The 1,153,433-nt window shown below is 41.7% G+C and overlaps 3 protein-coding genes across 12 annotated transcripts; 2 read left to right on the top strand and 1 right to left on the bottom strand.

The window, feature by feature from the left end:
• The first annotated feature begins 194,106 nt into the window (after nt 1–194,106).
• PPFIA2 (PTPRF interacting protein alpha 2) lies at nt 194,107–837,065 on the top strand. 8 transcript variants are annotated; one of them, XM_054027417.1, is made up of 33 exons: nt 194,107–194,404; nt 203,365–203,615; nt 481,702–481,764; nt 551,469–551,570; nt 580,907–581,071; nt 601,025–601,099; nt 665,447–665,563; nt 701,061–701,282; nt 710,069–710,215; nt 717,411–717,545; nt 725,370–725,456; nt 725,876–725,959; nt 726,357–726,488; nt 728,003–728,065; nt 730,994–731,085; nt 739,084–739,219; nt 739,586–739,806; nt 752,102–752,339; nt 756,152–756,181; nt 757,530–757,660; nt 760,839–760,993; nt 768,978–769,071; nt 797,957–798,038; nt 802,318–802,518; nt 805,962–806,024; nt 807,675–807,704; nt 817,539–817,714; nt 818,483–818,580; nt 823,127–823,302; nt 823,385–823,453; nt 829,346–829,505; nt 830,808–830,899; nt 835,678–837,065. In XM_054027417.1, exons 2-32 carry the CDS (start codon nt 203,367–203,369, stop codon nt 830,864–830,866), a joined length of 3,852 nt encoding a protein of 1,283 aa, XP_053883392.1. In that variant the 5' UTR covers nt 194,107–194,404; nt 203,365–203,366; the 3' UTR covers nt 830,867–830,899; nt 835,678–837,065. The 8 variants fall into 8 exon arrangements, with proteins under 8 accessions (XP_053883392.1, XP_053883338.1, XP_053883347.1 ...); XM_054027363.1 differs by lacking the exon at nt 725,370–725,456; XM_054027372.1 differs by lacking the exons at nt 481,702–481,764; nt 725,370–725,456.
• A 2,444-nt stretch (nt 837,066–839,509) lies between these two features.
• On the bottom strand, nt 839,510–961,627 carry ACSS3 (acyl-CoA synthetase short chain family member 3). Of its 2 annotated transcripts, XM_054027343.1 has the most exons (16): nt 961,278–961,627; nt 947,658–947,802; nt 935,682–935,870; nt 929,061–929,195; nt 928,626–928,766; nt 925,444–925,524; nt 925,253–925,348; nt 912,389–912,540; nt 899,805–899,908; nt 873,279–873,374; nt 867,139–867,202; nt 853,869–853,950; nt 852,707–852,829; nt 845,294–845,393; nt 845,023–845,198; nt 839,510–844,735 (listed from the first exon to the last, which is right to left on the bottom strand). In XM_054027343.1, the coding sequence occupies exons 1-16, from the start codon at nt 961,553–961,555 to the stop codon at nt 844,667–844,669; spliced, it is 2,031 nt and encodes a 676-aa protein (XP_053883318.1). In that variant the 5' UTR covers nt 961,556–961,627; the 3' UTR covers nt 839,510–844,666. The 2 variants fall into 2 exon arrangements, with proteins under 2 accessions (XP_053883318.1, XP_053883327.1); XM_054027352.1 differs by lacking the exons at nt 935,682–935,870; nt 947,658–947,802; nt 961,278–961,627 and having other exon boundaries at nt 925,444–925,513; nt 929,061–929,150.
• Nucleotides 961,628–1,071,089: 109,462 nt separating this feature from the next.
• On the top strand, nt 1,071,090–1,151,656 carry LIN7A (lin-7 homolog A, crumbs cell polarity complex component). 2 transcript variants are annotated; one of them, XM_054027321.1, is made up of 6 exons: nt 1,071,090–1,071,317; nt 1,102,060–1,102,178; nt 1,128,353–1,128,424; nt 1,130,710–1,130,919; nt 1,148,029–1,148,241; nt 1,149,413–1,151,656. In XM_054027321.1, the coding sequence occupies exons 1-5, from the start codon at nt 1,071,275–1,071,277 to the stop codon at nt 1,148,239–1,148,241; spliced, it is 657 nt and encodes a 218-aa protein (XP_053883296.1). In that variant the 5' UTR covers nt 1,071,090–1,071,274; the 3' UTR covers nt 1,149,413–1,151,656. The 2 variants fall into 2 exon arrangements, with proteins under 2 accessions (XP_053883296.1, XP_053883304.1); XM_054027329.1 differs by lacking the exon at nt 1,071,090–1,071,317 and adding an exon at nt 1,100,648–1,100,736.
• The last annotated feature ends 1,777 nt before the right edge of the window (nt 1,151,657–1,153,433 follow it).

Raw genomic sequence — 1,153,433 nt, 5'->3', positions numbered from 1 at the left:
ACTTTGCCCTGTGTCAAAACTTATGTCCATGTGGTGGCATGGGCAGTGGGGCCCTCAGCCATAACAGAGGCCTCCCTGGTGTGCGGGAAGGCTGTCTTCTACCTGGCATTGGAAGCTGCCACCCAGGAGGTGGTGGAGAAAGGCTTGTTGGTGGGGGGCCTCTTTGTCCCCCTCAAGCTCCTGAACGAACTGGGTGTATAGGTGGTTCTTACCTCCATTCTGCCCTTCCTCCCCAGTGCTGCTCATCTCCTTTCCCTTTCCACCTTGGGGAAGCTGGTCTTTGCCCACACTTCATCACATCCTCATTCTGCTGGCAAATCACCATTCAGCTGCTGGTGGTGGTAATTAATGGGGAGGGAATTTGGAGGGATCCTTTCTGGTGCCATACCAGGGTGTCCTGTACTGTGTCCATTAGTTGTTGGAGGAGGCTTGGTGCTTCCTCTGTTGGGCTTTGGAGCATGTGTGGAGAGACTGTTCCGTGGTACCCCAGAGATCTGGGAGAGTGCTGGCCCTGCCACCACCGGTGACCCTACCCACACACTTCCCACCCCACTCTCTTCCTACACTAGCCACCAATCCTCCTTAGGCTTGGGGGTGGGGGTGGGGGCAGGATCACATCTAGTTGAACGGATGGACCCCACTGCTGCTAGCCCATTGGACAGGGTACATGGAGGCAGGAGTTGCCATTACATCTGGGAACCTGAGTTCAACTCAGGGGAAGACAACTGCACCCATTCCTGATCCTCCACTCCCTGGTCCCATTGTCCTTGCTCCATGGACTGACCCCCCTGGCCAGCCCTCCAACAGCACCACCACTGAGAGCTAGGCACTAATAGTGGGGGAGGGGGTCAGAGTGGCAAGCATAAGTCACGGGCCCAGCACCTCCCTCTTGCTATAAGGCATGTAGAAGGGCCACCTCTGGGCTTTCCTCCATGCCCCATGAAAACGTCAAGCAGGTGGAGCTGGCTGAGGAGTCTCTGGCAGAGGAGGCGGGGTGCAACACCTCTCCCCTCATGGAGGAGGCCTTGCAGGGAGCCCTCCCACCTTCCTGTTACCTGTCCCTCCTGTTGGCACCTAGGTGGAACTTGCCTCAGTCACCAATGGGGAGGACCCTTTTTTGAGGGGGTGGGGACCTCCAAGCAATCTTCCAGGAGAGTGAGGCTCTGGGTCTTACCCATGTAGCCCAGGGGGGAGGATGACCCTTTGCCAGTGGGCTTTGGTCTGGGCACCACGTTCATGATGGCGCACTCTCCTCTTCTTCCACTTCCCCAGTCCACTGCCTTGGACAAGATAGTGAGCAGGGTGCTGGAGGAGGAGCGGGGTGCTCCTCCTGTTATGCAGGCAGGCCATGCTTTCCCTGATGCCTAAAAAGGGAGAATCTCTGTGTCCTAAAGAATTGGCACCCACTTTCACTCTTCAGTACAGACTACAAAGTTATAGCAAAAGCCATCATGCTGCAGCTGAAGTAATTGCTTGCGGACATGATCCATCCTGACCAGAGCTATACCATCCTGGGCCTGACCATCTTTGATAACCTCTATCTAGTCCAAGATCTACTCCATCTAGTGTGTAGGAATGCTCTTTCACTCATCCTTCTGTCCCTGGACCAGAAAAAGGCATTTTACAGAATGGATCACGGGTCTCTCATGGGCACTCTGTGGGCGTTTGACTTCAGGCCCTGCTTCATGGGGTTTCTGCAGGTGCTGTATGCTCAACTGGGCCTTGACTGACCCTGTCATCTTTGGTTGAGGGGAACATCAAGGTTGCCTGCTGTCCAGCCTGTTCTATACCATCTCTATCAAGCCCTTTGTCCATCTTCTTGGCAAGAGGATGGCGGGGTTGTTGCTTTGGGAGCTGGTCTTGAGGGTAGTCCTGTTGGCATATGCCAATGACATGCTTCTCGTGGACCAGATCCTGGGAGACCTGGCCTGGGTGGAGTTTTGCCAAGCCATCTATTTGGCAACCTCCTCTATCCAACCAGTAGGGCACAGATTCACTGCTCTATCTGGGTGGGTACCTATCTGCCAGTGATCCCTCCCACTGCAGAATTCGATTTATGTAGAGGCCAGGGTGTCTGACTGGCTGCAGTGGTGGATGGGGCGACTCCGGTGCCTTTTCCCTCAGGATAGGGGGCTGGTTTTCAACCAGCTGCTCCTGTTTTGTGGTCTATCACTGGTTCAACACCCAGAGCCCACCCCTGAGTTTTTCCGGCCAGGACTGCAGTGGGTCTCTATGGGTGTCCTGAGCCTCCCCTGCAGGTTGGATAGGGTCTGGCTTCTATCTACAGTCAGGTCCATGCCTTCTGTCTTCAGACCCTGCATAGACTCTTTTACAGTGGAATATGCTGGGGCATACCTTCCTCTGCTACCTCTGCGGGCTCCAATATGACTGGCAGCTCTTTTATCTCCACCTGAGAGGCCTCCCCAGAGCAGTCTCTGAGTTGCTGGTCTTTTACCAGGGCCTCCTCAGTACCCTGGAAGCTAGTTTCAGTGACCAGGTCCTTAGCGGCCGCCGAGGGGAGAACCTCCTTACAAAACCCCTGCTACACAATGCACACTTTAGTGTGCAGGTGGTGTACTCTGCTTGATGATCCAGAGGATGGTTCTTTCTGGTGCCACCAGAATCGGAGACCTTCTGGACTATGATCAGAGGGACTGAGTGAAGCCTGCGGTACTCCTGTGTGTCCCCTGTTGTGTGCTCCAGGAAGTGAGGGCAACTTTGCCTCCTGTTTCTCTCACTTTTTTCGAGTGGGTCCTGCAGAAGGTGCTCCCTACCCACCCCTCACTCCAGCCCTCCAGAACTTGTCACTGGGCTTCTGTACTGGGAGCCTCCATCTCCGAATGGCACCCAGAGAACATCTGTACATGCTCATGCTTCATACCAAGCTCTTCCTCCCCCTTCATGTCTCATACCTACATCAAGTAGCAGGACCTGTTGCCATCTAAGGAGAGTGAGAAACCCCAGTGGGCCAATCTGTATTCTACTCTGTTTACACAGCCTGCCAGGGATATTAGTTGGTGGCTCCTCAATAGAGCCATAAATACAGGCACGCGCTTGGCACAGTTCATTAAATCCCCTGACACCTGTTCCTTTTGTGACAAGAGGGCGACTCTGTGCATGTCTATGTGGGGTGTGTCAGGTTGCAGCCCCTCTGCCGGCTCCTCCAGAACTTGTTACTGAGGTTCTGGCTGTACTTCTCCCCACACATCTTCATTTTTGCAACCCCAACCAGGGCTTCACAAAGACCTCCTCATCAACCTCCTCCTGGCACTGGCCAAGATGGCCATCCATCATACCAGGAGGAGGATGCTGGAAGGTGGAGGGGGTGCTCTGCGACCATGGATCCTATTTCCAGTCCTTCTTCACACCTCAGGACAGAGTTCCACTAGGTAGCAGCCACTGACTCCGTAGATGAGCAGTGGTAACTGTCGGGGGTTCTCTGCTCAGTGTCCCCTTCTGGATTCCTGGATTAACTTTCACTCCTGTCTGTTTTTCATTTGTTGTCCCAAGTATTTACTTGTGGCCTGGGTCCAATGGCTCCTCCCCCTCGGTGGAGGGAGATGGGCCTCTAGCATTGGGTAGGCCTCACTGCCCCGTCTCAATACCCAGAAAGAATACACACCTTCCAGCTTCTGCAACAAATGAGGCAGGGAGCCTCTAGACAAGAGCTTCCTGCACTACACAACTGATTCATCCCCAGAGCAGGTTCATTCTGTGCACTGAATAAGACAGGATTCCTGTAGAAAAATGAGTTTGTGGTCATGTAATTAAGGATTGTATCATAATGCATAAACACAAGGAAACTGAATTAAAGTTGAAATGGCAACCATTTGAGTGCTCATCTTTGCTATCTTAACATTCTTTTAAGGTATTTTTAAATGTAATCTCCTATGTTTTTTTTAAAAAACTTTAAAACTGAAAAAATAGAAAGTCCATTACGTGGAACCATATTGACCTCTGATAAATGAGCCAGCTGCAGGTTTGGAACATTTAGAACCCCAGTATAGTCTTCTACCACTTGAACTAATGAAGCAACTGGTAGCAATAGAAGGCTGTTATCTTTTTTGTGGCCCTGTTGCTAGAAGCATTTGCCAGTGGGTTTCACATCTACTTGTTAGACAGGTCAGGAATGTTGAGAATCAGGAATTATGGGTTCAATTCCAGGTTCTGTAGTGAGTACTTACAGATTTGCTCTAGTACTTATAGATTTTCTGCCTCAGTTTCTCCTCTTATCCTTCAGCTCCTGCCCCTTTCGTCTACCTGAACCTGCCCATACCCCTAGCCTTAATCCTACCCCAACTCTTATCCTGTTCCCTCCATCCCCCTTCCCCTGCCTATGTTTTGCCACCATTCTTTGGCTCCTGTCCTCCCCCGTCCCTAGCCCTTGCCCCTCTCCCCTACCTAGTTCCTATCTCCCACATCTTTTGTCCCAGTGCTCTGGTTATGTAAGAACATAAAGGTGGCCATACTGGGTCAGACCAATGGTCTACCTAATCCGGTATCCTGTTTTCTGACAGTGGCCAATGCCAGATGCTTCAAATGGATTGAACAGAACAGGGGAATCATCAAATGATCCAGTCCCAGCATTTGGTAGTCATAGGGACACCCAAAGCATGGGATTGCATCCCTGATCTTGTTAGATGACAGCCATTGATGGACCTATCCTCTAGGAATTTATCTAATTTTTTTTTAATCCAGTTATAGTTTCGGCCTTCACAACATCCCCTGGCAATGAGTTTCACAGGTTGACTGGGCATTGTGTGAAGAAGTACTTCTTTTTGTTTGTTTTAATCCTGCTGCCTATTAATTTCACTGGGTGACCCCAGGTTCTTGTGTTATATGAAGAAATAAATATTACTTCCTTATTCACTTTCTCCACACCATTCATGATTGAGGGGTGGAAGAAATTCAGCTGGCCCATTTTTCATCTCCTGTTGGTTTAAATAAGAGAGACAAGAGGTCAATGTCTCTGAGAATGAGGCCCCATATGTATAACAACCTGATGAGTTGTCATTGCATTAGCACAACCTTACACAGCACTGGCATTAGCATCAACTTCCTAGAAGACAGTTCTTTTGCCGATCCTGCTAGCAAGAGTATTTACAACATAAGCAGCCTTCAAGAACAAAAGATTCAGCTGCAAAAGTGGAAAAAATGAGGACAGCATAAAACAAAGGGAGTTAGTTTCTTGACTCTCTCTACACCGAGTTAGAGATCAAGATCCTCAATACAGAAACCAGGCAAAACAAAGGTCATTATTTGAGAGTTCAAGGGTCACACACCATCTGCAGTGATGGCAGATGCTGTAATGCTAACCCACTTTCCCTGAACAGAACATCTGTAATAGGGACTGTCCTCTGTTGGATTAATTTAGATGGAATAAATGGGCCAAAGGTGACTACATTCTAGTCACTCCCCAACATTAAACAGTGTTAAACAACACTGTTGGGGGGAAGGGATAGCTCAGTGGTTTGTGCATTGGCCTCCTAAACCCAGGGTTGTGAGGTCAATCCTTGAGAGGGCCACTTAGGGATCTAGGGCAAAATCAGTACTTGGTCCTGCTAGAGAAGGCAGGGGGCTGGACTTGATGACCTTTCAAGGTCCCTTCCAGTTCTAGGAGATAGGATATCTCCATTAATTTAATTTAATATTTGGGGTTTGATATAAAGAGACCTCAGCCTACTTAGTACCATGGCAAACACATAAACATCTTTTTTAACCTTTTATTAAAAATACAGACAAGAAGGGAAAACAATTAGAGCATTTGAAATGTAAGGTATTAAATAAAACTTTCATTTTAAAAACATCCCTTGTTCCCTTTCACTGGAGAGTTTTTAGAAGGAAAAAAACCCTTGTTCGACAGTCTTTTAGATGGTATCAAAGTTGGTAATAACCATCCTTTTTGGGGCACAGAGAGATAACTGAGATGGGCTAGAGCTGTCATTGTTGCTGTTGTTATTAAAGTCCGATCTCGTTTCCTAGAAGATACCACAAGACAAACACACAAAAGGGAAAAGAAAAGAACAGCAAAGATAGAAAATGCAGTTTCTGTCTCTCTTGTTGATTTTTACTTGCAACGTCACTGCTGGAGAAACAAGTACAGCACACGGTTTTATCAGCCACTCTGAGGCCTGGCAATCTTGTACCTGCATCTACTGTTTAGGGCATTGCTTTGAGCTGCCTCTTTCTAGTCACAGGCTTATAACAGAATTGTAAAATATACAGTTTTGGCCAGCTAAGCCAGACTCTTATTAGACAAAAGGAAAAAAGAGAGAGTGCGGAAAAAAGAAATAAGGCAGGGAAGAAAAAGTACACACTTTGGGGAGAACAGAAGCGGGGGGAAGGAGAAAGAGAGAAAAAGTTTTGCATCCCTGATGGTATATGGGATTAAGCTGAAGCTGGCAATATCATCAGTGACCAATCTCTCTAGCCAGGCTCAACAGGACATTTTTCAGGATTAGGATGAAGAAGATCTGGGGTCCAAGGAGACAGTGAGTGTGGTAGCCATTATGTGAAGCTCACTCCAGTAGCCATTCCCCCTCCCCCCCCCCCCCAAAAAAAATCTTTTTCTTTAAATACCCCAAAAGGGAATGATAGGCAGAATAGCCCATCCCCTCATTATTTTGTTTACCAAGCATGATCTTAACACAGTCCTTGAATTATATCAGAAGGCCTTTTTGTTTGGACTAATTCAGTGTTTGTCTTCCTTTCCTAACTTTTCCATCATCATTTGTTATTATAGGTTATTGTGACATCTCATGACCTGTCATGTACTGGAGCTCACAATTAGGGGAAATTTGTAGGACCAGTTGTCACACCTCCCTGCCAAGCAGCCCAGTCATGGTGTATGAGAGAGGGTGGTAAGAGCAGAAACATGATGAGGCTCAGCTGCGGCTCATTACTGCATTAGGTGGTTGTAGTATGATGAGTGGGAACTGGAGAAAGAGGGTCAGGTGGCAGGAGGGACCTAGTTTGATGTGACATCAGGGTACTAAGGTGTGCAACCTGCAGCATATTTCTGCACAGACCTCCCAGCAGGTAATACTGGCCTCTATGAATGCTTAATAAAGGTATTTTTCCTGAAATGCTGCCTGCTTGTTGCACTGCCTGTTGCTGATGAAACCGCAGGGTCTACTGAGCCTGCTGAAATCAAGCACAAGAGAAGATGGAATATTTGAATTGTCCTAGTGTTGTCGGCACATATAATTTTATAGTTAGCCTTGCAATATTGGGTGTTTTTCTTTGAGCTTTAGACACCCCCCCCCCGCAGCATCATGTGACTGCAACAAAATCTCAGCTTTGATTAAAAAAAAAATAGTTTTAGCCCTCGTAGCTGTAGAGAAAAGCTTTAAAATGTGAGCCCTGAATGTTTAAATTCTAGCAGGCAAATAAAAAGAACGGTGTAAAATCTCATGATTTTTGAGTGTTCAAGGTTGCTATTGTTCTTTGAGTTTCGAGAGATGATATGACTAGGACTGCCCTGGAACAAGGGCACAAAGAGGCTTTGAGTACCCCTTTTATCTAGCTTTATTGTACTCCAATGACAAGACCCCTGCCCTTTTTTCCCTTTCTTAATTCACCTGTAAAAAAGCAGTGTTTTGGAGTTCTAGCTAGAAAAACCCGGTTTGGATTTGCCCTTTGGACCAGCCACACAAATTTCCAGTTTGAGGGTGTTTCTCCAGCAATCAGCCCAAACTCTCCTACCTTGTTGGAGGGAGGGAGTAAACCATCACACAAAGCGTATACGAGTGAATTGACAAGTGGCTTCCACTATCCTCATTATTCTGAGCAGCAGAAAGTATAGCCATGTGCAAAATGTACATAAATTGTTAGGGTGTAAGCTAAAATGGCCCTGGGCAGCCTTTTTTATTTTCCTTGTTTGCTGATTTATCATACTTGGCAAAAAATGTATGTGTTTCAAAGAGCAACTCAGAACACAAGAGCTAATTGTTTCCACTATTTCCTTGATCTAGTTTGCACCCTCTCCACTCCTTAGCCCTACCATTTGGTGTGTAATGTGGAGGTAGACATTAATTTCTAAGAGAAAAAAAAGTTAGTTAATTGCAAAGACACATAGTCTAGATGGACATGTTAAATTCCACGTTGTTACACAGATGCAAAAAAAATCACGCACGGAAAGAGCATACAGTTTTCAAAGGGTTGGTCCATTGCTGTTGAAACCTTAAACTGTCCTTTTTTGTTCTCTTTTGGAATAAGCTTTTTTCCACTGTTCACCAATTGCCATTATATCACCATACAAAATGATAGGTGATGAGCTTAACATGCAATTAACAACATCCCTTGTATTGGTAAACCAAAGCTTTGCAGCCTTTTAGTGAACTTTGATGAGATGGACTTCCCCTGGTGCAGTAAAGCATCTAACACTGAACTGTGGGGTTAATACGCACTCCACTAGAACAAGCTTTTGTCCCCTCGGCTTCCAATCTGCTGTGCATTTCCGTCTATCCACTCACTCAAATTTGCTGTTCTTATTGGAAGTTGTCATTTATTTTATCAAAATACGGCTTTGAATGTAGCTTTTCATCTCAATGAAAATAATTTCTGGAAGAATGAGCAGGATAAATGAAGAGAAATTCAATTACTCATTCGCAAGCCCATTTAGATTCTGCTTTTGTTTCTCACAAAAAGAAAAGAAAATTGACATCAAGGGAAAGGAGCACGCTGCTGTGATAGTAGCATTGCCTCATCTAGTTGCCAGAGCTACACATTTCCTAAACATTACTTTACACAGACAATTTTTTTGAGGGGGGGGGGGGGAGAGAAATGAAATAATTATGAGATTTTACTATGAAAACATCCTAAATAATGTGTCCTCCTGAGTGTTCCAAACATATTATTTTTCAGTTTGTTCATGGCACAAAGATGAAGGGCCAATGAAACTAAGCCAATTTACACATGCTGGGGATCTGGCCCTGGATTAATAGATTAAAAACATTGTAGCAACGCCCACCAGTTTGTACTGTTTCTTAGAACATTTTACAGGCGTAGAATTCTTCAAAGCCTGATGTGCTATTTATTATTTATGCTCTATTCTACTCCTGAGTTTAATAAGATGGTTTAAAAAAATACAAAGAAAAACTGACAGTATGTGTCTTGAGAAAATACTAATAATTTTAGGGTTCTAAAATATTCTATTTCCCAGATTCCATGTTGATTCTTCTTTTGGGTGTGGCGTGCCAATCCCCCACTAACCTTGTATTTTTATTTTTCTAGGTAGGTGTATTAATGGAAGCAATTTGTTACACGCTGATGTGTATTTTGGAGTAAGAGATATTATTAAAGTAAGTTATCACTTGTTAAACAGCTGCTTATTTTGGAGCAAGCAGGATTATTAAAGTCATTTATCATGAGCTGAACTGCTTATTTTGAAGCAAGAGACATTAAAGTTGGTTTTCATTGTTCAATCTCTGTATGGGCCACAGAACCCATTGGATAATTTCAAGGACGTGCTGAAGTAGTGTTAACTGGTTGTTTGGTGTCTTGGTCTTTACATTTTCTTCCCCACCATTCAAAAGTCAGTCAATAGGCTAATGAACCTGGGTTGCTTTTCATATTTATCATCATTCTAAGCTACAGCTTTCCTCTTTTTGCTATCTATTTGTACATTGTCCAAGTAAACACACTACATTCCACCCCAAGGAAAAATGAGCTTTTCTGTCAAAAGCTTAAGCCAGTGCTACATCTGGAATGGTTGATGGGTTGGGCTGAAAAGGAGTGAGAAAGTACTGTAAGTGCATCCTGTATCAGTAGCATTTCATCTCCTTAATTGTCTGAAAAACAAAATGACCCGTTCCTCCAGCCAGGATATTCTGCATGGCAGCTGATTAGTATCTACTTCCTTAAAATGTTTTATAATGAACCTTTACCTACATTTAAACAACATAAGAAAAAGAAAGTACTGTGGACTTGCAGTTCTTTGTCATTATTTTGCACACTGAATTATATCTTGGTGTCCAGCAAGTTGCAGCCTTTAGATCTTATATATAGAAAACTGCAGCCCATAAGCATAGAAAAGTTAGAAAGTTTATGTAACTGTCACATGGTCAGACACAGGAGGTAAGCAGTGTAAAGAAAAAAGTAGCAGGATCTCTGTTTTTTAAAATATTGAAAAAAATATTAAAACTTCATCTCCTTTTCATCTTGATGCAAATAGATACAACAAGACAAATGTGTGAAAAGGATTTTATTTCTCTTATGACAAATCATAGAATATCAGGGTTGGAAGGGACCTCAGGAGGTCATCTAGTCCAACCCTCTGCTCAAAGCAGGACCAATTCCCAACTAAACCATCCCAGCCAGGGCTTTGTCAAGCCTGGCCTTAAAAACCTCAAAGGAAGGAGATTCCACCACCTCCCTAGGTAACGCATTCCAGTGCTTCACCACCCTCCTAGTGAAATAGTGTTTCCTAATATCCAACCTAGACCTCCCCCAGTGCAACTTGAGGCCATTGCTCCTTGTTCTGTCATCTGCCACCACTAAGAACAGCCTAGCTCCATCCTCTTTGGCACGCCCCTTCAGGTAGTTGAAAGCAGCTATCAAATCCCCCCTCATTCTTCTCTTCTGGAGACTAAACAATCCCAGTTCCCTCAGCCTCTCCTCATAAGTCATGTGCTCCAGACCCTAATCATTTTTGTTGCCCTCCGCTGGACTCTTTCCAATATTTCCACATCCTTCTTGTAGTGTGGGACCCAGAACTGGACACGGTACTCCAGATGAAGCCTCACCAATATCGAATAAAGGAGAATGATCACGTTCCTCTATCTGCTGGCAATGCTCCTACTTATACAGCCCAAAATGCCGTTAGCCTTCGTGGCAACAAGAGCACACTGTTGACTCATATCCAGCTTCTTGTCCACTGGGACCCCAGGTCCTTTTCTGCAGAACTGCTACCTAGCCATTCGGTCCCTAGTCTGTAGCAGTGCATAGGATTCTTCCATCCTAAGTGCAGGACTCTGCACTTGTCCTTGTTGAACCTCAACAGTTTTTTTTTTGGCCCAATCCTCTAATTTGTCTAGGTCGCTCTGTATCTGATCCCTACCCTCCAGCATATCTACCATGCCTCCCAGTTTAGGGAGATACCTCTTCCCATCTGGCTCTTGCCTCTTCCCTCTGAACTATCACATAGACATGTCCAAAATTTTCAAATATATAGCCCTGAATTAGGGATCTAAATCCTTATTTAGGCACCTAAATAAGTGGTCTGAATGTAAGACATGCTGATCATTCATATCTTCCACTGGTACTGTGCATGCTCAGCACTTTTGAAAATTTTGACCTATGTGCTAGTATCAAGCAATTTCATAGATCTATTAGATTTAAAGGCCAGAAGGAACAATTATGGTAATCTGACTTGATGAACAACACAGAATTTCACCCAGCAATCGCTAATACTAGACTGTTTTGGTCCACTAAAGATGCCATACTGCAGTCAATGATACTGGGTAGTTGTGAAAATGGGAATGGCTCTGCCGAGTATGGTTACAACCACTTAACTCTTCTGTCTGGTTCCCATTGTCCATTTATCCTAAACGAAGTAAATGTACCACAATGTTCACAAAGTCTCTAATGCCGACAGCTGGCGGCTTTATGTTCAGGCTACTTGATAGCATTCCTATCACTTCCACTTCCTACACCAGATCCTGGTATGGTAGCTCTGATTCTCCTCTTTCACCAGTTTCATAGCAGTTTGCTTCCGTTGATTTCAGTGCAGTTATTCTTGACTTATGCCAACATAAGGGAGGGGAGAATCAAGAGCAGTAGTTCATTTAACACCTAATAATGTTGACTGAAAAAACAAACTTGAACATATTACAGAGAATGGGAACATCACATCTGAAACACCTTGAACTTTACATCTGAGCTTTCCCAAACTTTGTGGTTTGGGCCCTGTCTGATGAATTAACTTCTTCAACCTAGTTGTATCATTCAGCAAGTTTTTAGGCCTGGTTTGAGCCCTGAGACCTAAACTAAAGTAGTGGTCAAGCTTTGCTGCTGTAAAGCAAAGTTAAGTTGTGAGCAAAAGGCAGGGCCTACTCAGAGAATCTGGCAAGAACAGGGCTGATATTGCAGAAACACATATTCCTAAGCATTGATAGGCACAAGAACACACACGTGAACACATTCTAGAAGGATGGTACCAGAACACCCTGATACCAGCACATTCCCGAAAGATAACGGGAACACACTGACCCATCTTAAAGATAAGATCAGAATGACAGCATAATGGATAGAGATGTTTTGATCGAACCAACATGTACAAGGTAATGGGCGGCCCCTGGCTACATCAGATGGTGGCACATGACCATCTCAGAGGGACAGTATATAACTTGTTTGTATCAGTGTATAAAGAGGTATCTCAGAGGGAGTGTCTTTGGCCAGCTTAGTGGGGAATGGAAAGTCCCGCAATTCACTGAGCTGTGTCCATTGTCACGAGCATACATGTCTTAGCATCCTCGTAGCGTCTGCCAAGTGCTATTACCATGCTTCGCTGACAATAAATGTGGCTGGGCACTGTTGTACCTTAAAGGATCTTGTGGTCCTTGGGCAGTTCACTCAAGGTCTGCTGTGGCAGCTGTCTGCGCAGAGCTGGGACAGCACATAGAGGGAACACACACATGCAGCCAAACATCTAACGACAGCACTATAGGGTCATTTTGTAGCATCTGGCAGCACTACTGCCTTTAAGGATCTGTGAGCACTTTCTTTTAAATTCTCCTTCTGGTTCATAATTTACTTGTATTAATTTGTTTCATGATGGTTCTTGGCATATACATTCTTGCCTTAGATACAGATTTTGGTCAAAATCTGCTGTAAACCAATCTAGTAACTTTGTGCTAATCAGAGACTCACTATTTTAGAAGTTTTAGCACCGAACAATCATAGAATCATAGAATATCAGGGTTGGAAGGGACCTCAGGAGGTCATCTAGTCCAACCCCCTGCTCAAAGCAGGACCTAATCCCAACTAAATCATCCCAGACAGGGCTTTGTCAAGCCTGACCTTAAAAACCTCTAAGGAAGGAGATTCCACCACCTCCCTAGATAACCCATTCCAGTGCTTCACCACCCTCCTAGTGAAAAAGTTTGGGTTGTCACCTGCCTGCCCTAGGTACATTGTGTTCAGTGCTTAATTAACCATTAATGCAATTGTGAGAGATAGCTGCTACTTTTAAACAGCTTGCCTTAAGAGTGATGTAACTATCTGCTAAATTGTATTTCCCCTTTCCTTCACTAATATTCTTACATTCACTTAAAAAACCCCAAACCATACAGCACTTATATTCAGCCTTTGAGGTACAATGTGCACAGGCAGAAGCAGAGACAGAGGTCATGGGTAGGATTAAACTAAGATTGGAAAAGGTGACATATTCCAACTTCCGTACAGTCCTGAGTTTTGCAAGACTCTCCCATTTTGCCCCCACATCCTCTTATCCTGAATGAAGTGAACATTTCCTGCATACAGGGCTGGGAGGAGAAGGGGCAGTTTGCCCCACCCCACGCCCTTCGTTTGAAAGGATTCCCAAAGTGAGTAGTATTGCAACCTGGCACATAGGGATGCCGTGCTACTCAGGTTTGGAGTGTCTGCCACTTTGTCTCCATCTATGGAGGGGCGTATGGGCCAAAGCTTAGTGACACTTCATTCCGCATTAGCCACTTGAAAACTCAGGAGGTATGCTCATTGTCTTCAGGGGCTGCTCACATTGTGCTACTTATTTAAAGCTAGATTGGAAGGTCATTGCAGAGGGCCTTGCAATGGCTCATTTGAGCAACTGCACTTTGGGGGGCACAGGTTCCATTTACTCCTGCTTCTGCTGGGGGGAAACAGGAGGCCAAACAGGGGGTAAGGAGTGTAGTGGTTGAGGAGAATCCATTCCTTTATCTTTTAGATGGTCTTTTAGAGTATCAAGTATATGAGCCCGGTAACTAAATCCATTCCAGGTTTTGGTTTTGACTAGAGAGTGCAGTTAGCTACAAACAGAGAAGCTGCCTGCTGTGCAGGATGAAACAGGACGCTGTGGAATTTTGTTTTAAAACTATATACCGTGTCTGTGTGATTCATTCCAGAAGCGCCTAATCAGTTAGGGCACAACAAGGAGGAGCCTGGGTTTGTGGGGGAGCCCTCTGAACTGACTTGTGGAGCAGAGGGTGGTACACTCCATGAGGAATCTCCTGTAACCCTAACAGAGAGAGTAGATTGCACACACTCTCCTCCACACAGATCAGCCAAAGCGAGAAGGAGTTTTCCTGAGGTACAATCTATCTGAGGCTTCTCTTGGGGGGGAGCAAGTCTGCACCACCTCTCCTTGGAGCAATGCATAAATGTCACAATCTAGCTCCTATTGTAAATCTCACCCTTGGTCGCAGATGACTGGAAATGATGTACAACTTCCCTTCAAAGATAACTTGTCGTTTTTATACCTGGTGCAGTACATGGCCATCAGAAAGTATGGGAAGGAAGTAAAAGATTTATGATAATAACTTGGGCAGGAACCCACGTACAGTGTAGGTCAAATTTGTGGTGAGGAGCATTTGGGAACTGTGCAGTCTGCTTGGAGTATGGTGTTGCCTGGTGCCCCACCCTCTACCACAAAGGCAGAATCTGAGAGTCCATTCCACTTCCCTCCACTACTATCATATGCAGCAGATGGGGCACTAGCGAGTATTGTTTGGAGACATTTGTTCTCCAGTATCCTGGCAGTGTGGATGGGGTTGGATCCCCTCTGTCTGAATGACAGCTAGGGCCTGGGACCCAAAACTCTGAAACATCTGTCACCTGGGAAGGACCAGCTGTCTTGATAAATTGTCATAAAATCCTGTGATATGGGTAGGCTATGTTGTCAATTTCTGATTTATTGGCTTTTTACTTTCTAAAAAGAAAGTGTGATATGCTATATCCTTATCCAATGAAGAAACACTTGTGGACTTGGAACTTTGTGTACATATGACAAAGTTGTTTGAAAACACTTTGAATATCCATCAAAATGACTTTGAAGACTTAATTGTTTCATGACTTTAGACAATTTTTAAAGTGGCTTCAAGATTTGTTAAGAAACTCCTATCCAATTCCATTGTAGGGTGATTATAAACCAAACTGAACTTTTTCCATCATGAAAGGGTTAAAGCTAGTCTCCTATTTTGTAAGCAAAAATGATTTTATTTTCAGAAGAACTGAGTATCCCCAAATCCCAGTGAACTCAATTGGATCCACAGAGGCACAACACCTTTGAAAAACCAGGTCAAAACCATCGTAACATTCTCCAGTTTAGATTTTGTAGCTGATTTTTAAATTCCAGCAATAAACAACAAAAGTGCAAAGTACTTTCAGCTGTCACATATTACTGGGTTTATAAAACCCACTTCATATGTTTCTAATAATTGCTTCAGGCTTTTGCAAATTTCAAGTTTTCTACAGCATGGTCATTCTTTCTTATATGACCTCAGTCACAGAACTCTGTAGCAAACTAATTAGAATTATCATCTAATTATACAGAGATAGCAGTCACTGTATGTTAAAGTGGGCTTGTCCTTCCAGTGGAAAATCTGATCTAAATGTCTGATTATATTTCCAAAATGAGCTACATGTCCCTGTTAATAATAATAATACCAATTTGCAGGGGTGGATTCTAGGAGTTCATCTTGAGGATAAGGAAGGGGGTGGCAGAGGAAAGGGAATAAAAAAATTTCTAGGAGGTGCTAACAAAATGTCCATAGAAAGCAGAAATGTTTATATATATAAACTATATACATAATAATTTGTCCTTATTCTTTTCAAGCACTATACTAACATTGATGGCTGATCCTTATAATGCTCCTTTGAAGTGTAAGAATAGAATCATGTAACTAGTCTGGTTAACAATACTAATTCTTTCAGGAAGGAACAGCTGTCTGTCACAACGTTGTGGTTGACAATACCAAACCTACAGACAGATCTAACGGCATGAGGAGGGATGTTTGCCTTTTGTCTATGGGCAAAATATTTCCTCCACAGAATCAGTAAAAACCTTAGCCTGGATTTGTGTCCTGAAAATAAGGGGTTGAATCTGTTTCCATACTCCTAGTGTTTTATAACGTAGATATCAAGAGGTAAAGCAATTTTAATAATCTAGGTCTGGCTATAACTTTAACACCCACTAGAAGATCATGTGCACTCTTTGGAAACTTAGTGCTGACCAGGAGTCCATAATTTGAAGAATAAACTATTCAGAACACCCTTTTATAATGTGGAACAAAAGGATGAAAGACTGTATTGGGCTGTGACTTCTTGTTGATAGGGTGTTAGTTCCTAAGATTTCAGATTCATTGTTGAGGATTGATAGTTTTGACAGCTGGAACAGAAAATATTTGCACCTATTTCTTGAGTAGTTTGTCAGTGGATTGGATTATATTTGAATAGATCTTAGACCAGCGATACCCACCTTATGGGTATCTATTCTCTTAATGGACTGAATGCCACCTCATCCAAAACTAACCAAACACCCTTTCTGCTGGGGAAGCAGCAGCTCTTTTAGGAGATAAGCTATAGGGAAGTTTTCAAATGTCAGAGGAGTTTGAAGTGGCTCTTTTATGTCACAAGATTGTTGGTATAGAATAAATATAAGTATTTGTTGATTGTGCAAAGTAATGTGAGAGACTAACTCATTAGCATGTCTTATTCTTCCTGTGCAGACTGTTGTAGCCCAGAGACATAAAGAAGCAAATCGTAGGATATTGGGGAAGGATTATAGAAATATTTTGTGCTAGCACTGTGTGATATTCTGTGTCCTGCTCTTGATTAAATAAATTCATTATCCAGGATGTTGCAAAAATGACCATTTATTGACAGAAAACAAACATGAATATTCTAATGAACAAATAATCTACAGTTAACCTTCAAGAACCACAGAGTTTCACAAACCTACTGTGCTATTCAGAAGAGGTAAAGAGCAGTTCATTACCCTGTTAACTATGGTTCCTCAAGATGATTGCCTGCATGAATCCATGGAGTAGGCAATGGGCTTGCCACAGGCAAGTATGGCCAGAAAGTTCTAACCTGTTCCTGGCTGCTCCCTACAGATTTAAAGAAATAGTGCATCTATCATCTTTTTCCTCCCTTCCATTGTCTACTAACATCACTCCCCAGTTCTGGCTCACTTAGATTCTAAGTTCTTCTGGACACAGACCACATCTTCACTTATTAATGACCACATGCCCATTGATAGTGATTGTAACGGCATTAGCACCCATCTCTCACAGGCACCCCCTTTCTGGTTGGGTGTGAACCTGCTTTTCTTTTTGTTCTTACAATGGGGTGGCACCCACCTCTTGCAAGTGCTCCCCCAGCTGATGGTTCTTTTGGTGACTCAGCCCTCTGGCCAAGTCTCTAGTTCCCCTTCCGGGTTGTACAGTTTCTAATTCCTTCTCACAGATCTGGTATGCTGCCATAGCACCAAGGCTTCCCCCCAGAGGCACTGCCTTCTTTAACAGCCCAACAGGGGTCCATCTCAATACCCTCAGTTGGTGTCCTTTTGGCAGCCCTCCCTGGGCTCAGTCTTTAACCAGACAACCAGGGCCCATCACAGTGCCCACACCCCATCTGCCTAGGTTCTGGGCTCAGTCCTCTGGGCTCAACCTACCCACAATGACCTGTCTATGATCCTGCTACTCTTCCAACCAGCCAAGCACCTAGTACTTCTTCTTCAAGTTCCAGGCAGCAACTAACTGCTCTGCTGCTTCCTTTTATATGGCCTTTCTGGCCCCTGATTGGCTGCTGCTGCAGCCCCTCTAATTGGTTGTTCTTCTGCAGTCACTCTAGGCTGCCTGAAGGACTTCTCCTCTGCTCTTTTCTGGGGGAGGGTGAAGCAGGGCCACCAGGCCTCCAGCAGTGGGCCTCTGGACCTAGTCCACACCGTCACAGTGATATAAAAATAATATGATGGGAAAAAACTGCACAGGAGCTACAATGAATAGATATGAAATTATTAAGTTTGGTTTGGTTTTCTAAAGCAAAACTGATATATAGAGAAACAAGAATTAATTATTTTGCTATAGCACTTTCATACTATAGAATCTTCAAAATATGAGTAAAGTACATAAAGATAGTAAGCCCTGCTCCCAAAGGCTTACAATCTATATAAAATATTTAGATATAATCTATATATCTATGTGCATACAGCATCTAGCATAAAGGGTCTCTGCCCCAATCAGGCCACCAGGCACATTAATAAGTATTACAAGACAATCTTCTGAGGTTTACAACACCAAGAGGGTAACACCAACAACTGGTGTTCTCAGTTGCTTGTAACGTGTGGTGTTTAGATGCTGCTTGTATTATTAGAATTGGGAGCACTGGCTGTTGGGAGTCTGAAAGGACAAGAAACAGGAAGGAGGGGGGAGGAGTTGAGGAGGCTGGGAGAGTTACAGAGTGTGTAGCTACAGCTTGGTAAAGAGATTTCCACTGTAAATAAAGTTCTATTAAATAGGATTACCATATTTCAACAATCAAAAAAGAGGACGGGGGAGCCCCGCCCCTGTCCTAGCCCCGCCCCTGTCCTGTCCTAGCCCCGCCCCTGCCCCTTCCACTCCCTCCCACTTCCTGCCCCCTCAGAACCCCCAACCCTCCCCCCCACTCCTTGTCCCCTGACTGCCCCCCAGGACTCCATCCCCTCCCTAAGCCTCCCTGCCTCTTGTCCCCTGACTGCCTCCTCCTGAGACCTTCCCCACATCCTAACTGGCCCCCTAGTACCCTACCCCCCTACCTGTCCCCTGACTGCCCCAACCCTTATCCACACCCCCACCCCCTGACAGCCCCCCCCAGAACTCCTGACCCATCTAAACCCCTCTGCTCCCTGTCCCCTGACTGCCCCCTCCTGGGACCCCTGCTCCTAACTGCCCTCCAGAACCCCACCCCCTACCTAAGCCTCCCTGTTCCTTATCCCCTAACTGCCCCCCAGGACCCTACCCCCTACCTGTACCCTGACTGCCCAAAACCTTATCCACCCCGCCCCCAGAAAGCCCCCCCCGAACTCCCAACCCTCCCCCGCTCCCTGTCCCCTGACTGCCCCCTCCTGGGACCCCTGCTCCTAACTGCCCTCCAGAACCCCACCCCCTACCTAAGCCTCCCTGTTCCTTGTCCCCTAACTGCCCCTTCCTAAGACCCCCCCCCAACTGCCCCCCAGGACTCTACCCCCTACCTGTACCCTGACTGCCCAAAACCTTACACCCCCAACCCCCAGACAGCCCCCCCCGAACTCCCTGACCCATTCAACCCTCCCCCCTGCTCCCTGTCTCTTGACTACCCCCCCCCCCCAAACCTCCCTGCCGCTTCTCTGGCCCCCGGCCCCCTTACTGTGCTGCAGAGCAGCGCGCTCGGCAGCGGGGGAGGGGAGCAGGGTCGGAGCCAGCGATCTGTGAGTGGAGGGAGGGAGAGGAGGGGGGGTGTCAAGTTTCAGGAGGGAGGAGGGGGAAGTGCAAGCAGGGCTCTGGCTCTGGCTGTCCGAGCTCTGGCTCTGGCTGTTGGAGCACCGGCTGCTTTGTAAGCGCGCGCACGCTCTGCATGGGAGGGGGGAGGAGGGGAAGTCCGGACATTGACAAATTCCCCCCAGACGCTATTTTTAACCCGAAAAAGCCAGACATGTCCGGGGGAATCCGGACGAATGGTAACCCTATATTAAAGTTTGTTAATACCTTGCCTGGTGGATACAACACTTTGGCGATGAGGGTGGGATCTTCTGCCTCTGAACCCACCTGCAAAGCCCAGGTGAGCCTCCAATTGCTTTTACTGTCTGGATCCATATGTTTGAGACTTATCTGCTTGCAATCAGTGCTACAGAGATTTCTGAAGTAAAAAAGCATGCTCTGCTAATCCACTGCCTTGGAGCAGAAGGACAGCGTATATTTTACACTTTTCCCCTTGCAGATGATAAATATGAGACTGCACTCACTGCATTAAAGAACTTTTTTGTGCCAAAAGTGAATGTAGTAGCTAATCGCTACAGATTTCGCCAGCGTGAGCAGAAACCAGGGGAGACTATAATGCAGTATATTGCCTCCCTGAGGAGTCTGATTGAAACTTGTGACTTTGGGAATATGGCAGATGAGATGATTAGAGACCAGCTCATTGAGAAAACAACCATGCTTCGTGTAAGAGAACGCTTACTTCTAGAACCACAACTTACACTAGAAAAAGCAATAACCATTGCTACTCAGATTGAGTCAGCTACAGCTGAAGCCAAAATAATGAGCCAGGGTACAGGAGGCCCAGTCCAGGCTGTGACTCCTTTGCAGAAAAGTTCACTATCACTGCAGACAAACAATTGCAAAAGGAAAACTAATGTAAAGCCACTGAATCAGCAAATGCAAAATACAGTAAAAGCATGCTTTCGCTTGGATCCCCACAACATCTTGCAAGCTACACAGGATGTCCAGCAAAAGTAGCTCAGTGCAATCATTGCAAAAAGATTGGGCATTTTGCTAAAGTATGTCGCAGTAGCCAGTTCAATCAACAGGTGCATGCAGTTACAATACCAGATGTTACTGTGCTGAGTGTAGACAAAATCACTACTGAACATATTCCAGAACAGATAAAGTGCACTGTAAATGTTTCTGCCATACCCTCAGGCAAATCACACTCTATTCAGCTAATGTTGGACACTGGCTCAGCAGTATCTATACTACCTGATTCCATCTATTTGCATTACTTTAAAGATGTGCCTCTTACTGAACCCAAACTTCACTTGGTATGCTATTTCAAAAACCATATTCCAGTACAGGGCTGCTTGCCAGCAATAGTTACTTTTGGTGATCGCTGTGTAACTGCGGAATTCTACATTGTTCACAAAGGCACTCCTATCCTTGGCAGAGATTGATTAGCTGCTTTAAATCTCAGGGTAGTTAATGGACGAATTGATCTTCCTCAGCAAAGCACTCTTGCGGTACACACACCAGTTTCAGCTGGGACCCAACTCCAGGTTGAGGAGAAACTCGGCTGTGCTTATGGGTTTCTGCATAAAGTTAAAATGCGGAATAATGTGTTGCCTGTACGACAGAAATTACGGTGCTTACCATTTTCAGTCAGGGAAGCTGTTTCAAAAGAACTTAGAAAACTTGTTCAAAAGGACATTATTGAAGAGATTAACTCCTCGGAATGGGTTTCACCTATAGTAGTGATGCAGAAGAAGGGTGGAGACATTCGCTTTTGTGTTGACTTAAGGGAGCCAAATAAAGCTATTGTGATTGACAGCCATCCTCTTCCTCACATAGAGGAAGTATTTGCAGAACTCCGTGGAGCAAAGATGTTTTCTACTCTTGATTTGCAGAGCGCATACCACCAGGTTATGTTGCATGAAGATAGCAGAGACCTCACAGCATTTATTACACATGAGGGACTATTTCATTTTAAACGTGTTCCATACGGTCTCGCATCAGCCCCAAGTGCCTTTCAAAAAATGATGTAATTGATTCTGAAGAATCAACATGGAGTTCAGAGTTATTTGGATGATATTATTGTGTTTGGAAATACTACTGAGGAGCATGACAATAACCTGCAGTCTGTACTAAACTGCATCAGCAAAGCAGGCCTCAAGCTCAATAGGTCCAAATGCAAATTTAGACAAACTGAACTCTCCTTTCTGGGGCATACAATTTCACAGGCTGGACTAAAACCTGATCCAGATCATATCCTGGCAATTTCAAATGCTCCTCCTCCAACAGATTTGCAAACCTTAGGTTCCTTCTTGGGTCTTACCTCCTGGTATGCAAAATTCATTCCCAACTATGCTTCTGTCATTGAACTGTTACGAGAATTACTACGGAGAAGTTCAACCTAAGTGTGGACAACAGATGCACAAGTTAGTTTCGAAAGGGTGAAAGACTTGATTGTACATAGTCCAGTACTTGCATTATTCAGTCCCGCATTGCCCACAATTGTAACTACTGATACTTCTGATTATGGACTTGGGGCTCTCCTCACACAACTTCATGAGGACAACACAGAGAGGACTGTTGCATTTGCTTCAAGGACACTAAGTAATGCTGAGAGAAAATATTCTACAGTTGAAAAAGAAGCACTTGCTTGTGTCTGGGCTACTGAAAAATGGAGAACTTACCTGTGGGGCCACACGTTCAAGTTGCACACAGACCACAGCCCTTTGACAACATTGCTCACCACGAAAGGACTGGGAAGAGCAGGATATCGTATTGCTAGATGGTCTGCAAGACTACTTTCTTTCAATTATGAACTGGAATATAAGCCTGGAAACAAAAATGTGGTAGCTAATTGCCTTTCTTGCCTGCCTTTGCCTTCACCAGATGGTCCACCGGAGGATGAGGATGTAGTAGTTGCGCTTATTACAAGCACTCTTACTGCAGTTACAAGAGAACAATTTCAAGCTGCTTGTTCAGCGTGTCCAATTCAACAAAAATTACGGGAATTTCTGACAAAGAGATGGCCCAGTAACCCTAAAAACTTTGACCCAGTTTTGCTGCCTTATTTTAGAGTTTGGGATGAACTGTCTTTGCTCGATGGCTGTGTGCTACGAGGTACACACCAGCTACAACCAGAAGAATTACAGTCAAAACTCATACACCTGGCACATGAGACTCATCAAGGAATTGTCAGAACCAAACAATGACTATGGGATCTGTATTGGTGGCCAGGGATGGACTCTCAAACTGAAGCATTCATAAAATCCTGTGTCACTTGCCAAATGCATGATAAGACAGCAGTGACATGTACCCCTCCATTACAGCCTGTTCCTCTTCCTGAATCTGCATGGGAAAAAGTGGCGATTGACATTGTAGAACCCTTTGATACTGCTCCAACTGACTGTCGTTATGCCATCACTTTAATAGACTGTTTCAGCAAATGGCCTGAGGTAGCATTTACATCGCAAATTTCTTCTGCTACAGTAATTAAGTTCCTCTCTTCAGTTTTTAGCCGGGAAGGTAACCCCAAAGAACTGGTTTCAGATAATGGTAGTCAATTTACTTCCCTGGAGTTTGAAACTTTTCTAGCAGAGAGGAACATTTTACACAGGAGGTCATCCCTATATTAGCCTCAAGCCAATGGGGAAATCGAACGGGTTAACAGAAGTTTGAAAGAGAGTTTGCAAACAGCTAAACTGGAAGGGCGATTGTGGATACCCTTCACTACTGATTTCTTGCAAGCATATCGCGCTACACGACATGCCACAACGCAAAGATCACCCACAGAGTTACTTTATGGGAAACAGATGACTACTAAACTGAACATTGCTGGATTGTTAAAGGCACGACCTGATGCCCCAAACAAGGATGACATGAGAAAGACAGTTGAACAGAACCAAGCAAAGTCTAAGGCTTTCACAAACAAACGGCGGGGTGCTAAGGAACCAAAGTTTGAGTGTGGTTCCTTTGTTAGAATACGAAAACCTGGAATCTTATGCAAAGGGGACCATAAATTCACAGCTCCTCTTAAAATCATAGAGAAGAAGGGACCTTACACCTATCGACTTTCTGATGGGCGGGTATGGAATGCTTCTTATCTTGCACCTGCCTATGCACCAAGAGGAGATTATGCCAACACCCAGTCTGCATTGGATGACTTCACTGTAGAACCAACACAACAAGACATTGCACTGGAACCGGGGCTTGAGAGGTGGCCTGTCAGACTCAGACGACCACCTGCCTGGACTAAAGACTATGTTATGTAGTATCTACAATGTTTTCAGTGTAATATTCCTGCCAACAGTATAGTATCGTGTTTCATATTTGTTCCTGGGGTTAGAACAACAATGTTTATTTTAATTTGGAAAGTTTCTTAAGAGAGGAGGGAATGTGGTGTTTAGATGCTGCTTGTATTATTAGAATTGGGAGCACTGGCTGTTGGGAGTCTGAAAGGACAGGAAACAGGAAGGAGTGGGGAGGAGTTGAGGAGGCTGGGAGAATTACAGAGTGTGCAGCTACAGCCTGGTAAAGAGATTTCCACTGTAAATAAAGTTCTGTTAAAGTTTGTTAATACCTTGCCTGGTGGATACAACATAACTACCCAGGTCACCTTCTGTAGGAATGTAGTGGGATCAAGAGAGGTCTCAGTTCAGAGCCTCCTGCTACAATCTCCTTCCAACTTGTCTTTCTGGTACGTGTTTGTGCAGCACCTAGCACAGTGGAGCTCTGATCCAGGACTGCGCATCAGGCACTAGTATAATGCAAATAATAACTTCAGTGCCCTTTAGCAGCTATTAGTAAGTAACTGTGTTGATATAGGCAAACATAGTAGCCATGACAGACTTAGCAACACTTTATGCACACAGCCTTGGGCACTACTGAGAGAGGTAATTCTACACCTTGTAGCATCCAGGAAACCCAGTCAAAGATCAGGGGTCCATTGTAGTAAGTACTGTACAAAAGAAAGTAACAAAAAAGCCAGTTCCTGCCCAAGAAAGCTTACACTCTCCCTGTCAAACAGGATACAACTGGCTGATGAAACAGACAAACAGCATAAGGGTGAGTGGGAGGATGAAGTAACAGTAACATAGAATTCTCATATTTCCTTTTGAAGAATTATTATCGCTATATATTATAAAGTAGTTTTGACATATGTACAAACTGATAATAGTAGATAGATTCAGTGTATTATGTGTGAGTTGGGGAGATTACATTGCTATGGCTAAAGTCATGTGCTACTGTTTAAACTCATCAAACCATGCATCTAGAAGAAAACTAAATTGCTTGCTCAAATGAATCATATAAAATAATGGAGTAGAAGGAATTCTGTTGGATTGAGGAAGCTTATCAGGCATTATGCAGCCTTGCTTGTTTCTACAACATTAGGGTTACCATTCATCCGGATTTACCCGGACATGTCCTCCTTTTCGTGCTAAAAATAGCGTCCGGGGGGAATTTGTAAAACACTCAAAATGTCCGGGATTTCCCCCCTCCCCCAGCAGAGCAGAGCGAGCGGCTGGGAGGGCTGCAGAAAAGTCCTGGGCTGGACTCAGGAGCAGCTGTAGAGGAGCCGGATCCGCCCTGCATTCTGAGCCAGCAGCTCTCCCCTGCAACCTGGTCCGGCAGCACTGTGCAGGGCCAGGGACCGGGTTTTGTTGTGCTGGGGAGCGCAGCCACGTGTCCGGCTCGGCTCGGGGCTCACACAGAGCCCAACACCCTGTTCTGAGCAGCAGGGTAAGGGGGGGCAGGAGAAGGGACAGGGAGGTTCTGGAGGGGGCAGTCAAGAAACGGGGGGGGGCTTTTTGGGGGGAATGGAGAAAGTTTTGGGCAGTCAGGATACAGTCCTGGGGGGCAGTTGGGGGGGGTCTTAGGAGGGGGCAGTTAGGGGACAAGGAACAGGGAGTCTTAGGTAGGGGGTGGGGTTCTGGAGGGCAGTTAGGAGCAGGGGTCCCAGGAGGGGGCAGTCAGGGGACAAGGAGCGGGGGGGTGGGGGGCTGGGAGTTCTGGGGGGGAGCTGTCAGGGGGCAGGAGTGGGGAGAGGGATCGGAGCAGTCAGGGGACAGGGAGCAGAGGGGTTTAGATGGGTTGGGAGTTCTGGGGTGGAGCTGTCAGGGGGCAGGAGTGGGGAGAGGGATCGGAGCAGTCAGGGGACAGGGAGCAGAGGGGTTTAGATGGGTTGGGAGTTCTGGGGGGGCTGTCAGGGGGTGGGGAGTGGTTGGATGGGGCGTGGGAGTCCCAGGGGTCTGTCTGGGGGTGGGGGTGTGGATAAGGGTTGGGGCAGTCAGGGGACAAGAGGCAGGGAGGCTTAGATAGGGAGTGGAGTCCTGGGGGGCAGTTAGGGGCAGGGGTCCCAGGAGGGGGCAGTCAGGGGACAAGGAACGGGGGGAGGGTTGGGGGTTCTGAGGGGGTGGGAAGTGGGAGGGGCGGGGCTAGGGCGGGGCTCCTCCCGTCCTCTTTTTTGCTTGCTGAAATATGGTAACCCTATACAACATGGCTCCAGTCTCATTCAAAGGGTTGGATTTCATTTTTTCCTGTTGCACTGTACTTTAAAGGGATACTATCAAGGTTTACAGGTCCAAAATGTGCTCCCATCCTGAAAAAAGAAATCTGCTTTTAAAATATCCTCCCGATAGGTTTTTACTACTAATATTGAAATAGTTATAAAATGCCAATGTAGTGAGAGAGGAGGGTAGGGGGATGATGATGAAAGATTCTATATAATATTCTCTCTGTGGTTCTTTCACTCCGCTTACCTCCATTTTCATAGATCAGTGCTATTATTGCTTTCCCCCATTCATTGTGAACTTCTTCTTGTTTGTAAATCTCATTGAATAGCTTGGGCATCACCTGCTTGCAGCAGTTCTGTGGTTATGTTGTCACTTCACTTTTCTTTTTCAAGCGTTCTCTCAAGATCTTTGCTACTTCTTCTAAGAATCCTGACCTCTGCTATCCCTCATTTGTACTGGGAAGTTTCTCCAGGACTGTTTCATTTACTGTGTGCTGTACATTGTACAGCTCTTCAAAATATTTTTTCCATTGCTTATTCTTCTTTGTTCATCTTCAGTTATTTGCCTGCACTTGTCTTTCACTGCTGACATCTTCAACAACCCCCGAGTCACATTTCTGTTAACATGTTCTTCTGCTTCTTTACATTATTTGCCTATTTAGTTGTTTCTATCTCTCTTTGTTTTCTCTTTTCTCTCTCTGGTCAACCTATTGTACTCTGCTCTTAAGACTTCATTTTATTCTCCGTCATCTTCCTACGCTTGTCACTCAACTGCAGCACTTCATACATTTTCCATCTTGTTTTCTTCATTTTGGCCTTGTAGCCCACTTGTGCAGCCACTCTTGTAATCCCATTTTTTATACTTCAACGTTAATTTCTTCTTTCACCAGAGACATGATGTTTTCCCACACAGCTTCTCTGTATTCTTTCTCATGTCTGCCTCTTTCTATTTTTCCATGTCCTAGATCTTAGTTCTTGGCATTCTTTCAGTTGCTCTCAGCCTCAACCTCTTTGACGCTAGTATTAACTTATTCAATTCAATATTGGCCTCAAATGATCTGCACAACAACACACTTGATTTCCATATGCGATTCACAAGTATGTACTCTATCATGTTCTTCATCTGCCATCAGGCGATATGCAAGAACTACAGAGGAATCAGCTTCTTGGGTGTGCCAGAAAAAGCATTCATCAAGATGTTGCAGAGAAGACTAAAGAGATACATGGAAGTGGGGCTTACAGGGGAAAGGCCAGATTTCAACCAGGATGAAGTGCAATAGATCAGCTATTAGTGATAAAATAGCTATCGGAAAAGTACATAGAACCCAAATGAACCCACTACAACAGCTTTAGAGACTTCAAAAGGCTTTTGGTAGCATTTGGCAGAAAGGGCTATAGAAAGTTTTGAGAATGTATGGGACCCCTGAGAAATTGATCAAGCTGATTGAGAAGATCTACAGCAAGTCAGTGAGTATGGTCAGAGTAGACAAGAAGCTGACAGCATAGTGAAAGTAAGAAAAGGATGCATGCTAACACCAGATTCGTTCAAATGGGTACCGGCAGAAGTAATTGCTGTAGCACTGAGAGATGAAATGGGAGGAGTTATATTATGTGGCTGGAGAGCGGGTAATCTTAGATTTGTTCAAGACAGAAAGTGGTGAAAAGGCTTCATTCAGCTTCAGCATTACTGTTGAGCTGAGGTACAGAAATTGAAAAATAAGATGAATTACACCTCCCTTCTTCCTGCAGCTCAGCGTAAGTTTTTGCTGAGGCATAGACCAAAGTTCTGTCTTTCCCAGACTCTTCAGAAATCATTATTCAGAGTTAAGCCTCAGAGCTATTGTATGTAAAAGCCTGAGAAATAGATGTTTATAGTTCCCAGTGAGTTTCAAAGGGAGAATATCATGTGATTTCTTAGTAAAAGAAATATTTAATTCACAAGAAAACTTTGAAAATAGTCTAAAACCAGGGTTCCCAAACTTTTATACTGAGGCTCCCTTACAGATATTTTAAAACTTTGTGGCTCCTCGCAACCAAATACTGTTTTTTATTTGTTTGTTTTTGCTGACTCAGCACATTAGCTTCAAGAGGGACACCAGAGTTTGGTTTGGTTTGTAAATTTATTCAACTGTTTACAGTTTGTTTAATTATACAATCCGATTAACTCATGTCTTTCAAACTGTAATTTGAAAATACAGGTTTTTTGACATGGTGAGACAAAGCCTAAGCTTTTAGTAAGAAGAGGGGCCTGTATTGAACTGCATAGTTGTACAATGTTTGTTTGAATCTATACTGCCAGATGTAAGTTATTTTTCAAGTTTAAATGATTTCTATGTTCAGCTTTCACAGAAATCATTGCTAAAAACTCACCATCACAGAGGTAATGAAGTGAATGGAAGCTGCATTTTCATAGGTTCATCACTGAGTTCTTCATACTTTCCTTTAACTGAAATCCAGAATTCATGGTTTGTTCAATTTGAAAACGTGGTCTTCAGCGTGTTGTCACTTGACAAGTCAAGACATTTTCTTGAACCAAAATACTTAAAAATGGAAAAGAGTCAACTGTTACTGAGAACAGGTTTTGAATCCAGTGAGTATCTGGAGATTCATCTTCAATTCCTGGAAAATATTCTTTAAAATAGGAACACAGTCCGGACAAATTAGTTAATGTTTGGTCTTTAATAGCATTTAGATCATTTTCAATCTCTTCTTTTAACAAATTTGACAACACTGGAAACATCTCAGTAACGCCCTTTTCAAAGTGGTGTCTCCAAAGACAAAACTTCTTCATTAATTCCCAGCTTTTCTCTTTCATGTCTAGTATAATGTGTGTTCCTACCTTGAAGTATTAGGTTCAGTGCATTCAGTTTTCCAGATATGCCTACCAGGTAAATTAACATCATCAAGCAGTAAGTCCACATTACTCATGTAATCTGCAAGGGTTGGGTCACAGAGACTGCCACCTGATGTGCTGAGACTACCTCTAAGCCCTTTTCCCCTGGCAACTTGGGACTTCAGGACCCTGTCTGATTGTGCCAGACACACTAGCCTGCTACAAACACAGACCCAGGTCTGAACCACGTCCCCCAAAAGCTGCAGGCTTAACTGAAAACAGCATAAGAAGTGCTCCTGTCTCCAACACCCAACACCCAAATACCCAATTCCCAATGGGATCCAAACCCCAAATAAATCCATTTTACTCTGTATAAAGCTTATACAGGGTAAACTCATAAATTGTTCGCCCTCTATAACACTGATAGAGAGATATGCACAGCTGTTTGCTCCCCCAGATATTAATACTTGCTCTGTGTTAATTAATAAGTAAAAACTTATGTTATTAAATATAAAGAGTAGGATTTAAGTGGTTCCAAGTAATAACAGACAGAACAAAGTAAGTTACCAAGCAAAATAAAATAAAAACACGCAAGTCTAAGTCTAATACAGTAGGAAACTAAATGCAGGTAAATCTCACCCTCAGAGATGTTCCAATAAGCTTCTTTGACAGACTAGACTCCTTCCTAGTCTGGGTCCAGCAATCACTCACACCCCTGTAGTTACTGTCCTTTGTTCCAGTTTCTTTCAGGCATCTCTTTGGGGTGGGAGGCTATGTCTTGAGCCAGCTGAAGACAAAGTGGAGAGGTTTACAGGGGCTTATAAGAGAAAAGATGGAGTTTTGCAGTCACCTGGGCAAGTCACATGCCTCTGAATGATTCAGCTTTTCGCAGGCTGACGCCATTGTTTACATGTTAGTTTGAATGTTCCCCAGGAAAGCTTAGAAGGTCCATTGTTAGATAAGTACTCCCAATTACTTGAATAACCCCTTCACACTATGTTGACCAAATCTGTCTTATGTGCTTTCTACAGCAAACACTTTAAATACAAGCATAGAGCCAATGCTCATAACTTCAGATATAAAAATGATACATGCATACAAATAGGATGAATATATTCAGTAGGTCATAACCTTTGCAAAGACATGTTACATGGCATATCTAGCATAAAACATATTCCAGTTATGTCATATTTACACTCATAAGCATATTTCTATAAAGCATTATGGGATGCAACGTCACAGTCTGTTTTCCCAAGGGAGAAAATTCTGATTTCACCATGCAATTCAAAGATGTGCTGTAACACTTTCCCCCATTACAATCCCTTGACTTCACTGTGAAACAGCAGCTGAGTGTAGCCAAAGTTCATTCCTTCGCACAGCATACTTAAACAATGTGTTTGCTGCATGGGATTTTATAAAATTAACAATTTTAATAACAGTGTTGAGGGCCTCATGTACTTCAGGTTGCAACTCCTTCGATACCAAAGCTTGGCGATGAATCATGCATAGGGTTGCCAATTTTGGTTGGACATATTCCTGGAGGTTTCATCACATGACATAATCTTTAATTAAAGATTAATCTTTAAATCCTGGAGACTCCAGGACAAGCCTGGAGGGTTGGCAATCTTAATCTTACAGTGGGTCCAAATTGATGCTGGTGCCACTTTCTTTACTTGTGCTGCATCCCCATTGATCTCACCAGTTATGGCTGCTGCCCCATCAGTGCACAGCTCCCCTCCTCCCCACATAGTCCAATTAAGATCTCTACAAATACAAATTTATGAAGGATCTTGCATATTTCCCAACTAGTGGTTTGGGTTGGGATTTCTTTGCAAAATAAAAGTTCTTCAACTGTTGTACCTGCATTGACAAATCTCACAGAATGCAGAAGCTGAGCCATGTTGGCTATGTCTGTGGATTTATCAAGCTGCAGTGCAAAATGTATCACCTGCTCTAGGACATTTTCTGCAAGGTCATCAGTGTATCAACATATGGTACTACTTGATATAAAAATGGTTTTCAGTGCTATGGCTGCTTGTTCACCAATCATAATTCTACACATTTCTACTTCCCACAGCAATAGACAGATCTCACCAATGTGTGTACTTGCTTGCATTTTGCAATTTGCATGGCCACAACATAAAATCCTCCTCAGGCTTTTTGAGGAACAGTTGCGTCTTTAGACATGACCTTTTTTTGCTGCTTTAGTTCTTGTTTCCAAAGGAAATAGTGTGGCACAGATTCCAGGTGTGAGGTTTCTAAACCTCACTGTAGTTTCCCTGGCCTCAGACCTTTATTTACTGACACTTGAAAACAAATGGCATATTGTGACATTTTCACAGTAATACTGAGACATGAAAATCCAAACATAATGTAACTACCATCCTATTGTCTCATTTGCTTCTTTTCCTCTTTACCTGTATTAAAATCATCATCCTCTATCTGCTAATCTGGTGCTGCCAGCCCCAGGAGCCTCTCTGTGCTCTCTGTTCCAGCAGGGACTTTCACCAGAGAAATTTTCTGCTGAATGTTTTCCCCTGCAGGGAGCCTGTCTGCTGAAGGCCCCCTGCAGGAGCAGAGGGCACAGAGTAGCAGAAGCATCAGACACAGACCCATAGGTAAGACACAGGTGATTTTTAAGTCCAGTTTAATAGTTTCTTAATTTGAAAATAACAATTTTCCCCTAATGCTTGTGGCTCCTCCATGAACACTTTATGGGTCCCCAAGGGAGCCATGGTTTGGGACTATTCTAAAACATTGTAAATAGTATTTAGAATATTTTGAGCAACTGTTACATAAAAGCTATTAGACAGTAAATCTACTAGGTGATCCTTATACAGACTTCCCCACTTTATTTCCGTTAAGTGCATTCAAATATAAAGTTTCAATTTTCTATACTTTAGCACAGATATCAAAACACATTCCCCTCTGACCTTCTTTCAGAGATGGCTTTTCAGTCTGTAGTGTGTGTCACCTAGACCCTTCAGAGCTTGAGGAGAATGGCAGCCTCTCAATCCTTTCAAACACTTCATAGTACCCTGTCAGCAAACAAACAATGTGGGAATTGCCACAGCTATCGACATTCCAGTCCTTGGGTTAATATATCTGAATGGTCTTCTCGGTTGCTGGTGAAACAGAAGTCTCTAGCCTGTATCCAAAGTGATACAGATATTGGGATCATCATACAAAATATCCATTCCCTGGATCTCTATGGCTCTCACTTTACAGGGAACTATATTATCCCCCTAAGCTCAGTTGAGGGTATATCTATATTATAGACATACCCTATATGTCTGTATCGGTACAGCTGCGCTGCTGCAGCACATCTGGGGAAGGCGCTCTATGAGAACGGGAGAATGCTCTTCCAGCAGGATAAAAACCCCACCTCTGCTAGCGACAGAAGCTATGTTGATGGGAGAAGCTGTCCTGCCAACACTACACAGTACAAACAAGTGCTTATGTTGCTCTGTGTGGGAGTGTTGGAATATTCACACCCCTGAGTGACATAAGTTTTACTGACATAGGTTGTAGTGTAGACGTAGCCTAAGTCAAGAGAGAATGTACAAACTCTCACCTCACTCGTGCTGCCCCATTATCTCTCTTTAACTGAGGGCAAGTCTACACTACTGCTTAAGTCGATCTAACTTATGTTGCTCAGGCATGTGAAAAAGCCCCCCTCCTGAGCGACGCAAGTTACAGTGATCTAAGCGCTGTCCACACCGACGTAGCTTCCTACTCTCATGGAGGTAGAGTAATTATGCCGACGGGAGCAGGCTCTTCACCAGATGCTGTGCAGGTGCGCCACAGTAGCACTTCTAGTGTAGACCTGCCCTGAGACATAATCCCAGTTTAAAGCAGTTAGCTTATAGTTAAATATAAATTCCACAGGCTCTGTGGACTCTAGGGGGGTAACAAAATGCTCTAGGAATTATTTTGGAGATGTTCTATGGCCTGTGTTATATAGGAGGTCAGACTAGATGATCACAATGGTCCCTTCTGGCCTTGGAATTTATGAATCTATGAAAATATGTTCTTCCCCCTCCCAGCTTTCTCTCTAGTTCCATAAAATGCACCATGATGGACCAAATATTATCTGAATGGAGGGGCTTCCCTAGTAAATAAAGCTGGAATAACACTCACCTGTTTCCCAAGTGTTACAGGTGTTGGGACCCAGCCCTCACAGCAAACCCATCTTTTGGTCCTGCATGGATCACCTGCTGAGTCCACAGACCAGAGGTGTATTTAGTTTCTGTATTTTTAACTCTAACTACATTTAATTCTTACCCAGTTGCACTCTGATTGGCTCAGCTATCACAAGGTGATTAGGGTTCTGACCTGCCCAGTAGAGTGCCCATAATGAAAACTTCCTGTAGAGCTTCAGAAGAGCTAATGAGCCTGTCTAGTAACTGCCACACCCTATTTCTAGATGTTTCTTGGCCCTTCTAGCCGAGTTGCTCTGGTCAGCACTCTGCACACGTGCAGAGACAGAGTATTCCAGCTCAAATTCACATCTCCTTCCCACAGTTTATTTCCCTTCTTGGGGCAAAAAAAGGTCAAATACTGCAGTGGGTTACACCAGCGTCTAAGTTGGGCAACCATTCAACCAATTCAGGGAACTGGCTTCATTGCAAGCAACCACATTATGTTGTCTGTCTCATTCTTCCTGTTTTTGAACGGGTGGCAGTGGCTTTATACTTATGAAATTCATGCCCTCTTTGGACTTCAGAGATCAGGAACCTCACCCGTTACATTCATTGTTGGTTCACTAGACGACAGCAAGAAGGAAGAGTACAGGGAATGCATAATCTGAGCATTCACTATCCTGAAACCACACATCCTATACTGCCTTCTAGCCTAGGTGGCAGTCCAGGATGTGTGAAGTTTAAGACTGTCATGTGCCTCTTTTTTGAAGGACTGATAGTGAAAAACTTGTTAGGGCTTTAAAAATCTTTTGGAGATGGATTGTGACCCTGCCCATGCGAATTGGAAAGGGGAAGTAAGGCATTCCGTACATCCCTGTGCACACGGCTGGGACCTAGGGTCTGGTTGTGCAGGAGTAAGTGCATTCTGCATGCCCACTTGTTCCCAAGCATAATGTGTGGTCAGAGAGTGTGCCAGGAAAGGTGGGGAGTGGATGGAGCCAAGGTTCCACCTCCCTAATGCACTGTACTGCACAGATGAGCTAGTGCAGGGTGTTTTCTAAGTCTAATAGTACAGGCCAATAGCAAATGACTGCCCCTCCAGTCTGGAGTAATAAGGAATCAGAGTGGAATTGTGCTTCAGAGGACAATACCTCCCAGGACTACTCTTCAGGTGATGCTGCTTACACATTGCCCTTTGTTCAGGACTGCCCAAAGATAAAATTTAGCCCTTTAAGGATATCATAGCAATTGTTCCAGAAGTAATTACAGCTCAAACTACAGTTTCATGTAGAATGCTTAATAGAAGGAATTTGTTAATTTAGTATGTTACAGATGGAAAACGAATCCTAATCACGTTTAACTTGCACGTTAATAATGGCATCTCACACTAATTCTCATTTCTTTTGTTTCAGTGTGTAGCGGGACTGTTTCCCCCCACTACCTTGTATCATTCTGAGTTGGAAGCAGAGGTGTAAATAACTAAACAATGTGAAAGACCATGAGAATCAAGTCTAAAATGATCCTAACTGTGGAAACTTAAAAAATAGAACTGGTTGGGAATTTTCCATTGAAACATTATTTGAACAGAAAATACTGTTTCTGCAGGAAAAAAATTAATTTTGATTTAAAAAAAAATCATTTCAGGTCAGTTCTTCCTGAATTGAAATACTTAATTTTTTTGAAACCACTATCAGGTCAGTTTGATATCTGGCTGTGCTGCTGTGTTGCCTCATGAGAGTTGTAGTGCAGGGGCCTAATTGTATGCCCTTATTCTCCTATATAGGCTGGTTCCCTACCTGGCTGGACTACATTTCCCATGATACATCCCTTTGGTTGAACTGCTGTGATGTATCATGAGAGTCCCAACCAATAAAGGTACCCGAAGTGTGACTCAGATGATACTCCATGGCAGTTTAGGTAGACACAATTTAACATCAAAACTGAAACTAATTTCAATTTGGTTCAAAAACCAAAACAAAATGTTTCAACCCAGTAATATTGGAACATTTTCATTTTGATTGAAAATGTGAAAACAAAACATTTTGACATATCTGAATTGAAATCTTTTTACATACGAGTTTTTATACCAAGAAACCAACCAAAAAAAAAAAAAAAAAAAAAATTAAGGATAGAAAAGGAGCCTTGAGTTTGAATTTTTTTTGCTTTGAATAACTTCCGTCTGGTGAGGACCTGCATGTTATTTTGTGTTTAATAGGCATTTTTTTCTGTTGTAATTTTTAGCACTGGGGGCAACAGAATGGAACCACAGTACTATCATTTACATGTCACTGTGAAATGGAATTGGCTGTAGTATAGTCAGGATAAAATTGATAGTAATTAGAATTCAGTATTTGCATACTCTTACCTGTACATTTTACCAATAACTTTTAGAGACAGAAGACAATCAACATTTTAATTTGTTTTATTAAAAACCTGTCCTGTTTTTTTTCTTCTTAATGTCATGACAGAGTTTAATGAGAATTGTTACGGTTTGCAAGTGTCTGCTTCCCAAAGCGTATTTTAAATTGGATGCATTAAGAATGTATTTGCTGCTCTAATGGCAAGTCAGTGCGGTTTTTGAACCTTCCTTTTTCTAGTAGTTTCATATTTTTTCTCTGCACATTCTAATCCAATTTCTAATTACCACTTAGAGTTACAGTATTACTTCCTTGACTTTTGAAAACACAACTTTCTAGAAAGAAACAGTGGGGGTGAAATCCTGGCCCCATTGAAGTAAATGGAATTTTTGCCTTTGACTTCAATGAAGTTAGGATTTCACCCAGCGAATCTTATATCTGCGTATCATTATTGCTGGGGGGTAGTGTGGGGGGCATGGGGGTGAAGGGGAAGGGGGGAAGACAGATGTTTCTGAGGTATGTTAGAAAGAATGTTTGCATAACAGCTGCCAATCTAGTACTGTGTGCTATGCTCATAGGCACCAACTCTGGCTGGAGCACCCACAGAAAAAAAATAGTGGGTGCTCAGCATCCACCGGCAGTCCCGCAGATCAGATCTTCCCCCTCCCCACCCCAGGGGCCCCTGACCACTGGTGGGCCCAGTGATTAGCTCCTCCCCCTCCCTCCCAGCGCCTCCTGCCTGCCACAATCAGCTGTTCAGCGGCATTCAGGAGGCTCCGCAGTGGGAGGAGTGGGGTCAGGAAGAGGCAGTGGAGGGGGCGGAATGGGATGTGGGCAGGGTGGGAAGAGGCAGGGCGGGGGCAGGAAGAGGTGGAGAAGAGGTGGAGTGGGAGCAGGGCCTGGGGCAGAGCTGGGATCGAGCATCCCTCGGGAATTGGGGAAGTTGGCACCTCTGGCTACACGGTCTATTCTTATGATAGGCCTCAAAGGAAGTAGCTCTTGAGAATCAAAGAGTAAAATGCTAGCTCCACTGAAATCAGTGCAAAACTCCAATTAACTTTACTGGGACCAGGATTTCACATATAGAGAGCTGTGCTTGGAGCTAAATATCTAATTTGATAGTAAGAAAATAGGTTTGGAAACATGCCTTACTTTGAGAAAGGTAAGAATTTCTTATTCTGATGAAGGAAAGGCCTTATAAAGCCTAAACAGTATGTTTAGGTGTGTATACTCATATGCAATAAATACATCTGTTCCTAAACAATTTAAGACTATAAATCTATATATTTGAATTAGTCAATATTTGAGCCAGATTGATGGTGCAGATTCATTGACTGTTTGCATGGAATTTACAATGCATACAAAGATGAATCATTTAAAGGTCCTCCTTGTTTTGAAACATTTCCAAGATGATTGTAGAATATTTTTGAAATGTGCATAAATGTGCAAATGTGTGTTTTCGAGGGGACATTAGTAAGTTTTATTTGTTTCTATTGTTTTATCTGACAAGCGTGTTCTATTTTTCATGATTTTATCTCCTCTTGATAAAATGACAGTTTTGAAACTGATTGTTTTCTTTGCAAAAGATGTGGCAGATAAATTATTAGTGAATTTGCACTCTCCGCAGCCAGAGAGATGATTGTATTAAAATGGAAACAACTAGGTCCCTGTCCATAACATTTTAAATGCATTTCTTAAACAGAGCAACTGTCTAACTTTCTGCAACAATCAATCTAAAATAAGACAACTTTCTGAATATTATTATGCTCAGTCAGTTAGATTATAGGAAGAGAATTAGCCTCAAGATAATCCTTATAATTCAAATAAAATTATCTGAAAGGTGAATTTGGTAACTACAGTGTGACAGGGTGTACCAGGCCCTTTGAGGCCCCCTGCTTGTGGCTCCACATCCTGGCTCCAAGAAAGAAGCAGCTAAACTGGGTCCTCCAAGCCTGCCTAGAGAGACTGCATAGAAGCAACCAATCAGAGCCCAGAAGACTCAGATAAAAGGAGTTGCAGGACCTGAGCATGTCAGCTCTTGGCTGGGCCTAGAGAAGCAAGGAAGCGTGCTTTTTGATGAAGCTGAGTTGTGGTGGTACTTGCATTCAGCGAGGAGGAAGAGAATCTGAAATTTTCAGCATGATGTAAGGGTGAAGAGAAAGGGGCTATATGGGAAGAGAGCTAGGGACTATCAAGAGAAACAGTTTCTGCTGTGTGTAGGATCCATGGACTGGGACCTGGGACCTGGTGTGGTGGGCAGGCCCAGGTCTCCCCACTGGTCTACTAGTGAAGTGGTCAAAGAAAGGGAAAAGGCTCTGTTGGGAAGGCCAAGTGAAAGGAAGGATTTCAAGGGGCCAAGAGATGGAGCTGAAGACACTGCTGAGGGTAGACAGCATGTCAGGCTAGGTCTACACTTGGGGGGGGGTCGATTTAAGATACGCAAATTCAGCTACGCGAATAGCGTAGCTGAATTCGGCGTATCCTAGTCGACTTACCCCGCTGTGAGGACGGCGGCAAATCGACCGCCGCAGCTTCCCCGTCAACGGTGCTTACTCCTCCTTATGAGGTGGGAGTTAGTGTGTCAATTCGGGGATCAATTTATCCGTCTAGATGAGATGTGATAAATCAATCCCCGAGAGATCGATTTCTACCCGCCAATCCGGACGGGTAGTGTAGACTAGCCCTCAAACTATTTGCTACTCTGGAAGGGGTTCATCTGTTTTAGATTGTGTGACTTGGCTGGAATTCTAAGCCAGTGGTTTTCAAACTAGGGCCGCCGCTTGTTCAGGGAAAGCCCCTGGCAGTCCGGGCCGATTTGTTTATCTGCCGCGTCCACAGGTTCGGCCGATCACGGCTCCCACTGGCCATGGTTCACCACTCCAGGTCAGTGGGGGCTGCAGGAAGGGCAGCCAGCACGTCCCTCGGCATGTGCTGCTTCCTGCAGCCCCATTGGCCTGAAGCGGCGAACCACAGCCAGTGGGAGCCGCGATCGGCCGAACCTGTGGACGTGGCAGGTAAACAACTGGTCTGGCCTGCCAGGGGCTTTCCCTGAACAAGCAGTGGCCCTAGTTTGAGAACCACTGGGCTAAGCCACTGAAGACCTATTGAGTGAGGTCAAGAACTTACAGGGGATGCCAAGAGCAGGAAAGATGACAGTATCACACCCAGCTGACAGGAGGCACTCATGAGAGGTGAGTGTCCCCCATTATGTACTGAAGCAAAATCAAGCCAATTTAAATAATCTGGCAAGAAATTGAAATTAGTGATAATTACTGAAGCTACGTTAATACATGAACACTGCTGTTCAGAACATATTTTGGCTCTTTATATGGCTAACCCTTTAAGCATGGATATTTTTATATATAGCATAACTTTATAGACCTGAGCTTTTCTTTTCATGTTGTTATGTATATGAAAATCAGGGTAAAACCTAAATGGAGTTTGAGTTTAGAGTCTCGTTTTGTGAAAAATATATGGAAAGAATCTCTATACAAAGTCTATTTAACATTCATTAATGTAATTAGTAATACATAAAAACATTAGTAACAGTGATCACTTTGAGGTGCTGTAATTACTATAATTATTAACTTGCTCAAGGTCTTGCTATTTATTTTCATTTTGATTTGTTGTGTTTGCTCCTCCTTACTCCCCTATGGTTCAAGTGGGCTACTTAGCAGTGAGTATGCTAAAATCTTAATTAAAAATGGCATTTACAATGGAGGCCATTGTATTATTTTGTTATGTTGATTATTCCTTCCTTCACCAAACTCAAAAGAATTCCAGAGTGGCTGTCATATTGAACTATTGTTTTGGATATGTCTGGTATCTCATTAGTGGTCACTTTTTCAGGTACTGCTCAGGTATGGTGCTGTTACAAACTTGACCAATGGGAAAGGCCATGTTGCCATTTACATAGTTTGCTGTGGTGAGCCAAAAAAGGCAGCTTTAAACTCTCCACTTTTGGTTAGGAGGATTCTATATTGTACTAACCCTATCAATCACAACTTTTCTAATGGATTTTATTGCAAATATACCGTACCATTTACTAATAAGATTAAATTATAATCCTGTCTTCCATAACTAGAGATGAATCCCATATTAAAAAACTGGATCCACACACCCTGGAACTTTGAGAAAAGTTTAAATTTAAATCAGATGTTCTGTATAGGTGTCAACTCCAGTAATCACTTTAGAAGTCTTAGTTCTTTTGCACAGAAACACTGGTAGCACATTAGCTCAGCTCACAGAAATGAGCAAGTGAGTTTAGAAAACCACCCAAATTCTTCTTAATGCCAATTTTCTTTCTAGTATCCTAGAGAGATAGGTAAAATGGCAGTGTGCAGTGTAAATATTTTCAATAGTTTTATATCTGTTTTGCTTTTAAAATAGCATCCCACTCTTCTATCAGTCCTCCTGTTGCACTAAAATACAATGGTGGGTCAACTCATGTATTAAGTGTAGAAAATAGAGACCCTGGAAGTGTATACAAATTCCTTTACATCTTTTGGAGTAGAATTCCTAAAAGGAATATTGAAATCATAAGCTCATTTAGTGACTCACATAATAATGTGTATGGATGTTCAATGTCATTATCTGTTCATATGTCTGAAAAATCTAGTATTCGCTACAAGAAAAAGGACTACTATCTCTTTAAAAGTGGATTTATGTTTGCCTTAGTGAGTAATAAAACTATAATTTATTCTTAGTAACAAAGAATACACATTTAATTACTTATAATCGTAGTGGACATACATAATAATCAGCAAATGGCCCCTAAATTGTTATGCAAAGATTTTATAAAAAAAATTATCAGTGCTTTTTCAGAAAAGATCATCTACAGAAGACCACTTAGATGGGCAGATTGGAAATAGATATCTTAAACCATTTGTCTAGCTGGGACAGTGACAATTGTTTACTGCATACTTTGTCTCCAACAATGTGGGAAACTTATCCTCACTGCTCAGCTCATTGGTTAAATTCAAACCATGCAGTAAAAATGCTCACCTCTTTGGAGAGTCAATGTACAAACCACTGAACTGAAAGAAAAGCTGAGTGGGTGATGAAGGGAGGATGGAATCTTTCTTGACGATGAAGGCACAGCTCAGTGATTAAAGTCAAGGCACACACAATGCAATTCAGGAGGTATATATGGAAAAGTCACTTTAGGTCACCTGTGTGATCTCCCAGGCCAGGACCAGCTATGCACCAGATCATTCCTCCAACAGAACTTAGAGTACCTGAGGACGGTTGTAACTTGTATAAGTTGCCTCAAGGGGACAATAGGGTAGCAGGTGATCAGCAGGATAGAAGTACCTGGATCACTATGGCTGCAGGGAGAAGGTGGCCTTGGAGGTATCATGTCAGCTCTATACCTTCTATTAGGGTGATCTGCTGGCTCTATGGGCAGTTTGTGCCTGTGGGGCAGCACAGAGTGGCCAACATAACATTCAAAATCTGAGCCAAGAAGTGTTTCTTTTGCAAAGCTCATGTCTGTCTGCAATTGTGGAATGACTGCTCCTTACCTGGGATCTCTCAGGCAGGCAGTGTAGATCATGTTATGATCTGTGCATCCAGTGTTGGCTCACTGGAAGGCATTCAGGCTTGCACTATGGGAACATGGCATTGGCCCTGTGCAGAAATCCTCTGTAGAAGCTGCAAAAACAGCTATGCTGGCTCTATGCTCTACCTCCTACAGCAGGTCTCAGCTAATGGGTATGTTGGCTGGGGACAGAAGTGCCTGGGTGTGAAGGTGATTCTGTGCCACTGCAGTGCTTTCATGGCCAGCTTTAAAATCAGATATGTGCAGCGTGATTTGATATTTTCTCTTCACAGGAATAAGTTACAGTGTTGCTCGAAAGGCTGCTCCTCTAAGGTTTGTGTGTGTGATGTCAATAGATCATGCATCCCTTTGGGTATGCTTTCTTTTAAAATTATCTACAAAAGATAAACTTTGTGTCTTTTCAGAAGAGGACATACACAGCCTCACACAGGTGAGAGAACTTGTTCACCTTAGCCTCTAAGGATAGAACCAGAAACAATGGGTTTAAACTGCAGCAAGGGAGGTCTAGATTGGACATTAGGAAAAAGTTCCTAACTGTCAGGGTGGTTAAACACTGGAACAAATTGCCTAGGGAGGTTGTGGAATCTCCGTCTCTGGAGATATTTAAGAGTAGGTTAGATAAATGTCTATTAGGGATGGTCTAGGCAGTATTTGGTCCTGCCATGCGGGCAGGGGACTGGACTCGATGACCTCTCGAGGTCCCTTCCAGTCCTAGAATCTATGAATCTATGAATCTATGAATCTTTCTTTCTAATTTCAGCCTTCCCCCCCTTAAAGATTGATTAACAAAACAACCTAAATAAATAACTCACTGATACGGTTCCAATATTACTGGAATCTCTGAAAAATGATAGATGGGGTAAAATTGAGGATTCAGTAACTTGAAGGCATTTTGCCCATTAATCATTTTTATTCTCATTACTACTTTGAAAGGACAGTGCAAATAAATTCTTAGGAAGTACAAACCTGCACCTAGCACCCGACTTGCAGATTGATGGCTTCACCTGTTCAGTAGGTACTACTGAGGCATATTAAAACACATACTCTGGACTTCACCCCTGTGCAGTGATCCTGTTAAGAGCCTGTGCACCATTTCAGTCCCACCTCATGTTATCTTTCGAACCTCAGAATAGCTAAGTCAAAATTTCAAGCACCAGTAAATTATGAAGCCATACCATGTATACTTTTACAAAGACATAATTTTAACAATCTCTTTAAAATTATGCAACCACAAATTAATCATTAAGGGACAGTCGTGCTGTCCTCACATTTTAACTTCAGAAGGTCTAAGACATGACTACAGGCTGCCGTATCGCTTTAGAATAGCAAATGTCATTTGTCTGAAAATGTTAATTAAAAAAAGAATAATTCCTAGGTTGAGAGGGAGGGAGGGATTCCTGGAGGGATTTTTCCCCCTCATTAAATAATTATAACAGTGCAAGTGTGCCATTATAATATTTTCAAATAATACATATCAATTTTATATTCAGGATTACTTCAAAAACAATCACACATACGAAATGCCAAGTTTGAGGAAAAAACCCAAACAGTACATCCATATAAAGATGAGACCATGCCTATAAAAAGAGCCAAAACAAAGAACAGTTGTCCATTGAAATGGACAGTTTAAACAAGAGAAAGTTAATGCTAAATTTGGATTTCCTACTAATGTTTATGAAACCACACAAGGGAACTGTGAACTAGGGATTGGACCAAATTAATCCTAATGGAGTTTTGTTGTCATTCGACCATTTAAATGGCTAATCCTCCTGTAGCAAGGCTGGGATTTTTAGATAATTTATATAGCTCAACCATTCTTTTTCTAACTACTAGAATGTTCTGTATGTTTTGGATTGGTTAACATTTTGTTGGCTTTAGAAAATATTAAGTTACAGTATTAAACTGCAATCACATTAATGGGCTAGACTTATTAGAAATGTTAATCAAAACACAACACCCATCTTGTTTCTTTGTAAATATAATACCAATACTTTGGGCCAAGTGTTTTAAAAGGATAGGCCAAAATCCACAAATCACCTCCGTTTGTCTGTGCAGATTATTTAAATTCACATGCAAATAGATATTTTTCAACACGTATCCAAATGTGGATGCACAGAGATCTGGGCCTCTATATTTCAAAACATTGGCCTTTTGTCTGTTTGCTTATTATATTGGTCCTGGAGGGCTTCCATGTTGTTCCATGGATGAACAAAAATTTAATTTAGATATCCCTAATAAAAAAACCCAAATTCAAATAAAATTAATTCATTACTTCATACTAGCTTGTGCCATCACTGAAAATGCCACAAACATTGTATTTAAGTATCAGAGGGGTAGCCGTGTTAGTCTGGATCTGTAAAAAGCAACAGAGAGTCCTATGGCACCTTTAAGACTAACAGATGTATTGGAGCATAAGCTTTCGTGGGTGAATGCCCACTTCGTCGGATGCATGTCCGATGCATTGTATTTAAATTATTCAGTTTTGCTTTAACATACAAATAAAACTTTTCCTAGTTTTTCAATATGAATTTCTCTATAAATAGGACTACAAAATGGGATTTATATGCAGGTCAATACCATAAAACAAACTGTCTCAAGTTACAGTGATTCGTATTTCCAGGGGAATATGTAAATTTCCCATCAAGTATGGACCAGAGTAGACAGTCCCTGACAGTATTATTTTCTAACCTTCTGAATTGGTATGGTGACTCGGCTGCACGTGTAGCAAATGTTACCAACACAGGGTAAAAGTTTCTAAAGTTCTTAAGTAGCCTAGGAGTCCAAGTCTCATTGACTTTCAAGATGCCTTTTAGGTGCATCATTTTCCAAACATTTCTTTAGTCAGTTCTACACCTCTTGAGATGGAGAAGGAGCTACCTTCTTCCATTATTTGCTCCAGGTGGAAGTGAGCTGTGGCTGAAAAGCAACAGCTTTTCTACATACTCACCTGCTGACACAGGCCTCACTTCTTCAATGCTGTGCAGTAAAGGGCTAAAAATCTATGGGAGTGGAGTGTGGTGATATGAGGTTGAGCTGAGGAGCAGCTGGAGACCATAGTGATATGCAAAGAGTTAATTTGATGGAATACTCTACTACCTAACCCATGGCTTTCAGAGTGGAAATATACTTGATAGTTACTGTAGCTTAGAGCAGCGGTAACTCACTCCCCTTCATCCCTTTTAATTCACTTTGGAGTTGGGAGAGACACACCCCAGGACAGGAGTACATGTTAGCCAATGGCAGCTGAGTTGGTAAAGAAGCCAGAAAAGCTGGCAGAGGTCCATGTCCTACCTACATGGGGGTAGCCTGGGATCTAAGGATTTCTTTCCTGCATTCACCATGGTCAAGGATCCACGAGATTTGCAAGCCACTCCTATAGCCATCATCAGCCCCCAACCCTTCCTCTCCGAGGGGAGAATTCAGATGGAAGTGCAAGTTCAAACATACAGATATTTTGCTGTTCTACACTCCTGAAGGTTTTTCCACAAGATGGTAACATGTTGTCCATAGTTCTCTGAATGGCGGTAGCTTGGTATCTCAGCTTCCACCTGTATCCTTTTTAGCTCAGGAAGGGGAGGTGGACATCTTCCATTAGTGTCCAAACTAGAAATCTTTTCTCCTCATATTTCTGCCACTGTGGCCGCTCTAAACCTTTTTGGCAAATATTTGCAGTGAGGGTAAAAAAAACCCCATTTGCGTTAAAGGAAAGCTCTAGCACTGCCACTGATTGTTCCTTTGAAATGTGGCATTGAATAATGTATGTCCTTCTGTCCCCCTTAATTTATTTGGGTGTTTTCATTCTTTAAATTTATTATTAATATTGTGCAGGGTATTTTAGGTGCCAGTGTTGATCAGTGCAATTCCTGGAGGGATGTACATTTGAACTGGCAAAGAAGGAATGACTGGCATCCAGTTTAAATATTTATTGTCAAGGTTGTTGTTTTTTTTTGTCATGTCATTCACTGTGAAACTAATTCTAAAAATGCCATGTAAGACCTTCAAGGTCTGAAAGGTTCGTGACAACATATTTCAAATGCAGATTATCAATAGCCACTAAAAACTTAACATTTTTGCTTTTGATCTCTACAGCTTCAACATAGGGAATAAAACAGTAATTTTTGTGATGGGGTCAAATCATGCAGTCTCATCCCAGATAAAACTCTCAATGACGTCTGATGGGAGTTTTGCTCAAAAAATCTTCAGAATTTGGCCCATAGTCTAAGCAACTAGGCTTTGCACTGGTTAGTTCTGTAGGGGCTGAAGGAAGTATTTCTTCCATAGCTGCAAAGCACCACCCCTCAAAGTGTGATTCTGATAGTCAGAAATCCATCAGCCCTGCCTCTTTGCATCACCTACCTTTTTTTTCCCCCCTGGAATTGGTCACAGCATGCAGTATAGCATTTTGCCTACCCTCAGCCCCTATGGTAGAGGGACATCAATGATATAAGGTTCCTCCAAGGCCATAGAGGACAGGACAGAATTTTGGTAAGATCAGAGAGCTGATAGGTAAGGTCCCATGGGGATCAAAACTGAGGGGAAAAACAACTGAGGAGAGTTGGCAGTTTTTCAAAAGGACACTATTAAGGGTCCAAAAGCAAGCTATTCCGCTGAGTAGGAAAGATAGGAAATGTGGCAAAAGGCCTCCTTGGCTTAACCATGAGATTTTGCATGATCTAAAAAATAAAAAGGTGTCATATAAAAAATGGAAACTAGGACAGATTACAAAGGATGAATATAGGCAAACAACACAGGAATGCAGGGGCAAGATTAGAAAAGCAAAGGCACAAAATGAGCTCAAACTGGCTATGGGAATAAAGGAAAACAAGAAGACTTTTTATCAATACATTAGAAGCAAGAGGAAGACCAAGGACAGGGTAGGCCCACTGCTCAGTTAGGAGGGAGATACAGTAACAGGAAACTTGGAAATGGCAGAGATGCTTAATGACTTCTTTGTTTCGGTCTTCACCGAGAAGTCTGAAGGAATGACTAACTTAGTGAATGCTAATGGGAAGGGGGTAGGTTTAGAAGATAAAATAAAAAAAGAACAAGTTAAAAATCACTTAGAAAAGTTAGATGCCTGCAAGTCACCAGGGCCTGATGAAATGCATCCTAGAATACTCAAGGAGCTAATAGAGGAGGTATCTGAGCCTCTAGCTATTATCTTTGGAAAATCATGGGAGACAGGAGAGATTCCAGAAGACTGGAAAAGGGCAAATATAGTGCCCATCTGTAAAAAGGGAAATCAAAACAACCCAGGAAACTACAGACCAGTTAGTTTAACTTCTGTGCCAGGGAAGATAATGGAGCAAGTAATTAAGGAAATCATCTGCAAACACTTGGAAGGTGGTAAGGTGATAGGGAACAGCCAGCATGGATTTGTGAAGAACAAATCATGTCAAACCAATCTGATAGCTTTCTTTGATAGGATAACGAGCCTTGTGGATAAGGGTGAAGCGGTGGATGTGGTATACCTAGACTTTAGTAAGGCATTTGATACAGTCTTGCATGATATTCTTATCGATAAACTAGGCAAATACAATTTAGATGGGGCTACTATAAGGTGGGTGCATAACTGGCTGGATAACCGTACTCAGAGAGTTGTTATTAATGGTTCCCAGTCCAGCTGGAAAGGCATAACGAGTGCGGTACCGCAGGGGTCTGTTTTGGGACCGGCTCTGTTCAATATCTTCATCAACGACTTAGATATTGGCATAGAAAGTACGCTTATTAAGTTTGCGGATGATACCAAACTGGGAGGGATTGCAACTGCTTTGGAGGATAGAGTCATAATTCAAAATGATCTGGACAAATTGGAGAAATGATCTGAGGTAAACAGGATGAAGTTTAACAAAGACAAATGCAAAGTGCTCCACTTAGGAAGAAAAAATCAGTTTCACACATACAGAATGGGAAGAGACTGTCTAGGAAGGAGTACGGCAGAAAGGGATCTAGGGGTTATAGTGGACCACAAGCTAAATATGAGTCAATAGTGTGATGCTGTTGCAAAAAAAGCAAACATGATTCTGGGATGTATTAACAGGTGTGTTGTGAGCAAGACACGAGAAGTCATTCTTCTGCTCTACTCTGCGCTGGTTAGGCCTCAACTGGAGTATTGTGTCCTGTTCTAGGCACCACATTATTTCAAGAAAGATGTGGAGAAATTGGAGAGGGTCCAGAGAAGAGCAACAAGAATGATTAAAGGTCTTGAGAACATGACCTATGAAGGAAGGCTGAAAGGATTGGGTTTGTTTAGTTTGGAAAAGGGAAGACTGAGAGGGGACATGATAGCAGTTTTCAGGTATCTAAAAGGGTGTCATAAGGAGGAGGGAGAAAACTTGTTCACCTTAGCCTCTAAGGATAGAACAAGAAGTAATGGGCTTAAACTGCAGCAAGGGAGGTTTAGGTTGGACATTAGAAAAAAGTTCCTAACTGTCAGGGTTGTTAAACACTGGAATAAACTGCCTAGGGAGGTTGTAGAATCTCCATCTCTGGAGATATTTAAGCGTAGGTTAGATAAATGTCTATCCAGGATGGTCTAGACAGTATTTGGTCCTGCCATGAGGGCAGTGGACTGGACTCGATGACCTCTTGAAGTCCCTTCCAGTCCCAGAATCTATGAATCTATGAATTTGCATGACAACTGATAAGGTAATGCATGCTATCCCCGTGAAATGTCCTTGAGCACCAAATACGTACAATATTTCCTTACGCATTTATAGATTTTTCCACAAAAATATTTGCCTACCACCTGCTCTCAAGTACATATGGTCAGTTCTCTTTAAAATCACACGTGGCTTGTAAAAAATAAAATAAAAAATAACACTTTGCTTGATTGACCCTAAATAATCCTCCTGCCATTACTGATGTCTTAATTTTGTATATGCTACCCTGTTTCCCCGAAAATAAGACATCCTCCGAAAATAAGGCCTACTTACAGTTTTGCCTCTCGTTGTAATATAAGGCATCCCCCCGATAATAAGACCTCCCCGATAATAAGGCATCCACCGATAATAAGGCATTTTTCATTTCTGAAAAATAAGACATCCCCTGAAAATAAGACCTAGCGCATCTTTGGGAGCAAAAATTAATATAAGACACTGTCTTATTTTCGGGGAAACAGGGTAGTAAGTGAGATACTAAAGTGCATTGTCTCTGATTTTAGCAAAGTATTGTCAGTTTGACACTTTATTCACCCAAGCCATTTTAAATAAATCATTATCTGAATGTTTACACACTTATCCATGAGAAGTTATAAAAAGGATATTTACATTTTTTTTGCCTAATAATACCTGTTGCTCCTTTATTTTAAGAATTACTTTGTTCTGTTTCACTGTGCTCTCATTCAAGTTAAGCTACATGCAGTCCTGTCTTATCTGTATTTAATACGTTGTGAGGGTATAAAGAATTAGGCAGTGACCCTTAACAGAGAGATGGAGAATAAATTAATGAATGCCTCAGTCTCTGCAGTAGATTCATTCTTTGGTACCCACTGTCTCCTTGATAAGAGAGACAATTTGAAAGGGAGGATTTTTGAATGACCTTGTGCTTTTGTTCTGGCACACAAGTTATTGGCTGAGTTCCACTATAAAGAAACAGGTTGTGGTATTACTACTACCTGACTCCATTAAGTGCTCACTGCAGTTTGGTATAATGGCTTTTATGGGGAAGGGGGAGCGAGAACACTTGAACAAAATTCAGCATTTACTCATGTAGTCAGGGTTGAATTGGTTTAAAATAAAGTAGTTGAGTAGAGTGTGGTGCTGCTGAAGAGGGCTGACTTGTCTCTTTTAAGTACCCTCTTTGAAATCAAAGCAAATTTATTGTGTTTCAGAAATGTACATGTGAGGAGGTTTCCTGTACAAATAGAGTGAGGCAATGGAAGTTGCCTTTCCTAGTAAAAATGATTGGCATAAACAAATTGTTATTGTAAAGAATCCTGGGGAAGTCAGTGGGTTCTATTTTCCTTTCATTGCCTTAGTACTAACTCCTATTAGTACTAATGAATTATCCATTCTAGCGCCTTGCTTCAAATGGCTAATACTTCAGGTGAATGGAAGTTATATGCATAAATCTTTTGTGCACCGAAATAATAGATTGTAAGATCTTTGGGGCAGGAACTGTTTCTTACAGCCCCTAGCAAAACAGGACTCCAGTCCTGATTGGTGCCTCTGAATGCTACTGTAATATAAATAATAAGGGCCAGATTCCAACACCTTTGCTTTCATGTTGAGTAGTATTTTACTCCACAAGTAATCCTATTGGGTCAGATAGTGCTCCGCCTATGCTGCCATGCAGTAAGACATACTCCCTTGGGACAGACTTGGGATTGGGGCAAGGGAGAAAGCAGATTCTCTGTGCCCACTACTCCCCTCCCTAGCAAATGAGTGGGAATGGGTGGAGTTTGGGCCCTGTCCCACCAATCTACTGTTCAACATAGGTGAGCTAGTGCAAAGGGGACTAACAAAGTCCTGATCTGGGCCACTAGCAGATTAACCCCCCTGGAGCAAGCTGGGTGTAGAGACACAATTCTTTCCCTTTTCTGCTCCTGGAATTTATAGAAGACAGACTTCATAGCAAAAGCAATCTCCTGGTTTACAATGAGATTTATTGAACAGTACCTGACTCTGTAAAGTGTTGTAATTTGACCCTGTATAATTAATAATAATAATTAATGTACCTTACTGTTGTGAACCTTTACAACATGGTTGGCTGCAAACTTGGACAAAGGCATTATATTACATTTGTCATTTTAGATAATAGCAATTTTAAATTTTACATAAGGATAATTCATGTAATATGCCTGCCATAACTTTAAGTCCATATTATAAGGCAGTACTCAACTCTCTCAACAATTACAATAGAAATAAATACATTTAAAATAGCTAAGGTCTTACATTTTATATTTAGTACAGGAACAAAGTAATCAATTCAAAACCAACAACTCCTAGAACTCCTGTCATAAAAACAGATTCTCCAGAAAAAATATACTGGTTTTAATTACATTTTTATGGATATTTATTGTTAAATTCTTAACAGTAACCATCAATATTAATAATTTCTAAGGAAGTATGATAATAAACATGGTTGGAGGAATATCATATCATAGCTTTTGTGTTATTCCCAGTTCAAGAAAAAACCTTAAATCAACTGATCTTTATAATAGTTATGGGCATAGTAGTCACAGCTCTCCTATTATTAAATCTCCAGCCACTTCACATTAAGCATGTTTTAAAAAATTTAAATACAGTCAGCATCCTTCTGTCAGCAAGTGCTGCCCTTGAGAGGAAAAACTTCAATAATTGTCTCTGCTAGTAAGTGCCAAGTCAAACAGGAAAATGTTAGAGGGGAGAGTAATAAGGAGTGAGGAGGTAAAGTATAACCTGGAGTCCTCTCCAAACCTATGGAATAGACTTGGGATTATACAGTAACACATACCTTTGCAGTCTTCTGTGCCTGGTAAGTAACAGAAGGTGATGTCAAGTAAGAGAGTTCACAACACAAGAGGACTATTAGCAACAAGAAGGTCAGGGAAAGTGTGGGACCCTTACTGAATTGGGGAGGCAACCTAGGGCCAGATGATGTGGAAAAAGCTGAAGTACTCAATGCTTTTTTTGCCTTGGGAGAGGAAGATACACTGGAGGGTAGGGATAGGGTCCAGAGTGACCTAGACAAGTTGGAGGATTGCTCCAAAAGAAATCTGATGAGGTTCAACAATGACAAGTGCAGAGTCCTGCACTTAGGACGGAAGAATCCTATGCACTGCTACAGGCTGGGGACCAACTGGCTAAGCGGCAGTTCTGCAGAAAAGGACCCAAGGATTACAGGGACAAGAAGCTGGATATGAAACAAGAGTGTGTCCTTGTTGCCAAGAACACTAACAGCATATTGGGCTGCATTTGTAGGAGGATTTCCAGCAGATCGAGGGAAGTGATTATTCCCCTCTATTTGGCACTAGTGAGGCCACATCTGTAGTATTTTGTCCAGATTTGTCTCCTGTCCCTGCGACCCACGCTGCTTCCCACAGCTCCCATTGGCTGGGAACAGTGAACTGTGGCCACTGGGAGCTGCGGGCGCCCATGCCTGCAGACGGTCAATGTAAATAAACTGTCTTGTGGCCTGCCAGTGAATTACCATGATGGGCTGCGTGTGGCCCGCAGGTCACAAGTTGCCCACCACTGAGCTAGGCTGTTCTCAGTGGTGGCAGATGACAGAACAAGGAGCAATGGTCTCAAGTTGCAGTCGGGGAGGTCTAGGCTGGATAATAGGAAAAACTATTTCACTAGGAGGGTGGTGAAGCCCTGGAATGGTTTACCTAGGGAAGTGGTGGAATCTCCATCCTTTGAGGTTTTTAAGCCCAACTTGACGAAGCCCTGGCTGGAATGATTTAGTTGGTGTTGGTCCTGCTTTGAGCAGGGGGTTGGACTAGATGACCTCTTCAGGTCTCTTCCTACTCTAATCTTCTATGATTCTATCGTAATTATGATTTAATGTAGGTGATTAGCCTAATGCATTTAAATTACCATTGAAGTTGCTACTGTGTAAGTAATGCTAAACATTGCAGTGCTCCTAGCAGTCGTCATGTGATGTCTGACCATTCTAGCAAGCTGATGAGTTTGTGCCCTTCAAAAACAGAGACTGGTTGCTAATGTGCTGACAGAAAGATACTCGGTTTAATACTGAAATAATGTATATGTGCCTAAGGACACCTTCTTTTTTTGTTTCATAGAGTATCTTATAAGCATAACGGGCAATAGGGTTATGATTCAAGAATAAACTGTTTTCCCATATACCAACTATAATAATGCTGGACAAGAGAGAGACCCTTAAGAGAGAGTAAACCTGTATTTTTAATTTTTTTCAAATCTATCTGTTGCATAAAAAACAAAATCCCTATGTTAAAAGATTTTAAGGTGGCAGAACCAACTACATAGATGTTAGAAAATGCCAGAAATAAGGTTGCCTTAATTGCATGGTAAACTTCAATTCTGGCATTTCCTAACTTTGAGTGCTTAACTTTGCAACCTTAACATTCTTTTTAAAAAGTGTAATTTCCTATTTAAAAAAAACAACTCCACCCCCCTCCGAAATTCCCACCCACCTCCTGGCTCCTCAACCCTTTCTCCCCCTCTTCTATTCTCCTCCATCTGTCTGCCTTCCTCCTCTTCATCCTTGCTGTCTGGATACCAGCAGGGGATGCATTGAGAATACAGGAGAAACAGTATCCTTACTCTCTGTTCCTATACCCGGCACCAAAGAGGGCCCTGGTAGCAGGGATGAGCAATTGCATAGAAAGTCCTTCTAAGCCCTGCAGCTCTGGGTTGGAACATTCTCAATACAGAAGGAATCTTTGGAGAATTTAGCTGCCAAACTAAAGGATGGTAAAAAGGCACGTTCCTGACTCTAGGAAATTGTCCTGCCAAATTTCAAGTCCCCAAAGTATGGGGTCACTAGAACTACTCAATGGAATGGTTGTAAGACATTTTTGAACATAGACAAAACAATCTCATTCCCAGAAACGGCTGAATCATTTTCAGTGAGACTTTCCCCAAACTTTCAGCCTGAGGCAGACATCTAGCATGAAAAATTTTCATCCTGAACTGCTAAAGTTTGGCAAATTTATAAGTGACTGAACAAAAGTGCTTTAATGGAAAGTGTCAGTGTGACCCTGGGAGTCCCTCAGTGCCAACTGGAAGAGGGTGCTCTATACCATGACCCACATCAGGCCTGACCCTCTCATTGCCCCAACATACTCTTGTCATAATCTGTATCTAGAAGGTGTCATGTAAAGTATCATATGCAAACTGACAACATGCTGGTCCTGAATATTATGGTGATGTATGTATGGGATGTGTACAAAGAGTGATAAATGTATGCTGGAAAGATCTTAAAATGTATTTGGCAGGCAGTGCATAAAGCCCAGCCTGCCCTAGACAAAGTAATGTGTATTTACTTGGTTGCAGAGAACAGTGAAAAGTACATTTACATATAAGGTAAATACAAACATCAAGCTAGCAAGTCGGGGAGACAACCACTTAATGATCATGATGGGGAATGGAGTATGACTCTTGAAACAAAGCTAATGAACCTTCTCTCAATAAATAGAGGCTATGAACTTTGGGGTTATATAAGGGGAGCAAAGAGCCATTCAAGTCATCCATCAGCTGAGAGATCAAAGAAGCCAGCACTTTGTATCTGTGAAAGATTGGTCCTCCTGCTAAAACAGAATGGAGAATGCTGCCAATTTGATGTAAGAAAATATGTTAGGCAAAGATATATCTTGCAAAAATTAAGTTTTTGACACTAGAAAGTATGTTTTTTTGTTTTGTTTGTAATCCTTTCTTCTCTCTTTCACTCTTACTTGAAATCATGTAAAGCTGTTCTTTGTTAATCAATGTATTCTTAGCTTTAATACAAACCACCTCAGTGCTGTGTATTAAGGTGGCGTTTATAACCCTAGCTGGGCTAACAAGCTGTTCCATGTGCAGGCTCTTTGGAAGCAGTGAACTTGGTGTACTGGACACTGGAGGGGAGATGGTTTTGGGGACACTTGAGATTGGAAGGGTTGCTGGGGGTCATCTGGCAAAGAGTAACTAGGCTTGTGGAAGCCAGGGGGCTGTGGGGATGCTGCTGGTGTCAAGACTCTGAACCAAAGCTGCACAGCATAGAGGGATACAAGTCAGGCAGCGATAGAACCCCTCACTGGTCTGGGTGAACCCCCAAATAGACAGCCTTAACTTTAGGCAGCACTACTACCTCTATCTATAGTACATCTAGCAGATCTCTTTGTGCACACCACTAAAAATGTGAAGACTTACCTTTTTTAAATCTAAAAAGAAATATTAACAATTCTAAAACCATTCTCCATCTATCCTCCAAAAACAAACAAACACAGCTTTTTACCTGCCCCTCTCCCTCCCTGTAGGGGGAGATTTTGGCAAACCAGTAAAGTGCCTGAAACCATTATGGCTTATTGCTAAAAGCAGCCAAGTCAGCAGGCCATAAAGTGGCCATGTAGTAAACTCAGCTTGACCAAGGCAGGAGGGGAGGGAGTTTTGGGTGCCACAAAAAGGACAGCTTGACCCCATGTCCTTCCTGATAAGATAAAAATTGTGTTAAAGTTGCTGATACATGCATTTTAAAAGACCAGGAATGTCTATTGGGGCCTCAAGGCTGCAAACTCTGGAAAAACCCCACACCTGGTTAATCAATAAGGAAGCCTCTTGCTTGATCATTGAAACTACTTGCTTAACAAGTTTTCTTTAAGGGACATGGCATTCTATTACTAATTTATAAATAAGGGCGGAAAGTTTGAGGTAGTGGGACTCATCAGGACTGGACTATCCCTATGGATACATCTTGTGTTCCCCACCAGCACACGGGTTACCGCTGTGCCACTCAAAAGCCACACTCAGCTTCAGTAATTATCAAGGGTTGGGGGTGTTTTACTAACTTCTTGCGGACATGTGTAAGTGCTTAAGACTAAGTAAAGGTTAGCTTTAAGTAAAAGCCACTCTCTTGTTGTTCTGTTTGTGCCAGCCATCTATTTGTTGGGCGGCCGTGTCTCCCCTGATTTATTTCCTGACACCACCTCTCATAGAGTAAAAGTTACCAAGAGCTTTGGGTTAAAAGAACTCCGGGTAACATCCCCACTTAAGCTAGTCCTTCACAAAAACATATATATGGCTGAACTGCTCTTCCTAATCAGTTTTATTGGTATATTTTAAAATATATACTATACATATATCAATATATTAGTTTTCTAAGGATTAATCTGTAATCATGTAATCACATTAATGGAGTAATGATGCTCAGAATTTTTTGAATGGTGATTGCTTCCTTGTTTGAACTGTTGGCCCCTTAAAAAAATGAAAAGATATGAGGTCAGCCTATTTGCTTCCCAAAAGTGTACCTCCCACAAATTATAATCCATCTCATGCCACTTTCCTGGAGGCTGATATGTTTCTATTGTATCTTGGGACAACTTAGTTCTAGAACACACAAGAAGAGAGGCTATTCTTGACTATATCACGAAGGCATAGGCTCAAGAAATAACTACAGGTGAGCCACAGGGTAAGAATGAGCACAATATAAATACGTTCAACATTCTCTAGGGATTGTACCAAAAACCAATCATCGTGATACCAAACTTTTACAAAATGGGACTTTTTAAAAACTGAATCAAGAATGGGGTGCCACTAAGTCTCCAGTATGAAACTGAGAAGCTCTGGGGCACTGATTAGAGAGTTCCTGATCAAATTTCTAATTGAATTTTAGAGCACCTAAAATTCCCATCTTAGGGAGTATGAAAGTTTTCTTTCAAAGTCCAAGCTTCCCAAATACAGATGAGCTACCCTTATATTCAAATACAGGTATTTCCCAGGTGTCATATTATAATCGCAGCATAATGCAAAATAGGTTAATTTAGCCGGCTAGTTTACTTAATGGTAATCCATTATTCCTGTGGCTAATTCAACTTCAGTTTGGAATAGTCACATTGTTACAGTGTTTGGCATCTTGCAAATGTTTTGCCTATTGAGCTCTTTGCCTGCCTGGTTTCCCTACCATTAATTTACAGTTATAGAGTAGAAACTCACTAAACAGCATTTTGCTGAACCCGTAAATTGCACAAACACAACAAAAAATGATCTCTCCATACTTTTCATCAAAGATTTAATAGCTGAGTGCTGTAGTGAGATTTCAAGTAACTAAGAAGTCATGCAGAACATTTCCTAATCTATGATGCAATATTATTAGAACTAATTTAACTTACACCTCTCAATTAAATGTACAAAATATTTTGTGCTACATTACTCCTGCTTTATGTTTGTGTACTTGATAATTTATAAAATTCAGTTATTTAAAATAAGTCTTCCAGTCTTTAATGCAAAATAATGAAATTCTACTGCTTTATAAAACACTTTGGGATAATTTACACTCCTGTTTTTCAAAAATCCTAAATTTCAGAATCAAAACAACTTCCTTTCTTCAGTACCCTGTACACATAGCATTAAGGGAAGTCCATTAATATAGAAACTATTTGCTAACATGAAATGAGATCTCTTCTTTGGAAAAAACAGTCTTGAAATGCTCTAATAGTTTAATTGACTGAAGATCTATTACAAAATGTCAGCAACATGGTATATTCAAAGTACAACTTCCTGGGTGCCAAGAGAATGTCTCTAGTTGTTTAAAATCAAGACAGTGTCATTATGTCTTGCTATAAACTGAGAATCTAGATAATTTCTCAAAGGCGGCCAAATTCACCAAAGATCCCATTATATGTAGCGCTTCTGGCCTATTCTACGTTTTGTAGAAATCCTATTGAATGCAAGGGACCTGATTCTCATTTATATTAAAGGTACTCTGGCAATGTGAAGAGGCTGTAAAATGAATGTAAATGTAATTTGTTTAAAGTTTAAAGCCCATTTAGGCTGCCAGAGTTGTGTAAAGCTCCTTTAATGTAAATGAGAATCAGGCTCAAGATCACCAAACTATTTAACTTCCTTTGAATAGTTACTGCACTCCATCTATACCAATTGAATTTCAGCTAATGTTCCATAGCAGAAGAGTTCCAGTCTTTTCCTGTGCATTAACTGATAACCTATTTAAATCATAATTTTTCCAACATGTATCATACTATGTGGACATTTCATCAGCTAAGGTATATCACATGCATGAAGTTAAATGTGATAAAATCCTTTAACACAACATTCCTTACTAATTAAATGTCTCTCTTTTATAGGTATTTTAGAGAGCTTATATACTAAGTCTGTCTGTATGTTTCTAGAGAGACACAAGGTAGGTGAGGTAATATCTTTTATTTGACCAACTTCTGCTGACTGACCCAACTTGTGTGGAGATGGGGAATGGCCACTGTGAAAACTATCTGACAGGGAGGATATGCGATTGGAACTTCACAAGTAAGAGAGAACTTTGCAATATTTTTTGAGAGATAGGGAAAGTAGGGAAATGTGAATGTCATGGTATTGGGGTATCAACTTTTGTGGGTCTGAATGTTGACTAGAGTTGATGGGGAAAAAATATCCAGCAAGTATCAGAGCAAATTTTAAAAATGAATTGGCTTCTCATGTCTCTTTTATATTCACTATCCACACACGTTCAAGTTAACACATCATTCTCACTAATGCTCATGGACAGTGAAGTTTTAGTTTGCACACTACGGTATTCTAACTGGAAAAGGTACATTTATATGGGATAGAATGCTGCTTGACACAGCAGATAACACTTCTCAAAAACCCTTACCAGAGACCTGGAACAGAAGCAATTTAACAAGCCAGAAAAGGAGTTTGGTCAATATTCATTACAAAATTCAGGTTAGAAAACAAAGCCCTTTTGAATTCTGCCAGCACCTAAACTCTATTTTGTTTTCACTCCTGTAACTTAACATGTTTTAAAAATAAATTTAAAACTCCTCCCCAGGTATGCGTTTGTAAGCCCAGTGTAGTTTTACAGCTGAGCTCTAAGCCCATAAAATAGGGGTTTAAATGCTAACATAGCCTTATTCAAGGGCACACAGTGTAACTACAATACTTCACTTAGTAAATGTTGAGTCTACTTATGTTTTCAGAATAATGTGCACTAATGAAACTGGCTCCTAATGTTTTCTTAAAACAAGGAGAACATTAGTGTGATAAGATCTTCTATTAAAGATGCTTCTAAATGTGCCAGTTAATGTTAAAAGTAAACAGTGGGGCAGTAGCTACAGAATTCTTTGGAATATCTAGAACTGTAGCAGGACCAGAAGTAAACTAATAATGGCTAAGATGAGTTTTGGTGTCAGCTGAAGATGGAATAAGGATTTCAATTTCAGTTAGGTTCCCAGCTTCTCAGGGAACCTAATCTAAGTTTAGCATTAATAAAAGTATCAAAAATGGATCCCTAGTTTAAATTCTCATATAGGGCAATGCTGTATGGGCCTTGTCAAGTGCCTAACTGACTGCTTCTTGGAGCAGTTAGTCCTGGAATCTACAAGGGGGGAGGCAATTCTTTATTCAATCCTAAGTGGAGCACAGGATCTGGTCCAAGAAGTGAATATAGCTGAACCGCTCAGTAATAGCTACCATAATGTAATTAAATGTCACATTTTTGTAGGGGGTGGATGACAGGGCTTGCATGCCCCACACTGGGACTGCAGGGGATTAATTCCTCTCTTTGGGCAGAGGAGTCCACACCCCCTTGACTCTGCTGTACTTGCTCTGGCTGGAGGCCAGGTATAAAAGGGAGCAGCCCAGTTCATTTGTGCCTGACTGCTGGAGAGGAAGGAGGTGTGTTGTAGGTTCCTGCTGAAGGAATGCCAGCACTTCAGTATGTGGAAGCCAGCCAGACAGCAGCAACCCCTGGCCCCCAGGCTCTGGATGCCAAAGAGGGAGGAGAAACCAGGGGAACCACAAGACCACAAGCTGTGGAGAAACTGATGGAAGTAACCCAAGGAATCTTTGCGGGGAGGTGGTTGGAGAACTGGAGACTTAGCCTGGTGTGTTTTGGCTGGATCCCTGCAGAGCTGGGTGCAGGCAACCCTCCCATTGACAGAGCCCTGGATTGGGACCTGGTGGAAAGGGAGGGCCTGAGTCCCCCTATCCTGGCTGCCACCCACCCGGTGGTGGTGGCCTGCCTCACCAGCTTTATTGACTGGCAGCTAGGCTGCACTGCCCCAATCATGAGGGCAGCTCTGACTCTGTCTGCTAGGCCACACAGCCCTGATCGTGCAGCTCTACTGACTGGCCACTAGGCTGCACGGCCCTCTCTATTGACTCTGGTTGCTAGGCTGCACAGCCCTGACAGAGAGGGTGGTGATAGGGAGTCTGACTGCAAGACCACCCTTCCCAGATAGAGAGGGTGAGTAGATTGACTTTGGCTGTTAGGCCATGTTACTCCGAGACCCGGAGGGGTCGTACAGACTTGGCCGTGGGCCTATGATGACCCGTGCCCTACCCCAAAAGGGAATGAGGTGTGCATGATCTGTGACAAGAGAGAAATACCAAAGAAGTCCACCACAATAGCATTTAACTTCAAAAGGGGGAGCTACACAAAAAGGTATAAGCTAGTTCAATGGAATGCCTGCACACTGCAAGAAAACTTTTAAAACACACCATAATTAGGGCTCTACCAAATTCACGGCAATGAAAAACGCATCACAGACCTTGAAATCGGCCCCTCCACCTGCTTCCAGCCACGGGGGTAGGGGTCACTATACGGGGAGCAGCCAAAGAGCTTCTTGCAGCTGGGGGAGGTTCATGGAGGTGGGTCTGACCTGGCCCTGGGAGCAGAAGAGGAAGTTCCATCTCTCCCTAGCCCAGCTGGGAGTAGCAGCTGGAGGCCAGCACATCGTAGGAGGTCCCGGCAGGGTGCCCCAGCCAATGGCACAGGAACTGGGGAGGCCAGGGGGCCATGCCTGCCCACTTTTTAACATGGGAGTAGTTTGGGAGAGTAGGGGGTGGCGTGCAGTGGTGCTGGCAGAGGCTGTGCTTTGCCCCTGCCACGAAGTGTAGCCCCGGCCAGCGTCACTGTGTGCTTGCCTGAGACTTGCAGTTTGGGGGGCAACACTCCTCCTGCTCCCCACACTATGCCCATGCTAAAAAGTGGGGGGACATGGCCCCTGGCTCCCAGTTCCATTGGTGGTGGCCCCCCACTTCTACAAAGGTTCTGGTGCCCATGGCCCCAGGCCTGCCTCTCCCCAGCTCCAGGCCCAGTGCTCAGGGATTAAAGGGGCCTTGGGCTGTCTGTGTATGGGGAGGGGACTACAGTACCCCCCTGACCACAGGGCCCTGGGTGGCTGCCCACCTGTAAGGCTGGCCCTTCTCTACCGAATGATGACCTTCCCCCATTCCATGTGACCCTCACGTCTGTGCTGCTCACTGCTCTCCAGCTGCCCAGCTCTGAAGGCAGCACCTCTGTCAGCAGCAGCAGAGAAGTAAGGGTGGCAATAACACGACCTCCCCCATCCTCCAGCCCTCTTTTGGGTCAGGACCCCCATGGTTATAACACTGTGAAATTTCAGATGTAAATGTCTGAAACCGTGAAATTGAAAATTTAAAAAATTTTATGACTATGCAGTTGATCAAAATGGACCTTGAATTTGGTAGGGCCCTAGTCTTTGGTGACTGATTCAACTGAGTTTTCACCCTATCAGCAAATTGCTTAAAATTAGATTTGGTTTTCCTATACCCAATGAATCTAATGATCACCTGCTAAAGTTGCAGATCCAACCCCATTCTTTGGAAAAAATCCAGGCTTTCATCTTTTAAAAAACAAAACAAAACAAAACAAAAAACCTGAAAGTCTAAGATGCAGACCTAGGGTCATTATCTCACACTTTCTCAATCCATTCATCAATTTCCACAAGTATTGACACTGTGTTTCCATCTTTATAAAGGAGTTATGCTGTTAAAGAGGTAGGATTTGAGATTGCTCTATAGAGGCCTCTAAGAATCAGTGTTCATAGAGCAAGTGCCCTCATTAAATTGTATCACTTGCACAAACCTTTATAGATGAGGTTAAAAATTAATTATACTAAATGAAATGTTTCCCACATCTTCCATGAGCCAAAAATTCTTTTTCCTAGACCACTTTTTTCTTGTTAACCATCCTTTTGAGGATTACCAATTTTTCCACTCAAAAGCCTCAGTTTTTGTAGGTAACAACACAATATGGGGCAGGTATGAAAGCAAAACCAGTTGCCAGTTTGCATTATTGCAGAATCTTGCAACCTCTATAGGAACTAGACTCTCTAAAGGGCAGAGTGGTGACTATCCTGTCATAAACATGAAAGCAGAATTGCTTTTATGCTTGGGAAATTTAGCTTCACCACTCTGTTTTGATGAAATGAAGAGGCAGACAGTAATGGCACTTAGATTCCACAGTGACAGATGTCACCATGTAAGTGCTTAAAATATCAATCCTTAGCTGAACCATAGCTCCTTTGCACCCTGATCTACTAAAGTATTTATGTGGGAATCCACACAGTTCTTTGTTGATGTTGCACCCTCTTTTGAAACCAGAATTACATTAACGTTGGTGCTTTTGGTTTTAAGATGTTTTTTTAAATTAAATACTTCAAGTCACATCCTCAGTTGATATAAATGCACATAACTCCATCATGGAGCAATGCCAATTTACACTGAGGATCAGGTCTTTTTATTTTTATTAACTGAGGCTCTCTCTGTTCATAGTACAGCACCTACAAATGCAAGAGAAAATATAGTCAAAGCCTGAACAAAGTAAAAACTTTTGCAGGTATATATTAATAAAATTTATTGGTAGGAGCCCTGTTGTCAATAAACACTGATTTATATTGAACCCTTAAATCTCATTAAATAATTGTCTGCATAAAACATAATCACAGTTACAAATGTGTTTGCCAATTGCTATGACAGCCCACGTTATCTGGAGAAGTCTGAATCCCTCTTTCATTAAGAACATTTGCAATATATCTCCCTCTCCACACACACATACCCCTCCAGCTCCCCCAAAATCTTTGAGGCGTGGGTTGGGAGAAACCCATAAAAGAACCAAACCAAGGGAACATTTTAAATGTAGGCACTGAGACTTGAGAAATTTCCTCCCTGGGACATTGTGCCTCTCTGAAGTGAATTGTAAATGGGCAGACAGCATATATTTCCTGTTTGCTCTTTTTGTTCCTCTAACCTCACAGAATTCACTGTAATGGCTTCATCATCCAATCTAAAAGCACAAGTTTTGTAGCTTTGAACAGAGGATAAGATGACAATGCAGGTGACAGTCTGAGTGTGGAGAGAGAGAGAGAGCTTTAACATGCGTGGTAGAGAAATACCATCTCTATACTTGTAGGGAATGCAAGATGGTGTGGTTTAGATTAGGGGTTCTCAAACGTCATTGCACTGCGACCCCCTTCTGACAACAAAAAATACTACACAACCACAGGAGGGGGGACCAAAACCTGGGGGCCTGTAATCTGAGCCCTGCAACTCAGGGCTGAAACTGAAGCATGAGCCCTACCACCCAAGGAGCATAGTTGCCAACTTTCACTTGGTAAATAAGCACCCCAACTTTCACAATAAGCCAAAAATCAAAAATCCCATGCATCCGACGAAGTGGGCATTCAGCCACGAAAGCTTATGCTCCAATACATCTGTTAGTCTTAAAGGTGCCACACGACTCTCTGTTCCTTTTCCAAAAATCAAGCTAATCCCATTTCAAAACAAGGCAATCCCTAACAACCCCAACACTCTCTGTCAGGGGTCTCAAACTTAGTTTACCTTAGGGCCAGTGCCAGTCCTCAAATCCTCCCAGCGGGCCAATAATGTCACTCATGCTGCCCAGAACCTGTTTGGGTGCAGAAAGGGTGAGAGGTTGGGCTCTGTAAGGGAGTTTGGGTGGGGGAGGAGGTCTGGGGTGCAGGCTCTGGGATGGAGTTTGGGTGCTGCCTGCAGGCTCTGGGCAGGGGGTGGAGGTGCAGGCTCTGTGAGGGAGTTTGGGGTAGGAGGGAGTGTGTGGGAAGATGGAGGTTGCAGGTTCCGTGAGGGAGTTGGGGGGCTGAGGCGTGTGTGGGGAGGGGGTGTAGGCTCTGGGAGGAAGTTTGGAGGTGGAAGGGGGTGTGTGGGAAGGGGGAGGGGGGTGTAGGCTCTGGGACGGAGTCTGGGGGCTGGAGGCGGTATATGGGGAGGGGGTGGGAGTGCGGGGCCTGGAGGGGGTATATGGGTAGGGGTGGGGGCTCAGGCTCTGGGAGGGGGTCAGGGGTGCAGCGCTTACCTGGGGCTCCAAGGCAGGGCGGTCCGGAGGGCCTCCGTGTGCTGCTGCCCCCAGGCACCACCCCGCAGCTTCCCATTGGCTGCAGGGGCGCTCGGGGCGGGGGCAGCACGGAGGCACGGCCCCACCCTGCCCTGGGGCCGCAAGGAGGGGCCGGCAGCCACTGGAGCAAGCAGGCAGATGCCGCTCAGCTCTGCTGCGCTGCCAGGGCCCCGGGGTGGGGGGTAGTGGAGAGCGCCTGGGGGGTGGCAGGTGGGGCCAAGTGACCCGGCCCCAAAATTGCTGGAGCCCCGCAGGCCACATTGGGGAGGTTCGTTGGCCACAGATGGCTTGCGGGCCGCGAGTTTGAGACCCCTGCTCTATGTAACTAGATCCCCCCAGTGTGCAGTCTGGGACTGTGGTGGGCCCACTGTGCACCCCTGATTCTCTCCCCCACTTGCCCCTGCTTGCCCTTCCTTGCCCCTGCTTGCTGGGAGCCAATCAAAAAAGAAGCAACAAGCTACAAGCCAAACAAGCTAAAAACTAACCAACAAGCAACTCACAAGCCAATTAAGCCAAAAACAAGCCCAATTTCTGCGGGGTTTTTTGTGGGTTTGGCATGTCTGCCAAAGAGGTGGGGCTTGGGCTTTGCCCTGAGGCCCCAACAAGTCTAACACCAGCCCTGGCGACCCCATTAAAATGGTCCCGACCACAGTATGGGAACCGCTGGTATAGAGGGTTTATGGGCATGAGTTTTTGTTGTTCAAGTGCATTGCTCACAAGTGGTGAAGCTCTTTTTCTAGTTCTGCAAAATCATGAAATAATGAAAAATTCCATGCTATTTACCCTTTTGAATTTTGGTCATTTTAAAGGGGATTTTACATTTTTCTGATATTGGATTTGTGAAATATAGGGAAACCCCGCTATAACACGCCCCGCGATAACGCGAATTTGGATATAACGTGATCATAAGGTGGCTCCCACCGCCCCAAGCAGAAAAAAAAAAGTGGCTGGAGCGCCGCGGAAGCGCAAAAAAGAAAAAAATAAAAGAAAAAAGAAAAAAAAGAGGCTGGAGTGCCGCCAAAGGAAAAAAAAATGGAATGTGCCTTCCCCACTGCCTCTTCCCCCCTACCCCCGCTTCTCCTTTTGGCGAGAAGAGCCATTCTCCTCCCCAGCTGTTCCTCGCTCTTCCTCTGCCCCTTGCACGTCTCCCCTGTTCTCCCCAAGTGTTTCCCTCTCTCGCTGCATGGCTGAGAGCCCCCGCTGCTGGAGCTGCACCCTTTCAGTTACTGTTATGGGCAGTTCACAAACGCAAGTCATTTTCTGCCCAAGAGAAACTGACCAGCTTGAAACTGACCGGCTTGAAATGGTAAACCTCGCTATACCGCGACCCGGGGTCGCCGACCCCTCATTTATCGCGATTGAATTTTTTGGACCCCAATCATCGCGTTATAGCAGGGTTTCACTGTATATTATTAAGCTATTAGTACGGAGTGTTCCATTGGTGCTATGTGGTGTATAGAGCAGTGGTTCTCAACCTATTTACCATTGTCGGCCGCATCCAATACTACATGTATGGCCCTGAGGATGTCACACGGGCCGCAGCTCTGTGCTGATTGGGCCACAAGCAGCCCGCGGACCACAGGTTGAGAACCACGGGTAGAGAGTAATTGCTATTGGTTGTTATGCAATGCGAGGAAAAATGACTCTGCATTCCATTTCCATTGCTTATCATGGCCGCAGGAGTATTTTTCAAAGAATTCCAGAAAGTTAGCTAAACAAAATTACTTCTTCATGGAACTAAATTGATTCTGATCATATTAGGTTTTTCAGTGTGTCCTCATTTCCTCAACCCAATATTATTTCTACATTTTCCTTCAATGACTGATGTTAATCTAACCCAACTATAACTCATTGTGAGCCATTTTTCCTCAATCTGCCCTATCTGTTAATTACAAATATTAAGAATTATTGAAGTTCTGTACTTTTATTCTTTGAAACTGATAGATGGATGTTCTATAGACCAAGTAGGTGCTATAGCTGCCTGAAAAGAGACTATTAGTCCATTCACTTAGCAACTGCAAAATTACTCATTTCTGCACACTAACTCCTTTCTCATTTTAATAGGAAACATGACCCCCAAAGACAGAAGAAAAGTAGTTTTGTTTAACAAATCTATCATTTTCTGATCTGCTGTCTCCAATTTCCTTTTACTTATTATTTTAATAGAATTTTTTGTCCTTTTACTTCTGTATTCTGAGTATAACTGAAAAAAATTCTATATCGTTGGACAATGTTAGATATCATTCATCATTTCTCTTTGCTTTGTTAGTGATTCTTTGATTTACATTTCCTTATTTTTATAGAGAAATAATAAAAAAAAGCACCCTTCTACTCAATGTTTTCAGGACTCTAATCAAAAGTTTTCAAAAAATGGCTGCTGAAAGTTAGGCTTCTAAATCTATATTTAAGCAAATAAATGACTTGATTTTCTAATATACTCAGCACCTGGTGGCTCCCATAGAGATTAATGTCAACTACCAAGTGCTCAGCATTTTTGAAAATCAAGACAGAGTTAGGTGCCTAAGTGTAGATTTAGGGCCTAATATTAGGGAGCCATTTTTTTTTTTTTTTTTAATTTTGGCCTTTATATCCACTGTTGTTGCTTTTGTCTCTGTTCATATTTACCTCAGATGACTTTCGATTTTACAACTGGTTTTGGTCCATTTTGTATTAATTTATCTCTTATGATAGTAAGTGAATTTGTATGAACCAAGCACCAAGGGCGGTCAGACTTTTTGCTAGCTTTATCCACAGTCTGTCACTCAAACTCAGTCCTAGACTTCCCTGGTACCAAGACACTCAATCATGTCCAGTTAGTGTGGTGATTGGATGAGGACATTAGCCCTATCTCCAGCTATTTCTTAAATATATGTTCATTTAATATATTTAAATACATCTTAATATGTTTAAATATCTTTAATACCTAATAAAATTGTGGTCTTTAAGGGTGCAATCCACAAAGTTACTTAGTCACCTAAACCCAGATTTAGGTGCCTAAATCCAATTTTTAGGTGCCTACATCCCCATTGAGATCCACAAAACTCTCATTGAACCTTGTAGGGCTAAACTCACTCAAAGTAAAAATTCCGTAGGGATCTTGCTTATTGGCTGTGGGCATGAGCATTTCTGCCTCACTCTACGTGTCCAGACATCTATTTACCATAGAGCAGGAGCCTACTGTATTGGTCCTCATTAATCCAGGAGGAGGAGGTGGTGGTGTGCTAACCTCTGAGCTATGAGATATTCTGATATGGGGCTTTGCATTTCAATGCCTAAATCCTTTCATGGATTATACTCTAGGACCCCAATCCTGCAATGAGATCCACATGGAAAGACCCCCTTTAATTTGATTTAATTTAATCTATCCCTCTGTTAAACTATGAAGAATGGTCTATTCAGTCTAAATCCAGTCTAATTTTAAATATTCCAAGTGATATATGCTGCCTAGATTTAACCTTACCAATTTATCATTCTCCATTCTTAGGAGTGGATTCATGAATAGCCCAATATGCAGGCTGTTTAACAATATGTGTAAATATAAAATCCTGAGCTAGTTCTGGAAACATGCAGTGTTGCTGCTCTCCGAAATTTTTGCGGTGCAACTATTTCAGTCTACGGCAGAGTAATTATAAATCTGGTGTGTTATTCTTACACACTTTGTGATGCTGTGTATAAGAAAGGTGACCATTTATATCACCGTTGTTACAAGATTACCATAAATCTTGTACAAAGTATGACATTTAAGGTATTAATAGAAAAGTTAAGAATGCTAAGTATGATTATCTCATTTATATGTATGTATCATCTTTGTATCTACAGTTATGAATATTGACTATGTACTTGAATCTTAAACATGTGTTGTATTCCTGGGTAACACCTCCCTCCCCCAGATAGATTTATATTAGGGCTAAACAGTTATATGCTGGTAGACCATTAAGGACACTCTACTCTCGCAATAGGCCATTGAAGAATCTCATCTCACCCAGTAGGCCTTTCCTGTGGATGCCTCAGACAGCGCGGAGCCAATAGCCACCCACTATGAGTCAGCAAAACATGTAGGGGTGTATGATATGCTCATGTGACCCTGGACTCCATCTTGGGCCACTAACTTTCCATACACAGGGGCTGTGGGCTTTGTTTGGGGGCAGTAAATTTCCATGCACATGGTGAAGGATATAAAGGACACCAGTGACATCTCCATTTTGCCTCTTTCTTGCTCTAATTCTCTGGACTGTTGATTTACAACTAAAAGGAGTATCTTGCATTATGTACTGAGAACCTGCCAATCTTTTGGAAGTTACCAGAGAGACTTTTGCAAGCCAGCAGTCTATTCCATCACTACTACAAACTTGAGACAAACAGTCTTTAGTTTACTAAGGATTGGCTGACATGGTGTATTTGGGTAAGATTTCAGATTGACCTGGGGATAAGTGAACCATGTGAAGTGTGTAATTCAGGTTACCTATAAATATTTATTAGCCATACATCTAGCCGATACGTTCTCTCTCTTCTTTCAAAATCTAGCATATATCTTAGATATCGTTTAGCACGCAGTCTTTATTCAGATCCTTCTGAGAACATTTTGAAGTTTTCTGCTTGGAATGGTGAAAGTGATACATTTATTTTGGAAATCTCTTATCTGGCACAGGGCATGGTTATTGGATCTGGGTCTGGAAATTAATAATTTTTGGATTTGCTCAGATCTAAACTATAGCTATGATCTTGGAAGGGTTTTTAAAGCACAGTGGTATGAAGACTCCTCTGATAATGGTCCTGCTAACGAAAATCAGAGTTAGACCGGGGAATCTACTGTTTAATAAATGACATACTTGGGATCAGACTACCGGTAGCTAAATTCATTAAGAAGTGAGGGGGAAATTAACCATCTAATAGTAATACCTAGTTTTTAATGAAGGTTTATATATTTAGATCATCTGGCTTTGAAAATTGTTTCACACCCATAATTATTTTTAGGACAAGAAGGGAATATCCTGAAAATCACAAGTATACTAAAATTGATGGTTAGTCTAATTTCTCTGAAAGAGAATATATCTTTTTTGAAAACCTCATCTACCTTGCTTACAGTGCTAAGCTCAGACAAGTAATAAAAATAACCTCCATTGATTCAACACCTTTTATCTTAAAGAATCCTAGACTTTTGATAGACTGCTTATGTAGGGCCAGATTCTAATATGCTTACTGGTCTTGAACAGTACCTTTGAAGCCCATTTATGGAGTACGGTGCTCCTCTGCATGAGTAAGTGTCTCTGGATCGGGGCCATGTTGATCATTCCTGTCCCTAAAAGGCAATCCTTTTGGGATGGAACATGGCAATCATTTTGTGCCAATCTCATGGCACAAGAGAGGACCTGAAGAGAAACATCTACATAGTGCTTTCGAGGATAGGATTAAAATTCAAAATGATCTGGACAAACTGGAGAAATGGTCTGAAGTAAATAGGATGAAATTCAATAAGGACAAATGCAAAGTACTCCACTTAGGAAGGAACAATCAGCTGCACACATACAAAATGGGAAATGACTGCCTAGGAAGGAGTACTGCGGAAAGGGATCTGGGGGTCATAGTGGATCACAAGCTAAATATGAGTCAACAGTGTAATGCTATTGCAAAAAAAGCAAACATCATTCTGGGATGTATTAGCAGGAGTGTTGTAAGCAAGACACGAGAAGTAATTTTTCTGCTCTATTCTGCATTGATAAGGCCTCAGCTGGAGTATCATGCTCAGTTCTGGGCGCAACATTTTGGGAAGAATGTGGACAAATTAGAAAGGGTTCAGAGCAGGGCAACAAAATTATTAGAGGTCTAGAAAATATGACTTAGGAAGAAATATTGAAAAAACTGGGTTTGTGTAGTCTGGGGAAGAAAAGAATGAAATGGGACATAACAGTTTTCAAGTACATAAAAAGGTTGTTAGAAGGAGGAGGGTGAAAAATTGTTCTCATTAACCTCTACAGATAGGACAAGAAGCAATGGGCTTAAATTTCAGCAAGGGAGGCTCAGCTTGGACATTAGGAAAAACTTCCTAACTGTCAGGGTAGTTAAGCACTGGAACAAATTGCCTAGGGAGGTTGTAGAATCTCTGACAGGTTTCAGAGTAACAGCCGTGTTAGTCTGTATCCGCAAAAAGAAGAACAAGAGTACTTGTGGCACCTTAGAGACTAACAAATTTATTAGAGCATAAGCTTTCGTGGACTACCGAAGAAGTGGGCTGTAGTCCACGAAAGCTTATGCTCTAATAAATTTGTTAGTCTCTAAGGTGCCACAAGTACTCCTGTTCTTCTTTTTGTAGAATCTCTGTCACTGGAGATTTTTAAGAACATTCTATTTTATCATCAGCTCATTTTAAATACCCCCTCGGTGCTCCCTGGTGTGACTGCACTTTTGCAGTTGTCTGTATGGAACATCTTGTAGGATGGGGGCCTAATACATGAAATGAAAAAGAATCTCATATCCAGTTGAAACTAGAGGCAATCTAGGAATGCTGAATAATACTGAAACTTTTCATACTTCAGTATAAGTGGTCAGAACCTGGATTTTACATCTCATCCAAAAGAATCTAAAATATAGTCAGACTTCTGTAGAATTCCATTGTAGATATTAGATTGTTCTAACATTACTTCTCAATACTACAAATAAGAGTACTATTAAATGAATGCAAATGTTCTGTTTTCAGAGGCAGTGGCAATGATTTACTGCTCTTTGTATAATTCCCCTCTTCTTGGCTCCATACCGAGGTTCTCTGCACTAAAGAGGCTCTTGACAGCTAGTGGAATACCACAAGCCCCTTACAGCTGTGGTGGTTGCTGATCATTGTATTTACATATCAAACAGCCCACATATGGAGGTGACCAGCAGAGAAAAAACATTTTATATATCATTTTCTGGTCCTGTCAGAACAACAACAAATCTGAAAATTCTAGGCAGGATATAAGGCTCAGGGTAAGGCTGAATGTGAAAGGGGAACAGTTTCAGAGTTGGTTAAGAACCAGCAAGGTTTGCATTGGCTATTTTCCTCTCAAGATTTATTTATAATTGATTTTGTTTTGTTCAGAGTTGCATGTTCTTTAAACAATTCAATTGCTTGTGTCAATTTTATTGTTTAGGCTACAGATGTTTCGTTCAGTGTGCAATCGTGGCCAATAAAGCCAAATAATTCAGAATAATTGGTCATGCTATAATTAGATTTGATTGTATGTTCTTGTGTTTAATAAAATGTTCCAGATACACATTAAGTTTATTTGCTTGATACAAGTAATTGGGATGGGACTGCAGGTGCTTGGGTAAAAGGAAAGAAAGGTTTGTTTGTTTTTATTGCAGATGCTGTGGTTTGGTGGTGAGGTCACCCACCTGGGGGGCGGGGGACTTAAGGTACGTCTACACAGCAAGTGGCAGAGTCTCAGAGCCCCAGTCGACAGACTTGGACTCAGGGGGCTCACACTACAGAACTAAAAATAGCGCTGTAGCTGTTACAGCTTGGGCTCTGAAGCCTAGGGAGGGAGCTGGGCATCACAGCCTGAGCAGCAACTTCTACACAGCTGTTTTTAGCACCGTGGCATGAGCCCAAATCTATTGACCTGGGCTCCGAGACTTGCTGCTGCAGGCTGTTTAGATGTACCTCTAGCATCCAGTCTCCCTGGTCCAAAGTTTCCCTAATAATTTGTACACAGTGGAACAGCTTAAACAGGAGAGATTGAGGGGAACCTTACATCAGAATATCCCATAGCTCAGTGGTTAGAGTACTCTCCTGAGAGATGATAAACCCCTTGTGATGGGGTATACCAGACCCTTTGAGGCCCCCTTCTGTAGGCCTCATGGCCCTGCCACACCCCATCGCAAGGGCACTATCACTTCTCATGAGAGTACTCTAACTACTGACCTATGGGATATTCTGATGTAAGGTTCTCAAGAAAAGGGCAGTGGAGAGGGTCCTCCAAGCTGCCTAGAGTGGCTGTGAGGGACACAGCCAATCAGGGCCCAGCAGCTTAGTATAAGAAGAGCTGCAGGACCCAAGCCAGTTCAGTTCCTTGCTAGAGTTGGAGGAGTGTGGCTTGTTGATGCTGCAGAGCCTCAGACAGGGCAGCACTGCCAGAATCTGGGAAGATCAAGAAGTAGGCCTGAGGTGGTTGCTGGGACTCCATTAGGACAAGGTCCTGAGGTTAGGGTGATGACAATGAAGGGCCAGGGTGAAGTAGCCCAAGGAATTAGAGCAGCAGTGTGACATAGATAAAGGGATACAGTGGATGGCTGCTATCTATGGGGTCCCTGGGTTGGGACCTGGATTAGTAGGCAGGCCTGGGTCCCCTCCACCCCATCATTAGTCACTGGGGGGAAGTGGCCTGAATGTTGAGGCACCCCAGAGGAGAAACTGAAGTGTGGTGGCCCAACTGGAGGGCTGTGACCAGAAAGGATATGACAGGCTGAAGATGTTGTCTCCAGGGAGGGAGCCCTGGGCCACTGCTCTATCCTGGAGCAAGGACAAACAGAGAGAGAGAGTGCAGGCACATTTACTTAGCCAATGGGGTGCTTGTGAGAGGTGTGTGCCCTGTTACACCCCTGTTCTAATCCTTTCTCCAGGCAGCAAGGAGAATTGAACCTGGGTCTCCCTGCATCCCGTCTGAGTACTCTAACCACTGGGCTTAAAGGGATGTCACCAGCTCTTGCTGGGTTTTTTTGTGGTGTTAGGCCGGTGCCTAACTCATTCCTGAAGAAACAGATTAGACAACTAAGCAGCCTGACTCCAGGAGAGGGTTTCCATTTGTTGGTCACTAGCAGAGCGAGGTGCCTCCCTGCAGCTGTAGCTTAGGCACCTATCTCTGTGACAATGGAAGGGCTGAGGACATGCCCCCTGTCATTGGCAGCTCCCACGAGCTAGCTTAGGTGGCTCCCTGCCTACTGTGCTGGCTTTTGTGGATCACAGTCTAAGGCACCTTCTTTCCCCATTCATTTTACAGGGATCCTAGGCATCTAGCTCAGGCCTTGTGGATCTCAGTGTTAGGCACTCTCACTAGGTGCCTATCTGCCTCTTTAGGTGCCTAATTACCTTTGAAAGTCTGGCCTAGAGTCCCAGTCTTGCAAAGACTGAAATGTGTGCTTAACTTTATTCGTGAGTGACCCCTTTTAAACCAATAGGACTACTCAAATACATTATGCTAAGCATGTGTATAAATCTTAGCACCATTGTAGCTGAGAGAATCATTGGAAGCATAAATGTTGCTCTCAGTTTAATATATTCCCTAATTTTAAAACAATATACCTGAGTAAGTGAGCATTCCTACCAAAAATAAAATACTACTGCCCACCCCCATCTCGTCCCACAATTTCTCAAGCAGAGATCAGTGGAGATATTGAATGTATGTGCGCACACACATACTATTTCACTGGTCAGACGTATGTATTTTCACCAATACATTATATGAAAGTCATTTTCTTGTATTGTTCTTCAACTAGAAGCTGTTGAGACTTGTAGCCCTAGTTTCTGCCAGTTAACTTAGAACCCTGCAATGTGTATAGGTAGTACAAATTATTTCTTATTATTACCTTGGTCTTGTCTACACTGTATTTGAAGTTCCATCATTCTACTCATTTGATTAGCTTTGCTAGGTCTCTCTGGAATTCCTCGGGGTCTTCTCCAGTCTTATCATTTTTGTGAAGCACGGCTGTGGGAGGAATATTCTTTCAGTCTGAGAGGTACAGAAGACTGAATGCTGTGGAGACCTCGAATATACGCAAAGACTGATTTTTGGCATGGAGGTAGAAACATTGTGAAAGTGTCCTGCTGAAAAATGCCTACCTTTCTACTGCTAGCAAAACCCATCATAGTAATTTGGGAAGGACACTTGCTAAACAACTGGGATTGCATGGAACATCTGTGATCACTGATTGCCCCTGGGTCCTGGCACTTATTGTGACTCTACTGTCAGCCAGGGGAGAAGAAATGCACCGCTTTACAAAGTGACTCCGATCTATCAGGGTAGCCCCATTATTTTCAAACTATGCCTTCAGTGACGGCTGTTGTAATAGGTTGGCTTGGGGCTCCAAAAGGTACTTTATGGTCTGATAAACCTTAGCCCCAGAATAAAATGAAGTGGTTAAGCCTAAATGGGATGGGATTCAGGGGGAAAGAGGGCCTGGGAGGATTCCTTGCATAGCTCAGGAAACTTAGTCTAGACCTGAATCTCTTTAGGAGTCTGACTCACTACAACAAAGGCAGCTGTGCTACGTTGCCAGTAGAGAGGTTTATAACTAAAAAAGCAGTCTGTCTCCATTTCTCTAGGAGGCTTAGGGGAATATGCTTGGCATAGTTAGAATTAAATCCCTTTATTGCAAGTTTTTTTTATTTACATTTGGGATTGTTTGTGCAGACAGGAAGGTCTTTGGGGTAATGACTGCCTTTTTGTTCTGTGTTTATACAGCACCTAGCACAATGAGGTGCAGGCCCATCCCTGGGGCTCGTGGGCACTACCACAAATAATAATGATTGTAAGTTCGGAGGCACTGAACAGAGAATTTGTGTCTGACTGCTTTGAGATTATCCGAGCCTAATAAATGGGGCCTCTCAGAAGAAGCTTCGACTTTGCTTTCAGCAGAATTGCCTCTGGTTGTTCTTGTTGGACAACTGAAATTGGGGCAAGGCCATACCTATGCAAACTTGCTTTCAGCTAATAGGGTCTCCCAAGTGTAACTGAGGGCATCATATAAAGACAAGGGAGTTGTTTCTTTCTGCCAGAGCTTGTACTCTTTCTACAGTTGGAGTGTCCTTGAGCAAAGGCCAGTCTGTCTTTTATCTTTCTAGGTTAGGACAACTGGATTTGCCCATAGCCTCCAACTGAAAACAGATTTCTAGCCCCATCATAGGTCAGAATCCAAGCTCAGAGACGTTCCAGTCCAGCATCTGTTATGATGATGCTATGGGGAGATGATCAGTTGACCCCTGTAGAACTCTTTCCTTCCTTTTCCTGTCTTTGACCCATTCCCTTTGCCCTGGAGGTTGGCGGAACAAGGTGGGATCGAATGGGGTTTTTCTTCTCCAAAACACTACTTTTCTTTAGTACACTGTAGCAAAGGACCGTATGCCAGGGTATTTTGTGTAACTTGTAATGAATATTACAAAGCTAACAATTTTGTGAAGTGGGCATGGTTTTTTCCTAGTTGGAAACTCTATTTGAAAATAGACTTACTTTTCCTTGGAAGGACCAATAACCAGGGTAACTACAGAATTTACAAGGTTTTATCTCATAATTAGGTGCAGGAAGGAAAGGAGTGGTACTTAACAAGGATGGTTCTGATCTATATATTTGGTTAATATTGATGATTTAGTGATGGTGGAAGGTGACATATTGACAGCTCTTGAAGACTTGAATCCTACTTATCCTCAGAGTAAGTGCCACTCCCTGTGCTGTAGAACAAACTTCCTGCAAATACATTGCTCCACCAATGTGCCTAAATCCTGTGCTGCAAAGACTTCCACTAAAGATGAGAGGTCAAATCAATCCTTTTCTCTCTGCTGAAGTTGCAAACAAGAGATGATAATTAGGACCAACTCGAGCTGGTAGGAAAAAAGTTACTTAAAAAAACCCCATAGGAATAGTTCTATATGTATTTACTAGGGTTGTTTTTTTCCCCAAAATTAAAAGTCAAATTGAATTTATCAGAAATTTTAAGTTATCCAAAAACTTTGGCTCACTGCAGAGCTGGCTGAAAACCCCCAAAATATTTGACAAGTTTTTGTTGGAAATTTTTTTAATTCAACTTTGTGGGTTTTTTGGTTTCAATTAAAATTTTTGTTGAAACATGTTGCTGCAAAGCTGCAGAAAAGCATATACTCTCTCACCTCTGACATTTTTCTAGATAAGCTATTAAGAGTTGTTGCATCTTTGAGGCTGTGAGTAGAAAAATTATGTGCACTATAGTCACTGATAGCACATCTTTACATGTCATCTATTGTATGTTTTATCACATCAGTTATACCTGTCTTGTGAAATGGCTAACTTTGCAAGATTATTGCAAATGGCATGTGAACAGTTTGATACCTAATCAATGTGGAGAGGTGGTGTGCCCTACTAGACAGAGCATTGGACTAGGATCCAGGACACCTGGGTACTATTCCCAGTTCTGCCACTCACCTGCTGGATGACCTGTGGCAAGTCACTTCACCTCTTTGTGCCACAGTTTCCCCATCTGTAAAATGGGGTCAATGATACTGACCCCTTTTTTAAATGCGTTGACATCTACTAATCCAAAGTGCAATATAAGAGGTAGGTGTTACCTATTAATCTGCACATTGATGTATTCTCTATTTGTCAAAGTGGGTAGTTCCAAAGAGACTGTCAGCTGCTGTGTAACTACTTTTAAAGTGGATGTTTTGCTCTTTAGGCACTACTTGCTTTCTGTACATTGACATGTCTCTGGTTTTGCCCATATAAGAATGTCAGGATATAGTTGTGCTAATTTTTTCTTCCTGTCCATGTAGCTAGTAAACTTGAGAGCCTGTAATACTTTAAGACTTTCCCCCCCCGCCCCCCAACTGGCAAGAAGTGGTTGGTCCTATTCTGGCCTCCAGAAATCAAAAGTAAGAATACTCCATTTACTCCCACATTCCTTCCACTACATGCCCACTTACAGGAAGTCAGTGCTACTGTTAACAGCATTCCAAGATGTTGGTGCACCCAAGATTTAAATAGTTATGCTTGAAGTGCTATTTCTACAAAGAGAAAATAATAAAGTATGTGAGAGTGCCATAAAATGAAGTACTCTCATGTTAAAAATCTACTTTAGGCTATAATTAACAAGACATGTTTCTGTAAGATTGACCATCTCTTTTCCCTATGATGCTAGTGATTGTTAGGAGGATTTTATTATTCTAAATAAAATGGAAATTTTGAAACCACTATCATTTTTTTCCTTTTGATCAAGACTATTTTGATTGTTGTAACACTAAAAGTGAAGTCCTGTCTCCACCTCCCCACACTAAAACCACTTCACTAATGGTATAATTCTGCTTATATAAAATGAATTTGCATATTAGGATCTTAAATAATAAATTCTACCTCAGTGCATATGGAGTCCTTACTATTTGAGTTCATTAAAATCCGGTTCTTCTGTATTTACCTTTGAAAGGTGTATGTGGGTTTTTGTGTGTGTGCAGTTGTCTCAAGGTTTCAAGAGAAAAGTGGAATACAATGGGAGTGCTCCCTTTTCATTGTGCTGCAATGTTGGGCTTGGTGAATGTTATTCAGATGTTACTGGAGTCTAAGCAACTGAGAACAAAAATAAAGGAAAGCACAGAAGGCTACACAAAGCTACTTCTGTGTTGCAGTTGCAAATGGCCACGCTACATCTACACTACCCGCCTGAATCGGCTGTTGGGGATCGATTTAGATCCCCGAATCGATGCTCTTACTCCACCAGCGGAGGTGGGAGTAAGTGCCGTCGACGGGAAGCCGCAGGAGGTCGATTTTGCCGCCGTCCCTACAGTGGGGTAAGTCGGCTGCGATACGTCAAATTCAGCTATGCTATTTGCGTAGCTGAATTTGCGTATCTTAAATCGACCCCCCCCCCCCGTAGTGAAGACCTGCCCTTAGAATGTTCCAAATAAATGACATGCCTATTTTTTTTTTGTGCATGGTAAACTTCCTTCCCTGGGGACTTCTCTTTGATGAGATGGGAAGGCTTGTATGTTCTATAATGCTGGGGTGAATTTTAACTCCTGGTTGGAACACCCAAGCTGGACAGATCAAAGGGTAGGGACAAGATGAGAAGCAGCCCACTGGTGCTTTAAGTAGGGGGTTAAGCAAAAGGTCAACAAGCTTATCTTTAGCTCATTATCAGATGCAGCATACTTCTCTGCCCCATCACTTGCAGTCAGCTTCTTTTGTGGTGGGGAGTTGAAGTGATGGAGATTGGCAGGGAGTAAATGGAACCATCTCCACTCTGGCCCCACTCTGCCCACTTGCTCAAAAGAGGCAAGGTGTATTGGGTGTGCCGCCCCACTGTTCTCCCTGTATTTGTACTCCAAATCTGGTAAATCCTATGTGACCTTATGCCCCCTTCCTCCCTTGTGCAGCTGTGTAAAGTCACAATCCAGCTATTAATTAATACATTATAAATCCAGTCCAAACTATGCAATGATACAGGAAATGAGAAATACTTAGATACAACTTTTGGCACCCTCTATATTCTGAGCCATGATTTCATTTTGAGAGAGAAATGCTTTAAATATGTTTAGCATCTCAAAATAGTACAGATTTTGATAGCCATTGCTTCTAAATAGGTCTATTATGACCTATGGTCACAGAAATATTTTTCCTGTGCTTTCCTTTACATTTCTACCACAATACTAGGTTTTCCAAAGTTCCCATTTCTCTGGTTAAGGTAACATCTATTAAGTCCAGAGGTTAGTGCACCTTGGAAATCTGTATGAGTAGTTTCTTTTGATCATTTCAATTAGGAGAACTGTCAAAATACTGCATTTTAACATCATGGAATTTACAACTATTGTACTTGGGTGCAAAGAGCTTACTTCATTAAAACTCCAGAAAGCAACTGAGGTTTACATTAAGTGTTTGACCAGAATATGTAACAACAATGTTTGGGCAAATATTCATTCCTAATTTTTATTTGCTGTTTCCTTAACTTTGAATTTTCTTGTCAACTTGCTATGACCTTGTATAAGGGTGTATTTATTTGTATATTAAAGTGATGATAAATAATGATACTCTTCTGTTAGCTTCACTTTCAGGAGAAGGGGCAAGACAGATACAAAAAAATCTTATGTTTATATAATGTTTTCATCCCAATGGATTCTGACGTGCTTTATAATCACAGGCTTCATTTAACCAACAATGAAATGGAATTACATTCAGAGTGGAGGACAACAATCAGGGATAATACTACATAACAGAGTGACAGGAGATCTTATTTACAAGATACAGTTTGCTTTTTAATGTTCATGTAAAGCAAACAAGAATTATTTTTAATAGGCGAGAGCCTCACTTTGTGTAAATCAGTGCTTCTGATTTAAGAAGCTGGCCTCCTTTTGCCTTGAAACTCTTCCACAGAGTACTTTATCTATACGTTGTGGAAACATAAAACACTGATTTGACCATGCCTGAATCTGATTTGAATCTGTGGAAGTAGGGAGTCTAGGTTTCAAGTCTGAAGTTTATTATAGCTGGAGTAGGTAGCGATGCCTATTGTTAAGGTAGTCCAACACTTTTCATAATTACCAGTTTTCATTTGCTTAGAACTCTGCCAAATTTTAAGTTTGCAATACATTTTCCATGTCAGGTGTCTGTTCTGGGCTGAATCTTTTGGAAACTTTCACAAAAATGGGTCAGCCATTTCCAAGAATGGGCAATAGATTTTGCTCAAGTTTAAAAATTCTTACAACCATTTGCTTGAGAAAATTCCAGCATCACCATGCTTTGGAACAGGGACTTGAAATTTGGCCGGGGGTTGCTGCTGCTGTGAAATTCAGTAAACCTCAAGGCCTCTGACCTTCCAGGGGTGCAAAATTAACTAGCAGACTGCCTCAGCAGGTCATTTATAAGTCCCCACTAGTGGTCTCTGTAGGCTGCGCTCACAGTGTAGGCCAATACAGAGAATGCTGCCTAGGGGCTGTCAATCAGTGTCTGCTGTGTGACCTTTGTGGAGAGGGACTCCTGGCCCAAGAAACTTGGGTCTCAAAGTCTTGTTATGATTCATGTGAAGAGTATTAACTGTAGTCTGCCCAGCAACAGTTACTGGTTTGCCCAGTAACCGTTCCTGATTTGTTAATCTGTTTACAGAGTGGGAGAAGTTATTGATGGTGTGTGTGTGATGTCTTAGCGTATGATACTCTCTTGGTGGTTTTAATCATTTCCGAACACAATCGGTTAAGATCAGAACAGATTTTGGTGGAAAACAGTGTGTGTTCTTTTATATATACACCCACTGTTTCCAAATCTTTGGTGTTATCTGGCAAGGAGTTATCTGCTAGCTAGGTTGCCCCACTATGATTGTGCCTGACCAACAGAGCTTCAGTGTTTGATTTCATTTCCAAAATAAATATTGTTTAAATACTTACCAAAGACTCCAGAGCTGGCTACCTGTCAAAATGGATATCTCGAACCAGGCAGGTAGTTGTAGGAACCTCTGCAAAGGAGCACTATTGCCCGGGAAAGGAAAGGCCAAGTAGTGCCCAGCAGTGTCTCTGCCCAGATGTAGCAAGATACATTTTCCAAAAGCAGGGGACTCATCTGACCTATCTGCAAACAAGGCCAATATGAAAAATCCTGAGTTTTGCTCCCTGCAAGGCCACCATCCCAGCTCAATCATGGATGATTTCCTGCTACCCTGGTCAAGCATGTTTTACTACTTTCTCCCGAGTCCCATTCCTGCACTGAGTGCTGCTAAGATCAAGCAGGACCAAGGCTGAGTTATATCAATAGTCCCAGAATGACCTTGTCAATATTGGTTCTCCACTCTTCTGAAGCTGGTGGTGGCAACTCCAGTTTCACTCTTACACCTGGATTTGATCTCCCAAGATCATGGTCAGCTGCTCCACCCTGTGAGCCCTTCACTTAACAGCCTGGAAGTTCCATGGCTAAATCCCAGGCAGGAGTCTTGCTCAGAGCAAGTTCACCATTGCTGACTAGTATAAAGCTTTTCACCAGAGCTGGCTACCTGTCAAAATGGAGATGTTTCTCTATCTTGGTTCTTCAAACCAGAGTCTCACCAATCCAGTCCTCTATGCACCATAGTCTAGTATATTTATTGCACCTAAAACAGCATGGGTTAGCGATTCTTCTATCACAGTCCACCTGGCAGCAATATCCGCTTTCCATCTTCATGTGGATAGCAGTCTGTAGTCTCGAATGACATGACAATCCAGTTTATGAAGGGCCTGGAAAGGTTATACCCTTAATTAGAGAACCTATTCCTCTTTGGGACTTGCGCCTACTTTTGTCGAAGCTTATGGGACCCTCATTTGAGCCTCTAGCAATGTACTCCTTACTACCCCTTTCTCTGAAAGTGTCTTTCCTGGTAGCTATCACTTCTGCCAGGAGGGTGGCTGACTTGCATACTCTGACATCCAAACCACCTTATGTAGGTTTTTTTATGCCCTCATCCAAGATTTCTCTCAAGTGGTATCAAATTTCTTATTAACTGGTCAATTTACTTATCTGCATTTTGCCCAAACCCACACACCAATAGAGAAGAGCAACAGCTTGACATGTTAGCAAGGCATTGGCTTGCTACACAGATGGGAGTAATTTTTTTTTTTTGTCAATTCAACTGTTCATGGGTATGGCAAACAGAATAGGTCTCCCAGTTTCTTCACAAATAATTTTATCTTGGATGCCTGACAGATCATAAACATGAATACAGGGAGTTATTTCCCTGCCAGGCAAACTGACGGCACATTCCACAAGATCACAAGCAGCCTCAGCGGCATTCCTTGCATGAGTCCCTATCCAAGACATATGCAGAGCAGCAACCTGGTCTTCAGTTCACACCTTCCTATCTCATTATGCCATCATTCAATACTCTAAAAATATTCTAAATTTGGCTGAGTTGTACTCTAATCTCTGTGTGTGTATATGAACTCTGATTCCTCCGCCTACATTTACCTCATGTGAGGCACCATGAGTGGACTGGGGTTACTAACCTTTTGTAACTATTCTTTGAAATGTTTTGCCCATTTCCATTCCGTGCCCTTACTTCCTCCTCCCCCCTGCAATTCCTCTGCATCAGTCATCTGGCAAGAAGGAACTGAGGAGGCCAGGGTCAGCTGGACCCTTTATACTGGTGCACAATGGTGTGAGGCAGTACAGTGGGCACTCAAACCACCCTGATGGTTATCACTGAAGCAAAAATTTCCAACAACTGTGCACAGGGTATGTGCACACCAAGAGTGGATGGACATGTGCAACACATCTTGAACAGTTAAAGTTAGTAACCTTTTTTTATATGGCCACACTTTTTCTGCAGGACCCCTGCCTTATTTTTTTCTTCACTCCCCCTGTTCTTGTTGTCTTCAGGACCCTTGCCTCATTTGCTGCATAAAATTGAAAGGGGGTGCTGAATAAGGCAAGGGTTAGAGTAGGTTTTTGGGGGGATGTAACATTTATATAGTTTTGAAACCAGTTAGTCTGTCTTCTGCTGACCAGGACAATGCTGGTCACCTGCAAATGAGGCTGTTGCACAATTAATATGACAAACCACCTTATACTTTCAACTGGGTGTTTGCAAAGCTGGGAATACAGAAAACAGATTTTTTTTTCTGTGTATAAGGGCAAGTGACCTACCAATCATTGAGACGATCAATGTCTGACACAATGACCAAAATTCAGACAGTCAAATTAGGGTCCCTGGAATAAGATAAATGCCATCAGAACTTGAGCAATGTGTGACAGATTGTCAGTGATTTATTAATTATCTGTTAGACTGAAAACTTTCATGTAGGATTGTCTCCACACATGTCCTTCAGAAATTATTTTTTTGCAGTTGCTTATTTGTCTTTGTTTATAGGCTGGCTTCAAAAGCATTTATCTTTAAACCTGGGGGGAAAAGGATGAATTCATGTTTGACTTTCTCTTGAATAAGATCAAAGCCTATGTACCTTTTTAAAATTTCTCTGGTCTATTTCTCAGCATTTTGTGCATTAGCCCTTTAGAGGTGAGATCACCTCATGTACAGGAAGAGCCAATTCAAACATACATTTCACATGTTAATGGGAGTTACTTTCATAAATTTCCAGTGTGCTGATGAGAGATGAAACCTGTCTATTGCACATCCTGTACAAAGCATTATTCGAAACATTCACTCAATTCCTTAGGTAATTGCTTCCATTTGTTACCAGCCATCTGCATGTACCAATATTTATCCCATAGGAATTCTAACTTCCTGGCACAATGATGAAAGTTAATTTAGTCAATGAACATAATGGATGTGCCCTATTAATATATTGCATCATAGATTCCACACTACTGGAAAGTCTATGCATACAGTAGTTGTCAAACAAAACATTAGTCATAGGAAGAATATTTTCTAGTGCAGAGGTTCCCATGCTGTGGTCCATGGACCACGGGTGGTCTACCAAACACTTGCTGGTGATCCTTGGCAAGCTGGCTGAGAACATGGCTCTCGCTCCTTGACCACATTTTCATTGATGACATTTCATTAAAAGACAGATCAAATATATTAAATACATGGCTAATATTCCTGTTCCAGGTAAGAAACTGCTGTGGCTGGATTATTTGGCCAGTGCAGGAGTAGGAAGTAGGGCAGGGGCGAAAAGTGGCTTCATGCTCTCATTACGGTCTCCTGGGAATTCTGTGAGGGACTGGGCAGTGGCACTAAATGCCCAACTTCCCATGGCCCTTGGTGCTGTTCTGGCAGCCAGAGATCTGGCAGAGATAGACTCAACACTCACTGATCTGGGTGCTGTGAGGAGAACATGGCACATGAGCAACTATGTCAGACCTATGGCACTTAGAAATTCTAATCTACAAGGGGAATCCTTGGATAGCTGATTAGGCTATCTTACCGGCTGTGTTGCATTGGTGGAGCAGCTGCTGGAATGGGTCCCAGGATAAGGCCCATGCTATTTACATTAAAGTGTTAGGAAATATTTCACACATCTAAGTGCAGTAAAGCTCTCAGGAGAGGTAATCTTCTGAATCTGACTTTGTCAGGAATAGTTATTTGGAACGAACAGAATGAATACATTATAAGAGGTCTGTGTGAACTGCCTCCAAGCCTTAGCATACGTACAGCCTGATTTCCCCCCCACACTCATTTACACTGGTTTTACTCCAGTGTGTAACTCCATAAAGTTTCTCTTGATTTGCATCAGTAGAAGTGAAAGGAGAATTTTAAAAGTGCACCCACATTGGCTTATACATTTTGTGCCTTGCCTTTCTGTTGAAAATGAAGTCCCATCTTTAAAAGACATATGACATGTACATTTTTGTACTGGTAATTTATTTGGTCAGAATTCTCTGTCACACCTGGCTCAGGCAATTGAACAGAGCACTTAAGGCCAACTGAATCCTGATAGCTGCTAGACATCAGTAAATAACAGAGGCCAGAAGTTTAGGGTGAGTTACTGTAAGTGATATATTTATTTACAGTGCTCACTGTAAGGTGAAATGTACATAATTCAGTAAGACTTGGGAAGTGCTGTAGACTGCAGAAAGGCAGTTACTGCTGAAGTAACATGAGCTATATGGCTGGAGTCTGGATGGAGTCTCACATCAGTGTCAATGTACAAGGATTCAGTGAACACTATAAATGAACACGTATATGGCTGATCAGACCAATGCATAAACCACAAAGATGATGGCATGGGGGACAGACACAATTGTCCATGACTATTTCAGGCTGTTATATCCTTGCTTTGCGCTGTTCATATTTTTCAGGTAAGGAACTGATGCACCTTGCTTCAAAGCAGTTAATGGATATGTGACAAATCTGCTGCCACCTTGCTCTGTAGTGGACTGCTGCTTCCCAGTTACCTGGGATTGATCTGATATGCTTTGAAGTTTGACTTCAGTGTATCTTTATTCTGTTGGTATTGACCATCTGAGAGTGGGTGTCTTCCTTTAAGTAATCATAAAATACGGCCTGGGGTATTCTCAAGTTAGCTATATGAACAAAGTGTCCAGACCAATGCAGCTGACCTGTATGAGAATGCTCTGAATGCTGGACATCCAACAATGATTAGGGATTTTGGTATTAGGAATCTGGTCCCACCATTTGACCCTTCAAAGAGACCAAAGACTGAGCATATGGAACTGATCAAGTTCCCTGTGGTGGCAGCAATATGTTGTTTATGCCTCACAACCATATAGAGGTGTAGTTAGCACAACTGCCTGATAGATCTTAGCGTAGTGCTTATCTTTCCATAGGTAGTGTGGCAACATTCCAAATGCAGACCTGGCCTTGGCTATGAGATGGTTAATTTCATGGTCAGTTTCTGCATTCTGCAAAAGCATGCTTCCTTGGTAACAAAACTTCTCCATGGGCTTGAGAGGAACACTGTCGATCTTAATAGTTGGGTGGACATGCGCATACCCCAGCACAACATGGTACAATATTAGTTTTCTTTAAGCTAATTGTGAAACCAAAATAATTGCACAAGAGAAGTGATCAGTTATTTGATCAATGACATTCAATTTATGAGCAACTAGTGCACAGCCATCTTCAAATAAAAGCTCCTTAATAAGTAAATCTCCCACTTTTGTGTGATCACAGAAGCATTTCAGATTAAGCAACTTCCCATTGGTGCAAGACTGAATAAATGCTCCTCAGTCAGTGTTATGAAATGCATCCATAAGCAGAGACGAAAAAGAATGTGGGAGCCAGCACACAGCCCTATTTGGTGCCATTAGTGACTGGAAAGGGGTCCAATATCTTGCAATTTCCCACCACTCTGGCCATCCTACCATTGTGGAAGGACTGAATGACAGAAATGTAATAAGAAAAGCCAAAAAAGAGTTTGAAGAACAGCTAGCCAAAAACTCAAAAGGTAATAACAAATGTTTTTTAAGTACATCAGAAGCAGGAAACCTGCGAAACAACCAGTGGGGCCCCTGGACAATCGAGATACAAAAGGAGCACTTAAAGACAATAGTCATTGCAGAGAAACTAAATGAATTTTTTGCTTCAGTCTTCACAGCTGAGGATGTTAAGGAGATTCCCAAACCTGAGCCATCCTTTGTAGGTGACAAATCTGAGGAATTGTCACAGATTGAAGTATCACTAGAGGGGGTTTTGGAATTAATTGATAAACTTAACAGTAACAAGTCACCAGGACCAGATGGCATTCACCAAAGAGTTCTGAAAGAACTCAAATGTGAAATTGCAGAACTATTAACTATGGTTTGTAACCTGTCCTTTAAATCAGCTTCTGTACCCAGTGACTGGAAGATAGCTAATGTAATGTCAATATTTAAAAAGGGCTCTAGAGGTGATCCCTGCAATTACAGACCTGCAAGTCTAGCGTCCGTACCGGGCAAATTAGTTGAAACAATAGTAAAGAATAAAATTGTCAGACACACAGAAGAACATAAATTGTTGGGCAAAAGTCAACATGGTTTCTGTAAAGGGAAATCATTTCTTACTAATCTATTAGAGTTCTTTGAAGGGGTCAACAAACATGTGGACAAGGGGGATCCAGTGGACATAGTGTACTTAGATTTCCAGAAAGCCTTTGACAAAGTCCCTCACCAAAGGCTCTTACATAAATTAAGCTGTCATGGGATAAGAGGGAAGATCCTTTCTTGGATTGAGAACTGGTTAAAAGACAGGGAACAAAGGGTAGGAATAAATGGTAAATTTTCAGACCGGAGAAGGGTAACTACTGGTGTTCCCCAAGGGTCAGTCCTAGGACCAATCCTATTCAACTTATTTATAAATGATCTGGAGAAAGGGGTAAAAAGTGAGGTGGCAAAGTTTGCTGATGATACTAAACTACTCAAGATAAGACCAAAGCAGACGACTGAAGAATTTCAGAAAGATCTCACAAAACTAAGTGGGCAACAAAACAGCAAATGAAATTTCATGTGGATAAATGTAAAGGAATGCACATTTGGAAAAAATAACCCTAAATCCGGAAAGATCTTGGCATCATCATGGATAGTTCTCTGAAGACGTCCACGCAATGTGCAGTGGCAGTCAAAAGAGCAAACAGGATGTTCAGAATCCCTAAAAAAGGGATAGAGAATAAGATGGAGAATATCTTATTGCTGTTATATAAATCCATGGTATGCCCACATCTTGAATACTGCGTATAGATGTGGTCTCCTCATCTCAAAAAAAGATACTGGCATTAGAAAGGTTCAAAGAAGGGCAACTAAAATGATTAGGGGGTTGGAACGGGTCCCATATAAGGAGAGATTAAAGAGGCTAGGACTTTTCAGCTTGGAAAAGAGTAGACTAAGGGGGGGATATGATAGAGGTATATACAATCATGAGTGGTGTGGAGAAAGTGAATAAGAAAGTTATTTACTTGTTCCCATAATATAAGAACTAGGGGCCACCAAATGAAATTAATGGGCAGCAGGTTTAAAACAAATAAAAGGAAGTTCTTCTTCACACAGCGCACAGTCAACCTGTGGAACTCCTTGCCTGAGGAGGTTGTGAAGGCTAGGACTATAACTGGGTTTAAAAGAGAACCTCCATGAATTTATCTAGTTAAGTCCATTTATGGCTATTAGCCAGGATGGGTAAGGAATGGTGTCCCTAGCCTCTGTTTGTCAGAGGGTGGAGATGGATGGCAGGAGAGAGATCACTTGATCATTGCCTGTTAAGTTCACTCCCTCTGGGACACCTGGCATTGGTCACTGTCGGTAGACCGGATACTGGGCTGGATGGACCTTTGGTCAGACCCAACATGGCCATTCTTAAATAAATTTTTGCAGGGCATCCAAAGATCAACGTAAGTTTAGAGTCCCTGATGCTTTAAAGACTGAAAAACCTTGGTTAAATCAACAAAACATATAAAGGCTGTGATTTTGCTCTCAGTATTTTCTCTGAAGCTGATGGGCTGTGAAGACCAGGTCTATAGTGCCTCATCCAGACCAAAATCTACCTTGAGACTTAGGGAAGATTGTTTCCACAAAATAGATATTAAGTCCATTCAATATAACCCATGCAAGGATTTGTCCAGGAACAGAGAGTAGGGACATAGTACAGTGATTATCACAGTTTGCCCTAATACCCTTACATTTATAAAGTGAACAATGCTGATATCCTTGAAATCCTGTGGCACCCCAACTCCTGCTCCTAGATAATGCAGAAGAGCCTTGTAAGATGCCTTGCAATATGGTGGACACCCTGCTTGTAAATCTCTGCTGGAATGCTATCCAGTCCAGGTGCCTTCCCTTGTGACATCTGCTTGACTGCTGTTGTGGTCTTGTATAAGGAAGGGGCTAATGCAAGCTCTTTTAGTGGGTGTTGGGGGAACAGCATCGATTGCTTCCTCGGAGATATTCGAAGGGTGGTTGAGAAGCAAACTGAAATATTCCATCCATCAAGCAAGTATTTCTTTTTTTGTCAGTTAAGAGTTGATTGCCATCCCGCATGAATAGAGGGATTATCCTGTTGCACCTGGGGCCATACACAGCACAGAAATCGGCAAAAAAGCTTTTAAGGTCTTTGTGGTCTGCTGCCAGTTGTAACTCCACCGCTTTCTTTTCCCACCACTGGTTTTTCATTTGCCGAAGTCCGGTCTGAACCATCTGTTTTGCTAGATGATATGCAGCCCTCCTAGCTGCCAAATCCTTATCCTCTAAGTAGACTTGATGGATAGCATGTGGTGAGTTCAAGAGCTGATATCAGCTTTTTTTCCTCCACTGTGTTATCTATGTTTAGAGTGGGTGTTTAGGGAGAGAAGGTTTTTCTTGAGGAAATAACAGCACACTGATGGTGGGCACAGTATGGTCCCTCCCTGCCCTGTGCTTAGTCCAACAGGTGTTCTAGTGTGATGTGTTCTAAACTTCACTCACTTTTATTTGTATTTGAAATATTGGTTAACTTTTTTTTTCCCCAAATGGCTTTGTGTTCCTAGCATTGGGCTGTCAGTGAAATACTAACACCTGTGCTACCTCAGGCTTAGCCCCTCTGCCCTTTACATGCAGTATATTGAATTTCCACAAATTGCAGGGTTCCGCTATTTTTTGCCTCTTGAAAAATAAGAGATCTTTGTCACTGTACTTCTGTGCCATTATTTGACATTCAAGTGAAGCTTAATAAAACAGACTGCAAAGTAACGTTTACATTCCGTGAATCTGAGTTCCCCTTTGCATTTTGGGTGGCTCTGTGTTATCCTGAATTTTTATGCTTTCTGTATGAACCACTTTATAGTAAAGGGAATAGGAAAAAATCATAAATTTCAATGAGAATAGCAAAGAATACAGGCAGTGCCACTCTATAGGTCCCAGTTTAGCCTTCTTCATGCTGTTTACATTGATACCATACCAATGTTTGTGGCTGAATTTTAGCATTTTTTATCCATTACCACATTCTTTCATTTCTTCAAGACCAATTTCATTTAGGCCCCAATCCAAATGTTTAACTGAATTGCCGGATTGGAGCCAGAGTATTCAGCTGTTTGCAGGATCAATCCCCAAGATGTCTCCACTGTAACCAAATTAGGGTTGTATTTATCATATTGAAGTATTTGTTATTATTTAATGAAGAGAATTGCTCTTAGAGAACTATTGTTTTAGGTTCAAGTTTCTACAAGGCAGCACCTCTGGCCTTTGGTTTTCCTGCTCCTATCCCCTCTGGCCTTGTGGCTGTCACACCCTTGAGTCCAATATGCAGCTTCCCATCATTTAAATATAAAGTAAAATGGGGCAATGTATTAAAAGCTGTAATCTCATTAATAGAGCATTTGTGTGTTGATGCCATGCCGTTTATATATAGAAATGAAACGGCATCTTCCTCATTATCCTCCTTCTCTCATTTATTTTAAACTTGTTAATATTCATTTTTATTCCAAAAAATAAATAGCAGAAAAGGTGGAAAATTGCTCAGTATTGTGAATGATTCATACAATCTATTTATAATAGGCAACATTATTTCTTTCTCCCTCTCTAAAGATTCATAACCCTCTCTTCCTATTCTGGCCCCTCTCAATCTCTGAGCTATAATCAGTAATTCACCAACAGCTGTGCTGTCTTTCAACTTTCACTTTTTATTTAAAACCTTGGCTGAAGAAAAAAAAATTATCTTAACTTATGCTGGCACTTTCTCAGTAAAAGTTAATATCTAGAACAACCATAGTGAAGCATTATTGAAAACCACAGACCCACTAATATCATGACAGGAAAAAAAAATGGGTTGTGAAACATGTGTTTGAGAGACATACAACCTACAGGCTTTAGCGTACAACATGAACCTATATCCATATTCTCGAATATCCTAGTGAACTCGTATATCATGCTTTCTCCCTTGGAATGATGTTTTAAATACCAAGCAGATTTAAAGAACTTTACTGGGAAATCTGTATCCAGAGGCTTAGAGCAAGGAGGCAGTCTGTGTAAACAAGAAAGGCAGTCTTGCTTCCCCTCTCCTCCTCCGTTCACTGTGTGCTGGGTTTCTGTAATCTACAGGGAGGGCAGCAATGTTTCCCTCCTCCCCACAACTTTGAGACTATGGCTAAGGGGAGGGGAGGAAGGCCATGAGAGATCAGCCCCATAACTATGTGGGAGCTGCCTAATAGCTTATGAGCTAATGTGTGGAGACTCAGACAGTTGAGAGAATTGGATGAAAGAGCCCAGCTCTGCTCCTCTCACAGGAAGGGGAAGGAAAAATGTGTCCCTTCCCTGGCCCCACATCGTCCCCAAGGCCTAGAGTACATGGGAGGAGGCAGAGGAGACCTCTGGAAGTAGGAAGGTACTGATGAGAGGACCCCTGTTTTGGAGAATGCCCCCCAAAAGGACAGGGACACAGATGGGACGACAGAGCACTGAGGGCCACAGAGATGCAGAACAGGCGGGAAGTAGGACATTGCGTTGGGGGAGTGCCACAGAGGGCCCAGAATGTGCTGGGTGGACATGGAGCCCTGAAAAAGAGAGCCCTATTCAAACACATGCATGCATGCAGTCATGCATCCACATACACACACACACACACATACACACACTCACTTGTCTGGCATAAATGTAGACCATGCTGCTACTAAGGAGCTTTGGGAAGGGGAACTCAGTCCAGTGTGCAGCCAGTTCTTCATCCCTTGCCATGTTTAGGGCAAAATATGAGTCCACTGCCCCCAACACTTTTCTGCGGTTGCCTCTATGGGCCCATAGTCTTTTCCCCTCAGCTCCTTATACAGATGCTTGAACCATGTAATATTTTGTCTGAAGAGAACTCGCAGTGAATCACACAATTATAATGGACTATAGTATTTTCCAAAGTATTAACCAATATAGACAATTTTCCAAAATATGGTTCCCCTGAATTATATGCTAAACCTTTGAAGAAATATTGTTTTTAATAGTATTAGTTGGTAGTAAGTTAAGGCTTATAAATAAAATTGACATATGAATTGCTGATTGCAGTACTGGAAGATTAGAAGCTGTGGGTTATCATTTGATTGACTGCTATAAGTAGTAGCCATGAGCCTGTCAAAACACATAGCTTAGATTCTTACTTAATTCAATAACTCTAAGGCAGGGTTCCAGAGAAATAATACGGGTTATGCAATTAAAGACTATTCTAATGCCCTGCCACAAGGGACAGTGTTAAGGCTACAGAAATAAACTTACCTTGATCATTTCCTAACTCTTGAATGCAATCTTAAAAGTGGTATTAAAATGTTAAAATGGAATTTCCTAAGGGTCTTTCAAGCTGCCATTCTGGATGAGACCAGTGGTCCATCTAATCGAGCATGCTGTCTCCAACAACCAGTTGCTGCAGCAGAAGGTGCAAGAAGCCCCACAAAAGGCAGTTATGGGATAACATGTCCCCAGGGAAAAATCAGACCCCTTCCAAAATTCAATCTTTCAATAGTTTTACCTACCTTGATTAGTCTGCTGAAAATCTAGATCTAATGAAAATGCTGGAGTTATGGAAGTATGATGAAATTATGCAATATTTGGAACAATAAATAAATATACTGTTACATCTCTTTACTAATAGTGCTTTGCATCTTGTGGCATTCCAACCAGATCTACGTGACTTTCTGGCAGAACTGATGGAGAACTGTAGTACTGAGATGGATATAGTGAATGCTGAAGATGGACTATATTCCGGGCTGGTTATGAATTGCATCTTCATGGCTCAAGCCTTCTAACTGAGGAATTTGTCAATATCATCTTCTTAAAGGGAAAGACACAGTTTTTTTCCCTTAGTGAGGGTTTCTTCTCTTGGCTGCTATGTGCCAATTTGCCTAACCAGATTATACACTTCCAGTTTATTTTGACCAAAGGAAATCTCAAAATAGATCTGTAATAAAAGAGCAGCAACTTAATATTCACTTTTACACAGGGAAACTTCTTTAATCTTAAATTGTTTTTTATTACTTATTAATAGGCATGGTGTTGAAATTAGACTTTTTATGTATGGGGAGGAAGTATATTGCTTACATTTTCTATTTCACTTAATGAGTCATTACTTTCATTCCTGAACATATACTGTAGATTTTTAATTTGTAGCCTATATTTTACATTCGATTGGAGATAGATAAGGGTATTGTGGAAAAATAATGTGATCATGTAATTAATGATGGCATCTTAATGCATACACCCAAGAAGGCAGAGTTGTGTTGCACAGGGAACCTTAATTCGGGCATTTCCTAACTTTTTGAGTGTTTGCAACCTTAATCTTCTAATAGTGTGTGTGTGTGTGTGTGTGATTTCCTAGACTTTTAAAAAAGCAAACAAATAACAGATATTCCATCATGTGGTATCATATTGATGCATACATGATTCATCAGAAGGATTGGAACTTTTAGATCCAATGCACAGAGCTCTGACACTTGAACTAACAAATGGTAGTGATAGCAGTAGTAGGTTATTATCCTTTGTATGGACCAGCACTAAAAGGGGTGAGACATTGTGTCAGTGGGTTTCACAGATACTTGTTAGCTGCAGAGGAATGGTGAGACTAAAATCTTTGGTTACGTTCCAGGTTCTGGCATGGGAGGAGCAGTATTCTCTAATGAACACAGACTCTTCTGCCTATTACCCCTTTTGGTCCTTTCCCTGCAACCCATCCTTGCCCTAGTCCTGCCTCTTTTCCACCCCGGCTCTGGTCCTAGTGCCATTCTCCTTGACCATCCAGTCCTAGTCTCACCCCTCCAAACTCCTCATCCCAGTGTCCCCACCTCTGTTCCCTTACTCAGCCATTTCAAGTTCACCCCATCCCCCAGTTCCTTGTCCCCAGTCTCCTTACCCAGACAGCCCCAGTTCCCCCTCCTAATTCCTCATCCATTCTCTCTGCCCACCCCGTTGGCCTCCATTTTCCCTCCCCTTCACCCACGTTTCCCAAACCCACTCGCACACAGTTCCAGTCTCCCACCCTGGGCTCTCTTCCTTGTCCCTCCTCAGACTCACTCCCTCGTTCAGTCTCTGTCCCCCTCCACCAATTGTCCTATTCTCCTTATCTCACTAGTCCCAGTGTCCTCTTACTCCTACTACTAGTCCAAGTCTCCTCCTCCCCTGGTTCCTTGTCCCAATCTATTCCCCCACCCTTCACAGGTCTGGCTCTTGCATTCAAATGAGACAAATTCCTCCTTACTGCCTGGGCATCAGAAGGCTGGTCACTGAGAGCAAAAGAAACATTCTCCATGCTCAGTTCTGGTGCCCCACTTTGGCCCATTCTACAGCAGCCCAGAGCTCAGTTGCAGAGAAAGTCTTGGTCAACTGCAGGCTGGATCATGCCTATTGTAGATGGACTCCTCAAGGAATTGAGCTGCAAAGCTGTGGCAATCCTCTAGTGAGCATGTACAATCTGTGATTTTTTTCAAAGGCTTATAACATGACCAAATTTAGGCAGATTTTCACAGGTAGACAAAAGGTACATCCCTGGAAAAGGGGCCATATTTCAAGCCCAAAGGCCAAATTTCAAGTTTCTGCTCCAAGTCATGGGGATGCTAGAGCTTCTCAAAGAAAAGGTCGTGAGAATTTTGTAAGATGGGCAAAACAATATATTTTTCTCTACCTTCAATCTTGGAAATAGCTGAATGGTTTTGGTTGAAATTTTCCAGAAACTTTGGCAGACACTCAGCATGGAAAATTTCAACCCCAGTGGTTCAAGTTTGGCAAAGTTATAAGCAACTAAAACAGGATCTGATAATGGGAAGTACAGGGCAACCTTAATCAGAGGTTAATCTTAATCTTCTAAAGAGTTGTGGTAAAGTTACAGACACAAAGACATGGGGATTCTCTGCTGGCATAACCCTGTTAGACTTCAGCAGGGTTACACCTGTAAAGAATTTAGCCTATGGTCTCTGGCTCAAATGGCTTACAATCTTAGGGTCTGAAACAGTAAGCACTTGTTACTGGACATAGTGCTTACTGTGATAGCCCCACTGATTTGAACAAGACTTCTCTTTGTAGCAAGTACTATACTGCACTGTTTGTTTGCAGGATCAGGTCCTAAATAATCAGGGCTGGCTCCAGCATTTTTGCCGCCCCAAGCGTCGAAAAAAACCCCAAAACCTGCAATCGGCAGCACTTCGGTGGGAGCTCTGCCACCGCCGCTTCGTCTTTTGGCGGCAATTTGGCGGCAGGTCCTTCCCTTAGAAGGACTGAGGGACCTGATGCCAAATTGCTGCCGAAGACCCGGACATGCCGCCCCTTTCCATTGGCCACCCCAAGCAGCTGCTTGCTGCGCTGATGCCTGCAGCCAGCCCTGTAAATAATACCACTTGGGAGTGTTTCAGCATCAGTGTAGTAACTGGTTGCCACTTTCTGCCATTTCACTAATGAGAAATCTTGCCATTAGTTTTCTTATCAAGAATACCATTCAATAAGAAGTCTATTGCTCCTGGCACTCCTTAAGACATTATAATTCTTAGTCCCAAGTGGGGCAGAGGTAAATCAAACTGTATGAAATCTAAATGATCTGAGCGCAGCTTACATTTGCCTTCTGTTAAGCAACACTGAGCAAATTTAATGTATGTTCACTGCCAGCTAACTGTTCCTTTTTTTCCCCCTCCCAACATGTCTATTATGCCTATTTGGTGTGTGTACAATATTTACACTGATAGCTTGCATGGATGTGACTATGGAGGATTGCTCCTGCAAAATAAACAAGGCAAAAATATTACAGTATTGCCTGTCAGTTATTTGGCCTATGCTTTATTATAATTGGATGCTTACAAGATGCTGCCAGTAGTGAACCAAATTTGTTGTAAAAATTAACTTTCATAAGAATATCTGAAATTAACTCCAAGCCATTAACTCAGAGCCATTTATTCAACTTGTCCAACACCTTTTTTTTCTCCTGCAAGTGTGACAAAGGTTTGCAAAGGGAAATATGCTTTTATTTTTTGAGAATTTTTTGCTTTTTTCATGGCAAAATGAATTTTTTTCATCTATCTGAACTGCCTTTGATTCACAAAGATCAATGGAGAAATTAGAGGCAAAATAAAGCATTTGCCAAGGGTGAAAATCTCTTCAATCAACCTTTATTGGCTGCCTATTGTGCATCAGCTAATTATAACTGAAACCCAGACTTAGAAGTGACCCTACCAATCTGTTCCTTTCCTATCAACTCCTGAGTTGGCTGAGTCCAAATGGATTGGATTTGGGGCACTGGTACTTGCAAGTGCCATAGCTTGTCTGTCCATTGGATGTATTCTCCATTTGGAATCATGAATGATGGCCAGAAAGGAAGCATTGGTAGCATAATAATAATAATAATTAATCATTTATGTGTTTCACCGTTTCTTGAGTCTTCTATTAAAATAGATAAGATCTTCAGGGCAGGGACTGTTTCTTACTTCGTAGTTCTGCAGTGCCTAACACAACAGGCCTCAATCCTGATCTGGGCACTTTTGTAATACAATTACACATGGATAAAACCGATGTTAAAAACGTTCTTTAGAATGCGAAGTTAAGCACTCAAAAGTTAGGAAAAGCTAAATTAACAGTTGAACGTGCAACCTTAATTCTGTCCCCTTATGCATCTTTTTCCCCACCAACCCTGATACTGTTGCTCCAGCAGCTCCCTGGTATTCCCAGTACAGTTTGTGGTGGTGGTGGTACTGCTGCTGCTTCTGACTCATAGACTTTAAGATCAGAAGGGACCATTATGATCATCTAGTCTGACCTCCACAATCTCACCAACCCACTCCTGTTACAAACCCCTAACCTATGCCTGAGTTATTTAAACCACGATTTGAGGACTTCAAGATCTCAAGGTGCAGAGAATCCTCCAGCAAGTGACCCATGCCCCACGCTGCAGAGGAAGGCGAAAAACCTCCAGGGCCTCTGCCAATCTGCCCTGGAGGAAAATTCCTTCCCGACCCCAAATATGGTGATCAGTTAAACCCTGAGCATGTGGGCAAGACTCACCAGCCAGCATCCAGGAAAGAATTCTTTGTAGTAACTCAGATCCCACCCCATCTAACATCCCATCACAGACAATTGGGCATATTTACCTGCTAATAATCAAAGATCAATTAATTGCCAAAATTAGGCTATCCCATCATACCATCTCCTCCATAAACTTATCAAGCTTAGTCTTGAAGCCAGATATGTCTTTTGCCCCCATTACTCCCCTTGGAAGGCTGTTCCAGAACTTCACTTCTCTAATGGTTAGAAACCTTCATCTAATTTCAAGTCTAAACTTCCGGATGGCCAGTTTATATCCATTTGTTCTTGTGTCCACATTGGTACTAAGCTTAAATAATTCCTCTCCCTCCCTGATATTTATTCCTCTGATATATTTATAAAGAGCAATCCTATCTCCCCTTAGCCTTCTTTTGGTTAGACTAAACAAGCCTAGCTCTTTGGGTCTCCTTTCATAAGACAGGTTTTCCATTCCTCAGGTCATCCTAGTAGCCCTTCTGTGTACCTGTTCCAGTTTGAATTCATCCTTCTTAAATATGGGAGACCAGAACTGCACACAATATTCCAGATGAGGTCTCACCAGTGCCTTGTATAACCAGGGCCGGCACTTCCACTAGGCGGTCGCCTAGGGCGGCAGGATTTGGGGGGCGGCATTTTGCCATCCCCGGCAACAATTCGGCGGCAGGGGTCCTTCTGCTCCGCATCTTCGGGGCGCTTTGGCGGCGGGTCCTTCATTTGCTCTGGGACCTGCCGCCGAAGCGCCCCGAAGACGCGGAGCGAAGGACCCCCGCTGCTGAATACTCTGAGGAGGAGTGCTGCTGCCTAGAGTGGCAAAAACCCTGGAACCACTCCTGTGTATAACAGTGCTAACACCTCCTTATCTTTACTGGAACTACCTCGCCTGATGCATCCCAATACCGCATTAGCTTTTTTAACGGCCATATCACATTGGTGGCTCATAGTCATCCTGTGATCAACCAATACTCCAAGGTCCTTCTCCTCCTCTGTTACTTCCAACTGATGTGTCCCCAATTTATAACCAAAATTCTTGTTATTAATCCCTAAATACATGACCTTGCACTTTTCACTATTAAATTTCATCCTATTACTATTACTCCAGTTTACAAGGTCATCCAGATCTTCCTGTATGATATCCCAGTCCTTCTCTGTATTAGCAATACTTCCCAGCTTTGTGTCATCCGCAAACTTTATTAGCACATTCCCACTTTTTGTGCCAAGGTCAGTAATAAAAAGATTAAATAAGACTGGTCCCAAAACCGATCCCTGAGGAACTCCACTAGTAACCTCCTTCCAGCCTGACAGTTCACCTTTCAGTATGACCCGTTGTAGTCTCCCCTTTAACCAGTTCCTTATCCACCTTTCAATTTTCATATTGATCTCCATCTTTTCCAATTTAGCTAATAATTCCCCATGTGGAACCATATCAAATGCCTTAGTGAAATCGAGGTAATTTAGAGCCACTGTGTTTCCTTTGTCTAAAAAAATCTGTTACCTTCTCACTCAAAGGAGATAAGGTTGGTTTGGCACAATCTACCTTTTGTAAAACCATCTTGTATTTTGTCCCAATTACCATTGACCTCCATGTCCTTAACTACTTTCTCCTTCAAATTTTTTTCCAAGACCTTGCATACTGCAGATGTCAAACTAACAGGCCTATAGTTACTCGGATCACTTTTTTTTTTTTCCTTTCTTAAAAATAGGAACTATGTTAGCAATTCTCCAGTTGTACGGTACAACCCCCGAGTTTACTGTTTCATTAAAAATTCTTGCTAATGGGCTTGCAATTTCATTTACCAGTTCCTTTAATATTCTTGGATGAAGATTATCTGGGCCCCCTGATTTAGTCCCATTAAGCTGTTCGAGTTTGGCTTCTACCTCGGATGCGGTAATATCTACCTCCATATCCTCATTCCCATTTGTCATCCTACTATTATCCCCAAGTTCCTCATTAAAGGCTGAGGCAAAGTATTTGTTTAGATATTGGGCCATGCCTAATTTATCCTTAACCTCCACTCCATCCTCAGTGTTTAGCGGTCCCACTTCTTCTTTCTTTGTTTTCTTCTTATTTATATGGCTATAGAACTTTTTACTATTGGTTTTCATTCCCTTTGCAAGGTCCAACTCTACATGGCTTTTGGCCTTTCTCTCTTTATCCCTACATGTTCTGACCTCAATAAGGTAGCTTTCCTTGCTAATCCCTCCCATCTTCCACTCCTTGTAGGCTTTCTGCTTTTTCTTAATCACCTCTCTGAGATGCTTGCTCATCCAGCTTGGTCTGCAACTCCTGCCTATGAATTTTTTCCCCTTTCTTGGGATGCAGGCTTCTGATAGTTTCTGCAACTTTGACTTGAAGTAATTCCAGGTCTCCTCTGCCTTTAGATCCACAAGTTCTTCAGTCCAATCCACTTCCCTAACTAATTTCCTTAATTCTTTAAAGTTAGCCCTTTTAAAATAAAGGTTAAATAGTTCCAGATCTATTTTTGTTCATCCTTGCATCTAGTTTGAACTGAATTAGCTCATGATCACTCAAACCAAGGTTGTCCCCTACAACCATTTCTCCTATGAGGTCCTCACTACTCACCAAAACCAAATCTAAAATGGTATCCCCTCTTGTTGGTTCTTCAACTACTTGGTGAAAGAATCCATCAGCTATTGCATCCAGGAAAATCTGAGCCCTATTATTACTAGCACTTGTCCTTCGGGCTATATCTGGGAAGTTAGTCTCCCATGATCACACAATTCCCATTAGTGTTTACTTCATTAAAAAGATTAAAGAGGTCTCCATCCATATCCAAATCAGATCCCGGCGGTCTGTAGCACAGCCCAAGCACTATCTCAGGGGAGGCTCTAGTAGCTTTCTTTCCCAATGTGATTTTTGCCCAGACAGACTCTGTCTTATCCATTGCATCACTTCTTATTTCTTTACAGTCTACCTCATCATTGATATACAATGCTACTCCACCACCTTTGCCTTTATTTCTGTCTTTCCTAAACAGCACATAGCCTTCAATACCTGTACTCCAGTCATGACTACTATTCCACTGTGTTTCTGTTATCCCTATAATATCTGGTTTCACATTCTGCACCAGTAGCTCTAGTTCCTCAATTTTGTTACCTAGGCTCCTCACATAGTGTACAAATATCTTAATTTTTTGCTGTTTGGCTTCACTGACATTCTTTACCCGATTAGGCACAGACATTCTACCACCAGTATTGCCTATTAGACTGGTATCTACACAACCCTTCCTCCTTATGTCCATTCTCATACCCATGGCTGTATCCTTTCTTACTTTGTTTTCTTCCTTCTCCATGTTAAATTCTGGCGTGGAGATTACCTGGACATCTCCCAACCATCTTCCCTAAATTCCTAGTTTAAAACTCTCTTAATCAGTTGTGCCAGCCTCCATCCTAGAAGTCTATTTACCTCCTTACTCAGGTGAAGTCCATCCTGAGAGAACAGTCCTCTGTCCATGAATGCTTCCCAGTGGCCATACATCCCAAAGCCCTCCTTATAGCACCACTGCCTGAGCCATCTGTTGATCACCATAATCTTGTCACACCTTTGTTGCCCTTCTCTAGGAACAGGCAGAATCCCACTGAAGATCACCTGAGCCTCGATTTCCTTAAGCATCTTCCCCAGCCTGGCATACTCTCCCTTGATATGTTCCAGCGAGAATCTAGCTGTATCATTGTCCTTCATGTGGGAACAAATCAGCGGATTCTTTCCTGCTCCCGTTAGGCTCCTTTTCAGCCTCAGGTCCACATCCCGTATCTTAGCACCCGGCAGACAGCACACCCTTCTATTCTCCAGATCCACTCTAGTTACAGGCCTGTCTATTCTTCTTAGTAAGGAGTCCCCAATCACATAGACCTGCCTTTTCCTGGTAACAGTGCGATTCTCCAGTCTATCCCCTGCTCCCTCTGGCTGCAAGTCCTCTCAATTTCTATTGTCCCTTGCAATCCTCCGCAACCCATCCCGTATCCTCCTGGGGCTCATATTTGGTGGTGTTATCTCCAGTGATTCTTCCCCTATTCCTATAGGACTACTTGCTCTTCTCTTCTTCCTTGCCCGCTCACCTTCAGCGACCACCTGCTGTGCTCCTTCTTCATTTTCCAACTCTGCAAACCTGTTCCTGATCTCTTTAATAGAATCATAGAATATCAGGGTTGGAAGGGACCTCAGGAGATCATCTAGTCCAACCCCCTACTCAAAGAAGGACCAATCCCCAACTAAATCATCCCAGCCAGGGCTTTGTCAAGCCTGACCTTAAAAACCTCTAAGGAAGGAGATTACACCACCTTCCTAGGTAACCCATTCCAGTGCTTCACCACCCTCCTAGTGAAAAAAGTTTTTCTTAATATCCAACCTAAACCTCCCCAACTGCAACTTGAGACCATTACTCCTTGTTCTGTCATCAGGTACCACTGAGAACAGACTAGATCCATTCTCTTTGGAACCCCCTTTCAGGTAGTTGAAAGCAACTATCAAATCCGCCCCCTCATTCTTCTCTTCTGCAGACTAAACAATCCTAGTTCCCTCAGCCTGTTCTCATAAGTCATGTGCTCCAGACCCCTAATCATTTTTGTTGCCCTCTGCTGGATTCTTTCCAATTTTTCCATATCCTCCTTGTGGTGTGGGGCCCAAAACTGGACACAGTACTCCAGATGAGGCCTCACCAATGTCGAATAGAGGGGAACGATCACGTCCCTCGATCTGCTGGCAATGCCCCTACTTATACAGCCCAAAATGCTGTTAGCCTTCTTGGCAACAAGGGCACACTGTTGACTCATATCCAGGTTCTTGTCCACTGTAACCCCTAAGTCCTTTTCTGTAGAACTGCTTCCTAGCCATTCTGTCCCTAATCTGTGACAGTGCATGTGATTCTTCTGTCCTAAGTGCAGAGTCCTGCACTTGTCCTTGTTGAACCTCATCAGGTTTCTTTTGGCCCAATCCTCTAATTTGTCCAAGTCCCTCTGTATCCTATCCCTACTCTCCAGCATATCTACCACTCCTCCCAGTTTAGTGTCATCTGCAAACTTGCTGAGAGTGCAGTCCACGCCATTCTCCAGATCATTAATGAAGATATTGAACAAAACCGGCCCCAGGACCGACCCTTGGGGCACTCCACTTGAAACCGGCTGCCAACTTGACATGGAGCCGTTGATCACTACCCGTTGAGCCCGACGATCTAGCTAGCTTTCTATCCACCTTATAGTCCATTCATCCAGCCAATACTTCTTTAACTTGCTGGCAAAAATAGTGTGGGAGACTGTATCAAAAGCTTTGCTAAAGTCAAGGAATAACACATCCACTGCTTTCCCCTCATCCACAGAGTCAGTTATCTCCTCATAGAAGGCAATTAGGTTAGTCAGGCATGACTTGCCCTTGGTGAATCCATGCTTACTGTTCCTGATCACTTTCCTCTTCTCTAAGTGCTTCAGAATTGATTCCTTGAGGACCTGCTCCATGATTTTTCCAGGGACTGAGGTGAGGCTGACTGGCCTGTAGTTCCCCGGATCCTCCTTCTTCCCTTTCTCCTTCACTAGTCTGTCTTTTCCTCTGCCTGGTTCGCTTAGTCACATGCTTCCACTGTCCACTTTCCTCACCCAGCAGTCTCCCCTCAGAATTATTTGGTCCTGCTTCCATCTGCAAGTCTGCGCTTTTTCCTTCAGCCTCCTCATGTCTTTACAACATCATCTGCTCGAACACCCTTCTAAACTCAACCAAAGTTTCCACCTGCATCTCCAATCCTCAGATCTTTTCTTCCATCAGCTCTATCAGCCCCTCCAGGATCATGTACATGCCACAGCTTCCACATCCAGTCATCCTAATTTTCTTCCACTGCTGCATCTGTATCGGTCATAGCCTTCCCACCTAAAACCTGTTAGTCCGGGAAACACAAACCAAACCACCACCACCCACAGCAAAACAAACTCCCAATGGGCACCAAAACACTGGCAAACACCACCCACTCCCTTCACTAGCCTGTCTATTCCTCTGCCTAGCTCTCTTAGTCTCCCCCGCAAATTCCCCTTGCAAACTCCCACTGAAACTCCCCTGTTTACAGCTGTTTGCTGGCTCTTGTGCTGCTGCACCTGTCTATGCCGCTGCCTGACTGGCTGGCTACCTTTATAGGACCCCTAGGCAGAGAAGCCCTGCTCCCTTATCAGGGCTCAGCTTCTCTCCCAGCACACTGACCCTACCAGCCTCCACACATATAAAAAAGAGAAGGGAAATGGCTGTTTTGACTAGTTCATATCTCAGCTGAATCTAAATGAAATTTCAGTAGAAAAAGAAAAGTTGTTGTAGTCCGAATGTATTCCTCCTGCTGAATACCAGACTTGTTGCAAACACTGGAAGTGTGGGAATTGCTCAAAGAAAAGGTCACAAGAATCCTTTTATAGTGGAAAGTGCTGGCAATCTAAATATAGGGGTCACTAATATTTAATCAGTCCAACTTCCCTTTTTATAAAATCTGAGAGCTGGAGAGAGAGAGTGGTGCCTGGTCTACACAGAAAAGTTTTATTGGCATAGGTACATCAGTCAGAATGTGCAAAAATGTCTCTGACTGATGTAGTTATGTCAGTATAACCCCCATAGTAGACACAGCTTTGTCGACAGCAGGACTTTTGTCAACAGCTAACTTTATATGGGGAGGTGGTGTTTCTACACTGATGGAAATACCTCTTCTGTTGTATGCTGTCTACTCTACAAGGCTATGCCGACATAGTTATGCCTGTGTAGTCTCTATAGTATAGATCAGGGGTCGGCAACCTTTCAGAAGTGATGTGCCAAGTCTTCATTTATTCACTCTAATTTAAAGTTTTGCATGCCAGTAATACATTTTAAAGTTTTTCGAAGGTCTCTTTCTACAAGTCTATAATGTATAACTAAACTATTGTATGTAAGGTAAATAAGGTTTTTAAAATGTTTAAGAAGCTTCATTTAAAACTAAATTAAAATGCAGAGCCCCCTGGACCGGTGGCCAGGACCCGGCCAGTGTGAGTGCCACTGAAAATCAGCTCGCGTGCAGCCTTCGGCACACGTACCATAGGTTGCCTACCCCTGGTATAGATATATCCATATATAGATATCATAACATATTGAACCAGAAAAGCCTGATGTGGGTTGGGGAAAGATCTAAATGGATTTGGGGTAGTAAAAACTGGAATCGTGGAATAAAACACCCGCCCCATAAATAAACAAACAAGAGCACATAAATAAAACACTGATCCACAAAACAATACTGATGGTTTTAGCCTTTAAGAGTACTATGTCTGACTGTGCAACTGTGCTGACTGATTTGTTCTCTATAAGGTCAGCTGAAGATACAGTATGTAGACCTTTGTCAAGATGATGCCTTGTGAGGGCACTGAAATATTTAAGAGTTCACATTTGTTTCAGATAGAAGGAAGCAATCTGACAATGTTTTAGGTAACCTCAAATAACTTGAGGAAGACATTAAGAATAAATTTCCAACTAATGAAAAAACAGGCATCTGATGCATTCATATTTATTTTTGTAATATTAATGGTCAAGATTTTTATAAATGACTAGTGATTTTTTTCAGGAACTGCTGAGCACCCACCTCCAGAAAATCAGGCACCTTTAAGGAGTCTCAACTTGGGCACCTAAAATCACTAGTCATATATATATGTATATATATATATAATTTTAAAAACCTTGATCCATAACTACATTTTTTTTCTCCAGGGTTTTCAGAGATTTGGAGACCCTAAAGAGGCTCCCAATTTAGCCTGTTATTTAAACCAGTGGTTTTCGGACTGTGGGTCGTGACCCAGCACTGGGTCGCAGAATGTAAGGCACTGCATCATGGTGGCTCTGGTCAGCACTGCCAACCGGGCCATTAGAAGTCCCATCGGCGGTGCTGCCTGGCTAAGGCAGGCTAGTCCCTACCTGTTCCGACACCATGCTGCGCCCTGGAAGCAGCCAGCAGTAGGTCTGGTGCTTAGGCGGGGGGCTCCTGGGCTCCATGCACTGCCCCCACCCCAAGCACCAGCTCCGCACTCCCGTTGGCTGGGAGCTGGGGGTAAGGGGGCGGTGACTGCGGGCAAGAGCCGTGTGGAACCGCTTGCACACCTCCGTCTAGGAGACAGACCTGCTGCTGGCCACTTCTGGGACACATTGCGGTCCGTCTTGCCAGGACAGGTGGGAAGCCTGCCTCTGCACCCCGGCTGCACTGTTGACTGGGAGCTGCCAGAGGTAAGCCCACGCCCTAATCCCCTGCCCCAGCCCTGAGTCCCCCCAAACCTGGAGTCCCCTCCTGCACTCCAAACCCCTTACCCACGGCCCCAGCCCAGAGCCTGCACCTCCAGTCCAGAGCCCTGCCCCGCTCCTGCCCCCCAACACCCTGTCCCAGCCCAGAGCCCCCTCTCACACCCAGAACCCATTCCTTGCCCCACCCTGAAGCCCTCACCCCCGCACACCAACCCTCTGCCCCAGCTCTGAGCCCCTCCCACACCCCAAGCCACTCGTCCCCAGCTCCTTGGGGCCTCAGGCATCAACAATTTTCTTCACCTGGGTTGCCAGAAAAAAAGTTTGAAAACCACTGCTTTAAACCTTCAATACTGAATATCCCATATAATGACCACCATCTTATTGGCCATGGCTGACTGGACAGAACTTCATTGTTTTTGTTGTATTATTTGTAATATCCAGACCTCAACAGAATAGAATTGATTTTAGAACCAAGTAGCTTACCTCATTATTCAGCCAGAATATTGAATGTATTATTGCCGTCTCCCCTCTTAGTTGCTTAATACTCTGCCTTTGAGCACTCCCATCCCAGTTTTGCAGCCTGATCTTCAACTGGTGTATATCCACATAGCTCCACCTGGTCTCTTCATTCCAACATTTTAAACTCAAAGTGTATGGATAAGTAGCCCAGACCAAATTATTGAATTTGAACTTCAAAATTCATAAGAGTTAACCAATCACTACTAAGATATATTTCTGTTTCAAACCTGCAAGGAATTATTATGAAAAGGGAGTCCAAAAATCACAAATTGTTAGCAAATACCTTGACCGTTTCCTTCCATGAATGTGTGTTTACCAAAACACACTTTTTATAGTTTCATTTTGGTACCCCATATTTTCACTTTCATGTGAACCTTGGCAGAGTAATGATGATGTCATCTATATGTCAATGCCTTTGTAGAGTTATACTGTTGCTGTGGTGATGGTTGTTAGAAGCGAACTAGCAGAGGGTGAATGATCATTATCGGTAGAAGTGCTTTTCGTGTCCTCTAGCATGTCTCTGGTGGTTAATCTCTACAGCTTGCCAGAATAAAACCGGATACCTGTTGTCTGTGTCTTGTGGTTGTTCTTGAATAATGTAGTGGATATTGTATAAATGAAGAGGTGAGAAAGAAAAATGTTGGGCTTGATTCTGATCTCACCCTGGTTTTATGCCAGTGTAACTCCATTAAGGGAGGTTGCTTTTGTGGTTGATACAAATAGATAATAAACAACAATAATAAACTAAGCATCGGGTTGGAACTCAGATGATCTGGGTTAAATTCCCAGCATTGTCATGGACTTCCCATGTAACCTTGGGCAAGTCATTTAATTCTCCTGTGCCTCAGTTCCTCATCTATAAAAACAGGAATAATATCTGAAGATAAATTCATTAGTTTGTGAAATGCCTAGATACTACAGCAGAGTAGGTAGATGAGTATGTAGATGGATATACATTCTGTGAGATCAGAATCAGGACTTTTGTGGGATCTCTCAGATGAAACAAGTTAAATGATGAACATTAACATGAGCTTATATAAATTGATACCTGCCAAAGATCTAATAGGTAAAATGGAAATAATCTGGGATGTGATGGAGTTGGGAAGGGTGGAATTATACCATCATTCCAATATATTTGTAATGGGTGGCCTCAAACATTAAAATGGAGATTAGACATACTGTAGACACTGATCACTGGTGGAAGAAAAGGGAGAGGTAAATGCTGTAATTTTGAACCCCCTTTTATCAACTGCTGGGTTGGTGGCTTGCTTATAGGTGGTAGAGAGGATGAGGGAAGAAACCTAGAAGCCACAGAAAGAAGTTGTCTGTCTTGGCTACACAAGGTCCGCACAGCTGTGTACATAGACGACATGTTCTGCTATCACACATGCTGAATGTTGTAACTGAAAGCTTTACTGGATCTTATATACATATTGAACTAGATTGTGGCTTAAAAGCCACAGCCCTATGTAGGGCCACACTGCTCCAGGAGGAGCACAGAAGGGCTTAGATAAACACAATCTCTCTGGGGCTGCTCTTGGGCTTGGAGGATGACAAATCTGCTCTATTCATTAAGATTGAGCAGATTGCTTCCCCTTGGTGCACTAGCCTCACTTTGTGGGAGAATGCAAAGAAGAGAGAAATAGGGGATGGTAGGAAATTTGGGCCCTGACCCTCTCTCCCTCTTCCAAATTCTCCTCTTCCTTTTGAGCCCTGTGGAGCGGAGTAGGACACTGCATTCCCCAGAGTATAAGGCTGGCTACTGTGACCTGCACAGCTGACAAGGAGAAAAGGTAGATGACTTCTTGCTAATCCAGGGGTTGCTCACAATCTAGGCTGTAACGAAGGCAAGTGTAACTCAGAAATCAGGAAGTTTTATTGTCTGTCTTGTGCTGAACAGCAATAGCTGCTTGGTGGCAGGGGACATGGTAGGATCCAATCAACTTTTCTGCTACTGTCAAGAGACCCTGATTAATGACTTTGTTTATTTTCTACAGCTTCCAGGATTTTTTTTTCTTCTGTTGACATTCTATCTCATAGCAAACCTTGATTTTTATCAGATATTTCATTGTGTGAAAAAGGGAGGGCATGTTTCACATTTTCTCAGATTCACTTCAGTGAAGAATGTAATTGTGTGATCTTTGTATCAAGGGAACATTTAAAATAACTTTAACTGAATGAAATTATTTAGCAAAGCACTTTTTGCAAAGCAACAAACTGCTATACTGAAGCATAATAAAACATTACATGGGTATGATCAAAATTGGTAAGCTACAAAAATGAACTGACTGAAAAGAGACTCATTTGTTTCAAGTGTCCAGAGCATTAGTTGAGTGTTTAAATAAAAGGGAGCAGTATCTGTCAAAGCCATTTGATTTGAAAAACCAGCAGTAGTGGTTGTGATGAGAGCTGAACAAGTAACCTCAACAAATATCAACAAATTCAGTCACTTTTTCTGGTTGCAGAATGGGCAATGAACAGATCAGGATTTTCTCACATTTATTTAAAATGTACTTTGTTTTGCAAGTTATTTGTAGACAAGGGCTCTGGAACAATTTGTATGGGGGGGGGACTGAGCACCATTGACCCAAACTGTAAACCCTGGATTTGATGGAAACCACTTCAAGCCAGGGGCTGCTGCTGTACCCCCAGCACCCCTAGTTCCAGCACCTATGTTTGTAGAAGGGAAGGAAGAGGGCTTACTCTCTGGATCAATTTTGATCAGTTTGCTGCAGGTATCTGATGTTCATTATTTGAAATTTGAGCTGTTCTGGTTGGTGGGGGGTGATCACGTAAGTCACATGATGTTGTTTATGTTCCCAGAATGGATAAGCATGATCCTGAAGAGCATAATCCTGCCAGATTTTCCACATGGGCAGACCCTTGCTCCAAAAAAAAGTCCTACTGAAGTCCACCTGCATGGAACAACTTTCAGGATCAGAGCCACAGTTAAGAGGCATGCTTGAGGAAGCTAAGGAAGATTTAAATATCTCAGGGAGGGGGAGCAGGCTATGGAAATGTAGTAGATAAACAGGTTTAGGAAATTAAAAAAACCCAACCAACCATTTTTCCTTGCTGGGTCACACAGCCCTTGCCTGAGCAATCTTTTCTAGAAATGGTAGGTTACTGTCAGATTCATTGGCTAGGTGCAGAGTTTTAATATATGCTTTACAAACAGGAGAAGTCCCTTTTTAACTGCACAAATTATCCATAAACCATTTAATTGTTTGAAAAATCTATTGTGGGAGTCATTCCATTGATTTCAATAGGGTTTAGCTCAAGCTTATATTGGAGAGGCTTTCCAAACTCTCTTCTACAGCTTTGCAGAATGGGGCAGAAATTCTAGTCCCAGAAACCTTGGGTCCCATTTGTACTCCCTTTGCCTTCACCATCCCCCAGCTCTCTGACAAGTCAGCTTTAGAGGAGACATGCTTCCAGGTAATTCCCAGGCAGCAGCTGCTTAGCACAGCCCGGGGCCATCTGAGGTTGCATTAATTTTTCACTGAATTTTCCAGAGGCCTTGTAATGAATGATGCACATCCCTTCCCCATCCTTGCTTGCTCCCATTCCTCTTCACAGATCCATATCCCTGTGGAGAGGACATGCCACCATCTCTGCCCTATGGCCTGGCAGGTTGCATTGAGTTTGGTTTCTTTCCCTTCACGGTAGTAGAAGTGAGAATATGGCCCTGAATATAATGAGCATTATTAAAAGCTTTTTCATGTTTTGTCTACATAAAATCTCAAGCTAATGAGAAGATTAAGGTAAAGAAATAAAACATGGTAACAAAGTAAAGAAATCTTTAAAAATATCTTTATATAAAACAATTCTGATAACTAGACTGTTAGGACAGCAAACACACCTAAAATAAAACTAACTACTTTCCCATTGATTTTTCTTTTAATGGCAAGATTCTGTTAAGTCCCAAGTTTGATTTCTGTACTTCCCAGTTTCTCTTATGGATTATTTTTGTCCATTATCACAATAGGAGGATACATCATTAAGTATAAACTTGTTTTATTTTTTCCCCCTGGATATCATTGGTAAATATTAGCTACACCCACTCAGCTGTAACTGAATTTACTGACAGTGAAATGATTCTTTTTGAAGACATGTTTGTTAGGTGACAGTTGGAGGGTTAGTAATAAATATCACTGGTTACCAAACACAGTTTATCAATTCAAACCTACCTTACATTTTAAACTGTGTTTTATTTTGTTTCCAGATGTTTTGTTTACATTGTCCTGTGTTTCAGAACTATGGTAAATGGACTTAGAGGGCTTGTTTACAGATAGCTCTGATGCTATCTGTGAACAAACAAAAGAGCAAAGTGAACATTTTCAGCATAGTGAAAATCTTTGGGGAATTGGGTGCATTGAGCTTGTTGTAAATGGAAGCTGCACACTAATGATGAGGGCCACAATTCAGCACAGCTCTTAAACCATCTGCTTAACTTTAAGCCTGTGTTTAAGGCCCATTGAAGTCAATGTATTGGTTCATAGTTCTTGCTAGTTGCACAGCATCCTCATTGCCTATAAAATCCAACCCCTTGTAGCATGGGTGGTGGAACCAGGAGAGAATGGGGTTGTAACATACCTACAAGGGAAATACTGGGGAGACTCTACCCATATGTAAACTTGCACTTGTGGTGGGTGCGGGCAGAGGTGAGAGCAAGACCCAGAGGGGCTGGAGTGGCCATGGTGGCACCCAGGATCAGATCAGTGAGCAAGTAGGAACCATTGGCACTCCCCAATCTGAAGCCAGCTCAAGTAACCTGCACCTCAAGTAGCTCCCCTCATTGCCCCTCTTATACCTCTTTCCCCACATCCCATTCACAGTGAGCTTCTGCCCCACCCCACCACCCACCTTGCAGAAGCAAATCCCTGATTTCTGAGACTAAAATGGTACTAAGCTTTCCCAGCCAAGCCCTGTCTCATGTGTTCTGAGATACATTTGCTATCTGTCCAGAAAAACAAACTCTAAGTCATTAAGTACTTTTTTTTAAATGACCAAGCCACTCAGTGGTATCTGGTGAGAGGCAGATACAACCCAAGATACCCATTCATTTTCCAAAAGAAAGGGGACAAAGAACTATGTATCCTCCATAGCTACAAGATTCAGTCTAGCATAATTTCACAACTACTTTTCAATATCTGCCAGCTGTCTAAATATACGTCCATGCAGAGGCAAGCTCAAAGAAGCAGTTATCCTCAAAGATGCACTGTAATTAAAAAAAGGGACAAAATAATTCAGTAAATAGTGGCTGTCTCTCATATTTATTCCAAAACAAAACAAAAATGACAGAAAAGCCATTTAAGGATTCAGAGTCAAAACACTGAACTGACTTGTCACATCATTAATTAAAAAAACCAGTGCTTCCATGCCAGGAAATAAATCTATTATAAAATTTACATTGTCCCATAATAAAACAATTATTCTGATAAACTGTAAATACGTTTCAATATAACCTTAACTCTGACCCAAAATGAACACCATTCTTTCACAAGCAATTTCAAAAGAGAAAGGAAACACTAAGCCTTTTTGAATATTACATGTTCAGATTAATGACACACAGAGTATGCTATTATGTCTCCTTAATTTAGAGGTATGTTGGGGGGGGGGGGGACAGGAGTAAAAGCAATTGACCTTGGAATAAATAACCAAGGGAAGTGGTCATGGCAACATCACTACCCATATTGAAGTCTATGACATTAGTGGGAATGATTTAATGAGCAGCTGTGCAAAATGTAGATCATTCTGCATGGTACAAATGATTGGATTTTTTTGACCGTAGTATCTATGAAGGTATGAAACTGAAGGCTTCAGTGTCTATGGCTGTCATTCTGTCACCTTTCACTTCCTGGAAGGACCTTTCTCTGTTGGCCATCTTCCCTGCTAAAGGTGGGTGCAGTGCTGTTGCTGCTGCTGCTGCTGCTAAAGGGAGAAGTGTGGATTTCTCCCTCCACCCTACCATGATCTGACCACCCTGTCCTGTCTCTCAATTCCCTCTGTCTGAGTCCTGTCCTTTACTTCATTTTCCCTTACCTTTTTTTATTTGATCTTTTGTTGTTGTGCTTATTTTTTGTGCTGTTTGTCCCTTCCCAGTTATGTTTTTTACTTCCTCCTTTTCCTGTCCAGACCTTATTTTGGTTCCCCTTGTCCTCCTCTCCCAGTCTCTACCTACTGTGAAGAACATGGGAGATAGCTATATTATTTTTATGAATACCATGTGCACCTCTGTTTGTTTGATAGTTGTTGTGCTGTCTGATACATGGGTTCAAAGGGTTACTCCTGTAGGATCTCACACCATGTTCACAGGAAGGCAGCCAATGACTTTAGATAACCCAGTTACTGGTACTTAATGGACAATACAGGTGTTCAATTACTTGTGTTGCCTCTGATGGAGCTAAACCTCTAGCTTCTGACAGGGAAGGGGGCCTTTAGGTGGAAAACCTGGACCAAAAACCTAAGCTCATGGGAGGCAGTGTCTGCAGGAAAGTAGACTGAATACGAGTCCCCAGAAGCAGGGGTCCCTGGATGAGTTGGGCCTGCCTACGTTTTGAGGGAAGTGCTAAGCTTTAGATAAAACAAGATGTAAATAAGCTTTTTTGTTATGTTCCTATGGATAAATAAGCAATACTTTGTCTTGAAGCTATTCTGAGTCACTGCATTAATCTACTGGTCACAGTTCCTGAAAGGAAGTCTCTTGCAGGTGCCAAACTCAGTTGGATCTGCTGAGGAAACCTAGTCAGTAATCGCAGATGCTGCATCCTGTGGTCCTGATCTGTGAGTGGGAGCATCACAGAATTCATCCTGAGAATAGAGGTGGTGTAAGGACTGTCACTTGAAAAGGTGCGCTCAGGAAAGACCAGAGATGGGTTCAGGTTCAGCTCTCTAACTGTGACATCTGCCCAGGGAGCCCTTTTAACTTTTTTAGAGGACAGGTTGCCCCAATCCTGTCTCCCCTTTTCCTTGTCACATTTGTATTTCCATTTCCTCCTCCCCACCCCAATTGCATATCCCAGAACACCTATTGTACAATCCCCATCTATGTGCACAGCTGTGGAGGTCCCCTCAGTGCACTGGAGGTTGGTTCTAGTGGGTGTCACTAGCCAGATTGCTCCTGGACTATAGCTGGCAGGGTTGGGTGGACCCCACAATGCTCACCTTGTGCATGGGGCTGCTCCCCCTCATGTTCCTTGCTGTGTGCTGGAGGAGGTGAAGACTATCCAGTTTCTTTCAGATCCTGGGAAGGGGTGCTCCCTGCCTGCCTATATAACCTGGTCCTCCAGAGCTTGACATCAGGTCCCTATCCCATGAGCTCCCCTAGTTGCTTGCAATGAATTCACATAGGCATAATGCTCTCCAGCTGCTCCACATCTGAACTGTGCCTTGGGAACTATACACACTCATGATCCATACTCTCCAGTTCCTCAATCTCATGTCCTTCCATGATACAAAATGATGGGACCTTTTTGCCACCTTTCAAGGGCAAAGATTCCCCCATAGGCCAGCTTTCATTCCATGTTGCTTACAAAGCCTGCTTGGGACATAAGTGGGTGCCACCTTCACATAGCTGTGAGGATGGGCATAGTGTTTGTATGGTTTAGTCTCCTACCACCTGCCATTTCTGCAGTGACACAGAGGAAGCCATGGAGCATGCTTCATTCCTTAAATCACACATGCAGGCAGAGTTCCTTTAGGCATTGTCCACTGACTTCCTAGAGTCTCTCCCCAAACAGTGGGCACTGTCTGCTCAATGGCCTCCTCTGGTTCCCTCATTGTAACTTTATGACCTGCACTCCTGTTCTTGCATACTTTGTCCCCCATAATTAATTGACCCTTGTTCCTTTATAGCCTGCCTCTCTCTACCTTTTGTCGAGGGGTGGTTAAATGTGTTTGTTATGGGGGGAGCCCCTTTGGCTCCATTCATCCCTGCAGGGATCAGATAGTCTGGCAACTTTCATGAGCAGTCAGTTCACATAATAATAAAAAAAGTGAAACTATTGTTACCAGAATACCAGGATTATCGAAGAGAACAAGGTGCCATACTGAAATTACAAATGGATGATTTATAGTGAACAGCCTACTTCTACAAAAGAAACCTATTACATCATATTGATTTATTTTGTTGTTCACAACCATAAGTCCAGCACTCTTGTTAGATATGTGGGGGGGGAGGGGGAAGGAGCTCAAGAAGATGGAAACGACTCTGCAGTTCACCAGCATGAAAAGCCATCTGGGTTAGTTGTCTTCCAGACTGTCTTCCTGCTGTGCTAACTCCACCCACAGATTATAACTCAATAAGGAAAATGGCAGGGCAGTGAAAGTGATTTCTTAAAAAAAAAAATAAATAAAAAAAAATAATAAAAAAAGCCCCATTAATCATAGTAGCAGCCAAGATGCATTCAATGTGAAAGTTAAGGTTTAAACCTGTAGGGTGAGATTCTGCCACCCTACTCATACTGAGTAGTCCCTTACTGCATGAGGAAAGAAATGCAACTTCTCCCAGAGGGAGGTACTACTTAACATGAATATTGGTGGCAGAATCTGGGCCATCGTCAAGTGAATTATATTTCAGTCTGCTGGATGGGTGCCTGTTGGCGTGTTTACAAATTGAAATAAACTATAGAACAATTAGTTATTAAAAGTGCAGTCAGACTTATCTGATGCCATTTACTTCCTCTCTGGCTGTACTGTGACTATTCTGAAGATCAAATAACAGATGTGAAGGAAACGTTTAGTTTTTTTGCTAGATCATTTTTCAGTAACCAAAAATTCCTTACTTTAGTGCTCATTTAATGGTCTCACATTTTCTTTTTTTGGCCGATAAAGTTAATGAATCTTATTGCTTTTCTAAATGTCCTTAGCTAAATGGTTCATTTTTCCTGTCTGTGAATACTCTTCACATCTTATAAAAACTAACAATGCTACAATATTTTGATTGCTGTGACTAAAAAGCTTTGATTTTACTAGCAATTAACTTTAACTACTTATCATTTGTTCACGCTGGTTTTGAAGGTCGGTTCAGTTTTGTGTGGCAGGAAACACTCCTCTTGAATCAACTCTACGACCACTTTACCATTTAAATGCTTGCTAATAAACATTGCCAGTTCATTTAACTTCAGATAACATTAAAATTTAACCTTTTAAAGAAATTTAATTAATCTCTTTGTGCATCTCAAATTTTTCCACTTGTTTTGGAAAACTATTGAACTGTGATCACTATTTCCCAAATCATCCTTACTAGGTGTTTCATTTAACATATCTTCATTGGCTCATATTTAGTCCAAAATGGATAGTTGACTCAAAGACATAATTAATTGTAGAGAATAGATTCTCTACAATACAACTTCTATTCTGTTCTTACTGATCTGTGATCAACTTCTGAACCCTAGCAGGCTAGGAATCGAACTATCTTTTATAAGATTTCAGAAGCTTTCTTTAGTAAAGATTTCCTATAAAAACACTTGACCTTTTGCCCCTTAATACTTCAGTCCAAACTTACTCAACAATTCCTCTTATTTAAACAAAACCCCCAAACCACCCCTATCCCTCAGCTGTAATTTATTATCACTATCAGACTGCAACCTCGCCCTCTTCCTCCCATCTATCATTAATATTTTCAAATATCTAACCCAACTTCATCACCCACCTAATTTAGTAATTCCTACAGGGTGAACTATATCGGCTCCTGCACTGGTATGCTAGTGCGGGGAAAGGGTGCAGGTATCCAGGATTCATCCTCAGGAGTGAGGTAAAAAAAGAGGTGTGCCTTCTAATGATGTTACTGGGTGACCTTAGTAGCAGTCACAGCTGTAACTGAAGCCAGAATTGAATAGCATAGCTTTTTTTTTATTCCCAATCGCATAAGGGGATGAATAGAATTAAAAAAAAAAAAAACCCTAAGAATGTTTCTTAATGTTTGGCTCCCAGAAATAATGAAAACTGCATATGGCACTTGAGAGGAAATCACTTACCACCAATTCTCTTCAAAAAGCAAGAAGTCTGCCCTCTCACATATAATTGCCAGTTAGAGAAAATAAATTGGAGTAAAGACAAAAGACTTGCTCCAATGAATTACAATAGCATTTGATAGCAGTTACAATCTTCAGATAAGTCAGGTTTGGTCAGCTAGGTCACCTACAGTATATATTTCACAGAGAAAGTCTTTTGCTGCAACTGTAAAGTCATTTAATTTATTATTGAGAGAGTTCAAATTGCTTTTTTCATCTAAACTGATATTCCCCCTGATAGGAGAAATGCGTAAGTTTATCAGTCACGTAAGGTAGCTGATGATGGGGATAGAATAAATAGGAATCACATTTACAATTTAATGTTCACCTTTGGGTGCATGTACTTTTGTTTAGTTTATTTAAGTTTTACATATCTTTCTACAGATGTTATGCAATGCAATATAATGAAGATAGAATCAAAGAGTTTCATTTCTTTTAAGGCCCCTTTAAGCTGCTAGAGAAGTGTAAATGGATATTAATGAAAATGAGAATGAGTCCCTTTATCTTAAAATTTAAAGGGTTGGGGGGGCGGGTAGGTTTCTTTAAAATTTACATTTACCTATTTCCTGCCAAAATGCTTTTTCAGCCTGTATAACACACTACCACTGAAATACATAACAGCTGGAGAGGAAAGCAGGAGACACATGGAGCATAATATAACTTCGGTGAAAGAAGAAAAAGTTTTGGGCAAGGAAATTAGGGTAAACCCTTAACCTTAGGAAAGGGCTTATGAGACCTTTGTAATTCACGTAGTAAAGACAAGACTGCATCTTTAAGGCCTCAGAAAAGACCAACATATATTAAATTGCATGCCAGTTTAGTCTGTCACCTCAGAAGGCGAAAGGGCTAAGTCAGTCCTGTCAGGATTTGAACCTATTGTTCAAGGGAGTGTGGTGATCCTTAGACTGCTGCTTTATCACTTTATATTGTGACTGGATAAATCATTTTATCAGACCAAATAAACACTGATATACTCTTGCATCTAAACTCTTAATCATAAAAAGAGAGCTTCAAGGCAGAGTTTTTGATCCTATCCTCAATCGACAGAGGAATTTTTCTTACAGTGCTGTGTATAAAAAAAATTCGTTATTTTGTAGCTTTTTTTTTTTTTGCACATCAACCTTTATGTCTATCCATCCATTCATCTGTCCAATTCAATCCAAATCCTAGTAACTGGGTCAGTTTTTTGCAGTGGTTTCTTGGTGAATTAGAAAATGAAAAAGCAACCATCCAAAAAACCAAAACCCAATCATATTTGGTTTTGGTGCATAAATATTTTACTTGGGGTGAGAGGACTGGGTTTTTCACCAGCTTTCTCAACCTAAAGCACTTTTTTAAAATCTTTCATTTTCTCCTATTCACAGGAGGGAATCAAACTAGTTAATCATAGCATTCCAGTACAAATAGAATATGAAAGCTGTCAATATTTTGAATGTATAGATGAATGTGAGCAAACACTTTATGCTCAAATGACTATAATCAAACAATTTATATTCTAATAAATATATGAGAAATGCTGGAGTCTTTCTACTCTGTACTATGCCTCAGAATGGAGAAAGTAATGTCGCACTTTTACTTAATCCACACTGGAATAGCTATATGGAAGTGACAGCCATTCTCTTTGCTTTTGCTGTTTAAGGATTTATTTAATCTATTACATTACATTAAATTCTTTGGACCAAGAAATATAGGTCCTGCTTACACAAATTGCAGGGTGATGGAGAGTCATTTACACTAAGGTGAGGTGATTGCACGGTGGATATAAAATGCTACCAAATCAGAGTGGTAGCATATAACACCCATTTTGCCCTGATGTAAATGTGAGTCAGGCCTATAGGAGGCAGAAGGTGCCTCAAAGTTCTCTTTGCAGAGTACCCGAGGAAGCATTCCTCAAGTGGGAGAAGGTTTGGGAGCCTGGAAATGTTGCAGAAAGCAAGGCCTTCCAGGCTCAAAGAGCCACAAAGTTTATGACAAAGGGACTCATCCTCAGATCTGCAAAGAGCTATCCTGTGTATACTGCTCCTCTAAGCTGGTCCCACCCCTATGGCTCCAGTTTGCACAAACATTTTGCCAAGCAATGCACAAGGTTTCCTCTGCTCTAATTGACTGCAGTGGATCTTGCAGAATTGATCAGTAACATCCACATTTCTAATTTGTTACCATTCCCCTCCCTTATGGCTCTTTCCTTTGAGAACCTAATGAAAGGAAAGCAGCAGCTAGGAGACAATTATAAGCAGCAGCACATTAGGCAAGTCTGCATATTTTTCCCCTTTGTGAATAGTATATTTTGAGTTCACAAACATTCCCCTCTGACTCCAATATATGTAAATGAGGAATATTGATGACAGTATAAACCCTTTCCAGCTGAAACTCCCTCCAGCTGAAAATATATTGATGTGATGCCAAAATTTTAACATATTACCCTTAAATTGTTTTACCTTAATCTGCTGCTGTTGTTCATCAGTTGTACTGTGATAGTGCCTAGCTGCCCCACTCACGGATCTGGAATACATACATGCATAATAGAAACATGTAACAAAGAGATCCCACCTTGAAGAGCATACAGTCAGTGACCGGCAATATATATGACATCCCCTCCATAAAATACTCTTCCCTCTGTCTGTTAAAAAAATACATACCACTGATTGGTCAGGTAGGGAGTGGGTCCCCTTTGCTTTTTGCAGGGGGCAGGTCTCCTCTGACTATAGGTGGTCTACCCTACCTGACGCAGTGTTGCTAACTCTTGAAACATATGTAATGCGATTTTGGCCCCTTGCTCAAGCCAGTCTCCAGCCATGAAACTCCCACCCTCACACAATTTCCATCCTGGCATGGGGAAAATCCCCCAAGACTGGCTACCTTCCCCACTTCTCTGCCTCCTGGGTATGACTCAGGCACAGCTCTCATTCCATATATACCCCATACCCCCAAACTCCTCTCTGCTCCTGAGGCGGTAGGTAAGGGGGGGAGAGGCCAACACCATTCTCACAAGAGGAGTGGGCGAGAAGGAAAATGTCCAGCAGTTCAGGGTGGCACTGCTCCCTCCTCCCAGCTATGAAAAATGGCTCAGGAGCAGTCCATTCTCTTCTCCTCCCCTTTCCATTCCTGCACCACAAGGCTTTGGAAAAGGAGGTGAAGAATGCAATGAAATGCACTCCCCACAGGCCTGGAAACGGGTAGAAGAGAACCTCATTGCAGCTGCTCCCTGGGCCTGGAGAGAGGGGAAACTTACCCCCAACATTCCACAAGGACCCAGGTCCTTAAAAGGACAATGGTCTGGTACATCCCTATGCTTTCCCTCTCCCAGATATTGTCTTTTCCCCAACACCATCTTTCTCTCTCTGCCAGTGACTGCTTCAGTTATTTTCTGGCTTCCTTCTACTATCCCTAGACACAGAGAATGGAGTAAATGACCACCAAAACTACCTCCTCTGGCCTTGAAGTCAGCCCTAAAATCTTCTTACATGGGAGGAACTGAGAAACATGCCTTGTTGGTCCATTCCCAGACCATTTTAAATAAGCTATCTTCCAATAATGTAATGCACTCAGAAATGGGCAGCTGGTCATTAGGGACTAATAGGGCTAAAACCCACTAATAATATCATGGTGGTGTGCGTGATGTACTACACGGTGCAGAACCGCCCATTTCCATTGGGGGACTACTGGTGCAGCTGGTGAGTCTGGGGGCCCTTACCCCCATCACTACCCACTGAATAGAAGAAACCTGCTTCTGTAGCCTATTCTCTACCTGAACCAGGAGAGAGCCTTGTCCCACCTCACCCTGTCTCTTCAGCAGTATCGCCATACCTAAAACAATGAGTTTTAAAAATAAATCTCATGATTTTGAGACCAATTTGTCATTTTTTGGGTCTGTCTTTTGATTTTTGAACTTCCTCTGCCCACTCCCAGTGTATGGAGCAGTTACAGTGGTGCCAACTCTCCCAGATGTAGTGTAAGGTGATTCTGGCCGCTGGTACAGGAGCTCTTACCATGTGCCTGATCACAAAGAGCTTCCAACCTCAAAATTCTAATAATTCTGTGCCCCTCTCAGCCCAGCAATTAATGATGCACCTTCCAACCCCCCACATCAGCTTTGCCCCCTGAAACTCCACTTCTGCTCCTCCTACAACTCCAGAGGTTCTTCACCCTCCCAGCCAACACAGACAGAGGATTGGGCTTATTAGATCCAGTTGGGGAGGATTCAGAGACCAATTAGTTGACTGGGTGGGTGACAAAAAAGAGGATCTAAGCTCAGTCAAGGGGGGAGCTGCTTTAAACTGGGGAGTATCACAAAATACATGAGGGAAATTTTAGTGCAATGTAGTAGGGTCCATATGGAGAGTTAGTGCATGTCAGGCTAATGCAAGGTAGATTTACCCCCTAGCTTGCTGCAAATTAAGTGATTGAGTAGACAAGCCGTGAGAGGAAGAGCTCAGCTAGGACATAAGCTGTAAGGAGGAGTGCTATGAAATCCTGAACCCCAGGGGACAGTCTACAGAACAGCATGGTCAGGACTAGAAACACTACCCCAGAAAGGAGTGTAAAACCCCTGAACTGGAAAGAGGATGAGTTTATAGGCTTGGGAAGTCAAAACTAAAAGCACATAGCCCCCTAAAAAGGAGGGCCATGAAGACCTTGAACTGTAGGGGAGAGTTACAAGCCAAGGAATACACAGCTTGAAGCACCCAGCCCCAGGAAAGGGGCCTGGGAAACTCTAAATCTAAAAAATGTGCCATTTATGGGCCGAGTTAGTTAATCTGATGAGATTAGCCCCAAGGAATATTAGTTTTAAAGACTCTGGGTATAAGCAGGGCTGGCTCCAGGCACTAGCTTGCCAAGCAGGTGCTTGGGGCGGCCACTCTGGAGAGAGGCGGCACGTCCAGCTATTCGGCGGCAATTCGGCGGACGGTCCCTCACTCCCTCTCGGGGTGAAGGACCTCCCGCCGAATTGCCACCGCAGATCGCAATCGCAGCTTTTTTTTGGTTTTTTTGCTCCGCTTGGGGCAGCAAAAACCCTGGAGCCGGCCCTGCGTATAAGTGGGCTATTCTCACAATGAATGAGGGAAAGTGAGGAAGGGTTCCTGCCAGGCCATCCTTTGCCATGAGAGGATATAGACAATATACTTACAATATGCTATTTAAAGATTTTATATTATAATTTATATAGGACTGTATGTGTACATAATACAATCAAAGCCAAATAAAAGCACAAACGGTTGTAATGATATAAAATCAGTTCTGAAATCTGTTTTATAATGAAACTGTGTTATAGGCAGTACAGGTAGTGATGCTTATAGTATTAGGTTGCATAACACTTTCCATTATAAGACCCTCTTTTTCAGTTGCTTATAATTTTGCCTAACTTTAGACCATTCATGCTAAAGTTTTCCAGGCTACATCTCTGCCTATGGCTGATTTTTTTTAAAGTTTCAGCTAAAAATGGATCAGCCATTTCTCAGAGATTAGGGGAAATATGGTGTTGCCCATATTAAAAAAATACTTACAACTGTTTTGTAGAGAAATTATAGTGTCTCTATGTTTTAGAGCAAGGGCTTGAAGTTTGGCTGGGGATATGCTTGCTACATCTTTGTAAAAAATTTCCAAAATTTGCCCAAGTTATAAGCCTCTGAAAAAACACAGGTTGCACATGCTCAGTAGAGATTTGTTAGTGTTTGACAGCTAAAGTTTTCATCCCCTCTTGACTACCATATGCCAATTGGACTGTGCTTATGCCATCCCTGGTGAGGAACTGAGAATGCTCCATCCCAGCACTGCAGGGTTGAGCTCCTTGGGTACTGCACACCACTGTGGCACGAGAACTGAGAACAAGGAGAGTATTCTCACATTCAGAAGAAAGATGGTTAAGCCTGACTTGAATGAAGGATAGAGAGCAAGGGGGTGGGGAGAAGAGATTCAGGGCAAGAGGACAGAGGTAGAAATTCAGGATGGAAGAGGGATAGGAGCAGGAGTTGGGATGGGGGAAAAGAAGCAGAAAGCCAGGGCAAGGAAGGGATAGTGGGAACAAGAAGGGGGCAGGCGCGGAAGTGGGAAGAGGGGCAGTGGCATGGAAGGATAGGAGCAGAGAGGGAAGGGATAGGATGGAAGAGAAGGTAAATACAGGAGCAGGAAGTGGTGAGGACAGGCTTTGGAGCAGAAGGAGAAACAGGCAGGGAATGGGAACAGGAGCAGAGGGAGGAGGGCAATGGGGGAATAACGGTGTGGGGTCAGGATCTGGGGATGGGGAGATAGAAACAGAGGGGACAGTGAGTAGAATCCTGGGATAGGATTTACAGAAGTGCTGAATAGGAGCTTTCCTTAGGCCCTTAGGATCTCAAATTGGGCTCCAAAAGTAGTAATTTGGTCATTTCTATCTTGATCTCTCTGCCTTATTTGCCATGTGAAAATGGAGGTAATATATCATTTTACCTCACACCCAGATGGTGAAGATAACTTCATTCAAGTTTTTCAAGAACTAAGTTATGATGGTGAGAACTACATAGAAAAGCCCATGAGGAAATGAATAATTCCATATGCAGCTGATTCTAGGAACAGGTGAGCAGGGTGGCCACCCTAGTTGCTAACTTCCAGGTGGCCTTGTACCACTACACTGCTTGACCTCCTCCACACACCTGCAGCAACTCACAGGAAATGGGGTGGAGAGGAGACCGCACTGAAAACATTTTCCTCATCCAGCAAATCAGCTGGGAGTGCAGGGTTTGGAAGGTGCACAGTAATTATGCATAAAACCATACTTAGAATGATGAGGATAAAAAGAAACATTGAGCTTCCCATTCAGTGCACCCGTCTTATGCACTGAATGAGGTAGGGGTCCTGTGCTAAAAATTGTATGTGATCATGATAAAGTGTGTATCATCGTGTATAATACATAATAGGTCCAATTAAGCAACTTTGGAAAGCTTGATTTTGCCATTTTAACATTTTCTTAACTCATTTTTTGGGGGGTGGAATAGGGATGTAGAATATTGTTACTAAATGCTGCAGTGTTCAAATAGCAAGTGTATTTCTAGTGAGTGTCTAGCTTATTATATTTTTTTAAATAAAACTATTTCCTTTTGGGTCTGGGTCTGTTCCCATTGCAGTCAATGGCAAAACTCCTATTGATTTCAATTAAGCTCTTTATGGGGCTCCCTAGTGCATTGTGGTTTATATGGTTATCAGGACCACCTGATTAAAAATGCAAGTTTTGAATTGTGCTGTTTTCAGTACATTATACCTTATGGGGGGGGGGTTGTTTGTTTATTTTTACTAGTTATGTCCTTTCTGAATATGTGACAGTTTTTTTCCTTTAAAAATATTGTGCTTTGTTACTTTGCACTATGATGCCTATGACATACTTTGCTGCTTCAGCCTAAGGAAGAAGAATATTAGAGAAATATTAGCTTGTTTTCTTATAATTTTTCTGAGCATATAAAGCACAAAACTAAATACAGATTTTAAACCATTTATGTTGTCAAATTCAAGTGAATTAATAAAGCTCTCAATTTTTGCTTGTCTGGCTTGTCAATATATTCATGATCCTTCATTGTAAGTATAGGTTTACACCCTGATTTTTATGCACATGACTAACTTTAAGCATACGAATAGTACAATTTACTGTACATAAAAAAGTAAAACATTCAAAGCAAAATGATGAACTAGTTAGCTGCATCATTAATACCTTTCTGGAGTTGCTTATAACTACTGACAGATATTGTTGTCTGACAAACATTAAACAGAAGAAGTGATGATTAAAACATCCATATATGTGACACCAAGTCATAATTCAAACTGTAGCACCATGTTGATGTTTTTGATGGATTGGTTAGGGGTTTTTTTTAATAAAAGGTAATTTATTATTGGTATTCCTAGGGGCAAATTTATCCTTGATGTGAGTGGATGAAACTCCACTGAAGCAAATTGACTTATGACTAATCATGTTGTCCAGTGAATAACAAAAGAAAATTTACCTATAGTTATATTCTAAAGATTAATAAGGGATTATGTATACGCAGCTGTGCAAGTGCTTACATTTAAGCATATGAGTAGTCCCATGGAAGTTACTTACAGAGAGTCAGTCAGAATTTGGCCTAAGTGTTTTCCCTTCTGTATTAAGTGTGTGTGTGTGTGTGATTTGGTTGGTAATATGTAAAAGAACAGTAATTTGAGGAGGAATGGAAGCAACCTAATATGATGGCCCTCAAAACATCCTACTATAGCAGTTCCAGAGGCTACAGGAGATGACAGTGGCAGTGATATCTCAGTTACACAATATATAACATTATGAAATGTCATAAAATGAGGCCTGATTAAAAAGGAAACTAAAGCTTTTATAGGAAGTAGAAACATTAATCAAATATGTCAAAGTAAGATGATCACAGAAGCATTAAAGGTTTAAGTGTTCAGCACTGATCTAAGCATTTCTCTGTTGTTACAGAAACAGTCATCCCTACAGCCCAAAACTCAAAGTGAGGGGGTAGAGTTGAGAGCTATCCAGACATATGAAACTGCATGAGCAACTAATACAAATTATTAAAAGGTTGACTCTTTGATATTCTGTTTTAGATTAAATTCATTAAACCAATTCAGTGAAATTCAAAATTCTGATAAATAATTTTTACATTTTCTCATTCATTGAAAACTAATGGAAAACCCCCTCATTCACCTGCTTATCTTCTATGAATTTGTCCTGTCAAGTTTTCTAGTAAAAAAAAATAAAAAATCAGATAGTCATCTCTGATGCAAACTTTGCTATAACAATCTTGCTATCAGTACAAACTATTGCTGCAGTTCTGAAAGCATGCTAGCTTTTTAGGAAGATCAACAAACCTTTCCACTTCATGCGGCTTTGATAGGGCTTCTCATCATATTCGAGATCTAGGTAAGAAGAAAAAAACAATATATGCCTAAATCTATTTTTTTTAAAGTACAGCTGCTGAGCTGGATTAATGTATTCACATAAAAAATGACTACCTCTATGGCTCTAGAGGGGAGTTTTTGATTGTGACTTCAACAAGACAGAATAATTCCTAGTGGGAGGAGAATGGAGCGGGACGATACAGGATGTATTTCAAAGCCTATTGAAATCAATGAGATCCTTTCCATTCTCTTCTTTGGCCTTTAGAGTCAGGCACATAAAGGAGTATTTAATTTCTTTCCTCTTGTTTGTCTATGCAGTATGTACCAAAAATAGTTGACATAGGCTGGCCAACTTCCCCCCATGAGCAGTCCTCTACAAATACAGTCTGGAGATCTGCCCAGAGATCTACCAGATGATATATTTTAAATTCTTAGCACTAAATGTTAAGTGTGGAAACATTTTCTCATTTTATAGTAACTGTGACAGAATACACCCCTGTGTTCATGCCCAACATACTACTGTAATAATGTTTGTACAAGGTATTGTGATACCGCTCGCTTGCCCTGAAAGAGTTAATGTAGATTGAAAAGGGGGCTGATTAACCTGAAAGGCCACAGCTGAGGGGAATCAGGTGGCTAAGTAATCCCCTGACTGAGTAAGGGAGCCCAGCTGAGGCAGAAGAGCTATGCTGGGTTTATAAAGACAGGAAAGTAGGAGCAGAAAGAGCTAGTGGGAAAAATCTATAGTCACTCTGTAGGAGAAAGGAAGAGTGTTCTAGAACTACAGAGTGAAGTTACTCCTTGGGAGGAGGGAGTTGTGAGGCTGGCAAACCCTGAGAGAAGGGAAATACCAATGGAAAGGGAGAGAGAGAGAGAGAACAGACCTTAGCTGATGACTAGGGAGTCCCTATGCTGGTAGCTGGAGTAGAGAGTTAGTCCAGGTTCCTCTGCCAGCCACTGAGGAAGTGGCACTGTAGGATAAGGAATTCGAAACTTGTCTAATACTGAGGAGGAAATCCTGTGATACCTTGGAAGGGGAAAATGTGTATAGGGACTTGGCTGGAGGGCTGAGTCATGAAGAGGCAGCAGCAACTCCTGGAGCAAGAGAGGGTCTGCAGCGGGAGAGAGAGATAGCAAGCAACTGTGGAAAAGAGTGTTGACCTCATGAAGCTAATCCATAGAATGGCCAGGCAGTGGGGCCATCTAGCAGAGTCAAGCATCAGATCACAGTTATGACTTGTGAGGTATCACTTAAACTCATAATTTGTTGATCAATATCGAGCAGAATGCACATAGCGACATTATGTTCATAAGCTTACATATAAGCTGAAATCCTGACTGAAGTATGTTTCTCAGATAATATCTGGGGAGTAACTAAACCAGTTCCTCGGAGACAAAGGGCAAGCTGATGCCTCAGCCAGGGGTCAATAAGGCTGATAGACCATAGATCGCTGCTAAATAACAATTTTTCAAACTTTTGAGCTGAGCTGCTCCCCTTTGAGTTAACATTTTTGGTTATGCCCCCTGGGGGTGGGGGGACTGGTGCCCAGGGGCTCCTGCTGTCAACCCCTTTCCTTAGCAGGGGGTGGTGGTACTGACCCAAATGTTCCTGCATACCCTGCACCCCCCGAGGGGGCGTGTCCTACAGTTTGAAAACCTCTGCTAGATGACCAAGGTTTGGCAGGAAAGGGAGCTGGAAGAAAATCTACATTTTTTGCAAAGAAATAACATAGTTTCTTTTCTTCACTAGTCTGCCTTTTGCCTTACTCCCAGCTGGAAATGCTTGAAAGTGGGAACAGGGGTATAAAAAGAAGGGGGGAGACCCCCTCCTAACACTGCATTTGCTGTACCCGGAAAGACGAAAGGCAATAGCTGTTGGACTTTGGGGGAGGGGTCTTGACCTGAAGAGTAACACCATTTCATAACTGAAGAGCAATTACTCATAAATGGGCAAAAACGGATACATCCCCTAGCCATCTACATCAGAGACCAACCTCCCCCCTTCCCCCAAAAAAGGCTGTGGCTGTACCCATTCATCTAGAAAACCCCCCAATCAAGGAAAATCCAAAGTCATGATGAAGCCTATTTAGGAAATTAAATGTAACCTTACTGGTTGCTATATATAGATTTGAGAGAGGCACAGTAGCTTAAGTTCATGATGTAACTGGGTAAACTCTCCATATGCCAAAAATGCTAAAATATTCATAGAAGATTAGTTAAACTTAATCTTCTTTGCAAAGACATGTGAACCCATAAAGCACATTGAAGATGTCATGGTTTTGAAAGACAAACACAATGAACTGACTCTTGCAGTGTTTAATATAAATCACTTTAAAATCCCCTTTAATATGAATAGTTTAAAACAGTTTTGTATTCCTGAAGGCTATTGCTGTCCTATATATTTTTAGCACTACCTATTATATCTGTAGGATCTTGTGCCTCACCTTCCATCATGGTAGCTGAGCTCTGACTTCTAATTCCTTAATGAACATATGCTTTTTATGGTTAAGCTCCTAAGGGGCAGTCCTCAGATGGTATAAATTACATAGCTTCATAGACTTGGAGGAGGATCAGAGAATCTTCCTGGTTTTCCAGTTCAAAAAATAATTCTCACTCGGAAGAAATATTCAAAAAAAGTGCCAAAGTACCACAGTGTGTGTGAGATTTCAAATGATATTGTAATACCTCTCCCTATACTAGGAGATTAAAATATTGATCCAAGCGCCACAAAACTTTTTTTTTTAAAGCACAAATAAAATGTTTTTTGTTTGTTTGTTTGTTTTTGTTTACATGATATGGGGTAGAGAAGAGAAAAACGTGTGCTGACTTATCAAGGAGCTGAACCAATTTATTTCAATTTTGCTACTTGCTGATTCTTCTACAACTTAAGGTTCTCACCTTGCAATAATCATCAAAATAGGAGGATCCCAGAGTCCTCCCTCCTATCTGTGTGTTGTCTTATAGACTCCATAAAGGTGACCTGCAAAGGTTAGAGCTAAAAATTCAAAACATCTTAAGATCTCAGAGGGGAAAAATTGAATAACACTGCATTATAACAAAATTTGAAACAATTACAATCTTAGAGCTGGGACTCAGCCAAAATCTCAGGTCCAGATACCAACCCCATAAACTCTGGAGTGCTATTATTTGCATCTGAACTTTACAACTAATGAATTACTTAATTTCCTAAGAAATTTTAGCTGCAGTTTCCCACCACCAGAGCAAGTGAGATCTCAACTACTATGATCATAGGCCTAATCCTGGAAACACCAAAGTGTGTGCAACAGTATTCACGTGGAGATTTCTGGTTAAGTCAATCTGACTAATCTCATGAATCAAGATGCCCAGTGACCATGACATAATATGCACATTTAGAGTGGTCTGCATTGGCCTAACTTTGTCTCCATCGACTTCAATGGGAGCAGTGCTATAACAATGCCGAATTTCTGAAAACCCCACTCTAGAGAGAGGCTGATGCTAAATACATTTATTTTTCACTCCATAACTTTCTCAGTCTTTTCATCTAGGGCTGAAATGTGTCAGATCCGTCTGTACGCGAAGGTGATTTTTTTCTGAAAGTTTAAACAAAATTGATTGAGCTATTTTTGAATTATGTACAGATTGGAGGTGGTGGAGAATCTCCTTAGCCTGAAAGAAGAGGTGGCTACACAATCTCAGCAAAAAACTGAGCTTCAGATATCAGCAGAATAGACATTCCAATAAATTTTACCGTTGAAAATATCAGAGGTGTGGCAAAGAATAGTGGCCCTTTTTATGGTATTTCTAATGCATCAGCCATAACATACAGTAGAGGATGCAGAAGTAGGCAAAAATGACTAGAGATGAAATTACACAATTATAATTGTTTTCAGTCAGAAGAGAGTTCTGAGTCCTCTTCAGTTTTGGCTCTGATTCATGTCTGCTCCAGTTTTACTCAAATTCTTTCACTAATTCCTGCCTCTCCAGATGCAATGGTTCGCTCTTGCAAATTGTTACAGATTTATGTGCTTTTAATGCTGCTGGCTTTCTCTGCAATTTATTGTGTGTGTGGTGAACCAGGGAAAAAGCTATATAAATATTACAATGTTTCCATCCAGATTTTTTTCTCTTGTCTGTCTTCATAGGAGGCCCTTTCTGTCTAGTGTGTCTAGATACTTATATGGGTTACTCCAGCCAAACTCTTAAGCACATTTTAACTTCAAGCATGAGTAGCCCCATTATTATAACTTCAGTGAGGCTACTTTCATGCTTAAAGATAAGCATGTGCTTAAATGGTTTTTGATCAGAACTGTAGCTCTTATCACAATAATATTGTAGTGCCTAGTCATGAGGACGGTGGATCCAGATTTTTGCCTCTTTGGGTGTGTAACAGAGCACTTACTTCTTTATCATGGAAACATGGCCACTGCCTGAGCTTCTCTCTTCCATACCTGGGTAGTTAGTTTGGCTGTCCAGCCAAGCCAAGACCATTCTGTGACTTTCCAGGCTAATAGAGCATATTTTATAATGGGACTTTAACACAAGCAGCCTTTTACCCTGTTGTTCTCCCTCTGGCCAAAGCCCTTCCTCCATAGTCTGTAATTCCTTTGGTGTGGAAGTTCCCCTTCTTAGAATATCCACAACACCTTCTAGTAGACACTCAGTCATAGTGGAACTCAGTTTCTCCATCTTCCACGAGCTACTTCTCTGGGGTCCCAGACAAATGAAGTGGCCAACTAGTCTGTCCTCTACAAAGTAGCTCAAATTATCTTTTCTCTAGAGCTACTTCCTACACTCTACCTCAAATTAGGGTACCCAAAATACCATCTGTAACCAGCCCCCAAGATTTCCCATTGAGCTCTGTACCACCTTCCACCTCAACTTCCTCTTTCCTGGGGTTCCTTTTTAGGTCTCTTCCCAGGCTCTCTGGAGCTGCTTGAAAGACCAACCCCCAAGCAGTCTCTTGCAAATTATATATGGCCACTCCCTTTTCAGTATGTTTTGCCAATCCCTAATTCCCACAATGCTTCTGGAATACAAGTCTACTATCTGTGTGTTCTGGGTGAAGTCTGGGGCAGAGAGGGATCTCAAACATATTTTAAAACATTTTTGTAAATCTAAACAAACTAACTCATCAAATAAATTGTGGCAAGATGAAATGGTTCATATTTGTAAATTAGTGTTTTAAGAGCTGCTGTTGCCTTCCTGCTTCTTTAATTTTAGTTCTTTGCTGCACAACATAGTAAATAATGCATAATTTCTAAACTCCCACAACCCTACTCCTAAACTTGAAACAAAAAGGCTTTTTATAACTAAAGGGTCTCATTCTCCTCTGACTACCATCAGTTTTACACCAGTGTAGCTCTTTTGATGTTAGTGGCATTTCTGTACACTAACTGAAAGGAGAATCAATCCCAGTGTTTACAAGTTGAAATAAACTGATGTTCCTAGGCCTATGCTACGCTCAGACTTTCACGCCTACCCTGCAAGCTGAAATTTCTGCAGAGTTCTAAACTTTATGCAAAGCTCAGCAAGCCTGAATGGAATGGTGTGAAACTCGAATAGACCGAGTTAAATTCACCATTGCTGCCGTGAGACAGTTCTATTTACATTGTAAAGAGGATGACGTAAAGACTGAAAAAAAAAAAAAAAGAGATTGCAACAGCAAGACGTTTCATTGGCCAAATGCTTAGTAACACTATAATACTCTTCTTCTCATATTTGTTACTAGCATAACTGATATCAGAGTTCAAATTCAGTTAACTGCTCGTTAGTCCAAAGAAAGAAAGACACAGGTTGTATATACCATTAGAATTCTCAGTGATTTCCCTAGATTCTAGTAAACTTTATAGAATAGGGTCATAAGTACGGGCTGATCTTTTAAACTCTCAAAACCTTGTTGATGCAAATTTTAATTGTTTTTAAAGTTTCCCAAGTAGTTTGGCAACCTTCTTACAGGGCTATTTGCTGATAACCATTCGGCTCATTGTGCAATTTTAATATTGACTGATCAGCCATTGTGCTAATGAAAGACCCTCAGTGGACCAGCATAGAAACCAAAGGAACATGCATTGTCTTGTGGTTAAGGCACTGGACTGGAAGTTGGAGGATCTAGGCTCAAGTCCTGGCTTTATCACAGACTTTTTGCGAGTCCTTGAACAAGTCAATTAACCATTCTGACTCAGTTTACCATCTGCAAAATTGGGATACTACTACTTTTTGCACAGTCTTTTAACGTCTTGTTACATTTAAGCTCTTCGGGGCAGGAGCTATCTTCACATACATTAAAATAAGATACACAAATGGCATGTAGTTGTCCATATGTCATGCAAGCAAACCAGCCATTTCACCAGTTAAAGGTTTAAAATGGATTAGTTTTATACTCCAAAGATGAGATTTGCAAGGACTTTGGATGCCTGATTTCCATTAATTTTAATAGAAACATGGGCCTAGATCCTCAAAGGTATTTAGGTGTTGCTCCATTCAGGTGGCTGCCACCCAGTGGAATCCTCATCCCCCAAACTAGGTTCCCTGGCTCTACATTCAATGGAGAGGGAAACATAGGTGCCTAAGAAAGGCGTCCTCAGAAGTCAGCCAGCTGAGTAGGAAGCTGCCTAAGCTAGCCAGAAGTGAACTATTGAGGTAAGGTGAGGGGAGAGGAAAGAGACTTAGGCACCTGACTGAGAGGCCAGCGATAGAAACCTCCCTCAACACCTTCAGCCACAAACTCTCTTCTGGAGTTGGGCACCTAAGCCAGGTCAACTGCTTAGGTTGCCCATGCCCTAGCAACCAAAACAGGCTTTTTCTCTGTCTCCTGCTCATGCTCAATTCCGTTGTCACTTACTTAACGTTGCCCTGTGTCTCTGATTGTTTTTGTGCTGCCCACATACCTACTAGTGTCTTGCATCTGGCCCTCCTGCTATAAAGTCTGACAGGTATCAGGCCTTAGGCATGCTCTGAGCATGCCTACAGGATCAGGCCTCACTGGTGAGATAGGCGGGGGAACATCTAGTTTGAGAATCCTGCTGTGGTGGTTCTGGGCCTTTGTCTTGAGTGAGGGCTCCAAGCTGGTCATCACCTGCGGTGCAGCACCAGGGCTTAGACAACTTTGCAAATGCCAGTTGGTGGAAACGTAAGCTCTTATGGGATTTCAGTACTTATGGGGTTAGGTGTGAGCTAAGTGGAAGTTTTAGAAATGTCAATGGCACTTAAATGGTGGACTACAGAGGCAGATAGATGCCTAAATACCATTGAGAGTCTGTCGGGTGTCTGAATCCCCAAGCAACCATGAAAATCTCATCCTGACCAACTTCATAGAATATCAGGGTTGGAAGGGACGTCAGGAGGTCATCTAGTCCAACCCCCTGCTCAAAGCAGGGCCAATCCCCAACTAAATTATCCGAGCCAGGGCTTTGTCAAGCCTGACCTTAAAAACCTCTAAGGAAGGAGATACCACCACCTCCCTAGGTAACCCATTCCAGTGTTTCACCATGCTCTTAGTGAAAAAGTTTTTCCTAATATCCAACCTAACCTCCCCCACTGCAATTTGAGACCATTACTCTTTGTTCTGTCATCTGCTACCACTGAGAACAGTCTAGATCCATCCTCTTTGGAACCCCCTTTCAGGTAATTGAAAGCAGCTATCAAATCCCCCCTCATTCTTCTCCTCTGCAGACTAAATAATCCCAGTTCCCTCAGCCTCTCCTCATAAGTCATGTGCTCCAGCCCCCTAATCATTTTTGTTGCTCTCCGCTGGACTCTTTCTAATTTTTCCATATCCTCCTTGTAGTGTGGGGCCCAAAACTGGACACAGTACTCCAGATGAGGCCTCATCAATGCCGAATAGAGGGGAACAATCACATCCCTCCATCTGCTGGCAATGCTCTTACTTATACAGCCCAAAATGTCATTAGCCTTCTTGGTAACAAGGGCACACTGTTGACTCATATCCAGCTTCTCGTCCACTGTAACCCCTAGGTCCTTTTCTGCAGAACTGTTGCCTAGCCACTCGGTCCCTAGTCTATAGCAGTGCATGGGATTCTTTTGTCCTAAGTGCAAGACTCTGCACTTGTCCTTGTTGAACCTCATCAGATTTCTTTTGGCCCAATCCTCTAATTTGGCTTGGTCCCTCTGTATTCTATCCCTACTCTCCAGCATATCTACCACTCCTCCCAGTTTAGTGTTATATGCAAACTTGCTGAGGGCGCAATCCACGCCATCCTTCAGATCATTAATGAAGATATTGAATAAACCCAGCCCCAGGACCAACCTTTGGAGTACTCTGCTTGATACTGGCTGCCAACTAGACATGGAGCCATTGATCACTACCTGTTGAGCCCGATGATCTAGCCAGCTTTCTATCCACCTTATAATTCATTCATCCAGCCCATACTTCTTTAACTTGCTGGCAAGAACACTGTGGAAGACTGTATCAAAAGCTTTGCTAAAGTCAAGGAATAACACGTCCACTGCTTTCCCCTCATCCATAGAGCCAGTTATGTCATCATAGAAGGCAATTAGGTTAGTCAGGCATGACTTGCCTTTGGTGAATCCATGCTGACTGTTCCTGATCACTTTCCTCTCCTCTAAGTGCTTCAGAATTGATTCCTTGAGGACCTGCTCCATGATTTTTCTAGTAGGTTAACAAGTAGGACTTCATATCCAGCAATGTGTAGATGTGAACATAAAAGCAAATATGGAACAAAGAAGGGATGCCAAATCCCTACCAAATGCTGAAGTTTCACAGCAAGGAACAAAGATCATCCTCCAGTTTGGTATAGGCAAGGGAATTACACTGGATGGAACTTTAAGGGGAGAGTGACGGATATAGAGCTGATCTGTAATAATTATTAATACTGTATGCTAACCTGGTTGCTGGAATGTGTACTGTATGACTATATCAGGTTAAATCAAAAAGGCTTTTGGGAAATGGGCCAAAAGGCAAAACAATGACTCAAGATTAACACCCACCCCTTCCCCCCCCGGGGCAAACAGTTAAGGGTTGTAACAAAACAATGGGTGAGCCATTGGCCCTGAGAAGACTAGCTTGATTTTTCTGCTGAACCCAACTGGTTTTTTACTAGCAAAGTCAAAAAAGCCACAGAACTGAAGACACAAGGAAGTTGGGTTAAATATAAAATAACTCTCTGTAGGGAGGGAAGAGGTTGTTGGGTAGTTTGTTAGACTAATACACGCACTGGCTGCAAATGTCTGAAGAAGCTAGTCCTACCTGGGTCACCATCACAGGCTCATAGGGTTTAGGTATGAGAGATACATGCAGGCTGTTTGGTACTTTAAATAATTTTCCTCTTATGTTATGTCATGCTAAGTTCCTACTGTTAAGGTTAAACAATACTTTGGTTCTAAGAAGGCTGTCTGGTCACTATATTCACTGCTGGTCACAGACTCCCAAAGGGAAGAATTGCAGGTGCCAAACCCAGGATAAATAAAGGCTCAGCAGCTCTTCAGCACACTTCCCACCCCAAGGGACACTGCAGAGCTCCATTGCATGCATGATGCCCAAGCGCTGTATATAGGAGGGGTGGCCAAACTTACTGACCCTCCAAGCCGCATATGATAATCTTCATAAGTTCAAGAGCTGGGGCACACTTGCCAGGGCTTGGGACTCCATCTCTGCGGGAGGTGCCTGATGGGGCTCGGGGCTTCAACCCCACTCCTGCTGAAGCCTCAAGCCCCAGCAGGTGTACCCCATGGTGCAGAAGCCCTCACCCCACCACCCCGCTGAAAGCAGAGGTCCCAAGCTCCCTCCCAGTCTGGTAGGTGGAGAATGGGAGGGCATGAGGGGGCTTTGCAAGCCACACTTTAATGGTAAAAGAGTTCGCAGTTTGGCTACCCCTGCTAGATAGGATGTCAAGGGCAGAAGGTGCTCTGGAATTGGGATAATTTTTGTCAACAGCAGGCTGTCTTCCTAAACTACTGGATTGCTCTGCACAGCCTTGGAAAGAGACATGTGAAGCCAATGTGAGGAAATGCTCTAGGGCACTCTGGAGAGCAGCACAAGGGAGATGGTCTAGAGTCCATGGGATTGTGCTCTGCTTTCTCTGCTGATCTTCATGATCTGTGTGGTTTTCAGGCTGCACCTCCTTTGCATTCTGCAAGGACATAAACACTTCTCCTTTTGAGCTTTGAAGGCTGAGTGTGGTTCCAGTTCTGAGGGTGCCTCTTGGGTTTTTTTTAAGTAGTTTTTCCCTCTCCAATGTTGCTTTTATCAGAAAGGAAGCATCCAGCCTATGCATGGTCTTAATACAATTCTGATTGAACTTACACTTGCTAAGGGGTATAAAGAGAGTCTAAGGGGGGTATAAAAATGTTTCCTAATTTTTTCCTGCCCTTTACTCTGTCCCAGTAGCAGCTATGGAAAAGATGACATATAGGAAGTGTATAGGGTCATGCAGCTGTACTGTTCTTGGATGGGAGTGGCATTATAGAGTCTGGTGAGGGGGAAACTATTATAAAGTTAATGCTAGCAGACATCCTCATCATTGTGAAATGTGCAAAGCTAAGCCTTACTCTTACCATCATCAGTGACCACAACTTAGACTGGGAGTCAAAGCACAGTGCAAACCAAGAGAAGAATGATCTTGGAATCAACGGGGTAGGAGGTTTAACAGACAATTTCAACTCCAGTGTCCAAAATGCAAGGCAGGAAGAGAATTTGATGAAATATCTACCAGAAATGATGAAAGGCTGAGGGGTGTGTGTGTGTGTGTGTGGGGGGGAGCTGCATAACTGTGACAGAAAGGAATGAGATGGCAGAGACACCTTACTGCTACGTGGCACATTGCCACCACCTCAGACATGGACATAGGAGATAAAACACCAAACACATGATAATTATCCTGTCCTGGACATATAATTGAGGTCTCTTTTATTACACTTCAGAAACACTTGTACAGAATAAAAAGCATTGTTGAATTACTTGCCTGATCTGTCCTGGAACAATGGCCTCTCACCACAAGGAGGCACTTACCTAACTTAGGGTATGTTTATACAACAAAATTAGGTCAATTTTATAGAAGTTGATTTTTAGAAATTGATTTTATACAGTCAATTGTGTATGTCCACACTAAGCGCATTAAGTCGGCAGAGTGCATCCTCACTACCATGGCTAGCATTGACTTACGGAGCGGTGCACTGTGGGTAGCTATCCCACAGTTCCTGCAGTCTCCGCCGCCCATTGGAATTCTGGGTTAAGCTCCTGATGCCTGATGGGGGCAGAAACATTGTCGCGGGTGGTTTTGGGTACATGTCGTCAGTCACCCCTCCCTCCGTGAAAGAAACGGCAGACAATCGTTTTGTGCCAGACACCAGGGTGATTAGAAGAGCACAGCAAGGTGCGCTGCACATCAGAGAGGCTTTGAAAACCAGTTTCATGACTGGCCAGGCTTCGGTGTGACAATTGTGTGTGTTTCTCCTTGATGCAAACCCGCCCCCTTTGTTGATTTTAATTCCCTGTAAGCCAACCACCCTCCCCCCTTCGAAATAAAGTAACTATTGTTTTGAAACCATGCATTCTTTCTTTATTAATTAAATAAAATTCAATAACAGACAAGGTAGCCCGAGTGGAGTGGAGTGGGGTGGGGGAGGAGGGAAGCACAAGGACACATTGTTTATTGTAGCCACACTAAAAATCAAACTGTTTGAATGACAGCCTTCTGTTGCTTGGGCTATCCTCTCCAGTGGAGTGGCTGGGTGCCCGGAGCCTCCCCACCCGCGTTCTTGGGCGTCTGGGTGAGGAGGTTATGGAACACGAGGAAGAGGGTAGGCAGTTATACAGTGGACACAGCAGGGGCCTGTGCTCTTGTTGGCTTTCCGGCAGCTCCAGCAGATGCTTTATCATGTCCATTTGCTCCCCCATTAGCGTCAGCATCACATCCTGCCTTCACTCTTCGTGCTCACTTAATTCTTTCCTGGTCTCTGCCACTGAATGCCTCCATGCATTAAGCTGTGCCCTATCAGTGCGGGAGGACTTCATGAGCTCAGAAAACATGTCATCGCAAGTGCATTTTTTTCGCCTTCTAATCTGCGATAACCTCAGGGACGGAGATGATAGAGGGAGCATAGAAACATTCTCCACTCTACGATTCTGGGGGGACTGCATGGTCACCTGTGCTGCTGAGTTTGCCACGCTGACAAAACAGGAAATAAAATTAAAAAGTTCCCGGGGCTCTTCCTGTGTACCTAGCTAGTGCATCAGAGTTCAAAGTGCTGTCCAGAGCACTCTGGGATAGCTCCCGGAGGCAAATACCATCGATTTGCATCTGCACTACCCCAAATCTGACCCAGCAAAGTTGATTTTAGTGCTACTCCCCTCGCCGGAGAGGAGTACAGAAGTCGATTTTAAGAGCACTTTAGGTTGACGGAACGGGATTGGTTGTGTGGACGCGGTCATTTTTAAATCGACCTAATGCGGCTAAATTCGACTTAACCCCGTAGTGTTACACTGACATAAGCACTCATGTACATGGCACTATGATGGTGGGCGAGCTTCTCCCGCTGACATAGCTTCTGCCCCTCGCGGATGTGGGTTGTTTTCATGCTGATGGGAGAGCTCTCTCCCACTGGCAATAGTGTGTCTTCACCAGACGCACTGCAGCAACACAGATGTTTTGGTACAGCTGCGCTGCTGCAGCACTATACATATAGACATAGCCTTAATTTTCCTCTGCCAGCTGGAAAGAAGCCAGTAAGAATAGCCAACTGAGAAGGAAGCAGTTTTACCCCACCATCTTTTGTCTAGTGAACATTTCCACAGGAGGAAAAGACGCAGGACTGAGGAGTCTATAGGACTAGAGAGAGATGGCTGCTGAATAGCTCTATCACTAAGGTGGGGATCTAATTACAGAGAGACAAGGTCAGAAAATGTCAGCTGAACCTGCAAGCTGGGCACAGAAAGTAGAGGGGAAAGGCATCAAGGGAAGATTCCAAACAAAGAGTTAAGTGGACAAACCAATGAAATCCAGTGGAAGTGGGGTAGCCAGCCAGGGAATGACAAAGACTAGTAAGTGCAAGTAGAAGTTTACCATGCCATGTTGTGAGAAATCAGCAGGGTGACAGCACACAGACATCATAGTTAAGCTTAGATGGGACACCTGGCTGTCAGTGAGTTTAGACCAGATCTGGTGAAAGAGAAAAAACAGACCAAACCCCACTCTTAAACAGAGTTCTCTCTCTGCTACATCCCACCCTGGCTGAATAATTATGAATTGTCTGGAAAGTGATCTGGGTAAAGCCAATCCTGACAAAACATAAGCAACACAGCTGGAGGTCAGGTGGGGGCCCCATATGTGTGAGGTAATTGCTAATGATTTTCTAGTAGACTGGTACTTTTTTCCCAATGATTGTTCAGTGAGATCTGGAAGGGATGAACCATCTATAACTTTGGGATCAGTCAGAAGATCAGTGAAGAATATTTGGTAAATATCTAGGGAGAGACTTGTCAAGTGATTTATTCTGTTTACCACAGGCTATTTTCCAAATTAAACTGTCTGCTTCAATGGAACTGTCACTGACATGTTTCTCTATATTCTTTGTTTGGCTTCAAGGTAAGAATCATTGCTATGTCTAGGGAGGGGGTGATCAGGCCGCTATTATACAATTATTTTTTTCACACATGGATAAGAAATGTGACCAGTTTACAGAGATGGTTAATCCATATTTGAAAGTCCGTTGATAATCTGGAGCAGCAGTTTAGCATAACCCACCCAGCACCAAGACATTGCCAGGTGTCAAGTGTACTGCTTAAAGAAAGCATATTTTGTTAAGAACAGAATTGAGCTTTTGAAAAATCAGGTAGTGTTGTACAATGTATAGATAATGGGATTGTCAGAGCTGACATTGGAAAGAGACATCAGGTTGCTAGATTGTATAATTTCAAAAAATAATCCATCATATACGTCTCACATAGGCCTTGATACTGCCATGGGATCCATGTCCACACAGAGTCCCATTAAAGTCAATACAGCTAAATGCTTTCACAAAGACTTGCCTTTTTCAGGCACAAGGTTCTTTCATACCCATATAAAAAATACAGTGCTTGTTCAGATCTCAGAGTTGGGAGACCAGGGGGGAAGCATAATTAAATTGAAATATATTCCACCATCTCAGCTATGAAATCTCTTTGGACCTAGGCCACACAATGAAATGAACCTTTGGGCTTTTTGTTGACAGCAGCAAAGGTTGTGTAACAAAGGGAGTGTGACACAGATGGCTTGTGGCAGCAGCAAAAAGCAAGTAAAAAAGTAAAGTTAAGAGAAGAAAACAGCAGAGATACAGAGAATCGTTAAAGAATGGAAGAACAGCAGCAAGTGAGACACAGAGGTCCTGTCTACATGAGAAACAGGGCCAGCTCCTGGGTTTTGGCCACCCCAAGCAGCCAAAAAAAAAAAAAAAAAAAAAAGCTGCGATCGCGACCTGCGGTGGCAATTTGGCAGGAGGTCCTTCGATCTGAGCGGGAGTGAGGGACCGTCTGCCGAATTGCCGCCAAATAGCTGGACGTGCCGCCCCCCTACGGAGTGGCCGCCCCAAGCACCTGCTTGCCACGCTGGTGCCTGGAGCCGGCCCTGATGAGAAAGTTGCAGCAGTATAACTTAAGGTGTAAATATAAACTGATGTATTTAAAACAGTGCAGTGTAAACATTCTTAGGTTGATTTGAGAGTAGCTTATTTTGGTTTAAATAATGTAATTAGGAACAGATTTAACTTTAGTGACATAAGCCACTCATTCTGAAATAAGAGCTATTTGCACTGGTTTAGCTATATTGGGGATAAAGCTGATGCAATTTTCTCATTTAGAGGAGTTGAGTTCAGAGATAAGAAACAAAGATAAAGCTTTGCAGGGCAAGAAAGAGTTGCTGAGTCAAGGGAGCTGACTATGTAAACAAGCAGTCTGAACAAACCAATTTTTGTAACAGCTTTTCTTAACATTAATCTATTATTGGAGTTGCTTAAAATTACTTGGTAATTAGTGATAAAATTAGCTGGTGGCTCTGTGAAGCTAATGACCAAAACAATTACTTTCAACTAGGGCTGTCAAGCAATTAAAAAAATTAATTGTGCGATTAATCGTGCTGTTAAACAGTAATAGAATACCATTTATTTAAATATTTTTGATGTTTTCTACATTTTCAAATATATTGATTTCAATTATAACAGAACGCAAAGTGTACAGTGCTCACTTTATTTTTCATTACAAATATTTGCGCTGTAAAAAACAAATAATATGTTTCAATTCACCTCTTACAAGTACTGTAATGCAATCTCTTTATTATGAATGTTAAACTTACAAATGTAGAAATATGTATAAAAAATAACTGCATTCAAAAATAAAACAATGTAAAACTTTAGAGCCTACACGCCCACTCAGCCCTACTTCTTGTTCACCCAGTCACTCAGACAAACAAGTTTGTTTATATTACTTCCCACTTCTTGTTTACAATGTCACCTGAAAGTGAGAATAGGCGTTTGCATGGCACTGTTGTAGCTGGCGTCACAAGATATTTACGTGCCAGATGCATTAAAGATTCATATGTTTCTTCATCCTTCAACCACCATTCCAGAGGACATGCGTCCATGCTGATGACGGGTTCTGCTCAATATGGTCCAAAGCAATGCGGACTGATGCATTTTCACTTTCATCATCTGAGTCAGATACCACCAGCAGAAGGTTGATTCTTTTTTGGTGGTTCAGGTTCTGTAGTTTCCACGTCAGAGTGTTGCTCTTTTAAGACTTCTGAAAGTGTGCTCCACACCTGGTCCCTCTCAGATTTTGGAAGGCACTTCAGATTCTTAAACCTTGGGTCGAGTGCTGTAGCTATCTTTAGAAATCTCATGTTGGTGCCTTCTTTGCATTTTGTCAAGTCTGCAGTGAAAGTGTTCTTAAAACAAACAACGTGCTGGGTCATCATCCAAGACTACTATAACATGAAATATATGGCAGACTGTGGGTAAAAGAGCAGGAAACCTACTATTCTCCCCCAAGAAGTTCAGCCAAAAATGTAATTAATGCATTTTTTTTAATGCGCGTCATCAACATGGAAGCATGTTCTCTGGAATGATGGCCGAAGCATGAAGAGGCATACAAATGTGTAGCATATCTGGCACATAAATACCTTGCAATACCGGCTACAAAAGTGCCATGTGAACGCTTGTTCTCACTTTCAGGTGATGTTGTAAATAAAAAGCCAGCAGCATTATCACCCATAAATGTAAACAAACTTGTTGTCTTAGTGATTGGCTGAACAAGAAGTAGGACTGAGTCGACATGTAGACTCTAAAGTTTTACATTGTTTTATTTTTGAATGCAGTTATGTAACAAAAAAATCTACATCTGCAAATTGCACTTTCACAATAGAGATAGCACTACAGTACTTGCATGAGGTGAATTGAAAAATACGATTTCTTTTATCATTTTTACAGTGCAAAGATTTGTAATAAAATAATATAAAGTGAGAACTGTACACTTTGTATTCTGGGTTGTAATAGAAATCAATATATTTGAAAATGTAGAAAAACATCCAAAAACATTTAATAAATTTCAATTGGTATTCTATTGTTTAACAGTGCGATTAAAACTGCAATTAATCATGATTTTTTTTTTTTTTTTTTTTTTTTAGTTAATCGCGTGAGTTAGCTACGATTAATCAACAGCCTTGGTGGTGTGGTACAAATCAAAGTTAGAATGACCTTTCTTGAAACATATTTATTAACACTGACCATGTTACTCATCAGCTTTTAACTCTAAAAAGGAACTTGGGTCAAGAGATCTCAACTCAAAGATGCAGTTTGTAGTTGCAGATCGTGGTTTTATAATGTCCATTTGATTGAGAGCTGATCTAGGAAAACAGGAGTGTGAGCACACTATGTTTCTTCGCTCATCTCTCCAATCAAGGAAATGGATAGCAACAACTGAAACTTGTCAGAAATGGAAAAAGGGAGCAGAAAGGTCCCATTCCTGGTCCAGGGATCCAAACCAGGGTATGCCTGTGGAGAGGGTGTAACATTCAGTAGGAGTCATGAAACTAGAGCTGGGTGACTTTTTTTTGGCCAAACATTTTTTAGACAAAAAACACAGATTCTGCTCAAACAAAAGACTTCACGTATATGTGTAAATTTCAAATTAATTTTCTTTTAAACCTGGAAAAAGAAATATTTGTTCTGGCATTTTCTAAATAAACTGTCTTGATTTTTCAATTCAAAATGACTTTGTTTGAAATGTACCTAATTTTATAAAATTAAAAGGTAAAATACATAAATTAAAAGTTTTATTTTGGATCAAAGAAAGCATTGTGTGGGACCCAAAACAAAATAACTTATCAGTTAACCCAAATTTTTTTTTTAATTGTTGACATGATTTTTTTTATACAATCAGTGAATTGAAAAGTCAATTATTGGCACAGCTGTACATGAGTCGCCAACATGAAACTGTTTGTTTAAAAGAATATTTTTGTACCATGCTGATAGAATCTGATTGCATTAAAAATTTTAGTGGACAAAGGAGAAGTTTGTATCTGATTCAAGCAAACTGATCTTCAATAGGTTTGTTCAACGTGAATTAAATAGAAATATATGGGTGCATGTGTTGGAAATAGTGATGGTTGTGTTTTTATTTTATTAGAAGCTTTTGTGAGTTGATCATGGTTGGTGACCTATTCACCAAACTATGTATATGATCATGTTACCTTTCAGAATCTCAGGCCTGGTCTATACTACAGAGTTAAGTTAACATGAGGCAGCTTACGTTACATCAGAGTCTACACCAGTGGTTCTCAAACTAGGGCCGCCGCCGCTTGTTCAGGGAAAGCCCCTGGCGGGCCGAGCTGGTTTGTTTACCTGCCGCGTCCACAGGTTCGGCCGATCGTGGCTCCCACTGGCCGCAGTTCGCTGCTCGAGGCCAATGGAGGCTGCAGGAAGTGGCGCAGGCTGAGGGACCCTTACTGAGCGGTGCACTGTGGGTAGGTATCCCACAGTTCCCGTAGTCTCTGCCGCCCATTGGGTTGAGCTCCCAATGCCTGATTGGGCACAAACATAGTCACGGGTGGTTTTGGGTACATGTCATCAGTCACCCCTCCATCAATGAAAGGAATGGCAGACAATTGTTTTGCGCCTTTTATCTGTGCAGACACCATACCATGGCAAACGTGCAGCCCGCTCAGCTCAGCTCACTGCCACCGCCACTGTGGTGTCCTGGGTGCTGTTGTGCGGTAGGACAGCTAACCGTCATCCTCCACTGCTTCTGCTGCAACTCTGCTCTCCTGGTGCCATGAATCCACCTCGCAGGTCCTCTCGTCGTTCTGTATAAATATCTACTCTCATGGCATCTGTCATCATCCACCGATTCCGCTGCAACTCTGCTTTCCTGCTCTCCTGCAGACACCATACCACAGCAAGCATGGAGCCCACTCAGCTCATCATCACCGCTGCTGTTGTGAGCATTGTAAACACCTCGCGCATTATCCTGCAGTATGTGCAAAACCTGCAAAAGCAGGTGAGGAGGCGACAACAGCGCGATCACAATAATGATGAGGACATGGACACAGATTTCTCTTAAACATGGACCTTGGTAATTTGGACATCATGCTGGTAATGGGGAAGGTTCATGCCATGGAACGCTGATTCTGGCCCCAGGAAACAAGCACAGACTGGTGGGACAGCATAGTGTTGCAGGTCTGGGATGATTCCCAGTGGCTGTGAAACTTTCGCATGCGTAAGGGCACTTTCATGGAACTTTGACTTGCTTTCTCCTGCCCTGAAGCGCAAGAATACCAAGAAGAGAGCAGCCTTCACAGTTGAGAAGCAAGTGGCGATAGCCCTGTGGAAGCTTGCAATGCCAGACAGCTTCCGGATAGTAGGGAATCAATTTGGAGTGGGTAAAACTACTGTGGGGACTGCTGTGATCCAAGTAGCCAACACAATCACTGAGCTGCTGCTATCAAGGGTAGTGACTCTGGGAAATGTGCAGGTCATAGTGGATGGCTTTGCTGCAATGGGGTTCCCTAACTGTGGTGGGGCGATAGACGGAATGCATAACCCTCTCTTGGAACCAGACCACCTTGGCAGCCAGTACATAAACCGCAAGGGGTACTTTTCAATGGTGCTGCAAGCACTGGTGGATCACAAGGGACATTTCACCGACATCAATGTGGGATGGCTGGGAAAGGTGCATGACACTCGCATCTTCAGGAACTCTGGTCTGTTTGAACAGCTGCAGGAAGGAACTTACTTCCCAGACCAGAAAATTACCGTTGGGGATGTTGAAATGCATATCGTTATCCTTGGGGACCCAGCCTATCCCTTAATGCCATGGCTCATGAAGCCATACACTGGTTCCGTGGACAGTAGTAAGGAGCAGTTCAACTATAGGCTGAGCAAGTGCAGAATGGTGGTAGAATGTGCATTTGGACGTTTAAAAGCTCACTGGCGCAGTTTACTGACTAGGTTAGACCTCAGCCAAACCAATATTCCCATTGTTATTGCTGCTTGCTGTGTGCTCCACAATATCTGAGAGAGTAAGTGAGAGACATTTACGGTGGGGTGGGAGGTTTAGGCAAATCACCTGGTGGCCGATTACGCACAGCCAGACACCAGGGTGATTAGAAGAGCACAGTTGGACACCCTTAGCATCAGAGAAGCTTTGAAAACCAGTTTCAAGACTGGCCACACTACAGTTCAAAACTTATTGAATGCCAGCCTTCTGTTGCTTGGGCAATCCTCTGGGGTGGAGTGGCTGGGTGCCCATAGCCTCCTCCCCCACGTTCTTGGGCGTCTGGGTGAGGCGGACATGGAACTTGGGGAGGAGGGCAGGCAGTTATGCAGTGGGGCGGTCTGTGCTCCTGCTACCTTTCTTGCAGCTCCACCAGACGCCTGAGCATGTCAGTTTGCTCCCCCATTAGCCTCAGCATTGCATCCTGCATCCTCTGTGTGCTCCTCCCTCCTCCCATAGCATTCATTTAACGCTTTCCTGCACTCTGCCATTGTTTGCCTCCACGCATTCTGCTGAGCTCTTTCAGTGCGGGAGGACTGCATGAGCTCGGAGAACATCTTGTTGCGAGTGCGGTTTTTCGCCTTCTAATCTGCGCTAGCCTCTGGGATGGAGATAAGGGGAGCGTAGAAACATTTGCAGCTGTGGGAGGGGAAAAAAGGGAGAGTAATATTTAAAAAGATACATTTTATAGAACAAAGGGAAGACTATTTCACACTGAATCAAGCAATTCACATTACATAGCACATGTGCTTTTGGTACAAGTTCGCATTTTGCCTCTTATAGTGAGTGCCTGCCGGTTTGGTGTGAGACATCATACACGCTCAACTGGGCAACAGAATTCGGCTTGCAGGCAGCCATGGTAAGGCAAAGGGTTTCGGCTTCTTCAACCTTCATAACATGTGGGAACGGTTTCAAACAGCAGCGCCCTTCTTTCCCATACCAAGCAAAGCCGTTGGGTTGGCCATTTAAAAGGAGGGGCTGTGGTTTTAGAGTGAATGTGCAGCACAATCCAACCCCCCCCCCCAATTCTCTGGGGATGATCGCTTCACCCCACACTCCCACCGGTGGCTAGTATCAGGGAAGATGCCTGTTAGCCAAACGTGAACAGCTCAGCATGAACAGGCCTCCCCTTACCACGTGGCTAACAGCAGGGATGATTTATTTTCAGCCAAAGGCAAACAGCCAAAGCCCAGGCCCATTCTCTGCAAGGTTTTGTTCTGCAATGATTCCAGGCTACTTGCTACTGGCTTGGCGTGGTAAATTAATCATTACACGCTTGCTTTTAAACCCTGTATTATATTTACAAAGGTACACTCACCAGAGGTGCCTTCTCCAGCTTCATGGTCCAGGAGCCCGCCTTGGGAGGGCTGGGAGGGTATTGGCTCCAGGGTGATGAACAGTTCCTGGCTGCTGGGGAGAAGGGATTCTCCGCTTGCCTGCTGTGTGCTATCCTCAACCACTTCCTCCTCTTCATCTTCCTCATCCACAAAATCCTCATCCCTTTTGCGTGAGACTCCCCTCTCCCCCACCTTGCAGGTGTCCACGGACAGTGGTGGGGTAGTGGTAGGGGCCATCCCTAGAATTGCATGCAGCTCATCATAGAAGCAGCAGATATGGGTCTCTGACCCGGAGCCACCGTTTGCATCCTTTGTTTTTTGGTAGGCTTGCATCAGTTCCTTAATTTTCATGCAGCACTGCTGTGTCCCTGTTGTAGCCTCTGTCCATTATGCCCTTGGAGAGTTGGCATTTCGTCTTTTGGAACGAGTTCTGCCTGCACGGATTCTTCTCCCCATATAGTGATCAGATCCAGTACCTCCCGTTCAGTCTATGCTGGAGCTCTTTTGCGATTCTGGGACTCCATGCTCACCTGTGCTGATGAGCTCTGCATGGTCACCTGTGCTGATCAGTTTGCCGCAGTGGCCAAACAGGAAACGAAATTCAAAAGTTCCCAGGGCTTTTCCTGTCTACCTGGACAGTGCATCTGAGTTGAGAGTGCTGTCCAGAGTGGCCACAATGGAGCACTCTGGGATAGCTCCCGGAGGCTAATACCATCGAATTGCATCCACACTATCCCAAATTCGACCCAGCAAGGTGGATTTTAGTGCTAAACCCCTCGCTGGGGAGGAGTACAGAAATCAGTTTTAATAGCCCTTTAAGTCAACAAAACAACATGTGGACGGGTACAAGGTTAAATTGACCTAACGCTGCTAAATTTGACCTAAACTGCGCTGATCAAGGGAGGAGAAACTGTGAACTCACCAGTTCATTTGCAAATTTGACACCATCAGATCAGGATTAAACAAAGACTGTGAATGGTTATCCAACTACAGAAGCAGTTTCTCCTCCCTTGGTGTTCACACCTCAACTGCTAGCAAAGCACCTCACCCTCCCTGATTGAACTAACCTCATTATCTCGATACTTGATTTATACCTGCCTCTGGAGATTTCCATTACTTGCGTCTGAAGAAGTGAGGTTCTTACTCATGGAAGCTTATGCTCCCAATACTTCTGTTAGTCTTAAAGGTGCCACAGGACCCTCTGTTGCTTTTTACAGATTCAGACCAACACGGCTACCCCTCTGACCCTTGATTCTACCGAGGGGATGAGCAGAAGGGAAAAAAGTGCCTCAGGGCTCTGAGGTGGCAGTGTAGGAGAAGGAAGACCTTGAGGCTCAAGGGAGCTGAAGAGGAAGATGCTCTTGGGCATGGGAACAGAAGTCAGGTAGGCAGAATGCAGGCATCTCACATGTTTCGTATGTGGGGGTTATTGATGGAAGGGATGTTGTGCAGATTAGCAAAATGGATTAACAAGATTCTAATTTAGTGAGAGGGAGGGGTGTTTAGAGGGTACGCTGCAGTTTCATTTCTTTCCTGCTTCCCAAACAGCAACAACAGATCAGAACGAAAACCATTCTCTCTCCCGCCCCCCCCCCCCCACCAGGAACCCAAAACTTCACCCTGGCTTTCCCTGGGCAGGACCCCTATTGTCATACTGATACATATGCTCCCCAAAGCCAGCTTCTTGATGACGGAGAAGAGGGGGGAAGAGTAATATCATTGTCATTTTTATTTGTGGGATGTGCTTAGACACTATGGTGAGTGGGGGCCATGTAAGAAACAAGATAGATGTATTTCTGCAGTGGAAAGGATGTGTTAGTACACTCAGTTCTAAACATCTGGGCAATGCCCCTTCTGATTATAAAACGATATGTAATAGCAACTACAGGTTGAGGAGAAAAATCAAAATGCACTGTACAAGATTTTGCATCAGCATTGCAATTTCTCTCGTTTTGCTTGTTTAAAAACTGTGTGTGTGTGGGGTGGTGGAGTTGCTGTTGCAACTCTTTCTCCATCTATCAGAGTAGGATGATAGTAGCATTAAAATTCCCATCCTTAACTCGTAGGCTACTCGTTTCAGACATCATTCTTTTTACCTATTCTAGCTGTTAGGCCCTCATTTTGTAAACACTTATGTATATAGTTAACTTTTACTTTACTACTCTGAGTAGTGTCTCCCCCCAAAGTCAAGCCTATGTGAAAATGTTCACAGGATCTGAGCCTTTCTGTGTGCATTTAAGACTTTCTATGGAGAGTTACATCAGAGTTTCAAAAAAGGCAGTATATTTGGTTTTTCAGAGAAGTTTCAGGTAAGCTACAAATCTTGCACAGCAGAGGTGCTACCTCAGTCTGAGATAAGCTCCTTTTATCTGCTGCACCAGTCCTCTGTGCAAAAGGGAAAACAAGGACAAAAATTAAAGTAAAAAGAGGAGGATACATAACCTAAAACACCCTCAACCGGCAACAGACCAAAATCTGTCCTCTGTTACTCACGTGCAACTTCATCTGAATCACTCTGGGAACAGTTGGAACCTTGATGTTTAAGCTTGTCACTGGGTGTAAGGTGCAGTGCCAGTGGTCAGTCATGGCTCCTTACTTTGTATATGAGAGAACTGAAAGCCACAATTAGGATAGTCATAGGTTACATACAGTACCAGGCGTTTCTATTAAAAACACACACAAGCCTCCCCTCCCCCCAAAAACCAGTCCATATATTTATTTTTAAAGCCCTTTTTAATGACTCCGCTCCTGTATTCTAGAGTCCTCCATTACTGTAGTATCTGGTAACCTCACAGTATTCCTGTGAAGTAGAGAAGTATTTTGCAGATGGGAAACTGAGACCCAAAGAGATTAAGAACTGGATCCACAAAGGTAATTAGTTTCCTACTCCCCAGATTTAGGCACTGCTACAATCCACAAAAACCTGCTCAGCTGCTGCCTAACCCTTAAACACTTAGGCACTTAAACTCACTCCAAACCTAAGTTTTCAGGGTAAAAACTCACTGGATACATACGCATGGGAACCAGGGGTATGGGGGGCGGTGCTGCAACACCCCCAGGTTTTGCGAGGGGTCACAGCACTGCCAGACCTATGCCTGGGGTCCCAACTGCAGGACCTGCATCTGTGGCTCTGCTTCCACCCCCAGCTGTGGTCTCAGCCTCAGCCCCCTTACCTCTGTCTGCATCCCCCTCCCAGTCCCAGAGCCATGGCCTGGTCCTGGCCCCAGCCCTGGGGAGAAGGGAGCACAGAGAGGGGTAAGGGGGTGAAAAGTAAAAAGTTTGGGGACCACTGGCTTTCAGCACCCCCACTGTAAAAAGTGTTCCAGCGCCACTGACTGGATACCTATGGTTCTGCCTCTGGACATGCACACACCAGTGCGCCTCTATAGGCAGCTGGATCCTTATCTCTCTCCTAAGCCCTAGAGCAATCCATGAAGTGGGGGAAGTCTGGCATTCCTCCTAACTCACATGTAGGGCCTGGTCCTATAGGTGTGCTCGGAGGCCAGTTAACTCCAGACAAAACAGCTGGGGCAGGGGAACAAGGAGACTGTCCCTTAAAACTTTTAGCTCAATAGTTAGGGTACTAAGTTAGGCTGTAGGAGAGCCCCAGATCCCCCCTCTCCCTGAGGAGGAGTTGGGATTCGAACAGTGTGCTGCTACTTCACAGGTGAGTGCCGTGAGCTGTAGGATATCCCTCAACTTCTCCTATTGAAGTATTTCCACTCTAAATAAATGAATAATTAAATATTGGAGCAGAGAAAATGTGAGAAACTCTAGCCCAACGGTTAGATCACTCACCGAAGTGGCATATCCCTCTTCAAATCCCTTTCCCTCATTTGGTAGAGGGGGGACTTGAATCAGGGGTTTCTCACATTCCAGCTCAGTACCTGAGACACCTTCTCTCAGCCATTTTGTGTGGAGTTAGGGGCAGGGTCGGCTCCAGGCACCAGCTGAGCAAGCTGGTGCTTGGGGCGGCAGATTGTTGGAGGCGGCATTCCGCCCAATCCTAGGGTGGCGCGACCGCTTTTTTTTTGTTTTTGTTTTTGTTCTTGTTCCGCTCCGGCCGTCCTGCAGGGGGTGGCGGCACGGAGAACCAGAGCGCCCTGCAGGGCAGTCCTCTTCCTTCCCTCCCCGCCAACCTGAGCGGAGCCCTCGTGGTAGGCGGCAGGAGGCGGCACAGCGGGAGGGCCCGCGTGGCAGCGCCACTGCTGTAGCCCTGGCTGCCCCCTCTCTCTCTCTCTCCCGCCCACTCCCTCCCATTCTCCCCCCCCCCCCAAGCCGGTCCCCCTGCACCTGCGCTCCGGCCGCGCCGCAGGGTGTGGTTTTTGTTGTTGTTTGTTTTGTGGGTTTTTTTTTTTTTTTCTTGGGGCGGCCAAAAAGCCAGAGCTGGCCCTGGTTAGGGGCCTCTGATTACACCCCAGATTAGGCCCTGCATGCAAGTTAAGCAGAGGAACACCTATTTCCCCCCACTTCATTGATAGCTAGCAGACACAGGATCCTAAGGAGGCACCAATCTCTGCAAGAAGGGAGGGTTTTAAGACACACTCCTCTCATCAGCATCTCCCCTCCTAGCATGCAGGGTTTTGTGGGTCACATTTTAGGATGTCTCTCCCTCTTCATTGTATAGAGGAGCTTAGGGTGGCTTATGGATCACAGTGTTGTTCCTGTGATTTTTTTCAAAGCATTGCACCACTAAGCATCACAATGCTTAAGTCTTGCTGTGGAACTGGGCCAAAGTGATTAGCCAAAGGTTGCACAAGAAGTTAGTGGTAGAGGTAAGAATTGAATCCATATCTCATTTAGTACAAGACTATCCTTCCTTCCCCTGCTTTTCCACTTCAAAAGGGACAGATTTCAATGATATAACTCAATGATTTTTAATGCCATACAATGCATATACACATTTGCCCCTATGGTTAGCTTTACAATCTCATTAATTTGTGCTGTTTTAATTATTAGCTTGTACTAATGCCCCAGTTGTTAAAAGTCCTCCTCCTGTAATTGATCGAACAGATAAAATGCACATAAAGGACCTTTAGTGGAAAAATAAACTAAAAATAGGACAAATCTGCAAAGCACTCTCACAATCACAGATCTAACTTAGTGTGATAAGCTCACATGCTTTGCACATTGTGCTATGTTTATACTATGCAATCTGTTGTGAAGTTTGTATAAAATATTTAAAATAAGTTTATGGATTAAAATTGGTATAAGGAAGCTGCTCTTTGCTAATTATTAACTAATACGTACTAAACCCAGAAAAGTAGTATTTACCAGAGTCAGGTATGCATGTGGGCCCTTTGGTTAGAATGGATTCAACTCAATTCTTTATCCACCATGGAGTGGTGGGGTGGGTCAAAGCCTGAACATATTCTCTTTGAAGTTTAGAGGACGTTAGTCTTCAGGCTTAAATTAATGAGCACTAAATTCATTCAAAAAGAAACATGATTTAATGTACAAACAGTGTAACTAGAAACAGGAAAAAGAAGCATTGAGCATCAAAATATAAAATCTAATTAAGACAAAAAATATCTGCTGAAGCCAAATACATGAGGTATTAATCAGTGAAACTCAGGCAATATCATGCCATGTTTACTACAGGCCTGATGCAACACTCTTTGAAGTTAATGGACAGATTTCTTTGACTTCAGTGGAGCTGAATGAGGCCCAAAGAGCCCTCTGGACTTCTTTCATTTCATCATGAAGCTTTTCCTAGTAGTTGCATTCACTAAAGACCCTGTTGGTGGCTGAAAAGGGGGCAAATCAGTATGTGTTAAGAAGAGGAGGCTGTGAGGCCCTATGAAATTTCACTTCTCTCCTCTCCTTCCTGAAGATTCCAGCTGGTTGTGGAAAGTCTTTGTAGTTGGTTGAACACTGTATATACACTATGAACCCCTTGTCTGGTATTTTGAAGTCAAGGAAGCTCAGGAAAGTTCAAACTGGGTCCAGACCTGCTAGGGTACCAGTAAACATGTGACAGGAGCACTAACAATATGGTTGAACAGCTATTCAGTTTGCAGGGCCACATGCAGGCTTTCCTACTGAAATATAAGTCCTGAAGTCGTTAGCAATGGCTAAGAATTAAGGAACCGATCAATGCATTGGAAAAGGGACTTGGCTCTTTCAGGAGAAAAATCAGTGTGAGCTCTTAAGAGATCAGCAGTTAAGGATGCAACTCCAGCACCTGTGTGGGCAGGTTGTGTCTACAGTGGTCCAGGTGCAGAAGGAGTTTACAGGTGAACAAAGTGGAAAATACCAGACACCCCATGACTGGGAGGAACAGGTCGTGGTATTGGCCAACACTCAAGCTCAGAGAGCCCTGGCCATAGGAGAGGAGCACTGCTCAGAGACCCAAATAGCTGAACTTGAGGAGGAGCACAGCAATAGCACAAATGGGGAACAACTGAACCACAAGAGCAAACTGGCAGGAGAGTCAAGCAAGTACAAACTTAAGGGCCAACTTGCAGGTGATGGACCTCAGCATGTTGTCTAAGTACAGAACTTCTTCTTTGGAGGTGAGAATAACACAGTTTGAATGGCAGTAGGATGTGGAGTCCAAGATGTGTCAGGCAGTCAAGGTGGAAAATAAACTAGTCCTCCTGGACAAATACCCAAGATCTGAAATGGAAAGAGTGTAAACAAGCCTTTTACTCCTGATAGAAGCTCTCTGGAAAGAGCAGCTGGACAGGATTTAAATGGCTGCCAGACATCATCAACCAGCTGAGACTGAAGGTGAAAGACACCATGGATGAACAGTGCATCTTGGAGAAGAAAGGCAGCGCTGCACTGAAGGTTTTGAAGCGGCAGCTGCACCTGGAGTGTGACTGAGCAGACAAGGTTCAGAAGGGACTGGAGGAGATCCTGAGCAACAGCAAGATCTGGACACCTATCTCTCGTAAGGCTCATAGCTGAGATCAGAAGTGGAGGTGAAATGGAAGATGGAGAAAGAGGAGAAGAGGCTGCAAAAGGAGCAACTGCAGAGTCTGGAGACAGATCTCTGCATGCTTTGCTTTCTGCTTCAGGAAGAGCAGAACAAGCTCTCCAAGAAATTGAAGCAGCAGCAAGAGAGTTGCTTGAGGCTATAAATGGAGAAGGAAACTCTTTACCAGAGCAGGACCAAAAGTGAGGAGATTAAGCAGAGGAAGGATGAGGACCTGAAATCAACAGCCACCCTCTGGAACAAGTTAAGGAATAGAAAGGATTAACAAGGGTGGTCCAGGAGAGGGTGGACAGTGGAATGGAAAACAGTCAAAATATACCAAGGTACTTGCACCCCTGTGTGGGGTAAGAGTTAAAGTATCTTGGAGAATGGTGCAAGGAGGCAGGTTCACCGCCCAGTGAAAGACTTGATGTTAACCACCCCAAATACAGATGTGATGTCCACAATCAAAGCTGCAGTAATGGTGGCAGCCTCTCCAACCTCTAATGGAAACAAGAGAGTTAGAAGACAGGGTCACATGGCTGACAGGGTCAAGGCAGAAATCATGGCACTGCTTGACACTTACTTACAGGACCAAAAAGCAGCAGCTTTGCAGGTGTGAGAGGAAATATGCTCCTCCAGGGACTGAATTTTTGCATAAGCCATAAAATGAGAGCAAGAATTAGCCCATCTGAAGATAAAAGAAGACAAGGAACATCACCTGCTGTTACAGAAAGATCTGAGGGTGCAGCAAAACCCACCACAGAAGCTGGTAGAAACTAAGGCCACTAATACAGCCTTGAGAGAAGAGGGCATGAGATCCCTGCTCTCTTTGATTGAGAAGTACCAAATGGAACTTCTGCTTGGCAAGAAGCCAAGCAGCAAGCCCTGAAAGAAAAGGAGGAATGCCTGAAAGAGAAGCCAGGGTTCTAGTCTTCAGTCCAGATTGAGCTCCTGGAGTATGAGAGATGTATTTCAAGTGCAGATCTGGGACATGCAAAAGGAGCTCCAGGAGAGATCAGTTACCCTTTGTGAAGAGCCACTGAAAGGAGAGTGAGAGCAATTGCAGAATGAAAAAACCAGACTGGTACAGGTTGGAGGAAGAAATGAGGCACCTCTCTCCAACCAAAGATTTGGAAACAGCAGCACAAGACTGTAATTAAAGGGGCATTAAAAAGAAGTCTAAACTAAAGGTAAAGATGATTCCCCTCGAGAGAAGGATAAAAATGGTTCTCCAGTGGATAACATACCACACAAAGTGCTATAGGTCAAAGAGGGTCCAAAATGGGCTCTCATAAGTTCTTTACTCAAGACTGTAGGGGAAATAAAGATGCAGTTGATAACACTGAGAAATCGTTATGGGGAATTAGGCAAGTGAAAGGATGAATATGCAAGTGTAGAAGACTGTGCCTAAAGAGACTGAGAGGCAGCCATATACAGGTTTGCCAATGGTGAGAGCGTCAATCACCTCTGATCAGGTCAGAGGACTAGACTCAGAAGGTCTGATTCCTGCAAAGAAGTGGATAGCAATGTCCCTTAAATGTGAAATGAACATCTTTCTCTTATAGTTTCTTTATTGCCTTGGTTTTCCAATCTACGGTGTTCTTCTCAACCTGCTATATTTTCTGTACTATTAATTATAAGTGTGCAACAAACAGACTAAATTGTATGTACTATAGATTGGCATCACCTCTTAGCCATGTTCCCACTTTTTAACCTCTTTAACATTTGCAGGACTCACTGTTGATGATGATTTTAGAAAAACAATTAGATCATTGATAGACACTTAAAGTTACAGGGCCATGTAGGTACAGACAATCTAGCTGTTATGCTGTATGGCCCTGTTGTAGTCCGTATGGATTCAGCTGACAATTCTGTGAAAACCTAGCAGGTTTTCCTTTCATCTGACCCAGCCTACACTGGCTTAAAATATTTTGTTTCATCTGCCATTAAAATTAATACAAATTGAGAATTATGACAAGTATAATTTTCTCAATTCCATAGGGCATATTTCCTGCTGCAAGTGGATGAAGTCAGTATATTTTACTACTTCCCCAGCAGCATTGAATTATCAATTGATATCTATAGATTCATACTTGATGTAAGGGTATCAGGCTTTCTTTTACAGACCTGCAGTGCTTCCTAAAATCATTTAAAGCTAAATCTGAGCCATTCTGTGGCATTATCTGCTTTCAAATTCCATATCCGATAACACAGACACTGTCATCATTATCTTTAGATATTGGTACGATACTATCCTACTCTTTGAAGAGTGGCTTGATCTAGGTGCAGGCAGGAAACACAGCTCCCCAGAAAGTGGTGCTGATACGGATGCCTGTAGTGGTGGAGTAGTGGTGGCTCTGGGTTTCCCTATGAATGTACCATTCCTCTGTTCGTACCCTGAAATCAACAAAATCATCCCCTAGATGAAATTGTTGTTGTTTATGAGAGAGAGATTGCAGTTAGCTGCTTACAACTTCATGTTAGCCCTGAAGATTCCTCTTTTCCATGGCCTTTCTATCCATAATATTTGTATGATCCCATCACCACAGTATGTGAGTATCTCAGTCTTCAGTATGTGTATCCTCACAACACCCCTGTAACACAGAGAAGCACGGATATCTCCATTTTACAGAGGAGGAACTGAGGCACATACAGACTAAGGCCCAGATTTTTAAGGGTATTTTGGCATTTTTCCACTCAATGTGGGAAGAAGGAAGTCTCATTTTCAAGAGTGACTTAAGCACTTGGGCCCAGATCCTCAAAAGGTATTTAGACACCAGTGATTTATGACTTGGAGCCTCAATCTCATTGAAAATAATTGGGATTTAAGGCTTGTCTACATGCAGAGCTGGCACTTGGCACAAGCAGACTAAGCAATTGCTTAAGGCCCTGAGCAGCTCAAGTGGCCCCCTATTCACTTTTTATTATAAAAACTTGACTGTTTTAGTGTTTTGTGGTGGCAGGGAGGTCCAAAAATATTCCTGCTTAGGGCTCCCAATAGGCTAGAATGGGCTCTGTCTACATGGTACATTAGTTTGCACTAGAGGGTTGTAAATTCCAGTATGCACACAAACTGGCCTGTGTGCACCCAGCTGGTGTCACACTGGGGAACTTTTAGTGATGTTCATGCAGTCCAGTTTTAATAGGCTACATTAATCCACACTAGGGAACTTTTCAGAATCCACATTGGCCAGTTAGTGTGCGTAACACACTAGTGCACACTGGAATTTCCTAAGGGCCTTTGTCACATTTGAAAATGAGACTTAGGGCTTATCTACACTGAAAACTTACATCGGCATAACTACATCTCTCAGAGGTGTGAAAAATCCACACCCTTGAGAGGCATAACTATGGGCATGGCTACACTTGCGAGTTAGAGTGTATTAAAGCAGCCCAGTGCACTCTCACGATGCGTCCACACTGGCAAGGCATGTAGAGTGTTCCGATTCCGTGGCTAGAGTGCTCCTAGTACTCCATCTCGGCGAGTGGAATAATGTTTGATGTGCCCCACTGGAGCACTGTGGTGCCAGTGTGGATGCCCTGGTCTGTTAATGTGCTCTGGCCTCCAGAAGTGTCCCACAATGCCTGTTCTAGCCACTCTGGTCATCAGTTTGAACTGATGCCCTGCCCTCAGGTGACCAATCATCAGACCCACCCTTTAAATTCTCTGGGAATTTTGAAAAACCACTTCCTGTTTGCTCAGCCAGACGTGGAGTGCTATCAGCGAATCTTTCCAGGTGACCATGCCTCCACGGGCCAGGCGATCCCCAATATGGAGCAATGGCAAGGTGATGGACCTCATCAGTGTTTCGGAGGGAGGAAGCTGTCCAGTCCCAGCTGTGCTCCAGCCGTAGGAATTACGATACCTTTGGGCAGATATCAAGGGACATGATGGAAAGGGGCCATGACCGGGACATACTGCAGTACAGGGTTAAAGTGAAAGAGTGCAGAATGCCTACCGCAAAGCCCGCGAGGCGAACCACCATTCTGGTGCTGCCCCGGTGACCTGCCATTTCTACAAAGAGCTGGACGCGATACTTGGGGGCGACCCCACCTCCAGTCCGAGTACCACCATGGACACTTCAGAGCCCAGTTCAACAAGGCAGGAGGAGGAGGCTGGAGCGTAGCTCGGGGAGGAGCAGGGGGAGCGGCCGCTCCCCCACTGACCACATTCTTCAAAAGTGGCACCTTAGGCGCTGACTCTCTGGGTGCTCCGGGGCTGGAGCACCCATGGGGAAAAATTGGTGGGTGCTGAGCACCCACCAGCAGCCCAGCTCCCCAGTCCCCACCCCCCTGCCCAGATCACCTCTGCCTCCTCCCCTGAGGGTGCCCCCACCTTCTGCTTCTCCCCCTGGCTCCCAGCTCTTGCACCGCGAAACAACTGATTCACTGCAAGCCTGGGAGGGGTGGGGGAAGGGGAACGCAGCATGCTGGGGAAGAGGCGGGGCCAGGGCAGAGATTTGGGGAGGGACGCAATAGGGGCAGGGAGGGGCAGAGTCGAGGTGGGGCCAGGTGGAAGCAAAACAGCATTCTGGTAGGAAAGAACATTGAATATTAGAAACATAAAGCCTTTTAAAAATCCATTTCACCTGTCACTATTTTTGTTTTGCTTTTTGCATTTCTCTCAATGCTGACAAGGGAAATTAAGTCAGTTCCACCTTCGTTTAGAGTCAGGTTCGCAGGGCTGTGAAGTTTGGGTTGCAAACACTGCAGGGTAACCTTTATTTGTTTGAAAACCCAAACTGTTTCAATTGGAATGCTCAGAAAAATGCATCCCAAATCTCTCTTCTGGCCTTGTTTTTACAAATCTAATCTTGGGTCAAAATTTGAGTTGTGTGGTGGATCACTGTTCTCTCCCACAAACAACCTTTGTTCTGTGTCATAGCTTTCAGAAGTTGGCATGTATTCCATAGTAATAGTCTGCTCCTGCTACCAGAGTATCTGAACCTGCAAACACTTACACACAAACTTAATTTTACACAGATGAGGAATCCTATTGAGTTCAAAGTTATGTATGTGTGTATTTGCAGAAACTGGGTCAGAGTTCCCTCTATCACAATTTAGATAACGTCAGGGCAAGCTACAAGGCAATGATTTGCTACCAATACTTCATAACAGGGGTTCCCCCAAAAATCTCCTTAGCTTGTGAAAAAACTAGGCATGTGGGTGGTTGCTGAAAGGACATTTATTTGCTTCCTTCCTTATGGAAAAGTCTCAGAATTTAATAGGGATTAAACCAAAACAGGGAAGATATTAAATAGGTTTCTATAGAAATTGCTATAAAAACGTATAGCTAAGAATAAAAAAATAGAATGTTTTTTGTAGATGGTTCAAACCATTGTAGCCCACAAAGCTAGCTTTACCATTTATTTTATTTAGCGATAATGCAAGTAACCTATAGGACTGTATCCTGTAAGACATTAGCTTAAGCAGTTAGGATGAGGCTTGAGGCCGATGAACTTTGTCCGCCACACTTAAGTTTTGGGGAACTGTGAATACAGTGTTTATGGGGGAAGTTTATATACAACACCACTAGGCAACCACAGGAATATGAACCAACACAAGCTTTTGGATATTTAAAGGTTTTTTTTTGTTTTGTTTTTGTTTTGTTTGTTTGTTTTTTTGACTAAATGGTGCACTGGGGAGAGGTGATGGATTGATGGCTCTGGTACCTAGAGGCACCTCTGTTCCTGTAGAACAGGAGAGCAGCAGGGCAAGCCAGCCAGCCCCCCCTCCCCCCATGATTTCCCAAGATAAATCTCTGATAATTTTCATATGACTTTACATTGTGCCTCTTCCTATAACCTTGTAGTGGGACTACCCACGTGTGACCTCTGTTTTCATGAAACTTTGTATCAAAGCCTCATATAGAAACCTTGTACTGATGAGCCTTGGTATATGAAAATTTTGTATCAAAGCCTCATGTAGAAACTTTGCATTGCCCTTGGTATAATGTTATAGTCCCTAAGGGTAGAATAAGATAGAAGAATAACGTCTCTTTGCTAAGAATAGACTAAGATTTCCCCCCATCCCTTAATCAGTTGCCCTGTTGAATGAATGAGGAAGGCGTGAAAGGCAAGCACCTCCAGACAGCTACAACAGTTGGAAAGGGGATGGAAGCCAGACCCAAGGACAATAAAACTTGTCAAGTGGGCTCATGTACTTGTAGAATAATATAATTCTTGTGTTTTTATTTTAAGTACAAAATAAATATGTATAATGAATTTAAAAGTATGTAATTAGTAATTTGATATGTCGGGTGGCGCCTTTTTTTAATGTGTTCGCTCCCCCTGATGTTAGAACCTGGCTACGCCACTGGGAGGAGGAGGAGCAAAGTGGGAGCGAGGGTGCTGAGGCGGAGGAAGACACCCCAGAATCCCTAGATGCATGCAGCCAGGAGCTGTTCTCAAGCCAGGAGGAAGGCAGCCAATCGCGGCAGCCGGTGCTTGGGGAAGGACAAACACCAGAGGAGGTTCCTGGTAAGCGGCTTTTATTTTGGGAACGAAATTATTCTGTTTGGGCTCTTGGGGAGAGAAGGGTTAGAGTTGCATGCATGCCTAGATGCAGAATAGGGTGTTGTGCTCTCTCGCATCGCAGTAATCGGCCTCAGTGATCTCTTCAAAGGTCTCAGCCAGAACTTGGGCAATGCGCTTCCGCAGTGACAAGAGTCACTGTGGTCCTTGTCCCAGTCAGGCTAACATGTCTGCACCACTGTGCCGTGAGGGGTAGGGGGACCATTGCTTCACACAGGCAAGCTGCATATGGGCCAGGGCAGAAGCCGCATTGTAGTAGAAGACTCTCCCTTGCTTCCCAGGTCACCCTCAGCAGCGAGATCTTCCAAGACAAACTCCTGTGGAAAATGTGGGGACAGTGTTCAGTATAGGGGCCCCCTGCAGCTGTTGGCTTTCCCCAAGGCACAGAAACCTAGAGGACAGTACATCCATGAAACAATAAGTCCCCCTTGACCCTGTGCTTACTCACCATTCTGGGGCTCCCGTGGGTTGTGTGCGCTCGCTTTGGGATGGGAAAATTATGCTATTGTGTAGACTGTGCTTGCCCTCCTTAAGTACGGGGGAATCCATTGTTCTGTCTGGCTGTTAAGTGTTGCATTTTTCCTTTACAGATACAACCTTGAGATCTCAGCTGTCCATGTTATCACCGGCTGAGAGACTGCAAAGAATCAGGAAGAGGCCACATAGAAGCAAAGAAGACATGCTGCATGACGTAGTGCAGCAGTCACTTAATGAGAATCTAAAAGCGCAGGAGTGGAGGGAGAGTGAAAGGAGGATCCGCCAGCAGAATGCGCATCGCCAGCACAAAAGCGCGGAGCTCCGGCAGCAAAGCATGGATCAGCTGATAAGCATCATGGAGCGCCAAGTGGACTCGATCCAGGTGCTCATAGCCATGCAGGCGGAGCACTACCATGCCTGACCCCCCACAGCCCTCATCCCAAAACTCTTTCCCTTGTACCCCCATGTCACCTCCAACCCACTTTCCCCAACATCCAGGTTCTTATCGCCACCAGCTGCCTCCAACACCTGTAGCTTCACCACCCAGCTCTGAAAACTATGACCCTTACCCACTGCACTCAACCCCCATCACCATGCAGTATAGGCATCCTGAAGTGCAGCACTCGTTGCACAGCACTCCAGACAGGAAGGCTGAGTATGATAACAGGGCATATGCAAATCGGTGATTATACCGTTCCCCACCCCCTTGCCCTTTGTTTCCCAAGCAGTTGTTTCTTTTCAATAAATGGATTTTTTGGCTTTGAAAACATTATTTATTATTGCATAAAGTAAAAGATACCTTAGCCCAGGAAAGCAACAGGCACTGCAAGTCAGCATAGCACAAACAGATTGCTACTAACATTGGAACCACTGCACTTCACTCCCGTGCAGAGCACCAGACATTACTGGTGGCTTTCAGCCTCAAATTGCTCCTTCAAGGCATCCCTAATCCTTGAAGCCCCGTGCTGGGTCCCTCTAATAGCCCTGCTCTCTGACTGTTCAAATTCAGCCTCCAGGTGTTGAACCTCCGAGGTCTGTGCCTGAGTGAAGCAGTCACCCTTCCCTTCACAACTGTTATGGAGGGTACAGCATGTGGATATAACCGCGGGAATGCTGTTATCGGCCAGGTCCAGCTTCCCATACAGAGAGCGCCACAGGCCCTTTAAATGGCAAAAAGCACACTCCAGTCATTCTGCACCGGCTCAGCCTGTTGTTGAACTGTTCCTTGCTGCTGTCAAGGCTCCCTGTGTAGGGTTTCATGAGCCACGGCATTAAAGGGTAAGCGGGGTCTCCAAGAATCACAATGGGCATTTCAACTTCACTTACAGTGCTCTTCTGGTCTGGGAAAAAAGTCCCAGCTTGCAGCTTCCTGAACAGGCCAGTGTTCCAAACGATGTGTGTGTCATGCACCTTTCCTGGCCAGCCTGCGTTAATGTCAATGAAATGCCCATAGTTATCCACAAGCACCTCAAGAACCATAGAGAAATACCCCTTTCGATTAATGTACTCGGGGGCTAGGTGAGCTGGTGCCAGAATTGGAATATGCGTCCCATCTATTGCCCCTTGGCAGTTAAGGAAACCCATTTGTGCAAAGCCAGCCACAATGTCATGCACGTTACCCAGAGTCACGGTTCTGCTGAGCAGGATGCAATTAATGGCCCTGCAAACTTGCATCAACATGATTCCAACAGTAGACTTTCCCACTCCAAACTGGTTAGCGACCGATCAGTAGCTGTCTGGAGTTGCCAGCTTCTAGATTGCAATAGCTACCCACTTCTCCACTGCCAGGGCAGCTCTCAATCTCGTGTCCTTGCGCCGCAGGGTTCACACAGTTCCATGAAAAAGTGGCTTTTCTCATCCAAAACTTCTGCAGCCACTGCTCATCATCCTAGACTTGCATGACGATGTGATCCCACCAGTCAGTGCTTGTTTCCTGAGCCCAAAAGCAGCGTTCCATGGTGGTGAGCATGTCCGTGAATGCCACAAGCAATCTCGTGTCATATGTATTACTTGAGTCAATAGCATTACACTGCTCGACAGCCAAAATGCTTCTGAAATAAATGTAGTCAAACTTTACTAATTCTGGGTCACTGAGAATGAAAATGATTCTTAAAATTGTTGATTGGCTCTAGTTTTCAAGATATGCTATTGGGTCAGTATATACGACCCTTGACTTGGGAATGGCGGAGGATAAGTGAGTTATAAAGGGAAGGGATCTCAATTTAAACCAGAAATGACTAAAATACATCTTTGACTGGATCTATGAATAATTCTATGACTGGGTTTGGACAGTACTTGCTTTTTAGGCAAAACAATGAATGATACAATCTGAAGCTGGTATTGCGTCATACATGATATGAATTGCATCATGTTATTCCTAGAAGTCATGGATGATGCAATCATAACGAAGCTTATATCACTCTGCTGAAAAAATTGCCCTCTATCAGCTCTAGAAATCATACAGTGTCATGCTCTCTTATTTGTCAGTGTTTGATTTTGCAAAGGGACACATTTTTGTTTAGCCAAAGTGAGCAGAGATGCCTCGTACTTGTGTGAACAGTGCAGATAACTTCTGCTATGTTTGTGGTGAAGTGACTTTTGCATCACAAAAGTGCAGTATAACCACTATGGTTAAGAAAGCCTATCACCTTTATTTTGGCTGCAAAATTGGAGATCAGGACAAGAGGTGGACCCCACACATATTCTGCAATACTTGTGCAACAGATCTTCGCCAGTGGTTGAACAGGAAAAGGAAGTGCCTATGATTTGGAGAGAGCCAACAGATCATACCAGCAATTGTTACTTCTGCATGGTGCCTCCAGTTGGGAAAGATGTGTCAAAGAAGAAAAAGTGGACTGTGCATTATCCAAACATTTCATCAACTATATGCCCAGTACCCCACAGAGAAGGACTGCCAGTTCCTGATGCACCAGAATCATTCTCACTTGAGTCAGAAGAGGAAGAGGATGAAACTTCTGGTCCTGAACCATCAATGTCACAGGACCTACATTTTCTCCCATCCTCCTCCTCTGAACCACACCTCATAACACAAGGTGAACTGAATGACCTGGTCAGGGATTTGGAACTACTCAAGAGTAAGGCAGAGCTGTTGAGCTCCAGACTACAGCAGTGGAATCTCCTGGCAGGTGATGTTAGGGTTTCCATGTTCCATGACCGTCAAAAGGATCTTGTCCCATTCTTCTTCATGGAAGGTGATCTTGTAGCCTGCAACAACATCGATGGTGTGATGGCAGCCCTCAACATCGTTCACGATCCAGATGAGTGGAGACTGTTCATTGATTCATCGAAGACGAGTCTTAAAGCTGTTTTACTGCATAATGGCAATGTTTTGCCATCAAGTCCAGTTGGTCATGCAGTCCATATGAAGGAAACCTATGACAACATGAAACAACTTTTGAGGTGCATAAACTATGACCAACATCAGTGGCAGCTTTGTGGCGATTTGAAGGTTGTTGCTCCTTTGCTTGGTCTGCAGACTGGATACACAAAGTACTGCTGTTTTCTCTGCGAATGGGATAGTCGTGCAAGAGATTCCCACTACGTCAAGAAAGATTGGCCACTCCGACAGTCATTGGAGCCTGGGAGGAAAAGTGTTCAGCATCCACCACTTGTTGAATCAAGGAAGATTTTGTTACAACCCTTACATATCAGGCTGGTCTGATGAAGAACTTTGTCAAGGCCATTGACAAAACACAAGCAGCTTTCAAGTACCTCCATGGAAAATTTCCAAGGTTAAGTGAAGCTAAGATAAAGGAAGGTGTCTTTGTTGGTCCTCAGATTCGTGAACTTCTTCGAGATGATGCATTTGACCATGCACTGCGTGGCAAGGAAAAGACGGCATGGAAAGCCTTCCAGTTAGTGGCAATAAGTTTTCTCGGAAACAACAATGCAGAGAACTACAGGTTGTTGGTGGAAAACCTCCTCAAGGCATGCAAAAGCCTTGGTTGCAACATGTCACTAAAGATACATTTTTTGCACTCTCATCTAGATTTTTTTTTCCACCGAACTGCGGAGCAGTGAGCGACGAGCATGGCGAGCGATTTCACCAGTTCATTACAACAATGGAGAAACGCTATCAGGGCAAATGGAGCCCATCAATGCTTGCAGACTATTGCTGGACAGTGACAAGAGATGCTCCATTTAACGAATACAAGAGACAAGCCAAGAAGTGCCGAGTAGACACGGAATAGGACTAAACTATGTACATAATAGTTTTTTGCCTTTTGTTTCATAATAAATTTTATTTATATAACCCTTTTGCTGATTTGTAAAGTGTTACATAAACAGGACAGGTGAAATATTATCATGTAAAGCAACCATAAACACATGAAAAGACCTAGGTTTACAGTTTATGATTAAAACTCTACTATCTAAACAATAAACATAGACATAAAATGTAAAAACTTAAATATCTTAGAAACAGTAGCCAATCAGTTGTTTTAATTGTCATATTTGAATTCAGCACATCAAAATACATAATAAATAGCACATTTTATCTCTGAAGCAGACAACTTCTCAAAAATTGTAGATCAGTGTTATTGGAGTCCTCATTGTCAGTTTGGATCTTAAGGAGTAACTCGACTGCGAAACATGATGTGCTGGCAAGACTCGTCAGCATAGTCCTCAGCAGTTTGGGCTCCATTCCCGCAGACTGAAAGGGAAAACAGAGCACGCAGCACAAAAAATGTTGAAAGATGGCACCAAATGTGGACGGAAGCAGAGGGATTGCTGGGATGCGAACCAATACATCATGGTGCCTGGGGACAGGACCCAGAATGTCCCGCACCCCCTGCACCCTTCCCACAAGCCACAGCACCAGAATGAGAAGAGGTGCTCTGTGGAATAGCTGCCCATAATGCACCGCTCCCAATGCCGCTGCAAGTGCCGCAAATGTGGCCAGTGCGCTTGCCGCTTTCAGTGTGGACAGACTGCAGCACTTTCCCTACTGCGCTCTCCGAAGGCTGGTTTAACTCAAAGCGCTCTACATCTGCAAGTGTAGCCATGCCCTATGCCTACCTCACCCCCAGTGTAGACAGTGCTAGGTTGATGGACGGATTCCTTCCCTTTGCTGTAGTGAGTGTCTACACTGAAGTCTTACGGTGGTGCAGTGCAGCTACAGCTGCAATGCTGTAAGTGTAGACATGCCTCAGGCATTGCAATCCTTAGCAGAGCAACCTCTAGCCACTGGACAATCCTTCCTCCTCTTTGTAGCTTAAAGCAACAGAGTCCTGTGGCACCTTTATGACTAACAGATGTATTCCATTACATGTGTCTGACGAAGTGGGTATTCACCCATGAAAGCTTATGCTCCAGTACATCTGTTAGTCTTAAAGGTGCCACAGGATCCTCTGTTGCTTTTTACAGATCCAGACTAAGACGGCTACCCCTCTGATACTTTGTAGCTTAAGTCCTTTTGCATGCTGTCAAGGTTCCTTCCCCACTCTGAACTCTGGGGTACAGATGTAGGGACCCGCATGAAAGACCCTGTAGGGAGCCAGGGTGGCTTCCCTCCGAACCTGAGGGTAAAGTGCCTGTCCCTCAGCCTGAGTGGGCGGGGCCAGCCCAAGCTCGCTCCACCCCCCGGAAGGGGAGGGGTGGAACAGGAAGTATAAAGGGCGGGGCCCTTAGCTCAGTTGGGGCAGCACCAGGGAGGGAGGCAGACACAGACCGTGGGCTGCTCCCGTCAGAGCCTGCTGCCACACCAGGGGAGGCCCTGGGCCAGTGGAGACCTCACCTGGAGGACGGACTGGGGCTGCCAGGACTGCCCGCTGCCGAGTACCCAGAGGAACTGGAGGAGTCGGAGGGGGAGCGGGAGCTGCCAGCAGCCGAGTACCCAGAGGAGCTGGAGGAGCCTGAGCCTGAGGGGGAGCCGGAGCTGCCAGCAGCGGACTACCCCGACGCACTCACGGGACCAGAGGGATTCGGGGAAAACTGTCGGGTAGGAAGTAGCCCAGGGACAGAGCTGCACAGTGGTGCGTCTATGTAGCGGGACGACCCCGCTGACCCAGTGGTGGGACCCTCGTTCTGCCACTGTCAGGGCCCTGGGCTGGAGCGCAGTGGTGTAGGGTGGGCCTGCGCTCCCCTACCCGGCAGAGCCACGCCGGGACCTTTGCCGGCGCTCCCCTGCCTGAGGGGCGCGCCACTGACCTTAGCCGGCGCTCCCCTGCCTGAGGGGCGCGCCACTGACCTTAGCCGGCGCTCCCCTGCCTGAGGGGCGCGCCACTGACCTTTGCCGGCGCTCCCCTGCCTGAGGGGCGCGCTACAGACTTTTGCCGGCGCTCCCCTGCCTGAGGGGCGCGCTACAGACTTTTGCCGGCGCTCCCCTGCCGGAGGGGCGCGCTACAGACTTTTGCCGGCGCTCCCCTGCCTGAGGGGCGCGCTACAGACTTTTGCCGGCGCTCCCCTGCCTGAGGGGCGCGCTACTGACTTTTGCCGGCGCTCCCCTGCCTGAGGGGCGCGCTACAGACTTTTGCCGGCGCTCCCCTGCCTGAGGGGCGCGCTACTGACCTTTGCCGGCGCTCCCCTGCCTGAGGGGCGCGCTACTGACCTTTGCCGGCGCTCCCCTGCCTGAGGGGCGCGCTACTGACCTTTGCCGGCGCTCCCCTGCCTGAGGGGCGCGCTACTGACCTTTGCCGGCGCTCCCCTGCCTGAGGGGCGCGCTACTGACCTTTGCCGGCGCTCCCCTGCCTGAGGGGCGCGCTACAGACTCTGGCTGGCGGCCGCCCCGCCGCTAATTCCCCGCTGACGGAGGCGTGACCCAGGCCGGCCAGTGACCTCATAGCTCCCCACCGCCCCCTAGCGGGTAGGTGGGCCAACGCCGATTACAAGTGGTGGAGAATGCGGGCAGCGCCCCCTATCCCTGCCGGAAGGGATTAGAGCAAGGAGGCAGCAACAGCCCCTAAACAGAAGATGGAGATGGAAAGGCTTATCAAGGTGCTGGCTGAGACTCAGCAGCAGCAGCAGCAACAACTCATACAGCAGCTGGGTACCCACCAGCAGCAGTTGCTTCAAACCTTGGGGGCCCAGCACCGCGAACAACAGACTCAATGTTTCCAGCAACTTGCCACCCTGTGGCCGAGCCCCGGTGGGGCCCAGCCGGGTGGGGTGACCACCCCCAACCCTCCTGCTCCACCAGTCCGTCTGGCCAAGATGGGGCCTGAGGATGACCCAGAGGCTTATCTGGTGACCTTCGAGCGGGTTGCTGCAGTAGCTGGTTGGGCGCCGGACCAATGGGCAACCCTGCTTGCCCCCTATCTAACGGGGCCGGCCCAGAAGGCTTACCGGGGGCTACCAGACGATGAAGCCCGTGTTTACGCCAGAGTAAAAGCGGCTATCCTGGATGCCTTCGACATCACCCCGGAGACTTTTCGGCGACGGTTTCGGGGAAAGCTGTACCCCCCGGGGGCCCGGCCCCGAGCCGTGGCACAGGAATTAAAGGATGCAGCGTGCCGATGGCTACAACCCGAGCATCGAACTGTGGCTGAGGTGACAGAACAGATCATCCTCGAACAATTCGTGCACATCCTTCCAACTCCAGGGAGGGCGTGGGTGTTGCGGCACCGACCTCAAACTCTAAGTGCAGCAGTCACACTTATGGAGAACTTTCTAGAGGCCGAGGCCCCAATAGGACCGACAGCCCGACCCCCAAGCTCTGGACCCGGCGCTCAGAAGCCGGAAAGGGGGTCCACCCCCAAAGTCAATGTGCCCGCTCGAGCCCGACGACCAAACGGCGGCGGCACTGCTTTTCCCCGACGGCCCGAGGCCCCACAACCCACACCGTCTGGACGTTTGGCCCGTCCATCGGGCCCCGGCCAACTCCGCGGCCACCCGGGTGACCCGGCATGGCCGGGGCGCACAGAGGTAGGACCTTGCTTTCGGTGTGGTGAGTACGGCCACCTGCAACGAGACTGTACGGCGATGGAATGCGATTTTGGCCAGGTGTACACCGGGGAGAGCCGGGCCCGCACACCATCCGCGGCCAAATTGACAGCCCCCATGAGCATCGCCGGGACACCTGTGGTGGGTCTAATTGATTCGGGCTGTGGGCAGACTCTTGTCCGCCAGTCCCTCCTCCCGGACACCGGGCAGATCATCGGGGAGGTACGGATACAGTGCATACATGGGGATGTGAAACCGTACCCCACCGTGCAGGTCCCTCTCACGGTAGACGGGGCGACTCAGGTAATGAATGTGGCGGTGGCCCCGTCCCTTGCCTACCCAATCATCCTGGGCCGGGACTGGCCAGAATTCGTCGAGCTGCTCCGGTCCCTATCTCCGGAAGAGGCATTCGAGGGAGCCTCCTCTGCGACGGACCCAGGCCCCAGGCGGAGCCCCGACCCCGACGGTGACCCATCCCTTTCACCCAGGCAGGACGGCCAGGAGACAGGGGGCCCCCCGGTGGACATTCAGGACTTTAGCCGAGACCAAAGGGAGGACCCTACGCTCCGGTTTGCCTATGAACAGCTGGCACGGGTAGAGGGGAAGGTCGTGGAGGCCCAGCGGGCGACCCAATGGCCTAGATTTGAACTTGATCGGGATCGTCTCTACCGCGTGGAGCGGGACCCTCAAACTCAAGAGGTCCGGACCCAACTTGTGGTTCCCCGCATTCATCGACGGGCGGTCCTAAAGCTAGCCCATGACATCCCAGCCGCAGGCCATTTAGGACCGGAGAAAACCGCAGCTAGGGTCCTGGCCAAGTTCTTCTGGCCCGGCATCCACCGCGAAGTGAAGGATTACTGTGGGTCATGCCCGGACTGCCAACGCGCCGCCCCGGCCGGGATCCGGAAGGCCCCCCTAGTTCCATTACCAACCGTGGGCGTTCCATTTGAACGAGTAGCGATGGACCTGGTTGGACCCTTCCCGAAAAGTCAGGCGGGCTACTAATACATCCTTGTCTTGATGGACTACGCCACCCGCTTCCCTGAGGCTGTCCCCTTAAGGAGTATCACTGCCCGCACTATTGCGGCAGAGCTCGTGAAGATCTTCGCCAGGGTAGGCCTCCCTCGAGAGTTACTTACTGACCAAGGGACCAACTTCACATCGAAGTTGTTCCGTCAGGTATGTGCCCTGTTGGGGATTAAGAAGCTGCAGGCCTCAGTTTACCATCCCCAGACGGATGGGTTAGTCGAACGTTTTAATCGAACCCTGAAAGGAATGTTGCGACGCTTCCCCACCCAGGACCTCCGTCAGTGGGATCAACTACTTCCCCCTTTACTACTGGCGGTTCGGGAAGTTCCACAGGCTTCCACGAAGTTCTCTCCATTTGAGCTCCTCTATGGGCGACGGCCCCGCGGAGTGATGGATCTCCTGAGAGAAACTTGGGAACATACACCATCCTCAACGCAGGGCCTTTTACAATACGTCTTGCAGCTGCAGGAACGGTTGGCCCGGGCGGGGGAACTCGCGAGGGAAAACTTAAACACGGCCCAAAGGGGCCAGGAGCAGCAATATAATCGGGGCACCCAGGTCCGATTATTTGCCCCCGGGGACCGAGTTCTCCTCCTGCTCCCCTCGGAGGAATCAAAGCTTTTTGCCCGCTGGCAGGGCCCGTATGAAGTCCTTCGCCAAGTGGGGCCTGTCAATTATGAAATCCGGCAGCCTGATCACCGGAAGGGAAAGCAGATCTATCACGTGAATCTTTTAAAACCCTGGCGGGAACGGGAAGGACTACTAATTGCCCCATACCCACCTGAACCAGACCTTGGGCCGCAACCCCCCGAAGAGTCTGATAATGGGGAACCCCAGCTAGCCGAGACGCTCACGGCTGAGCAGCGGGAACAGGCCCTCTGCCTAGTGAAGGCATTCCCCAGGACCTTCACCTCGAAGCCCGGACAGACTACGCTTGCCTACCATGCAATCCAGACCGACCCCGGGGTGGTGGTCCGAGAGACGACCCGGCCATTGCCTAGGCGAATGCGAGAGGCTGTGGAGGAGGAAGTCCAGGCCATGTTGGGATTGGGTGTTATCGAGCATTCCCAGAGCGAATGGCGGAGCCCTGTCGTCCTGGTTCCGAAGCCAGATGGGAGCCGGCGGTTTTGTATTGACTTTCGGAGAGTCAATGCCATTTCAAAGTTTGATGCGTATCCAATGCCCCGCGTTGATGAGCTCCTTGACCGGCTTGGAGAAGCCTGCTACATCACCACCTTAGATCTCACCAAGGGGTACTGGCAGATCCCCTTGGAACCCCGATCCAAGGAGAAGACTGCGTTTGCCACCCCGTCAGGCTTGTACCAGTTTACTCGGATGCCTTTCGGCCTCCATGGGGCCCCAGCGACCTTCCAGCGCTTGATGGATCGGATTTTGCAACCTCACACCAAGTACGCTGCCGCCTACCTGGATGATGTGGTCATCTATGGCAGCAACTGGGAGGCACACCTCAACCAAGTGGCGGCTGTCCTCCGGGACCTCCGCGCCGCCGGCCTCACAGCCAATCCTAAGAAATGCCGAATCGGGCGCGAGGAAACCACCTATCTGGGGTACACCCTGGGGCGGGGACAGGTACGCCCCCTCATCGGAAAGGTTCAAGCCCTCCAGGAATGTCAGGCGCCAACCACGAAGAGGCAGGTACGTCAATTCTTGGGCCTGGCCGGCTATTACCGGCGGTTCGTACCCCACTTTGCAACCATTACGGCCCCTCTAACAGAACTCCTGACCAAAGAGAGCCCCCGTAGAGTGTGCTGGTCTGACGACTGCGAGAGGGCCTTTCAAACTGTCAAAGACCGCCTGTCTAGCGAGCCCGTTCTCTTCAGCCCGGACTTCGATCGGGACTTCATTGTCCAGACCGATGCCTCCGGTGTGGGGCTTGGGGCGGTCCTTTCACAGGAGGTGGACGGGGAGGAGCATCCTATTGTTTATATCAGTCGGAAACTGTTCCCCCGGGAGCGGAACTACTCCGTCCTGGAGAAGGAGGCCCTAGCTGTTAAGTGGGCGGTTGATGCTCTCCGCTACTACCTCCTCGGGGCCCCCTTTATACTGGTTACAGATCATGCACCCCTGAAGTGGCTCAACAAGATGAAGGACGCGAATGCCCGCCTGCAGCGGTGGTATCTTACACTACAAACCTACGCCTTCACGATCCGCCATCGGGCGGGACGGGACAACGCCAACGCGGACTTTTTCTCCCGTCTGGGGGAGGCTGAGGACGCCAGCTCCGAGGTTCGGGAGCTGGATTTGAGGGGTGGGGTATGTAGGGAGCCAGGGTGGCTTCCCTCCGAACCTGAGGGTAAAGTGCCTGTCCCTCAGCCTGAGTGGGCGGGGCCAGCCCAAGCTCGCTCCACCCCCCCGGAAGGGGAGGGGTGGAACAGGAAGTATAAAGGGCGGGGCCCTTAGCTCAGTTGGGGCAGCACCAGGGAGGGAGGCAGACATAGACCGTGGGCTGCTCCCGTCAGAGCCTGCTGCCACACCAGGGGAGGCCCTGGGCCAGTGGAGACCTCACCTGGAGGACGGACTGGGGCTGCCAGGACTGCCCGCTGCCGAGTACCCAGAGGAACTGGAGGAGTCGGAGGGGGAGCGGGAGCTGCCAGCAGCCGAGTACCCAGAGGAGCTGGAGGAGCCTGAGCCTGAGGGGGAGCCGGAGCTGCCAGCAGCGGACTACCCCGACGCACTCACGGGACCAGAGGGATTCGGGGAAAACTGTCGGGTAGGAAGTAGCCCAGGGACAGAGCTGCACAGTGGTGCGTCTATGTAGCGGGACGACCCCGCTGACCCAGTGGTGGGACCCTCGTTCTGCCACTGTCAGGGCCCTGGGCTGGAGCGCAGTGGTGTAGGGTGGGCCTGCGCTCCCCTACCCGGCAGAGCCACGCCGGGACCTTTGCCGGCGCTCCCCTGCCTGAGGGGCGCGCCACTGACCTTAGCCGGCGCTCCCCTGCCTGAGGGGCGCGCCACTGACCTTAGCCGGCGCTCCCCTGCCTGAGGGGCGCGCCACTGACCTTTGCCGGCGCTCCCCTGCCTGAGGGGCGCGCTACAGACTTTTGCCGGCGCTCCCCTGCCTGAGGGGCGCGCTACAGACTTTTGCCGGCGCTCCCCTGCCGGAGGGGCGCGCTACAGACTTTTGCCGGCGCTCCCCTGCCTGAGGGGCGCGCTACAGACTTTTGCCGGCGCTCCCCTGCCTGAGGGGCGCGCTACTGACCTTTGCCGGCGCTCCCCTGCCTGAGGGGCGCGCTACTGACCTTAGCCGGCGCTCCCCTGCCTGAGGGGCGCGCTACTGACCTTTGCCGGCGCTCCCCTGCCTGAGGGGCGCGCTACTGACCTTTGCCGGCGCTCCCCTGCCTGAGGGGCGCGCTACTGACCTTTGCCGGCGCTCCCCTGCCTGAGGGGCGCGCTACTGACCTTTGCCGGCGCTCCCCTGCCTGAGGGGCGCGCTACTGACCTTTGCCGGCGCTCCCCTGCCTGAGGGGCGCGCTACTGACCTTTGCCGGCGCTCCCCTGCCTGAGGGGCGCGCTACTGACCTTTGCCGGCGCTCCCCTGCCTGAGGGGCGCGCTACTGACCTTTGCCGGCGCTCCCCTGCCTGAGGGGCGCGCTACTGACCTTTGCCGGCGCTCCCCTGCCTGAGGGGCGCGCTACTGACCTTTGCCGGCACTCCCCTGCCTGAGGGGCGCGCTACTGACCTTTGCCGGCGCTCCCCTGCCTGAGGGGCGCGCTACTGACCTTTGCCGGCGCTCCCCTGCCTGAGGGGCGCGCTACAGACTCTGGCTGGCGGCCGCCCCGCCGCTAATTCCCCGCTGACGGAGGCGTGACCCAGGCCGGCCAGTGACCTCATAGCTCCCCACCGCCCCCTAGCGGGTAGGTGGGCCAACGCCGATTACAGACCCCCTAAGCTTATTTTTACCAGCTTAGGTTAAAAACTTGCCCAAGGCACAAATTCCACCTTGCCTCAAACAGTATGCTGCCACCACCAAGTGATTTAGACAAAGAATCAGGGAAAGGACCACTTGGAGTCCTATTCCCTCAAAATATTCCCCCAAGCCCTGCACCCCCTTTCCTGGGGAAGGCTTGAGAATAATGTCCTCACCAATTGGTACAGGTGAACACAGACTCAAACCCTTGGACCTTAAGAACAATGAAAAATCAACTGGATTCTTAAAAGAAGAATTGTAATTAAAGAAAAGGTAAAAGAATCACCTCTGTAAAATCAGGATAAGTACTTTACAGAATAACAAAAGATTTAAAAACACAAAGGATTTCCCCTCTAGGCAAAACTTTAAAGTTACAAAAACAGGGATAAACCTCCCTCTTAGCACAGCGAAAATTCACAAACTAAAACAAAAGATAACCTAATGCATTTCTTTGCTATTACTTATTATTTCTGTAATATTAGATGCTTATCTTAGATATGGCTTAGGGAGATGTTTTTTCCCTGCCTTGGTTCCTTGTTGACTCCGGGAGACACAGACAAAAAACCTTCCCCCACAGATTTGAAAGTATCTTCTCCCCTTATTGGTCCTTTTGGTCAGATGCCACCCAGGTTATTTGAGCTTCTTAACCCTTTACAGGTAAAAGAAAAATTAACCTTTTACAGGGTAAAAAGGGATTTTATGCTACCCTTAGCTATATGTTTGACACATGCCATAGCTTTACTGCTGTGTCCCAGAAACTAGTCAGTCACCTCATCTTAGGTACCTTATTTTAAAAATAATGGTGTTAAGTTTTGACTTAAACTGTGACTAGATTAAAACATTAAAGCACATCGTGCCTTGCCTTTTCCTCTGCTTTCACTACCACAATACATTTAGTGATCCATGGGATTGTACTTCTTACCATTTCTCTCTTGGTTTGTCATTTAATCTTTTTTAATCATGATTCATACATTACAAGATATTAATCAATATTTATGTACCTCTTGTGTGTGTCCTTATAAGGAAAGAGAAGAATGTTGCCTGCAACAGTTCTGAATCATTCTGCAGGCAAATGATTTGTAAAATTGTCATCATTCATTTTCAGTCATTTGGAATCCTGGTACAAAGGAAATATTTGATTAATTTCATTTGATCTAGACATTCATTTCATCCACTACATACAGAATCATTTATTTTATGCTTACCAATAAGCCATAGATAATTAAAGCCAAAGTTTAGCTTTTTGCCTGAGCAACAGAAGCTTTTACATTCAGTGTCTGCCAGCTTTTCTCTTAGGATGACAATGATGTGTCACTAAAGGGGCCTATACTACAGTTTTGAGGGCTATATAGTACCTGGATAGATCTATTTTATGATATAGTCTCCAACTAAAATGTTTTCTATCTTGGATACCTAGCATTACCAGCTCAACAATATACTGAATATACTAGTCATTTTCTGGATTCAGAACAAAACTGCCAATGGGCATAATGAGCCCCTTTAACCTGTTCATCTCATATACAGCATGAACTAATTTGTGGATTTAAGTCACTCGAGCTTTTTCCACCTTTACAGCAGCTGTTAAAAATTGCATTTGTTTCAGTTCTGACACTGCAGTCACAGAGCATCTGAAGTAAGTATTAAATGCATGTAATATTCTCTTCTAGTACTGAGTCCACAAACTGCTCTGTTTTATCTTGTGACTGTCAAGAGAGAAAACATGTAAGTTGGGGTTTTGAAGCTGTGATAAGCATATTTTGGTTTTGCCCTATGTACTGGCGGTGATACACCCACACAGATTGGCTCATTACCTTACTCATGACTAATTCTTTTTTTGCAGGAAAAAAATGACACAACATAACAAATTAGTCAACTAGAGCTGTAACTGAAAGAAAGTGTAGCACATTAAAGACTTATTTTCAATGCCCAGATAAAGCTGCTTGATTCTAACTACTAACATATGACAAAGTTGGCAAATATTCTGTGGTGTCGTAGAAGCATAAAACACTCACAGGCCTTTGATGCCTTATTTGTCAGAGCAAGTTGTAAAAAAATACTGTCTGTTTCAGACAAAGTGGAACAGTGTGAAACTTGATGGGTTTGTTCATGTGGGTTTGCAACCCCAAATGTTTAGTTAGAGAATCCACAAATAGAGTAAAATGCAAGTGATACAACAATTTTGCCTGACTTCCACATAACTAATTGTGGATATGCTTTAAACTCAGGTTCACAAACATTTCAGCAAAGCTGGCCCAAGCTTCAGGTTTCATTATGAAAGTTTTGCGCAGGTCAAGTGAAAAGTGCCTTGTATCAAACAAAATTATTGAGACAAATGCCTGTTGTTCTTTCCAAAACTTAAAGCTCTTAGGGCTAAATTATAGCTGGTTCTGAATGGAGCCCTAGAGTGGAGAGTGGTTTCAGAGATCCTCTTTCCATCCTTTCCCTCTGTATACAAGGCAGTCAAATTGACTGAAGGCAATGGAGAATGGATCTGGACTGCAGCCAGCATTGCTGCCAGTATGCAGTGTCCCTAAGAAGGGGGTTTTCTTTGGAGATGGTGACCCAGATCATTACTCAGGGCAAGCTGCACCTTTTTAACAATAAACAAGGACTACCCATCACCCCAGAAGGCATTATGCCTCATGCCTCCACACTGCTTGAGCATTAGGGGTCGTGCAAATGTTCTACACTCATGGCCATGAGAATATTTATGGTACACTTTCAACATCCTAATATATATTTAGCAAAGTGAAATGTACATGCCACTTTTTTAATATGGGAAATTTGCGTAATTTGTTCAATTATTACTGAATTTTGGGGCTGTACACAACATTTGATCAGAAAACAGTGCCTAGCTTCAGTATCCTCCTTCCCCACTTCCAACACAATGAGGTAAGAATGAAAATGCTTCTACAGTGCTCTCCAAGAAACGGAGATTTAGAACCAAAGGTTTTTACAAGAACCCTCCTACACATGAAACAAAATAAAATATACAATTTGCGACAAATGCTGTAGAAATAATATAGTATTGGAATTAAATGAATCATACAGTTTGTTCATGATTTAAAACTCTAGTAAGCAATTTTGACTGATTGCCCAAATCACACCCACATACCTCCGCTGAGTTACATTTTTTGAACTAGAAAAGACTATGATTGAAAGAGCAGATTTTTTTCCAACTGCAAAAAGGTATAAAACGCGTGGGGCCAAATTCATCTCTACTGAAGTCAATGGAGTTACACCACTGATTTAAGTGGTCCTTTCTGGATCAAATTCTAAGTTATACTAATGTAAGTAAGGCCCTGTCTACACTTATGGGTAAATCGGTACTGCTGCGATCGATGTAGCGAGTGTTGAGTTAGAAGGTCTGGTGAAGGCCTGCTAAGTCAATGGCAGAGGGCTCTCCCATTGACTCCGGTACTCCAGCTCCCCAAGAAGACTAATGTAAGTCATTGGGAGATCGTCTCCTGTAGACACATTACGGTGTCGACACTACGATAAGTCAACCTAAGCTATGTTGACTTCAGTTACGTTATTCACATAATTGGAGTAGCGTAATTTAGGTTGACTTATCATGGTAGTATAAACAAGGCCTAAGAAGTGAATTTGCCCCACCATTTTCAGTAATAATACTTCCTTAAACTAAAATATTTCTGATTCATTCTCTCTCTCTCTCTCTAGATAAAAACAAACACATACTTCTCAAACTGATCTGTCTCTGCCCCATAGAGCTAAGGTCAAGAGAGATGGAAACTTATTTTCCCCCCTTCATTCTAAGTTCAGTTCAATTCTTGTGCAAGGCTGTTTCCAAAAATCCACTCTTGGATCCATATATCCACAAATGAGACAACCATACCCCCTTCTCTTCCCCCTCTCACCCCACACATTTACTTTCTCTCATTCTGTTTCTTCAGCAGTAAGTTGCATACTTTCTCCATGCAGCAGAATTGTATATAATAAAAGAATAGCTGAACTTGGAAAACGGATTTTATAAAAATGGCATCTTCCTCTCAACAGAATTTTAACTTTTGTATATTTGGAGTCTTAACCACTTACTGTGTTGACTTTTTTCTTTTTTACTTTTGTTAGTCCTGCAGAGTCAAATACAGCTAAAACTGAGCTAGCTGGCTTCTAGGCTTTGTACGTGGTCCATAGAATTATTAACTAAGGCTTTTGTTTAACTACAATTTGTTATTAAGTTAACTTAGTTAGGCCGGCGCAAACCTTTGTGTGGTCACACTTATGTAGGTTTACCACTGCCTTATATTGATTGGCTTAATTAAAAAAAAAAAAAAGTTGGTCAAACCAATGTTCCAATTACAAAATCTGGTGATGAATGTTGAATCAGGAAGAACACACTGCTTGCCTGTCAGTGCTATGGAAGAATGGGCAGCAGGGGTAGTCAGAACCACTACCTTTTTTGCTTGTGAGCAATGCTTGTTGGATATGGACATCAATGAGAGAAGATACTCATGAAATCTGTTATGCCATTTTTAAGGAGGCACTTTTGAGAGGATTGCCACTCTTCAATAGTTCATGAATCATTGATTCCATATGCACACCTAGATCAAGTCCTTGTTTGCCCACTGGAACCAGTTTACTTTTGCATTCTGGAATGTCATTTGCCTCTCCAGCAAGTAGGTACCTTGCCAGGGCAGTATTACTTTTGACTAACTGAAGTATTCATGAGAATGTCTTAGTTCTATTGTACTCTGAAATGACTACTCTATGCTTATCTTTTCAAGCTTGTAGATTCAATTTTCCCCTTGAGGGAGTTATAACCAGCAGTATTTTTGCCTTTCCAGAAACTATTTACTCATGCCACAGGTGGATTATGTTCATTTCCTGTGGATTCCCTACCACATTTTTCTCAGAGTATGAGGTCAGACATGTCTCTAGCCCACTCGGCCCAGGGAAATCTAGTAGTGTCTTAAAATCCTTCTGCACTTGATATAGCTTGTTCTATGGCACATTAGGCCTGCTTCTTCTTGCTGGAAGCTGATGTGAGGGTTAAGGTCTGCTAGGCTTGTCTCTAAGTATTTGTTTGTTTTAAAGATTAGCACCTGCATCTGACCCAACAGTTATAAAAAGAAAAAAAAATCAGTGGCCGGAAGTTGAGGCGAGACAACTTCAGACTAGAAATAAGGTGTAATTTTTTAATAGTGAAGGTAATTTCCAAGGGTTGCAGTGGATTCTCCATCACTGGTCATTTTAAAATCAAGATTGGATGTTGTTTCTGGGAAATATGTTCTAGTTTAAACAAGAATTAATTCAGGGATCTTCTTCTATAGCCTGTTATGCAGGAGTTCAGACCAGATGACCAGAGTGGTCCCCTCTGGTCACAAAATCTATGAATTTATTAAGGCAATTGAGCTATGACAATTTACCCCAGCTGAGGATTTGTGCCAACTGGCAAAATCATATGCCTGCCTCTTCAGCCACACAGGGATAGTGGCTTATTAATATTGTCAACTGATTAGAAATATGCATTTTGATATGATAGTCAATCTTACAGAACATATGAAATCTGATGTTTGTTCTATTTGACATGACAAATATAAAACGAAAACCCTTAAATATAAGCTCCTAAATTTGGATTTTTTCACTTGCTTTCTATAGGAATAGAACTAGAGATGTCCTCCACACAGAACTTTACAAAATTTGCATGTGAAGCTGAGACATCTAAGCATAAGTACTTACCACAGTAAATATCTAGCATGCTGTCCTGAAATTTAATCCTGCAACTTTTTTTAACTTAATTGGGAATATGGACCATACTGCTATAATAAGATATACTAAAATAAATATGCTCATTTGAAATAATCCATCCTGAGGGACTATTATTTAGGGGGATTGTTAAAAGGGTATAGAGCAGGAATCAGGAACTATATTAAGGAAAGGCGCCAAAGCTAATCAATTTCTATATCAAAATCAAGAAACAGATGTGCTAGTTTTCCCCAAGCATAAGAACAGCCACATCACAAGTGAGTGCAGGGGGCTGTAGGAAGCTATGGGGTTAGATGCTTTTTAGGACTAGCCTATGCAGGGGGAAGGGATAGCTCAGTGGTTTGAGCATTGGTCTGCTTAAACCCAGGGTTGTTAGCTCAAACCTTGAGGGCCCATCTAGGGCAAAAATCTGTTGGGGGATTAATCCTGCTTTGAGCAGGAGGTTGGACTAGATGACCTCCTGAAGGCCCTTCCAACCCTGATATTCTATGATTCCTTATATGCCAATATTTAGACTTGACTAGGAGGGAGAAATTATTTAATCTTACACTATTGCTTCTTGTGCTGCACTTTTTTGTGGACCAATAGGAGTTAGGTCTCTAGAATGATCAAACCAGCATATTTCACTAACAGTACATCAATAAAAAACAAACAAGGTAAGTAACAGTTCATCCTGGTATGCAATGCCTGTAGGAAAGGTATGGCAGCAACCATCCAACTAATCTGATTATACAAAAATTGTCTCATCCCTGGAAGGGTATCTGCAGGGAGCCAGGCTGCAGAGACAAAGAGATGATTTAAATGAGTCTCAGAATGACTGGTTTGTTGCCAATAATGTGTCTCTTGATTTCAGTAATTGGCCATCCTTTGCCTCATGGAGGTGATGTTTAAGAATGCATAGTTGCTTTACCTTTTGGCTGGATTAGCTGCTGCAGAATTTACTATTTGGATGGGGAAGACAGGCCAAATGTTTAACTATTTCCCATGCTATTTTTCAGTTTCTCCCAGATTCTTCTGAGTCCCCTATTGATTTATAGGAGGTTGCTGTCAATAAATCTCGATTTCGCCTCCATTCCTCCTTCAGATTTTCAGAACAAATCTTTCAGTTGGCTTTCCATCATTAATCTTATCTCTGACACTAGCTGCTCTTCTTCTCACACAAAACATTAAAAGAAGATGAAAAAACAAATGAAGTGACCTGCCTCTTGGAAAATATTCTCCCACAAGCAACGTTATTTTTCTCCTTGTTCTCTCCACCCTCCCTTTGTAGTCATCAGGGCTGGATAAAGCATAGGCATCATAAGCCCATGTTCCAGGTCCTGGAGTCTTGTTATTGCATCAAATTTGAATTTAGTTTCTTTTAAAGTGTCTATCTGTTATGGTTGCAAAGAAAAGCTTGAAAATGTGACAGTAGCCACTTAATACCTCCCAAGCACCCTCTCATGGCTTGGGTTGCCTCGCTGGCCATCCCACTGCAATTACTCCTTCATTTGGGCCCCCTTTAAGAACCGATTAAGTCTCCAGTGACCTTCTAAACTCAAACTTTATTATACTTTTTACCAGTTCTCCTCAGGCTGGCAACAGAGTCTGTCAAAAATAGAATTCAAAAGTCCAAAACAAACAACATTTTTCAGATCACCTTCCTTTCCTTAACTCCAACTCACAGGGGTTATCTGGCCGGAGCTCTGCAGGAGCCATACTTGCTCCTCCTAGCTGAGAGGGCAGGAGGGGCCCTCCTGTGTCTGAGGTTCGGGGGGTGGGAGGGGGGTGCTGCCACTTCAGGTGAGAGACATGGCCTCCGCTGTTGCCCCTGCCTCTGTGGGAGGGTTGAGGCTCCCTGCCACTGCTTATCTAAGCAAGGAGTGGGGGCACAGAGGCAGAACCATGGGGGTCCCTTGCTTTAGCATGTGTTGGACCCGGGATTCCCTTAATGCAACCTTGGTCATCCATTGTTATTAGAGGCGGCTGAAACACAGGACTTCCATTTCACAGGAAATTTCAACACTAGTAATTATTTTTCTCCTTGTTCTCTTCACCCTCCCTTTGTAGTCATCAGGGCTAACATCAGTCACCAAACCAGTTTTTTCAAAATTTTCCCATGAACCTCAAATTCCATGATATTTTTATTTTGGAAACACCAACACATGTTGATTCTAAATGAAATATATTCCCCGGGACTTCAGCAGCTGCCGACTGCCATTCGTATGGTTTCCCAGCATCCTGGAGTGCAAGCTGATCCAGGAATCTGGAAGCACTGGGGTCCCCGGCCCTGGGGCAGTTCATACTGTGGGGCTGTCTTACAGTGATAGACCTGGAAGCCCATGCTCCCTAGCAGCCTGCCAGGCAACCTGGAAGGGTTCTATTGAAACCCCTGTCTGTGATTCAACAAAAGTTTATTGAACCTAAGATGTTTCTTAAAAAACACGTAGTATTTTCTAATGAAACTGTTTTGTCAGAGAATTTGTGACCAGTTGTAGAAGTCATTTTCTTTGTTATCCATCTAGTTTTGATTGTGAGCACTTTTGGGCAAGGGACTGTATATTCCTACATGTATTTTAAGCAACTTGCACTCCTCAGATGCCATAAATAATCACGTGGCTGCAGTTTATCATATTTGTGTTGACAACTTGCAAATATATTTCTTGGCATATGACCTCTCCCCCTTTGTTCGAACTTGTGTCTCTGGCTGCCAGTCCAGCACCTATTCCTGGACTTCTTATAATGAACACCAAACTCATCTTTCTTCTTCATCTCTTTTTGCCTCCTCTTTTCATTTTGGCCATTTCACCATCCTCCCTAACATGATGTAATTGTGAGCTGCTCTCTTATATGATCTTGCCTTGCCCTGCCCTCTCCTCCTCCATGTCCCTTCTGAAATGATTTGTCTTTAGAATTTTAGAAGACAAGAATCAAGGTTACTGTGACAGAGTGCTGGGCAACAATGTGTTACTGTCCACAGTGAATCTAATAGACTTTAAGACCAGAAGGGACCATCATAATCATCTAGTGTGACCTTCTTGCACGTTACAAGTTACAGAACCTCACCCACCCACTCCAGCTGGTCAACAATGGCTGAGCCAGCACTCTGGTCACAGCAGCTCCAATTCAGGGCCACCCAGAGGGGGGAGCAAGTGGGGCAATTTGCCCCAGACCCCACAGGGGCCCCCATGAGAATATAGTATTCTATAGTATTGCAACTTTTTTTTATGGAAGGGGCCCCCAAAATTGCTTTGCCCCAGGCCCCCTGAATCCTCTGGGCAGCCCTGCTCCAATTAAACACTGCAGAACAGATCTTTTTAAGAAGAGCTGTGCCTAATGGGTGGGTGGAGGAGACCTGGAAAGCTAATTTAACCATTAGGCAGAGACTACAAAAAGGCAAAGGAAGGAAGTAAAAGTGGGGGGAAGAGATTTTGCTCTTTCCTGCTTGTCTCAGGAACTGAGGGCTCCCTCAGACTGTAGGAGTAGGGCTGTATATTGTACAAGGGTGGTAGAACCAACATTGTAAATAAACTGCACCAGGTGTTTTACCAGCATAAAGGTTTGTGGACTTGAGCAGAAGCAGGAGACAGAGAGCCCTGCCACAGTTATGTATGGTCTTTTTGGTAGAGATGGGGGAGTCCTGGTGTACTGCTGGTAAACCAGGTGCCAGCTCCTGCCAAGTCTGTAGGTGTCAGCTGAGCAGTGACAAATTCATATCTGGAAACTCAGCTCACCTTTATGTTGCTATTGTTCAGGTGTTGGACTTGTAAGGATTGTTTGGACTCTATAAAATGCTTGTAAGCTGCTGTGTGCATTAATCTTGTAATGTCTATTCCATGCTACATGGTAACATATGTTTGTTTTATAATTGTAAAAATACGTGCTCTGAACTTGTGAGCTCAGATGGGAAGAGTGGCTCCACCTGCCCAACCAGGAATATTATCAAATTTAAGTGGGCCATTGAAGGACAAAAGGTTTTTTGATTACCCCATCCATCTATGGAGAAGTGTGTGCAAGAGGTCTTATCCCCTCAATTTGAATGCTGGAAGAGGAAAATAAAAATACTTGATATGAAGATTTTTCTTCTCTTTGCTCTTATAAAGGCTGGAGCTAAGAAACAAGAAGCAGAGATCCCCTGGGTCGACCTGCGTTAAACCCTGAAAAGATAGTCAATGGTGACAAATTATTATATTGCTTTCACCTTTTGGAACCATAGACTGAACTCATTTGTGCGTACAAGTTGCCTGTAAATAACTCTCTCATTTCATTTTCCTAGTTAATGAATCCTTAATTAGCTTACTATAGGATTGGCTATAAGCATTGCCTTTGTATGAGATCTAAGGTACAAATCAATTTGTACCTAAGTGACTGGTCTCTTGGGACTGGGGCCAACCTAAATAATTAGTAATTTTTGGTGTAAGTGACCACTTATCACTAAGTCCAGCTTGCCTGGGTGGCAAGATACACTTCAGAGTCTAAGGGACTGTCTGTGACTCCATGGTAAGAGTGTTACAGTGATCCAAAGGAGTTCACATTTGTTATTGGGTTGGTGAAATCTAATTATAGAATGTACCACCAGTTTGGGGTAGCTGACATGCTCTTGGCACTCTGTCATGAAACTCCCCAGGCAGTATGACACCTAGAATTTCCACTGATGACAACTCTTGATCTGCCAGACTTTAGCAGAAGCCCTGGGATAGTGAAGATGCCTGGCCTTGCCTCATTTCTTTAGGTGTGAAGAAATATACACCCCTGCCAGGAGCGCCCTGAAATGCTGGCCCCCCACAGAAGCGATGGAAGGTCCCGCCGCTGAAATACCACTGCGGTCACCACCCCCCAAATCGCCGACCCTGACCCCTTGCAGAGGGCCCTCCTCTGAGCTATAAAAGCCGTGCAAAGAGATGGGGTCAGAGGGGAGAACATTCATGCACTTTACACTCCAACTCTAAATAGGTTTGTATAGAGGCCATCTTGGAGCCAGGCTGAGTAGGCCAGTTAGAGGGCCAGTGAAAGAAGGGTGCAGACTGGGAGGCAGGCAGTGGAGTGAGTTTCATATCTTCATATATTTCCCCAGACAAAGCTTTTACTCATAAAATTCACCTTAAATGCACCATCACTTTGAAATAACATTAATACCACATAGTCTTCAGTCTCAGTTCTTAGCTTCCTTCTCCCTTCTGTGGTTAATTATTTAAAGTATTCAGCTTTTGTGTACAGTCAGTATGATATTTATTTTTACAAATAATGTGTGTTAAATTGGCAGACAAGCGGGGTTTTAAAATATGGACCATCTGTTTAGTGTTATTTTGTTAGCTGCTATCAAATTCATTTTTCTTACATTATAATAAACCCACTTTTTATACATATCCAGTACTTCATACAAAAGTAATAAAACTAAGGAGTGAAGGATTTTATTGTGTTTTATTGAGATGGGACAGAATGATGATTAACAAATGCTAGTAACTGTAATGTCAGAGTCAAGGTATCCAGATATTGAATCTCATCCAGAAAAGGGAATGCCAAACAATTTTAATGAATGATTCCTAAGGAAGGTTAAACAGGGCAAAATATCATCCCATTGAAGTCAACAGGAGATTTGCCATTGATTTAAATGAGCCCAGGATTTCACCCCAGCTCATGCCACCTATAAATAAACTCCATATTGCTTTATATCTTTATTTAAACAGAACCGGTTCCAGTAAGCTGGAAAATGGATGTAAGCAGAGTCAGGATGAGCTCTACCCTGACATCTGGTGGTGAATTATGGTGAGTGTGGAAAAGAACTCCAGGGGCTGATCTTGTTTGCATAGGCACACCCACCCGCCTGGCATGAGACAACAACAACTGATAGTGGTTACTTTGGATGGGGTGGGATCCCCAGCTTCTCTGTTACTGGGGCAGGAGGAATAAAGTATTGTTACCCTGATTATGTGAATCAAGGACAATGAAACTGTTTTATGACAGAGGATCTCACCATCACCTAAGTAGCACTCGCTAGACAAGGGACATGGGTTCCACAACCCAGTGAATTGAGAGAGGATGGGGATAGATAGTTGTGCTTGATAGCATGGGTCCATTTTGGGGGCCTGAAACACCAATTGCACCACCTCCCCTCTCTCTACTGTTCAATGTCAGAACTAACTTTGATTCCATTAGAAGTCTAGTTACAGGCTGCTGAGCTGAATTCACTTTGGGCCAATGGTGTACCAGCACTGGGGCTCCCCTACTATGAGTTGAAATCACAAAAGAGCTGAGATCACTGAGTGCTCTGTTAACTAGTGGGGAAGCCTGAAGCTATATTGCTAAGCGGGTGGTGGAGCAGTTTGCAGAGATGGCTGGAGGAGCCGCAAGCGGCGCGGAGCCTTGGGGGGACTGTTGGAGTGGCCCAAGGAATGGCAAGCGGAGCTGTTTGCGGGGACAGCTGCAGCGGCTCACAGGTTGGTGAGCGGAGCAGCTCGTAGAGCAGAGCAGTTTGTGGGACGGCAGGAAGTGGACTGGCTCGTGGTGAAGGCTGCGGTGGAACCCCATGGAGAGACGGCCGGTCAGCCTTGGATCACGTAAGGTGCCCCTTAACACCCTGCCTGCCCCCCCCCCTTTTACTCTGGGGCTGCACTGACCAGGGACAGAGACTTTGGGGGTTGTTGGATTTTGGGGACTTTGGGTGGTTGCTGGACCAAGAGACTTTGGGGGTGTTGGACTTTGGGGACTCTGGGTGATTTTTGGGTTGTTGGATTCAAGAACCAAAGGGAAAGGACACGGCCCAATTTGCTGGGGTGGGTCTTTTGCTCATGGTTTGTGTTAGGAATCCTGTCTGTGGTGTTTTTTCCAATTTAATGCTGATGTCGTTTACCTCATGTTATTAAACATTTTCTGCTACACTCAGACTCCGTGCTTGCGAGAGGGGAAGTATTGCCTCTTAGAGGCGCTCAGCGGGTGGTATGTAATTGTCCCAGGTCACTGGGTCGGGGCTCGAGCCGGTTTTGCGTTGCGTTATTGAAACGGAACCCCTAGATACAGAACCCAGCCCTTGTTGCTACCAACTTAGATGGGCAGAAGGGTTACATGTACACGTTTTTCCTTTTTAATTTGTTATTAAGCTAAGTATCTTATAACTATTTAGATGGCAAATATTTTATTTAAAATATCTTTAAACCAGAGTGCTGGGAGGGAGAGCAAGTGGAGCACTGGGCAGGGTTGCCAGGTGTCCAGTGTCTAGTTTATGCAGCTCCCTGCCTAGCAGGCTGGCTTTTGTGGATCCAATTCTCAGATGCCTCTCTAGCTCCCCTCTCATTGTATAGGGAGGCTAAGTGCCTAACCCTGGGTTTGTGACTTCTACTGTGGGTATGTCTATACTGCAGCTGGGAGTGTGCCTCCCAGCGCGAGTAGACAGCCTTGTGCCAGCTTGGCTCGAGCTAGCTTGCTAGAAATAGTAGTGTGGGGTCCTGGCAGACACTTGAGCTAGCTACCTGAGGTCAAACCCAAGGGTCAGGTAGGCTTGAGAGCCCAAGCTGGTGCCAGAGCTACAATGTGTACACTGCTATTTGTAGCAGGCTAGCTTAAACCAAGCTAGCGCAAGTCTGTGTCCCTGGGCAGGGAGGCTTGCTCCCAGCTGCACTGTAAACATATCCTGAGTGGCTAGTCACCTAAAAGTTAAGCAGTCAATGCTTAAGTCCCTTTGTAGGTCTGAGCCCAGGTCCACCCTCTCTCCAAAAGCATTTTTTCTGCCTTGTCTAGACAAGGACAATAAGTGCTTTTGTTCAGTCAAGTCATCTTCATTTGATTAGAAAACCCACTTAACACCAATGTATCCACACACTTTAACCCCTTCAGCTCCTTTCTAACACAAAAGGGGACATCATCCTGAATTTATAGATAGGGGAAACTGAAGCACACAGAAGTTACAAGTCCATGGCATAGAACTCAGGTTTCTAGACTCCTGCTCTGGTACTGGCCTGAAGGCCATAAGGTGGCAGCACAAAAAACATTTAGCTTTGTAATTTAATATTTTTGGTTTGGGGGAACTTAGCTGGAAGCCCATCTCTTTGCTTTATTATAGTTCTAGACTATACTTTGGCCTGCTGTATTAATCACCAACTAAGAAATAACAGTTGTTTTCTTAATGAGAATGCTAGGCAGGAGCGTCTAATTGGCTAATTACATACAGCTGTTTGCTGGCTTGCACAAAGTTTGCATGTAACCCCTCTGGAGAGCTGCTTTTTCTGTAAAACTTCTGAATTTTTCCTCCCATGCTAATTTTGTGCAGTTTTTGTTTTCCATTTTAAAAAACAAAGTAACACATTCATCTGTGTGCATTACATTTGATTTGTTTTCATCTTAAGAAACGAAGGAAAAATCAGAAGAATGCCTTGAAGAAAAGAGAGATTGTTTTAGAGAAAATTGACTACCAACTTTAAATTTTGGACTATTAAGCTCAAAAATTATTCTATCCATAGGGGTGAATGGACATTGAGATGGGAAGAGCAAAAAATCCACCAAGATAACTAAGTAAAGTTGAGTGAAGGAAGAACATAGAGATGACTTAGTAAGCTCTTACTTTTGTAAAAATCTTTTTAATGGAAAATTCCATTTGCTGTATTTTACAGCAGTGTTTGCTAGTTATAAATACTATGATTAAGGTTGAAAAACTGCTTTCAGTGATTGTTCTGCCTTTTCACAAGTTTGTAGCAAGCTTGGTCTGAGTTGAAAGGTGTTCTTATGGTTTGCGCTCTCATTATTATTATTTATTTATTTATTATTAGGGAGGGGGAGTAATTCCTTTCTGCTGTTTGCAGTCTACAAAGATGGAAAGAAAATATTTTTCCTATTTAAAACAAAAACCACCCACCCAACCTTGTTCACCTATTTTTCCTGCTCTTCCCCTCCTCCCATTTTTGATAACGGATGATAGCTGAAGTTTTGATACCTGACATGTAAATAGATATCATACACATCCTTGTCGATGACTAAGTCTGGAAACAGTTTGGATAGTAATGATATAAATTGTTAATGCTACTGTACCTGCACAGCAGAAAATTTCAGTAGTTTTTAGCAGTGGCACTCGAATATATTGCAAATATATGTGTTCTCACCTTAGTATTTGCTTTCTTGTCTCCCTTATTCTTCCTTAATGTTTCTTTTTAAATGCATTTGTCTTCATTTAATTTCCTAAGTTAAAGAAATGTTAAGGTTGCACAGGCACTTAATATCACTAAATCAAAGGATAAGCAAAATATAAGGATGCAACAGACAGTAGTATGGAGTATGTTCTATGCCTGCTTATCACTGACTTGCTTAATAGATTCCTGTGTTATAAAAAATATATACCACAAAATATACAATGAGAGTAATAATACTGAGCTAACATTGTAATCTTAGTTTTTTGTATTTCTTCAGTTAGTGATACTTAGGATCTCACAATTGGATACAGATGGGTGGCCCCATGATGAAGTTAGTGGTGTTTCCCAGAACAGGACAGAAATGAGGAAGCCTGACAAGTCTGTGCTGGTGGGGAGTTTGGTGAGGGAGGTACTGAAGGCTGGCATTCCTGTAGGAAATGAATTAACACTGTGGGATACAGTGGTTGTGCTAGTTGTGAAGTCTTTCTCTCTCTATCTCTGGCTACAAGATAGTAAATGATGTGTTCCGTTAAATGGCTTAAGTTCTCAATTTCTTGCTTTTGAGGTTTTGTGCCGAGTATATATTGTGTGTAGCAGTCTTAACTACATAGTGTTTTGTGTATGAATACACATTGCCTACACTAGCTTTCAAACTAAAGGTGAATGGGTATTTCTGCTGCCCCAGTACCTGTCCAGTAGCGTGTACTGTCCCATAACATGTTCCCTTTTTGTTGATCTGCTTGTAAGTCTGATTGTGAATCCAAGCTTATACCATATAGAGGTTTATATACCAGAATTCCTGCCTCTCCCTCCCTCCCCCTGTTTTTGTTAATTTAGAACGGTCGTCTCCAAAGTGGGGTGTGCAAGAGGATCCTTGGGGGGTGTGTGGCAAGAGGAGCGGGTTTTTTTTTTTGCTTTGGCAAAAATGGTAGAGCTGACGCGGCAGGGGGTGCATGCTCAAACTTTTTTTACTGATAGGGGTGCGCGATCAAAAAAGTTTGGAGACCACTGCTTTAGAAGACAACTCTGTAGATACTGGTCACTTTGAAGAATTTTTTCCTTCCCATCCTCTTTCCACTGTTCTATGACCATCACTGAAAAGCTCTCTGGAATAAGTAGAATAACTACCCTTCTCTAAGGCTCTGATCCTGCACATCTTACTGTAGGATCAGTTTGAATGTTCATATAATTGTTTTTTCTTGTTTCAATGCTGAATTTTTCCTTTGGAAGATATTAATGCCAGAAGCCCAGCATCCATCTAACACCCCCACCTCCCAAATACAACCAGTGTGTGAGTGCAGTGAAGGGGATAAAGAAACAGATTTCAGCTTCAAGCCTCCAAGGGATTTATTGTAAAGATTAAGTGGCGGGGAGGGGGAGAAATGTTTTAAATATCATGAGACATTGATTCTTGGTAGCAATTGCTCACTTCCTCTGTTGGGAGTCTACAGAAGCTGCATTGCTTAACCTTCCAGAGAGGGAGGATATGAATGCTTTATATCCTCATGTTGCTCAGTGATGACTACTTTCAATACTCAAATATTGACCCCTCTCTCATGTGCTGGATCTGGCTAGACAATGTAGGATTTTAGGGATTTCCTCAGAACGTACAAATATGCTAGCAGGTCAGACCAAGAGTCTACCCAGCTTAGTAGCCTGTCTTGAACAAAGGCCAGTACTAGGTACTTAACAGAAAGGTGCAGAAAACATAAAATGAACAATTGTTTCATATTATAATTTTATAATTTTACAAATTATAATTTGTCCATATGAGATGGTTTCCCCTACCTTCGTGCAATTTGTTAGTTACTCTAATGACCCTGGCCCTTCATTTTTTTTGTTCCAATTGGAACAGAGTGGAATGCTGTTACTCCTGCTTTGCTGCAGTTTTTAACGGGAGCAGACTAAATCAAACTGTTTATTCACTTGTTACTCCCAGTAGTTAGAAGCAACACTAATAATATTCATTAGAGACCCTTGTGCTTACCTTCACAAATGGGAGGAGCTCCCCATTAATAGCCACAAAACCACCACATTGTCCTCCTTAAAACACTCTTCCTGTGGTGCCTACAAATAACTGTTAGCTGATGTGCTGAAAGCACTGCTTAACACGCTGACCAGTATTGTCTCAGGCTGGGTCTACACTACCCGCCTGAATCGGCGGGTAGAAATAGACCTCTCGTTGGGACGCGACAATCAATCCCCGAATCAACGCTCTTACTCCACCAGCGGAGGTGGGAGTAAGCGCCGTCGACGGGAAGCCGCAGAGGTCGATTTTGCCGCCGTCCCTACAGCGGGGTAAGTCGGCTGCGATACGTCGAATTCAGCTACGCTATTTGCGTAGCTGAATTTGTGTATATTAAATCGACCCCCCCCTCCCCCCCCCGTAGTGTAGATGTAGCCTTAGGCTATGTCTGCACTACATCATTTACAGTGGTAAAGCTGCACTGCTCTTGTGCTTCTGATGAAGACGTTTGAAGTCGATAGGAGCACTTCTCCTGTCTATACTGGTGCTTAGGTCAGTATAACTTGCATCACTCAGGGGTGTGGATTATTCACACCTTCAGTAAGTTATACCAAAGTAATTTTGTAGTGTAGACATAGCCTCTGTGTGTTCTCCCTGTCTCTCTGTATCCACTTATCTTGTACTTTTAGATTCAAACTTTGAGGAGCAGGGAGCACTTTTTGCTATGTTCTCCAAAAAAAACAACCAACCGATCCCCACAACAGTAATCCAGAGATGAGCCATATACAATAACGTAAGAACATAGAATTTATTTTTGTGGTGAGATTTTCGAGTGTTTGATCCTTTTTTTCATTGACACTTGGAATGGATTTGGTTTGCATGCTGCAAATTTACATAACCTTGCAACACAAGTGTGCATCTGAGATCTGGTCATTGTGCCTAGACTTAGAATGTGCTCCATACAGGAAAGAATGGTTCAGGGGGATTGTTAATGGGATACAGTCTTTCTTCCTTTCTGTGTTTTCAGTCAAACTTTGCCCAGGGAAAGCTTCTGTTGCATAGCTAAATGGAGTGACTCTGTCTTCAGCAACTTTTAAATAAAACCTGTTAATAGTGAAAACTCACCCTGTACAGGTGATCTTGAGTTTCTGAAGGAGATCCTGTTAGTGCAGGAAACAATCTTGTGGGATGGCCAAGCAGTACCACTGCCTGGGGAGGCTCACGTATATGAGTTCAGCTGGATTCTCCAGAGACCAACAGACAAAAAAAAAAGGACTTTTGGATAAATAGCCTGACTTCAATCTGACTCAGGCCCTTCTTTTTTTTCGGGGGGAAGCAATCCTTCTTGGGAGGGATTGGAAGGATTTGGCTTCTGAGGTCCCATAAGACTAGTAAGCTTTAAGCATGTTAATAGGAACTTGTTTTTGTTTTTTTTTTTTCTCTGTATTGTTTTCAACTTAAGAATAACTGTGCTTGCTTATAAAGAGCTATGTGATAATTCATTGTTCGTAGCCTTTGAAGAGAAAGCAAAGCGCAGCTGTTGGCCTATTTAGGAAGTCTGGCTTGCTGGCAGATCCACAGTATAAGTAGGGATCGGTGCAGCCTTGAAAAACCTTGCTGAGGGGGGAGAGAGATGTAGGTCCCTATCCAAGAGAGGTGAAGGTTGAGGAGGCTGAAGTAGGTGCCCTCATGGGACCACAGAGGAATACAGCGCAGTTCCCATGAACTGACACTAAGGAGAAACTTCTTTACTGTACAGTAACCTCAGTATCATAAATTGTTCTGAAGCCACTTACTCACTGGTGAAGTTGGCAGCAGAGAGCTGGGGCCGCAGGTCAAGTAGAGCAATAGCACAAGTAGCAATAATAGTTTCCACTTTTAAAACAGAATTTCTACTCTTTCTGTGCTGGAGGGAAGGAGGTTAACGGGGGAGAGGGGAGTAGACTTTCTGAATTCTTCCACAATATATTTATAAATCATATGAATGGGAAGGAGGCTGTGTATTGGTTAGTGCATAGGAAAGACTCTGGCAAAGAGAATGACTTGACCTATCCAAGGGCATGTGAGCCAGTGGGAAGTCAGTTTCCCCCTGTGCCTCCAGTTGCTTGCCTCACAGGAGTGTTGTAACGTTTAATTAATATTTAAGTATTGGGACCTTCACATGTAATGGTGACAGATGCAAAGGACCATTTTACACAGTGCTCATTTGCTATTAAGAATTGTAAGTCACAGAATGACTGCTCCCTGTATGGGGAAATGGGGACCCAGCCCCAACTGTGACTAATCAGCTATGTCACAACTGAGGCTAGGGGTCAGGAGGTAGCTGGAAGAGCACCTAGTTCTTATAAAGGCTGGCAAGAGCTCAGGTGAGCTGGAAAATAGTGGATGGTCTGCTGGTGGGTTGGGAACTGCAGGGAGCATAAAGTATCAAGTATCAGGATAAAAGCTCCCGTGGGAGTCCCTGGGCCAGGGCATGGACCCAGAAGGGCTGAGAGCGGTGAGGGGAAAGCCTCTGTGGATTATAGCCCATGTTGGTCAGAAGAATTATTCCATCTTGGTATTTTGCATAAGCTTTCATTTAAACCAGTGATTTATACCTCAAGGCAAATGCCTGAAACAGGCTGGTGTGGCATCAATCCTTCATGCTCACGCCCACCAGCTTACAGACTAGTACTTTGTCATTTTTTCTTTGTGCCTGTTTTTTAGAATGGTCTTGCCAGCATCTTCCTTAGCTATTCATATTTCACCATTCACTTACATATGGGTAGCAATAGAACAAGCAAATGTGGAGGCCAAAGCTTCTATTGTATCTCTGAGCACCTTTAGTACAGTTGTGAGCCTGGTATAAGAATCTGAATAGAATAGATTGCACTGGCTCGGTGGTTGTGTGTGTTTTGTTCTCCTTCTCACAAAGATGAATGACGTTTCCAGAGTATCAGAGGGGTAGCCGTGTTAGTCTGAATCTGTAAAAAGCAACAGAGGGTCCTGTGGCACCTTTAAGACTAACAGAAGTATTGGGAGCATAAACTTTCGTGGGGAAGAACCTCACTTCTTCAGATGCAAGAAGTGAGGTTCTTCCCCACAAAAGCTTATGCTCCCAATACTTCTGTTAGTCTTAAAGGTGCCACAGGACCCTCTGTTGCTTTTGATGTTTCCAGAGAAGCTTAAAAATAAAATTCACTTTCTGAAATACTTCTTGGCCCCTGGTAAAATGGAAGTTCCCTGTCGATGCCAAATGAGCAATCTAGAAATCATGGACCAAGCCTTTTCTTAACTTGATATATGAAAGTTGAGCTTTCCCCAATTTCTAGATTGCTTGGTCCCCAATTTCTAGATTGCTGGTTTGGCATCAATAGGAGGAACTTAGAAAACCATGATTATAAATCATTTTCAGTAATGTATTATCCTGCTATTTGGTGGTTCCCAACCTCTTATTGTAAGAGCTCCATACCTTCGGGATGGATTAGCACATGGGTGCCCCAAGTTTCTTTGCACCATATCATTCCAGTTTTTCTCTTATTTTCTGCTTTTTTTGTTTTGTTTTTGTTCTATTTGTGTGTCTCATTTCCCTCGCCCCTGACTTTTCTCCTTCCTGGTAGGTGTAAACCCCCACTCACCAGAAGACTCTGCTTGTATATGTCAGTGTGGGGTGAGTGGGAGGGAGAGAGCTTCTGTTGGTACTCACACCAGAGTTTTGAGACTCTGAGTGGACAATGTTCCTTTTACCTAAAGATCATTTAAAAAAAAAAAACATTTTTAGCTGTTAGTATTAAATAACCCCATAGATTGCTGTGACTGAAAGGCCCAAATCCTTGAAGGTATTTAGGTGCCTAACTCCCAGGACCAAAAAGACTAAATGGTTCCCCTTCCCCGCCCCCCATTGTTTATTTTTCACATTTGCCAGCATTTGGGGTAGTCCTGCTAGCAGGTGACCTCACACTCTTGTAATTCTGTGCAATTCTATAGTTGCCCCATGCAATGGACCTTGACAGAGCAATCAGGTGGGTGTCTCCCACTTCAGGAAGCCTGTGAAGGGAACAGAGGTGTAACCAGAAGGGTTTCTTTCCAACCCCCTGCAGCTGTGGTGAGGAGACTCCTCAAACCTCCAGAGGGAAGGGGTTGTGGGAGCTGGCTCCTACACACTGAACCTCACTGGTGTTGCGTGATAAATGAGCCCAGGGTAGTGGACTAGTCTTTGTTCTTGAGCAGGCCATATGGACTGATGTGCAGATAGAGGTAGAAGCTCCCTTGAGGTTGGGAAGTCACTGAAGGAAAGGGGGTTACCTGTTTCATAAACAGTCTTCACTCAGTTGGCAAAAAGAGCCATAAAGGAGGGTGGAAGAAGGGTATGGGAGGAAAGCAGTGGTGGGTGTGTTCCATTTCCCTCTGCAGAGTCAGAGGGCACCAGAGTCAAGGGAGGGGGCTGGTGAGGAGTGATCTCCCTTCTCCAAATCATTCTGCATGAGGGTGCAGAGAAGGTCACACTCTGGACACCTGCATAGGGCCTTGAGGTGGTGTTCAGAGCAGGAGGCATCTTCATTGCCTGGGCCTCTCAGTGTCATAGGGTTAGGAAGGATTGGGAGCTGGTGGAGGGAGGTTAAGGGAAATGGAGTTGAATGATTATTTTATTTAGTTTTATTGCTCCTGGACCCCTAGATGTTGCGGGAGTGGTGAGGGTAGGGAGTGGGGTAGATAAACAAGATTCGCTCTGCTGTGGGTGTGGGTCGGGAATGCAGGTAAGAAGGTTCTTTATTAGTGGGACCAAGGAGTAGAAGTTACAGGATGGAAGGTGACAAGCAGAGGCTCCGACTTTGAGTTCCCATGGAGTGCTTGAGCCCCACTCAACCCCTTCCCCCAAGGCCCCACCACAGCCCACCTCTTCCTGCCCCTGCTTCTTCCCCTCTCCCCCAGTGCCTCCTGCCCACTGCTGAATAGCTGATGACTGGAAAGCAGGAGGCACTGGGTAGGAGCTGATTGGGGGGGACCACCGGAGTGTGCTGAGCACCCACTATTTTTTTTTCTGTGGGTGCTCCAGCTCTGGAGTCATGTGCCTATGTTGACAAGGGACAAGAGCATCACAGCTGCTCTGGGATATGAAGCCTAGGAGATCCAGGAGAGTGGGGGATCTTCATCTTCTGGACCCAGGAGTACTAGCACAGTTGCTCAGGGCAGGGGATGAGAGCTGTGGAAAGCTTAGGTGATTGCAAGCATAAGAATGGCCATACTGGGTCAGACCAGTGGTCCATCTATCTTGATGTCCTGTCTTCCAACAGTGGCCAGTGCCAGGTGCTTCAAAGGGAATGAACAAAACAGGCAATTATCAAGTGATCCATCCCCTGTCATCCAGTCTCAGCTTCTGGCATGAGAGGCTAAGGACATCCAGAGCCTGAGGTTGCATCCCTGATGATCTTGGCTAATAGCCTTTGATGGGCCTATCTTCCATGAACATCTCTAATCCTTTTTTGAACCCAATTATAGTTTTGGCCTTCACAACACCCCCTGGCAATGAGTTTCACAGGTTGATTGTGCGTTCTGTGAAGAAATATTTCCTATTGTTTGTTGTATACCTGCTACCCATTATTTTCATTGGGTGACCCTGGTTTTTGTATTATGTGAAGGGGTAAATAACACTTCCCAATTCACTTTCCTCACTATTCATGATTTTATAGACCTCCATCATATCCCCGCAAGCTGAACAGTCAGTCTTTTTAATCTCTCCTCATATGGAAGCTGTTTCGTACCCCAGTCATTTTTGTTGCCCTTCTTTGTACTTTTTCCAATTCTAATATAACTTTTTGGAGATGGGGCCAATAGAACTGCAGGCAGTATTCAAGGTGAGGGCATGCCATGGATTTATTTAGTGACATTATATTTTCTGTCTTATCTATCCCTTTCCTGATGGTTTCTGGCATTCTGTTAGCCCTTTTGACTGTTATGCATATTAAACAGATGTTTTCAGAGAACTAGCTACAGTGACTACAAGACCTTTCTCCGGTGGTAACAGCTAATTTAGATCCCATGGTTTTATATGTATAGAAAAGGGCGGGGCAGCAAAAGGTCCCTGACGCCCCCCACACTTTGGGAGCAGAGACACCCTTAACTAGACAAATGGGGCAATTAGACTGTCCGACTGAAAGGTGTGTTACAAGATCAGGCGCGGGCATGTTTTAGAAATTCATCCCTTTTCAATAGCACAGACGGTCATGTCCCGTCAAACTCCTAAGCCCGCAGAAGAGAGCAGAGCACTGCCTTCCCGCTAGCATCTCTTCTTTTCTTGCTCGCCCCGGCGCTAGGCTGTCTCTGTGGAGGGGCGGGTGTTGGAGAAGTAACACTGCGAGCTGCGGAGCAGCTGCAGCTGGGGACCCGTGTGTGCGTGAGGCAGGGAGAGCAGACGTGATTACTTCAGAATTTATTTAAGGGCTGGTGGAAACCACTGCAGCAGCTTCCAGGGGAAGCCCCAGCTGAGGAGGAAGAGAAAACCACTCCTGCCCTCCCCAGCCAAACTCCCTCCTCCTTACCTGGCACCCTGTGTCATCAATGCAGGCGCACCCTGGGGGGCTGTGGGCAACACCCTGCTCTCCCGATTTGGGCAGAAGCGGCTTTGTTATTGGTAGTATTTCTGACCACACAATACGATTTGAATTGCATGACTGCGCTAGTCAGATCAGAGCCGGTATTGTCGCTGCTTTGTCCTGGCCGGATTATAGTAGCGGATTCATGTTATTACGCTACATATCCGATTAGAGGAGACGTAGGAGCACTGGCCTGACCTCTCCAAATTAGAGCCACTCTCAGCTCAGCGCTGTCATAGGGCTTGAAAGACGGGCGTCCCTCGAACCCGCACACCACGCGGCTTTGGGAACAACCCCGCAAGTTTCTGGAGCTACTGGAGGGAGGAGCGGTCCATCGGTTGTTCCTACACACCCAGCGCACCTGAGCGCCGAGCAGCCTTTCCCCGGGCCCTACAGATCAACATCGGCGTGCGACTCTCATGCGGATCCTGGACGCCGTCTGAAACGCCCCTTACGAATGAATTTCCTTGATTCTGCTCAACTTACACCAGGGCAGCTCCACTGAGGTATCTGCAGCAGTTACTTCTGGTTTACCCCGGAATCTGAGGGGCTGTAAGGCAGGAGTGTGCTAGGGCCAGCAAGCTTCTAATAGTGCATGTTCTTATTTCTTCTAACCCGTGTGCACTGCCTTAATTATACACTCAGGAGCTGGTTAGCTGGGGAGAGGGCAGGCTGTGAAGAAATGGGGATTGCAGACCACACTCCGTCAAGTTTTTAATAAAAAACAAAAGATAAATTCACTCCCCCACTCCCTCCCCCTAATCCCCAGTCTCCAGATGTAAAGATGATGCTGCTGCTGCTTGAAAGGGGCTGCTGGAGCTTTAAGAGCCGCCTCCCCCCTCTCTTCCTCCTAACAATGGTCTGAACCAAGCTCTGCTTCCCAAAGCAAAATTTGTAATATGCCATTTTTCCCATGGACGCTTTTCCTTTTGGCTGCTGACGAAGTGGCCGAAGAAAATGCCGAGGTGCCATGCAGATACTCCTGCCGGGAGAAGGGCGCTGGGGCTTCGGTTTTCTCTGAGCAACGCCTGTGTCATCATTGCTAGGAAGATGCTCTAGGACTGCCCAGCTGTGTGAGCCCCCATCAAAGCCGGGAGAGACTGCGGTTGTCATTGATCAACGGAATAAGCAGAAGCCGAAGTAAAAGCCACTAGGTACTGAAACCTGCATATCTAATCCCAGCCCCCTAAGGGGAGATATGATACAAATGCAAATTCTTCCTCTCTGCTGCTTGCTGTACTATGCCCTGTCTTATTTAAATGTGGCTCTGTACTGGGCTTTGGGAGATGGGGGAATTTCATTGTAAAAAAAACCCATGAAGTCAACTTCTTTTCGGATGGGGGTTGCAGGAATGATGTCATGCAGAATAGGTGATCGGAACAGGTTATATGTTAAGATACTGTGTTGATTACCCCTGTGAGTGGAAGGAGTGCAAAATGTTTCTGTTAAAAGGTGATTTCACGATTTAGGGAAGATTCTGGGTGAGAATGAGTTAACTAGGAGGAGGAATATGCATGTAATGCAACTCAGACAATGGCAAGGATTTTCCATATGGAATTACACTGTGTGGGTTAAGTGAGGTGTTGAAAGCATCTGAAAATAAATCAGTGCAGTACAGGAACTGGTTGTACCAATCACTGTATCTATTTTTTAGTTGTAAACGCAAAATGTAAAAAAAGGGTTCAATAAAAGGATGGAGTGTAGGGTGAGTCTTCAAAGCTGATGTCACTGTAGACGGATTCAGATCAGAGCGTACTGTAGTTGAATTTCTCCTTAGGGTATTGCTAAGGGGAAAAGTAACTTGAAATTGACTCCTAAACCTGGATGAAAAATTAATATCTGGGTATACCAAAATCAAGGGATTTAAGACCGAGATTAGGTACAAAGGTGATGGGATAAAATTAGAAACACTTCCTAGAAGCTGGAAGTCTTCACTGTGAACTAAATGAATGCTCCTCTAAAAAGAGCTTTTTGTCGAGCTACAGATAGATATTTCTGATTCCCACCCCCAAATTCTCCCCAAGTGAAAAGAGTAATGGTGGCAAACCAAGTCCTAGACCACATGATTTATTCCTGAAGTGGAGATTTTTATTGTGGTCACACAACTTCTTTTTATAATTGAGACACCAGAGGGACTCAAATTGGGTGGGGTCAAGTCAGAAGAAAGATGAGAACTTTTTACTCCCTTACTGCACACATCATATACCTATTTCAAATACCTTGTCTTCTGAGAATCATTTGGAATAAAGCAAATTTTAAATGTGCTCTTACAGTCCAGGTGTGAAAGTGATTATCTGCATCTGTGAGCATAAGAAATACAAAAAGGAAAAAAAAAAACAGTCATTATTTGGGTGATCTTGAAAAGGAGCTGTGTATAACTGTACCCACAGGATTGTCATGAACTATACAATTTGTTTCAATTCATGTCCAGTCACTTCATCTGTAATTATAAACTGAGGTCTGTGACCCCAAGATGAGTCAACTACATGATTGTTCTTGGTGAGGATGTGTTGCAGGTAGCTAGGTAGATAACTTGACAGATCTGTAATGCAGTGACAATGAGCTATTTTTAGGAATAGACTACTTTTGAGCAAAGTCTATTTTTAATTGTCAATTAAAATCTCTGGTGACCACAGGGGGTAATGTGCAGGATTTCACTTAATATTCCAAGCCTTGGTCAAATAATACTCACTTTGATATGGCTAATACAGGCTGACATGTCAGATACTTTTTGTTTACACATTCCTGTTTGAAGATATGATATCAGTCTGAAGCTTTGAACATGTCAGTGGTTTCTCCTGTCATCTTCATGGAGCCTGATCCAGTGACCACTGAAGTCACTGAAAATACTACCATTGACTTCAGTGGGGTTTGGATCAGGTTCTAGTCAGATGACAGGGGAAACCACTGAAATGTGCAAACCTTCAAATAGGCATCATGTTATTTCACCATACACTGTTAGAGATAGAAAACCTTGCTCTATGAAATGATAGTATGAACTTATTCTAACGATACACAAAAGTACACGAAATGTATGTATTTGCATAATGTGCATGGAATTCTCTAGTTGAGTAATTCAGTGCTATGAGTATTAGGAGTAAATACATCATTTAAAAATGAGGCTTATTTTAGTTCTTTAATATTAAATGTGAACTGCAAAGCTAAAACTGATTTACTTCCAGTAATGGGGGAGCTGAAGGCATTCAGCCCTTTGCTGTGTGCCCAAACTGAGCACATCACCTTAATGACTACCCAGGTATGGGGAACATGCATTCAGTACATAATTTTTTAACCAAAGTGCAGAGTGCTTCCCTTTCTACCCCTTTCCTTCATATGCTATTGGTGGGCTCAGTTTAGCCATGATCTTTCACACACCTTCAGCTCCCATCATAGTTATGGGAGTTGAGTGCACTCAGCACATATAAGGCCTTGGCTTTTTCTAGGGAAAGGGGTTTTAATCAGTGTCCTTGTCAGTAGCTGTTGATGAATCCAAGGAGCAGTATTTGTGTCTCTTTCCAAAGAGGCAGTGATGTATTGGGCACAATAAAGTAGTGGTGCTGCTGAAGGGGACCCATGCTGCTTTGTGGGATTATTCCTTTTTTCTTTCTTGTTCAAACAAAAGGTTTAAACATTCCAGTTCAAAACATTAAAAATAGTTCTAAAAATTATTTTCAAGCAAAAAACAGATTGAAATTGAAAACTTCTTTAAAGGAGCCTAGTAGTTTATTATTATTTATTATTTATTATTGATTTATTAATTCAGACATCTGTTCACATTATAACAGTGTCTACAGGTGATTATTTTACAGGATATGAGGGTGCCTGTCCTCCCTTTAAAAAAATAAAATCATAAAACCTGTGGTACTCTCCCCCTCTCTTTATTCTTTCCTCTATCAATTTTTAAGGTACTCATGAGGCACCTATCACCTTCATAGTTAAGCTTTTTGCTCTTGTCTATCCATGGTAAATATCCACAATATTAAATGAGCCCAGTGGAAATTAAAGGTGCACCTTAAATCCTCACATGCCAGTTGGATGCCTTACCTCAGTTGTCACACTTTGTGTGCTTCCTAGGTTCTCTTGTACCATATCCTTGTGCATCCTTCCTTTTATTCAAATAATATGTCACACTTAGATCTCTAGTCTGCCTAACTTTTTTTTCTTTCAAGAAAGTAAAAAAAGACTGTGTTTTGTCTCCATCAGACCCCAATTTTTGAGACTGTTTTATGGTGAAGGATTCAAATCACCAAATAATCCTGGTGATGATCATTCAGGATCTCAATCACTTCAGTAGGGGTTTGCCTAAGTATTGCTAGCAGAATTGAGGCCTTGCTGAGTTTCACCATCAGGAACCAACAAGGGCTGGTCCACACTAACCCCCTAGTTCGAACTAAGATATGCAACTTCAGCTATGTGAATAACGTAGAGTACGTCTATACTTACCTCCGGGTTCGGCGGTAAGCAATCGATCTTCTGGGATCGATTTATCGCGTCTTGTCTAGATACTCCTGCTCTATTAGAGGAGTACGCGGAGTCGATGGGAGAGCCTGCCTGCTGCGTGTGGACCCGCGGTAAGTACCTTGTAGTTCAAACTAAGATACTTCGACTTCAGCTACGTTATTCACGTAGCTGAAGTTGCGTATCTTAGTTCGAACGGTGAGGTTAGTGTGGACCAGCCCGTAGCTGAAGTCGAAGTATCTTAGTTCGAACTACAAGGTACTTACTGCGGGTCCACACGCGGCAGGCAGGCTCCCCCGTTGACTCTGCGTACTCCTCTCGCAGAGCAGGAGTACCGGTGTTGACAGCGAGCACTTCTGGGATCGATTTATCGCGTCTAGAAAAGACGCGATAAATTGATCCCAGAAGATCGATTGCTTACCGCCGAACCTGGAGGTAAGTATAGACGTACCCCAAGTTGCTGAGTGTTCTCCAATGGTCATCTTTTTTTTCTGGTGAGACTAGGATGAACATTAATCTTTGTTACTCATTAATAGTAAATTAGGGAATTGACAAAGCAGAAAAAACTTAGCCAGTGGTAGGTGCAGAACTATATATTGAAGGATAACTTCCCAAAAGATCTGAATCTCATAGTGCTTTGCAACATGTTTAAAATTTAATTTTAATCTAGTGTGTCTTTATCACCTATATTCTAAACAAATCAGTGACTATTGTGATTACTGAGAAAGTATTATTGTTTCTGTTTGTTTTTTCTTTTGATGATCCCTTCCACAAATCCTAGTAGAGATTGGCTTTGCTAGAAAGGCATCGCTATTCAATATGTAGCTTTTCACCTGCCTAGAGTCTAGTTTTAAATTTCTATTTTTTAACAAAAATATTTCTCTTGTTACAATTCCTTTGTGTTTGGAGGTAAAACAATTTTAAATCTTTCTTCAAATTTTTCTTTGATGTGAGATTCTTGGAATGACAAGCAAAGCAGGAAAATAACTATCAACATTATACTTTAGCTATGAAAGGCAGTTCTCAAAAATGTTAGATTTCAGATGTCCTGTGTGAGACCCCACTTTCTAGCAATCTAGTGTATAATCCTGGCTTGTTCTTCTGAGGCTCATGTTCTTAAAATGAATAACTGCCTAAATTTTCAAAAGTACCCATGTTGAAAGCCTCCATTTTTGGGTGGCCAAATTCCCACCCTAATAAGGCTGGGTTTTCAGCCAATGGCTCAGCACTTTTATGAAAATCAAGACCTTTTTGAGTTGTCTCAAATTGAGTACTCAAAAATTGAGATGCCCAAAATCACAAGTTGCTTCTGAAAATTTAGGCTACATTTTTAATAAACAGTAGTTTAAACACCAAAATGGCCTATTAAAAGAAGGTTTTCTTTAGCTTTACTAAAATGCTTCCATAGTGGTTGGTGGCCCAAATCCTTCCGCTTTACTCATGCAACTAGTCCCATGGAAGGCAAAGGGATTACTTGTGTGAGTGAAGTGAGTAGCATTTGGCTCCAAGCCTTTATTTATTTTTTTCTTTCTTTAAATTTCCTTTGACTTCTGTATCTCTAAATTTAAATTCAATTATGGAATCCTATGACCAGTGAGTAGATCCTTTGAACTTAATAGATCCTCCTTCTCTACAGGCAGTTGAAAATAATTGTTTAGCTGCAGTTGAGTCTCCTATGGAATTCTAAAGCTGATTTTGATACAGTCCAACTTCAGTAGTCTGTCTGGTGATTGGCTGGGGAGGTCTTTTGCCAAGGCAGAATTATTATGGTTTAAGGCAAATGCAGCTGGCATATTCTAAGATTACATGAATTCCAAAAACGAGGGATTTGACACTTTAAAAATGTAGTGGTTGTGTTTTTGGTTTTATATCTTTCCCCCAGCTTCTTAGACAAGTCCTTTCTAAGGTGAGTGACTGTTTGGCAGGGGTATCTATGGGTAATTATTTCATTAATAAAGGAAGCAATGCCTTAGGATACACAGATCTTAGCACTCCGCATAGCACCATGCACATATAAGCCTAGTAGAGACATGGGAATATGTGCACATAGACCATTTGTATTTTCATGTCCGCAATCCAGTGTGCACACAGATCTGTATGAGGAAATGAAGGAAGTTGGTGTAAAAACAATGGAATGGAATGGAGAATTGGGTCTGAGATCTTTATACAGATCCTTGGGTCTATGCAGACTATCACTGCACATATTTAATTCATGGGAGCTGGATCACAAATTAGTATCTGATGCTGCATGTACACTTTAAAAAGCATGTAGTCTTTGGATGTGAACTGATTGACTGCTGAAGTTCCACCAAAAGTTAGGAATTAGGAAGCCCAAACCGTACTAAGTTATACTGGAGGCATCTCCAGTCACCAGAGCAGCCCAGGATCAGGAGAGCACAAAGGTGGCTTAAAGACATCATAGGCTTTCCCTCCACCTAGGCTGAGAGATGATGCACCTCTTAGAAGTTCAGCACAAACTTCACCCTGTTTTCTCCCTCTGTCTTTGTGGCTCTTAGACTCCTGCACATTTTGTAAGCTCTGTAGGTCTTCCCTTCAGACTTTTCAATGTGATTTTGATCAGACCCAGTCAATGGGAGTCTTTCAATTGACTTCGTTGGACTTTGGATCTGGCACTTTTGTGGGGTCTGCAGGTGCTTCTTTGGCATGACACTTCATAATTCCTTATTGAACCCACAAATTGAACAATTGTTACAATTAAAAATGCATAAGGAAATAGAGGAATAAAACTGTTAAACTAGAGGTAAGGTTGTAAATAAGTTACATTCATAACAACAAGGATAATTAACCATTGGAACAACTTGTAGATGTGGTATGTTCCCTATCATTTAAGACTTTAAGTCAACACTGGATATCTTTCTGTACACGGTATACAATAGTTCAACTAGAATTTATGGTTTGTGTTAATCAGAAGGTCAGACTGGATGGTGATAATAGGCCTTAAAATCCATGAGTCTACAAAATACCTGAGTTAATTATGCGATAGAACTCTTGAGGTTCTTCAAATAACCAAAAACATGTGGTAAGCTGGAAATTAAAGGCTAAAGCTACCCATTTAATAATAATAATAAAAAAGCAAGTAACAACAAACAAAAAAAGACTGACGTAAAAATCTTAGAAATGCACTGATGGTTACTTAAATAACCTTTACTCTGCCGCTTCTCATATCCCCGCACCCTCAAAATCCAAAGAGAACCTTATGACTGAACACCAGAGACCCTCATCAAAGAAAATACTAGCCAACTTAAATGGTAGTGGTCCATAACCAATACTGAGATATTAATGTTCCCTGTTTACTCTGCTCACCACTCTACATCGGCTAAAGAAGAAACTGAAACTGAAATCTACTAGAGTCTGTGTAACTGCTTAGAATGTAGGCAAGACCAGTTCTTCCTGATAAAGCTGGATCACTGTCTCAGCAAATCCCAGGGAACAATTGGCAGCTGCATTATCATCTGTGCTTGTGACAAATGGGGAGGCAGGTTTTGTGTGTTTGCACAAATGGCTCAGCTACCTTTACTCTCCTGCTACTTGAAACAACATTGGGCTGACCTTAAGATAGATGTGGCTGGTACAGAACATTTCAGTCCCATAAATTCTATTAGGGAAAAATATACCAGATTTAAGAAGTCTTAAATCCTTACCAAAACAGAGAATATGCAGAGCTAATCAATACAGGTACTGACAGTGTGAAATGGTGAAGATTTTGTGTGTTGGAAGGTTTATAATGGAAGTGCCTGAAATTTATATATCATGTACAAGGCTTCCAGAAGCTCTAGGCTACACAAGGTCTACAGGCAAACTCCTAAACTGAAAAAAAGATTTAAACCTGCAGCTAGTGAAATTACAAACTCTGTTGGCATATTTGCTGATATGTAAGGACTACAAGATTTAAGATCCAAGACTAATCCTTAGACCCAAATCTAACTTACATCTGCTATATATAAAAGGAGTATAATTTAGTAGTGATGGAAGGGCAAAGTTAAGGTTGGTGGTGATGACCTTATCCACAGACTTCCATAGAGGTAAATGTTTATTTTAAGCATAATCCTAACTTAGATTGAATTTTCATGTTTTCTACCATATGTGGCTTTTGAGAACCTCAATGTCCTGGTTATTTTTGTGTGTGTTGTACCCAGCATCCAGTATCTTAAGGTTCCTGTTTCCACATATGTCTAAATCTAGGTTGTGAGATGGACATGAGAGGCATCTTAATGGAAATGCTGAGCCAAGTGAGACTAATTGTTTGGTGTGTTTTTTTCCTGAAGCCACTCTTTGTGTGGTGGCCTAGGTGAACAAATTGGCTTCATGCGATTGTGGTCCTGTTCCTAGTGGCTCAATTTGGACAAGGTATCACAAGGATAGCAATTAGCAGTGAGCCTCTAGTCTTTGACATCTTACTCAGAGAGATCACTTTAAAGTAATTCCCCCTGAGGGAAGGAAAAACTAGGTAGAAAGATAGATTAACCTCGCATTATTAAGGCAGCATGCTACTAGATCAGTGGTTCCCAAACTTTAACAACTGGTGAACCCCTTTCACTAAAATGTCAAGTCTCGCGAACCCCCTCCTAAAAATGAATATTTGCAGGGATTTTTTCCTTTACCTGAGTATAAATTATAAAAGCAGTGATCTTGGAAATATAAAATTTGACATGCTTATTACACACTATTTATTATTAATTATTATTTATCATTGATATTTTTATTACATTAGGAAAACGGCAACACTCTTCCAAGATCTGACTTTTGTAGCTTGTATCACTTTGAATAAGCCTGTTATAAGACAAGGCTCCTATGTTTCATCAAGGAGTATCAGATGTGAAACAGCATGAAGGTATTTAAGAAGCCAATTCAAAGAATTACTCCTACACAAGCATTCAGGTCTTGAGCAGTCCAGGCAAACAATGCATGTTACAACAAAGCTTAAACTTGTTCTTCATAATAATTTTAAAAACAATACTAGCTGCCTATTTAATTTAAAAAACAGCAAAAAATATCCACCTCCCTTTCCATTTCTTACAAGGAGTCTTGAAGTTTAAATCTCCTCAGTGTGATAGGTATGCTTGCTTTGATCTGCTTAGCTCTTGGAAGTCCAGGGGCTCCAGGCTGCTGGCCCCGTGCTGCCTGGGGACCCTAGGGACAGCTCTGTCTGCCATTAAGGAATTTTTTCCCGAGAACCCCCTGTAACATTTAGCGAACCCCCAGGGGTTCACAAACACCAGTTGGGGAACCACTGTACTAGATCAATGGTCAGTCTGGAGTCTGCCGTAGAAAAGCCTGCAGCAGGACCCAACTCTGCAATTATTGGCATCAATACAAACAAGTGGAAAATGATAGAGGACAAAGGAAAGATAAAATGAACTAAACCAAAAAGGAAATTTTTGACATGATTTTTTGTGTCAAGCCATTCATATAAATTAAATATCTCTTACCCTTATATAGGAAGTGTATTCAACATTTTTGCAATGTTGAATGATCAGTTATTTTGTCAGCCATGTGACTAGTGAAAACCTAAAGTTGAGATGTGAATCAATGCAATAATGTGCTAGCAGTTTGTGACTATATTAAATTCCTCATATAAAGTTCCCCTAAATGTTTTTCTACCTAAGATTTTTTCCTCTAACTTCTTATTTTAAAGAAATGATGTGTGAAGTGATGCCAACGATAAATGAGGACACCCCAATGAGTCAACGGGGGTCCCAGAGTAGTGGGTCGGACTCGGATTCTCACTTTGAACAACTGATGGTGAACATGCTAGATGAAAGAGATCGTCTCCTTGATACCCTTCGGGAGACTCAGGAAAGCCTGTCGCTTGCACAGCAACGCCTTCAGGATGTCATCTACGACAGAGACTCCCTCCAGCGACAGCTCAATTCAGCACTGCCACAGGTATGTCGCTTGTAAAAATCTTCCTCGTAACCTTAAACAGGAAATTGATTAAAGTGATTTGAATATTAATTGACAGCACCTATTTATTCCTTAAGGAACCAGTCCTGTTCTTATTGAGATCTATTGCAAAACTCCCATTAGATTCAATAGTTTGATATATGGTCTGGCCCTTAAGCCTTGGTATTGTCTCTAGAAGAGATTGGGGGTTTAATTACTGATCTCAAGGAGAACAGGATACAGGCCCCTAACCACTCTTTTGGCTGTTGCTCTAATGTCCCTGACAATTTAGGATTTATTGAAATTAAATCTGTGATGGTGGAAGTAGGACAAAATATAAACTGAGAGATGGTGATATCACAAGTTCACTACACTCAATTCCAGAAAGGCACACCTTGCTACAAATAGGACTTGCTTTCTAATATTACCACAAGTACAGCTACCACATTAGTTTACATATGATAAGTAAATTGCACCACACAATCTGTGATGTGATTGAAAATGGAATATAAAAAAAATAGGCATTTTACTCATTTTTTTTCCTCCTGTTTTTAAAATAAACCATCATGATTTTCTTTTTACTTTGATGTTTTCAAAAACTTAAAACATTGTTTGCTTTGGTTAAAACAAGGTAATATTTGTAATCAGTTAAAAAACAAAACAAGTAAAAAACCAAAAACAACAAAAAAACACCCACCCTGAGCCAAGATCTACAAATTACATCCTGCCCTGAGGTTTTGGAATATGACACATGGTAAAGATGGGTTTTCTTCATACTCCTCTCTGGTCTCCCAACTTTTGGTTGGCTAAAGATGTGCTTGGAACTTGAGAGTCCTGAGAGCAAAGCTCTGCCTATAATTATTGCTGGTGACTGGGAAGGACGGGTGGCAGAGAGATTTAGATGAGAGATTGGGAGAAGAAGGTGGTGTGGATGGGTTAAGGAGAAAGGTAAGGAGGGGCCAGTGTTGGCAGTTCTTGAGAATGGGGGGAGAGAGAATTCAGTTCCAAGGGTGGGTGGAGTTAATTAAGAATGTACTACTGGTGGAGGGGCTCTCAATAATGGATGATGGTGGTGAAAGGAGGACAGGGATTGTGCAAGCAGTTGAGGAGTAGAGTAGGGGGTCTCCAATGTCAGCCCTGGTTTGGGGGAATAAGAGCTTGTCATAGGCTTCACCCCCACTCTGGACTTTAGTACAGATATGGGGACCTGCATGTGAACCCCTAAGCTCAATTACCCGCTTAGATCTGGTCTTGCTGCCACCACCCAAATGATTTATGAGTTATTTGGGAAAAACTGTCTTCTCCCCCCCCCTTCCCCCCAAAACCTTTCCCTCTCTGGGTAGCCTTGAGAGACTCCTCCACCAATCCCCTGGGCAAAAACTTAGTTACACAAAAAATACCAAATTTGATTATTTCTCTAATTGCACAAGACAAGTTAGAAAAGAAAATAAACATAAACTTATTTATTCCCTTCACCTAATACTCACTACTTGATAAGAGGCTGAATTCTGGAGCTTTCCCACTCTGGTCAAAAGTGAAACTGACCCAAAGGGAACTTCCCTCCTTCCTTTTGAAACATTTTGTCCCCGCATTGGTTCCTCTGGTCATGTGTCAGCTAAGCTAGGTGAACTTCTTAACCCTTTACAGGTAAAAGAGGTATTAACCCTTAACTATCTGTTTATGACAGAGCTATTCAGAGGCTGCTGGTGGGGGTCAAACATTGGAATAGCAGCTGAGGGCAGGAACAGTAATGATAGCCACTGCTCCCATTATAGTAGAGGAAATTCTGTAGTCTAGAGGAAGTTAAACTCATCTTCCCTCTCTCAAGTTGTTCTGTCTCCTGATAGAAGGATGTGGAAGAGAGCAGATCAGGGTAAGACCTATACTAGGGCAACCCCTGCCAGGCATCTGTAGCTATGAACCTACAACAGCGCTGCAGAGCATTAGGTAAGTTATGCAGGCTAGAGGATCTGTACGCTATCATTGTATTAGGTATTGCTACATTGTAGAAGTGCTGAGAGAACGTAGTCCTAAAGATTCTGTATTCATGACTCAGCCCTTACCCTTACTGACGCCTGGAAATCTAAATTATGAGGGAAGTGAATAGGAAAGTGATATACATCCTACAGGAAACTAAAGTAATATGGCACAAACAATCTCTTATCTGATCTTGTGCGTGAAGTGATGCTAATGTCTAGTAATGCCATAATATTAAATGTCCATTTTTAATACTTTTAGATTTATACAAAACATAAAGATATAAACTGACTTGTCAGATCATTTAATCTCTTGTGTGACAATACAAATGTTGATTCCTAGCAGTGCTATATAATAATCCCCCAAAATTGCATAAGAAAGTGTACTATATAATGTATAAGGAACTTTTTGCTTACATTTTGAAAGAAGACCAGATGGTTTTTCATCAACTAGGTCACCTAGGTGTTTGTGTACATAACTAAGTAGTGTAGTGAATTATTTTTATAAATATGGAGCACCATGCTATCAGTTTCATTAAAAAGAAGAAAATCTCAAACAAAAGTATACAAAATGTATTCCATGCTTGTACTATCTAGCTCCCTTTTTTGAAGTTGAAAAATCCTGAGTTGTATGTTTCTGAAAGGTTGTTTGGAGGAATTATTTTATGAATGGCAGGCTAGTATTTTTAACTGTTTAACCTAATCTCATTGTGCATTGGGAGAATCTTGGTTCTTTAAAAGATAGAGAAGAAAATTTTTTATAATCTCCAAGATAATTAAGATTTGTATTTTGTGTGGCACTTGTGAATCTTGCAAATGTGATATTTGCATAGACCATTCAGTTTCTGAATGATTTGCAACCCATAATGTACTAACCAAATTTTATTTATAATATTTAGCATTTACATAGTGCTTTATATCTACAAAGCACTGAACAAACAGTCAGGTTGATGTAAATTTTTTTCCAGTTTACTACTTCTGGGCATAAATACATCATTGAAATGTTGTGTAAAAACAACAACCGTCCCTCCCCCCAGCACACAATTTCATCGTAAGGACAGACTAAATTTCAAAATTTGCCTAATAGGAGACAATAAATAGATTAAAGTAGATTTGAAGTTGTTCACTTTGCTTTGAAATGTTAATGATTACATTTAAGATATTGAAATACAATAGTTACAAAATGTACAAATATGAATAGGAATTACAGTACAGCTCTAAGTGAATGTAACACATTACTGAACAGAGTATTCTACCACAACCGTCTTGGTCACCTACAAAGTGTATATGCATTATAGTGATTCCACTATAAGGCTATTTCAAAATATAAGTATAAGAGATGAGATCCCAACCATGTTGAAGTCAATAGGCATTTTATCATTGACTTCAGTGGGGATAGGATATCACTCAAGATGAGAGAATTACACCTTGTTTACACTATGGGGGTAAGTCAACCTAAGTTACGCAATTCCAGCTACATGAATAACATAGCTGGAATCAACATTGCTTAGGTCGACTTACTGTGGTGTCTACACCGCGCTGCATCAATGGGAGACACTCTTCCATCGACTTCCCTTATTACCCTTGTTCCAGTGGAGTACTGGAGTCGACGGGGAGCGATCTGCGGTTGATTTGGCGGGTCTTCACTAGACCCACTAAATCAACCCCCGGTGCACCGATTGCCACAGTGTCCATCCCCCACGGTAAGTGTAGACATGCCCTCAGAGGGCTCTATTGAGAAATGGTTTCTGCAGTCTTAGTCCCTGATCTTGCAAACACTCTTCTTATTAATTATTATTAATTAAATATATTTATTATGGTAGTGTATAAGGGCCAACCAAAAATGGGAGCCCATTGTGTTAGGCACTGTGTGCAGACACACGCACACAGGTTAGTACACCAGTCGTTCTCAACCAGGGGTACATGTACCCCTGGGGGTACACTGAGGTCTTCCAGGAGGTACATCAACTCATCTAGATATTTGCCTAGTTTTACAACAGGCTACATAAAAAGCACTAACGAAGTCAGTACAAACTAAAATTTCATACAGACAATGACTTGTTTATACGGCTCTATATACTACACATTGAAATGTAAGTACAGTATTTATATTCCCATTGATTTATTTTATAATTAATGGTAGAAATGAGAAAGTGAGCAATTTTTCAATAATAGTGTGCTGTGACACTTTTGTATTTTTATGTCTGTAAGCAAGTAGTTTTTAAGTGAGGTATAACTTGTGGGTATGCAAGACAAATCCGACTCCTGAAAGGGGTACAACAGTCGGGAAAGGTTGAGAGCCACTGTAGTAGATGGTTCTTGCCCCAAAGAGTTTATCTATCTAAATAGACAAGTCCGACAGTGTGGGGGGAGGGATTGAACAAACAAGCAGATTGCACAATGTGATAGCAACAAATGGCATGCTCCACAATATTTTATTTTAATGTTGGAAGGGGAGGGAGTTAGTCAGGAGGGGATGAATTAAATGGAAATAAAAGGGATGTGCACTGGGGACAGGGCAGGAGAGAAAAGGGTAAGAGGAGCAGGTGTGGAAGTTGGAGCATGCAATTGATCAGCACAGGGCAGAGAGTTTGTTCAAAACTGTATGGAGTTCTCTTAACATCCAAAGGACCAAAAGTCCCTGCTTTGTCTATGTTTGCTTGTACTGGCTGGAGTCTCTGGCTGGCTCCTCTGCAGTTTTCTCCTCATCCTGACCCTGCAAATACTTACACACAATCTTAACTTTACTACTCTAAGTGGTCACATTAGTTTCAATGGAACTATGCATGGTAATAAGGTTGTGTACATGTATGAACACTAAAACAAACAGGATTACTTGAAGTAGTAAACTTAAGCGTGTGTATAAGTATTTGCACAATGGGACCTTAATTTGCAGCTTCCACTGGTCTTCCAATATTCAGAATCCTTCTGAGTAATGGACATGCTTGCTAGGCAAGGACTTCCAGAAGCTGCCTGGGAAGTGCTCGAACTGAACTCTGAGGGAAATGCACTTGGGTCGACACTTGGGCTGTGTGTCACTTATAGCCAGTATTCTGGGTCACAATGTGTGACCCTTTTAAGGGGAAAAAAAAAACCTTCAGATACAACGGGACTAGATCATACAAGGAGTTAAATTATTTATCTTACAATATTTAATATTTCACTTTTGCTTTGGGATGAATAAAGTTCTTTGTATATAGCTTAATCAAAAAGATCAATTATCAATTGAGTTGAGTTACAAAAGGAAAAGGTTAATAAAGAGTAAATTGCAACTTCTATTCTGAAACCTCTTTCAGTTATTACTTTCTCAAATTCCTTTTGGGACTGAAAGCTTCCATACTCTTTCTCTACCTAATGATAAGGTGTTTGGAAATTTGGCCAATATTGTTTAACCTGTGAATGTGAACATTATATACATGGATCCAATTTCAGGATTGGGATCTAAGTCTTCAACTTGATTGATGTCCATTTGATTTCCCTCTCTCCCCAATCCCCATTTTCTTTGATGCATTTTAAGGATTCCCAAGTTAAGCTTCAATCCATCATATCTGACTGACATTTACATGGCAATACATTATTAAAGTTTACACTGGAAAAATATTTTTACAATGTGTAAAATGTTTATTAGCATAGAATATTAAAACAGCCCATTATCAAAATTATCTGGGCTTCATTGCACACAAGTTATGTATTACAAAGAAGCCGATATGGTAGAGAAAATACATTATTTGACAATAGTTCAGCTTCCATCGTTATCAAGTTAAATAATAATCCTCAAGACATTTGTTATTGGAGCCAATATGATGTCTCTTTGTACTGCAATCACCAAAGTATATATTGTAGCTCCAGTAAAAAACATACATTAGGGTGCCCTTTGATTATCATATAGCTCCTTGAATGTAAATGTGTGTTTAAAAAATTAATTTTCTGTTTTTATTTAATACAATTTTCTGTTTTAATACATCTGTTTTTATTTAATACTGGTAGTTATTTAGAAAATAAACAGAGGAATTTACCCGGTAGTCTAGTGGTGCCACAGGTTACTGCCATGGCTCACACAGCCAAGTTTAAGACTGATCCCAGGCCAGCAGCAGCTGGGAATGCTATGAAAACAGTAGAGCATATCTCCCATCAGCCTGGAAAAATCCCTGTTGTTCAAAAGAGTTATTAATGGACTCCTGGGGGAGAACTTGCATCCAACTCTTCTCAATTGGAAAAAGGAACCACCCTCAAAAAAAAGTCTTCTAGTAAGTGTGAGTGTGGACTGAAAGTAAATTATGCATATTTTAGGGGGGGAATTAGGATTTTTTTTTAGTGACTACAATAGCTTTCAGAATTGCTGGGCATGTCATTGCTCTACCATGAGGCAAACCCACAACTATAATGTACTTCAACCTTAAGAACTCTAAGATGTTTTTATTTTGGGGGTGAGGACAGTGGTATGTGAGCTTGTGCAACTCAGCGTACTACAAGTGGGAGAAAATACTTGATAATGGACAGATGGGAGAGACGTGCAAAATGCTTGTCTTCTAGCATTTGTAGTCACCTATTTTAAATTTATTAAATAATTTAAATATCATTCCTTTTTAAATACTTGAATCTGGTGGCATTCCTGATTTAAACACCTCCGCCACCAATATTGTTTCACAGAACCACTTCCAAGATTAGATCACCTGATCTAGCATTTTTTCACATCAAGTTAGTTGTAACTAAACTGGGCAAGAGTGAATGCAGCAATAACCAAGTGACAAGTGGCATCCAATTAACCTTCTTAACATGTAGCCACCTTTCTGAAGATTTTAACTACCTATCTAGTGCTTTTAGCTTCCATTAAACAGCTCCAGTGTAAGTGCTTACAATGACTTCAAAGGGGTTATCCATGTCCCCAGTATTACACGTGCTTGCTTGCTTGCAGGCACTGAGACTATTCCCTGTAGCAAGCTTGGTAACAAATGTTTATATTCAGAGGAAATTACCTTTTAATAAGGGCCCAATCTCTCAGTCAAAGACTTTTTCCACACACAGTGAAAGGACATGGCCTGGGTTAACAAAGGATGTAGGAAACTATAGAACATCTTAAATCTTCAAACTGAAGACCACATATTAGTGTAGTAAATGATTATGCTGGTATTTCTATTTCACATATCTATTTGAGCTCTCCTTTTTTATTATACTGCAATGTAATATGCAAGTGACTCTGGAGTTTAAATTAGATATTGTATAAGTACAGCGGGTGTCTAAATGAAAGAAGGTATTGTGTCTACACTCCTCATTTTAAGAAGATGTCAGAGTTAATAAAAATGTCTGCCTCATGTTCTAAAAATCACCAAACCTGGGATATAGCCAATCAAAATGTGAGTGAATTCCAATGCATAATACAGAACAGCAATCCCCAACAATGGATTGGTTGGTTGTTGTGGGTTTTGTTTTTGGTTTGAAGATCCAAAATCTCATGGTGAATGTTTTCTTCCTCTCCTCTCACTCTGTGGAAAAAGGGGCTTCTGGCCTGGGTATCTCCTTATCCTCCAGCACTGTTTAAGGAGCAGCTCTTCTTGCATTTCAGGGGAAGCCCTGCAGGTCTCCCCAATTTTGCAGGTGTGCTGCTTGTCCAGGCTCAGACACCGTTGCTTATAATTCTTATAAGTCTTCAAAATGCCAACCTGAGAGATTTTACATGCCAAAAAGGCAAAACAAAAAATATACAACGGACAGATTTTTCATGGGATGGCGATGCTGAATATACTTAGAAACAGTAAATGTTAAATTGACAGTATCCCTTTAATTGAAGTGGTGTGTTCCAGAGGATAGGGCACTGACTTGGGAGTCAGGAAGCCAGGGTTAAATTCCTAGCTCTCCCACTGACCTGCTGCCTCATTCCCCTCTTCTACCTCTGTGTCTCTGTTGCTGGCCCCCTGTGGATAAATACTCAAACAGTCATTGAGAGACAGAGAGACTCTGAAGTCAAGTGGTAGGGCACCCACATGGGAGGTGGGACATCCTGGACCCAGATTCCTTTCCCCAAACACTTTTTCTTTCATTATTTATCCAACAGCTTTGACAGGAGATTGAGGGAGCCCCACATTGGGATATTGTGTAATTCAGTGGTTGCAGCACCCTCTTGAGAGGTGGGAGATTCAAGTTCTAATCCATTCTTGCCCTCTGGCAGAAAGGGACGAATTGATTATGGGATTCCATATCCCAGGCAAGTTTTCTAACCGCTGGGCTAAAAGTTATAAGGTAGGCACCATCCCTATCACCTCCTCTTCCCTCTCATTGTATAGGAAGCTTAGGCACCTAATTCAGCTTTGTGGATTACTGTATTATTCCTGTGATTTTTTTTCTAGGCACCTAAAAGTTGGGTGCTCTGATTCTCAGCATTGCAGCACTAAGTCCTTTCTCGGATTCCACCCTAGCTACCTGGGAGTTTGTAAGGAATTTCTCAAACAATGCATTGTAGGATTGCACTGTCCCTCGAAGCATTTGGTCACTAAGGGCAGTACAGACAAGATACTGGATTAGATGGACTATTGGTCTTAGCTGAATACCTGATTCCAGTATTAATAATGTTTGTAATAATCTTGGGTAAGATACTATATGGCAGATCTTATTCAGCGTCATTTTTTGCATATAGTGCGTAAATAACTGATGGATTTTTGAGACACCAGTCTTTAATGGATAGAAAAGCTGATAGCCCCTGCTCATGTAGTAAGACACTTACAGCAAACCCAATTTATTTCAAACAAGTGCATATTGTACGTGAACAATTCACTTGCTCCGTGGCTTAATTAGAAATTAATCGTGTTTTATATTGCCAGAAAAACACACAACACTGGACCAGCCTCTCAGGAATGCTGGGATGGTAAATTTGAGCAGTTTTGAGGCCAGTTTTTAATTTGTGACAGTTGCTAATGGCCCCAAGAGGCTCAAGTGGTTCCCAGGATTCTTAGGGTGCAGGTTTTCCCAACCATACTCCTACTTCTACAGCTGGAGGGAAAGTGGGTAGCATAAAACCCGCTCTGCCCGTTATCTGCTACCAGAAGATCCCCAGGGTCTGGAATGATCTTCCCATGGCTAGCTACAATAGCTTTAGTATTGTTCTGCACTAGTGGTAAGACCTTAACTAGTCATGATGTTGATGCAAATCTGGCCCTATATTCATAATTATTGTTGACTACTTAAATGTACAGGAACTTTCCATCTTTTTAAAAAAAAATCTGTTAGTTTATCTCTTTTTAAAATAGACATTAAGAAAAAGAAATCTGGCTCAATAATATACTCCCAGTAGCTTTATAGGCCTGATACCGATATCTTGGAATATAGAACAGAGTTTAAGTAAATAGCAACGTTATAGATGTAATCAATGCTTTTTTCCCTTGACGTAAAAAGACAATTCTATGTACTCCTAGAACTAAAAAAAAACAAAAGTGAAACTAATGAATTGCTTCTTTAAACCAGTTTTTATTGGCTACTAAAGTGTGTGCTCAGCATAAGGACTCTTGGACTTTTCACTGATAACAATGAGTGAGATTAGTAAAATAGAATTATTCTGTTAATTGCCTGAAATAGTCTGTTTTAGGAGACATGTACCATACACAGTAGCCTGGATCCTGTACTGCCTTGCACAAATATAGAATATTACCTAAAGTGGTTGTAAATTATTGCCACCAGGGTAAATGAGTGGAATTTTAATTTGGCAGCATTTTACGCTTGCTTTGTAGAGCTGTAAGTGATTGCCCCGTGCACAAGGTAGTAGAGAGTCTAGTCCAGTAAATGCATGTAGAACACTATCAGTATTATTTTACTAGAAGAAAGCACATTTCAAAAAATCAGACTTAAATTGGACATAGATCTTTAGAGTTGCTTATAAAAAGAGTTCTAAAGATCTGTTTCTCTGTATTATAATATTTATGACGTGGTAGAGCACAATTTGGTCTGATTATAAGATTGATGCTAGTTCTATGATCATATTTACTTGTCTAAGTAAACTTTTTTTATGAAAACAAACTTATACCTGCTATAAAAAGGAAGCGATACAATTCTGAAAAATGCTACTCTCTCATCCTGCAGATAGAACTCCATGGGTTCTCTGCAGGTGTCTATCCGCATATTGTAATTTATAGGATCCAGGATCAGGACTACAGACTGCGTTGCCAACTCATCACAATATTAAAGATCATTCCATCAAAGGAAAGTCACACACTGATTTATTTAACATTACATTTGAGTGCAAACTGTGTGTCTGATGCTGTACAAACATGAAAGAAGCAAGAGACACAGAAGTTCCAAATCCTGAAGTACTACAGACTCTTTATTTCTTAAATCAAAGTTATAAAGATTTGTGGAAGAAGTATGTGTTAAGAGTGATTGGATTAAAGAGGGGCAGAATGTTTGGTGTGAAAGGAAAGGGAGTGAGCTCCTGCCATGAATGGAGCATGGGAAAAGGACATGAAGCCTAAAGTGGTAGAAGAGAACAAAAGGAATGTTTAGTTGGGCAGCTGGAACATATTTCGTGCAAGCTACTTGCATTCTGTAGCTTGTTCTGCTATAGTTAAGGGGAATAGATAAAATATTTAAAATGTCTGAAGTGTAGTTCTGTACTTTTAATATGAGAGCAGACTCAGCGTGAGCTTGAGGCAAGGCCCAGAGAAGGAATCTTGAAAGACTTCCATTGACTATGGTGGGCTTTGTATCTAAGCCCCATCTAGAAAATTGTACAGACCAGTCTTAAACTTTGAGCAGAACTTTTAAACTGTACCTGCTGCAAGATGAAAATGTGGCCTGACATTTTATTGTAAGTTGCATATCTTTCAAGTTATGGAAAAGTGAAAAGTTTAAGTAAGTTATTAGTGACTGAAAAGATGGATTCTTAATGCATCCTGAACACTGATGGAGACTGAAATCTGACTCCAGATCCAGATGGCTGCTTAAATCTGTCTCTAGTTTATAATGGAAGTGTGTTTGTCATCTCCTTCATGTTGTATTTGTTAGTGAGTCCTGTAATATTGTCACTGTAGTGAACTGGCCTCATGCATAAAAATACCTTGCCTAAGATACAGTATTGACGAAGCTGCTCTTTTGGGATCATGAGTAAGGATGAACACAAATGGGTAAGATCTATCATTATGTTTAAATCATTTAGTTTTGAGGCAAACTGATGGCAAAGAATAGAGATGCTGACACAAGTCTTAAAAACCTACCATGACAACTTTGTTTTGATGTTGTTGTGAAATGAAATATATTACCATTTGAACATGGCAGAACACGGCCTGCACTTGTTGACTAGAATCTTACTATTTATGTTGCCCTGGTGATTTGACTATTTAAGAAATAAAGATCTATATTTATTAATATATTTTATAGATGATGGAAGTTGTCATAGCTTCATTGACTTCAATAGCGCTATAATTTGCACCAGCTGATGTCCCACTGAGCATCAGAGCATGCCCCAGAGTATAGAGAATACATGTAGTTGTTGTGTTATGCAGTTGTGCTCACAAATAGATTCATTCAAAAAGTCCATGCTCAACACTGGTTTTGATGTGCTGTAGTGTGATGTTATTTACAAAGATCTAAATTTTGATCTCAGGATTTTCCGCAGCGTAACTCCACTGTCATCAGGATTACTCTGTTTTTTCATTGGTGTAACCAAGATTAGAATCTACGCCAAAGTCTCTCTGTCTTACTGTGCACAGATTTTTAAAAGTACACTCTAAAAAATTGAACTCAGAATTGACCTCTTCATAGTGTAATGGTCAAAAATGATATATTGTAAAGACTTTTGTCTGCCTGACATCACACACCGTGTTTTTCCAGCACTGCAATATTATATAGAAGTTTATTTTAAAATGTTCATTTTTCACTTCGATACATAAGTTATTTCTAGTGTAGTGGATCATACTGTTAAAAGGATTATTAGTATATTTACTAGTGCACTTCAAACTTCAGTTGCATTAACAATTATCAGTCTATTTATTACTGAAGGGGTTTTGTTAATGTCTTATCTGCAGGGCCAGCTCCGGGGCTTTTGCCGCCGCAAGCAGCTACCCCACCCCCCCCTCACAAAACAAAAAACAAACAAACCAACAAAAAAGCCGCGATTGCGATCTGCGGCACTTCGGCAGGAGGTCCTTCACTCCGCACGGGAGTGAGGGACCCACTGCCGAATTGCTGCCGAAGAGCCGGACATGCCGCCCCTCTCTGGTGTGGCCGCCCCAAGCACCTGCTTGGTAAGCTGGTGCCTGAAGCCGGCCCTGCTTATCAGATTAAATAAATTTATTTGGAAATGTTGACATGTGTGGGGGAGAGAAGGGAAAATTCAGGAGGAAAATATAGTGACCTTGCTTTATTGAACTAGTGCATGCAGTTTGATCAATAATAAGCTTGAATAGGGTTCTGTTTAGGGAAGTTTGTTGGTAGTTTTGCAGTTTCTTCCAATACTGAGGAACAATTAACACTTGTCTGATTGGGAATAGGAGGATATAAAAAGTAAAGGAATGTTAAAGTTAATTATTACTGAGGCCATACTTTTGAGGGCCTGCCATTCTGCACACACCACCTCCTTCCTACCCAGCCTCAATTTATTGTTGCTAGTTGCAGAAATCATGCCTTAATAAAGTAAAATATCAGCTAAGAATGGAAAAAGTAAACCGAAGCTCAAAACCAGGAAAGAGATCCAGCTAGACAGCTTCATGAGGTTGAAAATCTCCATGACAGGAATTTCAGATATTATTGTTTGGATAGTAATGATGGCTAGTAGTACAGCACCAAGATCCATGCTTTGAGATCTTGTGATGAATGCAGCTTTATCTTGTATTTTATTATTTTATCTTTCACTGACTATATAGAAAGCATATCTTACTGTGCAGTTAAATAGATGACCAGAAATTTTTGAATGGTGAGTTGCCACTCTTTTCTCTTGAGAGACAAGCTGAGTGAGGTAATATCTTTTATTGGACCAACTTCTGTTGAGAGACAAGCTTTTCAGCTTACGCAGAACTCTTCTACCTCACCCACATTGTCTCTCCATGATGGGGTGGGGGTCCCCGTTCAGTGCGGGATGAGTACACCCCATCCCTCAAGTGCCCGTTTCTTCAGGGTAGGACACTCAATGGACTTACACTGATAAGATTGTCCTGCGTCACAGGGCAATAAGGTCTAATGGTCAGAATCGGTGGCAAATCTCTCCTTCGCAGGGTCAAGGCCTAGCAGCCCGAATCTGTGGGGACTCGATGCCAGGGTAGTGGGCCACCCCCTGGGGGAGGGTGGTGGCCTAGGGTAGGGGGACCCATGCCCTCCCCACTCCACCAGGTCCCAGCCTAGGGCCCTAGTAGTGGCAGAGGGCTCCACCACTGAGGTCAGCAGGGATCCAACCGCAACACACTTCCTATGTCTGGGACTATGGCTAGTCTCCTCTTCCCCCGGCTACTTCCTATCGTAGTTCTGGTGGCAGTAATTGGGGTGTCTTCAGGTTGCTCGGCTGGGGCTGTTCCTGGCGTCTCCAACCCCTCTTCGGTATCAGCAGGTGCCTGGGTGTCAGCTGGGGCTTCAGTGCTTTGGGCGTCCATGGGGTGGGTTGATAGCTGCTCCCTGGCAAAAGCCTGTATGCTACATCCTTCTTCTCCGGCGGTGAGCCCCAACTGAACTGGGTGGCCTGCCTTTATACAGTCATTGCCCAATAGGGATGTGGGGGCATGGCTTCCTCAGCCACCAAGGAAGAGTTAACCCCTTCCTGCGGGTGAGTACACCCCGTCACAGTCTCTAAAAGCCTGGGACCAACATGGCTACAACACTGCACAGAGCTCTTTTCTTTTTCTTGTAAGAAAACATCAATTTTTAGGATAATAAAATTTTCGAATATTAGTTTTCTCTTACATTGGCCATGCTGATGTGCAACAGGAGGGTTTTCGGTTTCAGTTTCGGAAGATAAAATGGATACATGTGAAATTCTACAAAGCTATTTAAAAATGAATCCTACAAGCGGCTAGGATATCATGTTCCACTTAACTAATCTAAGATTGAAGGCCAAATCTTTCAATCTTGGGTGCCTATCATTAGACACTATTTCCATATTTATTACCTAGCGCTTGCTCCAATGCCTATTGAAATCAATGGGAAGGATTCCCATGGGGTTCAACAAACATTTATTTGGGCCCCTAAATAGAAGAGCTTGGTTTTCAGATGTGCTGAGGATCTGCAGCTCCCAGTGAAATCAGTGTTTTACAATAAATAATTTCAGTTGATATTTCTCACTTGTTGTGTCTAATCTCCTCCCTCCCTCCCCCCCATGCAAGCTAATCATTGTGCAATACTAGGGGGCATGCACTGCATTTGGAGCTAAAGAACTGTATATTGCTCTTAAATGATCTTCTATTTATGTTTAATAGAGTAAAACAAAGTTAAATGCATTTTTATATAGGTGTGCAGATAGGGTTGCCAACCATACCGGATTGGCTGGAAGTCTCCTGGAATCAGAATTGATCTCCCGGTGGCTACTGAAACAAATATGGGAGATTTTAATAGGCCGCTAAAAGTTCTGTCAGTGGCGCAGCAGGGCTAAGGCTCCACCCGGCTCCCGGAAGTGACCAGCATGTCTCTCTGGCTCCTAGGTGCAGGAGTGGCCAGTGGGTCTCTGTGCACTGCCCCCGCCCTGAGTGCCGACTCTGCAGCTCTCATTGGCCGGGAACCGCGGCCAATGGGAGCTGCAGGGGCAGTGCCTGCAGGCACGGGCGGCACGCAGAACTGCTTGGCCGCCCCAAGCCTAGGAGCCGGACATGCCAGTTGCTTCCGTGAGCCGCCCAAGATAAATGCTGCCCAGCTGGAGTTCTCACCCCTCGCCCCAACCCTCTTCTCCATCCATGAGCCCCCTCTTGCACCCAAACTCCTTCCCAGAGCCTGCACCCCCTCTCGCACCCCAACCTCCTGCCCCAGCCCAGTGAAAGTGAGGGTGGGGGAGAGCGAGCGACGGAGGGAGGTGGGATGGAGTGAGTGGGGGCAGGGCCTCATAGAAGGGATGGGGTGGGGCGTGGCCTAGTTTTAGGGGCGGGGCAGGAATGGGGCAAGGGTGTTTGGGTTTGAGTGATTAGACAGTTGACAACCCTATGTGCAGACTATGGGAAAACCAGACCATATAGAAACAAAGAGGGCATGGCTTAAGCGTGGACACTAAAGTATTCTTAACATAGATTGTGAAAGTAGGAAATGATGATGAAATTTTGTTTGTGGTCATGTCCGAGGAAATAGAAGGCACAGTAACAGTCAGAAGCAGTAACCTTCTTTTTTTTTTTTTTTTTTCAGAATCATATATTCCTAGATTTCATTTGCTTTTATATGACAAAAGTTAGTTGCCCACTATTAAATATAAACTTGGTTATTGCTAATGTCTCCTGGTTAACGTTATCTATCAAAATGCAGACTGGCTGTAACATTATAATAACTAGGATAAAGCTTTATTTTGCTTTCTGTTAGTCTTACTGTCCCCTATTGAACTGTCAGCATATTCCCAATACAGAGCCATCGCATATGCAGTTGAATCCTTTTAAAGTAATATTATTCTTAAAGCACAAACCCATTGATCTTCTTTCTTCTTTATAATTTTTGCCATATTTGGTAATTATTGGAAATATTCATAGGTAAAGAAAGCTTTTCTCTTAGAGCCTGTCTCTCTTCCTAAAATATTTGATCATGTAAACAGTAAAGCAGTAGTGCTGTGTCTGTGGTATCTTAATCATTTTCACGATAAAAGACTGATGTCACAAATAGAATTATGGCTCCCTTACAGCATCTAGCAGAAGAAAATGCTGGGCTGTAAGTAAGAAAGCTTTGAAATATTAATATCTAGGGGGGGAGGATGATCATGTGGTGATTGCCTGAAACCAGCAGCAAGAATTGCATGCATCAGTCTCGCTTTCTAATTCTGCTTCACAAACATCACTATCCGTTATTTTAGCTTCAACCAGACACATCAACTGGTACATAAACTATTGATGGTTCATTATCTCAATGCTCATAAAGACACATGACTAAAAATGAGATAAAAATAAACTGGGCTAGTCAATAGAATAGAGATGGAGTCCAAATGCTTACAAAGGAGACCGTTGCCACTAAAATTTGTACTCAAAATAACTTTCATATAAGCTATAGCTGGTGGTGAGGAGTGGAAAAAATATAAGCAAGTTTAGAAGGCATAACTCTAAAATCTGATAAATTCTCTGCTTGCTTTAAAGAATCTCAGTGATATATTTCCACAATCTAAGACATCACAGGAATATGTCAAGAGAATAATGCAAGGAGATAAAAATCTAACTTATTGAATGAGGTGGTGTTGTAGCCATGTCAGTCTCGGGATATTAGAGATACAAGGCAGGTGAGGTAATATCGTTTATTGGACCAACTTCTGCTAGTGAAAGCTCATCTCTTTCATCAACAGAAGTTGGGCCAATAAAAGATATTACTTCACCCACCTTGTGTCTCTAACTTCTTGAAAACATATAAGCCCTCACTAACTAACTATGGAAAATATTTAGGGACAGCTCTTAAAGAGACCTCCATCCAGCTTCTATGTTTACACCCACAATCAATTGTTCACAAGCATAAATAATACTTAGAGCTGGGATTTTTCCAAAGCTCTCTTCTTTGGCCCAACTCTGCTCCTATTGGAGCCAGTGGTAGTTTTGCCATTCACTTTGCCTAACTCTGCTACTAATGCAGAATGGTTTGCCCCACCCTAATGCCTGCCTGCCTCATTGCACCCGTAGGCTCCCCTAGATATGGGGAATCTTCAGGTGGCCATGCAAACCAGGTGGCTTTGCACTTCCGGACTGGCACAAAACTTCTGCAGCTTAGCCAAGGATCTGTCTCAAGATTTCAAAAACAATGGGCTATAAGTTTTAATTGAATCTTTTATCTGTTTTAAACCCAGTTTTCTGTTTGCATTTCCAGGATCTTGCCAAAATCTATTAGCTATTTTTTCATTAATGATTTTTCTGAATAGTGAATATGTATAATTTATTAGGAACCTATAGTCCACTTGGCACTAAGTCGCAGAAAAAATCATAGTCCATCTCTAAGAACTTGCAGTCAAAACAGCTGGATGATTTAAAATAACCCATGAGATTAGAAGACGGTTCTGTTTTACATGTGTGACAGCATTTTTATTGATGTGGTTTAGTTTGTGGGATTCCCAGTTGAAGTGAATATTGAGGAGGGATTTGAAAGAGGATGGATATCTGGTATGCTGGGATAGGAAGGAAATTCTAGATATAGGAAGGATCAAGAGCAGTAAGAAAATGGGACAAAGCAAGAGGTGAGATGGGATTCATTGTGGGAGTGGTAGGGAAAGGGAGGAGCAGTATGAAATTACAATAGTTATGGGCTGGAGCATGTACATGCATCTTGCCCATACCTTAATACATGGAAGGCAAAAGGCAGTCCGTGTAGGGATTTAGGACCTGGTCCATTTCCCGATGAAGTCAATTGGATACTGCTGTTGTTATTAGTCATCTTTGATAATGTCCTGATGATCTGGAAGAGAATACATGCCACCATTGTTTGAATGGAAAGGTTCTTCAGTTAACATGAACTGATTTTGAAACTCTCCTACCCGCTGGTCTCCATACACACATCGCCCGGGTAGTGGACAAAGCACCTCATCCAAAGCCCACAGAAGTCAATGGGACTTGAATCAGGACTTAATTGGGGAATAGTCACTGGGCTTTGGCTCAGGCTCTAAGTGTAGTTGTTAAATATGCAAGTCTCTTAGATAAGTGGAACATTAAAAGTGAAACAGCAGAATGTTTACAGCTCTCGATTAACTGGCTGAATCACTTAACTAAACATTCCCTGCTAAACAAGGAAATGGCCATCTTTCCTTTCATGTTGTGGGCAAGCTATAAACTGGTATGTTTCACTGGTAAATTGAGCACTGGTTGGTTTTTCACTATGGGAAGTTGAGTGACATAATGCAGTTTTATGGTGGCATCTATCAGAGGGGTGTTGGGAAATGCATTCTAAAGAAGGGGGGGGATTACATTTTAAAATGCAAGAAAATATACTTAGAAAGTAGTAATCCGTAGGTTTTCATGCCAGGCTCCAGGAAGTATTTTTCCTTTCAGTGATATGAAATGCTGTTTGTGCCTGCTCTAAACCAACATAAAAACCCTGTGGCAATAAAAATATTAAAACATGCATTAAATAATATTAACACAGTATGGATGGAAAAATAAATACACCTCTACCCCAATATAATGCAACTCGATATAACACGAATTTGGATATAATGCGGTAAAGCAGCGCTCCGGTCCAGCGGGGCTGCGCACTCTGCTGGATCAAAGCAAATTCGATATAACGCGGTTTCACCTATAACGCAGTAAGATTTTTTGGCTCCCGTAGACAACGTTATATCGAGGTAGAGGTGGACTACATTTGAAGTGGTTGCACTTTTCCTTTATCTGTTACGTACTTGCCTAAATTCAGTAGATTTTTTTTTTCTCGTATTGAGTCAGAATAATAATTTCAAGTGGAACTTGAATTATTTAAACGTTTTGTACTACTACTAAAGAACTGTACAGTTAATCAATTTTATGTGATTTCATTGATACATATTTTAAAAAACACTACTGTGAATATGAATAAAGGTATGCTATCACATAATAGCATGTAGAGTCTAATCCCTCAATATATGTTTTTGACCATCTCATTTGTAAATTTACAATATTATACTTCTCAGTGAATGGAAACTTTGTCGTCGTCCTATGACTATATAGATTTTTAGAGCCAAGTATTCAACCAGCTTCCATTAATGAACGCAAAATGCTTGTAGGCAACTTGATGTACCTACACAAACTCACATTTGTGCATCCACATTGGCATTTCCATGCACAGATCAGGTAATTAGAAATGGAGTCACCTGCTTTGCATGTCCAAACATAAGTTTTATTTGCTCACAAATGGATGTCTCTACGTACTTTATAAACACCTTAATTAAGACTGTTTGTTTGAAAGTCTACACTTGAGCCCGACAGTTAATAGTCTCCTTTTGGGGAAAAAAGCTGTTTATTATATTGTATGCTGTAGGATCCCAACTAACTCTTGTAGACTTGAGAAAATGCATACTTTTGCCATCATAAATACGTGTCGATATTTCTAATTGTATTGTTATAGTGCAGTCAAAAACATAAACTCTGCAATATAATAATGTGCATCACAACCATATAATGGCAATCATTTTATGGTTATAAGTTGATTCATTGATATTTCTGCTTCTTAATGTCTCACTGGAGAGTTCTGTTTTAAAACAGTGATATTACAAGGAGAAGTGAAATATTTACATTCATTTATTCCCCAAATCAGATCCATATTAAAAAATGAATTTTTTGCTACTTGTAATGATTTCTACTTTGATTTTTGATAACTTTTGAAAGGAAAAATAAATATCACTTTCATTCTGCTTGTAAGTCTTTCAAATTGAATCCAATATTTTTATCCAAGTTTTTAACAATAAGATATAACTTGTTCCTTGTAAGCATGCTTCCTCACTTCTAGGACACCCTTCACTCCTGGATGCAGAATTGCAGGGGATTTTGCCTATTGCACCCTCTCCAAAGGGCCAGTTCTTTTGCCTACAATAGTCTTTCTCAGTCTATATCCTCTCCTGACTCCCCCTCTGGGTGTTCTGTGGCTTGGATCTCTGGTCAAGTCACATAAAAGTCTAAACTCCTTCCCAAGTAGCATGAACAAGTCCATATAAAGATTCAAACAAGTCATCAGATTAAAAGCCCTTCTGCCCCTCTCAGGCTTTACTATTGTTCCCTTATCCTGCCTGTTAAGTCCTAGTCCAAGGCTTCTCTCTGTCAGAGAGACCTGTCTCTGCAGTCTCTCCCCCTCAATTGAGCTCTCTTTATATGGCTTAGCTCTGCCTCCTCTATCCAGGAAGCAATTAGTTACTTCCCCCCAGGAGCCGAGCATGACTGAGTCCTTTCCCTTGCCTTGCAAGAGTTGGGGGTTAAGCCCCATTGGATTCTACACTGGTTTCTTTTAGCATAGTATTAGCAGAAAGGAATATTACTGAAGTACCTTAAGGAGCCAATGCCCATTGGAAATCAATGGAAGGACTCCAATTAACTCCATTGCGATTGTATTGAGGCCTATATTCCAAATCCTTGATTGAGCTCAGATAATGTCCTGATGAAATAATATAGTTATGTGTAGGTTCTCTGCTGTCACCCTTTTTTCTTACTGCATAGTTTCATTGTCTGTTTTCCAAAGTACTTCATGAATCATTATACTACTTGACTAGCTTCAGGGGAAAATAATATATTAATCACCTTTAAAGAAATTTTTTTCTCCTTTTAAAATAAGTCACCGCACAAAAAGAATTCTCTCTTCTATGTATTATCAGTTCATAGGCTAACAAATGATGATGAGCTTATACTTCTAAAGTGCTATGGGATACATTTTACCAATGCAGGTGACAAGAGAATAAACATTGTAGACCATAATTATCCATTTTTCCTAAAAACAAAACAAACAAAAACTTAAAGTAGAACTGGCATCAATGTCCGGTCTGAAGTCTCTGGATCTGTGCACAGTGAAATGATTTCACAGAAGAATGCTGAAGTTCTCTGTTTGTTTGTTTCTCTGGAAAATGGCAGACCTCCTCTGGTGCAAATCTGTTTAACTCACAGCACTGACCTAACCCAAGTTATAGAGTGTACACTCTTGCTGTTCCCAAAATAATAAAGCAGTCCTGTATCAACATTTTAACTGGAAGACAACAAATGGCTCTTTCCTTTCCTCCACTTTGAACTACAGCCTAGAGCTAAATCCCTTTGGCAAACAGCTCTACAGGAATTTAACCTCCAAATTCACTAAATTACATGGTGTAAAAATTTAAACTCATATCATTTAATTAACAGAATAAAATTCCTTAGAGTAATCTTCTCTTGAAGGGAAAATCTTTTCTGATCTCAAGGAATCCTAGTTGAAAACAGTTTTCCCTTCATAGTCTTCAAACCCAAGTTTCCCTCTTTTAGATTAAAACAGCTTTAGAGAGGAGGATTTTTAAAAATCTGTTAACTGCAAAACTCTGCCTCTTGCAGGTGAAGAAAAACACTCATGTCTGAGTACACATTTCACTTATAGAGATTGGAAACAACTCGCCCACAGTCTGGTGATTAAAGCACTTGGCTGCCACAGAGGTGTTTTTGCTATCATGATGATGTGCAGTATAAGAAACAGAATGATAGAACACTTGTTATCTCACTGGCTAAATATTTGCAATTTTTTTTTTGTTCAACATTCTGCATTTTCTTCTGTTGTCAAGTATGTGGATTGCATTCACTGTCCTTCCATTTCATACCACACTGTCATTCACCACCCATTTCTCCTTCTTATAAATCATGTGCACATGCTCACCAGAGGGTGCTCATCTGGTTGCAAGCCTGTATACCATGTATGGAGGTAGTTCATAGAGGAGTCCTCCTCGGAGATACTCATCTGCTTCATTGTCGGATGACATCTCAGACACCTTTCTCAATTTTCTGGGGCTGGAGCATGCAAACAATTTCCAATCTGTAGATTTTATCTTCTACCAGAAATTCCTGTCTTGATCTTCCTTCTCCTCACTGTTTCTCATGCTGACAGTGGCTGATCACTTGGTGTTGGTAAGGTTTTTGTAACCTGTTTTTCTTGCTCTCCTGCTTAGGCTGTGTCAAGGCTGCTTTCCCACTTTGAACTTTAGGGTACAGATGTGGGGGCCTGCATGAAAACTTCTAAGCTTAACTACCAGCTTAGATCTGGTCCGCTGCCACCACTCCCAATGTGCTAATTCCCTTCCCTGGGTAGCCTTGAGACACTCTTCACCAATTCCCTGGTGAATACAGATCCAAACCCCTTGGATCTTAAAACAAGGAGAAATTAACCATCCCCCTCCTTTCTCCCACCAACTCCTGGTGGATCAAGATCCAACCCCCTTGGATCTAAAAACAAGGGAAAATCAATCAGGTTCTTAAAAAGAAGGCTTTTAATTAAAGAAAAGGTAAAAATCATCTCTGTAAAATCAGGATGGAAAATAACTTTACAGGATAATCAAACTTAAAGAGCCCAGAGGACCCCCCTCTAGCCTTAGGTCAAACTTACAGCAAACAGAGGTAAACATCCTAGTAAAAGGTACATTTACAAGTTGAGAAAACAAAGATAAACTAACACGCCTTGCCTGGCTGTTTAATTACAAGTTTGAAATATGAGAGACTTGTTCAGAAAGATTTGGAGAACCTGGATTGATGTCTGGTCCCTCTTAGTCCCAAAAGCGAACAACTTCCCAAACAAAGAGCACAAAACAAAAGCCCTCCCCTCCCCCCCACACCCCCCCAAGATTTGAAAGTATCTTGTCCCCTTATTGGTCCTTTGGGTCAGGTGTCAGCCAGGTTACCTGAGCTTCTTAACCCTTTACAGGTAAAAGGATTTTGGAGTCTCTGGCCAGGAGGGATTTTATAGTACTGTACACAGGAGAGCTGTTACCCTTCCCTTTATAGTTATGACAGGCTGCCTCCCAACAGGTGACATCCAGGCTTCCAAAGAAACCTGTCCAATAAGCAAATGGATAGGCATACCAATATGTTTTTTACAAATGTCTGTGAACGTCTCCAAATATGCAACTTTCTACATTAATAGGTTCATTCTCAAAAAATTAAATGGGGCCTCCATAAATATCAGTGTAACTAGATGCTGGTTGTCTGAATGCTTACAGAAAACTGAATGTAACTTGGTGTACATGTTAGCAAATACTTTGAAAAGGAGAGTGGGTTACATTTATGAGGAAAGTGTGTGCAAAATAAGGTTATAACAAAAACAATTCCATTGTTCAGACTTTGAGTACAAAAACAAGCCATCCACATCACATTACATTACATAGGAGCCTTTTGCAATGTTTTTTTCTTTTTTCTCTATAAAACAAGTGTCCTTGAAGAATGGAGTAGTTTTTTTCCCCCATGAGTCAATAAATGACTCATGAATGGTCATCGTACAGCTTCCTTCAAAGGTGACGTATTTGATTTGGCATGAGTGTAGTGTTTCTATTTTTGAAGCGCTGCAAGAGAAGTCTAAGTAGGTAAGTTTGGAATACTGACATGCGAGGTCTATTTCAGTGGAATGTTAAATAGCCAGTTTGAAAGAAATTGTATCCCAAATGCCAAAGAAAGGCCACAAATATTTCTATGCAATGTGAAGGATAAATCCCTTTCTAATGGGGTTTTGTGACTGAATGCACCCCTGTATTCACAACCTACACACTATTGTACTAATCTTTATACAGAATATGCCTTTTAAGGTATCATTTGAAAACTAATAACTTGTTGGTCAATAATATCATGGTGGAATATGTATGGCAACATTCTGTGTGAAATTATAAATGGACACAAATCTGACATCAGGAATCATAACATTCAAAAGCCAGTAGGAGAACACTTCAACCTCTCTGGCCATTTAGTAATAGATTTAAAGGTGGCAATTTTTTAACAGAAAAGCTTCAGAAACAGACTCCAACGAGAAACTGCTGAACTTGAATTGATATGCAAACTAGATACAATCAACTTAGGCTTAAATAGAGACTGGGAATGGCTGAGCCATTACACACACTGAATCTATTTCCCCATGTTAAGTATCCTCACAGCTTCTTGTCAAACTATCTTAAATGGGCTATCTTGATTATCACTACAAAAGTGTTTTTTTTTCTCTTGCTGACAACAGTTCATCTTAATTAATTAGCCTCTTAGAGTTGGTTGGGCAACTCCCACCTTTTCATGTTCTCTGTATGTATATATATCTCCTCACTATATGTTCCATTCTATGTATCCGATGAAGTGGGCTGTAGCCCACGAAAGCTTATGCTCAAAGAAATTTGTTAGTCTCTAAGGTGCCACAAGTACTCCTGTTCTTTTTATAGGTTGAAGTTATGACTGAAATGTCTGGGAAGGGGCAAACCTATTCCTCAGCGACAAAGAGCAAGCTGGCGCCTCTAGCCAGGTGTCATCAAAACTGATGGGCAGTCACCTGTCAAGTGGCCATTCTTTGGCAGTGAAGGGGGGGCAGGAACAGGTCCATCTGCAAACAACAGTATGGAACCTCTTTCACCATGAGATTCCATGTCTCCATCCTCACAGTGGGAATCTAGGGGTAGCCCTCAGGAATATGTATTTCATGTATATGACTGACTATAAAAGCAAGAGGCAAAACACCCCATGATCGATTGATCTTTCTCTCCCCCCAGAAGGCAAAGGAACCAGCCTTTGGACTTTGGCAGGGGTTCTGACCTGAGAATTTGGTCAGTCATGTTGCTGGGAACATGTGATAAGGATATTTTACCTTGAACCAAGTCTAGTTTGTTAGGCCTTAGCTACTAAAAAGCATTTTTATCTTGTAAAGGTTTGACTTTAATACCTGGTACTTGTACTCAAATAAAATCTCTCATTGTAGTTAAATAAAATTATTTTATTTTTAATAAAAACTAATCCAATGTTTAAACTGAGTTGTTTGGTAACTCCCAATAAAATAGCCACTTGTTGTACATTGATCCCTTACAGGGGCAACAGACCACCAATATCTGAACTATCCAGGAGAAGGCGGGACAGTGTAGAACACATATGTTTTGGGGAAAATTTGGGACTGGAGTGTGTTGGGATCACCCTGCTGGAGCCAGGGGGTGGCTAGTGTGTTGCTGAGAGGCTGCTGGGGTCAGAGCTGCTGGACCAAGGCTCAGCTATAAACAGACCTGCATGCTGGTAGGCTGTTTGTGAGCAGCTCAGGTTGGAAGTTACAGCAACAAAGCATTGTGAGGCACCCAAGGTTGCAGGGCGGGTGGTGACACAACCCCTCACTGGTCTTGACTTCACCCTGGAATGTGACTGATTAGACTCCCATTCAGTCACATAAAATGCAGAGGTTGGTGACATGGGATCTTTGGTCCCCTGGGGCCTGATAATGCTTTCACCCATCCTGGTGTAAATCAGGATTGACACCCGTTAAAAATCTATGGAATTATATGCTGTTTAAGATGAAATAATTGAAAGGAAAATTAGGCCCTTTAGGACTGTGTCTGTCTAAACTGTTCTTTGAAGTTGCAGCTCAGGCTGATGCTTGGGCTCTGAAGCCTAGGGAGGGGGCTGGGTGTCAGACCCCTGAGCTCCAGCCCAAGCCACAACTTCAAAGTGCGGTCTGCGCAGATACTTTTAGCACAGTAGCATGAGCCCCAAGTCTGACAACGCAGGCTGGGAGGCTCATTGACATGGACAGTGTTGACATACCCGTAAGTTTTCCCATGGTCGGTGCCCAGTGCAGTTCTCCCAGTGATAGCGCCAGTGCAGACTGGCAGTAGCTATTTAACTCCTATCGTCTGGTCTGAATAACGCTGTGGTTAAAATGCCAGTGGCTGCCAGTATCCTTGCCTATGCTAATTCTCCCACCATTGCTAATACAGGTGGAGCTGTACCAGCAGTAGTAATGGTGAAGAATTTCAAGAAAAAAGGGTTAGTGCAGTTAAGGTCTGAATTACAGCAAGTCAATATTTTTCAAACTAACAATCAAATTTGCCTAAAAAAAGAATTTTTTGACAAAAATTTTCAGTTTTTCTTGAAAAATGTTTTGGTAGTTCTTATCAAAAAGGCTTTAAAAAAAAAAAAAGTGAAAACCGGGTTTTCTGTAAACAAAAAATTCTTATAGTGGTTTTCAATCTTAAAAAGAAAAAAAATCTACAGTTTGGACCTTTAGTCGTTTTGAAGCCTTTTGTTCTGAAAACAGCTTTGAAATTTTTCCAAGAAACGACCTCTTTCATTTTACAACTAGCACTAGCGTGAGTGTGGTGGGACCCTGAAGGCCTTATGCTTTGAATAGTATGAGAAATGCTATTATTGAACTGCTCTTAATGAGGTTACTTTAAAAAAATAAAAGGGGAGAGGGGTAGCATCAGGGTTTGAGTCTGTTAGGTTACATGCCAGCACCTGCTTTTTCATGCTTAAAAGTGAACCTAATGGCAGCATGCCAGCCAATGAGATTCCACCTTTAGCAATGACTTTTAGCAGGAAATGTCATGTGAGCTCTTTCTTTTATGGCATAAAATATGAATGTTCTGAATATGTAAGAATACCTGTATGCACATCTTTCTCCTACCTAAGTAAAACAATTTATAGCAATAATTTTACCTTTAACTACAAATGTCCCTTACAGATATTTCTCCCCATCCCACCTCCACCCCCAAAAGTCTACTGGCTGAAAATGTTGCAAGTTTCCTATGGTTTTGTTTTAGATATTTTTTTATAGTACCCCAAATTGATGACAATAAGGCAATATCTATTTTGATCCACTTATTTTCAGCATATCTGTAAATAGAAAAATATACAGTTTATCAGAATGGCCCCAATTCTCTAAAGCACATTAAGTTCAATTAACTTTTACATCTGAATAGGGATAGAATTGTTCACTTGCTTAAACTTAAGATTCTGATGTGTACGTATACACAGCAAACTGATGGATACTTAAATCTTGCTTTATTGAGGAACTGTTAGGGTGACCAGATAACAAGTGTGAAAAGTCGGGACCGGGGTGGTGGGTAATAGGAGCCCATATTAAAAAAAAGCCCCAAATATCAGGACTGTCCCAATAAAATTGGGACATCTGGTCACCCTAGGAACTGTATGGCTGGGAGACATGCATGTAATCCTATACTGGCAACTGTTTAAGTGCTAATGCTTTGTGCTATTAGTATTACCCATTGAAAGTGGCTGTGCTCTAACTAGCATGTTCCTTGTAAGCCTGCTGGTTTGGAAAACTGACTGGCGTTCTTTGCTGCTCTCCAAGGTCAGAGGGTCTAGACTGCAGCTACTTTGAAGCCTATTGCCTTTAGGCCTTTCTCCAGCTGTGTAAAACCTTTTTTACTATGCTTCAATGTGTAGGCCTTTCACAACTTGTTGTACACCTCTCTGCTAATGTGAAACTGACTTTACTTAAAAATAATAGTCATGAGTCTACAGTCCCTACCATCTTTTTTTTTTTGGGGGGGGGGGGGCGGGGGCAGTTTGTAATTGATACATCTGTTTTTTCTCATTTGTTAACCCTGCAGCGTGCCCAGCCCTAGTAGGAACAAAAATGCAGAGTCCCTGCCATGAAATGTTTACAATTGAAGTAAGACGGATATAGACACACTGACAATAACATATGGATTGTTCTCTGCCAAATTCCTGCCTTTGGGTAATTTTGTACATAGTTTAAATTTTAACTAATTTAGGAGAGTTCAGAGGGTCTAAAATGCAGGTTGTCATATTAAACTCAACTTCATTTTATGATTTTGGGTGTAACAACATTCAGTACTGTTGGAGCATGGAAAATTAAATGTGATACTTCCATAGGGTAACTTACTCTGATTTTTCTAAATGTTAAAATGTTTGTCATGATAAGGCATGCACATTTGAAATAACTGTATTTTTCTATTTAGTTGCTCCCAGAGGAAGATTACTTATGTTCCTCAAATTAAATAACATCACATCTTCTGAAAACCAAGGAACGAATATTTCCTGTTTTAATAAAATTATTTTAAAATGACACTGCTCATATTATTGTTAATCCTGTTTGGCTCACGTGGTGGTTGCCTGTTCTGTTCATTCCCTCTGGGGCAACTGCATTGTCCACTGTCAGAAGACAGGATACTGGGCTAGATGGACCTTTGGTCTGATCCAGTATGGCCATTCTTATGTCCTTAATTTCATTCTGCTGCTTTTTAGCAAAGTAATGAGCAGCAGCAGAGCCACTAAGCTGTCCACTTGCAGACTCAGGAATGCCACACTGCCACATTTGGAAAGTTATCTGCAACATTGAGAACTTGAAACTTAATTTTGTTTGTAAATACAAGCTTTGTTTCAGCAGATATCGATGAGGTAGGCTTTCCTATTCATCACTGGTAAACAGGCAAGAGCCATTTTCAAGTGCTGTGTTCAGTACAATTTAAAGAACTCATTCTATTGTAACCAAAAAACAATCTTTACTTATTTTTTTAAAAAGGAGTTTGATGAAGATTCCCAGCTAATCTGACTTTCAGAATGTGATCTGTATCTTTTATAGTACAGAGATTAGTGTGTAGATAAAGATATTAAAATGTACTCTTAAAATTCATCCTACAGCTGAAGGCATGTGGCATGTTTATAATTTCTTTACAGTATTTAATATTGGACAATCTGAAATTTAGCCCATTCATAAAAAAAAAAAACCCACAACCTCTTTCCTTCTCACTTTCCCCTTCTCCCATGAAACCAAAGCCACTATGTCATTTGCATAGGAAACACTACTGGTGCCACTGAAGTTACTGAAAATAGACATAAAACAGGTGTGATGGGTAACTGTTAGGTTGCAACTTTTATTTAAATATTATACTATCCATTAAACTTGAAATTATTGGGGATCCATAATACACCAAACCCTAGGATGCCAGTACTGTGCCTCATGTACTGTCGCTCAGAGGCAAGCCCTTATAGGTGCATCAGCACCTAGCCCCCATAGGAGCAGACCCTTCTAGGTCCAATAGCTGTGTGTCTGAGTGGTTAAGTTAAAGGAGGGCTGGCAGGAAAGAGCGAGGTTACAGTACCATAGGTGTAGAGGCTTCAACAGTTGTAATTCAAAGTGAGCAATAATTGTAAATGTCTGAGTCCCTGGAACAATCCAATCGAGTTTCCGAGCTCGTGCCTGGGGCACCCTCTCCAACCTAGTCTTTATCAAAGCAAATCGGTGCTTGCAGGTTTCCAGGCCAGATTCAGTTAATTTCTCTCACTGGGGCCCCTCTGCACTGGCTCCCTGCCCAGCTGCTGCTGCTTCCCCGTAAGTCCCACACCGACCTGCACCAAGCTGTAATGTCTGGTAGTCGCAGCCTGTTCCGCACATGGCTCTGCATGTGGTTCCTGCTGAGGTTTACTGCTTCCAGCTTTCCCGCAGCTCCTTGATGGCCATGCCCTCTTCCCAAACAGAGCCTGGCCACTTCCTGGTTTAGGAATTTTCGCCCTACCTGGTCAGGAGGAAGCAGATGTGCAGTGGGGAGGGGGCTGATGGGAATTGTTGTCCTCTGCTTAGCAGATCCATCACAAACTAAAACTGTTGGCCATCAATCAAGTGATCTCAAATCCTTTTTTCAAATCATGGCTTAGCTAGCACATACGAGGTACTGCCCTGTGTTGCTGCATTTGAGTTCAATCAAGAAATGTCAAAAATCACCCAACTTGCTCTTTAGAAAGTGGAATGTTTTAACTGTGTGTATGGCACTGCGCATACCTGCTTCTAGTCACTGTCTCACCCTTGGTTCTGTACTAAGTTCTGGGGTGAAATATGAAGTCCATCAATACAGCAAACTTCAGTGGACTCTGCCAAAGAACATCAGTAATTGGCTGGAAGAGTGCAAGCAAGAAAATGTATCTTTATTCAAAACTGGAAATCTGACCAGAATGTTGGACAGGTGAATCCAGCTTCATTAAACAAGCTTGAATTACTATGTGACTTCTCTTTCCTGATAACAATCCTCCACCATGCATGCCGATTAAATGCTTGACCATTTCTCCTGACTTACCCCTTTTCTGTCACAGTACATCTGACTGGGCTTCACCAGCCTCTGCCATTTTAGACTAAAACTAGATGATATCTGGAAGTAGCTAAGGAAGCTGACTATAAGGTCTATCCATGTCCATCTTACTAGTTTGTTTCTCTCATTCTAGTTCATTTCCCTCAAAGTTTCCTGGAATTTGTAGCAGATCCAGATACCACTCTATAGAATACAGGGTGAAATGCAGCTGATCCCAGAGCATTCAGCATATGCCATGTCAACAGAGATACATATTCCTGGATTGCACACCAGTCCTCCATAGCAGTCACATGCTTCTGTGGTCAGTGGATGATGCTTTTATCTCATCTCCAGCTCTCCCACCTCTCCCCTTTGGAGAACACTAATCTGTAATGAAAAGAGAATAAAATGAGGACATATGGAGAAGAAAAAAAGAAATCTGTGCTAGCCCATGACACCATCCAATCTGATTAAACCCAAGGAACCCTGATAACCATCATTAAACTGCCACCAACCAGTGGCCTGAATGTCCGAGATACCTAAACCAAGCATAGGCGCTAAGGCATTCTGTGGGATTTACAAAGAGTGTCTATCTGCATCTTGAGGTGTTTAAATACCTTTAAAAATCTGGCCCCAGTGTGAAGACCCAGCTGGAACAGCCTTCTGTGGAACCAGAGACCAGTTTACAAATATATGGACACACTCAGAGATACTACTGACAAGGCTGATCAGTAAAGCACCTATTTCGAGCTGACGTATTACAGAATATACGACAAGGGCTTGAGAGTCTGCATGAAAATGTATATAGCTTGGGCCCTCATCAACCAGTTTGTAGACTACACAATCTTTGCATTGATCTGGGAAGCCAGTATAGCACATACAGAAAGGTGTGATCCTATTATGGAAGAGGAGATCCTCTGCTGAAACATGCTAATAAAATGTAAGCATGCATTGAGGTGTTCTGGCTCCACTAGAACAGTGGCAAAACTGTTGGCTGCCTGCTGGCTTCTACTACCAAGGCTAGTAACCTGTCCTGGAAATCAGGCAAAATATAGGTAATGCTGTTGTTAATTCTGTGTATGGGATTAGCTGTACAGTAGTAGGGATGGCATATATGGAAAATGCAGCCATCCATTCCTCGAGGCATCGGTACGCTTATGTTGTTTGGCTTTAACCTAGTCCATGTCTCTCACTCTTCCACCACCTACATATGAGAAACTGCCACTCAGTGCTGTAGTACTACTTTTGTAGTATATTTTACTTTTATATTTTCTTCTTCCTGGGTTTCATTATTCATTATGAAACACCAACGATTTTCATGTACACCACAAGCAAAGGATGTTCATGGCAGGAAACCATGCACATCCACAGGCAAAACCTGAAGGAAAAATCTGGGAAGAGCCGGCAGTGCCATCAAAAACAGAGTAGGAATTTGATAGGATAGCAAGCCCTTCCTGGTGTTTGGGCTAGTAGAAGATAAAGCACACAATACAGGTGAAAGGGAGGAAGAAGACACCCATCCCCCTATGTTTTAGCATACCATACTCATATGTTAGGACACTTTTTTTAGGGAAAGGGAGGAATTCACCTGCAAACTGAATCTCCATGATGCCAAAACTCATTGAAAAATGAGGTAAATAAGGTCATCAGAGAGTCTGTTTAAATTCACAGGGTAACACCCGACCCCCCACCCCCATCCTACCAGTGAAATATATCTAAGTAGAGGTGAAAAAAGTTTTGCTGGCCTGAGAAGGAGGTGAAGATGTGCTACTTGGGGTTCCACCCTGGAGAGCAAGGAAAGCCCTGCATATTGAAGGTAAGCTCATAAAACCTCCAAAAACAGAGTGTTGTCTTCAGGTCCACTGAAGAGTCAACAGAGAGAGGGAGACTATGGTCATGCTCTATAGTTTCTTATTCAGGCCTGCCTGCTTGGGTAAGCAGGGAAAGAATGTCTCTAGATATCCCTTCTTTAGGCTCCTTGCTGAGAAGTTGCAGGTAGGCACTTGAAATATGGGTGCTGAGGGGGAGGGTCTGAGCCTCCCCCTCAGCTGGCTAAGGCACTGGCCTGGGACTCAGAAAATGTGGGTGTGACGGGTTTGGTCTGAGCCCGTTTTCCCTGTCAGCTTGGCACTTTCAGAACCCTGTCTTGTTGAGCCAGACACGCTAGCCTGCTGCAATACAGACCCAGGGTCTGGGCCACGCCCCCGAAGCTGCAGACTTTAGCCAAAACTGCTCAGCAGGTTTCCTATCTCCAGCACCCAGACACCCAGCTCCCAATGGTATCCAAACCCAAAATAATTCCGTTTTACTCTGTATAAAGTAAGTACATTCATAAATTGTCTGCCCTCTGTAACACTGATAGAGAGATATGCACAGCTGTTTGCTCTCCCAGGTATTAATCACTTACTCTGGGTTCATTAATAAACAAAAGTGATTTTATTAAGTATAAAAAAGTAGGATTTAAGTGGTTTCAAGTAATAACAGAACAAAGTAAGTCACCAAGCAGAATAAAGCAAAAACATGCAAGTCTAAGCCTAATACATTAAGAAACTGATTACAAGTAATATCTCACCCTCAGAGATGTTCCATTAAGCTTCTTTCACAGACTAGACTCCTTCCTAGTCTGGGCCTAATCCTTTCCCCTAGTACAGTCTTTGTTAGTTCCAGCAGACATCTCAGGTGGTAAGCAGGGGTTTTCTCAGGACTGGCCGCCACTTTGTCCTGCTCCATCCCCTTTTATAGCTTTGGCACAAGGTGGGAATATTTTGTCTGTGCTTGTCTCTTCTCCCCCCTCCTCCCCCCAATCAATGGAAAAGTACCAAGATTAAGATGGATTCCAGTATCATGTGACATGGTCACATGACACTAAGAGCCCTAGTCTCCATTCTTCCTGGGTTGGGCCACATGTACACAGGAAGGTTTGCCAGTAAATAAACCATTTACAACCAATTGTCCTAGTCAATGGGAACCATCAAGATTCTAAACCACCATGAATGGCCCACATTTTGCATAATTACAACAGGACCTCAGAGTTATACTTCATATTTCTAGCTTCAGATACATGAATGATACATGCATACAAATAGGACGAATATATTCAGTAGGTTATAACCTTTGTTATGATACCTTACAAGTGACCTTTTGCATAAAGCATATTCCAGTTACATATTCACACTCATAAGCATATTCCAGTTCATATTCACACTCATAAGCATATTTCCATAAAATATATAGAGTGCAACATCACAGTGGGAATGATTCTAGGGTTTGTGGCCTTGGATCAATTTTTCAGTGTTGCAGTTCTCCATCTGTAAATTATATGTTGGGGGATATTGTTTCATTGTATTTTCTTCTCACTGTCCCTTGGAGACTAAGCGTAAGTGTGGCAGATGTATAGTTACATTGCTTAATATGCTACTGGAAAGGGTTCAGATATTATGATGATGAGCGTGGTATAAGAATCTGAATAGAATAGTGGTTCCAACTATGTCAGTTTCCCCTGGAGCTCAATAAAACATATTTTCTATATGGGCAGGGGCACGTATTACAATAGGCCCCTTTCTTGTGAGATCTTAACACTGAGCTCTATTCAGCTGTGGAATAGTGTTCTAAGGCTAGTAGAAGCTCCATTCACTTGAGACATTTAAAATTAGAGTGGCCAAAGCACTAGAAAAATATACTGTAGGGAATAATTTTGCACTGGCAGTTGGAATGGACTATGTGGGTCTTCTCATCTCAAATATAAATTCTGTTCACAAGTACTAAAGTTTTATCTCGAAATAAATTATTAGAGGGGTTTTAACATTTTTACAGATAAGAGAAGAAGACTGTGAATGGCAGTCGGTGCTAACTGAAATACAAATTTATATTTAACTGAACTCTGTGCAAGACTAAAAGAATGTTCATTGTCAATCTGGGTGACACATATGAAACTTAATCTCACAATTTATGCCAGAGGCAAATGAACATTTGTAGGTTTTAGACTCTGGGTATTACTCATGAGACTGCTCACAAAGTATGATTTGTATCTCATTGCTTCTATTCCGATTCCAGCAGCTGCCTTGGTTTGTTTGTGGAAAATAGATTCCCATATAGAAATTGCAGGGCTGAATGTTTAGAAAGATGTACAATGTATTTTGGAACATTCAGTTTTGTAGTTAAGTATAAATACCTATCTTGCCCAACAGTGATAATCTTCACGCACTGGAGTTGTGATGCTTGTATTATAGATTGATGTTAAATGTTATAATTTCAGTTTATAATCTGAATCAAGTAAAAATGCATTTTAAAAATGATTCCAAGTGATGCAATTTAAAAAAAAATACATAGAAATTTTTATGCGATATAAAATTGCTATCTTACACAATATGGATTCAGTTGTGCCCAGTACTGTGCAGGTTCACATAGACATGGAGGATGGGGCATAATGAGTAGTCACATCTTTTGTACAAGGCAAAATCAGTCTTTGTAGTCTCTTTATAACCTTTGGGTTTCTCAAGCAAATTCTTCTTGTACTGAAATTTTCCATGTTTGTTTTTATTCTCGGCTAATTTTTTTTTTTTGTAAAGTTACCTGGAAGAATTTGAGCCAAGTGTGAGCTATTCATGTGTAAGCAGAGTCAGGATGAGCTCTACCCTGACATCTGGTGGTGAATTATGGCGAGTGTGGAAAAGAACTCCAGGGGCTGATCTTGTTTGCATAGGCACACCCACTCGCCTGGCATGAAACAACAGCAACTCAAAGTGGTTACTTTGGCTGGTGTGGGATCCCCAGTTTCTCTGTTATTGGGGCAGGAAGAATAAAGTTTTGTTACCCTGATTCTGTGAATCAAGGCCAGTGGAACTGTGTATGACAGAAGGACTGAGTGAGTCATTCACCATTACCTAAGTAGCATGTGCTTGTCAAGGGGCATGGGTTACAAAACCCAGTGAATTGAGAGAGGATGGGGACAGGTATTTGTACCTGATGGTATGGGCCCTCTCTGAGGGGTTGAAACACCAATTGCACTACCTCCTCTCTCCATTGTTGAATATCAGAGCTAACTTTTGATTCCATTAGAAGTCTAGTTACAGACTGCTGAACTGAATTCACTTTGGGCCAGTGGTGCACTAGCACTGGGGCTCCCCTACTATGAGCTGAAATCACAAAAGAGCTGAGATCACTGAGGCGGTGTTAACTAGTGGGGGAGCCTGAAGCTATAATGCTAAGCGGCTGGCAGAGCAGCTAGCAGAGTGGAGCCTTGTGGGACGGTTGGAGTGGCGCTGAGCGACTCACAGGTCGGTGAGTGGAGCGGCTGGAGGAGCAGCTAACAGAACAGAGCCTTGTGGGAGCGGCCCAAGGGACGGCTGGAGCGGAGCGGAGCGGAGCGGAGCGGCTCACAGGTCGGTGAGCGGAGCGGAGCGGAGCAGCGCGGTGCGGCACGGCTCACAGGTCGGTGAGCGGAGCGGAGCAGCGCGGTGCGGCACGGCTCACAGGTCGGTGAGCGGAGCGGAGCGGAGCGGCACGGCTCACAGGTTGGTGAGCGGAGCGGAGCAGCTGCCAGAGCAGTTCGTGGGACGGCAGGAGTGGGACTGCGGGTGGAGTGGAGCAGTTCGTGGTGAAGGCTGGGTGGAACCCCACGGAGAAGCAGCCGGTTGGCCTCGGATCACGTAAGGTGCCCCTTAACACCCTGCTCACACACACCCCCCCTTTTGAACTCTGGGGCTGCACTGATCAGGGACAGAGACTTTGGGGGGTTGTCGGACTTTTGGGACTTTGGTGATTCTTGGGTCGCTGGTTCCAAGAACCAACGGGAGAGGACACGGCCCAATTTGCTGGGGTGGGTCTTCGCTCATGGTTTGGTCTATGAACTCTAGTTGTGGTGTTTTTTCCAATTTAATGCTGATGTCGTTTACCTCATGTTATTAAACATTTTCTGTTACACTCAGACTCCGTGCTTGCGAGAGGGGAAGTATTGCCTCTTAGAGGCACCCAGGGGGTGGTATGTAATTGTCCCAGGTCACTGGGTGGGGGCTCGAGCCGGTTTTGCACTGTGTTATTGAAGCGGAACCCCTAGATACAGAACCCGGCCCTTGTTGCTGCCAACTTAGATGGGCAGAAGGGTTACACATGTATTGGTGGAATGACAGGGAAAAGTCTCTTTATATGTTCTCTGAAGAAAATTTGTGCTCCTACAACTCAAACAGCTGAATCTAGAAAATTCTAACCTGACTTGTTCTGTAGATCTCACTGAGAGCAGGTCTACACTAACCCCCCAATTCGAACTAAGGTACTCGTACCTTAGTTTGAACTTACCTCGGTCCAGACGCGGCAGGCAGGCTCCCCCGTCAACTTCGCGTACTCCTCTCGCCGAGCTGGAGTACCACAGTCGACGGCGAGCACTTCCGGGTTCGACTTATCTCGTCCAGACAAGACGCGATAAGTCGAACCCAGAAGTTCGATTTGCTTGCCGCCGAACTACCGGGTAAGTGTAGACCTACCCTGAGATTTAAAATAAAATTGGAACAAAACTTCAGTTTGATAGTTTTTAAATTTATAAATGTTTGAAATTGGGGCTTTCACAGGAATACAGTGGAACACATTTATTCTTCTTTTGTTGTATATTTCTTGATTACATACAAGTAAACTTAAAAATTTATCAGCCACGTTACTTCCTAATTCACCACTCATCAGTTTGGCATGGAAAACTGGGAGAGCATGCAACTCACTTAAGGCATTTTAAGGATATGCCAGTTGGGGAGACCTAACAAGTGGCAGGTTTGTCATACATTGCTGCAGAACTAGTAGAATGTCTGTCTGTGTATAAGATGGCAGGAAGAACATAGACTTTCCACTGCACAATAGCCTAGGGTATTGTGCACTGAACTACAAGCCAGGAGAACTTGAATTTCAATCCCAGTCTTCCACTGTTTCCTGTTAATCCTTGTTAACCAAAGCCTCATGCCTGTACCTTAGGGGAGGCTCCTATCTTTCATCTATGTATGGATAAGGTAACAGGAGTTTCACAAGGTCACTCAGGTGGGAATAGAATCAATGTTTCTAATGTAACATCCTCTGATCTCATCCATTTTGCCACCTTGCCTTTCAGATTTAAACTAAATTTCAATGTTTTTCACTTGTCTTTTGACACCCTCCCCGCCCCACGCCTTTGGGGAAATGTAAGATTGTCTTAGGATCTAGATAAATTCATGGAGGATAAGTCCATCAATGGCTATTAGCCAGGATGGGCAGGGATGGTGTCCCTGGTCTCTGTTTGCCAGAAGCTGGGAATGGGCAACAAGGGATGGATCACTTGATTACCTGTAGTGTTCATTCCCTCTGGGGCACCTGGCACTGGCCACTGTTGGAAGACAGGATACTGGGTTAGATGGACCTTTGGTCTGATGCAATATGGTCATTCTTATGATAAAAATTGAACCTTCCAGTTCACTCATTTCAGGGAACTCTACTTACCTTCTCCTGTCCCCTGAGGTGTGGAGCTGCATTATCTATTAACTACTTGTATACATACAGACAGAGCACTCTTTTAACAATGCTGCATACCAGCAGTAAATCCATTTTTTTAAGCTAACATTTATGGTGATGTTCAAATTATTTGCAAATATGCACATTGTCTCATACCATTTGTTCAAAATGTCATACATGGAGCCTCACCAAATTTGGCAGCTATGGTCAAGGATACATTTGTTAGCTATTTGCCAAACTTTAGAAATGTATCAGGTAATCAGATTTTAATCTCACTTGCAGTTTTAAATCTTAGAGAGATTTACAAAGCAAGAGAAGCTTGTTTCTGGCACTATTTTAGAGTGTTTAGCTATGAATGAGTTAGGTTTAGGCCAGCTATATCATAGTTATTAAGGCCAGATCCTTGTTGAGTTTGAGCCAAATTCTTCCCTAGCTTAACTCCACAGGGATGAATTAGGCCCTTCATTCCCAGAGGGGAGGGAGTTTGGGGAGCCTTTAGCATAGGCTCAGGATCAAAGAAGATACACACTTCACTAATATCTGCAAACTGATGATATTAAGATCAAGGAATTTAAAGTAAGGGTGGTATTAGATTAATGGGACCTGGATTTCAGGGTCCTCCACAAGTTTGTCTCTTCAGCATTTTTCCCTGCTCCTGATGGATTTTCCATCTCCTATTAAAAAACATTTATCCTGTATAGGGGCTAATGGTGGTCTTAGAATAGCTGTGTGTCCCTTGTGTGGTGGCATGGGCAACTGCAGACATTGCTTTCTCTTTCTGTCTTAATTCCTCAGGATTTATCTACCTGCCTATCATAACTATTGTCTGCTACATCAGCAAATAGCTTCTTGTTGGCCTCTGCAATCTGGGTTGCATAACACGCATCTTGTCAATCACTATCCCAGCCTACCCACTCACTGTGCCTGGGGTTTTCACATCTAATTTTGTGTCTTGTGCATTGCTGAATCAGATTTTGGATTCACTAACTTTCATGTGTGGGATTTATTCACAGTGCTTTTTGCGCTTTTACTGTTGAATTTATCACAACATGCACTTGTGACCACAAAGTACTGTTTTTTTAGATGGAAATTAAATGAGAGGCTCATTGTGTTAAGAATGCCTCTTCTGGAGTTCTACCAACAGAAATGCCTCAGGAATGTGTATCGGGAATTAAGCACATTCAGGAGTTTTGAAGAAGCCCAAAACGCATCAATTAAGCATTTCATCTATACTTACATCATTTTTCAGAGAATAAGTATGTGTAGATGTGACAGTTGAACTTTTCTCTTAAACCTTTTATTGATTATCAGTCAAAATCACACTCATCATGTTCCCTTTGCTCTTTCATGAGGCTGAAGTTATTGAGGAGGTAGACTTTTTTAAAAAAAAATATAGAAGGATCCACCTTTTTAAAAATTAGGTAGCAAACACACAATTTATCCACTTCATACTAAAATGTTGCATAGATATATTTCCCTTTTCTGTTTTAATTTTGTATCTGAACTAACCATTGCAAGCACTTTGCACATTGTAAATGGTACTTCCTGCTGAGGCCCAATAAAACTGAATGGAAACAGTGGGAATGAATCAGATATGTTCAAGTGGACAAGGAACTGGTTAAAGGGGAGACTACAACGCGTCATCTGAAAGATGAACTGTCAGGCTGGAGGGAGGTTACTAGTGGAGTTCTGCAGGGATCGGTTTTGGGACCAATCTTATTTAACCTTTTTATTATTGCCCTTGGCACAAAAAGTGGGAGTGCTAATAAAGTCTGCAGATGACACAAAGCTGGGAAGTATTGCCAATACAGAGAAGGACCAGGATATCATACAGGAAGATCTGGATGACCTTGTAAACTGGAGTAATAGTAATAGGATGAAATTTAATAGTGAAAAGTGCAAGGTCATGCATTTAGGGAGTAATAACAAGAATTTTTGTTATAAACTGGGGACTCATCAGCTAGAAGTAACAGAAGAGAAGGACCTTGGAGTCTTGGTTGATCACAGGATGACTATGAACCACCAATGTGATATGGCCGTGAAAAAAGCTAATGCAGTCTTGGGATGCATTAGGCAAGGTATTTCCAGTAGAGATAAGGAGGTGTTAGTACCGTTATAAAAGGCACTGGTGAGACCTCATCTGGAATACTGTGTACAGTTCTGGTCTCCCATGTTTAAGAAGGATGAATTCAAACTGGAACAGGTGAAGAGAAGGGCTACTAGGATGATCCGAGGAATGGAAAACCTGTCTTATGAAAGGAGACTCAAAGAGCTCGGCTTGTTTAGCCTAACCAAAAGAAGGCTGAAGGGAGATATGATTGCTCTCTATAAATATATCAGAGGGATAAATACCAGGGAGGGAGAAGAATTATTTAAGCTTAGTATCAATGTGGACACAAGAACAAATGGATATAAAGTGGCCATCAGGAAGTTTAGACTTGAAATTAGACGAAGGTTTCTAACCATCAGAGGAGTGAAGTTCTGGAACAGCTTTCCAAGGGGAGCAGTGGGGCAAAAGACATATCTGGCTTCAAGACTAAGCTTGATAAGTTTATGGAGGGGATGGTATGATGGGATAGCTTAATTTTGGCAATTAATTGATCTTTGATTATTAGCAGGTAAATATGCCCAATGGTCTGTGATGGGATGTTAGATGGGGTGGGATCTGAGTTACTACAGAGAATTCTTTCCTGGGTGCTGGCTGGAGAGTCTTGCCCACATGCTCAGGGTTTAGCTGATCACCATATTTGGGGTCGGGAAGGAATTTTCCTCCAGGGCAGATTGGCAGAGGCCCTGGGTTTTTTTGCATTCCTCTGCAGTGTGAGGCACGGGTCACTTGCTGGAGGATTCTCTGCACCTTGAGGTCTTTAAACCACAATTTGAGGACTTTGATAATTCAGACATAGGTTAGGGGTTTAATACAGGAATGGGTGGGTGAGAATCTGCGGCCTGTGTTGTGCAGGAGGTCAGACTAGATGATCATATTGGTCCCTTCTGACCTTAAAGTCTATGACTCTAAATAAAAAAAAGTTACTGCACAAAGGGCATGCATAGTAGACTTTCTGAAAAGCAGATCACTGTTAAGGCTGATCATGGAAAAACTGCTAATTTTTTGTCCTTGCAGATTCTAATCACAAAGCTAATTTTAACACAATTAGAAAAACAGTGGCAGGTCAGTTTCTGAACTGCAGTCATGGTCCTACTGGACTAGTGGGGTCAAGCAGCCCAGGCAAAATCTATAATATTTTTGTCTCTTTGTTTCTACATCTATAGTAGCTACTTTGCCTTTCAATTTCCACTGCTACAACTTTGCCTAAATCCCGATCATATCTCCTCAACTGCTGTAAATCCGTAACTTTGACCCTAACCATATTCAGCCTCTTTTCAGAACCCTTCCCTGGCTTCCCATCAGTGTCTGCATAAAATCTAACCTCCTCATCCTCGCTTTCTTGGTGTTCCACAACTTAACTCCCCAATCTTTCTGTTTTATCGGCATTCACTCTCCCCGCTCCCACTCCATAAACTTCAGAATTATCCACCCTCTTCATATGCTCCTCTGGAACATATTCTCTCTGTCTCTTTTCACACAGTCCACTAAATACTGAACCCTCTGCTATGCTTGGACCCTTGATTTCTTCAGGTCTCTGAATAAAACAGATTTCTTCCAAGATTTCTATAACTTCAGTTCCCCCATCCAACTCAAAGAGATGTTAGAAAAACTGATGGAAAGTAGATCCAAACAAAAACCATGGAACTAACTAGATGCATACTGAGTTTCATTATTCCATCGTTTCATTTACTGTTACATCCTGTTCCCATCCTACATCTGAACCCAATCTAGCCATATTTTTGGGACTGCTTCTCCTTACTATCTGTAAAACACTCGCAGGGGAAAAACTTGGTGCATTTTTCCACATAATTAGGTGTTGTTGGAGGGTAGGCCAGCACAATAGGTTAAAAGTAAGGGTTTGTATAACCTTTGACTGGTATTCAACAAGAACCAAGTCTAAGATTTATATTCTAAAGCTGTTCTATACAATAATTTGCTAAATATGTTTATACGGTAGCAGTAGACAGCAATGATTAATGCAACAGCTTTGGGGAGAAATTTACTACTAAAATTGTTACAAAATTATCATCACATTAATGAATTAACATCATATTAGCAAAGTGTTACATTTGCATGGTGTTTCATTTGATACTTTTTTGGAGTACAGTTCAAAACTGACACAAAGAGGGGCCCTCATAAAACAAGTTGACATGTTTTCCATTATCATGGAATTAATAGGTCTTCCTGCATTAACTGTTAGTGGCCTTCAATACTTCTTGTGTGTAAGCAAAAAAAAAAAAAAAAAAAAAATCTAACATTTGAAGCTTAACAAGAAATTCTGGTAGAATTTCACTAACTTGGTCGCTCCAAAACAATATTCCATGGTCTCTTGCATTTTGTAAACAAAGATTTAATAGCAGAGAGTTTTAGCAAGGCCCTGTAATAAGACATCGCTGCTTTTACCAAACAGGGAGCATTACCAGTGTATTATGAAACATTATCATTAATAATTAAAAGCAAGCTTCTTGAAGCAATTAACAGCTCAGATTTTGCTGTGTTTACTTTTTTCACTTAAATAAGTTTTGCAAAGTTTAGTAATTCTAAGTAACCATCCCAATAATTTGTTTAAATTGGCTGTTATATTTTATGGCTACAATCCTGCCATTGATAACATACAGGAGCAGGGGTGCCGGAACAGGGGGGCCAGAAGGCCAAGGCCCCACCACTTTTAAGGGCAAGTGACGGGGGAAAGGGGCAGAGAGGAGTGAGCTGGGGGCAGGGCCTCAGGGAGAAGGGGCAGCACAGGGATGGGGACATGGTTCAGGTGCCAGTGCCACCTCCATTTTAGAGAGCTTCCGCCACCCTTGTACAGGAGCACTGATGCTCCAAAGCAACAATATGCCTGATAGTGAGAAACTAAAGAAGCTTGATTTATTTAATCTGTCGAAGAGAAAGCTAAGAGGTGAGTCGATCACAATCTACAAACAGGGAAGAGATTTCTGATAATAGAGGGCTCTTTAAACTAGCAAAAAAAAAAGACATAAGAGTCAATGGTTAGAAACAGAAGCTAGATAAACACGGACTAAAAATAAGGTCTGAATATGAATCACTGGAACAACTTACTTAGAGGTGTAGTGGGTTCTCCATCACTTGTCTTTAACTCATGAGTGGTTATCATTCTAAAAGATAAATGATCGCTAAAATGGAAGTTATGGACTTGATGCAGAAATCATTAGCTATGGGGATGTTCTTGGCTTGTGTTATGCAGGAGGTTAGACAAAAATAATCTCAATTTTTTCTTCTGGATTTAAAAATATATGAATTCTGAGTAAAGAGATAACCTCTTAGAGTGAAAGGGTAGCTCATTCTCTATACCCATTCTGTCCATAACTTCCTTGAATAAGACTTCTTCTTAAAGGTACTAATTCTAATTCTGATTTAAAAATGAAAATTCCTATCAAATGGAATAAAGTCCACCCATTCCTTCATCTAGAAAATAGATCAGACACTGGATCATTATTGACCTTGGTTATAATGTTTGGTCACAAATGACTTTGTAGTTAATAGTCGAGTGGTGTGGCAGATCTTCTGGTGTTGTAACAAATATTCTTAAATTCGTTGCTTGATTTTAATTTAAAAAAGAATATTCTCTCCTTGCGTTTATAAACAGTGTGTGACTTTTTTATATTCCTGGATACATAATGTTTTGAGCTATTGCCCATTAAATTAACAGAAGTCCATTTTTGAAGACAAGTAGGGAGAAGTGTCTTGTGGAATAATACGTTATAAAGGACTGGAAAAATACAGTATAAAGTGTCCTTTTTACTGAAGTTTAAAGTGTATTTACAATGGTGTAAAACACAAATTAGAGTATCTCTCCTTTCTAAACATTTTAACTTGGTGCGATAGAGGTTTAAAGCGATGGTGCTAATTATAATAATGTCACATCTGAAAATTAATAAAAATTTTCATTAAGAGCTCAGTGATTTAAGTTGTTAAGGTGCAGGATGGTATTAAATGGCAACCTCATGCATTTTAATAGCTGTGTAATTCTGAATAATTTGAAGGAGAGTGTAAAACATGTTTATGATATTGTTAAAGATGCTTTTAAAACAGTAGGTACTTCATACTCAATTCATTGAGGCTACCAAATATAAATTGGAAATCAGGGTATAGGTTAAATCATTTGAGAGGCTTGGCAATTCACCTAGTTAGCAAGCTCACGAAACCATCACTTCTGCACATCAATGCAGTTAAATAAGTGTATATCTGTAGGGTAACCTCATGTCCTGGTTGGATGCTTATTCTTTTTGGGGCACTCCCCAAACCCCAGCAAATGTTATTGCTTGAAACTAGGGTTCTGACTTCAACATAGCTGGACATTATTTTACTCTTATTTTCTTCATCTTCTGTGCTCTCTACTGCCTCATGACCACCCACTAACCCGCCTTCCAGTTTCCTGTTCCCTACATCTTTTCAAGATTCTGGGACTTCTGTGCCCTAATAGGGGCCCTACTGGCTCTGTGCTTGGCCTGGTGTGTTGCCTGCTCTTCACCAACTCACAGCACCCTTCTTTGGAATGGATTTTGAAGTTTGGCCCAGAACATACTGGGGGAAGAAGGTGAGGCATTTGTTGAAGCATGGAGGAATGTAGTAGCTATGGAGGAACACTGTAATCCCCTCCTCTTACTCACCTTTGGTGATACATGTCTCCTTAGCCATACCTCTGTATTGTCTTTGCAACATACACCACAAAACATATTCCTCAGTGCTCTCCCTCCATTTTAGTAAATGCTCTCCATGTCCCAGCAGTTAGCTGAAAGTGATTTACCAGCTGCAAAATCCTCCAGAGTAACACATTCCCCATACTTACAAGCTGGTGAAAGGAGGGGCAGGTGTCCCTGATCTGATTTGAAAAATTTGGCCCTCCTGTGTACTGAGGAAGTTCAGCACATCTTGAGAAATTTTAGTTTTGTTTTAATACTTCCATACTAGGGAGTACAGTACTGGTATAAAATGTAGCTCTCTAGAGTACCATACTATATGCTATTTTAATATAGAATGGTCAACAGAATGTAATTGGCTGAGAACATGTCTATTCATTTGGCCTCTCAGGCTGCTGAAAACTTATATGCTGAACTGCATATAAAAGAGGTCAAGGAAAGACCAAAGTATGTTATGCTGGCTGTTCATCTCCTCTAGGCAGAGTTATGCAAACGCACACAACCTTGCATTCTGTTCTAAATGGAGTTATGTTAAGTAGAACGTTTGCCTTTTCTACTGTGTAATTTTGACCTAGCTGGTAGTGTAGATAACTCACTTTTGGGCTGACTGGAATAAAAAGTTAAAGATAAATCACAAGCTAAATTCTGAAGAGATTGGTCTACAATCAGTATTAGTTTTCCTGGTATTGTGGGTTTGTTGTAATCTTCTCCACAAATATGTCCGACAGTAGAGGGCTCTATAGTCTAGGCGACAAAGACACAATAAAATACAATAGCTGGAAGTTGAAGCTAGGCTAATTTGAACTGGAAATAAGATGGAGTTAATACATTTTAACAGTAATTAATCATGAGAACAACATGCAAAAGTAATTAACCATGAGAACAACTTACCAAAGGATATAGTGGATTCTTCATCACTTGATGTCAAATGATTTTTTTCTTTTTTATCCTAAAGGAGGACCTCAGCCTTTTAAGCCTTTATCAACGGGTATTTTTAGTAAAATTAGAACCTTACTGACTCAAGACATGGGAAAATAAAGAAACTCTAGAATGGGTCTAGTAAAAATGTGAAATTGTGCATCATCTACATAAATATGATCTTCAAAATAGAAGATCAGTAATAAGATGTACTAGGGGGAGAAGACAGATAGAGAAGAGGGAAAGGGATGGAGGCTTAAGGCCCTCTATAGCTGGGAGGATAAGAGAAAAGTGTAAAACCAGTGCTAAAAATGAAAACAGGAGTCTTGGAGTAGACAGACATAAGTTGGCATCTGAGGACTGCCCAAGTGAGCATTTTTTCCATTAGCTGATATTATCAGTACTTCAGAGGTGGCAAAGAGAGAGACCCAGTGGATATGTAGTGTCTGGGGGCACTAGATGGGACAAGGGACAAGGGTAGAGAGAAAATGGCTATTAATGTTAGAATTCAGTTCAGTGATTAGGTGCATTTGGCTTCTAATGAAATAGAATTATTGATGTCTTTCATGTAACTTGGAAAGGAATGGGTAGGTAGCAAGTGAGTAACAGAACTAGTTAACCAATCTTGATGTCAGTGCATACGATCTGCTGTTACATCTTAAAGAACAGTAAGAAATGTTCTCTTGAAAACAACTCCCTATAAAATAATGTAATATCAAGTAAAGGTATGCCGCTAGTATCTTAGAAACAGGATCAGTAAAACGCATGGTAGCCTTGTAAATGATTCTTTGCTTATTTATGACGCTACCCTGTGGGGCAAAAGTACATGACAAATTTCTGTAGGGTTCACAAAATATAATATAATATACATATCTACTGCTTCTTAAAATCACAAAACCTTGAACTCTTATGGGTGTTTCATGACTTTTTATGTAACTTGCTCTATAGATGGAAGATCTTTGGAAGGTATTTGTTGCAAGCAGATGTTACAATATTAAGATTAATCAGTAATATTTCTCAGCACACCGTGGAACACTAACTTGGTAGGCTGAGAGGGGGAAAGGATATGTGGAAACCACAAAGGGAAAGGATACCAAAAGGGTTGAACTACCTCTGATAAAGTCATAAGAGCACAACATGCAAAATAAAATGTGCAAAATAACTAGTTCCTTTGCAGGTTACAGTTATACATCTGATTACACAAGTTCTAACTGATCTTGCTTTGCACAACTACCTTTTTTTTTTAAAGGGTGTCTGGGAGTGTTACATATTCCAACACTGTTGAGCATGTATATTTTTTCATGTTCTGCTTCTTATGTTTCTCTTAACCGGTTATGAATCATGTACTGGGATTAATGAAGTAAAAACCCATTTGGCATTACAGCTTTAGGAACCATATGGGGAACCAAGGTAGCCCGTGATGGGTACATGCATTTGGTGGGGAGTGCTGCCTGCAGTAAATTCTGCGTGTTCAGTGAATCAACATCTACTAAATGTGGCTAGTCTCATGGGGTTGACATGAACCAAGGCAAAGCAATTGTTTTTGCAAAAACCAACAGGGAAAGACTGTAAAATTGAAGCCATTAGCAATTTTCTGGGGTACTTGAATGGTGTACAGTGAATGCAGCATATGTGATTGTCTAGCTTGTCTACAGCCACACAGCTGCATGGCTCAGTGCTTCAGAGTAGACACTATCTACGCCGACTGGCGGAGTTTTTCTATTGGCATAAGCAATCCACCTCCTGGAGAGGCAGTAGTTAGGTTGACAGAAGAATTCTTCAATCCACCTAGCACTGTCTACAATGGGGATTAGGTTGGTCTAACTATGCCACTCAAGGGTCTGGATATTTCACAGTCCCTGAGCAACATATATAAACTTCATATATAACAGTATGTATATAACACATATATATGACTTCATATATAAACTGCATGATGGGAAATATTTTGTGTATGTGTGTATCTATCTATATAAAATTCTCACAGCAGAATGACTGACCAAGTATTATTTTATCAACTACAATTGGCTAATAACATAGTAAAAGTATCATGATTGATTAATAACTTAGATTGGTTAATAATTAAACCACACAGTGTTTTAAAGAGCCGCAGGAGACACAGAACAGCCACTTGTAAAGAGCCACTTGCAGCTTGTGAGCCTCAGTCTGAGTATCACTGCAATAGAGTTTGGCCGTGTCTCTATATTATTCTGGCAGAGCTCAGAACAGGCTCATTTTAAAAACTTAAATAAATTTAGGGGCTAGATTGAGCCTTTTGTTTCAGCCCTAAATATGGAGTGAAAATCTCTGGACTGGGGGATGCTCAGTGAGTACTACTGGGGTAGAATATGCTCAGTGTTACTTCTAGGCCAGGCAGAACCTCACTCATTTTGCTTTGGCTGGGCTGACCTCATATGTCCTGTTGGCTCCCTTGTTGCATTAGTGCCTAAGAAACTCAGTGATCTCAAGATGTCTTTTTTTTTTTTTGCTTCCTTGTTCCCATGGTAGTATTTTCTTTGCTGTCCCTTGCACCACACTTCCACAGTTTTCTTATTACATGACTTGTATTTTCACTTGCTCAGATTGCCATGCCAGCTGTTCCACACATTCCAGATTTAGCTCAGATATTAACTGTAATTTTTCTAAAACTTCCTCAATGATTTTCCTTACATATACCGAAGTCACAATGCCCTCTACTTAGGGCAGCTTCCACATTTTCTCTGGGCCTCTGCACTGTAAGGTTAAAACATGCCCTGCTTGTGTATTGCAGGCCTTGTGAGAATAATATGCTTGTCAAACCTCTGAAGAACAAAATCACAGTGATTCTCATGTCCTTTCTTAGTGAAGGCAAGTCACTCATAAATAATTTCAGCCTCTGTCCTTGATGCATAAAATAATGAGCTCACCAGTACTTTGCATTCTGTATGTTAAGCTTTGTTGTGATTCAGAATATGGTGAAGCGTTCCTTCCACTGAGACCACTTGTGGGCTTATTAAACTGAATATCTTGTGCAGAGTTGAATCTGACCTATTTTCCTTCCTCTTATGTATGTTGGTTCAAAATGGGTTAACCTCCCTGACCCCATTGTCATGTGATAATGTTCAAGAATCACAGAAATAGCCACTTTCTTCTAACACTGAACAAGGAACTTTATTAGAATAACAAAAACAGTATCCAGGATAATGCTATTCTATATTTCTCTCCGCTCCACTGTAGAGCTTCTGCCTGTATAGTCTTCTTTAGCCCCTCTCCTGCCTGGTTTCTTGATACAGATTTAAAGAAACAGTATGCAAAACCTCACACTCTATTTATTTACTTTTCATAATTATGAAATCTCTTTTACCAGAAAGTCTCCTTTGCCAATGGGAATAAGCTTACTTCCCTCAAATTTAGATTAAAATGTGCCATTATCTTTGATGCTCTACACTGCATTCTTTGTAAGGTAATACTATCTATCTTGTAGCTCTGTATCTAGAACATACATGCAGTATTCCAGATGGGATCTAAAAATACTCTGTATAGTAACCATATTGCCTCTTTAATACTAATGAGAGGGGTTAAAGCTTTGCAATCAACCTGAGACTTGCGAATGGTTTGTTTATCCCTTTCCATTGGTAGCTTAAATGTTGATTTTTGTGATGCAGTATTTGAAATGCTGTTCTATAAAGGCAATCACTAAATGTTCAGAACATAGTTCATCAAAACACTTTGCAGGGAAATTTAAGGGTCCAGTAAAGTTCAAACAGATTTTGCAGCTGAATGCTGTATTCTTTTTGGTTTAATAGAAAATACATGTCATATGATAGAGGCCATAACGCTGTCTTGTATACCATAATGCTATTTTGGTACACAGCTTAACTAGCTCTGTGGAAATAATATCTCTTTATAATGTTAAACTGCTAGGGTTGATATTATAAGGAATGTACAAGGTTAATGGGGTTAAAGAAAAAGAAATCAAAGGCCTTAGACAATATGCTCAATAAACCCTTTCTTCTTTGTGTTTCAAAATTGAAGTCTTTTTGACAAAAGAATCAATAGAAAATAATATTGCATCAAGTAATGTATAAGCTGAATAATAAATGTAACACATTAGATACAATTTTAATTTGTCTAAAAGAAAATAATCCTGGAATTGTTCTTCTTTATCAGTTTAAATTTTTTTGTGTAAAATATTTTAAATCCTTGCAGCAACTGATATGCCAGTTTTTTATAATTCAGACTGTAGGTAACTATGTGTGGCTTTAAGTGTTGTAGCAAAGAAGGCAGCTCTCATATGAAAAGTAGGTCACACACAATTTCCCTCCATTTCACAATGAAAGAATTGGAAAATGCAGTTTCTGATGGTTATATTAAAGTCGCTCTGTAATTTGTGGTCTAAGAGTATTGTGCTTGACTGCAACTGAGCGTGGTAGGTTGCTGCATAGTTAATATCTGGTTGTGGAATTTGAAATTAAGATGCATGCAGGACGAAATATGCTGAAACTAAATCACAGGTTTTACAATACTGCCAGCTAATATAGAGAAATCTGGTGGAGGCGACGCTTAAGAAACCTCAACTTAATGCTTCTGAATCTTAGAATTGTGTGAGGTCTGGATGTTGATAGCATTTTCTGTATCTCCCAATCATTGTGTGCAACAGGCTACTAGATTTCACAGCTTTGCACCAAATTACAATATTTGATGAAGATTTTAACCATTTGGTACATTATGGTGGTAAAACTAGACAGACTTTTTCTCCCCCCGCCCCCACCCCGCTGAACACCTGAAGCTCTCTCTGACTTAAAGTGAAGTTGAGTTTTCAGCACCTTTGATAATCAGCCTCTTAACTCTTCACCATCCCATCAGAACATAAACATAAATAATGTACGTGTGTGTGTGTGAGAGAGAGGGCGTATAGGCCATTTAAAGTGACCTGCAAAAAATACATTTAAAAAAAAAAAGCCATGACTGTTCTTCTCTGGAGAAACTCAAGTTTTCCAGACACCATGGAGTTTTTCAGGCTAGACAAGTCCTGAATTTTAACAAAGAAGACCACTCATGTTTTTCCTTTTAGGGCATAGGACTGGAAGGGATTCCTGGGTCACAGATTCCAACTGCCTGCTATCCCAGGCAACTCCATTTTATAAACACATTCAGAAACTTTTGCAAGCCACCTTTTAATATGGGGCAGAAATCAATGGGATTAAGGTGCTTAACATGCTTAGGCACTTTTGAAAATCCAACTAGACATCTTGTCTGCATCTTTAGGCAGTGAAATAACTTTTCATAACTCTAGTCCTAAATTCATCTAAATTGAAACTTTTATGTAAGAAGGATATGCCTTAATCTTTTATGGCGAGTACTGCTTTGCAATGTTTATTTTATCTATCCACTCTGAGAAGGATAATTTGAAATAGGTAAGAATATGTTTCATTTGCATACTCTACATTTTCTGCAAATAATCAACTGAAAATGAGCTTGGATCTACAAGCAGGGGAAATGCAAGTAGCAGTAGGGAGTTTATATTACTTCTGTTTGGCATTGTGTGACTGATAATGGAATACTGTGTCCACTTCTGATGTCAAGAAGGATGTTGATAAATTGGAGAGGGTTCAAAGAAGAGCCATGAGAATGATCAAAGGATTGGAAAACATGGCTAATAGTGATAGACTCTTGAAGCTCAATCTATTTAGCTTAATAAAGAGAATGTTAAGGAGTTATTTGATCACAGTGTATATGTATCTACGTGGGGAACAACATTTTGATAACGGGCTCTTCAATCTAGCAGAAAAAGGTAGAACAAGATCTGATGGCTGGAAGCTGAAGTGTGACAAATTCAGACTGAAAATAAGACCCATGTTTTTTAACAGTGAGGGAACAATTTACCAAGGATGGTGGTGGATTCTTCATGGCCAATTTTAAAATTAAGACTGGATGTTTTTCTAAAAGACATGGTCTAGTTCAAACAGAAATTGATTCAAGGAAGTTTCTTGGCTTGTCCAATGCAGAAGGTCAGGCCAGTGTCCCTTCTGTGAAACACAACTTGATCTTATTAGTTTGTAGATCTGGTATAAGTGCATGAAGCAGGCACCATCTACATTTGCATGAAGTGGAGAATAAAAAACCCAATAAGGTTACAATTTTGTTTGTAGTAATAAACCTTTGCATGACTTTCATATTGAATCCTATTTTGTCTTTAAATAGCTGACAGTGTCATCTATAAAGAGTTCTAGTAACTGTACACCCCATACTATAAAATGAAAAGCAATGTAGATTTATTAGAACAGACAAAATTTAAGTACTTTAGACACTATATTAACCAGAAACTTTACAAAAAGTAAAAATTGAACTATTGTAAAGGAGACCATTTCCTTCCAACAGTCTTTCTCTCTGCTGCAGCTTTCGTCTCTGCTTCCTACTGGGTCATTTAGAAAAAAACTCAGATTGGGCTTGATCCTGTCAGATGCGGAGCCCATCTCCTGCGAGATACTACATGTCCTCAGCACTCTTTCATGTAAAGTGAGATGAGGGTGCACACACTCTCAAGATTAGGGCCGATCTGAAGTTTTCACTTCGTGTTTGTGTCCTCCCTTCTTCTCCTTTTTCTCCTTCGCTCCCTCCCTCTACTCCTACCCAAAGGTGGTTTGTTCAATGTTTACATCTGACTACATTTCTTTTATCCTGATTTTGGCACCAAACAAGATTGTTGTGGCTACCTCTTCTTCAGCCATGAATGTGTTTAATTACGTGTGTGTGTGTGTGTGTGTGTGTGTGTGTGTGTGTAGTTATTTTTTTTTTCTCCTAGCTTGGATCAGGAAAATGTACACTGTTCTTTTATTTAAACCAAAGTCTAGTAGTATCTGAGTTACACACTTGTTGTTCTTCCTACTATCACAAATGACTATTAAGTTCTTCCCCTACTTCTACAGTAACTTCTTTCTTGGCTGAGGAGAGGAGCAGGGTCAGCAGACTGTGTTCCTTGTTTTCCTTGTGTTATGATTCTCAGCCCTAAAACAAAAGCATATAGAAGAGAAGGAAACAGATCAAATAGGTCAATACTAATGAGACTGGGGTTTAACAGGTTTACTACCTTGTGCTCTGGCACCACAGAGATTGTAATAAGGCAGTTTAGGGATCAGAAGGGTGCCTTTTTCTCTCCCTGTGAAAATACACCCAAATTTGGCTTACTAATAAGCCTCTGAAAATCAAGTGATCGGTAGATTTATTAGAGGCTGGCGTCACAATTCTCAGAACATTCCATTTCCAACTAATATGCTTCACAACCCGCCCAGAGGTCCATGCCAGCTACACTGAGCATATTCTACCCTGGTAGTACTCACTGAGCATCCCCCCAGTCCAGAGCTTTCCTACAATTTCTCCTCTTGGCAACTGGGGACAGCTGTATCATTGGGCACCATTGACAGAGAGCAGGGATAGAGAACTCCCTCCTGTGCTCTCAATTCCTGCCCCCTGCTGGCATCCAGATAGTGTGAATGATGACAAGGAAACAGTCTAGCTTGAATGGAGAGGGGTCAGGAGCAGAAGAAGAACAGGAATAGGCTGTGGGGGATATGAGTGAGCAATCGGGAGATGGGGTTAGGTGACTGGACAGAGTGGGGCAGGCACAGAGTATGGATTGAAGGGTCTCTAACCACTAGATTCCACTCTTCAGCAGAACGTGGATTTGAACCCAGGATGAGTCACATTCTCCTGCTGTCATAAGATATATGTGAAACCTACTGAAGAAGTGAGTGTCTAACTCCCCACTAATTACTCCCCCACACAGGATAACAGCCTACTACTACTATCTGTCAGTCTATTAACTCAAGTGAGAGAAAAGCTCTGGATCTGAAAGTTCTGACCCAGCAGATGACCCGTGTTGGGGTCAGTCTGTTTTTTCATGATGGATGTTCTTCAGTTTGCTTTTTTTTTAAATATGGTATTTTGTACGTCTTTTCCTATGTTAAAAGATCATATCTGAAATAATATATGATCATGTAATTCTAATGATAATGCACATATGCTTGAGGACTGAATTAAGTTTTCACAGGCAGCCTTCATTCTGGCATTTTCATTTTTTTTTCAAGTGGTTGCCTATGCAGCCTCAGTCGTCAAATGTAGTTGGCTCTTTTATACATAATATAATATGTTCAGTGTTTATGACAACGAGACCCTGATCCTTGATTGAGTCCTAGAGGTGCTGCTGTGATCAGAGTAACAGACATTTAGCTTTGAACAATTATCCCATTTTCGATATCATGTCTCTACAGATGGGGAGGGTCATAAAGAATAGGTTATATGTTGTTCTGAATTTCTCTCCTGGGTTATTATTTGATGTAGTTGCTTGTCTCTCGCAGGAAAAAAAATCCAGCATCCTCACAATACTCAGATGACACAAATTGTAAAATCGCATATCGGCACTAGGGTTATTCTTCTGAAATTAATGCAGTGACACAATATTTGCATATGTAATAAAAAATAAATGTTAAATATTTTCGTATGGGCGCTATACTACATTGCACAGCAGAAAGTTAGGAGTTGTGAGAAAGAGAGAGAGAATGTTCTGCAGTTTTTGGACCTAATACTGCGCAATGCTCAGTGCTTTCTTATAGGGGTACCCTCAGCCTCCATTGGTCTCTTTCTCTACTCCAACCTGTCATAGGTTATCATTCATATTGTATCTCAGTTTAGCATTGCTCCCTATCCCTAACATTATAGACTGGATAAGCAATGACCTTGGAAATCTATTTTTAATGTAATAATTTTAAAACATGATGTAAATTGACATGTAGTAGGAGGGCAGATTATGATTCCCTGAGCAACAAAGGGTATCCAGAAGTATTTCTTATACAGATGCTTGAATATAAATTTAACTGCCATATTATTCTGCTATTATGGGGACTATATCTGTTGCATATGGGGTGACCTATTTTTTTTAATTAAAAGGGTCCTTTTAGTGAGTCTGGCAGACTTTTGTATAAGAATTAAGATCACAAAGAACAAATGTATGGTTAGGTTAAACTCCTAATTTATATTACGGTTTAAATGTCAATCTTGTGGCAAAACGTTATTAAATTGCTTCAAAAGATCCTGAGCAGTGTCAGAAGCATAGAGAACCCTACTAGATACGGCACTGGATTGGGACTCTGGAGGCCTGAATTCCATTCTCAACTTTTCCACTGGCCCACGGTGCGGCCTTGCTTAAGTCACTTCACTTCTCTGTGCCTCCTTCTTTCAGTATCTTTTGAGATCTACAGTTGAAAAGCTCTATTTAAGAGTCAGGTATTATTATTTGATGATCTTGCCTGTAAAGTAGATGAGTAACAAACAGTACATCTGCCAAAGTGCATGCATATATAACAGGAGTGAAAAGCAACATCTCCTTACATTTTCCCAAGCCGGTAGCTGCCCTACAATTCCTAGGGCTCTTAATCTAACACAGAAAAGCATAACAAGAACCAACAGCTGGAAATTAAAATCTGACAAATTTAAGTTAGAAATAAGGCACAGTTATTTAATCATGCAGGGAAGTGGTGGATTGTCCATTTCTTGGGATCTTCAAATAAAGACTGGAAGCATTGGGCTTAGTACAGGGATACAGGGATGAAATTCTATGATCTGTGCTATACAGGAAGTCAATGTGTCCCTTCTGGCCTTAACTCCATGATTGGCTGTCTGCAGTATCAGGAGGTGTGGCTGAGTGTGAGGATGTGGAGTAGCAAAGATAGCTCCAGTACCTTACACTACACTTGCTACAGTTTAGCTCATAATTAGGGTCCTACCAAATTCACGGCCATGAAAAATATGTCACAGACCATGAAATCTGGTCTCCCCCAGTGAAATCTCGTCTCTTGTGTGCTTTTACCCTATACTATACAGATTTCATGGGGGAGACCAGCATTTCTGAAATTGGGGGTTGTGACCCAAAAGGGAGTTGCACAGGGGGGTGTCACAAGTTTATTTTAGGGAGGTAGCAGTATTGCCACCCTTACTTCTGTGCTGCCTTCAGAGCTGAGCAGCTGGAGAACGGTGGCTGTTGGCCAGGTGCCCAGCTCTGAAGGCAGCAGGGGGGCAGAAGTAAGGGTAGCAATACCATACTATGCCATCCTTACTTCTGCGCTGCTGCTGCTGGTGGCTCCGCCTTTAGAGCTGGGCTACTGGCCAGCAGCTACCGTTCTCCAGCTGCCCAGCTCTGAAGGCAACACTGCCGCCGCTAGCAGCAGCGCAGAAGTAAAGGTAGCAGTAATGCAACCCACCCTACAATATCCTTGTGACCCTCCCCCCCAACTCCTTTTTGGTCAGGACCCTACAATTACAACACCATGAAATTTCAGATTTAAGTAGCTGAAATAATGAAATTTACAATTTTTAAAATCCTATGACAAAAAATGGAATGTGTATTTAATAGGGCCCTATTCATAAATTAAAGTTGGCTGAGTCAGTATGAACATTCAGAACTCTCTGCTCAGCATTTTTGGCTTCCTTAAATTGCTCTGACAACAACTCCAGAAACCTGTGAGATCCCAGCTGCCTATAATCCTGCTGAATCAGAGCTGGCATAGCAAACTGAACCCGTTACCTGATGTCCCACATATATGATCTGGCTCCCCTACCCCCATCTAGGAGCAATGCTGTTTGCACTGTTTTTTTGTCCCACACTAAAGCTCATGGGGATTTTTAGTCCTGGTCATTCCCCCTCTCAGGGATGGCAAATCACTTTTGTTAATGTACTCCCAATCTCAACTCAGTTCTATTAATGCAACAGGGAATTGTACTGGATTATGATATATGTATAGCAATCCCAATAACCCACAGTAACATTGGATTAATCCATAACATTACTAGATATACTGACTTTCCAGCAGAATTGTTCCATACCTCACTGTGGTCTGCTTCACCAACTATGTTTTTCATAGTAATAAATGTACCTTAGCTCTGTCTACACTAATGGCTTAGTATTTACACAATCACATCATTGCTGCCAAACAGTGACCAATGTTTGTGATTAGCCCAGCTTCCAAACCTTTCTCTTCTCCCCGCACCTCCCCACTCTTCCTGTCCTTCACTGATATACTATACAAGTCATAAAAGTCTGCCTTAGGCCATTCACATCGTACTTGGCACGGGGTCCTAACAAAACCTAGGGCAGTCCCTGTCAAATGCTATACAAAATGGAAGAATACTGCCAGATAATGTTAAGTCACTCTGTAGAGCTGTGGTCCAAGGAGTTTCTATGGAACAGTCATTGCTAATGAACTCTAGGGCATTGAAGATTTGAGTGGCTTTTTCTTCAGGCTGCAACTGACCTGGTCCATTAATATCTGTAAACCTAATTGAGCTTCTCTTTTGGAAAATACTTTATAATGTTTCATTTCTAATATGTGTATGCATGCGTTCACTGATTGTCTTATCCCAGTTCTCCTGTTTGTTCTATAATTTACTGGTATGTCAGAGCTATATGTTGTACTCTCCTCTCAGCAGTCAGAAAAAAAATGCACTGGCTGCACAATATTTATCAAAAAGTAAGAACAGGAGGATAGTAATGTCAGTTTTGCCTAGCCATAGGCTTGGACATTGACAGTCGGATGTAATTCCTGTCTTTTGATATACAAATATCAAATAAATATACAAGTCTTCATGTGGAATGGACAGTAGAATAAAGAAAAATCTTTTTGAGGGTGTTTTAAGCTGTCTTGCCTACAAAACAATTCTTGAAACCAATCATCGTCAAATTCCAGTAAGGGTCTTTGTGTTGGGAGGCAGCCGGAATAGTTACATCACATTAAGAATTTTTTTTTATATATGGAGAGGAAAGGTGCTTATCAGTGAAAAATTGTCCAGGAACAATTCAGCCTCTTAAAAATATCCCAGTGTTAGTGTCTGCTCCTTAGTCACAGCTGAAACACATTTGTGCAGCAATGCTTCCCCATACATTATCTCTTCTATGCCTGAAGCATCCTATACCTTTTTGTACATTAGTAATGTGCCTGAAAGCACACCCACAGATATCTTTACTACTTCTGCGAGAGAGATGTCCGCATTGTGGATTACTCAATTTAACGTGGGGAGAAGGGATGTTTAGGGGGAGATAGGACAACAAACCTTGACAGCTGTGGAGGTGACCATTCCTGTTGGTTCTAACCTGACTCGATGCTCACTAGTAACTGAAACTGATTGGTTGCAGTGATGTCCTCCTATTCAAGGTGGATCAAAGCAGCCTAAGGCAGATTTTTCATTTCTATATAATATCCTGCCTATACTTTTATATCTATATAAACTTTTTTAAATTTATGCCCCCTTCCTGAAAAGTCAAATGGAAAATTATAACCTCGCTAAGAATTTAATGGAGAATTATACCCTTTTTATAGAATTCTAAAGGTAGCTTCAAAAACTTTCTGATTCTATAAAATCCTATTGTTTTCATCCCCATTAATTAAATTTTATATGACATTTCCATTAGATTAAAGAAGCATACTTGAAATGAGTCAATTTATTTTTAAAGGGCTCATTTTGAACCCAGAATTTTTCCATGATATAAGCAATTAAATTGCTACAAGCTCAAATGGACACCTCTAGGTCAGGTGGAAGGATAACAACTGTGAGGGGTAAGATGATATTCCAATCCATAATGCATTTTCTTAAGGTGCAATTCTCCCCCTCCCCCATAGAAACAAACATTAAGAAAACAATAAGCAATTTATAGAATAAACTATACTTCCAAAAAACTATCTAATATCTGTTGAGTGAGCTGGATTTTACATATACTTCTATACACTCAATTATTCACAATTTAACCTTACCAAACAATTAAATCAGATGGGAAGGAAAAAAGTGGGGCTGGCAGAGAAGGAAAGGTGGAAAGGAGGGCGTATTATGGCTATATAGTCTAGAAGAGGATCACAAATATCCTGACATTCGAGGCCCCAAAGACCGGCTGTGAGGGGTCTGTGAATATGCTGTGACTTATGGGGGGAAATCACAAGTCTTCAACCCTAGTGACTAGTTTGCATCAGTTACATTTTCAAGGCTACAGTATCAGGAAAAAAAATCTACCCATTTTCCTTTTCTCCTGAAAACTCAGATTTTCCCACAACATTTCTAATTAGGGGAGGCCCATAGCTGTGAGCTTTGCAAACCCACAAAGACTAGCTCTGCCCTGGGGGCCCCACTAGTGTAAATGAGGAAGCGATGGATTAATGCTTCCTCTTCCCTCAACACCTGTCAGCAGGCTGACTGGTCACAGCCCTTATAAATCCCACAGAATTTAATAGGGATGAAACTACTATGAATGTACAGAATTTTTATCAGGTTCTATAGAAAGGACACTCACAACCTTTGGCTCAGCACAGAACTCAGAGCCCAGGAGGTACTACTTTGATGCTTCCTTTAAGATATCTTGAAGCTAGCTTTATGCTCTTGGGATACTGGGCTATTCTAGATGCTAGCAAGTATCCCAGCGTAATTTAGACAGGAACCCAGGGCCTGAAGGTTGTTGTTCACTGCAAAGTTAACTCAAGGTAAAATATGAATGTTGCCTCTAACCTGACTCCTAATCTTTCTCGCTCTCTCTCTCACACACACTCACACACACTCTCTCTCACTCACTCTAGCTCAACTTAAGTGGAGCTTTAAAATTGAACTAGCTGGCCCATCGGGGGTGTGGGTTGAAGCTCAAGCATCAGCAGTATTTAAGCTAGTAATGCTGTGGGGACTCAGCTACTTGATACCACTACTACAAACACTTTGTGATGCTAATGCAATCACTCTGTGCAGCTTGAGTGTTGTTTTGCTCTATCACTTAAGCTACAGAGACAAGGTAGGTCAGGTAATATCTTATACTGGACCAACTTCTGTTGGGGAGAGACAACAATCTAAGCCCACTAACAACCTCCTCCCTGCCCCCCAGGCTGCTTCCTCCCCACTTCCTTTCCTCCCTATGACTTGAGGGTGTTAACAGCCATTTCACCTTCAGTGATCCCTTAAAATATGTTAACTGCTTATGCTAAACAATCTATTCCACCTCGTATTTAGCTGTGACAATCTGAGTATGTTTCCCAGACCTGAAGAGGAGCTGGGTGTAGGCTCCAAAGCTTGTCTCTCATCAACAGGTAATATATTTTGTTGGACCAACTTCTAACCCACCTTGTTTCTCTAATACCCTGAGACCAACACTCATAGGTGCTGACTCCATGGGTGCTCCGGGGCTGGAGCACCCACAGAAAAAAATAGTGGGTGCTCAGTTATACTGTTGGCTTTCACAACATCCCGTGGCAACAAGCTCCACATGTTGACTCTGCATTGTGTGAAGAAGTACTTCCTTATGTTTGTTTTAAACCTGTTGCCTATTGACTTCATTGAGTGACCCTTAGTTATTGTTATTTGAAGAGGTAAATAACACTTCCCTATTCACTTTCCCCACACCATTCATGACTTTATAGACCTCTATCATATCCCCTCTTAGTCATCTCTTTGTTTAAGCTGAACAGTCCCAATCTTTTCAATCCCCCCTCATATGGAAGCTGTTCCATACCACTAATTATTTTTGTTGCCTTTCTCTGTACTTTTCCAATTCTAACATATCTTTTTGGAGATGGGGGTGACCAGAACTGCACACAGTATTCAAGTGGAATTACCCTGAATTTATATAGTGGCATTATGATATTTTTCTGTCTTCTTATTTATCCGTTTCCTAATGATTCCTAACATTGTTCGCTTTTTTGATGCTGCTGCACATTGAGTGGATGTTTTCAGAGAACTATACACAATGATGCCAAGATCTTTCTTATGCTTCCAGAAAATTTAGAACCCATCATTGTAAAAATAGAGTGTAGCCACAGCAGTACGAGTGATGGGACAAGCTAGCTGCCCTGAGTCTGTACCCATCCAAAACCCGAGATATGTCTTGGGGCAGGTGGCCCATCCCACTGTTCATGCTGCTGCAGCTATTCTTTCCTTTTAGCATGCTGGCTTGATAAGAGCTAGCCCAGGTATGTCTCCTCGAGTGGATTCACTCCTCCAGATCCAAGAGTAGACATACCCTAAAAGGTCCCAAAACCCCAGGCACAAATACTTTAACAATTATACGAAAAGATCAAACCAAGAGGTCCAAATCCAGCCCCTAGGGCAGTTCAGTACACTGTCATCCCACCTGCAGGCTTCTGCCATGTGTCCTCTTGCTGTGGCTACTGCTTACTATCTCCCAGCAGTAGGGTGCATCTCTTCCCAGCTCTCAGCCTTCCAGTCCCATTTCTTCAGATACCTGCCATTTGTCCTCCCCTCCACAGCCAGGGGTGCTGGAACACTTTTTACTGTGCGGGTGCTGAGAGTGATTGAACCAAACTGTAAACCCTGTGTACGATGGAAATCACTTCAAGCCAGAGGATGTGGCAGCCCCTCCAGCACTTATGTCCATAGTTACTTCCCAAGTGCTGCCTCCAGTTTTCTGTTCTGACCTCAGGACGTGACTTTCTTTTCTTGTAAACTGGGGATTATGAAGCCCTCTACTGGCTGGATGTTGAACTGGATAACATCATTCTCTAGGGCTAGACCCCTTCCTTAAATCTCAGTTGAGGTGAAGGAAATATACCTAGTGGTGAGCCAATTGGTTTATTACAGTACTGCTTCCAGATGTCATTCTCTGTCCATTTTATGTAGGAAGAGAGTGTTCTGTGCAACTTGAATTCACAGTCTCCTTATTGGGTGCTGTGTAAGAATCCTGACACTATAGAGAGAGAGACTGAAATGGGCCAATAGGATGACAAAGAAAACAAAATGATCAATGAACTGTGAAAATTCCATTTCTTTATGGAAAAAAAATCTTCTTGCTTTGAATTAAACAGTACATGGCTTTCTACATGACCTCTCATTATTGAAATGACTGGGTTTAATCAGACACTTCCCTCAGTTAAATGCAAGGCCCATTTGTGGAAAATCCTCTTGGGAATGGGGGTTGCAGTGGCCTGTGTAAGGAGATGATTCAGTGCATCTCTCAAGCAGACACCTATAGAGTCCTGGTTACAAGTTAAATATGTCCTTCCCTTGAGAACTTCTTGGCAAGAGCAGTAGTGATACCTCTGGAGCACAACCCTCATGTTGTTGTACAGTTGTTGCATTTTTCTGTGCCTGTGGGACTGACTCAAACCCACTTTTGTCATGTTATTATTTATATGAGTGAGATTCTCACACATGCTCCATCACTTGCAGACTGTCATGGGGCTCTAAAAGGCCCAGAGTGGGTTGGGGGGAAGAATTTCCCCTGCACAGCAACTGCGGAAGGCAGAGCGAGATGTCTTCAAAGGATTCCTTTGCAAACTCCAGTGCACGGGGCATGCCGGGGTGGGGCTAGAGGTGGGAGGGGTGAAATTGCAGTGGGAATCACTGTGGAGATTCTGGGCAGCCTGAGACAAGCTGCTGTATTTTAGTTATGCTGAAGCCATTCTGACCACTGCAGCAGCACTGTATCAGGAAGGTGCAATCATGGCTTAAAACCCTTACATTGCCCTGGGCTGTGCCTCTAGAGGCCTAGTACAGAATTACATCTTGTATTCTTTCCCTTCCACTCTTTGGTACCAATACTATCGAGGTAATCTTATGAGTTTTTGAGCATCAGCAACTCCCATTTCACAATGGCTGCACTGGCTTCTAGGGCAGTTGAAGGTGCTCAGCATTTTTTAAAATGTGGGCATTAAATGGTAGTGGCTCAAAACATGCATTCACTTTATATCTTAATGCTTTCACATCCCACAAAACTGTTTACTAGAGTGGTGTGGAGAAAGACAATTCTGTTTCACAGAGGATTTTGATATTTCAAAATTTGCTTTCATACCCACTAGGAACAAAAATGAAATTTTCAAATTTCTGGGAAAGGGAATAAAGCCCAGATTCTGAGGCAGTGAACCCTGGAAACCCGTGGGTCCCTGGCCCCAGGTTAATCACACACTGGGTTGCCCTTGACATGTAAATCTTGGAAGCCTGGGCTGTCAGTGAGGTAGGTGGGTGAGATGGCAGGAAACCAGGCATCAGGGTGCCACCATGAAATGTTTTGATTTCACCGCAATGTTTCATTAGAATTTATCCAACCAGCTCTTCTGGTTATCCATGACATACCCAAATATAATTAATATTTTTTAAAGTTTTTCCCCCCAAACAATTTGTTTTGGTAATATACCAATAAGATGAAATCATTTGATCTGTCTTCATTTCTAACATAAATGTCTTTTATAGGCCAGTTCTTGTTAATAACTTCACTTCCAGCACCTACTTGCTGAATGTCCAGACACCTCTCCTGCTGTATATGTGGGGTGGTATCTTAGAATTTGCAGTCATTGTGGGGAAATTAAGCCTTTTCTTCTGATTGATTAAAACAAAAGAAATTATCTCCAATGATCTTCCTAAATAATAGGTATCACAAATCTACATACGTCAGTGTCCAATTAGCTTTCCTTTTTTTTCTGTCTTTTGGCCTTTTCCAATTTAATAGACTCAGTAAATCACCTCCAGTTTTATTTGCCCCAAAGTGTGAATAAAAGAAAACTGAGTAGACATACATTTTTCTTTTAGTGGACTACATATTTCAGAACAGATGAAAGTACCTACTGAAAAAAATGCATTGTATTAGAAGAGCAAAAAGGAGTGGATTGTGGAACAAAACTACTTATCTGTGCTATATTTTTGAAGACTGTGAACATTGTCATCAGAAGTTACAGCTGACAGAGACCTACCTTATGTTCTCCATTTCTCTTTAATCTAGACAGCTTTTCTCTTATTGAAAATATAAATTAGTATTGTCATCTGTAGAAACAGTTTATATAGTTGACTCTGCACTGATGTGTATTCAGAAAGACCAGTCATGTTTTTTTTCACAGCAGTACAGTGAAATGTGCTATTGGAAGTTTAAAAGCCATACTTTGATGCCATAGATATATATTAGGCAAGCATCTGTGAAGTGATAACATTGTGCAGAGGAAATATTAGAACAGTGAAATAGTTGGTAGAGATGTTTGGTAATATAAGGAATTCTTAAATTTGATGGAGCGTTTTTAAACTCCTAATGACAATTATACACTTCTTAATAAATTTGTGTGTGAACTTAGTACCTCTGAAACTAAAAGACTCTCCTCGCTGCCTCAAGCAAGATATAGCATAAGAAGATGCTAATGTGAGGTTCCTTCATAGCTCTGATCATAACTGCCTATTCTATTTCAGTTTTAGCCCTTTCTTGAAATGTCTGCCAGTTGTACAAAACTGTGCAGTGTTTTTATATTTTTATGATCTGTAGACTTTCTTATTATTGCAAATGGTCGTGATACAGGGGTGTCATGTTGTGTCATGAAATGGGGATTGAAGGACGGTAAATACGAATTTTGTATGTAAAGTTTCAGTACAACATCCAGTGCTTGTGGGATTTTCCTTTTCAAAAGGTAGCTAGTACATGAAAAATATAAACATGGTGCTAAAATTAGCACATGCACCTCGCTTCTTCACCCTCACTGTCATCCCAAGAGATGGTGGGTTTAATTGTATTGTATCAAAATGTGTGTGCATATGTATATGAATATTTAATAAAGAAGGATAAAGGTGAAAAGATATTGTAACATAAACCTGACATTTATAAATAAAGGTAAATGTCTTTGACTAGTAAAGGATGGAACCTGGGTCTCTTCAGCTCTTTTTAGCGCTAAATTGGACAAACTGCTGTTGGAATACAACACCCTTCTTCAATCCACTGACAGAACACCTCTCTTGAATGGGAATAGGGTTGCCAGGCATCTGGTTTTCAAACAGAACGCCTGGTCGAAAAGGGACTCTGGCGGCTCCAGTCAGCACTGCTGACCAGGCCATTAAAAGTCTGCTTGGCTGCAGCGGGGTTGGCAGGCTCCATGCCTGGCTAGGTGTGGATCCTGGGAAGTGGCCAGCATGTTCCTCCCCCTCCTAGGCGGAGGGGCAGCCAGGGAGCTCCATGCGCTGCCCCTGCTCACAGGTGCCACCCCGAGTGCTGGATCCACAGCTCCCATAGCCGGGAACTGCAGAAGGGGCAGGGGCAGGGTGTTTGGTTTTCTGAAATTAGAAAGTTGTCAACCCCAGATGGGGAGGAGAGAGAGGTAATTTTCAAAGTGGCATGTACTCTCTTTCTTGGATTCTTTTCTCAAATAGACATAGCTCCTGGTAGGGAACAGCCAGAAGTAAGTCACTCAAACGGTGTTAAAATATTTTGCATATAATAAACTCCTTGAGGCAAAATAGCTGTCCTTTTCTGCATCTTGTACAGTGTTAAAGCTGGTGTGACTTAACTAATCAGTAATTATAAAACAAAAGGATCAGGAATCAGAATGAAAGTATAGACAGAAGGAATAGCAAAGCTGGACAGTGTGTGTACCCTGATTGTGGCCTGCCCATCCTCTAATTAGAAAGGAATAAAAGGAAAGGAAGAGAAAGAAACTAAACTTTTTATTCCTTGGAGTTCTTTAGGAGAGAGAACTTCAGGCTCTTCATTCACTATGAGAATGGCCTCAGTGGCGGTGGTAGAAATATTCTTAGATGTGGCAAAGGTTCTGAATCTGGCCTGCAAATTTAGTTTTAGGGCAACTCAATTTGCAAAAAGTAAAATACCTGTGTTGCCAGCTTGCTTTCTTTAAGTCCTATGTTTTCTTTAAGTCCTAACTAATGTAATTACCTCAAACAAACAGTTAGGGTGAACTGACAGCAAATGTGAAAAATCGGGACAGTGTGAGGGGGATAATAGGAGCCTTTGTAAGAAAAAGACCCACAAATCGGAGCTGTCCCTATAAAATCGGGACATCTGGTCACCCTACATATAGCTCATAAAGTTTAAGAGCTTGTTTTTTATGCTGGGTTGACTAACTCAGAGGTGGTATAAAACCAACACATAATAACAGTAGATATATGAGTTAGTTACTATCTGTTTATTTTTAATATTTTTGAAATCTAAAAATATAATAAACCACAGATTTTAGGACTGTAGAGGATTTTAAGCATGTTGGTCTGAATCTACTATGTCAAATTATTGCTTTAGCTCAGGGGAAATGCTGGCCTTTAATGAAAAAAAATGTCGTTAACACAATGCTGGCTTTTTAATCACTTTCATAAGCAATATAAAATCTGCCCCTGACCAGAAGAAACATTTGTCTTAAATGATGTTCTTTTAAAACAGCAAAAACATGACAAACGGCTGCTTATTGGCTTTTATTCAGAGCGCCTAATTTTCCACTCTATTGCAGCAGCTTTATGCTGTTGTAACAGTGACATTAGGCCAATGTAAAACTGATATAACAGAAGTGGAGAATCAGGCCTTGAGACTATATTGAACTTACAGGCCTTAAAATGCAACAGGAAAATGAAAGCATTGTTGAATCCAAAGAGTGTTTCACTGAAGCACTGGAATAATGGGAAGAAAAGATGTCATGTGATGCTTGCATACACTGAATTGTGTTGTGTTTGCTGAACTGGAGAGAGAACGCTATGAAATAATGCCAGGTCACTGAAGTAACCTGTCAAGCATTCTGAAAACGAAGACAATGTTTTATTAAGGTTGTCTTGTTCTAAAGATATATTTGATTTTTACTTCCTATCATATATCAGATGCCATTATCGCTTTGTGTACTCTGGTAAATCTGGTATTTTCTATGTAAAGTGAAGGTGATTACAAGAAGGATACAGTTCATAAGCAATGTGTAGGGTTTACAGAGCTTTTCTTCCTTTTCTGTGTGTGTGTGTGTGTGTGTGTGTGTGTGTGTGTGTGTGAGAGAGAGAGAGAGAGATCCAAAATACGTAAGATCTATTATCTGAAAGAAAAGATCAGCCTTCTAAAGCTGCAATCTCTATTTAAAAAAAAAAGCCAACTCAGAAAGGAGCTGGGCCATTTATATTGCCAAGTTAATTAAAACATAAATAGGATTAGCATGCCATCGTGTTTATGAAGTTTCAAGTGGAAATATACAAAGTCTCCTGCGGCATGCAAGGCCCAGAAGCTTTTGCATCCTGGCTATTTATTGGCCCAATTTATCCAATGGAACCAAAACAGCTTGCAATGAGGATTATACTTTTTTCTCGGCATGGAAAATCATGGAGCAGGTCCTCAAAGAATCCATTTTGAAGCACTTGGAGGAGAGGAAGGTGATCAGGAGCAGTCAGCATGGATTCACCAAGGGCAAGTCATGCCTGACAAACCTGATTGCCTCCTATGATGAAAACACTGGCTCTGTGGATATGGGGAAAGCGGTGGAAGTGATGTATCTTGACTTTAGCAAAGCTTTTGTTACCTGTAAAATAGGAATAATAGCACTTACTTTCCTCACAGCGTTGGTCTTCTGACAACTACATTACAGACATATAAGTAGGGCCCTACCAAATTCACTGCCGTGAAAAATGTGTCACGGACTGTGAAATCAGACTTCCCCCATGAAATCTAGCTATTGCAGGGGAGGGGCAGGGCTGGAGGTGCTCCAGCCGGGAGCTCCTTTCACGTCCCTGGCTGCTAGTCCCCTCTGGGCTGGGGAGAATGGCACTTTTTCTTTCCCTGCACAGCCGCTCTCTGGGGGGAGATCAGACCCTCCTCCGGGTACCTCCAATGCCTGCAGGAAGCTCTGGAGCTGGGCAGCAGCCACGGAGCTTCCTGCAGCTGCAGGAGGTTGCCAGAGGTGGAGGTGGGTCTGATCTCCCCCATGCTGCTAGTAGCACCTTTCAGCTGGGGGAGGTACCAGAGGTGGGTCTGATCTTCCACTGCCCCACCTCTGACAGTGGCCATGCAGAGGAAAAACAAGTCCTGTCCCTCCCCAGCCCGGCCAGGACTAGCAGTTAGGAGCCCCCGGTTGGGGCGCTCCCAGCAGCACAGGAGAGATCAGACCCACCTCCACCTCCAGCAACCCCCTGCAGCTGCAGGAAGCTCCAGGCCTTCTGCCTTCATAGCCCAGCTCTGAAGGCTGTGCAGAAGTGAGGGTGGGAATCCCATGACTCCCCTACAACAGCTTTACAACTCCCCCACAACCCCCTTTTGGGTCAGGACACTCAGGGTTACAACACTGTGAAATTTCAGATGTAAACATCTGAAAACGTGAAATTTACTAATTTTCAAATCCTATGGCCATGAAATTGACCAGAATGGACCGTGAATTTGCTAAGGCCCTACATGTAAGCACCCTAGATGGATGGTTTTGCAAGACATTGATGTTAGGGAAAGTGATGGCACTTGGCACCTAGAGGAGATGCTCAGCATCTAGCAAGATCTGGCTTTTCCTGCTCCTGGTGTTCTTTGGCTGCATATATTTTTCGACAGACTTTTCTAGCATGATGTCAGCCTATCTGTTTTCAGTGGAATACCTTTATCTTAGCAATGGGAAAGCAAGAAATACATATTGGCCTTTGCTCCCTCCTTTATCCCCTTAGGAATTCTTAATTCAAAATAACTGGAGGGACTGTGATCAAACTAAACTAAAAGCAACACACTTTGGCTGGAGAGAGCAAATGTGGAAAATTTCAATGACAAATGTATCTCCCAATATTAGGGTGTGTGACAATGTGTGGAGTTGGGAGGAAAGATGTTGTAATGCATGCTGGCTGAATACTATTTGTCAAGTACATTATTAGACAAATAGTGCTGGTACTCATTGAATACTTTCAATACCCTTTGCTGTATTTGACCATCTCTATAGCTAGTTGGATGCTATTTGTTAAATAAATTATTCAGTGAATAATGGCAATATATGTTGAATAATTTATTTGACTATATTTCCAGTATTCCAGTAGTTTTCTTATTTAAAAAACCTGTTTATTAAACACCTTAACTATAGCAGAAGCTACCAAGACCCCATTAGAATGCTTAGGATTTGTAACTCTTTGTATCTTCAAAGCACTTTAGAAGCCTAACTAATCCTCACAATCCCAAGAAGGGAAAGTTAAGTATTATCCTGATTTTACAGAAGAGGAAGTAGGGAGATTAAATGGGCTGACCAAAGCTACACAGCGAGTCATCTTAGACCCAAGGGTACCTTATACCCAGGCCCCTGCTCTAACCACTAGGATGCTGTGTCTCAATACCTCACCAAAGAGAGATTTCAGTTAATGAAAACACAGGAAGTTATTGTTCCAGGTGCAGTGTTTACTTTGAAATACCACTTGGCACTGCCATCTTCTGGCAGAGGTAAGCAACATGATAGTGCACTGAACTGATGTATGGTAGGGCATAAACAAATATTACATGGAACAGAGAAGCGAGCAATATAATCTGTGAATTAAAAATAAATAGATTTGGATGGATGGATAATTTAAAAATAACTGTTCTCCTTTAAATGAAGAGTGCGTGCCAGGTCTGACTTGCTCCAGGCTCTTCTCCCTCTGTGCTGTTGTGTGTTTGAATTTAATAATAATTTGAGATTGTCAAATAACAGGCTCAAATGAAATCATTTAATCAAAGATGATCGATCAGAGATTAGTACAGCACCAGATAGAAGTCAGACGGAATATACCCTTGGTATAATGTAAAGAGCTGGGCTTTGTGTCCCTCTCCTCTGTAACTGGGGGGATACTGGCAATTTGCACTCCCCAACACAACTTCCAAAACCTCTGCTTTTTTTTATAGGGTCTGAATCAAAGAAACCCTTTTTGGAGGGAAAAATACTTTCCCATGGTTAAACTTACTGTCTTCTGCTAATTAGTGATGGAATTTCTTTTATGGTCCTCAGTTTACCTGACTAATGAGTTAAAAGGAATCTCTAGTCCGGTCATTGTTACTAATGGCTGTGAAAACCAACAGTTATCAATTAGTTAAAAACATCTTTCAGTGGGTCATTGTTTCATTCGTTACAGAACCCATCCATAATAACAATTATTTCTTATTGATCACCCAGTCCATTACACAAAACATCTATCATTACAAGTATCCCTTATCAGTCACCCAGTTTTGTTTATAATGCTTATATGCATCTGTGGACACTTTTAATACTTTGAGGGGTTCTTTTCCCTGGACACCTGGATACTTGAAGGTGCTGAGAATAATTAGTTATAGCCCAACACTCAATCACATTAAATTCCTGAATACTGGTCACTCTCAGATTAAGAGCCAGGCATTGTGGGCCTAAGAATTCAAACATGCTGTTCACTAATAGCAAAAAGATTTTGGGAGACTAGTTAATATGTGAATGAATTTAACATATTAATAAAAGAGGACTAAAATAATTAATATTTACTAACAGGTAGTACAAGTGCCATAGGGTCTACTGGGTTGCTCTGTCATGTAGGACAGGAGATGAGTGCTTTGGCTGTTTTTGCCTCTTTCTTCCAGCTGTGCAGAGATTTTTATTTTTGCTGTACGGGATGGAGGAGATGACTTTTTCTTTGGATCAGCTGTTGTGCAATCGGCTATCCCTGGACGGAGCATCCTCCTGGTTGACTGGCAATTGATTGAATGGAAGAGGGCGACTGCCTGAATGAAAAACAGTTTATGCTCCGGAGGAAGCTGGCTTGAAGGGTTTTTAAAACCCTTTTTACCAAGATGCCTGAAAGCCCCAGGAAGAAAAGGGCCTAGAGGCCCTACTACCTGGACAGAAGGCATGGCTCTGCTCCCCCATCAAGTGGGGACATGGTCAATGGCATTTCCTCTACCCTCTCCTCAAACATGCACACACGAACACAGGCAAAGGAGGCTTTCTTTCATGTCACCTAGTTCATAGCATCTAGACTGGGCCTGTTTGGTTGCAAGGGATCGTGTGGGCTGTTATAGCTCATCTACTCATGGCTTCAGGAGGATCCCAGGGCAACTGCTTCTCTTCCTTTGCAGGCAAGTTGTGTTCACTGGTGACTCAGAAGAGGAAGAAATATGCCATTAATAGAAGATAGGAATGGTGCATCTGGGGTCCTGGGGTGAGTTGGGGGCTCTTAAAACTGGGACTGGAGAGCTTGATTTAGGTCTCAGTGGAGCACAACAGCCAGCAACCTCATGATGGTTGGTGAAATGCTGGTGGGGTTTTAGAGAAACAAGATGGGTGAGGTAATATCTTTTATTGGACCAACTTCTCGTCTTCAGCTCTGTGTAAGTTCGAAAGCTTGTCTCTCTCACCAACAGAAACTGTTTTCTTAGATATCCTGGGACCAACAGGGCTACAGCAACGCTGGGTACAATGGTGGGGTCGCCAGTATGCACAAAACATCTGGAATAGATGCTGGTGAGCATGTCATTAAACCATAGAGCAAGGGATCTGTTCAACAAGGACTACCAAAGCCCTTGATTGGCACCCCTATTTTGGGTTCAGTTGTATGTCCTGTTCTCCACCCCTAGCTTGTAGTACATGCCTCCTTGGAGTATGTGATGGATCCTTATCCTATGCCATCCCGGGCAAGGCATTCAGGGCTTCCATCACAGGTGGTCCACCTTGATTTGGAGGGGTGAGGTGAAGGTACAGGCTGTGTCTGAATTGCTGGTGGTGAGTGGGCCCTTCTTCTCATAGACACCGAGTTTCTAATCTGCCAGGGGCTGCTCCACCCAGGCCCCACCGCCACTCTACCCCTTCCCCCAATGCCCCACCCCCACATCACTTCTTCCCACGCCCACTTCGTCCCCCCTCTTCCCTGCCTCTGCCTGCCTCTTTCCCGCCCAGTTCCGCTCCCTCCCCCAAGTGCGCTGTGCCCTCGGTCCTCCTTCCTCCCCCCCCCCAGCACCTCTTGACACCGCAAAACAGCTGATCCGTGGCAGGTGATAGGCACTGGGAAGGAAGGGAAAGCGCTGATCAGTGGAGCCCTACAGTGGGCATGAGGTGCTGGGGGAAGGGAGAGGCGCTGATCGGGGGGTTGCTTAGCACCCACCATTTTTTTCCTTGGAGTCAATGCATATGTTTCTCCTTGTGGTATATGTTACACAAGGGAAGGATCATTCATAGGGGGCTGATTCCTTTCATAAGGACAGGTGAGGTAGAACTTGTGATTTGGTGAGACCACATGGCACTTTTGTTTAGGAGCATGGATGTATCAAGATCAGGGCTTGATTCCTGAGTATGTGGTTAACCTTTTGTTTTTGTTCGCATGTTGACTTATTTTTTTAAAGTAAAAGTTGTGCTGCCAGAAGCCTATATTAATATTTCATGTTTTGTTTTGGCCACTTGGTGGAAAAATAGAGACTGGCACTCACCGGGTTTAAATTCCTGTAAGTTGTTACAATTAAAATGACTAACTTATTAAAAAGCATTACTTAGATTTGCATTCACTAAATAAAAATGTATGTGGTTAGGGATTTTATAGCACTTCAGTTGTTCTACAAATGGATGTTTCACTGAATACTAGCACTACTCTAAGATGCAAATTATGGTATGTATTTATGATATTTGATTTCAGGAAAACATACCTGCAATCGTCTTTCTGAATCACTGAGAACATAACATTATGGTACCTTTTATAATAACATTATCTTCATTGTGTCTGTGTCTTCATCTTATTTCCTCTGTTTCAATTTCATTGTGATGCACTCATTGCTTGATCGTCTTCAAATGCAATTTTCAAGCCTGTCAGAAGTGCACTTGTCTTGAAAATATCATTTGATTTACATATCACTTTACTAGATTATGTTACATATGCAAGATTTAACATGCTGAAGCACTGTATTGTGTTTTACTAAACACAAGGTTGGACTGATATTGATAGCCTTGTTAAATACATTTCAACTTAAAATTAGGTAAAGTAGGAAGTAAACTAGTTGATTGAGTTAATTTTAACTTCTTAATTCCAAGAATCTGAGTCTTGAGAATAAAAATTCAAACTATAATCCAGTTTATGTGTCTTTTGTAGAGACCACATGCTTGCTTTAAGGCTGTGATTGTTTTTTCCTTTGTTTTTCTCTATTTGGTCCCATCTTTTCAGTACTAGGTTTTGTAGCATCCCCTATCTATTTCCTCCACACCTTACTCCTGAGGGAATTCTGTGCCAAAAAGTTAAAAATTATGGGCACAATATTTTAAAATTCTGCAAATTTTGTCAGTAAATAAATGTGTCTCCAGCACAGCAGTGGGGAGCACAGGACACTGACTGCATTGAGGTGAGAGATCACCCTGAAGTCCCCACCTCCCCCAGTACAGGGACTCGGCAGTGAGGCTACACCTGACTCTGACACCGTGCAAGGGCTGGGCCTGCCCCATAAACACCCTGGGGTCCTGCCCCTTTGCGCCAAGTATACTAGGTGTGGGTAGATAGGCTCAGCTCAGCCGGATCCAAGTGTGGAGGGGCTTAGTGTGCTGGGATCCAGGTGTGGGGTGAGAGGTTTCTGTGTGGGGCAAATCTGAGTGTGGGCAGCACAGTGGGATGCACAGGGACTCGTTGCGGGGTTCCGGATGCAGGGCAATTGGACTCTGCAGGGGATCCAGGTGAAGATGGTTGGGGCTCAGCAGGGGGAGACTGGGTGTGGGGAGATGGGGCTCAGCAGGGGGAGTCTGGGTGTGGGAGGCTCAGTGGAGAGGTCGGGTGCTGGGAAAGTGGGGTTTGATGGGGTGGGGGATCAGGTGCAACTGGTTGGGGATCAGTGGTGTGGGGGTCTAGGTGTGGGGGGCTTGTCAGAGGGGTCCCGGTGTAGGGGTGAGGGTTTGATGGGCCTGCTTAATGAGGGAGTCCAAGCTGTGCCGAGGGGTTGCTGCATGCTGGGGTCCCGCTTCCCCCAGTGATTCCCCTACTGCCTTTTCTTCTCCATCCCGCTCCCCTCACTCCCACATTCCCCTCCCCTGCCCTATTCCACCCCCCCTGCCCTATTCCACTCCCTTCCTTCTCCACTGCCTTCCCTCCCACCCCCTCATTCAGCCCCACTGCGGGCATTCACTGTTTCACAAACAGGAAGGCTTCCATCACACAGAAGGGAGATTGACTGGCACTAGGACCCAGGAGGCGGCATTGAGCTACAGAATCAGTGGAGCCAAGAGACAGGCTCCTTCAGCAGTGCAGCTCTGCATTTGCAGAAATGGGGGAGAGGGCAGAGGCATGTAACCCTGTGTGCTTCCCCCATGCCTCATCTCTGTTTGGAGGGGGCATTCCCCTCCCCCCAAATCTGTGCCCATGATCGTCACTGCACCCCTCCCTCCACAGCTTCCCTGCCATTTTCTGCAAGGAAGCACTGGAATTCGTGGGTGAGGGTTGAGGGGGGCATTTTCTGCTGGCATGCAGTCATGCAGAATCCCCCCAGAAGTAACACCTCTCCAGAGCAAACATATGATGTAACAGGTGGAATTGTAGTCCCCACACAGGATGGGTCTGTGTAGGATGGGGAAGATCCAGTCTGGTCATGAAATATAATATCTACCATGAACCTGTGTCCTTATGAAGACCTTCTCTATTCTTTACACATGAACTACCTCTCTCCTTAAAAAGGGCTCCTATTACCATGGCTGTTTACTTTCTGGGAAGAACAAACTAAGCATCATAGCTCTCTTAATGTTGCCTGTCCAACTAGTAGATGTTGCTGTTGAACAAATCAAGGTTTCCTCTTCCTGGTGATATGTACATAATACATCTTTGCCATACACTTCTGTCTTCCATACATTATTTCATATAAGGGGCAGAAAATTCCCTAAATCTTTTCATACTCCACCAAGCATGTACTGTAGCAGAAAATTGCACATGTCTATCTATTGAAAACTCTGATTTGCTTCTAGAATTTCTGAATGTTTGTATGCCTAAAGCAGCACGTGACACTTTTATTTATGTCCTATATATATATATATATATACACACACACCCACAACTGCGAAATATAATGTTTGGATACTTAAATTAATATTTTGTTGCCTAAAAAGTTATTTTTTAAATATAAATTGTGCCAAGATGTGTTTTGTTATTGTTTTCTCAGCTGTTCCTTGGCATAATAGTTGGGACTTCCGCTAGGGTTAGAAACCTTAAATATCTAAAATAGACTTTACTTGTCAAACATATAGTCAGACAGCTGTAGATAGTGCTGGTTTGGGATAGGCAATTTAATAACATATTTTGCTTCGTTTTTAAATTTTTTTAATAGAACACAATCTCTCTATCACCGCCAGTAAGGATTATAATAATTTGAGTGAGTAGCTTAGTTTTCTTTTCTGAATTTAATGTAAGTTTTTTATTTGCTACACTTATGTAAATGTCATTTTATCTACTCATTTCTATGATTGTCCTTTTCTCCTATGTTTGCTTAGTAACAATTCTTTTGCTGTCCTGTCATACACTTGTGTACACTTGATTGTATTAGATTCTGGTGTTTCACTGTCAGGGTAAGATTCTTTATTTTGTTCCTAAAACCTTATTTCTTCCTGAGTAATAGTTTTGGCTTCATTTTTTATTTCTGGAGTCAAATGTGTATTAATCTTTATAATGGAGTTAATTTCCAGAGTCCAGTTTTCAAATATGGGTACCTTAATAAGATTTTCAGCATCTAAATATAGGATGTAAAGTTAGGAGCATGGCCATTTAGATGCCTGATTTGTATGTATAAGGTGCCTACCCTGGAGAACTTACATCTGAAACATATTTAAGACCATTTTCCCCAAATTTCTGTTTCCATTATCAATATAGTTGCTTGCTGACCAGATAGGAAATGGTTCTTTCATAAGCAGTTACCGATGAGTAAGTATTCTTTTTCAATGTGAAATATTAATATTTTAGAAATATGTATAAATGATAATGTATTTAATATCTGAGTTGATTTTAGAGGTGCTGAGTTCCTACAGCTCCCGGGAGTTCAGGATGTTTACCCGACACACATGTTAAAAGGGATAACATGTGCCTGAGAGGCCAATTAACTTGCCTACTTGCACCTGGAGGGGTAGGCCAGGTCTAATTAGAAATAAAGCCCACCTGGGGGAGAGCAGGGCTAGTTCCCATAAAGAACTGTGTGAGCCCAGTTGGTAGGGGAGGAGATACAAGGAGAGGAGGTGTAGAGAGTTCCCTCCATCTGGGAAGCAGCCTGAAAGAAGGCTGAGAAGCAGAGCATAGAGGCTACTCCCAAGATGAGCTGAAAGCCTGTACGGTGACAGGGCCCTAAAGACCTGTAGCCTGCCTGAGCCCCTGAGTGAGGGGAGGAATGTGCTAGCCCCTGGACAGAGGGATTACTGAAAGTACAGGAGCCTGAGAAAAAGCATGGGGAAAAACTGTAGAGGATGAGGTGCGCTTGTGAGAAAGGGGCAGTCAGCTGAGCCCAGCCCGGCTGATGGTTTGGTTTTGTTTCTGTTAGACTTTGGTAAAGGACTCTATGGCTGGAGGGTCAGGACTTGCCCGTGGCCAGGGTAGACCAAAGGACAGTAGGGGGATACTGAGGCAAAAGTTGCTGCAGCCAGTCTAGAGAGGGTATGTTGAGGTGACTATTTTGCCACACTGAAAATCAATCTCAATGGTAATATTCCCATTGGTTTCAATAGTCTTTTGGATCAGTCCCCTATACTGCCAAAAGAACCAATCCTTAATATATGTATTATTCCCCTATACACATTAAAATATATCAAAGGGGGAGCCTAATGCTTGTGAACTGAGCCTCTCTGAAGTGTGAAAAATTAAGTGTATTTGCCTTTTGGTATGCAGAAGATTAGAAATGGTCTACTGTTCCATGTTAGCCAAATAGACAACAAACTAAATTTTATTTTTAAAAGATTTTAATCCCCTCTTGAATGAGGCAAAGTTGGTGACATTTTGAAGGAGAAAGATAAGTGTCAGATTCACTCTTCAGAACATGTCAAAAGGAAAAATTGGAAGTTGTTAGAATATTTGTTGGATTTGTGGATGCCCAGTATCTTTTGGTTTTCGAATATTTATGCGGCTAATGAGCTCTTGATTCAGAGGGTGCAGTATCTGGAAGGAGTTCTCTGAAAAGCAAATACTCTGTGGGGTACATAGTAAACTCTGTAGGAGATAGCAATATTTGAAAGCCATTTATATCCCAGTTCCATGAGAAAAAAAACGTTTTGTGTAGCTCATCTAGAATGCAAATGTTTAGGGACAATTAATAAAGAATATGGTAATGAATATATTTAATTGAGACAATGTAAGTGAGTTAATAACCTTGGGACAGAAGTTGGTCCAATAAAAGTTATTACCTCTCCTACCTTGTGTCTCCCATATAATATCCTTGGGTCAACACATCTATCACAACACTGCAAACAAGTCTTTGATTGAGGTATAATCACTTGGCATTTATTTGGGATAGGTCATTTTCAAAGTTCTTTCTGGGGCTCTGCTGGAACCACAAAGGCTAGAGCTGTCTGGCAATGTCACTCTGGTCACAATACCCCTGGACACTCTATCATACTCAGGGGCAGGGGACAGGGCTACTTCTAAGCCCAGGCATGACTTTTGTTGCAAAGATGAAGGCTTAATCCAACAATGACAGTCCCAGCAAATATTTATCCATGACCAAAAACAGCTCCAGGTGGTTTAATATCCTTTTCTCAGGATTTGGTTAGTCCTGCTCCCTGTAAAGCCTCTATCAATTCAACAGCCTAGTCCAATGTACAGCTTAGAATGCCTTTTATGTCTGAATGCCTGTGGCATCCTCATTGATATAAACCTGCTAAAGCTCTCTTTTCATAAACGGGAAATTGTGCAATTCCTTGTAGTAGCTGCTGCATACCCTGTAAATGCATTGAACTTTCTATCGCATTGTCTCTCTTACAAAGACCAACTTTGTATATAACATTTGATAGGCAGGGCAAGGTCTAGGTGCATTGGTGCTCTAAGGGAAAAAAGTTTTTGAGGCAGTTTGCATAGAGTATATGTCTCCTTCATCTGAACTCCAGCCCATCTCCAGCTGGGTCCCACATGGTGGAAGAGACTGTGAAAAAGCTGACAGATGCTGAAACTTTATACGCAGGAAGAATAATTTTAGAGTCACTTGTAGTTTGACACCCTAGACAGCCAGTGATCTAATTCCCCATCCCCTAAAAGCTCTGGCAGGGAATGGGCACCTACAACCAATAGCAGCACTTAAAAAAGCATTCAGTGTTTCAGTTTTGATTTATACATAAAAAATGTATAATAATAGATTATACTTAATCCTGACATGAGGGCAGGGGACTGGACTAGATGACCTCTCGAGGTCTCTTCCAGTCCTATGATTCTATTATTCTAAAGTTTATGGACTCTCTTTCTGATGCATAAAGAAAGTGTTTTTCATGGTATTTTAAAAAGAGAGAGGACCTAGAAGTGTGGAAAAGCGGGAGGGAAGAGATTAGGATATCACAGAATCTGAGAAATGTAGGGCAGGAAGGGACCTTGAGAAGTCATCAAATCCAGCCCCCAGTGCTGTGGCAGGACCAAGTAAACATAGACCAACCAACTTTTAAAAAACTTCCAGTGATGGGGATTCCACAACCTACCTTGGATGCCTATTCCAGAACGTAACTACCTTTACAGTTAGATTTTCCTAATATCTAATTTAAATATCCCTTGCTGCAGATTATTTCTTGTCCAACCTTCAGTGGACATGAGGATGATAATCAATTGTTCTCCTTTAGAACAGCTCTTAACATAATTGAGGACTGTTTTCAGGTTTCCCCTTCCCTCTGTCCTCTTTTCTCAAGACTAAACAGTTTGTTTAATTTTTCCTAAATGGTCAGGTTTTCTAAATCCTTTATCATTTTTGTTGTTTCCTCTGCACTCTCTACAGTTTGTCCACATCTTTCCTAAGGCCTCCCCCTGAGTCCTCACCAATGCAGAGTAAAGCAGGGCAATGACCTCCCATGTCTGTCATACGACACTCCTGATAATCCACCCCAGAATGATATTAGACTTTTTTGCAACTGCATCATATTGTTGACTCTCATTCAATTTGTTATGCCTTATAATCCCCAGATCCTTTTCAACAGTACCTCTGCCTAGCCAGTTATTCCCCATTTTGTAGTTGTGCAAATGATCAAAGGGAGAGGAGGAGGGAAGAGGATGCTAAGTGAGAACCCACTCATGTAAAGATAGATCATTGTTTGCCTTCACTGATACTGTAGTTAACATACTAATTAATCTGCGTTTAACAGAGTGGGTCACCAACTAAATTGATTCCTGAAACCAGAAAATTGACTCAAGCAGTGGGTTGGGAGAATTATTTGAATTAAGCTAGAAGAAAATCTATTAAAGCATTACAACAGGTATAAGTTGTTGTCATTCAAAAAATACATGGCAAAGGCAAGCTAAGTCAACATGCTTTCAATGGTAAAAGCAAGCACATTCACAAAAAATGTAATACATAAATAGCTGTCTTTGTATAACACTGTTTTGCATGAAATGACAGTTTGTAGTAACATGTCTGATGTACAAAAAAATAATCCCACTGCCAAGACTTTATTTTTAGGCTGAGACTTGACACTTAAAAGAATGGCTTTCCCCTTTAGGGTTGGTTCTTTTATTCATAGTACTATTTTCTTTTTTATGTTTCTACTTACTTTATTTTAAGAGTATTTGCATCCATCAAAGAACTAAAACCAAGTTGTATGTATTACTGAGAAGAAAAGAAGTGTTTTACCTGGGGCTTCTACAATGAGTAATTGAGACATTTGTAAAATCCAACTGGTTTCTTGGCAGCAACTCTAATGCCTGTTGTTCTCCTGGCATAAACATTTTTGGTTTGGGCATATTATAGACTGGAAAATAAAACCCAAGATTGTATAGGGTATCCATTTCAAAATATCAGCCTATCACTCCTCATGTCCAACAATCTAAAATTGTTCTTTCCTCAGCAGAAAGCAGGCAGAAAAAGCAATCTAGGGCCTGCTTCTCCTGGCCCTTACTCTCGTTTTGCACTCCAAGAGAATTATGCCTAATTTACACATGTAGCTAAGGAGAATCAGGTCACTAGAGCCATCGCTTTTGATTTTCTTTAGCTGGCATAGTTCTCCTTTTCTATTCAGATTCCCAGTCCTTGTGAAAACTCAGGCAGACACAGGACTTTTTTTTTTTACAATTAGAATGGAAAAGAAAAATGAAGGCTGTACAAAGGTTTGTATGATAGCATTCCTCCTTGCTGTCAGTAACATCTGGTTAGCCTACTTCCAATTCTGCCCTAGATGCTAGCAGGGAAACTATTCTGATCCTAAAGCTGTTGCAAAGACCATTGCAGAGGGAGGATTACCCCTTTCAGACATTAAAAAACTGAAACAGAGCACAGCTAAAAGCTGTCTTCGAACTGGCTGCCAGGAATGCCATGAGATGGACATGGACATGGACATGGACATGGAAAAGTGACTACACAAGAGTGTTAGAACTTTTGAAGCTTTGTGTGTTGATTAAAACTAACCCACACATACTTATAGCTCTCTTTCAGCAGCTACCTGGAAGAAGATAAGGACAAGATTTAAAATGCAGAATATCCAATTCCCTTTTTATGCATTTGCTACAACATGCGCCCAAGTCTTGGAGACTGGAAGCATAAGGAGCTCAGATCACTGATATTACTTCCATGTCTCTGAAGGAGAGACATTTCTGTCCCTGAATGGGGGAAGGAATAGGTGGAAACTGCCTGGTTTCCCTCCTTCCCTTATTTTCCTCTGCACATTTTCTATACAAATTTAACAATGAAAATAATTACCAGAGTTGTTGCCTTTTGAATCCATGCTGTTTACATGTGCCAAGACTCAGAGGCTCTTAGCGAGATTAAACAAGGCAATTATTTCAACATAATCTGTCATGCTAAAGTGAGAGAAACCATTAAGATTTCAACTTTAATCTCATCTGGGTTGCTACTCTATTCAGTATCACAGGGTATGGGGGAAATGCAGCGCCGGCGCTTCCACTAGGCGACCCTAGGCGGTCGCCTAGGGTGGCAGGATTTGGGGGGAGGCATTTTGCCGCCCTTGGTGGAAATTCGGCAGCGGGATGTCCTTCCGCTCCGGGTCTTTGGCGGAAATTCGGCGGCGGGTGCTTCCCTCGCTCCGGGACCCACCGCCGAAGTGCCCCGAAGACACGGAGCAGAAGTACCCCCACCGCCAAATGCTCAGAGGAGGAGCGCTGCCGCCTAGGGCGGCAAAAACCCTGGCGCCGTTCCTGGGGAAATGCAATACAAGAGCATAACATAGGAATAAAAAGGAAAAGCTGCACACCATGTAGACCATTGTTGGAGGTAATATGGTCAGAACGGCATTTTATTGCACATTTTGTAGAATTCTGAGAAATTTTACCCCCAATTGGACACGGGTGACCCATTATGTGAAAGATCACTGAATTGTTCCTCATCACTTGGTGCAAGTGAGTTGATTTGCAAAGGTATGAGATATGCCTGACCCAGTAAAATACCAGTTGAACTAACTATTGCTTTTGGCATACTGAGTAATCCTAAAGATCTGGTTGGGACAATCCAGACCTGCCTTCGCTACTGAATGGATTTGATCAGTGTGACAAATCACTGAAATGTGTCTGGACTCTGCTTACTTTTCTTGCTCTCCTCTTTTTTTTCTTACTCTTTCCTATTTTTGCCATCTGGATAAATTTCTGTCTCTTATGTGAACTATATGGTAAATACTTCAGTACTTTAAAATTGACATTAAGGACAGCATGAGTTTTGCCAGGTAGGGCCTTCAAGATCGGAGTCAGTGTTTGTGAACAAAAAATATAAAAATATAATATAAAGGAGGGAATAATATAAAGGAGGCTAGTCTTACATTAAATCAAGATTAATGTTGATTACCTCACACATTTTATAAGGCGTGGAAATCATTTATAACAAGATTAAGCTCATGGAGGGCTATTTTGTAATGTTTTTTATTGTATTATGTTTGAAAAGCAAATAGAAATAATAGAAATGTAGGACTCGAAGGGACCTCGAGACGTCAAGTCCAGCCCCCTGCATAGAGGCAGAACCAATTAAACCTAGACTATCCCTAATAGGTGTTTTCCATCATGTTTTTAAAAACCTCCAATGATGGGGGTTCCACAACTTTCCTTGGAAGCCTGTTCCAAATCTTAACTACCCTTATTGTTGGAAAGTTTTTTTTTTCTAATATCTAATCTAGATTTTGCTTGCTGCAGATTAAGCCCATTTCTTGCCCTATCTTTAGAGCACAAGAAGAATAACTGGTCACCTCCTCTTTAGAACAGCCCTTAACACATTAGAAGACTGCTGTCAAGTTCTTCCCTCAGTCTTCTTTTCTCAAGATTAAACATGCCCAGTTTTTTAACCTTTCCCTCATAGGTCAGGTTTTTCTAAACATTTTACCATTTTTGTTGCTCTCCCCTGAACTCTCTTCAATTTGTCCACATCTTTCCTAAGGATTATGAAACAGAACTGAAAAGTATGTGTAAAAATGAGATTAAATAATTGACTGTGCAATTTTAACTATCATGTGCTGTGTCTGAAATGCATTATATTTTGTGTTATTACCTTTACTTTTTCACACTATTAAGTACAGTAAGATAATTGCACTTTTTAAACCATTGGAAGCATAATAATTTGGGGTAGTTAGAAAAACAATGTTAGATTTAAAAGGAAATATTCAACAAATACAAGGAGGATGACTAATAAATAGGAAGAACTGGAAGTATTGGAACAACAAAGTAAAAGAAGCAGTGAGAGGAAATTAAACCCTAGTGAGGAAAACAGAAAGGAGCATAAATTCTGGCAAATGAGGTATAGAAATATAATTAGGAAGGCCAAAAAAGAATTTGAAGAACAGCTAGCCAAAGACTCAAAAAGTAATAGCAAAATTAAAGTACATCAGAAGCAGGAAGCCTGCTAAACAACCAGTGGGGCCACTGGACCATTGAGATTCTAAAGGAGCACGCAAGGACAATAATGCCATTGCAAAGAAACTAATTTAATTCTTTGCATCAGTCTTCACGGTTGAGGATGTGTGGAAGATTCCCAAATCTGAGCCATTCTTTTTAGGTGACAAATCTCAAGAACTGTCCCTGATTGAGTTGTCATTAGAGGAGATTTTGGAACAAACTGATAAACTAAACAATAGTAAGTCACCAGGACCAGATGCTATTCATCCAAGAGTTCTGAAGGAGCTCAAATGTGAAATAGGTTACGACTACAGATAGTAGTCCTACAATCATTTAAATCAGCTTCTGTACCAAATGACTAGAGAATAGCTAATGTGACACCAATTTTTAAAAAGGGCTCCAGAGGTGACCCTATCAATTGCAGGCTGGTAAGCATGACTTCAGTACCAGGAACGCTGGTTGAAACTATAGTAAAGAACAAAATGGACAGACACATAGATGAACATAATTTGTTGGGGAACAGTCAACATGGTTTTTGTAAAGGGAAATCATGCCTCATCAATCTACTAGAATTCTTTGAGAGGGTCAACAAGCATGTGGATGGGGGGATCCAGTGGAATAGTGTATTTAGATTTTCAGATAGCCTTTGACAAGGTCTCTCACCAAAGGCTCTTAAGCAAAGTAAGCAGTCATGGGATAAGAGGGAAAGTTCTCTCATGGATTGGTGACTTGTTAAAAGATACGAAATAAAGGATAGGAATAAATGGCCAGTTTTCAGAATGGAGAGAGGTAAATAGTGGCGTCCTGCAGGGGTCTGTGCTGGACTCAATCCTATTTAACATTCATAAATGATCTGGAAAAAGGGGTAAACAGTGGGGTGGCAAAATTTGCAGATGATACAAAACTACTCAAGATAGTTAAGTACCAGGCAAACTGCAAAGAGCTACAAAATGATCTCTCAAAACTGGGTGACTGGGCAACAAAATAGCAGATGAAATTCTGTGTTGATAAATGCAAAATAAAGCACATTTGGTAAACATAATCCCAGCTATACATATAAAACGATGGGGTCTAAATTAGCTCTTACCACTCAAGAAAGATCTTGGAGTCATTGCATAGTGACAGGTTTCAGAATGGTAGCCATGTTAGTCTGTATCAGGACTCCTCGTTGTTTTTGGAGTCATTGTGGATAGTTCTCTGAAAACGTCCACTCAATGTGTAGCAGCAATCAAAAACACGAACGGAATGTTGGGAATCATTAAGAAAGGGATAGATAATAAGAAAATATCATATTGCCTTTGTATAAATCCATGGTACGCTCACATCTTGAATACTGTGTGAAGATGTGGTCACCCCATCTCAAAAAAGATTCATTGGAATTGGTAAAGGTTCAGAAAAGGGTAACAAAAATGATTAGGGGTATGGAACGGCTGCCGTATGAGGAGAGATTATAAAACTGGGACTTTTCAGCTTGGAAAAGAGACAACTAAGTGGGGATATGATAGAGATGTGAAATTATGACTGGTGTGGAGAAATTAAATAAGGAAATGTTATTTACTCCTTCTCATAACACAAGAACTAGGGGCCACCAAATGAAATTAATAGGCAGTAGGTTTAAAACAAACCTGGTTTTATTTTTCACAGAACACACAGTCAACCCATGGAACTCCTTTCCAGAGAATGTTGTGAAGGCCAAGACTATAACAGGGTTCAAAAAAAAAAAAACTAGATAAGGTCATGGAGGATAGGTCCATCAATGGCTATTAGCCAGGATGGGCAGGGATGGTGTCCCTAGCCTCTGTTTGCCAGAAGCTGGGATTGGGCGACAGGAGATGGATCACTTGATGATTACCTGTTCGATTCATTCTCTCTGGGGCACCTGGCATCGGCCACTGTCGGAAGACAGGATGCTGGGCTAGATGGACCTTTGGTCTGACCCAGTATGGCCTTCTTATGTTCTTATAAGCTAAATTAATAATGAATTGGCATCACAGAGACTTGGTGGGATAAGTCTCATGCCTGGAATATTGGTGTATATATTCAGGTAGAACAGACAGGGTAAAAAAGGAGGAAATGTTACATTATATATTAAGAATATATACATTTGTTCTTAGGTCCAAAAGGAGTGGGAAGCAGACCTGTTGAGAGTCTACACATAAAATAAAAGGTGTAAAAAATTGGGTGACATCATAGTAGGAATCTACTATAGAACACCAAATCAGGAAGAGGAAGGGAATGAGACATCTCTAGAACAAATAACAGAAATATCCAAAATACAAGACCTGTTGGAAAAGTGATACAGCAAAACCCAACATTTCCAGTAAGTTCTTAGAATGTACTGGGGACAATTCTTTCCCCCCATCCCTCCCAGAGTGAAGGAAGTAACCAGAGAACAGACATTTCAGACTTGATTTTGACCATCAAAGAGGAATTGGTAGTGAATCTGAAGATGGAAGGCAATTTGAGTGAATGTGATAGATTTCATGATTTTAAGGAAGAGAAGTGAAAGCAGCAGAATTAGGAAAATGGACTTCAAAAAAAGCAGACTTTAAAAACTTAGAGAACTGTTAAGTAAGGTCCCATGTGAAAAAAATATAAGGGAAAAAGGAGTTCAGGCAGTTTCTCAAAGGGATAGTATTAAAGACACAATTGCAAACCATCCCAATGCAATGGAAAGATAAGAATAGTATGAGGCCAATATAGCTCCATCAGGAGCTCCCTAATGATCAAAAAAGAATCCCACAAAAAGTGGAAACGTGGACAGATTGCTAAGGAGAATTCTAAAACAATAGCACAAGCATTTAGGAACAAAATACATCATAACTAAGAGAAAGATGAAGGAAAATATAGGTCCTCTACTTAGCAGGGAAAGAGAGATAACAACTGATGACATCAGGAAAGATCAGGTATCACAAAAAGGGTTAATAGTGACCACATACTCAGCACAGGTAACATTAACGAAAAAGAGGAAGGATTGCAAAAAAGAGAGAGAACACAGATTAAAGAATATTTAGATAAATTTGATGTATTCAAGTTATCAGGCCCTGATGAAATTCATCCCAGGATACTTGAATAACTAGCTAAAGCAATCTCAGAACTGTTAACAATTATCTTTGAGAACTTCTGGAGGATGGGTGAGGTCCCAGAAGACTTGAAGGGCAAACATAATACCTATCTTTAAGAATTATAGGGAATTATAGTTCAGTCAGCCTAACTTTGGTACCTGGAAAGGTACTGGAACAAATTATTAAGCAATCAGTTGGTAAGCACCAGGAGGATAACAGAGTTATAAGCAATAGCCAGTATGGATTTACCATGATAAATCATGACATACCAACCTAATTTCCTTCTGTAGTAGGTTTACTGGCATAGTGAATAGTGGGAAGCAGTGAATGTGATGTACAGTGTCTTGATTTTAGTAAGGCTTTTGAAACACACATGACATTCTCATAGGCAATTTAGGGAAATGTAGTTAAGATGGAATTACTATAAGGTGGGTGCACAACTGGTTGAAAGAACATACTCAGAGTAGTTCTCAATAAGAAATTACTGGCTAGATGGTAGTACTGTTGAAAGGATCTGACAGTTATAGTTGATCTCAAACTGAATGAGTCAACAATGTGATGCAGCTGCAAAAATCTAATATTCTGGGTGTATTAACGGAATGTTGTATGTAAGAGGGAGGAGGTAATTCATAAATCATGAAATCATAGGATTGGAAGGGATCTTGAGAGGTCTTCTAATCCAGTCCCCTGCACTCACGGCAGGACTAAGTATTATCCAGACTATCCCTGACAGGTGTTTGTCTAACCTGCTCTTAAAAATCTTCAGTGATGGAGATTCCACAACCTCCCTTGGCAATTTATTCCCCAGTGCTTAACCGCCCTGACAGTAAAGAAGTTTTTCCTAATATTCAATCTAAACCGCCCTGGCTTCAATTTAATCCCATTGCTTCTTGTCCTATCCTTAGCGGTTAAGGAGAACAATTTTTCTTCCTTCTCCTTGTATAACAACCTGTTATCATGTCCACTCTCATTCTTCTCTTCTCCAGACTAAACAAACCCAACTTTTAAATCTTCCCTCATAGGTCATGTTTTGTAGACTTTTAATAATTTTCGTTGCTCTTTTCTGCTTTTTTCCAGTTTGTCCACATCTTTTCTGAAATGTGGCACCCAGAACTGGACACAATACTCCAGTTGAGGCCCAATCAACGTGGAGCAGAGCGAAATAATTACTTCTCATGTCTTGCTTACAATACTCCTGCTAATACTCCCAGAATGATGTTTGCTTTTTTTTGCAACAGTGTTACACTGTTGACTCATATTTAGCTTGTGACCCACTATGATACCCAGATCCCTTTCTGTTGTACTCCATCCTAAGCAGTCATTTCCCATTTTTTATGTGTGCAACTGATTGTTCCTTCCTAACTAAAGTATTTTGCATTTGTCCTTATTGAATTTCATCCTATTTTCTTGAGACCATTTCTCCAGTTTGTCCAGATCATTTTGAATTTTAATCCTATCCTCCCTCCAAAGCACTTGCAACCCCTCCCAGCTTGGTTTGTCCACAAACTTTATAAGTGTACTCTCTATGTATTATCTAAATCATTGATGAAGATGTTGAACAGAACCAGACCGAGGACCTATCCCTGTGGGACCCCACTTGCTATGTACTTCCAGCTTGATTGTGAACCACTTATAACTACTCTCTGGGAACAGTTTTCCAACTAGTTATGCACACACCTGGAGTAGCTCCATCTAGTTTGTATTTCCCTTATTGTCCCACTCAGCACTGATGAGGCTTCAACTGGAGTACTGTCCCCAACTCTGGTCACCACACTTTTAGAAAAGATGTTGATAAACTGGAGAGAATCCAGAGGAGAGCAACAATGATGATACAAGGTTTAGAAAACCTGACCTAAAAGGAAAGGTTAAACCTGGACATATTTAAACTTGAGAAAAGAAGACTGAGGGGGGACCTGATAAGTCTTCAAACATGTTAAGGGCTCTTCTAAAGAGGACTGGGTTTAATTTTTCTTCATGTCCACTGAAGAGAGGACAAGAAGAAATGGGCTTAATTTGCAGCAAGGAAGATTTAGGTTTGATATTAGGCAAAACTTTCCAACTATAAAGGTAGTTCAGCTGTGGAACAGGCATCCTAAGGAGATTGTGGAATGCCCTTTACTGGAAGTTCTTAAAAACTTGGTCCTGCTACAGTGCAGGAGGCTGGACTTGATAATTTGTTGCGGTCCCTTCCAGTCCTACATTTCTATGGTTAACTCTGTGGATGCTTCAGAGTTCCATTATTATGCTAAAAAGTAAGTAAACCTACAGAATAAGACATGCTCTACCCAGTCTTTGTACTGATTTGTTCTTAATTACCAATTTATTTCTGAACTTCCTTTTTTTTTAAATTAGGTTTTTAGATATAAAGAATTAGGGCTAGTAATCGCATTCACCCTCTTTCAAATACACACATGGATAACTGCAGGCTAGGGATTGGTATCCTGGCATATTTATCAATACACCTCTACTCCGATATAACGCTGTCCTCCAAAAAATCTTACCACCTTATAGGTGAAACCGCGTTATATCGAACTTGCTTTGATCCGCTGGAGTGCACAGTCCCGCCCCCCAGGAGCGCTGCTTTACCGAGTTATATCCGAATTAGTGTTATATTGGGGTAGAGGTGTACTAATGTTATTCTTCACCTGAGGCACTATTAGTACATTAATATTTAAGTTTTTATTTTGAACTGTTCAAGCTTTTTACTGTGATATCTGAGCAGTTAGGCTATTTACTGTTTGTAAAAGTTAATGTGTACTTATTGTTGGTTCTCAGGAATCTCTTCTGTGGTTTGCAGAAGAGTCATTTTGTCTCAAGGGTCATCGTGCTTGATTTTGTTTAACCAAATGAAAGAAACAGACTTTTATTTAATAAAAGAACATTCTCTCGTCCATATCACTTTGCATTTCCATTTGCACCTCTGTCAATCTCTGAAGTATGCTTGGATCTGAAACAATCTTTCTGAAAGTATACTGCAGACTTTACCTTATTGCAAAGGAGTCCCACTTAAATCGTTAGTTAACAATTTAAAAAGTCTATTGATTTAAAACAATGATAAATAAGAATTACATGAACTATGTACAAACAACATACACTTCATTTTTTGTAAAGGCCTGGCTTGCCACATCACTTTATCCCATCATTCATCCTTTGCAATCTCATCTACTTTTCATTTGAACACCTGTCTTTTCCTTTAGAGAAGAGTTAAATTTTTGCATATCACATGAACTTCTTCAACTTTGTCATTTAATCTTGTTTATAAGAGCACATGAGCTCTTACACATACCATTTTTTTATAAATAGGTCACAAGAGTCATTCCACTTTCTAAGGATCAATTTTTTGTATTACCCAGGATAACTGCTGACCATTTAAAAAGGACAAAAAAAAATCCTTTGTAGTTCCATGTATTGATAAAATACCATGTACCAAATCAAATTTTTACTCAGTATCTTCTGATTTCCTGTTTTTATTATAACATATATAACAATTGACCCAAAATGTCTAATTTAGTATACTGCCAAATGAGATGTGTCCAGATCAACACTTCGATTACAGCATTGCCACCACACATTACTGCATAGAAGGACACACTTGAATGTGTGTGAACAGGTCCAATAGATTTTGTATGGCTTGACATTGTTGCAGTTTCATTTTCAATTGATTAGCAGATCTTGCAGAATATACTTGACCATTGTCTGTCAAATCGTGCATTTAACCTACATTCTTATCTCTCTCTGTGCCCAGTCCAACTCCCATTGACTACTAAGCCTTTTTCAATCCATTTTCTCCAATAGCCATATCCATGCCATGCTGAGTACCTGCATTGGATATCTGTCACAGGGAGGCACCAGGAAATGCTTGGCTGCCTCCCCTCTCCATTCCCAGCAGGTTCCCTGATAGTCAGAGATTTTCCTTTTGTTTTGTTTTATTTAACTGAAGTAAAACACATTTGCATCTGGTGCCCACTCCTAGGCTGTCAAAGAGTGTATAAGGTGCCTCAACTGATTCCATAGCATGCCCTTCCTTTCATGCCAGCTCAGGATGCCTCTACCTAAGCCAAGAGATGAACTGCCCACAAATTGGAGGCTCTGCCTGTGTACCCCATAAACAATACTGTGACCTGCAGGGCCGGCTCCAGGCACCAGCCCTCCAAGCATGTGCTTGGGGCGGCACCTGGAGGGGGGCGGCTCACCCGGAGAGAGCTGGGCCCCGGCCGGGCTCTCCGCCCTCCTGCCGGCACTCCGGCTGGCTGGGGAGAGCGGGGCCATGGCCGGGCTCTCTGCCCTCCTCCCAGAGCTCCGGCCAGTCGGGGAGAGCGGGGCCACCCTCCCGCGGCGCTCTGGCCGGCCAGGGAGAGTGGGACCGCGGCCGGGCTCGCTGCCCTCCCCCGGCGCTCTGGCCGGCTGAGAAGAGCGGGGCCGCCCTCCCCCGGCACTCCGGCTGGCCGGGGAGAGCGGGGCTGCGGCCGGGTTCTCCGCCCTCCCCCCGGCGCTCCAGCCGGCTGAGAAGAGCGAGGCCGCCCTCCCCCGGCGCTCTGGCCGGCCGGGGAGAGCAGGGCCGCGGCCGGGTTCTCCGCCCTCCTCCCGGCGCTTTGGCCGCCGGGGAGAGCGGAGCCGTGGCGGGCTCGCTGCCCTCCCCTGGCGCTCCGGCCGGTTGGGGAGAGTAGGGCCCCGGCCGGACTCGCCGCCCTCCCCGCGGCGCTCCGGCTGGCCGGGTAGAGCAGGGCCGCGGCCGGGCTCGGCGCCCTCCCCTGCCGCGCTCCCCGCCGGTGGGGGGGCGGCGGGCGGCCTTTTTGCCTGGGGCAGCAAAAAAGCCAGAGCCGGCCCTTGTGACCAGAAGTCCACCCCACTGCTAACCAGGGCCGCCCAGAGGATTCAGGGGGCCTGGGGCAAAGCAATTTCAGGGACCCCTTCCATAAAAAAAAGTTGCAAAACTATAGAATACTATATTCTCAAGGGGGCCCCCACTTGCCCCCCCACCCGACCCTCCGTGCGGCCCTGCTGCTAACTTGGCTCATTTGCATGTTCCTAAAAGTGGAAATACAAGAAAATTAGCTCTGATTCTCTGGGGTTTCATGCACTTTTTGTATGTTCTTTAATACCATTGCCCAATTGCCTGAATTGCCCTGACCCGTAGCCAGGCCGCAGCCATTATCCAGAAAGATTGGGAACCAAATTCTTGTACCAGTAGCCCCAGTTTTGTAATCCCCAGTTTGAAAACCATAACAAATTGATAAGTGGCAAGAGGCTTTCCATTTCCTGTAGCATTATGGACTCGATTACTCTCCACCCCGATCATTTTTTGAGATCCTTGGGGTTAAGCTGACAGATTACTCTTTCATCGTAAATCCCTCCACTCCAAAGCCCTTCTCAAGGTATCCCTACTTCACTGATTCTAATCACTCCAAAAAGACTACCATGAATGCAGCCTTGAACAAGTCTGCCCCCTCTCTGTTTCTGCATACTTGATTGAGAATTTATGCTAAATCACTAAGTGTTTGAACAGTGATGGAAGTACATGGATCTTCTCTAGGGTGCACATCCTGAGCCCACCCCCCTAAAAATCATTCCCCATTCTCACCTACTCCAAGGGAGCCCTTAAAGGGGCAATGCCCCTTTTCTTCCAGCTAGCCTGACAAAGACCTACTCACATGAAGGTTGGAGTGGGCATGTCGCCTTCAATGTGTTGGTAGAGATGTAACTGAGTAGAATTTGAACCTTTTATAAAGCTCATTGATAATAAACACTTCTGTTGATGATGCACAAGAAGAAATATAATCCAACTGTCACACTCATTTGTGTTAGCTCTGCAGGGATAAGAGGAGTAAAAGAGGAAAACTTACTTTTTGTCAGTCAGCAGATCTGACTGAATAAACACAGAGCTGATTTGTCAAGTAAGCAGAGGCTGTTTTTACATTAGCCGCTTTTCTGAGTAGACACATAATTTAACACATGATTATTATTGTGCTAGTGCATAAAGACCTCAATCAGCTATTGGGGCCTGTGATAAATGAGGGGGGAGGGGTAGCTCCCTTCTATGGACATCCTGCGAGTCAGTAGCTATAGAATCTTCCTTAGCAGCTGTACCTTAATTGCCTTAACTGTAAAGGGTTAGGAGAAGCTTAACCTGAGTTGGCAACTGACCAGGGGAACCTTTGTACCCTTTCAAATTGGAAAAAATGCTGGGTGTGGGGGTTTTTTTTCTTTGTCTCTTGGGCTGGAGAGAGGGGAAGGCAGCAACAAGCTGTAAGCTTTAAGCCGGGTATGGGAAATCATTAGCATCATACCTAGAAACTCCTCGTTTGGGACCCCAGATATGTAAGTAACAGAGGCAGGGCTGGCGCAACCCATTAGGCGACCTAGGCAGTCGCCTAGGGCACTGCAATTTGGGGGGTGGCGACCGCAGCGGTATTTCGGCAGCGGGACCTTCTGCCACCTCTGGGGGGGGCAGCATTTCGGGGCGGGACCTTCTGCCGCCTAGGGTGGCGGAAAAGCTGGCGGCGCTCCTGAGCACAGGAAGAGTTAAGACATGTGAATAGGAACCTTTTTGGTTGTTTTGGTTTGTGGATTCCTCTGTGCCTATCCCAAGTGCTTTTGTTTTGCTTGTAACCTTTAAACTGAACCCCAATAAAGTTATTTTTGGTGTTTAATCCCTAAAGCCTGAGTTTTCAGATGTTTCTTTCTTTTTTAATAAAATTTACCTTTTATTATCTGTGTTCACATTGCTAAGGCAACTGGTTGGTATTTTATTCTCAAGCCTTCCCAGGAAAGGGGGTGAAGAGGCTTGGGGGGTATTTTGGGGGGATAGGGGTTCCAAGTGACCCTTCCCTGAATATTTGTGAAAATCACTTGGTGGTGGCAGCAATATCTGTCCAAGGCAGAAGACTGTGCCTTGGAAGAGTTTTAACCTAAGGTGGTAGAAGATAAGCTTAGGAGGTCTTTCATGAGGATCCCCCACATCTGTACCCCAGAGTTCAGATTTTGGGGGGTATACCCTGTCATGGTGGCAACTCAAGTTAAGCTTCTCTCATCCCTTTACAGTTAAGGCAATTAGGGTATAGTTGCTAAGGAGGATTCTATAGCTACTGACTGGCTCGGTGTCCATAAAAGGGAGCTATCCCCTGTCATTTATCACAGGGGCCCATTGTGCTAGGGCCCCTGCCTCAAATAGGTTGCAATCTGAGTAGATCAACATACCCAAGCAGTCCATGTCCTTTGGTATTCAGTGAAAGTTCTATTTAAACAGTTGGATTTTAAAATTTTATTGTTATAAGGGGGAGGTGATAAATTATCTGACTTTTTTTAAAAAAAATCTGTTTTAAATTAAATTAAAGTTAATTAACTTACAGTTTGTCATGGTAACTACATCCTGAATTTACAAAAGGAGAAACTGTGCATTGTTGAACATTTTGATTTTCTGAGGTGGCTATTTTCCTGTGTGAACAAAAATTTCTATAAAGCAGCACAAAAGATGAGACTGTAGATATTTACTTTACATTGAACAGTATTATACACATTGCTTAATACTTTAAAAGGCTGTGATGCATCTCTTTGGTTCTGAGGGTAGCAGAAGAGGCAAAAATTCTTGCGGGAGAACATCCATACCCATGACCTTTATTTAAATAGGATTACAATCCTAACCAAACAAATAGCTCTTATTGATGTGGATATAGGAGCAAGACAAGGAGAGATACCTGCATGGACTTAAGTGGCAGGCTGCAACTTTTATTAAACTTTGGCACAGGGAAGGGATGCTACCTGACCATCACCCCTACTCTCCTATGCCAGACATTTAATTGGTTCTAGTTTGAGGTATTTACAGGGTTTATTGCAATATAACCCATAACTCGTGGTAGGCTCTCCTCAGCCTACTCCCAGGACTCAGCTCTCTGAGTCTTAGCACCCATCCACTCCCTCATGTAAGTGGGATAGAGTGTATGGAAGGGTGGGGACCTTGGCCCACCAGGGCCACATGGTCTGACCTTGGCCCACTAGGTTTCGCACTATCCGATGAACCCAAGGCCCATCTCCAAACCCCAGGTTACCTCTGGGAACTGTTCATTTTATCCTTTTAACCATACTGGAAACTGGCAACAGGGGGTGCTACAAATAGCTTGGTCACTTCCCCTAACCACACACCTAGTGTCACATCTCCTGCTGAATCCATCCCCTTGTATTCCGTAGCCATATGTCCCTCTGACATATGTACACCATCATCTCTGAAAATTTCAGGACAATTGTAACAGAAGTCCCTGTGCTTTATCACTGAACCCCCTCTCACCAAGAACATTTTGGTGACCTTTCTGTTCACTTTTTTTCTAGCCTTGTCCATTTGAGCTGGGTCTGCGGCTCCCTACCAAACCCACCTTGCAAGCATTCCTGACTATACTAACCTCACCTCTGCCCATGATTGCTTCTGGATCCTGTCCCTTAAGTTGATTTCAGCCACTGAGATAATTCTCCCTAAGGTGAATAACCAGGATGTATGGTGGGTCCACATTGTTCAGCAGTGAGTGCAGAAGTGGCATGAGCAGAACCCATTGCATGTCTCTTCTGCTCAACCACTCAGTGCAAACAGCTTCAGCAGGGCCACCTGGGGGGGGGGCAAGTGGGGCAATTTGCCCCAGGCCCTGGGCCCCACAGGGGCCCCCACAAGAATATAGTATTCTATGGTATTGCAACTTTTTTTATGAAAGGGTCCCCCAAAATTGCTTTGCCCCAGACCCCCTGAATCCTCTGGGCGGCCCTGAGCTTCAGCCCTGAAGCCTAGCTGAGATCCACCTACCATCTTGGCTTCCCTCTTGTAGGCCCAATGCACTACAGAGTGCCCACAAATGCAAATATTGCATACATTCTGCATAGCCTCTCAAGCGCATTGGGCTAGTTACATTTTACTATTCACTGCTATCTTTTCCTTGGTGCTGATATAAGTCCTGTAACACTTTGCCTGCACCTGCTGTGGGCCAAAATGCCCCACAGCCACTGATATCGCTGCTCTGACCCTGAAGGAGTGACTTGGGAAATGCTGGCCAATGAGCACCCCTCTCCTCCAGCTGGCCAGTAGGTACCAGTGGCTCCTGGGGTAGGAGGAGGTGGAGCTACCTGGTTTCTCTCAGTTAGTATCCCCTCCCTGGCTGCTGGGACTGTCCCCCTTCACCTCTGGCCCCATCATGTTCCCCAACCCCTTAAGGTAGGTGGGTGGCATTTCTGGTATACAACATAATTTTTGTTTTACGTTGTTATATAACAAATACATTACAATAAAGGAGATGCCACAGGGCTATCACATAAGTGCTCAGATGCTTGCTGCTGCAAGATCACAGTGCTTTTGTGGTCAACAATATATACAGCTGTAACTTTGACAAAATGAGGCTTTGATGGGGAGGGAGGAAGAACAAAAAACAGGATTTCCAGGCAACACCTTTGTCACTTCAGATACAGCAGAGATGTTGAGATTAACTTTATTGAGGCAGTGGCTAGTCAAGCAAAACATTCCTTGTTTTAAGTTAGATCTCTTTAGCATACAGCTAATCTTTTCTAAAGTGGTTCTTTAATCCAAAAAACTAGTATGCTTCAATAAATTGCTTGTTTGGAACGGATGGATTACAATAGTCTTCACTTCAGCTGATGGCTAGTTCCAAGGAAGTTGTAGTAGTGGAGCAATGGAAGACTGACGTAATGTTCCAGTCCAAATTATATATATTATTTTTTTTCATCTTAAACATATCTATATTAGAAGTTAATTTCTAAATTAGTTAGTTAAGCTGATTATTTTCCTTTACAGAGAGGCAAGAGCTTGTATGGAGTTTATTGGGCGGTAGATACTATCTTCGCAGTTGGAATTTTATTATCGGCTGTATCACTCATTGAAATAAAATCAAAACATCTGCTTACTCACCTGTAGCACTAGACTTTGCATATTGAGTGTCATGATTAGAAATGTTAATTGATATTTTGGGGTTTTACAAATGACTTATTTGTTACAGATTGGAAAGTGCTGTTGAGGGAGATATCTTTTATGCGGGTAGTTAAACTTCTGGGCCTTTGCTTGAGATTCAGATAACACGAACAAGTATTGTTTAGGGCCAAATTTTAGATCCACAAAGTGGATTACAGACAGCTAAGCAGTTTTTATGAAAGCATTTGGGGGAATTCAAATGTAATTGGAGATTAATGGGATTTACACCAGTATTGCCCAGCTTTCTTTTGGAGATGACAGAATCCTGAAAGGAGTCTGGTTTGACCGAAAAAGGGGCATTTTTAGCAAAATGCACCAATAAATTGGATTCTTTCCTAACACCAGTTTAACTGAAGTCTAATTCAAGTTCAAAAGTTATTACAGCTATTAGGTGGAATAATAGATGCATAGCATTTCTTAAGATGCACAGCCAATAGCTAGATATCTGGATACTGTATTTTCTCACACATCTGATAACATAATGCAAAGACTGAAGAGCATCAGGAGACTGGGAATCATTGTAAATAACTTAGGGAGGATGCTGCAGAGTGCAACACTAGTTAAAAAGGCAAATAAGATGCAAGGTTATATAAAGATACAGATGGAAAGTAAACACACAGATTCTAGCAACATGAGACTGAACACCAATGGGGTGCCCTGATTTGAAGTATTTTGTTCATCTTTGATTGTCTTATCTTAACAAAAACACAACTGAGATTAAAAAAAAAAAAAAAAAGAGCCAAAGGTGGGGTAACAACTATGGCAACATTTTTATGTATTATGAGGAAATGTAAAAGCAAGGATCATTTAACTTTGGAAAGGAAAGAAGGGACTTAAATGAAGGGTTCAGTATTACAAAGGATGCAATAAAAGTAGATAGTTTCTTCCTTTATGTTGTCCTATAGCAAGAAGAAGAAACCACACAAAGTTAATGGCAAATGAGTTTAAGACAAATAAAAATACTTCACATAGCATATAACTTGTCTGTGGAGTTCGCCAACCCAGGAGACCAGACCATAAAATTAAACACTTTAGCCAGATTTTAAAAGGGGCTGGGTGACCAATATTAATGTGTAATTATGCATGCTAAGAATAATCAACTCCTATGCTTTGAAGCCTAAACTAATTGGCCCTGAAACTAGTTGAGTGGCTCTTTAAATAGTATAAAAGAAAAATAGTCATCGCTACAGACCGTGTGAATAGCATAAAGATAAATCAGATATTTTCCCAACATTGTTAGATATAAAAATTAAAACACATCCCTCTGCATTTTACTACTTCAAAGGCCTTTTTGATGCTTCATACTCTGATTAGTACCCCTTAATGGGAATCATGTGGCCATATTGCCACTTACAATCTCGTTGTCTCCGTCCATCACCTGAAACGCAGCCTTGCCATATACCTTAAGCAGGGCATCAAGGATTATGATGTGATAGATCCCAGGAGTAACTCCAGAATCTTCACAATCTCAGTAAGAATCTCCAAGATAACAGTGGCTAATGTGTATAAACCACCAAATATAGATTTGCTGTTTTCCCCATTACCTATCACCAATGTATATATGTTTGTGATTTCAATAGCCACCAGACAATTTGGGGCAATAAAAGTAACGATACTGTGGGTAAGACACTTGTAGAATGGTCATCCAGCGAAGATGCATACCTTTTTTTCAGTGCAAAAACAGGGAAACATTCAATTCTGCCTACTGGAACAAAGACTACAATCTGCCTCTCTGTTTCCTTACTAAAGACCATTTCAAAATCCCTTAGAACATCTCCAGAACTATTCTTGGCAACTTTCTACACAGTCAGCATGAACCAGTGATAATTCATGAACTCCCAGTACTCATGTCATCTCCCTTACCACGATGGAATTTTCTAAAGGTAAATTGGCCAAGATTCACTGTGACAACTGAGACAACCATCAACATAATTCCACCAAAGCCTGAAAATGTCAATCATTTCACCTCGCTCATCTGAATACTTGCATCTAGTGAATCTATCAAATACGGTAACATCCCTGCTGGCATCACTTGCCATCAAAGATGGTTTGAGAAGGTAGAAGCTCTGTAATTTACTCATCACAGCAGTGTAGCTTGGCTATTGTTGCATCAGCTTGGAGCTGCAAAGCGAGTGAAATATTGAAATCCTTAAGTCTCAGGTGATGTGGTTGCAAGAATGCTCCTTATACATTCAAAAGCACCGAGGACAAGTCTACTAAGCCCAAAGTGTGCAGAGAGCTCCAAGAAATAGTCAAATCGCTACCCTCCTCCCCCATTATTGCCCATCACTGTTGAGGCAGTGTAAATAAGGCCCTCACTCATGAAAACACAGAAATCTGCAGGACCTGCTGGTGTTTTACCAGAATTTCTTTAAAAGCTTGGCACCAAGGGACAGAAATGGCTGGCAGCGCTCTTCTCTAACATCCATTTATCAGGGCTCGTCCCAAGGACCTGCCAGGAAGCTATGATTATTGCCATTGCCAAACTTGAGAATCCAATCAGTAATCTGTCATTGTACCAGACCATATTACTTCATTGCATGTCATACAAGCTCATAGAGAGAATATTACTGTCAAGAATTAGGCCACTTGTTGAAGCAATGTTACTGACTGAACAAATAGGTTTTCGACCATACCACAGCTGTATCAACTAATGATTAGCCTTAACAATGTACACTGAGGTGGGATTCCAGCAAAAACTCCAGACGGGGGCAGCTTTCTTAGACTTAGCAGCTGCCTACAATACCCTATGAAGGAGTGGCTTCCTCCTGAAAGCCGGCAAAATTATCTCATGGAATAAAACAATAAAATTCCAGAAGGTCTAACCAGCCATAGGTTTTGCATTTTTCTTAGGGCTGTCAATTAATCGCAGTTAACTCACGTGATTAACTCAAAAAAATTAATCGCAGTTTTAATCGCACTGTTAAACAATAGAAGACCAATTGAAAATTATTAAATATTTTGGATGTTTTTCTACATTTTCATATATATTGTATTCTGTGTTCTAACTGAAATCAAAGCATATATTATTTTTGATTACAAATATTTGCACTGTAAAAATGATAAACAAAAGAAATAGTATTTTTCAATTCACCTCGTACAAGTACTGTAGTGCAATCTTTTTGTCGTGCAAGGGTAACTTACAAATGTAGATTTTTTTTTGTTACATAACTGCACTCAAAAACAAAACAATGTAAAACTTCAGAGCCTACAAGTCCACTCAGTCCTACTTCCTGTTCAGCCAATCACTAAGACAAATAAGTTTGTTTACATATACAGGAGGTAATGCTGCCCTCTTCTTATTTACAATGTCACAAGAAAGTTAGAACATGCATTCACATGGCACTTTTGTAGCTGGCATTGCAAGGGATTTATGTGCCAGATATGCTAAACATTTGTATACCCCTTCATGCTTTGGCCCCCATTCTAGAGGACATGCTTCCATGCTGATGACGCTCCTTAAAAAAATGCATTAATTAAATTTGTGACTGATCTCCTTGGTGGAGAATTGTATGTCCCCTGCTCTGTTTTACCCACATTCTGCCATATATTTCATGTTATAGCAGTCTCGGATGATGACCCAGCGCATAGTTCATTTTAAGAACACTTTCACTGCAGATTTCACAAAACACAAAGAAGGTAACAATGTGAGATTTCTAAAGATAGCTACAGCACTCGACCCAAGGTTTATGAATCTGATGTGCCTTCCACAATCTGAGAGGGACGAGGTGTGGCGCATGCTTTCAGAAGTCTTAAAAGAGCAACACTCTGATGCGGAAATTATGGCACCCGAACCATCAAAAGAGAAAATCAACCTTCAGCTGGTGGTATCTGATTCAGATAATGAAAATGAACATGTGTTGGTCTGCACTGCTTTGTATTGTTATCAAGCAGAATTCATGAGCAGCATGGACGCACAACCCCTGGATTGGTGGTTGAAGCATGAAGGGGCATACGAATGTTTAGCGCATCTGGCACATAAATATCTTGCGACATCGGCTACAACAGTGCCATCAGAATGCCTCTTCTCACTTTCAGGTGACATTGTAAAAAAGAAGCGGGCAGCATTATCTCCTCCAAATGTAAATAAGCTCTTCTTAGTAATTGGCTGAACATGAAGTAGGACTGAGTAGACTTGCGGGCTCTAAAATTTTACTTTGTTTTATTTTTGAATGCAACTTTTTTGTACATAATTCTACATTTGTAAGTTCAACTTTCATAATAAAGAGATTACACTACAGTACTTGTATTAGGTGAAATGAAAAATACTATTTCTTTGGGGTATTTTACAGTGCAAATACTTGTAATCAAATATAAATATAAAGTGAGCACTGTACACTTTGAATTCTGTGCAGTAATTGACATCAATATATTTGAAAATGTAGAAAACATCCAAAAATATATAAATAAATGGTATTCTATTATTATTTAATAGTGCAATTAATCACAATTAATTTTTTTAATCATTTGACAGCCCTAATTTTTATTGCTGACCAGGTCAGTGCAGTCACAATAATGGGCCACCACTGAGATCAGTACTACCACCGATCATGTTTAATAGGTACCCCAGTGACCTTCCCCAGACATTATCAGGCAAATTAGTCTATTCTGATGACATTGCTCTGACCACACAGGCACAGAATTTACCTACTGTCAAGTTTTGAGGTACAATTCAGATCAGTGAAAATACCACTTGTATTAAAACCCAAAATGCCTCTGCTACTTTTGGCTCCTTGCCTGGGACATACGCACAGCCAGCATACACTTTGTGTTCTATATGCTGTATAGCTCTGATTCAACCACTTTGAATCCAACAACCTGCCTGCAGTTATCACAGACACACTTTTTTGTCTTTACCAGACTTGGGTAATGTGAGCTGGTGACCCCAAGCACTCCCAGTCCCAAGCTTTTCCATGTGTTCTGATATGTCCAGTCACTTTGCTTTGAGTATACATGAGTCCAGTTCCAACCTCCCCAGGTAACAATTATCTCACACAGGGCCTGCTCAGATCTTCTAATAGAATCACAGAATCAGAAGATTAGGGTTGGAAGAGACCTCAGGAGGTTATCTAGTCCAATCCCCTGCTCAAAGCAGGACCAACGCCACCTAAATCATCAATCAACTAATACAAGGTATGCAATGAAGAAAGATGTGCAACTTTAAGAGGGCCTTGTAACCATTGAGGGATTTAGGAGCACTACTACTGCTAAAAATAATTACAAGCTGTTCCTCAAGGATTCCTCTTTGTTTCTTCACAGACAAGTCACTTTCCTTTCTGTTAAAAGACAAGCTCACAAGTCAGTTTTTGTAACTCCGAATTCATAATAGCCCTCTTAAATATTGGTATTTTATATTAGTGCTAGAAAAATCCATTCACCTACCTACTACGGGCAAGCTTTATCTGGCAAACTAAGGAGCCTAAGATATGATGATGAAAATTCAAAGCTTTCATTAAAATAATATTTCTAGTAAGGGTAATGTTCTAAATTGGAACTGATGCAGTGCTATCTTCCTGCGTCTTCAGAAAGGGATAGCTCCTGTATCTGTGCAGTAGCTCATAGTATCTCCAGCAGCGTCAGTGAAGCTAACAGGACTCTGGTAACTTTGCTGCTGTTGTTATTCATAAGTAAAACTAGGAAAAATATTTCAAAAGCTTTCTGCAAATGTTGATTCAAATTTGATTTCACTCTGTTTATCTCTCGTTCACTTTCAACAAACATTCTAGAAAACAAATTGCATGGCATGGATGTTGACCAAAATAATTAATTTTAGGCAAAAGTGAATTTCATATTTGTGAGAATGCATACCAAAACCCCTTTCCAAAGAGTTGCACTTATCCAGTCAGGGAACAGAAACACACTATGTAATCTGTGTCTGATCCAAACAGCATGAAAGTCAACCATTCCAAACAGCCCGCTTGTGAAGCATCTAAAGATGGAGAATTACTCTTTGAAATTATTTGGTGACTCATCATTTGAAAAAAAAGCAATCAGAAAAAAATTGTGAAATTTGACAGTTTTTTTTGTTCAAATGAATTATTCGCTTCGCTGTATTCAGAAGCCTGTGGGAAGCAGAGAAGCTGACAAGGGACATATCAATGTCGCTCTCCTTTTTGGAAAAGCTATGTACTCAACAAGAGCTGTTCATAGAGGAAGACCCAAAAAAAGGGGTGGGAGGAGTTGTAGTTTAGCGCCCTCTTAGTGCCTCTCCCCCACTCCTTCCCCACATGTAGACACAAGGAGCAGCCAAGAGATTGAGGGAAGGAGAGAGTAGCAAAGAAATTCCCGCTCCTTCCCCTCTTCCACCACCTCACAATAGCTCAAGATTATGAGGTAAAGACAGAATAACGGAGAAGACTCGCTTCCTTGTAGAGCCTTGTAGGAGAGGAGAAACACATAAAAAGGAGCATTCTTTTACCCTGACAGAAGCCACGTAGTGTAGAGGGATGGTTTCAAGTTTAACAGCTACAATAGAACCTCAGAGTTACAAACTGAACAATCAATCACACACCTCATATGGAACCGGAAGTATGCAATCAGCAGCAGCAGAGATAAAAATGTTTTTTTAAAAGACAGTACAGTACTGTGTTAAATGTAAACTACTAAAAAAGGGGGGGAAGCAGCATTTTTTTCTGCATAGTAAAGTGTCAAAGCCTTATTAAATCAATGTTCAGTTGTAAACTTTTGAATCAACAACCATAATGTTTTGTTCAGAGTTATGAACATTTCAGAGTTACGAACACCTCAGGAATGGAGGTTGTTCATAACTCTGAGGCTCTACTGTACCTACTAACCAGAACTTGGTATGAAGGATGGATCTACGCAGACACCATCGAGAGACAGTGCTCTAGTAGGAGTTCCAGCATCCACCCATCTCCTACCAGTTGGAGATAGGGGGTGGGCTTCTCAAGGCATAACCTGAACCCTTTATCTTTTGTAGCAGCTTTTCTCTATGAGGTCAAGATATCCACCTAGTCGATATCTGAAGTTTTCTCAAGCCCTGTTTGTATACTACTGATCAGCTTTTGAAAGTTCATTGTAGAAAACTCAAAAAACTAGGTTAAAGCTTTCAGCATTTTCTTTAGTGTAAAGTAAAGATTTTGGGGAAAGGCACCAATGATTGTTAAGCATTGAATGAAAGTTGAATGCCTAACTCACCTGTGAAAATTTCCTCCTTTATACTTTTACTATTAATATTACCCTGTTCTAAACTTATCTTGTAAAAGCAGTTGATTTTTATTTAAGAAGATATTTTCTGGTGGGGTTTTTTTAAATCTTCCTGGGTTGTCTCTTTAACGCTTCTAGAAGCAGAATTCCTGAAATGATTTGGTTTAAAAAAAACCCTAATTTTATTGCATCCACAGTTCAGATGTCTTTTTTTTTCCTGTCTTCAAACATGCCAATTCTGCAAATATGTAAATTCTCTATTACAAAACTTGTTTGATAATACCTTAAGGTTCCATTCCTAATCAAGGAATGCAGTTTTTAAACCATTAACATACCATAGCTTCTGGGGTGGATAAGAAGGGTCTTAGTGTTTAAAAAAAAAAAGGCAATTATAGTTTTCACTGTATGCAGTACATGGACAGAGTTTAAATGTGTGAGCAGATGTGCATGAAAATCAAGTATGCACATAAATTAATATCCATGTTTACTGACTAACACAGGAAACACTAATGGCTGTAAATCTGTAGAGGTTGGAGAAGCCCTCCTAAATTTAGAATCTTCTCTGAACATTATTTTACACATTTACTGTAATGATCCCAGGTCAGCTACATGCACAGATACATTTGTCAGCTAGACCACACACACAATGTTGGGAAAAGGCTGGGTTGATTTAAATCTAGGCGAGCTGATTAACTGGCCAGACTCTGCCCTGCACTCTGTGTCACTGCAATGGTGGGAAACGGTTCTAAAGCTGCTGTAACTGACCACTGAAAGATCACCCAGCATAAGAGGATCTTTGTGTGCCATGGCATTTATTTAATGGTTCCTATGCTTCCCTGCGGTGATCTCCAACTACTATCACCATCCTTTGGGATACTGGCAGCTGATACAAGATAGAGCAGTCTTTAGGGGAACTGGAAACCAAGCTGCCACCTTTGCAGCTTCATCCTGAGTTGTTCTGCAAGCATATAAGACCTTCATGTGCTCCTCAGCCAAAGGCAAAGATTTGGATCACAGGTTTTCATCACAGTTTTAAAATTGTTAAACTAATTAAATCTATTAATTGCATATTTTTAGGCTTTAGTTTTCCCAGGAAAGGTTCGTTCTCATAGGATGGTGATAGAGTCCAAATAATATGTTTATTAGATGTAGTAAAGCATAGGCTCCTTACCAGGCTAATAATTCTTTTTGATAATAAGTGTTTTCATTATTCAAGACAATGGCTTGACTTAAGAAATTACATTTCTTCGAAATCTTCATTTGAATGTTCATTTAGAATCATAGAATATCAGGGTTGGAAGGGACCTCAGGAGGTCATCTAGTCTAACCCCCTGCTCAAAGCAGGACCTAATCCCAACTAAATCATCCCAGCCAGGGCTTTGTCAAGCCTGACCTTAAAAACCTCTAAGGAAGGAGATTCCACCACCTCCCTAGGTAACCCATTCCAGTGCTTCACCACCCTCCTAGTGAAAAAGTTTTTCCTAATATCCAACCTAAACCTCCCCCACTGAAACTTGAGACCATTACTCCTTGTTCTGTCATCTGCTACCACTGAGAACAGTCTAGATCCATCCTCTTTGGAACCCCCTTTCAGGTAGTTGAAAGCAGCTATCAAATCCCCCCCCCCTCAGTCTTCTCTTCTGCAGACTAAACAATCCCAGTTCTCTCAGCCTCTCCTCATAGGTCATGTGCTCCAGCCCCCTAATCATTTTTGTTGCCCTCTGCTGGACTCTTTCCAATTTTTTCACATCCTTCTTGTAGTGTGGGGCCCAAAACTGGACACAGTACTCCAGATGAGGCCTCACCAATGTTGAATAGAGGGGAATGATCACGGCCCTCGATCTGCTGGCAATGCCCCTACTTATACAGCCCAAAATGCCGTTAGCTTTCTTGGCAACAAGGGCACACTGTTGACTCATATCCAGCTTCTAGTCCACTGTAACCCCTGGGTCCTTTTCTGCAGAACTGCTGCCTAGCCACTCGGACCCTAGTCTGTAACAGTGAATGGGATTCTTCCGTCCTAAGTGCAGGACTCTGCACTTGTCCTTGTTGAACCTCATCAGGTTTCTTTTGGCCCAATCCTCTAATTTGTCTAGATCCCTCTGTATCCTATCACTACCCTCCAGCGTATCTACTACTCCTCCCAGTTTACTGGTCATCTGCAAACTTGCTGAGAGTGCAGTCCATGCCATCCTCCAGATCATTAATGAAGATACTGAACAAAACCGGCCCCAGGACCGACCCTTGGGGCACTCCACTTGAAACCGGCTGCCAACTTGACATGGAGCCGTTGATCACTACCCATTTAGCCCAACAATCTAGGCAGCTTTCTATCCACCTTATAGTCCATTCATCCAGCCCATACTTCTTTAACTTGCTGGCAAGAATGCTGTGTGAGACTGTATCAAAAGTTTTGCTAAAGTCAAGGAATAACACATCCACTGCTTTCCCCTCATCCACAGACCCCGTTATCTCCTCATAGAAGGCAATTTGGTTAGTCAGGCATGACTTGCCCTTGGTGAATCCATGCTGACTGTTCCTGATCACTTTCCTCTCCTCTAAGTGCTTCAGAATTGATTCCTTGAGGACCTGCTCCATGATTTTTCCAGGGACTGAGGTGAGACTGACTCGCCTCTAGTTCCCTGGATCCTCCTCCTTCCCTTTTTTAAAGATGAGCACTACATTAGCTTTTTTTCCAGTCATCTGGGACCTCCCCCAATCGCCATGAGTTTTCAAAGATAATGGCCAATGGCTCTGCAATCACATCCGCCAACTCCTTTAGCACCCTCGGATGCAGCGCATCCGGCCCCATGGACTTGTGCTCGTCCAGTTTTTCTAAATAGTCCTGAACCACTCCTTTCTCCACAGAGGGCTGGTCACCTTCTCCCCATACTATGCTGCCCAGTGCAGCAATCTGGAAGCTGACTTTGTTCGTGAAGACAGAGGCAAAAAAATCATTGAGTACATTAGCGTTTTCCACATCTTCTGTCACTAGGTTGCCTACCTCATTCAGTAAGGGGCCCACACTTTCCTTGACTTTCTTCTTGTTGCTAACATATCTAAAGAAACCCTTCTTGTTACTCTTTACATATCTTGCTAGCTGCAACTCTAAGTTTGATTTGGCCTTCCTGATTTGAGAAACAGAATGTTTTCTAGTTCATCTGAAACATAAAAGACCTCAATAATCATTCCTTTCCCTGTCGTCCAGCTTCCCGGTGAGAATTGGATACACATTTCCCTCTGAACAGAAATGAAACTTCATTTCTACTGGCACATGACCTATTACAGCCTTATAGAATCTTGATCTATGCATAAACATATTTATATTGGCATCTCTACTGTAGTCACGGAATATATAATTTAATGTGAACAATTTGAAATGATTTGAGAAAGGTCTAACATGACCTTTTAGCAAAAACAATTATATTTCTAAATCAAAAAAAATTAAGAATGGCTTGAAGCCTGCTGATATCTGCAGTTACCAATTAAATTGGTAGGTGTAAGTCCAGAACAAGCCATGTTACTAAAAAAATCATTCACAACTATGAAATATTATAATGCTTCTCTAGAAAAAGGCCTTAGATTACTTTGTTTACTCTCTTATTTCTGTTTTTACTTGTAAAGTGTTCTGCATTATATGTTGGTTAGGCTTTCCTGCTTAAGCCAAAATACAGACTTTTAAAACTTTCTTAAAGTTATTATTATGGCTGTCAATCAATTGCAGTTAACTTATTTGATTAACTCAAAAAATTAATCACCATTAAAATAATTAATCGTAATTAATTGCAGTTTGCACTTTTAAACAACAGAATACCAGTTGAAATGTATTAAATATTTTTGGGTGGTTTTCTACATTTTCAAATATATTGATTTCAATTACAACACAGAATACAAAGTGTACAGAGCTCACTTTATATTATTATTTTTATTACATATATTTGCACTGTAAAAATGATAAACAAAAGTAATACAGAAACTCCTCGCTTAACGTTGTAGTTATGTTCCTGAAAAATGCAACTTTAAGCGAAATGATGTTAAGCGAATCCAATTTCCCCATAAGAATTAATGTAAATAGGGGGGAGTTAGGTTCCAGGTTTACCAGACCAACTATATATATATATATATATATATATATATATATGTGTGTGTGTGTGTGTATACACACACACACACACACACAGCATAAGTTTTAAACAAACAATTTAATACTGTACACAGCAATGATGACTGTGAAGCTTGTTTGCGGTGCTAAAGTTAGAGGGTGGAAGAGGGTGGGATATTTCCCAGGGAATGCCTTACTGCTAAATGATGAACTAGCATTCAGCTGAGCCCTCAAGGGTTAACATATGGTTGTTAATGTAGCCTCAAACTCTACAGGGCAGCACAAATGGAGGGAGGAGAGACAGCATGGCAGACAGAGACAGAGAGACGCACCTTGTGTGTGTGTGAGAGAGAGAGAGAGAGAGAGAGATGCGCATTGCCCCTTAGAGTGGGGTCAGCATACTTAAAGTAGATTGCCTTCAAAAAGATCAGGAAGTTGAGATAGCAACTGCGGCCAGCAAGCTCTCTCCATCCTGAGCCCTGTCATCAGGGCAGTCCTTACCCATACGCAAAGCATGCAGCTGCATAGGGCACCAGCAAATTTCCTGGTGCCCTGTGCAGCTGCGTGCTGCTCCAGTCCCTGCTCCGGCTCTTCCCCAGGGCCCCCACCCCAGTCCTGGCCCCAGCCACACCGCTGGTGAGTGCTGGGGGGTGTTTCCCCTCTGTCCCCCAAGCCAACCCCTGCGGAGGCCTGGGGCCAGCCCCCCCCCCGACTCCCCTCCGCAGAGGCCTGCCCCCCCTGCAGGGGGACTGCGTAGGGCCCCAGAATAGCTAGGGACGGCCCTGCCTGCATTGTCCCCATCCTGCTCTATATGGAGAAGAGGTAAGTGGGGGGCAGGAGCAGGGGGTAGGGGGACACCCTGACATTAGCCCTCCTCTCCCCCACCCCTGCACAGTAAGCAGGAGGCTCCCGGGAGCAGCTCCAAGGCAGTGGGCGGAGGAACAGCTGAACTGCCGGCAATTCATAGCCTGGTGGGCGGCTGTCGCACAGGTAACTTAGGGGAGCTGGGAGCTGGGAGCTGATGGGGGGCTGCCAGTTCACCCTAGTTCCAAGCCCCCACCAGCTAGCTGCAATGGACTGCTCTTCCTGCAAGCAGTGAACAAAGCAGGTGGCTGCCAAACAATATTATGAGGGAGCTTTGCACAACTTTAAATGAGCTTGTTCCCTAATTGATCAGCAACGTAACAACGAAACAACGTTAACGAGGATGATTTTAAGTGAGGAGTTACTGTAGTATTTTTCATTTCTCCTCATACAAATACTGTAGTGCAATCTCTTTATCATGAAAGAGCAACTTACAAATGTAGCTTTTTTTGTTACAAAACTGCACTCAAAAACAAAACAATGTAAAACTTTAGAGCCTACAAGTCCACTCAGTCCTACTTCTTGTTCAGACAATCACTAAGACAAACTGGTTTGTTTACATTTACGGGAGATAATGCTGCCCTCTTCTTATTTACAATGTCACCAGAAAGTGAGAACAGGCATTTGCATGACACTTTGTAGCCAGTATTGCAAGGGATTTACGTGTCAGATATGCTAAACATTCATATGCCCCTTCATGCTTCGGCCACCATTCCAGGAGACATGCTTCCCCACTGATGACACTCGTTAAAAACAATTATGCATTAATTAAATTTGACTGATCTCCTTGGGGGAGAATTGTATGTCCCCTGCTCTGTTTGACTCCCAGCCTGCCATATATTTCACGTTATAGCAGTCTCGGATGATGACCCCGCACGTTGCTCATTTTAAGAACACTTTCACTGCAGGTTTGACAAAACACAAAGAAGGTACCAATTTGAGATTTCAAAAGACAGCCAAAGCACTCGACCCAAGATTTAAGAATCTGAAGTGCCTTCCAAAATCTGAGCAGGGATGAGGTGTGGAGAATGCTTTCAGAAGTCTTAAAAGAGCAACACTCCAATGTGCAAACGACAGAACCCAAACCACCAAAAAAGAAAATCTACCTTCTGCTGGTGGCATCTAAGTCAGAAGATGAAAATGAACATGCATTGGTTTGCACTGCTTTGGATCGTTATTGAGCAGAACCCGTCATCAGCATGGACGCATGTCCTTTGTAATGGTGGTTGAAGCATGAAAGGACACATGAATATTTAGTGCATCTGACATGTAAATATCTTGCAATGCCGGCTACAACAGTGCCATGAGAATGCCTGTTCTCACTTTCAGGTGACATTGTAAACAAGAAGTGGGCAGCATTATCTCCTGGAAATGTAAACACACTTGTTTGTCTGAGTGATTGGCTGAACAAGAAGTAGGACTGAATGGACTTCTCTAAAGTTTTATTTTTGAATGCAGTTATTTTTTCTACATAATTCTGCATTTGTAAGTAATTTTCGTCATAAAGAGATTACGCTACAGTACTTGTATTAGGTGAATTGAAAAATACTATTTATTTTGCTTTTTATAGTGTAAATATTTGTATTCAAAATAAATATAAAGTGAGCACTGTACACTTTGCATTCTGTGTTGTAATTGAAATCAATATATTTGAAAATGTAAAAAATATTTAAATGCTATTCTATTATTATTTAACAGCGTGATTAATTTTTTAAATCACTTGACAGTGTAATTGTTATCCCAGGGCGATGAAGATATTACAAACAGTAAAATTCAGTAACAGTTGCATTCCTAAGGCACGATTGCACATTGCTATAAATGACTGTGTCTGTAGGTTATAGGCCCAAGTTGGGGGACTGTGCACAGCTACACTGCCGCAAGGGGAGAAGCAGGAGGTATTGTGTGTTCGGTAGGGAAAATAAGAGCTATCCACCAAGCAATGGAAATGCATATGCTGCACTGTGCCTTAATAGGAGGCCAGGATCAGTTTTGGGGGGGAGGGAGAGCAATTGTTCTGTCTTTTTACATCTATCCTCTTCAGAATGGCCAGAATGGGGTGTGCTCTAAGGGAGCAGTCATTGTCATTAGGAGAACACAGGAACTGCATTTCTGCTTCCCCTGACCTAGGATACTTTTAATGAATTCCTAAACTGTCTAGTAGTAATTATTTTTATACAGTTTTAAATTGCATAATAATGGCCACGTAGAGCCCTCTGTCTCTCCATTGTTAGTGGGGAGTTGTGCAACGGAACAGTGGCTATTAGCATCTCTGGGGAATTCTCAATATAACTGTTTAGATTTTTTTTTGACATTTTAATAATCATAAAGACTCATTGCTGCTTTGCTGCCTTATAGCTTCTGTGAATTGGATTATAAATGCATCTCATCCAGTTCACTGTTTGTGCTGGATTTTTTCCCCCTGTATCAGAGTTGTGTTCCTTTAATTGAAATGGGAACCAAGTTGCACAATGATGTAAGATATTTTTTTCTCCTCACTGCTTCTACTGTGCAATGTAGAGTGAGTGAATTAAATTAGTTAAGGTTTACTAAATGTAGAGCACATTACTGGTTAGGGCACAAGTGATTTTTTAGGACAGTTGTGTGCTTAACATGACTATAAAATAAGGGTTGTGTGCCAAAACAATATTTAACTGAAATTTAACTCTTAATGGACTTTCATATAACTGGCTATCAGAATATTTACCTAGAATGTGTATGGTTTATACCATGTCCAGAGAAAGACTGTATACCTGTTATTATCCTAATATAATTGAAAAGCTTTTAAATGTAACCTCAGCACAGACTGTAACTGATTTGGATAATATGCTTGTGTGTAAACTGTTAATTGATAAATAATTAGTTTATCAGTAGATGTGGCAATCTTTTAAGGATTAGTTCCTTATAGCTATAGTACTATGCTAAAAGAAGTATGCACCAAATTCTGATACTCTTATGGTAAACAATACCTTACTCCATGAGTAGTCCCATTCAAGTCAATGTGATTACATACAGAATAAGATGTTACTAAACTGGCAATTTACTAGTGATCTTTGGAGGCCTCAAGTTTTGAGTGCCCTAGTTGAGAAAGGGGGGTCTGATTTTCAGAAGGTGCTGGGCACCTTCCCTTAGAAAACCAGGCCATAAAAGGTTTATCAAGTGGGGCATCCAAAATCATCTGTCACTTTTGAAAATTTAGGCTTACGTCACTTGTATTTAGGTGGCTAAATCTAGACTTAGTTGCCTAACAATATGCACTCAAGTTAGAAATGTTGGCTTTAAATTCTGTGATATAAATTGTGTGCTTGTCATATAAGGAACAAAGTAGTCAAGAAATTAGAAATGTATCAACATTTGACATTAATATTAAATACCCCTAATAACTGACACATTACAGTACTTATTTAAACTTTTCCCCTATCTTAACATGTTTTTCTGGTTTGCAAAAATGTATATATGGCCTATGTCTTTTCTATTTACCTTTTTTTCTGAAACAGTTTTAGCAGAGAGTACTATATAAATAGTTACTATTATTAATCTTGGCATTATTCTGAAATCATTTGTTAAACCCACTCATCTATATTTTGCATGCTGATTATGTTGAAAGTCAATGAAGTGTACAGTATTGTAATAGATAAAGTGGAAGTTTTTGCAATTCTTTATATTTCTGCTTCCAGATTCTTTGTTTTAATCTAAACAATGCTGACATGTCCTTCATTTTTAAGCCCAAGAGTATGTCTCTCCATTCAAGTGAAATTCTTCAGGACTACAAAAGGTGTTTTTCACTTATTATACAGACTCAAGGAGATTAAAAGGTGTAGAGACTAATAATAATAAATAATATTGATCATTTAATATTCCAAATGCTTTACAAACAACCATCCAATGTGCACAATACTTCTTGGAAATAGGTAAGTAAGTACTGGCAACTATCCCCATTTTAAGATGAAGAAACCGAGAGAACAATGGTTAAGTGACTTGCCCGAGGTCACGTATGGAGTCAGTGGCAGAACCAGGATTAGAACTCAGGCATTTCTGTAATCATACAACCATGCAATGCCCTTCTGTCTCTCTCTAATTAATACTCATCTCATTCTTCTTCCAGAATTCTATGAGGTCCAACATATCCATAATCTAACCATGCACAGATATATAATGGAAGTCATTTTTAAAGATAGTAAAACTCAACACTGAATTAATGGCAGCACATTCTTTTTAATGACAGGAGCATAAGTGCCAAATAACAACTATTTCAATGTTCTCAGATGGGAATCATGCCCTCAGCACCCATGCTTGACGTACAAACATGGTCTCTTGGCTGCTTACATTTTTGCCCATCTGTTTGGGTGGCCTGCTGCCTGCTCACAAATAGGTCAGCACCTTGCCATGGGGTATGTGTGCCAGACAACAATGGGTGTAGATAAAAAGACTGTGTAACCCTAAAAGTTGCTTCTCTTCTGCAGGAAGTCCCTCCTTTAGGACTGCACTGAATCATCGGTTCCTCAAATCTGTATATACATCTTCAGATACCACAAAATCATACCTGAACAAAGGACAAAGTGGCTTAGTGTTATTGGAATGCAGGCAGGGAGGGAGAGATCTTTCATTCTTTCACTGTCTCACATGCACACTGATTGTGCAGAGTTCTTACCACTGTAAAGTGAGGAATTCCATTGAACCTATGAAGGGATGTACAAGAACTTGTTGTACCAGAGTGGAAGTGGGTAGAAAAAACAGGTTTCCAGGCCATAAGAGAAGAATACTGAGACTGGAGGGGTTAAGGAGTGGGCTATTGCAATGCTTAGCTACCAATTACCCAAGAAGACCACTCATTGCAAGTGAGTTTTTGATAAATTTTTGTAAATTCTTATTTTAACAGAATTGGTTAATCCAGCCCTGGCAGCAATCTCATTTATACTTGATGTGAAAAAGGAAGTGTGTGTGTGTGTGTGTGTGTGTGTGTGTGTGTGTGTGTGTGTGTGTGTGTGTGTGTGTGTTTATGGATCCTGATACATTTTAAATATAAGAACATAAGAAAGGACTTACCGGGTCAGACCAAAGGTCCATCTAGCCCAGTATCCTGTCTACCGACAGTGGCCACTGCCAGGTGCCCCAGATGGAGTGAAACTAACAGGCAATGATCAAATGATCTCTCTCCTGCCATCCATCTCCATCCTCTGACAGACAGAGGCTAGGGACACCATCCCTTATCCGTCCTGGCTAATAGCCATTAATGGACTTAACCACCATGAATTTATCCAGTTCTCTTTTAAACTCTGTTATAGTCCTAGCCTTCACAACCTTCTCAGGTAAGGAGTTCCACAAGTTGACTGTGCGCTGCGTGAAGAAGAACTTCCTTGTGTTTGTTTTAAATCTGCTGCCTATTAATTTCATTTGATGACCCCTAGTTCTTGTATTATGGGAATAAGTAAATAACTTTTCCTTATCCACTTTCTCCACATCACTCACGATTTTATATACCTCTATCATATCCCCCCTTAGTCTCCTCTTTTCCAAGCTGAAGAGTCCTAGCCTCTTTAATTTCTCCTCATATGGGACCCGTTCCAAACCCTTAATCATTTTAGTTGCCCTTTTCTGAACCTTTTCTAGTGCCAGTATATCTTTTTTGAGATGAGGAGACCACATCTGTATGCAGTATTCGAGATGAGGGCGTACCATCCATTTATATAAGGGCAATAATATATTCTCAGTCTTATTCTCTATCCCCTTTTTAATGATTCCTAACATCCTGTTTGCTTTTTTGACCGCCTCTGCACACTGGGTGGACATTTTCAGAGAACTATCCATGATGACTCCAAGATCTTTTTCCTGACTTGTTGTAGCTAAATTAGCCCCCATCATATTGTATGTATACTTGGGGTTATTTTTTCCAATGTGCATTACTTTACATTTATCCACATTAAATTTCATTTGCCATTTTGTTGCCCAATCACTTAGTTTTGTGAGATCTTTTTGAAGTTCTTCACAGTCTGCTTTGGTCTTAACTATCTTGAGCAGTTTAGTATCATCTGCAAACTTTGCCACCTCACTGTTTACCCCTTTCTCCAGATCATTTATGAATAAGTTGAATAGGATCGGTCCGAGGACTGACCCTTGGGGAACACCACTAGTTACCCCTCTCCATTCTGAGAATTTACCATTTATTCCTACCCTTTGTTCCCTCTCTTTTAACCAGTTCTCAATCCATGAAAGGACCTTCCCTTTTATCCCATGGCAGCTTAATTTACGTAAGAGCCTTTAGTGAGAGACCTTGTCAAAAGCTTTCTGGAAATCTAAGTATACTATGTCCACTGGATCCCCTTTGTCCACATGTTTGTTGACCCCTTCAAAGAATTCTAATAGATTAGTAAGGCACGGTTTCCCTTTACAGAAACCATGTTGACTATTGCTCAACAGTTTATGTTTTTCTATGTGTCGGACAATTTTATTCTTAACTATTGTTTCGACTAATTTGCCCAGTACAGACGTTAGACTTACCAGTCTGTAATTGCCAGGATCACCTCTAGAGCCCTTTTTAAATATTGGCGTTACATTAGCTAACTTCCAGTCATTGGGTACAGAAGCCGATTTAAAGGACAGGTTACAAACCTTAGTTAACAGTTCCGCAACTTCACATTTGAGTTCTTTCAGAACTCTTGGGTGAATGCCATCTGGTCCCAGTGACTTGTTAATGTTAAGTTTATCAATTAATTCCAAAACCTCCTCTCATGACACTTCAGTCCGTGACAGTTCCTCAGATTTGTCACCTACAAAAGCCAGCTCAGGTTTGGGAATCTCCCTAACATTCTCAGCCGTGAAGACTGAAGCAAAGAATCCATTTAGTTTCTCCGCAATGACTTTATTGTCTTTAAGCACTCCTTTTGTATCTCGATCATCAAGGGGCCCCACTGGTTGTTTAGCAGGCTTCCTGCTTCTGATGTACTTAAAAAACATAAAACTTCAAAGACCTAATGCCATGCCTGTTTGCTTATATGTCTTGCAAAGTATAAGTTTGAAATATTACATTTATATTATTTCTTAGTACAAATGTAATTATTCCTTCCCTTTATTCAACTCGAGCATTCTTTGGTTTGACTAATATTTTACTTGCTGAACTTAGTATTCTGCTTGAGTGTATTTAATTAATCAATTTAAAGATAATTGAAATGCAATCATTTTTATTGTTATTTCAGCCAGTTTAACTATCCTACCAATAATAAATACACAAATAGTGAAAACTGACTGTCAGATTCTCAGCTGATATAAATCAACATGGCTCCATTGATTCCATGCTATGTAGTTTTACATCAGCTGAGGATTTGGTCTGGAATTTTCTTTCTATAGTTAATCTATTGCAGAGGTATCTCATATAGACTAGAATCCATTATTTGAATTTGTTCATAGAGAATATCCAAATGAACTTACTCAGTTGACTGCAAGCAAACAGGAAAAGACTTATAGCTGCTAGAGTTCAGACACTGAAGAAAACTGTATGTATGTTACATGGTACTATTCCCACAAAACAAATGATAGAATAAGTGCCATCTAGTGTACAAAACCTAGGAATGCCTGTTCCTAAAAATGTATAAAATATACGAAGCACTCGGCTCCATTCTTGTTTCAGAAAGTGTATTATTAGGCAGATTTATTTTAGAGTATTGAAGGTAATTGATGTAGTGTTTATGTCAGCACAATATCATGGTTTATTATTTAATTGTAAAAACTCAGGATACTTTAATCAGTAACATTTGTAATATATTTGGTTTGTATGTTATTAAAATGACAGATAGTAATGAACTTGAAGAGAGATTTTACAGTTTGTTACAATACACATGAAGCAGAGATTGAAAATCATGGCTACCACTATACAAAGTAAAATATATATATATAGGTAGCACTATGGATTATGTGCCAATCAGTCAGTGAATTATCAGAAACAAAATGTTAATCAGCTGGCCAGTATTGCATTATATGCTAAAATGGGAAAGTGAAGAGGGTCTTGGTGATTCCTGCATTTCTCAATGGGATATGTCATTGCTGGCAATATACTGTCATTGTTTTCATTTTCATTGTGTCCATTAGTGCCCAAAATGGGCCAACTACTTTCAAACAAAAGGCATATTCTCTACGCTGAAGAGTTTGTGTTCTAGCCAACACAAAACAGAGGCAGAGGATAGAGAAAAGGAGAACGAAAGGTTCTCTGCTAGTGATTGGTCATATCCTAATTTATTGTACTTTTTAAAAAGTATATAGCTAATTCCAGATTACTCTACAGACAGATCATTATAATTACTTGTAGGTTTCAAGGTAGAGGTCCATCTTTGGGAAAAATTGAATGAAACTGAGGTGGACGAGCCTGGACAAGGCTGTTCCATGAGGATCATGTACAGTGACCGTAGGAGACCAAGAGGCAGGTTTTCAGCATGAAATATAGTTTGTTTTTGGACAAATTGTTTCAATTCTGGTTCTTCCTACCAAAGGTGAACTGTGGAAGCCTGGGCACATGCAGCAGTGCCTGAGCTGAAGTTCTCATTCAACTCAGGCACCCATTCAGAAGTCATTCAGTGTGTCCAGAGCAGATGTAGGCAGAGAAGCTCGAGAGTCCTGAAAGGAACTAACCCAGCAGCAATCCCTTCTACTACTTTTGAAATGACCAGTTTGTGCTGATTCACATGCCTCCTGCCAGACAACAGTATGCATGCCTTTGTGGGGTGGGCCACATAATCAACCCAGCCAATCACATCCCTTGGAGCAGAGTTTCACTAGCAGGCACATTTGATGGCTCCAAAGTCTAATGGTCCAGGGAGAGGTGGGTGTCAACGTAGCCTTCAAATGAGTAAAATGGCTTTGGACAAAAGAGCCTGCCAGAGGTCCTTTACTGTTAGACCTCTGCTTGAGAGTGGAGCACAAAACACCACTTAAAAAGATGGGTGTTTTAGAAGTGAAAAAGAGGTTTAGTGGACAAAAAATTCCACACCTTCTGCACACCTCTGGGACAGCTTCTACTAGTTGAAGTCTGGCACAGTTTAGCAGCCAGAATTGCCCCTCAGGGAATGAGCAGGAGAAAGTTAAGAAGGATGGAAAAAAGCCTGAAGAGGCCTTTGGGTGAGGAATGTCAGTGGTGTAGACATGCGCATGGCCCACAAAATTGTCTTATATATGGAAGGCTTTGTCATCAATGTGCTGGTTAAGTCACTATGGTAGAGTATGCAAAGGGGTATAAGTAATGTCCAAAAATGTAATAGAAAGGCAAGAAATAAACTCTTTTGTGTGAACTCCATGTGGAAGGTCTGTTCATACTGGCTGGCAAACTAATGTGTTACAATGTGTTGAGCACACCTGAGGCAATTCCAAAGAACAAGCTTCTTGCCAAGCTTGGAGTTTCACTTGTAGCATCTGAATGGTCCTAGATATACTTAAAAAGATTTGAGAGAGAGAATGCTAGAACTTTATGAAAAGTTGTTTTACCCTTCACAGAAGTGACATCCCACTTCCTAGGCAGGACAGCATATGCAGTATTGTTGCTAGTCCACAACAAAGAAACAGTAAGGGTAACAAACCTTTCATCCAAGAAGGCTTAATTGTTATATACAACAAAGCCATGGAAATCTGAGGGATAACAAGAGAGAACCCCAAATAATACCAGTTGTCCACAGGAGCCATAAAATACCTTTCATTGTGCAACACAGGATTAAGGACACCTATCTCCTATTTGAAAAGTAAGAGTTATAACCATTATTGACCAACTCACAGACTAGGTTAATAGAAAATATGATGTAATGTGTTTGCTCCACAGCAACTGAATTCAACAGTATATGGCCTGTACCACAGCATTACATGTCACAGGATGTTGTGAGATGTATAGCAAACAAGTGGCAATAGAGGTGCACCTGTTGGGGAGCTAAGGGGGCAATGATACTAACTGAGAATAACATTAATCTGGGCAGGAACAGGCAAGGCTTCTATAAAGTCTAGGAGCTGAGGATGGAGGGGGCTGCAGTGAAGTGAACCTGCAGTCACGCTCCCTGATACAAAGGGGTGAGCCTGAAAAGGGAATAAATAAAAAATAAATTAATGGAGATATCCTATCTCCTAGAACCGGAAGGGACCTTGACAGGTCATTGAGTCCAGCCCCCTGCCTTCACTAGCAGGACCAAGTATTGCTTTTGCCCCAGATCCCTAAGTGGCCCCCTCAAGGATTGAACTCACAACCTTGGGTTTAGCAGGCCAATGCTCAAACCACTGAGCAGTAAAGTCAGAGAGTATAGACCTGAGCTGCTGGTTTGAGGGTCCCTGGACTGGAACTTGGATAAAGGGCAGGCCCACATTCCACTACCAGCCACTGCAGGAGTGGTGCAGCCAGCACAGTGGATCTGGAGACTGCCTGAGACTGAGGAAGCTTGATTGGAGGTGAAGGAGAGGTGCTGCAGCTCCTGACTAGCAAGAGAGGGGCCACAGAGAGAGTGACTGAGGCACAGGCTGAGCAACTGCAAGAGGAGGTGCAGACAGTGGCAAGCTAATTACCCAGATGAGCCATGAGGAGGCACCGCAGAGCATGAGTAGCAGATCCTGTTACACCCTTTAATGGCTTTTCCATGAAAATGTCTGCACAGAGCCTATAGCCTAACTTGTGACACCTTATGCTAAATAGTATCTTCCTCCAACAGAAATACCACTGAAATCAATGCAGCTACTTGCAGAATAAGGTACTACTCAAAGGTAACAGACTGCAACTTAGATGCACAAGTCCCATTGAAAGTCTGTGGGAGCTGGGTTGTTCCTCTGGAAATCTCCCTCAAGATCAATAAGGCTGGCAAAATTTGGCCCCTTATTTTTAAAAAACACTGAACACGTTTGTGAGATTTCATCCACTGCATTCATAGTTCTGACATAGCATTGCCAAGAAAAATATTATCTCCATAACAATAATGCATTTGATTCTGTCAGGCCATAATATCCAATGAATTACAACTATATAGAAGACAATTCAGGGCCAAAAATCCCAAGTTATGTTCAGACACCAATTATAACAAGAAAAGAGTTTGGATTTTTCTATTTTTCTTTTTGTGGGAGGGATAACTATTACTGGTTTACTATTATGGCAGTATTGCATTAAATATTGAAATAAAGGTTATACTAACATAACTCAAGCCAGTGATGTGCAAAAAAGGCAAGTTTTAATTTCAATGCATTATTAAAGATAGATTTAATAAGAGTAACAGATAAAATAGCAGAATTATTTGCTCTTGAATTAAAAGTAGTTTTTGCTGGATGTTGAATTTCATAATGAAATAGTGAAATATGGATATTAGAGGAACGTGGCCCCCTTTGAGGTGAAACCACACCTCTGAAAAAACTTGAAAATATCTGCCAATGAGTCATTTATGATGATACAGGTTACTGTAGATAACTGACAAGAGGATGATTGTTCCCTTGTTGCAGAGGAAAATGATGGTCCTGTCCTGACATGTTTATCACTGTCAGGCTGAATCATCCATGGATTCATTGTATGGCTAATGATAAACCTGCTAGACTGTTACCTAATCTCATGAAACTCATGCAAGTCAGGTTATTGGAGCTGTAAATCCAAAGGACATGGCATATGGTGTCTGGTTTTCCTTGGCTAGCAGACTAAGTTCATCAGTGATGTATGTTAAAGGTCAGATGCAAGTTTGTCAGAAAATTGTTCTAAGGGGTGCAGTAACTTGCACTGTCAGTGTTCAACAGGTGTGTAATGTGAGTAACCTTCATGTTGAGGGGGCAAGAGGAATCTCCCAAAAATCAACTGAGAACAAGGTGGAAGTTAAAACATGTCCTCCTGCTTAATCTTGAATGCTGCTGTTAGCTGGCTTTCCTGGTAACCCCCCCTGGAGCTGTATATTATTTCAATTTTGCACACAAGGTGAATCCCAATTTCCCAATACACCACTTTACTATATACACCCATTTGCAAACCGGTTTACATCACTCCTCAATTTGAAACAGTGTCTGCAAATTGGTATTCTGTTCATTAATCCGTCTGCCTGAAAGGTCAAATGTGATGCAATTTTAGCTCTTGTTAAGGGCCATAAAGTAGCAGTACTAGTCAGTATCCTAATATGGATGAGTTTACATCTATCAAATCTTCTCTTCTAAACCATATTCTCTTCTAGAGTGTGTGTGTGTGTGTGTGTGTGTTTTCTGACTATCTTCCTAGAAGCATTTTAGCAGTCAAATCAAGTAATTTCAGGTGTGTTTTCTTAATTTGTAAAAAATCTAGATTCCTAGATTAAGGCCGGATGGTACTACTATGTTAGAGTCTGACCTCCTGTATAATGTAGGACATCAAATGTCACCCAGAGATTCCTGTATTTACCTTGTCATTGAGCTAGAGTTGTGGTGGGCAACCTGAGGCCCGCGGACCGCACGTGGCCCATCAGGGTAATCTGCTGACGGGCCGCCAGACAGTTTGTTTACATTCGCACAGCCGCCCGCAGCTCCCAGTTTCCACGGTTCGCCATTCCTGGCCAATGGGAGCTGCGGGAAGCTGCGGGAATCCGCCAGTGGATTTCCCTGATGAGCCGCAGGTTGCCCACCACTGAACTAGAGCCTATCCTATACAAAGACATCGAATCTTGGTTTTAAGACTTCCCATGATAGAAAATTTACTAAATGCCTGGGTAATGTATTTCAGGGATTAATTCTCATCAATGTTTAAAAATTTAAATCTTGTTCCTTGCCTCAAATGGGTTCCAGAGTTAGCCAGATGCAGGTGCAACATTTCTAATATCTAATCTGGTGCACCCAAGCCAAGGACCATATTAACAAGGTGTCTGTGTACTTCAGTTTATTTGCATGTAAATTTTACATAATTTGTACAAAAATAAATACACATGCCTATAATACTTTCTATTGTTCTTATATGTACCTTGATAGATGCACAGAAACTGGGCTGAGTTCCCTCAGTGATGTGGGGAGGAGGTGAAAATCAAGGCATTTGCAGAGCCATTAGAGAGCACAAACAGATTCAGATTTCCAGCCATTAGTCTCCATGAGTCTCACCACCATTTCTAAAATACAGGGAAACAAAGGGATTACTATTTATTTATTTGTCAGACTGAATAGCACTTAGCAAACAAATAAAATGGGAGTATTCAGTTTAAATGAATGACAACAAATGGCATTAAACAATGAGAAGGGGACTGGATACAGAAGGATAATTGCTGCAGAAGTGAAAGATACTTTTTTGCATTTTTAATCTACATTCATTAGAAGTATTATGTTTACGCTGAGGCCTGGCGGGAAGAGGTCAGCGATGGGAGAGTGACCAAAAGCAGAAAGCCTTGAAGAAGAATTTGAAGGCAGTTGCACGGTGCACAGGATCAGTGAGGATGTTCCAGGCTAGTGGATGTCATTAGAAAAGGCCCAGAGTTTCTTCTGGGGAAAGGAAACAAGGTGTACTGTGTTGGCAGACTGTAGGTCATGACTCATGAATGGTTGGAGATGACGGATAGGAGCTAATAAGCAGGGCAGAGCTATGAATCACTGAAAGTGGGGAGTCTGTGATACAGAAGGAGATCAGAGAAGGCTTTAAGAGTCTCATTGTTGAAATTCAAGAGCCACGCTTCTGAGGACTGTATTTGATTGTGGGGGATGTACTTTTTGGTATCATTTGATCTGGTACTTCAGGTTCATCCACATTTGACATTTTGTTGAATACCAACACTTTTAATCTTCCAGTTTTGAAAAACACATAAAATTCTACTTTCCAAATATCCCACTTTAAATAGGGCTGTTGATTAATCACAGTTAAATCACAAGATTAACTCAAAAAAAATAATCACAATTAAAAAAATTAATCGTGGCTAATCACAGTTTTAATCTCACTGTGTAATAATAGAATACCAATTGAAATATATTAGATATTTTTGATGTTTTTCGACATTTTTAAATACATCTCTATCCCGATATAACGTGACTCAATATAACATTAATTCAGATATAATGCGGTAAAGCAGCACTCTGGGGGGCGGGGCTGCTTTACCACGTTATATCTGGCAGCGGGGTTCAGGAGGAGATTTAAAAGGCCCGGGGCTCCCGCAATGGCCGGAGCCCGGGGCTCCCGAAATCACCACTGGAGCCCTGCCACTGCTACCCCGGGGCTCCAGCAGCAGGGCTCGGGCAGTGCTTTAAAGGGCTCAGAGCTCTGGCCACTCCGGGGAGCCCCGGGCCCTTTGAATCACCATTGGAGCCTTGCCGACGCCACCCCGATGCTATCCCGATATAATGCAGTTTCACCTATAACACCGTAAGATTTTTTAGCTCCCGAGAACCGCGTTATATCGGGGTAGAGGTATATATTGATTTCAATTGCAACACAGAATACAAAGTGTACTTTATATATACTTTTATATGCAAAGTGTTCACTTTATATTATTTTTATTACAAATATTTGCACTGTAAAAATGATAAACAAAAGAAATAGTATTTTCAATTCAACTCATACAAGTACTGTAGTGCGATCTTTTTGTCATGAAAGGGCAACTTACAAATGTAGATTTTTTTTTGTTACATAACTGCACTCAAAAATGAAATAATGTAAAACTTCAGAGCCTACAAGTCCATTCAGTCCTACTTCCTGTTCAGCCAATCGCTCAGACAAACAAGTTTGTTTACATGTCAAGAGATAATGCTCCCCACTTCTTATTTACAAAGTCACCTGAAAGTGAGAATAGGTATTCACATGACACTTTGTAACCAGCTTTGCAAGGTATTTATGTGCCAGATATGCTAAATATTCATACACCCCTTCATGCTTTGGCCACCATTCCAGAGGATACGCTTCCATGCCACAAGAATGGATGTCCAATTAGGATGTTTAAAGTCTCAAAGATCATTTCTGGTCATTTCTGTTGGAGGCTTCCTCAATGCTCTTCACAATACTATTCCATCGTTGATTATGATCATTTCAACAGGCCCTCTTAACTGCTAATTCAATACATCTTGATGATAAACTTTGCAGCTGCTTTTGACTCAATGCAGCCATCAGCACTGTGAATACTGCTATGCCAGTATGGGGTGCTTAAGGACTTAGCATGCCTAACAGAGGAATTGTACTACGGTATATTCAGATGTGTAAGGGTCAATGATTGTATTACAGCCTGGTTTTCAGTAGAATCAGGAGTACACCAGGGATATGTTCTTTCATTTACGTTATTTAATATCCTAATAAACTATCTGATTACAAAGCCAATTGAGGTCAAAGTAGGTAGTGTAACATTTACCTTTTCATCTTTAGAAGATTGAGTATGTAGATGATATTGACTTGCAGCTAATGCTGTAAGAGTGGCAAAAAACTGCAGAATCTATGGGACTTAAGATCAATGGCAATAAACCCAAAGCTATGCATGCCTCCTAGAAAATGCAAGTGAATGACCTGCCCATGCTGCATGTACATGGCAATGTCATTACATGGGTGAATAGTTTTATCTGTATGGGTATCAGTTGACTGCAGGAGGTTCTATATCCAAAGAAATCCTATCTGATTGGTCTTCCATCAAAGGCATTTCAGCTTCTGTTTGTGTGGTGGAAAGTCTGTGTGACAGCTAAGATACAGGAGTTCAACACAGTAGTGATAAGTTAAATGTAGCAAAAATATGACTGTTAAAAACAGCTGATAAGAGGAAACTAAACAGTTTTCAGTGTCAAAAGTCAGAGTCAAAAATTACTTAACATCTGTTGGTTTGATTTAGTCACAAAATGAGAAGATACTTGGATGATCCTAGCAAGTTGTAGTTTTGCATCAGTTGAAAGCAAGATGACTGCAATGGTGGGGTCATGTTCAACATGCAGAAGAAGATATAATTTTACAGTAGGTTTATAGAACTGAGGTTGATGGAAGTAGAGCATGAGGTCAACAATGAATGAGGTTGGAAGATGTAATTTTGAGGGATTTAAGAAGCTTAAATCCTCTCAGAGTGACCCTTGCTGAAGGAAAAAGACTTGAAATGGACCACTCCTGGTGGAAGTCCATTCTACACACTACCACAACTGTATCATAACCATATGAATTTGCTGCTCATTTTGTTGTTGTAGTTTGCTGTTTTTTAAAGGAAAGACTTGGAGTCTGGATGTTCTTAGCTGGGCACTTATTTTCTATTCTTTTTGCTTGCTTGCAGTTTAGTTTCTTATTTTTGTGTATTTAATTTTTTGTACAACACCTAATGCTATTAACAAAATTGAATAAAAAATGTTTAACAAGAAAAATGAAATAATACTGTCCACACAATATTAGCTATGCAAACAGCTACTTGTATTAAGAGCCAAAACATTACATACTAAATGCTATTTCTCTTTAGCATGGGTCACAGACTCTCCCAATTTTCTGCTATGAACATATTTTAGTTCAGCTTGGGAAAATCCTCTGGAACCCACTTAAGGGAGAGTCTTTGCAAATTTAAAGCAGAAATTGCTTTTACCATGCAAACAGGGAATTTGTGACAATCTTTTAAAGCAAATAATTGAAAAGCTTTTGGTAGAACTTCTGGTCTCATATTTATTTAAATTTTGTAGCTAGACCTTTACTATCCTGATTCTGTAAAGCTTGTGGCACATATTAAGTATCTACCATCATTTAAAAGTTATAAATAGGGTAGTGGTTGAAAAGGGAAAATAAGCATCAATATGGTGTATCAACTCCCAGTCTCCCCCCGCCCTACTTGCTTGCTCTTCTCCTTGTGCACCCAGCAACGGAAAAGTGGCAGAAATCACAGCTCTCTCTCTGTTCTGATATTTGTCAGTTACACTCTGCTGTTACTCACACAGGGAGCAGAGTAGCAGATTAGGTGACCACAGAGAACAAATCAGTGGTATCAAGCCACAGAGAGCAGAGCAGTAGGGGAGAACCAATCAGTAATTAATTTGGGAGGAGAGGATCTAAACATGGATCAAGAAGAGGGAATATGAAGCACAAAAATGGATAACAGAAAACAAGGAACAAAAGAGAAAAGGGAGTGAAATTACAAAAAAAAAAAAGAGAGAGAGAGAGAGAGAAAGGAAACCTTGTGATCAGAGAATGACACGAAACTAATGCCACATACACCAGGCTTTTATTATCCCAAGGATAACATGTACTATATAATATCCCATTACGCATCATAGGCCATATGTTGTAGGGAAGTCTAAAAATGAATGTAAATTTCAAAGCCATCAAATCAGCAGCACATCAGAAAGGGTATTGCCTCCCACTGCCTCTGCTGATGGAGTAGATGAGGCCCTGATTAGAGTCCTCTTTCTGACACGTGTGACTATTTAAAAGAAAATGGTGACTATGGAGGGTAGGAGTGGAACAGTTTGTGTCATGCTGTGGGTGTGGCAGAGGCAGCTATATTTTATTTTTATTTCAGATGGGCTGTATTTGTATATCATGGCATTTCAAGAGTTAGAAGTTAGTATCTGGAGGTGGGTTCTGTTGTGTGCTATATTTTTCTTTTACTCCTGCTGCACTGTCCCTTTTGTGTTGTTGGGAGTTTGATGTCGTGAGAGAAATCTTCTGTTTAAAATACAAGCTGCTTCTCAAAAAGTAAAGAACTCTGCACTGAGAGGAAAAGACCATTAGGCCATTTGTTGGGGGGAAGACCCACTCTAGGAGGGAGAGAGGATGTACCACTGCAAGTATGCAGATGATGGGTTGTGCCTTGAACTATAGCTGGACAAACTTTTTTACTCAAACTGTGTGTGTCTGTGTTTTGTTTGTTTTAGGGCAGAGGTTCTCAAACTGTGGTCCATGGACCACCAGTGGTCCACGAGCTCCATTCAGGTGGTCCGCAGATAGTTCCCTCTAAGGTACATGCCTGGGTGGCCACACACAAGAGAATGAAGGGCCACCCATGTAATTAGTCGAGCCACGCAGGTGTGGCTCCACTAATTAGGTGCCTGGACCCTGGAGAAAATGCACAGGTAAGCTGAGGTGGTGGCCTTGGGGGAGATAGGGGGTAGGTGGAAGGGGGCAGTGGGGTGAAAAGAGGGGGTGGGGGAAATTTGGGAAAAATGTGCAGGGCTGCGGTGGTCAGAGAAAGAGGCAACTTTCGCCAGCTCCAGGGCTGCGGCTTCCGGGGAGAGACCTCCCTCCTTCCCAGCCTCAGCTCAGGGGCTGTCGCAGTGGGGGTGGGGGAGGGGAGAGGGCACATCCATTGCATTAGAAAGGTAAGACTACTGATATTAAAATATGAGTTGTGTGCTTTTATTTGTATAATAAAAAATGTTTATTAAGATTTTTTTTATATAGTGCATTTATCCAAAGTGCTATACAATAGTTAGCTAATGGTACAAACACCATTTGGAAAAATCATTAAGTGGTCCACTGAGTCCCTCAGCAATTTTCAAGTGGTCCGCAAAAAGAAAAGTTTGAGAATCACTATTTTAGGGTTTGGGAGATTTTGTTTCTTTGTTTGTTGATATTTTTTTTTACAAACAGGGTTGTAGTGAAAACAAGTTTCCATGGTAAATGTCTGTTCTCAACCTTTTTGTGGGGTCCGGTCCCAACCCACAATTTGAAAACTACTGGGACTCACTGTGTTATCTTGGAAAAGTCACTTACCTTCTCTATACTTCAGTTTGCCCATATGTACAATGGCTATATCCAGATACCTTTTAAGGTATTTTGAGAGCTTCAGGTTCTACAAAAAGTGCAAATTTAACAAATCTGTTTTTTTTAATTGTACATTAAGGAAGATTTAAACAGGTACAATTTACAGAAAATAAGGTTATTAAATAATCCATAATAAGTGTTTTATCATAAAATATTGAACTGCACACACCCTAGGATTAGTAATCAAACAAAAGCATAAAGCTTCAAACAGAATTCAACTATTGGTTCACACAAACAAATACCACAGAGAGGATATCAAATGTTCAGGCAAAACATATAATAAGCTAGAAAACAGAAAGGACGTATGACACCAGTATTGTATTTGAATACACCGAGCTGGATTTTTTTCTATCAAACCTAAGTCCAAAAGTTCTACATTTTAATTATACTTTTAAAATAAGTCTTACATGCCTTATGGATTTCCTTTTGTTAAATAATCAGATAAATACTAATTAATTTATTACTGTGGCAGTAGCTAATGAAGGTACATTGTAATGTTGTTCTTTACCACTTTTATTTGTAGACCAAAAGGTCGAATTCTTTATATTTAGTCTTCAGTGAAACTACTCACATAAGTAATGTTTGATTTGAACCACTCTGCTCTTGTGTAGTGACAGGGTTGCTTGCACCTGGAGTTCAAGTAGGATTTGTAAGAAAGAGCACCACCTTGTGGCAATATAGGCTGATTGTCAAAGGTGCTGTGTGTATGCAGTAACTCTGAAAATCTGACCAGTAGTCTGTACTATTGTAGTTTTAACACTGAGTCTGTGAAATAAAATTAAAAGAGGAAGATGAGGAACATTTCTTATGTTTTATGATTAGTGCATATGGAGACCGATATTTAAATCACAACAAAAATGCAGAAAGTTCCCTGATTAGTCAAAACTGGCCTATACAATAGGGATATTTTTATACACTGCTTTCTGTGATAAAAAGAGAGGCTAGATTTGAGACTGGGCTTGCATAAATGTGGGAGAGAGACAGGGAGCAAGAAACCCCCCAACCCGCCTTTGTAGTTCTGCACAGCGAGTAGTCTGGAGAATGGGCTTTGTGCTTCCTGAAGCTAGCACCACCAAGAGAGAGGCAGTAGTCTTCCCCATAGAGGACAACTTGGGGCAAGAGCTACTGCCCTTTCTCTGCTAAACCAATGTGGCTGAGCCGAACTCATGCTACTGGCATTTCTCTGCTTAACCAATGTAGCAGAGCCAGCCTGCAAAGTCTATAATATGCTCTTTTACAGGGTATAACAGGAGGCACTCTGGTTTACAGTCCAAGAAGTACTGTAAACCATAACTGAGTTATGTTAATGGCACAGGGTCTTTGAAGATCATGACATTCGAGCAGACACCAAGCTTCTTGTTTATCAAGCTGTTATTCTCCCAACACTGTTGTATGGGTCCGAAACTTGGACAACCTATAGACACCACTTGAAAGTCCTTGAGAGGCACCATCAACGCTGCCTTTGTAAGATTCTGCAGATCAAATGGGAAGACAGGTGCAACAATATTAGTGTTCTGGAAGAGGCAAAGACCACCAGTATCGAGGCAATGATCATCCGTCAGCAATTCCGCTGGACTAGTCACATTGTCCAGATGCCAGACCATCACTTTCCAAAACAGGTCCTGTTCTCTCTGCTGAAAGAAGGGTACCGTAACGTGGGTGGACAACAGAAGCGTTATAAGGACTTGCTGAAGGACAACCTAAAAAAATGTAATATTGACATTGATACTTGGGAGACACTTGCCCGGGATCGCTTAAAATCGAGTGAAGTCCTATGTGATGGTCCCCTGCATTTGGGTCGCCAACAAGCCAAAGAGGACAAGAGGCACAGGAGGAAGGAGAGACTGGTCTCCAGTCATGGTCAACAGCCTCCTGCTGAGTCTGAAAACATCTGCCCTCATTGTAATAGAACTTGTGGTTCAAGGATTGACCTTATTAGCCACCTGAGGACCCATAACTCCCATGGAAGATGATCCTACTCGGTAATGAGTGATCGCCCCATCATGTTAACACCTTTAATCCATATATTGCATCGAAATTAATCCCACAGTACTGTGCCCTGTGTGAGGCATAATCCCTTTATAAACTCCAGCCAAGGGTGGTTTGCCTCTGCACCCATTCTTCTCAGCCACACTTTTGCCCACAATAGTCAACTTCCAGTTGATATACTCAGGTTTATCAGTGTGATTTAAAAACAAAAAGAAAAGAAAGCAACATCAAATATCAGGTATGCGACCAATTTTTGCTAGCTAATCAATTGCTGTATGCCCCTTATGAAAAATAAAATTTCCTTAAAAATTCAGCTAAACAAAAGCCAGCTTGTTTGTAAGAGCATCTGAGCCTTTTAAAGTCCTTTATTTTTATGGATAAACTGATGGAATATGCAGTAGGCCTTATTGTGGAGCTGAATAGAACAGTTATTTAAAATAGACCTTGTATTGTGTGCCTCGCTCAACAGTGAGCAATTGTCACAGTAGTGCTGCAGCATCCATCAGACAATCTCATGGCATCAACATCAGTCATTCTGGTATAATAGCAATAAAGCCATTGTCACAGGAGCAATGCTTTGAAAAAAACCTCAGATTTGTTTCTGAATTTACCTAACAGCAGGAGGCTCTGACAATGTTCTATTCCACTGACATCTGTTAATGATGCAAACCTTCTGGCAGGTGTGGTCATTCAGTTTTCTAGGGATTTCCTTAAAGACTTAACACTGGGTCAAGCCCCTACCCAGAAATCTGGGAAACTATGAATACCTCCAGGGGTGCCCAAATGAGTAAATCTTCCCCACTTGCAAGCACAGAGTCCAGGAGTTACAACAAAGAGAACTTTATTTGGTGAGTGGGGGTGGAAGACAACAGAATGAATTTGGGAAAAACAACCATTAACCAGTTCTATGAGGTTCTATGAGGTCTTCACAGGACCACCCCCAGTCCTCCTTAGGCTCTTGTAAGTGGCTGATGTGTTCTGGCCACTTTGTTCCTCCCCAGTTCCTCTCTCACAGTTTGCTCTCCCGGATTGAGGAAGTTCCACAATTCTAGCAGGCCAGTCTCCCTGGGCTGCTCTGGAGCTTCTACTACCTAACCCAGATGAAGTAATTTCAGCTTTAATTGCTGGGTACGGAGGCCTGGCCTAGAGACCCTTGGATAGGCTGCTGCTCTCTGCCATTTTAGCTGTTGCCTAGTTCTGCCGCTGCCTTCCACCGTCTGGCCCCTGGAAGGTGCTGCTGCCATTCTGTGCCATCGATTGCCTTGGCGCTGCTGCCACTGATGCTCTTTCAGTCCACCAACAACAATCCGCTGCAGCTGCCTTGGAGCTGCCAGCCATCTGCACTATCCACGTCAGTGGTCTCATCTCAGCTCTTAGGAAGGGATCAGTGCAATATAGGACCCTTGACAGCATCCTCCCCATCAGAGAGGCACTCTCAACAGACAGCAAGAGACTCCTTCCTCTCCCCAACCCCCCGGCCCCTTTCTTCCTCCCTTAGGTCTGTCGAAGACTAACTGTGCCTAAGAGCAGCCTCAGTCAGGGTGACTCCAGAACATTGACTATCTTATCCTTGTATTGCCTAACATAATCCATTGCCTTGTATCGCCCCAAAACGCAACATTTAAGTGAATTTTAATCAAAATTTCTCAAGCCATCATAAAACTGAAATGTAAATGAAGTCTTGTACATTGTCATCTCCTTTTTTTCTCCAAAAGATGTGGGCAGAGACAGGTCCCTCCCCAGTGGAGCCCTGCCCATCTTTAGTCCTTATCTGATGCTGGGCTGCTCTTCTCCCATTTCACCAATAGATGGCAGCAGTGAGATCCCTTTTCTCTAATGCTTCAGGCCATAGGGCAGAGGTCGGCAACCTTTCAGAAGTGGTGTGCTGAATCTTAATTTATTCACTCTAATTTAAGGTTTCACGTGACAAATATATTTTAACGTTTTTAGAAGGTCTCTTTCTATAAGTCTATAATATATAACTAAACTATTGTTGTATGTAAAGTAAATAAGGTTTTTAAAATGTTTAAGAAGTTTCATTTAAAATTAAATTAAAATGCAGAGCCCCCCGGACTGGTGGCCAGGACCTGGGCAGTGTGAGTGCCACTGAAAATCAGCTTGTGTGCCGCCTTTGGCATGCGTGCGATAGGTTGCCTACCCCTGCCATAGGGCTTACAATTAATGAAGAATTGTTCTCTAGGAGTTCACTTATAGGAAAATTGAACTGAGTTGGATTTCATGCTCCTAATTCTCATTTATACTAATGCTAATATGTCAGCATAAAGGAGAATTAAAGTGGGAGTACATATAACTTGCACCATTTTAAGGCTTCTTTTATACTGCCAGAGGGGCGTAGAGTGGCTTTAGCATATGTCTATACAACAAAAGCTCTGCATAGTCTAACCTACCCAGGCAAATGCTGTGCACAGGGTAGGTTACTCGAGCTAACTTCAATCCAGCTAGTATAGGAAATGTACCAGTGAAGACAGTGCAGTGTGGGCTTCAGAGCAGGTTAGCAAACTAAGTACATACCCAGGGTCTGTGCTGTGAAGCCCACACTGTACTGTCTTCATTGCTGTTACCCACACTAGCTAGATTTAAAATACCCTGGGTAGGCTAGGCTGTGCTCAGCTTTTGGTGTGTAGACATACCCTCATTGTACATGAGACTCAGGCCCTAGGTTTCCATTAAATTTGGACAGTGATTATACTCCATATCAACTGCAATTGTTTAAAATAAGACCGTAATCTGGCTCATATACATAATTAAATTATGCTAACCTTTTCACTGAAATCATCAAGAAAACTTTTGGGTTATAACGTTTATGGAGTTTTATGCAATGATATGGGTAGGCCAAAAAAATAGAGACGGTCACCTCAGTAGCAACACACAACCTCTACAGACGAAAATGTGATGCAGGTATATAGCAAATAATATCCTTCTGTCCGAGAGGTCAGTAACTAGACTGGAGACAGAATAAAAGTATCAAATAAGGACACAGAAAGAACACAGAAATTGCCATACTAGATCAGACCAGTGTCCATCTAGCCCAATACCCTGACTCTGATAGTGGTCAAGACCAGTTGCTTCAAAGGAAAGCACAAGGATAAAACTGTAGGAAAAACCTGCTCACAGTGGAAGTTGCTATTTCATTTTTACCTCCCCCCAACCCATTAGTTAGAAATTGACTTGTGTTCTGAGGCAAAACTCCTGTTTGTTTTTGAGTTTTTTAATTCTTCTAATTTTAACGCTAGATATTCTTGTTATTCATACAAATGTCCACTCCCATTTTGAAACTGATTAAACTGTTGACATCAGCAATATCTTGTGGCAATGAGTCCCATTGATTAATTTTGCATTATGTGAAAAAAATTACTTTTATGGGTTTCAAATTTTGCTACTTTAAAATTCACTTCCTGCTGCTGGCACATAACTGTGGCTCTTCAGTATCGTTTACATTCCTCGATAGTCATTTGGTGCGTACCCGGCTTGCTTTTGTCTACACATAGGAGTCAATACTAGTGCAGCTGCACCAATTACTGGCCACCAACTAATGAATTAGAGCTACTCAAAAGAACAAAGTATAAGTGTCTCTCTTTCTTCTGGGCTTTGAAAATTACTGTCTACATTCATGAAATATTAGAAATAACCGCAGAATCAGGCAGCTGAATTAAATTTGTGGCATAAATATGGAGTTTCAACTTGTTACCTAGGGGAGATAAAGGTACGGTAGATAAGTATAGTGTGCCTACAAGTGATTTAGATGCTGGAAACTTTTGTGCTAGTCATTGCTTCAGCTCACTGCTGCTCAGGACTAAGAGTTGTGAAAAGTTTCTCAGCTTTAGCAAAAGCTTTTCCTCTTTTGACTGTTTCTTCTGGAGATGAGAGTCTCTATTTTTTTTTTAAAAAAAAGCATATAAATATGCAGCTAGGAATGGAACAATTACAGTCATGTTGGGAGCGGAACAGACGGTTTAACTTTATTTTAATTTTATGTGAGTTGTTTATTATGTCTTGTTTCTGGGGTTAGAAATGACTGAAGGCAGGTTCCGTTGTGTTCTGTATTTTTCTTTTACTGATCCGGAACTTTCTTTGTGATATTGGGTTCAGTTCACAGAGCAAACTTGTTAGAACTAGAATTTAGAAAAGTACATTTTTTTTCAGTTATCCTAATATATTCCATTTTTACCCACAGTGATCCTGGTTCTGTAGGGACAATCCTACTCTTGCAAGCTGAACTTGCAGGAGAAAACAAAATGTGTACTGGTTCCAGGAACAGCTACTGAATTTCATAGTGAAGTCAATGACAAATTGACCAGGATTTCACCTCTTGCATTTAAATAAATACAGAATTATAACAACGAGCTGAGAACTTCTGTAAAGGATATTTGGTATTATCCATTGGTGTGTGTATATATATCAGTGATTTTGAATTAGCATAACCCCTTATGTTACTAATATTAACTACTCACATGACTAAAGATACTTACAGGTGTAAGTGTTTGCAGGATTAGCTGTTTAGAGCTTTTCTCCAAATCTATATTAGATTATCCAAAGCTTAACAAAAGACTAATCCAAAATGAATTCCTAAGTGCTTCCTGCGCGGAACTTGTTGGCAAAACATTTTTATGAGTGTGTTAAAGATTGTTTACACCTTTCTTTACTGCCTTTACAAAGCAATGCCTTGAACAAAACGTATAACAAATTTAGTTTTGATAACTGCTGTTTTGTTAATCTCAGACTACCACTGATTTTTACTCCCTTTCCTACTGTCTTGAATTTCTGTTAGAAATGCTTTTATTTTTAAACAACACACAACATATAAAGTTTATATTTAAGTTTAGAAAATGCTGTAAGGACCAATCCTTCAATCTTTTTGTGGGCAAACTAAATTGACTTGAAGCAGAATTTTCATCACATAGGGACCCCATAAGCATTGTAAGGCGGAATTGTAACATTAATATAGGTAGGTCTTTGAAAAGAAACTAATAAAGGGCAAATAACTCAATATTTTATTATTTTTTACAATAAAGACAAAACATTTTAACAAAGATGTCTACAGAATTAATACCAATATATTTATGTAAGAAAATTGTTAAACTGTCTAGTATGTATTTGTAAAGTATTATGCTTGCTAGAGTTACCACTATTTGACTTTTAATTAAAAAAATTCCAAAAAGAGGCCAACAGTGAGTAAATTGAGGCTTAAATATAATATGAAACTGAGCTTATTGGTGTTAAACCTTGGGCAAATTTACATATCTTTACCTTCACTTGCAATTAAGGATTGAATCCTTCTGCTAAGAGTTCTATTACAGATGCCAGTGAACTCCTGCAAAATTGTTTGATTTCTTTGCCAAGCAAGGAAATATTTACCAGGGGAATAAAAAATATATGTTGGAAGAGAAATCACATCATTATTGATACAGAAGCCCTTCTTGGTCTTCAGATGGTCTAGATAGTGCTTTCTAACAGAGATGCTCAGTTCTTACCAAAGAGTATTTCAGGGAAAACACATTCAGAGTAATTAGGGTGAAATGCAACAAATGTGTATTTGAAACAGCCCAGCATCAGCATGTTAGAATGTATTTACAGAAAAAAATAAAACAAAAAAAAGTACATTTTTTATTTTTGCTGTTCTAATTTCATATTTTTGCCACTAGATGGCAGTCATTGAAAATGATTTGCACAAAGGCATAGGACTGTTCCAATGCCGCATATTTTGTGTTCATGACAACAATATATGTATAATAAAAGGTTAACTGAGTTATGATCTCATTTTTGTTAGGGAGACCTTTGAAATGATAGGCAGGTATTCCCCAAAGAATAATGTACCAACAGGGGATATTTGTCCTTGGAAAATATACTGTTTTCATCTGTAATGATGATTTTGATCTGCATGTGGATTTCTGTGCTTAACTTCAGGAAATCGTGCTTGAAAATCTTGGCCCAAGGAACGAATTACATAAAGTGTTAATCTGGGAATCTTAATCAATGGGACTTTTCACAGGAGTGCAGTTATGCATGGGAGTCACTGCAGTATAATTACACATGAAGTTCAACTTTACATTTTCTTATATCAAGACTTTAGCATTTATGATGCACAACCTGTAAGAACAAACTCTAGACTTCTTCGTGTGTAGAACTTGTTTTCTCCTTTTGAATGGATTTCAATCATGTGTAAATTATTCACTGCAATAATCAATTAATCCACCATGAGACATTGTGACTCAAACTTACCATGAATTACACTCTGTCTCGCATCAGGATCCATAGTGTGTTACTGTGGGATCTTTTTATTTATTTATGTATTTTATTTTGGCTGGTTTTGTTGTTTAGTCAAATTCTCCTTTGACTTTAATGGATAAAAATCAGCAGTACAATATGGCTGTACTGATGATAAACTTTGCTCTATAAAAATAGATATAGATTTCTAAAAACCTGCTACAAAAACTCTAAATAACTTAAGAAAAAAATATTATATTTTACAAATGTAATATGGCAACTTTAAAGGAAAAACCATGCCTGTGTATCAGAATGAATTGGTGTCCAACTCATGTAAAAGTCCTATTTAAGTTTGCACACTTACATTTAGATATTAATAGATCAAGTTTCCTCTTGACATTTAATGCGTAACTCCCGTTAGGATTCAGAGAATTTATATATGTAAATCCTTCCTCCCCCGGGGAATTAAAAGGAGAATAGGTTTCTAGAGCATCAATCTCAATGCAGCTATTCTGACTTCTAAAGATTTAGTTCCAGATTTTAAATTTAAATCACTCAAAAAATCTGCTAATGCACGCACATTGCATTACTGTATATTTTTCGATGTATATTAGCAGTGTGCTGCATGTCTGAGTTTAGAAAGTGGGCTTTACGTTTTAAATAGGATATGGATATACTTAAAGAAAAGCCTACTTAATTGCTATGGCCACTTTCTAATCTCAGTGATATGACATGCTCTGCCTATTTACTGTATGTGGAAAAGTGTGATACTGATGAGAGAATAGTCAGCCCTTAAACCCAGCTTTCACCAGTAAATTGCTTATACAGTGATAAATATTTTAAAATCACCAGTTGAAAATTAGTGGTTTTGTTCAAGTATGCTGTTTAAAATCTTATTTTAAAACCCAATATATACACTCTTAATTGGCCTTCTGTAGGATGGTTCACAGATTATTTTTGCAAGAATTGTAGGATATCCAGAATTGCTCTCTTTGTACTTGCAATTGCAAATCCAGTGGGGGATAATTAATTTTGTTTAAGTAAGATCCATAAAGGAATGGTCAGGCTGTATCTTTGAATAATCCACATAAAGTGTATTCCTTTCAAAATTTTGCCTTTTTTCTTCAGTAGAGAGTATTTTAAAGCCTCTTTGGCACGACATTTTCATCAGCGAGAGGAGAGGTTTAAAAATGCCTGAGGTGGTGGCAACCTAAATAAAGAATATGTATCACACATAGTCATATGTAAGTAATCTTTAGATTATTTGTGACACACAATACACTATGAAATATGTGACCAGTAATACAATATAAAGATAAGCCTGACACTCTCAAGCCATGTCTACACTGCAAAATCATGTCGACATACAATTGCCACAGTTATTAAATCGTGTGTGTGTGTGTGTGTGTGTGTGTGCGCGCGCGCGCATACTTGGCTCTTTGTGTCGGTGGCACACGTGCTCACCAGGAGCGCTTGTATCAATGCAGAATGCAGTGCACCATGCTCTGTCACATCTAGTGGCACCACTTAGAGATTAATTAGTCTGCTATAGCCTTAATTAAGAGCCATGTGGCTTTTAGCTCATGCAATAGAGGCTCACACACTAAGCTTCAGAGGTCCCAGGTTCGATCCCGCCTGCCAATGATCAGGGTCTGTCGGTGTTACACTTGCAATGTCTGATGGGGCTGAAACGAGTTGTGCAGGGGCGACTGAGAGCATGGGATCAACTTCCCTTAATACATGGTACCAAGTATCAGAGGAGTAGCAGTGTTAGTCTGTATCCACAAAAACAATAAGGAGTCCGGCGGCACCTTAAAGACTAACATTTAATTGGGCATAAGCATGGAGTCATGCATCTGAAGAAGTGGGTTTTTTACCCACAAAAACTTATGCCCCAATAAATCTGTTAGTCTTTAAGGTGCCACCGGACTCTTTGTTGTTTCCCTTAATACAGTGTTCTCCATCGCATAATTTCATCTGCAGCCCATAGTATTTCATGCCTCATTGTTAAAGTCCCATAAACCCACTTGTCCCTCCTGGCTGTCCGCCATCTATGACAGAACCATGGAGCCTATGCAGCTCTGCACTATTGTCATGAGTGTTGCAAGCCCAGGAATCGGATCCTGCAGTATTTGCAGAGCCACAAGAGGAGCTACGGGGAACATAACAATTCTTTGGAGGCTACATTGCTGTAAGACATAGAAAGAAACAATTCCAGGTTGTTGGTGGTGGTTGTGGAGTAGCTGGAGATGGTGGAGCACAGGTTATGGGCTGGAGAAACAAGCATTGACTGGTGTGATCACATTGTAATGCAGGTTTGCAATGACAAGAAGTGGCTTCAGAGTTTTGGGAGGCTCAAGGCCACATTTCTGGATCTGCATGCCAACTTGCCCCTGCCCTCCAGCGCAGGGACACCAAAATGAGAGCCGCACTGACAGTTGAGAAGCGAATGGCGATTGCTCTGTGGAAACTTGCAAAGCCAGGCTGTTAGTGGGGAATCAGGAATCATTTTGGAGTCAGGAAATCCATTGCAGGGGCCATTCTCATGCAAGTGTGCAGGGCCATTAATCACCTCCTGCTGCGCAGGAATGTGACTCTGGGTAATGTGCAAGACATACTTGATGATTTTGCATCAATGGAGCTCCCAAACTGCAGTGGGGCAATAGACGGCACCACAACTCATTGGGAGTTAGAACTTTGAACACACAAAGTGCTATATAATACTACGTGTGCTGAGAAATCGGTTCTCAGCTGTCTGACCCAAAATTAGTGGATACTTTTGACCTTAGTGTATCTGTGCCTTAGGTCCCATCTGTAAAATAGAGATAGTATCCCCCCTATTTCACATGTGTTGTGAAAATAATTTCATTAATATTTACAAAGGACTAAGATATTATGTTGGTGATTTCCATAGAAAAGCCCACTGGAAATTATTCTGTCTTCAGAGTAGTGTCTGATCAGTGTGAAGTAAATGGGGCATAGGGCCACACATTGAACAATGAGGGGTAATGGGTAGTTTTTCATTTTTTTTTTAAATGCACTGAATGAGGCTGGAGTTCTGAGGACAAAATAGTATGTGGTCATGAAATTAAAGCACTATATCATAATACATTTTCCCTGCGGGCCAAATGGAGATTACACATACAACCTTAATACTTTCATTTCCTAACTTTTGAGTGCTTGACTTTGCACTTAACATTTTTAATGTAGTTATTTATATGTAATATATAAAAATATTGACAATATCTAAAAACATTTTCTAGGGACAATATTCAAGCTGGGACTCTAGGAGGAACTATGCCCCAAACACTGGAGTAGTTCACTCTGATGAATTTTAGGTAATTTAAAAAGTTTATCATCAGGGCCTCAAAACTTTTATACAGCTTACAAGATGTTCTTAAAGCCCCTACCAAGGGAGTGGCCTGATCCAAACTCCACTCAAGCCAATGGTAATCCTTCCAGAGTAGTTGGCTTGGGCCCCAAAAAGTCCATGATTTCTCCATATATTACATCCTGACATGGTTGGAATTCCCTCTGAGACCTACCTGCAGATCAGTGGTTCCCAAACTTTAACAACCTGTGAACCCCTTTCACTAAAATGTCAAGTCTCACGAGCCCCCTCCTAAAAATGAATATTTCTAGGGATTTTCTCCTTTACCTGAGTATAAATTATAAAAGCAGTGATCTTGGAAATATAAAATTTGTTTTTGACATGCTTATTACACACTATTATTATTATTTATCATTACAGTATTTTTATTACATTATGAAAACGGCAATACTCTTTCAAGATCTCACTTTGGTAGCTTGTATCACTTTGAATAAGCCTGTTAGAAGATCAGGCTCCTATGTTTCATCAAGGAGTATCAGATGTGAAACAGCAGGAAGGGATTTAAGAACTCAGAGTTCCTTGTACACAAGCATTCAGGTCTTGAGCAGCCCAGGCAAACAACACACATTACAACAAAGCTTAAACTTCTTCTTCATAATTTTAAAAACAATACTAGCTGTCTATTTCATTTTTAAAAAACAGCAAAAAATATCTACCTCCCTTTCCATTTCTTATAAGGAGTCTTGAAGTGTGATAGGGGCTCCGTGCTGCTGGCCCCGTGCTGCCCAGGGACAGCTCTGTCCGCCATTAGGGAATTTTTTCCTGAGAACCCCCTGTAACATTTCGTGAACCCCTGGGGGTTCGTGAACCCCAGTTTGGGAACCACTGCTGCAGATGATTAATCTATAAATGACTGACTTGTCACAATGATAGAATGTTTCAAAAGCGTAAGAGTATTTAAGAAACAAACAAATAAAACCATTGATAGGAGAGCCCCAAAAACTTGGATTTCAGAAAAGTATCCAGAAGTTCATATGTATATCTGAAACTATGGAAGTTCCTAAACTTTAATCATACAACCAACCCTTGTCCATCAGAAAACAATTTCACTCCTGTAGGAGAAATTCCTTCATTTAGGACATTGTGCAGAGCAATATTTCTAGTCCCAAACATATTCTGAAAAGTATCATTAAGAATCAGACTATGCCAAACAGTGATTTGAAAGTACACGTTGGAGCTTTTTGTGTCCAGGAGAATCTGCTAACACACGTAGTTCACTGTTGAATTCTCAGCAAACATTTAATTCCTTTGTGGAATTTAATTCCAAGTACAAATGTTCTTCTTCAATTTGTTGGGCTCAATATGAAATCCGAGTCTATCATCTGTCTTTCCTCTCCCCTCCCCACAATGTTTTTTGTACTCTATGAATAATACTATCCACTGTCTTGCTCTAATATCTTGTTAAGTCTTGTGGAACACTGTGGATTTTATAACAGCTATGTTGTCCGATAACTGTGTCTGTATGTCACCACAAAACAACCCTTTCATGTAAACACATCTTCATATGATGCAATTTAGTGTACTTACATCTAGTTCAGTTTTTTTATCAGAGTAATTCTTTACGGAATATACCCTTTAAACTCCCTTTTAGCTAGGCCATGCACTTCACCTGTGCATAATTCCTCAGTGAAGATTTTATTGTTTTGTCTTTGTATCTCAGTGACTATTCACGCTTTCTCAAGAGTGAAATTTGCACTCGCTGTAAGATTTCAATTTCACCTTTGAGCTTCGTATTTCCTAGGAACCAGTCTAGTTCAGTATCTATTGTTAATCCATTCACTTCTGATCCTGTCTCATGTCGGTCATTTGTGCGAATTTTTATTATCCAGGCTTTTGCACGTCTCTCTTTATGATGTTTGTGAACAGCTCTTCCCCTTCACCTGCAGAATCTCTGCATTCTATTTATATCTCATGGATTTTACTGCTTTGTCTGCACATTGTTGCAAAATAGTTGGCTTTATTGGTGTCTATATGTTTGCTTGAATGCTGGATATTTTCTGTGCTCTTGCCAGTTACTGTTGTTCTTTGTTTGTAGGATTTTTTCCTTTTACATTTTTATTTTCTGTAGTTTTTTTTCTTTACTTGAAAATACCACACAATTAGACATTACATGCTCTGTATCCAGAGGTGTGTTTGACTTACATATTTGGGGGTTGGGGAGGAGTTCCAGCCAGGCCAACGTGGCCGTGGGAGAGGGCAAATTCCATGCCTGTCTGAGGCTTGCAGTTTGGGGGGGGGTAACAACCCCCCATTCCTCCCCAAACTACACCCTATCTGTACCTTACTGGCTTGCATTGCTATTTGTTCTGTTGCATGGCATATGAACATTAATTTTCAGGTCTCAGGTCCATGTCCCTGAGTATCCATTCACATAACGTTTGCATTGCCCCAGGGAGTCTCTCTGTTGTATAATGTAGGTCTGTTAAGGCTCCTTCCCAACTCTGAACTTTAGGGTACAGATGTGGGGGCCTGCATGAAAACTTCTAAGCTTAACTACCAGCTTCGATCTGTTCTGCTGCCACAACTCCCAATGTGCTAATTCCCTTCCCTGGGTAGCCTTGGGAGACTCTTCACCAATTCCCTGGTGAATACAGATCCAAACCCCTTGGATCTAAAAACAAGGGAAAATCAATCAGGTATTAAGAAAAAGGCTTTTAATTAAATAAAAGAAAGGTAAAAGAAAACCCTCTGGGAGAGATTAGCATACCAGCTACTCTCATAGACAACAGATTCCAAACACAGAGGATGTTCCCCTGGGCAAACCCTTAGTTACACACAAAAAAATACCCAAATACCCAATTTGACTATTCCTCTAATTGCACAAGATAGGTTACAAAGAAATAAACATAAACCTATTTATTTCCTTCACTAATACTCACTACTTAATAAGAGGCTGAATTCTGGAGCTTTCCCACTCCGGTCCAAAGTGAAACTCAACAGACAAAGGGAACTTTCCTCCTTACCTTTGAACCATCTTGTCCTCCCATTGGTCAGGTGTCAGCTAGGCTAGGTGAACTTCTTAACCCTTTACAGGTAAAAGAGGTATTAACCCTTAACTATCTGTTTATGACAAGGTCCTAGGTCACTTTCCTCAAAGGTTCCTTTGAGGAACTTTCCTCAAAATAATTCCTAGAGCATATCTAATTTTAAGTCTTTGACACTTTTGTCTGTTTCACCTTCTTTCTGGATCCTTATTTGGAAAATATATTTTTCATAATTAACATTTTTTCTAGGATGCTATTCCTCAAACCTTTTAATTGCTTCCTTACTGCTTTTTTCCCCTTTCTTTCTCCTCTCCCAATGTATGGAGGACATTGTACATATCCAGTGATTCTGAGCCAGCCACCATTAAAAAGAAATTCAATTTTTGGCTCATCTTTCATTCTATTAGCCCCCATGGCTTTCATATACAGTTCAAATGGCTGTTTAAACTATTTCAAAGTATCCTCAGCATTCCCCATAATTTGTACAGCTGGTAGGGGATTTATATATTGCAGTTACACAGCCTTCACAGCAGCCATTTCCATTTTACCCTTCTCCTTGTTTTCAGCACTTTTCAACAAGCATTGCAATATTATTGTCCCTCTTCTGTTATCTCTAGAACTCTCTGCCTTCAACTCCTTGTATAATGCATTATTTTAATAGTAGCTGAAGTAGAGCTCTGTATAAGCTCAAAAGCTGGTCTCTCTCACCAAGAGAAGTTGGTCCAGTAAAAGATATTACCTCATCCAGCTTGTCTCTCTAATATCTTGGGACCAACCCAGCTACAACACCACTCCATACAATAATAGCTAAAGCAGGTTAAAGGAAAATTTACTAATTTAAAACAGCAACAATGGGGAAAAACACCATAAACAGTATTGATACTTTTCAGTCTAGCCTGATTGCATTTTCTCATTGCCTGCAACTGAGGCCTTGTTTAGACTAGGGCCTGGTCTACATTAGGGAATTAGGTTGATATAACTACATCACTGAGGGATGTGAAAAATCTTCACCCCTGAGCGATGTAGTTAAACTGACCGCTACTGCCACTCAGGGAAGTGGAGAATCTACAGGTGTGAGAACCCCTTCCAACGGCCTAGGTAGTGTCTTCACTGATGTTCTACAGGGGTGCAACTGTGCCTCTGCAATGTTTTCAGTGTAGATAAACCCTAGGAGTCAAGGTGCTTCTTGTCTATTGAATTAACTAGTATAACTTGATTGAAAACCCCACTTAACACCAATGTAAACACAGTTTAACTTTAACTCAATGAGTTTAGTATATGCAAGTACAATTGTTTTGTCTTGAACAGAGTTTTAGGAGGTGTTAATTAGATTGAGTTAGGTAACTCCTATCACACCTTTAAATCTCAAGCTAAACAATACCAAGGGTACGTCTTCACTACCCGCCGTATCGGCGGGTAGCAATCGATTTATCCGGGATCGATATATCGCATCTCGTTAAGACGCAATATATCGATCCCCGAACGCGCTCACCGTCGACTCTGGAACTCCACCAGAGCGAGCGGCAGTAGCACAGTCGACAGGGGAGCCGCAGCCATCGATCCCACCCCATGTGGACCCCAGGTAATTCGATCCAAGATACTTCAACTTCAGCTACGCTATTCGCCTAGCTGAAGTTGCGTATCTTGGATCGATCTCCCCCCCCCCCCAGTGTAGACCAGCCCCAAGTGTCACCAGAAGTATAGCACTACTTAATGTTCTGCAGCGTGTGTCATCATTTTCAATCTCCTGCTGAAGTTTAGCTCTTTTTAGCCCACCAACCTTTCGCCCCATGGTGTCTCACCTTCCACTCTAACATTGCTACTTGTGTCAGACCTTTTTTGCTCATCCTTGTCTCCTATCTCTGAGGTCCCGCCCCATGGCTTTTCTCTCTCTACTGCTGAGGTGGCAGAAGTAGCTAATACTAAGGATAGTAGTGGGACAGACTGAGGCCACTGGCAGAGGTGGTTGTCTCTGCCTATGGAAACTACCATGAGAAACGATGAAGAATATCAGCTGAGAAGGAAACCTATGATACTCTCCTCAGCATCAAAAGAAGTGTCCCAGAGTGGCAAGAGGAGAGAATTACATCCAGTTTTCTTATCATTCGAACCTATTCAGAACTCAGGGCAGAAATCCAGTGGCAAATATGATATGCTTATAAAACTGGCACAAATTCATTGATGAATAAACATTGCAAATTGGGCTGTTATTGACAGCTGTGATTCTGATCTTCACAATTGTTAAGAAGTCTACAACTATGTTTCTCAGACTTTTAATATTTTTATATCTGGAAAAGATAGATTGCTACATCTGAAATATCTCTTAGCTATTTGTGATTTTTAGGGGAATTATTAATAGCAAAAACATGAAGATTTTATAATTTCGCAGGTTTTTATAAAGCAGTGTTGCAGCTCACTAGTTAATACGTGAACACTTCAGACACTTGAGCCAATAAAATACTTTGTTTGACTCAAATAGAAACCATGTTCATCTGTTCAGATTGTATTCTAAAGTGAGTCTGTCATGAAAGATAAATCAGATATGAGTCATTGTACATTTTTATTAAAATCACAGGTTTTATTTTAAATTGCTGACTCATCTATGACTTATTCGCTTCGTATCTAGGTTTGACTATATTTTGCCCATGAATACACAATCTCTTCTTCCATCCCAATAAATTAATATTCTCTCTGACCTATCTAACCAATCTTCTCTGTTTTCTTCCTTAACCAGTGTTTACAAGATTTGAGCTATGTCTTTATTACATCTAAATTTGCATGTTACATCTGAGTACTCAGAGGTGCAGTGTAATTCCCTGTTAACAAAACCACAGAATGGTGAAGTTTTACATGCCTCTATCTACCACTCTAGGAGATTTGGGATTCTCAGTATGTGGATGAGAGGGCTACCTAGCTGGATGTGCTGAAGAAGAAACAAGCAAATTCTCTCTGTGCCACGATGAAGGGGTTTGGAGATGGGGAATGGAAATGATTTAGAGGCAAGAAGGGGGGAGCTTGAGAGGATTGAGGCGCTGTTTAATTTAGAGGAGAGAAAAATGATTATGGAAATATATATAAAATAATGAATACAGATGTTAGAGCAGGTGCTCCTATGAAATTCTCCATCCCTAACTAAGAAGGGTCATAATTGTACTTGGATTGCTATTTGCCAGTTATGCATATATCATTCCTCATTACAACTAAGAGTAATCCCATCATCTCATGATTCCAATAGCACTGAAGGCATGAATTGCCCTTCACTTATTTCAGCACTATCTATCTATGCATATAAGCCTAGCCATTAATATTGCCAGTACCTGACAGTAAGCAAAATCCCAAGCTTCTTGGTATGGTAGTTATTTGGCTAGTTAATGTATAGCATGTGTCTGTGTTTATATAGAAATAATATAGATCATGTGTGTGCGTTGTCTGCTACATGAACTGAGCACAGGACTGGGTTTTAGAATTAGAGACTTCACTGCTGTTACATGGACTTGCTCTGTGGCCTTGAAGAGGACTGTTAATTTGTTCGTGTTTCAGTGTCTGCATTTATAAAACAGATATAGTAATACCTGCTTCACAGCAATGGTGTCAGGTTATGTTAGTTTCTTATTCTCACATCCGCCTATTGCAATCTAGGATGCTAATCTTGTGAATGATTATAATAGAAGATTTAAAATGCTGAAGCAAATTTATTATTCTGGATGTGCCTTGTCGCTTCATTTGTTTTAGGCAGATGCAACATTTTGTTTAAGCCTTGCACTTCAGCTGGTTTGTTGAGGGTTTTTTTTATTTATTTTCTTTATTGAAAACTGTACTGCAACTGATTTTCTTCTTTGTTTTACAGAATCAGTGGGATGCTATTTCAATAAATACATTGTCCTGTGTGCTCAATAACATATCAGTTTCGTTTTGTCTTGGCTTATTTTTGAGAGCTTATTTCCCTGTTGTAGTTCACTCTTGGGTGCTGCTGCTAGTCCCTGTACGGATCCTTGCAATGCTTCAATTGCACAAAGAGGCTAGAAAGCTGTCCTAGGTGAGGAACTAAGTATTGCCCCAGTGTAGAGGGATCTTTGTTTGGTGTCGATCCAGATATGCTGGCGTGAGAGAGGATGTGGCTGGCATAGCTTAAAGCAGCCCTGAGGCTATTCGAAAGTACACCGAGGACAGCATTGGTGGAAAATTAGTCTCAGGGTCATCAGCCATAAATATCTCTACTACAGCTTCCCCCACCCCTAATCCTGAACCACAATCTTTATCCCTCTCATTGGCAGATGCATAGCTCATAAGTGTCTGTCAAGGCTGCTTCCCCACTTTGAACTTTAGGGTACAAATGTGGGGGCCTGCATGAAAACTTCTAAGCTTAACTACCAGCTTAGATCTGGTCCACTGCCACGACTCCCAAAATGCTAATTCTCTTCCCTGGGTAGCCTTGAGAGACTCTTCACCAATTCCCTGGTGAATACAGATCCAAACCCCTTGGATCTTAAAACAAAGAGAAATTAACCATCCCCCTCCTTTCTCCCACCAACTCCTGGTGGATCAAGATCCAACCCCCTTGGATCTTAAAAACAAAGAAAAATCAATCAGGTTCTTAAAAAGAAGGCTTCTAATTAAAGAAAAAGGTAAAAATCATCTCTGTAAAATCAGGATGGAAAATAACTTTACAGGGTAATCAAACTTAAAGAGCCCAGAGGAACCCCCTCTAGCCTTAGGTTCAAAGTTACAGCAAACAGAGATAAAAACTCTAGCAAAAGGTACATTTACAAGTTGAGAAAACAAAGATAAAAACTAACACGCCTTGCCTGGCTGTTTACTTACAAGTTTGAAATATGAGAGACTTGTTCAGAAAGATTTGGAGAGCCTGGATTGATGTCTGGTTCCTCTCAGTCCCAAGAGCGAACAACCCCCAAAACAAAGAGCATAAACAAAAGCCTCCCCCCCACCAATATTTGAAAATATCTTGTCCCCTTATTGGTCCTTTGGGTCAGATGTTAGCCAGGTTACCTGAGCTTCTTAACCCTTTACAGGTAAAAGAATTTTGGAGTCTCTGGCCAGGAGGGATTTTATAGTATTGTACACAGGAGGGCTGTTACCCTTCCCTTTATAGTTATGACAGTGTCCATAAAATATTATCCAATGCCTAGGGTCTGAATCTGTGACTACATCAATATCATGAACCTCTTCTTCCCCTTGAGTATTTTTATGGGTGTTGACTGCAGTCCTTCCACTCTTTTTTAACACTAGGGTTTGACCTAGTTATCTGGGCCAGTGCAGACCTGCATTACTTGGGCCTGAGGAGCTAATGAACACCTCATGTAAGAAAGGGCCAGGATTTGGTCCACTCTTGAGAGCAATTCCATACCAGTATCACAGTATGTAGGTTTGACTATATTTTGCCCATGAGCCATTTCAAGTGAAATTTCAAGTGCCATGACCTCCAATAAAATGTCTTTGTAGAGCAGAGTTACATTCCTTTCTTTCTACCAGGCTGTTACAATTGATATTTTAACACTTACTAGAACATGAGAAACACTTAGTAGGTATTGATCTGTGTTAGTTTCCATTCTGTATCTAGGGAATGAGATTGAACCATCTGTTTGTTCAATTGTAAGACTGTTCAAGAATGTACATCTTCCACCTTGTATATGTGAATGGCATTTTTTGTAGCAAGATGGTTAGAGGATAATGATGCTCAGCTACTCATGTTATGCATATCGAAGGGAAAATTGTCTTCCTTTTATTAATCCAGACAAAATGCTGAATGAAATGGAATGAAAATCAAAACATTTCCCTAAAATATCACATAATTAGTCCTTTTACATGGTTAAAAAATAACAAAGGCAACAATTGTGTGAACTAAGCCTTACAAAATGGACAGCAAAAATATCTTTTCTCTGTGTATATTTGCATTGTGTCACGTTTTGAAGTGATTCTATCCAATAGTTAGGAAAATTAGTGAGTTCTTCTGTTTGTTTTTGTTTTTTTGGCCCTGGCTTGCAGGTCTTCTGTCATTATTCCCTCAAAGACATTAAAAAGGATCATTGAAAATCAGCACTGTGGAAAAAAATGGCACATGTTCCATGCATGTATATGAATTACAAAGACAAATAAGGGCTTTGAATATTTAGGTTTCTTTTCAATTCCCATCTTCCAGCTCAGAAAAAAATAACTTCCTACTATACTTGTGTCATAATTTCCTCCCCAGAAAAATATAACATTTGCTGGCTCTGCTGCTTAATAGTCATACATTGGGTTGGCTAGTTCTATATTTTTATAAGCACTTGTAAGGGAAAATGAAAGTCTGCTGAGTCAAGAGCCGGAACAGCTATTTGCCCTGGGGAGAGCTTTGCCTGTACTTGTCATATAATCCCATATCTTTGTGGTGTTGGAGGAAAAATGATTTTACAAACTATTAGTACACAAACACTTTCACTGCAGTTTTGAAAGGGAAAGTGATATTGAAAGGTTAAGGACTGCCAGCGAGAAAATAGGATACTTTCTGAAGACACGGTACATCTGTTTTTCATGACTGCTAACGATTTCTTTCACATTGTGTACATTATGGAAAATGGGAGCATTTACTAGATAATATATAAATATTACTTTATACTTAAAAAAAAAAGAAATGTACATCTGGGTTGATTGCTTAGCTCAACCCTAAATATTAAAATGTAATGCAAGTTTTTGTAGATTTGCATTGTCTTTAAAAGAGTAAATATATTAAAAATGACAAGTCTGAGACTTTTCAAAACTGGTCAGTAATTATGGGTGCCTCATTTATTTTATTGTGACACCTTGAGGCCTAATTTTAAAACCACTGAGCATACAACTCCAACATAAACCAGTGGTAGGTACAGGTTCTCTGCACTTCAGAAAATTAGATGCAAACCATCTCCTGTTATACACGCAAAAAATGAAGGCATCCAAAATTAATGAGCACTTTTGAAAGGTTGGCTGTAAATATTATTTTTTTTTTTTTATCTTTTAGCTCTTTGTTTTTAACTGTCTTGTGTCAGGTTCCAATTGCTACAAAAACAATAATTATAACCAAATTCAGAATTATTGCTCTAATTATCTACTCAGCTGGTTTCATGCAGTAAAAGCTACTAGAGTAAATCTATTTTTCAGATTTTTATTAGACCATTAGTAATATTCCGCTTCTTGAGCAATGTGAAGCAGAACATAATTACCCAGTTTTACAAGTTGTTATCCTGGAAATTCATGTTTCTCCAAATTATATTCACTTCTATGTAAATATGATTACCCAGTGTACTTGTCATTATCAAAAACATTTTATAAATTCTTACTCAAGTAAGAAAACAAACAGGCCTTCTCCTTCAAAGGCTGATTCATATCTGTAGTCCTTACTCAAGTGAGTACTTCCAACTTGTCACTGGCATTACTCTCCTGAGTAAAGATTTGTGGGATTGTATCCAAAGTTGAAATGAATCAGAGGACCACAAAATGCCAGGTAGCAACCTTCACTACTCATATTTTAATAATAGCTATCTTCCAGATGGAGCTGAGAGCAAGAAGAGAAATGACTAAGGCAATTGTCCTTGCTTTCCTACCAGTTTGTACCTTAGAGGCTTACTCACGCTGAATAGTAATTTCAGCTATTCTGTAAATATTTCTACTGAAATGAGTGGAAATACTTGTGGAACAAGATATTCCTCAACATAAGAAAGGGTGGCAGAGCTATGTCCTTTTTAATACCATTATCTGGATTTCCTTCCTTTTGAATGAGAGAAACCTTTCACAGGGAACGGGTCAAAAATATTGGGGCAAATGAAAATGTTCATTTTCAAATCTATGCCCAGTTTTCCCCTTGCCTTCATCAACATTTCTGTTGCCCGTTATTCTACATACATTATTCACATTGGCAGTTCAGTGCATTGTCTTGGTGCTTCTCATGTCTCCTCCCCTAAGTGCTCCTATTCTCAGGTCATTATTCCTCGAAGATTTGCTATGATTTGGTGAGCCACGAAAATTCATTCACCTTCGGATCCCTCCTTTAACCTTACTTCTTTATGTCAACCTTCCATTGCTGGCCTCTGCCCTTGCACTTTCCCCTAACGTTATGCACAAAATACTGCAACATATTAACTTATCTTTCTTTAAATCAACTAACTAGATAGATGGGCAACAACCGTCTTCTTTCCTGGTCTTTCACTATTCCTCAGCCTTCCTCTCAGCCTTGGTTTATTGTAATCCCTTGCAGTGTTATGTGTAATTTAGATTCTAGAGTCCTTGGGCAAGGAGTTGTCATTTTGAATTTGTATATAAAGTGCCAGGCACATCAGTGCCATGGTGTATATTATAAATAATAATTATAATAGTAATTTAAAAGATGTAAATATCATGGAAAACACATCTAAGTGATACGATGCAGGGTGAGATAGCAAGCTGACTGGTTTTATTACTTTTTCGCTGCCATCTGGGATGACAGTATTTTATCTTTCTATTGGATTTGATCCATCAACAGTTAATTTAAACATGACTGTCATTTTATTATGGATAGTAGAAAGTGTATGTTTCAAAACTGTATTTAGTTTACGAATACTCAGATTTTATGTTATTTGTGCTTTTTCATCCTAGAGGATCTTAGGGTTCTTCAGAAAACATATGTCCAAGCAGCACTATGGAAATGTGATCACTTCTGCTGTCAAATGTGACAGCCAAAGGACACAAGTGGGCACTCTCAATTTGTCTATCTTATACAACCTTCATCAGCTGTAGTATGTGTGTTCTGGATAACTGAAGCCCAACGATGGGAATGAAGGAAAATTAGATATTTTTTAAAACTAGGTAAATATTAGGCTAGACTGTTGACTAGATCAGAGATACATCTCTACTCTAATTTATCACATCCCTCTCCCCTTCTATCCACTTCCTTCTTCCAGTCTCACATTCAGTCCTACTTCTTTCCTCCCCCCCATGCCCGAACTCCCCTTCCCTCCATATTCCCATCCATCCTCTTTTAATTCTCTTTAAAACGTTTAGAGAGTTAGAGGCTGTGACTGTGAATAACTGAAAGACACTAATCCTTACTCACAACTCTGCTTAAAAAATTATTTAGGATTTTTTCTGTATAGGTGTTATTTAGTGCATGAATATCAAATGGCCTTCATACTACACCTCTACCCCGATATAACGCGACCCGATATAAAACAAATTCGGATATAATGCAGTAAAGCAGCACTCCGGGGGGGCGGGGCTGCGCCCACCGGTGTATCAAAGCAAGTTTGATATAACGCGGTTTCCCGAGGACAGCGTTATATTGGGGTAGAGGTGTATTTTCATAACTACGTTGTTGTTTTTTTAACAGTCACTCATTGAGTTGACATCACCATCCCACGTCTCCAAAACATGATACAAATAGTGACACCATCTTCTCAGTCTCCTAGTGAGTGTCCAATCTTGGTTTATTTAGGGCCAAATTGTGCTTAGGAGATGGGTATCCATGTTGGAATTAGTTAGGAACTGCAATGTCCCATGGTGAGTACAGCTATTGGAATGCTTTGTATGCTCCACTCTAGGCAGCCAACTGTACTAGCTAGTGTAGAGGAGACAAAAGACATAGCCCCATCTACTTCTCAAGTCCTTACTCACAGTTCTGGGCAGGCTAGCCCCCAGAGGATCATTAGCATAGAGCTGTCCCAGTTGTGTTTGGCTGCTAGCTACACAGTGGCATGAAAGGAGAAGGTTTCTTGTGTCCATCTTCCTCTTGAGCACCTATATGAGGGCCAAACAGTGCTCTGAAGGGTAGGAATCTTGTATTCCCTTTAAACTTGTTATTGTCACATCAAACTTCAGTATGAATTTTTAAGCTCAAGTGGGTTATATGCTGGATTTATTTGCTTCCACACTGTATCTGATTCTTGTCAATTGTGGAACTATACACTAGCTAGGCTCTGCAAGTTGATAGTTAGGTCAATTCTTGCATTCATAAACTCATTCAGATATTTGAATTGATGATTTTAAGCTTGTTAATTTATGGTGGGGTTTTTGTTGTGCCATGATTCTGGTTAGTGTGAGAAAAATGAATCGTGGTCATTGCCGTCTAGAATGTGTATTAAATGGGTATCATGAAAGCTTGAATTTGATGGGCTGATGAAGGCTCTGACTGTGTGGGTATTCGGAATAACTGCAACAGTTAGTAAAATGAAGCACATGTTTCATAAAGCACTAAGAAAAAGCAATTATACTCAGTACCCTCACTTCCAAGGTGTTTGAAGGCATGGACTCGCTAGTCTATATGCATCAAAGTGCAGCTAACATACAGTATGCAAGGATCTGATATAACAGCACATTTTGTCAGCTATTCCTGCTGACATGTTGCATACAGTTTATACATTTATGGATTTATTTTTTTGTAATCCAATTATCTTCAGAGTTACACAGATACTTAGTTTCAGTGAGCTGTGAGTCGGTCAAAATAGGGTTTATAATGGAATGCTAGCTTCACGGTGTATTGTGGAGGTACTAGCACTTCCTTGTAATATAAAGAGCCATATTGTGACTACAGCAACATTTAACTACAACAGTATAAAAACATTCTAAGTGGCCTAACTGCAATAACGGAGTTTATCTAATGGAAAATATCCATGGCCATTTAGACCATGGATGCTGGCTCAATAGCAGGCTGACATATCCAGAAGACAAATTGGCCTGTTCCATAGGGTCCTTGCTTTTAAAAAAAATTCTTGCACACCTGGAAATGGCAGAGTTGCTTGGTGGAAAGGAGCAAATGACTCCCCTAGACTGAATCTAATTTTTCTAGATCTCTTCTTGTCCCTTCACCTTGTTGGGGTTTGTGAAAGTTCCTACAACCGTGGGCCTGGAATAACCTCATGCAGGGAAGAACGGGTCTTGGGCTCAAGTGTGTGTTAAATGTTTTTAATATATTCAGTGGGGGGGGGGCGGTATTTCTTATCTCTGATGAGGAAATTCAGCAGCTCTACACCTCATTGCTATTATTTGGAAAATACAACATATCCCCTTAATGGAGAAATAGAAATGTTTGTCTTGTTGGATCTTCTAATTTCTGGTCTCCATTTTTTAGTCTGGTCACTCAAGTAGACTTTATCATTGGTGCAAACAGCCTCTTTCAAGTACTTTCCTGGGCTGTTGGATATTTAGTCACCCTGTCACCTGCATCAGTGCATTCTCAACATCTATCCCGTGAGGCTGATTTCCATAGAGTGCAGTGCAAATGAATAAACCCTGCTTCTGGGAATAGGGGACAGTCACATAATCCCTGTATTGCTAATGAAGGAAAAATACTCCTTTGCAAAAGGGTACAGTTTAATTGCAGTTCTTCCATAAAGCAGCTCGGGCTATAAATTTGGGCTAGGAAGAACCCAAATTTCTTTTAAAAACCCACCAAAATAGTTATGAAAATACTCCAACATCAAGGCCATTTGATATTAATACACTAAATAACACCTATACAGAAAATATCCTAAATATTTTTTCAGCGGAGTTGTGAGTAAGGATTAGTGTCTCTCAGTTATTCATGGTCAGAGCCTCTGACTCTTTAAATGTTTTAAAGACTTCAGTTTTTGTAGCACTCGGAGTTAATATCAGTGTTTTGAGAATACTTAGGTGAATACTGGTGCATTCTAAAGCAGTGCATAGAGATTAGGCACACAATTCACTATTAACATTGACAGGAGTCTCCGTGCAACTTTCTTGAAGATGTGCTTACAGAATGCTAGATTTTGGAAAGGTAATCTTGAAGGGGTTTTTCACAATTTCACAAAGCAGAAGTGATGTGGTTAATGTTTAACAAGAAAGCTGTCTGGAAAATGTGCAATGAGTCTCACAAATTCACTGCCTTTGGTAAAAAAAAAACAAATGTTTTGTGTGGATTGTGAACCTGGAAAAGCACAGGGACAAAAAGACAAAAGAAATTTAAATATTTGGAGAAAATATTGATAACATAATGACTCACATCAACTATGCATGCAAATTGATACTTTGGAGTTGATCCAGCTACCATTGGCTTGGATGATACTTTGCTTGGGTTCGTATAGTTTAAAAAAATTGGACTGCTTTTTAAAAGTTCCTCAGCTTGGCAGGTACATTCACACCAGTCCTCCATTACTTTGATGTTAATTATTTGCCTTGTTGGCTTTTGACCCCTGACCTGATCTTGGAACTCCTTACATAGCGGCTTTTGTATTAATATTTGCATGCCAGGATAAGATAAGTTGCTTAAGGAAACACTACTATACAAGTAGGGGAAATCGTTGTTTAAAATATTTTTGGAAATAGACTTTGATATAAGCAAGAGGCCTAGTGGGGCCTGGCAGATAGCATGGCCAATTATTATAAGGTAACATGAGTGTTTGACCTAGGTAATAAGGTTATAGGGGCTTTTTGCAATGTGTGCCCTGGGGATAAACATATAAACCACAAAAGAGCAAAATAGGGTTGAAATAGGGGATTTGGGGAATTTGTAACCATGAGGTTAACTGCATTAGTGTGTTGGAAACATTGGGAAATGTATTGATGCAAACAGCCTATGTCAGCAATAGGGCCCAAGTTATGGTTCCACAAAATGCCGCGTATGGACAGTGGGCCAGGAAGTAATTCAGATATAGTCACTGGACAGATATAAGGGGTATAAAATAAGTTGTATGTCTAACCGCTAGCAGGTTCATCAGGATGATAAGATGAAGGAAGCCTGGATCATCACATCCCATCCATGATGTTCTCTGCTTACTGTTTCCTTCTATCTTTGTTTCCAACAGTCTCCATGGTGTTGTGAATATGCCAATATTGGGGATTGTTACTTTCTGTATATCTATTGTCTGTATGCTAATGCTTATGTTTGGAATTATTTGGATGTTAATTAAAGTTTTTAAGTTTCTGTGTGTGGCCCAATAATCTCATACTTCATAATAAATTTTATATTGCTGCCTGAGTAAAGAACCTGTTATCAGTGACTTGTGCAATTTGCACTCCAAATTAATCAAAGGCTACAGAATGTATGAAACAAGTACTTAGAAAATTCAAGGGTGTGCATATGCAAAAATGTAGGCATCAATGGAGAGGCTTTTTTATTAATTGCCAAATGTGGTTAGCTTGTTAAACATGTTAGCTCTTGTGTGGCGTATTCCCTTGCCAGAATAGGTAGAGAACAGCAATGGAAAAACAGATGTTTTGGGTTAAGATTTAAATCACTAGTTTTTATCAAATTAGACCTGTAATTATCCAGAAACATGTACTTTGTATCACATGTTGCTGTCATTTTAACCCTTAGCATAGGACATCATATAGAAGAAACTGCGTTTTGTCAATAAAAACAATGTTCTTTGTTTTACTCTTTGTCTAATGCACAGTCCTGTGTTTAATTGCAAAATGATGTTTTGAAGATGAGGTTTTCTTTAACATAAAAATTAAGTTGCAGTTAAATCCCATGTGACATATACTCATAGCAATGCACAAAATGAGGTATTATTTTGGACACTTAAAAAGGCCATTACTGTTCTTCTACCAGCCTGGGACTAAGCTGCTGCAGCTTCTGGACTGATCGGGGGAGATCTGGATGGACAAATGTGACTGACTAGTGCAGTGGGGAACCATCTCCATCATAGTCAACTGAAAGGAATAAGCAGGGGTTCCCAGTTTTTGGTTAGAGGAAGAAAGGGATAAGTCAGGCAGTTTCCTAGGCCATGAGGAATGGGTGGCAACAAAGGGATGCTTCAGGAATCCAACCTTGGGAGGGGAAGACCTGAGTTAGACTTGCAGACTGTCAATGTAGATACTGGAGTCCCAGCAAGAAAAGGCCTTAGAGGCTTTTTTGCAGCATCCACTGATAACCCTGTTAAGAGTCAGGGGGAGCTAGGGACCTGACTTAGGACTTATTTAGATTGTCCAAAGGTGAAAAGCTTCAGCTTCAGACCAGAAACCAGGGAGGAAAATACTCTTGGCATGGGCATAAAAATTATGTGGAGGAAAGTTATTGGGGTTACCTCCATTTTCCACTTCTGGGGGAGGGCCTTTCTCCAAAATGTTTTGCTGGCTGAGAAGATAAACAACACAGGAGACAGAGAATAGAGTTTGAGTTGGCTTTGCACAACAGAGCTCAGCACTCCCCCTATATGCCAGCCGTCCATTACCAGCTCAGCTCAATAGGCTGCTGTAAGGCCAGCTATTGCCATCAGGTGCCACTCTGACCCCTGCTGGGCAGGCGGAAGACTACAACAATGGCTGTAGTCTGTGGCTAGCTGAGCTCGCTCTTGTCTGCAAGCCCTGAGCTGTAGCAGCTGGGGTAGCAGTTTCTCCTTACTTTTTTGTGGGAAAGGTCTGAAAGTGGCTGTGGGCTGAAGAGGGGTAGCTATGAAATTGGAGAAAGTAAAAGAAGATGGAAGAGTTTTGACAAAGGGAAAGACTAGGTCAAGAGGCAGTTTGAGGGAGGAAAGGATGAAGGGGGGGTTGGGGTCTTGGAAGAGACCTTGCAGGAGCTTGTGGGAAATAGGAGGTGACTGTGAAGATTTCACATAGACATCTGGGAGGGAAAGAGAACAGACTTGGAGGTGGTGGGGATTAGTGGGAGGGTGATATTTCAGTGCACCCTCTTAAGTCTGCTCCAGCACAGTATAGAAGCTAGTCAAAGGAAGAGAGCCAGCAGGACACCAAAGTAAGCATTGTGGTGGTGACTCTTGCTTTCTTTGTTTTTAAGGAGTGAGGAGAAAGGAATTTTTTGGACTGTACTGAAAGAAGCTGGCCCTCTGAAGCTGTGGGAAATGTTTGTCTCCCTTCTCCCCCTCTCAACCTTTGGGGCAAAATTATCCCACTGCCCTGAAGTTTAATGGTGCTTGTAATGGTAGGGTTTGGACCTAAGGAGCGCCAACTCTCAGAATTGGGGGGATGATCACCAGTGGAGAGACACATTTGATCTCAACAGATATGGCCTATAAATGGAAGAGTTTATAGTCTGTTTGTGAAGGCCTTCTGTTATTAGAGTGTGTGCTCCCTCCAGGAGTTGATTGACCAATAGCGTTCAAGCTGGTCTAGGTCTCAAAAAGGTTACCTCGCTATTTGCCAGAAATGTCGTAAGTGTTATTTGCCTGACCATTGTTTAGTGCATCTTTAGTTGAATTCCATGACGTGCTAATTTGGATTTTTTTATCTCTGTCGGACCACAAATGAAAATTCCTTTTCTTTTAATGACATTTGTATGTGAGATCCATTCCCAGCCAGATCCAATAAAATATGTGGGCTGGTATCCAGCGTTTGTCAGGCCCACAAAGGAATGCTGCTTCCTAAAGAATGTTACTGTTCTAAAGGTTTGGGATGTCATAGCCCTGGCTACCAAATTTCAGTGCACCAATATTTGTTGAGGAGTATCTTTTTAAAATTTGGCTTGGTTTATATAAAAGTGATGTAGATTTGCAAGGTGTAGGTCAAAAAGTGGTCAACAAAACACTATTCATACAAACTAGACTGAGCCAAAATAGGAGTTATTTTTAAAGCTGAGTTTTGAAACATGTATTTTGTTCTGTCAGGGAGATCCTGGGTTGAGAACAAACTTGGGACTTTTCCTGCTTCGATTGGGGTGAGGGGATGGAATATATTGCACTTCAGTACCCTTCTGGCACTGTTAGTCTTGGAAGTCTACTTAGACTTCTGTAACGCATTTGACTGAGTACCGCACAGCATTCTGATTTTAAAAATTACCATCATAAAAATCAAAGCAGCACATCTTAAATGGATTAAAAACTGGCTAATTGATAGAGCTCAAAAAGTAGTTGTAAATGAAGAATTATCTAACAATAGGGGTGTTTCCAGTGGCGTCCCTCTGTTTAATATAACAGTTATCTGGAAGAAACTATAAAATCATTACTGTTAAAATTTGCAGATGAAACAAAGATTACTGGACTAGTAGCTATGAAGGACAGATCAGTTCTACAGAGTTATCTGGCTGACTTGGTAAGGTGGGCTCATTTGAACAATATGCTTTAAAATACTCAAATGCAATCTCATACATCCAGGTACAAAGAATGTAGGTCACACTTAAAGCGTGAGGGACTGTATTTTAGAAAAGCAGTGATGCTAGGAAAGCAAGGTCATAGGGGTTATGGTAGATAACCAGCTGAAAATAAGCTCCCAGTGCAATCTTGTAGCTAAGAGAGCAAACACGATCCTTGGCTTTACAAACAGGGGAATATTGAACAGAAGTAGGGAGGTGCCAAGACCACTGGATAGGGTATTAATGAAACTGCTACTAAAGCACTATGTTTAGTTCTCATGCCCAGACTTTAAAAGAATGTTGACAAATTGATCAAGATTCAGAAATGAGCTACAAGAATTACTTGGAGTCTGAAAACCTGCCTTACAGTCAAAGACTAAAGTAACTCAATCTATTTAGTTGCTCCAAGGGAAATTTGAGAGCTGAGTGGCTCATGGTATAGAAGTAGCTAGGTGGGAAGAAGATCTCTGATAGTAAAGGGAGCTTCACTGTAGCAGAAATACACATAACGAGATCCAGTGGCTGGAAACTGACACTATACAAATTCAGACTTGAAATAAAATGCAGTTTATTTAAGAATGGGGATAATTAACCATTAGAACAATTTACCAACGGGATGCGGTCTTGAAGTGTTTAAAGCAAGATTGTGGATGTCTTTCTAAAAGGTATGCTCTATCTTAACCAGATGATATGGACTTTTGATGCAGGAATTACTACGTGAAATTCTATGGGCTATATATGCAGGAGATCAGACTTAGACAACCATACTAGTCCCTTTAGTCTTCAAATCTTCAAAAAAATTGTTTATTCATGAAACTGGGGGGAAATATCAGCAGATGTTTGTTAGGGGGATTATAAAGCAACAAAATAGTAGCTCAGAATGAAAGGTTCCATACTGAGATTACCAAAGATGTGGAGTTTCTACTTTGGCCAGTTGAGGGACCCTAATGCCTAGTCCTTCTTTCCAAAATAAAGGAGAAAAAATAGACTGTACAGCTTCTATAATCTACTTCTCCAGCAAAGACTTATAAGTAGCTTTTGCGAGCTTCAGTAGAAGAACGGGTTGAAATAACAATTCTAGAGTAATTATGGCCACTTCTGAGTAGAGTTAAAAGGGAGTGGGTGGGAAAGACTTGGAACAGAGGGTGACTTTCTCCCATTTGGTTTACAAAATATTGTTATGGGATATATCGTACCATAATGTGGACAGCAGCAGAGGTCAGCATGCACATTTAAAGAAAAGGGCATCTGCGTATATGTGGAAATATATGCCCTCTATTGACTGTTATAAAAGCAGAGGAACTATATTATATTTAGTTGCTTTAAAACATTAAGATGATTCAGAATGAAATGCAGAAAGAGAATAAGAACCAAGCTGGCAGCCTGGCAGCTTCTTAGTCTTTTGACAGATTCCATTTTTTAAATTTGTATTTCTTAAACTGTTTCTCTCTTGTTTTTAAAATTTTGTATAAATGTAACATGCTTGATAGAACCATAAAGGCATCTTTCTAGCTGTGTTCTATTTTCCATCCTTTCCTCAAACCCCACCTTTGAATTATGTGTAAATGGAACATTTATTTTTGCTGTTAAAAGGTGCCAAGTCATTTGAATATGTTCTTTTATGCCTTCCTGTAGTCTGAACAATCTGTGTGAACAAGTAACATAATGAATGCTTGTTGCCTGTTCGGCATAGATGTTTGCAAGTATCATTTTGTGATCTTAAAAAAAAAAAAGAATGGATTTATGCTTAAGAAATAGCTCCAAGAAATGTCTATATAGTGTATTTCACCTGTAGATCCATTTTACAATCAATGGTTTGTGTTATGAATCATTAAAATGAGATGTCATGGTTTCTGTAGAGTGGCTTTGAGAAAAACATGAAGACCGAGGAAAAATGTAAAATAATTTCACCCTTATAATTAGTATTGCTTTTGAAGCCATTTCTAAAGATAAGGGACAAATAATGAGAAAAGAAGACTGTGTTCCATTAAATGTGAATAGTCAATATAAATATAAACTGACTTTATTTCTGTATCTCTGTTTTTCATTATGTTCTCAGTCTATAGGAGATAAGTCAAAAATTTGTTTAGACATTTTTTTCATATGAAGAGCAATGCATAATTTTTTTCAGCTGGGTAAAAAGACAATGCAAAAATTGTATATAAATATTTAAATTTTAAAATAAAACAATGGTCAGCAACAGTAAGAGTTAATATGGTTGTTAATAACTGCAATGATAAAATAATCATTGTTATCAAACATAGCTATAAACAGAATCTCAGACATGCTCCAGGTTAGTCAGAAGAGGTCCTCTGTATTACACTGTGCTTGCTTGCTTTAAATGAAGCTGTGTTATTGGTTAACTGGGATGCTTAGCATAATCACTTTGCTAGGCTGTGGTGGAGGGAGGTGATTATCACTGGGAACAGATGGGCAGGTCCAAAGCATTGCCAGATTCTACACTAGCTCCGTTTACTGTAGGTTCTAGCTTTCTTTTCTTCAACAATTCTAATTTTTATTCCGCCTGCATGTCTAAAGAACTAGCTGAACTAAAAGGTCAGGGACTGAAGACCTTACAGTTTAGCTCACAAATTTAGGAGTGGGGAATTCAAAATGCTGCCACTCTGTATGTGAATGGATGGAGCAGATTTCATTTCATACAGTTGCCTCCCTAAATATATGAAGGATTTATCTGTAAGCTTAGCACTCTACTCTGCGTCTGTATCTCCTTGTGGATTGTATTGTGTCTGTGATCAGAAATGATTTTCTCAGATATGAACACTGTCTCTGGCTCCCCTAAGGTGCATCCTCCTAATGGGACCCGATTTTATACTTTTCAGGTAAGTGTACTTTAATAACATTGGTTATCTGGAAGTTAAAATGTGGGTAAACTTTGAATCAGAGTAAGCTAAATAGGATAAGAAGCCTGTTTGTTAATTGGTGTTTATTTGGGGAAGAAGAGATGTAAGAAATTAGTATTTTCACAAATCAGTTTACCTACTTTTATGTCTGTAATTGAAGATGAAGTTGCATTGAGTATGTTTTTATTATTGATTATTTTCAGTAATATTATCCTTCTCAGGTTCATTGGATTTTGTAATTTTGTAGCCAGAGCTGCATTAGTGTTCACATTTAGTAAAGAATAGACACTTTCTTGGCATCATCACAAATTTCAAATTGTAAAATTCAAAAGTATTTTTGAAACTTTATGTAATGTACCTGTCCTGACAGAGAAATATTTTTAATATCCTAAATGTAGGTTAACACTGGACTTTAATTTGATTCATTTGGAGAGTAGTAATATATGAGCAATAGACAGCACAGCAGGAATCTATTGTTAGGACTATTAAGGTTTTCAGTGTGCAGCCAACTTTCACCTCATGCAGGTGAATAGTCTTCTGTGCTATAGCTAAAGGTAAGAAAGTATTGACAAAACCGTGATATGTTTGATGTACAAATCTCTTACCCCTAACCTATTTCAATAGAAAGTGAAAAATGAAATCTTTAATGCATTCGATCTAGAAAAATAGGTAATCCCACATTAAGGTTTGACAAAAGTGCACCCTACAACACTCTGCCCCTGCATAACAATTCAAACTCATCATTACTTAAACCGACTGTCTCTTTCAGCTCAGCTTTAAAACAAATATTGCCATGCTTAAATATGTGTATCAGTCTTCATTTGGCAATTACTATACAGTATTCTAGAATAGCACCTTAAATGTATAACAAACTATGTTCCCAGAACAATCAATATGATGAAACAAAGTTTATACTAAAATACTTAGCACCCGATGCATTTATTACATCTATTGAACTTGAAAGAACTTCTGTATACATTTTTTTAGTTCATATTCCCTTCCTCTATTAAGCTACTATTTTTAATCATGCCATCCTTACACTGATATCTACTGATAGTTGAGGGCTGTGCTGAAACAGTGTGTGTCTACCTCACAGCGGATATCTGCTGATCCTGGCAATGATTCAGAGCCATGAGTGCCCCAGGGCTGTTCTTCTGCAGAATGACTACTTTTTTCACACACTGAGCTCTAAACATTCTTTACAGTCTCCTGCAGCTGGGAACTTTTACACAGCTCTTGGCATCATTTCTGAGTCTCTTAAATTGAAAGAGTCAGTATAGTCAATATGCACAGTCATGGCTGTTTCATCATGTGTTATTTTTTGACCATAGAGCCTCTGATAGTAACTTGATAGAAGGCTGTTTTATGTAGGTTTACGTTATGGTTAGAAATAAATACCCAGGCCGTAGCATTCATTTTCACATGAACAAAAATGTCTCTCAAGAACTGCTTTATTTATCCATAGGATTTTGGGGTAAGAGGGCATAATCTAAAGGAAGAAATTAACTAATTAACTAATTCTGGATGCTAAGTGAGCAATATAACACTGACTGGTTTTGGAAAATGAAGCTGCTATTAACAGGATAGGTTGGCTGTGTATTAATGCATTTGGGTGTCTTTGGGAGACCATTTAAAAAAATAAAAAGACACCAAATTATATTGTTCTTCCTATAGTGTTATATTTTCTTGCTGTGTGCTTTGAACCTGATGTTAAATAGTGAAAACAATATGTATAGTTTTAAAAAGTAAATAAAAGAAATAAAGCATATGTAAAGCACCCCCAGTCGTCTTCAAATCTCACCTCAGACCCCACTCACTTCCTTTGCCTTGAGTCTAGCTTTGACTTCCATTCCTGTGCTGTCTACTTTTTCCCTCCTGTCCTACTTCAACCTGTATTTAAAAAAGATAAGAATTGGTAAGATTTGCTCAAAATGAATCTGTATTTGTTTTATCCCTAGTCCCACCTTTTACTACCATCTCTTTTTTTCCCGTTAGCTACATGTTTTTAAACTTGTCTAATTTAGATAGTAAACTCTTTGACACCAGGACCATCTCTTATTGTAATATTTGTAAAGTGCTATACAAAGTTAAGGCACTATGTAAGGGCCCTGGAAACTCATATACATGTACGTAGTTTTAAGCACATGAATAGTACATCTGAAGGCATTTGGATTACAGACATGCTTAAAGTTAAGCCCACGAGGAAAGGTTTGTAGCATTAGGGCCTAAACTGTGGTTATTAATAACAGAGCTGTTAAAATAACTTCACTGACTCAGAATCTCAACATGTAATATTATCCCCATATGCCTACGACTGTATTAAAAGAAACAAAGCCTGTGCACAAATCATATATGTGTTACATACTTTTAAACTGAAATTCTTAGGAAATAAGACATAATTAGACTGCAGGCCGATGAGTTATAGTTGCCTTGTATAAATGTAGCGAGCACAGCTCAGCCATTGGGCAAAGCCAAAACCACTAGAGAGCTGTGTAAAAGATTTTGGGGAAAGCATTTACCAGATTTTTAATCAAATGCTGTGACTGATCAACTTAATTTAATATGGATTAAAATACAGAGGGCTGAGTTCTGCTTTTTCTTCATCTAATACTCAGATGTCTTTCAATTTTGCTAAAATAGCACTTCACTAAAGATGAAGGATAAGACTTGGAATCAGCTTCTCCTCAACAACTGAAATGTTTAAATAAGCATCAAAGGAGAGGAGATTATGAAGTGTGCCATAAATATGCAAATTCACATAAATTTTTTGCATGATTTATTTTAAGCAGGTTATGCTAATATAGACATTTTCTCTCAAATGAATTACAGTGTTTATGAAATAAAATTTCCATATGTAGCATGAACTGGAATGAACAAACTTAGCCTCTATTTATTTAGTTATTTATTTATTTATTTTAAAAAGTCATATTTATGGCATATCATATACTTGATGTCCTGGTCACCCAGTGTTCAGGAAAAGTATTACACAGGTATTAGAAAACAGTATTTAGACATCTGTGGACTCTTTAGAGACTCTGAAAATATCGGTGTCTATATTCTTCAACGCAGAAGAATCGTCCTGAACTTCTGATAGTGTTAAATTTTGATCTGGGCTGCTGTATTTGTTGAACTGCTTGTTATCATCAAAACAAGTCTCTGGGCTTTGATCCTTAGAGTATACCCGATCAAAGCAATTAAAACAGAAGACTACTCTGAGATGAGGTTATATAAAGGAGTTACATGGTGTGTGACAGTAACAATTGATTGGGAATTATATCATTTTAATAAAGATTTATTTTAATAAAAACAAATAACATGCAGGTTTTTAGGCTTCTATATATCAATCAATCATTATTTCACCATGTTTGCATGGGCATGAATATATTTAGCTTTTTTATGTTAAACTTGGTAGACTTGTGCTGCTGTGTAAAACAAGGCAGATATTCCTTTTTCTTTTTTTCTTTTTAATTTTTCTTTTGCCTTGTATAGGAAGATACCATTGCTGCTGCTGTACATGGATGATTTAGTTTGCCATCAGTCCTTGAAATAAGAATTTATCTTTAATGTAACTTATAAATGTCAAAGTCCAAATATTACTAACATTTAATTCCTCTTTGGCTGGTACATGCATTCCACTGTGTGCACAATGTATTTCATTATAATACAATGATTATGTGCATAATGTAAGTGATGATGGGGTCAGCATGGCTTAAGCAAGGTAGTATTTCTAACTATGTTTTTCATCATGCAATGGGATGCCCCTTATGAGATGCAAAATTATATTTTACCCAAGTTTTAAAAATATTCTGAAGGGATAGCTCAAAAGTAGCTGAACATTCAAACTTCAAATTTGCTTTGTAAATAGGGTACGAAGCTTCTGTGCTTTGCTAAGCTGAGAAAACCCACTGTAAAATAATTTATGTATATGTCAATGTATATTCACAATATGCAGTCAAAATTCTTGCCTTTTTGTGAAACTGGAAGTCTTTGCTAAGAAATTGTCCAATCTAAATATTCATAACTTTAAAACTATGGAACCTATTATCTTCAGAGTTGTCTTGAAGTTTGTCTCAACAAAATCAATCAACAAACCAAATATGAGATCTCTATGTTGGGTGTCTTTGTATAAGAAAAATGATTTCCATAATGACAGTAACATCAGAACTAACTATTAAAAATGTCTTGTAATTTTCAGTTATTAAGGTAATATCATGTCATGTAAGCACAATTCTCAATGATGGCCAGAGAGTAGTGTACTACCCCAAGTAGAACTTATGAAAGAATTCTGCACTAGAAAGAGAAACCTTCTTTGAGTTCCCCAGTGCACAGAGCTATGCATGTCTGCTAGATACATCTCGGTCCTTAGCCTTCAAATCAGTATTGTGCAGCAATGAATTATTAACACATTAAAACTATCTCATAAAATGAAGAACCTAGTTTTTATTTTTATTTTATGTGTATGTGAAGTGTTATGGTAACAAAATAAAAGTCATACTACTTATTAAGAAACTAAACATATATATAACCTATCACTAAAATCCTATTGTGCTTTTATAGTCTGAACTAAAAACAAGTAAGCAAGAATGACAAAAATATATTGGTAGATACTGTGGACTTGTGGCTAAGGTTGTATGAAAAATATTATTATTTAAGGAATAGCATGTGATTTCTATATGGCAATAGCTGAAGTGGGCAAAGTTAAAGCTGTATATTTATCCTGACATTACACTTCCTTTCTATTATTATTATTATTATTATTTTATTATTTTATTATTATGAGTGCTTCACTAACCATCCTTAAAGTTCTCTTTAATACAGATTTCTTGTATTGAAAAAGTTGTAATTGACTCAAAATGCTCCTTCTGTAACAGAGGACTTACCTAACTTATTAAAATTTGTAATGGCTTTCACTTACCATGAACCACTTTTCACCTTAGGTTATATATATGTATGTGTGTGTGTGTACATACACACATATATAACCTAAGGTTATATTCAATATATATTCATTAAATGCTCAGTTTTCTTTTCTTTTAATACTTTAAGTACTTACACAACTGCCTTACACGATTACTTGACGTCAGAGGGAAGGTCTTGAAACATTGTTAGTAACATTGCAAAATCCTCTGTGTTTGTACAGTATGTTGTGTTGTAGTGATAGGGCCTGATTCGCCTTTGCCCTGCACCTTGTATCATTTACACCAGTGCAAAATAGGTTTAAAATCTACTAAATCTGATTGGTAGTGTTTTGCATTCTTTACATAGACTATGTGAAAATGTGAATAAGTACACAATGTGCAAGACATGAGAAAATCAGAGGATATTGTCTACTCTGTGGTGTCCATTGGCTGGTCTGCAGAAGTTTTCTAGAGCTGATGTGACGTGGCGGTGAAAAAAGCCAATGCAGTCTTGGGATGCATTAGGCGAGGTATATCTAGTAGGGATAAGGAGGTCCTGCTTCCGTTGTACAAGGCGCTGGTGAGACCTCATTTGGAGTACTGTGTGCAGTTCTGGTCTCCCATGTTTAAAAAAGATGAACTTAAACTGGAACGGGTACAGAGAAGGGCCACTAGGATGATCAGAGGAATGGAAAACCTGTCGTATGAAAGGAGACTAGAGGAGCTCGGCTTGTTTAGCCTGACCAAACGAAGGCTGAGGGGGGATATGATTGCTCTCTTTAAATATATCAGAGGGATAAATACCAGGGAGGGAGAGGAATTATTCCAGCTCAGTACTAATGTGGACACGAGAACGAATGGGTATAAACTGGCCGTGGGGAAGTTTAGGCTTGAAATTAGATGAAGGTTTCTGACCGTCAGAGGGGTGAAATATTGGAACAGCCTTCCAAGGGAAACGGTGGGGGCGAAGGACCTGTCTGGTTTTAAGATTAAGTTAGATAAGTTTATGGAAGGAATGGTTTAAGGGGATAACGTGATTTTAGTCAAAGGAACAGCGTGCCATGGCAGGTAATTAGTATAATGGCAAATGAGGGTGAGGCTGGAGAATCTTGCCTACATGCTCGGGGTTTTACTGATCGCCATATTTGGGGTCGGGAAGGAATTTTCCTCCAGGGTAGATTGGCAGAAGCCCTGGAGGTTTTTTGCCTTCCTCCGCAGCATGGGGCAGGGATCGATGGCAGGAGGATTCTCTGCTAATTGAAGTCTCTAAGCCACAGGATTTGGGGACTTCAACAGCAGAGTCAAGGGAAAGGGTAGGGACGGCTTTGTGGCCTGCATCATGCGGGAGGTCAGACCAGATGATCATAATGGTCCCTTCTGACCTTAAAGTCTATGAGTCTATGAGTCTATGATTTCCCTCTGCTCCTTTGCGGACTTCCCTTGACCTGAAAGAGTACAGGCAGTTGCTCCAGGGAGTCTGTTCTCCTCTGAATGTTATACCTAAATAAATATCTTCCTTATTACTGAACCCTGGATCATTTCTCCCTACTGATACAACAATGCTCTTACTTTATTTGACAAATTCAATCATATTTGTGATTTTCATGTTGTGCGTTAAAATCCTAAAGGCATGTTCAATGTGAAAGTCACAAGTCCATAGTGTTCTGGTGACTGTTGGATAGCTTAGTCACGTGCTATTAAACATGAAATAAAAGTCCTGTTGTAGAAAGTGCCAAGGGAGTGACTGCTTTGGTTTGCGGACGTTTGTGGTACAGATTGAGTGGAGCTGCTACTGGACTTTGAAAACTGCTTGAAACCCAGTTAGTAAATGCAAGCAGTACCAGTGACAGCACAGCTGCTGCACAGCAGTGGGCCATTTTCAAAGATATACAGCATTTGAACTATGTCAAGGAGAGGATAACAATGATGGACTAGTCAGAATTTAAGTTATATCCTGAAGCTGAATGTGGCAAAGTAATTTAAAAATCTGGGCAGAGTCACAGCAAGGAGACAATCATGAAGTGATTTGCCTTGTAATTAAAATGCAAATATTCAGGAGCAATATAAGTGGCTTTTGTATGACCTGGAAGGTAGGAGATTTATGGTGGGGCAAATATGTTTGCAGGCTTTTTTTTTTAACAGATAACAAATAGTCGGGGGTGGAAGATTGTTTCAAGTTATAATTCTTAAAGCATGCCCTATGCCGTCATTTATCACTTCCTTTTGTGGTCTGTATTCTTTTTTATTATTCTTCCGCAGAGAACAAAAGCCAGACATTTCTGCTGAAATTAGGAGATGTTAAACAGGGTGTTATCTTGCTTATATATAATTTCTCCCAATACGAGTCTCCCTAGAAAAGAAGATGTAAATAAAATGTTTTTTTATATACAAACCATTATACAAACTGAGACAAAACCATATAGAATTCAGAATGAATAATGTATAAATGTTTTTATACATTGAAACAAAGTCTGACAAAGAAACTTAGACTGTTAACAGAAGTTTGGTTTTCTTCACAATGGGCCAGATCCTCAGCTGTTGTAAATCACTGATATCAAAGGAGCTGTGCCATTTTACACAAGCTGCGGATTGGGCACTTTGATTCCAATAAGAATAATCAATGTTGGCTTGAACCCGGTGACATTTTATTAGTATTTTTAACAATACCATAGAATTAGTATAATAATACAGTGGTGTGTTAAATATTGAGGGCTATATTTAGTTAACCCTCAAATTTCTTTACCATTTTTGCAGTGGAGCTGGTTTGCCCCCTGCAGAGATTGTAGAAGACATGGCACTCAGACCCAGCATTCCCCTGAGGTCCATGACATATAGTCACAGAGGATAGCCATGAAAAAGTCCTGTGCCCGCACCCTGGTTTCTGTCTCTCCTCTGGCTTCTCATCAAGAATCGTGCAGCAGAATCTGTCTCTCTGTTCGCTGTTTCCACCCCCTACTCTTCCCAGTCTACTTAAAAATCAATGGCACTATATGGCTACAAATTATCATTATATCTTTTTCAGTCATTCAATAAAATGGTCTAAATCTTTTTATGGGACTTGCTGCTCTGTATGCAATGCACTGGGAAACTTGACCGACTAACAGACGGAAGAATGCTGAACATTAAGTGGTATATACTGATTACTTTGGACAATCCAAGAGAATAGCTAATGTATGATCAATTATAGATCAAATTTGCCTATTCCTATGGGCTGAAACATATATCCCTAGCAAGGAAGAAGGGCAAGCATCATGATTCTAAACTAATAAGATGATTTTACTGTTAAGAATGGAGACTGGAAAACACAGTAGTATTTTTGCTTTAGTAAGTAGTTAAAAGGCCCCTGTGTGTATGGAAATCTCCCAGTTGTAGAGATTTATTCTATTAGATTGTCTTACATCATTCATCCTTAGATTGCTTTATCTTAACCCCCACTATGTACTTTGGCAGCAAGAAACAGTAAGAATGAAATGTGTGCAAGGATTATCAGCTCTGAAATTCAGTCAGAGGAGACTGATCATTTTGAGTCGGAATTCAATCTCCAAACAAACTTTACATTTTGTTTTTGCTTATTGTGCCAGAATAGCTTTATCCACACACCACAACACTTTTCAAGCTGAGTAGTAACCAACAGGAGCTGTCAGTATAGTTTCCTGCAGATAATTGCTGGTACCAAACAGCGAGACTGTTAGGGCCAGGTTGTTTCCCACTCTGCAGGCCTGCACTGGGGAATAAGGAAGCATAAAACACCTCCTTATTCCTCTGCCCCAGCAACAACAGGAGGAAAGCAAGCTCTGCAGAGCTATTACTTTCTCCTCCCACGCAGGTGGGACAAGAGGGGGAAGTGAGCAGTAGGAGGATCCTTGGCATTTTCCCCGTCTCTCCCAACATATTAGGCCCTACATCTGCCCAGGGTTCATACACTGTTCCAGAAATTGGGCTATAGTTAAGGTACATCCCTCTGGAGTTAGCTGGCAACTAGGAGGCTGACTATGACTTGAAATGCTACTCTAGGCATTTGTTTTCATTTATGAGAATTTGAGGAAGAAAGAAAGAAAGAAAGAAAGAAACCTGGAGCAAGGGAGTGCTAATGTTCTGCAGAAAACATTGGGACTTGAATGTGGCAGTACTGCCCCAATTTGTGTCATTTTGGTAATGGTTGCTCACTCCACTCAGCTGGTGATAAGATGTATTCCAGTGGTGTGGGAACCAGGGCAGGACTTGGATAATAAACCATCCTTATGGGAGAAGTTTAGAGAACAAATGGAGGAGAAATACAGGCCCAATTTAATGGTTGTTAAGGGGCAAAGCATAACCCATTGGAGTGAGATATGCAGATCATACGAGTTTTCATGGATCTCTGTACTGAAATTGTACATTTCAGGGATATTGTAGGGATTTCATGTAAATTGTAGGGATAATTTGTGGGGAAGTAGCTCCTCTTCCTTGATGGATAATTTAGCCATCTTGCTATGAATGCTATTGAATCTTTCCCCTCACCATCTAGAGGAAGAATAGTAAAAGAGAATTAACGTTACTGTTCCTTTGTATGTTTCATATGTCTTGAACACTTGCCCCGGCTCTGCAATGTGCTACTGCTTCTCCAGACTATGTTTCAGATTAAAGCAAAAGGAGGCCAGTACCATCTCTTGGGCTCTCTGGTACAGCTTTTTGGGTTGGTATGAATTTGGTTTAGAAGACTTTGTCCAAGTGCAAGCTGCAGAATTTTGTCCACAGACAAAGCCCTAATTTAAGAATTTTTTTCAGCAAGGTGATTGTGATGAGAGAATGTGGTTCTATTGTCTGGTAATCTGGAGGAATCAACTGTAAAGACTTAAATGGGACACTAGAATCAGTAATTTTGTTCCTCATGAATGGACATACTGAATTTCCATATACTTTAAGACAAATAGTGTTCTGGGGGCCAGTCTAGAGGATAAAACAAACATATACAAAACACTCCTAACCATGCATTACAAAAAAAGGTATATGGAATTTACATGTACTCACTTTGCTTATATAATGCTCTTTTCTGTCTTGTGTATGTAGGCTGTAAGCTGTTCAGATCAGAGGGACAGTTTCTTACTCTGTGTTTGTACAGAATCAAGCACAATGAGGCCTTGATAGCCTATGATCCTCTATGCATTACAATAATAAGAATGATAACTGGAGTTGGGTGATGTATTTTTAGGTAGAGCTGGTGGAAACTCAGAATTTGTGGTTCCTGGGAAATTTCAAAATTTGGGTTTGGTCTAAACTGGAACAGAAACAAATATTTTTGAAATTTCCCACAAATCAGAATTACTGGAAACAAATAGTTTTGGAATTCTAAAATCTCATTTTAAAATTTATTATTTTACATTAATTAATAACTTATCAGTGGTAGAAGTAGTGCATATTATATGTCATGATATAATATAATAGATGGAATATTTCTCCTCTTTTTATTTTAAAACTGTGAAGGGCATCTGCTAGTTAGTACTGTGAAAGTACTTAGTATTATATTTTCTAGATCAGTGTCTGTGTTGTAAACTCAGTTTGATACTTTGACATAAAATAATAGACTATTTTAACTATTATGAAATATAAAAAATAAAAAAAATGAAAATAAAAATATTGAAACAATTTGGGAATTATGAAATAAAATTATTTTCTATTTAATTTTTTTCCTGCTGGAATGTTTGCTAAAATGACATATTTTCTGAAATGTTTGAATTTGTCAAAAGCAGCATTTTTCATCAATAAGTGTTTTGACAAAAAAAAATTCAACTAGCTCTAATCTTGAGGCATAACAGAAATTCGTCCTTTTTCTTTGACCTGTTTCAGGGAGAGGTTTGCTATCCAGAGATCTCTCTACCTGGAACAGAAATAGAGCACATGCTGAGTGGTTTCCAGAAACCTTTAAATGTTTGGTGGTTGTTCACCTGTTTGGTGATGAAAAAGAAGTCTTCTAATGAGTGATTCAGGTATTCTGAATTGGACTTAGTTCAGATTTAAATACTGATTTTTTTCAGTGGTTGTTGGTTTGTGGATGTGTTGGTGTTTGGTAATTTGTGTTGTAGAAGGATTATAGGTTTCATTAAAGCACAGACTAGATGTTTCTCAAATAGTGGGATGGTGTTTTCATATTTGCAGATTATAATATTCAAAATAGACACTTTATATAATGAATATACTAAACTCTCTTCTTTTTCATCTGTTCTTGTTTAATTCAATATCAGGTGGGTAGTTATATTAAAGAATGTTTTTGTCCACAGACAAAGATTATGGGGATGTGATGCTTTTGAAACGATACCTGATAATTCAGTTGGTATTGTTGATTCACTAAAATATGCAAACAAATGAGAAAAACAGATTCACTATTTCCACTTGAGAGAAATAGAATTATTAATATCAAAGTTATCTGTTTATATTTATATACTAAAATGAATTATACAGAATCAAGTAAAAAAGACTTCTGCTCCCATGAAATTTCATTCTTTCAAGTGATAAATAGAATAAAGGATGAGCAAAATATGATTTTCTTGTACAAGAAAATATTTAACTCTAGGTACTTTGTACCTATTGCAATGTCACAGTATAAAACGTTGAATTTAGTCACAATTTCAGGTACTGTGAAGATGCTTCTGCTTTGTGTTACTATAGAACAAAGTCAATAATCATGAAGTGTCCATGGTGCTGAAAATGTACTGTTGATGCAGAGTTAGTTCAGTAAACTATTTAAAAAAATTGATATACCAAGTGAAGATGTCATATCTGACAGTATCTGAAACACCAGAGGTATGCTGTGTATGTAAGCAGTGTGTGATTTGCAGTTTGAGTCATTGATCATTTTAATAAGAAATTATTCCCAAAGTATTTTTAAACCTTGTATGTGAAAATGTTATCTATTTTTGGCAGCCTCTCTGGTTTTAGGATTAAGCAAATAGGGAAGTGCTAATAAGCATGAGCTAAATGAGGAAGCAAAATAAAAATGCTTCATTTATAAGTGGTAATGTTTGTAACTCCTTCCTTTTCATTGAGCCACTGAAATCGCTTGTCTCCACCACTGTGGTTCATACGATGAGTAGGCAGACAGGGAATTATTTAAGATTAGTAACTGAATCTCTGTTTCACCTTGCTTACATCTAGAATCTTAGATTGGCTTAGTGGACAGTTTTGGTTTATCTCATTAGATCAGAAAGTGTACGCTGCTTCTGTAGGCTGAAAGCCTTGGACAGTTTGGCTGGCACTGTCATGATCTATCGTAACACATACACAGACACCTGGTAAACAATAGGTAGTATAGAGAATAAAATCCATGATTTTCTTTAAAAGTACTTGAACTAAAGGAACAACTTCAGTAGCTGTCAACAGTAACATCCCATGAGTCTTCAATGAAGGTCTGACTGCAGTAGTAGCTTGAGGACAAGAATATTGTAATTCACTCTGTGGGACGCACAGTTTCAGCTGGTGTGTAATACAGATTCAGCCATCTTCTGGGTGAAATGAGCTAAAGAGATAATATTAAACTAGGACTTTGCAGCCTCCACCAGCTCCCCATTCACTATCAGATAGGACATCTCTCTTTCTTGTAACTATCACAGAATCTATGATCATTCAGTACATATGGCCAACAGAGCCTAGATAAAAATATGAGCGAGCTGAGGAAAAGCTGTGATTCTAGATCAACCTCCCCAGAAAAATCAGGATTAATTCTATTTTCACCAGCTTCAGATCATGGTATAAAACTCACTATCATTGAAGCAATTCCTCAAAGAAGGAAAACTTGGAACAGAAGAGCACATGTCAAAGGACTCCAAAGCAGAAGCCAATAACTAAACCAATGTGTTTATCCATTGTGGATAGATCTTGCAGGGGAACATAATTTGTTCCTCCTTTTATTTTTACTGGTACTGTCTTTCCATGCCCATGCCAAGTTTCTCCAAGGATGGAGAGCAATCCTAGAGATTAGTGAGAATTCCTAGTGTCATGATGTTAGTCTCATCACCTCGAAGGTTGAATTCCTTCTAAGGTCTGGATTACTAGATGGGAGTGTGATGAGTTCCCCCCAGGGTGCCACCTGGAAATGGGGTACCACTGAGCCCCCTGACCCACAGGCCTGGGCTCCCTTTCACACTGTATTGCTATGACAAGCTACAAAACCTTCCAGCCTGCACTTTCACCAGCATACATACAGGTAGGGACACACCCAGCTGCAGTTAAAAGCAGGCTCTCTGACCAGCCCCTGCATGGGAAAGCTACTCCGAGCTCCTTAGGCATTCCTCCCCTGTCCTCTTGAAGTATAAACCGAAAATTATACCATCTTGTGCTGCACAGGTAACTGTACAGCATAAGCTCATAAAATTCACCTCCTCCCTCAATGTGGAGAGGAATATGCAACACCTTTTGCCCCTGAGTTATGATTCCCACACACTGGTTTAGATAAAGCAAAAAAACAAGTTTATTAACAACAAAGGATAGATTTTAAGGGATTATAAGTGATAGCAAACAGATCAAAGCAGATTACCTAGCAAATAAACAAAAACACAAACTAAACTTAATATACTAAATAGATGGGGTATGAATAGCAGATTCTCACCATAAGAGATGATACAAGCAGGCTTCAGATTCTTAAGGAGCAAGCTGCACTTGCTTACAGCCTCGCATCCCCGGGTGGTCTATTCACAGGCTAAAAATCCCTTTAGCCTGGGACCATCACTTCCCACAGTTCTGTCTTTGTTCCTCAGGTGTTTCCAGGTGTAGTGTTATAGGGAGAGTGAGGACCCATCATGATGTCATTTTCCCCCTTTTATATTTTCTTCCCACTTGCTGGAAAGCTCTTTTGCTGTGACCTGGGTCAAACAATTCCCATTGTGTAGAGCTATCTCTGAGGGGTTTCTATTGTACACAGTTCCTGACGTAATCCTTGTGCTTGTGTGCATTTCCTCAATAAGCCATTAACATTGTTTGGCCTCTTTACTGTTGTACCTGAAAGGCTGCTTGTGGGCGTTTTTAACCTCTTGACATGTTTCAGTAACCCATATCTAGACAAACTTCATAATTTCACATATAATGATAGCACATACAATCAAATGAGATATTAATGTCTAGCAGATCAAAACCTCACAAGGCATACTTTGTGCAAAACATATCCTAATTATATCACTGTGAAGAATATGGGGTGCAGTGTCACAGGGAGTTCCAATAGGTATCTTTTTTTTTTAAAGTGATAATTATGTAGGCATCGGTTGTTGCGTCATAGCTAAAGCTGAATTGAGTTTTGGACTTAAGAGTGTAATTATGATTAGTATTTGATATAGCTCTCTTCATCCATAGATCTTGGTGCACTTCTACAGAGGTCAGTAAATATTATCACATCCATTTTGCGGTGAGGAAAAAGACACACACACACACACACACACACGCAGAAGTGTTACCCAGTGAATTAGCTGTGACATACAATTCAGGTCTCAAATGGTGCAGAACCCAAATCTTTTTACCCTCAGTCCTGTACTCCATCAACTGAACTATGTTGTCTTCTAGCAGGCCAATCAGCCTCATAATTGAAACACAAGACTACCCCTGCTTGTTCCCAGTCTGGACTGACTGTCACATTTGGAACACTCCTAACCTCTTTAAACAGAGAAGAGGAACCAGAGTTCAGTGATCAAAACTCAACTTTTCACATGGTAGAGCACAACATAATCTCCAGGCAGCTGAATCCAATTCAGTATTCAGTTTCTTAGAAAAAGTAATACGAATTATTAGGTGATTTTTCTCTTTTAATGATGCACTGAAATGCTTTTGAAATAAATAAATACAAACAATTATCTGTCTGCTTTGAATTAGCAGAATGCATGTAGCAGCTTTGACATGATTAAATGCATCATTTTCAAAGTGAGGGGTTTAATTTTCCTTATCAATATGAGGTTCAGGTTTCTGGAGAGTTTTAATTCCTTGCCACCAATCCCCCAAAGTGGAGCTGGAAGCTGCATTACTTACAGCATTTTAGGTGTTTGTGATGTCATGAAGTCCTGGAGGTGAAGGTGGGTGAGTAATTTTAAAATATATTTGGCTTTACATATATTAAATATTTATTTCTATTCATTTATTCTAGCCAAGATACAGGATCTTAATTTAAAAAAAAAATTCTAAAATACCCTTTAAGTTCACTTTTAAGATCTAACGATAAATTGATTCCTTAGATACACAAAAAACTATCCCCATATTTTACTTATATGACATTGTAATTAAATATTCCCAGCCTCAATCTAAAATCTCCAGATAATAATAACTTTTACCCTATTGTCCTTTAGGGCATTTCCTTGTCTCAGACTTTTAATACTTCAGATTTAAACTACTGCCGCATACTCTGTGTCAGATGTAAAATACATTTGTTATCAGTTATGACTTTAAAAGTCAGATAATAAATGAGCAAATTAAAATAAAATCTTTATATCATAACCAAAATAATTTGGGTCAGTTTTCTTATAATAATTTTCCAAATAGGGAATATGAATCAATAATCTTGAAGGGCTAGATCAGAGGTTGGCAACCTTTCAGAAGTGGTGTGCCAAGTCTTCATTTATTCACTTTAATTTAAGGTTTCGTGTGCCGGTAATACATTTTAATGTTTTTTAGAAGGTCTCTCTCTATAAGTTTATATATAATATAACTAAACTCCTGTTCTATGTAAAGTAAACAAGGTTTTCAAAATGTTTAAAAAGCTTCATTTACAATTAAATTAAAATGCTGATCTTAAGCTGCTGACCTGCTCAGCCCGCTGCCAGCCTGGGGTTCCGTTCACCTAGGCCAGCAGCGGACTGAGCGGAGCCTGCGGCCGGAACCTGGCTGGCAAGGGGCCGGCAGCCAGAACCCCAGGTTGGCAGCGAGCTGAGCGGGGCCGGCAGCTGGGACGCCAGTTGGCAAGGGGCCTGCAGTCAGAACCCCAGACCAGCAGCGGGCCGAGCGTCTCAGCCCGCTGCTGGTCTGGGGTTCCGTCTGCTGGCTCCTGCCAACCAGGGACCCGGCTGCCAGCCCTGCCCAGCCCGCTGCCAGTCTTGGGTTCTGGCTGCCGGCCCCTTGCCAGCTGGGGTCCCAGCCGCTGGCCCCACTCAGCCCGTTGCCAACCTGGTGCTCAGGGTGGGGGTTGGGGATGTGGGGGGGTGCAAGAGTCAGGGCATGGGGTGTGGGAGGCCTGGGTATGTGTGGGGAGTGCAGGAGTCATGGCAGAGGGCTGGGGGCATGGGAGGGGTGCAGGAGTCAGGGCATGGGATGCAGGGGGGCTGGGTATGTGTGGAGGGTGCAGGAATCAGGGATGGGGTTGTGCGGGGGATGCAGGGGGCTGGGGTGCAAGGGGGTGCAGGGGTCAGGGCAGAGGGCTGGGGCGGATGGGCTGGGATGAGCGGCTCACAGCAGGGGGCTGGAGGGATACACCCTGCTCCTACCCCGCTTCCCCCTGCCTCCCTTCCCTGCCTCCTTACTGGTCTGAGCAGCGAGGGTGCTGGGGCTGCTCTTCTCTCCTCCCTCGCAAGGGCCATCAGCGCTGGAGAAGGAGAGGAGACAGGACTTGACGCAGCACGCTGGGGGAAGAGGCGGGGGAGGGGGAAGCTTGGCTGCCGGCGGAGCCTGCAGTACAGAGAGAGCGGTAGGCGGGGGACCTGAAGAAGAGCTCTCTGTGAGCGTGAAAGCTTGACTCTCTGACCAAGAGAAGTTGGTTCAATGAAAAATATTACCTCACCCACCTCGTCTCTCTAAATTTCAAATTAACAGTTTCCCTTTAGACCATTTATATTAAATTCTGAAGAATCATCAATTCATAGTTTTTCAGCCAATAGTCCTGTATCACAGGTCAACAAAACCTATGTTTTATTGCCAGTTGGAGGTGGTCCATGAATCTGCTCATGGCTAGTTATTAGTCCACTTTAACATCTGTAGGGGAGGGTAAACTCAGAAGGGCATAATAAATTCTGTACTGAAAAGATTGCATCTCTGTTTAGTAGTTTTTTGATTAAAGTCTCAAGGGAGAGATTTTCAAAGGCACAAAGGGCAGTGAGGCACTGATCCTCCCTGAAAATTGTGCCATTGAAAAGCTGTCCCTTAAATTATACTAATTAAGGCCCCAATCCTGCAAAGACTTAAATGGGTGGTTAACTTTACTCCCTGTGAGAACTCCCATTAACTTCCGCACTTGTTGAACTGGGGCCTATGTGCGTTCTAGAATTGCCTACTATGTACATAGATTGTAGTAAAAATGATATGGCAACATGCTTTTTGTTGTTAAATGATCTGAGAAGCAGCTGGCATTTTATCAACTGTCGACTCTCGTTTTGTTAAGAGAAGTCAAGTGGCTCTTGTAAGCATATCTGTAGCTCTGAAAAAGAGTGTACCTAGCAGCATACGGTAGCATCATAGTTATCAAAAGACTTTTATGTTTTCATTAGTATTTAGGATGCTAAGCTAATTGATTTTTGAAGTATCATACAGATGACATGAAACTAAACTATGTGTGCTTTAGAATTGTTTCTGTGTCAATGGAGGATTAATCCAAATATGTGCAGTTGCTCTGAAGGGCATTTGATGTTGTGAATAACTTGTCTTTTATTCTTAAAGGTAAATCATATGAAATAGATAAGAACTGCTATCACATAAAATATGAATAGACAGTTTAGAAATGTTCTGACATTTATTTCTGAAATATTTCACTTCTTGATAAGGCTTCAGCCACCAAAATTCGAGGTGAGGTGGGGCTGCCTGGGCCCAAAGTAGCTCTTTAATCCCTTCCTTTCCAGTGCAGGGTTGTGTACCCCTTTACAGTATTACAACATGGAAAATAGCAATTTAGAGTCTGGTGTAAATTGCTGAAAACGTTCTTGAAGAATATACCAGTTTTTTTCAGTAGAGTTATGACTGTTTTTGTATAGTTAACAAGGTAAGTTGCATCTTTGATCTCACCTATTTGTCTTGCACAACATCTGAAGAGATGAGAGAGCTATCTCAGACATTTTCCCTGCTGCATTCACATGTTTTACAAGTAAGCTCGGCATTTGAAGTTGCTTAATGGATTCTGAAGGACACAGCCCTGGAGACTTATATATTTTCTAAGCAAAAGTTCTTAAGTACTTGTATTGAAAGGGTAGCGATTTTCTGGAAATGAAAGTATTTTCTGTTGAAGAATTGTATCAATTAGAGTAAACCAGACTTTTTGTTTTAAATAAAACTTCTCTAATGAAAATGAAGAAATGTAGAAAATTTAAGGACATTTAATTGTAACAGATTTCAAGAATGAGGATGCTGGACTATATATACTTTTCTGATAAAGCACCAGTGCATTACAGCTCTCTGATATGTGGGTCATCATTAGTCCACGGAAAGACCAATTAATTAGTTTGTATTAATTTAATTTGCTGCTATACAGTTCCTTTTAATAGCTATATATTTAAAATGTGGAATGAGTTAATTTTCTTATGGTGTTTTAATTTTCAAAGAATTTTGGGCAGCTTGGTTTCTGTTGAAAATCCTGTAGCAAGTTTGAGATGAAACAGGTATACATAACAGAGTTAATCACTTCTGGTAGTTTGGATGATTTAGTTGGGGATTGGTCCTGCTCTGAACAACGGGTTGGACTAGATCAGTGGTTCTCAAAGCTGGTCCGCCGCTTGTTGGCGGGCCGGGCTGGTTTGTTTACCTGTCGCATCCACAGGTTCGGCCGATCACGGCTCCCACTGGCTGCGGTTCTCTGTTTCAGGCCAATGGGAGCTGTGGGAAGGGCAGCCAGCACATCCCTCGGCCCGCGCCGCTTACTGCAGCCCCCATTGGCCTGGAGCGGCGAACCGTGGCCAGTGGGAGCCGCAATCAGCCGAACTTGCGGACGCAGCAGGAAAACAAACCAGCCCGGCCCGCCAGGGGCTTTCCCTGAACAAGCAGCGGACCGGCTTTGAGAACCACTGGACTAGATAACCTCCTGATATTCTATGATTCTGTGATAACCCAGCTTCCCATTAGGAATATCTTCTGTAACAATACTATTCCTTAAAGAAAAATAAGTCAGAAAAAGCAGAAGAAACTGTAGCTCATGACGGAAATATTACCCTTCCCTGCAAAAAAAAAAAAAAAAATAGATATATATTTAAAACTTCCTGAGAAGAGAACGTCTAGTGAAATTTACCAAATTAATTCTGAATTCTAGAAAAAGGAAAAAGAAAGTGTTAAAAAACCTGGTCAGAGATGGAGAAATTATTAAAATTGAAACTACTGCCTATAAAGCAAATCCAACAACTTTATGTGGGAGGATATCTAATGACCCTAAATTGGTTTGCTGAAATGCTAGAAACTCCTGCTAAAATATGCTGTAAAAAGTTTATTAGTGAGAAAAATATTGAAAAATAGATTAAATACAGTTTTCCAGGGCATTAAAGATGTTGATTCTGACCTCTCAATGAACTGAGTGAAAGTGAAATAGGAGTTGCTCATCCTTATGAAGAAGCAAATAATGTTTTCAGGTGTCTAACTGAAATATCACAGTTTGGGGGCTATTAGGAAAGATGTAGTTAGTGTCTTCTACAGGTAAAACTCTGCCTTCCACTAATCTTATGTGTTCTAGAAAAGCTGAGTGGACAAGCAAGTTGCAAATTCATTGACAGCAGTGGAATTTAGCTCATTTATGCCAGAACTGAATTTGGCACTATGCTTGTTAAACACTTCTGGTTTTGGAATATGACCCAGATATTTTAAACATTGGTCCAGAGGATTCAAGTTTTGAATTTTCAGGTGAGAATTGGCATAAGTTTGGAACAACAAACAAAAAGTTTTGCAACCTAAAGGGAGAATGAAGAAAAATCAAACGTAATGTGATTTCCACTTCTTGCCTTTAATGCGCACAAATTCTGTGTTCTAAGGTAAATATTTTTATTTAGGGGTAGTTACAGATTGTGAAATAGGAATTTTTAAGAGAGAAATTAAATTTGAAGAGTTCACAGGAAACAACATTATGGTGCCCTTTTCCAGAAAGATCTCAAAACACTTCATTAAAGTGCTGGGAGCATTGGCTCATTCATTAGGCTCTGGAGAAGGGTAACCCTCAGGCAAGAGGACTGAGGAGGCTGACTAGCTAGCTTGTTCATGTCATTGGCCCTGGAAGGAGGGAGACTGCCACAGGGAAAAAGCCATGAGAGTCCACACTCTGTAAGAGAGTGGGAAAGAACTGGAAGCTGAGTGCAAGAGAACTAAAGATTCTTGCAGAAGAGAAGAGAACCTGAGCAGAGGGTGGTGTCCAGCTAAAGACTGGGACATATGACCCTTCTTTTGAGTTTGGGTTAGAACTTTGATGCCCCACAGGCATAGTGTGAACTGGCCAGAGGGCCAAGTCACCAGCATGCCAGAACACCCAAGTCCCAAGGAGGAGAGTGAGTCACTGAAACACTGTGTGATGCCTCAACAGGGTGCTCCAGGACAATAAGTCTATGATCGGACCCCTCCAGATAGTAAAAGTACTAGAAAGTCAGAAAATTGTGCATAATGGAGAGTTTGGGGATCTCTGATTTTTATTGGATAGTGGTGGTTTTGTCAATTAACAAAAAAAAGTGTTGTGTGTGTGGAATATTAGAGGTATTTGTCAACTGAATCCTTATGTAAAACAGCCAACAGAGAACATGGCTTGTGTCATATACTTCCATTCTCCAGTGTAGTATGACGAAGGCTTGTTGAATATTTCAGAAGAGGTATTATTTTTGTTATATATGCCATTAGTGATGTTCCCTCACCTGAAATTTTGGGGATATCATAGGAAATAATTTCTCAGAAATGTGTGTCAGTGAAAGTTGGTTTACAGAAAGTAAAAAGCAAGGAAATTAAAAGTTAAGGCAACCGACAGAACATTCTCTGAACTCCTTCACCCAGAGTCTCACACTTCACTAACAGCACCACACCCAAGGCACCACTGAGAATGCACAACAACCTTAACTCAGCCCCAGTCTTTCAGCATCCTCTTTTTTCAACCCCGAGTGTATGTGGTTTCACAGAATTGTGCTGAAAGGATTGTGGGGAGGTCTGGTACAATTGGCTGAAGGAAAAGAGTGGAGTTGATGACACTGCCGGAAGAGGTCCTATCAGCACAAAGAAAGAATTAGTCAATGCATTAGCTTCAGTCTCCAAGAGAATGTGGCATTTGCTCAGACATCTTTGCTGGGGACGGAATAGTTTTTATTTGTACGAGGGGCTTGGAACTGGGGTGGGGGCATATAACGACCTAGACAGACAATTAGATGTTTCATAATCTCATTGAAATAAGGTGCCATGACAGCTTCTCACATTTATAACTAAAGATAATTTGATAGTGTCTTCTCTGGTCTATTATCCTCTAATTGCCCAAAATTGTCAGTCTAGGTTTCAAACTACCATTCTTATTGGAGGAGGCATATGCAATGATATTTCAGTGGCAGCTGAACCAATACAGCTTTAATCCTGTGCAATTCTATGAAGGATAAACTCCATGCATTTGGATGTGGGTGTAGTCTATGTGTGTGTCTAAGGATCTGGTCTACACTACGGGGGGATCAATCTAAGTTATGCAACTTCAGCTATGTGAATAACTTAGCTGAAGTCGATGTACTTAGATCTGCTTACTGCGGTATCTTCACTGCAGTATATCGATGGGAGATGCTCTCCTGTTGATTCCTTTTGCGTTTCTCGTTGAGGTGGAGTACCAGAGTTGATGCTAGAGCGATCAGCAGTTGATTTATCACATCTATACTAGACACGATAAATCGACCCCTGCTGGATCGATCACTGCCTGTCGATCCAGCCAGTAGTGTAGACAAGCCCTTACATTTGCACTTGGTTTACACTACCCTTCAATTCATAAACAATAAGCATTTAAAAACTGTTGTATATGAACAATAAAATAGTTTACCAACATCCTTGCGTATTATACAGTTGTATGGATCATCTACTTATCCATATAACTGTACAGTATGTAAATATATAGAGAACATATATTACATTAAACATAGGGCCAGATTTTTAAAGATGCAGGTATGTACTTAGTGGGATTTTCAAAAGCTCTTAGGTAACTAACTTTCATTGGTTTCTATGAGAGTTAAGCACCTTAGCGCTTAGTGAGATTTTTTTCAAGAACACCTACTGCATCTTTTGGCATATAAATAGCTTTAAAATCCAGCCCACAATGTTTTGTTATACATAGGATGAGTATTGCAACTTGCAGCCAGGCTTGGGAATATGCTCTGTAAATCGTACCCTGGACAAATGTAATTGCCTTAAAGCAGTGCTGCCTGGTCTTGTCTGATTTCACAAGCTAAATGGAGTCAGGTCTGGTCAGTGCTGGGAACAGAGACCTCAAGGAAGACTCAGGATACCATAAGAAATGGTGCGATACAGGAGGTGGCATTCTTCCCTTTGTGTAGTACCGAACTAACAGTTTAGCACTGTGTTCTCCAATAGGGGAAGAATATCAAATCACGTATTTGATGCGCTATGAAAGTTCTGTGTCCAAACAAAAAATGCAACTTGTTTGCCCAGCACATTTCTTTTGACAGAGAACATAATAGCCTGGGCCAGGGGCAAGGACCTGTGGGAAAAGATACAGCACATGTTCATCAAACTGTGTCACCAGTTGGAAACTTCACAACAGGATCTCTTTGCCAGCTCTTTCTGATATTGTTGTGTAGGCCACCAGTGGGAAGAGAGGTGTTCTTGAGTTTCTAGACCATTTCTGTCCCTTCTTTGCCCTTCCAGTACTCCCCCCCCAAAAAAAAAAACTGGCAAAAATTATGGCCATAGAGATGCCTCATGGTCCTTCTCCCTTTATCATCCAGGCCGTGTTTTCACTAGATAATAGAGTATCTGCTAATCTTTTCCCTGGGTCCTGGGGAAGCTGGGAAAAGTGACCCCACAAATATAAGCTGAAAATTCCCATATGAAGATTCCCCTTGTCAGAGAATCCTTCCAAAACACAGAATTTCAGAAAAAGACAGACTTCTGCTTTCAGTTTGAGGGGGAGGGAGGTAGGAGGAAGGCTACTAGTCAATCATGCATCAAACTTTGAACTGTGTTCTTGAGCTAAATCAGAACCAAGAGGCGAAAGGGCTAGAGAATCTATCAGTGAATAGACAAAAGGGTTCCATTAGGCAGGCCTACTATCAGCATTAAGATTTGATACACCAGGCTTAGCTTTTCCTTTTTTCCTTCATGTAACAAAAACAAAGGAATATGGCATGCTGGTGAAGGCTGTCTCCCTTCTAAACCCATCAAGACCAAATCTATTTCCTTTCTGTATGCCATCATTGATAGTTCCTTCTTCAGCCTAAGAAATTACACTTTACTTAACACATCTGCTAGCTTTTTGCTGGTCAGATAAAAGGTCAGAGCTAGGCATTTTGAAGACCAACAACCTTTCAACGAGGAACAAATCAAAGAGCAATTATTTTTTCTCTCTGGAGAGTGTATATTAAACAAGAAGTACTGTTTTCCCATTCTGCTCTAGTTCATCTTGGACAAGAACGATCTAAAGAGATATTGAAAAGTCTTGTGATAGAAGTACTGATAGAGATATCTTTTTGTGGCAACTGTAAATCCTGTCTAACCAGTGTCAGATCCAAATCAAATATCCGATTACATCTCATTTAAAAAAAATCAGATGTAGATGTTTCCAAGTTTGTGACCCTCATTCAGAGAGGAAGCTGCTCCAGTTCCAATTAGCAATTCTTCTGATTATAGTCACAATTCTTTCAGCAGCTCATTTAAAAAGTACAAAAGAGATCCTCAGATGACAATTGATTGAGAGTCTCAGGTACCATATTATAATAAGGTGTTACTTCCTAAAGAAATATAGTGTGGCTTTACTCCCTGAATTATAACAGATTATCTTTTGACTTTAAGAATGGGCAATTCTGTTTATTTGAGTAGATTAGACACATTAGGACTAATTTCTGCCCTCAAATTTGTGTACATTCAGTGTGAAGAGTTTTCCTTTCTGTTTCTTCTAAATAACTGGGTTACATTCCTCCTTCACAAGTGGAATTAATGGCCTTTTGGATTTTTCCTCAGTTGGTCTTCAAAAGACCTAACTGTGGCCTTATCTGACCTACTGAAAGCTAACTGAGATGCTAACTTGGCAGCTAAATCTGTTTTGCTGGAAAAAGTGTGTACATATGAGTGTGCACACACACTACGTGTGCATTTATGGTTCTTATCCTTATATAAATGTACCTGTTACTTGCGAAGTGAAGGTAAGCTTCCACTTTTTTTCTTTTCCCTTAGAGAGGGTCTCTTCGAGAGCGTCTCTTAGACAAGGACCCAAAATTGGATTAGAAGTCTGTGACCCTAAGAGTCCCTTTATGCCAACTAGTAAAGGGCACACCCAATACTGTTAAAATATTTAGCCAAACAGTATTTTGTCATTTGATAATTGGATGACACACTGGTCATTTATATTATTGCTTGATGTATGTATGGTTAGTGTGTAAAGGGTTATGTGTATACTGGTAAAATGTTCCTAAAATAGGACCAGACCAAGCAATCTGAGTAAAGTGGATAAACAGGTTTGCCTTAGACAAAGGAATGTGGATTTGCCAGTCTGCCAGGTTTAAGCTATGTAAGCTAGAGATAATGGAACCATATTTGCATTTAAGGTTAAACAAGATAATCAAACAACTAGAAAGAGCTAATTCAGAAGAGGACAAGGAAGACATCATGGCATCTGCATACCAGCAGAGGAGAGGAACTTTGTTTGGGTTTACTTTTCAAAGAATATATTTTCATGGTGTTTCTGGACTATAAAAAGAACGCCATAGTTATCCATCACTTAAGGGACAGAAGATGCCAGCACTCTTAGAATCTGTGAAAGGTGGATCCTTCAGCCATGTTGCTGAAGATGATACTGAGAACTCACTGTAGGTGAGAAATTGCCAGGATTGTAAACTGTTAAGTTTTTTAAACAATAGAAACTATATGTTTACTTTTGTTTTCTTTGTAACCATATCCGTCTCTCTTTCTCTTCCTTAGTATCATTTAAATCTGTTAATTATTAATAAACATATGCTTAGTTTTATGATAAACCATCTCTGTGCTGTGTATTAAGTTAATGAGTGTGTCCTCAGTGAGCCAACAGACTGAGATGAGACAGCAGACATAATTTCTGTGAGTGTCCCATGAGAGGGCCTAGGCGCTACAGACTGACATTTCTGGTGAACTCGGGAATTGGGGTTCACTGAATGTTATCTGCAGAGAAAGGTTTAGACTGGCAGAGTCTTCAGGACAGACTGGTGTGGCAGGGAGCTCTCAGTTTCAACTCCAGCAAAATTCTTGCTTGCTAAGACAGAGGTAACACAGGCGTGTGGTTCTGGGCTCCCTGAGGAGAGTGTCACAAAGCCAGACTAATATATAGATTTATTCTATTTCTAGTATACGGTGGTGTCTTCTCTGAGGTTTATTCTGGCCAATATGTGCTTTAAACTTGGATCTTCAATGTTGGGCATTTGTTAGGTACAAGAGAACTTGAATGGCAGCATTTTTAATTGCTGTTTGTTTCATGTTTTTATCATCTAGAGAAGTTTGTTCTTGCTGAATATTTAGTAAAAATGTTTGGTTAGTTATTTATTAAAGGTATTTTTCTAGTGGGAGGGAATATTTTAAAAATGTATGTCCTGAGCATGACTTGTTGTCTGGTTCAAAAACAGGGGAAGGTGAGCCTTATTGATATGGTAGTCCAATGACAAGATTTGAAGAGATAACACTGCTCTACAGCCAAAATGCTTCTGAAATAAATGTAATCAAACTTTACTAATTCTGGGTCACTGAGAACGAAAATGATGCTTAAAATTGTTGATTGGCTCTGGTTTTCAAGATATGCTATTGGGTCAGTATATACGACCCTTGACTTGGGAATGGCGGAGGATAAGTGAGTTATAAAGGGAAGGGATCTCAATTTAAACCAGAAATGACTAAAATACATCTTTGACTGGATCTATGAATAAATCTATGACTGGGTTTGGACAGTACTTGCTTTTTAGGCAAAACAATGAATGATGCAATCTGAAGCTGGTATTGCGTCATACATGATATGAATTGCATCATGTTATTCCTAGAAGTCATGGATGATGCAATCATAACGAAGCTTACATCACTCTGCTGAACAAATTGCCCTATATCAGCTCTAGAAATCATACAGTGTCGTGCTCTCTTATTTGTCAGTGTTTGATTTTGCAAAGGGACACATTTCTGTTTAGAGAAAGTGAGCAGAGATGCCTCGTACTTGTGTGAACAGTGCAGATAACTTCTGCTATGTTTGTGGTGAAGTGACTTTTGCATCACAAAAGCGCAGTATAACCACTATGGTTAAGAAAGCCTATCACCTTTATTTTGGCTGCAAAATTGGAGATCAGGACAAGAGGTGGGCCCCACACATCTGCTGCAACACTTGTGCAACAAATCTTCGCCAGTGGTTGAACAGCAAAAGGAAATCTATGCCTTTTGCAGTGCCAATGATTTGGAGAGAGCCAACAGATCATACCAGCAATTGTTACTTCTGCATGGTGCCTCCAGTTGGGAAAGGTGTGTCAAAGAAGAAAAAGTGGACTGTGCATTATCCAAACATTCCATCAGCTATACGCCCAGTACCCCACGGAGAAGGACTGCCAGTTCCTGATGCACCAGAATCATTCTCACTTGAGTCAGACAAGGAAGAGGAAGAGGATGAAACTTCTGGTCCTAAACCATCAATGTCACAGGACCCACATTTTCTCCCATCCTCCTCCTCTGAACCACCCCTCATAACACAAGGTGAACTGAATGACCTTGTCAGGGATTTGGAACTACCCAAGAGTAAGGCAGAGCTGTTGGGCTCCAGACTACAGCAGTGGAATCTCCTGGCAGGTGATGTTAGGATTTCCATGTTCCGTCAAAAGGATCTTGTCCCATTCTTCTTCATGGAAGGTGATCTTGTAGCCTGCAACAACATCGATGGTGTGATGGCATCCCTCAACATTGTTCACGATCCAGATGAGTGGAGACTGTTCATTGATTCATCGAAGACGAGTCTTAAAACTGTTTTACTGCATAATGGCAATGTTTTGTCATCAATTCCAGTTGGTCATGCAGTCCATATGAAGGAAACCTATGACAACATGAAACAACTTTTGAGGTGCATAAACTATGACCAACATCAGTGGCAGCTTTGTGGTGATTTGAAGGTTGTTGCTCTCTTGCTTGGTCTGCAGACTGGATACACAAAGTACTGCTGTTTTCTCTGCGAATGGGATAGTTGTGCAAGAGATTCCCATTACATCAAGAAAGACTGGCCACTCCGACAGTCATTGGAGCCTGGGAGGAAAAGTGTTCAGCATCCACCACTTGTTGAATCAAAGAAGATTTTGTTACCACCCTTACACATCAAGCTGATGAAGAACTTTGTCAAGGCCATTGACAAAACACAAGCAGCTTTCAAGTACCTCCATGGAAAATTTCCAAGGTTAAGTGAAGCCAAGATAAAGGAAGGTGTCTCTGTTGGTCTTCAGATTCGTGAACTTTTTCGAGATGATGCATTTGACCATGCACTGGGTGGCAAGGAAAAGACGGCATGGAAAGCCTTCCAGTTAGTGGCAATAAATTTTCTGGGAAACAACAAGGCAGACAACTACAGGTTGTTGGTGGAAAACCTCCTCAAGGCATACAAAAGCCTTGGTTGCAATATGTCACTAAAGATACATTTTTTGCACTCTCATCTAGATTTTTTTCCACCGAACTGCGGAGCAGTGAGCGACGAGCACAGGAAGCAATTTCACCAGGACATTGCAACAATGGAGAAACACTATCAGGGCAAATGGAGCCCATCAATGCTTGCAGACTATTGCTGGACAGTGACAAGAGATGCTCCATGTAATGAATACAAGAGATAAGCCAAGAAGCGCCGAGTAGACACTGAATAGGACTAAACTATGTACATAATAGTTTTTGCCTTTTGTTTCATAATCAATGTTATTTATAGAACCCTTTTGCCGATTTTTAAAGTGTTACATAAACAGGACATGTGAAATATTATCATGGAAAGCAACCATAAACACATGAAAAGACCTAGGTTTACAATTTATGATTAAAACCCTACTATCTACACAATATACATAGACATAAAATGTAAAAACTTAAATATCTTAGAAACACTAGCCAATCAGTTGTTTTAATTGTTATATTTGAATTCAGCACATCAAAATACATAATAAATAGAACATTTTATCTCTGAAGCAGACGACTTCTCAAAAATTGTAGACCACTGTAATCTGCTCTCTTTCACCTAATATATTGGAGGGTAAGATGAATACCCTAAGGTGGAAAAAATGACTTTGTTCTTCTCAAATAACAAATTTCCCTGTTCTGAATATCAAATGTTCTTTGTTTAATCTTAGTCAGACTAATGAGGCCCATGAAAGGTAACAAATGCAGTAGTTTTGTCTTTTAAATCTATGCTTCTTTAAAAAATACTTCTAAAAATATGATTTATTCATTTTAATTTGTAGCATAAGTGACTGTGCTTCCAAATGTGATCATTACTTCTGAGAGAGCAATTTTTTGTTATGATTCTGTTTCTTGTATTGCTAAAGGAGATTTGACTGTCTGTTCAATATTCCACATCGTTTTGATGTATTCCTATCTGACAAAAAATGGAGACCCATAGAGCCAACTAGAATGAATTAGAGTCAAATCCTACACATCAGAAGATTAATCTTGACATAATAAACTAAGAATAGTATAGTATGTTGTTAGGAACCATGTGTGACAGCTATGGCAATTTCCTGCAATATCCTTGAAAGACCTTATTGTATTAATTTTGTGTATGATTGCGGGCCAGGATTGTATGTAACCTCTCTAGGGGGGAAATGTGAGAGATATTACAATACCATGCAATAGCTTAGGAGTCCTTGGTTTTAAATGAATGGTTTATGTATGATTGTGTTCTACTCCATAGGGGAGGGCTACCACAGCTCCACTAGGAAATAATAGCAGCGAGTGGTGATGTGAGTGTGGCTGCTGGAGGGGCCACACTGAGACTGCTCAATCAGGGCAAACTGCAAAGAATGGGGCAGATGATCCCGCAAAACTGGTGGTTTATTCTCATAATTAGATACACCAAACCAGCTTTTGTAATACCTTCCTGGTTACCAAGAAGCCAGAAATTCAGCTCCCCTAAAGCAACCCAGCCTTGGGCTCCCAACCAGACAGCCAATTCAGGGTTACTTAAAATCTTATTCACCATATATAAAGTTCTACCAATCCAAAGAGATCGGATACATTACCCGCCAGGTCAATTAATATTTCAGATTTTACCCAAATACAAGCCTACGGCCCATCCTTATTAACTAATCTAAGCTTTATTTAAAAAAGAAAAGAATGGAAAGGGTTAATGTGGTTAAAAAATCATTATACATACAGGTATGATTAAAGTTCTTAGGTCAGTTTCATAATAGAGATGGTGAGGATGCTGATTTATAAAAGTCCTTCCAAAATCAATTCAATAGGTTATAGTCCAATAGACAGTCCATGTGTAGAGTTTGTTCAAATTCTTCCATGAGAATTTGCAGGGATATTCCAGCATAGGCCTGGAGACCTCAGTCTTGTGGCTTGAACTTCCACTGACAAAGTTTAAGCAGATCTGAGATAGCAAAGATCAGGCCCGAAGCTTCCTTTGTAGTTCTCTAGGGAGCTAATAGTCTCTTGACAGCAGACATCGCAGCAGGGACCTTCCCGGATGAAGACTAGGCAGTGTATATTGTTGCTTTGAAGTAAATCTTCATTTCCTAAGCACACACCAGTAACTAGTTGCATTCATAAGTATAAGGTCATTAACCATTCAAGCAGTTCATAGGTAGTTTACTAAAAAACTTCAAAGAGAAATATATGCAATGACATTATTACACCATAAGTTTCATTTAAATGCTAATATTCCTTTTTGATCTTCTGAATCAATAGAATATTGTAACAGAAGTTTATCATCTACAAGCTAATTAGATCAGGAAAGATCACATTGCTAAACTTCTAACAGAGATAGGTAAACACAGATAAATACAATTAGTATCTATTTCTAATTCTCTGACAATACAGGTTTACATTTCAAAGAATTTAGTCTACTTAATATGGCTTTGATAACTATCTACAAGAAATGGCCCTGATTACCATTTCAATACTTCTGTAATATGTTCTTAAAAATTGATTTTGAGTTACTTAGCCTGCTGGTTGCTTAACCCTCACTAGTTCAGTGACATAGGTGATTAAAGCAAATCAGTTAGGTTGTTGTAATCCGTCAGGGAAGAACTGTCACCTGGACAGGCTCATATATACTACTTCAGACTGGATTCTCTAGAGACCAGCCAGCCAAGAAAGGACCTTTTAAATAGATAGCCTGAGTTTAAACTGACTCAAGGCCTTCTTTCCGATCTAGGAGACAGACAGGACCTTCTGTCCAATTCAGGGGGTGGGGGACACAATCCTTAAGGATGGATTGACCTGCTAGAGGCCCCTAAGACTGTTGGGTGACCCCTGATAAGCCTTTTAGCATGAATATAGATTTTTATTGTTTTTAGTATGTTTTTCTGTAATGCTTTCACATTGATTAATAAATGTGTTTGCTTAGAAGGAGCTGTGTGCGAGCAATACATTGGCCATAGCCTTCAGAGAGAAAGCAAAGTAGAGGCACTGGCCTGCTTAGTCAATTTGGCTTGCTGGGGATATCACAGTGTAACCCAGAGAGCTGTGCTGCAGCCTTAAAATCTCTATCAGGTGGGAGAAAGAGACAGGCCTTTGTCCAAGAAAGGTGATGGCTAAGGAGCTGAGGCCTAAAGTGGGATGCTCTCAGTGGATCACTGAGGAAGAATACAAGTGCAGTTACCCAGAAACTGTGACACCATGTATTAAACTATTTAAATTATTTGGTCAAAAATCCAGGTAATACAGAGGTAAATTTTAATAAGTTTAGAAATTTCAGTGGCTATGGGGAAATTGATTTAATTTTTCTGGGTTTTGTGTAATTAATGTTGACAGGAGACCAGGACTTCAGGTTAAAAGGGGCTTTCTGCTTGGTTTGAGGAACAGATCTGTGGAAGTCTCGGCCGAGGTTCAGCCCTCAGCGGGGCTGTGGGGTATCCCACTGCCTCGCTCTGGTCCACCGTCAGTCCTGGTCTGGCGGTAGCGTGGGACAGCAAACACACAGTTAGGGGCTCAGGCCCTTATGCAGGGGCTGAGCCAATAGTTCAGGAATCCAGGCCCTTAAGCAGGGGCTGAGTCAATGGGTTGGGTAGTGGCCCAGGCCCTAGGTCAGGGCGGGGCAGCAATCAAATAGTCAGGAACTCAGGCCCTTAAGCAGGGGCTGAGTCAATGAGCGAGAGGTCCCAGCCTCTCTGGGCCAAAGAAAAGGGGGAGTCTGCCACACAAGGGGTGGGTGGCAGGGGGACGCAGGCCCTCCCACTCCACTGCATCCCAGCTCGGGGCCCTAGCAGCAGCAGAAACTCACTGCTGTCTGTGGGGATCCTGGCCGCAACACACTGACATAGGCTTTGGCAGTGTTGCAGCCAGACTGGGGTCGGCTGCCCCCAGGCTACTTCCACACTCCCCTTCGTATGGTACCTGGGCCATACTTGTGTCCTCGGTGCTCTCCACCAGCATCGGTTCCTCAGGCTAGGTAGCGAAGGGTAGGTTTGGCTCCTCCTCGGGGTAGCTGGAAAGGGGCAGGCTCGGCTCCTCCTCGGGGTAGCTGGAAAGGGGCCGGCTCGGCCAGTCCTCCTCGGGGTAACGAGGGGTAGGCTCGGCTGGCCTGGTGAATCCTCAGGCCGGTCACGGCCTGCTGCTGTCTCCCAAGCGGAAGCTCAGCCACAGACATCTGCTCTCTCTGGCAGCTTGTTCTCCTCTGAGCTCTGCAGGCGGGCTTTTATACTTCCGGGTCAGCACCGTGACCTCTGAGGTGCTGGCGCCAGACCCAGTGGCTCCGCCCACGTTGGTGTTAGGGGGGGTTCAGCCCTCAGTGAGGCTGTGGGGTATCCCACCACCTCACTACAAGATCTTATACCACAGGGTTGTAAGAGCAGAAATTACACATAATGTTGGTAATGTACAATGACATTCTTAGCATCCACAGGTTATACAGAAAGGTACATCTTTAGAACTCAGTTCATGCTTTATGGAATAAAACAATAATACATAAGGGATTGTATTTTTCTGGTGTATGATATATTGTAGAAAGATATACAAAAACTGGGCAATGTCTATATATAAATTTGAAACTATAACAATTATTAATTAATTATTAATTTAATATACAATATCACATATATCAGGTTGAATGTTCCTGAATCTGCTTGATGACAGCTACTTGTCCCCATGACTCTGATGTGATATTGAAGTTGGCTATAAGAGGATGTTGATAAATTCCACAAAGTGTTTATTGGTTAAAATCAAAATGTGCATCAGGACTGATAAATTGTGTGTCAATTTTCATTTCAAATTCTTGCTCTGGGATTATGAGTCCAACAAAAAGGCAGTCAGTTTATGGCTTAGCAGGAAATAGAATGAGTAAAAATATATGATTTTAAATCTTTTTGAGGCATGAATGAAGGATGTAAGGCTGATCTGTAATTTATTAATACTGTATGACCTGGTTATTAAGATAATTGCTGTATAGCTATATGGGGTTTTTAGAATGTTTACTGCATGCATATGTTGATTTAGTTTACCAGGAAGACTATTAGGAAACTAGCAGAAAGGCAGTACAATAGCTCTATATAAATAACCTGCTGGTAAACATTTGAAGGGGGCTTAGAAACGATGCCTGAGCTATTTTAAACTGTAGATATGCTACTTCCAGAAACCAGCAAAGTAACAAGACTCGTTTTGTTAAGGCTGGGAACTAACAGCTCTAAAAGGACACTAAACCGTTAAAAAGTTGCTCTTTAGAGGAACGGGGGTAGGGGACTGGGACAGGTACTGCTGGGTATCAGACTGACAAGGAGTCTGGAATGATATCTTGCTCATCTCAAAGGAGGTGGCCTTTATGGTTGGAGGAAACAGAGAGTGGTGAAAGTAATCAGATAAAAGGAAGAGGAATGTTTGAAAAATAGAAGGGAAAACATTTATAAAAATGAAGTAAATTGGTTTACTACAGATTTGTGTAGATGACAATTGGAAGAAATTTCAGAAATTTGTGAAGTTCTTTAAAATCTTGTATATTTCTCCTTTGAGGAAGGTAGCATTTTTTCTTTTTTTGCAAATAGATTATTTAGGATTAAGTCCAGCTCAAATTTACCTACACACATGCTGCTTCCCAGAGGGTTTGAGCCTCCTAAATCATGCAGCCATCTGATGATGCAGCTGTACCATAAAAGGGTGTTTTCCCACATAAGCAAAGCAAGTCCGATGATCTCAAATTTAGGTGTTATTCAGCTCCGCTCCTCCCCTAAAACCTGACTTTTGTGTGTTGCAACTGGACTCCTGGGGGAGTGATATCAGGGTGCTCGATGCATTCCCTGACTTCCTATCAGGGGAGTGGGTTTTTCCCCTGCTGACAGTGTCAACCAAGGAGGACATTTCAAAGGGACAGTGTAGTCTGTAGAGATGCTTCTCTGGCTGACAGTTCCATTCTGGCTAGGAAGAAATATCTAAGTTGGCTAACGATTCCAGTTCTCATTCTCTCTACATGGTTGTTCAGAAAACCATTGCTCAGTGCTCCTTTCTGATGAACAGAATAGGTAGATCTCCAGGTCACCTCAACACCAGGCAATAAACAAATAAATAAGCATTGTTGTGTGTTCCCATCACTTTGTCTTGGGTCTTATGTAGGGAGAAGGGTCTTCTGCAGACCAAAGTAACTCTCATGAGAAGAGGCCATAGCAGAGGGAACAGAAGGCCAAATCAGGAGAGGAAATTGCCTTGGGCAGGAGGCAAAGAGTTCATTTACTTGAGCTTTCCTCCAACTACTAAACAAATTTTTTAATTCCTGGGTGAAATCAAACATTAATGCTAGAGAACTGAGCACAAGTAAAATGCAATTATGAGCTGTACTAGCAAAGCAGGTATTGAAGTAGAAAGAGTTTGACCATAGAGCTGCTAATTCAACAAACATTATTTCTTGCAGCCCCTGGCAAAACAGATAGAACTACATTACTAATTAAACACAATTGCAATTTTTGATTCATATTTGCTTCTGTTTGACCTTCTTTCTTTGTTCAGAACAGTGACACATAATTCTCTCTCTCTTCCTCTCCCCTTCCCCATTTCTTATGCAAACTTCATTCCTTGAGGAAAGGCTAGGGGGTTCTACAATAAGTGGTTCTGAAGTATTCTGCTGGTGTGAGGAACTTCACTTTAGCCAAACTGTAGAATGGCAGCAGAGCTCACTACAGCTATTTGGAGTTCTACATTCTGTACCTTGACTATCTCTATTGGAGAGATGATTGGATGATTCAGACCCTAGCAGTCCTCCTCCAGCCTGTCAGTGCTTTCGCACACTGTCTGCCCACTGCTTTGCAGTGCCTGCGGAACTCACTAAGAATAATCCCAAATATAAAACAAGAAAACATATTTCTACAGGTGGTTGTGGAAGAAGACCCCTTCGGCCTTCCAATAATTCCTCTATAAAACCTAACCTAGAACCACATCAGTATCTTCAATGAATACAGTTTATTGTGAATTATTGCTGATGGCAGAGGTCTCCAAAGTGGGAGGCATGCACCCCAAGGGGTGCACAAGAGGATCCTTGGGGGTGCGTGGCAGGAGGAGCACATTTTTTTTTTTTTTTGCTTTGTCAGTTCGGGCAGAACAGCCAGCACAGCAGGGGGTGCATGCTCAAATTTTTTTTACTGATAGGGGTGCGCGATCAAAAAAGTTTGGAGAACACTGGCTTATGGGATCAACATTAATTGCATAGAGAAAATTATTCTTTTTCTGATATGTAATTGAGTCTCCTCACTTTCCCTTTTTCTAATCACTGTCAGCTATGATAAAAAACTGTTAGAGGTTCATGACTGGTGAAAATTCTAGTACTATAACTTTTTCCATAGGTGGCTTTTTTACGTGTCAGTTTGTGAGATGTTTGCACATATTTTTGATTCAAGGTTTGAATAATTAACAACAAAAAATAAGGATCTATCCCAAAGAGAAACTATATACTCCAGCTTCTTGTGCTTTATTTTGTTTCCTTTCAAATTGTTGGACTAGAATATTTACATATTTAAGATAGACAGAATAAATGTATGGTTTCTCTTTATTTCCATAAGCCAAATGACTCTTACTATCATTATTGGAAAAAGGGGTCGGAGAAGATTATTTGCAGGATTGATGGATTGAGGATTATCTTTGTTTAGTGGGGTAGAAAAAATACACTGGTTTCTGGTGTGCACAAATGTTGGATTAGAATTTAACTCTAATATTACTATGTGTATTCACTTCAAATATTGAATATGCTGCATCCTTTTCATGCTTTGGATAAGTGATTTCCAGTCCGTTATATTCACGGTGTTCAAAAGCAATCAACAGAAAATTGTACCATTTTAAATTATTTTAAATCTGAAGTTAAGTAGTTTCCTTTCTCTTAGCATGAGGACAATTTGAGACTATGGTGTTGGGGTGGGGGTAGAGGGGAAGGTAGAATGAGAGAGATGCATTTATTTATCGGAAGATATGTGATGGTCTCTCCCTGCAGTCTAGTTCCCACCTTACACCTTGCCGAAGCATGACATCACTAAAAGGAGAGAGATTTATAAATTGGGGGGAGGGAGGAATGAATAGCTCAGTGGTTTGAGCATTGGCTTGATAAACCCAGGGTTGTGAGCTCAATCCTTGAGGGGGCCACTTAGGAATCTGGGGCAAAATCAGTACTTGGTCCTGCTAGTGAAGGCAGGGGGCTGGACTTGATGACCTTTCAGGGTCCCTTCCAGCTCTACAAGATAAGTATATCTCCATATATTATAAACAATAATCTATATGCATCTATCAATAAAACTTGACTTTCTCCGTCCTTAACACATACAAAATAATATACAGGAGGAAAGGAAGAATTTACAAATCCCTGTCATCTTTTATTATGAATTTAAAACACCTCATAGATTTTTCAGCTGTCATATTTTTTTCCCCCCTAAAGCATGCCTTATCAACAAACTACGTTACATCCTCTTTATGGGCCATCTGTGACCTGAAGTATCAGCATCAGCTTCCTTTTTTTTGACATAGAAATTGAAACAGATAAAATACCCAGCTGAAGACATAAAAAACCTTTCATTTTCTATAATGCTAAATGTGGACAATTGGAGTTAAGCATAATTTGAGAGTACAGAACAGTCCTGGGAGATATTCAGGCTACAGTATACCCTTTGTTGCTTCCCCCTCTTCCCCAAATTAGCATGGATGGATGCAGTGATAGAATTCTTCTTTGAGTCTATTACAAAGAACAGTTGAGAAGGACCTATCTTTTCCTCTCTTGCTGCATGCCACTGATAGTTGAATATTTTTGTCCAAAAATACAAACTGCCTTTGGCTAAATGAGTTTTTCAAAACACATTTTTCTACTTACATATCAAATTAAGCTAACAGATAAGGTAGGTTATTTGTGATATGATTTTATTGGCACTGCTTATCAGTTTACACATGGTAGAAAAAAATATTATTATCACTGTAGTTCCTAGGAGCCCTAGTCTTTGTTGTATGGAACCTGCTTTCAATATACTAGATGTTTGGAGCAGCAAAAGGACATGAGTGGTTAAATGTGGTACATTTTGACAGTCAAGGTGGGTGAGATATTATCTTTTATTGAACCAACTTCTGTTCATGAGAGATTTCTTCAGGTCTGGGAAATGTACTCTGAGCATCTTAGCAAAATGTAAAGTGGAACAGATTGTTTAGCATAAGTAGTTAGCACATATTGTAAGGGACCGTTCGAGGTAGGGTGGCCCGTTAACACCTCTGCAGTCATAGAGCAAAAAGGAGGTTTAGTGGGTTGTAGATCATTATAATAAGGCATAAATCCAGTGTCTCTGTTTAGTCCACGTTTTTTAGTGTCAAGCAGAGTTATGAATTTAAGCTCTCAGGCTTGTCTTTTGAAAGTGTTGTGCAATTTCCTTTGTCTCTCTAATGTCCTGGGACCAACACACCTACAACTACACTGCATACAACAAGGTAAATTTTGATAGTTCAACAGACAGTTTAGCGTTACCTCTATATTGAAGTGTAGACTGTACTTGACACTGCAGCTAAATTAAAAATTAAATGGGAACGGGGATAGAAAAACTATGTGATGTTTTAAAGAAGCAAATTTATTCCACATTTTGAATCCAAAATCTAGGTGGATAGGTTCCTTCCCATTAAAACAGGTTTGAAAATCTGAAACACTGTGGAATCATTTTAGAGACGGGATAGTGTCTCGTAGGCATAATTCCATCATTTTGGACAGTAACCTGCTACTGGGAGATTACCATTCCACTCACCCTCACCCATTGGCTCAACTACGCTGGCTAGCACCTTGGGAAATTGCAAGGCTCTGACCATTCCCTGTCCCTCTCTGACCATTTGCGCCTGCTTGAATGAGGGAGAAGTAGTGGGTGTGCAGCACTGTTTACCCTCCACATGTGGACCCGAAGCCTACAGGGACTTCTCCTCTACCCCAATATTCCTGTATGGATGTTGTCCAGGCTACACTTTGGCCCCTTTTATTGAACACTAACAGTGCTGTACATGAATGCCATATATGCAGAAAGCAAGAATCCCTGGCATAAGAATCTTATAGCTGAAATGTGTCAGTCAACAGATTAGACATACTGAGTCCAGTGTGGAATTACACCAGAGGTGAATTTGGTTCACACTGCGTTTCACTGGAAGACCAGATGAATGTCCTATTATAAAAAGTTGTGCAGCTTCTAAAAGTATCCATTTGTTTGGGGGGCTACTCTCCCTATCACTTCTGTCTGTCTTGGCATTTACTGAGATACCACCTAGGGCCTGATCTAAAGTCCATTTATGTCAAAGGAAAGATCCCCATTGATTACAATGGGTTTTGCACCAGCCTCCTACTGCTGTGACTGAAAAGAGGCACTTGTTCGACAAGGACAGTCTTTCTGCCTCTCCCCATGCCTATTTCTTCTTGCATTTCTTTCTCCTTCACTTTCTGGATCTCTCTCTCCCCCCCCCCCCCGATTCTCTCTATTGGCTACTATTGCAGCGATTTAAATACCAGATATTTTGTTGGCTTTGCCATTTTTGATTACAATGCACTATTCGATAACTGATAAAGAGAGAGGCTCAGTGTTCAGATCAACATCTATCTGTATGTGTATGTGTGTGAATACATTCAAACACTACTCTGAGTTTGATTGATGACCCAGTTAGGGCAGTTATCAACACACTAATGCTGTTAACGTTTTCTTCCATTTCTGTTGCCTGGAAGAATGATTATAATAGGAAATTATTTTAAGTCATTTTAAAACGTATAGAACACACCATTCTCCTGGAATGCTACTGTACATTATTACTTCATGTGACAATGTATAAGTCATTAATGATTATTTGTTAGTTATGTTCTGCTGGTTAGTAAGCCTGAAGTATATAATAGTAAAATTAAACAGTACTAACACCTAACACATATGGAGTCTTATGGTTTTAGAGGCAGTGTAAAAAAAACCATTAATAACAAAAGGCAAAACCTTAGGTCCTTACTTAGGCAAACTTCCATTAACTTCCAGGATGGATTTGTGATTAAGATAGTGGATTGGGATTCTGAAGACCTGGGTTCAGTTCGTGGCTGCTCTGTACAACCGTGGGTAAGTCACTTAGCCTCTTTCTCTCCCCTTTCTTTATATTGTCTATTTGGATTGCAGATGCTTTAGGGCTGGGTCTTATACCTTGTGGACTTTTCAATACATTTTAAGGTCTTTGTTTTGACCTATAAATCTCTAAATGGCTTGGGATGAGCCTCCCTGAGAGACCTCTTCTCCCTCTGTAATGCCATGCCACAGATGCAGTCAGCACAGGTGCACATGGTAGAACCCTCATCAGTATAACAGTCTGCTGGCAGGGTATGCTTGTGACAGTTCTCAGGGTACCCAGGACTGTGAATCACCCTGTTACCCCCAGCCTCCAGTGTGACGTAGTCTTGCTCGGTAACTCTACCAAACTGTTAGCCACTCAAGCACTCTCATCTGGGCTATGCCAACCCTTACTTTGCCTTGCAGATTAATAATAGGTGCACCCTCCTCCCTGGCTTTCTTTTGAGACCCCACATGACATTCTTTGGTGAACTAGAATGTACATGAGATTTCTGTAACCCTTTGCCAGTTGCCATTAAGTGGTTCTTGGGTCACAGGTTTCAATAGGCCCCAGGATTCTGAAGTGTCCTTCTGCTTCTGGTCCAATATAGCCTGGATTTGATGACTTTTAGGACAAAATGCAGGGCTGGTTTGTTTGACCTGGTCTTGGAAGAAGATGGAGGTTTAGTCCAATGTATGGGGGTGGTATATTTGTGCTGCTGCTGCAGTTGGGATGAATTGATTGTAATGTATTTTATTTTGTAATTTTAAATAACTGTCAGGGTGCTCGAAGTTTGTGGACGAAGGGTGTTTGTTTATTATAAATCGAAATAAATGTGCTTGTGCAGTGTCTAGCACAATGGATCCTCAATCTCATTTGGGGCCCCTAGGCACTGTCACAATAAAAATAATAATAGTAGTTTGCCTAAATATTTAATAAAATTGAATAGGATCTTCTGGACTTGGTCCAATGGACAGCTTTTATATTATTTAGGAAGGAAGTTTTAAATTCAAGATAAGGAAGTTTTAAAGTAAGCCTAGACAAAGTTAGTATTTGGATATGCAAATCCACCTGTTTGAATTTTAAGAGGTTTCTTTCTTATATTATACAACACCCTAAGTGCATTAGTAGGGTTTGGTGCTTTATAAATAAAGTTTTATCAATGTTATTTTCCTTAAATAGTGTCCCTGGATATTCTTTTGAAACATGGGGAAGGGGGGAAGAAACCAGAAAACTTGATATGTTTCTAGCATCTAAGCATATGTGATTTGACATGTGAAGCAGTATATCTGATCTGTCTCCTGAGCTGACAAATTGTCAGTGGAATCAGTCTAATAAAAATCATGAATGTAATGGCTTTGGGGATAATTAACTGGAGGAATGTTAAAACAAAAATCTGTTTTTGGCAGTCTTAGACTATAGGGGGTTAGGGCATGGCTTACTTTTCCCTAGGCATTCATTAATTGTTCTATCCATGCAATACTTGTCTACTATGCAAGAACAGCTGTCCCTGTGGGATCTTTCCTCTAGGAAGGCAAAACTTACCACTGTGTGAGGCTGCTGTCAAGGGTGCTGTATGGATCATGTGGGAGAGGTGTATCTTAAATGATGAATTATCATACCACCACTCCAATCACCTGGAATAGACTGCCTGAGAATGCTTATTAACTTCGCTTTCCTGTATAAGAACAAAATGTTCTATTAACTCTTCAGCTCTGATTGTTTAAGTTGCAAATTCACTAACTTACTTTTAAAAATGTGCATGCAGAATTATAAAGAAAATCAAATTAGCAAATGAGTGCCTATCACTTTGTTACTACATGTCACATGACATTTCATCAGGGGTATCTTATTTTACCATGGCCGTGCTCTGTTGCATCCTATATCCCTGGGCATGTCTCTTTAGAGATGTTTTATTGGCAGCATGTCACATCATGCAATGAGTTATCAGATTCATACCAATTACGTTTACGGGGATATTTTAGTTTTACCTTTTCACCACCAATTTATACATGAAATAAGGGGGTGAAGATATATAATGAGATCTGCAGAGAGACAAGTGATTCCACGCTTTTATATTGGTTTAATTGTTGGAAACCTGTTTCTGCTGAGACATTTCTTGCTTAGTGGAGATAAATTTAATAAGTATGATGAACATCAGTTTTAAGAGTCCGAAACTGGACCAACAGAATAGTCCTATGATTACGCTGAGATAATTATTAATCCTTATGGTGGCATTTTAATTTTTGCTGTTTTTCTTTCTCAAGAGCAATAGAGTTGAGTTTATAAATGGGAGTTAATAATTTGTTCTGAAAAGTTATGTTGCAAATGTACCATTGTTATGAAGTAAGATATTACATAAACAGAGCAATATAATATCACTCTGAATTCTGCAATTGTTTTACAAAGGCAGCATATAGTCAATTACACCAGCAGTGCCATTTATCATTAACTGACTGCTTGTAAAGTCAAGAATATAAATAATAGAGAGTAATTAAGACTGTCAAAGGGATGCTATCAATCCTTTAAGTCTATAAAACCGTCACTATAAAATGCAAATCTCATTCTGTGCTCAGTTCAAAACTGATGCTTTATTTTTGCTTTTCAAATTTTGGTGTGGATTAATGTACTTAAAGGCAGTGATAGTGTTGCTATTGTGTAGACAAGTGTGGTGCAAGCTTCCCCAGTCAATATTACTAAGACCACCTCACTTTTTATCTGTAACACCCTAGTACCCAAGTCTTAGGGCCCTGGAGCAGAGGCTGGTCTGAATCTCAATCTTTGCTGTCAAACTTTCTTTAGGGCATGAACAAGGCTCCAATATCCCTATCTATCCTGGGCTGCTCTTTGCATGTCCTCTGTGTTGTTAAGTCCTATAAGTTTTCCCTCTCTGACTAATGTTTGATGGAGGGGTTCTTTTGGTTGGCTCTTCTTATGTGTTCCTGGAGCTGCCCAATGGCATGTCTGCCATTGCAGATGTTCTGGCTTCATTCTTAACACTTGTCCCAGATATTGCCATCATCTTCTCTGGATAACTTTGGAGATAAGGGATTATGTTGAACTCCCTAGTGAATCTTGGTATTTGTTATAAATTCATTAGATTTAATACCTAGCCTTTTCTAGAGGCATTTGCTTTCAAAGACATTTAGATATCGTCTGTACTTTAGGTGGATTTTCAGCTTTCACATCTATATGTTAAGATGAAAATAACATTTGAGTTGAAAATTTGTGGTTTGGTCTTTTAGATATAGATTTGCTATGACCAAATCTCATTTTAGCTGGTGAATGTAGCTGTCACCTTGCCAGTTCATGACATTCTTTCCTTCTGGACATCCCCATTGGCTTGCGCTTTACTGCCAAGGTATGTGAATTGACTCACCTTTTGTATTTATTTTTCACTCTAATGTAATGTTTGAGTCGCTGGGATTCTCATGAGATTTGTTTTTTCATAATTATTAACCCCGTCTTTTTTGCAGTGCTGGACAGTCTTTTGCTATTTATTTGCATGTTGAACTGTCACTTAGAGCTATGTAATCAGCAAAATCTAAATCTTCTAGTATACTGTTATTAAACCACATGAAGCCTGTTCTGTGTCTGTCTACACTTTTTCTCATAATGAAGTCAATGACAATGCCAAATGGGAGAGGTAAGATAATGCATCCTTGTTTAACACCAGTGTCTGTTAAGCCATTCTCTCAAGCTGGCATTTATTTTAACTATGCAAGCTGCACCATGATTGTTAATTATTTTTTTGGAGTACCATAACACTTCAAGATGTTCCAGAGTGTCAAATGCTTTCTTAAACTCTATGAAATTTATGATGACTGTTTTTTGCCACTTGAAGCTCTCTTCCGTGATTTTTATTAAGGTGAAAATCTAGTCCGCACATGATCTTCTGGGTTGTACCCTTAGCTTTGCCTAAACCATTTCCTTTATTCCACATCAGATGATACTGAAAAAGACTTTGCTTATCACTGAAATGACTACATCACCAATCACTGCAGTCATTTAGGTCTCCTTTCTTTTGTGTTTTGACTGTGATACAATTTTTCCATTTTTCTGGAGGCTTTTCCTGGCCCCATACTTTGCCAGAAGGGCAACCTTGTTGTGTTTCTATAACCTTTTTTTATGAGGGTAGATTGTTGGCCTATCACTCTATCCCCAAACTCGAGCACCAGTGAGTTGGTTTTCATCTAGTCCCTTCCCTTTGACTTGTCTGACTTGTGTGACCCGTACTAGGAGTTAAAACTCTCAGGATCACTGGAACATACAAGTCTTCCCACTGCATCAAGGTACAGTTCCCGGGAAGGAGAGCCTAGTAGTTAGACCAACTTATATGGTTGGGTTTTGATGTGGACAAATATCCAGGAAGAATTTAGACTAAAATGCTCCTTTTTGTAGGATTCATTTGGGGACCTGGCCCAGAGGGGTGCAACCTGGCATGGGAGAAGAAATGCAAAGTTCTTTTTTTGAGGTTTCCTCAATATATTATTTCTTGTGAGAGGTGCCTTCATTGCTGGTGAGCTTTAGGTTGATGCAGACAAAGGCTTACTCTTACATTGCATAGGAACGGGGCCCTGACCTAAGTATAGATTGGATGGCCTATCTCATCATGCCTGCATCATTAGAAGGGGCTGGCATTAATTATGTTTGTCCTTTCCAACATGAGCTGAAAAGGCTTTGCATGAGAAACAACTCTGGGGGGAATGATCATTTCCAGAGTACCTGAGAAATGTATCTAAACAAAAGGAAACCATAGGGCACAAAATTGGAAGGTCTTGAAATGAAAAGTGTGTTGTGGTGAACAAACTACTGTACTCAAAATCATCTGAACGATCCATATTTAAAACCACAGTAACTAGCTAAGAGATTTGGTTTAAGAAAACATAACTAAGTGGAGAATTATTCCAGCAAAGGTTCCTACTCCCACAGCTATTTGTGGAAATGAAGGAATTGAGGGAGTTGAGGGATGTATGTCCTCTTATAACTTCGGTTCCAAACGGTCACTTTCTTGAGAGAGTAGTTGTGCAGTCCCAACAGCAACTGCTTTTCTCAAAGGTACTTGAAACTCAGCAGTGGCCAAGAGGAAGCATCCCACACTCTTGAAGTACAGTTACTAGTAAGAAGTCTGTCTTTTTCTCTGCACTCTCCTCTCTCTCCATGGAAATGTCACCTGATATGAGGTCAGAGGCTGCTCAAGACAATCTGCTGTTCTAGGCAGAACATCAGCATGCCTCTGCCTTCCTACTACCCATTTATAGCAGCTTGGTCCCCCATATCAGGCTTCCTTGGAAGGACCCCACTGAGCTCCAAGGAGTCAGCAGCCCACCTCCACCCCACATTAGGGGTCTATACTCAAGAGCACCATAAACTGTCACTCAAGGCTTGGGTCTTCATCTGCCCCCATTTGGGCTCTGCTGCCCCATCCCAAGCAGACTCCCTAGGTTGCAGGGGGAGCTGCACCAGTACAGAGGGGTCTGGGCATAAGTGCCAACTTCATCTGTTCCCGGGGGGTGCTAAACCCCTGTTCTGCCCCAGACCCTGTCCCCACCCTGCCCCACCTCTTCCTGTCCCTTCCCCTGCCTCTTTCTGCCCCTGCTCATCCCCCTCCCCCCAGCACCTCCTGCATGCATAGAACTGATCACAGCATTGGGAGGGAGGAGGAGGAGCTGATCGGCAGTAGGTGTCAAATGGGATGGAGGGTGGACTAGGACATTGTGGAGCAGATGGGTGGCTGGGCTAGGAAAAAGGGGGACAAGTCTATGGGGCAGGATGCTGGAGAAGGGTGCTGATGGCATTGGGAGGTGGTGGATCCCAGGGGCAGATGCAGGGTAGGATACAGTGGGACAGACAGTGGTGGGTAAGAGGATTGAGAAGGGGTCAGACCTTGGGGAGATGCTGGGGGCAGATGAGGTGGGAGGCAGATGGGCTAGGATAATGTGAGGAGGTGGGCGACAGGAAGGTTAGGGTGGGAGGTTAGGACACAGGGGGAAACAGATGTCAAGACCCTGTAGGTGCAGAAGGGCTAGGATACAGGGAAATGGGGGAGAGCTAGAGCAGGGATATAGGACATGGGGGTCAGGAGCAGATGAGGGGGGTGGTAGGGCAAAAGGGGGCAGAGATGTGCAGGAAGTAGATGGGGGGAGGGGATGCTACTCACCTAGTCACTGCCTACTGCCTACCATTGGGGCCCCTCATCCTCAAGCTTGTCCAGGGAGAGGCTGCCAGGAGCTGGGCTGGGCTGTTTGGCCCTCCAGCCATATGATTCACATCAAGGCCTCTACCCCACTGAAGCACACTAACATGCTTTGATCTAGTCCCATTTGAGAGACGACTAGATCAAAGTGCATTAAGGAACTGATAATGTATGCCAGGGTGTGCGTATGGCATGGCAGGCTAGCACGGAGTAGATTCCCACTCCGAACTAATTGTTCATGTAGAAATCCGCCATCCTAGCATGCTGTACACCATAGGCAGCAACCCAGCTTGCCTAGAGCAGTCTCTGCATGAGATTGTAAGCAGAGTAAATTGGCATGCCTTGTGGCTAGGAAAGATTCATGAGACTTTGTCTTTGCGTAAACGTTGTATGGTTTGATGCTGGTTGGAAATTTTGAATTAGGAAACTTCTACAATATTTTTCTCAAAATGTAATCCTAAATATGAAGTTAAAATTCTGTCCTGTTTTTCAAACAGTGTTATGGCTCATGCAAACAAATCAAAATTTGATTTTTTTTGTTAAAACAATCCAGTTTTGATGAGGGAAATATTTCTTCCTGAACATTTCATCCTATTTTCCACAAAGCTCTATTTAGTACCTTTCTGTAAGGAATAAGGGTACCTGTGAAGTTTTTCTGTAAATTGATACTAGCGAGCTAGTAGTGCGTTTCAAGGTGTTTGAGCATTTGATTCTCCAACAAATCATTCCAGATTTGGATGCTGTCTTGCAAGTCGAGCAGGCCGGGTTTAGGAAAGGACACAGCACCTGTGATCAAGCTTTGGCTTTGACCACCTTTATCAAAAATGGTATTCAACAAAATCTAAAGATGAGAGCCATCTTCTTGTATTTGACTGCCTCCTGTGACGCAGTTTGGCACAGAGGCCTTTTGTTTAAACTCTTTCAAGTTGCTCTGCTTTGGGTGGTCAAAGTAGTAGAGCTCTTTCTCCAAAACAGGTGGTTTAGAGTACACATGGGCAACTGCTATAGCTCTTGGAAGAGTCAGATCAAAGGCTTCCCTTGAGGCTCAGTTATTTCACCAATACTGTTCAATGTGTACATCAATGACCGTCCAGCTACACTGTCATGCAAGTTTATCTATGCTGATGAAATCTGCTGCAGCTACCAAGCTGTCCTCCTCAGAAATTGACAAGGTCTTGAACAAAGATATGAAGCTCATGGCAGACCATTGTAGTCAATGGTACCCGTAGTCAAGCTTTTCTAAGACTGTTTCTAGTGTATTCCATTCTCATAGTGCAAGCACAAGTAACAAGTTAAATGTTTTCCTCAACGGCCAACACCTGCAGCATGTTCCAAACTCAGTTTACCTCAGTGTGACATTGGATAGGTCATTAATGTACCACAACCACTTGAGGAAGACAGCAGCCAAAGTCAGCACTCAGAACAACCTGCTCATAAAATTGGCTGGTTCAACCTGGGATGTGAGCGCCCGGATGCTTAGAACATCAGCCCTTGCTCTCTGCTATTCAACAGCATACAGAATACTGTGCTCCTGTCTGGTGTTGTTCATCTCACATGAGGCTGGTGGATGTAGAGCTTAACAAAGCTATGTGTATTGTTACTGGGACTTTATGGGTAACTCCGTTGCCATGGCTTCCGATACTTAGCAACATAGCACTTCTCCATATTTGCTGTCAAAACGTATCTGTCATGCTGCTGGCTAAGATCCATGAGAATAGCAACCTGCCATCGTAGGTAGACCTCTTTGACCACCCACCAGATCACCTGTCTTCTTCACGCCCTTTATGGGCATTTATGCCATCACAGGACATGACAGTGGAATCTGTTTGGTGCAATGAGTGGTCAATGATGACAGTTGTTAATCGGTCTCTTGTCACTGACCCAACCATCTCTCCACAAGGTTCTGATTTACCAAGGCACCTGTGATCATCTCTGAACCAGTTTTGAATAGGACAAGGCATCTGTGAGGCCAATCGCCTTAAATGGCCTGTGATGCAGCTGCAGTCAACTTCAGACTATGTTGCATATCATTGATGAGTGCTCACCAACTTATTTCGGTGAGAGATCGGCTCTCCAGCTGATGATGACGCCATTAAATGGGGCACATTGTGCATACACCGATGATGATGATGATGATGACTAGCAAGCACTCACTCAGACAGATGAATGGAGTGAGTGACACCAGATTCACTCAGCATTTCCTGCATGTAGATCATCCCCTGTAAATTTATGATAATTAAGGTGGATTTTTTTAAATTACAGAATTAAATGACTAAATCCAATGTTGTGTTGCTAATACAGGAATTTAATTTAAAAGGCCATTTTAGGCCTAAGGGAGTTGGCAGTGACCAATTAAATGAAAAGCATGTCTAATACTAAATGGCTAACAAAACCAGAACATAATTAGCATGGGTAACTGGAAATAACAGGATTAGGAATGAAACATGATCCTACAATTCACTTCACACACATTCTGTGGTGAGCTCACACATAGTGAATTGCAGGATTGGGGCCTGAAAAAAGAAAGGGTAAGCTTGGGCAGAGGATGGGGTCTGCTATGTAATTAAAGACTGATCTCTTTTTTAGTCTTAAAGATATTTCTGAAAAATCATCATCTGATCTTTATTTTATTTTTAAAATTCAGCTAGGATTTTTTTTTACATTGTGATTGCTTATCCTGAGAAAGAACAATGTGAAATTATACAATATCTAGCTTCCTTATCCGATTACAGATAACAAAAGTTTAATGTAATCATTAGCAACTTTACACAATGTGGGTCATGTATTAGTATAATACCAATAAGAAAAATAGGGTGATTTACCTTTGTGGGGGGAGGAGGGAGGTAACGAGAGATGTATGCTTATACTTTCTGGAATGAAATTTATATATTTTAGATAGGTATATTTATGGTTTGTTTGAGTCCCATATTTTTATCTTTTGTAGTATTTAAATTTCTGTTCTTATAGTTTACCTAAAACTACTGTAGGAGTGAATGTAAATTTTCTTAGGGCCCAGTCCTTCTCTGCATACTCAGGGGAAACTGCTGTTGAAGTCATCATACGGATTGTAGGATCAGGCCCAATGCATTTACTTACTTCATGCATGGCCATAATTAAATCTCAATCCTGCAGTGCTTCTCTGCAGGTCAGAATTTATTACAGTGTTAAAAAATGCATAGTCTTGAAAGCTTATAGAATCAGTATACTTCAGACATCAAAGAACTTTATTGTCTAAGAATTTGTATTCTCAAGGATATTTTACTACTAAAATCACATACATGGTGTGCATAGGATTTTGTTGTTTGTGTTGGTCTTTTGGCTAGTGCAAACGTATTTGTGATTAAACAGAACCCTTCTCTTTCATGATCAGACCTCTCTTCATGTTCTCCCAGCTGTTACCATCTCAGACACAGAATTGTTGTCATCCTACCTGCCATAACAGATGTAGGGACACATACAGTAGGTAGGATGGTGATTTATGTGTCAAGAATATAGCTACCAAATCAAGCTGATTGTTATTGTTCAGAGTTGTAGTAAGCTCTCTATTTTATTAACTTAATTTTAGGGCTATGGAAATAAAATGAGACTACTTAGAGTTCAGAATTCACTCAGAGAAATATACCTTTTGAAAAGCTTTTTTGTTCCTTTAACATGGCATTGCATTCTTGTCATTCACAATACACCACAATAGTACAATTAAGGGCTGCAGCAGCAAGCCCTCCCGCCCCCTCAACATAGTGCCTTCAACAATCCAATGATGTGGAAAAATTTAGTGCATTCAAGAAGGAACATCAGGAAGTTCAGAGAGACAAGATCCTGGAAGAAGGGGGATTGACAAAGCTATGGAAGCTCACGTGAGTCCTGATACTGCACCGTAAGTCAGCAGGAGTTTTGCTACTGACTTCAATGAGAGCAGGATCAAGCCCAGGGAGCAGCTGTCAGGAGTAACAGCAATCTCTAAAAGTGGAATTATGTGTAGTCTGGAGAGAGACAGACATTAGAGTAGTGCTGTGGGATCCATCAAACTTTTGCAGATCAATCCAGGAAGAAGCCTTGGATCTTGTTCTTGTTGTTCATTGTTTCTCTTAGTTCTTCCCATGGCATGGATGAGAACACATTTTCTGAGGGAAAAGTCTTCTTTAGTCTGTCTCTCAAGGCTACACACAAAAAAGTCATAGAAAAGTCCACTGTGCTGTTTCCTTCATGCAAACATAATCGCGGCTTGGAATCCTTAAAACCTTTGTTCAAGCCCCATGCTCAATTTCACTTCTGCACAAAACATTCTTCTTCAAGGAGGCTTATAAGCATTAGTCCTTTCTTAAATTACACTTAATATGTGCACATCACTCAGATAAGTATTTGCATTGTCTTTATCCCTTCCCTTCCCTTCTTCATTTCCTCTCCATGACATCCTGAGTAGGGAGGCTATCCTGAACTGGGTTCCATATTTGTTATCTCCTTCTGTTATTTTTGTCTTTACTTACATTAGATGCACTTCTGGGCAGAGTTTCCATTTTTCTTTGTTTTCTAATGTGCTGTGTCCATTTATAGTGCTATATAAATAACAAATAATAGTGATTATCTCTGCCACAAGGCTCTTAGAGCTGAGAACACTCTCTGACATCCCAATAATGCACATCACACACAGAGAAAACTAGTCCTTAGTACAGATTCTTCATTGTTTCCAAAACAACATAATTTCTTGTGAGCAGTGAATAAAATTATTCCTCCGTCATTCTATATATAAAAAAAAAAAAAAAAAAAAGGGAGAGAGAATACCACATAGTTCCAAAATATGAGATTAAAAGAAATAATAAATTTGGGCTTGTTTTTTATTTGCCTTCCAGTTTCTGAATTTCTGAGAAACTTATTTTAATATTGGTTACTATTTACTTTAAATTTGCATGCTATTCAGACCAGACAAACCCGATTTAATTGTAGCAGGACTAACCTGAGCCCAATAGAGCACACCTATTAGTAAGTGCATTTCTACAAGAATACTATTGTTTGACTAACAAATATAGCAGTGCACCCAAACACACTATACTATGACACTGATTCTTGGGAAGTTTTCTTGGAATCCACCATGTAATCAAAGGAGATAGAGGTGGTATCTATTCTTTGTGGGAGAATTCATCCCTGTGCTGACACCCAGCACCAGGAGACCTCAAAAAGAGGACTTAAGGGGTTCATAGCCATTTTCCTGGTCCTCTGCACAGAAATGAATCTTTTGCATTTGGTATAGGAATCATTTCCTGACGTGCCACAGTGTTCTGAGAGGTTCTTGTTCTGAGGCAGAGGTGTTGCTTGAAGTATCAACTGCTGTCTCTTTCAGTGACTACAGCTGCCATTGAAGAGGACGAAGATAGTTGTAATCCAATTTACAACCCCACTTCTGCTGAATTTAAATGGAAAGTTCTTTATGGCTTTGGTAATATAGTTTTATCAGGCAATGTTTTGCTTTATCTAAATATGTTAACGGAGACTAAAAGGTGGCAAAAGACAAGGGAACAGTTAAAAAAAGTATAATGAAAGATTGAGGGAAGAATTATTTGCAGGATAAATTAACATTTTCATAATATCTGTATTATCAGGGTAGCTGTCATGGTTACAGGGCAAACCTTACCATCTTTAGTCCTGCCCCCTCCCCCAAAACTGGGAAGCAACTTATTAATTATAAAAAGCAACAGAGGGTCCTGTGGCACCTTTAAGACTAACAGAAGTTGTGCTGTGTCATCATCAGGGATACTGTTCCTGACAGCTTGTATTCCAGACAGACAGTCAGTACAGTCGTGTACCCAGAAGCCTCCTGCTACAAGACAGGCCCAGAAGAGAAACCAACAGAACTCCACTGGCCATCACCTACAGTCCTCAGCTTAAACCTCTCCAACGGATCATCAGTGATCCACAACCCATCCTGGACAATGATCCCTCACTTTCACAGACCTTGGGGGGCAGGCCAGTCCTCGCCCACAGACAACCTGCCAACCTTAAGCATATTCACACCAGCAACCACGCACCGCACCATAACAACTCTAACTCAGGAACCAACCCATGCAACAAACATCAATGCCAACTCTGTCCACATATCTACACCAGCAACACCATCACAGGACCTAACCAGATCAGCTACAACATCACCGGCTCATTCACCTGCACGTCCACCAATGTTATATATGCCATCATATGCCAGCAATGCCCCTCTGCTATGTACATTGGCCAAACTGGACAGTCACTACACAAGAGGATAAATGGACACAAGTCAGATATCAGGAATGACAATATACAAAAACCTGTAGGAGAACACTTCAACCTCCCTGGCCACACAATAGCAGATGTAAAGGTAGCCATCTTACAGCAAAAAAACTTCAGGACCAGACTCCAAAGAGAAACTGCTGAGCTCCAGTTCATTTGCAAATTTGACACCATCAGATCAGGATTAAACAAAGACTGTGAATGGCTATCCAACTACAGAAGCAGTTTCTCCTCCCTTGGTGTTCACACCTCAACTGCTAGCAGAGCACCTCACTCTCCCTGATTGAACTAACCTCGTTATCTCCATACTGATTTATACCTGCCTCTGGAGATTTCCATTACTTGCATCTGAAGAAGTGAGGTTCTTACCCACGAAAGCTTATGCTCCCAATACTTCTGTTAGTCTTAAAAGTGCCACAGGACCCTCTGTTGCTTTTTACAGATTCAGACTAACACAGCTACCCCTCTGATTATTAATTATAATACAGGAGAGGCTGACCCCCATCTCCCCTAAAGAGGCCAGTCACCCTGTGACACTTGGCTTCCTGCACCTCACTCTGGACAGAACCACTGAGCCCAACTACACTGAGCTTGTATCTCTGGGCTGTAGCCCCCTTGTTTCCCATGTGTGTTAACCTGACAGGCCCAGCTGCGTTTGGCACTTTATAAGCCCTCTCTGTCCAGGGACTTGTGGCCAGTGAGCTGATTAAAGTGGCTCAAAAACAAATTCTTCGAAGCATTGCCTATTCATTCCCCCATAGAGCAAAGGGTAAAAACAATAAAAGGCTTATATGCATAGGTCTGTATTTCTTTCCTTAATCTTTCCTTGGCAGCTTTCATAAATTTCCCTCAGCCCAGCTAACCCCATTTCTGGTTGGAGGAAATAGACTGTTCTGCTCGCAGCATGCTCTCTGTGTTTCTCCTTGCCAGTCTGTCAGCTCTTGCTTACACTCCCTGGGAAGCCTCTAGCCATGCACTCAACCCCCATGCTTTTGTAGGCCCAGAGTCTTCTAATGTTTGTTATTCTTTTTTTTATCCTAGTGTTAGCCTTGGGAAAACAGCTATGTCACCAGGGTTGGGGTGAGGAGTCACCTCTTCATGGCTATCCACCTGGCTATTGTGTTTGAGTGTCAGGATGCTCCCATTGTTTTATCTTTCTTGTTTGGTTTCCCTAACAACCCCTTTTGATCCAACTCCACAGCAAGTAACCCATTGTAAACAAACATAAAGAAGCAGTTGTGTAATGTTATTTGTAATCAGTAATAGCAACAAAATAATTGGTCAAATATATATAGTATAAAAACAAAATGAGCCTTTGGAAAACCATTTTATATTGATGCCTAATTTTAAATGATTTCAGGCCTAACTAATAACACAGTAAAGTTCATATTTATTATTTATGACCAACTCCAAACTTCTCATTGTGCTGTTAGAAATGGATTGGGGTTTTTTTAAACCAGTGAATACACAGTATAAATTCTTCAAAGCACTTAGTCACATGCTTGTCTTTATGAACCTGAGGAGTTCCATGGAAATCAGTGGGATTATCCTCATCCTTGAAGTTAAGCATGTGCTCTACTGATTTGCAGAATCAGGGACAGAGGGTTCAGCACCTTGCAGGATTGAGTCTACAAAAAGTGCCTAAAGAGGAATCAGTCTAATTTGTTCTACATTATTAGAAACATTCTGAACCATTCTATCTTGAGAAATAATACCTTTTATATTTTGATAGCATAGAATAGCCTAAACTAAATTTAGACATGTATGTAATTGACATAATAGGTTTTTTTGTTTTTTGTTTTTTTTTCTGTTCAGGTTTTCCCTGAGAGATTTAGAACTATTTAACTGTTAAATTCACATCAGTACACAAAAGAAAGGAAATTCTGATTGTGAGAAATAAAGACAGAAATAAACACAAGAAACTTTGGACAGACGTAAGGATTGATATAGAGGAAAATGAAATTAACATATATAAAATAAGAGATTACAATAAATCAAATAAACGAAAGATTAAAATCCACAAGTTATACTTTGTTTGTTTCTAATGAAACAGCAAAAAGGAAGCAAAGAATGTTACTCCACACATGTTGTCCAGCTTTGCATAGCCCTTACAGTCTACATTTGCCCTTCAAGTCTATATTTAGCGCTTAGAGTTCACATTTTATAAGCCCTTCCCCCTACCCAAGGGCACCATTCTGAGCCCTGAGAAAAAGCGCCACACCTCTAGTTTGGGATTATAGTAGATCTGGGTTTTGGGGCCTTGCTGAGGGCATCATGCTAGTTGCCTTTTTGGAGCTGGAAGAAAATTTTCCCTCATGGCCACATGGGCCAAGGCAGTGTGGGTTTTGACATCAATGGGAGTTAAGCACTTGATGCTTATGAAAATCCCACCAGGCAATATCTACATCTTCAGGCACCTACATACCTTTGAGAATCTAGTCCGTAGAGGCTTTTAATACGTCTTTGAAGCCTCTATGTGTTCAAACAGCCCTGTGGTTTGACAAGCATTTTAGTTTTCTTGATGGAAGAATACAGTATAATTATTTTGCGTAAAATAAAAAAAATCTTGTTTACCTTTGGACAGTAAGATTATCTTCATTTAGGGTAGGATAGTGCTTTGAATGAGCTTTTTGCTGCTTGTGATGAGGTTTCTAAGCCCCAAATCTTTAAACCTACTGTGTGATGACATTCAGTGGGGATTTTTAGGTTGACTAAACTGATTATTACCATAGTGAGCAAGTCACAAACAATTGAAACAGTTAGATGTGTGTTCCAGACAAATACACTTCAGGTTATCTTGATTTGAAAGCTGCTCTGACAGAATGGTTATGAAAAACTATGAAGGAAGTTGTAACAAAAAACTTCCTTTATAGCTTAACCAGGAGTTTAAGTAAAATGTAAGGTATTAAATTTAACCTAATTATCCACTGTGAACAGCCCTTTTCACTTAATACACATGGATTTTCCCTAGTCACCCAACTGATTGCAATAAAATTGTTACTATATTTTATTATAATGATGGGTGATATTAATCTAGTAACTCCTAAATGATTGGGATTGTTTTGTAATTAAAATTTCCCCTCAAATATAGAAATAAATCATATGCACATTTAAAATAAATACTGACAATATTACACTGTTGTACTGTAAAAATAGTCTCTGTGTACATTAGGAAGATTGTCATAGAATCACATTGTAAAACCCTAATTTAATTTTAAATTATATGTAATACTGAACTTTATTCAAAATTTGTTGGACAATACCATTACAAGATAAATATTGCCGTCGATAGTACTTCGCTCAGACCGTGTAGTATTCTACAGGGGTTTTATTCCCCTTAAATTTTGGTAGGGTTTGGATTTAGATTAGCAGTCCTTTAGTGATGACCCTTGTCCAAAATGTGATTATATTTTTCAAAGAACATGGGAAGACATGAAAGTGCAAACCAGTACTTACACAGATGTAAAGCCTTCTCTCACATGACCAAAAGAGCAGATCTGTTTTGCAGTTCAAGAGAGACTTCTTCTGCCGCAGTGGAAAAATAAATATAGGTGTTTTTCCTGCTGAGCTTTATAAGGAGCTGAAATAAACACTACTGTGTTTATCCTGGACAGCTTCACTGCAGATCATCAGATTTTTTGTTGTTGTTGGTTTTTTTTTTGAATACTCAGAACTTCTGCAAAGAAATATATACTCAGAGCTTCATTTCAGGACACAGTGAGTCAAACTGACAAGAAACAGGGAACAACATGAGGCTGCCCCCCTAATGGGGCCTTCTCAACATGCCACTACTGTACCTGTACAGTCACTTAGTAGGGAATATCTAACAATTAAGGTATGTTATACAAATTATATTTTATAATTACTGTGGTTCTTTTTTGTGTGTAGTAGTGACACAGGAAATAGCTATGAAATAAATGCCTCTCCCAAAATGCACACCTCATTAGAAGCACTCAACTTGATATACAGTAGACTGCAAAAACAGTGCCAGATTAATGATATTTGGGGGCCATATGTGCTATAGAACGTGGTGGCTTCCTACCTTCCCTGCCCAGTGCTCACCCTGCAGTGGCTCCTGTCTTTCAGGGCTGGCCCAGCTCCCTGCTCCAGCCCACTGGCTTCTGCTACAGCATGCAGGAGAGGCCCTCTCTCTGATCCCATCCATGTCCTCAGTTGTTTTTGTGTGGGGGTTATTCCAACCCCTGTGGTCGGAGAACCCACGTGAGATGGGTGTGATGGGTTGGATCACAGAAACCCCCTTGGGAACTGCTAACTGATGTGCATAGACAACCCCTGAGCCTGTTTCCCCTGGCAGCTTGGGACTTCAGTGCCCTGACTGGTCTGAGCCAGACACACTAGCCTGCTACAAACCCAGACCTCGGTCTGAACCACATCCCCTAAAAGCTGCAGGCTTAACTGAAAGCAGTTTACAGAATTGTTCCTGTCTCTAACACTCAGATGCCCAGCTCCCAATGGAGTCCAAACCATAAATAAATGTATAAAGCTTATACAGGGTAAACTCATAAATTGTTCGCCCTCTATAACACTGATAGAGAGAGATGCACAGCTATTGCCCCCTCCCTCACCCTCACCGGTATTAATACACACTCTGGGTTAATTAATAAGTAAAAAAGTGATTTCATTAAACACAAAAAGTAGGATTTAAGTGGTTCCAAGTAATAACAGACAGAACAAAGTGAATTACCAAGCAAAATAAAATAAAGCACGCAAATCTAAACCTAATACTGTAAGAAAGTGATTACAGATGAAAACCTCACCCTCCGAGATGTTTCAATAAGCTTCTATCACAGATTGGATGCCTTCCTAGTCTGGGCACAATCCTTTCCCCTGGTACAGTCCTTGTTCCAGCTTAGGAGGTAGCTCGGGGATTTCTCATGATTGCAGCCCCCTTTGTTCTGTTCCATGCCCTTATATAGCTTTGCACAAAGCAGGAATCCTTTGTCCCTCTCTGGGTTCTCACCCCTCCTTTTAAATGGAAAAGCACCAGGTTAAAGATGGATTCCAGTTCAGGTGACATGATCACATGTCACTGTAAGATTCCAAGCCTTCATTTCTCCCAGCCTGACTTACAGGAAGGCCTGCAAGCAAACAGATCCATTCACAGTAAATTATCCAGGTTGATTGGAGCCATCCAAACCACCATTAATGGCCCACACTTTGCATAATTACAATAGGGCTTCAGTTATATTTCATATTCCTAGTTTCAGATACAAGAGTGATACATACATACAAATAGAATGACCACACTCAGTAGATTATAAGCTTTGTAATGATACCTTACAAGAGACCTTTTGCATGAAGCATATTCCAGTTACATTATATTCACACTCATTAGCACATTTTCATAAGATCATATAGACTACAACATCACAATGGGTACCGTGTGTAAGTGCACCAAGTGCACATTTGTTAATCCGGGCCTGAGAAACCAAAGAACATATCTGCATGTGATCAGTATCTAGTGTTGCAAGGACAGTAGAGAGGGCATGACCTGGGGAAAACTGGGTAACTTCTACCCACAAATCAGTGCTGCAGTTGCTAACCTCCAAATCCACTTTAAATACTTTCTACTGCCAGGTGTTCAATTTAGTAAGTAACATGCCAGAGCAATCTGTGGCCTGGCTTCTCTGTTGCACTGAGTTTCCTCTCAGCGCAATGTGGCCATGGACTGCCAAGGAACTGATTGTGACTCCATGATTCTCTGGGTTGATTTGTACCATGGTGTGGACTACAGTGGCCTGGGGGCCACCACTCTAGTCTACATCACCAGGATTGGGACACAGGATAGTCCAGTCATGCCGCTCCCTGCAGGTGGTATACCCCTATGTTAGAGCAGAGCTTTACAAAGGGGCCAGAAAACAAAGGAAACTGGCCCATTCTGTTTCCCTGGCTGGCCTTCTGATGCCTGTGACAAAACACCTCTTTTTGGGTGGGAAATGGTTTGCAAAATCCTGGGGATGAAGAAGACTCACTTCTATTTTATATTCAGTAAAATAATATTAGATTCCCTGGTTAGGCAAAAAAATGTTTTTATACTTAATATGCAGAGCAATTCATTGCTGATGCTTTGGGAATAATTTAAAAATACACTGTGTAATCTCTTGACTTATTCACGCAAAACAGACAGGGACCATGCTTTTATGCCACTAGGTAATCCAGTCATCAGGGTAAACTCTTTTTTGCTAAGGAATAATGAAAAGTAGCACACAGCTGCCAGCACTTCATTTTTTTACTTAGCAATCTGTCTTCCTCTGAAGCCTGAATGTACAGTGCTATTCATGCAAAACCTTCTCATAATCATATTTTGTTAATATCAAATGAAAAACCTTGAACTGATGATAGAAGTCTTTGCATTGCTGTGTATACATTAGTGGTTGCCTCTGATAGATGATGCACAATGCTTAGGCTACAACAAATGCAAACTGCCATGTTTACTGTGATTTTGAGTGATTTCAACTTTGAAATTAAGTTCCTCTGATCAAGTATGGGTACGGCTGGTAAAATCCAAGATAAAGTTGTCCAGTAACATCTGTTTTTCAATTTGTATCCCTTTTAGCATTGACTAGTGAAAACCCAGTGTTTGTTAAATGTCACAGAAGGCCCCCTGGGTCTAGAGGAGACATGCCAGATTGGGCAAGAGCCAAAACCCAGAAGCAGCTGCTCGACGTCGCGGGCTTCCTGTGTGAATTGTTAATCTTTCTAGCAGAAAACCATATTAGAATTAATTTGGTTCCTACCCCCTTTATAGAGTTAATGGGAACACAGCTCCTACAGCCAGAGTGAAGGGTGATGTAAAGAGTAGCTCAGAGAGGCAGGCCCTTCCCATTAATGATCCATAATCTACAGGATTGAGAAGAGTATCCCTGTAGATATTTATGTTCTGCAGGGTTTTCATGCACCTTCTGTGAGATCATAAACCATCTCCCCACAACGGGAGAATGAGTTGCTAACTCCACACATTCAGTCTTGTGAAGCTCTTCAGTAGTCTTCTCCCGCTATTAACTTTTCCTTGCATTGGGATAATGTGCCTAAATGATGCAAACAGAAAGACAGTTAAAAAAAAAAAAGATAGAGAAAAGGGACATGGATAAGTAGAGATGTGGTTCTACAGCTACTCTTTGCATCTTTCTGTTTTCCTCTGCACCCCACCTATCCATTCCATTTTGAAAGATATTACCAACTTCAGAGTTATTCCACTTTTTAAATATAGGGATTTTATTTCAAAGTTGTGGAATCTTTTGCAATGGAAGATATTATGTAAATTTCTGAAGGGAGGTGTGGCTGTTGAACATGCATACCTAGTTACAATTAAAAAGTCAATATTTATCAATGGTTCCCACAACACTGTATCTGAGAGATCCCCACTATTTCCCTATAGCTATACCTTAGTAGCAGATATTTATGAACTGTGTTATGATGCCTCAAAGAAGCCCCTAGAAGAAAAAAATGTCTTTCTTGCAGACCGTCTGCTTCCATTTGCTTTAAGAGGAAGGGTCTTTAGCTATACAATGGCATACAAGTGACTGGGGGGGTCTATTACAGAAGTGGGTAGGGGAGGTTCTGGTGCCTGCAATGTGCAGGAGGTCAGACTAGATGATGACTACATGATGGTCCCTTCTGGCCTTAAAGTCTAGGAATCTATGAGAAGTGCACTTTTAGAGGTCAGTTCTGCAAAGTGCCAAGAACTCTGACCCAAATTTAGTAAAACATTTACACAATGGGAATAGTCCCATTGAAGTTAAGTGCTTTGCTGAGCCAGGGCTGTAGTGTTCAGTACCTTGCAAGAGCACACGAAGGTAAGGCTGTTTTTCTAAAATATTCTGGAATTGGGTTATCTCAATCAAATTCTAATAGGGACAGTTTGGCCAATTGTGTCTCAGCGATGGTTAGAGCTTGAGAAGTAAGATTGCAGATGTCAGTGGGGGTAACTTTTTTCTGGAAATAATAGTATATCAATGGGAATCTTCAGTTCAAATTGCCATATGCCAAAGGGGTTCTATGGGCAGCAGAGTCTGAGGTCTTCTAGCCATTTTGCCAGTTTTGTCTTTTCTGTGGCTTGGATTTTATCGCTATAATATTTATAACATATAACACCACATTTGGTCATTGGCATTTTTAATGAAATAATATGACCACTTAACATGCATTTTTATTTAATCTTTTGTATTCTTACGTTCCTATTACTCTCTGAAGTTTATAACTTCCAATCAAGATATATTCTTGAACTTCTACACTTTATGAACTGTGCAACATATCTAATTGTAACAACATCCCAGAAGGTAGTTGCAACAGAAATTTTGATTAAGTTAATGCATCATGATTAGCTTTTATGAATGATACTCTTTAAAACTTTAAGATAATTGTGAACATAAATTACATTTAGAAAGAGCACATAGCCTCTGATAGTAAAATGAATAATATGTTTACTTGTCCTGGAGTTTTCTTACAGTGCTCTGATATAAAGACAGTTTCTAATAGGTTTAATACTGTTAGTCTTTTAATTCTTACAACGGTATTCCACGGGTTTTTTCATGGTAAAGCTCCGTTAAGGCTGGAGATTAAAAAGAGCCTCTTAGGCACCTCTTGATGATATAATGAAATAATGTTGATGCTTAAATCAGCCTAAAGGGCTATTAAAGATTAATGTGATAATATAATCATGCTTTTGATCGTATTCTTATAAAACATACACATAATAGATATTTTGTTTGCCACCATTTAAGTATATAAATTTTTTCTAGTGTGAGGTAGTTACTTGCACTCCCTATAGTTTGCTGCTTACTTTCAGTAGAGAGACTCCTCATTGGTGACTGGAAGATGGTGTAAGCGCTAAATCAGTTCAGTTATTGTGTCTAGAGCATTGCGAGTGGCTTAAAAAAAAGGTCCAATTCTTGAGCCATAGTCTTTGCCACAGATAACACAGGTATAAGGCACAAGGCCAGAAGATAAAGCCGGCATACTATTAGCACTTGAGGCCTCCTTCGCTTTCCTCTTCACTCTCTTCACTTCCTCTCTCTTAACCATGTCTCTTTGGCACCCTGGTCAACACAGCCCTCAAGTATAGCCTGTTAGCTGATTCTTCAAACTTGTGATATCAAGGTTGAAAGTTTTAAAATCCTTCTTGCAAATGTCCTTAAACCTGAGCCTACATCTGTCAAATGGGCTTGGAGCATTTGCACATTCTCCACACAGGAGATCCTATGGAACTCCAGCTGGAACAGATGACCGTGCTAAAGAAGATACTCCAGTATCAAAGTAAACGTTAATATTACCTAAAAATGTTGTCATCGGAAATACACAGGGTGCACTTGCTAAACCAAAGAAGAAAAAACTGTTTTGGTTAAAGGTAAAATTCATCTCCTTCAGTTGGAAATCTATTCATATGAAACCAGCAAACAAAAGATAAATAATGTTGTTGGCATAAAATTCAAAATGAAGATGACCTCCATCCTGATCTCATCCCATTTTGTGTTGATATCACAAAAGGTACATAAATATATGTGCTTGGAACTCTTGGCTGGCACAGATTTTTAATTTCTATACTTTTTTTAGTCTGGAACACACACTTTACATTGTTTGAATGTAACTTTTGGTGGTATTTTTATAGAATGAGTAGACAGTTTGTTCATTTTATAAATGGCACATGCTATTATGCATTTTACAGCCCCAGATGTCGAATGGTTACTTTTCAATGTATTGTATAATGTGATGGGTTGGACCCCCTGGATGTCACCTGGTGTGCTGGGATACCACTGAGTCAGACTATTCTGCCAGCCTGGGCCCTCTATTACCTGATCTTGCTGGGCTAGGCTCCCCAGCCTTTTCCAGCCAAGCACACAGGTTGGGCCACACCCAGCTGCACGTAGAGATGGAAATCTGCTCTGAGAAGGCTCATCTTAAGGAGCTTGCCACAGCACCCAGATGTCCACCCCCACCTCCCCTTGGAGTACAAACCGAAAATTATATGAAATTCGCCTCTTCCCTCAATGTGGAGGCGGGTATGCACAACTTCTCACGTCCCCTCCCCCCCAGTTAGAAATCACATAAACAGGGTTATACTGTAAACCAGAAATAAATATATTAACTATAATAGGTGTATTTTAAGTAGTTAAGGAGGTAGCAGACAGAACAAGGCAGATTACTAAGGCCTTGTCTACACTACGAGAGTAGTTCGATTTTACTTAAATCGAATTTTTGGAATCGATATTGCAAAGTCGAACGTGTGTGTCCACACTAAGGACAGTAATTCGACTTTGTGAGTCCACACTAACGGGGAAAGCGTCGACATTGGAAGTGGTGCACTGTGGTCAGCTATCCCACAGTTCCCGGAGTCCCCGCTGCCCATTGGAATTCTGGGTGGAGCCGCAAATGCCTTCTGGGTAAAAAAAATGTGTCCAGGGTGCTTTTGGGTAACTGTCGTCATCCGTCCATCACTCCCGCCCTCCCTCCCTGAAAGCGCCGGCGGGAAATCAGTTCGCGCACTTTTCTAGTCAGTGACAGCGCGGACGCCACAGCACTGCGAGCATGGAGCCTGCTGCAACCATCACTGCAGTTGTGGCCGCTCTCAACGCCTCGCAACTTATCATACACCTTTCCCTGAGGCAGATGCAGAAAAGTCAGGCGAGGAGGCTACGTCAACGCGGTGATGGCCTGAAGTCTGAGAGTAGCACAGACCTCTCAGAAAGCAGGGGACCCAGCGCCGAGAACATCACGGTGGCAATGGGTCATGTTGATGCCGTGGAACGGCGATTCTGGGCACGGGAAACAAGCACTGAGTGGTGGGACCGCATAGTGCTGCAGGTCTGGGATGAATCCCAGTGGCTGCGAAACTTTCGCATGCGGAAGGGAACTTTCCTGGAACTTTGTGAGTTGCTGTCCCCTGCCCTGAAGCGCAATGACACCCGGATGCGAGCAGCCCTGACTGTCCAGAAGCGAGTGGCCATAGCCCTGTGGAAGCTTGCAACGCCAGACAGCTACCGGTCAGTCGCGAACCAGTTTGGGGTGGGCAAATCTACCGTGGGGGTTGTTGTGATGCAAGTAGCCAAGGCAATCGTTGATGTACTGCTGCCAAAGGTAGTGACCCTGGGAAACGTGGAGGCGATCATAGATGGCTTCGCAGCGATGGGATTCCCAAACTGCGGTGGGGCCATAGATGGAACTCACATCCCTATCCTGGCACCGGACCACCAGGCCAGCCAGTACATTAACAGAAAGGGCTACTTTTCCATGGTGCTGCAAGCACTGGTGGACCACAGGGGACGTTTTACCAACATCTACGTGGGATGGCCGGGCAAGGTTCATGACGCTCGTGTTTTCAGGAACTCTGGTCTGTTTAGACGGCTGCAGCAAGGTATTTACTTCTCGGACCACAAAATAACTCTTGGGGATGTGGAGATGCCTATAGTCATCCTCGGGGACCCAGCCTACCCGCTAATGCCCTGGCTCATGAAGCCCTATACTGGCGCCCTGGACACTGAAAAAGAACTCTTCAACTACCGGCTGAGCAAGTGCAGAATGGTGGTGGAGTGTGCTTTTGGACGTCTCAAGGGGAGATGGAGAAGCTTACTGACTCGCTGTGATCTCAGCGAAACCAATATCCCCATTGTTATTGCAGCTTGCTGTGTGCTCCACAATCTCTGTGAGAGCAAGGGGGAGACCTTTATGGCGGGGTGGGAGGTTGAGGAAAATAGCCTGGCTGCTGATTACTCACAGCCAGACAGCCGGGCGATTAGAAGAGACCAGCGGGAAGCGCTGTGCATCCGGAAGGCTTTGAAAGCAAAGTTCCTGAGTGAGCAGGGTAACCTGTGACTTTAAAGTTTGTGTATTGAGAAGCTAAACCTGCCCCCGTTTCTTTACCCAGTTAATGTTGACTATCCTATCCAGTTACATACCCCCTTCACCCCACTTCCAACACACGTTTCAAAATAAAAATAGTTCTACTTTGTTAAAGCACACCGTTTTCTTTAATACTGTATTCGCGGGAATTTTTTAAAACTGGGACGCAGACTGTGGTGCGGAGCGGGTGTACTGTAGTGGCGCGAATGCAGCTTCTAAACTCAAGGATTGACAGGCTCCGCTGCGGTGGGATGGTTGTTTCAACGGAGCCTGTCACCCCTCCTGATAGGGACTGTGTGTATGGGGGGGTCTATGTGACTTTGTGGCAGGGGGAGGACGGTTACAGATCCCCTGCTGTGTGGCTCTGTGATCCTGCCTAAGGACCGCCGCTTAAGATCTGTAACTGCCCTCCCCTGCCACAAAGTCACAGAGCAACCCACCCCCCACCACATAACATGAAAACAACCTCCCAGACTAACCAGGGTAACTAGTCACTGCATCACTGCACTATGTATGTGCCCTGCTGCTGTGCCTGCCCCCGACTATATACCCTGCCAAAGGTGACTGTCCTGTCGAATTACCAACCCCCTATCCCCCCCTCCTCCAAAAGAACATGATGGAAACAGTAGTTAACAGAAACGTATTTTTTATTATCAACCAAACATGGAACTGGGAAAGTGAAACTTGGACGGGGGCTTGTGTCAGGCGGGAAGGAAAGAACTTGTCAAATTTTGGGGAATGAGAGCCTTCTGCTGCTCGAGCTCTCTGCAGGGGTGGAGTGAGAGTTAGCAGGGACTCTGCCGCCTCTCCTTCTGTGCACTTTGGGTGAGGGGAGTATGGGACTTGGTGGCGGGGGAGGGCGGTTAGAGATGGACTGCAGCGGGGCTCTGTCCTCCTGCCTCCGTTCCTGCAGAACATCCACAAGGCGCCGGAGCATGTCCGTTTGCTCCCTCATTAGTCCAAGCAGGGTTTGAGTCGCCTGCTGGTCTTCCTGACGCCACCTCTCCTCCCGATCCATGTTGGCTTGGTGCATTCGGGTCAAGTTCTCCCGCCACTGGGTCTGCTGTGCTGCCTGGGTTCTGGAGCAGGCTATAAGCTCCGAGAACATGTCCTCCCGTGTCCTCTTCTTCTTATGCCTAATCCGCGCTAGCCTCTGGGAGTGTGATGACAGGCTAGGTTGTGAGACAGTCGCAGATGGGGCTGTGGGAATGGGAAAAAGGGAGTGAATTCCTCAGAAAGATAAATGTAGTTGTGAACAAAGAACATAGTCTTTCTCTGTTAACAAGACCATGCACAGCACCTATCACATGCGCACTCAGCACAAGGTCGAATTCTCGGCCTTCGCATTCAGTGCCTGGGGTCTTCTACAGCACATTTGAGAAGCCTCTCAGGAGAACGGAATTTCTGTTGCAGGCAGACATGGTAAGCCGTAGACTTGTGGCAGCTTAAAACTTTAATATTAGCAATGGCCTCATTTCACATTGAAATCAATGTCGGTCCCTGCTGCCAGCAATTCGGCAAGCAGGAAGTCTGCTCCTGTCCCACACCCTCGCGGCTGTCCCCGGGAACGATCCCTTTCGGCTGCCCCTCTCCCGCCTCCACCGCGTGGCTGCAAACCAGCGGTTACAGTTCTGTAAAGGAACGGCAAAGCAGTCCCAACACTAACATTCCCCTACCTCATTCAAAGCAGGTCATCATGAGCGACATCACCCTCATGAGGATCTCTGACAGCGAGAAAGAGAGAATGCTCCGGGAAAGCCTGCAAAGACCAGGGCCGTATGCCGCCATGCTGTGCAGAGCAATGATTCCAGAGTACTTGATAGTCTCGTGGCGTGGCAACGTGTCCTACTACGGAGGACCCGATAAGGCCGCTCTCCCCAAGAACCTAATGCAGCGGATTTCCAATTACCTCCAGGAGAGCTTCCTCGAGATGTCACAGGAGGATTTCTGCTCCATCCCCGGACATATAGACCGCATTTTACTGTAGCTGCTGTAGCAGTGACTAACCAGTAGAGCGGCTTGGGCAGGACAATCATGCAAAACCGGACATTGCTAGATTTTTTTTCAATAGTTGCACTGCCCATGACTGAACCGTTAAGCTAATCAAACTAATCATGAGAAACCCATTTTTTAAATTGTTAATATTCCTGTTCTGTTACAAATAAATGTTTAGATTTTTACAACACTTACTGGCTGATCCTTCCCCAGATTCTGTGTCCGGGGTAACGGCTGGGGAGGGTTGGTAGGGGATCTCTGTAAGGGTGATGAAGAGATCCTGGCTGTCGGGGAAATCAGCGTTGTGAGCGCTGTCGACTGCCTCGTCCTCCTCATCTCCTTCCTCATCTTCCCCGTCCGCTAACATGTCCGAGGATCCAGCCGTGGACACTATCCCATCCTCAGAGTCCACGGTCACTGGTGGGGTAGTGGTGGCGGCCGCACCGAGGATGGAATGCAGTGCCTCGTAGAAACGGGATGTCTGGGGATGGGATCCGGAGCGTCCGTTTGCCTCTTTGGTCTTCTGGTAGCCTTGTCTCAGCTCCTTGATTTTCACGCGGCACTGCGTTACATCCCGGCTGTATCCTCTCTCTGCCATGTCTTTAGAGATCTTCTCGTAGATCTTTGCATTCCGTCTTTTGGATCGCAGCTCGGAAAGCACGGACTCATCGCCCCACACAGCGATGAGATCCAAGACTTCCCGATCAGTCCATGCTGGGGCCCTCTTTCTATTCTGAGATTGCACGGCCATCACTGCTGGAGAGCTCTGCATCGTTGCCAGTGCTGCTGAGCTCGCCACGATGTCCAGACAGGAAATGAGATTCAAACTGGCCAGACAGGAAAAGGAATTCAAATTCAAATTTTCCCGGGGCTTTTCCTGTGTGGCAGTTCAGAGCATCCGAGCTCGTACTGCTGTCCAGAGCGTCAACAGAGTGGTGCACTGTGGGATAGCTCCCGGAGCTATTAGCGTCGATTTCCATCCACACCTAGCCTAATTCGACATGGCCATGTCGAATTTAGCGCTACTCCCCTCGTCGGGGAGGAGTACAGAAGTCGAATTAAAGAGACCTCTATGTCGAACTAAATACCTTCGCGGTGTGGACGGGTGCAGGGTTAATTCGATGTAACGGCGCTAACTTCGACATAAACGCCTAGTGTAGACCAGGCCTAAGAAAATAAAACAGAGCACACAAACTAAGCTTAATATACTAAACAAAAAACTGGTTACATGTAAGTTCTCACCCTACATGTGGTTCTAATAATCTTCTTCACAGGCCAGATGCCCTTCCAGCCTGGGTCCAGTTCTTTCCCCCAGTTCAGTCTTAATTGTTTCCAGCAGTCATCTTGGGTGGGGTAGCAGGGCAGAACGGAAGACCTGGATTACCTCACTCCCCACCTCAAATAGGATTTGCATAAGGCGGGAGTCCTTTGTTTCCTAGTTTTTGCTCCCGCCCCCCCAGCTTCTCATGGAGAAGTACAGAATTCAAGATGGGTTCCAGTATCAGGTGACTTGGTCACATGCCTCTGTACGGCCCCTGTAACCATTCTTCACAGGCTGACCCACACGTTCACAGGAAAACTAAGTCTTTTACAGTCCATTGTCTCTTGCTGATGGGCCATCAGCACTATCGGGCTCTTTCATTGTTGTACCTGAAGTGTTAGCAGGGGGCGTCAAACAAAGTAACATAGTTGAAATATAGATACATAATCAATATTCCTAATTTCAGATACAGAAATGATACATGCATACAAATAGGATAATCATATCAGTAAATTATAACCTTTCCAATGATACCTTACAAGAGTTATCTTGCATAAAGCATATCTTAGTTATGTCATATTCCTACCACAAGCATATTTTCATAAAGAATATGGAGTATAATGTCACAGTATTGTATATCTGTTTTTTTCTTTTGAGTTACTTTATTGTAAGCAAAAAAAATCCTTTGTTTGCTACATGTACATTATTTATATGTCTGTGCACAGTTTGTTGAGTTACCGAGTTAGGAACCTGCTGGAAGCTAAAGGAATTTTGTACCATTTTTTGTAAACCTACTGGAATGTCACTAATTAGTTAAGTCCATGGTGCAATGTCATACAGGCTGAGTTATTTGACTGGGTTTTATGTCCTAGCTATAGGTTTATGGAAAATTGGGGTCATAATAATTGATTTTCTGACACTAATGTAATTCTAGTGGCTTTGTGGGAAGATGCTATAATTGGTAAGCACAAAGTCAGATTTTATTTACTCTTGTAAAAACATACTTGTCTTAGTCTCTTAATACATGCCATGTTTGTGCCAGTTACATAATAATCTAAACAGCCTGATATTTGTCAACTTTTTTTGAGATATAGATGGAGATAAGGTCATAGTGGTTGGAGGTTTGTTCAGTTATATGATGGGTCCAATTATGACTGAGGGGAGAAGATGAAGGGCAACTCTTCCTCCTCCCTTATGTGCAGTGACAGATAAGCTGCTACAGTTTGGAGGCTTGTACTTTGGGAGTGCAAGGCAGGGTCAGTTAACAGTGCTTCCAGATCTTATTACACCAGAGAATATGGTGGCAAAGCTGTGCTAATGTGTGCATAGCATGTCTGTATAACAGATAAATGCAATCCTGCTATGCCACCACCCAAATACGTTCCCTCTGGTGAGGTTATACAGGTGCAGTGAGAGCTGATGACCAGTGAATTCCCTAGCACTCAGGAGACATTGTGTCTTCAGACCTGTCCACATCTGAGAACTTGTACCAGTATAATAACTGGTAGTTACCCTTGTGCAAATTCTAATGTAGACATACTTCACTATATCGGTGTGACTTCCCAGATTGTTACACCGGTATAATGCCTACTTGCGCCAATGTACATGCCAGTTCATTAGTTATTTGCTTTGGAGTAAAGTAATCAATTTGATTTAATTACACTAGGGAAATATTCCAAAATTTGAACCAATGTAAAGAGTTCTGTAGACTGGCATTTTTCCTCCCTTCGCAACACTTGGTAACAGAAAATACTCTCCCTTCCCTTTGCACGCCTGGGTACAAGTTGTATTTACACATAATATAAATGATTACCTCACTTTAATTTGTATAGAATACTCATTGGTAGAAAGATCATGCTATGGAAACTGAAGAAAGAAAAACACTTATTCGTTTGTACTAATTATTTCATCTTAATAACCTTATTACTACTGTAGCCAAATATTAGTCTAGTGATTTTAACTTCTCCCTTATTTCAACTGCTGTGTTTCTAATGTACTAATGGAGTAGTTACTGTGTACTTATGATCTAGCCTGAAAGCATCAGTTATGGGCAAGCTGATTTCAAATGTATTTGTTAAAAGAGAAGAATATATTTAAACAAGTATATGTAAATTAATAGGTGTCCAACAGTTTTTCTTCATTTTATTTACACACACAATGTGGCCAAACTAAAGCTTAAAAGTCCCAGAGATTTGGTACTGCTTCCTAAGAGGCTCAGGATAGAATGTGGATGTGGAGCTCTAAGTAGCCCAGCCTGCTACTATGTGCCTGGACTGAAGATCCGTTTGGACTATGTAGCAATGTAAGAGGGTTTTCTTTTCTTTTTTTTACTTCCTATATACCTTTGCATGTACGTGCGGTCCAACGGAGAATCCAGCTTTTAATTGTTAATGTAGGCGTTATGCAATTAGAGGCCAACTATGAGTTGTGACATGCAGGTGTCATGATGAACCTATAAATAGCTTGGTTTGGTCTTTCATTGATGCTTAGTAGCTCATTCAGAGACATCATTTACTTCCATCTGTTAATTAGACTTCTTCACATTAGAGAGGTGATTCTGGCAGAAAGTATTTAAAAAAAAAGAGGATAGGAATCTAGGATAATAAAGAAAGGGTTGGAATTGTGCACACATGAGGATAATAATAGAATGATCATAGCAGTTCTCTTCCCATGACAGGGGTGTATGAGTGTGTATATATAGATTAAATCTCCCAAATGGATATAACTGGGCTGAGACAGATGGGAGAGTGGGCACTCTGTACCAGCTGTATGGAGGCAGGCATGATGCAGCCAGCTTTTGGCTTAGCTTTTATTTGTTCATCTTGTTCCCCCATGGAAAGGCTACCTTTCTTACCCATGTATTTATAAATTGCCATCTGTGGCCAATAGCTACTTTTCACAAAGATTTTCTTTACATTTTCATTGTTATGGATCCTGTAGTGGTGTGGCGGTTGTCCCTCCCCCTCTGGGTCAGAGGGAGGCCACACTGCCTCACTACGCCATGAGAGTCTTTGCCTAGGATCAGGGAAATTAGCATTAGGCATTAGCATCCCAACCAATCTAATGGGCTAAGCAGCCAACCATCTATAGCCCTTGGGCCCTTCAAGCCGAGGTTGCGCACACCTTACTCTATGGTCTCTGGGCCAGAGGCAACACAGGCATCAAGTAGCTAGCTCCAGGCCCTTCAGCTGGGGGGGCGGGGGAGAACGGATTAATGATTAGCTCTGGCCTCTGGAGGTAAAGGCAGAGAGAAACCCGCAATCAATTAGCTCTGGGCTCTAGTTGCAGAGACAGAGCACCCTCAGTAGTCAATTAGCCCTGGTCTCTGGATGCAGAGACAGAGCAAATTCCAGTAGTTAATGAGCTCTGGTCTCTAGTTGCAGAGACAGAGCAAACCCCAGGGATCAGGCGTCCCAGCTCCGGTGGACAACTGACGACACCAGGCCACTGGACCTGGTGAGGAGAGGCTGCCACCCCAGGAGGTGTAGCAGATGAGGTCTTGGCCCACCCTACTACACTGGACCCCAACCCAGGGCCTAACAGTGGCAGAGTGGTCCACCACTGGGACAGCGGGGATCCCAACTGCAGGGACCGTGCCTCAGGCAGAGTCACAGCCAGACTGAGTCCAGCTGTCCCTGGGCCACTTTCTCCCCTCCCCACAGGGAGTACCTGGATCAGTGGGACGTCCTCTGTCTCCTCTGAGTAGGTGGCCAGTGACAGTCCCAGCAGGTTCGTGGCAGAAGCAAGTTCCCTGGCAGGGAAAGCGCTGCTGGGCTCAGCAGCAGGGTCAGTGGCCGGGAGCGAGCAGGATCCGTCTGCCTCCCTCAGTGTCTCAGACCCAACTGAGCAGGAGGCCCCCACCCTTTATGTTTTCTGTCCCGGTGATGTACTTCCAGCAGGAGGGGTGAGGCAGGCCTCAGAGGGAGGCCACACCGCCTCACTACAGATCCATAATAGTCAAGTGCATTATTCTATTCAACTGCATCCACAGTATTCACTACAAATGACAATGAATAATATACAAAATAAGGTTACATTTCCAGTCCTGAATGTCTGCTATGTTTAATAAACTTGGTGACAGATTTTGGCCACCCTTGCATAAGTGCTTCAGGGGAGGTAGCAAAAAGGCAGGATGGGACAACTAGGGGGACTGGTTGGTTGTAGAAGAGAGCTCATACTGGATTTCGCCCAGTGCCGGTGCAGAATGTAATCCCAAAGAGCCTGACTGAATTGTACAGAATTCCTCTTGGTACCCCTGCTGGAGTCTTCAACGTGTTACAGTGTGGCTTTAATGCACAATATAAACCTTGACTAATACTTATTCAGAGCACACACAGAGTGTTCAAGATGATGATATACAAATTCATCTCTGTCTTGAAGGATCTTTTGATGTGTGTTTGGGTTCAAAGGCTCCTTCAAACAGCCTAGAGCCATGGCAAGAAGAGTTCACATAATAACAATTCAGTAAAGCATCATTCTTATACAGAAACTCCACCCTGTACTATGGTCGGGGGGAATAATAGTGACCCCATATTAAAGTTGTCATGGAGTCCCCGGGCGATGCTCTGGAACTGCTCCCCACAAAGCCAGTCAGGACCTTGGGTAGCCTCCTCTCCAATGGAGCAGACTGTCTTCAGGGCAAGAAGCTTACACGGCTTCACCTCCTGCGTCTCTCCTGGGAGCATTCAGCATATGCCCCTCCGTGTGCTTCCCACAGCGAGTCCGCCTGCGCATGCACCCCCACTTCGCAGTCAGACGTGACTCTTAGCCAGCCAGTAAAACAGAGGTTTATTAGATGACAGGAACACGGTCTAAAACAGAGCTTGTAGGTCCAGCGAACGAGATCCCTCAGCCGGGTCCATTCTGGGGCCCAGTGAGCCTGACCACCACGTCTGCACTCACTCCGTGTCCCCAGCCAGCTCCAAACTGAAAAGCTCTCCAGCCCCTCCTTCTCTGCTGAGTTCCTTTCCTGGGCCAGGAGGTGACCTGACCTCTTTGTTCTCCCACACCTTTAGCATCCCTTTGCAGGGGGGAAGGACCTAGCCATTAGTTTCTAGGTGACAGAGGGTCGGCCAGAAACTGAGGCACCCACACAGTATTCAGAGAAAACATTAAGAACAGTCCCACTTCATCACAAAAGTCACTGAACTATTTTCCATTATATAGTTTTTTCTAAACATTTATCTTTTTCAAGAATTCTGCCAGGTTTTGCACAAAACTTGACTTTTGTCAGGAATTTTAAATTTGACTGAGTCCTAAACAGCTAAATTGTGTCATTTCCCATCTGTGTAGTGCGCACCTAAGCATGCCACACACAGTTGAAAATTGGACACAACACAGACAAATAGGATTCTCTTGGTGGCAGCTGCTGCTGCTTTTCCTCACCAAAATACTCTTTGCGAAAGATGGAAGTGCAGTGGGCCATGAACCAGGAAACTGTAAAATCTCGCCACTTCTGCTGGTTGGTGTTAATTCTCTCCTCGGCCCCTCACAGCCCTTGTTATGGGTAAGGCCTCGCTCCCACTGAGAGGTTATGGTGACCGAGAATAGAAGCCATACTTCTGATACAGCAGGCCCAATTCTTAGCCACTTAGCAATACTGCCACTCAGAAGGAATCAGCACATCAATCTGTTTAACTATGCTGTCTATAAAATCCCACTGCTTTAGTATGTTATGCATCTTCCTTTTGTGGTACAGCAAATGAGCAAGCAGCACTGCTGGTGTTGAGAGAGAATCAAAGATCAGAGATACGGTTCTGTATCAAAACTCAGAATTCATGCATTAAGCCTGTGATCCATAGTGTTTCTGATGTTTTCACCTGCAGTAGCGTAGTCTGTGTGGGATTTATCAGAACATGTCCTCAGTCCCAACAGACTGACGTGTAGGATGATATGACTCAGCTTGCTCCATCTCTTGCTAGAGATCTTTCCCTAGAACCTGATGTGTGCATACTTAACACTAGCAAAGTTGCAGATGTCCATAAGCTGTTAATTAACAGTAAAGTTGTTCCCCTGGTGCTCAAGCTAATCATCACAACACTTCCCCTCTCCCTGGGATCTATCATTGGACAGAACTGGATAAATCTAAACTCTGAGTGTCTGGCTGTTCTGCTCTGTGCTTCTCCTGTGCATTTAAATGCTGGTACTATGTTCAAATGAAGGATTTTTAATAAATATATAGCCAGATCATTTTTATCCAAGTACATTATGTTGCTGTAAAGGATTATTAGCAGCAATTGTCTCATTAGATTTATCACATGTGAATTTAACAGAGGATATACTAGTACCACAGTGGATGCTCTGGTCTTAAGAGGAGACAGCTTGAAACAAACTTAATATTGACTGTCTTTCATCTTTGACATATTTCTTACACTAAGTATTGCCAAACTTTCCACATAAATAAGCTTGTCAGAATTCAATTATTATTTTTTTAATAATGTTGGCAGATAATGATGTTTATTTTAAGTATTTTTTATTTTTATGGATTTAAATTTTAACAGTTGTAGGAAATTATGGGGAAGTGAGACAATAATTATTTAACGACAATAGACATTGAGATTCAAAAAGGTAAAGCTTTAGAATCATTAAAACACAAATTGTCAACCTTACATCTCAAAATATACAAAGTAAATATCCTTAAACCAAACTCTTAAGTCCTCAAGCAGCATTTTTCTCACTTTGCCTATTTGTAAATTTTAGTTATTATTGATGGAAATATTTTTTCATCTGTTGTGTGTGTTTTTGTATGGTGAAATAGACATTTAACAATAAATATCTAATTCTTCCAACTCTACATATATATCGGTTTATTCTCTTTCAAGTAACATGCACTTATTGCCTTGTGTATCTCTCTATGTGGGGATGAGAAAAGGAATTATCCCCATCTTGAGGAGCTCCTCTGCAAAAGCTACTCAAATTCAACAGTGGAGCAGCCCTCTGCAGTCCTCTCCCACAGCTGGTCAGGACCAGAGTTGGATTAAGGCATAAGCACTGTAGAGTCCATCTCCTAGAGTCACATGATGATGTCAATCTAAGCTTTCTACTGTACAGAAAAAGTGTTTCTAGCCCTTATTGCTTCAAAGAAAAGTTTGAAAGCATAATCTGAGTGTTATGATGAAGGGAATGTCTGCACAGAACCAAAAGCAACAACTCGAGCAGGGATTGTTCCATTCATCTGAATGAGATGTTAACTCTGAAAACCACTGCACTGGAGGATCCCTACCAACACTATCCCAGCACAGGGCTCTGTTGTTGAGGCCCTCATTGGCAACAGCCCATTATGACTCGGTTGTGGTGCTTCCCTGTTCCTATGGGTGGGGGCTGAGTCCTCCCTCTTATGGCATGGACTTCAGCGAACCTGAAGAACAGGGAGTGGTAGTCCAGATGGAGATATGGTCTGACCAAGAAAAATCTTCAACTTGTCACGCATTTGACAGCTCTCTTACAGATTCTCACAGCCCAACTGAGATGTTATGGGCTACAATTGCTACTGCCAGCTACAGGAGAAGCAACCATCCAACTCCAGTCTTGCCACTTCCAGCAGCAGTGGCAGGAGCAGCAGCAAGAGTAAGTGGAGACAGTGGGGACAGAGGTAAGGGGACCCAACATTCGTCTTGGGCCCCTCCACAGCTAAATCCCAGCTCCTCCTGGTACCAGTCAATTGTATCTTGTCCCCAGATACCAATCTTCCTCTCCCCAGACACTCCCGCCCATTGTCCAGGTACACCTACTACTCTAGGATCCTTCAACACTCAACTCTCTACCTTGCACCCCCATACACTCCAGTACACCTGTGTGCACTTACACCTCTATTCCCACAACAGTGTCCAGCTCCATGTCCTCTAACTCAGTCCTGCTCGAGCCCACCTTCCCCCTGCATTCTTTTGTGCGGCAATCTCCATGGAACTCTTGTGCATGGGTGAAAAGGCTACTGAAGAAGAAGAGATGAGTTGTGATAAAGTGGTGGAGGTCCACAGAGAAAGAAGTTAGTCTGAGATTTAGGGTTGAGGTTCTTTAGAAGTTGGACAATGACCAAGCCGACCATGGTGATACCATTGAGGTTTTGGGAAAAATATCCAAACAGACGTACAGAAGCTGCCTGTGGCCAAGCGAAAGGAAGAAATATCATAGTAACATTATATATATATATATAAACTACTAATGGAGAAAGGAAAAAGGAATATATAAATTAGCCATGATTAGGTAAAGAACTTGGAAGCTGTGAAGTGTGTCAAAGATGAAAATGGAAAAATACTGGTGGGGGATGGTGAACCTTTGGGAGGTGGCAATAGTTTTCTGAGAAACTGACCAATAAAGAGAACATGAGGAAACTGCTGAAGGAAGTATGTATATGCAACAACCTCAGAAGACCTATCATCATGATGGAGACTGAGACAGTGCTAAAGATGATGAAACATGGAAAGGCCGTGAGACCAGACTACCAGTTGAGACATTTAAATCATTCGGCCATGTGCAAGTGCTGCTGATGATGAACTTTTTCAAATGAATTCTCCATACTGGAAAAGTGCCTGATGAGTGGAAGCAGAACACAAAAGATTTTGGGAGGAGCTGGAGCATCAAGTAAGTGACAACCAGTTCGGGTTTATGCCAGGAAGGTCAACAATGGATGCAATGTTAACAGCCTGAAATATTGCAGAAGTGCAGGGAGAAATGCAAGGAATTGCTCTTAGTATTTGTGGATTTAGAAGAGACTTATGACACAGTTCCTAGAGAATTATTGTGGTGGTGGCTACGATAACACAATCTGCCAGAGACATATGTTCAGACTATTATGGACACACGTGAGGGTAGCACAACAATAGCGATAAGTAGCTGCAGCTACAGTGAGTCATTCACTGTGAGCATAGATCTACATAAAGGATCAGCATTAAGCCCATTCCTATTTGTGATTATGATGGACACCTTGATGCAGGAGATTAGGAGAGAGGCTCCATGGAGCAGCTTGTCACCTATGACATTTTGTTGTATGGTGAAGATAAATACGAACTGGTAAGGGACCTAGAACTATGGAGGGTTGCATTAGAAGAAAGTGTCTTACAAATCAGTTAGCTGAAGATGGAATACATGTGATGCTTCATTGAGAGGGACAACAAGATGTCAGTAAATCTAGGTGGTATAGAGTTAAAATCTGTGCCACAATTTAAATATGTCAGTTCAGTGTTGAACCATGATGGTAATATGAATGCAAATGTTAGGAGCCATCTGATGAGTACTTGGTGTAAATGGAGGGATCTGGCAGGAATTTTCTTTGATAAGAATATGCCAAGTAAACTAAGAAGGAACTTGTATACACACTATGATTAGGCCAGCCATGATGTATGGATGAGAATGTTGGCCAATAAAGAAGAGAGAACTACTTCACACTGCTCAAGTGGAAGCTGGGTAAGATGAGAGCTGATAGGCTATGCAGTGAAATGGTATGAGCCCTCATAATAGAAAAGCTGAGGGAGTATTGGTTGAAATGGCTGGATCATGTGAGATGGCAAGATGTGGAACATGTTTGCCAGAGAGAACAAGAGCTAGCTGTCATGGGACAAAGACCACAAGGAAGGCCTAGACAAAGATGATTTGAGACACTGAAAGAGGACATGAAGAAGGTTGGTGGAAGCTTGGAAGATGCACTTGGACGAACAGGAGCCTCTGACCCTGATTGACAGGACAAGGTGAATGCAAAGAACATGATGATATGGTATTAAAATATGGTGAATTATGAGATCTATTGATCTCATTTTTTTCAGCATTGAGAGGGATTCTCCACACAGGTATCCCTGCCCAATATGGAGAAATGGGGTCAGCAATGTTTCCCCCTATCCTCTGAGACTCTGGGTAGAGCCCTTCTCCAGCCAAGGGACATTTGGTGGGGGGAAGAGAGTAAGAGGGAATTGTAGGGCAGAGTGATAAACATTTATCTAGTAGATACTTGCAGAAGAATTGTTGGAAAGTTAATGCAGCCTGAGTAGTGGTGTCCCAGGGATTGCATCATAGCTCCTAAGGAAGTTCAGACAGCTGGGATGGAGAAACCCAGAGAGAGCACCACCTGTTCCACCATGCAAATGGCTTTGGTTTCCTGCAGAGCTATGGGGTGGAATTGTTGCCTATTCTGTAGTGTGAAAACCCCCACCCCTAATTAGAAAGATTGAGGGGAAATTCTATTGTTGGAATTTTAGGAAGGGAGGTGAAAGGGGGCAGTAGGGACAGTGTATCATTAACTAATCTTAGTTTGACATGGCCATAATTTTGGAGCTGGAATAATGATTACATTTACAATTGAAAAGGACCAATTCAAAGTGTTGCTGCTCAGAAAAGGGACTTCCAACTCACCCAAGTAGCTCCAGTGAACACTCTGTGTCACTTATACGTACCTTATTGTCAAAAATGTTTTGTTTTTCAATTTTTCATTACTCTTTAGAGCTGTAGAGACAATTGGGCTCTGGGGAAGAGAGGGTAGATTATATTGCAGCTGGCATATAATCAACATTATTATTAACTAAACTCTAGTTGCAAATTCTTTATTGTTGTTCCTTGACCCAGTAATAATCCAGCTTGACTTTTGAATTCTAGTTTCATTCTGAAGGGCTGGAAGCTAGAAAAATTATGGAAACTGAGTAGATGTGATGTGGATGTCACCGAGAAACCATAAACCCTACAATTCTCTTTTTTTATCAAAGCATTTTAGAGTAGATTCACATTTAAGTACATTTGAATGCTAGTTATGGTAAAAATTGTTGTCGTGATGTTGGATAGATTTTTATTTATCATGTGTCTTTATTAATTAGAAGTCACTCTAGGGAAAATGCCAGCATCCAAAGTTTTTGCATAAAACAGAATTTGAAGTATCTTGTATAAGCTACTCTTTGCTGGCAGTATCATAGGTGTTAGTTTATCTCTCAACTAGTTTTCATGTGTAATGTGAATGAAGCTTATGAAAATGCTACTTGGTTACAAAAGGTAAGATCTGGAAAAGTGTCAAACATACAACGTACATTGCCTAATTTAATTGATTTGAGTAATTCTCAGCATTTTATAAACTTTGCAACTGGGAGTGAAAATGTTTTGTTTGATGCTGATATAGTTTCACAATCAATGCAGATCTTTGTTTAGAAAAACCCATTTACAATAATTGTTCTTTCAAATATTAAACAGTAACATAAACATGCTAGGCTTTAATCTAATTTTTCTAACTATTTATTGTTTTTATGGAAAAGCTAAGAGAGAGAATCTGATAACATGGTCTATCTTTATTCTTTTAGCTGGTATATGAATCTCTATTAATATATTTTCTAGCGTGGTCAAAATAAAATTGGGTAAAAAAATGAAGGAGGATTTTCTCTGGTAGTCCTTGGTCAGACTCTTATTTTGTTTGGTTGTTGATAGAGTTATTAAATTTTTATTTATTAGTAGCTCATCCCTTAAAATCGGATGGAATTGAAAGACTTAAGTGGTTACCAAAGAAGGATGGTGGGATAATACATTGTTATTAAATATCAAAACCTCAATCTGTGTCATTTGATTCCAGCATAAGAGGGTTAAGTAGGTTGCCGGTACCACTATTCAATTAAAAAATGGCTTATATGCTGTAGGTCTATTGTTGAAGTCTGCTTGTCTGACTTAATTCCATACTATTCTGTTACAAATGCTTGTAACAACATCTGGACACGGTTTTATGTTAGTTAAGCGGATGCACACAGAATTCTAATATGTACATAGAGATACCCTTTTAATAATATAAAGACTTAACCTATATTTACAGCTGTGATTTTCATGACTGTTTATTCAGTGAGGTATTAATGACCACCATTTTGCTGTATTCCTAATTAATGTTTTGTTCTCCATATTTCTGTAAGAAAACTAAAATCTACAACAATAGAGTTGATGTGCCAGCAGGGCCGGCTCTAGGCACCAGCAAAGCACGCAGTTGCTTGGGGCAGCACATTTGCAAGGGGCGCAAGAATCCAGCATGGGAGCTGAGAACCAACAGGGAGCCCTGGGAGCTGTAGTTCCTTAGTTAGCTCCCTGCCTATAGAGCCAGTCCTGGAGCAGGGAAAGAATTACATTTCCCAGCATTCCCTTGGCCACTAGCAACAGAAAGGGGTGTGGGAAAGGACTACAGAACTGAAATCTGCAGTTTGCTGTGAATGGTAGGAACAGAGCCAGCTCTAGGTTTTTTGCCGCCCACACCCCCTGCTGCCCCAGCTCTGGCCCCCACCTGCACTCCCCTGCTGCCCCAGCCCTGGACTCTCCCCTGCCCACACCCCTGCCGCCCCAGACCTGTTCTTTCCCCTCCCCCTCCCCCCCGCATCCCCGGCCGCCCCAGCTCTAGCCCCTATCCGCACCTCCTGCTCCCCCAGCCCTGGGTTCTCCCCCGCCCCCATACCCCCTGCAGCCCCAGTCCTGGGCTCTCCCCCCCCACCCGCACCCCCTGCTGCTCCAGCTCTGACCCCCACCCGCACCCCCTGCCGCCCTAGTCTCTTCCCCCCACCCGCACCTCCTGCTGCCCCAGTCCTGGGCTCTCCCTCAAAGAAGGAATTGGGGGTCTAAATGGACGGTGCACCTCTCTATCTGAAGCCTAGCAAGGGTGGTATGTGGATCCCACTAGAATTTAAAATGAAAAGTAAGGGAGAGGAGGCTCTGGACCTGGGCAGCTTTAGATACAGTACCAGGCACTTAGGAGGATTTCCACTTCTGAGCCATGGAAGCAGAAATTGACTTTTCCTTTCCAGATATAGCTAATATTCAGAAAGGGAATCTAGCACCTGCCTTCCAGATTTGAACACCCTCAAAATTCAGGAGTGCTCAAGCTCAATTTGGGCAGCTCAAGAACTCTAGAAGAAGAGTTCTGCGTAAGCTAAAAAGCTAGTCTCTTTCACCAACAGAAGTTGGATCCAATAAAAGATACTACCTCTCCCACCTGTTTTCCTGTTGAGTGTTGTTGAGACTTTCAGTTTCCTGGTCTGATGCATTGCCACAACAGATACTCTTCTTTTAATTATAATTGTAAAAATACTGTATTTTTTTTATTTAAAATGTGACTTCATCACATTGTCAATCCTTTGCATATATCTCCATGATTGATTGCATATGTACCTAGAATATGTCAGTTGACTAGATGCATTGTAAATTAGAGTGTGAGATACTAAGTGTGTATGAAAAGAGAGATTGTGTAGGTCATCTACTGTATTTAACGATATGGTCTTTAATAGTTCACAAGTTGTGTATGGCTTTGTTCAGCCTTGGGTTTCTAACTGGAGTTATTTATTTTCCAGAGACATATACAGGGTTGTACTTAAATGTCTTTTATTTAGAAAAATTCTGAGAGAGATTTCCTTTATTTAAATTGTGAAAGCACTGGTATCTCTCAAAACAGGAGAAAAATGTTTTAATTGCAACCAGTGTCCTCTCTCCTGTAGAGAAAACTAATAATGTACAATAGTTATGTTCAGAAGTGTAGGATAACTAAACAGGCTTAGATCCACAAACAATTTGATTCCCAGTGCCAGACAGACTTACTTTCACCATGAAAACCTGACAGGACAGACTCTTCCTCTCATTTCCCCTTCCCAGACACATTCTTTCCCTTTTCAATCACATAATATCTTAAAAAGTACAGAAGTGAAATCTACAATCTATAAAAAGGTGAATAAAGACAATCCAGGGAATTACAGACCAGTCAGCTTAATTTTGGTACCCAGAAAGATAATGGAGCAAATAATTAAACAATCAATTTGCAAACACCTAGAACATAATAAGGTGATAAGTAAAAATCAGCATGGATTTGTCAAGAACAATTTATGTCAAACCAACCTACTAGCTTTCTTTGACAGGGTAGCAATCCTTGTGTATGGGGGAAGTGGTATATCTTGATTTTTAGTAAGGCTTTTGATACTGTTTCGCATGATCTTCTCATCAACAAACTAGGGACATAGAACCAATGGAGCTACTATAAGGTGGGTGCATAACTGGTTGGAAAACCATTCCCTGAGAGGAATAATCAGTAGTTCAGTCAAGCTGGAAGGGTTTATCAACTGAGGTCCTGCAGGGACTGGTCCTAGGTTCGGTTCTGTACTCTCTATGCCATTGTGTATGATATCAAGCTGGGAGGGATTGCAAGTGCTTTGGAGGATAGGATTCAAATTCAAAATGATCTGGACTAACCGGAGAAGTGGTCTGAAGTAAATAGGATGAAATTCAATAAGGACAAATGCAAAGTACTCCACTTAGAAGGAACAACCAGTTGCACACATGCAAAATGGGAAATAGCTCCCTGAAGAGGAGTACTGTGGAAAGGCATCGGGGGTTATAGTGGATCACAAGCTAATATGAGTCAACAGTGTAACACTGTTACTCACATCCTTCTGGGATAGAAGTGTTGTAAGCAAGACACAAGACGTAATTCTTCTGCTCTCCTCCACGCTGATAAGGCCTCTAGTGGAGTATTGTGTCCAGTTCTAGATGCCACATTTCAGGAAAGATGTCGACAAATTGGAGAAAATCCAGAGGAAAGTGACATAAAAATGATTAAAGATCTAAAAAACATGACCTATGAGGAAAGATTGAAAAAATTGGGTTTGTTTAGTCTGAAGAAGAGAAGACTGAGAGAGGAGATGATAACAGTTTTCAAGTACATAAAAGGTTGTTACAAGGAGGAGGGAGAAAAATTGTTCTTGTTAACTTTTAAAGAATCAGTGGGCTAAATTGCAGCAAGGGAGGTTTAGGTTGGACATTAGGAAAAAACTTCCTCACTGTCAGGGTGGTTAAGCACTGGAATAATTTGCCTAGGAATCTTCATCATTAGATGTTTTTTAGAGCAGGTTAAACAAACACCTGTCAAGAATAGTCTAGATCAGGGGTCGGCAATATTTGGCACGCGGCTCGCCAGGGTAAGCACCCTGGCGGGCCGGGCCAGTTTATTTACCTGCTGACGCGGCAGGTTCAGCTGATCGCGGCCCCCACTGGCTGCAGTTCGCCGTCCCGGGCCAATGGGGGCGGCAGGAAGCCGGGGCCAGCACATCCCTCACCCGCACCGCTTCCCGCCGCCCCCATTGGCCTGGGATGGTGAACCGCAGCCAGTGGGGGCCGCAATCAGCCAAACCTGCCACGTCAGCAGGTAAATAAACTGGCCCGGGTGCTTACCCTGGCGAGCCGCATGCCGAACATTGCCGACCCCTGGTCTAGATAATACTTAGTCCTGCCTTGAGTTCAGGGGACTGGACTAGATGACCTCTCAAAGACCTTTGCAGTCCTATGATTCGATGGTTCTACTATAGCAGGCAGCTGGCCGGCTATAATCACCTGTGTTCAGAACCTGCTCCTGCTTCTGCATCATGATTCTGTGGAGCCCTATTCCAACGGATCTTGCCTTAATCCATCTGTCTGCTTTCGTTTTTAAGGCTTTATTATGCGGTTATACCAGCTATAAAGATCTTGAACTTCCTGCAGTAGTAGTAAAGTAATTCTCAATACACACATCACTATGGCACATGCAGTTGTCCTCTATGGAATTTTTTTGTAATCCCTTTTACATAGGGATTGTTGTGTACTGTATGTAGAATATGTTACTATTGTAGCACCTAGGGATACTAATAATAAATTAAGGCCCCATTGTTCTAGGTACCGCACAAACTTTCACTAAAAAGATACCCTTTGACACCAGGATTATGTCTATGCTACATATTGGAGCGAGCCTCCCAGCTCAGATAGATAGACTTGCACTAGCTCAGCTTGAGAGTTTCCTCTTGGTTTTTAGGAAAAGATAAAATGGCAGGGGTGTCTGATTGTTGTCATGCTAAAATGTCTGTCTGCGGCATGATTGCAGGTCACATAAAGGCTATGATTAGACTAGAAGTTGATAGGTTTCAAAGTAGTTGATGACAGTTTTCCATTTGCCTGGGCTGAATTATGTTGCTGAATGTACTGCTTCTGTCTCAGTTTAGATACCACAGTGTCTACGGTACATATTGTTATTGAAGGCTTAACATTTTGAGTCTTTTTGACTGTCCTGCTCCATCAGTTTTGGCAGGTGTTTTTCAAAAGAGTATCTCAAAACTCGTCTACCTGAGCGTCTCTCTGTGACTTATTGATCAATGCACTTGAGACAACTTATGTTGATTTTATACTCAACATCAGATTTCAGGGTTCAGACATTTAGAAGAAGGTAAGGTGTTTAAAGGTAATTACTAATCAGTGCTAACTAGAAAGCCTACATTTGGGCTGTCTGGCTGCAAAAGTGGAGATAAAGATTAATGGAAGAGGGAATACCATGTTATGATAATAGCTGCTAATACACCTTAAACTATTAAGGGTCTTCATGTTTCACTACTCAGAACTATTATCTTCATGTTGATCCTGGGTATTCAGAGTGAGTGGGATTTTTTTTGACTGTGGGGATTTACGTTGATTTTGTTTTTCTAATGATAATCCTAGAAGTCCTGTTTACTGTGGATTCTTTTTCTAGTTTCTCAAGATTTATCTTGTAGTGCTTCCAAAACTTTCTTTTTAACACTAAACTTGGATTTGATGTAATTAAAGTATTATGGTTCATAAGTAAGCAGCACGGCTTTGAGAGCTTTTAGTTTACACTGCACCTTACCCTTTTTATCATGGTTCAAGTACTTGATAGACCATTTTGATGGAAAGTATTATTGATCTGGATCTCTGATTGAATTAGCTGCCAAATTTTATACTTGTAATCTTTTTGATTATGTGGGCTGTAGTTAATTTTACCACAAACATATCTCAAAGGCAGCACTGGAAACATTAGTGAACAAAAGCCCTTAACTGGACCCCCAGGGGTTCTGGGACCACGGAACTCACTGCAGAATTATGCTTCAGAATTTCAGCTTTCATTTTTAAAAAAGTTAATTTTTTAGCCTTTATAATTGTGATGGTAATTCTGAGAATGTGAGCCAGTGCCAATCTGAACCTGCAAAGAGTTTGAAACAATGGATATGAAGTGTGAACTGCCCCCTTTATGTAATTCAGGGCCTGCAATTGTGCAGCTGTGGAAACTGGAAATTTTCCAAGATGCTACAGAATTCCCTGCCCTGCTGAGATCTACCTACATATGCCTCTTGCTACTCATCTTTTTCTACAGGGTGAATTAATTGGATTACTGTGTGTCCTCCTTTCACCATTCTTTAGAACTAGATATGAGAGGAGATCAGAGAGCCACAGCTAGAGTCCAGTTTTCAGCCAGGGAGTGGAGAAGAGCCAGAAGTGGTGACCGATTAGGCTGTCTTGAGAAAAGGGTAGCAGCTGAAGCATGGGGAGAAGCTGAGAAGATGAACTGCTGGAGCTCACTACAAGCACCCTACTTCCCTGGCAAATGCAATCTGTGCCCTAAAAAGATCAAAATATACTGACCTCTGTAAAGTGCTTTGCTATCTACTGATGAAAAATGTTATATAGAGCTTGGGGGTTTTATTAATTATTATACTTTTTGAGCAAGATCTGAATTAATCAAACCTCATTAATCTTGAAACAGTTACTTAGCCATCCCATCTACCTTACTTGGACTAACATATCTGATACCACGTGCTTACTACTCAGCCCCTCTCATGACACTTACAAATAGATGGGTGCAGAACATCTCTTATCGACTCACCTAGACCAGTTCTTTCAAATTACAGACATAAAATCATTTGAACAAGTGACCTAACAATACAAACTTGAAAGGTCAGATTTTCATCACTATCTCCAGCTGCAATACCATCTCCACACAAGATCTAGTTGAGAAAATATACGTGAACTGAAGACCAAATTTGAAGCTAAATTGACACGGCTTAGACAAAATGGAAGAGCTAACAGATTTCTAAGTTCCACAGGGCAGGGTGCGGCAGGAAGAGCTAAGGGTCTGGTTACCCTGTTCTAATTTATTTAGGTTCTTATACCATACCCATCATTGTGGTATCTGGATATCCAAAGCTTTACAGGACAGATGAATCAAGAGGGAGCCTGAAATGGAAGGAACCTGCAGAAGAACAAGAGAGCCACAAGTCAGGTGAAGCCAATGGGAACTGAGGAGTTTGTGAACCTACTGAATTCCACAGCCCCACAGAGAAGTGTGAGCTAGGGCTGACTGGGACCTTTGAGCTATAAAGCTCTCCAGGCTCTGCAAGGCAGGCAGAGAGATGCTGATAGGAAGCAAGCCCCAAGTTGGCTCTATAGTAGTTTCTTTAAAAAGGAAACCGACAAACAAACAAACCCTGCACCCCATTATTACCGTATATTTGATTTACCAATACTGCAGTAGTTAACATTAAAGTTGAAATGTATGTAAATCTTTGAACATTATATTTAAAAAAAATAAGCATTTAAAAATCTGGAAACAAAGGGAAGAAAGACAAGTATTTGAATATTCCTCATAGCTGATAAATTTCACATTGCACAAATCTATTGCATAAGTGTGATCACTTCCATCCTCAAGCCCTAAATTTCGAATGGAGGTGCGGACCCGTTTGGAAATTCAACCTGTGGGCCACAGACCCTTACCATAGAAGTCTTAGATGGAAAAACTGACTGAACTGTTACTTGCAAAAATCTAGGGCACCCCACCTATACTCTACCAAGGACTGAAGGTGTGACCTAGTTATTTTAGGTACCCCCCTTTCCCTACCGAGGGGTCGGGGTGTAAAGCACATAACCTTACCCACATAGCTAAGGGAAAACCCGGTCAATTAAGGGAAAACCCGGTCAATTTAGGAACCTGCCCTTTCCCAGGGCTCTCTGGATCTGCAGAACCTTTTCCCAGTGAAAGAGCCTTACACAGCTGTGCTCTAAACATCTATTTATTTAGCAGCACACACAGGATATATATGCCAAGCAACTCTATTATGCTCACCACTCCTAATATACAGACAAATTTCACCCGATGGCCAATCAGGATCTATACATCTGGTGGTGCTGGTGGTGCCCTTGCACGTCACGGTCATGCAGAAGGGACAGAGTTCTAGCAGCTTGATGTTGAACTGCAGTCTGGAGATTGTTCCCAAAGAGCGTTGTTTCTCATTTACATTATATAGGTTAAAACTAGCTACCTCCTTTAACGTCACTAAACCTATCACATTATCGCACATCCCTAGTTATCAAAATTTAACCAATCATGCTCTGGCATCTATGTTTCCTCCTCCCTGCTCAAGTCTTTTTTTATATTTTATTTCTCATGCCCAAATTGTAACTTATTTTATGACCTTCTTTGTTTGTGCAGATGGACAGCATAAATTCACTGTTCAGAACTTATCTTAATCTATTTTACCATTTGCTGGGGCTTTCTGTATCCTCCCTAAACTTCCCAGTGCCTGGGTGTCTCTACATTACAACCCTTGCTGTTAAAACTCTTGGTAGGGGCATTCCTGAGGTGGGGGTGCCTTAGCAGCATCTGAGTTTCACCCAAGGCTAATCAAGGCCAATTTAGTATGGGGCTGAGTTAAGTCCCAGGGCTATAGAATAGAATTCACCTATAAATGTTGCACGTGCTCGGCCCACCATGTGATGCGGTGTGAGAAAGGGCACTAAACTCTGGGCTTGTACGGTAACGGCATCACTTCTGGCTTTTGACTTTTTGCTGGGGATATTTACACACTTTTGATCAGAAAAATCAGAATGCTTTTCTGGGATCTGAAATTTTATTTTCATAGTCACCTTTTGCGAACCCTTTAGTCTGTGGAGCCCCAGGGATCCATGGACTGCAGGCTGAAAACCACTGCTTTAGGAGACATGGGTTGAACAAAAGAAAAATCTAATACTTTGATGAACATGGATAAATGCACAAGGCAGAAACATAATATCTTAACCCTTTCCTGAAAGAGAATGACCCTAAAAAACCAACATGTTTGAGATTTTACCTTGCATTCGAGTATCATGGGAACATTTTGTTAATGCTTTATATTGTCCACACTATTTGATTTTGCAGTGTCCTACAGAATCGTGATATGTGAAAAACAGGATAAATGAAAAACTAATTTGCTAGACAATATCCCACATCTATGCTGGCTTGTTCTATAAATCCATGTGAGCCCACAAGCTTGTTTCAGATGGGAAAACACATTAGAACTGACTTAGGCTTTGTCTACACTACGAGAGTAGTTCGATTTTACTTAAATCGAATTTTTGGAATCGATATTGCAAAGTCGAACGTGTGTGTCCACACTAAGGACAGTAATTCGACTTTGTGAGTCCACACTAACGGGGAAAGCGTCGACATTGGAAGTGGTGCACTGTGGTCAGCTATCCCACAGTTCCCGGAGTCCCCGCTGCCCATTGGAATTCTGGGTGGAGCCGCAAATGCCTTCTGGGTAAAAAAAAGGTGTCCAGGGTGCTTTTGGGTAACTGTCGTCATCCGTCCATCACTCCCGCCCTCCCTCCCTGAAAGCGCCGGCGGGAAATCAGTTCGCGCACTTTTCTAGTCAGTGACAGCGCGGACGCCACAGCACTGCGAGCATGGAGCCTGCTGCAACCATCACTGCAGTTGTGGCCGCTCTCAACGCCTCGCAACTTATCATACACCTTTCCCTGAGGCAGATGCAGAAAAGTCAGGCGAGGAGGCTACGTCAACGCGGTGATGGCCTGAAGTCTGAGAGTAGCACAGACCTCTCAGAAAGCAGGGGACCCAGCGCCGAGAACATCACGGTGGCAATGGGTCATGTTGATGCCGTCGAAAGGAGATTCTGGGCACGGGAAACAAGCACTGAGTGGTGGGACCGCATAGTGCTGCAGGTCTGGGATGAATCCCAGTGGCTGCGAAACTTTCGCATGCGGAAGGGAACTTTCCTGGAACTTTGTGAGTTGCTGTCCCCTGCCCTGAAGCGCAATGACACCCGGATGCGAGCAGCCCTGACTGTCCAGAAGCGAGTGGCCATAGCCCTGTGGAAGCTTGCAACGCCAGACAGCTACCGGTCAGTCGCGAACCAGTTTGGGGTGGGCAAATCTACCGTGGGGGTTGTTGTGATGCAAGTAGCCAAGGCAATCGTTGATGTACTGCTGCCAAAGGTAGTCACCCTGGGAAACGTGGAGGCGATCATAGATGGCTTCGCAGCGATGGGATTCCCAAACTGCGGTGGGGCCATAGATGGAACTCACATCCCTGTCCTGGGACCGGAACACCAGGCCAGCCAGTACATTAACAGAAAGGGCTACTTTTCCATGGTGCTGCAAGCACTGGTGGACCACAGGGGACGTTTTACCAACATCTACGTGGGATGGCCGGGCAAGGTTCATGACGCTCGTGTTTTCAGGAACTCTGGTCTGTTTAGACGGCTGCAGCAAGGTATTTACTTCCCGGACCACAAAATAACTCTTGGGGATGTGGAGATGCCTATAGTCATCCTCGGGGACCCAGCCTACCCGCTAATGCCCTGGCTCATGAAGCCCTATACTGGCGCCCTGGACACTGAAAAAGAACTCTTCAACTACCGGCTGAGCAAGTGCAGAATGGTGGTGGAGTGTGCTTTTGGCCGTCTCAAGGGGAGATGGAGAAGCTTACTGACTCGCTGTGATCTCAGCGAAACCAATATCCCCATTGTTATTGCAGCTTGCTGTGTGCTCCACAATCTCTGTGAGAGCAAGGGGGAGACCTTTATGGCGGGGTGGGAGGTTGAGGAAAATAGCCTGGCTGCTGATTACTCACAGCCAGACAGCCGGGCGATTAGAAGAGACCAGCGGGAAGCGCTGTGCATCCGGGAGGCTTTGAAAGCAAAGTTCCTGAGTGAGCAGGGTAACCTGTGACTTTAAAGTTTGTGTATTGAGAAGCTAAACCTGCCCCCATTTCTTTGCCCAGTTAATGTTGACTATCCTATCCAGTTACATACCCCCTTCACCCCACTTCCAACACACGTTTCAAAATAAAAATAGTTCTACTTTGTTAAAGCACACCGTTTTCTTTAATACTGTATTCGCGGGAATTTTTTAAAACTGGGACGCAGACTGTGGTGCGGAGCGGGTGTACTGTAGTGGCGCGAATGCAGCTTCTAAACTCAAGGATTGACAGGCTCCGCTGCGGTGGGATGGTTGTTTCAACGGAGCCTGTCACCCCTCCTGATAGGGACTGTGTGTATGGGGGGGTCTATGTGACTTTGTGGCAGGGGGAGGACGGTTACAGATCCCCTGCTGTGTGGCTCTGTGATCCTGCCTAAGGACCGCCGCTTAAGATCTGTAACTGCCCTCCCCTGCCACAAAGTCACAGAGCAACCCACCCCCCACCACATAACATGAAAACAACCTCCCAGACTAACCAGGGTAACTAGTCACTGCATCACTGCACTATGTATGTGCCCTGCTGCTGTGCCTGCCCCCGACTATATACCCTGCCAAAGGTGACTGTCCTGTCGAATTACCAACCCCCTATCCCCCCCTCCTGCAAAAGAACATGATGGAAACAGTAGTTAACAGAAACGTATTTTTTATTATCAACCAAACATGGAACTGGGAAAGTGAAACTTGGACGGGGGCTTGTGTCAGGCGGGAAGGAAAGAACTTGTCAAATTTTGGGGAATGAGAGCCTTCTGCTGCTCGAGCTCTCTGCAGGGGTGGAGTGAGAGTTAGCAGGGACTCTGCCGCCTCTCCTTCTGTGCACTTTGGGTGAGGGGAGTATGGGACTTGGTGGCGGGGGAGGGCGGTTAGAGATGGACTGCAGCGGGGCTCTGTCCTCCTGCCTCCGTTCCTGCAGAACATCCACAAGGCGCCGGAGCGTGTCCGTTTGCTCCCTCATTAGTCCAAGCAGGGTTTGAGTCGCCTGCTGGTCTTCCTGACGCCACCTCTCCTCCCGATCCATGTTGGCTTGGTGCATTCGGGTCAAGTTCTCCCGCCACTGGGTCTGCTGTGCTGCCTGGGCTCTGGAGCAGGCTATAAGCTCCGAGAACATGTCCTCCCGTGTCCTCTTCTTCTTATGCCTAATCCGCGCTAGCCTCTGGGAGTGTGATGACAGGCTAGGTTGTGAGACAGTCGCAGATGGGGCTGTGGGAATGGGAAAAAGGGAGTGAATTCCTCAGAAAGATAAATGTAGTTGTGAACAAAGAACATAGTCTTTCTCTGTTAACAAGACCATGCACAGCACCTATCACATGCGCACTCAGCACAAGGTCGAATTCTCGGCCTTCGCATTCAGTGCCTGGGGTCTTCTACAGCACATTTGAGAAGCCTCTCAGGAGAACGGAATTTCTGTTGCAGGCAGACATGGTAAGCCGTAGACTTGTGGCAGCTTAAAACTTTAATATTAGCAATGGCCTCATTTCACATTGAAATCAATGTCGGTCCCTGCTGCCAGCAATTCGGCAAGCAGGAAGTCTGCTCCTGTCCCACACCCTCGCGGCTGTCCCCGGGAACGATCCCTTTCGGCTGCCCCTCTCCCGCCTCCACCGCGTGGCTGCAAACCAGCGGTTACAGTTCTGTAAAGGAACGGCAAAGCAGTCCCAACACTAACATTCCCCTACCTCATTCAAAGCAGGTCATCATGAGCGACATCACCCTCATGAGGATCTCTGACAGCGAGAAAGAGAGAATGCTCCGGGAAAGCCTGCAAAGACCAGGGCCGTATGCCGCCATGCTGTGCAGAGCAATGATTCCAGAGTACTTGATAGTCTCGTGGCGTGGCAACGTGTCCTACTACGGAGGACCCGATAAGGCCGCTCTCCCCAAGAACCTAATGCAGCGGATTTCCAATTACCTCCAGGAGAGCTTCCTCGAGATGTCACAGGAGGATTTCTGCTCCATCCCCGGACATATAGACCGCATTTTACTGTAGCTGCTGTAGCAGTGACTAACCAGTAGAGCGGCTTGGGCAGGACAATCATGCAAAACCGGACATTGCTAGATTTTTTTTCAATAGTTGCACTGCCCATGACTGAACCGTTAAGCTAATCAAACTAATCATGAGAAACCCATTTTTTAAATTGTTAATATTCCTGTTCTGTTACAAATAAATGTTTAGATTTTTACAACACTTACTGGCTGATCCTTCCCCAGATTCTGTGTCCGGGGTAACGGCTGGGGAGGGTTGGTAGGGGATCTCTGTAAGGGTGATGAAGAGATCCTGGCTGTCGGGGAAATCAGCGTTGTGAGCGCTGTCGACTGCCTCGTCCTCCTCATCTCCTTCCTCATCTTCCCCGTCCGCTAACATGTCCGAGGATCCAGCCGTGGACACTATCCCATCCTCAGAGTCCACGGTCACTGGTGGGGTAGTGGTGGCGGCCGCACCGAGGATGGAATGCAGTGCCTCGTAGAAACGGGATGTCTGGGGATGGGATCCGGAGCGTCCGTTTGCCTCTTTGGTCTTCTGGTAGCCTTGTCTCAGCTCCTTGATTTTCACGCGGCACTGCGTTACATCCCGGCTGTATCCTCTCTCTGCCATGTCTTTAGAGATCTTCTCGTAGATCTTTGCATTCCGTCTTTTGGATCGCAGCTCGGAAAGCACGGACTCATCGCCCCACACAGCGATGAGATCCAAGACTTCCCGATCAGTCCATGCTGGGGCCCTCTTTCTATTCTGAGATTGCACGGCCATCACTGCTGGAGAGCTCTGCATCGTTGCCAGTGCTGCTGAGCTCGCCACGATGTCCAGACAGGAAATGAGATTCAAACTGGCCAGACAGGAAAAGGAATTCAAATTCAAATTTTCCCGGGGCTTTTCCTGTGTGGCAGTTCAGAGCATCCGAGCTCGTACTGCTGTCCAGAGCATCAACAGAGTGGTGCACTGTGGGATAGCTCCCGGAGCTATTAGCGTCGATTTCCATCCACACCTAGCCTAATTCGACATGGCCATGTCGAATTTAGCGCTACTCCCCTCGTCGGGGAGGAGTACAGAAGTCGAATTAAAGAGACCTCTATGTCGAACTAAATACCTTTGCGGTGTGGACGGGTGCAGGGTTAATTCGATGTAACGGCGCTAACTTCGACATAAACGCCTAGTGTAGACCAGGCCTAAATAGAACTGACTTTGATCTTAGTAACACCATTTTTACATTGGCACAACTCCATTGACTTCAAAGGAGTTATTTCTGATTTTTACCAGTGAAACTGAGAACAAAATCAGGTCCCTTTTCTTCATAACCTTACATCTTCTATAGCTCTAAAGTAATCTGATCAAAATGACAATGTAAGAGCCCAATCCTACAAACTCCTAATTAGGTGAGTAGTTTGTACTCATGCAAAAAATGCCGTTCGCTTCTTTGGAACTGCTTGTGTGAGGAAGAGTTTTGAGGATTGAGCCCCACATACAGACTGCGTTTTTCTTTATTTTAATTATGAAGTGACATTGTGAAACTATAGTGTTGTAATATTTTAGGTAATCTGAATCTTATACTGAATTCTTCTAAATGTATGTTCCAAAGAATGCAGGTGAAAATGAATGTGATGCAAACCCACAGTTAATTGGTTCAGCTCCATTCACACAAATTTGATCACCTGATATTGAGATTTCAGGTTTGAGTTATGATATATAATCAGAAATGTTTAAAAAATTCTAATAAACAATTGTTAAAACAAGAGTGCTTAATTAGTAGAAATTAATTGACCAGATGATGGGAACTTCTAGGTAACCTGATGTCTCAACACAAGATACAGTATTCCTCATCCTTGTTTTAATAATATAAAAATCATGTTGGTTATGACCTCTTATATAAATAGGTTTTGTTTATTAGAATATAGAGAAATTATAAATTTCAGTCATCACAAAGTTACCTGATAATGTGCATAATGTGCACGCTTTCGGGTCAGATAGATGTTCAACAACAAATGTTAGTTATATTAATGACACAAACTGACAAATTTCTGATTTGTAAATTATTAACCATGTGTTCCACCAGTGTTAATTATGTATTCCTCTGATGTGCACATATGTATATGTTACTAAAGTTCACCATATCTAGGGAGAATGTGAATAAATATACATATGGTAATATTCTTCATAGGCTTAAAACACTTGTTTTACGTGGATCATTTGCTAATATTGTAGTAAGAGAATATACTGTATTTACAAACATTATTTTGTCAGTATTCCATACAGTGGATAATATATGAAGGGTCATCTTTTTGGTACTCAGGTTTATCTGGATTTTTCTTTTGTGACATTCTGTGACAATTTAAAGTATTCCTAATTCCAAAATAGTGTTCATGAATACTTATTTGTCTTAATTAAATGTCATGCCCCAAAGTGCAGGTGATTCTGCACATTTTTTTTAAATAATGTCATATGTAACCAGTTTCAGTTTTCTTTATTGCATACTGGTACCCCCCCACTCCCCCATGCACCCATACTCACGCAAACACAGTAGCATATATGGTTAGGGCAGTAGTCCTGCAAATCTGTACACTCGTGAGGAAACCTTAGTCACATAAAATGTTCCATTGTAGTTAACCCTGTAGGTTGAAATCAGTGGGACTACTCTCATGAGTAAGACTTTGTAGGATTTGTACTTATTCAGCCTTTAAAAGTGTTCATTGTCTTGTCTCTGATGCAGTGGCAAGTCCCTTCAGAGTCACTGGAACATGTCACTTAATCTCTTTGCCTCCATTTTTCCTGGTCGGGAAATGGAAATGACAATACTTACCTATTTTGCAGGCATCTTCTGAGGATTGAGTGATATAGTGAATCATTTTTTGAACTTGAATTACTTTTAAAATAAATATCAACAATTAAATATGGGGACAATAGTTTATCAATCATATTTTGCCACCATGTTTTTTGTGGGGCCTAATCAGTTTATTTTAAAATTATTTAAAGATGAAAAGTGCTACATTATTATTATTATTATTAATTGTTTGAAATCTTACCAGTTTGGGCTGTAATGCTTTCAGATCTCAGATCCTGAAAGGGTCACAACTGCTTTATACGACTGCAAAACAAATACATTATGTTGCAGGAAGTGATGTTTGTGATTTTATAGGTGGTACTTCTATTTGAGTCAGTTCCAAGTGCTGAGGAACGCATTGTCTTGTGGGATTCTCCATTTGTAAACTGAGAAATAAACTCGAGGTACTGACCCCTTTTCAATATCCCAGGGCACTTTACACAAGAGCAACAATGTCTTCAATTGATATCCTGGCAAAATTCTAGTTGGAGTTCTTAGATTTTCCAGTATAAGTTGCATAGTACAAATAATAATGCTTAGCATTTAGGGCTTTGCATCCACAGATTTCAAAGTGCTTTGCCAAGGTGGAATGAAACCAAATTTTTTGAAAGTTCTTATGAACTGGAAATTCTTGAACATTACAATTTCAGAAACACTGATACATGGTGTTTCTGAAATGAAATGTGCTGTCCAGGACCTGACAGCTGCTAACCAAAATTGGCATTTTTGCCAGTTTCACTCCTGCTGTTCATTTTACATCTGCCACTCCCAGGGAGTGTATTCAGTAGCAATGGTGAAACTGACAAGAATGTCAATTTTAGTCAGCAGCCAGGACTCCCAGGACCTGTGGCTCCAAGGCCGCTCTGCCATCCAGACTGCCCCAGGACTAGGGACATTAGGGCTTCCAAATTCCTGGGCCAGCCAGACAGTCGGGCACCCCTGGTGCCAGGGGGTTGGGGAGTCTGGAAGAAATGGCTGGGGTTCCCAGCCAGGGGCAGTCAACAGAGCAGTGCTAATCCAGAGCCACTGACCCTGGCAGCCCATCCCAGAACCTCCATGTTCCCAGCTATGTACCAGGGAGCCTGGTATAGCTGGGCTGCCCCAGAACCATGGGGTAGTCAACATAATAAGGCTGCTGCTCTAGATCCATGGACCACTGAAGCCTGGACTTCCCAGCAGCATTCCAGGCAGGTTTTCATTGGAACCTTGCTGGTGTTTCAACAAAAGTTTGTTGAACCCAAGCCATCTTCGTGACACATTTCAGGCTCAATGAACTGGCATTTTAAATTTCTGACCAGCTTTAATCATTAGTCCCATTTTATAGACTAGGAAACTGAGGTGCAAAGAATATAAGTGATATGCTATAAGTCTCGAGGCAATTTGATGGAAGAGTCTAGAACCTGGGTCTGCTGATGTAACGTTGTCAGACCTCGGTCGTCAGCAGGCAGGATCAAACCTGGGACCTTTGCAACTAAATGCATGAGCCTCTATTGCATGAGCTAAAAACCACATGGCAGTTAGCTTAGGCTGTAGCAGACTTATTCATCTCTAAGTGGTCTTGGTGTCACTAGATAGGACAGAGCACCACACCCAGGAGGTGTGTGAGTTACATACTTTCCCTAGCTGAGAAAGTGTGTCCTGAGCTTCAGATACTTCCCAGTTGATATCCCGGACAATCCCCCACTTGTAACGCCAACAGACCCCAGTCATCGGTGGGCAGGTCCAAATGTGGGACCTCTGGAGCAAAATGCATGAGTCTCTACTGCATGAGCTAAAAGCCACATGCCTACTAGCTAAAGCTGTAGCAGACTTACTAATCTCAAAGTGGGCTCAGTGCCACTAGATGGGACAGAGCACCATACCCAGGAGGTGTGTGGGTTACACTGGCCCCCAGCTTGGATCCTAAATGCTAGACCATGCTGACTTCTTCTTCATTTCATTGTCTAGATATATCATGTTTCATGCCAGAGTGAGCTGCATCTGAACAGGGGATGAACTAATCCCTTAGTATAATAGTACTTGAATATCAGCTGGTAAAGGGCATTATAATCTTTTCTGTTTGATGAGGACCAGTTAAGTCAAAGCTGAGGACTCCTGCAAAGCCATTTAATTGTAGTCCTGATTCAACTTGTAATCTCCTTTCTCTCTCGTCATCCCCAACTCTTTCCCCCAAATTATTTCTGTCATACCTTTTGGGGATGTTTGGTCCTATAGAGGGAGAGGTAGTAGGGAATGTATCCAGACCTGGTGTTTATGTTTCTAGCGAGAACTAGGGGAATAATGAATGGCAGTTTCCTGTTAAACAGAACAAAGGGAAGAACATGCAATGTGTTTCCTTGTCAGGGCCATGATGAAGGGGGAGCTATCCCAATTCCCTGTGCACTCAAACTATCAATTCCGAGCCGTGTCAGAGCAGAGCATCTATTTGTGCTGTGGAGCATAAATAGCAAACATCAGACTAGTATTTCTCCTGTCTCTGTTGGGGACATTGGGACTCAATGTCCTACGGTTCTCCAGGTTGCAGATTTGGCAACTGTCTCATGTTATGCAGAAAATGCAAATACATTATTTTCTCTTTTCCAATGTACACAATGGTTTTAGTACTGAAAAGAAGTTCTTGATTTGAGAATATATCTGATTAAAAAAACAATTGCTCTGAATTGCATTTCAGTTAATTCAGTGGCAGATATATTAACCATTATGTTACGTCTTCTTCTAATACTTAGAATAGCACCAATACGTAACACCAATAATGGATAGTGCCCTTTCAGGTTTCTAAATCATTGTGAATCAGTGTCTTGTTTTAATCTGGCATCAGGGATGATGCAGTCTGTACTAAATTTAGTACTTCAACTTCCATTTGCAGTTGAAATATGGCCAAGTCCCATGTTAATGCTGGGCAGGGGAAAAAAATAGCTTCCAAGCATTCTAGGATAACATGGCTACACTAAAAACCATGAGCATAAATACTAATTATTGTCATTAATACTATGTGTTATGTGTTTGTTCAAATTATTACTAATTTACTAATGCCATGTGTTATAGGAATTTTAAAAGCCTTTGTGTGTGTGGCAGCTGTATTTCTTTTTCTATTCCAAGAGTGATGTTATGCATTTAAAGCATTTAAATTTAGGAAAACATTACAATAGGTTAAAAGAGGCATTCCTTTCTTATTTAAATTGTTGTCAGATCCTCATGGAGTGATTTTCTATTCCTAGACTAATCACCATAATATTGTATTTTGCAGAGCAGGTTCTGGATTCGCTTATATGCTTTTATTTATGTCCAATTTATGGAGTATTCGAAAAAGATTGTCTGTGTCTGAAGGATTTTATGCAGCACGTCATGTTGCTGTGTGGGTGAACAGAATCCTGATTCTAAGGGGGAAAATAATATAGCCAATGTATTACCCATTAGCACTCTTTGTTGCTGATTCTTCGGATGCTTAGATAAGTGTTGCTATGGAAATGCTTTAAATTCTCAGTGTATTTTTTCCATAGCAGCCAGTGAAATTTGTTAGCTTGAATTTTTGTATGTTCGTTTACAGCTATGCTGTATTCTTTAGTTTATATGGATAAAGTGTACTTTAGGGCCAAGCCATAGCCATGGATAGCTCATGTAATTTGGCTGTGCACTGAGGACTGCTGCAGACACTGGGGTAAAGAAACCTCTCTCACCCAAACCAATCTGTGGCCAGTACTACAATCTCCAGGCTTCAGCAGACTCCAGAGACCTCTGTGTTATACCACAGGGAGAAAGCTAGATGGACCTGCTTGGTTGGTTTTCCCTCTTTTCCTCTGTGCATAGCTTTTTTTTTTAATTGACTGCCTGCTGAGGCACAAGCACTTCACCCTGTTTGTGCAGCCGTCCCAAGGTGTCACAGAACTTTCAGAAGGACACACCATTCCTTCTCACTCTTGTTAAAGAGATATCGCGCTAAGAAAATGGACACAGCCTGCTTTGTCAACCAGTCTGATTCTGGAAAAAGTTATTACTCAAAGAGTCAAGGTTCTATTACACCTAGAGATGGGTCTGACTTGTATGGAGAAATTTGAGGGATATGGGAGCTTGTCTCATCCTGCTAGGGAGGAGCAAAATGAACATTTCAGATCCAAATTTCCCAAAAGTCTTTGGGTTTTGCACCTATGATTCCAGCCCACCCTATCTCTAATTAAAAAAGTGGTGCATATACTTATAAAAAACGAGAAAAAAAATATTTGACAACATTTTTATCTCTGTACACATTGGTTTGATTAGGAAAGCCTGGAGAAAGGCAATCCTGAGCCTTCTGTCATTCTCCTGAAATATTTAATTATTCATTGATATAAATCTATAAATCTAGACACTTCAGCTATTTTCATTACAATTTTTATTTTATGACTTTAGTTCCATTAACAACAGCTTTAATAAAAACTCTTGAATACAATAGTTAGATTATGAATTTATACTACCTGACTCTGTTATTGCAGGATTTGATTTACAAATAGTTCTTTGGGTGGACCCTGAGCCTGCACAGACATGATTGGATGATTGTGTATCCTAGTTAGTAGCGTATGATTGTGGAACTGGTTAAACCAAAGGCCTTCCATGACTTCTGTTATATAATGTTTGTCTTCCCCATTTTCACTTTCTCATGGCTATCAAGTTACCATTATACTGTATATTCTGTTTCTCTCTCTGGCCACAATAACGGTTCCTTTTGGATCCTCTTGTTTCAAGCCATCCATGCTTTGAATTTTTCTGCTCTAAAAAGTTTGTGCATCTTTTACTAGAATCCTGATGTACTCTTCTGAAACGGAATCTTCTAGTTTGCCAGCAACACATGATTGTCATTTTGTATCAGTGATGGGTGTGGTTTTTTTGGTTTTGATGGCAAAACAATATACCTTGAAATTTCCAAAGCTGAACAGATAGTTTCCTACCAAATATACAGAATAGAATTAAAATTTACCTTTTTTAAAATGAGGAAGTATATTTAGAGAGAGGACATTCCATTTGAGATTAAAGATAATTTAATAGAATAGTTTGGCTGTTAAGTTGCAACTTATTTGATGTTATAGACATGTTTAAATAGAAAGGAAGAAAAACTTTAAATTTCCTAGAAAATACTGTCATTTTTTCTTTAAGAAGCGTTGACAATAACTTTTCTTTAGTGAGACTATTCAGAATAGTCCTCCTTCGTAGCTTTACATATCCTTAAAATGTGGCTTGTCAGTGAAGTGCATTGCAATCTTTTACCACTGATGATTGACAGCAAGTAATATAGCTTTAGTCATGGTTTTCTAGATCTGCAATGCTCTTTGGGGATCCTGTATGTATTTTTGCCAAACATCTGTCATAGCTGGTGTTTTCATTTATTACAAATGGAAAGATTTGTTTACATTTGAGAAATTGAATGCTATTTTTAAACAGTAAATGTATATGTTGATGTGACTGAGGTCGTTAGGTGTTCTTTAATAAGAAACGAGAGCTTTTTTTGTAGCTCTTGTGCATCGTGGGTGCATATGTTCTTTCAATGGATCTTTTCTGTGGCACAATATAGGGGAAAAGAGCAGCTCAGTTCCCCCATCAAAGCTGATTTAAAGAGGGATAGCCTTCTTTCTGGTACTAAAATTATACTCTGTGTTATAGTCTTCCGGAAAGGAAGTTAGAGAGAAGAGGTTTCTGCTGCTGCTTCCCCTCACTCACAGCATTCTGGTTCTTGTAAGGGAAGAAGTGCTTGCTACTCTACTCCTCCCACAGCCTCTATTTTTGGGTTATCCTCTCTAGGTGTAACTCTATTGCTTGCCTGTGCTGCTGCTGCTTACAGCTTTCCCAAGCCACATTCGTGTGAAATCGGAGTGATTCTTGACATCTGGCTGTTGTCCAAAGGATTCCGAATATCAGCTAAGAACCTGACCAAAGTCTTGTTAATTTCACTCTGCTGCTGCTGCTGCTGCTTGGCAGAACTATGAGCAACAGCAGTTGCTAGAACTGTCCGTAGAATCACAAGCACAGCATTGCATCTTTTTATATTCAGTTCATATTTGGAACTATAAGGACTAGGAATTTTTAAGTAAAATTTTAATTCTACAGAATTCAGGAAACGGGAGTGAGGAGAGGCACTGAGACTCAGTTCCTATCTGCTCCCAGCCCATCCCAGTCTCTCAGGTCCCGCTCCTTTCTCCTCAGCCCCATCCTTGGCTCCAGCACCTCTGGGTCCCATTCTTGCCTCTGCACCTCCATGTGCTAGTTTTGGGAGTGGGAGGCAGAGCTCCTACAATATATCCCCATGGGGGCGCTAGTCCCTCCCCTCCCCGTTCCTCCTTCCTGACAGTGGCTTAGGCCTGGTCCACACTAACCCCCCACTTTGGACTAAGGTACACAAATTCAGCTACGTTAATAATGTAGCTGAATTCGAAGTACCTTAGTCCAAACTTACCGCGGGTCCAGACGCGGCAGGCAGGCTCCCCCGTCGATGCCGCGTACTCCTCTGGCTGAGCTGGAGTACCGGCGCCGACGGCAAGCACTTCCGGGATCGATCCGGGATCGATTTATCACATCTAGACAAGACGCGATAAATCGATCCCAGAAGATCGATCGCTTACATCCGGACCAGGAAGTAAGTATAGACGTACCCTTAGGCTCTTATACTCATCAGGGAAAGTGAATAGATTATCAAGTATGGTGTGTGTGTGTGTGTATTTATATATATATACACCTATATCTATTAGGGGCTGTCAAGTGATTAAAAAATTGATTGTGATTAATCGCATTGTTAAACAATAATAGAATACCATTTATTTGAATATTTTGGATGTTTTCTACATTTCCAAATATATTGATTTCAGGTATAACACAGACTACAAAGTCTACAGTGCTCACTTTATATTTATTTTTTATTACAAATATTTGCACTGTAAAAAACAAAAGCAATAGTATTTTTCAATTCACCTAATACAAGTACTGTAGTGCAATCTCTCTCTATCATGGAAGTTGAACTTACAAACGTAGAATTATGTACAAAAATATAACTGAATTCAAAAACAAATCAATGTGAAACTTTAGAGCCTACAAGTCCGCTTAGTCCTACTTCTTGTTCAGCCAATCGCTCAGACAAACAAGTTTGTTTACATTTGTAGGAGATAATGCTGCCCACTTCTTGTTTACAATGTCACCTGAAAGTGAGAATAGGCATTCGCATGGCACTTTTGTAGCCGGCGTTGCAAGATATTTAGCACCAGATGTGCTAAAGATTCACATGTCCCTTCATGCTTCAACCACCATTCCAGAGGACATGCGTCCATGCTGTTGACAGATTCTGCTTGATAACTATTCAAATCAGTGCAGACTGACGCATGTTCATTTTCATCATCTAAGTCAGATGCCACCTGCAGAAAATTGATTTTCTTTTTTGGTGGTTCAGGTTCTGTAGTTTCTGCATCAGAGTGTTGGTCTTTTAAGACTTTTGAAAGCATGCTCCACAGCTTGTCCCTCTCAGATTTTGGAAGGCACTTCAGATTCTTAAACCTTGGGTCTAGTGCTGTAGCTATCTTTAGAAATCTCACATTGGTACCTTCTTTGCCTTTTGTCAAATCTGCAGTGAAAGTGTTCTTAAAATGAGCAACATGTGCTGGATCATCATCCGAGACTGCTATAACATGAAATATATGGCAGAATGTGGGTAAAACAGAGCAGGGAACGTACAGTTCTCCCCCAAGGAGTTCAGTCACTAATTTAATTAACACATTATTTTTTAACGAGCATCATCAGCATAGAAGCATGTCCTGTGGAATAGTGGGCGTGAAGGGACATACAAATGTTCAGCATATCTAGCACATAAATTCCTTGCAATGCCAGCTACAAAAGTGCCATGCAAATGCCTGTTCTCACTTTCAGTGACATTGTAAATAAGAAGCGGGCAGCATTATCTCCTGTAAATGTAAACAAACTTGTGTCTCTTGGCGTGGCTGAACAACAAGGAGTACTGAGTGGACTTGTAGGCTCTAAAGTTTTACATCATTTTGTTTTTGAGTAACAAAAAAAATCTACATTTGTAAGTTGCACTTTCACAATAAAGAGATTGCATTACAAGTACTTGTATGAGGTGAATTGAAAAATACTATTTCTTTTGTTTATCATTTTTACAGTGCAAATATTTGTAATAGAAAATAATAATATAAAGTGAGTACTGTCAATTTTGTATACTGTGTTGTAATTGAAATCAATATATTCAAAAATGTAGAAAAACATCCAAAATATTTAATACACTTCAATTGGTATTCTAATATTGAACAGTGCGACTAAACTACGAGTAATCACAATTATTTTTTTAAATCACAATTAATTTTTTTGAGTTAATCACACAAGTTAACTGAGATTAATTGACAGCCCTAGAAAGTACCCAAGAAAAGAAAAGTCAAAATGGAAGCCTTTCCCTCTCTCTTCTCCTGGTTATCTGAGGGGTTCAAAAACCTAAGTTACAGGAAAGGTTATGGGTGTGGGAGCATGGGAAAGCTGGAGCTCATTCCACCAGGACCAGCTGCTTTATACTGGAAGGAGAAGGGCAAGAGAGTACCTTGATCACAGGAGAAAACAAGCTGGGTTGTTCAGAAGCCTAGAGTTTAGAGGGTTTCTGTTTGTTTTAAAACCTGTAGTTTAACATCAAAATAGCTTGATTTTAGGACTTTGTAGAGCAGTTGTGTGCCCCAGTGATAGGCTTATATCAATATTTCTGCACAGTATCAGATTTCAGGTTTGCATCTCAAGAGCATGAAATTACTGTTGTTTGGACTTATTAGCCATTGGCATTAGAGAGAACTTTGATTGGATTTGCTTAGGAAGAGGAAATTGACAAGTAAAAAAGAAAACAAAAATCAAGATTTCTATTCACTGGCTAGCTTCTCAAAGGTACCTATCCTTCACCACATATAACCATACCACTACTACCAAGATAATTCAGTCCTTCGACAAGATCAACTCATGGATGAAGAATAGCTAGGTGAAGTTGAACTCAGCCACACAGATGTTATGCTGATTAGCAGGGAAAAGCCCTTTGAAGAGTTTGAGGGCCCGGTGCAATCTCTTTTGGTGGAAGGTACCCACCCATAATTGGTTAATTTTGTCACTTGTTCAGAAGTACTCCTGCATTCATCTCTGACGATACGCACTCACATAGCAGCTTCTACAACTAACACTTTCTGCTAGCTCTGGTTCGCTAGGAGATTCCTTCCCATCCTGGTGGATGATGACCTTGCTTCAGTTATATATGCCTTTGTCACCTCCTGCCTACAGCAATGCAATATACTAGGCATGAAGCCAACAGCCTCTTGGAAGCTCCAACAAATACAGGGCAGTGGAGCATGTTTCCTCAGTAATACGGGCTGCCACGAGCACATCGTACCTGTTCTCTGATATCTGTGCTGACTTCCCATAGAATATAGAATCATATTCAAGATCTTCATCCTTATCTTCAAGGTACTCAGTGCTTGGACCCAGCAAATCTAAGAGATCTCCTAAATCTCTGGAATGAAGAGAGTGGGTGGCCACCCTACTCCTTTGGCACAATGGAGATTTACCATAAGGGTGAAGCTCATCTGGGCAGGAGAGGGAGCTTTCTTGCGAGCCACTCCAAGATTGTGGAATGAACGCCCTCTGGATCTAAGAACTATCACAGACCTCGCCATCTTTTGTTCCAAGGACAAGTTGCACTTCTTCAACTTTGCCTTGTCTAACAGAAACACACAACAGCCTGTACATTTAAATAAAAACCCTACCAAAATAAAACACGATGGAGTACACACAATTCACTCATTGGGGGAAGGATGAGGGAAAGAAAAAGCCACCTGTGACGCATGCTAATCATGTCATATATTGCACTACTGTAAAGTACTCAGATACTGCAGTAATGAGTGGTATGCAAATCTGTGTAGAATTGAATAGGAAATTCATTTTGCTGTATCTGGAGCTTAGGTCAGTGAAATCAGCAAATTTTGTTGCTACCATCTTTAATCACAGTCCCCATTTCACTTGGGTCATCAGACAATGAAACGGCGAACCTACTAACTCTTCTTTTCTCTTCCAATTTCCTTCTTCTCTGTAGCATCAAAGTGTTAAATGAGACTTTTCCCTGCCTCTCACAGCCAAACTAAGAAACAAGGTCAGGATTAGATTCTGTTCTTCATGACTACTCAAAGATAATAAGAATGTCACAGGGGAACTCAAATGAGTAGATCTATTTTTTTGTAAGGGACAGAATTGATTTATATCTATGCTCAGGAAAAGGCGGGGAAGTATGTCTAATGTGTACTAAATCCTTCTTGCCCAATACATTGCTGAAAAAAGTTCAAAACATTCCATCTGTGCAAAAATACTACCCTTGCAATGCAGTCAGGGTCACTGAGACCTATGATTTTATCTGCTGATTAAGTGGTAATTGTACAAGTCAAAGCTACACTAGGGCAGTTTAAAACAATGCTCCCAATTTTTGCAAGATTTTGATTTATTTTTTTTACATGGACGTTCCTGTGTTGGATGTCTTTATGCCTTGCACACCTGTCAAGTTTCTAAGATATTTGCCTAAAGTGTGTTTTTTCCACAAGCCCTGTGTATGGGTCAGCACATAACTGTGTTGCCCTGGAAGTAGACTGGGAAGCAGATTTTGACTCCGTTTCCCCCTGCTCCAGGTGGGAACATATTCTGCTTCAGCCCTATACCTGCAGAGCTGTGCTGCCCAATCAGAGCCAGCTCTAGGTTTTTTGCTGCCCCAAGCAGCAGCAACAACAACAACAACAAAAACCTCTGGGAGCACAACTGCCAAAGCGAAAAAAAATAAAAGGTGTCTGGAATGCCTCCCCTGAAATTGTGCCGCCCCAAGCACGTGCTTGGTTTGCTGGTGCCTAGAGCCGGCCCTGTGCCCAATGAATTATGGGAGAGGAAGAGTCAAAGCTCCATCTATTCCCTGCCTTTTTCCAATTACATGCACAGCTGGTGAGGATGTAGTAGCCCGGTAGAAGTTGATCTCCTCTAGGTGCTGCAACTGCTACCCATGGAAATGAGTTTGAGTATGGGCAAGTGCTTTATGCTTAGACCCCTTTGCAAGGGCATAGGCTAGGCCACATATGGCTTCAAATGATGAGATGCTATAAAAGATTTTAGTAATTTTGAATCAGAAAGTTAGACAGCATTACTTTGACATTGAGTCATATTTCCCATGATTGTAAAGACAAGACAGTCAAAGTAAGGAAGATTGTCAATTAAATGTCTCTGCATCCTTTAGAATTATTTCAGAAAAATAACCATCTATTTCTTTTATATTTATAGGTTACTCCACTAATTAATTTGTAGCTGGATTATTAATGTTTATTATTTGTAATGAGAATCCAAACAGACATGAGGCTTTTGTTGTGCTAGGTTCTGTACAAAATGTTTAGATATGGTCCGTGCTCCAAAAGAGCTTCAGAGGGTTTTTTTTTTTTGAGTCAAGGAAGAGATTCAAGCTAGAGGAATACATCATTTTCTTCTGTGATAAGAGTAATAAAGGTAGTTTACATCATAGATGTAAATTTTTCAACTCTACCATCTACATAGGGTTTTCCTTATTAGAGAATTTCTTTCCATTCTCCCATATGCTTTCTCTTACCTCCCCTAAGAATTGCCACTGCTCCATAACAAAATTTCAAAGAGAAACATAGGCCTTTTTTGGGGATTTGCCACAATTTCAGCTATTAGCATAATTGTACTGGTGCAAGCCACAAGCAGAGAAAAAGAAAACATGACTTGCACTAGTGAAGCTTCTTCTGGATTCAAACAGGTATTTTTTCATACTTGAGTGGAATGTAGGAAACACATGAATTCTAGTAGGTGCCTTTTCAGGTAGTGTGTAATGGAATCTTGTATTCAAGGACTGACGTGACAGGGAAATTTGTGAGATTTGGAATTTGATAGAGCGCAGTAAAGTGTGAAGTGATATGATTTGTTAAGGGTGGAGTTACAAATGAGAAGAAATGGGGTTTGATGAGTACATTTACTATTAGGCATTAGCATCCTACTCTGCCTGAAGCACATGGCAAAAAAGGGGAGTTTAGGACTATCCAGAAATTAGTTTTATCAATGCATATCACTACTTTACTAGTCAGTTCCTCTCATTAGCCATTTGTGTCAGGTGGAGCAGGGAGTTCTGACCGTTGGAGTGATGGAGTAATAGCAGTAAGTCCAGTAGCTCTTTCAGACTGGAAGGCCAATGACAAGGAGTGAAGAAAGAGAGGGATTAACAAGATTGCAGTTGAGTGAAGGAAAGCAGGAGAATAAATCAGACTCTTCATCCAAACCTGTATAAATATCCCTCACGCCTCTTGAACCTGACAGCTCTGTATTATGTGAAGATATCCTATATAGCTTATATTGCACGTGAAAATTAGTTTGTTCGTGGGCTATATAGTATTCCATACCTCTCCTGTAATATTTTTTCATTATTTCTAAATAAATGTATTCTGAAAGAAAACTCACTACTCTGTATATATCTGCTGGTATGCATGGTGGTGTTTTGATTCCATTGAGTAAAGAGCTAGCTAACCATTTCACTGAACTTTATTTCCTCTAAGTGGTTAATGCAAGAGAAATGGAGAGGCTGAAAATACTGTTTCAACCAGAAAACTTTATTGAGCTCTAAATTAATACAGGTTGTTTTGTTACATCATAATGGTCTTTATTTTGACTATTGAGGATAAATTAATGTTAGATTAAAGCTATTACTAAAACTTAGCCATCTGTGATTAAAGATATAATGAAAAAAATAAGAATCGGATGTGGACAATCATGCATATTTAATTATTTTCAGATTTTTTTTAATTTGCAGATTGTCAAAGCAATCTATTGTAATTTTAGCTTATTTTTAAATACTTTGCCTCAGTGAGAATTATTGTATTGATTCATATACAATTCAGTTGTACTAGATGATATAGCTGCAGTTCAGTTACGTAAGAGTATTTTCTTTATATGTATTTTTAAATTATGTTAAGGGAAAACAGAGCATATGTATAGGCTTCCTTTTTAGAGTGTATAAATCTAAATGAATATACAAACCAGAAACATTTATTTTCTCCAAAATAGATATTAGTTTTAAGATAAATTTACTTGCTCTGGAGAGTAACAGTTACATATTTTTAGAAGTGACATTTAACTGTTTTACATTTAATCCTGTGCAAGAAGTGAGTATCTTGTTCTCAAGGAGAACATTTCTGTAAAATAGTCTTAGATAATGGCATAAAACCTTCCTGTTTCCTGTATGATTATAAACGTGACAGCTTTACTTAAGCGTGGTCCTGATAGTAAATTCTGAGGTGTTTATTGATCTCACACGGTCATGTGACTTGATCATTCTGATGATTATGACACTACAGTATCCTCATACAATGTCTGGCATAATTTAACAGTATGCTAACAAGGATATTTAAATGCAGTAGCAGATGTTAAATTTAGATAGGCTGTACATGCAATTCACTATTCAGAATCTTAGGTAAAGTTCTAATTGTTATGCTTCGCTGTACCTCCAGTGCTTTGCTACAGTGATTTAGTCATGAAGCCAGACAGCATATCACTTAATAATAAAATATGAATAGTGATTGGCATCCTCTGAAAGAAAGAAAGAAATCCATGATATCAGATAGCAATTATTTTAACCTGTAAAATCCTTAAAGATTGTCTTTCTAGTTCTTAATCATTATTGGAAATATTTAAGTTGTTTTGTGCATTGTTTTTTAGTTTTGAAGTTACTGGAAAAATATATAAAGGGCCTAATTTAGGTCTTTTGTCACATTTCCCCTGAAACGTCATGCAAAATGACACTGTAAAACCGCCATTGTGAGCTCATATCCTCGCTATTTGCAGCCCCATGTGCAGCTTATTCCCACCAGTCAATGCCAAATGGATCAGGGAGGGCATATGCACAGTGACTACATCCCTTAACACAGGACAACCTACTTTGCCTCTTGGCCAGCTTTATTTCTGCTTTCACATACAGAGCTCACTTGTGCCCTCCTGGAGCTCTTCAGCGACACAGGAAACACATCTGCTGCTACATTCCTTTATAGGGCATAGCCTTTTTCCCTCCTGTGTACCTATTCTGATACTCAGGCTAGTGAGAGCACTGTGCACCCCTGGATAGTAAGGAGGGACAAGGCCCTGCACTCCTTCACCAAGGTGTGCTCAGCAGTTTCTGCCTCCTCTCCCTCCCTCATCCTTCTTCCAGCAGACCAGTGAGCAGTTTGTCACACAACGTGCAGCCGCTCTTGTGTTCTGCTGAAAGAAACTATGGTAAGTTCAAGCATGCTTAGAGAGAATCCAGATTTAACATTTTATTATAAAATAAACAAAACAGACATTTCATTTATTCTTCCCACACTGGGATTCATTATTATCTGATGACACATTACTTCTAATTTTTTCTTTGTATTAGTCTAAGATATGGTAAAGAGGGAGAGGATTTGAAATTTAAACAGGGCCTTCTTTATTGCAGTATGCTTTATTGCAGTATGCTGGCTGATGTGTATTCAGTTCACCCGGGCAATTTAGACATAGCCTTTGTGGCTTTGTTTTCTGGACTAATAGTGTAATTTTGGACAAAAATTATAGAAAGAAAGTGCCATGTCATAGCACAAAAGACTCACTAGCTGTCTTGTTAAATGAGAGAGTTCAGAATCCTAGCTTCTGATTGTCTCCACGAGAGAATAACCACATTCTACCTGAGCCATGTTCTCTTCTTTGGCTTGTTCTCCTTCACAAGATCCACCAGAAGGCTTGCAAAGTCAATAAAGGACTCCAGAGCATGACATATTCACCCTCCTTTTTTTTTTTGAAGGACAACTAGAGATCCTCTCTTAGGTGTAGACTCAGATGCAATTTCATGATGCAGAGTTACAGTGTACATTGGAACCACGAAGATGGGTTTGTATATATTCGATTGAGGCACTGAAAGAGTGTTTAGTGTGATTTCTACAAGTACTGATTTGCAAATGAATAAATATAACATTTTAAAATGTTCCCACCATTTCCAATTTTCCTTACATGTTATCACATGAGTTTTTGCTTTGTTTCTACGTTTTTTAACTGAAAAGTTCTTGTAGTTTGTAAAGGCTTTGTTTTATTATAAATTTTGGCAATTTCTTATTTCTTCCTTAACCAGCAAAAAATAACATTGCTTTGCAGACCAACAGCATATTCAGATGACATTCTTTTAAAACCATTAATGTTTTTATTACGTCATTAGTCAGGGAAATATATTCTTAAATTTATATTTGGGATCATCATAGATAGAAGTCTTGGGCTATTTTAATGGATATATAAACTTAAACGATGCTATTGTAATTATTCTGCTAAGACTTGATTTGCTATGTTAGATATATTTGTTAATAAAGTTATCACAAAATATTTTGCTATGCAACTATGAAATGTTGTTTTAATTATGGTGGTTCCCAGCAATGACATTATAAAGTATTTCCAAAATGATTAATCAAATCAAGCTCTGTTAATATGACAATTTAAAAAATATTACTAAGGCATGTTTTAAATGCTTATTTAACCAAGTATAACTTCAGAATATACCATGACATAACTGAAGTGATAATGTAGCAAGAGTTTTGCTTATAGTATAGTATCTATCTACCTACCTATCTCAGTAGGCATATGGCCCCAAACCTCTGGACACATATGCACATGCATAATTCTATGCAGATGAGTAGTTGAATTTCGCTTAGTGGGAAGATTCACATGTCTGAAGTCAAGCATGTGCAGAAATGATAGTGCCACATAATGCAACTGCTCCATCACTGAAATATTTGAGTGCCTATGTATGTAAACAAAGACCAAAAAATGGTGGTTTTGCTCCATATCATTAGCATCCAAGAATATAAGTATACTTAATTTAAATAGAATTATATTTTCTTTTAATTCAGGTATTTAAATGAGATTCCTATAGCTTTAATTTACATGGAATAAAGAATTTTTAGATACTGCTGACATGGTAACACAAAGCTCACATTATGGGATCGGTCATTCACTAGCCCTATTTACTATGCAGACTAGACTAAGTGTTAATTGGATGATAAATTATGATAGAAAAAAAATCATTCTATTAATGATTTATTTTTGGAGGAAGGAGGAAATAAAAATGATTTCTGTTTGGTTTAATGATATAATAACAGAAATCAAAGTATGCACAGAACCAGCTGACAATTATAGATAAGATGCCTCTCACAAAGGCAACTTTGATATACTAAGGTCACTCAGTAGGAAGATACAGCAATATAAATCACTTGGTTCAGTGAATGAAGGTTATTTCTGATCTTTTGTGCATGTAATAATAAAACCCACCAAAATATCAGACCGCTTCAAATTTGGATTCTAGCATAATTGCCAATGAAATATAGATAATATTCCATTAATTAGATGGCATCAGTGACTTAGTAAGTGGGCCAAATTCTGTCCTCCGATATATTTGCACCTCTCCATTAAAATATAAGGGATTGAGGTGGGATTGTGCATATTTTACTGAGAGCAGAATTTGACATGTCATTTGTGTGTTGAATTTCATGGCAAGGACAGAATTTGGGCCACAATTTTACTATATAAACCAGAAGTACAATTTATTGAGATCTGAATAACAATTTATTGAGATCTGAGATCATTTTGCATTGTAAGCTTGAGAAAATCATGAAGGTGTATAATTTGCCTAGTTGTATAATGGATATGTACCAACGTGCTGGGTTCAGTTTAAAAAACACAGTAAATATTGATATTTTCCTTCATCTGATGCACTGGAGGAGGGAAATGGGTTTGGGGGCCCCTTCAACATAACTGTTCCCAGTGAGTCTCTAGGATGAATGTGAAAGAAGAAGGATCATGTATATGGTCTTATGTATGGCACCAGGTTGGGAGATTGGAGATCAGTTCTTGGCTCTGTCACCCAGGGCCGGCAACAGGTTTTTTGCCACCCCAAGCAGTGAAGAAAAAAAAAAAAGCCGCGATCAGCAGCACTTCAGTGGCAGCTCTACCGCGCCGCTTCATTTTTCGGCGGCAATTTGGTGGCCGGTCCTTCCCTCCGAGAGGGACTGAGGGACCCACTGCCGAATTGCCGCTGAAGACCTGGACGTGCCGCCCCTTCCCATTGGCCGCCCCAAGCACCTGCTTCCTGTGCTGGTGCCTGGAGCCGGCCCTGCTGTCACCAGACTTCCTCTGTCGTATAGGTCAAGTCACATAGGCATCTATCCTTCAAACACTTAGCCATGCACTTAACTTTAAGCCTGCAAATACTCCCATTGACTTCAGTGGGACTATTCTCCCGCTTAAAGTTAAGCATGTACATAACTATAGGGTCCTTAATCTCTTAGTTTCAGTTGTCCACTGGGGATGCTGATACTTACTTTCTCCATCCTTTGTGTATCTTCTGTAGTTTGTAAACTCTTCAAGAAAGGGGGTCTCTCTCTCTCTCTCTCTCTCTCTCTCCCCCTCCCCCCTACTATGTGTATGTACAGAACATAGCGTAGTGGAGTCCTGACTTTGGTTGGGGCCTCTGTAATACAAATAATGATAACTAATATTTACTCTGAACAGTTTCTATCAAACAGAACACACTGAATCTATAGAAGCATGGCCTTCAGTTTTACTAAGGAATAACCTATTTTATTCCATTGTATCTAGTGAATGATTCCCTTTTTAAGAATGTCTTGACCTTTCATTTGTGTGTGTGTGTTTGCACACGTCTGCACATGCATATATAATTACACCCACACATTTTTTCTCATCACAAACACATGTACAAATCAAAGTTCTCAGTTCCATAGCTTAACAGACCCCAGTAAGCAAAAACCAATTTGTGCCTACAAGTCATTTGTAGACCTACCTGTATGTCTACACTGCAATGTAAGCCAACCCCCTCCCCCACACACACACTGTACACAATTTTGTCTGACGCAGGCCAGCAAGTCTTATGGGTTGGACCCATGACCTGGCAAGGGCAGGAGGTTCCAAGCCTGAGTCACACTGGGACTTGGGACCAAAGTCCATCATTTTGCTGTGTGGAAGTAGCTCGGGCCTGGGTCCCCCATGCTCAGGTCTGGAGAGCCTGCCAATGCTATCCCATGATCCCCTGGACCAGTGTTCCTTGTCCTTCCTATCTCAAGACTAGACAATAGACTCCCAGTGAATGGAAGCAATCTCACCCCCCAGTTCAGTACAACTTCTTGATGTTTAACCCTTCCATTTTATTCTGACCATTGAGCTGCAAATAGAATGAGCCTACTCATGAATTTGCAATGGCCACAACAAGAAGTCCCTGGCCAAGTACACTGCTATCTGGGTCACAGGCTCACAAGCAGATTTTGGTAAATCTCTGGTGCAAAGAAAGCAAAACATTTGACTTCAATAAAAATGCCAGGTGTGACCATGGAAATACTAGGAAATAGCAAAGAAGCTGGCAGCGTTGGGGATTCAACAGTCTGGTGACCAGTTTAGAGAGAAGATCATGCGGGTCAAGAGCAACTGTTGTAAAGCCAGGGATGAGAATTGCACCTCTGGGAACTTAGCATCATCCTGCCTCTTTTATGAAGAGTTTCACTGGGTGCTGGGTATTGTGTCGAGGACTGAGCCACCAGTGGTTCATGACAGCCTGGTCAGCCATGATGTCAACCTGCTGACTCCTGAATCTAGTATCAGACTGGAGAGGATCCAGCAGGCACCAGATCAAGCTAGTGAAGGAACTCTGGTGCTCACACCAGTCCTCGAGGAGGCTTTGCTGCCGGAGTACATCCTGGGTCCATACTCTGAGGAGCTGTAAATGACTCCCTTGAGGAGCAGCAGAACTTGGTGTTTGGCTTCATGTTTGTTGTTAATATATGAATTGGAGGGATTTCTGGTTTATGAACCAATGCAATTTTTATTATAAGCCACGGGTAGCAGCATGTATCTGCTAATGGTGGAATTCATGCCAGCACCTTGGCATCTCCCCCTCACCTGCACCAAACCATGTGAAATTCAAAATGGATCCTGGGAAGCACAACCAACAGTTAAATATTTAAATTTAAATTTTTACTTGATATTTGCTCATTCTTACATAGATGTGCTGGGATATTGAAAGTAAGAACCGTATATTGCTTTCCCTTTAATACACTGCTCCATACACATTGGCCATGCCACAGCGTAATGAGCAACCCAGAAACAATAAACTGTACAGGGAAGAACGAAATGTAATCCATGCATGAGTAAATCCATGTCCAAAATGTGGCTGGGGGTTGAATTCAGTTCAGAAATGTTCCTGGTGAGGGAGAGTGGCTGTATAGTTCTTTGGGAATCTGTATTATCATGTGTGTTTGCATGTAGTCCATAGATAGATGTAGTCAGACCAGGCAGTATTGGAAACTGTAGGGAGGCAGTAATCTGTGTGGACACCAACACAGTGCTCTGTTGATTCCACAATGAATTTTGACCCACTCCTAGGTTCTGATAGCTGCTAAATTTTCCCCATAGTAGAAACGCCAGATAGGTAGGCACATTTTGGGGAAGAGGGGTATTTTTCAGGCCCACCTCTGTAGCCCACTCCTCTCAGATGTGTTGCTCAGTTACCAAGTAAATTGTAACTTATCATTGTTTGTGCTCTCTTTTCACTCTGATTAATTTAGTTGTGTCCACAGAGCTGCTGTGATCTGAAGCTTTCCTCTTACAGTATATTGAAGCACAGTTTTAGAAAGTATTTTTTGGCCTTGAGATTTCACAAAGCACATTTCTCTGGAGAGGCACTAAAACTTTGTTGAAGTACTGAGACAATAGTGCCTCTCTCGCTAATGGTACAGGCTCCTGCTACACCCACACCATGTCCTGATCCCCTCCACTGTACCATGTACTGCAGATCAGGAACAATTTGGACAGTTCCACTGTTGGGCGGCCCATGCATCCAGGACTTGCAAGTAGCTGGACCGGGCAAAGGTAGCCCTTTGGCCTCCACCCCTGTGCAGCAGCATCAAGTGCGTGCTATATATGCAAAAAGGGGAAAGGAGAACAATGGGTCAAGGGAGAGACAAAAGGAGGCGATTTATCTGTTGGTACTGGTTTCACTGCTGATACTGCTAAATGTGTGTGTTTTGCACTTTGTTTTATTACTGGTTTTGTTGAAAGTTTATTGCTGGTGTTTTGATGTTCTAATGGCAGCTGGCTTGCCTAGCAATGCTTTAATATTGTGTTTTGTAATATAGCCTTGTTCACAAATTAAAGGCTTTTATTTTATATGAATCTTTATTAAGAACGTTTTTATTTTTTATTAAGGAAGTAATAAACTGCATCACATCATATTATGTGTATTTTGAATAATAAAGATAAACACACAGCTAGGAAGTTTTTTTCCCAAACATAAATTTCTCAGTATATCTGTTTACATCAATCCATAATGAAAATCCACAGTTCAGAGTGCACCGCCCCCACCCCCATTTCATATGTAGTCATCTCATCCATAATTAAAAATCATGGCAATCTCCCCCGCTTCATAAGCAGTCATATCATCCGTCATCCATAATTAAGCCCCCCCCCATTCATTGTGTAAAGTGACATTATCTCATTTAGTGTTAACATTGCTGTACAAACACATTCATAAACATACTATTCTCCCTCTTCCATTGGGCTATGCAAGTCCCTAATGTGAGAGCACAGAGCATCCCTGATTTTTGTTGTCTGGGCACATCCTGTACCAGCTGTGACAGGTGCACTTTCTGGCTGAGTGTACCTGTTCAGCAATCTATTACTGTCATTCAGGGTCAAATGGCTCACCTTTGGGGTCTCAAAGATTGTGAAGAGCACAGCAAGCCACCATAATGCGGACAGTATTTATGACACTGAAATCCAAATGTGTCTGTATCAGCACCCGTGGGATTTCAATCTGCCAAACACATATTCAACCACCATGCTACACCTACTGAGAGTTTAATTAAAATGTCTTCTGCCAGGGCCTCTGAGATCAGGTTACGGTTTCATAAGCCAAGACCAAAGGAGGTGTGTGTGTAGGGATGGGGGGGTCCCCTAGAATAATAGTGAGGACAATAATTCCATTTATGACAATGTCGTTTGGTGGGAATAGTGTCCTGGCTGACGGTGAAGATAGACCCTGGATCAGCAGAAAATCCTGGCATCTTGAATTTTTTCAGCATAGCCCACATTGGCATCCATAAATCAGCTTCTGTAATCCAGGGACTGCGTTACAGTGGAGTAATATCGTTTGTAGTTTATGCACTCGTGCTTCTTGAGGAGGGCAAACGAGGGCATGTGAGACCCATCAATGGTCCCAATGCAGTTTAGAAACACCAGTCTCTCAAAACAAGCAGTTACTTCAGGGCTATTGTTTATGCCCACCTACCTTTAGGTAAATCACATTCCTGATTGCCTCAGAAACCTCCACCCCTTTACTCACAGTTGACTTTCCAACACTAAACTGCTTAACAATGGCTCTTGGGTAGCGAACTTTTAGATGGTTATAGCAACTCACTTCTAGACCTGCAAGGCTGCCCTTTTGCATGTGTCATGATACTGGAGGGTTGGGGCAAGCTACTCACAAAGCTTCAGAAATGTGGCTTTCTTCATTTGAAAGTCTGGAGCCACTGCTGCTCATCCCAGGTCCTCATGATGATGGGATCCCACCAGTCTATGATTGTAGCCCTGTTCCAAAGGCTCAGGTCTATGAAGGGTGCATCAGTAGCTACACCAAGAGCCATGAGCAGCATCAACCAGTTCAAGTCTGCCATGTCTGTTTTATCATCCTCCTCCTCTGTCAGGTACCTTTGGGAGGTCAGAAAAACTGCCAAAATGTCCACCAATGTCTCATGTATGATCTACCTGTTTCCTGAAACGAGAGTGAAAGTCCAAGCAAGGCAAGTTCTTCAAATGGTTACTTCTCCTTGTTGCTGGCTCCAGCTGCTGAGAGTGTGCAGACCCAAAACCCAGGATGTGTTGGCAGGCTGCAACAACTTCCTGAAATGGGGGGTTGGCAAGCAAGTTTTCCCATATTGTACCACAAACAACAGGCTAGATTGGCAACAGCTGGGGAAGGCACTAGGAAGCCTGGCTTGACTCGGGTTTACATTGTAATATAGACACACCCTAAGAGGCAGTCAGCCAAACATCAACATGTGTGTGGGGACTGCAAAGCAAGGACTTGTTTCCATACCTGTGCGTGTATCTATTTGCCTTTTCTGTTAACCCAAATGTCTCCTGTTGAAGATTGATTCCTTCATGAGTTTGAGTCAGTTTCAGTTAGTGGTGTGACTATTCTGGTTTCATCATTTCTTCAACGTAGGAGGGGTCATGTTCCAAAAATGAGTATAATGGAAATATCACTTCCTTTTGTGTGAGTCCTGGGATAAGGTTAAAATGGGAATATTGTGGTATATAGAGGCCATGCCACTGCACTTCAGATTTTGAATGAGCAGAAGCAGTGAAAATCACTTTCTGAACCAGGCCACCTGTAACAGAGTTCTTGAAATGTTATGCTATGGCTGTTGTTGGAGGAAAAAAAACAAACATTTGGCCTCCACTGAAGTGTTTACAAAGTATCTGCCATCTGGGACAGTTCCAGAAGGTAGACAGTTGGTCTGTCTCTTTTGGGATGTTGAGTGTTTCTTGCTCTGAAGAGTTTTCTGTTAGTTTATCGACTATGAACTGGATTAGCAGTCTCTGGGATCTGTGATTCATGACAAATGTGGGTGAAACAGCAAACATGAGACTTTCTGTTTGGGTTTTGACCAGATTCACTTACTGATTGGTGGTCCTTGGGGAGCTTTGGAGTATGAGCTATGATTTAGTACCTATATCTCTCTTGGTTACCAAAACCCTTATCAGGAAACATCAGGTCTCTATTTGGTGGAGATTTCATCAAGATTCCATCATCATTTTAACAACAGATTGGTAGGCTCTGAGTTCCTGAGTCCTCAGATTTCTTTGACTCTTTTCAGTGTAGATTTATTAAAGATTCTACACTGGTTTCATTGATCTACTAGCCTATTAAGTGTCTATATTGATTCTTTTAGAACTGTCAGCAGACTTTGATGCCACTGACCGTGAAAACTGCCTTTTTTGTGGATAGAGATTGGTGCAGTTGAATTTGAATGAGTCTATACCTTCCTTTAGGACAAGACCTTGAATTAGTTACTGTATGACTCCTTATATAGTAAGTAGGACCAGAGGCTTCTATTCTGTCACCACTCCTTCAGTAGAGTGATGGTAAAATGGGCTGGGTTGTAGAGCCACACATATGTGATGATATTACTCTGTGTTTCATCTGATTTAAATAGTTTGGTTGCTCAACTTTCCTAGTATCAAACAGGTATAAGGGCTGTGATGAAAACACAGATAAAAGTCTAGTGGAAAAAAACAGAGGAAATTGTGGAAGTGATAGCTACCAACTCAGGGAACAATCCTGCTGATTGTTTCTGTAGTTTGCAACCTAAGGGACCGGATGGCTCTTCAGCTGCTTCTGGTAGTCCAGATTGCAGCATTAGCCGGGGACATTTATTTACACCAGCGCTTATATAGCAGGTCTGAAAGCACTCTTATCTGATATGCTAAGCGCATTCATCCATGCAATTTGTTACCTCAGACCAGTTGTGTGCACTGCACTCTGCTATACTTGGGACAACACCTAGAAGACCCCTTAGAAACTTCAGAAAGTGTAGAATATGGCCATCTGTTTAATTGTAGGGTTTTTCACAAATGAAAATTCTTTCACTTGTGCTGTAAAGTCTGCCCTAACTTACAATTAATGTCTACTTTCAAGTCACGTTGCGGTTTTGATATATAAACAGCTTTATAGTTTGGATCCTGGGTAACTTAGTGTGGATGTGGTTCACAGTTAATGTTAGCAATCTGACAGTCCCAATATTTGTATGCATTGAGGCTTCATCTCTGAAATCACTTCTCCAAATTGAACCTGTTGTCCTTTTTTGGCATGTTGGAATGCCTATTAATTTATTGCTTTCTCTGAGGAGGTGAGTCAAAGTGTAATAGATTTCAATTGTAACAGAAAGTGTTGTGAATATTAACTATAATTGGTACTACTAAGTACTTGCTATAATATTAAATATGTGGATAAAAGGTTTTATCAGCATGAGTTTGGTATGACTGTATTACTTATTAAAACCCTGCATAACACATTGATAGAATTTCAAATGATAGCCAGAAAAATCTTTATGCCACATCAATATACATTGTATAGATCCCACTTATTTTACAAAAAAATTTGGAAATATTTTAGAGTTTTAAAATATGTATTGGATTTTGTTTTTCATTTCTCTCCTCCTAAAACTTGGCAATTTAATTACCATGAGACCAACTGCCCAGGAAATTACCAGGGATAGAAGCAAGTGCCTTATAGCATTGAAAAATCAGTGATCACTTATTTTCAATTATGTAAAGTTTTCCATGCCATCCCTGAAGGGTCCCAAGATATTAAATCTTAAATCTGCCACAGGTTAGACTTGACTATACTTATCCCACACAATGTTCTTTGGGGTATAAAATCCACATTTTGGAAGGGGAAAAACAAGGGGGAAAAATCTCAAAGGCTCTTTAAAACAAATGTGTCTGAAGCTCATCAGAGGTTAGAACTATCAGAATTCTACATCCCAGAGGTGATAGCTTAGTGGCCAAAGGGCAGATGCAGCAGTCAAAAGTGTATTTTCACAAGATATCACCATCACGTTTTTCACAAGATATCACCATCACGTATATAGAGTGTATAGAAAACCGAATAAATACATACATACACAATATAGAGAGAGAGAATCTCTCAGTTTCAGTATTTTCAATAATTGTATGTTTCTTTATTTTAGATATTTATGTGTAAACACTGACGCTCATTTTTTAAATAGGAATTGGACTAATTTTTTAAGCAAGATCTGAAAGTGGTGATATTATGTAAAGTATTCATTCATTGTTTAAATTGTATGTTTCCTTGTTTTGAGATACTGCTATTTAAAGCCTATACCATGCTGATATTATATAGGCTGTGTTTTTCTTTTAAAATTCCAGAATAGTGGTTTTGTTAAAGAACCACCTACACATTACCTGTGAATTGATTGTGAACTTGTTATGCACAGAAACATGCTTGTTGAATGTAGCTAATCTATATCTAGAGACATTCTGTAAATTTCTAAACAAAAACCAACCAAAAAACGAAAAGAAATTTGTCCAAAGCACTGTAAACATTTCTTGGAATAATGTGTCAATTTAGAAAGGAACAATAAATAATAAGAATCTGAAGAATGGAAATTTCATAGAAGTAAACAATGGTCCTTTCAGTGTGTGTGAATAGATTCTGTTTTTTTGGAGTTCCAAGATTTAAATGTTATTTCCACCAGTAGCATAATCCTTTTAAGAAATAAAAAAAAACTAAAAATCTTTTGAGTCTTTTTAAAGCATTACAAAGCACATTTGAAGTGCATTGATAATATTTTGATAATAGGTGAAGATGCATAAAAGCATAACCTGTGGATGTTATCAAAACAAATTGAAACCTGTGCATATGCCTGGTTACTACTTGACTAAATTATTGTAAAGCATGGATTCAATTCCTCATTCCATAAATAATAAAGTAGTTATGAAACTAATGTTGACACATAGTGCAGGTGTATCTTTCCTACTTTCTTCTTATGCTATAGATAAATACTGTAGCAAGAAAATATTAACTTTGTTGATACGAACACCAGCTTTACAAAGTGAGAGGTAAACACTGGCTTAATTAAGTTAGGTCAGTATTTACTTCAAGAGACAATGAATTCTGACCATAATAAATATGAAATGAGTATAATGTGTGTATTGTTACATATACTATCATATTTTTAATCAAAAACATTTGGAAATCTTTACTTTATGGCCATACTTTCTCGATGTATAATTGTTTCTTTTTAAATTAACATTCAGTACTGATGAAAACAGAAATTTTAAAACACAAGCTATTTGTTTCCTCTGATGTATGTATTAAGGTCTGAAGGAATGTCAGCCAGTCAGATTGCCATTCAGAGTTTCTCTTAAGAAAAATATTTTATGTATCAACTACTGCTGAAAAAGAAACATACCGTTATGAAAAATAGTCACAAAATGACCCTTAATTCTAAAGATATTCTTCATATATAGACTATGCATGAGATTTCAATGAGTTTTAACTATATAGGAAGTTAAAGACTCCATTATTAAGATCATTCAAGGCAACAGAAAGGGGTGAGATAGAATGCTAAATTTCTTAATGGTAAAATTAATTAATTTTTACCTCCGATTTGTCAGAAAAAATCTCTAAAGTCAGAGGATGTGTTTTAATCTGGGGGAGGATATCCTGTAGTCAGATATAACAGAGGTTGAATTCCTGCTTTAAGTGGAAAGCTCAACTTATACTTAACCATAGATCTGTGACTGGCACCTCCATAATTAACTTTTGACACTGCTTCAGACTTCTACATTCATTTCTATGGAGGTAAACAATAGGAACTTGCTGACTCATCACAAGACTGCTTTTAGCCAGCCATGATTTTCATACTGTATGTAACAATACTTTCGATTTTTTTGCAAGTTTGGGTTGAACCAAATGAACGTTGCATTAGGTCATCTTGTATGAATGAAAATTTAAAATATTAATCTGTTTAGCGTGGTATAATTTGAATATACTGTAACACTTCAAAAAATTCTATTCAATTGAGTGGACTCTCTGTTGCCCCCTTTTTCAGATGACGGTTGCTGCTGGTACGAGCATTGAGAATAACATTCAAAGGACCATATCCTGCCCTAATGTATGTTCCACATATCTTGGATTTTTGTGTAATTTCAATGCAAAACCTCATTATATGAATTTGATATTTTGCCATCCACAAGAATCTCATGTATCTCAGGGTCACCACATATTATACTACAAGTGGAGGTTTCAGCCGATCAAAATGATGAATTACTGTCATTTTTTCCTATATGATTTGACAGCTCAGCTAAATAAAGACTAGGTTGATATATTCACAGCTTCTTCCAAGTTTACCTTGCTTCTCTCCCATCTGAATGCTCCTGTCAGTTGAAATCAGCAAAATAGCAATAAGCAAAATGAGAAAAGTAAGATGAGGGCACATTTATTCTACTTTACATTGGTCTGTATTGGACTTTAAAGATATCTCATACTAAATTTGGAAGGAAACTTTATTTTTTCTGTATTGTGTGACTTAAAATGAAGGCGAGGGAGGAGGCACTAGTGATGGAAGGATAGAATAAGAAACCTATATTTTTGTTAAAAAGAAACTGTTGGTTCACTTGTAGTATAATAGCTAATTTATCTTTTGCAATAAGCCTGTTCCACAAGTGGGAACACAGTAGCCCAAAGCCTGTCCTCTGATACCCAGAACATTAGTGGGAATTCAGCCCATATTCTAAGGGCAGACTTTGGCTCTCTGTTCTACATTATGTATTGAATAACTTGTATCTTGAGCATTACTTTCTCTTGATAAAGATCCCATTTTTTTGTGGGGGAAGAGACTGTTGATCCTGAAATTCAAGACTTATTATTGCATAAAATGTAATCTAGGTAAGTATGATATAGTTAGACCATACTGCTAATTAAGTATCAAATGATTCTTATTACTATTTTTGATATTGTCAAGATGAAACCGCACAGGGGATACTGAGCCACCCCAATCTTTCAAAAAACAAACAAACAAACAGAAACCCCAAACCTAGTTTAACACAGAAGCTTTCTGTTTTTCAAGGAACATAGAAGTTTCCAGTTTTCTGTAATGGATGAAACTGATTGGTATCCTGCTTCTAGCTATTTGGGTCACCAGTATGTATTCCTGGGCATCTATTTCAATGGGCCAGAGAAAACACTGCTTGATTAGGAACTACTCTCTTGAATTCTAGTTACAGTTTTATGTGATGAGGCTAAAGACCATTTCGGTGTATGAAATATCCATGTAGAGTTTAGTCAGGAGGAGTGGGAGAAGATGCCATGGATGTACAATGCAAGATTGGTTTCCAAAATAGGTGATCCTCTCCCCATATCCAACTGGACTTTAGCTCCTTCAAGACAAGTTCAATCTGCTGATTTGCGGAGGTAATCACCTTCACATCATTCAGATGTCATCTATAGATAAACCTTGAATTGGAGGACTTGAACCACAGGCTTGGCAGTGTACAATAATGTTTCAAACTCATACACATTGGCTAGTACTATCACTTTAAAGAAGCATAGGAAGGGTAACTTAAACTTAAAAATAATCGATAAAGAGGTCTTTAAAACTAAGGAGGATTTAAAGTATACTTCTTCCAGAAAGGAGTCAAAGATACAGATCACCCTACCGCAACCTTCTACTCTTTCAGTGAAATCTTCCACCAATGAAAGCAATAGGAGTTCTTTTATTGTCTTCAGTGGGTTTAGAATAACATCCTTTGTCCACAAGAAAGGATGAGAGGCCTCAATGATAAGGCAAAATCACACTCACCCCAGCCCCCATTTTCTGTCTTCTCTGACAGCAAAATTTATTCCTCCAAAAAGAAACAAAAAGGAAGTTTATGAATCCCGCAGAAGACATTGAGGTTAAAACATAAGAATTGTACATACACAAATGTCTAAGGAATTGGAATATTCTCATAACTCAGTGAATAAGAAGAGTTTTAGTGACTATTTCCCAAAGGTGAAATAGAGGACAAAGTATTTCTTATCACAATAACACTAATAAATCTTACAACAGGGTTGGGAAAATCTGGGCTTTAACAATCCCGTCTGAAGTCTCTTCACAAGTTAGGAAGAATTCCCAAGCCTAGTCTCTAAGAAAGAGAGCTAGCACCCATTGTGGATTCTACCTTTACTGTAAACACTATAAAAAAGCCTTTCGTATTGAAAGTTAATGTTTAGAACAAAGATCCCATGGATAGAAAATAATCATACATGCACTCTCACAAGGTATAAAACTTCCAGCTCAAGTTCTTAATGTGATGATTCACTCATGCCTTTCCTCTGGACTCATTGTAAAGTGGCTTTAAGATCTAATTTTAGATTCTGACTATAGAAAGAAATACAGTAAATCCAAAATTCCTGTAGACTTAATTGCTCTGGCTGCTGACTTTCATTTTTTCACTGCTGATCCAGTTATAGATGCTCTTTATGGTCCTATTTAGAATGTTGCTTTAATGAGTAGGTGGAAATGCCCTGTGGTTCAAAGTCTGGTCAGATGATTTTGCATGTAACTTAAATTAAATGGCTCTTCTCTTCAAGGTGCCATAAGCTTTTTAAAGAGAACCTGGATGCTACCATAAAAGGGATTAATGCAAAGACAGTTGCTCTCTTTGACAGATACCTCAAAATAAAGGAAAAATTACCTAATGAAGGAACCCTATATAGGTTCTGTGGTATGACAAGATATACAAATCAAGTCTATTCCTGCATTTCTCCAGCTTGAAAGAACCAAGGCAGAGTAACCTCCACATCAGTCTAGAGAAAATTGTTTTTATTTCTAATGGTCTTTTCCCACTAAAATTACCTTTAGGGATCTGACACTCTTCCTGTGTCACAGAATAAATAAATAAATCACCAAAGACAAAAATATTATATTTATTATCTCAAATAGTTACTTCTTAGAATGTTGGAAGATTCCTTCTATCTAGACTTAGTAAAATAATATCTCATATCTCAAAAATTGATAAACACACAATAAATCTTTTAGCCCTTGGTCCTGCAAACACTTATACATTTGTGCAACTTCATGCACATGAACAGTCACACTGAACTCCAAAGGAATTCTCACTTGAGGAAAGTTACTAGGAACAAAGCTATCACATTATCAATCCAGTACCAGATACACGGTCATGTAAAGAAATATATTCTATATTTCATAGTTTACTGGAAATCAGGAAGGGGGTTTGTCCAGTTCTTGACCCCAGATAGCTAAAAATTCCTAGAATACAAAATAATCTCACTTCAGTTGACAATTAAGATGCATATCTGCTTATATTATACCTATTGTCTAGCTGAAAGCCATACTTTACTATGTTGTAGGAAACTGACATGGTCGTGATTCACATTACCTTTTGGTCTAGCCTAGCTCCATGATGTGTTATAAAAGTGATTCTCCGAGGGTCCACAGAAGTTTCCATCTAATTTCATATAAAGATAAGATAATAAAAGCTATTTCTTTCTGTAGCTGTTCAAGAAGTGAATCATGAAGTGAATCTAGTAGTTTTCACTTCAGCAACTATAGGTGTGTTAGTGAATTTAGAGCTCCCTAACTCCCTCCCTGTAGCTCTGCGATTAGGCAGTTAGTTTAACACAAAAAAACCCTTGTTTCCTAGTTAATAAAGGATAAACTGATCTTTATAATCTGATCTTTCCAAAACTAACATAAAACTTCATCCGATGTTTCTTCACTTAAATTATGATGATATGCCTATGGACAAAACTGCACACTCGTCCTCTGATACGTATCAGGGCTCAATAGCCTTACCACCTGGAACTTCTTGGGCCATAAGAGAGATTAAACATCATGCTAACCAATTCCTGCCATAATGCCGGGTCATCAAGAACTTGATAAAAATGATATCATCCAAAACTGTCCACGTCCACCTAATAATAGCTTTGAGAAACACATTATCAACATCTGTCCACTTATGAAGAGCAGCCATTTACTACAATTTTTTTTGTCCTAGGAAAGAGTCAGTTTTTAATTTGCCTTTTATCTTTAGTTTTTTCTTTAATATTCTTTAATATTAATCTTTATAACAGACCCCATTTTAAATTTTATTTTTAGAAATCCTAATTAATTATCATATATTAGTTGATTTGTCTTTATCTAGTATTTTATTAATTTTCCAAAAACCATCTAGCAGGTTGATATGAGGCATGACATTCTCTGATACACAACCTGTGTTGATTTGTTGCTTTCTGGTTATGTTTATGTAAGCTCTCTATTAGTTTATCTTTAATTACACACTTGGTCAGTTTCCTCAGACTGAGTTGAGGTTTACTGGTCAGTAATTCTTGTGATCACTTTGCATTTCTCTTCTGGAGATTTGCACTGTGTGAATGATTTTCCAGTCAGGAACAGGTTTTGTTTTTGTTTGTTTTTTCCTCCTTGTTAGTATCTCTGCTATTTCACGCTTCCTTGAGAACTCATGGATGAATTTCATCCATTTCTGATGATTTACTGCACTAAATATTTTCAAATTTCTTCATAAATTCTTCCAGGGAAGCTTAAGATTCTAGAACTTATATTTAACAAAAAGTCCTGGCATTTCCAAAACAAGCCCACAGATGCACAAATACAAAATAATCCTAACCAACATTTAAATGTCCCTCAAGTTTACAAGGTCTAGAACAAGGAGGAGGTTTTAATGCTGGCACAGATCTCCCCAAAGAAAGCTTAGACCTTTTGTTTTGGAAGGACATCTTTTGGGATAAGTAATACTCCTTGGGTCAATGTAGTGTACCAATAATGGGGATTACAAAAGCAGATCCAGCCCCAATTTTGAGTACTTTTTGCAGCTCAATCCACACCGAAAACTTTGCACATCTCTGTCCCATACACAGAAGGTTTCCTAACAGTTGGTACTTACTTTCTATCAATACCAACCTGAGGTGAATATAAACTAGAGAAGTGGAAAGCCTGCAATGCATGTTGTCAACACATAAACCATCCTGTCTCCTGATAATTAGGAAATGTGTAATACTTCAGTGTTGTTCAAATACAGTGTTTAAAACTTGTTTATGAGCCATACACCACAGTCTTTCATATGATAGGTTGTTTGTCTCCTTAGGTTAGAAGAAATTTTCAGTGACAATTTTTATACGGTGTATATACAAAAAAGAAAAAGTATCCAAACAACACATTTTATATTGTATTTAACTCCAAACCCCAAACCAGCATACACTGTGAAATATTTAGAACTCCAAATTAAGTATTAATGATTGGTTTAAGGTTGCTGACCCTAAGTTTAATTATCTGGCACCTTTCCATGTGACAGGACATTTTTCTGGAATTCTCTCTAGTTTCTTCTAAATGCTGTGGGAAGCACAGGTTTCGACATTTGCTCCCAGGAGAATTGAAAACTGTGCATGAGTGCTTTAATATTTTTGTTTGCTCTATAGTGATCCATCTTCCTCAACACGATGCCCTCCAAAACTTGAAATTTTTAGTAGTTGAGAATACATTAGTTCAGCATTTTAATTACATTAAATTAATTAAATCTATTTGTCCAGGCCTTATACTCTTGGTAAGATAGAGCCATAGTATACTTTAGTTTACTCTTCTGACCCCAACTTGATATTTAAAAATATTAAAGGGCGATTAAAATATGTGGATAGGCTACGTTGAGTATTATCAAACTACACAAAAACACCTTTACAGAATAAACTGAATACAGTAGACGGTGCATGTGATGTACACCTCTACCCCGATATAACGTGACCCGATATAACACAAATTCTGATATAATGTGGTAAAGCAGTGCTTTGGGGGGGCCAGGCTGTGCATTCCGGTGGATCAAAGCAAGTTCGATATAACGCGGTTCCACCTATAACATGGTAAGATTTTTTGGTTCCCGAGTACAGTGTTATATTGAGGAAGAGGTGTACTAAGTTTTACTAATGTAAAAATGTAAATAGAGCTCTTTTGATCTTCAACACTACCTGAGCATTATATTGCTACTAGTAACAAATGTAAGAGGCTATTTTAAATATAAAAGGTAATAGTACATTGACCTAAATGACAGCAATACATGCAAAACTTAACATAAAACCAAAAATCATAAAGGAAAATTGCCATCTGTTCGCACTTCAGGTGCTCAGAATTATGTTTAATATCACAGTGAAGTTACCAACATTACATGCACAAAAGGTAAAATCTAGTTTTTATGCAATTGGTCTTTGAAGTATGCATCTTCACTGTCTTCCATTACAGACCCCAATTTACCTTTTATCTCACACAGAGTTACTGTTCTCTTTTTAATTGTTGTAAATAATTTTACATCAGAGAAGTTGAATCAACAAATTGATATTATAAATAATAAAATGCTACTTATAACTTGTACACTCCCCCTCAATCAGTATTGACCATCTACCAAAGTGGGATAAATGTTGTTACGCTGTCTTTCATCTGAAAGGTAAAACCAAGGCCTCATTCATTTATTTTTGCCATAATAATGTGCTGGCCTGTCTGTTTGGCTAAAGCCCAATTGAGTCATTACATTTTGCCTACCTAAAATTCCTCTCTAGTTTCATCTGCATACAGCATTCTTTCCACCCTGAATTGCTGGGAAGAGTTGCTGTACACAGTTCAAAAGTTGTCTCCTGACCCACAGGAGGATGAACTTCTGTGATGGGTGAAGTGATCACAGAAGTTCATCCTCCTGTGAGTTAGGAGACAACAACTTTTGAACTGTGTATAGCAACTCTTCCTAGCAATAAATACATATATACTTTGTATAGTTGAAGAGTTTTGGCATGCTTGGCTAAATGTATGCGTTTTAAATTAATACTGGTAAATATACAATGCGTTGAGACTGAAAACTCTATTCTACTTTGCAAACTAGCATTTACCGGTATATATAGTTGTTCAGATGCTAGGATAGTAGAGTGATCTAGTAGTCAGAACAGGCTGAGAGTCAGTGATTTAGGTCCTATTTCAGACTCTGTCATGAATCTGCTGTGTGACCTTGAGCCTTTGCAAATAGGGATATTAATACTCATTTTTGTAGTTCTTTGATATTCTCAAATAAAAAATGCTATATAGGTACAAAGTATTAATTTTTGGTGTCTTCCTGTAAAAAAGCAACTTCTTTTTTAAATCACAAAAATCATAAACTATTATATAAATTGCAGATTTGTTTATGGTGAAATGGGTGACAAGTATTCCAAACCATATTCATAATTGCCATATTTCTTTGCTTAGTGGGAATTTTGATAACTCATTCCAGTTCACTGTTGTTGTTTTTTTCAAATAAAAACAACTCATTTTCTTCAAAATATATTTTATAAGAACAGCAGCTTGAAATGAAATTATGAAAACTATCAAGAATAATGGATAACAGATTATCCACGTTTGTTTTACCTAGAGGGATTTCCTCAGCAATGTATTGTAAACCTCACATTTTACAACAGGGCTGGAAATACAGGTTCACATACCAGTAGTAGGTCAGCTCTTCATCCTTAGATACATTTAGTAGTAAGCAGTGAAGTCCATCTTATTCCTTTGGACATATAGTCTATATAACAATTGTGTAATAAAGTAGCAAATTGCTCATATGTTCTTGAGCAAAACTTCCCTTGTGTCCTTTAAAACACTTAGCTGCCACTTTCTGTCCCATAGGTAATCTTAATTGTACTGTATGGTGTTTGTGAAACTGTTTGAGATCCTTTAGGAAGATTATAATATGAGAGAGAGAATTGGTTTGGCAAAATTCTAACATCTCCAGATATGATGGTACTTGGTTTTCCTTGATTAAGATTTATAATTTAATACCCATGTTTCCTTGATTTTCTTTTTCTGGGCCAAATCCTGCAGCTCCCACTGACTTCTGTGAGGTTGCTCATCTGAATAAAGTGAGCAGGACTTGAGCCAAAATGTATTTAAATTTATTTTCAAACTATTTTGAAGGACTTGGAGTTCTAAGTTTTGCTAGGAAATAGATGAGGGTGTATGTGATAGTTAGAGTGATAGTGAACTATACTGTACATAAATAAAATAACATCTGATGGGTTCATTCTAACTGGCATTAAGAAAGCTGTCTGAAGGTAAAGGAACTAGAAAAAAATAATGTACTAAAAGCTGCTTTGTTATTCATGGCGGTTTGGCCTGTCACTACTCTCTTTAGTGGGCTTTTCAACTGCATTTCAGCAAAATATTTTGTCTTGGTTCAGAGGACAAAGTACTTCTGTATTTTTCTCTGGGAAGGGATATGTAATTGTATGAAGGTCATTGCTCACAACTTGTTTAAAACCTCTGCAAGGTCAGCACAGTACATATCATTAACAAATATACACAATTCTCTTTATCCCAGCTTAGTTGTTTTCCCTTTTTTCTGGTTCAGCTCATTTGGCACAGATTTCAGTTTCATTACTTCAAAATATCACAGTTGCATTGATAGGAAAGTCACATTCAAGGTGTAAAAATAATGTGTGAATATGTAAACAACATTAACCAGAAAAAGATAAAAAGGATGCAGAGAATGTGACAGAGTTTCTGTTACTTACAATTTTGTAGAAAATTTTGAAGTTAGACTACTTGTGAGACATTCTGTAATGAGTGATCCAATATTCCTCTTAATATTGGGGAATTCATGTTTTTTTGCCATTTTAGCTACAAAAAGTAGTTGTTTCTATATCTCTGCAACAAAATAAATGCTGGTTTAAAGTGTATTTCCAGACAGTATTGAATAAGTTGGTCTATACTGGGGGGAGGGATAGCTCAGTGGTTTGAGCATTGGTCTGCTAAACCCAGGGCTGTGAGTTCAGTCCTTGAGGGGACCACTTAGGGATCTGGGGCAAAATCAGTACTTGGTCCTGCTAGTGAAGGTAGGGGATTGGACTCAATGACCTTTCAAGGTCCCTTCCAGTTCTAGGAGATAGGATATCTCCATTAATTAAAAAAAAAATACTGAGAGTAGGATTGCAAGTTGTCTGGGGAATGTGAGAAGAAATAATTTGATATGGGGCAGCTGGCAGCCATTTTGTGCCAAAAATGAAAGATGTTTCCTAACCTATAGCCCTGGGTCTTTGTTTTGGGAATGTGTATATATTTTGCTGCAAAAATAATATATTATTAGCCTTGAAAAGTTTTGTCAGATATGTGAACAGGTTAAAGGCTTTCTCCCAGTGTTCAGACTATGATTGCAGCTGAAGGCTTAATTGTCTGGCACAGATGAGTCTTGAGTGTGATTGGGCTGGTTTCTCAGGCATTTCTGGGATATATAATTTATGCCTTAGGCCTTTTTTGGTCTGTTTGTAAAGGGCATATTTTAATAAGTAAACTCATCTTCAGTTTCTTTCACAGAACTACAATAAACCTAAAAGCATTATTATGCCATGTTCTGTTTTAACAAATTAAAAGGGAGAAAAAATTATTAAAACTCCAATTATGTCCTCTTGCTAAGGAGAACATGTCCATTATTGGACCCAATGTTGCTATATGCTGAGAACCCTCAGCTCCCATTTAGGCCATGATCCAGCATAGCACTTAAGTCTGTCTCTAAGATTGGGAGGTACAAGAAGGTTTTGTTCTGTTCCTGTGTAACAAAAATGGAAAAAAAAATTAGTCTTTTGTGTAGCCCATAGGTCGCTTCATGGCATTCTTGAGATTAATTTTCATAAGTAATTTGTGATTTAACCTTCCCCTTTACAGCTTATTCACGTATTTTGTAATTTATTTGGGAATTTTAGTTCCCAAACATATGTTGTTTCATTAAGAGTAGTCTGTTTGTAAAATGCATGTGAATTTTTAACAGAAAATAAAGGAAATATATTTTGGGGTCAATTTTCAGTTCTGGCCTAACTCTGCTCCATGCAGGACCTGCATTTTGTGTGGCAAAGATGGCTATACATCTCTTTATTCCTCACCTCCTGGTCCTAGGGTACAGAAGTCCTTTGGCAACACCTTTCCCCTCAACATGATCTCTGTACTGGGTGTTGTGAGGCAGGTGACGTAGGGACAGTTACACTAGCTCTACGCAACTGGTGGATTTAGCTAAGCCAGAGGCTAAGCGGATCACTTAGGTCTGTTTAGAGTTTGGTTTCCACTGTCAGAGCAACACAAATCAGAATTAACAAGGGATAGGATCTGGTCTTAATTTTGTAATTATTTATTTATTGAAAAAATATCATTATAATAGCCAATTTGTCCTAGTGAAACTTTTTTTATCCTAATAAAAATTAAACAATAATACACCCAAAGTATGTGTGTGAGAGATTGTGTATGTGTATGATATATTTCTCTCACACACACTCACACACAAAATGTAAATCTGCAAGAAGATTACAAATGGGAATACGTTCTCAAGGCAGAGAACCATTTTTGTCATCTGTACAGTAAACTTCATCAAAAATAAGAGTGCTGCAGTCCAATATATATATATATATAAACATCATTTTGTGTAGTGATGAATTATGTGATAGTATCATGTGATAGTATCTGGGGAATCTTTGAACTAGCAATGGCATCTCAACAAGGCTCTCAGAAAGTAATAGTTCTTTTAACTAGAATGACCTAAATAATACCATTTTTTGGAGATCAGGTATTGAAGACCAACAGAGAAGAGTATAAAACCCCTTATAAATATGATTGAAGTACAAAAGATTGCTCTGTTGTTCTTGAAGATATCATTTTATATTTTGCAGTTTTAGTGGAAAGTAGGTATCATGATGTGTCTGTGAGTTTTGTTGTACAGTTAGTTGTATCGATGTGTGAGTATTTGTGGAAGAGAAACATGATGGGAGATCCTGAGAATCCTTAAACTCCCAATACAGAATATAAAGAGCACACAAAGAGCAAATGGAATGACATTGGAACCCTTTGTTTGTTTTCTATTAAAATCTAAATCAATAGTTTCAAAATGTAGAAGAACAGAAAATTATTAATTTGTCTACATACAAAAACTATTTCACTCCAGACTATGTAGTTTGATAGTTTTGGGGTTTTTTTTTAAACCAAACCTATTATTTTTTTAAAAAATAAAGATTTTCCTTTAAAAGATTGCACCAACACTTAAACTGATGTCTGGTATATAAGTAGACTTGTTGATCACATTGTAATGAAAATGTGTTTAACTATTGACAAGGGCCATTATTGAATTCATGATAGACATAATATTGTATGCAGAAGAACACTTGTAAGCACGGTTCCTTTCCCAACTTTCTAGCAAACCCATACCATCTTCTTTGGGTTGTATACAGATATATGTAATCAGATAATATAAAATTCATCTAGTTCTCTGTGCTGATAAATTGCAGAATTGAAATCAATTTGAACAGTAACTCACTATTTGGTATCCTGCATCTACCAGTTCAACAGGAATGAAAGTTCAGAGTGAGAATTATATCTGGTATTGTTACATGCCTTTTAATTTGGGGTTTATTGTGCACAGCGAATAGTCACTGGATAGTTCTGTTATTACTACCAAGTATTAGAAGTTTATTACTGGTAACTTCTAAGAGGTATCAACTCAAAAAGCAGTGTGTTAACATAGAATCATAATCTTGACTTGTAAGAATGTTTTTAGCCATTTAGATGAAGATAAGGATTGTCAAGCCATTACAATGTTTCATTCTGCATATGAAACGTTAATTGTACTAATGAGTAAATAGAATAGTCTGAACTAAAAATAACTTAAAGGTATATGACACATCCTCTATTTGGACACAAAGGGAGAAAAGCTTACTTTGTTCTTAAAAAACAAACAAACAACAACCATGGTCCTCTATGGGTCCAACCCTTAACTGAACTCTTTGGGCCTTTTGCCTGAGTAAAGACTCCAGAATTTGCATATGTGTTCATTTTTCTGTGGTCTGTACTTGACATTCAGTAAGAGAAAGGACCGTCTGTACTTGACATTCAGCTAGAGAAAGGACCAAATTCTGCCCCAACTTACCCTCTATACAACCCAATTGAAGTCCAATACAAAAGCCACTAAAAAATTTGGCACTCTGTCCACATGCACAAATAGCTGTCTGTAGATTATATCCTGACAGACATCACAAATCTCAGTGGTCTACTTACATTTCATGTGAAAGCAAAGACATCTTTTGGGTCCTATGTGCTTTATTATAGATAAGTTTTTGGTGGCATTCTCTCATTTAGGTATTGTAATGTGTTGCCACAGATCGTGTTTCAGGAGTGTTAGTGTTATCTACGTTTTACCCTGTCAGCCTTATACCATTTTTCCATGTCATTGGTGATGTCCAGGAGTTTAAACTAAATGGGTACTTCATTAGACCCTTTTAAAAACATGTATTGGGCCACAAGTTTAGGGCTAGATTTTGCCATTTATTTTCATGTTGATCAAGCTCCCTCTGCTGAACACCCACCAGGCTGATGAGTTTGAGTCCTGCAGGCTCGACCCATGTGCTCTTAAGCTTCCCTTGGTTTGAGATAGGCTGCAATATTGTTTCTTTCCTTGACCTCTCTAGCACACTTCCTGGGCACAGGCTCTCTGTCTGTTACCGCTTTACACAAATAGTACCAGTGCTGAGGCCCTCAGTCTCTCCAGTAGCTTAAGCACACCCTCTCCCAGAGCTCCAAACTTGCTTTGTAGAACTTTCCAAACACAGTTTCTCTTTACTTTAGACAATACAAAAGGTGTACAGATCCAGACAAAATTAATAATTTCCTACACTCTTTTTCCTGCCTTCATTTCCTTACCACTCTGGAACATTCTCTGGGCTTAGGTCAGAGTCTTCTGGGGATCCTTCTCCTGCAGGTCATTGCTTCTTTTCTGAATTATAAAGTTTTTCCTTCTCTCCCAGGTCAACTGTCATTGACTTTGGCTGGCATTTTTTCTGCACTGCCCAGACCAGTCTGGCAATGCCCACACCAAGGCCCACAAACCTGGTCCTACTTTAACTCCAAGGGGATGTGGAGTTTAGAATGGAATCCCAGAGCAGGGGGGAAGTCTGATAAGCCCTCCAGGTGTACGGGAGCCAAAAATATAAACTGCATGCTTCTGTCCAGCCAATCAGCAATAGAGCCCCCTTCCTAAGGCCCATGAAGAGCATGAGTGTCCACAAGGAGGGAAAGGTGGGTGCATTCCTTAAGGGAACCAATGGTTTTCTTTCCCTTGCTGGCCTGACAAAACTGCCTCACCTCTGAGGCTGTGGGAAGCATTTTTCTCCCATACTTTCCCTATTCCTCAAAGTCTCCATATTATAGGGCCCTCATTCTTTCATGGCATGGCTTATTGTCTCTCTCTCTTGAGACCCTCACAGGTCACTAGCGAGAGAGAGGAAACTCACTCTTCTGGGGAATCGTGTGTGCCTTCACAGTATTTCCTGCCCATGCTGGTCAGGGACCATTAAACTTGTTCCCCAAAAGAACAGTGAACAGTTTTGCTATTATACCACAAGGCCACTAGCACAGAGTTGTATATGGTATTCATAACATTTGATTTAATTTTTGAATCAGTAAAAATCTGGTCAATTGGTATATGCTTAACATGATGAAAAATAGACAATTTTTTAAAAAAGTAATGAAATGCCATCCACTCTAATACATTATGATAACCAACAACCTGATTCTTACTAATCACTTATCCCATTCAGAAATCTGCTTTGCCATTCTTTACTCATCTAGAAATTGTACCTGTAAAATTCTAATTTTATCTAGAATGAAATATCTTGTGCTTTTATTTAAAACAAACAAGCAATAATATTGTAATTTTTTAAATATCTGTCACGTTATTCAGAAGGAAAAATAGCATAAATGGATTTAGAAAATCATTTTTTGATTAAGCAGCAATAGCGTACTGTGATTTGATTAGCATTACAGAGCAAAGTAGATATTAATTTATTTTTAACCTTTGTAATGCTTGATATGGTCTTAACTTTTACACTTACTGGGATCAGGATTTCACCTGTAGAAGTCTGTGGTAAAACTCCTCTTGACTTCATAAAGGTGAGGATTTAGCCCATTCAGCATAATTCAACTTTGTTTATTGATACTCTTTCTTGGTTAAAGGTTTTTGTTTGTTTGTTTGTTTATATATACATGTGTATATATAGGTAGGTGTGTGAATATGCTGATATTTCAGTTATATATAAATACTTGATTACACAACTTGAATTTTCATTTTGATTTAAAAGAATTACTGTCTTTAATTTGTAACTTGATCAGTACATTAAATTGCAGGTTTACTGCACTGCTACAAATTATACCATTATTTTTGAGTCGATTACATGTAAATTTTAATAACATTTTAAAAGTGTCTAGGTGTTCCTTAACTGCCAGCATGTTAACTAGGCATTAGAAGTATCACATACGGGGAAAAACATGTTTTAAAATTAATAACCCCTCCACAACCAAAAATGATGACATTTTCAAGTGTCTTCAAACAGAGGTCAAATTTGGATAAAACCAACACATCAGATCATTGTTCATCCACCATAGAGCTGCATTTGTATCTATCCATTTCTGAGAAAGTACAAAGCTCATCAGTTTCTATGGTAGTACATCTCCTTCCAGTGCCCCACATCTGACAGACCTATCTCCATGTGATCCAGAAACTGTACTGGGAAAGACAGCAGCTCCTGGGCAGGCCAAGTGGAGGGGAGAGTGATCTGAAGATGAGATGAAGGGGAAAGAAGCACATTGTCCCTTGTCTGGTTTCTTTTCCTCCAAAAGAGCTATGGTGCCAAGAAGCTGGGCTGGGGGAGGGGATGCTGCCAGTAGCTAGATTGGTATGGCAGCATCTCCTAGAATGAAGGAGGTATCTCCCACAGTCCACCAAGTTTGGGAATTGTCCCCATAGGCTTTTGTGGAGAGGGGCAAATCCTTCAGCCCTGACTGGAAAATTTGGGGCAATATTTACATGGTTCCCCAAAAGTCCTCTCACAACTTTTCAAATAGGAGGGGGCAGAATTGGGACCAAAGTGTATAAAAATTGCAGACACTTATACAAAGGCTTACTTCCTGGGAAGGGGAAATGATGCCAGTGGTACAAGAAGAGTTTGATCAGAAACTATAGGAGGGAGCAGGAGACTAAACAGATAAAGTTTTGCAAATAAGAAAATGAATTGAGGGATGTTTAAATTCTAATTAAGAGATAATTGGTGCTTATTTAAAATCATTTAAGGTAATTACTTTGTAATTAATAAATAGCTGTTACACAGATGTAACACAGGTATAAGTTTTAAACAATTTTAAACAAACAATTTAATACTGTGCTCAGCAATGATGATTGTGAAGCTTGGTTGAGATGGTGGAGTCAGACGGTGAAAGAGGGTGGATCATCCGGCTGCTCCTCTTGCTGTTCTTTCCAAAGTGCTGGGGGGGCTCAAAATCCGATTCTGCCCCAGGCCCGTTCCCACTCCACCCCTTCCCCCAAGGCCCCACCCCACCTCTTCCTGCTCCCGTTACACCTCCGCCCTGCCACTTCCCGCCCCTACTCCATCCCCTCCCCCCGAGCATGCCATGTCCTCACTCCTTTCCCTCCCCACCTCCCCCGAGCCTCCTGAATGCTGTGAAACAGCTGATTGCTGCAGGCGGGAGGTGCAGGGAGGGAGGGAAAAGTTGCTGATCTGCAGGGCGGCCGGTGGGCAGGATGCGCTGGGCGGGGCGGGATTCCAGTCCACAAATTTAATTAAAGCATTATTTTTTAACGAGCTCCTTGGGGCACTTTTTGTAGCTGGTGGGGGGCTGCTGGCCCACCTTGGTTCCAAGCCACCATGGCCAAACAACGTTATAAGCAAATATTGCATAACTTTAAATGAGTATGTTCTCTAATAGATCAGCGATGTAATGACGAAACAATGTTAACCGCGACGACGTAAAGTGAGGAGTTACTGTACTTTTGTTGTTAAACTTATCACATACACAAAAATAAATATCCTATTTATAAAGAAAAACTAGGACAATTTTGGCCCTCATTTTGCAATGTAATCTGCTAAGTGGACCCCTGCAGAGTCACACTGTAAGGGTGATCACTCGCTCATTAAATTGTACTCTCAGGGCTTTCGTTTGGAAAGAGTAAGAGAGAGAAAAGTCCCAAGAAATGGAGCACAACAGTCACTCTCTCTGTATGTAGCACCAAACATCCTGTCTGCCTACTAGCACTAATCACTTTAAAATGTGGTTACACCACTGTGTCTCTAAAGCACAATGCACAAGAATGGCAGGTAATTCATAGGAGGGACTGAGGGCGAGACGCTGTGCTGTGCCTCCCTGAGGAATGGACCAGTGATTTTAAGACACCTTTGGGCCCTAATAATTCTGACCTGCTCCATGGGCCAGAACAGTCCCTGGGGTAATCTAGACAGTTGTGGAGGGTTTTTTTAAAGTTACAGCAGCCTCACAAGGTTGAACAATAGAGAGCAGTACAGCTCAGAATCACTGCAGTGCTGCAGGAGACACACCCCTCTCACCCCAAATCCCACCTCTGACACACACCCTACTCCAAGTTTTATGAAGTGATCCTCAGAAGATAGACTATGGTTGTCTTCCTCAACTCCTGAACCTGGGGAATTCTCCCCCTATCAGGTCTGGGACTATGTGAGCCCCTTTACACTGCTCTAGCCCCTGTATGTTAAGTAAAGGGGACAGAGCAGGGATGAGAATCTATTTGGTGGTACTTGTACCATCCTCTATATTTGGTACCAAAATATCAAATAACATCAAATAACTTTCCTTGATAAAGAATATGATTAGCCATAATATTCTGCTTAGTGCATAGCATAGGACTCTTTGTTGGATTTATCTGATTACAAAAAAGTATGACTGAGAGAATATGAAATTAATCTCTCATGTGCCAGCTGCAAACAAGTAAAATTACAGCCCACTGGAAATTAATATGTAGACAGTGCTTAGAAAAATGGTTTCAGAGTTTTGGGGAAATATTAATAATATTATAATTTCAAATGTTATGGAGGTGGATTCCACAGAACATTGCTTTCATTCCATAAATGTACTGAGGACAACCCATCCCAACCCAACTGACAAGCCCGAAAGCCTTTGCAATTCTGAAACCACCAAGCAGTTTGCTTTTCTTTGAGAAATGTTCATTCAAAATATAAATTAATGCCTGGGCATCTTTTTGGATATTAGTAATTCTTCTTATATACCTAGAAATAGAACCCTGTCACATTTGGGCAAGGAGAATACAGAGTCTTCAGTCTGAATGAGAGAACCATTTATTCTACATTATTGTTTAGTGTAAGTGGCACTGACCAGAATTAGAGTAGAATATAGCCCTGTGCATTCACTTTCTGAAAATGATAGATGCTAGTGGTATAAAAAAACGTAGTCATCTCACAGTTGCGGCAGCCAAGCTTCAGGTGGACATTGAGAACCAAAATTGGGAAACTGAAGCACAGTTCAGGATAGCTGCCCATAGAAATTGGAGACCAAATTTGGGGAAATGGAGGTACGACCCAGGGTGGCTATGGAAGAAACCCCGACTGAGATCTGGGAAGCTGAAGCACAGTCCAATGTGGCCACTGCCAAGACTCCAGGGGAAATTAGCAAAATTGAGGCACTGTGTCCAAAATACAAGTGCAGCAACTGGGAGGCTGCAGCCTACAATAGAGAACAGAATGCGGCCCTGCGACCTCAGTCTAAAGGACCCTGACTCCTGACACATACTGAGGCAGGGCAGAGGGAGGGAGCTGTGGAAGGAACATAGTATTAGCCCAAAAGAGGGGAGATAGTTACCTCATATACACTGTGCCCAGGGACACAGACAAGCCCTTTGGAAGGCATGCCATAGCAAGAAGTAAGAGGGGCACGAATCCCTTCCCCACCTGACCATGTGTAATGGATGCCAACATGTAACAGTTTACTGAAGACCAGATTTGCATGTAATGGGCCACCAGGATACACTTTTGTTTGTAGCAAGAATGGATTCAAAAGAAGATACAATCCTGTTGACTTCTTTGCACGTTGGCTGGCAGGATAAGAGTACTGTAGCAACCAAATTACAGAAAACACCCACCTCCCACAAGCTTATTTGTCTGGAGACAAGTTAGAGGCAGACAGGTATCTCTGTTCCTTTTAACAAACTGACAGGATCATGGGAGTCAGGCAGGAGGATTGAGACATCCAAGATTACTTTGCATGAACTACACAAGCTTGGCTATCTTCAGTTTCACACCCCAGATGGTGATCTTAAGATGGGTGTTTTACACTTGGCTGTTGGCAGGACCGGACCAATTTATTGAGGGAAAATTAAGTGATGGAGGTTTTTTGGGGTATTGGAAATCCCTTAGTCAGTTCAATTAGGATTTTCTTGAAGGGAGACTGTGGTGCCAGAGTCAGATCTGAAAGCCGAGAGGTGCTCATTGGATCTGGGAAGGGATGGGAACATAACCCTGGGCAAACCATATCCCATCTTGGTGGCAGTGATTATCTACAACAGGGGATCGGCAACCTTTGGCTGCGGCCCGCCAGGGTAAGCGTCCTGGTGGGCCAGGCCGGTTTGTTTACTTGCTGCATCCGCAGGTTCAGCCAATCGTGGCTCCCACTGGCCGTCCCCAGGCCAATGGGCGCTGCAGGAAGCGGTGCGGGGCCGAGGGATATTCTGGCCGCCACTTCCCGCAGCCCCCATTGGCCTTGAGGGGCAAACCGTGGCCAGTGGGAACCGCGATCGGCCGAACCTGCGGTAAACAAACTGGCCCGGCCCACCAGGGGCTTTCCTTGGCGGGCTGCGTGCCAAAGTTTGCCGATCCCTGATCTATAACAATGAAGTTGGGGCAAGGGAGGTAAGGAGAAATGGGACTGGGACCAGAAGCAGGGAAGAGACAGGACAGGGAAGGGTTGGAGGGGATAGGGCACTAGAGGTCAAATTTGGGGGAAAGAGGCAGAAGACATTCCTCTGCAGAGATTGGGCTGGAACCCAAGATTCCTGAGTCTCAGTATTCATCAGCTGTCAACAAATATCTATGTAACCCACTGGCAAAGTGTATCCCTCTACTGCTTGTCATCTGGATGAGAACCTACTGCTGTCACTTACTTCATTAGCTCAAGTGGCAGAGGTGTGCGCAGTGGATCTAAAGGTTCCAACTCTGCGGACAAACCAAGTGGGTGCCAATATTATGCCACATGATGGAATTTCTGTTTTTTCTGCTTGCTTTTCTAGGGAATTACATGCAAAAATATATTAAAAGAACATGATTAAGGTTGCAAAGTCAAGCACTTGAAAGTTAGAAAATGCCAGAATTAAGGTTGCTAGTGCAACCTTAATTCAATGTGCATTATGATACAGTCTGTCATTGCATTTTCCCACAAGATCTGTGCCTCGTTCTAAACGAGTCTTGTGGACAAAATAGTATGTGATCATGTAATTAAAGGCTATACTATAATGCATATGCACAAGGAAGCTGAACTAAGGTTGCACAGCCAATCTTAATTCTGGCATTTCCTAACTTGAATGCTTGTCTTTGCAATGTTAATGTTCTTTTAACATAGTTTTTATATGTATGTGTTTGTGTGTGTGTGTGTGTGTATGTATATATATATATATATATATATATACATATTATATATATATACAAATTAGAGTAGAGGGATGTAAGATTTAGCTTTAATTCCTCCAATACCCATTAGTTTAGGTTTGCTGAATTACTAATAATTGTGCCACACCAAAAAAAATATATATATAACAATAACAACAGAAGGGATGATTCTAGATGTCAGTATTTCTTCAGTATATGACGAAAGCTTTTTTTTTCAAATTAGAGTAAGTAGTTTGAAAGCATATTAGTGTTTCAGGTGAAGTATTAGAGAAAATACACATGCAAAAGATTGTTTGAATTTCCTTAATTTCCTTCTCAAGAATGTTTTTGGCATGCAAATACATAATGCTTTATAAAACAGTGAACACATTCAGTCCAAGGACAGGAATTAAATTCAAATTCTGTTTCCCAAAGGAAATTCATCCTTTCAAATAGAGACTATATGCTGCAAGAATACCGTATTGTATATCTCCTACATAAACAATATTAGTTTTAAACTGATCTGATGATCTGTGTTGATGGTCCCCTTCTGTTAATAAAAATACTGTATGGGCAGTCTTGATAATACATTGTGAAGTAGTTTACATTTAAAAACAGAGAATTGCAGACACTGAACTTGAAGGGGGAAAGAACCATGAGTCAAAGACAAGATAAGGGCAAATATTGCGGGAACTAAGGCTTTGGCTTTTGTTGTGTTTTGTTTTTTTTAATGGATCTGTGTGCCAACAAGCAAATAAAGCAACCTAAGAACAAAGTAGTAGACAAAATCTAAGGATTGGTGGAGTCCCAGATGGGAAAAATTTCATTAAACTAGTGGGATTTGTAGAAGAAAAACTCTTGCCCTGCCTGGGTTTCAAGTCAACGAAGATCTTGCATATGGAAGGATGCTACTGGATTCCATCAAAACATAATAAAGGATGTATTGCTAATAAAGCATGTGATGTCTACTCTTACTAATACATGGGATGTGGAGAGAATTCTTGTGGCAGCCCAGAAATAGAAAAGATTGTTATTGCTGAATGTGTTTCTGTTTCTGCCTATCCTCTGAGTAGCGCATGATAATTAGACATAGCTGTTCTGGGTAGTGTGACCTCTGTTCAAAAACTCCTGGGAAAGATTACTGAGAGAAAGAAAGAAAACTAGATGCAAACTCTGAAAATGAACCATCTATGAAAGACAAAGCTGACTGATGTGCTCCTTTTTCTTAATTCTTGATTCATGATCTGTTTAGTAATTGCCCATATAAGTATTTAATCTTTTTGTGAACTAGGGTTACCATACATCTGGATTTTCCTGGACGTGTCCGGCTTTTTGGGCCTCAAATCCCCCGTCCAGGGGAAATCCCAAAAAGCCGGACATGTCCGGGAAAATAGGGAGGGAGGGACTGGCGGTGCTCGGCCGGGGGCCGGAGCTGCTGAGGTCGGCAGTGCTCGGCCGGAGCCGGCAGTGCAGGGCCAGGGCCCAGCGGTGCGGGGCCGGGGCCCGGCAGTGCTTGGCCGGGGGCCGGCAGTGCACGGCCCAGCAGCCAGGCCGGGCCTGGCGGTACTCGGCTGGGGGCGGCAGTGCGGGGCCGGGGCCCGGGGTGCTCGGCCGGGGCTGGAGCTGGCGGTGCGGGGCCCGGGGCCGGCGGTGTTCGGCCAGGGGCCGGCGGTGCGGGGTCCGGGGCCGGCGGTGTTCGGCCAGGGGCCGGGCTGGGGCCGGCGGTGTGGAGCCGGTGGCCGGGGCCGGCGGTACTCGGTCGGGGGCCGGGGCTGGGCCGGGGGTGCTTGGCCAGGGGCTGGCGGTGCTCGGGGCCGAGGCCGGCGGTGCTCGGGGCCGGGGTCGGGGGCCGGCAGTGCGGGGCCGGGGGCTGACGCCCCAGGGCCTGAGCCAAGCCGGGCGGGAGACGCCGGGGACAGAGCTGCTCGGCCGGGGGTCCCAGACTGGGCTGCGCCTCCTCGCGCCCTCCCGCCCCAGCTTGCCTGCTGCTTCAGGCTTCCCGCGAATCAAATGTTCGCGGGAAGCAGGGGAGGGGAGGAGGAGCGGCAGGGGGTGAAGCGTCCAGGGGAGGGTGCAGAGTTGGGGCGGGGTGTGAAGGGGCAGGGCTGGGGCAGGGGGCGGGGAAGGGGCGAGTTGGGGCGGGGGCCGTGGAGTGTCCTCTTTTTGGACACTTAAAATATGGTAACCCTAGTGAAACACACATTGTTCTCTCTGATCATGCCATTCATGTCACAAATGGTGGGCAGATTTTATCCCCCTGCCTTCCTGATTTTTATGTATACTATGGCTTTTTACTGTTCTGGTATAGGACATTTCGGGTTTGATCCAGCAAAGCATTTTAAGTATGTGTTCAGTTTTAAGCACATGCTGAAGGCCTCAATACAGGAAAACATCCTTATTTAAAAAGGCACTTATGGATGCTCCCAATTTTATGTAGTTAAAGAATCTTCTGGACTAGAGGGATCCTTTCTGAATTTATATTTTGAAAGTAATATAACATTAATTTAGAAAAATGAATAGCAAGAACTTACAGAGAGTTGTATGTAAAGATAAAAAATGGATTTTACTTTAAGTTTAAAAGAAAACATTTCCTTTTGTTTGATAATATACCATTACTACTGAATGCACAAACACTTTCTGTCTCTGGTTGATTTTATTGCCATTCTGATTTGGTCATCCTATTCTTGGGTCCTCAGAAACTCAAAACATAGTCTGAGACCGAAAGGTCTTGGTAATTTTTTCAAACAAACATAAATTAAAAGAATTTTAGAAAATGTAGATTTGCCTTTAAAATGTGTTTGATTGTTTTTCAGCACGTGTAACAGCCAGTCTGTCTGTGACAAATATTTACTCAGATGGTTTAGAAACAAATAATACAATAATACTCCTATTTTATATAGAGTCACAACTTTCATCTGAAGTGTTTCATCACAAAACACTTTATATCCAGAATGGGCAACAGGCAGCCTGGGGGCTGCATCCGTCCAGCCAGATCATTTCATTTGACTTGCCCAGAGGCAGGGTCACAGCTACAGATTTTTTTTTAAAAAAGAAAAAGATTTAGCCAGGGCATTGAGGGGCACAGACTTTTAGTAAAGCTGCTGCTGCCTCACATTGTTCTGCTCAGCTTCACTTTGCCCATCAACCCAGGCTCTGACTCCACCCTGCTCCAGTTCCTGACTGCCCATTGGTTGATTGTTCGGAAGCTGAGAACCAATCAGGTTCTGGCCAGCACCCCTCCATCATTGGGCAGGGGCCGAGGACAATTCCACCAGTGGGGAGGGAGTAACCACAGCTGGGTGGCGTAATGGTGGAGCCTCTTCCCTGCTAGCATGATAGAAAGGTGACTGGGACCAATCTGAATGGTCTTGTGACCAGCTCATGGGCTTCTGGGTTTTGGTTCTGCCCCATGTGGCAGAGCCTGTGTCCACGCGGGAGCAGAGCGAAGGCAGAGACTGGGAATAGCAGAGAAAAAAAATTAAGAATCAATGTTTTTATATTTTCATTTATTAATCCCCTGCTCTTTTGCATGCTGAAAAAAAGGTTAGTGAAAGATTTATGTTTAAACTGTTTATTATTATTATTATTATTTTATTTAAAAGTAGTGCTATGTTACATTTGTATTTAAGAATACTTTGGTTTTGCACTATCAATACACAAATAATTGTATGTTAACATGGTATATTGTAGCAAACATTTCTGATTTATGCAATATGTAGCCTCTTAAAAAAATAGCATGACCTGCCAGAGGGTTTTAATGGATTTTGTGGCCTACTAATACTATAAAGTTGCTGATCCCTGCTTTACACACACCTCTTTATGGAGTTGTGATTCCAATTATGCATTTCATTAATTTTGAGGAAATAGCAGTGTGTGTTGTGAGTGGCTCTGTATTGGAGCTGAAAAAGGGTTTGTTGGGAACCTGAAGATTTTGTATGTTAAAGTATTAGTGTGGGTGGAAAGGCCTGTGAATATAAGTTGACCTTGAAGTTGAATTAACTTGTGATTTCTTTGATTTTTATTTTCTGATTGTGTTGACAGAAAATGATTTAGAATTAAGGTTGCTCCAGTACGACTACACCTTTTGGGGAGAAGTTTCCTTGCCTTTTAATTAGCAACAGAAGTTTGTGTGAAGTTCATGTTTATGGCTGTGCTCTGACAGACGTTATGAGACATACCACAGTGAGGACTCACTGTAGTGGGATTCTCCTCTTGGACTCCTCAGCATGTGTATTTGGGGAGGGCAAATTGTATCTCTGTTGCATATAGGGGTAGGCCTTTTATCTAAGCTGGAAGTGTTAAAAAACGTGTTTAAAGTTTAATAGGGCAAAACTGTCTCCTTTTTTTCCATAGTGCCTCCAAGCCCATCCATGCATCCTCATCGTTCGTGCCTTTCCTTTCTTTCCCTGCCCTGGGCGGTCCTCCCTCCACCTCAAACATGAACAATCCTTTTATCTTCTCCTGGACATCTGCATGGCCCTCAACCCCCTTCGCTTTTTTCCTAACGCCACCTGTGCTTTCTTTTTATGAACTCCTTTCTTATGAAGCCTCTTTAGTGCTCACAGTTCCTCTGTAGCTCTACCCAGTGCTCCTCTCTCCTGGACTCCATAGTCCACCGCATCTGGTATATGTTCCCCACTCCCTCCTGTTCCCTCCAGTAGCCTCTCCTCTTGTACAGTCAAGTGTTACAAACAATCTTTTCAGAGACCCAAAATAAAGTCTGCCTTAAAAAATATAAATATTGCATCATTCTTGAGGATGACTCCTTCTACATACACTTTGAAAATTATTTTGGTCAGCACGGTCACACAAGGGTGGTGTTGTAGGCCGGGAACATGGTTAGATGTAAGAGGAATTAGGACTTGCTGTTGTGTTGGATTTAATGGGATGCATGGAAAGGAGTTGGTGGGGAAAATCAGGAATTGTGGGAAGTGCTGTGACAGTATCTAGTTGTGGGAAGAATTGGAATTTGTATCAGGAGGGAAAGCAAAGATACTAAAATTGATAGAGAGGTTTTAGGAATGGAATAACATGACACAAACCGAACAACTTGCATTTCACAAAAATATATAAGAAGATGTAACAAGTTGCATAAATTGTGAAAAAAAAAACTTCACTTGATTTCAAAATGGATTGAAGTTATAACAATGGCCTAATTCTCTGCAGATGTAAATGAACTCCTCTCCATTGACTGATGAAGTTTTTGCCCATTTGCACCAGGAGAAATTTGACCCTTGATCTCTTTAAACTGCTACTTTTGAAAAAGTGAAGAAAAATAGTAGTTGATTAAAGTGTTTGCCCCACCCGCCTTTGCTAAGTCTCTCTCTTCTTATCACCATTCAAAAGCAATTTGAAATTTCTCATTAGCTTAAACAATTTTGCTCTTCAATCCAGTATAATTATTGAAGCTTTATTAGGAATCATTACTGTTGTTAAATTAGTTTTCCTTTTCATGAGCAAATATCTTCAAATTGTATGCTGCAGTTTTTTATTTAAACAATAAACAGTGATCCTTACATTCATTCTATAAATAGACAAAAGTCTAGAAAGAGTAAATAACTTTCACAGCTGGTTTAATTTTAAAATGTTAAGTTTTGTCAAGCATAAATATTTAGTTTGATTAAGAGAATTCGGCATATGTTTTGAGATAGTATGGCTACATGGTTAAAGTATTTCCTCTGAAAAGATACTAAATGACATTTGTGTTTTTCAAGGTTGAGTGTTACTATTAGATCAAGCTAATTTATGTTTGATTTGCATGTCTGGGCATTTATCACTTGGTCTCATTTTGGGTTCATGTGTTACATTTTTCATGTCAGAATTTCAAATAATATAAACAAAAATGTAGCATAGCTAAATGAAATGGTAGTCGCTCATTAATTTTCTCTACTCAACCCCATACATTGGTTTTATCTCAAAAACCATCCCCAAATAGGATTAGAGAAAGCAGAAAAAGATTAGGAATAGGGATATCACATTGTATTTATTTATTATTTCTAAATATAGATAAACAAGGGGACATGTATGTCATAGCACTCATCACATAGTTTAAACAAGCACAGCTGCACTCACATAGATCATATTAGGCCATACTGACACCATTTCTGCCTGCACAGGAATAAACTACATGGGGACTGGAAACCACAGTGAATTTCAATTTGCTGTCTCCTGTGAATTCTCCAATCAATAGGATGTGGGAGGTGGATTCATCTCCCACACAGTATAATTATTTTATTCCTCCCTTGAATCTATTGATGACTGAGATCCATTGGATGTGAAGGACCACTTCACAGAGCCCCTTATGTCAGATGACTGGAATATGGGCAATCATGCCAAGTTGTTGGAGTAGGATTCAGGCCTAGTGATTAGAACAGGTGGGGCTGGCTCCAGCATTTCTGCCGCCCCAAGCAAAAAAAAAAAAAAAAAAAAAAAAAAAGCCGCAATCGGCGGCGGCAGTTCAGCGGCAGGTCCTTCACTGCTAGAGGGAGTGAGGGACCTGCCGCCCCCGAATTGCCGCACGTGCCGCCCCTCTCCCTTGGCCGCCCCAAGCACCTGCTTGTTAAGCTGGTGCCTGGAGCCGGCCCTGAGAACAGGGGTCAGGAATCTGAGCCCAGTGTCAGAGGCCAAATACCAAAGCCAAGGGTCAGATTCGAAATCAGAGGTCAGGAACCAGAGTTGATGGTCAGAACTGGGTTACCTGGATTGAGGTGAAGCAGGGGCAGAGCTGAGAACAAGCATGTGCAGGCCACATGCTTTGAGCAGCCCCATAACTGCTGCTGCTGCTGGGCTTAAAAGCCAGTCTGTTGATTCTTCCAGCCAATCAGGTGGTATAGCCAATCAGGTAGTCCACTACAGGCCAGCTGTGCTCATTAGGTTGCCAGAAGACTGGATTGGCTGTAGGCCCTGCCTCCTGATACAGTACTTACATACTACTGTCTGGCCTCATTAGCTCCCCTTCAAAGACAGCATAACTCCCCCCAATCACCTTTGATCCCTTGCGGGAGGAGAATGGGAGTCCAAACCATGGAGGGGGCAGCAGTTTAAGTAACTGCAGACATCTGCAGTAACTTGCTTTGACCTGTAGTTTGTATATGGAGAGTCTGGCAGACATCCTCCTTGTCCTTTCAATCTCTGCAGAGTTGGGACCCTGCAGAGATTCTGTGGAACTTTGTTTGTGAGGAAAGGGAGAATAATAATGAAGGTGGCTTTCCTTCCAATTGCAAATCCCCCCCTCCCACCCACTCCCAGCTGTGATCCAGATGTGCCAAATTCCACTGTGGGCAAGTCTCAGAGGTAAGGTGAGGGGCAAAGGCAGTATTTTAAGTAAAATCTTTTTGTAATGATGAACTATTCTTGAACAATTTGTCCAGTGTATTAGTCACTGACCTATTTTTCTTCCAGTTACCTATCTTTCTGTCAACATATACAGATACTGAGCTGTGGAAGGAAAATTCCACTATCAGTTCAAATCAGAGTTCTTCTTTGTCTGTATTTGTCTCTCAGAAGCATAATGAAGTTTTAATATCTTGTTTCACACTCTCACACCTTGTTAATGTGAATTCTGGTGGCTAGAGCCTACCTGATGTTAACATTCTTAAAACCAGTTTTCACAAGAGTCAAATCCAAAATTTGAACAGGTGTGTACTGTTTATTTTAATTGTTCAATCCAAGAAGTCTGATACACACAACCACAGGTCCAAGGAACCCACAGACAACTAAACATATACAAGAACAAAAGAAAAAATATAGAGATGGGAGTCGGGAAAAGGATGAGGGGGGTGTGATGTAGTAGCTTTTCAAACCAAATCTATCTCTCAAATCCTCCCTGTTGACTTAATCTTGTGAAATCATTGGGAGGTAAAAGTGTTCAGCAGTTGGGTCCTGTTCTAAATATCTAACATTCTCACTCCATGGACTCTTACCTGACACTCATCTGACCAGGGATCCTAAGAATTATCATACTCCCAACCATTTAGTATTTCTAAACTTGTTGGAGGTAGTCTCTATCTCCTCTAGATGGTAGTTTAAAGATGTACCTTTGTTCTGACTTACCAGTCCCTCTTGCTTATTCCTCCTGAAGAATTTGTAAGGGAGCAATTCTCTATAATGGAGAGAATCAGGTGACGCCACTTCTTAGATTGCTTTGCACAATAATCTTGCCTGACTAATCTCTAGTATAACAAGGCAATATACCAGACGGAACAATACTGGTAAAATAAACACATACACGCACAAGAAGAATATAAAAACAAGGAAAGCAAAAGGATTGTGTGCCGCCATGAGTCTGTACTTACTCCTGGGCTTTAACATCAGTGGAATTCATCTTTCCGCTATCCATTTAGAAGGTGTGAAAAATTGGTTAGCAAAAATCTCAATCCAATAGGCCAGGATCAACATAAATGGTCCCTGAGGGCCTCTATAACACGGTACATGTTTATTTTTTGAGACATACCCCAGTTGGGTTTGTCTGATACTAGATAACACCAAATGTAAACAGTTTTGTTCCAGAGCAGGCAAGAACATGAGTTGGATGCTTTCCTACTGTGTTATAGAAAAGGGTCAGTAGATGCTTGTCAGCCATATGCTATAAACTCCCAAATCTTGAGAAAGATATGACAAGTCAGGAGATTTTAGTTACACTAGTATGAGCCACTCAACTTTGGTATTCAGAGCTGCTAGCTTTGTCCATGCAGCCTTTTTCCCATTAGTGCCAGATCTCAACTCAAAAGGAGGACAGGATTCCCTATCTGGATATCTAGTGTTTTCACTTGAAAGTTCTAATAAGCCTTTTAATTTTTCAGGAAGGTAAGGAAAGATCTTGCTGGAGTTCAGAAAGCCTTCTGTTAGCAAGGCATGCTTTAAAATTGAAACATTTTCTTCTCTGATCTAATAATAAACTCACTCCTCAGTTACTTTGCCAAACTGTAAACTCTTGGGACTTGGATTATAGTTTTACCAGTTTTATGGATCTGTGCCTCGGGGGAATGTCCCTTATATTGTCTTTTTTCCCCCCTTTGTAGAAGTCTCCTGGACACCTGTAATATTGGCCACCAGGAACTACTGACTCTTATGGCTGATCTATCTTAAATTGAATTACAGAAAGAATGTAGTGATTTTTAAAAAGTCATTTAATCCCAGCACTTAGAAGAGTTAAGGAGAAAGCTTGCTGCAAGATCTTTGTTGCTATTAGAAATGTGTCTAACATTGAAATATATCAAGTTGTCACTTGGAACTTCATTTGCACCTTCACTAATCATTATTCTCTTGATTCTGGAACTAGGTCAGATGCTCAGTTCAACACAGTCCTTCTTCATTTCCTATTTTAATTACACACTCATTATCCCCCTTCTGGGTTGTAAAACTGCAGATTAGTCTCCGGTAGGGGGTCTCCACAGAGGCAAATTATGATGAAGAAAGGAAACTAACTTACTAATATTAGAGTTTTCTAAATACATTGCCTCTGCAGATCCACATGGGCCTTTTTCTTTTCTTTTTTCTTCAGAGTTCACTGAGTGAAGTTTTGGGATGGAGAGAAACTGAAGATAGGTACTGGAATGGGGCCTTTTATAATCTGTGTTTCTGGAACGTTTGGCTCCTAGAGATCCCAAAAGTCCCCCAAACAGCTGTGTTATTTCTAACAGTTCTATGGCTTTAGAGTGTGGCATAATGAGGTTCATCAGAGAAAATGCCTTCAGAGAACTTAAATTACTTATGACTAAGCATCCTCTCTAGAATGTGGCCTTGGGCCATATTAATAGATTAATAGATTCTAAGGAAAGAGGGGATCATCGTGATCCATCTAGTCTGACTGCCTGTATAGCTCAGGTCATAGAACTTCTCCAAAATAATTCTTAGAGCAGTGCTTTCAGAAAAATCCAATCTTGATTTAAAAATTGTCAGTGATGGAGAATCCACAATGACACTTGGTAAAGTCTTCCAATGATTAATTACTCGCCATTAGAAATGTATGCCTTATTTCCAGTCTCAATTTATCAAGCTTCAACTTCTGGCCATTGGAACGTGTCAGATCTTTCTCTGCTAGATTGAAGAGCCCATTATTAAATATTTGTTAATCATGTCTATAAGACTGTAATCAAGTCACCTCGTAACCTTCTCTTTATTAAGCTAAATAGATTGAGCTCCTTCAGTCTGTCTCTATAAGGCATGTTTTCTAATCCTTTAGTCATTCTTGTGGTTCTTCTCTGAACCCTCTCCAATTTATCAACATGCTTCTTGAATTGTGGGTACCCAAACTGGAAACAGTATTCCAGCAATGGTAGCACCAGTGCCAAGTGTAGAGGTAAAATAATTTCTCTACTCCTACTCAAGATTCTCCTGTTTATGCATGCCAGGATCACATTAGCTCTTTTGGCCACAGCATCAGACCGGGAGTTCATGTTCAGCTGATTATCAACCATGACACCTAAATCTTTTTCCAAGTGACTGCTTCCCAAGATTGAGTCCCCCATCCTGTAAGTATGACCTGCATTCATTGGTCCAGCAAGCTTATCAGCTAGCTCTTTTAAAACTCTTGGATGGAAGTTACCTGGACCTGCTGATTTTAAAATGTCTAACTGTTTCCCTTGTGTGATTTGGTGGTCTGTAGCAGACACCAATCAGTACCCCATCATATACTTTATCTGTTCGGACATTGAGCCGTAAGTATTCATTATCATTTTATTCCAAGTTATCAGTGACTCAGAAACAAGTAATACCATTTTTGAAAGAGTGCCACTCCCCGCCCCCCATTTTGCCCACTTGATCCTTCCTAAATAGGTAGTAACCATTTCTTTTAACATTCCAGTTTTGCAAATCATCCCACCGGGTTTGATTAATACCAACTAGATTGAATTTGTGCTCATAAATGAGCAATTCCAGTTCCACTTGTTTGTAAACCAGGCTCCTAGCAGTAGTGTATAGGCAATTCAAGAATTTCTTCTCTTAATATCCTGTTTCCTTGATTAATTTTGTTCTCAACATCTTGATTTTGTGCTGACTGAGCACCCATATCTTCTCTCTATTTACAATCGCCTTTTGCTATTAATTTAACCCCCACCCCCGACTCCTCTAACCAGCATTCTACTGAGGTAGAGGCCATCTGAACTAAACAGTCTCTTTTCCCCATAGAAGGTGGACCAATGTTCCAAAAAACCAAAGCCCTCCACTCTCCACCATTTTCCTAGCCAGTGATTCACTTTCTGAATCTTCTGCCTTCTGTCTTCCTTTGCTTGTGGAAGAGGAAGGATCTCAGAGAAGATCGTTTAGATAGTTGTCATCTTCATCAAGCTTCCAAGTTCCTTGAAGTCATCTACTATCTGTGAGTTATCTCAAAATGCAATGTCATTAGTGCCGATATGAACCATCACCAATGGATCCTTGCCTGTAGACTTCAGAAGACTATCCAGTCTTAGAGTGCCATCTCATGTCTTGGCTCCAGGAATGCAGCACACTGTCCTGATCTCTGCTTGTCCCTTGCAGAATGTACTTTCAGTTCTTCTGAGTATTGAATCTCCAACAAGAATTGTCTGTCTTTCTTGGGTGATTGGAACTTTGTGGGTAAGCTTGATTCTAGTACGGTTGGGCTATGTCTTCCATAGTTTCCACGTAGCTCCATAATTTCCACATTGAGAACCTGATGTCGATTTGAAACTTCTAGCTGTTTAGAATTCTTCCTTCTTCTCTTCTCTCTCATGGTCACAGTCTTCCCATTCTCATCTGTCTCCAAGCTCTTGTCTCTGGTGATTATGAACTGCCAGGCCTCCTCTCTGACTTTTTCTCTCACTGATTCCTTTGTGGTTTGCTCCATTTTTCTCAGCAGCATCTCAACTTACTCTTCCAATCCAAGAATCTTTTCATCCAGCACAGCCACCACTTCATGCATGGGAAATCCCTTTGGTCTTCAGGCAAGAAAGAGAATATGGCACATCCATGTCAGGTACCACCACTGTTCCATCTTGATATCACATGTAGTGCTAAACCTGGAAGGAAAGCCGCTCTCACTCCATTTCCAAATTCCTGCTGAAACTCCCTTATTAACGGCTCTAGAGTTCACCTATCAAGTAACTTTTTATACCAAGTCTTCCCTGCTTAGCTCAGCTCTGCACCTTACCATCATGGAATGATTAGCCACTCAGACTTCAAACAGCTGGGCTGATCCAAGGTCCCAGGGCTAGAGCCTCATGGCCTTTAGCAGTGCACTGATCAAAGCTCCAAGGGCTTACTCAAGGGCCCAAGGCCCAGCTATGCACCCTCTACACAGACAACGTACAGACGGACCAAACTCACCACTACAAACAGACAATGTACAGGCAGACCAAACACACCAGTCACCAAGTATTGCTGCCTCAAAAAACGTACAAACGGTAGTAATAATTCTAATTAATTAAGAACATGGTTTTGTACTATCTGCATTGTTTGGATTGATAAGATTATACTGGTTATGGTAAAGTAACTGCTCAACCTAATCCTCACTCCAGGTAACTGTTAGTTTTTCTGCAAATGACAGGATGAAATATATTTATTTTTCTTTAGAAAAATTCAAATATAATCTGCCTGAATCACCCCTGCTTTGCACTAGTATCATGGCTGTGTAACTCTATGGATCTCACCTACATGATGGAAGGTTTGAACTGTGAAAACAGGAGAAATTAATAGGAAATGAAGCAAGTTGATGGGAGATGTGAAAAAAAACAAAGCTGATAAGAAGTGTGGCTTGATTGGTAGAAAACAAAGGCAACAGGTTAGCCTGATGGGTCTCTCTATTTCTTTGATATTTGATCCATGTTTCTCAACATAATTGCCTCAAAAATAAATGCAAGAAACGAACTGAAAAGGAGGATTTTATGCAGTCAGTTCTGTCCTCACTTTCTGTACTCATAAAGAACAATCAGTAAGAGGCTGATTTCAGTAGACATTACTGGTGTTGGTGATAGGGTTGGCAGGTGTCTGGTTTTTCGATTGGAACACCTAGTTGAAAAGGGATCCTGGCGGCTCCAGTCAGCAGCACTGACTGGGCCATTAAAAGTCCGGTCGGCATTGCAGTGGGGCTAATGCAGGCTCGCTGCCTGCTCGCAGAAGCGGCAAGCATGTCCCTGCAGCCCGGGAGACTCCATGTGCTGCCCCTGTCCTGACCTGTCGAGGCAGTGCCTGTGGATGGGGGCAGCGAAGCGCAGAGCCCCCTGGTGGCCCCTGCACCTAGAAGTTGCAGGGAGATACTGGCTGCTTCTGGGAGCTGCCTGAGGTAAGTGCTGCCCGGAGCCCACACCCCGCACCCTCTCCTACACCCCAACCCCCTGCCCCAGCCCTGAGCCTCCTCCTGCACCCCTAGCCCCACTCCAAAGCCTGCACCTCCAACTAGAGCCCTCACCCAACCCCCTACTCCAGCTCAATGAAAATGAGCGAGTGAGCAAGGGTGGGGGAGAGCGAGCAATGGAGGGGGGTGATGGAGTGAGTGGGGGAGGACTCAGAGAAGGGCGAGGCAAGGGGTGGGGCAAGGGTGTTCAGTTTTCTGCAATCAGAAAGTTGGCAACCCAAATTGGTGATACAAATTTGGTGGGCTTCAGGGAGAATGCAGTACTGTTGCCAAGCTGTTCATACACATGAGAAATCAGAACTGTTAGTGTGTATTCTCCCAATTATCAGGGAACCCATACACCAATGGATATTATACTCTGCTTCAGACATTCTTTATTGCTATGCTTTTATGACATGTATTACAGAATTCTATTACTTACTTGTTTCATATAGAATCATAGAAATGTAGTAACGGAAGGGACCTCAGTAGGCCATCTAGTCCAGTCCCCTGCTCTGAGGCAGGACTAGGTGTTATCTAGATCAGGGGTTCTCTCAACAAATTTTTTGTTGGCCTCAGAGTGCAGCTACCAATTCTTGCTGGTGGCCGTGCTGACAGTTTTTCCTAAAATACTTAATTAACTTTAGGAAAAACAAATAAATATGCACATATACATGTCCAAATCATTGTAATTTATTTATGTAGATTTTTTTTCAGACTAAGTAATAAAAATAATGTATAGCGGTCTCTATTCTTTACTGTACCTAAACAGAATAGAGGCACAAATAAGGTGTTTTGTATGTTCTTGTCTTCTAGTTGTTGTTTCTTTTGCTTTTTTGGTTGCTTTCTTTTTTTAACTTGTTAGCTAGTAAGTCTGCTGCTGTGAAAAGTGATATTTGTATGTTCGTTAATAATCGCTTTCAGACATACTCAGCCCCAGCAAACCTGGGGACAAATTAAACCCTAAATGGGGAGGTAGGCAGGGAGGCCGTGGGACCCAAGGATGATGGAGTGAGTGGTGAGCATGGGACCAGAGTCTGGAACCAGACCCTGCTATTGTGTGGATGGAGTCCGAAGTCCCATGGCTGAAGCCTGCCTACCCACCCTCAGGAAAGTGGGGCATTCACCAGCTGCCTGCACCTCCAGCGTTTGTGTCTCTGGAGGGGGGCAGGGCCGAACTCCCACTGGTGGCCCTGGGAGAGGGGCCACTGCTTCTTTCCCCAACCCCCAATCACAGCCGAGGAGATTGTGGCCACAAGAAAAGCCCATGGTGGCCACATGCAGCCACAGTGGCCGCATTTGAGAAACCCTGATCTAGATCATCCCTGACAGGTGTTTGTCTAAACCCAGTGGTTCTCAGTCTTTCCAGACTACAGTACCCCTTTCAGAAGTCTGATTTATCTTGCGTATCCCAAGTTTCACCTCAGTTAAAAATTACTTCCTTACAAAATCAATCATAAAAATACAAAAGTATCACAGCACCCTATTACTGAAAAATCACTTACTTTCTCATGCTTACCATATAATTATAAGATCAATTGATTGAAATATAAATATTGTACTTACATTTCAGTATGATACTTGAGGCTGTTTTTCACTTGTGAACCTTGTCTGAAGCCCAAGCCCCACACCTGGGGCTGAAGCGTAACTTAGCTTTGCATGGCTCCCTGTGGTGTAGGGCCTTGGGCAATTGCCCTGCTTGCCCCCCCACCCCCCCCAATACCAACCCTGAACTTGCAATCTCCTTAAACCTATCCCAGTATCCCCACCGCCACCACCACCACCAGAGGTTGCAACCCCAAGGTTGAGAAACAATTATCTAGATGAGTTGAGTAGTTGAGTACCCCTGGAACACCTCTGAGTACCCAGGGATATGAGTACCCCTGGTTGAGAATCACTGGTCTAACCTGTACTTAAAAATCTCCAGTGATGCAGATGTCTAGGTAATTTGTTCCAATGCTTAACTACCCTTACAGTTAGGAAGTTTTTTCCTAATGTACAAACTAAATCACTCTTGCTGTAGTTTAAGTCCTTTATGTCTTGTCCTATCCCCAGTGGATAAGGAGAACAATTCATCACCCTTCTTTTTATAAGAATCTTTTGTGTACTGAAGACTGTTATCATGTCCCCCCCTCAGTCTTCTGAAACTGAATTTTTTCTGTTTCCTTGTAAGTCATGTTTCCTAGACCATAATCATTTTTTGTCCTCCCAAATCATGTTCCCTTAATTATCTATCATTATTCCATTATACAGATTCCAGAAATCTTAATGTTATCTCTCTCTTCCCATCTGTTAAATGTCTTGTCTTTGGATTTTTTTGATTATTTCATTTAAAACTGTTTTTAAGCACTTTTCCCCCGACATTTCATTTTAAATTCATATGGGCTGCAATTTTGTTACAAGTTTCCTTCCTATAACGTCCTCATTTTCCTTGTATCAGAGTTCAGAAGTTAGTTAATTTTTGCTAAGAATAGTGCCTCCCATGATTTCAAGGGTCCCAGGGATCAACACAGGAAGAAGGATAAAGAGGCACTTGTCAAGGGATTCAGCCATTGGATCCAATAGGTCTTACAATGTAGGTGGTGATCTTGGATTTTAGGATTCCCCAAAAAAGAAAGGGTCACCTTACATTCCAGGCTGATCAAATCACTTTTCTGCATTGGGATACATTTCAGATCTGCCTGGCCATGCCACTAAGTCCCCTAAAAAGTCAGATGGAGGAGGTGTTTGATGATTTGCATCTGTCCTCCACGCCTTGCATGAATTATTCCCTGACTGGATTATTGAGGTAGATTCTATAGACATTTCCCTCTGCATTTTAAACCCATGGTGTCATGAGTCTCTATTCTGTGCTAAACTGGTATCATCACTGTATCCAGAGAGCTTTCTGTTAACTGGAGCCAAATTCAGTTCTGTGGAATTCTTGGAGTCAAAACAAGCCATTTTACCCCTTTCACATTTCCTAAGTGGCCTGACAGTGCTGTTGGGTCTTCTTTTTTGAGCTTAGTTGTGTTCTTGGACAAGTCCCTTGGTCTCTTTTGAAAATCCCAGTCTGTATCTCTTTTGGAAGGTCAGCCCTGTAGTTATCTCCCTCTACCCCTTCAGTACCTCCAGTGAAAATTGGTGATAAGAAACATATATATCTAACTCCTATGTCACCACCTCTGAAAAAGTTGAAGAAACCTGTGGAGGCTTCTGAGTCTGTTGGGTCAGTAGTGGTACAGCAGACAGCTTCTAACTCTCTTTTAGAAGAACAAGAACAAATTGGGCAGTCTACTGAGATGAATCCTTCTAATTCATTCCATGATGAGGCCACAGAGGAGAGGCATGACCATTTTCAGAGTATTTGGAAAGCATGGAATTATAACATTAGCAAGAGAAAGGGAAAAAACAGTAAAGCAAAGCTGCAGAATGTAGGAAAGGTGAAGAACAGATGAACACTGTGAACAACCCTAATTACTGTTTTGCTGCTCAGATGCTATGGTGGTAAGTGTCCTAGAATGTTTGAGAGATGGATATGTGAAATCATCCAATTATTAAACATTAAAAAGGAGAAAGGTATTTTCAAAAGAATATAAAACATTTTTAAATATGTAAAAATTAAAACATATATTTAAAAGTATGTACACTTTTAATGGAGGCGCATGGGTCTTCTGTCAAAGGCTGGAAAAGATAAAGTACATATGATTATATGGTTTTACTGGTACTGTGTAAATAACAGGCAAATCAAGTTTCTTGAATCTTAACATGATCTTTAGAAGAAAACAAATCAAATTGAATGGACTCCCTAAGGCAAAAGAGAATATGTAAATTTATGTAAAGCTCAGCATGATAAGGAAAGGAAAATATTTTTAGATATTTTTTTATTTGAGCAGTTATAGGATGATTTTATGATGCAAAGTAGAGGACTGCTCTTTTCCCCCTCCCTTTTGCTTTTGCAAAATGACTTAGTTCAGCTTTTACAATATTTGACTCTTTTCTTTTCAGAAAGTTTTTGGTTATGATTGTAATGGAAAAATACACTAGTGTCTTCCAAAAGGTCCAAAGTTGGGAAGTGAACACAGTCAATGTTGTCAAACTGTTTAACTTGTTTAATTCAGTTATTGTTGACTTTGGAGACAGATTGGAATCAACAACCATTTTAACCAGGAGTTGCGCCACTTTCTAATGCCATTTGCTGTTGTGATATGAGCATTTGCAGCAATACTCATGAAATTATAGAAACTCAGAGGTGGTTCTCACAGTCATTATTTCATGTAACATGCTTAAAATCTGAACAAATGAGGATTCCAAACGTTAAGAGTAGATTACACATGTAGTTGTACACAGCACTGAAAAATACATCAAATTCAGAATACAATACATACTACCTAGAGTTCTTATATAGTCAGGAAAACTGATGCTCTCAGGACCTCAAAACTTAGGTGGAGTATTTAGTTTACAAGGTTAATTTCATCCATAAACCCTCCCCATATCCATTTATTTCAATTAATAAAGCTGTTTACTTGAAAGGGGCAAATAGTCATTTCATAGAACTCTTAATATAAACCTCTTCTACTATTCCTCACTTTCACTTCTATTGTCCAAGCTTCTTACATTGTTGTGCAAAAAAACACAAAAAGCCATTTGTTAAAGAACATACACAGCAATGTTAAGTAAGAGTGATGATTGCCTGCACAGATAAACTCTAAAATATTTAGTAAATTAATATGTGATGGCTATATACCTTACTTACTCTAAGCACTCAGCTTCTCTTGTTGTGAGAGGAAGTCATGTTTGCAGATCCAGGTCCTGCATGGCTCTAAAGATATGAAAAAATATAATTTAGTGTGAATGCAATACAGATTATCTTTCAGGACTTGCAAATCAAATTGTTCACTAACCAGGGAAAAACCTTTTCTAATGAGTAGGGAGACCCTATCAGATCAATTTCTTTAGAATAAAGTTCTCATGTAAAAAATTACTTTCTAACTCTTATGATTGTGAAGTTAACCTTCCATATATGAGTTCAATGTGACAATGCAATGCTGTCTTCCATGTCTATAGGCAGAGGGCAATATTTTTCAAAAGTGTCTACGTCCCACTGACTTTCAAAGTCTCAAAATCAATGGAACTTAGGAACTTAAGTCATTTAGCACGTTTGAAAATTTTACCCAGACAGCTTTAGTTACTGCTGGTAACTTTCGGCTGTAAATTTGCCCCAGCAGCTGCAAAGTGAAATTAACAAAACAGTTATTAATTTCATGCCTAATGTTGAGAAATAACAATGTCAGTTTCCATCTGCTACTGCTTGGGAAAGATATAAGAACCCTGTCCCCAAAATGAAATTTCCAGAACTGTACAGAAAAGTAAGCGGAATTCATTTAATGTGTGGTAGTAATGTGAGAAGCTTGGGAAAGAGAGTTCTAGAAGACTGCAATTCCTACAGGGATAGAGTAAAAACGGTAGTGTTTTTGTGGGTGTATGGTGGTGGTTCTAGTGATGAGCTGTGTGTAGGTGGAAGAGAAAAGGATATGGATTATTACGTTTCATTTTCCTTGGGTTTGTTTTAGGTATGTTTGGAATAGACCTATCTCAACTGACACACAACGTAATTTTTATGCGTCTATTAATAGCTCACAAATTTAGAAACATGATTGGTTTTTACACAGTCACTGTGAAAATATAAGGGCTGTTCATTAGCTCTCAAGTTGTCATATGTTGCATTTAGTGTAGTGTCCTTGTGGCCTCAATATGAAATATTGATGGACTGAGTCACTGTGAACTGACTTTCTAATAGCTAAATTCTTCCCTCATTTACACTGGCAAAATTCCAATTCAGTTAAATTAGAGGGGTACCAGAGCCAATAAGGACAGAATTTGGTCATAAGCTTTTAATGTGGTTTGAACTATTCAACATATCAGCTGTTTGTTATTGACCCATGGGCTTTGAACATCTCCAAGTTCATCATAAGTGCCCAAATCTCCGCACATTTCTGACTGCATACTGTGATTTCTGCTTTGTTTTAACGTCACAAATATAAGCATCCAATTTAGGAGAAATAGGATGTTGTCTCATTTAGCAACATTAAATGATAGTAAAATAGTTATAGAGACAACTTTGGAAAAGATTTATGTTGCTGGTGATGATGCATTTCACTCTGGTTAGCAATTATGGGTTGCATAGAGACAGGTGTTTGCATTTATGATAGATTTCTGATGTTTGCATTTGTTTGGATGTTTGCATGTAATTTTCAGAAAGACTTGTTTCTAGAAATATCCTGTAAAGAAATATGCTCAGGAGAAGAATTAACATAAAACACACACGTGGAGCTTTTGCTAGCTTGTTTTCATATTTCCTGAATATCATTATGTGACGATATGGGGGTTAGGTGAGGTAAAACAAATGGACTTTGTGTTATAAATCTGACTTGATTTGTGGGAAATGGTGGTATTATCATGTTTTCCATACCCATCTCCTGTTGACCACTGAAAACGTTAGGTGATATGGAATGTCTGTTCTGAAATTATAGTACAAGGCAAGCAACTAATGGGATCTAAATAGAATAGTTAAAAGCATATTCACAGTATATATATTTTTTTCACTAAAAAGTTCCTTTGGGGAATTCTTACTTCCCAACTCTCCTATTTGTATGTCTGTTTGACCTGGTGGGACCTGGCTCTAGTTCTGAACTCAGATTTCCTAAGTGACCAAGCAATGTAATTCCACTAGACCACCAAATATGCATTGCTTTGCTAACAATTTGTGTGTGTGTGTATATATATACACACTGTATATACTGTTCATAAGCCAAATTTTTTTAGTAAAAAGAGAAGCAGCAGAGAAGGGGGTCGGCTTATGAACAGGTATAGAGAGGGAGAGGTGGAACACAGCCCCTCCCCCCAACAGAGGGAGCAAGGAGAGGCAGCACGGCCAGCAGAGCCAGAAGGGAAGAGGAGGGGCCAGAGTCTCTCTGCTTCTGGCCATGCTGCTCTCCCCCCAGCCTCCGAAGCCCAGCCCGCTGGAACATGCTGTGGCCACGCTGCCCGGTCTGGCCCGCTGGAGCAGGCTGCGGCTGCACTGCCCAGCTTGCCGGAGGCGCTCCAGCCAGGTCAGAGATATCCTCCCCTGGCCCTCCCCAGATAAGGTGGGAAGGAATGGGATAGGGAGATTGTGGGAGTCTCGGGCTAGAGGTGTGGTCATGTGGGGGGTGGTCACAGGGGTTACTCCCCAACCCCCAGCTTCCCCCCCAAAAAAACATTTCCCCACCAGTTGCTGTCCTAGCCCTTCAGGGTAAGCCGCTGGTGGGCCGGGGCACTTTGTTTACGTAGGTTTTCCTCCATGCCTGTGGACACTGGAGGTAAAGAAACCATCTCAGCCCACCAGTGGCTTATCCTGATGGCCCGGGAGCCAAAGTTTGCTGACCCCTGAATTATAGGGTTGGCTTATGACTGGTCATAACAATTTTCCATTTTTACTTATCCATCTTGGAGGGGTCAGCTTATAAACTAACCGGCTTATGATCGAGTATATATGGTGTGTATATACTAAATAATATATATAATATACGAGTATATAATATATATATAAAAATATTATTTGGAATAGATGCATAAAATAAGACAGATGTAATATTGAATTGATAGTATTGTACTTGCCTGATGAACTTCAAGCAAAGACCTTGTGTTCCTCAATGGTTCAGAGGCAGCCTGGGCCTGTTTGGAATTTAACTTTCACTTACAAAACTAAATAAGGATCAAACAAGCTCCCAGTTTAGCTTTCTAAGTGAAAATTAAGCTTCAAATAGGCCTGGCCATCTCTGAAGTGCAGTTGAGGGGGTAGTTGGAATTACTTCCAGAGGAGAGTTGGGGAGGACAAGAATTTTCAGACTTCTTGCCTCTTTGCAGTTAACAACTGTAATATGTCATTTTACAAATAATTGAAAGTGGTGAGAAAATATATTTGCTATCTTCATTCCTGCAATTTCATTTTTATCCATTTCATTAATTTATTAGAAATATGGGCAATGCTAATAGGATGCTATATAGGTACCTAATAAAATTAATGTCATGGTGATATAATAATCTATAAGATCGTGTTCACTGGTAGTTTACACCTCTGTAGGCTGCAGATATTAGAGGGTGACATGATCACACATACACATTTGAGAGCAGTTCTGATATAGCATTCAACAGAAGACAAGGGTGCACATACACTGCAGGGGAGGATAGATAGTCACAGAAGTAGCATTATTTTACATATTATTATATAGATACTGGAGGTCTTATTTTCATGTAAATTTCCCATTTGTGGAGTGTAATCACCTTGGCACTGCGAAGCTCTTGATAAGCAGTAATTTGTTTCCTGTAAATTGAACTACTTCTCATAGTCAGTGAATGCTGTATGTGTGGTAGGTATAATTTATTACTTATTGTCTACTTGCATCATTTATTTATCAAAGAGGTTCTTGTATAGAAAATCCTGTTTTAGTGTCCAGTTCAACTTCCATTGATGTCGGTGGGAATTTTTCCATTAGTTTTTGGTGGATTAAAATAAAATCCTTTTAGATTACAGACTATGTCATTAATTAAAATTAACATGCGCAGCAAAACTATTTTTTATCTTTCTTTTAAAAGGAAAAGTTACTACCTTTTATTCATTACACTTTCAGGGTTGGAAGATTAATTGTTTTATTCCAGCTAGTTATTTATTTATTTATTTATTCTGCCACTTCCCACAGCTCCCATTGGCCGGGGAACGGCAAACCGTGGCCACCGGGAGCTGCAGGTGGCCATGCAAATGTAAACAAGCGGTCTGGCAGCCCGCCAGCAGATTACTCTGACGGGCCGCAGGTTGCCCATCACTGGTGTATAGGGAGGGATTGATCATTCCATCCTTCTTTGTTTTACCATTTTTGATATTACAAAAGGTGATAGTGTTCATCAAATCTGTCTAAATAAATTTACTTACAGATGCCAGGAACGCTGTTTCTTTCCTCAGGATGCTGCCTGTGTCAGCAATTACTATTTCATCACAGTCCTTGATGGTGAACATCTGTTCTAATCTGACACTAGTTTTCTTATTTTTTCTGCTGGAGTTTTGGATGTCCTCTCTGATAGCACAGAAGAAGCAAAATGTCATTTTTTTACAATCTCAATACATTGAACAAAGTTGTAATTAATTTTAATTAAGCTGCTTTTATTGTACATATGAAAAACCATTGTTGTTTATTAGAATCTGAAACCTTGGGCTTCCTCTTTCAAATAAACTACTTTGGTAATTGGCAGATACTAGATTGACAATATAGAATAACTAACAGAAAAGTCAAAAGACCAAATCAATAGCTAAAGTTACATACAGTAAAATCAGTTTGAGTTACATATAAGCATTTGTACAAACAGACAGTTCATATATTTTATTTCCCATCAAATAAAAAGTAAATCAAGGCTTCAGAATTAGCTATAATTTATATGACAAGAAACAGATACAGTATATGGAAATAGAGTAATAAATAAATGAATATACGAATGCAGACATTTAAATTAATATTCATCTCTAATAAGAAGAAACTTAAAAATTGCAGTAGTGAATTTCTACATATGGATAGTTATTGAGTGACAACATCTTAGAAATTTTTAGCTAAGAGTTTCTCTTTACTTCCTTTAACCAACTTTTGTTAATTAGCGCCTGAACCAGAAACACTTCCTTATTCAGGCAACACGGGGCATGGATCAGCGTTCACCTCGCACTCCCTGTCAGTGCCTGGCCTGGGCTGGGCAACCTAATGATCCAACCAGCAGGCCAAATTCGGTGAGGAATCCTGGTCACATGCCACGCATACACTAAGAAGACATAACCATGAGACTGTATCAGAGTAAGGCTGAAATCCTGCTCACCCTAGTCATACAAGGAGATCTCCACTGAAGGTGTGGTCTGGTCTTGTGTGCGAGGTCAGTTTAGATGGCGTTAATAGAACAGTTTCAAATTTTTTATTGGAAAAATTTTTCTGATGAAAAATGCTTTTGTTTGGAAACAAAAACCTTTCCTCTCCTGCCCCCTCCTCCTCACCCCCCGGTTTTATCAAAAGCAAATGTATACAAATTTTGAAATTTCAGTTTTTCTGTTTTCCTCCCTATATCTCCTCCTTTTCCTCCCCCGCCTAGCTTTTTGCCACTGCATGCTATAGAATAAATTACATCTGTTTTTCTTCCCTTTCCCTATTTCTTTTTTTTTCTTTTCATTTTTCCTTTTGCCACTATCTAACTTTTCAAAAGTTGAACAAGTTAATGAAAAATAATTTTAAAAAATGTAGGGCGGGGGGTGAGGGTGGGTTTGGGGGGAGAGAGAGGAAACCAAACCCTGGATATCATTTATTTTATTATATTTATGATGAAAAAGGGAAATATGAAATTTTGAATTAAAAATGCAGTTTTCCTTAATACTATTTTATGTAGAATTTAAAAAATATTAAAAATTGAAATGACATTTTGAAAATTATTTCAAACTGCAAAAATGGAAATAACATTGAAATTTCTTGAGAAACTGTTTTTCCATTTTTTCAGCCAGCTCTACATTCTAATTTATGATCTCAGATCCACTACATCAGGAATGTAGATGGGTGTGTCAAGAACCATCTAAATGACCCCAATCTCTTTTGTGTTTGCCACTTTTACTATTTCATTTAATTCAGAAGCAACTTTTTCACATATAAAGTCTTAATGCTTAATTGTCTTCACTAAATTAGTAAGATAAGCACTGTTTCCCGGCTTCTAAAGGTGTATAACTAAGGAAAGATGTAATGGCTTGCCTGTCCCACTGTAGTGGTTGACTGTATTTTAACACTTCTGTTATGACTTGCTAACCCTCCTTGTTACTGTCACTGATTTTACCTTGGCCAGTCTGCTAATTTCTCCCTGTCACGCTGTCTCTGTCTCACACACACACAAACGTGGTGCAACACTAGTGCTAAGGATTCTTCTAACAATTCTCTCTCATTATTTCCCCTACAATCTCCATATGCATATTCTGTACAAGTTTACTGACAAGAGGTACCAATCTAAGCCTAGTCCAATTAGCATTATTTTGTCACCATCTGATACAGATAGTACTGTAGAAGAATGAAAACAGGGAGGCAAATGGGTTTCAGTCACAAAGAACTGAATAGGCTTGTAGGCCCTTTTATGCTAATAATTTATGGATGTGTTGATGATGATGATGATGATGGAAACTTACATCAATGTTGATGTACAAGGATTCATCAAAAACTATAGGTGAACATGTATATGTGAGGTCAGAATCACAAACAGTTGATAGCACCTACAGTTAATGAATATATCCCTTAGTTGTCTCACCATCAGGCTCTGATAGGGTAACTTGTACTGAATGTTTTCCAAAAAATATTTTAGTACGAAAACCATTCTGCTTTGGTTCCAGAACAAATTCCTACTGGTTAACTCAGAATATCACACATTACATTGGCCCAGATTCTCCACACACCACTGAAACCTCTTTATGGTATTTGGCTGATGCAAATTGGCCCTAAAGCTGGTATAAGTAGCCATGAAAGTATCACCCATTGTTGGATGATCATCCAGCAGCATAGAGGCAGTGTAAAGGCTCCTACACAACCACAACCACCATATAGGTGGCATATAGGCTATGACCAGGATTTTCCTGTGTCCAGGAAATTCAAGCTTTTGGGGGTTATTGGAAGGGAAGAGTAAATGAGGTTGTTCTAATGTATAGCAAAACTGTCAATCTTTTATATAGCAGGGTACCAGCCCAGTTCACAGCTGGCCCAGAATTAGGGGAGTGAGACGGTATCATAAAACCATTTTTGCACCCACCTTTCCAGATTATTATTATTATTATTTTATTTATGTATTTATTATTATGATAATAGCGCTTAGGAGACCTAATTATGAACCAGAATTCCATTGTGCTAGATGCTGTACAAACACAAAACAAAAAGAGTCCCTGCCCCAAAGAGCTCACAATTTATGTATAAGACCTGAGACAACAGCAACGGTCTGAGAGAATGATCTTTGCAGCAGCATTCTGAATAAATATGAGCTGGGCAAGACTGCATTTGTCAAAGCCAGAGGAAAGATTGTTGAAGTAATCAAGATACGAGATGATGAGAACCTGGATGAGTTTTAGCTCTGTGGGTGGACAGGAAAGACCATATCTTAGAGATGTTATGTAGAAAGAATTACAAGATTTAGACATAGCCTCAATACGAGGACCTAAAGAGTGAAGTTGAAGCCAGAGGTGACACTCATGTTATGGGCCTGACTGCCAGGCAAGATAGTGGTATTGTCCACAGTGATTGAGTGGCAGGGAAGGTTTTTGAAAGAAAGATTAAGAGCTCTGTTTTAGCCATATTGCACTTGAGTCGATGGCTAGACATCCATGAGGAGATATCACAGAGACAGGATTTCAAGAAGAGCATGGTCAGCTGTGTTGAAGGCAGCTGATAGGTCTAGGAGGAGGAGAATGACGTACTGGGTCTGAGCTTTAGCTAGGAACAGGTCATTAGAGACTTTGGGAAGAGCAATTTCAATGTAGCGAAAGCGGCAGAAGCTGGATTGGGGAGAATCTAGTGTGGAATTGGAGGAGAAGAGCTCCAGACAATGATTGTAAATAGCACATTCAATGAGATATAGAGATGAAAGGGAGAAGGGAGATGGGGAGGCAAATGGGGTCAAGGATAGGCTTTTTTATATTATATTATATTATATTACATTATATTATATTATAATAGAATCATAGACTTTAAGGGCAGAAGGGGCCATTATGATCGTCTAGTCTGACCTCCTGCACAATGCAGGCCACAGACTCTCACCCACCCACTCCTGTATTAAACCCCTAACCTATGTCTGAGCTATTGAAGTCCTCAAATCGTGGTTTAAGACTTCAAGGTGCATAGAATCCTCCAGCAAGTGACCCGTGCTCCACTGCAGAGGAAGGCGAAAACCCCCCAGGGTCTCTGCCAATCTGCCCTCGAGGAAAATTCTTTCCCGACCCCGAATATGGCGATCAGCTAAAATCTGAGCATGTGGGCAAGACTCACCAGTCAGACACCCAGGAAAGAATTCTCTGTAGTAACTGAGATCCCACCCCCTCTAACATCCCATCACAGGCCATTGGGCATATTTACCACTAATAGTCAAAGATCAATTAATTGCCAAAATTAGGCTATCCCATCATACCATCCCCCCCATAAACTTATCAAGCTTAGTCTTGTCTTTTGCCCCTACTACTCCCCTTGGAAGGCTGTTCCAGAACGTCACTCCTCTGATGGTTAGAAACCTTCGTCTAATTTCAAGTCTAAACTTCCTAATGGCCAGTTTATATCCATTTGTTCTTGTGTCCACATTGGTACTGAGCTTAAATAATTCCTCTCCCTCCCTGGTATTTATCCCTCTGATATATTTATAGAGAGCAATCATATCTCCCCTCAGACTTCTTTTGGTTAGGCTAGACAAACCAAGCTCTTTGAATCTCCTTTCCTAAGACAGATTTATATTATATTATATTATATTTATTATATTATGAAGAGAAAGAGCCAGAGAGTGAGAGGTTTTGACAATCAGGGTCCAGACATCCCCACTGAAAGAACAGGGAACCTGAGCCCCAAAGAATAAGCAATTGAATCAAATAATTGCAAAGTGTATCAAGTGGGATCATATAAAAACTGGTGACACGCTGTTCATGAATATCATTGTGTGATGTATGTATGGATAGTGTGTAGAGAGTTATGTGTGTGTGCTGGAAATATGTTCTTAAAATATGTTTTGGAGGCAAACCTGTCTTAGATAAAGGAATGTGGATTTACCTGTCTGGGTCAAGCTTTGTAAGCCAGAGATCATGAAAGTATATTTACATACAAGTTAAACAAAGCAATCAAGCTAGCAACTGACTGAGGAAACAACTTAGCCTGCACCTCCAAAAAGTCTTCCTGGCTTGTGAGGTAAAGATAATGGACTTCAGGAAATATAAGGGGAGCAAAAAGACATTGTAGTTATCTATCACTTAGGGTACAATGAGGACCGCACACTGTGATATTGTGAATGTTGGATACTCTGGCCTGGAGGGTGGGAGATGCTGATAACTTGATTTAAGTGAGAAAACTTCTGAGACAAAGATTTGCTAAAATTAAGTTTTAGTTATTGGAAAAGAGTGATTTGTTTTGTCAGGAGCATATCTGTCTCCTTCTCCTGCTTAGTAGCACTTAAATCTCTGTTCTTTATTAATAAAGTTATTCTTAGTTTTTCTATAAACCATCTCATTCCTGTTATATTGAAGTGTGGGTCTTCAGCTAACCTAACAGGCTGGTGTGTGCACTGTCCTTTGGAGACAGCAAATTTAATAATTTCTGTGAATGTCCAGTGAGAGGGACTAGAAGTTGCAGAGAGATGTCTCTGGGGAGCTCAGAGACCCGGGTTCACTGACTGTTACCTTCTAGGCAAGGTTAAGACTGGCAGCGTCTTGAGGAGTTTGCTGGTGAGATGGACAGACTGGTGTGGCAGATAGCTGACACATGGTTTAAACCCCAGCAAAGCACTCTCTTGCTGAGGCAGGGGAGTAACATGGTAGCTTACCATTCTGGGTGCCCTGACCAGAGCATCTTGGAGGTTAAGGAGAAGAATAAGGAAGGGAAGAGTGTGGGCATGAGAGACATCAGGAGATGGGATGGGATGATTAAGGCAAGGGGAGGGTTTAGTGATGGAGAGTAAATAAGAACCTCTGCATCTGTGATCAGGGAGAAGAAGAAGAGAATTGTTGGAGGCTAAGGGTGAAAGGGGAGGCAAGCCAAAGGGTGGTGGAAAGTCAGGGTGCAGAGAGAGAGGTGAGCTAGGGGAGAGTTTGAGGAGTGAGTCAAGGGTGGCAAAAGGACCACTAGGATTGCGGCTGTGAATTATGATGGTTTGGGTGTGAGTTAGGCCTTAGTTGAGTTGTACATTCCTGAGCTCTACCCTAGGAATAAGTCCATTGTGTTTAGGTCCATCTATTGTACTTTGCAGTCTCTCTTTGCACACCCTGTATTTCAGGATACGTTTTAGTTAATTCCTCAGGGCTGTGTACTGTCCTAAATCTGCATGTGTAATGAGAGTTGCATATGTGCACTGAAGGCAATATGTGTCCCTGAATCTGTGAAGGTCTTGCCAGTGCTGCACTGTATGGTAGAGAGAGATCTATATTTATCCTTTATTTAGGTCTTGCTTTTATTTTCTTTTTGTAAGACTGTGGTAGCTGATAAATGTAAAATTCTATTTTCTGATTAACATTTTAGGTTAATTTTTGTTACCTCTTGTTAATCCAGTTCAGCATTTTATTGTTTATCTATGTTCTGTGTATGCCGTTCTATGATCATTTCATGTCTTGAATAATATACTAGTCAGTTAGAATGAAGTTAATCCCCTTTTAATTTGTCCTCATTCCCTCTTAGAATTGTCTTCTTTAATAAAGCATACATAATCTCTACTCTGAAACTATATCTGCCAGCCTTTCCGTGTAGTGTATTTGCTTTTTAATTTTCCACAATTAGAGACATATTGTGCTATGTTTAAATGCAAAAGTGCTATTCTTTTCATTGAGAGCGCCATGCAAAGATCATGGCTGGTTATGATCCTTAGCAATAAGGTATCACTTGAAGGTATCTACAGAAATAGTTTTTCAGTCTTCTAGTATCTGCCAAATGATTCTGAAAAGTAGTTTTGTGTCCTATATGAACAGAGCATAGGCATTTTTTTGGTATATTTTCTCTCAGGTTTACCTTTGTTGTATAGTTCTTTTACTTCCTCACTTGAATGAATGACCAACAGCAAAAATGTATAATTCTTCACAATCCCAATCGCCAACAATTTCACCTCATTTCTCAACAGCATACCCCAGTGACATCAGTTATTAATTAATATTTCTGCGAAGTATAGTGCAGGGGTCGGCAACGTTCGGCACGTGGCTCGCCAGGGTAAGCACCCTGGCGGGCCGGGCCAGTTTTATTTACCTGCTGACGTGGCAGGTTCGGCCGATCGCGGCCCCCACTGGCCGCGGTTCGCTGTCCCAGGCCAATGGGGGTGGCGAGAAGCCGCGGCCAGCACATCCCTCAGCCCGCGCCGCTTCCCGCCGCCCCCATTGGCCCAGGACAGCAAACCGAGGCCAGTGGGGGCCGCGATCAGCCGAACCTGCCACATCAGCAGGTAAATAAAACTGGCCCGGCCCACCAGGGTGCTTACCCTGGCGAGCCGTGTGCCGAACATTGCCGACCCCTGTGCTTACTGGAAAATTATGAAGTATTATAAATCAGTAAAATACATAAACCAATTCTTATAAAGTCATTTCATACAGCATCTATAACATTATGTTTACTTCAAAATTCCCTACATTTTGATTTACAAAATGTTCTGATCTATTACATTTGTAAATATTAACCAGATTGATGATTTATCTTATTTCAATATTGGTGTTAGGGACTTTAACCTGTGACTTCATTTCATTTTTACACCTCTGTGCCTCAGTCTTCCAATCTGTACAATTGAGTAAGGATACATACCATGTAAATGCTTAAGGACTAAATTATGTTATTGTTAATAGCTACTGTAGTAACCCTGCATTACGTACATGAAAGATAATTATGTCGGTCTACATAGAACTATCTAAAATACAATCAACCCTGGTTAACATGAACAAATGTAACACAAGATAATGTGCAATCTTCAGAATATTCATTTTAAAAAAGAAACCTTATTTGCATTTAATTAAATGAATTGCAAAGGAGAACTTTTGTTTATTATAATTGGAATTGGCAGGTCATAATCATCCAAAAAGAAATAAAATGTGTAGGTTGTTTTTAGAACCTTTAACATTTACTTTCTTGCGGATGGAGGCTGACAAATCCTTTGAAGGTTTAAGCTTTATAGTTTGACATTAATGATGACAAATAAGGAACATTAAATGTATAGTGTCTTACTGCCTTGTGTTTTAGGTAATTTGCTTAAGCTTTTGTGCCTTGTGTCTCTACATCTGCTATCATAATATGAAAATGGTTTTTTTTAGTAGATTTAGTCTATTTTTAATATGTGATTCTCATGGAACTTAAATGATTTTAGAAACAAGTTAAAAGCATGAGGTCCATCATATCTTGTCCATTTTCTCCACTCCTTTGTCTCTCTCTCATCAATATGAATGTGCAATTTCCATTAGTTTTAATGAAATAAGTGCTTATTGAGAGGACATTATGCTTCAGAATGTATTGGTTGTGATTAATGGTGGATATCCAACATTTGATGTATTGCCACAGTGTTAGATTATTTAAAAATCAAGGCAAGTGGGAAAAATTATAAAGACAGCAGTCGGGATAAATCTTTTAGTAATTTTCCATTAAGGGTCAGTTGTCAGAAAATGGGACAAACATGTCCATTTTTAATATTGGTGAAGCTTTCTCTAGCTAATATCCCTCATATTAGCATTCTCATTATAACCATCTCTTTTTATGAGTTTATAGTTCAGCTGTCATAAGTAAAAACTCATTATTTCTGACAGCTGAGCTATAAACTCATAAAAAGAGGTGTTTAGCTGGAAAGTGTAGTGCTTAGCTCATGATCTCATAAAGATGTGTTTAGCTGAAATTTACATACAGTACAACGTCTAATCCCTGTAACACTTTTGTTTAAAAAAACAAAAAAATTCAAGAAAATCTTCCATTTGTTTGTACTGGATTACAGATGAGAATTATTGGATTACAGATGAAAATAAATAATTTTATAATATTGGGAGGTTGCTGTACCAAAGATAACTTCAATATTTAGAATAAAAGTTAGAATGTAATAAAATGCATTGTAATGACTCGAAGGACAGCAAGTATGTGTTCTAATGCTCCTTAGTGAATAGAAAGTCAGAACTGTTTAAGTGTTTGTGAATATTCTGTTCCTTAATAACTGGTCGACAGAGGGTGTAAATTAAACAAATACTTTTACTGCAGTTGGTTGATGTGAAATCCACCCTGGCAGTTTGTGCTTGTGCTTTCTGAACAGAAGGTCCCGAGTTCTCTCCCCACTAATGAGTATGAAGTCCTGTGAGACAAGAAAATTAGAGCAGTAAGTTGAATCATTATAAGAAGTTTGAAAAACAGATGCTCTCAGGGTTAAATTCCCTTTATCTGCAAAAAGCTTGAGGAATTGGACTTCATGTGGTTAAAGTGTGTGTGTAGAGGGTTGGAGGAGGGGGGCATTGGGGTGGTAAAACTCACCTCAACCTGTAATTAAAATATGAGGCTGCAGTACTGATCCCAACTCCTTTGAGCTTCCCTGATGTACTAGCCTATGGGCTAAACACGATCATAACCATCTGCACCACGGGTTAGGATCTTTAGATTGTGTGCTCCCTCCCCTAGTACCCACCTATGTGCCCGCTTCTGTGAGACCACCGTAGAAATCCTTCCACAGCTGGTGAGTGGCAGAGATTTTACTAAACTAAGTAGTTACTCTGCTGGTAGCCCTCAAGGGGCTTAATAATTGTGGAGGGTCTTGCCTGGTCCCCCTTCACACTTGTTTGAATGTTACTCATTCTGTATAGTATTATTTCCTGTTTTAAAAAAATTGATATCCCTGGTAACATTGTAAGCTCTCCATACCATGACTTCTCACAAAAGAATATAAGTTTGATTGTACATGTCCAACATGCAAAATCTTACTATATGGTCAAATATACATATTGTTATTCTTGTATTAGTAATTAGAATACCATCTTGTTCGACACAAAGGACTACAGTGAGAAGATTCATACAGGGAAGCTTTAAGCTTTAAAGTTTGTCAATATAATAATATTAACAGAAGCTTATGTCATTTTAAAAGCAAACAAACCTAAAAACCGTACAAAACAAAAACTGAAACACTGTTAATTAATTCAGATGTTTCAAAGGTCAACAATGCACTGATCTTTCTGAATGCAGAAAGCGTGTTGGTAAATTGGGTTATTAATCTCTGCTTTAGAGGAGTTTTTGAAGAATTTTGAGTAGTGCTAAAGAGACACTTGAGGCACATGAAGCATAAACATAGGGAACATTTATGTTTCCCAATATTAGGCCCTAGGTGATGTTTTGAGAGTATTTACATGGTTTCTTCTTTTGCATCTGTTGGAAAATACGAAAAGGATGTCAAACAATTTTTAAAGATTTTATTCTCCATGACTTCTAAAAAAACATAATTTTGAGACTTTGGGGGTCACATTTTTTTTTAACAAAAACAACAGCTAACAAAGCACTCTAATGTTGAAATTACAAAACGTTTTAAATGAAGCCATGCCGTGTGTGACCAAAATGAACCCCAATTATATGCATCTAAAATCAGTGGGGGTTCTCCATGATGTTAGTTGTATATATATTGCCAGTTCCACCCTCTTCTGCTTTGTTGTTGTCTTGGGCAACAGCGTACTGAATGATACCCAAACCCAATTTTTTTTCAGAGAAAACAATATCTTATTGCACATATTTGCAGGTCTTGGTTCAAAAATTTGCTGTTGATTCATCAAGTAATTAAAGAAGAAATTGCTCTATTTCAGAAAACTTTGTTGTCGTTCTCCATACATCCTGTGCTGAATCTATTTACTGGCAATATTTTGTGCTTGTGGATAGGTTAGAATTGTTTTGTATCCTCTTACTATGGAATACTTCTGCTATAGAATGTTCAATATACCATATGTTTATATATAGGTAAGTGTCTATATCTTTCATATCTTCAGTTAATGTTTGCATTTCTGAAAGTAATAATACTGTAACCGTGGGGTCACAGCTATATCATCTTACTGAATTATTTTTATATCTTACATAACAGAAATCCTCAGTCTGTGTGTTTTCCTTTGTGGATTCATGAACTCTCACAGTGTCACATTTAATCACACTTTCCACATGCTGGGTACCCTGCAGGGCAGTAAATAAGCCGAACCTACAGAGGTAATTTCTTCATAGTCTGAAGCATGTTTAACATCTGTATAAAAATAGGATATGAGTAACTCAGCTGAAAAATCACCTACATTCACATCTTAAAGGATGGTTTAAATCAAATTCAATGCCACTGTCAAATCAAGTTGGAGGTTACTCAAGACCACATCATAAAATAACTTTGTTTACATAATTTAGTACCAGTGGTAAAGCTACTTGGGGGGGGGGGGGAACCACCTGATGAGCAAAGAGGGTGACTGAATCATCTCTTTGTTGTAAAAAAAGGGTATCTCTTGGAAATCACTTATGGAGCATTGCAGGAAACTTTCCATGTAAATTGTATGTAATAGATTAAGCTAGCTATGCATCACTACAAAACTCTGGTAGCAAATCTTTATTTGTTGCTTCCTGATTGGATCCAAAATTAGAAGTGGCATATTTTCCAGTTTTTATGTAACTGAAATCTCAGAAGAGCAAATGAACTCTTTGGCAGGTGATTCCTGCCAAAATCTCCCTACGTCTTGCAAGATTTAAAGATTATAAAATCTAATCCAAACCTTAGATGTGATTTGAAACTGACCAGTGCCATTAAACCTACTTTACATTCAAATACTGCTCCTTTGACCAGTTTGTAAAATGGGTGTACATTGAATTACATCTAGAAGGCTAGAGAGTGTTCAGCTGCCACTACAGTAACAGGAGGGAATGGACAGGAAGCCAGGAATTTATGGACTGGTAGTGGCAGAAGTACCAAAATGAAAACTTAATTATTTTGTTTTAAATGACTGAATAGAGCATATAGATTATTTTTAAAGTAAAATTCCCATTGAAGAATAATTAAACCAAAACACCCGGAATTAGGTGAAACAAAGCCCATGCGACCTAATGGTGAAATGTTGAAGAAGGTTTCTTCTGTTAGAGTGAGAGATGAAATCCAAATATGCAGGGAAGCAAGTCTGTCTATGTAGTTTGTGCTGGTCAAATAAAAAAACCTTTAGAAGTCTGTCTTTATAAGGATTCATTCCTTTTCCCCACCTGTAAATAAAGAACATTTTTGTATCCTAGTACTTATTTTGAGAATATTTCGTTTCTCTCTTCATTGGGCATCCAGGGCTGAATTCAGACTTAGCTGAAGTCAGTATAAATTCGTGCAGTGAAGTCAAGAATGCACTTTGCTCTTACTGTGTCTGAATTTGGGATTCAAACTGATTGTCTGGTTTGTTTACTGAGGGAGGCAAAAGAATAACACTTACAAAAATTAATATAGGTTTCTATTTCCCAAATACAAAGCCATTGTTATGATAGCATTATTTTGTCTAAATTAATATAGTTAAAAGCTTTAAATAAGTTTCTTTAATTTCAGAATACATCACAAATATTTTGGCTGCATATGGAAGCCAAATTGAAACCATCTCTAGCTTCTATGATATGTGAGAGATCACGTTTCATTAGGACCTGTGTATTTTTCTATAACAATGTAAACTTATTTGAGTTTTGCATAGAGTTAAAACAAGCTTTTGAAATAAGGCCAGATCCAAAGCCCTTAAAATCAGTGGCAACCTTTCCATTGACTTAAACAGGCTTTGGTTCTAACCCATAATGAGTATTCTGGGTTTTACCTTTCTATGCATATATTTTATTTCTCTCTCTTTTTTCCTTGCCCTGGTGGGAAAAACATTAACATGGGTCAGTTAACATTTTTATTTTTGTATTGTCATGTCAAATTTCTTCCAAACCAGCTATCCAACATTAGTATCTTTTTAATTAATATGCAGCATCTTGTTGAACACGCTTCCTGCTTTACACAGTCAGAGCTGTGGAAAATTGGCTTGTTCTGCCAACAGAATATCTAAATGCCAGCAAACCTATGACTTACCTATTTTGCATACAACATTTACTTCTGAGTCTGGCAATATATTCATACACTGCATTTTGACAAACGATCAGATGGCTCAAGTTTCTCATAAAAGAAGAAAATCCCGACATTTTCCTTCAAGATTTCTAGTTAATTTCTTATTCTTAATTTACATTTCAGAAGATTATACCCAAATTTACAATCTAACATATAGTTCAGATTAGAATGAGTTCTGAACACAAACCATTTTCGTTAAAGCTGATCATTGTCATTTTAGAAGAAAAGAAGTGAAAATTCAAAGCTACTTAAATCTTTAATTTGACTGAAAATCACTTTGAAAGTTTATGAGGAAAAAAATCTCACATTGGTAATTTTTTGTGTGTGTACCCTGTGTTTTATAAAGCAAGGTTACATGTCCAAACCCAAAACCTGGATGAACAGAGAATGATATGATTTTAGAGATTTTCACAATACATTTCAGTTGTATAAAATAAATTCCTATCATAAGCAAAAAATCCCTGAGCTATCTCATAAGAATGGCCATACTGGGTCAGACCAATGGTCTATCTAGCCCAGTATTCTGTCTTCCAACATTAGTCAATGCCAGATGCTTCTGAGGGAATGAACAGAACAGGCAATCATCGAGTGATCCATGCCCTGTTGTCCACTCCCAGCATTTGCCAATTAGAGGCTAGAGACACCCAGAGCATAGGGTTGCATCCAGGACCATCTTGGATAATAGCCATTAATGAATCTATCCTCCATGAACTTACCTAGTTCTTTTTTGAGCCCTGTTATAGTTTTGTCCTTCAGAACAGCCCTTGGCACCATTCCACAGGTTGATTGTGCATTGTGTGAAGAAGTACTTCCTTATGTTTGTTTTAAACCTGCTGTCTATTAATTTCTTTGAGTGACCCCTGGTTCTTGTGTTATGTGAAGGAGTAAATCACACTTCCCTATTCATTTTCTCCACATCATTCACAATTTTATAGACCTCTATCATATTCTCTCTTAGTCATCTCTTTTTTGAGCTGAACAGTCCCAGTCTTTTTAATCTCTCCTCATATGGAAGCTGTTCCATACCCCTAATAATTTTTGTTGCCCTTCTCTGTACCTTTTCCAATCTTTTTAAGCTGGGGTGACCAGAACTGCATGCAGTACTCAAGGTGTGGGTGTACCATGGATCTCAATTAATATGTGAAGGTATTAATGCCTGTTTTCTTAAACTGGTGGTGTTTGGGAGAAATCTAAGCACATGAGATCAGAAAAAGATTGACATTTTCACTATTTAAGGGATCAGTTGATACCATATCAGTATAAAAATGTAACTAAATACCAAATCTTGAATCAAGAGAAATTTTCATTTGGTGAAGTAGTAACCCGCTGACCTGAGCATTGACAAGATCGAAACATTTCATTTCCATGTTGACCCTTTTAAACGTTTGTCTTTTTTTAAACATTTTGAAACGAAAAGTAATTTCAAAGTGAAAAATGCTGATATGGTGACATTTTGTGAATTCATGTAAATGTTGCCAAAGTGATCGTTTCTAAAAAAACACCAAAAATTAAAAAAAATTCAAAACATTTTGTTTCAGCATTTTTTTAGAACAAAACATTTTAATTTTTCAGATTGAAATGACTTGCAGTTTCAATTTTTAAAAAAAATCAAATGTTTAAAAATGATCATAATGGAAATTAAATGCTTCAATCTTATCACAACACATGTTTTCTTTGACTCAAAACAATTTTTTTTCAGCTTTTCAAAGTTGTCATTTAACAAAAAAATCCATTATTTGCCAAGCTCTAGTCTGGTAGTATCCTGGGTGTACTACAAGCTTGAAGGGAAGTGCGAAGGTGCTCCCAGCACTAGAATCTATAAACTAAAAGGTAAAATACACCAGGTGCATTTCCTTTAGTGGTTATGCTAAGCAAACAAATCAGTTCCTAGCCCGGCCACTAGAGGCAATCTACAACAGAGATTTAGAGGTAGTAAATTCTTGATGTAACCTCTTCACACTCTCCTGCCTGCCTTGCGGATCACTGCCCTGTGACCTTCTCCTGCAGTTATCCCAGCTCTCAAGCTGCCTTCCTTCTTCACAGCCAACTCCCAAGCAAATACCTCCAGACTTCTGTTCCTTCTTGCATGCATCTTTTGGCTTTCTGCTGAGCTTGGTCCCCTCTGATCTCAGGTTGCACTTCTGTTTCCTGTACTGGAGGAATTATAGATCTACTCTAGTAGCTGTCTATTGAACTGGGAGTTAACACAGTGCCCAGTAAATGAGCAAGCAGCTTCAGTTTTCATTTTGTAAAACATTTAGGTATTCTGGTCTGTCTTGGGTCTGGTACTATTCAGTGTTTATATTCATGATGTAAATGATGGAGTGGAGAGTATGCTTATAAAATTTGCAAATACCATTCAAGCTAGGATGGGTTGCTAGCACTTTGGAGGACAGAATTAGAATTCAAAATGATCTTGATTGGCAAATTAGTCTGAAATCAATAGGATGAAATTTAATAAAGACAAGTGCAAAGTGCTACACTTTAGGAAGAAAAAAAATCAAATGTACAAATACAATGTGGAGTATAATGGCTAGGCAGTAGTGCTGCAGAAAAGGATGTGGGATTGTAGTGGATCACAAATTGAATATGAGTCAACAGTATGATGCTGTTGCCAAAAAATGGCAAATGTCATTCTAACATGTTGTAACAGGAATGTCACATGTAGGATGTGGGGGGTAATTGGTTCGTCTGTTTCACCTACTTGGCACTGGTGAGGCCTCAGCTGGAGTACTGTGTCCAGTTTTGTGCACTACACTTTAAGTAAAATGTGGACAAATTGGAGAAAGTCCAGAGAAGAGCAACAAAAGTGATGAAGTTTAGAAAACATGACTTATGAGGAAAGGTTGAAAGAACTGGGTGTATTCTGTCTAGAGAAGACAAAGCTGAGAGGAGACATGATTACAGTCTTCAGATATGTTAAGGGCTGTTATAAAAATGATCATGTTGACTGAGGACAGGATAAGAAGTAATTGGCTTAGTTTGCAGCCAGGGAGATTTAGGTTGGCTCTTAGGAAAAACTTTCTAACTACAAAGACAGTTAAGCACTGGAACAAGTTATCTAGGGAGGCTGTAGAATGTTCATCACTGGAGGTTTTTAAGAACAGGTTAGAGGAAACACCTGCTAGAGATGGTCTAGGTATACTTAATCCTGACTTGGTGGGGGAGGGTGTGTGTGAACCTGATGACTGCTTGATGTCCCTTTCAGCCCTACATTCCTATATTTTTTTATGATTCTGAATGGTTCTCAACTACATCTGAATTTAGAACTTTTTTAAAGATCTGCCAGCTCTTCAAAGATATGCACATGTAAATGAAAATCTGACATTTTGATTTGACTATTTTTCAGTCACATTGTGTCTATTATATCTCAAGTGAGCTATTGGGAGCAGGGAAATATTCAACAGAGTAAATAGACTAATCTAACTTCCTGCAGTATGTTTATTCAGACTTCAAAATAATTGCAGTTTCCTATGTTTCATGTCATTAGCAATTTTTCTTTATTAGTCTTTTCATATTATAATATAAAAATAGTGCAAACAGCTGAGTAATTTCCATATAGTTTTAATCTTGTTTAGTTCCTTAATTGGCTTCATAGCCCAACAACTTCTGTATCAACTTTAAGAGTGCAGTTGTGCTTGTCAAATTGTATTAGTTATGCGGCAGATTCTACCTTCAGGGGTCCTAAACTATGACTGACTATGCAACATTTCTGCTACAAACAGTAATTTTAGATGACAGTATTCTTTTGGTTCCTGTACATCTAGGAGGCAAATGCAAGAGCAGAGGTCATTGCCATCACATGCTATTACATAACTGGGTAAAACAAAACATATATTTCTTTGCTTTCAACTTGTGCTTTTCATACTCTGGAGATATTTACATGTACATACATAACTCAGACGACATCCCAGACTTAAATGATGCACTTTAAAAGAATTCCAGCATTTACGCATGTTTTTCTGAAGCATGAATTCACAAGCAGCTTGTTGTGAAATTTTAGCTAAGTTATTAAGTTGACCAAGGTCAAATCCACTGTTACAGTGAGACATTCTCTGTAGAAGTCTTACTATGTAAATTCCAAGAAGAAAATCTTTCTGTCACCTTTCAATTAAGAGAAGTCAAAACTCTTGACGACTGGGTGCTATCTAGTATTTCAGATAGAAAGGGAACTGAATGTTCTTTAGCTCTTAATGCAAGAAGAGGTAACTGCCTTTGTAAATATCAGCACCACAAAGATATCAACAACATGGAGGAAATTCAGAGAACAACAAAACTAAAATAATTAAGGGGCTTGTGGGTATTGACTCCTGGAAAAGATCTAGAAAGCTGAATATAGGGATCTTGGCCAAATGAGGACTACTCAGTGCTATGAATATATTCTACAGCTTTTTGATGGATGTAAATGATGACGTGTAAGCAGAGGTTAAAGTAGTATTAAACACTTACTGTTATGGGGACCCGACTCCAGGCCCCTGGAAGGGGCAGGGCTGGGGGGTCAGCCTCCCTCAGCCAGCCCATCCGCACTGCCTGGCCCGCGCTGCCCGGGGCTCCTGCGGTGATTTAAAAGGGCCCAGGGCTCCAGCTGCTACCACCAGGGGCGGCTCTATGTATTTTGCCACCCCAAGCATGGCAGTCAGGTGGCTTTCAGCGGCATGCCTGCGGGAGGTCCGCCAGTCCTGTGCCTTCAGAGTACCCGCCGCCGAAACCGCAGGACCGGCGGACCTCCCGCAGGCATGCCGCCGAAGGCAGCCTGACTGCCACCCTGATAGCAAGCGGCAGGCCACCCCCTGCGGCTTGCCGCCCCAGGCACGCACTTGGTGCGCTGGTGCCTGGAGCCGCCCCCTGCTGCCATGGTAGCAACAACAGCCGGGAGCCCAGGGCCCTTTTAAATTGCCAAGCCTGGGGCAACTGCCCCTTTTGACCCCTCCCCAGCCCGTCAGCATACATGCCGGTACTGGTATGCCGTATGGGCCTACATTTACCCATGTGTGGAAGATAATTATGGTGATCCCTAGACGTATAACTGAGAGTAGTCACTTGAAATTAAACAATGGGAAACTTAGGCTGATGACCAAGAAAATATTCTTAGGGTAAGTTCTGTAAAACCGTAGGATAGTCCCCCAAATGAAGTACTGGAAACTCTGTTGCATAATTATTCAAAATTGGACAGCCAGAGCACTAGACACATAGTGCAGGGACCAATCTTGCATTTGGTATAGTGATGAACAGATTACCTGATAAGTCCATATGTCCATATCTAACGACTAATACATATAGACATTAAATCTAAAGAACAAAAAGTCTATTATCAGACTGTATCTCTGCCTTACTGTAGCTAATCACTATGAATCATCCTAAATCATCAGGTGACACGTGTAATCCTTGACATCAGCTGACACCCTTCCCAGCATCCAAGCATATGCCATCAGCCTAAAGCATTTAAGTTCCAAACAAAAAAGAGTTTACATCTGGTCATTAATAAAGCTGAGTATAGCCATAATACAACCCCCAAGCAGTAACTACAGGATTTTAGATGGTAGTCACTTGACTTATTTGTTTATTAAAGACTATGAATTGGAGGATGGAATATGAAATATGCTAAAATATTACCTTTAACTTCTTTTTCATGAGTTTTTGAAAGCATAACATTTATAGCTAAAATAGAGAAATCTGTCAAAACATTAGGATATAGTTAGAAATCTCCCATGCACTGTGATATGAGTACACAAAATATATAGCAAGGCTATCAGTAGGGTTTGAGATTGAAGGACTGTAACTTTTATCTTCCAGAAGGGTGTATAGAAAGAGCATATATATGTTTTGAGTATCTCATTTAAACTGACTTTTATTTCTTTATATTAATGTTAAATATAATATTGTCCCTTGGTAAATGGTTAAATGACATCCTTTAAATATATGCATTGTTGTTGTAGCTGTGTTGGACCCAGGATATTAGAGAGACAAGGTGGGTGAGATAATATCTTTTATTAGATCAACTTCTATTGGTGAGAGAGAGAAACTTTTGAGCTTACACAGAGCTTTTCTTCAGGTCTGGGAAACATACTCACTGCTAAATACAAGGTGGAACAGATTGTTTAGCATAAGTAGTTAGCGCATATTTTGAGGGACCATTCCAGCTTTTGGGGAGGGGAGGGTTAATGGGTTACAGATTGTTATAATAAGTCATACATGCAGTATGTCTTATCAGTCCATGCTTTTTAGTGTCTACCAAATTTATGAATTTAAGCTTCCAGTCTTGTCTTTTGAAAGTGTTGTGCAGGTTTCCTTTGAGGATGAGGACAGATAGGTCACATAAAATGATTTCTTTGTGAAAAGTGTTCACCCATAAGTGATGTGATTTTTTTGTCTTTTATCATTTTTCTGTGTATAACAGAGTTCTAGTCAGATTGCCTTTTCTGATAATATATCAAACCTACAATAAACTGCCTAGACAAACGTAAAAAGAAGAACAGGAGTACTTGTGGCACCTTAGAGACTAACAAATTTATTAGAGCATAAGCTTTCGTGGACTACAGCCCACTTCTTCGGATGCATATAGAATGGAACATATAATGAGGAGATATATATACACACATACAGAGAGCATAAACAGGTGGGAGTTGTCTTACTAACTCTGAGAGGCCAATTAATTAAGAGAAAAAAAAAAAAAAACTTTTGAAGTGATAATCAAGCTAGCCGAGTACAGACAGTGTGATAAGAAGTGTGAGAGTACTTACAAGGGGAGATAGTCAACGTTTGTAATGGCTCAGCCATTCCCAGTCCTTATTCAAACCGGAGTTGATTGTGTCTAGTTTGCATATCAATTCTAGCTCTGCAGTCTCTCTTTGGAGTCTGTTTTTGAAGTTTTTCTGTTGTAATATAGCCACCCGCAGGTCTGTCACTGAATGACCAGACAGGTTAAAGTGTTCTCCCACTGGTTTTTGAGTATTTTGATTCCTGATGTCAGATTTGTGTCCATTAATTCTTTTGCGTAGAGACTGTCCGGTTTGGCCAATGTACATGGCAGAGGGGCATTGCTGGCACATGATGGCATAGATCACATTGGTAGATGTGCAGGTGAACGAGCCCCTGATGGTATGGCTGATGTGATTAGGTCCTATGATGATGTCACTTGAATAGATATGTGGACAGAGTTGGCATCGGGGTTTGTTACAAGGATAGGTTCCTGGGTTAGTGGTTTTGTTCAGTGATGTGTGGTTGCTGGTGAGTATTTGCTTTAGGTTGGGGGGTTGTCTGTAAGCGAGGACAGGTCTGTCTCCCAAGATCTGTGAGAGTAAAGGATCATCTTTCAGGATAGGTTGTAGATCTCTGATGATGCGCTGGAGAGGTTTTAGTTGGGGGCTGAAGGTGACAGCTAGTGGTGTTCTGTTATTTTCTTTGTTGGGCCTGTCTTGTAGGAGGTGACTTCTGGGTACTCGTCTGGCTCTGTCAATCTGTTTTTTCACTTCAGCAGGTGGGTATTGTAGTTTTAAGAATGCTTGATAGAGATCTTGTAGGTGCTTGTCTCTATCCGAGGGATTGGAGCAAATGCGGTTATATCTTAGAGCTTGGCTGTAGACAATGGATCGTGTGGTGTGTCCTGGATGGAAGCTGGAGGCATGTAGGTAAGTGTAGCGGTCAGTAGGTTTCCGGTATAGGGTGGTATTGATGTGACCATCGCTTATTAGCACAGTAGTGTCCAGGAAATGGACCGCTTGTGTGGATTGATCTAGGCTGAGGTTGATGGTGGGATGGAAATTATTGAAATCATGGTGAAATTCCTCAAGGGCTTCTTTTCCATGGGTCCAGATGATGAAGATGTCATCAATGTAGCGCAAGTAGAGTAGGGGCGTTAGGGGACGAGAGCTAAGGAAGCGTTGTTCTAAGTCAGCCATAAAAATGTTGGCATATTGTGGGGCCATGCGGGTACCCATAGCAGTGCCGCTGACTTGAAGGTATATATTGTCCCCAAATGTGAAATAGTTGTGGGTGAGGACCACACAAGCGGTCCATTTCCTGGACACTACTGTGCTAATAAGCGATGGTCACATCAATACCACCCTATACCGGAAACCTACTGACCGCTACACTTACCTACATGCCTCCAGCTTCCATCCAGGACACACCACACGATCCATTGTCTACAGCCAAGCTCTAAGATATAACCGCATTTGCTCCAATCCCTCGGATAGAGACAAGCACCTACAAGATCTCTATCAAGCATTCTTAAAACTACAATACCCACCTGCTGAAGTGAAAAAACAGATTGACAGAGCCAGACGAGTACCCAGAAGTCACCTCCTACAAGACAGGCCCAACAAAGAAAATAACAGAACACCACTAGCTGTCACCTTCAGCCCCCAACTAAAACCTCTCCAGCGCATCATCAGAGATCTACAACCTATCCTGAAAGATGATCCTTTACTCTCACAGATCTTGGGAGACAGACCTGTCCTCGCTTACAGACAACCCCCCAACCTAAAGCAAATACTCACCAGCAACCACACATCACTGAACAAAACCACTAACCCAGGAACCTATCCTTGTAACAAACCCCGATGCCAACTCTGTCCACATATCTATTCAAGTGACATCATCATAGGACCTAATCACATCAGCCATACCATCAGGGGCTCGTTCACCTGCACATCTACCAATGTGATCTATGCCATCATGTGCCAGCAATGCCCCTCTGCCATGTACATTGGCCAAACCGGACAGTCTCTACGCAAAAGAATTAATGGACACAAATCTGACATCAGGAATCAAAATACTCAAAAACCAGTGGGAGAACACTTTAACCTGTCTGGTCATTCAGTGACAGACCTGCGGGTGGCTATATTACAACAGAAAAACTTCAAAAACAGACTCCAAAGAGAGACTGCAGAGCTAGAATTGATATGCAAACTAGACACAATCAACTCCGGTTTGAATAAGGACTGGGAATGGCTGAGCCATTACAAACGTTGACTATCTCCCCTTGTAAGTACTCTCACACTTCTTATCACACTGTCTGTACTCGGCTAGCTTGATTATCACTTCAAAAGTTTTTTTTTTTTTTCTCTTAATTAATTGGCCTCTCAGAGTTAGTAAGACAACTCCCACCTGTTTATGCTCTCTGTATGTGTGTATATATATCTCCTCATTATATGTTCCATTCTATATGCATCCGAAGAAGTGGGCTGTAGTCCACGAAAGCTTATGCTCTAATAAATTTGTTAGTCTCTAAGGTGCCACAAGTACTCCTGTTCTTCTTTTTGCGGATACAGACTAACACGGCTGTTACTCTGAAACTAGACAAACGTAGGTGCTGTGGCTAAAAAATTAAAAAGCACCAAAGTCACTTAAGCACTTAAATTCCACTTTCAAAAGTGACTTAGGAGCATAATTCTCATAGTCCATCTATTGACAGAATATATAGTATATTATATATAAATACTATATAAAATATGCCAAAAGAGATTGAACTTTTGAAATCAGAATAGAAAAAAGACAATGTTCATGAAACATTGAAATCAGAATAGAAAAAAGACAATGTTCATGAAACATAGTTTATAAAAAAACGTGTTCGAATAGTGTTTGAAATTAACTTATTTGCGTTTCACCTCGTCTGAGTTACAAAGCTGAAGAATTCACGTGATGCCTTACAATATGGTTTCTGAAAGCTGTTTTTTCACCACCGAAATATTGGAAGGCCATAGAAATTACAGTGGGTGGAGTGTTTTGTTATTTTATTTTATTTTTGTTGTAAATCCCACTCATTCTTTTGTTCCTCTTTGCTTCAAAAACTAGCCTTTCCGGATTGCATACGGTGCTGATATAGCTACACAGCAGCAATAGTAGCAGCATAACTAGGGCCATTTATCACTGCGTGAACTAATTAATTTAAAGAACAAAAGAGACTACAACATGATAATTCAATTAAACACAGAAAGTGTTAAAATAATACTACCTCTGAGGCATATGCCAACTACATCCAAGAACCCTTTTTATCTCTCTTGTACTGCACATAACGTATTGACTGCCTTGAGAAGAATCCTGTACATCTACATATTCAATTTGGTTACCGGGAATTACAATATTGCAATAAAACGAATGCACCAGTTAATGTGTACAGTATGTACATATCTGGCATTGGTAAAATAATTTTCTCAGTAGTATTTGATACTTGTTGTGAATGCTTCTAATTGAAGACAATGATGAAGGCCAGCAAAATGAAACTGATTTTACCTGCATTATTATTTGTCATTGATAGTATAATAGTGGCGAGAGGCTACAAGTGGGTTGGGGTCTCATTGTGCTAAGTTTTTCAAATATACAGTAAATGTCAGTCCCTGTCCAGGGAGTTTACAATCTAAGGGCTTGTCTACAATGGCAGTTTACAGCACTGCAACTTTCTCGTTCAAGGGTGTGAACCTCCACCCCCGAGCATAGCAAGTTTCAACGCCAGTGTAGACAGTGTACCAGTGCTGGGAGCTGCGCTCCCACCGCTGGGAGCTACACCCCTCGTGGAGGTGGATTTTTTACAGTGCCGTGGCAGCACTTTAGCGTTGCCAGTATAGACTAGCCCTAAAAGACAAGCTGTAACACATGGATGACACAAACAAGTGAAGATGGGATGAGGAAGAATGGGTAAGGAAAATAACAGGAAGTTTAGCAGAGCATAGCTGTGTGCACAATTCAAAGCCAATTAGAGGCAGTAATCACAATAGTCACTTTTCTAGGGCAAAACTAGGATTTCTTTGGTTTTTTCATATCTAGATTTTTTTCAACCGACATTGTTAGGTTTCCTTTTGAAGTTATAACATGGTTTTTGTGGCCTAGCAAAGAGCTTGAGAACTTGAATATGAAATGAAATGAACGGAACAGAGAATTATTTCACACAACATCATTAGAACAATTACTTTGATCAAATACTAGTTTCTAAACTGAAATTTGTTGAGAATGTCAAAGCTTTTCCTTTCCTTAACCACAGCAGCATAAATCCATGTTCAGGGTTAAAAACTTCAAACAAAGTTAAAGACTACCTTTATTTTAAATATTATCTAAAGCTTGGCTAAGAAGCATTTGAAATATGGTCCAAGTGTGCTTTCTGATTTCTGGTAACTAAAATATGCCATAAGTTACTTAAACATGTAATTAAAACGTAATGATCCACCCTTTCAGCGCTAGCTTGACTGATGGCATCTGCTGTATTAAGCCTTGAAGTCACTGTGGTTTGCATTAAAGCCGCTCTCAGGAGTGCAGTGGGAGGCATCTGAGATATAAAACAGGCAAAGACCCTTCTGAGCCTGTTCACGGCCAATTTTTCACTTCAATTTTATTTGGTTTCAACTTAAAGTTAGAGGCAAATAAGCTAGACCAGATGGATGTGTTTTTTCCCAATCTTCTGCTCCCTCTTTTGAGTAATTAAGTATGACTTCAGTTCAATTGTGGCATCTTCTGGGACATTTCAGGAAATGATGACTGTTGTTAAAATTTCACTTCAAAAAGCATGTTTTAAATTATTTTGTAATTTAAAAAATAAAATGTTCATTTTGATAATAGCAGTGCTGCTCTCCAGATAGTTTTTGTGAGAGAATCACATGTTTCAGATGATGGAGGCATATGACCCTTAGCCTTGTGCTTTACTGTGTACAAGAGATAGGCAGTCTCTTTTCCGTCAACTTCCACTATACCAGATAACACAACTATTTGATGCTGTGTGTAATGCCTTATGTAAAATAAATCATGTGGGTGAAATCCTGGCCCCACTGAAGTCAAAATGGCAAAAAGTCCATTGACTTCAGTAGGGCCAGGAGTTTACTCATGGTTTCAAGAATTTAGAATAACAGACTAATGGTCAATCCCAGAGAGTTCAATGGGACTTTTGTCAGAATGCCAACTTGATAATCTTCTTTTAGACTGTTACTCTAGAAAATGGTATTATATGAAAGGTGTCTGTCATGGGGGACCCACATCCTGCCCCTCTTTGGGTGAAGATGAGGGATCAGAGTTGTGATATGACTGCGGTCGCAGTCTACCAGACGGTTCTTAAACTGACAGCAGTATGGCCCGTTGATCAGAGTCATTATGGCTGCTCTTGGGGTTCAGGGCTGTATGGGTCTAATGGCCAGAGTCAATATGGCTGCCTTTGGCCCCCTGTACGGCCCAATGTCCAGTATAGGGGCCAACACCAAAGGGGGGAGTGGCAGCACGGGTAGGGGAACCTGGGCCCACCCAACTTCACAGGTCCCGGCCCAGAGCCCTGTCAGTGACGAGTGCGTTTGCCACCAGTAAGTGGGGATCCTACTGCAACATGCTGACCTTACATGGGTGGGAAATACCACTCACTCTGCCTTCTTGTTCCCTTCCTACTGTGTCTTCTGAACCCGTAGTCCATATATCGTTGGGGTTTCCAGGTTCCCTGACGCGGGTAGTTCCCTGGAACTCTTGACTCCCAGGGCCATCCTTAGGCATATGCAACATATGCGGCTGGTTAGGGTACCCAGACATTTGGGGCACCACCAGGACAGCAGGTAAGAGCGGGTCGGTTCCCGCACACCCAGCGCACGCTGCAGTCTCCTTAGGCAGGGGCCGTATTCACAGAGCCAAATGCGCCAGCACGGCGCATTCTGTGTGAGGGAGCAGGAATGGGGCTATCTGCGGGGAACTGTGTGTCTCCACCGCCGTGAGGCAGGCCGGGCAGCTCAGTATCCTTTGCTGCCTCCTCCCCCAGCTCCCTGAGCTATGAGCCTGGACTGCCCCAGCGTCTGCTGTGTACAAAGCTCGGTTGTGTCTGCAATGGGGGGGGTCTTCTGGGGGTCCGTGGGGGTGGTGACTGTGCCCCAAGTCGGGCATAGGGGCACCAGTTTAATAATACTGCGAGGGCCCCATAAATCCTAAGGACAGCCCTGCTGACTCCCACCAACGAATTGTAGGTAGCAGTTCTCCAGTCTGGTCCCTGAGATCCCTGGTTCCTGCAGTGAGGGGCTGTAGCGGCTCCTGGCCTGGAGCCTCCAGCAAGTGTGCTTCCTCCTCGGTGGCCAGCCCAGGTTGAGCTGAGCTGCTCTCCTTTATACTAGCACAGCAGTTGGAGCATGTCCAGCACAGTCTGAGGGGTAGGACTTCCTCCACCCATAGTGTGGGATTAACTCTTTCTCGCCTAGTGCGGGGTATGCACACCCTGTCGCAGCTTCACATATGATATAGTGTAAATTCTGTTTTACCTTCAGTCTTGATTTCAGTGGGAGTCCTTTATGACTAAAGACTGCAAGACTGGCCCCAAAATAATATTCTGCTGACATGCTGATGATTTAATTTGAACCGAAAATGTCAAATAGAAACATTAAAGCTTTTAGTATTACACAACATACATAACATGTGACAATATGACACTAATACATACATGGCTTTCTCCCAGGCTGTAAGCTCCAGGTGCCATAACTAGAGGTGCATGAGTTGCATACTTCCATTTCATAGAGAGGGGCCTGTCATCAAGATGCTTTTGGTAGGGGTCTAGTCATTGAAATTCACTCTCTTTATTGGTCTAAGTCTGTTTATCTTCAGAGGAGGGATGTTGGGGGTGTTATACGCTTGTATATGAGGGAAAGTGAACTTGAGTTTAGTGTGGGGGTGCTTGCGTGGTGGTGGCCTGTGGTATACAGGAGGTCAGACTAGGTGATCTAGGGGTCCCTTCTAGCCATAAACTCTAGGACTCTTATTACTTTTTATGTTTTAGTTCATAGGTGCTGGAACTAGGGGTGCTGCAGCACCCCCTGACTTGAAGTGGTTTCCATTATATGCAGGGTTTACAGTTTGGTTCAATGGCTCTCAGGGCCCCCACTATAAAAATTGTTCCAGCACCCCTGGTTTAGTTGGTAATTTAGGTCTGAAGGTAAAAAGATACTGCCAGTTTCACTGATTGGCAACTGTAATTTTAAACATGTCTCAGTGTTCTGAATAGGTGCGTTTCATTAGCCATGTCCAGGGTTTCTGTCGAAAAAGTGTCTTTGTGGGATTTTTATTGTTTTTTTAAAAATCAGTTAAAACCTAAACAAATCAAAAACAGAATATTACCAACCTCACAGGAAAGTTATGTGCCTTCGGCCCTGATTTTGGAAAGCACTTAAGTGTACACTAAACTTCATTTCTTTTTATGTCCGCTTTTAATCACCTGCTTAACTTAAAGCACCTGCTAAAGACCTATTAATTCAATGGGACTTTAGCCGGTGCTTAAAGTTAAGTACATGCTTAAATGCTGTCCTGAATAGGATGCTTTCTTGAATTGGTACCTTAAAATGCTAATGTGGTAGAGCTTTATGAGATCATTGTATGGACAGTGCTATAGAAACAGCTTATTGTTGTTATTGATTATGGTATTGCAATTAATTTGCTTCCCATTCTCTAATCAAAATAATTTGACATGTTCAGAAATAATTTGCTAGACTATAGGCCAGATCCTCAGCTATTTTAACTGGCCAAGCTCAGAAGCTGACTTTGACCCTATAACTTTCTAGAATCCTTTAGTTACACATTGTTATGAATTATGTACCAGTAACCACAAATACATATTATTATAGACGATAATACTTACCTATGCTGTTTTAACTTTATACTGCTGCCTTTCTGGACTTTTAAAAAATCCGTATATACTCGTTCATAAGCCGAATATTTTTGGTAAAAAAGTGATGCATCGAAGAGTGGGGGTCGGCTTATAAATGGGTCTACACCAAAATTTGATGATTTTAAACTCTTTGGAATCATTGAATTGAATATCTAATACATTGTCGTTTTGTTTACCTGGAGCATCTGCAGGCATGGAGCCCCTCAGCTCCCTGTTGCCGTGGTTCGCTGTTCCCAGCCAATGGGAGCTGCGGGAAGTGACGCGCGACTTCCCGCAGCTCCCATTGGCTGGGAAAGGGAAACCGCGGACACTGGGAGCTGAGGGGCTCTGTGCCTATGAACGTTCCAGGTAAACAAAACGTCCAGGCCCACTAGCCGAGGCAGGAGCCAAAGTTGGCCAACCCCTGAAATATAGGGTCGGCTTATGAAAGGGTCATACAGTTTTTGCTATTTTTACCTAACCATCTTGGGGGGTCAGCTTATAAATGAACGGGCTAATGAACGAGCATATACGGTATTTAAATATTAAATCCTAAATGCTACAATGCAGATTAATTTTGGGAATACCCTCCAAAATGTACATTTAAAATAATCTATTTATTTCTTTTTTATAGGAATTCGCTGCACTGACAAAAGAGTTAAATGTGTGTAGGGAGCAATTGCTTGAAAAAGAAGAAGAGATTTCAGAACTCAAGGCTGAAAGAAACAACACAAGAGTAAGTATATAGTAGACTTTTTATGGGTGTATACTTTTAGCACTAACTTTGTATGAAGCAGAAGGAATACAACTGTGTGCGTACACCTGTTAATTTGCATTAATAATAATCATAATCCTGACATGAGAATATCAAGTTTGTCAGAACTTGTTTATATTGTGTAAAGAGATAAGTTTACTACAATTCTTCTACAAGAAAGTGTGATATACACTGCTACCGCGATATAACACAAATTTGGATATAACGTGGTAAAGCCGTGCTCCGGGGGGGAGGGACTGTGCACTCCGGTGGATCAAAGCAAGTTCAATATAACGTGGTTTCACCTATAATGCAGTAAGATTTTTTGGCTCCCGAGGACAGCATTATATCGAGATAGAGGTGTATTTTATGTGAGGGAAACAAACCATTATAATTTTGACTATAATGTGCTTAATACACTTGAAGCTGATATTGTGGCCCCATGAAGTTGATAGAAGTTTTGCTATTGACTTCAGCAAGGCCAGGATTTCACAGTCCTGGAAAACTTGAGGGCCACATTCTCCCCATACTTACTTGAAGGTAGAATTTGACTGGTAGTGTACATTGGTTTGTATTGTAATCAGGTTTGAAAACATGTAAAGAAATCACCCTTTTAGATCTAAAATACTGTAGCTCTTGAATAATGAGTGCCAATTTTAAATGGTAGCATATCTGTAATATGTAGATAGGTGCATATATATTTATATCCATTAAAAATGTGTGTTGATGCATATGATGGATTTGATGCTGTTCAGAAGTTTGTAACGGAAAGAATCACCCAAGAAAAGCTAATGGTCATTAATAGGCATTTGCTAAAGGATTGAGAAATGCCAGCTTCAGGGCATAGCAGGTGCTAAATCCAGCTCTGACATTGACACCACTTTTTCAAACCATGAAACTTGCAGACAATCTGTTCCTCTGCAAGGTGAAGAACAAGAGATTTATTAGGGCAACCAATACCAGTGAATAAAGGTTATAGAATGTGATGACCTTGCTGGAGGATATATTTGAAATCCTGGCAGCTAAAATTAATAAACTTACTAATGTGTTATGGGAATGGAGAAGGAGTTAGACATGGAAGATGAAGATCTAAGAGATTGGAAAAAAATACACTATATAGTAAATGCAGATAAACTAATGTACTCATCCAAACCAAGGCTATGGAAAGAAGAATGGAACAACTTGACAATCAAGTCAGAGATACAAGGTAGGTGAGGTAATATCTTTTATTGGACCAATGGAACTTTTCACCCATATTGTCTCTCTAATATCCTGGGACCAACACAACTACAACTATACTGCAAGTCAGAGACAGACATTCAAGAATTTTTGAGATACCTGCAACTGTGCAAACAAACAAACACAAGTCTGACCCTGATGAATCTGCATTAGCATTACAGTAACTTTAAATCTCATAAAGCTAAACATCAAAGTGCACTTTTTAGCACTATTGTGCATGTACTATAAGTGACTTTGTAAAAATGATATTTGTTACATATTTATTTCCTCTCCATAATCTCAGTACCATATTAATTGAATTTTCAGTTTATATTTATTTATTTTTTTTATGTCAGCACTGCAAGGTCAACCTGGTATCTGCAAGAACAATCAGAGTTGAGAGTTCTTTGTTGAATAAATAATGTGTGTCACAAACTAGCCTGGTACCGTACTGTACAGTCACCATTCTTTTGCAAGTGGACCCATGTGCTTTCAAGGCCACTTGGCACGGGTAGAATCTAGTCACTGTTTCTTGTTCTAGGAGTTCAGGGCAGGCTCATACCTCTTGTTTGACACCCTTCTTTGGGATGTGGAGTGCCACCACCTCGCTCCCCTATGTCCTGAAATTAGTGTCTGAGACCTCCTGAGCCACTTCCCTTCTTCCCCCCATTGCGTATACATGCTCCCCTAGAGCTCTACCTAGGCTCTGGGCACTCTGAGCTTCTAGATTAGTCCCTGCAGGGACAAAGAGGCAGGAAAACAAAGAACACAGGCTTATCAAAGGAATTTCTTAATGACAGAATCTTTACTCTTAAAGCACTCAAGAGTTACAGATCTTCGAAAATAAAGCCAAAGACCTGAGAAACATCCGTCCTTGATCTGATCTCACCCCTTCTGTGACTCTGAGGTTTGTCAGTGTTTCAGGCTAGGCAGAGACCCTCCTGTTCTAACCTTCCTGCAAGACCTCCCTAAATGTGAGGATGGTCAGCCCTCCCACCCAGAGCAGCACTGTGCCCTTAAGTAAACTCTCTGTCTCTTAACCATGTGCTTCACTGGGATGCTACAGTGCCCTCCCCCAGTCATGCTTACCTCATCTGCATGCCTCTGCGTAGAAAAACCATTGTTCCATGTGCATGAGAGACAATCAAAGTTGCTGGCTCCAGATCAGTCTTGGTGGCTTCAATGAAGGATCAAACACCTTTCCTGGACAGGGCACTGTCTGTAATTCAATACAATAAGCTACCCTCAGGCAAGTTTACAGATATGTTCAGAATTTACTACAAAATAGAATTCATAATCTGATACAGACATGTTGTTCTCAGAATATGATGCTGCAAAAACAGCCTACTAAGCAAACAAAAGTATTCTAATAAACTAATAATATAGCAAGAACCAAGATATAGCGTGGCATTCAGAAGAGGAAACCTTCAAGCCAAAATAAGTGAGACCAATTGACTCTCCCCTTGTTTTAACCCAACCCCCTCACTACATTTGATACAGCCATGGGCAGGCTTACCTAGCCTCCCCAGATACTTTCGCTCTCAGAAGTCTTTATGCCCCCGTGACAGATATTGCAACCAATATCTGTGGTATCTTTACGGACCATATTATATTAAGTGTATGAATAGTGGTATCTTTACTGACCATATTGTATTAAGTGTATGAATGGTGCCCCAGGGATTGTATGCAGTTCCAGGGCGGGGAGATTGCCACAGCTCCTCCAGGCATTGAGAACAGTGGGAGTGATTAAGATGAATTACTCAGGTTATAACCACTTCCAGAGAGGTGCCAACCCTTGGAGAGACTTGCATATATTGGTTCAAACTGGATTTTCCAGAGACCAATAGACAAAGAGAGGGTTTTTGGTATAAAAAGGCTGTATTTAAACTGACTCAGGGTCTTCTTTCTGATCCAGCAAACAGGCCGGATCTTCTGACCAAGGGGAGCAACCCTTGCGGAAGGGTTGGAAAGACTTTGGCCTGCCAGGGCCCCATAAGACTGATGGGTGACTCCTGGTATATTTAGTATGGTGTTTTATATCTGTATATTGTTTTTATTATGTTTTTTCTGTAGTGCTTTTCCCTTAAGAATAAATGTGCTTACTGAAAAAGGTCTGTGTGGTAACTTATAACTGCTGGCAATACACTGTTCACAGAGAAAGCAAAGCATGGGCTCTGGCCTTTAGTCATACTGACTTTCTGGGGATATCCCAGTATAGCCAGAGAGCTGTGCAGCCTTAAAATCCTGGACGGGAGGGGGAGAGGTGAGGGTCTCCACCAAGGGGAGGTAACATTTGGAAACTAGAAACCTTGAGTGGATGCCCTCAACGCACCATGGAGGAGGAATACAGGTGCAGTTATCCTGAAACTGTGACAATCACCTCCTCTTTTGAAGAATAGAGCCTCTTAAAATGCCCTGATACTCTGATTTTCAGAAACAAGTTCTAGCCCAAATTCTTCACGTGCTGCTGAGAGAAAAGGAAGGAGGAACTCCTGCCCATACGCTCACTGGCGTTCCAGTCTATGGAAACCTTAAACTTAGGCACAAAGAGAGCAGGGTCTCAGCTCCCTGCCTCAACCAGAGCCCCCTGGGAAAATGTCTATTCCTTCTCACAGTGTTTCTTAAATTCAACCCTACAGTGGGTTTCTTCCCTAGGATGAGGTACTCACCTTTGGCCTTATCCAAGTGTTTTCTGTTTCTTACATTATCATAAGATACAGTAGAAATTAGGCCTGTCAATCACAGTTAACGCCTGCGATTAACTGAAAGCAAAATTAATGCGTACTTTTTTTAATGTGTTAATTGAATACCTCGAGGGGGGGAGGGAAGGAGGCAGGGAGGCATAGGTTGTGGGGGCTGATGCCTCAGCCTGCAGGTAGGTGGGTGGTGGGGCTGGAGCAGCCCAGTTCCGGAGGCGGCGCAGGGGGTGGGAGGGATGGGGGCTGGAAGAGCCCCAGCCAGCAGCTTCCCAGAAGGTTGGGGGAGGCTGGAGCCCCATGCCCCAAACCCGAGAGGGGCTAAGCCCTGAGCCCCATGCTGGCCTGAAGCCCTGAAGGGGCTAAAGTCCCATTCCAGGCTAAAGCCTGGAGCCCTGCGCCCCAAGAGGTGCTGAAGCCTCATGCCATGCACCTGATGGGGGCTGAAGCCCTGGGCTGGGCTGAATCCCGGAGCCCCTTACCCTGAGAGGCATTGAAGCTCCAAGCCCTGAGGGGTGCTGAAGCCTGGAGCAGGGCTGAATCTCAGAGCCCCCAGCCCTGACCCTATATTTGAAACTATAGAAAACCCCCAAAATATTTAAATAAATGGTATTTTAATATTGTTTAACAGTGCGATTAAAACTGCAATTAATTGTGATTAATTTTTTTAATCGCTTGACAGCCCTAGTAGAAATATTTTTCAGTTCAGAACATAGTTGGCAATTCTTTCAACATGTGAGGCAAAATAGAACAGAACTGAACCACCCATACCTATATTGACTGGCTCTGCACTGATGACAGCAAGACAAATATGTTTTTGTCAGTAAAATCATTTAATGTGACTTTGAAAAAGTAGTAGAAGGATTAGAAATTTCTATAGTAACTTTTGTAGTCACTACTGAGCAGAGGCGCTGACTTTCTAATGTGCTCGACCCCTCCCAGCTGCCCCCATTCCTCCCCGCCCCTGCCCTGCTCGCGCTCTGCCATCGCCCCTCCTCTTCCCACCCCATTCTGCCTCCTCCCACGAGTGCACCACGCCCTCGCTCCTTCCTCTCCCCTCAGTACCTACTGCATGCCGTGGAACAGCTGGCCCATGGCAGGCAGGAGGCACTGGGAGGGAAGGGGAGGCACTGATCAGTGGGGCCATCGGCAGGCTGGAGGTACTGCGAGGGGAGGTGGAGAGCTGGCCACTGGTGGGTGCTCAGCAACCACCATTTTTTCCCCATGGGTGTTCTAGCCCCAGAGCACCCAAGGAGTATGTGCCTCTCCTACTATCTAATTTCAGTTTTGAAAGAATAACCATCCTTACAGTATATGGAAAGGTATTATAGGATCTCTTCTAGAGCTGGAACACAGAACAATGTGGTACATTAATTGTGATAATCTCAGATATCAGGGACTATCAAAGGAAGCCAAAACTAAAAATGAACATATGTTATGTTAAAATGAGGACATTTTCTTTTCTGACCTGAGCCAATTGATAATTCTTAGTTAAAATATCTCTTCTTTTCCCAACAAAGTTGCTGTTTGTAATCAGAATGAATGTAAATGCGGTTGGGAGTGGGGATGTAGTAAAGTATCTGCCTAAATTAACAGTTCAGCAAGCAATCTGCTACAGAAGCTCTGTAAACTTTTTCATATTGTTTCTGAAAACTCCTGAAGAATATACTGTAGTAAACTTGATAACATTTTTTATTTACTTAATGGTAATGGGTAGGCTCCTTGTTTAAACTAGAAATTAAAAGTGAAAATTCTGCTTGTCTCCTTCTATATTCTGTAAATATAACCGTTTGGAGGAGAAAAACAGGACTCAGAAATCTGAGGTAATAGTTTTAAGAGAGAAAACATATTTCATGTAAGTTCAGTGCTTGTGGAAGGTGCTTGCTGACAGCCCTGGAGAATGATGGTCCCTGTACACAGGACACTTGCAGAACAAGAAGTGACAGTGTAAGCTTTCTCGAACTGACCTGCTGATCTGGAGGACCAGCCAGAGCAAGAAGATAGCTCAGTCTCTTTGCCTGTTTAATCTTTTGAGGCTGTCAACAAAGGTACCAATTACTGTGAAATGTGGTGGCTTTTTTGTGATTTAGATAGTTGTCGAGTCGACTGGGAAGCACATAACGTAGCATATCAAGCACATGTCATAGAAGCCACTAAACATCCATGGTAACACACTTCTGTCACTAGTGATCTAGCGGGATATTAGCTAGCAATCTAGAGGTGAAAGGCTATATATTCCTTTACAAATCCTCCCACCTATCTAGTTCCCCAGAACTCATAGATATTTAAGAGAAAACAATTTGAAATATCTCTGAAATGTCGTTTTAGAAAATTGAAAATGCGTGCCCTTAAAAACATAAGGGACAAATTCTCTGCTGGTGTAAACTGGTGCTGCCAGTTGATTCAGTGAAGCTGCACCACTTTACAGAACATTTGTTCTTTAACAGTGCTCACTTGCTTGGGATATTTTGTCCCCTTGGTGAAATCAACAATTTTATGGGCCGCATCCGATTTGCTTTCCACTTACCAATAGTCCCATTGTTTTAAGCAGGACCAAAGGGATAGGTAAGATGTGTGGATGTGTCCCATAGAATCACATGGAACTGTTTTCAAACAAGTGAAAGGAATAACATGTAAGAGCTCTAGAGTGGACTGGATGGAGAGAGAAAATCTACTTAGATTTCAGTGTACTCACATGCTTGAGAATATTGTTGTACTGTGCCTAATCTATGCTTTATCAATGCCTGCATTATGTTTAAGCACTGTATAATACTCTGGTCTTAATTTTTTATGAAATTGCTATTCAGAATTTACAAATAATAAAATATTAAAAATGGATTATAAACTATGAAAAATGTGCTTTCCTATTGTTGGTGTCACTAGGCATAGCTACCAGGTAACTCAGGGGAGTGGAAGGCCATAAGTGCCGATGAAACTTCTTTGCTCTGGGTCTAAGTAAGCCACAGTGACTCCATCTTAAAAACTTTCACCTACTTCTATGCTAACTGCTTACATGCTGAAGCAAAAATGTTCTGGTCAGCTTTTCTAGCAGACAGCTGCAGTTTCACTAGCAAATGCTGTAGTGATAAGAGCGGGGAAAGAAACGGGGGGGAAAAAGAAGCCTCTACGTCTTAACCTGCAAAGGCCATAAATAAACAGATAAACAAAAACTTTTCTCACATACTAATGTAGTGCATATTGTAACTGTTGTTTGGGAGGGAGGGGTAGGGGTAAAACCAAACAAAGGCTTGCACAGAAACTGCTTGAAATATAAAAGGGAAAACTTGCTTGTATGTGGTGCGCTTAATTTAAGACATGCTGGTCTCCTAGTGCCTATTCAAAGCTCTTGAATAGAGTTGGTTTGCTTCTCCACACCTGGTGTGATTATTGGTGTAAAGCACGCCGGGCAATGAACCCCGCTGTTGCTGCCTCCTCGGGCCCTTTTGGGCCGGCAACAGTTTTGGCGTCCCTGGGTGGGCTCGAGGCTGAAATTTAGCCTTGCCCGGATCCCTCCTGGCGGCCGACGGATTACGACAACAACCAACGCCCAGAGCGCTCACCGGTGACTTCATCGGGGGCCTCAGCGAAGACGTGGTTTGCTTGACCCCGGAAGGCACAACGGTGCAAAACACACGGACAGTGGAGAAGCAGTTTTGGGCAAAGGTGCAGAACCGGACCCTTGGATAAGGTAGGAATAGTCCAGTGGGGACTTTACCTGTTTTGACCTGGGGACACCCAGTGTCTCCCTAGAGTATGGGAGAGGGACAAAGTACAGCCGGCAGGGTACAGTGTACACCCTTAGAATGCATTCTGGGGAACTGGAAAGTGTTTGGATTGGACCAGTTAATTAAAAGTAAATTGAAAAGGTTCTGTACAGTTGATTGCCCTCAGTATCAGTTAGAGTGCCAAGAAAGGTGGCAACTGGAAGGATCACTTAATTACAACACGATCCTTCAGTTACTTTTGTTTTGTCAGAGAACAGGTAAATGGAATGAACATCTCTATGCGTATACGTTTATGGTGTTAAAAACAGGACTGATATTTTGCATAAGTGCCATTTAACTCCGACAGACTCGGTAGTACCTGCTGCTAAACCCCAAAACCCTCCTACAGTTGTAATGGCAGAATCGGTGTCCCCTTCGGCTCCTCCACCCCCACAGGCTCCAGAGAGTACCCCCTTGGTGGGATTGTATCCGTTGATTACTGAGAATGTGGTAGCCCGTCCAGGAACACAGGAGCGTGCAGCCCAGATTGTGTCAGTGTTCTCGCATGTTCCTTTTAACCCAGTACACTTAGCTGCTTTTAAGGCAGAAGCAGGGGAATTCTCAACGAATCCAAGCAAGTTTATTTCAATCTTTAAAGGGTGTCTAGCAAGCCATAAGCCTGACTGGGATGATTGCAATATACTTATAAGAACCTTGTTGTCTAAAGTGGAGCGAAATCAGGTTATAGCTAAGGCTAAGGAGGAGGCACAAAGAAGGCATTTAAGGTTTAAAAAGGAAAGCTATTGGACACCGGAGGTTGTACAGAGTGGAATCCTCAAAAGTGAGTGTGTTCGTCTTGGTTTGTTGCTTCAAAGCTCTGTATAAAAGTTATGTTACTAAAAGGGTGTATAATGGCAATGTGTATGTGTTCATTGTTGGAAAAAGATGTATAAGTAAAGAGTGGAAGGTTCCTTTGGAAGTTAGAAGAAGCCAAAAAAGGAAGAAGGAAAAAGAACAGAACAAGTTAACTGAAAAATATAGCTAGCAAGCTCAGTCATGCTGGCCCTATCCAAGGACATTGTTCACAGCTAAGACTTGGCTGACAACCAAGAGAAAGGGGGGCCTGAATGTGCCCAAGCAACTATGAGATCTGCAAAATACTGCAAGGCATAATGAGGACAACAGAAGGGTTAAGAAGCAGCTTTGCTGAACAGTATTGGCCCAGGGATTTAAAAATTCCCCCACTCTGTTCGGCCAGGCTCTGGCCAGAGACTTGGAGGAGTGGGACAATGAGGACAAAGCCCTCCTTCTGCAATATGTAAATAATTTGCTAATTGCTGCTATGGGTCTAATCCCTTGTCTTAAAGCTACTGTGAGCCTCCTGAACTTTGTTGGACTCCGAGGATACAGGGTAGCTTGAAGTAAAGCTCAAATTGCACTCCCTGAAGTACAGTATCTGGGATTTCACATCAGGCAGGGGGAGAGACGACTCTCAAATGACAAAGAGAAGGCTATCTGCCAAGTTCCTATCCCCAGCAACCGTAAACGGCTTAGAGTATTTTGAGGCATGGCAGGTTTTTGCAGAATATGGATCCCAGAGTTTGGACTGTGGGCTAAACCTCTGTATGAATGTGTTAAGGGAGCGAATCATGACCCCTTTCACTGGTCCCCAGAAGCGAACAGGGCATTTAAAATCTTGAAAAGGAAGCTGATGGAAGCACCAGCCCTGGGTCTGCCAGATCTCTCTAAGCCATTCCAACTGTATGTGCATGAAAGAAAAGGGATAGCCCTGGGAGTGCTTACTCCATTACTAGGTGCCTTGAAATGTCCCGTGACATACTTTTCTAAACAATTGGATCAAGTTTCAAAGGGTTGGCCAGCATGCTTGCGAGCAGTTGCAGCCAGTGCCCTAGTGCTTGGGGAAGCTAAAAACTGACACTGGGAGGAACTGTGCAAGTGTATATTCCCCATATGGTCCAAGTCCTGCTGGATACTAAGGGTGGTCTCTGGCTCACACAGGCTCAGGTTGCTCGGTACCAGGCGAAACTGTTAGAGAACCCTGAAGTTACCCTGCAAACCTGTCCCTCCCTTAATCCAGCTACCCTGCTACCAGAAACAGAAAAGCAGGAACATGACTGCCTGGAAATCATAGATGTACACTACTCTAGCCGCCCAGATTTAAAAGATCAGCCACTCCCAAATGCTGACTTGAAGTGGTATACTAATGGCGGTAGTACTGTTGTAAATGGGCAAAGGAGGGCTGGTTATGCTGTTGTGTCTCCCCATGATATCATGGAAGCTGAAAGTTTACCTGCTGGGACATCTGCCCAACTTGCTGAACTAATGGCCCTGACTCGTGCACTCGAGCTGGCAAAAAACAAACAGGTTAATATCTTTACTGATTCAAAGTATGCTTTTGGGGTATTGCATGCTCACGCTGGTTTGTGGAAGCAAAGGGAAATGCTAACAGCCCAAGGTTCTCTGATTAAGCATGGGTCTCAAATTCTCCGGCTGTTAAAAGCGGTACAACTCCCCTCAGCAGTAGCAGTAGTACATTGCAAAGCCCATCAAAGGGAAGATCAAGATGTAACCAAGGGCAATGCCAGAGCAAACAGGAAAGTCAAGCGCGCTGCTACCCTAAAATCACCAACAAAGAAAAATGCCCAAATGCATGCCCTCATCCCATCAGTAGGTGAGCTTGCAGCTCCTCAGTACTCCCATGATGACAGAAACCTGGCTGACAGACTTGGTCTCCAGGAAAAGGAGAAATGGCTTTATTCCACAGAGGGAAAAATCCTCTTGCCCAAGGGCCTGATCTGACCAGCGTTGCAAAAACTGCATCAAACCACACACGCAGGCAAAAAGGCTCTTACCCAGCTTATAAATAAATATTTTCTAACCTCTGGACTTAAACCCCTAGCATCACAGGTACAGGCTAAATGTTTAATCTCCCAAAAGAACAACCCTCGACCAGGAGTAGCAGAGTTGCCAGACACTCTGGAACCTACCCCAAGCCCAGAATTGGTGTGGCAAATAAACTTTACTAAGTTTCCCAGGACCCAAGGGTACACGTACCTCCTCGTCTTGGTGGATCAATTCAGTGAATGGCCTGAAGCCTTCCCATGTCGTAACAACACTGCCAAAACAGTGGGTCTTAAGTTTGTCAAGAAAATCGTTCCTCGCTTTGGCCTCCCCCAGTAAATAAAATCTAATAACGAAATACACTTCACATTTCAAGTTGTTCAAAAAATATCAAGTGCTCTGCAAATCCCCTGGAAGCTCCACACACCATGGCAACCACAAGCCAGTGAAGTAGTGAAACGCACAAATCAGACACTCAAGCGTCACCTCTCAAAGGTCTGTCAGGAGGCCTCTCTTAGGTGGCCTGATGCTTTGCCCCTTGTGTTACTCCGCATTCGTGCTCTCCCCAAGGGTAGGTTAGGGCTTAGTCCCTTCAAGATTATGTTTGGAAGGGCATGGCCTCTAAATGGTACACCGGTTCTGGCAGGGAAGTGGAAAATGTTCTCTGTCTGCTGTTCTTTCTTCTCTTCACAAATACACCAAAGATTCACAGCCTCTTCTGCTGGATGCCCCGGTCCACTCCCTGCAACCTGGTAACTCCGTTCTCCTGCGGACCTGAAAGAACAAGCCTCTCCAAGAGAAGTGAAAGGAACCCCACATCGTCCTGCTTGTTTCCCACACAGCGGCAAAGGTCGAAGAACACAAGAACTGGATTCATCACTCTCGACTAAAAGCAGTACCCGTTCCTGAACAGTAAACTGTCCAGCCTGCGAAAAAGACTGCCAGTAACAATTTGGAACTTAAGCTGTTATTCAAAAAACAGTAAGGGTCACTGGGAATGCCTGGTAATCTCTACGTAAGATTTGTACCTCCAATTCCCCAAAGGTTCCTTTATAGTCTCTTATTGATAATCCCAATTGTATGAAGCTTAATCGCATTTTGTCTTTAGAGTATAAGAAAACTCTGCCAAAGGTTTGTTGAGTGTTCTCAAAGGAGGGATTGTTGGTGTCACTAGGCATAGCTACCAGGTAACTCAGGGGAGTAGAAGGCCATAAGTGCTGATGAAACTCCTTTGCTCTGGGTCTAAGTAAGCCACAGTGACTCCATCTTAAAAACTTTCACCTACTTCTATGCTAACTGCTTACATGCTGAAGCAAAAATGTACTGGTCAGCTTTTCTAGCAGACAGCTGCAGTTTCACTAGCAAATGCTGTAGTGATAAGAGCGGGGAAAGAAAGGGGGGTAAAAGAAGCCTCTATGTCTTAACCTGCAAAGGCCATAAATAAACAGATAAACAAAAACTTTTCTCACATACTAATGTAGTGCATATTGTAACTGTTGTTTGGGCGGGAGGGGTAGGGGTAAAACCAAACAAAGGCTTGCACAGAAACTGCTTGAAATATAAAAGGGAAAACTTGCTTGTATGTGCTGCGCTTAATTTAAGACATGCTGGTCTCCTAGTGCCTATTCAAAGCTCTTGAATAGAGTTGGTTTGCTTCTCCACACCTGGTGTGATTATTGGTGTAAAGCACGCCGGGCAATGAACCCCGCTGTTGCTGCCTCCTCGGGCCCTTTTGGGCCAGCAACACTATTGAAACACGTATTTCTCTTTGTCATATTAAAAAAGTACAAAATGTATATTATCTGAGTATATTTATAAAACATATATTTCATTATTTTACAATGAATAAGTTTTCTCTACATTAAGCTACACAAATAGAATTGAAAGCTACTCTGAAATTCTAGTAATTAGCATGTTATAAATCGTGAAGCAGCTTATTTTGGGATAATTCTTGGTTTTGTTTTTATACATTGTGGATGAACAAAGCATTCCTTCCATCTCTCCAGAGGAAGGAGAAGGAAATTATGCATTGGTACAATTCATGGAGGCTTTAATTACTAATTAGTTAGAACAGGAGAAAAAAACTAAACAACAAAACAGGAACATTTGCTGTTTCATAACTGTGTAACCCAGCATCATATATGTTGTATCTTCCATACATTTATTGCATCATTTTAAAAGTACACTGAAAGCCAGATGCTCACTTAGTGTAAGTTTGAATAACAATATTTGATTTCAGTGGAAATAAACCATTCTACACACATTCTAGACCAATTGAGGATCTGGCCCTAAGTATGTAGATCCAAAATTAGTGGTATAAAAACAAGCATCCTACTACAAAAGATTGAATAAAATTATTAGTTTTTTTTTTTTTTTTAACTTTAACTGACAGTGTAGTACATTTGGATTTAATCATTCTCTTGCATTGTGTTAGTGCAGGAATGCCAGAAAGTAAACCTGATTAAAAACTTACCCATTACTCCTTATGGTGCACTGACTCTCTGTGCAATACTAGATCTAGTTTGAAGATCCTGATCTTCAAGATCCTCAGTAGACAGGACCCAGGCTGTGTCAGGGGCCATCTCTCTTTATGACCATGAACTACTTGACACCACCAGTCATCAGGAGCTGATGGAGTCAACAGCACTGAAATGGGAGGCTCTTAGGAACAGGAGATTGGACCAAATTGATGTTTGGCCTGGGTCTGGTAATCTCCCTTCCTCTAGATACTAGTAAAATCATGGATCTCACTATGTGCAGTGTAAGTTGTAAAACAAGAGCTTTCATTTAATCAGTATCCCAGATACCTTAAATTTTCTTCCATAAAGATAGAAGGACAAGAAGGAGGGAAAGTAAACAGGAAGGAGCAAATAAAATAGTGTGGAGCTCTAGAAATATAGGGCTGGAAGGGCCCTCAAGAGGTTATCTAGTCCAGCTGTCTGCACTGAGGCAGGACCAAGTATACCTAGACATCCCTGACAGGTGTTTGTCTAACCTGTTCTTAGAAACCTCTAGTGACAGGGATTCAACAGCCTCTCTTGGAAGCCTATTCCAGTGTTTAACTATCCTATAGTTAGAAAGTTTTTCCTAGTATCTAACCTACATCTCCCTTGCTGCAAATTAAGCTGATTACTTCTTGTCCTATCTTCAGTGGCGTTGGAGAACAATTGATCACCATCCTCTTTATAACAGCACTTAACATATTTGAAGGCCCCTTCACCCTCCCAGTCTTCTTTTTCTCAAGACTAAAAATGGCCAAGTTTTTTTTAAACGTTTCCTCATAGGTCAGATTTTCTAAACCTTTTATCATTTTTGTTGGTTTCTGCTGAACTCTTTACAATTTATACAACTCTTTCTTAAACTGTGGCACCCAGAAATGGACACAGTACTCCAGCTGAGGCCTCACCAATTCCAAGTACATTGGAACAATTACCTCCCAGGTCTTACATACAACACTACTGTTAATACACCACAGAATGATATTAGGTTTTTAGCAACCACATCACATTGTCAACTCATTCAATTTCTGATAAACTATAACTCCCAGGTCCTTTTTAGCAGTACTATTGCCTAGCCAATTATTCTCCAATTTGTATTTGTGCACTTGACTTTTCCTTCCTAAATGCAAAACTTTACACTTGTCTTTATTGAATTTTGTCTGGTTGATTTCAGACTAATTCTCTCATTTGTCAACAGGGCCAGCCTTAGGGAAAAAGGCACCTTGGGCGAACTTGCATTTTGGTGCATATGACCACCATGGACTCCCCAGGCTCCCCTCCCTCCCTTTGCCTCAAAGGCCTCCCCCCTGCACCTCTAATCCCTGGACCCTCTTCATTCCTAACCCCTGCATTTTCCTCCTGCATCCAAATGGGGAAACTGACCTGGATGCACAAAGCAGCTGGCATTACTGCTCATTCCCCCCCAGACTGCTGCTCCTCTGCCTCACACACCCCTAGGGGGCTGTGATGGAGGGAGTGAGGAGTAACATCAGAGCTCCCTGCATCCAAGTCACTTTCCCTGTCTGGGCTGCATAAGGACAGGGCACGAGAGCAGCAGCTCCTGATGCCTCACAGCACAGCACAGGTGGGGAAAGTGACTTGGATGCAGGGAGCCATGGTGTGTGTGTTGGGGGAAACTGTGTGAGGGAGTGTGTGTGTAGGGTGACCAGATGTCCCGATTTTATAGGGACAGTCCTGATTTTGGGGTCTTTTTCTTATATAGGCTTCTATTACCCTCCACCCCGTGTCCCGATTTTTCACATTTGCTGTCTGGTCACCCTAAGTGTGTGTGGGTAAAAACAGCTAACAAAAGCCAAAGCTGACCAAAACACCAGCTGTGTGCTGCTCCCACTAAAAGGGAACCATCACACTATCTCATACTTCACATTTCTCATACAAACTATCAGGACTTGAATTAAATTTTTGTATGAAATTGAGGTGAATTTAAAAACTGTTTAAAACATTTAAAAAATAAAAAAATATGAAAAACTTTAATTCATCAATGTCATTATTCATACTTGCTAGTCTTGCTAGCCCTTCCCCCCAGGCAGAGAGGCACAGAGATTAGGATCAGGACCAGCTGTGCCCCCAAAAGACCAGGCCAACCCTCTAAATCGAACTCGACCTGCATCCCTCCCCAGACAGAACTGGACCCAACCTGCATCCCTCCCCAGACAGAACTGGACCCAACCCACATGCTTCCCCAACCTGAACCCCCAAACTGCACCAGACCCACATCCCTCCCTAGACCAGGGGCGCTGGTTGGAGGATGGGACAGAAAGACCTGGGGGAGGTCCAGTCTCCCCCAAAGGTGCTGGTGGGGGGGATGGGGCATGGGGCACTGAGTCTCCCCCAGGGGTGCTGGTGGGGGGATGGGGCAGGGTGCACTGGGTCTCCCGCAGGGGCGCTGGGAGGGGGGATAGGGCAATGGGACTCTAGTTGCTCCACAGGACCCAGGGCCAATGGGGCTTACCTGGAGCAAGGAGCATCCACTGGTCAGGGTGTCAGTCCACTAGCTGCTGGTGCCGCCTCCTGCCCAGCATGGTCTGGGACCCCATGCTCCCCGGCTCCTCATTTGAATAATGGTGGGGCTCTGGGGGAGAGGGGCAAGGAGATCTGCATGTGCAGCAGCATCCCACCAGTGCTGTCCAAGGCCCAGCAGAGGCCCGAGAGCCCAGGGAGGAGACAGGGGTTGCGCCATGGGGAAACCCAACTGTCCATGGTGCATGGCAGCCAGAAACCCCTGGGTCTACCTCCAAGCCTCCCCCTACTCCTCCTCCCCCCCCCCCACCGCTAGCTCCACCAAGTGGTACAAGCCTCTGGCGGGAGGAGGTGGGGCTGGAACTGCAGCAGCTGAGGGCTCCTCTCCGCACCCATCATTTGCAGGAGCCCTCAGGCAGCCGGCTGGCCAAGAGGAGCAAGTGGGAGGGGGGCAGGGAGAAGACAGCCCTGGGTCTGGCCGAGAGGAGCAGGGGGTGAGGAACTGGGCCAGGTGGAGAGGAACCAGCGCTGTGTCCACTTGGCTGTAGCGTGCAGGTGGAGTGCTGGGCTGGGTCAGCGCATGGCATCTTTTTTGGCAGGTTGCCCTGGCTGCCCACCCCAAAGGTCGGCCCTGTTTGTCAAGGTCATTTTGAATTCTAATCCTGCCTTCCAAAGTGCTTGCAACCCTCCCACCACCATGTCATCTGCAAATTTTATAAGCATACTCTCCTCTTCATTATCCAAGTCATTAATAAATATTGAATAGTACTGGACCCAGGACTGACCCGTGAGAAACCCACTAGATACGTCATCCCAGTTTGACAGCAAACCATTGATAACTATTCTTTGGGTATGGTCTTTCAACCACTTGTGCACCCACCTTATAGTAATTTCATCTAGACTGCATTTCCCTGGTTTGCATATGAGAATGTCATGTTGGACTGTGTCAAAAGGCTTATTAAAATCAAGATATATCACGTCTACAGCTTCCCCCCAGCCCCATCCAGGAGGCCAATAACCCTGTCAAAGAAATAAATTAGATTGCTTTGGCGTGATTTGTTTTTGATAAATCCATGTTGGCTATTCCTTATAACCGTATTATCCTCTAGGTGCTAACAGTTTGATTGTGCAATAATTTGTTCCAATATCTTTCCAGGTATCCAATTTAGGCTGATTAGTCTATAAACCCCTTAGTCTTCTTTGTTTCCCTTTTTAAAGGTAGGTGTTATGTTTGCCCTTCTCCAGTCCTCTGGGTTCTAACATGTCCTTCATGAGTTTTCAAAGGTAATCACTAATGGTTCAAAGATTGTTTCAGCTAGTTTGTTAAATACCCTAGGATGCATTTAATCAGACCCTGCTGACTTGAATACATATAACTTATCTAAATATTTCTTAAACTGATCTTCTCTGTTTTGGCTTGCATTCCTTTCCCCTTGTTGTTAATGTTAATTGTGTTAAGTATCTGGTCACAGTTACCTGACTGAAGCAAAATAGGCATTGAACACCTCAGCCTTCTTGATGTTGTCTGTTAGTTGCTCTCCTTTCTCGATAAGTAGAGTTCCTACAGTTCCCTTCATCTGTCTCTTGCTCCCAATGTATTTATTGCCTTTTATATCTCGCACTAAGTGTAACTAATTTTATGCCTTAGCCTTTTGGATTTTGTCCCTACATGCTAGTGCTCATCTTATTTTGATCTCATCTTAGCAATTTGTCCATGTTTCTACCTTTTTGTATGATTCTTTTTTGATTTTTCAGGTCATTAAAGAACTCTTGATGGAGCCATCTTGGCCTCTTACTATTTTTCCTATCTTTCCTTCACATCAGGATAGTTTGATATTGCCCCTTAATATTAGGTCTTTGAGAAATGGCCAATTCTCCTGAATTCCATTTCCCCTTAGATTTTCTTCCCATGGGACCTTACTTACCAGTTCTCTGAGTTTGTTAAAGTCTACTTTGTTGAAGCCCATTGTCCTTATTCTGCTGATCTCACTCCTTTCCTATCACTTTCATCCAAACTGCCTTCAATCTTCAGATTCACAACCAATTCCTCTCTGTGTATCAGAAGCAAGTCTACAATGTCCATTTCCTTGGTTACTTCATCCACCTTCTGAAACAAAAAGTTGTCCCCAATACATTCCAAGAACTTACTGGATATTTTTTTGTTTTGCCGTATTGTTTTTCCAACAGATGTCTGGGTAGTTATAGTCTTCTATTATTACCAAGTCTTGTGTTTTGGATATTTCAGTTCTAAAAATGCCTCATCATCTTGATTTGATGGTCTATGTAGACCATTAACATGACATTATCCCTCTTTTCTCCCCCATATCTTCAACCAGAAACTCTCAACTATTCTGCCTCTCTACCTCGGAACAAATGTATATATTCTTGATGTAGAATGCAACAGTTGCTTCCTTTTCCCCTTGCCTGCCTTTCCTGAACAAGCTACCCCGCTATACCACTATTCCAGTCATGAGATTTGTCCCATGAAGTGTCTGTGATGCCAATTAAGTAATAATTTAGCCTATGTACTAATATTTCCAATTCTTCCTGTTTATTGCCCATGCTCCTTGCACATAGGTATAGACATCTAATATGTTGAGCAGATTCCCCCACTGTCATTCCTCTTGTTGCTCCATGACCCTGTTGTAATTTTCCATGACACCCTCCCAAGATCTAGCCCTCTATTTAGGTCACCTTTTTTATGCCCACTGGTGGGTTTTTGTCACAAGCCACAAAGTGTGTATATAAGGGAGGAATGGAGAATGCAGTCTTTCAGGCCATGTATTTAATTATGTAATCTTCATTAACCCTCAAACACAAATGATGGATGCATTATAAACTTGTACATGTAGCACCAGGTTAAGAAGGCAAGGGCCTCCGTGGGAAGGAGAAGAGGAGGGGGCTTTGGTGGCTCATCTTGTGTCTACCTGCCACTACTATGGCAGGTGGAGATGGTCTTTTGTCCCATATAATGAAATTGGAAGCACCTCTGTGACTGCTTGACATTGATTTTGTAGTGAGCTCAGCAGCCTCATTGCATGTGTAGCTCATGTGGCTACACATGCTGCCCTCTTGCTGTTTTATGCCTCTTGTTTGCAAATCACACTAATGTGCTCAGTATAATGGCATGTGTGAGATAGTGACATAGTGCATAACACAGTACTATATTAAATTGAAACACAAGAGGAAAGAGACAGCAAATGGAGCAGTCCCAGACCTCAGAATCCCTTAATAACCACCCTTTGGCGGTGGTTCTTTCCCCCGCCCCCCATTCTACTACCAAAAATAAGAGTCTGTGTTACGTATCACAGACTGACAATAGATATTTAGGGCCAAAATTATAGATGCCAAAATTATATTAATAAAATTAGGCCAGATGCTCTAGAGGTGATCCCAGCAATTACAGGCGGGTAAGCCTAATTTCAGTACCGGGAAAACTGGTTGAAACTATAGTAAAGAAAAGAATTATCAAATATATAGATGAACATGATTTGTGGGGGAAGAGTCAACATGGTTTTTGTAAAGGGAAATCATACTTCGCCAATCTACTAGACTTCTTTGCGGGGGTCAACAAACATGTGGACAAGAGGGATCCAGTGGATTTTTGTGTACTTAGATTTTTCAGAAAGCCTTTGACAAGGTCCCTCACCAAAGGTTCTTAAGCAGAGTAAACTGTCATGGGATAAAGGAAGGTCCTCTCATGGATCAGAAACTGGTTAAAAGATAGGAAACAAAGAGTAGGAATAAATGGTGAGTTTTCAGAATAGGGAGAGGTAAACACTGGTGTCCTCCAAGGTTTGTACTGGGATGGGACCAGTACAGTTCAGAATGTTCATAAATGATCTGGAAACGGGGTAAACAGTGAGGTGGCAAAACTTGCAGATGATACAAAACTACTTAAGATAGTTAAGTCCGAAGCAGACTGCGAAGAGTTACGAAGGGATCTCACAAAACTGGATGACTAGGCAACAAAATGGCAGATGAAATTCGATGTCGATATATGCAAAGTAATGCACATAATCCCAACTATACATACAAAATTATAGTTAGTATCAATTAGGAAAGGAATAGATAATAAAACAGAAAAATATCATAATGCCACTATATAAATCCAAGGTACTCCCACATCTTGAATACTGCATGCTGATGTGGTTTCCCCATCTTAAAAAAGATATATTGGAATAGGTAAAGTACAGAAAAGGGCAAGAGAAATTATTAGGGGTTTGGAACAGCTTCCATATGAGGAGAGATTAATAAGAGTGGGAGGAGAAGCTCAGAGTTCCTTATTTAGAACTTATCTACATGACAGTTTTGTACCATTGGTCTGGAAGTATTTCTTCACACAACGCAAGTCAACCAGTGGAACTCTTTGCCAGAGGATGTTGTGAAGGCCAAGAATATAACAGAGTTAAAAAAAAGAACTAGATAAATTCATAGAGGATAGGTCCATCAATGGCTATTAGCCAGTATGAGCAAGGATGATGTCCCTAGCCTCTGTTTGCCAGAAGCTGGGAATGGGCAGCAGGGGATGGATCACTTGATGATTACCTGTTCTGTTCATTCCCTCTGGGGTACCTGGCATTGGCCACTGTTGGAAGACAGGATACTAGACTAGATGGACCTTTGTTCTGACTCAGTATGGATGTTCTTATTATAACTTATTTTTAAGATTAGGTTGTTACAAACTTGTTTGCACCCTTTCTGAATATTAAGATATAGCTACAAGTATGTTATAGCCAGGTGCTTGAGAATATAATATACTATATAAAATGTTCAGCCTGGTTAAGGAAATTGCATGAGGTTTCTGCTTTCTGTCACCAAGGACAAGTAAATGTCAGGAAGATAAACCATCTTTAGCCATAATGCCATGTTTATTATCCCTAAGGGTGTTATACAAACTCAGAAAAGCTGCATTTTAAACTTTTCCTTGCTTTAAAATTATACTATTTCCTTCTGTGCTATGTTTAAAATATATATTTGTTGTTGAAATTTGTGCTTTGGAATCAAAGTTAATTGCTATGGCAGACAGATGATAACTCTAAGGCTCTTGGGTCAAGAGACAAACCCATAAGAATGTCTTGTCTAGACCAGAACACCTCCCTCTTATATAGATACCTGATATGGATTACCTTATCTCAGGAAGACAAACCATTTAAAACATTCATGTTTTTTGAAGAGACTTGACTGTGAAAATGAATATAGTGTTGTGTTATCAGAGCAATAAGTCTAAGTAAACCCACACAAAGAATCCATTTCACAGATATTGTCCCAAAAGACCATTCTTGTCTGCCACATTTGTTCAATATAGTCTTTTGGTCATCCTGATCCACAGTAATACATACGTTGCATTTAATACAATGGACTCCAAAGATACTTAAACTTAATTCAATTTTTTTCAAGGTTATAGCAGGAAATTGCCACATCTTCCACAGTAGTATTCCTTGGTAATCTTTGTATTGTGTTGGTCTTCCATCCTAATATGTTTGTACCAAGAAAACCACCTAAACCAAACCAATACTGATGGAGGAAGTTGTTGGCTTCCGCTATGAATATCCTCATTGCTGATCTTGTCTTGCACCTAATATGGAGCAGTTGACGAAGACAATGAAAATTGAAAATGTCAATTTTCCACTTTTCAGCCTTTCTCGGCACCCATGTTTCACTGCCCATAAAATAAATTTGGTATAATCATAGTTCCATAAATCTGTAGCTGCATTGCAAGTTTGCTGTTACAACATCTTCACAGAAGCCACAGAAGGGCCCAAAACACTGTGCAGTTGCCTGCTATATGAGTGTCTACATCTTTTGAGCATCTTCCAGAACTGTCCAGGACCCTTCCAAGGTATTTGAAAGTTGCCATCTGCTCAACATCAATAGATACATGGCATGGTTTCCTATTTCCACATGAGTTTGGCCAGGTTGTGTTCTGTCACCATCACTGAATATTGGCATTGATTGGCTGATGGAAAAGCTTCAGGAGGCAGCTGTTGGTGGTGTTTAGCAGAACACCATTCTGCTTCAATATCTCCAATATGCTGATGACATTGTCTAGGTGGCTCAGTTTAGTGAATTGCTGATGACCAATCTGGTCTGGTTATTAATCCAGATACAACTATCTCCCTGGTCATTGCCATCAACAAGCCTCCAACTCCAGATTGCGACCAATTTAGTATTAACCTGTCCAGATGGTAACTAATTTTTATAATATACTGCAAAAATAAGAGCAGAACTCATTGTATTAGCTTTTTATGCTGCTTTCAAAGAGTATATATCTCAGTATCTTTAGGTTAATGGTCTTTTCTGGCCATTATCTATCTGCAACCAAAGATTAAGGGCTGGTATTTTCATAAAACTTTGCTATATGTTAGGCCTTTGTGATTTACTATAAAATAACAGTATTTAGGACAACTTTCATAGGATTCAGATATTTAGAAAATGCTGGAACACATATTGATACTGAATACATTTATATTCAAATAGTCATTTTAACAACATAGGATAGAAAGTACCTAAGTGACTTAGAAGAGCAAGTCTCATTGATTTTAACTTTCAATAGGAATTGCACTCCTAAATAACAAAGTTGCTTTTGAAAATCAGTCCCATCCGTATTAAACACATTTGCCAAATCAAATAAAAAAGCAAGATGCACGAGTTTCTGAGAGGACATAGGAGGAGTTGCTTCAGGCAGAGTGTGTGTGTGTGTGTGTGTGTGTTTTAGTACTATTTAATCTAATCAATTACATACCTGCCAGCTTTTCAGAACAAAAGCTGTTGAAAATATACATGAAATGCATTGTACAATTCTTCTTGAGCAGAAGGACGGGGAAATGTGCTCTTTCCTAATTTAACGTGAATAGTTAAACTATTATTAGATCATTGCTTCAAAACAATTAATCAACCACACTTTGTAATAAGTTAATTAAATAAATTAAAAAATAACTTTATTTTCTTTCTTCTTTCCCCGAACTCCACTTTCTCTTGATGCAGCTTTCCTTCTGTCTTTTTCAGGATCGATGTTTTTTCAAAGCGTATTTTTTCATCCTTTCTTCACCCCATGCATTTTCCTCCACCATCATCTTTTTTCCTACATTTCCTTTTCTTCTAGTTTGCTATGCCTCTGTCCATTTTCCCCCAGTTTTTTTCTCTTGGTTTCTCCCTTGAGTCCTCCATCTCTCGTCCCGTTGCTCAAGGTGTGTATTATCCTGTTGTTCCTGTTTTGACAATTTAGTAAAATGGCCTATTGGAATTAAATAAATAAATAAATAAATGTTAGAGAGAATTTTTTTTTTAATTCACTAAAGCCCAGCTCCTGCAAAGCCTACAACCTGTGAGTAACCCCCTTGATTTCAGTGTATTGACTAAAGCCTCAAACCTTCAAAACACATTCACATGTTCAAATTTATGCAGTTAATGGCCAGCTCATAATGCATAAAATAACTGTGCACTTGTCTAAGCTCAGTCCACGTGTCATTGCTTACCTATGTAAATGAGTAGGTTCCCTGGTTAAGTCCGTAATTCAGCTAACTTTACTAACTTTATGCATGTATTTCTGTTCCACAAAAATCAAGCACATGCATTAGTGCCTTGCTGATATGGGGCCTTAATTGTCTACACAATAAAAGAAGAAAATTATGGAAATCCTAGAAATGCTATCTCCATACATGTGGCTTTTGTTTTTATTAAACTTTTAAAAAGGTGTTTAGTTCATTCTTAAATGTGTGGGGTTGGGATTTGTTTGTTTGTTTTTTTAAATAGCAAAGACCTCTTTTCACTTTGTGGTCACCAGAACTCAGGATTTCTAAACACACCATGTTAATTCAACTGTTTACCTTGCTACCTTTACTGTGGGGTTTAAAGTGTAGCTCTACCAGCAATAGATAATAATGAATTCCATCTTGGGGATTTTATGACACACATCATAAGACTAAAATTCATTTGTACTTTTTAGATTCTTTATAATGCATTCGAAAAAAACTGTTTTTTCCAATAGAAACATCGTAGCAACAATTTGCCTGGATAAATTCAGACTGCTTGCTGCAGCAGCAGAACTCCATTTTCTTTTCTTTGCAGCTATCCCAACGGCAGTTCTAGTGTCGGCGCAGCATGACACAGTGTGAAAGAGCAGGCTGTCTGCAGCACCTCTTGACGCTGATTAAAGTGAACCTTTAATTATCATATTTTAAAAATGCTAAAGCTGTTCTTAACAGACCTGTTATGCTGTGATTCTAAGACCAGCTCTTTTGCAAAACTGTTGTGACATGAAATCTTACTGTATTCTGCTGACATGTGCTTCAGGAATGTAACTCTATGGAATATATAGATCTTCATGTATTGTATTATTGTTTGAATGAAGTAACCATGTATCGAGGGTTGCCAACTTTCTACTTGCACAAAACCAAACACCTTTGCCCCGCCCCTGCCCTGCTCCTCCTTTGAGGCCCCGCCCCTGCCATGCCCCTTCTCCAAGGCCCTGCCCCCACTCACTCCATCCCTCCTCCCCCTGTCGCTCGCTCTCCCCACCCTCACTTACTCACTCACTCATTTTCATTAGGCTTGCTAAGAGGCTTGGGGTGCGGGAGGGGGTGAGGGCTCCAGCTGGGGGCAGAGGCTCTGGGTTGGGGCCGGGGATGATAGGTTTGGGGTGCAGGAGGGGGCTCTGGGCTTGGGGGGTGGAGCTGAGGGGTTTGGAGTATGGGAGGGGGCTCCGGGCTGCGGCAGGGGTTGGGGTTTGGGAGTGCGTATGGGTTCTGGGCTGGGGGTGTGGGTTCTGGGGTGGAGCCGTAAAAGTGGGGTTCAGGATGCAGGAGGGCACTCTGGGCTGGGGCTGAGGGGTTTGGAGGACAGGAGGGGGATCAGGGCTGGGGCAGAGGAATGGGGGGCAGGGGGATGAGGTTCCAGCTGGGGATGCAGGCTCTGGGGTGGGGCTGGAGATGAGGGGTTTGGGGTGCAGGAGGGTGCTCTAGGCTGGGGCCAAGAGGTTTGGAGGTTGGGAGGGGGATCAGGATGGGGGCAAGGGGTTGGGACGTGGGAGAGGGTGGGGGGCGCAGGCTCCAGGCAGCAATTACTTCAAGCAGCTCCCAGAAGCAGCGGCATGTCCCCCTTCCAGCTCCTATGTAGCGACATGGCCAGGTGGCTCTGCGCGATGCCCCATCTGCAGGCACTGCCTCTGCATTGGTTCCCTGGCCGCACCTATGCATTGAAGCCAGAGGAGGGACATGCCACTGCTTCTGGGAGCCATGTGAAGCCATGGCAGGCAGGGAACCTACCTTAGCCCTGCTGCACTGCTGACCAGACTTTTAACCTCCCAGTCAGCAGTGCTGACTGGAGCTGCCAGGGTCCATTTTTGACCAGGTGTTCTAGTCGAAAACTGGACACGGGGCAACCCTACAGGTATCATTGTGCACAATGGAACATGGGATACATTTCCCTGAGCCTTTATTGGTTCACAGTAAAATGTGTTACAGATATGGCATGTTTTATGGATAAGGAGACATCTGGGGAAGATACAGTGTGGTTAACTGGTTTGATTCTCAACACACACTGATATTGAAAACATTATTAGAAACAAAAGGCTTCTGCTCACATTGTTGTATATTTCTGCTTTGATAATTGATTATACTTAGTTGAAAATTTGCGGCCACATTTTCAAAAGACCTCAGAAAACAGCTTACATCAAGTTTTCAAGAGCTGTGCTCCCATTTAGACTCCTACATGAAGTGGCAGATCATTTTTTAAAAATGGGCACTTCATGTAGGTGCCTAAGTGGGAGCTGAGCTTTCTTAAAAATGTGGCCCCCAGTTGTGGGCACTGAGCTCTTTTGAAAAAGTGGCCGGTGGTTTAAAGGTCTTTGTTAATGGATTAACATTTTTTGTTTTTACTGCCATACAAATGTTCACGTGAAATAAACCAAAACACTCTGAATGCTTGTTTACTTCCTAAAATTACAAGAAAGGAAAAAAATGCATCTGGAGAAAAATTTACATTTGCTCTACAGTATTCTCAGGGAAAATTCAGACAAGCTTGGAGCGAGGGGGAGGGGGAGGGGAAGGTTCAACTAGTTTTCATTACCTGTTATCAAATATGGCTAATAATCCTATGAAAGTTCAGCTTTTGGAAACGTTAGAAGAGTGAATAATATTAAAGATTGTTGGCATTTTGAATTGTTGAGTGTACTTGATATGGAACTAGTATAACTGAGTTTGATTACAAATCTAATATCTACTTTAACAGCCTGGAAAAAATGCTGCAGTCTGAGCTCTGAACCGGGTAGTACATAATTCTTATACATTACAATCTATTTTTGCAATTTAGGGCCATTATAAAAGATTTTAAGCAGAGGATCATTAACATGGCAGTTTGCTGCACTTCTGCTGCCTCCCTGGATATGTAGGAGTTGGTTCAAAACATATTCCTTAAGAAGAAATGATCAACAAGTAGCCATTTGCCATTTATAGATGTAAATGGAACTTCAGATTTGTCTCTAACTGAAAATCGAAAGACAAAAACACCTGATCTATCAAAGAAAAAGAAGAAAAGTGGTCAAGAGACAATGTAGAGCCTGCACTCCAGCATAGATTCTCTCTTTGCTTGTTCAGGTGACTATAGGGTTCTGGTGGAACAACTGGGGTTAACAATCAGAGCTTTGGAGCTGTGCTCCGGCTCTGCTCCAGCTCCAGGCAAAAACCTGCAACTCCACTGCTCCGGAGCTGCTCCGCGCTCCGGCTCCGGGCTCCGCTCCAAAGCCCTGTTAATAACACAGGCAAAAGTGGGCCAGCTAGCTGAAGATTAGTGTTGGAATTTTTCGGTAGTCAGGAATATAAACCTAGAGGTGAAAAACCTAGGGTCCATTGTGAAATTTAGCCATTTGGTCATGCTGGAACACTTTGCAGAACCACTCTGCCCCAGAAAAAACAGGTGCATTCTTGTGTACAGGGATAAATAGAACAGGCAATCCTTGCAGTACCCTGAAGACAAATACTATGATTTACCTCCCCATATCATATCCTAAACATCCCTTGCCACCCATGAACATCTACAATATCTATCTTAGGTACTTATGTGGTCTCCATTGCCATGGTATCTGAGCACTTTGCATTTTTTTTTAATATTTATATTCACATCCCCTTTTTTGCAGATAGGAAACTGAGGCATTAAATTGCTAAGTGACTTGCCCAGGGCCACACAGGAAGTCTGTAGTGGAGCAGAAAATTGAATCCCCATTCTCCCATGGTCCAAGCTAGTACTCTAACCATTGGATGATCCTTTGGGAGTGTCATTTAATAAGGCCTTCAAGTCAGCCAACTTAACCCTGCCATAATCATCGTCTTTATAGATTGTGGGGAAAAAAATATGGGACTCTTAGTAGGGAGTCAATTTCTATTGAAAAGCATAACTAAACTCACTGTTAAGCCAGAGAATGTGGACATGTCCTCTTGAGCATTCATGTGGCTAGCAAAATGCCTGCGTTCAGAGTTAATGTCCAGAAAAATGAAAAACTATTAGCTAAAACACTTCCGTAAGCAATACAGTAAGAATGGATGTTGAATGTTTGCAGGGAGTCTATAATTCCTCACGGTTCCTTCAACACTTATCTATGATGTCAGCTTATTTCTCTTTATATGTTAAAATATGCAAAAGAATATTTTTCACAGGTACATTAATTTAACAGATTTTATTATAAAGTGGGAGGGTATTTGAATATTTATCTGTCTCTTAAATGTCATTTTCTATTATTTCAAATATTAGGGTTTTTTTTTTTTTTTTTTTTACTATTATACATATTTAATCTCTAATGTTACCTTTAAGTTAAGGTTCCAGTTAACTAAATATTTGGTGTGGAATGATAACTGTGAAATGTAGGGTCAGATTGTTTAGACTCCACTAAAGTGGTGCAGCAATGAAGAGGCACTGGACCAGGAAGAAGCACAGCCTGGAGATGCTCTAATTTAGGCCCACATTTAGGAAAGCAGCTAAGCACATGTTTAAGTGCTGTTCTGAATAGGAGTGAATTTAAGACTGTGCTTCATTGCTAATGTGAATCAGTGCTTCTGCATGGCCACTCATCAATCTTTCCTGGGTGGGGCTCCAAACCTGTTTGCACCTTAAAGCTGCTTGCCAAAGCTGTGTCAAAAAGCCTGCATCTGCCATCCCTCAACGTTCGTTACATCAGCGAATGCCCCAGTAGAGCAGTGGTGGGCAACCTGCGGCCCGTCAGGGTAATCCACTGGCGTGCCGTGAGACAGTTTGTTTACATTGACAGTCCGCAGGCACAGCTGCCTGTAGCTCCCAGTGGCCGCGATTCGCCATTTCCCTGCGGCCCGCGCTGCTTCCCGCAGCTCCCATTGGCCGGGAACAGTGAACCACGGCCACTGGGAGCTGCGGGCGGCCGTGCCTGCGGACGGTCAATGTAAACTGTCTCACGGCCCACCAGCAAATTACCCTGATGGGCCCCGTGCGGCCCGTGGGCTGCAGGTTGCCCACCACTGCAGTAGAGCAAGCTCGTGCACATTTTTTCATGTGGATTGCATTTGTTAATCTGCTTTCTTAACTCCAGAATGGCAAAACATGTTCCTTTTTTCTTCAGCTGTGTGGTATTGCTAAAGTTTTTTATATATTAACCTCATGTAATCTCTTACATATGTGTTTGGTGAATGGTTGTAAACTACTGGCAGGATGCAAGCAGGATGTGTTTTTAAAGTACAGTAATGGTAAACATGAGTCATTCCCATTTTATTAAGGATACTGTAATTTCAGTATAGTTACATTGTCATTATAGTTCAGTTATGCTCTGGTTATACTTCTGTCATACCTGTTATCATCACTAACTCATAAGACTTCAAAGTTAACTATCTGACGGAGAACAAATATATGCAAACATATATGTAGTAAACAGATTTGTGTTCTGATAGTAGATGTATTAAGAACCACATCAAAGGAGTAATAAGTAAATCAGTCATGTAACTTTTAAGCTTCCAGTTATATGAATTAGATGTAATTGCATGTTGAAAAGGAATACTATTGTGATTATACTGTAATTAAAGTATTCTTATTATACAGTATGACTCTTGAAGTTACCCATTCACTTTCAATACAAATACAACTAACCACTGTCATGCTCAGATACTACAGGGATGGCATTGATAGACCTTATAAAAATAGATAGATTTTCAATATATCAGCAAAAAGATGTCCATAAAAATATGATTCTAACATTTTCTTCAGCTGAATGTAGATTAAAAATCACAAAGAATGTACTTAGGAACATTTGTGGTCATTCCACATTCCATTACAAAAACAGTGAATATTTTAGAGCTTGCCATATTAACATGCACCATTAGCTATGCAAATGCGTTTAGAATAAATACAGTGTTTTAAAACTTTAATGAAAATACATTACTTGTTTTTGCATTCTCTGTTAAGTAAGTTTTAGTATAAATTAAATACAAATTACAATTAGGTGACTGATTTTCAGGCTTTAATTATAGACTGCATTAGTTGGTTAGCTATATTAGTTATTTTTGTTATTAACATTCCATTAATTACTGTGACTAAAAAAATCATTTAAATATATTAAGTGGATTTTAGACAGGCAACAATAAATCTAAGTAGAGCAATTTGTTGTTTTCAAATGGTCACAGCAGTTTTTTAAGAAGATCTGAATAAAATTCCTTTTTTTAATTTCTTTCATGTTCTCTGACTTGGAGTCAGAGAATGCTGGCAATATCTTTAATAGTCATAGGCTTCCTCAGCTAGGGAGGTTGCCAAAGTCATTGTCATTTGGTAACGTGCAGTTTGTAATTATAATGCTTATGACCTTTAGGTACAAATGAATGATGTCCCTTTATGTTTAAACCCAACAGCTGTTACTGGAGCATTTGGAGTGCCTTGTTTCAAGACATGAAAGGTCTCTGAGGATGACGGTAGTGAAACGGCAAGCACAGTCCCCCTCAGGAGTTTCCAGTGAAGTTGAAGTTCTCAAAGCACTGAAATCTTTGTTTGAGCACCATAAGGCTTTGGATGAAAAGGTACAGTATGGAAAGAAGCGTACTCAGCAGGCTATCTCCTTGCTTTACCACACTTATGATACAGCAGAGCAGCAGTATTGTTTCTCAGTTCTTGGAGTGTACTGTACATACTGAAAGCAGGACATCCAAAGAAAATCTTTGACAAAACATGACTAACAACTGAAATGTTCATATTTCATTTCTTAGCTTCATTCTGGGGGGTTAGTAAGGATTTTACATAAAAATTAGGTCATCAGAACTTACTTGTGGCCACTAGTAGTTTTGGTTATAAAACAGTTCCATGAAAATTACATGACTGGCATAAACACCTCTTTCCATTAAGCACTAAGCAAACATATCTCCCACACATGGAGATGCTAGTCTGTGTTGTGTATTTCAAGAAGCAAGTGATTGCTAAGAAAATATGGGCATCTCAAGTTGCAATTCCCTGCAGCGGAATTGTGAATGAAGAGGTAGCAACATCAGTTTTCTCTCCTAACTAGACATCAGGTACTTGACTTCTTTAAAAAGTTACTACATGTAATAGAGGTTTTGATCTGGAATGCCAGGGAATTTTTATAGTATTCATTGTACAGATTTCTAAAATGTAAATGCACATCTGTTTTTGTGCAAGTCCTGCAAGAGTTTGAAAATACTCAACCACAAATTAATATTTGAGGAGTCGCAGTCCACAAAACTTTATGAATACATTAGTTATATTCATAGAATAGTATGTTTTTTCATTGTTATTAGAAGTGTCAAACACTGCAGGTTATGTCTCTTCATATTGGATTTGACTAACCGATGCAATATTACGTGAAAGTCACCTACACTAATTTAAAGTCTAACCTAAAGTGTATCTGTGTTTAGCTAGCAATGAGTGATATTTTATTACGGTAATCATTACTAAAATGCATTTTAAGGAAGTTTATATAGATGTATTTATATATTTGTGTTTATGTATGTGTGTGTATCAATATGTAGTAGCTTTTCTTAGCTGTTAGGTTTAGGTTTAGTGAGCTTTCAGGGGTAGCATAATTTGCATAAATGAGTATTGTCAGTAATATCCTTTGGAGATTAGTAGGGTTTATGGTATTTTAAAGACTGAAAAGAATAAAAGCAGTAGAGGATTTCTGCCACATAGTAGTTTTTAGCATTTAGTTGTATAATAAATAACAAGTCCTGAGAACTGCCAGTAGTTTACAACCATACATACTATTTACAGAAATTCAGCAAACACGTATGTAAGAGATTTCATGAGGTTAATATATAAAGAACTTTAGCGATATGATGCAGCTGAAGACAAAAGGGCTTATTTTGGGTTTAAATTGCAGCAAGGGCAGTTTAGGTTGGACATTAGAAAAAACTTCCTAACTATCAGGGTGGTTAAGCACTGAAATAAATTGCCTAGGGAAGAGGTGGAATCTCTATCATTGGCGATTTTTAAGAGCAAGTTAGACAGACACCTGTCATGGTGGTCTAGATAATACTTAGTCATGCCTTTAGTGCAGGGGACTGCACTAGAAGACTTCTCGAGGGCTCTTCCAGTCCTACGATTTTATGATTCCAGACCCTATACCTAGAAGCTAGAAGTTTCCCCTTTCCAAGGGTATAATGCTTCTATTTCCACCTTGTCAGGGCTGCGAGTTAACTGACTTTAAGGTCATGGCATTTTAATGTATAGAAAAGGTGTGACTTGACTGTAGCTGAATCTTATAAATTTTGGGTGTAGGACAGGTCTAACTGGGGGTGGAGGGGAGAATTCCACATTTGGGGTAGAGAAAAAGGAAATAGTTTTGTAACAGACTTTTTTTTTAAAGAATGGTGGCTGCTTGAAGCTATTCAGAGCAGAGGTATGGAATGTTAGGATTTGTCTACATGGGACATTAGTGTGTGGTAACCCAGAGTGCAAATCTACACTGTATAAATCTACAGCCCACTAGCTTGCCGTGAAATAACATCCTGCATGGACCCTGCTATAGTGCACTAACAGTTCGACATCACACTGTGATATATTCCCATTTCAAAAGTCCTGCAGAATGTTTAGTTCACTGTAGCAGGGTCCACTGGGTAAGTTAGTGTGCAGCAAGCTAGTGCTCTGTAAATTCAAACCCTGATTTGCCACACACTAACTTGCCTCGTAGAAAAGCCCTTAGAATAGTTTAGGAGAGAGCAAATTGAAAAATGGAATTTCTGTACTGTGGAAAATTCTGATATTTTGACAGTTGTTTTAATCTCAAATAGGATGAAAAGTTGGAATATCAAAACTTTTCACACAGTGAAAAGGTCAGAAAAATTCACTTTGGAAATGTTTCATTTCATTTCAACATCAAAACAAAACAAAACATTTAAACATTCTTGAAATGAAACATTTCATTTCAGTTTGTTGACCTAAGATTAAAAGTTTTGTCCATGATGAACCGCGGTAGCTCAGCCACAGGTTGAGACTGTGGTGAATCATTGGAGATGTAGTCTGGCTCAGAAGCTGGGTCCATAAGAGAGAATGGGGGCATGAGGTTTCCTCACCTACAACTCCCAGGAGGCACTGTAGCAGCTCAGAGAGATGCATAATGTTTCATTTTGTTTTTCCTGGCAGAAAATTCTGCTGAAATCTCTCTTTTCCCATGGAAAGTTCAGATTTAGATAAAACCTTATTTTACAATTGGAATACGTTTAATTCAACATTTTTGAGCAGCCCTGATTAGGAGGAGGTAGATTAGAAGGTAAAGAGTCAGTGAGGCAGCCAAAGGTGCATGAAAAATGTATCACAGGGGTTTTTTCACATGGGTATTACCTCCATATATATGTTGGCTGTATGTGTATGTCTCTATCTATAGATATAGACCTATATAAAATACCAAGCCAGTTTCTCTGGTCTGGCCAAGGTATGCTCGGTAAAACACTGAAGGGGGAGTATAAAGGTGACAATAAGCTTCTACCGTGTGCCCCGTATCCTGTATTGTCCTATTACCATATTTCTTGCCAAAGCAAGTTAGAGCTAAAGGCCATTCTGTCTTCCACTGGCTGCCCACAGTTCCAAATGGATTTTAGAACATTTAGTTATATGTGTAACATCCCTGCTCACAAAATCTGTGACGATTGAACCTGTACGCCTGGATCTAAAATCATGAGCCTCTATCATTTGAGGTGAAAGGCTAAGCTAATTATTTCTACGGCAATAGGAGCCTATAAACCTCTATCTGTGTTCTAACCACTAGCACAGTGTTGTTATGGGTTACAGAGGGATGGCCCAGCCATACCCTTTTTTCCCCATCCACACTCCCTGCAATGGAGCAACACATAAACCAGCTGGGCAATACCAGTGAATATGGCCCACAGTCTCCTCTCTGCTATATATAGTCTTGTGCAACAGAGGGGAGAATCTGACCTTTGGACATTCAAACCTGTTTTATTTTGCAGGAAGAATGTCGGCCAGACAACACAAAGTTATTCCAAATGCTTTTGAGAAAGTACAACAGAGTCTTTGCCCAAGTAGACTGGTCTTAGTATTCTGACCAAAACTCCTAACCAGATGTCTGTATTCTGCCTAATTGAAAATTTTCATTTGTAATATCAACTCCTACACTTTGACTTACAACACTAAAATACTGTTGTGTCGTGTTGCAACAGATTCTATCACAATAGTGTGGTTGTGTTTCACTGGTGGGGGCAATGATTCCTACCTGCACAGTATAACAGCCACTGCAGTGGAGTCATTGCTGTAATGGGATTTGATGCAAAGTCACACAACAGTATTTTAAGAGGGGAAAGTGGGGGGAAAAACAATTAAAATTGAAAAGGAGATTGTTTTTTTTCAGCTAGACACACTCTAAATATCTAAGTAGAAATTTTGGCTATGGCATCAAGGCTGATAACACCCTTTTGTGGAAGTTGCCTTGGGATAACTACAAGTGGTCAGGGTCTGAGTTTTACTTGTCATCTTAGAGACAGCAATTGCAATAACACGATATCCCCATGCATCATGCTGGGCTTTAACTTCACACTTACTCAGAGAGAACAATGCTAATGCCATTGTCATGGCCACAGACCATGTCCCCAAGAACAGTTGTCGCAGCATCTGGCTATTCCTTCGAGGGTCACCACTGCAGGTACTGTAGTCACTAAAGGCCTGATACTGCTATTCTGAACTCAATAAGCAAATCCTAGTAACTCTAATGGGAGCAGGATTTGGCTGTAATGCCTACTCTGCTGGGCTTTTAAGATCTGACAAGGTTTAGACAAAAATTAATCAACAGTCAGTTTGACCACATTATATAAACAGATGAGAAGAACATGCAAGAGTGGGGGGATCTAATTGCTGTCATTGAAAATTACCTTGTTTAAGTGCTTTATAAAGAATACACTCATGGGGAAAATGATTGTGAGTCTTTTAAAATATTATTGGTCACACATACATTATATTAATAACATTATTCAAATGATTCAGAAATCATTCTCCTGTAGTCATGATGTATTTTCTGGGAAGCTTAAGTGCATCACATCTTTAAGCATTTCCATGGGTGAGCAAGTTGAGGAAGACTTTGTAACAAACTCCATTTGCACTATATACAAAAAATAATTATTATTACTTTTCTCTGTATTTGTTTTGTCACATCATATATCAATTTTCTGTTTGTTCTCTATATATCTAACTGTGCTGTAATTGTTAAATTTTAGGTTCTTAGCAACCTAAAAGTTGGAGTTTTGCTGCCAATTCTGGATTCTCTTGGTGTCAAAAGCTACACAATATCCTCAGTACAGTCAAAATACCACAGAATCCTTATTCTACCATAGAAACAACCATGAAGAGTTTGTTGATTTAATAGAATGTGTTTACATATCTCATTTTTTGTGAAGAAGAGATCCCAAAGTGTTTTACAATAATGTGTTACATACTATTCATTCTGTGACCTTTTGAGCAAAGATGTCCTCCAAAGACTTGGGGATAGTTTATCATCTTCCATGAAGGACCTGCACAAGAGGAAAATTTTGCCACAGAAATTGGCTGGTTTGGGGCTGCATATATTCTTCCATTACAAGCCCTGTGTAGAGGCAGAACAGTAAAAGGGTAGATAGGCCATGACAGTTCTTTTATCCCTGTAGGTCACCAATCAGACACAGAGCTGAAGTGTCTCTAAATGCCCTCCATTCCCCAATGGCAGTTTGGCATGTTCATGTGCTCTGCTACCAGTTAGGTCCCAAACATGGGTTCTCACTCTTACGTTCTCAGCAGGGATTTCCATGTCATGGGAAGGGAATAACATTAATCACGACAGTAGTCATGCCAGCCTTGAAGCTACATTCCTAGGAATCATGCTGTTTACAGAGGATAATCCTCAGCCTACCCATTCCACTTTAGAAATGCTAAACTGACTACATTTATCACACCCTTTGGGAGATTTTGCTTTCAAAGATTACCTTTTGGGATAACCAGTGCACCTGAAATTTTCCAAAGGAAGATGGCAAAGCACAAATGGAGTTGTAGTCTTAGTGGAAGAGATTATGATGTATGGGTTTTCCATGGAAGAAAACAAGAAAACCCTCAACGAAGGTCTAATCTTAATCAGTCAGTCTGGACTGAAGCTAAACAAGAAAAATGTGCATTTTCTGCTTATCCCAAATCAAGCTTTTTGGGACAGACAGTAAACAGAGATAGAATCAGTCCTAGCCCTGAGAAGGTAAAAGCAATTTGAGAATTGAATACACCAATGAATGTACCAGAACTGAGACACATGCTGGGGATGGTAAATGGCCTTCATTAATCCAAGACCTTTTTATAGTGACAAAACCAGTGAGTGAACTATTAAAGTCTGACAAAAATTGCCTTCAAAAAGGTAAAAGAAATTATCTCAATACCTCCAATTCTCAAGTACTATGATGTGAACAAATCCACAATGGTCAGTGCAGATGCAAGCAGCTAGAGGTGACGTGTGTGTGTGGAGGGGGGGGGTGAGGGTGAAAGATACAGGGCCCGCCCCCCACCACTTTGCGCTTGGCTTGTACTCAGCACGCTCACATGGACTTAGCATGCTCAGTAACACTGCTGAAGCCAGCTGCCCTCACTCTGCCCCTCCCTCCCACTATCAGCAGGCACGGGTCATTTCTGCAAGCAGCTATGGCCTGTGTGATTTATTATTGCAGCAAGATGGAACTCAGTGGAAGCCAGTTGCATTTTGCTCTCACATTCACAGAAGCAGAAAAACAATATGCACAGATCGAAAAGGAGTACCTGGCAAGCATATGGGCATGTGAGAACTTTTACAGATATCTTTGTGGACTGGATTTGTTTATGCTGATAACAGACCATAATCCGTTTGTAACCCTCATCAACTGAAAAGACCAGGATCAAGCATTACTGATATACCATCATCCATAGATAAGGTTAGGGTAATTGAACCCAATTGCTAAATATGTTCCTGGAAAAAATCTGATAGTAGCAGGCACTCTGTCTTGGAGCCCAGCATCACACTCAACTATCCATGAGCTCAAAGATGAAGTTAATGAGTAAATGGATGCTGTGAACACATACAAACCAGTGTCAGAAAAGAGACTACACCAGCTACAACTAGCAACCTTAACAGACACACAACTTCAAGAAGTTCTAAGTTCTGTTAGGCCCAGCTGCCCAGAGTATCTAAAGGACACCAAGGAAGTGACAAGAGACTACTTTACAATACGTGGACAATTAAGCAAGTCAAATGGATTCATGATTAAAGGCAATTACATCATAATTCCAAACTAAATAAGAGGAGAAATCCTAAACCTCATCCATGAAGGACATCAAGGACTAACTAAGTGCCAACCAGTCAGTACGGTGGCCGGGCATCAGCAAGGATATAAAAATACACTATCTGCGTGTGAACATTGCAGAACTAACAGACTGACACAACACAAAGACCCTTTAATAACAACACCTTTACCAGACAGACCTTGGAAAAGACAAGCTGCAGATTTATGTGAATTCAAAGGACATCGTTCCCTGGTCGTAGTGGACTATTTTTCCTGGTTGTAGTGAGGCGGCCTGGGCCCCGACGGCCCAGAGGGAGAGGAGCCTGAATTGGCACCCAAGTGGGCGGAGCCACCGCCACCTGTTCCCGCCCCCCGGAAGTCAAGGGGCGGGACAGGAAGTATAAGAGCCAGGCCCCAGCCCTCAGTTAGAGCCCAGCAGCCGGAGAGGCCAGACGTGCCGGTGCGAGCTCCGGCGAGACCAAGGCATCCCAGAGCCAGGTACCCGGACACGGACGGACCGAGCTGCCCCAGAGCCAGATACCCGGACACCGACCGACCGGACCTCCCCAGAGCCAGGTACCCCGACGCGGATTGGCCAAGCCTTCCCCAAGCAAGGTACCCCGAGGTAGACTGGCCACCCTTGCCCCGAGCACGGTACCCCGAGGAGGGGCCCGAGCGCCCCCCTGACCGGAGACCGGAGGAGCAACCCGACCCGGACGACCCTCTGCGAAGTGAGGAACCCATGGTGTGGGACCCCGTTGCCGAGCCCAGCGGGGAGCAGGTACAAATGGAGGAGGAAATGGAAATCAGCCCGGGGGTAGCTGACCCCAGTCTAGCTACAACAGAGAGCGAACCCATGTTGGTGTGTTGCGGTCAGGACCCCACCAACACAGCGGCAGACTGACTGCCGCTCTTAGGGCCCCGGGCTGGGACACAGTGGAGTGGGTGGGCCTGTGTCCCCCCTGCCACCCCACTTAACGGGTGGCAGTCTCCCCCTCCAGCCAGCGCTCTGGCACCGCCACTGAGCTATTGCTTGCTGCCCTGAACGAGTGCTTGTTGCCCCACCCTGACTGAGGGTCTGGGGCGTCCCGAGTTTGTCCGTGCTCAGCTCCTGATACCCAGACCTGAACCCGAACCCCTGAACTATTGTTTGTTGCCCCGCCCTGACTGAGGGCCTGGGCCTACTAACTTTGTCTGGGCTCAGCCTGAAGGAAGGTCCTGAGCCCCTGAACTATTGTTTGTTGCCCCGCCCTGACTGAGGGCCTGGGGCTACTAACCCTGCCTGGGCTCAGCCTGAAGGAAGGTCCTGAGCCCCCTGGACTATTGTTTGTTGCCCCGCCCTGATTGAGGGCCGGGCCTGAACCCCTGACTTTACTGCTCAGCCTGAAGGAAGGTTCTGAGCCCCCTGGACTATTGTGTGCTGCCCCGCCCTGATTGAGGGCCGGGCCTGAACTCCTAACTTTACTGCTCAGCCTGAAGGAAGGTTCTGAGCGCCCTGGACTATTGGGGGTTGCCCTCCCCTGAATAAGGGCCTGGGACGTCCTGAGTTTGTCAGGGCGCAGCTCCGGATCCACGGAGCTGAGCGCCCGAACTATTGTTTATTGCCCCGCCCTGAGCTAGCGCGGGGGCTTGACTGACTTTGTAATCCCCAGCTCCGGCAGTGAGGACCGGAGCCCGGGCCTGAGTTACTGCCGGACCCTGACGGAGAGCAGGAGCTCATTGCAGAGGCCGTGTACCTTTGGCCTAGTCCCTGCCAGAGGGGCGGAACCCTGAGACCGATCCAGGCCGTGTAGTGAGGCGGCCTGGCCCCCGACGGCCCCTGAGAGGGCCCGACCCCCGCACCGGACGTTTACACTGGTATATAGAAATAATTTACTTGAAAGACATAACCTGTTGCAGTGTTATCAAGAAACCGAAGTGCACCTTTGCACATTTTGGTATTCTTGAACAACTAGTGATGGACAATGAACCACAGTTCACAGCAGTGGAATTTAAGACATTCCAAATGAGATATGATTTTAATCATATTACTAGCAGCACACATTATCCACAAATGAATGGGGAGGCTGGTAGAGCTGTACAGATAGCCAAAAAAATCCTACAGCAGGAAGATCCATTCCTTGCTCTTCTGAGCTACAGATCAACACTAATAACAGCTACTGGATATAGTCCAGCACAGTTCCTGGTGGGAAAACAACTCAGAACTACAGTTCTGACTTCGGAAAAGGACCTATCTCTAAAGTGGCCATCCATGAGGAGAATAGCCACATCAGATAAAAAAGCATAAAGAGCGTACACATCTTTTTTACAACAGATGTCATTAGTTAGAGAACTTCTGGGTTTATGACCTGGTGACCATGTTTGTGTCAAAGTGAATGGAGGGAAAAAAGGATGGAAAACTCCAGCTGTTGTAATGAAAAAAAATTAATTGCTCAGGTAATATATGATCAAAACCAGCAGAGAGTTCAACAGAAACCATCAACATCTACGGTTTGTTCGTCAAAAAACAACAATCAACAGAGCAAACTCGACAGATGGCAGACGCAGAACATCATAAGAACATAAGAATGGCCATACTGGGTCAGACCAATGGTTCATCTAGCCCAGTATCCTGTCTTCTCAATGCCAGGTGCTTCAGAGGGAATGCACAGAACAGGCAATCATCGAGTGATCCATCCCCCGCCGCCCATTCCCAGCTTCTGGCAGTTGGAGGCTAGAGACACCTAGAGCATGGGTTTGCATCCCGGACCAGGGTGGCTAATAGCCATCTGGCTAATAGTAGCCATATCCTACATGAAGTTATCTAATTCTTCTTTGAACTCCATTAGAGTTTTGGCCTTCACAACATCTGCTAGCAACAAGTTCTACAGTTTGATTGTGCATTCTGTGAATAAATACTACCTTTCATTTGTTTTAAACCTGCTGCCTATTAATTTCATTGGGTGACCTCTGGTTTTTGTGTTGAGAAGGTATAAACAACACTTCCTTATTCACTTTTTTCACGCCGTTCATGATTTTATAGACCTTTCTCATATCCACTTTAGTTGTTTCTTTACTAAGCTGAAAAGTCTCAATCTTTTTAATCTCTCTCCTCATACAGAAACCATTCCATACCCCTTCATCATTTTTGCCCTTCTCTGTACCTTTTCCAATTCTAATGTATCTCCTTTGATATGGGGCAATCAGAACTCCACTCATATTCATGGTGTGGGCACGCCATGGATTTATATAGTGGCATTATGATATTTTCTGTCTTATTATCTATTTCTTTCCTAATTGATCCTAACTTTGTTAGCTTTTTTGCCTGCTGCTGCACAGTGAGCAGATGTTCTCAGAGAACTATCCACAGTGATTCCAAGATCATTTTCTTAAGTGATAACAGCTAATTTAGGTCCCATCACTTTGTATGTACAGTTGGGATTATATTTTCAAGGATGCATTACTTTGCATTTATCAACACTGTATGCCATCTGCCATTTTCTAGCCAGTCATCCAGTTTTGTGAGATCCTTTTGTAACTCTTCATATTAAGTTTTGTATTTAATTATCTTGAGTAATTTTGTATCATCTGCAAACTTTGCCACTCACCGTTTATTCCTTTTCCCAGATTATTTATGAATATGTTGAACAGCACTGGTCCCCGTGCAGATTCATAGGGACCCCACTATTTACTTCTCTCAACTGTGAAAACTGACCATTTATTCCTATCCTTTGTTTCCTATCTTTTAACCAGTTACTGATCCATGAAAGACCTTCCCTCTCATCCCATTACTGCCTATTTTGCTTAAGAGTCTTTGGTGAGGGACCTTGTGAAAGGCTTACTGAAAATACAAGTACACTAAATGCACTGGATTTCCCTTGTCCGTATGTTTGTTGGCCCCCTCAGAGAATTCTAGTGGATTGGTGAGGCATGATTTCCCTTTACAAAAGCTGTGTTGATTCTTCTCCAACACATTATGTTCATCTATGTGTCTGATAATTCTGTTCTTCACTATAGTTTCAGCCAGTTTGCCTAGTACCAAAGTAAGGCTTACTGCCTTGCAATTGCCAGGATCACTTTTGGAGCCTTTTTAAAAAAATGGCATTACATTAGCTATCTCCCAGTCATCTGGTACAGAGGCTGATTTAAGTGATTTACTTACCACAGTTAGTAGTTCTGCAATTTTGTATTTGAGCTCCTTCAAAACTCTTGGGTGAATACCATCTGGTTGTGGTGACTTCTTATTGTTTAATTTTTCAGTTTGTTCCAAAACCTCCTCTATGGACACCTCAATCTGGGATAGTTCCTCAGATTTGTCATATAAAAAGAATAATGGGCAATCTCCCTCACATCTTCTGCAATGAAGGTCTATGCAAATAATTCATTTAACTTTGCCACAACAGCCTTGTCTTCCAGTGGCTGCACTGATTGTTTGGCAGGCTTCCTGCTTCTGATACATGTTCAAAAAAATTGCTGTTAATTTTTTTGTCTTTTTCTAGTTTTCAAATTCTTTTTTGGCCTGCCTAATTTGGCTGTCTTTACACTTGACTTGCCAGAGCTTGTTCTTTTCTATATTGCTCAGTAGTATTTGACTTCCAATTTTTGTTTCTAACAGCGTCTTTTACTGTGTTAGCTTGTCTGGGTGATATTTTTTGATCCTCATACTGTGTTTTTTTTTTTTTTTTTTTTTTTGAGGGGAAAGGAGGATATATATAATTTGAGCATCTATTATGGTGTTTTAAAAAATATTTGATGCAGCTTGCAGGCATTTTACTCTTGGGACGGTTCGTCTTAATTTCAATAATAATAATAATAAGATGATTCCAAGATTCCAAACCGACCAGAGACAATCGTTGCACCTAGTGGACAGCCAGATAAACAAGTTGTTACATGTTTGGGTCATGCAATGATAAAACCATTATGATTCAGAAACACTTAACAGACTAGTATGTTGTGAACTTTAAGAATAGCATGATTTTGTACATGTTGGCAATGTAAAATGTGAAGGGAGAGATGTAATAGAATGCTAAACTATATTATACTATTCAGCCACCAGTGCATATATTTGAGATTTGAGCAACCTCAAACTTACCGTATATACTCGTTCATTAGCCCATTTGTTTATAAGATGACCTCCTCCCCTCAAAATGGATAGGTAAAAATAGCAAAAACCATATGACCCTTTCATAAGCCGACCCTATATTTCAGGGGTTGGAAAACTTTGGCTCCTGGCCCATCAGGGTAAGCCGCTGGCAGCTTGGGATGTTTTGTTTACTTGGAGCGTCTGCAGGCATGGAGCCCCTCAGCCCTTTGTGGTTGTGGTTCGCCGTTCCCAGCCAATGGGAGCTGCGGGAAGTGGTGCAACTTCCCGCAGCTCCCATTGGCTGGGAACAGTGAACTGCGACCACAGGGAGCTGAGGGGCTCCATGCCTGAAGACGCTCCAGGTAAACAAAATGACAATGTATTAGATATTCAATTCAGTGATTCCACAGAGTTTAAAATCATCAAAGTTTGGTGTAGACCTGTTTATAAGCTGACCACTGCTCTTTGATGCATCACTTTTTTACCAAAAATATTCGGCTTATGAACGAGTATATACGGTAGTTCTTATTCACTAACATCATCTGATATGGCTATTTTGATTTTTTAGGAACACCAGGTAGCAAGACAAATAACAATAATTTGTCTAGATCACTGGAATAAAGCACTAAACCAAGACAGAGCATGTTTTTATCTGTACTTGACTGTCTTTTCTTTTAAACATATCTCAGTTTGTGACGAAGAAATAAAATTCTATGTTAAACTGTTACAATATTTTCCTGTAGTCTGCACACAGATCAGCAGCCACCAGTTATCTATATGGGAGTCTTGCTAGCACTATGAAATGGCCGTATCAGCTACATAGTCAAGGTTGAAGTTAGCTTCCCATTATAAGTTACCATAAAATTCCCCAAAAAGAAATCAAATGTCAAATGCCACATCTTATCTCTGGAGAGAACTTCTCTGGATAGTTTGGAAAAACCAGAAAAGGAGTATTTTAAATTATAGTCTTGCCCTAATTTGAATCGGAATCTGACTTTGCCTCAAAATTGCCCCCAGGATTCAGGAATGGGAAGGTAAAGGAAAGTTGCCAATGCTTCACCTTCTCAAGGGTGCCAGAGCATTTAAAATCTTCTCTCTTGTTGTCTCTTTGAAAGAAAAATCCTAACTCTTTTTTTGTTTGACTATATCTCCAAATCAGTTGGTAAAAAATCTCCAGGTTTTTTGTGTGGGCCTTATTGAGGAGAAGTGCCTTTTAGTGTTTTTGGGGAGGTCAAGAAAGGCAGGGAGTAAGCAAATTCCAAAATATGTAGAGTACTAGAGACTCAATAAAACAGAGAGAAAATGGAGGAACAGGAAGTCTATGGGAGGGCCACTGAGAGGAAGAGGAAGTGCTGTCTCTCCCTTCAGTCATCCCAGAAAGGAAATGGCTTCTGTAGGAAGCTCCCAGACTGGGAAGTAACAAAGAAACTAACAATCTTGTTCATGCAGAAGGACTTTGCTGCTGTTCAGTGACATAATGAGATCTGTCAGAGCAAGTTTCCCCTCCTGCAGGCCTTATATAGCAACTGGATTTAAACTTTTGGTACTAATTTTTTTAAAAAAGTAAATTTTAAAGGAAAAGAAAGGTTTTAAACCATAACTTTTTAAAGAAGGTTTTCTGAGTTAATTTTGAGGTAAAGTTGTCCCACAAACAAAAACAGCAACAGGAGTTTTTATTGTGTCAGTTACGGTTGTAAAAAGATTATTAATTCCCTTAGGTAAGTGCTGGGCAGATACAACAGAAAAGTATATGTAGATATTCTTGCAGATGAAAACAACCAATTTGCTTCAACATGAGTCACAATCTTTTTATTCAGAAACAGGCAGGTAACTGGGGATTTTAGTCACACAAGTGTTCATAGAAAGAAAAAGTGTCACAAATACTATCGTGAATAAATAATTTTAAAGCTCTTTGTGGGCTGGGAATTGAAAGGGGAGAAGGGAGGATTTGGCAGAAGAGGGGAAATAAGTGAAAAGCAGTTACTAGGAGATACAGTAGGGTAGGTGGTGTGTAACCACCTACAGGAATGCCAGCAAGAGATTAACCATGTGACACTGAAAGATCAATGATGTGCCTGGTTCTTTTTGTGGCACTTCAAAGCTAGTGGGGTAGCTAGTCGTCTGGCTCTGTGCTTGCAGTGCAGTCAGGCAGAAAGAAAACAGAATACCTTTTCTGCACCATTTGTGGCATCACATAGGAATAGTGTCACCTAGAGGTGTATGCTCTGCTATGTTCTGATAGGCCACCACACATCACCAGGACTAGTCTTAATTCTCTGTACTTCACAAACCTTATTTAGTGAAGCCTCACATCAGAGCCCTAGAAAGTGGCCAAGTGTTGTTACAGTTTACAGATAAAGAAGAACAGGAGTACTTGTGGCACCTTAGAGACTAACAAATTTATTAGAGCATAAGCTTTCGTGGACTACAGCCCACTTCTTCGGATGCATATAGAAAGGAACATATAATGAGGAGATATATATACACACATACAGAGAGCATAAACAGGTGGGAGTTGTCTTACTAACTCTGAGAGGCCAATTAATTAAGAGAAAAAAAAAAAAAAAAAAAAAAAAACTTTTGAAGTGATAATCAAGCTAGCCGAGTACAGACAGTGTGATAAGAAGTGTGAGAGTACTTACAAGGGGAGATAGTCAACGTTTGTAATGGCTCAGCCATTCCCAGTCCTTATTCAAACCGGAGTTAATTGTGTCTAGTTTGCATATCAATTCTAGCTCTGCAGTCTCTCTTTGGAGTCTGTTTTTGAAGTTTTTCTGTTGTAATATAGCCACCCGCAGGTCTGTCACTGAATGACCAGACAGGTTAAAGTGTTCTCCCACTGGTTTTTGAGTATTTTGATTCCTGATGTCAGATTTGTGTCCATTAATTCTTTTGCGTAGAGACTGTCCGGTTTGGCCAATGTACATGGCAGAGGGGCATTGCTGGCACATGATGGCATAGATCACATTGGTAGATGTGCAGGTGAACGAGCCCCTGATGGTATGGCTGATGTGATTAGGTCCTATGATGATGTCACTTGAATAGATATGTGGACAGAGTTGGCATCGGGGTTTGTTACAAGGATAGGTTCCTGGGTTAGTGGTTTTGTTCAGTGATGTGTGGTTGCTGGTGAGTATTTGCTTTAGGTTGGGGGGTTGTCTGTAAGCGAGGACAGGTCTGTCTCCCAAGATCTGTGAGAGTAAAGGATCATCTTTCAGGATAGGTTGTAGATCTCTGATGATGCGCTGGAGAGGCTTTAGTTGGGGGCTGAAGGTGACAGCTAGTGGTGTTCTGTTATTTTCTTTGTTGGGCCTGTCTTGTAAGAGGTGACTTCTGGGTACTCGTCTGGCTCTGTCAATCTGTTTTTTCACTTCAGCAGGTGGGTATTGTAGTTTTAAGAATGCTTGATAGAGATCTTGTAGGTGCTTGTCTCTATCGGAGGGATTGGAGCAAATGCGGTTATATCTTAGAGCTTGGCTGTAGACAATGGATCGTGTGGTGTGTCCTGGATGGAAGCTGGAGGCATGTAGGTAAGTGTAGCGGTCAGTAGGTTTCCGGTATAGGGTGGTATTGATGTGACCATCGCTTATTAGCACAGTAGTGTCCAGGAAATGGACCGCTTGTGTGGATTGATCTAGGCTGAGGTTGATGGTGGGATGGAAATTATTGAAATCATGGTGAAATTCCTCAAGGGCTTCTTTTCCATGGGTCCAGATGATGAAGATGTCATCAATGTAGCGCAAGTAGAGTAGGGGCGTTAGGGGACGAGAGCTAAGGAAGCGTTGTTCTAAGTCAGCCATAAAAATGTTGGCATATTGTGGGGCCATGCGGGTACCCATAGCAGTGCCGCTGACTTGAAGGTATATATTGTCCCCAAATGTGAAATAGTTGTGGGTGAGGACAAAATCACAAAGTTCAGCCACCAGGTTAGCTGTGACATTATCAGGGATACTGTTCCTGATAGCTTGTAGTCCATCTTTGTGTGGAATATTGGTGTAGAGGGCTTCTACGTCCATAGTGGCCAGGATGGCCACTCTTACAAGACAGGCCCAACAAAGAAAATAACAGAACACCACTAGCTGTCACCTTCAGCCCCCAACTAAAGCCTCTCCAGCGCATCATCAGAGATCTACAACCTATCCTGAAAGATGATCCTTTACTCTCACAGATCTTGGGAGACAGACCTGTCCTCGCTTACAGACAACCCCCCAACCTAAAGCAAATACTCACCAGCAACCACACATCACTGAACAAAACCACTAACCCAGGAACCTATCCTTGTAACAAACCCCGATGCCAACTCTGTCCACATATCTATTCAAGTGACATCATCATAGGACCTAATCACATCAGCCATACCATCAGGGGCTCGTTCACCTGCACATCTACCAATGTGATCTATGCCATCATGTGCCAGCAATGCCCCTCTGCCATGTACATTGGCCAAACCGGACAGTCTCTACGCAAAAGAATTAATGGACACAAATCTGACATCAGGAATCAAAATACTCAAAAACCAGTGGGAGAACACTTTAACCTGTCTGGTCATTCAGTGACAGACCTGCGGGTGGCTATATTACAACAGAAAAACTTCAAAAACAGACTCCAAAGAGAGACTGCAGAGCTAGAATTGATATGCAAACTAGACACAATTAACTCCGGTTTGAATAAGGACTGGGAATGGCTGAGCCATTACAAACGTTGACTATCTCCCCTTGTAAGTACTCTCACACTTCTTATCACACTGTCTGTACTCGGCTAGCTTGATTATCACTTCAAAAGTTTTTTTTTTTTTTTTTTTTTTTTTTTTTTTTTTTTTTCTCTTAATTAATTGGCCTCTCAGAGTTAGTAAGACAACTCCCACCTGTTTATGCTCTCTGTATGTGTGTATATATATCTCCTCATTATATGTTCCTTTCTATATGCATCCGAAGAAGTGGGCTGTAGTCCACGAAAGCTTATGCTCTAATAAATTTGTTAGTCTCTAAGGTGCCACAAGTACTCCTGTTCTTCTTTTTGCGGATACAGACTAACACGGCTGTTACTCTGAAAGTTTACAGATAGGGCAGCAGAGGCACATTTCTGATATTTCACAAAACCCTGTGGTTCTTCTCCAGAAAATTGCTTGACATTTCTGTGCTTGGCTGCACCATATATAAAAGGGACTGATATAATGTGAAGCACTTTAAGGTCTACAGATGAGAAAGCATTATGATAGTGCCAGTTATCCATATTATGGACCTTTACCAGATGTAAAAATTAAAAAACATATATAAAAACAAAATAGACTAGGTGAGAATATCCTGAGTCTGTGTCCACTCATTTGTCTCCTAACAAGGTAATACTTAGAATGCCAATTTTCTAGACCATTCAAAAGCTAGATTAGGGTGTGTTTTTGTTGTTGTTGCTGTTTGTTTTTCAAATAAATTGAAAAAGGGGGGTGCCAACATAGGATTTATTATAATAAGTTTATTGTAAACTGTAGGTGGCTCTGGCCCATAGTTAGACTTTAATGTTTGTTCTGCCTGATTTATAGGTTTCAGGGAAACATCACTAATGGGCTAATATTGTTTATGATAGTTCACTGTTGAGTTTCTATATAGAATATACCAGTGTGCTATTTATCATCAGCATTCTTTAGGAGAACATAAATGACCAGTGTGAGTTCCTTACTCAGTTTTAACAATGTCCTTGCTCAATTTTCCATTGAAATCAGTGGAAGATTGAGTAAGGAAGGAATACAAACTGAGTCAGGAAATAACCAAGATTAGTAGGTTAAACATTTATCCTGTTGGTTTAGGTCCAGATCTGGGGACTGCAGCATCTATGGCACACAACATTCAGGAGCTCTGAGCATCATAACTGCATCAGAGACTAGTATGCATCTTGAAAGGGGAAGTTTCTCTCAATTCAAGACATCTATGTAATGTTTTCAAGGCTGCTCAAGGTTCTCCCTCCTCTCACTGTTGGAGTCACAGACTGCTGTCATCCTAACTGGCTGACATGTATCGGCAGTCCCACGTTGGGGATTGATTATAACATCACAATTGGGGATGGAGAGTGGGATTCTTCCTGGGCAGTTTAACAGACAGGTATAGAAAGAATGAATAGGTGTTTCTGTTGAAACAGAACTGTCTACAGTTGATTTAATGGTTGCTTAGGTTGGGAGAACAAACTGGAGCCAGCAGGCTTAAGATTCTGGGGTGGGTCAGAAAGACAGTGGACCAACCCTATACTCTTCGGGGATTATTTATTTATTTATTTATTTATGGAAGGAAGGAAGGAAATGAAACCCTTTTCAGTTTAATTACTCCCCTGCCAACTGACAGCCCTACCTTTACTATTGCCATATGGTTTAGGGTGAGAAACTGGCATGTGAATAGAGTGGCTCAGTATGTAGCTTATTCATGGAAATTCCCTGCCCACTTTCCCTGAGCGGCTGTGCTCTCACAAACCATGTGGTTCCTCTCATTCATCTATTGAGCCCAAGGCCTACTATCCCCAGGATTAGTGAGCCTGGCATGCAGCAACATATGTGGCTTTCTGAACTTTATTATGCCTCACAGTTCCATATAAACAAGGGTCAGGATTGGGTCCTATAGTATTGCATTGTACAGAATTTAAGAGGTAAATTTTCAGATTCCAGCCTCCAGCTGTGTATGTGGCCTAAGGGGGTTTTGTACATTCAAATTCTAACACTATTCAAAATCCACAAGCAACTGTTAGAATTTTGTTAAACTATACGAACAGGTGTTACACCTGTAGAGTGCATGTGCTTGTATGTGTTTTAATTTTGTGTTTGTGTGAGTAGCAGTCCTATGAAGTCTAATGAAAATTTACCCCTAACTATGTATAAATGTTTAGAAATCACTACTGTAGATATTTTAGGTCATTTGGATAAATTATATGAACATACCTAGCATGTTCTTACTGCAACTAAACTTGTTTTTGCTTTTTACTAAAACAATATGCTAATATATATTTTATTCAAATTAACTAAAACAAATAGTGTTGTGCAAGCAACAACTAGTTTAAGATACACATTAGGCTTACATGATCTTTTATTTCATCTAAGCCAAAGTAAATTGCTACAAGGTTTTCTTTACATGTTAATTAATATAACTTGAATAACTTTCCATGATGCTGTTATTTTCTGCAAATGTATTTGCTCTCTCAACTTAGTTAATTTCAACATTTGATTTAAATAAGAATAAGACTAAATAAGTGTACACATTGCAGCATAGTGTTGAAAATAAGTAACTTCAATAGTATGCTAATATGTACAGTTTTAAATGTTAGCTATTTGTTATTAGCTCTTGTGAATGCTGTAGTGTTAGGTATGTATTATAAGCATTTGCAAAATTCCACTTTCATCAGTAAGGACAGCAGGAGGTCAAAAGAGAAGTATTTCCCCCCAAGTTCTTAATTGATTAGCATTTCTTTAAATATTACCTATGGATATGAAATAAGTGTTCAAACAAGTAGACGTTTATATGCCTTCAGTTGTATAGAATAAGACACATCACTTTCTTGTGACCTTCTGTGTGGGCCATAGACAGTATTAAGGAAAGCCCAGAAAATGGATAATAATGTCTTCTCTCATATATAATAAACTCTCATTTATTACAAACAGCATTAGCTTTTTGTATATAGGAAATATATCTTGTAGATTCTTAATAACTTTTTGCAAAGATAAAATAAAGTGAACAACTTTACTAACACGGATTAACTTGATCAGTTACAAATAGTGCTGCACATACCTTTTTCAATTAGTTTGGTAAATTAAATTAGTATTACCAGTTATTCTTCACACAATGGACTTTAATATGTTTTCAGGAGTTCTTTTCCATACCATTCCTCTGGAAATGTTCTAATAAGTTCTTATATTTAGTATCATGTCTACTTCTAGAAGGTTGCATTTACTGTACTTTTCATAGATTTAAAAGGAAATTGTATAGTAGCAGCTTTAAAGGTTGTAACCTAATGCTCACATATGTGGCTTCACTTTTCTCAGAGTCAGGTTTAAAAGGACTTCTTAGTTAATGTCTCATGTGTGTTCAGGACACAATACACATACCTGCAAACAGACCTGCAGATTGTACTATAGTGTTTATGGCAGATTATATAAACCTTAAAGACTGATAGAAATCACGTTACTGCACATATTTTGGTTTTTCTTCTAGGTAAGGGAACGACTGAGGGTTTCTTTAGAAAGAGTCTCTGCACTGGAAGAAGAACTAGCTGCTGCTAACCAGGAGGTAACATAAAACAATTTCTCCCCGTTTTAGGTGCAATTTTTCTAACATTCTGTCCCTTGTGTTTCCCATCACTATTATTGAAACTGACACAAAACAATAAATTACATTCTGTATAGGCCACTGACCAAGGCCTATTGTAAGTGGTTGTCATATTAATAAAATCTTCTGATTTCTGCTTTATTCAGATCTGTCATTGTGAGCAGACGAAACAAACAAGGGCTAGTGACAGGTGCCAAACTTTTCTTTCCTTTACTAGATATGGAAAAGCCATGATGCAATAGATATGTGTCAGAAATTGTAAGCAATATAATAACACAATTGCTAAATTGGAGTTTATATCAGATATTGCTATAAAATTAGGGACCTGCAAACTCAACAGAAAGTACAATATCATAAATTAAATATACCCTGGGAATGGCTTACAGAGAGCAAAGTTAAAACTGCTACATAACCTATCCTAATAGTATATTTTCTCTGTGTATGCATTAACATATAGGGGTTTTTTTTATACCTAATCCTGTGCTTATTACTCAAGAATGAAGATTGCAGGCTTGGCTCAGATATTGTATGATCCTTAGTTAATAATTAATATTGATATGTATAGGTCCTCATCCAAATCCATAAAGTTCAATGGAAGTCCTCCTGTTGGCATCTACTATCTTGGGACCAGGGCTGTAGTCAATCATCTCAGTATCTAGTTGTTTTGGGGAGATTATATATTATACTCTCAGTCTTTGCCAGTCAGACACAAGGGAATTCTAAGAAAAAGCACTGTAGTTCTTGGTTTGCCTTCCGAGCCTGGTAAATATGCAAAATAACATATGTACTTGTAATTGTTCTTGCTTTACAATCTACAAATGAGTAATAAGTATATTAAATACAATAGAATTTTAGCTATTTGGACAGCAAGTATCCAAACCTTTCTAACAAGTTGCCGCTCTGTTTCCCATGTTTTGGCTCCATTCTTTCTCACTGAATCCTGCTTATATGAATTATTTGAACAATTTTGATGTCACCTAGTATTATCATTTATCTGACATTCATCACACGAGCATCTGGGCACCTTACAAGGCTTACAGTGAAACATTCAAGAGTTCAATGAGAGAGACCAAACACAGAGCTCCCTGAATGCTTGTGGCTTTATTTTTCAGCTAGCAAACCAGAACTGAATCAATGTGGAGGGCATAGGCAAACAAGGGGGTGGGGGGTTCCAAAGAGGATGGAGCTAGGCTGTTCTCAGTGGTGGCAGATGACAGAGTAAGGAGCAACAGTCTCAAGTTGCATGAGGGAGGTCTTGATTGGTTATTAGGAAAAACTATTTCATTAGGAGGGTGGTGAAGCACTGGAATGGGTTTCCTAGGGAGGTGGTGGAATCTCCATCCTTAGAGGTTTTTAAGGCCCAGCTTGATAAAGCCCTAGCTGGGATGATTTAGTTGGAGTTGGTCCTGCTTTGAGCAAGGGGTTGGACTAGATGACCTCCTGAGGTCTCTTCCAACTCTAATCTTCTATGATTCTAAGTACATTTTGCAGCTCTTTCTAACAGTGGCCAGGTTTGTACTTAATTATCTTTCCACAAGAAGTGAATTACAGACACACTTGGGTTTGCTACTGAGAATGATCTTCAGTGATAGTCCCAGCCAGCTGGATAATTGTGATCCACTGTCAAGGACAAAATACAGAATCAGTTGCTTCTGATACTTACTTATACCTTGGCCAATAAACACTCTACTGTGCCAAGAAGGTGGCTCTTACATCTCTGCCAAAATCAGTTTCAGGGCTAGAGAATAAGCAACTGAGCGTCCAGTAGTGAAATTTCATCTGGGCAGTTCTTAGAAACCTCTCTTCTAAAGCAAGATCATGCTGAGCAGTAATAGGCATCAGTATGGGGAAGGGAAAAGAATGCAGGGATAATAAATATACAGATTAAAATGAATTGGAAATGAGAATATTGGAAAGGCCTTCTTGCCTGCCATCCTTAGAAATGTTATACAGACTTACTGTGTTAATAATGCTGAAAACATTTAGAAGACATTAATCAACAAAGCCTGACAAGATCATTTACTCAACATGAATATTGGTATTTCAGTTTCTTTCAAGGTACTGCCTGTTATAGCTCAAAACTGAAAATGTATTAAATAATAATAAAAAAGAACTTGGCAAGGAGATATACAGTAGGGAATTGATGAATTACATTCAAACAATCAGTGCATTTTGAACAGGAGTTCAGATAATGTTCACAATTATTTAATTAAGCCCCAAAATGGATTAGACATCATTATATAGGGGCTGATTTAACACCAAAATCTCCAGTGAATGCCCAGCCAGTGTTCATTTGAAAGGGATTGTAAATTGGATGTAGTGTATATGAAAAGAAATGGGGCAAGTTTCCAAGGCAATTGGGTTCAGGCCTTTCAGTAATTTCTATATTGCTGTCACTGTGTCTGTTCTTCTAAAACACTCACTACTAATTGGCAATGTTCCTCCCTTGATAATTCATATTATTTTTCTCCATATCCATGTTCTTTTCATTGGAACAGCACACTCCATAGTCAGGACTAATATAGTCACCTAAATGATTGCAATAGATTGATACCCTGATTAAAATGTTGTTTCACTAGGGGGAAGACACACAGAAGATCAAGGTTTAGTAAACCACAGGAACACGTTGATACCTGCCTAGGTCATGGCTGCCCTGACGAAAGTGCCAAAACCCACAAAACTACAAGGAATCACATAAGAAATTCAGAGAGGTTAGGCACTTAATGAGACCGATACTCCAAACAATAAACACCTACAGGCTTACATAGGGAAAAGATAAATAAGAGCTTGTACTCCTAAAAAGGCCTTGTAGCATAATTCCTAAATAACCAGCATTAATAAACATGACGACAGATGTGAGAAATGTAGATAACATTGTGAACACAGGCAAAACCTGTTTGGTTTCAACTTTGGTTATAAACCAGAAACTTATGCAATAATTTAAAGCTGGCAGCAAACAAAAACCTGTGTAGTTGAAACTGCAGGGAGAGTTGAGATAGGCAAAAGATAATTACCAAAATTGGAATTTGATCTGAGCTTTCACCTCTCAGGGGCACCTTCTTTTACTGGGGGGGAGATAAAGCTAAAAAATAAAATAATAGCCATTGAATAACGCCTCAATGAGTAGTTTTGTACCACGACTAAATTTGTTCACTTAATAAAGTGGGATAAACAAAATTCTGTTCCAAAATCAGTGTTTCATATATTTGTTAATGGAAACCCTAATTTTTGGGGTGCTAATGTCCCCTAAGATCCAGTTGTCGACATCCACACTGCTTTTCCAGACAGAGCCGTGGGAGCACAAGTGGCCTTAAGCCTCTTTTATGTCACCAGCATGCTGGACCTATGGAGAAGAATCTCCCCTACTAAATCAGCAGCATCACTTCCTACTGAGCCTGTTTTTTTCTTGGTCTACTGCCTGGACACTATCTAGTTAAATAGCTACTTGTGAGATTTCCCTAACTGGGTTTGACTATACATATTCTGATGGTAAAGACAATATTTTAATTCCTAGATGCCCTAGGAAAAGTGCTCAGCTGTACTTTTCAAACCCACGAATATCCTCAAATGGTACATTATTATTCTGTTTCTGCAAAGTCGGGAGTTCCTAAAAAGAGCAAATGTATGATTTCTTTGCCTTATCCTCAAATGAATGTACTATAGAAATGATGCAGGTTTTATAAAATGAAGAATTTTTTGAAGATTTAAAAAAGAAAATCAAAGTAGGGTTTTTTGTTTGTTTTATGTTATTTTTTAAATCAAGAAAGATATAACATGTACCTTAAACTATCACAGGATCCACCATATTAAATACAATATATCTAGTGGAGAATTTTCCAAACTAAGTTACATTAGCTGTCATGTTCAGTGAGCAGTCCTCCTTTCGTGTTCTTTATGACTTGCATTTTATATCATCCATATTTGCACTTATGATGCTTGTTTCATATTCGCTTTCTATTGAAGCGTTGTTTACAAACAATAAAAATTAAGTTTTAAGGACTCAATCCTACAAGGGGCTGAGCAACTCCTATGTGTTTTGAATGCCTTCAACTCCCTTACAAATCAGTGGGAGTTGTGGGTGCACTCACCATAGGGTGACCAGATGTCTCAATTTTATAGGGGCAGTCCCGATTTTGGGGTCTTTTTCTTATATAGGCTTCTATTACTCCCCACCCCTGTCCCGATTTTTCACACTTGCTGTCTGGTCACCCTAACTCACCACCTTACAAAGTCAAGGCCTAATAACACTTTGGGGGACTTTCTTGTTTTTGACAACTAGAAAATAGATGGTGGTGAAAGTCGCTGAGGGGCAGCATTCTTAATTCCTGTTAATTTCCCCATAAAGAATATTACTGCTGTAGGTTTTTAAATTTGAGTTCAGCTATTGTATGTAATCCAACAATTACATACAATAGTCACCATTAAAATGCTAGCATTTGCCTACAATTATCATACAGTTGTATCTGGGATTACCACATTTTTCTTTAATGTTTATAATAGGAGATATATGTGGTCACATTTGGCAAGTGCTGACTTTTCATAATTTTTTTTCTGTAGCTGTTGCATATATACTAGCCTTTTGCAATAGTTGGCAAGGGGGGTTGGTCATAATAGTTAAAAGTACTGTGCATACTCACATAGGTATTCATATACCACACCACTCAAGTGTGTCAGTGGTGTTACCTTTCTAGGAGCCACACTTCTACCGATTCCAAAGGCCTCAGATGTGTGTAAAGAACTCTGTGGGAGATGGTTGTATTTAGCAATTGATTTCTGCTGCTAGTCCTCCAGCTCACAATAGGTGGTGCATCCAACACTGAAGTTTGGTAGTCTACTAACCTCTGCCTGGGAACATTTGTCAGATAGGATAGAAACTTGTTGAAATACCAACCAGTTTCTGACAGCCACACCCTTTTCCCACTAATCTGAGTGGGACTTGCCCTTTTTTTTATAAGAGCTGGAATATAAAATTGTCTGCCTGTCTCTCTATTCTGTAGCATTCCGAGCTGTATTATTGAGACTGCTGGCAGGGCAGCCAGCCCTCATAACCCCCACCTTTTGAAGTACTGTTACTAATATTATGAAATTCAGTCTTCATTAAGAGCTTGATTAAATTATGGACATCTCCAGCATATGAATCAGATGCTTAATTAAGCTCTATTTATCTCAGAGAAAAAAGCAGGCAGTGAACACTGGGCCCCAGGTGCTTGCTGTCCATGTTAGAAAATCTCCAGGAGCCAGTTGAGACTTGGAGCACATTTAAGAGACTCCAGCAGCCTCTGGGGGATGCAAAGTCAGAGTGCCTGGAAACATGATGCAGCTTCATGTGGTTGTAACATGCTTGTCACATCCCCTTCTTGCACCGCTGCTCTGTGGAAAGGACAATTCTTGTCACTTCCATCAAATCAGAGTTCATTTTATCCCAGAACCATCTGAAGTCCCAACAAGCACTATTTCATCTAAAAACTACTCTAAACCTTTCCCCCAACTCTTGTCCTTACCACCAGGCCTGGTAATTCACTGGCTCAGTATACTGGAAGCAACCCTGGTTGTGGAATTTATCGCTTACTTGCAAGATGTGGCAGGATAGTTCAGAGGGGAGAGGGATAGCTCAGTGGTTTGAGCATTGGACTGCTAAACAGAGGGTAGTGAGCTCAATCCTTGAGGGGGCCACTTAGGGATCTGGGACAAAATCAGTACTTGGTCCTGCTAGTGAAAGCAGGGGGCTAGACTTGATGACCTTTCAGTTCTATGAGTTAGGTATATCTCCATATGTGTATATATATCACAAATTCCCCACCCCTTCCTAGCTGTGTTACACCACAAGTATTCCATGTATGTAAAAGCCCACATATTGTCAACATCATATGGGGCCTCCAAGGCCCTTTTATTTTAGTTCAAATACAGGCTCTTCCATTTTCCTGGATCATAGCTCAGTGGTTTGAGCATTGGCCTGCCAAACACAGGGTTGTGAGTTCAATCCTTGAGGGGGGGCCACTTAGGGATCTGGGGCAAAATCAGTACTTGGTCCTGCTAGTGAAGGCACGTGGCTGGACTCGATGACCTTTCAAGGTCCCTTCCAGTTCTAGGAGATAGGATATCTCCATTAATTAATTAAAAAATTAATAAAAAAAAACCACAGAGAGATCATTCAGATTTCACAGAATGTTTTATCTCAGAGGAAAGATCATTGTTCTTGGGGAACACTGACAAAACCCCTGTGACCTCTGTAGAACACTGACACAAGTGCATCACGAGAGAGAGAGAGAGACCATAGGTTTATCAGTCACTGCACCTCCAAACTCGTTATCTAAGCATTTGTTGCAAATGCCAAACACTAATGTATTTTCTCCATTAACTGAGAATCTGCTTTGACCGGGGTAGCTTTAAAGTCCCTATCAGTACTGTTCCTGTTAGAGGTAATCTTTAATGGACCCTTGTGATTGTCTCCAAAATTGGATCCTTACATCTCCTGTGTCTTTTCCAGGCACTCCAGCCTCCTCTGCTGAATTCTACTCATCCCTTCCAGGATAAAATTAAGACGCAGGGTTATTCATCTCCCACTCTCAGGGCTCTCAGTGAAGTTGCAAGAAGGCTGGACCATAGGCATTTACTTCATACAACCGCATGCTTGTGTGACTACTGTCCTCCTCTTTGATTGGCCTTTGATAAATGGGCATCAGTAAATGTCTAATATTTGCTGGAATTCACTTTATATTAAAACACACAGTAAAAGTTACAAAAATACATTACTGAACTCCTCTTTCTTACAGGTGGGATTAGCCTTATCGTTGGGAGTCAAATGATATTATATAGAGATAGGAAGATAACAATTGCTATAATGGATCAAACCTGTGGTCTCTCTATAAGTGGCCAATACCAGATGCTTCAAAGGAAGGTGCAAGAAACCATTTTGTCAACACTTCCTAAAGAAAAGTTTTCTCTTAACTCAGGGTGGTTAGTGATGAGCTTATGATGCATCCCTTACTTACGTTATAGTTAATTACTATTATAGTACCCATGGAATCAGTCATCAGTAATTTTAGCACTTACTTTTAGAGATCACAGTAAAAGGTTAATTTGGGGTTTGATTCTTTTTAGCCTATTCCATGAACTTCAGAAAATGCAGTCACTCGGTGTTAGCTCACCTATGCAGTCACAAAGGGCCAAAACCACAAATGAAATTCTTTGTTTCTTCTGTACGAGGTGGGCTCAGAAACAGAGAAATCATATGGGGACATTCTGCAGTTCTGAAAATTTTTGGCCCCACCTATTAAGAACAGTGCAGCACAGCATAGTTTGTGCAAGTATTATTACCTGTAAATATTTAATTTAGTATGTATTTTTAAAGGATAACCTTATCCATCTATAGAGTGTTGTGTTTACACATATTTCTACATACATATATTCAAAACTACATATTTGAAAGGTTCACAACATATTAGCATATAAACCCATTTAGTTGCATTACTCTCTTGATAGCATGGGGCTTGTGCATTAACGCATCATGGAAAATACACTCCATAATGTAAAACGATTGATTTGGGTAAGAATATTATTTGGATAAACAGTTTTGATAAGAAAAATGTTTATTACTTGAACATGTGTTATATGTGATACTTATCTCAAACCCAACCTGAAACAAAGATAATAAACAGGAATCACTGGGTGAAATTCAGTGGCTTGTGTCATGCAAAAGGCCAGGCTAGATGATCATAACAGTCCCTTCTAGCCTTAAAATGTGTTAACTCTATAAAAGGAACATTTTGGTGTAAAACCATAATATGCTTTACATATAAATATTCCTCATCCCATTGTCTTTTCTCTGGGTGATGAAGACAAAAGTTACTGTCTCATATAGTCTCCATTATGTGTTATAATTATCCGTTGTTTTAAAATTCTAAAATCATGGGTTGTACAATTATAATTCCGAAGAGAGCTCCTCCACAGTTAAGGTTGTATTCTGTGTCCATTACAAAGCACTTTTGTCCATTACCATGTCTACTACTAGCACAACTAGCCACTTGTAAGGAGATCGATCATCTTTCAACATGATTTCCATAACTTTCTACCATAAGCAATTAACATTTCTCAGAGAAACATTGAGAATGAAAAAAGGCCATACTCTTTTTTCAGTGCTGGCAAATACTGGTTTCTGAACATTCTTTCAGTGTGCATGGTACAACATTTCATTGAGACATCTTATCTCTTCTGTTGACTTCCCAAAATACAATGAGCCTGTTTCTATGGCTGACCACAAAATATTGCTGATAAGACTGTGGCATCTGGCAGAAGTAAATGGGTTATTCAGCGACTCCATTCTTTCTTTTCTGAATAATTCAGTGTGGTATTGTGTAGCTGCTCAGCTACTCTGCTGGTCTCCTCTCACTTGTAGTCCAGCAAGGTTCTACTCTGTCACCCCTACTCTTCAGAACATGGCCACATATTTTGAAGGCTTTAAGGCTGCACTGCCATCAATGCTCTGGTAACATTGAAATCTATATCACTTTCTCATCATAGCTGAACATCTAAGTATTTAAAAATGGAAATAACAATAGCAATCCCGCTTTCTGCCTTGTCTGTAGGAGAAATCACTTGGGGTGAGGGTTGAGGATGAAAGAAAATGGATGTGTGGCATGCTTGTGAGTGTGTAATTTGCTTTTGGGGAAACCTTAGCTGAAGAGATGGGGTTTGCATTTCATTATGAATGCAATGAGATTAGTAGTCATTCTTACCTCTTCTGGTAGTGTTTGTGTTGTCTGTTGTAGGCAGGTCAGTATCTTGTGCTTATCCACACAGGCAGACAAATAAAAATATCATTAAACAAATAAGTATTCCATGATACAATTCTTAAATTGATCAGCCTGCTCCAAGACATTTCTAGTTACTGTTTTGGTCATTAAGAGAAGCAATCAGTTTCTGCGAACTAAGTTATACCTTAAGTCCTTTATGAATATCCCTGTTTGCCCAATGCCAACATTTTTCTTACTTCTTTGGGTCAGCTCCCTGATATTTCCACTCCATTCTACTTACTTTTGAACATATATTTTCTAATGGCTTTTATTGTTTAAAAGATTTATAAGGAGATTGAACCATACCGGCACTGATTTATTTTTGAAGAGCAGAAGATATTTACTTAGCTTCACTGCTGCTATTTACAAAACAGCATGAGATCTCCTATTAAAACTCTAAATTTTCTGCTATCATGGCTCTGTATGTACCAATGAGCATACATACTGTGTAAGTTGCTCTTAAGGTATTATCAGTAGAATTTTTGTTTCCAATGGCGCTGTAAATTGCACCTTTTTAACAAAAGGAAATACAAGTATCTTAAGACACACATGAAGAAAGGAAACAAAGAGCAAAAAGCTATGAAAAATTGCTGTTTGCTAGTTCTACTATTTTTTTTACCATTCCCCCAAACCTGCTGTGCAACCATGAAGCAATTGTTATAAAATATATATTAAAATGGTTCCCTGCTGAGTTTTAGATGTTTGACGTCTATTTTGCAAATCTCTTCAATCTACCTCTATTCTGTTTGGCTGAAACATTTGTCTTGATGAAACCTTGATCCCCCATGAGTAGAAACATTTTTTTAATGCCTTGCTTTTATCTCTGTCTTCATGATAACTGCAGATTGAAAATTGCCATGTTTTCCTACCCTCTTTCTCTGTTAACACAAAGATTACCACTGAAATTAGCACTTTGATCAAAAAAGAGCAGAAACCTGGCCCATTATTTTTTCTTACAAAAGTGTGTTAAAATATTTTCTAGGGTTCACTAATTGATTTTTTAAACAAGCCACATGCCATTATTTCAATTTAATAGATAGATTATATCTTTCTTTTGTTCTCTGATCCATGTATGCATTTTAGGAAACAAATGTATGTACCAAATTATTTATTGCTTGACAATCTGATATGACTTCTCCCCTTCAAGGATTTAAAGTATCGCTATATATGTGAAGATCACTCTGACCATGCCCTCTCTCCCTTCCCCTCCCATTTGAATCTCTCCACTGGCTACCTCCTCATCAGGCACAAGGTTCTTGTTTAATTTTTATGGCTCTTTGCAATTTAGCCTTCACCCCATCTAGCTAACCTAGTAACTTATTGTGACATCGACCCTAACCTTACGTCTGTCAGTGTTCCCAGAGGTACCATCCATCTGTCAGCTTCTCACTCAAACGCATCTCTGTTTTTCCCCACACTGCCTCTTATGCCTGGGAAATCTCCCCAATAAAATCTGTATAGAGATAACTACCTTATCTTCCTTCAAATCCCTCCTTAAAACTCATCTCTGTCTGCCTACAAAATCCTGCCTGCTGATCATAGTAAGACAGGTGAGGAGATCTGACTGTTCCTTCTCCTCTAACCTTTCCCTACTCCCTACTTCTGACCCAGTTTGAAAAGGCAAACACATAAACAGCATCAGTAATAAACAAAGCGGTGCCAGTTCTTCACCATATTAATTTGCCTGTATGTTATATACTCATCAGCCTTGCTCTGTTCGTGTGCTTTAGATTCTAAGCCCTTGGAGGCAAGAATTGTCCCTTTTCCACATTTGTTCAGCAGAGCCCAGGACAGTCTTTGACTGCTGCAATGACAGAAATATTTACTGCTCCCTCTAATAATAATCTATTTCCACATTCATATTTAAGTAAATTTAAACCAGGATTTGAGTTGTGCTGGAATGCTCCAGAACGCTGTTCCGGCACCATTTTGGGAGCCAGAACTGTATTCAGGCACTTTCGATGCTATTATTTATGATAGGGGAGCCTGGGGTCACAGGCTGGATGGTTTATGCTGGTGCCCTCTGCCATTCCCCTCCCCTGCAGCCCTGAGCTCCCTGCTTCGGTATAGTCCCCACTACTTGCAAACACAGCTGAGTTGGGAAGTGCACTGGGGGTGAGTGTCGCTCCCTTAACCCCGCGCTTGGCTGCGGGAAGTGGGGGGCTGCTCTACCCACTGCCAGGATGTACCAGGGATTTGTCTGGAGAGCTGCACCACTGATGGGTCAGCCAGCACTGGCGGGGAGGCTCTGGTGGTGTTGCAGTATGGCGTAGCCCCGGCAGCAGTTCCAAGGCACACAGTAAAAGGGGGTATAGTGTGTAACTTGCTGCCATGGGACTCACAGGTCTCCCCAGACCCATGGGAAGCTGCCCCAGTTTGCATTACCATCACTTCTGAGTGATAGTGCCAGAAGTGTGTTTTGGCACATCTTTTTTTAGGACTCACGCACTGATCTGAACAATTTTTTTGTTACACAGTGATTGCACTTTAATTGTGAATCTTGTGACTAGCAATTTCCTGTAATAGTTAAGTCTGTATATTACTGTGGGCCAGGGATTGTATGTAATCCAATGTGGGAGGGTTACCACAGCTCCTCCAGAATTAAGAACAGTGCAGGGTGATTAGGCAAATTCACTCAGGTTGTAACACTTCCAGAGTCTAGGTACCCCCACCTGGAGAGGCTCACATACACAGGTTCAAACTGGATTCCCCAGACAAAGAAAGGACTTTTGGATAAAAAGCCTGAGTTTAAACTGACTCAGGGTCATCTTTTTGATCCAGCAAACAGACAGAACCTTCGCTCCAAGGGGAATCCCCAAAGCATAGGGAACTGCTGGAAGAACTCACACCAGCCAGAGTCTGAGATTGCAGTTGGGGTGATCTCTGGTAAACTTTCTAGCATGTGTGTAGGTTATTTTATTGTTTTTAATATGTTTTCTCTGTAATGCTTTCACCTTAAGAATAAGTGTGCTTGCTTAGAAAGAGCTGTGTGGAAACTCATAATTGCTGGGAATTACATTGTTCATAGCATTTGAAGAGTAAGTACATGGCAGATGCTGGCCTGGCTAGGCAGTCCGGCTTGCTGAAAGTATCACAGTGTCAGCGGAGATCTGTGCAGCTGGCTAGAAGGGAGACAGACACAGGTCTCTAGCCAAGAAAGGTGATGGCTACGGAGCCGGAAGCCTGGGTGGAGAGGGGGAAAATCCTCTATTTTTAATTTGCAGGAATGAAAAGAAATTGGCTACTCTGAGGTACTTGCAATATATTGTGGTATTATTTATCAAACATGTTATTTAAAAATGGCTAAGCAATTCTGGCATTTTTAATGTTATAATTGTAATATGTGATCATGCAAAAAATTTGATGATCATCTACTGAGAAGACCTACTGCTGCAAATGATAACCCAGTTTTTAATTAATTAAACAAGAATGTAGTACTGGGATTTTTATGACCATGATTGTTAATTATTAATATTTTAGTCTACACATAAATTGTATATGTTGCATTTGAAAAAAAATGTTTAAGCCAGTGGTTTATCAATATTGAATAAGCAAAAGTAACCTTAATTTTTAATAGGCTCACATATAATAATAGGTGTTGTAATTAAGCTGTGAGCCATCTGATAATAAATCATTTGTATTTTCATATTATGAAAATATTCTTTAAATTACTTCAACTTAATAAGACTTGGATTTCCCTTACCCTGCAGAAATAACAGCTTGTATTCTGGTTTATGACCTGTGGCTGTGAAGCCTTACGTAATTTCCCCCCACATTTTTGTGTCAGAAGGTTGGGTCCTATTGTAATAACTGGGACTACAAATTGACTCTCATTGTAATCTCAACTGTAAAAAGGATGTAAGATGATAGAATAATCTATAATAACAAACGTCAATGGAAAATAGGTCAAGTTGTTTTCAATAACGAATGTTATAAACAGGTGCAAGAGAACCAGACAGAGACTAAATTACTACAAACAAAAAAAAAAAAGGGTCACGTTGATATATTTCAAGGACATGAAATCATGTTTGGTAAAAACAGAAAATGTGGAGCCACAAATTAATGAACCAACATTGGTGTGTTGGATATTAGGTCTAATTGGTGGACAAAATAATCAGGAGATGCGGTATTCCGCTCCTCACTCCCTTTTTGATTCCTTAAAAAAAGAGATTTTGGGAAGAAAAGAGGGAAGAACAGATGGGGCCTACTGAAGCAAGCTTCACCATCATGGTTGTCACCCCCACCATCTCCTGGGGTTCTGGACCTTCTTCATTTTGATCCTGAGAGTTGTCCTTACCTAACTGGGCCGAAGAGTGGGATCCAGATAACATTGCCACCCCTAGCAGCTCCAGCTGAATTCTGTACACCACCGGGGAAGAAATGGGATTGGACTTCAACAACAACAGCTGCAGCCCATCTCAACTAATTTTTTCTATTTCTTCCAAAAGTACAGTTATTACCATCATTGATACCATCTAAGAAACTGTCAACCAAGGAGACTTTTCTTCCAAAACTTTCTCCAGCTAAAGGGAAGAAGCGGTGTTGTTAAAGTGAAAGCCTTATCAATGCTTTACATTTCAAATGTTTTAACTGTTTCTCCTTCCTTTCTGTGTCTTTAATAAAAGGCTAAAAAGGATTTTTAATTATGTGCTTTCCACGGTACTAAGCAGGCTGATGTCTCTGTATATCAAACCCTGGACCTTGTTTGCAAGTGTTTAATGTTGAACAGTGACTGGGTTATGTTAACACCTTTATTCCATGTAAATTAATACAACACTCCCCTCCAGCCTCTTTCTTCTACCCATAAAAGGGCATGTCTACACTACAAACTTAAGTCGACTTAAGATACATCAATGTACCCTCTCCGCTGTATTTAAACCGCTGGTGCGTGTTCACACTACGCTTCTTGTGTCAACAAAGCACAGCCACATTGCATTGACACAGAGAACAGTACACCATGGGTATCTATCCCACTGTGCAACTGGCCACCATCTGCCACAGGATGTTCTGGGAAGGGTTTGCAATAAATACCTCATGGGGGCAGGCTCAGTTTCCCATGATGCAGCTTTCTCTTCTGTGGGCTTCCCAGTACATTTTGTGCTGCTTTTCATCAATCCCTGAAAACTGCCTGTCTGCCTGCCATCTCTGTCAGAAAGCATGGGTCCTGCATTGCTCTCCAGTATTGTGATGAGCGTTATGAGCACAACACGTCTGATCCCTGCAGTATTTCATGAGCTGTGACGATGATCATGATGATGATGATGGTGTGGTGTCTGCCCGTCTGTGTGCTATGGACAGAAACAATTCAAGATTGCTGTTGGCATTCATAGAGCAGCTGCACACAGTGGACCGTCAGTTCTGGGCTCGAGAAACAAGCACTGAGTGGTGGGATTGCATTGTTATGCAGGTATGGGATGACAACCAGTAGCTGCAGAACTTTTGGATGTGAAAGGCCACATTCCTGGAGCTATCTGAGGAGCTTGCCCCAGCCCTCTGGCACATGGACACCAAAATGAGAGCTGCACTAATGGTGGAGAAGCAAGAAGCGACCACTGTGTGGAAGCTGGCAACAACACACTGCTACCGATCAGTTGTGAATCAGTTTGGAGTGGGGAAATATACCATGGGGGCTGCAGTGATGTAAGGGTGCAGAGCCATTAATCATCTCCTGCTACGAAGGACTGTGATTCTGGGCAATATGCATGAAATAGTGGATAGGTTTGCAGCCATGGGATTCCCTACCTGCGGTGGGGCGATAGATGGCACGCATATCCCCATTTTGGCCCCAAACCACCTTAGTACAGAGTAAATCAATAGAAAGGGCTACTTTTCTATGGTATTGCAAACGCTAGTGGATGACCGTAGTTATTTCACCATCATCAATGCAGGCTGGTCAGGGAAGGTACATGACACACGTATCTTTAGGAACACAGACCTATACAGAAACATGCAAGCAGTGACTTTCTTTCCAGACCAGAGGATTACCACTGCAGATGTGGAAATGCCAATAGTGATCCTGGGAGACCCAGCCTACCCCCTGCTTCTGTGGCTCATAAAACCTTACACCTTGACAGCAGCAAGGAGCACTTCAACAATAGGCTCAGCAGGTGCAGAATGACTGTTGAATGTGCCTTTCAAGGGGCACTGTCTCCTCAGCAGGTTAGACCTCAGTGAGGAAAGTATCCCCATAGTTATAGCTGCCTGCTGTGCCCTCCATAATATATGTGAATCAAAGGGGGAGAAATTTTCCTGGAGTGGAGCGAGGAAGTGGAGCAGCTGTCTGCTGCTTTTGAACAGTTCTGTAAGAAGATCTCAATGGGGAGCCATTTGATCAGGGTGTCTTTGAAGGAGCATTTTAACAATGGGTCACTGTAATGTGTGTTGCTGTAATGTGTTTAGCCAGGCTTTTTTTTTTTTTGTACCATGGTATAAAGCTTGTAATGATTACTGTGTGTGTGCTACTATAACACTGCAAATGCACCTATTGGTACTGGCTCTGAATGTTATCCATAGTCATCATATATTGGAGAATAATAATGATTCATTCACTTTCCATAAGTACATTTTTATTCCACACCCATGCAAACATATTTATGTATTGGTAACCTAAACGTTTTACATACAGAGAAAAGTATCTTTAAAGGGGAAGCACGTTTGCCAGTGAGGCTCTGAGGGCTGGGTGTATGTCCAGCTATGGTTCTGCAAATTGTCCCACGGGGTGGAGTGCCTGGGATACTGCAGACGCCCCTGAGCAAACAAGAAATGTGGGCGGGGACAATGGGGGGAGGTGCAGGAAGGCAATTCTGTATGGGCTGCAGGGTGAAGCATGCCAAATGTGTTCTATCTCAGTTTTCCTTGGAAACAGTGTGGTGGTATCCCCAGCCATGGTGAGTATGGCCCGGGAGGCGAGGGGGTGAGTTGAGACAAAGCGGGAGGTAGCCATGGGGTATCAGTACCAGCGCCTAGGGCTACTGTACTGAATACTGGTACCATTTTCCACAGGCAGGGGTGATTGCAGATGATACTCACTCCAGAGGTTAACCCAGGCTGCAAGGGTCCAGCTCCTGCATGTGTGTGGCTGAAGATGGGGACCATATGCTGCTGGCGTGTGTGCTGCTATGTTGCCTGCTGAAGTAATTGCTGAGTGGTGTGACAAAGTTTCCTACCACAGGAGAAAAAACAGAGCAGCCCTCTTGAGAAACCTTCGGCAGAGGATTGCAGAGTAGCTCCAGGAAAGGTTTCTAGAGATCTCTCTAGGGTATTCACAGGACATCCCAGTGTGCATAAACAAACTTTTCCACAGGGTCCTCTCTGCCTAGCTGTACAGGGGAATGAGAAGCAGAAAGAAACTGTTCTTGCATTGATTATTTCACATCTCTTGCAGCCTGATTTAAAAAAGCAGTACATGACCAGATGTGTCCCCACAGTATCGAAGCAGAGTAATTATCAGAGGTTCCCTCCTCTGCATCATGCTTGCCAGAGCTGGACTGCTGTATAATTGGTGTAACTTTAGCGCCCTCATGGCCAAGATGGAGTCTGCTCTGCAGGCAGCTCTAGCCAAGAGATGGGGCGCGCAGGAATGCAGCAGGAGAAATCCCTTCCACCCCAGAGGCACCTGTTCCAAACCCCCCAGAGTGAAGACACACACCCACAGGAAAAGTACAGTGGATATAACAAGGGAAATATTTATTTACAGCGGGATGAGAGGACAAAAACAACAAGGGGAAATATAGGGGGAGCAATAAGACAGGGCTGCATCCAAGCCAAGGCCCCACAGGCCCAGTGTTAGCACAGTCTGGAAGGCAGAGCAATGTGTCTGCACACAGAGTTCAGGAGTCCTGAGCAAAGTTCCAGTCCAGTGGTGAGTCTTGGGTGCTCCTGGTCGTATTCGGCACCAGTGAACTTTCCCCCAACAAACCCCTCCGGTGCCCTTTTCTGACGCTCTCTGCAAAGCCACCCAGAGCGACCACCTCCCCACTTAACTAGCTACAGCCTCCCTCCTTGTTCCCAATGCAGAGTCACAAGCCCCAGTACTCACAGCCCCATGCAACTCTGGGCAGCAGTGATATTGGGTCCAGCTCCGGCCTGTCCTTCGCGGCAATTCCTCTCTGGCACAGTGCTCCTCCTGGCTCCTGTCCTGGGGTGTCCCCGATCGGCCCTGTCCTTCCCAGGCCTCGGACAGGTTCTCCCTGCTTCACTTTTCCAGGGCCCCCGGCTGCCTCTCCCTCTCCTTGGAGCTCCAGCACTGCCCCCTGGAGTTTCCCTCCTTTTTTCTTACTCTCCCCCTCCCCCCTAGGAAAAAGATTTAAAGGGGCCATGCTCTCTAAACCCCAAAGTGGTTACATTGGCTAGACTGCTCAGGTCTCAAAAAGAGGTTCTGGCTTACCACAATACCAGACCTCCCTGTCGCCTGTCCCCCATCCTCCTCTGCCTCCTCTTCCTCGTCCAGCATGTCATCTTCTTGGTTCACTTCGGTGGCCAATGACTCCAGCACCTCCCCCCCAAATATCCACGGGGCTCGTGGCAGTGGAAGTAGGGTCACCGCTGAGGATGGCAGCTCCTTGTAGAAGCGGCATGTCTTCAGCTTTTCACCAGAGCAGCTATTTGCCTTCTGGTACACCTGCCTCAGCTCCTTGATTTTTACGCAGCAATGCTGCATGTCCCTGTCGTAGCCCTTCTCTACCATGCCATGAGTGATCTGGCCATTGATATCAAAGTTCCTGTGGCTGGAGCAGAGCGGTGACTGCACAACCTCCTCTCCCCGCAGACCCAGGAGATCCACTACCTCCCATGTACTTCAGGCAGGAGCACGTTTGCTGCGTGGATCTGGCATGGTCAGTTGGGCAGTTGCTCTCTATGCTGAGCAAAGAGGAAGAGTAATTTCAAAATTTCCTAGAGCTTTAGAGGAGGAGGGCCGTTCACCTGTGTATCTGGGTGCAGGGCAGTGGAGTTCAAAACTGTGACCAGAGTGGTCATGGTGGGCATTGTGGGACGCCTCCTGGAGTCCACTTAGGGTGACATAAGCACCGCAGTGTCTACACTGACACTGTCACTCCAACTCCATCGCAGAAAGCTCTATGCCAGTGGCTCTCAAACTTTTTTACTGGTGACCCCTTTCACATAGCAAGCCTCTGAGTGCAACACCCCTTATAAATTAAAAATGTGTTTTAATATATTTAACACCATTATAAATGCTGGAGGCAAAGCGGGGTTTCCGGTGGAGGTTGACAGTTCATGACCCCCCATGTAATAACCTCGCGACCCCCTGAGGGGTCCCGACTCCCACTTTGAGAACCCCTGCTCTATGCCTCTCGGCCAGGTGATTTTATTAGGTTGGTGTAACAGGCGAGTTAAAGCAACAGGAGGCGCATTGCAGTGTGTACACTTCCATAGTTAGCTCGGCATAAGCTGCTTTATGTCCACTTAATTTTGAAATGTAGACTTGCCCTAAAATACAGTAAGTCTGACCCCCAAAACTCCCCAATCTCTCATTATCCCAGCAGATCTCAGAGTATTCCCTGGATTCACATTTACAACGATTCAGCAAGGTGCTTAACATGCATAAATTGACTTCACTGGGACTACTTGTGTGCCTAAAGTTATACACATTTAAATACCTTGCTGAATCAGGGCCTGAAATACCAAAGCGGATTAGAAGATAGAGGTGCATGGCCATCTATAGAGAAGCATTGTGCCTCTGAAGTGACTCTTAAGCGCTCTGCTGCTCTCACCAGCATTGTGCTTCCCTAATTAGTAATTCTTTCTGGCTTTGTCAAAAAGTTAGGAAAGTCTCAGTTCATAATAATTTGTAAGTCGATTTACCACTGGGTGCCAGGGAAAACAATGTACATGAGTGCTCCACTGGTCCATCTAAAGGCACTAACCCTCTTCTTCCACATGTGTAGGGCAAGATCCATGTGTCATGCTGGTCTGGAATGGCTCACAAACATGACTTCCAGCCTCAGGGCAGACTGCCTAGGAACAGGGCACAAACCCCAAACCAGTTGTGTGCTATATAATTAGAGTTCACCAACTTAGTAAGAAGTGTGAACTCCTAAAGCAATATAACAGCCTTAACAAGGAGTCACAGACAGCCTCCCCCCTTGGGTATTCCAGTCTATCTTGCGACCCAGGCAAGCTTGTCTTTGCAATAGACAAGGTCCCTTATACCAAAAATCACAACACTATTCAGGTTACTCCCAGTCCCAAAGAACCTGTCACTTATCCCTGGTCAAGCACACCCCAGATCTCTCACCAAAGACAACACTTGTACTGTAGTCAATAAACTAACTAATGGTTTATTAACTAAGAAAATAAATAAGTTATTTACAAGATTAAAGCAGATAAACATACACAAGTGAGGTACCATCTTAAGTTCAAAAGGTAATAGAAGTTTCTATAATAAGCAAACTTTTATGTCCTTTAGGGCTAACCCAAACTAAGAAGCTTGGGAATCTCTTGCTTATGTTTAGGAATATTTGCCTCTTGAAATCCAGACAGCATAAAAATAACAATTTCTCCTTAACAGGCATTGCTAGTTCCTTCTAGTCCTCTCCTTGTTAGTGCACTGAATACTGGCACCGTTTTCCACAGTGTAAGCTGCCTTGTGTCGATCTAACAATGTAATGTAGACCAGGCCTTAGATGCATGAATTTTCTACTCTCTCTGATTCAAGAGGTGATGGGATGAACTTGTGCATGTATCCTCTTCAAGGGCGTGAGGGAAGCAATCAACAAAGTCTTTTGTCCACAATGGTTTGTGTGATGTCTGTGGACCATGTGTTGGGAAGGAAATAACATCTCTTGTGGTAAACTAGCATTTCTCACTTGGTAATGCTTCTCCCTGACTATTGGAGATTTACAGTTTTAGGCTAGGTGTACACTACACACTTATATCGGTATAACTGCATCACTCAGAGGTGTGAAAAACCCAAATCTCTGAGTGACGTAGTTATACTGACCTAACTCCCTGTGCAGCCAGTGCTGTCAATGGGAGATAGCTACCTATGACCGTCTCTTGGGGAGGTGGATTAACTATGCCATCAGGAGAAGCTCTCCCATCAGTGTCGGAGTGTCTGCACTAAAGCAGCACGGCTGTGTTGGGGCAGCTGTTCTGGTGCAGCATTTTAGCAAACATTTTTATAGTTACAGAGCAAACATTTAAACATTACCTTATAATATACATGGGATATAGATATTATAAATTGGATTAATACATGAAACATCCTACAAGCATTCCATAAAGTTTAAAAATTAAACACATTCTTATAACTCTAATATCTATTTTAAAAATACTAACACAGAGGTAAGTCATACTGGTTTCCAGATATGCATTTGTCAGTATTCCGTGGGGCCTGGGGCCTTGGCATGAGCTGGCACTGGGACTGCCAGCGTCACACTATGCATGGAGGGTTGTCTTTGTGCAAGATGGGATTAGTACCTTATTAGACAGAGAAGGGGAAATGACTGTTACATCCCTATTGATTTTTAATAAGGAAATAAAATGGATTTAACTTCATAAATATTTGTTTGTTTCTTTGTTGATAGTAGGATTGTTAAAAGTTAAATATAAAGCGAGTGCATTTTCAAATGTCCCTATTAGGGTTGCCAACTTTCTAGTTGCAGAAAACTGAACACCCCTGTCGTGCCTCCTATCCTACTACTTCCCAAGGCCCCACCCCTTTTCTGAGGCCCCATTCCCCCACTCACTCCATCCTCCCTCCCTCCGTTGCTAGCTCTCCCCCTCCCTCACTCACTCACTAATTTTCACCAGGCTGGGGCTGGAGGTTGGGTTGCTGTGGGGGGGTGAGGGCTCCGGCTGGGGGTGCAGGCTCTGGGGAGGGGCCAGGGATGAGAAGTTTGAGGTGCAGGAGGGGGCTTGGGTTGGGGCAGGAGTTTAGGGTGCAGGTTCTGGGGTGGGGCCAGAAATGAGTTATGGGTGCAGGAGGAGGCTGGGGCAGGGAGTTGGGGTGCGCTAAGTGGTTCTGGGCTAGGGCAGGGGTTGGGGAGTGGGAGGGAGTTCGGGGTGTGGGCTCCAGGCAGCGCTGACCTCAGGGGGCTCCCAGGAAGCGGCAGCATATATTGACGGCTCCTACACAGAGGGGTGGCCAGGGGGCTCCACGTGCTGCTCCCACTGCAAGTGCCTCCCCCACAGTTTCCGTTGGCCAAGGTTCTTGGCCAGAGGGAGCTGCAGAGCCAGCTCTCGGGGTGGTGCCTGTGGGCGGGGACAATGCGCTGATCCCCCCTGGCTGCCCCTCCACCTAGAAGCTGGAGGGACATGGTGCTGCTTCCCGGGAGCTGCACGGAGCTGAGCATGGAGCCTGCCTGCCCCACTGGTGCTGCAGCTAACTGGACTTTGGAGCCATCAGGGTCACTTTTTGATGCCTGGCAACCCTAATCCCTTGTAGCTTTCTTTACAAAATTTTAGAAGCAGAGCTTTCATTCATTGTACACTCTAAAGTGCGTCTGATTTCAATAGGAATTTTTAGGTGTGCAAGGAATGCAAAATCAGGTTCTTAAATCAGTAAAAAGGTGTGATTTGCAGTTGTCATTAAGGCATCCTGTATCACACCAGCTCATACCATATGTTTTGGGGTATATTACTTTAGCTTGGGTCAAGAAACCTAGTAAGATTTTTTTTTGTAGGTTTGATGTGTGCAAAAATAGATTTGACTTGGAACCACATTTATTATCCTAAGTGACATTTTGTTTAAGAAAGTGATTATTGAGGATTGTTTATTAATCCTTATTAATGTATTGCATTGTATATTATATTGAATAATGGAAGTTTGTGTACGCTTGTTCAACTTTTGTTCAGAACAAGCCATAGCAGTTGATCTAGCTTGTTTGGTCTTGCATCTGCAGAGTTGATTTTGGGCTATTTTAATTGATTCAGACCCATGGTTACAAAAGAAAAAAAATCTATAGTCACAAAAATGTTTATTCTTCCTTTGCAGCAGCAAAGCAGTATTGCATTAAAGGAGACTTTTAGGAATAATACCACAATATAAACACTGTTGTTGTTTTTAAAAAAAATCCACTTAAAAGTCTTATTTATCTTTAGAAAAAATATATGTAAAATGAAACCCCTAAGACCACAGCTTTTTCCTTTGTTTTCAGTGGGGAAATGTCTATCTTTGTGAACTAGGATTGGGCCCTAAAATAATTGTGCTGAAAAATATGAAGGATCTGAATAACATCAAAAAAGGAGATTTAGTTTTAAAGTTGGAGTATAACCTTTAATTCACTCCACTGTGCCTTGATTTTGACATGTCATACGTCAAAAGGTTAAGAAGAGATTCCTTGATTTTGTGCATTTAAGTCAGAGCTTTGATATTCTTTAACTGTCGTGTTAGGGTAAGGTTCATTTCCTCTCAGGATTTTCACCCTGTTATACCATATCTCATTCTTAATATGTCCTTTAATGTATTGTACCCATTCATATCAAAGATGATGATTTTAATACAGATATGGTATATTGAAAAATGTAATGAGAAAAATATCACTGCACATGTGGAGTAGTTGGTTTTCAGAAATAATGATGTGCAGTTAAAACAAATTAAAAATACCATGAGCTCTAGGGTACACTGCATAGAAGATCTCAAAACTCCATTTTTAAAAGAAAAGTTATTTTTTCATTGGAAAAAGTGCTAAAAACACCAGAGACAAAAATGGAGGATTTATACCTTTAAAAACCCAATAGTATAAAAACATTGGCTATTTTAAAGCAAAAATCTATATCTCTAAAATACACATAGCTAAGAGCTGTATATAGTGCTAATGGTACATCATTTTAACATGGAAATCCAGTTTGCTTGGCACTGCAAGTATTCTTCATTTAAATAACTCATATATTGTAGAACATTCCAGCCAATAATAATGTTTCTGTAACAGGTATTTCCTTTGTCTAAGGGCAAAGTCATCTACCGTACCATCAAGAACTGTCTCTGCACCATGGCCTCTATGAAAGGCACCCAGAACGTTAACAGATCACATCAGAGATTGGTTTTGCCACCATCTTGTTTACCTTGCCGAGAAAAGGGATGGTGTGTATTTGTTTGTCTAAATCTACACCATCATGCAACAATGTTATTTGTTGTTGTTATGATGTTGTTATCATCATCCGTATTATCATAGAACTTAGAAGTCCTAGTCATAGACCAGGACCCCCTTCTGCTAGGTCCTACACAAACACAGGATAAAAAGATGGTCCCTGCTCCAAACATTTTACAGTCCAAGTCTGAGATAAGAGACAACTGGTGGATAGAGACAGACAAGGGAGGACAAGGAAACAGCGAGACCATATTGGTCAACATGATAGGCAGTGGTCTCAGCACACCACTGGCCAAATTGTTGTCAAGTTTTTGGGGGAGCATCTTGGCAAAGAAGAATTGTAAGAATAATTTGAAGAAAGATAATGAAGTAGCTTTGTATATTTTAGAATGGGTGGCAGATTTCTCTAGTTAAGACAGTTGACCATCTTTGCTAGTCAAGATCCCAAGTAGCATCTGCTTTCTGTTACCATCCAGGTAGGACAAGGGTGAGAGTAGCTCTGATTGCAGTCAGTTCATGTATCTAAGTGTGTTGTAGGACTGGATTCTTCAAGGAGACTGTTGTGTTTCTGGTCCTTCTGTCAACTTTTTGATTTTGGTGGCCTATACCATAATTTTAGATGTAGGTGACATTCTCTGTGATTAACTTATTCTGAGGCATTTATTACTATTTGCAGGTCGTACAGTAAGACGTATTTATCAGTTGGGTAACTGAGAAACCGCCCTTTACTTACCTTATAGACAATTGCATTAGGGGGAACTTTTAGTAATAACAAAGAGATCTCATTTGAACAAAAATGAAAACCCTTCCTGGATGCTCTGCCGAAGATTACAAATAAAATGTCAGTGTTGGGACTGGATGATTGGTTGTCAACAACTAAATCTTGGGACCTGTTGTAATTTTAGTTGTATTTAGAATGGAGTTAATGAAGAAGAGATTGGATAAAGGTTTATTTCACGGGAGGGAGCTAATAGAAGAAAAACATTAAAATACAGCTCCAAATCTGAAGACAAAGGGAGTTATTTTGCAATCAGAGAGCAAAATAGTTATACAGTCTGATGCAGTTTCATCTGTTTTACAAACCAGGCAAAGAGTCAGAGATTTATATTGGTATATTTTATTGTACTAGTTAGCAGTTGGACAAAATTTGCATATTTTTGTTTACTTTGCTCAAGTCTTTTGAACCGGTAAATATATATTTAAAAGCAGCCTTGCAAACATTTTTGAAAATACTGACAGATTCCTTTCCACATTAGTAACTGCACAATTACTTTAAATGCACTCTGTTCCATTTACAAGGTGTTATTGGTGTATTATAGAAATAAATGGTGTACATTGTAGACTGCATTCTCTTTTGTACAGTGACATTTTAGTTCTGGATCAGAGTTCATAATAAAGGGTAATAGATTAATAAAGCTCTTTGCCCTATTACCAGTTGAAATGATAAACCATACAATTAAGTTATAAAATAAAGAGATTGCTACATTCAGGACATTCTAGACAGTATTTGGTCCTGCCATGCGGGCACGGGACTGGACTTGATGAGCTCTCGAGGTCTCTTCCAGTCCTAGAATCTATGAATCTAGGACCTATAAGGCATTTACAGTTTCAAAGAACTGTAGAGGCTTATTGAGAGGTTTTAATAATAATACAGCATGTCATTATAGTGTGTGTCAATCTGATTGTTTTTTAACTCTGTGGACAGCAGAGGCTGGTTAGTGTGCTCAGCCCCTGGGGGTATGAAGCATAGTAATACTGTCACCTCTAGACATGACTTTCAAATTAACATAACAGAACATTGATTTACTATATTTGTCATTATTTATCATTAGAGAAAGTCACAAAAAGGAAAAACAAATCACAAAAATCCATTAATATTTTCTTGTTTTCATTGATATTTTGTTTCTACAGAGAAGTTCTGACCAGCTCCACTTTTCATTGCTATTATCATTAATGATTTGTATTACATAGTACCCGGGGACCCCAACCAAGGTCATAGCCCCATTGTATTAGGCATTGCACAAATACAGAATAAAAGACAGCCCGTATACTGAAGAGTTTATAATCTAAATAGACAAGACAGACAAAGGGTCAGAGAAAGGAAGTATTTTTATCTCCATTTCACAGATGGAGAACTGATGTCAGAATGATAAAGTGACTTGCCCAGGCAACACAAGAATTCTGAGGTAGAGATAGGAATTGAACGTGGTATCCTGAGTACCAAGCTCGGGCATTAAGCACAAGACAACCTTTTCTCTCCAAGCTATCCTTTTTCTATCATGTCCATGTGATCAGCTTGGTGTTCTTGAGACAGCACTGCTGTATCTTAACTGAAGACCTTCTGAGAGTCTGAATGTTTATCCACTTTCTTCAAGAGCTAACAAAGACTACTACCATAATAATAAGGCACCTCCTGCTGGTTATTCAGGAATAACATTAGCTAGTCTCTAAGCTCAGTTCAGTTAAACTAGATGGAAGTGAAAGACCTATAACACAAATATCAATTATTTGGTGTCACTGTGCCCACCTCCACCTATTCCTCCAATGTTGTTACCTATCTCGGTTCTCCCCAATTAGGGAGATTTCAGACAGATGTGGATTTTGCCACAGGAAGTAGAGGTAAACAGCAATATAAATAGATGGTCAAGAACATCAAGCAGTGGAAGAGAAAAAAGTATATATGACATATGCAAATGGTAAAAATATTTATTATTTCCTCATTACTTTTATAGTTTGTTTTCTAACTTGTATCGAGAGTATTTGCATAAAGTAGATTTTTGACGTGATATTTTCAGGATTGATTTGAAGGGGCCATCCATTAAATTCAGTTAAGTAAATCTTTCTATAAAGAACACTGGCCTAATATCAAATCAGTCAGTATACTGGCGAATACATAATATTCCACAGGGTGTCATAGATAGCCTCATGAAGAAGAGTCCTGCTAGAGCTGGCAATCATTATTTTGGGTTATTTTAAAAGGAATTTTTCAAAACACCCCTGAAAGATCCCTTCCTCCGAACTATTTGCTTTGGGGGTGTAGGGTTTAAGCAGTTGAAAAAGAAGAGAGGACAACCCATTAGAAAAAATGCTCTTTATTCTTTTTTCTTCCTCAATAGAGCCCAAAATGCATTGTTACGGTGAGGACAGCATTCCCCATATTCCAAAGTTATTTTTGTCAGTTTGAAAGGGCTTTTTTTCTTCTTACATTTTGTTCTGTCAAAGTGCTGCTAGTGACACTCACAATGCTGTACAATCCATAGTTATTGTAACTTCTACCTGTGGTGAAAATATTTTGATAGCTTTTTCAAAGCTCAGAGTCCATATTTGTCATATTAAATATAACTGCTTGAAAAGGTCAGAAACTGCACTGCTGAATGGGAAGACTGGGGCATTTCAGCATTAAAGCCATCTTCAGATAGATTAGTTTCAATCTGTTGTATTTTGAAAGATTCAAGTAGTTAGTATGGAATTATGGTATGTTTGGATTCTTAAATCAGAATGTTCATTCTAAATAGTCTGGGGTGCCTTGCAGTAGCTGCCCCATCACAATCAAATAGCACACAGATTGTCAGGTATCATTAACACAGCATCAGTTTGCATTACAGTCATCGAGGCACTTAGGGGGTTTAGTTTATTTTTGTTAAAGACCTGGAAGGGAAGATTTTAGTGCTCAGTTAGCCTGGTGTTTTTCACCTTTTCTTAAGCTTCAGGCATCGGTCAGTTCGAGTCAAAAGTATTATGAGGCAGAAGGGTCATAGAGCCCAGGCTACAGCCTAGGGTTACCAGGTGTCTAGTTTACAACTGGAACACCGGTCAAAAAGGGACTTTTGGCCACTCTGGTCAGCACTGTTGACTGGGCCATTAAAAGTCTGGTTGGCACGGGACTGGAAAGCTCCCTACCTGGCTCTGCACGGGTCCTGGGAAGCGGCCAGCATGTCACTCCAGCTCCTAGGTATAAGGGCGGCCATAGGGGCTCTGTGCGCTGCCCCCGCCCCAAGCGCTGGCTCTGCAGTTCCCATTAGCCAGGAACCGCAGCCAGTGGGAGCTGCGGGGATGGCACCTGTGGGCGGGGGCAGCTCACAGAGCCCCCTGGCTGCCTAGGAACTGGAGGGATATGATGCCACTTTCTGGGAGCCACCTGAGGTAAGCACCATCCAGATCCTCCACCCCTCGCCCCCTCCTGCACCCCAACCCCCTACCCCAGCCCAGAGCCCCCTCCTATATCCCAAACCCCTCATTCCTGGCCTCATTCCAGAGCCCGCACCCCCAGCTGGAGCACTCACCCCCTCCCACACCCCAACCCTCTGTCACAGCCCGGAGCTCCCTCCTGCACTCCAACCCTTTGGCCTCACCCTCCAGCCTGGAGCCCCTTCCTGCACCTCAAATCCCTCACCCCAGGCCCCACCCCAGAGTCCACGCCATTAGCCAGAGCCTCACCCCCCTACTGCACCCCAACCTCCTGCCCCAGCCTTGAGCATGCTGAACCCTCATTTATGGCCCCACCCCAGAGCCTGCACCCCTAGCCAGAGCCCAACCCTCTGCCCCAGCCCAGTGAAAATGAGCGAGTGAGTGAGGGTATGGGAGAGTGAGCGACGGGAGGAGGAGGGATGGCACAACCAGCGGTGGGGCTTCAGAGACGGGGCGAAGCAGTGGCAGGGCCTCAGGGAAGGGGCAGGGCAAGGGTGTTCAGTTTTCTGCCATTAGAAAGTTGGCAACCCTACTCCAGCCTAAGCCGGAATGTCAGCACTGCAATTAAACAGCTCCACAGCCTGAGCCCTGCACCCCTGTCAGCTAGCACAGGCCAGCTGTGGGTATCTAATTGCAGTGTAGACATACCCTGAGTGACTTCAGCCCAGGCCCCAGCTCCTTGCAACTTGGAAGGGGATCTTGCCTTTTGTGGACCTTCTTTACGTCTCTCTGGCTTACCCTGGGAGTTCACTGTATTCTCCGTAGGGTTGGGATGAATGGCTCCTGGCTGGGAGTTTTCTGTATGGCTTCAGGAGACCCTCCAATAGTCTCCTGCGAACAGAGCCGCCCGGGGGGGAGGAGGAGGCAAGTGGGGCAATTTGCCCCGGGCCCCGCAGGGGCCCCCGTTAGAATGTCGGAGGCTCTCCCCGCCTTCGCCTTTCCCCCTCCCCCGGCTCCTCAGCGTGCCGCGTCCAGGAGCGGCCCTGGACAGCGCTGCAGCGGCATGGCTTGGGCAGGGCCTGAGGTCTTCCCGCTCAGAGCTATGTGGTAAGAGGGCGGGACTGCGAGCTCCGGCGGGCCGAGCGGCAGGAGCTCCTGGATGCGTCTCGCTGAGGCTCTGGGAGAGGAAGGTGGCGGGGGTAAGCGGCATGGTAAGCCCCTCTGAGCCGGGCACCCCCCCCAGCTCTGCCCCCCAGCTCCGAGCCCAGCCCCTCTGAGCCGGGCACCCCCCGACCCTATCCCCCACTGCCCTGACCCCCAGCTCTGAGCCCAGCCCCTGTGAGCCGGGCAGCCCCTCTGAACCGGGCACCCCCTGACCCAGAGCCCAGCTCCCCACCCAGCCCTGAACAACAGTAGCACCACCCCCAGGCAGCGACAACCCATTGGCACCAACCATCACCATCACCCAGTGACAGCCCATTATGTAATTGCAAATATATACATACCATTAAAGCATTTAATATTTTAAAATGTATTTCATGTATTTTCAAATTATTAAAAATTAATTTTTGAATGTATTTCACTGGTTATTTTTTACATTTCCAAATACATGTTACTATAGTATTGCAACTTTTTTTTTTATAGAAGGGGCCCCCGAAATTGCTTTGCCCCAGGCCCTCTGAATCTTCTGGGTGGCCCTACCTGCGAAGGCCACTTCTGCTCCTTTCTCCCCCAGCTGACTGAAGTTTCTCCCTTTTTAAAGGTCTCCTCCCTACCATCTATGATTGATTCGTCTGGAGGGGTCAGGCTATCCCTGCCCCCAGGGCCTCTCTGGAACCTTCCGCTCCAGTGTGGGCTCTATAGACCCCATCATAAAAATCCATTCATACATTTTTGAGAAATGCAAGATGGGAAAAAACTGTTTTACTTGAAAAAATCTTTTAAGACCCTCTCTGTGAATTCATAACAAAGAACTGCCTGAACTTTACAAAAACAATAGCTACTGCTGAGGAGTACTCTCGTCTAAGCCAATTAGAAAGAGAAATATAACATTGAATGAATATATAATATTTAAACTGACATCCATAATGAGAAAATTCAGTTTTGCATATGTGCAGTATGAAATTTATCTATCTATATATAGATAGATAGATATGTTATTTATAACTATATATGTCATTAAGTCAATATATAACACAACTGTTTTGATCCATGCTCAAAATTTAAGGGACTGTCACATGGTGAAACTTAAAGGTTCTGTTCTTTCTCAAAAACTAAAATCCATCATTTTAAGTCCTTTTTATGTTTTCTAAATTTATTTCACTAATCTTTCAAAAAAATAATTTTATTAGCATCAATTTTTGATTAATTAAACATTTGAACTGTGATTTGAGACAGTCTCTTCTAACAGAAATAGACTTGAGTTAGAAGATCAGAATTTCAGCAGAAACACAAGTTCAAATGTGTAACAGCAAATTAGATGTGTTGATAGATTTTCTCCTTTTTGCGTGATATATACTCATGACTAATCGGATATGAAAAGAGTGTAATCATACTAGAGGATAGAAAATAATTATTAATCAGTAGACCTTAATATGAATTGTTCCAACAACACAAAATTTACAACCAAAATAGATTTTCAGTTCCATCTATGATGCATAATTTTAACCTTTTGAGTTTTTTATTTTAATGTTTAATGTTTTTGATAGCAGGAATTAATTGTTATCCTCATCCATCAAATGGAGATAATAATACTTCCTATCTCCCACCTTTTGTCTTATTTATTTATATTGTAAACTCTTTGGGGCAAAAACCATCTCTTATAATGTATTTGTACAGTGCCTAGCACGATGGGGCCCTGACCTTGATTGTGGCCTCTTGGTGCTACTGGAACATAAATAATAATATTTGATTATTCAACTTCAACTTCAGATAACAAGTGCCCACCCATCGTTCACTGTTGTTCTATAGGGTACAAGTGACTTTAAATACAGTAAGAAGAAGGATGGTGTAGTTAAGACACTGCAATGGAACTCAGGAAATCTGAATTAATTTCCAGCTTTGCAGTAGACTTCGTGCATGATTTTGGGGTTTCTCTGCCTTCATCTGTGAAATGGGGATGATAATACTTCTCTACCACATAGGGGCAAATCATTAATGATTGTAGCATGATCTGGTTCTATGATAATAGAGGCCATAAAAATGCCTATATAGATAAAGAGAGAAAGGGTTTAAATTAAGAAAGAACTAATAATTTGCCAAAACTGATTGTATTCCAAATTGTCATTAAATATGTAGCTAATACTTATGAACCAAAGTATAATCTTGTTTATACACATTGGACATAAAGATGGCAGCTTCCTTCATAGGGACTTGAGTGACAGTCTAGGCTGGTTACAGTACAAAATTGTGATTGATGTCCTCTGGCCTGCCAATGAGTTTGTACGGCCTTTTAGGATCCTTCTGGATGAGACAAGTTGTATACATTTTATGCTGATTATTATCATTCATGCAAAGAAAGTCACTGTTTCTAGAATTATGCTCATATTACATGATAGCTGTATAGAAATACGATTGTGTTTATTATACTTGTAGTGGAAGAGATTGGATCAGCCACTGTTTGCATATAATTCTCAAATTCTTATTAGCATTTAATTATTGTACCGATTAGGAAATGTGTGCAGTCATCATTGTTTTTTGTTGAATGCAAGTAAATAAAACAGAACTGTACTGCTGGACCTGATTTGCTCCCAAACTCAGTATACTTCGAGCAGAGGTCTGCTGGTGATTAAAAATTTGACTGGACAAGCAGAAAGTAAAGTCTGTCCTGAAGGCCAGCTGAAAAGAAATTTAGACAAAACCCATGAGGACAATGGAGGAGCGCTTAATATCTGTGTGTGTCTATCCCCTGCTACAATTTCCTCGTAGGTTACCTTGGTTTGATAATTTTTGACAGAGGAAGCAAGAGGGAAGATAACTGGTGTTCTTGTGGTAGAAGTCTGGCATCAAAGATGACTGAACTTTAAAGGAAAAATATTTTATGGCCTTTTGTTGTAGGTGTGCAAAGACAAAAAGAAAACTCTTTAAAAAGCAACAGAGGGTCCTGTGGCACCTTTAAGACTAATAGAAGTATTGGGAGCATAAGCTTTCATGGGTAAGAACCTCACTTCTTCAGATGCAAGATGAAGAAGTGAGGTTCTTACCCACGAAAGCTTATGCTCCCATTACTTCTGTTAGTCTTAAAGCTGCCACAGGACCCTCTGTTGCTTTTTACAGATTCAGATTAACACGGCTACCCCTCTGATAGAAAACTCTTTGTTTCCATCATGGCATCTGCATGCCAAACGGCAGATTTCTCTGAAACAGCAGGTTTATTTCAAGTAGTGGATAGTGTGCTTACTTCAGACTGTCTTCTCCCGAAGGCTGATTTGAGTGAAGTGTAAAACTGTCTTGTTTGGCTGGGAAAATACTCAGATTTAGGTAGCTGTGAAAGTAAGCCGGTACGGTCCGGTACGGTGTACTGGCAAGAGCCAGTATGCTATGCCACACCGGACGGGCTTCCCCAGGCTGGCGATTTAAAGGCCCTGGGGCTCCCTGCAGCAGCCAGAGCCCCGGGCCCTTTAAATTGCCTCCTGAGCCCCGCTGCCGGAGCCCTGGGATAGCGGTGGCAGGGCTCCGGTGGTGATTTAAAGGGCCTGAGGCCCCTGCTGCTGCGGGGAGCCCCAGGCCCTTTAAATCACCGCCGGAGCCCTGCCGCTGCTACCCCAGGGCTCCGGCAGCAGGGCTTGGTGGGCGTTTTAAAGGTCCCAGGGCTCCCCGCAGCGGCTGGAGCCCGGGCCCTTTAAATCACTGCTGGAGCCCTGCCGCCCCTACCAAGGGGCGGCCTTGGAATCTATGAAAAAAAAATGTCTTATGGGGGATCTGACATGTTTATAATTGAGATTGCGGCAGGGATCCTTCAGTATTTATCAATCTGTCACTTTGGTGGGAGTATGAGGGTGGCCCAGCTTGTTATTGCCTCCTCTTCTTGGCCTGGAACCAGTCCAAGTGTTGTTGCTAAAGAGAGGTACGGTTCCTGGGAGAACCCATGTATGGGGCCAGAAAAAGAAGGTATTTCTTGCAGGCAGGGCAAGTGGTGGGCTCTAATGACTTATATAGCAAAAGGCTCTATACACTCAACCCTCATATGAAGTAAGAAGAGGCAGAGGGTTCAGTAATGGTGCTGAAATGCCAGTTAGATGGATGATTTGGAGGGTGGGAGAGGGCTATGAGTTGCTTTCTCTGTGGTTGTGCCTGACTTATGTGTGTGAGGCATGGGCCTATATTAGACCACTTATTGCCAGGGAGTTAAAAGGATTTGTTTAAACCCTTTAAATCACTGCTGGAGCCCCGCTGCCGGAGCTTCCTGGTAGTGGTGGCAGGGCTCCAGCGGTGATTTAAAGGGCCCAGGTTCCGGCCACTGCAGGGAGCCCCAGACCCTTTAAAGCACCTCCGGAGCCCCACTGCCGGAGCCCCGGGGTAGCGGCGGCAGGCAGGGCCACCAAGAGCGGGTTCGGGTCCTGGTGAAAAAAAATGTCCAGGCCCCCCAGCAAGGGCTGAGGGTGGGAGGGGCGGAGCTGTGAAAGCCAGGTCCCGGGCCCCCTTTCGGACCGCCGGGCCCCGGTAATTTGTACCGGCTTCCCTCCGTCTCGTTAGCCCTGGCGGCAGGGCTCCGGCATCGATTTAAAGGCCAGTAACAGCAGCCAGAGACCCAGGCCCTTTAAATCGCCTCTGAGCCCCGGGGCTCCCAGCCACCTCTGCAGCTGGTAGCTCCGGGGGTGATTTAAAGGCCCTGGGCTCCCAGCCGCAGCCGGAGCCCCAGGACCTTTAAATCTTGATTTAAAGGGCCCGGGTATTTAAAGGCCCCGCCTCTTCCAGTTGAGGCCACGCCTCTTCTGGTTGCAGCCATGCCCCCCACTCAGGACTCCGGAGTACCGGTAAAGTTTCTTTCACCCCTGGATTTAGGGCTTGTGTAGGTGAGCAGTTAGTGTGTAGTAAGCTGGGGTGCAAATTTACAGGATGCTAAAGTGCTATGCATTAACTGTCCATGTGAGCCCTGCTGCTGTGCACTAAAATTTCCTTAGTGTGGCTTGAGTAGGTCTATGTACATGAGGGACCTTTTAATGTGTGGTAGCAGGGTCCATGTGTACAGTTAGAGCGCAGCATGCTAGTGCACTGTAGAGGTACAGCCCAGCATCTTGTGCACTAACTGTTCATCTAGCCAAGCCCAAAGGTGAAGCTATTATATCCATGGAAGTGGAGCAGGAAGCTGAGGAGATGAGAACTATGATTTCTCTGCAAGTTGTGTTTGCTGTGATTCTGTGTGTGATAGGAGAACTTGGTTCTACAACCTGTGCTTTGAACTTTGTCCATCATTCTGGTGAAGGCTAATGGGTAATGCTAGATCCTTTGCTGGTGGAGATTGTCAATGCTTTCTTTAAGAAATGCAGACATGCCCCATACAAGTCTGGGGAAATCACATGGAGGAATATCGTAAGGACTGTATCCGCCTCTTTGATAGAAGAGGTGTATCTCCTATTTGTCAGACATATTAACTGTTTATGCATCTTGTTAGACTCTCAACTGCTGCTGTCTAATATAGCAGCCGTCTTATTTTTCCACTTTCTTCTAGTCTGCAGTTTGTGACCCTTTCTCTCAGATGTGACTCTCATTATTGTCACATGTCTTTGTTACTTCAAGCTTAGACTATTGCAGTGTTCTCTACATGGGCTGTTCCTTAAGTTAACTTAGAAACTGAAGCTGGTTGATGTCCTGCTTACTAGATTATGTATCTGATCAGGGGCACATGACTTCATTTGTTAATTCCCAGGTGGAATTTATGGTGAAGATTGTGTGGTGTAAATATCTTGAGACGTGCCTACCTGAGAGAGCACCTTTCACCCCAGGTAGCATTGCTGCAGATGAGATCAGCAGCACTTCTTGAACTGGAGCTCGCTTGGTATAAAAGAGGGAGCTGCTGGCAAGCATTGTCCAGAAAGCGCCCTTGACTTTGGAATTCCCTCTCCATACCTCCACCATCCAAAATAACCCAAGTCTGTTGGTCTTTAAGGAATGCTGCAAAGCTCATCTACCTGAATAGGCATTTGGGGAGAGCTGAGGTTTGGCAGGGTTTTATTTGGCAAGATTAAGGTTTTGTGAGAGCTGAGATGGAAAAAAATATCAGTGTGGTTGCCAGACTTCTCTTATGCAGAGAATGGTTGTTGGTTTGCTATTGCTGTTTATATGGGTTTGTATGCTTTGATGGGTTTCATTTTTAATGTTTGTCAAGGGCAGCTAACACATGGGATAGGCAATAACTTATGGTTTTAGATATTGAAATTCAAATACAAGTATGTATGTTTGTGTGTGTGTTAGATATGGCTGAAAATATTACCTCTCATTTCACATATGCTTAGATGCAAAGTAAAATTAGATTTTGTGTGTGTTAGCAACATTTTGTTAAAGAGGGAATTTGTCAGGGGAAGCAGTTTTTATGCTGAAAATGGCTAATCTCCATGCCAGAACAAATTAAAAATCTTCATTAATTTATTTGTCTTTAGGCAAAATTTCATCACTCACTCAAAAATTTTGCCATTATGATGTAAAAATGGAACAAATGTTTGCCATACAAGTTTACAGTTTTAGTGGCTGCTTAAAGCCATTACATTATAAAGGCTGTACAGAGTGAAACTCCCTTGACAGTCTGTAGTACAAATTAATCAGTAATTTACACGGTGATGTGAATGGGTTAGAAAATGGATACCGGTAAGGGTGTAAGTGGTAAAACGCTGTAATTGCACAAATTTGGCATTCATTGGATGTGTGAAATTAGTGGCACTTACCCACAGAATGGAAGGGGGGGGTGTAAACAGGAAACAGAACATATGGGTGTGTCGCCAGATAACAGACCTACTAGTTACTTTTTCAGCTAAATTTCTTCTTTCTTTGGTATGCATATTATATACATTTTGAATACCCACTGAATTCCAGATTGACATAGAATTATGTTTCCACTTACACCAAAATGTAATTCATGATGAATTTGGTCCCAAGTATTTCACTGAGACAGATGAATTCCCTTGAAAGTCAGAGTAGTCAAATGCATCCTTCATAGGTTTGCATGCCTGCTGATAATTTTTATATTTATGAGAAAACTGATCAATAACTTTGTGCTTTTCAATGTTCAGAAAGGAGAGAAATAATAGGTGTTTGTTTGGCTGTTTTAACGCCGGTGGTCTTTTGTAACTGTATACAACTGTACTGGCAAGAAAATGGCATTCTCTTACTCACCAGTCCTTAGTGAATCCACAGAACAGCTGTAGTTTGAGTTCTCACATCTATAGCTAAAATGTATCCAAACAAATCTATAATCTAGCTAATCTGAGATTTGGATTTAGAAGAGGCTCAGGATCAAAGCAGAATCTTATTTAACCTGCTTGAAACTCATGTTTAAAATGACATTAAAACACAGATGATTTGTTGTAGTCACTTAGTCCCTGATCTAATAAGGAGCTTTCAACGGACTTCATAGGTGGCCCCCTGCATCTCAGTGGAAGAAAGATGCTAGAAGATTGGTCTAGTGGTTAGGCACTAGCCTATGACTCAAGAGACCTTTGTTACAGTTCCTGCTTTGCCAGATTTTGTGTGTGACCTTGGGCAAGTTACTTAGCCTCTCTGTGCCTCAGCTCCACATCAGTAAAATGGGGATAACTGTACAGCCCTACTTCACAGGGGTGTTGTGAGGAAAAATACATTCATGCTGTGAAATGCTCAGATACTATGATAATGGGCACCATAAAGGTAATATAGCTATGTAAAGCACTCTATATGGGATTAGAGCTGTAGCTGGTATTGAGGTACTGTACTGAAGTAACTAATTCCTTGAACCACAAGTCACAAAATGTAACAACTCTTAGGAGAGTACTGCTGAAATTGAATCTGTTTGGGTAAGTCTGATTCCTAGAATTGTTCATCGCAATGAAACAAAAAGACTGCCAGTGGGGTTCTAATTACATATTGAAGGCCTCTGTTGAATGGAATGTATGAGATGGCTGCCTCTTACTCCAGGAAAAAGAGAAGACAAAGAAAATGAACACCTGCTATTATTTTATTTATTTACGCCCTGTTTCTGCAATTTACAACATGCAGATGGGCTGCCGCACACAAGCTGAGCCCCATTGAATTCAAATAACAGTAACACCCACTGTATGGTAGGTGCTTTCTAAATCCTGCCCTGAAGAGCATATAAATCTCACATATTTTGTGTTGTATTTTTGTCTGGTATAATATTAAGGGTTTCAAAACATGAAAGCTGCTTGGGTATTTTTGTTTTTTAGGGGGGAAGTTGTTTGTTTTTTGTTTGCAATGCTTCTTCAAGTGCTGGTCACTATACAAATAGAACAAATATTTCCATTTTTCCATGTGCCTGAGATCAGAGATTTCTAGCAAGAAGTGTCCATTGGTCCGCGTATGTACAGCTGTTCTGCTTATGCTCTGAACCGAAGATATAAGGGGCGGCCTGGACTCATGCCTCTCCAGTTCCTTCTTATTGCTGCATGGCCTGAGTTGGAATCCTCTGTGTCCACAACTACCTTCATCTTTTTCAATCTGTAAATATATACATTGTAAGTAGTTCTTAGTATTTTTAGTAGCTCATATTGGTATTTTAGTATTTAGTATAATTAGTATAGTTTAGTTTTTCCCCATCTTGGGGAGTTTTTGCCCCACAGACAAGGACTATGCCCAAAGTCCCAAGATTCAAGAATTACATCTCCTGCCCCCATCCTTCTCAGTTACTGATGGACACCAGAGCTGCCTTTACTGCCTTGGCAAGGCTCACATCTCCGCTAGGTGCAGGATCCTTGCCTACCCAAACTTGTGAGGGTCAAGAGCTCTGACTAAGAAAGCATACCATGGAGACATCCAAGAGAGGCCAGTCAGATCAGGACCTCCCTGTACACTGGACTCAGTTGATGGGCAGTGCGCCTCTAAGCATGAGCTCAGGAGCTGAGGCTACAACTACTAAGGCCAAAGGAGCCCTTCCCAGGGTTTTTCACAAGAGCAAAGGTGTCGGTCATATCTTCCTCCTCTTCTTCCTCATTGTCATCATCACATCAGTGGGTGTCATCCTGGCATCTCCCAAGACACAGAGGCCAGGCAACATCTTTTATAAAATGTTACGCTGACGCCCACTAGAGTTCATACATATTTATGAAGCTTTCAAACCTTTTTCTTTATTTGAACTTCCAGACATTTTTGGAATGCCCCATTTTTCGTAGTCTGACTTGTTTGTTCCCCTTATGCTCATTAACATTCATATCACTCAGTCACCATAACAACATTGCTGACACCTATGTCTGCAGAATTCCCAGAAATACTCTAACCAGCTTTAACTGGTACCTTGCAAAATATATTTCCTAAATATCAGCAGTTAACACCTCTTCTACTATAACTGTTTCATCTTCTGACATAGGGTCACTCATCGGTTAGCTACTCATGTCAATCCATCTTTAGGTCTGAAGTGTTGTTTGGCTAAGCTAAATATATTACAGGCCTGAGGCCTGTAGGCTCTGTGTTACAACATTAACAAATACTTATTTCACCTCTATATCCTAAATATGCATAATGTCTTTTATTGACTACAAGGAGCACTCTCACAAGCATAATGACAGATCCTCTTCAAAACCTGCTCCTTACCTACTCTCTCCAAGTTGGATGAGTCCTCACACAGGGTCCTAGGCTTGCTTAAACCTCCTCAGCTTGAGTATGGCGTGAAGGAGTATAGATCCATCAGTACTGATTTCAGTTCCAATGCATAAACCAAAGGATCAGCACCTACTGGCACCGTCTAAGAGCTCCAGACTAGTCTCTGTGCTGGTTGCAACCCATCCCCAGAAGTAACTGATGTACACCAAAATCAGGGAAGAGCTAGCTTCGCTGGTACCAACCACTGGTACATCTCACACTCTGGGTCAGTCTGAGACCTACATTTCCCTAGAGGTTATTTTCACCCTTTGCTATTCCCAGTCACCTCTCCTTTGGGGTACAGCCTTATTCAGAAATATCAACACACTGGAAGGGGGAACTAATTCGAGGACAGAGGGTCATTGCCCAATCCCTCTACAGGCCAGACCTCTTGTCCACTGGTACAAATGGCTCCGCAGGTCAAACAGGAGGCTGCCTTCTCATTAGCTGAGTTGGAGAATCCAGATGAATCACCACCTCCATGTAGGGAGGCTAGTCCAGGCAGAAGCTCTAGAAGATGTGATTTTTGTCCTCCACCCAAATATGTCTATCCAGGAGAGTGATTGTATACAATGCCATAGGGTTCCCCCTCCACCAATTGACACTTCATTTTGGCATTATTGGGGTCCATGGGATCCCTGTGCTAGACATGCTGGATCCAAGTATGAATCCTGCCTATCCTCTCCTAGCTGACACCAACAAGCTCTGTCAGAGTATGAGAGATAAGAAATTGAGCTGGATCCACCATGACCAGTGCTTCCAATAAGTGACTCCTCCTCCTTGTATGAAGCAATTGTCCCATCTTCACCTTCCCCGCCTGATGACCACAGGCAGTATCCTACAGAGGATGCTGACTGAACTCCAGATCCAACCTGAGGAGGTAAAGGATTCCTAGCAAAGGCTTCTGGACATTCTGTAGCCTTCTAGTCCGATTACTCCTTCCTGTGAACAAGGCCATTTTGGAACTAGCCAGAGTAGTTTGTCATACTCCTGCCTCCTCCGCCCTCACCTTACAGAGGGCTGAGAAGTGTAATTTCATAGTAATCAAGGGAGTAGAGTTATTATTTACACACCCAGCACCCAACTCCCTGATAGTACAAGCAGCCACTCAGAGGTGTAGGCTGTGACATCCACAGGCAGCACCTGCAGATAAAGGTGCCAAAGACCTTGACCTTCTAGGCAAGAGAGATTTTTCTTCTTCATCTGTTCAGGTTAGAATTGCAAACTGTCAGGCCCTGTTAGCAAAATATGATTTTACCAACTATGCCAAAATCTTAGACCTCAAGGACAAATTCCCTTGGTGGGACAGGGCCCAATTTCAAGCCTTCATTGATGAGGACAAGCTGATAGACAAAGCATCTCTTCGGGCTGCAGTGGATGCTGTGGATACCACTTCCAGAGCGATAGCTATGGGGAATCATCATGAGGTGAGGACCTTGGCTTCACTCCTTGAGTTTCTCTGGAGAGAGACAAAATACCATTGAGGATCTCCCCTTTGACAAGGTTAATTTGTTCAGTGAAAAGACTGACAAGGCTCTTCACTCACTCAAAGATTCTAGAACAACCCTCTGCTCTCAGAGTATTTATACCCTGGCTCCAAAGAGAAAACACCAGAAACAGGTATACAGACCAAGACTGTCCTCTCAGCTGCTCTATCATCCGCACCCTTATAAACCATCATTTAGATGCCAGAGGGTACAGAGTCACAGACATAGGAATTCCTCCAAATCTACTGCCACAGCTTATGCCCACCCTCCACCTAAAGGCTTCTTTTGACAAAGAATGTGTTCCTCTGTTAATGCCATCTTACGCTGACCCCAAACTTTTGACGGCCACCTCTCCCACTTCACTCACAATGGGAGGACACTAATGACAGAGAAATGGGTATTACAGATCATTCAGTCTGGCTGCATGATCAAGTTTATTTCACTGCCCATTCCTGTACCCTTTTCAGGAACCACTCTCATGAGAAGATTCTCTATCAGAAGGTAGATTCTTGACTTCAGCAAGGAGATGTAGAACATGTGCCACCTCAACATCAAGGGAAAGGGTTCTAGTCACGATACTTCTTAGTTTTCAAGAAAAACAGAGCATGGGTCTATGCCAATTGATTCTTGATCTACAACAACTGAATGTCTTTATTAAAAACAAAAATCCCATATGATCACAGTGGCATCGATAATTCCCTCTCTGGAGGAGGGTGCATGGTTTGTGGCTCTCAACATGAAAGATGCTTACTTTCATGTAGGCATGCACCCATTCCACAGAAGATTTGTCAGGTTCTGGGTAGGACAAGAGCACTACTAATTCAAGGTGCTCCTGTTTGGACAAGCTACAGCAACCAGTGTTTTTACAAAGACCTTTTCACTGGATGCGGCCAGGATGAGATAAACCCGCTTCAACATTTTTCTCAATGATTGGCTCTTGACAGGAAGATCCAGGAAGGAGATTCAATCTGCAACCCTATTCCTACTTCATCTGCTGTCTTCCTTGGGAATTTCTGTCAATATAGAAAAGTCCACTTTGACTCCCACAAAGACCTCAGACTTTATAGGTGTGATCCTAGACTCAACTACAGCAAGGGCCTATCTCCTGATGGAAAGATTCCAAGCTGTGATCAGCTTGATAAGACAAGTCATCCTCAGACCACAGTCAAGGTCTGCCTTTTCTTATTAGGTCTCTACATGGCCTCATGTACCTAGATAACACCGTTTTCCAGACACCCCTTTGATTGCCTGCAGGCCTGTTTACTCACCAGATAGAAACAACATGAGTACCAGAGTCACAATCCCTGCCAAGATTATGGCTTCTCTTATTTGGTGGATGAACCCAGAACAAGTGCATGTGGGAATCCCTTTTCTTATGCCCACATATGACTTGACCATTATCAGAGATGTATCCCTCATAGGGTGAGGAGCCCACATGGACAATCACATAGTACAAGGCACTTGGATTCATTGAGAGGCCAGGATTAATATCAGCAAATTAGAACTCAGAGCACTCTATCTAGCCTGCAATGCCTTCCTTCCACTCATCTAGTCCCCACATATCCAGATAATGTCAGACAACATGATGACTGTTTTCTACCTAAACAAGCAAAGTGGAGCAAAGTCCCTTCCTCGTGGTATAGAAGTAGTCAGTTTATGGAACTAGTGAATCAGGAACCACATAACTCTCTAAAGAGCATACCTACCAGATGCGCAGGACTCTCTGGTGGACAGTTTCTCTGGAGACCATGAATGGGAGATGCACAACCCCATCCTGAATGAGATCTTCACCCAGTGGGAAACACCGTCCTGGGACTGCTTGTCTCCCAGACAAACGGGAAATTCCACTTTTCCTTCCATCCTGCTGATACCACAGGTTCTACAAAAGATTTGCCATGACAAAGGTCAGGTCATTCTCATCATGCCCAACTGGCCTAGACAATTTTAGACTTTCTAAAGATATAAATCTTACATCCCATCAACAGCTGGCCCTTTTTACTTAAGAGAGTGGAGGGATCATATATCTAACAAAAGCCTTCTTCATTTTACAGTCTGGTAGTCAGATGGGTGTCAGACCTAAATCAGGTCATGTTCAGAGGCCATTCAATATATTCTCAATCAACACAGAAATAATTCCACCAGAAAATGTTATGTGGGCAAATGGAGGCTTTTTTTTCTCCATCTGGACACAACTGAACCTATTATCCCCAGATTGTGGGAATGCCTGTGATTTTAGAGAACCTACTCACCCTCAAGACATCGGGTTTTTCCATTAGCTCATTGCAGGTCCACCATGCAGCATTCAGTTACTTCCATCCTCCAGTTGAGGGATATCCTGTTTTTACTCATCCAGCAGTTTTTTAAAGGGCTTCATTAGGACTTACTCACTGGTAGTGAAACCAATGCCACAATGGGATCTTAATCCCGTTCTTTCAGTATTTACCAGATCTTCCTTTGAATCACTTGCCACCTGCTCCATGTCCTACATCTATTTGAACATCACTTTCCTAGTCACCATCACATCAGCTAGAAGAGTGAACTAACTGGGAGCGCCCATGGCAGATCTGCCATATCTCCTTATGAGGAATAGTATGGTTTTCCTTTGCCTCCACCTGAAATTCATCCCTAAGGTAATTTCTGAATGTCACTTGAATCGATCTATCCACTTCTTGGTATTCTTCCCAAAGCCTCATGCCTCCAATGGAGAGAGAATACTTCACTCTCTCAGTGTCCCACGGGCAATTAGAAAGATGCCTAGACTATTTGTTGCTTTTGTGGAGCAACCAAAAGGACAAGCACTATTTGTTCAGAGACTCTTTAAGTGGATCATTCTTTGTTATCAACTGGCATATATTCCTCCCCCGGATGGGATGAGAGCCCACTCCACTAGAGCACAAGCAGCTTCTACAGCATCTCTTTGAGGTGTGCTTATACTGGACATAGGCAGGGTGGCTATTTTGAGCTCTATCCATGCTTTTATGAAACATTATGCACTTGTCCAGATCTCCTGCAGATAAAGCCATGAAGACAGTAGTATTATAGACATCTGTACCAAGTGAATCCCTGTACCACCCTTCTGTTTAACTACTGCTTACCAATCACCCATATGTGGAATACACATAGGGACCAGCACTCAAAGGAGAAATGGAGGTTACTTACCTGTAACTGGAGGTTCTTCAAGATGTGTGGTTCCTATCTGTATTCCATTATATGCCCTTCATCCCCTCTGCAGCAGAGCATGACTGGATTTGCAGTAAGAATTTGCTAGAGAGGCATCAGTCTGCATTGCCTTACACCCTCGGTTTGGAGCACAAGGAGAACTGTGCACTCGCCACTCTCAGGAGCTCAGTGCGCACGCGTAACCCACATGTATAATACAGATAGAGACCACATGTCTTGAAGAATCTCCAATTACAGATAAGCAACCTCTATTTTTGACTCTGATTACCAAAAGAACAGATTTGTTTTTTCAATCAGCGTTTTTGCAGGTATGTATGCCAAGATGTGTTTTTGCTCAAAAACAAACAAACAAAAAGCTAGTGCATTGTTATTACATGTTATTGTATGATGATTGCAAGGACATTTACTTGGAAACTTGATACATAAAGAGAAGTATGTACATGTTGCAAGCCCTAAGTCTAAAACGGATCATTTATCAGATAAATTATTTAGTATTGTCATGTATTTACAAGTTAACTTTTTGCAACATAAGTGAAACAGCTGCAAGAACGTAGAGCCATTAAACAAATGTATATTGTCCAAATAATGGGTCTAGGAAGGCCCTGGCAAGCTATATATTAAATAGAGTGTTCATGGACTAAGCCCATGTGTGTTGGTATTTTCTAAATAAAAGGGAATTCTACTACCAAAAAGGTACATTTATGTTTTGATAAAGGTCTAAACCCAAAATCAAAATTAGGAAGAAATTAACTGAATCCTCAAAGGCCCGTTACTCATTGTTGCCGCTAAATTATATGGCATATAATTCTAGACACAGTTTAAAGATCCATACTGTGGATAGCCACAGCAGTATGAAGGAAGGGACAGAAGGTCCACCTGAAGTCTTAATTCTGTTTTTCAGCAGATTTAAGTCAGACCTTTAACATTACTTAAATATACTCTATTGTATTAGAATAGAACAGTATGGCATCTATGCTAAATCTCCCTGCTCTCTGAAAGACACAATTTGTCTCAACAAGGTTTGGCTACAAAGTGCATGATGCAAAACTGACACAGTATAATCACAACAAATTTCATTTAGCATGAGCATCTGTGTAGAAGGAAACACTTTGTTGCTAATGAGGGATAAAAAAAGAAAAGTCTGACTTAGAATTGTTAATTGCAATGAAATAAAAATAGACTTGTCAGTGGGGTTCTAATTAGATGTTGAGGGTCTCTATTTAAATGTTGAGGATATGATGATTTATTAGAGAAACAGGTGGAGTGGTTAAAAGTGGGGGAATTTTGCAAAAAAAAAAAAGGAAGGGTTATTTCAATAGGTTTATGGCAAAAAGCAATTGTATTACACTAAAAACAATAAAATCTTGCAATGATCCTGTTTCTTAACAGTTTTAGGAGACCAGCTGGCATAATACATTTGTGTTTAGAGCCTTTGGTTAAAAACTAAACATACACTTGCATTGTTTAAAAAATTGCTGTAAGTAAAAGATTAATATAATAAATGCAAAATAGTAAAAATAAAAAGGGTCAAGTCTAAAAGGCTCCTCTAATGCTTTAAATATTTGACAAACTCCTCTGAGGATAGAACTTGACCTCTTTACATTTTTAGTGTGCTGTGTTTATTACTTTAATTAAATTTCTTCTGTGCACTGTATGCATCTGATTTAATGGAAAGCAAATTTGAATCAAGATAATTAGACTGATTAAATGTAATACTTTACTGTAGATGATTTTAAAGGTAATTCAAATTGCAGGAACATTAAGGAAAGTCAGTAGAAAAATGAATGCTGTAGCTATTTTACTAATTACAGTAGCAGTTGATTTAGCCTAGGTAGAAGGCTAAATATGATAATCAGCACATACCATTTTTTAAATCAAATAATAATGTGGACATTGAATATGCACTGCATTGCTATTCAGTTTGTCTAAATGGAATTTATTTGATTCTGGTCTATAAAATAAATAAATGAGAAAAGAAACTGTTGGTTTTATAATGAGAAAAAACGTGAAAATGTGAGGATACTGAATATATTCAGTGCCAAAATTTAAAGAATATTTTACAAAAAAGTAACTTGGGAACAGATTTTCATGTCATGTCCCCAGAATCTTATGCACATGACAGTCTATGGGAAGGTGCCTATCAGAATCTGAGTTTGTTTTAACATTGCTTTTACAGCACATGACTCGGCCTGTTCTGTAGGGATTTGTGCCTCTTTTCCACTGAGACAGAATTTGGCCCATTATTGTCAATACATTAAATTAGCAATGCACTTGAAATGACATCACTCAGGACAATACAAAATAGACTTCCAATGTGACAATGTCAGAGATGTTTTATAGATAGGTAAGGGAATCTTGGCATGATCCAAAGTGTATCAGAAATTATTCACATAGCATTGCCTATGTCCGATAGGTTCCTACCTACTGGCTACTATCATTATGTCCTTAACTTGATGGCACAGATGGGCAAAATCCAGCCTCTGGCATTAACATCTAAGTATAATGTGTTTTATACTGGATTCAGGAAATTTGTATTACTACAAAACTAAAAAAAAGCGGAAATAATGCCTCAAGAGTCAAGATTTCAAATCAAGATTGTGTGTGCAGGGTGGGGAAGGTAATCAGAAGACCCTATTTATAATTTACAGTAGCTGAATGATATACATTAGTAATAAAAATGATTATACTTTGCACTCGTAAAACAGTTTACATCTGAGAATGTCAAAAAAATTTACAACACCCCTGTGACAGGCATGGAAGTAGTATTCCCAGCCTACAGGTATACAGTCTGTGATTTACCCAATGTGGCAGCATCAGTAAATACATTCAGATCTCCTAACTGTCTCCTGTGCTTTAGCCCCAAAACATACTTCTCTTTAAGGTCTGTACAATACAGTTCTAGTAGTACCAATGGACCAAAATTTATCACGATTTCTATTTTAAATATTTTTTTGCTCCCCCGCAACCCAGAGGGGTTTCTCCTGAACATTATTTGAACAGGTATCACGATTGACCGACCTGCACCTTTAAGCAGGGAGGTGTTTGGCTGGCTGAGTGAAGGGAACCGTGCTTTATGGCTGGGGGTGAAGGAAGAAGATGAAAACAGCTGCAAAAAGAGGCACCGTGGTTGCTGGCTCATCCCCTGGGAATGCAGGGTTTAAAAGGGGGAAGCTCGGTGCCTCAAGCCTTCCTTTTTACACTGACCAAGGCTGAATCAAGACCCACCCTTCCTCCCCCTTAGGTGGTAAAATACCAGGTTTGGTCAACACCTGCTGTGGGCATTACACTAGCTGCCCCTTTTTTAGGGGGGCTGGGAAGGAATTTTTTCCTTACCACCATATTGGCTTGGGTGCAATTGGGGTTTTTTTCGCCTTCCCCACAGCAGGTTTCAGGAAGGGCTCTGTTCATGCATGGCATGATGGGTGGTAGGCCATATGTCGCAACTCATTATTTAACTATAGGGCAGATGTCCGGTGCAAGTACTCCATAGGAAAGGTATACAGAGACCGGATAAATGGCTTAGAAAAGGACTTAAAAAGAGGTGTTCATTAAAAGAACAAACGGGAGATGGTTGGGGAGTCCTATGATTGGTATGGCAGGGAGCCAACCCCCCATTCTTATAGCCCACCTTAACCCTCCTCTGAGGTAGGGGGGTGGATTTTAAGGTCCTGGAAATGGATTTGTTGGAGGGACCTGGATGGAAAAAGAGAGGGGACTGGAAAAAGGCCCCCTGGGTATTAATGGAATAAACATGGGCTTACCTGCACGGTACACTGTTATCTGCCGGGTAGTCCCAGACATCTAACAATAAAGTTGCAGCCTGATTAAAACCATGTCAAATGTCTCCTGTCCTTTTGGTATTGCCAGACAATGTGACATGCGCTAAAACTCTGGCAGTTTTCTTTGGTATTATGTTGCTTCTGTACTATTGTCTTAACAGATTTGTAGTTAACTTTGTCAGGAAAATAAGAAATTAGAATTAGTTTTGTACTTTTGCCTTGGGGTATAAGATGCCAGTCGTCTTTTGTTTAGCACATTCGCACAGAGAAAACACAACACTTAGACACAAAGTGAAAATCAGCCAAAGTGTCACATATCTCCTTGGGCAAAACTATCGTAAGTTCAAGAATGCTGGTGCTTTGACTGAAGGTCTGGCTGTGAGCCAATCACTATTCATATGAAATCTAATAAAAGTCATACTGTAGACACTCAGACATGTTTACAGCAGTGAAGAGACAAGACCAAAGTACTGTAGATGTAAGAAAGCTTTTTTAATGACATTAAGCTGTATGGTCTAATAATTGCATATTTAAAAATAGGTCTACAATAGGTAGCTATTCATAAGGGAGGGTAATAATCCAGGAGTATGTGTATTTAGTCCGAATTTCCTGGTGTGTTTGCCTTCTGTAACATTGCTGTTATAGTACAGTGTATTATAGATTCATATTACAGCTAGTATCTGAAGCTTAAAACCATAATGAGTTAACAAAGAGCCACGTGAATTGGTGAAGAGAGCTGATTAAATTAGTGTGGTTTAGAATTAGTGCAGATAGTGTAGCTGCTTTTGCTCTTCCATCTCTACACAAATTTTAATTTGTCAGTGCTGTAAGAGAAAACAGAGAATATACGTACTTGATTGAAAATGTTATTTCTTCCTTAAAATTACTATGTTTTACAATCAGGTAAAAGAAGGGGTATCTGCTATGTTATTGTGCCAATAGTTTGTGCAAGCTTGCTTGGTTTTCATCCTTTTCAGACTGCACAATATAAATGTTACCATTCCTTTGTGTTGATTATTCCTTTCCCTTATTACAGTCATCCAGCACAGTTAGGAAGCCCTTGTTAGTATATTGTAAATCGTTTGTTTGTTTAAATTTATTTCTATAGAGTTGTGGGTTTTGGTGTCCTTGTATGGAAGACATATCTGGATAATCATGAGATTAACTACTTTTCCTGATAAATAGATGGAAATTATGCTTTTGTTCACTGTTTCACAGTCTAGCATAATTTTTGCTCTATCTTCTTGTAATGACACTGCTGCTGTCTTGTCATATTGTCAACATCCTTTCCTAGAGTGCTGTTTTATACATTGAAGTGAACCTTTTTGCCTATGTAATAGTCTTTGAAAGTTCTTGTGGTCATTCTGTAATGACGTATTCATGGAATGAGACTTGAGGATTAAAAGCTAAATGAATACAATCAGTACATAATAATCTAAAATGTAATAGTCTTGAAAACTGGTGTAACTTGATGGATATGTCCTCTTCATTCCAAATATATATAGTTGGACTTGTATTCAGGTATATTTCATGGCCCATTATGCAAATATAAAACAGCTGCAAATTTTGGATCTGGATTTCCTCAAACTGCAAGATTATCAAAATCTGTAGTTAAAGTTCAGGCCCACCCCTGTATACAATATAATATAGTTTCATACAGGGGTGGCTCTAGCTTTTTTGCCGCCTGACCATGGCAGGCAGGCTGCCTTCGGCGGCATGCCTACGGGAGGTCCCTGGTGCCACGGTTTCTGCGGCATGCCTGCGAGAGGTCCGCCGGTCCCATGGCTTCGGCATGCCCGCCGCCGAATTGCCGCCAAAGCCACGGTACTGGCGGACCTCCCGCAAGCATGCCGCCGAAGGCTGCCTGACTGCTGCTCTCACAGCGACCGGCAGGTCGCCCCCTGCAGCTTGCCGCCCCAGGCATGCACTTGGAGCACTGGTGCCTGGAACCGCCGCTGGTTTCATATAATGTATTTAATACAAAAGTGTCATAACACTTCATGACTGATTACAATCTGTAAGTAATGTGCCTATATAACAATACTCAGAGTTCTATAAATGTGGGAGGGCCTTGTAAGACAACCAAGGTGCTGAAAACTAGAAATTGAACTGGGTGAATAATTTATACCAAATGATTTATCTGATGAATTGCATTCATTTTTCCCTTTATGGTTTATCTACAAATAGACTGTGATTTCTTAAATTTATTTGTTCAGAATTATTCACTGAATAATTTCTGTGAATAATTCTTGGTGTGAAAAAAAAATTATGAGCAGTTCCTTGTGAGTATTTGCACTAATTAGACACTTAATATGTTCTCTAATTAGATAAGCATATTATCTTGTGAATTTCTGCTCTCAAATTTCAAATGTGTTTTCCTTCATTATTTTGCAGATTTTGTAAAATTTAACATTTGTGGTCATTCCTGGCAGAGATTTGAACAAAAGAGGGAGACTTGTGGGTAGGAAATGTAATTGGTGAAATCCTGGCCTCATTGAAGTCAGAGGGAGTTTGTCATCAATGCAAATTTGACATCCATGGAGCCAGGATTTCACTCAGTATATTTAACCAAACAAAGACAACAAATAAACTTGAAGCTAAACTTGAAGCCTGTCATCATCGGATTTCATTGCTTGTTTGTTGCATCACTTTGTCTTTGTCTCTTTTGGATTGTATGCTCTTTCAGGGCAGAGACTGCTGGACATTACTGCAATAGAAATAATAATAACAGTAAACCCATTCTCTAAAATATGCATGGAAAGAGAGCATAAAAATGTGCAAATCATGTCAAAGCAACTACATTAAAATATTTTCATAGAAAATGTATTGTGATATTCACCCATCTCTAATTTGCAGTCATATTTGGTACTGGATTCTGAAGTGGACAAATAGCCAGTTCAGATTTTGGAGTGAATGTATAGGGCGAGGGGGTGGCATGATGGGGCTATGTTCCTGATTCAGGACATAGCTATATGTGACATTCTTGAAAAAGCCCCTGGACCAGTGAGGAGTTCTGTCACTGCCTGCCCTCTAACTTTGCGGGGCCTTTATGCTGTGAAGCTATGGTTTAGAGCTCTGACATTAGTAGTGAGCCCACAAGCAAAAGCTTTCAGCAGCCTAGTTACTCCATGCAGCATGACACCAATAACCCTTCCAGTCCAGAGTCTCCCCACATCTTTCTTGAATTCTGAATTATTAGATACTCAGACTTTTCCCCTCTGGTTTGTCACCAGAGGTGTAAAACCAGCCCGCACAGACACAAGCTTGCTTTGGCACATACACACTCCATACAGTTTGCACGCCAGGGACCTGCTTAGGATAAAAAGAAACAAGAAGTTTAATAAAAAAACAGATTGAAAGATCAAACAGTAAGGAGAAGCAAACATATACAAACTACATGGAAAACAAACATAAAAACACAACCTCAGGTTTTATACTTCCATATTCAGTAAAATCTCTTTTCTAATACAAGTTATCTATTGCTTTAACACAGTTTTTCCGCATACTCCCTAGCTATAGGAGGGATCCAGTGTTCTTGGACAGCCTCCTGCTATGAAACTGTCCCTCAAGGTCTTGATAAAAAAAAAATCTCAGTCCCAAACCTGTTTTGAAAAGGTAATTTCCCTTTTCTCTCTTAGTCCATGGTGACTCAGTTTATTCAGAGTGGGGAAATTCTCTCTTGACTTGATAGCTTGGATGTTTCATTGTCTTCCCATTAACTCCAATAGTCTATCGTTGTCTTTTCCTGGGCTGGACAATGGATGGTGTAGCATTATTTGTAGTGTTTAATGTGCCATATGTTTAATGTAATAGTCAGAGAGGGTAGAATGCTTACTTAAAGCCAGTTTTGCGTAAACACCTGGTTTGGGGAGGTGCCTCTCCCCATTTAACTGCTCACCATCCTGCTGTGAGCTGTAGTTGAAGTTTGCAGTGTAGATTATAAGCACAGTTTTCTATATACACAAATAACCCAGACTCATAACCACAGTCTGTATGTGTATCTCATAATGACAATCAAGTTCAGAACATTACAAGCTTTCATAAAAGACCTTACTCGATATAATTTTATAGTACGGTAATACAGTATGCAACCATTTGGTTTAACTACTAATTCTGTGGATTTAAACAGTCTGTTCTCTCCTTTGGGTGTCTGAACCCTGATTGTCACACTATCACAATTTATAATGGTTGAAATTTAGAAGGTTGGGCCTTAAGGAAACCATAAAGAAGGGACTTTATAGTCAAAACAAGGAAATTGAAGCATGAATAAGGATATTTTCAGAGGAGCGGTTGAGATAGAGCAATGTTTTCGAGATTGTAGGGTTTGCATATGTAGAGCCTTGTAAATCTGGGGATATCTGCTTCATATCTGCAGATATCCACAGACCATGTTTGTGGATCGCGGATGGATGCAGATCCAAATTTTATATCTAGAGCCCTACAAATCTGTGGATATCTGCTTTGTGTCCACGGACCATGTTTGTGGATCACCGATCGGATGCGGATACATATTTTGTAACCCCACAGGGCTCTATGCCTGTGTACAGACCTGGTAGATTGGGGAGGCAAAAGCAAAATTCCCAGCAACAGAAGTGAATATCTAAGTTGAGCAGAGGTCAAAGTGCTCGAGTTCTGTTTATTTGCAAATTTCCAGGATATTTAGTTGGGGCATATTGTACTGAATGGACTTATGTCATAGTGAGGAATTACAAAGCTGAGACAGCTACAAAATTAGAGTGAAGTTGATCTATACAACATCTGCATAAAAATGTGACACAAGGCAGAATTTAGAGGGGAGATAACAAATATAGAGTGAAGTACAAGGGGAAAGAAGGGGGCCAAAGGAGGAAGCCTAATACTAACCCTGGGTGAGACACCATATTGGTGGGAACTCCCTAGAGTTCCAATATTATAAAATTGTTCATTGTAAGTCACAAATAAGTGTCTGCACATGTGAGGGAGAAACTTGAAGATCAGCATCAAGCATTGTGTTAAGGTGATGATCCTAAGAGCCCCTCTGTGCCTACTGGCAAAGGGCTCACTGTCATGTAACAGCAAAAAGAATGAGGAGTACTTTTGACACCTGAGAGACTAACAAATTTATTTGGGCATAAACTTTCATGGGCTAGAACCCACTTTATCAGATGCATGGAGTGAAAAATATAACATTCAAAAACCAGTAGGAGAACACTTAAATCTCTCTGGTCACTCAATAACAGACCTAAAAGTCTTCAACAAAAAAACTTCAAAAACAGACCCCAACGTGAAGCTGCAGACTGGAATTAATTTGCAGACTGGATACCATCAGATTAGGCCTGAATAAAGACTGGGAGTGGTTGTCATTACAAAATGTAAACCTAATTTCCCCAATACTAATTTCTCCCTACTGTTACTCACACCTTCTTGTCAACTGTCTGTAATGAGCCACTCTCTTACCACTTCAAAAGTTATTTTTCCTCCCTTGGCACCCTGCTGTTTATTGACTTATCTCGTTAGACTGACCTCACACTTGGTAAGGCAACCCCCATCATTTCATGTATTTATACCTTCTCCTATATTTTCCACTCCATGCATCTGATGAAGTGGATTCTAGCCCACGAAGTACCACAAGTACTCCTCATTCTTTTTGCTGATACAGACTAACATGACTAAGATACTCTGAAACCTGTCATGTAACAGCAACTTGTATCAGGCGTGATAAACTCTCTACACCTAACACATGGCTGGCAGAATATTTATCTATTTTAAAAAGTTGTGTAGGATGTCAAAGCTTATATCATAGTCATCATAAGCATTGCAAGATGTAGTTATGGCATTATTCAAGAATATGTATATACTAAAAATATGTCAAAACTGTGTAAGCAGGCCAGGTAGATAAACAGTTTCTTTCCCAGACAAAGGAATGTTGATTTACCTGTCTGCCTAGATGTGACGGAGTCAAGACTCACCACCGCTGGCGCCTCCCACTCGTTAATCTGGGAATTACCTCTGTCTACTACGGAGTGCCCTCAGCACATGGTGTCTCCTCCGCTGTTCGTTCTGCTCTGCTTTGGGACCCGTGTTGCTCTTCACTCGGCGGTGTCCTCTTCAGGATGGTCTCCTCTGGCAGTGCCCACTATTCCAGACTCACCGCCTTCCAGCGGGTGGGGGGGTTAACAGCAGTCTTTGGGACTTGCACCTGCCTCAGTGGCCAACTGCAACCTACAGTCTAGCCCCTTAGCTTGGGGACAAGTTGCAGTCTGTATTGGCCACCATCTTCTGTGGCCACGTGCAGTATAAGGGGGGAAGAAGGGGAACACAGGCCTGCCCACTTCTCTGGGTCCCGACCCAGAGAAAGAGGCAGCCTCTTTCCACCCTCCTTCATTCCCCTCCTGTCCGCTTTCCTTCCCTGGGCCACTTCCCCTTTGCCCCTGTACACCTCCTTGGCCCTTTGTAGCAGGTAACGGGGCTGGAGCTCTCTCTTGCTCCCCCGAGCCTGCCCAGCACTGCTCTGTCTGAGGTGCTAGCTCCTTCCTCAGGAGCCGGTCCTTCTCCCTTGCCAGCCAGGGAGTGACTGACTTCTCCTCTTCTAGGCAGCCTTTATATAGGGCCTCACCCGGCCCTGATTGGCTCCCTATAGGTCTTCGTTGATTGGCTGCCGGACTGCGCAGCCTCAAAGGCCTTTTCCAACCCTTTTCTCAGGGGGTGGGGCGACCGCTCCACCACACTAGGTCTCTGATGTAAATCAGCATTGTGTAAGTCAACACATAGCAAGCTTCATTTGCATATTAACTCAACAGGAAGGCAAGGTAACGGGAGAATGAGAGAGATCATATGGCATTGGCATGCTGAAGGATAAAGCAGGAGAGAAGAACTTTGGGGGTACACTTCAAAGGGATATATTTCAAAGGTTTTTCTGGGCTATGAGGAGGAGAAAAGGGAACCCTATTGTAGACCATCTCTGAGGGAGCAAAAAGGACAGTGCTTTTTATACCCATGAAAGCTGGATCCCGGCCCAGAGGGCTGGAGACACTGGGAGGTAGTGTTAGGTGAGAAACTTATCTTGGACAAAGATTTTAGCCTGCTAAAGTTATGTTTAGTCTCCTAGAAGCATGTTATACTTTTGTTTGGTTTGTAACTACATCTATTTCTACTATCCTCACTCAGTATCACTTGAATCTCTGTATTAATAAACTTCACTTTGTTTTATCATAAGCAGATTTCAATGCTGTAACACTAATCAGTGTGAATTACTAGTTGAATCAAGTAAGCTGGTGTCTTTGGAGGTAGCGGACTGGATAATTACTCTGACTGTCCAGTGACAGGGGTGGATACCACAGCCCCTTCCAGGGGCCACGGAAACTGAGGTACATCAAGTGTTAGCTGCAAGGCAAAATAATGGGTGGCAGAGTCCTGAGAAGTTTGTCTGGGAGCTAACAGACTGGGGTGACAGGGAGCCGTCACTCAGTTTAACTTCAGCATGTCTCTCTTTTCCTAAGGCACAGTGGTAACAAGATCACCCACTGTTCTGGGTGCCCCGAGAAAATGTCCCAGTCAAGATAGCAAATATATACATGAAATGTATTTAATTTTTGAACACTTATATTGCCCCAAACCTTCCCCTCTGATTTGCCACAAACTTTCCAGAAAATTTCTACACTGATATAGGATCCCATCTGTGACTTTTCAGGTGGATTGATTTAGTTTGGCAAAGTTGGTTGGGAGCCAATCTTGGGCTTGTGTTGGAAAGCTATCTTCACTCCTAACCATGAAGAGACTAGCAGCTCTATAACTTTACATTCAGAATTAGAGTCACACTCAAATGTCTAGCTATCACCTAAGTTGAAAGCTTTACAAAGTGTGCTAAGGAGGAAACAATGTCAGCAAGAGCAACTCAGGGAAAGAGTTTGAGAGCTAGACTTCTAATCTGTAGCTCAGAAGATAGGGAGAGAGGAAAAAAAGACATCTGTGTATTTTATCTCATATTTAGATGGTCTTATTTCTGAGCTGAAAGAATGTTTTATAGTTTTGAGAGGCAATAAAGTGTAGTTAAAATGCATAGCATTAATTTAAATTTGTGTAGTTTATACTAATTCCTGTTTTTAATATAAATATAAAGACATAGACATGCTCTTCCTTTTCTATATGTTTCATATTCAGTATTACTAGAATGAATTTGATCTATAATAGACAGTGAATGACTAATTTAATTCTTGCTCTTATCACTTGCTGTTCCTGTGTTGATCATTGTATTTTGAGAAGAATGGTTTTGTGATGTACCTAGATAAACATTTAGAATTGTCAGCATCTTCAGCTTATTTGAACAGACCCTGTAGTGGCCATATATTGTTTGCAACCAAAGATGTCCCCAGAAATTTTTGATGTGCTACACCCCATCAATCCCTGTGATGCCATCCCTACTCTCTCCCTCCCCCCGAATACCATCCTAAACAGCATCAGTTCTGTTGATTTTCAGTTTTTTACAAAGTTTTGACAGCAGAACCTCCTTCCCCTTTCTGGTAAATTAAACCAATCTTATCTTCCTTTCAGCCCTGCTGTGTGTTATTAAAGGCCTACCTGTATTTTAGATCTTCATAATTTGACACCTCCTCTTCTTCCTTACATACTTTGATGAGCAATGTAATGGTTAGTGATGTTGATATTTAAGGTATCATCATTGGCATCTGAGTTAGGCCTCATTGGCATCCGAAATTAATGAGGCAGTTCAGACCTCAAAGCTATTGTTTTAGGGTCTCTAAAAACTGTGGCAGACATCTCTGGACCAGTTATACTCAGTCCATATTTTGAATGTTTTCTCTGGAACCATAACAGCAGGAGATTTCCTTTTTCTTTATGAAAGCTTTCTTTATGAGACTCTGAAGAATAGTTAAGAGTCCTGTCTGTGCCTCTCCCCACCTATTCCATTGCTCCCTACCACTCTTACCAGGGAAGCACAACTCCCGGTATGGAAAACTCTGGACTGTGGTAAAGCAGACCCAGGAAAGCGGCACAACACCAAACAGGCAACGGGGTCAGAGTTATCATTATTATACAGATCTCTTAGGCCTGGTCTACACTGGGGGTGGGGGAATCTATCTAAGTTATGCAACTTCAGCTACGTGAATAACGTAGCTGAAGTCGACATACTTAGACCTACCCACCGCGGTGTCTTTACTGCAGTTAGTCAACTGCTGCCGCTCCCCCGTCGATTCTGCCTGCGCCTCTTGAGGCGGTGAAGTACAGGAGTCGAGGGGAGAGTGCTCGGGGGTCGATTTATCGCATCTAGACTAGACGCGATAAATCGATCCCCGCTGGCTCGATCGCTGCTCGTCGATCCAGTGGGTAGTGTAGACATACCCTTAACACACAAGGAGTGATGAAGTTAGGAGAGTGGCTGAATGTTTGGGGAAAAGCTGCATTTTGTACAAACACCTGTATTTTAAGGAGAATCAAAGTACTCTTGCAACAAACAAGTTGCAAACGGTTACTTACTATTCACTATTTGTCATAGTGAATGGTTATGAACAATCCATAAGCTTGTGCAGTCCCTCTATGCACTGAGTTTGTGGTCTCACTATCAGCCTTGTGCTGAGACCATTAGAATGTGCCAGGCTTGGGGAAAAAATTCTGCTGGTTGCCACAATGAAGCTGTTGACTTGGGAAGAAAGGAGTAAGCAAGAAGAAAGAAAAGCTGCTTCTCCTGGTGCTGTGACTTCACAATTATTGAAGAATTGCTAACCCCAAATGTTCATGAATCAGGCCCCCAGAATCATGGGATACTTTTGGGGTTCTTTGTTAGGCCTTCTGCTTTTTTCAGCATTTAGAGTTCACATTTTTAAACTTTTCTCTGCACCATGAAAGGGTAGAAAATTAACTTTTTTGTTTTAATAATGAAAGCTGAGATTCTCACGTAATCATATCATTCCAGGAGCTGAGAAACACAAATACAATATACGCCCAATTCTCTGAATAGCATAGGGAACACAGATTTTATTAGTATATTTGGGAGTTTAGATAACCGAGAGAGGAGGAACCATTCAGCAGTGTAAGGGCCTCCCCCATTGCTGGTGTCTCATTCTCCTCATTCTCCTTGCAGTCCTAGCCCAGGGCCTCTGCTCTGGCCCCACCCATTCACATCCATGACAGTGCAGAGGGCTCCCTGTGTTGCTGCAGGAGCCGTTCAGCAGTAGGATGGCCTCCCCCAGGGCCAGCGGCTCTTCTTTCTCCTCCTCCTCCTCCTTGCAGTTCGGGCCTGGAGTTTCTTCTCTATTAGTTGAATGCACACATTATCCAAATCCAAATCCCTTTCTTTTCCCCATCACGAACTACATATTAACTCACCTCCTTACAGTTAATACTTTATATTTTCATAGAAGTAAGGGTCAAAATCTGCATTTCAGTTTGTCTTTGCATTGAAATCAATGAGTCACACCAAAAGCCATAATTTGGAACTCACTATGTAGTGAATCCATTTGGCTCATAACTCAAAGTGTTACTTTCCCTACAAAATTTACATTTGAGATCAGTTATTTAAACTGTTGCCTCTTTGAGCACTCTCACGTGTGTAATGCTGATTGTGGAGTTACCACATGCACTCGGAAGTTAAATGTAGGTTAAAAAATGAAATTTAGAAAATTATGCTTTAAGGTTGAAGCAAGGCTCTGTCCTGGAAAAAAACTCTGTGAAAGTGACAGTGTCGGGTCCCAAAGAGTACCTTCTCTCACTGACTTTCAGATCCAATGTGCTCAATTTACAAATAAATAGATTACTTTTTCTAGCTTCCATTCACATAAACTTTAACCTGGAATCTGAAAGTTGTAAGTGTGAAAGGGGGTCAATTATGAATTTGCCAGGGTGCCAGTTAGATTTTAAAGCTGAAATCTAACAAAGTAGTTTTGCCAGTATATAATAGAATCCAAAGGATAACCCATTGTTATTGAGTCCAGGGAGCATTTGTTTACTATTTTAACGCTGGGTTCTTTTAGATCAGGGGCGGGCAAACTTTTTGTCCTGAGGGCCACATCAGGTTTCCAAAATTGAATGGACGGCCGATTAGGGGAGACCCCTATCTGACCCCCCCTGCTTCTTGCCCCCTGACAGCCCCCTCCCGGGACTCCTACCCCATCCAATCCCCCCTGTTCCCTGTTCCCTGATGGCCCCCCCAGACTCTGCCCCATCCACCACCCCCTGTCCCCTGACCATCCCCAGATCTCCCCCACCACTGCCCCCCGCCACTCCATCCAACCCTCCTCTCCTTCCTGACTGCCCCCCGGGACCTCTGCCCCCATTCAACCACCCTTTTCCCCGCCCTCTGACCACCCCGACCCCTATCCACATCCCCACCCCCTGACCACCACCCCTAACTCCCCTGCCCTCTTACCGCGCTGCCTGGAGCGCCCCCCAGAGCACCGGGTCTGGCCGCGGCCCTGCAGCTGTGCTGCCCGGCTGCCAAGAGCATTGTGCCGGTGGCGCAGTGAGCTGAGGCTTCGTGGGAGGGGCCAGGGGCTAGCCTCCCAGGCCAGGAGCTCAGCGGCCGGGAAGGAGGGTCCCGCGAACCGGATGTGGCCTGCGGGCTGTAGTTTGCCCACCTCTGTTTTAGATAGATAGATAAAATCAACAGTTCTCCACTCAAAGGTAGACACAACCAATTGTGAGTAAACACACAACAGATTTGCAATAATTATCACAGGCTAGAGCTGAGGCTTGGCAGTTATATCAAAAACCAGTTCAAGTTACTAAAATTTCTTATTACATTTACTTATGATCAACAATTCTCCATTCTTTAGGACCCATCATATTTATCACACTTACCAGGGTGCATTTGTCTTTACGGCACGTTGAAGAGTGCAGTTATATCTCTTTAACTAGTTTAATCCAAAAGGGACAAGTTTAGAATATTAAAAGCAGTTGCTTGAAACAATTCATTTCAATCTGAAGCCAATTTGCTTGGACTTATGAAGGAGTTAAAATCTAAAATATGATTATTGGAGGTCTCACTAGACAGTGTAGATTCAGCAAGATAACCTACAGTTATTTATCGTATATACTCGTTCATAAGCTAAATATTTTTGGTAAAAAGTGATGCATAAAAGAGCGGGGGTCAGCTTATAAACAGGTGTACACCAAAATTTGATGATTTTAAACTCTATGGAATCATTGAATTGAATATCTAATACATAGTTTACCTGGAGTGTCTGCAGGCATGGAGCCCCTCAGCTCCCTGTGGCCGCAGTTCACTGCAGACACTCCAAGTAAACAAATCATCCCGCCAGTGGCTTACCCTGACAGGCCGGGAGCCAAAGTTTGCCGACCCATTTATTGATGTCAATTCTGCAGCCTTTTAAAGTTGCAAAGGCTTTGTTTAGTGGACTAAATTTGCTTGAAAGGAATACTAAAAGAGCAGTGCTTCAGAGCTGCATGACATTTGACCCATGCATTTCACAAAATGCTATGCCTTACAAGCCAATCAGAAAAATACAATGAATGATAGTACTATAGCACTGGTGTCAGTCCGCTACTGTGTAATTTGATCACTTCATGCATTTCTACCAATGGACCTCATAAGTCTTGAGCCAATATGAAAATATAATGTGCAGAATTGATGGAATCTCTTATAAAATTGAAATAGCCTGTTATCCCCACAGACATGCCAATTTACAGGGCTGCTTTGAAATAAACAAAGAACAATAATAATTTGACAGTGATAAAGCAGGTGACATTCCTATATAAAGTCCTACAAAATCTATAACTACAATAATAATAATCTGTTTTCATACTAGTATTTAAAATGAACAACAGTGAAATCAAAAGAAAAAGATCTGCTTATTACGCAGCATTCAAACTTAAAGTTGCTGAATATGCAGAAACAAACAATAATTGCACTGCTGCTCATGAATTCTGCATCAATGAGAAGCAAGTAAGAGAATGGTGAAAAAATAAAACAATACTAAAAGACATGCCAAGAAGCAAGAAAAAATGTCCATCGAGGTGCGCTTTAATTTCCTGAGCTAGAGAAAGATCTCAATAATTGGGTTGTTGAATGTCCACAAAATGGGTACATTGTCACTAGAACTGGAATTTGTCTGCATGCTCTGCAACTGTCGAAAGACGACAAATACAAGTCAGTAAAGCCGGCAATGTTTGTCGCATCAGTGGGTTGGTGTACTCACTTCATGAACCATCATGGTCTCTGTCTTTGTCAGCGAACAAAGATAGCGCAAAAGCTGCCGAGAGATCTGGAAGAAAAAATTTAATCTTTCCAAAGGTTTATTATAAAATATCGAAAGGAATATGCATTTGGATTGTCACAAATAGGAAATATGGATGAAACACCAATGACATTCAATCTCCTGAGCAACAGAACAGTAACCGGTGTTGGTGAAAAAAACAGTTTTAATTAAAACCACTGGGGCCATGAAAAAATCCATTTTACGGTGTTTTTTTTCAAGTTTGGCAAATGGATCAAAGCTCCCTCCTGTTGTTATTTTTAAAAGAAAAACCTTGCCTAAAAACATGAAATTTCCTGCTCGTGTCATTGTACGTGCACACGAAAAGGGATGGATGGATGAAAGTGGGACTACTGAATGGCTGGAAAAAGTGTGGAATAAGAGACCAGGAGCACTTTTCAAGAAACCTGCTATACTTGTTTGGGACATGATCAGGGCACACAAGACGGATGAGGTGAAAAATGTGGCCAAAAATATGAAAACTACTTTGGCTGTAATATCTGGAGGCTTAACTTCAGTTCTACAACTGCTTGATGTCTGCCTGAACAACCCCTTTAGAGACAGGCTATTCAAAATGTGGTCTGAATGGATGTGCTCAGGCATGGTGAAATTGACAAAAAGTGGGAATCTTATGAAGCCTGAAATCAATCTGGTTGCCCAGTGGATCAAGGACACGTGGGTGTCCATTCCCTTGGAAATGATAGAAGAATCATTTAGGAAATGCTGTATCAGCAATGCACTCGATGGGTCAGAAGATGATGCCATAATGACACAACAGAGGCTGATAATGAGAAGGAATCTGAGTCTGAAGACGACACTGCCGACATCTATGATGACAGTGCAGGTGCAGCTGTGACTGAAGCCAAGTTTAATGAACTGTTTGGTGAATAAGAGACTGATTCAGACTTTGAAGGATTTTAAGACTTTTTAAAGTCTCATATTGTTCTAAGTTAATTGTTTTAAATATCCATTTACTGATTTTAAATATTGACTGTAATTTTGAAGGTGAATACATATTTGTTCAGTTATTATAACAACAACAAGGGCTCTGTGCCTGCAGAACGTCCAGGCCCACTAGTGGCTTACCCTAAAGGGCCAAGAGCCAAAGTTTGCCAACCCCTGAAATATAGGGTCGGCTTATGAAAGTGTCATACAGTTTTTGCTATTTTTACCTAACCATCTTGGGGGGTCGGCTTATAAACGAATGGGCTAATGAATGAGTATATACGGTATATTAAAGAATAGAAGGAGAAATACAATCTTTGAAATGAAATTCATCACTTCTTATCACTTACCCTCGGATTGGGAAAGTCCTTTCCACATGGCTGGTCCAGGCTTTGGTTGCATTTAGGATTTTTCAGCTTCTTGTGTTGGGTTCACTCAAGGAATCTGAGCACATGGTGACTCAGTACTAGGACTCACTAGAGGGACCCACCCTCTGATTCCTTTTGGACATGTGCCTAGTGGGTGCTCAAATTTCAGCTTTTTGTTTCTCTGCTGCTTCCATTAGTATCTAGTAGATGATGATGGTGTATAACAAATTTCCTTAATCCTGTTCTTTTTGGAGGCTTTTTAAGTTTGTTTCTTTTCAAAGATTGTATTTCATTATTTGCTGTCAATTGGCATCCCTCTCCCCTTTTAAGCAATTGCTCTTAATATCCTAAAGTTATATGCTGGTTTATATTTTTTAACATTTCTCCTTCCTTGTGCCAGACAATTACTGTTACTTCTAGAATTCAGCAATTATTTACAATGAAATCCAACAAAACCCTTATAATCTTCTAAATTTGGAGTCCTTGGTTATACATAAGCATAATACATAGTCCTTGGTTGTACATAAGCATTTCATATTATTTAGGACTTACAATAGAAAAAGAGACATTTTCCAAGGATAGAAGTATACAGATCTGACTCATAAGGCAAACAAATGTCCAGATTCTAATTTGGGTTGAAAGACAAATTTTTCATGGTATATTTGATTGACAAGGAAACAATGTATAGTTTTTAAGGGGTAAAATCATGTGTTTTGCATTTCTTGGGGTAACTGTTTGCCCAATTTGACCTTCAGTCTTAAAGCCACATTGCTAGTTTGTCTGGCTATGCTGAAAGAATGACAGGAGACATTGGATATGGGTTTAATCTGGGAGCAACTTTATTATTAGACGTCTGGGACTAACCTGGCAGATAAAATGTGCAGAGCAGGTGAAACCCTGACAATTAACCTGGAGGGAGGGTGAGTGCTTTTACCAATCCCCCCCCCCCACACACACACCTTTCCATCCATGTCCCTTCAGCAGATCCACTGCTGGGAACCTCCAATTTCAGCCAATTCGCGGATGGGGGGTGCTTCCACCAGCTTCCCACCTTTCCATCCGTGTCCCTCCAGCAGATCCCCTGCTGGGAACCTCCAATTTCAGCCAATTTGGGGGAAAGGGTGCTTCCACCAGCTCCCCAACTTTCCATCCATGTTCCTTCAGCAGATCTCCTGCTGGGAACCTCCAATTCCAGCCAATTTGGGGGAGGGGTGGTAGGGGGGCTTTCACCAGCCCTCCCCCCCTTCATCCAGGTTCCTCCAGCAATTCCCTTGCCGGGACCTTACCGACCATCCCTCTCGTAGGAGGGGTTAAGGTTGACTATAATGATGGGGGGTTGGCTTCCTGCTATACCAATCAAAGGAGTCCCTAACTGCCCCCAACTGGCTCAGTAACCAAGCACCTCTCCTTCATTGCTTTTCCAAGCCATTTATCCATTCTTTTTGCCGTAATTTATGGAGTACCTTCACTAGCCTGTTACGAGTGATGAGGGGAGGGTCCAGGCCCAGGCTGACCTTTTTAAACCCCTCATTCTTAGGTGAGTCATCCACCACACTGACTGCTTTTCCAGGAGTTTTACATCTCCCCTCCTTCCCCCAAGCCAGAAAGTATTGCCCTCTTCTCCCGGCCAGCCAGACAATCTCCCCCAAACCCCCGCTCAAAGTGCAGGGCGGTGGTGGTTTAATGTGCAGCTTTCCCACTCATTTATTTTCCTGGTCCACTTATTGTGCAATGGGCCACTTTGAATAGGAAAGCTGTGTATGACTCTTGCTTGGTACGTTGGAGTTCTTTTTAGCTAGGTTGGGAGGGAGAAAGAGATTTTATCCATACGGATATTATGAGAGATCATGAACAATACCCTCATTTAGCCATTTAAGTTTCTATAGTTGGAGGGGAATGCCTAATCTTGGCTGATCTGTGACCCTGTAGACAAAGTGTCTCACATGATGTGAACCATTTGTCTTCTTAGGTGGATCCCATTTTGGGCTAAACAGAGATGGATAGCTTTCCTTATTTTTGAGGGCCAGAAGGAATCATTATTTATTAATCATTCAAGGCATATCTGTCTCATATATCCTGTACAGAGTCAAACTGGGCTCTTTCCATTCTGTGCATCATGAAATGAATGAAGGGAATGAAATTCAATAAAGACAAATGAAAAATATTTAAGAAGGAAAAATAAAAATCTGGAGTTATAGTCCATCACGAATTGAATATAAGTCAACAATGTGATGGAGTTGCAAAAAAGGCAAATAGCATTCTGGGATATATTAATGGGCTTGTTATATTTAAGACCAAAGAAGTAATTTTTGTGCTCTGCTCTGCATTGGTGAGCTTCAGCTGGAGTATTGTGTCCAGTTTTGGGCACTACACTTTAAGAAAGATGTGGACAAATTGGACAGATTCCAGAGATAGCAACAAAAATGATAAAACGTTTAGAAACCTCTGAGGAAAGATTAAAAATACTGGGCATGTTTAATCTTAAGAAAAGAAGACTGAGGGGGGACCTGATAACAGTGTTCAGAAATGAGAAGGACTGTTATAAAGAGGACTGTATTTATTGTTTTCCATGTCCGACAAGAAGTAATGAGCTTAATCTGCAGCAAGGGAGATATAGGTTAGATATTAGGGAAAACTTTCTAACTATCAGGATAGTTAAGTTCCGGAATGGGCTTCCAAAGGAGGCTGTGGAATCCCCATTGTTTTTAATAAATGGTTAGACAAACACCCTGTATATTTGGTCCTGCCTCATGTCCTACATTTCTATGATTCTATGATTATCTTCAGTAACAAAGATTCTGTAAGTGGAACTTAATTAACAAGGCTGATGACAATATACAAGCCAGAAGGGAATCCAGCTTCCTCTCCAAAAACTGTGTTTGCCTTTTAGTACTAATAAGAGTTGAAATAGGTTAAACATAAAAACAATTAAAATACAAGCAAATGTAATTTAACTAGGAAAGTAAGGAATTCAAACAGGATGCATATTTGTTGAGTAAGATGTTGCCATTTGTGCATAGTTGACTTTCTCATCATAAACTACACTTTACAAATATATATCATAATCACTGAAAGTTATGAAATTCACACTTAGAACAGACACTTCATTTTACATAATGGCTTGTTTCTTCTTGGCCTTTTGGCCAGGTTTTCCTGTAGCGTGCTTTATATCTGTTGTTTTCTTTACGAAGGACTGTATCCTGTCCAGGTAGGGAAGTGAACTCAATGACCTAATAGGTCTTTCAGATTTCTAACCAATAATAAATGAAAAATGTCCCATCACTCAGTGTTGGTAAATATGAGTAAACAAGCCTTAATATTGCATTTGTTACTATTTATTGATTTATGTCATATGTTCAATATTATTTAAACATCATTTTATAAGTTTGTGCGCTAATCATTTTTATTATTTATTAATGATAGTATTTTTATAAATCCCTTACAAATGTCTGCCCCAAATCCACAGTTGAAGCCAGGTAGATGGCTCCTCCTTGTATCTGCAAGGATCGGATCAAGTCCTTAATACATTTCATGCTAACCTGCTTGGTGATTTCTATGACGTTAACCATTTATTTCTCTTCTCATTCACAGATTGTAGCTTTACGTGAACAAAATGCACACATTCAAAGGAAAATGGCATCTGGAGAAGGGTCTGCTGAATCCGAGCATATTGAAGGAATGGAGCCAGGGCAAAAGGTTCATGAAAAGGTATAAAACAATAGTTTTTTTCTCAGTGAGTCAAGGTAAAGAGAAATATTGAAACTAAAACTAACATAATCAGATTCAGATACTGGGCCCAGTTTTGGTCCATCAAGCAAATCCAGGTTGTTGGACCCTAGCTGTAGAAAGTCCCCACCAGATGCCAGAGAAGGCTGGCACATCCCAGAACATGAACAGAACACGTGGGCCTCTTCCAGTGTGACTTTTATGTAGCCTCATCTGGCAATTAAAGTTTTTCCCTATAAGTGGAAACTTGGGGAAGGACAATGATGGTAATGTAAACCATGAATCACTCTCTACTGGAAATTCCACAAGACTCCATTAAAATCATTAAACAGGTCTCTGGGAGAACCAGTAGATCTATTAACTAATACACCAATAGATCCATTGCTCTGTTCCAAAATCTCGTTTTTTTCCTGCAGTTAATAGGAAGAAATTTGTAAAATGTCTGTGGATCTTTTCCTATTTCAGACTTTCTGTTGGAATACTTGCCTGACTTTCCACTTTCAAACCTTCCCTTACTACTTTCAAATAATGCACACTATCACCCTAAAAAAACTACTAAATAATACCAATAGTGCTTAGCACTGTATAGTGTTTTACATGTTCAAAATGCTTTATAAACAGTAAATTAATTCCCATGACATGCATGGGAAGTCAGTAAGTATGCATTACTGTCCTCATGTCTCAGATGGAGAAATTAGTGCAGTTAGAGTGAGTGTTTTGCCCAGTGCCTCAGAGGTGGCTTATATGAAAGCCAGCTTAGCTCTTACGTTCTCAGTCCTTTGCTCAGGCCACTAGTGCTTGCCTCTCTCTGATGCTAAGTGAAGTCTTCTCAAAATTCTGTTTATTATATAGAGATTGATAATTAAAAGGAACCCATCGAACCTCCATTTTTGTAATTGTCCACAGGATTTAGACTTCTAGACACCTAATTGTGGTTGCAAGTATTCGTCTTGGAAAAAATTAGAGGCTGCTTGTCAGTATAAGGACTGCAGTTTTGAGGCACATTTGAATTTGCTATTTAATGACTGTCTGGGTAGGGTGCTCAAAGCCATGTGACAGTGGCTACAGCAACTGTAATTGCTTTGTAGACCATGAAATACAATCTCACATAATAGTTTCTAATAAACTCTTACTATAGTCCATTATTATTCCAATTATTCATTATTGTTTCTCAATTATAATTACATGAGAGGATCTCACCCTGTAAATTTTAATGCATAGTTGAGTTTCTGTAGGATTATGAGGCTATCATCACTCCTTAGTAACACCGGTAGTGCCCCAGAGGAGGTTCCTGGGAACCTGTCCTTGATAAATCTATTGCTAAATTGAAGGGAAGTTTGTGGTGATTTGAGTTCCCTGCTTCTGATGGAGTTCACGCCTCTACGCAATCTATGCCTGAGAACACACATTTCTGGGCCTCATAAAAATAGTTGTGAAGAGTACATTTTTTGCCTTTGCACCAAGAATTACTAATTTTCAAAATAATTTCCAAAGGACATCCTAGGACTCCTCTAAAAGATATTTAACCCAGAGTGAGGAGGAGAAAGTTTAGGTCCAGCCCTTCTAGAAGTAAGTGTATCAGGGCTATGAGATAACCACAAGTATGGAATTTGGACAAAGGATTTGCCTCTGAGGTTACCGAAGGGGAAAAATGAGAAATTTAGAACAAGATTTCATATGGAATTTGATTTTAGCCATCCATGAAGCTATTTCTGTCTCCTCCTCTCTTTGCTGCACCATGTTAATAAGGTAAAATGCAAATACAAAGTGCAGTTTGCTGACATGAGTAGAACTGCTGTTCTCAAATTTTGCATTTTGTTTAGTGGTGTGGTGAATGTGACATTAATTCTACTTACAACACTAATCACTTTCTTTCTTTATTGGCATTTCTATATATAAGCATTTAACTTGGATTAGTTGCATTTACCTTGTATCCTGAAAGTTTACTTTTCAGAAGGCTGCAGTGGCATTCTCAAGAGTAGTCTACATTGTGCGTGCATCTTTATTTATGTATTCGGTGTGGGTCAGACATACTGTAAATAAAAGCTAGTCATCTGTTCCCTCATTTCTTATAAAATCTTACTAGTTGACTAATATATGCACCTTTATTAAGCTAGTGAATGACATGACTCCCCAAGAATACTAAAACCGAGTTTCCCTACTGAGCAGAAAGCATCACGTTCCCTACTTCCTTTGCCAGCCACATCTTCTGTTTTGAGCCATGCTAAGCTCCATGCTTGGAAGTAGAACTCAGCAAAAAGCTGGAACTTCCATACTGCACAAAATGCCAATATTTCGACATTTGTTTTTGCCTCAGATTGGGACAGAAAGTGAAAATAATCATTATTTTCATGGAATGAAATTTTTTTTGAAAAAATTCTATATGGAAAGTTTCTAGATTTTGTATTGGAATGAAACATCTCATTTCAGTGTGTTAAACCAAATTGAAATATTTCAGGTCAGTCAGACATTAAAATGCATCTGCTTATAGTGCTGCAGTGTCTTACTGGAGTTATAGCTTGCATGCCACTTGTCCCCATTCTCCTCAGGGGCTGGGCTCCCTGGCTGGACTACATCTCTGGATTACAGGATGCATTCTGTCATCATAGGTACATGCAGTTTGATTTTGCACTAACTCAAAATGAAACATGTTGGTTCAGTTCAACAAACAAATATATTTTGTTTGAATTTTCCTGAGAGAAAAATCAATTTTTTTAGCAGAATTAAATTTTTTGATGTGTGGAAACTGCATTTTCTGTCAAAAAGTCATTGGAGGCAGGACACTGGGTTAGATGAACCACCGGTCTGATTTAGTATGGCTATTCTTATGTTCTTTTGTTAATTGTAAGTGTTGCTAACTCTGTCTTCTTAAAATAGAAAATAGCAAATCTCTCTCCCATATATATATGGGATCAATAGGGAAGCTTATATATATGTCAAGTTTCTCTATCGATTCTTTTACATTCTGCTGTCTACATATACAAGGGAAAGTTGAGATCTCTACGGAGGATTCACGAGACATCCCACTGGACATAAACATACTAGCTCAGTGGTTTGAGCATTGGCCTTCTAAACCCAGCATTGTGAGTTCAATCCTTGAGGGGGCCACTTAGGGATCTGGGGCAAAATCAGTACTTGGTCCTGCTAGTAAAGGCAGGGGGTTGGACTCGATGACCTTTCAGGGTCCCTTCCAGCTCTATGAGATAGGTATATCTCCATATATGTTGCCCCCTCTGCCTAACTCTAGAGGGAAATGAAAAGCAGATAGCAACTCTACCTCTCTGCTTGTTCCACTATCTCTTCTAGCACAAGTAAAAAGAGTAAATCAATAGATGTGTCTTGCTGGGGGGGGGGGTAATACATACCTGTAATTTCAAAGCAAACTGCATCCTTACCAGAGGTTCCTTCCCCTGCATCAGGCTCAACTGTCAGGACCGGCTGGACTGCGCTAATGTTAAACATGTCCTGGCTTGCTGAGCAGTTGGATCCCCCAGTCACCTGTCCCTATACTCCTCCTCGTCTTCCTCGTCGTCCACCTTCTCCTCACTGTTCACATTGGGGGCCTGTGACTTGGGCTCCTCAGAAGTATTCACAGGGCTCTTGAGGTTGTGGGGGGTCTCTGGCGAGGATGGCATGCCACTTTTTGTAAAAGCAGGAGGTCTGTGGCTCCACACAAGATCGATTGTTGGCCTCCATTGCCTTCTGGTCCACCTGCCACAGCTTCTGGGCTTTCACGGGGCATGGCTGCTGCCCTTCTCCTCCCAAGCAATCTGCTAGTAGATGTCAATGTTTCTACAGCTGGATCAGAGCTGTGCCTGCACAGCCTCTTCTCCTCACACACCCAGGAGATCCAACACCTCCTGTGTACTCCAGGCAGGAGTGCCTCTGCAGTGTGTAGTCAGCATGGTCAGCTAGGCAATTGCACACAACAGTGTAGAGCTGCTAGGTGTGCTTGCCAAGCCGGGCAACCAGGAAAAGGAATTTCAAAAATGTGCAGTGCTTTAAAGGGGAGAGGAGGCTTCCTGTACACCTGGTCTCTGGGCAGTGGAGTTCACAACAGGGACCAGAGCAGTCCCTATGGGGTATTGTGGGACAGTTCCTGGAGGCCAGTAACAGTCAATATAAGTAACGTTCCATCTACTCTGACACTGCATCAGCCTAACTACATCGATCTTGACTCTACGCTTCTTGGGGAGGTGGTGTTATTAAGTCAGTGTAGCAGAGCCATTACGTAGGAGGGAGTGAAATTTAAGTGTAGACGCATCCACAGCTAGGTCGATGTAAGCTGCCTTGTGTCACCCTAACCGTTTAGTGTGGACCAGGCCTTAGTGAGACCACAATTGAAATACTGTGTCTAGTTCTCATGTCCACACTTTAAAAAGGATGTTGAAATATTGGAAAGGATTCAGAAAAGAACTACAAGAATGATTTGAAGTCTGGAAAACATGCCTTATTTTGAGAGCCTTAAGAAACTCAGTCTATTTAGTTTATCCAGAAGAAGGTTTAGATGTATCCAATCACTGTCTACAAGTGCCTATTTGGGAAATAGATTTCTGATAGTAGATGACTCTTTAATGTAATAGAAAAAGACATAACTAGATCCACTGGTTGGTAGCTCAAGCTAGACATATTCAGACTAGAAAAATATTTTAACAAGGAGGGTAATTAACCCCTGGAACAGCTTACCCAAAGATGTGCGGAATTCTCCAGCACTTGACATTTTTAAATCAAGATTGGATATTTTTCTAAAAGATATATTATAGCTCAAGCAGAAGTTACAGGCTTGATGCAGAAAGTGCATGAGATTCTTTGGCTTGTGTTATGTATGAGGTCAGACTAGAGTGATCATTATGGTCACTTCTAGCCTGAAAGTCTATAAATCTGTATGAGCCTACTCAATAAATAGCTAAACGATGATTCTCAAGTTCTGTAGGCAATGGGCATTATAACTAAGGCTGTCAAGCGATTAAAAAAATTAATTGCGAATAATCGCGCGATTAAAAAAATTAATCGTGCTGTTAAACAATAATAGAATACCATTTATTTAAATATTTTTGGACGTTTTCTACATTTTCAAATATATTGATTTCAGTTACAACACAGAATACAAAATGTACTTTAGATTTCTTTTTTACTACAAATATTTACACTGTAAAAAAACAAAAGAAATAATATTTTTCAATTTCCCCATTACAAGTACTGTAGTACAATCTCTTTATTATGAAAGTTGAACTTACAAATGCAGAATTATGTACAAAAAAATTGCACTCAAAAATAAAACAATGTAAAACTTTAGAGCCTACAAATCCACTCAGTCCTACTTCATGTTTGGCCAATCACTCAGACAATCAAGTTTGTTTACATTTGCAGGAGATAATTGTTTACACCTGAAAGTGAGAACAGGTATTTGCATGGCACCGGCATTACAAGATATTTATGTGCCAGATATGCTAAAGATTCATCTGTCCCTTCATGCTTCAACCACCATTCCCGAGGACATGCGTCCATGATGATGATGATGATGGGTTCTGCTCAATAATGATCCAAAACAGTGCGGACCAATGCATGTTTGTTTTCATCATCTGAGTCAGATGCCACCAGCAGAAGATTGATTTTCTTTTTTGGTGGGTCAGGTTCTGTAGCTTCCGCATCGGAATGTTGCTCTTTTAAGATATCTGAAAGCATGCTCCACACCTCGTCCCTCTCAGATTTTGGAAGGCACTTCAGATTCTTAAACCTTGTGTCAACTGCTGTATCTATCTTTAGAAATCTCACTTTGTTAACTTCTTTGCATTTTGTCAAATCTGCAGTGAAAGTGTTCTTAAAATGAACAACATGTGCTGGGTCAATATCCGAGACTGCTATAACATAACATAAATGGCAGAATGTGGGTAAAATAGAGCAGGAGGCATACAATTCTCCCCCAAGGAGTTCAGTCACAAATTTAATTAAAGCATTATTTTTTTAATGAGCATCATCAGCATGGAAGCATGTCCTCTGGAATTGTGGCCAAAGCATGAAGGGGCATACGAATGTTTAGCATATCTGGCATGTAAATACTTTGCAATGCAGGCTACAGAAGTGCCATGTGAATGTCTGTTCTCACTTTCAGATGGCATTGTAAATAAGAAGCGGGCAGCATTATCTCCTGTAAATGTAAACAAACTTGTTTGTCTTAGCAGTTGGCTGAACAAGAAGTACGATTGAGTGGACTTGTAGGCTCTAAACTTTTACGTTATTTTGGTTTTGAGTGCAGTTATGTAACAAAAAAAATCTACATTTGTAAGTTGCACTTTCACGATAAAGAGATTGCATTACAGTACTTGTATGAGGTGAAATGAAAAATAATGTTTCTTTTGTTTCATTTGTAATAAAAATAATAATATAAAGTGAGTACTGTACACTTTGTATTCTGTGTTGTAATTGAAGTTAATATATTTTAAAATGTAGAAATGTAAATGTAGAAAAACATCCAAAAATATTTTTAAAATTTCAATTGAGATTCTATTGTTTAACAGTGTGATTAATATCAATTAATTTTTTTAATCATGATTAATTTTTTGAGTTAATCACATGAGCGGTAGTGTAGTAGGCCTAATTCTTTCAGCTATGAAAGTCACAGGAAGTGTAATATTATGTGTTGTGCAAAAAAAAATACAAAGTTGTTATGATGTATTTATAATTGTTATATGTGAAACACTGAATTTTATGCAATAATTTTGCTTCAGCACCAATATATAATTACAGTAATCTCCATCTCTTGAAGGATGGGATTATGTGAAACAAAATTCAAATACTTCAAAAATCAAGATTTTCTTGTTTAGTTTATAATTTGAAAAAGTCCACTTTCACAGAAAAAAAAATCCATGAAATTTCACATTTTTGACTGAAAGGTCGGGACTTTTTATTTTTTTCAAATTTCTTTCAGGCAGAAATATATTTTACTAAAATGTGCAAAAAATTCAAATTTTGTTGATCTGCTGCTAAAATAGCCACTTATGTTGTCTGGGAAATTGTTCATTTCCAGTCACAAGATGGCCTAGAATATAATAAATAATATATTTTATTTCTTTTCATGTTACTTGGATGGTTACTTTAGTAACTGGCACCTGGTACAAAAATATATTGCTTCCTTAATCTAATATAAAAAGTGTGTTGATGAAGAAATAAACATAATGCAAAGAGTGGTGTACAAAGTGGAGAAGTTTCTAAGTATAAATGATGATTTCATTTCAGTTAAATTTCCCAAAGTTCAAGTGCTTACATCAAGTAAGGCGGGGCCTTATACTTTTTTAGGAGTGGGGGAGGGGTTTCACAAATTTGTGACTCTACCTAATTTTTTTTTCTTGCATGGAGGGTAGTGAAGGAAATTTGCAAGGTTTGAGTTCATGAACCATTTCCCCCCATAATTTGTTTGAACAGGTCCTCTAGTTGAAGGGAAACCTGCGCTATGTATTATGGATAAAAGAATACCCTACATCACTACTGCCCCAAAACCTAGGCTATCAAAAACTGAGTAGTCTCTATATAATATATATACTGTTTTTATTCATTGGAATTTTTCTCTCCTCCCCTTTATTTTTTTTCCACAGTTGTGTTTTTCACTCTTCCCACTCACCGACCCATTTTTATATTTTTCCTCTACCATCACTCTACTCATGTTCATAGTTAAACATAAACTGAAGAATGTTAGTCAACATTTCTATCCTGCTTTTGCACAACTGGTTTAAAATTAGACAAAATTATTTCATTCACCCCTAAATGAAATCCTCAATGCCTGTCCCCCATCTCTTGACACACCAATTTCTCTCTCTCATCATCCCCTCCCCCCCAATCCTCCCTGCTCCATGCAGTATATGGCCTTGCTATCAATTTTGCCAAGTTACTTTGGGAGATTATATTCAGTGACAAGACTGCATGGTACCTTTGCAATATAGTGGCAGCAGGGTGTCACACAGTGCGCCATGTAGGAAAAAAAGCTGTGTGATCATGGGTAACATCAATTTGAGTGACCTATGCTGGGGGTGGAAGTTCATGCTGCCAGTATAACAACATTCTTTGAATTACTTAATATTATAGATGACAATTTCTTATCTCAAAAAGTGTTGCATCCAACAGGGGGGAATTCTATATTAGACCTTGTCTTGACAGATAAAGAGGAACTGATCACTAAACTAAAAACTAACTGTTTAAGAATACACTGCTCTACAGCCAAAATGCTTCTGAAATAAATGTAGTCAAACTTTACTAATTCTGGGTCACTGAGAATGAAAATGATGCTTAAAATTGTTGATTGGCTCTAGTTTTCAAGATATGCTACTGGGTCAGTATATATGACCCTTGACTTGGGAATGGCGGAGGATAGGTGAGTTATAAAGGGAAGGGATCTCAATTTAAACCAGAAATGACTAAAATACATCTTTGACTAGATCTATGAATAAATCTATGGCTGGGTTTGGACAGTATTTGCTTTTTAGGCAAAACAATGAATGATGCAATCTGAAGCTGGTATTGCGTCATACATGATATGAATTGCATCATGTTATTCCTAGAAGTCATGGATGATGCAATCATAACGAAGCTTACATCACTCTGCTGAACAAATTGCCCTATATCAGCTCTAGAAATCATACAGTGTCGTGCTCTCTTATTTGTCAGTGTTTGATTTTGCAAAGGGACACATTTCTGTTTAGCCAAAGTGAGCAGAGATGCCTCGTACTTGTGTGAACAGTGCAGATAACTTCTGCTATGTTTGTGCTGAAGTGACTTTTGCGTCACAAAAGCGCAGTATAACCACTATGGTTAAGAAAGTCTATCACCTTTATTTTGGCTGCAAAATTGGAGATCAGGACAAGAGGTGGGCCCCACACATATGCTGCAACACTTGTGCAACAAATCTTCGCCAGTGGTTGAACAGGAAAAGGAAATCTATGCCTTTTGCAGTGCCAATGATTTGGAGAGAGCCAACAGATCATACCAGCAATTGTTACTTCTGCATGGTGCCTCCAGTTGGGAAAGGTGTGTCAAAGAAGAAATCTAGCAGAGAAAGGTATAATACAATCCAATGGCTGGAAGTTGAAGCTAGACAAATTCAGACTGGAAATAAGGCATAATTTTTTAACAGTGAAGGTAATTAACCATTGGAACAATTTACCCAGTGTCATGGTGGATATTCCTTCACTGGTAATTTTAAATCAAGATTGGACGTTTTTCTAAAATCCAGTAATTCTAGTAATTATATTTGGGAAGTTCTATCATACAGGAAATCAGACTAGATTACCACAATGGTCCCTTCTGGCCTTAGAATCTATGAATCTACATACTTCTGATGCTTCAAAGTGCACAACATTTAAATGTCTCTAGAGTTTCAGATGTATTCTGATGTGGCCAGGGTTCAGTACTAGAGAGAGTACTAAAGTGTTCACACTACTGGGCATAGTCAGTGTACAATGTTTTCTAAATCAGGTCCCTTTAATTTTTTGCATACTGGAAACCCAAAAAGCAAGATGCTCACAATTTCTAATCATTTTTTAAAATCTTGACCTATATAAATATAAAATCCCATATTAGGGCTTAATTCAACTCCCATGAAAGTCCATGAGAGTCTTTCTATTGAGTTCAATGGGAAGTGAATCTACCCCTTAAGCTTAAATTTTGTCACAGTATACATCAAAACAAAATAGCCTATTCAAAAGGATCCAAGTTGCAGTTTCTTTTGGAATAATAACTTTGTATTTCCTGAAATTTTTATATTGAAAATGTCAACCATAATTTTGCATTCATGTAACGTCTTTGCTTTTAGTAGTGAATTTCTTCTATACCTAGGTATTGCTTGCCTATTCCTTGACCATGAGGTAGAATACTGAAGGATAGGTTCAATGCTTTACATTTTTAATCAACTATCTAATTCATTCCTGATACAGTTCCTTTGAAGTGAATGAGAGTTATGATTTATTTAACTTATGCCTCCTTATTCCATGCAGAACATAGGGGCTTCACCACTGCCTTCCAGCTTAGATGGTCTCTTGTTGCAGTCTTAGGGCATGTCTACACTTGTCATTTAAAGCAGAAAAAGTCCCTTTTTTTGCGCAAAAACCAGGGAGCGTTTACACTTGCCAATGACTTTTTGCAGTGAAACTCAGAAGTTTCAACGCAAAAAGAAAACCACCTCCAGGAGAAGCATTCAGCTGTTACTGTTGATGCTTTTGCAGTGATGTGCAAGTGAAGACACGTTCTTCCTGTTTACACAGCTTTCATCCTCCGAAGGATATCACACAGTGCCTAGGTGACCACTCTAGCCAGCAGCTCTGCTGCTCTGTTGCCAGGTAAACAGACATCCACCCTTCCCTCTGTAAAGCCCCAGGAACTTTGAAACTCCCCTTCCTGTTTTCTTGGCAAGTGCTCACTTATCTGGCCAGGTGACAATGCCTGTTCCATGGAGCAAACAATTCCCTGCTTGGAGCAATGCTGAGCTACTGGAGCTGATCAGTGTTTGGGGAGAGGAGGCTATGCAGGGACCCAGGATGCCCCACGATGCCCCACAATCACCCCCCCGCTCCTTCCCACAAGACCCATAGTCAAACTGGAGAGAGCTGCACTGTGGGATAGCTGCCCTAGAGCACTGCTCTCATCAGGGATGGAAGTGCTGCTAATGTAAACACTCTCTGACACCTGAGGAATTAAGTGAGTACACAAACCAACGCTTTACTTTTCACCAGTTCCCTATCACTGGTGAAACTTACAGCGCAAAAACTCTGCAAGTGTAGACATACTCTTAGCTTCTACCCATGTCATTTTGATAGCTTTCAGTTCTTCTTCTATTGTGTGTTTCTGTGTTATCCGGGGTCTACCTCCTTCCTCTGGCTCTGGGGGGTTCCAGTCCAATGCCTGTTTTGTTATATTATTCAGGTCTTTTCTTTATGTGTGTCCTAGTAATCTTCATTTTTGTTCCATAATGTTCTGACCTCCCAGTTTCTGTTTCCTCCTCCTCCAGAGTTCTTTCTTTGTGATTTTTTTCTTGCCATCAGATATCTCAGGCAGCTGTTTATGAAAACATTAAGTTTAAGTAGTAAGGGTGTAATAAGCCTCCAAGTTTCATATCAGAAGACAGATTTTAAAGTGGTGTTAAATAATCAGAGTTTAGTTTGGTGGGCAAGATTTCTGTTTTTCCAAATCAGCTTTAGAATTACAGAGGCATGTCTGGCTTTTGCTATTCTGACCTTGATATCTTTATCTGTTCCACCTCTTTTACTTACGATACTGCCAACACATGTGAAATATCAGAACGCTTCTATGTCAGTCCCAGAGAGGGTATTGGTGTTTCTAGTGTGTTGATTCTCATGGTTTTAGTTTTGTTTGTGTTGATTTTGAAACCTACTAATTGTGCTTAGGCCTGAAGATCATTATTTTGGCCTGCATGTATCTATGGCTAAGTAGTAGCAGGTTGATGTCCTCTGCAAATCAGCATCTTCTAACTTCTCTCTGAAAGTCCACTGTATACCCCTTTGGTTGTTCTGTGATCTTTCCACTACCATTAGAAAGGTCATGGGTGGCATAAGATATCCTTGTCTGATGCCAGTAGTATCATCAGATGGCTTAGTCAGTTTGTTGTTCTGTGTTATTGGCATGTCATATTGTCATGGAAGCTCTGAATGATGTTCATAAGTTTCTGTGGGATTCCATAGTGGCATAGCAACTTCCATTAAATTGTTCTAGCCACTGTATGAAAGGCTCTTTGGAAATCCATAAAATTAATGTAAAAGCTGTAACTGCCAGTCGATCAACAGTTTTATAAAGATATGTAGGGTTACTATTTAATCTAAAAATGGTTTCTCCTGTCTGAAACCTGCCTGTTCCTGTTGTAACCTTGAATCTACTGCTTTCTTTTTTGTCTTGAATAATGAATGTAAATACCTTGCTTGAGATAGACAAAACTTGAATGTCCCCCTGACTGAGGTCTCCTTTCTTTGGCTGTTTCACTGTATGACCAACTTTTCACTCATTTGGTATTTTTTCTTCCCATATCTTTTGTAAGAGGCCTATCAAAATGTTCATTGTGTTCTGCAAATATGCCTTGAGAGCCTGCATTGGAAAGTTATCTGGATTTGGTGGCTTTTCACTTTTTAACTGACTGACTCTCATCTCTACTTCTACTCTGGTGATAGGTCCTAGTTCGATGTTCACATCTTTTCCTTCCTCACTGTGTCAGGGATTGGCCAGTGGTTCACCAGGTAGCACTTGATTAAAGTACTGCCTCCATAAGTCTTCATTGTTAAGTTGCCCTCATTGTCTTTGGTCAATTGATAGTTGTTTTTCTTTCTGACAGCTATTCATTGATGTTGTATAGTTTCTTCACGTCATTTTGTGCTGCAGCAGTTTGTACATCTGTTGCCATTTTGTCTATAAAATTACCTTTGTCTTTCCTAGAACTCTTTTTGACCACTTGGTTCTTTACAACTTATTCCTCTTGAAGTTACTGTGTCTGTGTTCTTGCTTGATTTAGTTTCATTTTAATTTTCTATCTTTCTTCTATCTTCTTCCATGTGTTCTCAGATACCACTCATTATGCTGTTTCTTCCTGAATTCCAGCACTTCTTCACAAGTTTCAGTGAATGTTTGCTTTGCCCATTTCCATTTGCCGTCTACTGTTCCATTGTCTTTGCCTTCAAGCATCTAGTATCTATTTGCTAGCACAATTCTAAACTCTTGTTATATTGTCATCTGTTTTAGCTTGGTGATGTTATAAGGTTGGCAACTCTGTTTTTCTTATCTCTTTTTTATTATTATTTGCAATTAAGCTACCACTAATGCATAGTCCATTACCACATCTGTCCCGGTCGTACAATTTACATCTTCCAAGGTTCTTTTGCATTTGCATCAAATTGTAATGCGATCAGTTTGGTTCCCTGTTCTCTGATCTGGAGACCTCCAAGTTATCTTACGAATAGTACAGTGAGGGAAGATAGCCGGGTTGTTCATTCCACAAAAATCAGCAAGTTTCACCATTTTCGTTCATTTCATTGAGGCCTTTTTTCCCCATAGTTACCTGCCTGCCATTGTCATTGCTCCCTACTTTAGCATTCATATCTCCAATTACTAGGAGGACATCTCTTTTCAGGAACTTACCTATTGCATTCTGTAGCTGAAGTTTTCTCTCTCAGCGAGTTTGATTTGTTGGCGAATAACACTGAATAATGGACAGTTTCTGGAACTTGGATATATCATACTGCTGTAATCCTTTCTGAAACTGGTGCCCATTGTAACAGGATATCGTCTGCCCTTCTTGATAGTGTCGGACCCAGGCCATCTCTGTGTTTGTCACTCGTCTTTGGTAGCCTAGAATATAACAGGATGTTTCCAACAGACAAAGTTATTCAACCTGATGTTTCCCATCTCATTTCACTTAGGTCTAGTCTATCTGCCCATTTCTTTTGTTATTGAACCATTTTAGCTGGCTCTTATAACATCCACACATTCTAAGTACCAATTTGGTTATAGTTTTAGGAGAGAAATTCTTCAGTAGAGTATCTTCCTTGCGGGTATGGTCACCTTACATCATCATCTATCTATCTAGATCTATTTGAATTGAGTTGAGTTGGACTGAGTTTGTTGAGTTGAGCAGTAATGTAGGTTTCTGTAATGACTTTGATCTTTTCACAGGAGGGGTTTGTTACCCCATTCCCAGCCCCTTACTGGGAGTTATACAAGGGATGAATTTTACCCATAGATCTCCCATTTTTAGTCACTTTTAGTTAAAAGTACTTTGAGTGACCCAGCTGTATGCGGCCCTAATTCAACAAAGCACTTCAGCATTTCCTTAACTTTAAGCTTTTATTTAAGTGCCATTGAAGTCAATGGGAGTCAAACTTGTGGAAATTTAATCATCTGCTAAATGATCTGAATCATCTGCGCTGAATCAAGGCCTTTGTTCCCTGAAGATGTACTGCTTTTATTTTAACACTTTATTGCTTGCAGTCTTGTCCACTTCTCCTGAGCACTAATGCAATATGAAACTTGAGCTAAGTATTACCATTTCATACATTAGTATGTATCCACAGCCCTCTAACCAGCAGGCCTGTTTTCTAAAGGCATGTCTACATTTACAGCGATTCAGCAGTGCTGCTGCAGCGTGTCTGGCAACGACACTCTATGCCAACGGGAGAGAACTCTCTCGTTGGCATAATGAAACCACCTTCGTGAATGGCAGAAATGATGTCAGCAGGAGAACAACTATGGACAAATGCTTACTCATACTATGTCTGGTGTTCACATTTAACTTAGGAGGAGTAGAATTTTTCCCTTTAACCAGACATCCCCACATTTCAGCAGTTTAATCAGCTGCAAATAATGTCTGCATTTCAAAATCAGGGAGAAAACTGTCCAGCTGCTATGGACTCTTACACCTTATTCCACATATATTAATCCCAGTAAAAAAAAATGTTATTTCATAGCAGTGGGAATAAAATATGTTTTGCCAAAACAAACTCAAGATGTGGATTAACAATGCTCTCAACGTTTGTATATCAAATAAAATTAAAAGGAAATTTTTGGATTAATATAATAAAGTCAATTTCTTTAACGTGTTGACAGCAGCATCTGCCTTATTTTTGGACTTTCCTAAAATCACTTATGTTGCTCTTGGCTACCATATGGTTTTGATTCCACATTGGGATTCTACAGCTTGGAAGACTACATTAAGGTCTGTAATGATGCTGGATTTGGTGGTACCCAACAGAGACTGTCAATTCAGGATAAATTGCTCAGAGCAGGGCAGTTACAGCCCAAGGCTGGGGTTCCTTTGCACACCAAGGCAAACCAAACCAGCCAAACAGAGAGGACTTTGGTTTTACCCCACTGGCTAACTAAAAGTCACACAAGCAATTCCCTTAGACAGTTTCCCAGTATCACCACCAGTGCCACTCGTTATGGGAATGAATGATTATGAAAACCAATACCCCAGTAAAAGAAAAAAAGGTTCACCCGATCCCAAAGGACCAAGACCCAGATCCAGGTCAATATACAAATCAGATCTTACCCACAAAACATGCTGTTGCCAATCCTTTAGAATCTAAAATCTACAGGTTTGTTCATAAAAGGAAAAAGCTATAGATGAGAGCTAGAATTGGTTAAATGGAATAAATTACATACAGTAATGGCAAAGTTCTTGGTTCAGGCTTGTAGCAGTGGTGGAATAAACTGCAGGTTCAAATCAAGTCTCTAGAGTACATCCACAGCTGGGATGGGTCATTCAGTCCTTTGTTCAGAGCTTGATTCATAGATTCTAGGACTGGAAGGGACCTCGAGAGGTCATCGAGTCCAGTCCCCTGCCCGCATGGCAGGACCAAATACTGTCTAGACCATCCCTGATAGACATTTATCTAACCTACTCTCAAATATCTCCAGAGATGGAGATTCCACAACCTCCCTAGGCAATTTATTCCAGTGTTTAACCACCCTGATAGTTAGGAATTTTTTCCTAATGTCCAACCTAGACCTCCCTTGCTGCAGTTTAAACCCATTGCTTCTGGTTCTATCCTTAGAGGCTAAGGTGAACAAGTTTTCTCCCTCCTCCTTATGACACCCTTTTAAATACCTGAAAACTGCTATCATGTCCCCTCTCAGTCTTCTCTTTTCCAAACTAAACAAACCCAATTCTTTCAGCCTTCCTTCATAGGTCATGTTCTCAAGACCTTTAATCATTCTTGTTGCTCTTCTCTGGACCCTTTCCAATTTTTCCACATCTTTTTTAAAATGCGGCACCCAGAACTGGACACAATACTCCAGCTGAGGCCTAACCAGAGCAGAGTAGAGCGGAAGAATGACTTCTCGTGTCTTGCTCACAACACACCTGTTAATACATCCCAGGATCATGTTTGCTTTTTTTGCAACAGCATCACACTGTTGACTCATATTTAGCTTGTGGTCCACTATAACCCCTAGATCCCTTTCTGCCGTACTCCTTCCTAGACAGTCTCTTCCCATTCTGTATGTGTGAAACTGATTTTTCCTTCCTAAGTGGAGCACTTTGCATTTGTCTTTGTTAAACTTCATCCTGTTTAACTCAGACCATTTCTCCAATTTGTCCAGATCATTTTGAATTATGACCCTGTCCTCCAAAGCAGTTGCAATCCCTCCCAGTTTGGTATCATCCGCAAACTTAATAAGCGTACTTTCTATGCCAATATCTAAGTCGTTGATGAAGATATTGAACAGAGCCGGTCCCAAAACAGACCCCTGCGGTACCCCACTCGTTACGCCTTTCCAGCAGGATTGGGAACCTGGTAGCAAAGTCCCTCCAGAGGTATAAAGCAGGATTGAAGACAAGATGGAGGAGTTTTCAGGGCCTTTTTATATTCTCTGCCCGTGGGAGGACACCTCTTTGTTCTTACTGTGGAAAATCCCAGCAGCAAGATGGAGTCTGGAGTCACATGGGCAAGTCACATCTCCATGCATGACTCAGTTTGCAGGCCAACCCCATTGTTTACATATTAGTTTGAACATTCCCAGGGAAGCTCAGATGTGGATTGGCGTCTCCCAAAGTCCATTGTCAGATAAGTGTTTCTTGACTGGGGACTTACTGAGAATAGTCCCTTCTCAAGAAGCTGACCAAATGCTTCACTGAGGCTACTTAGAATCAAAACACATTAAGATACAAGTACATAGCCAATATTCATAACTTCAACTACAAAAATGATACACACATACAGCTAGCATAATCATAATCAGCAAATCATAACCTTTCCATAGACACCTTACATGACAACCTTTGTACAATATTTGCTGCAAATATATAACAATGGTTGCTACAATGATCTATACGGTCACAGGTTATGTCAGTAATGTCACAAGGTCATGTTTACACTAGCACTTACATCGACAAAAGTTTTGTCACTCGGGATTGTGAATAAAACACCACCCTCAGCGACATAAGTTTTGCTGGCATAAGTGCTTGTTTGCACAGCGCTATGTCGGCGGGAGACTCACTCTCCTGCAAACATGGCTATCACTGTTCGTTGAGCTGGTTTTATTATATCAACAGGAGAGCTCTCTCCCATTGGCATAATGCGGCTACACTAGCACTATTACAGCTGCACAGCTGTACGCTTGTAAGTGTAGACATGGCCTAAGAATTCTTTGTCTCCAAATTTTAGTCAGCCAACTTATTTCATATTTCCTCCCTTGCCAGCTATGGTGTTTTGACTTCAGCTAGCAGCATAACAGAATAGCAGAGAGTAGAGTGAAAGCAGGGCATATGGAGTCCTTATCTGGAGGACAAGAAGAGCCGTTCATGAAGGGGACATTTAGGGAGTTACCACTGACCTTCAAGGGTTGATTGTAACTCGGAGAAAGTTTGCTTCGAGGTGTTTTGTCATTATTTTGCTATTTATTGAGTGCAATCAGTATGCTTGATGTATAAAACATAGTGGGAGGCATGAACCTTGCCTCAAAGAGTTCACATTCTAAATTAGAGAGATAATACACATCAGACACAAAATAGAGTTGATAATCAGATGGAGGGTTTGTCTCAAAGCAGTGCAGATGTCTTTTTGGATTTTAAAATTAACTACTTTCTTTAGTGGATTAATACTGGTACGCTTCATTGAAGAAGTATGTGTCTGAGGAGGATTTAAATGACAAGACTGATTGTTTGGCACACATGGTGAGGTAAGGAGTTCCAAGTATAAAAGGTGGAATGGAAGAAGGCTATAGAAGCCCAGCCAATAATTCTTGGCCAGCCCTCAAAATTCTACCTTACACAATATCTTACGAAAGATTCTTTATGTGTTGTGGTGAGGGGTAGGGACTATGTGTGTATGTGTGGTGCATATTTGATGGTGTGATTATGGAGGTTTTTTATTGGCAAGAGATTGGGATGGACGTATTACTCACAAGGGGCACATTCAATATATAAATTAACTTTTCAGTCAAATCCCTTTTGTTTCTCAAGAAATCAACTCTTTCCTCCATCTCTTTCTCCCTCTCCTACCACACTGAAATCTATATATACTGTATACCCCACTCCTCAGTAAAATATTGTCTCTTTCTTACTATCTGGGCTCGGGAGCGTGAAGTTTAGATTTCAAACTAAATGATGGCTAACAGCTTGGATAGCTGAGCTTGACTGGATGATATGGTGCAAGAGGGAGGCCTCAAGCCTATCATTACTCATGCTGAGCTGGTGAGACTACTAGAGAGGAGCAGTTGGTCAAAGCAGGTAGGTTTTGTTTCATGTGGGACTTTCTTTTGTGAGCTGAGCAGCTCTTGCTTTGGGGAATCAGAAGGTGCTGTTCTATCTCTTCTGAATAAGCTTTCAGAAATGACTTCAACACACGGCCAGTAGTAAGAGGGGGAGAAGTACTCTGGTCTCTGGTGAAGGTAAACAGTCTGCATAGGTGGGATGGAATAGACTGGTCCAGTAGCCCAAAGATGGGACCAGCAATGAGGCAAAACGCCCATCTATCATGCAACTCATTCTTAGAATTCTTAGAAACTGGAGAGAGGAGAACTGTTGCTATAAGCGGTTCTAGTACATTGAAGACAGAAGGCCTTGGCGCAAAGTGCCTCCATTCATAAGGAGGCAAACAGTCTCCAAGAATTGTTTGAGACACATCAGATACAGTGCTACTATTTTGGGGTATAGTCTTTACATGTTCTGTTTTATATTGTGATTTACTGGTTATGATCTTATTGTTTTTGTCCGTAGTACAGTTATCACTTGCATTTGGGCTACTATAATGCCTATACTATGCAGCTATTCATCTGCATTTACATCATATACTTCTTTTTAGATCCGTCTTTCCTGTGCTTCAGATACTCAGCCTGATTAAGGACTCAAGCATTCCGTGCTACAAATACAATTAGAATGTGGTCATACAATGGTCTTGAAAATATGGTGTGATGGTAAAGCACAGGGCTGGGAGTCAGGAGACCTGTGTTCTGTTCCATCTTTGCCACAGACTTCCTATATCATTGTGTGTAAGTCTCGTAGGCTCAAATTTTTAAAAACGAGCTCTAATTTTGGGCTTCCTTATTTGGACACCTAGGGCCTGGCTGTTAGAAGTGCCGAGAGCCCACAGCTCCAGTTGAAGTCAATAGGACTTGCAGATGCTCATTCTGAGTACCCTGGCAAACAAAAATAAAAACAAAGTGGGTATCTCCATTTGGGCACCCAAAAATTGAAATACACACAAATATATGACACTTCGAAAACTTGGCCCTTAACTTCTTTGTGCTTCATATTCACCATCATTCCTTCCTGTAAAATGAGGCTTATTAACCTATGTCACATGGTACTTGTGAGGTTTGTTTAATTAATGCTTGTAACGTGCTTTGTGGTTCTTAGCTTGTGCTATATAAGTAAAATTCATAATTATTATTTATTTTACCCTTGATTTCCTAAACGGCTCCTGCTATGTTCTCATTAAGGAAGAGTGTCATTGTACACTCCTCTGAGTGTATTGATCAATCTGTTTTAAATCTATAATTGTGTGATCTTTACTATTTGTGTAGCAGGGCCGGCTCCAGCGTTTTTGCCGCCTCACGCGGCAAAAAAAAAAAAAAAAAAAAGCCACGATCGGCTTCATTCTTCGGCGGCAATTCGGCGGCAGGTCCTTCCCTCTGTTGCTGCGCTGGTGCCTGGAGCTGGCCCTGTTGTGTAGCAATCATCTCATGAGGTTCATTGCTGAAAGCTAAATATCTGTCACATATGCTTTATCCCATTTGTGATTGCTTTATTGATCAAGGGCTGGATTTTTCCTTTTTTTATTTTTTTAAACATACTGTGAGCTTGGCCCAACGCACTGGACGGTGTTATCAAAATGTTTTTTTTCCGATTTAGGAATTAATTTGCTCTATTGTGATGAGAGCAGTGAAGTGATGTTGTTTAACATCTCATTTGGTGGCACATTTTTTAATTCTCCTATGCCTTTTTTTCACAAAACTGATGTTTTCATTAGGACTGTATAATATATATGTTTTCCTTCAAATGGATGTGGCAGTGGCCATTAATTTAGTCCAACATCTTTGACCACACTAGTAACTATCACCTTTTTTATTTTGTGAGGCAATATTAAATTTCACCTTTGCTAATTTCATCCTGCACTGAGTCTAAAGAGAGGTGATCTGCATAATATGACTCATCTGATAGACTTTATTTCATTTCCCTTCAGATTCCTGTACTGAATAATTCAGATTAGTTCCTTTGTTATATGTTGACCTGGGAAGTATGTCTCTTTTGGCTTTCCTTGTAAGTTCTGTTGGCGATGTTCTGGCCTTTTTGACCACTCTTCAAGTAGAAGGGATCATCTGTGTAACTACCATTGCTGAGGGTAGTTTGTGTTTTTTCTTAAGACTAAGGCCAACATTTTCAAACTTCAGTGCTTAAAATTAGTTATTTTAGGGACATTTTCCCCAAATTTTCTGGAATTTTTTACCTTCCCACCCTACCCCTCTGCTTCATTTTTTTACATTTGCACACTGGATAGAAGTATGAGTCTCAAATATATGATAGGTTTTTAAATGAGTTCTGCTTCTGAGCACATCGTTACTTCCACAATAAATGTTTGGGAACTCCTCTGCAGAAGGGAAGCACAGTGTAAGATACATGCTGAAGAGGACGACTGTCACACCTCAGCAGTCATCGTCAGCAGTTCTCTGAACAGCTGACCTAAATGGCACTTTCACTCTGTAGCCACCACCCTTTTTGAGGCTAATCAGCTATGGAGGAAGAGTTTTGCTTAATTGAATAGTGCAACCCCGTTGTCCTGGGTCAAGATGTTACCCCTGAAGGATGGGGAATGGAGGCAGGACATTCTTGGGCTCAGTCAGCTAGAGCCAGATGTTCCTAGTATGAGTCACAGATCTCTAGCCTCCCTGATCTACTGCAGCAACAGTAGTTTAGAGATCATGCCTCATGCTCCTTATTGCTGCGCTGCCTTTTCTCCTCCTATTATTTCTTTATTCCAGTCTGAATCCCTCTATTTTTCCTGAGTGAAAACTAAACTCTAGGATTTGTATTGCCATAGGTGGACTGAGAGCCTACCACCCTCACTGGCACATTAAACAGTCACTAAACATTCACTGCCCTAGGTAGCACCTTTTCTGTTATGACAGTACAGCAGACTATTTTCCTAACTGAAACTCTCCAGCTGTTTGGAATGGTGCTGGTGACATCTCTCTGAAAATTGACTGGCAAATGTTAAGCTCCCTCCTGGTCAGCAGTATCTTTATTTCCATTGTTACTAGATTGTCATTTACAACCACATCACTCCACAACAAAAAATCTCCAGTAACCATAGAAGTTAGAAGACTTGAAGAATTCATGAAGTTCACTAGAGACATTGTTTTACCAATCTACTTAATTTTAAAGCCCCTCAGAGACTATGTTAATGGGTGTTAGTATAAAATCCTAGGATTAGGAAATGTTTCTACGAAACTGCTCATCTATGATCCAGGTCTCAGATCTGGTGGTAATGGGTGGCTATTAGTGATTTATTTCTGTTTAATTTCATGTATGACTGAATTTCCTTGACCTTTTTTCTAATATTATTTTATAGCGCTATACAATTTTAGTGTACATTCTCATTCATGATATATAACAATGAATATTTCTTTAATATTTTATTTCATAATTTTAATGAATCTTTGAAATTTGAAGCAATTTCATTAAAATTATTTACAGTATTTTATTCATTTCAAAAGGCTGTGCCATTTACTTTGCTATCCAGTACTTCTCTGCTTTCTCTTCAGTTGAGAAGTCGCAAAACTCAGAGGCCAAGCTTTTGGAACATGCTATTCTAGCAGCAACATCTGGCTCTTTGGCAGTCTCTATTAGGCTGTAGTTTTTTCTGCTTTGGAGATGCTTCTGGGTTTGTCATATATGTCAACAGCAAAAGGGCTGCCAGGGCTTTCTTCACATATTATTTCCTTTTCTTTTGCCTACTGTCCTATTTGGACAAAAATAAATGTTTTAGCCTTTCCTGAATAAATCTGTGAATGTTTCCCTAATTGATTTCCTTATGAACCCAAGTTTGTTACCATGTTCTCACTTCTCCTGCACTTGTGCCCACCTTTATGCTGGCAAAAGGCTCCAAAACTGACATTTCTCTGGGGTCTTCTTGTAACCGTGTCAGTCGCAGGATATTAGAGGGACAGATTGTGTGAGGTAATCTCTTTTATGGGACCTCATCCACCTATTTCTCTGGGGATTGCATATGTTTCTTTTGTGTTTCTTGTTCATGTGTGTCCACATAAAGCATTTTCTAGAAAATTGACATTCCCATAGCTAACAACTGGAGCTCACTTTTTTTCATAAACTTCTGAAAGGTCACCTTCATATTGGATTTTACGCGGCAAGTCAAGGAATAGCTGTTATATCAGTACCTGTAAATTCATTAGCACAGATATAGAAATATTTACTACAAATCTTTGAAGCATGTACATTAATAAATGTCTACCCATGCAGCCTTGATATATCAGTGTGACTCTGATATAACTCTAGTATAAAAATGCATCAGTTACTTTCTGGTTGTATGCTATATGTTGAATATAGTCAGCATAATTAGCATAGATATTGGTTCAACCATTAGAGTGACTCCTTGGGAAAAATTTGTCCCCAAGAACCAAGATGGTATAATGTGACCAGAAAAAATAGCAATGACTTTATTTTAGATTTATTGGTGAAAAGTGTCCTCAGGTTCAGCCCCCTGTGCTGAGGCAGGACCAAATCAATCTAGACCATCCCTGACAGGTGTTTGTCCAACCTGTTCTTAAAAACCTCCAATGATGGGGCTTCTACAACCTCCCTTGGAAGCCTATTCTTTAGTTAAAAAGTTTTCCCAAATTTCTGAACAAAATCTCCTGTGATGTAGGTGAAGCCCTTTTTTTCTTGTCCTAAACTTCAGCAGACATGGAGAATAATTGATCATAGTGCTCTTTAGAACAACTCTTAACATATTTTAGCACTGTTAACAGGTTCCCCTTCAGTCTTATTTTCTTGAGACAAAACATGCCCAATTTTTTTTAACTTTCCTCAAAAGTCAGGTTTTCTAAACCTTTTATCATTTTTGTGGCTGTCCTCTGCACTCTCTCCAGTTTGTCCACATCTTTCCTAAAGTGTGGTGTCCAGAATTGGACTCAATACTCCAGCTGAGGCCTCACCAGTGCCAAGTTGAATGGGACAGTTACCTCCCTTACATACAACACTCCTGATAATACACCCCCAATGATATTTGCCTTTTTCACAACTGCATCACATTGTTGACTTACATTCAATTTATGATCCACTATAACCCCCAGTTTCTTTTCAATGGTACTACCACGTAGCCAGTTATTCCCCATTTTGTAGTTGTGCATTTGATTTTTTTCCTTCCTAACTGAAGTACTTTGTCTTCACTTGTGAAGTGAAGGCTTGTGAAGGCAAGCGAAAACAAAGCCACCTGAAAACAACACGGTGAAGAGCTGTGGAAGCTGAGCTGAAAACCTGGGGCACAGCTGGGGAACCATTGAAAGACTTGCCAGAAACAGACAGCAGTGAGGGAGCTTCCGCTGCCCTAAATGCCAGAGGCATAATGGGAACATCATGATGATGATGATGAAGTGAAGTGAAGTACTTTGCACTTGTCTTCATTGAATTTCATCTTGTTGATTGCAGACCAATTCTCCAATTTGTCAAGACCTTCTTGAATTTTAATCCTGTCCTCCAAAGGGCTTGCAACCCATCCCAGCTTAGTGTCATCTGGAAGTTTTATAAGCATATTCTTCTCTCCATTCTCCAAGTCATTAATAAAAATATTGAATAGTACCAAACTCCGGACTGATCCCTGAGGGACCTCACTAGAATATGCCCTCCCAGTTTGACAGCAAATCATAAACCATCTTATAGTAATGTCGTCTAGATTGCATTTCCCTAGTTTGCCTGTGAGAATATCATGTGGGACTGCGTCAAAAGGCTTATTAAAATCAAGATATATCACATCTACTGCTTCCCCGCATCCAGGAGGCCAGTAACCATGTCAAGGAAGGAAATTAGGTTAGTTTAGCATGATTTGTTTTTGACAAATCCATGCTGGCTATTTCTTACAACCCTATTATCCTCTAGGTCAGGGGTCTCAAACACGCGGCCTGCAGGGCTCTTGCGTGTGGCCCGCCAAGCTCCCCGCGCCCCCTCCCACCCCTCTTCCTACCCGCAGGATTGCCCCCTGTGGTGCTGCGAGCCCCGCGCCGCTCTCTGAAGCAACTGGCAGCACACCCTTTCAGGCGGGCGGGGAGGAGGAAGGAGGCAGAGGGCTCCTGCATTGCCTCCTTCCAGGCACTGCCCCCCGCAGCTCCCATTGGCCGGGAACAGGGAACCGCGGCCAGTGGGAGGTACCTAGAGGAGCGGCAAGAGCAGCTTATGCACAGAACCCTGAGCCCCGCCTCTCTCAGGTACAGGGTTCCAGCTGCTTCCTGGAAAGGAGCGGCGCAGGGCCGGGGGCCACTGCCACCCTGAAGCCACTCTAGGTAAATGGTGCCAGGCTGGAGCTCACACCCTGAACCCCTCCTGCACCCCAACTCCCTGCCCTGAGACCCCTGCCACATCCTGCACCCCTCCTACACCCCAACTCCCTGCCCTGAGCCCCCTGCCGCATCCCGTACCCCTCCTGCACTCCCTGCCCTGAGCCACCTGCTGCACCCTGACCCCCTGCTGCACCCCTCAACCTCTTGCACCCCATCCACCAACTCCCTGCCCTGAGCTCCTGCCGCACCTTGCACCCTTTCTGCACCCCCTGGGGGCAGCGTTTTGGTGGGGACTTCGGGGAAGGGGTTGGAATGGGGCAGGGAAGGGGTGGGAAGGGGTGGGGCAGGGACAGGGCCTAATGGTGGAGTGGGGGCAGGGCCAGAGGCAGCGAGGGGGGGTGTCAGTGATGCGGCCCTCGGTTCAATGCACTAGTCCTCATGTGGCCCTCATGGTCATTTGAGTTTGAGACCCCTGCTCTAGGTGCTTACAAACTGATTGTTTAATAGTTTGTTCCAGTATCTTTCCAGATATCAAAGTTAGGCTGACTGATATATAATTCCCAAGGCCCTATTTGTTCCCCTTTTTAAAGATAGGTACTTTGTTTGCCCTTTTCCAGTCCTCTGGGACCTAACCTGTTCTTCAGAAGTTCTCAAAGATAATAGCTAATGGTTCTGAGATTGCTTCAGCTATGTATGTACCCGAGGGTGAATTTCATCAGGCCCTGCCGACTTGAATATATCTAATTTATCTAAACATTTTTTAGCCCGTTCTTTCCCTATTTTGGCTTGTGTTCCTTCCCCCTTGTTGTTAGTATTAATTGTGTTGAGTATCTGGTCACCATTAACTATTTTAGTGAAGACTGAAGCAAAACAGGCATTAAACACCTCAGCATTTGTCACGGTGAAACTGACTATTTCGGTGCTTTCCTCATATCTTGTCTTTTACAAAATTAAAAAGCAATACGTTCAACATCACTAACTTGGACAATTTTATTTTTAATTTGGTAACTACTGTAGTCTGCTGTCCTTACTGTTGTTTTAAATAGTACATTGTGCCATCTCTGTCACACAGCTTTCCCTTCAACAGTACTATTGAATTAGACTGAAGTGTGGATGTGGAACAGATTTAAAGAGATTACGTTTTTCAGTGTGGGTCTTGTCCTGTACCTACTCCTGGTCTTGCTTTTATCTTCGTTTCTCCCTTCTAATAGTCCAGTAGGCAGATATTTTTCTCATGCTGTTGTATGGGGGGAAGGGAGGGTCTGAGGGACTTTTACTGTGTTCCCATGTGTTTACCCTCCTTCCCACTGCTGACACGTTGCCTATACAAACAGCAGATTGCATTGCTGCTGTGCTTTTGATCTAGAGAGAAAAAAAAATCCCACACTAATGATGTTGGTTTTCTTTTCATGCTATTCCACATTAGGGAATATGGGCATTACATTCCCCTCCTCCTCTTCCCATACACCACTAGCAATTTGAAGATGTTTTTTCTGGACCTTTTTTCTTGTTTAATCCCTGTTGCCCTCCATGGCACTTGCTCCCACAGGGTATTTTTGAACTTTGATTTTCTCTGTGGTATGCCTCCTCTATTGTAACTAATACTATCTCTGCCATCAGATTTGCTTGATGATTCTTTCATCTCTGTTCTGTTTCTCCTCCTGGCTACTATTGCTATATTTGGACAGCTATAAAAGCTTTTTAGTGAGGAGACACTATCTCTGCACCACTTTATATGGACTGTGATTTCAGATTCTCAGTCACTGCCATGACTTCGCTTTTGCCTTTTTATTTTTTTTAACATAGTGATGTTAAATTTGCTTTTGCTGCTTCTCTTTATCCCTGTGGTCCTATAATACTATGTAATATGAAGTGAATATCATTAACTTAATTGTTTAAATCACCTTTTGTCCAAGGATCCAAAAGATTTTGATGAACTATTAATGCATTGAGCCTCACAACACCCCTGCGAAGAAGGGATGTATTGTTGTCCTCATTTTATAGCTGGAGGAATGGAAGTACAAGCAGCTTGCCCAAGGTCATACAAGAAATCTGTGGCAGAGCCAGGAACAGAATCCTGGTCTTCCCTCTCCTCTCTCTTGTCCCACCACTCCATCCTCCCACCCCCCGCAGCACTCAGTGGAGAGGTTACTCTTTACACCATGAAGATGAGGAATACCTCTGCATGATAGGCAACTATCAATCTGTTGGATCATAGTGTATGCATAAGAAGTCTAGTCACGTGCCTGATGAATCCATTTGTGGCTGCCAAACCCAATTTGAGAGAGACGCACCTTGTTACAAATTCCATAGATCCATATATTATCTGAGTTGGAAACAAAGATTACAGGGCTGCTTTCTTCTTTCTCACTTTGTTTCCATCCTCTGGATCAAAGCTGCTTCATGTTGAGTTGCACCCAGTGCCCAATGTTTCCTCCGGATTAGATAGGATTCTGTGCACTCCTCGCAGCTTTCTATGTTGATGTTGAACAACTTCATATCATTTTTACACATATTGTGGTACTGCCATAAAGGGTGACCTCGCTTTCTAGAGCTGTCACAGATCTGACTATACAAAATATTTTTGGGGATACCGTCTCCTCCCATTCTTCTGACATGAGCAAGCTATCACAATATCCTCTTCTTAATAGTGACTTCTAAATATGTCAGTCCTGTGCACTCCAACATCTCTGTGTTTGGTATTTTGTCTTCCCACTTTATTTTCAGGACCTTGTGCAGGCATCTCATATGGAAGCTGTTCAGTCTGCTGAAGTGCTTAGCATATGGAGTCCACATTTCTGAACCATAAAGCAGAGATGACAGCACACAAGTCTCGCAGATTTGCATTTTACCTTAGTCAATAGTTTGCTGTTATTCCATGCACATTTCTGTAATGGGCTGAAATTCTTAGCTACTTTTCTGATTCTTTTAATTCAATCTCAAGGTCAAGATTCCTGCTGATCATAGAACCCAAGTAGCAAAAGCTGTCAATGACATTAAGGGATTTACCTTCTGGAGTAATGTCAGGCACTGGTTCTTCCACCCTTTGGTACACAGTCTTCTTGAAAGTAATTGTCCACCAAAACCTCTTGAATGACGCAGAAAAAAAGAGATTTTGCAGAGAAGATTCACTATGGGCAACCAAGGCTGTGTCAGCCGCAAACAGGAAATTTCTCAAAACCCAGCTCTTTCACCTTGGTTTTCACTCTAAACCTTGTGATGTAAACCATCTAGTCTGGTTCAAAGATAAACGCTATCTTTAAATGCATGAAGAACCAGGAAAGAAAAGTTGATGTTTAAGAGCACAGGGGGCTATGATACACCCGTTTCATCCCATTGTTGATATCAAAGACATTTTATTCTTTGTTTTCATATACTATAGTTGCCTTCATTCCTTGATGTAAAGAACGAATAATGTTCAGTGATTTGAGAGGACAACCCAGAGTCTTCAGAACAGCAAAAAGGCAGTCTGTTTACCGTATTGAAGGCCTTTATCAGATCAATGAAGGCTATGTACAGTGGTATTCATTTTTCTCTCCACTTCTCTTGCAGTTGCGTGATTGAAAATATTATATCAATGGTGGAACATCCTGAGCAAAAACCACATTGACTTTCAGGATAGATTCTTTCACCTAGAGGTTGCAGCCTACAGAGCATAATGCAAATGACAACTTTTCCAACAATGTTCAACAGGGAAATACCTCTGTAGTTGTCAGAGTTGCTTCTATCCCCTTTATGTTTGTATAATTGTACAAACCGAGCATCTTTGAAATCTTGTGGTACCACTTCTTCTTTCCAACAAAGTATTATGACTTCATGGAGCTTTTGGAATAGTTTGTCATTGGCACATTTGTAGATTTCAGCAGGCAAGCAGTCTTTGCCATATGCCTTGTTCCTGGGAATCGATTTAATGGCTTTCTGCAAATCTTCTAATGTAGGTTCGTTGTCTAAATACATTATAACTTCAAACTGTGGTAATCCTTTGAGCTTTACGTGTTTGATTTCTGCACCTCTGCATGCGAGTGGGAGAAAGGGATATGCTTGCTGTCATATTTGCTCTTTACTAGTTCACCCCATTCTTCCTGCTCCTTATCTGTGAATTTTTGCTCTACTCAGTGCTGCTTCCACAGTCCCTTCAGTCTCCTCTTCCAGAATAAGAAAACTTTTACAGCTAATATGCTGTGCCTAGAGGTGTAACTGAAGTAGATGAAACAGCATAGAGAAGTAGTTTTCACACATTTAAGTGACTTTTAAAAATATTTTATTTTTTTCTTGGCAAAGTCTCCCAGTTGTAATGGTAAGTTTACAAATGGGAGAGATCACAAGGGTAATACTAAAGACATCATGTGATACAGTAAGATATAGTCCTTCTTTGACCTTTAACCCCATCTTCACTGTGATTTACAAAGTGATGAAGCTGATCTAAGTAGAGACTAAAACCTTCTATTAAAATGGTTGGGGGTAAGGAGATTTTCCACCCGTTTTCTGATGCTGCAGCATTTTCAAAAGAATTCTAGTAATCTGATCATTTCTCTGTAATCTGTAGAGCAATGGTTCTCCCCTTTCACATAGGAAGCCTCTGAGTGTGACCCCTCCTTATAAATTAAAAACACTTTTTAATATATTTAACACCATTATAAATGCTGGAGGCAAAGTGGGGTTTGGAGTGGAGGCTGATAGCTCGCAACCCCCCATGTAATAACCTTGCAACTCCCTAAGGGGTCCTGACCCCCAGTATGAGAGCCCGTGATGTAGACAATACATATCATTTGAAATACAAAAGCTTTTCAGAACCTAAAATACATTTTAAAACAGAGGTTCTCAAACTTTAGCAACCCAAGGACCCCCAGTTTGATTTAAAAAATTTTGGGGACTCCTAAGCCCCACCTCTCAACCCTTGCCCTGCCCCTTCCTGAGGCCACGTGCCTGTTCCACCTCTACCCTGATGCCACTCCCCCATTCACTTCATCCCCCCTCCCTCCATTGCTCACTCTCTCCCACCCTCACTCATTTTCACCTGGCTGAGGCAGGGGGTTGGGGTGCAGGAGGGGTATGGGCTCTGGGAGGGAGTTTGGGTGTGGGAGGGGGTGTGGGGTGCGGGCTCAGGGCTGGGAGTTTGGGTGTGGGAGGGAGTTTGGGTGCTGGAGAGGGCTGAGGGCTGGGGCAGGGGGATGGGGTGGGGGTGTGAGAGGGAGTTTGGGTGCAGGCGGGGGTGTGGGCTCTGTGAGGGATTTTGGGTGCAGGTTTTGGGCTGGGGTGCGGGGGGGTAGCGGGGGTGGAGCTTACCTTGGGCAGCTCCCAAAAGTGACTGGCACATCCTTCTGGCAGCGGCTCCTAGGCAGGGGTCAGAGAGTCTCCACGTGCCGCTGCTCGCAGGCACCGCCTCCGCAGCTCCCATTGGCTGCAGTTCCAGGCCAATGGGAGCTGCGGAGTCAGCGCTTGGGTCTGGGGCAGTACACGGAGACTGCCTGCCCCCACCCCCAACTGCAGGGACATGCTGTCCACTTCCGGGAGCAGCGCGGACCCAGGGTTCCCACTCCTCCCCCCTCTCTCCCAGCGCCTCCTTCATGGTGGGGAACAGCTGGTGTGAGGAAGGTGCTGGGAGGGAGGGGGAGGTGTTGAGGGAGTTGAGAAATGCTGTTTTAAAATATTATTTAAATTAACTTTCCTGGACATCTCTCTGTGGAATAACCTCTGCCTCTGCTTAGGATGAAAACAGGGTCTTTGGAGATCTCTTTTGGCTCTCTTTCCATTTTTCCCTTCCTTGCATCTCCTATCTACCTGTCTGTCTGTCTGTCTGTCTCATGTTCATCATGTCCTCTGAGCTCATAGCTCCTATCCTTTCTTGACTTGACCTCAGTTTCCTTTTGCTCTGAGACCTCAGATTTCACCTAGTTTCTGTGCTTGGCTTTCAGTCTTCCCTTTGTTAATCTCTACTAACATCACTCTGCTATTCTGTTTCCTTCCAACTCCACAATGACCAATGGATCTTCATATCTGAGCCAATAGTGAGTGAAAAGATTTAGAAGTCTGACTTACCTGTTCTGGGATCCAAGACAGAAGTCTTCCATTGACTTCAATGGGTATTGGATCAAATCCTACAAAGGTCCTAAAATATCTGGCCATCCTGGTCATTGGCTCTCTTCTCTCCCCTTGGCTGACTTGATAACCAAATGTTGCTCTCCATTGGGTGAGGGACAGAGTGAAACTACAGTGTATTCTAAGTCTCTTGTAAATGACAGATGGCGTGAAATGTACCGGTACATAGCAATCAAAATGTTCCTTTAACACATTCCAGTTGTACTGTCAAGTTAATGAAAAATACCTTATTGAAACTGCCATAAAACTGATCTAAGTACATGTCACATGACTCAAACTAGACGTGATTTATTCATATTGGTATCAAGAAAGGTATTGAGTTTTTAGCCAATAAAACATATTTATATATATTTTGAGAAAAAGATTTTAATAATATTTAGGCACTAGCAAAATGTCACAAACACAAAGTAATTTTTGAGAAGCTACAGTAACATTATGGGACAACTTTTAAAGTGGGGGCTTCATAATTATTTGTGACTCAGCTGTGGCTTCTAATCCAACACAATTTTTAAAATATAATATTTCTGATGGAAACGTTGATTTTGTTAGTGCAGTTGTTAGCTAACACAAATTATTGAAATTAAGGATAGTCTGTATTTAATGGGGCCACATTGAATAGAACAATATTAGATAATCAGATGATTGGGATTGAATAATCAACATGCTCTCTTTCCTCCCTCCCTCACTGAGTTGAATAGTATTACATAATTAAAGGATTCTGGGGGCTAATCCTACCCTATATTCAGACCATGCTGTTGCCTAGGATGGCAGGATTGAAAGGAAATCAAATTACAAAAAAAAACCAGTGACAAAAGTAAACCAACCCTCACTCTGTTGCAGCTCTTTTCCTCTGTCTATCCCTCTTTCCCCAGGATAGTGTGTGCCAAGAGATTAAATGGAACACAAGTTCACTTTGCCTGGTCTGAGACAAGGCCAACAAGAGTAAACTGAGCTCGGATCAGTTTAGCCTGGAGAGCTGGCTCAATGCCCCTCCGCTCTAGCTAGGGAACCCTTGTGGAGAAAGGAAAGAGTCCCTCCTCCCTATGTATGTGTTGTTGTTGTCTGGATGACAGTGGAGAGAGAACCAGAGGGATGGAGAACATGTAGCATGATGATAGGGGAAAGTAAGTACCCATTAATGTTATTTCAGTGTTGCATGTGGTTTCTAAAAGAAAACAATGATTAATTGCACTAGATATTTTTCTTTGAATGTCAAATTATTGAATCATAGAATCATAGAATATCAGGGTTAGAAGGGACCTCAGGAGGTCATCTAGCCCAACCCCCTGCTCAAAGCAGGACCAATCCCCAACTAAATCATCCCAGCCAGGGCTTTGTCAAGCATGACCTTAAAAAACCTCTAAGAAAGGCGATTCCACCACCTCCCTAGGTAACCTATTCCAGTGCTTCACCACCTTCCTAGTGAAAAAGTTTTTCCTGATGTCCAACCTAAACCTCCCCCACTGTAACTTGAGACCATTACTCCTTGTTCTGTCTGGTACCACTGAGAACAGTCTAGATCCATCCTCTTTGGAACCCCTTTTCAGGTAGTTGAAAGCAGCTATCAAATCCCACCTCATTCTTCTCTTCTGCAGACTAAACAATCCCAGTTCCCCCAGCCTCTCCTCATAACTCATGTGCTCCAGCCCTCTAATCATTTTTGTTGCCCTCCGCTGGACTCTTTCCAATTTTTCCACATCCTTCTTGTAGTGTAGGGCCCAAAACTGGACACAGGACTCTAGATGAGGCCTCACCAATGTCGAATACAGGGGAATGATCACATCCCTCAATCTGCTGGCAATGCCCCAACTTATACAGCCCAAAATGCCATTAGCCTTCTTGGCAACAAGGGCACACTGTCAACTCATATCCAGCTTCTCGTCCACTGTAACCCCAAGGTCCTTTTCTTCAGAACTGCTGCCTAGCCATTCGGTCCCTAGTCTGTAGTGGTGCATGGGATTCTTCCATCCTAAGTGCAGGATTCTTGTTGAACCTCATCAGATTTCTTTTGGCCCAATCCTCTAATTTGTCTAGATCCCTCTGTATGCTATCCCTACCCTCCAGTGTATCTACCACTCCTCCCAGTTTAGTGTCATTTGCAAACTTGCTGAGGGTGCAGTCCACGCCATCCTCCAGATCATTAATGAAGATATTGAACAAAACCAGCCCCCGGACCGACCCTTGGGGCACTCCACTTGATACTGGCTGCCAACTAGACATGGAGCCATTGATCACTACCCGTTGAGCCCGACGATCTAGCCAGCTTTCTATCCACCTTATAGTCCATTCATCCAGCCCATACTTCTTTAATTTGCTGGCAAGAATACTGTGGGAGACTGTATCAAAAGCTTTGCTAAAGTCAAGGAATAACACATCCACTGCTTTCCCCTCATCCACAGGGCTAGTTATCTCATCATAGAAGGCAATTAGGTTAGTCAGGCATGACTCGCCCTTGGTGAATCCATGCTGACTGTTCCTGATCACTTTCCTCTCCTCTAAGTGCTTCAGAATTGATTCCTTGAGGACCTGCTCCATGATTTTTCCAGGGACTGAGGTGAGGCTGACTGGCCTGTAGTTCCCCAGATCCTCCTCCTTCCCTTTTTTAAAGATGGGCACCACATTAGCCTTTTTCCAGTCATCTGGGACCAAGAGAACATGAATATGCTGCTTTTCGACTAACTGCCTTCACAAGTACTTACCAGAGGTGAACAACAGGAAAAAGTAACTTGCAAGCCAGGTTTGATCAAGACATATAACCTTTTTCTATAATGACTCAACTTAACCATGAAATATGTGGGAGTTATCAATGAGAGTTAGGCACTTTTCTACCTTTAAAATCTATTCCTTAGTCATCTACTTCAACATTTTTAGATCATTTATTTGTTTATTTCTATTTTTTAAATTATTGTAATCTCTCAAAGAAAAATGGTGCAATTATTTTTTTAACTTTCACAATTATTTTTCACATAAAATGCTGATGAATGTACTCTTGTTAGTAATTAAGGCTTACTGATGATGAAGTTATCATAGTTTTGGTCATGTAAAGTAAGTGACCGGAATGGTGTTCATGTTTCATATTTGATGGTTGCTTAGTTATATTTTTAGCTTCAATTCATATGCTACCATTTAGGGAATAATATGGCAAGGTAAACACATGATAAAGTTTGTCCATCTGTCTATGACTTACTCCATCTGTCATAAATGCAAAAATTACTGCATGAAAATAAAACCCTAAAAGTAACATTACAATAACCATGAGTGGAGAAGTTACATAAAGTTCATACACTGGAACAAAGGATGGTGGTAATGTATTTAATATTGTGGCCAGGTAGTATTTTTATTTTCATATACAGTTGCAGCATATGAATGGTAATTATATGTAAATGCTGTAATTGAAATCATTCTGACCAACAAAATAAAATGGAAATAAGATTTTTCAACTTCTACGATTGTCATTAGTCAGTAGTATCCCAAAGTAGATCAACTGTATTTCAGTAATTAACATACAGTTTAAGCATAATACAAATCACTAGGAAAGTAATTTTGGAGCTGAGCTGTTTTAATCTAATGAATCTTTAGTGTAAAATTTTATTCAGTGATCCACAGAAATGCAGATGGTCTTAGTGTAACTATATGGTCTGGGTTCATTTGATAGCTGAGTTGAGTAAGAATATAATTAAAGTCAATAAACAAAGTGATTTTCTTTGAATTTGTAAATAGACACAACTGTATAAATATGTAGTCATGATGGTAACACAGAAGCAGCAATGGGAGAAAGTATGGATTCTATCCAGGGCACAGCCAGACATACACCATGTATACAGTAGTATATACTTGGCTCTCCAGTGGGCAATGGACTACATCCTTGAGGACCAATATCCCTGTGCTGCATTCTTGACAGCATGGGACAATGTAAAGTGGCTTTTATAGCACTGCTCTATTGAACTCCAGCAACTTGCAGCAACCCATCAGCTGTTTGTCTATCCCACTTCTCTGTGTGCAGATACTCAGCAGCTAGTTCATTGTTTCCCTTCTCGTGGAAGCTGAGTGGCAGAAATATGAAGTAGCCTAGCCTAGCTGGGTAGGGGTGAAGAGAGATGCTGAATAGAGACTTCAAAGAAGATGAAGACTAATGAGGAAGAGACATTGGGAGAGTGAGACTTCAAGAGAGGACAAAAACTAGCAGAATCAGCCTGCAGAATGTTATTCTCAACTCCACCCAAACATAACTGATATCTGTCCACCATTCTGTTTGGGATTGGGGGAGGGTTAGTGAGATGATTCTTGGGAGCCATCCCAAACTTCATTGACTAATTTTAAATACAGTGTGGAGCCTTGTTGTTTGTTCTGTGCATACTTTCAAAATGACAGTTGTCCAGACAAATTGGGGATCAGAGGGTTGCTGTGCATCTGCATGATGCTTTCTGGTGAATTTTAGTAATGTGATCTGGCTGACTGAGTAGGGTTCCACGTGTCAGTGCCAAACACTGTTGCTCATTCATGTTTACATTTCTTCCCTTATCATTTGTATATGCAATACGAGAGACTTAAAATTCCACCTCTCCTGATGGAGATTTCCTTGCTCTGAAGGTTGAATTCTATTGACTAGCACCGACTTCCTATAAAAAAAAAAAGACCTAGTACATAAATAATCACAATTCACCCCCCCAGTTGTTCTAAAACACAACTAATGCACAGTTTAACCATGCACATATCTTCTATTTCCTTTGTTCGTTAGTATCCCTGAATCTCATGTTATTTACACTTAAAACACCTGTAATATTTTGTCTTTTAATTGCTGACAGATTTGTTTTAAAAATGCTTCAGGCAGTTTCTATATTATATGATAAGTAATGGATGAATATTGTTGCGTCTTTCCCTGCAGCGCCTATCAAATGGCTCTATTGACTCAAATGATGAAGCCAGTCAAGTGTTGGAACTACAGGAACTGCTCGAAAAGCAAAATTATGAAATGGCACAAATGAAGGAACGTTTGGCTGCACTGTCTTCCCGAGTGGGGGAAGTAGAGCAGGAAGCAGAGACTGCCAGGAAGGATCTAATTAAAACAGAAGAAATGAGCAGTAAATATCAAAGGGACATTAGAGAGGTAAGATGGTTCACCACACTTTGACCTCAGACTTTTCAACAAGTTGTGCATGGGGTATTTGACATGAGCCAAGCTGAGTCACTGAACATGGCAATCAAGAATAGCATTGACAGAAATCTTGGAAGTATGTTACACAAAGTTTAATCTTTAAAAAAAGAAAAGCCCCCAAAATTATTAGAAATCTTTTTACAAAATATCATTCACAAAAACAAAAGTGTGTGTATGTCTCCTCTCAATAAATCTGTTTCCTCCTCTGCAAATTCCCACACATGTGAGACATCCCCTCCACTGAAATATTCTTCCATGCTCCTTATCGCCTCTCCTCATATATTTGTGACTCCCTCTTTTATAGCCTTCCAGATATCATGTCTCCAGGCTCAGATTTGCACTGAATCTGTTGTGTATCTTCTCAAACATGCAAAGAGGAGAAACCACTTTATCTCCCATCCTCAAGCACGTCCACTATCTGGCATTTTGATTCAGAATCTGTCAAAATTGCCTTCTCTGCTTTCAAAATCCTTCATGAAATTTCCTCCCTATCTCATAGTCCCTTTCTCTCTCTTTCCCTACTTCTTCTCCCTCCTCTGTTTCTTCACCTGTTCTTGCCACTCTTCATGCAAGAGACTGCTCCTTTGCAGCTCCAGCTCCATGACACAGCCATGCTGTGTTTCTCCATCTTTTTTAAAATCTCAAATTAAAACATGTTTTATACAGTTTAAGAAATTATATTGTTTTATTATGCCACTCTGATATCTCCCTATGTCCTCGCCCCCCAACTGCTTTCTTTCCTCATCTGTGCTTTCTGACATTCCCTTTCTCAACTTCTCTCTCCCCTCTCCAGTGAAACATTCACTGTCTTCTGGACATCTTGAGTCCCATCTGCCAGCTTCCTTTCTAGCTGTAACAATGTGCCAATGTTCAACCGACAGCCTGTCCTTTTTACTCTAAAACCCAAAAGTTAATTTACAGAAATAGAATGAAATTGGACTAAACTATCAAAAGCTAACTTTGTTAATATAATTTTTTTCCAAACAGATATAAAGGTACCTGCTTGTATGATCTAACTGGACAGCAGAAGAAACGCTTTCCAATGCAGTGACTGAAGTATGCACTGATAAATAGAGTAGACTGGTTTGTTACACTTAGGATAAGGGTTTTTTCCTCTCCTCCACCTATGTGGAAAGTAGAACTATAAAATAAAAGATGTTTTAACTACATTCATTATTTATTTAAGAAAAAATATAACTTTATTTTCTTTTAGCAATCAAGGAAAGGATATTCTAGATGTTTGGTTTAACCTTTGTCTTAGGACCAGATTCTGCCACCTTTACTTAGGTTACATAGTACCTTACTCTTTAAGTAATCCCACTTATTTCAGTGAGACAGTTTAGAAAGTAAAGTAATCTCAGTGTGCCAAGATAATGTGTCAACATTTAAATCCTTCTAAAAACCAGACAAGTTTTTAAAGCTAAAACAATTATCTGCAGGCAGTGAAATTCATTGACATAGATTTCTGAGTCTAATAAAAACCTTAAAATGAAATCCTGACCCCACGGAAGTCAATAGCAAACCCCCGTTGACTTTAATGGGGTCAAGATTTCACCCTTAGTCTTCCAATAATTATGTGTATTGCATATTAATTATATATTGCATAATCTTCCAGTTATATATGTTGCATTGAGAGGAGACTATACCGCAACTTATCACTGTATTTAGGACTTATTTTTTATTCCTGATTCATACGTGTTAATTCTGTACAGTTAGTAATTTTCTGGGTAGTTCATCATACTTGTGGCTCTCCATTTCACTTTGAAATAGGGGGAGATAAACTCCAAGGTAACATGTTGAAATGTTTCTGTTGTTTCACAGTAGCACAGAATCTGTTGCATGTCACCACTGTACTCATCTGATTGAGTTACATATTGGTCCAAATCCTGAAGCGTTTACTCATTTTTGACTCAGTCCTTAGTCAGGCCAAAACTCTCATTAACCTTAGAGGGAATTTTGCCTGAGTAAGGCCTGAATAAAACATGGCTAAGAGCTTCAGAATTTGACTATTTTGATCCCCGATACTCTGTTTACTGATGCAATTATCATATAGACATTGATGGCTAGATGTGTTGGTGGTTTAGGTTTTATTGCCACTCCACCGGCATGATTTGCTGATTAATTTCATACTCTATGAGTATATCTACAAGGTAGCGGTAATTCTATGTTTTACTGCATTCTTCACTGATGAAACTGCTTTACTGATTGAACTGCATGCTGCATTTCATTTTCCGACTGGATGGTACAGCGCAAAGTTAGCAGGAATTTAGAAGCCTAAATTGTCATCAGTCCTCTACAAATCTTTCTGCAAAATGTGCGGGCACATCCATTTGATCTCACAAAATCTTGCATTTGTGTGCTAAAAGGAATGTGGGTGTATGAATCCCAGATAGTACAAATATGAGAGTTCAGGGCTAGATTCACAGAGGGACTTAGGCACCTGGCTGCCATTTTAGGCACCTAAGTCCAACATTTAAGCAAAATTGAGATCCCCTAAACCCCTGCTTAGCTGCCACCTAACCCACTAGGTGCCCAACTTTCTGTTGGTGGGCATGCACATAACCACTTAAGTCCCGATGCTGCTGAACTGCTCAGTGCCCAGTTCATGCTTAAATTGTGGTAGGATTCACAACATAGGTGTTCCCCCCACCTATCTCAGTTGTGGTAGGCGTTCTCACTCCATGTGTAACCCACACCAGAGACAGGTGGACGTGAGCAGGTCATGTGTGTCTCCCATTATACCAAATAATTAGGGCACTCCTCCAGGATGTGAGAGACCCAAGTTTGAATCTCTGCTCTGCTGCCTTGGAGTAGAGGCTTGACCCCAGATGTCCCACCTCTCAGGTGAGTGTCCCACTCCTCAGCTAATGAGTATTCTGTGGTGGGTGTCTCTCAATATCGCCTGTGGATGATATTCAACTTTGTATTAATAATTAAATATTCATTAAGCAAGCAAACAAGAATGACTCTATAGCTCAGGGGTAAGGGCATTCTTCTGGGAGATTGGAGACATGGGTTCTAGTCCCTGCTCCAATGAATATTTAAACATTTAACTCACGGCTGTGAATTCCACCGGGCAGCAGAGTGTCTAACAGTGAGGTGCTGCAATGCCTAAATCCCTTTGTGCACAAAGATTGATGCATTTGGATATTTTCCTGCTGAAAAATTGCCAGAATGTATTCAGCTACCTATTGGCTGTGTGTTTTTAAAGTTGCAATGGATAAATCAAATTATTAAATATTGTTCTTAACACATAAAAGCTGCTGGTGGAAGAGTTTATTTCATTAGCTCCATGAAAATATCAGGATGGATGAAGAAAATAAATTCTATAATCAATGTAAGGAAACTTGAAAAGTTTCCAGTTTGTTATACATAATGCATACAGTATCTTGGTGCAATCTCTAACATTATCTCCTTCAGTATGCAGCTTGATCAGTAAAATGTAAATGGGTTTTTTTTTTATGTTCAGCATGTGAAGTATGTGATTATTGATCAGAACATCCAAATCAGTCAGCAAAGTATATGATAATTCAACCACTGAAATTTGCAAGTTGAAGAGTATGCCAATGTACAAGAACCATCTCAGTAGGTTGAGTACAGTTAATCATATACTTTCCTCTCTCCATTTTTCCCCACTTACCTCTCTTTCGGGTGTTCTGATTTCTAATTTTCCTGTGCTATCAGGAGAAGAAAGTGGTGCCCAAAGATAGAGCCAGAGCCATCCCTTGGGGAGTGAGGGGCCCGGGGTGGAAGTGACAAATCTGGCCAATCACTCCGGCATTTCTGGGAACTATCGCACCCAGTGCCAGCCAATTGCAGTGGCGGCCTGCGGGGCCCTCCAAAGCACGGGTTCTGGGGCATGGAGCAGTTGCCCTGATTCACCATACCCAAGGGACGGCTTTGGTTAGAGCATAGAACCATAAGCCAGGATATCCGAGTTAAGTTCTTGCCTCTGCCTCTGACTTACCGTATTTCTCTGGACAAGTCACCTTTCTGGATCTCTGACTCCCATCCCCCACCCCCCAAGATATTCCACATGTGGAAATTATGACCAGTGTTTTCAGCTGAGTAGATTTGTGCCATGAGCTGCTTTTTCTGACACTACTATTGTTGTTGTTGCTGTCCCCCAGTCAATTCCATGTTTCTGTCCTCTTCTGGTTCTTTTTGTACCTCTCTAATTGCTCCTTAAGTATGTCCTCCAGAGGATCCTCCTCATGTCCCCTGTTCAACTTTCTGTGGGGTTCCATAGGGCTCCACGGTTGGACATCTAGCTCTCAGCTCAAACTCAATGGCTAAAACAGAATTCTTAATGTTTTTCACCCCACCCTACCTCCCATATTGCCCCACACTTAGGAGGAGCTCCCCGTAAATGTCCACAAAGGTATCTCATTATCCTCCTTGAAATTCCTCCTTAACACTTTTCTTTGCCATGCTGCCTACACAATATTTGTCAATCATCAGGCTGCTGATGTTCTGTGACCCCGGCTTATCATTCTGACAAGTGTTTTTTCATTGTTTCCTTGTACTCCCCATCTATCTGGCTGTGTCCATCTGTTGTCTCCTGTCTCAAGGCTGTCCTTTTGTTCTGTGGGTTCTTGGTCTGTGATTAGGGCTCCTAGGAACTACAGAGGTATAAATAATAATAATAATAAGATACAGGTAATGCAGTCACAATAAAAAAAAACTAAAAAGTACTATATTTGGGAGTTGCTTATTTGAAAATCTTTCATCTTATGCTGGTGAATTCACTATTGGCATAATCAAGAGAGATAAGAGCCATGTGGTTTGAGAGACATTTTCCCATTCACTATAAATTACAGGATTTTTTTATACTTCAAGTCAATATGTAAGAAAACTACTGGAACATATATATATATTTAATCTTAGCATGTCCAAGGTATACATAGGCCTCTACCTATGATATAATTGAACCTTTCTATTGTTTCCTTCCTTTTCTGATTGTTGTTTACTGTGAATATTTATAGATAACTGTTTTAGCATTTATAGATGATAGAGAGAAGCTGTTTCTTTTTGACTTTTGAATATCTAGAATAAAGACAGAAGTTACACCTGCAGCTTGAAAATCAGTCCTGTTATGTGAATCAGTGAAGCCAATGGAGAAAAGGCAAAATCAAATATCAAGGGCTTCCACTCTTTAGTGGACAACATATTTTACTTTAAAGGGAATAACTGTTTTGAAATATAAAATGTGGAACATTGTTACTCTCTCCCACTAGTTCCTGCATCAGCATAGTCCTTCTCACCCTGTATTATCTGTTTGCTCCTCTCTTCAGATGACAAGGAAGCAATCTCTTCACAGGCCCCTTTACACATTTCAAAAATGCCATCAGTTGTCAGTGGGTAATAAGAGAAAGGAAGCAGCTGTTGGATGTGCCTTAGAGAAGTGCTCAGTGTGAGGATTGGCATGAGTGGGCAACATCCCAGTGAACCTGCAGGGAAAATTATTTCAGCAGCAGCTTCTTTCTGCTTGCAAGGCTTCTCTTCCAGTCTTGCCAACCCTGAGCATTTAAAACTCTTGAGTCAGCCTCCCCAAAATCATCAGACTCAGGGCTGGTGCAAGGAAGTTTCACGCCCTAGGCGAAACTTCCACCTTGCGCCCCCCCCCCCCCCAGCCCTGCGGCAGCTCCCCGCCCACCCCTCCGCCCTGAGGTGCCCCCCCAGCCGCCCCCTCTGCCCTGAGGTGACCCCACCGTGGCAGCTTCCCCCCCCCCCCGGGGAGCCGTGCGGCAGCTCCCCACCCCAGCTCACCTCTGCTCCGCCTCCTCCCCGAGCACGCCGACCCCGCTCTAATTCTCCTCCCCTCCCAGGCTTGTGGCGCCAAACAGCTGGTTGGCGCCGCAAGCCTGGGAGGCGGGAGAAGTGGAGCAGCGACGGCATGCTCGGGGAGGGCGCGTAGCAGAGATGAGCTGGGGTGGGGAGCCCTGAGGCAGCTTCCCCCCCTGCTCTGAGGCACCCCCCCCCCCAGCGGCAGCTCCCCACCTCCCCGGCCTGGGGAGCCGTGTGGCAGCTCCCCACCCCAGCTCACCTCTGCTCCGCCTCCTCCCCAGCACGCCGCCCCCGCTCTAATTCTCCTCCCCTCCCAGGCTTGGGGCGCCAAACAGCTGATTGGTGCCGCAAGCCTGGGAGGCCGGAGAAGTGGAGCGGCCGCTGCGCTGGGAGAGGGAGTGTGAGTTGCACGCTTTTTGGCGCCCCCAAATCTTGGCGCCCTAGGCAACCGCCTAGTTTGCCTTAATGGTAGCACCGACCCTAATCAGACTGACTTAGAAATCATGGTATTTTAAAACCATGTTATACAGTTTGGTTCTTTTTATTTGTCTTCTTGTTATTCCCTGCTTTTATGATTCATCTTTTCATATGTTTTTCTCAGCAAATGTAAGGGCTAGAAACTTATTTAAAAAAAAAAAAAAAAAGCTTCAGATTCTCAAGTATTTACACAACTACAGGAGCTGGGACTTGAGGAAAAGAGCAAATATCACAAAGATGTCAATAAAATCAGAAGAGTTGACAACTGAGTCTTCTACCCTAACTGGGTTGCCCACAACAGGTTCCTTTGTCTCCCCAGGATATTCCTGGCAAACATAATATCCCTGTTAGAGTTGGTCAAAATGTTTTAATCAGAAAAACAGTTCATGGCACAACAACTACATTTACAACTAAATTAAATGTTGGTGAAATATGATGTTTTGTCAAAGCCAAAACCTTTCATGAAATGAGCTAAGGTGCTGGCCCATGAAATGGGTAAGCCAGTTTCCAGGCTCCCTGATTCAGAGCAATCTGGGATTAAAACTCTCTTCTGCCTAATTTACAGCAGAGTTTTCCATTCCCTCTCAGGCAGAGAAAGGACTTCAACTTGGCACTTCCACATCTCAGGCTGGAGCACTAATGGCCACCCACATACACACCCATATGCAGATCAAAAACAAATTTCAAAACCTCAAAATTTGCCACAACATGGAATTGTCATCTTCTAGTCAGCTCTAGTCCTGACTCCCTTCTCCTGCTCCTTTCCTTGGCGTGTCCCCTCCACACTCCCTCATCTTTGAGGAGGAGCATCAGACGCTATTCTTTCTCCACCCAAAGGGCTCCTTAAGGAAGTCAGCTGCTACAGACTACAGCCTATTCAAACCTAAAAGGATCTTTGCAAGAGTACAGTGTATTCCCAACTGTCTGAATAGCGTGGGAGGGGCACTGATTTTGTTCCAATAATCAAGAGGGTGGGAGCCGTTCAGTTGGCGGGATGGCCTCCCCTGCTGCTGGTGGTTCCTTCTCCTCCTCGCAGACCTGGCCAGGAGTCTCTGCTCTGCCCACTCACTCTCTCGTGACAGCGGGGCTGCAGAGGGCTCCCAGGACTGCTGCAGGGCCAGTGACACCCGATCACTGCAGCTGCAAGGTTCTGGTGGGAGGCTGCAGTCCTGGTGGGGCAAAGCGGAGTCCTGGCCAGCAGTCTGTGCTCTGGGGGACAAGGAAGGAATTCGGATAATGCAGAAGTTTGGATAATAGGGTTTTGGATAAACAGGAGTGTACTGTATTATTTATTTATTTGTTTTAGTTATTTCACTTACATTGCAGTTTCACCTAGATGACTTAGCCGGGTCAGAGCTCCATTGTGCTAGGCACTGTATAATACAGCAAATGATAGTCCATGTCCCAAAGATCTTACAGCACAGCCCATCCATGCATCAGAGAGCAGCTGAAACAACAAATATCCTTTTTCTGCTCCCAGCCATTGGCTTTACTGAGTACAGGGGATGAGTCTACCTTAATCACTGTGGTTACAGAACAATAACTACACAGCTCCTGAGGTTTTCTTGTAACTGCATGTTAGGGTTTGCAGCATGTTTCTCACAACTTGTGCTCAATCACACCTCTTTTTTTTTCAATAATCGTAGTTGTTTGGTATGTGTGGGCTGCAGCCTGTCTCTCAGAAGCCCTTTTTAGGAGTGTCCCCTGAGGGAATTGTTGGAGTCATGGCTCCTGGCACCTTCTGCAGGACTTTGATTGTGGGAGGGGCACTGGGATGGTATCTTCCCTACCTTCCCTTTCTCTGTATACATCAGAGAGGGGACAAGGAGATGAGCCGGTGGGAGACGTGTCTCATGGTAGAAAGAGCTGCAGAAGAATTGGGGATCCATTTGGAGATTTGAGTTCATTGAACTCAAACCTTCATGTAAATATGCAGAGATTAGCTCAATGCCAGCCTTCATGAACTTAAGCTACAGGACTCCATTTGCAAACAATATCTCTACTGATAAGCACATCAGCTTTCTTGATCAGTGGCATATAACTTTTATAGTACTACTATGGTGATGTTCAGTTTTGATATATGAAGTAGATTCTTTTCTTTGTATTCATGTCTACAGTTATTTAAAAATGAGCAAGTTAATGTTGGGTTCTTTGTTATATATATCACACATACCAAAATGCAGATAACTAGGAAAAAACTGAGAAGTTGAGAAATCTTCAGTTTTCCCTGAATGTTGTTCTGAACTATATATTTATCTATATTAGTGGATGGCATTAAATTCTGCTATAGACATTTATAGGTGGTTTATTTATATGAAGACATATTAATCCAAAGGGGGAAAAATGCTTCCTACAGAAAATAGGAAAATCACTTCCTCTGCGTATTATTTTTGCAGCTCTGACTACTGTTAACATGAAAATTAAGCTGACATCTAAACTAAATGACATTTGAAATACATGTTTCTTCATTTTAGGCTATGGCACAGAAAGAAGATATGGAAGAAAGAATCACTACCCTTGAGAAGCGCTACCTCAGTGCACAGAGGGAATCCACCTCCATACATGACATGAATGATAAACTGGAAAATGAACTGGCAAATAAGGAGGCCATCCTGCGTCAGGTTCAGTATCTACGTCCCTGGAGCAGCTCTCTTTATGCAGAATTATAGTTAACACTAAACAAACAAACAAAATGAGTACTGAAATTGTGGTAGGAGGTTTCTATTAAAGTAGGCCAAATTTCTCATTCTAAATCAACCATAACAGAGCATGGACCAAATTGCCTTAAAGAAAATCAGGCAGGTCAAAGTCTATAAGGTCCACATTAGTTACCACAATCATAAATAGCAAAACCAATTTGTCCACTCAGCTCTGTGAGGTATCTGTGCTGAGTTATGTATCCCTGTGGTGTCCTGAACCAGTGAGCATCAAATCACATAAGCTAAGCAAACAGTGCACCAAACAGTCTGTGCACCATGTTTACTTGGATATCATTGGTCACACAAATGCGAATAAAAATTATATATTTTAAAAGAAAGATTATTCCACCAAATATTAGTCATTTGCAGAAAATGGGTTTTAATAAATGAAAATATTTTAATAATGCATGGATTGCACAGATAATTTTATCATCCATGTATCTTCATTTTAAAAAGGTTTTTAAGGATGAGACAGTTTTCTTTCATGTCATATTTTTTTCTGCGATTGTTGCAAAACCTGAAGTCCAAAGTTGAAATAGGGGACTCCAAAGCTCATCATTTAGAACTTATTCAAATTTATGGATTCTAGAGCTAAAAAAAGCTTTTAGAATTCTTAGGGTTTGTTTATCTTATAGCAAGGGACGTATTCTAGTAGTTCAGTGAGGAGAATGGAAGTCAAAACTTACAGGTTCTATTTCTGATTCTTTCGCTGGTTCAGTACAACCCTGAGCTAGTTGGTTGTAACCTCATAGGCACAGGATTTAAATTTCTGTAAAATTTGTGTAGATGCCTCAAAGGGGTGCTGAGAGGCATTATTAATTATTATATATCAATATTTGTTGTCATTAGGTGCTATACCGGAGAGAGAGCACAAGAACTTTTGAGTATCAGAACTCTCAAATTGCTTCTGGTTGAATTCTACTACAAAGTGATTTGAGTTTGACAGAATAAAACCTAGTTATGTGCCAACTAGGTCATTTGTGATTAAGTTTGTGAAACAACAAAATCTTTGGATCTGATGCTCCTTTGTCGCTGAAATACACACTGCATAGGGCTGTCAGGGAAGGGTGGGAGCAAACGTGGCATTGCCTTCCGGTATAAATTAGAGCAACCTCGGAGTTCTCTTACATATGCTTCGACAGATGAAAGTCAGTGGGTGCAATGAAGCTCTGCCCCCATGCTTGTCCTCCTGGGAATTCCCAGCACCTAAGACTCTGTAATGGTGGCTGGCTTAGAACCATTCTACTAGCCATGATAGGGTGGAAAATGAGGAACAAGAGAGATCTGCTACCTTTAAGGCCCATTTACACAGCTGTAGTGCTATAAAGGGGCTTAGGGCAACAGAGAATCAAGTTCTTTGTCTGACCAATGGATTAGGTGAATGGAGGACATTGCTTATAGTTTCAGGTAAGAATTACAATATGGATAGAAAACTGTAATGTAGAACTATGTATATTGTTTAAATTTTGGAGAAGTGAGTTTCTTTCTCTCCCTCAATAGACAACAAAGGTTTATTCTTTAGTTTTTCAAATGTCTTATCTGTAAACAGTATATAATGCAAAAGAAAAAAAAGAGCTCCCCCCATTATAAGGCAATTTGAGAACACCTTGATAACTAAATTGTCCTCTAATTGAGTGAAACCCCATTAAAATAAAAATATTTATGTTCATTAATGAGAATGAAAGGATCAAAACCAAAACTTTTTGGATTCTATTTTGAAAGTTACTTGAAGACTGTTATTAATTTTCCTCTTTAACCATAAGAACAATAGATGAAAGAGCAAAATACCTATATCAGCTGTTAGTTTTTTATTAGCAATTTAAGTAGTTTTACAATATGCATAAATTGCCTACAGAGAATAGTAAGTACTGATAATTGTGCTACATAAAAGCAGACTTAGAATACATTTTCAGCATTGCAACATCAACAAAATACATTCTAAATCTTATTACCCTGTCAAAGGATTAAAATATCAGTACAAAAGATTACAATATTTACAGCATGCTCTTGTTAGTCCCACCCTAAATTCACTGGAAGGGGACAATTAATACTAAATGAAATCATATTAACATAACATAAGAACATAAGAAAGGCCGTACCGGGTCAGACCAAAGGTCCATCTAGCCCAGTATCCTGTCTACCAACAGTGGCCAATGCCAGGTGCCCCAGAGGGATTGAACCTACCAGGCAATGATCAAGTGATCTCTCTCCTGCCATCGATCTCCACCCTCTGACAGACAGAGGCTAGGGACACCATTCCTTACCCGTCCTGGCTAATAGCCATTAATGGACTTAACCAACATGAATTTATCCAGTTCTCTTTTAAACTCTGTTATAGTCCTAGCCTTCACAACGTACTCAGGTTAGGAGTTCCACAAGTTGACTGTGCGCTGCGTGAAAAAGAACTTCCTTTTATTTGTTTTAAACCTGCTGCCTATTAATTTCATTTGATGACCCCTGGTTCTTGTATTATGGGAATAAGTAAATAACTTTTCCTTATCCACTTTCTCCACATCACTCATGATTTTATATACCTCTATCATATCCCCCCTTAGTCTCCTCTTTTCCAAGCTGAAGAGTCCTAGCCTCTTTAATCTCTCCTCATATGGGACCCGTTCCAAACCCTTAATCATTTTAGTTGCCCTTTTCTGAACCTTTTCTAGTGCCAGTATATCTTTTTTGAGATGAGGAGACCACATCTGTACACAGTATTCGAGATGAGGGCGTACCATCGATTTATATAAGGGCAATAATGTAGTCTCAGTCTTATTCTCTATCCCCTTTTTAATGATTCTTAACATTCTGTTCGCTTTTTTGACCGCCTTCGCACACTGCGTGGACATTTTCAGAGAACTATCCATGATGATTCCAAGATCTTTTTCCTGACTTGTTGTAGCTAAATTAGCCTCCATCATATTGTATGTATAGTTGGGGTTATTTTTTTCAATGCACATTACTTTACATTTATCCACATTAAATTTCATTTGCCATTTTGTTGCCCAATCACTTAGTTTTGTGAGATCTTTTTGAAGTTCTTCACAGTCTGCTTTGGTCTTAACTATCTTTAGCAGTTTAGTACCATCTGCAAACTTTGCCACCTCACTGTTTACCCCTTTCTCCAGATCATTTATGAATAAGTTGAATAGGATCGGTCCGAGGACTGACCCTTGGGGAACACCATTAGTTACCCCTCTCCAGTCTGAGAATTTACCATTAATTCCTACCCTTTGTTCCCTGTCTTTTAACTAGTTCTCAATTCATGAAAGGACCTTCCCTTTTATCCCATGGCAGCTTATTTTACATAAGAGCCTTTGGTGAGGGACCTTGTCAAAGCCTTTCTGGAAATCTAAGTACACTATGTCCACTGGATCCCCCTTGTCCACATGTTTGTTGACCCCTTCAAAGAATTCTAATAGATTAGTAAGACATGATTTCCCTTTACAGAAACCATGTTGACTATTGCTCAACAGTTTATGTTTTTCTATGTGTCTGACAATTTTATTCTTAACTATTGGTACAGACGTTAGACTTACCGGTCTGTAATTGCTGGGATCACCTCTAGAGCCCTTTTTAAATATTGGCGTTACATTAGCTAACTTCCAGTCATTGGGTACAGAAGCTGATTTAAAGGACAGGTTACAAACCTTAGTTAACAGTTCCGCAACTTCACATTTGAGTTCTTTCAGAACTCTTGGGTGAATGCCATCTGGTCCCGGTGACTTGTTAATGTTAAGTTTATCAATTAATTAATTCCAAAACCTCCTCTCATGACACTTCAATCCGTGACAGTTCCTCAGATTTGTCACCTACAAAAGCCAGCTCAGGTTTGGGAATCTCCCTAACATCCTCAGCCATGAAGACTGAAGCAAAGAATCCATTTAGTTTCACCGCAATGACTTTATCGTCTTTAAGCGCTCCTTTTGTATCTCGATCATCAAGGGGCCCCACTGGTTGTTTAGCAGGCTTCCTGCTTCTGATGTACTTAAAAAACATTTTGTTATTACCTTTGGAGTTTTTGGCTAGCCGTTCTTCAACCTCCTCTTTGGCTTTTCTTATTACATTCTTGCACTTAATTTGGCAGCGTTTATGCTCCTTTCTATTTGCCTCACTAGGATTTGACTTCCACTTTTAGAAGGAAGTCTTTTTATCTCTCACTGCTTCTTTTACATGGTTGTTAAGCCACGGTGGCTCTTTTTTAGTTCTTTTACTGTGTTTCTTAATTTGGGGTATACATTGAAGTTGTGCCTCTATTATGGTGTCTTTAAAAAGCACCTATGCAGCTTGCAGGGATTTTACTTTAGTCACTGTACCTTTTAACTTCTGATTAACTAACCCCCTCATTTTTGCATAGTTCCCCCTTTTGAAATTAAATGCCACAGTGTTGGGCTGTTGAGATGTTCTTCCCACTACAGGGATGTTGAATGCTATTGTATTATGGTCACTATTTCCAGGCGGTCCTGCTATAGTTACCTCTTGGACCAGCTCCTGCGCTCCACTCAGGACTAAATCCAGAGTTGCCTCTCCCCTTGTGGGTTCCTGTACCAGCTGCTCCATGAAGCAGTCATTTAAAGTATCGAGAAATTTTATCTCTGCATTTCGTCCAGAAGTGAAATGTTCCCGGTCAATATGGGGATAATTGAAATCCCCCACTATTATTGAGTTCTTAATTTTGATAGCCTCTCTAATTTCCCTTAGCATTTCATCATCACTATCACCGTCCTGGTCAGGTGGTTGGTAATAGATCCCTAATGTTATATTCTTATTAGAGCATGAAATTTCTATCCATAGAGATTCTATGGAACATGCGGATTTGCTTAAGATTTTTACTTCATTTGATTGTACATTTTCTTTCACATATAGTGCCACTCACCCCCTGCACAACCTGTTCTGTCCTTCCGATATATTTTGTACCCCGGAATGATTGTGTCCCATTGATTGCTCTCAGTCCACCAGGTTTCTGTGATGCCTATTATATCAATATCCTCCTTTATCACAAGGCACTCTAGTTCACCCATCTTATTATTTAGACTTCTAGCATTTGTGTACAAGCACTTTAAAAACTTGTCACTGTTTATTTGTTTGCCCTTTTCTGATGTGTCAGATTCTTTTTTATGTGAATGTTTATCATCTGATCTGGCCCCTACTTTATCCTCTTCCATCCTCTGCTCAGGACTATAACCTGGAGATTCATTAGACTCTCCCCTAAGAGAAGTCTCTGTCCAATCCACATGCTCCTCTGCAGCAGTCGGCTTTCCCCCATCTCCTAGTTTAAAAACTGCTCTACAACCTTTTTAATGTTTAGTGCCAGCAGCCTGGTTCCACCTTGGTTTAGGTGGAGCCCATCCTTCCTGTATAGGCTCCCCCCATTCCAGAAGTTTCCCCAGTTCCTAATGAATGTAAACCCCTCCTCTCTACACCATCGTCTCATCCACGCATTGAGACTCTGAAGCTCTGCCTGCCTACCTGGCCCTGCACGTGGAACTGGGTGCATTTCTGAGAATGCCACCATAGAGGTCCTGGATTTCAGTCTCTTCCCTAGCAGCCTAAATTTGGCTTCCAGGACATCTCTCCTACCCTTCCCTATGTCATTGGTACCTACATGTACCACGACCACCGGCTCCTCCCCAGCACTACACATAAGTCTGTCTAGATGCCTCGAGAGATCCGCAACCTTCGCACCAGGCAGGCAAGTCACCATATGGTTCTCCCAGTCACCACAAACCCAGCTATCTACGTTTCTAATGATCGAATCTCCCAATACTAATACCTGCCTTTTCCTAGCAACTGGAGTTCCCTCCCCCGGAGAGGTAACCTCAGTGCGAGAGGCAACCCCAGCACCATCTGGAAGGAGGGTCCCAACAATGGGAAGGTTTCCCTCTGCTCCTGTTGACTGCTCTGCTTCCCTGGGCCTTGCATCCTCCTCAACAGCTCAGGGGCTGTCTGACCGGAGGTGGGACAATTCTACAGTGTCCCGGAAAGCCTCATCAACATACCTCTCTGCCTCCCTTAGTTCCTCCAGTTCCGCCACCCTTGCCTCCAAAGTCCGTATGTGGTCTCTGAGGGCCAGGAGCTCCTTGCACCGAATGCACACATACACCACCCCGCCCACAGGGCAGGTAATCATACATACTACTCTCAGTGCAATAAACTGGATAGCCCCCACTCTGCAGCTGGGCTTCTGCCTGCATTGTCTCCTAGTTAATGAAGGGTTTGTTTAAAGCAAGAAGTTTTAAATGTAGTTTGGTTTATATGTTTTAAGGGGAATAAAGGGTATAAGATAGAACCGGCAAGGGACCCGCGCTCCCTTCCTGCTCCCCTTCTAAACTCCCTTGCGAAACTCCCTGTTAGCAGCCCCTGTTAGCAAAAAAGTGAAATATTCATTTTGTATGTCTCATGGGGCAGAAAACACCCTACTTATAAAAAGAAAACTTAAAGTCCCACCCTTTTTTCCCCCTCTGTACTTCTCTTTCAATGATTATCACAGGTTCAGTAATTCCATTTACATAAAACAAGATTTAACTGTAAATTCACAATAAAAAATTAACTGAGCAGCAGTAAGCAAATAGCTGACAGGAACTGATAATGGATGTCCTTGGATGTGTAACCAGGGCTGATTTCACCATCACACTAGTGGTATGTTATTGGCATCAATTAGTTCCAACAATTTTTTAGCAAATGTATCCTTCTAAAACATGTACTTCTTCCCAGTTTCTTATGCTCTCGGTTTTGCAGTAAAGGAGTTGATGTTTGTATCTGTGGCTTTCAAAACTCTGATTTTATTGGCACAAATGCTATCTTTTTTCCTTGGCTGGCACTAATAGCACACAGATTAGAGGGAAAAGAATGTTTGTTCATCTTCATACTTTACAGATTGCAACTTCTTTACTTGGCCTTGATATGAAATCCTTAGTCCTCATATCAGTCATAGCGTAAAAGGCCTGCACAGTTCCATACTTGGATTAATCCTTTTCACAAGCCCATAATAAACTCTCTTGCAAGCTGGAGAGTATCTGTATCTGAACCCACTTGGAGTGCCCGCCTCAGAAAGCCCCCCAAGAATTGCAGCCATTTCTTAATTCTGCCTTTTATATTTTTTGTTTTCGTCTCTGGGTTTCAGATGGAAGAAAAAAACAGACAGCTGCAAGAACGTCTTGAGCTCGCTGAACAGAAGCTGCAACAGACAATGCGGAAGGCTGAGACCTTGCCTGAAGTGGAGGCTGAACTAGCTCAGAGAATTGCAGCACTGACTAAGGTACTGCACTGAGAAATAGGTTCATTTCAGAAATGTTTGGTTTAACTTGGTTTAATACATTCTGTATTCCTCCCTACAACAACCATAACAAACAAGGACTTCATTTCAATCTCATAAGAAATGGGGGAAAAATATGCTTTGTAGACACACTGTAAGCAAATGTTAATTACCGGTATGTAACATAATTAATTTTACCCTGGCTTTATTAATACCATTATTATAACTTGATATACCACGTGCCTTGACTGTATTTTTCACAGTCTTTATTGGCAGGTGCAGTAACTACTCTGACTTTAGATTACATTATATTTAAAAAGATGTCATGGATTTCCAAAAAAATCACGAACCCATTTAGTTTTAAAATATGTAAACATTTCCCTTTTAACCAAAAAAATCAAGCTGATAAATCATTTTTCCATAATGTTTTTATACCACATTAATTAGGAGAGACACAATAATCATTTTTACCACAATAAATGATACAAAATTACAAAATTTTTCTTACTGGCATTTAGGATGAGTTGTGTGTGACAGAAACAAAGCCATCCTGAATATTGATTTTTTTAAATTGATTCTTTGTAGCAGTTAATCAAACTACAATTGTAAATCACAAGGAAAAATGTAAAGCCCTAAAGGGACCAAAGACAGTCTGGTTTCTCTGTTAACAATTTATTGTACAACAGCTTTCTTCAAGAAATAAGACAAAAGTACGTTTTAAATTATGCAAAATTCATATATTGCTCTCTACCACATTTTTCAGATGTGCATGCAGTTAATGCTGTAGTGTAGTTCAAAGTATTTTCAACTTCATTAGGACATGTAATTCTCATAAAATATTTAATCCTTCACATTTATAGTCGGATGAAAATGAAAAACTCCATACAGCACAATATGTTACATATGATTATGATTTATTTAAATTTTCTTTTCTCTATCACTACAGAAGATTGTATTAATTTTATTAGGCAACTAATTTTCATATTTTAACAGGTTTCAGAGTGAAGTGGGTTTTAGCCCACGAAAGCTTATGTCCAAATAAATTTGTTAGTCTTTAAGGTGCCACAAGTACTCCTCATATTTTAACAGAATTCTAAAAAAACCTTTGTATTTGTCACTTTTTATTAGGTCTTCCGTGCCTGGGTGGCTTATAGGGTTAGCCTGGCCTTTGTGTAATTTAGTCAAGAAGGAAATAGAATATAATTTCTTTTACCTCATTAAGACAAAAGCAGTATTCAATAATCAAGATTTTGTGCTGTCCACTTTAGGTATATGGGTTGGGAATCTGAAAGGGAACTGGAAGTGCTGGAAAAAAGAAGATTCAACAGAAAGGAAGCTGCGTGAAATGATAAACAAATGTTACAGTATTTTGTAAAAACTATGGTGCACATGAATGAGGCATCCCTTGTCGGCTTTAAGTTGTCCATCTGTGATTTATTCAGCAGATGACCTGACATTTTAATGCCCTTAGCAAAATATTGCTTTATATTTAAGATGAAATTTTCTTTTATAAATTCTCCAATATTTTAGGCACCAGTAGTTTTTCTTCAACCTCAAGCATGTCTTCTGTTGCCACCATTTTTTTTCTTGAACAAACACTAACACTTAATATTGTGAGAAGACTATCTCATCTCAGTCATGCAGAATACTCAGTATATTTCAATGCAATATAGTCATTATTCTGATCATAAACATACTAAGACATACATTTCCATGTGCCTTTTTAACAGTCTTTTATTTGATGTGATTAGAGAACTGTGGACAGAATGGACATTTCATCCAAAATGGCCTTCATCCAAGTTTGTAGAAACTCTACAAAGTCAATTGGACTAAGTAATCTATATAAGAGTTTCACTGTTCCAGGGGCTTGATAGTAGTTCTCATTCTCTTGTAAACACTGGCAATGTGTGAAGTTGGAGAAATTGCAGGCAGGTAAACTGCAAGTAGGATGTTGAGCAAAGGCAGATTGATAGTCCACTTTTACAGGTCAGGGGTCAGAGTGCAGACAGATATCAAGATAGAACACAGGAATAGGTGCCCAGGGCAGTGGCGGATTTAGAGTTAGTGGGGCCCTGTGCGCAACTTCATTTTTGCATCCCGTGAGGACCCAGCTAAGAAAAAAAACACTCTCTCTTATCTCCCCACTATTTTTCATTCTTTTTTTCTTCATCCTCCTCCTATATTATAAGTAATGGAAAGCAAATTAAAATAAAGTGAGGTACCTCGATTGGGGCAGAGGGTTGGGGTGCAGGAGGGGGTGTGGTACACACCCCCTTCTGACAGCGGCTCCTACGCGGGGGAGCGATCAGGGGATCTCTGCATGCCACTGCCCGCCGGCACCACTCCCGCAGTTCCCATTGGCCAGGAACTGTGGCCAATGGGAGCTGCAGAGTCGGCGCTCGGGGTGGGGGCAGTGCGCAGAGTCACACACACCCAGGGGCTGCAGAGACATGCTGGCTGCTTCCAGGAGAGGCTCGGAGGAGGGAGGTAGAGCGGGCAGGGAGCTGCCTTAGCCCTGCTGCTGGCATGTCTCGGTGAACCCCTTGGGGGGAGAAGGGCAGCAGGTCTCCGTGCACTGCCTGGGGTGTGCAGAGATGTGTCAGCAGCCGTCTGCTTCTGGGAGTGGCATAGGGCCACCGGCCATAGCATGCAGGCAGCCTGCCTGAACCCTTCTATGCTGCCAGCCGGGACTCGGGGGCAGGTTGTCAGATGAGATTTCTCCTGCATTTTGGGGGACCCCCTGTCATTGCGGGCCCCGGGCCACCACATAGTTTGTTTCATGGTAAATCTGCTCCTGGCCCATGGGGCTTCTGGGATGGATTGGAGGACCATCATATCTTAGTTGTTGTGATTTCCTGTTTTCACTACAGTTATCTCGGGGTAGCAACATGTGTTAACAACTGCCTCGGGATCTGCCCTATGGGGAAAATTTATGATAGATCAAGTTAAATCTGCAGTGAAGGAAAAGCTTTAGTCTCTGTGAATATCTGCACAAACCTTTATAGACGACTCCATGATCCTCCCCTCCAACATGATGCCTTCTTCCCCATACATGATATTTATTTTTTGGAGGTGAGGCTGTCTGACTGGAATTCAACATCTTGAAGGGAGTAGTCTGTCAGATACATTTCCCGCTCTGGTATTTTCAAGGAGCGGTCTCAATCCAGTCTGGGGTAGTCATCCCCTTTCTCCATTCAGCCACATCAGGCAGTAATATATTGTATTGAGGCAGCTGTTGTAAACAGCATACTCCATGAATTTAGAGTTGAAGAAAAATGAAGTGAAAGTTACAGGGACAGGGGAGAGCAAAGTTTTTAATGGATGTAAGGAATTAGTATGTATTAAGAACAGAGTGAAAGGCTGAGGAGAAATGTGAGGGAGAGGACAAGGGAGGCAGGAGGAGAGAGGTCACTGAGGGTGGGGGATGGTTTAGAGTACAAGAGAAATATCACTCTTTGGGACAGGAGAGGAGGGAAAAGAGCTAAGGTGGAGGAAGAAGGGGAGATCACGTTAGATTTAATCTTCTTTATTTTTGAAGAACTTGACAAGATCCTCTGTGAAGGGAGAGCAGTACAGGAACTTAGGTGGTTTTATGACAAAAGACAGTTGGGATCAATATTTGTGGAGTAGTAATGCTGCTTGATGAAGAAAATGAATGGCAGAACTGAAAGAGAGAAGGAATTTGAAAGTCTATGTGGTCATGGGACTTTCAGCAGAGGCACTTAGTAGAGAATATAAAAGTTGGGGATAAGGCTAGGATTGGGAGTTGTTGGTAGAGACCTTGTGGTGGGAAAAATGGATGAAAAAGGCAGACCTGAGAGAGAAAGCAGAGTGGAGAGAATCACTGGCTGAGTGAATGGAAGAGGGGTATGAGAAGGGCTAAAAAGCCTTCCTCACATGCCGCCCCACAGCCCAGCACCCCCCACAGCCCCACCACCACAACTGCACCATACCCCAACATACACAAACCTCCCCCACTGCCAAGAACCTCCTGCCCCCTCATGGCTGAGTGCCCACCCACAGGCCTCATAGAGACCTACTCCCCCATTCCCTGCCCCCTGGCCACACTAGCCGGTCCCACTGGAAGGTGATTGTGTTTGCCGGGCTGAGCCGGCACCACAGCCAGGGCTGGTCCCAGGGTGGGGATCACTTCGGCCCCTCAGGAGCAGCGCAATCAGCTAGGCTGGAGCAGGAGTTGGGTCTGCCCAGGCCAGGCTCCCTCAGGACCCACAAGCCTGGCCGGACCCAGCCAAGCCCCCCATGTTGTTCCCTGCCCCCTTCCCCCCACCACAATTGGCTGAGACCAGCCCGGCCTCTGCACCGGTCAGGTGGCTCAGCCCCTGGGAAGCAGGCGGGACCCCACAGGTGGTGGGCAGCAGACACCGCTTGGTACTGGAGCAATGCGGAGGAGCAGGGCAGATCCCTAGGATGCAACCTCTGAGAACCCGCCAGGCCTGGCCGCTCTCACTGGCCCAGCAGCCAGCAACCTTGCCCAGCCCGCATGGCAGAGCCCAGCTTCTGGGTGGCACTGGCGAGCTCCCAACAAGCGAGCGGAACCTGCTGGCTGGGAGCTGATGACAGCAAGGCCTGGGCAAGAAGCCAGACCCAGCTGTGTGGATAGATTGTGGGGGTCTGTAATAGGCCCCTTCCCAGTGTGAGCCTGATGCCATGGCACCATTGGCACCATTGTAAACCCAGTACTGCATTGCTTAACAAATCTATTTATACCCCAGTATTCTGGATACATATTTTCAATAATTGTTGCTGAATACCGCACAGTGTATTTTACTGAGTCTCCCAAAGAGAATAACAGAAAATAATTACTTGTGTCTTATATGCAAAAAATGCTACCCTGAGAAAGCTTTAAAAGTTTGGCATTTGATGATGATGTCATATCTGAGCAAAGTCAATACAAAATTGCAGCCAAAAAATTAGCGTAATTCCTTTGGCTGCTAGTATGTTTTCTGATGCACTTTTAAATCTTAAAAGTCTCACTTTTAAAGCATGTTTAAATCTCAGTTGGACCGAAGTCATTTAGTGCAATATCAGTAGAGCTTTAAGCTTAAAGTGTACTTAGTTGAATTATAGCTCTGCAAATAAACAATGTACACAGTACACATCCCCATCTAGAATTTATTAATTCTGCCTCTGCATTAACTGGATCAGCAACTGCAGTTAGTTTCCAGTGTCCCAAATAGAATATAATTTGCTTCTTCTTAGGTAAATAAGGAGCAAAATTTTAGGAACAAAAGGAGCCAAAAGGAAGTTGAAAGAGAACCAGTATGCTTGAACGTTAAAAAAATATATATATTTTTGGAACTATGACATTGGTCTTCATTCTCATTTACATTAAATTATGTTCACTTTAGACTACTAGAGCAGTATAAAGAGGCTTTGATGTAAATGAAAACCAGGCTCATTGCCTTTTATAATAGAAAATATATCATCAGATACCTTGATGACTGGGGCTCAGATTATTTAAGCAAGTATATAACTTTAAGCATATGAGTAATCTCACTGAAATAAATATGTCTGCTTACACCTACGTTTAAGTACCTTGCTGAATCAGCAGTGTGGATTCTAACATGCATGATAGTCATCATAGGAACTGGATAATCAGATACTTATAAAGAGCCTGTGTGCATTTTGGTCAGAAATATGAATAGAGTTTTTCCTATAACAATAAATACTTTGATATTCTACCCTATTTGTTTTATTGGTGCCTCAGACAAACCATGCAGTTAAAGAATTATCCATCATATAATTTTGAATGAAAATCCTTCCTACAATTTAAAATATAGATGTGAGCAGCACATTTGAATGAAACAGCTGCCCAGACTTCTTTATCAAGAGTATGAACAAGGCAGAACCACATATCAGATGTCTTGAGTGAGGTGCTCTTCAAAGCTAGAAGTAATGTGTTTGAACATATAAGGATCTTGCACGTGAAAGTGTTGAGAATAAATTAAATTTAACTTTGCACTCAGCCATTAAACCTCAGAGTAGCTTAATTTTCTAGGAATGATGCTTCCAGCAAGTTCTCTGTGACCCTGAAAGTAAAAGGTTTAAAATAATCTATAATTTCCCTAATCCTGTGTTTCTGCTACCTCTTGATCAGTGATTCAGAGCTCTGAGAACTTTTTTCCAGTCCTAATACTGATTTTAAGAGTCATATTCATCCAATAAGGATAGAGAAACTATATCATATGACTTATGTGATGAAATACAACTAACTTATAAAGCTCAAATTTATAACATTGAATACTGAATACTCAATATCGAACTGATTGTGATTGGTCCATATAGTAATAAATAAAAATAGAGTAGTTTCAAATAATGACTAATCCAAAGAAATCACAATCTGCTTGCAGATAATCCACAATCAGAAAAAGAGGCTAAATTAATCAAAGAATTATCCGGGACATTTATGTTTACCCTTTACATTTTACAAGTGAATAAACTTTATAAATACTCTGTAGTTGAAAATGATGTTAACTAAATAACATTGTATTAAAAAACCTAGCTGTTAGGTATAAAACTTCATATATCAGTGTATGTGTATATTCATACTGTTCGTAATAGGAATGAATCCATACTGACAGTTGCAGTTTATATTTATAAAATTGTACATCAGTCTAATTTTGTGTCAATGACTCTTTAGTTCTGATAATACCATTGAAGTGATTTTAAATTATGGTGTACCAATGGTAATTACTTTGATAAATATACCTAACTGTTATTTTGGTAAGTCATTTGTAGATGACAGTCTCACTAACGAAGTATTACTTTATTAATAATGTTAGATGTGTTGAGAGTTTGCTCATCTGGTGACCCAGAGTTCACCTTTTGAGAGAATGACTACTCTGAGCATTTGGCAATCAGGAGCTCACAAAGAACAGGCATTGGTAGCACTGTGCTATCTGTGCTCCTTATGCATGTCTCTTGTTTCCATACCAACAAATTCAACATAACATTCATTTTTACAATGTTACCGTAGACTTCCTTGGTATGAAGGAACATGGAGACCCATATTTTAGAATAAATGACTTATTAAGCTGGGTTCTTTCAGAAAAGTGTTGAATCTTTGGATGGACTGCGATATTTCATATTCAGTACCTATACTGTTTTAAATTACTTTTTATCAAATTAATGCATTTTTATTTATAGGTTCTTCTCTTAATTATGACCCTGATCTTGCAAAGGGATCATCTTGGAAAAGTTTGGGAACTATATTGTTTTACTAGAATAAAAAGGGGTTACTTGATCTTTCTAAAATAGAATCCTAAAACTTGAGTCTTATTTTATATGGTTAATCCTTTGTGTTTTGTAGTAATGAGGGAATCTGGCATTATATTGCACAGTTACTGTAAAATCCATTAATTTAGTATATTCTACAACATATGTGCATTGTTTTCATTCCTATAAAGTGGTAGCAAGAATCCTGAAGAACTTTCTGACATTGGCCTCTCAACATCATATTCTGGTGTTTAGTTCACCATAATTCCAACGACTACATTAGACCGTATTAGCCAGAGTTGCTTTGATTTTACTCTGTAGTAACCTTTCATCAGCCAGCCATCACTAACCTTGAACTTCCATATCTAGGTTGATAGCTTTTTTAGCATTTCATTATTTTTAGTTGATCCACATCAACTGCATCACATCCACCAACTATCAGTGTAGTTTATTCCATATAAAATTCAGTCAAAGTATTAAATTTTCAGTCACACTTTTCATTTAAGCATTCTGTGCTGTATTCTTTTCAGTGTCAGTGTCTTTAGTTCTGATTTTTCAATTTTGTCCCTCTCCTTTTCCTTAACTTGTTAGTCTGATCCAACCTCTTCTACCTCATCTGATGATTATCAATATGTTATGGAAGCTAAGCTACAAGAAATGATCTCCATACGTAGGAAGGTAGTCCTACTGGACTTTACTTTCTATTGCTAAATAGAATCCATCTGATTTGTTTTCATTTATTTTTTTAATTATTTTTTTTATTGATAATCAACCATCGTGCAGTTTAGTGCTTCAGGAGCTTACAATTTTACGATGGCAGGTTTGTGTTCAAACCATGCACAGTCTGCATGTTACATTTGGCTGATTTCATTGCTCATAAATAACTCCAATATTTTGCTGATGCTTGGATGTAACAGGCCTTTGTAGCTGACACATTTCAAGCAATGCTGTTCAGCTGCCTGTTTAAATAAAGTTTATTTTTTGAAAACTAAGTTTGCAGTTAGTAGTAGCTTGCTTTATATTTTGTTTAAACTTTGCTGACAAAGATTTGCAAAGCAATTTAAATTTCAGACCGAGTCTTCCTATTTTTTTTACAGGCAGAAGAAAGACATGGTAACATTGAAGAACGTATGAGACACTTGGAAGCTCAACTTGAAGAAAAGAATCAGGAACTTCAAAGAGTATGTGTATTGCAGACCATTTATTTTTTGTGCTTATAATTTAACAATATAGGGCCAAATTCTGCCCTCAGTTACATGCCTACAACTCCATTAATTGCAGAATAATGCTTTTGTGAGTCTGAGAGCAGAATCTGTGCTGCATTTTTTCATCAACTTCGTCAACTGATTTAAATCTAGTTTTAGTTGGCTATAAACAGTCTGCTGATACAGAAGTTTCTAATATACCTTGATCAGGAGTTAATATGTATTTATCAATAGATGAACTTAAACTATAATTTCTTCTGTTGCTGGATATTTTAATGAAAATGTTTTCAATCACCATAAAATCTACGCATTTTAATAGGGCATTAATTAACTTGGAAACTTATCATTGTATTTCCTTTGTTCTGTACTGAAGGCAAGACAAAGAGAGAAAATGAATGAGGAGCACAACAAAAGATTGTCAGATACTGTAGACAGACTTTTGACAGAATCCAATGAGCGCCTGCAGCTACACTTAAAAGAGAGAATGGCAGCACTTGAGGAAAAGGTAAAGTGCAAAGGGCAGAATAAACTTAAATTGAATAAGGTTACTACTGTATATATTTTATGTGGATATAAATGTGATGCTGATGCTATGATGCACAGGCAAATGTAAACCTAATAGCTACAAATCTAATCAAATGTTTAGCATCAAGCAAAATATCAGATATTCATATTCTGGTAGAGTTTTTATAATACTGTGGATAATATATAAATTATTGAGCTTTTACATGTTCAAATCAAGGTACATACTTTCATGAAAGAACCCTCCAAATGCCATTGTGAGGTGGATATTATTATCTCCATTTTTACTGATGGGGAAAAGGAACCAGAGGTGGAGAGCTTACCCAAGCTTGCCCACAGCCACAACATGAGGCTCTGGCAGAACTAGGGGTAAAATTCAGGAGTTCCCAAGATCTGTTCTCATTCCTAAAATGCATCTTCTTTGCAGTTAAAAGTTTACATAACAGATATGTGCTCTTTTATTCCGAGATAAATGTTTCATTCAGGGTAGGAGTGAGATGTATACTCAGTGACCAGAGAAAGAATAAATTATGGAAGTTGTTCTTCAGTGGATTCCACTAATCCCTTTGTTATCTTAAAGAGAAATAAAAAAGAGGTGTGTTTAACACTTGCTTGAGGAGGGAAGGCTGGAAGATGATTAATGTGATGATATTATAGACTCAGCTTGAGGATTTGTGACACAGAAACATTCTCCATTTGCTCTTGTCTTATCTATTGCTTGGCTCTGAACGCATCCTTGAGATGTTTCCTGGGATTATTGGGGAGCAAATTCATGTTTGGCCCTCTGAATTTGAGTATTTCCACTTTAGCCATCCCAATTCCACTCTTCTTCATACATACACAAAGACTGAAATGTGTTTCACTCACACAAAGCCACTGGCTCAGGGACTCTTTCTACAGTTCCAAGCCCCCTTGCATCATTGATATGCTGGTTTCTCAGTCCCCATCCCTTCCACCCCATAATGTGACAACGGGGCTTACATTGTGCAAAGTTGCTCTGGCCCTCAACACCATGATGAATTTCACTCTAAACATCAGATCCCTTTGAGTGGTAGAAAACTCACTAAAGTCTCCTTAAATAGTCGAAGAAAATGATCTATTCCTCTGAAATCCTCATTCAAATACACCTCCAGCCAAACTTCTCCAAGGCAACATGTACAGCTGCAGATTTTTGCTGCTCCTGAGGCAGAATACTGTAGAAAGTAGAGAATATGCTGTCACAGAGAGAACCTGTGGGGAAAAGAATGTGTAAAAATCTCAGATTAAGATATTAGAAAAGTGTCTTCTGTCCTTGAAAGAAAATATTTGGATTGTTTATAGGGTTCTTGATCTGACCTGTACACATTCCGAAAATATTAACAGATTCATATTGAAAATTCTGTGGAGAACAAGATGGATCAGTTCACTTAATTTAGTTAAATTGATCAGATGGCAGCTTCTGGTACTGGATGTTTCCTCCTGTTTAATTTACATTTCAAATGTCTTTTTCTCTCCTAGAATGTTTTAATTCAGGAATCTGAAAGTTTCAGGAAGAACCTGGAAGAATCTTTACATGACAAGGTACTATATAACTCTCCTATTTTATCTGTAATCTCATTGTTTTATTTAGAAAAATCATCTGATATTTGAATATGAGAAAATATGTTTGTGGTGTACTTAACCTCTCAAACTGGCCCCTGGAAGTGGATCAAATAGCAGTAAAATACTCCTGAGGATCCAGGAGTAGATGGTTCTTTACCCATCCAGTTGCTTAAGCTAGAAATTGATGCTAAATGAAAATGCTCCTAAAAATATAGTTTCTGGTTGAAATTCTGGCCCCATTGAAGTGAATTGACTTCGGTGGAGCCAGGATTTCACCATACATATTGTAGTTCTTTAAAAGACTGGTTTAACAGAGATTTTCATGTAAATGGTTATACGTCTTTAGTTAAAAAAATAATTATTTGATTTGATACATTTACTCTAACAGGTGCAGTGAAATTATACTAACCATAGCTGAAAGGTGCCTTTTTGAGTTCAGGGCAATTTAACAACAAAACACTGGTTTAGTGAATCAGTCAAATTAATTATAAATGTTTATTCCAAACACAAGTTTTTGGTTTTATTTTAAAGATATACTTGCCTTAAAGGCAGTAGAACACGAAAATGCATCCACCTTTAGATTTATACATAAAGCATTTTTGCAGTGTGTCCAATTAAATTAAAATATATAGTGTGGAATGGAAAAAATACTGCTACGCTTGTTCCTAAGGGGAAAATAACTATTACCATATGACACCCAAAACGAACATGAAATGAGGAAAATGGTAAGCGAAAATATCTGTTTAAATCTATTGTTATTTTACCATAAAGTAATTTTGTAGAGAGGCAGGGAGATTTTGTGGTTAAGGCACTGAACTAGAGCTCAAAAGATTGTGATTCAATTCCTGACTGCAACAAATTTGTGGTGTGACCTCGGGCAAGTACTTAATGTCTCCTTGCCTCAGTTCCCCATGTGTAAAATGGGATAATAAACCTTCCTTTCAGCCACTATTTGTCCTGTCTGTTCAGACTGTGAGCTCTTCGGAGCAAAAACTGTCTGTTATGTATGTGTACAGCTCCTTGGAAAATGGGGCCACTAGGTACTAGCATAATGTAAATAATAATGATATTACCTTCATATGTAATACACTATTACAAAAATATTTAAAATATCTCTTGTCACTTAATTTTGGGTTAGGAATGTGGCAGCTGTATATTTTTTTATATTTACAATTTTATTAATTTCCAATTCCTTGCTTTGTTTTAATTATTTTTAGAAATTCATTATTATAGGGTTACCATATGTCCGGATTTTCCCGGACATGTCCAGCTTTTTGGGCCTCAAATCCCCGTCCAGGGGGAAATCCCAAAAAGCCTAGGGAGGTAGGGCGCGGCGGTGTGGGGCCAGGGGCTGGCACGGTGCTCGGCAGGGCCTGGGGCTGGGGGCGCGGGGCCGGTGCGGTGCTGGGCCGGGCCGGGGGTGCGGGCACTTGGCTCGGGGCCGGGACCGGGGTCGGCACGGTGCTCGGCCAGGGCTGGGGCCGGGGGCGTGGGGCCGGCGTGGTGCTGGGCTGGGGGCACGGGCACTTGGCCCGGGGCCAGTGCGGGCGCTCGGCCGGGGGCCGGGCCAGGGGCGCGGGCACTTGGCCGGGGGCTGGTGCGGTGCTCGGCCGGGGGTGCGGGCACTTGGCCGGGGCCCCAGCCGGGCGGGAGACACCGGGGCCAGAGCCTCTTGGCCTGGGCTGGCCAGCCGCCAAGGGGAGCTGCTAGGCCAGGGGGGGCGGACTGAGCCATGCCGCGCCACACCGAGCCGTGCCACACCGCACCCCGCCCCAGCTTACCTGCTGCCTCCCTGTTTCAGGCTTCCCGCGAACATTTGATTTGCGGGAAGCAGGGGAGGAGGAGGAGCATGGGGCAGAGCGTTCAGGGGAGGGGGAAAAGTTGGGGCGGGGCTGGGGGCGGGGAAGGAGCGGAGTTGGGGCGTGGCCGGGGCCCCATGGAGTGTCCTCCTTTTTAAAAATTAAAATATGGTAACCCTAATTATTATGACAGAAGAAAGCTGAATTGTTTTGTGTTAAAAAAACGCAAAACTATAGAAACCTACCTCTTTTATCTAGCAACTGTTATAACTGTGTGTGTTCAAAATTTGGCCAGTTTTAAGAGGTGCAAAGTGGTGATTAGCATCCTTCATGTCTGCTGGCACTGCTGGAAATTGAGGTTTCTGAGCACCTCATAGAAGGTCTCATCGGCTCACAAGATTGAGCCTTAAGGCCCCAATTCAGCAAGACACTTAAACATCTGCCTATCTTTAAAGAAGAGGATTACTCACAAGCATAAAGCTAGGCATGTACTTAGGGACTTTGCTGAATTGGAGCCATAAGTCAGTGGGACTTAACTATGTGCTTAAAGTTAAGTACTTAAGGGCTGAAGAGAGATGGACTTAAGCACGGGCTTGAGTACTTTCCTGAATCCTGCTCTTACCTGGTTTGCAAGTTATTCATCACTTGGTTGGTTAGTAATAGTCATTTCTAGCAATGGCAGCATCATATGCCACCATTCCACATATTTTTGAAAGTGCATTCCTCAGCATTTTTTCTTATCCGCCTAATTTTGCTATTAGTGCTTCTTTCAAGTCATCATCCACGGTAAATGGTGTTTACTTTGCCTTTTCAGCCCTAAACTATTGTTTTAGTTTCTTCTTCTTTTCTAACACAAGTTGCATAAAAAAATGTAATTTTCAGGCATGAGCCCTTCACAAAGTTTCTTCCAGCTTGTGAGGTTATAGTAAGGAGTACTAAACAGCCTTCTCTCAATGCACAGGCATTATTAACAGTAATGGCATTTGCATGGGGTCATCAAAAGGAAACTATGGCTGAGTTTATTTCCTATTTTAGAAGTCAGTAACTAATTTTTTTAGAGTTTTATATTCAATACAACTGCTCTTAAAAACATTTCTCCTTTTTTCAGGAAAGATTGTCAGAAGAAATTGACAAACTGAGATCCGAACTTGACCAGTTGAAAATAAGGGCTGGCTCTTTAATTGAACCTACATTGTCAAGGTAACTTACAAAAATCATAAAGTAATTGAACTTCAAGACAACATGTAAAGATTGTTCAAGACTTTATAACAAGGATGTGTTTTCAATAGACATTAAAAACATTTTTTTTAAAGTTAGCTGTTCAATGGTTACTATTGTCCCTTTTGATTGTTTTTCATAATATAGCTGGGGCCTAACATAAGTGAGTATGTATTACCATATTGCTAAGATCAGAATCAAGTCTTCTGTTTTAAACTCTGTTATACTTCTAAATTATACTAAAATACTTCAATAATTTCCAGGAAAGTCTGAAAATAGAATTCCAGTTGCCACCTTTAACACTAGAATTGATTAACAAATTTAGAGTCATACACCAACAATTATATTTAACTGTTATTTTTCCCTTAAGTGAGAGTTAACAAGGTTTTGCTTAGTGCATACAGTAAGGCCCCGATCCTTCAGCTTATTGTGCAGGCAAAGTTCAGCAGGGTTCCTCACAGGCACAATGATCTGTCTGCCAAAGTTTGTTGAAGGATCAGGAACGAACTAATAATGAGACATGAGCTTTTTGAATACAAATCTTGTCTGCTACTGATAGCTGAAGATAAATTATTTGGGAAAGCTGTTGCTATGGTTATAGAATAATAGAATAATTTTCCTTTCTGTCCAACAATGTCCTTTAAAATAAAATTCACACCTGTTTCTCCTGCCTTCATTTCGTAACTAGCAAGCTTAATATGTTAAAGTGTAGGATTTGTCAGCCAAAACACATGGTATAAAACTAAATTGAGGAAATTGTAATCTGAATCAAGTTCTTTTTCCTTGAATGCTGTTATATTTGCCTGCATAAGCTACTATACACCCTCATGTTTCTGAGAGAGATTGCTCAATGTTTGTTTTAAACTCTTTTTTTTACTTTCTTATACCCTTTATTTTATTTTATTTATGCTGTTTATTTGATATATAAGGAGAAATATAAATTAATGTAATGGACTCAAGCTTGTTAATTGTTATAACAGTTTCTCACTTTGTTCTTTTGAAACTTGAGTTATGTGGTCTCACACACACACACACAAGTTTTATATAGTGCCTTTCTCATGAGGATCTTAGAGTGGTTTATAGACATTAAACCATAATTCAGCCTAGCAACACCACTATGAAACTGGCAAGTATAACCTCCATTTCAGAGATGGGGAAACTGCTACACAAGCAGTGTAGAATAGAGCAACAGTGTTTAATTGCAACATACGCTCTGTGTCAAGCTGTATGAAGCACTTCATAGTGACACTCATGGTTTTTTTAGAGTGAAGACCACATACTTGCTTAAATGAAGAGAACTGCTGGACAAATCTCAGCACCTGGCACAATGGTTACTGCCCCAGGTGTAGCTGCTTACCTGCGACCTCTCACCATCATGGGGGAAAAGCAGTCTTATTTTCTTGTCACTCACTGCCTTGCTGGCTTCTGTGAACACATCCTCATAGCCTGTGCCTAGGTGCTGTCTCAGCTCCATGAGCTGCCTTACAACTGTTCCCCTGGAATTCAGCAGTGCACTCTAAAAGTGTTTACTTCCCGATCCCTATACCCACACTTACAAAGCTGCTGCTGCTGGAACTCTTCGCTGAGTGTGGGTAATACAGTGAATTCCTGATGCTGAGATCCCTTCACTTGTACTTGAATTCTTCCACCTCTCAGGAATGGAGCAAGGAGAACTCATCCCATTATATAGGCTGGTCTTTCAACAAGGAGGATACAACATGGGCTTATGTGGCATTATGAGGCTGGACAGTAGATGAATGTCTATTGGCTGGAGACTGGAATCTGGGCTGCCTCCTACTGTCTGCCATCCCATTGCAGAGCTGACAGGCATTGTGTACACTCTCTGACCTAATTTAGAGTGGGCGCCACATTTTTCAGACATATACACCTAAAGGGTGTATTCACATCCCACTACTATAAGTCATGCACTCCGGCATAATTTAGAGGGTCCTAACTGTGCATGTGTCTTCCAGGCGCAATTTTCCATTGAACCATAAGGATTTTCAAGAGCCTCCAATAAGAGACTACACAAAAATTCACACTGAATACCCTGATGGGTGTGTGCAAAACAGCCCACAGTATGTTTGCAGTGTATTATCTTGAATTTTTCAATTTACATTAGGAATATGAAGCTTTTTAAATTAACAATTACTATTTGTAGTTTGTACTCTGGAAGAATTAATAAGTCATTCTCATCGTTTGTAATTAGTAATTTTGTTTCAAAGTTGTATGTTCAATTCAAATTTAATTTTAAACATAAATATGTTTGGGAAATGGAATGCAAATCACATCATTGATTTAATTTTCATTTTCCTTGCATTATGTTTAGAATAACCATTTCTGGCTTAACACACTAAGAAGTTAGTTCATTTAAAGCTAAAATCAAAGTATTCTGAAGTACTCAAAATAACAAGGATTTTTTATTATAGGAACATCCACACAGGTTATAACATAGCTTTTCAAGGTTGTCACTAATATTTACCAGCTCAAACACAAAATCTACTTGCCCACCCTTCACCATTATGATTTATGAAGGAAAAAAATAGGAGACTCACCATTTATGACTATAGGGATCTGATATATGCTGTATCTAGGAACTAAATCCTAAGACATATTTTCCAACATATGTCTCTGGAATTGTTTATGGCTCTTATCTCATACTTCAGAGTATGTGGTATCTGTCTTCCTTTTTGTTTTGCTGTAGAATATTTATTGTTGGTTAAAGGTACCATATTGGCAGCTTAGGACAATGAAACCTTGATTTGTTGTTCACAGAATTGGCACAGTACATGTAATAAATGGCACTATCGCTCTTTACAGAGCATGGTGTATGTGCCGATGAGTTCTTTTATAGCTGCTGAGTTCGATGCGCGAGTAACAGTCCTGTTCACAGGTAGGGCACACTCACACCCTAGCAGTGCTCTGAATCCAAGCAGCAGATTCTTTCCTCCTCAGATGCCAGTCATCACAAATCCTGATCCAGTCTGCCTTGCAACACTTCACTCCATCTACAAGCTGTCACCACCAACCAGAGCGGCATTCCGCTCTCCTTTCCCAATCATTCAGAGAGATTCCAATGGATAATTAAGTCATCTTTACAAGCATCCCAAAATCTATGCAGCAGTCTGCCTCTTTCTAGACCCTTTGTGAGCTTCTGAGTACTACACACTCTTTGGGATCCTGTAATCTGGCATTCACTTGTCATGTCCAAGTCACCTGAATCTTTTCTTACTAATCAGTGTTCCCATGGATGATATATCAGCTCGATTTAACACTTCCACATTTGTCACCCTGTCTTGCCATCTTATTCGAAGAATTTTTTTGCAAGCATTTGATATAAAAGCTGTTTAATCTTTTGGTATGTTTGGCGTAAGTCATCCATATTTCTGAGCCATATAGAAGAGTGGATAAAACACATCTCACATAAATATGGATTTTCACTTTAGTTGATAATTTGTTATTGTTCCAGGCTTTGTCTTGAAAAGTTCCTGGCTGATTTGCCAATTCTACTAGTGAGCTCAGCAAGAAGATCTACATTGCTGGTAACAATAGAGCTAAGGTAGCAAAATTGGTCAATACCATCCAAACAAATACCATGTAAGATGATAACTGGAACTGGTTTTGAAGAGACTTGGTGCATGGTAACTGTCTTCTTCATGCTTATTGCTAGCCCAAAGACTTTGCATGAATCAGAGAACTTGGTAATAAGATATTGTAGGGCATCAACACTGTGAGCCACAAGGGCTGCATCATCTGCAAACAACAGGTCCCTTGTGATGGTCTCTTTCACCTTCGTCTTGGCTCTGAACCTTGCAATGTTAAACCTCCATCATGTCTAGTGCTAAGATAGACATCCTGTCGAACATCATGGGATGCATGTTGAAGCAGGAATGAGAAGTAAAAAAGTATTAAATAATGTAGGAGCCAGTATGCACCCCTGCTTCACTCCATTGTTGATGTTAAATGAGTCATGCTCTTGGTTTTTGTACATTACAGTTGCTTTCATGCAATTGTATAAGGATTTCACAAGATTTAGCAATAGAGGTGGACAACCAAGCTGTGACGGGTTGGATCATAGAAACCCCCTTGGGAACTGCCAACCGATGTGCCATGACTCTTCTGCCCCTGCTTTCCCTGCCAGCTTGGGACTCCAGCACCCTGTCCTGTTGAGCCAGACATGCCAGTCTGCTCCAACACTGACCCAAGATCTGAACCACATGTCCCAAAGCTGCAGACTTAACTGAAAGCAGCTTACAGAAGTGTTCCTGTCTTTAACACTCAGATGCCCAACTCCTAATGGGGTCCAAACCCCAAATAAATCCGTTTTACCCTGTATAAAGCCTATTTTTAATAAGTAAAAAATGATTTTATTAAATACAGAAAGTAAGATTTAAGGTGGTTCCAAGTAGTAATAGACAGAACAAAGTGAATTACCAAACAAAATAAAATAAAACATGCAAGTCTAAGCCAAGTAGAGTAATAAAACTGAATACAGATAAGATCGCACCCTCAGAGATGTTTCAATATGTTTCTTTCACAGACTGGATGCCTTCCTAGTCTGGGCACAATCCTTTCCCCCTGGTACAGCCCTTGTTCTAGCTCAGGTGGTAGCTAGGGGATTTCTCATGATGGCCGCCCCCTTTGTTCTCTTCCACGCACTTATATATCTTTTGCATAAGGCGGGAATCCTTTGTCCCTCTCTGGGTTCCCACCCTCTCCTTCTCAATGGAAAAGCACCAGGTTAAAGATGGATTCCAGTTCAAGTGACATGATCACATGTCACTGTAAGACTTAATTACTCACTTGCCAGCACACACGTATACAGGAAAACTTGCAAGTAAAATAGAGCCATCTACAGTCTATTGTCCTGGTTAATGGGAGCCATCAAGATTCCAAACCATTAATGGCCCACACTTTGCATAATTACAATAGGCCCTCAGAGTTATATTTCATATTTCTAGTTTCAGATACAAGAGTGATACATTTATACAAATAAGATGACCACACTCGGTAGATTATAAACTTTGTAATGATACCTTACAAGAGACCTTTTGCATGAAGCATTTTTTAGTTACATTATGTTCACACTCATCAGCATACTTTCATAAAATCATATAGAGTGCAACGTCACACCAGCATCTTCAGACCAACTAACCATGTCAAAGGTTTTTGTTAAATCTATAAAAGCCATGTACAGTGGAGTACACTTCTCTCTGCACTTTTCCTGCAGTTGTCTTCCAGAGAAGATCATGTCTATGCTGGGCCTTCCCAAGCAGAGGCCACATTGGCTCTCAGGATAGATTATTCTCAGCTAAAGTTTGAAGTCTAGGTAAAAGAATACAGCTTAAGATTTTTCTCATGATGTTAAGAAGAGATATTGCTCTGTGGCTTTCACAGTCACTTCTGTCTCCTTTGTTTTTGTAGAGTTGGATGAAACAAGCATCCTTAAAATCTTGAGGAACAGTTTCTTCCTTCCAACAGAGTAGTAATACCTTGTGTAATCTTAGCCTTCTAGCAAACAAGCTTCCCCACATCATACAGCCAAAGTACCTTTTTTCTGCTAGAGAAGGATCTATCTCTGGATGTAAGAGGACAGTCCTGTCTCCATGTCAATCCTATCTCTGATCTCTCTGGAGAAACTGTTAATAACCGCAGTTGTGTTTTTTCCTACTAGGAATTCCAACTGAGATCACCCAGACTCTGATTCTGCACTCCATGCTCACTGGAGATGCAGTTAATGGTCCTATGTCACTGAACAGCCATCAGGTGGTTACATTTTAACAATACCAGTTGCTCTCACTTTCCGACTAATGTGGTGTTGCTAAAATTTAGGCTAATGCCTCATTCTTCTAGGCAACAATTTATTTTAGTTCAAAATAAATGATCCTGTAGTGAAAGTGAACATCTGTTGAAATCTATTTATATACTACATATCTGGAATGGGGAAGGGAGGATTACATTAATATTCTTCTAATAGTATTACAGATTTTACAGATATTACAGATTATTGGAATGGGTTACCTAAGGAGGTGGTGGAATCACCATCCTTAGAGGTTTTTAAGGCCCGGTTTGACAAAGCCTTGGCTGAGATGATTTAGTTGGTGTTGGTTCTGCTTTGAGCAGGGGATTGGACTGGATGACCTCCTGAGGTCTCTTTCAACCCTAATATGCTATGATTCTATGATTTTAGCATAAATGTGATTTTCTGAATGATTTCCTTCATTTTGGAAATCAGTCATACCTTTACTTAGACAGCTTTCATCTCTAAAGATTAAAGCCATTATTTTCTTGGGCAACATTCTTCCACTGAGCTGAAGGAAATATTTTTAGGGATAAAAATCATATTTTGTTTCTTGAAAACTAATTATTAACCTTGCTGTGAACCTTTTAAGGAAGATGGTCACAAGCTGATTGTAAGCTTTTTTTTCCAGTTTGAAAGGAGTTAAAATTTAAATATGGAGGCATATTTTTCATGTGCATTCTAGATAGAGTAACTTTCTTGACTACTACAGAAATGCAAGTAGTCAGATAAGATTCTCCTTTCACTGTTGTTATTTATAACATATATATTATTTTTAAAAAATCCTTCTGTGTAGGAGTAACAATTTACTTTTCTTAACCATTCTCTTTTCTCCATTCAAGTTAGTACAATGAGAGATGACAGATGCAACAGTATATTTGCCACCTGCTAAAACAAACACAAAGATTATCTACCCTTTCCCCTTAACTGCTTTCTGTCTGTGTGTCAGTCTTCAGACTGCCAGTTCCAGAGAGCACAGACCATTGCTTCCTGTCTGCCTGGAAGGCTACTAGCACATCTTTAGGAGATACCATAAACAAACAAATAAACAAGTAATAATAAAGTGTTGTACTTTGATACTGACGAAGTATCGTCACTACAATATTTGTAACATTACATTTCACTTCTCTAATGTTATCATGCCAAGTGCATCCTTTTGCGAAGGCCAAAATGGGGCCAAATCTTCATGACTGTTCGAGAATTCTCAGAGGGTGCATGGAGACTTCATTCCCCTTATTTCCCACTATGAGCAACAACTGTGATGGGTCTGGGAGGTACAAGCACTGCCCTAGGTTAGTTCTGTCACAGGTACTAACCTCCTGAAAAGAGTCAAGGAAGGGGAACATAGTCTGTGTCCCCCCCCCCCACACACACACACAGTCCCCACAAGCCAGCAAAACTGATGTTGGGCAGGAAGGGAATGCTGCATTGCTTCAGTGAGTGGCAGTGTTCCCACTCTAGCATGCACACACACACAGGAAAACTAGGAAGAATTCTGACTGTCAGCCACAATTCTTCCATTGTTGTCCTGGAGCTTAGACCATCCTCATCCCCAGCCCTGCAATGCAGCCAATGGTTTAAAAGCCAGAGTCATGCCCCAAACGCACTTGTGGAAGCCAAGGTTCTTAGGCTGTATCAGTCGTATTAGTTTAAACTATTAACATAGTACCAGAGATGTAGCATTCCAATCATAACCATAAACCTTTATATCTTTGGGAAGTTGACTAACATTATCATAATGTAGAGCATGTCTTAATAAGCAGATTGATTCATCTTTCTTTTCATTCATGATCGCATAACACTGTCATGGCAACAATTGCTTACATAGAAAAGTAATACTACAAAAGTGTTTAGGGTGGGATATGCAAAAATGATTAATGTTGAGCCGACTCTGCTGATTGACTTCATTGGAGCTCTGCCAATTCGCACCAGCTGCGGATCTGGGCTGTTGTGGTTTGTTATTTAATTCTTTAATATAAAAAGGGTCAAGATTTATTTCCTTTATTACCCCCACCATATGTTTAGAAAATGTTCACTGAATTGTGTCCCCAATGTAGTTTTTCTTACAAGGCTTAATGAATTAATGTCAATAAAGGTCTGAGACCCTAGAATGAAAGGCACTGTATTATCATTACTGTTATTTGAATTTACCTATTGTCTCTGCCTCAATCCTTTTTCAGATCTCACCTTGACACATCAGCAGAACTGAGGTATTCTGTGGGTTCCTTGGTTGATAGCCAATCTGACTACAGGTCAACTAAAGTGATAAGGCGACCCAGAAGAGGTCGTATGGGGGTCCGGAGAGATGAACCAAAGGTTAACCATTTAATTGTTTTCACTTGTGAAACACTGCAAGCTTTTTTGCATGCATTATTACAATGTATTCCTAAACAATGACAGCATTAAACACTGGGAGTTGGAAACCTAACTGGACACCTTTGAAAATCTCTTCCTTAGTTAATGCTGAACTGCAGTAGAAACTATATGAAAGAACTTTACAGCATCTTTATTCTCATCAAATAAATCTATCATTCTTAATGTTATTACAAATAAGAAAGGGATTAATAATGACAGAGCCAGTATTTTAAAATGTTAATGCTTCATCTTTTCCATTTTCCAGCAAGCTATTTTTGAAATAGTTTCTCAGGCTAAACGATATGCATTTTGTACATTTTTGCTTAGGTGAAATCTCTTGGGGATCATGAGTGGAACAGAACTCAGCAGATTGGAGTCTTGAGCAGCCACCCATTTGAAAGTGACACCGAAATGTCTGATATTGATGACGATGATAGAGAAACTATTTTTAGCTCCATGGATCTTCTGTCACCAAGTGGGCATTCAGATGCCCAAACTCTGGCCATGATGCTTCAGGAGCAACTAGATGCAATCAACAAAGAAATAAGGTACCTAACATCAACCAACTGCAATGTGTTTTCTGGTCATAGATCAATCTTCCCCATTTTGCTCAGGATCAGTTTCCATAGACTGCAGTGGGAGCCCCACTCATGCATTCCAGGGCAGTAATTGGGGAATGTATGTGTTTATGTATAAAAATATGTACTATAGTGGAAGTAATGATAGCAATTTCCTTTCTTAAACATGGAGCTTGCGAAGAACATGTCAGGGGAAGAGAAATAATTAGCTCTGTAGAAGAAGCTATTTTAGGGTACCCTAACACAGGGAAGCTTTCTGATAGACCTTTATTCAGAGGCCTTCTTTTCAAGATTTTTACATGCCCATCCTACATAACTCCATTCTACCATTAATGAACTGTTATCCTGAAGATTTGAATTCAGTGATATGCATGGTTCCTGCTGTTAGTTACACCTGTAATACACCTCATATGGGTCTGGGTTACTAAGTATGCTATGAAAGCAGGAAGGAATTCAGTATGAGATTCATATTCCAGACCGAGTTATAGGGCTCAAAGACAAGAAAAAAACCTCAATGTATTAAACTGCACTAATTTCATCTGGAATTATTGAGAGGCAATAAACATTGAACCCAAGGATGCTATTTTAATAGACACTTTTCACAGCAGAACCACAGTTTACCTGTTTTGTCAAAAAAGGTAGGTTTAAAAAGATTGTGTGATAAATTGATCATGTTTTCTTCAGAACATCCATTTATTACCTCCCATTTCCGAGGAAAGAGATGAAAGAGATGTCATTAATGCATCAATGTCCAGGTCATACCAATAGGTTACCATACTATTTAGTAATCAGATGGAGAGTAGTTTGAAATATCCCCTTTACCTTGTGCTAGTTTTTCCTCAAGTTTTTCTCTTTGTGTAAGGTAGCCTTGAAAGAATAGAGCCCAGTGTAATATATACTTTTGAGCATGTTTTAAAATGACATTAAAAACTTTTCCATTCTAGGGTGGGTTGAGGCCGCTTATTTTTCACTGTAGGTTTATAGTTGAGTATTTGGGACTCCCAACATGTTTCCATTTGATTCATATAGAATTTTGCTTCAATTTTCTAAAATCTGTTTCACGGCATTTCTGTCAAGATAAAAGGCCAATGGAAAATTTTGCTGTTGGAAGGTTTAAATCTTGCTAAAATAGTATATTCCTAATATAGGGAAAAAAGGAATTTTATTCATGTTTTCTTTTATTACAAGGAAATCAGGACCCTGACTAGTCAGAAGGTTATAAGTTAAACAAATATCTTAACTTTTTTAAAAAATTAAAGTGTTGACCTTTTAAGAAGCAATTATCTGATATAGTGGGGGTTTGGAGAAGAGAACATATCTGTAGGTAATGTAGATAGATAGGATTTATGTCATGCTGAATCAGATCATTGATCCATCTAGTCTTGCATCTTGCCTCTAGCAATAACTAGTACCTGATGCTTTAGAGGAAAGCAAAAAAGAGAGAAAAAACATAACACAGTTATTTTTGTAGTATTGTAGATTGACTGAGAGAAGAAAAAATTTTATTCCCCCCCACCCACCCACACACACAGAAATTATCAGCCAATGCCCTGAAGCATGAGTGACTCTCATCAAAAAATTGGCTTGTAAAGATACCCCTATAACTAATGGTCAGATTAGCTACTTTCATATTCCCTTTTGTAAATTTCAGGGAAAGTTATTCAGTCAGGAGAGTCCACCAAGAAATGATCACCCTCTTAAGAACATAAGAATGGTCCTATTGGGTCAGACCAAGGGTCCATCTAACCCAGTGTCCTGTCTTCCGACAGTGGCCAGTGCCAGGTGCCCCAGAGGAAATGAACAGAACAGGTAATCATCAAATGATCCATCCCCTGTCACTCATTCCCAGCTTCTGGCAGAGACTAGGGACACCATTCCTGCCCATCCTGGCTAATAGCCATTAATGGACCTATCTTCCATTAATTTATCTAGTTCCTTTTTGAATCCTGTTATGGTTCTTGGCCTTCACAGCATCCTCTGGCAAGGATTTGGTTGTGTTGACTGGGTTGACTGTGCATTGTATGAAGAAATACTTCCTTTTATTTGTTTTAAACCTGCTGCCTATTAATTTCATTTGGTGACCCCTAGTTCTTGTGTTATGAGAAGTAGTAAACAACACTTCATAGATTCATAGATTCTAGGACTGGAAGGGACCTTGAGAGGTCATCGAGTCCAGTCCCCTGCCCTCGTGGCAGGACCAAATACTGTCTAGACCATCCCTGATAGACATTTATCTAACCTACTCTTAAATATCTCCAGAGATGGAGATTCCACAACCTCCCTAGGCAATTTATTCCAGTGTTTAACCACCCTGACAGTTAGGAACTTTTTCCTAATGTCCAACCTAGACCTCCCTTGCTGCAGTTTAAGCCCATTGCTTCTTGTTCTATCCTTAGAGGCTAAGGTGAACAAGTTTTCTCCCTCCTCCTTATGACACCCTTTTAGATACCTGAAAACTGCTATCATGTCCCCTCTCAGTCTTCTCTTTTCCAAACTAAACAAACCCAATTCTTTCAGCCTTCCTTCATAGGTCATGTTCTCAAGACCTTTAATCATTCTTGTTGCTCTTCTCTGGACCCTTTCCAATTTTTCCACATCTTTTTTAAAATGCGGCACCCAGAACTGGACACAATACTCCAGCTGAGGCCTAACCAGAGCAGAGTAGAGCGGAAGAATGACTTCTCGTGTCTTGCTCACAACACACCTGTTAATACATCCCAGGATCATGTTTGCTTTTTTTGCAACAGCATCACACTGTTGACTCATATTTAGCTTGTGGTCCACTATAACCCCTAGATCCCTTTCTGCTGTACTCCTTCCTAGACAGTCTCTTCCCATTCTGTATGTGTGAAACTGATTGTTCCTTCCTAAGTGGAGCACTTTGCATTTGTGTTTGTTAAACTTCATCTTGTTTACCTCAGACCATTTCTCCAATTTGTCCAGATCGTTTTGAATTATGACCCTATCCTCCAAATCAGTTGCAATCCCTCCCAGTTTGGTATCAGCTGATAACTTAATAAGCATACTTTCTATGCCAATATCTAAGTTGTTGATGAAGATATTGAACAGAGCCGGTCCCAAAACAGACCCCTGCAGAACTCCACTTGTTATACCTTTCCAGCAGGATTGGGAACATTAATAACTACTCTCTGAGTACCCCAGTTATGTACCAGCCAGTTATGCACCCATCTTATAGTCTAAGTTGTATTTGCCTAATTTATCGATAAGAATATCATGCGAGACCGTATCAAATGCCTTACTAAAGTCTAGGTATACCACATCCACCGTTTCTCCCTTATCCACAAGACTCGTTATCCTATCAAAGAAAGCTATCAGACTGGTTTGACATGATTTGTTCTTTACAAATCCATGCTGGCTATTCCCTATCACCTTACCACCTTCCAAGTGTTTGCAGATGATTTCCTTAATTACTTGCTCCATTATCTTCCCTGGCACAGAAGTTAAACTAACTGGTCTGTAGTTTCCTGGGTTGTTTTTATTTCCCTTTTTATAGATGGGCACTATATTTGCCCTTTTCCAGTCTTCTGGAATCTCTCCTGTCTCCCATGATTTTCCAAAGATAATAACTAGAGGCTCAGATACCTCCTCTATTAGCTCCTTGAGTATTCTAGGATGCATTTCATCAGGCCCTGGTGACTTGCAGGCATCTAATTTTTCTAAGTGATTTTTAACTTGTTCTTTTTTTATTTTATCTTCTAAACCTACCCCTTCTAAACCTTAAACCTTCCTTATCTACTTTCTCTATACCAGTCATGATTTTATAGACCTCAATCATTACTCCCCTTACATGTCTCTTTTCCAAGCTGAAAAGTCCCGGTCTTATAAATCTCTCCTCATATGGAAGCTGTTCCATACCCCTAATCATTGTTGTTGCCCTTTTCTGAACTTTTTCCAATTGCAGTATATCTTTTTTTGAGATAGGGCGACCACATCTGCACACAGCATTCCAGATGTGGGCGTACCATGGATTTATATAGAGACAATGTGATATTTTCTGTCCTATTATCTATCCCTTTCTTAATTATTCCCAGCATTCTGTTTGCTTTTTTGACTGGCGCTGCACATTGAGTGGATGTTTTCAGAGAACTCTCCACAGTGACTCCAAGATCTCTTTCTTGAGTGGTAACAGCTAATTTAAACCCCATCATATTATATGTATTGTTGGGATTATGCTTTCCAATATGCATTACTTTGCATTTATCAACAGTAAATTTCATCTGACATTTTGTTGCCCAGTCACCCAGTTTTGAGAGATCCTTTTGTGGGTCTTCGCAGTCTGCCTGGGTCTTAACTATCTTTAGTGATTTTGTATCATTTGCAAATTTTGCCACCTCACTGTTTACCCCTTTTTCCAGATCATTTATGAATATGTTGAATAGGACTGGTCCCAGAACAGACTCCTGGGGGACACCACTCTTTACCTCTCTCTATTCTGAAAACTGACCATTTATACCTACCCTTTGTTTCCTATCTTTTAACCAGTTACCAATCCATGAGAGCACCTTCCCTCTTATCCCATGGCAGCTTACTTTGCGTAAGCCTTTGGAGAGGGACCTTGTCAAAGGCTTTCTGAAAATCTAAGTACACTATATCCACTGGATTCCCTTGGTCCACATGGTTGTTGACCCCCTCAAAGAATTCTAGTAGATTGATGAGCATGATTTCCCTTTACTAAAACCATGTTGTCTCTTCCTCAACAAATTATGTTCATCTATATGTCTGGCAATATTGTTCTTTATCATATTTTCAACCAGTTTGCCCAGTACTGAAGTCAGGCTTACAGGCATGTAATTGCCAGGATCACCTCTGGAGCCCTTTTTAAAAATTGACTTCACATTAGCTATCCTCCAGTCATCTGGTACAGAAGCTGATTTAAATGATAGGTTACAGACTACAATTAGTAGTTCTGCAATTTCACATTTGAGTTCCTTCATAACTCTTGGGTGAATACCATCTGGTCCTGGTGACTTATTACTATTTAGTTTATCAATTTGTTCCAAAAACTCTTCTAATGACACCTCAATCTGGGACAGTTCCTCAGATTTGTCACCTAAAAAGAATGGCTCAGGTTTGGGAATGTCCCTCACATCCTCAGCTGTGAAGACCAATGCAAAGAATTAATTTAGTTTTTCCACAATGGCCTTATCGTCCTTGAGTGCTCCTTTAGCACCTCGATCATCCAGTGGCCCCTGGCAGGCTTCCTGCTCCTCATGTACTTTAAAAAAATTGCTATTACTTTTTGAGTCTTTGGCTAACTGTTCCTCAAGTTCTTTTTTGGCCTTCCTAATTGTATTTTTCTTTTGCCAGTGTTTATGCTCCTTTCTATTTTCCTCACTAGGATTTAACTTCCACTTTTTAAAGGATGTCCTTTTTCCTCTCACTGCTTCTTTTACTTTGTTGTTTAGCCATGGTGTCTCTTTTTTTGGTTCTCTTACTGTTTTTTTAATTTGGGGTATATATTTAAGTTGAGCCTCTATTATGGTGTCTTTAAAAAGTTTCCACTTTTCTGTTTAACCTCCTTATTTTTGTGCAGTTCCCCTTTCTGAAATTAAATGCTACAGTGTTGGGTCGCTGTGGTGTTTTTCCTGCCACAGGGATATTAAATTTAATTATATTATGGTCACTATTACCAATTGGTCCAGCTATATTCACCTCTTGGACCAGATCCTGTGCTCCACTTAGGACTAAATCAAGAATTGGGTTCCAGGACCAGCTGCTCTAAGAAGCAGTCATTTAAAGTGTCAAGAAACTTTATCTCTGCATCCCGTCCTGAGGTGACATGTACTCAGTCAATATGGGAATAATTGAAATCCCCCATTATTATTATTGAGTTTTTTATTTTAATAGCCTCTCTAATCTGCCTGAGCATTTCACAGTCACTATAACCATCCTGGTCAGGTGATCGGTAATATATCCCTACTGCTATATTCTCAGATAAGATGATTTTTATTCATGCAATATGTCTTATGTAAGAGGGTGATCATCTGTTTTATCCAAACTGAACTAAAATTTAGATTTATTAATAACATGGAAAAGATTATTTTAATTCCCAGAATATGATCTACATTAGATCTTTCGTCAGATATCAGTTCAGAAAATACTGTAGACCTTTTATGGCAATTCTTAAATGGATTTCAGGCAAGAAGATTGATCTCAGCAAGGGACCTTTTAGCTTCTTTTATACTTTAGGCATTATGGCTCCTTTCATTTAATGTCTCTATTTTCACATTTCACTCTAAATCCTCAGCCCACCATCTTTCAGGTTCACATATTACTGCAATTCAGAACTGGATATTTTTCACCCCATGAATATATATTTATGGGTCATAGGAAAGTAAATGGAAGCAGTATGTTGTTTATAAACTATTATTAAAGAACACAGTGGGAGCAACCTAGGGCAGTATTTGGGCCCTGTGCATGAACATCGGAGTGGTTCACAGTAAGAGAGTAATTTTACCATGAGAATGAGTAAATGCCGCATCCCATTTTCCAGTGAAACGAAATGCATCAACCTTCATAGACAAATATTTCTTACTCGTTAGTTTGTGGGGATAAAACAGACAATTTGGTTTGAGTGTTTTCTCTTGTTTTATTAGTATGGATTATTTTTAAAAGACCTTTCTAAAGGTCCTGTGTATTCATTTGGTTTCAAATTCATATTCATACCTTCGCCACAGAAAATCACATAGATCCATAAATTTCCTATTATATGGTGGAAGAAGCCACTGCATAGTTAAGGATGAAGCTAGTGTCTCATTATAAATTCAATTTTTCAAGAATCGCTGTCCTATCTTTCCCATAAAGAAACAAACCCTCCTAAAATTTCACAAACCACATCTTATCCCAGGGTAGGTGGTTTTTTTCCTGACTAGTTTGGAAAAAAAATAGAAACAGGGGTTTTACAATTCTGGTGATTAAAAAGGTTCTTTGTCAGATTTTTTTTTTTAAATAATTTTCAAACTTATTCTTGGCTTGACTTACAAACTGCATTTGTTTTGTTTCATTGGCCTAATTTGAGGGGAAGTACCCCTTAGTTTTGGTTTTCTGGAGAGGGAGGGCAAATGAAGGAATTACAGGGACATATCAAATACAGATCCAGTGAATGGGCATACTTATGCCCCACTAAGGTAGGCAGCAGAGAGATTAAATAGGGGCTCATTAGAGCAAGGATGTAAAGGAGAGGCAATAGGGAGGAAGCTTTCTCTTTTCCTCTCTTCCCAGCCTGAGGAGGAAATAGGTATAGGAAGCTCCCAGGCTCAGACAAGGAACAGTGGAACAGAGAAACTGACAATCTTGCTCACACAGAGTAAATAGCCTGTTTTCAAGAGACATCATAAATGGATGTTTGGCTTTCCCTCCATCTGAAGCCAGCCATCCCTTTGTCTGTTTCTTTTTCTTTTTTTGACAAGGCTGCGGTAAACCCTCTCTCTGGTGGGCCAGAGTGGGGAACACTGTTCAGAGGAGTTTATGCCTTAAAATGGCAGGACACAGTATTTTGTTTCTTGGTTGCATTGTGTTATACTACAACATTACTGTTGGATAACGGGGGACTTAACATGTTTGCTGATAGACACAATAATTAATGTAGTCAAAAAGACAAACTGGCAAAGTTACATAAGCCTAAATACAGTGGACTCAGTTCTCCACTGTGCCCAGCCTGAGCTCAGATGCAATGCAGAAGAGGGATGAGAGGAGCTGATCTTAGTTTCCTGGCCACATTGTAAATTTTAAAATATTGATGGGAGGGGAAGCTTTAACTTAAGCTGCTGGCAGATCTTTCACCAACAGAGCATCATGCTCTTCCATGCTTCCTCTCCTCCCGTCTGCAGACATGGCCCCCTCCCTTCTCCTGATTCAGGCCCTGCCTCCCCTACCTACCTCATGCACTCCCCCTACCCCCTGGCAGACGGAGACTCCAGCCCAATGTAATCAACCATTTTATAACACTAGTGGGGATTTACTTACATCTACTTACTACAATGAGACAAATTGATAGAACTTTAATATAATTTAATGTACCATGGGACTATGTTCCTTTTGAAGTCTCTCCTACAGGTGTAGTAAACTACATGAAAAACAACTATGTAGACCCAACAGCAAAGTTTCCTCACAAATGAACCCAGAGAGGGCAAAGTTTAGGTTGGGTGGAAGTGTAAATTGGGGTAGGGTTATGATGAGTGATGAAAGATTGTGTGATGTCAGGAAATTGTGATTGCAGCCATCCCTTAACTGTTCATTTGCAGATTTTTTGTATTTCTTTTTTTCCATAAAAGTTATAGATTTTTAAGACATATAACATAGATTTGAGTGTCTACACTTTTTATTTCCCCCTCTCCCTGCCCCCCCATGTCTGGTTTGATGATAAAAAAGAGAGAGAGAGAGAGAGGTTTTCTCTTAGTGGCAAATTCATATTCCATATATAAGGTAAAATAGTACAATAGACATTCAACAGTGTGTGCTTCCTTTTCTGTTATCTCCTTTTTGTGATCTCTACTGATACAATATCCCTGAAGTCTGACATGATTTTACATTTTATCCAAAAATACAGTGCGTCTCCAAATTCCATGGATTATTTTGAGTTGTATCTGGAGACCATACACTCAGCACACATGAAGTAGAACTGCATTAGATGTGTTTTACACAATAAAACAAAATGAGTAGGGTACATTTTAGGGCTGTCAATTAATGGCAGTTAACTCATGCGATTAACTCAAAAAATTAATTGCAATTTTAAAAATTAATCATGATTAATCGCACTGTTAAGCAATAAAATACCAATTGAAATTTATTGAGTAATTTTGGATGTTTTTTCTACATTTTCAAATAAATTGATTCCTGTTACAACACAGAATACAAAGTATACAATGCTCACTTTATATTATTATTTTGGATTACAAATATTTTCACTGTAAAAATGATAAACAAAAGAAACAGTATTTTTCAATTCACCTGATACAAGAACTGAAGTGCAATCTTTTTATCATGAAGGTGTAACTTTCAAATGTAGATTTTTTTTGTTATATAACTGCACTCAAAAACGAAATAATGTAAAACTTTAGAGCCTAAAACTCCACTCAGTCCTACTTCTTGTTTAGCCAATCGCTAAGACAAAGAAGTTACTTTACATTTACGGGAGATAATGCTGACTGCTTTTTATTTACAATATCACCTGAAAGTGAGGACAGGTATTTGCATGACACTTTTGTAGCCAGCATTGCAAGGAATTTACATGCCAGATATGCTAAACATTCGTATGCCCCTTCATGCTTCGGCCACCATTCCAGAGGACATGCTTCCATGCTGATGACGCTCTTTAAAAAAATAATGCTTTAATTAAATTTGTGACTGAACTCCTTGGGAGAGAATTGTATATCCCCTGTTCTGTTTTACTCACAGTCTGACATATATTTAATGTTGTAGCAATCTTGGATAATGACCCAGCAGATGTTCATTTTAAGAACACTCACAGTAGTTTTAACAAAACGCAAAGAAGGTACCAAAGTGAGATTTCTAAAGATAGATAGAGCGTTTGATGCAAGGTTTAAGAATCTGAAGTGCTTTCCAAAATCTGAGAGGGACGAGGTGTGGAGAATGCTTTCAGAAGTTTTAAAAGAGCAACACTCCAATGCAGAAACTACAGAATCCAAACCACCAAAAAAGAAAATCAACCTTCTGCTGGTGACATCTGACTCAGATGATGAAAATGAACACACATTGGTCCGCTCTGCTTTGGATCGCTATCGAGCAGAATCCATCATCAGCATGGACTCATGTCCCCTGGAATGGTGGTTGAAGCATGAAGGGACATACGAATCTTTAGCACATCTGACATGTAAATATCTTGCAATGCCAGCTGCAACAGTGCCATACAAACTCCTGTTCTCACTTTCAGGTGACACTGTCAACAAAAAGCTGGCAGCATTATCTCCTGCAAATGTAAAAAACTTGTTTGAGTGATTGGCTGAAGTAGGACTGGATGGACTTGTAGTCTCAGTAATCAAAAATAAATATAAATGAGCACTTTACACTTTGTATTCTTTGTTGTAATTGAAATCAATATATTTGAAAATGTAGAAAACATCCAAAAATATTTAAATAAATGGTATTCTATTATTGTTTAACATCGTGATTAATCATGCGATTAATTGCAATTATTTTTTTAAATTGTGATTAATCACGATTAATTTTTTAATCGCTTGACAGCCCTAGTAAATTTGTTTTTTTAACTATCAAATAAAGGATTTCTTTTCAGAAGATTCTTATAATAGCTTTTGTATTTTGGAGATAGCTGGTTGCATTACAGATCATCAAAAAAATTGTTTCCCATTTATCAATAAGACATGTTCCACTAAAGCATTATTACTAACATGCACAAGAGAAGGGAAGACCACACTGTAGACATCTGTGAGGCAGCCTGTTTGTCTCTATTTCAAAACTTAAGGAGCTGCTACTGACTTCTTTGATCCCATCTTTGTATCTTGCACAATTCTTTCATCTGCTCTTTCTGCCTCTAGATATACTAATACTTCTTCCTTTCCTCCTATATGAAAATGTGTAATTGTGTTGCCCATATGTGACTGAGAGGGCAGATGGGGATGAAGAAAGGACAAACTACTCATAAATGAGTGCCTTTTTGTACATTACGTAGTGAAATTCATTCAGAAACAGATGGTCCCTGTAGTGAGTCATCCCCTTTTTAATACACTGTCCAGAGAAAACCTGAAGTCTCTGGCACAGTTACTGTCCCTTGCTCCGGCTACTTTGTGACTTTCTGGTGTCACAAAGCAGCTGTACAGCTGACAGATCTAGTTCTCTGAGGATTCCCCTGCCTAGAGGAAACCTTGGGTGCATAGAGTCACTATGCCCACTGCAAGGGTCCTGTCTAGGGTATCTCTTGTCTGACAGAATAGCCCCTTGGGTCCTACTCAGTTGGCCCTCAACCTCAGAGTTGCTTTAATTTACCCTGGGGACCAGATTGAGGGTTCTGTTGGGAGTTCATGTGGGTGCAACCCACATGCTAGCACATGTATTTATTAGACCAGGGCCTACACTACAGGAATTTGGGTTTTGTTTGGAGCATCTGCCCTGCTAATACTGATGAAATCATTTAGGTGGGAAGGAGATGGAATTAAACACTAGCAAGTAACCAGACCACTCTCAGGAAATGAGTAAAGAAGCTTTTTGAGAATGTTAAGTGCAACACAATGGTGAATGCTAAGTTGTGTCTCCCATTTATTCTTTGTCACGTCTCTCTGCTGGTGAGGACTATCTGCCTTCCTGCCTTATAGTTCTTATTGAGCTTACTCCCTGAGAGCAGGCAAAGATATCCTCAAGAGCCACGCTGAAGGTCTTTGGGATCCCTTTGAGTGGAAACCAGTGGAAATTGTCGGAGGTCCTGCATATTGCAGATTGAGGTCTATAGGGCATAGCACAGTAATAGGAGTGTCGAGCTCTCTTGTTCTTTTTACTCAACATAGGTAAAGAAGCACTAGACATATGCTGCTACTGACACGGAAGATCACCCAATGTGCATTGCCTTCGGCAGCCCACACCACTTGAAAGGCCACTTAGCAGGGTGGAATCCAGACTTAGCACTAAAAGTTAATTATAATGCTATGAATTAGTCATACTGGTTTTAGAATATCACTGGGAAAATGCTACCAACTGTAGACAGTAGAAGCAGTATAAATAACATAACATAAATGCTAAATATAAAGCTTAAATACATAAAACAAGTTAGTGTTAGATGCAGTAGGGGTAACTTCACAAATCCTCTTGTTTGATTTCCTGTTAGATCAGCACCTAGAATATGGGTCCAATAGGTTTTGCAGGTGCGGATTCTAATACTTGCAAATATTAGAGTTTATCCAGTCTGCTAGCACATTTTTGTACCTGCAAAGTGTATGCAGAAATACGTGTGCCTGTATTTTGCAAGCTCACTAGTAGTGCTGTAGTAGAGGACCTTTTGAAATTTTACCCAAACTGTTTTTATAGTTAAATTGTTGTATATTAGCAGCCTTAACTGTGAATAAATAGTTACAAGGCAGTATTCTTAATACAGTTTTGTTCCTCTAATGTTTATCAAACTGTTATGGGTTTACTCACATCTACTCACATAAAACTTCTGCAAAGGTAAGTTCATACTCAACTATTCAAAGAAGCGAAGTTACTGTTAGAGCCTGAAACACACCTTATGTAGCTGACACTGACCAGAATATTATCATATGCTTTCTCACTCCATAAGGTTAATTCAAGAAGAAAAAGAATCAACAGAACTGCGTGCTGAAGAAATAGAGAACAGAGTAGCTAGTGTCAGTCTAGAAGGCTTGAATCTGGCTAGAGTTCACCCAGGTACATCTATCACTGGATCAGTGACAGCTTCATCGCTTGCAAGCTCTTCTCCTCCTAGTGGGCACTCGACCCCTAAACTCACCCCTCGCAGTCCAGCCAGAGAAATGGATCGCATGGGGGTCATGACACTGGTAAGGAAATGTGTGATGGCAGTTTTGAGCATGATATTTATTAAAATAAACTGATCAAATTGGTTTTGCTGTTTGCCTAGTCCTTACCAAGCCTCATCTACTCCCTTGTAGAATTTGTTTTGTCCATATTTTGTTGTCTCTGCATATGCACAAGAGCAAACTATGGCAATCCATAGGAAAAACAGGGAGTATGGTAAAAGACCTGGTGGATTAACCAGGATTTTCAATGACCTGAAACTCAAAAAAGGGTCATACTAAAAAGAGGAAACTAGATCAAATTACAGAGGATAAATATAAAAAACCCACAAGGACAATATTCTAAAAGTCAAGGCACAAAACAAGGTTAAACTATCTAGGAAAATAAAGGATAACAAGAATTTTTTTTACAAATACATTGGTAGCAAGAGGAAGGCCAAGAACAAGGTAGATCATTACTCAATGAGAAGGGAAAGACAATAACAGAAAACATCATAATGGCCTAAGTGTTTTTTGTTTCAGCTTTCATCAAAAAGGCTAGCAGTGATCACAACTAATGTAGTGAACGTCAGTGTAAATGGGGTAGGATCTGAGGCTAAAATAGGGAAAGAACAAGTTAAGAATTACCTGGACATGGAAGATGTCTTCAAATCAGCAGATCTTGATGAAATACATCGTTAAAGAATTGGTTGAAGAGATCTCTAAGCCATTAGTGATTATCTTTGAGAACTTGTGGAGGATGGGACAGATCCCAGAGGGCTGAAAAAGGGCAAATGTAGTACCTATCTACAAAAGGGGAATAAGGACAACCCAGGGAATTACAGACCAGTCAGCTTAACGTCAATACCTGAAAAGATAATGGAGCAAATAATTAATTTGTAATCACCCAGAAAATAATAAGGTGAAGTAACAGTCCGCATGGATTTGTCAAGAACAAATCATGTCAAACCAACCTAATATCCTCCTCTGACAGGGTAACAAGCCTTGTGGATAGGAGGGAAGCAGGAAATGTGATATATATCAATGTTAGTAAGGCTTTTGATATTGTCTCACATGACAGTCTCACAAACAAACTAGGAAAACATAGCCAAGACAAACCTGCTGTAAGGTGGGTGTACAACTGGTTGGAAAACTACTCAAAGATTAGTAATCAATGGTTCACACTGAAGCTGGAAGAGCATATTGAGTGGGGTCCTCAGGCATCTGTACTGGTTCTGGTTCTGGTTCTGTGCAGTATCTTCATAAAAGATTTCAATAATGGCATAGAGAGAACACATAAAGTTTGCAGATGATACTAAGTTGAGAGAGGTTGCAAGTGCTTTGGAGGACCAGGATTGGAATTTAAAATAATCTTGACAAACTGGAGAAATAGTCTGAAATACGTAGGATGAAACTCAGTAAGGAGAAATGCAAAGTACTTAGGAAGGAATAATCAAATACAAAATTGAAAATGGCTGCCTAGGAAGGAATACTGCAGAAGAGAATCTGGGTGCTTATATTGGAACACAAACTGAATATGAGTCAACAATGTAACACTGTTGCAAAAAAGCAAACATTATTCTGGGATGTATTAGCAAGAGTGTTGTAAGCAAGACATAAAAAGTAATTCTTCCACTCTACTCAGAACTGCTTAGGACTCAACTGGAGTACTGTGTCCAGTTCTGGGCCCCACACTTCAGGAGAGATGTGGACAGATTGGAGAAAGACCAGAGAAGAGAAATAAAAATGATTAAAGATCTAGAAAACATGACCTATGAGGAAAGATTGAAAAAACTGGGTTTGTTTAGTCTGGAAAAGAGAAGACTGATGGGGGACATAACAATCTTAAAGTACATGAAAGATTGGTATAACAAGGAAGGTGATAAATTGTTCTCGTTATCCATTGAGGACAGGACAAGAAGTAATGGGCTTAAATTGCAGCAAGGGAGATTTAGGTTAGATGCTAGGAAAAACTACTTAACTGTAAGGGTAGTTAAGCACTGGGACAAATTACCTAAGAAGGTTGTGGAATCTCCATCATTGGAGGTTTTTAAGAACAGGTTAGACAAACACCTCTCAGGGATGGTCTTGATAATACTTTGTCCTGCCTCAGTGCAGGGGACTGGACTAGATGACCTACTGACCTCCCTTCCAGTCCTTTGTTTCTATGATTCTATATATGGGTTGTACGGTTTTTGGAGGAAAGACTAAGTTGTGTTGGGTTTTTATTGTCTCTGTACAGTGCTTAGCAGAGTGGGGCCCTTTTCTCTGATTAGGGCCATTGAGTACCAATGTAATAGAAATAATAATTAATAATAATTAGTAAAAAGTATTGGAACCAATTTACATAGGATTTTTATTATAAGCAATGAAGTCTCAAATAATCCATTTAATAAAACATAGCTTGAGGCAGGGTTGAAGGCTGTTAATCCTAGGTCAGATTTAAATCTCGAGCAAATGCTTTACAAGGCCATTATTGATAATCAAACCTTTTAAAACTTATTTTTAAAAGTGTTTTAGGTGATTTTTTTCTGTTTTATAAAAGTGGCACATTGTGCATTTCTCTGTATATGCTTTTCAAGGCCAGTTGCATGGGATGACTTGTTTTCCCACATTCCATTTAACCTGTATTATATTTAAACCACATATAGTGTGTTTGAATATTTCTTAAACCACCTGTGTTCCACCAATGAGCATGAAATTGATATTGAATCATTTCAAAAAAATTATTCTGAAACTAAACTAAATGAGTGGGGAAAGTGCTCTGAAAAAGTTTGTCCAAAAGATTCACATTTCGGTTCTAATGAAAACTGCAAACAAAAGTCCAGCAGACGAAGGAGTAGAGGCATTTCCCCCACTACAAGACTTAGCCAGGTAGTTATGGAATCCATTGGGAGTCTCTAGCAAATAATACACTGAGCATGTTACAGTGCTACTGCCCCCGCTCTCAATGTGTAATTATTTCAGCAGGTATGGTTTGCCTGTTCCAGCTGCCTGGGGATGGATAGGACAGACTGACAAACTCTCTTTGGGTGGAAGGGTTAAGTTGGGAGATCCTCTTGGAGGTTTAGATTCTATAGTACACAAACTTCCAAATAAACCTATAAGAGTTGGCTAGATGCCAATAACTGAAGCCAGATTTCACAGGACAGGTCTATGTAAATTTGCATAAAAGAAACTCTGCAGGATTGTTGAGCTCTAGCTGTATATCACAGTGACACATTTGCCTAAAGTAGAAGTGTTAAGCGGTTGAACAATGTATGTTCTAGTAGACTTCCATGGTGAGATAATGCCTGTGGTCAAGAGGATTGGTGTTTTTGATGAATTATTGAAAATGTCAGGTACACAAAAATATTCATTCAGATTTACCGTAACAGGATAGAAATTTCCCTCTGTCATGTACTGCAGTTTGTGTGATGTTTTGCTTTCATATCTGTTTTTCAGTGAAATATTTAAAAAGTTTTAAACAGGAGAGAGTTGCAAGAAAGCATTATCCTTTTATTATTGTTGATTCTTTAGGGAGGATTTATGGGAGATATGGGAGGAAAGGAACTAAAAATGAAAATTTTAAATCATGTCTGAAAACTTTATTTCTTTCCAGGCACATGAAAATGAAGGGGACTTGTGGGAGTGGCTTATTATTTGCAGGAAAGCAGGGCTTTGTGGTGGGTTCTCTAAATTACTGCACTCAGAAGGTATTTTTAAGTTATGTCAAGGGCATCTGGAGAATATGAATAGGTATTCTTGTCGCTATTTCTATGTCAGAATAAATATATATGTGTAGTCTGAGTGTTTCTTTGGTCAAATAAGGTTTACTAATAATTCTTTTTTGTTGTTGCTTTTTTCATCAACCGAAGCCAAGTGATCTAAGGAAACATCGACGAAAGGTATGACACTCGATATTTTAATGATAGATTAGCTGTATTAAACATATTTTTTTTTCATTTCTAATGCCTTTTACTTATGAAACTTTTATGTCATTTTTATCTAAACAATTGGAAAAATGTATTTTCATTTTTATTCCAACTTGAAAATGCTTGTGAGTGAAAATCAACAATTAATTCAGTGTTAGGAGTTAAGTTTCTCAGGTGACTTTATCTGATAATTCATCTTTTAGTGCAACTATTAAGAAACACTCCATCATAAACCAAGCGTAGTTACATTCTGAGTACTTTCACAGAACATTTTGTTCACTCTTCTTATTGATGGAGCAGCCATAATCTTTAAGGTTGAGCTTTGTCTGTGCTGGTACAATATGCAGCTATGTATATAACTGGGATAGAATGTCATAATGTTGGTATAAGAGAGATTAGCAAAGCCATCAAAAACTGTGACAAAATTCCATTTCCTTCACGCTTATGATCTAGAAATTTGATCCCTTCGTAAACAAGCTGTGAAAACAATCAACTTGATCCTGCACAGTCTTAACTCATGAGTGTCAGGAATCAGGGCTTGCAGCAGAGCTAGTCTCCAGGCAGCCTCACTGGTATAGCTGGCCTGTCTGATTAGCCATGCTGCCTGATTGGCTGCAGAAGTCAGCAGGCTGGCTTTTACACCGGCATCAGCTCACTGGCTTCACAATGTTCATGCCCACCACTGTGACTAGTCTTGTGTTACTTTGTTCCTGCTGCTCCTGCCTTGCACTGAGTCCTTGCCTTGAACTCCTCACCTGATACCCAGCTCACTCTAGTTCCTGTCCTATGACTTGACCCTTGGCGCTGGTATCCAGTTCCTGCCTTCCAGTTTGACCTTCGGCTTTGACTCCTGACTATGGCTCTGACTCTAGCCACTAAGCCTGATGCCTGCTCCAACCACTAGGCCAGACACCTGCTCTGACCACTAGGTTAGACCACCCTTGTTCTAGTCGGACCAGAATGAGAAACTTTGAACACATGAGTAGTCCCATTGAGTTCAATTGGACTACTTGTGCATAAAGTTATTGTATGCTAAGGTCTTTGCGGGATCAAGTCTATTCTGCATAATAGGAACAGTCTGCTTTTCTAAGTGATTTCTTTCATTTACAATATACATTTTAGGTTGGCACAGTTAGAACATTTGGTCTGTTTCCTAATACTTTCATGGGGTTTTTACATAATCCTAACATTTGCTCATTTGCTCAGATAATTTCAATTGATTCCAGATCTCATCATTTGACAAATACTTGAAATACTTGCTGAAATTTCCAGAAGTCTTGAAAAGCTGATGCATACTTTCACTGATATATTTGATTGGTAGATTGCAGTGGTAGAAGAAGATGGACGTGAAGATAAAGCCACAATAAAATGTGAAACCTCTCCTCCTCCAACACCCAGAGCCATCAGGATGACTCATACCCTTCCTTCTTCATACCACAATGATGCCAGAAGGTAAGAAGCTCATAACATGAGTCACAAATTCACAACTTGACCACGTTATATTGTTTTAAAAGTATATGATTCTTCTGATTTTCCAGCACACCCTGACCTTTTTTGAGATTGTATGTCCTGCAAGTCAGAAAATGTCCTTTTCTTTGTCTTTTCTACAATCCCAAGTACTACACTGGTGCTAAAAAACAAATAATAATATTGTCTGTTTCTCTCTTATGTCATGTCTTTGGTCTAACTTTAAGTTATAACTACTTTAGAACAGTTATAATATTCACCTGAAAGAGTGCTGTTAAATGATGATAATCCTGATGGATGGAGAAGACAAGGACAGGGGGAATTCAGGGCAAGAAGTGCCTATGCATAAACAAATCCTGTATTTTGCAGGAGGCCAAGAGACAACATTGATGTGGATATAGGGGATGAGTAAACTGAGAATCCAGAGAAGAGGGACGAGTACATTCATTAAGGCCAGGTCTACGCACTAGAAACTTTTGCCAGCGTAGTAATATCAGCTGGGGTCTGATTTTGAATGACATTTCTGTGCTTGGCAAAAGCCCTAATGTAGATACAGTTATCCCAGCATAAACGTGTTGCCAGAATAGCTTATTTAGCTTGGGGAAGCAGTATAAGTCATACCAGCTAACGCCCTTTTTTGCCAGTATAAATGGTGTCCATACTACGGTTTGGAACCATATAACTATATCAGCAAACTTTTTCTACTATAAACCTGGCCTAAGAAAGAGAAAATATTTCAGGACTGGAAATATTTGCTGTAAATTAATTTTCCCTAGGTTCACCCATTTGAAAAAAATAGTGAAAATGAATTTTGAAACAATCATTTCTAGTGATAGCTATGCAGCATTGCTCCCTAACATGAAAGATATGATGTAAGTATCTGACCAGCATTTCTTCACTGGTTATACAGTAATTATACAAGAAAAAAATACATATCCAAAGAGGTGAAATAAAATCACTGAAAGAGGGGAAAACAGTTGTGAAAAGAGAAGAAATAAGGGAACACAAAAAGAATCACAGAATATGATTTTAAAAAATGGAAAGGAGCAACTAGATAAACATAGAAAGCAGGTACAAAGTTTTAAGAATTAAAGAATATAGGTGAAAAGAAAAAGACACGAGAAAAACTGGGAGAGAAAAGATTTTTAAAGGAGTATTTTATTCATAATAATTTGTTAATTTCATTAGTTGATGAAACAAGACCCCATTTTACATTCATTAACAAAGTGATATTGCACATGTTGGAGATTGTTCTCATGTATTGTCATTATGAGGGATTAGAGAAACTGCCATCCAGCATAGCAGAGGTTAAAGAAAACCTTTGGGTTCAGCTAGCCCCACACCACTATACCTGCAGCCAATCCCGGGCCTGGGGATGCGGGGAGAAAAAAGGGAGCCTGGCTCAGTTAGGGGCTGACTGGCGAGGAGGCAGGAGCTCTCTGCCTGCCTGCCTGAAGGGACAGATCAGCTACCTGCCAGCCAGTGCAGTCACTTGAGACAAGTAAGAGCTCCCCTGCCAAGGCTGCAGATAAGCCCCAGCACCTGAGGCAACTGACTAGGCAAGCCCCCGGTAAACTGGACTAGCGGGGTCATGCCTCAAACTGAAGAGACTTGTAGGAAGTAACCCAGGAAAGCAGGTCTTGACTCCCTCCCAGGAGGGAGACCTATCTCCCCTGGTTAGGGTGATCTACACGGGGCCCTGGACTGGGATCTGGTACAGAGGGAGGGCCCGTATCTCCCTACCATCTCCTCTGGCCTTACAGACTGAAAGACCAGTGATATAGCCACTAGGCAGCCTGTCCACGGAAGACCCAATTACAGTTACACAGTGCCTGCTCAAGATGGTGAGAGATGGGTCTCAGCATGAATGATAGAAATTACACATGGAGGGAGATGGTTTTGCCACTGAGTTCAGTAGGACCAGAATTTCACCCAGAAAAATAAAATTAAATAATCAAATCCATTTTCCTACCAGTGCAAGATTGTTGTTTCCTACCATGCATTAGTGTTTGTCCAGTCTAACTTCAAATGTACCAAATTTTGAGGATTCCAACAGTGGTCTGAGGAGATTTTATATTTTTTTCCTGATACACAGCATACATTTTTCCATTCTTAATTTTATCCCTATCAAACTTAATTATAAAATCACCTTGTGCCACTCTAACTACTTCTTCCCCTTGGTATTTATATCCTTGAAATGTAGATGGTTGTATCCTCCTGACTGTTGTGTTCTACTTATAAGCTGATCAGTGTTATTTGATACAAACCTTAATTAATTATAGTGGATTATTCGAGGATGACAAATAACCAACTCTTTTACTCACATGGCTGTGTCTTGGCCAATTGGAATACGGTTAGTCATTGAAAGGTGTAATAAATATACAATATAGAGTACACACCATTAAAATGCAAATAGTTGTCAAATAGTTATTATACTGTGGAATCCAAAGCTGGGCACAGGAAATAACTTCATTATCTGAGATAACACTGAATGGCAATTACTGGTAAATGTGCACTCCGAGTAGCAAATACTGAATGTATCCATATAGAATATATAGTAATCTGTTTTGCAAAACATTCCTTTTTAAAATTAAATCCATGAAGTAGCTTGTAATGTCAATATGTCTGCTTTAGAGTTTTATAAATGCTCAAAATCTGAATTGCTTTGATTTAAATATGTAGTCAATAATGTATGCTGTATTTGGTTAATGAATGAAACAAACAGAAATTATCTGATTGAAATTTTCTTTCTGTAATTGTCTAATTACATAATGTAAATGAGATAAAAACTTTGTCATTCATATATTTTTCTTTACAAATAACACTTCAAATTTCAATTGGGAAACCGTATATTGCTGTGGTTCATACATTTTCCCAGCATCATTTTTGGCAAAACAAATTTGAAAGACTCTCTACGTTTTATTTCCTCTTTGCCATTTTTCGTGGGATTGCTTCATCTTGATTGAGACCAGAGCATTAGATATTGTACTATTCTATATGTTGCTAAAATGTACAGGAAAGAAAACATCAATAATTTGATTAATTGTTCTAATTATGAAGAGGCTCTTATTAGATTCTAGATAATTTGTACAGCTGCTCAGGAGAAAATGAAACCTAGCCAGGAGGGTAATATGTTACCTATCTATTCTTTTCTATTTTACAGTAGTTTGCCTGCTTCATTGGAGCCAGAAAGTATTGGTCTTGGCAGTGCCAGTAGCAGCCAGGACTCCCTACACAAAGCTCCCAAGAAGAAAGGAATCAAGTCTTCAATAGGACGTTTGTTCGGTAAAAAAGAGAAGGCTCGACTTGGACAGCTCAGTAAGAAATTAGTTGTACCAGGCCTAGGTCATTGTTCCACTGTCATTTTTGTGTTTATGTTTTTGCTTCTTACTTGTTTTCTAAATGGCGTATTCCTCATTTGCATTGGCAGAACCTTTCCATTAAATTTCACTATAGTAATGAGCATATTTGTCAGGAATTTGGTATACTCATGATCTAAATGAAAGGAAATCTATTAAGCTAACAAGCTTCATTGTTTCCTGAGAGTTAGCCTCTTCAATGGGACTACTCACAAGCTTAAAATTAAGCACATGCTTAAATACTTTGTTGTATTAGGGCAAAATTGCTAACAACATACCCTTAACTAATGAAAATAGAAGGGTAATACTTTCTGTTCCCACAGTAATGAGCTTTCTTAATAATGCAATCTGGGAGTTTCTCAAAACTCAGTGTAACAACCCTTCAGTTTTCCAGTCTCTCACTGGGTAGCAGTTCCTGGCTGTTTTGGTCATACCTTGGCTGTCCTCTTGCTATTGGTCACATTTCCCACTGAAACTCCCCATTCTCTTTCTACAGTTCATGCATTTTTCCTCAGCTGCGATCCTCATTTAATTCATTTAATGGCACTAAATCTGCCTATAAGTCTGTCTGGCTTCCACTATGCTTCTTAGTGGACAAACTTTACGGAGCAGAAACGGAGAAAAAACAGTGTTTTCAGGAAATAGGTACTTCAGTCCAGATTGTCATTCTTGACACTAATTTGAAAAAATCTAATTATAATGTCCTTTAGGCTACTGCTCAGAAGGCATATCAGTGAGAATGTGATGTTCTATAGCATCCAGATAGCTGAGAGCCTAAAAAAGATGATAGTTTGACGTGGTCCCGTTGCAACATGCAGCACAGTGACAGAATCATAACATCCATTATAATTCATATTAAAAAGCTTTTTATTATTGTAGGTTTACATTACACTAGTTCGGAATATATTTTCAGCTGTAACTTCATACTCACCATTTTGCTATAGCTGTGTGTATAATCATGAAATCCTTAGTCATTTAAAAGCTTATTGACATCAGTATGAGTTTTGACTTGGTAAGGACTTCATAAGATCTTTTGTCGTAAATTATAACTTAGAAAATATCACTCTTCTTTAGATGGTCTGATTAGTGTTTTGGGAGGGAGGATGGTCTAGTGGTAAGTGGCCTAGCTTGGCATATATAAGACCCAGGTTCAATTCCCTGCTCTACCACAGGCTTCCTGTGTAACCTTAGGCAAGTTACTCAGTTTTTGTGCCTCAGTTCCCTATATGTAATATGGGGATAATAGCACTTCCCTGTCTCTCGGGGGTATTGTGAGCATAACTGCATTAAAAATTGTGAATCATTCAGATACTACAGTAACAGGAACCAGACAAGTCCGTGAGAGAGATTTTAAAAGACTTCACCAATTTGAAATGTATCTGGCTAACTTGAGTGCCTGAAGTTAGAAACCTAAATCCGTAGTGAAATCTGCTCCCGATATATCACAATCAAGAACCACATAACTAAGGTTCCACATAAGGTCATTAAGGTTATTAAGGTCAATCCATCAGTATAAAATCAAAGAATTGAGAATTTTTGTTCTATCTCTCTTATTATGGACACCTATCTTCCTCTCTTTGCCTACTAAAACCCTGTGTTCTTGAAAAAGGACTGAGTTTTAATCATAATTTAGGCTTCACTTGCTGTATCACTAGGGAAAGAATGAAAATCTGATTTATTCAATCATGTGGTAGTTTAGTGCATTTCAAAATCTATTAAATGGGTCTCTCAAGTCAATCTGCATGTTCCCATCTGCACTGATTGAGAATTTTATATCTTTAGACTGGGTTATTAATTCCCATTTACATTCCATGAGACTAATTTTATTGATACTGGCAAATTATACATAATATTGTATTAATTTACAGTAACTCAGAGCCCAGAGGAGAAAGATAAAATAAACGTATTGGTCTTCTATGCTGCTCTTTACAGTGCAGAATGGAAAATTCCTGTAAAGATTGTCACAGAATCAACAGAAGATGACCGTAAATTACTATCGTAATGATACCTAAAAATGTTAATGCTATATATGCGTAATCTGATAAAACACATTTATAATTCCCAAGCACCAACTCATGAAGTTTCAGACAGACGTTAGTGAATATTTGCAATAGATGATTGTCTGGCTATGCCAGAAGGAGAACAGGAGACACTGGATGTGGTTTTAATTAGACTGCAACTTTATTCTTAAAATATCTGGATGTACCCAGCAAATAAAATTGTACAGTGTAGGTAATTCCATTCTCATTTCCCTATGTTTGGGGGCTGCTGTCATCCTTCCCCTTTTCCATCCTGGTCTAGCCATCCCGCTGCTGGGACCCCAACACCTCCTTTCTATGAGGTTTAAAGGGAGCTATGAAGGAGAGAGGGTTGACTTTCTGCTGTACAATTTGTATTTGCCCAAACCCACTTTTTCACTCCTTTAGAGTATGCCTTCTTTAAATCCTTTGCCGATCCACTTTTTATCTGATCTGTATCCCCTGGATATCCATCACAGATTTACATAATGAGTTGTGACATTATAACCTAACCACCATTTCCTAACCTAATAGATCCCCAACTCACTGTGGGGAAGATGAAAAACATGCATTTTAAATAAACATAGCCAGGATCAATAAAACATACTATTACATATAGTAACCAAAAAGAAGCAACAAAAGCATTTTTAGAAGCTATTAAGGGTGATCACTGTGCTACTGAAATACAGAGCAATTTGTTTCCTCTTTAATTTGTAACCAAGGCAGATGAGAAAAGAGAAGGAAATGAAGTCTTTTGTGGCCGGCAGCTTTTATATGCTTACACTAGTATAGAGCTAGTATTTTAAAGGTGATACAAGATAGCAAAAACACACACAAAGTACAATTTTTTACAGAATTGCTTGAATTAGTGCCATAACAACTATAATGATATAGTTATAACTGTATTACAAGCTTCATTAACATTTAGGGGGGTGGGATAGCTCAGTGGTTTGAGTATTAGTCTGTTAAAACCAGGGTTGTGAGCTCAATCCTTGAGGGGGCCATTTAAGGATCTGGGGCAAAAATCAGTACTTGGTCCTGCTAGTGAAGGCAGGGGGCTGGCCTTGACTCAATGACCTTTTAGGGTCCCTTCCAGTTCTATGCAATAGGTATATCTCATATATATTTTTAGGATGCTATGTCATGAGACTTATACATCATTGTACCTCTGACTGCTAAAATCAGATTTTTAATGTGTTGTCACAAATTAACTTGACAAAGGGGAATAAAAACAGTCGTTATTTAACTTCTTTCTTCCGGGTTTCACTAATCTTGATGTGGCCTGTGCAAGTACAAATTTACTATTACAAATATTCATTTTTTCCTGTTATTTGGAAGATACTTTCCCTTTTCTTCAATAAAGCAACAGACAACATTAAATAGATCTTATTGACTAGCCACAGAAAAAATGTTCATTCTTTTTTATATATTCATGTGTGCAGTCATATGCATACGTGTGTGCGCACACATACGCAGACTAACACACAGAGTGAGTGCACTTAAAAAGATCATCTCAGTGCCAAAGATGTTTCTGGTTCCAGCAACTTTAAGTATACATAATATTTCTGGAACCAGTAATATCTCTTAAAAAACATAGATATATGTATATAAATTCTCACAATCTCTCATTTGAGTTATGTTGATAAAAAAACAATACTGGAACATCAGGAGTTTTACCACTGCCTTAAATAGGGCCAAGATTTCACCTTGATAATTTCCTTGTACCAAATTTCTTGTATGTATTCAAGCGAACTGGTTTTCCAGTGCTAAATCTGTTACTCTTGTGAGTTATTATTCTTTCAATATCTGCTAAATTATTTGCATTACTATCCAAAGTCTAATACATTCCTTAGAACATGTTTTACATATTTATACTTTTTTAAAGATTTTTTGGGGGGACTTTGCATCTTTTGTTAACTCATCTGACTTTATTAGCTTGTGCATCTTCTAACATCCTTTTGGAATATCATGCTAAATTTTCTTTTTGTGTTTCTTCTCCTGTTACATATTAGCTATATCTGTCCCTAATACAAACCATACATTACAGTGATTTTTAGATCCCGATTATATAAGCTGATCTGTGTGGGTGCAAGTGTGTGGATCAGTTTGCAAGACAGGAGTGTTATAAAGCACTTATCTCATTCACATAACTCCAGGTTTGCCATGCTTTCTTGGTTATTCAAACAGCACAACTGTATTTTGTAAAAGTATATTATACTAAGAATATTTTCCATTCTGTAAAAGTTACTGAACTCACACTACCTATATCTAAAGCAACTTAATCTGCACAAAAGAGTGTAAGTGATATCTTTACAAGGGTCAGAAGGAAACATATGATAAAGTATTCTATAAAACTTCTATCAAAGGACACTAACAATAAAGCAATGCATGAGGTGATTTTTGTGTGTATGTGTGATCAGATGCATCGCTGCCATCTTGGAAGTTATGTGGCTAATGCCCTGTTTACAATACTGAAAATGTATCCTTGTCCTATAGACAGTTATAACAGTAGAATGATTTATATTTTAAAAGGATGACTTTAAAAAAGGCATTTGTTCTTCAACACCAGCAAACTGATGCACCAATAGATTTTTGCTCTCGCTTGACTGAGCTGCATGTTAAAGTGGTTTGCAAATTTCAGGGTTATATTTCCTCTATGTGATACCCTATATCCATTTGTTTTTGTTTTTTAAAGAAAAATTAGTTGCTTAACGTAACTAATATTGTAAATTCTATTATGTTGTCCGAGATAATGCCAGTATCTAATATATACTAATTCAGGGCCAAAATGTGACTTCAGTCTTGCACGAGGGAGTTACCATAGAGCAGTGGTTCTCAACCAGGGGTTCGTGTACCTCTGGGGGTATTCAGAGGTCTTCCAGGGGGTACAGCAACTCATCTAGATATTTGCCTACTTTACCCCAGTTACCTACATCATGGGCAGTAGCATGGGAGGGGAAGCAGGCTCCACAGAGCTCCTACATCCACCTCTCCCACATGTAGGTGAGAAGTGAGCAGAGCCAGCAGGTTGGGCACTTTAAACTGCTGTTCACTCTCTTCCCTGAGCAGCAGGGAAAATAAGCTGTCACAATATCCCTCCTCACGTGCTCTTGGAACACCACAACAACATACTTTGCTTTTTCAGGGCAGAGCATAGAGTCACAATCTAGCCCTCAGTTTGTAATATGGTTTGACACCAGATAGATAGACAGACAGACAGGTCGGTCTGTCTATCTATCTGTCAATCGCAGTTGATGCATGTGATTAATGCAAAACAAATTAACTGAATTGTAAACATTGTGATTAATCGCAGTTTTAATCACATCGTTAAACAATAATCGAATACCAATTTACATTTATTATAAATATTTTTGAATGTTTTTCTATATTTTCAAATATATTGATTTCAATTACAACATAGAATACCAAGTGTTCAGTCCTCACTTTACATTATTTCGATTACAAATATTCTCACTGTAAAAAAGATAAAACAAAAGAAAAGAAATAGTATTTTTCAATGCACCTCATACAATCCCACTGCATCCTACTTCTTGTTCACTCATACAAACAAGTTTGCTTACATTTGCAGGAGATAATGCTGCCTGCTTCTTATTTACAATGTCACCTGAAAGTGAGTACAGGCATTCACATGGCGCTGTTGTTGCAAGGACTTTACATGCTGAATCAGCTAAACATTCATATGCCCCTTCCTGCTTTGACTTGTAGGCTCTGAAGTTTTATACTGTTTTGTTTTTGAGTGAAGTTATGTAAAAAATAATAATCTACATTTGGAAGTTGCACTTTCATGATAGAGAGACTGCACTACTGTACTGGTATGAGGTGACTTGAAAAATGCTATTTCTCTTGTTTTATCCTTTTTACAGTGCAAATATTTCTAATAAAAATAATATAAAGTGAGCGCTGTACACTTTGTATTCTGTATTGTAACTGAAATCAATATATTTGAAAATGTAGAAAAACATCCCAAAATATGTATAATACATTTAAATTGGTATTCTATTATTGTTTAACAGTATGATTAAAACTGCGATTAATCACAACTTTTTTTTACTCTCATGATTATGTTTTTAATAATTTGACAACCCTATTAGATATCTGTCCTCAAGAAAGGATGATCAGTCCAATGGCTAAGGTACTAAACTGGGACTTAGAAGACTCAGGTTCAATTCCCTGCTTCACCCCAGGCTTCCTCCCCAATCTGGGGCAAATCACTAAGGAAATATCTACACTTTGAGTGGGAGGGGTAATTTCCAGATCAAGAAGACACACCTGTGCTATCTCTGATTGAGCTAGCATGCTAAAAAATAAAGTATAACTACAGTGGCACAACCAATGGGATGGGCTAGCCACCCTGCATATGTCCCTAGTGCCTTGGACAGGTACATACTTGGAGAAGGGAAAGGGCCTCCATGGCTACACTGTTTTTAGTGTGGTAGCTTAATGAAAACTAGCACGGTATGTCTCCTCAAGCTGGGGCCTGTCCTGTAAAACTTACTCATTAGTGAACTGGAAAAAAGAGGTGAAAAGTGAATTGGCAAAGATTGCAGACAATGCAAAATTATTCAAGATAGTTAAGAACAAAGCACACTGTGAGGAGTTACAGGGGGATCTCACAAAATTGGGTGGCTGAGCAACAAAATGACAAATGAAATTCAACATTGATAAGTGCAAAGTAATGGACATTGGAGAAAATAATCCCAACCATACATATATAATGATTGGTTCTAAATTGCATTCTAAGAGATCTTGAAGTCACCTTGCTAGTTCTCTGAAAACTTCTGCTCAATGTCCACCAGTTGTCAAAAAAGCTAACAGTGTTTTATGAACTATTAGGAAAGGGATAGAAAATAAGACAGAAAATATCATAATGTCACTATATAAATACATGGACCAATGCCTTGAGTACTGGGTCCAGTTCTGGTGGGCCCATCTCAAAAAGGACATAGTAGAAATGGAAAAGGTTCAGAGAAGGGCAACAAGAATGATCAAGGGTGTGGAACGGATTCCAGATATGAAGAGAGACTAAAAAGATTAGGGCTGTTCATCTTAGAAAAGAGATGACTTAGCGGGTATATGATAGAGGTCTATAAAATCATGAATGGTGTAGAAAAAGTGAATAGAGAAGAGTTATTTACCCTTTCACATAATATAAAAATTGGGGATTATCCAATGAAATTAATAGGCCGCAGGTTCAATGCAAACAGGAGGAAGTACTTTTTCACACAACTAACCTATTGAATTCATTGCCATGGGATGTTGTGATGGCCCTATATATATATGTATATACATAAAAATAAACTGGATAAGTTCAAGGAGGATAGGTTCGTCAATGACTATTAGCCAAGATGGTCAGGGATACAACACCAGGATCAGGGTGACCCTAAACCTCTGACTACCAGAAGCTGGGAGAGGAAGACAGGACTGGATCATTCCATAACTGCCGTGTTATGTACAGTCCTCCTGAAGCTCTGGTGCAGGTCACTTCAGAGACAGGGATACCAGGCAAGATGGATCATGGTTTGACCCAGTCTGGCAGCTCTTATGTTCTTAACTACACCTTCAGCTTGAAGTACTGACATACCCTTAGTCTCCCTTTGCCTCGGTCCCCCATCTGTGAAATGGGAATAATAGTATTTCCCTCACAGACAGGTGTTTGGAAGTTAAAAACATTACTCAGACCTTTCCAGGTAATGAGAAGGATATATAAAGCCTTTGTCAAGGTTTGGTCAGATTTGTTCCTTAATTCTGTGGTTATAAATAGATAGTAGGTATTCTCAACAAGCAGTAGACTTAAAAAGAGAAAAATAAATAAGTAAAATAAAAATTGGGTTGGGTTGATGAGTGGAATAATCAGAAAAGAACTATGAGGAAATATGTTCCTTTTTGCTTACTGTTTCAACACAGGAGGTTTTATGGAAACAGAGGCTGCAGCACAGGACTCTCTGGGATTAGGCAAACTTGGAACTCAAGCAGAAAAAGACCGAAGACTAAAGAAAAAGTAGGTTGCTTGTTCATTTTATTTTCATCATACGTTGTTCATATTTTGATTTTGTGTGTTGTCCTAGGTATGCACAATTGAAAGCATGACCAAACAAATGACTGTATTTGTCTGACACTGTAGCAGTTGACCATCACGTATATGTGAGTTTTCCCAGGATTATTGTTTTTAAAAGCTCCACATAAAATAACGGAAATATGTGGTAATAAAGTACACTAACACTAAAGTAATGTGGTAATAAAGTACACTTTATAAAGGTAGAATACTTTATCATTCACAAAAAAAACATGAGTTTAAAAGAAAGGAACATTTTTTTAGTTTGACTTTACAGTTTAATTACTATGTCCTGTGCTAACTGTGGTTTTTAAAACTACACATGCAATGAAAGAAATATCTTACTGACTCTTTTTGCCTGGATTATCCAAAAGAAAAAGAGGATGCAAGACTGTTTGCATTATCCATTGAGCATATAATTATTTCAATCTATTATAAAAGACAGTGATTCCCCATAGACATTAGTAACTCTGCTTTCTCTTATGTCTGTCAGAAAATGACAACCTAGCTTTTTGTTCACATACATTATAGAATAATTAAATGCTTTCCGCCACTGCACTAGTTGTAAAACTGATACACTCTGAGTCATAACAGCTGCAAGAAAGTAGGTAGGTTCATTTGGAAAAAAAAAAAAAAAAGCATTGCTCCCCCCCCAAAAAAAAATCTGTTCAGTCTCATAATTCCAGTGTTATTAGAGAACATCTGAGGAGAAAAAGGACACTTCTTAAAAATCACGCTCTGAATACGTTTTTTTTAAAACAAGCTCATTCCTGTTCTTTAATTACTGTTTGAGTGTCAACATTTTACTTCCTAAGACTCTTTTTATCTTTCACATTTACAGTATGCTCATGTATCTCAGTCTTCTGCTGATCTTTTACATGGTTTGATGGATACTTTGCAGAGTATTCTGCCTTTCTGATGAGGAAATTCCAGGGATTTTTTCCAGCCTTTCTGAGTAGTTTTATGTATAGTGTGTGTTTTAACCACTTACTGTGTACCACATGTGGTTATGGTACATGCGATCATTATCGTTAATGTACAAATATGAATGTTCAACTTAAACTGGTCCTAATTTCAGAATCTGTGAATAAGGGTAAAGATGCATTCCTTCAGCATCCTCTCCCAACAGAGAAGAGACTTTGGTCACCAAACTCAGGATACTGTTCTTAAGAATACTACAACAGATCAATCTTTCCTCTGCATCTGGAATTTTTATCTCTAAATCAATTATCAATCACCATTCTGTTATATATTTTATGGAAATTAAACACTTTTTATGGAATTATATTGTAAAAATATCAATTAGTTATCCTTAATTCTGCAAAGCTTCTGCGAAGCCACCACTGGGAACAGACCATATTGGGTGCCATTAGGAATTCAGCATTCACCATGCTACTCATCTATCTTCCAATACTGAGAATAGAAGATACCACAATATGTAACCAGTATTGGCTGAAGTGGCAAATGTTGAGATTTTAAAGGCTACCATTGTTCCCACAAAAATATTTCAAAATATGTCACTTATCTAATTCTGTTAGGTTAGTATTTATTAACAGAATATAAAAGTTTTAATCTATATACAATGGACAACACAGAAAATGCAGATTTACACATTAATTGCATCACACAAATACAATACCTAGAAAAGTCTTGGATTTGGATACATTGGAGAATATACAGGATAATCTATGCCCAGACCTCTTAGTCTAATCTACTCACTCACTCACTCATGCCCGTCACCCCAATCGGGGTATGTGCCACCAACCACAGATCTCCAGAGTTCTCTATCCTGGGCCATTTGCTCTAACTGATTCCAGGTATAGCCCATTTTTATGCTATCAGCCTGAAGGTCCCGTCGCCAGGTGTTTCTTGGACGGCCTCTTTTCCGCTTGCCTTGGGGATTCCACCGCAATGCCTGTCTAGTGATGTTGGTTGGCTGCTTGCGTAGTGTGTGTCCTATCCAGCCCCACCTTCTCCTTCTAATTTCTTCCTCTGCTGGAAGTTGACGGGTCCTCTCCAAGAGGTAGATGTTGCTGATGGTGTCTGGCCTACAGATCTGGAGAATCCTTCTAAGGCAACTATTTATGAAGGTCTGGATCTTCCTGGTGGTTGTTTTAGTTGTCCTCCAGGTTTCAGCTCCATACAATAAGATTGACTTCACGTTGGAGTTGAACAGTCGAATCTTTGTTGCCAAAGACAGCCCTCTGGAGCTCCAGATGTTCTTGAGCTGTAAGAAAGCTGCTCTTGCCTTACCGATCCTTGCTTTGATGTCTGCGTCTGTGCCACCCTGTTGGTCAATAATGCTGCCTAAGTAGGTAAAGGATTGCACTTCTTCCAGAGGACTTCCATTCAGTGTGACTGGGTCATTACTGATGGAGTTAATCTTGAGGATCTTGGTCTTGTCCTTGTGGATGTTGAGGCCAACCTGTGATGACGTGGCTGCCACTACGTTGGTCTTCTCTTGCATCTGCTGTTTGCTATGCGAAAGGAGTGCAAGGTCATCGGCAAAGTCCAGGTCATCAAGCTGGGTCCACAACATCCACTGGCTTCTGTTCCTGCGCTCATAAGTGGATATCTTCATAATCCAATCAATGACAAGGAGAAAAAGAAATGGTGACAACAAGCATCCTTCTCTGACTCCAGTTCGCACCTGGAAGCTGTTTGTAAGCTGCCCTCCATGGATCACTCTACAGTGTATGCCATCATATAAGTTCTTAATCAGGTTAACCACCTTTGCTGGGATGCCATAGTGCCGAAGGAGCTTCCAGAGAGTCTCTCGATCCACGCTATCGAATGCTTTCTCATAGTCAACAAAGTTGATGTACAACGAGGAGTTCCACTCCATAGACTACTCGACTATGATGCGGAGCGTTGCTATCTGGTCCGTGCATGATCTATTTTGCCGGAAACCTGCCTGCTCATCTCATAGCTGTGGATCGACGGCATCCTTCATTCTCTCTAAGAGGACTCAGTTCAAGACCTTCCCTGGCACTGACAGAAGTGTGATTTCTCTGTAGTTGGCACAATTGCTGAGATCTCCTTTCTTGGGGATTTTAATAAGGTATCCCTCTTTCCAGTCTGCCGGAATCACTTCTTCTTTCCATATCTTCTCAAAGAGGGGATACAGCATTTCCACTGAAGCATCCAGATCTACTCTCAGGGCCTCTGCTGGGATATCGTCAGGTCCAGCCGCCTTCCTGTTCTTCATCATAGTGATGGCTTTTCTGATCTCATCTCTAGTTGGTCTGTCACAATTGATTGGAAGGTCTTCGTTGGCTGGATCAATGTCTGGTGGATTTAGTGGTGCTGGTCTATTCAGGAGTTCCTCAAAATGCTCCGCCCATCTATTCATCTGTTGTTCTATTTCTGTTATAGACTTTCCCTGCTTGTCTTTGACGGGACGTTCTGGCTTGCTGAACTTTGCAGACAGTCACTTGGTGATGTCATACAGCTGTTTCATATTACCGTTGTATGCTGCCTGCTCCGCTTCTGCTGCCAGTCCATCCACATAATCTCTCTTATCCTTCCTAATATTCCTCTTCACTGCTCTATGGGCTTCAGCATGCTCTTTTTGCACTTTAGCCTTTGCTGCTCTAGTTCTGCTGTTATTAACTACTGCCTTCTTTTTCTTTCTATCTTCTATCTTAGTCAAGGTCTCTGCTGTGATCCACTCTTTCTGCTGGTATTTCTTGATTCCAGGCACTTCCTGGCATGCTGACCTAAGTGTCTCTCTCACTTTCTGCCATCTGTTGGATACACTGCCTTCCTCTTCCTCAGATCGATCCTGTAGTACTGAAAACTTATTCTTCAGCATCAGTCCAAAATCTTCCTTGATCTTATGATCCTTCAAAAGGCTGACATTGTACTTCACTCTTCTATCTGATGCGTCTATCCAGTTCTTCTTCAACTTCAGCTTCAATCTGGCCACCACTAAGTGATGGTCAGACGCTACGTCTGCTTCTCTTCTCACTCTAATGTCCTGCAAAGATTCTGAACTTCTTGCTAATACAGACATGATCAATGTGGTTTTCTATCGTGCCTGCTGGCAATACCCAGGTACTCTTGTGGATCCGCTTGTGAGGAAAGATGCTACCTCCTATGACCAGGTTATTAAGTGCACACAGATCCACAAATCTCTCTCCATTCTCACTCATCTCTCCCAGAGCGTGGGTCCCCATGACTTGTTCATATCCTGTGTTGTCAAGTCCAATTTTGGCATTAAAGTCTACCATAAGGATGGTGATGTCTTTGTCTGGGAGAATCTCTAATATTTTCTGAAGTCTGTTGTAAAAATAGTCTTTGTCCTCCTCTTCGCTGTCATTGGTTGGAGCATAGCACTGTACAACATTCATCTTAATCCTCTTCATTTTAGTTCTGAAGGATGCTGTGATGATCCTGGAACCCTGTGCCTCCCAACCAATCAGTGCTCTCTGTGCCTGCTTGGACAACATGAAGCCTACTCCCTGTGTGTGGGGTGCGTTGCTCTCTTCATGTCCGGAATACAGCAACAATTCTCCTGTCACAGTCGTCTCTGTCCAGCTTGCGTCCATCTTGTCTCGCTAATGCCTAGTAGGCTCAGGTTGTTGCTCCTCATCTCTGCTGCAACCTGCGCCATCTTTCTTAACTCGTACATGGTCCTCACATTCCATGTACCGATGGTAATCCTCCTGGTTGCAAGAAGGGTAATCGGCTTTGTGGCTTCCTCACGACTTTCACCACCCTGCGTCATGTATCTTCGAGTTGAAGATCCTTCTTTTTCCAGGCTAAAAGTCTCTGTTATCTCTATTTTTGGCATTTCTGTAGCAAGTTAATTTTTTACGGGGTGGAGTTGCTAGCCCCACGCCCAACCCTCCTCCTTTATCCTGACTTGGGACAGGCAGATGGCCCCAAAGGACCTCTCTGGTGGAGTTAGTTTAATCTCCTACAGCCAGATTTTCTCGTGCTGTCCGCTTTTCAAAGTTTTCTCTTCTCCTGTGTCTGTCCTTGGCTCCTTGTGGAGTAGACATAACCAAATCATCCCCCGACATGGTCTCATTTAGGAATCTTTTCTTTGTGATTATGACTCATCCACTTAGAATATAATCTTGGGCTAGTATTTCAGGTGCATATTTTTCCAAATAGTCCAAGATATTAGAAAGTAAAAGTGGCAATTGTACGTACTTACCCTTAATCATATGTTTATATATCTGTCTCCTGAAGGCCTTTGTTCCATCACTTTAGACCTTTAAGAGTGGTCAATCTTTGTAGATTTTGGTTTCTGAATTGTTAAAAGTACTGTTCAGAATTCCTCTAGGTTACTTGCAGAGACAAGTTTGGACATGCTTTGGGTTGATCCATTTACTGAGGTCCTTAATTCATTCAATATATAATTGTATGTCTAAGACTAATACAGAAAAATTAAGAACGTAGTTCACAGGTATTTATTGAATTCTGGACATTACTGGGATAGGGACCTGTGAAATGGATGGTACAGAATTCACGTGTTATCAGATCTGCTTTAGAAAGATAAAGGCATTTAATGTGACTGAGACCTTGAGTGTATTCGAAGTTAAAACAGTCCAATACTTCATTTTTTAAAGCTTTAAGCAGAACGGTTTGTCTCAGTATGTCAGACACCTTTCTTGCCCCCATTTAACAATGCATATCTCCCTCCTTGCATAAATGGAAAGAGTTTTTCTTAGCTGAGAGATGAATACCAATTTTGGTAATATAAGTGAGAGAGATATTTAGTGTCTCACATTAATAATAGTAAAAATATAGTGTACTGACAGGACCTTATCTATAAACAATGTGGTATCTTTATAAAAGGTAAGTGAGAGAGTTTAACTTTATTAAACTGTCTTGTTTTCTAGTGGCACAGCAACTAAGTTTGAGATCAAGCCTTTTGCTTGACTCTTTGCTTCTGTTGATCAGGGCCTGTGAACACTGCAAAGAAAGCAAGCTCAGACCCTGAAGGGGAAGAAGCAGCTTACAGATCTTTGTAGTGATTCCTGCCCCTTAGCTGGAAGGACAGATATGAGAAAAGGGCAAAGAAGCATTGTCTAGTAATTACCATACAGCACTGGGAGGTAGGAGATCTGGATTCTGTGCTGTCTTTGCCACAAACTTGCTATGTGATCTCCCAGTCCTGTATGGTAATTATGGGAATACAATGATTTAATGAACAGGTGACTTTAATAAAGAAGAATATAGACCACCACCTTCTACTGGATAACATCACATCTGCTCATTCTTAAGCCCTACCATTATATTGCTTGCAGCTCAGACACTGCTTCTTCTTAAACCACAATATTTCCAGGGGAACTCAGAGGAACACTCTCTCAGGGGAAAAATGCCTTAAACTTAGAACTCTTAAAAATTTTACATTCTGGATTATATTTCTAATTAAATTTACATTATGCTATTTTAGCTCTCTAGCCCTGACTATTTACATATGCAAAATAAATTGTTGAACAATATCTTTTATTCTAAGTTTCCTGAGAGACTACTACACTTCTGCATATCAAATCCCACCCTTGTTGTTATAGTGTAATCAACATATTATTGCACTTCAAAGTTTGCCTACTTCCTGCTTAGAGGATACTATTTGGCATTATATATTTCTATGTATTTGAATTAACTACTTACACACCATTAAAGTGAAATGAAGAACCTTACTCAGTGATAGGCAAGACTTTTGTAGACCTCCCTAAAGAGCCAATTTTCATCCTAGGAATTTGGTTGTTACAGTTAGTCATTAGCTATGAATCCTTATCCTAGGACTTCAAAGACACAGGAAACTAGCTCTTTAGAATTTGATAATTTAATCCTATCATGGTGCTAAAATTGATGCAATAATACAGCCATTAGTTAGATGAATCATCTACACATTCATAAAGTTATGTATGTTTTCGGTGAAGCCTGACCACAAAAGACACATGATGTAATAAGACACATTAATTTAAGTATTTTAGAGTTGTATTATTTGTAACTTAAATGTAGTTTAATGTTCAGAGCATAGAAGTGAATTTCAGGACTCTTCTGAGTTTATTCCTATTCTTCGAGGGATTTACTGTGCAGTTTTTGCAAATCTACCTCTTACACCTAATTATAACCTTAAAGATCTGTTAGAAGGATTAATAAATTTCTGTAGAGAGCTTTAAGAACTTGTGATGAAAGGTACTATAGAACGGCAAACTATTATTATCTAAAAGAAACTTGGTTAAGAATAGAGAAATAGATTTATTCTTACATTTGTTAAGATTTGTTTGCAGTGGTATTATTGTAGCCATGTTGGTCCCAGGATACGAGAGAGACAAGATAGGTGAGGTAATGTCTCTTATTGGACCAACTTCTGTTGGCAGAATGTACAAGCTTTCGAGTTACACATAACCAAATCATCCTCTTCTTAAGGTTTGGGGAAGGAAGCAGAGCATTTGAGCTAAATACAAGTTGGGACAGATTGTTAAGCAGAAAGAGTAACACAGGTTGGAGGCTGGCACTTGAAATGAAGTGGGCAAATTGGGGGTTAGATTGTTATGCATAAAAGATTTGAAGTGGACAATTAAGGTCAGCAGGCAGGGTGGTGTGTTACAGATTGTTGTAATGAGCCCTAAAAGCAGTGTCCCTGTTAAGTCCATGTTTTTTTGGTGTCAAGCAGAGTTATGAATTTAAGTTTCCAGGTTTGCCTTTTGAAGGTGTTGTGTAGGTTTCCTTTTGAGGACAACTATTGAAAGATCAGCTATAGAGTGATTGCTTTATGAAAAGAGTTTCCCCCACAGGTGATACAGTGTTTTTGCTTTTTATCATTTTTCTCTGTGAATTCATTCAAGATTATCTGGTTTCACATGCATAGTTGTTACTGGGGCATTTGTTGCAATGGATACACCAGATGTTGTGATAAGCATGTGTAGGACCCATAAATCTTAAAAAAGTATGTTGTGAGGGTATTGATCATCATAGCTGTCGAGATTTGTCTACAGATTTTGCATCTGTTGTTCTGGCAGGGCGTGGTGCTGCTTTGAGTTGGTGTGTCCTGGTCTATGGGGAGCTTGTTGAGGCTGGAGGATTGTTTGAAGGTCAGAAGAGGGGGTTCAGGAAAGATTTATTTCAGAATGTCATCCCCATCAAATATGGGCTGTAATTGTTTGATGTACCTCGCATGGATTCCATCATGGGGTGGCAGGTGACAACTAGGGGTCAGGGATTTTTTTCCCTCTGTACTGAAGCAGGTTCTCCCAAGTATTTGGATGGCCCTTTCCATGATGGGATCTACTTTTCTGGTGGAGTGTCCTTATTTAGTGAAGGCATTTTAAGTGTGTTTAGGTGTGTATCCAGGACTTTCTCTCCAGAGCAAATTCTGTGGTATGTGAGTTGTAGATAACAGATTTTTTGGTGTGTCTGGGACGGTCACTGGATCTGTGGAGGTAAATTTGGTGACTGGTGGGTTTCTCATATATAGTTGTTTGTAGGGTTCCATTTTTAAGCTAACTCTGGTATCCATGAAGTTGATGCTGGTGTTGGGTATTCTGTAGGGAGTTTGATGAATGGGTGGTGGTTATTGAAATTGTGATGGAAATCAGTGGGGGAGTTTAGATCTTCTGTCCAGACTCCAGAGGATGAAAATATCATTGATGTATCTCAGGCATATCACTGGTTTTGTTAAGAATGTGCATTCTTACATTTTGTCTGATATATGGTATAGAGAAGATAAACAATGCTGAAATGTGGCCTAGATAATTGCATTATTTGCTATCAATATAAACTAGTCCTGATAACCCAGCTTGGCTTATCACACACAGAACTTGCCAACACTTATTTTTCTCATAGCTGGAATCCGTTCCACACCCTTGATCATTCTTGTTGCCCTTCTCTGAACCTTTTCCATTTCTACTATGTTCTTTTTGAGATGGGCCAACCAGAACTGGACCCAGTACTCAAGGCATTGGTCCATGTATTTATATAGTGACATTATGATATTTTCTGTCTTATTTTCTATCCCTTTCCTAATAGTTCATAAAACACTGTTAGCTTTTTTGACAACTGGTGCCACAGGACCCTCTGTTGCTTAGAACTGTACATAGTATTCCAGTATTTGTCTCACCAATGTCATATACAGAGGTAAAATCACCTCCCAACTCCTACTGACCACTTGTTATACATCCCAAGATCACATCTTCCCTTTTTGTCACAGCATTGCACTGGGTGCTCATGTTCAATTGCTTGTTCATCCTTTTCAGAGCCACTGCTTTCCAGGATATAGTCCCCCATTCTATTGATATGGCCTGCAAACATTGTTCCTAAATGTATAACTTTGCACTTAGCTTATTAAAATGCGTTTTGTTTGAATGGGTTCAGCTTACAAAGTGATTCAATCGATCTGAATAATTATTTAACATTCCACCAATGTTTGTGTCATCTGCACATTTTATTAGCAGTGATTTTATATTTACTTCTAGATCATGAATGAAAATGAGGAATAGCAGTTTTGGTCCCTGTGGAACCTTATTAGATAATTCTCCATTAATGATTACTTTTTTGAGATCTCCTATTCTATTTGTGACAATTAGGGCAAACTGCAAAGAATGGGGCAGACAATCCCCAATACTTAGCTTTACCAAGCCAGCATAAAACAGCTTCTATAATACTTCTCTGGTTACCCAGAAGACAAAACACAGTTCCCTTTAGCAACCCAGCTCTGGGCTTCCACCCAGACACCCAAGTCAAATATGATGAAAATTACTGAAAATGTTATTCATCATATTAGAAAGTTCTATCAGTTCCAAGGGATCGGATATATTACCTCCCATGTTAATGAATATTTCAGATCTTACCCAAATACACACTTACAGCCAATTCTTATTAACTAAACTAAATTTTATTTTAAAAGAAAAGAGAGAATATTAGTTAAAAAGATTAGTATACATACAGACATGAGTACAGTTCTGAGATTAGTTTCATAGTAGAGATGGTGAGCTTTGTAGTTGCAAATAGTTCTTTCAGAAATAGTCCATTGGTTATAGTCCAGTGTTCATATCCAGGGAGAGCCTGGTGGAGATCTCAGTCTTATGACTCAAGCTTCCCCTGCATAAAGCATCAAGCAGATCTGAGATTAAAAGGATCAGGTCCCAAGAGTTTTTTATATAGTTCCTGGGCAGCACAGAGTCCTTGACTGAACAATAGGCCTTTGATGTAACCTTGTGTTTCCCAGACATCATCGGTAATTAACTACATGGATTAACATAAGGTAATTTATATATTAAGTAGTTCCTATATAGCTTACCACAAACTTTAAAGAGACATACAGACAATGACATTATTTCACTCACATTTCATCTAAATGTTAATATTTCCTTTTGATCTCTGAATCAATAGCTATAGTAATAGACAGAAACTTTCTGTTCACATGGATAACATCTAACAAGATATAAGTAAACATATATGAGAATCAATATCACCTCTGATTCTCTAACAATACAGGTTTTCATTTAAAAGTTCTAGCCTATCTAACATGGAATGGCCCGAATTACCATTTACATACTTTTCTAACATGTCTCTAAAAGTGGAATCTGAGTCATTTAGCCTGCGAGCTGTTTAACTCTCTCTGGCCATGTGTCATACAGTTCTTAATCTGTTTAATGTGTGCTTTATTGATATTGTATAGTGTTATCTTTTTAACAACAATGTTTTGCGGTGCTAAGTCAACCACCTTACAAAAGTTTAAGTATATTACATCTATGCAGGCACTTGTAACCTCATCAGTGATTTTATATTTATCCATCATAATGGAGACCAAAATAGTTACCTCATGTTGCGTATAATACCTTTTGTCAAAATATTATCTTTCATTTTGTTTGTTTAACTACTGGCTGCATGAGACTTCAGGCATATGTCTTCCAAACTGAAGTCCCCCATGATAACACAACTTTTTCTTTCTACACATTGCAGACAGGTGCTTAAGAAGTAACTCATTTTCTTCTGGTTTGATTTGGTGATCTGTAACAGACCACCCCACATGGTACCACTTCCTGGGCTTTGTTTGTTAGTACATTGATCCATATGCATTCAAGATCCTGCACTTCTGAGTTATCAACAACTCTAGAACAGGTTGTGGTGTCTTTAATGTAGAGAGTACCCCCTTTCTCCCCTCCTCCCCCCAAACATACCTTTTTTAGCTATCTTTCGTAAAAGATTATAAACAGATTTTAGCATTGCAATCACACAAATTATCCCACCAGACAGGGCCATCCCTAGGTGGGTGCGGGGCCCAGGACATTAGAATCTCGGTGCCTATCTGCTGTGGGGGGATGCTCCCCCTGGCTCCGCCCAGGCCCTGCCCCCACTCCACCCCTTCCCCCAAGGCCCCACCCCCACCCTGCCTTTTCCCGCCCCGCCTCTTCCCCATCCAGTTCCACCCCCTCCCCCAAGCATGCTGCACCCTTGCTCCTCCCCCGCCCCCAGCACCTCCTGACACTGTGAAACATCTGATCCGTGGCAGGCGGTAGGTGCTGGGAGGGAGCGGGAGGTTCTGGTAGGGGGGCTCTTCCTCCCCGCCTGCCTGCCCACCTCCCTGTTCGCCGCCTCAGCCAGCTTGCCCACTCCTGCATGCGGGACCCCCCAAAGCGCAGAGCCTGGGGCGGTTGCCCTGATTCGCCTGACTCAAGGGACGGCTCTGCCACCAGGTTTCAGTAATGACAGTTATATCGAATTAATACTACAGTCATCTAGGGTCAAATTTCAAATGTAGTCACTTTATCTACATTTCCACGATATGGCATTACAAAAAACAAATAACTATCTATTTTCATGCACGAACTGGTAAACATGTAAGCAGTCAACCATTATCTACATAATGGCACATTATGTGCATAAAATTACTTACAAACATTAATTAGAGACTTAACTTTGGCAATTTATATTTTAAAATAGAAAACCTGTCAAATATAAAATAGTATTAAAATTCTTGTTTAAATGTATAATTAGCTATAAAAATAAAAAGTTATTATGTTTAAAAAGTTCCTCCACCTACACTGACTTGCAACTCCATGCTTCCAACTTGTCTGTGCACTCTCTACTACAGAGAGGGTCATTTAATTTGCTCCTGTAGAGAGGGCTAGCATAAGGCATGGTTTAAGTAGGCTGATCTCCCATACGGAGGTGGAGGTCACCTCATATGCACTGCTATCATAGCCTCAAACAGTCTCATCTGGTACTCCTTCAGCAGATCCTCTGGCTGAATTATTCCCCATATTACCAAAGTTGTCTGTATAAATCAACCACCCCTTCCGCAGAGCGCACTGATAAGTTCCAACTCTGAAGATGACATATTGCTTGTGCTCTGTGATGCATCTGTCAATATCAGTCTTAGAACAGAAGCCACAATATTACCTACAGGCAGAGGTGTCCTCATAACAATCAGTTCGCCCTTACTACATTTTGTTGTACTGTCCTAGTCCTTAGTCTAACAGGAACACTAGGGTGAGTCAAGGTCAAGGTCAAGAGCTGACCTTGTTTTTCCTCTGCTTTTGTTTGGCTTCAATCTGAATGACAATATTCTCATTCTGATTTTTTAAAATGATTTTTTAAACAGTAATCTAAACCTTCAGTCTATACTCCATGCCCCAAAATAGGCTTGAACATTAAAGTTCATATTTACCAAGGAGAATAGATATAGAAAATATTCCATACCGTGGATATGTTTTTGGAACCCTTATTCTAGTTAATTACACAATCCACAATTAGGCTTTGTATTTGCAAAATGCAAGTTTTTGCTTTTAACGCAGGCAGCAAAAAAAAAAAGCCTTGATCATGCAGAGACTTATGCACATGTTTACACATATGCATAAGTCGTTGCAAGATCAAGGACTGACTGATCCACTCTACAAAACTCCCTATATTCATAGAAACTCTGTGTTTGCTATACCAGATACCTATATCTGTTCATAAATCTTCATTATTTCACTAACAATTTTTTAGCCTTTAATCCAGAAATACTGCAGCTTGGCTGAGTCTAGTCACAAACTAATCATAATTTATTACAGGAATGCACATATCAAGAAAGAACAATTTCCATGTTAAATAAAAGGGAGACTTTGTTATTTAGTTTCATTTTTCTTTTTATAGAGCAAAAAGGATTGTTGCCTAGTTACATTCCTAATAGTGCTAAATTCCTTTTCTTTCCTTTTGCTGATTTTTCTATTGTTTAATTTCTTGAAAAATTGGGAGAGGATGTAGAAAAGAAACACAGACATGATTTCAGGGCTAGAGAAAATGCCTTACACTGAGACACTTAAGGAGCTCAAAAAGAAGATTGAGAAATGAGTTGATTACAGTGTATAAGTACCATGGCAAGGAGAAAATACTGGGTACTAAAGGTCTCTTTAATCTAGTGGAGAAAGGCATAATAAGAGCAAATAGCTAGAAACTGAAAACAGATTAATTCAAATTAGAATTAAGGCAAAAAATGTTAACAGAGATGGTGACTAACTACCATCGGAACAAACTGCCAACGGAAGTGGTAAATTCTCCTTTTCTTGAGGTCTTCAAATGAAGACTAGATGCCTTTCTGGAAGTTATGCTTTAATCAACCACAAGGCATTGGGCTCAAAACAGAGGTAACTGGGTGAAAATGAATTGCCTGTGATATACAAGAGGTCAGACTAGATCAGGGGTCGGCAACTTCTGGCACGTGGCTCGCCAGGGTAAGCACCCTGGCAGGCCAGGCCAGGTTGTTTACCTTCCGTGTCCGCAGGTTCGGCCGATCGCGGCTCCCACTGGCTATGGTTCGCCGCTCCAGGCCAATGGGGGCAGTGGGAAGCAGCGGCCAACACATCACTCGGCCCGCGCTACTTCCCGCTGCCCCCATTGCCTTGGAGCGGCGAACCGCAGCCAGTGGGAGCCACGGTCGGCCGAACCTGTGGATGCGGCAGATAAACAAACTGGCCCGGCCTGCCAGGGTGCTTACCCCGGCAAGCCGCGTGCCAGAGGTTGCCAACCCCTGGACTAGATGATCTGATGCTCTCAGCTATACACATATACAACTCCTGTAACTTCAGTGGGGTTTTATAGGTGTGACTGAGAGCAGAATTTGGTTTAGTACATTCTTAAGTGGAAAAACTCTCTTTGCCCACTGCAGTATAAAAGTGCTTTTCCTAATGATGTTGTTAATTACATGCATTTTTTAAAATTAATCAAAATTGCATTAATTAAGCTCTTTGTAATTGCCAGCCATCTAAATGTTCTCATATTTGTAACATTTATAAAAACCTATTATCCTGTAAGTGTGCATTCTTTGTTGTGTATTAGTCCTTAAGAATAATTTTTATTTCATGCCTTATTATTTTTAATTGTCCTTCATTTAATTTCTTTCCTTTGTATCTGCTCTCATGACGAATCGTTTGATGTAAGAGCTCCCAAGCCTTTTTTCCCCTTTTTGCAAACAAAAGATGCATTCAATACCTCTTGTTGCCATAAAAAAAGTGCATTCTGTGGCCCCAGTCGGGCTAGGACAGGGGTGAGCAAACTTTTTGCCCCAAGGGCCACATCTGGGTATGGAAATTGTACGATGGGCCATGAATGCTCACGAAATTGGGGTTGGGGTGTGGGGGAGGGGGGAGGGTTCTGGCTGGGGGTGTGGACTAAGGGTGGGGTCAGAAATGAGGAGTTCAGGGTGCGGGAGGGGGCTCCGGGCTGGGGTGGGGTCTTGGGGGGTGCGGGCTCTGGGGTGGGGGTGGGGTTGAGGGGTTTGAGGTTAGGAGGATGCTCTGGGCTGGGATGAAGGGGTTCAGAGGGCCGGAGGGAGATCAGGGCTGGGGCAGAGGGTTAGGGCACGGGGGGGTGAGGGCTCCAGCTGGGGGTGCAGGCTTTGGGGTGGGGCTGGGGATGAGGGGTTTGGGGTGCAGGCTCCAGGCCATGCTTACCTCAAGTGGCTCCCGGAAGCAGCAGCATGTCCCCACTCGGGCTCCTACGCAGAGGTGCGGCCAGGTGGCTCTGCTGCGTGCTACCCCGTCCTCAGGCACCGCCCCTGCGGCTCCCATTGGCTGTCGTTCCTGGACAATGGGAGCTGCAGGGGCGGCGCTTGGGGCTGGGGCAGCATGTGGAGCAGAGCCCCCTGACTGCCAGAGGGGAGACATGGCGCTGCTTCTGGGAGCCGCACGGAACGGCCCCTGACTCTGCTCCTCTGGAGTGCCGGAGCAGGGCAAGCCCCAGACCCCGCTCCCCAGCAGGAACTTGAGGGCCAGATTAAAATGGCTGACGGGCTGGATGCGGCCCACGGGCCATAGTTTGCCCACCCCTGGGTTAGGAGAACCACAGAGTGCCTTGTTGAAGTCAGTGAGACATTGCATTCATGAACCCATACTGTTCTCCTTGCAGGATCAGGGTCTAATTTTTGTTTTATGTAAATAAGAACTTTTTTTCTTTCAAGTTAGTTCCATTTCAAAACATATTTTCCCTCCATTTATTGAAGTATCTTTCTGAAACAGTCAGTAAAGCCTCTACCAATATTTTCCCTTAATATTATTAATATGTGATGCTAAATTAGATATTGGGGGGACCGTCTCTTTCCTGTACCCAAAATAGTAATTGCTTTCATTAAAATACTGTACACTTACAAATGTAATGATATTAAAGAGAGAAGGTGGGTGAGGTAATATTTTTTGTTGGACCAACTTTTGTTGGTTACAGGGACAAGCTTTCGAACTTACACAGAGCTCCTCTTCAGGTCTGGGAAATGTGTCAAGAGAATGTCTACACTACAATTAAAACCCCACAGCTGGCCCAAGCCAGCTGACTCAGGATCACGGGGCTTGGGCTCAGAGTCTGTTTAATTGCAATGTAGAAGTTCAGGGTGGGCTGCAGCCCAAGCTCTGGGACCTCTCCCACCTCACAGGGTCCTACAGCTTGGGCTCCAGTTTTAGCCCGAATGTCTACATCACAATTAAATGGCCCCTTCGCCTGAGCCCGTGAGCCTGAGTCAGCTGGGACAGGACGGCCGTGGATTTTTTAATTGCCGTGTAGATGTACCCAGAGTGCAGAGCTGTAACCAGGGCAGGATGAGCGGAGCAGCCGCCCAGGGCGCAAAGCAGTGGGTGGCAGGAAAATGGGGTGCAGTGGGTGTTGGTGGGGCCAGCCTCATGCAGAGACTAGGGAGAGGGACATGCAGGGTTATTGTCCCCCCCCCGAAGTGTGTACCAGTCCCAGCACTCTAGTGCCTGCCAGAGTTACTCCCCGCTCAGCAGCGAAGCACCCAGGATCTGCCCGCTGCAGCTGAGTCCACTCAGAGCGCGGTGGGAGTGGAAGGCAGTCGGGTTCTATATTTCTTTCAAATTCCAATGAAAGCAGTACATAATTTCATTCTTCCTACTTATGGAAAACTGTTTCCTTTTGAATACAGGGTTTGTGAAAAATAAACAGAGGGACACAGAGATCCCTCTTGCCAAATGTTTGAATCCTTTCTCCCTATACAGTATAAGGAGGCTTACCTCAACTAACAGCAATTTCTGAGCTAGACACAAGTAAGAAAAGCAAAACAAGGCCTCAACCCTGCAATCTGATCTATGCTGGTAGGGCAAGCACTCATGCAGCATCCCAGTGACTTCAGTGGAAGGACCCTCATGGATGTAAGTGTGTACTCGTGGATCCAACTGTGCCTTAAATCCTGATTCTGCCATCAACGGGACACCGTACAGACACAAAAGTCCTGCCATGTCAGTCCCTTCATAGGATGGGAGACTACGGGAATAAGGGAGAAAGAGACGAAAGACAGCAGGAAACTCCCCTCCCGCCAAAAAAAGAAGTATTAGATATTATTTCCAACAAGCTGAAATATGATCAAGGAAGGTCCTTGTCTTCCTTCATTAAAATGGGGATAAAAAGTTTTCTTAGGAAAATTAGAGAGCTAAAATTTAAGGACCCAGAGTTTCTGTAGAGTGGGATGCCATGAGGAAGCCAATTTATCTTCCCTTATTCTCTGTCTGGTTCAGGGGGCAGGTTAGAGCAGCCTGACAGTCATCTAGCCTCCCCTATCATAGGGAATGCGCTATGCTGGCTTTTGGATGCTGGGAACTCCACCACAGTAGAGTTATCTCCAGCTAGAGCTTTAAGGTCAGTCCCCACAGAGTAGAGCAATGCAGAGAATCTTCTCCCAAATGTTACACTTCATGTCTCTACTTTCAAGTCTAATGGTGGGTCCATTAATTTAGGAATTGTACAAATATGTATTTATTTCTCTATTTCTTTTACCCACTTTCTTCATCCTCCCTATCTGTCTGTCCTCTTGCCCCAAAACTCTCCGTACCTCACCCTTTTGTCATTTACTCCCACTTTCTTCCCATTTTTCTCCTTCTCTTGCCCATCCTCTCTCTTCACCCCCCCTGCCCCCCCCCCCCACACACACTTGAAACAAAAACTTTATTTCTTGGCCTCTTCCCCCCTACCAACTACTGTGTGTTTTGTCTGGATCTCATCTCCAGCTCCCCATGAAATACAGTATTGTAAGATTGTGTAGATGTTATTCAGGCTTGTTGTGATGGGTTCTGTCACAGGGACCCCCTTGGGACTGTCACCTGATGTGCTGAGATTACCTCTGAGCCCGTTTTCCCTGCCATCTTGGGACTTCCAGAACCCTACCTTGTTGAGCCAGACAGGCTAGCCTGCTGCAACACAGACCCAGGTCTGGTTCACGCCCCCAAAGCTGCAGGCTTTAAGTGAAAACAGCTCTGCAGGTTACCTGACTCCAGCACCCAGACTCAATGGGATCCAAACCCCAAATAAATTTGTTTTACCTTGTACAAAGCTTATACAGGGTAAACTCATAAATTGTTTGCCCTCTATAACACTGATAGAGAGATATGCACAGCTGTTTGCTCCCCCAGGTATTAATCACTTACTCTGGGTTCAATAATAAACAAAAGTAATTTTATTAAGAATAAAAAGTAGGATTTAAGCGGTTTCAATTAATAACAGACAGAACAAAGTAAGTCACCAAGCAAAAACATGCAAGTCTAAGCCTAATACATTAAGAAAATGATTACAGGTAAAATCTCATCCTCAGAGATGTTCCAATAAGCATTTTTCACAGACTAAACTCCTTCCTAGTCTGGGCCCAATCTTTTCCTCTGGTACAGTTCTTGTTAGTTTCAGCAGACATCTTAGGTGGAAACTAGAGGTTTTCTCATGACTGGCAGCGCCCTTTGTCCTGTTCCACCCCCTTTTACAGCTTTGGCACAAGGCGGGAATCTTTTGTCTTTCTGGGTCCCCACTCCTTCTTCTAAATGGAAAAGTACCAAATTTAAGATGGATTCCAGTATCAGGTGACATGTTCACATGTCCTATGAGACCCCAGCCTCCATTCTTCCTGGACTAGCTCACAGGAACACAGGAAAGGTTGCAGGTAAATAAACCATTTACAACCAATTGTCCTAGTCAATGGAAGCCATCAAGATTCTAAACCACCATTAATGGCCCACACTTTGCATAGTTACAATAGGACCTCAGAGTCATACTTCATATTTCTAGTTTCAGATACAAGGATGGTACATGCATACAAATAGGATGAACATATTCAGTAGGTCATAAGCTTTGTAATGATACCTTAAAAGAGACCTTTTGCATAAAGCATATTCCAGTTACATGATATTCACACTCATAAACATATTTCCGTAAAACATTATGAAGTGTAACGTCACATATGGGACATGGGTTCTCTCTTTCTTTACTGAATGACAATCATAAGATACAGATGGTACGCTGGGGAAATTATATTACCAATGGTGGCATCTTGGCTCTGCAATAGACACCTTTGGAAATTATGTTGGTAGCACGTGGGTTTTCTGCATGTTTAGCAGGGTTATTGGCTAGTGGGCAATGTCATTCATCCAGAAACTATTTTTATGAGCTCGCCTTTGAGTCTGTGTAACTTTACACACTTGTGTCAACAGGAAAATAAGCTCAAATGTATGGTGTGATTGGTGCACAGTCCTTTAAGTGATATTTCTCTGTCCATGTTTTTTGGAGACTCGTAGCTGTTTTACAACCATACATAACTCAGCATGCTCTTATATATAGTCTCATTATGAACTGGAAGTAAAATTCCATAACCTCAGTAAGGGGCCAGATGCTGCTATCCTTACATGGAATAACACCTTACATAGAATGCAAAGCTGCTTAAATCACTATGACAACTCATCTCACACCAATCAGACTAGTCACAGAGTTACGTACTACTCAGCATGAGTAAGGATAGCAGAATCCAGCCCTAAGTGATGCTGACATTTCCTGTAATGTTTCAGAAAACACAACTTAGACCATTTTATTTTGGGTTGGGTTTTTTTTTTTGTTTTGTTTTTTTTTTGATGTAATAGGCAAGAAAGCAAATCCTGGTTCACACTTTGCTGTGTATTTTCTGTGTGTGTGGCTGGAGATTCTTCTGTGGTAATTTGCTAAGTGGCTAAATCCACATTGTTTGTATCTAAATGCGTTTGTGTGTAAAAACACTAATCAAAATATACATAACATTCCATTGCACAAAAGGTTATGAATGATGAAAGCTGGGACAACTTGCATTTGTTTGTGAATAGTATCCAACATGTGTTGTGTTGTCAGACCTTCTGGCTCTAACATTTATTGTAGGTCTGTTGTGCTAAGAGGTTTCTAATAAGTAACAGATGCCAATTTAATTATAACTGCTATTATCTCGGTTTAAAAATCCACACAGGGGCATAAAGAACAGGAGTACTTGTGGCACCTTAGAGACTAACAAATTTATTTGTTACAGGGGCATATATCTTTTTAAATAAATTAGTGGAAGGTCTGTTTCCTAGTGAGATTTGCCATATTTGTGATTGTGCTATTATTTTATCTATCATGATTTTTTTTAATGGATTGACATATATTCATTAATGTTTGTGTGCTTTTCTTTTCCATCCATCTCTCTTCATCTCATGAAAAGCATATCTGGGTAAGTTAAATCACATTGGCTGCTGAACATGTTCATTTTCAGCACCATGTTTTCTTTTCTTTTTTTCTTTTCCCTTTTCAATTATATAACCAGACCTATGCAGAGAACTAACCCCAAACCAAATGTTCAGGGTATTCTAAAACTTTATAATAATTGAATGCACAATATTTCTCATTTTATTAAATTCAGGATTTGATCCTGAAGCCCTTACTCTTCTGAGTCTACCCTGGGGATAATGCCAGTCCATTTAAAAATAGATTGGCTCATTGGGTCTACATACTCTGTATATAGAACAACAATATTTTCATTTTATGCTTATATAATTTCATGCTTATTTTTCTTTTTCACCAATTCATTTGTTTTTAAAGTATGGACATTTGTTTTAATTGGATCTCCTGATTTCAGTTTTAAAATCCTCATCTCCTCCTCTTAGATCAATTGAACATGTTGGTTTTTGTTTTTCCTGAAACAAACTATTTATGGAGCTTATAAAAGAAAATTCTATGCAGAGTACACAGACTCTTAATTATGTCTGAACTATGGCTTTTTTTAAGATTGGAAGACCAGAAATAAACTTGTAGAGGACAGGAGTTACTATTTTAATTTAAAATGTATTACTATGAAATGCTGGTACAAAACCTGATTTAATAAAATTTAATTAACCTGTAAGCTCCAAGGGTCTCTAATAATATCTAGTAAACTTTATACTAGATTGCAAGGTCATCTATTTGGCAAGTCTATTTTGTTCATTATTGTTTTGATTATATTTTTAATAGTAATTCTCTGCTGCTCTAATTTAAAGTTATGAGCTGTATTTTTTATGGCTATTCAGCATTCCAGAATATGCCTCTGTTCGCATAATGTATGCTTTCAGAAAAGCAATAAAGCTCTTCTGCTTGCAGAACATGCACTAATATACCTCAGTTACAGCAATGTTTAAAAATGCTGTTCATAACTATGTTACCTATGCTCATATTAAATAAATAATAAAACTTCCCTTGCCCTTTGTTTTTAAACACTTTTTATTTATTGCTTGAATCATTACTTACATTTACTTGTTTCAATATTTCAATCATTCTCCCCTGAAAACTCTTTTAAAGTTAACTGGAAAAAGTTTTGCAAAGACATGAAGAATTAACCTTGCCCACCATTCCCAGTCCACCTATTATACAAAGTAATACATATATATATGCATATACATAGAAAAGATGACTGCATTATTTAAAGTCAGGGTCAGCCAAGGGGCAAGAGTTTGAAGAAGTAACTTAATTTTTAATTAAGGATTGTATTTAAAATACATATAGACCCTTTTAAAAGAGATTAAGTCAAAAGTATATGGCAATGGCAAGTTTGCTTCTAGTTCCTTTTAAATCTATAGTGGCTAAAAAATACCAATACAGAGAAATGAAAAATTCCTTCTGCCAAAGCCCTACGAGTTCAATGGAAAGATTCTTGCCTGATTCCAAAGGGCTTTGAATCCAAGACACTAGTTCCTGGACATTTGTCTGTTTCATTTATTTGAATATTATTTTTCCATGGAGAATCAATTGTGTTTACACCTTGGTTTGAAGTCCTCAAGTTGCTCTCATTGAATAGCATCTTCTATCTATCTTAATTTACAGAAATCTAATATGTATAAAGGCTTGTTGTAATTTGGACAATATTTCTACTTAAAAGAATACAATAATTAACAATTCCATTTACATTACTCAGTGTTAAATAATAATAAAGGAAATAATAATAATAATAATAATAATAATAATAATAATAAAGGGAATCTGTTGCATTTTGTCTTCAACAAAACATTTTGACTTGCAGACAATATCTTTATTAGAAAACTTTTATGCGTGACATTTCATGGGAATTAGCTTCTCTGTGTACAAGCCAGCGTTTCTAAGTGAGAACTACTAGTACCGTACTATTAAAATGTTGTTACGTCTTGTTTTAACATGCCTCATTATGAACTTGCCTCACATTTGCTATTGAATTTTAATTAAGAGCCATTATAATTGGTATTACTGAGAACTCCACATGTGAAATCAACTGGAACTATCTAATCTTACTACTGTTTTACAGAAGTATGGAGTTGTGTGTTGAAATTCAAGTTTCATCATGGAAGTGTTTAGATTTTGTATTATAGTTCCTGCACTTGAATTTAGGTGTCAGTCATCTTGAGCAGCTATTTATTGTTCACCTCATTAGGTGAGCCTCACTTTTGTGACAGTTATAAACAAGATCAAGCTAGAGATTTCGTTTTTAATCCAGATTTTAATATTTGCCTACAGAGAGGTCAATGAGTAGACTCTCCTTAGTCATTCATTTTTAAATAACATTCATTTACTGTTACACAATGAACAGTTGGCAGCGGGTGATACAGGGTTCGAAAATCACCTATGCAGGAAAAAAACATTTAGTGGGCAAGAAACTCCATGAATTATAAACCCCTAAATCAGTGGTTCTCAACCTTTTTTCATTTTTGGTTCCTAAAAAATTTTAAATGGAATTATGGACCCCTTTGGAAATCTTAGACTTAGTCTGCTGACCCCCAGGAGATTGTAGACCACAGGTTGAAAACCACTATTCTATGGTAACAACAGCCTTTTGTGGACCCCCTCCATGGACCACAGGTTGAAAAACACTGCCCTAAATCTCAGGTTGTCCTGAACATTCATAGTCAGCGCTGATCTCTTGGGTTTTATCTCTCCCCTGACAGCAAAGTTCTTATATTGTCCACTCTGGCCACTGCTCCCTTCAGAGGAGTTTCAAAGTGCTGAACGGCAACCCTAGTATAATAATGTTGAGTGTGTTAGCATAGACATATGCTAAACAGTCCCATGGGGCTCTGGGGAGGATCAGGATGGGGAGAACAGCCCAGTACAATAGTGCCCCTGTGAACTAGTTTCCTTGGATTAGGGAAGAGAAGTCAATGCTGGGGGTAGCCTGCACTTCTATGTCACCACCATTCTGTGCCAGCCAGCCCAGATACACCTGACTGTGCCCCTCTCTAATTGCACCAATAGTGAGGATATCCAGTTGTATCATGTCTTCTTTCTAAAATGTTAGATTAACAGAAGAGTCACCCTAGCTTTGGACAGAGGCTAACTAAAGTCCACTTTCATATAATTTCCTTAGCTTGCAACACCTATCTACAGGGCCGGCTCCAGGCACCAGCTTAACAAGCAGGTGCTTGGGGCAGCCAAGGGAGAGGGGTGGCACCTGCAGCAATTCGGGGGGCGGCAGGTCCCTCACTCCCTCTAGGAGCGAAGGACCTTCCACTGAACTGCCGCCGCCAATCGCGGCTTCTTTTTTTTTTTTTTTTGCTTGGGGCAGCAGAAATGCTGGAGCCAGCCCTGCCTATCTAGCACAGTAGAAGATAGTTAATGACGCAATAATAAATTATTTAGATAATGGCATAGAGAGTACACTTATAAAATTTGTGGACCATACCAACTGGGAAGAGTTGGAAGAGTTTTGGAGGACAGGATTAGAATTCAAAATTATCTTGACAAAATGTCAAAATGGTCTGAAATACATAGGATGAAATGCAATAAGGACAAATGCAAAGAACTACACTTAGGAAGGAACAATCAGCTGCACAAATACAAAATGGGAAATGACTGTCTAGGAAGGAGTATTGCAGAAAGTGATCTGGGGGTTGTAGAGGATCACAAATTAAAGATGAGTCAGCAGTGTAATACTGTTTCAAAACAACAAATGTCTTTCTGTGATGTATTAGTAGGGGTGTTGTAAGCAAGACATGAGAAGTAATTATTCCACTCTACTCAGCCTTGATAAGCCTCAACTGGCGTACTGTGTCCTTTGGGAAAGATGCGGACAAATTTGAGAAAGTCTATAGGAGAGCAACAAACATGGGTTAAAGGCCTAGAAAACATGACCTACAAGGAAAGATTGAAAAAACTGGGTTTGTTTAGTCTGAAGAAGAGAAGACCAAGAGGGGACATGATAACAATCTTCAAGTACATAAAAGGATGTTATCAAGAGGAGTGTGATAAATTGTTCTCCTTATCCACTGAAGACAGAAAGTAATGGGCATAAATTGTAGCAGGGAGATATAGGTTAGATACTAGGAAAAACTACCTAACTATAAGGCTCATTAAGCACAGGAACAAATTATCTAGGGAGGTTGTGGGAATCTCTGTCATTGGAGGTTTTTAAGAGCAGGTTAGACAAACTCTTGTCAGCGATGGTCCCTAATACTTAGTCCTTCCTCAGTGCAGGGGACTGGATTAGATGACCTGTCAAGGTCCCTTCCAGTCCTACATTCATATTACAGTTACTCCCACAGTGTCTTAAATAAAGGGGATTTTATTCTTAAATAATAATATCTAAAAATATTAATTCATTTTGTAATCATTCCAGTGCTTGCAAACCCTTTTAGATAATATTATATGCAAACTACCTCTTACAGTAAAGTCTAATTAATATCAATTCTCCTTACCATATTGGTTGCACATGTTGTCAAAAATTAGATAGGAAAGCAAGGAAAGTCCTGTATCTGCCTAAAGATACAAACAAGTGACATAGTGTAACGGTATATAGTGCTTTCTCTGACATCTGCCAGCTCCTCCCCACCTTTCAGATTAGGGAGGGGAACACTACATTTCTCCCCACCAACTGTAAGCCCCAGCAGAGGGAAACAGTCTGAGGCTGTTATTAATGCAGCTGAGCACATTCACTGTTCCTCCCCTAATGATCAGTTGCTTAACTAGGCAGGGAGGAGGCAGCTGCAGTTGTAGCTTCCTGTAACCGGGGGCCTCTCTGTCCATCTGCGGAGCCATCAGTAGGCTACCCTCTGGAGCCACGGGCCCCTTCCTCTCAGTCACTAATTTGTGGGTTTTGCTTAGAATAACTTCATGGCCTCATAAACTACTTTGATGAAGTGTAGTGTATACATTTTTCTCCCAAAATGGCATCTAAATGTATGTGAACTGGTTTATAGCTCTTATTACCCTGGTGGTAGGAAAATTGCACACAATTTTAGCCATTTCCACATTGTAATGAAAAATTACAGATTCATTGGAAAATTATCTGATTCTTTTTGCAAGAAGTTTATACTGTAAAATAAACTAATGTATTCTCAAGTGAAAACCGCTTTAATAGATTCAGAGATTATAAAGCCATCAGCTACTGTGACCTCTTATATAACACAATCTTGTTTCTAACATCTTGATTTTGATTTTTTTTAAACTTGACTTTGAAATAGCCAAGGAATTTTGGTTTGAAAATTTGCTGCAGACCTACAATCACTGCAGAAGAGTCATATTATTCATAAATACTGGAAGTTGCTATTTTAGTTATATTACCTATATTATTACAGGGGGAGGGATAGCTCAGTGGTTTGCGCATTGGCCTTTTAAACCCAGGGTTGTTCGTTCAATCCTTAAGGGGGCCATTCAGGGATCTAGGGCAAAAATCTGTCAGGGACAGTGCTTGGTCCTGCTGTGGAGGCAGGGGACTGGACTCAATGACCTTTCAAGGTCCCTTCTAGTTCTATGAAATAGTATGTCTCCATATAAAAATTATATTTACTTTTTATCAAAATTATACATAGTTTATTAATTAATTTGCATCATACTCATTTTTGTAACCCATTCTAACAAAGTGTGGATCTTTGTCCCCCTCCAGTGGCTGATTCATATAAGAGGATAAGAATCTACTACAGCTATCACCTAAGAAATTGCTGCTTTTATATGGAGTAATAGAGGCTTTGCTTTTAGTTCTGCAGATCCAAGGTTCGAACCCTGTAGACAGCCTAAGTGACATAGTTTATAATTTCATATTATATAATATAAAATCGTACATATTTAAACCACAGGGTTTTTTTTAAAAAAAGGGGAAATTCAACTTAAATAAAATTTGCATTTCGTGAGTTTTGGGCAAAACTATAAAGGAAAAGGAAATTATTATCTGAGCTTTTAAATATAAATTTCAATCCTTCTAAATAAATAAATAAATAAAGATTTCTTTAAGATCCCAAATCATTAAGTGAGGCTTTGGTCTTGTGCTGGCACTCTGCCCAAGGGTAAATTTCACCTTAATACAATATTTGACTGAATAATAGATTTTAAAATTACAACTAAAATTATTTATAATCATTTTCCTCCCTCCCCTGCTGTGCCTTCCAAGAACCTCAGGATTATGTGTGATGTCACTGATAGCCGTAGCCAGGAGTATAAGAAATTCAGATTTTGGACTGTTCTGTTCAGCCAAAAGCAATATCCAGAGCTGCTCTCCCATAAGTACCGCCACAAGTCTGACTGACCATGCAACTATAGAGGCTCTTCGCTACTCCAGGGGAGAATATCTCCCTCAGAAGCGGCAGCATAATGCTAAACTGAGAGCCCAAACCTGACTCCGGTCTGATTACCGTATGGCAACTGAGCTCATGGGAATCACACCAGAGATATACTGAACATGCTCAATACTTTCTCTGATATTCCAGGGTGGAGGAAGTGAGTTGTTCAGGGGAAAGACATTGTAAAGGGGCTCTGGGGCCTAAAGATCATGTCTCTTTTCCTGGCACTTCAATTCCAGAGTTCAACCATGGGTTTAAAAAGAGATCTAACAAGCCCAAATTTGCCTCCTAGACCGAAGTTCCCCCCAACTCACATACCGCTGAGCACTGAGGAAGCTCACACTGATGATGGGGAGAGGGGTGGTTGAGTGTTCTCATACTCCAGTTATGGGGTAGAACCTGTGCAACAACAGTGTTGCACTCCACCCTCTCTGGAAAATTGGAGCAGGAAACTCTCACTTCCACCTGCCACCCACAGAGAGTAAACGCCATCCTTATGCACCAAGCAGTTAACTGACTTTTTTACTGGTAGTTTTGGGCTCCTTGGCCCAGCTCCCCAGGTCTCCTTGGCCTAGCTGGGATTCAGGAAAAGGACTTGGATAGCAAGTGGCAGTTATATAACCAGTTTCCTACAAGCAACTGCAAAACTCCCTGTAGCAGAGGATAGTGTGTGTGCTGAGAGGTTGATTTTGATTGAAAAGTGTTGTCAGATGTCAATGGTGTTATCTATAGCTATCGGAGAAATACAGAAACCTGAAACAGTTGTAAGGCCAGATTTTCAAAAATGGACTCTTCTTCTGGATGCAAAATAATTTAGGGAATTTAGGTATTTAAGCAGCTGATTTCACCTATAAACTCTGACTTTTGGGTATCTAAAAAACTTGCATTGTACCTGAAAGTTGTCATTTAAGAAATTAAACAGTTCCATAGAACTGAAGACATAAATTTGGAAAGGACGGTGACATAAGTACTTTGTGTTTGTCACTGCTAGATAACTTGATTCAAATAAAAAATTAGATTATCAAGACAAAGAGGTATGCAGGTCTTAATCAATCTTTCTCCCCTTCTACTAGAGCCAGATTCTGAAACGCTCACTCACTGAATAGCATCTATCTGAAAGTGTTACTCCATTGATTACAATGGAGTAATTTACAGAATAAGAGGATACTCAGTAGGAGCACAAGTAACAGAATCTGACCCTTCATGATTTGGGAACCCCAAGTTTATTTCTTGAAAAAACAGGGTCATTCTCTCACCTTTATCTCTGCTTCATTGTGCCACAGTTTTTCAAGATCCCTATGTGAAGAGCTACTAAGGCAAAGAAGCGTTGTTGGGGGATCTCTGAACCACGTAGACTGCAACAATAAAGGACAAGGAAGCAAAATCAATATTATCACTTTAAATTTCCTTTCTTATGAGGTGTTGTCAGCAAATTTTAATGTTACATTAGCATAGTCCTTATCTAATTTGTTTCCATTACTGCTGAGAACCTGCCTTCTCTGCTCCTCTCAGTGGGAGGCTGACAGAAATACTTTGGTTATAAAAAACAGGTTTTAGAGGGGCTATGTGATGAATTCTGTGCCCCCTGCAATATCCTGTTGATCCTTTCCCCTGTGCAAAAGGATTTTTTTGTGTGCGTGATCAAATTATTTAATATGGGTGAAATAGAAAGCTAGCATTTTCCTGATTTTTTAATAGATTTAAAATGTATATAATCTGTATGATATTCAATACCGTTATATTAAATGTGATGTTATACTCTTTGTTTTAAAAGCTGCAAAAGCCAAATTCTTACTGTGGAGTGACGGGTTCCACAGTCTTTGAAGTCCAGGGGAGATGGCAGGTGCAGAATTTGGATCTGGAGCTGGCCACCATTATAATGATTCACATATCGTTGATAAATTATCACAATGCTTATCCAATGAAGTGTGTCAAAACGTGTAACAAAATTGTATAATGGATGTCTTCTCTATGGTATATTTCTATATGCAATCCAGAAATGTTGAAACTTAAAATACAAAAGTATTTCCTTTACATGTTAGGCATTATCAAAGGAGTCCTAGTCCAAGAAAAAACGAGTCCTAGAACAGAAAGAGAAAAAAGTTTGGGATAGAGAAAAGAATATGTTCAAAAAAGGCAAGGAACTGCTTTTACTTAGGCTTAAATACTTTAACAAGGTTATTGGTGTAAATGAGGAGAACAGGAGTACTTGTGGCACCTTAGAGACTAACACATTTATTAGAGCATAAGCTTTCGTGGACTACAGCCCACTTCTTCGGATGCATATATATTGAGGTATATCTCCTCAATATATGTTCCATTCTATATGCATCCGAAGAAGTGGGCTGTAGTCCACGAAAGCTTATGCTCTAATAAATGTGTTAGTCTCTAAGGTGCCACAAGTACTCCTGTTCTTCTTTTTGCGGATACAGACTAACACGGCTGTTACTCTGAAACCTGTCATTAAATGAGGAGAGTTATTGTGCTGCATTACTGTTGCATTTAGCCTTGGAAGTATAAGTGTATCTCTGCTGTCCCAGGTACTGCCACCCACTTAACACTTTATGATACACTTTTAGGCATGAACTTCTGGAAGAAGCTCGGAGAAAGGGATTGCCTTTTGCACAGTGGGACGGGCCTACAGTGGTTGCGTGGCTGGAGGTAAGTGTTAAGAGGAGAACTTGGAAACATGGATCTTATTCACAGAACTTCTGTATTTATGTTACCCTCCCAAACTCTGAGAGACAGTATTTGGAAAGAAAGTTTGAATGTTTCCTTTTCTTATTTTCTATTAGCTGTAGTATCACTGCCAGCTGCAGGTGGATAAAGGATGAGGGGTTGAGACAGAAAGGGCCGAGAGGGAGATAGAGGCAGGTTGGATGGAATGGGGGCAAAAAAAAAGGTTTATTACCTCTGAAGAATGCTACCCTAGAAAAACTGCAATTGAACACTGGGTTCCTGACTCTCAATATTCCTCTGTCAGTAAATGTCTAGGAAACCCACTTTCAGAGTGTGTCTGTCTCTCTTATTTCCCCGAGTGGCAAATATGTGTAGAGGATCTTACCCTCACAAATAGTATGTAGTCATATAATTTAAAGACTTTTCATAATGCATAAGTACAAGGCGGGCAAATTAAGGCAAACTTAATACTGGCATTTGCTAAATTTTCATTGCTTGACTGTCATCTTAGTATCCTTTAAACATAGTTATTTGGTGTGTAATATATATGTGTATAGCTTGGATAAATCTTAAGAGCTGTGAGCTTCCTAAACTAATGCTGATAAAGTGTCTCAATCTTGATCTGCATCCTCCTTGCTTGGAACAATGGGTCTACACTTTCCGAGACACTATTTGTGTCACACTAAGTGGTTGTTTCTGAAGTAGATAAGTGTCTGCTATAGAGCTGATTAAGACCTGCACACTCCTTCTTACCCTTTAACTTTGAATCAAGTTCTACAGAAGTAAAGAACTCAAACTTAGGCCACTCTCCTTTCCAAATTGCTGTCTTCTGTTCTAAGGAGCTGTTTAAGTGCAAACTAAGTGGAGTGTTTGGCTTGGAGAGAGTCTGAAAAGGAGAAAAATCTAATTTATTTAAAGAATACATGTATAGAAAATATGAGAGAAGATGCATTATGAAGCTATGCATAATTTTTTCATAGTCCTTTGGCTAAGTTGTGCTGACAATTCTATATCTGGGCCCTGGACTCAATCTGCGTACATGTCCCTATTAAACTTTACATGGCAATTTAACTGGGTTTAGATAGTGCTTTAAAACTCAGTCCTGTATGTGTGGTGTGGGGCACTTCAAAGAGGGGACTGTGCATCAAAAGGAGACCCAATCTCTCCCTAAGCTTCTTGATATACCATATTTCAGCACAGCCTGCTCCCTACAGTGCTCTTTTGTAGACCAGTGTATGATGGAGAGACAGGGATCCATTTCCTCCCAGACTCTCCCCATCCTCTTTGTAGCACTCTACGCCTCATGGGGCATATGGAGGATCTGACTAAACTCCCCTGGGCACTGGAACTGCGATGGTAGCGTCCCATTATGTAGGCCATCTGAGGTGTGGGCTATTTGCCCTCCTCCCGACCCTTTGTGCACCTGTCCCAGTCTGGCTCTTCAGAATGTCTTCATTTTCAAAAACAATGAATGATATGGTTTTTTAAAATCACTGAATTGCAGCCAGAAGGGTTAGTATTCTTGAAGTGTGGTTTAGGCCTCCATATAGCTGAGAATTTTTATTTATCCTCACAAGGTTTAGTGCTAAGTAACTGGTCCCCTGACAGACTATGATGATGAGCAAGTTACAGTGGTACCAGTGACAAACCATCAGAAAATTTCACTCCTACTATGGAAAAGGACAGTATAAAACTCAGTGACATCCAAGAGTAAAGTCTATGTCTGTCTATTTTCATGCAAAATTTCCAGTTTTTACTTGTTGATTTTTAATATGGTAAAAATGGGAATTTTCATAAGATTTGAGAACAATTCGGTGATATTTTCAGTCATTTTGAGAAGTCCTGCATTAGTGAATGTTGTAATGCTTGACAGAATATCATATTAGGTCTACATCTGAAGCAAATACTGGAGGGAGAGGAGGAATCTTCCCATTTTGCCTTTTCATAGCCCCTATTCTAATGAAACATGCCAAGTAATCCTTACAGATAGCTGCCTCCCGGATCATCCCTTGAAGCATCAGGCAGTTTTAGTGCACTACAGCTTGGTACCAGGCACAACACTGCCCAAAAGGATGCAAAAGGGCACTCCATCAGCCTTGGGGACTTGGAGGAAATTCCAAAAGGATAAGGTGTTGTACCCAAGTCTGCACCTGTGGAAAAATAAGTTTTCTCTATACTGAGCATTTTTAGCTCTTTGTAGATCCTAGGGTTCCCCGCCCCTTCCCCCGATCATATGAAATTTATCACACAGCTTTCTTCATGGTACACATTTCCAACCTGATGGTTTAGGTCTAATGTTGAGTATTTCATTTCAATGTAGGAGATTGTTAAATCAGACACGCTTCTATCTGTCCCTGATGGCTGTCCAGGTGCATATGGATTAACCGATGCCATGTTTAAAAAATGTTCCATGCCTACATTTTCTCTCTTGGTAAAACAGCTTCTAATATCCAAAGACATTGGAGAGGATTTAGAGTTACATTTTCAAAATTATATGTTAATTTTGAATGTTCAACTTGAGACACACAGAACATGATTTTTCAGAGGTGTGGCGCATGTGACGCTCCCATTTACTGCAGATAGAGCAGCAGATGCTTAGCACCTATGAAAATGTTTCTAGTTCAAACAGGAATTGTTCTAACTCAAACAGGAATTCTTCTAAGTCAAACAGGAATTATTTTAGGGAAGTTCTATGGCCTGTGTTAGGCAGGAGATCAGACTAGTTCACAGTGGACACTTCTGGCCTTGGAATCTATTAATCTATGAAAATCCAGACCTAGTATTCTGAACTGGACACCCAAAATTAGTGAACAATCTTGAAAATGTAATCCTTAAATGGTACGGTATTATGGGTGCTCAGCAGGCACTCAGTTCCATGCTGATGGGTGTGGTATAGGAAACAGAACAGAAAAGAATGTTTGTACACTACCAGTAGCTAATGCATTCATTTGAAACATGCTTTTTTACACCTTATATTTGAAAAGTACAAATTTCTCAAGTTGGGCACCCAAAATCACTAGTCATGTCTGAAAATGTTGTCGATTTATGTCTTTTGGTCCTCCTTCTGCACATTTCATTATAATTGAATGTATTTCATACTGTGACTAGGAGCTCCCTGGATTTTGCGGGAGGGTGTTTGGGTTTTTGGGAGGACCGTGTTTTAGAGGGTTCACATATGTATTTCTTTAATATGGAATTCTTTCCTGTGGATAAGAAGACCTAGGTGTTCTTGCAATCACAATAAGGTGAAACAACAGGCAGTGTGTTTTTGTATGCCTAGAAGAATGCAAAACAGTTGAGCACAGTTCAATCTTATGGTCAGTCTCTGCTCATAAGAGGTCAGGAAAAGAATAGTAGGACTTTTGCAGGCAGGGATTTTGAGTGGCTCTGAAAACACTTCGCATATGTCTACACTTTGAGCTGGAGATGTAAATTCTGAGGAGGTTGTGAAGGCTAGGACTATAACAGCATTTAAAAGAGAACTGGATAAATTCATGGTGGTTAAGTCCATTAATGGCTATTAGCCAGGATGGGTAAGGAATGGTGTCCCTAGCCTCTGTTTGTCAGAGGGTGGAGATGGATGGCAGGAGAGAGATCACTTAATCATTGCCTGTTGCCATCACTCCCTCTGGGGCACCTGGCACTGGCCACTGTCGGAAGACAGGATACTGGGCTAGAGGGACCTTTGGTCTGACCCAGTATGGTCATTCTTATGTTCCAGTTCAAGGAAACATACCTGTGCTAGCACTTTTTGATCTAGCACACTCAAAATAGGGTGTAGCAGCCATGGCGCAAGGGGCTAGCCACGCTGAGCACAACCCATCCAAGATGTTAGGTAAGCTACCCTATCAGTGGCTCATGCTGTTGTGGGTATACTCAATGTTCCACACACTAGCTGTCATTGAGCTAGTGCAGGTATGTCTCCTCAAGCTGGAATATAGACATACCCTAAGAAACATGCCTGTATTCGACATTCCTGGTATGGTTATGGAACACTAGAGAGCTAACGTGAAATCTCCAGTCGTGCTCAGGTCCAGAATTCCGAAGCCATTTCACAACATCAAAATCACTTTTTGATCACACTTTTGCCTGTGCAGTGCCTGAATCTGCATGCGCAAAAGGGCCTTTCACAAACTGGTGATTTGAGTGCTTGAGTATTACCATAGTAATTCACGTGGCAGGTGTCTTAATAACTAAATCATGTATGAAATCTCAGAAATTTAGTTCTAGTGTCTTAAACTGGTGACTTTTTTCTCAACAGCTGTGGTTGGGAATGCCTGCATGGTATGTTGCTGCTTGCCGTGCAAATGTGAAGAGTGGAGCCATAATGTCTGCTTTGTCTGATACTGAGATTCAGAGAGAAATTGGAATCAGCAACCCTCTCCATCGCTTAAAGCTCCGACTAGCAATCCAGGAGATGGTATCACTTACGAGTCCATCAGCTCCTCCCACTTCTAGAACAGTGAGTCACGTTCAGCTAACTTTCTTTCTCATACTTGACACTATATCAAAATCCATAGCAAAAGTTGTGTAGTACAAACCAAATCAAAATCAGTCTGAATTGTCCTGAAGAGAATGGAAGTGCCTTTCCTTGCTTGTTGATCACTGATACTTTCCTGTAAAAAATACATTTTTAACATTGTGCTTCTGATTAACCTTGAAATTACCTCAGTGATCAATATGAGAGAAGGGCAAACCTCAAAATGCTCACACATGCTATCCATAGATACCTAATGTTTGGAAACTTACTTGTACTTTTGCAGGTATTCTATTTTCCCCTTTCTCCAAGTCACATCCTCTCCCCAAATGAACCAGATACTTTTCCTGCCCTGGCTCTTTCCTCCCATAGAATATTCTTGCCTCTCCCTCCTTCTACCTTTTTCAGTTATCCCCCAGCCTGGATCTGCTGTATCCTCCTGCTTATCTTTCCTTCCTAGGAGAGGCACCAAGAGTATGTGGCTATGTAGTGAGAAGAAGGAAGAGAGATAGAAAGTGTTTTATTTTCTGTGTATAATGGTGTGGGTGATGGGAGGAGAGAGAGCAGGCAGGAGAAGAGTTCATATAGAAGAGAGAATGAAAGTGATGGGAAGAAGCCTGTTTGAAAGAGAACAAAGGTGAGAAATGGATGTGAATTTGAGAGGGTGAGAATCCTGTGTGTGTTATGGTAAGAGTGTGCATGGAGGTGGGGAGACGGAGAACAAAGGGGCCATGCTGGTGGGGAAAGAAATAAAGAATGGGAGTTAGGAAGGGAAAGAATCATGAGACAGATGGTGAACACTAAGAAATAGATGACTGGAAGTAAGGTGAGAAAGCGGGCCTAGAAAGAGATATTGGAGGTCAGAGAAAGAGAAAAGGAGCTTGGACTGATGGGAATTGTGCAGAAGAGGTGAAGGGAAAAGGCTGAGAGATAGAGACCCTGAAGGAAAAAAGGGTAGAAAGAAAGTCAAGAGAGGAGAACAGTAGGCAGCAGGAAAAAGAGATGAAGCAAATGAATCAAAGTGAGAGAAGAGGAGAGAAAAGAAAGAAATGGAAAAACCTAAGACAACACTCAAATTTAAGGATAGTATAAGTATAAGTATTTTATCTCCCTATGCTGTATAGTATTTTCCTGTCAGAAAAGGGGAAGCTGATTGAAAATGAAAGGGGTCCGGGGCAACATGCTACCTGGGAAGGGGGGACATTGGAATACTAACACTTTCCCTTCTCCATTTGGGCACTGAGCAAGGGCGGCTCCAGGCACCAGTGCAGCAAGCACATGCCTGGGGCGGCCTGCCGGTCGCCGTGAGGGCGGCAGTCAGGCTGCCTTCGGCGGCGTGCCTGCGGGAGGTCCACTGGTCCCGCGGCTTCGGTGGCAATTCGGCGGCGGGTACGCCGAAGGTGTGGAACCGGTGGACCTCCCGTAGGCATGCCGCCGAATCCGCATTACCAGCACACCTCCCGCAGGCGCACCGCCGAAAGCCGCCTGACTACCATGCTTGAGGCGGCAAAATACATAGAGCCGCCCCTGGCACTGAGCCTTGGTTTGGATCAGCATCCAAAAGTCTGGATGCTTATTCAAACCCCTGTATACAAACCTCTTGAGTCTGCAAAGTGAGTTTTGAACTTTCTAGAGATTAAGCTATTTTGTAGCCTCTGCTACATGTTAAGTTTAGTCAGATGCAAATACAAGTACAGTTAGTTTTATGTAAATTGTTTTCAGGTCTATAAGTGGAAGCTGGGCTGAAATATGGAGACAGAATTAAGGGGATTTTTAAATGTGCAGTGTAATATATTACACTTGTTCTTCCATTGAAGAGATTGTTTGAACAGTGAGGATTTTTGAATATTTCTCTACCTTCTCTTAACTTCCATATTCTTAACTTCTTAATTTCCATATTTTAAATGCTCAATGATAATGAACTGTGTTGCACATAAATTTTAAATCTATTGCTGAGTAACATAATATAAGGAAACAATTGCAGACACAGATCTGAGCAAGTGAATTTTATCTGTCTTAGTGAAATGTATCTTGAACAAACAGTAGTTGTAAGTCACTGCATGATCAGGTGGCTATAAGATTTTTTACAGCACTGCTCAATTTTCTGCTGTCAGTATGATGTCATATACAATTTGCACCACTTGATCTGCACAATCAGTTTTTCTATAGAGTGCCCATACTGGTGGTTTTTGATCCCTATGATATTTAAACATCTTTTAGAGCTTTATGTATGCAATCAAAATATGTCAGCTATTCCAGTAACTGCTAAGGGCCAAATTCTGTTACTCTTACTTTGAGGAGGACCTTATTCCTCCAATGAGATGATTTCTACTACTCAGAGTGCTCCTTCTTGAAGTGGTACTATCCAAGGTACTGCTATCAGTAACCTGGCCCTAAAAATCTGGCATATGTACTCAAAATCTGATGGCTTTCCTCATTCAAGGATGAATCTTGCTCTCATTGAAGACAATAGCAAAAACCATGATGACTTAGGGTAAATTTTCAAACAAACACACCTAAGTACCATTTTCAAAAGTGGCTCAGGCACTGAGAAATCTGAGTTTCATTGAAAGTCAAATTTTACCCTGAACATCTCGGTTTCTCTATTCCCATTACTGAGGCACCTTTAAAATATATAGTTACACAGCTCAAGAAAAGCATTGACATTTACCTGATGAGATGTCACATATTCAGGCTGGAAATATTAGGGTAGATTGGGCTTTTTGCACTTAGCCCTGAGGGATGGATGGCACGCAGCTGTACCGTGAGTCAGAAGTCCTCTGACCTCTCTTTCTCCAGAAGAAAGTTAATTTACTGCAGCCTATGACCTTGTGTGCTCAGCCAGCTCTTAAACCCCCTTACTTCCCTGCCTGGTCTCACGGGGGCAAGTCAGACTCTTACCCTTATTAAAAACAATGGAATGAGGGGGAAAAGCGAACATTTTTAAAAGAAATTCTTCAAGAATGTTTGACGTACAGAACTGTAGGGAAAGGGATCTTATGTTACATCACAATGCAACTGCAGTATGTGTGCAGAATTTTTAGGCTGGAAATTCATCACCACATTAGAACTCTCCTCAGGACTCAGTTACCACATAAAAGCTAACGTCGGCTCTTTGTGTGATATACTTGCTTTAACTGTTATTCTTCCCTTTTTAATGGTATTCAGAGAATTTCCACCACATTAGGAATAAGACATTTCATTCACCACTTCTGGTTAATAAACAATCATCTGTTAAGATCTTAGTGAAGAAAGATGTAAAGCAAGTTGTCTAAAGTTCTCTCTAGTTGCAGTTCGATTGAGGCAAGAACATGGTTGTGCTGATTGTGATGCTATACGCTGTTAACTTACAGTGGTGCTGCCTTTCTTCTTTAACACTGCTTACCTAATGTGGATTCTGCCTGCTTCCCTGTGGGCCTTGTTAACAGCCCTCAGGCAATGTTTGGGTGACCCATGAAGAAATGGAAAATCTTGCAGCTCCAGCCAAAACGGTTAGTCTTTCCGATTTTATTTAAACAACAGTGATATTTATTTTAATGCCAAGAACACAACTGAAGTGTATGTAGTTGTTTACAATTGTCAGATCACCTGTAGACTGTTTCTCAAATATAAAGTTAGAAAAAACATAACAGTTCCCTAAAATATAAAATACCAAATGTATTACAGTCACAGAGACTATATTAACTTGCACACAGTACTGAAGTTTCACTGTACAGCTGTAGTTCTGTTTTCTGAAACATTAATTTGAATGTCACGCTCTGTTGAATATGAAGGAAGAGTGTTTAATATAAGGGAACACTGTCAATTTGAAATCTAGTCTGTTAAAAATGAGTCTATAGCAGTTTCAGTACTGCCCTTGCCCCTAAGCCTCCTTGCTAGTATCACTTTAAATAGAAGTTTGTAATAATGATGACGCTGAGAGATGTCAATCTAGAGGAAGCCTAAACAGTATGTAATCAGGACAAAAATGCTTTAGCTAGAATTCTCTCTTTGAAAACCAGACCAAGTTGTTCACATTTCTGGGACTTAGGGTGACTATTGTGCCATTGATTTTTTGGCAAATATCTTACTGATTTTGGTAGAGACTTAAAATGTATGGCAATATGTATCCCCCAATCAATGGCTCAGATTTTTTTCATTCCCCAAAACCTCAGAGTTAGAATTATATTTTTGTTTTCAAACGTAAGGTTGTTCTATCCCAGCATGATACCATGTTTGTAAGCAATTAACTAAGCTTAAAAAGAAAGATGTATGAAACCTTATCTTCAATTCAGAATAATTTATGGTTAGCCCAGCCCATAAATGGCAGCGGAGGTGCTAAATCTACATTTTAATGCAGCAAAGATGGATTTGTTTCACATTTTCATTTGCTATAATGTTTTACATATTCACTATAAATTTCACGGAGTGATTTCCTTACCAATTATTTTTTACAACCAAGCTGCCTCTCAGCTTTATCATTATTGGTAAAGAAAACACTAACACAATAACAACACCTTTAGCACCAACAAACAGAGCTAGCCCTGGAAAATTGACCAGGAAAAAACAACATACTTTTGGTACAAGAAAGTGAGTGGCTTTATTGCAGTGTGTTGTACAAAATGTTACCGTTAACAGAATTGAATGAAACTGTTACTTTGCCCGTTGAGTATGTGCAAGTCAAACACGAGAGCTTTACAAGTCTTCACAGATCTGAATCAGGGCAAAATTTCAACCATTCTGCCTGTAAACGCAGCTTTACATTATGAATGTTTTGAGACTTTGCAGAACAAAACATTGGGTTACCCCTAATTTGCAATATGTTGAGGCAAAATGGCAAAATTTTGACTTTAGTAGCTGCTTTTGTAAGGGAGTTTGAGATGAACTTGTAAAATTTCACAAAACTATGAAGGTTTTTTTATATCTTTAATATTTTCTTGATTTGTCAGTACTAAGAAGTTATTTACTCAACCTTAATTATTATGGTGTCAGTTTTGTAGTTTAGTTAAGCAGTTTGCCATTGACACTAGGTCAAATGCATTATCAGCATTTTTCTTTGTACTAGAATTGTTAACATTTGCATTATAATCACCTTTTGCTTCTTGACTTGTGTTTTTTGTATTTTTACCTGCTTTTCTAATGGCTCCTTGCTAATAATACAGAAAGAGTCTGAGGAAGGCAGCTGGGCCCAGGTATGAATCTTTTGACTTTACACTTTTGGGGATGGAAGACTAAGAATAATTTCATTAACATAGTAATAGAAAACTTTGTAACATTTTATCAGCTATTGTATGAATCTAATGCTGTGATTTCCTCCTACTAGTTTAAGTATAACGAGTATTTTTTACATTTTTAATTCAAAGAAACTCTTTTCTAGGCAGGTTTGTTACATAAAACATAGACAGCATATTTGCAGCAAATATTTTCCTTTATAGAAATTGCTATGAGCTTTTGTAACCAGATATTTTAAGGAGACTCAACACAATCCTTTATTTTGTGCATATATACTTTGCACACATATCCATTCTATGCACTTTTATGATTTGCTTTTGCTTGGGATGATGAGGAAGTAAAACACAACACACTAGTAAGCAGATTAATGGCAATGGCTGCAAATGCCTTGTTACTCTGCAGTCCCTAATGCTCATAAAGAATGAGTATGTCTGCTACATGACCTCGACACCAGCAAGATGCAGGTCCCAGCCATACCGGTATTGGTTAGAAACGTGTTTGCTCACGAGGGATGGGGGATGTACATGCAGGCACGCCAACAGGGGAGGCCAAAGGGGGCAATTACCCAGCAGCCTGGGCGATTTAAAAGGGCCCAGGGGCCCCTGGCCGCTGCTGCAGTACCGGTGGCCGGGAGCCCTGGGCCCTGTTAAATTGCCTGGGCAAGCCACAGGGCTCCTAGGTGCGCGTGGGGTGGTACCGGCAGCGGCAAAGGCAGCTGACCCGGCCTGTAGAAGCCCTGGCCGTGCGGAAGAGCATGCTCAGCAGCTTGCTGAGCACCAGCAGCGCAGTCGGCAGCAGCTCAGGCCCACTGCGTGGTCTGCCCTGGGGCCCGGAATTGCTGTCGGTGGGCCTGTGTACATGTAGTCAGTAGTAAGGCCCTGCATGCCTCATGTCCTTCCCACGCTGTCCTTAGCATACCTTTTCCTAAATGCATGCCCAAGTTTGGGGCAATTAGGTCACAACACACTGAGTTTATGTGCTGCTTATCCAGATGGGCTATTAATGTCAGGCTATTGTGAAGGGTACAGGTACAGTTCCTGTTCCTACTGGCAATGTCTTTCAAACCCTGCCAGTACAGAAAAGACCTCTCTTGTTCTGGTTACCAGTGTCTGTGGAAGGCCATCCAAGTCACAGAGATGGCATGCTCCCCCGTCATGACGAAACAATCAGTAAACTATGGGGGAGAAAGGATGATAGGTCAGCTGGAGGCATCCTGACACCATCCTGTAGTGGGTTCATAGTAAACTTGGATCCTCATTTATATGTATGTGCTGCAGGGGTAACTGAAGGTACAATCAAGTGCCTGCACAATTTTTACATACATTTTTGGAGGTTCTTTGTGTGTGTCATTTATAGGATACGGGATCAGATTTTTAAAGGTATTTAGGCACCTAACTCCCATTGAAATCAATGGAAGTTAGGTGCCTAAATATCTCTAAAAATCTGGGCCTAGATGCTCTGCACGTAAAGTCTATAACCATCATGTACTTCACATATGGAAGCTGAAAGGCCCTATTAATTACACTAAAGGCTAAATGCCCAGGAACTACTAGAAAGAATACCCTTTGCAAATTGTGTTTAGGATCAACAGTCAGAGCAGACTGGCTTCACTTTGATAACCCAAAGTGCAGCATGCTGAGATGACACAGCTATCAAGGGAATTGTGCTCGTTCTTGGAGCTGAACCATTAATGTAGAAGCTTTTCAGTATATTACACAGTTTCAAAGATTTTTTTATTAATTATTATTATTTTATTTGAAAACCACACCATATATTACCAAGTCCATTTAAATCATAGATCACCGTATTGTAGGATTGGAAGGGACCTCAGTAGGTCATCTAGTCCAGTCTCCTATGCTGAGGAAGGACTAAGTATTATCTAGGTCATCCCTGACAGGTGTTTGTCTGCCCTGTTTTTAAAAATCTCCAAGGACAGTGATTCTACAACCTCCCTAGGTGACTTGTTCCAGTGCATAACTACCCATATAGTTAGGAAATGTTTCCTAATGTCTGAACTAAATCTCCCTTGTTGCAGTTTAAGCCCATTACTTCTTGTCCTGTGCTCACTGGATAAGGAGAACAATTTATCACCCTCCTCTTTTTATAATAATTACATACTTAGAATCATAGAATATCAGGGTTGGAAGGGACCTCAGGAGATCATCTAGTCCAACCCCCTGCTCAAAGCAGGACCAATCCCCAGACAGATTTTTGCCCCAAATTGCCCCCTTAAGGATTGAACTCACATCCCTGGGTTAGGAGGCCAATGCTCAAACCACTGAGTTATCCCTCCCCCCTTGAAGACTGTTATCATGTCCCCTCTCAGTCTTCTCTTCTCCAGACTAAACAAACAGTCTTTCCTCATAGGTCATGTTTTCTAGGCCTTTAATATTTTTTGTTGCTCCCCTCTGGGTTTTCTCCAATTTATCCACATCTTTCCCAAAGTGTGATGCCCAGAACTGGACACAATACTCCAGTTGAGGCTTTATCTGTACTGAGTAGAGTGGAAGAATTACTTCTCGTGTCTTATATACACAGTGGTGCAAGTAGATTTTAATTCTTATCGGTACGTCTAGGCAACTCATGGGAGGGACACAAAGGGGGGCAACAGCTAATGGGGGGGGCATGTAACCGCCCATGTGACTCCTCCCTGCCCCTAGCCCCCCATGCTCTCCCCATCCCACGTTACTGGGGTGGGCTCTGTCATCCCGTTGCGCCGCATACGGATTTCTGAACTGCAGGGCTCCCGGGAACCGCAGGGGCAAAAGGAGCACTGGCGGCCCCATGCTGACAGCACCTCCAGTGCAACTGTACTGCCCCCAGCCCTGACCTCCGGCGGGGCTGTACAGACCCTAGACAGGAGACGCAGCTGTGTGGAAGGGCTGTGGGTGGGGCTGGGGGTGATACAGCTGCAGTTCCTGGGAGCCTTGCAGTTCTGAAAATGGTTCTTTCTGGTACAACGTACTGGCAATAAATATCTTAATGGTACAGTGTACCTGACCGTACCTGCTTACTTGCACCCAGGGCAACTACTGTTTTTGCCACCCCAAGCAGCGCGCTGAATTGCCGCCGCGGATGGCGGGGACAGTCCATGTGCCATTAGGGCAGCACGCGCGTTTCCGCGGCGGTGGCAATTCGGCGGCAGTTTCTGTCTTCAGCCGGAAGTCAGAAGCCACCGAATTGCCGCCGCGGGCAGCTGACCATAGAAGCTGCCGCCGAATTGCCGCAGCAACGCGCATGCTGCCCTAACGGCACACGGACTGCCCCCGCTGTCCGCGGTGGCAATTCGGCGCCCTGCTATGGCGGCAAAAACACTTGGATTGCCGCCCCTTGCAGATTGCCGCCCCAAGCACCTGCTTGGAATGCTGGTGCCTGGAGCCGGCCCTGCTTGCACCACTGTACTTACAGCACTCCTGCTAATACATCCCTGAAGGATGTTCATTTTTTTCAACAGTGTTATATTGTTGACATATTCAGTTTGTGATCCACTATAACCCAAGATCCTTTTCTGCAGTACTTCTTCCTAGGCAGTCATTTCCCATTTTCTATTTGTGCAATTGATTATTCCTTCCTAAGTGGGGTACTTTGCATTTGTCCTTATTGAATTTCATTCTATTTACTTCAAATCATTTCTTTGGTTTGTCCAAATCATTTTGAATTCTAATCCTGTCCTCCAAAGCGCTTTCAATCCCTTCTAGCTTGGTATTGCCCACAAGCTTTTTAAATGTACTCTCTATACCATTATCCAAATCATGTACGAAGAGATTGACTAGAACTGGACCCACTTTTAGCTAATTCGTAAGACTGGCTGCAGTATGCTTATCTGAAATTCATCACACTCACACGAAATAACAGGATTTTATTAGAAGTTTTATTAGAAAATGGAGAGAAAATCCAAGGTAAAATTATATAAATCATAGATTTTAATCTACAAGCAGCCTTGCCTATTTAGAGCACAAGTTTATGGTTTCAGATAGATCAGAGAATCAAATATTTATATTCTTGGACTTCTGTGTCTGTCCAGCTGCTGTCAGGTCTCTCGCTCCGTTTTGGCATCCCTCTTTCCCTCAGCGTATGACACATCCCTTCATATATACCCAGTTCATGCTCATGAATAGGTGTCAACCTCTGCATCATCATTTTAGCTATTATACCTATTAACTTTAGGGGGCAAACTGAAAAAATTAGTGGTACCTTTCCAAACTATACTCACAAACCAAGCTCTACTCACTAGATTTGCCACAGATCTTCATAATATACTAGTCCGTCTTTCTTACACAGAATCAGCAGTGAGATAGTTCACAATAGCAACATTTTAATTATCATCATTTTGCCTCTGAATAATCACCCTCATTGAAATTAATACCACAGTTCAGAGCTATTGTTGCAGGCTGGTTGCAGACTCAGGCGAACTTTCATACATCAAGTATCCGGGGTAGCAGTGTTAGTCTGTATCTCCAAAAACAACAAAGACTCTTGTGGCACCATATCTGTTAGCCTTTAAGGTGCCACCAGACTCTGTTGTTTTCATACATCAGTTACACTTGGGTTACATTTTGAAAAAATTGAAAAAATAGCTAGAGACTTCTTAAAAGAAGCTGAGACTCAAAATAACAAGGTGGCAGCTCCGGGAAGCTGTGTGTATATTGGACTGCCACATATCCCCTCCCAAATTCAAACCATGATCAGCATCTTGACAATGAGAATTGTTCATGTCCAGTGCTTTGAAATTATCTGCTCTATTGTTTAATATCCATTCATTGTACAAAGCCCTGGCTGGGATGATTTAGTTGGGAATTGGTCCTGCTTTGAGCAGAGGGTTGGACTAGATGACCTCCTGAAGTCCCTTCCAACCCTGATATTCTATGATTCTATGATTCTAATTAACTCCAGGTAGTTAACACCTTGATAAAGGATACTCTGGACACTTCCTAAATACATATACCAGGCTACAAATGTTGTGGTTTACAAGCAATTGACGCAAGGTAAAAAAAACTCTAGTGAGGACAAGCCCTTGATTTGCCCATAATTTTATCTGTATACTGTGATAGGTTGGATACCCCTTCCAGGGCACCACTTGATGTGCTAGGGTCCCACTGAGCCTGCCCATTCCACCAGCCTGGGCTCCCTCACCCTGTTCGGCTGTGCCAGGACCTTAAGCCTTCTCCAGCACACACAAGTAGGGACACACCCAGCTGCAAATGGTCACAGAGACACTGAGATCAGCTCTGTGTGGGAAGAATCATCTCAAGGATTACCCAGCACCCAAGTGCACACCTCCTTTGGGATGCAAACCAAAAATTGTATTGTCTTGCACTGTATAGAGATCGATATAGTGCAAACTCATAAATTCGCCCCCTCCCTCAAAGTGGAGGAAGATATGCACAACTCTTTCCCCCCCCCCCCACCGCCCCAAGTTATAAGTTCCACAAACTGGGTTTTAGAAAACAAAAACAAATTTATTAACTACAAAAGGTCAATTTTAAGTGACTAGAAGAGATAGCAAACAGAACAAAGCAGATTACTGAGCAAATAAAAAAACGCAAACTAGGCTGGATACATTAAAGAAATTGGCTACAAATTGTAATTTCTCACCCTAAATGTTGTTTCAAGCAGGTGGCAGTTTTGTTTTTTTTTAAGGTAAACTGCACTGCTTGCAGCTTAAATCTCCAGGAATTCCTCTTACAGGCTGATCTGTCTCACCTGGACTCAGTCCCCTGCACCCCTCCCCAGCTTAGTTCCTTGTTTCTTCAGGTGTTTTCAGCAGACTTCCTTCTTGGGTGGGGAGGCAGTGGAGAAGAGCCTAGATTAACTCACTCCCCTGCCTTAAATAGGATTTACATATGGCAGGAATCTTTTGTTTCCTAGCCCACCCCCTTCCAGTGGAAAAATACCAGCTCAAGATGGGACCCTGTACCATGTGACATGGTCACATGACCTTTTAGTGTCAAAGCAACATTCCAGGAAGCTTCTCAGGAAGGCGGGAGATTAGTATCTTGAAAGTTCTTTTGTCCTTCTTAATGGCCCATCAAGGCTCATTGCCTACTGTCTGATGGGCATTCCCCCAAGTACACACACAGTTGTAATTGCTACATAGTCAATATACCTAACTTCAGATACAGAAATGATACATGCATACAAATTGGATAATCACATTCAGTAAATCATAACCTTTCCACTGATATCTCACATGACCCATCTTGCATAAAATATATCTTAGTTTTGCCACATTCATCTCATAACAATATTTCTATGAAGAATATGGGGCATAATGTCACATATACAACTTGGTTAGGAAGTCTTTTTCCACGTGTGTAACTGTTCAAGTCCCCCTCTGTCTTCTTAACCCAAGGTTAGGTTAGCGTTCTCTCCCTACATCAAAAGGACTAGCTTCCTTGTTTTAAGATGTTTTTGAATTCTAATTAGGGTCTCACTGTCCCGAGTTCAAGTATTAAACCAAATGTGATAGTCAATAAGTCCCTCTTACTAATTAATTAAATACAGGGTTTTTTTTCTTTGATGGTAACTGACAGAGGCTAATTCTCCCCCATCCCAAGGTTCATAGAGTACACATACATTTTGATCTCATGCCACCACCTCCTGTCCACTCCTTTTCATACTAGCCATTTGGGGGCAGCACAGAGCCTTTTCCCCCATGTCCTGCAAAAGGTGCAAAGACAACCCACAGCATGACTACTCCCCCTGCTTGCCCGCTCCCCCATAGAATGGGGCGGAGGGCTTTGCATCAGACCGCTACACCAGAGGTGAATGTGCAGCTTCCCTGAGCAAGCTCAGCATGGATACTCCCTTCATTATATTTTACACTTGAAAGAGCAACCTCTTTACATTTACAGGAAATTCAATTAACTTTTTCCAAGGTAGTGGTGTAAATAAAGCAGCTAGAGGCAAATGAAATGTTTGCATTTGGTTCATGTAAATGTGTGGATTTCAGTGAAAAAAATATCCAACTAAAAAGAGGGTGACAGCAAAGTACTACTGTAGGTGTCAGCAGCTAAGGGAAGACTATTTATGTAGAAAGGTAATATATATATATATATACTTTGTAATAGCAAGAAACACAGTGTTCCTCTTGAACATCAGTGTTTGTTTTTATGTATTTACTTTAGGCACAGTAGACTCTTTTTAGAAACAAATATTGGTGTTTGAATATTCTTCACTTGAGTGAAGCTAAAATTGGGTTTCAAAGTTTACGACGACATTGGCCACTGAGCAAAACTGTAACATCATACGGCCGTTGATGTTATACCAATTTGACATTAACATCAAAAGTTAAATCATCTTGATGGCTTGTGGTTTATCTCAAGGAGAAAAAAGCCTGGCATTTTAAAGTAAACAGTTGCACTGTTATGCAAAAATTGCCATTAGAACATGTAGCTCACAACTAGCTGCCAAGCACGTAGATAATGTAAGCAATGAAGTAAATCATTTCTACAGTTATATTTGTCAGAATCCAATTTTGTGCTACATAATTTTAATGTAGATGAGTGTTAAACTTCGAAGTTGTATATTCACTACTATTAAGTTTATTGTGATTATCCATTACAGATATTTGATAAGCAGTACCAGACAGACATTTTTTTTATTATTTCCTTGCTGTGTATAGTTTCCAGTTCTGAAAACCAACACACTTTACAAAACAACTGGAACACAAAAAAAGAAACAATATACCTGCATGCCTTTTGCAGACTAATCTTTATTTGGCTGTAAAAGACATGCAATTTCATCCTTTAATACATATGTAGGCATCACTTCTACTTCTAATCAAAATGAGCCAAAATATCATTTCAGTATCTGAAAGAACAGAACTTTGAGCACCTAATTCCTCTAATTCAGTTTTATCAATAGTCTTCTGTTAGCTATAACAATAATATTACTAATCAAGAACAAGTGCAGGAATTATTTTTTCCAAATTCTAGTTTCTTGTAGTAGGCTTCTGTAGGCCCATTTCTGCTCTTCACAACTCCAGATGATTGATTTATTATTTGTTTATATTGGAGTAGTGACTAGTCACCCCAGTCAGGGATCAGAGCCCTCTTTTGTTCTTCACGATGTACACATAACTAAAAGACAATTTCGGACCCAAGAGTTTGTTACCATCTAAGTATAAGACAGGAAACTATTGCCATAACAAACAATGGTCACAAAAATGTGTTTTATTATGAGAAGTGAGAGATTCTAAAAAAATAAATAAATAAAAATGTCCTGCATTTTTTAGGTTGTCTTCAATGGGATTGTACAGAGCACTAGTGAAGGCAGAATCTCTCTCTTTCTAAAATATGGATTATATACTTCAAATAAACCATACAAAAGTAGTTCAATGTGCATTTACAATCACACTCTGTAACGGGGTTCACTCACCACTGTGGCACCTCCTGCTGGCTGTCCTGGGGATTAGATCAGTTTGCCAGTGCGCCCTCCTCTTGTGGTGCCTTGCTGCCATCACTTCTGCTCTAGGACCCACATCTCTCCAAGGACCACGGTGCCCTCTTCAGCAACACAGCCCTCTGTCCATGCCACACACTGTGCTCCCCACTTCCGGGGAACCTGAATTCCGCTGTTCAGTCACTAGGGCTACTGCAGCAAATTGTCAGGCCATTTCCTTGTGACCCCAGCATCCTCCTTGCCTCAGGGCCTCGGCTTGCAAACCCAGCAGCCAGCCAGGAGCTGTGTCTCGCTTCCCCGGTCCCTGCTAGCAGCACTGCTCTGTCCAGGGTGCTGGCAGATCTCTCAGCCCTCCAGGGACACAGTCCTTCCTCCCTGAGCTCTGAAGGAAGAACTGCCTTCCTTTGCCCTGAAGCTTCCTTTTTATATAGGCCTGATTGGCCCTGATTGGCTGCCTCCTGCACAGCCTCCTGAGGGCTCTATGAAACCCTTAGAGCCCAGTGTGGGGCAGGCACCCAATTACACACATACTTTTGTTTTCTATTAGAATCTCACTACACAGAAAGTATTCCTGAATTGTAGTGTTTTTTGGAATTCTCCAAAGATTTTTTTCTCTTTAGTCAAGGATGCACATATTGATAGTCCCACAAGGTGCATTTCATTTGTGTTAGTCACCCTTTTAAACATATTGTTAGGGGTGTGCATTTGGCTACTTACTGTTACTGGTGCTGGAAGCAGAGGCAGGTATGCAGGCTTGGCCAAGAACCAATAACCACTGTTTCAGAGGGATGACAAATGTATAATGCTAATTGCTTGGTGAAATAAGATGTAGAAAGCTGTGGACTAAAGCTTGGCCCCATTGAAGCAACGACAAAACTTCCATTCACTTTAATGTTGCCTGAATTTCACGCTAAAGGTTTATTATATCACTTGTGTTAATGCAGGGAAGGATTTTTAAAAGCACATAGGTGCATTAGGATAACAAATCCCTTTGAAATTCAATAGGATTGTCCTTCTAACTCTCTTAGTGCTTGTAAAAAAATTCCCTCAATCTATATGTCTGATTTTCTTGATTTTGCTATGATGTGAATTTTCTAATGAATTATTTCTTATTACAACTAGAATTTCCATTTCGAAAAGGTGGTAGACATGATATTGAGAGATCATATTTGTATTTAACAAAAATATTTTATGTATACAGAGAGCTAATCGTGTTTAGTTACATATTTGAGGCCCAAATGGTAGTATTGTCAGAATTACTACAGAAAGCAGTGTGAATTTCCTAGACAGTGAAGTGCTATTTGAAATGGCACAGCAGATGGATACACTGCCTTCATTCTGTGGCATTGACCCAAATAGGTAAAAATGTGAAGTCTCCTATTTTTCTATAGACCCTTGCTTATGGTGATATGAACCATGAATGGATTGGTAATGAATGGCTCCCCAGTCTGGGTTTACCTCAGTACCGAAGTTACTTTATGGAATGCCTGGTAGACGCAAGGATGTTAGATCATCTGACGAAGAAAGATCTCCGCGTGCATTTAAAAATGGTGGATAGCTTTCATCGGTATGTTTGTACAAAGGCCGCTCAAAACGAGCACGTGGATGTAATATTATGGTCAGTGCAGCTTAAGCTAACAAAGCTTTAGTGTTAAGGTTGTTCCAACTTTAAACAACCACATGAAAATATAAACAATCAGCACCAATAAACTATGTGAAAATGAAAGAGGTTCCTTTTGACATAGCAACTGTAAGTGTGATTAGTTATGGAATGCAATTCCATGATGCAGAGAGTAGCCTTAATACATAAATGTAACTGTAACACTACATGAATTGTAAAAAAATATATTAAAAGGCACAGCACCAGAAGACGGTAGACAAGAAACATGATGATAAAGAAAATGTTTAAGCTACTTCAGATTACAGTGGAAAAAACAAGTGGGCAGTCGGTTCATCTACCAAAGGAGGCAGCCATTCCTGCAAGGATGCATTCTTTACTGTCTGATTTGACAATAAACACCTCTTCCTGCCTACATCCTGATTCAACAGAACACTTAAGTTCACATAGTTTGTTGGCCTGTTTTGGATACATTCTTAATGTAAAATGTAATTCTGCTAGATAACTTAGTTAAACCCCATTCGTTTTTGTTTGTGCCCATTTCATTTTTTAGTCTGTTACATTTTTTGGCTCTTTGCCCCTATGATTTGATACATGAGCACACTGAACTACCATATATAAAATGTAGTAAATACTTCAAATACATTCACATCCACAACGTTATTTTCTTTTAAATGTCTTATGTTACTCAGTAAATGTTTCTCTCTCAAATAACAGAACGAGTTTGCAATATGGGATCATGTGCTTAAAGAGGCTGAATTATGACAGAAAAGAACTGGAAAGAAGAAGAGAAGTGAGTCAGCATGAAATAAAAGGTAACAGTTTCAGGGAATGGGTATTGTGATTTTTTTTTCTTTGTGACACTTCAAACTATAGTCTTCAATTCAACAAATGATTTAAGCATGAGCTTAACTTTAAGCACAAATTTGAATCCATGCCTATTCAGCAAAGCACTTAAGCATTTGCTTACAGTTAAGCACATGCTTAAGTACTTTGCTAAACCGGGACACATTCCTGAATGGTTGTTGCAAGTATATGTTGGTGTATATGTGTTTGGCCAAATTGGATCGTAAGCTCTTTGAGGCAGGGACTGTGGGCCAGATCCCACTACAGTCCTTTTGCACCAGTCAGCCAGTAGAAACTGGCCCTAAAACTCTTAAGTCCAACTGCCTGAGAATGTTCCCAGTGCTGTTCAATGAGAGCTGTTGGGTTCAGCACGTTTGAAAATCTGGCCAATACCTAAGCATGAATTTAGGAGCCTAACATCAGGCTTTAGAAAATCATTGCTTTTGTTTCCTCATTTTAAAGCAGCTCATATTTAAATAAAATTACATGGATGGATTCCAATCAAATCAGGTCTTTAAGATCTGAAAAGGCACCTCTTTCAAATTTACTACCTTGCCATTTCACTTTGTGTCAGGCCTTGACCCATAATGTTAGTTCCCAAAGAACAAGGTTTATTGTATGACGTAATAGTTGTTAAACAGTATTTTCCTACATAAGGCTTCCTAGAGAGCATGCAAGCTCAAGATACAGGTCTTGCACTTAAGAGTGAGGCTTTTTTTCCTGTTATTAGAAGTGAATCCTTTGATTCCTTTAAGCATTGCCTAGTATTAAAGGAAACCAGAATATTTTCAGTTCAGTTCAAGTGCAACTTTCTTTGGAAGAATTGACAATACAAGAACTAGTGGGACAGAATTAACTGTAACATCCAAGTCTGTGCTTGCGTCAGCAGAGATGGTGTCATACTCCAATGCAAAAGACTTACATAGATGCTGAGGACTTAAGGTTAAATTCCCTGCTGTGCCTCAAGCACAGTTACCAGAATTATTTCCCCTAGTGGTATCCATCGTGTCAGCTCCAATGCCCTCTGGTGCCATGTGTTCATAGCACCAGCCCACCCTGTTCTCCTTCCGTTTCTTCTTACTAACTGCCTCCGATAAGAGGGGATGGAGGGTGGGTTTTGGAATGGACATATGCAACACATCTTGAAGGACAACAGTTACAGAAAGATTAGTAACTGTTTTTTCTTCTTTGAGTGCTTGCACGTGTCCATTCCAATGTAGGTGACTAACAAGTAGTTGTACAGGACGTTGGTTTGGAGTACAAGGACAGGCTGGCTGCAAGACTGTGTGGCCAAAGTTGGCATCATCTGTAGCCTGTTGGGTGATGGCACAGTATGTTCAGAACATGTGCACCAATGACCAGGTTGCTGCTCTGCAGATATCCTGAATAGCGCTAGGAAGGCGGCAGATGAGGCCTGAGATGATGTACAATGAGCAGTCAGATTAGCTGGGGGGTGAGATGCCCATGAGTTCATAGCACGCTCGGATGCATGAAGTAAACCAGGATGAAATTCTCTGAGCGGAGATGGGTAGGTCCTTCATTCTCTCCGCTATCACTATGAACAGCTATGTAGATCTGCAGAATGATATGGTCCTTTGTATATAGAAAGCCAGGGCCTGTCTAACATCCAGTGTAGGCACTGTTCCTCTCTGTTTGCATGTGGTTTAGGGTAGAATACTGGCAGGAAGATTGCGTGACTGCAGTGGAATTGTGAGACCACCTTTGGGAGGAACGATGAGTGTGGGCACAGGACTTTATCCTTGAAGAAGACCGTATATGGCGGGTCCAATGTGAGGGCCTGGATCTCTGAAATTCTTCTGGCTGAAGTGATGGCCACTAAGAAGGCCACTTTCCAGAAGAGGTATAACAACAAGCACATTGCTAGCGGCTCAAACAGTGGACCCGTAACCTTTGACAAGACAAGATTCAGATCCCAGGAAGGAATGGGTTCTCTGACCTGGGAATACACCCTCTCCAGACGTTTGAGAAAACTGATCACCATGTTGTGCAAAAAAACAGATTGGTTGTCAACCTTTGGATGGAAAGCTGAGATGGCGGCTAGATGAACCTGAATTGAAGAGAGGGCCAGACTTTGTTGTTTCAGCAGAAGAAGGTACTCCAAGATGAGCTGCAGGGAGGACTGCGTAGGTGGAATTCCCCATTGGAAGGACCAGATGGAGAACCACTTCCATTTTGCAAGGTAGGTGGCCCTGGTGGAGGACTTTCTACCGCTCAGTAGGACTCTATGCACCTGCTCCAAGCAAGTTGCTCCTCAGGATTCAGCCATGGAGCTTCCAGGCTGTCAGATCAAAAGAACTGAGGTTCGGGTGGAGCAGCCGACCATGGTCTCAGGCGTCTGGGTATACCGAAAGCCATAGTGGGCCTCCACCGAAAGGCCTAAGAGGTTGGTGAACCAATGTTGCCTGGGCCACACCAGGGCTATGAGAATGACCCACACTCAGTCCTGCTTGATCTTGATCAGAACCTTGTGAATCAGTCATGCAGGAGGAAATGTATACAACAGAAACGCATCTATGGGAGACCCCAGGCTGAAGCTTCACAGGGAGCAGAACTGATGGCATTTCCTGTTGTTGAGGGTAGCAAACAGGTCTATAACGGGAGTCCCTCACCATTGGAAGATATCCCTTGGAGGGACCATTCATGGTGAGAGGAGAAAGACCTGCTGAGGTAATCTGCCAGCTGGTTCTGCATTCCTGGAAGGTAGTACACTTCTAGGCTGATGGAATGATCAATGGAGAGCTCCCATAGTCAGATTGCTTCCTGACTCGGGGGTAAAACACTCACTGCCCTGTCTGTTCATATAGAATATGCACGTCATATTGTCTATGAGAAACAAAACAGTCTTGTTCGTAATATCAGGTAGAAATGCCTGGCAGGATAGGCGGACTGCCCTGAGCTCTGGAGGGAAAGCTCTTCTTGGAACCAGATGCCTGAGGGACCCTAGGTGGATTCCCCAGCTGAGGGCTGATGCATCGGATACTAGAGACATCAACAATTTTGGATGCCTCTGTGCTCAGTTAGCGAGATCATCCACCTCCCAGTGCCAGGGCATGCCTCGGTCACTGGGCTTCAAGCCCTGCACTTCCTGTGGTAAGTCTATGCCTTTGAGTGACCCACACTCGAGTTGTCTCAAGTGATTGGGGGAATCTCATAGAAAAGACCATTGCCAAATCTGCTGGGACTTCAAACGCTGCACCAAAAAGGTCTTCCTCATGGAGGCAGCCTTAAGACCTGCCTCAGAGCCACATCGGACTCAACACCAAGCATCTCAGCATATCTATTAAAAAACTACCTATTAACTACAAAATTACAATAACTAAAGAAGTAGAAAAGCCACTAGGAGAAAACTGCCTGAGCAATGAGGAGTTCCAGCAACCTTCACAGGCGGTAAGAAAGAACTGAAGGGAAGTGGGGTCGGCAGGGCCCTTTGTACCAGTGCTATGAGCATGCAGCACTAGAGGGCGCTGGAGCCAACCCAACAGATCCCACTGGGGAAAAAATTCCAGAAATTGTGCTTGGGGCACGCACACACCTACATTGGAATGGACATGTGCAAACACTCAAAGAAGAACAATTATACTGCCATAAACCAGCTGAGGAGTCCTCCTCACAGAAGAATTCCAAACTAACAGTTTTCCAGCCTCCTTGTGCTGGTGGTGCAACAAACAGAGGCAGGAGCCAGGGAAGGATTCTGGTCTTTTTGCTTTCCATTTAAATTAACTTTATTGCTGTTTGATGACTTCAGTGGCTCATGATTATTTACACCTGAGACTTAAGATGTTAAGGAGATCATTAAAAAGCAGTCTTTGATTTGTTTTTGATTAGAGATGCAAAACATCACACATGTAAGTAAAATAATAAATATTAAGAATGTGGTACAAATATCTCTTTTTCTAACGTGGAGATTTTTTTTGACTCAGACCGCAAATAAGACCTCATCTCTCTTTTACTTGTCCATAGCTTTCTAATTAGCACAGCTCTTAATGGAACAGCTTTCAGAAGTGAGAAGAGCTAGTTACTAAAAATGTCAACACAAGGGATTTTTTTTAGCCTCTGGCACATAAGAAAACTATAGATTTTGACCTCTAGCTATTTTATGTACATGTCTCGCTCTAAAAATGTCACTTCAGTTGATGTTTAACTAATCCCACCCCACCTTCCCTTGAGGTTGAACCTCAGGGGACTGGGTTTTTTTTCCTCCCAGGAACCTGTAAAATCTTTTCTGAAAATTGTAAAGCTCTTTGCTGACACTACTGTATTTGCTGAGGGTTGTCATTTGGTATGTTTAAATAGCAAGTGGGAATGGAGACACAGGTAATCAACTTTCCGGACTCTGTATCAACGATGAAACCACTGAGGTTATTTTAATCGTGTATTAGCATTTCCTGTAGGGAAAGTGGTGTAGTAGGTTAACTACCATATAGATACCTGAATCTGTATGCTTATGAAAGTTCAATTAACAGTAAACTGATACTATATTGTGTGTGTTCATAGATGTATTGGTCTGGAGCAATGATCGAGTCATACGCTGGATACAGGCTATTGGACTACGAGAATATGCAAATAATGTCTTAGAAAGTGGTGTACACGGATCCCTTATAGCCCTGGATGAAAACTTTGATTACAGCAGTTTAGCTTTATTATTACAGATTCCGACACAAAACACCCAGGCAAGTCCTTTCCTGACTTTTACTTTGGATTTTATTTTTGCTAATTTTCAATTATTTTAATTATGTAATGTGTTATATATAGGCACGGCAAATCCTTGAGAGAGAATACAACAATCTTTTAGCACTAGGAACTGAGAGACGACTTGATGAAGTAAGTAATTTAATTTATGTCTTCAAAAAATTGAAAGCCACACACTAAGTTCAGGAGGACACTGACACACACACACACACACTAAAAGAATGTTATTAAGGCTACAAAGTCAAATAGTCAAAAATTAGGAAATGCCAGAATTAAGGTTGCCTGTGCAACCTTACTGCTGCCCCTTGTGTATATGCATTATGAGTGTTAATTATATGACTATTTTTTCCCACAGGACTCCTGCCTCAGGCTGCACAATGCTCAAGAATGAGGCAGCAGTTCAATATTTCTTTTAATCTACAGTGAGGGCATTGTCCCATACTTATACTGCACACCCTCCAAATCCTGCATTAAATAGGCAATTATTAAGTTCATTATAGGCTTTCCTATGGCATTTGTCACCATAGTAGGCGTGTACCTCACACACACACCAATGAATTTATCTTCACCATGGTCTGTAAGATAGGGAGGTTATTTTAAAGATGGAGATGTTAGAACCAGAGGGATTAAGGTCTAAATGTTTACTTCAGCTTTCTTTCTTGTACTAGCAGAGAAAAGCTAAGGTGACACAATTAGAAGGGCTAAGGGAGCTGGAGCCCCTCATGTAGGAGGCAAAGAATTGAGTGGACTGGGTGGGTCAGGAGTTATGGGGCCCTACCAAATTCATGGTCCATTTTGGTCAGTTTCACAGTCATAAGTTTTTAAAAACTGTAGCTATTTAAATCTGAAATTTCATGGTGTTGTAACCATGCGGGTCCTGACACAAAAGGTGCTGGGGGTGATCACAAGGCTATTGTCAGGGAGGCACATAGTGCCACCCTCACTTCTGCGCTGCTGTTGGTGGCAGCATTGCCGTCAGAGCTGGGATCCCAGCCAGCAGCCACGGAGCTTCCTGCAGCCAGCGGAGGTTCCTGGAGGAGGGTCTGATCTGGCCCCGGGAGTGGGAGTGGCCCATGCAGGGAAAAATACAGTTACTGTTCCATAACTGGTGTTCTTCGAGATATGTTGCTCAAGTCACAATAGGTGTGCATGCTCGCCACGTGCACTGGTGCCAGAAGTTTTTCCCTACCAGTACCCGTAGGGGGCAGTGCCCCCGCGACCCCTGGAGTGGCGCCTGCCTGGCGCGGCTCCCCCCACCCTCAGTTCCTTCTTGCCAGACAACTCTGACAGAGGGAAAGAAGGGCAGGATGTGGAATAGATATGAGCAACACATCTCGAAGAACAGCAGTTACGGAAAGGTAACTGTCTTTTCTTCTTCGAGTGATTGCGTATTGTGTATTCCACAATAGGTGATTCCAAGCTATATCTGTTGGAGGTGGGTAGGAGTTCACAAGTTCCCAGGACGGAGGACAGCCCTGCCAAACCTGGTGTCATCCCTGGTCTGGGGGATGATCGCATAATGCAAGGTGAATGTGTGAACCAAAGACCATGTGGCGGCCCTACAGATGTCCTGGATGGGGATGCGGGTGACAGGCCTGCTCATAGCAGGAACGGATGCACAAAGTGATCCAACTGGAAAGCCACTCAGTGGAGATCGGCTGGCCCCTCACGCGCTCAGCCGAGGTAACAAATAGTTGTGAGGACTTTCTGAATGGCTTAGTTCACTCGAGGTAGAAAGTCAGAGCCCGCCGCACATTGAGCGTGTGGAGACAGCGTTCCTCACTGGATGCGTGAGGCTTAGGGCAGAGGACTGGTAGAAAAAGGTCCTGACCCATGTGGTAGGCAGAGACCACCTTTGGGAGGAACACGGGGTGTGGGCAGAGCTGGACCTTGTCCTTATGAAAGACCATGTACGGCAGCTCGGAGGTCAGGGCCCTGAGCTCTGAGACTCGCCTGGCCGACGTGATTGCAACCAGGAAGGCCACCTTCCACGAGAGGTGAGATCAGGAGCACATGGCCGGTGGTTCAAACGGGGGCTGCGTGAGATGAGCCAACACCAGGTTTAGGTCCCACTGTGGGACCGGGGGTTTAGAATACGGAAAAAGATGGTTCAAACCCTTAAGAAACCGGCCAGTCATAGCAGGGAAAATACCCTGTGCCCTTGCACCGGTGGATGGAAGGCTCAGGAGAGCCTGATGGTTCGCCGCTCATAACTGGAAGTGTGAAGATGAATACATTTTCCTCCCAAAGGAGTCCAGTCTCTGAGAGTCTTTGTTCTTTGGGGTCGAGGCTGGCTGACCCTGCCATTCCCTGTGGTTGACCAACTCAACCACCAGGGAGTTGGGCACTGGGTGAGTATACAAGTACTCATGCCCCTTGGTGGGTATAAAGTACTTGCGTTCCGTCTTCTTAGAGATGGGGACCAACAAGGCTGGTGTTTGCCACAGGGCATTTGAAATCTTAGCCACACCTTCATGGAGAAGCAAGGCCACCCTACCTGGTGCTGATGTGCACAATACGTTAAACAGGGAGTCCGAGGGCTCCTCCATCTCCTCTGCCTGGAGATGTAGGCTTGCTGCCACCCTCTTTAAGAGATCTTGGTGGGCCCTGAACTCCTCCTGCGGGATGGAGGGGGCGGGGCTGCAATCACCTACTCTGGGCAGGGCGAAGAGGCCGGTGCAGTGCTCTGGGTGTCATCTGGCACCGGAGGGTCCACCACCTGGTTGGGCACGGTGCCGAGGACATACGTCCCACCGACTCCTTTCTTGGGGGTCTGGAAAGGGGGGGCCGACTGTGCTTCCGAACCTCCGGCCACCGAGCGAGCTCCCACCAGGGGCTGCGCTGGACGCCACAGTGCCCACTGGTACCATTGGGCCGGCCATTACGCTCAGTGCCACTGCACCTGGTGTGGAACCGGCGGGGCTGACTGGCTGGGTTGGCTGGCCTGGCCCATCGAAGGACCGCTATGAATGGAGACCGGGGTGGCGTAAGATCTGCTGCTGTCTCTGGACCAGGAGGAGCGGTGGTGCCAGGATCTACGACGGCCACAGGACTGCAATCTCAACGTGGCGGACCGGCACCGACAGTAATAGCTGCTCCGCGAATGGCTGTGCCATGACCGACTGCAGTACCCTCTCCAAGATGAGGACCGACGGCGACGCCCGCTGTGGTCCTGCCGATATTCGCTCCTTGAGGATGAGCGGTGCTGAGAGTCCCGACCTGACGGGATCCAGCCAGACACTCTGGTCAGCGTCGAGGGCAATCCACCTGGACTCTGCCCCAAGTGGTCGCTGGGCGGTGATCGGCGTCAAATGTTCCCTCGACCGAGACTGGTAGCGGACCGGAGGCGACTGTGGAGATCCCAGCAGCGACTTGCCTTTGGAGCGCGGGGCCAACATTGACGGCGCTCCGGCACCGGCATGGACATGATGTCCCGGGCTGCCTGGAGGACTTCAGGCGTGGATGGCATCTGGAGAGGCCTTTCCCGAAAGGGCTGGGCTACTCTGCTCAACTTAAGTCAGAGGCCTGGGGCCCGGTGGGGATCGAGGACTGCCCGACATGGGTCTAGCCTCTGTCCCAGACTTCTCTCAATGCCGCTGGGAAGAGGGAGTCTTCCTGGCCCTCTTGGTGTGCCCCATGGACAGGGAGTGGTGCCGGCTGGTCGATGGCACTGGAGGGTCGCTGCATACCAACACTGTGGGGTCAGGTACTGGTTCGGAGTGGCATGCTGGGGTCGGGGGCAGCGCCTAATGTCCCTGGATGTCATGGATGGCTCAGAGCCTAATGTCCCTTTCTCTTTTGGTCCAAGGCTTAAATGACTTGCAAATCTTGCACCTTTCGCTGATATGGGTTTCTCCCAAGCACCGCAAACAATCTGTGTGCGGGTCACTTCTTGGCATAGAATGCCTGCAAGAGCCGCACGACTTAAACCCCAGGGCGTGGGGCATGTCCTGGCCCGGGGTCACTGACTAACTAAACAACTAACTAACTACAGGTACTAACGCTGAACGCAACGAACAGTTCTGGGAACAAGCTACAGCAAAGCTGGAGCAGAGCAGTTCCACTACACCTTCATTGGTGGCAAGAAGGAACTGAGGGTGTGGGGGGGTGCGCAGCTCCCCTCATACTGCGCCAGGCGGGTGCCATTTTAGGGGGCACGGGGGCGCTCCCCCCTACGGGTACTGCTAGGGAAAAATTTCCAGTATTGGTGCACGTGGTGAGCACGCACACCTATTGTGGAATACACATGAGCAATCACTCGAAGAAGAAGAAGGCAGCCTGTACTTCCCCAGCCTGTCCAGGACTAGCAGCCAGAGCCTGGCACACAGTAGGAACCCCAAGCTGGGGCACCCCCAGCCCTGCCCCTTCCCAGGTCCAGGCCCAGCACTCAAGAATTAAAGGGGCCTTGGATTGGCTGTGTGTGTGTGTGTGTGTGTGTGTGTGTGAGACCATGGCACCCCCCTCTGTGACCCTGGGTTGTAGGGTGACCAGACAGCAAGTGAGAAAAATCGGGACAGGGGGTGGGGGTTAATAGAAGCCTATATAAGAAAAAGCCCCAAATATCAGGACTGTCCCTATAAAATTGGGACATCTGGTCACCCTACTGGGTTGTCACCCACTCGCCCACCTGTAAAGCCAGCCCTGCCCCCCCCAAAAGTGATGACTCCCCCCCCCATGCCACTCTCACTTCTGCGCTGCTGCTGGTGGCAGCGCTGCCTTCAGAGCTGCGCTCCTGGCCTGCAGTCGCCACTCTCCAACTACCCAGCTCTGTGAAATCTGGTCTCCCCTACAGTAGCCAGAGTTCACAGTCCCTGACATGTTTTTCATGACCATGACTTTGGTAGGACTCTAGTTATATACCATCTCTGATTGACAGATCTTTGCCTCCTGATCAGGGAAGACAAAACTCCGCTTGATAGACTAAAAGAAGTAGGATGTATGAAAAATATTTTCAGAACCATACTTTGTTCCTTAAAGCAGGTTGTGAGAAAATACTGATAGTTGAACTGGTTTAGAACTGGATTTCACTATTCGTTTTTTATTCAATATTAATCTATTCAAGAACCACTTATTGAAATTTGATAAGTGGTTTATAAATTGCTGACTTAATATATCTCCCTCTAGGTATGGTACACATATGTTGTTTTCATTAATATTAATGCAAATTGGCACAGATCCACCAAGAGAAGAACCCACACTATTAGTCTTTTCTTTTATCAGACTCAGTATTTCCAGCTAGGATTTTCTGCATGTAGTTACAAACAGATGGTACAAATGTTCACGTAAACTGAAATTATTTAAAAATAATAAATAAATTCCAGTATATGACAGGTGACTGGAATTTATGTTGAAAAAAGAATATATATGTGACTCCAAAATTCTAAACAGTAAAATCAGACTTGAAATTTAACTGAATACGGCTTTTAAATCCAAACATTCAGTTCTTCTATCATTTTATTCCTCCTCATCTGATGAATATTTCCTGCCTTTGAATTCAGTAGACAGCCTATGTGGCGATACTTTATGCCTCCTTGATTTTTAAGAAAGTTCTACATCAGCAGATAAAAAAAAACTGATCGTGTATCATGCAAAAGATTCAAGGAAAAACCCTCTGATCCAGAGTCACAAACGTATTGGAGTATAAGCTTTCGTGGGTGAATACCCACTTCGTCAGACGCATGTCATGATGCATGACATGTGTCTGACAAAGTGGGTATTCACCCACGAAAGCTCATGCACCAATACATCTGTTAGTCTATAAGGTGCCACAGGACTCGTCGTCGCCAGACTAACACAGCTACCCCTCTGATACTTGACACCTCTGATCCAGTATTTCTTGTAAGAGCAAGTGCTTTAGAAACTTTGAATGTCTCACATACACTTTCTTCTTATTGGATTGCATGAAACAGGCAGTAATCTATTTGCTAGAAAAACAAACTTAACAGCTGGAGAAGAAGCAACCATCCAGAGAACTAATCATGAATTTAATTTAGTTTTATCAAACACAAACATTTGTATTGGCAGAGCGATGACAAGAACTTCAGACGTGGCCCTTCCTGGCGAAGACAATTTCCTCCACGTGAGGTCCATGGAATCAGCATGATGCCTGGCTCCTCAGAAACACTTCCAGCTGGATTCAGATTAACTACAACATCAGGGCAGTCACGAAAAATGACAACTGATGGTATGAAGTGCTTTGGTACTTAACATGAACTTGGGCAATTAGCACTAAGCCTGGAATTGAACAAGTTTAGTATAGTCACAGGTAAAATAGAGGCTTAATCAGGGCTCAACTGCGGGAGGGAAATGCAGTGACATGGTGGAACCCCCCCCCCATTTTTTCAAGTTTTGTTCCAGAATCTCAGTTTTCAGTACTATTACTTTTATTGTCCTATCTGACCCCTCGGCTTAATGATGAACTAACTGTGGTTGCTAGCAGTTAAATATCAAGACCCTGGGTAAACAGAAGGCAGAGGCCACATTGCAGTTATTGACAATGTTATCTAGTACCAGTCTTAATTTTCCCTCTAGCCCTTCTATACAGAAAAAGAAACACTATGCACTCATTTCACCACAGAATAGTATTTCATTCTTGATAGTGTTTGTGGTCTACCTGAAAATGCTTCTAATTTTCTGTGTCTTCAAAATAATTGGTATATTGGTGGAAGTTACTATTTTTTGCAGCTGTTTAAAGAATTTGGTATAAAAATATATCCCTCTACATTCCATGTACGAGAAGCATATCTTTTTAAAAAACATCTTCTATAGTAGCACAAATGGCATAAGTTACTAACCGCATCACTAATTCCATTGACTGCACTGCTCATGTTCATGCTTTTCTCTATTCTGTACTTTTTAGCACTAGTGCAAAGTCATAGAGGGTAGAAGGGATCAATTTCAAAGGTGGTTTCCAGCTATGAATAAAGGTACTATCTAAGTAGGTACTTACATAACCCTAATCACCACTGGATCTGAACACCACACAATCTTTAATGGATTTTATCGCCCTAGCACCACTGTGAGGTTGGAAAGTATTATTCCCATTTTACAGCTAGGGAACTAAAGCACTGAGTAGATTAAGTGACTTGCATAGGGTAGGGAGTCTGTTGCTGACATGACAATTGAGCTCAGGGCTACCTGACTCCCAATTCTGTATCCATTAAGCCAGGCTCCAGGACCATACTTCCCACCTTCCTGTGATATGACATTATTTTGTTTTAAACTATAATGCACACCTGTGATGCTGTATTAACAATAATAATGGCATCAGTAAGTTGGAAAACCTCTTATTTTTCCTGAAGCAGTCAGATTTTCAACAGTATCTCAGACATGTAGCAACACTAAATGAGTTTTATAGACCAGACCAAACCCAGAAGGTTGGACAGAATGAGCTACATAGTAATTTAACAGTCACACTTTCAGGGAGGGAAAATATATTAATTTATTTTCTTTGTTATTCTAAAGAGGGTTTTTTTCCAATTTGCAGTTGCTTCATCACGATTGCAGAGGTTAGACAGCTCTACAGTTCGCACATACTCATGTTGACAAGGCTAGCAAAGAAGCCAGCACTGAATTGCTGTGAGTATTCACAAAAAGCCATCATGGAGGCTGTATAAATGTACACTATACCCCGTATTCACTGACATTACTGAAATGAAAGCCAAGCTGCGGTCCATTGCCCCCAGCACGTCTTGTTTATCAAAAAAACCAAAAAATCCTACGTAAGTGGGGCTCAGTCTGGGGGATGCCAGCCTCTTATTCCACCTCCCATCTCAAACAGTAACGTCTCCCTCTCTTTCATGGGCATCCCTTCTAATAAACTGGTCATGCCCGCCAAGAGATAAGGATGCTGTTTAAGATGGATAGCTTGTGATGATACTGACCAAGAAAATGTGTTGAGACATCTAGGTGAATTTCTAGAGAGAGCTCAGGAGGAATCTGTGGTCATGGTACATATTAGTACCAGGGACATAGGGAGGGGCAGGGTCTTAGAACCTACATTCAGCTAATTAGGAGAAAGGCAGAGTCAGGCCTTTATGATAGCTTTCTCTAAAATGCTTCTGGTGCCCGAAGAAGAGAAAATTTGACAGGAACTTCAGGGTCTCGCTGTATAGATGAGATGATGATGTAAAAAAGAGAAATTTACATGCATATAAGAAACTGGGGACCTTCACTTTAGAGAGGAGCCTAATGAGAGAGAATAGTTACACTAGATTTACTTTAGAAAAAGTCAGAGCTATAAACCCGCTTTAGGACATCATTTGGGTGGTGGCTGGCATGAGTTAGAACAAAACATCTCCTGTGGCTAAGGTTTTCCAACATTATCAGTTATGAAAGTTCTTACACATTCCGCAAAGCACCTGATAGTCGTCAGTGGCAAAGACAAGATACTGGACTAGATATACACAGGGGTCAGGTCGTATGTAGTAGTTCTTATTACTTAAATATCTCATCATTTGTCATCTACACACATGTACTAGTTGTACAAATACATTTCTGAACAAAGTACAGCTGTGTGAAAATATATTGTTTGTTACCAAATCATCAATCTTGCAAAAATAAGAACATGATGAACACTTCCATTAATATGCCACCATTTCATGCTAATTTTACTTAAATAACAGTTTTCCTTTCCATTTTAAGTTTCAGCAGATAATCATAGGCATTTATAAAGCACCTGTCACCACAGTGTTTAGCTGTCTCTATCTTTCTATATACACATGTACAGAGAGAGAGAATAAAAATACACAATAGTATATTGAACCATGAGTTTGGATTACAGCATTACTCGCAAATGAGATGCGTAGGTTTTCCCCCAATGAATTCAAAAGAAATTTTACTCCACACAACCATTGTTCTATATATGCCATGTGTGTTACTGAAACATTAAGAATTTTTTTGTAGCCCTTCACCTGTAAAGCCAGGTGATGTAGGTACCTGACTATTTTTGAGGATCTCGGCTTAACTCTCACTGATTTCAATGGGAGTTAGGCAAGGTCTAGGCAAGCTGAAAATCTCCCCTTTCCTAGCCATGCAGGGTAGTAAAATAAAATTCACATCATTTTTATACAGTGAAAAACTGTTACAGGTTCAGCAGCAAGTCTGACCCATCCTGCACCTCAGGCTGGTAAATATTTATATGGAGGATGGGGAGGAAGCATTTCTGTCAGGTTGATTTTTTTTTAAATAGCAATTGAGGGGCTTAGAATGTTATAAGTCCTGGGAAATAATGAACAGTCCACTACCAAAGGAAGGGGCAGATTTTCCATCTCTTCATATGTTCAGATCAAGACTTTCTGAGGGATATGCTTTAGCCAAACACTTCTTGGTGCTTAATACAGGGGTAACTGGATGAAACTTAATGGTCAGAGACATAGAGGAGATCAACCTACATGTTCTAATGTTCCCTTCTGGACTCAAACTCTGAATCACTTAGGAAAAATTCAGATCTGGTTTCAAACCTTGTGCTCTAATATCCTCAGTGCATGATCCTCCAAGGATGACAATACAGCCCATCTCTACCCAGAGAACAATGGTTGAGTCATTTAGGGCCCAGTGCTACCTCATGACAAAACTCTCATTCAGTACAATGGGAGCAGGCATTAAGCATGTGTTGCGTTAAGCTTGAAAGGCAGAATGTAGAAAGCAAAAATCATAATTTAAAAAAATGTTACAATGGCATGCAACTAAAATTACCCAAATATTGTAAGTCTCCCATGGATGTAATTTACGGTGACATGTCCCAAAGAGCTTCAAGTTACAATGAATACATGAAGGGCAGGGACTGCAAATACTGAAAAATATGTTAGCTTACAATTAGCCAGTCAGTCTGTTACTGCTGGAGCTCTGTTATTGCCCGAGAACCCAAAAGCCAAAAATAGATAAGCAGCAGCACAAAAGTACTGGAGCTGTAACCGTGTTGTATTTTAAACAAAATACATTTATAAAAATAAATGGTATAAAAATAAGTTTAATATACTTATAGGAATATTATTATTACCTTGAGTATGAGTGATGTCTGCTGGGTCAATGCCTTTGGCCAGTCTTTTGCAATTACATGTTTATTACAAGTCATCTTTCCAGTGAGAAGGATCAATAATTTCTTCCTTTAATTTCCAGTTGCCCATCCCTAAAATGTGATGAATGTAATACTGGATTTATTAATTTCCAGTCCACTTTTTATAGCGGGAATATGCTACAGTAATTATTCAGATGGTCTCACTCACTGTTATTATATGCAACTGCAAAAATTTCAAGGAGGCTAGAAAATGATCTTAATAAAAATGTATACAAAAGCAAATGTGATCACTGTAGCTACAAACAAGCTCTATAAACCAAAGGTGAGGATTCTGCTGCATTGTACTGTTAGTGGTATCTTGATCTTGTAAGGTTCATTAGTCTACATAAAAGGGGTGACATCCACAGTGGTACTGACCCAGCAGCGTACCCAAATCCAAGCTAATCCTAGCTGAGGCGATACACAGTTGGTTCAGAGAGGGTAGAAATTAGAGTTCCAGCAACATGTGAGGTAAATCGGAACACTATAGTAGGGCAAACCAAGCTTCCTAAGGAATGAAGAGTTTCCTCAAAGGAAGGGGATGAGTGCCATTTGGACAAAAGGAAAGACTTCAGCAACTGCAGATGAAGGGGATACCTGGAAAACAGATTCTCACAGGCTCCAGCGTGCCAAAGAATAAACTTGACTAGGTCAGGATCAGGACGAAAGCTCAGTAGGGCTTGTAAACTGGCTCAGGAGACAAACACCTTTATTAGTCTGGTGGCGAAGACCATTCAGAGCTAAGACGTGCAACACTTGCTCAGTTACTGGTGGGTAGTGGATTTTTCTGAGAGAGACAATAAAGGGTCTTGGTTACATATAACAACCAAGTAGAGATGTATCCTTTCCCATGGTCTTCATAAAAAACTGAGGGAGCAGGAGAGTCCCGAAAAGATGGGTGTGAACTGGCAACACTGTCTCATAGCTCAAACAAAGCCCCAGTATCCTAGGTGGATAGGGACACAAAGGTAGATGTACTCCAGCTCCACTGAACAAAGGAAATCACAGTGAAGCATGGACCTATGGTGACTACTCATATGCAACTCAGGCAGCTCCCTATTGATTAGACAAAGGTCCAAGATAGGGACGAATGACAACCTCCCTCCCAATGCTTAGTCACATGAAGAAATAGTAGAAGTAAACTAAACATACACACTCGTCTCGTCTCACTGAGACAGGAAATGTCTGACTTGCATGCTCGAAGGTCTCAGACCATGCAAGACCACCCAACCTTCAAGCAAATCTCAAGTATCCGAGAGCCCCATGAAATGTGCAGGGCTGCCCCGGGGGGGTGGGGGGGCAAATGGGGCAATTTGCCCTGGGCCCCTGGAGAGGGGTCCTTCACTCGCTCCGGGGACCCCGGAAAACTCTCATGGGGCCCAGGCCTCCGGAGCTTCTTCCGCTCCGTGTCTTTAGCGCCAAATTGCCACCGAAGACCCGGCACTTCGGCGGCGGAAGGACCACCTGCCACCGAAGTGCCTTGGGATCCACCGCCGAAGCCCCTAGGCCCTCTGAATCCTCTGGGCGGCCCTGGAAATGGGAGGTGGAGCGATGGGTTTTCTGGTTCTCTCACCCATGAAGAAAGTTCCAAAGCATGAAACAGGGAATTATGTCTCTCCCTCTGTTTTTCTTTCTACTCAAGTAATCTACAGTTCTGGATTCTTGGAATATTTTTTCCTCTTTGGTCCCAAAGAGAAGGAACTTGAATTAGGGGAAGGAGCACTGATGTGCAGACTTTAAGCTTCTAGGCACAATGAGACAAAAGAACCATAGGTTCTGCAGTGAATGGACTAAGACTTCATACATAACTAACAGCTTTTGCTTCTTGGTTCATGTACGTGGAGCCCTAATGCTGTCTGTTCTTGACTATCTGCAAGATGGAGGACATAAAAATTAGTGTATGTAAAGATTTGAAGTGTATACAACTTTTTTATACTGGAAGGCCTCATATGGCCTTCAAATTTATAATATTTCTAAATCTATAATTTATTGTAGTTTTTGCTTGAATTTCAGTGTTTGAAAACTAATTTCTACATGTTACTAAACGATTAAACAATGTGAAGATTTACAGCTAAATTCCATTCTCTCAAATAGATTCCATTCACATACACAGAAAAAGATGTAAGATTTACAATAAATGAAAGTTTAATCTCTCTCTCAAGCTCAAGTTTTAGCAAAACATGAAATACAGTATGAAGTGTTATGATATTTGCAGTGGTCTCACTGTAAAGCAAGTCTGGGCAAAAAGGATATAATCAAGCATCTTGCTAATTAATGTTTTTTTTATTTTTGTTTTTAGATATCATCTCTTTCTTCTACTTTACCTGAAGTGCACTACCACTATTTTAGGGAAAAGGAGCAGGAAAGGTCTCTTCAAGAACAGGGTAATAGAGAAGAGAACACAAAGTTTTATCAAGCTAAAAAGTGTGATGTTCTTTTCATGTATTAAGTTATTGGTTAGTTTAATACAAGAGTAATAACATACCTAAATCATTTTAAAAACAAAAATACCAAGCATCTCTGTCATCATAAATTTGGCAGTAGTGCACAACCAATGGTTTTATCCACTGGAGCCACTCATTTTTTACATTGTTCATCTGTTTTATTGTAATATACTAGCCATCTACATATTTACTGTGTATTTCTTTTAAAATGTGTATGTAAAGGGATATAAATATGATTTTTTAAAAATAAAATCTATGGTACATGGGGTCTCAGTGCAAACACTTGACAATACAGTGTCAACAATACTGTTTGTATCTTTCCATTCCACCATTTTTATAGTTTTTTGATTGTAACAGTCAAATTAATATGTTTAGCAGAGTTAGAAGCTTCAACCTGTTCCTACTTAAAAATCTGTCAATATTTAAAGCTGAACACCTGCCTCTGATGAAGTATAAAAGGATGATTTAAACTGGAACTGGAGCCAAAATGGACCTATAAAGTCAAGCAGAAACATCAGATACCTGTAATACCTGTAGAAAAGCACTGTGATGGCTCTCCTTTTAAAAACAAAAACAACAAAACTGTTTACAAGAGTCAAAAGCAATTACCGAAAAAATATGTATTAAAAAAAAACCATTCTCCTGTGTTACCTGTGGACCAAGAAGAACCTTGCTTTACCAAGAGCCACCTTTTTGTTCCAGCCAGCGTGGGATATAAAAATCTGAACATTGCAAAGAAGCTGATGTTCAAGTTTTCTATTAAAAAGAAAATTAAAAAATGCCAAACCCCACCATTTCTTCATTGTAACAGGGCATTAGACAAATTCCTGTCTAACGTTATGCTTTTAGCCAAGATGGCCTTGCTGAGACTTCTTGGAAGTCAGTTTTATCAGAGGAAATAACTGAAAGACAGAATGATAATATATAGTGTATAAAAGTTTAGAAGAGCAATTATTACCTACTGTGGCTTTATTTGGTGGTGTTAGTGTTGTTTATTCTTTGTTTATATGGGAAGTTTCAAAGTAAAACCTATTTAATAATGTCATTGATCTATTTGCTAATTTTCTGCTGCTTGATACTATCTCAAGATCTGTCTTTTAGTTATTTCTTTTAGCATTTTGATCTGCAATGTTTGCACGTACCTAAACATTTGTTTTATTGTCTATTTTCATTTGACAGATTTCAGTCAATCAAATGGTGACAGATTTTTCTCCCCCATCGTCAATAAAAATATTCAGTGCTATTTGTGTTTAATATCTATAAGGCTGGGTATATGGTAGCATGGAAAAGCAGTATGGATGACTGGCACATCTCAAAGCATAAGAAATTTTTCCCAGGCAGAGACTGTTATCAATATGAACTTAATGTTGAGTCTGCCACTAGAGGGAGCGCTAAACTTGCTTATTTGTAGGATATGGTGAATTTGATCAGACTGTCAAGACAATAAAGCTATAGTATAAAGACATTACTTCAAATTCCTCAGATTTAACTAGCTTTCATGTTAATGTTTTCCCCCCTTTGTTTTAGTGAAAAAACGTAAATAAGTAAAAACAGTGCAAACTCCAACATTTTCAGTAGTTCTTGTCTCTTTTGAGCAAACCCCTAATAATGTTCCAGTCCAGTATTTATTGTTTTGTTTGCAGTTTTCACATGGTCTCAGCCCAAACCAGGAGCAACACAGAGGAGAAATCCCTGTGAACTGAACAAGAAGTTACATGCCTGTAGAAGACTAACCCCTAAATCTCTTATTTCTACCCTGGAACCTCAGAGGAGGAAAAACCCATAAAGCTGGATGTGAACAGTTCTGACCCAGAGCCTCTGTCTAATTAGTTCCCCCTGCTGCTGAGTTAGATTGCCATTCTCAAGAAAAACATTAAAAACTTGCAACTGTGGTAGCCGTTCAAACCCATTTTCAGCTATCCTGACCAAGTGTCCAGGGTTTTAGGGTGTTCTTTGGCTGGTATAGTTCACAAAGATGTGTCTACCTTATGTATGATTTAGATTTTGGAACATTTATCTCAGCCAACCTAAGATGGCCATGGTTGATGTCACATCATCATTTTACACTTCTTTAGCCCACAGACAAAACACTATGAGGGGCTCAAACACTATCAGCTTTCAAAGTTTTGTTCAAGTCTATTCACATTCTTAAAAAAAAAAAACCACTGCTCTCCTATTTTCAGGGTACTTAAACTCTTGATAAATTGGTTATTAGCCAGCAGCCATGCTGTGCAAGAAGCTACATTGTGCTTGGAGGGTTTATAAACAATTTAATTAATGCCCTAGTGAAAATTATCAATTTGGCATCTCTGATCTCCTATTTATCTCTACACTAATGTACCACCAAGATTAGTGGTGCAAGTATAATGCATCTCAACCTTGGCATAAAAAGGAACAACATCCAAATAGAAGGAATTTCATTTAAAGGGCCCATTCCTTTCTCAGATTATCCTTTCTTGGAACCAGCCAAGAAAAAAAACACACAAAAAAAGGTCAAACTGAAACAGTATTGAGGTTTGATTTATTGCTTGTTTCCATTATTTACGCAATTATATTCACACACACATTCCATTCATACTGGTGACAGGCTGCAGATGTGGGTGTTACTTTCGATCTTAGGTGACTCAGACTGGCCAGGTTCCAGCTTCCCAGAGATCGAACTGCTAGGCGACAAGAACCCCCCGACGTCTCTTTGGATCTACTGCTTCCGGTCCTGAGTTTCTGCTGTCGTGGGTTCTCTCTCTCTCTGGCTGCTACTGCCGTAGGTTTATATACAGTTCCGTATACACCTTAATTATCCTTACACAGTAATATTTCGGTTCAAGCCTTGTGATTGGTTTCTTACACTCATACTATCTCACTCATTCCTTACATATTCCTAAGCATGAATACAGTTGGTAATATAGCTTTAAGCTAGCCTCTCTCATCAGCAAGGCCTTCCACTGCTGTTTGTGGTTCAGACAGGAAACTGCAAACTGCACTTTAAGAGCAAGGTGAAGCTGGCATAACAGGAAGCCTACACAGACACATTCAAAAAAGCAGATGTGGGGGGGCTATGGGCTGCCCCTCCTCCCCATGGAGCAGGAGCTGCTCCTGCCTGGCCGAGGCCAAGCCATGAACAGGGCCGCATCCGGCTATAATACCAACTGTAATAGTGGTTTGTGTTCAAAAACACTCTTTTCAACCCAGAATTATAACCCCAGCACTATTCACATAGGACACTACAAATCTAGATAATGACTTCTGGTCAGTAGAAACCTGAGCAATAGTTGAACTAACAAACAATCCAGAAAACAAAGACAAAAAATCCTTTAATCATTTTCTGGAGCCATCTAGTCCTGTTTCATAAAGAACACTCTTCAAGTACTAGGAAGTCTAAGAAGATGGTTTCATCCAGTTCTAAGTGTTGTACATACCCATATTAAGAGACAGTCCTGCTTGAAAAAGCATAAAATAGACACAACAGACGAAGACTGGGAGAAAGGGTGTATTACCCTATTTTAGAGGTGTGGAAACTGGAGCAGAGAGAGCTTGTGACTTGCCCAAGGTCATGAAGCAAGTCTCTAGAGGCCTAGGCTAGTGCCTTAACCCCAAGGCGTCTTTCTCCCTATAATTACTTTTCCCCTTCATGGACATTTTTATGACATTCGATTTACAAAAGAAAAAAATTAACCCAAAAGACCATAATTTACTTTTAAATGTTCATCAATTTTATTACATAGGAAAGCAACTACCATACAACTCTATAGTCCACAGGATAAGACACCTGCATCCAAACTAATGACTCACAAAGTAGTTCTTATCTGAATAAAGTACAAACAAAACTAGCCTGCTATACTCAATTTTTCATATTCACAGAAATATTTGGTATCTGATTTGGTATCATTTTCCCCACCGATCTAAACAAGATGCAAGACAGTGGTGAAGAAGGCTCTTGGTATATATTTACAGCTGCCATATTTGTTGTACAGTGCTCTGGTGTTAGTGTCAATAATTTAGATTTTCTGCAATTTTATACCTCAGAACTTGACACTAATCTTCAGAAGAGGCAACTTTTGGAGCTTTTGATTCACTCCATATTAGGCAGCACACTTTAGATTAACGTTAGTTAGCTAATGAAGCCAAGGTAGACAGCACTGCAGCATTCATAGGGACATCTCTGTCTTCCCTCCAAAGCGACAAATACATGCATAGAGATCATCTTAGATGCCTACAAAGAGACAGCAAATGCAGTAGAAGGAGAAAGCTGCAAAATGTCATTTTTATAGCCAAACTGAGGAAATTAAGGAGCTGATCCTGCAAACACCCAGGTGAGTAATTTACTGAACTCAACAGTACTACTCACATCCGTGTCTCATGAGTGAAAATTTAAAATCTGTGCAGAGGACCTATCCCCTATGTAAGTCCTCCCTCAACCTTTATTTTGAGGTTTTAAGTAGTGGCTAGTCTTGCTGCTGGGCCATGCCTAGGTGGTGGATTTCACCCGAATTGAACAGAAGAGCAGGATTGTTAATTTATTCATCCTGGTTGGTAAAGCATAAGATTAACTATGGACTCAATTATTATGTGACTCTACTCATTCTATCTGAGTGTTGACAGGGCCAATTCGATCAGGTTCTCCACTTGTGAGGTCATTATATAATGCCTGTATCTGTAATTTTCACTCCATGCATCTGAAGAAGTGTTTTTTACCCACGATAGCTTATGCCCAAATAAATCTGTTAGTCTTTAAGGTGCCACTGGACTCTTTGTTGTTTTTGTGGCTACAGACTAACACCTGTATGTATCAGACTACCCCCTGATACACAAATCCCTATAGATACTCTTTCAAACAAAATATATCCCTCAGCTATGGACCGATCTGTAAAATAACTGGAGATCCCTAAACTATCTTCACTAAGGAACTCTCCCTTAGCATAGCTTCACTAAGTGAGTCTCTCGCTCATTATAGCAACTTTTGAATTCACATGTTGCTTAATGTCATTTTGTATGGCAGGAAATGCTGACTTCTTTGCTTTGAATGTTTGTTTTTTAAAATCTATTGTATGAATTTTGTAAATATTTATTTTAAAATAAAGACTATTAATTTAATTCTGCTTTAAAAACTACCACTTGAAACGGAGAACACACTCAAATGTACAAGCTCTCTCCTTTGACTGCGTTAGCAGCTGCAGCCTGCAATGACCTCATAAATGCATGGGGTGCTCAAACAACTCTCCGTGATATTCAGCACCTTCTGAGAATGACTGCACCATAACTAAGATGGGGCAGAATTTGACTGGGGCTTACCCAGGAAGGACAGCTCTGCTTTATGGGGGGGAGGGGAGAGAGAGAAGGAGGTCAGAAACTGCTGTAAAAAAGATGGTCAGTGGCTCTTTGTTTATCATCAATTAGCCAACAGTTATCATGTTACCTGGTAGCTGCCAGTGTTCCCGTTTCTCACTGCAAGCCTGAAGCATGTGGTTAGCTCAGCAGCAGTATACACACATAGAATCTGGTTATCCCTTTCATTATCTTAAGAGTGGCACGCACTGTAAAAGGCCAGAAAATTCCAAATTTAGATGATCCATCATTAAGTCAACATTCTGTATCTTATTTGTTTTTAATATGATATGAATTAAGGATATAGTGATGGTCATCCATAAACAGATGTTCACAGATTTTAAAGCTGGAAGGGACTATTATCATTATCTACAATCACTTCCTGCATAACACAGACCATAGAACCTCACCCAGTAATTTCTGCATCAAGCCCATAACTTTTGTATGAGCTGGAGATATATTTTAGAAAGATATCCAGTCCTAATTCAGTCTTTGTCTTTCCTTCCTTCTTTCCCCTCTATTTGTGACATAACTTTAAAGTAAAGATGCACATGAAAAGCATCAAGCAAATTAGCATGCTGCACCACCAAGTCAATGGCCAAAAAGCCATAAGTCCACAATCAATAAAGATAAAAAATTTGGCTAAAAGCCAATCCTAATTCAGTGGCAAAGTGAAGGCAGCAATTAGGAATAAAAAAATCAACATACAACAAATGGAAAAAGGGGAGGAATAGCAATTGATATAAATTAGAATGTGTGAAGTGTAGAAAATGGATAAGGGAAGCTAAAAACATCGAGAAATCCATGGCTGCGAGGGCTAAGGACAATAAGAAGGAATTTTTAAAGTACATTAGGAATAAAAGAAATCCTAGCAATGGTATAGGCCCATTACTAGGCAAAGATGGTAAAATTGTTAATACTGCTGCAGAAAATAAATAGCTGTGTTTTATATTTGAACTGAAGCAAGATTATGCGCTTGTATTGTCCAGTCCATTAGTCCAAGAGGATGTTAAGCAACATCTACTAGTGATTAACATTTTCAATTCAGTAGGCCTGGATAACTTTCAAAAAGCTTCCAGAAGAGTGGAGGAATGTGCCAATATTTAAAAAGGATAAGTGAGATGAACTGGGTAAATATAGGCCAATTAGCCAGAAATCAATGCTGGACGAACTAAAGGAAAAGCTGACACAGGATTCAACAGATAAGAAATTGAAGGATAGGAATATAATTAATGCTAGGCAACATGGTTTTATGAAATTAGGTCTTGTCAAACAAACCTGATTTCATTTGGAAAAGCTTACAAGTTTGGTTGACAAAAGTAACAGCAAGATGTAATATACGTATATTTAAGTGATTTTGACAAAGTATCATGTGACATTCTGATTAAAACAATTAGCAGTATACGATTATCAATAAAACACAGCTAAATGAATTAAGAACTGGCTAAAAGACGTCTGTCAAAAAGTAATTGTCAATGGGGAATCATCATTGAATGGAGATATTTCTAGTGGGAATCCACTGGGATCAGTATGATACCTGATACAATTCAACATTTTCATCAGTGAGCTGAAGGTAAATATAAAAATCACTAGGGATCCAATTTGCAGATGACATTAAGATTGGTGAAATGGTAAATAATGATGAGGACTGGGCAGTCATGCAGAGCAATCTGGATAATTTGGTAACTGGGGACTATGCAAACAAAATGCATCCAAATACAGCCAAATGCAAAGTTATACATCTAAGAACAAGTACTCCTGGAGGAATTCTGCGCTACTGCGTGTGCACATATTTAATGAGCCCCACAGATTTCTAATTTTTCGCGCAGAAAGAGCTTCTGACAAAATATTGCTGCAGTTCTGCCTTTTGCCCACCAGAGGGTGCTGTGGCGACAGAACAAAGTTGCAGCTCCCCACCAGCGAGGGAAGAGAAAGAGAGCTGCCTTCCCAGCGCTTGTCATGCCAGGTCAGGAGACGGGGCTGTGTGAGTGAGGTGTCAGACAGGGGCTCATAAGGGCTAGTGGGGGAGGACTGGGGCAGGGGCTGAATGGAAGTTGAGGCACAGGGCAAGGGAGGTGCAGACACACATGGGGACAAGGGGAGGTGGGGCAGAGCTGCATAGGGACAGGGAGTGGCTGGGTGAGGGCACAGAGACTCACGGGGACAGGGCGGATGTGCCTGACTGAATGGGAGAGGCTAGGGGTCAGCCAGGGTCTGCATGGGGGAAGCTCCTTAACAATCCCTCCCTGCCTCTCCCCCCAAAAAAAATCTATTCCACACTTTTCCCACCACACCCAGGCTCCTTCCCAGCAATTTACCTCCCTCTCCCTCAACTCCTCCGTTACCCCTGACTCCCCCAAGCCTTTGCTCTGCTTCTGAGGGGTGTGGGAAATATGGTTCTGTGTTGTAGTTTAAATGAATTATTACTCAGAGTTCTGTATTAATATGCCTAGTAAGGAATCTGTTTGTCAAAAAACATTTCCTGAGTCTTTTTTTGTTGTCTGTATTGTTACAGACATACTTGTTGACAGGTAGTATTTTGAAATAAATGACCAAAAATAATTGAAACTGGTGTGATTATATTATTTTGACAAAATATGCAGAATTTTAAAATATTGTGCATAGAATTTTTAATTTTTTGGCGCAGAATTCTACCAGGAGTAGAACAAGGAACGCGGGCCAGACCTATAGAATGGGAGTCTGTATGCTGGAAAGAATTTAGGGGTCATAGTAGAGAAAATCAACGTAAGCTCCCAGTGCGATGCTGTGGCAAAAACTGCTAATGTGATCTTTGTATATATAAACAGGGTGTAGGAGTTGGGAGGTGATTTTATATCTTCATGCAGCATTGGTGAAACTGATATTGAGATAATGCATACAGTTCTGGTGTCCGCATTTTAAAAAGAAGCTGAAAAACTGGGGAGACATGCAGAAAAGAGACACAAAATTGATTTAAGGGCTGGAGAAAATGCCATATAGTGAGAGTCTTAAAGAGCTCAATCTGTTTAGTTTATCAAAAAAAGGTTGAGAAGTGACCAAGGGAAGTGGTGGATTCTCCAAATCATCTAATCAAGTCTGGCTACTTTTCTAGAAGATATGCTTTAGCCAAACAAGTTATTGTGTTCAGTGCAGGGGTTACTGGGTGAAATTAAGAACCTGTGTTATACGGTAGTCAGACTATATGATCTGATGGTCCCCTCTGGCCTTGAACTCTATGAATTTATGAATCCTCTTCACAAGGCTCTGTTAAAACTCTCTGCTGTAAGTATCTACTTCATTTCTGTCTAAACCTCCAGTATAATACAAATGACAAATACTGCCAAAACTCAAAATGTTTCACTGTCCATGATGATATGACACAGAAAGCAGCAACAGTCTTGTAGTAATAAAATTAGTGCCAGGTTATTTCAGACTTCTAAAATATGTTCTATAACTGTGTTACCGAATACAAAATTTCTTCATTTATTCCAGACGTTCGGAAGTTTACTGTTAAAAAACACTGTAGGATGGATAAAAGTCACATTATTGTTTTTTCTTCAGTACTTCTTCTACGTGTTTAAACACACCAGGATCTTCAATGGTTGGAGTTATCTGAGGGAAGAACATATATAAACATATGATAGAGAATTGCCAAATACCACATACAGTAAAGGAGAAATTGGTTCAATATCTCCTCTAATGCTAATTTTTCTAAAGTAATCAAGAAGAAAGCATTTATAAAGATTCTGAAGATAAAATATACCAGGCAAAAATAAAATGACATTACAATATCAGATATTGTGAACCAATAGCAAAATATATAAAAGAACCAAAAGATTAAGTCACTTCTGCTGATGTGCTAGCGTCCCTTGTTAGAATAAAGAGCACCTATAGCTTACCTGATATGGTTTGCCATTGACAAGAGCAGAAAGAGCAGAACGTGGTATTTTGCCAGAACGTGTCTTTGGTATCTGTTTCACAAACACTGCCTTTCGGAAAGCTGCCACTGGGCCAATGCTTTCTCGAACACGCTTAACAATTTCTTCCAAAACTATCTCCTCCTCTGTCTTTATACCTGGTGAGGAATTTCAGATGCTGTAACTACTTTACAACATTATACAAATCTTAGTGACACAAGACACGAGTCGATGAACAGTAATGAGCTCTCACCATTTCTTAATACACATAGTGCTAATGGGACAAGACCTTTTAAGGCATCCTCTTGGCCAACAACAGCACAATCAGCCACAGCTCCATGGGAAAGAACAGACTGAGGGAGAAAACAAAACAAAACAAAAATTAAACAGCTGAGTATATATTCTACTGTAATTAATATGCAGGTAGCATAGACAATCTAGTGTTTGGATGGAAATAAGAACAATCCCTAGGTAACACAACATACAATTGAAAAGGTAATAAAAATGTCATCTTTACAGCAATATTAAAATGACAATGTCACATTTTAACACGTTTCACAGGTTCTTAGCTGGAAAATGTTATGTTAATACAATATTATGATCCATGTTTCACACAGTTATGCAGGAAGGAAAGAGCAAGTGAGTGCTGGTACATTCTTGAATATCTGATCTATCACAATTCAGATATGTAATCTACCTGTAATCTTTCCAATCGTACAGAAAGCAGGGACTTGGAACTAAAGAGCCTCTTCAACCATAACTAGAGACTACAACTCTATAATGAAACACAAACTGCAGTATGTTAATAAGCGTAACCCCTTTGGGGTTTAGAGAGAGCATGGCCCTTTTAAATATTTTTCCTGAGGGGGGAAGTGCTGATTGTTCCAGAAGGAGGAAGTGCTATTGGTGGGAGGGGGTGCAGAGAGAAGGGAAGAGAGCCACAGGGGGTGTGTCTGGAGCTCCCTACAGAAGGGCTGCAGCAAGCAGGCCCCTCAAAGAGTGAAGCAGTCAAGAACCTGCCTGAAGCCTGGGAGGGACAGAGCGGCTGATCAGGGACAACCCAGGACAGGAGCCAGGAGGAGCACTGTGCCGTGGAGGAATCACCCAAGAAGAACAAACCGGAGCTGGACCCAGTATCACTGCTGTGCAGAGCTGCAGGGGGCTGTGAGTGCCTTTGCATTGGGAATAATGAGGGAGGCTGTTAGCTAGTTAAGTGGGGAGGTTGTCACTCTGCGTGGGTTTGCAGAGAGCGGCAGAAGAGGGCACCGGAGGGGTTTGTTGGGGGTAGTTTACTGGCGCCGAAGATGACCAGGAGCACCCAAGACTCACCACTGGACTGGAGCTTTGCCAAGGACTCCTGAACTCTGTGTGCAGACACATTGCTCGGTGACTGCCCTTCCAGACTGTGCTACCACTGGGCCTGTGGGGCCTTGAGTTGAATGCAACCCTGTTTTACCCTCCCCCTATATTTCCCCGTTGTTTTTTTCCTTTCATCCCTCTGTAAATAAACATTTCCCTTTCCTATATTCATTGTACTTTTCCGATGTGTGTTTACTCGGGAGGGGGGGGGGGGTTGAAACAAGTGCCCCTGGGGTGGAAGGAACTTTCCCTGCTGCGTTCCTGCGCACTTCTGTTGGACAGAGCTGCCTGCAGAGCAGATTCCACTTGACCACGAGGGCGCTAACGTTACATAAGTAATTTATCTGAAATTTTACTTTTTGCCAATCCAAACCAGCAACAATAAAACAAGTTATTACTGCTTCACATTTGTCTGTCAAGTTGAAGTATCAAATTAACATTTACAAAAATGTGTCTCCTTCCCTCCTAGTCACATCTCCTGCTCAGGGAACTTTCCTAACTGTACAAAAGAAAACATCATAATGGCCTGTATAATCTCCCCACTATTCATTGGTGACCTCTTAAAGAGGAAAAAGGGAGATTGAAATTGAGGAGAAGAGTCCTCATTGGTGGATCACCATCAGAGAAAAATTAATCTGCTATCTTTAGGGACTTTTAGGTGGATGAAGAGTGTTGGCAGGTGTACTAGGTGCTGTGCGAACATATATGAAGGCAAAATTCCTGCCTCAAAAAGCCTGCATGGAGCAACACTATGGAGTGCTGTAAGAACTTGCTAATGAGTACAAACCTGCACATGAATGTTGCAGCTGAAGGAAGCTAAAATGAATGAATGCACAGACCTTCATCTACTATCTTTCAGATATCTCTGAGAGTCCTCTCCATTTCCTCTCAAAATGTAGTCAAAACCCAGGTAAAACGAGACCTCAGTTTGCCTGGGCAAGAAACACTTCAGCTTTCCAAAATAGATATCCTGACTATATCCCCTGAAGTACTCTGTTTTGCTCTTCATATATACCTATTGGTCCAGGTGTCCAAAATGATTATAAAAACTATAGGATATGCATCCTTGATTTCCCTCCTAAGAAACTCTTTGGATCCACTGGTATGAGTGGTCCAACTCTTAATCAAACTTTCCTGTAGGAATTATATTAGTGATAATATCCATTAATGCTTTCCTCATTGGCTGATAAAATAGTATGCAAAATTTACACAAAATTCACCATGAGTTAACATTGTCCCAAGCCACTGTTTTTTTACAAAGAGTTAAGCAACAAGACCAAAGGATAAACCATTAGCATGAGCTAACGCTTCTTTAAAGAAATAGCCTATTGCAAAAACAAAGATTCGCTCCCACACTAATGACAGACAGTAATCTAAATCCAATAATACATGCCTCAGATTGCAGGGCAGCTGTCATAAAGTATGTGAAACCTCCTCACACAAACACACTGAACATTCCTTTGCTTCCTAGTTTGTAAGTTCAATTGACACTATTTTTGCAGCACACATGTACATGATATCAACATGCTGAAGCTTTCTATACGTTTAAGGTAGCAGTGATTATCTATACATATTTTGCCTTAACTGGCACAGCATTAAGATAAATATCCTGTTATTTATGGAATTAAGTTATTTGCAATAATATGAAAAGCAGAGTGCAGAGAAGATACAACGAGTTTCAGTTTTTAAATAAACTCAAGCCATTTTCACACGCACAAGGTACCATGTAATATTTTGTTATTGTAACTTTATCTGTTAAACTTTCAAAACTTCTACTGTTTGGTTCTTTATCAGGGAAGAAATTCTTTGCAGGCTAACAAATTGCTCTGCTCTGTAACATTTATGTGGTCTGAACAATCCACAGGAGTCCATATATCTGGAATCGAGCCAGTTGAGCGCCCCAACCCTTTGTGGATGCATTGGTCACTATCATCTGAATGGGAAATATTGGAGTAAAAGGCACCCCCAACAGACATTGCTTGGTTCTAGCCATCAATGAAGGGGTGATCATTGTGTGGATGTTTGGATAGTAAACTGACCTGATCCAGGACTGAAGAGGTCTCATCCTCAGTCTGGCAAAGGGTGTGATATGAGTACTTGAGACCAATCTCAGGCTTGAAAATAAATATGAGAGATAAATTCTGGAACTTCTCCTGAGGCAGGTATGTATGCCTAGGAATTGTATGGGCCGAGATTGAGCCTGAGATTGAACTTTAGAACCAAGTTTGAGAACAGATGTAGATTCCATCTTACTGAGTCTGAGACCTGTTGAGTTGATCTTCCCTGATTAACTAATTGTGAAGAGACAGGTAAACATAAAACCCTCGATGATGAAGATGGGCGGATACAAACAATAGACATTTTGTAAACACTTGGAGTGCAGTTGAGAGTCTGAACGGAAAGACCTGGAATTGATGGTGATTGCCTAGTACTTGGAAATGAAAACATTTCTTGTGCAAAGGATGTATTGCACTGAACCGAGTGTACTGAACCAATCAAGTATACTGAACCAATCCATGGGATATAAAGAAGGTATGATGGATGCCAGAGTCAGAATTTTGTATTGGTGGTGACAATGTTGAGGAGCCTAAGGTCTACTATGGAGTACCTGGTCTAGTATACTTTTTTGATATAAGAAAGTATGGGGAATAAAATCTCTTTCCCCCAAAGGCTAAGGGAACCAGCATCATTTCCACTAACTCCTGTAGTGACAGTTTTTCCTGATGCATGAGAATGGTGCATGAGAGGGAATATGGTATGGAATTGGAGAGTGTATCCTGTCTGGATGACCCAAAAGCGCAATGTTATTGAAGTCCAAGCACTCTTGAAAAAAGAAAGGCAGGTCCCAAAAGGGGGAAGGGACGGGTACCAATCCACATAGTCTAGTGCAGTAACCTCCACTGAAGTATCAAAACTGTTGCTTCTGAGAATGAGATGGTTGAGTAGAGAATGAAGAGGACAGTCTTCTCTTTTGGAATCTCTGACTCTTTTTAAACTGATCTTGCTGCTTCTGATAATAAAATTAGGATAAAACAAAATACATGGTTGAGATCTCTGCCTTGAAGAAAACCATGACTGCAATTTTGTCCCATTGTATATAACTGTATTTGGCTAGCATAGCTATGTAGTTTGCAATCCTGACCTGAAGAGATACCACTGAATAATCCTTACAACCAAACAGATCCAATTTCTTTGCCTCTTTTTCTCATGGGATGGCCTTCATTAGCTGCAGTGACTACTAGAGATGATGGTGCCAAGTGACATAATATCTTTTATTGGACCAACTTTTGTTGGTGAAAAGTACAAGCTTTCGAACAACACACAGCTCTTCTTCAGGTCTGGGGAAGGAAACAGAGATGATGGCAGCAGATGCGAATAAAAATACTCTAACCCTTTAAGGAGACCTTAATACTTTTGTTCTATTCTCTTTCAGGTTGCTGAGATGCTGGAGTAGTCTATAATTCCTTTTGCAGGTTCAAGAATTCCCTCATTAAAAGGAAGGGCTATTCTTCCCTGACTGTTGGGTTGCAAAATGTCAAATTGCCATTAAAGGAAGTCTTTGTCTATCATTTAATAGCACCCCCTGAAGATTCCTTTGCCTGCTCAGTCAGCTGCTTTTTGTATATATCAAGGAAAATACAAGTAAGTGAGTAAAGAATAGAATATAACACATAAATGGAGACAACCACTAGAAAAGTGAACACACACAAAAGGAAAAGGAAAAATCTTAATCAATTAAACCCTCGGGAGTGGGATATAAAAATAAATTCAAAGCAGAGAAAAAAATCATGAAAAATTCAGTGCACCTCAGGGAAACATAACACACTGATACAACTTAGGGAAACCATACAAAAACAGTTGTAACCCTGAACTTGACATTATGGTCCCATCCCCTGCCGTTAGGTTCAAAGTAAATAGTTACCTTCCTTAAGTCCTCAGCCTCCCATTTTTTGCCTATGGACTAAGCCCTTCTAAAGCCACTACTCCCAGTGCAGTCTTTCAGGCCCCACACCTGACCTTGGACCAGGTATCCTCCATGGAGTTCAAAAAGTTTATAGATAATTCTGAAGAAGAGTGAAGGGGGTTCCATATTCATAAGTACCAGATAAGAGCTTTAAAAATTAGTAGAAAGTTTAAAAAAAATACAATAAAATGTTAAAAAGCATGCAAAATAGAAATATAGAAAATAGAAACAGCCACAAGTCATTCAAAAGCTGTAAAAATAAGAAACAAGAAAAAACATAAAAAAAAGAGGCAATGTTTCTAGAATGGTAGTTACTGAAACAGGATGCATTCCTGTTTTCTACAGCAGCAGCAGCAGCCAGACAGTCAGGAGGGCACTAGTCATGCTAAATCCCTTTAATATTAATCCCTTGCTTCAAAGAAAAGGTGAGCAACTCCAGCTGAAAGAGACACACACACACTGAGCACAAGATGGAAGCTGAAATAAACACAAATACGTAACAACTATTAATTGAGCAACAGGATAAATGGTAACTTCTGTAGTTTCACAGGGCCCTGATGATACTTATAGAAAACCTTGGTGAAATAAACAACTCTTATTGGAACATGATGAAGTTGAGATTTATAGTCAAAATCTGAGGAAAAACTTGCTCAACTACATGTAGCTATAATGGAAAGGGAGATAAATATTCATACTCGACAAGGTGACTGTCATTTAATTAAAGGAAGATTCACTGAGCTTCTAATTCTGTATTTACTGATCTTACTGAAAAGTTAATTGTGTTGTTGTTAATGTTTTCTCATTTAAATAACAGTTTGCTCTGTAAACTAACTACAATCTAGCTTTTTTTAGCTTGGTTTAAAAGGTGAATTGAAAAACTAAGCATTTTCTTGTGATTAAGTGTATATTGTTTTCAGGGGAACAAAATTACAAAACAGTAGGGAAGACGACAGAAAAACAAGAGACTGAAATTAAAGAAAAGAAGAAAGCTCACATGGTACACAGAGATAAAGTAGTACAATATTAAACTTCGGGTAATTCACAACACCAGCCATTTTATCAGCTTCAGATCCAGTCTGAAAGATAAGGAACAACGCCTGAATAATTTGTTTAACGATACAAAAGTAAAAGACCAGTGGTGAGATTCTGTGTTGCGTATCTTCAAGCCATCTTTCTGCCCTGCTAACCCTGGGTTGCTCTAGGGGCCGGTGTGGTCCCTTGAATAACTTAATATTGAAGGGCAGCCTAAATTAGCAGAATCCCTGAAGTGCCATGCTGTTGCTGTTCCCCCCATTGCCCCTGGTTTAGACATGCCCCTTATGCCAGGGGCTTGAGGCATGGGTCTCATACGGCCGCATAAATTACCTTGTGTAAAGTCCATATTGGGGGGTGGGGGAGATGATTTGATCCTCCCCACCTAGATCTGGTGTTGTGACAGCCTGTCAACCTGGGCTCTGAGCATAAGCTTTCGTGGACTACAGCCCACTTCATCGGATGCATAGAATGGAATGAGTGAGGAGATATATATACATACAGAGAACATGAAAAGGTGGGAGTTCCCCTACCAACTCTAAGAGGCTAATTAATTAAGATGAGCTATTGTCAGCAGGAAAAAAAAAACTTTTGTAGTGATAATCAATTATAATCAAGATAGCCCATTTAAGGCAGTTTGACAAGAAGGTGTGAGGATACTTAACATGGGGAAATAGATTCAATGTGTGTAATGGCTCAGCCATTCCAAGTCTTTATTTAAGCCTAAATTGATAGTATCTAGTTTGCATATTAATTCAAGTTCAGCAGTTTCTCATTGGAGTCTGTTTTTGAAGCTTTTCTGTTGCAAAATTGCCACCTTTAAATCTGTTACTGAGTGACCAGAGAGGTTGAAGTGTTCTCCTACTGGTTTTTGAATGTTATGATTCCTGATGTCAGATTTGTGTCCATTTATTCTTTGGCGTAGAGACTGGGCTATCCTGATTATCACTACAAAAGTTTTTTTTCTCCTGCTGACAGTAGCTCATCTTAATTAATTAGCCTCTTAGAGTTGGTAGGGGAACTCCCACTTTTTCATGTTCTCTGTATGTATACATATCTCCTCACTATATGTTCCATTCTATGCATCCGATGAAGTGGGCTGTGGCCCACGAAAGCTTATGCTCAAATAAATGTGTTGGTCTCTAAGGTGCCATAAGTACTCCTGTTCTTTTTGTGGATACAGACTAACACGGCTGCTACTCTGAAACCTGGGCTCTGAGACTCACTTCCACAGGCTCCCACTCAATGTGTAGACGTACCTTGTGATGCCAGCTTTTTTGTACCCATTTTCACTGTTAAGTTTGTGCTCACCTCCTCAATTGCACCTGCAGAAATTCTATGACCTGCAACATTGATCACGTCATCAACTCGAGACATGACATATAAGTAGCCATCTTCGTCCATGTACCCAGCATCCATGGTATCATAGTATCCCTGAAAATAAAACCACAAGAAATAAATTGGTATTAATGCTAAGGTCATCAGCAATGTTCTACCAGCAAAATGGATGAGTGACTCACTCAAAATGAAAAAAGTTACTGGCCTGTTTAATATAGTCACCTCCCACCTAAAGTTTATGTGTTAAAAATTATCAAAATATTTACCTTCATGGTGCAAAATAGGATCACATCAACTTTAAAGGTGAAAAATCTTTATCAACTCTGCAGTTCCTTCTTTTCCCAATTATTATGTTTTCATTACAAGGATTTTATTCTGGAACACTTTATTCACTGTTCTTATTTCATAATACAGCTTGGGTTCCCCTCCCCGAGTGAACTCGGTGGGGTGAGCAGGAACAGTATATGCCCCACAAGTCCACTCACACCTTTTCCAGCCTGTTCACTGCTCCCTCAGAACCCCTGGAAGATGGGGCTCTCCTGAGTCCAGAGGAAGAGTGGGGGTTGTCTCTAAAGGATGGGGCAGCAAAATTGAACTCAGATTCTCATGATATTCCTGTTTCTTTTGGGAATATCTTGACCCAGAAGCATGATAGCAACACCTTGCCAGACCACAAAATGACAACTTGTCCACACATAAATCTGTTCCCTCAGCTATTTCCACCCTTGGACCAAATCTTCCTCCTTGGTCATGCATAGAAACACACACACACACACACACTTCTGCGTAGGGAGGAGATCAGCTTAGGTACAATCTCTTCCATGTGTGGATCTGATGGGGAAAGCGTAATTTATTCATCTATGAACTGATTCCCTTCCCTAGTCATGCTCCCCTCCTGCATATGTTACCCCACACAGAAGACAAACTGTATATTTTAGATTTTCTTTAAAAGAGAGTGACTACATTCTAATATTCTGCACAATGAAAGGTTTAACTTTAAATGATTTTAATCTTACATAGAGATACATATCAAAGCTCTCTCATCAAAAGAAGAAATGACAAAATCCTAACTACTAAGATCATTCAATGCCATACCATTACTGGTAGTTTATATAGTTCCTTTTGCAATTCTTACGGGAAATTTTTGGAAATATAACTCCTTGAACGTTTCCTGATTTTTCCAGAGACCCGAGAAGGCTCCAGGAGGCAAAGGCAACCTTACATTAAAAAGGAAAATAGTGCAGTAGTTAGAATAATAAGATACAAACTTAAAAACTTCAATGATGCATAGTATAATAGATAATCACAATGTGATAGAACTGCATTCATATTGCACACTCAGGTAAACATATGAGGATTATGCAATTGGATGACAGTTCCCTTAACACCTATATTGCTTAGTGACAGATGATTCTGAAAGTTATGTATTTCATAAACTATTGTTAAATCACATTCATATAGTTCTAAACTTGAAGATACAGCTAGCTGATACATTTTATAGAACACTAGGGCCTCCAACTTATAGTAAAATAAAGTTTGCCCTAGTAAATGTGAAAAAAGTGCTATAAATATCTGTCGTCATCATTCAGTTTAAAACATTGCCCAAGATAAAGCCCCTGGCACAAATACATATAGTATCTTCTATATGGATACAGACATTTTACAATACATACAAGACATATGTACACACACACACACACACACACATACGATCAGATCCTCAGTTTGTGTAAATTGACCCAGCACCACTGACTTCAACGTCATGAGGCTCTGGATCACAGAATTTTCAGGTGATTATAGTTATTTTAATTGTACAAAAATGAAGTGAAATTATGCGGATTAAACTGTAGGAATTATTGGGGGGAGGAAAATGGAAAGAGGTAAAAACCTATATTTTCAAAAATAAAATAATTTGGGTTTAATTCATAGAAGAAAACAGAAATGACAAAAGTTGAAATGCACCATGAGCTGAGTTTTCAACATGTGCTCCTTTCTGCCACTTTAGTCAGCATCTGAATGTGATGAAGATGAGAGAAGGAGTATTCCACATACATAATTCCTGTCAGATGGGAACAAGCTGCAAAGCTTCCTGGGCTGACAAGGAGAAATGGTGATTTTTTAAATTCCACAGAGTTGACTGTCGATAAAAAGTTCAAGGAAACTAGGTTTAACCCTAAAAAATATAAATTCGGGGGGAGAGGGGGGTGTTGAACTGGGATTCTATACAGGTTAACTCTGAAAGCAGGGTGGGGGAGAGAGATGCACAAGAGGGAAGAGAGAGAGTGTGCATGCATATATTAGATCAATTCAATTATGTGGCATAAAAGGTCTCCCTGGCATGAGTTTGGGATGGATGTATTACTCACAAGTAATACCTCATACATGGGATCTTCACTTTCACCCTGGCAGTCACCAAACACTGACAAACGCCACTATGATTCATAACACTATCCAAAGGACAATACCTCCAGCACTGAAACATTCCCAGTAGTGTAGCAGTGTTCGTAGTGATAAATATAAACTGCATGTGGGATTTTAGCCCACAGGAAACAGTGTTAGCAGGTCAACCACATCTACACTACAGGCTTTACTTTTATCAGCACAAAAGGACAATTTCCTTTTTTCTATAGAAAGTATTAACAGAATAAGCCATGGCAAAATAATCTAAATCATCACTGTTCTTCCTAAGATGATGGGGGCCTCTCAGGGTCAGACTCAGCTATCCTCCACGTGATTCACTTTAAGAGGACCAGAAGGGTGTATTTGGCAACAGGATGTGGTCAGGGGTTCAGCTGATGGGACACTTCCCAGTAAAGTGTATGAGCATCCATGGGGTATCTAGCCACTCCCCACATTGCCCATTTTGGTGGGTTTATTGGACAGCTTCAGGTGCCCAAACAGAGTGGGAGTACTAGTTGCTTTGCAAAAGAGTAACCCCATTTTTGTGGACATATTGCTTGAAGAAACCCAGGAATGGATCAAGCCATGTGTTTGGAAATGTGAGAGCTTTAAAGAAAAAATTCTTGTTCAGATTCAAGAGAAACCATGAGAGAACGGTAATTACCATGTTTGTTGCCTGGTTGCTAACTGTATAAGAATTCAAGTTTTGCACCTTTAATTTATTTGTCTGAGATGTCCTTATGATAGAGAGAAAGGATACTACACATTGACAGTCATTAATGATTTCTCCAGAGTTGCATACAAACACTCCCAATTTAGTGATTAAATAGAAGAACCCATCATATTTCTAAAATAAGAACCTCATTTTGATGTTTTGTAAATATGATTTCTGAAAATTAAAACCAGAAGAAATATGTAACATATGACATCAGGGAATCCTGATTTCTTGATTGGTCAATAGCAGTAGATCAGTACTTTAGCGACTAAACTACCTCATGCATAGCACCAGGTCATTTGCATAAGTCTTGCTTAGAGTGCAAGAATTTCTAAAGACATTAGTAATAATGTCAGGATTGTGTGTGGGTTTTTTGTTTGTTGCTGGGAACTGCAGGGGGCCGTGCCTGTGGACGGTCAACATCAACAAAATGTCTCGCGGCCTGCAATCAGATTACCCTGATGGGCCGCATGTTGCCCACTACTGGTGTAAAGAGTGACAGTAGCCAGGGAGACAGAAGTACTGGTAATTGCCTCTAAAAATAAATACAGAAGGCTTGTGACATTTACAGTCTACAGATACAAGGATTCTGGTTTCCCCCAGCAGTGGAATTTTCGCTTGATTTTTCTTTGCTAATGTTCCTTATGAGAACAGACAACATTCTGTTTTGCTAATAATAATGGTTACACACATAAACATGCACATATATATATATACATATTATATATAATCACAGAAAGGTCAGATTTTGTGATAAAATATCGGTCTCCTCATCAGGCTGCCTTTGCTAATGGAAGCTGGAGGTCATTATAACAATCATTTCAAAATGAACCCTCAGTTAATTAACGTTCATGTCCAAAGATTTTAGGCTCACAGAAGAAGAAAGAGAGACAAGTTGCCTCATGCTAATTTCATAAAATCATAGAACTGGAAGGGACTTTGAAAGGTCATCTAATCCAGTCCCCTGGACTCAAGGCAGAACTAAGTATTATCTAGACCAGAGGTGGGCAAACTATGGCCCGCGGGCCACATCTGGCCCGCGGGACCGTACTGCCCGGTCCCTGAGCTCCTGGCCCAGGAGGCTAGCCCGCGGCCTCTCCCCCGTTGTTCCCCCTCCCCTGCAGCCTCAGCTCATTGCACCACGGGAACAATGCTCTGGGCAGTGAGGCTGCGAGCTCCTGGGGTAGTGCAGCTTCAGAGCCCAGCCTGACCCAGTGCTCTCTGCTGCGCGGTGCGTGGCTGGCTCCAGCCGGGCGGCGCAGCTGGAGCACTGCCAGCCACCGGTGCTCCAGGCAGCACAGTAAGGGGGCAGGGAGTGGGGGAGGGGGGGTTGGATAGAGGGCAGGGGAGTTCAGGGAGTGGTCAGGGGCTGGGGGTGTGGATAGGGGTGGGGGTGGTCAGAGAGCCGGGAACAGGGGGGTTGAATGGGGTCGGGGGTTCCGGGGCGGTAAGGAGAAGGGGTGCTTGGATGGAGGAGGGGTCCGGGAGGGGGCAATCAGGAAGAAAAGGAGGGGTTGGATGGGGGGCAGTCAGAGGTGGGGGTTCCGAGGGCAGTCAGGGGACAGGAAGAAGAGATGGTTGGATAGGGCAGGGGTCCTGGGGGGGCCATCAGGAAGGAAGAAGGGGGTTGGCTGGAGTAGCAGGGGGCAGTTAGGGGCACAGGCTCCAGGGGTGGTCAGAGGACAGAGAGCAGGAGGGGTGGATGGGGCAGGGGTCCCGGGGGGGCCATCAGGGGGCAAGAAGCGGGGCGGGGTGGTGAATGGGGGCAGGGGCCACGCCATGCCTGGCTGTTTGGGGAGGCACAGCCTCCCCTAACCGGCCCTCCATACAATATCTGAAGCCCGATGCAGGCCTCAGGCCAAAAAGTTTGCCCGTCCCTGATCTAGACCATCCCTGACAGGTGTTTGTCCAGCCTGCTCTTAAAAATCCCCAATGATGGAGAGACCACCACCTCCCTAGGCAATTTATTCCAGTGCTTAAACACTTTGACAGTTAGGAAGTTTTTCCTAATGTCCAACCTAAATCGCCCTTGCTGCAATTTAAGCCCGTTGCTTCTTGTCCTATCTTCAGAGGTTAAGAACAACAATTTTTCTCCCTCCTCCTTGTAACAAGCTTTTATGTACTTGAAAACTGTTATCATGTCCCCTCTCTGTCTTCTCTTCTCTAGACTAAACAAACTAATTTTTTCAATCTTAGGTCATGTTTTCTAGACCTTTAATCATTTTTGTTGCTCTTCTCTGGACTTTCTCCAGTTTGTCCACATCTTTGCTGAAATGTGGCATCCAGAACTGAACACAATACTCCAGTTGAGGTCTAATCAGCGCAGAGTAGAGCAGAATTACTTCTCGTGTCTTGCTTACAATACTCCTGCTAATACATCCCAGAATTATGTTTGCTTTTTTTACAACAGTGTTACACTGTTGACTCATATTTAGCTTGTGATCCACTATGACCCCAGATCCCTTTCCGCAGTACTCCTTCCTAGGCAGTCATTTCCCATTTTGTATGTGTGCAACTGATTGTTTCTTCCTAAGTGGAGTACTTTACATGTCCTTATTGAATTTCATCCTATTTACTTCAGACCATTTCTCCAGTTTGTCCATTTCGAATTGTAATCCTATCTTCCAAAGCACATGCAATCCCTCCCAGCTTGGTATCATCCACAAATTTTATAAGTGTATTCTCTATGCCATTATCTAAATCATTGATGAAAATATTGAACAGAACCGGACCAGAACTGATCCCTGCGGGACCCCACTTGTTATTCTCTGGGAATGATTTTCCAACCATTTATGCACCCACCTTATAGTAGCTGCATCTAGGTTGTATTTCCCTAGTTTGTTTATGAGAAGGTCATGCAAGACAGTATCAAAAGCCTTATTAAAGTCAAGATATACCACAACTATTGCTTCCCCCCATCCACAAGACTTGTTACCCTGTCAAAGAAAGCTATCAGGTTAGTTTGACACGATTTGTTCTTGACAAATCCATGCTGACTGTTATTTATCACCTTATTATGTTCTAGGTGTTTGCAAACTGATTGTTTAATTATTTGCTCCATTATCTTTCCAGGTACAGAAGTTAAGCTGACTGGTCTGTAATTCCCAAGTTGCCCTTATTTCCCTTTTTATAGATGGGCACTCTATTTGACCTTTTCCAGTCTTCTGGAATGTCTCCCGCCTTCCATGACTTTTAAAAGATAATTGCTAATGGCTTAGATATCTTCTCAGTCAGCTCCTTGAGTATTCTAGGATGCATTTCATCAGGCCCTGGTGATTTGAAGACACCTAACTTGTCTAAGTAATTTTTGACTTGTTCTTTCCCTATTTTAGACTCTGATCCTACCTCATTTTCACTAAAAAGAAGAACAGGAGTACTTGTGGCACCTTAGAGACTAACAAATTTATTAGAGCATAAGCTTTCGTGGACTACAGCCCACTTCTTCGGATGCAGTCCACGAAAGCTTATGCTCTAATAAATTTGTTAGTCTCTAAGGTGCCACAAGTACTCCTGTTCTTCTTTTTGCGGATACAGACTAACACGGCTGTTACTCTGAAACTTCTCATTTTCACTGGCATTCATTATTTTATACGTCCCATTGTCACCAACCTTCCCGGTGAAAACCAATACAAAGAAGTCATTAAGCATCTCTGTCATTTCCACATTTTCTGTTATTGTCTTTCCCCCTTCATTGAGTAACGGGCCTACTCTGTCCTTGATCTTCCTCTTGCTTCTAATGTATTTGTAGAATGTTTTCTTTTTTCCTTTTATTTCCCTAGCTAGTTTGATCTCGTTTTGTGCTTTGGCTTTTATAATTTTGTCCCTACATACTTGTGTTATTTGTTTATATTCATCCTTTGGTGTTTGACTGAGTTTCCACTTTTTGTAGGACTCTTTTTTGAATTTTAGATCATTGATGGTCTCCTGGTTAAGCCAGGGTGGTCTCTTGCCATACTTCCCATCTTTCCTACGCAGCGGGATAGTTTGCTCTTGTGCCCTTAATAATGTCTCTTTGAAAAACTGCCAACTTCCCCTCACTTCAATGCGGCTTAGTAGGTATAGCACAAGAGTGGGACTCGTGAGATCTGGGTTGTATTTCCAGCTCTGATACAGGAATGCTGAGTGATCTTGGGCAAGTCATTTCCCCCCTCTGTGTCTCACTTTCCCCATCTTTATAATATGGATATTGATAGTGACCTTCTTTTGTAAAGCACTTTGAGACCTAAACATGAAAAGTGCTATTGTAAACACAGAAGGGTTCCTACAGTGTGAGTTTTGCAACTATACAGTAATTTTAATAATACTGGGCCTGATCTTGGGACAAGAACCTGTCAAACCTCAAAGTGATAAGTGGGAATCCTTAAGTAATCAATATAATTAATACATAATCTATATATCAGACTACAACAGGATGAAGAACAAGGAACAAACTGCTACATCCTTTTAAAAGGTGCAATAATACTCCACAGGCTAATGCATGGGAGAGAAAAGGCCATGACTATGCCTGTTCTCCCAATGCTTTAGGGTGCTATGTTCCTTATTAGCCCTGCTCTCTCCCAACAACATGGGTTGCCTTTCTGAAGTATCTTTATGGGATCTGTGGGAGGTCAGGGTGAGAAAAGGTCTCTTTTCCTCACCATTCAGAAAGGACAGTCAAACTCTAGCCTTAAATGAAAAAAAAATAGTAGTGTGTCAGCATTTCAGAATTTTTCTAGTACACAAAGGCTGTGCTGGAAACAGCAGCAAATGAGTTGAGGATTTACATTTCCTAACAACCCCAGATTTTTAGTTTATTATTAGTAAAACCTGTTAAAAACTGCCAAGAAGATGTCATATTGCTAGAATTAAACTTGGAGAAAAATGCTGAGACTGCTGACCGTAATTTCTACAAACGTATTTCCACTCAGCAGCATCCAAGTTGCAACTTCACAAGTAAGTAGCATAATGGTCATCATTCACCCTTCTCCACTTCACTAATGTTTTTTCTTACATTTCCGTAGTTTCACCTAATAGAATATAATTTAAAAGGGACACTGTGTCCAAGTGGTTATATCAAAAGAAGAGGGGGAAAAAACAACCTACTTCACAAGAGGTCTCGTGTTGTTTCTTAAGGATTCTTGGTGTATAATTTATTTTCTGATTCTCCCCCCACCATACTATGAGGGAGTGGTGGAGTGTATAAGCCCCACAACAGGGAACAAAGAGTTAACGAGCAGCTCTGGGCCCAGATGCCCTGCCCAGCCACACCTGCTGGGCACGCTCACAATGGTGGCATAGCTCAAAAGGCAGCAGCCCAGCCCAGTCAGGGTGGAGAGAGCAAGGGAGCAGCCCCAGGCTTGTAGCTCCTGCAGAGAGGCCACAGGAGTTCCTCAGCAACCTGGACCAGACCCCACTGTTGAGCTGCTGAAGGCCCCCATGAAGACTGGGCAAAGCGGGGCCTGATTGAAGGAAAATAGCCTCCGGATCACAGTCAGTGAGAAACCTCAGTGTAAGTTGATAAGCCAACCCCTGTGGTGACTTTGACAGAAGCCACGTAGGAAAGGACCCAGGAAACAGATTTGGTGGTGACCGCCCCCAGGGGGCATATCCGACCTGCTAGTCACAGGGCCCTGGTTGGAACCACGTGGAGCAGGGAGGTCCCGGGGTTACCCTACCACTGACCCTAAAGACTCTTGCCACCAGGTGATACAGCCACAGACTCTTGCCACTAAGCGATACAGCTGGACACAGACCGTACTCTCCCCCCCCCCCCCCGACAGAAGGCCATACTGCTACAATAGAGGATACTGTACTGGTATTTTACCAGGAATTACAGAATACAAAAAGTATTCAGATTCCCCACCTCCGCCTTCTCCACCAACTCATCCAACTGCAGCAAAAGTCAAGATGGGGGTTGGGAGGACAGAATAAAAACCCACAATACAAATACCCTTAGAATCTTTAAAGCTCTTTAAAAAGGGAAACTTGTTAAGAAAGCTCACTTTTGGCTTTACCAAGGCTAGCAATGACACTTTAAATGGTCCCCTATAGTATAGGCCATTAATGACAAGAACCTAGAATAAAAGGTGATACAAGATACAGAAATAGTTATACATGAATATATAACAAATAAATATAGTTCAGCTTAACTGCCACAAAGTCACCAAATTCACCAATGAGTACTCCTCCTCTACCACTTTTGGGACAAACAGTCAAGTGCTTCAAAATATTTTGTTGAGTGTTGGTATTTGGGGAAAAAAACCAGTTACTAACCTGTTCAGTAACTGTTGTTCTGGATGTACTGCACATGTCCAATCCAATCTTGATGTCTGTCTGCCCAGTGTACAGCCATTGGAAACTTTTCCCCTCAGTAGTACCCGTTGGGTAGCTTGAGCTCCTCCTGCTGGGACACACCACTGCATGCAGGTATAAAGGACAGAGCGGCCCCAGTTCCCCCTCAGTTTCATCTTGCCAGACCTCCGACACAGAGGGTTAGGAGGGCGGGTCATGATTGGAGAACAACTCACTCAACACTAGCATTGTCTCTCAAGTCCTGAGCAACACCACAACAGGAAGCAAATGGGTTGACTGAGAACTAGGTTGCCGATCTACAACTGTGGCTTTGGGCAGAATGCAGATAAGTAATTGGCTGGCTGATAAGGAAAGATGATACCACCTCTGGGACAAACCTCAGATGAGGCTGCAAGTAAACCTTGTTCTTAAAGAAGATTGTATAGAGAGGCCTATCCATTAAGTCATGCAGATATTCTACTCTTCTGGCCAAGGTGATGGCAACCAAAACTGCCATCTTCATTCACAGATGTAGCCAAAGGCTCAAACAGGGGAACCCATAAGTCTTGAAGGCACTAAATTTAGATCGCTTGGAGAAGGTGGTCTTGCAACCAAGGATACAATTTGACTAGCCCTTTCAAAAACCCTGTGAACATGTTGTTAGAGAAAACAGACCAATTATCCACTTTGGGCTGGAAAGCTTACTCCTGGAGGAGGTCTGTATCACTGCACAATGCAGAATTTGCACAGAAGTAATGTTCTGCACAGAATTTCATTTTTTCCCCACAGAACTGGCACTGCAGAGCTGCTGCTAGAGACTGCTGGACCTGACAGAGCCCAGCTCCCCAAATCGCAATGCACCAATGCAAGAGGCGTACACAGGCTGCAGTTCCCAGCACGCCCTGAACAAAGGAGATGGCATGTGAGCCAGGGCTGCACAATAAGCAGAGTGCCCGGAACACAGGGTCTGGTACCCCCCCCCCCCAGATTTCTGCCAGAGTTTGCTGGCCCTGCTTGGTCACATGGTGTGACCAGGCCCCATCCCTGAGCAACAGCTGCTGGAGCTGGCAAGCTGCACCTCCAGGGAGAGGCAGAAGCAACAGGTGAAATCTGCAGGGAGGGGCCACTGCTTTCCAGGAGGGGAGACAGAAGGTAAGGGAGGGGGGCCTCCCAGAAGGGGGCGCAACTAGACCTGTTCCAGGAGGCGACCAAATCTTTACATTTTGCCTCCCCCATCAATAAATATGGGTCGTTTTTGCCCAGTAGGACAATAACAAATGCTGTGTGGAGTGGAGCCTGAAGCTGGGCTCTGGAGGGACGGGGTGCGGGTGTCTGGCCCCACAGCTGAACTCTGGGGGGGAAAGGGGTGCAGGTGTCTGGGCTCGGGGGCCGTGTGCAGCCACCTCCAGCACCCCTCAACTGTATCCCTGCAACTCCCTCTTGCCTTGGCAGTATCCTCTATTTCGGAATTTGAAATATGGTAACCTACGTGGGCAGGGTGAAAAAAACAGAATTGACTAAAAGACTGGAGGGGCAAAGTTTTCCCCCAAGCTGTGCCGAGCTGGCACGTGTGACACACCCAGACTGAGGCGCCTGGTAAAAGCATAACCGAGAAACAGGAACTGGGTTGTCTTAAGGGTTTCTTTAACTTTCTACTCCTGGGGGAATCTTCTTTGTTGTCTGTATTGTACAGATATACTTGCGGACAGGTATTTTGAAATAAATGACCAAAATAATTGAAACTGGCATGATTATATTGTGTTATTTTGACAAATAAAATTTTCAGAATTTTGTAGCATTTTAAAATATTGTATGCAGAGTTTTTAATTTTTTTGGTGCTGAATTTTTTATTTTTTTAGCGCAGAATTCCCCCAGGAGTAAATGCTGAAATAGCTGCCTGATATACCTTGACAGAGCTAGCGGTCAAACCTCAGTGTTTCAGGTACAATAAGTAATCTAGTAGCTGTTGAACCAAAAAAAAAGGAACGGTGATGCTGCCTGCCTGATCACAGTAGTAAGAATGCATCTGTCAGGGAATCCAGGCTGTGATCTTGTAGGGAATAGAACTGCTGACATTTTCTGTTGATCCTTGTCGCAAATACGTTTATTTGCAGAAACCCCCACCGATGGAAGATGTATCTGGCCAGATGTGGACAAAGAGACCACTCATGGGGTCTTGTAAACGATCTGTTCAGGTGATCTGCCAGATTGTTTTGGACCCCAGTAGATAAGAAGCTTCTAGGCTTATTGAGCTGGCAGTGCAAAGCTCACAAAGCAGTGTAGCCTCTTGACAGAGCGGGCTCCTCCCTGCTTGCTGAGCTAAAACATTGCTGCTGTATTCTCTGTGAGGACTAAAAGGTTGTTTCCCTTGATCTGTAGCGGAAAATCTTGGCAGGCCAATCTAACAGCTTTCGAAAGCCAATTCCTCTGCAGACCTAAACTCTGAGTCTGTAGAGAATCCAGATGGGTCCTCAAGCCAAGGGCAGACACATTGATCACTAACATGAGCGTCGGTTGCAGGCAGGCAAAGGGACTCCCACACATACATTGGCTGGAACTGTCCATCAAGCTAGGGAGATGAGGGCGTGAGAGGGACCTTCACTACCGAGTCCAGATAGTGACAGCACGGTGAGTAGCCAACCCTGAAGAATTATGAGGTGCAGACTGGCATTTTGAACCAAGTAACCGCACAAGGCCACATGCCCCAGAAGCCTCAAACAGTTTCATGCTGTTGTGACTGGGTGAGCTTTGTGATCTATAACAATAGACTGAATCATCTGAAACCTCAAGTTCAGATCATGTGTGTCTACTGCTATGCCACAACGGTGCCACTTTGGCACCAGAGAGGACAGCGTCAAGTCCAGTGCCGATTTAGGCATTGATTTGGAGGAGAAATGCTTGGATTTCAGATATATTCTACTCAACTCCCTCTCACCCCTCTTTTCAGGCTTTGAGGGTGGATATCTTCCTCTGGTGGGTGCCTCTTTGGAAGACACATGCTTGTTGCTAGGCACAAGGGAAGGAGATGCCGGGACTCTGACAACGTTGGAGCAGGACAGCTCAAGGGTGGTCTGAGTACCATCAGCAGGAACTTCAGCCTAGCCTCCCTATCCTTGTTTGTTTTAGGCTTGAATTTACAGCAAATCTGGCACCGGTCTTTCACATGTGCTTCGCCCTGGCACTTAAGACAACTACTGTGCGGGTCACTCACTAGCAACTAGCTTGAAGCCCAGCAACTGGGGCATTCCTAAGTGCAGGTGGTAGAACCCCAAAACATGGAAAACAATCAAAAAATTGAACATAACCAAACTTATTAACTAACTACAATTATATATATTTATACGCAGAGCAGAGAGAAAACTTCTGGTAATGAAAAGGGATTCCAACGACTGTTATGGGAAGTAAGAAGGAACTGAGAGGGGTGTGGGAGCAGCTCTTCCCTTTATACCTGCATGCAGCAGTACCCAGAGCAGAAGATGCGCGAGCCACGCAATGGGTACCGTTAAGGAGAAAAGTTTCTTATGGCCATGTGTCAAAGTGTCCATTTTCTGAATGCAAATGAGCTTTTAAATTAGGGAGGAAAAGAGGTAGGATGTCTCAAAAGTTAAGGCACTGGCTTGAAATGTGGGAGAGCCAGGTTCAAGTGCTTGCTCTGCATGAACCAAAGTGGAGTTTTTCCTCCCAGATCACACATAATCAGGGAGAACAGGGACTTGAACCTGGGTCTCCCACATCTCCAACCAATGCCCTAACCACCTACCTACAGTCTGTCAGTCAGTCATGCTTTCCTTCCCCTTCTCTCCAGATTTCCCAACAAAACTTAGTTGAAACAGTTATGTCTGCACAAAACATTTTGACTTTGAGCACATCTCAAGGAAATTTCATTTAGCCAAAATGTTCAATCAGTTCTAGTGCAGACCAATGTTAAACTTCCAGTATATTACTTACCAGCCTTCTAAAAGATGTTTTTGACCTAGCACTGCTCTCCTAGCTTTTACTGAAACAACAGTGAGTTGGTGTATTGTCATAGAGACCTGTATTTGCTGAGAGTTATACTAGCTTGTAAGTCAGAAAGAGGTACCTGGCTGACCAAAAGGACAGTAATCCCAAGTATTACCTGTAAATCAGCCAAGAAATGCAACAGGCATGTGCCAGGGGAGCAGACACAATGGAAGCTGAAGATTATGAGAAAGCAGAAAAGGAGATAAGAGAAAAGCAGTTAGTATTTAGAGTGGCTTTAGGCTGAAGTCCCTAAAAATCTCCTTTTAGGGACTGGAGTGGGAAGGTATAAAAAAGGGTGTGCATTTTAAAGTGACTTTTAATGTTTATGAAACATACCAGACTGGAGAGACAAAGGAGTTTGCTGTCAAGTGTTATCAAAGAGAAGACACAGCAAGGAGAACAACAATGATTCTCTTGCCTATGGAGTCTTTTAATACATGTTCCTCATTTGACCTGTAGCCATCCTCTCCATACAAACCACACTTTCAGATAACAGAAGGGCTCTTGCTTTAGTAGGATGAGGAAACCTAAAGAATTTGCAAATGCTGCTTTAGGTTGAGCCAGCTAGACAAAGAAGCAGCAAGCAGCCATTGCTTCATCCTCCTAGAAATCAAGCATGTAATTCTGTGACGCTGCAGACCTTCATGGAATCAGAAGGAAGTCAGAGACATGGCAGTGTTCTCTTGCATCACAGTAATTAGGCTTGTCCTTGTGCCGACAAATAAGAAACGTAGCAAAGAAGTCTGCCATTAAAGAAAAAAAGCAGTATAGAGTTTGTTTTAACCCTTTTGTACCAGGTGAGTTGACTGCTCCCCTATTAGTGTTGCAGGATAAAGTAAGAGATTCCTAAAAATCAACATGAGAGACAGCCGTGCTCTTCTACTCTCATCCTCCTTACTTTATGTGCCACTGCTATTTATGTCTTTGCCAAAAAATAATAGTCTGCCCTTCTCAACAGTTTTCATGTAAGGCAGCTCCTCTTAATTATAAGAGGCCTTGTAAGTTTTGACTTGCTTACTTTACCACAATATTTCCTAAAGTCTTGGCCTTCACTGGTTGCTCGTTGTCATCCAGAACCATCACTGCAAAGTAACAAAGAAAGAGATCATTTTTCTTCCTTGCAAATGGTACTTTTCAGATGGACAAAGACAATCTCTAAAAAGCTTGTCTACCTGGGGAGTTAGTGCAAGGCAAGCCAGGGTGAGAAGCTACAATGCACTAACTGGCTAGGTAAACCCTGATACAGAGCACTATGGAACATCTACTGTGCAGTAACAGGGTCCATGCAGCAAGCTAGTTCATTGTAGATTCACACCCTGGCTTGCAGCACACTAACTCACCATGTCTACAAACCTTAATTTGATGAATGCCCACTTATGTCACACTTCAGTGTGGAGTAGGAACAGGCAACAAAAGTAATTATAGAATTTCTGGGTACCAAAACAGATGAGTTAAAGATTCTTGTTAGCATCCCTGCCACAAATCCCTAGGCCTTAAACTAAAGACACACAAACTGGGAGGGAGAAACATCTGGTTGGACTGAAAAAAAAAAACCAACCCCAAACTAAAAATTAAAAGAAAAAAAATCTCCAGACAGCGAAATCTGAATCTTCAATTAAGAAAAGCCCTTTCATAAGTAGGGCAGTGAGCCCATGAAAAAGAGCCCACAAGAAATATAGTAAGTGATAACAACTAAGGCTTGGTCTACACTAAACCCCCAAATCGAACTAAGGTACGCAACTTCAGCTACGTGAATAACGTAGCTGAAGTCGACATACCTTAGTTCGAACTTACCGCCGTCCAGACGCGGCAGGCAGGCTCCCCCGTCGACTCCGCGTACTCCTCGCGGCGAGCAGGATTACCGGAGTCGACGGGGAGCACTTCTGAGTTCGATTTATCACGTCCAGACTAGACGCGATAAATCGAACCCAGAAGTTCGATTGCCTGCCGCCGAACCAGCGCGGTAAGTATAGACAAGCCCTAAGGTTATTAGAGATTGACCTAACGTCCACTCAATAAATATCATTTGTGGTTAAAAAAAACTATCTGTTTTTCAAATGCACAAAATCGGTCTCTGATTTGTCAGACTCTGCATAGTGAAACCATCATCCCGACAGGGAAGGATTGTGGTTTTTATACTACAGAGAGGTGAGGTGAAGTAACTTCTGATTTTCCCAAACTCACACAGCAGGTCAGTGGCATAGCTGGGAACAGAATCCAGAGACCAACTCCAGTGCCATTTTCAATGGTCCACACTACCTTTGTTACAATCTTCAGTAATTTGGTTATATTTCAATAGAGAACATTTAGGTTTACAAGGACAGAGCCTGGAACCTCCTCTTGGATAGTCTTTATTTAGGAAATCTATTAGAATCAAATCCATGCTTCCTGGGAACAAGGGAAGGATGACAAATAACTTGTTGCCCAGGGCTGTGGTACCCTTATCTGTACTAACTACTCAGAGGCATGGCTTATAATAGCTAGAGATACCTCATTAAGAATGGTTGATGCACATAAACAGCAAGTGGAGGTAGGGAGAAGAGGCATATTAAGCCTTTTAAATCATAAGCTATTTGAGTGTGGCCAAGCAGAGGAGGTAACTCTGATAGATACGGCAATTTCCTGCAATATCCTTAAAAAAACCTTATTGAATTAAGTTTATTTGGCGTTCACTGTATTAAACGCAAAGGTAATGTATTATTGTGAGCCCTGGGAAATGTTATGAACTTCAAAGGATTATACTGAACAATGGGCCAGACAAGAATGGACTTTTGGATAGTGTCAAGTGGTTTGCCTGGGGAATCTCAAAGGGGAGGTTGAAGCAATGCCATGAGGAGGGAATCATTGTCTACTGCTTACCCATTCCCAGAATCTGAAGATCAAAGATCCAAGGTGTCTAAAGAAAGTACTAACCATTTTATGGGGATGCTTGTTCTGAGCTACAGGTGTTTTAACCACAGGAAAATCCCTTGGCGGAGTCTGAAGGACTGACTCCTACCAGAGTCTTTGCTGGAGTTGGGGTGATCTCTGTCAAGCTTATTAACATTTGTGTAGGTTCTTTTATTGTTTTTAATGTTTTCTCTGTAATGCTTTTCACTTGAAGAATAAATGTGCTTGCTTAGGAAGACCTGTGTAGTAATTTATAAGTATGGGCAATTATGTTGTTTACAGCATCTGAAAAGAAAGCAAAGAGTAGACGCTGGCCTGTTTAGGCAGTCTGGCATGCCAGGAATAACACAGTGTAGGCAGGGAACTATGCAGCCTGGAAAACCCTGACCATGACTGGAGGGAACAAGATGTGGGTCTCTGCCCAAGAGAGGTGACAGCTGAGGAACAGGGAGCCTAAAAGCAGATGCCCTTGCTAGACTCCATAGGGGAATACAGGTGCAGTTGACCTGACCTGCGACAGGAACGTCCAGCGAGGTCCATCCTGCTACAACAGCCTTGCACAATAAGGAAGAAAGTTGAGGTGAGAGCAGAGATACCCACATCTGCCAACAGACCTTTGAAGTATCATTGTGCCTACTTAATACACAGACTCCAGGACTGCTGAAATTTGATCTTTGCTGTCTGAAACCACTCCTTCAGCAAGGACAGTGATTTTAACACCTGCATAGCCTGTCACAGACAATGGGTCAGAGGCTTGGCATAAGGACAGATAAAGGCCCAAGAATTGGAAGGGTTAATTAGACAGACAAAAGGTAAGCTAAGAAAGATTCTACGAAGGATAAATAGGAACTCAGAGGTCATCCTGTCCCCTCTATTCGAGGGAGGGTAAGTCTGGGATGCTAACAAGAAGCTTCCATTCTCCTGGGCAATGCCTACAAATTCTGTAAACACTATTTGTTGCTTGTACCTGTTCAAGTAACATAAGAAAAATCCATCAAGTTAGACTTGGAAAACTTGGACTCATATAGTAGGAGGAGATAGTCTTACTCATATCACAGTTTCAAGAACTTACATTTTTTTGTTGGTTTTTGTTTTGGATGCATTAGAGTCCTCAGTTTAATGTAATTTGTTTATCAAGGTGCTAACATCAGTTTTTCATATTAGATTTTGTTTCCTGACAGCTATGTATTTAGGTTTCCAAGATTTTTAGAATTTTTTTAAAAAGAACAGCAGTTTAGGAGTATTCCTGAATTACATGGCTACCAACCTATATTCAGGGTATTTACTGCCCTCAAATCCAAAACTTGCTGTATTTTGTCTTGGATAAATAACAAACAAACATATAGACCAAGGGACCAATACCAAATAGGTCAGATCTCAGAAAACATCAGAGCTAGAAATGAATGAGGTATATTATTAAAAAATTAATTCAGGTTTAAATTAGTTTTCCGGTGGTATGTAGCATTCATAGCCTAACCTGGTCACCCAACATTGAATCTTGAACTGTGGCTGAATCCTGCTCTCATTTACCCCAATGTAAAGCTGGAGTCACTTCACACAATATACTTTACTCTGTATTTACAATGGTATAATAGGAAAGAATTTGGCCATTGGAGGGGTGGGGGGTAAAAGGGCATTTCTTCCGATTTTACTTCCCCAAATCCAATTTAAAGGTATCATGACTTCAGCAACCATTGTCCAGAGAACTACTAATGCAATTTTATACTATCAGAAAGCACAGAGTCCATCTTTTAAATGGCATAAAACATTTATCACAAACTAGTAGCTAAAGTAGAAACAGCTAGAGTCATATCACAACTGAAGTGAGGAAAAGTGAGATAGTAATCAGAAGTGATTTCAAGGTCCTGTATTTCATTAACAGCAGGGTTACAGGATTTGTAAACTTTTCCAATAAGTGGTCCTGAACCATTGGTTAGAAAGGAAATGTGACATCTGTTCCCTTACGGAACATACATGAATGTGCGTTCATTTTATAGTCTATTTTAAAGTACAGTAGAACCTCAGAGTTACAAACAGCTCAGAAATGAAGGTTGTTCATAACTCTGAACAAAACGTTATGGTTCTTCTTTCAAAAATTTACAGTTGAATATTGACTTAATACAGCTTTGAAACTTTCCTGTGCAGAAGAAAAATGCTGCTTTCCCTTTATTTTTTTTTAGTAGTTTACGTTTAAAGTAGTACTGCACTGTATTTGGATTTTTTTTGTTTTTTGTTTTTGGTCTTTGCTGCTGCCTGATTGCATACTTCCAGTTCCAAATGAGGTGTGTGGTTGACTGATCAGTTCGTAACTCTGATATTCATAAGTCTGACATTCTTCTGCAATTCCCTTTCATCCATTTAGAAGGAAGTTTTTAGATACTCTAACAGCGGGTTTTGCAGAATTCATTTAAAATCTCTGCATATGTGCGTCCCACGTATTCTTGCTAAGCCTGACTACAGAGCTTTGGGAACAGGTTTGATGCAATTATATTCTGCCATTGTTCCCTGCTTATTAGAGCTCTGGTCAAACTTTAAGCCTTTTCTCTAACTTCATCTTTCATTCATTGTTTGTCTTCATACAATAACTACTAGTGCCAAAGTCTAGGGCAGCTGAAAATCATTTTTTTTAATGTTCATGTTCACTTCTACTTGTTAGAAGAAAGTCAGCCAACCGTTCCTTCCCAAGAATGTGAGCACTCCTCCTGTAGATGGCTTGACCTCAAAAAAATCTAATTATGTGTCCTTCTTGAAGTAATTCCTGAACACTCTGGGTCAAAATCAGAGTTCCCAGGTATAAAAATATTTTAGAATTCTTCATCTCATGGCTGCGCACTCTGCATGCAAATACCTTCCAAACAATGAAAGCTCTCACTTTTTAAGCCCTATGCTGGTTCACAGTCTATAATTTCATACAGCTAGAAATAAAAATGCTGCATACGTATTGAAACATAACGTGTTTAACTCTCTCAAATATGAGCCCCTGTACAAGTCTGAACACAAACACTGTCTTCTTTGATAAAATTAATGAGGATGTGAGGCAGGTACAAATAGACAAGATTTATACCCTTACCATGTTGCTTTTTAGTTCATCATTACATATTTGTAGAGGTCACAGACTTCAGGAAGAATCATCTTTATACACTTAAAATCAGGTGAGTTTTTATATTAAATTGTTGTGCAGAAAAAGATCAGATTAGTGTGTTTATTAAACATATATGTACAACGTATATGTCCAACAAGCAAAACCATTTAGCCTCTGAATAACACATGTAGTCATAGATGTAAGGTACAAGTATGACAATACGTTCTTAAAGCACTATTTAGCTACATAGTCTAGCTACTATTCCCTCTCCACCAATTATAAAGATGATCACTATTAACACTATTTTTCCTAACAGCTAAAAAACAATGTCACTGCTGGTTTTGATTTAACACTAGATTACTGCAGATTATGGTTTGAAGATTTGAATGTTTCGTAATATCCATTGCCCCTTTGTATGCAGGCATTCCAAACCTTCAGACTCAACAGTACAATGACAACTGCAGTTCCTTGTGCACTTTCAAATCTAACTGTATGCCTGAGAAATTTTGGGTGCATAAGGAATGGGTAAGACTAACAGTTGAAAGATGGAAAGGAATGTTTGCTAATAATGCAGATTGCTACGGGTCTGACCTTGTGAGTTTTTGAGCACTTCCTGAAAGATGCAAGCATCTTCAAGGGATACAGGATAAATTAAAACCCATACGATTAAGTGGTTGCTGTAATTTTAATCGTACTGGATACTGGACTCTGATTGTAAGAACTGATGCTTCTGAACCTGACACAGGTCAAAAAGTTGCATGTGTGCATGTGAGAGAGAGAGAAAATGGCTTTAAGACCATTCTGGAGCCACTAGACTGGTTCCAAGGGGCAACATGGAATAGCATCAGGGCTGCTCTAAATTGCGCCAATTGGTAACATACACAATGGGATCTCCAGGATGTGTCAGCTCCCAAATCATGTTTTTTCCCCAGCCAAACTGGGGAGGAAGGAAAAATAAAGAAACATCGGTGAGGAACTACTATGCTGACCCTATGTCACATGGACATTCACCCAGTTAAGTAGCCAGTTAAACCAGAGAGGTACAAAGCTGATTGAGCAGAGACCAATTTTGGCCCTAGATTGTTAAACAATAACTGCAATCTTAAACTCTGATCTTGTGAGGTGCTGAGCTCTCTCAGAAGTGCAAGCAACCTCCTCCCCTATTGATATACACTGCACATTCTTACCATTGTATCCTGGCACTGATTTTCCTGCCTGTCCTGGTGGAGGAGTTGTAGAGTTTCCCAAACCGATGCAGGAAGCAGTAATTGCAGATCCAGTTTCTGTTATGTAATAGAAGGAAAATGTGTCAGTTAAGGCTTGTACTTAATGTCATTAAGTACTTATTGGTGCCAAGCTTGGTTTCTAGTTCGGAACATCAAAAATACATTCCCAGATGAGCAATGAAAGATTTAGAATTCAGAAGATTCATATATAATATGTGATGAATGCAAATTCACCACAGAAACCAGAGTGCTCTAAAAGGCCATGTTTCCATTCAATAACAGACAATTAAAAAAAAAATCTGTATTGCACTAAGAAAAAAGGAACCTGTAGCTTATTCTGCTGTGGACCTAGGGGAGTCAGAGAACAATAAATTACACGTTCGCAAGAAACCTATAGATGATCGGACTGCTACATAAGATTATTTTATATGTGTATTTTTAGAGTTGTCCCATCAACCAGAATCAAGAGGAACAATCTCTAGAAAACACACTAGACCAGACTTGTCTTATTATTATTCTACCTCTCTGTTTAGATTATCCTATTGCTTTCTGTGTAAAGTGTGTATCACTAGGCGGTTGCACGTTTCGTAGCTTCTGTAGGCCGAGCTGACTGCACACACCAGCATTCCTCCATTCCACTCCATAAGCTCCCATCCTCCTTTATTTCAGGGACTCCCTGTAACTTCCTCCACCCTGTCCCTCATGCCTGGGGCTCTCCGTGTCCCCTATTCGTCCCTCCGCTCCATACCAGGGAGGGAGAGGAATTATTTCAGCTCAGTACTAATGTGGACACAAGAACAAATGGATATAAACTGGCCGTCGGGAAGTTTAGGCTTGAAATTAGAAGAAGGTTTCTAACCATCAGAGGGGTGAAGTTTTAGAACAGCCTTCCGAGGGAAACAGTGGGGGCAAAAGACCTCTCTGGCTTTAAGATTAAGCTTGATAAGTTTATGGAGGGGATGGTTTGATGGGATAAAGTGATTTTAGTCAATAGGTCAATAACGTGCCATCGCTGGTAATTAGTAACAATGGTCAATGATGGGATATTAAAAATTACTACAGAGAACTTTTTCCAGAGTATCTGGCTAGAGAATCTTGCCCGCATGCTCAGGGTTCAGCTGATTGCCATATTTGGGGTCGGGGAGGAATTTTCCTCCAGGGTAGATTGGCAGAGGCCCTGGAGGTTTTTCGCCTTCCTCCGTAGCATGGGGCATGGGTCGCTTGCTGGAGGATTCTCGGCGATTTGAAGTCTTTAAATCACGATTTGGGGACTTCAACAGCTGAGTCAAGGGAGAGAATTATTCCAGGAGTGGGTGGGTCAGCTTTTGTGGCCCGCATCATGCGGGAGGTCAGACTAGATGATCATAATGGTCCCTTCTGACCTTAGAGTCTATGAGTCTACTCTGTGCGTCCTCATCCCCCCACCCCCATTTCCCCTCATGGCAGGGACTCTGTGTGCACCTTCATTTCCCCTATACCAGCGTCCCCCAAGTTCCCTCCCACCATGGACTGTATGTTTCACTGCCTCCCCTATACCAGGGTCCTCCCATTCCAGGGGCAATGTGTATGCTCCCATCCCGCATTTCCTCTTCCTCATCATTTTTATTTCCATCTGTCATTCAGGGTGTCAACATGTTAAGCTACTGGAAGAATGAGGAGAGATGAGATGGGATACTGTTATACTGGAAGATATTAATGGGTGCCTTCAACCAGTTTGATTTATAGACAACTGGAGAGAAAGTGGAAGCTGTTGTGCTAAACAGATGACAGGGGCTCCATGTCCCGCATTTTCCTCCTTTCAGTTTTTCAATTTTGCCTGTAAATCGATACACTCATGCCTAGAATATTCCCTGGAATTGATCAAATGTGGCATTTAAAATTTATGGTGTTACATACAGACAGGGGAATGCAGTTGTGCAAAGCCTTCTCAAAGTCGACCAACTATATGCAGAATTCTATTTTGGGGCTGAGAAATTCTCTCCCTTGAGATGCTCAGTAAGCAGACAAATGTAATATTTCCCAATTTTATGCTGCTGGGCAGGAAGACCAGAGAGTAGTCTCTGTTATGAAGCAATGGATCACTACTTTATCTGGAACTACTGCAGATAGTTCAGGAATATCTATTTTATAACTCATGGGGTTCTCATTGAGATACCACTTTGGGAACTATTTGCAGCTACACAATGAAGAAGAAAGGAAAAATAAAATAGTATAAAGTAAAGTATATCTGTGCTGCAGTCATGATTAAAGCTAGCTCAGATACATTCACACGAGTTGCAACAAAATCCCATGACTGCAATGCAGACGTATCTTAAGTTTCTGAAGCTGCTAGAAAGAAACTTCATGGGAGTGCTGGGGGAAGAGGAGTCATTCCTTCAGTATTGCCAGCCCCAAGCATTCAACAAATCATGAGTCAAGCACCCAAAAGCATGAGATTTGACAAGCAGTACATTGAAGTGTTTTTTTTTTTTTTACTTGCTTTCTGGCTTGTGAATCTTCAGTGCTCAGATATTCAAGCTTATCTCCACACCCAGGATGGCTAGGAATTTACTTTCATTAAAATGAAAGCAGAGGTTCTGATGTGGTTATATAACTCCAGGGTCTGGAGGAGGGGGAGGGGGTTAATGAAAAAAAATTATAAGACTCACAATAAAACTGTGAGAGTTGTCTATGTTTATAGAAGCATTGCTCTACAGCAGCCATACTTCCTTCTGGAAGGAAGCTAAGTCTGTATTCTCGCTATGGAGGCTTTTCATGTTGGTAGATTCTTACAGGAGTTAACCAGTCAGTGGTAAGATTAATACAGAATATTTAATAGGGTCCTTATTCAGTCTACTGGCTTTCCCATGTATGCAGGGCCCAAAATGGGCTGGTGTGCAGTAGTTTTGGCCAGTGACACTGATGGCCTTACTGGAATTTCAACTCATCCATATTTCAAACTAAGCAAGCCAGTGCAGGACCAGAGATGGCCCTTGAACTTGCACCAAGGTGAAGCTGTGTCCAGCAAGAGAAGCATGCCAAGTTCTGAAAAAATCCCACCTTAAAGCAGCCTGTCTCAGATGCTGGCTGCAGGAGGCAGATAACAGCTACACTTATAAGAGCCACAGAGGTCACAGATAGAATAGGGGAAAGGCAGTGGACGCAGCTGGTGGCAGCTTGAACTAGAACCTCAGGGATCTCCAGTGGGAGGAGGCTGAAACTGGCCTGAACAGGAGCCTTGAGGGCTAAAGAGAAAGTAGGAAAGAGAAAAACAAATGGAGGCAACAACTAACTGAGCAGAGGGAGAACAAGTCAGAAGAGATTGGGAGAAAGTAAGACTGAGGGTTGCACCCAGGCTGAGAGAAAAACTGGGGGTGGGGGCAGGCACAGATTCATAGAAAACAGAAATGGGGGAGAAAATGGTTCAGAGTTATAATGAGAAAAGGAGGAAAGAGGGTGGAATAAATGGTGTGTGAAAACTAGAAAAAACGATAAGGCTACAGTGTTACTGCACCTCTGAGCCATAGTTTAAGTGAGGGTTTTGGCAAAGATTAATAACATCAGAATATGGGCCTATTTCCTTGAAAGAGCGAGAGACTCGTATTTTGCAAGCAGAAAAAAAGGTAAGGGGTTCCTGCTTCGCTATGATGTAAAAGAAAGGAGCCTCATCCCATTTAACAATGTGTGTGAGGATATTTGCCAGGGTTCTCTTGTAGTAGAAGCAGGGAGGCAGTAGCACAAGGCAATGGAGCTGCAGAAGCAGAAACCCTGACAGATGTTATTCAGCAGGTTTGGAACTGCATTTTCCCCAAAACACTGATATTGGGCTATTATGGACCCTAACCTTTTCTTCCCCATTCAATTTTTTTTAAACAGAATGAAGTCAAATTGAAAAATAAGGGCAGATATACTTAAATACACCAAATTTCTACACAATCCGCATTTCCCTGGGGAGTAGAAGGGGGAGAAGGGAATCAGAAAGCAAGGGGAAGGGGAGAATCTTCCAGCTGACTGCAGGAGTTGCAGGGAGGAGGCTGCCAAACCTACTGCAACAGGTCTGTTGAGAAAGGCCTGGTTTAAACTACTAAATTATGCCAGCATAACTATGTCACGTAGCAGTGTGAAAAAATTCATACCTTCTAGGCCAGTGGTGGGTCTGCGGACAGTCAATGTAAACACTGTCTTGCAGACCACCAGCTGATTACCCTGATGAGCCGCAGGTTGCCCACCACTGTTCTAGGCAGTCTAGCTATGCCAGCGGAATGGAGTAGTGCAGATGCAACTAAGCCGACAGAAGAGTCTTTCTGTTGGCTTACCTAAAATCACTCAAGGTTGATGTGCTACTACTGAAGTAGAAGAACTCCTTCTATCAGCATATGCAGTGTCTACACTAGCGGTCTATGGGTACGTCTATACTTACCTCCGGGTCCGGCGGTAAGCAATCGATCTTGTCTAGACGCGATAAATCGATCCCGGATCGATCCCGGAAGTGCTCGCCATTGACGCCGGTACTCCTGCTCCATGAGAGGAGTAGGCGAAGTCGACGGGGGAGCCTGCCTGCCGCGTGTGGACCCACGGTAAGTTCGAACTAAGATACTTCGACTTCAGCTATGTGAATAACGTAGCTGAAGTTGTGTATCTTAGTTTGAAGTGGGGCGTTAGTGTGGACCAGCTCTCAGCCAGCATAGCTTTACTGAAATAGACTCTTTTAATGCAGACCTGACCAAAAGGTGGTACGTGGGTTTGGCTTTTAGATCAGAGCTGAGAAGAGGAAATCATGGGACGCAGTCAGTCTCCTTTCAGATGAACTGGACTGCTCATTTGTTGGTGGACATCACTTGTCAGTGTATTTAAAATTTAAACTTCTGACAACCTGATGCCCAACTATCTGCTGCTGCGGTGGGTGGTACTGAGGAAAAAGCTCCCCTTCCAAACGCCACTCTTCAGCCTGTTAACGTTCTCCCTGTGAGGCCCTCCAGCCTATCCTCACTGCTTCAGTATACCCCAAACAACTGCTACTCTATACAGCTCCTTTCTCTAATGACTCCTGTTCCCATAGATGAGGTCACATTCACTGCTAGAGTCAGGTGCAACTCCATTAACTTCAGCTTAGACCAGCAACAGATATAGGCCCAGGCACCAAACAAATGTGGGGGGAGGCAGAATGCAGACTTGAAAGCCTTGCAGTACCATCCTGCAAGAATGAAAAATGTGTGGGGGTGAGAGGGATGACACGGGAGGGAAGTAGGAGGATAGGGAGCTAGAAACTTAGGGCTGGGAAATCCAGGGCCCCAGACGGTATCCCACCTGTATAACACAACAGTCATCACAAATCTCCTCTTAGGGCACCTGGGCCTCCTCTATTCCTCCCCCATCTTCAGGAAACCCGGGGTCCATTCCAGAAAATAGAGGATTCAGTATTTAACCACCTGAGTAAAGGACTTTGTGGGAGTCAGGGTAGCTCTGCTGACATCATCCCAATGGAGTGACTGCAGCCAAGAGAGCCACAAACATATTGTCCCCCTGCTATGATAATGGTGGAAGACCTCCCCACCCCCATGTTGGATTCCCAAATCAGGGAGTCCATGTAGGACTGGTCTAGTTTGCAGGAAGAATATACTCAGTGTTAGGTCTGTGACTAGGAAGCGTGGAAGAGTCTGGTAATGGAGATCCTGGACTCATTTTGTCTTATTCCACTCCAAGGAATTGGCCTGAAACTGCTAAACTCAGTTCACGTGGGCTGCAAAGTAGTTCCTTCACTGAAAATTGTTACAGTATCTATCAACCTAAGCCGCATTTGAACTTGTAACAGACAGCCATCGCCAAAAAGCTGAATGTCCCATTATGAGTTTCATGAAACCATCCAATACACCACTTTATCACTGTTTTAATGCAATGTTGTGGATGTGACTGTCGGTAACTCAGCAAACCAATTTATATTTCTTACTCACAACATTGCCAAGTACAGAAATATTAATAAATTCTACCTTTAGTATCATTGTTGACAGCAGTTTGTGAACTCCAGCCAATTTCTCTTTATACACAAGTTGACAGGAATAGGGAATGCCTTTGACAAGGAAAATTACTACAGCTGCAAAGCAATGATTCTGTCAGAAAAATGGAATGAGCATAGAACATTACAGTAACCTAATCCACAGATATGATTAGTGTGCACTAGGAACTGACATAAATTTGTCACTGCAGAATCCTGCTGTTCAAAGGTCTTGGACGGGGGGAGATTTGTGAAGTCTTCAAGGATAAGTTAGGATCCACTTTGTGTTTTTTATGCACAATCTACAAAACTAACAATGTGAACTAAAAGTGAACCATGCTATTATATTGATTTATATTTCTGCACTTACTCACTACACAATAAAAAAATATAAAAAGACTGAACTGTGTTCCATCTCTTCTAAATAAGGAATATATATTTCCAAAACAGCGGATATGCAATTTCAGTAGCAGCTACTTTATGATACCGTCTTGCTAGTTACCACTGTGAATGTAACATTTTTAGTATCTACCCTACCATAGGTAGGTATGCTGGTCAAATGCTGGTCCCTGATGTGCACACGTGGTTCGCATGAAACAGTGGGAGCCTAACAAACAACCCTGTATGCTGGCCCAACTAGCCCTGTATATTGTTTTTCAACAGTGGCCAGTGCCAGATGCTTCAAAGGGAATGAAGATAAAAGGGCAACTATTATCCAGTCCCAGGTTCTAGAAGTCAGAGGTTTAAAGAGAAAGCATGAGGCTGTTTTCCCTATCTTAGCTAATAGCCATTGACAGACCTAACCTCCACGAACCTATCTAGTTCTTTTTTGAACTCAGTTATACTTCACAACATCCCCTCAAAACTAGTTCCACAGATTGCCTGTGCATTGTGTAAAGAACTTTCTTTGTGTTTGTTTTAAACCTGCTGGCTATTAAATTAATTGGGTCACACCTGGTTCTTGTGTTATGCTAAGGGATAAATAACACGTCTGTATTCACTGTCTCTATATCATTCATGATTATACACCCCTATCACATCCCCCCTTAATTATATCTTTCCTAAGATGAATAGTCCCAGTCTTTTTAATCTCTCCTCATGTGGAAGCTGATTCATATCCCTCATCATTTTTGTTATCCTTCTCTGTACCTTTTCCAGTTCTAACATATCTTTTTTGAGATGGGGCAACCAGATCTGCACACAGTATTCAAGGTGTGGGTGTAACATGCATTTATATAGTGATATTTCCAGTCTTATTATCTATCCCTTTCGTAATGGTACCTCACAATATTAGCATTTTTGACTGCCGCTACATATTGAGGAGATGTTTTCAGAGAACTATCCACAGGGACTCCAAGATCTCTTTCTTGAGTGGTAACAGCTGATTTAGACCCCATCATTTTGTATGTGTAATTGAGATTATTTTTTCCAATATGCATAACTTTGTATTTATCAACATTGAATTTCACCTGTCATTTTGTTGCCTGCTCACACAATTTTGAGAGATCTCTTTGTCACTTCTCACGGTCAGCTTTGGACTTATCTATCTTGAGTACTTTTCTATTATTTGCAAATTTTGCAACCTCACAGTTTACCCCTTTTTCCAGAGAACTGATGAATACAGTGAATGGCACAGGTTCCAATACAGATCCTTGGGGGACCTCACTATTTACCACTTTCCACTGTGAAAACTGATCCTTTATTCCTACTCTTTGTTTCCTATCTTTTAACCAGTTATTGATCCATGAGAGGACTTTCCCTTTTATCACATGATTTTCTACTTTGCTTATGAGTTTTTGGTGAGGGACCTTGTCAAAGGCTTTCTGAAAGTCCAAGTACACTATTCCAATGGATCACTCTCGTCCACATGTTTGCTAACATTCTCAGAGAATTCTAATACAATAGGGAGGCATGATTTCCCTTTACAAAAACTGTGCTGACTCTTTCCCAACGTATCGTGTTCACGTGTCTGATAATTCTGTTCTTTACTATAGTTTCAACCAATTTGCCTTGTACTAAAATTAGGCTTACTGGCCTATATAATTGCCAGAATCACCTCTGGAGCCTTTTTTAAAAAAAACATCAGTGTTACATCAGCTATCCTCATTAGCTATTAGTCATCTACTACACAGGCTGATTTAAGTGACAGGTTACATACCACGGTTTGTAGTTCTGTAATTTCATATTTGAGTTTCTCCACAATTCTTGGGTGAATACTTATTCTTCAGTATTCTTGGGTGACTTATTACTGTTTAATTTATCGATTTGTTCCAAAAACAATTTTTTTTCACACAAAGCACAGTCAACCTGTGGAACTCCTTGCCAGAGGATGTTGTGAAGGCAAAGACTATAACAGGGTTCAAAAAAGAACTAGATAAGTTTATGGAGGGTAGGTCCATCAGTGGCTATTAGCCAGGATGGGCAGGGATGGTGTCCCTAGCCTCTGTTTGCCAGAAACTGGGAATGGGTGACAAGTGATGGATCGCTTGATGATTACCTGTTCTGTTCATTCCCTTTGGGGCACCTGGCATTGGCCACTGTCGGAAGACAGGATACTAGGCTAGATTGGACCTTTAGTCTGATCCAGTATGGCCATTCTTATGTTAACCTCCTCTATTGACACTTCAATCTTGGACAGTTCCTCAGACCTGCCACCTAAAAGAATGGTTCAGATGTGGGAATCTCCCTCATATCCTCTGCAGTGACGACCACTGCAAAGTATTCACGCAGGGCTTGTCTACACTATCACTTTTGTCGGTATAACTTATGTTGCACAGGAGTGTGAAAAAACACCCCCGAGCAACATAAGTTACACCAACAGAAGCACCGGGGTGGACAGCGCTATGTCAGTGGGAGACCTTCTCTTGCCAACACAGCTACCGCTGCTCGCGGAGGTGGTTTTGTTATGCGAACAGGAGAGCTCTCTCACATCAGCATAGAGAGGCTACACGAGCGATCTTACAGCAGCGCAGCTGCATTGGTACAGCTGTGCCGCTGTTAGTTCGCTAGTGTAGACATGGCCTTACCTTCGCCACAACAGTTTTGTCTTCCTTCAGTGCTCCTTTAGCACCTTGATTGCCCTGTGGCCCCACAGATTTTTTGTCAGGCTTCCCGCATCTGATGCACTTTTTAAAAAAAAATTGCTGTTTGTATGTTTTGTTGGTTACTCTTCAAATTCTTTTTTGACTTTCCTAATTATGCTTTTACACTTGCCAGAATTTATGTTCCTTCTCATTTTCCTCCATAGAATATGGCTTCCAATTTTTAAAGGATGCCTTTCTCCCCTCTAACCACCACTTTTATTCTGCTGTTTAGCCACAGTGGGAGTTTTTTGCACCTCTTACCGTTTTTTTTTTTTTTTTTAATTTGGGCTATACATGTACTTTGAGCCTCTATTATTGTGTTTTCAAATTCTTTCCATGCATCTTGCAGGCATTTCACTTGTCAAAGGGGAGGGAAGATTAGGGAAACAGTAACAAAGACATACATTCATATAGGTCATCTACTAACCTGTGACTAGCCACTTTACTACCAGGAGAACAGCTAGTGAACAATTACACTTAGGAAAAGTTATTTACACTTTGGTGCCTACCATTGGGAGAAGTTCTTCATCCCATCCTCCACCCCTCTTCACACTGTTCAGTGCGTCAGCAAATGAAGTAAAATTTACTGGCAAAGATTCAATTTTCTGAAAGGCTAAACTCCATCCTAGCATACTGAACAGGATGTTCCCACAAGGAAGATCAACAAGATAGAGTGCAGCAAGAAAGAAACAAACACAGAAGAATTTGGAGGAAGATAACACCTTGAAAGATCCTTTGCCTGCCCGGCACCAAATCTGTCAGAAAGCTAGTCTGGAATTAAACAAAATTTACTCATTAGACACTATTTGATGAGGTGAGGTAAGGACACACTTTCATTCTTACCTCTGAATTTATTTTCTATTTATGTTTCTTTGAACTGTGATAATTGTGTCAGAGGCAATTTTATGTTTAATTCCAGACTATTTATGAGATTTGGTATACACGGATCAAAGGGTTTTGAAAGCTGATAGTTATTTTTTTTTTTCCCACCTATGTCCTCTTATTTATTAGATATGCAATGTGCCAACATGGTGCTAGGTGCCAATAGCCTGCTAAAAATAGGATTTCATTCACTACAAAGTCAGAAAGGGTAAGCAGCAGGATTCTGCCCTTATAGCAAGGGTAATCATAAATACTACATTTAAGGTAATACTCAAGTTGATTGTTTCATTTGATTTTAAATCAACTTTCTGATGGAGACTCCTTCATTAGTTTGTCATGATCTTTTTAAAATTTCTTTAAAAAGAAATATCATAATGGTAGGACAAAGTTTTCCCAACATATACAGAATATCCAGCAGTGAGACTGAAACCCAACCAGAAAAGACAGCCCTTTTCCCGTTCCTGCTCTGGTATCCTGTAGTCAGTGAAAGAGAGACTGCCATACACTAAGTGATTTTCTCTGAAGACAACTTGGAAAGCTTTTGATAGTCAATTACTTGACTCTTGCCAAGTGGAGACAGTCTGCATTCACCATGCTGCCCATTACTCAAAATGGATCTACTTGTTAGAGAAACAGAACAGAAATGTTGTCATTTTCAGGCTGGATTATGGCAACACACTCTACTTAGGATGATTTTGGAAAGGTACCAGGAAGTTTCAGCTATGTACAATGTGGATGACTGACTTTTAAGTGGGTTAGGCTAAGAGGAGCATACAACTCTAGTGCTCCACCCTGACTTCCTATCTATTTCCGGGTGCACTTCAAGGAGCTGATTCTCAATAAGCTAGCAAAGGAATAGGATAACTTGGTCACCTCAGTCCAGACTATTGCAATATACCTGCCATAAGGCTACCTTTAAAGAACCCTAGGAAGCCTCAGCTAGTGCAGAATGTGGCCACATGGCATTAAAGTATCTTAGGTTAACATGACACCAGATCTCTATGCTAAGGTCATATACCAGGGCTCCACAGTTTTTTATCCTACCTTCAGTCTACAAAAAAAGTGAAAAACCTTTAGAGAAGCACAGCATTAGGCTCATGAACAGAAGTTTTGATCATTCCAAGTTTTTTTCCCCACACAAAACTGAAATTGGAATTTGACCTGGCTTCATTGGGATGAACTGTATGTGACACCTTAAAAGGCACCCAATTTATTTGCAAAGGTTATCCTGATTATCTCCATTCAGAAACTGAAACACAGAAATTTAACCCATAAAACAAAGAAAAGAGGCAGAGGAAAGGTGATGTATAACGCAGAATGGAAAAGAGGAACGATACAAAACAAAAAAGAGCAGAAACAACAAACGATGGAGGGGCTAAGGACAGAGAAATTGGAAAGTCTTCAGTACCAAAGAGATTCCTTGATACACAAGCTCTCACAGTACAATCCAGTCCCTTGCACAAAATCTGCATGTAACAGTCCTCCTGGATATGGCCACGTTTGCTGTTCATTGTCCACTCCTACTCAAAGCTCTTTGTAGTATCATTATTAATTTGTATCATGGTAGCACGCAGAGGTCTCAGTGAGAATCAGATCCACCTCCCCCTTGTGCTAGTTGCTGTACAGTCACAGAATAAGAGCTTACATCCTAAAAAAATACTTAAAATCAGACAGATGGGGCAAAGGGATTGTGACACGACATAACCCATACAGGTGGCTGCCACTGTTTCCTTTGTAAGAGTAAGGATGACCTTGAAGTTAAGGTGCTAAATTGGGACGTTCTGTCACAGTTTCCCCATGTGATCTTCAAGTCTTAGTTAAGATGAGGATACTATTACTTCCTCTTTCCCAATTTTTGTTCATCTAGTCTATTTAGTCCCATTAAGGAAAGCACTTAACTTTAAGCCCTGTGTTTAAATCTTACTGAAGTCAATGGGCCTTAAGCACATGCTTAAGTGCTTTCCTGAACAGAGATGCTTTTCTGAATCAGAACCTCAGATTGCAAACTCCTTGAGACACGAGCTGTCTTTCTGAACTCATCTATACACTGTTTTAACTGTATCTGTTTCTAAACCAGTAGTTAAACTCAGTATACCCCCTAGTGGGGATGCAATTATTCAAATATGAGAGTATTTATAGCAGCATTGCTTAGTTTGGTAAATAAGCTACACCAATACAGCGCTTATAAATTGGTATAACTGAACCCACACTGGGAGATGCACCAATTTAACTATAATAGCTTTTAAACCAATATACTTAACTCAGTACAAATACCGTAGGCAAACAAGACCTTATTATGCTTTTACAACACGTAGTACAAAAGGGGCTTGAGTTTGACTATGGCTTCCTGGTACTACCATAATAAAAAGTAAACTTGATCTTGGACTCTGGAGCCACAACCAGCGTTTTTGTAACAACTGGGTACAGGTAACCCTGATAACACTATTTCTGTCATTTCTTGCAAATATACAAAATCTAGAGGAAGTCACAAGACCTGTTAAAATATTTAAAAGATGATTTTGTCTGGAGAAACAGTGCTTGTTTCTTTATAAAATTACAAAAACTCAAGTTCATTCAGAGAATTTGTGTTTCTTTTTAAATGTAGTCACACGAGAACTCAACAACTCCTTTTTCTTCCTATAGCCTCCAGGCATCAGTAGTCACCGCACGCCTGCTCTCATGAACATGTGTTTCATTTGTGAAAACCATACTCTCATGGTAATATAGTTGTTATGATATTCAATTTAATAATGAAAATGTATAATTCCCAAGATCTTTGCCGAACTCTCTCAATCCAGTGTGTAAACATTATGCAGTAAAAGCTTTCTGGCATGTTGACGGAATTGGGGGTGCAGGTTAATCAAAAATTCCAGTTAACTAAGAGTTATACTTACCAATGGAATACCAATTTTCAAAGAATTAGAATACAATCAAATGAATAAAGTATAAAATACTAAACAAGTACTCACCAATCCAGTAGTAGCACTGCACTGCAGAGTGGTTGGTTTCTTGAAGCACTTAGGTGTATACAGGTAAAGTTTTCTATACAGTAGGTTATCTTATGACACTACATATCACTATGGGCAGTGCATGGTGTACACCCAGATCACTAAAAATACACTTAACACTAAAACTATACTGAACATCATTTAATCTTTCTTTGATAATTCAGAAGGCACTTTAGGATCTTGCAGTGCCTCAGGATCATCATTATCAACATCAATTATGATTGTAGATGTAGAAGAAGGTGTAGGAGATAGGGTCATTACAGATTCAGCCCAATGACATACCCAGGAATCTGCTTTTTTTAATAAATCCCGGATACCAGCTTGTTTACTTGTCTTTTGCCTCCTTTGCCTAAAAGTAGAGTGCAGAATGTACAATTGCATAACCTCCTGGGCATTATACTAGTCCGGATTACTAGACTGAAGATTTGTATTAGAAGCTATCAGAAATGCCATTTAATAGAGATTTCTGATTGATAAAGTGCCAGATAACACAGCTTGTACTGTATATTTATATACTGTATTGTACACAATGTACACACACACACACACCTGCCCGCCTCTGGGGTTTCAAAGAACACTTGCAAACTTCGGAAGTGTGGCAGCAATTAACTGAGCTTATTGGGAAACACTCATTAGCTTAACTGGAATTTGGTTGCCTATGACAAGGGTTGAAATAAAAGTCCAGTGATCTTGTAGTGCTCCAAGTCAGTCACAGTGCAGCTGAAGTTTATAGATGGAATTCTCAAGTGGAATTTGCAAGAGCAGAGTGATTGTTGAGAAATTCAGACAGAAGGAGCAGGCAATGCTTTCGGTCTTACTTTGAAGATTTCAGATAATAGGACTAAAGATTTAAAGATGCACAAAATAATGCAATGCATATGATTATAAAATGTATTTTCATGCTTTAATTGAAACCCATTTTTTTATTCTCTTCCTGTTGTAATACTATAACTGATACATGATGAAATACTTAATAGACACAAATGGATGTTATAAAAAGTAATTACACATCTCAGTGCTAACCATTTACTGTTTAATCATTTTGAGAAAGTGTTATATATTTTATGCAGAGTTATACTGTAACGATGGAAGAGGATGATTAGATTATTACTGTGTAATTTAGGTAAATTTCTCTGCAGCAGGGATTAACATTTTATAAATTGTTTCTCTCCCTCTCTCTCTCTCTCTTCAAGAAAATCTTCATCAAGGCTGCCTTAAATCTTGCAAAGGATTATTCTTCCCATAAACTAGATTCATGGAGCTTAACTCTGGGCTTCCTGTTCTCAAATCATCAGTAAAATTGTCTACTTGACACTAATGAGGACTCTGTTCTACGAACTAGAGGGAAAAAACAGTTGCCAAGCAACAAGAATGACATCAGCAACCTGTAACATTTTCACATAAATATACAAACTGGGGGTGCTGTCACAGCCGCTTTCACTCACACAGCTGAGACTGCATTACACTTAACTCACTGTTTCTTACACAAACGCCCCCCTCCCGCCCCTACATTCTCCTATCTAGTGCATCCTAAAAATAGCTCAGAGATGAGCTCCATGACTGAAGATCATTTTACAATTCCTTTGTTTCCAACCATCAAAACTGCATAAAGGAAATTTGAAAAGGGGTGGGCATTTATAATGCTTTATTCTTATTACTGCAGGTCCCTTAGCTGCATGTGGAATAACAGTCGGAAATTACTTAGATTAAGCAGCACAGAGAAACTAAAATCAGATGGAAACAAAAAAGCTTAAAATATGCTAAACTTATATAGAAAGTCAGGGTGGGTGACAGATTGGATACCATAAATTAGAATACAGAATTATAGAGAAGCAGAGGTGACCATTGTGAGGAAACCAGTAAACCTGTGCAATTTAGAGAGCACAAGCTGTTTGTGCTTTAATTTACTGGAGCAGATCCTGGTACTGGCTCCCTGAACCCATAGGCAAACCTTTATCATTTCTAAAAATAAAACCAAAGGGATTAGAAGCTTTTTCAAGACACAGCTTTCCTTCCCTCAGTCACTGAACCTGCACCATCTCTGCTGCCTACAGCACTTCCCATGATGCAGAGGAGGATTGATCATCTGTCAAATGCATATTTGAAGTAATTCATGTGGGATAAAACATCTTTGGAGGAGAATATAGAAGCCACATCCAGCAGGATGATGAGATGGATCAGAGTGAGTAGCACTGAACAGCTGCCCACAGCAAATTTAAGTACCTGTAACAATTTTATTCCAACTAAGATGATCATTTTAAAGAATAAACATAATTAAAGCAAACATTCTTGAGTGCCCAGTGGAGAATGTGGAAATGAATTAAAACTTTTCTGCAGGAAAATAATCCTCAAATCTGAGTACATTAATGAAGCAGATGCCAGCTAAGTGTCTGGATTAGAATCTTCTGCATCCGGAGAAGAGCCTCAGAAATCCCATGAGGATACAAGATTAGAGGAGGAATGTAGACAATGGTGACTCCGAATGACTACAGGTAGCAGAAAGATCAGTCCTAGTGGCCAGTTTAAGTAAGACACATGACTAGTCAAAATGTGAAGAATATGCTAAGACTGCATTAATAAGGTGATAGATAGTAGATAATGTTTTCACCCCTCACCATTATATAAATCAATAGTCTGTCACCTGGCAGTTACACTAGTTACCATACATTCAAAATTACTAAGGCTATCAATCCTTAGACCTCAGGGGAAAAACTGATCACCAGATGGAATCAGGAAGAGCTCCCCACTCATGACGCAATGTTTGCATAAATAGGAAAAAGAACAAAAATTTAAAAAGTTACAATGTTCCTTTCTCTGCAATATCTTGATAGTCCACAGTAGAGGATGGGATACTCAGCCAGCCAGACTATTAGTTAGATATGGTCATGGCAATGTCTATGGTCCCTATGAAAAACTGCTTAAAGTAAGAGGCCACAGATAATGTTGTGTACTTCTAAGTGGATGAGCTCAGACTATTAACCCTTTCAAAAATAACTTCTTAAGTAAGATAGCCACTTACCTGTCCTATCCCCAATATGAAAGTCTGAGACAAGTCCAGATTTTGCAAAACACGAAGTTCAGTTTCACCGCTATGGTATTTTCTGCAGAATTCACCCCTTTCTTCCAGAGTTTTGCTGCAGAATCTCGGCTTCCAATTTAAAAAGAAAAATGTTTCTAGCCTTTTTTGCTGCAGTGAAGGCCTCAAAAGTATGAACAGACTGTAAACTGAAACAATAGCTCTGAAACATGTGTCTTGCTTCACTCATCTCAGTCAGAACCCTGTAGGCTTCATGATTTCACATCATAATTTGGCATTTTCTGAAGATTCTACGAAATTCACCATTTTACTGCAATCAGAAACCCAACATTCTTTTGTCAACCTGTCCTGATGGGACCTGCTAGCAGCTGCCTCTTGCTCTGCAAGGTTCCCCCAGATGGGGGGAATTAATTGGATTACAATGCATACTCCCTGCACTGTTCCATAGAGCAAGGTAGCAGGGGTTGGAAAGAGAGAACTGGAATCTAACGCCATTATCCCTGACACGTGTGGGGAGAAGAAGAATCTGAGACAGGTCACATGGGCATTATGAGAGTTGAAGCCTATGGAGTATCTATGGAAAATAGGGCTGTCAAGTGATTAAAAAAATTAATTGTGATTAATCGCACTGTTAAACAATAATATAATACCATTTATGTAAATATTTTTGGATGTTTTCTACATTTTCAAATATATTGATTTCAATTACAACACAGAATACAAAATGTACAGTGCTCACTTTATACTTATTTTTATTACAAATATTTGCACTGTAAAAATAAAAAGAAATACTATTTTTCAATTCAACTAATACAAGTACTGTAGTGCAATCTCTTTATCATGAAAGTTGAACTCACACGTAGGATTATGTACATGTGACAGGGCGTGACTCACCTCTGTTCCTGGACCCATGTCACTCCCAGGACCGTGGCGTCCCCTTCATGACACTACCCTCTGGCTGGGCCATACTCCGTGTTCCCCCCTTCTGGGTGGACTGCAGTCCATTGTCCAGCCACTTCCTTCAGTGGCAAGTGCAGTCTATTCTTTAGCCTCCTCGCCAGTGGTGAGGAGCAGGGGAGAGGGACCCATGCCTACCCTCTACTCTGGGTCCTGGCCCAGGGACCCTGTAGATAGCAGCCACTTACTGCATCCCCTCCGACTCCTCTGTGGATCTCCCTGGGCCACTTCCCCGCAGTCCCAGCACCTTCTTTGCCCTAGCCTCAGGGCTTCAGCCTGCAGCACCAGCCTATAGCACTGCTATGTCCAGGGTGCTTGCTGAACTCAGCCTGCAAGGCAGCCAGTCTACCTCCCTCCTCAAGCTCCAGGGAGTGGCTCCCTCTGCTCTGCCCTGCCCTGCAGCCCTTCTTATATGAGCCTGCCAGGCCATGACTGGCTGCTCCTCTCAGACCCTTTCCAATTGGCTGCCTCTGGCGCAGCCTCGCTACGGCTGCTTTTAAACCCTTTTCTACTAGTGTGTACAAAAAAATAACTGCATTCAAAAACAAAACAATCTAAAACATTAGAGCCTACAAGTCCACTCAGTCCTACTTATTGTTCAGCCAATCACTCAAACAAGTTTGTTTACATTTTCAGGAGATAATGCTGCCCGCTCTTGTTTACAATGTCACCTGAAAGTGAGAACAGGCTTTTGCTTGGCACTGTTGTAGCTGTCTCAAGATATTTACATGCCAGATGCGCTAAAGATTTATATGTCCCTTCATGTTTCAACCACCATTCCAGGGGACATGCGTCCATGCTGATGACGGATTCTACTCGATAACGATCCAAACCAGTGTGGACTGACATGTTCATTTTCATCAACTGAGTCAGATGCCACCGCATCAGACTGTAACTCTTTTAACACTTCTGAAAGCATGCTCCACACCTCCTCCCTCTCAGATTTTGGAAACCACTTCTGATTCTTAAACCTTGGGTCGAGTGCTTTAGAAATCTCAGATTGGTACCTTCTTTGTGTTTTGCCAAATCTGCAGTGAAAGTGTTCTTAAAATGAACAACATATGCTGGGTCATCATCCAAGACTGCTATAACATGAAATATATGGAAGAATGCAGCTAAAACAGAATGGGGACATACAATTCTCTCCCAAGGAGGTCAGCCATAAATTTAATTAAGACTTTTTTTTAAACAAGCGTCATCAGCATGGAAGCATGTCCTCTGGAATGGTGGCCAAAGCATGAAGGGGCATACGAATGTTTAGCATATGTGGAACGTAAATTCCTTGCAATGTTAGCTACAAAAGTGCCATGCGAACACCTGTTCTCACTTTCTGGTGACATTGTAAATAAGAAGTGGGCAGCTTTATCTGCCGTAAATATAAACAAACTTCTTTGTCTTTGTGATTGGCTGAACAATAAGTAGGACTGAGTGGACTTGTAGGCTCTAAAGTTTTACATTGTTTTGGAGTGCAGTTATGTAATAACAACAACAACAAAAAATCTACATTTGTAAGTTGCACTTTCACAATAAAGAGATTGCACTACAGTACTTGTATGAGGTGAATTGAAAAATACTATTTCTTTTGTTTATCATTTTTACAATGCAAATATTTGTAATAAAAAATAATAATATAAAGTGAGCATTGTAAACCTCGTATTCTGTGTTGTAATCAAAATCAATATATTTGAAAATGTAGAAAAACATCCAAAAATATTTAATAAAATTTAATTGGTTTATTGTTTTACAGTGCAAACTGTGATTAATCGCGATTAATTTTTTTAATCGTGACTCATTTTTTGAGTTAATCGCATGAGTTAACTGCAATTAATTGACAGCCATAATGGAGAACATAATAAAAACCCATCCTCTCAAATTATCATGGTCAAAAACAGTCAGTAACAATATTTGTATCAATGAGTATTGTCAACTATGAACCACAGCTCTGAGATTGCTAAGCAATTTTGGGACAGTCTCTTTGTTATATATTTATATGGTGCTTAGGACAATGGGGTCCTGGTCTACGACTAGGGATCCTAGGTACTACCTCAATACAAATAATAAATAACAGCAGTAATTATAATAATCATTCTCTGTGTTTGAGAGGACAGGGACGGGAATGAAGAATATTTCATGATGACAGAGTAAATTAAACTTTGCCATGGAATTTATCGGGTTGCTGACAGGGAATTTGGTCTCATGCTACAGGAGTACTCAAGGCCCTTATTATGTTATACAAACAACAGCCACCTTTTGAGCAGCCATACTGTGCCAAACACCACGATATCTATCTTGATACCTAATGCTCAAACTGCTCTTACATACTCCATTTATGGCAGCTTATTTCCACAAAAGCAGATTTGTACAATTCTCTTTCAAAGTACACCTCTACCCCGATAGAACGCGACCCGATATAACACGAATTCGGATATAACACGGTAAAGCAGCGGGGAGCCCCGGGCCCTTTAAAGCGCCACCCGAGCCCCGCTGCTTTACCGCGTTATATCCGAATTCGTGTGGCGCCCCGGGCCCTTTAAATCCCTGCCCGAGCCTCGCTGCCGGAGCTCCGGTGGTGATTTAAAGGGCCCGGGGCTCCCCTCAGCGGCTGGAGCACTGAGCCCTTTAAATCACTGCCAGGGAAGCCGTCCAATCCAGCGTGCCGTACTGGCTCTTGCCGGTACACCGTACCGGACCATACCCAATATAACACAATCTCACCAAAAGGCGGTGAGATTTTTTGGCTCCCGAGGACCACGTCATATCGGGGTAGAGGTGTATGTGTGAATAAGTTGCAGACCCCTCTGAGTGGACATCACATTTGTAGTTGGAGAGATTTCTTTAAGAGACTGTATCACAGAATCATAGAACTGGAAAGGACCTCGAGAGGTCATCTAGTCCAGTCCCCAGCACTCAAGGCAGGACTAAGTATTATGTAGGCCATCCCTGACAGGTGTTTGTCCAACCTGCTCTTAAAAATCCCTAATGATGGAGATTCCACAACCTCCCTAGGCCATTTATTCCAGTGCTTAACCACTCTGACAGTTAGGAAGCTTTTCCTAACGTCCAACCTAAACCGCCCTTGCTGCAATTTAAGCCCATTGCTTCTTCCCCTATCCTCAGAGGTTAAGAACAACAATTTTTCTCCCTCCTTCTTGCAACAACCATTTATGTACTTGAAAACTGTTGTTATGTCCCTTCTTAGTCTTCTCTTCTCCAGACTAAATAAACCCAATTTTTTTCAATCTTCCCTCATAGATCATTTTTCTAGACTTTTAATCATTTTTGTTGCTCTTCTCTGGACTTTCTCCAATTTGTCCACATCTTTCCTGAAATGTGGCATCCAGAACTGGACACAATACTCCTGTTGTGGCCTAATCAGCGCGGAGTAGAGTGGAAGAATTACTTCTCGTGTCTTGCTTACAATACTCCTGCTAATATATCCCAGAATGATGTTTAATTTTTTTGCAACAGCGTTACACTGTTGACTCATATTTAGCTTGTGATCCACTATGATTCCCAGATCCCTTTCCGCAGTACTCCTTCCTAGCCGGTCATTTCCCATTTTGTATGTGTGCAACTGATTGTTCCTTCCTAAGTAGAATACTTTGCGTTTGTCCATATTGAATTTTATCCTATTTACTTCAGACCATTTCTCCAGTTTGTCCAGATCATTTTGAATTTTAATACTATACTCCAAAGCACATGCAACCCCTCCCAGCTTGGTGTTGTCCACAAACTTTATGAGTGTACTCTCTATGCCATTATCTAAATCATTGATGAAGATATTGAACAGAATCGGACCCAGAACCGATCCCTGCGGGACCCCACTCGTTATTCCCTTCCAGAATGACTGTGAACCACTGATACCTATTCTCTGAGAACAATTTTCCAACCAGTTATGCACCCACCTTATAATAGCTCCATCTAGGTTGTATTTCCCTAGTTTGTTGATGAGAAGGTCACGCAAGACAGTATCAAAAGCCTTAAAGTCAAGATATATCACATCTACCGCTTCCCCCCTACCCACAAGGCTTGTTACCCTGTCAAAGAAAGCTATCATGTTGGTTTGACACAATTTGTTCTTGACAAATCCATGCTGACTGTTATTTATCACCTTATTATCTTCTAGATGTTTGCAAATTGATTACTTAATTATTTGCTCCATTATCTTTCCAGGTACAGAAGTTAAGCTGACTGGTCTGTAATTGTCCTTATTTCCCTTTTTATAGATGGGCACTCTATTTGCCCTTTTCCAGTCTTCTGGAATGTCTCCCCTCTTCCATGACTTTTCAAAGATAATTGCTAATGGCTCATATATCTCCTCAGTCAGATCTCAGATACCTCCTTGTCTTGTATCTACAAGTCAAATGAGCCTTGCTTCCTACACTTAATAGAAATAGAAGGAAATCTTATTTGTTTACCTTTTTTTGAAGACCGAAAAAATGATTGGACAATTTCACTTCATATCTTTGTTTTACTGGCACTGAATAACTAACAGCTCAATGCAGAGGAGGCTCTCTAATGCAAACTTTCACAACCATCACCTCTTCAATTACAGCAATGAAGAGGTCTTGGAGTGACAATTATATTCCTCTACTAAAATCCAGGTTCCAGCTCTAATGGGAGTAATCCATTCTCAGTATTTCCTCATGTATCCATGCTAAGGAAAATGGGCACCTCCTTGGAAAACTGGACATACCAATTATAATTCCTGAATTTTAAAAGATTTAGGATACTTCAAAGATATTTTTGTCAAAGTACCTTACATGATATTTATTTGGAATGCTTAAATAGAAAAACCTGCCAGAGGCAAATTATATTCCCTTAAAACACCAATACACACATAATGCTGGGACCCAAATGTATTTTTCTATTACCCATCACTCACTCACACACACAGAACAAAACACATGTAAGCATGACAGGAAACTTTTTCTTTGAGCACAGGAACTTCAGAGCTCTAACCCTGAATCTGTAATGACTTGCTGTGTGGCTTGGGGCAAGTCATCTCTCTTCCTCAATTTCCACATCTGTGAAAGTGGGATAACACTTTACCTACCTCACGGGGGTGTTATGAGAATTAATTAGCTCATGTTTGAACAACCACTTTGAAGATGAAAAGTGCTATTTAAATGCAAAGTATTATTTTTCTATAAATATGCAAAAACCAAGCACCTGCACTAATATATGCATAAAACCAAAACAAAATTATCCCTTCTCTATACATAGATGAACACAATGTTCAAATGCACTACTCCCATCCATAGGTGGGTCTCTCAAACCTCCCCTACTCCAAACACATACAATCATATCTTCTAAGATATGCAAATTATGTATTTAATGTTTGTTTTTATAAAATGTGTATATAATTTGTCATAAGACTTTCTATAAAAGCAATTAAAAGAAAACAAAAAATGTATTATTGATTAAATGACCCAACCCCTAGATATCATCTTCCCTGGCTCCATTCTAATATGTCATCATGGTTTACAGGTGATCTGTGACAAATAAAGTGAGAGAAAAAGATGTCTAAAGTACCAAATGACAGAAGTGGGCTGGATCTGACCAATAGCACTATAACAATTTTAGAGCCTTTTTGCAGTTGTTGTGCATGAGGCAAACAGGAGTTTATTTTTTAGCATTGGCTTACTCCTGATCAGCAGAGTTGTTTCAAGTAATGGACAGCTTTGGTTATTCCAACTGAAGCGAGTACCTCCCATTGCGAGGAAATTGCATGTTACTTTGAAGAGAAAATTGATTGGCCTGAAATATCCACTTCAGCAGATGCAGAGTGATTAAGCCTGTTCTGGCTAAGTTTAGGCCAATGATGCTCCCTGAGATACTAGAAACGTTAGGAATATTTTGTGCTACAATCTGTGCTTTGCAACCAAGTGCTTCTTTTCTGAGCAAGGCAAGCAGGGAAGAACAGCATCCCCAGCTGGTAGAGACTGCCAATGACCTATGTAGGACAGGTTGCTGATTTCTGTAAAGGAAGTTGTTGTGAGGCCATCACTTGGTGCTGGTGATAATAGCCAGATTTTTCCCAGGATTGCAATTTTCCATTTTTGGTTAAGGGTACTGTGGCAAAACAATTCTCAGAGCATTTTGACGTACAAAATCTCCCTGACCCCTGTCAATCTGGGTACAGACTGTGCAGTATTCTGGATGCCTTGCTAGATGATCTGCTGATAAAGATCAAGTATCCATACTGATACTGAGGAGTCCAGTGGCACCTTAATGAAAGCTTATGCCCAAATAAATATGTTAGTCTTTAAGGTGCCACCGGACTCCTCATTGTTTTTGTGGATACAGACTAACACAGCTACCCCTCTGATACATATTGATACTGTCTGATCTATCGGCTCTCATAAATACCATCGGCCATGAAGCACTGTTGACTTGCCCCATTTTCTTCCATTAGGGTTCAAAGACTTCATTCCTATCTCCTAAAGAGGTTCCAGATGGTCATTGCTGGCAAATGCTTTTCTGTCAAAGAGTGGTTCCTCAGGGCTTCATCTTCTTTCTTTCTACTCCAAGTGTATACAGACCGATTAAGGAGATATGTACTATGGTATTTTAATATGCCACTGACAACCATGCTTTCTAATGCCTTACTTAGCATTTGATAGATGCTGCACCATGGATAACTGGCTGAAGCTCAGCGTAGGCAAGAAGGAAGTGAAATTGGTAAGACTGGGGAAAGAACCCAAACATATGTCAAGAATTATATCTGGCCATACAAATGAGGGTGTGTTTCTCTATCATTTATTACTCAAGTTTGCAGTCTATGGGTACTGATGTAACCCCAAGTGCTGTTAGATGATCGCACAGCAGCGGTAATCAGGACAACATTTTTTCATCTGCATCTGGTCCGGAAGGCATAAATATTTCTTTCAGATGCGGCCTTGCTATTATGGTATCACATTGTCACTTTAATATTACACTACAGCAATGTGCTGTACATGGAACTTCACCTTAAATCATCTAGAAAACTGAAGTTAGTGCAGAATGTAGCAACTGTGAGCATACCATACTTACAGGATTGGGGATTCTATCCTGGGAAGTAGTGACTCTGAAAAAAATGTGAGAATCTTAGTGGATAATTAGTTGAATATGAGCTCCTAGAGTGATGTTGTGGCCAAAAGAACTAAAATGATCCTGGCGTGTGTGAACAGGGGAATCTTGAGTAGGAGTAGAGAAGTTATTTTACCTCTATATTTTGCACTGGTGCGACTGATGCTGGAATACAGTGTTCAGTTTGGCGCCCACAATTCAAGAAGGATGTTGATAAATTTGAGAGGGTTCAGAGAAGAGCCACAACAAAGATTAAAGGATTAGAAACACACAACTTATAGTAACAGAATCAAAGAGCTCAATCTATTTAGTTTAATAAAGCGAAGGTTGAGAGGTAACTTGATTACAGTCTATAAGTACCTACATGGGGGACAAATATTTGATAATGGGCTCTTCATTAGAAAGGTACAATTACAATCCAATGACTGGAAGCTAAAGCTAGACAAATTCAGACTGGAAATAAAAGCCTTACCTTTTTAATAGTGAGTGTAATTAATCATTTGATGAATTTACTAAGGGTTATGGTAGATTCTCCATCACTGAATTTTAAAGTCAAGATTGGATGTATTTTTCTAAAAGATATGCACTCAGAATTATTTTGGCGAAGTTCCCTGGCCTGTGTCATACAGGAAGTCAGACTAAATGATCACAATGGTTCCTTCTGGCCTTGGAATCTGTGACTTTGCTCTGATCTGCATTGGCTGCATGTTGGTTTGCAGGTAGAGAGTAAGGCGTTGGTATCGACCTATGAAGCCCTAAATAGCTAGGGACCTGCCTGTCTGAGAGATTTCCTCTCTCTCTATGCCAGATTGTCAATAATTCATAACTATTAAATTCTTTACCTCTGTAATACTTTTATAAAATGTACTCTGATTCATAGGACCAAACGAACTGTCTAACACCTGCTTAAATTACAGCAGTCATCCAGCATTATCTGGCATGAACTGTCTTGCTCCAAAGCTCAGAATTTTCAAATGTAATTGAATGGATCTCCACAGGGTATGATTTAATGCACTGAAGACTTACTTAGTATAGGAATCAGTAATCTTTCACAACAATGGAAATCCACTTAATAAAATGTTCTTCAAAGTGACAACAGACTGACATAGGATCATCATAAGATTTCGCTACGTTAAAAAAAAACTAATATGAAACACAGTCTCCTGCTAAGAATGACAAATGTTTGTTCTCAGACATCAGAGAGCCTTTTCTTTAAGCCTGGGTGCACTAGCTGCATAGAACGGCACAAGTTTTATTCAAACCTATCAGAAATGAAAATGGATTGTTTTATTTATGAATCTATCCTTCAGTATTACTAAAGTTGCACAGGAAGAAAAAAAAATAGGTTCTCTCTCCATGCTGTAACACTTTTATTTTTATCAACTAATAGGCACAAGGATTAAGTAACAGGCAACACCATTATCTTTCGAATATCTCACATTGAAAAGTTTATACAAATAAGCTGCACTTTAAGCCCACTAGACTGGTTTTATTGTATATGGTAAATCAAATCAGATCAGATCAGAACTAAAGAAACTTCTCTATTCCAGGCAACTGTATCCTTAAACCACATTTTTCTGCCTCATGCCCATTCCATGTGCCACCCATCATGGAGCAGGCAGAAAGCTTTCTGCCTCATACAAAGATCTGTGAAATTCTATATTCAAACAGTGATGAACAGAAACTGAAAGGAATATTCTTGGCACAAAGAGATCAAAAAAAAAAAAAACAAGCATAAGGCTTTTCTAACGTGCTTAGTTTATGTAACACATGAAGCCCATTCTGATAATTGTATACATATATATAGAGACACACACACGTCATTCAGAGTTATGGTAAATAGCTGTTCAGTCTAACGGCCAGAACCAAGCTGTCTAACTGTCACCAGAATTTGTGACACACAGTTACACATACACTGGTGCTTTTGATTCTCCCATTGTGACCTACGGGCTCGATCCAGCTCCCACTGAAGTCAATGGTAGTCATTTAATGGGTGCTGGATCAGGTCCAAATGGAACATGACCAAAAACTGAGGAGCCTATAGTGTGTCATATTTTTTCATACATAAAATAGACTGAAAGTGTATAAATTAAATCTAAAATCTTCTCTAATAGATCAAAGTTTTGTGTGAGAGGATAACACATGTACATGTATAATATAGTTACAGATGGAAAATATAGTGATGATAATAATGATGTTAAATCTTTTAAACACAGGTATCAGAAAACACTATATTGTGTTTTCCACATTAGCAAACAGTGTGTTTAAAATAAATATGTACTGCTTTCCGCCCCCATCCAGAAAAGCATAAGTGGATCTTTAAAGAAATAGGACCCCATGCAAACATAAAGAGAAAGTCATGTGGATGGAAGGATCCACCTGTAGTGATAGCTTTGCAGAAAACAGGAATCAAGTCTGTAAAGCTTTGGTGAGGGGGAAGGAGAGGGAGAATTTCAAACAATATTGCAAAGTGCTCACCAGTTTGCCACCAGTGATCCAACACTGGGACCTTGAAGACTTTTTTGGACCATTCTAATGTCTCCACATCACAGCGTTCACCAGCTACAAATAATGTTCGGAACCTAAATAAAATGGTAAAAATTTTAGATGTTAATGCTTGACAAGGAAAGGTAAAACAGAAAAGGAATGTATTTCTCTATAAACTTTAGAAACATGTGTTCTATGTCCAAGATGTTGAAGGGTGGAAAGTGTGTTTCTGTTCCAGCTTACTGAATGGAAATTGCATTCCTATGGATATTAATGTATACTTCTTAATATAATACTTAAAAATAGCCTCTTTTTTTGAAATGTGAAGGCCTTGGGACACCATGACTAGCTTAACAATTCAAGAAGAGTAAACTTAAATATAAAAATGTATTAAATTTAAAACAGATAAAATATAGAAATTGTGTACGGTGTCAATAGCTGTGCCACAAGTACTCCTGTTCTTCTTAAAACGAATACAATATACCAAAAAGGAGCTCTGATTGTGAGCCCGGAGATTGCTGAGGTTTTCATAAGGGTATAAAGGAGAACAATGGATGGCAGAATGTTGAAGATAGAGAGTAGGATTGGGTGTGTTATGTCAGCGTATGCTCCTAAACAAGGTAGAACTATGGAAGAGACGGAGAGCTTTAGAAATGATCTGGCAGAGTTAGTGGTCATGGTTGAGAGTAACTCCTTGTTAGTGGTGATTAAAACTGCCATGCTGGTGAAGGGTGCCCAGTAGATGGAATGGAGGGTAAATCTAGCTTTGGTAAAAAAGGCAGAAGGAAAGAAATGGGTTGAGCACTGTTTGTTTAATGGGTTCTCAGTGGCAAATACGTGGTTCAAAAAAAAAGAATCCCACCTGGTGACATGCTACAGTGGAAAAAGCATGCCCCAGGTGGACTATATTTTGATAAGAAGAGAACATATGAAAATGGTGAAAGACAAAAAGGTTATACTGACAGATTATGTGGCAGAACAACAAAGTACTAACAGCTAAAAAAAAAATCGCAGCCTGAGAAACCAGGAAAGATGATGATGCTGAGGAAGAAATTGCATTGGTGGTTATGTAAATGGAGGTGGGGAGGAGAGAAAGAGTTCTGCCAAAAAGTAAAGGAAAGCTTTCATACTTTGCCAAGAACAATGAAGTCAGTGGAGGGAGAATGGAGGAAGTTTAAAGAATGTTTCATCAAAGCAGCAGAGGTAACGTGGTAGAATAAGTGGTAAGATGGGGTGCTTTCAGAGAGAACAAGCTGGTGGTGCAAGTCTGATGTAAAAGAGAAGTTAAAAAGAAAGAATGAATAATTCAGAGAGTTTGAGGAAGCAGCTCATGATCATGAGAATCAAAAATGCAAACAAAAATTGAGGCTAAAAAGGCAGTTGGCTAAGGTAAGAATGGTGGCAAAAGAGGAATGATACTGAAAGCTGGAGGAAGATGGTAGCAGGAAATTGGTTTGGGGGCTGGCCAAATAGAGAAACAATGAAGCACAAAGTATGAAGAATTCTTTATGTGAGAAGAATGGGAATCATGTGGTGAGTAACTCTATGGAGATGGTAGAGGTATGGAAAACATATTTTCATAGGCTGTTAAATGAGACGTGAAAGCTGCAAATGCAAGCACCAACAAGTATGTGGAAGTCTCAAAAGATACTGATCTCTACAGAGGAGGCAGAAGCAGCACTGGATAAGAGAAAGATTGGTAAAGCAATTGGTGAACATAAAAATTGTTGATATGATCAAGGCCACTGGAGATACTGCAGTAACATGGCTTCACAGATATGTGATTTATTAGAGCAAGGTAGGATACCAGATGACTGAAGAATGGGATTGATTGTGCCTTTTTGGAAGGATAAGGATGATGCAGATTATCCAAACACCTATTGGGGCATCATCCTGTTAAGTCAGGTTCTCAAAGCCCTTGAGAGAATTTTGGAAGCAAGACTGAGATGCAAGGTATAGGAAACTATAGAAGAGGAGCAACATGGCTTTAAGAAGGGAAGGAGTACTATAAATATAATATTTGTAATGAGACAGAAATTTGAAAGAATGATAAATGTAGGTTTTAACTGCTACGCACTACTCACTAATCCTGAGAAAAACACAAAGAACACTGAAGTTATGCAAGTAGGGAAGGTGGAAGAAAAGAGGTTGACTGATGTTTTAGGAGAAAACTGAATCAGAAGAAAGAATGTGTACTTGGGAAGTACATTTAGTGCCTTCAGAGAAAGAACTGGAAAAGTGAAAACAAGAAACTAATGTGAAAAAGGTGACAGAAGTACTGTGGGATGGGCAACTAAGTAACTAACTGAAAGGAACAGTGTTTGCTGCATGGTTGTCCCACCTGCTGTATGGTTTGGAAATGGTGGGTCTTACAGAGATGGAAGAAAAGGAAATAAGTAGTAGACAATAATATACTGAGGAAAATGGCTAGCATGCAGAGGGTAGACAGAGTGTACAGGGAAGAAAGCAGGAGGAAGATTAACTTGGGACTCTCAGTGACCGATAAGCTGGCACGTTTGAGGTGAGCTTGACATGTGATAAGAATGGGAGAAAGACGACAAGCAAAGAAAACATGGGAGGAAGCGAACAGCAAGAAAGGAAGACTGAGAATATGTTGGAAAGACTTTGTCAAGAGAAAAGGCCTGGACCTCCAAGCCTACAAACCTGTACCATGGACTGCAAGGAATGGCAAGAAGCGTGGGCACTTCTGACCCTGTGTAAACAGGAAAAGAAGTCAAGAAATGACGGGAAGATACCAAAAACGAGTGGGGAAAAAGTATCAGAGACAATAAGAAACCAATTACACAGAAATTAAGTTGTTTTATGGAAAGACCAGTAGTCTCTCTATAGTTGAAGTTGTAAACAGTGTTCCAATTTAAGGTTGATTTTCAATAGTTTCCTAACCTTAGCTGAACCAGTAATTTCAAAATGGGATTTCTAGCAACTACTGAAGCTAACCCCCTTCCCAGAACTACAACCAATGTGCATGAATAATCTTAAAGCAAATCTTCTAAGTCATATATGAAATAAAAATAATACTTTGAAAATTTGTAAATTATGTGAGACCTAGGAGAGAGACAGACAGACAGAGAGAGACTGGCTTAAAAGCAACCTGTAAATTTCAGAGGCACACAACAATGGAGACGATATATATAGCATTTGAAACCCTGTTGAAAGTTCCATAATCTAAGAGTTTACAAATCATTTAGATTTCCAAATAGTACAATAAGATAGCACACTTATTATAGCCACCTCTTTGCTGAACAATACTCTGCATGCACATTAAACACTCAATTGATGCTGTATGTACTTGACATCATAACGTGTGTTAGAATTCTATTCATCTGGAGGATGTTCTCTAGCAAACTGCAGCAGAAACAGATGCACCTTTTGGCAGTAGCAATAGGTGCTATTTGCATTTATATTAATTATTATTATTATTATTAAATTAAATAGTACTATAACCATGTATTAAACCCACACAAGCTTTTAACATCATGTTTTATCATATGCTTTGTCACAAGTTGTCATCCCTCATGAAGCACTACAAATTCATTTCACTCCCCCTTCAGTATGGTAAGGTCTTGAAGGTGAATTGAAGTGCTTTTTAAGTAGGTCCCTACAACACAAAATATTATTTAGGATCTAGAACTTAGAACATACTAGCAGACTACAGATCTTATGCAAACTCTTACACAGTAACTTTACTCACGTGCATAGTCCCATTGTTATATTATATCACATGCACTTCTCATTTCCAAATAATTCACACACCACTTTTCATGTGCCTGTTCTTATACCCCGTATCTGTCCATAGACACTTAGGGTATGTCTATACTGCCCGCTGGATTGCCGGGCAGCGATCAATCCAGCAGGGGTCGATTTATTGCATCTAATCTAGACGCAATAAATCGACCCCCAAGCGCTCCCCCATCGACTCCCGTACTCCACCGCCCGCTCCCCTGTCAACTCCGCCTGCACCTCTCGCAGCGGAGTACGGGAGTGAAGACACTGCGGTGAGTAGGTCTAAGTACATCGACTTCATGTAGCTGAAGTTGTGTAACTTAGATCAATCACCCCCTCCTTTTTGAGGAGCAGCAGAAAACTTTGAATTTGGGTCCAATGAGAGAGACATAAAAGATAAATGACTGCATAACTGTACCTACATGAGCAGCCACATTGACCTCGATAGAATACTTGTGTGAATAAAATTACACATATACATGTGTGCAAGACTAAGCCCATAATCATTACAAATACATACAAAATATTTGAAAGTTGTTTATATTTCACTAATTTGGTGAACGTGAATTCAGGGTTCTGCATTTCTCCTGAAAACATTTTTGTTTGTTTTGGTTGGTTGTTTTTTTTTTTTTTGAGAGAGAGAGTGAGCAAGAGACTGTGTGTGATGTTCATCATGCTTGACCCACTGATATAGAGTATTTTAATCACATAATAAAGTCACATGAACATTATGCTTCACGTTTGAAGAATATGGTTTTGTGTCAAACAGTGTACTATTTTCATAGACATTTCCCTTACAAAAAATTGACAATCAATTCTATACATTAATGAACGCAAAGTTTGTTTGGCACTATAATTCTTTATTAGTCATCGTTCAGTGAGTTTCACTGTAACACACTGGACAAAATGTCTCGTGTGCGGCAACACTTCCAATTATTGTCAATGATAACAATCCAAGAGAGAAAGGGGGTTGAGATGATTCATAGTAGTATTCCTTTCTTTGCAGCATTAGCAGGATCCTGCTGTGAGGAAGCTTATAGCAATGTTCCATCCCAATAGATTTATAATAGAAACTTAATTCCTTCACAAATTAAACTGAGCTCACCAAATGAGATGTTATTCTTCAATATTTTTTTTACTCCAGTTCAGTGGAGCAATCTAATTGTTTGCAAAAGGAAACATCTCAGGAGGCAAGATTCCAAAGAATAACGAAAGCTGTATTAACTAGAACAATTAATCTTAATTGTATTAATACTATTGGCTGTAACTGTGATTTCCTCTCCTTGGACATGAGTCTTTGGCTCCATTCACAGCATCGCTCTACATGCTAGGCAATTTTCTAGTAGTAGCCAAAAGTTAATAGGGTGGGAGAAAACAAACAAAACAAACAAAAACAATTTGTGCAGTTTTAAAGAGACCACTGATTATCAATTAGGGGTCAGTAAATTAGGATCAGTGTCCATCCTCTGAATTAACAATGACTTGAGAGAGTACTTTACATAGCAGTTCAAGATGGAGAATGATGACTACAACTGCCACAAGGATCAGAGTTAAGTCCAATTTATATATATCATTTTGCTGCCATGAAAAAAGCAACCTGTGGCAAGTTGAAGCAGGCAAACAGAGGAGGATAGATGAGGAAGTTTCTAAGTTTGTTCAAAAGAGTCAGGCAATACAAGACAGCATGAATGGGTTAGAGTAGAAACAGACCAAACGTTTCCAATTTGGAAACCTATAATTAGGCACATAACTCTATATTTTGGTACCCAAGGGCTAAGGAGAGGTGCAGAGTCACACCACCTCTGAAACCTAAACATGGGCACCTAAATTTATCAGCCTGTGTTTATTCTGTCGAACTTCATCCATGCATCTTGGGGGTTTTATAATGAATTAAAATAAATCTCACAGTTATACTGTGAAAACATTAAAAAACTAAGGGCTTGTCTACCTGAGGTAGCCCACCTTGAATTAGAGTAGTGGTTTTCAACATGTGGTCCATGGATCCCTGAGGGTCCACAGATTCTGTCTAAGTGGTCTGTGAAAGGTCGTTGTTACCATAGAACAGTGGTTTTCAGCCTGTGATCTGTGGATGCCTGGGGGTCTGCAGACCACGTCTAAGATTTCCAAAGAGATCCGCACCTCCATTTGAAATTGTTTAGGGGTCCACAAATGAAAAAAGGTTGAAAACTTCCTGAATGAGAATGACCACACTCAAACTAAAACAGACAGACTTGGTTAGCAGCACAGAGTGATTCAGTTAGCAGCTGATGATTTGTTATTAACTCTAACTGCTGCATAACTGGAGCCTCAAGCATCCCCACCCAACCTCTTGCATCCTTCCCTGAATGGGCCAGATAGTTTGAACTTAAAACACCATGTAGCTTCAGCTAGAAACTTGTATGTGTGTGTGCACGGGAGTCAGGTTAGGGGCAAAACTCAAATTATAGCTTGAGCTAACCATGCAGTGAGGACAAGCTCTTAAGTGTCATATAAGTATCCCCATTTTACAGATGGGGACATAAATGTACAGAGAAAACTTTAAAAAGACTTGCCTAAAGTTAGAGGGACAAGGTGAGTGAGATATCTTTGACTGGACCAACTTTTGTTGGTGAGAAAGACAAGATTTACAGCTACAGCTCTTCTTCATGTCTGGGAAAGGTACTAAGAGTGTCACAGCTAAATAGACTAAAGCAAAAGAAATATGGAATTATTTTCTCCTACTGAAGAGTAAATCAAAAGTGTGTAAGTGATGCAGAACACTATATATGTATACATATGAAAAAAGTCCTGGTATGAACAATTTTATATTTTTAATTGCACCTAAACCGTAATGGTTACAATATGCCAATGCATTTATTATTGCAGTCCTGATCCTTGAACTTGATTTGCAAAATATCTTGTGACCTCTGTGTTAAGTGAACATGTCCTAAACCGTTGTCTCTGAAACCTGGATTCCTGACATTATAAATCAATGTAATTAAGCTTCAATCCAAAATGCACTGAAGAAGAATTAAGCTACATAAAGCTTTAGATCAGTGCATTTAGGATCCAATCTTGGAAGACTAATACATAATGTACTTTTTTGGCACTGTTCCTAAGTACAAAAGAAAACATTCCTCTCTATTCATACCATTTTCTGAAAGCCCAGGTGTTTGACCTGACAGTTTTTTAAGTTTCACCATTTAGGGTGTAACACATGAAAGAGTATTTTCAGTGGAGAGCCATCCACTCCGGAATTTGTACTCCAGTTTTACCTGACAAGGGAGAGTGGTGCCCCTAGCAAGATCTCTGCCTTTGTCTCCAAACTGTTGTCTGAAGGGGTTGGCTGGGGATTTAGTTTGCATTTACTAACATAAGTTGGTGGATATATTATGGAGTTTTTATTAATTCTTTCTAAATGTATCTAGAGACTATGGACGGGTATAATTTGAACATGTAAAAGACAAATTATTAAATTATAAGTTTGCATACTTTGGGTTTTTTTTTTAAATCTAATTCTACGACTTTTGTTGGTAGTGGTTTTCTTCTCTCTGGATGAATTTTCCCTTGGTGCAGAGGACCCATGCATGATCTCCACACCACTTAAAATGCACAGCAGGGCTGTACCGAAAGGGCCACAGGGAACATGTCAGTCATTACATCCTCAGCTCACTGCAAGAGACTTCACAAGAACTCCCATAAATTGATGCAAAGGATTCTAATAGGATCAGAGCTATGTGATCTACAATTGCACAGATCTAGTAGGGCACAGGAACTGCCATACTGGATCAGACCAGTTGTCCATTATATTTGACTCTTGGTAAATTCGTGGCCTCAATGACTTCCTGTAGCAGTGAGTTACACAGTTTAATTCCGTGGTGTTTGGAAAAGTATTTACTCTTATTAGTTTGAATTTGCCATTTTTTAAACACCAGATCAGTAACTTCTGTTCTTCCTGTCTCATAATACAAGAACATAATTTTGTATACTTCTATATACCCCTCATATTTGTCTTTCATCCAAGGTAAATAATGCCTAATACCTCTGTTACACGTGGGTAGTATTTAGGGTGACCAGATGTCCCAATTTTATAGGGACAGTTCTGATATTCAGGGGTTTATCTTATATAGGTGCCTACTACCCCTAACCCTCACCCCAATTTTTCACAGTTGCTAGCTGGTCACCCTACTAGTATTCTATGTCCGCAGTCTGACACAGGAGCTGTCTCATACCTCAAGTTGTTAGGGTAGATTTCCCCTGCACAAAGCCACAATAACTTGAGCTCTATGCAGATAAAATTAAATTTCACTGTGTGCTCCTTGAAGTTATGTTTAAAATAGATCACTCTATGGTCCAATAGGCCTGTAGTTACCATACTGTTCAGCAGCATCAGTTTACAGGCCAGAGTACCACCAGGGAAAAGTAATAATCTTTATATTACCTCTAAACCTTACTGCTGACTAATATATGCTGGCTAGCATATATATTTATATATATATTAATAATATATATTATTTGCACCATACATTTTATATATATTATAGTATATGTATTAGTATGCATTAAATACACATATTATTGTAGTTAAATAGCCTAAATTGGCCTATTCCTTTTCTATAATCCTATACTAAATATCCCATAACATCTTACATTACCTGAAGTAAGCTTTGGATTAAGTAGATAGAAAAGGTGTCAGGACCAGGATTTACGAGTATTTTATCATAGCAACAGGTAGGGAGTTATTCTCACAGGCCAGTACTGGAATATCCCAAAGGAAGAGGACAAGCTATATGATTGTTCTACCATGATACAAACCTAGAAGGTACCTTCACAGACCAATACCTGGAAAGCTAGTATTCAGAACAAAAATAAGGAAAGGAACAGAACAACAAATTAAGGAACTGGGACAAAAAGACGGCTTCCCGGAGACTAGTATCCTATAGAACCCTTTTCCTGAATTATATTATTATTGGATTGTAGCAATAAACGTGACTGACATTGATTATGTGGTCTCTTGAGTATATTTCATAACAAACCAAAGCGTGGCTAAGCAACTGACTATACAATTTATTATCATCTAACATTATCTTGACAACTGAAAGATACTGCCTTGACTAGCTCCAAGTGTTTTCCCCACTCTCCCTTTCCAATGAAGACAGATTTTTTTTTAATCCAGGTGCTCGTCTCTTGAAGGCATCGTGACATCGGTGAGATGCATGAGTCATATCTGCTGAGGAGAAGGAGATATATAGCTGGGTGTTGGCAGCATTGGAGTCTTCCAAAAGGTCTCACATACATGTTCAGAGATTCTGCTCTTCATCACACATGAACCAAATGGTAGCTAGGTTCCAGATGCACAATCTTTATTACTGGTGATGCCAGAGCCAGAAAGAACAGCTTGACTATCACATCCCAGAAGGAGTTTTTAGGACTGGTACTTAAAGGCTTTGTCTCTATTTGTGAGCTGACCAAATTTGATGCAGAAGTCACTGAGAGATAATCACAGATAAGAAACATCCAGATTCCAATTTTATAGTCATATTGTACTGTTTAACTGCACTTTAAACAGAAATACTTAAATATGTCTTTGCTAAAAATAAATTACACATATGTTATAGGTGGGGCAGGCTGCACTGCCTATTAAGATTGCCCAGCACTTCCCATTAAAAAACACTGTTTTCAGTTGCTTATAATTTATCAAACTGTAACTAATTCGACTGAGATTTTTCATGCCAGCTGTCTGCCTCAGATTGATTTTTTTTAAGTTTCAGACAAAACTGTTCAGCCATTTCCAAGAACAAGGCACGTTAAAAAAATTCTGGCAAACTTTTCTTCGGAAAACTAGTGCCCCCAGGCTTTGCAGCAGGGACTTGAAATTTGACAGGGGGTGACCTTTGTAACAGCGATGTGCCTTTTGCCATCCCAGTGAAAATCCAGTCAAATTTGGTCAAGTTCTAAGTCTCTGAAAAAAATCACAATTTGCACATACTCAGTAGAGACTCCGATTTTACCAGCTAAAATCTCCAGAATCCATCCTCACTGAGCATGCTCATCCCTCTCACAGCTCTTAATGCTGACCAGACTCTGCATGCCATCCTCACAGAGCAACTGAGCATGCTCCATTCCCTCACATCTCCTATGCGTGAATGCACTGTGCATGTACCGTCTCCACAGAGCAACAGAACATGCTTCATTCAAAGGCAACAGGGGCAAAACTAGATTTTCCCTGTAATTGTCACTTCCAGCTGCTCCAGGACAGGGTGGGGCCAAGCACCGGAATGGACAGCAGGGAGCCTGTCTCTCATGTGCTCTCAATGATCCACCTGCTGGCACCCAGGCAGGCTGGAGGAGGAAGCCCCTTAATTCAAATGCTGAAGGGACAAAAGCTGGGCCATGGGGAAGGAATGGAGCAGATTAGGACAAAGTCTAGAAAGACCAAGAGAGTTGGAAGGGGGTAGAATGGGCCTGGGTACGGTGGAGACGGGGCAGGTAGGCTGGGACTGGCTGAGCAGTGAGACTGGAACTTGTTGGTCAAGGACACCTGGACTGGGGACACAGATCACATGAGGAGCTGGAGGATAGGAAGATTGCAAGTAGTGAACAAGAAGCCTGGAACTAGGAACCAGTGGGAGACGGAAGAAAAAGCTGACAAGGAATTGGGGTGCATACAGAGAACTGGGAGGAGTCCTGTGAGGGAGACTGGGAGTCAGTTGAGGGAGGGAGGAAGAGAGAAAGATAAGAGGAGTAGCTGAGAGGGGGGTACTAGGCTTGGCTGAGCGAGGAGACTGGAATTGGATGAGGGAATGGAATTGGATGAGACTGGGGCTGGAGTAGACTGGGATTCAAACATGAGCCCAGAGTGGAAGATTAGGACTGGCTAGGCAAGGACTGGGATCAGAAGTCTGAGGAATAGAGACTAGAAAAGCAAGGAGAATGGAACTGGGACAAGGAGCCAAGGGTGAGGAGGAGACAGGACTGGAATGGTTAGGAAATATCAGAATTAAGGTTGTTTATGTAATTTGCGCTCAGTGGTTTGAGCATTGGCCTGCTAAACCCAGGGTTGTGAGTTCAATCCTTGAGGGGGCCATTTAGGGATTTGGGGCAAAAATCTGCCTGGGGATTGGTCCTGCTTTGAGCAGAGGGTTGGACTAGATGACCTCCGGTCTCTTCCAACCCTGACATTCTATGATACAATCTTTAATTACATGATCACATACTATTTTTTCATAGGACCCCTGCTTCATCTAGTGCACAAGATGGACAGTGCTCTAGGAATCAATCAAGGCTGTGTAGTAAAGGAAACTTGTCAGTAGGATCCCTGCTTGGTTGCAGAAGTTAGAAGGTTACCCTATAAGTAACGCTACGTTTATGTCACGGAGGTCTTGGAAGTCACAGACCTCCAGAGACCTCCCCAACATTCTCTGCTTCAGCCCCAGGGGCTGCTGGACTCTGGAGCTGGCAGCCAGTGGGGCCCTGGCAGGGTTCCAGCGACAGGAGACAGCAGCCACAGGCAACAAGGTTCCAGTGACAGGTGACAGACTCCTGAAGGGCCCCTCCTCAGGGTTTCAGTGATGGGCGACAGCCTTGTGCAGGGACGGTGGAGAACATGGGAGGGGAAGGCGGATGCCTCGGGCGAGAGGCTGGGAGTGTCCCATTTTTTCTTTAGGAAATATGGTCACTCTGCAGCTCCCAACAACTATGAGGGGGAACTGGCCCCACAGCTCCCAGCCACCATGGTGGCAGGGGAAACCATGGAGCTGCAGCAGCAAAAGTCACAGGTAGGTCACGTTTTCTGGGAATTTTTGTTTATTGCCTGTGACCTGTCCATGACTTTTGCTAAAAATAACCATGACAAAATCTTAGCCTTACCTATAAGTGAATGAGGCAGGGGATTGCAGGAAGAGAAAGGAAAGTCTCGTGGTTAAGGCACGGTTAATGTTGTTCTGGAGAACTAGATTCTATCCCTGCCTCGGCCACAGAGTTCTTATCTGGTGTTAGGCAAGTCACTTAAACCAAAGTTTTCACAGGTGGTCATAACTGTGTGTTCCTTAATTTCTGGGTGCCCAACTTGAGACTTCAATTTGAAGAAGTACTGCGCACTCACAGTTGCAACTGAATTCAGTGCGAGCTGTACTTTGAACATGGGAGTGCCATATAAAGCTAAGAACTCTGAAAAATCAGGTTTCAGCTTGCTCAGATTGTGCAGCCAAAATTAGTGTACACTTTTGACTTTAATCTCTCTGTATCTTAGCTCCCCAACTGTAAAATGAGAAAAGTATCACCTCCTCACTGCACAGAGATCATGTGAATATACTTAGCATCTGCATGCATCACAAACGCTATACTGATGAGCACTACAGAAAAGCCCCTGGGGAAATTAATAATTCTGTCTTTAGAGCAGGCTTTGAATAGTGTGGAGCAAATAAGGCCTAGGACAACACAATGAACACAAGGACAAAACAACACACTGATTAGCTGCTCATTAAGTGAGCACTGTTCATGCTGTGTACTGAATGATGCTAGGGTCTTGTGGAAAAAGCAGTATGTGATGACATAATTAAAGACCAGGAGGTTACACAGGCAACTTTAATTGAGGCATTCCTTATTTTTTGTGTGTCTGACTTTACAACCTTAATATTATTATTTTAATGTAAATTTTGTGTAATATATGTAGATTATTTATATATCACACATGCGCTATACACATTTACATATATATAAATAAAATACAGTTGGTATTTTATATATTTATATTCTACTGCTTAAGTGTTCAAAGCGCTAGACATTATACTCTCCTCAGTCTATGAAGTCTATTTCTATAACAAATGATTTCCAATGTATCCTTAATTCACCTTGTCAAACAGTACTGCTTTCCCAAGTCTGCCTCAGGGTCCTGCTGACGGATTGCTCTAATTGCAGTTGGTGCTGTAAAAAAGGCAGCCACTCCATGCTCTGCTAGCACACGGAAGTAAGCACCAGCATCTGGCGTTCCCACAGGCTTCCCCTATGGAGAGATTAATATAAAATATCATAGGATAAAAATATTTCATAATTCCTTGACAGCTCACGACTTGAACACGTAGCAATAGCAATCAACACATCAACAACTGTATTTCAAAAACACTTTAGAAATACCTTTGTCAATATACAATGAGATTATTCATATGCTATACCATTAATATCACAAGCTGGAGTCATGTTTCAGAGTAAACTCAAATGGTTCTGAGCTCAATCTCCAACTGTGCCCACTTAAGTGCTAGCTGCAGCTAGGAAAAGTTGGGGGAGGGATGTGTGTTAAAAGGAGAGCCACAAAAGAGCGGTTTCTACAATGGAGACAGAGGGAGTCAATTCTGCACCAACCCTGGTCCTGGAACAGTGTAGAACAGCTTCAGAGTCCCAATGGGCTGCATAGGCGGCATGTATTGGAGGCTGGGGGAGGCTAAGTGTCCCCAAACCTCTGCTAATGCTCCCCACTACAACCCCAGCCACGTTGAGGGGCTTGGGGCTCCTCTGGCCTGGCAGGCAAGAGCAGGGGGGTAGAGTGGAGGCAGGACTTTGGACGGAAGTGGCAGGGCCTTGGGCAGAAGGGGTGGGGCAGAGGGCTAGCCTCCCCAAACTGGTGGTTCACATGATGGGCTGGTTCAGCACCCAGGTGTCCCTGAAGCACAGCAGCAGACACTCCAGCCACATTCCCTTTCTCCCAGTTACACTGTCAGTGCAGAGGCACAGAAGGCGGTTATGATATTTTGGGGTTCACCCAGAACAGCAAGGAGTTCTGCAACTGCCTGCCCAGTAACTTTGGGATGTCTTAATGCTGTCCTGCTATGGCTCAGATCTCTGACCAGCAGCCTGCCCACAAGCACAAGGCCTTACCCTGACCTCCATCAGCCTAGTTACTCCTTGCAGGGTGATACCAACAGCCTTCCAGTCCCAAGTCTTCCCAAACCATCCTCCCCAAATTCTGAAGTACCAGACACTAGGACTGTTCCCCTATGGTTTGTCACCCCAAAGGCATGAAACCAACCCCCCAGTTATCAGTTCACTGTTGCACTCACACGTCACACAGTTTGCACAACCAAGACCTGCTAGGGGTAAAAGGTTTATTTAATAGAAAAACCACAGATTTAAAGATGAAATAGTAAGGAAAAGCAAACATAGACAAGTTCCACAGAAAATATGCAAAAACACCTGCTGGCTTTGCACTTCCATATTAGATAAAATCTCTTTTCTAGAATAAGGTACCTTTTCTCTTTGAACAGTTTCCCAGCATGTCCCTAGTCATAGTGGGGAATCCAGTGTTGATAGACAGCCTCCTGCCTTCGAGACTGTCCTTCAAATTCAAGAGGATTTCATTTCAAATCAGGGGTAGTCAATAGACGGACCATGGGCAAAATCTGGATAGTCAGACGCTTTTGAATGGACCCCAAAATCTTTTTATTTACTTAGTATTATTTTTATTGGTATTATTTTCTCTGGAGTCTGGACCTTGACTATACCTTGACCAAGAAATTTGGACTTTGACAAAAAAAAATAGTTGACTACCGCTGCTTCAAACCCCTTCCATTTTAAAAGGTTTGGGAGGTTTTTTTTCCCTACAGTCACTACTGCTATACAAAGTGGGGAAATACCCAATTGTCTCAATGTCTTTCCATTAACATTAATGGTCAACCACTGTCATTTCCTGGGCTGGTCATGGTCACTTGAAGCTGGTTTTGGGTAAAGAACGGGCTTGGGTTCTCTCCCCTCTTGGCTGCTCCTCCGCCCTATTGTAAGGCGATGATAAAACTGCAGTACCGATCAGGAGCACAGTTTTCTCTGTACTTAAACACCTAGGTTCATAACCACAGTCTGTATACATAGCTCATAGTGACCAAGTCCAGAACATCACAAGCTTTCATAAAAGACCCCACTCAATTCACTTTTATAGTACAACTATGCAGTATGCAACCAGTTGGTCCCAACTGCTCATTTTGGAGGTTCAAACCTTCTGTTCTCCCACTGGGGTGTCTGGACACGGATTGTCACAGTGGTAACGTAGAATTCAATTATGCTGGCTCTTTGCTACCCAGGATTCCCCTCACTTTGCAAAAATCCCCAGCTGGCTGCTCATACTGGCTTTCTGGCCCCTTCATGCCACAAAAAGGCTGGAGAGGGGGCAAGAATCTGTCCCTTTGTATTTTGGTGTGCTACAATAGCAGCTTTTTACTAAGCACTGACTTTCCATATCTCAAAACGTGTCAGGGGAATAGTAAACAACAGTAACCAGATGTGACAGATTGCCCGGCATGGCTAGGGATAAAAAGCACCAATCATTTTCTACAGTGCTGTAAATAAGGAAACCAGGTGGCACACAATCTTCTAATAAAATTTTTATTGCTCCTGATTGCTGCAGGGAGTGAAGGTCACCATACCTGTTTATTTTAAATGATAGAGATTAAGTAAAAACAGAGTGACTTTTAGGCAAAACTCTACAGCTATTGCCAGGGCCTTTTCACTAGAAAGATCACATTTAGAAGATGAACTTTCTGTATCACACAAACCAAGTCAGGAGGTATATACAGCTTTCATATTGAAAATGCCACTTGCATAAACATTGGACAAGAAGCCACAAGTGCAGAGCAAGCATTTGATTGTTGCAAATGTCACCATATTGTCACCATGCTGCACTACAGCACTCAAACAAATGCATATTACAAACTCAAATCTCCACCATCTGGTATAAATGAGAATTTAGAGTGCATTACATATATAGGTACATATTGTGATAGCATTTATCTAGATGATCAAGTCAACCGTGTTAGTCTAAGTGTCTTAACCATTCAGTAGCTGAATGAAGAGCATTATGCAAGTCTATGACAAAGTCCAAGCAGTCCTTGTTAATGGATGCAACCTACAAATGTGACCTATATCTTTTAACTGGCCACAGGAGCAAAGGATGAGTCACAAAGACCCCACTTATAGTCATTAGCAGCACATCTGATTACTCTATGTCTGAAGTCATTGAGTTTTACCCAAAGATGGTGTGGAAGGTCAAAACCATGGGGCTGGACTGTTGGATCAGTCATGAGATAAGAACAAGTTTCAAACATAATCAGTGCCTGTCACCTAGTATGCCACCCGAAGAGGATATCAAGGTCCTTAGGGGAACTGTCCAAACAGGATGCCTTGAGCTGTGACTGTGGGCTTGGTAGACTAAACACATCTTTAAACAAGGGTAGATGTGGCACACTTTGCACCTTATGGTGCATATTCTGCAAAGCAATTTGTTGCCCGATGTCAGGAGGGTTGAGGCTGAACATGACTGGAAGCCGGGAAAAGGTCAGTCAGTTTCATGGTATCTGTTATTAAACACATGGTTTTGTTTAACTGAGTGTCTACCAGTCACATGTGAGAAGAGCTGAGCCACACCAGGGAGCAGCACTCTATTACATAATAGCACAAGGCAAGCCCACAGTTTCTTAATGTCTGCACATTGCCTCCCCGGGAACCAGCTAGTTTGCTGAGCAGGCTGTTTCTTGTCTTTCATTTACAGTGTGGTCTTAGTAAGGTGTTGCTTGAAAACTCAAGTTACGGTCCAGTGTAACACCTAGATACACAAACTGAGCCCTGGTCTAGCCTGAGTCCACTCAGGAAGATGTTAAGCTGTTTGTTGGCCTTTGTGTGGTATAGACGGAAGCAGCTAAAAACTGTCCTTTTCTTTTAGTACTAGGTGTGACACTCTGCACCCCATAGTCATCACAGTGGTATGATTAAGGATATGATGACGTAATTATGATGCATCTTGGACAAATTGTGTCATGCAGTGTCACTGGAAAAGTTATGATTTGCTGAATATAATTATCCTACTTGTATGCATGTACGATTTTTGTATCTGGAGTTATGAATATTGACTATGTATCAGTATTTCAAATGTGGTTGCACCTGGGTGAAACCCACAAAGCAAGATGCTTCCAGTCTAGATGGCCTATAGTGAAGAGTCTATTCAAGGTAATGGGCCTTAAGGAAAACAATAGGCCTTGGGAGAAGCTTATCCCCCACCTGGTGAGCCTCCCGGGGAATGCTTCAGGCTGCTTATGAATAATGGCTGCCATGACTGAGTGAAACATGCAAAGGCATGTGACTAGACCATATGATACTCAACGCCATTTTGGTACCTGTATTTTTCCACAAACTGGGCTGGCAACTTGGCTTGGAACAAAGGTGTTCCCTCCATAGGTAAGACACTATAAAAGGGGGGAGTGACTTCACCAATCGGTGAAACAAAGACTGAACTGAGGGAAGTGCTGGCCCCAGGTTGAAAGAGAGGATTCCTGCCTGCGTATAAAACATATACAAACTGCCTGTACTATCTAACAGGGTCAGACCCTGTTTGATTCAAATCCTGTGTAGTGTATAAGATTTAGATTGTGTTTTGTATATTTCTTAAGTAATCTTCTTTGATCTGTTTACTATCACTTAAAATCTATCTTTCTGTAGTTAATAAATCTATTTTATATTCTTTACCTAAAACAGTGTGGTTTGACTGAAGTGAAAAATCTCAGCTCAGTTAACAAAGGCTTTGTGAATGTCCTCTCCATATCAAGGGAGGGGCAGACTGGGTAATAAATTCATACTGGTTGAGCTTTTGACCATGGCAGGAGAGTACAGCTCTGGGGTCATAGGCTGGGGAGCTGGGGATATTCTGGCTGGAGACTCTCTATTGTTGGTTCATGCAATGACTGGCCAGAGCATTCATGAACACAGCTGGGTGTGGTCCCTGCCTGTGGATGTTGGTGAGAATGCAAGCTTGGAGGGGGTTGCAGCTTGTCACAATATCACCTTGTGAGAGGGAACCCAGACTGGTATGGCAGAGGGATCAGCGGTACCCCAGTTCTAGGTTGCACCCTGGGGGGACCCCTCACACCAGGTTTATATCTCCACTTTTTATAATAATGAGTCATCTCTTTCATATCTGCACTCAGACAGGAGCGCTGGAACCTACGTAAAAGGGGGGAGTGCCCTCAGTGCTGGAACAGTGGCCTCACCTCTTCCCAGAGGTCCCACTCCTCTTCTTCCCCCTGAGGCCCCACCCACTGGCCAGGCTGGAAACTGGGACCAGGCTGTAGTAAGAGCTGCCAGCCCCAGACCCTTCCCCCCCGGGCAGGTGAACACGGTGCCCAAGAGCAGACCCTGGCCCATGTCCCCACCTCCATGTGCCGGCCAGGCAGATGGAGGGCCTGGAGCTCCCCACAGTGGCTCAGGTTCCCTGGGCAGCTCTTACCAGGGCCTGGCTCCCAGCCTGGCCAGGGCCTCAGGGGGAAGAGGAGCAGCAGGGGGCAGAGCCCATGATGATTGGGGACTAAGGCCCATCTCAGCCCCCACCCCACACACACACACACACCCAGGAGGTGCTGGTGCTGCCATGAAGCACAACCCCTGAAAAGTGGATGGGCATGGCCCTCCCACTATTAAAAGTGTGGGAGCCATGGTTCTCCAAACTCCCTCCTGGTTCTGCACCCCCGCACTCCGAACTTCTAGGTGACAAATCCTGGTCCTGTATTGCCGAGCAGATGACAACTTTGTAGTTAAAACAACTGGCACTGGTATTAGGAAGGTTGTAGGATAAATATAAAATTAAAGAATTAAAGTTAGCTTATTGGTTAAGGAACTACATACGTGTTTAAAGAAAGGCCCTGAAAGCAAGTAAAAGGAAGGCCATGAAAACAATGAGTTATAATGCCAAAAGGAATGAAGTGGGGAGAATATCTGATTCAAAGACTAAATAATGAGATAAGGGGAAGTTTCTAAAAAGAAGACCTTTAACCGACGCAGGTGACTGCAGATGCTTTTAAACCAAAGAGAATCTGTCTTAAAATGAGCTAACACAGATCTTTTCCCACCCCACATACGAGTTTTATCCCCTATGTGAACCCAGGTGCAACAGGAAAACAGTTGAACAGCAAGAAGGAAGGGAGGAAAGTGCTAGACAGGGGATACTAGTCTAACACTCAGCTCAGGCCACACAGTCCGATAGCTTTTCAGGCAAGGATGCCACTGAATTTCCTCTGGGAACTCTCCACTATCCGTTTCTTTCCATCTTATCAATTTCTCTATATCAGTATCTTCCTGCTCGCTCCTATGCCAATCTATTATCCTGCTGACCTCTTCTGTCTCTCTGAGCATTAGGACCCTGTTTTCTTCTGTTTCCCTTCCCCAAGTGCCACTTCCTCCTTGGGCATTCCCTCCAAAAATGGTCAGGGTTATCACAATGCCAGCATCCATCCTCTTCCTCACTTTGATCCCACATCCATCATGATCTGGGCTGATATTTCCATGGGAACTTGCACTGGGCCTGAACCTTCACAGCCTCCTTAAGCTGATCCAGTTCACCCCATAATTCTAACACTCCCGACACTCTATACATGACCCGTGACTCATACGATGGTGTCTCGACCTCCCTTCTCTTCTTCCAGAGAAGACATACATCCTAGCACCAGTACCTTGAAAACTAAAACTTCCAATCTCCTCCCCAGTTCCATCTCTTTAGCTAGTTTGATCGTTTCATCTAATCTTTGGGTCTTCCCCATCCGGAGCTGTAGTTGCATCTCCCCACTAAAAGCGTAACTGACTAACTGTTCTCAGGCTAAAGCATCTTGCATCTCAGAGCCTGCTTATGGGGAAGCTTTCACAACCAATCTCCTCTGGCTTCTTCCTATAGTTGAGAAAAGCTGCCCAATCTCAGTCAGTGCATGCTGCAGGCTCCAAAGAATGTGTAAGGGCATCTGTTAAGACACTTAGGGTACGTCTTCACTACCCGCCGTATCGGCGGGTAGCAATCGATTTATCCGGGATCGATATATCGCGTCTCGTTAAGACACGATATATCGATCCCCGAACGTGCTCACCGTCGACTCTGGAACTCCATCAGAGCGAACGGAGGTAGCGCAGTTGACAGGGGAGCCGTGGCCATCGATCCCGAGCCGTGTGGACCCCAGGTAATTCGATTTAAGATACTTCGACTTCAGCTATGCTATTCGCGTAGCTGAAGTTGCGTATCTTAGTTCGATTTCTCCCCCCCCCCCCCCCCCGCAGTGTATACCAGCCCTTATAGTCCTGTCAAGCCTTACTGCTAAATCCTCATCCTCCCTGTCTTTCCCTATGAGCAACAGTCTCAGGAACTTCAGCTTAGTGGAATCAGCTCACTCATTCAGACTGGCTGCCATTTCGAACTGTGCATGCCGATCACTCCGCTTTTCTTGTTCTCTACTATATGGGGCTGGGTTAAATACAGGCCATGCTGCCCTTCTTGGAGGTGGCATAGAATCATAGAAGATTACGGTTGGAAGAGACCTCAGGAGGTCATCTAATCCGACTCGCTGCTCAAAGCAGAACCAACACCAACTAAATCATCCCAGCCAGGGCTTTGTCAAGCCTGGCCTTAAAAACCTCTGATGGAGATCCCACCACCTCCCTACATAACCCATTCCAATGCTTCACCACCCTCCTAGTGAAATAATTTTTCCTAATATCCAACTTAGACCTCCCCAACTGCAACATGAGACCATTTCTCCTTGTTCTCCATCTGCCACCACTGAGAACAGCCTAGCTCCATCCTCTTTGGAACCCCCCTTCAGATACTTGAAGGCTGTTATCAAATCCCCCCTTACTCTTCTCTTCTGCAGACTAAATAAGACCAGTTCCCTCAGCCTCTCCTCATAAGTCATGTGCCCCAGCCCCCAAATCATTTTCATTACCCTCGCTGGACTCTCTCCAATTTGTCCACATCCTTTCTGTAGTGGGGGGCCCAAAACTGTAGGCAACACTCCAGATGTGGCGTCACCAGTGCCGAATAAAGAGGAATAATCACTTCCCTCAATCTGCTAACAGTGCTCCTACTAAAGCATATCTGACCCTTCCACCAGGAGTGACCCCTCCTTCCAAGTCACTCATTTTCTTCCCTTCAAATGCTAACAAAAAGAAACCTCTCTACAATTAACAATAGTTTATTTTTTTAAATAATGGTCCGGATCGCAGACCTCCACTTGCCTCACTTGCAAGATAATAACCACAATCCCAACTGTGGCATCAGTTTATGCTAACCACCCCGCACTTTGTGCTGCAACGTGTGCTGGCTGATGTCCTAAGGTAGAAACGCCTTCATAATTTGTTGAGGGATGAAATGATAACCTGCTCGTGGTCTCTCCTCCTATGTGCATAAGCACAATGAATGTCATTAAATTGGTGATCAAATGTCCCAAAGAAGCCTACAGGTCAGCAAAGCAATGGCAAAAATGGCCCCTTCCAAGTCAAACCAGACACCGGCCCCTCACTGCATATAATGCAGTTAAATATCAAGGGTTTATCCAGCACAAAATGCAACTACTCACAAAGATCCTATGAACTGACAAAACTGACTGGAGGAAATGTAAGTTGAGTGAAAAACCCATCACTCCAAGATCAACAGATAGACCCGTCTTAGCAGTCTTCCATCCAAACAAGGCCTGGCAACCTATGCCAAAGGTGATGTGAAGAACCCTATACAGGTACTCCCTAACACAACCCCTAATTCCATCGCCATCCAGGTCAGCGACTTGACGGTAGTGAATGTCTATAAACCTCCATTAACAAACTAGTCCTCTCACAGTGCTTCCACCTTCAAGCCACCCCACCATCACGTAGGCGACTTCAACAGCCACCACAATTTGTGGGGCTATGACATCAATGATTGCACAGGAGAAAAACTGTCATCACGGGCAGTGGCAGAAGACCTTTGCCTGTTCTACAACGCTAAGGAGCATGGCACTTTTAGGTCAGCACACTGACAAAATGCTATACGCCTGACCTTTGTTTTGTGTTGCAAGAGAACAACAGCCACCTTTTGCCATCAACAAGGCTAGTGACAACTTTCCCAACAGCCAACACAGACCCCTTGTGATTCAGGTCAGCCTCCAGATCCTGCTATTTTGAAGCCTCAGTGAAACTTTCAGAAAGCAGTGTGTCCAAAATACGGCAGACAGAGACATTTGTGAAGTGGATCCCTCCGACCCCTGCCAATTATCACCTCATTAGCCTAATAACAGTTGCCAAAGCCAATATTCCCAGGTGATACAGAAAGGCTTTCACCACCTGCTGGACATTAGAGAGCAAAGAACTGCTTTGGCAGTATAAGGCAAAAGGAAAACTGAATATGGCAAAAGCCTTGAGCCTTTCCCTGCAGCCATATTAGGAGAGCAGCAGCCATGAGCCAAGAAGCTGAAAGTCACATCCTCACATTCCTTCTAAATTCTATCAAAACAATGTAATATCGGGCTGGTAAGAAGGCACCCTTGCTAATAGCGCCCACCATCACCAGATAAGCAAGGAATCTCTTAAGATGTTTAAAGAAAACTTTGCTTGATAGCACTCTGTCTGGCAAGGAATCACTTCTCAATAGTTCTGATTGTAAAACCCATACTTCCATTGTTTTGCCTTTATGGTCCCTACTTTTCTATTGTTTATCTGTATGGTCTCTGTCTGGTTCTTTGATTGTTTCCATCTGTTGCATAATTAATTTTGCTCAGTGTAAATCAACTATGGTGGTGGGGTCTGATTAATTAAATAATTGTTTCATAATGGGTTAGGATTGTTGAAAATTACCTTTTTATAGTACTTTGGTTAAGGTACAGCTAAGCAGGATTCGTTTCACTATATAAAACTGGGGTCCAAAAGAAAGCTCTTTGGAACCAACTCCAGGACACAGCCCCAAGATCAGAGCTGCCAGATCGCAACACTCTGCCAATCAAGCCATGCAGAAACTGGAGTCCTAGGATGACCTGATCCTGACTGGCCAGCAGGAAAAGTTCATCTGCCTTATTGGGAGTGGTGAGCATTGTATGCTTAGCGTGTGCATTCTGTTTTGGTAATTGTTAATAAATAGAGGTTAAGGATATTACTGTGTAAGGCTCTTTCACTGGTAAAAAGATCCTGCAAACCCGCAGAAGAGTACACCCTGAGCCCTAGGGATTGGATATGGGTAGGTGCCTTTCCCCCAGAACCCTAGGAACTGGGAAAGGGTGGGGGTGCCTAAATCAACCAGATTATGCCTTGAGCCCTAGGAACTGGGTAAAAGTGGGTGCCCTGGAAAGTGTGGGTATCAGTGTCTGATCTTTATAAGGGAACAACTTTTACCACATACTAAGCCTACATGTAGCTAATGTTTGGCTGAAGAAGATGATGGTTTTAACAGAGTTAAACATAACATGAAGAAAAGTAGATAATGTGATGATAGTTACATTATATTTGAATTTTCGTGTTTCAGTATTACTGAGGAAAGTCCATAGCCAAAACATACCACTTGTTTTCAGGGGTTAGTAAATGCAAGCATGAAGCCAAGGAAACTACAGAGACATTTAGAAACTGAACACCCAGAATTCAAAAAACAAGAGCAGCTATTTTTCTTTTGGAAACAAGAAGAATTAAAGCTTGGGGGAGTGACGGGGATGAGAGAAGTCATGTGTAAAGAAGCAACTGTTCCACAAAAATGCTTTAAATGATCTTGTGTTGTGGCCAGGTGAATTGCAAAAGGTAAATCTGCACACACCATTTACCAGACAATTCAACTTCCAGCAGCAATAGACATGTAGAATTATGACTGGGGAACAAGTAGCCATGGTACTGATAACCATTTTTATGTCAAATAATACCATCTACCAACACAATGATTATCTTGCAGAAAATATCCAGAAGCAGTTGACAAAATAAGTTAAGAAGAGGCAATAGGGTGCACTGCAGCTTGATGAATTCACAGACATAGCCAACATGGCTCAGCTTCTGTTACATATGAAATTTGTCAAAGCAGGTATAATAGTTGAAGACTTATTTTGCAAAGAAATCCTAAGCTGAACAACTAGTGAGGAAATTTTCAAGATCCTTGATTAAATCATACTGGTTGAAGATCTTAACTGGGCTACATGTGCTGGGCTGTGCACTGATGGGGCAGGACCATGATCCAAAAGAAGAGTGGGACATGCAGGACAAGTAAAGTTGCAAAACCATCTGAACTATAGTGTCCTGAACTCTTGAATCTAGTATCCTAAGTCAATTAAAAAAAAAAAAAGAAAAGGAAAAAAAACCCACTGTACTTGGTTGTAGGGAGCCACCAAGTTTTAAAACATCTGTATGGGAGCCACAGCACTAAAAAGTTTGGGAACCACAGCGCTAAACATTTAGAGCCAATCATCCATTATCTCCACGGTTAAGAAAGCATTCCCTCCAAAGCAGTCATTCTTTGCTGGCCCAGGATAACAAAATCCCAAATTTCATCCCAAACGTACGTTTATTTCATGATAGCACATGATGGCCCACAATCATGCAAAGACCCATAAGCATCTAACTTAATGAAAACACATATATGTATTTAACTATATAGTCCTGTTGCCTTTAATGGAATTATGTATACCAGCAAAAAACAACAAGGAGTCTGGTGGCACCTTAAAGACTAACAGATTTATTTGGGCATAAGCTTTCGTGGGTAAAAACCTCACTTCTTCAGATGCACAGAGTGAAAGTTACAGATGCAAACATTATATACTGACACATGGAGAGCAGGGAGTTACTTCGCAAGTGGAGAACCAGTGTTGACAGGGCCAATTCAATCAGGGTGGATGTAGTCCACTCCCAATAATAGATGAGGAGGTGTCAATTCCAGGAGAGGAAAAGCTGCTTCTGTAATGAGCCAGCCACTCTCAGTCCCTATTCAAGCCCAGATTAATGGTGTTAAATTTACAAATGATGAGGTCCACGGACCCCTGGGGGTCCCCGAGGGTAACCCTGGGGGTCTGCTAGCCCCGCTGATCAACTCCTCCCGTCCCTCCCAGCGCCTCCTTCATGCCGGGAAACAGCTGTTCCCCAGCATGAAGGAGGTGCTTGGAGGGTGGAGGAGGAGCAGAGAACCTGGGTCCACACCGCTCCAGGAAGCGGCCAACACGTCCCTGCGGCCCGGGGGAACAGAGAAGGGGGTCTCCGTGCGCTGCCCCCAGCCCAAGCACTGGCTCTGCAACTCCCATTGGCCGGGAAATGCAGCCAATTGGAGTCGCGGGGGCAGTGCCTGCAGGCAGAGGCAGCACATGGAGACCTCCTGGCCCCCCGCCTAGGAGCAGCTGCCAGAGGGATGTGCCAATCACTTTCGGGAGCCACCCGAGGTAAGTGCCACTTGCCTCACCCCCTCCCCAGCCCAGAGCCCTCACTGCGTACCCAAACTCCCAGCCCAGAGCCCGCACCAAACTCCCAGCCCAGAGCCAGCTCCCCGCACCAAACTCCTTCCCAGAGCCTGCACCCCAACCTGGTGAAAGAGAGTGAAGGTGGGGGACAGCGAGCAATGGGGGTGTGTGGAGTGAATGGGGGCATAGCCTAGGTGAAGGGGGCAGGGCAAGGGCTGAGCAGGGAGGAAATTGCGGGGTCCCCAAAAAATTTTAAATGGGGGTCCTTGGTTTGCTAAAGTTTGAGAACCACTGATGTATACGATTAAGGTGCGTAAGTCTTTGCAGGATTAAGGTTCATGCTAGGTTCAGTTAATTTTATTTTGAAGTAGTCTCAGAAATTTTAAAAAGCAACACATCTAAACATAGCACTAAGATGGTAAAATGTCAAACAGTGATAACAGTGACTTGAAGTAGAGCCCTATGTTGCTCCAACACATGTACATCCCATCAACAGAAGTTAGTCCAATAAAAGATATTGTGTCTCTTTCAAACATTTACCTCATACAAAACAGTTGTATTCCCATGCAGGAGAGGTGCATAACAAACGTAGGAATGGCCAACTACCCAGCCTAAGTCAGAAGCTGCCCACCATACCTAAAATAAAATAAAAATTGAATTCAGTTTTTTTGTTTTTTAAAGGAGTTCCAAAAAGTTTTAATACACGCAACTACAATTTAAACAGTACTTACCTCTCCAGGTCTGAGTCCATATATAGCTGACATTGTCCAGTTCAACATAACCGCATAGCCACCTGTTGGTCTAACAACACCCTAAGTGAGAAGTAATTTAAAATTAAGATCACTTAAAAGGCAAACACACATTAAATCTCTATTAAAAAAATCTCATTACTATAAATTAGCTAGAATATTTAAAGTTGTCTAACTTCAACTTTGACATCCTTGCCACATCAGAATAATATAACAGCCCAATCCTACAAATATTTGCTCATACAAGTAGTCCCATTGAAGAAAGGCCAAGTACAGATTAAAATTAACTTTTGCATTATTACCTGGAGGATCAGTTCAAAAGACAGAACAAAAAATTAGATCTGATCTCAATTATTTACAGAACACAACCATCACCCAGATAAAATCCTCTCTTTAAAATCAGTTTTCCACACATTTACAAACAAAAGTTATAAAAATTTAAAAGAAAAGAAAATGTAATGCAAGTATGTACAGAAATTAATCCTCTCCTTCTCTTCAGTAACAGAACATAAGCACCATGCTATGGAATATTATATATATATATTTTGCTGTCAACAGCATCTTGCACAGTTACGTTGAGAACTAGAGCTACTTGAGAAATTTCCAACCACACAGGCTTTCACTGGAAAATGCTGATTCATTGAGCCCAGAATGTTTCACAAAAATATACTAGTCTGACAGATTGGCTATCTGGCTGCTATTTCACCAGTGCTGTACAGCATAGGGCAGAAGAAAAACTGACAAGAATCACAATCAATTTCATACACTAGTGGCAGAGTCCTGGGGAGCCTATTTCATTTTGGAAATATCATGTATTGAAGTTTTCAAAGCAAAAATTTTAAATAGAATGTGTGGGTTGCAGGAAATTTTGAAAAAAAGGTTTTATTCCAGTCTGAATCAAAACTAAATCAAATTTCAAAAAGTGGAAATTTTCCCCTAACTGGAAATAGTGAGTTTTGGCCAACTCTATTGACATCTAAAAGTTGCTTCTGGGATGCAGTTAGCACAGCAGTTGCTAGAAATTTTGGAAGAGTGGGGATCACAGGACCTATGGGCACCTACTTATATAAGCTTAGCTGTAATACCCCACAAATAACGTTGCCATTTCATCTACGTACTTTATTGTAATTCTCCAAAAGAAGCATCATGCATTTGACTCCTCTGTGCTTTGATTAACTGGATTGCTATCTGTTTGGGAAAAGCTCCTAGTCACTGAGAGTAGGTAGCGTTCCTAGCCTTTTTAGTTGGATTTCACCTCAAAATGAACAGGCACCTGGGAATCCTTCCCTCCCCTCTCCCCCCTCAACCTATGTCCTTTCATGCCAGTCATTGCCTCTATTTTAAGATTTTCTTTTCTGTTCTCTGCCCCCATTTCTCCATCTTATTTGGTTTTCTTCTTGTTGTGCAATTGTATTTTTAGCTATTTATCTCAGGTTCTGCTCACTCAATATTTTCCTCCACCTATCAGGCCATCCATTATGTATTCCACTGACCACACCCAGCCACCAGCACTACACAGCTCTCTTTCCAACTTGTTACGATATAGAAAAGTTTTTGCAGTACCAGAATGGGGTAAGTGAAAGGGATGGAAAAAGCACATAGCTGGCACCTCTGGACCCAGATTTCTCACTGACATGCCCTTACCCTACTCCCCCCGTCTCCCACTCCCTAGAATCGGTAAATCAAAAACAGTTTAGAGTTAAGTGTCATGATATTAAGTATCAGAGGGGTAGCCGTATTAGTCTAGATCTGTAAAAAGCGAAAAAGAGTCCTGTGGCACCTTACAGACTAACAGATGTATTGGAGCATAAGCTTTCGTGGGTGAATACCCACTTCGTCAGATGAACGTAGTGGAAATTTCCAGAGGCAGGTATAAATATGCAGGCAAGAATCAGTGTAGAGACAGCGAGGTTAGTTCAATCAGGGAGGATGAGGCCCTCTTCTAGCAGTTAAGGTGTGAACACCAAGGGAGGAGAAATGTCTCATTGAAAGGTGACATAGGGCCAGAAAGAGTTAATTAACTCACAGACTGACAGATATTAAGTGTCTGTTTTCCACAAAGATATAATGGGCTTTCCACTTAGACAGTCTTTTAGATGCTTCCTCCACCCTCCCCCGGCTCTCCCATGAGGGGAGACCTTTTTACTGTGTTTGAGAAGACACTTAAATCTGCATCATATGTGATTAAATGGAGTATTGCTTCAGACATTTTACTGAAGAAATACTCCTTTCCTTTGCAGTAAGAAAGTTCTAACACAAACCCTATGGGCTGCTGCTTTAGTAGTGTACAGTTTCAGACTGATCTTAGCACGAGTCAGCCAACAGGCAAAGGTGAAACAGGTTTGACATTTAATCTTAAAATAATGAGGGACAGCAGACAAAATGTAAAATTTTCATTAATTCTTGGATATCTTAAGTTTTTGGCTAAAGTTCCTGGGGGTTGGGTTGGGGGAAATTGGAAAAAATATACAAATGAACACAGGAAAAAATGTTAATATAGCAATAAAGTAGCTAAGAAAAAAGTTTGGGGCATTCTGTGTTCTGCTCAGCATATCAGAATTCTTCTAAAGATAGATAACTGACTGAATTTGAAAAGCTAAAATCTTCAAAGCATATGTTGCCTTAGTTGTCTAACCTTATTCAATCTCAACTTCCTCCATTAAAAAAAAAAAGAGCATATGAAGATGGAACTAGTCAACATTACACCTGATTCCAGTTAAAATTCATGGACTATTATCTGATCCTCCTTTATTCAGTATAAAATAAACAAGTGATCACAAAGTAAACACTGTTGACCAACCTATCACTAAATTATTATATAAACATATCACACTGCTAATATAGAGGGTGCATACATAGATAAGATATATGTCCCTTCTCCTAAAGAATTTATATTAAACAAACATTTAGATTAGAATGCATTTTATTTTATGTCATTCACATTCAGATCCACTAATATGATTTATTGGAAGACAATGAACTTAAAATCTTAAAAGGTTAAATTAATGAAATGCGAGTAAATGAGATCAAAGCAGTTCTAACAATGCTTATCATTCACTGAGGTGAGCTTTGGCAAACATTTTCAGCCTTTCAATTAAATGCTTTCTGATATGGAACAGAAAATAGTCTGGTCACAGATATTTATACTAAAGATAGTACCCTACCTTGGGCAAGCCAGTCGTTCCTGACGTATAAAGAATGTAAAGTGGATGATCTGAACGAACAGCAACACAATCATGAGGCTTGGCTTTTGCTATTTCTTCATCCCAATCAAGGTCACGACCTGAGACTAGAGGAACAGTTCCCTATACACCAAGAAACACGGAAATATTCAATGAAATGTAATCAGATGGAATAAAAGACAGTGGCTCAAAAGATATTCAGCATCCAGTCTCCCATATGGATACCTTGAACAAAGCTAGTATACCTAATCTCTCAGACACAGAAGCTCTACTAGCTAATTAAAAGTTATTTAAATCTCATGACACGAAAGATCTCAATTAAAATGCACAGCAAAGCATATTTGATTAAAAAAAGAAAAAAAAGGACACCAAGACGACACGTAAAAAGTTAATACGCAAGAACAACCATAAGTTTACCAAGTGAGGTCGACTGTATATGAGAACTTTCTCAGGTTGGTGCTGTATCATCTCCAGTGCTCTTTCTAGAAGCGGCATGTATTCCACTCTCCTTCCTGGTTCTATCCCAAAAGTTGCAGTTACAACAAGTTTGGGCTAAAGTAAAGAGGATCATAGAATATAAAAAATGTTTGCCATAAAATTATTCAGTAAATAAAGCTCTTACACACAATACACACATTTACTTCATTTCTAAGAGAACATTGTACTCTTCACACATACAAGTTTGTATATTTTTTTAAATGATTGTTTAGATGACGTACTCTTCATTTACACTGGGAGTGAGAACATTAAACTGCACAATTTAAAGTCAGGGCACCTTTGACTTTACAACAATATACAAAATGTTTTGACATAACTTCCAAGACCCTGCCTCCAAAAATTAACTAAACCAAATTTATATTAGTCCTATTCCAAGAAGTAAAAGTCAACTAATAGTCAGACTCGTCTTATTTAGAACAGAACCAATCTTCTCTCCTCTGAAAAACTATAAGCACAACAAGAGTGCTCTTAGTTTGTACTGTGCAATCTCACAATCTGACCAAGCTAGTGTATTGTGTATATTACCAGAAATCTCATGATGGAGGCAGTGGCCCCAACTCTATAGTTACAGATGCGTTGAGCTTTGAACTTAGAATGGGAATTGAATAGCTTTCTTATGTCTGAATAATACAGTGTACCATCTCCAAATGTGTTAGTAAAGAAAATTCATTAATTAGTTTGAGTTAAAAAAAAATAAAAATTTTTTTAAATGAGCTTTTTAAAAAAAAGTAAGTTCAGCATTTTGTCATCTCTCTCTCTCTTTTTGACCAGAATAACCTCAACAACAGAATAAGTCCTGCTTTCTGATGTTGAGGTGAGAGGGCTATGCAAACCCTCTTCCCTCTGAAATCCCCATTTACTACCTTCAGTGTAGGCTACACACATTCCTGCTTGTCCCCAATGCATCCCATCTTGCCTTCCTACTGTCCAATTTGCCTCTGGACCTTCACAGATAATCAAGGTTTTTAAAATTGAATAAAATCAATTTTCTTTAAAAAAATCAAAATTTGAAAGTTTCATAACCTTCAAGCTTACTTATATGCTGATACTTTATTTTTTTTAAAATATTTATGCAATGTGTTATTATGTATGTGTTTGTAATATATCTTACACAAACGGCAGCGTTAGTACAGACAGGGCATCAGACAGCACCAGTGCTTTAACCGTCTTGTCATCCATATCTGCTCTCAGCCAGATTAAATGAAACAATGATTGAAATCCAGCATCTGTTCTACCATATTTCAAAAGCTTCAATTTTCTTCTTGTCAGTAGCATTAGTTTCCCAGAATTCACATCCATAAGTTGCTATGAGAAAAATAAAAAGCTTATTTTTTTCGTAATGACTTATGGATGGGATTCCTTGGAAACTAATACTGCTGACAAGAAGAAAACTAAAGTCTTTAAAATGTGGTGCTAGCAAAGACACTTGTGCATCTCCTGGATGGAAGAGAACAAATGCTTATTTTAAAAATATTACTGAAGAGAAGTGGAATCTGCTCTCAGAAATCAACAGGCACAAACTTATGTACTTTGGTCACATCAGGCATAGAAATAGAAATAATGCAAGGAAGTTATTATGGAAGGAATGGTGTTGGGTCATCATAGTAGGGGATGACCAGCAAGGAGATGGATGGGTAGATGGTATGTAGCAGATCATTGGGAAGTCAGCTGCTGAGCGTGCAAAGTTAGAATGTCTCAAAAAGGCTTCTGAAAATTCTATGCTGTCACCACTATTCAGACATAAATAAATGGACTTTACTACTGCTACTACTATCTGAGCTACACTAAGCACTTTTACCATAAGACTTGTGATTATTTGTTGTTCTGGAGTAAAGTTGTCACATGAGCATGTCAGCTTTATTATTTTTAGTAAGTTTCTAGCCCTCATGGATGTGAAGAACAGCATGAAAACATGAATAGAGAATGATCTAAAGGATTAGAAAACAGAAGACCAATGAACAGAACCCTCACATTAAGAAGCTCATGATTTTGTGGATCTGACTCGTAATTTGGGACTGGCAATACTACACGCTCTCTGTTGCTTCCACTAGTGGAGCTGCATTGGTGGTAGTGCAATGACGGGAAATTTTAAGGGCGGGGGGGCAGGAGGGAAGACTAATGTTTACATAGTTTTACTAGCCGGACTAGCTGCCACTGTGTGGGCATATAATCCATATGAGATAGGACTGAAGAGGAGTTGCAGTCAGGTATTCTGTAACATTCTACATAAAAGCAGATAGATCATATTTAAGGATATGATTTTTTCATAGAGATTGCAGAAGTCACAGAATCCATGAGGTCTTCAGCTCGTAGCGGCTGAGAGCTGCAGTGTCCCCCCCGCCACCAGCAGTGGCTGAGAGTTGTGGGTACCCACACTGCCTGAGGTGGCAGGGGCCCCCTGCAGCTCCAAGCCATCACGGGCAGCAGGGACCCACCCCGCAGCTCCTGGCCGCTGCAGGTAGCGGGGGGACCCCAAAGCTCCCAGCCACCAAAGGTGGCAGAGACCCCCCTGGAGCTCTGAGTCAGGGCCCCTGCAGCTGCCCGGCCGCTGCAGGCGGTGTGGAAACTCTGTAGCTCCCCACTTCGTCATTGATGTTTTTAGTAAAAGTCGCGAACATGCCAAGGGCTCCAATTAATTTTTCTTTATTGCCCATGACCTGTCTGGACTTTTACTAAAAGTATCTGTGACAAAATCTTAGCCTTAATCATACTATAAGAGTGGGTAATAAAGGTATATACAGTTGCTTTTAAAATCTATGGAAGAGTGGACTTTTTAAAAAACATGTATTACAAAAATAAATAAATAGTTCTTTAAACATAAGATTGGGCTGCCATTATTCTAAGGCAACCATATCTCTTAAGTGCCAGGCTCACCATCTTAGTGCCTAATCACACAAATGGTTTGATCATCATGATGATAATCAGGAGTAGCCATTTATAGATATATCTGTGTGCAAGAACAGTATCTTGCTCAGAATAAATCGGGTCCCTTATTTTTGTTTTTTCCACCAAAAACCTCTGGAAAATTCCTGGACTTTGAAAAATCCAGTATTTGTATTTTTCCGGTTTCTACTCTGACTTTGTCCCAGCTTGAATTCTCTGGACACGGCTCCCTCCTCGGAGACCCCACAGACCTCCTCAGCATGCCTGCGCAGGGAAGGTTAAATTGTCCTGTTGGTGGCTGCTGACGCTGCCCAGTGAGGGAGTGAGATAGGCAGGGAGCCTGCCAAGACAACCAACTGCTGCACAGATAGGCCGCAGGGAACAAGAGGCTGCACTCATGAGTAGTGGCCCCCCTCCTGACCAGCTCCCCCAGGACTGTAAGGCATCTCCCTTCCCCCATCCCCACCCCCAACATAAAAACAGCCATACTGGGTCAGACCAAAGGTCCAGCTAACCCAGTATCCTATCTTCTGACAAGGGCCAATCCCAGATGCTTCAGAGGAAATGAATGGAAGGGGCAATCACTACTGATCCATGCCAAGTCATCCACTCCCAGCTTCTGGCAGTCAGAGGCTAGGGACACCCAGAGCATGGGATTGCATCCTTGACCATTTTGGCTAATAGCCATTGACAGACCTATCCTCCACGAATTTATCTAATGCTTTTTTTAACCTCGTTATAGTTCACAATATCCCCTGGCAACAAGTTCCACAGTTTGATTGTGTGTTATGTGAAGAAGTAATTCCTTTTGTTTATTTTAAACCATAAGTGCCCCTGTGAATAGCTGAGCCTGGAAACCCCCTCCCCGTGCCTGCTCCTCCCCATGAGTGCCCGGGCACTCCCTTTCCCTGTAATAGCCCCTGTGAGTAGGTAGGCCCAAGAATGCATCACCACCTGGAGAGGAGCCCCAAGCCACAGAGTCCCTTCCACTTCATTTGCCAGACGTAGCCTGCTCCTGCCCCTGCCCCTGGGCCAGGAACAGGTCACTCCAATCCCCCTGTGGTCTGGTGGAGCACAGCTGAGGAACTCATGATGCAAGGAGAGTAGCGGCAACCCCCCCTGCTGCTGGTAAGGTCTGTATATCGGTGTCAGGCAACCAGCAGGAGGGCAGGCTAGCCTAGTGATTGGAAAAAGTCTCAAGCCTAGTGGTCAGGCATCAGGACCAATGTTAGACCCTGGGACTAGGGTCAGAGGCAGAGGCAGAAGCTGGAGCCATGGGTCAAACCAGAGGTCAGAAGCTGGAGGAAGCAGGAAAGCAGGCAGAGAGGTTCAAGGTAGTGGCAGGATCGAGGCAAGGCAGGAAGATAATACAGAAGCAGTCACACTGACAGCCATGAGCATTGAGCAGCCAGCGAACTGCTATTGGCCTAAAAGCTGGTCTACTGGCTTCTCCAGCCAAACAGGGAATGGGGCCAGTCAGGCAGCCTGCTGCAGCCCAGCTGTACTGATGAGGTTGCCTAGAGACTAGCTCTGCTGCAGGCCCTGATTGCTGACATTCAGTGACCAGAATCTGCTCTGTCCTGGCACCCAGTCCCTGTGCCCCTAGCTGTGACAGGAAAGGTGATGATTTTGGGACGGGGTTTTGTTCAAGTACTATTTTTGGAAGAAGCTTCCCTGAGATATGGTGAAGATCCAATTTCATGCTAAAATGGGTTGAAAATGAAAAACTGCATCTGAATGTCTATACCGCAATTAAACAGACTCTTAGCCGGAGTCAACTGACATGGGCCAGCTATGGGTGTTTAACTGCAATGTAGACATACCTCAAGAGGCTTCAGTGACTTAAAGCACAGCATCTGTAAGCTGTACTTCCGACCACATCATATTTTAAGTGTCCTTGCAGTTTTCCTTTTAAATTTTTCGAAGTATTAAAATAAGATGCCTAAACAAATAGTGTGTTTAAGATCTAACAGACATTTAATGGCCATCAAAAAATTGGCCATCTTATTTCAGTGTAGTGAAGTATATATATGCTCCACTTCAAGTGAGATGAGGTTACAACAAATGCCTGTACTCCCATTCCATATCACTTCATCTCAATTAACTAATGTCCATAGCACAGTCAATATCTGAGAAGACTAACAATCATCATGGTCTATGTGGCATTCCCAGAGCTATTTAAAATTCAAGACAAATTAAGGCAAACTGGTACTATATCTGTACTTTTCTATATCCAATAGAAAGTTCTTGTTATTACTTACATTTGGGGTCTTTAGACAAGATCTAAATTGTGACCTTTCTTCCAAAAGAACTTCTCCCAGATTGAGCTCTGTTCCAAAGATGCAACTCTTTCTACCATATCAAACCAACATGAGGTTTGGTACCTCAATGTTCAATAAGCACAAATTATAGTACTAACTGGGGCAATTGCTAAAGAATATCTTACTAACTTTGAGTTCAGCACAGTGTCATCTACTACACAATTAATTAAATGCATATACTTTAAAATAGTCTAATATAATTTGTACTAAATTTTTAAAAAGTTGTACGGAGTTCTGAAATCTGGACAAATCTTGTAATTTCAGTATGAATGTGGCTCACCTCGTCTTACCCTTTCATTACACATCAGTTTGTTCAACATGCAAGCTAGCTAAAGCAAAATTCATCAAGAGAATAAAACATAGTTCAATTAGATTCGCCTTTCAAATTTAAAACAAATGACAGCATAATCTAGCACAGAACCCAGGGCATGCAACTCCTAGTTCTATGCCTGGTTTGCCACAGACTTGCTGTGTGGCCTTGGATAAATCACTTAATCTCCCTCTCTATTTTCTCATCTGTAAAATAGGGATAATTATATACTGTGTTCTCTTTTTGAGAGAAGGACCATTAGGATTAATTAGCTAATATATAATATCTGTGCTATTATATAAATTGACCTTAAGGTTTTGCACTCCTACTTGGTTCTTTTCACCACATAATTTTGCCAATCAGTAGCATCCGAAGCTTAAAATTCATGCCTCTAGCTTGCTGAAAAAGCAGAAATAAATTTTCAAGAAATTGTTGTGATTGCCCCCTCTTTTCCAACTGTAATTCCCACAAAATAAATCATCAAAATTTTTAAAAAATTGAGCAGCACTATTCATTTCTAATAGAAATTGCTAGGTAATACTTACAGTATATAGTGTCAGACATGAATGATACTTTATAACCACATAGTGTACTTGAACATAATCTGCAGCGGAATAGCTCACAACATAATATGGACAGATGGAAAACAAGCAAAAAGGAGAAGTACAAGGTAGGCAGTTTGCAGAATCTTAGACAATTAAGGGAAGGCTGAGTGAAAAGTGGTTTCAAGCCGAGATTTTGGAGTGTAGAATGGTTGCCACACTGGAAGATGTTTGTTCTAAGCATAGAGAGCAGCATGATAAAAAGTCAGACTTTCAAAGGTCAAAAAATTAAAACTCAGTATCTGCTATGAAAATATAACATAACACTCTGCACAAGGATCATTTTGATACTATGTACTGTCAACAAAACAGGGCTATTTACCATAAAAGGGGAAATATAACAATCACTGGAAAAAGCAATTGATCTGCAATCAATCATTTTCTATAATTTACGATGGGCTTTGTTTTTCTAAATGTTTGTTACCTTTGCATGATCAATGCGACTAGAAAGTTCTTTAGATGCAAATCCACCAAAAATGAGGCTATGTATGGCTCCTATTCTTGCGCATGCCAGCATGGTATACATTGTCTGTGGAATCATGGGCATGTAGATGACAACACAATCTCCTTTCTTCACACCGTATTTCACCATAACATCAGCTAACTTGGAGACCTGTATAGGCAAAATTTTCAGGTTAACGATAAAGAGATGTATAAAGCAAGCACCTCAATAAACAGATTAATTACTTTTCCAGTTTAGGTGGCATCTCACAAAAAGGAACACAGTCAATATTAGACAATAATTGGACAACATACTTGACCATTTTATCATTGATCTTGCCATGAATCACTGGTACAGCTTACTTAAAAATTAATGCTGCTTTTCACTTTAAGCCACAGGAATGCTACATAAAATTAAAGATCCAATACAAGGTCAATGAATTTAGTCCAGATGAGAAAAAAAAATAGAGAATGCAGCAGCATCTTCTGTAAAGATGAAAAAACTGATCAAAAATATTGGCATTAGTGGCTTTACAAAGTACAGCAAAGAAAAAAAACTAAGAGAAAAGATTTTTCAAATATTCGAGTGATTTCATTTTAATTAGCTACTCATATTGCTGTTACAATTAACTAAAAAAATTCTATGTAAGACATACAAAATAAGACCATGTTTGGAGGCCAGGTTTATTTTACTAAACTAAACTAATATAAAAAAAGCCAGGAAAGTATTGTTCATAATTGTTCATAATCCAAGTTTCATTAAAACGTAGCAAAGTGGGGGCACAAGTCAATAGAGAAGATGCCAAATATTTTCCCAATATTCTGTATTCTCTAATTTCTAAATCCTTTGGATAAGAGTTCTTCCACATTGTGTCTGTCCCAACATCCTTGTGATCCATTTAATTTCAGAGATCACTTTTTCCTTCCACCTCCAGATTATTTAGACATGCAGACAGGTTTAACAGACCGAACATCAGACTGAAAGTCAGGCACTCCTGAAATCTAATTCTGACCCTGCCAGTGACTTGTACGTTCATGAGCAAATTATTTACCCTCGTGAGGCACGTAGTTAGTACTGAGAGGTTATAGTAAGGATTTATTAATGTTTACACAATTCTTTGTACAGTATAAAAGAAACCACTAAGTGTTAGGTATTCATTATCCCCAGCTACAAGGTCGCTGAGGATAATTCATATAATATGCTAACCTGAAACAGGTAGGCATCTTTTCTTGGTTTATTGGTTTTTAATTATTTTTGGGGGGTTAACTTTAGTGGTTAACTTGAAATAAATGTCTCCATCATTCTAGATATAACTAATTCCACACCATTAATACACTGTGAAAATTGGAGATGCACTATTGAAGAGAAATGCTGTCGTTGGCACTGATAAATGTATGACAACTGGTAAGAATATAAGAATGGCCATATTTGGTCAGACCAATGGTCCATCTAACCCAGTATCTTGTTTTCCAACCACAGCCACTGCCAGATGCTTCAAAGAAACAGGGAAATTATCCAATGATCCATCTCCTGTCATCCAGTCCCAGCTTCCAGCAGTCAAGGGGTTTAGGGACAACCACAGCATGAGGATGAGTCCCCTAATCATTGTGGCTAATAACCACCGATGGACCTATCCTCCACGAACTGATCTAATTCTTTTTTTAAACCAGTTATATTTGCAGCCTTCACAATATCCCCTGCAATGAGTACTACAAGTTGACTATGTATTGTGTGAACTACTTCCTTTTTGTTTGTTTTAAATCTGCTGCCTACTAATTTCATTAACTGATCCTTGGTTCTTGTGCCTTGCAAAGTGGTAAGCATCACTACCCTATTCACTTTCTCTACAGAATTCATGATTTTATAGATATCATATCCCCCCCTCTTAATCATCTCTTTTCAATGTTGAACAGTCCCAGCCTTTTTTAATCTCTCCTCATGGAAGCTGTTCCATACACCTAATCATTGTTGTTGCCCTTCTCTGTACCTTTTCCAATTCTAATATTTTTGAGATGGGGAGACGAGAATTGCCTGTGGTATTCAAGGTGTGCATGTACCAGACTTATATGGAGGCCTTATAATATTTTCTGTCTTATCTATCCCTCTCCTAATGATTCTGAACACTGTTAGCTTTTTTGACCGTTACCACACATTTTCAGGAGAACTACGCATGACGACTCCAAGATCTTTCTTGAGTGGTAACAGCTAATTTAGTTGTGATTATGTTTTCCAATGTGCATTATTTTGCATTTACCAATTCTGAATTTCACCTGCCATTTTGCTAGCCAAATAATCTGGTATTCACAGAAGATTTTAGGTGGGACTCTTGGGAAAAGTAATTATAGGTGGAGTTATCTAATACTTTCCATTATAAGACCACGTTTTTAGTTGCTTACAACTCTGCCAAACTGTAACTGTAAAACAGGGATAATACCACCAACTCACCTCACAGGGGTTTTGTGAAGATTAATCCTTGTAATCAATGCTTGAGAAGCACTCATTCTATGGGAATGAGCATAATAAAGCAGCCCAAGCGGTAATTAATGACATTTAATTAATAATTCTGTATTCAGTGCGCAGGTTAGGTGGTATGCAGTACATAAATATGGGGCTACACACTGAATGAGGATAAAAAGAAATATCAACTAATTATCCAATTAGTAAGCAGGATGCATCCTGAAGTAGGAGTTCTGTGCAAAATAAAGCTTGTGATCTTGTCATTAAAGACTATCATAATGCACACACAAGCTTAATTCCAGCATTTCCTACCTTTTGAATGCTTGACTTTTCAGCCTTAGAAGTCTTTCAACATAGGTTTTTATATGTAAAAAAATTACAATCTAGACACTTTGGGACCTTTATTGAAGCACTGTAAAGCACAAACCTATGAGGAGGAGAAGGGGGCATGTCGTAGCAGGAATCCCACCATATTTGCCACATGTACCCAGTTATGTTTGGTCTGCACCCTCTGGAGAGATGACTGTCACTGAAGACAGTAGACTAGTACAGTACCTGTTTGCCTAAGCCATACTATGCTGGTCCCGAAGCTGTTGCACAGCAGCACAACTGTGAGAATACTCTTTGCACCCTCTCTCTCACCCCACCCCCCTCCCCCACAAACACAGCCACAGAAGCATTGTACTCAACTGTAGAAGCCTAGAAAAATGCAGAACACTATGGAGCAGGCTTATTTGGCTCTGAAGATTGATATGACAATTCTGAAACATTCAAGCAATCACTCTGTTTAAAAGAAAAAAAATAACTGGATAAAATGACATTTTCATTTCTTTGTTAAAAGTTCTGAAGAAGTTTTCCCATATCCTTTTTATCTCAGATTTGTTTGATGCTTCATGCAGGGAAAGCTTAAATCGTAAGAATGAGCTCTCCAGTCCTAATCTGGATTCACTCTGAATATGAACACTGGACTAGAACATATTGTCCAATTCTGAAAGAACTCTTTGCAACTATGAAGCTCATCATCTCTATTATGAATCTAATCTTAGAACTGTACTCATATCTATAAGTATACTGATCTTTTAACCAATACTCACTCTCTTTTTTAATAAATTTTAGTTTAGTTAATAAGAATTGGCTGTAAGCATGTATTTGGGTAAGATCTGAAATATTCATTAACCTGGGAGGTAATGTGTCTAATCCTTTGGGATTGGTAGAAATTTCTTATACGATGAACAAGATATTCAGTAATCCTCATCATATTTGACTTGGGCATCTGGATGGAGACCTAACGCTGGGTTACTTTAAGGGAACTATGTTGTTGGCTTCTGGGTAACCAGAGAGGTATTATAAAAGCTGTTTTGTGCTGTCTTAGAAAATCTAAGTATTGGAATATCCACCAGCTTTGGGATTGTCTGCCCCATTCTTTGCAGTTTGCCCTAATTGAGTGACCTCAGTTGGCTCCCCAGGACTCAGGTCACACCCTCCTGGAAGTGGTGAAATAGTGGTGAAATACTGGGTTTTGTCAAGATCCGCTGTGGGCACTGTGCTAGTTGCTCCTTTCTTGCGGGGGAGGGGAAAGGGGGGCTGAGAAGGAAATTTTTTCCTCACTGCCAGATTGGCCAAGGCAAAGTGGGGGTTTTATGCCTTCCCCACAGTGGATTCTGGGGGGCTTAGTGGGGTGAACATGAAACTGGAATTTGATGCAAGTAAATATGATGTTGCAACCCAGGGCAGATATCCAGAGCAGGTACATAGAGGAGGCACACGGTGATCAAATAAAATGGACTGGTAAAGGATTTAAAGGCAGTATTCTTTAAAGGAGCAGAAACAGGGAGGAGGGGGTTGGGGGCTACTATGACTGGTATTCAGGGCCCCAATCCCCCTGAACCCTCATTTGAGTTGGGAGGGGAGAGATGGTGAGGTCACAGCAGCAAGTTGGCTAGGGGCCAGGATGGCTAAGCAGAAGGGCCCATGGAAGCCCCCGGCTATATACTGAAATGATTATGGAATTACCTGCACTATCAATTTATCTGTGGGGTACTCCCAAACATTTAAAAATAAAGTCCGGACCTAATTAAAACCACATCCAGTTTCTCCTATCCTTCTTCAGGCTTAGCCAGACAATGCAGTTTAGTTGATGTCCTAAAGATTAGGAAATAAAACCTGAACAGAAGCAGCAAGTTTTATATTTCTTCAAGGCATCACTCAATTTTTAACATCAAGACAGCGACACTATGAATAAGGCCAGTTTCTAGTGGCATTTTTCATCTCATAGACTCATAGACTTTAAGGTCAGAAGGGACCAGTATGATCATCTAGTCTAACCTCCCGCATGATGCAGGCCACAAAAGTTGACCCACCCCCTTTCCCTTGACTCAGCTGTTGAAGTCCCCAAATCCTGTGATTTAAGGACTTCAAGTCGCAGAGAATCCTCCAGCTAGCGACCCCCGCATCTCCCTTATCTTTTTTTTTTTTTTTCCTTCTTCCTATCAGTGCTTTAATACTGGGCAGATATTTTTGACTCAGCTTCTAACACTCATGAGAGAAAACTTCTTGTCTTCATTTCCTCATAATCTCTCCTCCATTTCCGTCCCTCTCTCTTTTTTGATTCAAGACTCTCAATCTCAGTATAAAAATATTCAACTGTTTAATCCATTAATCTTTCCATAGCGAGGCTCTTACCAAATCTTTTTACTAGATACTAAAATCTTTAGTCTATGGTGCTGGCATCTGTCACTTTCCAAAATAGGCTTTAAGGGGCTCCCACTGGTTATTACATCTTGCTACTGCTTGGCCGAGACTGAGCCACCCTGTTTCACCTTGTCTTGTCAGTTGAAGCTCGTCTGCATCACACCAGTGCTGGTATTGCTTGTACTCCTCTTTTCGTTTTGTGCTACCATTACAATAATAAAAAATGTCCACAAGCAGATCTTCTGCTGGTTTTGAGATTGCCTTATGTTTCCCACATTGCACATCTTGCAGTGAAAGATGCTGTTAAAGCAGGCAGTACACAGACATAAGTGCTGGAACTAGAGGTACTGTCACACACCCTGGCTTGAAGTGGTTTCCATTAAATACAATGTTTACTGTTTGGTTCAATGGCTCTCATCACCCGCACTATAAAAATTGTTTTAGCACCCCTGTACATGGAATTGACTGCTGTTTTATGTAACTTTAAAACACAGGAAAAAATAACCGTCATGAAAAGGTCAGAAGATTACAAACGCTGAAGTACTTTTTTGCCAAGCCATTTCAAATTATGGGTTACCAACTGACTGCATTTGCAGTTCATTTAAAAAAAAATGATATATCTATATATCTATCTATCTCAAGTTGGTGTTTCCCAATTCAAACACTGCAAAAGAATTTCCCAGTGGGTGAACAAAGGCCACTGCAATAATAAAAGCACTTTCCGACCACCATTCTGAATCAGTTGGGGAAACGAGCCCAATCACTTTAATAGTGGATGACAGTTATGAGGTTTGCAATGGCAAGGAGGTTTCTAGTATCACTAGGTACTTTCATCGGACTCATAAAGTTGTGAAAACAGGCCTTTTGTCCATGGAAATATTTAACATAGTAAATGCAGAAAACCTGTTAAGTGCAATAAATTCTGTTTTTTGCTAACCACCACATTCCATGGGAGAATGTTATTGGTTTCTCTTCTGACTCCTAAATGTCATGATAGGAAAAAATAACTGTTTTAAGTCGGATAAAACAGCAGTCAAGTTATATGAAAAAATTACCACTAACAGATAACATTCTTCAGGCGTTTGGACTGCTACATCTGCCTAAATAACTGCATTATGATGAAGATATAATTCTTAATCTACAGACATGATTTCCATCTGCAATGAAATCTGAGGGTGAAAAAACAAACAAATTGTGTAAGTGTGGAACCAGTATCAAGCAGGTTCTGAACTGCCCGATTTCCAGACAGGAGTAACAAAACTGAATGAGTATCAGAGGCGTAGCCGTGTTAGTGTGAATCTGTAAAAAGCAACAGAGAGTCCTGTAGCATCTTTAACATTAACAGAAGTATTGGGAGCATAAGCTTTCGTGGGTAAGAACCTCACTTCTTCAGATGCAAATAATGGAAATCTCCAGAGGCAGGTATAAATCAGTATGGAGATTGAACTAACCTCGTTATCTCCATACTGATTTATACCTGCCTCTGGAGATTTCCATTACTTGCATCTGAAGAAGTGAGGTTCTTACCCACGAAAGCTTATGCTCCCAATACTTCTGTTAGTCTTAAAGGTGCCACGGGACTCTCTGTTGCTTAAAACTGAATGAGTGGAGGGACAGGGGGGCAAGTCCTGGATCTTAACAAAATGGGGACACAAGAAAAGTGGTATCCAGCTCTTTTGAAATTGATTGCTACACTTCTGATTCTCCCTTATGATCAGACTAGGGTGGAGCATGTAGTCTCCCTAATGCAGAGAGAATCCACCATTTTTGATCTAGAATGTGCAGCAAAGTCTTCTCTCTTTTACTTGTAACAAAAACAAATGTTCTTGCCTGCTATGAACTGAAACCTTCCCAACAGCTACCGGAAATTGCTAAATGCACAGCACTCCAGCAGATGTCGTCATCCCACTCGCTGTCATTGTAACATTAAACTGAGATGAACAGCAACATGGGGATGATAACAGGTAGGATTTTTTAAAAGTTTTTGGTACAGCATTTTTGGATGCAGTAATATTGTTTTTGTAAAGAGCTCTGACCTGTTAGAAATTAAGTAAGCCACTAGTGAGATTTATAAGCTGTCTATCTATAGAGAGATTTATGTTTGAAAAAAATAGTAACATGATTTATATACCAAATCTCTTGATTTTTAAGACGAGAGGGTTGGTAACACCGCATAATGGGTCAAAATGGGTAAAGGATTTGTTTTCCATTATAAGTTTATTGTTAAAATATGGTCCTTTGTAAGAAATATAACAGGAGTAAAATACAATGTAAGATTAAACAAACAAAAAAAATACAAAAAGATAGCATGCATAAAACAGAATATTTCAGGGAAATCAGGTATTATATAACACCCAACTCAACAGCTTCAAAAGTCTTAGCAGTAGACTTAGTGTATATTTATCTGACATTCTTTCCTTCACATGACAGAAGGGCATGAAAATGTGTAAATTAGAACACATGCATAAGCTGTACAGAATTCAAAGACAATATTTAGACAGGACTCAACTACAGGCAGCATTCCATGACCTGCTGACTTCAGAGTGAGTTTGGTTACATACTCGGGCTTTTAACTAGTGCTCCCTGTTGACTTGATTTGTTAGAAAGAGGAGAAAATGTGGGGAGAGGATGTTTAAGTTAATTTGTGCAGCTCTCTCTTCTTTACAATACTATTATTTATTACTATTGTTCTCTCCCAAAGCTATAATTAGACCTGGACAGAATACACAGCCAAAAACCTAGGAAACTGAACATCAATTTCAGGTTCAAAAAGGGAAAGAGCTGCATTTCAAATGATTTTTCAAAGTAAATTACTGCAAACAGGGTGCACTGGATGGGATTTACACGGGGATATTACATCATTAAGATAGCTATTTAAAAACAAATAAACAAGAGACATACTTTATCAATAAATGTTGAAGTACATGAATAGCTGAGTCACAACACTATAGTGTATGTTGGTTGAAAAATCTTGACAGTCAATCAATAAAAATGAAGGGTCTCTGTAGATCTCAATACAGGGTTAGAGAAGTGCTGTGATGTGTATCAATGTTTGCAACTACACGATTTTTCCTTTCCTAAAGCCAGTAACAGAAAACTCACAAACTGGACTATTTTAATGTGAGTACATTACACATTTGTAAACATATTCACACATTTCAGAACACTATACACAATTATGCTGTAAATACCTTTTTTCCATGGAACAATTTCACTACAACAGTGACCTGAATTGCATCTTGGACACTGCAATCATTAAGACAATGTGGGAGTCTCATTCTACCTCACTGAAGTTTACTTTAGAGTTTATCACAGCTGATAAAGATAACTGAACAAAACAAAATGGCTAAAACATAGTACTGGAACAAGAAATCCAGTTTGATTACCAACTGCTGTATAAAAATCTGCACATTAACTACAGTATTTATTAGTCAGACATTAGCATCCACACTGTCGAAGTATTTTCCTCACTTAAATAAATGTACCGTAATATTTAAAACCCTTACAATAGAGGTTATCATCAGGAGCTGACTGGCCAAGGCAAGCATGCTATGCTATAAATATAGGCCACAGTGAACATGAATCCTCCCAAATATGGAACCTACCTTCAGATCCTCAACCAGCCTCTTTTCTAGGGTATAGGCAGCCTTTCCTCACTATCTGGTAAGCAGCCTGTATTTTTAACTAAGAGAGAATTCAAATTTGTTCCCAGCTAGGCAAAAATATAGGTAATTTGCCAGACAGGTCAGGATGCTTTCAGCACTCCAAGCACTCAGAGGCCATCCATCTCAGGTTCAAACAAAACAAAAAACAAAACAAGATTCTAAGAACATACACATCCTTTTAAAAAACAGAAAGAACCTACTGCCATAGTACAATCTAGATATTACTCATACCTATGGTGATGAATCGGAGTTATGTCTGTAAACTTATAAATTCTGATTATATTGTGAAGGTGTTGTCAAGCTGTCTGGAGTGGCTCACGACTGTGATTATCTCCCATGAGGTTGGCAGTCAAGAAGCAGGGCACAAACCCCAGATCAGTTGAGAGTTCTCTACTTAGATCTCACCAACTAAGTAACAAGAGTGAACTCAAGAACTACGCAGCCTAACCATGGAATCATAGCCTTGGGTACTCCAATCTATCTTGCCACGGCAAACTTGCTTTTGTGATAGATGATCCCTTAACACAAAAATGTTCTGGTTATTCCCAGACCCAAAGGATCAGTCACTTACCCCATGTCAATTTCACCTTAGACCTCACACTAAAGACAACACTTGTAGACAATCCTATGATAAACTAGAGTTATTTACAAGGTTGAAGCAGATAAACAGACACATAAATGAGTTACAGTCTTGGGTTTAAAAACAGTAATAGAAACTGCTGTAATATGCAAGCGCTATTTATCCTTTAGGGCTAATCCAAACTAAGTAGCTTGGGGATCCCTTGCTTATGCTAAGAAATATTACCCCCTCCAAGTTTCAAGAAACATATTGATACAAAACCTTCAGGGTCAGAGATTTTTATTCCCTTTCCCCAGTGTTCAAACTGTGATGGGATGAGCGGTTGTGTCCATCCCCTCTTCATGGGTCTGGGGGGAGCAATCAACAAAGTCTGAGGTTCCATAATGGTTTGTCCGGTGTCTATGGGCCTTCTGTTTTAGGCAGGAGATGACACCTCCAGTGGTAAACTAGCATTTCACACTTGTTAATGCTGCTCTCCTCCCTGTGGGGGTTTCCAGTTTCCTAGCAACCACTTTTATAGTTACAAAGCAAATACTTGCATATTACTTTATAACACATGAAACAGATACTATAAGTGAAATTAATGCATGCAGTAACTCACAAGGAGTTCATAAAATCCAAAACGAAAGACCTCTTTCTATAAATCTAATACCCATTTTAACAATACCAACACACAGGTAAGTCAGACTGGTTTCCAGCTATGCATTTGTCAGTGTTCAGTGAGGCCTAGAGTCCTTGGCATGAGCTGGCACCTGGTCTGCCAGTGTCACAGTTGTTTTATGAAAAACACCTGAGTCATGAGTGCTTATATGTATACGGACCCACCGTTGCCGACAGGCCCTGTAGCTGGTATGCAGCAGACAGACACAATAAAAGGTGCTTAAGACAACGAGTCTATTGAGGTGCAAACATCTGGGACAATGAGTGAGCTGCCGCCTTAGAAATCCAGTTTAGCTGACTCCTCTGAAGGGAGGAGCACTGGAAACTTCCAGGAGCAGAACAAAAGAGCAGATCACCAGATGGTGTTTAAAAAAACAACCACACAGGAATATGGAGAACCAGACAGGAAGGGAAAGAATAGGGCAGGTGAGATCATGTCATAGGAGCTGGATAAAGGGCTCCAAGAGGGAGAGACCACCCATCACATAATCGCCTGCATGAGGGGACCCCTAGCCCCCAGGATACAGTTGATCCCCAAGGATTTCCAAGGGAAAGGTGTGATAGAAAGGGATGTGTGTAGCATTTACTGTTTTGTATAATCTCTTTTGCTTTCCATGATTAAGTATAAGAGAGCATAAAGGTGTTAAGAGTGTGCAAAGTGTGGGTGTGCTTAATGCTTCACAACTAATGCATGCCCCAGAGACAGACTGTAAACCAGAACCTTCACACCTTTTGGGTGGAGTTCTGGGAAATTGAGGTGTTTAAGTACCGGCGAGTCTGTACAGCCGGCACTGTGCCATGGGCTAGGCAAGTGGAGAACAGATTCCAACTCTCAAAAGGGGGTGCCAGATAGAAGATCTGTACCCTAGAGTGCACTTAGAGACTCTGAACACCATACAGGCTCCATGGATCCAGAGCAATAGAGCAGGGGTTCTCAAACTGGGGGTCGGGACCCCTCAGGGGGTCACAGGGTTATTACATGGGGAGTTGCGAGCTGTCAACCTCCACCCCAAGCCCCGCTTGCCTCCAGCATTTATAAATGTTTATATATTTAACACCAAGTGTGTTTAATTTATTAGGGAGATCACACTCAAAGGCTTGCTGTGTGAAAGAGGTCGCCAATAAAAAAGTTTGAGACCCACTGCAATAGAGGCTTGTATTCCCCTCACAGCAGTCCAAGTGGATGACCAGGAGGAGGCCCTCACTAGGATCTGTGAAACCTACTAATAGAACTTGGAAGACAGATATTTTCTGCATATGTACAGCTCTCCGGCACCATACACATATCCATGTGCATATGCCAGTTTTCACCAATTATTCAATGTTAACTGATTTACTAGGTAAACACATGAGAAAACCTTCACTTCCATGATGATCTAGAATTTGGTGGATGAGGCACATATTTTAGGAGTTCTGTCCTTTTAATATTTAAATTTAATTATGACGTTTTGTTGGTGTATTGGGTCAAGATATATGCTTTTCTTTTCACAAACTTATTGCTATCACTACTGGAAGAGTAGTTTTGTTGATGACAGTAGTTACTTTAAAGAAATGTTTATCTATACTGTTTTTCTTTTTCAAGATGGACTATGGAAGTGGTTGGGGGGAAGAGGGAGGGAAGAGAGAGAAAGAAATCTAAGATGTTGACAAAACAGGACAACAGATGTTTTGCCTAAATAACCAGTGGAGAAGAGAAGCGAGAGAAACAATGCTCTATTGGGTACATTTAGTGAGGTTTATAAATCAGAATAGAACTCAACTAAAAGAATTAAATGCAGTTTGAAAGGCAAGATAATCATATGGCTATGTTATTTCTAATTCACACATTTCTGTAATATCTGCGTGTCACGAAATGTGACATTATTTCCTATCTGTTTGTAAAAAACAGGATTCTATCAACCATACCTGTTCAAGAACTTCTTTGTAAGTGATAGCCTGTTTAGTGTTTGTTACAGGACTATCATAGATAATAGCAATCTTGTCTGCATGTCCACTCTCAACATGACGATCTACAGCATTATAACAAATATTCAGCTCTCCATCCACAAACCTAAAAGAGAAAAAGTACAGTGTTAGATAATCTTTCTAAACTAACTACACTAATTTCTGGGGAGGAGAGATAACATTCAGTCAGACAACTGATGAAATACTGTCTTCAATTCAGAAGGCCCCTGCTGTTAGATTACTTACATTACCAATGTATGTCGGTATAACTAAGTTGCTCAGGGGTGTGGAAAATCCACACCATGAGCAACATAGTTATACTGACCTAACCCCCAGTGTAAACAGCATGCGTTGGTGGGAGAGCTTCTCCCATCAAAACAGCTTCCACTGCTCAGGGAGGTGAAGTATCTACGCCGATGGGAGAAGCTCTCCTGGTGGCATAAGTAGCATCTTCGCCAAGCGCTACAGCAATGCAGCTGCAGCTCTGTAAGTATAGACAAGCCCCAAATCAAACAGAATTTGCTCAAAAATGGGTAAACAAGCCTATTAACTGGGTAGTAAAATGCTGTACTTTAACTGTATAAAGACTAGGAATCTGCAAAGTGAGAGTTATGATCTCTTCAATAGCCAGATATTTACAGAGAACTGTCGTTGATTAAATACTGTTTCACAAACTTGGGATTTGTTTTTGTTGTAATTTTACATAAAAAAAGATTATTAAAATGTAGTATAATGCTGAAAGACAAAAAATATACAGAAGTGATATATTCAAACAGGACACTTAACTTGAAAAGTAGACAATATAAAAAAAAAAATGTACTTCAAAAAGAGGAGCTTTGAATTTTAGTCCTATTCCTCTGCCTGCCATCTCCCCAGCCACTGTCCCCTTTGTGAGTATATCCCTCTCCCCATCTGTGCATATACCCCAATACAAGAGTGAAAGATGAACAGCTAAACAGAGCAGAAGGAAAGCATTTATGAACCCTGTGATCCCATGAGGATGCTCTAGACTGTACCAGGGTGAAAGTGCCCCATAGGAAGAGAAGGGCTTACAGTGGCATACGTTTACCTTTACCACAACACCCTTGGCTGGGTACTGCCCTGGACACAACTCAAACTCAACAATTAGGTCCATTTTGAGCAAGGAAAGAAAAAATTAGGGTCCCTTTTTTCCCCCATCTCAATAAAGAGACTGATTTAAATAATATTTGCATGTATGCAGCATCTTTTATCACAGGTTCACAACTATTAAATCTAATCCAGGTTGGTAATGACCTGGAGTTACCACCTAAAGACCGTTCAGTTCCCTACCTGAAACAAGTTTGATTTTAATTTTGTTCCCTGTGCATTCCACAGAAAAACAGCATCACTATTGGCACCCTACTCTATTCCTGGCAGATTCAATATAAGGAAAAAGGACAGAGAGGGTATGGAGACTGAAATACCCTTTAACCCTAGAAATGGTTCCTCCAAATTATCATAAATGTTGTTACCAGGGTAATGTCAGGTAGTCTGTGAATAATGAACTTCTGTCTCCAGACTTATCAGACCAACAGCTTTCTCACATATAAACTAACTCCTCCTTCCTAGTCCTAAACTAGTCTGCCTTTCCATCTGCAAGACAAGCCATCTAGTTTTAAGAATGTATGTGTTCTTAACCCAATTAAAATTAAACTGAATACATTAGACTTACATTCATATTACCAATAAGGCTACATTAACTAAAATGAAAAACAAAAAATTTGTTTTTATCCTTTTTTAAGACTGTTTTTTCTGATGTGATTATAACATTGCAAGAGACCGAATCCAGACTTGGAGGTTCAACTTCCCAGCTCTCAGCTGATGTTTAACCTGACTGTTGACAACTTTTCTTGTTGCTTTTGATAAGAGTTTAGGTTACACCAAAGAGCTGAGAGCAAAGCAAACAAGATACTTTCACTTTCTGTGCCTTTTGCATTAGCACAATGCAACAATGTATAGATTTTAAAATCTGAAGTAATATGTTTAACATTATTTGTATGTAATTCATTTTTAAAATTTCACAAAGCTTTTTCTAATTAAAGTTGTGGAAAGCCTTTTGTTTAAAAAATTTAAAACCCTTTGTTTTACAACAAGCCAGCTTTTATTCAAATCTGTTATCTATTTGAATACATTTACTTTAAACAAATTATATATTATATGTATCTGTTCTGATTCCATAGCCATTTCTTGACGAGTTCAGCAGGAACTTTTAAGTTATGTCTACACTACAAACCTTACAGAGGCATACCTGTACCGCTGCAACTACGCCACTTCAATGACAGGGATTCCATAACCTCCCCTGGAAGCCTATTCCTGTGCTTAGCTATCCTTTAAGTTAGAAAGGATCTTCCTGATATCTAACCTACATCTCCCTTGCTGAAAATGAAGCGGATTACTTCTTGTACTACCTTCAGTGGACATGGAGAACAAATTTATCACTGTTCTCTTTGTAATAGCCCTTAACATATTTGAAGACTCATCAGATCTCCCCTGAATCTTTTCTCCCCGAAGATTAAAAATGCTTGGTTTTGTTTGTTTTTTAAACCATGCCTCATAGGTCAGATTAAAATATCTATCATTTTTGTTGCTCTCCTCTAGACTATAGTTTGTCTAAATCTTTCTTAAAGTGTGGCTCCCCATACTGGATACAGCATTCCAGGTGAGGCCTCACCAGTGCTAAGTAGAGCAGGTCATGTGTAGTTAGGAACAATTGCTCTGAAGTTTTCAAGCAATCATCTTCCTCATCCTCCAGCATATCCTTTGATGACATGTAGTTACTGCTAGATTCTTTTTTGGCAATTGCCACTGCACCATATTTTTTCTCCCTATCTTTTCCCACAATAGTGAAAAATCAAGTGTTCTTCTAAGTTGTTTAAGAGAAGCCTTACTTCATGATTAGGGCTCCGTGATTCCATGACTTTCCACGACCTCTATGTCTTCTGCAGAGGCCAGTCTGGTTGACCCCAGGACCACCCAAACAGCTGGCTTTGGGGCCAGCTGCTCAGGTGGCCCCGGGGATAGTCACACCAGCCACTCGACTGTCTGCAGTGACCAGTGTGGCTGGCCCTGGGGACCGCCCGAGCAGCAGTGACTAGATGGTAGCCTTAGTCATGGTGTACATTTATTACTAATTTTAGCAACTCACGAACCTATGAATCATTCATACATCAAGATCAAAAATTCTCACCAACGAGCGTAACAATAGTATTATTGAAGATGATTTAATACCCAACTCAGGAGTTGACCACTTGTATATATAAAATTTAAAAAATAAGAAAGAGCAGCTCCAAACACAAGAGTTTCTCTTGGGGCAACTAAATATTTTAGAGCATATAAACTAACGACTCAAAGTAAATGCTATGTCTTAACTGTTGTATTTCCTCTTGTACTGAAATGTCTTTAAGCTTTATTTAAGTGTTTCTTTTGGCATTGTTAAACTAAGGATAGTAAGTATCATTCAGTCCTCATTTAATGTTTTTGGCTTATGTGAAAGCTTTCTGAAATAAATGCTTCCCAATTTGGGATTCTGTTTTTGCCAGGTTATGAAAACTTCTTTAAAATTTTAAACTAATGTTGCCCTTCTTCTCAAGTAGGTTCACTGTGACCATTTAAAATAAAACTTATTTTGTGCAAGTCTAAATTCCATTTTCTAAATAAAATATTGAAGAGAAGGTAATGGCTTCCCATCCATAAGTCCACTAGACTAAGCAACTTCTCTGTGAGAAAAGAGCAAGTCCCATTAGACTTTTCACTTTAATCAGACAGAGACAGCTCTCAGGATCTGAGAGAGATAAGGACTTTCTTTGCTTGCTCTCAGTAATTTTCAGTACATCAAATCAGAGTATCTTCAGACTTCTAGAGAAGCCGACCCGCTTATCAGGCTCCAGAGGCTATTTCATTCATAACTTCCAGAAGGAAAAAGCTCACTGAATGCTGATTACCACAATGATTCTTTCATCCAGCCTTCACATGATGGAATATTAAGCTTTTTAAATGGCTAATGACTGCTTTTCATTGTATCGGGAAGGAGGTTAACAGAGATTGCCGCAAGTAAGTTAATCTAATTTACAGAAGTAAAAAAAATAAAAATAAAAATAAAAGTGACCAGTAGCCTTACTGCAGAATATTTCTGCAATTCCAGTATCTTTTAGGAAACGGAGGTTACTTACCTGTAACTGGAGGTTCTTCGAGAACTGTGGTTCCTATCTGTATTCCACCATGGGTTTATGAATGTGCACCATGCGTCCAGAGGCAGAGATTTTGAAAGCAGTAGTGTCCATTAGTCCACGCATGTTCACCTCATGGTTTTGTCCAAGATGATAAAGGATGGGACAGAACAACCGCATTGTCAGTTCCTTCTCCACCACAAATCCAACAGATCCGCAGCAGCAGGACGGCAGAAAGTGGAATACAAATAGGGACACCCATCTCAATGAACCTCCAGTTACAGGTAAGTAACTTCTTCTTCTTCTGTACTGTATTCCACTGAGAGTAATTAACAAGCAATACATAAGTCAGAGGAGGATGCGAGGACAAAGTTGGAATGATTGAGTAGAGCCAAAGGAGCCATCTGTCGCCAACTCCTGCACCAAGGCGTAATGTACAGAACACCACAGGGTAACTCTACATATGCCCTGAGTGGCACATCATGGAAGGAGGCCATGTTCGAAGCCTGGCCTCTCATGGAATGGGCCCACACCTCAAGGGCCTGGAAGCAGTTCTCATAACTGACAGCAAAGTGTAATGCACCCCAAAATCCACTTGGAGATTCTCGGTGTAGAAATTGCCTGACCTTTAACTCTTTCAGCTACGGCAAACAGTCTAGGAGATTTCCTTATCGGTTTTATCCTCTGCAGGTAAAGGTCAAGGCCCGATGGACATCAAGAGAGTAGTCTCATCATTCCTCTTCCGAGGCGTGAAGCTTCAGAAAGAAAGTAGGTAAGCGAATGGGTTGATTGAGATGAAACAGATGACATTTGGCAGAAATTTTGGATGCAGGCAAAGGGAGACTACCCTTTAAGGAAAGTGGTGAAAGGAGGGTCTACCATCATGGCCCCAAGTTCACCTACCCTTCTCACTGAAGTGATAGCCACAAGGAAGGCGACTTTCATGGAAAGAAGGGACATAGAGCACGAAGCCAGCGGCTCGAATGGCGGTTTCATTAGTGCCAAAAGAACTAGATTGATGTCCCACTGGGTAGCACGGGTGGGAAGGTTCCGATGAGGCCTTTCCAAAATTTAGCAGTCAGCAGGGGTCTAAAGACAGAATGTCCTTCCACTGGGGTCAAGGGGATGGAAGGTGTTAACTGCTGCTAGGTATACCTTGGGAGAGTTGAGGGTGAGACAAGGACAGGATGGACTAAAAATCTAAAAGGAGGGGACTCTCCACCACTTCTAGGGAAAGCCCCTTCTGTTGGGCCCTGGAGATAAAGCCTTTCCATTTGGCCCTTTAGGAACACTTAGTGGACTCTTTCCTACTGCTCGAGAGGACGTTTTGCACTTCTGATGAACACGTCCATTCTAAAGAAGATGCCCATCCAAATACCATGTGCGGATGTGAAGCATCTGCAGATTGGGATGTCTGAGCCTGCTGTTGTGCTGTATCGGTAGCTCGGCGAGAGTGGGGATGGGAATTGGAGGACAGGTGGAGGAGGTTGGGAAACCAGAACTGTCTGGGCCAGCAGGGGAGCAATCAGGATGACAGTTACCCTGTCCTGTCTGATCTTGTGGAGTACTCATGCCAAGAGTGGAAGAGCAGGGAAAGCACAGTTGATCTGATCTGACCAGCTGAGTATGAGAGCATCGCCCTGAGAGTGGGGACCAATGCCCCCACACCCACCCCACAAGCAGTATGTGCTGCATTTGTTGATTGGGGAGATGAAGAGGTCCCTGGTCGGAGTTCTCCATTGGTCAAAACTGTCACACACTACGGTGTGATGGAGTTCCAGTCATGGTCAATCACAAACCATCTGCTGAGCGAGTCTGATCATGTTCTGAGTCCTTGGAAGATAGACTGCCAATTACAGGAAATGGTGGACAAGGCACCAGTTCCAGAGGTTTACAGCCTCTGTACGTAGAGCAGTTGACTTTATGTCCCCTGTTTGTTGACACAGTAAATAGTGGTGATGTTGCCAGACATAAAAAGATGATGGGACAGGACGGATAAGAGAAATACTTGGCATGACCTCATTACCACTTGGAGTTCCAGGATTCCCAAGGAGTCAGTGTTCTCTGTGTCATGTGGTCTCCCATGTGTACGACCCATCCTATGAGGGACAGGGAGGAGGGGAGAAAGGGGACTCCTACGCAAACCTGCCATGGGTCTATCCAACACTGGATGAAAGAACTATCAGCATAAAGGTCTATGGTGCAGCACATGGGTGAGTAAACTCTCTGGAGCCACACCTGGAAGCAGCAAGGGTGGAGGCGAATGAAGGTATATGCACAAGGCCATGTGGCCAAGGAAGAATAGGCAAGTCCTGGCCAGGACTGTTGACTACGTGGGCTATGATTTCCTGCAGAGTCTGGAACCTGTCCCTCAGCAGGTAAGCTTGTGCTGTGACTGAGTTGATGGAAGCCCCTATAAGGTCTAGGGATTGCATGGAGTCCAAAGTTGATTTTTCTACATTGATGCTGACACAGAGAGGAAAGGAGTCCAAGCAACATGCAAGTTGAAAGTTGAGCTTTGTCTCTGGACTCTGCTGCTAGGAGCCAGTCACCAAGATAGGGGAATAGAAGGAATGCAACTGACAAAACCTTGATGAAGACCCTGGGAGCAGTGGTGAGTCCAAATAGCAGGACCATGTATTGAAAATGGATGCGGGACAACCATGAATCTCAGGAATTGTCTATGAGCTGGATGAATGTCTATGTGAAAATAAGTGTCCAGCATATTGAGAGCTGTAAACCACATGCCTTCTTCTAATGATGGATGATTGCTACTGAAGTGACCATACGAAACTTGGATTTGCAGATGAAGCGACGGAGATAGCGGAAATTCAGAACTGTTCTCCATCCACCTTTCTTTTTGGGTATCAGGAAGTAAGTTGAATAGAACCCCATCCTTTCATAGTCTGGTGGAACCCACTCTTTCACCACTCTTTGTAGGAGTCCAACTCTAAGGTGAGAATGTTGTCTCTGAGATGAGATTGGGGAGGGGGCTGTCAATGAGGTAGCATGATGAACTTGACTGTATAGCCATAGTGGGCAACATTTATTCCCATTTGTACGTTGTTTCTGCACTCCAAGCGGGTAAGAATACAAGATGACCTCCAAATGAGGTGGGGTGGTTGTATGGCTGCAGGCAAGGTGGTTGATGGCTTTCTAGGGTTCCTCAGAAATCTCTCTATGGGGGCTGTATCTGGGAAGAGGAATGTTGCGAGGACAGGCACGAGGACGAGATCTTTGAGTCTCTTGACGCTTCCTTGGTGGTCCGTACGGCCGCTCATAGAAAAACTGTGAGGTTCCATAATGGTGGGTGGGTGGCAGGCGGTAGAATTTATGCTTCAGCGCAAGTATGTAAATACCCAAGGAATGAAGTGTTTCAAATCCTTGAGGATGTGGAGAGAGTTGTCCGTTTTCTGGTTGAAAAGTTAGGATTAATCAAAAGGGAGGTCTTCAATGATATCTTGTACCTCCTTGGGAAAACCAGAGGAAAGGAATCACAACTTCATCCTCATGACTATGTCCAAGGCCATGGAGTGCAACGAGTAGAGTCCTGCACAGATACAAGAATTTTTATCAGTGTTCAATCCACAAAATTTGTCCGTGGATATCTGCATCCATGGATGTGGGTATCTGCGGATTTGCAAAGGCTCCACAGGTCACCCCGCACCAGTGATGCAAGGCTGTGCCAAACCCAACCCCCAACAGCTCCCCACTTCTCCCCCGCCACCCGCTCTGCCCCTGACATACCTCTTTCCCCACTCCAGGCAGGGAGGCTACAATCCTGGGCCTTGTGTACAGCATCACCCTCCCAGTGGGGGCCTTGGACACCCCTAACAGCTGCGGCAGCTCTAACGCATGCAGATCCAGCCAGGACAGACAGCAGCGACAACTATTCTCTTCACAGCGCCCACTAGTTTAAAGTACAACCACACATCTTTCAAAATGGCACTTGGCTCACTTCTTTCTCGGAGCTGTAGCTTACCTCCTCCATCCAAGCAAGCTGGGGACTTCAACTCCCAGAATGCCCATCAGGCTACTGCAACCCGCTGTTGCAGGATTCAGAGAGACGAGCTGGAGCCTGAGGGCTGGGTGACAGCTGCTCCATTCGGATGAGCATGTGCTGCACAGCTCTGCCAGGATACAAAAATCTGTATCTGCATCCAAGCTGCAATTCGCAAAAGTGGTCCACAGATATAAAGTGGATATCCGCGGATTTACAGGGCTCTAGTGATGAGGTATCTTCCACATCCACCACCGATTGAAACAATGATCTTGCTACCAGCTTCCCCTCCTCTATTATTGCTTAGAAGGGGCCCAGTCTTGTTGAGGCAGTTTTTCAGGAAAGTCCTCCAATTTGCTGTAATACAGGAAATCGTATTTGGCAAGTAATGCCTGATCATTCAAAATCTTAAAGGCGGCTGGCTGAGGAGAAGACCTTGTGGCCCAAAAGGTCAAGCCACTTTGCCTTCCCTGTCGGATGGGGTGGAGTGTAGGTTGTTGTTTAGTCCTTTCTGTTGCTGGGGGTGAGAGGTGCCGGAGCAGGGGGTGAGAGGTGCCTCAGCTGAGGTATGCCCTGCAAAGAAGATAAAGTCTCCCTGGAAGTAGAGGGTCCCTTGTCCCAGACCTCGACTGTCCCAGGGAAAACACTTCCCGACCTCCCTGGAATCAAGGATACTCTCTCAGTCCCCAGAACTAGTATAGGAACAATGGTCTTCCCTGGAGCAGACAGGTCTTGAGCTCAGAGGGATGCAGGTGTTGACAGTAGGTCAGTGCAGGTCAGAACCCAGTAACAATGTATCCATTGGTTTCTGTGGTCTTTTTTGTGCTTGGACTCTTTAGAGCATGCTTCCTCCCCATAACTGGAACTTGTGGAAGGGGACTTTCCTTTCACAGGCTTGAAGGAAGACTTACTGACATTCTTAGTCATTCCCACAAAGCGTTCCCTTCTGCCTCCGCTCTTGATCATGATGGACAACCCCAACTAACTTACCAGATCTGACACTCAGACCCATAACCTAAGCATCATCTTTGACTCAGTCCTTTCTCTAGGCCCTCGCATCCAGGCTATGTCTAAATTTTGCCAAATTCTCTCTGCATAACATACATCCAAGCTAGAACTCCTGCCACTTTGCATCTCATTTATTGCAACATCTTTTGTTTACCTTGACAAATACAATCTTGCCGCACTCATATCCATTCAGAATGCTGCTGCACAGATCCATCGCTTTGATCACATTATTCCTCTTTGCAGCCTTCCATTGCACCACCCCTTCCCTCCACCCCATCGGATCAAATACAAGCTACTTGTCTTAACTTTCAAAGGCCTGTCACGGTCTATCCCTACCCTATCTATCATCTCTTATTCACTATAGAAATGTTGACTTCTGCCTTTGATCTACCATTGGCATCAGTCTCCTTTGCTTACTTGTTAAATTTTCAAACACACTCTTCTGTGCTTTCTCCCATGCTGCCCCTCATGGAAGAGCAGCCCATAAACATCTTCAAAGCTACCTCATGATTCTCCTTCAAATCCCACCTTAAAACTCTCTTTTGTCGTGGTTTTGTAGACATCATGGCAATGGTCAAGCTACTGGTGGGCTCAGACAATAGCTTATCACCTTGACCAATATTGTCTCATTGTTTCCTTGTACTCCCCTATCTGCTGCCTCTTGTCTTAAACATAGATTGTAAGCACTTTCTGTGTTTGTACAATACCTAACACAATGGAGTCCTGGGCCATAACTGGGGCTCAGAGGTGCTACAGTAAGACAAACAATCAACAAGTAATAATATACAGGCACACTCACTCTCTGCTCAGATAAGCATTAACATATGAACTTGGATAAAAAAAAAACAGTTGTGGAGCATATGAAGAGAAAGAAACTCCTTTGTTAGAGAGTTTAGACATGAGAAGTATACAGACTTGTACTTGATTTCATGAATGTGTTTTATTAACTAAAATGGAGCACTAGATACTTGACATCAATACAATTCCAGTCAGAAAAAGAGGGTCTGATTCTGATCATTCCAGCCTTGCATCTTTGTGTAGTTCTTCACTCCTATGCAAAGTGGTATAAAACGCTATCACTCTGATTTAGTAGCAGTTTTTATCCACTTTGTACAGGGGAAAAATGAGGTATAAAGCCAGAAGAGACCTTATATCATTTAGTCTGACCTCCTATATAACACCAGGCCTAGAATTTCACAGAGTTACCCACACGCTCAGTCCAATAACTTGTGTTTGACTTGTGGTATCAAGTCAAAATGCCTTACAAAAGTCCAAGTCCAAGGCAGTTACCTTTCTCAGCCAAACTTATCTCAAAGAATGAAGTCAGGTTTGTTTGACAAAACCTATTTTCCACAGAACCATGCTGACACTTATATTCCTATCCTTTAGCTCTTTATTGACTGAATCCAATACCAGCTTCCATTATTTTGCCTATGGGAGATGTCAGGCTAAATGGCCTATAATTAGTCAGGACATTCTACTTGCTCTTTTTTAATACTGGCATGGCATTAGTATTCTTTCAGTCTTCTGGAACTTCCCAGTATTCCAAGATTTATTAAAAATTAACATCGGTGGATGAGAGATCTCCTTAGCTATCTGTTTTAGGACTCTTAGGTGTAAGTTATCCAGGCCTGCTTATTTAAAAGCGACAAAGAGTCCTGTGGCACCTTATAGACTAACAGACGTATTGGAGCATAAGCTTTCGTGGGTGAATACCCACTTCGTCAGACGCGACTCTTCATCGCTTTTTACAGATCCAGACTAACACGGCTACCCCTCTGATATTTCAAAGCGTTTATCCCTAGTAGATTCTGTTTAACACCCTCCTTAGTTATTTTATTACAGTGGAGCAGGGGTGGCCAACCTCTGGCTATAGAGCCACATGCAGCTCTTCAGAAGTTAATATGCAGCTCCTTGTATAGGCACCGACTCCGGGGCTGGAGCTACAGGCACCAACTTTCCAATGTCCTGGGGGGTACTCACTGCTTAACCCTTGGCTCTGCCACAGGCCCTGCTCCCACTCCACCCCTTCCGCCCCCTCCCCTAAGCCTGCAGTGTCCTTGCTCCTCTCCCTCCCCCCCCCCCCGAGCCTCCTGCACCCCATGAAACAATTGATCAGGATGTGCGGGGAGGGAGGGGTGAAGGTGCTGATTGGCATGACTGCCGGTGGGCGGGAGACACTGGGAGCGGGGTGGGGGAGCTAATGGGGGGGGCTGCTGACATATTACTGTGGCTCTTTGGCAATATATACACTGGTAAATTCTGGCTCCTTCTCCGGCTCAGGTTGGCCACCCCTGCAGTGGAGAGATGCAGAGTAATGCTTATATTCTCATGACAAATTATTGTATTAAAGCTAAATTAGTGGAAATAATTTAGAACCCTGACAGATCACGTGCTTGATCATAGTTTTTAAACTAAAGTCTAAATGGTGAGTTTAATTGAAATTCCCTTATGAAAACATAAAAAAAAAAAAAAAAAAAGACATAGGGCATAGACTTACTAATCACACAGCTGGGACACTGCTCCAGCGTTTTTTTGATGTAGATTGTACACAGGTTTTCTAGGGGAATGCAATGGAAATTTTTGTTCTAACATTATCCTGCCTCCCCAATACAATACACACACACACACACACACACACACACACACACACTGGTGAAGCCGTCTTTGGAAAGGCACTGAATGTAACAAATTATCTTGCAATTTACTTTAACTGATATCAATTATGTTGTTGTATTAGTATATTGTCAAAATATAAAACTTTTTGAAGGTCAAAAGAGTTTAAATTTTGTCAAGATTCACCAGAATAAAATAGGTCTTCTTTCCAGAGTACAAACTTTTCACAAACTGCATATTAATTTATTCTCTTTTACAAAGTATCATAATAAAAGTAACAGGATTTTAAAATAACTATCTAAAATCTCTTGCTGTAATTTGATTTTAGCTTAGTGTAAGTGGAATGCATACTCTCAGTGAATGGTGCAATGATTTACCTGTAATCTCATGTTATACACATCCTCTGCCATAAACAGTATAGCAAACATTTATTCTTTACATTCTGATCTACTTTTGGTGTGATGCTACAGAAACAGCCAACAAAACATACATTGATTTGGCTTCCTTATGCATGTTTTAGTATTGGTGAAACATACCCATTTTCCCCACTTAAAAGGGTCCATATTTTCTAAACAAATGTCTCTGTTTTGACATGATGGGTATACCAAACATACTCCTGGTGAAGATCAGGGAAGGAAGAACACAGATGTGCACAGTGACCCCTATTAAAGGCGGAGGGCATGCGCTCCCTCCAACACACCTGACCCCCATTATACATTAGAGGCATTCTCTTCTCCTCCCCACCACCACACACAAACAAACCCCTGGCTCTCATTATATGCTAGAGCAGACATAGGCAAACTACGACCCACAGGCTTGTCCTGCCCAGCCCCTGAGCTCCCAGCCTGGGAGCCTAGTCCCCAACTGGGGAGCCTAGTCCCCAGCGGGAGCGGCGGGCCAGAATGTGGCTGCGGGGAACCTCCCCCGCAGCCACATTCTGGCCCGCTGCTCCCACTGGGCACTGTGGGGAGCCCAGCTGGCTCTGGACGGGTGTTGTAGCTGCGAGTTCCTGCTGCTGGTAAGGGGGTTGGGTAGGGGAGCGGTGGATCCTGGGGGGCAGTCAAGGAGGGGGTGGTTGGTTGGAGTGGAGGTTCTGGGGGGGCAGTCAGGGGGTGGGTAACAGGGAGGGTTGGGAGTCCCAGGGGGGACCTGTCAGGGGTTGGGGATGTGGCTGGGGTCGGGAGGGCAGTCAGGGGACAGGGGAGGTTGGATAAAGGGGTGGGATCCTGGGGGGCAGTTGGGGTGGGGGGTCCCAGGAGAGGGTGGTCAGGGACAAGGAGTAGGGGGAATTGGATGGGTTGGGAGTCCTGCGCGGGGGCAGGAAGTGGGAGGGGGCAGATAGGGGGCAGGGTCCAGGCAGTTTGGGGATGCATAGCCTTCCATACCCAGTCCTCCATACAGTTGCCCAACCCCGATGTGGCCCTCAGGCCAAAAAGTTTGCCCACTCCTGGGCTAGAAGCACTTACGGGATCCCCATGATAAGTGTGGGACATTCCCTGCTCCTCCTCCCCCTACAAACACAGGCCCCCATTATATGCAAGAGGCAATAGCTGTTCTCCCCACACACACCTGACCCCCATGGAAGGTTTGGGGACATTTTGCTCCTCCCCACACACCCGACCCCACTACGGTCACTCTCTTCTTCCCTCCAGCCCCTCACTGCCAGGGGGACACTGGGCTTCCCCCCGCCGTCTCTAGCCCTTCTCTGCTTGACCGCCGCCCGGTCACCCACTGCTCCGAGGGCGCCCCCGGAGGCGGGGTGTCGCTCACCAGGAGGCGACGAGCGGGTTGCTCCTGTCCACGAGTTTGGCCCAGGGTTTGTGCCACTGGATCCGCCCGGCGGCTTCTCCCCACAACTTTTCGGGCTCCGCCACGGCGGCCCTGAACGCCTGCTCGTACGCGCCCTCGGGGGCGGCTTGCCCGGCGGACAGGGAGCACCGGGCGGCGGGAGGGCTCCCAGCGCCGCGCGGGGCTGGCCCCCTCAGCCAGCCATTGCCCCAGACCCGGTTGCAGGCGAGGAGCCGTATCACCCTGCGCTGGAGGCCCATGGTGATGCCGCTCTGCGGACCGGTCCAGTCCCGTGCGGCCGGGGAGCGACTCCCTCTAGCCCGACTGAAGGGCCACGTGGAAGCTGCTCGAAAAAGCCGAACTGGATCCCCTGCCTGCTGCAAGCGCCGCTCTCTGCCGCGGAGCGCTTCGCGAGCAACAGGTCTGCAGGCGCTAAAGTACCGAGTCCAGCCCGGGCTTTGCTCCTGCCGCTGAGCCGCCCCCGCTGATGGCCAGGGGCCAGGTGAGTTCGGTTGCACAAGCCTGAGTGACCGCCCCGATTTTGGCCACGGTCTCTGCGCTGAACAGCGGATCGGAGCCCCGCGCAGCTCGGAGCGTGGGCCAGGCAAAACAGATCTTCCTGCTTATAGGGCACTGTTAGTAGAGCCCTGTCGGGCTACAGATTTGTATCCGCGTACCCGGGGCTCTATCTGTTAGCACAGGCGCCCTTAGCCATAGGACCTGGAGGCACTTGACAGCTTCCAGCAGCCAACACGTCCCTTAAAGCAGGGAGCATGTACCCAGTGCAACCCCTTCTACCTCCATCATCTAAGACCCGCATAGGAGACTCCAACCAACAGCCTGGCCGTCCAAAGCCTGGAGTTAGCCAGACTGCCAACCTTGTGAGAAAACACAAGGCAGAGGAATGCACCAATCTAGATCTGTACCAGTGTGCCTCCCCACATCACTTTCAATAAATCACAAATATTCCCTCTCCTCTCCCCCACCCCAAAAAAAATAATTGAAACCTACTGCTCAACTGTATCGGCCTGCAGTAGCAGTACATGCTTATTATGAGGACGAAGAGGGATGAATTAAATGGGTGCATAGGGAGCAAACTGAAAAAGGAGGAAGAGAGGAGGGGCATCTTATTGTGAGGTTATTTTTAACACTTATGTGATATGTATAAGTACTGGATGTTTGATTGCACTTGTATCATACTTCCCAACATTTCTAGTGGCTAACGCAGGGCAGGCCCTGTCCCTAGAGGGGCAAGGTTGTGTGCTGTCACTGGGATTGGGAGGTGGGTGCTGCCCCAAGAGGGGAGGAGTTGCAGAGTGATCCTGCACTCATCCCACAGCATTAGCTCCCATCACATAGGGTAGGCTGGGCTCGGCCCCCCACTCTGGGCTTAGTGACCTGGCCCCTTGGGCATGAGCTCACTGCATCACTCAGGTTTGATCTGGCCCTCTGATGGGAGAGTTGTGGGCAGCCAGGCCAAAGGTGAATGCATTAATTCCAATTTGAATCAGTCCTTTCCCCTTATCTGGCTAGAAGGAAGGGCATGTGCAGTGGAGAAAAGTCTTGAACCAGAAAGTGGGCACTGCCATGCTGTGTTCAGTGAAGCCACAGCTGCATGGCTAGCCAGGAGCTACAGTGATGCTAGAGCCAAAAAAGATTCCCCAGAAACCATATACAGAGCCACACATGGAAAAGGCTGTGACTGCTGGACATCACAGCTGGGTGCAGGACTATATGGCACTTACAGAGAAGCAACAGCAGCTGGGCAGGGAGGCAGTGCAGAGAGGCCCCAATCAGAGACACTGAGCCTGGTTTGGAAACCTGTAAGTTCCTATTTGCTTGGAATAGAGCTGCACTGGAGAGGGTACCCCAGGCACTATCCCTGAAGATCCCTACTTCTTGACTGGACTGCTCCAGGGACCCAAACATTTACAGCTATGGTTCACTTTGAACTGTAAAGGTTTAAGCCTCTGAACCTAAGGTATGTGCAACCTTTCACTTTCCTGCCAGCTCTAGTAAAATACCTTTTCTTGTAACCATGTGTCTGACTGGTTACTGGCACTCTACCAAGGCCAGCACCCTAAGACCTAGCTACTGAAGCACCTGCAGTACTTGCCTTTGAGCCGTGGTATGTTACTGTCACATTATGGGTTTGGTGTACTCCCATTACTGAGCAGCTGCAGTAATTACAAACTAAAAACATCTCCCCCACACCTTGTTTTGAAAGATTCTACTGGTTTGAGAGATATTCCCTGTGCCTAAAATGGAGACTACCACTAGTATCACAAGGCCTCTGAGAATGAAAGAAACATCTTAAGCTCAGCTACTTCACATTGTTTTGAATTTCTTTTTACTATCTGGGGCCAGGCCAAAGAACTTTCCTAAGTTTCAGAGGGTCCTTTTTAGAATACTATAAAGTGTGAACCAGCTAAAAGAATACGCTAGGCTCCTGAATTTTGCAGAGTTATATATTCTTTATGGAATCAGTTATTTTATTGTTTTAATGGTTCTATCTGTAATGAAAAAAAAAGGGGGGGGGAGATTGTTCATAGAGTCACATTGTACAAAGACATTATATAAGAGATACAGAAAATTACGTTTTGCTGCTGACTGTGAAGCAGCTGGGATGAGAATCAGCATCTCCAAATTGGGGGTCATGGTCCTCTCCCAGTGTTCTCTCTAGGTGAAGGGGGAGCAGCTGTCTAGGGGTCTTGTTCACAAGTGATTGTAAGCGGGAGCTGGAGATTGACCAGTGGATTGGTGCAGCGGCAACAGTGATGCGGGCGCTGTACCAATCCGTGGTGGTGAAGCAGCAGGTGAGTTCTTGGACAAAGCTCTTGGTTTACAGGCCAATCCATGTCCCCATCCTCACCTATGGTCATGAACTTTGGGTAATGACCAAAAGGACAAAATCGTGGGTACAAGTGGCAGAAATGAGGTTTCTCCACACTGTGGCTGGACGTACTCTCCAAGAGAGGGTGAGGGGCTCGGCTATTCAGGAGAGCCTCGAAGGAGAGCTGCTACTCCTCTGGATCAAGAGGAGCCAGCTGAGGTGGTTTAGGCACCTGATAAGGATGCCCTCTGGGAGGCTTCCTTTGGACCAGGCATGTCCCACTGGGAGGAGGTTCCCAGGCCGATCTAGGACACTGGAGAGATTATATCTCCCAGCTGGCCTGGGAACGCTTGGGAATCCCTCAGGAGGAGCTGGAACCTGTTGTAGAGGAAAAGGAGGTCTGTCCCTCCCTACTGTCCATCCTGTCACCATGATCCTCACCAGAAACAGTGGCATAAAGGTAATAGAAGAAGAAAATTACAACTCCAGGTAAGTATACTTGTGTGTCAACAAATCAGAATAGCCACAAATATTGTAACATTCACTATTAATGTGGGGGTTATGCAAGGTGACTATTACTGATATGTTCCAAGTTTAGTCATTCAACAAGGTACATAATTGGTAAATGAATAAACTGATCAAAGGAAATAGTCTGTTTACCCACTACAAGAGGGAAAACATTAACTCAATAAATTCTCAGTCAGGACTGAATAAGGTGAGCAGGATTTGACCAATAAACAGTCTCATTTTGGCCCAACCCTCTCTCACTTTATTCCATTCTCTACCCCCAAAAACAACTACCACTCTTCAGACATCAAGAATGGTGGCTTCTATTTCTGAGGCAAACAAAACCACATTATCATGAGTAATGCCAAGAGGCCCCAATTTGCTAGGCCCTGTATATAAGAAAGGAGCTTACAATGCAAGTAAAGATTGTTCAGTAGACATTCTAAAAGAACTCCGCACATTTAAGGTCTCACCCTGTAGCCTGTGGAAGGACTGGAGAATGCCACCAAAGCAAAGGAATCAGAATGGCATTTCTGAGACACCAAGAGGCTGCACTTTGGAACACTTCTGCCACCTGCACCATTTTGCAGATACTCTGTCTCAACTATGGAGAGGGGGTTGAAGAAATAGGCAGGGATGGAAGGATTGTCTATACACATCCTCTGGCCAATATGCTTCAAGGAAGAGGAGCAAAGGGGTTGTGAATATGACTGCAGCCCTAAGATTGGTATAGCATTTATGGATTTGCTGGTGATGCATCAGAGGAAGAATTCCATTTCCTCCCATTGTCCATGGAGAATGCTTGCACACAGCCAGCGTACTCAGTTAGGACCTGATCTTGCTCCCTTTCCTGGCAACAGGAATTTTATTATTGATTTCAATGAGAACAGGATTGGGCCACTAAGCAAATTTTGCCCTCAGGCACCAAGGAAAGCTTTTGGGTTGGCTGGGCATAGTGCTGTTAGTACTTAGGTATGTGTACAGACAGCTTAAATGCTCATCCAGACTCTCTTCATCTCATATCTCAATTTCTGCAACATCCTTTTCTCTGGCTTTGACAAATGCTTTCTTGCACCACTGACATCCATTCAGAATGCTGCTGCAAAGATCATTTTCCTAACATGTCACTTTGATCATGTCACCATCTTCTTTGCATCCCTTCATGGCTCCCTCTTCTCTATCATATGAATCTATTAGTCTTCACTTTCAAAACCCTTCACAACGTATCCCCACTTGACCTGTTATATCTACATTCTCATCAAAAGGTCAACTCCAGCCTCTGATCAGCCCATGACACCAGCCTCTATCGCCCACTAGTTAAATTTTCAAACAAAGCACCTTTGTGTTTTCTCCCAAGCTGCCCCTCATGCTTGGGAGAAGCTCCCCATAAACATCCACAAAATTAACTCAGTAGCCTCATTCAAAACCCTCCTTCAAACTATCCTTTGCTGTGAGGTCCACAAAAGAATTGACAACAGTTAGGCTGCTCATGTGCTCAGACCACTGCCTAACAAGCTGACCAATGTTGTCTCATTCCCTTGTACTCTCCCATCTTTCTGTATTCGTCTGTTGTCTTATATTTAGATTGCAAGCCTTTTGGGACAGGAATGGTCTTTTTGTTCTGTGTCCACTAACGCAGTGGGGTCCTGGTCCTGGTCAATGACTAGGGCTCTAAGGTGCTATAGTAATACAAATAATAAATAATCATAACAAATAATAATATATGTGCCCACACACAGTCTCAGATAAGCATGATCAGAAATGGTCTTCTGTGTTTGTACAGCACCTAGCATAATAGGGTCTTGGTCTATGACTGGGGCTCCTCAGCGACACAATAATAATTAATAATAAATCATTAGTTGTCTTGAACACAAGCATGTGATATGTGGGCAGGACAGCTGAGTTCTGCACATCCACTTTTAGAGAAGTGTCTCTGTGGGCCTGTCTGCCCCAGAGAATCTAAGTATTGCTACAGACAGCTGAGGTGCCTGCAACACTTGTTACCTCATGTTCACACACACACACACACACACAATTGCTCTTTGTGTTACATAATCATCGCTAGTACTATAGCGGTTGCCCTTCCTGTGGGCAATTCTTGACAATGCTTTCTGTCCACACCAGTTTACTACACATTGCTATCATATCAACATGGATGAGCCCCAGGGTGGGAGGGATAACCCAGTGGTTTGAGCATTTGCCTACTAAACCCAAGATTGTGAGCTCAATCCTGGAGGGGGCAATTTGGGGATTTAGTTGGGGATTGGTCCTGCTCTGAGCAGGGGGTTAGACTAGATGACCTCCTAAGGTCCCTTCCAACCCTAATAATTTATGATATCTGTGCTATTGAAGATGGTCCTCCCCACTCAGTCTACAATGCTCTTGTACATAATTCAGTAACAGTTTTGCACTCTATCCACTAATTATTCATCTTCAAAGCACTTAAAGATTAATTCATTTTAATCCTTGTTTTTTTTAAAAAAAAAAACCACAGTATTATCCTTCAGACACCATTATTCATTTTTTCTTGATATTATGCACATTCAGGCTAAAAGAAAGCAGTTAATGGCTTTTAAATTGAATTTAGCAATACAGTCTTAAATTTGCCTGTCCTACTCTATGATAAGATAGATATTAAATACAATGGACAAACTTTCATAAGTTTATTTTGATTAAGTTTGACAGCTCCTGCCAATGTGTGAACAGACCAGATCAAGACTGTGTTGCCAGAGCAGATGATTTATCAGACTCAAATGAAGATTTATTTTAAAGTTCTATAAGATTGGAAGGTTAGACTATTGGAATACATATAATTGAGTGGCAAAGAACTATGTGAACTCAGAGTTAAGGTTGCTTGGTGGTATGTCATCCCCTTACAGAATGTTGAGGAAAACTCAAAATTCTAAAATCCAGGAAATGCACAGTTAATGCTGCGCATGCAACCTTAACTCTGACTGCTTTCAACAATGCCCAAATACACCCCATTAACACACATACCTTTACTCTGCCAACCCCACAGTTGCTGAAATGTACAAGCCCTTCACCTCCTTTTACAGCCCATTCACTCTCACTCACAGGATTCTGTCTAATGCTATTGCATGGCTACACTGCTATTTATACTCACATTAGCTTGATGGGAGCTAGTGCAAGTATGAGTACATGAGCAGGGGAATCACACCCCTAGATTCATAATATAGACATAAACCCAATGTCCTACCTCTCATTCCCTACGCCTCCCTCACCTGAGCCCTCAGTCTCTCTCCCCTCCCATGCATCCCCATTTGACCCCTTCCCCATAACCTCCCTTCCCTTTCTCTTCTCCTCCTATTCCCCGATTCCACCCCCCCCATCTCTCTCCCCTCCCAGGAAGCATTCACATGTCTAATTTTCCCCCAAATACTTTGATTACATTTCTCCAAAAATAAAATCCGCCCCCCACCTGCCTCCATGCATAGGTGCTGACTCCGTGAGTGCTCCAGGGTTGGAGCACCCACGGAAAAAAAAAAAAGTGCTCAGCACCACCGGCAGACCTCCTAAACAGATCCTCCTCTTCCCCTTGAGGGAAGGAGTGGAGTGGAGCTTGGAGCAGAGCAGGGGTCGAGCACCCTCTGACAACTAAGAAAGATGGCGCCTGTGCCCCAGAATTCACAAATTTTAGCAACCTCCACCTACTCCATCCAAACTCCTTTTGTTTTGGGGGGGGGGCGGGCTGTGATTAACTTGTTTCAAGCTGCTCGACACCTTGTTATGGGGTAAGTTAAAACACCATTGAGATTGATAAGTGAAAACTTACCCTTCAGTTAACATATCTGTAAGCATAAGACCCCAGCTAAGACAAAAAGAGCGTGTGAACCTGCCCAGGAGCTTTTGGCTTAGTATTGTTTATTTTGGGGGGACAGAGAGGAGGGGGGAGACTGACAAAAGACTGAAAAAGACAAGAACAAAGAGAGGCAGAGGCAAAAAGCAAGAAAGCCAAGCAGAAGCCTATGATCACAGCTAGAGAGGAGCTTTTAAAGTTATTGGCTAAAGAGATTTGGGGCTGTAAACTAAGGGCACGTCTTCACTACCCGCCGGATCGGCGGGTAGCAATCGATCTATCGGGGATCGACTTATCGCGTCTAGTAAAGATGCGATAAAATCAATCCCTGATCACTCTGCTGTCGATTCCGGAAATCCACCACGGCAAGAGGCGGAAGCGGAGTCGACGGCGGCGCGATAGCGGTCAACTCGCCGCCATCCTCACAGCTAGGTAAGTCGACCTAAAATACGCAACTTCAGCTACGCTATTCACGTTGCTGAAGTTGCGTATCTTAGGTCAACACCCCCCCCCCCCCCCCCCGTAGTATAGACCTAGCCTAAGAAACTGCTGCTTTTGTTCTTGGTTCATCCTCCATTTGGACATTACTTGTTTATTTACAAGATTGTATCAAAGAAAATACCAGACTCCATCAGTTTCTTCAACTGGGCCCCAATCTTTGCCTAGCCACTTGGGTCAAAAAGGAGCAACATTATCCTTAGTTATGTTAATTGAAGGGTGACTTCACAGCTGTCAATCTCAACGAGGGCTTTGATTCATCCACTCATTAGTACCTCTCAGTGTAACAGCAGAAGTAAACCATTTTGGGTGGGAGGCTGTCACTTGGAAACTTCTTGGTCAAATGACTCCACATTTAGATCACTAATGCTACCCCATGCCTCCAGGATGCATGCCAAATTTCAAAGCAATCCAAATAAACATTTACATTTTAGCACACTTACAAGAGTCAAGCTTAAATGGCAGGAACAGAAACCCTATAGCCACTTTTCTGTATTGGCTCATGCACACTATAAAAAAGGTACATTTTCTTAAATACTATTCTAAGTATGGATCCCCCGAAAGTTTAGTGGGTGCCATGTGCTATCCTGGGTAAAACCCAACAGATGTCACTTCTGACCCACATCACATCAATAGGTTAATTTCTAGCTCTGGACAAGAAAAGAGCTTCATCTAGAAACTTTTTGAAAAATGGCTATTTTCTTCAGATCATATATCTCTGCAACCCCCATCTCATATTTCCCCAACCTTGGGTCACTCAGACTACCCTGACCCTCCTGAGGACAGGTACATCAAATTTCAAAGGAATACAACTAAGCATATCTATTTCAGATTACTTAGAAAGGTTGACCTTCAAAGAGAAGTTGTGACACAACCATAACTATAGTGGTGCTGCCATACCTGCACAGGGGCATGGTACATTGTGTATTTCTGTACATTGTGTATTTCTCCTTTGTGTGTTTTTTTTTCAAGGCAGTGATGCTTTGTTGCATCATGTGACAATTGCTTACATGATGGGGCTATTCTTTTTCTTTCATCATTCTATATGGTGCTTTGATTTAAATTACTTTGAAAGGGAGATGTGACTCTTCTCTCTATCTCCTTTCTCTTTCCTTGTACTCTGTTTTTGGTGGTCTCTTTCTCCAGTGGAGGATTTTCTAGAAAGCTATTGAGGAGATTTCAAAGTAACTGAATCTGTTTTGCAGGTTTTGGCTTTTGTGCATGTTTTTCTTCCTGATTTCTCCCTTTGATTTCATATTTATTTTGAATGGAAATTTTTAGTCCTCTGACAAAGTTTTTGGGAAACAGTCTTAGTTGATGCACCTGTGGAGTTAATGCAACAATATATTTACTGAGAGACTGTGACCTCTTCTTATACCAAGATTGCAACCAACTTCCATTGTAAAACCATGTTTTATCTCCCTGTGACACTGGCATGAAAAATAGATTACCATTGACAGGTTATTTTAAAAACTTGTTGGGGACAACTGGAGGCCCATTTGTGTTACCCCTCCCACTGATTTCAGTGGGCATTATGAATCCCAACCTGTTCTCATTTATGTCAATGACCTATTTTGCCACTGACTTCACTAGCAGTAGGAAAGAGTGTGTGAGCACACTGCCCTCCAATAATAGTCTGGTCGCATTTCCCATGCCATTTGTTTAACTTTTTTTTTTTTTAAAGGCCTAGTTGTTCTTCCTTCCCTATGCATCAGCAAACAGAGCTAGCTGACTGAGGAGAGAAAAAAAATCTGTGACACTCTCTCTATTTCTGATCCTTAGGAGGCAACACTTCCTACAGTCAATCCTGAGCCAGAGCAGTTATGTACTGCCCCGTACCCTCGATCTGTGCCTTAATGACACAATCTTGCCCTAAGACAACCAAAGCTTCAGTTTTGTAGCCAAAAAATACCAAAACATTTAAACACCAACATTCTGTACTTAACAAATTGTGTAGTGTTATGTACTGACAAGATACTCAAGATAGTTAAGTCCCAATCAGACTGCGAAGAGCTACAAAAGGATCTCACAAAAGGACTGGGCAACAAAATGGCAGATGAAATTAAATGTTGACAAATGCAAAGTAATGCACATTAGAAAACATAATCCCAACAATACATATAAAATGATGGGGTCTAAATTAGCTGTTACCACTCAAGAAAGAGATCTTGGAGTCACTGTGGATAGTTCTCTGAAAACATCTGCTCAATGTGCAGCAGCAGTCAAAAAAAGCAAACAATGTTGGGAATCATTAAGAAAGGGATAGATAATAAGACATATTGCCTCTATATAAATCCATAGTACACCCACATCTTGAATATTGCATGTAGATGTGGTTGCCCCATATCAAAAAAGATATCCTGGAATTGGAAAAGTTTCTGAAAGGGGCAACAAAAACTATTAGGGATACAGAACGGCTTCCAAATGAGGAGAAATTAATAAAACGGTCTTTTCAGTTTGGAAAAGAGATGACTAAGGGGGGTATATGATAGAGGTCTATAAAATCATAACTGGTGTGGAGAAGGAGTAAATACTTTTTCTTATAGCACAAGAACTAGGGGTCAACAAATGAAATTAATAGGCAGCAGGTTTAAAACAAACAAAAGGAAGTATTTTTTCACACAATGTACAGTCAACCTGTGGAACTCCTTGCCAGCGATGTTGTGAAGACCAAGACTATAACAGGGTTCAAAAAAGAACTAGATAAGTTCATGGAGGATAGGTCCATCAATGGCTATTAGCCAGGGTGGGCAGGGATGGTGGCCCTAGCCTCTGTTTGCTGGGAATGGGTGACGGGACAGATCATTTGATCATTACCTGTTCTGTTCATTCCTCTGGGGCACCTGGCATTGGCCACTGTCGGAAGACAGGATACTGGGCTAGATGGACCTTTGGTCTGACCCAGTATGGCCATTCTTATGACACGGAGTATCATGGGGCTTGAAAAGCCCCTGGTAGGTGTTGAATTTGCTTGAGGCCCCGTAGAGTGCAGAAGAACACTTCTGGGCCTGCTTCTCTTGTGATCACTCCACTCTGCCTATAGTACCAGCAGTGCGGTGAAATAATCATTTGTCAGAATGAGCAGCACTGCAGGAGTGAACCTCACCGTACTGGGTTCTGGATGGACATCCTCTTACAAATGGTACAGTGGAGGTGGAGGAGAAGCTCAGAGTATCACAGGAAAATGAGACAGATCACTATACTATAGAGTGGAAGCAAATTAAATTCCTACTTTAGCTATAGTCCTAAAATCTGTTTCCTAAAGGAATTTTGGTAATGAATAACTGTGGAAGATCATATTCACTAAACAAACTGCTTGCAACCCATACTGATATCTTAAGGGGTAAGGGTTAAGACCGTTAACTTGAGCTTCATTTACAAACATCATCAGAGATGATTCCTGGGTTGCTGAAAGTCATCTCTAAAGATTTTTTTCCAGCAAGATTTGAAAGACCAAACTAATGAGTTTAACATTTCCATTTTATTTCCTGAAATTCACACATGATGAAGGATTTTCAAATAATGTGTACTGGTGTGTTCAGAAATTTTCATTTTAGCTATAGATTCTATTAAAATACACACATACACACTCAAGGCTTTATAACTTGGTAAAGAACAACAAGCTATGTTAAATTATTTTCTAAAGTTAGGCTTCAAATAATATTGTTTGCCTGTTTCAAACAAAAGAAAACATTTTTCTTTAACATAAAAAAGGGAAAGAAATATATTCACATCTTTGAAAAACATTTTTAAAATATTATTTTGTAAAAAGATTAACAAAAAAAGTATAACTTTAAATAAAATATTGTAAAGATTATTTTGCCTCCTCCTATTCTTGAAATTTTTCAATCCCAATTTGCCAGGCACCCACATCTCCTAATTCAAAACACTTTGGAAGGCTCACTTCTTCCACAAAGTCTACTATTGAAACAAAAAAAACCTTGCTTTGATTGGTTTCAGAGTAGCAGCCGTGTTAGTCTGTAGCCTCAAAAAGAACAGGAGTACTTGTGGCATCTAACAAATTTGTTAGTTTCTAAGGTGCCACAAGTACTCCTGTTCTTGCTTTGATTCTACCAGTGCATCTTGTCTTTTTTTGTTCTGACTTGTAGATTGACAGCTCGTTGGGGCAGGTACAGTCTTGCACAGTGCTGGGCATACTATCAGTGATAGACAAATTATAGTAATACATTTGAGTTCAGCGGGTGGTAGTCCATGTAATACAGTGAAGTTTCTGTCAGAACTTGTTCTATTTATTTCCTTCAGAGGTGATGGAAATGGAACTGATAGGCCGAGTGCTTAATATATAATGAAAGAGGAGCTGGGGCTCAAGCAATTTTTTACTTTCATAACTGAGGGGCAAGCCCAGAGGTGCCAGGTCTATGAACTGCCAAGCCTAGAGGTGCCAGGTCTCAGCCCTGGCATAAATTAAGCACGGGATAGGTTGAGTCTTTAAATGTGTATAAGTGTTCCAGTTTTCTGTCAACAAAACCCAGAATAAAAAGCACATCATATTTATATTCAAAATCCAGGAAGCATCTCACACATAGAATTTAAAACAATAATTTTGATAATTTGAAACAAATTACATTAAGATGGAACCCTTCAAGAGGAATTTTTGTCTGTTCTATGTGAACATTAAAGATCTTGTGATATGTTCTGGAATATTAAGGGCTGGCCTTAGACAAAACTCACCACAGTTATCTGTCTGCTGTCCTCCTGCCCAAAGATGGCTACATGTCAGTGTGTTGCATGTATTTCATTTGTGCAGCACATACAAATCCTTTGGGGTGAAGAGCAACATTATTCTATGTAATAAGATTCCAGGAATGTCACTCTGAAGCCTACAATGTCTGTTGAGTTGAGGTAAAGTAATGGAAACAGCTACAAACATGGTTGAGAGCGCTTTTTGTTTAGAATTCACCAGGTTTAACCATTACTGGGATTCATTGTCTGTTACTATCCAATTTTTAAGTTGTCAGCCTTTTGATTTTTAAATCATACAAGGCTGTATGAATTACACCTGTGCAAGAGCACAGGCTTTCCGCTACTAGTATAAATGATTAGTGCTGTTATTTGATCCCTCTGAATGGTTTCTTTGCAATGCAAGAAAAATCTCTTCACAAGCACATTTCCCAAACTGAAGTCCAGTTTCAAACATGTTTAGCTTTATACGTGCAAATAGCCCTGCTCATGTAACATTCTGCTGAATTGGAACCAAAATCCTCAGTGATTTTGATTATTATCCTCCTTACTGCCAACTCTTCTTGTATATTTAAAAAAGAAAGAAAGAAACTCACAGAGGATTATGTTTAAAAAAAATATTCTAGTTGAAAATTAAGAGCATATGAAAGTAAAGCAGTTCAATGATAAAAATAAAGTATATGAGATGATGTCTAGTATTTAGAAGCAATATATAAAAAGCAGTCAAGTATAGTTTTCATAGAATACACATAAAATTGTAACCTTTGCTTTGAATTCTTTGTTTTTGTGGACTTAACCTATAACCTTAACCTGACTATAACATAGCTCTTTGTGAAGTAATGTCACAAAAATTGCCAATGAACATTGATCTTTATGTAGTTCATGTCCCAGGGCTGTGAAGGTTCATGCAATTGCAGAGTATTGATTATTTCGCTCTACAAGAGTAAAATCTGTTTTATCAAAAGCTATCCTTGTTTGTTTGCTGTGCATTTGCAACTATTTTTTCAGATTGCTGCATTTGAGTTGTGACATGCACATGCATTGCTTTTACCAAATGTACAGTGCTTGATATATATTTTATTATTGGGGAACAAAAGAACTCCAGGCACTGATGTTCCTGTTGACATTGCTTAAAAAGTTACTTTCAAAAAATAACTTGGCCATTGTTATTTTTTTTTCCTTCTTAGTTTCTTATAACTGAGAGACCTTAAGCCCTAGATATTATAAATGCCAATATAGTTACTGGAAACAAAAGAAATAAAAACACAGAAAATTTAAACTGGCCTTTATCAATATTGCTGACCAGCAGGCATCATTACAGGGGGGGTGTTTGTTTTTCTGAAATTGGTAAAAACAAACCTACCCCAAAAACAAAACAGCACAACTCAAAGAGATTATAAGCAGGATAAACTGAAAATGAAATCCGAGCAGTTTCTTCTTACTATCCCTTGTTCCTGGGCTTTCTTCCATTCTTATAATTCAGTAGTTCACCTCGAGTCTTGAAGTACATGGACATTAGCTCTTATAGAGCAGTTCCATAGTTAAAGTTGCAACCATTCTAAACTCTATTTTCAACTCTCTCCTTCAATAATAAAACAGCAAAGCTCCCTTTTGCCTGAACATTTCCACACAATACTCTAGGTTTAAAGACTAGGCTTTACCCCTAGTGTTTAGAAGTTTGTGTGGGGATTATCCATTATGTTATAATTATATTATAATACCTTTTTATAATTAAGGTTAAAATGTACAACGTTTTAGTTTTTGGAAACAATATCAATACCTACAGCCTAATCCTGAACTGCTTTCACACACACACAGCTCCTTGTGTCTTTTAGGAGAGTTTTGGGTGCACGAGGATTGCAGGATGAGGCACCTAATATTTTAGGAGTACCTGTAACTCTTAGTTTGGTATGAGTCATCATAGCTCCGCCCAAGTCAGTGGAGTTATGCCAGATGAAGCCACCTGACTCTCAGAACATTATCCTTCATGTTCTCCATAACTTCTTAGGAGCAAGTCTGTCTTAAAATTAATATGTTTTGCTGGCTACTGGTTACAAATGTGACTGTGGTGATGAAGTATGAGTGATTCAGCAGTGAGTTGGTTTAGATATCAGCTTCCATTTCTTAAATAGCCTTTCTCCTTTTTAAATTACCCTTCAAAATATAAACTACTTGATGAGGCTGAAAGTTTTACTGCAAAAAAACAAACAGCTTTTTTCCAAACATCTGTTCTTGCTGCTCCCCCAGAGTTGCACCCTTGCTGCCTACTCCTTTCCAAACCACTGCTGAATGGAGTTCCTACTGGTAGCAGATGTCTTCACCACCTCTACCCCACTCTATCACAATATACAATGTAGAGTTGACATTCGGACTTCAAGGCAGGTGGCATGCACAATTTTATTTCATTTACAGAATTATCTACAAAGTTTTAAATTCAAAATTCTTCTGATTTTCAGGTGAATTCTTCAGACTGCATAATAATTTTTTTTAAATGTAAGTGAAAGCTCACCCACGTAGTGAAGACATCTCTATATATGTGCTAAGTTTGGTCCTTAGCTCCTCAGGCCAGAAGGGAACAATATGACAGCAGCATGTTCAGTCCGAGGGGCAAAACCATGATGTCACTCAATTGACCCTTTCTGACAGACCCAATAGCATCACTCACAAGCCCTGGAAGTACCTGTGCCCAGTCCTGTTCAGGAATTTTCCCCCAGATCAGATTGGCTGAGACCCTGGGGATTTTTCGCCTTCCTCTGCAGCATGGGGTCACTTGCAGGTTTAAACTAATGTAAATGGTGAATTCTCTGTAACTTGAAGTCTTTAAACCACGATATGAGGATTTCAGTAATTCAGCCAGAGGTTAGGGGTCTATTTCAGGAGTGGGTGAGTGGCCTGTAATGTGATCATCTAGTCTGACTTCCTGCATGATGGTCCCTTCTGACCTTAAAGTCTATGAGCTTGAAGGTCAGCTTGTCACATAGATCTCTGCAGATGTAAAGGGGAAAAATAGATGTGGATTACAGAAGGCACTCAAATAATTTTAGAATGTGCAATTCCTTAAGGCTATGTCTACACTATGAGCTAGGAGTATGATTCCCAGCTTACATAGACATGCTTGTGTTAGCTCTCATCTGAGCTAGCAAGCTAAAAATAGTCATGCAGCCATTAGTAGCATAGGCAGTGGCAGCACATGCTAGACACCCCAAGTATGAACCTGTGGGTTTACACTAGGGGTAGCTAGCACAGTGCTGATGCACGTGATACCACAGTTACACTATTATTTTTAGTATGTAGCTCACATGAGAGCTAGCACAAGTAAGTCTCCGTGAGCTGGGAATTACAGCTCTAGTTCATAGTAGAGATGTAGCCTTACATCTGGGTTCTCAAATGGGGTCGAACCCCTCAGGGGGTCACGAGCTGTCAGTCTCCACCCAAACCCCGCTTTGCCTCCAGCATTTAAAATGGTGTTAAATGTATAAAAAAGTGTTTTAATTTAGGGGGGGGGTGTCGCACTTAGAGCCTTCCTATGTGAAAGGGGTCACCAGTACAAAAGTTTGAGAACTACTGCCTTACATGGTTAAGAACAATTAGCACCCGTCTTTAACTCTCAAGTGTTAAACTTATTCTGTTTTATATAGAGATGAGCTTGAAGCCAAAGCATATGTCCAGATACCCTTAAACTTGAGATAAATGCAGAACAATACAATTTTCATGGCTCAGACTTCTACTGTGGCTCTGAATATGAGGCCCTTAAACATGAATCTGGGGAAAGTATCGTTCCAGAACCAAATTTCCATGGATCAGGACCCTGATATATAGGGTGAAATCTTGGTCCCATTGAAGTCAATGGGAGTTTTGCCATGGAAGTCCGGATTTCGCCCACAGTCTTAGAGCTGTATTCTGTGCTGATCTGTACCATGTTCAGTCATTTATACCAATGAAAAATGTATGCAACATGTTACCAAAACAGAACGATAGCATCTTACGCTCACTTTGTACAGTCTTTGTACCTATGCAAAGTACAAGGTAGTGCCCTTCAACTTAATTCTCTGGAACTGAGAAAAAAAGCCAAGAGAGTCAATTTCCCTGTCAACTCAGTGTCATAGCAGTAGCACTGAATTTGGCAGAAATTCAGATCTGGCAGCTGTTCATTTGCCCTATCACAGATATCCTACTTTATCCTTCACTGAGCACTCTGGACCTTGGTCAAAGTAACTACATCACTTTGTTCAAACAATGCCTGATTATACCTAGTACACGTTGATATACTCATTCTGTTTTTTGTCTAAAACGGTGGATGTCTTCTAGGTACATGTTTCAGATTATGTTTGCCTCCAGGATTCATGCTGGCTGCCAGTGGCACAAGTGAATGAAATAGCAGCATTTATAATAAATCTAACAGACACTCATTTGACTTTTGCTCAGAGGTCCATCATATGTAATTGGAAAGATAAGTGAAAATTAAATGTTACTGTTTAGTTTAATAGTTTGTCTCATTCATATACTTGAAAAGGCTGTAGCAGACACAGACCTTTGAAAAGTTTGGACCATTTCAGCTTCTTTAGTGGATTCTTCAGTAGCCATATAGTTGTTATTCTGGTCTTTATGCTGAATGTATTCATGCCTTTTTTGTAGCATTTGGTTGGTATATCTATTTTGTCTTGACTCTGTGAGAATTTCTTGGTCTTGTTTTATTCCTGTAGATAAAAGTTACAGACCCTCATAATAATTGGCATTAATTCTCAGGTGTACATAATTCCTTGAATGATATTCAAAAAGAAAAAAATGCCTTTTCTCTGAGGTCAACCATGCCAAAGTCATCTGAAGAAACATTCTACAATATGTCAAAGCAAAAATACACAGAATATTCTCTCTTGTGACAAAGTAGAAATGTCAGATGGCATCTTCTATGAACTACAGTCCCCAAAGAAGATGGCATTTTTTCCCTCAGATAACATTTGAAGAAAAAATATGAACTCAATGGGCTTTATTTTCCCAGCACCCATATTTGCTCACTTTTTAACCATGTCTTGGCTTCTTAGTCTCTTATCTATACTAAAGTAAAATCCAAGATGAATAAATCTGAAACGTAAAAGATAAATGCCGTCTCCTCTCATTTTCGTACCAACGTAGAAGTGATAGGATTGCCAGGCCTCTGGTTTTCAACTGGAACACCCAGTCAAAAAGGGACCCCAGCAGCTCTGAGCAGCACTGCTGACTGGGCCATTAAAAGTCTGGTCAGCAGTGCTGAGTACCTAAGGCAGGCTAGTCCCTAGCTGTCCTGGCACTGCGCTGTGCCCTGGAAGTGGCCAGCAGGTCCAACTCCTAGGCAGAGTGGGGGCACGGGGCTCTACACACTGCCTCCACCCCAAGCACCAGCTCAGCATTCCTATTAGCCAGGAACCGGGGCCAATAGGAACTGGGGGGCAGTACCTGCAGGCGAGAGTAGTACATGGAGCCTCCTGCCCCCCTACCCGCCCACCCCCCCGCCTAGGAGCTGGACCTTCTGGCTGCTTCCGGGGCACCAGGACAAGCAGGGAGCCTTCCTTAGCCCTGCTGTGCCACTGGAGGTAAGACCATGTCCCAACCCCCTGCCTCAGCCTGACCCCCCCGCAGCCCAGAGTCCTCTCCTGCACCCCAAAACCCTCATCCCCAGCCCCACCCTAGAACCTGCACCCCAGCCCAGAGCCCACACCCCCTCCTGCATCCCAACCCCTGCCTCAACCCACAGCCCCCTCCCGCACTCTGAATCCCTTGGCCTCACCTCCAACCTGGAGCCCTCTCCTGCACCCCAAACCGCTCATCCCCAGCCCCACCCTGAGCTCACACCGCCAGCTGGAACCCTCACCCCCACTTGTACCCCAACTCCTTGCCCCAGCCCAGAGCCCCTTCCACACCCTGGATCCCTTATTTCTGGCCCCACCCCAGAGCCTACACCCCCAGTTAGAGCCCTCACCCCTGCCCCAGCCCACTAAAAGTGAGTTAGGGTGGGGAAGAGCAAGCCACTGCGGGATGGGGAATGTTCAGAGTAGGGGCACAGGGGAAGGGCCTCAGGGAAGGGGCAGAGCTAGGGTGTTCATTTTTGTGCAATTAGTTTATCTGCTTTTTAGGGTTGCCAACTTTCTAACAGGAATAACATTTTAAAAAAAATAGCCATGCAAATCTCAGCCTCACTACAACCACTACTACATTCTACTCCTCCCCTCCTCAGACTATAAGACGCTTCACCATAGTCAAATTTCAAAAGGCTTAGTATGAATAACTAACTAAACTAAACTATGAAGGCCCCATGAGGCCATGCACAACCTGAGCTGGTGTTATCCCCCTTTGGGAAAGAACTGGTTGTGAAGCATGTAGAGTTGTTATTGCAAATTGGTCAATCTGAAGGCTGGCCAGCTGGTATCTTTCACCCCTTTACTCTTTTGCCCTTAAAAGTTCAGAAACCCTCATTTCTTACTGAAAGAAAATCAACACACAAGTCAACTGCTTTTGAAGGAAAGTTATGAGAAGTTCTATGGACTATCAGTAAGTGGGTCACAGAGTTGCCTCTTTTAGTGACCCCCAGTATTCCTGAGTCCAGACTCTGAAATCTGGGGAAGAATAGCAGACCCAAACAAGTTTCCCATTTCATATTTTATTAACTAAACTGTTAAGCAAAAACGTAGAACAAAACACATAAAAATATCTAAAAAAGGTTATTATAAAAATCAAGTGGCTTAAACAATATCAATAAACCAACCCTCCTTATAAGTTCTATGTAATAATTTAGAAAGGCAGCAGTCTTGTTTAGCTATCAACCTCTAAAGTGATAGGGCATTGTCAATCTCAATGAGCAGCAACAGACTTATGTTCCCTCCAAATGGCTGATGAAGTAATCTGACCCTCACTTTCAGATTGAAGCTAAAAATTGAGATTTCAGTGCTGATTCCAATTAAGGCAACTAGCCTTCCCATGTTATTAGTTGTTATAGAATAGCCTATCTCCCCATTCCCGAACACAGGGTAACATGAAACATTCCAATTTTATTGACGAGAACACAGCTGGTTACACTAAATATTCAAATAGATTTGTGTTAAAATAATGATTTCCTAGGATTACACAAAAAACTTCTAACCCATAAAATGTGTGTCATAAAGCAGCCTCACCTGAAGCACACCCCCCTGCAGTAAGCCACAGCATGATAGGCACAACACAGGCACCCTGCCTCAGTTTCCCCTCTCAGATAACCAAATAAGTTTGCTTCAGGTTCTTTTCTCTCAATATTATCTCTCCTCCTTGGGGCTGGTTTATTATTAAAACCTTATGCAAAATAGTTCACAAGAGTCCCAACATAAAATCAATTCATTACCACACATGCAAACATCTCACCCCCTGATACTACATATGCCACACCCCAGCACCCTTTGACCATGCCTGGATTCTCTGCCAATCCTCTTCTGTCCCTAGATAACCACCCCTGCTCTTCCAACTGGCATAAAACCCCCACTCTTCCCAATGGGAACCTACATAGCTGGGGCATTCCTTGCTCCTCTGGCCCTCTCACAGTTCCCCTGAGTCCAGCTCTCCACTGCTCCCCTCCCCTCAGCTCTCTCCAGTCCTTAGCTTAGGGTGACCAGATATCCCAATATTAGGGGCTTTGTCTTACATATGCAGTTATACTCCTCCCTCCCCCCAAAAAAAGTGTCTTGATTTTTCACATTTCCTATCTGGTCACCCTATCTTGGCTCCAGCTAAGAGCCAGCAGGCAATTCCCTCTTCTGCTCCCTGGCCATCAGCCCTCGCTCTCTGGTTGGGGGATTCCAGCCAGCAAACCTCTCTTACTGCTCTCCTGTCTCCAGCCTTCACCCCAAGAACCACCTATGACTCCTGACTTTGGCAGCTCTCACTTCCTGCCCTTTTTATGACTGATCCAGGCTCTAACTCACTGGTTCTTGCCTCCCCAGGTGCCCTCTGTTAAGCCCAAATAATTGGCCAAATTGGAGTATACTGATAAGGCACAGGTGCACTGATGCTATTCCCTTTCAAAGGGTCAATGTCACCCTGTAACAATATGCAAGCATGATCTTTTGGACAGTACATTGCTGAACCTAGGGCTATTTTAGGTATTTGAGGAACTATTTTATAGGCTGTTCTCAAATAAACTCTGTGGGTTCTACACAAACACACTCCTGCTCTCACTCACTACCAATTATCTACTGGAATTTAAAAAATGTGCAAGAATACTAGAGTAGAGAAGTGCCTTTATTACTAAAAATTGGAAAGGAACACAAAACTAAAAGGTTGATACTTATGCAGGAATTTTGCCACAACTCCTATTTCATTCAGGTTTAGGAAGCTGGTATGTCACTGAAAAGATTAGCCAGTCGTCTTATGGGCTCATATGTTTTAACACTGATGGTCTTACTGGCTGGCTAGAAGTTACTCATTTGTAGGATGTTGCTAAGGTCAAGTCTATACTGCAGTGCTATACTGGCGCAGCTGCAGCCAAAGACGTGCTAGGCCAACAGGAGAGAGCTCTCCCATTGGCATAATTACTCCACCTTGGTGAGAAGCGGAAGCTATGTTGGTGTGGACAGTGCGAAACTTGTGTTGCTCAGGAAGGGGGCTTTTTCACACCCTGAAGCACGTATGTTATATCGACTTAGGCTGTAGTGTAGACCTGTCCTCAGTTACTTGCTAAGGCTTGGTCTAGACAACAAAGTTAGGTCAATGTAAGTTATCTTGCATCAGCTTGTTTGTGCTTGTGGCTACACTCAAATTTGCACTGGTTGATATAAGTGCCCATTATGGCGAAGCAGTAAAACTACATCCCTGAACAGTGTGGAGTCATGGTCGACCTACACAGTTCAATGCAGTTCAAGTGTAGACACTGCATGACCTGCATCGACCCTAACTGTCCTCCAGCAGCTGTCCCCAAATGCTCCATTCCCTGCAACAATGACCACTCATGTCACAATTGTAAACTCCATTGCCAGTGGTCACAGAGACTGGAAGCCATAACCCACTTAACATCCCCTCCTCCCGCCTCCCGAGTGTTTTTGAAATACCTTTTCCTGATTGCCCAGCCTTGGCGTGCACACCTAGCAGCTCTCCCTTCTTGCCTGCAACTGCTCAGCCAACCCTACCAGCTCCCCACACTAGATGTGCTCCTGCCTGGAGTAGAGAGGAGATACTAGTCTCCTGGCCCTGTGGGGTTGTGCAAGCACAACTACAGGCAGAAGCCTGGGCATCTACAAACAGTTTGCACGGGGATGCAGGCAAGAGAGTGTGACAGAACAGCAACAATGCTGCGTGAAAGTGAAGCAGGCATACCACAAGGCCAAGAAGGCCAACAATTGATCTGGAGCTGAGCTGCAGACCTGATATTTTTACAATAAGCTACATGCCATCCTTGGCAGAACCCCCAGCACCCTGTGGACACCATAGAGGAGCACAAGACAGAGACCCATGCTATGAACAGCGAGGAGGAGGGGAAAGATGAAGTGTGAGGGCCCCAGCCATGCCCCGGGCCAGGACCTGTTTAAGTTTCCATCACAGTCTAGCCAGTCCCACTAGCCGAGCATGGATGAGCCCAATCCTCGGGGAAAAAAACTTGGGTAAGCATGTGCATGCATTTTTCCTTGCATTGTTTAAATTTAAAGATGGCACCCACCCCATCCCCAAGTTAACAAAACACAGGGATACTGTTTTTTTTTTACTCATAAGAAAAGAGGTAGCAGTACAACAAAGAGAGGAAGAGTTGGCATCTGCTTTTCATTCCCTTGTTGGGTTAGGTAAGGGCCAGAGGGCATGCCTAGCAGTTTGTTTATGTACACAGGGATGTCCCTTGTATCCTCCTAAGAGATCTCAATGAAACTTTCATGAAAATGCTCTGTAATCCTCTCCTGACAGTTTCTAGGGACAGCAGCCTTTCTTTCTCTGTGGTAAGACTCTTTTCCATTCCACTACACAGTGAGTTCAGCAGGCAACATTGCAGTAAACAGACTAGCTTTGGGAGACCAGTAGCAACTGTGCTTTCTGTGCCTTTCTTATGCACAGGAATGAGATATCAGCTAAAACCACCAACACATGTGGAAAATAGTGTCAATATTCAGTGCCATCAACCCATACTCATGCCCATGGAATAGGGACCAACATTTTATTGTTTCATACAAATGAAATTCCTGCTCCACACACTTCATTCTTGGTGGGCCAACCATCATGAAACCAAAGACTTCTATGCTACTTTGAAAGACATATGTGATCCTACACATACCACTACCATGCCTTTGAAGTGTGGATGGCTTAACACTAATAAAGAAGAAATCCTTCAAAGGTGGTGACAGCATTTCAGTGATCTCCTGAACACTTTGTCCCATGTCATAAATGCGGCACTAATGACAATAGTGGATCAGCCAACTTGTAATGACTACATAGACACAGCCCCGTCCCTCAACAAAGTCACCACTGCAATTCGTGCCATGAAGAACTGCAGAAATATTCAAGTATGGAGGCGAGACCTTGCTGAGGTGACTGCATGGACTCCTTCTCAATATATGAAATACTGGAGATGTACCACAAGACTTCAAAAACACCACCACTGTCTTTATACATGAGAGGAAGGGTGAAGAGTTTAACTGTGGCAACTATCATGGTACCTCATTACTCTACATCAATGGTTTTCAAACAGCGGGTTGTGACCCAGTAGTGGCACTGGGTGGCGGTGGCTCTGGTCAGCACTGCCAACCGAGCCATTAAAAGTCCCATCAGTGGTGCTGCCTGGCTAAGGCAAGCTAGTCCCTACTTGTTCTGACACCGCGCTGTGCCCCGGAAGCAGCCAGCAGCAAGTCCGGCTCCTAGGCAGGAAGGCCACGGGGCTCCACGCACTGCCCCTGCCCCAAGCACCGGCTCCACACTCCCATTGGCCGGTCTTGTGTGCCTTTGCCTAGGAGCTGGACCTGCTGCTCGCCACTTCCAGGGCGCAGCGCGGTCCGCAGTGCCAGGATAGGCAGGAAGCCTGCCTTAGCACCTCCGCTGCACCGCTGACCAGGAACCACCTGAAGTAAGCCCACGCCCCCAACCCCGTGCCCCAATTCCCTGCCCCAGCCCTGAGCCCCCCCTAAATCCAGCGCCCCCTCCTGCACCCCAAACCCTTCATCCCCAGCCCCACCCCAGAGCCTGCACCCCCAGCTCATAGCCCTGACCCCCTCCTACACTCCAATCCCCTGCCCTAGCCCAGAGCCACCTCCCACACCCTGAACCCCTCATTCCTAGCCCCATCGTGCAGCCGTCAGCCCCACATCCCAACCCTCTGCCCCAGCCCTGAGCCCCTCCTACACCCCAAACCTCTCATCCCCAGCTCCGTTGGCTCACGGGCATCAACAATTTTCTTCAACGGGGTCACCAGAAAAAAAGTTTGAAAACCACTACTCTACATCACTGGACAGATTCTGGCCAGAGTACTCTTAAATTGTCTGCTATGCAGTATCACTAATCACATGCTATTAGAGTCACTATGTGGTTTCAGGCCAACACAAGGAATGGCAGACATATTGCAGCTCCTCAGATGCAGGAGAAATGCAGAGAACAGCAATGGGTCCTTTACACTGTCTTCGTCGACCTGACTAAAGCAGTTGCCACCATCAGTAGACCTGGACTTTGGTATCTATAAATTTGGTTGTCCAGAAAAATTCACCAACATTCTGAGGCTACTTCATGATGGAATGCTCAAACAAGTCATTGTAGATGGTGTTCTGTCTGACCCAGTTCCTATCACTAATGGTATTAAGCAATGGAGCGTAATTGGTCTAATCCTTTTCAATTTCTTCTATGCTGCAGTGCTCAATGATGCTACAAGAGACCCGAGTGCCATTATCAGGATACATTTCCAATCCTCAGGAAAATTATTCAACCTGAAGACACTATGAACTAAGGTCAGAGGTTGGAGATGGCTGGCAGGAGAGAGATCACTTGATCATTACCTGTTAGGTTCACTCCCTCTGGGACACCTGGCATTGGTCAATATCAGTAGACAGGATACTGGGCCGGATGGACCTTTGGTCTGACCCAGTATGGCCATTCTTATGTTCTTATGTCTTTGAGGCAATTGTACATGAGCTGCTGTATGCTGGTGACTGTGCTCTTCGGGCATCATGAAGAGATATAATCGATTACAGACAGATTCAAAGAGTCTGCAAAAAGGTTCAGGCTGACAATAAATCTGAAAAAAACAGAAATCATGTCTCAAGCTGCACCAGGAAAACCCTATTACAAAATCACAAGTCACCATCAGCAACACACAGCTGGATGCTATTACAGACTTCTGCTATCTTACCAGCACGTTGTCAAATGATGCTACTATAGACAAGGAGCTGACAAGTTGCATCAACAAAACCAGTTCATGATTTGGCAGACTATCAGGCAGAATCTGGCAGCAAGATGATATTAAGCTTCAAACCAAGCTACAAGTTTATAAAGCAGTTGTGCTGTCCAATTTGTTGTTTAGGTGCAAGACCTACATCTACTACAAGCATCACATCAAGCTTCTAGATAAGTTCCATTTATCACATCTGCGTACCATACTCCATATTATAGCAAGATTAAGTTACCAATTATGAGTTCTGGAATGCAGCCACACCACAGGAATTGAAGCAATGCTCATTACATAATAGTTATGCTGGACTGGTCATGTGGTGAGGATGGATGATTCCAGAATGCCCAAACAGTTGCTGTATAGTGAGCTGAAAGTGGGTAATTGCACACACGGCTGCCAGAAGAAGTGCTTCAAAGACACACTGAAGCATAACTTGAAACAGTGCAACATTGACATTGACAGCTGAGAGTCATCAGCAACAGTTAGATCGTGCTGGCAAGCAGCAGTCAATGATGGGGTTACTCAGTTCGAGATTAATTGCCATATGGATCTTTAGGCACAGAGGCTGAGCTGTAAATAGCGGTAGATTCAGCGAGCACAGTCTGTAATCCCTTCCTCGATATCAAGTTACATATGCACTCAATGCGGAAAGAACTGCCACTCGCACATCAGCATTTTTAGCCAGAGTCGCACTTACAAGATGTAATACCATTGCCAGTTTCATCTTCGGTCATAAAGAACAACAAGTAATGCAGCATTGCAAACTTCTAGAGTGTGATTAAATTAAATTAAATTAAATGAATGGAGATATCCCATCTCCTAGAACTGGAAGGGACCTTGAAAGGTCATCAAGTCCAGCCCCCTGCCTTCACTAGCAGGACCAAGTACTGATTTTGCCCCAGATCCCTAAGTGGCCCCCTCAAGGATTGAACTCACAACCCTGGGTTTAGCAGGCCAATGCTCAAACCACTGAGCTATCTCTCCCCCCCCCCCCCCCCCCAAAAAAAAATAAAAGCCAGGGCCACAGCCCTTTCTGGAAGGACACTCTCCCCAAGTAAGGCGCACCAGGACAAAGGCGCACCAGTCATCTGCCTGACCTCGATGTGATTTGAACACACAACCTTCTGATGGACACTCACTTCTCCACTGTGAATGCAGCTCTCATTCTGGTGTCCTTGAGCTGGAGAGGTGGGGTGAGCTCAGCAAACAGATCCGGGAACATGGTCTTTCATATCTGAAAGTTCTGCAGATGCTGGTCATCATCCCAAATCTGCATTATGATCTGATCCCGCTAGTCAGTGCTTGTTTCTCAGGCCCAGAAGCACCATTTCACTATCTGCAGCTGCTCCGTGAATGCCACCAACCATCTTGAATAGTTTTTCACTATGTCCTTCAGTAAACTGTGCAAGAAATTGTCATGTCACCCTTTGTTGCACTACTTCCTGCAAATACGAGAGAATTGTGTGTCCAGTATTTGCAATGTTCATGACAATAGTATGCAGAGCTCTGTGGGCTCTATGCTTCTGTCAGAGATGGTAGACACTGAAAAGTACTGTGTGGATTTGTGGGATTTTTTTTTAAAAAAGGATGAAAATTATGGGATATGGGTAGTATTATGGGATGGAGAAAGTTGCATGCTGGGAACTTCAACCCTATCTCCCAGAGATCCCTACGTGACTACTCATTTCTACCCCACAACACATTGCAAAAAGTTCCCAAAAGGCATCACACCAGATGCCAGTGTGTGGCACATGGGGCAACCTATCTGTAGTTCACCACACTTTGCACTGACACAAGCTTTCATAGTGTGTATGCACAGTGCCAACATGAGCAGTCAAGTATGCCTGCACATGGGCAATATATCAACTTTGGCAGCTGTATGCCAGTGCAAGTTGCATCAATCAAAGTTTTTACTGTAGACATGGCCTCAGAATGATGTAGATAAGTTGGAGAGGGTTCAGAGAAGAGCCATGAGAATGATTGAAAGATTAGAAAATATTCCTTACAGTGATAAACTCAAGGAGCTCAAATCTATTTAGCTTACCAAAAAGAAGGTTAAGGGTGATTTGATTACAGCCTATAAATATCTACATGGGGAACAAACATTTGATAATGGGCTCTTCAATCTAGCAGACAAAAGTATAATAAGATCAAATGGTAGGCAGTTGAAACTAGACAAGTTCACACTAGAAATAAGGCTTAACATTCTAACAGTGAGGGTAATTAACAATTTGAACAGTTTACCAAAGTTTGTGGTGGATTCTCCATCATTGACAATTTTAAAAATCTAGATTTTTTTAAAATATATGCTCTAGTTCAAATAGGAATTATTGTGGGGGAAGTTCTATGGCCTGTGTTACACAGGGAGTCAGCCTAGATGATCACAGTGGTTCCTCCTGGCCTTGAAATCTGTGAAAGGTGTTGAATCTTAGATGCTGTTTGTTGCTGGACTTCCTGGCCCTTGATGACCAGCCAGGAGAGCGGAGGAAGTGAAGGCCTCTTTGTCAGGCATGGTTGCATCACATGGCCAAAGGCCAGAAACCAGCAGCTGCAGTAGCAGCCATGACAGCAGCAAACAATGGTTTTAAACCAATGGCCAGAAACAAGCAAACTTGCTTCTTCTTTTCCTTCAGTTGTTGAAGATGATGGCCTGGCTGGTTCCTCCCCCTTGGAACTGCAACTTAGGAGTCTTTTGGCAAATCATACACAATATTCCTTCCAAAGTCACTGGCATCACTCAGTTGGTTCAACCTTTATGCACCATTCCAGCAATCTGAAGCACAAAAAAATCCATGGATCCAAAATTATATCCAGTCAATCAGTCAGCAGATTGATAAGTATTTTGAGACATTTGAGGTCCTGGGTCAGTCCACCGCCATTATTTCAACCATCCTATGAAAGGAATTTTAGCAAAGAGATGAAATGGAACGCATAGGAAGTCACCAACCATACATTTCATTGTACCATGCACATAAGCAACAATTCCTTATTTTTCATCAGTTCCTGTTCAACAAATAGATGCCTACAACTTCACTTTTATACTTTAGTACTCAGTTGCTCAACTTTGAGACACACAAGTCTCTAACTCAGAATAAAAAGTCTTTTCCGGGTCCTTTTTCTCCCTCAAACACTACATCAGGGTGTAACACAGAGCCACTCCTGACCACTATCCATTATTTCTGAATGTTTCAGAGAGTGTACATAAAATGAATCTACTTCCTCTGAGTCAAAATGGCTGTTGCTAACCCTATTGACCAAATTGCTCATTCATTCAGGGAACTGCAACCAATACCACGTGACTTTGGCAATCAACTAAAATGACCCAATCCAGTTCAAAATCAGAGACAGTAACTCAAAAACTATTGTAAAAAACCCCAAAACAATCTGTGATATTCTCCAGGGTACAATATGGACCGTTGAACAGCTGTGTCCCCTCAGTTGTCCACCCTGGGTGCCTTTTACACTGCTTCGCTGTGAGAGCAACCACTCCTGGCCGGCTCACACACAGCCTCCAGCATGTAAATTATCCCCCACCTACATTGCAAGAGTGCTTCAGCCAACCAGCCTACCACCCTTGAATTACACCGCAGAGTGACACCAGCAAATTCCCAGTCCCAGATTTATCCCCAGAAATATGAGTCTTGTACGGCTCAGAATCCTCCTGGACAATACAAGCTCATAGAAAGTCCATCATTTCATTAATAGAAAATGATATGAACAAACCCCATTATCTCAAATGAAGTTTCCCAAACACTTCAGTCCAAACACACTGGCTTAGATAAAGTGATAAAACAAGTATATTAACTACAGAAAGATAGATTTAATTGATTACAAGTAATGAGGCATAAAAATCAGAATTGGTTACAAAGAAATAAAAGGTAAGATGCAAACTAATACCTAACTTAACAAGCTACATAAATTCAAAGCAAAGGTTTGTCTCACCACATGCTTTTACTGGCTGAACTCCTTCAGTCAGGCTCCCTCTCCCAGTTCAGTGTTCCTTCATGTGTCATTGACGCTGTGAACAGGGAGAAAGGAAGGAGAGAGGTGATTTGGAGCCTCTGTTTCTCATTTTTATATCTTTTCCTTCTCTTTGAGAATCATCTCCAGCTGGGGTTCTGGTGACAGCCAGTCTGTTTACACGGAAACTCCAAGCTGTTCCATTGCCAATATGTAAAATTCTCACTCACACCCTTCTTCCTACCAAAGAATGGCCACTTAACCAGGTGATAGTCCATTTGATTTTGTTGACACCTGGCTGAGATGCTGGCTAGCCTTTTGTCTCTGGGGAATTGGTCTTAAGCTGTTTCCTCAGACTTGAAATATGCCTTATAGAGTAGAATGTTATAACTTTACATACAATGCTGTCACACATATTTTACCAGGACAATAATATTCAGCAGGTAATGAGTTTTCAAATGATACTTCACAAGGCATACTTGGTACAAAATGTACATAGTTTTGTAGGGGGTGAACATAAGAGTACAGACTGTCACTTACCCCCTCTTCATAGAAATATGTTTTACATGCATTTTCAAATAATTTAGAATTACTGAAAAATTGCCTGCAGTTTTGAAACATTTTGCAAACATGAAAGGAGGTTTATTTCAATGGATAAATTTTTTACTAATATTTTGTCCAGCTTCAATGAAGCTGTGAAATCATAAAAAGGAGTTCTGTTCTTGCCATATTCGTTTTTTAATTAGATAAAGAATTCTTACATTATTATGAAACTTCATAAACAGTCATAAACCCATCATGGTTTCCTCAGTTATGTCTTTATGTCATAATGATTGGCTAGTGTCAGACAATTATAAAAAATGAGCCCTACTACAGGTTCAATTTTTCTTTTGCACTAACAAGCTATCCAAACTCTGTTACATTTCTGTCAAAGGGCTGGCAATGAAAGCAAAGAGATGTTCATTCCACTTTCTATATCACTCACATGTCTGAAGTCCGTCCGTCCCCAAATTCCAGAAGTTAGCATGGTTTATGAACAAATTTTGTCTAGTCAGTTAGTCAAAAGGTTGATTCTGATCATTAACATGGTCTTCTGTTTCCCTAGTCATCTGGTCTCCTCTTCTGAAATAGGCATTTATTTTTGGTATTGTTTTCCAGTGATTAGATAGGCTTTTGAACATCTAAAGACTGTCTGATTGATTTTCATTAAATTTGTGTATATACTATTCTTTAGGATGTTTCAATGGTCAGGTCTAATCCGTTTTTCTGCCTTTGAAGCTTGATTGTAGGCAATTGCAGTTTCTGATGTGGGGGTATTTTTTGGAGCTCTTTTTCTTGCTAGAGTGTAAATTATCATCTTTGTTCAGAGACAGATTAAAAGCCCGTGGTATTTTTCTCTGCATTTCACTTTCCATGAGTTCTGAATTAATTGCACATTTGATATGCCAGAGTATTGTCAGGTGAATTGTAGATGTCTTGATTGCCAAGTTCCTCCTAGATAATAACTTGTACTTAGAATGCCTTCCATCTGAGGACTCTGAACAACTCTACAAATGTATTTATCCTCACAATACCACTGTGAGAGAGGCATTAGGTATTAGAAACTCCATTTTATAGATGAAGAAACTGAAGCACAAAATGGTGGAAGCCTTTGGGTTTGTCTATACAGACAGTTGGTGTGCGGTAAGTGGGGTGTAAATCCACAGTGCACTTGCCTAACACACTACTGTCTGTGTGGACACTGCTACCGTGCACTAAAAGTTCCCTATTGTGCTTTGATCTACTCCCATTTCAAACTGCAGTAGATCAAAATACACTACAGAACTTTTAGTGCATGGTAGAAGGGTTCATGCAGCAGGCTACTGCACTGTACATTTACACCCCAGCTTGCCATGCACTACTATCCGTATAGACAATTAATCCCAATGGAATAATTCCTATTTACACCATTGTAAATGAAAGCAGAATCAGGCCCTCTGTGCTTTGGTCAAGGTCGAACAGGAAGTCTGTGGAAGATTCAGCAATAGAACCAAAGCTTCGCAGGGCTATCCTCTAACACTAGTGTAATAACTCCACTGATGTCAGTGGAGTTACTCCTGATTTAAACAAGAGTGAGCAGAGAGTATGGCTCACAGCCATTTATTTAAAACCACAAGTCTATGATTTGTGTCTGATTCTTCATTGTCTTGTGCCTCATATAGTCATTTAGATTCTGATTCAGAAAAATACCTAAGCAGCAACAGTCAGTCAATGGGACTTAATGCCCATTTTTAAAAAGGGAAGAAGGAGAATCCAGAGAACTTCAGCTTCACCTGAGTCCCCAGAAAAATCATGGAGCAGGTCCTCAAGGAATCCATTTTGAAGCACTTGGAGGAGAGGAACAGTCAACATGGATTCACCAAGGGCAAGTCATGCCTGACCAACTTGATTGCATTGTATGATGAGATAACTGGCTCTGTGGATATGGGGAATGCTGTGGACATGATATATCTTGACTATAGCAAAGCTTTTGATACAGTCTCCCACAGTATTCTTGCCAGCAAGTTAAAAAAGTATGGATTGGATGAATGGACTATAAGGTGGATAGAAAGCTGGCTAGATCGTCAGGCTCAACGGGCAGTGATCAACGGCTCGATGTCTAGTTGGCAAACAGTATCAACTGGAGTGCCCCAGGGCCCGGTTTTGTTCAACATTTTCATTAATGATCTGGATGATGGGATGGATTGCACCCTCATCAAGTTCGTGGATGACACTAAGCTGGGGGGAGAGGTAGATACACTGGAGGGTAGGGATAGGGTCCAGAGTCACCTAGAGAAATTAGAGGATTGGGCCAAAAGATGAGATTCAACAAGGACAAGTGCAGAGTCCTGCACTTAGGACGGAAGAATCCTATGCACTGCTACAGGCTGGGGACCAACTGGCTAAGCGGCAGTTCTGCAGAAAAGGAGCTGGGCATCACAGTGGACGAGAAGCTGGATATGAGTCAACAGTGAAGGCTAAAGGCATATTGGGCTGCATTAGTAGGAGTATTGCCAGTAGATCCAGGGAAGTGATTATTCCCCTCTATTCGGCACTAGTGAGGCCACATCTGGAGTATTGCATCCAGTTTTGCGCCCCCCACTATGGAAAGGTTGTAGACAAATTGGAGAGAGTCCAGCGGAGGGCAACGAAAATGATTAGGGGGCTGGGGCTCAGAACTTATGAGGAGAGCCTGAGGGAACTGGGCTTATTTAGTCTGCAGAAGAGAAGAGTGAGGGGGGATTTGATAGCAGCCTTCAACTACCTGAAGGGGGTTCCAAAGACGATGGAGCTAGACTGTTCTCAGTGGTGGCAGTTGACAGAACAAGAAGCAATGGTCTCAAGTTGCAGTGGGGGACGTCTAGGTTGGATATTAGGAAAAAATATTTCACTAGGAGGGTAGTGAAGAACTGGAATGGGTTACCTTGGGAGGTAGTGGAATCTCCATCCTTAGAGGTTTTTAAGGCCCAGCTTGACAAATCCCTAGTTGGGATGATTCAGCTGGGGTTGGTCCTGCTTTGAGCAGGGGGTTGGACTAGATGACCTCCTGAGGTCTCTTCCATCCCTAATTTTCTATGACTCTATGTGTGCCTAAGTACTCTGCTGAATAGAATAGGCACATGCTTAGCTGTTTTACTGAATTGAGAAGTCTAACAGCCAGTGGCTTGCTGTGACATTTTTAGTCATGCATGCAATTTTACACTTGCATGCAAAATGGCATTCCCCCATGTGGCGTGACCTCACATGTACAGTGCATGCAATATCATGCTGTGCAGAGGATGCCATTTTGTTCTATTACATGGCGTCTTCCATGTGTGTTCAGGGGCTGGACAGAATTGTCCTGTGGGCACAGCCAGTCCTGGGGCATGCAGTGCATGCCTTGCATACACAGATGGCATGCCAATCCTTACAGCTTTGTAAAACTGTATCAATTCAGAATTTGCCCCTCATGTACACACACAGTAGCATTTGAGATCCACTTTGCATAAGTTTATATGTTTAAATAAAATTCAAGGCAGTGGAGAATCAAACCCCTTACATTTATAATTGCCTCCCTCTTAATGACAGGGACGTAGAGCTGAAATATTCAATAGCCCATTACCCACCCAGTGAGTTATCTATTTTCACTGAACTCTAAGATGTTTTAGAGTTAGAGTCTAATAAACACTATACAAGAGAAACACATACTCTTTGTCAAAATTGTCTGAGTTTCACTTTAGGGGTCATTTGTGCTCTGTAGGTGTTTTTTTAAATTATATATTAATTTCATACTTCTTGTAATAGACACTTGCATATTTATATCAACATCCCCTTAGATTATTCATGCCTGAGTGGATAGTCTGCTGCAGAAAGACAAGTCTTAATGAGTACCAGGGGGATAACATAGCAGAAACAGGAAAAAATATAAAAACAAGGACCTGAATACTAACATAAGCCACTTGCTAAAACCTATCTCCTGAGTTTATGATGATAGATGGTCCCTCCATAATATGCCTCAGTTTTGAATCAGAATACTTTTATTCCCAATTATGCTATAATTCCTTATATAATTTTTCTCTCTAAATGTACTTCACTGTAGCAAAACATTTAAGCTAAACATGCTGTGGAAAAGAGAGAGGTTAGACTGTACTTAACTCAATGTTGTGTAACATCTGCGTGAGTTATCAGGTTGTTATATGTCACATTACGGCTCTGTCAGAATGCAGTTGTTTTTGCCATTATGATTGTTTTTATAATGGAAATGTACCACTCTGAAAATTCAATATCTCAGTATTCAGATTAGAATGCAATACATACAGGGTTTTTTATTTCAGGTGGAGACAGTAGGACAGTGGTTTCCTACTTTATGCCAATATTGTCTTTGGATAGACTCTCTTGATCCCCTTTCCCAGTGCTCAGTCTGACCCACCAGTACTAAACCCTGAATCATTCCCTGTATGTGCTTCCTCCACTCCTGCGGCACTGAATGTCTCCAGAAAAACCCCTCTAAGGTAAGGGTTATTTTGACTTCCTCTACTGTTAATTTGTGCTCTCATCCTTTGATTCTGCCATCTACCTGGTTGTTGCAAGTTTACTTCCCCCCTACTTGACTGACTCCTTTGTCAATATATACAACTACTACTTCCAACTAATATTAATAATAATTCTAAGGAAGCAGTTATTCTGGAAAAGCATGAGGCTCTTGAGTAATAAATGGCTCATTTTACAGAGACTATTTACAAATTAGAAGACCTTCCACTACCTGAAATTTTCTATTCATAGAAAGGAGCCTTTTTGCAGTGAGCTGCAGGGGCAGTTTACAACTGGGGCTCTGGCCCAGTCAGAAAAATCAGGGTAAAAAGCCAACTGTAAAAATAAATATACCTCCATCCCAAATCTGTGTGTCACCCACAGCTGGTAGTTTAATAAAAACAGTGTCATAGAAATGTAGGGGTGGAAAGGACTTCAAGAGATCAGCTAGTCCATTCCCCTGTGCTAAGGCAGGATTAAGTACACCTAGTCCATCCCTGACAAGTGTTTGTCTAACCCGTTCTTGAAAATCTCCAAGGAAGGGATTTCTACAACCTTCCTAGGTAACCTGTTCCAGTGCTTACCTATCCTAACAGTTAGAAAAGTTTAACACCAAATACGCAACCGAAATCTCCCTGGCTGCAAACTGAGCTGATTACCTCATGTCTTATCACTGGTAGATGTGGAGAACAATTGATCCCCTTCCTCTTGATAAAAGCTGTTGTGCTTTTTACAATGTCTCTTTTAGAAACTTTCAGCTCTCCTGAGCTACTTTTCCCTTAGATATCCTTCCCATAGGATCATATCTATGAAGTCTTTGAGTTTGTTGAAGTCTGGGGGTTTTTTGAAGTCTTTATTCTGCTGCTCTTACTTCTTCTTTCCTTAGAATCATTAGTTTAACACCTTCATTCCTGACATTTGTGTCCATGTCTTAGGAGGAGATCCATGAAAGCTCAGAGGCAGGGTCAGGTGTGTCTTTGATGTGTAATTGGGCAGGCAGTGATAGAGAGGCAATCCAGAGGCAACTGTGCAACTGGAGAAACATTTGGGGGGAAGCAGGAAGAGTAGAGGAGGAAGCACTAGCTCCTAGCTATGAGGCACATAAAGGATGGCGTGTGCAACTTTCGCTGCATCATTCCCTCCTTCTCCTACTCTACAACAGCCCTCCAAGGGCTTGTGGATTCGTGTGTTCGGGGTGGCCTGGGGCAGACACTTTTTTCACATTATTTGCATACCAATCCTGCAGAAATTCCTCACAAAAGTTAATATAAAGAAATTCAGTCAGTTATCTTTATTGAATCCTTGTACACACTGTGTAATCTCCTGCCCTCTGCACCCTTCCTAGAAATTCTAGGGAAGTTCCTGATTCCATATAGACAGAGGGAGCAGAGGCCCCAGAGACATAGTTTAGCAGCAGAAAAGCATCACATGGATGACCCTGTTCACCAGCTCATTCACTGGAGGTCCAGATGGATCTTGGGGGAACCATGTAACTTGTGAGCAGGAAACCTAATCAATTATACGATGATCCACCCCCCAAATGCCCCCTGAAACAATCTAGCAAATTCCAATGAGAAGAAACTTGGAAAGGGGCAGAGGAAAGAACAAGGAATTCCTCATGGAGTTTCATCCCATAAAGCTATTGCAGGACTGTACGATTTGGCATCTGCAAACTGAGATGCAGGGCTCACCCACAAGATTCACTGATCCCAGGGGATTGCTAGGAGACCAGAACCATCCACACAGAAACCCTATGTCTCTACAATGGCTTTGTACTCCTGAGCCCCCCACTGCTTCCATGAAACAGTCTTGGGAGAGGGGGCAGTTCCTGCACTGCAGATGAGTCCCGCAAAATAGGTGTTAAAGCCTTAGGGCCTACTACTGTTCCCGGGAAGTCTTCATGAGACCAGTGGGAGAATGATGTGTGTTCCCCACAGATGCCTCTTACTCCCTAGTCTCAGTCCACATCCCTCCCGCTTTCGTGGATCCTGTGGAAAGCCTTTCAAGGGTTCCTGAGGAAGAGGAGATGTTAATGGACAGATTGGAAGATTATCAATCTACACATGCTCACAGAGATGCTCACACAGAGGGTCTCCTCTGCCTATGGATCTTGGAGCATGATCTGGCCCAGCGTTTCCTGTCTGTTCTTCTATGCAGGTTTTTCCCTAGGTAGAGAATGAGCTTCTCCCTTGTAAGTAAGGCTTGGTAGAACAATGCAAGTCTATAATTAAGGCATGCAACACTCTCTTGCTTGTCTGGTCTTGATTTAAATTCCGAATGCTTTCTTATTGTTTGCACCTGCATATGTCGCTATATCCATCTGTTTTTCATGTTATTATAAACTAATGTTATGGCATCACCAAGACGGAATGGGCTTTCAGTTAACATATTAACTAATCTTTTGCTGATTTATATACTGAATTATGAATGCAATCAATAAATAACTTATGTTACAGATATACAATTGTAAGCCAGTGGGCAGATTCACCAGCCAGGCTAATTCAATTAAAGTTCAAACTTTTGAGTCAAGTTTCGTGTCCTTTTTCTGTTAAATAACAGAAAATGCAAAAGGCTCAAAATAATACAAAAGTTCATAACTGAGACATTCCTGATTTCCACAACTTTGGAGGAACAATCCTCCTCTGCTAGGCAGCCATTCCTGGCTTCTATAGAGAGCCCCTCCCAGGTTCTTCCTTGACACTGGGGGTCTCCTACGTAGGAGGCAGGAAACCTTATTCTGGTTTCCTGCAGATCACATGAATGCTCCTACTCATGTGCCCCATAACTACAGCAGTCTGTTTTAAAGGGGCCACGGGCTATAATAGGTGCACAGGCATGTACACATGGACCCCAGGCACCAGTGACCTGTTATAGCAGTATCTATGGCTAAATATGTTTGGGGCAATAATGACACTTAATTGTTGGCTAAGTAAATATCTCAGTGTTGTGGTATAGAACACAAATAAGTTTCCTCCCCTCCCCACATAAAAATGGGAAGAAGCATAGCTCAATCAATGTGGGAATGACATTAGAGGGGCCTGGAAAACTAGAGAGGCACAGAAAGTAGGAGAACCTATCTTTTACAAGGCAACACAGGTACTAAGTAAACTGATAATATCTCAGTAATTATGTTACACACATTTTTTCAAGTTGAATGTGCAGACAGATTTAACATGAATTTATCCATTGCTGTTGAAACATTCTCAAAATTCCTTTAGAATAATTTTAGAGATTTGCTCTACCTATGTAATCACTCATTTCTTAATTTGTGCAGCTTTCAAAGAAATTTTTTATATCACAGCACACACCGTTCTGAAAGTTTGATAAGGTACCCTATTTGTTAATACAAGTCTAAAGAAGGTTTTAAAACAAAATACCAAGTTGTTTTCTGAATGTCCTTTCTAGTAATAGACAAGAGACATAAAAGCTACTAATCCTATTTTTGAATGTGAATGGCAAGACCATTTCCTCTCTATTTGTAGTGTTTTCTATTGTTCCTCTTTCAATTAATGTAAAACAAAGAATAAATATTAGCCTATTTAAGTACTAATGTAGGAGCACTATAAAAGGAACTTGAGAACAAATAAGAGATTTCTTCCCCAATATTAACATATCATTCACTTTTCTCATGTTTGCTAATACTATGCAGCCTTTATAGCAACAGGTTATGAGTAAATGGAGAATTTGATAGCAACCACATTATTGGGTTTACATAGGGGTTTACAGGGATCCTCTGTGTCCAATGTCTACATAATAGTGCACCAATGGGTAGCATGTGAGGTATCTACCAACAACCTGTAGCACACTGGCCCTCCTAATCACTGCAAGGTATATGTATGGATGATATACAGGGAGTTCTGTATCTATACTGAAAACTTATGTTCTTATGGTATGTAAGTTAAGACAGATTTCCTTAAAACTGATAAAGAGGTTCTCTTCGGGCAGGGGATAGGAGATGGTTATCTTTCCCTGGCTAACTGTTGCGTATTGTGTGTCTTGCGATATAAGCCTATTTGCGTACAGAACCACCAGCTAATCAAAATTGCGAAGTCAACAAAAGATCAAAACATCTACAGGACAGAACACAGTGAGTGGGGTATCCTGTTTATGACTAAGATCAAACAATTTATCTGGTATACAAGGAGAATGCAGAGAGGCATCCAGTGTCCTTCACCTCGAGGACAAGCAGCCAGCATGCTTGTCTTATGAACAGTCATGGCCAGCTTTGCCATTAACCACTGGGAGAAAGACTTTGGGTAAGCTAACCTTTGAGACAGGAGTGTCTTGTTAGCTAAGCCTAGGCCTAGGCAGTGTATTATGATTTTATTTTAGATGTAACCAATTGTTTCCCATACTTCTGCCAACTTGCTATTATTTGAAGCTCTGTTCTTGGGAAAATAAACTTATACTTGTTTTCACTATCAACAAATTTAAGTGCTGTGAGTTGAGCAGAGTGATGATCCTGAGGTAAAACTGATGAATAGATGTGTCCTGGTCCTTTAGGAACAATGGACCTGTGAATTCAGTGACTGCCCAGAGGAATAGGGGCTGGACACTCCAGAGAGAAGCTTGGAGGCCTCAGAAGTTGGAGTGTGCCTATTACTACACAGTGGAGCCTGTGCAGGCTGAGAGGGGAATATTTGTATTGCCCTTGGCCAGAGGAGTCTGGGAGCTGTCTTCTGGCAGGCACGGACAAGGCTTCCTCATACTAAGGGCAGGTGGCAGAGAAGTGCATCACAGCCGTGGGTACCCCAGGAAGCATCAGAACCCCCCAAAATGAAGAAGGGGCAGTTGCTGATCCTTGAGGTGACATGCTAATCAGATGTGAGAAGGCATCAAGTAGAGGGAACATGTTTGATCAGACTTGAAATAAGGCTGACCACCAGCACCAAGAACAAAGGAACAGCCCAGATGCTCACCCATCACCACCTAGCCCAGAATCCTGTCTGATAGGTCCCTTTATCCCTTTATAGCCACTGAAGGCAATTACCTAACTAAAACTAAATTAATACATGTGCTGATATGTTTTCTATAGTAATTATATTCAAGCAATTTGATGCTGCACTTGAATTGTTTGTAAAATTATTTATTGCTGTGGGAAGTGATGCAGCTAGTAAATAACGGTTTTTAATTTAGCAAGTACTTCTGAACAGTACTGTAAGATTCTGTTTAGTCCAACTTTGAGTGACCTATAGCTCCTACCCCTCAAAGAGCCTCTTTCTTACAGTGTCCACAGAAGTATTAGGCACAATGGGGGTCCTAGCATCAGGAAACATAAGACATCTCTGGGTCCTACTGCTGCAGTCAGAACTAGCCTCTCCAAAGCAGATGGGGCCAGAGCTCTCTCCCCTCCCATCCCTGCCCCTACTACCCCTCAGAACTGTCTGGCAAGTGGATATTGTACATTCACCAAAAGGTGCTATAACAGCTACTTTCCTCAGACTTGTTGCTTACAATGCATCCGAGCTCTCCAGGAGGCATTGTGCTGGCCTTCAGCTAAACTCACGGGCGGACTTTGGATCCGGCCTGCGGCGCCACCAGCACCATGTCCCTGCGGCCCCCGGATGGGGGGGAGGGCAGAGGGCTCCATGCATTGCCCTTGCCTCCAGGCACCGCTCCCCACAGCTCCCATTGGCCGGGAACGGGGAACCACAGCCAATGGGAGCTTGGGGGGGAGATACCTGGAGGTGCAGCAAGGGCAGCGCACACAAAGCCCTCTGCCCTCCCCATCCCCCAGGGGCCACAGCGCTTCCTGGAGCGGCACGGGGCCGGGGACAGGGCAGGAATGCAGGGAGCCTGCCCTGGCCCCGGTGCATGCCGCTGCGACCCCGGAGCCGCTTGAGGTAAGCGACGCCGGGCCGGAGCCCAAACTCCTCCTGCACCCTGCCCCCCAACTCCCTGCCCTAAGCCTCCTGCCTGCACCTTGCACCCCTCCTGCACCCCAACTCCCTGCCCTGAGCCCCCTCGTACGTCCCACACCCCTCCTGCACCCCAACCCCCTGCCCTGAGCCCCCTGCTGCACTCTGCATCCCTGTGCACCCCAACCCCTTGCCCTGAGCCCCCTCCCGCAGACCGCACCCCTCCTCTGCCCCAATCCCTTGCCCTGAGTCCCTTCCCACACCCCGCACTCCCTCCTGCACCCCAACCCCCTGCCCCGGCCCTGCATACAATTTCCCCACCCAAATGTGGCCCTCGGCCCAAAAAGTTTGCTCATCCCTGAGCTAGATGGCTATATGCCACATTCCAATCCAACATTTGCCTATATAGTCATGGCACCAGTAGCATCTGATATATTGTGACATGGCATTCCATATGCTTTATGAAAATATGCTAATAATATGAATGACATAATGGAGTGGAGGAGACAGAACCCCCCACCAGGGGGCTTCATCTCTTCAAAAACCCACAAGTGGGAGAGGTTGTGCCCACCACATAGAGAGTCTGGTCACATTGCCGAATATTTCATCACCTTTCATAGATTCTAGGACTGAAAGGGACCTCGAGAGGTCATAGAGTTCAGTCCCCTGCCTGCATGGCAGGACCAAATACTGTCTAGACCATCCCTGATAGACATTTATCTAACCTACTCTTAAATATCTCCAGAGATGGAGATTCTACAACCTCCCTAGACAATTTATTCCAGTGTTTAACCACCCTGACAGTTAGGAACTTTTTCCTAATATCCAGCCTAAACCTCCCTTGCTGCAGTTTAAGCCCATTGCTTCTTGTTCTATCCTTAGAGGCTAAGATGAACAAGTTTTCTCCCTCCTTCTTATGACACCCTTTTAGATACTTGAAAACTGCTATCATGTCACCTCTCAGTCTTCTCTTTTCCAAACTAAACAAACCCAATTCTTTCAGCCTTCCTTCATAGGTCATGTTCTCAAGACCTTTAATCATTCTTGTTGCGCTTCTTTGGACCCTTTCCAATTTCTCCACATTTTTTTTGAAATGCGGTGCCCAGAACTGGACACAATACTCCAGCTGAGGCCTAACCAGAGCAGAGTAGAGCGGAAGAATGACTTCTCGTGTCTTGCTCACAACACACCTGTTAATACATCCCAGAATCGTGTTTGCTTTTTTTGCAACAGCATCACACTGTTGACTCATATTTAGATTGTGGTCCACTATAACCCCTAGATCCCTTTCTGCCGTACTCCTTCCTAGACAGTCTCTTCCCATTCTGTATGTGTGAAACTGATTTTTCCTTCCTAAGTGGAGCACTTTGCATTTGTCTTTGTTAAACTTCATCCTGTTTACCTCAGACCATTTCTCCAATTTGTCCAGATCATTTTGAATTATGACCCTGTCCTCCAAAGCAGTTGCAATCCGTCCCAGTTTGGTATCATCTGCAAACTTAATAAGCGTACTTTCTATGCCAATATCTAAATTGTTAATTAAGATATTGAACAGAGCCGGTCCCAAAACAGACCCCTGCGGAATCCCACTTGTTATACCTTTCCAGCAGGATTGGGAACCATTAACAACAACTCTCTGAGTACGGTTATCCAGCCAGTTATGTACTCACCTTATAGTAGCCCCATCTAAATTGTATTTGCCTACTTTATTGATAAGAATATCATGCGAGACCGTATCAAATGCCTTACTAAAGTCTAGGTATACCACATCCACCGCTTCTCCCTTATCCACAAGACTTGTTATCCTATCAAAGAAAGCTATCAGATTGGTTTGATGCTATTTGTTCTTTACAAATCCATGCTGGCTATTCCCTATCACCTTACCACCTTCCAAGTGTTTGCAGATGATTTCCTTAATTACTTGCTCCATTATCTTCCCTGGCACAGAAGTTAAACTAACTGGTCTGTAATTTCCTGGGTTGTTTTTATTTCCTGTTTTATAGATGGGCACTATATTTGCCCTTTTCCAGTCTTCTGGAATCTCTCCCGTCTCCCATGATTTTCCAAAGATAATAGCTAGAGGCTCAGATACCTCCTCTATTAGCTCCTTGAGTATTCTAGGATGCATTTCATCAGGCCCTGGTGACTTGCAGGCATCTAACTTTTCTAAGTGATTTTTAACTTGTTCTTTTTTTATTTTATCCGCTAAACCTACCCCCTTCCCATTAGCATTCACTATGTTAGGCATTTCTTCAGACTTCTCGGTGAAGACCGAAACAAAGAAGTCATTAAGCATCTCTGCCATTTCCAAGTTTCCTGTTACTGTTTCTCCCTCTTCACTGATCAGTGGGCCCTGTCTTTGGTCTTTCTCTTGCTTCTAATGTATTGATAAAAAGTCTTCTTGTTTCCCTTTATTCCTGTAGCTAGTTTGAGCTCATTTTGTGCCTTTGCCTTTCTAATCTTGCCCCTGCATTCCTGTGTTGTTTGCCTATATTCATTCTTTGTAATCTGTCCTAGTTTCCATTTTTTATATGACTCCTTTTTATTTTTTTGATCTCGTGCAAGATGCAAGATCTCGTGGTTAAGCCAAGATGGTCTTTTGCCACATTTTCTATCTTTCCTAACCAGCGGAATAGCTTGCTTTTGGGCCCTTAATAGTGTCCCTTTGAAAAACTGCCAACTCTCCTCAGTTGTTTTTCCCCTCAGTCTTGATTCCCATGGGACCTTACCTACCAGCTCTCTGAGCTTACCAAAATCCGCCTTCCTGAAATCCATTGTCTCTATTTTGCTGTACTCCCTTCTATCCTTCCTTAGAATTGCAAACTCTAAGGTTTCATGATCACTTTCACCCAAGCTGCCTTCTACTTTCAAATTCTCAACGAGTTCCTCCCTATTTGTTAAAATCAAGTCTAGAACAGCTTCCCACCAGTAGCTTTTTCAACCTTCTGAAATAAAAAGTTGTCTGCAATGCAGTCCAAGAATTTGTTGGATAGTCTGTGCCCCGCTGTGTTATTTTCCCAACATATATTTGGATAGTTGAAGTCCCCCATCACCACCAAATCTTGGGCTTTGGATGATTTTGTTAGTTGTTTAAAAAAAGCCTCATCCACCTCTTCCACCTGGTTAGGTGGCCTGTAGTAGACTCCTAGCATGACATCAGCCTTGTTTTTTACCCCTTTTAACCTAACCCAGAGACTCTCAACACTTCCGTCTCCTATGTCCATTTCCACCTCAGTCCAAGTGTGTACATTTTTAATATATAAGGCAACACCTCCTCCCTTTTTCCCATCTATCCCTCCTGAGCAAGCTGTACCCATCCACACCAACATTCCAATCATGTGTATTATTCCACCAAGTTTCAGTGATGCCAACAATGTCATAGTTGTATTTATTTATTAGCACTTCCATTTCTTCCTGCTTATTCCCCATACTTCTCGCATTTGTACATAGGCATCTAAGATACTGGTTTGATCTTGCCTCCCAGTTTTGCCCTGGCCCTCCTTTCTCTCTGCCATTATATCCCACGCTCCCTCTTGTTTCCGACCCATCTCCCAGGTCTCCATGTTCCCCACTTACCTGTGGGCTTTGCTCACCTGTCCCCGTCGAACCTGGTTTAAAGCCCTCCTCACTAGCCAGTCTGTGTCCAAATACGGTCTTTCCCCTCCTCAAAAGGTGAACGCCATCTCTGCCTAGCAGTCCTTCCTCGAATAGCATCCCTTTGAGAGACTGTGTATGCTCCATGAGATTCCTGAGTATGAAAAGATGACTACTTTGGTTGCAAAATTGACTGGGAGAGCTCTGGATATATTCAATAAGATGCCTATGGGTGATGCTTCCAATTATGATAAATTTAAGGATTTGGTTTTGAAACAGTTTCAGATTACACCTGAAACTTACAGAGTAAAATTTAGAAGCCGTAAGAGAGGAGCTGGGTTAAGTAATGTGGTTTATGTGAACCAAATGAGAGATTTACTGGATAAGTGGGTGAGGGGAAAAGGTAATACAAGCTTTGAAGGAATGTGTGATTTGGTTGCTCAGGAATAGTTCCTGGATATATCTAGTGATCAGGGCCGGCTCCAGGGGTTTGGCCGCCCCAGGCAGACAAAAACAAACAACAACAACAGCCGCGATCTACGGCGGCAATTCGGCGGGAGGTCCTTCGCTCCGAGCCGGAGTGAGGGACTGTCCGCCAAATTGCCGCTGAATAGCTGGATGTGCCGCCCCTCTCCGGAGTGGCCACCCCAAGCACCTGCTTGATAAGCTGGTGCCTGGAGCTGGCCCTGCTAGTGATGATGTGAAACAGTGTTTATGGGATAAGAGGGTAGGAATCAGTTGATGAACTTGCTTCTTATGCTGACAAATTTGAGCAATCCCAAGCACCTAATAGGAATAAATCACAGGCAGAGGGGGTTAAAGTTTGGTGGGAAGCAAGGTCCCCATTTTACCCCTGGAAAGGAGGAGGATGGATAGGAGGCAGGACTCGCATCTCCCCAACTTCACTCCTCCAGTCCTTGTCCCAAATCTCCTGTAAAAACAGAGGAGCCCAGAAGGTGCTATCATTGTAATTCCACTCAGGACCTGAGGAATAAATGCCATGTGGGAACAGGCAGCAGGCAACTCATGGAAATGCTGCTACCCAGAGCACAGAGACACCTCAGGCAGTTGCCACCTATCATACAGGATTTATAAAGGTTGCCACTGCACAGCCAGGCAGTAAGCACATAGGCTGTCAGAGTAATTGGCAGAGAATCCCTGCATGGAGGGATACTGGTTCAGAAATTTCTGTGGTCAGGAGAGACCTGGTTCAGGAGAAAGACATACTGCCAGGACAGATGGCAGAGCTTTTGTTAGTAGGGGGTCACAAAGTCCTTGTGCCTTTGGCTAAGGTGCATGTGGAAACAGAGGATTTGCAAGCTGAGCTGACTGTGTCAGCTGTCCTACAGAATCCTACACAAATTCTTTTGGGTAATGACTTTTTTGATGTGGCTAGACCTGTCCCTGGGTCTGTCAGCCACGAGGAGAAGCCTTGTTCTGAAGACCCAGTGGGAAGGAGCAAAGCTACAGAAACTGCTCAGGAAATGGGAGAGCGTCTCTTTAATTCTTCTCCAGGAGTGCAAAGCAATTTGCCACAAGGGGTGGGGGTGGATAAAGCCAGCTCCTGTCCCGTGGATGTGGTTATACCCTCAGGGGAGGGGGATATTTTGCCTGATGGTAGGGAGTCTGTCCACATTGCTGGCTGCCAGGAAGTTGCAGCTAAGCAAGGGATAAATCCTCTTCTAGGATGCATGGGGAAATGTGTCTTGGAGGAGACCTTCAGGGGGAAGTTGGGGTCTGAGAAACTGCTGCGGAGGGTAAGGATTCAATGGGCTCTGTGACTAGAAGCCAGTCCAATTCAAAGAGGGAGAAGGATACAGGGCTCACCAGGGCTGGGAGCCTACAGTTGAACAGGGGACAGGTTACCTTGATGGCGGCCCTGAGAAAGAAGTTAAGAAGGAATGGGGGGGAGTACAGAATTGTCTCTCCACTCATTACAGGGAAGAGTTTGCCCAGGAGAAAGTTGCTGGATCTGCATCTGTAATCCCAGGCACCTCACCTGTGGTCAAGGTTTTAAGGGGGAACTGTGTATCTGACCTCCCGGAGGGGAGAAGCCACACAGCTGACCTCTTGGGGACAGAGAGAGGGGCAACAGAGGGTATACCCATCTAGAATCCATGTTTGCAAAATGTTTTTCCTGCTGTACTTGGGAAAACTCTGTCTCTTTAAGGCAGGGCGGGGATTCTTCCAAGCAGCCTGGTTTCTGTGAACATGCTAATGAACCACCTGAGGAAGGGGCAGGGACAGCCACTTCCCCAGCAGGTAAACTCCTTCCCAAAGCTGAGCTTCAGACACTGAGTGATGGGGGTGATCAACACAAAGGGATCTCAGAAGAGGGCGTGGATTCTTCACTGGGGCTTAACCCTGGAGAGTAAATGGGCCCCTTACTGAATGAGAGAGGCAACCTAGTGACCGAGGATGTGGAAAAAGCTAATGTACTCAATGCTTTTTTTGCCTCTGTCTTCACAAACAAGGTCAGCTCCCAGACTGCTGCACTGGGCAGCACAATATGGGGAGAAGGTGACCAGCCCTCTGTGGAGAAAGAAGTGGTTCGGGACTATTTAGAAAAACTGGACGTGCACAAGTCCATGGGGCCGGATGCGCTGCATCCGAGGGTGCTAAAGGAGTTGGCGGATGAGATTGCAGAGCCATTAGCCATTATTTTTGAAAACTCATGGCGATCGGGGGAGGTCCCAGATGACTGGAAAAAGGCTGAAGTAGTGCCCATCTTTAAAAAAGGGAAGGAGGATCCGGGGAACTACAGGCCAGTCAGCCTCACCTCAGTCCCTGGAAAAATCATGAAGCAGGTCCTCAAGGAATCAATTATGAAACACTTAGAGAAGAGGAAAGTGACCAGGAACAGTCAGCATGGATTCACCAAGGGGAAGTCATGCCTGACTAACCTAATTGCCTTCTATGATGAGATAACTGGCTCTGTGGATGAGGGGAAAGCAGTGGATGTGTTATTCCTTGACTTTAGCAAAGCTTTTGATACGGTCTCCCACAGTATTCTTGCCGCCAAGTTAAAGAAGTATGGGCTGGATGAATGGACTGTAAGATGGATAGAAAGCTGGCTAGATCGTCGGGCTCAACGGGTAGTGATCAATGGCTCCATATCTAGTTGGCAACTAGTTTCAAGCAGAGTGCCCCAAGGGTCGGTCCTGGGGCCGGTTTTGTTTAATATCTTTATTAATGATCTGGAGGATGGTGTGGACTGCACTCTCAGCAAGTTTGCAGATGACACTAAACTAGGAGGCGTGGTAGATACACTAGAGAGTAAGGACCTAGACAAATTAGAGGATTGGGCCAAAAAAAACCTGATGAGGTTCAACAAGGACAAGTGCATAGTCCTGCACTTAGGACGGAAGAATCCCATGCACTGCTACAGACTAGGGACCGAATGGCTAGGTAGCAGTTCTGCAGAAAAAGACCTAGGGGTCACAGTGGACGAGAAGCTGGATATGAGTCAACAGTGTGCTCTTGTTGCCAAGAAGGCTAACAGCATTTTGGGCTGTATAAGTAGGGGCATTGCCAGCAGATCGAGGAATGTGATCATTCCCCTTTATTCGACATTGGTGAGGCCTCATCTGGAATAGTGTGTCCAGTTTTGGGCCCCACACTACAAGAAGGATGTGGAAAAATTGGAAGGAGTCCAGCAGAGGGCAACAAAAATGATTAGGGGTCTGGAGCACATGACTTATGAGGAGAGGCTGAGGGAACTGGATTGTTTAGTCTCCAGAAGAGAAGAATGAGGGGGGATTTGATAGCAGCCTTCAACTACCTAAAATGGGGTTCCAAAGAGGATGGAGCTCTGCTTTTCTCAGTGGTGGCAGATGACAAAACAAGGAGCAATGGTCTCAAGTTGCAGTGGGGGAGGTCCAGGTTGGATATTAGGAAACACTATTTCATTAGGAGGGTGGTGAAGCACTGGAATGCGTTACCTAGGGAGGTGGTGGAGTCTCCTTCCTTGGAGGTTTTTAAGGCCCAGCTTGACAAAGCCCTGGCTGGGATGATTTAGTTGGGAGTTGGTCCTGCTTTGAACAGGGGGTTGGACTAGATGACCTCTTGAGATCCCTTCCAACCCTGATATTCTATGATTCTAACTCCAGAGTGGGTGGGTCAGTAACATACAAGTCTCCTTACATCCTTTCCTTGCCAAAACTCCAAAGAAATACCTGAAGCAAGAACTGAGGGGGTGAGAAATACAGTAAATGCTAAACAAACTGAACTATTTAGACAGAAGGCATGGTATGATTATCATACTTGGAAACGCGCCTCCTTGTCATGAATTTGCTGGTAATTTTATGTCTCTTACTACACACTCTGTGGGTTAAAACAAAGAATTGGATACTGGTGGTAAATATTTTCAAAATATGTAACATGCATGATTTTTGGAAAAGTCTTTGGTACAGACTGGGAGTGGTAACAAGAAAGTCCTGTAAGAGTACTGCTTCTCAGCTAGTACCCGTACACAGATTTAGAGCTTGGCACAGCAGAGAAAGCATAGCCAATCTAGACTGCTGTGTGGAAGGGGAAACTGAGACACATTGCCTCATGGCATTGGTAGCTAAATGCCAAGACACCTACACTTTAAAAGATATTGATATCGGCATTATGTTAGCAATGCTATACACCAAAATGTTTTCAGGCAACCTGGGAACAGAATTTTACAGAAGCACCTATGGATGACATTGCAGTGTTTGGTAACACTTGGAGGTTGCATAACCAAAGCCAAAAAGGGATTTTAGGCATACTGCCTTCACATTTGTCAGTGACCAACCCTCTGGCAGTAATCTCCCAGGTGAGGTGTGACATGGCATTCCATATGCTTTATGAAAATATGCTAATGATATGAATGACATAATTGAGATATACTTTATGCCAGATGGCTCATGTGAGATATCATTGGAAAGGTTATGATTTACTGAATGTGATTATCCAATTTGTATGCCTGTATCATTTCTGTATTTGAAGTTAGGAATATTGACTATGTATCTGTATTTCAACTATGCCGCTTTGGGTGTCACCCACTGCTAACAGGTCAGGTACAACAATGGAAAAGCCAGACAGGAGGGATGGCCCATCATCAAGGACAATGGACTGTGAAAAGCTTAGCCTTCCTGTGGTCGCTTCATATTGTCCCTGACTCATGGATGGTGTAATCCTACAGAGTCAGGTGGTCTTGTCACCCGATACTAAAACATTATCTGGGACTTCTTGTAACTTTCCACTGTAAGGGAAGGGTGGGGGGAGGAATCAAACTAGGGAAACAAAGGACTCCTGCTTTATGTAAATCCTATTTAAGGGTGGGGAGTGAGGTAATCCAGGTCGTCAGTTCTCCCCTGCTACCTCACCCAAGATGACTGCTGGAAACAACTAAGACTGAACAGGGGGAAAGAACTGGGTCCAGGCTGGAAGGGTGTCTGGCCTGTGAAGAAGATTATTAGAACCACATTTAGGGTGAGAACTTGCATGTAACCAGTTTCTTTAGCGTATTAAGCTTAGTTTGTGTGCTCTGTTTTATTTTCTTAGGAATCTGCCTTGTTCTGTCTGCTACCTCCTCAACTATTTAAAATATACTTGTTATAGTCAAATTTATTTCTGGTTTATGATACAATCCAGTTTATGTGATTTTTAACTGGGGGTGGTGGTGAGAAATTGTGTATACCCTCTTCCACAGTGAGGGAAGAGGTGAATATAATATATCTTTGGGTCAGTACTCCAAGAGAAGGGGATATCTGAGTGCTGGAACAAGTCCCTTAAAGTGAGTCTTCGCAGAGCTGATCTGAAGCTGGCTGTGGCCCTGCCTCTGTGTGTGTGTGTGTGTGTTAGAGGAGGTTTTAAGAGCCTTGCTCAGCAAGACAGGTTAAGGGGGGCCCCTGCTGGCAGAACAGGTAGACTCAGTGGTATCTCAGCACAGCAGGTGACTTCCTAATGGGTCCAACCCGTCACAATATTGCTTTGTAAAGTACTTTGAGCATGAAAGTCACAGCATGAAATGAAATTTTATTGGGTCTTCTTATTCTCATTATTGGTAACTCTTTCCATACTTATCCGCAGGCTCTTTATTCCTGTACCCAATTGTACTTTAAGTCTCCAAATTGCTCCTCAGTTAACACCTGGGGCCAGTACCCTCCACTATTTGCATTGCTTATTAAACTTACGTATTTACTGATTCCCACCATGATCATAATGTGAGCATTTAAGAAGCCAATCTCTACTCACTGCGATCAGTGGGAATTTTCACTGAATAAAATCTGGCAGGATCAGGCTATAAAGGTGACTTGCAAATATCGTCTTCTGAATGATCTAAATGTGCTGGCTGTCTCAATGAGCATAAGGAAGATACACAACTGGATGTCAAAGTGAAGTGGAAGCTGGTTGATGCCCTTTTTATTTGAGCTCATTCCAGGGATAACCAGTTCTTAAGCATAAATTTATATTAGCTCAAAATGTCTTGTGTAAGTCACCTTTAAATATTTTTGGTTTACAAACTTTTTCAAACATTAGTATATGAAACATCATAATAGAAGAGGAGGGAAAAGAGGGACTTTTTCTCATCCCTTTTTATTTTATATGGAAATACCTTACTGAAGTATATGCAAATAAAAAATATACTCAAAGTGCTCCCTACAATAAAATGAAGAGTTATCACAAATACCATATATTAAGATTTCCATTAAAAAACCCACAAACTCAAACTTTCAAATGAGAAGTGCCAACAAACAAACAAACTTTAGATTTTCATTTATTTGCATTTTAAAAGCATGGAAACTTTGGAGATACTATGTTTCTAATTAAATTCATTTAAAGAATTGAGTAGCCTGCTGCTTTGATATTGCTGCTATTTAGTAAAAAATTATCTTGACAAGAGAGTCGACTCCTTGATATGCATGGCTTTGTATTTTCTGAAATTAATGGTATAATTATATTTTTGAAAGATTTCAAATTTTCTTTGTAACAAAAAATATTTCAGCCTAATATAGTACAAAAGTGAAATAATATACAAAGAGAAAAAAAGACCTTGTTTAATTCGACAAGTGTCCTGCATTATCTGGGAAGGATTAGACCAAGAAAAATAATATGACATAGAAATGTTTTCTAGTGTTTCAAATCATTATGGGGGGAGGGAGCGACGTCAATGGAAACGGAGTTAATTTTGCTTAAACAACTTTTACTTCATGCTCTTGTGCATTATATTTTGCTGCTGCTGACCTGTTCATCCTAAATTTACATTTTCCTCAGGCCCCACCCTGCCCACACTCCTTCCCTGAGATGAATGCATCCCAGAAAAGCTAAGTTACATAACTGATCAATATTAGACCAATCAGGTACACTGCCAACAGGTAGCCTAGTAAGCATTTGAAGTGGTGCTTCCTCCAAGTGAAAGATTCTAATCACTTATGTTCACTGTCCGGTCTTATCTCATGCCTAAGAGATAGTGTCAGCCTCTGAATGGACCATGCAGCTGAGTACAGATAAAAAGTTTACCTAGCTGATAGTTTGAAACATAAGTAGGCAAGACTGCAGAGATCTGAGAGTTTTAGAAAAACATGGATGAGAGAAGTTAGGTTGATTTGGGATTTCCTGAATGAATTATTATGCTTTTTACTTTGCTTAGGATATGTAAGCATCCAACAACAACAGTTGACGCGCCTGATTGCTGCCAGACTCAGTTTCCAGTTGTGTAACTCTATTGCACTGAGTCTGAGTGCTGTTTTGGCAAAATGTGTGATATTTTTATTATGGAAAAAAACTATAAAATAAAACATGGGAAAAGTAAGCAATATTTTGCTATTTGTAGTCTCTTCATTAAATATGCAGATTTTAACATACAAGCAGCTAAAACTTATCACTTACCACAAACGAAGTTTATATGCAATTCTAGTTTGGATCCTGTTTATTAATTTGCTGATTTTACAAGGAATCTGCTTAACATATAAATTGTTCCCAGCTGTGTCAGTATCAGGGGAGAAGAGTTGGAAAAGGGAAGATGCCGAAAGAATTTCCCCAAGAACGTTCAGGCAGGAAGGATTTGCAACTCTGCAGAATGACCCACAGGTCTGCCTCAGAATCCATTAATTTGATGACTTCCGCAGAAGGTCAGGACAATCCTTCCAGAAGACCTGTGCTGTTGTGCCAATTTAGAGATCCTAGTGCCCCCTTCTGCTCCCTGGTAGAATGGGTATAATGGCACTGGGCTATCAATCAGGGTCTTGGCTTGCCACTGCCACATCTTCTCAGATGGATGGGGAGTATTCTAAGCACAGGAGGATACTGTATTACCTTTCCTTGGGAAATACCACGGGTCCGTAGCCCACTACCAACCCATGGGCCCATCCACACCACCTGCATGGATCTCAGCATTACAGAAGGCTTTCTCTGGTCTTCCAAAAAGGGGAAAGAATATTGCCTCAATAGTGTCTGACTCCCTCTCTTTTCGATGTGGTAAAATCCATGGCGGGGGGAGGGTCCTCTTAGCATGTGGATCTGAGGGCAATGATTTCAGTCCACTTTATTAAATGATACTTATGACCAATGTTTCTACTGCATTAGACTGAAAACTGCAAAGCTTTGTACTGGCTGTTTTTTATCCTTTTCCTTTAATGACACACAAGTAAAATTAAAATGAAATACTAAATTGAAGGAAAGAATTCTCATTCTCTCTGAATCTTGAGCTAAGTTTCTACCCTTCCTGAGTTTATTTTAGTTATGCCCAGAGGCTCAGACAAGATTAATTTTGGGATTGTGCTGACCAGGAGATGCATATGTGAATTGCCTACTGAATGCAAAAGTTGCATACCTCGTGAGACAACTAAATAGACTTATGTGCATTGGTGGCGAGAAGCCAGTGGTCGTCGTATATGTAGGTACCAATTACATATGGAAAAGTAGGACAGAAGTTCTGGAGGCCAAATTTAGGTTGCTAGGGAAGATATTAAAATCCAGGACTTCTATGATAGCATTCTCAGAAATGACTCCTAGATGTTAAGGCTAAAAGGGACCATCATGTTCATCTAGTCTGACTTCCTGCACACTGCAGGCCTCAGAACCTCACCTACCCCACTCTTGTAATAGACCCATAACTTCTGGCTGAGTTACTGAAATCCTCAAATCATGGTTTAAAAGCGTCAAGTTACAGAGAATCCACCATTTATTCTAGTTTAAACCAGCAAACGACCCGTACCCCATGCTGCAGGGGAACATGAAAAACACCCCAGGTCTTTGCCTATCTGATCTGGGAAAAAATTCCTTCCCAACCCCAAATATGGTGTTGGACCTTGAGCATGTTGGCAAGGCCCTCCAATCAGACACCTGGGAAAAAATTCTTTGTAGTAGCTCAGACTCCTCCCCATCAAGTGCCCCATTTCAAGCTGTTGGGAATATCTGCTACTAGATAACATCTACTAATAGGATATATGCCATCATGTGCTAGCAATGCCCCTCTGCCATGTACATTGGCCAAACTGGACAGTCCCTACGTAAAAGAATAAATGGACACAAATCGGATATCAGGAATGGTAACATATCAAAGCCAGTAAGTGAACACTTCAATCTCCTTGGACATTTTATAACAGATTTAAAAGTCACTATTCTTGAACAAAAAAAACTTCAGAAACAGACTTCAAAGAGAAACAGCAGAACTAAAATTCATTTGCAAATTTAACACCATTAATTTGGGCTTGAATAGGGACTGGGAGTGCCTGGCTCATTACAGCTTTGCCTCTCCTGGAGTTGACACCTCCTCATCCATCCTGATTGAATTGGCCCTGTCAACACTGGTTCTCCACTTGTGAGGTAACTCCCTTCTCTTCATGTGTCATTATATAACGCCTGCATCTGTAACTTTCACTCCATGCATCTGAAGAAGTGAGGTTTTTTTACCCACGAAAGCTTATGCCCAAATAAATCTGTTAGTCTTTAAGGTGCCACCGGACTCCTTGTTGTTTTTGCTACTAGCAGTCGCAGATGGGCCACATGCCATTGTAGGCAGTCTCATCATTCCATCCCCCCCATAAACTCATCAAGTTCAGCCTTGAAATCAGTTAGGTTTTTGCCCCCACTGCTCCCTTTAGAAGGCTATTCCAGAACTTCACTCCTCTGATTGTTAGGAACCTTTGTCTAATTTCAAATATAAATTTGATATCCAGTTATATACATTTGTTCTTATGCCAACATTGCTGCTTAATGTAAAGAACTCTTCTTCCTCCCGGGTATTTATCTCTCTGATACATTTATAAAGAGCAATCATATCTCCCCTCAGTCTTTGTTTATTTAGACTAAACAAGCCAAACTTCTTGAGTCTCCTCTCGCAAATTAGGTTTTCCTTTCCTCTGATCATCCTAATAGCCCTTCTCTGCACTTGTTCCAGTTTGAATTAATCTTTCTTAAACACGGGAGACGAGAATTGCACACACTATTCAAAAGGAATACTTTATATAACGGCAATAACACTTCCCTATCTCTACTGGAAATACCTCACCTGATGCATCCTAGGATTGCATAAGCCTGTTTCATGGCTGCATCACATTGGCAGCTCATAGTCATGCTGTGATCAAGTAATACACCCAGGTCTTTCTCTTCCTCTGTCGCTTCCAAATGATAAGTCTGCATTTAGAGCAAAAATTATTGTTAGTCCTTAAGTGCACCACCTTGCACTTTGCACTATTAAATTTCACCCCATTTCTCTTTCTCAAGTATTCAAGGTCCTCCAGATTTTCTGGTATGATATTCCAGTCCTCCTCCATATTGGCAATACCTCTCAATTTTGTGTCATCCACACATTTTATTAGCACACTCCCACTTTTTGTGCTAAGATCATGAATGAAAATGTTAAATAAGATTGGTCCTGAGACTGATCCCTGAGGAACTCCATTCATAACCTCCCTTCAGCCTGAAAGTTCACCCTTCAGTATGATCTGCTGTAGTTTCCCCTTTAATCAGTTCTTTGTCCACTTGTCAATTCTCATATTAATCCCCCATCTTCTCCAATTTAATTAATAATTTCCCATATGGAACTGTATCAAATGCCTTACTGAAATCCAGGTGGATGAGATAACTGATTTTTTAGACAAAGGAAATGCAGTTTTATCTTCTCAAAGAAAGAGATCAGATTGGTCTGACACTATCTACTTTTGTAAAACCATTTTGTATTTCATTCCAATTAGCGTTTATCTCTACATTCTCAACTCCTTTCTCTTTCAAAATGTGTTCCAAGATCTCACATACAATTGAGTTAAACTAATAGGCCTAAAAGGTAGTTTCCTTTCTTAAAAATAGGTACCATATTAGCAATTCTTCAGTCATAGGGTATGACCCCTGAGTTTATGGATTCATTAAAAATCCTTGCTGTTGGTCTTATAATTTCTTATAACTGAGACAAAGTATTTATTTCGGTGTTAGGCCCTGCGTACATTATCTTTCATCTCCATCCCATCCTCAGTGCTTAGCAGTCCCACTTCTTTCCTTGTTTTCTTTTTATTTATATGGCTAGAGAACCTTTTACTATTGCAAGGTCCAACTCTGCTTCACTTTTGGTGGTTCTCACTTTTCCCCCTATACTTTCTGACATCCAAGAGGTAGCTTTCCTTGCTGATCCATCCCTTCTTCCATTCCTTGTAGGCTTTCTGCTTTCTCTTAATAACCTGTTTGAAATGCTTGCTCATCCAGTTTGGTTTGCAACCTTTCCCTACAAATTCTTTCCCCTTGCTTGGGTTGCAGGCTTTGGATAGCTTCTGCTTCTTTCATTTAAAGTAATTCCAAGCCTCCTCCACATTCAGATCTTTGAGTTCTTCAGCCCAGTCCACTTCCCTAACTAATTCCTTTAATTTTTTTTTAAGTTTGCCCTTTTGAAATCAAGGACCCTAGTTGTAAACCTATTTTTGTTTATCCTTCCCTTTAGTTGAAACTGAATTAGCTCATGATCACTCGAACCAAGGCTGTCCTCTACAAACAGTTATTCCTTGAGGTCCTCACTACTTACCAATACTAAATCTAAAATGGCATCACCTTTTGTTGGTTTGGTGACTATTTGGTGAAGAAATATGTCAGCTATCACATCCAGGAATATCTATCTACCGTTATCAGTAGCACTTGTCCACCAATTAAAGTCTAGGAAATTAAAGTCTTTGTCATGGGATTCACTCACCGCTAACAGCGCCTCCTGCTGGCTGTCCTGGAAATTAGCTCTGCCAAGCTTGCACTCCCTCTCTAGTGGTGTCTTCCCCTGTCCTGTCTTGCTCTGCAGCCCCGGTCACTCTTGGATCTGCAGTCTTCTCTACGTGGCTTGGCCTTCTTGCCAGGTCACTAAGGTCCTCCTCCTCTGGGGAATTCAAAGTCCTTCCAGACCTGCTGTCTGATTGACATCTCCAACATCTTTGCCCCTTCCCAGTGGCTGGTAGGGGAACCCAGGCCCACCATCTACAGTGGGTTCCAGCCCAGGGACCCTATAACAAGCAGCCGAGGTCTCTGCTCAGTCTGACCCCCTTGCTGCTGTTTCCCTGGGCTTCTTACTACTCATCTGGCTTCCCCCCCTCTCTGGGCTTGCCAGCCTCCTAACTCCCTTCACTCAGGGAGTAACTGCAGCCTACTGCCCTGCCTTCCTGCAGTCCTCTTGCTGCTCAGTGCTCCTGGGCTTCCTGTTCCTGCCCAGCTGAGCCTACTTCTAATTAGGGGCATTTTCCCTGGCTCCTCCTCCAGGTGTACCTGGTGGAGTTAACTGGCCTGTCTGACCACCTTAACCCCTTTCAACTTTGTGTGGGGTGGACGTCCCATCACATACCCTCCCCCTCAAGTCTATAACCCTTTGGGTGTAGATGCCTCTTGCCCTACATTTGCCATAATTGGGCCCTCAGGTAATCCCTCTCCTGTTCCGCTTCCTCCACCAGGAGATGCAAATTATGCTGGTGCTCCATGGCATCCCTAAGCTTTTACTTTTGGAACTCCAGGTCTTCTTCAGCTATTTTCAGGGCTTGCTCTGCTGCTTCTAGCTTCCCCTGGTGCTCCTTCACTTGCCCCACAGGATCCCCCAGCTCCCTTTCCCACAGGGTGAGTTCCCACCACTGTCCAATTCACTTCAGTGTTCAGAGTAGCAGCCGTGTTAGTCTGTATCCACAAAAAGAACAGGAGTACTTGTGGCACCTTAGAGACTAACAAATGTATTGAGCATAAGCTTTCAGTGTTCGTACTTCAGTCTCACTGGACATTCTCTGTCCCAGTTGTTTTATCTGCCAGCCACTGCTGAGTGCATGTGTTAATCCCCTGCCAGGTCCGTGGTCATCACTGCCAGATCTACCCTGCTGGTCTCTGGCATATTCTGGTCCCCAGACACCCCCTCCTTTTTTCCTACCTCTCTGGGGCCAGTGCCTTCCCCTTTGCTACACTGATCTTTCTTTCACAGCACCTGAAACAAACCCATTGTCTTCTCATTTTAGTAGGCCACACTTCAGCCTTCTCTACTCTGGTCACCCCTCCTGGGTTAGCTTTCACCCTGCAGCTCATTTATGGGCAACTTCTTCTTAGGTGTCTTGGCTCATTGCAGGTAAAACTCTACCTCTCCTGTTCTCCCTGCAGGATGGGCTCTTTTGGGCTTCCTTCTTTTCCTGCCTTCTGGGTGAGGCTTCTTGTCCCTGTACAGGTAGAGGCATTCTCTTTTTAGGAGTGCCTGTCACCTGCAGGCATAGCACTCCCCTTGTTGGGTCTCTGGCCTCCTGGCCCCGGTACCTCTCTTCCCCTTTTATTCTTTGCAGCCTCTGCCAATTTCCTCCTGTAGGAGCTAAATACTGTTGCTGTTCAGCCAGCTTTATCAAATAATTTTACAGGTACACCTGGGCATCCCCTTGTCTCTGCTGGTTCTCCAGCACCTGCCTCAGCAGGACCTGGATCCATTCCTGCTGTTTGTCAGTCCCCTTCTGCAGGGGTGCAAACTCTGGAGACCAGCCTGGGAGGATATAAGTGCCCTCTGCAAATGAAGCTTCCACATACTGTCTCTGTACCCTTTTTTCTGCCCTGCTGTGGCCTTTTGCACTCCCCCTGTATAAGGGTGACCAACTTATGCTGTCCTTTACAGGCCGCAACAATTTCTTAAACTCCCCTTGCTTCAGGGCAACCACATGCCCGTGCTCTCCACTAATTTTCACGGGGTCCAGTCACTGTTAGCAGTGCCTCCTGCTGGCTGTTTTCCACAGTCTTCCATAATCACACAATTCCCAGTAGTATTACTTTTAATGAAATAAACAAAGCGGTCTCTGTTCATATCAAAACTGGATCCTGGGTGTCTGTAGCAGATTTCAAGCACTATCCCAGTGAAGCCTGTTACCTTTCTTCCCCAAAGTGATTTTGACCCAAACAGATTCTGTTTTATCCATTTCATCACTTATTTCTTTACAGTCTACCTCATCGTTAATATACAATGCTACTCCACCACCTTTTCCTTTATTTCTGTCTTTCCTGAACAGCACATACAGTAACTCCTCACTTAAAGTCGTCCTGGTTAATGTTACGTTGCCAATCAATTAGGGAACTGTAGTAGGTCCTAGCCGGGGCTCGACCCTTCCGGACAGGAGGGGAGCCACACCGACTCACTACTGTGGGAACAAGCAGTCAGTTAGTCCCGAAACTCCAGCTCTTTAGTGCAGAGTCGGAGCAACCACAGTTAAAGCTCAGGCCCTTGACTGCAGGGGCTGAGCGAGCAAATAGATCAGAGCCCAGGCCCTGGATCAGGGCGGGGCAAACAGTTAGCTCAGGCCCTTGGTTGCAGGGGCTGAGCGAGCAGGCAGTCAGAGCCCAGGCCCTGGATCAGGGCGGGGCAAACACAGTTAGCTCAGGCCCTTGTTGCAGGGGCTGAGCGAGCAAATAGTTCAAAGCCCAGGCCCTGGATCAGGGCGGGGCAAACACAGTTAGGCTCAGGCCCTTGTTGCAGGGGCTGAGCGAGCAATAGTTCAAAGCCCAGGCCCTGGATCAGGGCGGGGCAAACACAGTTAGGCTCAGGCCCTTGTTGCAGGGGCTGAGCGAGCAAATAGTTCAAATAAGGTACGCCTAGGCTTCTGTAGCCGAGCGTTGGGGGAGGGGGAAGCCTGCCACCCGTGCGGAGGGTGGCAGGGGGGAACGCAGGCCCACCCACTCCACTGCGTTCCAGCCCGGGGCCCTAACAGCGGTTGCTGCCGCTGCTGGTCAGTGGGGTATCCAGACCGCAACACACTGACATAGGCTCACACTCAGTTGCAGCCGGACCGGGGTCGGCTACCCCCGGGCTACTTCCGTGATCCCCCTCAAAGCCTACCTCGTTCGTTGCGCCGGGATCGGGCCAGTCCACCTGCATGGGCTCCTCTCTGCCCGGGCTCGGCGGCAAGTCTGGTAGCTCTGCCGGGAAGTCCGGCCAATGGTCCTCAGGCGGCTCCTCTGGATAGCAGCAGGGGCGAAGGGGTTCGGGTCCAGTCTCACCCTCAGGGTTAGTGGGGTGCGGTTCCCAGGGATTCTCCCAGTAGCGGGCGTGAACGGGCTCCGGCGGCTCCTCCTCGTAGCGGGCCCGGGGTAGCTCAGGCCAGCTAGGGTCCAGGCCTCGGTCTTCGACGGTCTCCTGGCCGGGAGCTCCCGGCCGCACGTCTGCTCCCTCCGGTGGCTGGCCGCCGACTGAGCTCTGGCGGCCGGCCTTTATACTTCCTGTCCCGCCCCTTGACTTCCGGGGGGCGGGGACAGGCGGTGGTGGTCCCACCCACTCTGGTGCCTGCACGTGGGCTCCCTCTTCCGGGCAGGAGGGGAGCCACACCGACTCACTACACCCCCCCCCTTAAGACTGGCTCCCGCATGTCGGGGCCAGGTCCTTCCATCTCCCCCATGCGGGATAGGAAGTCCGCATTCGTATGGTCCTTACCAGCTCGATGCTGGACCGTAAATGCGTAGGGCTGTAAGGCGAGGTACCACCGCATAATGCGGGCATTATTATCTTTCATCCGCATTAGCCACCGGAGGGGGGCGTGGTCTGTGACGAGGGTGAACGGGGCCCCGAGGAGGTAGAAGCGCAGGGCATCGCAGGCCCACTTCACCGCGAGGGCCTCTTTTTCCACCACTGCGTAATTCCTCTCACGGGGGAACAGCTTCCGGCTGAGATATAATACGGGGTGGTCCTTTCCCTCCACTTCTTGGGACAAGACTGCCCCTAACCCTACGCCGGAGGCGTCGGTCTGTAGGATGAATGGGCGTTTAAAGTCCGGGCTATAGAGAACCGGCTCCTGGCAGAGGCACTTCTGCAGTGTCCGGAAGGCCGCCTCACATTCGGGGGACCATCGTACCTGCCGGGGGCTGTTCTTCGTCAGAAGCCCAGTTAAGGGTGCTGCGATGGTCGCGAACTGGGGGATGAACCGTCTGTAATACCCAACGAGGCCCAGGAACTGCCGAACGTGCCGTTTGGTCGACGGGGTGGGACAGTCCAGGAGGGCCTGGACTTTCCCGACGAGGGGCTTGACCCGCCCGCCCCCGACGGTATAGCCGAGGTAGTTGGTCTCTTGCCAGGCAATACGGCACTTTTTGGGGTTGGCGGTCAGGCCCGCCTGTCGTAGGGACCTTAGGACCGCCGCAACCCGGGGCAGATGGTCCTCCCAGCCGCGGCTATAGAGGACCACGTCGTCTAGGTATGCTGCCGCATAGTCCTGATGGGGCTGCAGAAGTCGGTCCATCAGCCGCTGGAAGGTGGCTGGGGCTCCATGGAGACCGAATGGCATCCGCGTGAATTGGTACAGCCCCGTTGGAGTGGCAAAGGCGGTTTTCTCTTTTGAGGTCTCCTCGAGGGGGATCTGCCAGTAGCCTTTGCTGAGATCCAAGGTGGTGATATACTGGGCCTCCCCCAGGCGTCCCAGTAACTCGTCCACACGGGGCATCGGGTAGGCATCGAAGTGCGAGATGGCGTTTACCCTCCGAAAGTCGATGCAGAAGCGGCGGGTACCGTCCGGCTTGGGCACCAGGACCACCGGACTACGCCACTCGCTCTGGGACGGCTCAATGACGCCCAGAGCCAGCATGGCTCTTACTTCCTCCTCGACTGCATCCCGCATCCGATAGGGCAGGGGCCGGGTCGTCTCTCGAACCACTTTCCCCGGCTCGGTCTGGATGGAGTGTTTGACCAGGGACGTGTAGCCCGGTACGGCCGTGAAGGTTCGTTTGAAGGTCTGCAGCAGGCAGTTAGTCTGTTTACATTGCTCTTCCGTGAGCGATTGTCCTAATTGGGGTGCCGGGGGGTCATCCGTCGAGGGTACGTGGGGTCCCAATTCCGGCTCGGGCGGGCATGGGTCAATTAAGAGGCCCTCCCGGTCCTGCCACCGTTTCAGCAGGTTTACGTGATACCGCTGGGTTCCCTTCCGCTTGTCTGGTTGCCGCACCTCGTAGGTGACGGGACCGACCTTACGCACGACGTCGTAAGGTCCCTGCCACCGGGCTAACAATTTTGACTCACTAGACGGGAGGAGGAGTAGGACACGGTCTCCTGGTTGGAACTCCCGGACTTGGGCTCCCTGATCGTAGGTTCGTTTCTGCCGCTCCTGCGCCGTCTTCAAATTTTCGCGGGCCAGGGCTCCGGCCTGGGCAAGGTGCTCCTGTAACTGGATGACATATTTCAGGAGGCCCTGGGCTGGGGACGCTGACTGTTCCCAGGTCTCTCTCATCAGGTCTAAGAGGCCCCGTGGTCTGCGTCCATACAGCAGCTCGAAAGGGGAAAATTTCGTTGAGGTCTGCGGGACTTCTCGGATGGCTAGCAGCAAGGGTGGAAGGAATTGGTCCCAGTGGCGGAGGTCCTCTGCGGGGAATTTCCGCAACATGCTTTTCAAAGTGCGGTTAAACCGCTCCACCAACCCGTCCGTCTGCGGGTGGTACACGGACGTCCGGAGTTGTTTGATGCCTAAGAGGGCACAGACCTGTCGCAACAATTGGGATGTGAAGTTCGTTCCCTGGTCGGTCAGGATCTCTCTAGGCAGTCCTACTCGGGCGAAGATTTTCAGCAATTCCCCCGCGATAGTCCGGGCGGTAATACTTCGCAGGGGGATGGCTTCGGGGAACCGAGAGGCATAGTCCACCAAAACCAGGATGTATTGAAACCCCGCGGCACTTTTCGGGAGGGGGCCCACGAGGTCCATGGCGACCCGTTCAAAGGGCGTCTCCATCACTGGCATGGGGACCAGGGGTGCCTTGGGGATCCCGGGTGGGGCGACCCTCTGACACTCTGGGCAGGAGGCGCAATATTCTTTCACCTCCTGGGAGATTCCTGGCCAAAAGAAGCGCGCCAGGATTCGAGCGAGGGTCTTCTCTCGCCCCAGGTGCCCGGCGGCTGGCACATCGTGGGCCAACTTCATTACCGCCCGCCGGTGACACAGGGGCACTAACAGTTGGGTTTGTGGTTCCTGGGTGCGGGGGTCACGGTCCAGGCGGTAGAGCCGGTCCCGGCGCAGCTCAAAATGGGGCCACAGGGTGGCCCGCTGGGGGTCCACAACACTCCCGTCTACTGCCGCGAGCTGCTCGTAGAAGCGGCTAAGGGTGGGATCCTCTCGCTGGTCCCGACAGAAATCGGTATCGAAGCGGGGCTGAGGGGCCGGCTCCGGCGGCGGTCCCGCTGCGTCCGTGTCGTCTATCTCGGTCGCCGGACCCTGCTCGGGGGTCTCGGAGGAGGACCCCAGCCGATCAGCCTCCAGGGCCGGCGTGGACCGTAGGACTTCCTCAAAGGCCGGCCAGTCCCGACCGAGGATCACAGGGTATGCAAGATGGGGAGCTACCCCAACCACCAGGTGTCGGGTGATCCCCGCGATGGTTAGGGGGACCCGGGCGCTGGGGTATGGTCGGACATCCCCATGGATGCATTGTAGATGAATACATCCGAGGCGGGTATCACCCGGCGGTACCAGGTCCTTACGGACCAACGTCTGGCCACAACCCGAGTCGATCAAGGCCCGCGTAGTCCGTCCTCCGACGGCCGCCGGGACGGTCAGCTTGGGGTTCATGGCTGGCCTGGCTCGAGTGTGGCCCGCCCACACTTGCCCATAGCTGCAATCCATCTCCGGACAGTCTCGCCGGAGGTGCCCCATCTTCCCACAACTGAAGCAGGGTCCGAGTTCAGGTCGTCTGCTCCGGGGGCCTTCTCGGCTTGGGCTCCGGGGGGGGCTTCGCCGAGCCCTTGGGGGCCCCTGGCCCGGGGCCACTGGTCCGGTCCGAGGAGCCGGGTCCGCGTGCCGGGTCCGGGTCTCGCGGCGGGGGTCAGGCCTCGGTGCGGGGTGTCGTGGTCCACTCGGGGGTTCCCCTTTCTTTTCGCCGCGGGCTGGTTCGGGCCCGGGGCGTCGGAAGGTGGGCCCTACTGCATCTTCGGCAGCTAGGAAGTCCTCCATTAGTGACACTGCCTGGGCCAGCGTCGTCGGCCGGTGGCGAAGCACCCAGGCGCGCCCTCGGGAGGGTAGGGTGTGCACGAACTGTTCTAACACCACCTGCTCGGTTACCTCCTCCGCCGTCCAGGTGCCGGGCTGTAGCCACCGTCGGCAAGCCTCTTTTAAGGTTTGGGCCACTACCCGCGGTCGGGCCCCGGTGGGGTAAGTCTGGCCCCGAAACCTTTGTCGGAAAGTCTCGGGACTGACGTCGAGGGCGTCCAATATCGCGGCCTTCACCAGGTCGTAGTCCCGTGCTTCCTCAGCCGCCAATCCCCGATAGGCCACCTGGGCCGCCCCCGTCAGGTGGGGGGCTAAGAGGGTAGCCCACTGGTCCCTGGGCCACCCGGCGACGAGGGCTACCCGCTCGAACGTGACCAGGAATGCCTCCAGGTCGTCGTCTGGGCTCATCTTAGTCAAGCGAAGGGGGGCAGCTAACCGCGGCATCTCCGCAGCCTCCCCTGCCGGCCCCGGTGCGGGGCGAGGGAGCGTGACCAGCAACTGCTGCAGCTGGACTCCCAACTGCCGCACCAGCTGTTGCTGTTGCTCGAGCTGGGCGGCGTGCTGCTCCTGCTGCAACTGGAGTTGGGCGGCATCTCGCTGCTGTTGCTGCGCGAGCTGAGCGGCCTGCTGTTGCTGTTGCTGCTGCAGCTGGGCCGTCTGCTGTCGCTCCTGGCTCTCCGTGAGCAGCTGAAACAGCCGCTCCATATCCATCCTTAGAACGGGGGGGGGGCAACGGCCACTCCCCCTCTAGCCCCTTCTCACAGGGGCAGGGGCTCGGGCCCCACGTTGGGCGCCAAATGTAGTAGGTCCTAGCCGGGGCTCGACCCTTCCGGACAGGAGGGGAGCCACACCGACTCACTACTGTGGGAACAAGCAGTCAGTTAGTCCCGAAACTCCGGCTCTTTAGTGCAGAGTCGGAGCAACCACAGTTAAAGCTCAGGCCCTTGACTGCAGGGGCTGAGCGAGCAAATAGATCAGAGCCCAGGCCCTGGATCAGGGCGGGGCAAACACAGTTAGCTCAGGCCCTTGGTTGCAGGGGCTGAGCGAGCAGGCAGTCAGAGCCCAGGCCCTGGATCAGGGCGGGGCAACACAGTTAGCTCAGGCCCTTGGTTGCAGGGGCTGAGCGAGCAGACAGTTCAGAGCCCAGGCCCTGGATCAGGGCGGGGCAAACACAGTTAGCTCAGGCCCTTGTTTGCAGGGAGCTGAGCGAGCAAATAGTTCAAAGCCCAGGCCCTGGATCAGGGCGGGGCAAACACAGTTAGGCTCAGGCCCTTGTTGCAGGGGCTGAGCGAGCAATAGTTCAGAGCCCAGGCCCTGGATCAGGGCGGGGCAAACACAGTTAGGCTCAGGCCCTTGTTGCAGGGGCTGAGCGAGCAAATAGTTCAAAGCCCAGGCCCTGGATCAGGGCGGGGCAAACACAGTTAGGCTCAGGCCCTTGTTGCAGGGGCTGAGCGAGCAAATAGTTCAAATAAGGTACGCCTAGGCTTCTGTAGCCGAGCGTTGGGTGAGGGGGAAGCCTGCCACCCGTGCGGAGGGTGGCAGGGGGGAACGCAGGCCCACCCACTCCACTGCGTTCCAGCCCGGGGCCCTAACAGCGGTTGCTGCCGCTGCTGGTCAGTGGGGTATCCAGACCGCAACACACTGACATAGGCTCACACTCAGTTGCAGCCGGACCGGGGTCGGCTACCCCCGGGCTACTTCCGTGATCCCCCTCAAAGCCTACCTCGTTCGTTGCGCCGGGATCGGGCCAGTCCACCTGCATGGGCTCCTCTCTGCCCGGGCTCGGCGGCAAGTCTGGTAGCTCTGCCGGGAAGTCCGGCCAATGGTCCTCAGGCGGCTCCTCTGGATAGCAGCAGGGGCGAAGGGGTTCGGGTCCAGTCTCACCCTCAGGGTTAGTGGGGTGCGGTTCCCAGGGATTCTCCCAGTAGCGGGCGTGAACGGGCTCCGGCGGCTCCTCCTCGTAGCGGGCCCGGGGTAGCTCAGGCCAGCTAGGGTCCAGGCCTCGGTCTTCGACGGTCTCCTGGCCGGGAGCTCCCGGCCGCACGTCTGCTCCCTCCGGTGGCTGGCCGCCGACTGAGCTCTGGCGGCCGGCCTTTATACTTCCTGTCCCGCCCCTTGACTTCCGGGGGGCGGGGACAGGCGGTGGTGGTCCCACCCACTCTGGTGCCTGCACGTGGGCTCCCTCTTCCGGGCAGGAGGGGAGCCACACCGACTCACTACAGGAACATACGCGTTTAAAGTTGCGCAATGCTCCCTTCTAACGTCGTTTGGCAGCTGCCTGCTTTGTCCACTGCTTGCAGGAAGAGCAGCCCGTTGCAGCTAGCTGGTGGGGGCTTGGAACCAGGGTGGACTGGCAGCCCCCTATCAGCTCCCAGCTCTCCTATGTTCCCTGTGCAGCAGCTGCCTGCAGTTCAGCTGTGTCCCTCCCCCCACTGCCATGTGCTGCTCCTGCCCTCTGCCTTGGAGCTGCTCCCTGAGACTCCTGCTTGCTGTGCGGGGGGGGAGGGAAGGAAGAGAGGGGCTAATGTCAGGGTGTCCCCCTTCCCCCGCTCCTGCCCCCACTTACCCCATCTTCCATAGAGCAGGGGGGACAGACCAGGACTCAGGACGGAGGGAGCTTGCAGCAGCTGCATCTCAGCAAGCTGATCTAATTAACAAGGCAGTGTACTTAAGGGAAATGCGCATATCTCCCTCCATTCCTGCTGCCTTGTGTAGAGAGAGAGTTAACCCTTGAGGGCTCAGCCAATTGCTGATTCATCATTTAGCAGTAAGGGAAATATCCCACCCTCTGACTCCTCCACCTCAACCAAGCTTTACAATCATCATCACTGTGTACCAGTATTAAATTGTTTGTTTAAAACTTATACTGTGTGTGTGTATATATATATCGAGAAAGTATAGACTATATAATATAGTCTTTTGTCTGGTGAAAAAAATTTCCCTGGAACCTAACCCCCTCATTTACATTAATTCTTAGGGGGAAACTGGATTCACTTAACATTGTTTCGCTTAAAGTCGCATTTTTCAGGAACATAACTACAATGTTAAGTGAGGCGTTACTGTACCTGTGCCCTAGTCATGACTACTATACCACCATGTTTCCGTTATCTCTATAAGATCTGGCTTCATTTCCTGCACCAGTAGTTCTAGTTCCTCCATTTTCTTACCCATACTCCTTGCATTGGTGTACAGACAACTTAGTTGATTCTGCTTGGTTTCATCCAGATTAGATACAGTCATTCTACTGCCAGTATTGCCTACCTGACTGTAATTAGTACCAGCACTATCTTTCCTCTTGATGTGCATTCTTCTACCCTCTGTTGTTCTTTTCTCCATTGCTGTATACTCTCTTACTTGATTTTCATAGAATCATAGAATATCAGGGTTGGCGGGGACCTCAGGGAGGTCATCTAGTCCAACCCCCTGCTCAAGCAGGACCAATCCCCAGACAGATTTTTGCCCCAAGCCCCTAAATGGTCCCCTCAAGGATTGAACTCATAACCCTGGGTTTAGCAGGCCAATGCTCAAACCACTGAGCTATCCCTCCCTCTCCAGCTCAATCTTAAAATCAGGCATGGAGACTACATGAGCATCTCCCAACCACCTACCCTGAATTCCTAGTTTAAAGCTCTTTTAATCAGTTGTGCCAACCTCCATACCAAAAGTCTATTTCCCTCCCTATTCAAGTGGAGTCCATCCCATGAGAACAGTCCTTTGTCCAGGAATGCCTCCCAGTGGTTCCACTTTCAAGGAGACAGGCAGAAATGCAGGGTCTCACTGCATGGATGAGACAATAATATTTGGAAGAGGGATTTAGGTTTATTAGGAACTGGGGAACCTCTTGGGAAAGGAGGACCCTATGCAGGAAGGATGGGCTCCACCTAAACCAAAATGGAACCAAACTGTTGGGATGTAAAATTTAAAAAGTCGTAGAGGAGTTTTTAAAGCAAGGGTTGGGGAAAAGCTGACAGGTGCAGAGGAACACATGGTTCAGACAGACACATCCCTTAGGGGACGATTTATTAAAGGGGATTCTCTATATCCTAGTAGAGAGAAGAAGATAGAAGTTGATAAAGTGCAGGTAGGAACTGAAGAGAAACAGTCAAATGCAAAAGAGTTCCATTCAATTACATCACCCGAGGACAACCTAAATATTGACTAATTTTATAAGTGCTTGTACACAAATTCAAAAAGGCTAAATACTAAGATGGGTGAACTTGAGTATTATATGGTATTATATGAGGATATTGATATAATAGGCATCACAGAAACTTGGTGGAATGATGATAATCAATCAGACACGGTAATATCAGGGTACAAAATATAGAGGCATGATGGAGTTGGTCATGGTGGGGGAATGGCACCATATGTGAAAGAAAGTATAGTATCAAATATAATAAAAATATTGAATGACTCAAACTGTACCATAGAATCTCTATGGATAGCAATGCCATGCTTGAATAATAAGAGTATAGCAGTAGGAATATACTACCCTACCACCTGACCATGACGATGACAATGATTGTGAAATGCTCACAGAGATTAGAGAGGCTACAAAAATAGAAAATAAAATAATAAAGGGGGATTTCAACTATCCCGATATTGACTGGGAACATGTCACCTCAGGATGGGATGCAGAGATAAAATTTCTAGACAGCATTATTGACTACTTCTTAGAACAGCTAGTCCTGGAACCCACAAGGAGAGAGACAATTCTTGATTTAGTCCTAAGTGGCGCTCAGGATCTGGTCCAAAAAGGGAAGATAGCTGAACCGATTGGTAATAGCGACCATACTTAATTAAATTTGTAGGGTGGAAAATACCAAAGAAACTCACCATAGTAGCATTTAACTTCAAAAAGGGGAACTATACAAAAATGAGGAGGCTAGTTAAACAGAAATTAAAAGGAACAATCACAAGGGTGAAATATTTGCAAGCTGCATGGAAATTTTGTTAAAACACCATAATAGAGGCTCAAACTAAATAAAAGGGTCAGTTTTCACAGTGGAGAGAGGTAAACAGTGGGGTCCCCCAAGGATCTGTACTGGGACCAGCGCTCTTCAACATATTCATAAATGATCTGGAAATGGGGGTAAACAGTGAGGTGACCAAGTTTGCAGACACAATTACATAATTCCGCAAGATAATAAAGTCCAAAGCTGACTGCGAAGAGTTACAAAGGGATCTGTCAAGGGGTTCTCACTCACCACAGGTGGTGCCTCCTCCTGGATGCTTTGGGGAATAGCTCTTTGTGATGATGTGGAGAAAGTGAAAGTTATTTACCCCTTCACATAACACAAGAACCAGGAGTCACCCAATAAAATTAATAGGCAGCGGGTTTAAAACAAACATAAGGAAGTGCTGTTTCACCCAACGCACAGTCAACTTGTGGAATTCATAGCCAGGGGATGTTGTGTAGGCCAAAAGTATAATTGGGTTCAAAAAGAATTAGATAAGTGCCTGGAGGATAGATCCATCAATGGCTATTAGCCAAGATAGTCAGGGATGCAATCCCACACTCTGGGTGTTTCTAAACCTCTGAGTGCCAGAAGCTGGGACTGAATGACAGGGGATGGATCACTTGATAAACTACTCTGTTCTGTTCATTCCCTTGGAAGCATCTGTCACTAGCTACTGCCGGAAGACAGGATACTGGGCTAGATGCAAGGGCACCAATTGAGGCGGGCAGGGAAGGGAAGAAACACCCCCCCCCTCCTGCCCCCGAGTTTCATACAGGAGGTGTGCAAGCTCCAGGTGGAGCTCTTAACTACAGCACATCATTAGTGTGAAATGTAAGTTCCGCAGAGGAGAGATGCCCCTGGGGCAGGGAGTCAGTATTTTGTTTCAGAGTAGCAGCCGTGTTAGTCTGTATCTGCAAAAAGAAGAACAGGAGTACTTGTGGCACCTTAGAGACTAACAAATTTATTAGAGCATAAGCTTTCGTGGACTACAGCCCACTTATGCATCCGAAGAAGTGGGCTGTAGTCCACGAAAGCTTATGCTCTAATAAATTTGTTAGTCTCTAAGGTGCCACAAGTACTCCTGTTCTTCTTTTTGAGTATTTTGTTTACAAACAGAGGCAAGGTGATTAAGATAAGAAAGGGCTGGTGATTAAATTAAGGATATGGAAGTTTAGCCTGTAAAAGAGGAATCCCTCTGTGGAGAGGGAGGAGGGGTTGTTTTAGAGAGAAGGGAGGCGGCTCAGAAAAAATAGATCAAAGCACTGAGCCTAGGTTACATTCAGAAAAGAGGGAGATTTGGGGGCATAGGTGAAAAGAAGGTGTCAAACCCAGGGAAGGTCTAGCAGTGTATAGAGAAGTTCCTACTCTACCTGTGGTACTTACGTGTTCCCATCACCATGGTATCTGAGGCTGCGCCTCAAAATGTCTAACCTATTTCTCCTCCCAGCCCCTCGATGAGGTAGAACAATGCTGTTATTCTCATTCTACAGATGGGGCACTGAGGCGCGCACAGACTAAGGGCCAGATTTTCAAAGGTATTTAGGCACCTATGAGATTTTCAAATGCACTTAAAAGGTTTGGTGCTTTGTAAACCCCACTAGATATGTAGCTGCATCTTTGGGTGCCTAAAAAACTTTGAAATTCTGCCCTTAAAGCACTGGCCTGGGGTCAGGCAAGAAGTCCATGGGGGGCAGGATAGAACCCAGGTCTTTCAAAGCTAGCTCTCTATCCAGCAGACCAGCCATTCTCTCTCTACTGCATGCTGGGGAAAAAAAAAAAAAGAGGACTCTGGTAGATGGGAGCAAAACCAAGGCGGCCAGTTCTCTGAGACTCCAGCAAATGGTCCCAGGATGGATGTCATGGTTGACAGCATGAAAAGCAGCAAAGAGGTTAGGAAGGATGGAGAATGAAAGGCAGATGAGAGGAGATCACTTAACTCCCAAGGGGTGGCAGGTTCTGCCCCAGGCTGAGCTGTACAGCAATGGCTGCTGTGCAATTTTACATTTTAACTGAAAACCATCTTGTTCTGTCATTTTTTGTTCTGAGTTTGAGAAAAGGAAGGAATGAGAAAGTGTCATATAAGTATCAGATGTGTTTATGCCTCAAATTCTCAGGGTTTCAGCTGTATTCAGGCCAATTCCAGAACAAAGAACAGAAACTGCATCCACAGAGTCCATAAAGTCGACGATTATTGTCATGATTTGCATTATTCACTGGGCACCATCTGTGTGCTCAGCATTGTTCAGAATATGCCAGAAAATCCAGTCCCTGAGCCAATGCATATAAGATGTATAACTCTGGATAAGATGGTTCAGCTATTTAAGTCCAAAGTGTAAAGTTATTGACCACACATGTTATCACATGGTCATTGTGATGTTTATATCTATCACTGATGGCAATAGAAGTTTTAGTTGATTAAGGAATAGAAGATTTGACCCTCCAACTTTCTTTCTAAAGGAAGAGCTGTCCAAAGCTCCTGTGTCCATTTATTTTCCTTTCCTGCCTGCAGTGGCCCTGATATACCTCAGAAGTCTCAGTTTTTTTCTCAACTTTAAGAATTTTCTTGGTGTTTGGTTTTAAATATTCTCTTGTAAGAACTGCAACTCCATCATGGTAGTGTTGTGTTTAAGAGCCTTCTGGAAAGTAACTAGCTTTTAAACAGAAGTAAAAGCAGTGATAGAAAATAATCTAGGTTTTTCTACAGTTGTTTCAATTGTTGTATTCAAGAGTTAGTAACAAAGAATATACATTAAAATCTTAAACCTAACCAGTGTTACTTAAGTGACTTGACACAAGATGTGAGAACATGTTAGTATTAGAGCTGAGTGGGTCTAATATTTATTAAATCCTCTTTTTTTATATAGGAATTAGATACAGTGCTCCTATCAGCTAATTTCTAAGTTATCTGGGGAAAAAAACTGGAGTTTTTGGTTGCTTAAGTAGCCCTTGGAATCATGGTTAAAGTTGCCCCACACCCCCACCAAAATCTGAAATGGCGTCCCTGGCTAGATGGACCATTGGTCTGACCCAGTTCGGCCATTCTTATGTTCTTATATTAATTTATCTTCAAGTGAGCAATTGAGGTGCAAAAGTTGTTTGGTTGGTTTTGATTCTTCTTATAGTTTCTTTATTTAGCTTGGCACTAGACACTTTAGCAAATACATTAATGAAGCACTGAATCCTTTCGATTCTGCACAATACAAGGACTATTTTTTAGGTCAGCAAATGGAAAAGTTTATGGAAGATTTTTTTTTAATGACTTATGTGGTACTGCTGAAGTGGTAAACATTATAGATACTGAGTTATTTTGGTTAGTCAAGATGAAAGAAAACAAGAGGAACACTTAACTAGATATGCTGGTAGTATAATGACAGATGAAATTCAATATTGTTGAATGCAAGGTAATGTAGCCTGAATGGAAAAAAATCTGAACCATTTGTAAACTGTGGGGTTCTAATTGATCTGTAACCACTTAGAAGAGACACCTGAGCAAAGCAAACAAAATGTTAGGATATATTTTTTAAAAAGACAGAAAATATGATGCTACTATATAAACCTATGAGTACTTTCTCATCTGGAATACTGGGATGGATTAAGAAACAGGCAACAAAAATGATAAGAGGTGTAGAGAGACTTCTAAATTATGAAAGACTGAAAAGAATGAGATGTGTAGTTTAGACTGGAGAAAAATAAGAGGGGACATTTTAAAAATATAAAAATGAAAGTTATGGAGAAGGTAAATCCAGGAACTCCTATTTATCCTCTCACAATACAAGAACAAGGAGACAGTGATGAAATCAAAAGGAAAAACCTTTTATAAATTTTAAATGAAGTAATTAATTGTAAGCTCTTTGAGGCATGGAAGCCCTTTTATTTTCACAAGTGGGACCAAACCCAATGCCGTTAAAGAGCATCCCACCTTGCGACAGACAGATCATTTCATAATCATACACTATGGACTTTTCTATCTTCCTCTGACCATCTGGTATTGTCCACTGTCAGAAAAAGGATACCAGACTAGATGGCCCATTAGTCTGATATGGAAAAATTATTCCTATGTTCCTATGGCACCTGTATGTCAGTCTCAGCACCTGCTATCCAGCTGCAAAATTCCAGGATTCTTGGATTTTCAGAATTCCATGAGTACTGAATGATCTACAGCTCATTGTAAGATAGGTAACCCTTTCAGTACATTTAAATATACCAAACAGGTAGACTGTAGAGCCAGAAAATACAGTATTAGAAAAATATTGTAATTACAATACAATAAGAGTGCTCATTATGAAGTAATTACAGTACTGGGGTTTCATAAGCAGGACAGTCAGCCCAGTGTTTCTGCTGCATTATGGGGGTGAGGCTGGGCAGAGGCCTGTGGGGCACTGATACATGCAACATTCTGCTGTCGTTCAGTACTAGTTATACTATAAAGCTATTTTAGCACAAAGGAGCTGGCAACATTCGTGTTGACTCCAGAAAGGCTTCTACACGCAAGTGCTGAACTCTGCTCTCTGCGAATATTCAGATTCACATCTTCTTGCGTCAGTTACAAAAATACATTTTTTACTCCCATGTGTGCTGCAGAGCCAATGTAGCCATAAGGCAGTGAGTCGGACTGTATTCCATCTTGTGCATCATCAACACAAAAGTTTACTTAATTCTAATCACTTACATCTGTGCAACCTTACTGACTGCAATGATTGCACAGGAGTCAATGAAACTATAAACTGAGGACAATGATGTTTCATTAGTCTAACTGATGGCATAATTGGCCAGCAGAATCTTTAATACTGGTAGATAATGTTTGAGAAGGAAAGACCTCAGGGTCCTGGTGGAGTTTGCAGGGTAGGTACTTAGAAAGGCCATCTTTTTGTTTGTATATTGTGTACTTTTGACATGGAAACTGAGACAATAAATATGCAGCTTCATGAAGTTTCTCTTATAGAGTCACTTTTCAGAGTACTTCACACTTTCGGGTTATATGCAAACACTTGGGAACATGGAGGGTGGGAGATCTCCAGATAATTTTTTATATCCTGTTTCTATCCTGTTCTGGACTCATTTAATTCTTGCTCCCTGCCTCAGAACCATGACTTTGTTATTGTTGTGCCATTTCTTTAAAGGTGAATATATCTATTTCTGCAGTATTTTGCGGAAGTCAATTTCTTACAGCTTCATCTTCACTAGGCACATTGACATACCAGTAAACCAGCACTAGCTGTACAATTGCAAGGAAGGAGTGAGAAGTAAAAGTGCTCATTCTCCCAGCAGGGAAAGCTGTAGCAACAGAAGAATCTCTTTTATCAGATCCTGTGTTTCTTGAAACATTTGAAAATTGCCTGTTCTGATGCACAGCTATTCAGGGGGCTAGTCAGTTTATTGTTCATTGAATTTAGCTTCACACTCATGCACAACATACCATTCCTTAGGTGACTATTTATAATCTTTGCTTAAAAAAATAAATGGGGTGAGGGGAGGGGCTGATTCAGCCACTGTGTTCACATTGGGATAGTACTACTATACAGGTAGTCCCATTGAATCCAAAACATTGTGTAAGCAGAGTCAGGATGAGCTCTACCCTGACATCTGGTGGTGAATTATGGCGAGTGTGGAAAAGAACTCCAGGGGCTAATCTTGTTTGCATAGGCACACCCACTCGCCTGGCAGGAAACAACAGCAACTCAAAGTGGTTACTTTGGCTGGTGTGGGATCCCCAGTTTCTCTGTTATTGGGGCAGGAAGAATAAAGTTTTGTTACCCTGATTCTGTGAATCAAGGCCAGTGGAACTGGTGTATGACAGAAGGACTGAGTGAGTCATTCACCATTACCTAAGTAGCATTTGCTTGTCAAGGGGCATGGGTTACAAAACCCAGTGAATTGAGAGAGGATGGGGACAGGTATTTGTACCTGATGGTGTGGCCCCCTCCCTGAGGGGGTTAAAACACCAATTGCACTACCTCCTCTCTCCACTGTTGAATGTCAGAGCTAACTTTGATTCCCTTAGGAGTCTAGTTACAGACTGCTGAGCTGAGTTCACTTTGGGCCAATAGTGCACCAGCACTGGGGCTCCCCTACTACTAGCTGAAATCACTAAGAGCTGAAATCACAAAAGAGCTAAAGCTATTTAAGAGCTGAGATCACTGGGGCTGTGTTAACTAGTGGGGGAGCCTGAAGCTCTTAGCTTAGCGGGGGTGAGCGGAGCGGCTCACAGGTCGGTGAGTGGAGCGGCTGGAGGAGCAGCTAGCAGAGCAGAGCCTTGTGGGAGCGGCCCAAGGGACGGCTGGAGCGGAGCGAAGCGGAGCGGCTGGAGGAGCAGCTAGCAGAGCAGAGCCTTGTGGGAGCGGCCCAAGGGACGGCTGGAGCGGAGCGGAGCGGCGCAGCTCACAGGTCGGTGAGCGGAGCGGAGCAGCTGCCAGAGCAGTTCGTGGTGAAGGCTGCAGTGGAACCCCACGGAGAAGCAGCCGGTTGGCCTCGGATCACGTAAGGTGCCCCTTAACACCCTGCTCACCCCCCCCCCTTTGAACTCTGGGGCTGCACTGATCATGGACAGAGACTTTGGGGGGTTGTTGGACTTTTGGGACTTTTGTGATTCTTGGGTTGCTGGACCCAAGAGACTTTGGGATTGGTGGACTTTTGGGACCTTGGTGATTCTTGGGTCGCTGCTTTCAAGAACCAACGGGAGAGGACACGGCCCAATTTGCTGGGGTGGGTCTTCGCTCATGGTTTGGTCTAAAAACTCTAGTTGTGGTGTTTTTCCATTTAATGCTGATGTTGTTTACCTCATGTTATTAAACACTTTCTGTTACACTCAGACTCCGTGCTTGCGAGAGGGGAAGTATTGCCTCTTAGAGGTGCCCAGGGGGTGGTATGTAATTGTCCCAGGTCACTGGGTGGGGGCTCGAGCCGGTTTTGCATTGCGTTATTGAAACGGAACCCCTAGATACAGAACCCGGCCCTTGTTGCTGCCAACTTAGATGGGCAGAAGGGTTACAATTGGAAGAATTTTTTTTATAAATGGGGTTAATATTGTTCACCCTCTCTTTTCTGACTCAAAAATATATGAGCTGAATCTACTCAAAGTTGCTGAATGATTCACCTTTGCACAGAGACACGCCCTGGAAAATTTCAGCCCAAAAGGCTAATGTTTCACCAAGCTATGAGAATCAGTGTTTATAGCAGAAACTGTTTTGCAACCTTAGCATCACAGCTGCTGCCTCAATAATGGACAAAAAAGTACTTCTTACTTAGAGTTATTAAAATACAACACACAAGAGAAAAACTGGGCAAAGTTACCTTTAAACCTGCGTGCCTATAACACTATAAGCAAGAGTTCTGTTTACAAGCCACCAGTGTTCAGAGTTGGAGTAGAAGAAAATGTGATTGTAATAGAAATTTTCTATCCTTAAAACACAGTTATTCATGTTTCATATTTATGGGTTTTTCCATGAATCACTTTGGAGATACTTAAACAAATGAATGTCTAACACAGTGTCCATGCAAGAGGAATAGCTGAGAAAGAGCTACATGTATTGGATGGCAGCAGAAGCATGGTGATGTGTGCTCAGATTAGTAAAAGAGAGGTTTGCAGGAATCACAGAAACAGAGAGTTATAGAATCATAGAATATCAGGGTTGGAGGGGACCTCAGGAGGTCATCTAGTCCAACCCCCTGCTCAAAGCAGGCCCAATCCCCAGACAGATTTTTGCCCCAGATCCCTAAATGGCCCCCTCAAGGATTGAACTCATAACCCTGGGTTTAGCAGGCCAGTGCTCAAACCACTGACCTATCCCTCCCCACAACCCCTGCTTTTCTGCCCTTCCTTTCTGTATTATTAAATCATAACACATTTTTATTGTGTGCAGGGAACACATGCTTTTATAGGAGAAGGTGAGGCTATCATTGTGGACTGTTAAATAATAACATCTAGCTCTTTTCATCAACAGATCTCTAAGTGCTTTACCAAAGAGCTCTTTTATCATTTCCCCCATTTTACAGATGGGGAAACTTGCCCAAGATCACACAGTGAGCCAGTGGCAGAACAAGGAATAGAACCTAGTCTCAATCCAGGGCTCTGCTCACTAGACCACACTGCCTTTCATGTGAACTGTCCAGCTCACAGAGGATTCATGAATGAAAACTACTCACTCACCTGTGAGCAGGGTCTCTCTCATTCTGCAAGTCTCAAATTTCCTCAGTAAATGCCTCTTACTCTGCTCCCCGGTGCAAGAGTCTCTCATACCACTAACCGTACAGTGTGCACCCTGATTGCCACTCAGCCTCCACCAATTTCAGGAGCCAATTGCAGCTGCCAACCCATTGCCAGCAGTGACTAAAGTCTTGATTTTCTCCCACCCTCTCTGACAAAAGTCTTAACCGTCCACCTTTGCACCTGACAAACCGTGTGGCTTTCTTCTCCACCCCTGAACTTGATAGCTACTACAATGTGCTAGTGTAGGTGTAAATCAAGGAATATGATAAAATCCACTCACTGGACTGTCTTAAGTTTAAATAATGATTTTGTTCAAAGTCTGAGGCTTAGCATTAGGGAATTGAACCTGCACTAGAATTCACGAGACACACAGCTTCCTGTGGGAGAAGCTAACAGTGAAACATAGAAGATTGTCTCTCCGAGAAACACTACAGCTGTCAAAGTTGGCATTGATATTTACATAATGGAAGACACAGCACAGCTTGTTGCACACAGCATCATATGATGAGCGTGGGCAGGTGTGTAATAAGGAGAGAAAAACTAGGCTTGCTACACAATGTGAAAATTTTGCAGCCAAACTTCCAAAAGCAACCTTTAAAAAGTGGGTCCACAATTTTGCACAAGCAAAGCTACTCACTTCAGCATGCAAACAGTACTGGTTTTCACAAATGTACCTGTCATGCTGCCTGGGGGTACTCAGTGTTGTTACCACCTGCCCTTAGTGTGAGGAAGCCTCGTTCGTGCCTGCCATGGGTGGGTCAGCTTCCCAACTCCTGTGGCCAAGGGCAACACAAGCACTTCCTTCTAGACCCATGCAGGCCCCACTTGCTCTCTCCAGGTTAACGATAGCCACACTCAGAGGCACAGACTCCATGGGTGCTCCAGGGCTGGAGCACCCATGGGAAAAAAATGGTGGATGCTCAGCACCCACCAGCAGCCCTCCAATCAGCTCCTCCCCTCCCTCCCAGTGCCTCCCGCCCACTGCAGATCAGCTGTTCCATGGCATGCAGGAGGTGCTGGGGGAAGCAGGGGGAGTGAGGGTGGGGTGCGCTTGGGGGAGGGACAGAACAGGGTGGGAAGAGGCGGGATGGAGGCAGAGTGGGGATGGCACGGGGCCGTGGTGGAGGCAGGAAGAGGCAGGGGAGGGGTGGGGTCTTTGGGGAAGGGATGGATTGGGGGCAGAGCCTGGGGCTGAGGTGGGGGTCAAGCACATTAGAAAGTCGGCACTTCTGACCACACTCCAACCCCTGAGTGTCTCCTTGGAGTGTTCAGCCTCTGCTCCATTCGACACTCACAGATTTCTTTGCTCCAACAGAAGCACTACACACCAGTTACACCTTGGATCACCGCTCCGCTTGACACACAGCACTGAGGTGAGTTACAATGAAAACAAGTAAAAGTTTATTTAACAAGTGTAGAGAATTAAGAGCTAGTAAGTAGAAGTATTGGAAAGAAATGGTTACATATAAAATCAAATCGTAACACACATTCTAGAACACAGAATAGTTCTTTCTAGATACTTTCATGTCTTATAGAGCAATGTTCACCCTTCATTCTTCTAGCACTTTACAGCCAGTCTTAGCTGTGATCTTCCATTCATAAGACAAGTCATGTCAGCTTGCTGCCTCGGCAAAAGATCCCGGGTGTTTCTTGGTACCCTTAGATATATCAGGACAATCCTTTGGGTTTTTTTTCCCATAAACAGGACACTGTTTGCTGATTGTTTTTTTTCCCCTGCACCTTCCCTATCTTGTTGATTTCGCAACCTTTTGATTAGCATCAAGCTCAGTATGCAAATAGACCTCTATTGTGAAACAGACAATATAGAGTACACATATGACCAGACAGGGACATAAGCACCTGTTATCACCTGCCTGAAAGGAACATTCATAAAACATTCCTCCTGCTGACCCACCCTAATCCCAAGTCTTGAATTTTCAGTATAGCTACATAACTTCTTAAATATTTATCTGTACATACATTTCACCATGATTATGATGAACAGCAGGCTACTGGCTCTCAGTAGAGTCCTTACATGCCACCTTTTGGGGAACTATTATGCATATATCAGACCCTGTGAACCCCTGCAAAGCTCTCTGCCAGTTAGCACCAAGAGGTCCCTGGTCACAATATCTGACCTGTATGTTCAGCTAAGCTCTTTGTGCTCAGAAAACTGTAGGTGAAAAGTTACAGGGAGAAATTTAGAGGCTCCCCTTAGAAAATTTGGCTCATGAGGTTTAGCTCTGCTGAGATAAGGAAACCTCCTTCATTGTTTCCATTATTCAAGCTTCCTTCTTTTCCCATGACCCTGGTTAAAGCCCTTCTTCTACAGCATCCCTCAAGAGCTCACAACTCCCTCTCTGTGACCAGCCCATAGAGCTCCTCCACCCCACATCCTGGATATGTTTCTGTGGAGTCCAGGAGGTACGGCAGTTCTGCCATGGAAATTACTGTACTGCATTGAAATTTCATGCAATTTGGTATGGAATATGTTCCGGACTGAAGTACCTCTGACCAGGGAAGAAGATGTATTGTAGCCAATTAGAAAGCAATGATCCTCAAATAAAATGCTATCATCTTTTTTTCAATGAAAAGGAAACTGTGGGAAGAAGTCATGAGAATGGGTGAAAAAAACACATGGGACTGATGGAACATCATGGAAAGGAAAACAGTTTGGGTGAATTTTGCAGATTGACAGTTGAGGAGCCTGTTTGATGTCACAGGAACAGAACTGGGGGCAGGATATCTGAATCTTTCCAGGTGATCTATCATTGTGAGTTCTTCAGGGCAGAGACACCATCTTCATCTGTTGTATAAAAATGCCATTTACATCTGTGACACTACAAGTAGTTTTGTTTTTTCCAAACAAAAGTACTCAAATCTATATATCTGCTATATTGTACATTTTTTGGAAATATTGCAATGTACACAATGGTTATGTGTCTTTTCTTATTGTTTATTACTTTGAGTACCATATAATTACAAGATTATTATTAACCAGACTCAATCATTAAGAATATATCTAATTCTCACCTTTATTAATGTAGGTGATTTTAAAAAGCATGCACACATCACTTTTCTGAACAACCTGTAATAGCCCTGAGATCCTAGTTTCCCCTCATTAGTGTCACTGCAGAGGGCTTTCAAAGTCCTTTGAATATTGTCAAAGTGTAGAAATGGTCAGATAAGGCCTCATACTGTTTAGATTTAGCTAAAAATATTGAATAGTATTTTCACATTGTGTGAAAGAAGGACCCAGTTTTGTCTTAGAAATCAATATAGTCATGTCTGCTAGGGAAAGAGATACTATTTAAAGGTGGCATTATTCTTCTGAAAATCAATGCCAGAATATAAATGATTACTATTTCAACTACTAGTTTTTCACTTTTCAGTTATTAGATTTGCCATAACATTCTTTGCAAAAACAAGGATTGGAACTCTATTTCACAAAATGTAAAAGTCATAATCTTTGAATCCTCTCCTGTGTTGACCTTCCAAATATACTCATTACTTTAAGAATCTAGAGTCTGCTATTATCCTCATTTACATGTGATTCAAGCACAAGGTGGAGGGATTATTTGTATAAGATGCAGGGTGAGTGGGATTTGTACAGAACAAAACTTTCTCTTCAGTCCATAATAATGTTCTGGTACTTCAGACATTAGAGTTCTTTCCATCAAAAACACAGTAAGTGTTGTGTTACATGAATATTCTTATATTTGAATATTCTGTCAGATTAGCCTACTAATAATTCAAATATTTGAATTTCTTAAATATTGTATGCAATGATAAGGACCATTTTAAAGGCTCAGATTTTTACAGTATCAAACTGCTAGGAGGTTATGCTAGCAGCCTGCTAAGGAGACCAAGTTTATGTTAAAAACACGCTTAAATTCATATTCATTCTCTTAAAACAGAAATTTCAAACAGAATAATATCTGTGAAAGAGAATCTCAGTCCTTTCCCAGAAGGCAATATGCTGTGGTAAATGTTATCAAGAGTGCTGAAAAAAGACATTGACTAAAAAATGACATTCATTCATCTTGAAATTAAAAGATAATGAAACCCTTTCTTCCCAAAGATCAGTATTTCAATTTCAAGCATCTGCAATTACCATAAAATCTTCTTTTAAAGTATTCAAAGTCTGATTCTCATGATGTAAAGCTACAAGATTTTATAACTCTATCAGGGCCCTTCTGTTCTGTCAAGAAAGGAAAATAGGTGATGGGGTTGAGGCAAAGAGAAAAGAGGGAAAATATAGGCAGTCAGAAGACAGCTGGGGAAAGTGCACACACTCTGTGGTTTCCTAAGACTTCCATTATGGAACCCTTACTCAAGTTGCTGAGCGTCACTCCTGCGAGTAATCTCACTGACTTTGACTGAAATTTTCTTATGAATTAAGTGTTCGATAATGTGAGTCAGGTTTCCACAACCTAGCTGCTCCCAGGGGCTGCATGAATTAGAATACTAGTTTGAATCCAGCCCAAAGCCTGAAAATTGTCATAACCTTGATTGCTGTTATAATCTGTTTTCTGGTTTCACTCTAATTCCTAGGGGACCACACCACAAGAAGCTTCACTGTGGATAAGAGGCCAAGAATTAAATGAGAATGTGGCTACTGAACCTCATCAATAGAGGTGATCCCTCCAAGTCCAGTTTGGAGCACAATTCTGTCTCTGCTGCAGGTGTTGGGGGGGCTGATAACTGGGCCTTTAAGAAGATTGCAGTATTGATGCCTGTGCGAGTTTTGCAGGTGTAGGGAACATATTGTAGCTTTTAAGCCTTGGACCTGGTGAAGAGCAGGGAGCTACACCATCTCTGGTAGAGCAGTAGAGAGATCCAAGACTGTTCGTCCACTAGCAACAAAAAACAAACTGCTCCACCCATTCAGATTTGTCCACCGATTAAATAGGCCCCAGGTTGCTGACCCAATGGCCCCACCTCCTCTCCTACACTTCTAATCTCCTTTTGAGGAGGAGGAGTGAGCATGGCACATGGAGTGCATCGAGTTCAGGGAGAGGTATTATAAGCAGCTCCCACACTGCCACACAAGCAATGGAAGCTTCTTCCTCTATAACTAGGCAGGAACCACTCACAATATGGGCTACAGAGGGCTTTAGTTTCAAGGGCTGTCAGTCTGGCATTCACACCCCATAAAGGATTTCCAAGCAAAGTCCAATTAGAATAGCCCTCTTACTTACAACCCTGGAATCTTGGAGTTATTTTTTGTTCAAAGATGCCACTTCTGTACCTCTTGGCTTGCCAAAGCCCAATGTGGGACACAATGGGTATGTCTACGCAGCAAAAAAAATGCATGGCTGGCCCGTGCCAGCTGACTCAGGCTTACAAGGCTCAACCTGCAGGGCTGTTTCATTGCTGTTTAAACTTCAGGTCTCAGACATCTATATAGCAATGAAATAGCCCCACAGACTGAGCCTGCTGGTACAGGCCAGCCATAGGTTTTTTTTGCTGTGTAGACATATTAATATGTGACAAAGGCCCAGAAAGAGGGCCACAACAAAATTATTTATACAGGAAACTTAAAATGTTATGGGAGTCATTCCTTTAGGCTGAATAACATTCTAGATACTTCAGTTTCATGCCTTTTCATTTTGGGGCACCAAATGTGTGTGGAATGCATTAAAATGAGGGATATCCTCAATGAGGAATGGTTGAAAAGGTGTGGCAATTTCAGAATTGTGTTGCTACCAGTAAAGCTTCCTGTTGTGATCTTTGGAAAACTTTCAGACTGCAACCAATGCTTAATATGCAGACTCATTCTTGTCCATGTTTGGTCTCTGCTATACTAAGTTATTATAATTCATTGTTGACTGGACTTTCGTGTTCTCTCTAAATTGCCTCTAGCTTCTGCAGAATTCTATAGCCAGAATTTTACTAATGAGAACTAAACTGTGTGGCAAGGCACCTCCTTCACCTCACCAGGCTCAGTATTTCCCACTCTGGCACTGAGTGGAGGAGAGTTGGCCAGGAGTAAATCAGTTCCACTCCAGAGAGAATTTTTTCCTCACTCGGGTTTTATTTTTCACTGTTTAAAAGGTGGACCTCAGCATAGGCCCAAGCAGCACTCTTCAGCCACACCAAAGAAACCAATTCATAACAGAAAAAGGAAATACCTTTCCCTGTCTCCTCTCTGGAGCTGTTGCCTTGTTATGCTGCTAGCACCAGGATGCCAGTCCTTCCCAAACAGGCAGTTAGCTTAGTTGCGGGAGGAGAGCAGCCTTTCACCCAGAAAAAGAAGACTTTTCTCCCTGCTACCACAAGCCCTGCTGCAGCTTGTCTCTCCTCCTCTCTTGTCAGAAGAGGGATTTTTGAAGGTCACAGGCAGCCCTTAATTGGACTCAGGTGTCCCTATTTGACCTGAGGTAACCTCTTTTCAGGTCATGGGGAAAAGGGCCTTTAACATTCTAGGGCTGACATACCTGCCTTCCTCCACTCTCTTACATATCCGGGCAGAGTTCCTCTGGGCAGCATCCACTGGCTCCCTTGACTCCTTGGAGGAGCAGTGGGCGCTGTCCAGGGTTCTGTGCTTGGTGTCCTCTTCAGGTTCCCTATTTTTGACCCTCACACCTGTCCCTGTTATTTTTTCTGTTGTCCCCCGAGCCAAGAGGTCTCGGGCTCAGTGGATCCATCCAATAGGCTGAGGGAGAGTCCTTTAGCTGTGGGCGGGTTTGCGCCAGCCCACTTCCCAGAACCCAACACATCCATTTCTTACAGCTGTGCAATCTGACTTTGTCACACCTGTCTCATCATATCATACTGAATGCATATAGAAGAGCTCTCACACCTTGTTACTTAGTAACATGTAAGTTTACCTCAAATGATTCAACACTTAATTTTGGCTTCATTTTTTAACATCCTTGGGCAAGAACATCAGCTTTAGTGCTTTATCATTTAACTAGCATGTGTCTCTTGTTGTTGTTGTTTTTTTTAAATGGAGATATCCTATCTTCTAGAACAGAAAGGGACCTTGAAAGGTCATTGAGTCCAGCCCCCTGCCTTCACTAGCAGGACCAAGTACTGATTTTGCCCCAGATCCCTAAGTGGCCCCCTCAAGGATTGAACTCACAACCCTGGGTTTAGCAGGCCAATGCCCAAACCACTGAGCTATCCCTCCCCTGAATGCAGAATATTTTGCTCTTCCGCATCAGATATCCAGGACGCTTTGGCTGCTTTTAAGAATAGAATTTACAAGTTAAGCTTTTCCTACAATTATTGTTATTGGTTTCATGCAATACCGTAAAATGCCTGAGGTGCCATCAGAAAGTGCTGTCTATATTTTCTTACTTTTCACTTGCTTTTGAGTCACTTATGCTGCATAAAAGCTGCTTTCACTTGATCGCTGTGAGTGAGCATGTGAACCTCATTTGAAACTCTGTTTTGATGCTATTTTCTAGAGCCGTCTGTGTATTTCTGATCCAATTTGTCTTTTGGATATGTCCTTGTCATCCGGTTGCAAAAGAGCCAGCTAAGCAAAGGTTCGCAGAACTCCAGACTCTTAGAGAAGAATTAGAGATGTGCCAATGATCCACTAACTCTATCCATTTTAAATTCACACTTTTGATAGAACTTTGGACTATCATAGAAATTCCCTACCAGCTCAGATTAGAGGTGCTTCTGAGACACTGCAAGATTTATTAATAAATCAACTATTTATCAGTTTCTGAAAAACTTAAATTATTTTAGCTGTAGTTCATTGCTCTTTCAGCTTATTGCTGGAGTGTTGTTTTGTTTCTTATATCCCACAGCCCACATTAGTAGCAACAAGGGATACATGCGAGCCACATAGCAATGGAAATCTCTGCAAGCATTCTGGGTGATTCAGCTAGAATTCCTCTGTGAGCATGCACATTAGAACAGGAATATCCCCAACCAGTGAGAAAATGACAATGTAACCTAGTGTTAGATTTCTATAATTGTTGTGCTCAAGAAGCACAAGAACTGAGACTGGCTAGCCACTGCAAAGCAGTATGGGGTTATGGGACGCCATCCATCATGATCTTCCTACAGTGTATACATGAGGACATGTGCCTATATCTCACAAAGGAGATACAGCTGACAGTAGGGAACTACAAGGATACTCTCCTTGTGGGGGTGGTGGCTTCTCTTGCCTACCCCATGATCTTGGGCCATGACTGGAAGTACTTTGGCAAAGTCTTGCAGGTGTGGAAGAAAGACCTGGCCAGGGTGAATGACTAGGCCTCTGAGACCACAGAAGAAGCCAGGTCCATGGAACTGGCTGACACAGGTGTGCGAGAAGATCTGGGGGAGGGGACTTCATAGCTTGCAGAAGGGCCCCTGAAAGACCAGCAGAACCAACGAACTCAAAGCCCCATGGGTACAGAATGGATGGCCCAGAACAAGGATTTCATAGGGGAAGAGAAAAGAGATCCCACCTTGAGCTGGGCATATGAACAGCTGGCTGCTGTCAAGGGGAGATAGTCAACCCACAGAGGGTAAGACAGTGGTCATGCTTTGAGCTGGGAGAGGAATGGTTACCCCCAGACCAACAAAATCCAGGGCCAACTCCTGGTACCCCAGACCTTTCAGAAGGAGTTATTCTGGCTTGAACACCGTGTGCCAGCCACCTGGGGAGGGAGAAAACCCTGGAGAGAATTATCTGTCAGTTCTATTAGCCAGGCATCCATAAGAAGGTAAGGGATTACTGCATGTCCTGCCTCGTTGGTCAGCTGAAAGGACCAAGACCAATCTAAGATCCCCTTCCCCCAATACCCATACTGATAGTAGACACCCCCTTTGAAAGAATAGGTATGGATTTGATAGGACTGCTAGAGAAGAGCACCAACACACATTGATGATCGTAAATTATGCAACACAGTACCCTGAGGCTATTCCTCTTCCTACAACCAAAGCAGAAACCATAGCTATGGAAGCCATGAAGATCTTCATGAGGGTGAGGATCCCCAAGGAAATAATAACAGACCAGAGGATGAAATCCATGTCACAACTGATGAAGAATTTGTGTAAGCTGCTGAAAATCAAATCTTTGAGAACATTTGGCTACCACCCCAACCAGATGAGCTAGTCAAACCCTTTAATGAGACCCTAAGGGGATACTAAGAAAGTTCCTGGCTGAAGATCCTCACCACTGGAATCGCTTGTTACTGACCCTCCTATCTGTAGTGTGCAGGGTTCGCCAGGCCTCAACAGGGTTCTCGCCCTTCAAGTTGTTGTATGGGAAGCAACTCCAGAACATGCTAGACCAAGTGTGGGAAACCTAGAGGAGGAAGAGCTCAGATGCACCAAGGTAGTACAGTATGTTCTCCAGTTATCAGAGGACCTAAAGATAATAGGAGCTTTTGCAAAGGAAAATTTCCGAGAATGTCTCAAGCAAGCCTATGACAAGGGTGCCCATCTATGTGAATTCCAACCCAATGGCAGAGTACTGCTGCTACTGCCTGGCTCAGAGTCAAAGTTAGTGGCTAGATGTTGAGGGCCCTTTGAGGCACGCTGGGTCAGAGCAGTGGATTATAAGATTTGACAACCCGGAAGAGGAAGGAGACCCAGATTTATCACATAAACCTTCTTAAGGCCTGGTGGGACTGTGACAGATTGTTCATAGCACCCTTCTCCACTCCCCCAATTCCCCAGGCTCCATTATCCCAGGACTCAGACACAATTCCCCTGGGGGAAAGCCCAACAGGGTCAGACGCTGCAGGCAATCCAGTCTTTTCCTTTCATGTTCTCATCATGATCTGGAAAAACATGGCTGATTTGTCACTACAAGAGAGCCCTGGAGCAAGGTCCATGAAAGCCACTATCCCCTGCCCAGGCAATACATCATACATAAGTAACTACAGGATATGTTGAGCCTGGGGGTGGTAGAGGAATCTCACAGCAGGTGGTAGAGTTCCATTGTCCTAGTGCTCAAGATGGATGGGATGACTCAGTTTTGTATCCACTTTAGGAAGGGGAATGAGATATCTCCATTTGACACATATTGCATACCGCAAATTGACAAGTTGTGGGAGTGATTGGGGGACACAAAATACATCTCAACCCTAGATATGACCAAGTGCTACTGGAAGATCCTTCTGACAAGGGGCTCTCAAGAAAAAATGGCAGTTGCTACACCTTTCAGCATATATCACTTCAAGACTGTGCTCTTTGGCCTTCTTGGGGGCGCAGCAATCTTCCTGCTACCATACGGCTAGCATACAGAGGCCTACATAGACTATCTGTCTTTTATAGTTGCAATTGGGAGAAACACCTTGAGCATATATCAGTGGTGCTTCAGATTCTTGAGGAAGCTAAACCTCATGGTGAATCCAGCCATGTACTGGTTGAGGTTTCATGAGATGACATATCTAAGATACACCCTTGGAAGGAACAAACTTACACCTTCAGTAGGCAAGGTCCAGGCCTCTAAGGACTGTTCTATTCCATCAACAAAGAAACAAATTAGACAATTTCTGGGTCTGGACAGCTACTATGGATGGCTCATACCCAGCTTCACCACGATAGCCACACCCCTCACTGACTTGGTGAAGAACTCTAGCCCCAAGAAGGTTAGTTGGTCACAACTCCTCTGCTGTGGGAAGCGGCGCGGGCCGAGGGATGTGCTGGCCGCTGCTTCCTGCCACCTCCATTGGCCTGGAGCGGCGAACCGCGCCCAGTGGGAGCCGCGATCGGCTGAACCTGTGGACGCGACACGTAAACAAACCGGCCCGCACCGCCAGGGTGCTTACCAAAGGTTGCCGATCCCTGTTATAGGCAGTTATTGTGTAGCCAATCATACTCTCCACATGATTTTGTTGTTTTTAACCTCGGTGAAGGAAAAAACCCTCATCATCCCCGAGAAATTTAATGTGGTGGTTTGTTTTGTTTGGGGAGAAGGAGGGTGCAATGGTGGCAAAGCAGTGTTTTTGATGAGCTCCTGCTGGCTGTTAGCCTCCTGTACTGCTTATATTTTAAATTGGTGGCTCTGTGCTCTCAATTAAATTGATTCAGTTGTTCACCATTTATTCCCAGCCAGCTACTCACCCAAGCAGGAAAATCCCAAAATATCAAAAATCATAATTATGAATCAAAATCATGACTTGGAAGTCATGGAATCTGTCACTCCAGAACAAAAGAGCAGCTTTTCTTTCATGGTTATATATTTTTTCCTTTTACTTTTCAGTGTTGCTCTATTAAGTAAATATTAACTATGATCTTTGGCTCAGAAATGCTTCATTTTACATTATCCAGGATTCACAAAATTATCCTTGGATCTGCAATGAAAAGGAATATATTTATGCAGGGTTCCATTTATTCATAGTGTTTAACAGATATATTGTACATATTGACACAGCTTAGGAATCTGGGTTATTAAATTATGACCCATCAATGAACATCTTTGAAAGAGCACAAGGTGGGTAAAAAACTTTTTATTTTTCTTCCCATGCCAAACTCACTCTCAGGGTATTGCAGGGGCTGGTGCTGATCAACGTCACTGCTATTAACAACTGGGTGTTGTGCTCATTCGATAAAGCAGTACCAAAGCCCACACTAGACATGAAGACCACTTCTGACAAACTGGTCTGTCTGACAAACTGCTTAGTATTATTTTGTATTTCTAGTCTAATACAAATAGATTACCATTTTTAAAGGCTCCCTATTTCTCTGAACCAATCTGTCAAGCATGCAGCACTCACTAAGACCATCCTTCATATTCACCTCGTATTTAAGGAGGCAGTTTTAATGTTGGCTAGTATTAGGGTTCTAAATTTAGTATGGGCTATGTACTACGGTGCTTGTGACACAGCCCCCCTGTGCTCATAGGATATGTCTACACAGCAAAGAAAAACCTGCAGCTGGACCATGCCAGCTGACTCGGGCTGCGGGGCTGTTTCATTGCTGTGTAGACTTCTGTTCTCGGGCTGGAGCCCAAGCTCTGGGATCCTCCCACCCTGCAGTTTTGCAATGTCCCTCACTTTATGAAATGAGAAATGAAACATGGAAGAGGGATCTTTACGGTACCTCAACTATAAAAATCTACAATGTCATGACAAATTTTTCATTTGGACTGAAATCATCTACATGGATAAACATTGTATAACCTGTCAAATGTCTTGCTCTTTACATTTTGCATATTTAAAAAATGCAATTAAAAACAGAGATTGTCAGTTAAAGGGCAGGACTTGGTCTAAATGTGCCAGCTTGGTAGTGCTCTCAGGCTCTGCTAATCAAGGGAGTGAAAGGCAGACTCTGGGATCAAACTGAGCTTCTTATACAGCAGTCCAGAGAATCATAGCTAAGCTAGAGCCTTGAAAAAATTGTTCAGAAAAGATTTGATGAGATTTACATTTCCTCTGAACAAAGGAGTGAAATTTAGCATCAGGCATGATGGACTAGATATGTAAATCTCTTTAATAACAAAGATTGGTAGGTGTCTCATTCAGAATGAACCATGCAGCAAAATTATCTCACAATGACTGCTTGGTGTGTCACTGACTGCTAGGCACCATGATGACTGAGCGAAACACACCATCTTCTAGTTATAGCTAAAGGTTAGATGACAAATCAATTAATTAGATGGCTGTGTGAAGAATATACATTTTTATTATAAATATTATGGTCTGACAAGTTCATTGTCCTCTCCTGACTTTATTTCTGGTTTTAACTTGTTTCAAAAGGAAGTAATACTGAACCAGACATCCTGTATTTTCCCCCTACCATTATTCTCCGATGTAAATGACATATAAATGCCTTTTGAAACTCTCTATTACTGAGGGGTTCTCAAACTTCATTGCACTGTGACCCTCTTCTGACAACAAAAATTACTACATGACCCCAGGAAGGGGGACTGAAGCCTGAGCCTGCCCGAGCCCACCGCCCTGGTGGAGGGGCCAAAGCCCGAGCTCCACTGCCCTAGGCAGGGGGCGCAAAGCCAAAGCCCGAGGGCTTCAGCCCCAGGCAGAGGGCCTGTAACCTGAGCCCTGCTGCCCAGAGCTGAAGCCAAATCCTGAGCCCCGCTACCCAGGGCTGAAGCCCTCAGGCTTGGGCCCCGGATGGTGGGGCTTGGTCTTTGGTCCCGGCCCCCGGCAAGTCTAAGCCAGCCCTGGAAACCCCATTAAAACAAGGTTGCAACCCACTTTGGGGTCTCAACCCATAGTTTGAGAATCGCTGCTCTACATGTTAAATCCAAAGGCACTTAAGCAGTTAATTTTTAGCTACTGTTATTGACTGTAGACCTTGTTCAGATTGACCTTTTCCTCTAAAGAGTCTTCAGTACATCACTTCTTTTATTTTTTGCAGTGTTTGGCAAAAAACATCAATAGTCCTCCCTCATTGCCTGATGCCACAAGGCCTGTTAAAGACTTCCTGTCGGTGTGAGAGCAGTTGTCTCATGTATTCTAAAATCAGGATTGCAACATTTTAATCTTATTTTGGCCAGCACAAGCTCTACTGCTGAGAACTCCATTTGGTTGCTTAGGTTGGAAGATACTGTAAGCAGAGAGAGAAACTGCAGGCCGTTGATCCCTGCTAATTGTAATTTTCTAGTGAATCTGCACCTTACAGGTTGCCTGCTGCCTAGGAATTATGGGCCAGATTTTCAAATATGCTAAGCACTCCAGGACTCACTCAAGGCGATGAAAGGAGCCAAGGGGTGCTGAACTTTCCCCCCTCCACCTGCATCTGCTCCTATGACTAGATCTTTGCAAGGAAAATGCCTCATTTAAAATTTGTGAAGCAAACATGCAAAATGCAAAACTACAAGAAAATATGGTTTAATTAGATACAAAAACAGTTTGTGAAACAGTTGGATGCTTTAAACATGATATTCACCTGGTATAGAGCATCTATGCAAAGCCCCCCCTGCCTCCCTTAAGCTCCAGGTAATAGGGTTTTGTATGGTCCCACTGTACTCTGCTTGGGTGTGAACTTCACCTAAGGATCCAACCAATTCCCACAGAAGTTTCAATTTCAGTGAGAACTGATTAGGCCCTAAAACCCAGATCAGCATACAAGTGCACTCCTGCAATCACACAGGTCCTGTTAACTCTGTGTGTTCTGCACAGGTGCAGGGATTCACCAATACAGTTCAAAGGTTCCTTCCCATCACTCATTAATAGCAACACAGGAATTGAATGGCTATACAGGATCAGACCAATGGTCCATCTAGCACAGTATCCTGTCTTCTGACAGGGGCCAATGCCATGTGCTTCAGAAGGAATGAACAGAACTGGCAATCACCAAGTGATACATCCACCGTCGGCCATTCCCAGCTTCTGGCAGTCAGAAGCTAGGGACAGCGAGAGCATGGGATTGTATCCCTGACCATCTTTGCTAATAGCCACCGATGCACCTATCCTCCATGAACCCATCTAGTTCTTTTTTTAACTCTGTCACAGTTTTTGGATGCACAATATTCCCTGTCAACGAGTTCCACGGGTTGACTGCACACTGGGCGAAGAAGTACTTTCTTTGGTTTGTTTTAAACCTGCTGACTATTCATTTCATTGGATAATCTTGGTTCTTATGTTATATGAAGGAGTAAATAACACTACCTTATTCATTTTCTCCACACCAGTCATGGTTTTATAGACCTCTATCATATCCCCCCTTAGTCATCTTTTTTCCAAGCTGAAAAGTCCCAGTCTTTTGAAAATCTCCTCATATGGAAGCTGTTCCATACCCTTAATCATGTTTGTTGTCCTTCTCCATACCTTTTCCAATTCTAATATATCTTTTTTGAGATGAGATGACCAGAACTGCACACAGTATTCAAGGTGTGGATGTACCATGGATTTATATAGTGGCATTATGATATTTTCTATCTTTTTATCCCTTTCCTAATGGTTACTAACATTCTTATAGCTTTTTTTTTACTGCCACTCCACATTGATTGGATGTTTTCAGAGAACTATGCACAATGACTCCAAGATATCTTTCTTGAGTGGTAACAGCTAATTTAGATGCATCATTTGTATGTATAGTTGAGATTATTTTTTCCAATGTTCATTTCTTTGCATTTATCAATATTGAGTGTCATCTGCCATTTTATAGCGCAGTTACCCAGTTTTGTGGAATCCCTTTGTAATTATTTGCTGTCTTCTTTGGACTTAACTATCTTGAGTAATTCTGTATCATCTGCAAATTTTGCCATTTCACTGTTTACCTCTTTTTCCAGGTCATTTATGAATATGTTGAATAGCACTGGTCCCCATACAAATTCCTGAGGGACACTACTATTTATCTCTCTCCACTCTGAAAACTAACCATTTATTCCTATCCTTTTTTTCCTGTCTTTTAACCAATTACGGATCCATGAGAGGATCTTCACTCTTATCCCAGACCACTTACTTTGATTAAGAGTCTCTGGTGAGGGACCTTGTCAAAGGGTTTCTGAAAGTCCAAGTACACTATATCCACTGGATCACCCTTGTCCACATGTTTGTTGACCCCTTCAAATAATTCTAATAGATTGTTGAAGCATGATTTCCCTTTACAAAAGCCACATTGACTCCTCCGCAACAAATTGTGTTATCTATATGTCTGATAATTCTGTTCATTACTATAGTTTCAACCAGTTTACCTGGTGCTGAAGTTAGGCTTACTGGCCTGTTATTGCCAGGATCACCTCTGGAGCCTTTTTAAAAAATTGGTATCGCATTAGCTATCCTCCAGTCATCTTTTACAGAAGCTGATTTAAATGATAGGTTACATACAACAGTTAGTAGTTCTGCAATTTCATATTTGAGGTCCTTCAGAACTCTTGTAATAAATGTATGCTATATGATTAATACAAATATTCTGGCATCAGGGCAATTATCAGCAGAAGGACCTATTTTCTTAAAAAGGAATATGCTGCACAATCATATGTCTGATGTTTATACATATACTTATTACTTTCCTCAGTTGTGCTGAATTCGTTATTTTCTCTGTTTGTTCTTTGTTACCCTTGGAATATTCTTTTAAAGTGTTTGCCGAATAATTCATCATTATATTTTTTTAGTGTGGTCATTCACCTTTACACTGCCACTGTGAAGTCACCTGACAGGTGTCTATGGTCCTTGCCACAACTTTCTTATCTTGAAAAGTAACTTTATGTTTCTATCCTTTGATCTTGCAAGACACACAAATACACACACACACCACTTTTCCTGACTCTCCTTTTTTTTCTTTATTTCTGTTTTCTCATGACATTTTTCATACTGGATTTCAAAATTTCATAAAGGGTTTTATTCATCCTCAACTGATGACCGAGTCTCCTCAAACATGTCCATTCTCCAGCCACACGTTTCTCCTTTTTTGCCTGGTGTTCTTGAGAGTAAGGAAGCAGGCATGCAAGTGTCATGAGACTTTTTTCCATTCAGTGCAGAGGACCATGCCTAATAATAACCGTACCTGAGTCTACATATAGCCTCTTCTCACACATGCACTATTCCATGAAACAATGTTTCATTCCTTGCTGTGCACCAAGGCAGGAGTTGGAAGATCAAGGTGTAAACAAACGAGTACAACATGTATTCCTCTTGGGTACACAGAAAGCAGTAGCCTTTTCTGTGAAGTGCTAGCAAAGGATGACATGCTGGTTCTATCATCTTCGTTGCTCAAGAGCTACAAGCTTCTGACCAATCATGAGTTGCTAACAACTTTTTGACACTGCCAACCTGGTTTGGACAGGAACTGATGGCACAGAGGTGAGAGATTATATTCCATTATTAGCCCACTCCATTGCCCAGTTTCCTAAGGCAAATATTTTTAGAACTGAAGATAAAAGAGTTACATGTATTTCAGCTTAGAACTATGCAAATATTGTATGTATAATTATATCTTGTTTCTTGCTGTCTGTGGTTTTCAGCTGTTATTTTGTTTCTTTTGCTGAGATTTGTTTATAGGGATAAAGAATTAATATGTTTGACTATGATAATTTACTTGTCAATTTAGTTATATTGATTTTTAGAATGTGTAAGGTTACTTTTGTTTTTGTCCTCTTAATTGCCTGTAATCAATCAGAAAAGTATCTCCATATGTTTGGGGTTTTGTTTTGATTATATTTCTAATAAAACCCCTAATTTTTCAGCAGTAGAATTAAATATTTTAGGAAAATGCAGGGATAGGGCTGGATTCAAGCTTGAGCAGATGCATCATCCAGAAGCTATCTGCTATGGGTTCCTTAATCTTTAAAATTCAACTAATTGCAGATAATATTTTGACAAGGGAAAAAAACAGAGTAGAGTATGAATACTCACAAGAAGTACTGATAAGTTTCAAGCTTTCAGTAGAGACCTCACATGCTATCCTTTCTGGATAAACACCATGACACTGGTTTATTGGGTGTAGTGAGTTTGTCAAGTCTGAGACAGGAGTTGCTTGTAATGAACAGTGAATGCTTTGCCAGTTGGCACAAAAGGGCCTACATCATAGGGACACACTCCAGTACTATAGTGTTGGAATAAGAAGACAGATAGGCCTGGTTGGTCATAAATGAGGATGACATCCAAGAGAGCCAGTTTAAGTCCCAGAGTCCTAAAAAAATAGGATTTTTCCTCCCTTTCTGGATTTGCCGGTGACGTAATGTTTTAAAAACTGCTCTGTTTATACAGTTATATAGGAAGGCTATTTCCTTACTCTCCAGTGAATTTTTGAAGTCATACTTTTATTGTTTTTTTTTTTATGACTCTTGAGAGTTGTATTAGACCCAATATTGCAGAAAAGCACAGACAACTGTAAAGTCGCCCTCTGGCCTAGATGCTGACCAGTCCAAAGCAAAAGGCTGATGTTCATCATTACTCAAATCTCTGGCCACCTGCTCTCTGTGGCTTTATGATATTTATATTCTGTACATGGTCTAAATCACAAGGCCAGCTTTGTATGTCAGATAATCCCACTCCCTGAAATGGCCTCATTCATATTATGAAATGCTTTTATAGTAAAAATAAATAAAACCCAACAGAAAAGCCTTTCCCTTTCTAAGTGTTAACCTTCTAAAAATTTGTTCACCCTTTGTTATGCTGTTCTTTATGTTTTAAAATAAGCCACCAATGAATACAGTTTAGTGGCAGCTGCATCCTGAAATCACACACTCCATTGGTGGGAAATATTTAGATTCCCATTTTAAGATCAATTGACGCTTGACTCAAATGGCCCCAGTTATTGCCATAATAGCATTTTTATTGACTTAGGTATGAAAGAAATAATTATTCTTTTCATAACGTTTCTAACTCTCAGTGAGGCAAAACTAAAAGTGCCTGTTAGTACCAGGGATATTTTGCTTTTGTGCTGGTGAAAAATGAAGCAGTGTCTTTAGAATGCTTCACAGCTAATGATTAGGGCCTCACCCAGGGAGATTTTGAACACCTGCAACTCTGCTCAGCTCCTCCCAGGATCAAGCCCCGAGACTGCTAAAAAGCCATGCAGTTTTGAACAGCTAGTCACAATAGTTTCTATATTCAAATATTTACCAAACCATTGGTATTACAAACACATCCTCTTTCCCCCAATTCTTTTGTATTTCCTGAGTTCTTTTACCATTCCTGAGACTTTAATAGCCTAATGCACTAGTAATAACAAGAGCAACATCAGCTCTATAATCTGTTGAAGGTAATAATAAATAAATAAAATATGCCCTCTCTTCCTAGAGACTACCTGCAGTGTTAGGATGTAAAAGATAGCTGTTCCCATTAATTTCTTGACAAATAATATTTCATCTAGCTAGCCTGTAAAATAATTGCTTTAGTGTTTACTTTAACCACATTGCATCCAATCTGTATTTTCCCCCAGAAAAAAAATGTGACTTTACATGATGTTGGTTCAAGACTCTGGGATCCAGTCCTATAAAATGCTGAGTATTCTCAATGCTCACTCAACTTCAGAAGGAGTTGGAAGTGCTCAGCATCCTGCAGAACTCGATTCTTACTTTTCACCTCCTAACACTTCTCAACATAACTCACTTGGAAAGTGCGTGTGCAGTTCACTTAATGTCAACACTTCTGTTCAAATTGCACAGCAGTTTTGTTATTTTAATCCTGACAGTTATAACTGAAAAGTGCTACTTTCTTGGGATTTGAATGCTAAATGCCACACATACACTGCTAAATAGCATTTTTCCCTTAGTAATTATTAACAAAAATCCTCTTTATAGACCAAACTTGCAGCTCTCTCACAAATAGTCCATTGAAACCAATAGAAGAGACAACAGTAAGTAGCAATAGGATTGTGCATATAAGCAATAAGGGCTACGGTATCTGGCCCAATAGGTGCATGGAATGCAGAATGTTATTTGTACTTGCTTCCTTGAGAAATAATGTAATGGCCACCAAGGAAATTGGGGGAAAAAAATCACAGAATTATACAGTTAGCAGTAGCAGATAAAGTGTTACAATGGTAAGCAGTCAGACTTAATACAGTGAGGCAAATGACATTAATTTTGTCACAAATAAATAAATTAATTACAAAAATGAGTTGTTTTATTAGAAGCCTTCATTTTTAATCTAGACTAATCTAGATTTTAATTAGAACATCCTTCACCTTCGATGCTGCATTTCTAAGCGTATGTCTACATAGCAACTAGACACCCGCAGCTGGCCTGTGCTAGCTGACGTGGGCTCATGGGGCTTGGGCTGCACGGCTGTTTCATTGCTGTGTAGAAATTCAGGTTCATGCTGGAGCCTGGGCTCTAGGACCCTGCAGGATGGGAGGGTTCCAGACCCGAGCTCCAGCCTGAGCCCTGAAGTCTACATCAGTGGTTCTCAAAGTCAGTCCGCCGCTTGTTCAGGGAAAGCCCCTGGCGGGCCGGGCCGGTTTGTTTACCTGCCACCTCCGCAGGTTTGGACGATCGCGGCACCCGCTGGCTGGGGTTCGCTGCTCCAGGCCAATGGGGGCTGCAGGAAGCCGCGTGGGCCGAGGGATGTGCTGGCCGCCCTTCCCGAAGCCCCCATTGGCTTGGAGCAGCGAACCGCAGCCAGTGGGAGCCGCGATTGGCTGAACCTGCGGACGTAGCAGGTAAACAAACTGGCCCGGCCCGCCAGGAGCTTTCCCTGAACAAATGGCGGACCAACTTTGAGAACCACTGGTCTACACAGCAATGAAACAGCCCCATAGCCCAAGCCCCACAAGCCCGAGTTGGCTGGTACAGGCCAGCTGCGGGTTTTATTTTGCTCCATAGACATACCCTGAGAAGCTAAGGAGCCTCTATTCTGAGCACTGCCACTTAACTCTTTTTTCTCCCACCCTAGAGACCAGTGCCTTTAACTTAGCCAGACTTTTGTCTGTTCCAAATCCCCAAAAGCTGGTATACTCTTTCAAAGGTAAATATCTTACATATCCAAGTTTAGATCCTTAAAAAGTGAAACAAAGTACTACATAAGACAGGAAAATATATCTGATGAATACTGTAGGTATTTTATGATGGCAATCTTATGTGAAATGAGCAGTGTTAGAATGTAATGCAGTTTAGCCATCTGTGCTAGAGCAGAAGCAATCACCATTTGAAATGAACCATAATATACTTATTTAGTATTTATCTTGTTTAAGCAGCAGAAACATTTCTGCTTTTGTCACAATGCAGTTCCATTAGAATTTCATTCCTCCAGCACAAAGCTAGTGCTATTCTGTAGTTAAAAAGTTGATTTTAACCTTTTTGTGCTGAAGTAGAACTAAGTAGCCTAACTAGCATAGTAACTAACATAACTGGGAAGTCAGCAATACTGAGCATATGCAGATTGCCTCTGGGGCAGTTTGGAATGGACACTGTACATCCTCCACATACATTGGCTGGTATGCAGCTGGGGAATGTGAAAGCGTCCTGCAAATGTATTGCGGCAACTGCGTTTTGCCCACCCGATATGATGTGTGGTACCCAAACAGCTAATATTAGGAGAGAAATGTTAACTGCTGATGGAAACTGCGAATGGAAACGATGGAAAAGGCTAACTGCTGATGGTACGTTGTAAAGGGATTACATAGGGAGAACTCCTCATTTGATTTTAGGACATCTCCTGTTCATTACATATGTATGTATCATATGAATGATATAAAGACATCCTTCAGCCTGATAGACAAAGATATACAAATATATTATAAATAAAGGCCTGAGCTTTACTCTATTTAATTCAAGTGAGCAGGAAGAGCATTTAGCTCTCCAATGGGACTGAAGTGTATAACATGAAAATTAAGAAGATGAAGGTAGGTTAAACTAAAAAGGTTGGGTACATTTGGCAAGACGGCAGTTTCCTATTCAAAAGATTTTTCTTGTGCCTGGGAATTCACTTGATAATTGGAGAATGCATCAAAGCAGCATGGCAAGAAGCTAAGGGAAGCAAATGACAGTAACTGAATCGGCAAAACTTAAATGCAAATAGGTCTGTGGGAGTCTCCTGTGTATTTGAAGGAAACTTAGAAAGAGTTTTCAAGTGTGGCGGAAAGTTTAAGCAACTGATTCAACATCAATAGAAGCTGCATGAAAATATCACAGGAATCACTTGGAAAATGTAAGAATGAGGGCCTGCTTGTGCATTTAGAGCTGTGTCTTCTGCTGGAAAAGGTACCACTCAGCCATTATTCCCCCTGACAATTCTGGGGAAGCCCACACGGCACTGGCAGCTTCACCCGACATGGGATAACAAATGACATATACTCCTCATTGTGACCAGCCAGGAAAGGAGTACCCACAGAGGCTGCTAGCAGGAAGCAGAGGCTGCACTTCCCATAGAGAGGTATACAGGAAGGAGACTTCTTGCGCCCTGTCCCCCTTGTACACTCAACCAGAGTGGAGTACAGTTTACTATATAATGTGTTAACCTATTGGAGAGGGAAGTCTCTGCATATTCAAGGTCCATTTCAATAATTAACAAATAGGGATATTTTCATCTACAACAGCAGCTAAGATAAACTTGGAGGCTCAGTGTTTGATTACAGTTGTTAATGTGATCGGACTGCTGTGTCAGTGAGCCCAGCTCATCTAGGGTTACCATACGTCCTCTTTTTCCCGGACATGTCCGGCTTTTCGGCAGTCAAACCCCCGTCCGGGGGGAATTGCCAAAAAGCGGAACATGTCCGGGAAAATGGCGGCTCTGTTTAAGAGCCCGGCTGCCTGAACGCTCCCGGCTTCGGGCAGCCCCGTGCCTGGAGACCCTGCGCCGCCGGAGCCCGGGAGGGGAAGTGCCCGGCTGGGGGCGCAGGGTCTGCAGGCACGAGGCTGCCCGAAGCCGGGAGTGCTCGGGCAGCCCGGCTCTTAAATAGAGCCGCGGGGACTGGAGCCTCCAGCCGCTGGGGCTGTGTGTAACTGACACAGTGTCAGTTACACAGAGCCCCAGCCGCTGGAGGCTCTGTTTAAGAACCGGGCTGCCCGAGAGCTACCGGCTTCGGGCAGCCCCCTTGCCTCCGGACCCTGCGCCCCCAGCCGGGCACTTCCCCTCCCGGGCTCTGGCGGCGCAGGGTCTCCAGGCACGGGGCTGCCCGAAGCCGGTAGCTCTCGGGCAGCCCGGCTCTGTGTAACTGACACTGTGTCAGTTACACACAGCCCCGGCGGCTGGAGGCTCCAGCCCCCGCGGCTCTATTTAAGAGCCGGGCTGCCCGAGCGCTACCGGCTTCGGGCAGCCCCGTGCCTGGAGACCCTGCGCCGCTGGAGCCCGGGAGGGGAAGTGCCCGGCTGGGGGCGCAGGGTCTGGAGGCACGGGGGCTGCCCGAAGCCGGTAGCGCTTGGGCAGCCCGGCTCTTAAATAGAGCGGGGGGGCGGCTGAAGCCTCCAGCCCCCGGGGCTCTGTGTAACTGACCCAGTGTCAGTTACACAGAGACAAAGAGGAGAAAAGCCTCCAGCCCCCGGGGCTCTGTGTAACTGACCCAGTGTCAGTTACACAGAGCCCCAGCCGCTGGAGGCTCTGTTTAAGAACCGGGCTGCCCCAGCGCTACCGGCTTTGGGCAGCCCCCTTGCCTCCGGACCCTGCGCCCCCAGCTGGGCACTTCCTCTCCCGGGCTCCGGCGGCGCAGGGTCCGGAGGCACGGGGGCTGCCCAAAGCCGGTAGCGCTGGGGCAGCCCGGCTCTTAAACAGAGCCTAAGAGGAGCAGAGCCTCCAGCTGCGGAGGCTCTGCTCCTCTTCGGCTCTGTGTAACTTATACAGTGTAAGTTACGCAGAGCCGCCGGAGCCCCGGAGGGGAAGTGCCCGGCTGGGGGCGCAGGGTCCGGAGGCATGGGGGCTGCCCAAAGCCCGAGCGCTACCGGCTTCACGGTTTGCTGGGCAGCCTCCAGACCCTGCGCCCCCGGCTGGGCGCTTCCCCTCCCGGGCACCAGCTGCGCTGGGGAAGCGCCGGCTGGGGGCGCAGGGTCTGGGGGCTGCCCGGGAAACCGTGATGCTGGTAGCATTGGGGCAGCCCTTTCCCCCTGGCTGGGAGTGGAAGGGAGGAGGGGGCGGAGTTAGGGTGGGGGAAGGGGCGGAGTTGGGGCGGAGCTAGGGGTGGGGAAATGGGCGGGGCCATGGCCCGTGGAGGGTCCTCTTTTTTTATTTATGAGATATGGTAACCCTAAGCTCATCATCAACCCCAACAATGGCAGGTGAGAATAAAACACCTTCAGAAGAGCCCCGTGAACAAGTCTGAATCCCAGCAATGTTTAGATCTATTTAGGAAAAGCCTTCAACAGAGAAAAACTGTTGACAGCGCTGCAGTCATTAGAGCAGAAAGAAAACTGAGAATTTGTTCTCTACCCTAGAATAGAATGTGGGTCAACTTGAAGGCAAATTTGATGGCTTTGAATATGAGCGCAGAGCAGATTTACCAGAATGGTGTCATCTGAGGGCCCTGAGCAGATGGATGACAGCAGGTGCTGGAGAGTGTTGTTAATTTAATGCCAAGAGAAAATGTTCTTTTAAATTTAAAAATAAGTTATCAAAAAAATTACTTGTAAAGCTGGTTATTGCAGGCTTCCTGGAAGGCCTAGACAATGAGAATATTATGTTTTTTCCAGGATTGTCAATTAGTCGCAGTTAACTCATGCGATTAACTCAATACAAATTAACTCCATTACAAAAATTAGTCATGATTAATTGCAGTTTTAATTGATAATAGAATACCAATTTAAATTTATTATAAATATTTTTGGATGTTTTTCTACATTTTCAAATACATTGATTTCAATTACAATACAAAATACAAAGTGTACAGTGCTCAATTTATTATTATTATTTTTTATTACAAATATTTGCACTGTAAAAAAGATAAACAAAAGAAATAGTGTTTTTCAATTCTCCTCATTAAAGTACTGTAGTGCAATCTCTTTATCGTAAAAGTGCAACTTACAAATGTGGATTTTTTTTGCTGTTACATAACTGCACTCTAAAACAAAACAATGTAAAACTTTAGAGCCTACAAGTCCACTCAGGCCTACTTCTTGTTCAGACAATCGCTAAGACAAACATTTTTACACTTTGCATTTATGGGAGATAATGCTGCCTGGTTCTTATTTACAATGTCACCTGAAAGTGAGAACAGGCGATGCGGATGATGCTCGTTTAAAAAAAAGTGTTAATTAAATTTGTGGATGAACTCTTTGGGGGAGAATTGTATGTCTCCTGCTCCATGGTTTTACCCACATTCTGCCATATATTTCATATTATGGCAGTCTCGGATGCTGACCTAGAAAATGTTGTTCGATTTAAGAACACTTTCATTGCAGATTTGACAAAACGCAAAGATACCAATATGTGATTTCTAAAAATAGCTACAGCACTCAACCCAAGGTTTAAGAATCTGAAGTGCCTTCCAACATCAGAGAGGGATGAGATGTGGAACATGTTGTCAGACGTCTTAAAAGTGCAACACTCTGATTCAGAAACTACAGGACCCAAACCACTCAAAAAAAAAATCAACCATCTGTTGGTGGCATCTGAATCAGATGATGAAAATGAACATGCGTCGGCCACACTGCTTTGGATCGTTATTGAGCAGAACCCGTCAGCAGAATGGAAGCATGTCCTCTGGAATGGTGGTCAAAGCATGCAGGGGCATATGTTTAGCATATCTGGCACATAAATACCTTTCAATATCGGTTACAACAGTTCCGTGCAGTTCTCACTTTCATGTGACATTGTAAATAAGAAGCGGGCAGCATTGTCTCCCGTAAATATAAGTTGCACTTTCACAATAAAGAGATTGCAGTAAAGTATTTGTATGAGGTGAATTGAAAAATATTATTTCTTTTGTTGATCTTTTTACAGTGTAAATATTAGTAATCAAAAATAATAATATAAATTGAGCACTGTACACTTTGTATTCCGTATTGTAATTTAAATCAATATATTTGAAAACTTAGAAAACATCCAAAAATATTTAAATAAATGGTATTCTATTATTGTTTAACAGTGTGATTAAAACTCTGATTAATCGTGATTTTTTTAATCTCATGACTGGAGTACTGTCATGGATGGATATAAACTGTTCAGTAAGGACAGGCAGGGCAGAAAAGGGTGGGGAGTTCCATTTTATGTAAGAGAGGAGTATGACTGCTCAGAGCTCCGGTATGAAACTGCAGAAAAATCTGAGAGTCTCTGGATTAAGTTTAGACGTGTGAGCAACAAGGGTGATGTAATGGTGGGAGTCTGCTACAGACCACCAGACCAGGGGGATGAGGTGGATGAGGCTTTCTTCCGGCAACTAACAGAAGTTACTAGATCACAGGCCATGGTTCTCATGGGAGACTTTAATCACCCTGATATCTGCTGGGAGAGCAATACAGCGGTGCACAGACAATCCAGGAAGTCTTTGGAAAGTGTAGGGGACAATTTCCTGGTGCAAGTGCTGGAGGAACCAACTAGAGGCAGAGCTCTTCTTGACCTGCTGCTCACAAACCGGGAAGAATTAGTAGGGGAAGCAAAAGTGGATGGGAACCTGGGAGGCAGTGACCATGAGATGGTTCAGGATCCTGATACAAGGAAGAAAGGAGAGCAGCAGAATACGGACCCTGGACTTCAGAAAAGCAGACCTTGTCTCCCTCAGGGAACTAATGGGCAGGATCCCCTGGGAGAATAACATGAGGGGGAAAGGAGTCCAGGAGAGCTAAAGGAACTGGGATTGTTTAGTCTGCAGAAGAGAAGAATGAGGGGGGATTTGATAGCTGCTTTCAACTACCTGAAAGGGGGTTCCAAAGAGGATGGATCTAGACTGTTCTCAGTGGTATGAGATGACAGAACAGGGAGTAATGGTCTCAAGTTGCTGTGGGGGAGGTTTAGGTTGGATATTAGGAAAAACTTTTTCACTAGGAGGGTGTTGAAGCACTGGAATGGGTTACCTAGGGAGGTGGTGGAATCTCCTTCCTTAGAGGTTTTTAAGGTCAGGCTTGACAAAGCCCTGGCTGGGATGATTTAGTTGGGAATTGGTCCTGCTTTGAGCAGGGGGTTGGACTAGATGACCTCCTGAGGTCCCTTCCAACCCTGATACTCTATGATTATTTTTGTAATTGTTTGACAGCCTTAGTCTTTTCATATAATTTTAATTAGATAATGAACTAACTCAGACATTAATCTTGAAAACACTTACGCATGTTGGTGCCCTTTGCTCACACGAGTGGCTCCACGGAGGTCAGAGGGAATACCATGTTAATAAAGCTAGTATGTGACTAGGTATTTGCAGGATCGGAGTCTAAAAGACTTTCAGGCCCATAGAAAGTAAGACTCCAAAACTCTGCCTCCAGACAAATGAGTTCCCTAAATGATTGTACCCATGAGTATCCTTACAGATCTGGAACTCATACGCACACTTTTTCTGGAATCCTCTTAAGAACGGTCTTGCCATTAGGACACATGAGGAAATAGAATACCATGGCAAATAAGGAACCTAATCTGTGATATAGTGACCAGATATCATTCAATTGCTCACACTCGCATACAGGTTAACATTGAAACGATGTAGGCCTGTAGTACAGCGGTGACCATTAAACTGTTTCTCAGAACAAGATAACTCAAATACATTCCCTCTTGGTTTCCCTGTGAAGACAAAGTATTACTCAGAACAAGCCTCATTAGTAGATCTGACATTCTGGTCTCCTGCAGGGCTTTAAATATTGTCATTTTTGTGAGCATATGGCTGGAAAACACAGAACAGGCTCAGTACCATCACAAGCCATCTTTTGAAAACAAAAATAATCTTTTTTCTTAATTTATAGAAATTAGGGCTAGGACAAATACACTGCTAAATTTGAGTTCAATCACATCACTGCTTTGTTGCTGTTTTTTAAAACTCAAACTAGGAAACTAGGCTATTTGTGTGAATTCATTATGTATTTGATGATTTCAGATAATACTGACAGCCTACTTCTACATCTGGGTCTGTAATCAAATCAGGCTTGCAAACTGCTTGCCTTTGCTCACATCCCAATCAAAAACTACAAAAGCATTCAAGATTACAATAGCAATTTGATCATATTCTCATTTTTACTGATCAGGAAAAAAAGAATTCATAGCATACACTAAAATAAGAATCAACTACAGTAACTTCTTGAAATTGGGTTTCTACCCATTTGGGCAGGCACCCTGCAAGTTAGTAATGGCCACATAACCTGCTTTCCCTCCCCCCCTCCACCCCATCCATATATAGATGCGGTAAATACAAGGCCAATAGTGAGCAATGTCTTTTGCACCATTTGCAGCTCACAAATTATGATACAGCAATTTAATGAATGGTAGCATAAGAGTGGCCATACTGGGTAGACCAATGGTCCATCTAGCCCAGTATTTGGTCTTCTGACAGTGGCCAAAGCCAGATGCTTCAGAGGGAATGAACAGACCAGGGAAATTTATTGAGTGATCATCCTGGTGTCAAGTCCCAACTTCTAGCAGTCAGAGGTTTAGGGTCATCCGTAGCATGCAGCTGAAACCCTGACCAGATGTCCCATTTTTACAGGGACAGTCCCAGTTTTGGGGACTTTTTCTTATGTACGTGCCTATTACTCCCCACCCACTGTCCCGTTTTTTCACAGTTGCTATCTGGTCACCCTAATCTTGGCAAATAGTTTGTTTGAAGAAGTACTTCCTTACGTTTGTTTTAAACTTGCTGTTAATTTCATTGGGTAACCTTGGTTCTTATGTTGTATGAAGGAGTAAATAACACTACCTTATTCACTTTCTCCACACCATCCACGATTTTATAGACCTCTATCAAATTCCCTCTATAGTCGTCTCTTTTCCAAACCAGTCTTTTTAATCGCTCCTCATGTGGAAGCTGTTTCATACCCCTAATCATTTTTGTTGCCCTTCTCTGTACCTTTTCCAATTCTAATATATCTTTGTTGAGATGGGATGTCCATAGCTGCTTGCAGTATTCAAGGTGTGGGTGTACGATGAATTTATGTAGTGGCATTATGATATCTACTGTCTTATTATCTATCCCTTATTAATGATTCCTAACATTCAGTTAGCTTTTTTTGACTGCCACAGCACACTGATCAGATGTTTTCAGAGAACTATTCACAATCACTCCAAAATCTCTTTCTTGAGTGGTAACAGCTAATTTAGATGCATCATTTGTATGTATAGTTGAAATTTTTTCCAATGTACATTATTTTGCCCTTATCGACATTGAATTTCATCTGCCATTTTGTTGCCCAATCACCCAGTTTTGTAAGATTCCTTTGTCACTATTCACCATCTTCTTTGGATTTAACTATCTTGAGTAATTTTGTATCATTTGTGAACTTTGCCACCTCCTTATTAACTTCCTTTTCCAGATCATTTATAAATATGTTGAAGCCCTGGCTGGGATGATTCATTTGGGAATTGGTCCTGCTTTGAGCAGGGGGTTGGACTAGATGACCTCCTAAGGTCCCTTCCAACCCTGATATTCTATGATTCTAACAGCACTGGTCCCAATACAGATCCTTGGGGAGTCCACTATTTATCTCTTTCCATTCTGAAAACTGACCATTTTTTCATACCCTTTGTTTCCTATCTGTTAACCAGTTACTGATCCATGAGAGGACCTTCCCTCTTATCCCATGACTGCTTACTTTGTTTAAGAACCTTTGGTGAGAGACCTTGTCAAAGGCTTTCTGAAAGTTCAACTACACAATATCCACTGGATTACCCTCACCCACATGCTTGTTGACACGCTCAAAGAATTCTAATAGATTGATGAAGCATGATTTCCTTTTACAAAAGTCATATTGATTCTTCTCCGAAGTAGCATATTCATCTATGTATCTCATAATTTTGTTCTTTATTATAGTTTAAACCAATTTGCCTAGTAGTGAAGTTAGGCTTACCAGCTTGTAGTTTCCAGGATCGCCTCTGGATCTTTTAAAAAAAAATTAGCATTTCATTAAGTATCCTCCAGTCATCTGGTACAGAGGCTGATTTAAGTGACAGGTTACATACCACAGTTAGCAGTTCTGCAATATCATATCTGAATTACTTCAGAACTTTTGAGTGAATACCATCTGGTCCTGGTACCTTAATTTATCAATTTGTTACAAAACCTCCCCTACTAACACCTCAGTCTGGCACCGTGCATGAGATCTGTCACATAAAAAGAATGTCTCAGGTGTGGGAATTTCCCTCACATCATCTGCAGTGAAGACCAATGCAAAGAATTCAATGTCAATGGCTTCCTTGAGTGCTCCTTTAGCACCTCGATTGTCCAGAGGACTTGCTGATTGTTTGGCAGGCTTCTGATGTACTTAAAATAAATTGCTGTTGGTTTTTGTGTCTTTTGCTAATTGCTCTTCAAATTCTTTTTTGGCCTGCCTAATTATACTTTTACACTTGACTTGCCAGAGTTTATGTTCCTTTCTATTTTCCCCACTAGGATTTGACTTCTAATTTATAAAGGATGCCTTTTTGCCTCTAAACAACCTTGTTTACTGTGTTGTTTGGTCATGGTGGCATTTTTTTGCTCTTCTTACTGTTTTTATTTCATTTGGTTTAGTTTGAGCCTCTATTATGGTGTTTTAATAGTTTCTATGCAGCTTGCAGGTATTTCACTCTTGTGACCATTCCTTTTAATTCAGTGTTTCTCAAACTGGGGCTGCTGCTTGTGTAGGGAAAGCCCCTGACGGGACGGGCCAGTTTGTTTACCTGCCCCGTCCACAGGTCCAGCTGATCGCGGCTCCCAATGGCCGCGGTTCGCCGCTCCAGGCCAATGGGAGCTGCTGGAAGCAGTGGCCAGTACATCCCTCGGCCCGCGCTGCTTCCAACAGCTCCCATTGGGAACCGCAGCCAGTGGGAACCGTGATCGGCCGGACCTGCAGACGGGGCAGGTAAACAAACCAGCCTGGCCTGGCCCGCCAGGGGCTTTCCCTACACAAGCGGCGGCCCCAGTTTGAGAAACACTGTTTTAATTCCTGTTGAACTAGCTTCCTCATTTTTGTATAGTTCCCCCTTTTTTAAGTCAAATTCTACCGTGGTGGGTTTCTTTGGTATTTTACCCCTATAAGGATGTTAAATTTAATTACATTATGGTTGCTATTACTGAGGGGTTCAGTTATATTCACCTATTGGACCAGATCCTGTGTTCCACTTGGGACTAAATCAAGAATTGCCTCTCCCCTTGTGAGTTCCAGCACTAACTTATCCAAGAAGCAATCATTTATGGTTTCTAGAAATTTTATCTCTGCATCCCGTCCTTATACATATACAGTCAATATGGGCATAGCTGAGATCCCTCCATTATTATTGGGTTTTCTGTTTTTGTAGCCTCTCTAATCTCCCTGAGCATTTCACAATCATCATCAACCATCCTAGTCAGGTGGTTGGTAGTATATTTCTACCACTATCCTCTTATTATTCAAGCATGAAATTTCTATCCATAAAGATTCTATGGTATAGTTTGAGTCATTCAAGATTTTTACTGTATTTGTCTCTGTGCTTTCTTTCACATATAGTGCCACTCCCTCACTAGCACAACCTACCATATATACTCGATCATAAGCCAGTTCGTTTATAAGCCGACCCCCACAAGATGGATAAGTAAAAATGGAAAATGTTTATAACCCGTTCATAAGCCGACCCTATAATTCAGGGGTCAGCAAACTTTGGCTCCTGGGCCATCAGGATAAGCCGTTGGTGGGCCGAGATGGTTTGTTTACCTCGAGTGTCCGCAAGCACCAGCTGCTTACCCTGATGGGCCGGGACAGCAACTGGTGGGGAAACTTTTTTGGGGGGAGAAGCTGGGAGCCAGGGGAGTAACCCCTGTGACCACCTCCCACATGACCCACCTCTAGCCCGGGAACCCCACGCTCTCCCCATCCCATCCCTTCCCACCTTATCTGGGGAGGGCCAGGGGAGGATGTCTCTGGCCTGACTGGAGCTGCTCCGGCAGGCTGGGCAGCGCGGCCGCAGCTTGCTCTGGTGGGCCAGACCGGGCGGCGCGGCTGCAGCATGTTCCAGGGGCTGGGCTTGGCTGCACAGCTACAGCATGCTCCGGTGTGCCGGGAGGTGCAGCCACAGCCTGCTCTGGGGAGCAGGGCCCGGCAGCACGGCTGCAGCCTGCCAGCCCTGGAGCTGCAGCTGCTTCAGAGGCTGGGGGGAGAGCAGCATGGCCAGAAGCAGAGAGACTCTGGCCCCGCCTCTTCCCTTCTGGCTCTGCTGGCTGTGCTGCCTCTCCTTGCTCCCTCTGTTGGAGGATAAGAAAAGCAAAGTTTGGCCAGAAATAGGACACTGAATCTAAAGGTAAGGATGTCATCTACTGCCTCAGCAACAACACTCCCTAAGGGAAAGCCAAGATCTGTGGAAATCTCCATTTAAGTACTGATCAAGCTTACCCCTGCATGGCATGGGACATCTGACCTGTTCATGCAGCAACAGACATAAAAGGGCACTCAAAAAGGCGCAAAGTTGGCCTACTGATTTTTCCCATAGAAAGCACCTCTCCCCTAATACAGTCGCTCTTAAAGCTGAGGACTACTACTTTTTTTTTTAAGAGCTGGATCTTAATAACTTATCCATGTGGCATGTCTATTACATATTTATTAACAGGCCACATAATGTTATATTTGTATTTTGTTTAAAAAATATCTGTTTTTAATTGGTCAGTTTAAAAAAGAGTCTGAAGAATTCTGAAAACCTACAAGAAAAACAACTTGATTGCTTAATTAGCTTGGCAGTGTGCTTTTAATATTATTTAAACATACTTCCCATAATAGGTTTTTTAAAAGTGTCATAACAGTTTGAGAATTGTCACATTAGGCTGTTATAGCTCCAAATGTGTACATTCTTTTCATTTTAAGACTATGAATCCCATATACAATAATGTGACTGCTTAAAAGGAGCTGTTACACTTTATGTCAATCCAGCTGCTATGCAAATACATACAATCTACATAATAAAAATCCTTATGTTAATTTAGGTTAACATAATTGACTGCCTGCTAGTAACTGATTTTTAAATTTCAGCATTTTAGCCAATTAAAACATTTTCTTGTCAACACAGCCAAACTGATTTGACTACTGTGTTTACTACTCAGAAGAGAACTTTTAATTTTTAACTCATCTTTCTGAGGAGAAAATGTGTCTTAAATTTATTCTCTTACACTCACCTAATTATAAAACACACCAAATCTGTGGTCAAAATATTCAAGTAATAGTTCCTTTAGTGCTCCAATTGTGGATTCAATTCTTCATGCTTGAGCTCACAAAACTTCACTTTGCAACTGTAACTTTGTTGTAATGCAATTTCTTTTGTATAGCATTTCCTATATATTTTAAAGGGAAAATGTAGGAACAGAAATTCCACCATGTTTAAGTATGTACCGGACAACAACAAAATGCACATATTGCCCAGCAGAGCAATCAGTGAGGACGCTGGCCTTGTCTCATTTCATGCAAACCTTTCTCTACCACCTCATCTTTCATAGGACAGGCTGCAGCAGTACTTTGGCTCTCTGTCATCATCCATATACACCTTCACTCCTCGGAAGGAAGATGGCTGGACTCCTTTTGGTTTACCTAGTTTATGCATGTACAGAGCTGTTAGGAAGCACTGTCCTCTTTACAAATCTTTCCAGCTTTCACAAATCACAACCAAACATCCTCAGATGACCAAAAGGCACATCTATGACTTGGGGACACGCTATCTGCCAAATGCCCAACATCTATCTCAAGCCACTGAGGCATGAAAGCTGATTAAAAAAAAAAGAGTTGCCAAACTTTTTTTATATTGGAAAATGTTTTTGTTTTCAAGAATGGCTGGACCATTTTTATTCAAAGATTACAAAAATGTGTACTCCAGGATTAACATCTAACCTGGCAAACTTCAGTCCAGTGGGTAAAAACTGGAAAAGAATAACCTGCTGAAAGTGACCACTGAGAACGAAAATGCCTGGGCAGCCAAACTAAGGATAGGCTTGTGTGTATAGCACTGGACTAGGACTCAGGAGATCTTGCTTCATTTCCTGGCTTTGTGAACAGTCTCCATGTGACCTTCAGCATGTTATTTAATCTCTCTGTGCCTTAGTTCCCCATTTTACAGGTGAGGATGGTGCTGGAGCCACACAAGTACCTGTTTTAAAACAATACACCCCTTCCCTGCCTCTGTAGCAACCTACCTCCTCCTTCTCTGGGGGACAGAGGGTAGGATGATCAACTTTTTTAAACAAACCAGACACACGAAGTTCACACCCAGTCACACTCTTCCCATCAGCAGCCCACCCCTTGGCCTCCCCCCACAGACGCAGGGCAACCCCCCGCCCTCTCTCAGAGCCCACACTTCGCTGCTGACGTCAGGGGGTGGCAGAAGGGGAAGGCTACATTTCGGGCAGCAGCTGGATGCTGCCTCCTCTCCCCCGCCCCCCCACTCCCTAGCCTTGGCTGCAGCTGGCGTCTCTTCCCTCCCCGTGGCTTGAACCTGGCTCCCACTCCCCCGCCATTGCCACATCTCCAGCTAGTCGGTGCTCCCCCCCAGGGGCTCCCCCTGCCCAGGCTGTGCAATACAAAGTTTCCCAACGCCAAGGCTGCGGAAGGTACCCGGGGGCGGGGCTCGCCCCGGCACCGGCCCTTGCGGGAGCGCCCCAGGCCGGCCAGAGAACCAGGCGGCGCTGGGCGGCTGCTGCGCACATCTGGACTCCACAGGCGGGGCGCCCGGGGAGCCAGCGGCGGCACACGCACATCCCTGGCGCCCGGCCAGCGCGGAGTTCGCTCCGCCTGCCTACATGTGGCTAGCGCTCCTCCTCGCCACAGAGCAACCTCCAGCATCCCCGGCCAACTCCTAGCCCCCTCCTCAGCGCCACCCACCTCCTCAGCGCCCTCCCTGTCCCCTCCTCCGCCTCGTCTCCCGGCACGCCGCTCCCGAAGCGGAGCGTCACTCCGGCTGCAGCCGCAGACATGGCGACGCTGACAGTGGTCCAGCCGCTCACATTGGACAGAGGTAAGCGCAGCTGCTGCCGCCCCTAGCCCGCTCCAGGGCAGCGGCTCTGGCGGGGATTTCAGGCGCCCGGGATGCGGAGAGTCACCACAGTAGGCTGCAGAGAAGGGGCTGGTGTCTGCTGGAGACCCGTCCCCGGCACAGCCTACTGCTTCTGGCTGCCGCGGAGTAGCCCCTGCCTGTATCCCACCCTGGTCCCGGGGAGGAGCCCCCCAAAGCCGCAGGAGGCCCCTGGCCATACCTGTGCTGCATGCTTGGTGCCTCTTGCCGGAGAACAGGGCAGTGGGCAGGCTGCGGGCTTGGGGGGGGGGGGGGACGCTGCCTCCCATGGCAGTTCGGACTGCAGGTGGCTGTAAGATGAAAGGGGAGGGAGGAAAGCAAAGAGACCAAACTTTCTTCGGGGGGGGGAAACGTTTTGGAGACTGGGGTAGGGCTGGCATCCTGAGGAGACAGCCGGGGCAGGGATCACCACAGTACCGGCGGGAAGGGGATTAGTATATTACAAATCTAGGATAGTGCGGGCTAGTGTGTTGCAACACCACAATCTCTCCATGTAGCTCTAAGATCTTGCTTTGCATCTTTTCTTCACTAGCTTTTCTCTGCTAACTTGCTCTCTGGTACAGCATCTTGCTATACTAGCATCTCTAGTGCATTGCTTTTGAAGTATGTTCCTATACTGGCATCTCAAGTATAGTGACAGAGTTGCTGTTTGGCATATAGATGCATTTCTAGTTATTAGCTTTGTGGTGGCTTCACTTTCCCAGTAGCTAACACCTCTAAGAAAAGGGCTCCGATCTAAGCAAAAGAATCTCAGCCATGTGAAAAATCTGAATTTTGGGGGGGAAAGGAGAATGGGAGGGAGCTGCAATTTGCCATATTTGCTATTATTAATACTGCTTCCATATAGAGCAGCTTGTTCCTATTCCTGAAGACAGCTAGTGGCCCCTGGCATTGATGACAACACTGATAAATTTTTTCCACCCTCCAGACTATGACAGCAGCACCTTTTTATCCTTCTCCTTGTACAGTCCATTACAAAAGAGAGAAAGAGGGGGTGCAGAAAGCTTGAGGCTATGCTAAATTTAAACTTCTGCCACAAGGCTGTAAAATTAGATCTCCCACCCAACCTGATTAGGTGACAATAAGAAACTATTTCTAAATTGATACCATTGAAAGTACATTTGTAATCCTAATAAGATACCCTAGGAATACTTGTTTATTACAGAGGGGAAAAATAACTTGATTTATTATTTGTTTGGCTTTTTCTTTTTTATGAGTTCTTGTTTAAGAGATCAAACAAGCTCCCTGGACAGGACTCTTAAGTGTTAGGACAATTTTTTTTAATCTGCATCCTGTGTATCTTAGCCTCTGAGCAATTTGTAAATCCTTTACTTTGTAGAGAATGATTTAGGCCAGTGCCTTCGTTTTAAAAATACTCTTTCTAGAAGATTAAGATGGACTCGAAACATGAGGCACAGAGCTTCCTGCTGTAAATTCAATGGAAAAGAAACCTGATGAATTCAGTTTGAGATTTTAATTTAGAGGACACTAGGGTTACTTTGCTGGAACCTAATTGAGAGCATAGCAGCTCTTGTGGTGCCCATCACGACTTTATTATGCATTAGGTGGATTGTTTTAATAAGATATTCAGACAAAAGAAAGAACAAAATGAAGTTATTACTAAAATAAAGTACTGGCATGCAGTAAGTTAAGGAAAATACATGTTTCTCCAAAGTGCTTAGAAATCTACTGTGTACTGTACAGTTTCATCCCAAAATCGTTTGCATTAAGCAGGACAAATCTATTTCTTGGTAAAGGGTTGAACAGATGGCAATCCATTAAAATGCAAAGAGAATTATTAGTATTTCAATATTATGATCCAATTGCATTCCTGTTCATTATTAAAACTATGGGTTTTTTTTAAACACACACTCTCTCTCTCTCCCCATTACTCATAATTAAGATTCCACTAGATATGGGCTAGAATGTGCCTGGCACTTTCATAGAGGTGCAAGTTGAGGGCCAAAAATGCCCTCTTCTCACCTGGTGACTGAAGTAGATGAAAATAGGAGGAGGACTCACTTAATGTAGTTGGGATGCAGAGTTGCATCAGCACAAGGTGATTGCATGCAACAAGGAAAAGGAATATATCCAAAGTGTTCATGTCCCAAAGAAGGCCACTTCTTCAGTGGGGAAACAGTCACCTTTCAGGGGCTGCTGCTGCTGCTTCAGTTCTCAAGAAGGCTGAGGGCCACAGAAACATCTCACCTAGGCCCAGTGCCTCCAGATGTTTTCACTTGAGTTTTCCCCTTACCAGCCAGGGAAGAGGGGAATCTCTGGGGCAGCAGGATTTCTCAAATCAAGGAAGAGAAGCGCTCCCTTTGCTTTTATCCAAAATAGAAGGAGCTGGGCTCCTCCTGAGTCTGCCTCAGCCCAGCTAAGGTCAAGACACAGTCCACTCTGGAAAATACCATAGACCTGCACCGGCTCCGTGCTCTCCCATAGAGAAGTCAGTGCAGCAAGGAGACTAAAGTGCATTCCTTGAAAGCGTGTAGTGGTTCAAGTGATCGTGGTGAGGGAATTATCATGGTGGAGCCCATGGGAGCAGTGTCTAAATGGTGAAATCTAGCCCTATGTAGATAATATACAGATGTAAAATCTTCATTACTGTCCTGGAATGTGTCATATCACACACACACACACAAAAACTTCATATGCACAGTTTTGTTTTTCAAACCCTGTCACAGATAAATGAGAAATACATACGTTAAAATAAAACAAAATTTAAAAGTGACTGTCATTTGTGTGTGAATGATTGGAAGCCGATTTAATTCTGGAAGATTACTTCTGTCTAAAGGACAAGAATTAACTTCCTTAATTCCTGTCAGCATGTCTCTCTCTACCTGCACAACTGTCTGTGTCTGCAGGACTCTAATATGTAGAGCAACTTTCCAATATAATGGAAATTTTAATCACAGTTTCATCTCACAGACATCTCCCTTTAGTCTGAGCACTGTATGTGACTGGGTGGGAGACAGCATATGTCCTGGGGAAGGAATGTGATGTGACACAGCTACTAGGGCTGGTGCAGCAGTGGGTATGCATACCCCCCCTGGGTACTCAGAGGTTTTCCAAAGGGTGCATCAACTCATCTGGCTATTTGCCTAGTTTTACAACAGGCTACATAAAAAGCACTAACGAAGTCAGTACAAACTAAAATTTCATACAGACAATGACTTGTTTATACTGCTCTATATACTATACACTGAAATGTAAGTACAATATTCATATTCCAGTTGATTTATTTTATAATTATATAAAAATGAGAATTTTTCAGTAATAGTGTGCAGTGACAGTTTTGTATTTTTATGTCTGATTTTGTAAGCAAATAGTTTTAAAATGAGGTGAAACTTGTGGGTACACAAGACAAATCAGACTCCTGAAAGGGGTACAATAATCTGGAAAGGTTGAGAACCACTGCTTTGGGGGAGGGTGAGGTTGGGGGCAGGGTTACAAGTGTTCAAGAGATTTGGGAGGGGAAAAAGCCTGTGATGCATAGTGGAATGCGGTGGACATAATATATCTGGAATTTGCAAGGCTTTTGACACAGTCCCATATGACAGTCTCATAAGTAAGCTGGAGAAATACAAACTCAGTAGAACTACCCTTAAGTGGATACATAATTGGTTAAACAGCAGCAAACAAAGAGTAATATTAATGGAATGATGTCAGATTAGAAGGAGGTCTCAAGTGGGGTCCATAGGGATCTGTTCGGGGTCTGGTGTTATTTAACATCTTTATTAATGACCTGGATGTAGGAATAGAGAGCATACTGATTAAATTTGCGGATGACCACATAGCTATGGGAGGTAGCAAACACTTTGGAGGATAGAACTAAAATGCAAAAGTATCTTGATAAATTGGAGAACTGGGCTACAGACAACAAAATGAAATTAAACAAAGACAAATGTAAGGTGCTAAACTTAGGGAAGAAAATCCAAACACACAAATACAGAATGGGGGAGAACTAGCTTGGCAGCATCATTGCAGAGAACGATTTGGGAGTTGTGGTGGATCACAACCTCAACATGAGTCAACAATGCGATGCTCTTGCAAAAAAAAGCAAATGCAGTTTTGGGTTGCATTAACAGAGGCATAGCATGCAAGTCACAAGAGGTGATAGTACCACTCTATTTGGCGCTGGTTGGGCCTCAGCTGGAGGACTGTGTCCAATTTTGGTCAGCACTGTATAGAAAGAATGTAAAGAAACTGGAAAGGATCCACAGGTGAGCAACAAAGATGATCAAAGGGATGGAATGAAAGCCATATGAGTAAAGGCTGAAGGAACTGGGTATGTTTAGTTTGGAAAAGAGGAAATTAAGGGGGGACATGATAGCCATCTTCAGATGCCTGAAATCCTGCCATTAAAAAAATGGAGAAAAATTGTTCTCTTTTGCCAGAGAGGGCAGGAGAAGAGGCAATGGGTTAAAACTACAGCATCACAGATTTAGATTAAATCTCAGGAATAACTTCCTAACTGTAAGAACAGTAGGAAAATAAAACAAACTACCTAGGGAAGTTGTAGAAGCTCCTTCACTGGAGGTTTTCAAAAAGAGACTGGATAGCCATCTGTCTTGGATAGTTTAGATACAACAAATCATGAATCTTGGCACGGGGTTAGACTAGATGACCCTGGTGGTCCCTTCTAGCCCTGTGATTCTATAGTGACTTGCAGCAAGCCGGAGGTTGAGGGTTGGGAGAAACAGAGAACATGGAGATAACCATGAAGGAGGCTTAGGTTAACAGTTAAAATTTAATCTTTTAAAGTTTGATTGTTCTGCAATCTTCGTTTAGTCTGGACTGTAAGAATGTGCTACTGAGATGTGGGGTTGGGAAGCAGACTCACTCCCCAGTGCCTCACTGCTACAGCCCTGTTACACTATGGCCTAACGTCCCCTACTTTCAGGGCCCTACTCCTTACCTGCCTCCACTCCCTCACTATAGCCCTACTCCCCGTCATGATCACCTCAAACCCAGGCCTTCCAAACAGAACACTATTTTCCCATGACCTCTTCTACCAGAGACCTGCTGCCTCCATGGTTCTTTTCCTGCTGCACCATGCCTCCGGCTACAGTGCAGATCCACTCAATGCCCCCTCCCTATGCTTCCACCAGACTTCCACTCAGCTCACCAGAAAAGCCCTTTTTGCTAGGGATCCCTAAGGCTTGTCTCTAAAATGCATGGGGTCCCCAGCTCCATGCCCTTGGATCCCCATAAGCCAATCATACCTTCCAAATAAACCTCTACTTAGGACTCCTCATGTACCCTTAGAGTCTTTAGGGTGGCATTCACCACTTTTTCTCCAATTGTCTGCTGTTGGGGGAGGATCAGACTGAACTCTCTCCCCCCCTCTCGTCTTCCTTCTTTGGGGGAACATCAAGAAGGATTTTTGCCCTCCCCAAGTCAATGGATGGTCCCCAAAATTTGAAGAGAAAGGACTACAGTCTTTCTGCCACTATCAAACTGTGGCCAGCCTGAGTGTCTGGGTCTGTCTGTTACAGACAGGGGTTTTCCTGTGGTAGTCTCCTCACAGAACATATGCAAGGACTTCCCAACATAGAGAAATCCCGCTTGTCAGAGGATGGGTTTTCCGAGACCCAGACATCTCAGCATCCTCATGTCACTCTCCCCACCATACTTCCCCTACCAATTACCCAATAAGCCTATGCCCCCCAAACTATATGCCCCTCAGACTAAACACCTCCCTTCTTCCCACCCCACCAACCTTACATCCCCCACTCAGTACCACTTATGTCACTCTATCAATCATCCTCATTGGCCGTAGAGGTGAGCTGGAAACCATTTTTCCATCCCAGGGAAATTTTCAAGAGATTTAAAAAGACGTTGGTCTGAAGGTTAATGTTTATTGATTGCATTGAGAGAAAATGCATTTAAACAACCTTAATTTTAAGTTAAAATGTGTGGGCATTTTATTTCTCTCTCTCTCTCTCTCTCTCTCTCTCAAATATTTCTTGTCAGGGCCATTGTATTGTCTGAGATTTCAATTCCTATGTTTCTCATGTACCAAGCTCACGAGTCTGCACCTGGGGTCCCTCACTTATAGGCAGATATCATTGTATCTGTCAATAATAGAAGATGAATTTTCACCTTTCACTTTATCTGAACCGTTATACTTCACTGAACATTTTAAAATACTATTTTTCAAAAAGCTTAACTTATTTGAAATTTTATTTGTACTCTTCACTCTGAAGCTGAACTTAGTCTGCTGTGGCCACTATTTACTCAGAACATTGCACCAACATATTCCCTGATCTTTTTCATTGTGGGTTTTGCACAGGACCAAGCAAATGGCAAGTTATGAAAGATCACTTTTCAAGAGACCATCTTGATGTCTAATCAATTAGATATTTAAATTGTCATGGTTATGAGCTAGATTGTCATGGTTATGAGCTAGATTGTCATGAAAAATATATTTCCAGGGAGCGGGTACCACTAGCCTATGTCTTCATCTGTCCTACCACCCCACATCCTGATTACTTTCTTATTTGCATATAGTTAGTATTCACCGAACACTTCCTTAAGTGCTTGCAGATTGAAGGAAAGACTGCTGAATTTTTTGAACATAAAGAACTGATACTACAGTTGTTTATGAAGCTTCACGCAAGGTCATAACTGCTGGCTGTGCAGTAGGTCAATGGGGAACAATCTGAGATGGATTTAATTTAAAATCATTCAGGCATTAATACATATGAACATAACCTTAAAATAACCCAAACTTATTGACAACCTAATTTCTACTGCTCTCAAATCTATGCTAGGAAACTGGAAGACCTCTTGCTGTTAAACTACACTGCATAACTAAACTCCATTTATTCTCTATTAATTCAAACAAATAACTTTCAAATGAAATTGATGTGCCAAAACACATTGGAAAAGTTGTCCTATACAGCATTCTATTTAGAAGAGATACAGAAGAATAAGAAAAGATCTGAAATTAGCATTAGAGCTTCTAATATAAGCAGCTATGGCAATGCTCTGTTGATAGTTATAAAATAAACCTCCATTCCAGCCAGATAGAACACCATTCTTTTATAGGTCTGTGTACATCCTTCTCTATATTATTTTTCTGTTCATCCTTCTCTTTTGTTAGCCTACTTAAGTGGGTTTGGTTCCCCACCACACACACATCTGTGTGTGGTAAGTACATATCATTGATATAATTTTCATGGAAATTGGCAATATGCCATTATTCTGGACTGTAAGTCTTAATATAATTTATATTTGTTCTGAAAAAATATAATTAATACAAAGTCTAATTCATAAGGGTAGGAGAGCTTGACCCTACTACAGAGACCCAGCATAAGGCCAAGCATCACTTAAATCCCACTTAAGCCATTAAAATAGGGTTGGAGTGGTTGTGCTGTCCCTCTGCATGGGCATGAATATCACCCAATATCTATCTAATATATCTGTCCATCTCAGATATTTTATAGCACCCGTCATTGTAGCATCTGAAAGCAATGAAAATACTTTTCAAGTGCCACAAATTTGCAGTTGGATATCCTGTATGATGATGATATACAAAATAATGATATATTAAAAATAAAAAGCACTCATTCCATTAAGATTAAAAAAAATCTGAGGGTTTGGTCTGTATTTGATTCTGTAGTATTGCAACAGAAAGACATGTAGTCACAGACTGAAATAATTTGTTTTTTTGTCACTGTGTTTGATTTTTTTTTTTACTGGATGTTTTTCTGAAGAGATGGATTTAGGGTAAGCCGCTTGGTTTAGTGCATTTTGGATTATGAATGAGTATGCTTTCTACAGATTTATGCAACTGAAGCGTTCATGCAGCATTGATAACAAATTTCTTTAATTATGCACATAGTTTAGTAATGCTTCCTAAAGTCTTATAGCTCCTATATTTATACCTTTAATATGGGAGCTTGGATTTTTATAAGAAATGTCAAAATAATGTTACTATTCTAAAAAGTTAAATGCACATGAGGAACTCAACTGCATCTGTCAGGCACAGCCCTGAATTATGGGTAGGTATGGGGATCCACTCCCCCAGGGAGCTCTGAGAGGGACTGTGTCTACCTGAGGAGTCTGTGTTCCAATCTGCAGTCCACCAGTTTCACTGGATCATGGTCCTGCTTCTTTCTCTCTCTTTCCTGTCCTCACTGAGGTGGCTTCTGCCCTGAGGCCTCTAGGAGAGAGCAATCCCTGACAATTCAGGGGTTGTAAATGGACCTGGCAACTGTACAGTGACCAGAAAGGAGTAACAGCTCCTTCTCTCCACTTCGTCCTTGTGCATCAGACTATCATCCAGGCACAATCTGGCCTTAAATATGAATGTCCTTCATAAATGTGTGTCTATATATAACACACCACGAACATACAGAGTTTTGGTGGAATTTGGTGTAAGTCACTTCTGTGACTTGGAAAGGGATATCTTGAATCCCAGTCAAGTGTAATTTTTGAACACAAGACTAGTCGTGCCACATTGTTCTGCAGTGGCTTTGTTCATGTTAAGGAAATGTTTGTTGAGCATGTTAGGCATATGATTGCCAAAACAAGACAGACAATATTCACAGCAAACACTTATTACTGCAAGGATCTTGCCTTACTCCTGGTCTGTAAACACCTAGCACAGTGTTGGTACTTGTAGCAATTCAATAATAATGCCTAGACATAATTTTAGTTTATTTGAATTTATACTGGAAGATCCTGAATCTGAACAGAATTTAGGTTACCAGTAACGTATTCTACTCCTCATTTGTTACATTGGTCGGGATCCTGAAACTTGTTGATCCCAATAGGGATGTAAAATGTTAACCAGTTAACCAATTAACCAATAAGCATCAGTCTTATCGGTAAGATATTCTGGTTAACATTTAAACTCTGCTGCGGGACCCTGCTGCCAGCCAGCACCATGAGTCCCGGCTGCCGCGTCCCCCCATCCCCTTCATTCCTGGCTACTGTCCCCCGAGATCCTGGCTGCTGATCCCCTTCCCCCACCCCAGTCCCGGCTGCTGGGGGCCCCTACGCCCAGGGCTTTCCACGGGGTGGCAGCAGAGCCCCATGCGCGCAGCGGCTGCTGGGACCCCAGGCCTGGGGGGCCGCTGGCAGTCGGGACCCCAGACGTTCAGAGCGGCAGCAGAGCCTAACAGTTAAATGTTTAACCAGTAAAATTTTAATAGTTTAAACATTTACTTTTTTAAAACATTATTTTCATCCCTAATCCCCAATGGGGCTCTGAGCAGGTGCAGGAGTCCATCACATATAACAAGTTACAGGATTGGTATGTTAATGCTTAGGAAACACAAGTCATGCTATATTATATATTCCTTCCCTTTTGACAATGTGTTTTATAAACAAAGCCCTATGCCCAATCCTAGTATCCTACATGCCTCATTCACACTGAAGTTAGTGGGTCTTTTGCCTGAGTAAAGAGGGCAGGATCAGGTATTTAATGACATATCAAGTAAATGATTTGTTTGAGTATATGTCTTCTCTTTTCAGCTTACATGTGCTACTGGGCTGGGCAGTCCTCTAATGAAATTATCAGAGGAAATAAGAAATGTGACAGATAATAAAGTCCTTGGCTTTGTGCAGATATGTTCTTTTAATTAACCATCACAAAAATATGTACATGCATATCTCTCTTTAACAGGTATGATATTTATGCAAGCACACAAAGATATACACTTTTAGTTGAGCTATGCTAGTCAAATGTAAAGAATGCTCTTGGTAGATAAAAAGGCAATATGATTTGAAATATTAATAAAATGTGAAGCCATCAATTTAAGTCAGTTCATAGAACCATCATTAATTGTAAGATGAAAAGTCAAGAGAAAAACAAGTGAAAGCAGATAGTGTTCTGACCCCACTTAAGTGGCAATTCCTAAATTTATCTATCTTCTCTAAAGTACAGATAATTTGTGTTTCATGAGACTTCACACATATTTGGCACTTTTAAATACTAATATACTTTAAAATACACAAACATTTACAAACAAAGTTAATCTGAGCAGATTTAATCTTCTTTTACCTAGAGTTGTAATCAGACATTTGCTAGAGATTCAGACTCTGGAAAAGAAAGTCTAACTTCAGTCTCTTTAGCAGTTCATTATACATGAAGATCATAAGAAGCAATTCAGGAAAGAATATTTATTCAGAAAAGCACTTTAAGCATGTACTGAAATCCCAAGCATATGCTTTAAATTAAGCACACACTTAAGTGCTGTCCTAAACAGGGATGGATTTAAGTACACGGACCAGCATTTCTCAAATGGGCACTCTCTTTATTTCTGCTGAATCAAAGTTGCTTCAACTTTACTGTGGAAGCTCCTTTTGATAAATCCATTAGGGTAAGCATTTATCCTTCAGGACCCTGGCTCTTTTGTTATCTTCCTTAACCATATCATGTCAAAAAAAAAAAAAAGAAGAAACATTATTTATATTTTAAGGTATCAGTCCTGCACATCAGCCTGTATGGAGTCCTCTGTAATCAAAGAGCTCCAGCACTGGCACAGAGGTCCACATGCACAAATCAGATAGCTGATTGGGGCCTATATTAGTCCTTTGGCAGCTGTCTTAACCTTCTGAAATCCATCATCTATTCATGCTTTCAAAACAAATTGAAAATGTGCTGTAGTCGAACAAGTTATTTGGAGGAATACAGGAGTAACTGGATGGAATTCTATGGCCTGTGATTTGTAGGAGGTCAGACTAGGTGATCTGGCCCTAAAAATCTATGATCCTACAAAGAATAGTAATTAGGAAGAGAGTCAGTTGAGCATCCCTGCCCCATCACCATTTCCTGCCATGCTGCCAGTTTTGTATCATAATAGCAATGGCTATGGAGCTTATACTAATGTATACATCACCTTTTGCTTCCTAACAATGAAACCATGCCACAATATCTCAGGTTTTGTTTGTTCCACATCTCATAAATGATATTCTGTTAAATCAGGCTACAATTTGAAGTAAATTGTACCCCCTCCCCTTCCACTTCCAAAATCTATCAGAATCAAGCAGACCCCACAGCTGTAGTTTGTACTGACATTACCTATATTCTCTGTACAACAGGAAGGGAGCTTTCCATTTCAAAGTTTGTTTTCAGCTTGCAGCAGCAAATCCGGAAAGTCATCGCCCCATCCTCTGATCACAATAATGCACAAAGAACCCTAATTTCAATTCATTTTGTTGTTTGGAAAGTCATAGGCTTGGAAATTAAAAGTAAAAAAGTGGCATATTTGGCCATGTCAATCATTGTTGCACACTAGCACTGCCTGCAATGTCTATTTACACTGGGGTATATTAACAAGGGATGTTGCTTCCATTACACTAATCTTGCCGTTACAATATTTCTCATATATACTTTCTGAAGATTGTGTTTCTCTGTGAAGTTGCATCTCCCTAGTCAGCTGCCACAGGGAATTAGTCTACAAAGTTCAGTGCTGGAGTCAACTAAAATGAAAAAAGGTGAATTTAGAAAGACAGAAGATTAACCTTCTCATTACTTGTTCCAACAGAGAAACAGTGCCATTATGTATTCATGCATAATGACTTATTGCATCGTTTGTCATACATAATAAAGTCATCTGATCTCTGCTGCCTCTATGGGGAGGAGGCTTATGGAACATCCAGTGAAGAAATTAAAATTATAATGCTAGAAATAACGTGAAGCTGTTTATCTCCACTGTTGGCCCACCTCCATCTCTTCCTCCCTTTTCTGGTATGAACAATAAAAGAGCTTTACGATCAAGATTATTTGAAGAGATAAGAACTAAGGAGCAGACAGCAGGAGACTCTAATAATGACACACCAGCAAAGAAGAAACCGAGAGTAGTGGCTCTAGCTCAAACACAGAGCCTGTTGTGAAGGAGAATTAGTATCTGTGAACTAACCTCACCACCCTTTGTGAAACACCTGTTGGTGGTTCATTTCCTTCCTTTTCCCCCCTTCCCCAAGAAAAATCTGTCTGACCATAGCTAAAAAACACACTATTGAATACCAGTGCGGCAACATGCACAGTTATACTGTATGTGCTACTTTTTTGTGATCTAGATGCGGGGCGTATCACTTGTTACGTCCTTTACTTAGCAGGTTAGGTGGGTAATGGAGTGGAATTCAGCTGAAAGAAAGATACATCACAGTTAGAAATAGTTTTTCTTCTTACTGCTTGTCTTGGTACAGACATGTTCCTCCCCCCACACTGCTCTAGTTTTCTTTAATTCCTCCACGGGTTTTAATGGGTTTCACCATAGGTTCAAATTTCATAAGGCAATTTTTGTTTTATTAAGCAAGCAGAGAGTTATGGGTGGGTTAATGCACCAGCCTTTTATCTGGGTTCAAATCCTGCTCAGCTAACACATGAAAGCGAGTGCATTTATTGACCTCAGCCTAGTCTCTAGTGTGGTTTTGTCCAGTTTCCAATGCAGACTCTGCTTAAGACAGACCCTAAACTACAATAGCAAATGGCGTTGCAGGTCAGAAACCAGCTGAATTACAAGGACTGCAGGGAAACTGGCAAAGCAGTTTACTATTTCCTCAGTTTTGTGGGCTCCAAATTATAAAACTATTTAAATATAAAGTCAGCTTATTCACTTGAGTTTCTCAGGTTTATACAGCTCTGTTTTAAGTTCCCTGCCCCACTCATCTCATGGTCTTAAAGGTCAAATCAGAAAAAAAAGATAACTCTTGGGACATATTTCCTCCAAAATAAGGGTAAAAGCCTTAGGCCCATTGCTGTTCCTGGGAAGTCTTCACAGGACCAGTGGGAGAATGATGCTTGTTCCCCAGGGATGCCTCTTACTCCCTAGCCTCAGTCCACATTCCCCCTTTTTGATAATATCATCCATCCCAACCTGAACCAGTGATGGGTTTGGATCAGGTGTAATTTGTATAGCACACATCGGGGCTTGGCTCAGGTTGAATAGTCTTTTATCAGAGTGTGCCAACTATGTTATTCAGAGGCAGAGTAAGAGGTCACTTTGAATGGGGGGTGGCTGAAGTGTATACAGTGGGAAGCAACGGGTGGGAGGGGAGTGCGGAGGGAGATGGGAGGAAGATAGGGACAGACTCCCCACAGAGCCTGTCACCGGTCCCCATCTCCTCCTACCTGTGCCTGGTTCCTATTCTCTGCAGGGGGCTCCATGGTCCAGACAGCCCAGCTTCCCAGCTCTTGACATCTCCTATCTTTGGCTGTGACCCAGGCTCCCAGCAGTTCTGATCCCCACACTTCCCTGCCCAGTCATGGGTGCAGCGTTCCCGGCTCCCTCTGTGCTGATCTGCTGCCAAGTGTCCCCCGACCAGGCCTGGTATTGGCACCTGTTGGTTCAGAGGATGCTCTGCAGTCAGGAGGGAAAGAGGCCCCGCTTGCTCAGTTCCTACTCCACAGCCCAATCCCAGATGCCAGAGTGGCTGCTCCAGCTCTTCCAGGTCGCACTCTTGCCTCCACACCTCTGCTCATGAAGTACAGGGGCAGAAATGTACATCAGTGCCCTCAATGTATCTATCCAGGGGTTTAAAATTAGACCAAAGCAGACCCCTAGTTCAGACCCTTTGTTAGCATCTTGGCATGCAGGAATATGCCATCACTGTTCAGTGCAGGCAGTGATGGTACAAAGGATCAAAACCATTTCACCAATGAGGGGAGACCTGTTGCAGCCAGAAGGATGGAGACACTGCAAAGGAGATGGTCAGCAATCAGAGAAAGCAGGCATATGAAGTATGGAGTATGAAAGGTCAGCCAAGGATCTGTCGGCCCTGGAGACAGGTACTTCTGTGAGGATCCAGCCATTAGACACTAAAGGAGTAATCAGGGTTGCAGTGGCAAGCAGACCATAGAAGGTGATTACACAAGAGGGACAAGTGATCCCAAGGAACAGGAGACATGAGCCAGCGGACAACACCCAGCCAGAAACTAGAGATCATCATAGAATGGAGACACAGGGAACCATCCAGACAGGGAGGGAGGCAACTCCACAGAGAGAGTTTACTAGATTATGGTGACAGGGAGACAGAGATCAGTTACTCCTGGTGTGGTCATCTGCTGATGAGACCAAACTGTCTCAAAGAAATATGTAACTAGCTGAATCTGTGGTTAAAATGAGACTCCAACTTGGCTCTGTGTTAGCAACCTCTGACAGAAGGGACACGGAACAGGAGTTTGGGTGTCAATTATTTGTTTATATCAACATTGTACGTTAAAATGTTTGTAAAATAATAAAGAGGTATCATGATCAGTTGAACTGGAGTCAGAGGCCCATGTTTCTTCCCTGGAGGGACTGTTATTGATGGGACACCAGGAAAACCAGGGCTGCCCAGAGTATTCAGGGGGCCTGGGGCAAAGCAATTTCGGGGGCCCCTTCCATAAAAAAAAGTTGCAATACTATAGAATACTATAGTCTCGTAGGGGCCCCTCCGGGGCCGGGGGGCAAATTGCCCCACTTGCACACCCCCCCCCCCCCAGGCGGCCCTGACGAAAACAAAGAATGTGGAGAGAGACTAGAAGCAACTCAACCACGCAGACAGAGCAGAGCACATGGTTTAACAAAATTTCACTTGTCTCAACTTAACCTTCATTCAGCTTTACTCTTTGCAAATGAAACAGTGCAGCACCCAGCCTGCTGACGCATCTGGGAGAGTGAGCAACGTTAATTGTGACATGCTGGGCACGGGCAGGGGGAATTCAAAATCAAAACACAGCCCAAAATCCACAATATAGGCTTTTTAAAAAATGTCATGATATTTGGGGTTCAGCTCATGATCGCTGAGCTCTTAAGATTGGCAATATTGTAACTGTCACATGACCCCAAAAGGTTAAACTGTAAAACAGCAGTACACACGAGGCTGGAGCTCTGGGGAGGGTGTGCTTAAATTACTGGCTTAGAAACCTGTAGGATCCAGTGTATGGATCCAAACACAGCAGCCTGATGAGCATCCAGCAGAAGGAGCTTGACCCCGTCCGTGATAGCAAGCACGTAGGAAGTCCCACACACTTAGGGATTCATATACCACTATAATGGGCTAAGTGAGACAGATACAGCTCATCCAACTCTATTGCATGGTTGGATTTTTTCACACATTAAGAAAAGACCGACAAGCATTTGCTAAACTGCTTGCTTAAAATGATTTATTTTAAGCAGCTTCAGGGTATGTCTACAATGTACATCACTTGCAACGGGGTATAAGGTGTGTAGCTACACGCTGCAGTGAAAAGCAGACTGCTCCCACACCACAGTGCATTGCTACATGTGTCAGTGAAAGACTTCGGCAGCTGCCTATAGCACAGAAAAGCCTTTCTGCATTTCAGGGAGCTGCCAGAACTTTTCCCTGCTGTTCCCCCCGCTGCCAGAACCTTTCCCCATTGCTAGATCTTCCCCCTGCAGCAGGGAAAGACTCCAGCAGTGGGACACGGAAGGAGGCACTGCTTGGGTGTGTAGAGAGCCACGTAGGGCAGAGCTTTTTCTTTCTGAGGTCTCCCCCGAGCCCCAAACATGCTATAAAAATTCCACGGCCCACCTCTGCCACAATAACTGGTTTTCTGCATATAAAAGCCAGGGCTGGCATTAGGCAGTAGCAAGCAGGAGCCACCATGAAGCTACATTGCTCAAGCTTCAGCTTCAGCCGTGGGTGGCGGGGCTCAGGGACCTCAGCTTCAGTGAGGCTTTGGCTTTCTGCCCTGGGCCCCAGCGAGTCTAATGCTGGCTCTACTTGGAGGTCCCCCTGAAACCTGCTCAAGGCCCCCTAGGGGGCCCCAGACCTCTGGTTGAGAACTATTGGCATAGGGTATATACTGTGACAATCAGGGTCCAGACCCCCCCCAGGGGAGAATAGGGGCTCTTAACCCCAAAGAGTAAGCATTTGAATCAGCTGGTTGTTGTGTTGTGCCCCTAACTGCCCCCCAGGACTCCACCTCCTACCTAATGCAACGTTGTGTATAAAAATATGTGGAGTAAGGTCTTTTAGGAAAGCATGTAATGTTTTGAACTTGATGGCCATTACGAGATATGTATACAGACTATGGTTATATATTTATTTATATAGAATACTATGTCTATGACCTAAGCTACAATTTCAAATATACCTCACAGCTGGGAGGAGTGCATTCCAAGCTAGGTGTTAAGACAAAACCAGATGCAAGTAATGATCCATGTTTCAACCCAGGAAAAGACAAATGATTGACCATTACAGTTAATAGGAAGCCACTGAGACACCCCAGCTACCAAGTCAAGTGGGAATTTTCTCCATTATGAGTAACGATGAATCACCATAGTCTGACAGAAAGGGGGGAAAAACCAACAAAAACAGTGCAAACCCTTAAAAGAGAAGGGCTTTGAAGTGAAGGCTTTCTAGAAAGTGATGGGCAGCCTCTAAACAGGAAACTGTCCCTGAAATGTTGGATCCCATCTATGATGGGGCACACTGGAAAACTGTTCAAACACAATAGGTCACGTGTATAAGGAAAGAGAATTTACCTAATATATAAGTGTAAAGCTTGAAGTTGCGTCTTTATGTTTATTTTCTGTCTGACTTGCATGTGTTTGTTTTTTCTTAATATTTCTTCTCTGAATTTGGAGAAAGTGAATAAGGAAGTGTTATTTACCCCATTTCTTAACACAAGAACCAGTAAAAATGAATAGGCAGCTGATTTAAAACAAACAAAAGGAAGTACTTCTTCACACAATGCACAGTCAACCTGTGAAACTCGTTGCTAGGAGATGTTTTGAAGGCCAAAATTATAGTGGGGTTCAAAAAAGAATTAGGAAAGTTCATGGAGGATAGGTCCATCAGTGGTATTAGCCAACATGGTCAGGGATGCAACCCGGTCTCTCTGAGCCTCTGATTGCCAGATGCTGAGACTAGATGACGGGATGGATCACTTGATAATGCCATGTTCTATTCATTTCCTTTGAAACATCTGGCATTGGCCCCTGTTGGAAGATAGGATACTGGGCTAGATGGACCATTGGTCTGACCTAGTATGGGTATTCTTATGTTTTTATGTTGGGATCACCCTGAAAGGAGTAACTAGGCTGGTAGAAGCGAGGGTGAGACTTGTGGGTTGGTGTCAGGACTCTGAGCAATAGCAGCATAGAATTAAAACAACCAAAGCTACAAGAAGGCAGTGAAAGGAACCCCTTAGAGATCTGGATGATACCATAGGCGTGCGCAGCCCATTTCATTAGGGCGTGCACCCAGAGAGCCCTGCCCTAGTCCTGCCCCATCCACTCTCTCCTACTTCCCGCCACCTGACTTCCCCCCTCAGAACCTCCAACCCCCCCCCGCTCATTGTCCCCGCCTGACTACCCCCTCCTGGGACCCCTGCCCCTAACTGCCCCCCAGGACTCCACCTCCTACCTAAGCCTCCCTGCTCCTTGTCCCCTGACTGCCCCCATAGGACCCTACCCCCTACCTGTCCCCTGACTTCCCCGACCCTTATCCACACCCCCGCCCCCAGACAGATTCCCGGGACTCCCACGCCTATTCAACTGCTCCCCACCCCCTGACAGGCCCCCCAGAACTCCTGACTCATCCAACCCCCCCAGCTCCTTGTCCCCTGACCACCCCCTCCAGAGACAACACCCCCCCACTAACTGCCCCCCCAGGACCCTCCTTGCTCCCTGTCCCCTGACTGCCCTGACCCCTATCCACCCCCCCGCCGCCCCCTGAGAGGCCCCGGGACTCCCATGCCACATCCAACCCCCCCCCGCTCCCTGACTGCCCCCTCCACAGAGCCCCCCAACCCTAACCACTCCCCCCTCCGGGATCCCACCCCCTATCCAACCTACCCTGTCCCCTGACTGCCCCCACCCCTTATCCAACCCCCCTGGCCCCAGACCTCTTACCATGAGATGAGACTCCTAGCCTCCCCGCGGAGCCAAACGCTGCCCCACGGGAGCGCGCAGCCCCGGCCCCCAGAGCGCTGCACGCGTGGCAGCATGGCTCCAGGGGAGGGGGGAGTGTGTCTGACTCCCTGTGGAGCCCCGTCCCCCAGAGCGCTGCGTGTGTGGCGGCATGGCTCCAGGGGAGGGGGGAGCATGTCTGACTCCCTGCGGAGCCCCAGCCCCCAGAGCGTTGCACACGTGGCGGCATGGCTCCAGGGGAGGGGGGGGAATGCTTGCTGCTCTCCGGCCCAGGAGCGCGGACCCCGCGGCTTGCCACGCCGAGGAGTGGAGCCATTTGCCCACCCCTGCATTAGGGTGTGCCTGGGCACACCCCGTGCACACGCCTATGGATGATACCCAAAATGTCACACCCACCCACAGGGTTCAGGGTTGCTCTACTCACCTAGCAGTGCCACACTGTCTACACTGCTGTTTATACCCATACTAGTGGAGCATGCAGTGTATGTACTCTATGCACTGCCAAAAGGAGCGTGCAGTGTAGATGTACCTTTAATTTTTAAAAGTGATGTCCTACCTGCTAATAATGAAGTTCTTGTCACATGTGAGTATTATCAAATATGGTGGGGCCAGTGGCCATTTACCTAGACCACTTGAAAAAGATATGCATGAGTAGCTGTAGCAATATTCAGTTGTTGGAATGTAAAAGTGCTCTTGCATTAGACCTGTAATGATTACCAGATCATTTATTTAAACCAAAGTAATACAACATTAACATTGGTTTTAACTATAATTATTTTGAGTAGACTTCAAAGATATATGTATATATTATAGATGCAGTATAAAAATGTACCATAAAGGCCTGGATAACATTACTGGATTTTAACTGATTAAATTGTTGCTCCCTGCACACCATTATGCCCAATTTACGACAGTGAGGTATACCTCTAAGATGAGTAGTTAGCATGAAATTTTGTACAATTTAAAAACAAAAATGGCACAAAAAGACTCCTCACTTTCTCCATTCTTCTAAACTCTCCATTTTAATCAGTAAATTAAAGAGAATTACTGGAACAGGAGAGAACACTATTCTGTGAGTAAGTAAGGAACTACACACAAGAATGAAAGTAAATTGGGCTGTCTGGTGTATGACATCATAGAAGGAAGTGTAATGGAATACAAAGTAGCAAATGACAGCAGGGTTCTACTAATACCAAGGATTTTCAGAAGTAAACACTGAAATTCATCCAAAACTGAATATTACAGAAATAACTACACTTAATTAGAAGAGTAGGAGATCAAGATGAACTGTGAAGTTATACAAGGATTTATTTGATTGAAACTCTTCACCTTCTGCCTAGATAAAATCTTTAGACACACTTGAATGAGGGAGAGTGACATGCCCAAGTCTCCTCAGATTTTCAAACAACATATTAGCTGAAACTCTCCCATTTACACTGCCCTGGGTGTATTTCTACTCTGCCTTGGTGAGCTTTTTAAATAACTGTTTTTTGAAATGTCAGAGACAAACTGTGTATTCTTACTATTAATTGCAGTGACATCCCAAATGGCACTTTGTGTTTATTTTATATATTTCTTCTTTCTGATAAATAATACAGTTTCACCTCCAATGAACTTTTTCATTCCTAAAGTGAGCTTGGCAGTAGAAAGACAAAATGTGTCTCAGAAAGGTGGGGAGTCTACTATCCAAAACCTTGTTAGTCTACAAGAAATTTTTATATTTCCTTATTGCGAGCAGTCCAGCAAGATGATTCCAGACCAGCTGGTGAAAAAAAAAAACATATATTGCCTATATAAGCAATTACTGCTTGAACCAAAACTAACTTCACAGAACACTGTCATTACTAGTCAAAAAGAGTCTTATGCCAATGGGCAAAAATTGTTCAGGGGGCTGCAGGTTGTAACTGTGCGATCTCCAGATAAGCACAGGATTGGAAGACTATACATTAATTAATGTAGTACAGCTCTTACCTCCAGTGTATATATCTTGCATTCCAAGAGTTACTGAAATTTTGTATCACTAAACACCGACAGTTACAGTCACTCGAACACAAAATGATTCAGAATGCTAAAATCAAGTATCCTGGCATTTCTATGAATTGCTGAATTTCCTGGATCTCCTGAGTTAGAATTAAGACAAACCTTGCCAAATTCTGCCATCAGTTACAGCTATTATATATACTCCAATGAAAGCTAGAATTTACCTTACAAACTGCTAACAGAACTGTGACATGTCTATCAGTGTTGGAGTATCTAGGGCCTTGTCTACACTACGAGAGTAGTTCGATTTTACTTAAATCGAATTTTTGGAATCGATATTGCAAAGTCGAACGTGTGTGTCCACACTAAGGACAGTAATTCGACTTTGTGAGTCCACACTAACGGGGAAAGCGTCGACATTGGAAGTGGTGCACTGTGGTCAGCTATCCCACAGTTCCCGGAGTCCCCGCTGCCCATTGGAATTCTGGGTGGAGCCGCAAATGCCTTCTGGGTAAAAAAAAGGTGTCCAGGGTGCTTTTGGGTAACTGTCGTCATCCGTCCATCACTCCCGCCCTCCCTCCCTGAAAGCGCCGGCGGGAAATCAGTTCGCGCACTTTTCTAGTCAGTGACAGCGCGGACGCCACAGCACTGCGAGCATGGAGCCTGCTGCAACCATCACTGCAGTTGTGGCCGCTCTCAACGCCTCGCAACTTATCATACACCTTTCCCTGAGGCAGATGCAGAAAAGTCAGGCGAGGAGGCTACGTCAACGCGGTGATGGCCTGAAGTCTGAGAGTAGCACAGACCTCTCAGAAAGCAGGGGACCCAGCGCCGAGAACATCACGGTGGCAATGGGTCATGTTGATGCCGTCGAAAGGAGATTCTGGGCACGGGAAACAAGCACTGAGTGGTGGGACCGCATAGTGCTGCAGGTCTGGGATGAATCCCAGTGGCTGCGAAACTTTCGCATGCGGAAGGGAACTTTCCTGGAACTTTGTGAGTTGCTGTCCCCTGCCCTGAAGCGCAATGACACCCGGATGCGAGCAGCCCTGACTGTCCAGAAGCGAGTGGCCATAGCCCTGTGGAAGCTTGCAACGCCAGACAGCTACCGGTCAGTCGCGAACCAGTTTGGGGTGGGCAAATCTACCGTGGGGGTTGTTGTGATGCAAGTAGCCAAGGCAATCGTTGATGTACTGCTGCCAAAGGTAGTCACCCTGGGAAACGTGGAGGCGATCATAGATGGCTTCGCAGCGATGGGATTCCCAAACTGCGGTGGGGCCATAGATGGAACTCACATCCCTATCCTGGCACCGGAACACCAGGCCAGCCAGTACATTAACAGAAAGGGCTACTTTTCCATGGTGCTGCAAGCACTGGTGGACCACAGGGGACGTTTTACCAACATCTACGTGGGATGGCCGGGCAAGGTTCATGACGCTCGTGTTTTCAGGAACTCTGGTCTGTTTAGACGGCTGCAGCAAGGTATTTACTTCCCGGACCACAAAATAACTCTTGGGGATGTGGAGATGCCTATAGTCATCCTCGGGGACCCAGCCTACCCGCTAATGCCCTGGCTCATGAAGCCCTATACTGGTGCCCTGGACACTGAAAAAGAACTCTTCAACTACCGGCTGAGCAAGTGCAGAATGGTGGTGGAGTGTGCTTTTGGCCGTCTCAAGGGGAGATGGAGAAGCTTACTGACTCGCTGTGATCTCAGCGAAACCAATATCCCCATTGTTATTGCAGCTTGCTGTGTGCTCCACAATCTCTGTGAGAGCAAGGGGGAGACCTTTATGGCGGGGTGGGAGGTTGAGGAAAATAGCCTGGCTGCTGATTACTCACAGCCAGACAGCCGGGCGATTAGAAGAGACCAGCGGGAAGCGCTGTGCATCCGGGAGGCTTTGAAAGCAAAGTTCCTGAGTGAGCAGGGTAACCTGTGACTTTAAAGTTTGTGTATTGAGAAGCTAAACCTGCCCCCATTTCTTTGCCCAGTTAATGTTGACTATCCTATCCAGTTACATACCCCCTTCACCCCACTTCCAACACACGTTTCAAAATAAAAATAGTTCTACTTTGTTAAAGCACACCGTTTTCTTTAATACTGTATTCGCGGGAATTTTTTAAAACTGGGACGCAGACTGTGGTGCGGAGCGGGTGTACTGTAGTGGCGCGAATGCAGCTTCTAAACTCAAGGATTGACAGGCTCCGCTGCGGTGGGATGGTTGTTTCAACGGAGCCTGTCACCCCTCCTGATAGGGACTGTGTGTATGGGGGGGTCTATGTGACTTTGTGGCAGGGGGAGGACGGTTACAGATCCCCTGCTGTGTGGCTCTGTGATCCTGCCTAAGGACCGCCGCTTAAGATCTGTAACTGCCCTCCCCTGCCACAAAGTCACAGAGCAACCCACCCCCCACCACATAACATGAAAACAACCTCCCAGACTAACCAGGGTAACTAGTCACTGCATCACTGCACTATGTATGTGCCCTGCTGCTGTGCCTGCCCCCGACTATATACCCTGCCAAAGGTGACTGTCCTGTCGAATTACCAACCCCCTATCCCCCCCTCCTGCAAAAGAACATGATGGAAACAGTAGTTAACAGAAACGTATTTTTTATTATCAACCAAACATGGAACTGGGAAAGTGAAACTTGGACGGGGGCTTGTGTCAGGCGGGAAGGAAAGAACTTGTCAAATTTTGGGGAATGAGAGCCTTCTGCTGCTCGAGCTCTCTGCAGGGGTGGAGTGAGAGTTAGCAGGGACTCTGCCGCCTCTCCTTCTGTGCACTTTGGGTGAGGGGAGTATGGGACTTGGTGGCGGGGGAGGGCGGTTAGAGATGGACTGCAGCGGGGCTCTGTCCTCCTGCCTCCGTTCCTGCAGAACATCCACAAGGCGCCGGAGCGTGTCCGTTTGCTCCCTCATTAGTCCAAGCAGGGTTTGAGTCGCCTGCTGGTCTTCCTGACGCCACCTCTCCTCCCGATCCATGTTGGCTTGGTGCATTCGGGTCAAGTTCTCCCGCCACTGGGTCTGCTGTGCTGCCTGGGCTCTGGAGCAGGCTATAAGCTCCGAGAACATGTCCTCCCGTGTCCTCTTCTTCTTATGCCTAATCCGCGCTAGCCTCTGGGAGTGTGATGACAGGCTAGGTTGTGAGACAGTCGCAGATGGGGCTGTGGGAATGGGAAAAAGGGAGTGAATTCCTCAGAAAGATAAATGTAGTTGTGAACAAAGAACATAGTCTTTCTCTGTTAACAAGACCATGCACAGCACCTCTCACATGCGCACTCAGCACAAGGTCGAATTCTCGGCCTTCGCATTCAGTGCCTGGGGTCTTCTACAGCACATTTGAGAAGCCTCTCAGGAGAACGGAATTTCTGTTGCAGGCAGACATGGTAAGCCGTAGACTTGTGGCAGCTTAAAACTTTAATATTAGCAATGGCCTCATTTCACATTGAAATCAATGTCGGTCCCTGCTGCCAGCAATTCGGCAAGCAGGAAGTCTGCTCCTGTCCCACACCCTCGCGGCTGTCCCCGGGAACGATCCCTTTCGGCTGCCCCTCTCCCGCCTCCACCGCGTGGCTGCAAACCAGCGGTTACAGTTCTGTAAAGGAACGGCAAAGCAGTCCCAACACTAACATTCCCCTACCTCATTCAAAGCAGGTCATCATGAGCGACATCACCCTCATGAGGATCTCTGACAGCGAGAAAGAGAGAATGCTCCGGGAAAGCCTGCAAAGACCAGGGCCGTATGCCGCCATGCTGTGCAGAGCAATGATTCCAGAGTACTTGATAGTCTCGTGGCGTGGCAACGTGTCCTACTACGGAGGACCCAATAAGGCCGCTCTCCCCAAGAACCTAATGCAGCGGATTTCCAATTACCTCCAGGAGAGCTTCCTCGAGATGTCACAGGAGGATTTCTGCTCCATCCCCGGACATATAGACCGCATTTTACTGTAGCTGCTGTAGCAGTGACTAACCAGTAGAGCGGCTTGGGCAGGACAATCATGCAAAACCGGACATTGCTAGATTTTTTTTCAATAGTTGCACTGCCCATGACTGAACCGTTAAGCTAATCAAACTAATCATGAGAAACCCATTTTTTAAATTGTTAATATTCCTGTTCTGTTACAAATAAATGTTTAGATTTTTACAACACTTACTGGCTGATCCTTCCCCAGATTCTGTGTCCGGGGTAACGGCTGGGGAGGGTTGGTAGGGGATCTCTGTAAGGGTGATGAAGAGATCCTGGCTGTCGGGGAAATCAGCGTTGTGAGCGCTGTCGACTGCCTCGTCCTCCTCATCTCCTTCCTCATCTTCCCCGTCCGCTAACATGTCCGAGGATCCAGCCGTGGACACTATCCCATCCTCAGAGTCCACGGTCACTGGTGGGGTAGTGGTGGCGGCCGCACCGAGGATGGAATGCAGTGCCTCGTAGAAACGGGATGTCTGGGGATGGGATCCGGAGCGTCCGTTTGCCTCTTTGGTCTTCTGGTAGCCTTGTCTCAGCTCCTTGATTTTCACGCGGCACTGCGTTACATCCCGGCTGTATCCTCTCTCTGCCATGTCTTTAGAGATCTTCTCGTAGATCTTTGCATTCCGTCTTTTGGATCGCAGCTCGGAAAGCACGGACTCATCGCCCCACACAGCGATGAGATCCAAGACTTCCCGATCAGTCCATGCTGGGGCCCTCTTTCTATTCTGAGATTGCACGGCCATCACTGCTGGAGAGCTCTGCATCGTTGCCAGTGCTGCTGAGCTCGCCACGATGTCCAGACAGGAAATGAGATTCAAACTGGCCAGACAGGAAAAGGAATTCAAATTCAAATTTTCCCGGGGCTTTTCCTGTGTGGCAGTTCAGAGCATCCGAGCTCGTACTGCTGTCCAGAGCGTCAACAGAGTGGTGCACTGTGGGATAGCTCCCGGAGCTATTAGCGTCGATTTCCATCCACACCTAGCGTAATTCGACATGGCCATGTCGAATTTAGCGCTACTCCCCTCGTCGGGGAGGAGTACAGAAGTCGAATTAAAGAGACCTCTATGTCGAACTAAATACCTTCGCGGTGTGGACGGGTGCAGGGTTAATTCGATGTAACGGCGCTAACTTCGACATAAACGCCTAGTGTAGACCAGGCCCTTGATCCTTATTTCTCATAGCATCTGGGTTTGGTTGTTGTTTTGGGGCTAAAGTGATCTGAAATGCAAAATACTGGAAATAATATATATGTTTAAAATAGTCAACAGATTAATTTCAGGCAGATCTATCTAAATTGTCTTTAATGACATTAGTTTTGAATAAAGAGACAGCAGGGGAGAATGATATATAATTATACCATTTGAAAGAAGTGAGACTAAACATAGGGACCGAAGGACAGTGATAAACAAGCAAAATGACCTGCCTTTACAACTGTATTATGCTACATGGTTATGTCTGCATAATTCTACTTCATTTAATACTGCATGGTAATGTTCCAGTTTTTAATCACAGTATGAAATCATACTAGCTCCATGTTCTAGTGATTTCTCTCTCTTTCTTTATGTCTGTACAGTAACATTATAATAGCCTGCTTATGGTCCCCAGGAATGCAAACGAAACTGCGTTCAAATGAAAAAATATAAAAATATAAAAATATTACATTAGATGAGAATTTTTCTGAAAACAATGTTCCTTTTCAATGCACACTGTTGATATAATGTTCCATCTGCAGCCACCTCACCATTATCTGTGTTTCACTGATAATGTGACCCACCATGCTGAAACATTATTTCCTCAAGTGCTGCATGTGAGTTCAATGATGAGAAGAGAGAAGAAGTGAACAGAATGTTAAATAGAATGGGGAGAGAGTAGAGATCATTGCTTAAATAGAAGAGAGAAGTATAAAGAGGTGTTGGTAAAAATAAAAATGTAAGATGAGCATTAGGTCCAAAAGGGAAAGAATAAACAGATGTTCCTTTTATGGTATGTTCAACATAAAATATCAAGTAATCATTCATCCCCAGTCTTCAAACAAAACTCCCATTGATTTCAATGGAAGATCAGTGAGTGGAATGAAGACAAATTCATGCTGATTTGATTGAAATCTAAGTTTCTATCAAATGGAATTGTGATCAAAGGGATTATTATTGGAAGGCTTTTGTTTAAAAAAATAATCTGGTTCCCTGGCTGATGAAAGGGATGAATTAGAAATAGTAAAGAGAGAAGACTGAATTTAATTTCCTTTATTATAGAATATAAATGTAGCTTTAAACTGATTTAAAAATAGTTTCACAATTTCAATGGATTTTTAATTAATTAATTTACACTTTCTACAAATATGTGAAAAAATATTATGAGAACACTTCATTGCCCATTCTTCATAACAAACAGACCTAATTCCTTAGAATAATTACACAGCAAAAGGAAGATTTGGTCAAGAAAAGAACCCCAAAGGGAAATTCTGGCCCTATTGAAAACAAGAGGAGTGTTCCCATTAAGTTCAATAGGGGCAGGATTTCACCCCACATGTTAACTTCTCACAACTAACTTTGAAATCTTCATAGCTGCCAGTCACATCACTTCTTCCTCACTCCTTGGAACTATTATTCACATTTTAACTCTGCCCTCAAGCAGTTATTCCACGTTGGGTGAAATTCTCCCTGTCCAGAGGACCAGCACAAAGCCTATGCTCCACTTGAGCCCTTATGCAGGGATGAACTTCACGCTTGTTGAACCTGCCTTAGAGCGGGTGTTTATCCAAGCCTCACCTCAACAGGTGTATCACTGGAAAGCTGTACAATGTTTCAAACCCTCATGAGGTAATATTTTACCTTCATGACTATATTTTATAGTGTGTGTTGAATCTTGTTTTGTCTTATGAAACAAGAATAACGCTCATGACAAAGGTGTCTGCTTGTAACAAACAGATATGGCCATGAGCACATTCCTCATTTTCACTTTGGGATTTAATCCTCCTCCAAGCTATTTATTGCTTCATATATTCTTCTGTCATGAAAATTATCCCTAAAGTCACTACCAAATGGAGTCAGAGCACTAGGCCCAGCAGTGATAAGGGAAGGGACGCAGCACGTTGTTAAGAAATATGATCGAGAGATAATACATCTCCAAGCAACAGCTTGGATCACTACATCTATTTTACAGCATTGGATGAATTTGGGAACATGGAAAGTTATATAATTTTTTTTAAAAATGTCTTTGTAATAGGGACCTTGATAGTCTCTCATTATATTTTCTAAGCACTGGAATTTCCTTATGTTACCTGCAAATGGAAACTCCCAGTGCTATATTACTTGCTCATGTCAGAAACAATAAATTAAATGGTATCATTTATTTACTTGCTACTAGTCTTGGGAAATCTTCCAACTCCTGGGGCCAAAGGGTAAATAATTTACTGTTTTCAGCATCCCAAAACCCCAGACAGTCATGCTTCAATTTTTACTATAGCTTACAACAGCATCTAAGACTTTGAGTTTCATCTTTTGAAATAAGTATACATATGTATTTCTCAGACTTTCATTTTAGAAAAACAAATAGTGTGCAATAAAGCTTATATAGTTAAAAATTGCATTTGCTCAACTAGTGAACATCTTGAGTTTTAAAGTATGAGAAATAAAATATTGAAATAAAGTATATGTGTTATCAGCAGAAAGGTTTACTTTGGGTTTCAGTGGCAGGGTTTACAGTTCTGAGAAATTGCTAGGGAGGAAGTATCCTGCCTTCATGATCACTGATCAGCGATGGACAATTTTGTCCTGATAAAGTAATGCTTAGAACTTAATATCCTTGATAGAGATGATTATATGAGTGAGGGTCTGTGAAGATCACTCTCAACTTGTTCTCTGCAGCTTAGATTAGTGTCTGGGGCTCTATTCTCTCACCGCAGAGCCTGTGTAACTCCCAGCAAAGTCAATACCTTGTAAGCAATATTCCTAGCCTATCTCACAGTGGGAGAATAAAGCCCTAGCTCTCCTGCTCCTGCAGCTGAATTACATTTCTTAATAAAGCTTATACTGTCTTTCTAATTTGCATCTGGATTCTTTATTACTACAAACACAACTCCCCACATGGTGAAGGTCTGACTCAAGAAAACCAGGTATAGTGGCTATGGTTTGATAACCCCCACAGGAGCACCATCTACATACACATTCTGTATTATACTCCCCTAGTAAAGCATGGAGAAAGTAAAGTACTCATGACTTTTGTTATGGTAAGCAAGATAATGAAAAGTAATACCTCCCACAATTTGCATAATGGAGTCCTGGCCCCTGACTGGGACTCCTAGGTACTACGATAATACAAATAATAGGCAGCATATCATCAACTGGTAAAGTTAATACCGTTGGTAGTTTTCGTTATTTAGTTTAAGAACACTCACAAGCTTTGCTTTATTAGCATTTTCATGGGGTGCTGCCTGAATTTGTGTTTATTCATGGGCAACTTCTCTATCAGAAAATGGGAGATGCCCACTTCAGCAAATGACAACTTGGCACTCAGTTTTGCCTAGGAATTCACGCACTCACCTCCTGTTGATTTCACATCAGAGAGCATGAATTTGTCATTTGTACTACCATGTTCCTCTCTTTGCAATATATTGCAATACTAAATGCAAGCTTGTCCTACTTCTAAATGCAATTAATCATACTGTGAATGATCCAGGCACCAATTCAGGAATTCACTTAAGCACATGCTTATCTTTAAGTATATACTTAAAACCAATTGATTTCAATAGGAAAATGACATGCCTAGAGCTAATTAAGCATTTGCTTTAGGAATAGGGTTACTTTACCGAATCAGGGTGCCAAAAGAACATTGATGTCAGTGGGAGTCAGGACCATAGTGAACGTGGGGAGAAGCAGAGAATCCACAGAACTAGAGGTAGAACAGCTAAGTGGGAATAAAATAGGGGGGGCAGGGGATCAGCCAGCAACTGCACTGCGCTTCTGCTCAGTATATTTTGGGAGGAAGACTAGGAAGGAAGCTCTAAACTGCGCTAATCAGGGTAAAAAAAAACCACACAAAACAACCCCCCCTTGTAATTTAGAGCAGCTGAAGGGCTTTTCTAAGGTCTGGCAACTGCAGAGGTCCAATCAGAACTGCTATGCCAGCAAAGAGTATTGGGCAATTCTAAGATGCAGCCCTTCATCTGCTTTGTACTGTCTGCATAGAGCAGAGCAGCTGAAGCTGGGGCCAAGGACTAAGGAGTGGAAGTCTAAAAATTAACTAACTGTGAACCTCTCAGTTTGAATGGGAAATGTCAGAATTATGAATCTGGTAAAGAGCCATTTTTGGAGGTATTTCATTGTGAGAAAGATAGTTTTGTTCTTTGCATTTTTAACTATTATTATGAATATTAAAAAATATACTTTAAACCACTCATCTGAAGCCATCCTTTCCCCATTTCTAAATAGCTTCTCATGTCTGTGCCAGATAGGACATCTGCTCAGAAGAGCTAAACTGCAAGACGAGGATTCTAAGAATTGTTTCAATTAGTGTAATCTCCCAGTCACAAACACTACAATCTTATCATGGGGAAGGAGGGTTATTTAAGGTAATTTCCATTCATTATAAAGATTTTATTTTTAAACGCAACTAAATCACATTTAAAATGCCTCAAATATTTTGCATGCATGTAGCATTGTATATTCCCTTAGTCACTATATGACTACACTATGATATTTTTAGTATTTTGTTATAATTGGCTAGTGATGGCACGGGTAGAAATTAAAATAAGTCTACATTAGAGGCAATGGGAATGACCAGACAATCAAGACAACATTACAATGTTGCCAGGCTTCATCTACTTCAGCAAATTTTGTGGCTGTAATTCACCTCCAGTGCAGCTCCTGCAGCAGAAGTTGTAACGTAGGCTTCCATGACATGGTAGTAAAAATGTCTGAGCCCTACCTATGCTACAGCTTTCACTGGTTAGAATCCATCCCTTACAGCTGCTTGTTTCAGTTAATTCTTGCAAAGAAATGTATTTTAACTAAGTGGACTGACTCAGCTCCCTCCCTTGATCATTGGATAGCCTCCATCAAGTAATACATGGAACAAATCTATCATGCTTATACGGCCCCCATCACCACATTATTTGAACATCTCACAATCTTGAATATATTTATCCTCACAACATCCTTGTGAGGTAGGGAAGTGCTTTTATCCCAATTTTACAGATGAGGAACCAAGGCAGAGATACTGAGTGACTTTCCCACAGTCATCCAGGAAGTACATGGCAGAGCAGGGAATTGAACTTGGCTCTTCAGAGCCCTGGGCCAGTGCTCTAATCACTAGAGAAGCCTTCTTCTAGCAACAGGCAAAACAATTCTTGAAGAAAATATTAGTATATATTTCCAGGTTTGTACAAAGAAAAGATTAAATTCTTTCCTTATCCATTATCATACCAGATGGACTTATATAAGGACTAATTTTAACTCAGTCTTTGAAAGCATGCCCCATACCTCTTTGGTCCTGTTCTCTTTAATGCAGAAGGAAGCAGTTATACATTTCTGTTTTAAACATACCACTGTATATTATCTGCTTACACTGGTATCTGTTTTTAGAAAAGAGTACTTTTAATTGATAAATACGCATGTAATGTCAGTACTGAAGGATTCAGATTTCTGAACAGCAGTGCCTACACATATATTAGTTTAAGGTAATGTATACATTTCAAGTGGTTTACCTGCAGAAATGAACTTTATCTTGTCTGCTAAAGAGTTATAAACACAAAAACAAATTAATTAAGCATTGATAAAGTTGATTGTGCATTGAAAATATTGATCATCGCTATACCACTTATTTGGAATATTAATCATTCTTACATGTCAAATCTCTGCTTTTCTGAACTTTATTCCTATTTTTACCCATTCAGATGTTGCAAGAGCAATTGAATTACTGGAGAAACTACAAGAGTCCGGAGAAGTACCAGTACACAAGCTACAATCCCTAAAGAAAGTACTGCAGAGTGAGTTTTGTACAGCTATCAGAGAGGTACGGAAATGAAAGTCATTTCTTAGCATAGCCTTATTCCTGTCAGCGTTGAAGGAGCAGGAGTGCATTGTCCACCACAGCAAAGGATATGTGATTTGAAGTCATGATGCAGAGACAAAGTGGGGAAAATCCAAAATCCACTGATGTTAAGGGAACCTCTTCAGGGGACCTCAGTGGGCATTGGATCAGGCCAGTACAGAGAAGTGAGGTCATGCCGTATGTGTGAAAAAAGTTGTAGCCACTTGCCAGTGCTGAAGACTGGGAACATTACCTTGCCATCTGTGCGAAAAGGCCCTCCTTGCACTCTCCAGCAGTGATAAATTATGGCTGCCTCCCACACAGGTACACAGAGGGAGAATGAGATCCTCGTGCTCTCATCTCTCCTGGCCCTCCAACATATCCACACAGGATGTCTCTAAAGCAGTAAAATATGTTCTGGGCTCACAGTAGTGAGACAATAGTTAAGGCTGCTTCCGATTTTTTGTTTTACAGAGTTGGTTCCTTTCTGGAACCCTCTTTTGTAAGCATACCATGGGGAATGTGAACCAAATTTCATATATGTAAATGATAATGCTTTATCTTTCACTTTACAATTTCTTGGACAGAAGATACAAATGAAGCTAATCAGTCCAATAGGATTCCTAAATGTTTAGGATTATTTCCCTGCTAAACTAAACATTATTTGTATGCCAGACTGAAGTGATTGGAAACATTCTTATGGAGACAACAGTTTACAGCTTGCAACCTGCAAGCCTCTCGGTTCTCCTTTGTGCTTATCTATTTAATGCCTAACACTAATCCTCCTTCAGTGACATCAATGGGAGTTCTATCGTTTACTTCAATGATAGCAGGATTGCACTCTTTGGTATTGAGGCAGCAGAAGTGCATTGATTGTGATTTTTTTTTCCATGAATGGCTGGAAGGAAGAGAAAAGGGAAGGTACATTAGTTTATCGGCAATGTGCAACACACCTTTATTTTACTGAATATGTTCTGCATTGCGAGAAACAGAGAGAGGTTTCCACTTAAATAGCCCACAGTTTTAAAGACTTTTTAGGGCAATACTGTTCCAAGACCGTAAATAATGGCACTCTCTATTCTAAGATGCTAATATCCTGGCTAGTCTTTTCATTTAACTAGCTAAATGTTTCCTTCATTGACAGCAGGAATCACAGAACGTTTTTTTTTTTTATATATGTAGCACAGCTTGGCACTCAAGTTATAAAGGGGAGCTTTGCTATCTCTATAATATCACCAATGAAATCCTAGCACATTTTTATTCATCAGCAGAAAATATTCTCAACAGCAACAAACATGTAGCTTTTTGAAGAGGTTTGGAGCATAGGAAGCTAGGAAATGGCCTAGACTGTAATGCAGTTCAGTGAACTAAAAATATCTAAGTAGAATTTGACAGGATCATCTATAAGGCATAGTAAGTGCTTTTATGGGCTATTGTGTAAAACCATCCTGTACTAAACTGATTTTTCTTTTATTGTTTTACACGAGTAAGTAAATAATTTTCACTTTAGGATCTTTATAATTATTTATTTACACAACAGTTGACCGACTCCAAATGAGTGGTCAGGTCAATTGTGCCAACTGTCATAAATGACATTTATTTTCTCTCTCTCTTTTTTAAATATCACTGGGAAAAAAAGGGAAATTCAATTTAAAAAAGCATTTTTATTCATGTCAGTCCTGACTTTCTAGTGAAAACTTTCAACTATATTAAATTAACACAAATCTATTCATCTGTTATAGCTGAAGGTGGTAGCTCACCCAATAAATAAAGTTGTGCGACATATCTTATTATAAGACCCTGTTTTAGTTGCTTATACTGTGCCAAATTAACTGTTCGGGCTAAAATTTTCCATTCTGGGTGTCTGTGGCAGGCTGAAGGTTTTCAGAAAGTTTCTGCGAAAATGTTTCCACAATTTCTGAGAATTATATTAGGGGAAAATATGTTGTTTTGCTCATGTTAAAAAATTCTTGCAACTATTTTGTTGAGAAACTCTAGCATCTTCATGCATTGGAGCAATGGCTTGAAATTTAGCAGGAGGAGTTGCCTTTTTGTCAGGGATGTGCCTTTTCCTGTTTCCATGAAAAAAAAAAATCCCAAATTTGGCCACTTTACAAGCCCTTGAAAAATCTCAGTTAACACAATGCTCAACAGAGACTTGTTAGAGTTTGACAGCTAAATTCCCTGAATCATTCCATCTGCATGCTCGAGGGTGGGACACCAGAGGCAAGGCAGGACTTTCCCTGCAGTTGCTCCTCCTGGTTGCTGGGGGCTGCTGTGGACCCAGGCACAGAGGAGGGAGTCAGTCTCTCTTGTGCTCTTAATTTTCCCCCTGTTACTTGACATCAAAGCAGTGTGGAGGAGGCAGTAAATCCAAGTATTAAGAAGTTGTGAACTGCCAGAGTTAAGGTTCCCTGTGAAATTTTATTTGGGCCTCCGGTTGCATATGCATTATGATATAGTCTTTGCGCAATCACATTTTTAATAGGAACCCAGTGCACAGGCTGGACCTGCTCTGAGGATGAATCACGGATGTGTAGTGAAGGAGACTGTTGTCCATAAGACCCCCTACCTCATTTGTTGCCAAAGTTGGTAGGTGTATACCTGTTGTGATTACTGGGAGACAGTGGGCCTAAGCCTGCCCAAACCTAGAGGCCCTCCCCCTCAGCTGAAGGGAAGGGGCAATTGAACCCAAGCCTCAGTAAATACTGGTGACAACAAATGCAAAAACAGTGATGGGAATGAAGTCAAAGAGAAACAACAAAGGGAACTGGCAGGGAGACTGAGCACACAATGGGGTCACGCAGGGTGGGCAGCCTCATGAACTGGCCAAACACTGCAGGGTCCACCAGTCCCTCCGACCCTAGGCCAGGTCTCAGATTCTGATGGTGCAAGCCAGGATCAACCTCCGGTGCACAAAGGGGGACTCCACTACCTATGTGCCTAGATAGGGGTTATATAGCAGGAGGAGATCCTTCCCCTCGGAGGCTGCTATAGACCTGGTTGCTGAAGCTATTGTCCAAGTCCTGAGGAGGTTCTTGTAAAAATGACCAGGGAGGAGGATAAAAATATTGCTCAGGCATGCAGGAGTGAAATCAGGAAGGCCAAATCACACTTGGAGTTGCAGCTAGCAAGAGATGTTAAAAGGAACAAGAAGGGTTTCTTCGGGAATGTTAGCAATAAGAAGAAAGTCAAGGAAAGTGTGGGCCCCTTACCGAATGAGGGAGGCAACTTAGTGACAGAGGATGTGGAAAAAGCTAGTGTACTCAATGCTTTTTTTGCCTCTGTCTTCACAAAGAAGATCAGCTCCCAGACTGCTGCACCGGGCAGCACAGTATGGGGAGGAGGTGACCAGCCCTTTGTGGAGAAAGAAGTGGTTCGGGACTATTTAGAAAAACTCAATGAGCACAAGTCCATGGGGCCGGATGCACTGCATCCAAGGGTGCTAAAGGAGTTGACGGATGAAATTGCAGAGCCTTTGGCCATTATCTTTGAAAACTCATGGCGATCGGGGGAGGTCCCGGATGACTGGAAAAAGGCTGAAGTAGTCCCCATCTCTAAAAAAAGGGAAGGAGGAGGATTCGGGGAACTACAGGCCAGTCAGCCTCACCTCAGTCCCTGGAAAAATCATGGAGCAGGTCCTCAAGGAATCAATTCTGAAGCACTTAGAGGAGAGGAAAGTGATCAGGAACAGTCAGCATGGATTCACCAAGGGCAAGTCATCCCTGACTAACCTAATTGCCTTCTATGAGGAGATAACTGGGTCTGTGGATGAGGGGAAAGCAATGGATGTGTTATTCCTTGACTTTAGCAAAACTTTTGATATGGTCTCCCACAGTGTTCTTGCCAGCAAGTTAAAGAAGTATGGGTTGGATGAATGGACTATAAGGTGGATAGAAAGCTGGCTAGATCGTCGGGCTCAATGGGTAGTGATCAATGGCTCCATGTCTAGTTGGCAGCCGGTATCAAGCGGAGTGCCCCAAGGGTCAGTCCTGGGGCTGGTTTTGTTCAATATTTTCAATAATGTTCTGGAGGATGGCGTGGACTCCACTCCCAGCAAGTTTGCAGATGACACTAAATTGAGAGGAATGGTAGATACGCTGGAGGGTAGGGATAGGATACAGAGGGACCTAGACAAATTAGAGGATTGGGCCAAAAGAAACCTGATGAGGTTCAACAAGGACAAGTGCAGAGTCCTGCACTTAGGACGGAAGAATCCCATTCACTGTTACAGACTAGGGACCGAATGGCTAGGAAGCAGTTCTGCAGAAAAGGACCTAGGGGTTACAGTGGACGAGAAGCTGGATATGAGTCGACAGTGTGCCCCTGTTGCCAAGAAGGCTAACGGCATTTGTGGCTGTATAAGTAGGGGCATTGCCACAGACCCAGTTATCTCCTCATTCCCCTTTATTCGACATTGGTGAGGCCTCATCTGGAGTACTGTGTCCAGTTTTGGGCCCCACACAGCAAGAAGGATGTGGAAAAATTGGAAAGAGTCCAGCGGAGGGCAGTAAAAATGATTAGGGGGCTGGAGCACATGACTTATGAGGAGAGCCTGAGGGAACTGGGATTGTTTAGTCTGCAGAAGAGAAGAATGAGGGGGGATTTGATAGCTCCTTCAACTACCTGAAAGGGGGTTCCAAAGAGGATGGATCTAGACTGTTCTCAGTGGTACCAGATGACAGAACAAGGAGTAATGGTCTCAAATTGCAGTGGGGGAGGTTTAGGTTGGATATTAGGAAAAACTTTTTCACTAGGAGGGTGGTGAAGCACTGGAATGGGTTACCTAGGGAGGTGGTGAAATCTCCTTCCTTAGAGGTTTTTAAGGTCAGGCTTGACAAAGCCCTGGCTGGGATGATTTAGTTGGGAATTGGTCCTGCTTTGAGCAGGGGGTTGGACTAGATGACCTCCTGAGGTTCCTTCCAATCTGATATTCAATGATTCTATGAAAAGACTGGTAACTCAGAGGTCTCAGGAAAGACCTCTCAGCTGGAGATAAGAACTGTCATTTGTATCGTGGCCCTCAGGTGGTGGAGGAAGGCACTTGCCAGCAAACTCTGTGCTGGGCTACGTGCACTATAAAGGAGTCTGCAGGGCCTGAAGGCAGAAGGTATGGACCTGAATACAGATGCACCAGGCACTGTCTGCCCTCCCACAGGGGGAGGCTCAGGATACCTGCAGAGACCCAGTGCAGCCCCAGCCAGAAAAAAATCCATCATGTATCTTAGTGGAGAAAGTTCCACTTTGGGGTTGAGGTTGGAGAAGAAAACATTTCTCTGGAAAGCAGATCTTGAAAAACAGTGGCCAATTGAAATTGCTCAGGGGTTGGGATACTAAAACATGTGCCAGAGAAATGGATTATTGGGAAGAATGCAGGTTAGGTGGTCAAAGATGTGTGATAAATCCAATTTGTAAAATGCATAAATGCATGATAGATGAAATATGGCTTATCCCATCTATAATTAACTATACATGCAGCAGATTAATGTATAATGGAATTAACCTTTAGGGCATTAAATGTTAGGCTAGATGATGATATAACAATATGAAATCCAATATGTAGCAACCAATTAAAATGGCTGTAACACATTGTACTAATGGAACCCCCAAACTGGCAAAAAAAATTAGTCTTTGTTAGGGACGATCATTTTCTTTTAAAAGGGACCCTAATTGTAGTTAATAATTATGAATTTGATTTAAATCACCGGGTTTTATAAGATGCTTGTAAGATGCCATGTCAAGAATTGGTAATTAATGTAAAAAGAGCTAACAGAAAATAATTAACTGGCGTGCTCACTTAGCTGAATATTAGTATGACTTGGAGGTATTTGTCGCAAATTGGCAAGACATTTTTATTGGCCCTGGAAATAATGAATGGCTATTTGAAATATATAATTATGTTATAATTCCTTTTGAAAATGGAAGCACCAATTTTCAGTCCATTGGCATGGTATATGGTTTCCACAACTAAGCTCCCTTAGGCCTACCATGAAGTCTAGAACATAATTTTTTATAATGGCCAGACAAATCCATTTTGGCCTAATCATATTAAAAATCCCATGTAAGAGTTAGAATAATAGAATCATAGACTTTAAGGTCAGAAGGGAACATTATGATCATCTAGTCTGACCTCCTGCCAAGCAGGCCACAGAATCTCACCCACCCACTCCTGTATCTGAGCCATTGAAGTCCTCAAATCATGGTTTAAAGACTTCAAGGTGCAGAGAATCTTCCAGCAAGTGACCCGTGCCCCACACTGCAGAGGAAGGCGAAAAGCCCCCAGGGCTTAACACAGTTCAAGTTCTCTAGATACAGGGAAAGGTAAAGGGTTACTACCTTGTTGCCTGAAAAAACCTAGGTTCTTCTCCAGTCCCGCCCATCATACAACAACCCAATTCTTAAGGCATGCATCTTTCCTATTATTACTTTAAATCAAGTATAGGTGAGGTGTTAGACTGCAAGGCTGAATGACATAGTTCATCTGCTGAAAAGATGAACTCAGATACAAAAATATAAGACAATGTAAATTTATGGTTTGATTATAATTAGGGTAAGGCAAAATAAAGAAATGAAATTATGTAGAATTGTAAATGAAATTAACTCCTAGTCTGGCTATTAGAGCAAGGCAAAATATTTCAGTTGACATTTCTTTCCTATTGGAAAATGCGGGTTTGGGTCAACTGAAATATTTTGTGAAGTTGTGTCAAATTTGCCAAATTGTTTCAGTAAACTGAAAAAAAAAATTAAGAGTTTTGTTTTGACATTTTTAAACACCTGTAGGTTAAACAACTATATTTATTAAGATATCAGTGCCTCACTACCACCATACCAAATAACTAAATATATAATAATAAAATTCAGCACCACTGGGACTAGTTTTCTCTGTGAATGTTATTTAAAATAAAATTTGATTGGTAATGTCCTATATCAGTGAAATGGATAATTTATTACATAAATTAATCTCATGTACAATAGGATTGGAAAGGCTAAATAAAATCTGTCTAGTTTATAAACCAGGGAAGCTAAAATATGCATTGTCTTATTGCTTTATTATTGTAACATTTCTACCCAAATATCTGGTCATCATCTGATGCTATTTTTGCAAGACTGTCAACAGTTTTTAAAAGGGAGAAGCAGACATGGTTTAAGGAAAGTCACTCTATAGCTGCTGAGTACTTTGTATGGGATTATCTGGTGGAACAGTATTTGTTTTGAGGAAGGGTCAATATAAAGACTTTATTGATTTAAAATACGCTTTTTATCTTTGGATTAGAGTACTTTCTGGAGAAAGCTTAATAAAACTAGTGAAGCGAGATCCTGGCTAAGTTGAAGTCAGTGGCAAAACTCCCATTGACTTCAATGGGCCAGGATTTCGACCCTAGTGCTTTTGAAATACTTTTGGTTATATTATATCGAAACTGGGGTTCATTACCAGGACGTTAGGTTAGAATTCAGTGAGAAACATTTATCCCCACCTTTAAAAGTTTTTTTTTTTTTTTACAAGCCCATATTCTATCACTATTCTTGGATATGGTACGTGTGAGTGATTTTGCTTTATTAATAATGGATGATAATTTCCATGCCTCAGTGATTTTAAGCACTAGAATCCCACACTGCTACATGTGGATATATTATTTTCTCCAGCTGGCTTACAGTGCCCTAATAAAATGTTACTTTCACACTTCATATGTTTTCGCAAACATTAGGGAGAAACACTAAGGTTGGGTGGGTAGTATAAGTTGGGTGCAGTGATATTGAGCAACGAAGAATTACCTGACAGCAGGGATCTGGCTAGATTCCTTCAACTATTCACCTTAGTTCTAGCATTCAGGGTTTGTCATTCTAACATTTGGGATTTCTTCTTAAAAAGCTATACACAGTGCAATGTTTTTGGGGTGTTAGTTAGATTCAACTCACACTCCCTCCACCTTAATTTTTTTTATAAGTTCTTTATTTAGAAATTTAAAGTGTGGTTACAAAAAAAAAAAAAAAGGATTCTGCAGGCCAAATTCTACAGTCTGTAACAGCTGAGCAACCCCAGTGTTCAGATTCTGCTCTCCATTACACTGGTGTAACTGCCTTTTTGTCCCCCAATCACTGAAGGCAGAATTTTAGTTAATTTTGTAGCTGGTAGCTGAGCAGAAATAGAATCCTGTTCTCTCTATGTAACCCTACAGAGCCAACATGTGTACAAACGTACTCAAATAAAGCCACTAAAATATTACTTTGAATACACACAGGGAGAAGACCCATGGATGAAGATGATAGAATTTTCAGGATAGAACTGTCCTTTAACTTCAATATGAAACCCCAAATTTAAGATCCAGTTCTGCTCTTTTTACCTTTTGAAATTAAAGTTCTACACTACTCAACATGAGTAAAAGTGGAAGAATTGGACCTTTAGCAAGTTAACTGGTGGCCAAGGATAGAGTTACCATACGTCCGGGTTTCCCCGGACATGTCCGGCTTTTGGGTCTTTAAATAGCCGTCCGGGGGGGAATTTGTAAAAAGCTAAAAATGTCCGGGATTTCCCCCGGACGGCTATTTAAAGATGCAAAAGCGGCTGACAGGGCAGCCGCACTGGCAGAAAGCGGTACTGGGAGCAGCATGGAGCGGCCACGAGAGGTGGGTGCGGGCGGCCCGGCTCCCCCTGCCTGGGGCTCCCCCTCTGCAGCGCTGCCCGCCACGGGGCTGGGGCTCTCCTGGGGCTCTGCCCTGCACATGCCCAGCACCCCCGGGGCTGCTCCTGCCTCCCCGGGCTGGCCCCAGATCCCCTCCCCCGGGGGGCTGGGGTCCTGTTGCGGCTTGCACCCTCTGCCTCCTCCACGGGGCAGGCAGTCCCGGGGGGTTGAGGCCATGCCACCCCTTCCCCAGTTTTCCCCTCCAGCAGCCCCCGCACCGCCCTGCCAGGCCTGTTCAGTCCTCGGTCCCACCGGGTCCTGCCCTGCCTCAAGCAACCCCCCACTACCATGCGGCGGCCCGGCCCGGCTGGGGGAGCCGCAGCAAAGCCTCGCCAGGAGCTGGTGCAGGAGACGAGCCTGGCTCCAGCCCAGGCTCCGGCATCAGGCTGCAGCCAGGAGCGGAACCACCCCCCGCCGGCTCGGCTCAGCCCAGCCCCACTCTTAAAGGGACAGGGACCCTACCGCGGCTTGGCCCGGCCTGGGGCACGTGGGAGTGTCACCTCACCCCCCGCCTGGGGGGCCCGGCGAGGGGGGTGCTCGGCACCATAGCAGCGCAGAGGGGAGGCCAGCGATGCACCTTACTCTCTCCTGCACTGCCAGCCACGGTCTTGCCTCCTTTCCCCAGCTCTGTGAGGCACTGTACATCTCAGAGCAGCAAATGGTAGCAGATTCTGCTGTCTCCAAGCAGAGTCTAGCCCTGAGTGTTTATTTCCGCAGCAGTGAGTTTTCGGTTTGGTGCATTCACTCCTGATCTCCCTGGTAAAGTGTAACAAAAACCCTTGGCATTAATTTTCTCAGTGTTTCTGGGAATACCCTTTTCAGTTTCACAGACTGATCTGGGATCTTTCTTTTGCTGTTTCCGGAGAGACCTGTTGACAGCAGGGAGATATGTCCCTGAGTAGAGGGCAGGAAGCAAATTTGACTAAACCAGTTGTGACTTCCTTTTTATTTGTTACTATAAAATGTATTACACACAAATAGATTGCTAATGAACTTCCACCTTTGGGTTTCTGGAAAACAACTCACTCTAATACTTGGAAGATGCAGGGACCTTTGGTCTTAAAAAATGAAACATCAGACTCATTAATTTGGGGGAAGTGCAGTGGTCCATTTATGAAATTTCTTAAAAACATGATTAAAAAAATTCTTCTGCGACTGTATTTTAATGCTGTAGAAATAGAAAGTAAAACAAAGACATTCTTGATCCAGGTCAATTAGAGCGGTGGTTGTCAATGTTTCCAGACTACTGTACCTCCTTCAGGAGGCTGATTTGTCTTGAGTACCCCTCACTTAAAAACTACTTGCTTACAAAATCAGACATAAAAATACCAAGTATCACAGCATTACTGAAAAATTGCTTATTTTCTCATTTTTACCATATAAATTATCAAATAAATCATGACTCCCAGATTGAGAAACACGTATAGTATATAGAGCAGTATAAACAAGTCACTGTCTACGATGATGGTTTCATATGCTTCGATAATTAGTTTGGCAAGGCCTTCTATATCAAAGTTACACACATTTTTACACAATATCAGGCAAAACAGTTTGGATCTCTCACTATTCATGTCTCTGTACTAATTGTGCTCTGCATCATTTCACAAAAAAGTTATTTAACTGAGCTTGAAATTTGTCATTATACTGAGATTTCTAAAAATACCCTTCTAGAAAAACTTCCATTTGGCTTCCCAGTAAAGAAAAGGACTTTATATAGCTTGTTTGTTTGAACTTCGAGGCCCATACAGTCCCTGAAATGACACTGCCTTGGTTAGTGTTGTGCCCCATTTCTCACAGTACTCATGATGGGGTTGGATTGTCACAGCCCAGCTCAGCCACACAAGGGAGTAAATATTATCTTTTCCAAGTAGACCCCGCTGATATGGGGATGCCCCTTTAAAGGAAGGCCCCGGGACAGTTATGGACAGGGGAGTCCCTCCAGTGGAGAGAGAGGTGAGTGTCAGAGGTAGGGTTACCATATGACCGGATTTTCCCAGACATGTCCTGCTTTTTGGTCCTCAAATCCCCGTCCGGGAGGAATTTCCAAAAAGCCGAACATGTCCGGGAAAATAGGGAGGCATGGTAAGGGGACCGCCTCCTCCCCGGGCTCCAACTTTCCTGGCTCCCGCTGCTCTCCACCGCGGCGGGGGCCGAAGCAACTGCCCCAGCGCAGCAGCAGCCGGGGGGCGGGAGGGAGGAGGGGGAATGTGGGGTGCTCAGGGGAGGGGGCGGAGTTGGGGTGGGGGCAGGGAAGGGGACGGGGCGGAGTTGGGGCGGGGTCCCGTGGAGTGTCCTCTTTTTGCACTATTGAAATATGGTAACCCTAGCCAAGGAGGCTACTCATCTGAATAAGGCAAACAAGATTTATCATTTAAATTACAGGTTATATAAAATATACCAAGTAAAACTATAGATTAAAAATAGTCTCAGAACACATTCTTGTTAATTTAGCAGGAACAGTCTTACAGCACTGAATATGGAATTGTCCCAGATATGCAGCTGTGCAGAACATAATCGTATGCAGTGTTGTTGTAGCCGTGTTGGTCCCAGGATATTAGAGAGGCAAGGTGGGGTGAGGTGATATCTATTATTGGACCAACTTTTGCTGGTGAGAGAGACAAGCTTTCGAGCTTACACAGAGCTCTTACTGAAGAAGAGCTCTATGTAAGTGCAGAAGCTTGTCTCTTACCAGCATAAGTTGGTCCAATAAAAGATATTAACTTATCCACCTTGTCCCCCCAGAACATAATTGACTTTTAAATCTTGTATAAACAAGGTTTTAAATCTCTTAAAGAAATCTCTATGGTTGCAAAATTCTTTGTGAAGTTGTGTTGTTGGCAGTTCATATTATAATTTCAGTTCATATGTTTAACAGGTAAAGAGAGGGCAAATGTGATAGTTTAAAACTAGTAATGTAGGTTTCATTCCAAACTAACAAATCTTGGAAACAGTTTAAAGCTTGACTTTGGGCCAAGTTCAATGAGATTTTTTGTCATGCTTACAGGGCCGGCTCTGGCTTTTTTGCCACCCCAAGCAAAAAAAAAAAAAAAAAATCAGGGCGGCCAGAACGGCAAAGAAAAAAAAAACAAAACCTGCGGCTCAGCCGGAGTGTCAAAACAGGAAAAAAAACAAAAACAACAAAAAAAACAACCTGCGGGGCGGCCGGAGCCAGGGTGCAGGAGGACTCCCTGCGCTGCAGACGTGCCCCGGCTAGCGGGGGGGAGGGAGAAGGAGTGAGGGGAGGGAGAGAAGGGGGGGCGGCCAGGGCTTCAGCGGGCCGCTCACCACGCGGCCTCTACCACTGCACCCCCTGCCGGGAGGGGTCCACACCACTCTGGTCAGCAGGGAGGGAAGGACGTGGGCTGCTCTGCCGGGTTTGCTACAGACCTGGCACTGGCTGGGGCAGACGGAGCGTGCAGCCCGCTCCCAGCAGGGCGCTCCCCTCCTCCGCGCCATCGCCCCCTACCGGGCAGCTGGATCAGCTAACCCCCCCAAAAAAAAAAAAAAACCAAAAAACCACACAAAAAAACAAAAACAAAAAAAGCGTCCGTGCCACCCTAGGATTGGGCGGAATGCTGCCCCGTAGAATCTGCCGCCCCAAGTACGAGCTTGCTCGGCTGGTACCTGGAGCCAGCCCTGCATGCTTACACTAGAGCTACATTTGCACCTTTGTGTTAAAATTGCTTTTATTGGATGTTAAATCTGCAGTTTCAACCTTCGGTTTTGAAATATTGAGTCAGATCCTGGCCACATTCTCAGTTAAACTCGTACAGTTCTCCTGATTTCTGTGAAGTTGCACCAATTTAAAAAGGTATGATCCTGTTCCCATTGGAGTCCATGATAACAACCCACTGGACTTCAGTGGGTTCAGGATCAGGCCTCTAGCGAGAGCAGAATTTTGCCCCTTTTAACACCTCTAACTTTTTATGGTTGTATCTCATAATAATAATAGCTATAAAGGGTGAAACACAGAGTTGTCTGACCTTATTTATGTATATAGTTCTGTGAGGAGCATGACACTTGTAGACATGGGATGTTTGGTGTTAAGATTTTCAATAAAATACTGTGCAGAAATAAGTGATAAAGTAGTAATAATTCTACCAAGACATCGTATTTGTCCCTCTGGGGAAAGGGCGTTATTTAATTTTGTTCAGCAGTGACTTCTGAATGATTAAGGATTAGTGTTATGAGGCTCTACTGCAGGGGCGGGCAAACTTTTTGGCTTGAAGGCTGCATCAGGTTTTGGAAATTGAATAGAGGGCCGGTTAGGGGACGCTGTGCCTCCCCAAACAGCCAGGCGGCCCCTGGCCCCTATCCCCCCCTGCTTCTCATCCCCAGGACTCCTGCCTCATCCAACCCCCCCGTTCCCTGATGCCCGCCCCCCCGCTCCCTGTCCCCTGACTGCCCCTGGAACCCACACCCCGACTGCTCCCGCCACTCCATCCAAACCCCCCTCCTTCCTGACTGCCCCCCGGGACCCCTGCACCCATTCAACCCCCCCCCGTTCCCCGCCCTCAGACTACCCTGACCCCTATCCACACCCCTGCCCCCTGACCACCACCCCGAACTCCCCTGCCCTCTATCCAACCCCCCCTGCTCCCTGACTGCCCCCAGCCACCCCATCCAACGCCCCCTCCTTCCTGACTGCCCCCTGGGACCTCTGCCCCCATTCAACCTCCCTGTTCCCTGCCCTCTGACCGCCCTGACCCCTATCCACACCCCAAACTCCCCTGTCCTCTATCCAGCCCCCCCACTCCCTGCCACCTTACCGTGCTGCCTGGAGCACTGGTGGCTGGCGGCATTACAGCCGCGCCGCCCGGCTGGAGCCAGCCATACCACAGCGCAGCACAGAGCACCAGGTCAGGCTGGGCTTTGCAGCTGCGCTGCCCAGCCGCCCTGAGCATAGACCGGCAGCACAGTGCACTGAGGCTGTGGGGGAGGGGGAACAGCAGGGGAGGGGCCGGAGGCTAGCCTCCCGGGACAGGAGCTCAGGGGCTGGGCAGGAGGGTCCCGCGGGCCGTAGTTTGCCCACCTCTGCTCTACTGTGAGTTTTATCCTCCCTCTTTTGGTTAAAAGGGTTATATCTGTGATGAGGATTTTGGAGTATTTGTCAGGGGCAGGTTTAGAAATTAGGACAGGGAATGACTGATCAAATCTCACTAAACAACCTGCCTCTTTCCCCATTCCTACCATAGAGTATAAAGTATTTAGAAAGTTCAGAAACTAGAATAACTTGGAGTTTAAATAAGCAGAGATCATGTTTCTTGTATAAGTTCACCTGGTTAGATGCATTCCATTTTGTGTAGTTACCAGGAACTTTAACCAGAAATTACACCAAATGACAAATAATGTACTGCTGTGAAGGAAAGAGTACTTTCATGTCACCATCTTACTAACATAAGTGACGTATCCTTACTTTGTTTCCTGAAAGCACTGAAGTGCCTGAATGAACTTTTGGAATGATTACCTTATCACTAGGCAGATGGCCCTCATTAATGGCAATTATATATGAATATACCATGCAGACCAAGCACTGTCTGAGAGGAGACATTATTAAGCCTCTATGCAATTACAAGATCCCTATGACTTCACTAGAGGAGATTTAAAGCAGCTGCTGTTGTCACTTTTTTTAAAAGCAGCTAAATACATTGATATCACCGATGTAATACTCCAGAATCTAGGGCCATATCAAACTATTGATCTTTACTGAGTACTCCCCATTGGCTTCAATGGAGAGTTCTGATTGAAACCAATGAGAAGTACTGATTAAAGATCAATTGTTGGGGATGGCTGCTGGCTATATAACTGCTTGCATTTATGCTTGGCTTGCTTAGCTGTGCCCCAGGGGAAAAAAAAACAATATTCTAAAAAAGCCTGCAAACACCCAACAGTAAAATAATGCTGTATTTGTCTCATGTCAGTGTTTGGCTAGGTTGCTGCTGCATAATTGTTAGAATTCTAATAAACTGTCCTAATTTGATTTAGCTAATTCTGCAGAGCTTGCTGCAGTTACTTATTTCATGGAAGATTGTTCTAATACAACATTGGATATGCAAATCAGCAACCTATTTGCTTTCCCTACATTATAATTTTTGTTTAGCATCGCAGTATCATATTTGATTATATAAAACTCTGGAGGATAACAATAGCCTTTACTGCAGTTCATCTCAAGCCTGCTTCTTCATTATCAGAGAAATCTGCAGCCAGGTGAACTGATGAGAAAAATATTTATTCTGGCAGTCCACTGGAGTGGACCAGTGCAGTTGGTCCTGCCTTGTTACAGCCCCCAATGGTTCCCTACTCCCATCCACCAAAGTCTTTTAGGAAATTCTTGAGAAGTGTCTTTCAATCTATACTTCTGGGTTACTCCCTCAGAGTGGGGGGAAGCTTGTCTAATTCTAAGTCTACCTCTATGAACCCCATGTTATCTGTTTGCCTCCCAAGGGTCTAAAAATAGAAACAAATAGTCTCACTCTCTCACTTCCATTCCAGCCAGGTAGAAGAAACACTTGGAATGCACTCAGATAATAGGATGATGTGCTCAGCTTTCGCCAGCTGCTGATTTTTGGCGAGGCACTGAGAAAGCGGTTTATGTTTAGTGTAGAGCTGCTGTGGTCTGCAGCCCATACCGACTCACTGATAAAGTGAAGGGAGTGTGCGTTATTGAAGGCTCAGATACTTCTCCAAACCAGAATAGGCAATGAGTTGAGAGATGGGGTTTCTAAATTATGGTCTGTGGATTATAAGTGGTCTGCTGGGAGCTGGTTGCTCATTTCCAGCTGCTATAAATTGCCGTAAAAGCCTCTAAAAGACACACCGAGGCCAGTTTTTTCAAAAAAGGCCACTGATTTTGGGTGTCCAAACTTGAGACATCTTGAGCCTTTTCTATAGAGGTGCTGAGCAGCAACAGCTCCCATTTATTTCAAATGGAATGGGGAGTGCTCTGTGCTTCTGAAACAAGGACAGACACCAAATGACCTAATAGGTATTTTCAGTGTCTAATTTCTGTTAATCTTATTAGAATGTAAATTAAGTTCAGTTGACTAATCTGGCTTTTTCAGTAAGAAATCACATTGCAGGAGGGAAGGGAGGGCGTGCAGAGATATCATGCCCGAGCAGCAGCACCAGGAGCATTCTGTCTGACTCATCCAATACATGTCAGAGCACACACTGTGGAAGACATGACAGCATGCATGCTACGTGCATCTGTTATGCTCTCGTGGCCAACACAGAAGGGAGTGAGACCACGGTCCTATGCCCTGGGGGGTCATTCACTGTGACTTTCAGCACAGGACAGTCACAGTCCTCACACTGCAGGAATTCAAGCACCAAGACTGCGTCCAGTCCTTGCTCAAAAGCCCAGAAAGAGGGTGTAAGACTCTCCTTGTCCCTTCCTTCCCACGTTTACCAGCATGCAGAAAACCTAGTCCCAAAACTAGAGCAAGATGCTAATCCAACCAATTCTGTTTGTTACAGCTGCCAGTTTTACAAAGCATATGTAATTACAGTAAGAGATGTGAAGGCAGATGAAAAGGGCACTAGCAGCTAAAGGGTGATTGAAATGTAGCAACCGATAGTATTGACAAAAATTAATGGGAGAGGTCATCTGGTAAGTCAAAGACTAAGCTAAGTATTTATATGGCCCTGTCAGCATGGTATCCAAGTATCTATCGAGTATTTTTTTAAAAGCAACAGAAAACAAGATAAAAAGATCTTTTGGATCAAAACAAATTTTTAGGCTCTAACTGGATTCTACAGAAAATGTGGCATCTTAAATTATTTTTTTTCCCCTTACATTGGTTAAACTTCAATTATTTTGGAGGATATTTCAACCCCAAAGCAGATTTTTTTCACTGCCTAAGGATAGTTTAATAAAGTATCAAGATTCAGAGCATTTTTCACTTTGGTAAAACTGACCTAGTTTCTTTTTTTTCCCCTGAAAGAAATGTTTTAATAAAATATCCTCATATTACAAATGTTAGCTTTTACATTTTCATATATTTCTTTCATATGTTCTGTAATTAAAACTGTCATATCACCTCAGGAAGTTAAATGAGATTTAGTTCATTTGCAGGTTTGGGCTTTTTAATGAGTTATCCTCTGTGCTGCATAAGGCAAAATGACACATTGTGGCTGCACTGTAGGGGATTGTTCTGACAGCTGTGATAATGATGCAGATGTTTGTCTCTGAGGGTAGCTGCTAACAGATTTCCTGATGCAAACACAAAACTACTTACAGACTAATGAAAGATTACCATACCAAAATGTTCAAAATGATTGCACCACCTTGTATTTATTTGATCACATACAAATAGCCGCTTCTTACAGTGCCAGCTAATAAAAAAATACAGCTTTTCTGTAAGTTGTCAAAGTTCAGTAGCTACAGGAAACAACTTCTGTAATATAGATTTTTTTTATTTCTTGTAAACTCATAATATGTCACAAATGTCTCCCCGCAGGGATTTCATTTTTCAGTTGTTTTCACTTTATTGTGCTCACAGGTGCATGTTTGTATTGTCCATTTTAAAAAGAGGTCTTTTGTCAGTGTGCTTCAGACTGCAAAATTGAAAATAATTTTGATCTTATATACAATGTATGTACATCTGTGCGTATATTATACGTATACAGACAGACGCAAACAAAATCTCAGTGCCTAATTCTGGTTCTATCCAGAATTATTTGACTCGCATTGCATGCCATGCAATCCTAACACCAGTCCTCCATTTACTCATGTGATAGGGAATTGTGCTTGTGGAAAAGGAGCATCCACTGACACCATGAAGTTACAAGAGGATGGGATATGCAACGTAGCGACAACCATGATGTTTTTAGATGGCCATAGATTTGTTAGCAGCAGAGGTTCTTAAAGTCTTCCACGGTGGGAACCACCATTTAGAGAGACTGCCCCATGAAATACTCCCTCTTCTATTCTGAATCATACAAAATATCCCCCGTCCCAGTTCTCGAGCGCAAAACATCCCTGTGGTAACTATCACTATGGGAAAGCAATTTGGCAAATAATATCTGTATAGCTGTACTTTAATGCTATTTGGCAGCTGTAAAGGAAGAAGAGGAAGATCCAGAAAAAACTCTCCATACTACTGATTTATGGACCATAGGTGTTCAAGTAATGTGTTACAGTATCTTAATTATAACTTGTAACTGAGGTGGAAAATATATTACCATTCTTTTATTATCCAGTACTTAGCCCTCTTGAGCCTGTTTACCTCATGAGAGTATCTAAAATTAGCACACAAGAAAAACAGAAATATGTGAAATTGCATGTGGTGAGAGTGAGGGACACAACAGGTAGCCCATCTGTGGCAAGTCTCTTTACTCACATCGACCTAGTACAGCATTTCCTAACTAGCAGGGTGGCAGGGCCAGGCTAGACTAATCAGAGGGTGGGATGAAGGAACAGTGAGGAAGGAAACATCACGAGTGGGTATGGAGAAAGCTACAGAACTCTGGATCCACCTTTGCGTCAATCCACATATATACACCCACCATTGTGTTTGGCATCATATAAGTTTCCTACCTTCCTTTTTCTTTAATAAAAATAACTTCTTATCTGTGACTTGCTGACTTCATAGATTAGTCTCTGATTTGGTTTTGGCATGGAGTCCTTAATTTTTCCATATGATCTAAACTACCTACATAAATATTTATAATTGGCAGAGGTAAGCTTTTATGCTCATTGAGTTGGTGACTTCTGTAAAGGACTTTTTTTTTTTTTGTCTTGAATCATTTCTTTAACTGATGCTGTTACTTTTGCATATTCTCATTTACTGGCACTCTTGTGTAAGTGCAGAAATAATTATAATCAATAACCTAGTCCTATTTTTCTTACTTGAAAGTAGAAATTAAAAGATAGTGTTCAGAGGCTAAACATTCCTGGGGAAGAGAAGCCTGGCACAAGGGCAATCAGACAACCAGTAATATAAAACATGTCCCCAAGCAGACTTGTAAGACTAGAAAAAAAACATAAAATTAACAGAGTCTTAGCTCAGCGGTGCCCAAACTGTGGTTCATGGTCCACCGATGACAGTCGTTGGAGCCCTTGTTGGTTTTCCACAGAGAGCTATCTGGTCACACGATACTTACTGTCTTTGTTTCGGATTGCCCCTAAAGGTGTGAAGAGGTGACTGGAGGCCTAAAAAACAATAATGGGGGAAGGGGAAGGAGAGCAGCTTAGCTGCCTTCATAAGAGCCTGGTGCTCAGGGCCGGCTCCAGGCACCAGCTTAACAAGCAGGTGCTTGGGGCGGCCAAGGGAGAGGGGCGGCACCTGCAGCAATTCGGGGGCGGCAGGTCTCTCACTCCCTCTAGGAGCGAAGGACCTGCCGCTGAACTGCCGCCGCCGATCGCAGCTTTTTTTGTTTTGTTTTGTTTTTTGTTTGCTTGGGGCGGCAGAAATTATGGAGCCGGCCCTGCTGGTGCTACATAGTAGCCGGAGGAAAGGAGCAAGAGTCATCCCAGAGACTGGAGTCTGCAAGGTGAGTATGTCTGGGGACAGAGGATCATATAGTTGAATAGCACATATATAGGAGCAAAAGAAATAGGGAACTAAGCAGCAGGGAAGCATATGAAAGTGGAGCGGTCAAAGAACAGATGGTAGAAAGTGGGGCGGGTAGAGAGAGAGAGAGCAAGGAGATAAAATTATGAGCAAGAGGAGGAGATGTTGCCATTAACTTTTTTCCCCAAAAAGGAAAAAAAACACTTATACTCGTCAGATAAAAATACATGAATACTCTTCTTCTGTCCAAGCAATTGCTGTAGTTGCCACAGGAATATTATTTAATTGCAAACAAGCGGGAAGGTCCATATTATGAATCCTGTTCTAATCAATTCAATCTTACTGGGACCAATATTTCAATAGTGCAAACAAGATCACCTTCTTTCTTAGATCACCTGTTAATGTTGTTAAATATATACTCTATTTTGCTATTGTGTGTTGTAATTTTTGTTTTGGTGTAGCTCTGTAGAAAAGATTATTTTCATAGGATATGAGCAGTGACATGTATACACCGTATTAATCTTGAGGGCCTTTCTGTTCCATTTCTTGGAGATATGTTTTTCATTCACTTCAGTCCAGAGAGGGAAAAACTGAATTGTGTATTACACAAATATTGTTGGTCTTGAGAACTGCCTAATCTATTAAAAGATGCTATAAAAGAGTTTAAGGTGTGGAGTCAACTCGAAGTGTCTCTAGAGTATATATGGACGCTAGAGAGAAAAGTCTACAGAAATTCTGCTGTACAGCTCAGCTCCTGCCTACTGTTCTGTCATCATCTGTTTTTGTGGCATGAAGGAATGTGTGAAAACTCCACAACTAACTGCCTCATTTCTGTCCTCCTCCCATTCAACTCCTGGTGCTCTCTGCATCTGAAATTCTTCCCCAGCCCTGTCTAGCATGTCCCTATCCTGCTCTCATTAAAACACAGTTTTTTCAAAAGTTCTAAAACTTCCTGGACTTCCTCTCACTGAAGCATTAAAAGTCAAAGTCTACTAAAACCTAAAACCAAGTCCTGGCAGCAATGAAACAGGTGCTAAACGTCACTGCTCAATCACTATGCTTTTGTTGCACTCTCTCCCCTATCCTTCATTTCTGTTTAGTTTGTGATCTCCATGGAGCAAGGATCTTGTGTTTCTGTTTGTACAGCACCTAACATGATTTGGATACTATAGAAATAAGTGACCATCCATTAGTAGTCCTTAAGTACGCTTATATTTACAGAAGTCTTTTAAATAGCTTGCTGCTTTCTTTAGAATTCTTAAGAAGTTCATTTGGTACTGTATCTTACCACTCTCAATTTCTTTATAATTTGTCCTAGTTTGTGCTCTAATTCTATAAATAAATCTTTTTTTCTCCCCTCCGAAATTTTGTTTCTGTTTCTTGCCCTTTTTTTTTTTTTTTTTTGGCCTTCATTTTTCAGGCTGAAGCAATCTAAAGTCCTCTGAATGTGCTGTTATTGCTATGAATAGGGTGGAACCCACATCCGTAACATTTCACCACTGGAAGAAACACCAGCCTTTTAAAGGGGTTTACTGAGCGAAGTCTCTATTTAAACTGTAACTTCGAGAACTCAAGCAGTAAACACACTGCCACACATAGGCTCTTACAGAATGGTTCTGGTAGTGTCCCTTGTGCAACAGAGCATTGACTGCATTACACTTCCTAAGTATCTTCCCACAACTTTACCAGGACTTCAGTAGGCCAGTCTGCATTCTCAGTCCACATTACACTGTTTTGGGCCCTTGTTCAATCCTCTAATGCTTGTGGGAGAGAGGAGGAAGGAATGTTATGTAACAGGAGGCTGTGAGGCCTAGTGGACAGAGCACTGGATTGAGACTGGGACACCTGTGTTCTATTCCTGGCTCTGCCATTGGCCTGCTGAGGACCTTGGGAAAGTCACATCTACTGTCTGTAAACCGGGGATAACGATCCTGACCTCCTTTGTAAAATGCTTTGAGATCTACTGATCCAAAGCACTACGTAAGAGCTAGGTACTTATTATTATAATGTACACCTCCCTATGCCAGCTAAAGCTCCTGTGCTACAATGGGGATTCACCGCAAAGAACAGCATGGATTGCAAGGACTTCCCTCCATCAGGGTTTCTGCCAAGTACTGTGAGGGAGCAGCTTTATCTTATTATAGTTAAAGCTCCTACCTAGTTTATTATAGCTAAGGCTCCTAACTGTACAAGCTACATAAATGGTGGCTGAATACTATATTCACGCTATCTGGAGTGCTTCTCGATAAGAGTGTTGTGTTGTGTGTGGCATATGGAAGTGAAACACAAAGCTAGGTATTTCTGGCTCCATACAGCAAATTAGAGCTGCATGAATAAAAAATAAATACCTACATACATCACATTTTTGCTTCATGAATGTTCACATGTGGGAGCTGACATTCTTCCTAGAAATCATTTTTTTCCCCTCAAAGAAAAGGTGAAATGTCACCATTTAACCTACAATTGCAGCTCTTTATTTGGAAATAATGAAATTTCACCTGCAGCTCCATTTTTATTAATTCCTTGTGGGGATGGCTACCCCAGTTTCTTCTGTGGTCTTTCCCCATCCTCTCGGTTGCTACTACAATTGTATTCTTCTCTAGTGCCCTTCCAACCAACCTTCCAACCCTGTGCCTCCAAAACATCCTTTGCAGCTTCAGTGACATTCATTTTCAGTATTTTAGATTAAGAAATAAATATTGCACAATAGATACCTGGCTTTAGAAACTTTTCTTGAAACAGACAGCACAATGGATGTTAACCATTTTTACTTTCCTTCATGTTAAAATGAAGGCTTCCGTGTAGTGCGTATACTAGAGTGGTCAGTACCAATCAGTAAAGCTCTTACACATCCTGGTCTTCAGTATTTATTTATTTACCAGCATCCATCTAGAATTTTAGGCACTTTACACTTTTAAAAACCAGCTATAAGATACTTGCTTCATCACCAGCCTGGGGAATTATCAGCCATACCAAATTAGTCTTTAAACCTTGGCTTTGGGCTCCATTTATTGTCCGTATATCCAGAAACTCATAAAAGGAAAATGGAGACTGTCAGCTGAGGCTTACTAGCCAGCCGCAAGTCCCAGGACTTACCATGTGGAGCCTGCCTTCCTTCCGCCGGGGCTCCTGCAGGACCCTGCCCCTTCCTGCAGCTTCTCCCTGCCGTTCCCCCTCAAATGAGCCACTTGCTGGCTTTTCTAATCACTCACTCTCTTTCCAGAGGATCTGATAACTGATCAGGCACCAGGCCCGTTAAGGAACGGGCCACCATTTCACCAACCATACACACAAAATTTAATATCAAGTGCTTTGCAATGTAGTAATGTTCATGCTACTTCATGTCTCAGTGCCTCAGCTTGTTGATGATACTTCATTATAGTTTACAGTTCACTTTGGTGGCAAGGAAAACCTCTGGGCTATAACCCTGCAATATTATTTGGAAAAAGTAGGGATTTTTCTTTTTATATGGATAGTTAGATTGGCAAACATCTTTAAATTAAATTGAACCTTTGACGACTTCTTGCTTTATTTGTATATTCACATTATTTCTGTTGGAGAAAAAAAGATTAAAATGAAAGCAATTATAGTCTGTTTGCTTTTCCACTGAAATGACAAAAAAGACATGGCACATTAAACTGGATCCCACATGGTCTTTCAAGGTGATTGGTGTTTCATGGCACCACAGGACACCATTTTCAAAGACCTCTTTAATAAATGTCCCTAAAGATTAATTCAGACACTTGTAATTATAGTACTGTACTTTTGTCATCATCTTTGATTTATCATGAATGATGTTTTATCTGAGTAAATCTTTGGTGAGTCTTCTAAAAAAATTCTGTTGTATTTATGAGAATTGCAGTTTGTTAAGAAATCTTTCATTGGATGTATTGCTGATGTTGGAATTGGCAATAAGATTTTAAAAACTGTTTCTGGTCCTTGACATATACTGCTGAAAAAAACAGCTGTGTTCTCTTCTGAAAATAAAAATGATCTTTTTTACCTTAAGAACAAAGAACATTTTTAGTGTATGTGTACACATAGGATAGGCAACAGAACTGATTGCTTGTGTCCATTTCTTTGAGCACAACATAATCTAAATGTCTGAAGTGATTCTGAGATAATTTAGATAAAAGAGATATTGTGGCTACAGACATATGGTAGTTATTTATGGAGCCCTATATGCTCTGTATATGATGTTACAACAAGTAATCTGTAACATACTCAAAGCCTCAAGGGCTTGTTGGAATTGGTATAGTTAATCCTTTTATTGTTTTGTTTAACTTAATAATGTGAAAGTCATTTAGATGTATATTTTATCTCTCTTAATCTCAAATTATATTAAGCATTATGTGACAATCAGGTAGGGTAACTGGATTTGCTGTTGCATCAAGCTGATATTCAAGGGTAATAGGATCAATTGCTTGTAGTTAAGGGGTTTTAAATTACAAGATAAATTCCTGTCCGAACAGAACTAAATTACAGATGTTATGGTCACCATGGTGATACTGACAATTCTTTAGAGAACACCATCTTAAATTTGCTAATTTAAAAAATTCTTAGTGACTGGAAAGATTTGAAGTTCTTGCTTTTGTATGACTGATTGCAGAAAGAAAGATAGACAGACAAACATTACATTGGCTCAATGGCATTCTAAAAGCCTTGTTCTCCCATCAGTATGCAGTTTGGTTACCTATGTAGCCTCTGCCTCAACCTCAGCCTGCCATATACACACTGATAATATACAGACACTATTGAGTCATATCAGTTCGGCTTGATAACTGCTGACTATATGAATACCCACCACCCCTTGGCTTCTCCAAGCTATATAATCAACGTCTCAAATAACTTCTCAGGATTTAGCTTGATAGAATGCTGTGGTTAATTCTCAGCACAATTCACTGTCATCGTACAAAAAAGAAAGTTTCAAAATGATTACTGAGTCAGTGATCTCAGTACCTGGTTATTATTTGTTATTTATTTATTTTTAAAGTTTTAGGGTGATATCTTGGCCCTACTGAAGTCAATGCAAGTTTTGCCATTTGTTTCAACAGGGTCAGGATTTCACCCTAACAAGAGATGGGCAAAAGGTTTCATCCTGTTCCCTTAATCTGTTTTATCCCCATTAGACACTATTGTTCAGAATTCAGCCCCAGGATGATTTCTATGCTGGTGATAATCAAAGAGTTCTCCACTCTGTAGGAAAGTGCCTATTACATTTGGATGCTATAAAAATTTCAGTTATCTATTAGCTAGCCCTTCCCTTGTTTTGCCATTACCTTGATTTCCACCTACCTGCACATTGCATTCTCCCTTCTTCATTGGGGCAGCTGCACCTCTCATATAAAAAAAACAAAACCCAAAAAACTTCTCCATCCCTAAAACTTAGCCATTGCATCCTTCTTCTGCTCTCTCCAACCACATCTGCACATGCTACCTGTAAAATTTACTCCGCATTTGTACGTACAAATTAATCTGTGCAGTGTGAAACTGTATAAGCAATGCTATAGAAAAATATTGAATTGTATATCAGATACAGAAAGGGCATTCTGTAGATCTTACCCAGTACAGCTGGAAATATTTAGGGGCCAACTGATTTTTTTCAGAACAGGCAAGCCACAAGAGATACTAATTGTCTGTCCAAGTTTCCACAGAAATAAGACTCTCCTTTTGAATTTTGTTACTCTGGCTCAAGACAAATTACAAGAACTGGCAAAAGCTCTGGCTTTGTAAGAGAACTGCTAACAGAGGAGTTACTTGTGGCTAATAAATATTTCCTTGTAGACATTACACGGAAGGTTATATGGGATTCTGACCATACCTTTCAGATGTCAAGCATTATGTGGGATGTTCCACATTTCATGTTTTTTCCTAGCAGTGTTGTTCTGTCCTATCAGGCTGCCTGTGAATTCCAACATCTGTTGCCTAAAGATGGCAGCTACCTAGAAAGAACAGACTATCTTCTCTAACCCACACTAATGAGTTGTGCATGTGGTTTGGGCTACCAGGCCGATAAGGGAACGGGGGTAGTGCAACTGGCACCCAGGCTCTATTTCTTTTATTGCTGCCTGAGCCTTTTCTGCCTCTGCTTATCTATAACTCCCATCAGCCACTCACTAATTTAAAAAATAAAATAAAATAAAAGGTTGTTCATCACCAGGGCAGAGTATCAGAACTCCATCACCTCCTCTCTGCACTCATTCCTGGGGACCCAGGATAACACCCTAAGAGAAGATGCCAGCTACCTATTCTTTAAGAGAGAAGATCTAAGTGGGAAGGATGAAAAGGGAGGGTTAGGGACAAGAGAACATTGTGCAGAAAGTTACAGCTATTGGGATTCTTCATTTTATATAACTTGTGTGGCTACACAGGGTCCCAATCCATCAAGGACCATCCCCAATGTTAACCATTGCTAACCTACCACCCAGATTGCCATCCCTTATTCCCCACTATTTGTTATGACAGACTAATGCCAATAGGTTACAGCAAAGATTAAATTCAACACCACCACCAAGCTTAGATGGTGAAGATCTGTAGCGCTGAGTATGATGCCCATGTTCTATAATTAAATTCCCTGAGATTTAATTTGGACTTCCCTCCGCAGACCCTATCAGGAAAGGTTGGGGTTTTTTTTGTTTTACTTCCGCCTCCTGACTTCCCAATTCATGAGGGGGTTCAGAGGTCACAGAAACTCAACAAGTTCCTGTCAGAGACAATTGACACAGTCCAAGGCAGACATGGCCAGGGAGCAATTTTGGGAGACTTAGACGGAGGATTGCACAGAATGTCTTCAAGGGAACTAAATGTACAGCTAGGGCAACAAACACAGGATTCCCTAATTGTACTAATGGAACATTAATGAAACCATCTTATGATGGAAAGAGTGTATCCTGGATAGGGTAAAATAAATTAAGGTTTTGTTCCTATAATTAATTCCTCTTTATTTCCATGAACATTTTAGGTATATCAATATATGCATGAAACCATAACTGTTAATGGCTGCCCAGAATTCCGTGCCAGGGCCACTGCAAAGGTAAGACCTGTGCAACTATTGAAGTACATGTTACCAAAGTGACCTAGTAATTGACTGTGCGCGTGTGTGTTTCAGGTATTCGTGTGTGCTCTGTAAGAAAATTTAGACATCAGTGGCAGCCCAGAGTCTAGAACCAGTGCTACTTCCCAGGTAACAATCCTAATGGCAAATTTAACCTTTGTGCTGCTTCTATAGCTTAAGAAAAGAGAATATCATGGGATTTGGTGGTTTATTGAAAAATCAGTTTGCAAAAGCAAATCTACTGGTTCATTCTGTAGAATTAAACCTGGAATATCAATATTTTTATGACAAATTCTCCTATAGGGCTCATCTCAAGTAGCAGGTGGTCTAGCCTCCAATCAATGCATGTAGGATTTTCAGAGGTGCTGAGCACAGAAGACTCTAATTGAAGTCAATGGGAGCTGTGGGTGCCCATCACTTCTGAAAGACAGGGCCCAAGTATGTAAGTCTGATAAAAGTGAGTGGTAACGATGTGTGAATTCCCCTGTATTGATGGAAGAATCCCTATTGTACCCAACATGTAATATGCTTTGTGTTTTCAGTGCACGAACAAAAATAATTGCCTCCAACAAGGCTTCATCATGGAATTAGCTCCCTGTGCACCAAATGGTAAAGGAAGATTACCTGCCACTTGGTAAACGGGTTATGTAGATATTATGCAGTAAGCATATTCTAGGAAAGCCATGGTATTTTTTCAGGAAAATAATTCACTAAGACCCAATCCTTCCCCCAGGGAAGTCAATGGCAAAATCCCATTAGTTTTAATGTGATTACACCCTTGTAAAGCTACACTAGGGGAAAAGCAGCAAATAAATAAAAAAAAAAAACCCTAAGACAATAGTAAAAACACACAATGATCAAAAATACATATCAAAGACACCTACAGTATTTCAGAGAAATGTTCCTTATGGTAACCAGTACGTTTAAAATAGCCTACTGTACAGTAACCAAAATATTTTCCTGCATTTGATTTTTTATTTCATTTTTGTTATATTGAGTTAGGTTTTTTTCTTATGAGTTAACCTTTTTCTAATTGAAACTTCAAATGAACAATGTAGATTTGTAAAGGTTCTACTACCGAATGTAGAAAATTGTTAGATTATGATTTGTTTACACTGTAGGCAAACACAAAAATGATTGCTACGTGGTATAATAAAGGGTGAAAAATTCTGAATAGTGTTTGCCATTCTCATTTCTTATTCATATAGAACAGCAGGGTTACAGAGCAATGTTTGAATATCGCAATACTTCCTGGTTATTTCTGGGCTGTCTGCATTGCATTTTCCTAGTGCATTCATGTCTGACATTTAAATGTATGCATGATGACAAGGTTTGCATGATATTCATATCGTCTACTAGCTTCCATTTAGCATAAACATTATTAGAATGCTGAACAAGCATTAACATAATGTAAAATTACTGCCGTAATTTTAAATCTGAGGATATGTTGAAAAATAAAAATAATTTTTTAATGTTTACTTAATGCTTTACCAGGGTCTACAATTAAAAAGAGACAATTGCTAGTGAAAGATTGAATAAAGAATATTTTTCTTTTCTTCATACAAAATTTACAATACCTTACATATTTGTAATTTTTCTATAGTGAGAATAGTCATTTAGTTTAATTAATTTTATACTTTCATAATCTGAAGATTATTTAGCATTACTTTTCTAGTCCTATTTATATAAAGTGCAGTTACAGTATAAAAGTTCATGCCCCTGTTGTAAAAGTTATTAATCTATCAGCACTTTTTTCCAAGAGGAAGATTTTATGGAGGCTATTTAATAAAATAGTTTAAATGAAAATATCTTTCTTCAGGATTTATTTGGGGACAAAGAATAAACCAAATAATCAGTCCCATATATATTGGGGGGGGGCAATTAACTTTATCCAAATTACATAAATTAGAAGTACAGCAGAAGGTTATATCGGTGTCTTGCACAGCAGTAAGGAAAAAAGTGAGTGACAAAGCTGCTTTAAAAAGAGAAGTAATGTGTTACAGAGTTAGAACAGATGACTAGCAATCTGGCCTTTTAGGATCTATTTCTGGGTGACATTGGGCAAGTCACTTAACTTCTCTCAGTGCCTGTTTCCTCAAGTATTTCAAAGGAGTGATTTGAGACTTAACATTTGTAAAGTGCTTTCAAATCTTTGATAGAATTTCAAAATATTATTTTCATGTGAACGAATTCTTTCTGCAAAACAAACAACAGGGCTTAACAGTGATCTCATTACATGGCCAAATAAATGTCTTTTCTTCCAGGCAACAGTTGCTGCTTTTGCAGCAAGTGAAGGCCATTCACACCCTCGAGTGGTGGAGCTGCCAAAGACTGATGAAGGTCTTGGCTTTAACGTAATGGGAGGAAAGGAACAAAACTCTCCTATATATATTTCTCGTATAATTCCTGGAGGGGTGGCAGAAAGACATGGAGGACTCAAGCGAGGAGACCAGCTGCTTTCTGTTAACGGAGTGGTATGTGAAAAGTTTAGAGTGATTTCCTTTTTCATGAGAGTTTTTATTTTTCCAAATGAAGGTTTAAAATGCTTAAAATGTTTAAAAAACCACAAACAAAGTTACCGTATTTTCCGGCGTATAAGACGACTGGGCGTATAAGACGACCCGCCAACTTTTCCAGTTAAAATATAGAGTTTGGGATATACTCGCCCTATAAGACTACCCCTCTTCCAATGCACACCAAATAAAAATTAAAAAAACATCAGATTTGATTTCAATATGGTAATTTTAATTCAAATGCTTATGACATGCAGGTACTTAGCAGGAAAACTGTCACTTATAAACATAAGGCTGTTTGTCATCAAACATGTAAACATAAAACAGTGCAAGTGGATTAAACTTTTCCTAATTCACTCTAAAGCTGAAAGGAAGGATAAGACAATAAACACATGGGAGCTGCCATGCTGTTTGTTTTCTAAGCTGTCAACCAAACTGGAACTGATGATGATAGGAGGAAGATAACAAACAATAGAGAGAGAGCAAGTGCCGGGCAAGTCCCTGGCGAGTTAGCAACGCCCATCATAACTGCAAGCTACGGTATTTTTACAGGGTTTGCTGGCGTGACAGTTTCCCTTTAAAAGCCTTCAAAATCCTCCTGTTCGTCATCTGATATCATAAGTACATCAATGACATCTTGTGATACATTTGTAAGGCAGTTATCGTATGGATCGAATTCCGTATCAGATGGTGTGGTCTCAGCTTCGGCTTCCTCTTCATCTTGCCACAAGTAGTCGTTCTCCATACCATCTAATGAATTTGATATGCCACACTTCTTGAAAGACTTGATTACTGTTTCTGCATCAATATCATTCCAGGCTTTTATGACAAACTTGCACAAAACATCCAACTGTGGAGCACGCATGTTTCCTCCTTTTGTGAATGACTTTTCGCCGCTAACCATCCATTCACTCCACTGTTCTCGAATGCGATCTTTAAATGGCTTGTTTAGGCACACATCCAGTGGCTGTACCAACGATGTCAATCCTGCAGGAATAACTGCCACATCTGTGTTTAGTCTTGCAAGCCTTTGCTTGGTGCTGGGAGTTAAATGAGCCCTGAACAGATCCCACACCAGTAGACTACGTTTTTGAATAAGTCCACCTGGTCGCCTGCTCCATACATTATCAAGCCATAGCTTTACCCCTTCTTCATCCATCCAGCCTTTTTCATTCACATGTACAAAACAACCAACAGGGAACTTGAGTTTCGGCATTGTTTTTCTTTTAAAAATAATCATTGGTCTCAGTTTGCCGCCATCAGCTGTGCATCCTAGTACCACTGTAAAACTGGACTTCTCATGTCCTGTTGTTTTAATTAAAATTGTTTTTTCACCTTTTTGATGGACAGTTTTATTTCCAAACATATCAAAATTCATTGGAGTTTCATCCATATTTCCAATACTACTTAACGCATAGCCATGTTTAGTGCGCTGTTTTATTATGTATCGATGGAAACTATTTACTTTGCTATCAAGATCTGCAGGTAATTTTTGGGCAATTTTCGTCTTTTGCCTCAGTACCATATTATGCCTTTCCATGAATCTAGTACACCAGGATACAGTGGCCTTAAATCTGTTGCTGTGATCTGGGTTAGATTTGGCCCACTGAAGTGCAAACAAACGTATTTTATTTCGTGTCACTACATAACCATTTTGGCGATGCTCATTCACCATGTCTGCTACATGTTTTTCGAGTTCTGGCCAATGTGGGGTGCCTCTTCTTAATGCACACTTACCCCTTAGCATACTCTTTAATGCTTTTTCATTTGCTTTCCAGTCCCGAACCATCTTTTCTGTTACTCCATATTGTCTTGCAGCAGCGCAGTTATTATGTTCCATGGCAAAGTTTACAACTTTAAGTTTGAAACTGGCTTCATATTTCTTTCTTCTTGCTGGTGGAGCCATGATGGGGTTTTGACTGTTGGACATTTGTATACTGTACTCTATGTACTGGTGCTGTACTGTATGAACAGGTACAGATACTGGTGCTGTACTGTATGTGGTACCCAGTATACAACAACCAGCCAATCACGGCAAGCGATGTACCTTAACGGCGATTGGCTGGTTGTTGTATACAAAGCCTGCTTGGATTGGTCAGCATTGCATCCCCTTCCTGTCAGTTCTTTCTCTGCTTCCACACAGCTCTCCCTGCCTGCCCAGCCCTCCGTCTCCAAGACAATCAGAGCGGTAGACAAACACGCCTCTTTCACCAGTCTGGCCTGCCCTTGTATCCTATTACCTCCTTCTCTGCCTCTCAGATCTCGCACATGCTCGCCAGGAGCGAGATCTGAGAAAGTAAAAACAGTAGTTTCCAGGCAAGCTTATCTCGGCTAATAGGAAATAAACAAAGGCTTGGCATAGCACATTAGGGCTTTGCTATGAGGAAGAAAATCTGTTTGAACAGGGAAGCATGTCTGACGCACACTTTTTTTGCAAGTGTTGTAGCTGTGTGGACCCCAGGCTATTAGCGAGGTAGTATCTTTCATTGGACCAACAGGGTGTAAGAGACAAGTTTTGGCGCATACGCAGGGCGCTTCTTTAGCTCTGGGTTTTGGTGTCTAACTGCCTATGCTGCACGGTTAAGTACTCTTTTATAATGGCGCACCTAGGGAAACCAGGGTGCTGAGGTGTGAAAAGATGTCTCCCCTCTGTATGGTAAGGTGGGCTCCCACTACAGGACTCAGTTAATGTACACTATTGGCTGCTCTGTTACTCAGCATTGATAGCTGAGCCCCTTTGCTTTAGTAGGAACTTTTAAGGCCTCAAACAGTAGAATCAATTCCCAAGAACACACAGAGTTATCACTTTATTCCCAGAATCATTTATTCCCGGCCCTGGCTGCGCGCTCTCATCCATTAAAAGGCGGGATTCCCGCCTCTCTGCTCTCATTTAGCGCAGCGCTTCCCTGGGGCCACCCTGCGGCACTTCCCATAAGACTCCCAGCCCTGTGCTTCCGCAGAGCTGTAACAGTCGGCTCCAAATCAAGCCAGTCCGCCCCTTGGTTACCTACAAGCAGAGCCAGCCGCTCGGGCTGCCCTGCCCAGGACGTGCACCAGAAGAGGCGCGCTGGCTACTTAGGAGCCCTGGAAGCGAGCGGGCTGCGCTGCACAAGCTCTGGCCATGGGCTTGGACTTCAGTAACGTGCCCGGCTAATTCCCCCCCACCCCGCGCTTCGCCGCAGGGTCGGTGCCGTGCCAGCCTGCACATTACACACAGACTAGAGCAGCCCCCCCCCCCATGGTGCGGTGTCCGGTGCGATTGGGCACGTGGCAGTGCCCTCCCTCCCTCCCCCCACATGTGGGGCTGGTTCGCAGCCCTCTGGACCCCGCGGGCTGGGGCTGCAGAGGACCCGGCTTGCCTGGTTTCCCGCACAACACGGCGTCCGGCGCACTGGCTCGGCAGCTGATAGGGCTCAGCGCTGTCTCTGGAGCCGGGACTGTGTTTGCTCTCCCGCCCCCCGCTGTTCGCCCCGATCCGCCCCTGGCCTGCTCCCGTGCGGATCGTGGCTCCCTTTCCCCGTAGGGATCCCCCCGCCCGGGCACTCCGCGGCAGCCGCAGCTGGTTCCCACGCTCCTGTCAGGGCGAGGGAGCGGAGGCAGCCGCAGCAGCCCGGAGACATATGTGGTGACAGCAGATTCAGCTCGGAAGTTTCAGCACCCGGCGTATAAGACGACCCCCGATTTCAGAGAAGATTTTCCTGGGTTAAAATGTCGTCTTATACGCCGGAAAATACGGTAGCTCTGCAGTAAGAGACCCGAGATGGTACATTTGCGGTGAACTAAACAACTTTATGCCACCATATCTTTGTTATAATATTGATTGTTAGAGCCTCATCTTCCAGTGTGGCTCAGCTCGGAAAAGTGACTCTAAAAATGTCCTTATGGATTTCCATTGTTTATTGTCTCGATTTCTGCATAAAATACATACAATTTACAAGTTAAAAAGATATCTTCTGTCATTGCCAATGCTGCAATTGGAGAGTCAAACTGGGCTTTTTTTCTTCTTGTACTTCATAGCCAATAACAGTCCTGCAGGCCAAATTAGGTCCTCTGTGACATTTGTGCAGTCATGTGGCCTTCAGTGGCTTTGTACAACTATAATTAAAAAGGAACTAAGTAAATAATGCTGTTGATGATTCACAATGAAGAATAAAATCCAGCTCATTCTCTTTTACTTGTGTTGTTCTGTAGTGTTATTTTTGTCACTAAAATCAGCTGATATTAGTAAATACCAGGGTGCATAGAAATCATTGATTTAAAAAATAAATAGAAATCAGATTTTTTTTATTTAAAATTGGATTTTTTTTGATAAAATGCTTTTTGAGGAAAAAACCTATCTAAAAATAGTTTTAATTAAGATATATTATAGCTCATCAAAGATATATCATGGAATAGGGATTATAAATTCTAATTCTATAGTATGAGACAATATAGTCATGTAATGTTTAAGAAAAGTTTTGTAAATGAGTTCCAATAGTTCATGGATTGGGGACCCAATTGTATGGGGTCCCAGGGGCTTCTGTATAGATTATGTAGGTTTATCTTGCTATCTACCCAATGGGACTCAGTGCTCAATCTAGAAGATATCAGAGATGCTTAGTTTTGCAGTTCTCAAAGTGTGGATTTGTGTCTCCAGAGATGATATGCTTGTTAACAGCGAAAATGTTTTTAAATACATAATTAAATAATATATAGAGGTGAGAAATAACAGACCCTAACCCCCATTGTCCCTCTGCAAATTTGTGTACACAGAGTCAATCCCTTATCTCTCTGTAAAAGTGCAAAGTTTCAAAAAGTTCAATGAACAGAAGATTGTTGGGGGTGGAATAGATCTGGACAAGGAGAAGAAGTCTGGAGATAAATTTGAGAAGAAAGGGACATGCAGTAGAAACAAAAGTGAAACTGTTTGAGCAGCATATTCCAGAAGTCTTGAAGTTTTTCTGAGTGTAGCCTTCATTGATTTGAGATCTATTATACCATTCTCTCACTAGAAGGGAAAACCTATAATGGCAGCAGGCTGTAAAAGAGACCCAGTTTGGGAATATTTTAATTAAGTTCCTCTACCTGTGGGTAAGACAGGCATGCGTGCAAAATGCAAACCATGCAAGAAAGAAATGTAAGGCCTGGTTACCCGAATGAAACATCATCATGAGAAGTGTTGCTGGTCAGGAGGAAGCTGCGTGGAAGATGATGATGAAAGGAACATGTCTGAACATGCAGGATCTTCAGGTTGGTAACTTTTTTATTTCATACTTCTTTCTTAAGGGCTGCTTGTCTTCCTTCTGGACTATTCTTGAATTCTCATGTTTGAGCAAAAAATATAGTTGTTACTCTATGATACTATCATTTTAGATGCAATTGTGATAAAAAAAAATAACTGAAATAGGCAGATCTTCCTTTTATAATTTCACCTTTAAAGTAGTACTGCATGTCAGTGAATGCAATGAGTAATACCATGAGCAGTATGGTAATAATAATTAAATATCTGCATTGACTTATTTTGTTTAGGAGAATCCATACTCAACATACAGGATTCTGAAGACTATTCACCTTCAAGATCACCATCATTTCCTATAGTTTCAGAGTTATCGCCAATGATAGTGTTTCAGTCACATCACGTATGTCACATAGCAAAAAGAAAAAAAAATCTCCATCATCCAGAAACAGCCATAGATAAGTTTGTGATAAGAACCAGCAGACTACAAAAAGAGGTAATATATGAAAAAATTGCCTGGTTTGTTTATGCAACAAACTCTCCTTTCTGTATGATTGAGAACCCACACTTCATTAACATGGTTCAGTCATTAAGACCAGGATACAGTCCACCCAACAGAGCAGATGTCTCAGGAAAATTGCTGGATAAAGTGTATGAAAGAGAAATTGAACAGTGTGAAAAAGGTCTAGAGGGTGAAATTGTTAACCTGAGTCTTGATGGATGGAGAAAAAAAATTCAAATGTCTAGTATGCAACTTGGTCACAGACAATGCTGCAAATTTATCCAAGATGAGAAGAAATTTAGAAGAGTCCCAAGCTAATAACATATGGTTGCATTGCTCATGTGATGCACCTCTTAGTCAAAGACTTCAGTGTTCCAGAAATAAAGGCTAATGTTGTTAAAATTGCAAAATACTTCCGTAACAACCACTTTGCAGCAGCTGCTCTGAAAAAAGCGGGAGGAACCAAGCTAACTTTCCCACAAGACGTGTGATGGAACTCAGTAGTGGACTATTTTGAGCACTGTATCAAGAACTGGCCTAATCTGATGACAGTTTGTGAACAAGATCATGAAAAAATAGATGGCACTGACACAGCCAAAGTTCTCAACATTGGGCTTAAGAGACATGTTGAACATATGTTGAGTACCGTGATGCCTATTTCTGTAGCCTTGAACAAAATACAGGGAAATAGCTGTTTTATTGCTGACGCTATTGAAATTTGGAAGGAACTGAGTGAGACCTTAAAAGAGAAATATGCAACGGCAGAGTTAAATTACAAGCATTAAAAAAAACAAATGGGATAAGCACTATCTCCAGCTCATTTTCTTGCAAATATTCTCAATTCTCGGTACCAGGGTCAAACCTTAACAGCTGAAGAAGAGGAGTTGGCTATGACATGGACATCCAGCAATCCTCCCTCCATAATGCCAACTATAATAAACTTCAGGGCTAAGGGTGAACCATTCAAGAAATATATGTTTGCTGCTGATGTGTTAAAGAAAGTCACACCAGTGAACTGGTGGAAGTCACTTAAGCACTTGGATTCAGAGACTGTTGAAGTGATAAATCTCACTTTTAACAGCAGTAGCTTCTTCTGCCAGTGTAGAAAGAATATTTTCTTCCTTTGGACTAATTCATTCCAAATTGAGAAATCGTTTGGGACCTAAAAAAGCAGGAAAGCTTGTTTTTCTTCTCCAGATTATGAACAAACAGGAAAATGAAGGTGAAGATGACTGAGTTAGCTACAGAAGCCAATATTTTAAGTTTCTCATGTTGACCTGGCTGACATAGTCTATTTAATACATTTTTTTAAATATTTCATTTAACTATTTTAGTTAAAAACAATTTTAACAGAAACAAACCTAATTTTAAAAAACTTCATGTTAAAATAATTCAAAAGTTCATATGCTTGTTTTGTTAAAATATTATATGTTTGCTGTTGAAGAAAAAGTCCAGAATACGTAACGTTGTTTTAGTTAAATAAAACAATTTAAATGTCTGTCTGGTGATGTCCTCCTCCTAATACAGCATGGCAAGAAAATCCTCCAAATATTAATGATTGAAGATAGTTCACCTCCCAATGACTTCATAAATATCTGCTTCAGTTACCTTTGGTAAATGAAATAACCAAACAATAATTCATTTTTGATATAGCTGTAAAACTAATCTGAAAAGTTTTCAAAATAAAGCACTTTAAAAATGTATAGTGTGTACCTTCTAAAAATGAAACCTACATCTATCTCTGAGTTGTGAAGAATGTGTATTAAGGTTATAACAACCAACAAGAATGCACTTTTATGTAAAAATCCATGATTAAATTGAGTCTTCCTGATTAATGAATTTGATTTATATCAAATCCACCCTGGTAAATACATACAGGGAGCAGATGTGTAAAGTAAAAAGGTGTCATTTTACATAGTTACTGTACTTTTCAGTCACTTTCAGACTGACTGATTTGCAATAGTTTCACTCTGGACTCCAAACAGGGGAACTGGAATGGAGAGGAGAAAATCAGGCCTGAGTGTCTTTGGGACCAGTTCTGCCCTCAGATCTCCCCATAACTTCTTATCACATATTTGTTGCACTTCTCCTATGTGTGGTATACCAGGAGACGAATAAAATTATTGCACTGCAGTTTTTCAAGTGACAACATTGAGTCCCTGGGCAGAATGTATCCCTTTTAAAAGAATTTTCTAACTGTCTGAAGACTTAATGATGAGTTAGGATTACACTATTTCTTATTCTTCTTACAATTGCCTCATAAATATTACAGTGTATTTTCTTTGTATTATAATCTTTGTCCTCAGAATATGAGTCAATCATCATAAAGCATGAAGTCATTGTGGCATAAAGCTAAGTATTCTGTTACTTCCTTGCCCTTTGCACAGCCCCATTAAAATCCATGAGGCAGAGGTGAAATGTCAGTAAGATTTTGTAAAATATTAAAATAGTATGGCACACTCCAATAGCATGCTTCTGTCTGAAAACACTGTACAAAAGACTGTAATCCTATATTCCTTATGCACCTCCCTATGAAAGAGACATAGGATCACACCCCAAAATGGTTCATAATAAGCTTGAAATATAAGAGTGTTCAGCTTAATTTTCTGTTCATGGCAAGACTGTAAAGAATAGTAAAGCATCAGCAACTAGAACTGGTTGGGAATTTTCTTGACTAAATGTTTTTCAATTGGAAAATTCATTGAAATGGAACCGTTTTGTGGGAACATAGTCATTGTGATGAAACTTTTGTCAGGAATGTTCTCAAGTCAAGGATGGGAATTTCTAGTAAAAACAAACAAACAAACAAACAAAAAAACAACAAACAAGAGAATAGCCAATAGCCTTCAGGGTAGGACACCACATGGTATGTGGGAAACCCAGGTTCAAGTCCTGGCTCTGTCCGATTTGGAACAGAAACTTGAATCCTGATCTCCCACATCCCAGGTGAGTGTCCTAACCACCAGACTATGCTAGGTGTGTGTGTGTGTCTGTCTGTCTCTCTCTCCCCATGTTTTTGAGTGTGAAAATGTCTAAAGGTCTCAGTTTTGTCCCCATTTTTGGAAATTGTGAAAATTTTGCTGACCATCCCTATGCACTAGGGGGAAAAAATATGATTCCCTAAATAAAAGAAGAGCTACTACAGAGATCAATCAACTTCACAAATTCCAGTTGAATATTTAACCAAATAAGTTACTTGAACTTCACAGGTTGGAGGTAAATCAAATAATCTCATTGATATTTAGCATCACTGCCAACCAATGAAGGGAAAAATACAGGTAAAAGGAAATTAAGTATTCTAATTGACCAACAGACTTAATTGAAAAGATTTTTTTCTTTCAATTACAGCTGGACAAATACTGTAAAAATAGGTGAACCATCAAATTTTAAAATGCATTTGCTTTGACTATAGTCTCACCTCTTTGTGAACAGCCTGCGGAAGTTTACTTGCAAGAATGTGCGCTGGAAAAAAATATTAAGCTAATATTGCAGAAAACAAATCTCAAATTCACCATTTCAAGTATGCACACGAGAAACCTGAATCTAAGAGTTATGCTCATCTGGAGAGGTGAGACAAACATATCTGCGATCCATGTCTAATGGAAAAACCCCTCTATTTTCAATTATAAATTTTGAAAACTTGAAACAATACCTTTTGCTAACAATTCACAAGCCATCCAGCAGCTGATTATACCCACACAAAACATTTCTAGAATAATTTCAAAACAATAAATAATATGGAAGTAGTGATCTTTTCACAGACAACTTGAGATCAGAAGCAAAAAAGCTAAGTTTTGCTAACCTATTGTTTGCTGTGAACAGGTCACCTGCATCTGAGATAAAGCAATAATATACAGCAGGTGCAGTATAACAGATGGATCAGCAGTGGTACATGAGATGAAAATGAAATATCAGCAGCTTGCTTATGCTCATATGTTGGTGGTTTTCCAACTTTATAATTATCAACATAAAACTAGGGCTGCGTGTTCAGAACCTGCATTACTTATCCTAGCATGACTGGTTGGTGTTGCTTAAATTGTCTCACCAGAACTTTAAAAGAAATACTTATCAGTATGCAGGGGAGTAATGTATTCTTTTCCCAAGTAAAGGGCATTGTATGCAATAAGCCCTGCAGATGGCTCAGCCATGCCACAGAGGTAGCTGTCCATATCGGGCATTGGTTATGCTTTTATCGCATAGCTACTGTTAGTCAGATATTGCAGGGGATACAGCATAAGTATACAAGAACTAATTCTCATCCAGCGTCTGTACTTACAGACCTCAAATAGGAATACTACTCTCACTTTGCCTGCTTGCCCAGTAATCAGATTCCTTTTCCTTGTCTGCAATTGAGTAGGGGATTTTTGACTATAATTATATGCGCCTGGGTATAGTAATGACAGTGCTTTCCTGTATAATATCTGCAATTCCTTTACCTATTGTTATCTCTACAGTAGGTCTTTTACTTTTATTCTGCTTGATAGCACCTGCCAATGCTGCAAGATAAAAAAAAAATTAAATGTGTATTCTGAATATCCTTCTCTTTGCTGTTCTTAAGTTGTCAAACGAAGAGGGAGGAAGCCAGGTTGGGTGTTAAGTAGTATCACAGCCTTTTATTCAGCAAGCAGCACTGGCATATGGTGTTCTTTATTAGAGGGTGTGTTGGTGAGCAGTCCCTCAGATAACACTGGGCATACAAACACATGTTATGCTTTAATTAAACATAGGTTATTGGGCTTGACACCGGGTCACTGAGTGATATTTAATTGCCTGTGGTATACAGGAGGTCAGACTAGATGAACTAGTGGTCCCTTCTGGCCAAACTCTTATGAATTTAAGAGTGACAGCAGGCACAGATGCATTAAAACCAATTGCAGTAATGGTGTTGGATGCAACCAAACTCACCTTTAACTTAGCTTTGGTTGATAATACCTGAACTCACGTCTGTGATAGGAGCAAGCTCCATACTTAGTAGCATAATTGTTTACTTTGTCTTTTGTAGTTTCACCTTCCTTATTTTGTTTGAGAGCTTATGTCTTTATCCTGCACCATTCAAGTCAATGGGAGTTTTCCCATTGACTAGACTGGGAGCAGGATCAAACTCTTAAGCTGGAGGACTTTATACAAACGGGGAGGGGTGAAATGCCAAAAATGAGCAGTTATGAATTGCAGTCAAGTTTTGTAAGTGGTTTGAGAAGTGGAAGTACACAATCTTGTTGAATCCATTACACAGGCACAATCACAATTGCTTTACTGCACCATCTGTAACCATCCATCCCCTTTAAAAACAAAATACATGTTTTATACTTAAATAATTGCATACAAGTTCAGATATTCTACTTGCCATGTGCTTTACTGCCTATTATAAATAACAGCAGTGAAGTAAAAATATGCTGCTCAGCAAATATAGACAGTGTTCATTGCTATGGGTGCCCAATGCTGATGCCGATTCATATTGACCATAATTTGTTAGGAAGAAAGTGACATGCAGAAGGATGCAGAGCTGCATGTGGTTAGTTTCAAGAACAGAAGTCACTTTACAGTGATCAATGTGACCATGTCACATATTTGTGATTTATTATATAGCTAGCACAATAAGCTAGCTTCTCCTCTGATGGAATTCAGTACACCCTATGGGTTTATTAAAATAAATAGATAGCTTTTGAAAAATCAAACCACGAAACACCTAAGCAAATTTTTAGTTTTTACATGCAAATTATCTTTCAAATAAATTTTAAAATACCCTATTCATATATTGTTTTCCATTTGAGCTCTGATCGTTTTGTGCATTAGACACATTCTCACCTAATAATTTTTCAAGTATTTATAGTGGAATTCTATTTTTTGCAAATTACTTTCATTTAGCTCTGTATTTCAGCAGATTTATATTATCATAATCACAACAACTAAAAAAAGTGTACTCTGTCACATAACTTTAATACTATTTTAAGATCTTGCAGTGGGAGGGTTATGGAAGAGATTTAGAAAATCTGTGCTTCAGAAACCATATGGTCATGCATCTGAAGCTAGTTTGTTAGTTAGTTGAAGGTTCCGTCTCACTCTGGCTGCCAAATACAGAATGGCCTACAGAGGTGAAAGGAAGCTGGTACGGTCCAATACAGCGTACCGGCAAGAAAGTGCCTACTGTACCGGCAGGCCACTGATGGGGGGGAAGAGGGGGAAAAAGGGGCAGCTGCCCCAGGACCCTTTTAAATCACGATTTAAAAGGCCCGTGGCTCCCAGCCACCCTGCATATCGGTAAGTCATTTAAGTTACTTTCACCCCTGAGCCTACCTCATCATTTTAGCACCTGAAATGATAATTATCATCCCCCCAACTTTGAATATAAATATAATGTTTTCTGAAGCATGTTCACATTTCTGAAATACTTATGTCCCATCAGTTAATCTAAAAGTTTATTCCTTGCTTGGGACAGTATTTTCCAAATATGTTGTTGATGTAACTCCTGTGCTGGACCCTATATAAAGTTATGTTTGCTGCCAGCAAGAGGTTAGAGGACAAACAATATTGACTGTGTTACACATTTCATTGAAGTCAAGTCATGTCATGAGCCTGCTTTTTGCATCTTCTGCCTTGATAGTTCTATCTCAGTGTGCCACAGCAGAAGCAATTCATATTTGTTCTGACCTGTTACACACAGTGTTCACAATCTATTAGAAGTGACAAAAATAAGCAAAATTTTCTTCTGATTTTGGACGTTCCTAAAATGATGCCAACATATTCTTGCAATATTAGACTTTTATCAGTGCTGCTTCTTCTCTTTGGAGATTTGTGGCATATGGGCATAGTTTCCTTTTAAATAGCACGATACACAATTGCCTCAATATACTATATGGCAAAGCTTTGATTTCTTTTCTTTTATGAAAAAAACATTCATTTAAAAATGGTCTACAATCCACATGAAGATCTTGGTTGTAAGGTTTTTGCACTGAGACACTTTTGATTGTTGGAACGTATATGACAATCATCTATCATTATAGAATTCCACCATTCCACCTAATGTGTGGAACAATTTGTACTCCTGAAATACACTCCAGTCAAGCAATTTAGTGGGGAAAAAATGAAAAACATCTTTCAGAGAAATCACCTCTGCTTTTGAAGACCTACTATTTAAAAACAATGTAAACATACAAATCAGAAATTAAGCACATTTGGGAGTATGTTTCATTTCACAGCAGATATCACTTAATGCAAGTCATTTTTGAGAGAAAGGGTATGTACTGATCTGACAAGAGAATTTTGCCCTTAATCAGGGCCCTGAGATCCTTCAGTATGTATGTTTTCTCCCTCGTGCCTTTCTTTTCCTCTGTACTCTACCACAAATAAAGTTAGATAAAGTACCACTTTTGAGGGACTATGTCAAACCTCATTGACAGAAGACCTTGCTTTCTCTCACAAATAGGCATTATCAATCATTTGTTCCAAGGACTGAATATCACTTCTTGTGAGGATTAGAAATCTAGAATTCAGAACTGAAAGAAAGAGAAGGAAGGGGGCGTTTGGGGAAAAGAGGGATAGGGAATTTATAGGAAATTGAAAAGGAATAGATAACTACATATTGAGAAGCAGTCAGTAAAGAGGATTTACTGTGCACAAGCCTATGTTCCAAGGAAGCTGGTGGGAAATGAGACACTGGAAGCTGCTTTTTAAAGTTGACTTCAGTGGTAGGTAGGTCAGGAGATGGACATTGGGTTAGTCTCCTTTTGTGTGCAATTGTATATAGAAAAAACCAACAAAATTTCTACTTTTTTTAAAGCTTAGAAATGTCAGTAATGTTGTCTCATCTCCCCTGTTTTTTTCTGAAGAATCCAGAGATGTAGTTTCTTGGCTCTTAATTGAAGGAGGTCTTCAATCTCTAGCAAAAGAGCTTTCCTCTGAATTGTCTGTTGTATATTTGAGTTAAATGGGTGTTAACAAAAACAATAGTTTTAAATAGTCTGAATTACAAAAAACAAAAAGCCTGCAACTTCTCTCAGTTAGGTTTCAAATCTGAGGGCTGATCCACACTAACCCCCCACTTCGAACTAAGATACGCAACTTCAGCTACGTTATTCACGTAGCTGAAGTCGAACTATCTTAGTTCGAACTTACCGTGGGTCCACATGCGGCAGGCAGGCTCCCCCGTCGACTCTGCGTACTCCTCTCGCCGAGCAGGAGTACCGGTGTCGACAGCGAGCACTTCCGGGATCGATTTATCGCGTCTAGACAAGACGCAATAAATCGATCCCAGAAGATCGATTGCTTACTGCCGGACCCAGAGGTAAGTATAGACGTACCCATATATATCACAGTTCTCCACTTACCCTTACGGTCTTCCAGGAAACCAGGGTAAAAATCCGAACAGAATAGTAACTAAAAAGCCACCTTCATATATCATAAAAAGTCAGAAAACCATTTCTCTTTCACGTGCATGATATATTTTAAATGTTTGAATTTCACAAACCATGAACTTGTCTCACCTACACTTGTGCCACCCCCTCTCCACTGCAACCACACACCTTTTTATTTTTTTCAATATCAACACACATACACCACCACACTCAAAGCCAAGTACTGGTACTGCAGAGTTTAGCTAGAACTACAGTATTTTTAAAACCAAATTCAAATTCTGTTTTCAGACACAGTTAAGTCCAGCATAAATGTGGCTGAGTACAAGGGTATGTCTACACTGATTAAAAAAAAAACCTGAAGCACCTAGTGTCAGAGCCCAGGTCAGCTGACTTGGGCTTGCAGGTCTAGCGCTTCAGGGCTATAAAACTGCAGTGCAGACATTCAGGCTGGAGCTGGAGCCTGGGCTCTGAAACCCCGTGAGGGGGGGAGGATGTGACCTCTTGGGTGTGATAGGCTAATTCAGGGGTCGGCAACCTATGGCATGCGTGTCCTGGCAGGCAGCAGCGTGCCATTAAAAATCCTGTTCAGCTCTGCCCAGCCTGGCCCGCTCTTCTCCGCCCTCCCCACCCCCTCCCATGGGAGCAGGGGGCAGAAGCTTGGTCCTGCTGGCTCCCCTCCTCTTCCCGCAGTATGCTGGGTTCCTGCCCCTCCTCCTCCTGTCTGTCCCTCCCTCCCTGCTGGCCGATCAGCTGATGGCCCTTGCAAGGGAGGGGGGGGAGGAGTGAAGTCAGCGTGCTCGCTGCTCCTAGCAGAGGCAGAGAAGAAGTGGGGGCAGGCCCTTGGGGAAAGGGGTGGTGGAATAGGGGCATATCCCCTCCAGCCCCCTGCTGTGAGCACCCCATGACCCTAGCCTACACCCCCAGCCCTCTGCCCTGACCCCCCTCACACACACAGCCTTCTGCCCTGAGCCCTGACCCCCCCGCACACACACACACAGTCCTCTGCCTTGACCCTCCCCCCCACACACACACAGCCCTCTGCCCTAAGCCCTGCACACACCCCAGGCTCGTGCCCGGAGTCCTGCGCCCCACACACCCCTGCCCTGAGCCCTGTACCCCACACACACACACCCAGCCCTCTGCTTGACTCTTTCACACACACCCCATGACCCCAGCCCCGACTCTAGCACCCCCACACATACCCAGGCCCCCCACACCCAATGCCCTGACACCTGCATCCCTCTTACATGCCCCCAGCCCTCTGCCCTGACTCTTGCACCCCCCCACATACCCAGCCCCCCACACTCCATGCACCCCCCCACCCCACATTCCCACCTGCACCCCTCGCACCAAATGGGAGCTGCCCAGGTAAACGCTCCACACCCAAACCCCAACCCTGAGCCTCCTCCCTCATTCTAGCTCCTGGCCAGACCCTACACTCCAACCCCCAGCCTGCTCCTTCACCCCCAGCCCTGTGCACAGTGCACTCCTGCCCTCAGCTCAGTGCAGAGAGAGAGGAAGAGAATGGGCCAGAACCAGGGAGAAGGTAGGTACCCACTGTATGTGGGCAGGGCCGGGACCCCAGACCAGCAGCGGGCTGAGCGAGTCCAGCAGCCGGGATCCCGGCTGGCAGGAGCCGGCGGATGGAACCCCTGAGTGGCAGCGGGCTGAGCCGCTCACCCCATTGCCGGTCTGGGGTCCCGGCCGCTGGCCCCACACAGCCCGCTGCTGGTCTGGGGTTCTGGCTGCCAGACCCTTGCCAGCCAGAGTCCCAGGCACAGGCCCCGCTCAGCCCGCTGCCGGCCTAGGTGAACAGAACCCCAGACCAGCAACGGGCTGAGCGGGCCGGCGGCATAAGATCTACATTTTTATTTAATTTTAAATGAAGCTTTTTAAACATTTTGAAAACCCTATTTATTTTACAATACAATAATAGTTTAGCTATATAATATATAGACTTATAGAAAGAGACCGTCTAAAAAACATTAAAATGTATTACTGGCACGTGAAACCTTAAATTAAAGTGAATAAATGAAGACTCAGCAAACCACTTGTGAAAGATTGCCAACTCCTGGGCTAGTTTATGATCTTGCAAACACTTAAATATACGCATCACTCTGCACTCACATGAGCAAGACTTAGAGTTCAAGGTGTCTACTTGCATGAGGAGGATTATGTACATGCTCATGTGTAGATTATGGAAACTAAGGTCCCGGTTCATCACTCATCCCTCGGCCTCCTGGTTTACTCTTGCAGATGCAGTTAAGTGGACATTGCAGCACATATGCCTGTCTGCTACTAACTGGATGGAGAGCACCAGCTCATTTTGCATAGGCTACCAAACTGTCACTACTGAAAGGGGTCTGCACTTGTGATACTAACTCCCGTTCAGCAAAGGATGCGATTATGCATGTGAGCAGTCCCATTAACTTCTAAACACAAGTAGTCTTTGAAGTTAGTGGGCTTGCTTGCATATTTGACGTTAAGCAGGTGCTTACATATTGCAGTGAGCTCCATGCAGTATCAGTGCCTTAGAAATGAAAGGTTAGTGAGCCATTCCCAAATGCCCAACCTGCTCACTTCTCACCCATGTTAAGCTTTCACACTCCCTGTATTCCACTTTCTTATCTGGTAACCATAGGAAAGGTATGACAAGCTTTTCTTAAATTCAGTTGTTTTTGCATTATTTTGGCTTGTATATTTGCAAAACTCTCCCCACCCCAGTTTTTGTATGAGTCAGAAATTATGCTCGTTTTCACATTTCAGATGCAACCTAAAAATGATTCAGGCATCAAATTTAAAATGCAAAAAGAGATAATCAATCAACCCTGCATAAATCTTATTTACCCTTTACATTTCCCCCCCAATGACCATTTGAAAAGTTTAAAATACGGAAACAGCTTAAACCACTGACATCCTTTCCGTGACAGCAAGTATGAGAAGAGGACAGGACTCTGGATAAAACCAGCTTCTTTAGAACTCTATGTTCTCCTTGCTTGCAGAGCGTGGAAGGAGAGCACCATGAAAAAGCAGTGGAGCTCCTGAAGGCTGCTAAAGATAGTGTCAAGTTGGTCGTGCGCTACACTCCCAAAGTGCTGGAAGAGATGGAGGCTCGTTTTGAAAAACTGAGGACAGCACGACGCCGGCAACAGCAGCAACTGCTAATTCAGCAGCAGCAACAGCAGCAGAATACACAGCAAAATCATATGTCGTAGGTGAGACTATTCATTGGTCATGCTTTTGGCTCGAACCTGTGAAGGGTTGATCATCTCTTACCAGCTACTGAGCACCGACCACAACAGGAGCGGAGAGTGCTCATCACTTGGTAGATTTCAGTGTGCCCTACCCCCAAGTAAAATGCACTTTGCAAGTAGGGGATTTGCCACATCAAAATGTGGTGCTATTTTTCCAAGTCTGAATCTAGAAATCAATATCTGGCATACTAGTCTAGCATGCAATACAAGGAAGAGTCTAAGCAGTAAGTTAGTATTCTTTCTGGACACCCTCTCATAGTGTATTTTACTCCCATCAGCCAAAAAATAGAGTTCTTATCAAAATTAAGAATTTTTTGCTACCAGCTTTAGGCTTAATATAACAGTCCCTTACTACTATGCTGCAGAGCATCTACACATATGAGGGGAATTTTTCCCAGGCCTTTCACAGCTACAAAAAGCCCAAAATGCACCAGAGCCACCGTGGTTCCATTGCATAATGTGTTAGAAAAGTGCTTATCTGCAAATCCTACCTCCACTGTGGTAGGGAATATTCCATTCACTGCTTGGGTACTTGTATGGCCAAAATTACTGTAGTAGCTGAGTGCCTTACAATCTTTAATGTATCCTCACAACACCCCTGTGAGATGGCACTTCCCTATCACTCCCATTTTCCAGATGGAGAACTGAGAGGCTAAGTAATTTTCCAAAGTCATCCAGGAAGTCTCTGGTGAAGCAGGGACTTGAACCCAGCTCTTCCAAGTTGTAGGCTAGTATCCTACTTTGGTCCCCTAGACAAGAGTCTTTTGCTGAGGTTTTGCATGCGAGATCAGAATTTTGCTTGATGGACCCTTATTCTGTGAGTCTTAGGAATTTTGACTATTTTCCGCTCTTAGTGTTACAGATATAAATGGTTAAGTTTTGTGTAATAAATTGTGTTTTTCTACCTTAAACTGGACTGTTGCAGGAACCATTAAATATTAAAACGCAAAATCTCACAAAGGTTTCAAATAAACTTTAGACAAACTCACCCCAACTAAATCTTTAAATGTACTATAGTGCTCATTAAAGTTATTCTTAGTTGGGGAGAAAGAAAGGAAGGAAAATATGAGTGACCCAATCCCTCAATTCTTTTTGTTAGCTCTGAGAAATGTTTTTGTTTGTTTAATTCTAGGTTATTCTCAAGAATAAAATCTAGATCAAGAATTCAGTAACCAAGCAATTGGAGCTGTGCTTCAGTATTCCAACCTACAGTTACAAGAAAACAGAGAGAACACAATAACTGAACTTATCAAGAAGTTATGAATAAGTGATGTAAGAATAATTTAGTAAGAACCAAAACACACCTGTTACCTTCTTTTTAAGGCTTTTCAGCACAGTGCAGTCTCAGATACAAGATTTCTATGACTTTATTCCTAATGAGCAGTATGGTAAGTAAACACTATGAAATGTAGAGAAGTTTGGGGCTTCTGAATAAATCATTGTAAGGTCCAATCTTGCACTCCTTATTCTAACAAAACTCTGGCCTATTGGTCAGTGAGGGTTATATCTAAGGAGGCCAAGATCGGCTGCTAGTGAGGGTGAAGTCTTTCTCTGCAGTTATTTCCAGAAATGAACAACTTGTAGTCCATCAACCAAACTGCATCTGTTCAAAACGTTGTCACAAACATAAAACAAACTCCCACATCACACTCCATAACCTCTTTTTACTATATATTGTAGAGTTGTTTTAATCTGACTTCCAGTTTATAATAATTTTCAAATTTTTTTCCTGAAAATAGCAAGTTACTATATTTATAAAGTATTCAGTTGTAGAAGCAATTGGCTTTTTACTCTTGATGTTTCCATATATTTTATTATGCATCAATAGAGTGAGGCAGTTTTAGATCTACTTTAATTTTATTAGTAGTAAGGCTAGAGAATCTTAGAACGTATTTTTAAATATAGGTATGGCTTGTATCCATTATAGCTACTATTCTGAAATCTATAACTGAAAACTATAACTGTATATTTATTCCATAAAATATATATTGTCAGAATGTACTTGTTACAGAAATAGGATCTTTGTTTACCATGTATTACAAATGTAGTAAGATACTGTTAGCAAAAGACCAAGCTTTGTTTGGCACATATTCATGTGATAAATATAACCCAGCTATCTTAGCTTTTCTGTATTTTAAAATTTATTTTGTATTTCATTGTTAATGTATTTAGGAGAAGAAGTGTAAATTGTTCCTGGCATATTTTCTTGTAAGTCAATTTGATCTTAAAGTTTAGAACTTTATCAAATCAAATTGGAATGTAAAAGCAAAATATATAAGAACCTTTTTAAGTTTACATTTACTTTTCCAAAGATTAATGAACAGTCACAGCCAAAGCTGGAAGGCTAAAAATATCATCTACCTTAGAAGTGAAAAAAAAACGTAATCCTCAAATCGTGACCAATTTATTGTCATTTAAAAATATCTCCTACATAGAGAAAAAGGAGGCAAAAAGGAAGTCCTCCAATTCTTGCATACTGAAAACTCCAGTTGATTTCACTTGGAGTTAGGGGCACAAGGAACTCAGAACTATTCTGAAACAATGCTCTGGTTGCAGCCTTGTAACAAAAAAGCCAAAACATGTTACATCTTTTCTTTGCAAGTACTCACATCATTGATCCCCTTCACTTCAGTATAAGATCTAATCAAATACAGAGCAGACAGCCACAGCAGGGGGAAAATGGATATACCATAGTAGCATCGATTTTAAAAAAGAATACCTACTGACCACCAGCTTTGACAGTGTTCCATTACTATATTTAACTGCTGAAAGTAATCATGCTTTTAAAACCAAATTATACTTAAAGCACCAGATGAACAATATAATACCTAGAAATAATTCCATCCAGTGGTCCTGGTTACAACATGAATTAAACAGAGTAGCTTGACTGTGCCACCAGAAGAAGTTAAAGATGGAATATTCTTTTACTATGTTGTGCAAAGATTTTGTTTGAGTTTTTTTGTTTCATTTTTTAACTTAATAAGATTGTGATGTACCCATTTGAAATATCTATTTTAAAGCTATATTTTTTAAAAAAACATTAGTATTGATAGTATATGAACTATTACTGCATATGACTGTATTATATCACATGATAATGATTTGAGTTACATTGACTACTCTGTAAATTTTCAGAGACCAAATATTACACAGTACGATTAGTGAGACCACTGTATTACATTCTTTCTGAACTCTCCCCTGCCCCTCATCACAATATCTAGATTTTAATGGAATGGACAGTTAGTATAGTAAATTGCCAAAAAAAATAGAATGTCATTAATGTCTTTATATAGAGACGCATATCTAATTCATTTGCATATGTTATTGTTCAATAAATTATTTATACGTATTAATATAAACATCTCCGTCTCTGCCAACATTTAAAAATAAGAGAAAAGTATAATACAGGTACATTACAACAGAAGGGGCAAAAAATCATTGGGGTTAGACTAGATGACCCTTGCAGTCCCTTCTAACCCTATGTTTATGGGGTCAGTTTCAATGATCATACCTGCACTGTGGATCTGTAAAGATGTAGCAAGTTAATCACTGGAACAGCTGACAGCAGCCTCTACACACTGCCAATAATCGGTCATCCCCTAAAAACTGAACCTTCAGTTATGGATGTTCTCTGCATTTTTCACATAAATCTATAGCTTTGATTCAGCATAGCACTTAAGCACATTCTCATGTACTTAACTAGAGCCTAAAAGTGCGCACACAGCTCTCTCTCTCATTCATACATTCCCACTCTTCTAGCTAATTGTTTGCCTTTTTATTCATTGCTGTTACTGTATGAAATTGTTTTATCTGCAGTCACTTTAGTAAGTTTAAGGTCTCATTGATTTTGGCAGGAATAACTTGAGCCCCCTCAGATACATTTCCTTGTATTGACAGTGAGTTGAACTAGACCAGTGGTTTTCAAGCTGTGGTCCACGAACCCCTGGGGGTCTGCAGACTATGTCTAAGATTTCCAAAGGGGTCTACACCTCCATTCAACATTTTTTAGGGGTCTACAAATGGAAAAAATGTTGAAAACCCCTGAAGTACAAGATCCACTAAATCTTTTCTAACTTGATACTTGTAAAGGAATAAATGATACCATCCTTTGGGTCAGTGACCCAGAGCTGGCTTGACTGTCCCATTAGCCCGGCCTGCTACACCCAAGAAAGAATTGGAATTTAATTAGCTGACCCTCATATAAAGAGGCCAGCAAGAAGGGGTTTAGCGGGAGAGGGTATGTCTACACTACGGGATTACTCTGAATTTACAGAATTCGATTTTTGGCAACCGATTGTATAAAGTCAAGTGTATGCGGCCACACTAAGCACATTAATTCGGCGGTGTGCATCCATGTACCGAGGCTAGCGTCGACTTCCAGAGCGTTGCACTGTGGGTAGCTATCCCATAGTTCCCGCAGTTTCCTCCGCCCACTGGAATTCTGGGTTGAGATCCCAATGCCTGATGGGGCAATAAACATTGTCACGGGTGGTTCTGGGTACATCCTCTCCCTCCCTCCAGGAAAGCAACAGCAGACAACTGTTTCACGCCTTTTTTCCTGGGTGAACAGTGCAGATGCCATACCACGGCAAGCATGGAGCCCGCTCAGCTCAAGACAGCAGTCATGAACATTGTAAACACCTTGCACGTTATCGTGCAGTTTATGCTGAACCAGGACCTGAAAAACCAGGCAAGGAGGAGTCAGCTACGGCAGTGCGGCGACAAGAGTGATGAGGACATGGACACAGGACCGCGGGCCCTGGCGCTTTGGAGATCATGCTGTTAATGGAGCAGGTTATAGCGTGGAACACTGTTTCTGGGCCCGGGAAACAAGCACACACTGGTGGGACTGCATAGTGTTGCAGGTGTGGGGCGATTCCCAGTGGCTGCGAAACTTTCGCATGCATAAGGGCACTTTCATGGAACTTTGTGACTTGCTTTCCCCTGCCCTGAAGCACCAGAATACCAAGATGAGAGCAGCCCTCACAGTTGAGAAGCGAGTGGCGCTAGCTGTCTGGCGTTGCAAGCTTCCACAGGGCTACCAGTCAGTCGGGAATCAATTTGGAGTGGGCAAATCTACTGTGGGGGCTGCTGTGATGCAAGTAGCCAAAGCAATCACTGAGCTGCTGCTACCAAAGGTAGTGACTCTGGGA

Source organism: Malaclemys terrapin, chromosome 1, assembly GCF_027887155.1.
Source record: "Malaclemys terrapin pileata isolate rMalTer1 chromosome 1, rMalTer1.hap1, whole genome shotgun sequence".
In the NCBI taxonomy this organism is placed as follows: Eukaryota; Metazoa; Chordata; order Testudines; family Emydidae; genus Malaclemys; species Malaclemys terrapin.
This window is presented reverse-complemented; position numbering and strand designations above follow the sequence as displayed.

Bases quoted from the DNA above. Each gene is read 5' to 3' on its own strand.
- PPFIA2 (XM_054027417.1), top strand. From the start codon at position 203,367: ATGATGTGTGAAGTGATGCCAACGATAAATGAGGACACCCCAATGAGT. The intron at 665,564-701,060 runs GTATAAAACAAT...CTTTCCCTGCAG, and splicing joins GGCAAAAGGTTCATGAAAAG to CGCCTATCAAATGGCTCTAT. The intron at 728,066-730,993 runs GTACTATATAAC...TCCTTTTTTCAG, and splicing joins AAGAATCTTTACATGACAAG to GAAAGATTGTCAGAAGAAAT.
- LIN7A (XM_054027321.1), top strand. From the start codon at position 1,071,275: ATGGCGACGCTGACAGTGGTCCAGCCGCTCACATTGGACAGAG. The intron at 1,071,318-1,102,059 runs GTAAGCGCAGCT...TTACCCATTCAG, and splicing joins GCCGCTCACATTGGACAGAG to ATGTTGCAAGAGCAATTGAA. The intron at 1,128,425-1,130,709 runs GTAAGACCTGTG...CTTTTCTTCCAG, and splicing joins GTGCCAGGGCCACTGCAAAG to GCAACAGTTGCTGCTTTTGC.
- ACSS3 (XM_054027343.1), bottom strand. From the start codon at position 961,555: ATGGGCCTCCAGCGCAGGGTGATACGGCTCCTCGCCTGCAACCGGGTC. The intron at 928,767-929,060 runs GTAAACTTATGG...CTTGGTGTATAG, and splicing joins TATACAGTCGACCTCACTTG to GGAACTGTTCCTCTAGTCTC. The intron at 867,203-873,278 runs GTAAGAATGTGC...GTTACTTTGCAG, and splicing joins ATCAGTGCCAGGATACAATG to TGATGGTTCTGGATGACAAC.